This window comes from Zootermopsis nevadensis, unplaced genomic scaffold (assembly GCF_977971745.1).
Source record: "Zootermopsis nevadensis isolate Lab colony 2312 unplaced genomic scaffold, Znev_1.0 Znev_ptg000007l, whole genome shotgun sequence".
In the NCBI taxonomy this organism is placed as follows: domain Eukaryota; kingdom Metazoa; phylum Arthropoda; class Insecta; order Blattodea; family Termopsidae; genus Zootermopsis; species Zootermopsis nevadensis.
The window spans coordinates 2,560,326-3,524,300 of NW_028259139.1; the positions used below are offsets into that span (position 1 = coordinate 2,560,326).

Below are 963,975 nucleotides of genomic sequence, written 5' to 3' on the forward strand. Positions count from 1 at the left end.
AATCGTCCAAAAAGCGCACAAAACTAAGAATTTTTGAAAATTTTCAACTTTTAATTTTTTTCCGAATTTTCCGAAAATTTTTGGTTTTGTGCGCATTTCAGAAGGTTTGCAGCGTTTTTTCATTTTTCGAAAAATCTGAAATTTTTTTCTTCTACATTCGACCTGTATCGTCCCTATCAGGACTAGACTCCCAAGTCTTGAGAAGTGACTTGTCCCAAGTCTTGAGAAGTCCTTGTCCCAAGTCTTGAGAAGTTCTTGTCCCAAGTCTTGAGAAGTCACTTGTCCCAAGTCTTGAGAAGTCACTCGTCCCAAGTCTTGCGAAGTCACTCGTCCCAAGTCTTGAGAAGTTCTTGTCCCAAGTCTTGAGAAGTCACTTGTACCAAGACTTGAGAAGTCACTCGTCCCAAGTCTTGAGAAGTTCTTGTCCCAAGTCTTGAGAAGTCACTTGTCCCAAGTCTTGAGAAGTTCTTGTCCCAAGTCTTGAGAAGTCACTTGTCCCAAGTCTTGAGAAGTCACTCGTCCCAAGTCTTGAGAAGTTCTTGTCCCAATTCTTGAGAAGTCACTTGTCCCAAGTCTTCAGAAGTTCTTGTCCCAAGTCTTGAGAAGTCACTCGTCCCAAGTCTTGAGAAGTCGCTTGTCCCAAGTCTTGAGAAGTCACTCGTCCCAAGTCTTGAGAAGTCACTCGTCCCAAGTCTTGAGAAGTTCTTGTCCCAAGTCTTGAGAAGTCACTTGTCCCAAGTCTTGAGAAGTCCTTGACCCAAGTCTTGAGAAGTCACTCGTCGCAAGTCTTGAGAAGTCACTCGTCCCAAGTCTTGAGAAGTTCTTGTCCCAAGTCTTGAGAAGTCACTTGTCCCAAGTCTTGAGAAGTCCTTGTCCCAAGTCTTGAGAAGTCACTCGTCCCATGTCTTGAAAAGTCACTTGTCCCAAGTCTTGAGAAGTCACTCGTCCCAAGTCTTGAGAAGTCACTCGTCCCAAGTCTTGAGAAGTTCTTGTCCCAAGTCTTGAGAAGTCACTTGTCCCAAGTCTTGATAAGTTCTTGTCCCAAGTCTTGTTAAGTTCTTGTCCCAAGTTTTGAGAAGTCACTCGTCCCAGGTTTGAGAAGTCACTCGTCCCAAGTCTTGAGAAGTCACTTGTCCCAAGTCTTGAGAAGTTCTTGTCCCAAGTCTTGAGAAGTCACTCGTCCCAAGACTTGAGAAGTTCTTGTCCCAAGTCTTGAGAAGTCACTTGTCCCAAGTCTTGAAAAGTTCTTGTCCCAAGTCTTGAGAAGTCACTTGTCCCAAGTGACAAGAACTTCTCAAGACATGGGACGAATGACTTCTCAAGACTTGGGACGAGTGACTTCTCAAGACTTGGGACAAGAACTTCTCAAGACTTGGGACAAGTGACTTCTCAAGACTTGGGACAAGAACTTCTCAAGACTTGGGACGAGTGACTTCTCAAGACTTGGGACGAGTGACTTCCCAAGACTGGGGACGAGTGACTTCTCAAGACTTGGGACAAGAACTTCTCAAGACTTGGGACGAGTGACTTCTCAAGACTTGGGACAAGTGACTTCTCAAGACTTGGGACGAGAACTTCTCAAGACTTAGGACCAGGACTTCTCATGACTTGGGACGAGTGACTTCTCAAGACTTGGGACAAGTGACTTCTCAAGACTTGGGACAAGAACTTCTCAAAACTTGGGACAAGAACTTCTCAAGACTTGGGGCGAGTGACTTCTCAAGACTTGGGACAAGAACTTCTCAAGACTTGAGACAAGAACTTCTCAAGACTTGGGACAAGTGACTTCTCAAGACTTGGGAAAAGGACTTCTCAAGACTTGGGACAAGAACTTCTCAAGACTTGGGACGAGTGACTTCTCAAGACTTGGGACAAGAACTTCTCAAGACTTGGGACAAGAACTTCTCAAGACTTGGGACGAGTGACTTCTCAAGACTTGGGACAAGAACTTCTCAAGACTTGGGACGAGTGACTTCTCAAGACTTGGGACAAGAACTTCTCAAGACTTGGGACGAGTGACTTCTCAAGACTTGGGACAAGTCACTTCTCAGGAGTCTAGTCCTGATAGGGATGGGACAGGTCAAATTTAAAAGAAAAAAATTTCAATTTTTTCGAAAAATCATAAAACCCTGCAAACCTTCTGAAATGCGCACAAAACCAAAAATTTTCGGAAAATTCGGAAAAAAATTAAAAGTTGAAAATTTTCAAAAATTCTTAGTTTTGTGCTCTTTTTCGACGATTTGCCACGTTTTTCGATTTTTCGAAATTTTTCGAAAAAATTGAAATTTCTCAAAGGGGTACCCCTTTGAAAATTTTCAAAAATTGTCGAAATTTTAAAAAAATTAAAAACGGCTGCAAATGGCGTGAAACGCGAAGAAAACTAAGAATTTTCGAAATTTTCGAAAATAATTTGAATTCAGCAAAGACGGGTGAGGCACAGCCCTACACAAACGGAGAAGACTTGGGACAAGAACTTCTCAAGACTTGGGACAAGTGACTTCTCAAGACTTGGGACAAGAACTTCTCAAGACTTGGGACGAGTGACATCTCAAGACTTGGGACAAGTGACTTCTCAAGACTTGGGACGAGTGACTTCTCAAGACTTGGGACAAGTGACTTCTCAAGACTTGGGACAAGAACTTCTCAAGACTTGGGACAAGTGACTTCTCAAGACTTGGGACAAGAACTTCTCAAGACTTGGGACGAGTGACTTCTCAAGTCTTGGTACAAGTGACTTCTCAAGACTTGGGACAAGTACTTCTCAAGACTTGCGACGAGTGACTTCTCAAGACTTGGGACAAGAACTTCTCAAGACTTGGGACAAGGACTTCTCAAGACTTGGGACAAGTCACTTCTCAAGACTTGGGAGTCTAGTCCTGATAGGGATGGGACAGTTCGAATTTAGAAGAAAATTTTTTTAAATTTTTCGAAAAATCAAAAAACGCTGCAAACCTTCTGAAATGCGCACAAAACCAAAAATTTTCGGAAAATTCGGAAAAAAATTAAAAGTTGAAAATTTTCAAAGATTCTTAGTTTTGTGCGCTTTTTGGACGATTTGCCACGTTTTTCGGTTTTTCGAAATTTTTCGAAAAAATTGAAATTTCTCAAAATTGAAAATTTTCAAAAATTGTCGAAATTTTAAAAAAATTAAAAACGGCTGCAAATGGCGTGAAAAGCGAAGAAAACTAAGAATTTTCGAAATTTTCGAAAATAATTTGAATTCAGCAAAGACGGGTGAGGCACAGCCCTACACAAACGGAGAAGACTTGGGACAAGAACTTCTCAAGACTTGGGACAAGTGACTTCTCAAGACTTGGGACAAGAACTTCTCAAGACTTGGGACAAGTGACTTCTCAAGACTTGGGACAAGTGACGTCTCAAGACTTGGAACAAGAACTTCTCAAGACTTGGGACAAGAACTTCTCAAGACTTGGGAGAAGTGACTTCTCAAGACTTGGGGCAAGTGACTTCTCAAGAAATGGGACAAGAACTTCTCAAGACTTGGGACAAGAACTTCTCAAGACTTGGGACGAGTGACTTCTCAAGACTTGGGACAAGTGTCTTCTCAAGACTTGGGACAAGAACTTCTCAAGACTTGGGACAAGTGACTTCTCAAGACTTGGGACAAGAACTTCTCAAGACTTGGGACGAGTGACTTCTCAAGTCTTGGTACAAGTGACTTCTCAAGACTTGGGACAAGAACTTCTCAAGACTTGCGACGAGTGACTTCTCAAGACTTGGGACAAGAACTTCTCAAGACTTGGGACAAGGACTTCTCAAGACTTGGGACAAGTCACTTCTCAAGACTTGGGAGTCTAGTCCTGATAGGGATGGGACAGTTCGAATTTAGAAAAAAAAAATTTCAAATTTTTCGAAAAATCAAAAAACGCTGCAAACCTTCTGAAATGCGCACAAAACCAAAAATTTTCGGAAAATTCGGAAAAAAATTAAAAGTTGAAAATTTTCAAAAATTCTTAGTTTTGTGCGCTTTTTGGAGGATTTGCCACGTTTTTCGATTTTTCGAAATTTTTCGAAAAAATTGAAATTTCTCAAAGGGGTACCCCTTTGAAAATTTTCAAAAATTGTCGAAATTTTAAAAAAATTAAAAACGGCTGCAAATGGCGTGAAACGCGAAGAAAACTAAGAATTTTCGAAATTTTCGAAAATAATTTGAATTCAGCAAAGACGGGTGAGGCACAGCCCTACACAAACGGAGAAGACTTGGGACAAGAACTTCTCAAGACTTGGGACAAGTGACTTCTCAAGACTTGGGACAAGAACTTCTCAAGACTTGGGACGAGTGACATCTCAAGACTTGGGACAAGTGACTTCTCAAGACTTGGGACGAGTGACTTCTCAAGACTTGGGACAAGTGACTTCTCAAGACTTGGGACAAGAACTTCTCAAGACTTGGGACAAGTGACTTCTCAAGACTTGGGACAAGAACTTCTCAAGACTTGGGACGAGTGACTTCTCAAGTCTTGGTACAAATGACTTCTCAAGACTTGGGACAAGAACTTCTCAAGACTTGCGACGAGTGACTTCTCAAGACTTGGGACAAGAACTTCTCAAGACTTGGGACAAGGACTTCTCAAGACTTGGGACAAGTCACTTCTCAAGACTTGGGAGTCTAGTCCTGATAGGGATAGGACAGTTAGAATTTAGAAGAAAAAAATTTCAAATTTTTCGAAAAATCAAAAAACGCTGCAAACCTTCTGAAATGCGCACAAAACCAAAAATTTTCGGAAAATTCGGAAAAAAATTAAAAGTTGAAAATTTTCAAAAATTCTTAGTTTTGTGCGCTTTTTGGACGATTTGCCACGTTTTTCGATTTTTCGAAATTTTTCGAAAAAATTGAAATTTCTCAAAGGGGTACCCCTTTGAAAATTTTCAAAAATTGTCGAAATTTTAAAAAAATTAAAAACGGCTGCAAATGGCGTGAAACGCGAAGAAAACTAAGAATTTTCGAAATTTTCGAAAATAATTTGAATTCAGCAAAGACGGGTGAGGCACAGCCCTACACAAACGGAGAAGACTTGGGACAAGAACTTCTCAAGACTTGGGACAAGTGACTTCTCAAGACTTGGGACAAGAACTTCTCAAGACTTGGGACGAGTGACATCTCAAGACTTGGGACAAGTGACTTCTCAAGACTTGGGACGAGTGACTTCTCAAGACTTGGGACAAGTGACTGCTCAAGACTTGGGACAAGAACTTCTCAAGACTTGGGACAAGTGACTTCTCAAGACTTGGGACAAGAACTTCTCAAGACTTGGGACGAGTGACTTCTCAAGTCTTGGTACAAGTGACTTCTCAAGACTTGGGACAAGAACTTCTCAAGACTTGCGACGAGTGACTTCTCAAGACTTGGGACAAGAACTTCTCAAGACTTGGGACAAGGACTTCTCAAGACTTGGGACAAGTCACTTCTCAAGACTTGGGAGTCTAGTCCTGATAGGGATAGGACAGTTCGAATTTAGAAGAAAAAAATTTCAAATTTTTCGAAAAATCAAAAAACGCTGCAAACCTTCTGAAATGCGCACAAAACCAAAAATTTTCGGAAAATTCGGAAAAAAATTAAAAGTTGAAAATTTTCAAAAATTCTTAGTTTTGTGCGCTTTTTGGACGATTTGCCACGTTTTTCGATTTTTCGAAATTTTTCGAAAAAATTGAAATTTCTCAAAGGGGTACCCCTTTGAAAATTTTCAAAAATTGTCGAAATTTTAAAAAAATTAAAAACGGCTGCAAATGGCGTGAAACGCGAAGAAAACTAAGAATTTTCGAAATTTTCGAAAATAATTTGAATTCAGCAAAGACGGGTGAGGCACAGCCCTACACAAACGGAGAAGACTTGGGACAAGAACTTCTCAAGACTTGGGACAAGTGACTTCTCAAGACTTGGGACAAGAACTTCTCAACACTTGGGACAAGTGACTTCTCAAGACTTGGGACAAGTGACGTCTCAAGACTTGGAACAAGAACTTCTCAAGACTTGGGACAAGAACTTCTCAAGACTTGGGACAAGTGACTTCTCAAGACTTGGGGCAAGTGACTTCTCAAGAAATGGGACAAGAACTTCTCAAGACTTGGGACAAGAACTTCTCAAGACTTGGGACGAGTGACTTCTCAAGACTTGGGACAAGAACTTCTCAAGACTTGGGACAAGTGACTTCTCAAGACTTGGGAGAAGAACTTCTCAAGACTTGGGACGAGTGACTACTCAAGTCTTGGTACACGTGACTTCTCAAGACTTGGGACAAGAACTTCTCAAGACTTGCGACGAGTGACTTCTCAAGACTTGGGACAAGAAAAATCAAGACTTGGGACAAGGACTTCTCAAGACTTGGGACAAGTCACTTCTCAAGACTTCGGAGTCTAGTCCTGATAGGGATGGGACAGTTCGAATTTAGAAGAAAAAAATTTCAAATTTTTCGAAAAATCAAAAAACGCTGCAAACCTTCTGAAATGCGCACAAAACCAAAAATTTTCGGAAAATTCGGAAAAAAATTAAAAGTTGAAAATTTTCAAAAATTCTTAGTTTTGTGCGCTTTTTGGACGATTTGCCACGTTTTTCGATTTTTCGAAAAAATTGAAATTTCTCAAAGGGGTACCCCTTTCAAAATTTTCAAAAATTGTCGAAATTTTAAAAAAAATAAAAACGGCTGCAAATGGCGTAAAAAGCGAAGAAAACTAAGAATTTTCGAAATTTTCGAAAATAATTTGAATTCAGCAAAGACGGGTGAGGCACAGCCCTACACAAACGGAGAAGACTTGGGACAAGAACTTCTCAAGACTTGGGACAAGTGACTTCTCAAGACTTGGGACAAGAACTTCTCAACACTTGGGACAAGTGACTTCTCAAGACTTGGGACAAGTGACGTCTCAAGACTTGGAACAAGAACTTCTCAAGACTTGGGACAAGAACTTCTCAAGACTTGGGACAAGTGACTTCTCAAGACTTGGGGCAAGTGACTTCTCAAGAAATGGGACAAGAACTTCTCAAGACTTGGGACAAGAACTTCTCAAGACTTGGGACGAGTGACTTCTCAAGACTTGGGACAAGTGTCTTCTCAAGACTTGGGACAAGAACTTCTCAAGACTTGGGACAAGTGACTTCTCAAGACTTGGGACAAGAACTTCTCAAGACTTGGGACGAGTGGCTTCTCAAGTGTTGGTACAAGTGACTTCTCAAGACTTGGGACAAGAACTTCTCAAGACTTGCGACGAGTGACTTCTCAAGACTTGGGACAAGAACTACTCAAGACTTGGGACGAGTGACATCTCAAGACTTGGGACAAGTGACTTCTCAAGACTTGGGACGAGTGACTTCTCAAGACTTGGGACAAGTGACTTCTCAAGACTTGGGACAAGAACTTCTCAAGACTTGGGACAAGTGACTTCTCAAGACTTGGGACAAGAACTTCTCAAGACTTGGGACGAGTGACTTCTCAAGTCTTGGTACAAGTGACTTCTCAAGACTTGGGACAAGAACTTCTCAAGACTTGCGACGAGTGACTTCTCAAGACTTGGGAGAAGAACTTCTCAAGACTTGGGACAAGAACTTCTCAACACTTGGGACAAGTGACTTCTCAAGACTTGGGACAAGTGACGTCTCAAGACTTGGAACAAGAACTTCTCAAGACTTGGGACAAGAACTTCTCAAGACTTGGGAGAAGTGACTTCTCAAGACTTGGGGCAAGTGACTTCTCAAGAAATGGGACAAGAACTTCTCAAGACTTGGGACAAGAACTTCTCAAGACTTGGGACGAGTGACTTCTCAAGACTTGGGACAAGTGTCTTCTCAAGACTTGGGACAAGAACTTCTCAAGACTTGGGACAAGTGACTTCTCAAGACTTGGGACAAGAACTTCTCAAGACTTGGGACGAGTGACTTCTCAAGTCTTGGTACAAGTGACTTCTCAAGACTTGGGACAAGAACTTCTCAAGACTTGCGACGAGTGACTTCTCAAGACTTGGGACAAGAACTTCTCAAGACTTGGGACAAGGACTTCTCAAGACTTGGGACAAGTCACTTCTCAAGACTTGGGAGTCTAGTCCTGATAGGGATGGGACAGTTCGAATTTAGAAAAAAAAAAATTCAAATTTTTCGAAAAATCAAAAAACGCTGCAAACCTTCTGAAATGCGCACAAAACCAAAAATTTTCGGAAAATTCGGAAAAAAATTAAAAGTTGAAAATTTTCAAAAATTCTTAGTTTTGTGCGCTTTTTGGAGGATTTGCCACGTTTTTCGATTTTTCGAAATTTTTCGAAAAAATTGAAATTTCTCAAAGGGGTACCCCTTTGAAAATTTTCAAAAATTGTCGAAATTTTAAAAAAATTAAAAACGGCTGCAAATGGCGTGAAACGCGAAGAAAACTAAGAATTTTCGAAATTTTCGAAAATAATTTGAATTCAGCAAAGACGGGTGAGGCACAGCCCTACACAAACGGAGAAGACTTGGGACAAGAACTTCTGAAGACTTGGGACAAGTGACTTCTCAAGCCTTGGGACAAGAACTTCTCAACACTTGGGACAAGTGACTTCTCAAGACTTGGGACAAGTGACGTCTCAAGACTTGGAACAAGAACTTCTCAAGACTTGGGACAAGAACTTCTCAAGACTTGGGACAAGTGACTTCTCAAGACTTGGGGCAAGTGACTTCTCAAGAAATGGGACAAGAACTTCTCAAGACTTGGGACAAGAACTTCTCAAGAATTGGGACGAGTGACTTCTCAAGACTTGGGACAAGAACTTCTCAAGACTTGGGACAAGTGACTTCTCAAGACTTGGGAGAAGAACTTCTCAAGACTTGGGACGAGTGACTACTCAAGTCTTGGTACACGTGACTTCTCAAGACTTGGGACAAGAACTTCTCAAGACTTGCGACGAGTGACTTCTCAAGACTTGGGACAAGAAAAATCAAGACTTGGGACAAGGACTTCTCAAGACTTGGGACAAGTCACTTCTCAAGACTTCGGAGTCTAGTCCTGATAGGGATGGGACAGTTCGAATTTAGAAGAAAAAAATTTCAAATTTTTCGAAAAATCAAAAAACGCTGCAAACCTTCTGAAATGCGCACAAAACCAAAAATTTTCGGAAAATTCGGAAAAAAATTAAAAGTTGAAAATTTTCAAAAATTCTTAGTTTTGTGCGCTTTTTGGACGATTTGCCACGTTTTTCGATTTTTCGAAATTTTTCGAAAAAATTGAAATTTCTCAAAGGGGTACCCCTTTGAAAATTTTCAAAAATTGTCGAAATTTTAAAAAAATTAAAAACGGCTGCAAATGGCGTGAAACGCGAAGAAAACTAAGAATTTTCGAAATTTTCGAAAATAATTTGAATTCAGCAAAGACGGGTGAGGCACAGCCCTACACAAACGGAGAAGACTTGGGACAAGAACTTCTCAAGACTTGGGACAAGTGACTTCTCAAGACTTGGGACAAGAACTTCTCAAGACTTGGGACGAGTGACATCTCAAGACTTGGGACAAGTGACTTCTCAAGACTTGGGACGAGTGACTTCTCAAGACTTGGGACAAGTGACTTCTCAAGACTTGGGACAAGAACTTCTCACGACTTGGGACAAGTGACTTCTCAAGACTTGGGACAAGAACTTCTCAAGACTTGGGACGAGTGACTTCTCAAGTCTTGGTACAAGTGACTTCTCAAGACTTGGGACAAGAACTTCTCAAGACTTGCGACGAGTGACTTCTCAAGACTTGGGACAAGAACTTCTCAAGACTTGGGACAAGGACTTCTCAAGACTTGGGACAAGTCACTTCTCAAGACTTGGGAGTCTAGTCCTGATAGGGATAGGACAGTTCGAATTTAGAAGAAAAAAATTTCAAATTTTTCGAAAAATCAAAAAACGCTGCAAACCTTCTGAAATGCGCACAAAACCAAAAATTTTCGGAAAATTCGGAAAAAAATTAAAAGTTGAAAATTTTCAAAAATTCTTAGTTTTGTGCGCTTTTTGGACGATTTGCCACGTTTTTCGATTTTTCGAAAAAATTGAAATTTCTCAAAGGGGTACCCCTTTGAAAATTTTCAAAAATTGTCGAAATTTTAAAAAAAATAAAAACGGCTGCAAATGGCGTAAAAAGCGAAGAAAACTAAGAATTTTCGAAATTTTCGAAAATAATTTGAATTCAGCAAAGACGGGTGAGGCACAGCCCTACACAAACGGAGAAGACTTGGGACAAGAACTTCTCAAGACTTGGGACAAGTGACTTCTCAAGACTTGGGACAAGAACTTCTCAACACTTGGGACAAGTGACTTCTCAAGACTTGGGACAAGTGACGTCTCAAGACTTGGAACAAGAACTTCTCAAGACTTGGGACAAGAACTTCTCAAGACTTGGGACAAGTGACTTCTCAAGACTTGGGGCAAGTGACTTCTCAAGAAATGGGACAAGAACTTCTCAAGACTTGGGACAAGAACTTCTCAAGACTTGGGACGAGTGACTTCTCAAGACTTGGGACAAGTGTCTTCTCAAGACTTGGGACAAGAACTTCTCAAGACTTGGGACAAGTGACTTCTCAAGACTTGGGACAAGAACTTCTCAAGACTTGGGACGAGTGGCTTCTCAAGTGTTGGTACAAGTGACTTCTCAAGACTTGGGACAAGAACTTCTCAAGACTTGCGACGAGTGACTTCTCAAGACTTGGGACAAGAACTTCTCAAGACTTGGGACGAGTGACATCTCAAGACTTGGGACAAGTGACTTCTCAAGACTTGGGACGAGTGACTTCTCAAGACTTGGGACAAGTGACTTCTCAAGACTTGGGACAAGAACTTCTCAAGACTTGGGACAAGTGACTTCTCAAGACTTGGGACAAGAACTTCTCAAGACTTGGGACGAGTGACTTCTCAAGTCTTGGTACAAGTGACTTCTCAAGACTTGGGACAAGAACTTCTCAAGACTTGCGACGAGTGACTTCTCAAGACTTGGGAGAAGAACTTCTCAAGACTTGGGACAAGGACTTCTCAAGACTTGGGACAAGTCACTTCTCAAGACTTGGGAGTCTAGTCCTGATAGGGATGGGACAGTTCGAATTTAGAAGAAAAAAATTTCAAATTTTTCGAAAAATCAAAAAACGCTGCAAACCTTCTGAAATGCGCACAAAACCAAAAATTTTCGGAAAATTCGGAAAAAAATTAAAAGTTGAAAATTTTCAAAAATTCTTAGTTTTGTGCGCTTTTTGGACGATTTGCCACGTTTTTCGATTTTTCGAAATTTTTCGAAAAAATTGAAATTTCTCAAAGGGGTACCCCTTTGAAAATTTTCAAAAATTGTCGAAATTTTAAAAAAATTAAAAACGGCTGCAAATGGCGTGAAACGCGAAGAAAACTAAGAATTTTCGAAATTTTCTAAAATAATTTGAATTCAGCAAAGACGGGTGAGGCACAGCCCTACACAAACGGAGAAGACTTGGGACAAGAACTTCTCAAGACTTGGGACAAGTGACTTCTCAAGACTTGGGACAAGAACTTCTCAAGACTTGGGACAAGTGACGTCTCAAGACTTGGAACAAGAACTTCTCAAGACTTGGGACAAGAACTTCTCAAGACTTGGGACAAGTGACTTCTCAAGACTTGGGGCAAGTGACTTCTCAAGAAATGGGACAAGAACTTCTCAAGACTTGGGACAAGAACTTCTCAAGACTTGGGACGAGTGACTTCTCAAGACTTGGGACAAGTGTCTTCTCAAGACTTGGGACAAGAACTTCTCAAGACTTGGGACAAGTGACTTCTCAAGACTTGGGACAAGAACTTCTCAAGACTTGGGACGAGTGACTTCTCAAGTCTTGGTACAAGTGACTTCTCAAGACTTGGGACAAGAACTTCTCAAGACTTGCGACGAGTGACTTCTCAAGACTTGAGACAAGAACTTCTCAAGACTTGGGACAAGGACTTCTCAAGACTTGGGACAAGTCACTTCTCAAGACTTGGGAGTCTAGTCCTGATAGGGATGGGACAGTTCGAATTTAGAAGAAAAAAATTTCAAATTTTTCGAAAAATCAAAAAACGCTGCAAACCTTCTGAAATGCGCACAAAACCAAAAATTTTCGGAAAATTCGGAAAAAAATTAAAAGTTGAAAATTTTCAAAAATTCTTAGTTTTGTGCGCTTTTTGGACGATTTGCCACGTTTTTCGATTTTTCGAAATTTTTCGAAAAAATTGAAATTTCTCAAAGGGGTACCCCTTTGAAAATTTTCAAAAATTGTCGAAATTTTAAAAAAATTAAAAACGGCTGCAAATGGCGTGAAACGCGAAGAAAACTAAGAATTTTCGAAATTTTCGAAAATAATTTGAATTCAGCAAAGACGGGTGAGGCACAGCCCTACACAAACGGAGAAGACTTGGGACAAGAACTTCTCAAGACTTGGGACAAGTGACTTCTCAAGACTTGGGACAAGAACTTCTCAACACTTGGGACAAGTGACTTCTCAAGACTTGGGACAAGTGACGTCTCAAGACTTGGAACAAGAACTTCTCAAGACTTGGGACAAGAAGTTCCAAGACTTGGGACAAGTGACTTCTCAAGACTTGGGGCAAGTGACTTCTCAAGAAATGGGACAAGAACTTCTCAAGACTTGGGACAAGAACTTCTCAAGACTTGGGACGAGTGACTTCTCAAGACTTGGGACGAGTGACTTCTCAAGACTTGGGACAAGAACTTCTCAAGACTTGAGACAAGAACTTCTCAAGACTTGGGACAAGTGACTTCTCAAAACTTGGGACGAGTGACTTCTCAAGACTTGGGACGAGTGACTTCTCAAGACTTGGGACGAGTGACTTCTCAAGACTTGGGACAAGAACTTCTCAAGACTTGGGACAAGAACTTCACAACACTTGGGACAAGTGACTTCTCAAGACTTGGGACGAGTGACTTCTCAAGACTTGGGACGAGTGACTTCTCAAGACTTGGGACAAGGACTTCTCAAGACTTGGGACAAGTGACTTCTCAAGACTTGGGACGAGTGACTTCTCAAGACTTGGGACAAAGACTTCTCAAGACTTGGGACGAGTGACTTCTCAAGACTTGGGACAAGAACTTCTCAAGACTTGGGACGAGTGACTTCTCAAGAATTGGGACGAGTGACTTCTCAAGACTTGGGACAAGAACTTCTGAAGACATGGGAGTCTGGTCCTGATAGGGATGGGACAGGTCGAATTCAGAAGAAAAAATTTCAAATTTTTCGAAAAATCGAAAAACGCTGCAAACCTTCTGAAATGCGCACAAAACCAAAAATTTTCGGAAAATTCGGAAAAAAATTAAAAGTTGAAAATTTTCAAATATTTTTAGTTTTCTGCGCTTTTTGGACGATTTGCCACGTTTTTCGATTTTCGAAAAAATTGAAATTTCTCCAAGGGGTACACCTTTGAGAATTTACAAAATTTTTCGAAATTTTAAAAAAAATAAAAACGGCTGCAAATGGCGTGAAACGCGAAGAAAACTAAGAATTTTCGAAATTTTCGAAAAAAATTTGAATTCAGCAAAGACGGGTGAGGCACAGCCCTACACAAACGGAGAAGACTTGGGACAAGAACTTCTCAAGACTTGGGACGAATGACTTCTCAAGACTTGGGACGAGTGACTTCTCAAGACTTGGGACGAGTGACTTCTCAAGACTTGGGACAAGAACTTCTCAAGACTTTGGACAAGAACTTCTCAAGACTTGGGACAAGAACATCTCAAGACTTGGGACAAGTGACTTCTCCAGACTTGGGACAAGAACTTCTCAAGACTTGGGACAAGTGACTTCTCAATACTTGGGACAAGTGACTCAAGACTTGGGACAAGTGACTTCTCAAGACTTGGGACAAGTGACTTCTCAAGACTTGGGACAAGAACTTCTCAAGACTTGGGACAAGAACTTCTCAAGACTTGGGACAAGTGACTTCTCAAGACTTGGGACAAGTATCTTCTCAAGACATGGGACAAGTGACTTCTCAAGAAATGGGACAAGAACTTCTGAAGACTTGGGACAAGTGACTTCTGAAGACTTGGGACAAGTGACTTCTCAAGACTTAGGACAAGAACTTCTCAAGACTTGGGACAAGTGACTTCTCAAGTCTTAGGACAAGTGACTTGTCAAGACTTGGGACAAGTGACTTCTCAAGACCGGTGACAAGTGAGTTCTCAAGACTTGGGACAAGAACTTCTCAAGGCTTGGGACAAGTGACTTCTCAAGACCTGGGACAAGAACTTCTCAAGACTTGGGACAAGATCTTCTGAGTTGGGACAAGAACTTCTCCTTGGGACAAGTGACTTCTCAAGACTTGGGCAAGAACTTCTCAACACTTGGGACAAGTGACTTCTCAAGACTTGGGACAAGTGACGTCTCAAGACTTGGAACAAGAACTTCTCAAGACTTGGGACAAGAACTTCTCAAGACTTGGGACAAGTGACTTCTCAAGACTTGGGGCAAGTGACTTCTCAAGAAATGGGACAAGAACTTCTCAAGAGTTGGGACAAGTGACTTCTCAAGACTTGGGACAAGAACTTCTCAAGACTTGGGACAAGTGACTTCTCAAGACTTGGTACATGCGACTTCTCAAGGCTTGGGACATGTGACTTCTCACGACTTGTGACATGCGACTTCTCAAGGCTTGGGACATGCGACTTCTCAAGACTTGGGACAAGCGACTTTTGAAGACTTGGAACATGTGACTTCTCATTTGGGACATCTGTCTCTCGGACTGTTTCTGATGTACTGTCTCTCTGACGAATGCGGTCTGTGCCTGACTCGGTCTCTGCAAGGATGGGGCTGTGACATGACTCTGACGTGCCGCGTCTGAGAAACCCATGTGCGGCAGACACGGACCTGCAGAGGCCGGTTAGTGCAGACACCGAGGCAGGTAGCAACTCGGTGGGATAGAGGCCGAGTCCGCCACGGACAGGTTGAGACATTCACCGAGTTTGGCAGTCATCTCTTGTGGACAGTTCAGATAAAACATTTAAATTTTTCAAAATTTTCTAAAAATAAAGATATCCTGGAAATTGTCTGAAAAGCGCACAAAACCAAGTGTTTTTGAAAATTTTGAAAAAATTTGAAGGTGAAATTTTTCAAATTTTTTGGTTTTGTTCGCTTTTTGGACAATTTGCAGCATTTTTTGATTTTTTGAAAATTCCAAAATTCCACCACCTGATGCGTTGCTGAACTTGACTCTCTCGGACTCTTTCTGATGTACTGTCTCTCTGACGAATGCGGTCTGTGCCTGACTCGGGGTCTGCACGGACGGGTCTCTGTGTACCATGGCTCTGAAGTGCCGCCTCTGAGAAGGCCATGTGCGGCAGACAATAGGTGAGGCAGACACGGACCTGCAGAGACCGGGTGGTGCAGACACCGAGGCAGGCAGCAACCCGGTGGGACAGAGGCCGAGTCTGCCAGGGACAGGTTGAGGCATTTACCGAGTTTGGCAGACATCTCTTGGAGAGAGTTTATAAAAAATATTCAAAGTTTTTAAAATTTTCGAGAAATCAAAAATGCTGGAAATTGTCTGAAAAGCGCACAAAACCAATTTATTTTAAATTTTTGAAAAAATTCTGAAGGTGCGATTTTTTAAATTTTTTTGGTTTTATGCGCTTTTTGGATAATTTACAGCATTTTAGATTTTTTCATAATTCCACCATCTGATTCCTTGCGGAACTTTCAGCAGTTACTGTAATATCATGTAAATAAAGTGGTTTAACTGAAAACTTTTTGAATTGTGGATGGGACCTCCAGTCAGACTGTGCAATAGCATGTGCTCTTATCAGAGAGAAAATGAACACTGGACAATGACTCCCTCTACAGATAGTAACAGATGGCTGTCTGCTGGATTCTTGCACAACATAGTCTGGTAGAAGTTTACTGAATTTTCAGAGGTACATGCTGCCTCCATTATCGGGGCACTCATGCCATGATGATAAAGGCAGCAAATACCTCTGAAACATCAGTAAACTTCTACCAGACTACACGGCACTACAACCAGAACACAGTCTTCATATTTGCCACTGTAAGAACCTCATATCCTAACTATAAGATATTCATTGCACAAAGCACATTCAGTAAGTAACAGTAATTTATTCCATGGCTTTTTGAAAATGTTAGTGTCACTGAAGTTATGTTACTTGGCAGTAAGTCCACTTATTATTGAAAGCAATAAGAACTTAATCACTAACCATACTATTCTGATTAGTAACAGAACTAAGTCTTTACACTGGCCAGTGTTTTTACAAAATCCACAGTAAGAATTAATTAAAACAGCTAACAATGCAACTGGCTGTAACAACTAACATTCTTTGACAATTAAAGTACAGAGCATGTCAATTAAATATCACCTTTATGAAGTGCCAAGTATTTATTTTTAATTAACTTCAAATGATTAAAAACTGTCTAACCACAAAATGGTTTATGCAACATTCTTCTGGCACATACGGAAAGGAGTGTCACCCTGGGCAAGATACAGTCATCCACTCAACCTCAATTCAAAATCCTCTTGAAAATAAACATATCAGCTCCACTTCGTAACTACGAACCATTCACTAAAATTTAATCACTTGTAAATGAAGTCAAACAACCAAATTATGTTTTGTGAGTTTTCCAGTATACACAGACAGAAACACGTGTTTTAGAAAGTCAGGCTACAATAAAATATATTCCAGCTTAAAACAAAACTTCGTGTTTTGCAAAATAAAAAGATGTATTAATAACAAAGTTAAAAGCCACACTGGGGCGCTACTTTACATTAGCATGCACAATACAACATGAAGCAGTGGTGTTCTCTAAATGTAGCAATATGTATAATACTTTCGGTAGTAACATGTATGCATGCCACATCATATTAAGTCAATCTGTCACCAATATATCACAATTGCTATGCGTGCTGTGTGTGAATGGCCCACGAGCAAGACATTCACTGAGGTGCACTTTGCATTGTACAAGATGCTGTAGCAGTAGTCAGCACGTTGAGATGTGCTTAGTCAGGCCTGTAGATTGGAATCTTCGGAATGAACTCGATAAGGAGGACCTGGGAAATGCATAACAGTAACTTCGTAACAAATCAAATCTAGTTACTTCACGAACATAGCCACAGTTAAGAATGGCCACTGTATATAAAGGTACTTTAAGCAAAACTTGAACATACATATTCCATCATGGAGGAAGAGTCACACCGCTGCTTTGCAAGTCGCCAATGTAATCCCAGCGTGTGGTACAGATGACTGTTTTCCCACTCCAACAGCTTATCTATTGAGTGCTGCGTCTGTATAGCAACAATAGATATTATTAATTAAGATGGAGCCAAAACTGCATTAGACAAGACTGGTGTATCTGATTTAACAATAAACTACAGTGCATTCACTGAAAAACCAGAATGCAGTTCTGATACCCGGCAGAAATTGCATGATTTATCGCTAAGCACTAGCAGTAACCGCCAGTAAAATTATTCGCATAACGGTGCAGCTGTGTCTAACATTGTGTTATGTACTGGTTACTGTGTGTGGATGTGGTTCAATATACTGATGAACAGTGTTTTTTTCTGTATGAGTCATTATGTGAAATGTGGTTCTGCTAGAAGTGCTGGAAAAAAATTTCATTGTAAATTTCCTGCGTTCACAGATCACTAATAAAGACAGGTCAATTGGGTCACTTCTGGACAAGAAACCTGCTAAAAATGCAGTGTGCTTCCCAAAGAAAACAAGACAAAGTAGGATCTACGTTAGAACACATAAATCATAGAGATAACTAACTAACTAGATAGCTTACCTAACCCGAAGGTTCATCATCGAATTAATCAAAGCCCTGGGCCAACAAAATCCAGTCTCCTTCAACTCCTATCTCCCATAGATCACACCTGACATTATCCTCCCATCTATGTCTAGGTCTCCCCAGCGGTCTCTTCCCCTCAGGCTTCCCAACCAATACCCGGTGCACACCCCTTGTCCCATCCATGCACGCTACATGCCCCGCCCATCTCATTCTTCTCGATTGTAAAGATTTTTAAGCTCATCATTATGCAGTTTTCTCCATGCCCCATCGTCTTCTCTCTTAGGCCCAAATATCCTCCTCAACATCCTATCCTCAAACACCTGCAATCTGTGTTCCTCCCTCTGAGTGAGAGACCATGTTTCGCACCCATACAAAACAACAGGCAAAATTATTGTTTTGTATACTTTAATTTAACCAGACGGGAAGACAAAATATTTTGAACTGAGAAGTAGCAAGCATTTCCAGAATTTAGTCTCCTCCTAACTTCCTCATGAGTATCATTTTGATTTTTTATTGTTGTTACTAAATATTTTAACTTTGTAAAACTTTCAAAGGGTTTATTAGCCACCCTAAGAAATTTCTGCCTGCCTGTCTGCTGACGACGAGATACTACGACGTACTTAGTTTTTTCTGAATTTACTTCTAGCCCCACCTGTCTACTAGCCTCTAGCAAAACTTCTGCGTTCCTCTTTATTGTATTTATATCGTCCCCCAATAAATTAACATCATCAGCATATGCCAATATCTGATGTGTCCCATTCAATTACAACCCCTCCTGCCTATCTTGGACTTTCCTGGTAGCATATTCTAGCGCAAAGTTAAAGAGCAAAGGAGACAAAGCATCTCCTTGTAGATGCCTTGCACAAATGACCAGCATCACAAAAATCATCAGCAGCCAAAGCAACAAAGCTGTTTAAACTTAAGCCATAAAAGGCAACTGTAGTTCATGGTATGCAGCTATGTATTCCAGGTAGCAGGATTAATTTCTGCAACTGTTTATGTGCTCAGTTTATGACAGTAAAACTGCCCACATTTCACTTTCCTTTCTGATGAAATATGGTTCCATTTGCATGGATGTGTTTCCTCCCCAAATAATCAGTATTGCAGTTCTGTTAATCCATGTGTTCCTCTTCATGATGTAAAAGTTGGCATGTAGTGCACAATGAATGTGTGCTCGTACAGAGACATAAATTTCAGCAACTCTTATAATACGGGTAAGATAATTTCATCGGTTTTATGGAGCAATACTTTAATTGTATTGGGAAGATCTCGTAGCACTTGAAGGTGAGTCAAAAGAGTTCCTGCCGGGAACTGGAAACTGACAACTGCATCCTGATTTATCAGTGACTGCACTGTAAATAAAGTAATATAATTCATGCCACTGGTGAGCAGTGGTAGAAAGGAGTCTCTTACAGCAGGTTGTATGTGTCGTTAAATTGAAAGTACATCTAGTACTCTCCAAATGAATAATAGTTTTCGTTTCACCCAGGGTTGAACTGAGGCTTCCATGGTGGGAAACCTGCATCTTGCTTCCCAAACTATGGCATATTGATATTAAAACGGATCTCACAGAAACAGATTGCGAAGAAATGAAATGAACTGAAACAGCTGAGGATGAGGTCAGGTAACAGCCTCTGTGATTGCTGTGATGAACCGCTGGGTTGCACAGCAGCAGGGCACATCATGATCAAGACAGTAACCCTCAACTGCTCAAGGATGACCCTACAACATGAGGATGGTTAATTAATTTTCATTACAGTGTAGCCTTACCCTCTTGCTGAGACAGATGACAGGCCACAGGGAACAGCCAAGCGTGCAGCAGCAACAAACACAGCCACAGAAGAGCCACTTCACATTCACTGGTAGAGTTTTCTTAAGAACGCTGTTCACACGCATCACTGTTGCTTTGTACTCCTCGGGAGCAACACGAGAAACCAAATCATTTGGAAATTCAGCATCAAATCTATTACTAAGACCAAATCTGCCAAAAAAAAGAAAGCAATACTATGCAGTACACTAGTTCATAAAAAGCAGTAATTCCTCGTCAATGATAGGGATATTTTCCTGGTTAAACACACTGATAGTGGTTAGAGATTGCAAAGGTAGATTGTAAATAGGGGTTTAAAAAGGACAGTCCTTCAAATACATATCCAGTAAGTCAGATAATGCACACTTTTATTGCAGTGCAAACTGTCATTACTTCACTACAGTAAAAGATCTAAGTACAAATAAGGACCAAACTGCATTTCTTATCCAAAAGCCAGTAGCACTGGTGAGGTAGTGCATACTTCAGTAGATATCATTTTGATTGTTTCTTTTGTGATACGAGCAAGTGTCCTAATTTAACAATGGTGTGTTCCTTTGCATTAAAAAACACAGAATAAAACCCCTATTCCCTCTGTGTAAGTAAGCACCAAAGAATTATCCAGACCAGCTTAAAACAATGACTTTTGATTTCCCAGTACAGAACTGAAACTTCCTAATAAAAATAAAATAACAATATGGATTCTGAGATGTCATGAACTACTACTGCCTATATTAGAGCTTTAACCTTCATTACCCTTGAGGAATTCACACCTTACCTACTCTTTTTATTACTCCTATCACTAATAGCATCAATGATCGATATTTAATTAGCACTGAAACGCTTATCAGTTCTATTAATACTGCACATAAAAATCCCAGGAATAAACTCTGCCTACAAAAAACATACGTGACTACGAACACAACTCACCCTAACGTAACAAATAAGTAATAAAATAAAACATGCTAGTGGCAAACCTTGAAATACAACGAAATTTAAAAAAATTACTGACAGGTGAATACAAACAATGACGTAACTTTCAGTCACAAAGTCTACACGTTCCCTGGAACAAAGGGGACGAATTCCTCTCCACGACACACATTTATAAATCCACACATGCTCATCTACATGATAGTTGCTACAAATAACTGATACACTGCTCTCTGTTATTACCAGCCTTAGCCCCCAATTTAGTTTCAAAGTCTGCCTACACAATGTGCGAATTTCTAGATTGGTAAGCTAATTGGAATCAAAGAAATATCAAACGTTGCACTTACACAGTCATGTTGCCTGCGCCTCTAACAACAACGGGATCGGGAACCAATGTGACATATGTTTCTTCCAAAGTTCCTTCATGTTCCTCTTCTTCCTCGTAGATTGCGTCGAAATCAGCCATGATAGAACCCCTACTTTGCCTGGGAAACGCGATCAAAGAAGAAAACAAAACACAATCTGGAACGCCGTTGCCAACATCAACATAACATTCTACATCTGGAGTTCAAATGTTCGCTTCGCGTTGTTTAAATCTAAGAAGAAATTGAGTAACTTTACAAGTTCCTTTTTGAAAAATGCCTTCTAGTAATAGTCTGAAAATGCACTTTGTCCCTATCATTGATGACGTGTTATAAAATAACAGAAGTCTACATACTTTGCAAGAACTTGGTGCGGCATAGAATTGAATTAGTTTACATTCCATAGATCCTTCGTGGGCCTAAGCCAAGTATATAGAACATGACATAGCACAAATACGATACAAATTTCTGATATAAATTACATATTTATGACAGTAAGTTACAGCCACTACAGTACTACAGCAGAAATAATTACGAAGATGGCTATCTTCTGGGTTGTTGCGCCGTGTATGCTGGTAGATATTTACAGACGTTCCAGAGGTCCTTGCTGCCTCCAGTAAACTTTTACTAGAATACACGGCGCAACAATCCAGAAGACAAACATCTTCTGACTCACCGCCGTGAAAACCTCAAATCATACACAGAAATAATTACACAAAAATGCATCACCACTATTGCTTACATCTGTTTATAATAGCTTAGAATTGTTGAGGTAAATTCTTCTATGGAGTAGGAGTGTGATATGAGGTATTCTTTTAGTGCTGGCTGGAACTATATAGAGATTCAGGCTTTTTATAATGGGGGGAAAGTTTACCGAATAACATAATTCCAGTACAGAAAGCTCTTTTTATATTTATTGAGAATAGTATTTGGTTATATCTGTACCTTGTACTTATATTGTGGATATCTGAGTTTGTTTGAAATTTTTCTACATTGTCCACTACAAATGATGATAATGAGTAAGAATTCATTGGGTAGTGGAAGAATATTAAATCTCTTAAAATGTTCCATACATGAGACTGCTTTTAGTACCTCCCATTATTCTTAAGATTTTATTTTTAATGTAAAATGCTTTTTTTTTTGCTGTCTACAGAGTTTCACCAGAAAATAATTCCAAATGACTTGATCAAATGGAAACCAGCAAAATAGACTAATTTTAAACTTTCTATTTTTATGAGTAATGTGAATCCTCACAAAAAATGCTACACAACACTCAACATAATTTTGGAATAATGTATTGACTATGTGTTTTCCAATGTAAGTTACTGTCAATTTGTAGGCCAAGAAACTTAGTTCTTTCTACCTCTAATTGTTTTTGTATTTATTGTAATAAAATATTTCATTAAATGTTTTGTCAAAATTAAATGAGTTTATTGGCTTTAATTCATTTGTTCAAGCTAGCAAATATACCATTCATGCAAATTTTGGAAGTCAATTTCTGATAGACCTCTACCGGACTATACGACACTACAACCCAGAATAAACAGAACTTAAAACAGACTTCAAGCAAAAGATCACAGGAATATGTTTACATTTCTTCCAATACTACACTGAAACAATTAAATTTCCTTGGTTTTCTTTCTGGCACAAAAAGCAAAGGTAGAAGCTTACTCCTTTTACCACGAAATGAATGTACCAAATCAGATTTTGGAAACAATTTTACAAAAACAAACATACTGGAATAATGGATTCTGCACTTACCAAGAGAATAATACTCACTACCATTCTGTGAATTTTCTAAAACAAAACAGAAATATTCCTATAAAAATTCCAAACACTACAAAAAAAAAATGGCATGTCTTATATAATTTTTGTAACTTTGAGTTTTAATTTTGAATTAGGGTTCTGTGTGTTTATTCTCAGGCCCAAAGGATTCCTTCGATAAAAATGTTTTTGAAAACAGTGATCTAGGACATGAAGAGATCTGAAGAATAAAATTCCAAACTCAAAACTAAAACAAAGTAATCCAAAATTTTACATGCCTTTTCTCATGCAAAATATTATCCCAGGTTCTGGAAGACCCAAATACTTTACATAATCCCCAGCCTTGAGTCACTATAATAAACAGAATGAAGTTCATCACTGAGCTGAAATTACAAATAACACCTTCTGTCTTCATTAAGCTGTTAATAATTGCTCCTGTAGATTTTTGTAATTTATTGTAAATAAATCATATTAAAAACAATTCAGGAATAAGTTACATTTTAAAATCTATCATTTAGTGATGCTGTACAAAAAGGAAAACCATTAAATGAGACCAGAAATTATGTCCAATAGTTCTGGCATGGCATTCATATATTACTAGCATCCAAATCAATTGTTACAAATAGTACATGTACTTATATTCTATGTGGTTTCATGGTAACAGAACAATGACAGAAATATACTAACTAGAATCTCTATATGTAGTAACATTTCTCTCTCACACATACAATGTCCAAATATTTGGATATCCTGAATTATATTTTGTGGACACTGAACTGTGGATAAATGAATGCAGTAATACATAGCATAACAGAACATCAGCAGTTGGTATATGGTAGCTGAAAACATCACGTACACTGCAGTAGGTTTTGTGCATGCACAGCCTCAGTTCTCTTATTCTTTCATATTTTATGATACTTTAAAATGTTTTAATTAAAAGTAAAATGATCTCAGAAGATAAATGAATATACAACAAATAAATAAGAAAATGACACCTATCAGAGAAAGGGCTCACAGAAGCACAGAGGTGAAAGATGGACACCAAATCCCTTGTTCACATAGAAAACATCCTTGACTAGGAAGCAGCAAATCGAGTCCAGATGTCACATCTTCACTACAGAAGTGTACTGCATGTACAAAGTACTTGGTGTTCAAGTTCCATCTCTGTGGTTTTGCGGGCTCTTGCTCTGATAAGTGAGCTTTCCTTTCTCATCTGTTTTCCTGCGGTCTAAAGCACAGAGTTTCATTGTGACCAGCACAAATATTAGATAAGAATGTTGTAGTATTTATCTCACCAGGAGTTTTGACATCTCCTCTTGTCTTTGGGGTAATATTACCTGTACTTGTACTTGGGGTTTCAGAATCCACACCCTGCTTATTTACATTCTGGCGTAAATTTCTTTTAACATGCATATTCAGATTCTTCAAACCTTCCTGAAAAACCCCTCTCATCTCATCTTTCTTTCCCGTCTCTGTCATCTCATCATTCTCCACCTCCCTCATCTCATTATCCAAATCCAAAGATTCTACGATCTCATTTGTTTCTGCTAAAGTTTCCCCCATCTCATTTTCCACTTCTGAAGTTTCTCTCATACCAAATTCTCCTTCCATAGCCTCCTTGTTTTTAATTCCTCCTATAGACTCTCCAAGTTCAAATTCTTTCTCAATAGTCTCCCTCAATCTACATTCTGCAACTACAGCCTCCCTTTCTTCAACGGCTTCTCCTGCAATCTTTCTCGTCCCCAATTCTACATCTACATTCTCCCTACCTTCAATTCTTTCTTCCACAGTGTCCCTAGTCCCATAATCTTCTTCCATCAAAGTCTCATCCATACCAAACTCAAGTTCTGTGGCTTCATCATCAGTATCTTCACTTGTACCTTCTTGTTTTGGTTCTCGAATAAAATCCTCACTGTCTACACCTGACTGACTACTTTTTCTGTTATGACCACGCCTCTGCTGGGCCAGGTTCCTGATGTGCTGTAACTTGGCACGTGCATATTGCACAACTACCTTGTCTCCACCAGCTCTGTAACACCTGCTGATTTCAGGACCAAGACTCGCCCATACCCATGGAGAGAAGCTCTGAAGCAAAGCACTAGTTCTGGAAGGAATATGCTCCAAAATCATGGATGAAACATTTTCTTGCCTTCTTTGCATATTTTCACACTGCTTTTCTTTTTTTCCCAGTTCTCCAATGTCATGTAAGATTTCTATTGCCATCTGTCCATCTTCTGCAAAAATTTGTTTAACCTGAAGCAATACAAAGGCATAAATACTGACAAGAAATGAAAATAAATTTTCAAGAAAAAGTAAAATTATGAAATATCAGAGATAGGAAGTTACATAACGACAGAGGTTACATGTAATAGGATATATGTGTAATTATATATCACAGATGCTAGCCTCAGTAAGCCATACTGACTCTCTTGACCACCATATGCTGAAAATATTTAATAGTCATGAGTAAAGAAAAGTTTACCAGCTTCATAAACTTTTCTTGAAGGCAACCCATAATGTAATGAAAGCAAAGCACTTCTGCTTGATACATAAATGGAGGTCTGTGCTCAACTGTAAACCCAAATTATATGCTCCTAGAAGTACTTCATATCACCACAGCCTGTAAGTCTTTTCTGAGTCAGAGTGTTTTGTACTCCAACGTCAAGGCTTCCCACATCATTACAAGATATAAGATTCTTCTACCCTAAGAGCTATGCGGGAGTGTGAAATTTCAGAATTGTTTTATTTACCAACTATTTTATTAAAATAATGCATTTATGGAGTCTAAACACTTAAATGCCCTACCCTACCCTCATCTGCACAGCAAGGCTCTTTTAAAAGCACTAAACTGCAAAAGCAATACTAAGGCGACCTATACAAACTGAAAAGGAGAGAGGATAGAGCAGAATTACCAGCAGGTGGATATATTAAGTCAGTTTACTACAGACATACAATGTAATTAAGAAAGAATATCACATCAATAAATTCAGTCTTGTTTAATGTTTATTTCTTAAAACATGGGATGCACAACTTATTCGATGGTGCAAAACATTCAAGAAAATATAGTATATTATGATGCTACCAAGAAAAATATTATTCATGATATGATACAAAGAAACCTAAAATGCCTTCTCCACACTTACTTTTTTCAGAAACATGATCAGAATGTATTGAAATCACAAACATTAACTTCTACACTGCCTTTCCTAAGAAGTGTACAAATGTTAAAACAAATAAAAAAACACAAGAAACCAATGTTCATACCCAACAGATGCCTTCAAATCTTAACCCATCATTAATTTTATATTAAAGGAGAGCTTACCTCATTCTTGTACTCCTTCATCATGTCCCTCACATACAGCATGAGATGGGGCAAGAGACGTGAGTTCTTTTCCTGGAGAACTGCCTTGAGATGAATGATGACTGGTACAACATTCTCAATCATGTTGTTCTTCACACACTGTAGCACATGCAAGCAAAGTAGGAAATGTTAACTGCAAACTATAATAAATCTTAAATATTTTCAGAAAAAACATTATTTTGATAAGAAAACTACAACAAAGACAACCTCAAGATGGCTGTCTTCTGGGATGTTGCAGCGTACAGTCTGGTAGAAGTTTACTGACAATCACTTATCACCCTGATGATGGAGGCAGCAAGGCCCTCTGAAACGTTGGTAAACTTCTAGCAGACTACATGGCGTAACAACCCAGAAGACAGCCATCTTCAGACTCACCGCCATGTGAACCTCAAATCCTACAAAGACAGTCTCTATGAATAAACTGTCAGTAATGAATATATATACCCTTAACAGATTGATGGTAAGAACAGTGTGATGATTAGAATATTCAAGGTTTCAAATATAATTATATATTACAAGTTTTGTGACACTAAATCACATCCTAGCACAGTGTGTGTGCGCAACTCATACACAGGTAATCTACCCTAAGAGTGTGAGCTATAGGATGCTAATCTTACATCCTGAAAATATGCACAATCTAGTCAAAAGCAGAAACAAGGTTCATACCAACCTCTGCAATTGCTTTATTTCTAGCCTTCACCAAGATATTTGTTACTTTATCTATGTTGTCAGCTGCAGGGTCATCTTCACATTCCTGATAGACTGCACTCAGATGGATCTGCTTGCTATTTAGTATGTGTATAGCATCCAAGACCACATTCTCACCATCTTCATTCAGGCTTACCTGTCCCTCTGAAACAGCCTCTGCAGGTAAAACATTCTATGGCAATCAGCAAATTCTATAAGTCAGTTAAAGAAATTCTTAAAAAATAAGCTACGAAATTTGGGGACAACAATAACAAATTACATATACAAAGAAACTACAAATAAATTATATTTCGGGAATGCTTGTTACCATTCAGTTTGGAATTTTTTTTGTCTCCTACCTAAAAATGTAAAGGTAACATGCAAAACTATAAATTTAGCTGTCATTTTGTGAGAGCTGATATCTCTCCCAAACAGAAAACCATGTTGAGAGTGCATGACAACAAGGTGTTGAGGACAACACTTTAATTAAATTCTAAAGGGTTTTGATGACGGTAGTTTACACTTAAAATTATTCATTCAGGACTTTTTCCATCGTCTGTTCTTTAAAACCACAACGTTTCGGAGACAGAACCAGCCTCCGAAACATGGTGGTTTTAAAGAACAGGCGACGGAAAAAGTCCTGACAATGAATAATTTTAAGTACAATACTTTAACTTAACAGAGAGGCAGTAACAGATGGTTTGGGAAAATTCTGTAATGAGGAACTTCGTAATTTCTACTCTTGTCCAAACATTATTATGGTGATCAAATCAAGGAGGATAAGCTGTGTTGAGCATGAGGCATGCATGGGACAGATGAGAAAGCAAACAAAATTTTAGTCAGAAAATCAGAGAAGAAAATACCACTTGGGAGAACAAGGTGTAGGATGTATGGACAATACGACAACAAATATTAACAAAACAGGTGGAATTCTATATCCAGGAAGACCAGAGAAAATGTGTAAAAGCTTTCAACAAGTATAAAGCATGTCTACAGAAAAGCAGCAAATCCACATGGTAGCTGAACAGAACAAAGCAAATGAAAACTTTGAAGCAAGCCCTCAAAATATGTCTACAGATATTCCAGAGCACATTCTCCAAGAAACTCTTGGAAAGTCGCTACCATCAGGGTGGTCAACTGCTATAAATAATTAGGCATTGTGTTACAGACAAGTTGGAAAAGTTTTCACCAGGCATTTGAAACTGACAGTGTTGGCTGCAGAATGAGCTGTGAAGTCACAATATTTTAAATCAGGAACTGACATTGTACATCTCAAATGCCAGCACAGTGTTCACACTTACCAAGCACTTTCATCACAAGGTTGTTTCTAGTCAGCATACGATGTTCATCGTCCATGTTATCCAACATAAACCCATAAAGCAGCTTCCTGCTCTCCCTCAACTCGTCTCCTTTCATTAGAAAATTCATCTGTTCTTCTCTTGACAATGAACATTTGCCATACACTTCATGATCCTTGCAACAGTAAAAAATATTGACTTTTAACATATAGCACTTTTATATTATATATGTTCTAATAATAATCCGTGGCGTAACAGCCCTCTGAGAGCCAAAGCTGACTAGCTGGCTGTTGGCCTCACGTTCACATGCCTAAGCAGAGGTGAACGATCATCCAACCAGATATAGGGTAACGTGTGGTCAGCACGACGAACCCCCAGCCATTGCTAGTTTTCATGACCGGATTACGCTACCCATTCTAGCTCCAAAATTTCCTCATGATGCTGGGTTGGCACCGGTCCCATACACCGGTCGAAAATCTCATGAGAAAATATATGTTCTACGACTACTTAATATTTATTACCTGCCATGTATTGGTGGCAATTGAAAATAACTTTCATTCTGGAATTTAAGAAAAACATTCTAACATGAATAAACTTGCCATGATATTCAAGTCAATATTTATCTGGTGAATGAAACCAATTAATTCAATTCACATCAAAATACTCAATGCAACATTATATACTATCACAGTCAATACAGCAGCAGTATATTAAAATAATGTCCTACTCCTCTTGATGTGGCAATGAATTAATAAACCAAATGAACAGTCAATTAATAAATATGATGCATACACTTACTTGATAACCATTATAGTGAAACACAGCATCAATGAAGTGTTCATACATTATGTTCTCGTTTCTTGCCACAAGGCAGTCTCGCAGGAAATTGGTAGTAAATTCAACCACATTCTCATCAGTGTCACACAGCATGCTTAAGAGATGGAAAAACAGTGCACCACGAAACTTGATGTAGTTGCCCTGCAGGAGCTCCACAAGGCATCTCAATGCGGTAAATCGTACCTCTGCAGTCACATCCTTTAGATATAACCACAGGCTCGGCAGATAAGGTTCCATCATAGATCCATACCTGTCACATCACAAAACAAGAATTCAAGAAAGTTATATGTGACACAACTTTCCTTTAGAAAGTTTAACCTGTATAAAACGTTGAGCATGACCTATGGATTTCTTCAAACTGCTATGTGCTCAGGGATCAGTATAGCCAAAAGACCATAAATGGATATGAGAGAGGAAAAACTCAGGATGCAGACTCTAAAACATAATTACATATTTGGTACTATTTTATGGAAGTTCCTTCAATGTCTGTTTCATGTACTGTGACACCAGTTCAACATTCTTAGACTCACATGTCTTATGTTAACCCTTTCAGTATCAGTCTTCAAACATCCTATGTATTCTCTAACTGACATTGAATTTTTATCTTGATGGAAATTATGTGAGTTTGAATTATTCAAGAATAAATTATGAAGTGTTTCCCATCACAAATGGAAAAACATTGTAATCTCAATCTCCTAAGGGCAGTTGCATGTCGAAATACAAAATGGTGGATATCAAACACGGTAATTTGGTCTAATAAATACTGGAATTTTATACACAGTTTCTGTCACTGTGAATCTAATCAAATTTCTTTAAGATTAATTTCAATATTACCTTCACATATATGCTAGGATTTCTTAACATGTCTCTTCTCTACGGATATTCTGACCAAGTTCTTACTCCAACCACACATCACCCAACATCCTTCTTTGACAACCAAATTATATCTGATACAGAGTAAAATTTATGATGCTCTTCACTATGCAGTTTTATCCAGCATTCTCTCTCTTAGATTCAAATATTCTCCTCAATACCCTGTTCTCAAACATTTTTAGGATAAGAGACCACATTCATGCCCATACAAAGAAATATCTAAAATGATTTGTTTGTACATCTAAATCTTTACATTTATAGATACTAGTGAGGAAGGCAAAAGGTTCCGAACTAAATGGTAACACACACACACACTCCAAATTCAATTTGCTTTCAGTTCCTCTTCAAATGTAATTTTGATTTGTTATTGTCACTGCTCTGCTGTATTTTTAAGTACTTACTAGTTATCTTATTATATAATTCATGTCTGCTAACTGCGACTCACCGTACACACAGATCTCTAAGCACAAATATGATATTCATTATTGTGGACATATCTTGTGAGAATTTAAGCAGCTTCACAAGTGGTCTTGCTGCCTGCTTTGCCCACGTCTGGTTCAGCACACACAATTTTCCCACAGTGACAACTGCAAGAGCTTTGGCAACTGGATCTACAGTTATGTTCCTCAAACCTGTATAAATACATGATGTCCTGTAATTGCATGTTAAAAATATATAGCATTATTCTATGCCGAAAATAAACGCGTATGATGCCTAAGCGGCTTAGTTGTTAAGACAACTGGTCTCACCCCTATCAACATACTTGATGCTTCATCTTAAGTACCTAAATTAAGCATCAAACATAAGACTTCTTATTTGAACAAATTAGAAAGCAGGATCTGATGTCAAAAACCAGTCAGAGAATGTCTTACTGCAATCAATAACAGCAGGATTTGATGCCAGTTACTACATGTGACTACTTTTGTGCTCAGAACTAATACTGCCAAAACTACCAGAATAAAGATAAATTACAAACCATGTTGAGCAACACCTACACAGTAGCATGAGGAGTGTCAGTGTTTATAGAACCAATTACTTATCCATACCACATACAACAACATAGGCCTTGAGGTTCTCACAACAGTGAGTATGAAGGCAGGGTGATGACAGAGGCAGCAAGGATCTCTGAAATGTCGGTAAACTCGTACCAGACCACATGTGGCTACAACCCAGAAGACAGTCATTTTCACACGTAACAAGCGCAGGACTTGCGACCATTTGATCTACTGAAGCATCTAGCATTTACCCAGTGGCTTGTAACATGAAAAGAAGGTAATCCAAACTTAATTTCAAGGATTCTTTCCATGAATAAATCTTGTCTCACCAGGCATGGAATTGTGAATTGTCAGAATTGCCAGACAGTCAGAGGAAAACACTCATTCAATAAGACGTACATTTTCAGCATCAGTTTTCAACAAATGTCTGGTGTGGTACTGCAGATGAACTTTGGTCCACAGCTCTTACATACTACCACTGTATTTGATAACAAGCTCTACACACTATCTTGGAGAGTATACCACTTGCAACCAGAAGAGTATATCATTTTTGCATGATGGAGGTGCCTCCACAGTTTACTAATGCTACAGGAAATCCACATCTCAGAATCATTGGGGAGGATGTAATGATCCAGTACAGTGGCTACCTTGCTCACAGATCCTAATCCTTTGGATTTAGACCTATGGGGCACATTCAAAATTAAAGTTTATCACACAAAGGTGAACACATGGAAAGTGCCATGGGATCACGTATAGCATGACAAGGTACACTTTACAAGAAAACAACTACTTCAAAATTTTTCAGAACTATGTGGTTCACTATCTTTAATGTAATATTTATTTTCTTAGCAGGTAATAAGAATGTATAAAAATACATATTTCATAGGTCAAAGTGCAACCTGCAGCTCAAATTCTAACTTTTATGACAGACATTATACCAACTTACATATAAAATTTTACTAATGTCAGAATTTAAAAATTGAAACATATTTTCAAATAAAAAAATTATAAGATTGTACTCACACAATCGGCTATGAAACACATGGAAACACACGTTTAATCGTTAGAAGGTGACTTGCACTGCATCTAATTCCACCCCCCCTTTTTTGTGTAGCTTTAACTATGTAACTGGTAACTGCTAACCTTAAATATGAATCCAAGTGGTCATCTGTGGGGCAGGCATATTCACAGAGATAGAAATGCTAAGTAGTTGGCCACTAGAACTAGTATATAGCACAGCATTCTACATTATTAGCTTAAAAACATATTAGGTCCTCCTAGACTCCCATGTGTTGGTGGCCTAACCAAAGTCAGTTTGCATTCCACCAGAACATCTCAGCCCTCACGTATAGTATGCAGTATGAGAAACATGTCAGATATACTGAAGAGCTTATAACCTGAAATAGCTGCAGCATGATGAAGCTTGCAGTCAAACAGTTAATGTACTTGTGACTACTCTCCATTAAATAAAGTGTTTTTGTTACAATCATACTTGTTTCCTCTTTCTTTATGACAGACTGTATGAACTAAAACCATTTCATATCTCGATAACCAAGTCCTTTAGGACCCATATACATTATTGCTTTCTTGTTCAGTTCTGAGAACAGAACAGTGCTATATACTTTCTGACAATACATTTACTGGACATTCTATATATAATTATATCTGATACCCCATGCAGTTCTGATTTTTTGCTAAGAAAAAACACAGTTCGGTACCTATATGTCTGTGTGTCTGCAACATTTATATCTCTTTCTATGAAGAATTTATCTCGAACAGCTATATGAATTGAATTTAAAACTTGCCATCTTCTAGTTGAGACTCAGCTTTCCAATATCTGTGTCCACCTAGAGTCCCTATCAGAATTAAAACCATTTCAATTTCTCTAGTTGCATTATCTAAGATTATCTGTCAGAAAAATTTATAATTTTGCTAGTATTTCTTCTTTTCTTTTACGGTCAAATGGTTGTAGAAACATACACTCAAACATTATTCTCAACCTTCTTGTGGTATAAGATCATTCAACAGATGAGGTTTTGAAGACCAAGCCACAGGAAAAGACAATTACAACGTAACCTCAATAAAACAAGAGGGTTAATTTCCTTAAAGAGCACTGATAAACTGATCTTTGTAATGGTGAAGTGCAGTGTTTTCTTTGAAGCAAAGACTGGATTCTTAAATATTATACAAGCTTCAGCTTTGAAGAGTTAAGACACTGAACACACCATTATGTGGTTCATGACATGAATTTCTGATCACATTATTTTGTCCAGATGTTAAATCTTGCAAAGCAAGAAAATGCAAACCTGGAGATGAGTCACATTATTTTATGGTTGATTTCTGCCAGAACAATACACCACAAACTTGTGAAAATCAAAGGGAAAAAAATGTTAAAATGTTTGTGATATTTCCATATTTTTATGGTTTAAGAAAAAAATTACTCCTTTAAAGAAATGTTGTACATGAGCAGAAATTTGTTCTTACCATTTGCTTCTGATCTGCAAAGGAAGTGCTGAAGTAGCTGAAATGTTTTCTCACTGACTCGTCTTGGGTTATGCATTGCAGCTTCTCCTATAGTGTGCAGATGGCAAAGAAACTGATCTCTGTCACATTTCTTTGTGGAATCAGACTGAAATGTATCCTCTAGGTACATCTGAGACCTCTGAAAAATTAATATTTCTTGCTGGTGTGTATTTCGCCATTAAACTTCAATGCATAACAAGAGTGAGAAATGTACTTCAATTGTGTTACTTTTTCAATGTTTCATTACTGTTATGGAATTATTCAAATTTCAGTGAAAAATAGTAGTTAACAATTAAATTAAATACAGATGTTGCTTGAGGAAAGTCCATTTTTATTAACATTAAATTTAATCTAAGAATACAGTATATTCCGGTTAATTTGGCCTTTGATTAATCGGGGCAGCTGGAACAAATCTTAAAGAACAAACCTTTTTAACTCTTTATGTAGAACTTTGCATAATTGGGGCAGCTGCTGGGCCAAATTGTTCCAGTCCTGATGTGTCCCAATTAACCAGAATCCACTGTGTGTGTATCCCCCTACAAATCAACCTATTTTTCTCATTATCTGACCTAGTCTTATGTATATTTCATGCACCAACTTCTCATGAATAACTTTTGAGAAGTTACATAATTAAATTTACTCATAATGTAAAATAAAACCTAATGTACCAATACAGCCTCAAACTTAGATATTTTGAGCACAAATCTCTAAACTGAAATTTAGTTTATATATAACAGTTTTGGAATAAATAACAAGAGATGCATTCTCTTTTGAAAGGGACAATATACCGCATCTCACCTGCAAGAGCTCACCAGTCCATGACTTAACTTTCTTCTTTGCTTCTTTCTTTGACTCTGCCAAATAATGTGTAAGCGCAACAGAAATCTGCACATTCAGACGGATCAGTTCCCTCTGTACACTGAAGTTACACAGACTATTTATCAGCTCATTCAGCAAATCCCTCTGCACACGATGAGGAAGATAACCACAACAGGACAGCAACACTTCCAGGACTATTACCAGCAAGGACACTGATGCCTGGTATACAGAAGTCACTTTAAATTGTAAATATGATAATTTTTAAATTACACATAAAATCACAGACATTGGCATTCGTTATGGCTACAAGGACTTTATAGTGTCAAGGTCAATCACAGAGATGGTAAAAAAAATCAGATCAATCAGATTGATCTGTATCCAGCATGCACGCCACTTTGGATTTGGATTACTACTCACAACTACCACCTTCTTAATGACTAGGTCTAGACACTACTCTAGCAATGATATGATTTATAAAAATTTGATTCTGGATCTAAAATTCAAATAAAGGAAATACAGAAAAATATTTTTCCTTCCGAAGAGTTAGAGCCAGGATAGCTCAGTCAGTATAGTGACTGGCTATGGACTGGACGACCAGGGTTCGATCCCCTCTAGCCTCTGTGTCCAGACTGGCTCTGAGGCCCACCCAGCCTCCTATCCAATGGGTACCAGGATCCTTTCCCGGAAGGTAAAGTGTAGCCGAGACATGACACTGACCACTCAACCCCATCTAGTGCAGAGGATAAGAATGAGTAGGAGCTATACCTCCTCTCCCCCCAAGCGTATAGTGGGATAGCTTTATTTCTTACTTCCAAAGAGTTAAGTGATGCCTTAGTCACTATATTTAATTTAAAATATCAATTATACCAACACACAACACAGACTTTTGAGTGAGAATGATGTTTAATTTCTGCACAACTTTACCTGTTCACAGTACTCCTTGTAAGCCACACATCTTAATACTATTAAGTCCATGAAAAATCTTTACCACTCTTTCAGGACTCCTCTTATTTCTGATCATAAAATGTAGATTCACTGAAGATTTCTGTCTTCTGTGTTGTTGCGCTGTGTAGTCTGGTCGATGTTAACCAACGTTTCAGAGGTCATACTGCCTCCGTCATCAGGGCGATGAATATGCACCTATAAAATAGCCCCACACACCCTATTGGCATATTCATCGTCCTGACGATGGATGCAGTATGACCTCTGAAACGTTGGTTAACATCGACCAGACTACACGGCGCAACAACCCAGAAATCTTCATAGTCACCGCTGTGAAAACCTCAAATTTTATATACTGTATATTCACTGTTTCACAGATTAAAGACATCATTATTTAACCACCATAATTTCTATTGTTACACTTCCAATATATACATAAATTAAGAAATGAGACTAAACTGTTATATTTTCTGATCTCAGCCTCAAATTTTCTCAAGAGACGCACATAACCAATTTTTTGTCCGTACTTACCTCACTTGATACAACAGTTTGTCGATAATACTCTATAGCAAACATTGGATTCTTGAAATCCATTTGTGTAGACAAGCAGTAAAGAACAATCCATGCTGGAATGTTGTTTTCAGTACCCACATGAGTGCATAAATCTTTTACCAAACCATTTCTATAAAAATCACACACAAAAAAGAAGAAAGGTAATTTCAATAGGCAAGTATAACTGTGACTGACTTTAGTAACAGAATTATTCTTAGTGTTAAAACAATTATAACAATGAAGCTTTAAAAAGTTCTGGACAAAACTAGTGAGTTTAATTTCTTTCAATTCTTTCACCTGCATAGACAAGCTATAACAAATTTTAACTACACAACCTAGTTACCTACTATTGTCCATAATTCCTCCTCGTATAGATTTACATTACAAGCAATGTTCTGAACATATTCTTACATATGCATGTTGTGCAATAATTGTAATTTTCAGCACACAAAAATACTACACAATTTTTTTTTTGTAGGAATTTTTATGATCTTCAGACCAATTTTCACATGCCAATGTGCAACAGTTCCATTAGTATCACTAAAATAAAATGCTGTTATTTTCAATTCTACTTTAAAAAAAGGAATATTATAAAAGGCGCATTTGGAATACCAAGAGAGGGGAGGACAGGCCCTAGAGAAAGGGTTGTGAGAATAAGGAACGAGTGGTCAGACTCCGGACAGAGTTGCAAAGTGAGCTTTGGTCATAACACTGAATGTTTGGCTTCTACAAAGGAGCTGGTTATCACAACACAAAATTTCTGGGCTCTTCAATAAATGGCATTGCCATCAATCTCGATGTGGCAACCATGCTGGTACTGTCAATGGAAGGTGGAGTGTGTACCTACCTATACAAGCCTTAGTTCATATCCAAGTAATGTACTCTCATAAAAGACGAACTCAGAATTGTTGTATTACTGATTCATGTAATGCCCTTTCCTAAGTTTTCTTGTGCTAATACGTCTGACATGCTGCACCTGTACAGTAGTTTGATCTTATGTTGTGTTAATTTCCAATGCCAATTAAAGTAGACTGCTGTACTCTTTATCTTTGCTCCCATATAAACTTATTTTCTATTACAACACATACTTACCTAATTTCCTTTTGCTTCACCCACACCTCACAAGCCTTCATGAAGCAGAATTGAAGATCAAAGTGCACAATATTAGCCAGCAGCGTCCACGGTAAGACATACCATATGTCATCCTGCTGCTGGCTGTACTTTGTCAAGTTATCCACAATCAACAGCCTCATAACCTGGAAACATTGTTTCTACAGTATTATACTTTCACTATGATTATGATGGTGGATCACTCATTACCATGAAATTACACTTTCTCACGGTGCAGATGAAGGAAACACTCTCCAGATATGGAGGATACCCACAAATATATTAAATAAGCTGCTGAACACAGGTGATAAGGTGTGAACATCCAGCTTTGCATCAAATGTCACAGCCAAGTGGTTAGCACACCTGCTTCATAGTTGATACCTCAACCCAGAGATTCTTTGTCATTTCTCTTAAATCCACCAAGTAAACATCAGCATAGTACCTTAAATATGGCTGACTGCTTCCTTCCGTTATCTTTCAATCATTCATTCATTTATTCATAAATCATAGCATCATTTGACACTTTATAATCTGAGCTACCAAATGCACAATTCAAAAATTAATTAATTAATAAACTGATCACCATTTTGCACTATCCAGCATACAATAATGTTGCCCTCGGTGGACTAGTGGTTAGCGTGCTTGCCACTGGACCCCAGGGTTTGCAGGTTCAAACCCGGCCAAGGTCGATGGATTTTTAAAGGTGATAAAAATCCAAAGCACGACTTCATTCGGAGGGGAAGTAAAGCCAAAGGTCCCATGTCGTAGATTTATGGCATGTAAAAGAACCTTACGAGCATGATACAAGATATTTCGTCAGCAAAACTTCAGCAGCCATTTCTCACCCAAACCTCCTGATTCACTGCAAGATGGCAGCCGAATCAGGTTTGAGTATAAACTGTGTAGAGTTACTACACTCACTAACATCAGAATGTGCATTGGGCATTGCCAGACACGGAAATATAATACAGCATACAATAAGAGGAAATATGTTAGTAAAAGCAGTCACAAAAAAGCCAGACAAACATTTTCTATCCCGAAGTACGTACTTACCTTTAGGACACACTCCTGAATTTTGCCTTCTTGATCCAAGACAAGAGGTACAACACATTTTGCCCAAATTTTAGCAAGTTCTTTATCATCAGGATATTGCTGCAGCAAGTCAGAAAGGATATGGACCATCTCCTTGCGAACTGAAACTGCAGGATCTCGGCAACTAGTCCCCAACATCTATAATGAGTTAATTTATATTGACTGTCCCATTAATTCCTCCAAACAACTATAATACTGAGTTTCTTAAGGACTCACTTATTAGGACTAACAAATTAGTAGAAGAAACTCAACTCCCTTGGAAATATGAAAATATGGCACACCTAAAAAAAGATGGGTAACTTGTACAGTATAAGCAAAGACAGTAAGCAGGTTTGGGAAGACTGTAAATCTATAATTAAAGAAAATTAAGAAGTGAAATTATCCATAACAAACATGCCCAAACACCTCTGCATGCAGGAGCACGTGCGTGCACACACATGTACAAGCATATGAGCAAGTGTGCGCATACACACACACATATGCATGCATGTTTACACATACACTGGTCCAGCCACATGAGCTAATGGTAGGCAGGTATATTCAAAGAACCTTCAGAGTATCCAGCCACACCAGAATTCAGATGATGGAGTAAAAAGACTGTTCCTAAATCATTTTATTTTCACCAATTGATGTGGCTCATGGCCCAACATTTTAATTAGTTTTGATGCCATGAAACCTTCAAGTCATATAAACTGTTGACATAAAAGTTATGTAAAATATCCACTAACCTGTCCTTCCATAAGATCCTCAAAAGAGGTATGCACACTGATCAGAATACTGCAAAGACATACTTCAGCTGTCAAAGTCATTAAAATATCAATTATCTTAAATCTGTATACCATTATCCAGAAGAGGATTAACAAAAATCTTACAATTTATGAAGGTTTATGATACCTCTCAAATGAAACTGACCTTCAGAATGCTCACTGTTAGCCAGCTTCTCTTCAATTTCACGATGCCTTCCAAAACCTGCAACGCTGCCTTCCTCACATTAACTTTATGATCACATGCTAGGTTTTTAAATTCGTCAATTATCACTTTTGCATCTGGAAGTGGATTCATGTCACTTTTCCTTTTTAATGCTGCAATTATCTGTTTGTAATTCAGGAATCCTTTCTCATTTTCATTGTCTTGCTGATTCAGTACAAATATCTCATTCATTAAACTGCACACCGTCATGTTATCAGTTTTCATACACTGTACAAGAAGTGACAATGCTTTTGCCCTGACAATTCCCGATGAATCACGACATCGAGCAAATATCACGGCCAACATGAACCTATGTAAGGTATCACCAATCCTGGCACTAAATGCCAAACCTGGACTGTTGTCAGCACTGCTATTATCCTGTGAATCATAACCCAAAGCAATGCTGGCATAAGAAGGGATGTGTGGTTCTTCATATAAAAGCTGCGCAATCACTTCCACTGCAAGAAGTCTATATGATGCTTTATCACTATGAGCACAATCTAACAACCATCTCACAAGCTCTGTGTATTGTTTGTAGGATAAAATTTTCATTATGTCAACTATAGTTTCTTTTCCTTTTTGACGAATTTCTGCTTTTTCACCAATTCTTGTAAACACATGATGGATTAATATTGTTACACCTCTATGTGTTACCTCCTTCAAAGTAAAATGCAGGTACTTGATAAAATGCACAGCATGTTCTCTTAGTGTGCACTGTTCACGAAATGACAAATCATGATCAGCTAAAAGCACACTGGGGAGAAGGTATTTCATAACAATAATGACAATATCTTCTACATCGCCATGCTGCGAAGAACACAACAACTTCAGGCATTCATATGCACTGCATGAGAGAGTTGACAAACATACATCAACATCTGATCTGTTCACTACATTTGTCATTAAGTTGGATGAATTCACTTCCAATCTTGTTGTTTCAGCAAGTCTTTCAATGATGTCTTCCAGTAACTCTTGCTGTGTTTCCAAAGAGAACTTTGTTACAAATAACTGCAATGCCTGCATTACCACACTAAGTTCATTTGCTAGATTAGCTATTTCTTGTACACTCAACTGTATTTTACTCATGCCATTTGTAAACATTTCTTCTCTTGTTGTATCTACACCATGATTGATTGATGTTTTCTTTCGTTTGGAAGTAGCCAGAATTCCTAATTTTAAAACGTTTACTGATTTTAAGCACAAGCAAGGATGAAATGCATGGTAAACTCTGCTTCCAGAAACTGTCAGAAGTTTCAAATACAAGGTAGCTGCTTTCAGAGAAAGGATCCTTGAAACTTCATCACATTTGTTTCGCTCACCATCTCTAATGAAACTCCACAAAACAGACAACAGGGCCTTGCAAAGCAATTTCAAATCAGTAAGCTGCTTCCAACTTTTATCCTGGAATTCTTCAGTGTCCACGGTATCTGTATTCACCACAAGCTGATCGCTGGCTTGCCAGCTATCAACTGCTGCAATAATATCATTAATAACTTCTATGTAATCTCTGTTACAGTTCTTCTTATACACATCTGGCAATTTTGCATCACCCATAAACTCCTGGGTCCACACGGACTCTATGTAATCACAATCCAATGTGTCTAACTTCAGGTCCTTCACTGCTTCAATAACATCCATTTTTATAAAAGTAAATTGAAATTTCTAACGAACTCTTTTATGAAAGAGACATGCCCAAATGCACATACAGTTAAAAGGACCGACTGTCTTAGACCAAAACATGTAATCCTTGTTTTGCGTTTGCAATAATCACTTTATGAACTGCTTAACAGTGAATTCCACCACGAACCACATTTTCTTCCTATCTATAAAAAAATACGACAAATGGCTTTCCTAACCGTGGTATACTATATTTACAAAACAATATCAACCAATCACAGAAATTAATTCAAATTTAGCTACGTAGGTGCGAAGGCTGAAAATGTCCAAAAAGCAACATTCTTCGTAGCTCATAGTGACAGACGACAAATCTCAATGTGTTTTATGGGTTGTAATGCCGTGTTGTCATGCATATCGAAGCAATCCGCAGCAGACGATCCGTTGCCCGCCTGTACATTCACACCAAAGCAATCAAATTGCTAGGTTGTTCTAACGTATATAGATAACCTACATGTATCGCACTTCAAACTAAGCATTTCCAATGAAAGACACAACCTCGGATTCATATAACCAAAACAAGCGAGCACAGACTCACGATAAAATTGAACCGATGAATTCATAGTTTATCCAACCGAATCCTCCACAGAAGCTTACGGTGGAATTTCTTGTTTATACCACGCTTACGATCACAGATTATAGGCCATTGCATCTCGGAATGGGTATTGTAATAGGGATAAAATACGAAATGATTTCTGTTCAGCCAACGCAATGTGGGAAAGAGACAGTGAGACGTAAGAACTCGATCGAATTCTAGTCCAAGTAAGGATCGTCAGAGGCAAATCAATAAAAATTCCTCTTCTTCTTCAACGCACATTCAGCTCCTCGGACGATTGGAATGGAGCGCCCATGGAGGGAGATGAAAATTGTACAATTTTGGTTGGCAAGACTGAAGGAAAACGAACACTGGGAAGACCAGGACGTATGTGGGAGGTTAATATTAAAATAAATCTAAGAAAATCAATGTGGGTGTATATTGGATTCAAATGGCAGAGAATAGGGACTGGTGGCTGGTAAACTGTCGGCTTCTCAAAGACTATGCTATATTACTGTCAGTAAAGAGCGTTCCCTGCTAGAGAATGTCAGTTATTCAAACTGCTAGATGTTTGGCAGGACTCCTTTAAAGGAAGTTTAGTCTGTTGCAAGAACAAAATCAATAAAATAAAAACTAACAATTAGTACACATCACATTTGAATAATTAACTTTTGTGTTTACTTGTGATTTATTTAATTATGTCAGTAGCTCATCCTATGAAGCATCAAATAATAGGATGATCATTTTGAAAAGGAACTGGAAAGAATATGGAACAAAACAACTGGCATTTGTCTGAATGAACTGAGGGATATTGTGATATATGGGCCAAGATTTGAATGTAGGACCTCATGAATATGAAGCCATGGTTTTAACCATGTTGATTAACCAATAATACAGTATTGACAGTGACACAAGGAATATGGGTGCAATATAGTACTCCTTTGGCCAACACCTAAGACGAGCGGTATAAATACTCATGTTGGGAGTAATGTAAAGATCATTATTGGACAGGACATTCTTGTTAGTGCTGCAGAAGCCAAAGAAGCTTGCCAGTTGCCTAGGACGTGCAGAAACATAATTTGGTTTGTACACTTGCTGATGGTTAGCAAGTGTCCAGAGTCTTGTCATCATGCCCTGCTCCCTGAGCCAGACTTTTCTGAGTCTGGACAAAGTTCCATTAATGCACCTTCCACCAGCAAGCTTGTTTGGTGACTAACAGCTGCATAATGTAATTTACTATACTTTTATATTTAAGCTAGGAGCATTCAGAATGAAAATTTGCAAAGAACGCACGTGGAAATTGTGTATTCTGGTATGGATTGCATCTTTCTAATCTTGTTCCAAACAGAAAAAAAGTTTTATGTGCCTCTAAATGAGATGCTCTGCCTACTAGGAGATGAAAGGAACATTGGAAATGCATACAGATAAGTAAACTCAACTCCTCAGTTACTTATGTCTTTTCCAGACCTGTAACAGACTATCTGAATCTGCTTACAATGAAATATCTGTTGCCTGTGTGACAATTTATTATGCAATATTAATCTGGCTTGTAACTGGTATTAAATAAATTATTCTCCACCATAATATCATACTGAATTAACATTCTTTGGTGAGAAAAATAAAAGAAACATAAGAACTTATAATTATACATATATTCATAAACAGAAACAAAGACAATATACAAAATTATTACAGCACTGTTCAACTGGTTTACCATCCAAAAACCGTATGTGACTATGATCCAATAATATTGTAGATAAATATATTCCTTGTTTGATTAATTTATATTTCAAGACGCAGTACACAAATTGAGGTACCTCATCTAGGGTTACTTTACACAAGCTGGGTAACTTCACATACACTTTCCAGAAAAACACACAGAGTAACAACGCTAACTCCATGTGGGAGAGACATAATGAAAGAGAAGAAAATAATTTGTGTTATTGTATTAGCACATTTCCTTGGATGTTGTATCAAATTTCATGTATTTTCTGTTGTATTATGATGTATAAAAACTTCCAGCTGGATAAGACAGTTGACTTGTAACAACTCTGTTCATTTCATTATGTGTTTGTACATTGCTTTAAGAGACAAGAAATGGTAATAAATGTTTGCTGTGGGTCAGTTACATGCCTAGGATGGATTAAAATAATCAGAGATGCCAAACTTACTCTCGGAATGGTTACTTTTTATAAGACCAAGCAAGAGCACAAAATAAGAATGTATTGCATACAGAAAGCAAATTTGACTGATTTTTCATAATGTTGCAGAGTAAATATCTATGAAAACATAAACCACACCACATTCAGCAACCCAGAGCTTGAAAATATGGTGAATACACCAACAACGATGTTGACAGTGCAGTATAGGCTGTACGTAACGGAATGTTTCCAGTAGATAAATCAGACTTTGCACATAGTACAGAAAATTATGCTGAAGAAACAGAGGAAAAGCTCCCAGGTTTGAAAAATTGAAGGGCCCAAACGTTATGACAGGACTCTTCTCATTTCAATGTCAATGTCTGTTCACATCATATAATACTGTCTCAAAATCCAACTCACCTCATCCAGGCTTTAGACACTATCCTTCAGACCCCTGAAAAGAGCCTGGAGGCATACCCTGTCTGACTTCAAACTATGTCTTCAAAAGACTGACTCACTGTCAATTGATAAATTTCCCTCTAAGCTGACAGAACTTCTAAGAGCTATTTCTTTTTTTTAAAAAAATCTTGCAGCTGGTTTCAGAGTTAATGTCCTTTAAGCGGACAGCAAGCTCTGAAATGCCTTCCAGATTTCGTCTCTCCAGGACAGCAAAGATGTAGCTGAACAGGAAGTATTAGACCACCTTCGAGGATGTCACAGCCTTCTTAAAAATGTAGATACCAAAAGAAAAGACAGTTGCTGCTCAGCCCCATAAACCACTCACTGCACATTATACAGTGTGTTTGCTGGACCCTCAACCACATGAAACAGTGAAGCTAACACATAAGACTCCTACTGGTAGAGCCTCTACTACACATAATATTTGACATGCTAGTAACAATGAGGATCACAGTAATTTATGTGACAACCAACAGTCCAACTTCCATGGCTGCAAACTGAAAAAACATTTTACTACAGATCAATGGATTGTAGTGAAATTTTCTTCCAAGAATACTGTGATGCATTTTATTGGACAAATTACCAGAGTAGTATCTTGTAACAAGCGGGAAGTTAGATTTTTAAAAGTGACAGGTCATTCAACATACACATTCTCATGGCCTGCTACTGAACTTATCTCAGACGTCAAATGTATAACAATGTTAGAATTCATAACGGACCAAGAACATTGCGAAGAAGTTTTGTGAAATCTGCAGTCACTGATGTGAGGTATAATGCTGTAACAATATGTATGCTGCTTTTTTGGTTTTGTAAATTCAAGTGCCAATGATGACCTTAAGACGTGTGTAAAGCCCATGTAAAACACTATGGCTGTTCATATGGTAATGTGCATGTCTGTGTAATGTTGTCCCCAAGTGTGAGGTATTTTATACATGGTTCTTTTATAAAGAAAAGTGTTCTAATAGCACTACTATATCACTGTACTATATCTTCTCAAAGCTGCTAAAATGGTTCACATAAACCAGTTTCTGTCTGTAAATTTAAATGTATCTTAGAATAAATATAAAGGAAAAAATATAATAGTGAGTAAAATAACCCCAGTGGTGCTAAAGCAACCTGTATATATGAAGCTGATGGCTGGAATGAGCTATTTATTAAAAACAGAAGAAGTTATAACACTTAAAAAGTATATATTCTAATTAAAAAGGCACACCTAACATTCTTAACATTGTGGTACTAAAATTCAATGACTGCTTATAAATATTAACTACAAGTAACGTAAATAAAGCTCCTTATCACTGTATTTGCCATATGTTAGAAGTCAAATATGTAAAGAGGGAATTTTTGCAGTGAGAAATGCTGTCTCAGGCAGTGGCAAGAGAAGAGAATGCAAAAACTTCCTTATTAAATAACTTATATCACAGAGGCTACTGGAAATAAAAAATCAGAGAAAAGCATCATGATTCACCCACCAGTCCCCTTGTTTGCTCTGAATAAACTCTAGAGGGAAGGGGGTGCAACAACTGTAAAATATTTAGTTCACTTCTTCTTAGTCTTGGGTGAGGTAGACTGAAAGACACTGGAGGCTGACATCAGATTTTCAATGTACTGCCCCAAAACCTGGTTCTCTGAACGTAATTTCAAGTTTTCTTCCTTCACACTGTCAACTCGCTGTGACAAGTCTGCAACCATATATGAGAACATTACAACTGTGGCTGAGCTCTTGTTACACTTCTGTATGAACATCATAATAACTTACTAATTCTCTTAACTAACCTATAATTGAATAATGAAATGGAATGGCTGACTAATGCAATTGCAAAAGGTTTTCCTATTATTCAGCTGGTAAGTATATGCTCTGTTTTATGAAACTAAAAAGTTTATCTTTATAATTTTCACATATGATCACCTTTTTGTCTGTATCCTGAGCCAATTCAATCTTCAAAACCAAATTTAAAATTATCCTTTCACTTACACCCATGTTTTGTAAATGGTTGGTTTCTTTACTTGAGGTTTTCAGCTGAAGATTTACGTTCTTTTCTTGAATCTCCCCTCCATTCTACATGGTGTATGTTCTACCAATCCAGTCTTTTATGATACAGTAACTCTAGAACTCCGATTGTAGAAATGGCATTTTCTTATGCATGGGGTCACAAGTTTAAGGAATTGTAACTCATTATGGAAGTTTCTCCGTTCCCCCATTACTTCCTCTTTTTAGGTACAAATATTATTCTCAGCATTGTCAACCAATGTACACGACTCAGAGTGACAACTTTCACATCATATATACAAGTTCATCCCGCATTTATAAAGCAGTTCTCACAATTTACTACATATCAAAAGTGCATTAATAATGTCTAATCTCTGTGACAAAACTGTTTACAAAGAAGTTTAATAAAATGATCTCTTTATAATAACTACGCAGAAATTCATAATAGGATTTTTGCTCCATAAAACATTAGAAATCCATCAGATACCATGTCTCAGGATGTCACAAAATGAGTTACAAGTGACTGGGAACATCTGCAATTATTAATACCAGTCTTGGAACATACTCTAAACTAATCACGGTAGTATCGCCAAGCACCGAGGTTTTATTAGCCAATATGATCATTTTGTATAATATAGGTATGTATATAGTTCCTTAATACAATAAATCTCAGTCTGTAAGTAAGAATATTGTTGCAGATGTAGAGAGAATTTTAAATTGCCCTGTATTATCCTGACATTTCCTGGGGACTGAGGAAAACCATGGAAATTTGTTAGGACAGCTGATCTCCTGGGTGAGATTTCAACCACATACATCTTACACATGAGACAGTAATGCTAAGTAAAGTAAGTAAAGTAAAGTTTGTCCCACTATACGCCATGTAGGCGTTTGGGGGGAGAGGAGGTATAGCTCCTCTCTTCCTTGACCTCGGCACTAGATGGGGGTGAGTGGTCGGCATCACGCCCCGGCCGGCTTTACCCCCGGGAAAGGACCCCGGTACCCATTGTAGAGGAGGCTGGGTGGGCCTCCCAGAGGCTAGAGGAAAAATCCTCTGCCCCCCCCGTCGGGGATCGAACCCCGGTCGTCCAGCCCGTAGCTAGTCACTATACTGACTGAGCTATCCCGGCTCATGAGACAGTAATGCTAATGTACTAAACCAAAATACACATACCATCCAATGTGTTTTGCAGTTCCAGCACCTGAGAAATCAACCGAGCTTTCTCTTCCTGTTCATCAGGACTGATATCCGGATCTAAACCTGTAAAATGAATAAATACATATTTAAAATGGTATTTACAGCAGTATCAGGCATTCTAGTCAAGTACGGGGCAGACACACATTGTATACATTTCAGAACTGGGCACTGAGGAGAATAAGAGGGTTGAAGTAACAAGAGGCTGGAGAAAACTGCATAATGAGGATCTCCATAATTTGTACTTTTCACCAAAAATTATTCGGATGGTCAAATCAAGAAGGATCAGCTGGGCAGAACATACAGCATGAGTAAGTTGAATGGGAAATGACTAAACAGAATATAGGTTTACCCCTAATTTAGAACTGAAACTCTTGAATAAGAAGTGTGACCTATACACGCATTAATACAGTATGTCTTGTTCTATGCACACTACAGATTTTAGTAACCTTCACCAACATTAAAAATACATACTATTTGGTCCTGGACTGCTACTGCCATTTGTAAAGGTTGACGGGATAGAATCTAAGCTACGACCACGTATCATAGATTCTGATGTATGAGACATGTCTGTCACTTCAGTATCATCTTGAATGATAACTGAAAACAGAGAGAAATGTGCAGATTATTTATTTAAGATACCATTAACAGACAAAACTTGGATTAAAGGGCAGAAGATACAAATATAAAAAATAAATACGAGCAAAAAACATATTGTAAGATCACACGTCATAAATGAAATTCAGAAAAATAGCATAAACCACTTGTGTGTTTTTAAATTTGACATGTTCTTCATTCAATCAATACTATGAAATAAAAGTTATACTCTGAAAATGAGAGCAATAAAAATTGTTTTCTTACTTTACAATCATAATTGGAGACAGAATCAACTTTCAGATAAGTTTTAATGCATTTTTCATTTGCGTAGGGTAGCATTTATATTAAAATATGCCACTGAAGGAATACATCCTGGAACCTTCCAAACCAGTCCATTTGTGTGCAGCAATTTCTCTTTTGGTGATGAAGGATAAAAACATAGTTACAGGCTTCAAAAATAATACAATTCAATTCATCGGGGTCAGAGGACAGTCATGATGCAGTCATATATCTCTTCTCTCAAAAAGTGGGGTAACAAATAAAAGACTGACAAATTCTGTTCTACGAATTTACATAAGTAAAACAAGTTTCCCCCTTCATATAACAACTCTGTAATACCTGTCACAACTTTAAAAAATATATTTCTTTTTCAAATTTATGGCTGTGTTAATAGTAAATTACAATTTGTAACTGGGATATTGTTAGTAACTCACCTTGAGGGTCATCATCTGCCAGTGGAATATTGTTCATGTCTTCCTGAATCTTGGCTCCCGCCATCATTACAGCCATATTTGCTGGAAGGTGCAGGCTCAGCTTGAACAATAAATACAACATTGGAAAGCTGTCCTCTTTTGGAGTACACCCAAATTCCAAAGGTGTTGTGCTTTATGCCATATTCTATGCATACACTTTAACATTAACTAGATATCATCTCACCAAAGTGGTTAATATCGTCTTGGCCAATAACATAACCACTGTCCCATTTCACTAATTTGCACATATTATAAATTGCCAAATTAAAAAAAGGGCAGGTTTGGATCGCCCTCAAACGGCACAACATCCATTAGAACTTCATGAAAATCAAACCAAATATTATTGAGTTATTACATGTGAATATAAGGACATCATCAAAGATGACCTTCACTGAAGCTAATAACATCATGCATATGCAGAGGATAATGGAAAGAGACATCCTCACTCTTTCGCCTCGCGATTTACAGCATGTGATGCTGGCATTAACAATGTGAAGGGAGGGCATAAAGGGTGATGATGTCAATACAAGCAATGTCACCAGTGGTGTCAGCTGACTTACAGACAACTGCAGTCTGCAAAAAGGGACTGCACACTTTACACCTGTTCGTCTTTCTTCTGCATCTGTTGTTCCCAGAGACCTGATTCCCATAACCATGGAAACAACTTTCATCACCAATAAATATTTAATCTACAAACCTAAATATCTGAGAGGAAAATTATTTGTGATTATAACCAATGACTGGTGAGCATTTGCTTCTAAACTTTTAGTTAGACCTAATTTTACTTACACAGGCCACTTTAATATATATGAATTGTGGCATACTGCTGCAACTCTAACACTATAAACACCACTAAAAATTTGTCACATACAAATGTGACAACCGTAAATAACGTTTGGAATGCACAAAGATAGTTACATATAAGACAATAAATGTTATCTTAAAACTTACTTTCAAATTATGTTTAACGCACAGATCTTTTACTGCATACACAAATCACTGTACAATGAAATAGCTCCTTAAAATGTAATTTTAAATAACATATTAAATCCTTGTTTCCTATAATATGAGAATCGCACAAACATGCACTCTGTATTGATTAGTAGAATTCCTCACTTTTCCTGTTATACGATGAAACACTTATTTAATTTAATCTTATTCAGACAACACTTTTCATTCATAATCACCTTCCTACGATTAAAGTGACGCTATTTCCTACCTCTATGCGGTTTGGAAAATAAATAACGGATTCATCAGTGCACGTACTGAAAATACAAGCAGTACAGTTTCATTACATGGTACACAGTCTTCTAGATACGTAACTGCATTTTCATGTACATTTTTGTTCAAATGTTGCTCATAGTCACGGCCTCGGAGATAAACTAATGAATCAATCACTATAATGATATTGTGATAACAAAATTTATATCCACAATTTAGATGCATTCAGATAATAAATATTTTGGATTCCATTCTTTTGCTACAACCGTATCGGTTAGAGGTCATGAGAACAATGATGCAGCACTTGTTAATTATCTCACGTAAATACAACTGGAAGTAGTAGTCCAGTCGTTATTCCCCTTGCATCATGTTTGGAAGGTCCTGGATTGAAATCTAGGGTCCTTAGCTCTTCTGTCATTTTCCTCAATCCCTCTAACTAGGCCATAAGTGCTTACTTCGCAAGTCTTTATGCATCTTATCATTTGATACTATACAGTCTGAGCTACTGATAGCCATTACAAATAAACAGAATGAAGAATGTAGAAGTGTCAACTAATTTTAGAGAATCATGCACATCCCAGATCAAACAGTTCTGTTATAGATTTTCTCTCTTTACCATATAAAGTGGATGCTGTGGCTTCCAACCCCTACCTGTCTTTGCTCATGTTGACCCATTCTTGGTATATTTGCTACTGAAAGTTACAAAAAAATGTATTACTAACTCTGCCTTGTCTATATATCTATTAGAATTCACTAACAGCTGAACAATTTTAATAAAACTTGATACTGAGTAGTTTTACTAAAATTTGTCTATAAATTTTAACTTCGTTTAAAATCAAACATCAGACGCTTCACATAAATATCTGCATCCATTTTTGTACACACAAGGGACTGGGAGAATAATCCCCAAGTACCAACACAACCACTTGGAGGAGTCCCCTGCTATGATGACATGACCTATTACCCTGCAGGCACCACTCTACCCACTATAACACTGACCCCATGTAACTCTGGCACCACTTAAAAAATGAAAAATAAATTCTGATGAACATGGTTGAGTTATAGCACTATGAGTACATTCCTTGACATGTTCCTACCAGAATATAACATTAACAACTCAAGGCTTGTGGGAATGGAAGGCTTTTCAGTAGGAAAGTAGGCTTCATGCGTTCCACGTTATTTTCAATAAAGCATTCCTCCATTCAGAAACCAAATTTCACACCAATACAAACCAACATCTAAAATTGTTTGAATATGAAATGTTACCTTTGATCAGTAGTAGTTAATAAAAATAATATAAAGTACACTATTAGCTATTTAACTACTTATCATTCATGAAATCATGAAGTTCTTTTTGGTATATATAGAATTACACAGTAATATGAGTTATAAATGAAATATTGTACTTTATTTGTAGAGGAATGAGTACAAGAGAAATAAATGCTTACAACAGGTAATTATACCATTGTTATAATAGAATACTACATATTTAATACAATACTACACAGACATTTGTTTCAGGATGTGTGGTGGTTGTAATAAATCCACAATGTTTTCATAAGAATGGCTTACAAATTATTCAGAAACATTCCTGTATTGATACAGTCGAGTTCACTAATGTAATTTGGTGAATTCACTGGATTTGGTATAAGAATTATTGTTTAATAAACAATAGTTTATGCCATATTATTTAATCACGCACTTAGTTAACTGTCACAAAACTAATTTTCCTTGTAAATTCATTTTAGGAATGCTTCGATATTTCCTGTCTAATAACATCCTATCCACAAATACAATATAGGAATATACAGATAGCCCTCGATTTGCGCCGATTCAGAATAACGCCGATTTTGAAACCACCAAGTCAAAACGTGAAAAAATATGTTTTACTATTATTTATAAAGTTTTACAATGTATCTCGTACTGATTCTTATACTAAATCATAATTCTTACATCGGTGATTTTGAATAAAAATTATAAATACAGTCATCTCTGCAATTACGTATGTTTCGTTAACGCAAATTTACTCCAATGAGATCGATGAATCGGTAAAAGCTGTTTGTGAAATGCAAACTTTTCCATATGTGAGTTTGTTCTTATGCGCTTTAAACTTTCAAAGGACTAATTTAATCTCTGCGGAGGTACCGGGGTTATTTTTACTACGCGATTTTCTATAGGTCGGCGTCTTACAAGAATACAACTATCGCATAACAGCAGAGATGACTGTAAGCATAATCACATGAAAGAATCGCAGTCAATCACGGGGACCAACGAATTGCCGATTGTAAGTGCATAAAATATATTTTTTAAATTCCCTTTATTTTATTTACGTTATTTCAGAGCTTTAAACGTAATGCCATTATATTACTCGTCAATGTTTGGGTGCTGGGAACGCATTTCATTGACTTCCCACTGATTTATATTATAAAAGAGTTTCAATTTACGCCGGTTCGTCCAGGAACGCATCCCCGGCGTAAATCGAGGGCTACCTGTACACATATAAAAGTCTTACATTACACCAACCTTTATAGTTTCTAAAATATAATTAATTCTGCTAAATCTTAAAATATAAAAGTTATTATTATGGTTACTTTATTTATGTTACCTTGTTGAAAATATGACTAATTCCTATCTACAGATATAAATAGTTTTTAAATATTGATCCTGCCAATAAATACATAATTATACCTGCAATATGCTGGGAGTTCTGATAAATGCATTATGATTCACCTAGTTTACTTTCACACACATAATAAATCGTAATGTATTAAAACTATTACATTGGTCATGGATATCTTATTCCAAGCAGCTGCTACATTAAAAATTCTAGTGTTCCATTTTATAATTTGAATACTACCAAAATAAATATTACTTAAGAGAATAAAACTTTGACAGAAAGCAGTCATAAGTGTTCGGAAGTCACACAGTCAAAATCCATCCACATTCCTAGCCAGACACAAATTTTTGCCAAATATTTAATCTAGTCTTTCAAAATATATAGAGAAAGTTTCTGATTTCTTCAGAGAGCGATAGGGGACAAAACATAACTGAGAAACTTGCAGAGAATATCTGTATTGGGAATGCATAATAAATGAGTTACTGGTACATGGTGTAAGCCATATTAGGTGAAATATTCTTGTCGAGTGTTTCTTCAGGTGATGAAAGTCACTCAGCTGATCAATAAGTTCTATGCCTTTCAGACTCAAAACTGATATTCAAGAAAGGTAAACATTCTCCTCATTTCCAAGGGACATGTAAAAAAGACTGATAAAATGTACATTGGAAGATATTCTAAAATTTACAATCTCTGCAAAATCTTCTTACATATTCATTAAAGACAACGGGACATGTGAATCTAGGAATATGTTAACAGTATGTGTTTATAAATTCTCTTAACTGCACTATTGCACTTACAGATGGCCATATGACTCAGTTTGACATCCAGATGGCATTTCTTGTCATTCTGAATCAGACAGTGGATGCACAAATGGAATCAAAGTTCCAGCCGCCTGGGCAGGAATTGAATTGCTTTCTGACCCCACTTAGTTTTTGATCCACGTTTTGGTTTACCAGATTTCTTAATACCAACATACCAACCCAAATGTGCATATTTCCTAGACAAGTATGTGTTGTAATAGCCCAAAAGAGATGCAACAAAAATTGTACCTTCTTCATTTACATCTACCTGCAGGAAAAATGAAAAATATTAACATGAACAAAAATGTAATAAGTACAACACGACTGCATACAGTATGGCATAATAGTAAAATAATAGATAGCAAATTGCCTCTGATCCTAAGCATCGCACTAGAAATATATACAGGAGGCATGGAAGTAAACCTCCACACAGTCTAGACAATAAGACAATTATTTTAATCTCAAATTATCTGAATGTGATTATGAGATTGGTTTTTAACTAAAAGATTTTTCTCTTTCAATAAGAGACACACATATGTTTAGATGATAAGGTGGACATGGATGTTTCCTTCCTTATGTATATTCATTTTTAAACACTTTAAAAGATTTGAGGTTACCTCTCCATACAGGCGCCCATTTCTGTCCATGGCCAAATACAGTTTTGACTTAACTCCTTGAATTTTAACCTCATCTGGAGAAATGGTGCTGACCTCTAGAAGTGCTACAATTAAACAAATCACTTGTTACCTCTCAGAATCTCTATACGCAAAGTATATGAGTTATATTAAAATTGAAATATTTAAGAATGATAATGATGCTATAAAGGAAGTTCTTATTAATCACTTCAAACACTGAGATGACTTAGTGATCTTTCCCAACTGCATATATCACAGTCCTCCTTGAGAATCTAGTAATCACTCTGTTAAAAGACAAACTGATTATTTCATGATTAAGTATGTGTTTGTTATTTATTTTAGTTCAATTTTTTGGCCAGCCAGTAAAATTCCTCACCTTTCATGGAAACAGAAGGTTCAGTAATGCATCCAAAAGAGATCTTTGGCACGAAAATACACAAACTATTATTTTGTCCATTGATTTTTATGTTTCTATTATATGATTTGTAATTCTGCAAAAATAATACAAATTAAATTCACAGAACTTGAACTTGGAACAAAGAACTGGACAAAGGAACTGACTAGGAATTTCCACTGTCATCAACATTACAAGACAAATCAATTTACCAAAGTCATCCAAATCTCGGTCGATACCTCTGACTTTACCATCGGCAAAAATGCCAATGTGAAAGCCAGTACGACAGTGCAGCTGCATGCGTGGTCCATATACTGGATTGCCTGGCCTAGAAGGCAAATTCAGGCGTCCTGTTGATGAGCCAGGTGAGAGACATACACAGCTGAAAGTTACAAGACAAATGTGGCTTTTTCATTATATTAGAAGGGTAGGGAGCAGATTCCTGATAATTTCTCATATTGCAAATAAATTTGTGTAAGGTTAATAAATGAAAATGGATCAGACGTAATTATAGAACTGCCTGCTTTATTCCTTAGTTCTGCTGCATCTCGCTGTCTGTCTGACCAAACGTTTCATCACATAAAGAACTTAATGGATTTAGATTAAATGTGATTGTCAATTAAATTTCAATTTGGTTAAAAATTGGCCTACTACAACCATACTCAATGTAAAGTTCAAATAAAACTTAATAAAAGTGTTTCAGGTCTGATTTTTTTTTGTGGTGGGAAGGGAGAACAAGCACAACCATAGTTAATTCAGTCTGTACATAAATGGTTCTAAGTGGTATAAAAATCTAAATTTTGTTTCAATCTCAATATCTCAATTGTATCACTTCAGCTTTCAAAAATAAGTCGAGTAAAATGCTAAAGGTTTCCCAACATTACCACAACTACTGTGGTTGCCATCTTCAGGCTGAATAAAGACTGGCTTCATCTTTTTCCTCCAAACCTACTGCTCAACCTCTTTGATCAAGCAACTTCCTATCTTCATCCAAATAGATCAACACAGTAGACTGAACTCTCCTGCTAAGAAAAGATTCTGATGTTTTATAACATAATTGAGAACTACCAGAAGAATTCTGAGAATCATAAATTTTAAAGACTTTTTAAAAGATAAATTAGCTACCGAAATAAACCACTGAATCTTTACTAGAATCTACGAAATCTATGGGTTTAAGTCAAATACTGATAATTTTGAGGGAGGGGAGAATCCAGGCATCAGATTCATATAAAATATTCAGAAAGATTTAGCTTGTTTCATGGGGCGGAAAGGAACTCGATAAGATAATCTTCTTCTGGGCCCAGCAGTTGGCTATACCCTGGAGGCTAAGACTACTTTCTTCTGTTACTATCTGAAATTGGCAACCATGGAAATGTATCGCTTCAAACCACGATCAAGACCAAAATAAAAATACATTATGTAACGTCCAATATTCTTAAAATAGGAAAGCTCAAAGGCGTGGCTTACTAATGCAGACGCCCACAGATATAGATCGAAATTGTGTTTTGGCATTAACTCTAAGGATAAGTAAGCTACCAAATCCTCGGGCCTGGCGTCCTGAGCAATACTGCGCGCATTGCCAGTTTTACTCTGACACCAAAACGAAGCATTAGTATTACACATTTACAAATACAAGCTAAAAGGCTACATTTCTTCACAGTTAACACCATTGTACTGATTAATCGTGCTTTTTGCATTAAATCTGCTAAAAGACAGATATTAACTGTGAAAGAACATGGTACCTTCGTTTTCAATTGTAATCCAAGAACAATAAGACAATCTGCTTTATCATTCAACACATAAAAAGTAATTAAATCAACTGAAATCATTTACAGACTCATGTGCAGGTGTCACTGTTGTTCTAGGTTGTTACGTCATATGGACTTCAAGGTAGATATCAATGTTTCGAGAAAATAAATCTCCATACAGTCCACGACTGTGAATTGATATGAATCAAATTAAGTGTACACAGGGTTACAACCCAAAAGATCAACACCGACTCTTCGTCGTCCTTGAAATCTCAATCTCATATGACCACTGACATCTCTGCAGTGCCGAGGGTAATAATGCGTGGTACTTCATCACCAATCCACCACATGTCTGCATGGCACGGCGCTTAATTAAGCAGAAGAACAACCTCGCCTCTTGTTTTTACAGTAAGCTTTTATTGGTTTATGAACGCTCGATTTTAAGCTATTTAGCCTATGTTCTTATCCACGGAGCAAAAGTATAAGATGTCACACAAGAAGTGGTACAAAGGAAGTGGCAGCACCATGTCGGTCAGAACGCATCGAGACATGTTACATTCAATTGTTAATGGTGTGTACTATGTTTCAGGCAAATTTTGTGAGGTTAGGTGAGCCTACATAGGCGAATATATAATTAATGTAAGAAATAAACTGAAAGGGACTAGTGATGATACTGAATGGGAAGTTTTAACGCTAGACAACAAATGAATGGACAGTGTAAGAATTATTATGCACAGATTAACAATTCTGGCGCAATCGCTGTGTTATTTCTGTTACCGTTAATGCCAATGTCTGACGCGCACTTGTAAATAGCATATAACAGACGGGACGAATCAGAAAAGAACAAGAATATAAAATTTTTGTCAAAATCAGTATAATCGTTCTCGAAAGCAACACAAAATAAAAAAAATACACGTTATTTAACTTTCGCATAAATCTAGAAACAAAATGTGTTTTCATTTTTCTTCATAACTCTTGCTTCAAGGATATTTCTCTACGATAAATAGTCTTTTTGACGAGTTAGGTTCAAGATGCACGCAGAAAACGCATGTAAATAATCATATAAAGTGACTGTCACTGTCGTCCGGTTTAATATACATTAAAATGTGTCGATTTTTTTATATAAAATTTCCCCCTTCACGGAGTTCGTTAAAAATCCGTTGAGTGATGCAGACGGCTAGGCAAAGAACAGACAACGTTTTGACTGATACCACCCGTAATTTGCGGGTATGAATGAAACGCTGGAGATTTCGGAAGATGGACCGGGGAAATCCAGTCTTAGGATATGTTACAGCACGTGTTTGGAACAGTGAGTAAAATGCGGCCACCAGGTATTTTCGTAAAAAAAAAACAAAATGACACAATGTGTCCAGAGATTAATTTACGAAACTATCAAGTTTGATCCATTCGTTTTATACCATTTTGATTCTACCTGTCTTCGAAAAACGTAGGCCTCGTCAAAATGTTATATAAAACCAAATATAATCACTTACGAGCTGCCGACATGTCTCCGGAGCCTTGCCGTTGCCACGTCCAGCTCATCGTCGTCACTGGAACTGCTCCCATCAGTCATGTGCAAGGCCGCCATCTGCAAATTTAACACAGTTGTTTAATTTACCATCTGTTTGAAGCTTAAACGCAAGTTATTCAGCGTTCAGTTCCGCATTTAAAGTGAAAAGCTAATGTTACGATTCATACCACATTTCATAAATTCTGAAATTATGTACCAGACGGTCTCTGAAGATGACTGAGAAGTTCTGAAAATAATTTGTGGCACATACTATTTTTATATATTTATAGAGAGACTGTCACTGTTCCTGTAGCAGAGAACAAGATCCGAGCTCAGAAAGACATTTCACTTTCCATCACGATACGTTCAGCCGTGACAGGTGTTTCGTTATGATGGACGTCTTTCCGATTAAAAACAGAACTTGCTGTGGCCTCACACCCATCTTGCTCGCATGATTGGCCTCGTCGGGGTTCGGCTGTTACCAGAATGAAAGCTTCACTTCAACGAGAACAAAATACCGGTGCTGGGAAGATGGAGATTTAATACAACAGAAAATATATTACTAGATAAGGGTTCCTAAAATTCAGATGTTGGTCTTGTTATGACACTCATAATCTTGAAGTCAATTACCAACGTTTCGGGCAACATACTTCCTCCGTCTACCCAGAATACGAAATTAACATGCTCCTCAGAATGATAACACAGTATCACAGACCAGAATACCAAAATTTAAACTCTCACAGTCGTCAAAGCCTGAAATCTCCTTAGATGTTCATAAAGCTGGGTACAGAAGTAGGAAATATGAACAAATACTGGAAAGAAAAAAGATTTTTACTTGTGTATATTTCACAGTTGAACGGAACTTGATTTTGGAACACCTTCTCGAATAGTGCGTTAAACGCCCACCATCCTCCACGTGTAAGTGACTTCGTGAACTAACACTCACCTAGCTGTGGTGTGGTTTGCGTATATAGGCTAACTGCCGTTCATTATGCAGTCTCTCTCAGACGAAGACAGCAAAAGGGAATGGTGACGCATTTCCAGACCTGGTTGAAACTGGGCTTGGAGCCAACTAAAGCCTGCTTCCGACAGCCATCGCTAAAAGAATCTGACACCCATCATAAAGTGGCGCCAAGATCATAAAAACCACGGTATAAAAATAATTTTTGTTACTGTTCCTAAGAGCACGCCACCTTGTAGCTGCAGATGAAATTAATAAAGTTCAATTTCACAGGTACTTTCCAAAACTGTAAAGTTGTCTCTGTGCTTAATTATGCACCAAACTATAAAGGTGTACCAACTGCTGTATCCCTAGGAAAGAAGGCCCTGGAACCTGTTGGTTTGGAGGCTGGATTGGTCTCAGAGCCAATCCGGATTTAGTAGCACCCAGAAAAATCCTTGCCCCCAAAGGCAATTGAACCCTGATCATCCAACCCATAACCTAGTTACTAAACACTGACTGAGCTAACATTTATTTAACACCATGCTAAATGCATTAGATTTAACCATGGATAATATTTAACGTATGACGACCAAAATCAAAATGCTATTGTAGTATATCTGATGCTGCTAACGCACTTAAAAACAATGAAGAAAATAACGAAAACCATCAAGATATACAGTTTCATGGCCTAGATCTGACTCTTTTGAATACAAAGTACAGTGCTAATGCTGGTGGAACACATGAGGCTGATGGTTAACTCATATCAATTCCTCAAATCCAATTTTTAATGTCTTCTTTCCATCTATGACTAGGTCTTCAAAGTGGTCTATTTCCTTCTGGTTCATCTACAATACTATGAAATTTAATTAGGTGATGGACAGGACAGACATATGAAGCTTGCTAATAGGGTTGCAAAGAAGAAATCCTGCCTTAAAAATAAAAATTAATTACTGGACCTACTTACTCCCATTTATTTAGCATATGAAATACATTTCTACATATAAAGGTGCATATGTGTATATATCACACACAGCTTTACTTCTGTACAAACATGGAATGAATAAACACCATTACAACGGAATGTTACGCCACTACACTACTGACACATACCATGGACATTGCATGTCACATTAAAATTAGGGCATGAAAATTCCATGAACATACTGATTAAAAGGATGTAAGAACCAAGTCTGCATTAATATATTCTTATGCAAGACTATAAATACATACCACAAATGCTCTTTTCCCGAAAAACACCAGGCATAAATAATAACCTGAGCTTGAACTGTGGCTGGATTTTGGGAACAGAAACTGCAAACAAATATTATTTAGGATAATGGTGAGGTAAGAAACAAAAGAAAACAGGCAAAACAAATTCAAATTTTTGCTATTACAAATACCTGAGGACATTTCAATTACTGACCCAGTGCTCTGCAATAAAACTGCCTCATTTTCAAAAAAACTGTTTTCATTTGACTTAAAGAATACTTGTTACTGTTGTAGATTACTTGTCATTACAAGTATAATGTTAAAGGGTCAAAGCCTATTACATCCAAAATTAAACTTACGATTAAAACTGCAACACAAAATTTATCAGTATCTGAAATCAACAAAGGGGCATTAATGAATAATTTAAACTGTCAAGACACTATTCTGAGTCTGATATACAATGAGATGGGTTACAATGCTACCACACATTACGTCTTCACATTGCCAATTTCGAGTTAATGATTACACACTTCATTACTGGTTAGCTAATTGTGTTAATCCTTTTAAATACTGTAAATCACATATAAACCACCTAGATATAACTATATCATAGTGGTGTTCCATTAAAAAGTCAACATTGGACATGGATATTCATATCATAGTTTGTAGCAAATCTTCAGAACCATCTTATTAAGATGGAAATAATGAACTTTTAAATATTTTAATATATCTAATTACTCTAATGTAGTGCACAGTTACACATACTATCATTTTACATTTGTCTTATAACCTTAATAGTGAAGATATGTATTGTAGAAATGCAATATACTCATAGCCCTTGATGATGGCTCCTAAAGAACAAAAGAAGTCAGATTTTGAATAAAACATCACAAAGATATAGTTATATTTAGATGGTTTATATACTATTTACTGGATCAAACATAACAATATGGCTGTCAACTTGAAAGTTCTTCCTGTCAAAATCAATCTGATATGTGAAAAATCACCTTTAATAAAGGACAAAGCAGCTTGAAATTGGACTTGGAATATTCTTAAATAAACTGACACACTGAACTCAGTCTATTTTAAAACCCAAACAAAAGAAACTGAATCCAATTAGTTAAAGTAAATAAACCTATGGTATGTGATATATTATAAAGAAGTGAGCACAGCCCTAACTCTAGTATGGATTACTTGAGTACTTACAGTTTAAAAATCATTCAAAATTAATAGCAAAACTGTGTAAAACATATACCCACCTATCTGATATTACTTTCATTCTACTGTGAAACTTAGACAGGGCCATCACATGTGAGGTAGGTAAGATGCACTGTACATTATCATGATGTTAACATCATTCATAAAATCTGACAAATCAATTGCAGTGGGCTAAGGACAGGTGTTAAAGAACAAACTAACTAACTAACTAACTAACTAACTAGATGGCTTACTGCACCCGAAGGTTCATCACCGAATTAACCAAAGCCCTCCACCGGACCCTGTCCTGGGCCAACAAAATCCAGTCTCCTTCAACTCCTATCTCCCATAGATCCCGCTTGATATTATCCTCCCATCTACGTCTAGGTCTCCCCAGCGGTCTCTTCCCCTCAGGCTTCCCAATCAATACCCAGTGCACACCTCTTGTCCCATCCATGCATGCTACATGCCCCGCCCATCACATTCTTCTCAACTTAATCACCCTGACAATATTGGGGTAGTAGTACAGATTTTTAAGTTCATCATTATGCAGTTTTCTCCATGCCCCATCGTCTTATCTCCTGGGCCCAAATATCCTTCTGAACACCCTATCCTCAAACATCTGCAATCTGTGTTCCTCCCTCAGAGTGAGAGACCATGTTTCGCACCCATACAAAACAACAGGCAAGATTATTGTTTTGTATACTTTAGTATAAAAAATCAAGCAGTGATGTCACTAATACAAAAATCTACCAATCTTTAACTAATTGGGAGATAACAGAATGACAGATAGGGAAGGATGCTAACTAAAGCAGTCATGGCCAATTTTAACCTTTATCATATTACAATATGGGATTTTAAACTCCTACTCAGTGGGGCTGCCACCCAGATTTTAATTCCAGAATAAAGTGATGTAGTGTCATACTACTTCAATAATGGTCAGCTGTACTGCAATAAGCCATTATGCATGGCTGATAAAATTAATGTACTAGGCCAGCAGTAGCCACAACGGATAGCAGAAGACCGTGAAAATTCTCAGTAAGGATAGCCAGCCTCAGCCTAGAGCCTTGTGAATGTAAATCAGAAGTGCTGTCCAAAAAAAATTCAACACTCAATTTGAAGTGCAAATATTCAACTGTTTTTATAAACATAACATAACTGGTCATAAGAACATCCTCAGTCTTTGATTAACTTAGTGTATGTACAAAACATATAATTTTTCTATTCTAAAACATGAATATAAACTTTCATTACAATCTATCTCATAATGACCCACAAATAGTCAATAATACTGAGTAAGAGCACTGCATTTTAAATTAAATATGTATTTTGAGAAGTGACATGAAAAGAAAAATGGCAAAGAAGACTGTGAAAAATCATTACTGTGCCAAATTAACGTATTCACCGCTGACAATGGTAAATGCTCCTCAAGTGATCATGGTCTTTCACGGCCACTGACAGCTCACGTCATAATATTTGCAAGGAAATAGTTTGGCTCTACTAAGACATTATCCAAATAAGCAAAAGAACCTTCATACATAATAATACAAGCTTCAAAGAATAAAAATATGTATCCAAAATATATATACATATAACAGAAATATCTGCTAAGTCTTTTTAACCACGACCATTTCACCCAAAGTTTTAAGGTGGCACTTAAATGCCTGGCAATGAATGGTTTATCCTCTGAGTAGGCATATTGATATTTCAAAATGGTGTTCTTGGATATTGTGATGATGATAATAACATGTCTCCTATAGTAGTTTCTCAAGGTTGTGATGAATACATGACAAATAACATTCTTTAGTCCTATACTCATTACATGATCACCACAAAATACACAAACATAAATTGTTTCTTTCTAATATACCACTGTTTAACTTACCATATTTTCCAGAGTGTAAGAAACATGTCCTTTTATTAGAAAATGCTGCTTAAAACCTGTATGTGTTATAGAAGTCTAGAAGGTTTTCCTTAGAATTTTCATTCTATGGTCTGGATGCATCTTACAGTCCAGGAAATATCACATTTTCTGAATAACTCACATGCCATCAAAAATCCAAGCATTACCTAAAATTACTTTTCAATGAGGAATGGTTAACCGTACTCTCTCTCTCTCCCTCCAATGAAAAAAATTATCTGTGATAGTATGCGGTTTGTCTCATATAAACATCACATCAATCTTGTTCAAATACACATAAATTAAGTCTTACTCATATTATCACAATGCTTACAAATGCTAATTATTGTGTTTGGAATGTGGTAATAAATGACTAGTCTGGATAATAACTTTTGTGATCTTTGCATAAAATGCACAAAAGCACTTCATGATGAGGTGGTCATGCATGTTTGTCCCTGTGTTTAACCTCCAAAATTAAATGAAATTAAATTTGGTACTTAACATTGTTGTTTTGTTTGTTTGTCATCAGTCTTTCGACTGGTTTGATGTGGTCCTCCAATTTCGCCTATCTTGCGCCAATCTCTTCATTTCCACATATTTTTTGCAGCCCACATCCTCAAAAATCTGAGTCACATATTCCAATCTTTGTCTCCCCTACTATTCTTCCCTTCAATTGTTCCTTCCATTACCAAATTAACCAATCCTGGGTTCCTCAAAATGTGTCCCACCATCCTATCTCTTCTTCTCGTAAGATTTTTCCACAGACTTCTTCCTTCGCCTATCCTAAGACCAGCTCATTTCGCACTTTATCAGTCCACTTAATTTTCAACATCCTTCTATAGCACCACATTTCAAATGTTTTGGCTTTCCCACTGACCATGTTTTGCTTCCGTATAGCGCTGCGCTCCAAAGATATAACTTCAGAAAAATCTTTCTTAATTCCAGGTCAATGTTTGACACTTGTAGACTATGCACATTTAATTTTGGTTCACATCAGTCAAATATAAAACTTGGCATAAAGCTCAAATCAAACTTCAGTTATTTTCTCAGACATAGCTCATCTTACCAAAAATGTGCTCAAACCATAAAATGTACCTAATTATCACACAACTTCTCAAAAATACTTTGCAATATCATGCAAACAATTCTGACTCTAATTAGCGTGAATATCTTTGCAGTGTAATGGAACTTCTAGTATCCATTTGTTTTTTTCTTTCTGATGTTAAAAAGAATAAACAGCCATATATTTAACCCTTTCAGAAAAACTGGCTACAACTTTGTAAATTAACTTCTACTAATCCAAGCATGTGTTTTTACAGTTGTGGCTCATAGTACACATTTGCAACCAGTTACACAAAGTTCCTATAACAAGTGCTATGATAAAATAACACACGGATGTGATTGATAATTTTGGTAGTGTACGATTGGAAGTGGCTAAAGCCTATTTTCAGGTACTATCCTAGAACTCTACTGAAGAGACTGCGGAAATCACGATAATCCTTGTCTTGTACTATGGTTAACTGCACTATACTTGAGAGAACTGTCCAACCAGAGAAATTCCCTATCTGTATTCTTGGCATATTATAGGCCAATCAGCAGTGTAAAAATAAAATATGTAAGGATGACTGTGTTAGATAGAGGAGTTTGAACACTAGTACACTTCTCTATTCTTAAAGATAAACAAGTGTTCAAAATTAGCAGAAGAGAAAGCTGGAACTCAGCATTCACATTATAGCCCAGATACAAACACAATAAAATTATTAGCATTACTATCAGAAAGACTCTCACAACTTTCATAGTTTCCTAAGGCACTGCCAATCCAGCAGAAAACAAGTGTTTCTTATGAAATAAACTGGCTGCAAACCATACTCCAAATTCACATGGTGTTCAGAGTATGAGCACATGCTTGTTACAAACAGCTGTTTATCTTTAGCTGCATGTGAGTAAAATAAGAAAAATACCAAATCTGTAACATTGAAGTTACAAACTCAGTTATAACACCCAACTTTGAATCACGATACATTTTTCTAAATCCGGAATATATAAAATTCCAATACAAAAACAATTATATAAACAAAAACTGCTAAATGTGCATGTTTGTACATAATTCTTAATATTTTCATGTCCTGTATGGGAATCAAGCCTAACACTTTGAGAACAACATCAAGGCCCAAACATGAAGCTAAGAGTGGTAAATACATGGTTATAAAAATAAACTGCAACTGGTGCTGGTGATGTGTCAAATCTTCAGATATTTTAAATTGAACTGAAAATAACCTCTGTTAAATTCAGTTCAACATTTACAAGAACAGTTCCCAGTCCATCATCTACAACAATTTTGAAACTGAAACAAAGTAAACTGCCACGTTACATGGACCTCAAAAATGGAAACTGAATTAACTAACGTGGCAACTATAGGCAAAGGTAACACACATCAAGACAGCAAGTTATCAGAAATTACAATGCTCAACATGAACCTATCTTGTTTCTGGTGTACAAAATACTGAAACATAGAAAATATATTTAAGCAGTGAATTGAAAATAAATGTAAGTGGATAAAGATCAAAACAATAATTCTGAGACAAGAAAAAAGTTTCACATCACATCGCACACACACATACATTCTTTGAACCACAAATAGAAATATCTAATAGGTGGATTTATTTATTTCTGGCATTACTTCATGGAACATGTTTCAATGTTCTAATTCAGACAAAATCCAATGTCTTTATCAATTATAAATCCAGTGTTGTCAATTGTACCATGTGATGGAATTGGCCATTTCCTTGGTGAAAAAACATAGCAGATTAAAATCTTTAGATTGTCCCAAACATATCTCAGACTTCATAAATTTCATATGAAGTTGTACGTCCTGCACGTTACATGTTCAGTTCGATTCAAATGCTCTTGAGTTTATTATCCTGTTAATACTAGGTGAAGATTAAAAAGCATAACATCCACGCTATGTAATTTTCTCTCTCAAGAACCAATCAGAATACAATTCTATAAATTCATATGATTATTGATCCCTTATGCTGTTTTTTTTTATCCTGATAAACACTGGCCTGTAAATTTGTCTTTGTATCTACAAAGTAGAAGCCCAAAATTTAAAATTACACATTTCACTCTTTCTGCTATCATTACTTACTTTCTGCAGTAACACATAGGAAATAGGAGCATATTCACTTTCACATTTTCAAAATGAATTTCACTTCTGGATGATTATTTCTTGTTAAATGCTTTAGAAGAAAACAAGAATACAAACATATGATACCTTTCTTTCTCCACTTGTACACAACAGCAACATGGACAAAGAAAGGCATAAATAAATTCAGAATCATGGCTGATAAAATTAAATATATGAGAGTTTTTGTAAAATACGCATTCAAAAACTACAAAAGAAATTAAGATGTTCTGAACAAACTAAAGACTGAATTAGACTACAAAAACTATTATATTCATCGTGTTCATATAATGCAGAGAGAAATATATTAAAATTGATGACAAAGTACGGACATTCTGAAACAATGAAATTGAGACTACTTGACAACTGAGGCCACAATGGATCAACAAGTGGTCCAACTTTTCAATTGTCTGATAAGTTCACTTTAGGCCTTTTATATTTGTTAACTTTTCTTCTTCTCTTTTCATAGGATGTCTCCAGATTTGAAACACAAGTATACTTCAAGCAAGGCAATGACTGTTTTGGTGTTGTGTGGGTTCAGATACCACTACAGGCCCAATGTCATAATGTCATGTTACTGTACATTTTAGGAATCAAATTTGTGCAAAAATCCACCTTAACAAACAGCACATACCAACACATCTCTTAGAAACATTCACTATATAAAAAGGTAATATAGAAATTTATTTCTTTATGGCAAGTTTGCAACAGCATAAACAGCAAAGTTTATTTAGGCCACTGAGGAAAATTAAAAGAATGACTTCGTATCTATACTTTAAATCAGATTTCCCCAATATAAAAATTCATCAAAATCTGTTTACCAAGAGCACAAGTGATACAAGACCCAAGATAGACGTGACCTTTCACAACATGTATTTATGATATTTGCTTTCCTCTCTAGATGTCTGAAAATCTTAAGAATTGCTTTGAAGGTATGAAATCACCTACTTCTCTTAACTCATTCAAATTAACTGTAAAAGATTAAGAGTACTAACCAGCAAGCAAGACAGAAAAAGAATACTTTGGAGTTTGTCCCATTACAGTGTCATAAATTGTATGAATAAGAAATAAATAACAAATAAATAATAAACAGAAAAATAGACCAATAATTAAAAACATAAACACATAAAACATAATAAATAACAAGAAAATAATTAATAACTTTAACCCGTAATAAATGTATACACAATAAAGTATGTTCACTGATGATTTACCCATTTGATAGTTCTGATATTTCAATCCTTGTTCTGATATAAGGTGCACCAACTTTCCATTATGAAATTAATTTGTTATATTAACTGATAGAGAGAAAAAACCACAGAAGGAGTAAAGGGTCAATGTATACAGACATACAAATAAAGTTGCTTAAAATATAACACAATGAGCAAATAATACTTTCAGCCAATATTTAATAACACATTTGCATCTTAAAGACGGCTGTCTTCTGGGATACTGCTCCCTGCAGTCTGGTAGAAGTTTACCAACATTTCAGAAGTGCTTACTGCCTCCATCATCAGGGTAATTCTGTCTTCCTCTGTTTTTTATTCCCCCATAAGTAACTGTGGTGAATGTAATAACACTGAGAAGATTATTGCAGTATACATAAACTGGGTCTCGTGTTTCACATTTCAGCAACAACTCTGGTGAATACTTTGGTGGGTCAGAAGTGTATATGATGATAACGCATCAATATAAAATAATTTTATTTAAATAATATCAAAAAAATTAAATTTCTGACATAAAGCCTACTTTTTAAACACCTAGAAAGCTTAAGGAAATACGTACTGTGACTAGTATGTAACCAGCTATCTCTACACACAAACACAAAAAAAATTCTCACTGAAAAATATTTCCAGTTATTACTTAGTGTGCAATGTGCTGTTTGTTCATAGATGGTGGTGAGATAAAGTTTGAAAGATGACTAAAAATCAAACTATTTTTGGTTCCGAGACTATAAACCATCAGCCAGTAAATGAACACATGAATCAATGAAGCTAGTATAGGCATTTTCTGCCAAGCCTGCCACAGTGTAATCTGGACAATGCCTACAGGCTGGTTTTCTATTGCATGTAATTCACATATATACTGAGAGATGATGCAGCCATTGACTTTAAATACTTTCTGCTGCTTAACTAAAGCATAGAGGTCTCTTGTAATTATACAAACCAGACTGCAGCACTAGACCTGGCAATAAGAATGGTACAGGACTACATCTTAGCCCAGTGGTTCCAAATCTTTTCTGATTAAGATTGATAAAACAGCAGTGGATTTTCCAAGGACTAGTATTCAATGTCATACTTTAAAATACAAATAACAGCCTGCAAACACAAATTTTACAAACACATGTAAACAAATTTATTTATAATAGAGAAATTACTGCCTTCATGTGGTATTAAAACCAAAGACCTCATAATTAGTTCTAATTAAAAATTATGCATGATGACAAAATATTTAGTACCAAAAGGAAATAAAATCAACAGCTGTAAAGAAAAGTAATAACAATTGTATACACCAATAACAGTTCAGAGAAATGCACAGATTGAGCCAAAGATCACTGCCAGTCTGTGAACCATTGGCTGAGAAATACTACTATAGCCTATAAACCTACTACTCACAGTACCATTCCATAAGAATGAATGAAGGTTGTCAACACCTGTCCTTGTTCTTCTGCTGACAGATCACTGACTTGATTCCATTGACATATCATCTCCTGATCTTGAGTCAATTTCCTTCTGTAGAAAAACACAAATAATTTTATAAATATAGGAGGTATAGGATCTATCCTGGATGACTTCAAGTGAGAACTGTCATTCCACCACTGCTTCATACTCGTGTATCACTGCCCCATGGGGCATGCAACAGTCCTGCTCAAGCAACACATTATCATGCCCTCAATACTATGTTAGAGGCTTCATATATGGCCCATCAGTTGACTGGCCACAGAATGAACATCTTTAGTATAAAAACTATTAATTATGTACATGAAATTGGTCTCTCACTCTACGGTCAAGACTGGGTGAAGTTTGAGGTTTGAGGCTAGTGCAACCAGGGGGCCCAACAGATCACTTTTTTGTCTTCTTACCTATATTTACATGATGATGAAACCAGAATCCAGCTTTCAAAATGTTGTAATTTTTTAATTCTGTATTTATATGATGGACAAAGACCAAAGGAACAATTTTACACATAGTAACATTTTGATTTTACTGTTCAGCACAACATTTACCATAAGCAGTAGTACTGTTTTGCTTTCAACTCAGACATTACCTTTGACGCTTCCTCCTGATCCTGAGCGTGCTGCAAGCCTGCACAGAAGTGAAGCATGAGCACAGCCAAAGCCTGGACTTTCTCATCTGATTTGCCAATAAGAAATGCTATTCTTGTGTGCTCTGATGGGTCTTTGGTTTCCTGTTCCTTCTGGACCAGTTCCATACGCAGCTGTGTCTCTGTGTCTATAGACGCTTTCAACTTGCTGATCTGTGAAACACACGACACTTTGACAAGAAGAAGGCAATGCATGAAGCTGCAAGTATCTTAACATCTGTAATTGCTGACACATTTCAAGTGTGGTATCCTACTTTATGGGTGTCACTAGTGAAAGATTTATGATCACAGCAGTTCAATGTCAATTGCTGAATGTGGTGCTTACACCTTTCACCAGTTCAAATATATAATATAATTCAAGTCTATACACAAACTTTAAATTGTTGATGTTAAAATTTAAAATTAATATTGATATTTTGCGCTATTCATCGTTATTACGATGTTACAGTATTGCGCTTTATACTACTACATGTTTCAATGCATAGCATCATCTTCAGGGTTTTTTTATCTTTAAAACTACTCTATATTTTTAATGCAAGTTTTTCATTTATTATATTTGTTTTGTAGATTATTATAGTAGGTGTTCCATTGATCTTCTTATTATTTGCATCTTATGTTTTGTTTTTCATTATTCTGTGAAACAATTAATTAACATATGAGTTATTTATTTATATGTAAATGAGTTTGGATCAACTGCTCCACATGTTTAGTTACCAGAAGACTGCATAACATGTACCTGAATCTATGCACCTCAGTTCTATACAGAACATTTTAATGGCATTTCCTAGAAGACCAGACCCTGTGAATTTACAAAGTGTTCCTGACGAAAATCTGCCATCAAATCCCAGTGAAATACGTAGCAATAGTTTGTCAGGACAGTTTTCACAGCACACTGCTTACCATCTTGTTTATGCTGTCTTTGCGTTGTGGGGGTGACAGGTTAGAGTACAGTTCTTTACCAGTTGATTTAGCTATAGACATGAGGTCATCATCATTGGGATGTTGCAACAGATGGTCCAGTGCTGCTGAAACATCATCTCCAGCATCATTGTCTAGCAACAAGTGTGTGAATTGGAATGGGTTTCCAACAAGGGATGCCTGCAACAAACAATCAAACACTACACACTTAAAAACAAGCTCTGAAAAAGGATCTCAAAATGGTGTTAGACCATAAAAACACAAACCCCTTCATACAAGAATGAGCCATCTACATACCTAGCCTATTAAACAGATTATGCACGAATTGCCAGGTGTTTCATAAAATGTATTATAAAGAGGAAAAATGTAAGACTATAAAGAAAAGTGGTTAAAACAAGTACAGAGAACATAAGACTACAGAATTCATCTGATTTAACCAACAGAAGAAGTAGTGCAGTACGGTCAAAGAAGAACTGGGAAGCTAGAACAAGGCACAAACCTGTTCCAACAAAGAGAAGAAAATGAAAATGCTAGATGATTATGCCATTCTGTAAAGATATATACAAATTATATGCTCTAATCATCAGACAAATTGGATCACCGTAGGACTAGCAAGAACCTGCCTTACCACCTGAGGTTAATGGTGATATTTTCTTCAGTGTCTTCTGATCTGTCTACTATCTGTGCCCCTTACATGTATGTATCTGATAGGAGAACTTGAAGGTTTAACACTGCTGATACCAAAGACCACAATATAGAATAATTCTGCCATCCTCACAACCTACCTCCCTCATAATGTTACTCTCACATCAACCTCTCAAGTCTACCAAATGGCTGTTTTCCGATTTATCCACAAAAATTCTGTATGGATTTCTTATCTTTCTTATTCTACCTGCATGCCCAGTTTGCTGACTGTACGTGTTTCAAATTCTTACTTACAAGACTGTTAATTGTTTTGAAGCCCATTCATTTATTTTTTCTTGTGAAATCCTAAGAACTACACCACCTCCTAAGACCCTGGGAGGATGTAGTTATGTAGAGTTTGGGGCCCTCCTGTTTTTGTTTTCCTGGTGATGCAACATCTAAACCACAAGTTATAGGACACCACCATAACATCTCTCCATGACTATTTATTCAGTATATTTAAAATTACCCTCCAAATCCAGGGGATGTCTTCTCCATATCCAACCTACAGATAACCCATGCTACAGTCACGTTTACACAGAATATACTGGTACAGACAATTAGGAGCGCTGGACAAAATAATAATATTTGCACAGGTCTGGTGCTCTCTGATCAAGAGTGAAATGTGCCAGTCAGCCTTGTTCAGTACAGACATAAGAATAAAGTTACATGTTACTTAACAGACATACAGAGTAAAATTACACACTAGATAAATGACAATACAAACAGTAAAACTATGTTGCTTGACAGGTGATACAAGCATAAAAGTATGTGCTGCTTTATGGTTAATGCAAAAAAATAAATTATGAGATGAAGATATTTATTCTGATGTTCCTGTCACTTTATAAAACATTTCTCAAACTCAGATTATGGTGCTTCTGTTTGTGTTACATTTTGATTGAACACACCCATATTCTGAAATTTCCATTCTTTTGCAATCGTTTCAATTTCATAGCTAACCATGTCACAGAAACACAAATATGGAGAATTGTGATCATAAATTAAGAAGTTCCCTAACCTATCTGAGGGCATGAACACATATACAACTGGAAAAGTGTTTTAATTCAAGACTGACAAATTCTAAATTTCACCTATGACATAAGAGTCATATCATTAATTATATTAAACAGGTTACAAGTTTTATGTGGTTCAAAATATGTATTATGTTCCTCAAATGTTTGTAATATTTTCCAGATTAAGATGGTGCCAAACCTACTTTCTAGCAATCCTACTGTTTATGCTTATTACCATCACCATTGTCTGTAAATATATGCTACAACCTGGAAGGAATGGCTACGAACAGACCACTATGCAACACTGATTACTGAAAGACACAGATCAGGACATCACCACAGCCCAAAGTAAGAAGCAGTGAGTAAGCATGAAGATGTAGTGTGTTTGTAATGCTGCAAGGAGGTTCACACGTTCAATCTTTACCTTACGACTGCCTGATGGCGAATGCTGCGGGGAGGGAGGGAGGCTACGAGACAGGTGACTAGAGTTAGCCATGGTGGGTGGGGCCAGATTGTTTGCTGAACCAACCCGCTTCAGACTGCGAGCCTGAGCTGCACTTGCCACTGATGCCAGCAAACTACCGATCCCACGGAGTTGGCCCTGCCAACATGATGGTGCATGTTCCCTTCATTAAGTGACCAGGCAGTGGCTACTTGGGTGCCACAGCTGGAGTATTAATGTTATGATCCTTATCAGACAGCATTCATAAAGGCAAGTTACTGCATTACTGAACTCAGTGACATGCCACAGGCTTTCCTCAATACACAAACTGCTTATAAATATGAACATCAGTCCTAAACTAAATATAACACACACTACAATAAGTATATATTAGAACAGATAAATTCTGCCATGTACTCCTTCCCGTCTCTCTCTGAACATACAATGGCGAAACTGTTTGGTCTTGGGAGACATGCAACCAAAAGAGTGAAACCAAGTACTCCAATTTGGAGAATGCATATTTTTTTCAAATGCATTATTTATGGTGTTGCAGTCCACTGTTTGCATATGCCAATTTATTACCAAAAACCTTATCAATGGATTATACTTTACATTGAACAGGGATGTAAACTGTTGAATGTGGTCTTCTGGGTTGCCATGTCATGGAATCCTACAGATGGTAACCAACAATTCATATCAATACACTGCTACCATCATCCAAAGATGGAGGCAGGACATCATTCTCCAAAATATTACCACCTACAAGACAACACAGCATCACAACCTAAAAGACCACAACTGAGATTTACCTCTGTGAGAGAGGACCTCAAACTTCAAATAGGGATTTACAATGGGCCAAAATAAAATTCATGAAGTCTCAATTTCCCATAATAAACCTCTGTAAAAATTTGTTAAGTGGTTTTGGAAAATGAAACATGTGAATACAGAAAAATAAGACACACACACTCATTTTATGTACACATCTGATTATATGTTTGTGCACAGTCCATTGCAATTTGATGTTACCTGAATATCATGAAGTGACAGAAAATAAAGCCATTGAACCACAATCAAGACTAACATGGAGCCAAAAATATTAATTTTTGTATGAGAACATACGCATGGAAAACTGTATAGTCACGTATGAGAATTTTCCAGAGTGAATGAAATACTATATTTAGAGCACAGTATTTATAACAAAGGCTTATCTCAGATTTTCAAGCATTAGTCCATGCCAAACAACATAATACCATTCTTAGTACATGCAAAATAGAAAACAAAAATAAATTTTTCATCAAAAAAGTAAAAAATTAATATTTTATAAAACAAGGTAATATCACCAACATAATAAGAACAGCACAGGATTACAAGATTTTCTTTTACTAAAATGATCACAGAATGATATCTGTATGGAATTCCAGATCCAAATTCTTACAGCACCTTCCATTATCCATTCCCATTATAATTCAGATCTCTCCAGATTTATTTAACATCTTCCAATGTTTTATAGGCACAGAGTGATGGTCTGGAACAAAATCTACCTCCTACAATGCCAGTATTTTGCCAGACTTTCTCAGTCAATGAGAGTTTCCGTCTGCCCTATCCTTCTGATACAAGAGGGCTAAATTTCCCAAAATAAAAGGTTAGAGCTTGGATTACCTGGTATAATTAGCAAATGTTATGCTATGTAGCATTATTCTGGAGTTGTGATGCTTACATAAAACAAAAATCTGTACAATGCAATGTCCTGAACAACTAATTTACTACATACAAAGTGGAGGAAGTGGGATGGAGTGACAAAAAAAAGTGTCAGAAGTAAAAATGGAAGGCATTTGAAAGAAGACAACAAGAATGACAAACAGTTATGAAGCATAAGAATACAGCAAGTAAGACATTTTTAAAAATCCAAACAGTAAGAAATAAACAAACAGAGTGAACACAAATGATCTGAGTGGTTTCAGACACTTATTTAACAAAATCTAAATGGTATAATGAAATTAAACTTCCCAAAACCAAATTTCATAATCCCGTTGTTTTCCAGTTATTATGTGTGGACAGATGGATGTATGGGCAGACACATAAAAGCTAATAGGTATATTTTTTTTTGCAAATTTCTGTTGTAAATTTGCCTAAACATACCCAAAACTTTAATAGTAAATTACCAATGCAAAATATTTGTACTCTAGCCACAGAATACATTAACTGATACAATTCCATAGCAAAAATATTCATTCCCACATGACTTCAGGGTTTTGGTAATTCTAAATAGTAACAAAACTGCACCATTCTGTTTCTGTTTCTTAAATTACAACTAAATATTTGAGCAAGGGTTCTCAACCTGTAGCCCATGGGCTGCATATGGCCCCCATCAATGTGTTTTGAACAAGCTGCATACATTACTTGTAATATTGCATCATCTTGTATGACAAAATATTGTTCAATGATATCGGAAAAAAAATACGCTGACATCATCAGTATTTGGAAGTACATTTACTTTTAGGAAATGTTCAATTCAATGAAGGACATCAAGTCAGGAACTAATACACATCTTACTCATGAAGACTTCGAGGAATCCATGCAAATCACAACAGAATTAACCCTAACATTGAGAGATTACTTAAGTAAAATAGGTGTCAAATATCTCAATGATGATCCACCTTGAAGAAAAAAAATTATTGAGTAAAATATGAACTTATTTGGAAACATTGATAACCCCTGGTTTACATATGATTTTCTACTGCATATAATTTATATATATGCTAAGAGATGGCATAACCATACAGAACATTTATTTTTGGCTAAGAGGTCTCTCGTGTAATTATCGTTTAATTGGCTTGGGTGGGCTTTGGTTTCAGCAGGTTGAACTTTGGCTTCTACTACTAGGAAATTATAAAAATAGGCACTTTAATTTCTCTTGTAATAAAACATCATATTTTCTCCCTTTAGCTTCTACACATTAAATTGTCTGGCCTGTTCCTATTCAGAATTAATCCTTTAAAGCTCAGTAACTGCATTTTGTATTTATGCATTACATATGATTCTTAGTGTAAACAGGGATTATTTAATTAAACAGTCAATCTTTGTCATGGAGAAGTGTCGTGTTTTCCTTCAGGGATGGATTGAATTCTTAAATATTATTTAGACAAGCTTCAGCTTCAAACAACTGATCTAAAGCTATAAAATTCTGTCATTTTGGTAGGACTCCTTCACTGGAACAAGTCAGTTAATTATACATAAAGAATGTAAATAGATATAATACTATGTGTACAACTGTACAAAGCATAAATTCATGTGAAAATTGTACTTCGTTAATAAAAAAAACCTACACCTGAATATCAGCCTAATGATGGAGGCAGCAGGGACCTCTGAAATTTCGGTAAACATGCTTGAGTAATGCACACACCAACATGTGTTCTAGTGTTTTCTCTTAATCCCTTTGTTCCAGTCTTGCTTATGCTGCTAACATATTAAGTTCAGTGAATGAGGTTGTGTTTCATCCATTTTGCCGTCTTCTTGCTGTTTTCTTTCAATTATCCTTAGATACCAGTTATGGCAACAAAACATAAAAAATCTACAAGTGATACTGAAAAGAATAAAAGTCACCCAGTTATGACATCAGCCCCCCCCCCCACCAAAAAAAAAAGCAGCAGCGAGATAGAGAGAAGATTCTGGATAAGATGCATGATGGTGATATGTGTGAAAAAATCTAAATATCTAGGTATCAATGAGAGACATTATGCAGCTGCATTCACACATGCCAATTTAACCCATCAGGTTTTTCCAACGTGGAGTTACTTAAAGCACCATTCTTGAGGTGCATAACCCATTCTGGATGAGGATTTACTGTATCAGAAATTCTAAATTTGATGCCACAAATAGAGTCTGTGTCATATACCTTGGTGTTGGCACCCCTTACCATGATCAGACCGAGCGACAAACATATAACAACATAACTCCAGGGACTGACCTGAGGAGTGCGGTCTCCATCATCTGCTGCTGTTGTGATTATCTCTGGCTGAGCTGATGCACGTCTTGCCTGAGCGGGTGGTACTAACAGTTCCAGGCCTCGTGACTGACCCACATCCTCTGGCAGGGCTGAGGCCCGTCGTTGGCTTCCATGAGGAGTGCATGCTGTGCCCACTTGACACTTTGCTACACACTTCTTATGGCATGTCATGGCACAATCCCGACACTGCACAGCATCTTTCAACCAGATCTGTGTCAAACATGCAAATTACAGAACTAACTGTGAAATTTCAGAAAGATAAAGGCAGGTTATGTTATCTTATGCTATAACGGTTTATAGGATGCATTCAGTCGCACCTGTGTAGTCTTATCTTCAATACTATATAGCAGTGAAGCAACTTCATATTTCAGTTGCTATATTGGCCCAGACCAGTGTAGAAATCTTAAAAAAAAAATGAAGTTCTGAGAAGAACTTACAATGTCCACTTTCTTTTAATTGTATCCATTTACATAACGAAAGAAAGAAAGAACTATAAATCAATACAAATGAAAACATATTAGTGTTGATGTGAAAAGATGTTTCAGCAAAAAACACTATGACCTTGACTATTAACTCAACAGTAAGTCTCCTATTAAGAATCAGTTGATTGATTGCCATACACAATGTGATGATTCACACAACAATTTCCAAGCATTCACTGGAAAAATCTTAAATCTGTTCCTAACACAGTATCACTGGAGATAACAGAACAAATATGTTCACATTTCATGTGCCACCCCATGTCAACATACACAATTTTTTTAGAAACAAGTAACTGTTACCTTCTTGCCACAAAACTCGCATTGTGTTGTCCTGTGGAAATGTGTCCTTATGAAGTCGTGTTGCTTCTTGTCCATCTCCTGACTCTGTTCTGGTCTTGGAAGCAACAACTGGGGTGAGGAAGGTACAGGCTTAACTGGACTCATTGTTGGTCTGGATGGGGGCACAACAGTCTGGCCCGTATACAAAAATGATAGTAAAATGTCCCCATAGCACAGACAAGGTTCAAACCCTGAATGCCCTGATAGTTTGTGGTTATGGCTGAAAAGGAAAAGGAACTGTCAGATCTCCGCAGATGGAAAAAATCCAACAAGAAGATTCCTTAACAATACCCATGACTAGATCCTCAAACAGATGAATCCAGTCCACAACATTACACCATATTTTTTAGACACATATTTATACTATCCTCCCATCTAAGCCTGCGTCTTGCAAGTAACCTCTCCCTAGCTCAATTACTCTCCTCACTTACGAACACATTTATAGCATGTTCACAGACCTTCCTTGCTTCGGTTTATGTCATCAACCAGTTCAAACATATATTCATTCTACTTCTCAGTAAGGTACATTATTTTGCGACTTCTGGAACTTTATATCAGTTGGCCACACGCCAAGAAATATAACAGGTGCTCTTCATGTCAGTAGTGTCTGACTATGGAGTGGATGATCAGGCTTTAATACCTGGCCGGGGCAAAGAATTTCTCTTCTAGTCTGTTCCAGAACAGCTCTGAAGCCTACCCAGCCTCCTACCCCAGAGGTAAAGCACAGCCAGTTCATGACATCGATCACTTGCCCCCATCTAGCACCAAGACCAAGAACACATACTTCCTCTTCTCTCAAGTTCCTCCATCGTGTCTACCAAGGATAGCTTTAACTAACTATTACGCATTCTGTATTCCTCCACAACATTATGTACTTCATGGCAATGTTCTTTCCTGCTGTGAAAATGAATGTGAAAAGTTTAAATAAAAACTAAACATATATTTTATAATTTTTATGCATGACCAGAATACCATTAAGTCACACTACAAATTTACCTTATGGCCATGTGGGGCTCTGGAGGCAAAAGAAAGTAGCTTTTGATGTGGTGCCCAAGTTTTGTTGAACTGCATTCAGAAACAATGGATGATAAAGGTATGCTGATGTGACCAAGCAACACATCCCGATCCCCTCGACCCACAAGCTTGGTGCCATTTTCAGACTTACTCCACACACTCACGTTCAAGTATCGGTGGTTCTCATGGATTTGGAAATTCAGTGATTCATCAAACAACACTATCTGCACAAACACAATAATTACTTGTTTCTACATATCAAATATTCCAGTTACTATATATAACTCATATTGTTGTTTCTGTATATACCACTTTGTTCTCCTTTCAAATATCTATCAATCAATTAGTTCCTGTAACTCCTAAGTGGAGCATAGGGCCTCCTTTCAGAGGTTTCATAGTCTTTAAAACGTGCATTTAAGAGTAGTGAGTGATCAGCCCACTGACTCTGCACAATTTCTACTCACTCCTGAATTGACTGCCAGAGCCATCTAGCAGTGAAGCAGTCAATCAGGAAAACTTGGGTGAGAATTTGCTCACAAAACATCTCGTATCATGCTCGCAAGGTTCTTTTACATGCCGTAAATCTACGACATGGGACCGCCGGCTTTACTTCCCCTCCGAAGGAAGTTGTGCTACAGATTTTCATCAACCTTAAATAATCCATCGACCTCGGCCAGGATTGAACCCGCGAACCTTGGGTCCAGTGGCGAGCACGCTAACCACTAGCCCACCGAGGGCGACTTTCAAATATCTATACAGAGCATTAATCAAAAGAAGATAAACCTGGTAAAGTTACTTAACAGAAAAGCATTTACATATCAACAGGTTACATAAACCAAATTTTGGGCAGAAATAAAGATAAAATGAAACAGATATACAAAAAAAAAAAAAAAAACAGTTTACTGATAAGTGTGTAGTTTATTTAATCATGCTGTATGTACTGTACAGGTTCTTGAGATCTAAGCAAATGAAAGTATCATTAATTAAATGAATAAAAGTAAAGCTGTCCCACTATACACCATGTAGGCGCTTGTGGGGAGAGAAGATATAGGTCCTATTCATTCTTGACTTCAGCACTAGATGGGGGGGTGAGAGGTCAGCATCACATCCTGGTTGCACTTTACCCCAGGGAAAGAACCCCGATACCCATTTGATAGGAGGCTGGGTGGGCTCCAGAACCAGTCTGGATGCAGAGGCTAGAGGAAAAATCCTCTGCCCCGGTCAGGGACTGAACCCTGGTCGTCCAGTCCGTAGCCAGTCACTGTACTGACTGAGCTACACCGGCTCATTAAACACACATAAATCTCTAGTATACGTTCATGCCTCATCACAAAATTACAGAACAAAATCGTAATTTAAAGATCATTAATAAAACTTTTATAAATGTAGCAAACTTAAAGTACTTGGGTAAAGCAACACCAAACCAAGCCTGCATTCATAAAGAAATTAAGTTATTACATAAATCAGAAATTAACCTTAAAACACAGAACTGCTAACAACATATCTGCATAATAGATTATATGTAGTATAAAAACATAAAATGGTGGGACGTAAGTCACGCCATAAGGATTCAATGCTGATGCTCTACATAGAGATACAGATAGTTCATATGGGTGTATGAACACTAATAATGCACATTTGTCAAACCAAATAAGTGTAAAAATTCAGTCTCCTGTAAATCAGTCATTTTGGTGATACTCCCTTTTGGCAAGATGTTCTCAATAAACTGAGAAAGGCTACATTCTGCCACAGCAGCCCATCACTTCAGTCCCCATCTTTAACAGATATTGTAAGAATTAACATAATTTTTGATAATTCTTATAATTACCTGGTCGTGTGGCACCTCCTTGGTCTTGCTGATTTGCAAATAATCGTTGGAAGTTGCCACATCTCCATCATCTCTATCAATTGAAGATCTGGAATCCTTCATCTTATTACTGGATAGTGTAGGTGGCTTGTGTTCTGGACTAGATCGACAGAATAAACTAGGTCTTTTGGCTGGAGAACCTGTAACAAGGCCAATATAAAGAACCTGTACCAAGAGACATTTTTTTCAAGACACAAACAAGAAGTTGCAGTTCATTGGTTGTATTACAATGGCAAACAAATAAATGACTGAGGTTGGACAGTATCAGATCAGATATGGGAGAACAAGTATGAATGATAAATCACGAGGGATGTGCGAAAATGTAAAAACAACATTAAACTGGCTGAAAGTAGGGTCAATAGAGATTTCTGTGATAGACAACAAAACCTTTGGGTTCCATAATAAAAATAAATGTCTTTCACTTCACAAAACAGTACCTGGCATAGAAGCAGGACTTGAGCTGCTACTGTCACTCTCTGTTTTGTCTCCAGAGCCTCTACGATGACGAAGTCCAGAATGGCCAAGTACAGGAGAGCCAGGAAGGGACAACCGTCCATCTGTGTTTGAGATGTGACAAAGCTCTGCTTCATCTTGCTAGAAACAGAACAATTTTTTTTAATACAATACATCTCTTTTTTTAAAGAATTCAATCACTAAAATAGCTTAGTGTGGTCTTTCATAAATTTAGTATTGCAAAATTCTGATGATATGTAATAATATGGCCAATGATTTATGGGAAATTGAGAACCAAAATTATAAACTAAGAATCTGATAAGAAAGTAAACTTTACTACTTTATTAGTATATTACCAGTATTCCTGAACCTGATATCTCCATGTACCATCTTACATGTTTGTGCATATTACATTTGTATATTGTTATTAAAATGTGTGTATATTCCATTTGGCCAAATATCAAACACTCACACAAATTACAATAAAATTTCTTTGGTGTTTAGTAATAAGAGATTAATTAATTAATTAGTGTTCTGTCTGACGACAAGTCCATATGAACAGGATCCTTCCATCCTTTTCTCGGACTGGGACCTGTTCATATACGTTCTTGGCAGATGATCCAGAAGTGGTTTGCCATTGCCTTCTTGTGTGTGTGAATGGAGTAATTGTTGGGATGCCACGGAGAAACCGGGGAAACCCCCGGAGGAAAACTCCGTGTTGCCTAGACCACGGCCTTGCCCAACACACGTTATAAATTCGGGCACCGCCGGGAGTCAATATAAATTATGTTTGACTTCAGCCCCTCTTACCAAATACCAAACATTTATGCATATCAAACTCACGAAGGTTTACATGTTCCACTGGCAACACTACCAACCTTTTGACCTTCCTTATGTGTACTTTCAGGATGCTGAATTCTGAAGTTCAGCTGTCTTTCCACACGCATAGTGAACTTGTCCCCAGTCCCCTTAATGAAACGTGCAGCTTGTGCCATGGATGTAACACGCTTCCCATCCACAGCGACTACAATGTCACCTTGCCTCACATCTGCTGCACTGGCAGGAGACTGGGGCAGCACAGACTCCACCAAAACACATGCCTGATAACGTTCCACAATAAACTCCTGCTTAAAAACTATGCCGAGCTGCTGCAACGGGTTCTTAACGACTGTAAGGTCCAGGGTTATAAAGCTTGATGTTTCAGATTGAACCATCTCAACCCATGCAGTTGAATCTGGAATGTCCAAGAAACAAAACTGGAATGACATTCAAAACCAAGAAACTTTTAAACTTGAGCCAACACAAAGACAGTAAAATTCTAGATCCATCCAAGATTCATTCCTAATAAAAACAAATATAACATAACCTCCTCAAAAACCACATGTATATAAACGTTGTAAGGAGTACATAATCTTAAAGCAGTGGTTCTCAACCCATGGACCACCAATGCATTGTATACATTTCTGCAATCCTTGCCATCCTATATAAAGAAAAGTAGTGACCTGATATGAGAAAATACAATCTGATACCATCATTAGTCTCTGGCATAAAGTATGAATGTAAACAAATGTACAGCTTAATAAAAAACATAAAATAAAAACCAGGCAAAAGCAACATCAAATATTTAACTAATAACTGATTTTGTTAAAGGAAATTATTGAGTGATAAATGAAACTATTTGATATAGTAGGCCTAATTAAGTAGCATTTTTAATAAAATGTCATGATGTTTCAATAAATTTTCCTCATCTAACACTGAGGATTGTAGTTTGATAAGAAAAGATGACTGTAGCCTCTGACCTGACAAGGATTGATAACCTTTGCCTTAAAGCCTCTCCTATTTTACTTTAATGCAAAATTGTTCAGTCTGAACTGTGCCAACAAAATAAACAATCATTCATAACTGAATATGTGGCGTTCCTGTCAAAAAGGCAAAATGCTTTGTTTCTTTATTGTACTACTGCAACTTCTAACTGATGGCCTGTAATGTGCCTAAGCATCTCAAATAAATTGTATTAAACAGCTGGAACACAATGCAGTATGAAAATAAAACACCATATTAAATTGTAAGTGCCATAGTACTGGGGTCTACATAGTAGATTCCTAAGTGAATACTAGCACAGAAATTGTAAACAGCAACCCAGACTAATATTCAAAATTAAAAAATATTTTAATCATTAGGGCAAGTTCTAAATGTGTTACTGTATTTGCCAATGGACCTCACAGTGTGTAAGTGAATATTTAAACGCAAGCAACAAAACTCTCACCTGCTGCAAGTGAGCAATAGATGTCACCCACAACAAGATCTGCCATGAGCCTGGTGACCTCGATAACAGTCACTTGCAAGTTACCAGGAGGGCATGCAGTTGCTTCCTCCACCTCCTCTCCTGGCTCTGATTTTGGGAAAAATGGTTTGTAACGTAGTTTGTAGTTTGGGAGGGTATGCTTCTTCTTCAGTGACTTACGAATCTACAGCCAATCGAGTCAGTTGGAAAACAAGGAAACAACAAGTTAGGAAATGTACACATAGCACAAAAAATCTGGCACATTCGCCAGAATCTAAGGTTTTCACCTTTTTGGAAGCCACCAGTAACATCAGAGACTTCACTGTGAATGTGTTAAATTAGATAGGTATTACCTGACTGACTATAATAGATGTGATCTGTGAAAGTGGGCGACCTTGAAACTGAGACTCAACTTCTAGTTCTAAAACTGGATCACCAAAGAAACTAAAGGACCAATGGGTGTATGGATGTCGTGTAAACTGCAGCCTGGCTTGCCCCGACAAGTGATTCACTGCAAACAGAAACACAATTACTTATCTATTGCAATTCAGAATCTGCTATTTCCTTTCAAGAAGAAATCATATTAAATGTGAATTGCATCTGTAGTTTTATATGGCTGTAAAACTTGATCTCACACTGAAGAAATAACAGAGACTACATTAGAATAAAACTCTATGGAGAGAAACTGTATATAACAGATGAGCATTATAGAAAAATTACATGGACAGGAGCGTCAAAATTTTAATCTTCAACCAATATTTTAAGATGATTAAATAAGGAGGGCATGGTAGGCTGGAATTTTTAAATTCAGGGAGAAAATGTGCAATACGTAAATCATTTTTGTAGGAAAGCCTGGAGGAAACAAAAAATCAGGGAGAGATTGTGTAGAAGAGAGGATAATATTAAAACGGGTTATAGAGTTTGTGGAAATGTAAAATGAGCTGGCTTGACTCAAGGTAGGATTCAAATTTGATAATGCTTTAGGCTTTGTAAAAACAGATTTTCTTGGATCAGCTATAAACCTATCAAGTAGAGAAAGTAGCCATATAGAAAAAATGTACATTTCATCAACTTGCGTTCAAGATGTAGTACAACGAGAACAATTTTTAAAAAATTGTTCTATTTAATTGTAAACATGACAACCAATGCAACAAATGTACTGACATTTACAACTGAGTAGCACCTAAAAAGGGCCTCAAGTTTATATATCATTGTTTCCATTGTTTTACAATAAAACCAAATATATATCTAACTTAATTATAAATTAATGTGTTGTGTTTCTTATTTCAAAAAATTTGAGTAATTATTGCGGATTCAGTCGGTATAGTGACTGGCTATGGACTGGACGACTGGGGTTTGATCCCCGACTGGGGCAGAGGATTTTTCCTCTGCATCCAGACCAGTTCTGGGGCCCACCCATCCTCCTATCCACTGGGTACCAGGTACTTTCTCAGGGGTAAAGCACAGCCAGGGTGTGAAGCTAACCACTTACCCCCACCTAATGCCAAGGTTAAGAATGAAGGAATTCTGGGAGTTGAGATTTGGGTTGTAATGTCATTAAGGATATGAAATGAAACAGATCTCAATTCTGGGAAATAAAAAAAAAATCCAGAGTGAAATGTATGACACCCTGATCCATGATATGACACTGACTTAACAAATGAACATAGGTTCTTAAAATAATAATAACCACTGCTAGCCACTGCATATTTATAAATCACTGATCAGTGGATTCAACACTGTACCAACAACTTTTGTGATCAAGAAGATGGTGAGTACTGATGTGTATTCCCCAGTCAATTCACAAGTTAATTAATTAAATCACTTGTAGTTACTTCTTCATGTAATTCAAACACTTGCTTCAGTTAATTACCCATGAGATCTCAAAAGTTCTACTAACAACACAGCAAGCACATACAGATATTATCAAAGAATACAAATTTAGGTACAGTAATATAAACACTAGGACTACGGGTGCTGTAAGTTGCCTTTGGTGGACTAGTGGTTAGCGTGCTTGCCACTGGACCCAAGTTTCACTGGTTCAATCTTGGCCGAGGTCGATGGATTTTTAAGGGTAATAAAAATCCGTAGCACGACCTCCTTTGGAGGGGAAGTAAAGTCGGCAGTCCCATGTCGTACATTTACAGCATGTAAAAGAACCTTACGAGCATGAATGAGATATTTCGTAAGCAAAATTCAGCTGCCATTTTTCACCCAAGAGCAATTCACTACTAGATGGGTCTAGCAGACAAATCAAGATTGAGTAGAAACTGTGCAGTCAGTGGGTTTGTCACTCACTACTCATAAATGCACACTTCAAAGACAAAGAAACCTCCCACATGGGAGGAGGCCAAGGCTCGACTTCGGGCTGTTGCGCCATTGGAAGAAAAAGGGTGCTGTAACTTTTCCCTGATGATGGAGACTGCAATATCTTTGACACCAGCCCACTAAAACACAGTGTCATCACTACCAAAATCAAAAATGAAAGTTTCAACAACCACACAAAATTGTATTTTGATAAAGAATGGACAAACCTTTGACTGAAAGATATGCAGCCTTCCCCAACACCAAATTGGCATCAATTGACAGCTGAAATCCACCAGAGTACTCTAAATCTAAGCAGAGCTCCAATGTTTCAATATGCTGATACTGTGGATGAAGCACTGCATCTTTAATACTAACACTCTTAATAGTTGGAAACTGAGTGCCTAGACATAAATCTCGAATCTGCAACAAAACCAGGTACAGGGTAAATCTTTCACAAGATGTACAGAGTCAGAGTAATTATTTGTCTACATCAAGGTCATGAAGTGCTTGTTTCTTCCATATCTCATCTAATTTACTAGCACAAGTAGTTGGCAACAGTAATAAATAAAAGTTATGAAATAAACAACAGAATCAGCTATCATTTAGTTTGTTCCAAAGGATTTATCCACATTCAAGGCTTTGTATAACATTTCATAACAAGCTAGTTTTTTATGGTAACATGTTGCTAGCCTCGTGGCCCAAACACCAACCTGGATGGCCTCTATATGTATGCTGTCCATTACTTTTTACGCAACATGTTCACAACTACCTATATATGTGGAAGCCTTCTCTATCCTGAAGGCATGCAATGCCATAATGACAAAGGACTCACTGGACAATTTACATTAGAATCCCCTCATCTGGGCTACATTCAAAAAATTTTAAGATTAAAATACAAAGAACTATAACACAAAATTCCTTTATCTGTGTAAATCTTTATCCCTCACTCAGATACAAAAGCACAGACATATTTTTTTTGGGAACAAACCACTCAATATCTGAGATGAAACAATACAGAAATTGAGGCAATGACATAATCAGGAGCTTCATAATTTGTACTCTTCATTTAGTAGTCAGGATTATTGAATAAGAACAAATACAGTTAAAACATGAAGCACACAGAATTACCAGAAATTTATATGACCTGGTGTTGTTACCAAAATAAAAAATATATATATACTGGAACTTACAGATACGCTATCAAACAACTTTCCAGTAGTAGTTCTTGTAAGTAATTCTTCAAATTCTAGGCTCAACTTGTGCCTAAACCAGCGCCGGACCTTCTGAGCATTTCTAAGTTCTTTAAACAGAAACTGGAATAAAAGATTGAGGGCCAAGCAGCTCTCTCTTTTAGGAATGTCACTGCTTTGTAAAGTATCCACCAAACTCTGTAACAAACACCACTACTTTCACACCCCATTCAATCCTAGACTATGATGAGTATAAACAATAATGTGTCAAAGCAAATCATGCACGAGAAAGAAATCTTACTTCCTCTTAAAAAATTTTAATGAATAGGATACAACTGGAAAAGTATGAGTAGAGTATGCACTAACAGAGCACTTTACTGCAGACACTTCAGCCTTTTATTGGTGCTGTAGCACATGAAACACTTGCCACCACGCTGGCAATCAGCAGGAAATAAGTTTGTCACACATGGACCCACTTAATGTTACAGTTTTTGAAACACATAATCCTCATGTTTGTTAAGTGTGGATTTAATGATTTATCATAAAAGAACTGAAAAAATACATGTGTCACTTAAATGCCATAAATATGAAATCATGACTGAGCAGTGAAAGAGTATTCCATTCTGTATGTAATATGCGTGAGTTGAGTATTCTTTCATTAAAATTTGCAAGCATCAGGCAAGTATTACTTTTTCTTATATTTTCAAAAATCACAGCATTTGTTTAAGCTTCAAAATACTTCTCCCATTTTCATGTTACACAAACCTGAGGAAGACGAAAGTGTCCAGACATAGGTACTCTTGGGGGGCCAACATATGGCAGGCACTTGATGTAGCGGTTGAAGACATACCACTGCACTGCAAGAGTTGCCACAACACCAGTTCCTATGGACACCACTATCACAGAAAACAGTAGCAGTGGATCCATGGCATCAAGCTAGCTAGTGCAGCAGTACTGAAATCTGTAAGAAAAGAATAGGATGTCATTTTTAAGGACCAAGAGTTAACCCTCAAAAAAGTTGTCAGTGGAACCACGGTTCCGGGGAATTTGACGTAAATACGTCTACACGGAAAGGAAGTTTATATATTGGCTTTATTATAATTATTTACTTAATACATGCTTTACAATTGAGATAAGTTTGATTAAGACATTGCTTATTCAACTTGAATTAGTTACGCTTAAGATGGGTCTGTGATAGCTGATTGTAATGTAATGTAAGGTAAGGTAATGTAATAAAATGTAATGTAATAATTCATATATAAGATAAGTACTTGTGATATTCCAAAACATTTTTACCAGCACAAAATGATCTAGTCTACGAGGCACTTCTTCTACAAGCGATTCACAGCTCAGCTCTTTCCACAATAACGAAAGCGGATTGTTGACGGCAGTAATGAAATACAACAATGCCCAGTAAACAGATGATGTTTCTTAAGTAACAACATTGCACGCAAGCTGACTGCTGTTGGTCCATATTTACACATTGTTGATATGGATCTTACACGTCTTCGTTTCACGTTTTTGCTGAATGACCCTTCCGTATAGATGTATTTACATCAATAACAATAAGCATTTTTAATAGTAACAGTCACAACTGTGATTATGGAGCTTCAAAACTACACACAAATATGAAACATTTAACATAGCTTGGTACTTCTGAGCAGCTAAAGGAGACAAAATATATAATGCTATTACGTAAAACAAAGAAACTACAAGACTTGAAGAAACATAGACAATAAACTTTATTCTTCGATAAAGTTTTATAATTAACTACAAAGGCACATTAAACTGAAGTATAAATTTAAGCAGACTATAGAAATCCTATCATCCAACTAGCCTTCCTTAAGCAGTCAATAGTCATTCAATCAACTCCATGGAACAGTCCTTCTTGGGAACCTATAAGTATGTTGTGCTGGTCACGAAATCCTTACATTTTACAGAAACCAAATGTTCATTACCATGTTCACAAGAGCCTCTGAAGAGTTCCAGTTCAACTGTAGAGATAAGCCTTAAAACACATTGTTTTGCCATGGCTGTGATGACAGAATAGTGTAAAAGATGCAAATAATAGGAAAGATTCAATGTATGCAAGTATATTAGTTAATAATATAACTGACACTGATTCAAGAAATGTCATGTTAACAAGAACTGATGATAAAGCACTGTATCATCAACTCAAATAACAAAAGCCAGGAACATAAAATTCTGGTACAGTTAGAAAAGAATACAATTTACTTACAATCCATATTACTAACCAGAAAAATGAAAACTTCAAATACTTTCATGTTTTACTATAATGAACTTCCACTATGGATAATTAGGCAAGTATTACAACACTGAAATCAACTATAAAATCACTACGAATGCACTACAGTAATGTCATATTCCTTAAGATATAGGTCGGCGAGGGTTATGATTTTATTTATTTATTTACAAGTTCCAAGAATCCAATAGTGGATATAGAACACGTCACAAACTCAAGTATAAAAACATAAAATACATACATTAAAAAATTACATCTAGACAAGCAGCGTACTAAATTCAAGACAATATAATTAGTATTTTTATTACAATAGTTATCCAATTAAGTACTCATCCATAGTGTAAAACGAGTGAGTAATTAAGAAATGCCTTAATGCAACCTTAAAATTTTTAAAATTATTTGAGGTATTCTTAACCTCTGTGGGTAATTTATTAAATATCTTTATACCCGCATAGTGAACTCCTTTCTGATAAATAGTTAAATTGGCTTGGGGTAGATACAAATTTTGTCTCTGTCTAGTATCAATAGTATGAGAGTCAATGTTTGATGGAAAAAGAGTTTTGTTTTGTAATACAAACAATAATAAAGAAAATATATATTGTGATGCCAACGGTAAGATATCTAATTCTTTGAATATATTTCTACACGATACTTTATTGCTACATCCCATCATTGTTCTAATTGCCTTTTTCTGAAGGAGAAAAATAGTGTAACTACTAGATGAATTTCCCCAGAAAATGATGCCATAGCTCATTAAGGAATGAAAGAAAGCATAATAAATTGTCTTTAGTACTGAAATAGACATATATGGTTTCATATTTCTAATTACATAGCAAGCCTTGCTCAATTTTTTAATAAGTAGATCAATATGATTCTTCCAAGTTAATGCACCATCAATCATAATTCCCAAGAATTTAGTACAGAAGATATTATTAATGAATTTATTATTATAACTTATTGTGACAGTATCTGACATTTTTCTCCTAATTTTAAAATTAATATAATGTGTCTTATTAAAGTTTAGTGATAATCTGTTCATTCTAAACCATCTATTTATATTTTCAAATGTTGCATGAATGTGTTTATTAAAGTCGTTTGTATTAGAATGAGAAAATAGGATGCTAGTATCATCAGCAAAAATTATAGGTGTAGCAAATTTAGTTATTATACTGGGTAAATCATTTATGTATAAAAGAAACAACAAAGGTCCCAATATAGACCCTTGTGGAACTCCATATCTAACTTTAAGCCAATCCGAGGCTGTATTGTTACTGTCATTAGTATGTAATACTGTTCTAATGTATCTGTTATTTAAGTAAGATTCAAAGAGTGTGTGATCTTTCCCATTGATACCATAAAATTTAAGCTTAAATAACAAAATTTCATGATCAACACAATCAAAAGCTTTTTCCAAATCACAGAAGATGCCTCCCACTATTTGTTTGTTATTCATGGCATTTAAAATCTCTGTAGTCAATTTATAGATTGCATTATCTGTTTTTAATCCTTTCCTAAATCCATATTGTTCAGTACTTAAAATATTGTATTTATTGAGATGATCCAAAATTCTTGAGTACATTACAGTTTCAAATATTTTTGAAAAAGATGTTAAAAGTGATATAGGTCTATAATTAGACACATCATATATATCACCATTCTTATATAATGGTTTTATTAATGCATATTTTAATCTATCCGGAAATACTCCTCTCCTTAACATTTTATTGCATATATAATTTATAGGTGAACTTATAAATGACGAGCTTATTTTTAAAATCATAGGTGGTATCTCATCATATCCATGCAAATTTTTTAGTTTAAGGGATTTTTTTTTTTTATTTCTTTGTTCGTACAGCATTTGGAATTCATATTTGGGTATGGATTAGAAAAAGCTTGGTTCATGAAATGAATATAATTTTCATCATCATTAATATCATTTGCAATTACCGGATTATTAATATCTTGTAGTTTTATTTTCTCTGCAATGTTAACAAAATAATTATTAAATTTTTCAGCAATAGTTTGTTGGTTATTGAACTTCTTACCATCAATTTTTAGTGTTTTTATTTCAACTCTATTTGTATTTCTACCTGCTTCTTTATTTATAATACCCCAAGTAGTTTTAATTTTATTATATGATATTACTTTACATAGTAAAGCAAATTATGCTATTCAGTATATATGACATAAGCATAAACAATCATTCTGGAAACTTACCAAAAGCCACAAGGCTAATCCATTCTTCCTTCCATAAGCCTCCATAGATGTTTGTAAATATGAAAGGAGTTTCTGGCATATTCAAGATCATAATTTAAACATGGTTTCTACTCCATAGAAGAATTTATCACAACCAGAAATTCACTAATATTATAAATAAATGTAAGAAACTGTGGTGATGCTTTATTGTGTAACTATTTTTGTGGTAACACAGTAGTTAACTGTAAATCACTGCCATAGCTATGCAATTTATATTTGTATTAGAAACATGTGTTATACTTGAAATTTTCTGTATCCTTGGCTTAAGCCTATGAAGGATCTATGAAATACAAGTACATTCTGTTCTGTTATTGCCTAATCATTTTCAAGCTATATATCAGACTAAACATAACCTATAATTTAAATAATACAGTAACACAGAATGTCAAGGTCAAGTTGAAAGCATCCCAGTCTCATATTCAAGAAGTCCTTTACTGAAATCTCAGCCTGCAGACCAGCTATCCTGACTGAAGTAATTCTCAGTTTTCCTCAGGCCCTCCAGGCAAATGCTGAAATAACACATGAAATTTGGGTACTGCCTCTGTTCAATTCATTATATCAAACGAAGCTCAAATTTGGCAACTGAAATTGTCGTTAAATAAATAAAAAACATCATACAAATAGTAACCTAAGAAAAGGCGTACCCATTACCTATATTTAATAAAATGTACTTACATACTGAATAAGTTCATTACGATTACTGCAGCAAATACCATAATTCTGCTACACTCTGCACAATTTACTTTTCATTCTGATGAATTATCTCTTGTTCCCTTGATACTGTCTGCTGTCAACATCAACCTAACATTGTGTTCTTGTCACTTTGCAGGTACAGTATATTCCAATCCTTACACTGCACTCCCGATGCACGTAAGGAATTAAGGACGCAATTTGCAGGTATTTCAGTGTCTTGCAAATATAGTTCATAATTCAATATTTAACCAATACGGCTACGTAAACTCTTCTCAACCGCCATCTTCTGGCAATGCTAACTACTGGTGACATGAGCCAACGTTAAAAGACAATAGCCGGTTTCGAGTTATAGTGCCACCAAAACAGGAGAGAAAAGTGTTTTAAATCGAGCCATATTTACTAGATATTAACACAAATAGGACACATTTCCTCATTATCAATCGTGACTACTTGCAACAGATGCCCTGATACAGGATTTTCTACTTTTAAATGCAGTTTATATCGATATTATTTAAAAATGTATGTCTCTGGGTTCGTGAAGGTTGGTATGAAATTGTCATACAGTAACTGAAGACTAGGTAGGATGAAATACATATTAAACACAAACGGCTTTCCTCCGGAACGTTTGGTTACGTATAGTATGACGAATGTACCTTAGTTGAGCATACAGTGTAAGTGGGCTGTCGTACATGAACAAGTATTTATTATAGCCCATGGAACTATAAGGTAGTCGGGTAACAACAGGGCCCACTCCTCCTATCCATTGGGAGTCCTTCCCCGTGTGTAAAGCGCGGCCGGGGCGTGATGCTGACAACTCACCCCATCTAGTGCCGAGGTCAAGAATGAGTAGGAGCTATACCATCTCCCCTCAAGCACCTACATGGTGCATCATCATCGTCCGTCTGTCCGCAGACAGGTATCAGCAGAGCTGCGCCCTCCAAGCATTTCTATCCTGAGAATTTCCTTCATTCTAGCATATGTTCCTCCTCTCTTCAGATCAGTCAACATTCCAAATCTCCTTACTCTTCCTCTCTTCGCAACAATATTTTCCTCTATAATTGTTTTCTGTAGGCAGTTCCTTCAGAGGAAAGATAGCTGTTCTTATTGTCTTCAATATATTTCTTTCTTAAACCCTCCTCAGTATCTCTTTGTTCCTGATCTTATCTGTCCATTTGATCCTCTCCATTCTTCGCCACAGGCACATCTCGAAGCTGGTGCATAGTGGGACAACTTTACTTTACTTTTACATGGAACTATAAGGTAGTCAGGTGACAACAGGATGTGTAACATTTCTTGCTGTTATTGTGCACTGTTGCATGTAAAAAAGCACTGGTGAAATATATTCTGGGTTATCCACGCTAACAAATTGAGAAAAGCATAAACTGTGTTGCCAAACAGGATGTTACACAAATTGGTCATATTTTCATGTATCATACTGTAATTCAAATTATCCACTGTAGTTACAGGATTAAACATCTGTCTTTGTGTCTCCATTTGACTTGTCAAGTCACTGCATGGTTTTACAACCCAACAAATTCAACAAGCAGTGTAAATTACAAGATTAACACATGCACATTATCTACAAGCAAAATAATCTGCATTAATATAATGAAAAATACATAGTATACAGCAGTTAATCATCATGCATTACAACTAAATAAATAAAGGGTAAATAACCTTCCATTAAAAATAATGAAAACAATTTCAGAGAGAATATTGTTGCGCATCCTTTGTATAGTGCACGTGACGACCACATTGGGGGGAAGTCTGTGCATGTTCTACCTCCAAAAGCTAAGGTAATGTCACAATTTACAAATACTGGGTCCTGTCTGCATGTAGGTAGCAAGCCCCAGCTCAGGTAGAAGAACGTAGTACCACCAGATCTTCATTTGAATTTCAAATGTTGAAACAGGCAGTCTCAAGCTTGAAGTGGTTTTTGTGCACACCAGTATGTCAAGCAGAGGAAAGAATTACTAGGTGACCCAGTCACAAAGCAGAGCAACTGGCAATGCACCTGCCATATGTTAATTGGTCAATGGTGTTTTGAGGTGTAAGGTACTGAGCACTGATATTACAAAGTTGCAATAACTGTACCATGAATGAATATCACTGAAATGTTGGTATTAGGGGTCTATAATGGAATTTAAGTAAATTAAATTTTCACTAGCATTGGTAAAATATAACCACTACTTTACATAAAGATCAAACCAAACTTTCAATTTTCTCATATATAAGTATAGGTCCCTTTAATAAATGAAACTTTTAGTTGAAACATACAATATTGTGAATATTAAATGAAATATTGGTGGGTTTCTATAGTGTTTACCATAAGGTGCGTTATAACCTTTCCTGGCCTATGTTGACCTCAGGGAACTCTAGAATCCATTTCTAAGGTGGGACTACCCATAGGGCAGATTCTCTTACTCCTAATGGTAGGGTTATGACTGACCCAGAGCAGAACCAGTTTCACTTTCCAAAAGTTTTATCTCTGAAAGAGGTGAAGGATTCAGTCTGTGCACATAAAATACACAAACAGATCTAACCAAGGATCAAATCAATGACCCTCTGAATGACAGTCCTATGTCTTACCTCAAGACCACCTGGTCTCCTTAAATGGAACAAATAAAAAGTAAAGTTGGAAGATGGCTGTTTTATGGGTTGTTGCACCATGTAGTCTGGTAGAAGTTTACCGACGTTTCAGAGGTCCTTGCTGCCTCCATCATCATCACCCTGAAGGACCTCTGAAACGTCGGTAAACTTCTACCAGACTACAAGGCGCAACAACTTAGAAGACAGCCATCTTCAAACACCACTGTGAAAACCTCAAATCCTACAGAAGTAAAGCTGTCCCACTATGCACCATACTCCCCAGTGTGGGGGATATAGCTCCGACACATTCTTAACCTTAGCACTAGATAGGGGCGAGTGGTCAGTGTCACACCCTGGCCACACTTAATCCGTGGGAATGGATCCCAGTACCCACTGTATAGGAGGCTGGTAGGCACTGTCTGGATGCACAGCCTTAAAAAAAAATCCTGTGCCCATCGGGGATCAAATTCCCAGTTGCCTAGTCTGTAGTCAGTCACTATACTGAGTGAGCTACCCTGGCTCCCTAAATGGAATAAGAAGAAACAATTTTTTCATGGAAAGAAAAACTACTTCCAGTTCCACACAGCATGGAATCTGAAGCGTTATTAACTCTGCAACAATAATTTATATCTACAACAACTATCAAGGCCAATGACATTTACAGAATAATAGACAATGCATTTGAAAAGTATGTGTGCACCATTCGGAGTATCTTTCCAGGCACTTAATACCAATTAAAAAGATTTTGTGGACATAAAAAGGAGAAAAAATACAATACAAAACCCTTGCAAGGATATATTAAAAAGAAAAGTGGTTATGAGATATATAAAAGCCTCATATTGTCTACTTTCAAAACATCCAAGATATTTACTGTATACTTACATTTACAGTATAAGACCTGGTAGAATAGATGGTGTGTACTAAATTCAGCCAATGTGTTTACATTCACATACTAACACAGTCTGAAATTAAATCACTTGCTCTTGCAAATAACACACAGTTTAACTGTACTGCTGGTCTACTTGAAACTGTGTCAAATGTTATTCCATTATAGCACATACTGCTTGGATGTCCCATCCGTAGTTCACTCAATCACATTAAAATAACTTCATGGAAAATATTTTTTATTTGTTGCAGTTGGCAGGCTGTCCAAATATTTATGACCTACAGTTATTCTCTCCGTTTACGCTTATCACGTTCTTCGCCTCGTCGATCCCGATCATCCTTGGGACGCTTGCTCGCACGTTTAGCCTGTGTCAAGAACTGGTCCAAGCCAAATGGATCCTCCTCTTCCTTTTCAAACTGAACAGGTCCACTTCTTGTAGCAGTACGATCCGTGCCACTAAATTCTTTATCAGGCACAAACCTGCAAATAAAACCATTCCACAGATCCCTTACAATCAGTATAAAATCTTATAACAGTCTTTGAACTTAATTTTCATAGGACTGCTGGGAACATGCAGTTATTTATGTAATAACTAAAGTATTATTACCCAATCCAGCACATTCACATAAATGAACTAATATATTCAGTACATTATTGGTATTTCCTATAAAACAAGAAATGAATACAATTAAATTATGTGCTTAGCAATTTCCAAGTACCCATAGTAAAGCAACATGAAGAGTACCTATTGGTCTTAATCAACTTGTCAAGATCATCTCCATACACGTCCTTGTCCAAGTTCCGACTAGGGCGGTAGATATGTGCACCAAGACTGCCACCTTCACGCCATGGTTTATCATACACGTTATAAGACTCTTCATCCCCATAACCAGAATCCATGCCCTTTGTAGTGTTGAACAAACGCTGATCAAATTGAACCTCCCCACCAGATATGTTTTTGGCTGGCAAACCTAGTGCAATTTGTTCACTGATGTCTCGTTCTCGATCACGCTGCAGCTTTGACCTGCAATATCACAAGACAAAGCTAGAATAATGTACAGTAATAACATTACTAATAGCATGGTAACAATAGAGTTCTGTGTTTCTACAACATGGATAACTTTTATTATATTCACGTATTTGAATAAGACATAAACACCCCACTTCTGGGAATACAATTTACTAAAACATGTGTATATATGTAAATACTGATATTCCTCAGCACTGCTACAAGATGCTCAATTCATTGATACATAATATACCAGTGACAGTTTCCTTTGTTCACAAAAAGCCAAGATATGAGTTTCACACCCACATTACCAAAGCAAAGGTACCATTTTATTCAATATGTTATTTCAAAGAAGTTCCACATTCCATATATAATACTAAAGTAAGTAAAAATGAAAGACAATTTTATTACAAGACTTCACAAAATAATCACACAGCACTTAGACCTAACTGCCCTGCTTTTCAATGCAGTTGGTCTGACAGTTCACAACTTCCTGATTCCATCGGAACAAAATCTTTTTGATTAGGCCTTACACCATCCAAGCAGTGGTTTTTCCTTGATGCTAATTTGAAATTAAATTTCATGAATGCTAACATTTCAGTTGTCCAGGATAAACTATCCATCTGTTCCTGAACCTCAACAATTTTTTTCATTACTCTAATGAAATCTGTATGTTAAGAAGCAAACTGTACATATTTTGCCATCTTTTGATAAATATTTGGCAGGACTTGTACATTTCTTCCAGCATATAAGAATTTTGAGAGAGAGCAGTCAAAGAGTTAAATACTACTAAAATATTATAATCAGCTGAAACACTTCAAGATTCGCCAAATGACCTCAAGACCTACCTCTTATCGGGAGCAGCTCTAGCAATGTTGCGTTCACGCTGACGATCCTTGTGACGCTCATAACGCAACTGATCACGCTCCCTAATTTCGTCATCCTTATCTAGTACAAGACAAAAAGATTTACAATATTTTAATTATTAATGTGTCTTCTTCCCATCATTAGCCCAAATAATCAGGAGTTTACTGTATATACAATGCAATTTGTCATCCTTGACTTCAATGCAACAAACATATTTTGTGCTATAATTTACTCTATCAAAGTTTTTGCTTCTGGAACTTGTGAAAACAAGTGATGAATACTACAGGAATATTCCAAACACGACCTTCCTCTAATTACCAACATGATGCTTACCAGCAGCTGCCTGAGTTCTGATGCCTGCCCGTTCCTCACGGGCCTTTTGCGCAAGTTGTCGTAGATGTTCTTCCTTCTTCTCCTTCTCTTTCAGTGCCAGCTTTTTCTCCAGCTGAGCTCGCATCTCCACAGCTTCACGTGCCTGTAATACATTGTTTTATTTTTCTGCACTCCATACAGTTATTGAACAAGGAACCCATCAGAACTTCAGTTAGCGTGACACATGACAGAACACAGCATTGACACCAATGGTTGCCACAGAAATATAATCAATAAAGTAAAAGTCATACCTTTTAAAGTTAAAAAATAACATAAACTGGTAAAGTGAGCACTACTACTTCCAAACTCCCTGCATAATAAAAAGTTTGTAAAATAAATAAAACATAATTTGTCTCCCAAGCAGCAATACATGTCAGACACTGACTTTCCTAAAGTTCTAACAGTTGCTGTCTCACGCAGGTTCAGTTCTGTAGGTATCTGGCATATTATCATCACTTGCCTGCAGAGCTTATAGACTGAAGTGACAGCCATCCTTACCTTTCTGTCAGCAATATACAAGGCCTCTGCCAGTTTGGCAAAGTTCTCATTAACATGAACCTGTTGCAAGCCACGTCCATCTGCAGCAAGTCGTTTGTCCAATGGGATGGTGTATCCCTGAAAGTAGCAAACATTTCTATTTAATCTTATATACCTTGCTTTCAAGAAACTATCCAAAAGAACAAACATATCTGAAGTGACACTTTTGACCAAATCATCTGTAACATACTCACATAATTTTATTTCTTTGAAATTGTCTATACTGGTTTTCCCAAACTTTCTGGTCCCACAAAATCCCTTCTGCCTTCAAAAATACTGACAATTACAACCACCACAATAAAAACTCACATGAATGAAATGGACATGAACCAGAAGTGGGTGGTTTTATATAGAAAAGAACACTTAATAACGCTGAATTACGCACGCTATCTCCATTTGCATATTTATGGCAATATACTAAAACTGCTAGACAGACAGTATGCTCCAGGTTTCTCTACTTTGCACTGTATGAAACCAAAACTATTCTAAACTAAATAAATACATTATTTTATGAGGACAAAAGGCACTTTTACGAAATAACTCCATACCTATGGCACTTTAACAGATGATAAATGCAATGGGTAACGGTAATTACTAAAAATACTTTAAACAAACACAACTTTTCCAAAAGAAGAGAGTTTCATGCTGGTAATAAGATCCACACAAATTCCTACAGGGAACACCAGGGTTCCACAGAACACAATCAAGGAACCATTTGTCTATCTGAAGCTTTAAAATTTTCTTAGTGTGTTCAGAGGCTCAATACCATCTGAGACTATTTGTACCTATCTAAAGACATGGGTGGCATTCGTTAGTCAGTGAAGGTACGTGTCAGACCTCAGAAATAAAAGTATATTAGTCATAAAATAGAGTGAATGGGCTGTATAGAGCCGTCACTAAACCGAATGTATAAAATGTAATTGGCACAGTGATATAGATGGTCAAAACAGAGAGAGAAAAAAAAAGTATTGATAGTAAAAATGGAAAGGAAAGCTCAGCTATTGTTAAATATTCTACAGGGTCTGTGCATTGTTAATGGCAGAATGACATTCAGTGAATTCTAACCCAACAGCACATTGCTTTAAAGTGTCCAACATGAATGATAGCAGATGGATTTTGGATGCTTCTGTGCATCCGCTGTCACATGAGTCAATCAGCTTCAGATGGTTTGAGTATAAAGTATTCCGCTACACAAGTGTAATTTATACATCTCTCTAAACTTTAAAATGTATTTACAGTAACCTTTGAAACAAAAAACTCTCCTGTTTACATACCTTAGCGTTCTTCCAGTTGGAAATGCATGGTGGAATCTTCCATTCCTTCTGCTCCTTAACAGTTACCTGCAAACAGGAAAACACTATGTTGAGAACCAACATAAATAAAAGAGAAAATTTCAAAATTTTTCATATAAAAGAAATTCAACAAACCTTCCTCGTTGGAGAGTGCATTACTGGAGCAGGTGGTGAGGGAGGTCCACGAGGTATCTTCTTATTTATCCTGTAACACAACCAAATCTTCTTAGCATATTGTTTCAACCTCTGCTGCACCTCCATTAATAAAGTAATCAAAGAGGACTTGCAGTTTTTAAACATTTTCACACAATACATGTCATGCCTACTTCATTCCACTTTTCATTTCTGAAGCCACAAGACAGCCGAATGAAAACTGGTATATGGCGTACATAAAAAAATACCAAGTAAGGTGGGGGTCTACATTAGAACACGTTACATGAAGCAAACTTCATCAATTCTCAAAAATGCCTTAATGGACAAAAAACTGAATACATAACGAAGATTACCAATGAATACAATGTTAAAGATGCAATATATATATCATCCATCCATGAACAAATCTCAACTGTACGATATTAGAATTTTTTTAAATTGAATTTTATAGACAACAGAACAACCAAATCAAGAAGGAAGAGATTGGCAGACCATGTAACACACGGCGAGGATAAGAGGTTCATACACAATTTTGGTTGGAAAGCCTGAAGGAAAAATACCACAAAACAGGGACCGATAGCAGGCTCTTGTGAAGACGGTAATGAACCCTCAGGTTCCATAAAAGGTGCAAATAACTTGAACAACAGAGCAACTATCAGCTTCTCAATTATTCTGTCCATGAATTCTGTGAGCTAGTAACACAGTTATTATGTATGAAAATAAGACATACTTGAACTTTGGTGGTTCTATGGGATCCTTCTGAGCCTCCACCATTCGAATAACCCGTTGCTTGGCACCTGAATTGAAGGCAGCCCCCTGCTGAGACGGTGTGTAACGAATGTACTGTGCAGGACCCTGGTACAAAAAGCATTAGATTCATACAATGAGATTTCAAGTTCTCACAGCAGTGCTACACCTCCACTTTCCCTGTCTGCATAGCACAAAGGACAACTTTACCTTTAATTAGTGAGAAACTTATAACAAAAATGTATAAAATACAATAAATTTATCTGAAACTGCATGAAATATTTACAGAATATTCAGAACTGTAACACAGTAAGGTTAAAATACAGGTTAATACTCACTGCTCTTTCTGCACACCTAACTGGCATAGCGGCTGCTATCTTTGTATGTGTAAGACGTTCCAAGGCAAGACGAGTCTTCTCAGTAGTGTCTCGCACGTCATCTTCTGATGGTCTTTCCAGGCTTGGATCATCCTCGGCTACCACTTCAGCTGGAAGAAGGTCTGTAAGTTTTGAATAGATAACCTGAAATGCAAACACATATAATAATTTTAGCCAATAAAGAACCTGATTCATAATATTATTACCTAAAATATATTTTGAAGTGAATGAACAAAAATGAAAAATATACAAGGAAATGCGATAGACTGTAAGGTTACTTCATAACTTACATGCACAACCAGAGTCAATTTTAAGAACCCATAAATGATTGTATTAGCTTTGTACTCTCAGTGCATATAGTCATATTTGTTTTCCCAAATGAATTTCCATTTCCTCAACTTTACAACGTACTTTCCTTCATTTTACCCCCGATTTTAGTTATCTCTTGAAAACTGTAAAAGAGCAGTCTCACTAAATATGCGAATGACAATGGGAAACGTATGTATGGTTGAAGCATAAAAATATGTTTCCTTCAAATACAATGCTTGCCTGCTGTCTAGGTACAGAATTAAAACAATTTTATATTCTCTTTTAAAGCAATATGGCCATTGCAAATATAGCACGAAGACACACCCAAAATGTCTTTAAGCACAATAAGCCTTAATACGAACTAAAGTCAATACAACTTACACATTGTAATATTTAAAACTGAAGTACCAAATTTTATCAGTATTTGTTAAACTTGTGAAAGTCCACATAAGGTCCTTAAAATTATCCAAACTGAACTTAAAACATAAATGTATTACCTTGTCCTTAGAGTGTCCCTGGCGTGCCAGGATATCATACTTTATCTTCCCCTGTGCATCCAACTGAACTGCAAGGGCGTTCGATGTGCTTTCTTTTCCCTCTCGACCCATATTCAGCGGATATTGGGCCACAGGAATCTCTGGAAATGCTCCACCATCTCCAAAGTCCTGTATAAAAATGTAGTGTCAATGTCAGAGTAAACAATTACATCATTTACTGTTCCTGAGGATAAGAATTACTAATGCTAACCAAACATTTAAGGAATATAATATAAAGAACTTATTATTGCAATACCTCTCCAATACTCCACTATTATATTTTCTTCTGAATATTTTATTTATTTCTATACCTAGAAAATATTTTACCTGTTCCAAAATTAATTCATTCACAACAAATTCCCTCCCATTTCCATGATTTATTATTTACTTTCTGACAACTTCATGTTACATAATTCCAAAACTTTGTTCAAACTAAATGCCCTTTCTGTAAATGTTCTTCTCTCTCTGTATAACCTTCTATAACAATCATACCTCAAGTGACCGTGGGACCCAACCTCTTCTTTGACCATATGGAGGAGCTGTTGGGCTTGCAACAACCAGAGAAGATGATGGAACACGTACTTTTCCTCTCTCTTCGTCTCTATCCCAGACAGGTTGTGAGGGTGCAGGTAATAAACTGTTCAAGAACATTATAAAATAATTACTTTTCTTGAAAACTGTGATGAGATGCCAAATTTGTGCATTCAGACTTGAAATCAGCATAAAAGAATTTAAAAAGTTAGTTTTCTGTTATTTGGTAAAATTCCTCAATTTTAAAAGTTGACAGTGGAACCACGGTTCCGGAGAATCTGATGTAAATACGTCTCTGTAATGTAATATAATAAACGTTTTTACCAGCACAGAATTATCTAGTCTACGACACACTTCTTCTACAAGCGATTCACAGATCAGCTCTTTCCGCAATAACGAAAGCGGACTGTTGACGGCAGTAATGTAACACAACGATGCCGAGTAAACATGACATAACCATTGTTGTCAGTCCATATTTACACAATGTTGATATGGATCTTACACATCTTCGTTACACATCTTGGTTACGCTTTTTTGCCGAATGACCCTTCTGTATAGACGTATTTACATAAAAAAGTTGTAAGATTCTAAAATAATGTTTTGTAAATATAACATATTGATTGGTGTGTTGGTAGTGTTTGTGATTGTTACTCATCATATATGTACATCATAACCTGACCTTCATAATGAGTTCAGATTTTTGCATTAAAATTTCATATTTTAAAGGCAGTAAGAAAAATAAAGTGCAACATAAACATTAAAGACAATACCCAATCACGTAATATGTTGAAGACATGTAATTGCAATAATGAATCAGTACTTTGCACTTCACAACACGCATCTAGAAGTCAGCAACAGAAAGAATAACCGAGTCTTTAATAATGTAGGATTACTGAAGTATACATAATTTCAATATGAGCCGGCATAGCTCAGTCAGTATAGTGCCTGGCTATGGACTGAATGACCAGGGTTCAATCCCCGACAGAGGCAGAGGATTATTCCTCTAGCCTCTGGCTCTGAGTCCCACTCAGCCTCCTATCCAATGGGTACAGGAGTCTTTTCCTGGAGGTAAAGTGTGGCCAAGGCATGATGCTGACCACTCACCCCCATCTAGTGCTGAGGTCAAGAATGAGTAGGACCTATACCTCCTCTCCCTCCAAGCGCCTACATGGCGCATAGTGGGACAGCTTTACTTTACTTATACATAATTTCAATACACCTCTTTACATTAAAATAAGAAAACATTTTCCAACTTCAATACTTTTAGAAAGATTCCAAGAAATGATGCAAAATTACTTATATTTTTATTTACTTTCGTGTACCACCCATCATCATAATTTTTTTTATTTTTCATCCACATCTTCCAACACCTTGCAGATGTTCCTGAAATATGAGTTGGTGTTTCAATCCTTACCTGTTAGTATGTTCATTTTTTCTCAAGTATGCCTACTTGTCTACAGACCAGACCATACTCACGAGCCTACATGGAAGTTAATAAGTAATGCTTCAAGATTCTTTTGTTGTCAAAGCAAGTTAAAAAATGTAGCATACAGATACAGAGTTTTTGTCTGTTTTGTTACTAATCATACAGCACACTAAAAAATGTTTGAAATAGGTTTTTTCAATAGATCCTTTTTATTTCAGGGGCAATTTTTTTTACAATGGGCCAATTTGAGAAAATCGGTAAAGCATGTTTTGGTAGACTGATACTAGTCAAATGAAATCTGCCCAAATTTCAGTGACAGCATTCACATTATTCACTACATAATAATGGGTACTTTGTAAGACTTTCATCACAGAACTTTTTTCAACAAACAACATGAGTTATGTTGTTGTTATGGAAGGTATCAGAAAACTTTAAATATGAAGTTGCCATATTTTACAGTTGATACAAAAATGTTCTAAAATATGTAGCTTTGTAATATGTAAAGTGTCTAAAGTTGGATTAAAAACTGTGATCATGTTTTAGAAATGTACATCACAGAAAAGCTAACTGGTAATACTATTACTATCAAACTATAAAGTCCTTTAATTTCTTTATGGTAAAGAATCAAATAAGGAGCTGATTACTCATAACACATGATCATCACAACACTAAGCTCACATTAAAGGTAAACCTAACATGAACCACAAAACCTAATGTCTTATGTCAGCAAACTTGCGCACTATTTTCTACTTCATACACAAACATCAAATCAGTCATGAAACAACCAAAATCCATGCACACGTTTCGAAAACGTGAAGTGCATTCCAACAACTACCAAGCCAAAATTCTGTTTGTACCTCATGTGAAGACATGTGTATGAGGAATATACACTAGCGTCATTTCTAGACTTCCTTTGGGACTTTAGAGGAATGAACATGTACATTACTTAAAAAAATAATGGCTTGCAACGGTTACCCAATTACGCCCATCTATGTTTACATTTGCATACGAACCAAAGGTATTTCAGCTTCCAAATTAACAGACATTTAGCATTGGAAAATAATTGTTGGCATAAGCTTAAGCAATGAGATCACGATTAAAATTTATAATATTTAAGTAACATCCAAACATCAAAATTAATTATATAAAATCTATTTTAAATGTTGAAACTATAACCACTTCATTACCTTGTTAGCGACATACTTCTTACAACCATCAATGAACGGACATATTTACTATTTAAGCGACTTCAGATATCATAGTTATTGTATACGATCACAGATGAAAGATGCACCAGCAGCACAGAAAACTAATTTGTGAAATACGCAAAAGATGCATAGTCCAGTTCTTACTTAATTCGCTTAGAACACATAAACCCTAGACTTACAGATTGTTTCTCAACTTACAATTTACACTTACACGTAGTCTATGATATCGAACGTACGGAAAGTCACTGTCCGATATTGGAAGGATTTTCAGAATAGAGTCAGGTGGTGGGCTTTTGCGAGCACGGTGATTAACCTTCAGGTTACATAAAGAAAGTGGGCTATTCTTATGCGTATTTTATCTAAAAAAATGATTTCGTAAGACACATGTATTGAAACAACGTGAGTCATACGCTAATTTCTTCAGAGAAAGTATTTCTAAAGGTTATTTTATGATACTGCAGTAGCTGCACTGAAAACATATTTTTCGTCCCAATATTGTACTAAATTGGCGACAAAAGCTGTTGGCAACAGTGGACGTATGAAACAATCTTGTTTACAAACATTCCTGAGTCGACAATTGTAAATATGTGCATTGTGCATGGAATGAAAAAATGTTGCATTGGTATCCGAACAGTTAATATTACTGAGGAATAAACATGTCTGGAAGTAAAGACAGTGATAACGATGAATCACCACGCTCGAAGGTAATCGAGAATTACAGAATGTTGAAGTGAAAACATTAAAATGTTGTTAGGAATCTGAATGTGATGGTTTGGTGGTTAGAACTCTACCGTTGGACACTGGGATGTTCGTGAATCATAACATTCTCCACTTTCTTCCGAATTCGACATTCATAATACTGACAGTTTTTCGTTAGGCGCTGTAAATAACTTCCGTTGACATCGGCATTAAAATGGAAATTGTAATGTTATGTCCTAGACAATACTGGTTACTGTAGGCTTCCTTTATCCCTCTCTAACTTTCTGGATGTTGGTTATGTTAATTTAGGTCTGCATGGTGTCTGAAAAAGTATACTTAATGAAGTAATTTTCTAATTTGTGAAAAATTGTAACTTTATACATCCATTTTCATTATTGATATTTAAATAAGAGTACATCACTCATTTTTGAACATATTGATGCAGTTCTCATCTGCCATGCTGTATGACGAGAGCATTGATGTGGTGGGTGCAGAGGAAGTGGAGAGTCCAACATCCAGTAGTAACAAAGATAGAGATCTATACAATTTCCAGGATAAAAAGGCAGATTGTGACAATAAGGTATGCATGCTGGCATGGCGTGTTGCTGCATGCTTTAAATCTGCTGAAAATTAAGTCAGTTTTAGGAGTGTTATGCTGAGTATTTTGTTGTAAAATTTGAGGTTTTCACAGCGGTGAGTATGAAGATTGCTGTCTTCTGGGTTGTTGCACTGTGTAGTCTGGTCGATGTTAACCAACGTTTCAGAGGTCATACTGCCTCCGTCATCAGGGCGATGACCTCTGAAACGCTGGTTAACATCGACCAGACTACACAGCGCAACAACCCAGAAGACAGCAATCTTCAAGTATTTTGTTGTTTGTAGCACTGTAATTAGGTAGGTTGTGGGAGGTTTGAATGGTTGCCACTCTTGCTTTAAGCAGTACATTGTTATTTGGCTTGTAGGGCAGTGATATCAGAAAACCTTTATTTAACCTTCTTACTGGAACTAGATTAAAATACTGAAGTCAAGTGTGTGTTGGTGAATATTCAGTATTCAGCTGATTATGAGAATTTGTACATTATGCATTATTCCATCCAGGCTTCATACTTTGTTCCCTGTAGAATTTCTTGAAACAAAATATGGATGTTACATCATTGTGCTTTTAATCTGGCAGAATTGTATAATTCTTACATAGAAAGAATCAAGTTAAAAATGTGATTTTTCTGGTTAGCCCACAGTGCATTGCATTTCGAGCTGATGAATGTTTATCTTTTGAATTTTAGTCCCTTGCAGGTCCTTCCAATGATGTGGCAATACTGGGAATCCAACGCCCTGGTTCGTCACACATTTCAGCACACCATCGTATGACTCATCAAATCCCAGATCATTCAGATAACAGTGAGGATGATGATGATGATGACGACGATGATGTTGATGTACAAGCTGCAACATTAGAAGGGTTTGTTTCACAATCACCATCTGTTGACATTTTGCACCAAGGGTCTGCAGTGAGAACTCACTATTCATCTTTTAGTTTTTGTAAATAATCATCATCATCATTATTAACGCTAATGCTCTAGCTGTGGACCGTCTTCAGTCTTATACATTTCATTCCAGAAAGACTTAGATTTTAGGCTTTGCTTGACATTAGAGTAGATCTCCCTACATAATATCCAGACTGGCTCTGGGGCCCACCCAGCCTCCTCTCCACTGGGTACCAGGGTTTTCAATTTATCTTTCCAAATGTATTTCATATTTTATGTATTTTTCATGTAAGGTTGGCATTAATTGTGGGGATCACTTGATTCCAGTTATTGAATACTGAAAATGTTCCCACATCACAATTATGATCATTGTCTTCACATTACAGGACATATGATCCAAATGAATTCAACCACCTTCCAGTATCAGCAGAGGTGAAGGACTTATTCCAGAACATTACACGGTATGTAAACAAGTCATGTACAGTGCTATATTATTCAGCTAACCTTAGATGCTATAGTTTGTATTTTCTCCAGCTACACACCACAGAACATAGAATTGGATTACAAGCTACGGCCATTCATCCCCGATTTCATACCGGCTGTTGGAGATATTGACGCATTCCTCAAGATTTCTCGCCCAGATGGGAAAAGTGACAGTATTGGACTGACAGTACTGGATGAGCCATGTGCTAAGCAGAGCGAGCCGGCGGTGCTTCATCTTCAGTTGCGAGCTGTTGCTAAACAGAGTTCTGCAAAGGCTGTGGTAAGAACAGTAAATCTTATTGCCATACACTTTAGAAACCATTTGAATGGATTAGAATGTTTGGTTCTCAAATATAAGCCACAGAAGTGTTCAATTTTTGTATCTTGTCTTCAGTAAACATTCTGGCTTGATACTTCAGCCTAGAAAATGAAGGCAGTAGGTATCTTTAAAAGACACGATGTTTATCATACAATAAATCAGCATTTCTGCAAATAGTTGCACAATAAAACAACATTCTCAATAACAGGTGGATTTAATCTCTTGCTTGGAGTGAGACTTTGGTGTTATTGAATCTGCTTTATACTTAAACCATTAAGTAAGACTGTAGTTTTATTGAGTTTGAATTTGTTGTAAAGAAATATATATTGAACATTTAAACAGATTATAAGAGGAAAAGGATTTTGGTAGCTGAGTTAATACACATGAAATGACAGCAAGCTGAAGAAAGATCAGTTATGTATGTTTATGCTAGTATACATTATCATTATCTCAAAAAATTTAGTGTATTTTCATGTTATTTTTTTTTTATTTTAAACATCAAAAATTGTTTCATTCGAATTTAATAGATATGGTTAGGACTTATAATCACCATCAAACATAAGTACATATTCTCCGTGGTTACATATTGTTATTTTAAGTTATACAAAAAGTTAAAATATAAGTATTTTAAAAGCATATCCACCATACATCATTCCAGGATTCTACATTAAATGTTAGTGTTATCTTTCCACATGCATTAGTATTTTCCAGTCCATCAGTTCATGCAGTGACTTCTGTTTTATAAAGTATCTTCCTATAATTAATTTAGATCTGTCTAGAGTATGTCATTGATTGGTCAGTTACAAAATGTCATGAAGACTTATCAGAATAACATGACAACACAACATTTAATCATAGATGATGATTATGGGAATGTCGTGGCAGAAGACAGCATTTGTTACAAGGGTATAAAAGCCGCAGTAAATGCATTTTGTCTTGTGAAGACCAACTCGGTAGGACTGAAACTGTTTCCATGTCATAGGTTGTGAAGAAAGTGGAATGTGCAGAGAAGAATACAAAAGCTATTGACCGGTGGATCAAAGATATCAGTGACTTGCATCGCAGCAAACCCCCACCTACAGTCCACTACTCAAAGTATGTGTCCTCCTTTTTTCAAATTTTGAAAACATATTATGTGCGCTTTGCACGGTTCATAAAATAAACATATTAGGAGGTTATGTTTCTGTCTGTCAAAACAATTGCGCTGTCCATGTGCTTAAACTCTGTGTAGGAGATATGAAGCTCGTGAAAACCTCAGTGATATACGGACGTAAGTGACCAGCTTTATTCTTAGGTCAGTACACATTACTCTTTAGTGGAAAGATTGGTTGGGCCTCAAAAAAGTTCTGGATATGCTATTTATTTATTTGTTTGTAGTTTATTTTATGGAGCTATAAGTAGGTTTGACTGTGTAATGTAATATGATAGGCTGATTAATGATTTGAAAAAAATATGGAAAGAACCAGTCATGGCCCAATTACTTCCACGGCCATTCCAGTTCATTTACCTGTATGGACTGAGAAAAACCATGAAAAATCTCGGTAAGCATAACCGGTGTGTGGGCTGATATTTGAATTCAGGACACGAAGCACGAGTACTGACCACTCTGCCATGACATCAAGTTTCTGGACACAGCTGCAAAAAGAAAAATTCAAATATGCATACCAGGAATCAAACCATGGCCATGGCCTGACACTTTACTGACTGTCATGTAAGAAAAGAAAAGTTATTGTAGATACTGGGTTTAGTGCTTACTCACTTTCCCCACGGAGCAAAAATCCTTCCTGAGAAGCCGACAGTCGCTTAGCCACTAAAGAAATCCCAAAATACATTTACTAGATTTAGTATGGATAAAATAATGTTTTGTTGGATTTGTTCTCTGTTGTAGGCCTATAAACACTTTCCCATGTTTTAATGTTTGTCGAGGTAATGAGATTGAACCTAAATTCATGCTTACTTTCTGTAGACCAATGCCAGACATAGATTACTTGATGCAAGAGTGGCCTGCTGATGTAGAGCAACAGCTGGGAGAAAGTGGTTTGCCTATTGCTGACCTTGATTGTGATCTGCCCCGATATGTGGATATAGTGTGTAGTAAGTACATAATGAGTGGAAGCAGGCAGAAGCCGTTAAAATATAGTCATTGGAGGAAGAGAGACTTGTCTCTTTTGTTTACATATTGCAGTTTTCAGTCTCCTGGATTTGCAATAACATTAACAATATCCTGAATGTGCAGTTGGAATGGCTCATTGCATTACAGATGGCTGCGACATAAATTTAAGACCTGATTGGCACGTGTACTTCATTTGAATCTTTTTTATGATTCTTATACAACTAAAGAAAAATGAAAACTTTTATTGCATAAGTGTAGTGTAACATCTCTCTCAGTTATGGTCTTTGGTAGTGATGCCATTTTCCCTTGCGGGAGGTTACCAGAGCTTTGGAGGAACCTACTGATTCCATAATCTGAGTAGATGAAGATGGGGTTGATACAGAAAGACCACAGTTGATGTTTTCACCACAAAAATAACCTGTGGTGTTGATTAGCTTCACCAACAATAGATTTATATCTGCACTAAGTGGTCATGGGGTGTAGTGAAGGATGCAGAATCACAAAGAATGCATTTTGAAACTATAGATTGTTACTTATGTGGTTGTTATACAGGTCTGTTTGACATCCCAGTATATGAATCCAGGATTGAGTCCCTTCATGTACTTTTCACGCTCTACTCAGCTGTCAAGAGCACTCAGTACATCAATTCCAGCCAAGAGAGGAACATTGATACAGAAGAACAAGTTTCGCCCACAACATAAATTATGCACTTATAAATATAATGTTACATTGTCATGGTCACTGCTCACATCGCATATGTAAATATAGTTCTAATAAAGCTACTCAATACGTTTAACATGTTTAATGATGTTTTGGCTGAGGATGTAATTTTTATTTGTCATCGATCTCCTCTGCCCTCTTTGGTACAGTCTTGTTACTGAAGAAATGTCTCATTCCACTGCGATGATGCAAAACCCTTTCTAGTCATCGTCTCAGCAGGTCAACAAGTTGAAAGTATCTACCTCCTGCTTAAATTATAATTCAAGGTCAAATGAGACCATAACATTGGGATACTGGCAGTCCTCTGAAAGAAAAGAGAAGTGCCCCAAAAATATGAAAATGCACGCAGTTGAAACACAACCAGCAATCCAGTACACATTGAAAGTAACGTCCAAAGATTCCTGTTGATGTTAGTATCTACTTACAAGTCCACATAGCATCACAATCCACAGGACCAACACTGACATCTTCACCAGAGTGAGAATATCCTAGAAACCTTTCCAGACACTGAGCAGCAACCACTGTAACATGTCAAAGAAAGTCATGATTTGTTAGAATACATATTCTGTCAAATTCATACCATAGATACTTCAGTGGAAGTACCACTTTCCCAATATGCCGGCCGCAGTAGCCACACGGTCTGAGGCATGGTCCTTGTGTGCCTGGCTGCTACAACCATGGGTTTGGATCCCATTCAAGGCATGGATATTTGTAAAAAGGGGGGTGAAGTCAGTCACCTACTCGTGGTGCCCCCTGTTCGCTAAAAACGACTGACACTTGTCACCTTGTAAATAGACTAATGGCTGAGAGGCTTAAGTCTGGCATAGGGGAACAAAAAAACCTTCCTAATATAATTGGAATATGGTTTAGGAACAATGAAAACACATACTGTACTTCAGTATGCAGACAGTACAGCAACATAGCACTTTCATGACCTGAAAATTAAATTCAGATGGGTTCTGATGATATGTCTATTAAATGAGCAAACTGTAGATCCCTGCATATACATATTTTATACAAAAATAATATAACCCTTGCTAAAATGTGAGGTAGAAAGAAGAATAAAATATTCTTTAATAATATATAATTAAACAATGTGTATTGTTATGACAATCACTGCACTAGTAATTCCTTACATCATAATTATTACATATTGTTTACTGCAATACATTTAATGATATTCTTCTGAAACAAGTCTAGGAAGGGAGAATAAGTGTAATAGCGAACATTACGGTAAAAGTGCTGAACATTTAGAGATAACGAGTATATGTTGGTAATGCAATGTATGGTAGGGCATAGCTTTACAAAATTCAAATCAGTACTCTATGGAAAAATAAAAATACAGTTTGCAGTCTTATATGTGTTATGTCACTTCTGCAAATTAAGAACCATCAGAATTAATTTCTCCAGCTATACTGTTCTATTTATTGCATCAGCTAGAGCCAATCAACCAAGACAACAAAAGTTATGAGAGCATGTCATGTCTGCATATTTTCCTTTGGAAAGATGTTAGCAGAAAACCAAGCGGAATCCACTTGCCATAAAGGAAGAAGAGTTTGAATTATTACAATTTATAAACATTTCTTATGCTAAGAATTTACACACGAGATGATGGGAATTATAAATTACAATCATGTGACAAACAGGAGAGTACAGCAGCAAATCAGAGCCATGTTCAAGTTAGAAGACATCTAGCAATCTGGGCAAAGTGCAATCAAAACCATTATAAACAAACCAGAACATAAATATTCCTCACACTGCCAAAGGAAACTGCTCCATTATTCTATGACAGTAGACCACTGTTACAGACCTTCATAATGATATTATACACATGGGGTCAAAGTTAATATGAGCAGAATGGTCAAAACTTGATTCTATGCCTTGGCTCTCCTTGACTGGCAAACAACAAGGTACGTTACATGAAACATGTTTTAATGTTTTCTGGATGAAACACATTATTGTGATGACACTCCTTCATTACAATTAAACAGATACAACAGTTAACTCTACTTCATACATTAGTCTTTGTATTGGTCTATTTTACACAGATGTCAAGCAGGATATGTTGATATCTCTTGCACTTACAATAAATGAACAAACTCATTCCGCCCAATTTGTGAGCCATCATCATTAGAATATAATTTAGCGCCAATCTGATATCAGGCTACACTGTCCACAGCCAACATTATCTCCATTTTCTGCACCTATTTCGATCCTCTGAAGTGTAGGTATTTCAACATTCGGCGCTTTGCCTCATTCAACTTAGTATTTGTTCTTTATAATTTCTGAGCTCTAAACTGAACCCCTTTAGAGATCCATTTATTTAAACACATAATAAACACCATATAAAATTTTGATAAATTTTGTTTTGATTTTAAATTATCACTCCATGCAACACTAAATGAGAACATGACTTTTCAATTAATATCAAAATGACTACATTTGAAAGGCTAAAAGTATTGACAATGCTTTCCACTGTTATTAGCATATTTATCAACAAAAGGCATAGTACCATAATAAAGAAATAACTGTGAGACATTTTAAAAATTTCCAATAACCACAAGCCTACATATGCTATTTATACAGACACACACACACACATACATATCTTCATAGTTTTCAGAGACTTGTGAATAACATGCACCAGAAGACAGCAAACACAATATGAAATAACTACAATTTTATACTTTATTATGAGATGCATACATGATGCTCGAGTATAAATAATATTGTACATACAGTCAAGTAAACATCATTTCACCATCTGGTATTTTTATATATCAGACTTTACTCAAGAAAACTTCCTCTGCTGCTTCTCCCAGGTAAACTCCATGAGCGAATGGAGACAGACAGCCTCAACTGGCAATCTTTCATTAGTTTACCAACACCTGATATGAAGATGACTTGTCTTCTGTGATGTTGCACCTTATAGTGTGGTAGAAGTGCTTGCTGCCTCCATCACTGCCCTGATGATGAAGGCGGCAAGGACCTCTGAAATGACAATAAACGTCTACCAGACCACATGTTGCAACATTCCAGGAGACAGTCATCTTCTTACTTGCCACTATGAGAACCTAAGATCTCACCAATACCTGATATGACAGCAGCATTTAAAGAGTTCATGAAATCAAGGACAAATTAGCTGGACCAATGCTTAGGGCATTTCTTTAGTTGCAACTCAACCATCATGACTACATACTTTCTTTCATATTCTATTATTTAGTTTACTGATTATGGAAATCACCAGTATCAGTTGAATTAGTAATCTAATTTTAGCAAATGTTTAATTTTTTTCATACAATTTAAGGTAAAAAACCTTTGAAAGTTTTACTCTGGCAAAGTTTAAAAAATATATAATGGCTACCAACGTATGTCCCACAAATACAGGAAATTTATAATCAGTCTCTTATGGTAATTGATGATGTGTAAAAAAAACTAATTTGTTAGTATAGACTTCCTTCCGTGTTACATCACTATTAAATTAATTTGTTTTCTTATTAAAAATTGTTACACATTTTAGATATAGGTAAACCATAAAATACTTCAGAATGTACAGCCACAATATTTTTCTGAAATTCCTAAACCTGAACCTTTACATGCTGAGTGAACAGACAAAAACCAATTAGTTTGCACGAACATTTCTTAATAATACCGACAAACATTTTTTGTGTTGTATTACACAGAACAAAAATTAGCATGTCATTGAAGTTTCTAATTAAGTATACCTGTTGCAAATTATCTCTGCACTTTGACCATTAAAAATATGCATGTTGGTGGCCAGCCAGCTGAGGTATGGGGAGGGAGGGCAAGTAACAGCACACAAGTCATCTTTACGCCCACTTGCCCTTTGCATATTCCCTTCTCCTTTTACTGTGACACAGCTGAGACTCACATATTTTGTGTTCAGTATACAGTATTGTAAAAATAATTTACCTTACTTTTTTACTCTAATTTCTGAAAGTCTAAGCTGTTGTTTCTTCCTTATGTCATTTCCACACCCGTCGGTTAACTTCTTTTAGAAATCTGTAACTGACTGTATCTGCCCATTCTTGCATTTCATTTACCATTCTCCAGTCTCACTTTCTCCCCTCTACATCTCTCTTAATTTCATCTACCCATCACATGCATGGCCTTTGCCTGGGTATTCTTGTAATCATCCTCATATCCAATAATTGTTTCAGTATCTTACGCTCTTCCATTCTTTTAACATGTCCAAACCATCTCAATACACTTTCCTTGACTTGGTTCTGTATTTCCTCCATATTGCACTGTCTCATATTATATGTGTTTCTAATTCTATTACTCCTCATTATTCCCACTATTACTGAAACACCAACTCTGTTATTTGCAAATAATGAATTATTTATTATCAGTGATTGCAATTAAATGGGTTAAGGCGTTATGACACAATTCACAATAACTTATAACTATGATATGATGTTATACAAATATAATTACAGTAATTTTTCACTTGCTTATGCTTATGTTGCATACTAATCTAGTAACTCAGAAATGTTTCTTCACCTTCAAGCAAAGTATGAAGAATTATTAAGACAAAGTTTATTGACATCATGGTGACTGGTTTTTCAAATTCTACAATCCACTGATTCAGATGTAGAAACCAAGGATTGAGTTTAGATATTTAATGTAATGAGTTACCAGAAACCAAAGGTTCAATACTGCTAATACCAAAGCCCACCATGGACACAATCCTCAGAGATCCATCCATCTCTGATCCTCAAAACCCAATCTCCCTAACATCCATCCTAATGTTATCTTCCCTTCTCCCTCTGTCTTCCAAGATAGCATTCTCAGAGAGGTTTCTCCACCAAAATTTTGAATGTATCCCTTGTTTTTTCCACACTCAGCCCATCTCAGCCTCCTCGATTTCAGTAGGATGTATTCTCAGTTCAAAGATGGGGGGAGACTGCTTCTAGTGCAGAGAGTAGCTGGAATATATTGCATAAGTAGTCACAGACAGCTGACAAGGAGTGGTCCTGAAGCACGGATGTCACGTGCAATGTTAACATCCGTTCACAACAAAATGTTCAGTGTTACATAGATTTAATTAGCAAATAAAATTATTATCCCATTGGTATTTAATACTCACAACTCACAGGTTTTTATCTGCTGTGCACTGAAATTCCAGCTCTTGATTCAAGACCATTACTGGGCAGACCAATATAACTTGGCTTTCATTAGAGCTCCACCTTACTTCAGGTCAACATGTTAAGCAGCAGAATGCAATAGAAATATAAGAAGGATTTTAATGTGTGGAACAACACACAGATAAAGTGAAGAAGTAATCTAAAGCATTAGTGAAACACCAAAGTAAATATATGTGGAAGTAGCTTACAATCCCTGTACAGAGTTCGAGTTGAAAGATATATTACATCAGTTCTACAACATGAATAGAAACTATGAGAACCATACCAGCTCTATAAATAATATATCACATGGTTCTCAGCTGTCACCAAATCTTATATTATCTCCTTATAATTATTATCAATATAACTATCTATATGGCAAATATCTACTGTTAATCTCAACAATCACTCAGTAAACTCTTCAAGTCAACAAACAAATTTGCATCACAGGTACCAGATTCCTTTCACAGAAACAGTAATGAGAATAAGGGTATAGCAGAATCTGTACATTACTTCTTTGGACTGTTAAGCAGCCCATCCACGTACGAGTCTGGCTCGGCGAGCTTGACTCGTGAGCTGGGCTCGTATATATTTCACCACACATGCGTAGCACACTCGGCTCGTGTCACCCCACCCACAAATGAGTTGGGCTCAATGGAACCCGAGCTGAGCCGGACTCGCAAGCCAGACTCGTACGTGGATGGGCCGCTTTACATGCATGAGTGCATACAATTGAGAACATACAAACACACTGCAGGTGGAATAAAACCTGACCCAATGCTGCTGACACATTTACTCTATTGGAAGAAACATCTAGCATTCCAGTTGACATGTGCTGAATGGTAAGATGATTTTTGTCATCGAGTTGACTACTGGAATTAGGTATGTAACTCCATGGAGAAGAATCCTTCTTGAGACGTTAACAGCCTCTAAGCCAATTAAGATATTCCCCACCTTTACGGAATCCAAAACATGTGCTCACAATAACCTGCTATTGGAATCTATCCTGAGCCAGATGACTTCAGTTTATACCTTCATATCCTATCCATTTTAATATTATCCTCCTATCTACACGTAAGTCACCCATGTGGTTTATTCACTTTAGGATTTAAAAAAAAGTTTTGTATATATTTATTATCTCGCCCAAATATGCTACATATTCCACCCAATTCATCATCCTTGATTTTATTATCCTGTACAGATCTCAGCAGAATCAGTTCAGTGGCATCTTGTTTTGTATGGACTTTGGATTTGGCTTGTCTTCCTAAAGAAAGAACTCAAATTGAGGATGTTGGGATAACACATTCCTGGGAGAATATTTGAACCTAAGTGAGAGGACATAACTAGAAGCTGGAGAAACTGTATAAGAATTACGATTTAGTATAAGAATCAGTACGAGAAACATTGCAAAACGTTATAAATAATAATAAAACATATTTTTTCCACTTTTTGATTTGCTGGTTTCAAAATCGGCGTTATTCTGAATCGGCGCAAATTGAACTGGCACAAATCGAGGGTTACCTATATATCTACTACTCTCTTTCACAGGTAAACAAATGGATATTAGATTAGGGGAACAATATCAAATACCTAAAGATACAATTTAATCAAAGATTTATCATACAAGCTACATATTTCCTAAAGCTGCCAATCTTCATGTATCATATTTCTTTGCCTTGTTACCAAACACTTTCACGATGGCATCAGAACTCTGAACAGCCATGCTTAAAAAATTCTTTGCTTTAGTTAAAAACCTGTTGTGTCCTAATACATGGCTTGTGGGTACAATGAAAAGCCAAACAGCACTTCATAATGGTGAATTATTGGTCTTTTGTAGGTTATGTGTACCCTTTGGTTTACAGTATCTAACACAGCAGAACATGGTGAAATTAACTGTCCCCTGCAGCTCTCAACAAGGTAAAACATTGTGTAAGATGAATATTATAGTGTCAGGATATAATGTGGTAAAAGGTTAAACCAGAAATTAAAAATATTAAGTGTACTGATTTTCTGTCTACACAATAATTACTAACTTCACAGATTTAAAATTACTGTGTGAAAAGCTACATGTTGCTCTTTATCACATACAATACAGTATTTGTGTTGTGCATGGTAAATTTCCTGATGATGATGCAGTAATGCTGAGAGATGTCACTGTTCTGATAAATATTTTTAACAGCTATATAATCAGTAATTGTTGTGGAGAGAAAAAATATTGCAGACAAGCATCTTGCTGAATGTAACATTAGTACTCACATACCATGGTAACAAGCTGGTAGTATAAACAGCGAGGAACACCGTCAAGTTTCATGTCACCTGCATCTGTCATATGACCACACGGTACATCAAGACTACATAAAACATACAATAAGTGTAACTAATGACTAGGAAAACAAATTCCACCCAGAAAAAAATAAATCTGAAAAATCATACAATCAACATTTTACGTGTGCATGTTTCAAAATACATGCAGCAAACTCTGTCAATATCCTTCTCCATGGTTCATGAAAAAATTATGTTATAATTTAATGGTTAAAATATTTTTATAAAAGGATGGCAGTGTAAATAAATAAACTATTTAAAAAATAGAAAATGTAATGACAAAAAAAAAACTACTTATACACTTACCTTCATGTTATGCTTTGTACTTGTGACGATAATTATTGTAAATGATCATTTCCATATTTTGTGCAGAATTGAGCTCCATCACTTATTATTACATTAAACTGGTTAATGTGGCATATCAATACTCACTAGAAACCTAAGTTCAAACTATTACTACTGGCAGTTCCATCAGGGTGAGAAAACCCTAAGGCTTCTCAGTAAAGTGGCGAGAACACTAGCGAGGTCATCGGCTCTCTGCAGCAGCATGCCTTCCTGTCCATTTGAGTCCAAAGCAGGGGCAAGTGTCTCTCTAAACGCACAGGCAACATCCCGCACTTTGAGCACCAAGTTGCGGGTCTGAAGTGGCGCTGTTGTGTGAGCTGTCATGTCTGTAACAAGCTCTGTCAACCTGTGAAGGAGCTGGAGGCAACTGGCAAGGTTGCTAGGCAACTCCTGCCTTGAAGGTGCATCTGTTGCACCTTTCACAAACACCTTGGAAGCAGTGACCAGCTGCCGTGCTTCATTCGTCAAAGCTTCCTTTGCTGCTTGGAAACGAGTTTCATCCATTTGCGCACCTCCTCCAGCTGCCTGAGCTCTGGAGCACTGTGCCACAACCTGGTCAAGGCGCTCCAGAAGACCGACCATGGTCGCATCTGATTTGGAACACAGAACATCTCTGCCGTGCTTTGATGATGTTGAGCAGTCAGAGAATATGTGGCCATTTCTCAACAGTGTGGTACCAGATGCTGGTTTATTGTGACTGTTTCCATCTGACAGCCCTTTCAGGTTTGAACTGTGCTGAGCACTCCTCCTAAGAACATCCTGAAAAATTAGTGAATATAATACTAACAAATACTTTCAGTCAACACAGACAGTCATAGTCAAAACTTGGGTGATGATATTAGTTGTGTCCTTATTAAGGTAAATATTATTATTGTTACCTTAATAACCCTATCTAAAGATGCTTAACCCCACCCCCAACAACCACCTTTCACTTACCCTCCCTACCAACAACCACAATCAATAGCGAACTCAGTTCAGTTCAAATACGATAATACTTCCAGACACATCGGAACTCATCTACACCAATAATGGCACATTCTTTTAGATGGTGTCTAATGCATTCAAATAAATAAACTTCAAGAGGATGTCCTTATCAAATTAAGTCTAACAATTATAAATTTCATACAAAATAAAATGGACTTGGTGGAGCATTACACAAGACAAATAAATGAGCCTCAGGAATGTAATATATTAAAAATTAAATCTAATTAAGAATTACATTTGGAGCAAAACAAGACTAACTAGGCTAATTCAAGAAACGATATTGACAAAAGGTAGTGTAGTAAAATTCTGCAGCATGAGGTTTAAATAAACAGACAGCAATTATACTTCCTAAAAGCTTCACTTCATTTCAGACTCTCTTTTGTGCAATTTATTCCAGTTAAAATAAAAAATTGTTGTGTGTCCACAAATGGGATAAATGGGTCAGCAAGTACCCTAACACCTTGAACGGTACATAATGATGATGATGCTACAGATGAATCCTCTACTCAATTAAGCAAATTACAAACCACCTACCTGAGACGGTACAGGAGGTAGAGGTGGCTTCTTCTGTGGCACCCAAGAATGAGCGTGAATCGAGTCACTTCGTGGCGGCAATAATGGCGGCTGTGAATCCTGTTGAATTCCAGATAAGGAACTGCTCTGCTGATGCACAGATGCAGCCTGAAGATGTTCTGCAGACTTTGGTGGTCGTGCTGGTGGCTTTAAGCTCTCTGAACCACTTCTGGGTGGTGGCTGAATTTCCTCTGCTGTGATCTTCTCAGGACTATCCCGGTATTTTCCACAGCACGAAAAGGTTCCTCCTTTTCTATTTACAGTTGGATACTCAATCACTTTGGATGAGCTCTGTGTTGTACTATTCTTATTGTCATGATTCTCTACGATGTTCATGTGCGTACTGACGAGTTCACCCTAAAATAGGTAAGAAAAGTGTAAAAGAAAATGATTCTATTTACATAAAGTTTTGTCGTAAACCACCAGCTGGCTTGGTTGTTATACCACATAAAGACACTTCTCATCTCAGCCCAGAAGATGCCTATCCTAATTGAGGCGTTTCATGGTTTTCCTTAGTCTGGAAAGCCAATGTTGGGATAGTACCTTAAAGTAAGACATGACCACTTCCTTCCACAGTATTTCCAATTTATCACTCATAAATCATCCTACCACTGAATAAGCAATGTTAAATAGGATTAATATTATATTTTAGCATCCTGTTCAGATAATACATACAGCATGCTCAAGTATTAGTCCATCCTACAAAAGTAGCTTTACATACTTATCTACTAAGAATTTGACGCAGTTCAATAATAAGACTGATTACCAAATGAGGAACATGTTTTGGCTAAACAGCCATTAATAGGCACATTTACAACACATCAGTCAAAATTGGAAACTGTTTTTCCACATACAACTACTACAGCCAAAACCTTAAAAGGTGTTTTACTATGTTGGGTAATTAATATCAAGTTCTCAAGTGTTATATATCAAAATCTTTGAAAAAGTCAGTTTTTATAGGATTAGTAATCATGGAGAAAAATGCATAACATTTCTTGATAAAGAAACAAAGGATTAATAGTAATTTTCTCAATATTGTATTGTTTTTTCCACTTAAAAATCACATCATAAATAACGAAAATGACACAAGATACTTAACAGTCAAAGTTGTAAGCTTACGTTTAAGGCGTCGCTGCCACTAGTTGGTGGAGGTGGAATAATAAATGAAGAAATCTCCTCTGGTGTCAGTTCTACTGATGGTGGGGCTTGCTCAGTGGGTGGTGGAACAGTTACTGTTGCTAGGAATGCTTCAAAGTCTAGATTTAGATCTAAACCTGGTATTACTAATGAATGGGGTTCATCACTAGTTGGAGTCTTGTTTAGTTCCAACCCAAGAATATCATCTGAAATACGAAACACATCAGTACTAACAGATAATTAAGCTGATGAATCTATTATGCAAACATTTAATATCAGCTGCAGCACAACAGATTTTATCACGTTATCTACTTTCAAAAATTAAATTTCAAGTTTAAAACAAAGTGTAAAGGAAAATCTGGATCCACAATGTATAAAGTGTGACCAGAATTTTGCAAATTGCATATTAAAGAATTTTGTGATTCATACAAATCACCAAATATTGTTAAGGCAGTAAAGATTATACTGGACTGAAATGTAGTGTGGGTGCAGCAATAGAGATACACAAAATTTTGGCGTGGAAATCTCTCTGAAACCAGATGCTTGCAAGACCAAGACAGTGATGGCAGAATAATGTTAAAACAGATAGTATGAAACTGGTCGAAAATAATATATGAACATGTCTGAAGAGGTGTTCGAACATTGAGGGATAGTTAATTAATTATGAGACTTTATAAATATTACTTACCCAGCAATGAATCTTGTTCAAGGTCCAGTACACAACAGTTGCTGATGACATTTCTGTGATTGATTAACTGTTCCATTCTTGTCTGCTGAATCTCTATCTCCAAAGGGGAATGATCAGCAAAGGGAGTTGGAGGAAGACTCAGCTGGCAAGGCAAGGCATACAGTCCATCCTATGGTAACAGAACATAAAAATACAATTCTGAGGCATGCAAGTTCCAGTCACAAGATAAATCCACACAAAGAACCAGTTACCATTAATTTTTAATTACTTGCATAAATTTTAATATCACACCTTCCTTTCTGTCCTTCAATAACCTTTCTATTTATTTTTATCTCCCTCCCTTTTCTACCCTCCTCCTTTCAGTACTCCAGTTCCTCAAAACATAAATATAGTATTTATGCTCATGAAACAATAAGTCCATAACAGTGATAGGTTTGGCACTAAAGCACAAAATCCACTAGAAAAAAATAATGGCCTTAAATAATTTTCATAAAGATAAACTGTAAGACTCCTTCACCTACACCATTGTGGGGAATAAAAGGAAGACAAAAATATCCTTGGTACATACCTGGCTCCCCCACTTAATGGTACCTGCACCTTGTCGTGGTGGTGGGGCTTGAGTACCTCAGTGATCCCATGAGCTACTGGTAGGGCCTCCCTAGCCAGATTGGTCGAGGGGGAGAGGTCAGACTAAGACAGGTACCCTGGTCCTCCAGGTTGGGGGTTGGTCACAAGGCTAACAACCTTGCACCGTAAAAAGGAATATGTTTCGAAACCTCAACCTCGGACAGACGGACCTAACAGAAGGACTGAATGGAAGAGGAGAATTGAGGAGGCCATGGACCGAATACGGACCGGAGAGCCATACAAGAAGAAGAAGACATACCTGGCTCAGTGTATTAATAAAAACTCAAATCCATTTCTTGCACAAAAGTTCTCACCAGTTTTAATATATACTTACCTCATCTGGTGTGATGGGTGGAGGGATCATTGTAAGATCAATTATATCTGGATCCAAGTATAGAGTCCCTTCTGCAAAGTCACAGGGAAGTGAACTGTCCTCTTGCAGTTTCTTCAGCAAATCCTACAACATCAATGTGTTAAGGACTTTTGTTACAGGCTAATTCAACTGCACTGTATGTACTGGAGGAGTCATATTGTAACAAACAAGACAAGAGGATCATTAAGTGGACTTCGGAAGTCTATTTTAGAATCTGCCTGGCAAGAGAAAGGAAAATGAGAAAGCATCACTGAAGATAGCTCCCAAGTATGACTGAAGCCTGGTAACTCCTAAATGTATCATAAGCCTAACTGCTTGGCTAAACTTGGTAAGTGTTGAAATATAATTATACATAATTTAATAATGAAAACCTATCACAAATTGCCTGGAATTGATGCATGAAGTATAAAAAAGATGTTTAATCCTTTAAAAGGCAAAGATCATATAAATAATATTTAACAGTTTGCTTCATGCATCCAAGAAAAAACCACTGCATGACCATTATAAGTTTCAGTCTTTCTTAATGATGTTTAGATAATGTCCTGTTGTGTATTCTCAGAACCAAATGAAACCCCATCAGCAACATGCAGCCATTTTCATGTAATTACATATTTTCTTACAAATAATCAGTGATCGTATCCAGTCATATTGGCCTTAAACCCAAATTTCTCCATAACACATGTTCTAATTTAGTTGGTCACTAAAATCTACGCTGTTTGTACAATTTCATCTATACTGTGTCAGCAAAATTAAAGATCACGTCATCTATGATAGCTTCCTTTCCAAAATTAAACATACAGAATATCGAAAAAGATGTAAACACAGTGCTGACACATGTAATAGTTGTGTGTATACATCCTTTTGGGACACCTTTATCTACTATCAAGAAATTCCTACCTGTGTAAGATTTGAGGTTTTCACAGCAGTGAGTATGAAGATTGCTGTCTTCTGGGTTGTTGCGCCGTGTAGTCTGGTCGATGTTAACCAACGTTTCAGAGGTCATACTGCCTCCGTCATCAGAGTGATGAATATGTAGTATGACCTCTGAAACGTTGGTAAACATTGACCAGATTACACAGCACAACAACCCAGAAGACATAAATCTTCAAATTCCTACCTGTTTACGGAAACTAAAGATTTGTTACTGTGTTCAGAAAACCCCACCACAGGTCCCTATCCTGAGCTAACGGAACCCAGCCCACACCCTCTCAGCCACATATTCTTAAAATAGATTTAAATATAGTTTTTATTATGGGTTGCTACCAAAATCATTTTGACACTACAACAACTCATTCCTTCAAGATACTCATTCCAATTTAGTTTATAGTGGTGAATAAAATCTGATATCCTTTCATTATATATTCACTAATATGTGGCACCTTTATCTGATACATGTACATATTTTTTCATACATAAGAGTTAAAAGATTAAGACTTCCGGTCCATGAAATGTATTTCAGAATTGGTTCATCTCTTCTTCTGTCCTCCCTTATGGTCCGTGATTCACGAGACACATGTCACAATAAACCTGATTCCTTGGTAACAGAACTTGAAGGTTAAAAACCGCTAATATCAAAACCCACCACTGAGCATGATGCTGAGTGAGTTCAATCCAGATCACATCTTTACAATATGTATTCTAATATTATTTTCCCATTTATTTTTTTGGCTTCCATGTGGCTACTTTCCATGAGGTTTCCCTTTAAAATTCAAAATGTATTTCTACTCAAATATGTCCACCTTATCATAGTGTCTTTCATTTAATTACACTGACAATAAATAGAAGATGCAAAAAAGTCCTCTTGGATGACCAGTCACGTCAATTCAGAACAGAGGCCTAATGTTTCAGTTTCATTTTAAATTATAATCACCAGGGTGGTTTTCCTTCATCCCGTTCACTCAATGTGGAGTGTGTACCTGGATATTGCGGTCACTGGGGCAGAACCCAACTGGCAGCAGGCTGTCGGGACTGTGCAGTCCAAAGCTGGAACCACTGGGCTTTGCGACAGAGCTGCCATTGTATGACCCACTGTGCTCTCTCCCTATACAACATGGTTATATAAGATCCAGTTTAACTTAATGAACAGTGATTCTCAATTACAGCCACAAGCTCTCTTTGTGAACACAGAAATGTCAGCAGTAATCAGTTATTAAGTTTCATTCCAATCATGGGCTTTTTTCTGTGTATCCTGAATAGATGATCTAATAACTGAAGAAAATGAGTTTCTATTTAATAAACTTCTACATAATAAATCACACTAATCCTATTGTGTAATTCACAGAACACATTCTTGTACATTTTTGAAGACGCTTGAGAACCACTGTGCTTTAGAACACTACAAGTTGCATGCACATGGACAAAATAAACATTTCTTAGACATATTTAATTTAAAACTATAGAAAAGTAAAAACATTCAGTTTTAGGGGTTTCATACAAATAATAAAATTACTGTCAACACAACCTCATTTCATTACAATGTTAATCAGTGCATTATATATTTTGGTCTTATATGGCAACATTTGCTGATTCTTAACCTGGATCCAAGATGTTGACTTTCCTTCATAATATGTTTTGTAAATTCAAGTCTGTTGGGCCCCTTTGCCTTTATATATGGTTTTCCTGAACTATGGTTTAAATTAAGATATAAATATCACATTTTGCTTCCTATTAATAGAATTCAGTTCCACCCTCTAAAACTCCATTTCTCATGTTTGTCTTATAAGATTACTAAATGTGTAATGAAGTGTTGTTTTTTAAAAAAATTATAAAAGAGAAACAAGTGTGAAAATCCAGATATTACTATACACATTACTCATTTTGTTGAGTGCAAGGGGTAGAACACTGATGCATTTCTTGAGGTCCCTAAGTTCTTAATGCCAACTTTACCTTCACTTAACACACCAATTTCTTAAAGATTAAGTTGTGGAACATGAGTCACAAATGTAGCTAAACAAATTCCACTCACTACCTAATTCAAGATAACTGTGACATGATAAATAACAACTACATACGGATATGAGAAAATGTCATTAGCAAAATTAAATAGCCCAATTTTCGGTATAGTAACCATGAAATAGGTGACAACAGTTCCTCTCCTATATTTCTCATTTCACTTCTAATTCATCATTTGTGATCATTCTAATATTTATTCCAGTACTAAACAAACACATAAGTTGCTACAGGATTAATAGATAACTAAAGCATTCACGCAATAAACAGCATTCAAATGTTCAAAACTTTACTCCCCTCAAGTATAAAATAGTGAAAATAAAACTTAATTTCATACTTGTGATTGTAATAGGAACAAACTGGGAAATGGTTGTCTTCTCAGTTACTGTGCCATGTAGTCCGGTAGAAGTTTACCGACGTTTCAGAGGTCCTTGCTGCCTCCATCATTGGGGCAGGGATAACCCTGATGATGGAGGCAGCAAGCACTTAAAATGAGTCATGTTCTCTCCTTAAAATCATTTACTACACGTTACCTGGTCGGTGAGAAGGACTGTTTGTAGGAGTGCTCACTGAATCTGTGTCACTTTCAGATGGTTCATTATCTCCCAGATCTATGCCACGTACCGCGTCATTCACTGCTTCACTTATCAGCTTCTGCCCCTGCAAGCACAATTACCTATATGAGAAGTCAATGCAAAATTTTCTAGATCTTTGAGCAACATTGTAATTACCAAGTAAATTTTGTGATTACAAAATGATTAACGCAAAACCAGCCTTCACTGTCACTATACTTTATGTAGACATGGGATCATAAAGGAAAGATGGTAAGCGCTGTGTGATTTACCTGCGTGAGCAGTAGTAATGAGTCACTGTGCTTCAGCTGACCAGGTGCATCTGAATCTAGCGACGATATATGGGAGCCCTCAGAGTCACTTTCCTCCTTGCCAAGCTGCTGGTGATGTTGCAGACCTGGATGTTGATGTTGTTGTTGCTGGGTTAGATACTGTTCAGAATTTTGCACCAACTCCTGCATTTCTGCAACTCTCCGCAAGACCTGTAACAATTATAGAAGCGTATATGAAATTATCATATAATTTAATATCTGAAAGTATATTAGCTTATGGCAGAATTCTGATACTAAACTAGAGATGACAGCTCAACTGACATAACGAGAAATACATTTTTAGATGTGTATAAAATTGTAGGTAGAATTGGCTCAAAATGTAAGACAGACAACAGAAGTAAAAGAAGACACACTGCAGAGGATAAGAAACAAAAGGTAATGGTACAAGCATGCAGAAAGAGTTGGAACATACAGATTGCCAAAACAACTAATTCACTGGGGACTAAATGAAAAATGTCCGGGGGAAAAAATACAGTGGCTACAAAATAAATCTGTATTAACCTGAAGTAAGAGGACTGTCTATATACAAATGGCATCTGCTTCACACTTGAAGTAAATAAATACTTAATATACTAAATGTATGAGGCTGATTGGCTCATGAGGGCACGTGACAGTAGACAAGCAGAAGCATCCAAAACTAGCCACTATTTTTCATGTTGGTCACCTCAGAATAATTGGCATTATGGAATATGAAAACAGGAACCTATAAACTTGAGTTTGGAGGACATGAATAAGAATATGGAATATGATGGAGAAACAAAGAAAGAAGATACAGTAAAAGAAGAAAATTAATGATAATAAAGAAAATAAGAATAGAGGCTGAAGGTGAAGAAGATGAAGAGTGTTGAAGTGAAGTTAAAGGAAAGTGGAAAAGAAGCAAACAATGCAAATGTTTTCCAAATACTTTCATATGGAGTAATACAAATTATAAGGAAGGCAGGGTCCACCAAGGACTGTGGCACCAACTGAAGTAGTAGTGATACAAATTACAGGACACATTTTCCAGGCAGTAATTACATACAGTGCAACATGTGTGTTCTGTCAAAAGCATGATATCGCCACAGAACTTTGTTTAGTATTCAAGACATTAAGCACTATATGTCACTGCAAGGTGCTAACCTCTTCATTTCTGGCTTCAACATAAGCCAGATCACTTTCAAGAATCTCCATCGAGACAACACTCTGAAGATCAAAAGTTGCAGAGCTCAGATCGAGTAGTTTCTGGGCAACTGCTGCACGTCTGTTGTCATCCAGATAGCCATTGTAGTCCCTTGCTCTGGCACTCCCATTCAGCAGACCTGACCTGCAGTTAGAGCACACAACACAGCCATTAGTTGCTTGAAATCTCACTCTTTGGAGGTCTGGGAGGTGAAAGAGAGGGAAAGCCACCACCTTCACCACCAGCCTACAACAGGGATCAGATGTTGAATCAGCCATTTTTTCATCCGGCAGAAGTTCAAAAACCTGCACTCTTTTCTCCAGTCCTTTTAAAACAATTAAGTAAATCAGCTGTAGTGTATTCACTAGCGAACAGGTTAATAAACACCTGCCACAGTAACTTCTGCATTTATATTTTATATGTGGTATATTCACTTGTGGGCTCCCTAGGACATATGTATTTCTTTATTCCTGCCAGGCTGACAGAGGCAAGAATGGTGAGAGAACTGTAACTGACAACATACAAATTACTCAAGGAATTTGAAATTATGACTCATAACAGCTGCCAATTTTTAAATGTGCATTCTGTCATGAGCTAGAATTAACCTGGGAGAGCATCATAAAAATGTGGAACAAAGATGCGCCTTTAAACAGTTTCGTAGGGCCTAACACATTAACAATGTAACTTACATAGTGTTCATGTTGCTGTCCACTTCAAAAGTAGGTCTACTGTTGGCATCCAATGAGCCTGATTTTTTATGGGATGCAGTGAAATGACCATTTGTCTTTACCTGCTGAAATATGATTACAAAGATTTGTTACACATTAAAATTTACAACTACCATAACTAATTTTAGACAGACAGCAGTAAGTGCCAACTGTCCAGTCTTCAACCAATAAATATACCTTATTTATTCCATAACACTTAATTTTACTACAAAAGCAACATTGCTGTATACACATATCACACTGTTCCTCACTTTCTCAACAAAGGAAACATTTGTGATGTTATTCTGTATGTTAATGGACCTAGTAACATGCACTAATGTTGTTTAGTCAACCCAAGGGAATATTTCCTTTCCCTCCATATTTCTAATATGGAAATGGAAACAGCCATCCTCTGAAATAATGCAGACATAACCTCAACTACACAGAGTGAACAACATCTAGAGAATATTGTTAAATCAAATGAGATTTTTATGTTTTCACAGTGGTAAGTGTGAAGAACTGTCTTCTGGGTTGTAGCGCCACGTAGTCTGATGTTTCAGAGGTGCTTGCTGCCTCCATCATTAAAGTAATAATGATCACATATGCAGTCTATGCAGTAAATGAGTTAAATAGAAGTTAGCTCACAGACAGCCTTTGAAAACATATTCATGGCCTGGAAACTAATTTCACCTTTAACTGTGATAATGTTTAACCTCAAAAGTAACCGCATAGAAATCACAAAACTCACGTGTACTGGCTGATATGGCGGAGGCATCGAGAATGTAGCATGGTGCTTGCCAGTATCTCGGCCAGTGTAGCTCCATCTGGCAGGCAACACTTGATGCTGTGAGTGATATGGTGGCGCTGAAATACCACAATTATGTACTAATAAAGTGAATTATCAACTGTCATATCTTAACTATTATACTCAATTACTTTGTCCTCACGTGTCGCTGCTTTGGAAATCAGTAAAGTCTAATTTGCACTTCTTCATGTAAAGCAGAGGTTATACTTGACTCACACTACTTTGAGTAGCTTAGGAAATGAAATATATGGATGACAGACATATGACTTCAACATTGTGCTCAATTGAAGAATTTTGTAAATGAACACAGAATCGTGACAGCAAAGAAACAAAGCTATGAAAGAAGCTGAAGAGACCAGTGACTTACCTGCATCGTCAATCCAGGAGAGGTCACGGTCTTGCTCTACAGACAGAATCTTTCCAGTTAGAAGCCTGTAGTAGCCCTGCAGTAGCAACACAAGTTCTTCAGCATCTCGGTCCTCCATGCTAAGCACAATCTCCTGAACATCACAAGAGGGAAATGCCAACTTCAAGTAGCAAGATATATAACTCGGAGACAAATTTCTCATAGTACACATATTAAGAAATAAGAAACTACAGGTATTTCTGAGAACTGAATGTGAAATAAATAATGTAACATTTCAATTTATTTGTTTCAGCCAGTTCATAACTTTTAACTCTTGAAGAGAACTGGATTAATTAATTGATTAAAACAAAATATAAAAAGGATTGCCAAAAACATGATGCTGTTGTAAAGGACAAAATTTTAATATACCAAATAAAGATCTTCACATCCAGTTGCATAAAAGACAAAGGTTCAACATAAAGTCAATCTGTTAGAAAATATGGCTTCACCAATATTTTATTGCCATAATGAACATAACATGCTAGCAATATCATGAAAATATTTTACTTGAAATAAATAAAAATACGAGATCTCCGCATAACAAAGCCACAGGAAAATTTTGAAAGCACCGTACACTACCGTTTGGTTCAGTGCAGCCATGAAGATGGAGAAAGTATGTTTCTCTGAAATATTGGTATTTACCTACAAGTTCACACAGCATTACTACCAGAATACAAGCATCAACAAATAATTTCTTAATGAGCATGTAAAACTTTAATCAATGAGATGGTACTCTAAACGAGAAAAGAAAGAAAAAAACTGATTCAGTCATCATTATATAAATAGATGTAGAAAATCACCTCCAGTACCTTCTCATCTGAAGTTGGAAGGTGTATTCGGACAAAACGTGACAGTTCATCCTCACGTATTACTGTGACTAGACTCATCTGTTCTATATCTGCCAGTGGAACAGGCTGCAAGCACATATATACACATATAAGAACAGCTGTGCAGCATCTTCAGATCTTTCATTGCAACAGTTCAGCCTCTTGGTATATAAGCCTGCCACTAGACATCACCTCACCTCTACGTATTCTCTAATTCTGTCCCATCAACAATAACATGGTGATTATGCATACTTCTGAGGTAAATTCCATACCAGCAAAACATTAATATAGAGTCAAGAAATATTGTGTAGTAATAGATCTACAAAAATATTATTCTTCTGTTAAGGTTATTTTTGTCCACAAACAATGTAACAACTATGTTAAATCTAACATTAAACCTGACATGAATGAAACAATGGAACAAGGTAAATTAAATTTCATATGAAGTTGGTTATAAACAAGTGTACAAATATTATATGATATACAGTTTACACAACAATAATTACAAACATGGCAGTGGTACAAAAACTTCACATATTTTCTAAATTTAGCATTGCTGGAATCTGAGCCAGTGGAAATATGAACAGAAACTGATCACCAAACAGGAAATATTAATTTATATTTCTTTGTAGTTTCATCACAGCTAAAAGAAAGTACAAGTTCTTTCCAGAACTTAACGTTCAAATATAGACATAGAATTTTGTATCTTAATGGTAAAATGTAGCTGTTCTCAGTAAGGAAAATACTTATTCACAGTGTGTTTAGACTTACCACACTGTTGCGCAGCCCTGTAATCTGGCTGATACCAAACTTAGGACTCACTAAAATAACTCTCTCCATGTTGCTATCCTGTAAAAGATGCAAGAACCTTATGAGGTACATAATGTGTTTCATACATTTAAAATAAGATAATTTTGGATTACATGTGTTATTATTTGCATTTCTTCTTTCTTTAGCCCTAATAATCCATAGCAGGGGTCTAGAAATATCTTGCACCTATTAGCCACTTAAAAGAATCCATCTGCTCAAATTCTCATAGTATGCTTCATATAAATATTTCTATACTGTACCACTGACCTCCATCAACCTGCCCACTGTAATAAGTGAGTGTATTTCTGGATCCATGACCCATAGTTATTAGTGAAATCACATTTAATGATTCTCTGTGGTGCAATGAATTTGAAAACTAACATATGGACTCCATGTAGCAGGGTCCTTAAAGAAGCTGACAGTTGGTGAAGAAATTATCTGCCTTTTGTGGAACTGAAAGTTCGTTACTCTATTCACGAAAGGCCACCACTAGACCAAATCCTGAGCCAAATAATCTGTCATTCCCACCTATCATCAATATGGGCCTTAACACTAAACAGAGGAATACAGACAGAGGGAAAATTTTGATGCAGAGATAATGGGGCATAATTCAAAAATATTAAATAAGAATGTCTATTTCTAACACCTGAACACAACTTAAGTTAAATCGGGATACAAACCGTGATATTTGTGCTGAAGCATTTGGCGCCATAGCTCGGCAGTTCACTGATGATGTTCAGATAGTATAACTTGGCCTGCAGGCTTGTTAAACTCTTCTGCCCAGTGGGGGACAAATTATGGTTTAACTTCAGGAAGTGGCCAATCAGCTTCCGTAACTCTTTCCTCTTCATTGTGCTCATTAGTGACACTGGCACAAACCGCTCCAAGCCAAATTCTCGCCTATCAAACATCAATGTCTTGTTACAAACAAGAGCATTTTGAGCTCGCGTAAGCGAAATAATGATACAATTCTTAACTCTACTTACTCAATAGCTTTCACTGTCACTTTGCTTGTCATATTGTTAGATATGGCATGCTGGTGTATGTGAAGTGCCGCTAACCTCAGCGCAATGTCATACTTTAGTTCTGGAGCATAGCGTTCCTGCACCACATCATTGCAACACTGAAAATTACAAGACATATCATAACATTATTATTAGAATCTTCAGTATCTATCAGCTATTTTCATAATTCAATTCTGGTGAATAGCATTACTGTATCATATTATTGTTAACACTTGATATGAAAAACACCAACATTTTTCTTGTGTTTTCTCACCTGCATATAGAGGTACTCAAATGCTACCAAATCCCTTTGTGCTAGGTCACATGCATCTTTTGGAACAAATGCAACTCTGAAGAGACACCGCAAATTGTGTGAGCCAGGCCTTGCAGCTATCTGTAATTTAAAATTATAATATCATAAACTAAGATATTTCCCACTCTTTGTAGTATTTCTAACAGTATATAATATTAAATTATAACTTCTTGGGAATGTAATAGACATCTGAGGAAAGTTTTTTTGTTAGCACATACAAAATAGAATAAATCTTCATTAATTTTTATTAATACTGAGAATTTTAAGTTATTCTGAACCTACAGGTTTATATGGCATGCAGAGGTAAATCTCAATGCATTCTCAGTTTCAGAACTATATGAATATATGCTGTCACGAGATCACTGTCTTCTGAAATAATGTGCTATGGAAACTTCTACCAGACTATACAGCGCAACCTCCCAAAAGACAGTCACCTTCATACTCACTACCAAGAGAACCTCAAATCTCACATAAGCTGTCATCTTCACACATCTGTCTGAATAGGAGGTTGGATAAATTAAGTCTGGAACTATATTTGGAAAGAGCAAACAAATTTTTATTTCAGTTGACATTTCCATATCCCAACTTGACTTACCCTTGCAAGGGGCTCCTGAGGATCGAGAAGAGTGAGTTTGTTTCTTCTCAAACTCTTAACATGCTCCACGACCAGCGAGAAGTGTTCCGTTGCTTTTATGCAAAGTTTCTGTTGCAGGGACTCCATCACATCAAGGACTGTCGTGTTCGAGTCATACTTGAATGACTTGGTCTGTCCATTCTCAAGGAATACTTTCAGTACATTTGGCATAAATGGCACAGAAGAATCTCCCAGTGAGAATGTTGATGGCTGAAAGTATCAAACATGGTAAAAATTGAAGATTTCCGTCTTCTGGGTTGTTGCGCTGTGTAGTCTGGTCGATGTTAACCATCGCCCTGATGATGGAGGCAGTATGACCTCTGAAACGTTGGTTAACATCGACCAGACTACACAGCGCAACAACCCAGAAGACGGAAATCTTCATACTCACCGCTGTGAGAACCTCAAGTCTTACATGGTAAAAATTGATAACTAGTACTACTGAAGACAGCAACTTCCTTTACTTTCAGATGGGACATCTGTGAAACAATGTGCGAAGAACAAGCAAATTGGGAAAGGAACAAGGCAAGTATGCATGCAGACAACAGACAGAATCATAATGGAAAAATATGATTTTAGATGGAGGTTCTCACATTATCATTTCTTAAGAAAAGGCTTAATGAAAGATAAAATTTGGGAATCATTATCCGATCACAGGCTTATCATCAGCTGAGAATAAGACATTCCAGTATTTGGTGTAGCACAAGGAAACAAACTGTAGTCCCATGGACTGCATAATGATAATTTATTCTGTCCAGTCAGATAGAATGGAAGAACAAATACGTTTATATCTTCCCTTTACCTCAGAACAGCAGTAGCAAAGTGGTTTCCAAAGTTTCTCCCTTTACAAACAGATGAAGTCTGAAGGTCTGACAATGGTGAATTATAATCTGTAAATGTGGAATTTTGAACTTTTGTCCATTGTCTATATTTCGATAAAATTACGTTTTAGATGTTGGATCTTCTTGGCTTTAGATAAAAAGGGAAGGACAGAAATCCTAGCTGTTGGGCCCCCAGGTTTAGCTAGCCTCAGACCAGACTAAATGCCTACGTACAACCAGGTCTCATGAATGGTCTATTCCCTTGAGATTCTACCACAAAAATTATTTATGCATTTGTTGTTTTCCCACTAGAAATGCAGTAAAAATGATTGGAAAAGAAATTAAAAAGACAATTACAAGAGTCTCATGTGTGCTATGTCTTCCCACCCACTCACCTCCCATAATTCAATCATGCTAACAATAACAGATGACACAAATTGACACAATTCTGTTACTTACGGGAAAAAGTGGGGAGCCATTCACAACAACTCCTTCAGCAAATCGAACTCGAGATGGATTTGACTTGAGCTTGGCTTTCTTGGCTGCACTCAGCAGTGCTGACTTGCGGGCCGACTGCAACAAAATAACATAATTAATATCAAATATCGTCACTTACTTACATACAGAGCATTCAAAGACTGTCAAATTTCATCATCTTGTAACAGAAAATTCCCCTCATCTGATTTAGTTTTTTACTTTTGTAACAGAGAGAGAGACTAGTTACCTGTAGACAGTTCAGAAACAGAATGGACCAGGAACAGTTCAACAAGATGAGTATGACTCGTGTATCAACATCTATGCTCAATAATACAGAAAAATAACATTTATTATAAACAAAACCTACTTTCCCACATACCATTAGACTAATGAACTATGCTCCAATGGACATTTTCACTAATCATTTTAAGTATAAACATTCTTTCTTTATCTGCAAATGCATGAGCATACACACAACTGTGCATAAAAGGGAAGAGTTTCTTCTCTCAAAAATAAACCTAAATGACTTACATTGTCAAGAGGAGGCTGACAAACTGTGAGTCTCACAGTTTCCTTGCACGATCTCACTAGTTGAATCACATGATCACGAGGAGCCTTCTTCACGTCCTCTCCATTTATGACGAGGATCTGGTCTCCTGGCTGCAATTTGTCCACACTCGGTCCACCCTCAGTTACAAACCTGCGACAGTGCACAACTCAGTAACTATCATCTTGGTATATAATTATAAGTAGTATTATATTTAAAATTCTGTTCTAATTGTGGTTATTGACAAATGTGGCAATTAGATGACAAAATAAAGTGTGACTGCATAGCACAGGGTTATATTTCCTTGATCACTTTAGTTTTTGAACTGGTCATGATATTTCCTACTATTCTGGTGGGGGGGGGGACCTTCATAAACATAATCACAAAACTCAACTTCTAAACCTGTCATGAACCTAATCAATCAGTTCATATGTTCATAACACAACACTCTAAGATCCATTTTAACATTATTTTTCACTTATGGAAAGGTCTCACAAATGTAAAAGATCTTCTGGGATGCTGTGCCATGTAGTCAGGTAAAAATTTGCCAGTGTTTCAGAGGTACTTGCTGCCTCCATTATCAGGGTGATGAGTACTCGGCGCCCTGATGATGGAGGCAATAATTACCTCAAAACTGTTGGTAAACTTCTACCAGACTACATGATGCTACAACCCAGAAGCCATGTTTATAATTTACTGACTCCAAAAGTAATTTTTTTAAACATTAATTGAATACAAAACACATTACATAAAGTTAAAGAACTAAAGCTGTCCCACCATATGCCATGTAGGTGCTTGAGGGTGGGGGTGGGGGGGAATAGCCCCTACTCATTCTCAACCTTGGCACTAGATGAGGGTGAGTGGTCAGTCACGCTCTGGCCGCGCTTTACCCCCGGGAAAGGACTGTGGTACCCATTGGATAGGAGGCTGGGTGGGTCCCAGAGCCGGTGTGGCAGATGCCAGACGAAAAATCCTCTGCTCCCATCGGGGATCGAACCCCGGTCATCGTCCATAGCCAGTGACTATAATCACTGAGATATTATATAAATCTGTTAAATCACAATAGCTCTGAAACTTGCACACAGAGAGCAAGCCAGCCACATGGAGTGACAAATGTTAGTACGCAGTTACACACATATGTGAAACTCATTTATACAAAAACAACAGAGTATCAAAATACAGTATTGAACAGGGTTCATGTCTTGAAACAATGCACTATTCAAATTACACCTGTAATACCAGGAATCAACTGAAAACATAAAGATTCCTTTGAAATCATACCTCACAATGACAGGTTTCTCACTGCCTGCCACAAATCCAAAGCCCAATTCTGGGTGTCGTGTGAGTTCCACCTGTCTTGGCTGTGGCGGCTCTTCCGTCCAGTCCTTCCGAGGATCCTCATATGTGGTGGTCTTGTTGAGGTGACTATGACAGAGACATTCAGAATTATTCCTCTCACAATTAACAAGCTGTTATTATCTACAGAGTAACCATAAAACTTTTAATCAACTTTGCCTCTTACATGTAAACATAACTGAATACTGACTTTTTTTAAGTTCCTACTAAACCACATATCTTGTTTCATCTATATATGGTTTCTTAAGTCAGGTTATGCCCTTACTGGCAACAAAAATTCCATCAGTAATCAGGAGTAATACTTATTTCCAGACACGATCAAAATCTCATACACATGAATAGATGTCAGTATGACATTTAAATGAACCAAAAGTCTGTTAGTGAAAAATATGTATCTCACTAAACTATACCTTTCAATACTGAGTTTTATTTAGCAAGAACGCGTGGTTCTCTTTGTTGCCTTGTCCATCGTAACTTAGACATAACTTCCACTGAGAACACATCACAAGCAATTTGAATTTGCAAACAAGACTGAGAGAAGTATTTTCACACTGAGAAAACTCATTCATTGCATGCACAGAGTTAAGACAATATTTCTTTATGGATTGTACAAGTGGATTATACTGTACTGAAAAATTGAAAATACAGTCATTATATCTGTACATCCAATAATATACTTCTGTACAAAACAAACATATCTTGACAAAATATTTCAGTTCAAAGTATTTTCTGTGCATATTCTGTTTAAAGTTAGTACCGCAACTTTTAAATATTTACATGAAATCAATTTTCATTAACATCTAGGTGTCAGGCACTAATATTTCTAGTCAAGTTAAAGAAAAGAAATCCCTTTGTAAATGCCATTGTTACACGAAATTCAAAGAAAGAGATTCATTTCTACAATAAATGACACACCTCAATCCTTACATTTTATTTTTATATACAGGGTGATTCAAAAGGTTAGGGCCAAACTGAAGGAGCGTATAGAGGGACTCGGAGAGAACAACTTTCGAAAAGGAATCCATGTCCTCCGAAGTTATCCTGAGTCAGTCAAGGCCATTGAAGGTAGGGAAGTTTACTATTAATTATTACCATCATAATCAGCTGTTCTTAACCTGCTTGTACATAATAAATGTCATGCAAATAATTAAATTGATCAATCTCATTCCAACTAAATAAACAAAAAGAGTCAGAGTGAAAACAAAAATTCCCTTCAGACAAAAACTATTTTTTCCAGGTCAGATGAAACCAAACGCACGACTGAGGTTGAAAATCATAGCTAAACTTCAGGCTGAAAACTATTTGTTACTTAAAAGTTTGAATGTAGCATGACAATATTTTTATCTATAACATTAATTAATTTTGACAGTATGAATAATATTAATGATAATGTACTGAATCACATGGCATTCATCTTTAACAGCTAACCTGAGCTGAACAGCATTAAGATTCATACAAAACTATTAATTTTCTAAAATGTTTTTGTGTTTTTCAGTCCCTATTGACATATTACATTCATTTATTGCAGATACAGAGGTATTATTCATATAACAGTATAGAGATACTACATTGTGTAGAAACATATACTCCACTGATGACAAAGATAATTAATAGCACAGATATTAAAATGCATGGACAGACAAATTATTTTTCATTTAATTTCTTTATTAATATAAAATAGAAGTGTTTCAAATAAAAGTTATAGATCTTAATGGGTTACTTATTTTATTTCATAGGTCTATACAAATATTTTATATGTCAAGCTACTGATAAGAAATTTGCTATAGCTCAATTAATGCTTCATGTTAAATTGATGTTATACTGAAATGATATAAACTAAAATAAATGTTGGCAACATTTAGTGCAGACTCGCAATACAAAAGTTAATAAAAATCCTAGTTTTGGTGAAGGACTATACACATAGACAGAAAAATTATATGATCAAAGCATTAGGCTTTCATTTTATACACTTTATGCAAAGAACACATGATAAATTAATTCACACACTTCACATTCATGTGTCATTTAATCAGCAGTCATGTTCCAAATTAGCAAAATGTAATACAGATTATATTCACATAAATACAGTAATCTGTTCTCATCACACAGCATAATAAATATTCAACAGAATCAAAACTATACAGACAACAGAAAGATAAGAAGTAATATACAGACATATACCTCAAACGAAGGAAAACATGCAACATGCCAATACATCACATTCCTTTAGAAAGTAATTCAAACTCAGCTGAGCAAAAAAAAAAAAATACATACAAACCAGGATGTAATCTGAACCAACACAGACAATTAAGGACGCCATTACAATGCACTTAACTCTTCTGCACTAGCAGATATGAAGAAATGTCTCTCAAATTGGGAAATGAATATATAACCTCCTTTCAAGAACAGAGGTTCATGAGCAGTACACAAGATATGGAACATTACCTCAAAAGAAAGTTCTGACAAAAGTCTGTTACAAATGAACTAAAAATATGTGTACCTTAACTAAAAACAGACAATAATTATACAGAAGTACACATTATCAAATAAAAACTTCTTACTTAATAAGCCCCTGTGCCTAAGCACCATGCCATGGAGGCATAGTTTATTTTCTTTATTTGTAGTGTTCTGTCTGACGACAGGTCCATATGAACAGGATCCTTCCATCCTTTTCTCGGACTGGGACCTGTTCATATACGTTCATGGCAGATGATCCAGAAGTGGTTTGCCATTGCCTTCTTCAGTGTGTGAATGGGATGCCACGGAGAAATCGGGTAAGCCCCCGGAGGAAAACTCCGTGATGCCTAGACCACGGCCTTGCCCAACACAAGTTATAAATTTGAGCACCACCGGGAATTGAACCCGGGACCCCAGGCTTACAAGGCTAGTGTTCTGACCGCTAGACCACCGTGGCGGTGGAGGCATAGTAGGGGCACACAAGTAAAGCTCCATGTTTTCTAAACCTTGGAATTGAATTAAAGTAAGTGGGCAGCTTCATGCTTCATGGCCCTACACCAATTGGATAATAGAGTAGTTGGCCTCTAAAGCTATTATGGACACAGTATTGGAAACAAAAATCCAAATACCCATACTAGGATTCAAACACTGTCTTTTGCCAGTCATTTCTATGATGGAGTTCGTAACATATACTTGCATCATATTTATGAATATAAATTAAAATGCACTGATAAATAAAATACAAAGCTAGTAGATTAAGTTACATTCATATTTTGGCACTGCACCCTGCTTTATTTGTACAAAAACAAAGAAAACAATAACAAAACATAGCATCAGCATTAATATGTTAAATTTCTATGGTCCCTCTGTTTCCAGCATTTCACTACAAATGTAAGTCTCTGACATGACAGTTATACATAATGGTTTAAAGTTTAATTAAATGCAACTGAAAACTAGATCCATTTATTTTAAGAACATTCTGTCTTAAATTTTGTCCTTCTGTACCACCAATCTTTTACAATGGATATGAAGTGGTAAAACATCGTCAATGAATTAACCACTTACCACTAATCAATCAACTCTGGTTAACAGAAATACATTTTCACACTGAAATGCATACTGCTCTAATATACTTTAATTATATATGCAATAACTGTCCAATTACAACAATTATATATCATTATTATAGACCCAACATGTTTCAACCACACTGGATCATCCTCAGGGTCATCTCTTACTCACAACATGAAAAATAACTACACTGACAATATAAATGTAATTTTAAATCAAAAACTTAAAAAGGTTTGTCCAAGAAACATACCAGTTGGTCAAAAAAAATGCCAATGGATAAGATTACTGGTCCCATGACAAGTTTAGTGAACTGTAACAAACTGACAACAGAAAATGTGCATTTTGCATTCTTAAAAAATTTAGTTAATGTTTGAAGACAAAGTTTGCATTCTGCATTAAAATATTTAATGTCATTATGGATGTTGTCCTGATTATCATACTACAGAAAATTACTTGTGATTAAAGAATTGGTTAATTTATTTAAGATACTTTATCATGGAAAAATCAGACACAATTATTAGAGAGTAAATTATAAGCAGAGAATTTGAATTTTGAATCTGGATTCGGTTAATTCATTGTACTTTAGACCATTTTATGAAAACATGAAGAATGGACAAATAAAAACCAAGCAACAAATCCAAATGATTTTCATGATTATGTTTAACTTCATTATGAAAAACATGAAAAATTAACTAGTAATACATAACACACATGTTATATCAGTTATATAATTACTTGAAGTTAAAGTTAAGAGCCATAATAAATGATCGAAGAATGTGTACAAAGAACACTGAAAATTTTTAAAATATGAATGGCACAAGGTAACATTTCTGAACTGATTAAGTAACTAAAGAAAATAATTGATCATGAATGATGACAGCCCTATAATTCATCACTTTAGTTGGTCAGAGAACAACATAACTGTGAACACTACTAATTTCCTTTACATTAATACAACTGGAAACTGAGAGTCCATCCTGGTGACAAGTGTACTACCTTGGTTTGTGAAGAAAGAAGTGTCGAAAGGCATTCTGATTGGCGCAAGGCTGTCGCTTGACACCGTCTACTCTAGACATCACCATGTGCGTGCGCCCAATACCTACAGTGACACCAACACAATCACACCACACAGGTTTCCCTGCTATGGATTGGACTGGCTTCAAGCAAATTTCCTTAACTTTCAACATGGCACATTTCAAGTCAAAAAATTGTATATTAATTATTCCACTGTTAGAGAAGAAAAATATCACTTGACTGTGTGTTTGTTATTATTCAACCATCAATAAAACTATATATTTAATCTGTATATGAGCACACACAAACATGCACACAGTTTTACCTTCAAATATTCAAACTGTGTCTAAGAATCAATGTGTACTTTTATGCATTGTAGAACTGTTCTGTCCATAACAGTGAAATGAATAGTTATCTCAAGGAAATATGAATTAAAATATTATATAATCAAATATTTCCAGATATTCTTTATACAAAGAATTTACGAATTTGCAATTACTATTATAATACAATTATAATGAACTAAATGTACCATGCTTGCAGTCAAACTTAACCTCAAAATTCTATTACCAGATAACTCTTATTGGGTGGGTAGAATAAGTACACATGTACAATCACAATCCATAGTGAGAATGAAACCATGTGGCTGGAAAAAAGGACAAGCACTGTTAACCAAATACATTATGTACACCTTGTTCTAGTTTGGGGACAGCAACACACTATACTCTGTATCACATACACCAGGAGTCTGCATTTTCATGCATTATTCTTTTCTGTTAGGTTTATATGAGAGTGTTTTATACAAAGAAAATTGGAAGTAAAATGGTGTATAGAATCAATCTCTATCCAGAGTGAGTTTCCTTATACACCAGGGGGAATATATTTATACATAAAGTGGCTGAAATCTAAATATCAATTTAATTACAATCATTACATTTATGTAACAATTCTTTTTAAATTAAAAGCCCATATTTTTATTGACTGTCTTACATTTCATAAACCAGAAAAATACCGAGATTTGGTTATCACCTACAAGATTACACAGCTCCATACCCAGGAAACCAAATTTGTAACACTGTGAAAAGCTCAAATCTCATACAGATAGAAGTTTCAGACCACATGAAAGGAATGGAAGATACTGCTTAATAAGAAACTTTGTGATTCATACATCTCACACAACACTGTTAATGTAGTTACAGGGGTACGGACAAACAGCTTGAATGAAGAAAACAAGACATGTATACAAAAGTTTGACAGTGGGAGAAGAACCTCTTTGAAGGTGGCCACTTGCCTAAGACAAACAAGAGTATCAAAAAGTAATATTAAGATGGATCTTAAGGTGAACTGATTCAGCGGTGTCAAACAGTAGGGCAGTGTTGAACTTTCTGGTTCTATTAGCAGACTTAGTTCGTTAGATGCTGCTAAGCTTATGAATGTAACTGTACCGTTAAGTACGACCTTCGGAGGTAGCAGTTGTATTTAATTGTAAGGTACTACCTTAAACTAGATTTTAAAGCCCCTCCAACCAGTGATCAGTGCTGTCCACCTCAAAACAGCATTGGATAACAGTCGTGTGTTTGCCAAGCATGATGCCAATTGCACTGCTTTATCCAGTGAATAAACTGATGATTCTTTCTACCACTAGTCTACTGGATTGTATTGCAGAAAATAGAAGCTTGAAACTCCATTCTTCCACATTCTTCTTCTTCTTTCATGGATTAGGACACAGCCTGTTCCGGTCTCTCATTTTTCCTTCATCATTTCCTGGGGTGCCCTATAGATTGGTATCCCTTAGGTCGGTATTCCAGGGTGTTTTTGGTATTCTTTCCTCTAGCATTTGTTCTATGTGTGATTTCGATTTTTCTCTGTATTTTATCATTTTCTGTGTTACTGGCTCTATTTCCAATTTACTTCTAATGTCTTCATTTCTGAAATGTTCTTGTCTTGCACATCCTTTGACCAACTCAGAAAATGCATTTCTGCTACTTGTAATTTGCTTTCTGATTTATGTCTGGGTTCAACATTTACCTACAAAAATTCAGAGAATTTGCAACAAATGTTGTTAAGGATTATCTGCTTCAAGCACCAAACTACAAACTCCTAGGACTGAAAGAAGTAGCACAGTGTTAAGACTCTTCTCCCATTTTAGGAAACTCTTCTTCTCCTTCCTCGGTGCTACAGCCCGGGGCGGGCTTTGGCCTTCCTATTTTAGAAGACTACATCATTCAAATTCAATAATTTCACTTGGATTTTCTACATTTATATACAAAATGGAAATGTACATATACAAAAAATCTGTGCTGGGATTCTTGGCCCATCATGGCACATTACTACTGCTGATTATCCTTCGTATTCAGTAAAGATGGCCATCTCAGACTTTTCCTCTTTTCAAAAAATCCTCGTTAATCAAGTATTTGAGAAGTGCAATCATCTGATATGTGATGAAGGCTGAAGGGAATTTTGATATTTCAATACCAAAGGCACTTCCTACAGATACAGGACCAATTGAGCAATTGTACAGCTGAAGGACTGGGATTGAAAGCAGACAAATGTATTTTCTCTCATATCACTGTGGTTAACCATCACAAACAGCAGACAATATCAGATTTTTTTAAGACAGCTCTCAGATCCGAAATGCAAAAACAGTTGATGAACTCTTATATAATTTAGTCATAAATTGAATATTTCTTCCTCTTCACTCTGTTCCATATCCAAATAAATAGTCATAATCACGCATGAGCCCACCATCTAATAAAGATTCAAAGATGGAATTCCCAGCTAGAATTTTTCTGAAAATTTTAACCTAATCAAGCAGAAGGCAAGTAGAACTATACGTATGTACCGAAAATAAACTTTTCATTCCTTCCACATAATCTGCTGATATCTCCAATAACTTCTGAGTAACGGCATTACCATAATACATTTCATTACACATATAACAAACAGCATGACTTACTAACACACTCAAAACTTTATTTATACACACAGAACTTACGACATTTCGAAAACAATGAGAGAAATGCACCGTTCTTCAGTTTCGACACTCTACGCATTACAACACAGTGTGCATCTATCACGCTTACTGCACACAAAACAAACAATTCACCTCAGCATGCATCATTTAAACTTTCCTATCATTCCTTCACCACAATGAAGCAAATTTATATTTATATATAAAATATTTTCAGGTCTGGAAAATTCTCACATTTCAAACTGCCTGTAAAACACAATATTTAAAAACACAATAATAAAATTAAAATATTTTAGGTATAGTTTATGACATTAATCTGAGAAAATAATGCCTTTGTGCCCTGGTTTTGATTTCATCATTAATGGCAGACATCAAACAAAGTCCTGCAGCCCTACTATAAATTCCACAAACATAATGAGCAACAATATATTATCGTGAAGGTGTTTAAAGGTGCAAATGTGTATAAAAACAAAGTGGAAGATATAAGAGGCCACAGAGTCCTACATAATTACTACATAATTAGTATACATGCATCATAACCTAAGCCTATTTTGATCTTAGCACCAATAGACAGTGAATGTGAGATAAGAAACTGTGATGTCCAATGTACATTATCCTCGTAAATAGATGTTCATAAACTTACTTGATAAAATACGGTTTGCCATCGCTGTCTATTGCCTCTTCCCAGCCATAGGGAAAACCACCACTTGCATCGACCCAGGTCTCGACTGGTGGCAGCCAAGAAGATGTCTGGGTTAGATGACTGAAAGCAAAGTAATCTCGATTAAAGATATGAATCAAATGAAGACTCATTTCAATGTAATTTGTGAGTAATATGTTCTGAACATAACAGACGTGAAGTAATGTTTTCCGTAAAACATCACCCTACCAAAACAAATCGTTTTTACTGGGTATTTTGAAAGATGATTTTCATCAAACTGTCATTTTCACACGCTCTTTAAATAAATGATAAATTAATAATGGGAAGGCCATGTCTACCTGTCTCTCTGTCTGCAGATTTGATCAACAAAATTACCAAAAAAGAATTGAGCAGTCTACACCACGGATACCAAAGTCCTGGGCCACCCATGTGTTTTGTGCAGCCTGCATACATGTGTTATTTTGTGTGATGAAAACGTTATGTGATATCAGAACGTATGAATGTTTTGTTAATCCTGTCACTACTTTCCAGTACCTGTATCAGTGAGAAACTGTTCAGTTCACAAGATATGCCACTGGGCCCTATCCTGAGTCAGATGAATCCATTCCACACCCTCGAGCACTCCAACACTCTCCCCCCAACTGAGCCTACATCATCCAAGTGATCTCTTCACATCAAATTTGCTGATCAAAATTTTGTATGCATTCCTCAGCTCTCCCATCACCCAACTTCTTCTCCTTAATTATATCATCTTAATACTCGTATTATTTTGTGAATAAAAATTACAAAGATCTTCACAATGTAATTTTCTCCAGTCATTTGTTCATTCCAGTGTCCGTCCAAATATTCTTCAGCATCCTGTTCTCAAAAACCCTCATCTGTTTTCTTCCCTTTGGATTGAAAACCCATAAAAATAGGCAAAATTATAGTCGTGTATATTTTAATCTTTAAGACTTATTGAAAGAGCCAAGATAACAAATTCTGAACGATAGCAAAAACACATTCTTCTATATCGTGAAGTAAAAGTCCACTGTCAGCATTGTACTCTTACGCATCGTAGTGACTAGTTCGTTGATTATAATGCACTATCAAACAAAAATGACGAGTTTAAAACTGCAAAGAACGCCAGTTGAAGCTTTATACTCATGGGAGTACACATTTTCACGCTGTTCGCCTGGAATCAGCATCGCAATACGAGGACAAGTCCACTCTCTATCCACTGACATTTTTACAGAGCGTTTCTCTGCTCCTTCCCGCCAACTTAAAAAGTACACTTTGAGTTTACAATCTCTGCTTGCCCCATCACTCTGCTCGATATTGACTGCCATTTTGCAACTTCTTAGTGCGACAGCAAAGATGCTTGGTCAGCACAGACAAAACGGACTGTCGAAGCGACCAGATTTCAAGTACACAGAAATATATCCAGATAAAAACGTAAAACCTTTAAACATCTGGTTAATATTAACACGCATTTACGTGTACAAGAAAGTCGGCTGACAAATTTATCCATAAAAATACGCGTTCAAAAGCTTTTTCTTGTTCGGACGAGTAGTCGTTTGCCAACAGTGAAAGTAGCATGCATGGGGGGGGGGGGGGGGAGGGGAGGAGATACATACAAAATTTTAATCGGAAAACCAGAAGAGAGAAGATAATTTGGGAGATCTACGGGCTGATTGGAGAATAATATTAAAATGTTATCTTAGAAAATAGGTATGTTTATGTGGACTGGATTCATCCGAGCTGACTCAGGACAGGATCCGGTGACGGGCTGTTGTAAACATGGTAATAAACTTAAGTGTACCATAAAAGTATATTAATCTTTTTTACTAGACGGCATATTGTTAGCTTCTCAAGATGGACTACGCTCAATGGAATTGGTTTCGTTTTTTGCTATACACCATTATAATAAAACAAAAAATCGTAATTCTCATCGCAAAAAATTATAAATAAACAGATGTATTTTAGAAGACATTTGTCTAGATAAACCAAGACACATTTATTCGCGAAGTACACAACAGAATGCAAATATTTTAAATGTTTTTGTACTCTTTTGTAAAGTACCACAATGCGCCACAGAAAGAGAGAGACAGGCAGACAGATTTTTCTTCAGGGTTTTTCCCCGGATATCTCGAGCTCGCTAAATCCTGGGGATCACTTCGCAGTAGTCTCAGGCCCATGTACGTTCAGGCACGGCGGGCAGAGCTCATAAACTTGAGGTACAGTTCAGGGTAGGACACGTCTAAAACAGCAAATACGCGAATGATTAACCGCAAAAGCGAATGAAATTCTCCTATCTGCCATTCCTGAGATCGTTGCACGTCGGTCTAAGCAACGTGTTCTCCAATTAAGTTAATGTCGCTGTTATTCAGTGGCACCAAAAGTAGGGCATCTCTCTGTCTTGTAGCGAAGTTCGTTTAGCTACACGTGCGAAACAACCGCACAACCTGTCTACAAACACGGCGTAATATCCGGGCCACTGATTTCATTACCAATGATTCACACTGGCATGTGGGCCTATTATGACGAATATTCTCATACCTTCCGACTCGGTCACCGTAATACATTCATTCAACTCAGTTGTATAACATTATTTATTTATTTATTTAGTGTTCTGTCTGACGACAGGTCCATATGAACAGGATCCTTCCATCCGTTTCTCGGACTGGGACCTGTTCATATACGTTCTTGGCAGATGATCCAGAAGTGGTTTGCCATTGCCTTCTTCTGTGTGTGAATGGAGTAATTGAAACCGGGGAAGCCCCCGGAGGAAAACTCCGTGTTGCCTAGACCACGGCCTTGCCCAACACAAGTTATAAATTCGGGCACCGCCGGAAATCGAACCCGAGACCCCAGGATTACAAGGCCAGCGTTCTAACCGCTAGACCACCTCATCTTATTATTATTTAGTGTTCTGTCTGACGACAGGTCCATATGAACAGGATCCTTCCATCCTTTTCTCGGACTGGGACCTGTTCATATACGTTCTTGGCAGATGATCCAGAAGTGGTTTGCCATTGCCTTCTTCTGTGTGTGAATGGAGTAATTGTTGGGATGCCACGGAGGAAACCTCCGTGTTGCCTATACCACGGCCTTGCCCAACACAAGTTATAAATTCGGGCACCGCCGGGAATCGAACCCGAGACCCCCAGGATTACAAGGCCAGCGTTCTAACCGCTAGACCACCGTGGCTATTGTATAACATTACGTAACATTATTACTCAGAAAGACCAAGGGATAACGTTCATCTGCGTTAACATTCACTAACTCTGAATTTTGCCATAGAATGTTATTTCGATAACAGCGATTATTTACCTAAACAGCAATGACCATCGGCCATATTAAAATATGGAAAATACTTTTCGGAGATCTTCCTCAGGGAACCTCACTCGTCTGCGGGGGGAACTAACGACGTACAGTGGTTCGGGAATTTGCCGATGGCGTCTCCGAGCGCTGTCATCAACTACATAAACACTTCTCCTGAATCGCAATGAAAATAGCCAATAACCCACCAAACACAGTGATTTCAGTACAAGACAGAACTGTTTAACGATGCACAGGTATTCAATCGTGAAGTCCTGTGCCCAGCCATTCTTATTACATAATAAACCACGCGGATGATTAAGTCTGGAGATTACTTTCGGCGGCCAGCGTTTCTGTGAATGTTGTTGAACCTTCTGGTTCTAGTACCGGAAGTGGTAAGTTAATAACTCGTTTAACCACTTAATGACGCTGATGTCTATTCAACTGCCAACAAGTTGAAGAAATCTCGTTAAAACTTGAAAACTAATTTAAACTAGACCATAACTTACAATTTTGGGAGTGGTGTTTTTCCGCGCCAGAAGTAGAGCCCAATTTTAAAACAAGAAACATAGTAGAAAACTTTAAAACAGGCCACTCGTTTAGAGTGCGCAATGCACACTCTCTGAAACAACAGATCGCTGTAAGATTTGAGGTTTTCACAGCGGTGAGTACGAAGATTTCTGTCTTCTGGGTTGTTGCGCTGTGTAGTCTGGTCGATGTTTACCAACGTTTCAGAGGTCATACTGCCTCCATCATCAGGGCGATGAGTATGAAGATTTCTGTCTTCTGGGTTGTTGCGCTGTGTAGTCTGGTCGATGTTAACCAACGTTTCGGAGGTCATAGTGCCTCCATCATCAGGGCGATGAGTATGAAGATTTCTGTCTTCTGGGTTGTTGCGCTGTGTAGTCTGGTCGATGTTAACCAACGTTTCAGAGGTCATACTGCCTCCATCATCAGGGCGATGAGTATGAAGATTTCTGTCTTCTGGGTTGTTGCGCTGTGTAGTCTGGTCGATGTTAACCAACGTTTCAGAGGTCATACTGCCTCCATCATCAGGGCGATGATTATGAAGATTTCTGTCTTCTGGGTTGTTGCGCCGTGTAGTCTGGTCGATGTTAACCAACGTTTCAGAGGTCATACTGCCTCCATCATCAGGGCGATGAGTATGAAGATTTCTGTCTTCTGGGTTGTTGCGCTGTGTAGTCTGGTCGATGTTAACCAACGTTTCAGAGGTCATACTGCCTCCATCATCAGGGCGATGATTATGAAGATTTCTGTCTTCTGGGTTGTTGCGCCGTGTAGTCTGGTCGATGTTAACCAACGTTTCAGAGGTCATACTGCCTCCATCATCAGGGCGATGAGTATGAAGATTTCTGTCTTCTGGGTTGTTGCGCTGTGTAGTCTGGTCGATGTTAACCAACGTTTCGGAGGTCATAGTGCCTCCATCATCAGGGCGATGAGTATGAAGATTTCTGTCTTCTGGGTTGTTGCGCTGTGTAGTCTGGTCGATGTTAACCAACGTTTCAGAGGTCATACTGCCTCCATCATCAGGGCGATGAGTATGAAGATTTCTGTCTTCTGGGTTGTTGCGCTGTGTAGTCTGGTCGATGTTAACCAACGTTTCAGAGGTCATACTGCCTCCATCATCAGGGCGATGAGTATGAAGATTTCTGTCTTCTGGGTTGTTGCGCTGTGTAGTTTGGTCGATGTTAACCAACGTTTCAGAGGTCATACTGCCTCCATCATCAGGGCGATGAGTATGAAGATTTCTGTCTTCTGGGTTGTTGCGCTGTGTAGTCTGGTCGATGTTAACCAACGTTTCGGAGGTCATAGTGCCTCCATCATCAGGGCGATGAGTATGAAGATTTCTGTCTTCTGGGTTGTTGCGCTGTGTAGTCTGGTCGATGTTAACCAACGTTTCAGAGGTCATACTGCCTCCATCATCAGGGCGATGAGTATGAAGATTTCTGTCTTCTGGGTTGTTGCGCTGTGTAGTCTGGTCGATGTTAACCAACGTTTCGGAGGTCATAGTGCCTCCATCATCAGGGCGATGAGTATGAAGATTTCTGTCTTCTGGGTTGTTGCGCTGTGTAGTCTGGTCGATGTTAACCAACGTTTCAGAGGTCATACTGCCTCCATCATCAGGGCGATGAGTATGAAGATTTCTGTCTTCTGGGTTGTTGCGCTGTGTAGTCTGGTCGATGTTAACCAACGTTTCAGAGGTCATACTGCCTCCATCATCAGGGCGATGAGTATGAAGATTTCTGTCTTCTGGGTTGTTGCGCTGTGTAGTTTGGTCGATGTTAACCAACGTTTCAGAGGTCATACTGCCTCCATCATCAGGGCGATGAGTATGAAGATTTCTGTCTTCTGGGTTGTTGCGCTGAGTAGTCTGGTCGATGTTTACCAACGTTTCGGAGGTCATACTGCCTCCGTCATCAGGGCGATGATTATGAAGATTTCCGTCTTCTGGGTTGTTGCGCTGTGTAGTCTGGTCGATGTTAACCAACGTTTCAGAGGTCATACTGCCTCCATCATCAGGGCGATGAGTATGAAGATTTCTGTCTTCTGGGTTGTTGCGCTGAGTAGTCTGGTCGATGTTTACCAACGTTTCGGAGGTCATACTGCCTCCGTCATCAGGGCGATGATTATGAAGATTTCCGTCTTCTGGGTTGTTGCGCTGTGTAGTCTGGTCGATGTTAACCAACGTTTCAGAGGTCATACTGCCTCCATCATCAGGGCGATGAGTATGAAGATTTCTGTCTTCTGGGTTGTTGCGCTGAGTAGTCTGGTCGATGTTTACCAACGTTTCGGAGGTCATACTGCCTCCGTCATCAGGGCGATGATTATGAAGATTTCCGTCTTCTGGGTTGTTGCGCTGTGTAGTCTGGTCGATGTTAACCAACGTTTCAGAGGTCATACTGCCTCCATCATCAGGGCGATGAGTATGAAGATTTCTGTCTTCTGGGTTGTTGCGCCGTGTAGTCTGGTCGATGTTAACCAACGTTTCAGAGGTCATACTGCCTCCATCATCAGGGCGATGAGTATGAAGATTTCTGTCTTCTGGGTTGTTGCGCTGTGTAGTCTGGTCGATGTTAACCAACGTTTCGGAGGTCATAGTGCCTCCATCATCAGGGCGATGAGTATGAAGATTTCTGTCTTCTGGGTTGTTGCGCTGTGTAGTCTGGTCGATGTTAACCAACGTTTCAGAGGTCATACTGCCTCCATCATCAGGGCGATGAGTATGAAGATTTCTGTCTTCTGGGTTGTTGCGCTGTGTAGTCTGGTCGATGTTAACCAACGTTTCAGAGGTCATACTGCCTCCATCATCAGGGCGATGAGTATGAAGATTTCTGTCTTCTGGGTTGTTGCGCTGTGTAGTTTGGTCGATGTTAACCAACGTTTCAGAGGTCATACTGCCTCCGTCATCAGGGCGATGATTATGAAGATTTCCGTCTTCTGGGTTGTTGCGCTGTGTAGTCTGGTCGATGTTAACCAACGTTTCAGAGGTCATACTGCCTCCATCATCAGGGCGATGAGTATGAAGATTTCTGTCTTCTGGGTTGTTGCGCTGTGTAGTCTGGTCGATGTTAACCAACGTTTCAGAGGTCATACTGCCTCCATCATCAGGGCGATGAGTATGAAGATTTCTGTCTTCTGGGTTGTTGCGCTGTGTAGTTTGGTCGATGTTAACCAACGTTTCAGAGGTCATACTGCCTCCGTCATCAGGGCGATGATTATGAAGATTTCCGTCTTCTGGGTTGTTGCGCTGTGTAGTCTGGTCGATGTTAACCAACGTTTCAGAGGTCATACTGCCTCCATCATCAGGGCGATGAGTATGAAGATTTCTGTCTTCTGGGTTGTTGCGCTGTGTAGTTTGGTCGATGTTAACCAACGTTTCAGAGGTCATACTGCCTCCGTCATCAGGGCGATGATTATGAAGATTTCTGTCTTCTGGGTTGTTGCGCTGTGTAGTCTGGTCGATGTTAACCAACGTTTCAGAGGTCATACTGCCTCCATCATCAGGGCGATGAGTATGAAGATTTCTGTCTTCTGGGTTGTTGCGCTGTGTAGTTTGGTCGATGTTAACCAACGTTTCAGAGGTCATACTGCCTCCGTCATCAGGGCGATGATTATGAAGATTTCCGTCTTCTGGGTTGTTGCGCTGTGTAGTCTGGTCGATGTTAACCAACGTTTCAGAGGTCATACTGCCTCCATCATCAGGGCGATGAGTATGAAGATTTCTGTCTTCTGGGTTGTTGCGCTGAGTAGTCTGGTCGATGTTTACCAACGTTTCGGAGGTCATACTGCCTCCGTCATCAGGGCGATGATTATGAAGATTTCCGTCTTCTGGGTTGTTGCGCTGTGTAGTCTGGTCGATGTTAACCAACGTTTCAGAGGTCATACTGCCTCCATCATCAGGGCGATGAGTATGAAGATTTCTGTCTTCTGGGTTGTTGCGCTGAGTAGTCTGGTCGATGTTTACCAACGTTTCGGAGGTCATACTGCCTCCGTCATCAGGGCGATGATTATGAAGATTTCCGTCTTCTGGGTTGTTGCGCTGTGTAGTCTGGTCGATGTTAACCAACGTTTCAGAGGTCATACTGCCTCCATCATCAGGGCGATGAGTATGAAGATTTCTGTCTTCTGGGTTGTTGCGCTGAGTAGTCTGGTCGATGTTTACCAACGTTTCGGAGGTCATACTGCCTCCGTCATCAGGGCGATGATTATGAAGATTTCCGTCTTCTGGGTTGTTGCGCTGTGTAGTCTGGTCGATGTTAACCAACGTTTCAGAGGTCATACTGCCTCCATCATCAGGGCGATGAGTATGAAGATTTCTGTCTTCTGGGTTGTTGCGCTGTGTAGTCTGGTCGATGTTTACCAACGTTTCGGAGGTCATACTGCCGCCGTCATCAGGGCGATGATTATGAAGATTTCCGTCTTCTGGGTTGTTGCGCTGTGTAGTCTGGTCGATGTTTACCAACGTTTCAGAGGTCATACTGCCTCCATCATCAGGGCGATGAGTATGAAGATTTCTGTCTTCTGGGTTGTTGCGCTGAGTAGTCTGGTCGATGTTTACCAACGTTTCGGAGGTCATACTGCCGCCGTCATCAGGGCGATGATTATGAAGATTTCCGTCTTCTGGGTTGTTGCGCTGAGTAGTCTGGTCGATGTTTACCAACGTTTCAGAGGTCATACTGCCTCCATCATCAGGGCGATGAGTATGAAGATTTCTGTCTTCTGGGTTGTTGCGCTGAGTAGTCTGGTCGATGTTTACCAACGTTTCGGAGGTCATACTGCCGCCGTCATCAGGGCGATGATTATGAAGATTTCCGTCTTCTGGGTTGTTGCGCTGAGTAGTCTGGTCGATGTTTACCAACGTTTCAGAGGTCATACTGCCTCCATCATCAGGGCGATGAGTATGAAGATTTCTGTCTTCTGGGTTGTTGCGCTGTGTAGTCTGGTCGATGTCCACCAACGTTTCGGAGGTCATACTGCCGCCGTCATCAGGGCGATGATTATGAAGATTGCTGTCTTCTGGGTTGTTGCGCTGTGTAGTCTGGTCGATGTTTACCAACGTTTCAGAGGTCATACTGCCTCCGTCATCAGGGCGCAGCGCAACAACCCAGAAGACAGAAATCTTCATACTCACCGCTGGTTTGAAGCCCGCTTGGGGCATGACCGTTTCTCCACGTTTCCTTATCGACCTACATTGATTACCAGAGAGGCAAGTAGAAATACTAACAGAAAAACGGATAAAAACAAGAAAAAATACAAGAAACGTATCATAAAGAAACAAATGGCTACATTTTATTTACAACCGCACAGGCCTACAAGAGAGAGTAATGCAATTCAGTATAAACTACTGGTCCTTTCCTTTACAAAATTGGAAGCCTGTAGATGCGAGTCATTGCGTGGTTCTATCCTCCTCAGGACACATCTCGGAAGTTTCAAGTGGAGCTCATACACCATAAGCACGGGAGCTGTTACCAGAATCTCTCTCTTCGGGGCCATATCCTGATTGGTTTTCTTGAAATTACTTCGTTCACAGAATATTAAACTACAGTCATAGATGCCCAACAGGGCAAATGGAGTGCGTCTGTACGCGACTCCGTGCCGTCTTAGTTTTCAAGTCCGCTAACGCCATCTGTTTATGTCCGGGAACAACTACAAGTAAATCTGTACCCACACAAAGCACGGTGCAGAGCACACTATTGTTTAATAAAGTTAATTAACAAGTATGTTATTTAACGGAGACGTATTAACTAAACATATTACTGAGCGTTAAATAAAATGAGTGATAATATACAGCGAAATGTACAACACAGGAAAGCAAGCTGTCAAAATCTATTTTAAGACACTCTGGAATTTTCTTGAATCATTTAAAGAAAATCACTGCCCGTCTCTCCTTCCCTTAATACAATTCTTCCCAAACCTTTTCCTTCATTACCCAAAACCGCTTATCAGAAAGTCCTTTTTACCCGATTTAGGTAAAACACTGACTGCACAGAAAACATGACAAGTGAACACAGATCGGTTAAAAATATGTGTGATGAAAAAGTCTTTATTTTAAACATCTCTAAACATTTTAGCAGCCACAAAAATTTTGGTAATTATTCACCATGAATATTTCATCAGCTAATGAGTACAACGCCACTGCTCCATCTTATTTACCAGTTCCATAAAATTGGGAGCAATTGGAGACAGAGCAGACCTCAAATCGTATTCGGGGTTCAGAAAACAGTTTCGTTTCGAGCTCTTTATGAAGGCGAGAGTGGAAAATCCTACTTCACACATGCAATAAATGCATCACGGCCTCCCCACATACCACAAGAAATTCATCGTGAATTGTTAACCAGAAAGACTCCAAAAGGTTCTTTTTTACTACAAATAACATTTGCTCTGCAAAACTATTAACAATATCGGGGATTTCAGTCAAGACAAACATAAATGGGTGTGTCGTTACCCAAAGAAAAACAACTTTTACCCTTTTTTGGGGTACTTTACCCAGGTTTTGGGAAGCACTGCCTTAATATGATGACGGAGACAGATCCACTCTCATGAACGTCGTGGTCTTTAACAAATAACCAAAAACGATAGAAAATGTCCAAAGTAATAGTTGGGATGATCTGAAAATTCTGTTCTGTGCCCATATCTAAGCCTGGCGAGCAAAATTACGTTTAGATTCCGAAAATATACGCGTATACATGTTTGTGTAGCGCCCATATGCTCGATTACACACAGTCAGCCGCCAGCTACACGTATTAGCATCAATATTTCATTTCCAACTCGGATGTGAAGTTAGAATTATGACGTTTGCATAGATCAAGTGTCGCGTGCCGATTTTTCATTAAACAAACTCCCGCAAAGTAAATGTACCGATGAAACCTGCCTCATACGAGGTGCGATCGGAAAGTTTCAAGACTGTGTCAATAGCGGGCGAACCGGATGTAGTACGAGCTTCTGCCGCTAGGGGATGCGGCCTACATTCATAGTGAATCAGTGTGCCAGCCGGCATCATCGAATTAGCATTTGTTTCTTAGTTACGGGCGTTTTGGTAGTGCATTACACCGACCCTCCTGCGATTTCGGAATGGCGTGTGCATCAAATTTTGCCAAAGACTCGCCAAAACGGCTACGGAAACCTATGAAATGCTAAAGCAAGCATTTGGGGAGTCCGCAATGGGTCGTGCACAAACTTTTGTGTGGCATTCACGTTTTAAAAATGGCCGAACCTCTGTCGATGATGATGTGGTCTACCTTAAACAGCCGTGTAAACTGGAAATGAAACACAAAAAGGGTAACTTACGGAGAGGAATCTAATACGAAAAATATTTATTGGATATGCGAGACTTTTCTATTGTTTAGGCTGCAGTATATTAAGGATATGACAAAGAGACAACTTATAGATAAATTTATATACTATGTATAATATCATATCTGAAAGCCACATGAAAAAAAACATATGAATTCAGCAGTTACATTTGTGTTTTAGCAGTTGTGTGAAACTATAAAAACACATGTAATGTTCGAAAATGTGAAATAAAATATTACCAAAACTGTTACGAGTCGTAACCATCCTTTTATATGGATTCCAACGTCAGACTTTATGAACGAACAGACGAGAAGAATTGGAAACGGTAGAAATGAGATTCTGCTGAGCGGTGGCTCGATCAATACAACAATAAAACTCTATAAAAAGAAACGGCTGGAATATTTTGAAAGGAGCTTAAAAAACTGAACTCGAATCTGCAATGTCAACGTAAAACGAAGGGTGATGTGAAGCTTTCGTGGCGGCTTTCATTAATGAAGTCTTCTCGGGATATCAGCCGTGTTAGATGGTGATTAATAGCCGACGTTTCGAGGACCATCTCTGTCTTCGAAACGTCGGCAATTAATCACCATCTAACACGGGCTGATAACCCGAGAAGACTTTAGTAAAGATGATCGTTCGACAAAAGATGGAACAGTTATGATCCTTGTAACCGGAATATGGTTAAATTCTGGTGATGATTATTATGAACATACCATGAAAATGGATCCAGAATCCCATTACAATATCAGACTGGCATAAAGAAATTACAGAAAGACACAGATTGAGGAAGTTTGAGGAGAATATTTTTGGGCTAACAGGGTAATTGTTATCCTTTATTTATTTAGTGTTCTGTCTGACGACAGGTCCATATGAACAAGATCCTTCGATCCTTTTCTCGGACTGGGACCTGTTCATATACGTTCTTGGCAGATGATCCAGAAGTGGTTTGCCATTGCCTTCTCCTGTGTGTGAATGGAGTAATTGAAACCGGGGAAGCCCCCGGAGGAAACCTCCGTGTTGCCTAGACCACGGCCTTGCCCCACAAAAGTTATAAATTCGGGCACCACCGGGAATCGAACCCGAGACCCCAGGATTACAAGACCAGCGTTCTAAACGCTAGACCACCTCATCTTATTTTTATTTAGTGTTCTGTCTGACGACATGTCCATATGAACAGGATCCTTCCATCCTTTTCTCGGACTGGGACCTGTTCATATACGTTCTTGGCAGATGATCCAGAAGTGGTTTGCCATTGCCTTCTTCTGTGTGTGAATGGAGTAATTGAAACCGGGGAAGCCCCCGGAGGAAAACTCCGTGACGCCTAGACCACGGCCTTGCCCAACACAAGTTATAAATTCGGGCACCGCCGGGAATCGAACCCGAGACCCCAGGATTACAAGGCCAGCGTTCTAACCGCTAGACCACTTCATCTTATTATTATTTAGTGTTCTGTCTGACGACAGGTCCATATGAACAGGATCCTTCCATCCTTTTCTCGGACTGGGACCTGTTCATATACGTTCTTGGCAGATGATCCAGAAGTGGTTTGCCATTGCCTTCTTCTGTGTGTGAATAGAGTAATTGTTGGGATGCCACGGAGGAAAACTCCGTGTTGCCTAGACCACGGCCTTGCCCAACACAAGTTATAAATTCGGGCACCGCCGGGAATCGAACCCGAGACCCCAGGATTACAAGGCCAGCGTCCTTGTTATCCTTTATAAAATATTATTAGGACGATCAAATAAAGGAGAATTAAGTGGGGGAGGCATGTAGCAGAAGCGGTGGGGGGAGGGGATGACAAATGCGCACAGAAATAACTGACTCAAGAAATATTAAAAAATACCTCAGTAACAGAAAATCGGATGTAAACGGAAGAAACTAATAAGTAAGATTATTTATTATTTATTATTGACTGCAAATGGGTTTATACCCGGTGGCAGTGTCCTACAATAACATACAAAACAATGAGACAGAACAGAACAATGAGATACATCAACACAATGAGACAGAACAAAACAATAAACAAAAGGACACAACAAAAACAATAAGACACAATAAACAATGAGATACATCAACACAAAGACAGAACAAAACAATAAACAAAAGGACACAACAAAAACAATATGACACCCAAACAATGGGATACATCAACACAATGAGACTCAACAAAACAATAAACAAAGGACACAACAAAAACAATAAGACACAATAAACAATGAGATACATCAACACAGAGACAGAACAAAACAATAAACAAAAGGACACAACAAAAACAATATGACACACAAACAATGGGATACATCAACACAATGAGACACAACAAAACAATAAACAAAGGACACAACAAAAACCATAAGACACAACATACAATGAGATACATCAACACAGAGACAGAACAAAACAATAAAAAAGGACACAACAAAAACAACACATCCCACTCAAAATCAACCAACTCATAAATTACAAAACCATCCAACCTCAAGTACTTAACTTAAAAAAAAGAACTTAATACCACCTAGACATAAGACAATAACTGTAATGTATTACAAACGTCATGAACTGATGCACTCACACAACAATACAATGAGACACAACAATACAACATACCACACTCAAAATAAAACATCTGACACACAATAAAAAAACACACATCCACTAATTAATCACAATACTTAAGAGTGGAATATAAAGTCCGCTCTCAGTACATGAAAATTTTATCCCAAAGAACTACAGCCCTTCATCACTTGGAGACTAAGACACTTCACTTCACTTATCACCATTTATTCCCAACTTAATAACCCTTAGCTTGTAACTACTTTTCTGACCCTCTTTCTAAAGGTGCCTAATTTACAGGGGAAAGACTCTAGCACGCCTGGAGGTAATTGGTTCCAGCTTCTTATGGTCCTATTTACAAAGGAATATTTGCCTACATCCGTTCTTTGTTTCCTAGTCCTAATTTTCCGAGTATGATCGTCCCTGCCCAGGTAGCATGGCTTTAATAATCTATCCTCTATCATTTTCCAAGCCCGGCCCCCCGTGTATGCTTTGAAAAGGGCGCACATTCGGGCTATCAATCTACGCTGTGCCAATGTTTCCCAACCAGATTCGTTCGTGAAATTAGCAAATTTAGCCGCTCTCTTCTGCACCCGATTTAGTGCTCTTACCTGTCCTTCCCTGTAAGGGTCCCAACACACAGCTCCATATTCAAGTATCGGTCTCACTAGCGACGTATAAGCTAAACGTTTCGTATTGTTATTTCCCTTTTTTAGTATACGCATTACGAAATGGAGAGCCTTCCATGCTTTAATTAGTGTATAATTCACATGATCTGCCCAGCTCAGATCACTGCGAATAAGTATTCCTAAGTACTTAAAGCTATTTGCCTCTGGAATTAATTGATCCCCAAAAAAGTAACTCAGCTTATCCTTCACCCTAGCTCTATTGAAGCTGACTGCTTTACTTTTACCTGGATTTATCTTCATTTCATTTTCTACCGCCCATTCCCATAATCTATTCATATCTGTCTGTAACTTATCAATGTCACTACTATCCATTATTTTCCTGTATACTATACGATCGCAAGTCGAAGGTATGCGGGAACAGAATGAAGATCAATGGTTAGGTATCCGTATTTACTGTAGGAGAATATTGTAAAAGAGTAGCGCTTATGGATACAGACATAAAACAGCTGCAGCTCGCAAAAACGTTGTATTGTGTAAAAGAAGATTTTCGTATAAGAGAATACAACATTTATTATGATTATTATCCCATCTATTCACCATTTTAACAGGGTATTTATTTCTATGTACCCGAGACAGACCTTGTCCCTAAGGTACATAGTGCAGCAGCTATTTCCGAAATACATTTTGTTTTTAATACGTGCTACATGTATTATATAATTCTATTTTTAGAGATGACTACATATTTTACGACAGCGTCTTTAGAATGATGTACGAAGATCCTAAAATGGCAGTTTTCTGAAGTTCCCTGATGTCGTGTTCGCCCGGAATGTTGGCCAAATATTTTCTGAGTGACCTGGAGACAGTTCCACGTGCTCCTATAATTATTGGGATTACTTTTCCTTGCACGTTTCATATTTTCTGTATTTCTATGAGAAGATCCTTGTATTTCAAGATCTTCTCCGCTCCCTTCTTAATCACATTCCTGTCAGTCGGTATTGCTATGTCAGTTAAGAGGCAAGTTCCGTTTTTGTTTCTGATTATAATGTCTGGTTTATTATTTGGGATGGTTCTATCTGTTCTGACTTGTTGGTTCCACAAAATAGTTATTTGGCTATCTTCAATTGTCTCCACTGTCTTCGGGAAGTGTTCATACAAATTATTATTATTATTATTATTTCAGGTATTTAAAGGAGAAAAAATCAACGTCTCTTTCTTGGTCTACCAATTGAATTTCTTCTCTCCAAGACTGTATTCCCAGGACTATTCTGGTAAGTGGCATTGCTACACTCGTTCTGCACGTGAAAGTAATTGGATCTTATATCGTTGAATCTTGTCAATTAATTGATATATCTTCCGTTCTTCCCTTGCAACTTAATTTCTCTTTTCATCCATCAGAAATCAAAGAAACTTCGTTTAGAATGTCTGCGTATGGGGCCCCTCTGTATAGTTTCTTCGGACTATGAAGGGGTTGCCAACACATAGCAAAACCCCTAACATGGAGAGCCAAAAACTTCTGATTTTCGTCGCGTGTCACCCCTAAAGAAGCTGCTTCCTCTATGTTCCTTCTCTGCCCGGGTTATGGGTTATTCTCAACTTCCGGTGTCTCCTCTTGCCAGTAAGGAAGGGGGGAAAAGCCCCCCATCAAGATCGCTGAAGATATTGAGCCCTCCCACGGCGACAAGGTGGTAATCCTCGGAAAGGGCTCAGTGGTTTCGTGATCAATTTTTTCGACCAGTGGTGACCATTTTTATTTTTTTTATTATTATTTAGTGTTCTGTCTGACGACAGGTCCATATGAACAGGATCCTTCCATCCTTTTCTCGGACTGGGACCTGTTCATATACGTTCTTGGCAGATGATCCAGAAGTGGTTTGCCATTGCCTTCTTCTGTGTGTGAATGGAGTAATTGTTGGGATGCCACGGAGGAAAACTCCGTGTTGCCTAGACCACGGCCTTGCCCAACACAAGTTATAAATTCGGGCACCGCCGGGAATCGAACCCGAGACCCCAGGATTACAAGGCCAGCGTTCTAACCGCTCACGAAGTGTATTTATGGGCTTCGTATAATCCTCACCAGTAACGGGCGACCATTTCCTTAAACGGCATTAACCAACCGATCTCTGTAATGGTCAAGTTTTGTGTTTTCTTCGCGACAAAAACTAAATCTTCGTATGTCTTTCAGATGAGCTTCGACTTCAGAGGGTTAGATACGTAGAAACAAACAGACATTGTCTCCCCTCAGTCCGTTCATTTTATGAACTTTCATGCGACTATAAACTTAAAAAGGAATTTATTTCGAGACGATGTCCCAACTCAATGTACTGTACCGGTATCTAATCGGGCGGAGAGGATAACCACGAAAACCCTATTGAGGCTACCCGATCTCCGGGTCGAGATTCGAACCCCCCCCCCCCCCCCCCCCCCGAATAAGAAGCACGAATGACAACCACTCGGTCGCGATGTCCGAATCACATGAAGCGTAATAATCAATGCAATGTGACCCAGATCCACTGGCCTGAAAAGATGCAGTGAAAATCGGACAGTGCACTAGGTTATAGGCCTACCGCAAAGAATTTTTCAGCGACCAACTGAACAATGCTGGCCAGTCCCAGAAGACAACCAAGCACTCCAACCCGTCAATACGACATCAAATCGCGACATTTGTCTAGTATATTGAAAGAGACACTCGACAACGTATCGATAAATCGATATCCACATGTGCGTGATAAGCGACTCTCGATAGCGAGTTGACTCAGAAAGAATCAAGTCAGACTTTAACAGGAAATTTCCTGGCTCAAATCTACCATGTTCCATTACATATAATGACACTAGGAAGAACGAATAATTTATAAAGTACGAGGTGCGATCGGAAAGTTTCAAGACTGTGTCAATAGAGGGCGAACCGGATGTAGTACGAGCTTCTGACTTTAGGGGGTGCGGCCTACATTCATAGTGAATCAGTGTGCCAGCCGGCATCATCGAATTAGCATTTGTTTCTTAGTTACGGGCGTTTTGGTAGTGCATTACACCGACCGTCCTGCGATTTCGGAATGGCGTGTGCATCAAATTTTGCCAAAGACTCGCCAAAACGGCTACGGAAACCTATGAAATGCTAAAGCAAGCATTTGGGGAGTCCGCAATGGCTCGTGCACAAACTTTTGTGTGGCATTCACGTTTTAAAAATGGCCGAACCTCTGTCGATGATGACGAGCGTTCTGGACGACCATCTTCGAGCACAACGCCCGAAAATGTTACGAAGATTCGGCAGGCCATTCACGAAGATCGACGTCGTACCATCAACGACTTGTGCGACATTGTAGGGATAGGCTATGGGACCTGTCAGCTGATTCTAAAGGAAGAACTCCACATGCGACGCATCCTGTATGAGGACCAGAAGCAGAATCGACTTCTCGTTTGTCAGGAGCTCAAAGATCTTGCAAGAACCGACCCCAACTTCCTTTCTAAGCTCCGTGTGACTCCTTCCTCTTCCCAAAGATGAAAATTCAGCTAAAGGGAAGGAGATTTGAGACGATAGAAGAGATTCAGGCAGAATCGCAGATGGTGCTTGACAGGCTGACAAAGAAAGATTTCCAGGGATGCTTCCAGGCTTGGCAGCGGCGCTGGGATCGTTGTGTTCACTCCCAGGGGAACTACTTCGAGGGTGATGGATGAATTTAATACCTGAGATAAGTGTACGGGTTTTTATACGCGCAGTCTTGAAACTTTCCGATCGCACCTCGTACATGACCATCCCTACACGCGTTCATTTCACGTACATAGTTCAAAGAACGCGCTTACGTAGCGTGTTTAATTAGAAACATTATTTATGGAAAGATGGAAGAAAACAGAAGTTAAATTTAAGAAAGCGGACGTAAGCTTTTACCTAATTCACACAGTTGATGATGTAACACACTAGGTCTGTGGGAGTTTTCCTCGTTCTAAGACATCGCGTGAAATTACAGGCTCCACTGTGAGAAAACGTCTCATATCGCTGTTATGAAATTCGTGAAATCTGGATCACAGGGTCTGCCAAAAGAATTCGCACTTCTTAACTGTACTGGCGGCGATGGTAGTCCCCAGATGCATTATCAAAGTATCGATTTAGATTACCTCGATTTTAAAACGACGTCGATTGTAAGACGCAACCTTCATTTGGCAATAGCTTCTCAGGGAAAAACACATGTCGATTCTTAGACGTATCCCGATTTAAGAAAATTTAAAATGTGAAAAAAAATCGTCTTAAAATCGATGAAATATGGTATTAGTTAATTTAACGATAAGTAAAGCAAAGTTATTAAGAAGCAAACAGTCGCAAGTTCTTCTCACTTTCATTACCGTGTTCACAAAAAAAAAAAAACGGTCACCGTAACCAAATGAATCCATTTCCCTAAGCACCATCTTAGTATTATCCTCCCACTTACAACCTATGTGCTTCAAAATGCCTTTTCCTTTCCGAGCCTTCCAAAATTCTTTAAGCATTTCTAATCTTCCCATGCGCGATACATTCCCCGCCCACCTACAAAGGTCAACTCCTCCAACCGGACGAAGTCAGGCATTGCTTTTCATTTTGTGTGCAATTACAAAGAAACAGACGTTCAGTGAAATCCACGAAGTGTATACAAAAGCTTGGCTTCTCATTGTGTCACATGAAGCTGTACCAACGTCACATACACGCCAAGAGGGCTGACTGTGTTGACAACACGCAACTCCTGATATATGCAATGTTAGTTTTCTTTTAAACTGGGATCCTCAGCTCAGGAATTCACACACTTTCCCATTTGCTTTACGTATTTCCGAAACAAGCTTTCTTTCTCCTCGTAACAGCACATACAAAGCAATCAACTAAAGACTGCTTTCTTACGTTTAATATTCAGAAAGCAAACCATCAGAATCTCTCCGAGTAGCGACTCAATGATCATCGTCTTCTCTTAAAACTACAAAAACATTCTTATTTATGAAGATTTCTGTCTTATGGGTTGTAACGCCGTGTAGTCTGGTAGAAGTTTACCGACGTTTCAGAGGTCGCCCTGATAACGCATGCAGCAATTACCTCTGAAACGTCGGTAAACTTCTATCAGACTACACGGCGTTACAACCCAGAAGACAGAAATCTTCATCGCCCTGATGACGGGAGGCAGTATGACCTCTGAAACGTCGGTAAACTTCGACCAGACTACACGGCGTTACAATCCAGAAGACAGAAATCTTCATCGCCCTGATGACGGAGGCAGTATGACCTCTGAAACGTCGGTAAACTTATACCAGACTACACGGCGTTACAACCCAGAAGACAGAAATCTTCATCGCCCTGATGACGGAGGCAGTATGACCTCTGAAACGTCGGTAAACTTCTACCAGACTACACGGCGTTACAACCCAGAAGACAGAAATCTTCATACTCATCGCCCTGATGACGGAGGCAGTATGACCTCTGAAACGTCGGTAAACTTCTACCAGACTACACGGCGTTACAACCCAGAAGACAGAAATCTTCATACTCATCGCCCTGATGACGGAGGCAGTATGACCTCTGAAACGTCGGTAAACTTCTACCAGACTACATTGCGCAACAACCCAGAAGACAGAAATATTCATACTCATCGCCCTGATGACGGAGGCAGTATGACCTCTGAAACGTCGGTAAACTTCTACCAGGCTACACGGCGCATCAACCCAGAAGACACCGCGCGTGAGAACCTGAAGTTTCACGATTATGGACTGAATTACAGCAAGAATTTCTAAGTTTAATCTACCCTTCATTTCTTCGCTCTCACATTATATACCACGTAGCATTTTAATGGATCTCCGAGTGAATTCTTGCCAATTTATTTTGTTGGCCCTCATCCAATATCGACCGAACCAACCCCGAGGCCAAAAGCACTCTTCCTGCAGCCGAGATAATCAACTCAGTCACAAGGGTAAGTTCAAAGGCGTCTTCCTCCTATGGCAGAATATTAACAAGTATACAAGGAACTGCTCAAGTATCAAACAATGAAGAGTTACGAGACAATGTCAAGGTCCACGAATTCTTAATTTCATAGCTAAATGGAAAAAAAAAAAAAATCTAAAACCGCTGGGTATGACCAATGACAGTCATCTTTTGTCCCACCCCCTCCCCCAAAAGGGAAAATTATTGAAATTTCATGGCGGCGAGTAAGGAGATTTGCATCTTCTAAGGGCGGTATCACACTAGGATGCCAACGGGAGGCCATGGCGCAGCTGCCAGCATCTCGGCCAAACTTAATGCATTAATTTAGTAGTCATACCTGGCATCCGTCTGGCAGCGCTTCCAACTTGGCATCGCTGCCAACCAAGATGCCAAGTTCAAATGCTACTGGCATCGCTGCCAAGGCCAAATCAACATCACATGACAGTCTGGCCAGTCCATTGACGTCCGTGCGTGAATGTGCTTGTGAGTATTTCTGTTTCTTCCAAACGTGGATAATTTCGACACCGAAAGATTGATAATTGAAATTCAGTCCCGACCATCACTATGGGATTCATCTGCTATTGAATACGCAAACCGGGACTTGAAAAAAAGAAACTGGGCAGAACTTGTGGAAATATTTGGAGGAGATTTATTTACAGTAGAAAAGAAGGAATTAGCTAAGAAGTGTTTCTATGGCTTTATTTGTGGGGCCGCTTTCCGATATGGCAACTTAATTTTTAAGTTTTTTTGTTTAGCAATCTATATATCTATCTATATATCACAAATAACGTGAATTAAGAAGAAACCTGCTTTTATAATGTTTTATTAAATAAAGTTTGTTCATGTAATATTACATGTGATTTGCAAGAACTGAAACATTTCAAATTCAGTAATGGTATGGACGTGCAAAGTGTGTGTATAGAGAATTTTTCTTACTTATTTCTTTGTTACAGAATTGAAATTCACTCCAGGTATGTAGTTTTGGATAAAGGTAAATCTCATTTTCTCAAAAGTGATAAAAGTGAACATTTCTCCTTGCTAATAGCCCTTCATTTCGTGATCTCATAACGTTGATCCATCTGTTCGCTCGACTGGCGTCGAAAGCTGGCAGCTTGTCTGGCAGCTGGACGCCATGGCATCGCTGTTGGTGTCGCTGCCATGGCATCCTAGTGCGATACCGCCCTAAGATGTCTCCATCATCTGGGAGACATAAAAATGTAGAAAGTCATATAGGCCTATAGGCTATATTGACCTCACACACGCAAAGTTTTAGTCCGTAGTACAACACTTGCAACTGCGAATCTGTATAGAGCCTTTCTCAGAGAAAAAAAAATATAAAATGATTAGTTCCAGGAACAGAAGACAGACAGATGTGGAACAATTTCCTGACCTTCTCGTCCATCGAACCAGATATCAATGGAATTCTTTTTTATGCAGATGTCACAGAACTAGTTTCAACCAAGAAATGAGAACAACTTAACGAAGAAGATCACTGGAGCCATCACAGACGTCACGCCTCGATTTTCCATCGACGGCACTGCCATCTGCGAGCTCAGAGCTGACAGCCACATTACGGAAACTAGGCGTATTTATCGGTTTCGCCGTAACACGGGCCCACGATGACAGAAAGTGTTAAAACATTTCAAAAATATTTCTACTCTCTTTGGTTATCTTGTATTTCGGTGCCTCTAAAAAATATAAATAGAAACTAAGCAAAATTTTGTGGCCAAATCTAACAACACCTTTCAGTCACCGAAAATCTTCTTTTTTAATTCGATAATTTTACAATACTGTATCAACTGCTGTTTATGAAAACGTCGAATGTAATGTGGAAGTGGGGCTTAGAATCAGTAAGAATATGGGAGGAAACGATCGTGGCCTATTTAAAATAATTATTCCGATATTTTCCTGTTGGAATTCAATAAAACTACGAAACCTCTCAGAATAATCACCCCCCCCCGTTACCGCTGTGTTAACTAGCTCGTTACTGAACAGCGTTAAGCAAGTTCTCTTATGTGGTTCTTAGACGAGAGAACAAAACTGGACTGTAAGTAAACAGCTCAGGATATTTCTTCAGCATCTGACAGTTGCTAACCTGATCATAAAATTCCTTGTTATTATCGAAACAAAATGTTTATCATTGCACTAAAGAAACCTCGACCTTGGACCCTATTCTCAGTCACTTGCCTCTAAATACATCGAGAAGCTGTTCAACTACTGACTTAAAGCAGACTCTGTCAACCTTTCTGGTACCACGGGTCCTTCCACCAAAAATAAACAGAATAAATTAAATGTATGTATAAGGTTTGGACCGCCACGGTGGCCTAGCGGTTAGAATCCTGGGGTCTCGGTTCGATTCCCGGCGGTGCCCGAATTTATAACTTGTGTTGGGCAAGGTCGTGGTCTAGGCAACGCGGAGTTTTCTTCCGTGGCATCCCAACAATTACTCCATTCACACACAGAAGAAGGCAATGGCAAACCACTTCTGGATCATCTGCCAAGAACGTATATGAACAGGTCCCAGTCCGAGAAAAGGGTGGAAGGATCCCGTTCATATGGACCTGTCGTCAGACAGAACACTAAATAATAATAAGATGAGGTGGTCTAGCGGTTAGAACGCTGGCCTTGTAATCCTGGGGTCTCGGGTTCGATTCCCGGCGGTGCCCGAATTTATAACTTGTGTTGGGCAAGGCCGTGGTCTAGGCAACACGGAGTTTTCCTCCGTGGCATCCCAACAATTACTCCATTCACACACAGAAGAAGGCAATGGCAAACCACTTCTGGATCATCTGCCAAGAACGTATATGAACAGGTCCCAGTCCGAGAAAAGGATGGAAGGATCCTGTTCATATGGACCTGTCGTCAGACAGAACACTAAATAATAATAATAATAATAAGGTTTGGCTTTGTCGCCATGTTTTTTACTACAGAGTGTAAGTAAAAATATTATAAAGAAACCCAATTAAAATATAAAGAGTAGAATCTACTCAACTCGAGGTCCGGTTAAGGAACACTGGTCTCTTTGTACACACAAAATCGAAGTGTGTAAACTTCGGGGCGTTCTTCCCGAACTTGTTACATAACGGAGCGTCACGCGAACCAATAGGTGGAGGCCGCTCGATAAGGGGCAAGACTTCGCTCGCACCATCAGCGGTCAGGAAGACTCGCACTGGAATGTACCGCTACATTATCGCTGTGTTCAGGAATGCACTTCCGGACATCGCTGTCGGGTGTCGGGCACAAGCTGCGAAGACACAACCTTCCAGTAACCTCGTTTTCAACCAGACGTCGCAACTACACTGTTAAAAGAATAAAACTTGTTCGCTCTCCTACTACATTATTCACAGCACGAATCGAGTCTTTCCAAATCCCTAGCTTCAATTCTGAAAATCGCATCTCCATTTCCTAAGCCGAGTCCATGGCATTTCTTACAGTTTCGTAGGCAAGGAGCATTGATAAACATGCCGACGCGTTAATAAAGCACACACAAGAATCCATCGACACAAATTTGTTCCTTCTTCATACATTTTTTATTTCGGTCATAGGTGTAAAGGATTTTGTTATAGGATTTGAGACTTTCGCGGCGAGTACAATCAATAAAATCTTCTCGGGCAATCAGCCGCGTCAACTGATTACCGTAGTAAACCGACGTTTCGGGAACCAACTCTGTCCCCATCCTCAGGGTTCTTATGTGACTGGATACCTCGATACCATGGTTAACGTTTCCTGGAGTCTACTGGGTACAAGAACGTAGATTTTTGTCTGACAAAGAATACATTTTCCTTCTACCAAAGACTCTCAAAACAATTTCAACATGCGTTTTACATTCTACACAATTTAACACGAAGATTTCAACTACAAACTATCAAATCCAAGTATAACCACTTAAAATTTCAAGTCTTACGACTTCTAAAAAGTGTTGAACTACGTGCTGGAGGTCAGAAGTTCGACTCCTGTCAGGAACACAAGAATTTCTCTCTTTACCACCGTCTCCACAGCGGCTCTGGGGAGGCATTCATATCCAATGAGTACAGAGGCTGTTTCTCGGGCGGATAAAGACGGCTGAAGCATGATTATGATCACATAGATTTTAGTGTTGTAAATATGAATTCGTGACGTGTTGGAGCACTGGGGGTCTCGGAAAATGGGTAGTGTCTGATGCATTTACAAGACAAAAGCAACGAAACATGCGTACAGAATTTTGGTGGTGAAATCTGTCACTTTAAAGACCAACAATATGGGAGAATAATATTAAAACGGATCGCAGGAACTGGGATGTGAGGATATGAAGTGGACTAAACTTGCTAATTACCGTAGTCGATGGAAGTTTTTGGTGGTATCGGTGTGGTACGTTATGGCTCCCTTCTCTCTTACCAGTTAAACACGCAGACAGGTGAATAGACAAATATAGATACACATAGATAAATAGACAGATAGAGAAACGAACAGATAAATATATTCTATAGACACTGATACTCAAATAAATATGGATACAGGTTGAGACAGACGTAAAGCACAGTCAGAGAGGCAGATGGGTGTCGAAGATACGTAAAGTTGCAGGATGACAGATTACTGCAGACAGGCACGCAGATGTGAGGATCCAGGGAATACACACCACTGAAAGAACCACACGAAGACGAGGACAAGTACAGAAGTTCAGAAATGTAAACAAATATCACATCATACAGCACTGAAAAGACGACGTGACCGGGGACACATGACAAGGGATTTTTAAATGGATAAACAAGTTCATATTTGCTCTGAGCGGTATAAGCATTTCCTGGGTTGTTAATCGTCACTGAACTCTTATATCGACATCAAACATCGAATCGTTCCCCTAAATCCTCCCCGAAATTAACATAATTTTATGAAGATGAAAATGGTTTTAAAAACTGTTATCAGCCGCATTGTTAGGTTACACACACAGAAATTTGTGCAAAAAATTCTGTATTACAACTGGAAAGCCGAAGATTGCTGTCTTCTGGGTTGTTGCGCTGTGTAGTATGGTAGAATCGCCCTGATGACGGAGGCAGTATGACCTTTGAAACGCTGGTAAACATCGACCAGACTACACAGCGCAACAACCCAGGAGACATAAATATTCATACTCATCGCCCTGATGATGGAGGCAGTATGACCTCCGAAACGTTGGTTAACATCGACCAGACTACACGGCGCAATAACCCAGAAGACAGAAATCTTCATACTCATCGTCCTGATGACGGAGGCAGTATGACCTCTGAAACGTTGGTTAACATCGACCAGACTACACAGCGCAACAACCCAGGAGACATAAATATTCATACTCATCGCCCTGATGATGGAGGCAGTATGACCTCCGAAACGTTGGTTAACATCGACCAGACTACACAGCGCAATAACCCAGAAGACAGAAATCTTCATACTCATCGCCCTGATGATGGAGGCAGTATGACCTCTGAAACGTTGGTTAACATCGACCAGACTACACAGCGCAACAACCCAGGAGACATAAATATTCATACTCATCGCCCTGATGATGGAGGCAGTATGACCTCCGAAACGTTGGTTAACATCGACCATACTACACGGCGCAATAACCCAGAAGACAGAAATCTTCATACTCATCGTCCTGATGACGGAGGCAGTATGACCTCTGAAACGTTGGTTAACATCGACCAGACTACACAGCGCAACAACCCAGGAGACATAAATATTCATACTCATCGCCCTGATGATGGAGGCAGTATGACCTCCGAAACGTTGGTTAACATCGACCATACTACACGGCGCAATAACCCAGAAGACAGAAATCTTCATACTCATCGTCCTGATGACGGAGGCAGTATGACCTCCGAAACGTTGGTTAACATCGACCAGACTACACAGCGCAACAACTCAGAAGACAGAAATCTTCATACTCATCGTCCTGATGACGGAGGCAGTATGACCTCCGAAACGTTGGTTAACATCGACCAGACTACACAGCGCAACAACCCAGGAGACATAAATATTCATACTCATCGCCCTGATGATGGAGGCAGTATGACCTCCGAAACGTTGGTTAACATCGACCAGACTACACAGCGCAATAACCCAGAAGACAGAAATCTTCAGACTCACCGCTGTTAAAACCTCAAATCTTACAAACTGGAAAGCTTCTTCGATTAGGATTAACCCCTCCCCCCACCAACTTTATTAATACTAAAGTTACCGGTAACTGTCATATGAACGATGTTCTATGCTCCATGATCAACTTATAACGCTACTTAAAGCACTCATTCACTTGATTAACAAAGAAACTGCAGTCAACTGCGAAGACTTCGTGACTAAGCCAATCGCAGTCAATTGCGCACAAATCTTGAAATCGCCTCTCCAGAGCTCGGAGTTGCAGGAGTCGACACTCGCGACTCCAGACTTCAGTCGACGACGCTGATGGGAGCCAGGTTTTCCGTCATTATGTTTATGGTTGCCAATGCCATTCATGGTAAGTAACGTTTGCAGTTCATCCAGTGGCTTCAACACAACAGTCGATCAATCGTTAAATTATCGAGTCAGAGAGCAAACAGAACAGAGAAGACGAGAATAGGAAACCGACTCCATGGACTGACCAAAAAATCCTCCGCCTTGTATAAAATCCGAATGACTGTTGCTGTGTTCAGGAGAGAGAAAAAACTTCTTAAAACTCCTAACATAAAAGCTAAAGGCGAAACTTTATGATGCATATGCGAACAGATTGTGACTACTCAACTCCCAAGTGTCTAAGTCGAAATTCAATCCACACTTAATGTTAAAAGACTTCAACAATTTCACTTAGACAAGCAAGACGGATATTTCACTGAGTGACCTATTGGCCGACATTCAGCACCGCTGAACACAGCAGTGCGAGAGCCAGAAAGCGAACACACTTCCCCAATCCGCACCAGTTCATCGAAATCGAACCTCCTCACGCTGCAGGACTAAAAGGTGACGAAAATGTCATAGCATCTGCTGCTGAGATCCTAGCTAACAAGTTACGACAGTAACTATGCGAATCCTCAACATGACTGTCACCAATACGAAGTGTCTATAGTCATACTTGTATTTTACAAACGTTAACCATCATGTCTGAATACGATACAGAAAAACACATACTCAAAATGTAAAACAATGTAACAGATCTTAAGTTCTCATGGCGATAACGACGTGGAATGTGGCTGTCTTCTGGGTTGTAGCACCGTGTAGTATGGTAGAAGTTTACCGACGTTTCTGAGGTCATACTGCCTCCGTCATCAGGGCGAGGTCGATTTTCTCGGACGTGGCATCGTGTGGACTTGTAGGTTGGCTCGGACGTTTCGGAATAACATAGTGTCACCATCTTCTGAGCAGTTCGTTCTTCCGAAATGTCTGTACCCATCTATGAGTCCCCAAAGTGTAATAACCCAAAATAACATCAACATATAGTACAGTGCAAATATGCCACACAGTCGTTGAATATATGCATAAATAATTCACACTTACATGGACTATTATCAAGTATAAACCAGACCTAAAAATTATACAAATATTTATTAGATTTTAATATCTGCAAGACTCATTTTACGTAAAGTTCTATTTTTTTTGAGGGGTTGGCAAAACGAATCCTTTTATTGTATAACGCTGAAGTTTGATTTGTAGCTCGTGGGCCCTGCTACCCCGCAACAGGCAACGTCGTTCTTTACAATTCACAAATCAACACTGAAATGCTATTGAACCTATAAATTTAACCCTTTACAGCACAATAGTAACTAACCACATGGATCTCACCTGCTTTAACAATCAATAACTCTCCATTTTGCATTTATGGATTGCATATAATTCTCACCGCAAACCTCAATTATATTGTATGATTTCAGGTTTTCACAGCGGTGAGTATGAAGATTTCTCTCTTCTGGGTGAATCGCCCTGATGATGGAGGCAGTATGACCTCTGACACGTCGGTTAACATCGACCAGACTACACAGCGCAACAACCCAGAAGACAGAAATCTTCATACTCATCGCCCTGATGATGGAGGCAGTATGACCTCTGAAACGTTGGTAAACATCGACCAGACCACACAGCGCAACAACCCAGAAGACAGAAATCTTCATACTCATCGCCCTGATGATGGAGGCAGTATGACCTCTGAAACGTTGGTAAACATCGACCAGACCACACAGCGCAACAACCCAGAAGACAGAAATCTTCATACTCTTCGCCCTGATGATGGAGGCAGTATGACCTCTGAAACGTTGGTTAACATCGACCAGACTACGCAGCGCAACAACCCAGAAGACAGAAATCTTCATACTCATCGCCCTGATGATGGAGGCAGTATGACCTCTGAAACGTTGGTTAACATCGACCAGACTACACAGCGCAACAACCCAGAAGACAGAAATCTTCATACTCATCGCCCTGATGACGGAGGCAGTATTACCTCCGAAACGTTGGTAAACATCGACCAGACCACACAGCGCAACAACCCAGAAGACAGAAATCTTCATACTCTTCGCCCTGATGATGGAGGCAGTATGACCTCCGAAACGTTGGTTAACATCGACCAGACTACACAGCGCAACAACCCAGAAGACAGAAATCTTCATACTCATCGCCCTGATGATGGAGGCAGCATGACCTCTGAAACGTTGGTAAACATCGACCAGACCACACAGCGCAACAACCCAGAAGACAGAAATCTTCATACTCATCGCCCTGATGATGGAGGCAGTATGACCTCTGAAACGTTGGTAAACATCGACCAGACCACACAGCGCAACAACCCAGAAGACAGAAATCTTCATACTCTTCGCCCTGATGATGGAGGCAGTATGACCTCTGAAACGTTGGTTAACATCGACCAGACTACGCAGCGCAACAACCCAGAAGACAGAAATCTTCATACTCATCGCCCTGATGATGGAGGCAGTATGACCTCTGAAACGTTGGTTAACATCGACCAGACTACACAGCGCAACAACCCAGAAGACAGAAATCTTCATACTCATCGCCCTGATGACGGAGGCAGTATTACCTCCGAAACGTTGGTAAACATCGACCAGACCACACAGCGCAACAACCCAGAAGACAGAAATCTTCATACTCTTCGCCCTGATGATGGAGGCAGTATGACCTCCGAAACGTTGGTTAACATCGACCAGACTACACAGCGCAACAACCCAGAAGACAGAAATCTTCATACTCATCGCCCTGATGATGGAGGCAGTATGACCTCTGAAACGTTGGTTAACATCGACCAGACTACACAGCGCAACAACCCAGAAGACAGAAATCTTCATACTCATCGCCCTGATGATGGAGGCAGTATGACCTCTGAAACGTTGGTTAACATCGACCAGACTACACAGCGCAACAACCCAGGAGACAGAAATATTCATACTCATCGCCCTGATGATGGAGGCAGTATGACCTCTGAAACGTTGGTAAACATCGACCAGACCACACAGCGCAACAACCCAGAAGACAGAAATCTTCATACTCATCGCCCTGATGATGGAGGCAGTATGACCTCTGAAACGTTGGTTAACATCGACCAGACCACACAGCGCAACAACCCAGAAGACAGAAATCTTCATACTCATCGCCCTGATGATGGAGGCAGTATGACCTCTGAAACGTTGGTTAACATCGACCAGACTACACAGCGCAACAACCCAGAAGACAGAAATCTTCATACTCATCGCCCTGATGATGGAGGCAGTATGACCTCTGAAACGTTGGTTAACATCGACCAGACTACACAGCGCAACAACCCAGAAGACAGAAATCTTCATACTCATCGCCCTGATGATGGAGGCAGTATGACCTCTGAAACGTTGGTAAACATCGACCAGACCACACAGCGCAACAACCCAGAAGACAGAAATCTTCATACTCATCGCCCTGATGATGGAGGCAGTATGACCTCTGAAACGTTGGTTAACATCGACCAGACTACACAGCGCAACAACCCAGAAGACAGAAATCTTCATACTCATCGCCCTGATGATGGAGGCAGTATGACCTCTGAAACGTTGGTTAACATCGACCAGACTACACAGCGCAACAACCCAGAAGACAGAAATCTTCATACTCATCGCCCTGATGATGGAGGCAGTATGACCTCTGAAACGTTGGTTAACATCGACCAGACTACACGGCGCAACAACCCAGAAGACAGAAATCTTCATACTCATCGCCCTGATGATGGAGGCAGTATGACCTCTGAAACGTTGGTTAACATCGACCAGACTACACAGCGCAACAACCCAGGAGACAGAAATATTCATACTCATCGCCCTGATGATGGAGGCAGTATGACCTCTGAAACGTTGGTTAACATCGACCAGACTACACAGCGCAACAACCCAGGAGACAGAAATATTCATACTCATCGCCCTGATGATGGAGGCAGTATGACCTCTGAAACGTTGGTTAACATCGACCAGACTACACAGCGCAACAACCCAGGAGACAGAAATATTCATACTCATCGCCCTGATGATGGAGGCAGTATGACCTCTGAAACGTTGGTTAACATCGACCAGACTACACAGCGCAACAACCCAGGAGACAGAAATATTCATACTCATCGCCCTGATGATGGAGGCAGTATGACCTCTGAAACGTTGGTTAACATCGACCAGACTACACAGCGCAACAACCCAGGAGACAGAAATATTCATACTCATCGCCCTGATGATGGAGGCAGTATGACCTCTGAAACGTTGGTAAACATCGACCAGACCACACAGCGCAACAACCCAGAAGACAGAAATCTTCATACTCTTCGCCCTGATGATGGAGGCAGTATGACCTCCGAAACGTTGGTTAACATCGACCAGACTACACAGCGCAACAACCCAGAAGACAGAAATCTTCATCAATTATATTCTTAAACAGCGTTAACCAGTTTATCTCTTTAATGGTGAAGCGTTGTTTCCTTTGCGGTGCGGGCTAAATTATTAAATATTTAGATGAGTTTCAACATCGCAGGATCGTAAAAGAAATGTCGGTCAATAAACCAACTAAGTTTCAGGTAAAACAGGACTACAGAGACCAATGGGGACCGACATGAACTGTGTCCAACCTATTTTACTTACCAGCTGATACGAAATTCAATGAAAATCTGTTTTGAAAATGAAACATATGGACAGGTGAGACACAGCACGTATAAACATGAAACGTGCTTTTAAAGCCCATTAACAACTTTTTGCGACTGGAATATAGCGTGTGCAGAGATCACGGTTTGCCAGAGGCAAAATACATGTGGACTGAAGTCGACGAGAGGAACCAGTTTCATGCAGACTTTCACCTAGATTTCAAGTGATCCAGAACTTTCTTGCCGAGTAACGGAAGTATTCCCCCTGCTCCAATTAGCCAGCGGTTTCACTCTTCATGTATTCACACGCTACTTTCGATTTCAAAGCGTGGGAGGCGAAAATGTTTGTTTTCATCCGTTTCCGCGAGTCTGGCAACTTTTCATATTCATTCGTATGAACATTTCTTACCCGGAAGAGAGTGAATTCTACAGATACCGGACGCACGTACCTTGAAGACTGTCTTAAAACCTCCGACACAACTTAAGAATAATGCAAATCCGTAACTATACACATCTTTAAAATGAGAATGTTTACAATTTTGCATGCGCCACTCATTTTTATGTACATTTAATGAATGTATATCTAATCACACTTCGGACAATGAAATATACTACTCATTCTTTTATTTCGAAAAATACGCATCACATTGCTTCTTTTTTTAATCTAATGTGCCTATATGTAATGACGTGTAAGAAACATCTGGGTTCGACTCTTGTCTCAGGACTGTGTTAACCGTGTAGTCTGATAGACGTTTTTCGACGTTTCTGAGGTGCTTGTTCCCATCATCGTCGCCCTGACGATGATGGCATCAAGCACCTCAGTAGATAGCTATCTTCATACTCGAAGCCGTAAGAACCTGAAATCTCAACGAGTCTTCGGGTTACGTAAGCAGCGAATTTCTTACTACCTGAGCGATTAACAGAACAAGTGTTCCATGTTCCTCGTGAGAAAACGAAAAGCTTCAAATGAAGGAATTAACGTTCAATGGGCAATGAAGTCAACTTTTGAACGCATGAAATCAAACACAGGCGTTCTTAATTAATTTTAGGCTACATCCTCTGTAAGTCAAGAACCGGATAGTTCAGCCATTATAATGACGACCGGGGTTCGATCCCAGACAGGGACAAAGGATTTTTCCTCTAGCTTTTTTCGTCAAGGAAAAGGAGCATCCACACAGCATCAATTATCCTACAATGATTAAAATAACTGGCTTCTGGGTTGAGTCAGGAGACTTACTCATCAGAGCAATGCTTAAACTCATAGCCCTGATGATGGAGGCAGCAAGGACCTCTGAAACGTCTGTAAACTTCTACCACACTACACGGCGCTACCCCCTAGAACACAATCCACGTTCGTGCTCACCGTCGTGGAAACCTCAAATCCTTTCCTGCAAAGATATTTTTTCAGCAAAGGCGTACAGAATTCATCTACATTTCTGGCGTCGTACCAGCCCACTGCAATATACATTCAAAGTGCCAATTCAATCCCGCCGAAATTGTAAACAACAACTGGCGCGTACTCAGACATCAGAACTGTAGTTTCAGTATCAGAACCTCTTTATGCAAAAAGGGGCTCAGTTATTATTCTGACGAAAACTGTAATCCATTCTAAAACTCTATTTTAGGCCGAGAAATCATTTTATGATAAGAATACTTCAGTCAATATATTAGATCACGTCTTACTTCGGTGGGGTAGATTTTTTAATCAGAAAGGTCCTCAGACACTGGCAGACCTGTGAAGGATGCTGACATGTGTTCCTCATAGGTTAAAATCAAACATGAAATACCTTTCTTCTTATCAAACCCTAACTCTTCCTTCATTCTCTATTTCTTACCTTCAACAGCTCCAATTCTTTTTTCAGATATTGTGTTTTACGTGTTTAATATTGATGGGTGCAGATGAGCACTGCGCGTTTGTGTGTCGTGTCCTAAGTAGTCGAGGGCCTGCGACGGGCAAGGAGTCCCAATAAATGTCGTAAAAGGTTCGAACACCTAGCAGCAAAAATATGTAGAAAAGGTCAAGGCTTAGAGTGAGCCATAACGCCTAAACACACACACGTGCTATTGAGCGCAACGTGTTGGTTGATAAAAGTGTAACAATTTAACTTTTACTGCGATAACAGAAGACACTGCTGATGAAAACCGGAAGCTTCTCTTCTTATCAGAGGAACATAATTGAAAGTCTCATATTAGTGGTAATTCTCAATTCTCGTAACCATTTCTCAATGCCTACTTACTTCCCATATTAGCCACACAGCTTCCTTTTTAGACTGTAACCAGTTCATGTCTTCTCAAAGCAAATATCCTATGACTGAAGCCCTTTTCGCATGCAGCAATTCGACTCGTTATGAGAGCTCTTGTTTTGCAAGGGCCCAATTCATTGTGTAGAACAATACACGCATCAGGGCGCGTTCGTATGTAAACACATGCTGACTCACTTTAGCGTTAAAATTATGGAACAGTTTGCGATCGTGTAAGGACTGTACTTATTTACTGCTTACGTTTCATACGTCATTTAAAATTTTTAAGAAAGAGAGAAACTGAAAGTAAATCAGACCTTATTTATTTATTTAGTGTTCTGTCTGACGACAGGTCCATATGAACAGGATCCTTCCTTCCTTTTCTCGGACTGGGACCTGTTCATATACGTTCTTGGCAGATGATCCAGAAGTGGTTTGCCATTGCCTTCTTCTGTGTGTGAATGGGATGCCACGGAGAAACCGGGGAAGCCCCCGGAGGAAAACTCCGTGTTGCCTAGACCACGGCCTTGCCCAACACAAGTTATAAATTCGGGCACCGCCGGGAATCGAACCCGAGACCCCCAGGATTACAAGGCCAGCGTTCTAACCGCTAGACCACCTCATCTTATTATTATTTAGTGTTCTGTCTGACGACAGGTCCATAAGAACAGGATCCTTCCATCCTTTTCTCGGACTGGGACCTGTTCATATACGTTCTTGGCAGATGATCCAGAAGTGGTTTGCCATTGCCTTCTTGTGTGTGTGAATGGAGTAATTGTTGGGATGCCACGGAGGAAAACTCCGTGTTGCCTAGACCACGGCCTTGCCCAACACAAGTTATAAATTCGGGCACCGCCGGGAATCGAACCCGAGACCCCAGGATTACAAGGCCATCGTTCTAACCGCTAGACCACCGTGGCTCAGACCTTATTAGCTGATAAAAAAGTGTTTAACAAGAACACCTGAAATTAAGGTATTTAACGTCATTTAAGCAAAACACTTCCAAGGAAATCGGCACTGGCGAAGGCTACTCAACTTACAATGTTCTGCTTTTCTAAAATCTACTCATACAAAATGAGATTTGAGGCTTTCACGGGGGCGAGTCTGAAGATGTCTGACTTCTGGGTTGTTCCGCCGCTTAGTCTGCTAGAAGTTTACCGACGTTTCAGAGGTACTTGCTGTCCCTATCATCACGGCGATCTGATAATTCTACCAGGCTACGCGACGCAACAACCCAGAAGACAGTCACCCTCTGTTAGCACAAAGATTTGATCGGGAAACTTTGGGAAAAGAAATCACTTGGGAGACCTAAGTGTAGATGGAAAATAACAATTCGACGAACCTTGGACTGGATTCAACTGACTTAGAATACGACTCAATGCCGGCCTTTTTGTAACAGGGAAATAAATCTTCGGATTGTATAAAAGCAGAAAACATGGGCAGGCTAAGAATTTATAAACTTAATGGATAATCTGTGCCACAGAGTAATTCACACAGAAATTGTAACGTCTCAGATGACGTGCCAGTTCATTGCAAACTCTTTGTTTATACGAACATCAATACCCCAGTCAGGAATCGAAACCGCGAACCCTAGAGCCTAAGACCATGGACACTTTAAACTACACGGACAGAGAAGCCAGCCATAATTAAACTTAGTTTAACAAGACAGAACTGTACAAAGAAATTAACAAAGATTTAACGACCGATCATACAATATCCTCGTTTAAAACTAAACGTAAAATTTACATCAAAATCAATAAGAGTCTATCACACGAAAGGCGACGCGCGGAGTATCGCTGGTAATTTCAACATTTACCACCGACTGACTTGCGGTCTACAACCTGAGGCACTCGCATCCAAGTCATGTGCATCACACACAGTTGTTTTACAATAAAAAAGCACAACTGTGCTTGCATTATCGACCAGCAGACATCGAGCCGTCCCCGGGCTAGCAAGGCTCCGTCCGTCAGCCTGCACTAGACCACCATACAACACTTGAGCACTGTCAACACTTCGCGAGTCTCTACGTTCGTACGCAACGTACGGACACATTACGTGTGCGAACATGTGTCACTACACAAAACACTGCACAATTCTCGAGGTCCCGGGTTTGATTCTCGGCTTGAACGCCTACGACTCTGATTTCAGATTTTCGTTGTCTTATTCAGTCTCTCCAGGGAAATACTTCAATAATACCTAACAAAAACTGTTTGTTTGCACATTTTTTTATTATTAGTGTTCTGTCTGACGACAGGTCCATATGAACAGGATCCTTCCATCCTTTTCTCTTCTCGGACTGGGACCTATTCATATACGTTCTTGGCAGATGATCCAGAAGTGGTTTGCCATTGCCTTCTTCTGTGTGTGAATGGAGTAATTGTTGGGATGCCACGGAGGAAAACTCCGTGTTGCCTAGACCACGGCCTTGCCCAACACAAGTTATAAATTCGGGCACCGCCGGGAATCGAACCCGAGACCCCCAGGATTACAAGGCGGTTGTTTGCACATATTTACAATTAATTACTGTCGCCTCAACGAGTTCTATGTTTTTTTTTTCCTTTCCTAGAATAAATTAATAAAAAATTTGAAATACCGCGAATTCTCTAAATATCGCAAGAAACAAACCAACACAGAAAGTAAACTTTATATTCACTTTGGATGTAAACTTTATTTAGATGTTTAAGTAAACTTTATTTTTATTTTATTTTTTGATATTAAAAAACAAGATTAAATAATAAAAAAGGAGGAAAATACTTATGTTTTAATACAATCTAAGCTGCCTTTATATATAAATATATATCAACTCTTTACAAATAAAGTTTTATGACAATAATTTAGCAATAAACTTTTCCTGGCCAGTAAACGTTTTCATAAACAGGGATTCCTCCACGGGAAAAAGGTTGGGAAACACTGGTCTATAGCATGAACTGAGTATAATATAAGATATACAGTAGCTGGGATTACATCGGACCGATTCGAAACAGAATTAAATTTGCCCGCTCTCAACTTGGTTTAGAAGTCCCGTGCATACAGACAAACCACCACCACCACGGCCCCGGGATACTCCAACACAATAGATAAAACCACCATCATGAACGTAATCTCTCATTTGCATATAATACCAAGATGTAAAATGTATGGAGCTTCATTATTACGCCATGTATAGGCCTTACACAGGAAGAGCTGCTGTGATTTATCGAAAGTTTCTTAGCCGACAATTTGACAACGGGTATCTACGAAAAGAAGTACAGATGTGCGTACAGCCTACATCTGGATACTCTGCCCCGCGGACGTAACTTTTACCGGATTGCTCAAAAAGTGGGCCATTATCGTCTGTTGAAACCGAAATGCTGGTATGTGTAATCAGCTGACAGGTCCCATAGCCTATCCCAACAATGTCGCACAAGTCGTTGATGGTACGACGTCGATCTTCGTGAATGTCCTGCCGAATCTTCGTAACATTTTCGGGCGTTGTGCTCGAAGATGGTTGTCCAGAACGCTCGTCATCATCGACAGAGGTTCGGCCATTTTTAAAACGTGAATGCCACACAAAAGTTTGTGCACGACCCATTGCGGACTCCCCAAATGCTTGCTTTAGCATTTCATAGGTTTCCGTAGCCGTTTTGGCGAGTCTTTGGCAAAATTTGATGCACACGCCATTCCGAAATCGCAGGAGGGTCGGTGTAATGCACTACCAAAACGCCCGTAACTAAGAAATAAATGCTAATTCGATGATGCCGGCTGGCACACTGATTCACTATGAATGTAGGCCGCACCCCCTAAAGGCAGAAGCTCGTACTACATCCGGTTCGCCCTCTATTGACACAGTCTTGAAACTTTCTGATCGCACCTCGTATCTCAACCAAATGTAAAGTACCGAATCTACAAAAATTGAGTTTTGCATTAGAGGAAGAACACGTTTACCGCACAAATAAATTATTGTTATTCTATGGTAATTTCTGCCTGAACGGTGGAAAACTGTGGGTTTTACTTACTGCTGGTTAAGCAGAAATTACCATAGAATAACTGTTTCTATTTGCATCAGCTTGTTTTCTCGCCTAAAAAATAACTCCATTTTTTGCAGATTCGCAATTTTACCCGTGGATCCACGGTAGAACCAAAGATCAAAATCATTCATAAATGTTAAATACTACGTGATGAGATGTTTCTCAACTGGTGGTCCACGGACAGCTGCCAGGTCCTGGCTTGATGCCGGCCAGAGAAATCTAGACGTGGATGGGACAATAATATTACAAGATTGAAAAGGTGTACTCTGGAGTACAGTAACATTCAAAACGTCTTCTTCACGTCACATCACACAGGACAATGTTGCATTAATTTGGAACATTGGTCCGAGTGGCGAAGCCCTAGGAGGCAGTCCAGATACTTCAGAGGCGTGGATGGTTTAACAAAAGATGGTAGAGGTCCCTAGGGGTGCCAACCCGACAAAGAAAAGACCAAGGGAATAATTTTTAATTGTGAATGTTTACAGTCGATAAAACGCCACGGTGGTCTAGCGGTTAGAACGCTGGCCTTGTAATCCTGGGGTCTCGGGTTCGATTCCCGGCGGTGCCCGAATTTATAACTTGTGTTGGGCAAGGCCGTGGTCTAGGCAACACGGAGTTTTCCTCCGTGGCATCCCAACAATTACTCCATTCACACACAGAAGAAGGCAATGGCAAACCACTTCTGGATCATCTGCCAAGAACGTATATGAACAGGTCCCAGTCCGAGAAAAGGATGGAAGGATCCTGTTCATATGGACCTGTCGTCAGACAGAACACTAAATAAAATACAGTCGATAAGTACGTATGCCATTTCTTAAACACCTCACAAAGGCATTAATTTTACAACAAACTTTGTGAAAAAGGATCTTGCTTTAGAAGCTAATAGTCAAATTTCTCGACTTTTATTGAACCAGAATGTTCATCACCGTGTTCACAAGAGGCCTCAAATCTGAGGCCTGTTACCACATTTCCAGATTTCCAGACCTCGGCCCAATTCCCAAACTGTAGAATCACCCATTATCGGCTGTACACGACTGTTAATTCAAAGTTTCGTAGTTTACCTTCGACATTCTGATGTCACCTCCTGCAGCCACAGTCAGATGACCCCGGCGTGCTCTGTCCAGAAGAGACCCACTGAACTAATCGTTACGAAATTGCAAATAAACTTGTTTGGGCATGTTGGTAATTAGATCTGTCGACTATTATGAGTATTATAGGAAACCGGTCATTGGAAAACCCATTACTGTATCGTCAAATGAGAGACAGGAAAGGTTTAGAACCATTGAAGCAATGGTTCGGAAAAAGAACGAATCAAGCTCACGATGCCACTCGCGTAAGGGATTTTGTGGAACAGAGAATAAGTCACGACTTATAAAATGTGAAATATTTCAAAATACATGGCCTTCATTTCACGTAAGGAATGTCTACTTACAATAAACATCCTCTGTTATGTACTGTAAGAAACTATCTTCACAATTAATGCGATAAAAGTAAACTCCAAAAAATTAATTTTAAGCATGCACGCCGCCAGAATTGACCTCTTAAAATAAAAATACAATTAAAAATTACTTCGTGAACAGTCTCTGTGTTAAATTACGTGACAGAAGACCGGAATTAATATTTGCAGAAACTCTGCATACCCGGAATTAGGTGTGGAGAGAGACAGAAAAGTTTAACGTAAAAGAAAACATTACTAAGAGAACAAAAGTAAAGTTTTACACGGCACGAACACTGAATTGGTCTAAGAAACTGAAAGTAGAATAACAACTGTACATTGCAGAATGAAAAGTTTCATAATATGTACTTTTCACCACACACTATTAGGGTGATAAAATCTAGGACGAAATGGACGGAGCATGTAGAACGCATGGATAGTAAGAAATATATACAACAAGATAAGTTGGAAATCCAGAAGAGAGACGAGAGCTTTGGAGATGAAGGCGCTGTCTTCTGTGTTGTAGCTCCGCGTTGCCTGATGATGGAGGCAGCAAGGACCTCTGAAACGTTGGTAAACTTCTACTAGACGACACGGAAACTACAACCCAGAAGGCAGACATCTTTACATAAATGCCTGTTTCAAACCACAGAGGTAGAAATAACATTCCTCTTCAACCCTGATAATGGAGGCAGAGACAGTCTACAAAACGGGTATTAACTTAATTTTTTTTACTGGGGATTCTGAGAGAAGACTTTACTGTACACAAACGCAGAAACATCTTCGTATCTTACATAGAGAATTTCTTGATCAGGGAGATACTGCACAATGGAGTTAGTTAACAGAGACATTTATCTGGTAGAAGTCCCCAAAGTTTGGGTATTGCTGCTGTAAACAAGATACACTCAGCCATCATAAACAAAGAGGTCGCTACACTCAGCTAACAGTAACGTCTGTAGACAGAAATATCGACTTCAGACAACAGCACATAAGAATCAGAACGCCGATTTACAGTCAGTATATTTAAGAAAATAAACACGCGGAACCAAATGTGTTCATCTATTCACGTAAAAGTATAAAGTCAGTGGACCACGATTATTAAGCGGGTGCCACAGTTTCACAGATAAAATATGTAATCAGATGTATAAATGCAAAGTTAAGATGTTTTAAAATATAAATTATATCTCTTCATGGCATCCAAATGTTCGCAAAATCCCGAAATAGATGGCAGTATTTCAGAACGGTCTCCCAGACCCGACTTCAAAAATTACGTGATACTAATTTTATTCAGCAATCTTCCAATATTTCTTAAATCTCCAAAACATTAGTACAATTCAAAATCTAACAGCGATTCATTAGTAACATTTATCACCAAAATACTTCGAACGTTAGCCACTTTTTCGTTCCATTTTCCTAAAATAAACCTTTTTTTATATATAAATGTCGAAATCTATTATCGTGAAAATCCTAAGAACAGTATATTGTATAGTGCCAATTTTGCTCCAACCTAAAAAAAATTCGGGCATCGGAATGGTAGTATTTTGATGATAAAAGTTAAAAAAAAAGTTGTACCTCTACGCCACGAAGACGCATGGGGTGGAGATTAAGATCAACGTATTATTAACCCAGATATTAGGTGCAAATGTGTAGTCAGCTTCAGGCTCAGACTGCTTTACCTCGAAGAACGTGCCTCCGATACATTCAGGAGGATCGGAGTGTATCTTAAGGGAGACATTAGCAGTCTGTCTCTTGTGTTTGCATTGAAGATGAGAGTGTTTGCCTCCGAAACACAAAACACGTGTTAACGCACAAAAACGAGAACACAAGTAGCAGTGTTCGAGTAGGAAACAAGGCTTTCTTGGACAGATAGAGGCAAAAGTTTTCTAGGCACATGGCGAGACTCCATGACTTCATACGCGCAGTAACACCGCGAGGACATGTGCTTACAGCTCGGAACACGAATGTTTTGTAACGCTACGTCATTGCTCGGGAAAGAACACAAATTGAACTTTGTTCGCAGTGAGATGAACGCACAAAAACACTAATGCTCCGGCTTGCCTAATACATTTTTGTGTAGTGTACGAAGCCTCTACGTACTGGTTAATAACTGAGTGACCAAGATATTTGGACCTGAGATGGAACACTACATAACGAGGATCTGCGTGAATTGTACGGGTCACCTATCTCAGTGAGGATAGTGAAATCTAGGAGGGTACGATGGGCTGGACATGTAGCACGCATGGGAGAAGCCAAGGTGTGCATACAGAATTTTGGTGGGAAATCCTTCCACCGGGCAGATCAAGATGGAGATTGGAGAAAAATATCAAGATATATCTTAGGGAGGTTGGTTGTGAGGATAGCAAATGGATGGAGTTGGCTCAGGATCGTGGCCGGTGACAGGATTTGGTGTTGGACCTGCGGGCTCTGCTACCAGGGAGTTAGTTAGTCAGTGACCAACATCTCAGTAATGATCCTAGATGACTGAATATTCGATTTTGTAAGTGCTTGTACCATTAGGCAGCTTTTAGAAACACCTCTGTAGGAGACAGCATGAAAGGGATGGAGGAAGTATGGCGGTAAGGGATGAGAATCATTCCCAGTTGAATTTCAATGAGAATTTTCCGATAGTACGAGAAGGGTAGGAAAACGGGCGATTTTAACATTCGGTCTTCTGGATACCTCTTGTCTGCATCATGCCATTTAGTATGTACTTTAAGATGGCGTATTTGTAATTTAGCAAATACAAATTCTTTACTTAATTACAGAGTTTTTAAAATCGCCCGCTTCTCTGCCCCGCCCTGGATTAATAATGTATCGTTCTTTCTTAATCCAGCTCTAGTAAACGACGTAAAACTGGATCGAAAGCGTTTCTAAGTCAGTGGCCGGTAAAACATCAGTGACGTTTCAGACGACCAGAACTGTACGCGTCTCACATGGTTTACCACACATTACTTAACAGCCAACAAATATCATTATATCATTATTATTAGCACATCTACACATATTTGCTTATGGTACTATGTGGTAATAATCACCCACACAGTACTTTTAAAAATTGCAAGCGAGGACGATTTAAAATTTCTTGGATTTTCCATCGGGTGGTCTAGCGGTTAGAACGCTGGCCTTGTAATCCTGGGGTCTCGGGTTCGATTCTCGGCGGTGCCCGAATTTATAACTTGTGTTGGGCAAGGCCGTGGTCTAAGCAACACGGAGTTTTCCTCCGGGGGCTTCCCCGGTTTCTCCGTGGCATCCCATTCACACACAGAAGAAGGCAATGGCAAACCACTTCTGGATCATCTGCCAAGAACGTATATTAACAGGTCCCAGTCCGAGAAAAGGATGGAAGGATCCTGTTCATATGGACCTGTCGTCAGACAGAACACTAAATAAATAAAATAAAGGGTTATATAACTGATAACAAGTTAGAAAATGTATGCACAGTGTGAAAATTCTAGAACGTTCGCCAGGGTCAGACGGAATACTGGAAGAACACTCCGTAGGGATGACCACTCACAAAAAAAAAAACTAATTATAACTTAGCCACCAGACAAGACTATGCGAAAAAAGTAGTGTCCAAGATAAAGTATTATGAAAGGACCAAGGAAGATTCTAGTTAGTCGTAATACATGAACACTTCAGCTTACAAGAATTTGTGGACCGGCATGAATTACACTGCAGATCACCGGCTGAGAAGCATTGGTGCAGGAATTTCTATCGCATTAACTCTATTACGCATCATATAGAGCTCCTCTAACGAGAGGCTGGCATACTGCAAGATCGCTACTTATACAGAACAACGCAGAAAACATCAATACCTTGAGAGGAAACCCAACTCGTGAACAGTGTTTAAGCAATTCAAAACATGTCGTTAATCAGAATCGTACGCTGTAACTGTTGTCAGCTGTCATTTATTGTCCAAGATTAACATGTCTGCCTGGAAATGTCTTTCCGGCGACGAAACTGTTCAGGAGACAAACTCACACACACGCAGTGTGATGTGACGTGGGAACAGCCTTCGAGCAAAACCTTGAATTAATGAATTAATTAAATCCTTGATACCAACTAAGCACGCAGAGGAGGGCTTGAAACACCTGACACATTGCAGTCCTCAGTGGGTAGAACATCGAGCGCTCCAGAATCCAAATCCTATGAGAACCAACTACGTCTCCATACTAAATCCACTAATTCCACGGTCTACAACCATTCTTGAGAAACTGTAAGTCGCTCACCTGGTCCGAAATTTATCCGCTTTTTAAGCATCCAGAACGATCATTAACGATTTCAAAAGAACCCGCCACCATTCTGTGACAAATGAATTCAATTCGTATCTTCAAACTTTATTTGTATTAAATTAAAGTCATTTTCATGTCACGTTGATTGCTTAAAAGGGGCTCTGGAAAACACTGCTGGTATAAGAAAATCTCAGTAATGACACTGGACGATAAAACGTTCTATTTTACAATTGATCCTGTTACTCGAAAGCTTCTAGAAGCAAATGGGTTAGGAGAACGTAACACGGAAGGAGACAGAGGTTATTATTATTATTTAGTGTTCTGTCTGACGACAGGTCCATATGAACAGGATCCTTCCATCCTTTTCTCGGACTGGGACCTGTTCATATACGTTCTTGGCAGATGATCCAGAAGTGATTTGCCATTGCCTTCTTCTGTGTGTGAATGGAGTAATTGTTGGGATGCCACGGAGGAAAACTCCGTGTTGCCTAGACCACGGCCTTGCCCAACACAAGTTATAAATTCGGGCACCGCCGGGAATCGAACCCGAGACCCCAGGATTACAAGGCCAGCGTTCTAACCGCTAGACCACCGTGGCGGTGAGACAGGATAAATAAGACGGAGGATAAGAGATGGAATTCTTCATTCCCTGTTGAAATTTAACGGACCTACTGGCCTCCTTAATTATCTAAAATTTTAATTACATATCTTGATAATCAAAGCTATTAAAACTGTTTTTTTAAAATCTGTGACCTCGATTCAGTCGTCCATTCTCATTAAGAATCAATTTTATCAGGAAAAACGCGATACTAACACGTGGTGGAAGGTAGTCTATTATTAGTGCCGCCAATCATACCAAAAGCAGCGATACCACATCTAATGGACGAGAAGAGGAATATTCCATCCATGAAACACATGGAACTGTTGCTGGGGTGGTTTAAGTAAAACACGCATGCATAAATGATACAGACCTCGGTTTCATGTGCACGCAGACGGAAAGAGCGATCGCTGAAGGAACACGAAACTACGTATCCTGTCAATCAACTCACTTTCTTCTCATAAAAACACGCAAAGTTAACGGAAACCCCAAAGGAAGTGGAGGACATTCTGTTCGATTTAGATGCAGTATAAAATTACACTTGCTTCATAATTTTGTAGTATCTATAATTTCCAAATTCGTTAACATTTTCTGTCACTAATTGATATTTTAATTTACTGCAGATTAAAATTTACTGTCAATAACGCATATGTTACACGTAAATTCTACTGTCGACAAAGTTTGCTGTATTGGGAGACAACTTACATCCCGAATGCAAAATACATACAGGTTTAAACGTACGCTTTTTTTAAAAAAAGCAATGAGACGACCAATTTGCGTCCTCCTAAAATTCGGATAAGTCTGACAGCTAACACAATCCAAGTGGAAACGTAACAGGAGGAAAAAAAAGAAGATGACATGTACTTGTTCAATTTTATCAGTCTAATCACAATAAAATATTATTATTAAATATTAAAATATTATTACAATTAACATTTAAATATTTAAAATATATTAAAATGATGCTCACATTTTAATATATTTTAAATATTTAAATGTTAATTGTAATATTTTAATATTTAATAATAATATTTTATTGTGATTAGACTGATAAAATTGAACAAGTATATATTCAACACAATATGACGCAACATTATCATCTCAAGATGACATGTGTTACGCGGCACAGAACATAATAAACTATTTTATGTAAACAGTAAAATAGGTTTCTTAAATTTTCTCCATCGTTTACATTTTAATAAAATAATGTTTAATGTATAAATTGAAGCTTTCGCGGCGACTGAAGTTGATGGAAGATTCTATGGGTTACAAGTCGCGTTAGGTGGCTGAACGATGAATAAACCATATATCTTCTGCCAACGTTTCGAGAACAATCTCTGCTCTCATCATCAGGGCTGCTGGGTAATAAATCTGATTCTTTGCTGCGCGCTCGCTGATGGGTTGGCATAAGATATATCAACTTTCAGACTTCATCTATTTATATATATATATTTTGTTACTTACACACCACATCGAAAAATGTTTCAAACAATAATAAATATCCAAAAAAAAAAATTCATGTGGCATGCATTTTCTGGATGTTTTTCAGAAATTTGAATTTAAAACAAAGAATATACTGTACCAGTACGAATCAAAACTGAATTTACCTGCCAAATTTGAGTGCAGACACCAACACCTACCACAAAACTCCACATTAAGAGTTCACTTTACGTGCATCATTCTACATCAGTGATCCCAACGTCAACTACTATACGAGTCCAGTAAGTTAAACAGAACTGACATCAAAATACATTCAGCCGAATTCAAACGAAGTTCTGTGGCTTTAATTTAACCTCAAAACTACAAAACGTGATCAGTTACTCCAGACCATCTTTACCACGTTCCCTGAAGGCAAGCGTCAGAATCGATATACTGCACTACCTTAATATCGACTGTTACGACTCCCACGAGTAACCTAGAGTCGATAGCATGAAAAGTAAATAAACGCTAAACTTTCCTGATTTAAGTATGACAGGGCCCTTTTTAAGAGCTGTCTGCAAAAATGTGCGTGTTAGCTTCGCTATTTCTGTGTTATATGTATATAAACATAAAACAACTCGAGACCAGCTGGTCTGATTTTAATCAAATGATACTGGAAAATATTTCTGAAATGTTTCGATACATTCCAACTTCGATTAAAATCAGACAATAAGGTAAACTCTACACGAAGCCCTTGCGTTTATGTGCACATACCACGCGTACTCGCTAAATATTTATCGGAGCGAAGAAACTTGGAATTAAATACGAACCACATTTTTTTCGAAGTCTTGCTGTTTTCGTGATTTTATTTATTATTTAGTGTTCTGTCTGACGACAGGTCCATATGAACAGGATCCTTCCATCCTTTTCTCGGACTGGGACCTGTTCATATACGTTCTTGGCAGATGATCCAGAAGTGGTTTGCCATTGCCTTCTTCTGTGTGTGAATGGAGTAATTGTTGGGATGCCACGGAGGAAAACTCCGTGTTGCCTAGACCACGGCCTTGCCCAACACAAGTTATAAATTCGGGCACCGCCGGGAATCGAACCCGAGACCCCAGGATTACAAGGCCAGCGTTCTGACCGCTAGACCACCAACAACAAAAAGCAATATTTCTGCTGTCATCTTATAACTCAAGAACCGTACGACTACTTTTATCAAAAAAAAAAAAAAAAAAAAAAAAAACTGGAGACCCTTGTTCGTCTACGTAATATTATTCTATTTATAAGCAAGAATAAAAACTCTGCATTTATGAATTACAAATCTGTCGGCATTAACACAGCAACCACGTAAGAATCGTTAAGTTATTTGCATATTTCCTAACTGGTTCTGCATATCAATTATTGCGTTATTCTACAATTAAAAGCTAACATTAACGCTAATGTAAGCTGCCACGTACATTTCCTAACCTTTTCTGCATATCAAGGACTGTGTTATTCTTGAAGAGTTTCAGTGGACTGCATACATCAATGGGCACTTCCGACGAACTGAAGGGGCAGATTGCCCGTGTTTCGTCAGTCGCAGACAGGAAGTGAGGGGTGAACAGACTGTCACCAGGCGTCCACATAGGCATTTAGGACTGAATCCTGGCTTTGAGATCTCAGGTTCTCACAGCGGTGAGATGGGAGGATAATATTAAAACGGATATCAGGAAATTCGGTTTGGAGGTGGATTCGATTAATTTAGCTCAGGATAAGGCCCGATAACACATGGTTCCATAAAAGGCAGGGAATTTCTTGACTATATGAGCGTACTATTAGGTCAGCACCCTTATACTTGCGAGCTAGTAGCAACTAATAGAGACAGGAAGCAACTTATAATTCTACAGACAGCAGTAGCATGTCAAACTTGTATCTTATCTTCATCGATTGGACTATTTTAGGCTGTTCTGACGCCAAACGCATTCAATAAAACCGTAACTACAACAGCATTAAACTGGTTTAGCCTTCCCTTTGTTTGATAATCATCAAAGCATTCCTGAGACACAGGAATATTGCGTCTTATTTATAGTCGATTATCCTTGTCAATCACCCACTTTCAGGTCATTTCGCATACCTGCATAAAAAAACATCGTATTTCAAATGTGACTGCTCCTTTACAGCGATAGGTCGATCACCTTATATCGAGTTTCACAGATCGAAACTCAATGCACTTCGATCACATGTGTCTTCTGGCGTATTACAAAAACAACGTTACACTACAAGGGGGAGAAAATTACTTCTCCCTTTCCCATCCCCTATAAACCCTTACTCAACACCCAAACCATCGTTTATAAACTTCACAAGCTATCCCCTGTCTTCGACCCCATTTAACAGGGCATCTTCCCAACTTCCTAACCCGGCTGTCAGAGCCATGTGGCACCCTCAACGCGCAGACTCCCGAAACCAACCCTCGGATAATGTCAGGGCCCAACATCACTAGTATCAAGGCTCGCTCGCCAGTAGACAAGAACTCAAGCAAATTTCGATACAGTTCAATCACCATACCTTTCTCGGTCTTCCAAGTGACCGGTTTCCCCAGCACAATTTCACATGCATTTCTTATCTCATAAACAATCACGAACTTTCTTATTTTTAATATCATGTCCATTTCTCGCAATTAATCTCCGCTGTCACAAAAGCCTGATATGGAATCTATCAGTTCACGACTTCACAACCTATTTCAATAGTGCCCTATCCATCTATTCCCAGGTCTCCAAAAATTACCTGAACCCTTGAGGTTTTCATTCTTCCACGTATGCTACAGGTCCCACACATCTCATATTTATTTAATCTTTAATACATTTTAATACACATTAAATTAAAAGCGTCATACAATTAAATTTTTAACTTTATCGATCGTATGACACCTGATGATGGTCATATCTTACAGCGAAACACGTTGTGGTTAAAAACCATAATTAATATATTATAATTGTATAAACGAAAATAAAACATCTTATAAATGCACTCCACCCGGTCCAAACCAAACGGGGAAAGTGAGAATACACATTAACCAAGTCGAGAATCAAACTGTGGACCTCCTAAAAAGTCGAAAAGCTTTTGCGAAGAGAAGACGAGAAATTTCTTAACCAGCTCAGCGACTGTTAGCTCCTCCACGAAGTTACGACATTATATGCAGAGGTTTAAGTGGTTTCGTGAGTCGAAAAGAAGTGACATTGCCAATGAATACATTTTATTAACGTACAAAATGTATTTCGATGCAAACTTCACCATCAACAGGCTACATTCAGCCCATCCGTGCTAAAATAAATCTTGTTTTATTCATTTACAAACAGAGAACTATTTTAAATCAAATAAAACGGATCCACCGCCCAATTACATTTGCTCATATAAAAATAAATTAATCTTGGTTAACATAAAGTTTGGGAGTTGTCACTTATTTTATTATTTAGTGTTCTGTCTGACGACAGGTCCATATGAACAGGATCCTTCCATCCTTTTCTCGGACTGGGACCTGTTCATATACGTTCTTGGCAGATGATCCAGAAGTGGTTTGCCATTGCCTTCTTCTGTGTGTGAATGGAGTAATTGTTGGGATGCCACGGAGGAAAACTCCGTGTTGCCTAGACCACGGCCTTGCCCAACACAAGTTATAAATTCGGGCACCGCCGGGAATCGAATCCGAGACCCCAGGATTACAAGGCCAGCGTTCTAACCGCTAGACCACCTCATCTTATTATTTTTTAGTGTTCTGTCTGACGACAGGTCCATATGAACAGGATCCTTCCATCCTTTTCTCGGACTGGGACCTGTTCATATACGTTCTTGGCAAATGATCCAGAAGTGGTTTGCCATTGCCTTCTTCTGTGTGTGAATGGAGTAATTGTTGGGATGCCACGGAGGAAAACTCCGTGTTGCCTAGACCACGGCCTTGCCCAACACAAGTTATAAATTCGGGCACCGCCGGGAATCGAACCCGAGACCCCAGGATTACAAGGCCAGCGTTCTAACCGCTAGACCACCGTGTAAGGTATATTATTTCCATGGGATCGAATTCCTAGTTTTACTTTAATATTATAAATACTAGGCTTAATTCGTATAAACTGTAGGCCCACTTGAGTGATCTGAGAAGCAACAAGCATCATAGTTATCAAACTAGCGTCTTCACGGTCTGATTTAGTGGATGAAAAAGCAAGAAACCTACGACAGAACACTGATAAAAAAACTCGACCAGCTTCACTTCCAATTTCAGTGTAGGCTAACTCGTTCAATGGGAAGTCCCCCCACCCCGCCCCGCCCCAGCCGAAAAGGCGAGATCACTGCAGCAAAGTAGTTTGGGGGTCGACTGGGGTCACAAGGTCTCGTGGAGCATGCACTCTCAGGTCACGTAATCGAATTCCACTGGATATGTTTTATTTACTAATTCCTGGTTTATTTAAAGAAGTCTTCAATTTCTTAACGTAAACACGGTTGAATGATAGATTAAATAAAAATGAATTGGAAATGACGAGGTCGTGGCTTAATATTAACATTTTAAAATATACGTAATTATCTGTACCACCTCATATAATATTTACGCATTTTCTTTACAGAGTGTATTTGTGGCTTCGTACAGCGAATCTTTCATGTAGATCGACCGACCGTCTCTGCAACGAAGTGTTTTTCGATCCGGGCTTCAAACGGTGAACATACTAATTGTCCTGGTGGGACTGAGGAAACCCATGGAGACCGTCAGGCAGTACAGCCTTTGGTGGTGAAAATAAAGTATGGTCATTCACAACAGATGTGACGTACAGTGTGATGACTTTTCATCACCGTATAAGATCTGAGGTTCTCGAGGTCAAATTGATACTAACGCTTCGGAAGAGCATACCGGCTCCATCTTCAGGGCACTATGACTCAGAAGTTCTGGTCCTTGGACGGAACTGGACCGAGATTTACTGGCTGATCTATTCCGGATAATAATAATAATAATAATAATAATAATAAAGAGTACCAGCAACAAACAAGAGCCGGGATAGCTCAGTCAGTATAGTGACTAGTTACGGGCTGGACGACCGGGGTTCGATCCCCGATGGGGGGCAGGATTTTTCCTCTAGCCTCTGCGTCCAGACCGGCTCTGGGGCCCACCCAGCCTCCTCTACAATGGGTACCGGGGTCCTTTCCCGGGGGTAAAGCCGGCCGGGGCGTGATGCTGACCACTCACCCCCATCTAGTGCCGAGGTCAAGGAAGAGAGGAGCTATACCTCCACTCACCCCAAAACGCCTACATGGCGTATAGTGGGACAAACTTTACTTTACTTTACCAGCAACAAACATTGTGCTGGTAAAATCCACAGTTCTAAAACCGCCAAAACCAAGGCCCACCACCTGTGATTGGTTCACGCACCTTACATAGTCACGAGTCAGTTTCCTTAAACTTTCCCTCAGCTTTATTCTCACGTCTCCTCCTAATTCTTCCAAATTCCCATTTTCAACCGATTTCCCGTCCAAAATTCTGTGTAATAAAAAAAAAGTAAGGTTGTTCCTAGCTTATCAAATCTAAAACTTCTTGACGATGGTGAAGAGTCAATTGAATAAAAATTTACTTGGATATTATCCATCGTCTAGTAATAAAACGTAAAAACGACGTTTCGGAGATGAGGCTCTATCTCCGTCTTCAGGTTCCTACTCAGTTGGGCCCACTAGATAGAGCTAATCCCTATCTCCGGAGATAGAGCCTCATCTCCGAAACGTCGTTTTTACGTTTTATTACTAGACGATGGATAATATCCAAGTAAATTTTTATTCAATTGTTCCTAGCTAATTTCGCACCAAACTACGAAGCCGTGTGGGGAGTGGAGGTGGGCGTAACCCATTCTTCACCTTCGCTCTTTCTAGAGGCGAGTTCTAAGCTTCACCCCCGTATAAAGAGTCCCCGGCACCCATCCGATAGCAGACAAAGCCTAAATACATTGGCGAAGAAAAAAAATCTATCGTCCCTGCCGCGAAACAAACCCCGGTCGTCCAAAATTGGGTCAAACGGTTACTTCTCTGGAAGCTGTTCCTCTGGGCAACCCTGGGAGGAGCAGAGACAGACTGACAGACTATTTCTGGTCCAGGGGTCTGCTATTATGGTTGCCTCCACTCGACTCACACACATTTCAAAACCGGATCTATGCATAAGTACCACAAAAAACATTCAAAGGCATCTTGCCAGCTGCCGCCAACAGTGGTGGGTGGTCTTGTTTCCTCCTCGCAAACATTACCGTGTCCTTGATAATGAAAACGAAAGTGACCCCAATGTCGCGGTGACAAATTGAACAATTTCCCGAAATGAGTTCTCACTGCTCTCCACGTTCATCAACTGCAAACATTCCTGTATTCCCGACAAAACTAATCAACAGCTGACTATCACTGACTGAATGTCCAAGTTCCATTCTTTACCTGAGTTCGTTCGTTCGTAGATTCCTCAGTTCCTCTGTAAAAAAAAAACCCTGAATAGTTCCTCAAAATCATCCCCCAAAACTTCCTTCCCTTATTCCCTAGTTCGTCATTAATAACCATCCCCTTGTCAGACGATAACCACCACTGTAGCTGAGAAAGTGTCGTTAAATAAGCAAAGAAACTCAGAAACAATACAGAAATTATGCCAATATTGTTGATAACAAAAACAAACAGTACAGATACTACACTGCATAGATTAGCGGTTCTCAAAATCAAAACCCAAATAAAACGCGTTACATTTCACGCCATTTAGTCGCTTGGGGGGAGTGGAGCTACAGCTCCTACTCATTCTTAACCTCGGCACTAGATGGCGGTGAGTGGTCGGCATCACGCCCCGGGAAAAGGTCCCCGGTACCCACTGGACAGGAGGCTGGGTGGGCCCCAGAGGCTAGAGGAAAAATCCTCTGATCGAACCCATATTTGTAGCGTACAATTTTCTTGCATGATAAGCTATTTTTTTTAGATAATTAATTGAATTAAATTGTTCTTCACGTAAAATTAAGCGTAAAAGTTGACTGCTTCTTGCACAGTGGTGAGTTACTCATATGATCAACACATTCCTGCTTTCATGGAATCTGAAAGTCCATTCATTACTGTGTCTGGACACAATCTTGAACCAGATCACATTTTCACAATCACTCACCGGACACAAAGTAACTGGCAATTCGCCTTCACCTAGTACCCAGATTAAGAATGCATGGAATTTCCATCCACATATCCACGTGTTTTCATAGAGCGAATTTTGAACAACGGAATAACTTTTACCTTCCTACCTACACTCAAAATGAAGCAGGTGGTAATATTCTGCACTTCTCTGGGTATTTCTAAGCCTTTCTAAACTTTCTACCAGGTTGTCCTGATTTTCTTCAGTCTTCCAAGAAAAAACCCTAAAACAGCCCATAACTGCCTATTCCCAAATTCTTAATTATCATCGTTCATGATCATCTATCCATTTCATTCAATCTAAGCTTCGATACAACAGCAAACTGATAAAAATTATATGGATACTTATTCGAATTAATATCAAAGTATAATCAGAGTCTAAATTGTAAATTACTGGAAATCTTGTAGTGATTTCTTTTTTTTTTAAATTTAAATTGTACACTGCCTAAAATGAAAATATTGAAAGGCAGTCAGATTCAATAACAGCTAACAAAATGTCCTTTTAAAACAGGCAGAAAGTACGGTTTTTGACACGTGAAACATTCATTTTGAATTTGAATCAGAATGGTATATATTTTATGCAGTAGATTATATTAATATTATGATAAAATATTATAATTGCGTCATATTGTGAATCAAATATTAAATTAATTATTCGGTTTTGTCCGTCTAATCACAATTATATTTAAAATTTAAAATTTACAAATAAGATAATTAAATTATCATTTTATGTTCCACATCGAATAATCAACATGTAAAAATGTTCCAAATGTAAATCGATTATTCGATGTGGAACATAAAATGATAATTTAATTATCTTATTTGTAAATTTTAAATTTTAAATATAATTGTGATTAGACGGACAAAACAGAATAATTAATTTAATATTATGACTTCTCGTGGTATCATGCGTCAAATAGCACTGGAATTGCACAGAGAATAAAGAATGTTAAATAATGATACAGATCTTGTTTCTGGCAATTAAAGTCATGGAAATAATATAAGAAAATACAATGAAATGAACATATAATGTCCCTACATAACAGTATCACCAGTAAAAGAATGTGAAAAAATTACTAAATTATTATTTAAATCATTAAAAAATAAAAATATTAAAAAGTTAAATGGTTATGATTAAACTTAAATAATAAGATACTTCTACTTAGCACAGATGCTTCCATACTTGCTTTATTCCTTTGAAAATTATGTGTATTCCTTTAGCATCAGTCAATCAGTCTCTTAATTAACCGTAATTTAAACATCAACTCAATATTTCCTCTCAATAAAATTCAACTTTTGTCCCTGACATCAACTTCGTAATAACACCTTTCATTTGCGACTATAAAATTCCTCTAAACAGAGTCATATTTGACAGAATATTTTCATCCGAAATGCACCGAATGCATAACGTGCAGTGAAACTGTTCCATCCATAAGCGTGTAAAGCATAAATACTCCACAGCACCAAACCCAAACCGCTGTAAGATTCAAAACAACAAAAGTTGTAGCTCACTTGCAATAGTAGAGTCTCCCGTCCTGTGCGATATGAACAGTCCATCCAGATTTGAGATTTCGCTGGAGCTCCTCCAGTTTTGTTGGTGGTGGGTGCGAAACAGCCTGGTCCGCTGTAACTGCGGCAGGAACGACATCATGCCAGCTCGGCTGCAGCAACATGGGCACCCCAGTAACTCCTCATTCAGAGCCTAAACAAATGCACGTGTTTCTTATCAATTTATTAACACGCACACAAGTAAACACGCGTGGATCTCATACGCGCATTCGCTGTTCAGCTTTTCGCATATCCGCGCTTTATTTCAGCATTATTAGGAGTAAAATTATCCCTCAATTAACGAACGGTCTGGACGCAGAGACTAGAGGAAAAATCCTCTGCCCCCGTCGGGGACGAAATATCAACTGTAGGCAATTAAAAACCGACTTTGAATTTGCCTCAAATGGCACAAAGTCCATAACAAGTTTCATCAAAATCCATACAGCCATTCTTGAGTTATTACATGAGTATGGACGAAGTCATCCACCAACCAGACCGACGACGTCATCACGCATGCGCTGATAATTATGGGCAATGGCGTCGTCAACGTCGCACCTCACGACTTTGCGCATCTGTCACACTGGCATTACCAACTACAGACAATTAAAACGTGCGATTTTGGATTCGATTCAACTGGCATTACGTTTGTATCACATTTCATAGAACTCCGTTCTGCCATTCTCAAGTTATTATATGCGTACAGGCGCACAACACCGGAGAGGACCTTCAGCAAGGCAGATCATGACATCAAGGACGATGCCGTCATTACGCATCCGCAGAGGATAGTGCTTAATGCCGTCTTGATCGACCAACGTCACAAATTTAAGTATCTGATGTTGCAAAGTGCAGAAAATTGAAAAGCATGGCTGTGCACTGCACTCCATTATCTCTGTGCCAAATATAATAAAAATCCATTCAACCATTCTCAAGTATGAAGCTGTGATTTATAAGACCATTGATAGATGGTAGCAGGGACTCTTCGGCTTTAAAGACTTAATAGACAAGTGGATATCAACGGGCCCATAAGGTCATTTTTGCTTAAAACGAAGGGCAAAGAACACCTAAAACAATCTATCATCACAAAATTCTACAAGTGTAAAAACTGTTGTAGTAATTTGTACATATATCTTTTTCAGTCTTAAAAATCACTGTAATGTTTACTGATTTATATTTCATTAAAATATTATTGCCAACATACATTAACATGCCATCGGTATATACCTACAAGTCCATGTACAATTACCCGTATTAAAACCTCAACCATTTAAACAGACCTAAGTACAGATGGAAGGATAATAAATAAACTGATCTTACAGAAATTTCCAGTGTGTGCACTGAATTCATCTGGCCTGAATAGTGAGAAATTTCTGAATATAATTAACATTCTTGTTCTACAAATATAGGAAAGTAGTTGAGCAGCTGGGCAACTATAAACGTTGCTAAAGACATCCTGCACCATGGAGTTAGTTAATACATACTGTTTTTTGTGAGTATCCTTCAAATTAAATGACTAATTGGCTAAATAACAAGTTATGCAAGCTTTCATGCATCAGTGACAACTTTCATTGTCAAGAATGGTTGTGCTTGTCAGGGCTGGAAACCACTGCTGATTGGTTTATCCCTAAAAGGATAAACAAGTCTGGCCATTACACAAGTGGTGCCCCAACATAAGGCCAGCATATGAATATGATTTGGTACTATTTGCAGAACAAAACATTTGAAAACCAAGAGGGCATGAGAAATTCAGTACGTCAAAACTCAATTAACAGGCATACTCATATGGTAGTCCAAACTGGAAACTCCATCATCTGTGCTTTTGACAAACAAAATATGGAAAATATAGAATATAGTTAAATTTTTGCACACAAGGAAATACAATATTTTTGACAACAGTAATATGTCAACTGAAAGTGGGATGGACAGGAGACAGGGCCAACTAACAGTAACTGTAACATTTCAGCCCTGAAGATGTTTGTACCCACCTAAAAGTTTATACATTTTTACTGCCACAAAAACCTTAAATCTCAATAATAAACTAGGTTCAAGTAGCTTATAGTCACTCAGATAGTCAAGAAATTCTTTGCTATGGAGCCCGAAGGTTCATTACTGTATTCACAACCTGCCTTTGGTCTCTATCCTGAGCTCAATAAATCCTATCCACACTTGCACAATTTTCCTAAAACCATTTTAATATTATCCTATCTACTCCCAGGTTTTCTGAATAGTCTCATCTCTTTAGACTCTCCAACAAAAATGTTACATACATTTTTAATCTCCCCCACACATGCCATGCCACCATCCTAATAATATTTGGTAAAGAGGAGAAATTATGGAGCCCCTCATTATGCAATTTACTTCAGCCAACTGTTAATTTATCCCTCTTAGGTCCAAGTATTCTCCTCAGCACCCTGGGACATACCAAGCTGCACTCCAACACAACAGGTAAAATTATAGTTTTGCATACTTTAACATCTATGACACAGTCAAGAAGTACTTAAATTCCTGGAAATCTATAGATTATTCAGCAAGTCTGAAAACATACATGTTGGTGTCGTACTCACTACACAATTTACTGCTTTTGGCAAACCGGGAGCTTCATCAAGCTGTGTTCACAAGTGCATGTCAATGGACAATACCTAAATCTGTTCAATTTCATCCTCACACAGGGATGAAACTCTAGCAATCCACACCCACAATCCTAAGATATCTGTAATACAACCTAATAAAAGTGAATACCATGTGTACACAATTTGTTCATTATTCTATTACTTCAAATTATCAGAGAATATCCCATGTGTTAACTGAATGCCCAGCTTACTAATTTAGATTATCAATCCCCTAACCTTCCAATGGGTAGGTGTTTAAAATTACATTTTGTATCTTTATGCTCATACCTTCCCACTGAATGTTAAAAAATTTGGAATCTTCACACCTAACTCTTATATGTCCACCCTCACCAGCACACAAATTAATATCTTTAATTTCAAACAACTTTCATCACGGTTATCCACACAGCAAAGGGGTGGAGCGTTAAACTAGTATAGTGTGTATATCCACAGGTATCTCTACCCCTTTATATACCCTTAAGTAAAACATAAGCATAAACCATATGACTATCGCGCATCTTATAGAAGTGTTACATACAACACGATACAGAATTAAGGGTCAAATAATCTAAAAACATTCCTTACTTTTCATTTTACTCTGCAACAACTGGTAGTGATAGTAAACATGTTGTAACTTTCTCAAGTTAAATACTACGCATATAATCCGACTTCAGTACCACAAAATCACTGAATATTTCATTCTCGGCACACGTGATAACAAATTCATACACTGTAGATTATAAATGATAATACACAAAGTTAACATACAATAAGTAACACATTCAACTCGAAACCATCATCACACAACAGCTGTCATGACTGTCACTGACGGCAAAAATTATCCGTATCTTCTTTCCATTGATATCGCAGACACCGTATGAAACTTACAAACACAGACCACCTACTTGCAGGAGTGCTGCAGTGTAGCAAGATTAGGAACTACTACAGTCTCCACAGCCTGGATACGCACACACAATCATGTTGATGACAGATGTATTATAGAGCCATCTGCCGCCAATCTTTAGAAGGAAGAACAAGGAGAAAGAGACTCCAGAATTTGGATATTATGGCTAGGAGTGCAGATGGGGTGAAGGAGGCTCTCCTAAATTTTGCTTTGACAGAACTATCAAAATCGTCAACTAACCATGTCTATAATTTTATTAAATCTGAAATGGGATCATCTCGTCATCATATTTTAACCTCATTACTTGTAGCAAAGGACAGCGCAGAAAATAATCTGGAAGAGATTGCTCCGCGGTTGCACAAACCAGACCCAAATTACGAAACTCTTGTAAAATGCAGAGATGCTGACTTCAAGAAGTATTTCAGGATGAACAGAAGTACTATTCAAGTATGACAATCAATACTATTACTGGTTAATCGGTAGACATGTACCACCCACTATTTCTCGAACTGCTTTGCTACTCTTGTCTTTTACAATACTTTATATATGTGCTTTGTAGCCTATTCAAGGAGGATGCTGGCACCGGACCACCCGATATATTATATTTAATCGACCATTGATTCGGTTTTATTACTTTCCCGACCAATGTTGTATTAAGTGAGGTTAGGTTCGTGTAGTTTACCTTGGTTGTAATATTATTTTAGATCAGGTTACTGTAGTTTAGTTGAAGCAGGTTGAATGGATTGTTTATTTGTAGTTTATATTAGGACGGTTATTCAGTAGCTCAGATTATATAGCTTCGAATGAGAGGATGATGGTAAATAATGAAGTGGAAAGGATATGGAAGGAAGCGATTGTGGCCTAATTTCAGGTTCTATACCAGCATTTTCCCGGCGGTGCCCGAATTTATAACTTGTGTTGGGCAAGGCCGTGGTCTAGGCAACACGGAGTTTTCCTCCGGGGGCTTCCCCGGTTTCAATTACTCCATTCACACACAGAAGAAGGCAATGGCAAACCACTTCTGGATCATCTGCCAAGAACGTATATGAACAGGTCCCAGTCCGAGAAAAGGATGGAAGGATCCTGTTCATATGGACCTGTCGTCAGACAGAACACTAAATAAATAAAACCAGCATTTGTTGTTAGTGTAAATAATATGTACATCTACCATTGTTACTTCCATGTTCCATATTCATGTATCATAGCTCTTGAGGTGTCCATGTTTGTCTGACTAGCTAGCACATTATTACAGCCTTGGTACTCAAAGGAGCTTACTTTAGTCCCAGAACTTGGCTGGACTCAAGAGTTAGTTATCTTTCATCTGACGCAAATGTTGATGTTAGATATATTTTTGTAAAATAAAAGAAGAAATTGAATAATGCTGACAGTGAATTTGGTCAAGCGTGTTCAGAATTCAGAGGCTGGAGTGCATGGTAAGATTTTTAAAACAAAATTTGATTATATTATTCATTTTAATTTGATCGTTGTGTATGCCAAATTGAATTGTACAAACCTACTTTGGATGAGAGATCATCATCGTCCCCCATGTATAATGATGTACATAATCTGTTACTGGTGAAATTATTTAATTATGGCATTACTGACCTGATTATTTTATGGTTTGAAGATGTGCAACTACCTGCACATCTTATGAGACACATTTCAGGTGACAAGCAATTATAGTAGAGGTTCTCATGGCAATGAGTACAGAGATAGCTGCCTTCTGAGTTTTAGCACTGTGACGTCTGGTAGATGTTTACCAATGTTTCACTGCCTCCATCATCAGGGGAATGAACGCAGCCATCTAATTACCATATTGTAATTTATATCTTAATTGCGTCATGTTTGTGTTTTATTGATACAATATTTTTATTTTCCGTCTATACACAAACTTAAAATAATTTTAAACAACATTATTTTAAGTTTGTGTATAGACGGAAAATAAAAATATTGTACCATATTGTAATACATAACAGAAGGCCTTATAGTGATATAAGTTACTCATTTGTTTTTCTTTTCAGAGTTTAGTTTGTATTGTTGAGAAGAGATTAATAGTGTCTCCTGAAGCAGTCCACCCCTTAGTTCCTGTTGAAAAGAAAGTTCTTTTAACAGCTTGGCTCATGGGCAACAACCAGTCATACATGGCTGCAGCCAGATTATTTGAACTCAGCAAAGGGACGGTATACCGAATATTCCATCATATCTGTAGTGAACTGACCATCTTGGCTGGAAAGTATATCCAATGGCCAGACCCCGAGGAGTCTGATGAAATATCAGTCTCATTTGAAAATAAATATGGTTTCCCAGGTGTTATTGGTGTGATTGGTGCTTGCCATGTTGAGATTAGAGAGCCGGAGTCACAGGAAGAAGCTGCAAGATTTAAAAATGAACAAACGGGACAGTACACTGTCGTCTTGCAAGCAGTTTGTGATGACAAGCAGGCGTTCCGTGATGTGTGTGCAGGATTCCCTGGACAGACAAGCAAGTTGAGGGTCCTTGTTGGAAGTCCTCTGTATACTCGACTTTCAAGTCACACAGATCCTTTGATTGAGCCTCATAAACATATCCTTGGCAGCTCTGATTACCCACAGTTGTCAACACTACTAACTCCTTATAGCACGTGTGCTGCTGGACGCCCACTTACTAAGCAAGAACTGAGATTCAATAGCCTCCACCAGACTGCCAGATCTGTGGTAGATCAAGCTTTTGAAATGCTGAAAAGAAGGTTTCAGAGACTGAGGTTTATTGATGTATCTCGCACTGAGTTGGCAAGCAAAGTTGTTGTGGCAGCATGTGTGTTACATAATTTTGCTCTTATGCATGAAGATGAGTTCACAGAAGAGTGTTACAAGAATACAGACGTGAAAATCTGACTTAATATGTGCATATTTTAATTATACTCAGCCTGTGTTTTGAGAACAATGTTAGAACTTAATAGACTCTTAATCCTGTTGAGTTCTATTCACTGTAGCATGTCTGCCTTCCTTTTCTTCCACCCTCTTCACTTCGTGGTGCAGTATTTTGGCTCTTTCCAACTTCAAACATTCTTCTCCTTGGTTTCACCTTTCTCAAGGACGATATGTGTTCAGGGATCCTTGAGATATCATTCATCATAGATAAACAATCCTTTTCTCCACTTCCATTGCTACAAATACATCAGATTCTTCTTCATTTTTGTATTCTGTGTCCACAGATTGCAAATAGCTCAGTCTGCTGGATCCAATAGAACAGGTGTCTCCCTCGCATCCAGTAATTATCTTCACGTGTCTTAGGTTGAGAAATACAACAGTTTTCTAATGTCATAGGGAATGTGCACCCTAATCAGTATATTTATTTCTTTAAATAGAATATTTAATTTGTTCATTTATGTATATATTTCACAGATATGTTTACATATGTACAAAAATAGCTCATTTTATATAATTGTAAGTGTGATGTTGAATTAAAAACTTCTGATTTTGATAAGATTTCTGATGACAAATTGTGTCAGTTCATGCCTGAATTGCGAATGCTTCAAGATAATGATTTTAACAAAACAAGGCGGGTCTCTTGCAACACATTAAACATTGAATGCAAAAAGAAAAAACTGTCAATGTTTTGTTTCACCTGACAATAATAAACCTTTTGAACACAGAAAATACATTGCTCATGGTTTAATACTTTCATTTTTAAGGTTTCTTGCAGTCTGGTCTGCAAAGGTAGTCTTATTCACAACAGTCACTGTATTAATCACACAGTTTTAAATTAATAAGAATTTCACCAACTCTTCCACTCTTATTTTGCACCACTGTGACTACTTCAAGTTTTAATGACTGACTTTATGTTTCCTGATTGATAAATACATTATCAAATTAGTTGTTTGAAATAACCAAATGTGATGAATGAATGTAGTTAATGCATTATGGCTTACACAAGTTATAATTCATACAGATATTTTCATTAGTTTCACATGCTTTCACACAGCAGCTGATGCTACATTAAAGTACAAAGCTGTTTATATGTGCATGACATAAACTGGGTACTTTGATTAATGGGAAAACATTCAGCACTTTCATGTCTAGCGTATAGGGTGACATACATGCGTGTGCAGTACCATTTACAAAATACAAAGAGCTTTGTACATCACTTATCAAGTAAAGTATAAACTGATTGAATCCATATTTTGAAGGTTATTATGAAATTGGATATTTTTCTTCCTTTACTATGTACATACAAGAGCAGAATTTCAGTGTTTCATCAATAAAGAATATAAGTTTTGTTGCAGGATGGTAATTTTATTGTTGAACAGATTTATAGATCATCTTTGCCACCAATGTTTCTTTTATATGGAGATGATATGATTTTTCGTTTTACTTTTGAATATACAAAGCAGAAAGTAACATCAAACATAATATGACTTGCAAGATTAGAACATAACACTTTTCTTTTTAAGATTATGCAATATACTGAAATGAGTAAGGAATGGAAAGAATAATAATTCGATAAAAAGGGCAGTTCAATTTCTGATGTAACACAGTATAACAATATCCAGTCCAAAGAAACTTTCTTCCATGGACAGGCCTGTAAGCATAACTGCTCTGATTCCAAGGTCACCACTTGGAGGATTAGCCCAATGATTGGCACACACATCTCCAGTAGAAATGCAGGTAAATTAGTACATTCTGAGGAATGTACTTGAAATTTGTCATATAACAAAGAAGCAGCTACAGTTGTACACTATTGGCAGACATGATACTCTCGACTTTTGAATATCTTAACATGTTTCATTAATAACATTATATTAGGTAATTTACAATATGACAATGTAGTGATGATTCCAATATCGTATACTTTTACTTTGTATTAATTTTTACCCTTCTGAGCCAGTGCTCAAAGATACTTCCCCAGCTCTCAGCAAATATACCACTCCCAGGCCAGTGCATACTGACATCTGTTCCATGCACATACAGAATAGACTATAAGAGATGATAAAAAGATGCATATGTCATAATTAAAACTTATGTTTCCTGATATGAAAAGAACAGACTAGTCCTTTATAACTCACCATCATGTTCTCTGTAATGATGATTGGCCCTTGAGCACATAACCACATTCTTGTAGTTCTGCTTACCTGACTGGAGCCATGAGCCCCCCATACTTGTGAAATACCTCTTATTCTGTCTGCAGTTGTATTGTAATTAGAATAAAACTCACATAAAGATGAATGTAAGAAAATTACTCCCATGCTTAAACAACATGCAAGAAGGTGTACACCAAGAACCTAAAGCACCAACTTGGCACTACATGGAGGTCAGTGGTCACCTTCTCACTCTAGCTGCTTTACTGCAGAGGAAGTAAGAAACTCTAATACCCAATGCGGAGGTTGTCAGGTGAACCCCAGAGTTTGCTGGACATGACGGGGAAGAAAAATCCTTGCCTCTGCTGGGAATTGAACCCCAGCCACTATACACAATTGAGTGTAGTTTCAAAACTTGTTCAGTCAATTTAACAAAGTTGTGGGAAAATGCACTTCTTGAAGCAGAATTTAGTAAATTAACGTGAACTGCACTTGCATGGAAATTATGAAAATTACTATGCAAGCTTTCTTGCTAATTCTATATTTGCAGCTGTAACAACTATATCTTTTTAATATGTAGACCATCATTATAACAATGCCTATAAGAATATATTATTTACCTGTTATTCATTATGACAAACTTTGTCCAGAATATTAAAGAGAGGAAGATAAAAAGAAACGTTTTCAGAGGTGGCCCTCCTTTAGTAAAGTTTGGTGTTGGCTAACCTGGTCAGAGAATTGTTTGAGAAATATTATCGTGAATGTGCTGCCCTGAAAGTCCTTTTTAAACCTTGATGGAAAAGGGCAATCAAAGTAGTAATTGTTGGTATTCACACAATCACCAATACACTGTTCAAAGCAAAAAGGTGGAGCATGTGTATCCTATGCAACTTAAAAAACTAATATTATACATTTTATAATGATTCTTTCTGATTTGTATGTTCAAAAAATAAGTAATATGATTGTACAAAGTAAAAAATCTACATTTTCTATCAATAAATAACAAATACAAATTTTGAAAATAAATTATTGGATAGTAGTCATTACCCTGTATGTACAATGATCTTTCTCCAATAAAATAATTATAAACATGGAAATTAACTACTGCAGCATTATTTCTTAAAGTCTGAAATGTTAATATTCTGCTCTCACCTACACAGACTTAAAAAAAAAAATCACAATTACGTCGCAATAACCATCACAAATCGGGAGTTCGCGCATTTGATACATTGTACCTAATAAATGATAACACAGATGGCAATATCATCCCAAGTATGCATAAGCATAACAGAACTACCGAAACAGCCCTGTTAGCCAAGTTCGTTTATGCAACATCGTATAACAAGTACACGTGGAAGGCATCGACGGTATGGTAAAGAAGGAATTATGGTGTCACATTAGTCAAGCTGGGTGATACATTGTTTGCATAAACAACCTTCTACCAAAAATAGCATATGCTCCTGTGCAAAACACTTCTCCTCTGACACAGACAGCTCATCTACATATAGACCACAAACACTGCCTGTCCTTATGAGATTTCACATCGGGATTTATGGCTGAACCTATGTTACACTACTACCCATGTTAACTTTTTGATGGGAAGTGGACAGTAAAGAGGAGTTTCACTTTGCAGTCAGAAGTGAAGGTGATGAAGTTCCTATTTTGCTTTGGTTCAGAAACAACCGCCAAACATACTCACCACTCCTGTAAGAAAGTTTTCCTGATTTCACATCTGAAATGTGTCACTAGGCAAATCCCATCTAACATCTACGCTAACTAACTTCATTTTGTAACATCCTTTAGCACCTTTTACAGAACCCAAATGTTCACAGCTGTGTTTAAAGCCATCAGATCCTATCCTGAGCCAGATAAACAGCTAGTCAAACATTATCTTCTCTCTCTCTCTCTCTCTCTCTTATTTTTTTTTTATCAACAAGGTTCATTACTGTGTTACAAAAGTCAGTCCACTTCACATGCTCATTAACATTAGGTTTCTCAAGCTGTCTTTTCCAGTCCAAAAGACTTGTATTTTTAGAAGTAAGTGTGTACCTTGCTTCTGGTATATTGTCCATAATGACACTGTATTTAAAGGATTTAGCCTGAATACTGCAAGAAGTAAGATTTAGGGATTTTATAAGATGAAAGCTTAAATTTATGAAGTACGCTGACCTATAACGTGTTTATAAAAAGTCAATAGCTGCAAATCAACCTTGCTCCAACAATTTATATTAATTTAGAACTTTGTGGATATTATGAAGTTTTTCAGTGGATTTGGTGGGCTAAGGCCTTCATAAATCACATTTACTGTGGCTTGGAAGGAAGTAAGGGCAGGGGAGTGAAGCATGGAAACAAAGAACAATGATGTCAAACATAGCATTGTGGAAAGTTGGCTTCCAGTGAATGCCAATTGTTTTGTTAAATGTATTTTCATGCAAAAGTATCTGTGAACACTTTATATTAATTTGTGAGCTTTGCTATACAAATCCAAGCTTTCTTCTCCATTAGAAGGTTAAAATACTACGCAAGGTGCAAACTTTCAACAGTGCAGTTCAACTACAAATGTTTCTGTCATTCGTGTTCTGAACAGCCTGAGCTCCTGCTGTTTATTAGCAGACCACCTTTACACTTACTTTTCACTCACAAAGAGCAGAACTTGATTCATCTGCCATTTATACTGAAAAACACCAGAAGTTCCCAGTACACCAATCAAGACACAAACCTTGCGACACAAACTAGAGAAACAATCAATGGGCTTCCAAATACGAGGTTTAACATTTTTCACTGACTGTTCTAATCATTTACAATAACTTTCAAATGGTTAATACATAACGAGTTACAGTGTATATGTCTGTTGTTACAGAATTTTCTAACAAGTTATTAATTAGACATAAAACAGCAAGGAAACTGTAACAATACTTCACAAATTCAAATTAATTTTCTAATGTAAAAACCATGTGTTCTAACAGCAGGAATTAATGTTGTGTACATTCCTGCTCATGTTCCCACAATTCTTACAATATTTCCAACAATTAAATAAAACATGTCTAAAGCAGATTTTCATATAACATTTGGTGTTTTGTGTACAATTTATGATATACAATTAACATTTGTATTATTAAAAATAATTGCTTTCAGATTATATGCTGGGATTACATTTGTACAAACACTATAAATACTTCAACATGACAAATTATAATTACAAAGAGTTTACTAAAATTAAATATACTCCTTGTGGCCATGCTACAATATTGTCAAATATGATGAGCATGGAATGAAAGCAAATACAACTCTGGCCCACATATATGGAGCAAGTTCATATCTACCCACTCATCCCAACTGTGATACACACATCGTTATGACCAATTTGGACAAAAATCCAATATTGATTTAGTACTGACTTCATTACTTCAACACTAAGATACACTACATTGTATTCTTCGGTTAACACTCTGAAGAAACATATAATTAGACTTATACAGATTTCACCATTGAACATGATGATTAGCCCTTCAACTGTTCTGGACAGAGGAAAATCATGTTGCGCACTGTCAATGGAACCGTCCCATCAAATATACAGCAAATGACTTTCATACAGCACAGAACGCATTGAGAAGCTAGCAATCTGACCATAGCACGTAAAATTTTCTGATTTTTATCAAACTGAAGACATGTATGGAGTTAATTCAATCATACAACTGAATTTCATAAGGTGAAACATTAATTTTGTGAAACAGCATATCTTGTAAAAAGTTTTGAGACATTTTCCTTTATTGCATGGATATTGTCAAAATTACGTACGTTAAAAAATATATGTAAAGGTACTCTTCATTTGCAGTAACCCTACACATGATACTTTTTTTTAATGAAATACCAGACTAAGATAAACCATGTAAGAAATAAATGTACAGGCAATTGAATTTTAAAAATAATAATAAAAAATTTACATCTGCAAAGATGGAATATTTGTCTAAACACAGCTAACTTTTGTATGTTTCTTGGACAGTGGAAGGGATAAGAAACCTGCATTGACGTCATGACTTTGTGTGCACAAAAAGGACTAATTTAAATTTGCTCCAAAGATTATAGAATTCAAAAATCAGGCACCTTGTTAAGTTTATAAAATTATCCTGTTTTGATCTTGCTCTCATATCAGTATTCTAATATAAAATTTGTTTTGTTTAACAATATATATTCCTGTACATGTTAATTCATCCACCCTACTTCATTTACTACTTATATACCATTCCTGAGTTCATATTCTCTTTGTATACTCACCTCTTGCAATATTTTTGACTAGTCATACAATTATTTTACCAACAGACATCATTCACAATATGGAACCTTTCTGCTTTCTGCATTCTGTGCAGAAGTGGTTTACAGCCAGTCCATTATAATGGAATGATAAAAATATTCTGAGATGACTTTTATGTCAAATCACTAAAAATATCCCATACTTTAATAGGCATAACACTCAGACTTTGCTCTCTGGTCCCTCAGTGTTGTGTTTGAATGAGCCACGGATTCGAGTGAGGTACAATGCACAGAAGTGCCCATAACTCTTGTTATACCACTCTGGTGTTCGTCCCCTGCAACCAAATAATTTAATTTCAAACTCACTCTGACTGAAAGTCTCTTCTGATTATTTACAGATATTCAACATTTCACTGTCATGCAAGATAAACTTTTTCCCATAAATCAGATGTAACTGCAGTGTGTTAGAAGTTTATTCATAATCTCAGTTTACTTCATAAACTACAATTGGTACAACCATATTTAAACCACTCTTCTTGAATATACGATATGTTTACAGCGTATAATCAATAGATGTAAGAAGATATATAATTCTATATACCTTTCTTTAATTTTCTACATTTCTTTGGAATTTCTGTAACACTAATTTTTATTAAAGAAAAAGAATTCATTAGAACAACAGTTTCCATTCATTTCATGAATTGCCATAAGCCGCAGAACTGACATTCACAGATGACTCCCACCAGGTCCAATCTATTTTTGTTTTAATTTTAATCTTGCAAACTATGTCTGACTGAAACCTGTATGGCATGTATTAATATTATTCAAAGGCATTCTTAATGCCACATCATGTTTGTTATTACTGTAATGTTATCCAAAGTCACTTGCAAAACATTTTCCAGCAAAGATCTTGGGTCATTCTCACACTAATGTTGCCACCGAGGTGGTGGAAGCACAGGGGTGTCCAGGCCTGATGGCCTGTGAGGCAAAGTCCCTGAAGTACCAATCGCAGGCCCCAACAAAGCAAGCATCTGGGTAGGGGAGGGCAACTGGGTGGTAATGCCCCCCATAGGTTAAATCTTCCTGGTTTGGAGTATGTTACTTTCACATCAATTTATACAAACGTTCTCACATGGTTTGCTAAGTCAAATTAGTGACTATAATAATTTGGAGCCACATTCATAATATACTAAACATTTTCATTCATTTGCACCTACTGGATTTAATGGGATCAATATAAGGAATAAATATTATCAACCTAATTCATGCTCATGGTTTGTGCAGTTACGTTCATCATCAATCTAACGGGTCTTGGCACTATAACTCTTTTACTGTGCAGCCTGTTTCCAAGAAACTGATATTGTTAGTTCAAATCTTGTTGCATTTATGCAGCAACCTCTTCCCTAGAAGGGTATATGTAACCACTTCTTCAATATATTTTTCTCTGTAAGATGTCAAAAATATAACTTCCTTTTTAAAGTAATATCATAGTGCAGGTAACCATGGCTTAATCAAAACAGAAAAAAGATTGCAGATGACATTAGTAAACTTTTACTTACTGATTCTGAGTCTCATGGTAAATGCACGGATCGAAAGTTGCCTAAACAATAAAATTAAATTAAAAGGAATTTCTACCTACTTTGTGTCAACTCTGGATAGATGCATGATCCGTGATTTACCAGACCCACAGGGTTCAATGAGGTACCTAGAAGCAAGCACAATTCCTCTCACGCCACCGAGCATAACTGGTCCGTCTGGATGCTCCACTGATGTTTCCACTATGACGCATGCTCCTTTGGGGAGGTCAGTCCTCCAAGACCTAACATGAATTGAGAACTGTTACTATCTTCAATGTTAAGGGATTCATACAATGGCCTCTTTCATCACCAATAAAATGTTTGGTGAATCTATCTTTTATAGGTCTTATAACAGCCACTTTTCCTTATGGAAAAAATTCACAATTTGATTTACGATTTCATTTTTCATTCCTTCAGCACCCACTATTTATTCTTGTGATATTATTAATCTGTAATAATTTTTAAAATATCTTCAGTCCTTATTTGTTTAAAGTTACAAAAAAGTGTAATGTGTCACTGCTGAGCAGGAAACATGAAAAATCCAAACCACGGATCAGCAGATATTCACAAAGCCTACTTGTCAAAGTTACAAAAATCTACTTTGGATTCACAATGAAGAATCTGAACTACCGGTACATTTTAAATCTCAAACTGAGAATGAAAACATTATGCTGTGGTCAGAAAGTTCCGAGTAACATTGGAATCTTATTTGTGCCACTGGAAGTGGAAACTTCTAATGACGACTTTTTTTTAACCACTGTACGGAGCAAATATTATAGTGTGTTAAAGTATAACTGTACTGTCTGTGGATGGCACACAACCATAGAATGAATATTCAGATCAATGTTCAGTTCAGCTATATTTAAACAACGAAACTCTAAACAAAGAATTTATTAAATTTTGCTTGTAAACGCCATGCGTCCATGAGATGTAAAGTACAAATTGTGAAGTTCTTCATTATATAGCTGTCCCCATTCTCTTGTTACCTCACTTCTCTTATATCCAAATATCCTCCTCAGCATCTGTTCTTGAATTCCCTCAATCTGTGTTCTTCCCTCATAATGAGAGATCAAGTTTCTCACCCCAAAGGAAAATGCTTATTTACACAATTTTTAATAAGGATATGACAGCACAACGGAACTACTTCTCAATACATCATGACATGAGTAACCAACAAAATTAAGTATTTACACCATACAGCAGTTCGGTGAAGAACTGAATTCTTTACCTAAGAACACAGAAGTCTTTAGCAGGTAGAGGAGCCATGCTGGCAGAAACGTACTGGAACACTTCAACCTGAGGGTCGAGGCGTGCTACAATACGCCATTTTAGAAGTGAATAATCCCAAACATGACGTTCCCTCAGCACCCGCTGCAATAGCTCCTGGGGTGGTGCTTCTACTTCGGTGGATACGCGCCAGAGTCTCAGAGGGTGGCCGTCACCCACCTTTTTATATGCCATTTCCACCTGCTGATCGGTTGTGCAAGGCATGTTCACCCAACCACGGCTCCTGGAAGTATAATTTTGAATAATAAGTTCCAGCATGACTGATTTTAAGTTTTCATGGCAATTCATTACTAACAATGAACCTACTTTGGGTGCTCACACTATGTAGAAGTTGGCTTGTTGCCGAAGTTTCAGAGGATCATACGGCCTATATCATCATGGCTGAAGTGAGATCAGAAGTATCTGGTTCATTTTGGGATTGGTCATGTGAATTGGCCATAACAGCCAGCGGTTAGGAGGGAACAGATTAAACTATGTCTGGGTCAATAAGAGACCTTTCTGGGGCTGAAGGAATGCTGGGACAAGAGAAGAAAAACAAGAAATGTCAATACTCACACCCTATGAAATGATGTTCATACCGATTATCAAGACAATGTGTCAACAGGAAACACACATAGTCAGCATGACACCGTAAACTTTTGTTTCCTTATAAAGGAGGGAGGCTGAGAATGGTCTAGACCAGTGGTATTCAACCCTTTTTGTTCGCGTACCCCCAGATATAATTTCTCTTCAACTTTGTACCCCCAAAGTTGTTGGTGTATAATTCAAGTTATACGTAGTATATAATCTACATCTAAAATAAATTAAATAAATTACATTACTGATTATTCAGTGTTTATCATTAAATAATACATTTTTTTAAATTTCGCGTATACTTGGCGCAGTAGTTTTTGGCCGGTGGAATTTTCAAGGCGAATGCTAGGAGCGAGTCACTTGTGCGATAGTATAATGCTGACTGCACCGAGGAGCTTGTCCGACTGAACGCCCAAACAAAAGAAATACACTGACCTTGCCACCTCAGGTACACAGAGTAGGCCCGTCCGCCAGCTTCTCCAACGGCCAAAAACTACTGCACCGACTATACCCCGTAAGATCTCTTCGCGTACCCCCGATTGAATACCATTGGTCTAAACTAATTCATATTGAAACATATATATCACAAATAACTGTAATTTACTTTTATCTAGTGATATGGGTTTTAAACGCCTATACTACGGGGCTGTCAGCCAACACTAGTGTTAACTGTATGGTAGTATGTTAGTGCAATGTATAGCCAGGTGTATAAGCAGTGACACCCAGATGGTACGTGTTAAAACAGAACAGTAATCCCATGAAGAACGCCATCACAAGTTAAATGTTAATGTTGTGATCACTAATCCACACACAGCAATAAAACAAGGTCTGAACATCACTAACTTCTCTCGAGCCTCTTTGAGCAGTGCTGTGGTGCAGGTATAAAGGTAACCACGCCAGTCCTGCTGGAACTCGGCCCCCAGTTCCTCCAAAGCAACAGGGATGCTCTCCTCCATGAAGTTGAAATGGCACTGGGCCAATGTCTCCTCAGACACCTGTAGAACAAAACTTAATTTGATGCACCAAACAAGTGTCTCATCTCCACATAATCAATACCCTCTCTCCGAGTGTCTTACCTTTCAAATTACTCCAAATGCCTATTGTGGTTTAATACGTAAGTGATGTTCGGTACATACCTATTTGACCCAGTAACAGCGACCATAATATGGGTTCGATCCCCAACTGGGGCAGAGGATTTTTCCTCTGGCCTCTGCGTCCAGACCGGCTCTGGGGCCCACCCAGCCTCCTCTACAATGGGTATCGGGGTCCTTTCCCGGGGGTAAAGCCGGCCTGGGCGTGATGCTGACCATTCACTCCCATCTAGTGCCGAGGTCAAGGAAGAGAGGAGCTATACCTCCACTCACCCCAAGCGCCTTTATGGCACGTAGCGGGACAAACTTTACTTTACTTTACCTCAGACAATGGATGATGTCCAATATAACGTTCCTCAACAAAATCAAACATTGTCAAAGACCTTTGGAGAATCAGTATAGAACAGAATTATGTAGCGCTAGTAAAATCAACTGCTTCCGGTCAGTTACATTTCTGTATCAAACTGGAATAATTGTACCTTTAAGTGCCTTCTTCAGAGACCCAGAGAAAATAAATCACGGGAGAACAAATCCAAACTGTGTGTAAGATATTCCAGTACCTAAAACCTGTATAACCATTAATCGCCTCTGGTAGGTTTATACAACATGTAATCTCCATTACAGTTTGCGTCACCATGGCTCAGCAACGCTGCATTTTAAGTAACAAAGTTTCTTCATTCTGGTTTCTTCTCCTAGTTTACATCCTAAATAAATCACTCTACGTGTATGAAGTAAACTGTACAATGCAATAAAACCAAATAAACAAACCATAAATAGATCTTTATGCTCCTTGATGAGATAGAGAAGACAATCGTGTGCAGCGCGGTTCTCGCCAAGTTCTCGCTGGTCCGGAACACCGACGGTCTTCCGTCGCCGCGGTGAAGCAGAAGAGGAGCGACTTGAACTAGTAGAGGATGAAGCGTGATGCAAATGGAACACAGAAGGGGCCAGGCAGACAGCGAGATTGCTTGCCGTCATTTGGTTGCATGCAGACCGTGCCGACACCTGGGACAGGAACTCCAGAAGTGTCTGCAGTGCCTCACGATGCTCGTCAGGGAGAAGAAGCAACACGCACTGAACAGCTTCTGCTCGGAGATTGTTCGGAACATCTGAAACAAAACAGATGGATTCACACAATGCCAAGCTTTGACACAAAAAATGAACAACCCAAAAGCAGTTCTAAAAAAAGTTCTCAAATGGATTCTGAAAATGCAGATACACTTACAAAGCCAGAATTAAAAAAAAAATACAGAATGGTAATGAAATAAACGGCCAGCCAGTCAACTAGCCGACTATCCTCATGGTAGAGTATCTTCATCAAGAGTTTTAAGGGAATTCAACTGATCAAAGAGCTATACTTTCTCATAACATTAAAAGGGTCATCACACGATTACAAAAGTGCCTGCCATTTTTTCTTTATGGAACTGTTTTAATGGTCTTTATCCACGCTGAATTCTGAAGGTTTCTAACAATTGTGATTTACATAAGTAAAATTGTTCTTTTGGACTTTGTCCATCATCTTAAATTATAAAATAACAGAATGTTTTGGAAGCTGGATTCCACTTCTGTCTTCAGGTAAGAAGGGGGAAATAGGACAGAAAGCCCATCTGTTAGGCCGCCTGGTTGAGCTAGCCTCAGACCTGGACCTGCCTGAGACTAGTCCAAAAAGAATAATTTTACATTTCACCCATGCTATATATCTTTGTAGCACTTGTGCTTGTTTTTCTTACGTTGAAAAATTGCGATGAATGTTTCAGACAGTTTATTTGTAAGTAATGCCTCCGGCAACTCTCTGAAGTACTGCTTAACCATGTCGGCCACATCATATGCTTGCTGGCCTTCGAAACTGATAGTTTCTCCCTGCATCTCCGTCATCAGCTTCAGCTTCTGGATCCGTGATCGCACACCTGACTTGCGGAACAACCCGACCTGATCCAACGAGTTGACGCGCAACCAACGCAAGGCTCCCTGAATACACTTGGGTAAAGCTTGCCCATTTCTTTGCAATGACAGTAGTAATGGCACCCCAAATACAGTTTTGTCTGAAACACACAGTAATATATAATCTGAAGTTGAATATAATATAAGTCTAGATGTTTTAAAGGAGGAAAAACATGAGTAGGGAAAATAAAGCTGTAAAAACATTCGACTTAACAACGTACGTAAGTCCATCATCACAGTAAGAACAAAAAATATCTTGTCAGAAGGGTCTCATCAGAGTATATATTTTTATTTCCCACATTTCGACTCTACATCACATTCACGTGAAGCATTTATTGGTATCCACTAGAGATCTATTTGTCCATTACAGTTACAAAAACCTTTGGCAATTGTGACATATCAGCCCAACACAATCACAGTTGTAATTTCAGCTGATTCAGCATTCATAATGACATCAGTAAGACAACTGATCTTTTTTTCAGTAGCAAAAATATGCACGTAGTAAAAATAGTTAAAATAGTCGAGACCACTACCACAGTTAAAGGACACTAAAAATACGTAAAACACATATTTAAGTTATGCATACATCAGCAGCTCACCTTTGTAATCAGGAGTCTTGATCTTACGAATAAACTTTGGCAGCTCCCAGTTCCAGCCGGTGCGGTGTGTCGGACAGTACCGCTCCATGCAGGCCGTGAGTTTGAGAAGTGCCAACTTGCGCAGCACCAGCAGCTGGCCACACGACAGCGAAGCCATTGGCCGAGAACCTTGCACGGTGCCCCTGCCACTGTCGACTGAACGGAACAGATAAGAATCTGGCCGAGTTGATCCTCGCTGAAAGCTGTGCCACCTCACCACAACAGCTCTGCAACATCGTCGCACACAACTATATATTAATTTCTGAAAATGACCACTCAATAAATACAAATATCTAGTATGCATTTGAAACATAGTATCAAGGGTTGGTTCAACATTTCACATTCATGTTATTTATTGGTTTTGGTACATAAACATGGCCTCATAACGTGTCAAGTCATAACAACTCAACTAAATTTGACGTAACGTAAAATAACAGCTGCTTATTTTTCAAGCTTATGATCAAGGGTTTGTATTGCTGTGATATTTATACTGCTGGATAAAGATTCACACATAATTTGCACTTGAATGTACCTGCATTTTCAGAATGGATCAATTACAAAATTAGAAATTAAATGTGAATTGTATGTCCTGAACTGTATGAAATTTAACTTACTTGTAAATTTTGAGGTTTTCACGGCGGTGAGTATGAAGATTTCTGTCTTCTGGGTTGTTGCGCTGTGTAGTCTGGTCGATGTTTACCGACGTTTCTGAGGTCATACTGCCTCCATCATCAGGGCGACCAGACTACACAGCGCAACAACCCAGAAGACAGAAATCTTTTAACTTACTTGTGTCGTGGGGTAGATTCACCGTCATCATGGTCACTCTCAGGCTGCGATGCTAGCGTACTGCTGGAGTCCTGACTTCCTATTAACTCCGACGAGCCTGACTTGTCACAGTACACGGTCACATCTGTATCAAATAATGGCAAACACGTTACACCTCAAAGTTCTTGAACGCCAAACCCGTTTGTAATTGTTGACTTACATTTCATATATTAATTTACATGAGTATTTATAACCAAATTCATAAAAAAAATTAATATCCTTAGCTCTAACAGACCATTAGTTATCATTAATATACCAAAGGGTAAGTGAAAATTTCATACAACTACGACGATGACGATTTACATTATATAACACATACCAAATGTTGCATAATTATTATCATATTTTTAGGATCCTACATTACATGATCCTAGTGTCACTTCCAACTCACAAACTCATCCCTCCGTCATGTTGCTATACTGCTTGAGGGAAATTATAATACATTACGAAATACAAGGTAGGGATGAATTTCATTGGCATATACAGTTCGTGAAAGTTGGTAAAGGGTTATAAAACTAAAAGGGACACAGACAGAATGGTGACCTCATAATCCTACTTTTTTCCCCTTAAGGCTAAAAAAAATTACCTCTGCGCAGTTCACCCTGTAGCTTCTCTCTGTACCACTGACTTTCTTTGCCGAGATTCAGACTACCCGTCCTTGCCTGTGACTTGCAGGTGACCGACGCTCTTTGAACAGAATCTTGGTCATGGCCCCGACTATCTACGTAATCCAAAACCTGGTAAGAACAAGACAAGTATCAACACTTGCAACGTAATTTCCTGTCCGCAATCGTGTATTTAAATAAAACTGATATTCATTTAATTCCCATAATTTTGACATATAACCACGGTGGTCTAGCGGTTAGAACGCTGGCCTTGTAATCCTGGGGTCTCGGGTTCGATTCCCGGCGGTGCCCGAATTTATAACTTGTGTTGGGCAAGGCCGTGGTCTAGGCAACACGGAGTTTTCCTCCGTGGCATCCCAACAATTACTCCATTCACACACAGAAGAAGGCAATGGCAAACCACTTCTGGATCATCTGCCAATAACGTATATGAACAGGTCCCAGTCCGAGAAAAGGATGGAAGGATCCTGTTCATATGGACCTGTCGTCAGACAGAACACTAAATAAATAAAATAATAATTTTAACATAAGACACCACATCAGGTACAATTAAGTTGTCAGCCTGTTGTTTATGCGTCTGTGAAATGGTTTCTCACTCTTGAGAGAAAAATAAAAATCGAGGCAATTCAAAAATAAAATTTTGATGTTCAGTTCACTACTACGCTAAATTTTATACAAATGTCCCTGAAACTGATTCTGCAGAGTTCCTCAAACTCTTGCGAGGTATCAAAAATCTGTGCTGCTAATCCAGGCCCCGCACAGACTCTTGTGTTAAATAATCTCGTTTCTTTCGACCGGAAGAAAGGCGTACTGCATCAAAGTCTATGTAAAATTTCATTAATGAGATGTAATTATCAAGCCAGTAACAAAACACGTACGGCAATGATCAGAGAACGATATTTTTGACACCCTGCAAATTAAGCAGATCAACTGACGAGATCTGTAAGTGCAGTGCCGTCAAACATGAATATCGCATCGCGGCACACACCTTGGTGTGGTTACTGTTTGCATCCTTGAGGTACTGGTGTCTCCAACTGGTGGGTTGGCACTCAGAGTCTGACAAGGCACCATGGTCTTCAGCTTTGCTGTGACCGCGATGGAGTAGTTTTTTCGCCCGATTCAGTTTTGAGCGGCCACGATGATGAGGCGGTGCCGGTGAGTTTCTGCCACCTTGACTTCCATCTGAACAGTAACTAGAGCTGTCATCTCCAAACCCTGGACCCAGTGTTCCTGAGGCTGGGGATGGTGTTGGTGTAGGTGTGGGAGTGGAGGAGTGAAGACCGGACGACGGCGGGTGCTCCGGTGAGGACGCGCTAGTTCCGGTAGGGGAGACGTCGACGCAGTTCAGATCCTTCATGCGCTGCTGCATTGTTGTTACATCCAGCACCTGCGCAGTAAGACACGAAGTGAGGAAAAGTTCCACTGCGATGCTGAGTGAGAAAGAATGAATACTATAGGCATCAAATAATTTCAGCTGTCACCGAAAGGTCTGCAAGTAGAAGACCGGTGGCTGCCGTGACTACGCACTTGCCACAGTATTCACGTGGAGAGGAAGACAGTACATTAAAGACTCAGCCTCCTCCGTTCCCTTGTTAGCACTGTGCTACCACCAACTACCACAACTATCTATCGTGGATAATCAGTGTTTCAGAGTTTATCCGTGCTTCCTCTCTAAGCACAGATAACAAAGTATACCCTGCACCATTGTATGCATCTAACACAATTGTCAATTCCTTATAATGAATGGAATTCTATACCTGTGGCCCACTGATGACGACACCTTCCCGATTTTGCCGTCTCCTTCTACGAGATTTTAGGCTTTCCATTCGACGCAGCAAGGCTTTGGCACCGTCCCTAAGACGCTCGCTGCCAGTGCGCCTAAATCGCACGGCCAAAAGTTCTGGATCTCCTGCTGGGTGTCCAGGTGGTAAACTGCCATAGCGAAGACTAGATATAACTGGTATCTCATCAGGATCATAGTCCTCCTCCTCCTCCTCCTCCTCGCCCAACAGTCTGTCCCCTGGGAAACCACGGTTGTCCTCTTCGTCATCAGGAGCAGACTGCTCCCTCTCCTTACCACCGGCTGCTGTAACATGCGACTTCCTAAATCATAGGATTCGAGGTTTTCACGACGGTGAGTCTGAAGATGGCCGTCTTCTGGGTTGTTGCGCCGTGTAGTCTGGTAGAAGCTTACATTTCAGAGGTCATACTGCCTCCATCAACAGGGCGATGAGTATGAAGATTTCTGTCTTCTGGGTTGTTGCGCCGTGTAGTCTGGTAGAAGCTTACATTTCAGAGGTCATACTGCCTCCATCAACAGGACATGCGAAATGTCGGTAAACTCAACAACCCAGAAGACGGCCATCTTCAGACTCAAGACTGTGAAAACCTCAAATCCTACAAAATGTGTGTTTATTATTCTACTCCAATTACTGAAGTTATCAAAGAAGAACAATTCTCTGTTATCGGTATTTACGGTCAAAAATTTAGTGAAATTTACACGAGAATTAAAGTCAAATAACGTGACAAATATGTGAACCACAGGAAGTTCGTGGATGGGTTTAAAGATTTAGGGCAGGGCGGATGAGTCCTGATGCTGCGTATTCTGGGAGCCATAACAGTACTGTGCTGAGGTAAAGGACACTGATCAGCCTATCTAGGACAACATAAATATCGGCAATGACGAATGTGAATCTGAGCATCGGTGATGGAATGAAGTGGTACAAGAATGGCTTGAGACTCGACAAATAATGTTTTCTAATGGGACCAGACTGTACTCCTCCCCCAGAATTGTCAGGGTGATTAAGTCGAGAAGAATGAGATGGGCTGGGCATGTAGCGCGCATGGATGGGACAAGAGGTGTGCACCGGGTACTGGTCGGGAAGCCTGAAGGGAAGAGACCGCTGGGGAGACCTAGACGTAGATGGGAGGATAATCTCAGGCGGGATCTATGGGAGATAGGAGTTGAAGGAGACTGGATTTTGTTGGCCCAGGACAGGGTCCGGTGGAGGGCTTTGGTTAATTCGGTGATGAACCTTCGGGTTCGGTAAGCAATCTAGTTAGTTAGTTAATGGAACCAGGAAATGTATAAATTGCTGGACGAAATGTACTGAAAAGCAAGACGACCACATACAAAAGAACATATTTCCTAAATACTGTGCGGTTACTTTGTAGAAACTTATGTTACACTGCCATAGAAGTTATTAACTAAGACAAAGTCAAAATAACACAGACTTCGATACTAACCAGAGAATGCTTGAAGCCGTTCCACATGTTGAGCTGTCACCTCACACACTCGTGACCACCGCCTCGATTCCGGCTGAAACGTCCAGTTCTCGCTCAGGGCACAGGGATCATCATCATCAGAATCATCAACCTGCAACATGATTCCTCATCAAGTTTTACTCAAGAACCACAGGGAAAGTTCATTTGCCATAATAAAGCAGGCTGGAATCCATTTCTTTTGAAACTCCATCTCTTTCAAATGCGTCTACTGGGATGATACCAGCCCCATAGAATTTCTATGGATATGGTTTATTTCATGCCTTCTAAATAGTAAGTTAAAAAAAAATTGCAAAGGAAAAAAAAAAGATAAAATGTTCACTTTGCAATATCAGCCCAAAGGGTATATCAATACATTTTATCTTATAATGTTTCAAGTCAGAGAAAATAATGCAATGAGAAAAATATAAATTTGTATCCACCTGACATCTCAAAAATACATTCTGAACTGTAATGGAAAATAAGAAAATTAATCATGTTTAAGCCGCTGATTCATAACAGATCAAATTAAACTGTAATACTGTATAGCGATGAATTAAAATGAACGTTGATAATATTATCTCCAGTGACATTTATGTTCAAAACAAACTGATCTTCCGTAATAAAACTGCCTTCATCTTCATATGACATTTCATGAAAACAGGACATCTGGTTCAGAAGTAAACCTATCTTTCAAAATAAAATTAAAAAGTAGGCTATAAACAAGTTGCCTGCCATGATGTGATGCATACGGACAGAGACAATTTTACTTTACTCATTCAGACAAGCAATAGCAGGATTGAGAATCAAAACATCAAATAAGAGAGGGAACTTACATGAAGCAAGATTTGAGGTTCACACAGCGGTGAGTATGAAGACGGTTGTCTTCTGGTATGTAGCGAAATAGTTTACCGACATTTCAAAGGTAGTTGCTTCAAGTACCTTTGAGACATCGTTAAACGTCCACTGTTTGTAGCGCCGCGTAGTCACATGGCGTCACTACAACCCAGAAGACTGCTATCTTCAACTTACATAAACATGCAAAGTTTAATATCATTCAGAACGAAAATTAAACCTACCACAATGCTTAAGGGGTGTATTTACGTTCTTATGAAAAACAGCAACACAGAAGTTTGTAATCTACTGTGTTAAATGCTCATATATACGACATCTTGCACAGCAAAGTTCTCTCTGAAACCAAATTTAACGCTATAATACTATTATAACAACAGAGGCGCTGTAGTCTCGTGCGAGTGTTGCATTCGCAGGAAAAGATGCTACCAACTTTTCGAACCTTTTTTCAACATCTGGTAAAACTGGGGTTTCATCAGCCTACAGCACATTGCAGAAAAACGCGTACACTCATTCACGCCTCGAATGGAATTCAAACCCACGACCCACATCGTAGACCGCACGAACAAATCGTTCTCTTCTGATACATAAGCACCCACCCCCCCCGCTTAACTATACTCGACAAAAGCGAGAGGTTGTCTGGCCTGTGAGGGAGCTGAATCCTGTGTTTAGCGAACTGAGCGGTGAGCTCACAGCAACACGTTCTGTTGAATGAATAGTTCAGTTTCTCGCCACATAACCAATCGCCTTAGATGGAACACAATTGCGTGCGATTTCCTGACAAGTCCGTATTGTTATTAATACGGACTTGTCAGGAAATCGCACGCAATTGTGCACAATGTTAAGCTCCTCGTTATGCATATGTTTCTATTCTCGTGCTATTTCCTCCGCCCCTCCCTTCTGAATACATATACAAATAAATATAGATAATGAATAACTATATTATATCGCGGCAACCACTGAATATCATCCTGCAAGGCTGCTATGACCTCGGCAGGAAGTGGATACAGGAAATGCATTATTTTAGCTACAGCAATTTTATTTCCCATTATATCCCGAGTTCATTCACCATCCAACTTCTCACACAATGGCGTGTTCCAGTGTTGCAAACAGACCGTGTACAGCAGAATTTTATTTCCCTCTCTAAAAAATACGTGATCATTTCTCTTTGCTTTGCAAGAGTGAGCGCTATTCAATTTTCCTTTATTGATATTATCATCACCACCATAAATTCATGAAGTAAATATCGTCGTGCGAATGTTTAAGCTATCTGAATTTTCATACTTTATGTAGCTCAGTCAGTATAGTCACTGGATATGAACTGGACGACCAGGGTTCTATCCCCGACTGGGGTAGAGGATTTGTCCTCTAGCCTCCGCTTTGAGGTTTATCGTTTTAATGTGTACAATGAAAAACATTTTGAGCATCCATGCTTGAAACTTGATCTTCGTGTTACCACTAGTAATTCCCAGCGTACAAGCTTCTCACGCATAATATACCCTACTGTTATAGACGTATCAAATGGTAATAGCACCTTTTATGGAGATTCTGACATTCAGAAAATGAACACATTTCACTAAATTATATTTTAAAGTGGAATGGGCGTGGCGATCATCCCTGATGATGGATAAAGCAAATATCTCTGAAACAATTATAAACTTCTACCAGATCACAACGGGGCGACAACCCAGAACATAGCCATCTTCAAAATGAGACTCATCCAAATTTTAGTGTAGACCTCCATATCCACACTTTGGTTAACATAAATTCGTTCAATTTCACAGATGCGGCAAGCGAACAGAGACCTACAAATGACCACAACCTCCCTGTATGCGTTCACTTTGTGCAAAGATCGCATAAATTTAGCATCAGAAGTAGAGCCTACCAACAGATGGTAAATGTAAAGGAAATAACAATTTAAATCTGCCCAAAAAATCATCTGTGGTTTACCAAAGAACAGAATAAATGATTTGGGCAGCGATGTGAAGGAATTGATAACTTTTTCCAATTAGCTCCAAAACAATTCGCCTGTAAAATGTTTACGCCACGGACCCCCATTTCATTTGCTACGTGGAATAGCCGCATTTTCCACTGCAGAGTGAAATTTTCTATCATCTGGCCGATTTATTCACAGACTGTTGAATTCAAAGTTTCGTAATGAATTTAAGAATAAATTTGCATAATAACAGCTTACATCTTTTAAGCATTCGTTTTACTCACAAATCAACAAATGTTCATTAAGTCATTACGTTTTAAGATGACGTCTTCTGGAATACTACGTCGTGTATCGTTTCAGAGGAACGTGCTGCCTACATCATCAGATCTTAAACGTCGGTAAACTTCAACCAGACTATTAAAATATTCCAGAAGATCATTTTCATACTCGCCGCCGTGAGAATCTGAAATCTCACCTAGATTTATTTTAATTTAAACTTCAAAGGGTTATATAAGACAGAAATTAATAAACATTTAACTTGCCCTAATTTGATGAACTAGCCCGTTACCAAGTTTAATCAAAATCAATCGCGTAGTTTCGGAGATAAAATGTGTTCATTTCACGTAGACGCAAACTGATATTTCGAAATAAACATTGGACATTCGGTGAACTGAACGCAGTGTTCAGGTAACCACGTGACACAAGTCACGCAGAAATGGAGCTTAGTAGCAAAGCAATCCATCACGTTCATCAACGGTGAAACATGAACAATAGTGCCGACCCAAAACACGTGAAGGCATCCCCCAGTCTGATGAAATTCCTAGCGGGACACTTCACAACCTAGTGGTGAACGTTAAACATTGGAAACACTACATTTCGACACGTCGAGAAAGAAATATTTAGAGTCCTTGTAGAAATAATTTAATAGACACGTCTCATCCAACTACGAATACGACTAGTAAGTTACCCGTTAAAAATGATGATAAAATCTAAAAGATACATCCTTTAAATTGATCGAATTTTATCTTAGTTAAGAAGAGATAGGCAGTCATGTAGCACGCATGTAGGAGATATCGAATAAAATTTGAGTGTACATATGGCCGCGAACCCCGGGAAAGGACCAGGGAACCTACTGAACTGGAAGCTGGGAGGATAATATTAAAAGTGGTCTTAAATAAATAGGACGTGTGTGGGTACGGACAGGATTCAGATGATACACGATGAAGCCCAATGAGGGTTCTTGTGAATCTTGGGTGAATTTTTAGATCAGCTCAAGCGCGCGTTTGGACAAACTGAGGCGGCGGCGTAGGACAAAACAAACTACGGCACACTCACACTGTTCTTTGGCATATTGTCGACTTTCATTTTGGCGCATCTGTTGAGCGAGTGCAGTCGACGGAACAGCGACTGCACGGAGTCTGGCTCCAGGAACGGGTGATCCTTCTGAACTCCGCTCACGTCGATCGGGAACTGAAGATCTGCAACATGGACACCACAAACTATTACAGATCGACTATCGATTTCAACTGACTGTATGAAGATTTCTGTCTTCTGGGTTGTTGCGCCGTGTAGTATGGTAGATGTTCATCGCCCTGATGATGGAGGCAGTATGACCTCTGAAACGTTGGTTAACATCTACCAGACTACACAGTGCAACAACCCAGAAGACAGAAATCTTCATACTCATCGCCCTGATGATGGAGGCAGTATGACCTCTGAAACGTTGGTAAACATCGACCAGACTACACAGCGCAACAACCCAGAAGACAGAAATCTTCATACTCATCGCCCTGATGGCGGAGGCAGTGTGACCTCCGAAACGTTGGTAAACATCGACCAGACTACACAGCGCAACAACCCAGAAGACAGAAATCTTCATACTCATCGCCCTGATTATGGAGGCAGTATGACCTCTGAAACGTTGGTAAACATCGACCAGACTACACAGCGCAACAACCCAGAAGACAGAAATCTTCATACTCATCGCCCTGATTATGGAGGCAGTATGACCTCTGAAACGTTGGTAAACATCGACCAGACTACACAGCGCAACAACCCAGAAGACAGAAATCTTCATACTCATCGCCCTGATTATGGAGGCAGTATGACCTCTGAAACGTTGGTAAACATCGACCAGACTACACAGCGCAACAACCCAGAAGACAGAAATCTTCATACTCATCGCCCTGATTATGGAGGCAGTATGACCTCTGAAACGTCGGTAAACATCTACCAGACTACACAGCGCAACAACCCAGAAGACATAAATCTTCATACTCATCGCCCTGATTATGGAGGCAGTATGACCTCTGAAACGTCGGTAAACATCTACCAGACTACACAGCGCAACAACCCAGAAGACATAAATCTTCATACTCATCGCCCTGATTATGGAGGCAGTATGACCTCTGAAACGTTGGTAAACATCGACCAGACTACACAGCGCAACAACCCAGAAGACAGAAATCTTCATACTCATCGCCCTGATTATGGAGGCAGTATGACCTCTGAAACGTTGGTAAACATCGACCAGACTACACAGCGCAACAACCCAGAAGACAGAAATCTTCATACTCATCGCCCTGATTATGGAGGCAGTATGACCTCTGAAACGTCGGTAAACATCTACCAGACTACACAGCGCAACAACCCAGAAGACATAAATCTTCATACTCATCGCCCTGATTATGGAGGCAGTATGACCTCTGAAACGTCGGTAAACATCTACCAGACTACACAGCGCAACAACCCAGAAGACATAAATCTTCATACTCATCGCCCTGATTATGGAGGCAGTATGACCTCTGAAACGTCGGTAAACATCTACCAGACTACACAGCGCAACAACCCAGAAGACAGAAATCTTCATACTCATCGCCCTGATGATGGAGGCAGTATGACCTCTGAAACGTTGGTAAACATCGACCAGACTACATAGCGCAACAACCCAGAAGACAGAAATCTTCATACTCATCGCCCTGATGGCGGAGGCAGTGTGACCTCCGAAACGTTGGTAAACATCGACCAGACTACACAGCGCAACAACCCAGAAGACAGAAATCTTCATACTCATCGCCCTGATTATGGAGGCAGTATGACCTCTGAAACGTTGGTAAACATCGACCAGACTACACAGCGCAACAACCCAGAAGACAGAAATCTTCATACTCATCGCCCTGATTATGGAGGCAGTATGACCTCTGAAACGTTGGTAAACATCGACCAGACTACACAGCGCAACAACCCAGAAGACAGAAATCTTCATACTCATCGCCCTGATTATGGAGGCAGTATGACCTCTGAAACGTCGGTAAACATCTACCAGACTACACAGCGCAACAACCCAGAAGACATAAATCTTCATACTCATCGCCCTGATTATGGAGGCAGTATGACCTCTGAAACGTCGGTAAACATCTACCAGACTACACAGCGCAACAACCCAGAAGACATAAATCTTCATACTCATCGCCCTGATTATGGAGGCAGTATGACCTCTGAAACGTCGGTAAACATCTACCAGACTACACAGCGCAACAACCCAGAAGACATAAATCTTCATACTCATCGCCCTGATTATGGAGGCAGTATGACCTCTGAAACGTCGGTAAACATCTACCAGACTACACGACGCAACAATCCAAAAGACCGCCATCTTCAAACTCGTCGCCGTGAGAACCTGAAATCTCACGTCATTAGATGTTCTACTGTAGGCCTTAATCTCTGTCGCACACACTCTGTGAAGTAAAAAGTTAAGAAATGTATGCACAGCGTAATGATTCTGGGAGTTCGCCAGAATTTGACCTATGCGCGTTAAATCAGCGGCGGAATGTCTGATGGCAATGACCTTTCCGTGGGCGAGGCGTCTGGTGCTTGTCTTGGCTAATATCATAACGAAGGATTCACCATCGAGTTCGCTGCTGGCTGGGGAATCCCCAGGTATCGAAGGTCACTTGGAAATTCCACCACAGTCACTTCCACACGCAGAGATTGCTCGTTACTGCAGTCAAATTTTAACCCAAACTGGAACGTGTCTGATACCTCTACGTTTAAAGGTAAAGGTACGTGGGGACGTGAAAGCCAAATCTTAGGCTCGACGACACTCCTCTGTTAGGCGCTGGGTGGGCCCCAGCGCCGGACGAGACGTCGTACGATCGTTAATATCCCACGAATCAACCTTTAATCGGATTAGCAGGGGCAGGCTTCACTGGAAATTAACTTATCTGAATCAGTAAACCTCAAATACAAGCATTTATGCTGGCCAACGAGTGGCAATTGGTTCAACCGAACAAACACAGCACAGCTCATGAATGACTAAATTCAGGTAAATTGATAATGACAATTACATTGCCACTTTATATAACGCCGTAATTTATTTTGTAGTGAGTTTTCCTCCGGGGGCTTCCCCGGTTTCAATTACTCCATTCACACACAGAAGAAGGCAATGGCAAACCACTTCTGGATCATCTGCCAAGAACGTATATGAACAGGTCCCAGTCCGAGAAAAGGATGGAAGGATCCTGTTCATATGGACCTGTCGTCAGACACAACACTAAATAATAATAAGATGAGGTGGTCTAGCGGTTAGAACGCTGGCCTTGTAATCCTGGGGTCTCGGGTTCGATTCCCGGCGGTGCCCGAATTTATAACTTGTGTTGGGCAAGGCCGTGGTCTAGGCAACACGGAGTTTTCCTCCGTGGCATCCCAACAATTACTCCATTCACACACAGAAGAAGGCAATGGCAAACCACTTCTGGATCATCTGCCAAGAACGTATATGAACAGGTCCCAGTCCGAGAAAAGGATGGAAGGATCCTGTTCTTATGGACCTGTCGTCAGACAGAACACTAAATAAAAATAAATACCTTGAATCCCCGACCACGACTAAGAATGCCTGCACACAAAGTATTAGTACCATTAAGTTGTTACAGGAGACAGGAAATGATGCAAAAGCGTGTATAATCGAGGGCTTCATTCGTACTTTTCCCCAGATACAATAAGAATAATCAATTTAACAATAACAATACAGGTGAGGAATTTAACGTGTGTATGGGAGACAGAAGTACGCAATATTGTAGTCGGAAAACAAAGAGACCTAATAATAGATGGGATTATACTATTAAAACGGACTTTAATAGCAGCATGGTCCTCTGAAACATTGGTATCTACCTACAAGTCCATGGTATTACAGCTCAGAAAACAAAGATGGCTTAAGGGCGACACCCTGAGAACCTGAAATCTTACCTAATGAAACGCCCTTTCATCACCAAGGCCTTCGATTTTGACATCGTCATCCACTGTTCGTCTTGTCTCAAGAGTGTTACTGACAGTCCTGCAAGAACTTGACTGAATAGTACAAATATTTCACTGACAACTTGTGTGCTTCAGCAATGACGCGTCGAACATCTCGGGTATCATGAGAAAAGAGAGAGAGAGTGTGTCTTAAGACTGCAATCGGCAGACACAGACAGAACAGTAGACACACATGCACGAAGGCCTTGGGCACTAATCACGAATATATACGCAACTTCTCAAGTCATAACCCAAAATAACCGGTAGCAATGGTGCCCATCCTTACAGCATCTCCAGCAACACAGAAAGCAGGCGAGATCTCATCACGATTTTTTCTAGATTTTTAACGCTTTAAAGCACTTTGAGGACCAAAAGCATTGCCTCCTCCAACATTGTTATGTGTTTCGCATGGCTGTCGAAATTTTTCCTAACAAGTGTCGACCAATCGATTTTTGTAATCGAGACGCAACGTCAGTTGAAGTTGGCTGTCTTCTGGGTCGTAGTGTAGTATGCTAGAGCTTTACCACCGTTTCAGAGGTACTTGTTACCCCGATGATGCAGGCAGTAAGTAACTCTGAAACGTATACCAGAATAAATCAACGTTGGTGACTGAAGAATTGGTAAATTATGGACTTAAAAACTGTTCCTACATTCGTTCTCTATTTGTCCCAACAAAGTTTACACCCAGCCTCCTCTACAATGGGTACCGGGGTCCTTTCCCGGGGGTAAAGCCGGCCGGGGCATGATGATGACCACTCACCCCCATCTAGTGCCGAGGTCAAGGAAGAGAGGAGCTATACCTCCACTCCCCCCCAAGCGCCTACATGGCGTATAGTGGGACAAACTTTACTTTTACTTAAAATTCCGAGCTAATCTTCCTGTCATATTCTCTAAACAATTATAAATTTACATTTCATCTCATTTATAAAGGATTCAGAGCATCCAGTTTTACAGCAATGTATTAAAAATGTGCTTATAATAAACCATTTCAGGCAGCGAGTTTCTAAAATATCATCTACTTCTATGTCGGATCACTTTAAACAATCTTGGAGATCCACTACTTAGATCTGTGTTTGAGATACGCCTTATATTAATGGCGGACCTGTACTGCATAAATGCAAGAAGCCAACCGCCCCAGCTAGAAAACAATGGAAATATTCAGAGCCAACCAACAACCCGTCATAAGAAGGCAGACCAATCAGTCGCTCTTCATTTCTTTAAACCACAAATAACATTTTCGTTCGGAATACTGAATTTGACTCCCGTGCGAGCAGCTCTTTAGAGACAACACAAAACAATACAAGTAAAGGAAGTGACTTCAATGGAAACACGATTCACAGGCCGTCAAATTCACAAAAGTTTCTCAGGACTTTCCCTTCTCCAGTGCGCTGCTCCAGTGCCCACGAGTTTTTCACACTTTCAGTGTCATCGTCGTCGTCCTCTTCAGCAAAATCATTAATCCATAACCCAACAAAGAAATCAATTCTCGTCTTGTTGGAACCCAAAGGATCATTGCCGTGTTCCCGAGAGTCCGACGATGGACTTCACCGTTTCCTACGCCAACTTAATCCAATCCAAACCCCGATTTGTTAAACATCGGTCTTCATTCTATTGTCATACCATCAAACAGTCTCTTCAGATTTTAAAATTAAAACTTTCTATAGAAATGTCATCGATTTGACCATCCTAAAAATAATTAGTGAAAAGTACATTTTATAAAGCTCTAACACACAACTTTCATGGCCTTACTGTTCCTGACTCTTCCTAAGTGCAAATATTCCCTTCAATACTTTAATCAAACATCCAACGGCCAACACCTTGATGATGAAGACACCAAGTACGTCTGAAACGTCGGTAAACTTCTACCACATTAAACGTTGCGACATCCTATAAGACAATTGCTTGTTTGTGTATTTCGCGTTTTCTAACATTTGATGACATTAGGCGGCAAGGAAAAGATTCTGAACTGATTACAGCAAACATTCCCTTAATTGAACTGTAACTATATAATACTGATATGACAAGAATATTTATTCACCAAATGAGTGACCATTAGCTTCTCAATACGTATAATTCTCCAAAGAGGTAGTTAAAAGTGACACGTATTTCATTAATTTATTTTAAATTAATATTAAAAATATTTTTTTTGAAAAACTTAAGTTATTATTCCACACAATGTTCAGCGTCTTAGGACTTTTCAAAGACGACATTTTGGAAACAGTATCTGTCCCTAATCCGTCGGAATCCTTAGAACGAGATAATCTCTCTCTCTATCAATCCGTTTTATGTTTTATTCAATATGTTATGTCTCGTGTACATTTCGTATTATAGATTTATTCGTCTTGTATAATTCAACATTCGTGCTTTGAATACACGATATTCAGACTGCACGTATCACAACTTATGAACTGTTGAGAGCCTCCGAGATATTATTACTGTATCGAAACCAAATAGCCATGAAATAACCGCACAGTTACCACCAGCACACAAGCTATTCCGAACCTGTAACACGCAAACAAAATCTCTCGACTTCTCATTAAAACTGACATAGACGCGATCGTCCGGCTACTTCCAGGGCATTACTGTGTCATATCCCGTACAGCCGTCTCTCCGATAACGCAACATTTGTGTTCCTCTAAACCATTGGTATTCAACCTTTTTTGTTCGCGTACCCCCAGATATAATTTCTCTTCAACTTTGTACCCCCCAAAGTTGTTGGTGTATAATTCAAGTTATACATAGTATATAATCTACATCTAAAATAAATTAAATAAATTACATTACTGATTATTCAGTGTTTATCATAAAATAATATATATTTTTTTTAAATTTCTCGTAACCCCTAAGATATTTTCGCGTACCCCAGATATAATTTCTCTTCAACTTTGTACCCCCAAAGTCGTTGGTGTATAATTCAAGTTATACATCGTATATAATCTACATCTAAAATAAATTAAATAAATTACATTACTGATTATTCAGTGTTTATCATAAAATAATATATATTTTTTTAAATTTCACGTAACCCCTAAGATATCTTCGCGTACCCCAGGTTGAATACCACTGCTCTAAACAACGCGTTATAGAAACCGTTGGTTAAATTAAAATCATGGGGATACAGACAGAGATTTCAAATGTAATTTTTCTTTTGTTCTTATTCATATTATTAATTTTAATTAATAACTTTTTTTATAATAATTTTAAAAAGAAAACAATTAAAAACTAATAAAATATTGTACAATATGCATCATCAGTATTTACATCGCTAAAGTGATTAGAAAAATTCAGTGACGGGGGTGGGGGTGGGGGTGGGGGTGAGACCAGGTCATAGCAATTGGAGCCCTTTCCATACCTACTTTTGTGGTTTACGTCTCTGAATTTCTTTATTTCGAACGCGTTATATCCATCATGTGCCCTCGTTATGGAAACAGCTTTCTCTGACAAGTCAATTCGCTTCATGAAAACACGCCGTTATAGGAGAAATGACTACATATGCATGTGATTTATTTAACGTCAACGTAAATAAGGTTAAATGATATGATTAATGAACAATGAATTTGAGAGGATATGGAAGGAGGCGGTTGTGGTTTTAATGTACGTTAACGCCCTTTCAATTACCTGGAATAAATAAAGAAAACATAAAATCTTTAATCAGGACAGCCTGTCTCCGGACAAAGATTCAAACCCGGTACCTCCTGTAAAGGAGACAGACGTACTAACTTAACCGCTCGGCAATGGCGTTCAAAGTACGTCTATAATTGTCCACTTTATAACAGAACAAACAGTCGTAATTCATATTGTGCCAGGTAGGTATAGGTTGGTTTTGTACGCAAAAATTCATTCTACACAATGAATTCTTTTCAAATGACGATTACGTCAGCATTCTTCACATGGCGTTACAACATAAAACTGCTAAACACGCCAACTGCCTTAAACCGCCTCAGTAGCGTCACAGTGGCTCTCATTTGTTTGATATCCGGCTTTTTATAGCCACAAACACGTTCTCAGAGCTAATCAGCAGCACAGACTCTACACTGCATAGACAAGTTATATTATAGATCTAAGATGTTCACTGTTGATTGCACGTAGTAATTTTAGAACTAGAAGAGATTTAAGGCTTTGACCGGGATGTTCTTTTGTTAAATCTTATGTGGTACCGCCTGATTCGACTTCTAATGGTTAAGTGAAGTGTTTTCTTCGCGGTACGGTCTGAATTCGTAAATATTATGAAGACGAGCTTCGGCTTCAAAGGGTTAACCAGCTGATTTTCGTAATGGTGAGGTGTAGTGTTTTCTTCGCGGTACGGTCTGGATTCGTAAATAATATTCAGACGAGCTTCGGCTTCAAAGGGTTAACCAGCTGATTTTCGTAATGGTGAGGTGTAGTGTTTTCTTCGCGGTACGGTCTGGATTCGTAAATAATATTCAGACGAGCTTCGGCTTCAAAGGGTTAAGCTTATCACAGCGGTGAAGATGTCGATGCCCGTCTTGTGGGCTGTTACGCCGTGGGTATCACCCGTTTTCGAGAAACATACTGCCTCCATCTTCCCTACTGACCCACACAATCTTCTCATTCTTGTCTTTTTGACCGCAAATGAACTATCCACTATCAGCCACGTCGACAGTTCAAAATCATGGAGGCCTTCAGCCAAAATTATCTCTCTTCCCCCAAGTTGCAGAGGCTATTAGCTAAAGCGATCACATCCCATCTGGTTTCAACTCACAAACATCCAAGCAAACTAAAGTTATTTTCGTAAAGGACAAGTTGCCTGATGGGATAACCTCCCACCAGCAGCGACATGTCACGGTCTTCAGCCTAGACAACACTCTCGTTAGCGTAATCATATCCGAAGTTACGGTTTATAAGACGCCGTTAACCATTTCCAGTTACGTGTCTCGTGCACAGGAAATGGTTTACATAGCGCAAAATCCTAAAATACAGTCATCTTCATGAATTACACTGCTCATAAAGACTGCAACAAGACATAGCTAAGATCCACCTTACAGATATTCCTAGCCATAGATCCAAATCGTGCCTATATAATATTAATAAAGGAGACAGATGTTAACGAGACGTTCCTGTCTTGTGTCCTAAGCAATTTTTCAGGACTCTGATACAACGATCGAGTTATAATCGACAGGAACACCGAACGTGGAGGCCGAGTGGTTAGCACTCCTACTTCGTATATAAACCACAAACAATCGACCGGCAGAGACCACATCGAAAATCGCTGAACAATTTTTAAACCACGCCTCGTTCTACCCACACCAAGTGAATTTTCAATCCCTTCAGTGATTCGGAGATAAAACTTGTAGATTGGTGAATACGCATGCGCAAACTCCTCATTAGGAGACGCACGAAACACTCAGCATATCTTACTACTGTTATATTCTTAAGATGTGCTGCGATCAAGTCTCTGAGGAAATGGACCTCTAACGAGCCTTTGTCCGCCTCCACATTATATATGTTGGAATAACATTGACATGGGGAAACCGAATGACTGAGAAAAACCACTCGTAATGCTAGTTTTCCCGAAGCAAATCCAACAAAGACTGAACTGGACCAAACCCGGGTATCAGCGGAAAAAAAGAAACCGCTGACTAACCGAAACTCAACCAAAACGTTCTCCTTTTTTTACAGTTTGCCGGAAACTATCAACGAACTTTCACATCTGGCCGTCCGCGATTTACAACACATTGATAGAAAGTGGAATGCGATATAACACGAAGATAAAACGTACAGTTTCAAAATACAATAGTGCCAACATACAAAATAACAAAACGCATTGTTCTACAATCTGTATACAACAAATGAGAAAAATTAGAAGTAGGCCATGGAATTTCTTTTTAAAAACAAACGTTTCAATGCAACCTCCATTTTGTTTGCACGCCATGTGAAACAATGTGTGAACATTTCAAGCAAACAAGGCATCTCTCTCACGTTTGACGACGTCTGAGACCACTGTTTCTTTCTCTTTAAAATATGCCTGTAATTTATACAGCGAATTTCACTATCAGCGAAGGGTTTGCAACCAAAATGTTGTACCTGTCGCACGTGCCCATGCGTTGTTGCTTCCTGAAGTCTGGTACAAGTCTGTAGTTCAGCATCCTGGTGTGTTTGTTTAACTCTTGGTTTTTATGCCCGTCAACTCTTCACTGCTCTCCAATGTATAGATCATCCTGATGGCGATTGGTTCGAAACATGTTGTCCAAGTAAAAAGAACGAATGACGTGTGGGAACAAGTGACGGGCCGAAAACCCGAGAAATCTCGTAGAACTTGAGGTTTTCACAGCGACAATGAATGTGCCAAATTGGCACATTCATCGCCCTGATGACGGATGCAGTATGATCTCTGAAACGTTGGTTAACATCGACCAGACTACACAGCGCAACAACCCAGAAGACAGAAATCTTCATACTCATCGCCCTGATGACGGAGGCAGTATGACCTCTGAAACGTTGGTTAACATCGACCAGACTACACAGCGCAACAACCCGGAAGACAGAAATCTTCATACTCATCGCCCTGATGACGGAGGCAGTATGACCTCTGAAACGTTGGTTAACATCGACCAGACTAAACAGCGCAACAACCCAGAAGACAGAAATCTTCATACTCATCGCCCTGATGACGGAGGCAGTATGACCTCTGAAACGTTGGTTAACATCGACCAGACTAAACAGCGCAACAACCCAGAAGACAGAAATCTTCATACTCATCGCCCTGATGACGGAGGCAGTATGACCTCTGAAACGTTGGTTAACATCGACCAGACTACACAGCGCAACAACTCAGAAGACCGAAATCTTCATACTCATCGCCCTGATGACGGAGGCAGTATGACCTCTGAAACGTTGGTAAACATCGACCAGACTAAACAGCGCAACAACCCAGAAGACAGAAATCTTCATACTCATCGCCCTGATGACGGAGGCAGTATGACCTCTGAAACGTTGGTTAACATCGACCAGACTACACAGCGCAACAACCCAGAAGACAGAAATCTTCATACTCATCGCCCTGATGACGGAGGCAGTATGACCTCTGAAACGTTGGTTAACATCGACCAGACTACACAGCGCAACAACCCGGAAGACAGAAATCTTCATACTCATCGCCCTGATGATGGAGGCAGTATGACCTCTGAAACGTTGGTTAACATCGACCAGACTACACAGCGCAACAACCCGGAAGACAGAAATCTTCATACTCATCGTCCTGATGATGGAGGCAGTATGACCTCTGAAACGTTGGTAAACATCGACCAGACTACACAGCGCAACAACCCAGATGACATAAATCTTCATACTCATCGCCCTGATGATGGAGGCAGTATGACCTCTGAAACGTTGGTAAACATCGACCAGACTACACAGCGCAACAACCCAGAAGACATAAATCTTCATACTCATCGCCCTGATGATGGAGGCAGTATGACCTCTGAAACGTTGGTAAACATCGACCAGACTACACAGCGCAACAACCCAGAAGACAGAAATCTTCATACTCATCGCCCTGATGATGGAGGCAGTATGACCTCTGAAACGTTGGTTAACATCGACCAGACTACACAGCGCAACAACCCAGATGACAGAAATGTAGAATTCATTTTTATAAGTTAGGTAAGAACGAGATGTCAGCTTTCGACAACGAACACTCGTAGCTATTGTGAAAAAGACATCCTTGCACTTCGACGGTTGAGAGACAACTGACGGACTGGCCCGAGCAGGTAACATCACGTGACCTGCGCGGGCTCTTATTATGGTCGCAGCGATATCGTGTTTATTAATCCGATCGAATTGAATTGAATTTCAACCGACAAAACTGTTGCGTGACTTTTTGATCATTCTGTATCTGTGAACAGCATGTGAAATGACGTGGTCGGGCTTCAGGGAACAAAGACGCAGCTAACAATAAGCGACGCATCAATACGGAGCTCGTGCGTAACAAGAAACACTTGAGAACTTCGACCACAAAGACGATAAAGAGGTGAATTTAACTTTATTTACGAAACTCGCTACGCGTACTGATAAATTGAAGATAAATTTGCATGAGAAGGAGCTATTTAATATAGCATTAAAAAGATATTTAATTACACACTCCCTTTTACTCTGTCAATTAATTTATGTTGTTTACAAATAAATGATAAATTATCTTCTGTGTGTAATGGGTAGATCTATTTGTAGCTTATCATTTCTTTAGGTGAATACTTTGTTATGTATTATGTGAAATTTAAATAATAGTATGAATTGTACTCTTATAATATGTATTGTATTATTATTATTATAAATTTTTCCCACATCCTATTGTCATCTGACTATCTTATTGATCCATGGAATGTAATAAAATATGTATTTATGTAGTACAGAAAAAAGTATATACATTAGGGGGGGACACAATTGTATATTAATATTCAAATTCATTTAAATGACCCAGTATCGTTATGAGTGTATAACTTAGGTCATTTCTGAAATAAGTAACTGGTTACTGAGCGCATGAAACCTAATGCTTTAATAAGCGACAATTGTATTTTGTAAGAAACAAGTTTCGAAATGTTTGCACACCGTGAAATTTGTAAAGAGTTCAACAAGATCCTATTTTTTCAGATGAATTACTGCAAGAACACTGCTCAAGGCTTGGTAACCAAAGAAAAGAGTATCAGCCTTCTATTTCCTAATTGATGCTAGTGTTATGACGTCATCACGGGTGATTGTGGGTAATGACGTCACAGCTTAGCATCATCATCCTCCCACCTCGCAAATCTGAGCGTCAGTCACCTTGGTATCAATGATTGTTGGAAATTAAAATGAACTCCTTTGAAGATGTCTTTGATGATACGATGTTCATGCAGACCAACGGACAAAGTAAATCGAACAGCAGCTCCGGAGGGATGCTGCGAACACGCCTCGCAAAGTTCAGCGAAGAACATACATAGCCTATTCTCTCTCAAATGTACGATGAGGCTGGTGAAAATTATAAATTAACAATTGTACTGACTGATCCCGCATCTGTAAATTTCAACCAAGTACTAGTACTGACTGCCATTACTTTACATTTGCGCATCGTAGCCATATTCCGAATTATTTATTATTTAGTGTTCTGTCTGACGACAGGTCCATATGAACAGGACCTTCCATCCTTTTCTCGGACTGGGACCTGTTCATATACGTTCTTGGCAGATGATCCAGAAGTGGTTTGCCATTGCCTTCTTCTGTGTGTGAATAGAGAAACCGGGGAAGCCCTCGGAGGAAAACTCCGTGTTGCCTAGACCACGGCCTTGCCCAACACAAGTTATAAATTCGGGCACAGCCGGGAATCGAACCCGAGACCCCAGGATTACAAGGCCAGCGTTCTAACCGCTAGACCACCTCATCTTATTATTATTTAGTGTTCTGTCTGACGACAGGTCCATATGAACAGGATCCTTCCATCCTTTTCTCGGACTGGGACCTGTTCATATACGTTCTTGGCAGATGATCCAGAAGTGGTTTGCCATTGCCTTCTTCTGTGTGTGAATGGAGTAATTGTTGGGATGCCACGGAGGAAAACTCCGTGTTGCCTAGACCACGGCCTTGCCCAACACAAGTTATAAATTCGGGCACCGCCGGGAATCGAACCCGAGACCCCAGGATTATTACATGAAAATGTTACATATCTAAAATACGTTTAAGGTCAATATAAAATTAATTATAACATATAATGATATATGATATATATAATTATATATAAATATATATTAAATTATAATTATAAATATATTACATTTATATCAATATATAATTTCAAGATCCCAAACCATAATTTTTAGATTCCTGCCAATAAAACGAAAGATAAACACAGATTTCATGGTGTTTTAGACCTACATTTCACACCACAGAATACATAAAGAAATGTTGCAAGTTTTTGGGTGGTCTCTTGTTAACCGAACAAAAATTATAGACTCCAACTCTGCATGTGCGTTGCTTACACCTAAGAAGTTGACGCCACTAATTTCTTGGTATTAATATTCGTACGAGGTTTCATGCAAAATCACCGTTACTACAGCAAGACAGATATACATTAACACAAACACGAGAATAACAACACAGTACCATAACATTATCTTTCGTGAAATAAGGAAAGTTGACTGAAACCTTTAACCTTTTCATTCGTGTCCTAAGGCAAAGGATTTATGTTTCTGCTATCGTGAAGTAAGAAATAGCCTGGAACGGTGAAAACTGGACATTCTGAAGTTAAATGTGAGCTCTACCGTGTCGATACACGTCAGGTCTACAATAGTAAATAATGATTTCTCGCAAAATAAATAAGAAAAAGACTGACAGAGATGTTTCATGTACAGTTAAGCCAATAAGAGTAGATACGAGCTGAAAAGTAAGGAACAATATAAATAAGAAAAATAGACCACGCCTATTTCACGAGTCTTATGAAAAAGAAAGCGTATTACGGTACAACAAAAGTAGGATCAAATTGAGAATTTTGGAAAACACTTACGAACTATAATTAACTGCAGGACGACTATAACGTTATTCCTATCCACACGATAACTATGTTTGTGAACCAATAACTAATGCACAGAAATAACAAACTACTGCTTTATAGCATAGCTTAAATTACGTAACAAAAATAAGGTTAGCCTAATATTGTAAAAATGCGTTTTACAACTGATATCGTGTGGCAGATCTATAGTAAAAGTAGTCGATAGATTCAATTTTAGTCCGAGGCGGTGACAAGGAGGAAAGTCAAAAAGTGTCCGAAATGTAGTTATTTAAATTAACAAAACGTTACGACTCATAACCCAGATAATTACTGGCTTATCTCCGTAATATCAGCACAGGACATAACCAACCAGGAACTACAAACCAATTACTACAAATATTTTAAAATTCTCACGAGCATCTAAAAACCTATGTAAGATTTGAGATTATCACAGCGGTGAGTATGAAGATTTGTCTTCTGGGTTGTTGCGCTGTGTAGTGTGGTAGATGTTTACTAACTTTTCGGAGGTCATACTGCGATACATCGCCCTGATGACGGAGGCAGTATGACCTCTGAAAAGTTGGTAAACATCGACCAGACTACACAGCGCAACAACCCAGAAGACAGAAATCTTCATCGCCCTGATGACGGAGGCAGTATGACCTCTGAAACGTTGGTTAACATCGACCAGACTACACAGCGCAACAACCCAGAAGACAGAAATCTTCATACTCATCGCCCTGATGACGGAGGCAGTATGACCTCTGAAACGTTGGTTAACATCGACCAGACTACACAGCGCAACAACGCAGAAGACAGAAATCTTCATACTCATCGCAGTGATGATGGAGGCAGTATGACCTCTGAAACGTTGGTTAACATCGACCAGACTACACAGCGCAACAACGCAGAAGACAGAAATCTTCATACTCATCGCAGTGATGATGGAGGCAGTATGACCTCTGAAACGTTGGTAAACATCGACCAGACCACACAGCGCAACAACCCAGAAGACAGAAATCTTCATACTCATCGCCCTGATGACGGAGGCAGTATTACCTCCGAAACGTTGGTAAACATCGACCAGACTACACAGCGCAACAACCCAGAAGACAGAAATCTTCATACTCATCGCCCTGATGATGGAGGCAGTATGACCTCTGAAACGTTGGTAAACATCGACCAGACCACACAGCGCAACAACCCAGAAGACAGAAATCTTCATACTCATCGCCCTGATGATGGAGGCAGTATGACCTCTGAAACGTTGGTTAACATCTACCAGACTACACAGCGCAACAACCCAGAAGACAGAAATCTTCATACTCATCGCCCTGATGACGGAGGCAGTATGACCTCCGAAACGTTGGTTAACATCGACCAGACTACACAGCGCAACAACCCAGAAGACAGAAATCTTCATACTCATCGCCCTGATGATGGAGGCAGTATGACCTCTGAAACGTTGGTTAACATCGACCAGACTACACGGCGCAACAACCCAGAAGACAGAAATCTTCATACTCTGATGACGGAGGCAGTATGACCTCTGAAACGTTGGTAAACATCGACCAGACTACACATCGCAACAACCCAGAAGACAGAAATCTTCATCTAAAAACCTCTCGAAAGACACAAAGGTACTCGCGGCCACAGGTTTGACGATCCCTGGTCTAGAACGCTACGACTTCTGTTTTCTGATTGGTGTGAAGTACTTTACCAGATACAGAATTTCTGTCGCCTGAACTAGATTTATGGCTGTCTCCTTCATTATCTTTAACAACAAAACTTTCTGCAAAATGGTGGCGCCGAGCAACCATTTTGTGGTCCCCCTGAGATAGTATCAGCGGCGCCATGAAGGGACTACATAGGTCACTTCTCCCCCCACCCCCACTACTTGCGTGTTTCTACGAAAATGATATGGTCCCATTCGGTACGCAAATGGAAAGATTACTCTTATGACAGATTCTTCTCCTTAGCATTTTGTTTTGAGGGCCCTGATATGTTGTTCTGTTGGGGAGAACGACGAGGTCTTATACATACCTACTACAGTACATAGTAAAATCATAATTTTTATATTAACATTTTATGGGGTTCTGGACAGGAGACGCAAATATGAAATTGGTAAGGAAACATTCCTGGAGGTGAAATCTAACTACGTGAGAACAGTTTTGATCTGACCCCGTCGCTCCCATATATTTAAAATTCTCTCAACTATATCCTGGAGACGAGATACGAACTTTTTCATCAAGTCGAAAACCTGTATATTTCCATCTGCCACGTGTTTACGGCTACTTTGTATTTTCTTACATCTTTGGTATGTTTTATTTTTATTTTTTTATTTTATTGACACTTTCTAACTATAATTTATATATTTTGCATTTTATTCTCTAAATTATTTTATAAATTCTTTCAAATTCTTTAGTGTCTCTTTCAATCATTTACTTACAGGCCGATATGTACATCTAATAACATTTAAGAAAAACAACACCTTCGCCCAAAAATGGAAAAAACAAACGTAATGAAACATCACCAAAAAAACTACAGAAATCATAATTGAGTTTTAAGTTCTTAGATATATTTTACACCTGATGATGGTTTTATAAAAACCGAAACATGTTGTGTAAATGTTCCGAAATGTAAATCGATCAATCGATATGGAACATGAATGATATTTTATTATCTTATTTATAAGAAATTTTAAAATAAAAATTATATTGTGATCAGACGGATTAAAATAAATAATTGTTATAATATTCACAATATGACGCAATTACACTATCTTACATAAAATAAATATATCAATCACCTAAAAAAAAATTCCAATGCCCTAGACGTTCTCCAATCTCGGAGTACGCAATGCCGCCATGTTGACAAGCTACTGTTTGCTCAGTGTTCGTAGTTCCTCACTAGGTGTCTACAAGCGCGTCCTGAAGAAGGTACATTACTTGCATTTTACACACTCACCTTCGTACATCTGCGCATATTGGGGGAAGCCCGCGGCACGCAACCACTTGCAGGCCTCTGCAGCCTCGATTTCTGAAACAAAAAACAAATCAGTTACTAAGGTAATTTTTAGTGCTCATTTCCATCTATTTTGGCTTTAATGCTTTTCGTACGTACTGAAAATTTCATTAGAAAAAGTCTACTATTGGAAAGGAACTGCTGAAATTCAACACAGAATGGTTTCTATCGTAAATTCTCCCCCTTCGTACACCTCAATGTCTTTCTCTTTTTCATCCTGAATTCCACTCCTACAGATTGCCTCAAGCGTTCAGAAGGCACAGAGACACTTGACGGGCGAAGCTTCATCTTCATATTGCCACAATACTTGGCGTCAGAGTGCACAGACAGAAACCAAATTTCAGGAGTACGTGAATCACTTTAAGCCTGGGACAAAACAATGTGCAGATTTTTCATAGTTTTCTGGTCTTCATCACCCCTACGTACAATAAACAACCTTCTTCTTCTTCTTCTTCCTGTGGCTCTACAACCCAGTGTCGGTCTTCGCCGCTTCTTTTCAGAGATTTCTTGATCTGAAGATTTCTGTCTTCTGGGTTGTTGCGCCGTGTAGTCTGGTCGATGTTAACCAACGTTTCGGAGGTCATACTGCCTCCGTCATCAGAGTATGAAGATTTCTGTCTTCTGGGTTGTTGCATTGTGTAGTCTGGTCGATGTTAACCGACGTTTCAGAGGTCATACTGCCTCCATCATCAGGGCGATGAGTATGAAGATTTCTGTCCTCTGGGTTGTTTGCGATTCATCGCCCTGATGATGGAGGCAGTATGACCTCTGAAACGTCGGTTAACATCGACCAGACTACACAATGCAACAACCCAGAAGACAGGAATCTTCATATTTTAGTCGCCCTGATGACGGAGGCAGTTTGACCTCTGAAACGTTGGTTAACATCGACCAGACTACACAGCGCAACAACCCAGAAGACAGAAATCTTCATATTTTAGTCGCCCTGATGACGGAGGCAGTTTGACCTCTGAAACGTTGGTTAACATCGACCAGACTACACAGCGCAACAACCCAGAAGACAGAAATCTTCATATTTTAGTCGCCCTGATGACGGAGGCAGTCGGTAAACATCGACCAGACTACACAGCGCAACAACCCAGAAGACAGAAATCTTCATACTCATCGCCCTGATGACGGAGGCAGTATGACCTCCGAAACGTTGGTTAACATCGACCAGACTACACAGCGCAACAACCCAGAAGACAGAAATCTTCATACTCACCGCTGTGAAAACCTCAAATCATACATTTCTTGATCCATTTAGTTTTCAGACATTCTGTAGGGACCTCTTGGACGAGTGATCAGCCCATCGCAAGGCCACTACCAAAGACACGGTTGATAACTGCCCGCTCAATTTTTCTTACGAAACATCTCGTTCATGCCAGTAAGGTTCTTTTACATGCCGTAAATCTACGACATGGGACAGCCGGATAAGGATTTTTATCACCCTTAAAAAGCCATCGACCTCGGCCGGGTTCGAACCTGCAAACCCTGAGTCCAGTGTGTGTCCTGAAATACGTCCCCGCCGATTCCTTACACGTCATATTCAACCCCATTCATAACAGTCGTTTATCATTTTATCTCTCGCCGCTACACAAACAACGCGGTTGCAGTGGCGCGACACTAAGAAAGACGAGTTTTATCAGGTTCCACCAGAAACGCTGCTGTTTGGGTATTCATAAACTTTCCTATTCAGATTGTGGGTCGCTTCTGTGTTGGCAGAAAACAGAATATGGCACGTGTAACTCAGCCACTGAGGTAGTACAACATTTTCTTAATTTTTCTACCAGACATTAAAATTTGTATTTTAAGTGCGTCATGTTTGTGTTGAATCAAATAAATATATTTATTTTTCACAGTCTATACACAAACTTATTTAAAATAATATAATAATATAATAATAACAACTTGGTATGTTTTTCATTATATTTTATATTTACAATCATATTAATATTTATTTATTTCCTATGTCAATTCCATACCAAAATTTGCATAATAACACTTGGAAATCAATTCCACAGATAACGAACATCTAAATACAAACACCAGATCAACTATGAAGACAGAAAAGTCTACAAACATACTAAAAGATCATTAAATGCAATGCATCAAAATGTATAATAGTTTTTAAAATTATATAAATTGATAAACCTGAAGATGATGTCATAAAACATCGAAACATGTCGTTCAAAAATAATGTAATGTCGTACTACGATAAAGGAGCGCCATAAAATATAACATAGTGTACTTTATACTGTAAATGTTATAATATTTTAACAACATTATTTTAAATAAGTTTGTGTATAGACTGTGAAAAATAAATATATGCATTAGACATTAAAATCTTCTAACTCTACAGTCCAGCCTTTCTTAAAACATTTTATGTTATCTGCCTGTCCCAATGATCCAGAACTGGACTCCGCTGAACACGATGAATCCAAGTTGGATTTGAGGTTTTCGCCCTGATGATGGAAGCAGCAAGAACCTCTGAAACGTTCGTAAACTTCTACTAGTCAACACGGCGCTACAATCAGAAGACAGCCATGCATCTTAAGATGAATCCAGTCCTCTGCCTTACATAATATTTCTTCAAACGCAATTTTAATATTATCCTCTTCCCTCCAGCTTTTCAAACTAAAATGTTGGACGCATTTCCTGCTTTCCCCATGCGTGCTCCTTGTTTATGTAATAACGCTAATAATATTATGCAATTTCCTCAATCTTCCTTCGTCAAAGGTTCAAATATTCCCCTTGAACACTGTCGAAAAACATCCCTCGATGTTCTGTTCCCTTGGTGTGACAGATCACGTTTCTGGTCTTCATAAATCAACGGGTAAAACTGTATAATTTTCTAAAAGCTATTGAAGCCCTTGGAATGTTAGTGCAAAATGTAATATATTCGGTGTACGCGCAGTCGGCAAGTACGGGCTGGCGCCATGTTTATGACCGATCCACTCCAAACACTTACCACTCGTTTCCACCACCCAAAGACCTTGGCCATTACTGATAACATCAGTACAACTAAAACAAATCCGAGCTTTCACAAAACACAACGAATTGTCTTGGCTTGTTTGTACAAGACCCTGGTAAGGTCACAAAGGACGAGGGAGAACTATAAGTGGAATGCCATTTTGCCTGGATATGAGACCTCTCGAAGAATCTCTACACCCAAAGACTGCGTTCACTGGAAATTTCTGACAGAAATGACCAGCATGAGTTTAGGTTTATTTTGAGATAAGGGCTAGAAGTTTTGCCTAGGGATTGAGATGTATGTTTCCTCCAAGCATCTTTGGTTTCGATAGGACGCCCAGACATACCCGTCTTCAAAAACAAATATTCCTACAACACAAACAAGAGTCCTGTTAATTAATAACTGCGCCAAAAATCGACCATTAGACATTTTTACGTCTTCTAATATAGTAGTATACATATTTCTAGAACGACTTTGAAAGGAAAACCTCGCCCTACGCCACATACCAAATTTTACAACTTTTATGAAGACCACGTCCACCGGTGGATATTAGCGACTGTAACAACAGAGAAAATCCACAAGGCATGGTCCTTATAATGTTATTAATAACTAAAACTGTGAACAGTACATAAGATTTGGAATAAATATTAATGGTATAGATCGCCCTGAAGATGGAGGCAGCGAGAACCTCTAAAATGTCGATAAAACGTAAGCAGACTACACGGCGCAACAACCCAGAAGACAGCCATACCCTGACAAGACTTTAAGCTCACAAAATGTATTAATTTTAATCTCACGCCTTTACATATTTTCAGTGTCATCGCATCTGACAAATTTCCCAATAAGAAGTTTAGATAATAAAACGTATTTTTTGGTCGACTATTTATATATGTTTACCATAAAAGCCAGAAAGTTAGTGAAACCTACGATTTACCGGACAAACCTAGGTTTTACCAAACAATGTTGGTAAAGCCCCATTTTCGGGGTTTAAAAACATACATTCCTCAACAAAGTTATATTTTTAAAAAAATGTTTAGACGTCAAAATAATAGATTAAAAATTAGACATTTCAATCATCAAAGTACATTTTTTCCACTGTTGCTTCAAGACTTACTTGTTGCAACATAGTAAGAAAATCAAAATATAATAAAACCAAAAAAGTTTTCCCTGAACGCATTTGGTTAGTGGTAATGTGTTAAATTAGAATTAGTGGTACGCCAGCGAAAAAGGATGAGAACCCCTGCACCAGAGGATTTGCACAAGCAATTTTTTGCTAACCTAACCTAAACTAAACCTTTTACTACCTGCTTATGGTAAATCCTAACATTAACCAACACCCATAGGTAAGATCCCAAAATAAGACGCGAAAAGTTATTTTCTCGGATTTTTACCAACACCGTTTGGTAAAACCTAGATTTATCTGGTAAATCCTAGATTTATCTGGCGAATCCTAGATTTATCTGGCGAATCCTAGATATATCTGGCGAATCCTAGATATATCTGACGAATCCTAGATTTATCTGGTAAATCCTAGATTTATCTGGTAAATCCTAGATTTATCTGGTAAATCCTAGATTTATCTGGTAAATCCTAGATTTATCTGGTAAATCCTAGATTTATCTGGTAAATCCTATATTTATCTGGTAAATCCTATATTTATCTGGTAAATCCTAGATTTATCTGGTAAATCCTATATTTATCTGGTAAATCCTATATTTATCTGGTAAATCCTAGATTTCACCAACATTTACACAAAACAGCATCGCGATATGCTATGGCAGCATACGAAAAGCACCACTAGTGTTTAAAAACTAAATCATCCATTCACGATCGCATTGATCCCGAAACCCTAACACCTGCATCCGAAATGATGGTGTCTGATAAGCAACTGTACTAATGTTTCATTCTGATACCTAACATTTCGTTTATATTTTATTTCAAAATCTGAATATCCGCTGATATTTTACGTCAATGTTCAACTATTTAACACAGTTTCTTCACAAATAAATATCATTACAGTATATTTACGGTCGTATTGTTTGTTTATTTCGACTTTACACGACCATGTTTCCGTGCCCTCATTAATACCAAACAATATCAGGCTAAATTCGTCCACCGCGGATTCTCGGAACGCAGCGCTTTCCATGGACGCGTCCCCGGCGTCGGACGATGGTTTACTTTTAGTGCAATTGAGATGAAGGAAGGACACACGCATCTCGCCAATAAAACTGTAAAATCGTTCGCTGGAGACTTAACAACGCTTTTCAGGTTCTGAAATAGAATAGTGTTTATTACCTTTTTCTTTGTTCACAAACACGCATTTCTTCAGCGGTTTGTTTAGTCTCAACACGCATCACAGACGTTTATCTCGTAACCAAATAGCGTCAGATTTCTAACTAATTTTAGGGATACGAAAGCCAGTCTCAGACATTTTGGAGCCCTACGATAGATGCCATGGCATAACATTTTCGTGAATTTACAGATTCGTACTACGTTAACTGCAAGCCCAAAATAAATGATACTATAATGCTCCGATTTTGACTAAAAACCGGATAAAATTTCTTTGTATGATTTGAGGTTTTCACAGCGGTGAGTATGAAGATGAATCGCCCTGATGACGGAGGCAGTATGACCTCCGAAACGTTGGTAAACATCGACCAGACTACACGGCGCAACAACCCAGAAGACATAAATCTTCATACTCATCGCCCTGATGATGGAGGCAGTATGACCTCTGAAACGTTGGTAAACATCGACCAGACTACACAGCGCAACAACCCAGAAGACAGAAATCTTCATACTCATCGCCCTGATGATGGAGGCAGTATGACCTCTGAAACGTTGGTTAACATCGACCAGACTACACAGCGCAAGAACCCAGAAGACAGAAATTTTCATACTCTGATGACGGAGGCAGTATAACCTCTGAAACGTTGGTTAACATCGACCAGACTACACAGCGCAACAACCCAGAAGACATAAATCTTCATACTCATCGCCCTGATGATGGAGGCAGTATGACCTCTGAAACGTTGGTAAACATCGACCAGACTACACAGCGCAACAACCCAGAAGACATAAATCTTCATACTCATCGCCCTGATGATGGAGGCAGTATGACCTCTGAAACGTTGGTAAACATCTACCAGACTACACAGCGCAAAAACCCAGAAGACAGAAATCTTCATACTCATCGCCCTGATGATGGAGGCAGTATGACCTCTGAAACGTTGGTAAACATCGACCAGACTACACAGCGCAACAACCCAGAAGACAGAAATCTTCGTACTCATCGCCCTGATGATGGAGGCAGTATGACCTCCGAAACGTTGGTTAACATCTACCAGACTACACAGCGCAACAACCCAGAAGACAGAAATCTTCATAAAATTTCTTGTTTACGTCTACATTACGTAGGAATTAGACTTCCGAAAAAAAGTAAAACGTCAATACTGACTTGACATTTCAAATTGTTCTATTTTAAACCTACTGTCCGCTGCTAAACTTAGCCCAATAGTGACGTGACCTACTAATAAATTCTCGATCAGTACTCCACGTGGATCATGCCACCTGGTGGTCATGACGTCACAACGAACTTTGTTTTGATTGCTGTAAAAATAGAGCGTACTTTCTATTGCAGCTATTTATGCAACCAGAAGCGAATGTTGTGCAGGGGCTAACGACCTCACGACGATGCTCTGAATTATTGACTGATTGCCGGCAGAGCGAGTGCTGCCCCGCGGTTTCAACCAGCACCAAAATCAACGCGACGCAAGGAAGGAGAAGCCATACAAGACACCAGTTAATTCTTCTGCGTCTCAGTTCTAGTCACACAGTAATTTTATTAGCATCTGAATTTTCTTACGTTTTCCTTGTTCTTGGAGCTCGGTCTACAGCTCAAGGGTTACCTCTTATTAACAGCCCGATTCGAACTTTGACCTTCTCAAAACAAAGATTTCTAAAACATTCGGCCAAACATCGCGGACGAGTAACCAGCAGTCCTATTCCACATTCTGAGGTAACCTACCCTGAGATTTGTAACGATTTAGGAGTGGCGTGGGTTGTGAATAGTCCGGAGGTTAAATTAACAATCCTGTTTGGGCGTAGGCGTGGGGGCATTACATGGTGGTGTCCCCAGGGGTTGCAGTACCCGGAAGCTGCCCATTTCTGTATGTTGCGAAGCCCTTCGAGGACTTTCCTGGACCCCCTGGTGGAGGCCTCAGAAGAATATGACCTGAGATGGTAGAGGCCTTGGGGCGTCCAACCCGGCAAATGGAAAACAGTTGCGATTACAACAGCAATGTGAGTAAGAATAAGAATAATAATAATAGGCATAACGGTATTAACAAGAAAAACAGGATATAAATAGAAGAAATTAGAATAGGAATTTCAATAACAACGAAAAGAAATATTACTCCATGGTACTAAGGGGTGCCTACCTAGTAGGAAAATCGCTACAGAGGCATGTGACAGACAGACACACGCAAGCAAGCGCGAATTGGTCCATAAAGTGATCTTCGCTCAAGCTAGAATGTGAAAAAAACACAAGGTGGTCACATCACGGACAAAAAAAAATTTCATATGAGATAATTACGAAGTTCCGACGGAAATTTTTTTATATATAAGAACACAATTTCTGTACGAAAAATGGGACCATTTCTGAAACTGACAACAGGAGAGACATCACCGTCAGATAAGTATACGAAACAGTCGTCATAAAGTTACTGTTTATGTGAAATGTGAGCTGGGTGCCTTGCCAAGTCGTGTTTCTGACGGGGGAACATCACAAACGCAGAAATTAGCAAGAGATGCGAACTTCAGCGCGGCAGGCAAGAGTTTCAGTTTTCAGCACTGTTAACGATGTTCGTTTATTCCAGGCATAAATCTCTTTCTCTATTCTTCTTTGTAAACGCTAAAGATTTATGTTGGCAGTTTTTTTTAACGACGTTGTCAGTAATTTAGGTTATGGGCCAATAGTTTCGAATTATTAAGTTATTGGTGGATTATGAATCAAAAATAATTATGAAACTGATACTTTCTTATACGAAGTATTATAACTGAATTTCCCTGAAGGGGCCGATAACTACGAGAAACCTAACAATTATTTATTTTAATCCGTCTGATCACAATATTTAAAATTTCTTATAATTAAGATAATAAAATATCATTCATGTTCCAATATCGATTGATCGATTTACATTTCGGAACATTTACACAACATGTTTCGGTTTTTATAAAACCATCATCAGGTGTAAAATATATCTTAAGAACTTAAAACTCAATTATGATTTCTGTAGTTTTTTGGTGATGTTTCATTACGTTTGTTTTTTCCATATTTGGGCGAAGGTGTTGTTTTTCTTAAATGTTATTAGATGTACATATCGGCCAAAGATGTAGGAGTGAGTGTCCCGATATGTCCAGAAGCACTCTGAGTACTTCTGGACACCTTCGCCCAAAAATGGAAAAAACAAACGTAATGAAACATCACCAAAAAAAAACTACAGAAATCATAATTGAGTTTTAAAGTTCTTAGATATATTTTACACCTGATGATGGTTTTATAAAAACCGAAATATGTTGTGTAAATGTTCCGAAATGTAAATCGATCAATCGATATTGGAACATGAATGATATTTTATTATCTTAATTATAAGAAATTTTAAATAAAAAAAATTATATTGTGATCAGACGGATTAAAATAAATAATTGTTATAATATTCACAATATGACGCAATTACACTATCTTACGAGAAACCTGTGAAACTGGCCGGTACCAGAATCGAATTTTGAACCCAGGACCTCTCAAATATAAAGTAGAAGTTGTAATCACACTTCCGCGACGTTCCGTTTCATGATAAAGAAACCAATTAAGCCTATAGAAAATACACTCTACAACAGGAATTGTAGCTCTGAATAAGACGCGTGGTTTAGGAAAGTCACGCCCTGAAAGTTATAAATTAAAAGTCGTAAACAAACGTGCGTGAACACGAAAGCTATCAACTGTCAACAGAGAAACACCAAAACATCCGCATCGAGCAGTCCTGCCCAGGAAACTGACCTGCACGTCCCCAGCAAACTTTCATAAAGGTTCTTCACTCACATTTTTCGACAATTTATCGCAGAAATTTGGGATAGGGCTTTCGACTTCTTGTAGTGTTCAGCGGCGCGCCAAATTATATCCGATCGAACGTTTAAATAGAAGCTTTCCAGGGATTCTTCCAGGCTTGGCAGCGGCGCTGGGATCGTTGTGTTCACTCCCAGGGGAACTACTTCGAGGGTGATGGATGAATTTAATACCTGAGATAAGTGCACGGGTTTTTATACGCGCAGTCTTGAAACTTTCCGATCGCACCTCGTAAAGATCCTAAAATGGCAGTTTTCTGAAATTATTATTTCATAAAGAAAAGTATGTGTACAAACATGATTCAATATCAAATACGTGATCGAAAAGAGTAAGGATGTGACAGGTTGTGTTTCGAACAGCTGGATAACTTTTTTTAACACAGTTATAGATAAATTCAAAATAACGAGCATTTGATGTAAAATGAAAAGCAAACACTCTTTGTGAAATATTGCGTCAGTCGCTGTCAATCAACATCACATTAACGTGATTAAGACAATTACATGTTGTAGAACACGAAATGCTTTCCAGCAAAATTAATTCGATCACTGTACAGGCAAGTTATCTCGGAAGCCAAGACGGACGAGCACAGGGTTAAATAAACACCGATCCTTCAACCACTTTGCTCCTGCAGTGACACACATCACCATCACAAACAGGTGTAACAAAGTTAATTCCCAGTAAGTAAAGAGACGGAGACCATTAACAACAACATCAGACCAGCGATGTTTTCGTAACAGTTAGTACAGCTGATGGACACACCCAGTGGCCGTTAGGAAGGCAACTCTAACCTTAACTTGGTCGTATTTCTGGGGGGGTATCAGCTGTAATGAAAAATGGAGTTTCAGTATCTCCCACGATTTGGTTACTGATACGGAAGGCGTCCGAAACGTCGAATACTTATCCCATATCAACAAGCTTTACCATTGCATTCTTTTACACATTCCAAAACCTGTTTTAATCATTACATTTGAATTTCTATTCTACCAGGGCCGATTGAATAACATCCAGACTTCGTTTTGTTTTGCAGATTCCAGGTTCAAATCTCGATCCGGAGACCGGCTACCCTGACATTCTTGAGGTTTCACTCTGTCCCTTCCCTCGTTTAGTGCCTTACGTTAGTCTACGACTGCTTTTATTCATATTTTCAATTGCTGACAACATCGTTAGACAAACCACAAATATTGCGCCAGACAAAAGACCACCATTTCCAATTCTATGACTGAAAGCGTGAACTCCAATTCCAAATCTCGTGTATCACTGCGTTAGTGGCTTAATACACAGCCGCTGCATTGTTCTATTATTTAATTATTTAGTGTTCTGTCTGACGACAGGTCCATATGAACAGGATCCTTCCATCCTTTTCTCTTCTCGGACTGGGACCTGTTCATATACGTTCTTGACAGATGATCCAGAAGTGGTTTGCCATTGCCTTCTTCTGTGTGTGAATGGAGTAATTGTTGGGATGCCACGGAGGAAAACTCCGTGTTGCCTAGACCACGGCCTTGCCCAACACAAGTTATAAATTCGGGCACCGCCGGGAATCGAACCCGAGACCCCCAGGATTACAAGGCCAGCGTTCTAACCGCTAGACCACCGTGGCGGTTTTATTGTTCTATTTCTGGGTATAAAATGCATTTGCTTCATAACAAGTGTACTCCCATTCGTTCACACTCGTACAATATCGGTTGGGGATATTTTATGATTTAATTACGTGTGTGATACATATCAATTTTCAACAGTGTTCCCTATTACTAAGGGTGATAGATCGGAAGCCAACCAGCAGGGATTACTTTCATCCAATCATTAAACGAGGGGTCGGAAAAAGTTTGCCCTCAATCATGTGACGGGCTACGAACAATTTGTAAGGGCCACATGTGACCGGCGGGCAGCAGGTTGCCGACCCCTGAGTTAACCCACATGTTATATGTACCATCTTTAACATTCAACAACTCTGCGTTCTGCTCACGGTGTTTTTATGGGTCTCGTATATCAAAAACATTACCAGAATGTAGCAACGCGCGACCTCAGTTGGGTCAGATGGTCTCCGAGTTTACTTAAACCCGGGAGCTCCCAAATACGAAGCAGCGATACTAACCTCTCGAACATCTGCGTGTCACATCCACTGTTCTCTTCAAATGCACTTTCTGATAAAATCGCGTGTGTCCTATTTCTACGCCGCCACACTTCGCGGAACTTAATTCGAGCATTCATTATCCTTATAAGACTTCCTCCGAATATTCCGTTCATCAATGTTCACAGATTCTGTACAAACGACCTTGAGCACACAAAACGCTTTCTCGGGGTTGAGTCGCCATTTTACTGCCACGTCAACAGCTGCGCTCCTGGTGGACATCAATTGAAGTTACGTCAATTCTACATGCTGTGATAAAACTTTAAATTTCTCATTCCAATGGCGTAAGTGTAATTTGTACGCCGTTTAATGTCTCTTAAATAAATACAGATGTGTTCATATTATGTGTTAAAAACGACAAACAACATTTCAGGAGTCTTTAAGCCCTGACGAATACAGGAAACTGAAAAATAAACGTAACTAACTACATGGTGCAAAGTGATCTTTCAGAAGCTGGTTGTACGATGAGTTTGTGTGTTCAACGAGGACGCTCTAACTAAGCAGAACTGATTAAAACAGTTAATATCAGTTTAACCTACTTGTGAACATACCTGGATCCACACCAGACACCGTTTACAAACCATAAACTAACCTGACCAGTAATAATGAATACGCAGTCTAATGAATAATCTAACCAAACAATTTCGAGCAGGTGCCTTCAGTTTATTGCACAAAACACAAGGAGGTTTATTTCAGTAGCCCAGGCGTTAATGTATTGTTTGGTATACCGTTAAGAGAGCCGATGAAGAGTATATATATATATGACGCCTAGAACCTGAATTTATTACTTACAAAGATAAAATCTACTGAAATATTACTCTGTGCAGGCAAATAAATTGATCTCTTTTATTACGGGCGTTCGCAACGAAGTTGCAAAAATGCTCATATTAACTTCGCCTCGTCGATACGTCAGCTTGCAACGGCTCGAGAACCTCTAAATAGATGGATCTGCACAAAATTTAGATAACTTGTGTTGGGCAAGGCCGTGGTCTAGGCAACACGGAGTTTTTCTCCGGGGGCTTCCCCGGTTTCTCCGTGGCACTCCATTCACACACAGAAGAAGGCAATGGCAAACCACTTCTGGATCATCTGCCAAGAACGTATATGAACAGGTCCCAGTCCGAGAAAAGGATGGAAGGATCCTATTCATATGGACCTGTCGTCACACAGAACACTAAATAATAATAAGATGAGGTGGTCTAGCGGTTAGAACGCTGGCCTTGTAATCCTGGGGTCTCGGGTTCGATTCCCGGCGGTGCCCGAATTTATAACTTGTGTTGGGCAAGGCCGTGGTCTAGGCAACACGGAGTTTTCCTCCGTGGCATCCCAACAATTACTCCATTCACACACAGAAGAAGGCAATGGTAAACCACTTCTGGATCATCTGCCAAGAACGTATATGAACAGGTCCCAGTCCGAGAAAAGGATGGAAGGATCCTGTTCATATGGATCTGTCGTCAGACAGAACACTAAATAAAATAATAAATACTTTTAAGCTGCTCCATTTTTCGTAGGAAGCTCTTTAATTTACAGAGAAGTTTAACTGAAAATCAATCTGTATTTCCATCCACGTAAAGACTTCTCCGTCACGCACTCGAAAGACGCAGAAAACTCTTGGCGGTCACATGCTGAGAATTCTACTCTGCTGTTTTAGCATGAGAAGTAATATCCTTCCATCGCCAGTGTATGAACACAAGGTAAGTAGCAACACGAACTCGCCAAACAAGAGACAGGAGATGTCTTACGTCACGCGAAGCAAACCTGACATATGGCACGTGAACCAATCTGTAGCTGTACTTAAGAACAACTTCAACACATTCTAAGCACGTCGTCTCTTCTCCAAAATACAGAACAAAACCATCGAAAAAGGAGGCACTAGATGGGGGGAGTGGTCAGCATCACGTCCCGGCCGGCTTTACCCCCGAGAAAGGACCCTCGGTACCCATTGGACAGGAGACTGGGTGGGCCCCGGAGCCAGTCTGGACAAATCTGCCCCCGACGGGGATCGAACCTCTATTGTCCTGTCCGTAGCCGGTCACCATACTGACTGAGCTACACCGGTCCATTGGATAAAATCATCATAGCATTTATAAAGACGAAGAAATCAGCCAAGCCACAAGATTTCAGTTCCGCCGTAATTTTTTCATGCATATTCGCACGTTTCAGTTAGAAAAAGCAAATCTTTCGTGATTAGAATTCAACACACAAACAGGTTCATCACTGATAGTTTTATCTAATATGAGTTAGCGTTTGCTTTCATTAGCCTACATTTTTATCAGCCAAGAATTACAATTTATGTCCACGTAGTTTCGTAGTCTTTTCGTGAGGCGAAATTATGTGGTGTGCCGTCATGCAAAACCGAAATTCTCTCTCTCACACACACACAAAAGTTACCAGCACAACAAACTACTCAGTCAATATCACGTTTCTTCCTTGTGTTTACGTACTTAAGTACGAGGTGCGATCGGAAAGTTTCAAGACTGTGTCAATAGAGGCCGAACCGGATGTAGTACGAGCTTCTACCGCTAGGGGGTGCGGCCTACATTCATAGTGAATCAGTGTGCCAGCCGGCATCATCGAATTAGCATTTGTTTCTTAGTTACGGGCGTTTTGGTAGTGCATTACACCGACCCTCCTGCGATTTCGGAATGGCGTGTGCATCAAATTTTGCCAAAGACTCGCCAAAACGACTACGGAAACCTATGAAATGCTAAAGCAAGCATTTGGGGAGTCCGCAATGGGTCGTGCACAAACTTTTGTGTGGCATTCACGTTTTAAAAATGGCCGAACCTCTGTCGATGATGACGAGCGTTCTGGACGACCATCTTCGAGCACAACGCCCCAAAATGTTACGAAGATCGACGTCGTACCATCAACGACTTGTGCGACATTGTTGGGATAGGCTATGGGACCTGTCAGCTGATTCTAAAGGAAGAACTCCACATGCGACGCATCCTGTCTGAGGACCAGAAGCAGAATCGACTTCTCGTTTGTCAGGAGCTCAAAGATCTTGCAAGAACCGACCCCCCAACTTCCTTTCTAAGCTCCGTGTGACTTCTTCCTCTTCCCAAAGATGAAAATTCAGCTAAAGGGAAGGAGATTTGAGACGATAGAAGAGATTCAGGCAGAATCGCAGATGGTGCTTGACAGGCTGACAAAGAAAGATTTCTAGGCTTGGCAGCGGCGCTGGGATCGTTGTGTTCACTCCCAGGGGAACTACTTCGAGGGTGATGGATGAATTTAATACCTGAGATAAGTGTACGGGTTTTTATACGCGCAGTCTGGAAACTTTCCGATCGCACCTTGTATATTTCTGCGCTGAATACGTTGCTTGGTTTCAAATGGAGAAAGCATTCAGAGGGAAGTGGTCACGACCTATTTAAAGGCACGGGTACTAGCACATTCTATGAAAAGCAGGTCATCGAACCGAGAATCGAGCCTCGGACTCCCTCAAATATGAAGTAAAAGTGTTAACAGCTGAACTGCAGCTGACAACGGAAGTCTCTCATGCAAGCACGTGGGAGTGTGGCTGCTACGTAAACAGATGGTCACAGAATTGCAGAGTGCACATCAGCGACGCGGGATACTAATACGACAATCGGAAAAGTTGATTCTGATTCATGTAGACCTCCCGCAGAAACACGCGGCACCTGAAGACAAGTTAACTGCACAGGCAGACTTCCTGTCAGACGCAAGCAGATTTACTGTCCGCTCTACAGAGCAACCTTTTCCTTTGGTAGCGAAGAAATTTTCCCTTCATGTGCCGGAACACGCGATCACAAGCCCGGACCTACACTCGCCACATGCTTCAGAAAGATTAATCCAGTGCACGCCGCATTTCTCCAACACATATTTCAATATCATCGACTTTTTTATACACAGGTCTCCCAAGTTATCCCTAATTTCAAATTTTCCTACCACAATTTTGTATCGAATCTAATTTCTCCGATACCCTGCGTTACCCTTCTCCGTATTTCATCACTAAAAAGTAAAGTAAAGTTTGTCCCACTACACGCCATGTAGGCGTTTGGGGGGGAGTGGAGGTACAGCTCCTCTCTTCCTTGACCTCGGCACTAGATGGGGGGTGAGTGGTCAGCATCACGCCCCGGCCGGCTTTACCCCCGGGAAAGGACCCCGGTACCCATTGTAGAGGAGGCTGGGTGGGCCTCCCAGAGGCTAGAGGAAAAATCCTCTGCCCCCGTCGGGGATCGAACCCCGGTCGTCCAGCCCGTAGCTAGTCACTATACTGACTGAGCTATCCCGGCTCATGGACCACCCTGAGGTTTTTTATTTAGTGTTCTGTCTGACGACAGGTCCATATGAACAGGATCCTTCCATCCTTTTCTCGGACTGGGACCTGTTCATATACGTTCTTGGCAGATGATCCAGAAGTGGTTTGCCATTGCCTTCTTCTGTGTGTGAATGGAGTAATTGAAACCGGGGAAGCCCCCGGAGGAAAACTCCGTGTTGCCTAGACCACGGCCTTGTCCATCACAAGTTATAAATTCGGGCACCGCCGGGAATCGAACCCGAGACCCCAGGATTACAAGTTGAATTACGGTCTTATAATTAGCGCCAAAAAAAACACTTTCTCTGTTCGAAAAGGAATGAGAGGTTACGGAATCATGTCCGCGTTTCAACCACTGTTAGATTTTTACTAAACTTGCTACGTGCAGTATACCATGAAAGACCGCATCTTTCCACTGTTAAATCGCCTACTATAAGCCGATACTAACATGGCGACGGGCGTGATAACTTGTGGCAGTGCCAACAGAATGATTCCCGCCTCTTCCAAGCCAATATTTCACCAAACGCAAACACTCAATCCAGTAAAAAAAAAAACAATCGAGTTATCTACGTAAATTTTAATCCGAACGCAGATGTTTTCTAGTCATTTATATCTTTAAATGTACGTACGCGATATGAACATTCAATTTTAATAAGGCAGACTTTATAAGCAGAAGAAGTAATGAGGATAAGCTAGTTTAAAGGAATGTCGGATTTCTTAGTAGCGTTAACCTGAAATCGCTAGCGTCCGTTTCTCCTTTTCCGGGAATCGCTATTGCTTGGGGCTAGTTCAAGCTCAGACCGTATGGCGACACTGTGCCTCTCTCTCTCTCTCTATTAACCTGGGCTTGGTTCATTCCAAATGCTGATGAGCAGACCATCCATCACAGCCTGAACAAGAATGTAGCCTGTCTTAATACGCGCAGTTACAGCAACAGGACATTATCTTTCATCATTACGACAATCACTGACCCAAGGTCACTGACACTTCGACCGTATTTCTGTTCGAAAGTGTCTCAACTTCTCAGTTTATCCTTACATCGGTATTCAAAACCATGTTTCGTTAACAGACGAGAAAATTCAATGTCTTTTGTAGCCTTAGAAAGTATCAATAAATCAGAAAACAGTTTCTTTACTTCAATAAAACCTACACCATTTAAAATTTAAATTGGATCGGTTTTCCCGTTAACAAAATAAATTTCAAAAGCGAAGAAAGTTTTTATAATCAACCACGAAGAATCGCTCACACGGTAAAGCTGACAGTAGAGTTTAGTATTAAAACATTGTACAACGATTGCAAGATTAAAAAAAAAATTAATGAACTAAGCAACGAACTCAAGTGTGCAAAATCTGACATTCGCGAGACGATCAGTGACAAGGAACTTGTGAAAAGATTTTAATAAAACCATTTGGAAGACATCAACAGTTGTGAGATGTAAGATACCGGAAATGAATAGAAAAAGAAATTCAGGCAGTGGCTTTATTGACAGAAGACATGGCAAATTATCTGCAAACCTCAACATTTCCGCAGAGATTCTTGTCGGAATTAAGATAATTACCCCATAAGCACTTACTTAAACTGTACACTTCAGACGAAATATCATTATTACACAAGCCATTTAGTCTGCATTTGTTACATTTCCTTAATAACGTGTTAAAAATATCGAAAATTGTACGAATTGAGTTTGACAAAGTTTAAGAACTTACAGAGAATCATAAATGGTTTTCTCATTCTTTAAATTGAAATATAAATAAAAATGTTTCAATTTAAACATAAAGCCAGCGTGCAAATTTTCAGTATGGGTCTTCACGGCGTATTAAATTTAATATATCGGCGTATCTGTTATCAGGGCCATGAAATTACGTAATTGAACACACACAGAAACAAAGATTACAACCCCATTACGTGTTAACTTTATATATGTACTTCGCGCGAACATTCAAACAAAATTTATTTATACAGCCAGCCATTAATTAATAGAACTTCCTACAACACATTTCCATTACACGAAAATAAAAAACTAACATGGCAGCGCGCGGGTCACGTGATAACAAGCAAGGAACACGCAAAAATTATAGTCAAACCTTTGTTTACGTTCCGATATGGAGTTGGCACTGCATAGGACACGCTTAACAGGCTGTGATCGGCCACTGTACTATCAAATGGAAGAACGATGTCAATGATAAATTACGAACGACGAAAAAATACGGTCATGGCCTATTTAAGCTCTTACGACAGGATTTCCATTTACACTGACAAAGCTCACGACAGGAATTGCTAAAAAGACGAAGGTTAATTTCATTTTTGTTACAGAGCGACGCTCAACTCGTATCGGGAAAATCTCGTAGCTCTTGGCAGTTAGTCATGTAGTTCCGGCCGAGAGCCGGGACGTGACAGTTGCATTCAACTTTATCAGTGAACGCGCGGTGTGCGCGCGTATCGTTTATTTAGGGACGCTGTCGGTGGCTCGGATTCCAGTGTTGAAAAACCTCTTAACCGGTGGTCTAGCGGTTAGAACGTTGGTCTTGTAATCCTGGGGTCTCGGGTTCGATTCCCGGCGGTGCCCGAATTTATAACTTGTGTTGGGCAAGGCCGTGGTCTAGGCAACACGGAGTTTTCCTCCGTGGCATCCCAACAATTACTCCATTCACACACAGAAGAAGGCAATGGAAAACCACTTCTGGATCATCTGCCAAGAACGTATATGAACAGGTCCCAGTCCGAGAAAAGGATGGAAGGATCCTGTTCATATGGACCTGTCGTCAGACAGAACACTAAATAATAATAAGATGAGGTGGTCTAGCGGTTAGAACGCTGGCCTTGTAATCCTGGGATCTCGGGTTCGATTCCCGGCGGTGCCCGAATTTATAACTTGTGTTGGGCAAGGCCGTGGTCTAGGCAACACGGAGTTTTCCTCCGGGGGCTTCCCCGGTTTCTCCGTGGCATCACAACAATTACTCCATTCACACACAGAAGAAGGCAATGGCAAACCACTTCTGGATCATCTGCCAAGAACGTTTATGAACACTAGGCACTATGTCGGAATTCCCTTGGGAGGGACTGAGGAAAACAAAAGAACAGAAACTGTCTTTTTAGCTTGCTAGGATAAGCATGACAATTAATTAAACAAAATCAATCATTAGGATCAAAGCTGACGTCATGCGGAGATAAGTTCTATTTCTGACCTTCATTTGGCAACATCTTGCTTTTTTTCAAGATGGTTAGTGACCATCTCCATGCAGAAGAATGTGTAGAAACTGACGGTCGGTCAGCTGGTCGACAAAATTCCCTACTCCTTATTAAAACCGAAGTCAAAACGCTCGTCACTGGACTCATCACTGGACTCGAAGCTGCTTGCTTAATCACTTGTTAGTAACGCAGGGAGTTGGCCAATACGACACATTTCTTTTTCCAGGAACTAGACGGAAAACTTGGGCTGTCGGATAACATCGCTTTGAAATGTACATAGCAGGGACAATTCCTATTCCTTCCACTTCGACTGTACAGAAAACGTAGTTGTCTTGTGCGTCAGCAGTTGCTAACCCATGCGAAAATTATCTCTAGCCTTACTTTATTCCTGTCACAGACCTTTGGCGAACATTTTCTGTTTCGCGTAATCATTCGCTCAACTTGAAAGAGAGCCTACACGTATTCTGCCACAGCTCAAAGTTTTTTTTAAAGTGAGAACTTCGATATATTTGGTGTGGCACATTCAAAAAGGCACTTTGTGTTACGAGTTTCGTTTTGGTAAGGAATAGGTTATGCATTATTTACGGACCGAAGCATCGTACACGGAGGTGTTATCCGCTCTGCCTATATATGGATTTCTATAGACAGATTCTGATTAAACTGCATTTGAAAAAACAATCATTCGAGCAAAATAAATAAATAAAATCATAGGACGGATTCATTCAATTTTGTTTGTAAACTATCATTCAAGTATTTTTTTTTCGTGTTCTGTGAAATACGAATTTGTCTCCGATGGGAAACAATTCTTTATCAATTACAAATAAAATAATACATCGAAGTCTGAAACGTTTAAAACAACCTGAGAATGTTTGGTTATGTTAGGATGGATCTAAGGCGAGCAGGTTATGAAAGCAAGTCTTTCCCACGTTCCATTCTGTTATTTTCATATGACCCAAGGTCTCCAAAGTATATCTCTTCAGAGGTTTCCTATTTTGCAAGCATTTCTATCATTATTATTGACTCTCTGAAGGTTGACGAGAGTTTCTTAGTATAATTATCACCTTTTTATCATCATCACATATCCTTTGTTTACAAGCATGAGGATTCTGACAAACGTGTTTTAGGCGTAAAGCAATTCCTAATTTGAATCTGGTTAGTTCCATTAATCCAGCAAAGTCTTACTTATACGCGTTCTTCTGCAATTTGATTCTGCGTGCGTACGTTCCGAATCTAAACTTTCCATTTGACGGAACATTACTTTTTCAGTTGATAACACGGTGGTCTAGCGATCAGAACGCTGGCCTTGTAATCCTGGGGTCTCGGGTTCGATTCCCGGCGGTGCCCGAATTTATAACTTGTGTTGGGCAAGGCCGTGGTCTAGGCAACACGGAGGTTTCCTCCGGGGGCTTCCCCGGTTTCTCCATGGCATCCCATTTACACACAGAAGAAGGCAATGGCAAACCACTTCTGGATCATCTGCCAAGAACGTATATGAACAGGTCCCAGTCCGAGAAAAGGATGGAAGGATCCTGTTCATATGGACCTGTCGTCAGGCAGAACACTAAATAATAATAATAATAATAATAATAATAATAATAAAGAGTTAACAACCCACCTCCCCTCCTGAATGTACACTTCCCATTTGACGGTACAAAACGTCTGTAGTTGATTCAGCATTAAAAACCTACAATCCTGAATATCCACTTTCGAAATGACGCTACATAACCTCTGCAGTCGATTCAGCGTTAAGAATATCCTCTTCTAAATATTAATTTCCCATTTAACTGTACGTAACATCTACAGTTCCCGGTTTGATGTTACATAACTTTTTAAATTAATTCACGTCTAGAATCACGCGTTACTCTGTTCGATATGACGACCTCTCGCACTCAGTCTGGACACGTGTACGTAATGTCACGATAAAACGTGCTGTTTGCACGCATTTAATACATACCAAGCCACGTGACAGGAAGGAAGTTGTACGTCTGTCGATTTCTGGAGACGCTCCATGAAAACCACTACACAGACATTCACACACACCGAGAACAGACTGAAGACTGTTCATCTCTTCGGCTAGAAGCTAGGAACACCGCGGCGGCGAGCGGGAGGCAAGATGGAATGCGTGGCGGTGGGGGAAGGAAATGTCAACTCTTCACACAATTAATACCTTCTACCCCTAACTTCTCCTCCCCCCCCCCCTCACAAAGAGCAAACGTACAAACTCTCGGACGATTTCCTTTGCGCCTAAAAATGACAGCGTAATGCACCGACGGCCTTCACGTTGTACGTAGTTCGATTCCTCGCACAGGAATAACTTAAATGTTTCTTCGTGGTTTTTATAATTTACACAAGCGTATCACAAATAACACGTAAATTTCTTCAGATTAAGAGAACACAGTTCGAATCTCCGCTGAGTTAATCATCACAATGATAACAAGATACTAACAAATCTTTACACAAGACGTAACTTCGTCTGTGTCTCCAAAATACCTCTACTCATCACATGACAGGTCTCACGCACCGAATAATGACATTTACAACCAATCACTTTTCGCTCGATATGACGTTTACCTCGGGGAAAAAGATATTCCATATGCTCCCATTGGCTCGGGGCAGGCTACACCTTTCACTTCCGGGCCTATAAACCCAGCACCTCACACCCTATTGGCATATTCATCGCCCTGATGACGGAGGCAGTATGACCTCCGAAACGTTGGTTAACATCGACCAGACTACACAGCGCAACAACAAACACGACAGAATTCATTATTACGCCAAACACACGCGTCTGCGCACTACTTCAAACTTATTAATATTCAAGTGTAATAGTTGTATCTCCAACCGCCCATCCTCTAACCTATTTCTGTAAGATTCAACTGAATGTTATCATCCAAATTCCATATCTACCTTCCAAGAAAGTTTAGTTGTAGAGAACTTAGCTGTCGTCTACATGTTTAGATACCTGGTTAGAATCTAGGCCGTTGTCTATTCAGACTACCGGAAGGTCTAACAAAAGTTCACGGTACAGGGAAGGCTGACAATTAACCGCATTCTGTTAAGTGAAATTCTATTCCATCAATATCAACGCCAATGTAACCCTCCAGTTAACACCTTACGTCAACCAAGTGATCTCTTCTGCTCGTTGTGACGTCACGTAGACTGCTAGGTATAAACCGACATTTCGGAGGAAAATACTCTCTCCATCTTCAGTGTCGAAGAATCCAAAAACCAGAAAAGTACTCATTATCACGGCCATTAACACCTCAAATCTCACAAGTGATTTCATGTGACGATTATTCCCTAAGTTAATATTCCGCGTATTTCTTGTTTCTACCACGCATATCTTACTCTTTTAACTCTGATTAAAGACCAGTCATGGGCAAAATACTGCCGCTCCTTTGTTTATAAATCTGTATCTCTTTGGGATAAACTTCATTTCAATTGTCTGGATGAAACGTCTGTACTTCTCTGTTTTTACGACAACTGGTTAACTACAGTTAAGTCGGTTACGGAATATCGATCTTATTTTATATATCGATATAATCAATCAATCAATCTAAGCACTATAACGGTTAGTAAATCGGTCACTTGGAGTACAAATTATGAAGCTCCTTCTCATTCCCTTACAAAAAAATTCTGGTTGTACTTTGCCCTCATATATCGCGACATTTTAAGAAAATCGGGAAATTTTCAAACTTTTTTTCAAATTCACAGCCTCGTATCTTCTTGAGTTTTTGAGATACACACTTGGAGGCCAGGATGAGTTGTAACATATACACTCCTCTTCAAAACAACACTTGGTTCACTCGGATCGGATAATTAGTCTCTGAGATATGATCCCGTTTATGGACACGTGTCGAATCCGGAAAGTCGAAAATCGTGGGTTAACTTTGCGCGTGCGCAGTTCGCGACGTCCGGCCGCCACGAATGTCGGAGCGGTACTGGCACAAACGTTCGTCCTTCCTCTTTAAAACGAGACTAAGATGGCGGCGCTATGTCTATTTTTAGACGAGTTATTGAAGTTTTAAATTTCTTCGACAGAAACTGTCGATTTAAAAGACGTTTTCACGTCAAAAAAAATTCGTCCAAGGAGCTGTGTAACATTTCGTAATAAGCTCGTTCTCTGAGCTTAGGAGTTGTTGCCCGCACGCCCAAGATGTAGACCACCACCTGTGGGCTGTACGCTATTGTCCGCCCTCCAACCAAACAGGAAGGCGTTCACCACTCCGATGACGACCTGGTGACAAAGGGTGGCTTGCGTCGTGTGTACAACTTTCACTAATTATGGGAACGTATGTGGAGGAGCTGAGCTTCGAGACAGTTCTTGGAACTTTGTGGTAGCGACACACGTGGACGTGTTGTGGCATAAGTCAGCTTTGTTACCACGGAGGGCATGGGTTGCCATAACAACAATAAATACTGCGTTGAGAATAATATTAGCTTTGTTTCTGTTATAAAATCAAAAGCTAATTTGTTTCTTGTAAAGCCGCCAACGCCAGGCCACGCTCTGACAGCTTTTATGTCAAATTATATTACTCAATAATTCTGAACGCTTTCAGACTTGTTTCAAACGTCTTCTTTGTGTAGAGGATGACTGGGATTCTACGTGATTTACCTCAGGTCCCTAGCCAAATTCTTGGATTATTTATTTTATTTGTAGTGTTCTGTCTGACGACAGGTCCATATGAACAGGATCCTTCCCTCCTTTTCTCGGACTGGGACCTGTTCATATACGTTCTTGGCAGATGATCCAGAAGTGGTTTGCCATTGCCTTCTTCTGTGTGTGAATGGAGTAATTGTTGGGATGCCACGGAGAAACCGGGGAAGCCCCCGGAGGAAAACTCCGTGTTGCCTAGACCACGGCCTTGCCCAACACAAGTTATAAATTCGGGCACCGCCGGGAATCGAACCCGAGACCCCAGGATTACAAGGCCAGCGTTCTAACCGCTAGACCACCGTGGCGGTTCTTGGATTATACCTTACACAAATGTGGAAGCATAGGGTTGTTCTACTAGTATTATACCCCCTTGGACTGGATCTGATGTTCCTTCTGAGCTAATATACATATATCTACTTTACCAATTTCTTTCGTTATCTAAACACAGAAATTACGCAACATTCTACAAGGCACTGAAATTGTCCTATGGTCAAAGTACGAGCGCCGACTTCAATCCACTTGAAGAAACTATTGAGTTCTTTGCCAGATTATAGAATACATTATCCCAAAACACTTCGCGAGGATTATAAACATCGTAGGTGACGGTCAATCCATGTTGATTTGATGTGTCGAGAATGACAACTTTTAGGTCGCTGAGTTCCGAGATGTTTCTCGTGGCCTCGGTTTTTCCAATGTTTGAATACAGCAAACCGCCATAACCATCCAAACAGCTGAGATATTTTTGTCGTCACTAAATAATTACATTTACAGTTACATTTGCTTCGGAAAACCGCGCAAAGAAACATAATACGATAGACCGGCTGCTGATTGATTTCTCACCACGTGACTCTCCGTTGTAACGTGCATCAGACAGATGTTCGCCGTCCTCTTTCCTGGTAATGGAAATCTAAGAATCAAAACAAGCGATTCTAATCTACCAAGTTCCTTTAATTCAATTTAAAAAAATTGCCCCTAAGTAAATCCGTGAAGTCGATCAACAAATTCTCCGCGTTTTACAGTACGGAATGTTCCGTGTTCACAAAATCCCTCTCTCTCCATCGCCGTTAAAAATTAACGAAGTCGAAAATTAATAACATCTATATTTTATTTTATGAATACATGAGAAATTAGTATAGGCCTTTAGTTCCAACTGCGCTTAATAAAGATAAACGATAAAGAAAGGCAATTTGGACCGAAAATAAATTCCTATCTTTAATCACTCCCCCTTCAAAAAAAAGGCATTTGGAAATCTCATTCACTCCTCTTAAGCACGTCTATCAGCTAATTAGTCACCTGCGCCAACCGTGAACTATATGTGGTACTGTGCGTACATTTGCGCTTTTAAAAGAGCTCATTGTAACAGGAATTAACTGTCTGAGATCAGAGGGCTTTCGCTGTAAGGGATTAGACACGTGGGGATTTGGAGATAACCGAGCCATCCCCGCTCTCACCTACCACCAGCATCATCAATCATGGCGATGACGCCTAGTACGGTTGACAACCTGTATAACCAACTCGTTGAAATGTTACTTACAAAACCCACACTAGCTTTAAAGAGAGCGAAACGAGACAGATATGTGTACTAATCACCAAATACGACAACCAGGAAAATCGAATCGTAGAGTGTTAGATTGGCAGGGGATGTAGCACGTAAGCGTAAATTGAGAAATGCGTATATATTAAATTCTTGTCCGTCTAATCACAATAAATTCTTATTAAATATTAAAATATTACAATAATTAACATTTTAAAATATTTAAAATATTAAATGTTGTTCTTTATCGAAATATTCGATTTATATTAGACCATCATTTTTCATTTTTCAGTTCCTAAAAGAACCATCCTCAGGTGTATATAATTATATAAATAATTCAAATACGATTTTCATACATTATGCCAGCGTACATTTTTTATCAGATTTTTACCAGATATTAAACGATGTTCTTTTTCATCTTATGAGAAATACGTACAAAAACTACGTAGAAAAATCTAAAGGGAGGAGTCACTTGATAGATCTAGGCGTAGATGGGGGATATTATTAAAATTGATCGAATTGTGGTGAGGCTGTCGCCAGGGTTTGTGTCCGAAATAGAGTCCAATGGCTGAGCGAGCATCTCCGAAACGTCTATAATCATCTACCAGACCACAAGGTACAACACTGCAGAAGACAGGAATCTTCATACACGCCGTCGTGAGAACCCAAAGTCTTACAAACCGGGGACATGATTTCAAACCCCCCCCTCCCCCAAGTTCACATCAACTGTCTACAGACCATAACCTAACTTCTTTTACTAGCCAGTGGTTCAGATTCTTTACCTGTTGCGATGGAATGTGAGGTTAATTCCCACCCGCAGGTTGCGGCCTTCAGAAGGTCACGGACAGACGGCCTTCTCACCCCTCCTAGTGAAACCAGCGCCACAGGAAACCAACCGCTTCGTCCAAAAGGACCTCCTTCAGAAGCTGACAGCCGAGCTTTTTATGTAGCCCGAAGGCGTATTAAATTGTTCACAAGAGACCGCTAATGTACCCGGCCTCAATTACATCGAATAAGTCCACAATCCACGTATTTAAGATCAGTTTTAATATTATCATCCCATGTACAGTTACGTATCCAAAACGGTCTAATTACTTCAAGGTTTTTTTTAAAATAAAATTATATATGCATTTGTCAGTTCTCTCATCCGTGTTACAAAATGAAAAAAATACCAACTCCATCGTCAGTACCATATAAAGACACGAGGTACGGATGAAATAAGGTTTCTCCCTGAGAATAAACTGAAATTTTCGGAGGAAACAAGCAGAGATAAAATTGTAATACTGAAAACTGAAGATTGTATCAGCGTGTAGTCTGATAGAACCTGAAATCCTACTTCTTAAAATTTCATTTTCACATTATAAAGTTTGCGAGACTGTTTGTACATTACTCTGTCTACACCTAACTTCGCCACTCCAGCCAATCCAGTTCTTGGAAAGTGCCTATCTGAATTTCCTCCCCGACAACTGACCTTAAGATAATTTATTACTGTATAATTCTGAGACCACAATTAAAACAGTGCATACAATGAAAATTACTTTTATATACTATAATAAAAACTACTGTAAAATCGTTGCACATTAATACAACTTCATTACCATATAAAATTCCAGAACATTACGTGAACTAGTGGTAATGTAGCTTCCAATCTGGTATCACTGACTAAGAAATTGAAAATTATTCAGGATATACGGTATCTAGTGATACGGTGTTCAAACAGAACTTTAATAAATCCCTCAAATGGTTCTAACACCAGTTATCCGCGTGGGAAAATATCCTTTCAAGGCAAATTAATTCCTAGAATGAGATATTGGTAGGAATGAATCAGCCGTGGGAAGATTTCTCTTCAGAGAATATCTTGTGTCAGTTATATGTCATTCGCAAAGTACAGGGTGATTCAAAAAGGACTTTACAGCTTTGAAAGTGTATAGAAATTTATTCGTAAGGCTTACAGAATCGGTTGAGGTGTCATTTTGTAGCAAAACAAATCAAGTTTTACCTCAAATAGTCATTTTGTTTCGATGTGATTGCCATTGGTGATACCGCAGACATCCCACCTGAAATCAATTTCTTGCCAAACACGGTCCAGCATATCCGGTGTCACTTCTGCAACTGCGGCGGTGATTCGAGCTTTGAGCTCAGTGAGATTGGCAGGTAAGTGTGGAACATACACACGATCTTTAATGAAACCCCATAAGAAAAAATCGAGAGGTGTCAAATCTGGAGAACGAGGTGGCCATGCTATCGATCCTGTTCGACCAATCCACCGACCTGGGAAGCGGTTATTGAGGAAATCCCGGACTTCTGTGAGGTAGTGAGATGGTGCGCCGTCTTTCTGGAAGTGAATGCGTCCTTCTTGGTCATCTTCGTCTAACTGTGGTACGAGCCATTTTCAAATTCACTGCCGCTTGCGCTCGCGGTGACTGAATTCGGTACTACAGCACAACGTGAGTCAAACTTGATTTGTTTTGCTACAAAATGACACCTCAACCGATTCTGTAAGCCTTCTGATTAAATTTCTATACACTTTCAAAGTTGTAAAGTCCTTTCTGAATCACATGGTATATTTCGTTAGTTGATGTAATTTTCAACAACAGTACGAGTACATAAACTCGACACTTTGTAAGAAAATTTCAGTTGAAATAACGTAGTTCTTACAGGATCAACAAATCTTTACGGTCACTGTCTAGGATTTGAGGTTTTCACGGCGGTGAGGATGAAGATAACTCTTCTAGAATCCTGAGCTAGCATTTCAAAACCTTACGATTCTAAAGTATTTCAAGGTACTCCTAAACGAGTACATTCGCGTGATACAGGGGTTCTTAACCTGCGACCCACGCGTCGTATTCCGATTTATTTTGTGAGACCAGCGTATATTTTGAACAGTGTCAACCTACGAGATGAAATTTGTTACCTCGTGCCAGAAAACACGCTTTACTAAAGTCGTCAGTATTTAGAAATGTTTCAGTCTGTGAGCAGCTTAATTACAAATGTAAAATCACCATCCACGACCGGTGATACTGAAGAACACGTGGAAAGACTCGATGCTAATCCCAATAAGACAAATTAATCCTGTTAATGAGAGATTACTTTAATGTAAAGGTAAAAGTTTCCCATAAAATCAAGCACCAATTCAAGACGACGTATGTCGAAATGGAGGTAAAACTCTACGCATTCTTAATGTCACGATATATATGAGTGTTCAGCTTCACGCTCCGGCCTCTCTGGTACTTGTACCTGTTCACAGGAACTTCGGTGTGACCCAGAGCTGGTCTGGACATGACAAAATTATATAAAATAGCCACCAAATCCTTCTAATGGCGGTGTCGTGTTTTCTTTTCGGTACGTACTGAATTTAAGATGATATTTAGACGATCTTCTGCTTCTGAAGTTTAAATTAATAAAATCAAAACTATGAACTGAATGACGAGGCACGCAGCTAAAATGAGAGACGCTGGATGGATATATAATTATGGCAGGGACGCGTATTTGAAAGCGTCGTCGCGGAAGAGTGAGAGAATAACAATTCATATCCAGGTTCCCCAATTTCCGTGGAAAATTTTGCACATTTCTAAAACTCAGTTACGTACTTACAAATATCAAACATCAAACTGTCCAACAATACCTAAGAAACGACTAAAATTGTCTTCTAATGCGATATGTTTCAGATACGAAATTTTAGAATTTAAATTCTGGCAGTCCAACACCTCCGTTGATGCAACAACAAATCAACTGATTGCGTTTATCGATGTTAAAACGACGAAAGGCGAACTTCGTCGAATAGTAGGTCCAATATACGTATATCGGGTAGTTTTTATTTGTAGTGTTCTGTCTGATGACAGGTCCATATGAACAGGATCCTTCCATCCTTTTCTCGGACTGGGACCTGTTCATATACGTTCTTGGCAGATGATCCAGAAGTGGTTTGCCATTGCCTTCTTCTGTGTGTGAATGGAGTAATTGTTGGGATGCCACGGAGGAAAACTCCGTGTTGCCTAGACCACGGCCTTGCCCAACACAAGTTATAAATTCGGGCACCGCCGGGAATCGAACCCGAGACCCCCAGGATTACAAGGCCAGCGTTCTAACCGCTAGACCACCTCATCTTATTATTATTTAGTGTTCTGTCTGACGACAGGTCCATATGAACAGGATCCTTCCATCCTTTTCTCGGACTGGGACCTGTTCATATACGTTCTTGGCAGATGATCCAGAAGTGGTTTGCCATTGCCTTCTTCTGTGTGTGAATGGGATGCCACGGAGAAACCGGGGAAGCCCCCGGAGGAAAACTCCGTGTTGCCTAGACCACGGCCTTGCCCAACACAAGTTATAAATTCGGGCACCGCCGGGAATCGAACCCGAGACCCCAGGATTACAAGGCCAGCGTTCTAACCGCTAGACCACCGTGGCACTTTATCATGTAGTAAGACACGTCAACGTATGGGTACACCTATTTTGCAAAAAAACACGGTTCTCGGTTCAAACCTGTTAAAATACTTCTTAGTTAAATAGGTTGAGGGGATAAAACGTGAATAAACTGCCTCAGGTCCATGCCTAATTGCATGAATTATTGTTCTTAACTGCGCTGAACCGTCGGATTGTTCCTACACAGAGATGATTTTTATACGTGACGTGAACATCTCGATCATCGATGGTCATAAAACAACGAATAACGAGTCTGTAAAGCTGTTGGAAACAGGAGTGGAGTGTGGGCTCTGCTAGTCTGGCTGTACAGTTTTAAAATCTACTGGAGGTGGAGGACGGTCCATCTGGTCCATTCTTTCATCTCACACCTCGTTGCCATGACAACGGCACCGGTTCAGTAATCTGTAAACTGTAGCAATACAGGGGTGTGCAGAATGCAGGTCGCACAACTACAGGGGTCCCGATTATGTAACGTAGAAATCGAACTTCGGTCCTAGTGATGAAAGATTGATTCAGAAAGATAAAAACAGGTAATATCTTATGATGACAAATTCTGAAACTAACGCTCGTTTGTCTCTTGGTCATTTAATGCCGCTGTGTCGAAATATGACGAAGATAAAAGATAAGTTGTGACGACTATTAGAAGTAAAGTTCGTCGCCTATTTTAAAGATACTGTCTCAGATATACCTGGGTAAACTAAAGATTTTAACAACGCTATTTCAACTGTATAATGGCCACGGTGGTCTAGCGGTTAGAACGCTGGCCTTGTAATCCTGGGGTCTCGGGTTCGATTCCCGGCGGTGCCCGAATTTATAACTTGTGTTGGGCAAGGCCGTGGTATAGGCAACACGGAGTTTTCCCCCGGGGGCTTCCCCGGTTTCAATTACTCCATTCACACACAGAAGAAGGCAATGGCAAACCACTTCTGGATCATCTGCCAAGAACGTATATGTACAGGTCCCAGTCCGAGAAAAGGATGGAAGGATCCTGTTCATATGGACCTGTCGTCAGACAGAACACTAAATAATAATAACATGAGGTGGTCTAGCGGTTAGAACGCTGGCCTTGTAATCCTGGGGTCTCGGGTTCGATTCCCGGCGGTGCCCGAATTTATAACTTGTGTTGGGCAAGGCCGTGGTCTAGGCAACGCGGAGTTTTCCTCCGGGGGCTTCCCCGGTTTCAATTACTCCATTCACACACAGAAGAAGGCAATGGCAAACCACTTCTGGATCATCTGCCAAGAACGTATATGAACAGGTCCCAGTCCGAGAAAAGGATGGAAGGATCCTGTTCATATGGACCTGTCGTCAGACAGAACACTAAATAAATAAATAAATAACTTAAGATATGATCATGAATGAAAGGTAATGGTTTGTTAACATTACACTGTCGTTTTATCTGACCGTATTATTCGTTAATTTGTACGAGACACAGAAAAACGACTAAATAGCTATGTAAAGGCGGGTTTACATTACCAGAATATCGCGTTCGATTGACTGGAATTCGGGTTGCGTCCTGAGTACTTGGTAGCGGCTCGAATTCGATAAAGTTTTTATATTCCCTGGAAGTACATACGTAATCGAATTCGAATTACGATTTCAGTATCGATAACGTCAGCTCTATTGTAGCAGTCGTTGAAGTGTTCAGTGCAAAAAAAAAGTTGTTTTAGTCGTCGGTGAATTCTTATTGAAGCTGATGGAGAAGTAGCATGTCAGTGCGTGAATTGATAAGAAGACGTACTAATGTGGGTTGTCTTAAATGTTGTTAGCAATGCCAGGATAATTAAACTGATTTTACGTTGTCAATTTCAGAAACCTTGACATTTTATTGTCTCAGACAACGTTCAACATTATCTCATCCGACAGCCGTACGCGAGTATCTGACCTACACCCTGGTTGGTTAACAAAACTTATCAGATCATTAGCGATCTGAAATTACATCCCTCGAATTCGATTAATTTGTACTCAGGTTTTCGGAGATTCGGATATGAGATCGAATCATGCAAACCGAAATTGTGGATAGTCGATAACGGATATAAAATTAGAAATACAGAGTCCTAACAAACGAGGGTATGACTATCGAGATTAATGCGAGCCCCAGTGGAATGCAAACATGCAAAAAATGACCTGAATAAACGTAGCTCTTAATACAAAATCACATCTCTTCTTCAAATTTTCTTTTATGTTCCTCATTTATAACACTTTTACATCAAATATGCCTGCGTGCATATTTAGTCTCAGTAAAAATCATAACATTACTCTTGTATTCATAATTCACACAAGGCATTAATTAACAGTTATTAAAAACATGCGTCACTTTAGTGTAACTGAGAAATTTGGATACAAAAATCCATTTGAACGAAAGGAATATTCATGAAGTGCGTCTTGCTTTGGTTGCACATAAACTCAGACCTTAAGTCTTCATCTTAATTTGATTTGACAGCGAGACCATAGGCTACATGCGTAGTTTTTTATTTATAGTGTTCTGTCTGACGACAGGTCCATATGAACAGGATCCTCCCATCCTTTTCTCGGACTGGGACCTGTTCATATACGTTCTTGGCAGATGATCCAGAAGTGGTTTGCCATTGCCTTCTTCTGTGTGTGAATGGAGTAATTGAAACCGGGGAAGCCCCCGGAGGAAAACTCCGCGTTGCCTAGACCACGGCCTTGCCCAACACAAGTTATAAATTCGGGCACCGCCGGGAATCGAACCCGAGACCCCAGGATTACAAGGCCAGCGTTCTAACCTCTAGACCACCTCATCTTATTATTATTTAGTGTTCTGTCTGACGACAGGTCCATATGAACAGGATCCTTCCATCCTTTTCTCGGACTGGGACCTGTTCATATACGTTCTTGGCAGATGATCCAGAAGTGGTTTGTCATTACCTTCTTCTGTGTGTGAATGGAGTAATTGTTGGGATGCCACGGAGGAAAACTCCGTGTTGCCTAGACCACGGCCTTGCCCAACAAAAGTTATAAATTCGGGCACCGCCGGGAATCGAACCCGAGACCCCAGGATTACAAGGACAGCGTTCTAACCTCTAGACCACCTCATCTTATTATTATTTAGTGTTCTGTCTGACGACAGGTCCATATGAACAGGATCCTTCCATCCTTTTCTCGGACTGGGACCTGTTCATATACGTTCATGGCAGATGATCCAGAAGTGGTTTGCCATTGCCTTCTTCTGTGTGTGAATGGGATGCCACGGAGAAACCGGGGAAGCCCCCGGAGGAAAAGTCCGTGTTGCCTAGACCACGGCCTTGCCCAACACAAGTTATAAATTCGGGCACCGCCGGGAATCGAACCCGAGACCCCAGGATTACAAGGCCAGCGTTCTAACCTCTAGACCACCGTGGCTTCCTATGCGTAGTATAAGAACATTATAATGTAGGCTGTTCTTAGGCTTTTCGAAAATCCTATATCCATCTTCAAGGCGAAACATTATCAAATGACGGGCGAGAAGCTAAATTTGTGAGGACGGGAAAAGAGCATGTCACTGCCAAAAGGTTCCCAGGCTTCGCCCGCTTGTCCTGATAATGTAGTACGAATGTAAAGACTTCAATGCGCACTGATATTTTCTGATAGTTCACTTGAAAGATAAGTATTTTGATGGCTTCACTTTTAAATCGGTTTTGATGCATAAGAAGCATTGTGCAGCATCTCAGCTGACCTCGGTAGACACTTAGGCGATCATGTAAGTGGGAAAATCCCCGTTTTATTAACGGAGAGAGTCAGCGAAGAGAGAGAGAGATGAAATACAACTTTTAAGGGCCGATCTCTGTCTGCGGGTGGGTTAATGAGTACATTGACTGCGAGCGTGGGAAATGGAGTAGATAAAAGAGGAGAAGAGAAGATAAATGTGACCTCAGGGGAAAGTAGGTTGGCTGTTTCCTTCCTCTAACAGACCTAGAGGCAAATAAAATCTATAAAGACACATTTATCTCATTTCTGTACAATCCAAATTAAGGTAACAAAACAACAAAGCTGTTAAATAAATATAACTATCTTATGGGATATTGCGTCGTGGTCTAATAGAAGTTTACAGACGTTTCAGAGGTTCTTATTCTTATCCCGTAGGTAAAAAAAAAAACACTTCAGAAAAGTCGACAAACTACCATACTAAAAGACGCAAGAACCCAATATTCATACTCACAGGCGAAGACCTCAAATCTCCCTCAGTTAAAGAAGATTACTGACTATTATTGAACTAGTTTACCCCATCAATTTAGGTCCTACTCCAATTTTTCATCTGTGCAGAGGAATCAGTTAAGAACCAGCCTCTTTCACGGTACATGGTCCAGCTTGAAAGCTAATAATTCTTACGCAATATTTGCGGACAGACGGGTGGTCCAGTCCATCCGTCTGTCCGCAAATTTCCTCTTAAAACAGAACAGATTACACACGAACTGCAGGATCATATGTTGGGTGATGTGTTAGAAATCGGTCGTGGCCCATTTCAAAGCACTACACCGGCAATTTCCTAAAGAGACTAAAAGAATCACTTGGTGTACTAAAAGTTGTCAAAGAAATTTTTAATTTAATTGTGTAACGAATTGGGATGACATTTGTGGTTCTCACAGCGAAGATATGGATAGCTTTCGACGTTTCGGAGGAATATACTACATGTATCTTCAAGGTTCTTCAGGGCTAAAAGTGAAGGCAGTATGTCCTTACGAAACGTCGGTATATATCTACCTTCAAGTCCACATGCATTACAGGTGAGAAGACCAAATAGAAATTTCCATATATACATATATATATATATATATATATATATATATATATATATATATATAGCTCTAAATGGCTCACTGGAAACAGAACTGGCATTTGTTATAAAATATTACGTCATTTGGATCTGAAATTTTTATTCGTAGGTTCTATCCGTTTCTGAAAGGCGACCTGCATTCTTAGGAAGAATCATATATCCGGGAATTACTCGGTTCGAATCTCGACCGGCATACCAAATGTCGTTCTTCGATATAATAATCGTTATCTACAGAAGAATGCAGGGACCGCGTTCATACTCCCCCCTTCCCCCAAGCTTCAAATCATCCGCATGTACGAATAATTCCAGGACACGCAACTTCTGGAAATAGAACAAATCAAGTTATCCATAAATCCTGCCTATGTAATTTCAGTACGATACCTGCGTCATTCCTCTCAAAGCAACAATTGTGGCGTAAAGTTGAACAACTATTTCAACGCCAATGAAATTCACGGTTCAGCAGGAACGAAGACCTTTCGCATGTCTGTAGCTAAGGAATCTTCTTCCTACGGCTTCGGCGTTGAATTTCAATGTGTTTCCGATAGTCTCTCATTTAACCTCTACCAGCAATGAATGCTGAAACAACTGACGATCGATCACACGACAAACAAAAGACTGTCGGTGCCCGCTTCCCCGCTTTGCACACGATACGAGATCGCGTCGATCTACACACACACACACACAAATCACGTCAAGGCTGCGAGCGCCCTCTTCTGCACCTGTTAACAACATCCACGCATGCGCGCACGCACCCATCCACCCTGTGCGGCTGGAAAGGTACAGCTCCACGCATTCTTAACATCGGTTATTGATGGAGATGAGTGGTCAGCATCACGCCCCGGCCGGCTTTACCCCCGGGAAAGGACCCCGGTACCCATTTTAGAAAAGGCTGGGTGGGCCTCCCAGAGGCTAGAGGAAAAATCCTCTGCCCCCGTCGGGGATCGAACCCCGGTCGTCCATCCCGTAGCTAGTCACTATACTGACTGAGATATCCCGGCTCATAACACACATCAGTAAATCATTAAAATATTTCTGAGAATTACCAGTAAAAGAATTCATTGTTTTACTTGTATTTTGTTAAATAAGGTATACAGGACATTTAAAAAGGATTTACGTAAAAGTTACATAACTTAACGAGACCAGTCTTTCGCCAGGTTTCAAATTTTCAAAAACGAATTTGAAATGTGACAGGCTTCGATTTGAACTTCACGTAAAAAAATCTTTCAGAAAGACACGAACCAAAATTAGGACTAAATTCGCCAGATAAAGTTTAGCCCGCACTTTTCATACTAAATTTAATCGATGTCTGTTGACTGGGTATGGAGATGAAATTATTACATAATATTAAGTCGTAACTAATTGCTTTTCAATCTTGGGTGACGAACACCATATTGTGGTAGGCTATTTCCCTGACGTTTCGGCAAACCTGTCTTCATATTCAATGAGAAAATAACATTCATTGCCACAATAAACATGAAGATAGCAAACACAAGATATTTTTATAAAAGACCCCAATGGATTCATAACCTCATTATTATGACGTGCGCGTGTTACTGAAAGCAGTGAATTGTAAACGTTTATGTTAACTGAAAGTTCTCGCTGTGGACGAGAGTCGACTTTTCCTGCTTCGTAACAGCGTATTAACCACTGATTCCGGACAACACTTGTTAAGAAACGAAGCTCGTGGACAGCTCGAGTTCCCATGAGGGGGGCTAACATTAAACAAAACACGATCAGCTTCATGATCAAACATACACCCTGGGGCTTCACAACATTATATAACGCAGCGGGTAACAGAGCACAAAACGTACAAACAAAGTTCTTGCCGTAACAGACACAGCCACTAAACTACAACTGTCATCAATAAAATCTTCTCGGGCAATCAGCCGCGTTAACTGGTTACCGTAGTAAACCGACGTTTCGAAAAAAAACTCTGTCCCCATCTTCAGGGTTCTGATGTGACAACTGTCATCTTTAGTATTAAAACTGACGATTTTTGATTAGATATGCGGTCAGAACGCTGGCCTTGTAATCCTGGGGTCTCGGGTTCGATTCCCGGCGGTGCCCGAATTTATAACTTGTGTTGGGCAAGGCCGTGGTCTAGGCAACACGGACTTTTCCTCCGGGGGCTTCCCCGGTTTCTCCGTGGCATCCCATTCACACACAGAAGAAGGCAATGGCAAACCACTTCTGGATCATCTGCCAAGAACGTATATGAACAGGTCCCAGTCCGAGAAAAGGATGGAAGGATCCTGTTCAAATGGACCTGTCGTCAGACAGAACACTAAATAATAATAAGATGAGGTGGTCTAGCGGTTAGAACGCTGCCCTTGTAATCCTGGGGTCTCGGGTTCGATTCCCGGCGGTGCCCGAATTTATAACTTGTGTTGGGCAAGGCCGTGGTCTAGGCAACACGGAGTTTTCCTTCGTGGCATCCCAACAATTACTCCATTCACACACAGAAGAAGGCAATGGCAAACCACTTCTGGATCATCTGCCAAGAACGTATATGAACAGGTCCCAGTCCAAGAAAAGGATGGAAGGATCCTGTTCATATGGACCTGTGAGAAGATTTAACATGAACCTCTCACAGGAAGGCCAACGCACAATTCCGTGAAAGTCGATGAGTTTAACAAGGAACTGGAATTAGAAATTCACTTTAGAGCTTACAAACAATTAATTTTTATTGCAACCATAAATGGGAACGCAATAAAACAATGGCAATAGAAAGCCCCTGACATGAAAACAGGAACAATGCTGTTCCAGCAGAGGTACAAACCCAGGTCTTATTACAACCTGCGAGAAATCGAAAACAACTGAAGAGCGGAACGCGATTATAGAAACATTTCATTATTCTCTTTTCGTACACACGAGGTTTTTATTCGTAGGGAAATCTGTTTGCTCCCACAGTACACGCTGTTCGTCCCGTGCCTGCCTCACTCTGACCAATTCTGTCAGTTACTCAGAAGTGGCGCTTTCCACGAGTGCAACTCAGCATAAAACTGGATTTCGTGGAACACAGAATTTCCAATTGCGTCATCAGCGATTCTGTATCATCATTTATTGCAGATGTCGGCGAAATGCGCGCCTGTCATTGACAAAGGAGAGATTTTACCGAGTACCACATGTTCGGTCACCAAAACAGACCAAGGGCGGTGAGATTGGCTGGACATGTAGCACGCCTGCTGGCTATGAGATATGTGCTTCGAGAACCTGTGTGAGAGACCCCAACGTGGGAAGGAGGTGTCTTGTCCCTATTAGTGGGTAATTTAAAATGTCAGACTGTAATTACGCGATAATTAATGAACACTGAATTGGACTGAATCGACTGTACTGAACTGGACTATACTTGAGTGGAGTGGATGGTTAGGTTAGGTTAGGTTAGGTTAAGTTAGGTTAAGTCAGGTTAGGTCATGTTAGGTCAGGTTAGGTTAAGTCAGGTTAGGTTAAGTTAGGTTAGGTTAAGTTAGGTTGTCAGGTTAGGTTAGGTTAGGTTAGGTCAGGTTAAGTTAGGTTACGTTAGGTTAGGTTATGTTAGGTTAGGTTGGTTCCGGTCAGGTTAGGTTAGTTAGGTTTAGCTGAAACACGACGTAGTGTACGCCTGAGGGGAGGAGAGATTGGATAATCTTCCACACTACGATGTTAGCCAACCCTAGACCGCTAACACGCCACTTGCCTGAATGCTGGCTTTGGACATAGCGCGCTGAATCACAATTTCTGGCGATTTTAATTACATAACCTTTGTTGCAAGCGTGTGCCAAAATTTTCACCTCCAAACCCCACATCGGGATATGGCTAATACTTTTGAAGTAACTAAAGCTCTGCGACTGAAATCGTTGGTTACACATTTCATCTGTTGATCAGTTTGTAGCACGAAGATAAGGCTCTTTGAATCTTTGTTTTTTTTTTGTCAAAAATTATATCCCAGTAAACAGCCGAATGAGTAAAGAAACGAGACCGTTTTAAAGAATGTCCACACAAACTTTCATGAAAATTATGTTTTTACATTAGCCTGCAAGTTTCTCTTTTCATTTGGAAACAAAAACGTAAATAAATCTTATGCCGATACCCTTATGTGGATGACACTAATGGTAAGTGATACCTGCCCCGCGTATTAAACGGTATAACATAACACTACTCCATCAGTTGACGGAGCCAGTCTATAGAACATTGATACAAACATGGCGGCCGATCGAACTAACGAGGGGAAATCAAAAATTTATTAGTCATAAAATTCGATGTGGTAATTTTTTTTGTGGAAAGTAAATATAACAACAGATCTTTTTCTGGTTGATGCTGACAAATTAATTCATTCCTACAATTGGGGCCAGACATTTTGAATTCATCTACCATACTACACGACGCAACAACCCAGAAGACAGAAATCTTTCATACTCTGATGATGGAGGCAGTATGACCTCTGAAACGTTGGTTAACATCTACCAGACTACACGACGCAACAACCCAGAAGACAGAAATCTTCATACTCATCGCCCTGATGACGGAGGCAGTAGGACCTCTGAAACGTTGGTTAACATCGACCAGACTACACAGCGCAACAACCCAGAAGACAGAAATCTTCATACTCATCGCCCTGATGATGGAGGCAGTATGACCTCTGAAACGTTGGTTAACATCTACCAGACTACACAGCTCAACAAACCAGAAGACAGAAATCTTCATACTCATCGCCCTGATGATGGAGGCAGTATGACCTCTGAAACGTTGGTTAACATCGACCAGACTACACAGCGCAACAACCCAGGAGACAGAAATATTCATACTCATCGCCCTGATGATGGAGGCAGTATGACCTCTGAAACGTTGGTTAACATCGACCAGTCTACACAGCGCAACAAACCAGAAGACAGAAATCTTCATACTCATCGCCCTGATGATGGAGGCAGTATGACCTCTGAAACGTTGGTTAACATCTACCAGACTACACGACGCAACAAACCAGAAGACAGAAATCTTCATACTCATCGCCCTGATGATGGAGGCAGTATGACCTCTGAAACGTTGGTTAACATCTACCAGACTACACGACGCAACAACCCAGAAGACAGAAATCTTCATACTCTGATGATGGAGGCAGTATGACCTCTGAAACGTTGGTTAACATCGACCAGACTACACAGCGCAACAACCCAGAAGACAGAAATCTTCATACTCATCGCCCTGATGACATGAGTGTGGTGTTGAGGGGAAATCAGTTAATGCCGTTGCACGCTTGAGTAAAAATGAGTTTAATATTAAGGTAGCTATTATAATTTTAAACCCTCAGCTTGATATGAGATTCAAGAGACGCGTTTACAATTCAGCGAAAGTAAAATACACATTGCATTGAATTCCAGTAAAATATCCTCAGCGCTTGCATTGTTTGGTTTCAATCAGCGGTTGTTACTCAGCGGTTTATTGTATCCAGAAACTCACTTCAAGGAAATGGAGTCTTTACGTAGAAGCCTCGTTGCCAGGTAACGCAGACGCCCATTGCGAGGAATTTCGGCTACATAAAATCCATACAAATTAATGATGTACAAACGACAAAACCCTAAAGATCATCGTTAAACGAACGTTATATTTGGCACTGCCCATCTTCCGATGAAAATTTGTTACGACGTTTCGACAGTTTTGTTGTCATTTATATTAGTTTGGCGAGATTCCAGAGTCTCACTGCGGCGAATATACACAATCGTCAGGGATCTCATTGCCCTCAAAATGTACGCTGCAAGTTCCTCTGAAACGTCGGTAAACTTCAACCAGACAACACGAAACAACCCAGACGACAGCCATCTTTGAAATATGTCAGTAAACGATACGATATTTGACAGTAACGCTGCTTGGTAATTTTTCAATATTCGTTTTAAATTATGTTGCAACATACAGAGTGATACAGTATTACAAAAAAAAAAACGTACGCGGGCCACGTGCGACTGGCGGTCCGCGAGTAGAAAACCCCTGATGTAGCCTGTCTCTCATCGCCTTGCTTGCGTTCAATCTTCTCACAGGGTTATCCAAACAAACGGACCAAAATACTGAGACAAGGACACAGCGCGTTCCTTTGCGCTCCACGCTCCATAATGAACATGATTACACAAGCTTATGACGAACTGAGGCCCCTGGACATAATTCGCTCTGTTCGTTCTTGTACTGCAGTAGACCAATGCTGCCCAAACATTTTCCTTCATTACCCAAAACCGCTTATCAGAAAGTCCTTTTTACCCGATTTAGGTAAAACACTGACTGCACAGAAAACATGACAAGTGAACACAGATCGGTTAAAAATATGTGTGATGAAAAAGTCTTTATTTTAAACATCTCTAAACATTTCGGCAGCCACAAAAATTTTGGTAATTATTCACCATGAATATTTCATCAGCTAATGAGTACAACGCCACTGCTCCATCTTATTTACCAGTTCCATAAAATTGGGAGCAATTGGAGACAGAGCAGACCTCAAATCGTATTCGGGGTTCAGAAAACAATTTCGTTTCGAGCTCTTTATGAAGGCGAGAGTGGAAAATCCTACTTCACACATGCAATAAATGCATCACGGCCTCCTCACATACCACAGGACATTCATCGTGAATTGTTAACCAGAAAGACTCCAAAAGGTCCTTTTTTACTACAAATAACATTTGCTCTGGAAAACTATTAACAATATCGGGGATTTCAGTCAAGACAAACATAAATGGGTGTGTCGTTACCCAAAGAAAAACAACTTTTACCCTTTTTTGGGGTACTTTACCCAGGTTTTGGGAAGCACTGCAGTAGAAGAACGCGTATCAGTGCCTGGTATACTATGGGCATAACATACGAAAACAGTCACCAGAACGCGGTACAAATTCGCAATAAACGTATAAAGATAACTAATACAATAAAACATCTGTTTTCTGACTATTTTCGTAGTTTAAGTCTGGTACAAGTTTACTAAAGTTTCAATGGTTACTGCCCCTTCCCCAATCACTGATGGCGGAGACAGTAAGTACCTCTGAAACGTCGTCAAACTTCTACCAGGCTACAAGGCGCAACAACCCAGACGACAGCCATCTTAATTCTCGCCGCAGTGAGAACCTAAATTCTCACTTTACTAATAAATCCTTCGAAAATGTTAACCAATTCACATTTTTTATATATTACTGCAGATCTAGACGGCCTACGTAGATTTGTAAACATTTCTTTAGAGCCACTTAATACAAAGAACGTCTTTAAATCACATAAATTTCTAATATAATATAATACCGGTGGATGACAAATCCCGTGTCGTCTCTAAGGCCTGTCCCCCCCCCCCCCACACACACACACACCAAAGTCGATGTAACGTTAATCCGCCATGTTGGTATTACCAACTGTATAAAATTTAAAAATTCGAAATCAGAGTATACTCGAATATCATGATTATACCAAATTCCATCCAAATCCGTCCAGCTGTTCAGAACAATCACACGGACGGACGGACAGAGACACAGAGAGAGCCCATAAGACGTTCTTCGTTCACGCTAGAGCGTGAAGACTCTAAGAATTCAATGAATATACGAAGGGAAGACACGTAAGAATTTGAAGGCAGTGACTAGAATCAATTGAATAAAAATTTACTTGGATATTATCCATCGTCTAGTAATAAAACGTAAAAAACGTAAAACGACGTTTCGGAGATGGGGCTCTATCTCCGTCTTCAGGTTCCTACTGTTGGGATGGGGCCAGAGTATTATTAACTGAACCCAATACCATCTACAGAAAATACAAGGAGGCTGCACACATGGCACTACTCGCCAATCCTATCAGCCAGCCTAGTTTGGATTTATCTCCTATTTGGATACCTGTCATCTCTCAAGAAATCCAAGGTGGGCATCGAGTTTCAAGTTAATATTCATGTGTATTTATTCCCACCTTTTGTGAGTTTTTTTTTTTTGGGGGGGGGGCTTTAGCGTGTTTATGAATTTTGTTTTCTACATACTATTCTTTTAAGGTTTACATGCGTCATGTTTGTGTTTTTTGATTAAAATATATAATAAAATTCAGGTCAATACACAAAACTTTATTAGATGTTAAAATTTAAAATTTAAATGTTAAAATTTAAATTTGCGCCATTCATCACTATAAGGATGTTACATTAGAGCGCTTTCATTCACTTCACAACATGTTTCGATGTAATACATCATCTTCAGGTGTTGTCTTTTAAAACTATTTTATATTTTAATGCATGTCTTTCAATGAATATATTGAAAGACATGCATTAAAATATAAAATAGTTTTAAAAGACAACACCTGAAGATGATGTATTACATCGAAACATGTTGTGAAGTGAATGAAAGCGCTCTAATGTAACATCCTTATAGTGATGAATGGCGCAAATTTAAATTTTAACATTTAAATTTTAAATTTTAACATCTAATAAAGTTTTGTGTATTGACCTGAATTTTATTATATATTTTAACTATTCTTTTACGTCCCACGGATGGATGGTGTGGTTATGCCTTTTTATTCTGGGACTTTCACTTTTTACTTTGTCCGGAGATAGGGATTAGCTCTATCTAGTGGGCCCAACTGAGTAGGAACCTGAAGACGGAGATAGAGCCCCATCTCCGAAACGTCGTTTTACGTTTTTTACGTTTTATTACTAGACGATGGATAATATCCAAGTAAATTTTTATTCAATTGACTCTTCACCATCGTCAAGAAGTTTTAGATTTGAGTGACTAGAATGATGAAGACTTGTGGAATCTACAGAAATGATAATATTCCCCGGAGAAATGATAATATCATGTACAATAGCGTTAGAATGATACATCAGCAGTTTAGTTACTGCTTTGACAACACGCAGTGGGCTTATTCGTATAGGTTGTCCTGCGTTGTAAACAATACACCCATTGTGATGTGGTTAACATTGAAATGCACTCACGCGTACCGCCAAGAGGAGTCCGTACTGTTAATGAACAAAAGCTTCAGAATTTTATACGTCTCTTCCAGGGACCGCGAGCTTTGTGATAAGGTCCCTGAAGAATGAGTAGGAAGGGTATCTACTATTCTGCGGCAGGAATACGAAACAAAAATCCGTCTGTCACTGAGTTAATTTATTGTTCTCATTTTTAACGTGATATGGAATGACACTGCGCTCTGTAGAAAACTGATGTTACTAAGATGCATTTCAAGTTTAGAGCACTTCTTTATAATCGTAAGATTTGAGGTTTTCACAGAGGTAAGTATGAAGATTTCTGTCTTCTGGGTTGTTGCGCCGTGTAGTCTGGTCGATGTCCACCAACGTTTCAGAGGTCATACTGCCTCTGTCATCAGGGCGATTCATCATATTAATACATTAAATAATGTCATTGCTGTATTTGTTAGTTTTTTAAAAAACGTTCTGACTGTTAAAACATATTTTCTCAATTAATTTTTAATTTTAGTTTAAACCAGACAGACGTCACTTAATCCGCCACGGATAAATGAAAAGTCTACTATATTACGTTTTACGCTATAAAATTTCCCTCTCTATTTGATATTATACACACGTGGCATCAGTCTATTAATTAAAAAGACAGATAATTAAAAATCAATCTCTTGTATAACTGATATGTACTGAGCAGTTTTTAAATTTAATAAGATAGTGTAATTGCGTTATATTGTGAATATTATAACATTTATTTATTTTAATCCGTCTTATCACAATATAATTTTATTTAAAATTTCTTATAATTAAGATAATAAAATATCACACCTATTCGAAGACACTAGTACCTCTGGACATATCGGGACACTCACTCCTAAATCTTTGGCCGATATGTACATCTAATAACATTTAAGAAAAACAACACCTTCGCCCAAAAATGGAAAAAACAAACGTAATGAAACATCACCAAAAAACTACAGAAATCATAATTGAGTTTTAAGTTCTTAGATATATTTTACACCTGATGATGGTTTTATAAAAACCGAAACATGTTGTGTAAATGTTCCGAAATGTAAATCGATCAATCGATATGGAACATCAATGATATTTTATTATCTTAATTATAAGAAATTTTAAATATTGTGATCAGACGGATTAAAATAAATAATTGTTTAAATGTAATGTCTCTGGTTACTCAGCACGTCACATTTCTTTAAAGTTTTATTTTAATTTACTACAGTCAGCTATAGAAACGTTGTTTGTACGTCTACTTAAAGTTGGGTCATTAAATTTCTTCTTCAAATGACACGAGTTTGTCCCAAGTAGTACAATGCTCTGTTGTAATTTAACTTGAGAACTCAGGAGGAAAACATCCAAAGAAGTAATTACCATATGCATGAATACTGTGTCTAGAAGTTCATTCCAGTGCCATCTCTGCACCATAAAAAGAGATGTCACTTGCTGTATAATAAATAATTAAATCCGTTCCTAACTCAGTGCGTTCAACTTTATCAGTGAACGCACTGTACTATGAGCTGGAGTTGTCGCCATGTCAGTTACTTATCAGCATACAAAAGTTTCAAATGAGATTTGATCAAGAAAGACCGACAATATTAAGGAAAAGTGTACAAGAGTTTAGTTTAGATTCAGATGATTAAGGACACAAATCAACTTTCGGGTTTTCTGCAAGTTATCGGAATTTCTTTATCAGCAGAGCGACTTCGCTCTACAAGAACTCTGTTCCATGGAGTTGGTTGCTGATAATCTAAAGCGGAGTTATTATATTCCATCGTCTTTTGTGCAGGCGATAAAGTAGAAATGTAACGCGCTCTATTTTGAAACATCAACTTATCTGCCGGTGACAATGACGATGTAAAGGCTTTTGAACGATACCACATAACGGACTCAATCGCCATTTCCCAACTCACAAATACTGGCATACCTCGGAGATATTGCGGGTTCGGTTCCAGACCACCGCAATAAAGCGAGTCACACGAATGTTTTTGAATTTCCACTGCACATAAAAGTTATGTTTACACTATACTGTAGTCTATTAAGTGTGCAATAGCATTAGGTCTGAAAAAACAATACGAGAACATTGCGAGAATTACCAAAACGTGAAAAAAAGAGACACGAAGAGAGCACATGCTGTTGGAAAAATGGCGCTGATGGACTTGCTCGACGCAGGGTTGCCAACAAACCTTTAATTCGTAAAAAAAAAACGCAATATCTGGTCTGGCGGTTAGAACGCTGGCGTTGTAATCCTGGGGGTCTCGGGTTCGATTCCCGGCGGTGCCCGAATTTATAACTTGTGTTGGGCAAGGCCGTGGTCTAGGCAACACGGAGTTTTCCTCCGTGGCATCCCAACAATTACTCCATTCACACACACACAGAAGAAGGCAATGGCAAACCACTTCTGGATCATCTGCCAAGAACGTATATGAACAGGTCCCATTCCGAGAAAAGGATGGAAGGATCCTGTTCATATTGACCTGTCGTCAGACAGAACACTAAAGAATAATAAGATGAGGTGGTCTAGCAGTTAGAACGCTGGCCTTGTAATCCTGGGGTCTCGGGTTCGATTCCCGGTGGTGCTCAGATTTATAACTTGTGTTGGGCAAGGCCGTGGTCTAGGCAACACGAAGTTTTCCTCCGGGGGCTTCCCCGGTTTCTCCGTGGCATCCCATTCACACACGGAAGAAGGCAATGGCAAACCACTTCTGGATCATCTGCCAAGAACGTATATGAACAGGTCCCAGTCCGAGAAAAGGATGGAAGGATCCTGTTCATATGGACCTGTCGTCAGGCAGAACACTAAATAAATAAATGTCTGTAAGTAGTAGTAACGGAATTTAACACCTTGGGACAGGATACTTCTCGAGACGATGACAGTTGCTCAACTGTCAACAAACTCCTGCATTTTATGGAACCAGAAGTTTCACTGTCGTACTCACACGATTCGACACCGGGCCTTATCCTAAGCCAGCCGAGTCCAGTCCACACACACTACTTCCCTAAGATATGTTTTAAAACATCTGTTCAACCCACAGGACAACAGACAAGGATTTGTCGATGTATGAAATATGAAGGATGGAATTGTGTTACTGAAAATGAATAATGGATCGGTGATGCAACGATAAGACATCCAGAACGTACGACGTGTTTCATGACGCTGAATTACCTTAACCGGAAGCGACAGTCTGGAATACAAGCGCGGTTAGTTTCCGCAGGACGAACTGTTCCGTGTCTGGGAGCGGCTTACTCGCATACAGCGAGTCCCTCAGGACCGCCCGATCGTAATTTCCCGGCGGAACTCTCAGTCCCTGGGCAACTGTGTAACGAGCAGAGCTCAACATTCCGTCCCGTACGCGATGGGTGACCCAGCGTAAGATGGACAGGGCATTCAGCACAAACACAGAGAATATTTAGGTTGAGAAACCTCTTCGGAACACTTTACACTGGAGACCTACTGTAGGGACCAGATTACTTGCGAGTTTTTGGGGCGGGGCACTGCGCGCGCACCTCAACGCGTTTTATAACTGTTTCTATAGAATTTGGGAATTCGGCTAGAAAGTAATCTGGTCACTACGGTAGATGAGCGAATATTAACATTTACGGCAGAGACGTAATTCGTTCAATGAAGCTGTCTCAATAATATTTAAGAATTCACACACAAAACTCCACTATTACAAAGACGATGCTAATTAATGAAATAATCCCTCGTAAAAAGTGAGAATAATATAAATTCTATAAACACAAAACGCAGGATTATTGACTGTTAAGTCTTTAAAGTGTTAAAACGGACATTAAGCAGGGCGTGAGAATGTAATCTTTATTAATATATCTATAGGATTTTGTGTACACGGTTACGAACCTTGGAGTTTGTAGGTCATTTCTAACCACCCCTTTCTTCACATATCCAATTTCTGCCCTGTTCTCTCAGTTTTCAAACCCAGACTACTATAAGCATTTTCTGTTTCCTCAGGAGTGGAATGTATCCAGCATGTTTCAATATGTTTTAGTCACACCAGGGATAATAAAATTTAAAGTAGAAATCGTCGAACGCCTAGTTAAGATCTTTGTTCCAGTCTCCTGCATTTCAATTACACTGATATAATCTCAATGCTTGGCGTTTCAAATGTTTTAAATCTTTCGTTCATCTTGTAGAAGTCAGAAGATTACTGTAAAGGCCTATATCCGTTTTAATCTGTAATTGTTTGCTTTCTTTATTGTAAGATAAAACATAATATTGGTGTTTTGCTAATCTGTACGTAACCTCACATTTCATCTCCATAAATTCAACACATTTAGATTACATTTCCTGTAGTAAATTTGCAATAAAAGTTATCAATAATTCAAGGTTTCTTTACATCGACCCCTTATAAAACATACTTTACACAGATATTAACAAGCCATAAATTATACACCCAGAGTAATAAATTCGTGATTTATTACCAACATTTAGATACAGTATTTCAGTTCAAATGTTTCAATCTCTCCAGGATTAACATCTCATTAAATATATATTGTTTAAATCTTGTCCGTCTAATCACAATAAATTCTTATTAAATATTAAAATATTACAATAATTAACATTTAAAATATTTAAAATATTAAATGATGTTCTTTATCGAAATATTCGATTTACATTAGACCATCATCGAATATTTCGATAAAGAACATCATTTAATATTTTAAATGTTAATTATTGTAATATTTTAATATTTAATAAGAATTTATTGTGATTAGACGGACAAGATTTAAACAATATATATTTAATGAGATGTTAATCCTGGAGAGATTGAAACATTTAAATTGAAATACTGTATCTAAATGTTGGTAATAAATCACGAATTGGGTGTAAACTGTGTGTACTCAAAAGTTGAGTAAACCTTTCCAGGATTCGATTCTTAGCAAGAAGACCAACTATTCCAAGGGCATCCGTGGCTTCCTTACATCATCGACGTACAGACGGAGACCCCTTCAGGCATAAAATTATATTAAAGAATTACGGAAACCTTAAAGATGTTTAGGATAAACGTTCATAAAAACCTTTAGATTTTAAACAAATTCTAGATCAGAATTCATGGCTCTAAAAGTAGTTTCATACGCAAGCCAGCGTGATAGCGGGTTAAGAGACCGTAGTTCAACGGTGGTGTCGCTCATCCTTGTAAGGCAAAACTGTTTCAAGATCGCAAGTTTCAATGTCCTTTAACACGCATTATTCACAACCAGTTACTATTCGTCACTATGTAATCTACGCAGTTGACAGAGCGTCATTACATAAACAAAAAAAATCAAAACATCGTAAGTCTATAACGTGTACAGTTCAGGAAGGGTTGCTTAACCCTTTGAAGCCGAAGATCGTCTGAATATTATTTATGAATTCAGTCCGTACCGCGAAGAAAACACTACACCTCACCATTACGAAAATCAGCTGGTTAACCCTTTGAAGCCGAAGCTCGTCTGAATATTATTTACGAATCCAGAACGTACCGCGAAGAAAACACCTCACTTAACCATTAGAAGTCGAATCAGGCGGTACCACATAAGATTTAACAAAAGAACATCTCGGTCAAAGCCTTAATAAACCAGGACACACTTATAAAACTGAGAAAGTGTTGCTAAATCATAAAAACGATCGACATTATAAACCTACAAGGTCTAACCAACGCAGATGAACAAACGTCCTTAAATAAACCCAATCGACATCACAAACGTAAATTATACGGATGAGAAAGTTGTCAAACAAACAATCATTCCCACAATTCGATGTCGCAATAACCTATACAGTTGATAAAACGATACTACACAAGTCAAGAAACGGACACAGCCATCCACTCCTCTACGTAGTCAAAAGTTCTCAGGAGCCCGAGGGGCCTACCTGCTATCTTCCGTTCCCGCAATCGCCTCCAGAGTTCTTCTGCTTTCCTCAGCGGCCATCCCTCAACCTTGGCGCTAAAACTGCGGAAGAATTTGTAATCCTTAAAGTGAGACATATTCAGTGAGCCACATCGCGCACCGCACCTCGACGCTGCACATCTCCGACTGACGACGACGCTCCCCTGCGGACGGACGCCCGAGCCACGCCGACGCTACCGCCTGTTGCTTTGTTTGTGCGCCGGGAAAATGACAGTCGGGACTGACACGAGACCATGAGGACCAACTCCACTTTATCACACACCAAGAATATCACCGCCTCCTCGGATGCTGCGTCGCGCGTTACCGCAGAAACTGACAAGACTCTTTACAGACGCCATCTGCTACAAACATTCTGCGCGCGTCAACCTGATGATGGAAGCAGTAAGCGCCTGTGACGGATCAAACAATTTTGGGGAACAACATGACGTAATGTCCCAAAATACATCTTCGTATCAGCCTCTGTAATATCACATGGTGGACCAACATCAAAATCGACGTGTTCGCACATTGTTTTCCTCAGTACCTCCAGCCAAGTGCAAGGATATTATCTTAAAACAAGCCACGGTATTCATAGCCGTTACATGATCTATCTTTAAACGAAGCAAATGCTTGTTTGATAATTTGCTGTTAAGGAACTTTGGGCGGAATGGAATAATATTTATGACCATTAAAGTTTACTAATTTAGAAGATTTCTGTCTACGATCATGCACTCAGCTACATATTAGGGGTCACGTGAAATAGATTGAAAAATCACACGTAATACAGACAGATCAAATTTTTAATTTAGAAAGGTCGAAACTTTTAAATTGAAATAAATAAATACAACGATGACATTACTTAACGTATTAACACAAATCAATTGTTCCTAAAACCCGACATTACAACAGTTTTTTTTTGTAGTGTTCTGTCTGACGACAGGTCCATATGAACAGGATCCTTCCATCCTTCTCTCGGACTGGGACCTGTTCATATACGTTCTTGGCAGATGATCCAGAAGTGGTTTGCCATTGCCTTCTTCTGTGTGTGAATGGAGTAATTGTTGGGATGCCACGGAGAAACTGGGGAAGCCCCCGGAGGAAAACTCCGTGTTGCCTAGACCACAATCTTGCCCAACACAATTAAAAAAAATTGTATGTATTGCGTTAAATTTTACGTAAAATCATTTCTAAGTAGGATTTGAGGTTTTCACAGCGGTGAGTCCGAAGATGGCCGTCTTCTGGATTGTACCGCAGTGTAGTCTGGCAGGAGTTACCAACGTTCCAGAGGCAGCGAGGATATCTGAGACGTTGGTAAATTTGTACCAGACAACATTGAATTATAACCCAGAACACAAGTCACCTTCAAAATCCTTTCTGTTAATAGCAAATTATTAAAATTGTATGTAATATATGTCTGCAAATAAACTAACAAAATTTGTTACATTTTCTTGTTTTTTCTCAAATTTTTGCGGATTATCTGGTCATTCAATTATCGGAGAAAAATATTTTTCCTAACCAACCCGGATAATTGGAAGTTCATTATACCATGACATGTTACAACACGAATTCAGTTTCAGAAAAACACGTACAGAAACGAATGAACATAAAACTCATTTTAATCTACGTAGTCTATTAAACATCCACACGTTTTTCATCAATTCCACCAGCATCCTATGTATAAATAACCACTTAAACTAATGATATATTTAGAGTTGTAAGTGAGTTAAAGCTTGGTTGAATTCACTAGACAACCATATGAATATGTACGTATGCATTTTCAAACTCGATACATTATAACCTCACAATTCATATCGATTACTGTTAATTAATGGAAAGCTTTAACATTCAGTCACTCAAATGTTTCGGCAGTATTTCACATAAATCGTATATTTCATGATTTACGTGCTGTTCGAACGAGATCCTATTATTATTATTTTTGTTGTAAATTAAAATGGTAATTTATCAAAATGAAAATTCTTGGAACAGCTGAAGAACATATGCTTAAGAAGCCAGTTACTACCAAAGAATAAGAACTCTGTCCCCCATCTTCAGGGTTCTGATGTTACTGGAAAACTCGGAAGTCGCGACTTTCGAGTATCCATTCACAACAGAACCCTGAAGATGGGAAAATAGTTTGTTCTCGAAACGTCTGTTTACTACGGTAACCTGTTAACACGGCTGATTGCCCGAGAAGATTTTATTGATAATTAAGTTGTGTTTTACAATGTTGGAATTAACTCGTAATTAATGGATTAATACTGTTCTGTCCAAAATGAGTATCGTACAGGTTCCGAAACGTAGATACATCGCTGCTATTTCAATTAAATCCTCTGTTTATATGAACCTTCGTACTAATTAGAAGAGAGTGGAATTCATTTTCTCTTTTAACACTAGTATATTTAGAGCTGAATGAGTGGATTTCAACGAAATACTTCCACTTCTTATTAGAACTAAAATTATACATTTTAAGCATAAAATGCACCAGGAATCTGGGTTCATTCTACCATGAAGGGGTTCCCCCTCACATTTTACTTATTTCATTTTTTTTATTTAGTGTTCTGTCTGACGACAGGTCCATATGAACAGGATCCTTCCATCCTTTTCTCGGACTGGGACCTGTTCATATACGTTCTTGGCAGATGATTCAGAAGTGGTTTGCCATTGCCTTCTTCTGTGTGTGAATGGGATGCCACGGAGAAACCGGGGAAGCCCCCGGAGGAAAACTCCGTGTTGCCTAGACCACAATCTTGCCCAACACAAGTTATAAATTCGGGCACCGCCGGGAATCTAACCCGAGACCCCAGGATTACAAGGCCAGCGTTCTAACCGCTAGAACACCGTGGCGGTTACTTATTTCATAATACAATTTTAAAATTTTTGTAATTACAATCCAATTTGCGTAGATAATGCTGCAATAGACTGTATTATCGTCCAATATAAAATGTTTAAATCCGGTTACTACAATTAAAATAGTGAACTGTACACCGTACGACAGACAGGCCTGCAATCCTTAGAAATCCCGGTGCTATTTTACAGTTCTATGATCACAGAAAGATGAGACCCATTGATATAATAAAAAAAATGGTACGAATATCTTTGAACTAGTCTTCTACCAAACTGGAACGTGGGAGAAGTGTCTCTCAGTTGTCATGGCATCGGCTCGTTAAACGTAACACCGCTGTCGTAAATTGCAGCCCGAATTTCCTCCTGACCTTTCAAACATCCACCAGCGCTAATTGGATCGCAGTAACGCGGGGCTGTCAGAGTACAGATGGGCGTCCCCCCGTGCATAAAGCTCCTTACAAGGTCACCAGAGCAGGGACACCACACAAATTCTTACCAACTCACTACGAAACGTCGAGGCCGATTGATATCGATCATGCATCGTATTTGGGAGGTTTCACTTTCGAACCTCGACCCGGTTTACCTTGGCAGGTTGATAAAGAATGCGTACTTACTATTCAATATCGCCCACTCAACTCATCACCGCTGTATGACTACTAAATAAACCAATGAAAATCACAAACAGATCACATCAAACGGACCGCACGGTCTGACCACAATCTCGCCTGCCTTCCTCAGTCCTCCGTCTGCCTACGTATCATTTTAACATCAGTCAACGTTTCTCCACGCCCTGAGTTTTAAGACATTACGCTAAACAAACAATCTACGTCAATGTTGTTTTAATTGTAGCAATCAAAATCTTTAGAAGGAGCCCTCGTGGAAACTGTTTACACACCCGTTCCAGATCTGCGTCTTAAAACTCTTTATCAAAACTGACGGAGTGCTGAATGAAAGTACGTCGTCTCAGAACAAAATGACGAGGAAATAGATATATAGATCTATAGATCTAGGCCTTACTGCGAGAACGCATCGAGACGTCGGATAAAAATACACCAAGTTCTATTCACCAAACATAATATAAAATCAAAGATTACGAGAGTGGCGTGTTTTTGTAGCAATTCTCAAGGAGAACTCTGGAGTCCAGCTTCATGCTCCGGCCGTTTACATCCAGGTTAAAAATTCCCGGTTTCAATTAGTCAAGAGACCGCAAGGATTCCAGAAACTTCAGAAGCCCCTTACCAGGAACTGAAATCATTTTACAAACGAACCCCGGTATCTCTCGATTAAAACAACGGCTAAACGCCTCGAGCTAAGCCGCTACGTGGTTAAGAACCACACAACCGCAGATATTTGATTTCCAGAACCAATTCCCGATAACGGTCGGTAAACAAGTTCCAATCCCAGCACGAAACCACGAGGGGAAAGCCACCCCAAAGCCACCCCGTGCCACAAGACTTCCCCTGTAATTAGCAAGCCGTCACTGTGTTGACAGACAGGAAATAATCAAGGCTTCTAAGAAGGAAAGCAACACATCACACAGGACTCCAAATGCGAGTGAAAATCTACGATATAAATCGCACCAGCGATCGATACAGATTGCAGTTTCCTGCAACCCTAATACGCAAGCGTGTGCCGTAAGATACTGTTAGTCAACAGGTGGTCCACGGGCCACTGAATGACCGAAGTTTGTGCATCCCCGCAAATCCTGTGGGCGGGTAAGTTATCTAATGGAGATAGCGAACTATTTCTAGACATTCGTGGTAAATGGATGGAGAGAATGAAGCTGACCGCGTCATTCTAGAAACCACATGAGTCCACAAAACTCACTTTTGAGAAAAATATAAAAAAAAACTCGCTACCAAAAGTACAATTTATTTTATGCTCTATTTTTCTCAAGAATAATTAGCAAGTATCTAATTTCTTGATATAGTTCACAAAAGCCTACTGCATGCAGAATTATTAACTGAAGTTATTTTTGGACTCATGTGGTTTAGCCTTTTGTCACTGTTGGGGTGACCCATTTAAAAAGCTCTGAGTTTTATTTGTTTCTTTATGATCAAAACCTCAACCTCAACCTAGCAGCAAAATGAGTCCAGAACTCGTTACTTTTTTAAAACATCTACAAATCATGCTGCCAAAGTTTGTACTGATGTGATTCTAATGGGAATCGTTGCATATGCGCCTAATAATTGTCATGAAAGCAACAGCTCATTACCTCAAAAAGTGGACTCATGTAGTTTTGCAGAAGATCGATTCAAAATAGTTAGTGACTGGACCGAGATTCGAACTGGGCATACACAGGATAAAAATCTAAACCGTTAACACTACACCAACGTTCAAATTGATATTTCTGATGTACAGTATTCTGCAAAATTCATGGCGGATCATCCGTATGGACAAAGTGGATACACGCGACAACAAAAAATCCACCATCAAATATAAATGTAAATGTAAAATTAATATCGTTGTCTGTTCGGTAGCCGGTATGAGTATTTTTGTAATCAGTCTTTTATAACGAACATGCAGAGTCCAATAAAAGTGACACACATGAAATACAATCCATCAAAGGGAACATTTGACGTCAACGCACAAGTCACGTATACAAGCAAAATTTTTGTAACAATTATATTAATTTCGTTGTAGATAAAAAAAAATTTCACAAATTTTCAAAATTTTCTCTTTTCGGAAAAGTTACTAGACATTTCGGTGCTCGCGATACATTTTTCTTTCATCCTAGAGTTAGAAGATAATTAAAATTTACGATAAGAAAACACAACTTATGGAAAAACTGAGAGACATTAAATCCTTAGAATATACAAATGTAGATAATATTTACTGTTCTTGACAGGCTGTCAACACACGGAGACCGTAGGAATTAATGTAAGGCAAGGAGTGACGTAATGTACCTTCGCTGCCACTGCTGTAAGACCACCGGAAACACTAAATCCTGCTTCAGAGTTCCAAATATAAATTTATTTTTACGCTTTAAATAATCACTAAAATATACTCAATTAAAGATAATAATTGGGCACTCCGGTATAGAACAGCTGATCTTGACTTGAGTATTTGTTTTCGATTAATATTTTTATCGATTTATTCCTCTATAGTACATAAAGCTGTATATATTAAATCTTGTCCGTCTAATCACAATATATTCTTATTAAATATTAAAATATTACAATAATTAACATTTAAAATATTAAATGATGTTCTTTATCGAAATATTCGATTTACATTAGACCATCATTTTTCATGTTTCACGACATGTTTCAGTTCCTAATGTAATGGTCTAATGTAAATCGAATATTTCGATAAAGAACATGATTTAATATTTTAAATATTTTAAATGTTAATTATTGTAATATTTTAATATTTAATAAGAATTTATTGTGATTAGACGGACAAGATTTAATATATACTTATTATATCACAATATGACGCAACTTTACCATCTTACACATAAAGCTGTATCGATTTGACTCAACACGGAATACTTTACCTGAAGACGGAGACATTCCGTCTCCGAAACGTCGTGCTTTAATCAAACTAAGACGATGGATAATGTCTATTAAGTCTATTTGAACCCTTCGAAGTCGAACTTAGTCTAAATAACACTTAAAAAAATTCAGTCCGTACCGCAAAGGAAACACAACTCTTCTCCAATACAAATATCAACTAATTACCATTATTTAAGGATATAATCGTAAAAGTAATAATTATTCATTACCGAAGTAGTGAGACATTTTTTCACCTCGGTCAAAAATATATTCATACAACACAATATCTTATACTACGACGTGTCATCTTTTACAACCGACGACGTGCTTAAAACACTTGCCGAGAAGCGAGCACTAGATACAAATTGCGGAAGGCGCCATGTTCACTTACGTAAGGGGCGGTAAAACTTGCATCGCTGTGGTGTATCCTTGTAGTTCGGCACAAAGCAGACATACTGGTCTGTTTATAATGAAATTCTTGCCTGTTCTGCTAGGGGTCATTATGTTCATTGATTCATGTGCAGAGTACGAACACACAACGGAGAGCAAATGCCAGTGTGGACGTCCGAATTTATCTTCCAAACAAATTAAGGAGGCTTCTATCTTCCTCAATTGATCTCTTCCCTTGAGCTCAACTTAAATAAACCATCAACTTACTAACCATCCTCACTTCAAACCTGAAAATTACGACGGCACGTTCCTCCGAAACGGTGGTACACAACCCTGCAGACTACAGAGCGCAAAAACCCAGCGTCAACTTTAGACAAATTGGACAAACACCATTTTGGTCCTTAAACACACACAAGGCACGTTCAACTAAATTCTTGGAACGTAGTCCTTAAAACTGATGGTTGCTCAGCTGGTCGATACATTTCATAAATGGAATCCCCGAAGAGCACCCTTAAGCAGTTTTATCCCAGTCTACAACTTGACGTCCTATTTAAGATCTATTTTAATATTATCCTAACATTCCTGCTATCTTCCCTTCAAGTCTTCTGACTAAAATTTTGTATATATTTCTTCGCTCTCCCATGTCTGCTACATGTTCCCCACGTCTCAACCAACTTGATTCGATCGTCTTAAGAATAACCAACTACAAAGAGCATAAATCACAAATTCCTCATAAGGTAAAACGATCCAACCACGTGATATTACCTTTTGCTTAGACTCTACGCATCCGGAATGAGCATATGGATAAACATATAAATATAATTAAGACGCGTAACTTCTATATAAAGGACATTTCGACATAGTATGTGGCTAACGAAACAGAAACAAACGAACTCCATTGAGTAGCTCAAAAACTCAAAATTTCCATGTTAGAGTCGGTAAAGGCGTTTATGTAAACTGTACAGGATTATCTCGATACTCTGTTTCTTAAAAATGAACAAACTCTGCACCAAGACAGTCAGATAGGCACGAAATATGATAATCGTTATTCAAAAAGCACCCCAGAAACGTTTACACAGTCGGTGACAAACCCTTCATTATTATGTTTAAGTCATTCCAATCGCTACTGAAAAGACTGTCTCCAGCCCTGAAGATGGAGACAGCATGTATCTCCGAAACTCTTAAATCTACCCAGGAGTCTACACGACGCTAAAGCCCAGAACAACCCCCCCCCCCCCCCCCATTCTCGGTCAGTGTCGGAACGTCCAACGAAACGAAGTCCAAAGGACGCCCGGAATGTTATGTGACCTGCACAACTGCTGTCCCACTCGCGTCAGGAATCTCCGAGAGATGGAACTGCGTGTGAGACGTACGAGGTGCGATCGGAAGGTTTCCAGACTGCGCGTATAAAAACCCGTACACTTATCTCAGGTATTAAATTCATCCATCACCCTCGAAGTAGTTCCCCTGGGAGTGAACACAACGATCCCAGCGCCGCTGCCAAGCCTGGAAGCATCCCTGGAAATCTTTCTTTGTCAGCCTGTCAAGCACCATCTGCGATTCTGCCTGAATCTCTTGCCAAAGACTCGCCAAAACGGCTACGGAAACCAATGAAATGCTAAAGCAAGCATTTGGGGAGTCCGCAATGGGTCGTGCACAAACTTTTGTGTGGCATTCACGTTTTAAAAATGGCCGAACCTCTGTCGATGATGACGAGCGTTCTGGACGACCATCTTCGAGCACAACGCCCGAAAATGTTACGAAGATTCGGCAGGCCATTCACGAAGATCGACGTCGTACCATCAACGACTTGTGCGACATTGTTGGGATAGGCTATGGGACCTGTCAGCTGATTCTAAAGGCAGAACTCCACATGCGACGTATCCTGTCTGAGGACCAGAAGCAGAATCGACTTCTCGTTTGTCAGGAGCTCAAAGATCTTGCAAGAACCGACCCCAACTTCCTTTCTAAGCTCCGTGTGACTTCTTCCTCTTCCCAAAGATGAAAATTCAGCTAAAGGGAAGGAGATTTGAGACGATAGAAGAGATTCAGGCAGAATCGCAGATGGTGCTTGACAGGCTGACAAAGAAAGATTTCCAGGGATGCTTCCAGGCTTGGCAGCGGCGCTGGGATCGTTGCGTTCACTCCCAGGGGAACTACTTCGAGGGTGATGGATGAATGTAATACCTGAGATAAGTGTACGGGTTTTTATACGCGCAGTCTTGAAACTTTCCGATCGCACCTCGTAAACCATCACCCGCCTATATAATGCTCAGGAATCCATTCTATATCACCACCGTTCTGGAAAACTCTGATCAAATTCCGATAAAGGACCATCCTTAGCCTTTCTGGAGTTCTAAGACTCTGACCATAACTCACGTAAGCAACACCAAAGAAAATACGGGCAAGTCTCAAATTGTCACAAACTGATGCATTTCAATAATTACAATTTATATAAACACCATTTCCAGCGTCACAAAAGACTTAAACCATATGTACCAGTCTGTGATTGCTGCACGTTTCCGTTATACGCGGCGATTCTTAAGAACGCAACGCAACCCCCGTGTGTATAGTCCGCCTTTACATCTACGTACATACAAACACAGCAAAGAGCCACGATTAAAACATATAGACCGGTGGTAGGTTTATACCACAGCAATTTCGTTTACAGTCCATCAAAGCTTCTAGGCAGTTGAGGGCATTTGCGGTAAATGGATCACTGAAAAGGGTTCGAATTCATTCACGTACGGATCTACAGACTGCTAAATATTTTAGGGATTCAACGTATCATTCAACAGACTACGAACTATCCGAGCGAAGTTTAATCGGGATCTATCTGGTTCAAACGAAAAAATTAATTTAGAAAATCTGTTGTAAAATAAATAACTTTTAAAAATAAATAAATACAACAGTGCCATTATTTAACGTATTAATATAATTCAGCTGTTGCTAAAACCGTAAGTTTAGAACTACAGAACGTTATTAATAAGAGCCAAAAAATTTTTTTTTAAAATAGTTGGTATGTACTGTATTAAATTTTATATAAAAACCTTTATGTTATTAATAAATCTTAAAATAATATAGTGTATGTCTGTAAATAAATTTATGTATTTGTTACATTTTCTTGAGTGGATTGGGGTTTCGATTATTCAGGAAAATACATTTCCTAACCTAACCTAATCAGGAGTCCACTGCAGTTAATTCTAAATCGTCAAATCACGAGGGTTTAATCAACTAAAGATCACGAAACAGTGACAAAGATTCATCCGTACGGAAAAGAGAAGTGACGAATATTCTTGTCTACATTTCTTAACGCAAGTTTTGTTCAGATGTTACACAAATCAGACGCTGTAAATAAATTTATGTATTTGTTACATTTTCTTGAGTGAATTGGGGTTTCGATTATTCAGGAAAATACATTTCCTAACCTAACCTAATCAGGAGTCCACTGCAGTTAATTCTAAATCGTCAAATCACGAGGGTTTAATCAACTAAAGATGACGAAACAGTGACAAAGATTCATCCGTACGGAAGAGAGAAGTGACGAATATTCTTGTCTACATTTCTTAACGCAAGTTTTGTTCAGATGTTACACAAATCAGACGCTGTAAATAAATTTATGTATTTGTTACATTTTCTTGAGTGGATTGGGGTTTCGATTATTCAGGAAAATACATTTCCTAACCTAACCTAATCAGGAGTCCACTGCAGTTAATTCTAAATCGTCAAATCACGAGGGTTTAATCAACTAAAGATGACGAAACAGTGACAAAGATTCATCCGTACGGAAGAGAGAAGTGACGAATATTCTTGTCTACATTTCTTAAAGCAAGTTTTGTTCAGATGTTACACAAATCAGACGCTGACTAGAAGTAAAATCTTTCTTACCTGCTAGGTGTCTCTCCGACTGAGAACGCGGTTGAGTCAGGACCTGGAATTATAAAAACACGAGCGTCACAACGCGACAGAACACACGAATCCATCTATATGATAAGCAATGTGGTTCGTGGTTCGTGATCATTGCTATTGTTATGGGATTATGGACCTTATGCGATAATATTTATTATCGTTGCCATGGTACGATGCATGATTATCAGTTAGTGTTAAGAGATTTTGGGCATTGTGAGATTATATTATAAGGATTGCCATGACAATGATATTAAAGGAGACCTACTATGTACCCGTACTATTAACGTAGAACACTTATCATAACCTCGATATAAGATAATATTTGAACATTATAAACTTTAAGATAAAGATACACAATGACAAATTCTTTGTTTCACATCATTTGATTTTAATTTCGCAATACTACTTCGTAAAAAGAAATTATTCAAACAAAAGACTGTTCATCAAATCTAAAACTTCTTAACGATGGTGAACAGACTTTTGAATAAAAATTTTCTTGGATATTATCCATCGTCTAGTAAATATAAAACGTAAAAAACGACGTTTCGGAGATGGGGATTAGCTCTATCTAGTGGGCCCAACTGTGTAGGAACCTGAAGACGGAGATAGAGTCCCATCTCCGAAACGTCGGTTTTTACGTTTTATATTTACTAGACGATGGATAATATCCAAGAAAATTTTTATTCAAAAGTCTGTTCAATCATCCATGACCTACGTACATTCATTTCTATATAGCGAAGTAAAACAGATGTTTAGGTGTTACGCTTTGAAACTTTCGTAATTAAGCACATGTAAACAACGATTTTAAATTTTTAAGCTGATTTCTTACGTTTGTCAATAAAAACGTGTTTCAAGTAATAGTTTACATTTTTTCCTTATTACCGACGGACAATATCTGCTGGTTAAGATATTCCACACCTTTTATGGATCCAAGATGTACATTACCGTGTTCAAAACAGCCCGTCACATTTCCCTATCTTTAGCCACATTAATTCCATCCACGTCCTCCCACCCTATTATCTAGAATCCATTTTAATATTTCCTTCCCATGTAGGGAATCATGTCTTCTGAGCGAACTCTTCACCTCAGGCTTTCTAATCAAAATTTTGTACGCATTTTTATCTTCTAATGCCTTGTGTGCATACGAGGTGAGATCGGAAAGTTTCAAGACTGTGTCAATAGAGGGCGAACCGGATGTAGTACGAGCGTCTGCCGCTAGGGGGTGCGGCCTAGATTCATAGTGAATCAGTGTACCAGCCGGCATCATCGAATTAGCATTTGTTTCTTAGTTACGGGCGTTTTGGTAGTGCATTACACCGACCCTCCTGCGATTTCGGAATGGCGTGTGCATCAAATTTTGCCAAAGACTCGCCAAAACGGCTACGGAAACCTATGAAATGCTAAAGCAAGCATTTGGGGAGTCCGCAATGGGTCGTGCACAAACTTTTGTGTGGCATTCACGTTTTAAAAATGGCCGAACCTCTGTCGATGATGACGAGCGTTCTGGACGACCATCTTCGAGCACAACGCCCGAAAATGTTACGAAGATTCGGCAGGCCATTCACGAAGATCGACGTCGTACCATCAACGACTTGTGCGACATTGTTGGGATAGGCTATGGGACCTGTCAGCTGATTCTAAAGGAAGAACTCCACATGCGACGCATCCTGTCTGAGGACCAGAAGCAGAATCGACTTCTCGTTTGTCAGGAGCTCAAAGATCTTGCAAGAACCGACCCCAACTTCCTTTCTAAGCTCCGTGTGACTTCTTCCTCTTCCCAAAGATGAAAATTCAGCTAAAGGGAAGGAGATTTGAGACGATAGAAGAGATTCAGGCAGAATCGCAGATGGTGCTTGACAGGCTGACAAAGAAAGATTTCCAGGGATGCTTCCAGGCTTGGCAGCGGCGCTGGGATCGTTGTGTTCACTTCCAGGGGAACTACTTCGAGGGTGATGGATGAATTTAATACCTGAGATAAGTGTACGGGTTTTTATATGCGCAGTCTTGAAACCTTTCGATCGCAACTCGTACGCCATGTTTCTAAATGTGGTCTATATGGTCATTAATGATATTATTAAGGATTGGTGGTAAACCCCATCTCCTACACTGTAGAGACAGTGTTTATTTACCATCTCCCATTAAAAAAGGTTTTCTGGCAGGCCGTAACAACGTAACGAATATGTCTGTCGATTGTCAGTCGAGCAAATTACCTGGAGTGCGCAGATGTCCCGAGAACTCACCCACTGTGAGACTCCACGTCTAACGGATTTGGGTCAGTTTATTTGGGTCAGCTTATTAAAAAGTGTTGGCGTCTCACAATAAGCGTTCTAATTTTTTGTAACCCGTCACAAATCCGATTACGCCGCGCCGTATTCATGGATCAGCAATTTGCATCCACAGGAGATGCCGTAACGCTGATTATTCAACTTGTCTCTCGCCAAAGCACAACTGTTGTTTTGTAATGCAGACCTCGTCATTAGACTGACGCGAGCCATTTTATTAGCTTGTTTAACTACGCTTTTAAAAAATACGTTACACAATGTCTGACGCTTGAGTTATTAGCGATAAATTCTGAGCATTTGTTATGCTTACAGTTCAATGGCGCTGTCAGCAGCTCAGACTACACAGCGTCTATGCCAGGATGATCAGTGAGAAATGAATCGTACAGAACATATGTGGCGAAATTTAATATCATATCTTGGCACTTGTTTGGAGTAACTGAGGTAAACCACGAGACCTAAATCTGGGACTTTTTTTAGTGTTCTGTCTGACGACAGGTCCATATGAACAGGATCCTTCCATCCTTTTCTCGGACTGGGACCTGTTCATATACGTTCTTGGCAGATGATCCAGAAGTGGTTTGCCATTGCCTTCTTCTGTGTGTGAATGGAGTAATTGTTGGGATGCCACGGAGGAAAACTCCGTGTTGCCTAGACCACGGCCTTGCCCAACACAAGTTATAAATTCGGGCACCGCCGGGAATCGAACCCGAGACCCCAGGATTACAAGGCCAGCGTTCTAACCGCTAGACCACCTCATCTTATTATTATTTAGTGTTCTGTCTGACGACAGGTCCATATGAACAGGATCCTTCCATCCTTTTCTCGGACTGGGACCTGTTCATATACGTTCTTGGCAGATGATCCAGAAGTGGTTTGCCATTGCCTTCTTCTGTGTGTGAATGGGATGCCACGGAGAAACCGGGGAAGCCCCCGGGAGAAAAACTCCGTGTTGCCTAGACCACGGCCTTGCCCAACACAAGTTATAAATTGGAGTGATAAACCAGTGGCCTGCGACGTTTGGTAAATATTTAAAATACTAGATTTGAGACTTTCGCGGCGAGTACAATCAATAAAATCTTCTCGGGCGATCAGCCGCGTTAACTATTACCATAGTAAACCGACGTTTCGGGAACCAACTCTGTCCCCATCATCACGGTTCTGACGTGACAGGATATCTCGGAAGTCGCATCAGAACCCTGATGATGGGGACAGAGTTGGTTCCCGAAACGTCGGTTTACTACGGTAACCAGTTAACGCGGCAGATTGCCCTAGAAGATTTAATTGATTTAAAATACTGCCAATGCGGTAGTGGCCTATTTTAAGGCATTACTGCAGAACTTTTATGAGAACGGAACAAAGCATCAGTTAGGATAACTGACGACCATGGTCGACAATCGAAGCCGACGATCGATAGAATGTAGCGAAGAGAAGTTTGATTAACGTATCGACGCCGCCCAGCTAGTTAAGTGACTACAGAGGAATAGCACGCTAATGGAAGCCACTCTGCAGGGGCAGTTCCTAACTTCGTACTGTGAAGAATATCAGAAGATGGGCAAGCGGGAAGATAGTATTCGAAAAATTTTGAGTGCGACGTAAGAACTACGTTAGTTCCAGAAACTTGGTGTAGAGGCGGTGATCCAGACTTATACTCGTCAGGCACATGGATCGAGCTTTTGTCCAGATTTTGAGATTCACTGATCTTCTTTGTGGACTAACGCCTCAAACTTATGCTATCATTTTACAGGGGCGATTATTTTGAATTCGAAATAATCTGATGCTACTTGCATTCACTAAGTTAAGTTAACCTTAATTCCACTTGTCCATCCATCCATTCGGATTTTTCTTTAAAATATTCAATGATCCATTCATTTATTTTATCACACATTTAATTATTCATTCTGTAACCTTTTAAAGCCTAGTGGTAAATATATGTACCACCTACTTTAAAAATCACTGTCTTTACGACTTGTCCACGAAGAATTTGTTGCGACCATGCGATTGTCAGAGACAGCAGCGATCATTTCTTACAGAGTTACGGGTTGTGTTTTCTTTGAGGTACGGGCAGAATGTTAAAGTTTTTTTTCCCTCAGATAAACTTCTAATTAAAATAGTTAATTCAATTTAACAGTCATCCTGTATCATTCGTTACTATGACAACCAACAAATATATCATCAAACGAACCCCAAAAAATGAAAAACTGATTTGAGACAACAAAATGCAAGCTGGTCCCACAACGGGGCACTCACCCTCCTCTTGACGCTGTCCCCTGGCGTTCCACCACCACCAGAACCTGGAGAAATCGCCTTCTTGGCTAGCAGCGGTGCCGAAGAAGACTTGTTGCCGAGATCGGCCGACAGGGGCGAAGTTCTCAGCTCCAGTGAGGCGCTGGAAGGGGAGTCGCGGTCTTCACTCGGGCTTGGGCTGGACCTCAGGTGCTGTGGCTTGATTGGCAGGCAACGGGGCCTGACAGCACGGGGAAGCGAACTGCAGTCTTCTCGGGTCTGCGTCTCCACGTTCTCGCGGCGCACCCACACGTCCTCACACTTGCCGAACGACGTTCGACCCGCGGACCCTCGTCTACGAAGTCGCTCCCATGTCTCCTTGCGCCGAACTTTGTTGGAGACTCCACCAGGCGCTGTGGACACACATTTGGAAGCCAAAAACTTTAAAGAGGAAAGCCCTTTTCCAGAAGACTACAGAGAATCAGAACAAACCTAAAGGTTTCTATCCGAGAATGTCTGGTATCATTAAAAAGGATTGCGAGTTCTTCCGCGCATTGCTACGCGCATCCACATGCGCAGTTGGGTACAATTTATCGCGCCTACGCGCAGAACAAAGAATACTTGTAACTGGATATAAAACAATGGATTGGAAAAACATAAATAGGCAGAAATATAATTTTTATGTAACAAAAGAGCTGAAAAAATATCCATGAACCTAAACATTCTTTTAGACTGAAATACTTAATACCGTAACTGTGGTCTGTAAAACGGTAAACAACTGAAATAAAAAATGCGTGTGTGTTAGTCGAGGAACTCTATCAGCCTTTTCTACCTGTGCACTTGTTGGAACGCGGAGGGGAAGAAGTCCCTATCCCCGATTCTGGTTCGTCACGTTCCACAGAGCCCAAAGGGGAGTCAGAGAGCGAGTCGCGGGAGCTACTTTGCTGCGGGGAGCACGACGATGATGAGGAGCTTGTGGACCTGTTGTCATCATCCTCATCCGTGTGAAGCAGCAGAGAAGACGTCGAGACCCAGGTGAAACTGGAGCTGCGAGAGAGCGGTGGGGAGGTCTGCGTGCCAGTGTCCACAGCGGCGTCAGGCCTGATGGTCGAGAGCAGCGTCTGCTTCACAACACAATTCGGGGAGTCAGCATCCTTCGGAACCTTTTATCCACTTCAGAACCCATCCAGATATACCACATTTAAACCTTTAATGCACACTAGTGTGGAAATGAACAGTCTATCAGATTTCTGTAATGGGGAGGTGTGGTGTTTTCTTTGCTGTACGAACTAAACTTTTAAATAATATTTAGATGAGTTTCGGCTTCAAAGGTTTAAACCAACCATAAAGTACAAGTTAAGTAACAGAATTAAATTTTCTCCGTCTTCTTATCTCCTCCCTCTTAAGTCCAAATATTCTAGTGACCAATCTGATCGTCAATTTTTTTTATATAATTTAAGTAGATCGGGCTTCAGGGCCAAGAATATACTAAAAAAACACCGTAAATCGTAAACGATGTCTGTTCGAAATTAAATTCTGTCGGATTTGTGTTGTGACTACTCACCACTATCTCTTGCACAGGGGACGCCGAGGTCTCTGTAACGTTGTTGTTCTGTCGATTATGGTTTTCAAGCACCACCAAAGCACCAGTAGAGTCACAGCGCGAAAATCTTGTCGGCGTTTCGGTTTTCATCCTACGGGCCGCGAGATCGGTGTCTGACGCAGTCACATACATTACGTCTGAGTCCGGCAAGGAAGAAACCTTCACGAGTACAGCATCGCCTCGAGTTCGACCCGGAACTAGGGGTGGTCGCTGCCGACGGAGGACCCTGGCAAGCCCCAAGGCCCGGTGGTGGAGGCTAGGACTGCAGCTGGATGAAGAGTCAGACGCTGCTGGTGACGGAGGCGGCGTCCCTGAACCGTCCGTGTCACTGTTCTCCCAAGAGTGGGCCCTGGTGATCCGCAACCTCATGTTGTCATTAGTCACCGCATGATTCGCCTCTAACTGGCTCAGTTCTTGTGCGATGATACTGTTAAACTCGGCTAGAAGACCCTCGGACCAGTTCGTCAAGTCGTGATCTGTGGGGTGACGCGAGCGGGACAAAGCCGATATTTTCTTATTCGTAGGGATCGGAATGGAAGAGGACGGCTTCCTCGAGTTCTGCCACTGGTCGAACACTTCACCAATCTCCTCCTGTCAACAAATGCATTAACACATGTAAGATAAAGGCACAGTGGATCTGTAATTCAGGACTCTTTAAAACAACCCCAAGTCAATAAACATAACACCACGTATTCTGAATTAAACAATTATTATTAAAATCCATTGTCCCTAAACAAACACGAAAAAGGAATTTCACTAAAAATCAATTGAAGTTACTTGACTTACACTTCTGAGGGAAGAATTTGAACAGAAATTATTTAGTTTATAGTTTTGATGCGTCATGTTTGTGTTCAAAATTCACATATATATTTATTATTCAAGTCATATACACAAACTTTTAAATTATTGATGTTAAAATTTAAAATTTCACAGAACAATGAACAACTAACATAATATGCAAAATAATAAGAAGACCAAAGAAAACACCCACAATAGTAATCTACAATCTACAATCAACGAAAAGCTTGCATTAATAAATATAGAATAGTTTTAAATATAAAAACCTGAAGATGATGCTATGACATCGAAACATGTAGAAATATTAAAGCGCAACATTGTAACATCGAGAATGGCGCAGAATATCAATTTTAAATTTTAAATTTTAACATCAATAATTTAAAAGTTCGTGTATATGACTTGAATAATAAATATATATGTGAGCAATTATTTAAATAAATATTCCTCAGCAAACAGCTTAGAGCTATAACAGAATAAGTAAATCGAGAACAATAAATAAATAAATCAAACAAACGCGGAAGTTACACCTCTTCGGTAATCTTAAAGTAGTCTAATCAGGTACGTCTGGATGAGACGGGAACACATCCCAGCAAAGGTAAACAACACATTTACAATATGGATTATTTTTTGAAACTTAATTTCGGAAAAGTGTGTATAACTTTAGTCTGTTTCTCTGTGTACCTAAGGAGAATGGACGCAAAGTATTTCTTCAGAATCTAGCAGTCGCTAAGCAGATCAAGGTAGCCCTGCCTTTTACTGAAACACTGTCCATAACCGTGTTCACACCAGCCCGACACTAACATCTACGCCGATTCATAAAAAACCCAAGCCCTCATCATCATATCTTATTTCTCGCATTCATTTTAATATCATCCTCCATCTACGTCTAGGTCTCATAATTGGCATCTTTCCTTCAGGATACCCGACTCAAAATTTGTATGATTTCTCGTCCCTCTCGTGTACAACAATGCCTCTGGTTCACAAATTTTACTATCCTGACATGTGGAGATGATGACAAAATGATGATGATGATGATGATGATAATAATAATAATAACAATAGTATTGGTAGTAGTAAAATCTTATGGGACAGCGCTGAAATAATAGCACAATCTGTCGGTAAATTTTGGCTATTATGATGGTAAACTCCGAATAAAGGCTACAACGCCGTGCTATAGCGGCAACTTGTCCGACACGCTCGTATTGCGTATAGTCGAACAGCACCGCGTGATAGGTGATATTTCTCACACCTTTCAGAGTTCCTCAGATACTGGATCATAAAAACAAGGCGCAGAGACTAGGCTGTATAATTGCGTAATTTTATTGCTAATTTAAGTCAATGTCTATTTAAAAGACAAACCTAAGAAGGATTTGAGGTGCTCATGGCGGTTAGTCCGAAAATGGCTATGTTCTGGGTTGTAGCGTCGTGAAGTCTGGTAGAAATTTACCAACGATCACTCATCAAGGCCCTGATGATGGAGGCAGCAAGGACCTCTGAAACGTTGGTAAACATCGACCAGACTACACAGCGCAATAACCCAGAAGATAGAAATCTTCATACTCTGATGACGGAGGCAGTATGACCTCTGAGACGTCGGTAAACATCGACCAGACTACACAGCGCAACAACCCAGAAGACAGAAATCTTCATACTCATCGCCCTGATGACGGAGGCAGTATGACCTCTGAAACGTTGGTAAACATCGACCAGACTACACAGCGCAACAACCCAGAAGACAGAAATCTTCATACTCTGATGACGGAGGCAGTATGACCTCTGAAACGTTGGTAAACATCGACCAGACTACACAGCGCAACAACCCAGAAGACAGAAATCTTCATACTCGCCGCTGTGAAAACCTCAAATCTTACACAATTTCTATACCATTAAATATTTAAAAACAAAACAGCCTAAGCACTTCTGGGGCACCTTATATCAGGTCTTTGGGAAAGAATCTATATCGAGAGTTAATCACTTGCACCTTACGCCGCAACCTCCAAATGTTTTACTTCTTATTCGTGTTGAACATCGGAACGAGACGGTTGTTTATGGCGCTCGAGGTTCTTTGATGCCAAGCGAGGAGGAGGCTCAGCAAAACTGAACTTTAATTGAGCGGGCTGCATACTTCCTCGCCCGTCGGGCGTGACTCGCCTGGCAATGCGCTCTTATTTCGGGGCCATCGGCGACCAACAACATTAGGAAAGAACGCGGTTCTTATCTCGGCTGCAGAACAGTTATCTAGGCAGGAATTGAAGATTTTCTCAGAGTCTTAACCTCGAAGGTAGCTAAAACAAAGCAGATCCCATCACACTGATTGTCCACGATCAAGTTTCATTCCAACACTTACGAATACTGAATTAACTCCGTCTTGGTTGAGTTGGGTTAGGTTAAAGGGGGACCTGCGCAGAAGGTTGTGCGCCGTAATGTCATATACTCTGACCATGTGAGGGCACCTTGGGAACTTAACTATCGATTTCGGAAATTTAAAAAGTACATATTTTAATATTTCACAAAATAAGTATATCCTAATCCGATCGTCAATTGCATGTCAGGGATTATTAATTTCACACTTACTTCTAGAACACCTAAATGCACCCAAAATTTTTCATATACACACGGTGAAACATATTTTCTTAGTCGAATCCTATATCACGTCGTCACACACAAGTTTATAATAATACTCAACATGCTTTTATTATATACTTCATCATGATACATTCTGCAGTTTTCGTCTTCCTAAGATAAATATTTTACTCAATACTCCGCACGGATAAGTTTACTAAGAACCAATGTACGTTAATATATACTTAAATCTCCCAAGCGACATCTACCTCCGGGGTTTTCCAATCAAAATATTGAATTTTTAGTTTCCCCATATATTATAACAAGACCCGTCCATTACACGGGTTCCACATCAACACATCAGTGATTCCAAAAGTTTTAGACAAAAACTAGGTTATACAGCATGGGACCCTTTTCAATTGTCTGTTATTTCAACCTTCTTGAGTAACCTTCCTCGGCACGTCGTCTTCAAACGCTCTTCGTCGATCAAAATAGTAGTAACTGATTCTAGTAAACCATGCGGAGGATAGTACGATAACCATAGGTCGCTCAAAATCTGGTATCCTGGGTTTGAACTCCGCTTGGGGCAAAATTTTTGGTGGCGCTGTCAATAACTTCATCTTCCATCAAAGGTGCCCTCCATGTTTCCTTGGCAGGGATTTAAGAAATTTCTACAGTAAAGAAGGCCACCCATGCGTTGGTTACTGCTAGCAATGGGGTCAGACTATGTCCGCGGAACTGGGCCTCTAACTTGCCCTACGTACACCCCCACCCACAAAACTCTCAACCCATCTCCCGGACATCCATCGCTGTTCCCCCAATTCATCTACCTTCCAAGTGGTCGCCTTCAATCACATTCTTATTGTTTATAAGATTTTTAAATTACGCGGACGAACTGCAGTTTTAATTAAACCCCGTAAATAAGACGCTACATTTTAACGATTCCGTTAATTAGAAACCTAAATAAATCCAAACAAGTTAAGAAATGTAAGAAAATCTTAACAATTCTGATGTTTGTTCAACAGCTGCAACGATGCTTAGTGCCGGTATTGTCTTCCTGCACGATAACGCTAGGCCGCACACGGCTCGACGGACAGCAAGTCACCTGCAGGAGTTCAGCTGGGAGGTGTTTAATCATTCACCCTACAGCCCGGACCTCGCTCCCAGTGATTTCCATCTTTTCCTACACCTCAAGAAATTCCTGTCCGGTCAGCGTCAGCGTTTTGAGAATGACAGAGAGGCGGAGATGGTTGTCACACAGTGGTTCCAATCCCAGGCGGCAGACTTCTACGACACAGGTATTCAAAAGTTGGTACCACGGTATGACCAATGTCTCAATTCCGGTGGCGAATATGTTGAAAAATAGCTGGACACTTGCTGTATCTGTTGCAATAAATATTTCCATGAAATTGTGTTTTGTTTCTGTAAACGGCCCCAGGGAAACTTACTTTGTAGACCAGCCTCGTATTATACCCTCCGGATTTTCAACTCGTGACTGTTCTCTTGCAAACAGCAATGGACAAGTTGGAAAATGTATGCCCCGTAAAATGACGAAATTGTTTTAAGTTGGCGCTCACATCATCAGGTGTTTGAGGGCCAACGACCGCTGCGTGGGCGGGATGGCTAGCACCTGCACGCCTGCGTAATTACGTAATTACTGGTGGGCCCCAGAAACGCGTGTCTTCATGCCCAATAACGTTCGATTTTAATCGAAACTGGAATTTAAAAAAAAAAACCTGTTTGACGGTTCCCGAGTTGCAAAATGCGTCACAGACAGACTTGACGCATTTTAGCACATTTCAGTTGCGAACGCGCCTGAACTATTTCGAATAAAAACCACAGATCATAACCAGACATTTTACGAAGCGCAAACAACTTTCCAGTACATATTCCATTGAAATCCGCGAAGTTGTTTCGAAGCTTAAACAAGTGATTCCCATTACGTACAGGTTCAGAAACTTGGAGCTGTCTTCTGGGTTGTTGTGCCGTGCAGTCTGACAGAAGCTTGCCGTTTCAGAGGCACTTACTACCTACATCATCAGGGCGAAAAGTCATCGATAATGGAGTTGACGTGCCCCAGCAACCTACAAGTCAACCATCTTCGTGCTCACCACCGTGAGAACCTCAAATCCTACTATTCCACGATTAATTTCCCCACAGTTGCTAAAATAGCAGGCTGGAGTCTTAATAATCCAGGCATCCGGTAACACATCTCACTTCCATATGGTACAAGCAACTGAAAGTAGGACCAGTATTAACGATGACTCACCATGACAGCTTAAAATCTGTTAGTTGGTTACTTGTCTCTAACCTACAACAGGAAGTTAATCTAATTACTATAATTCAATTATTTCCATCTATAACATATAACACTAATGGATTTAAGCAAGTCTCAGAGGTTGCTAGGATACTTCGCCATTAACAACTACCAGTACAAGTTGGAAGCTGTCGCTTTTACACACTAGCATCTAAAGCAGAGTCCAGCTGCTGTTAGCAAGAACAACAACCAGGACTAACATGCCACAACGTTAATAGGTCAATTGAACATGCCTGCTCATAATTAAAACTAATCGTGAAGTCAGCCGGCATTTTATAGATTACATGTGGGCGACAGATGGATTTTCGACTCGCATTACTAACCAAAAATGTAACCAAGGAACGTGTGTTCGTATCTGTGTCATGGCCGATTTCACCTGTTGCAAGCTCCCATGTGAGGCTGCATACCTACCTACTTATAGGCACTCAGACGGCCGTATGTTTTATCGTAGTTTATTCAATGAGATTTCTCAACTCCATACGCTGTATCGGTGTTTGACTTTTTCCAGTGCGACAGACAACACGTTCAAATACATCGTCATTTGTGGGAATTACGTGCCCGAAAAAACATTCGGATATGCCGGTGTTAACACTCAAAAGGCACTTGTACTTAATATCTGTCAAAATCTAGGAGTAAAACCACGTAAATCACATGACTTTACAGAACTACAGTCATATTGACTTAAGATATAGATATATATTAAATCTTGTCCGTCTAATCACAATAAATTCTTATTAAATATTAAAATATTACAATAATTAACATTTAAAATATTTAAAATATCTAATGTAAATCGAATATTTCGATAAAGAACATCATTTGATATTTTAAATATTTTAAATGTTAATTATTGTAATATTTTAATATTAGATCTAATGTAAATCGAATATTTCGATAAAGAACATCATTTGATATTTTAAATATTTTAAATGTTAATTATTGTAATATTTTAATATTAGATCTAATGTAAATCGAATATTTCGATAAAGAACATCATTTGATATTTTAAACATTTTAAATGTTAATCATTGTAATATTTTAATATTAGATCTAATGTAAATCGAATATTTCGATAAAGAACATCATTTGATATTTTAAATATTTTAAATGTTAATTATTATAATATTTTAATATTAGATCTAATGTAAATCGAATATTTCGATAAAGAACATCATTTGATATTTTAAATATTTTAAATGTTAATTATTTTAATATTTAATAAGAATTTATTGTGATTAGACGGACAAGATTTAATATATATTTATTATATCACAATATGACGCAACTTTACCATCTTAATATATAGAGTTTCACAAAAACTCCTCACAACAAGCTCTTGCGAACACGTTAATAAACCTTAGAGTTCCATAAAAGGAATTTCCTAATTATTCAAGCGAATACAACCTGCCTAAGAATGGTATTAACTACTCCATTAGTTCAAAATACGCACCGCAATGGTGATCTGTAAGCTATAAAACTGGTTTCGGATGCTACCACAGTCATGACCTCAGCAAATATGGATCTCTTAGTGTTAAAAGACACATGTTTTCAGTGTGTACACAAATAAAATACTAAAGATACAAGAGAAAAAGTAACTTCAACGGTTGGCGGTTCTGGATACAAAATAAAGAACTGTGGATGTCAGAAATGTGAGGTTAGGTAAATCGCGATTGGCTAAGAATTGCTGAGTACTTGGCAAATACATGAATATAAAGGGGTCTCGGGTTCGATTCCCGGCGGTTCCCGAATTTATAACTTGTGTTGGGCAAGGCCGTGGTCTAGGCAACACGGAGTTTTCCTCCGTGGCATCCCAACAATTACTCCATTAACACACAGAAGAAGGCAATGGCAAACCACTTCTGGATCATCTGCCAAGAACGTATATGAACGGGTCCCAGTCCGAGAAAAGGATGGAAGGATCCTGTTCATATGGACCTGTCGTCAGACAGAACACTAAATAAATAATAATAATAAATATACAAATTAATTTAAATTCAAAATGTCGGAATACAGATTCAAATTACTACACACCGGTTACAAAAATTGTTACGGAGCGTCGATTGGATGATGGACAGAGAAGTGGCAAGGATGAGAGACAAAACTCTTAAGATATTCTCAGGTACTATCCCAGAGAAACAGAGGAAACACATGAAAAACTCAGCCAGGAACACCAACCCACGTGATGAGAAAAGATCGCGTGACCTCTGGAGTACGACGCAGAAGTGGTTTTCCGTCTAGACACACGTTGTTCAACCCTTTACAGCCCAATAGCACTTGCTCTAATACCGCAAGATTCTCATTGTAAACAGCCACTTCCTTAAAAAGTAGCAACAAGTTGATCTTCGGAACGGTCAAACGTTGTTTTCTTTGCGGTACGGAATGAGTTCTTAAGTAATATTTGGATGAACGGTTAAAACGCGCGTTTCTGTTCATTACGTTATTGAATGAATCGGTAAATTTCCACGAAATGAGATGGTAAATGTGTAAAAACGTCTGGCCCAGAACTCACATCCCCAGACACGACATCACTCTCGGCGGTACAACAAGGACTTTGGACCGGGTACCGTTAAGGTACAATTTGGCTGCACGCGACAGAGACAAGCGACCGAGGCAGGCGACAGAGTTACGAGACCGAGACTGGTCGCTTCCTGTCTGCTCTCTGTACAATCGTATGAAGTACAATTACGAGCGCGAGACAGAGACAAAGCACAGGAGACCGCTCTCGGACCAGTAGTGTCTCGCGACGGGCTCAGGCAGCACGTCAGTGCGTAACCAAACTGCTTATGATTCAATCTGAAATAACTCCTCAAATTATCTTCTTCTAATGATAAATGATTCTTTATATTAACAGACAGAAAGATCCTTCTTCACGTCTGGTTTTGAACATTGAACTCCTATGTTTTCTTTGTTTCATTCTCAACAAATCACACAGCAACACGTCATATTCTTCTTATTCTTCGAGTAACCTTTTTAGAAGCATTTTTGTACTCATTTTTCACAGAATATGTGCACGTATGTCTCAACAAAACAAAGAAAACAAACACTTCGCCGCATGTCTCGGTCGTCACCTCAAAAGTGTGTGGCGACAAGCTACGATGTGTCCGTCTCCCGTCACTGTCGCACTGCCTCGGTCGCTTGACTCTGTCGCGTGCAGCCAAAATTGTACCTTTACAGCTGTCAAATGAAACTTAACACGATGAAAAATGTTGTTACATATGAAAACGGAGTATAAATAATGTAGTTCATGGAAATAACGTCTGGCGTTGGCAGGTGAGCGAAACAAAACACGGTATGAAGAGGACTGCCGTGTGGGTTGCATCGACGTGTTTCCTAGACCACGGCCTTGCCCAACACAAGTTATAAAAATTCGGGCACCGCCGGGAATCGAACCCGAGACCCCAGGATTACAAGGCCAGCATTCTAACCGCTAGACCAGAGAAATAATTCAGCCTTTACATCTACTTTCCCGCATCATTTGTTAAAACAGCGTGTTAAATTAAGAACTGATCGATTTTAATCGACCTTAATTGAATTCCGATTCGAAATCTATTCGAATTCCTGATTATAAAACCGAACTGTAATGGAGGGTAAAATGCAACGTAACGTCCGACCGTCAGCTGATTGATACTTGCCAGTCACTGAAAGACACGTTAACATAAACCACTAGACCGCAGTTCACTCATACTGCCACGTACCGAAAAGAAACTAACTGGCATATTCAGCACCTTACATTTCAAGTTCCGCATACCAGACGAGAAGCACTTTGCGGGAGGGACACAACAAAATCTTCCAATTCGTTCCCTCAAACTTCATCTTTTTATAATCCATTTTTAATATAATCTTCGCATCACGCTTATGTCTCCCGAATGATATTTTACCTTCACGCTGTCCTACTAAAATTATGCGCCAACGATCTCCCGATACGTCCTCCATTTCCTGTGCATTCTTGCTCCTAAATCTCCCTACCGTAACAATGAAGACGATACTGGGTAATTAAATATAAACAACGGGACACTGCTACCTAGGGGGAGATCTCAAAAATAAGTACTCCCTCTGTAACCCGTTCAATCAACAATAATTAATCACAGCCCAAAATACAGCAGATTTTGCTTCGAAAAAAAATCACACTGCACTACGTTTTGATCCGAATTATATTATAAAATCTCAATAGGCTTATTCTTCTTTCAAGTAGATTCACTTAATGTCATGGCGTCTTTGAACCGTGTGGAGATTATTTGTATTTCAATGCAGTAAAGAAGTTCTTATAAATAGCAAGTAAGTAATAAAACCGATCCTAAATTTATCAGCATAAACGGATAAAAATCCACAAATAAAACTTATCCAAGGTAAACTATAAGAAGACAGAAATGGATGTCTTAATACCGAATAAAACCAAGTGCAATGAATTCTCTCTCTGTTGGTTCACACGCTCAGTTGCTCGCATGACTAAACCCTCACACCGCGTTCCAAAACTAACTTCCCCTGTGAAAGGTCTTTAGTCCATTAACATTACAATACGAGCCACCCAAATTAATTCACCAACACACATTTTTTCCCAGCGAAATAAAAGAATAATGAAACACCTAATTTAGAAACCGGGAAGTAACCCAACATCCGAATCTAGAATCTGCTAAATATGAAACAGAACAAAGACCCCTTGGAAGACATACTTAAAAGTTAGAGAAAGTTGGTATGAAGAAATTACCTTGGTTCAAGTGACCTGTAATGGCGATCCTTTCTGAGCACAGTAATAAACCATTACGCTATATAAATGTATGAAATTACCTGACCACCTGAATAACAAAAACTTTGAAGACCATACGCCACAGAGTTACCAAGTTTAATACTTTAAACCCGGCACACATTACCGGTACGTTCTCTTCAAAATATAATATGATACGTCGAAGTTCTGGACATAACCTCAAAGCAACGTTGCAGCCTTCTTCTTATAAAAAGGGCACTGCATTCAAAGTTTAATAAACTATTTTATCGATGTGAATAAAAAAAACATACCTTGCAAAATACAACCACAGTATTAGCGAAGAGATCGAATTCATCATCTGCAAAGTAGACCGAGCTGCTATGAACACGGAACGGAAGTTTAGAACTTATCAATCAAACTGTCGTAAGAACAGGTGGTGGATCCATCCCAGCAATATGGATGAGATCGCAAGTAATCCATTAACACCACAGAGAACACACACACACAGACACATGTAAAACGTCTGAACACTATTCGAAGACTTAGCAACAACTACACGGCAATCATCAGTCCCTCTGGCGAATAAAAGCTGTACAACACAGCCAAGTCACTCGCATTGCAACTGGAAGGTGAGTGGGGCTGTGGGTTGTGGGACCAGCAGCGAGGCTTGCTACACTAACATCGCCTACCTTAAAGGATAATTGAGTTCTATTCTCTGGAGGTCATTTTATCTATCAGAGCCAGCATCTACCTACAGTAAATGTTGCAGCACTGTGCTTGGAGACACTAAATAATGAACTGGGCTCAAATTGTACAGCGGAGAAAGTCACTGGTAGTATGAGCCTGGACTCAATCATGGATAGTTTCCTTGCAAACGCCATGTCCCCCCCCCACCCCCAATCTAGATCGAGTCTTTAATCCAACTTGAATTTTGTCCTCTACACAATGACAGGCGTTCTTTGCAAGAAGTGAAAACAATGCATTATGGGAACGTAGTGTATCTCTCTGCCTTTCGTCACGTTCCATTACTTAAAAACTACTCAACGAATGAAGAGGACACCTGAGAATTTGTATAATTTAAACACCAAATTTAATCGAAACCCAAAATTTAATTTCGGTATAATCGGTTCAGTATAAACTGTATATGAATCCAAATTCGAACCTTATCAACTGTTACTTTTTAAAAAAAAAAATAATAATCTGTACATACATTGAGAACATGTTGAAATCTGCAACTTCTGTTCAACATACTTTTTATCTGTATTTCTCGACATTTAAAAAAATGTCTCATTTCAGTGTCATGTACGTAGTTTATTGAGTGTGATCACATAAGACATTACAATTCTATTCAATAAGGTTTTCACACTTTAAACAACAGAAATATATCTGAAGTACGTCGTATAAGGCTCTAATGACATCTATATTTATTGTTTTATAAGGCCATATACGAGGTGCGATCGGAAAGTTTCAAGACTGCGCGTATAAAAACCCGTACACTTATCTCAGGTATTAAATTCATCCATCACCCTCGAAGTAGTTCCCCTGGGAGTGAACACAACGATCCCAGCTACGCTGCCAAGCCTGGAAGCATCCCTGGAAATCTTTCTTTGTCCCAGGGGAACTACTTCGAGGGCGATGGATGAATTTAATACCTGAGATAAGTGTACGGGTTTTTATACGCGCAGTCTGGAAACTTTCCGATCGCACCTCGTATAGTACATGCATATACATTTATAGGGATATTTAAGCACTGTTAATTAACTGCAAAATACTGGTCAGGAAACCTTATAAGTATGTACAAGGCAGAATCCACATTGTTTTAGCTTCAGAACCTAATCATTTGAAAGTCCGACAATGTTTAAAAGATTTATTTCAAAAATGTCCCTACTAAACACAGAACATTTTCCTTCCGCATTTTGTAGAGATCACTATTCGCATTTAGCATGTCAGTTGTTTGGAAAAGCAACCGCCATGGTGACAGGTGATTGGTCGGTGGTCGGTTGGCGGCTGCACACAAATCTGCACATGAAAGTGTGAACGAGCTGTTGATATACGCCCACAAGCGATAAACTCCTGTTCCATGGCGAAGTTCAAAATTTATACTGACACCTGACAAAGGTCGACTGACTGCCCCCGTTTTAAGACCAATTCAAGGGAGGACGATGTAGCTGGCCAAATAAAGAACAAGTCAGCATTCGAATTCTTCTATCTGATTAAAAAAGGATATATATCTATCCCACGGTGGTCTAGCGGTTAGAACGCTGGCCTTGTAATACTGGGCTCTCGGGTTCGATTCCCGGCGGTGCCCGAATTTATAACTTGTGTTGGGCAAGGCCGTGGTCTAGGTAACACGGAGTTTTCCTCCGTGGCATCCCAACAATTACTCCATTCACACACAGAAGAAGGCAATGGCAAACCACTTCTGGATCATCTGCCATGAACGTATATGAACAGGTCCCAGTCCGAGAAAAGGATGGAAGGATCCTGTTCATATGGACCTGTCGTCAGACAGAACACTAAATAAATAAAAATATATCTATCAACAATCACACTGTAATACACACTGACAGACTTCGCGTCCATGCATTGCTGTTGGAAAATTCCGTTGTTGGAATTCGGTACACCGACCGGCTATTGCGAGGTTTTAACGATTTTCCTCAGAAATTCTGGGTCTGAACACTGAAGCAGGTAAATGCCGTATCCTTCCATATCCTTCCCATTTCAGGAAAATAATTCTCGCCTAAATGAAAACCAACAGCTTGCACTAAAGTGGGCTGCTGGGTAGAGGGATGATTTTTTTTCTACGATTCTGGGGCCTACACAACCTCTTTTCAATGGCTACAGGCAGGGCTTAATATTTACCATACACCCCACCTAGTACTGAGATTAAAAAGGCGAAAAGCTTTGCCTTCACTTTCCTTATAAGCCTCCATTCTCTGATGCTCAGGCACAAGGACAACTCTTTCTTTAATCATCATCTCATTCACTAACAGACAATTTCAGCTACTAATTCAGTGCAGTTAAATCGCCTACAAACCAAAATATAACTTCTCTTTGATAGTAAAGCGTGTTACGCCCTTCGAACTGGTCACTGCAGACATTATCTGTGACAGAATCTCAACACTTGATACAACACCCTCAAATAACGTACAAATTAATTATATCATTTATTACGACAGAAGAAACTTTGTCCGCTCTTTCAAATTAGTCGGTTCTGAAGGCATTAGAACTTTACCTGTGGCCATCAGCCCAGTTGCGGTCAAGACCTTCCGTCACGTAGACATCGAGACAGTACGGAATTAGGGTCACGGCTCCATGGTAGGCAACTTTATCATATATTTACAGTGGTTCTGGTGTGCGAAATTACACAAGGCAATTTATAGTCGGTGTGGGAAATATGTGGCCATCTTGTCTGCCTACTTGTCAATGTCTGAAGTAGCCAGGGGCAAAGCTAATAAGATCGTGCCTTACGCCATACAAACAGCTTCAATCAGATACCGATGCAGACTATTAACCCTTTCCATACTGCCTGTGCACAAGATATCTCGTATAAAACACTAGTCATTCTGATCTAGATGTATTTGTAATTGGAGGTATCGGTAAAAGAGACATATCCTCTTAACAGTAGTTAAATATTTTTATTATTTTGTTCTGTATATTAAACAATAAGTCACCTCGTGTTAAGCGAACACAGCCAGAGTACAGAGAATTTAACTAAAACAAATAATACAGTAAGTCTACACAAATTAATATTACATATGTGAAAGGCGAAACGTGTTTTGGTAAACATTTTACTATTACATATACTTCCATTATTGTCACACATTAAAACAGTCAATTAAAGCATTGTTTGTAATTGTAATAGGCCCTCAATATGTATTTAACAAACGGGAAAACATACGATGTTCCATATTTGTACCATTCCTCTACATGTTTATGTTATCTCATCATACAACGTATTTCATGGTATACAAACAGTTTTGGGAACACAAATTCATGTGCACAAACACTCTTTTTAAGTGTCAAGTGTGACTGTGCGCACGGCATATAAAATCAATATTGTTACTTGAAAGACCGCTGTTATTCGGTGAGGCAGTTACCAGTCAGTCCATTGTAAATACCCTAAGGTATTGCTGTTATTCAGAGAGGTGTAGTTACTTAACCAATGTCGTAAGCCAAAATCAATAGTTACTTAAAAGACCGCTGTTATTCGGTGAGGCGTTTACCAGTCAGTCCAATGTAAATACCCTAAGGTATTGTTGTTATTCAGAGAGGTGTAGTTACTTAACCAATGTCGTAAGCCAAAATCAATAGTTACTTAAAAGACCGCTGTTATTCGGTGAGGCGTTTACCAGTCAGTCCAATGTAAATACCCTAAGGTATTGTTGTTATTCAGAGAGGTGTAGTTACTTAACCAATGTCGTAAGCCAAAATCAATAGTTACTTAAAAGACCGCTGTTATTCGGTGAGGCGTTTACCAGTCAGTCCAATGTAAATACCCTAAGGTATTGCTGTTATTCAGAGAGGTGCAGTTACTTAACCAATGTCGTAAGCCAAAATCAATAGTTACTTAAAAGACCGCTGTTATTCGGTGAGGCGTTTACCAGTCAGTCCAATGTAAATACCCTAAGGTATTGCTGTTATTCAGAGAGGTGCAGTTACTTAACCAATGTCGTAAGCCAAAATCAATAGTTACTTAAAAGACCGCTGTTATTCGGTGAGGCGTTTACCAGTCAGTCCAATGTAAATACCCTAAGGTATTGCTGTTATTCAGAGAGGTGCAGTTACTTAACCAATGTCGTAAGCCAAAATCAATAGTTACTTAAAAGACCGCTGTTATTCGGTGAGGCGTTTACCAGTCAGTCCAATGTAAATACCCTAAGGTATTGCTGTTATTCAGAGAGGTGTAGTTACTTAACCAATGTCGTAAGCCAAAATCAATAGTTACTTAAAAGACCGCTGTTATTCGGTGAGGCGTTTACCAGTCAGTCCAATGTAAATACCCTAAGGTATTGCTGTTATTCAGAGAGGTGCAGTTACTTAACGAATGTCGTAAGCCAAAATCAATAGTTACTTGAAAGACCGCTGTTATTCGGTGAGATACAGCTGACCGTCCAATGTCGTATAAAATTAATAATATTGCCGCATGATGGCCTCATCGTTAATCGATAAGTGGACAGAATATTGCAGCATATTTCGCTAAGCCCAGGATGTGAATTACCGACAATGCCCAAGGCGACAGATTCTGACCACATACTATGTCGAAACGTGTCGCTTCAAGACATATAGAGCCTATCATATGAATATGCATAAGCTGAGTTCAAAAACAAAATCATAAATCTGGGCTGACACACTAAAAAAGGCGTTACTCAATTCGGTTTCTCAGCGTGGCGAGAGCCCCGAGAAGGGTTAAGTCCTTCTGTGTAGCCTCCAAGGTTAATAATGGACGTGACATCATTGATGCTGTAAAGGATAAGCTGCATTCTTAACCTTTTACATGCCAAGTTTTATTCAGAAAAAAAAAACCCGTCTTCTTCTGTTTGTATCCCATGTTTAACGATGACATAGCTTCCACTTCAGAAACTGCAAACACAGTTTTAATTCACACACACACACACACACACACACAAAAAAAAAAAAAATTATTGACATTGTAAAATAACATTATTCAGTGCAAAAAAGGCTTCTGTTACTGATGAACAAATCTCGTTCGTAGGATGACGAGAATTGAAACCTCTGTCAGTTAAAAGTCAAACCTTGTCGTCACGCGGTGCTATCAGTTTTCAAGAAAGATTCTTTCTACTGCCGGATAAGAAATATTAATGACATTTAAACTAATTTAAATTTCATGTCCTTTTCGCGGCTGGAGTTCAGAGCACAATTTCCGCTCGGCGGGGATAACATCTATCCTGAATATCACAACGTCAATGTTTACCGAAATTTAGAATCATTTTCACCGCTCATCCCCGAAATCTAACGTACACATTTTAAATTTCTTCCTTATGTACGCCTGTAACACAGTAACTTTCTTTTATACTCCAGTAACGTCGCTTGTTCAACTGTACACGACGTTTCGGTACTCAAAGAACCAATATCTGATTGGCTAGAGTCGGACTCAGGACAGCGACCAATCGCAGTCCGTCCCAGACATCTATATACAGAGTGTCCGAAAATGATGTATACACAATACAATACAGAGAAAAATGTAAATCATTTTTGGGACACCGTACACCCGTATCTATAGGATAAATTTCGACGAAACTGCGGATACAATTAAAATAAAAAGTCGATCTCTATTAGGGCTACATTCAGTTAGTTATTTCGATTTTATTGCAACCCTGACTACAGATATTCTACGCAAGCAACTGCACATTCCATTGCTGGAAACGTTAATCAGTAAAGGAGAATTGCATTCTAAATAAATCAACAGTTCTCTGAGCAAACTTTCCTGAGAAATTCAGCTTTAGAGCCCATATATTCTGAGCTACCGATTTATTTTATTTAATGTTCTGTCTGACGACAGGTCCATATGAACAGGATCCTTTATCCTTTTCTCGGACTGGGACCTGTTCATATACGTTCTTGGCAGATGATCCAGAAGTGGTTTGCCATTGCCTTCTTCTGTGTGTGAATGGAGTAATTGTTGGGATGCCACGGAGGAAAACTCCGTGTTGCCTAGACCACGGCCTTCCCCAACACAAGTTATAAATTCGGGCACCGCCGGAAATCGAACCCGAGACCCCAGGATTACAAGGCCAGCGTTCTAATCGCTAGACCACCTCATCTTATTATTATTTAGTGTTCTGTCTGACGACAGGTCCGTATGAACAGGATCCTTCCATCCTTTTCTCGGACTGGGACCTGTTCATATACGTTCTTGGCAGATGATCCAGAAGTGGTTTGCCATTGCCTTCTTCTGTGTGTGAATGGGATGCCACGGAGAAACCGGGAAAGCCCCCGGAGGAAAACTCCGTGTAGCCTAGACTACGGCCTTGCCCAACACAAGTTATAAATTCGAGCACCGCCGGGAATCGAACCCGAGACCCCAGGATTACAAGGCCAGCGTTCTAACCGCTAGACCACCGTTAAATCAAGTACTAATAAGGAAATAGATAAATAAATAAATAAATAAACCACACACACACAAAGGACAGACCAGCCTTTCCGGGTTATGTTACAAGCATGGGAGGAAATTTTGGTCGGCATACTTCGGATAATTATGAGTAAATGAGAGGATAATATTAAAATCTTATTTCTCAAACACAGAGCTTCATATGAACTGGGTTCATCTAACATAATACACTCATCTGGTTGGTAGCTGAGAAATTATCGGCTTCTTACGAGCAGACTGCTCCATGTAATTAGGCAACACGCAACGGATGCTTTCGATCCTAATAATCTGTGTGACGGGAAGTCTAACACACCCTGCAGGTATAGGAAGTAGGCCGTTTACAACGAACAGACTACTTACTCAGGTCTAAACGACAGTCGAGATACGTAATATGTAAAACAAAAGTTCTTCAAACCAACAAGAGTTCCGTAAAATTCAAGAATACGCGTTTACGGAGAACCAACACTTCTAACTCTTACATACGGTAGCGAAACCTGAATAATAGAGAGTCAATGGTAAATATCGAACGACTTTCCGAAACAGTTTTCATACGATGAAGTTTAAGACACATTAGGAACGTAACATAACGTTTAACGGAACTACTGGACATAAGCATTCATAAGCCTGAAGATTTCTGCAAGAGGCCTAACGTTCAATTAACAAAAACTTCGATTATGTCCCTTTTTACATGGCTATTACATTTTTCGTTTCAGATAGGCTATTTAACGACTAGGAATCAGTTGATGACATCATGTCATGTTTATAGATAGATTTAGCGATAAACTTAAATCTATGTATGATTTCAGGTTTTCACAGCGGCGAGTGTGAAGATTTCTGTCTTCTGGGTTGTTGCGCTGTGTAGTCTGGTCGATGTTAACCAACGTTTCAGAGGTCATATTGCCTCCGTCATCAAGGCGATGAGTATGAAGATTTCTGTCTTCTGGGTTGTTGCGCCGTGTAGTCTGGTCGATGTTTACCAACGTTTCGGAGGTCATATTGCCTCCATCATCAGGGCGATGAGTATGAAGATTTCTGTCTTCTGGGTTGTTGCGCCGTGTAGTCTGGTCGATGTTTACCAACGTTTCAGAGGTCATACTGCCTCCATCATCAGGGCGATGAAGATTTCTGTCTTCTGGGTTGTTGCGCTGTGTAGTCTTATAGATGTTAACCAACGTTTCAGAGGTAATACTGCCTCCATCATCAGAGTATGAAGATTTCTGTCTTCTGGGTTGTTGCGCTGTGTAGTCTTATAGATGTTAACCAACGTTTCAGAGGTCATACTGCCTCCGTCATCAGAGTATGAAGATTTCTGTCTTCGGGGTTGTTGCGCTGTGTAGTCTGGTAGATGTTTACCAACGTTTCAGAGGACATACTGCCTCCGTCATCAGGGCGATGAATCGCAAACAACCCAGAAGACAGAAATCTTCAAACATAAAGCTGTAACTGGTTAATTAACGACTGAATCCTGCAACATATATTTGTATTCGAAGGACACGAAAGGATGTTTCTGTTTAGTGAACGGCGGAGGAATACTTCAAGATACGAATCCTGAACTTGCCTAGGAGGAAGTGTGTGCAGACCCTTAGCCCGTGTTGCAGAAACTCGGGGTGACAGTTACCTGTGTGTGTGTGTGTGTGTGTACAGACAGCTGTTCTACCGACACTGTGGCCAACCACTGGAGCTCTTGTGACTGAGGCTGAATGCGTCGCCTGGACACCGGATCAACATTCACAGAGGCACGTGAGTCGGACACGAGCACAAATACTGTAGAAGCATCTTAATAAAACCCACAAAGACCTCAAACAGAATAACTGTCGCCTCTGTGTAGATTAGAATCAGATATCGCCAGATGTCAGCCGTATCTGATAACCAGCTCGGTATAAGTTACGTAGGAGCATTCAATCCTTTGGAGCTAAAAGGACACATTAAGGCTTTGACCGGGATGTTCTTTTGTTAAATCTTATGTGGTACCGCCTGATTCGACTTCTAATGGTTAAGTGAAGTGTTTTCTTCGCGGTACGGTCTGGATTCGTAAATATTATGAAGACGAGCTTCGGCTTCAAAGGGTTAACCAGCTGATTTTCGTAATGGTGAGGTGTAGTGTTTTCTTCGCGGTACGGTCTGGATTCGTAAATATTATGAAGACGAGCTTCGGCTTCAAAGGGTTAACCAGCTGATTTTCGTAATGGTGAGGTGTAGTGTTTTCTTCGCGGTACGGTCTGGATTCGTAAATATTATGAAGACGAGCTTCGGCTTCAAAGGGTTAACCAGCTGATTTTCGTAATGGTGAGGTGTAGTGTTTTCTTCGCGGTACGGTCTGGATTCGTAAATATTATGAAGACGAGCTTCGGCTTCAAAGGGTTAACCAGCTGATTTTCGTAATGGTGAGGTGTAGTGTTTTCTTCGCGGTACGGACTGAATTCGTAAATAATATTCAGACGATCTTCGGCTTCAAAGGGTTAACAAACAAACTCATAAACTATACAAACCAGAAACATTTATGATACAGTTTACTGACGACATTTTTACTTAGTCCAAAAACTCGACCTTTTAACTTTATAAACTGCGCAGTTTTTTATATATTTTTTTACTAGTCACGACGTCACACAGTTAATCTGGGGATTTTAACTTATCGTTAATGGGGCTATTAACACCTTCAACGCTGATAACTTTATGCATGCGAAGAAAACCTAAGAATATCTTAAACTGGAATCAGTGTTTGATAAAACGTCTGAATAGCTTTTAGTTAGACCGTAAACAGACTCTGATAACAGCTTCAGTGGAATCGAGTCAACTATCGATGGAAGTGGTATCGATCTATTACGCACCTTTGTATGGTAGATGGTTTATCAAATGATGTTTTATATTATCCATGTTTTACAATTTAAACAAGACACAAATATATTCACAGGACTAGTATATTTATAATAGTTCGGGAATATAAAATCAAGAGAGTATCTAACCGCTGGAGAATCCAACTAACATACAAACACCTATTAAGGATTTATTTTATATAAAAAAACTTATTCAATTAAAACTAATGAAAAAATTCTTGTTTTAATCATAACATGGGTTGGACTCCGATGTTTTCTGAATTCGTAGTAGCAAATCTTTCCTCATGATCAACCTAATATCCAACAGTTTCTTGTGAAAATCTTCCCAGTCCCCACAGACAAATTAAGCGAAATATACGACAGGCCATGACAGATCAGTATTCCATTTGATTTCAAAATGCACTATATAATCTTCATCTACGTCATTCGATAATAAATAATTGCTACGATAGTCACAGAATCATAAAAATAACCATCAAAATATACATTTAACCATTTTAAGGCGAAGCACGTCTGAATTTTTTTTTAAAGAATTTAGTCGGTACCGCAAAGATCAACTGGTTGATGCTGCTTTAGAAAATATTTTCCGTTTATAAAGGCAATAAAAATAAAATACAGAGTTAGTGATTGTTAAATCAGGTGGTACATACTGTGACCACTGGGCTTTAATGAGGTAATTCCAGTCATCCTAGATTAGACGCTCTGTACAAATCATTGCGAAATAAATAAGCAACTAATCGACGTCATCTCTCATTTTCGGTCCATCCATCACTTACCCCCCCCTCCCCCCTCTCTACAGCAACACAGCCTCTGGCTGGTCGACCACCTACCCCTCCCTTAAGCCAGCGTATTTTAATCAGATAAAAGTCCCTCCCCCCCTTCCCCTCTCACTAAAAAATACAAACCTTGTAATAGTTTCAATTACAGTGGAATGTGACGTAATCGACATCTCCATTTCAGGCCATTTTATCTTCTCTCTTTGATAGATGTTCTGCATTTGACTTGCAAACGCGAAGTTTTTTGAAAACACTTGAATGTTTCAGAAAGGACAGTCATGTCAGATTCTAACACGAAACGAAGGCTGCTATCAGTAAATGCGTGTACAGAGTGTACCAAAAAAAGATGCATACACATTATAATAAGAAATATTAACCTGGTGTATACACCACATCTTTTGACCATCGAGTTGCATACAATGCAAGGATATGTTTTAACCAGCTGAGCGAGTATCAGCTTCTCTTCTTCATGTAGTTCGTAATTTAAATGCATTTTCGGCGCTACAACAGAGCACTTGATTTCTGTCTCCTCCCTAATAGGAGTTAAGGTACAATTTGGCTGCACGCGACAGAGACGGGAGACGGACACATCGCAGCTTGTCGCCACACACTTTTGAGGTGACGACCGAAACATGCGGCAAAGTGTTTGTTTTCTTTGTTTTGTTGAGACATACGTGCACATATTCTGTGAAAATTGAGTACAAAAATGCTTCTAAAAAGGTTACTCGAAGAATAAGAAGAAGATGATGTGTTGCTGTGTTATTTGTTGCGAAAGAAACAAAGAAAACCTATGAGTTCAATATTGAAAACCAGACGTGAAGAAGGATCTTTCTGTCTGTTAATATAAAGAATCATTTATCATTAGAAGAAGATAATTTGAGGAGTTATTTCAGATTGAATCATAAGCAGTTTGGTTACGCACTGACGTGCTGCCTGAGCCCGTCGCGAGACACTACTGGTCCGAGAGCGGTCTCCTGTGCTTTGTCTCTGTCTCGCGCTCGTAATTGTACTTAATACGATTGTACAGAGAGCAGACAGGAAGCGACCAGTCTCGGTCTCGTAACTCTGTCGCCTGCCTCGGTCGCTTGTCTCTGTCGCGTGCAGACAAATTGTACCTTTAGAGACCCTTTGCCGAATGCATTGTTCGCGTAGTCTTTGGCGACCCTTACACAATCTCCCATCAAACGCGGTTTCTGGTCTCAGGCCTCTGGATTCTGCTTATCATGAGCTTGACAGGTCTGTTTGTTGGTCAGGACCTAACCTCGTCGCTGGATGTGACAGAACAGACGCGACCCAATTCCTATTTTTAGGTCTTGTCACTTTGCTCCTCAATTACTTCCTGAAGATGAGCGTACACAAATAAACATACATACGCCACTATTGTGCTGGCCTACATAAAGACGAACTTCATCAACTCTTCAAGTCAAATCTGTGTTTTATATTTACTAGACGATGGATAATATCCAAGGAAATTTTTATTAAATGAGACCTGAGGTTCTCATAGCGGAGACGATTTCGATGTTAATTTCTTCGCCCTAAAGACGGAGGCAGTATGTTCCTCAGAAACGTTGATATTGTGCCAGTCCAGGTTCGTAGTTCGATTCCAGAACGGGATGAACCTTGAGATGAAAGTTAAATTAAGCTATGGTATATTAGTCTGGTCTATATAAACGAAGGCGTGATTAGATAATATCTGATACGTCTTACTGATTCTAAATTAAAATATATTAAAATTGTCCGTCAATCACAATAAAGTAATATAAGATAATTAAATGGTTAAAATATTATCCTTTGTTCCGTATCGAGTACTCGATTTACATATGGAACATTCTCGACATGTTTCGGCTTTCATAGAGCCGTCATCAGGTGTATGTTATAAACTCTTAATTCAATTACTAATTTTAATTTTTCTTATCATTTCTTCGTTTTTCACATTGTATCAACAAATGTTGAGTACTCGATACGGAACAAAGGATAATATTTTAACCATTTAATTATCTTATATTACTTTATTGTGATTGACGGACAATTTTAATATATTTTAATACTATTTTAAATAAAATCACAATATGACGCACCTACAATATCTGATTCTAAATTGATTTATTTTATTAATTTTGGCTTTGTTTAATGCATTAAATTGGAAGAGAGCGGCGATAATCAGTAGCTTGAACGTCTTTCTTCCAGAATTTCAGTCTGACATTCACAAAGGTTTCACACTCGTAAAAGATCTTTACGAGACTAAAACTTAATTAATACCAGACGTGAAATGACGGTTGCTATAGAACATTAGCGGTGGGGGGGACTTGAACCAATGACATTCGAATATGGCTTTTTGGAGCGTTTATGGGGACTTCTAGCCGCGCTTGTGATGCCGGTCTCTCAAATTTCGATCTTAGAATCAAAGCAGACGTGTTCTGCTTGTTCACTAATTTTCAGCGCAAAAATTCTTTGTTTGGTGTAAAATGAACTCTTATCGCGCCAGTGTAACTTAATAGCGGGATTCAAAGGTTTATTCAAGCTGTTTCAAACACAACTCATCAGTGACGTAAAAAATTAATTAATTTAATTAGTGTTAAACTCTAATTAAATTAAATTAAAATGACGCGCGAGTACATAAACAGCCGAATCATATCGCTGACCTAATATCAATGTGAAAGTTCCCGCATCTGTGAGTTAGAAAAAGTTAATAAAGTGAATTTATCCAAAATTAGCACCTGAGTTGTCTCTATTTGCATCGATTAAGAGATTTCGCTACCTTCAAGCAAGCTCAACTTCACCGACCGCCTTGAGTGTCGACAGAACCTTGCTTACCGACTAGCCACTATACCAAATTACTCTTGAGATACCATTATATTCCTCTCCATACGCCGAATCATACAAAGCTGTAACCACAAACGTCACGCACACCACTGGAGTCGATCCCGTGGCTACATCAAACGAATGACAGGTCGTGTGCGGATCGGCGGTTACAATATATACCTAACATCGGTGTCGAGTAAACGCCACTCATGTTTCGTATTTGGAGATATTCCAGGTTCAAATATCGGACCAGAGAACATGTAACCTCAAGTTTCTCGTAATATTCCTCCCAAGAAAATGTCAGAATGATATTTTAAATTAGGCCACGACCGCTTCCTTCAACATCCTTTCCAAGCCATTCAGTAATAATCCTACCACAGACAGCGGTGTCATAGCACATTCTAATCCCATCTCTTTCTCGGTCTTCCAAGTGGCATCTTCCAACAGATTTCCGTAAAGAAAACCTTGAATGTTACATTGCTAATAACCTCGGGCAAATTAACAGCTTTATCAGATAATTTATATACGATGTTCAGTTTTACCTTAACACGTGTGCGAAATGACATCAAAATGTTTAGAATTTACTTTTAAGACAGTTGTGGCTGTGTATTAATCTGCTAGACCGTGAAGCTTTAGAAGAGAACAGATTTATCTCTGTAAGAAAGATAAGCCTCTCTCAAAATGTGGAAGAGTTCGAGCATTTCATTATGACGGGAACAAATTAACACGAGGTCATCGTTTGTCTGATTCAGTTTATGGTTCACACAAAAACACTTCCTCTCCATCGAAGATCCCAGTCAGATAAATCCAGTCCACATCTTAGTCATGTAAACATCAATTGTAAAATATTCTCACATCTACGTCGAGGTCTTCAAAGTGATCTCTTTCCTTCGGGTGTTCCAACTAAACCAAAGGTGTTCGTGTTATCCTTAATTTCAAAGCGAGTTACATAAAACACGAAAAACAGTACTTTTAGGTGTAAACAATAAGACAACTCTACAAGTGCGTAATTATATTGTCAAATTGTTTTCAACATTTTATATTTAACTCTGCGTGTAGTAGATAACACAAAACCACTATTATCCGTTCAGTTACCATACCGCAGAGACCACAGAAACACCGAAATACAGTTCCTCTGACTGAAATCTACAGCTTGTCTGTACACAGCACGAGAGTGCAAGTGTTCGCAGTGAAGATTTCGTTTCGCCGTCAGATGTTCAGGTTTTACTTTCTCACAAAAAAAAAAAAAGGTGATGTTAGACACGAACGAAACGCTACAGATGTTCTGCGTTGAACAGTACACGATTTATAAGCCTATAGCATATCAAGGAGAAAATGGTGTCTTGTGGATCAGTCGCCTACAATAAACAGAATAAGAATGTGTGAAAATTCTCTCACAAGTGCAAGACGACGCCTTTTCGCACAGACTATTCGGTATCGAGAAGTTCACGTTTTATTCGGAATCGGAACAATGGAACGGAAACCAACAGAACGAGAAGGCTGTGGTCACACTGGAAATGGAAATGATGGGTTCCGACTTGACTGGAATCCCTCCGATTAGTCTGACGAAAATAACTCTTCTTATCTTGATGAGTGTGGTAACACTGCTGCCGTCTAGCTACCTACGAACCAATCCGTGAGAGAGAGAAACACAGGTGTTGGCAATGCCACGCGACTCAAAGCTGAATGATTAACTAGTACAAAAATGTTCTACTTGCTTAGTACAGCAGTACCAGAATAACGCACCTGATACGCGCGGTATATAAAACTACTTCATACGACTGCGTTCGAAAATAATTTTTGACAATAAATGCGGATCACTGTTGAAAAAAACAAACAAACGAGCATAGAACACAAAGAAACTGTCAAACCACCGACTCGTTGAGGTGACATATTCAGTGTTGCCACTGGGCACGAAGAACTGAAATATCCCTGTCACAGTAACAAAACAGGCTATTTACCTTTAAACTTCGGACTGCGGAACTTTTCGGACACTCTGTAGTTTGTGTGTTCATGGGCATGTAATACCAAGTCGCCTTGGGTGACAAACGCGTATCACAAGGCTAGTCCAAAGGTCACAGGTTTGATCCCAGCCGTTATCCTCTAATATGATAGAATCTTGCTATATTACAGTAACGTGTTACCTGCAGATGGGAATAGAAACAACTCCCGAAACGTCGTGTATGTCTTGGACAATGTACAGTAGTTTTCTTATGATGAATAAATCGTCACAAATCTTTAGAGAATCATAATTTGCGTCATGTTCTATTGGCTGTGGCTAATGGAATAAATTCAATCTGTTACGGCCCGTCGCAATGTGTCGCTTGAGGCAAGTTTCCGTCGTATCAGTTTCCAATGTGACCACAACATAAGCAGCGGCGCTTTAGAAATTTGTTCCGACGTAACTGGAATCCGCGCATGTGCAGAAGACACAGAAAATAAAATAAACAGGTTCTCTTTAAAGGCAAGGTATGGGGGGGAGGGTGAGACGATAAACATGTAGCACGCGTAAAGGAGAGGGGAAATCCAATCAATATTATGGTATCAAAAGCTGAAGAGAGAGACGACAACTTGTGATAATATCAAACTAATATGCACATGGAGATCGTTAAAATAACAAAATCTCCCTTTTCCGTAGCATGCTCTTAACAGAACAATTCAATTTCAATTCATGACGAGCGCAGCGCTGTTTCGCGATTCAATGACGACACCATCTACCGTACAAACTGTGAACCACATGATTCCAAAAGACACACGCCTCCTACAGGCCCACATGTTCCAGACTGAAGTTACACACAAAAGTTTCTTCAGGCTCAGAACCACCAGAATAATGTAACTGGTTGTAGCCTTGACGCCGTGTACTCTCGCACGTGGCTACCGACGTTTCGGTAAAATAAAACGTATCTAATATCAGTACTGTACGATTACCTCATTCCTTTGGGTCCATATATATACGACACGGCTCTACAACCCAGAAGACAGCCATGATCTCAATATTCACCACAGCCAGCCACTGGACCCTATCCTAAGCCAGCTACATCCAATGCATATCCTCTCTATTTAAAGATCCATTATAATATTGTGCTCCATCTATGAACACCGAGGGTACTTACTAACCTTAGCCGACCAGTCTCTCTGGCCTTCTTAGGTTCAATCAGTAGAATCCTATACCGTCAGACGGACGGGAGACCATAGATGAAACAGTTACGCTATATCTAGTTTCATAGCGAAGAAATGTGTGAATTAGATCGCTTTATGCATTGTTTCATACAAGATTATTACCATTAGTACCGACAACATATATTAGACGAGCCACGTTGGGACAAAAGTAGAAATGTGCGTTATGACAATTAATTAAAACGCCTTCACATGTTCATTAACTCTTTGAAGCCGAAGATCGTCTGAATATTATTTATGAATTCAGTCCGTACCGCGAAGAAAACACTACACCTCACCATTACGAAAATCAGCTGGTTAACCCTTTGAAGCCGAAGCTCGTCTTCATAATATTTACGAATCCAGACCGTACCGCGAAGAAAACACTTCACTTAACCATTAGAAGTCGAATCAGGCGGTACCACATAAGATTTAACAAAAGAACATCCCGGTCAAAGCCTTAATTCATCCATTCATTTATTTATTGAGTTCGGTTATCTACAAGACTGCTTCCATCTACCGGGTTTTTTGCGAACCACAGTCTAATATACGCCCAATGCATCCAATTGCTCTGCACAGTTACAGAAACGTTTTTCCCACAACTAGAAACCTCCTCTTTCCTCGCTCGTTTGTCTTGTTCTTTCATTTTACATTCAGCTTTACACAGGTATTCTTTTGACACTACGCACTTCGGTACTAGAGTCAACATCAGTCGGGCCTATTCGTACATAATCTTCATTTGCATAAAGGAAAAACCTGTTTTGCATCATTATAGAACTGTTTGTTTCGTGTTTGTATTATTATTCTCTTTCAAGACAAACAATAAAACAAAAAACAGTTCGGTAACAGTCCAAGGGCAGTCCAAGGAGTTTAGCTTTGGTGACGATTGTTAAGCTATACGACTTTCTGGTGTTAGAAATGTCGTAAACGTATCGATTGTTATGTTAATAAACGATTCGCGAGTCTTCGAATATCAGGTCTTTATAATTCATTCATTTATACCTAAGTAATGATGACTAAAGCTGCTTTAAAGATAATCTCGTACATCTCTGATACTTCTAATTAATTTTTGAGGTTACTTATGAATGTTGCTTTAAATACTGTACGCAAGAATCAAGAATGTACCAGTGACAAAGGAAACCAGGCAGGCAAAGTAATCTTGTGCGCATGCGTAAACCCTAGGCAGCATTCGTCACTGGGACTTACTTTACTCACGCGTAGTGTAGACGAGTTACATGACCTCGATTAAGAAAGGAAGATGATTCTGACATCAGTTTTAGCCAAGGACATAGAAGAAGGTTGTGATATATTTCTGGATACTATCTCGATATTGGCTTGAGTCAATATGGTTTAGCCGGTGTCCTGGACGAGAATCGAATCTAGTACTTCTGGAGCAGAGAATTTACAGCGAGACTAATCACCTCCGTGGAATAATCGTATGTTTCAGCATGGTTAATACCGAAAAGTGTAGTGTCCTTCGTGAAAGTCCTTCTTTCCGTTTAGGGCTTAGGCTATTGAAAGCAGACAAACACATGAGAACATCAGATCCTCCAAAAGTTATACAAATTTTGTACGATGAGACTTTGGACCTATTCTGACACGGGCTAAAAAAATATATATATTAACTAATTAACTCAATACTGCAAAATCTTTCTTCGCTAGCCAAGAAATTTCCCTCCTTGTATGCAACCGGAAGATTCATTGCAATGGGATTTAATGTTCATCACAGCGACATCTTCATTCATTATCGTTTTCGTAAGATTCTGACGCCGGACCCAAAATTGAGCCAGAATAATCCAGTTCAATTCCCTGACACCATTTTAATACTATCTTCCCATTCATTCTTAGGTCTCCAAAGTGATTTCTTCAGTTCAGGTTTCCCGACAAAAATTTTGTATGCATTTCCAAATTTCCCCTATATCATTTTGTTCAGCTCTCCCCTGGTGGGATATGGGAGGATACGATATAATGATGGAGTTCCCCCCCCCCCCCTTTAAATTTTACCGGAAAATGTCTGCCACTTGGTGCGAAGAACGAATGAAAATAAAATTCAGTGTTGTACGTCTCCCGCTACGTGTTTCAGCAAGACCTTTTTAGCGAATTGTACTGAAGCACTCTCTCATCACAATTATTCTGTTGCAGAGGAAGGAGGCCATTGGATTTAAAAGTGAACAACATGTTGTATAAAGCCAGATGACAAAAAAACAGCCATGTCTAAGATCTGATCTCCATAGCAAAGAAGCCGCCCACTGTGACGTAACTTTTGCCATCTGGTAGCATGTGTTTCCAAGAAACAGTGTTGTCAGATTGCACAGATACGTTACAAATCCTTAAAAAAAATCTACTAAAAATAAAACCGCGGATTAATTTTTGCAAAGGAAACTCTGGTTCCCTGAACTCCAGCGTCTGCGATGTGCTGACACCTAGCTCCAATTACCAGAACTAGACGAGTCCGTAAAAGTTTCTATTCACTCTTGGTAAAACGTCAGTCTCCAAAACACAACATCTCATGTTCATCCTCAACCTTTTTCCTTGTCATAATAATCTTCAGCTATATGTTTCATGTTTTTCCCTTACTCTCCTCAGATAAATACTGGAATAGTACTTTCACACACACACACGCCACGACCACGTGTTTCAAGATCCCACCACCACAGGCCTGCCAACCTAGTTTGATCATATTCTACGCAGATGAAACAGTGTGGTAAAATAACAGAGAATAAAGTCAGGGCGCATTTTCCAAGTGCCAACTTCAACCCCTATTTGATACACGAGAGGGAGAAATGAATGCAGGGATTTACTTCAAGTTCAGAAACTCTGTTAGTGAAATCTGTATTTTATTGAATTGTTTACCAATTACGAATTTGTGGCACAAAGTTCTGTGGTGTTACAGTAAAGAAACCACTACACATAATTTTTCAGTACGGAACGAAACACCTTTAACCTTTCAACGAGGGGAATTTCTGTATGAACGTATCTAATTTTTTAAACTTTTAACCATCTTTTCCGTAACACCACAAAATGAATCCTTTACATGACCTCAGAAGATAATACAAACGCGGACATATAATCCTGCCTTCAGCAGAATTCGAACCCAGACACCAGTTTTCGAGATATTCCAAAGATCGTACGCCCCTACACCACACGTCCTAAGCGATATTTGATTATCCTGATGAAAACAACGCATAATTATGACTGCAGACGCCAAAATGTGTTCTGAGAAAATACTGTTGGCGATTGTACTGATTGCATAAGGAAATATTAAAAGTTTTTTTAATCTACCACATTTAAACATTGGTTATAACTCACAACAGTCTCTCCTCTCCCCCCCCCCCCCCAACAAAAAAAAACATTCCTAGTTTCAATTTTTTCTCCCACTAGTTGCGCTGCTGTTCCCACGCATGCGAACTCGTATTACGACTCAGTCTCAGGCTGTCAGCCGTCTCGAGACCACGTGCAATTTGTGGAGCAGCGACAATTAGACAAACAGAAGCAGCTGTCACGAAACTTTATCACCCCATAAATTCAGCTTGGAACAAATCTTAAATTGTGTACTCCACTGGACCAAAACAACGGAGCTGTACCACTTGTCTTCTGCGAGTTGAAATTAATTAGCCCTTTGAAGCCGCGTGGTAACTATAATGTATCTCCCGCTTTAACAATCATCAAATCGACATTTTATATTTCTGATTTTTGTATCATTCTCACTGTTAACAGCAATTATACCATCAAACAGCATCAACCAGTTAAATCTTTGTAATAGTGACGAGTTTTCTTCGCGGTACGGACTGCAAATGCATTCGTAGAACTGATTTTAAGTCCAAACGGACTAATCCGGTGGTGGAAACGCTTTTTTATGCACACAAATGAACACGATGAAGAGACCTTCTTCTGGTCAGCGAAATCTATCCTGAAAACAGTCACACAAAATGTCTGCAAATGATAATCTACTTACATTGACTTTTTCGAGGTACAGCTCCAGTTCTCGATAAGGGTCGGACCCGGAAATGACGCCGGCCGCGCGCTCATCCGGACGCATCGAGTCCATTGCGACTCGTGACGTCATCGCATGATGGTTCTGTAACAGGAGGAAACCACACATCCTCATTAGTGGGCAGTGAGTGAGCGAGGGTACATGGACCGCGCAGCTGCGAACAATCTCACACTTTAATACGGAAAGTAAACGAATACAAACAACGCCCACGATGAAATGACAAATTAATTCCGTCCTGAAAACATTTTTTTTAAGATAGAATGATGACAATACTAATAATAACATAATTTTATGATAATTAAATGTTAATTTGTGTTCGAGGAATCTTGTAAAATATTAGTAGAGTGTCCTGTGGTTCAGACACGTCCGTTAACTGCACATCGCTTGACTTTGGGGGGTCTGTACAGACCGACGTTTCGTAACTTTACTTTGATGCCTCGCGCCTGCATGTTACAGAAATTTCTCCCCGTTCCGGCTTCCCTTAATCAGACATGAATTCTTTTGAAGACCGTGCATAATAGAGGTTCATGATCACATTTCATGTCCCAAACAAATTAATGAATTTCCGTGAAATTTCAGCGTAGTACAAGTTTGTCCCGCTACGTGCCGTACAGGCGCTTGGGGTGAGACGAGGTATAGCTCCTCTATTTCTTGACTTCGGCACTAGATGGGGGGTGAGTGGTCAGCATCACGCCCCGGCCGGCTTTACCTCCGGGAAAGGACCCCCGGTACCCATTGTAGAGGAGGTTGGGTGGGTCCCAGAGCCGGTCTGGACGCAGAGGCTAGAGGAAAAATCCTTGCCCGGAACAGAATCACGGAAGTCCAGCCCGTAACATCTGATAGTAGCACATCCCGGTACAATGCAGTAACAAAAACACAGCTGCACATTTGAATAATAGATTCCCTTCTTAATACCTTATCTGCAAGGAAGTTTCCTGCAGATACGTCTGAAAACCAGTGGCGGCTGAAAACATTCCAGCCTTCTACAGGGGCGTGAAGGAACAAAGACTATCAAAAGTATTACAGTATTCGTTCAACCGTATTCTGAATTTACCGCTCCATGGCTGTGTCGGCTTCCGACATCTATACGTCAATGCTTTAACTACTACATGCTCGGTCCCGGTAGCTCTACATACAGCTACCTGTTTCTATCAAGCAAAAGTAGCATATCATTCGTAACACAAGCTAGCCATACAACACACGTCTTCAGTCTGAGGAGATACTGAACACGACGAGCCACTGCCATTTTCCTGTTAAAATATCTGGAAACATTCAAAGAGAGAGGGTCTTTATTGTGAAGCTAAAAAATATGCTCAGCTTGTGGAAGATATTCAGTGCCTTTTATGCAATCCAAAGGCTCATTAACATGTTCCTATCCTGGGGCAGATAAATCCAATCCACATCCCCCAAATTCTGTTTCTCTAATATCCATTATTCTCACGTACACCTGGGTCTTCCGATGGCTTCTTACTTTCAGGTTTAGAAATCAAAATATTGTACGCATTTCCCCCCAACACCCTACATGCCCCGCCCATTTCAGCACACACAGTCCATCCAAATACGGGGACACGACCAAGGACGTTTACCGCCCTGCCTAACCAAATTCATCCCCTATTTCCACACGTTTTATATTTTCAATATAAAAATCATCCAATGACATTACCCGTATCCAACAGAACATCTTGAATACATGAAAAATTATATCCGATGATTACGTATCAAGAAACAGGGGAATATTATTATAAACACGCCACTATCCTAACCTCAAATGCAAGGCGTGTGACACTTACCAATAGCAATCCGTCTGACTTCAGCGCACGACAATACAGAGACTTGTATATCACTGGACTGTGATACAAACGCAACTGCGACCAGAACCAAACGGCTTCAGGACCACTAACCAGCGAATCCCCCCACCCCACCCCACCCCCGCTCTATCCAGCGAAACTATAGGAAAAAAGAACAAACAAATATATTTAGCAGTTCGTGTGACTACGTAGGCTAAGGGGCTGGAGAATCAAACGAACAGAGCGAGGTCTGATATACATTCCTTCGCTACGCTGTTAATATTTCCAGCAGGTGTCTTCTGAATTATGACGTCGTGTGGACTCCGGAAGGTTGATAGTAACCGGAGAACTTCAGCACCTATAAATATCAACGCGTTTTTATTGGATACATGACAATTATTTAGCTTATAAGTGAGCATTAGGTAATTGGCCAATTTATTATATGGAGCTGTATCTATTCTGAAAAGCTTGTAGTTTCTCATCTGTTGAAGAAATAAATTTTTGTTATGGGAGCTCGAGGGTTTGCTGTCGTGTTCATAACAGCCTGTCATTGGACGTGATTTCGTTGAAATCTATCAAGTGTCTTTGGGGGGGATGAAAACCCATGATATACCCACGAAATAAATTCATAAAATAATCAAATCTAGATTCAAAAACGAACCATCGACCTTACAACCACACTCTGAGTCGATAAACTTCCTAAACATGACAATTGTCGTAAGTTTTTGGAAAAGAACTACGTTTTTGGAATTTCGATTCCTGAATCCAAGGAAACGAGATTACTTTTCGGGGGCCAAATGAGTACAAAACTTTGTCCCACGCTAACTGATGCAGAAAACAATTATCATGTTTATAAAGAATTAAACCAGTCAACAACACTTAAACTTAGCATACATTTAACTCTTGTCAACTGGATAGCACTTCAAAGATGTGTGTGTTCACAGTACAGCTGTAAATTGTTGAGCCTAGGAGACAACTGATCTTCCAGACGAACATGTTTCATGATATGGCAAACACTTCCCAAATATGATGGTAATAAAAGCCGAGGGCTTGGTGTAGGAGATCATAACACGACACAAGCAAGAAGAACGCAATAAAACACTGTAGGGCCTATATTCTGGGTTATTTACGTTCAATAGCCACGGTGGTCTAGCGGTTGGAACGCTGGTCTTGTAATCCTGGGGGGTCTCGGGTTCGATTCCCGGCGGTGCCCGAATTTATAACTTGTGTTGGGCAAGGCCGTGGTCTAGGCAACACGGAGTTTCGCTCCGGGGGCTTCCCCGGTTTCTCCGTGGCATCCCATTCACACACAGAAGAAGGCAATGGCAAACCACTTCTGGATCATCTGCCAAGAACGTATATGAACAGGTCCCAGTCCGAGAAAAGGATGGAAGGATCCTGTTCATATGGACCTGTCGTAAGACAGAACGCTAAATAATAATAATACGATGAGGTGGTCTAGCGGTTAGAACGCTGGCCTTTTAATCCTGGGGTCTCGGGTTCGATTCCCGGCGGTGCCCGAATTTATAACCTGTGTTGGGCAAGGCCGTGGTCTAGGCAACACGGAGTTTTCCTCCGGGGGCTTCCCCGGTTTCAATTACTCCATTTACACACAGAAGAAGGCAATGGCAGAGCGATTGCAGGTACTCTGACAACGAGTTCGATGGCGCACATAAAGGGTATTGTCATTATGACAGTAATTTTATCGAAATCAGCGAGCTTTATACAAATATTGAAACAAATATTTCGTGTATTTGCAGTTAATAACAAGATAAAAAAAATAAAAATATTTTCGGATAAATAGACCTGCCCATTTAATCGAAGCAGTTTTATCTGAAGTCAACAGACAAGTTAGCTAGATGGGTCCAAAGTTTATTTGGGGCGTAATTGAAGTGAGGGGAATCTAAACATAGCAAAACTGCATTATAGAGCAACGCATAACAAATTTCAACAAAATCTGTCAGACTTCCCTTTAAAAACCAAAAAGTAAATTATTTTCATAAAATTCTGTGTAGGTCTACAAAACCGATTTTTATCAAACTCGATCCGCAGGTTGCTTCCGGATGGATATACAGAGTGCTGAATAGCTGTTTTTCGAATTCTTTTGTAAAGAAAATTAAAAGATGACAGCCTAAAGTTTGGAGGGAAACTTTCCATATTTCTGGATCACCGTGACCGCGACTCCGTTCTGTTCTATTATGAATAAGAAAATGTCTGTTGTTTCTACCATAAAATCCCACATACTGTTCTTGTCAAGTAAACGCGGTTCTTGAACTGCAGAGGCTTCCAGCTAGTCTCATCAGTTGATCCGGCCACCCACAACCACCTACACCTCAAAATTATACTTCTCATTCTCTCTGTAGGCAAATGAATCTCCCACCACGCAACTTCAATCCTACTGTGGCAATTCACCACAAACTGAACACTTCTGAACAGACTCTGGACTCGACGCTTCGCTCCTTGCTACTTCGCTGGTCGAGCTTCATTACAGTGTTAACACAAGTCTGCCCACTGGACACTAACCAGTTCCAGTACAGTCGAATTCACTTCATTACAACTTAGTTATCTAGGTCAGTGGTATTCAACCCTTTTTGTTCGCGTACCCCCAGATAAAATTTCTCTTCAACTTTGTACCCCCAAAAGTTGTTGGTGTATAATTCAAGTTATACATAGTATATAATCTACATCTAAAATAAATTAAATAAATTACATTACTGATTATTCAGTGTTTATCATAAAATAATATATATTTTCTTAAAATTTCACGTACCCCCTAAGATGTCTTCGCGTACCCCCAGATATAATTTATCTTCAACTTTGTACCCCCAAAGTCGTTGGTGTATAATTCAAGTTATACATAGTAAATAATCTACATCTAAAATAAATTAAATAAATTACATTCCTGATTATTCATTGTTGATCATAATTTTTTTTTTAAAATTCACGTACCCCCTAAGATGTCTTCGCGTACCCCCGGGGGTACTCATACCCCAGGTTGAATACCACTGCTCTAGACCATTTTAATAATATTATATTCCCATTTTAGTTTAGTTCTCCCAAATGGTTTTCATTTAGGTTTTCGTACCAACATTTATTTTTAATTTTCTCCATGCGTGCTTCATGTTCAGTCCATCGCATCCTCTATGACTTAATCACCATAAAAGCAATTACGGTTAGAAAATAAAATTATGAAGCTTTTCATGTTGTCTATATTATTTCTCAAATATTTTCAACTTATATTATTCTCTCAGGGTTACAGACCAAGTTTCATACCCATACGACAGGTAATATTGAAGTCAGGTCGTACGGAAATGCAATATTACATTATTACATTTATTAAATACCTCAAATAAAGACAGTTCGAAATACCACATTAATTGTTATATTTGTTTAAGAAAATTGGTAAGAAATATTTCAACGTGTTTCAGGTGAGGTTAATCTGACTCTGACGTAAATATCATACCATCCAGACGCATGGCGGGGTGGAGGTATAAATTCACGCATTCTCAACCACGGCATCAGCTTCATGCCACGGCCGCTTTGCACCAAGGCACACATAGAATGACAATATTAAAGTTGATCTTGGAAAAAAAAAAGTGTGATGATATGAACTGGGTTTTTTTTTCGAGCTCAGGAAGGAGACGAGTGGAAGGGTCTTGTGGCTTTTACAAAACCCAAAGTCACGAAATTTCTGGACCGGCTCAGCGACTATCGACGTCTCCGTGGAACTGGTTGTTCCAACAGACCAACAGCCACAAGCAATGACCGTCTGCGTGAGGCGTGAAATGTGACGCACATTCCTTAATTATCTTTACTGTTAATGATAAGCAAGCTATTAAGGCGGCTGTCATGGCGGGTGGGACACAGTTGAATAAGCCACTCAAATCTGGTTCCCTGGCAACTTGTCTTTTCTCTGCTTATAATTCGAAATCTGCCAACACTTCCACGTTCGGGCTTTGGATTACTGCCGAACTACATGGAACACCATCTTCCAAGTTGATCCTATTAAAAAAAATCTATATTCTGACAGCTATTAAATGCAACGAAGTCATTTAGGACGATTATCCGCTTTGAAGCCTAATAAGTATCTGACGTTTGAATAAAATTTTTCTTGGATATTATCCATCGTATAGTAAAATAAAATATAAAACGACGTTTCGGAGATGGGGCTCAGTCAGTATAGTGACTAGCTACGGGCTGGACGACCGGGGTTCGATCCCCGACGGGGGCAGAGGATTTTTCCTCTAGCCTCTGGGAGGCCCACCCAGCCTCCTATCCAATGGGTACCGGGGTCCTTTCCCGGGGGTAAAGCCGGCCGGGGCGTGATGCTGACCACTCACCCCCCATCTAGTGCCGAGGTCAAGGAAGAGAGGAGCTGTACCTCCTCTCACCCCAAGCGCCTACATGGCGTATAGTGGGACAAACTTTACTTTTACTAGACGATGGATAATATCCAAGAAAAATATTTATTCAAGTATCTGACGTTTCGGAGACAGTCTTTGCCTTAATCATCACAGCCTGATGAGAGTGGTAAAAAACTGATCTATGCTCTGTATTTGCTAACCAAAAGGAGCCTGATTTTGAACCTAGCCCATCATAAAACGATTTAATAGCATCGTATGATAATGTAGATTCCTTCCACAGTCAATTTAAGAAACATCCTTTTATGTCAACGACGATAATGCAGATCGCTGGACATCACTGCTACATCCAACTGTGTCAGTTCTGAGACAGATGACTGATTGACTGCTCTCCTCTCACTTGCTTGTTTGTTACTAAAGACTTCGTCAGTACCCAGATCAAGACTTTCAACGCTTTCATAAAAATCAGTTCACAGAACGTCGTAGAGCTATTTCGTATTCCGAAATCCGCATATAAATCAAACCCAAACACATTCTATTCTTAGATACTTCGTTAATAAATTATATTTTATGGAACCAGAATATCCATTAGCATGTTAACAAGAGCCCGGCAATCGACTCTAACATAATTAAAATGAGTCCGGTTCACATTCTTACAACCCATTTACAATACATTTTAATATTATCCTCTCATGTACGCGTTGGTTTCCAAAGTGGCACCTAACCTTCGGATATGTCGATAGAACTTAGTAGTCTCTTCATTAATCGTCTCCCGCGGGAATTCTGCATGTCCCGCCAATCTCATTCTCTGTTATTTGATCTCCTGAATATTTTGTGCGGAGTGCAGATTAATAAGCTCTTCATCATGCAATATTTTCCCCAAATTTATATTCCTTCATCCTCAAGGCTCGAATTCTCACCACTTAATCAAACTATGGGTTTATAGCTTTTCTATTTGATTGAAACTTATTTCTCTCTCAATTGAATGTATCAAAAACCTTCCAAACTGAATTTCCCATTCGTATTATTCGAGAATAAAACTACATCTCACGACAAGTTTTCAAAGCAGAGCAAATCGACTTAAAACACTTCTTACGCGTTTTTAATGAAATTCGTAACATTAAAAGACAACGAGATGATGATTTAATCCGTCTCTTAAATTTTTTATCTTCGAAATTATTGAATATATTTCGAATAAATTTCGTATTCAAGGGTCTAAATGTTGGACGATTTTAATTTTGATCCATAACAGACCAACATTGATGTTATTCTATGCGAAATACAAAACAGATTACATAAAATTCATAAAAATGGATTCTCCTACAAATCAGGTACTTAACAGACAGATGTATACCTAATGACCTAATCAATACATGCGACTTTTATCTAAAACACGTTTATAAACGCGGTGATATTTAGCAAAAAGACCACGAAAATTAACCTTGTCTTCGAGTGTGGCGGGCGTCTTTGTAGAGAGATTCACTTTACAACATTGTATTTAATTTATAATAAAAATATAATGACGTAAGCAAAATATTAAAAGCATTTATGAAACGTGTATTCTACTGAAGTACCATCATAAGAATTGTTTACAAATTACAACAGGAAGAGACGGCCATGTTTAACAGCGAACTCAATCCGTCACAAAATGTCAAAAGTTCTCCTTAAGTTGACACGAAAACACAGGTTAATTTCACGATAATTATGGTGCTTGACAGGCTGACAAAGAAAGATTTCCAGGGATGCTTCCAGGCTTGGCAGCGGCGCTGGGATCGTTGTGTTCACTCCCAGGGGAACTACTTCGAGGGTGATGGATGAATTTAATACCTGAGATAAGTGTACGGGTTTTTATACGCGCAGTCTTGAAACTTTCCGATCGCACCTCGTATGTCCTAGGCGTAATTCATATTCATTACCACACGAAAAGATGTTTTATATTTTTTTAATTATTTTCAACATCACTTCTTAGCGTCAGATTAACATGACTGCGAATATGGAAGGAAACGCTCATGTAATGTGAAAGATAACATCCTGGCATTTGCCTAAAGGGAATGAGGTAGATCCAAGAAAATCCTGTTAGATTTACATGATTCCGGGCCGAGGTTCAAACCCGGGACCTGTTGAATCCGAATCCGAAGCGCTAACCACTGTTTAGCATGTTTGGTAAACGAAGACATAACATGGTAAAAGCTGTAACTTAAGTGATACTCCGCGAGAAGACGACTTTACGTTACGTTATTGTAAGTGCAGTTGTGGACCGACCGCGCTCGGTCAGTTCGGCTCGTGGCTGCGCCGTCTCATTCATAAAACAAAACGCAAGCTGTCTCGCGTCCTACAACAGTTAAGTCACCAAACTGCGTGATTCAAGGTCACAGCAAAATCGTACGATGTCGAACACGAACAGCGGAGTTCAGGCGAGTAAAAACAGAACAGAACAGATCAGATCTCGCAGCATAGCAAAGTTAACAACGCTGTATAAACAAACAAACAAAAATTATTTGGCGTGTCATCTCGTAGAAGACTGTAATACTGATTTTAAACAAAATTTTTACTAGAGGTTTTTGTACATTATTGTTGCCCATACTACGCTATTTAGGAATATAAAAGGGCATAAGAAACATCTGAACATTTTAAATCTAGAGGCGATAACGTGGTATTTTCGTATTCTGCATATGTATTCATATTTATGTAGGATTTGCGGTGAGTATGAAGATTTCTGTCTTCTGGGTTGTTGCGCTGTGTAGTCTGGTCGATGTTAACCAACGTTTCGGAGGTCATACTGCCTCCGTCATCAGAGTATGAAGATTTCTGTCTTCTGGGTTGTTGCGCCGTGTAGTCTGGTCGATGTTAACCAACGTTTCAGAGGTCATACTGCCTCCATCATCAGGGTATGAAGATTTCTGTCTTCTGGGTTGTTGCGCTGTGTAGTCTGGTCGATGTTAACCAACGTTTCAGAGGTCATACTGCCTCCATCATCAGGGTATGAAGATTTCTGTCTTCTGGGTTGTTGCGCTGTGTAGTCTGGTCGATGTTAACCAACGTTTCAGAGGTCATACTGCCTCCATCATCAGGGTATGAAGATTTCTGTCTTCTGGGTTGTTGCGCTGTGTAGTCTGGTCGATGTTAACCAACGTTTCAGAGGTCATACTGCCTCCATCATCAGGGTATGAAGATTTCTGTCTTCTGGGTTGTTGCGCTGTGTAGTCTGGTAGATGTTTACTAACGTTTCACAGGTAATACTGCCTCCATCATCAGGGCGATGAGTATGAATTTTTCTGTCTTCTGGGCTGTTGCGCTGTGTAGTGTGGTCGATGTTAACCAACGTTTCAGAGGTCATACTGCCTCCATAATCAGGGCTCTACAACCCAGAAGACAGCCAACTCAGTTAAACGTTTACTTTATTCAGTTCAGTTTATTTCTGTCGGTACATAAAGTGATCCATGTTCAATTCGGACTGCTAGAGCCTCAGTGTCTGATGGCCTCCACTTCATATTTACGGCTAGTGAGAAGACAGTTGCTGCTTCCAACCGGATGTGGGGGGAGTACACAATTCTCCCCCACATAAGAGCCCACCCCGGAGATGGAACAGTAGTTCAGAACACAAGATATCGAAGTGATTCCTAAACTGTACTCCACAGAGCAACTTCCGTGAATTTTCAAGGAATCTGATCAGAAATTTTATGGAATTGAGAATTACATAATGAAAAGGAAATAAATTTCAGCAGAATTATTACGTAACTATCAATACACGTTTAATTCTCCAATTAATTAGTAAATAAACACAATCCACCCCAAATAATAATTAACATCCCTGCTTATTATTGCTGAAATTACATCAAACTCACTGACGTGTTTTATACTGAATTCTATTACGTTTCGGTTCACTAGGTACCTTCTTCAGGTGAAACGTTCTCAATATTATCAACTACACATGAGATTTTAGGTTCTCAAGGTCATACAGATGTCGACGTTAGTCTTTTCTGGAAGCAAACGCCATATTCAGCCATGAAGATGGCAGCACTATGTTACAACTTCACAACCCGTAAGATCAACACATACAATCTCGAACGTATCTCCTTATCTCCAGAGACTAGTCTACATCTCTAGCCTAACCTAAAGAAAATTCTCCTATAAATAAATGTGATTTTATTTTGAAAAAAGGATGCATTTTGATAAATTTGCTTTTATATTTTATAGCATTTAGGTTAAACAATCAATGCTTTTGGATAAAATTCATATTAATAACGACTTTTCTTAGCAGCGGAATCAATTTTAAACTCACTAAGAAAACAATTGGAAGCTAGATTAAAATGTTTTGCATAATGACGAGCTTAAAAATCTGTACTCCTCCCCTAATGTTGTCAGGGTGATTAAGTCGAGAAGAATGAGATGGGCGAGGCATGTAGAATGCATGGATGGGACAAGAGGTATGCACCGGGTACTGGTTGGGAAACCTGAAGGGAAGAGACTGCTGGGGAGACCTAGACGTAGATGGGAGGATAATCTCAGGCGGGATCTATGGGAGATAGGAGTTGAAGGAGACTGGATTTTGTTGGCCCTGGACAGGGTCCGGTGGAGGGCTTTGGTTAATTCGGTGATGAACCTTCGGGTTCGGTAAGCCATCTGGTTGGTTGGGTCCACTATTTGGGAAGCCTGAGGGGAAGAGACCGCTGGGGAGACCTAGACGTAGATGGGAGGATAATCTCAGGCGGGATCTGTGGGAGATAGGAGTTGAAGGAGACTGGATTTTGTTGGCCCTGGACAGGGTCCGGTGGAGGGCTTTGGTTAATTCGGTGATGAACCTTCGGGTTCGGTAAGCCATCTGGTTGGTTGGGTCCACTATTTGGGAAGCCTGAGGGGAAGAGACCGCTGGGGAGACCTAGACGTAGATGGGAGGATAATCTCAGGCGGGATCTGTGGGAGATAGGAGTTGAAGGAGACTGGATTTTGTTGGCCCAGGACAGGGTCCGGTGGAGGGCTTTGGTTAATTCGGTGATGAACCTTCGGGTTCGGTAAGCCATCTAGTTAGGTAGAGTAAAATGTTTAGATCGACTGCCAGGAACTCAACCCCAAAAACGAAGTCACAACTTTGTGATTCGAAATGTGCAATCCGCAGGTCTCAGTGAAACGGTTATCAACAACGTAAACAAAGACTTGATTTTCGACGCACACGCGAATGATATCATAAACAAACAAGGGCAGCGAAACCTAAAAAATTGCAGATTGCGCGAAACGACACCAGGCGATGATTCAAGAAAAATCAACTGTGGATTACCCGCAGTATCAAAACGAACGCTTTCCGATCAATGATGCTTATTGATTAAGACCGCTGTCTTCTGGGCTACAACAATCATCATGGCGATCGTCCTGTTGATGTATGCGGCAAGTACCTCTGAAACGTTGATAAACTTCTACCAGAATACACAGCGCTACAAGACAGCCATCTTCATATGTCGTTAAATATTTAAACTCTTAATCTGTCAAGTGACTGTAGATGAAAAATAAGGACGGACGCGTTCTTCAGAATGTTATGTACTGAATACAAAGCACTCGTAAGACAATGCAGACGCCGATACCCTGAAAGCAAATTGGCGAAGTTTCTACCCGTGAATGAAACCCCAAGTCCGCCAAGTTGAACCAGACCGACCGTTTGTATTCTGGGCACAGAATGAGTACATCCTGTCTCTACTTTTTATCTGAGAGACAGAATTTCACGTTTTTTTAGGATACATTCAGCAGAATTAATTAACGGCATATGAAGGGTATACAATGGAGCACCTATATTTCATGTAACTCGTTTCTTGAAAAACACTGGCCGGTTGGTATTCTGGCCAATTTAGCGACGACATTTCAACAGTAGACGAGAACTGAGTTAAACACGATAAATGGTAAGTTTTCAAGCATGCGGACGGTAGTCCAATGATTATATGAATCGGATGATAACTTTAAAATGGATCTTAACCCTTTGAAGCCGAAGATCGTCTGAATATTATTTATGAATTCAGTCCGTACCGCGAAGAAAACACTACACCTCACCATTACGAAAATCAGCTGGTTAACCCTTTGAAGCCGAAGCTCGTCTTCATAATATTTACAAATCCAGACCGTACCGCGAAGAAAACACTACACCTCACCATTACGAAAATCAGCTGGTTAACCCTTTGAAGCCGAAGCTCGTCTGAATATTATTTACGAATCCAGACCGTACCGCGAAGAAAACACTTCACTTAACCATTAGAAGTCGAATCAGGCGGTACCACATAAGATTTAACAAAAGAACATCCCGGTCAAAGCCTTAGAGAAATGGGGCGTGTAGGTGTGGAATTGATTCATCCGGCGAAAGATAGAGACCACTGAGAGTTCTCGTCAACACGGTTTCAATAAAAGACGGGAAACTTCTTGAAAAGTTGATTGACCGTCGACTTCTCAAGACGGGCTCTGCTACATGGAGTTGGTCCACACATTATAGAATCACTACTAAATTACCGTCAAGAATGACGGGAAAATCTAAAGTTGTAAACACACACAGTCATAAATATTATCCCATAAGGCTCAATGTCCCTTTACAACAGGGGTGGCCAACCCAAATGATCTTTCGGGCCACTTTGGAAATGCATCATAACTCCGCGGGCCACATATAAAATTATATATCCCCATATTAGATTTAGATACACTATAGACATTTTTTTGGAGTGAAAAATTGAAACATAATGAGTTATTATTATTGTGTTTACTATTATTCTTACATTTAAACATAGATAATATAATAATAATGAATAAAACAGGCAATATCTGTCATATATTCGCAAGAATATTATTTTAAAATCAAAGTTAATTTTTTCTCATAATTTCGACAGATAATTTTTGAATATATGGATGCACAAATAATGTATTTTTTTAATACATTGGTTTTCACTACTTTGGCCATTATAAAATAAATATATTTTGTAAAAGTTTGATGAATCTCGCGGGCCGGAAAAATGTTCAAGGCGGGCCACATGCGGCCCGCAGGCCGCGGGTTGGCCACCCCTGCTTTACAGCAATCAGCAACCTATATATATATATATATATAAACAGAAGACATGGCCAAATGTCCATCAACAGCGTTGCCATAACAACACATTTATAAATATTCCTATAATTTTACAAATATATTTTCTACGACAATCCCCAAACTCATTTTCATACAATTAATAATTCGAATGTTAATTAATTGTTTCACAGAATAATGAACAACTGACCAAAAATATGCAAAACACTACGAATATCAAAAAGAAATCTACAAAACAAATAAAACAATAAAAGCTTGCATTAATAAATATATATTAGTTTTAAAGATAAAAATAACAATAAAAACCTGAGGATGATGCAATAGCATCGAAACATGCCGTAAAATAATAAGCGCTGAAATGTAACATCGTAATAACGATGAAAAGCGCTAAATTTTAATTTTAAATTTAACAACAACATTTTAAAAACTAAGTTTGTGTATAGACTGAAATAATAAATAAATATATACTAAATTTGAACACAAACATGACGCATCTAAACTACACATTTATAAATATTATCTCATAAGAGCCAAACACCTTTATTATTTTCAAACTAGAATGATTTCTTTCGTAATTCCTAAACCTCTTAACATAACACAACATACGAGAGTAATTACGTAATCACCTGTCAACGACGTATGTGACGACCGATGAAAAGTCCTGTGTACTCCGAAATGACGAACAGACTTCCAGCGTTGTTCGTCTTATCCACAAGAACGCAATAAACCAAAGCTCCCGAAGATGTAGGTTATATCTAACCCAGAGTTAGATATGCCAAAAAAAAAAATGTCAATGCTTTTCCTCAACTTTTCTACTGATTCTGGAGCTATCTGTTTCCTGTTATCGACAGGATGCTGATATATGGATTACAAGTCACGACTTGACATCACACCACACTGAACTCTTCACAAGAAAATAGGAGACACTAAGTTACGCAGAAGTTTTGGCAAATTAATTTGACACTGTGAGTTAGAGAATTAATTTATGAATAAGAACTGTGGCTAATTAGATACATTCACACATGATTAATCCCCACAATTCTCAAAAGAATTTCCGATTTTTGGTTAGGTTTGCGAGAAAATATGAGAACATATAAATAATTCCATAGCTGATATTTATATTTATTTTAATTTATTTAGTGTTCTGTCTGACGACAGGTCCATATGAACAGGACCTTCCATCCTTTTCTCGGACTGGGACCTGTTCATATACGTTCTTGGCAGATGATCCAGAAGTGGTTTGCCATTGCCTTCTTCTGTGTGTGAATGGGATGCCACGGAGAAACCGGGGAAGCCCCCGGAGGAAAACTCCGTGTTGCCTAGACCACGGCCTTGCCCAACACAAGTTATAAATTCGGGCACCGCCGGGAATCGAACCCGAGACGCCAGGATTACAAGGCCAGCGTTCTAACCGCTAGACCATCGTGGCATGTCCACAGCTGACAGAACACCAAAAAAGTATCAGAATAAATAATCCCCTCAACTAATACAAGGCCTTAAAATAGAAAATTAAGCCCGAAATCTCTACAACTGAAACAGAATTTAAATGAATAAATTACCTACACATTCATAAAGCATCACAAACACAAATTTTACGGGGAATACGGAGGGGTCGACGTCACTTGGGGGAAGGGCCGATGGCACGGAAGTGATATGTTAAGTGATAAGAAGGTCGACCTTGTGACTTATCAGCCTTGCCAGGCAACCAGCGCTGAGTGGAAACAAACCTCAGAACCTTCGTCTTGCTATATAAGGAAGAGGAATCAGCAACTACCAAGTACCACGTTGACTCACCAACTAGAGTGTTCCTAGAAATCATTTTAACCAGTACGATATATCGACATTACACATCTATATCGATATTCTCAAGCTGAATTAATACTCCCTGTAGCCAGTATTTACATTTATAACACATTATTTAAAGTCCTTTTTTGTGAAAAATGAAAAACAGTAAACCTACTTATAAATCAGACTTAACAAAGGTAAAGTTGAACCTTAGGGCTTAATTAAACACGACGACATACAGACGTATGGAGGGGTACTGGAGGTATACCACCGCTAATTCTGAGCCATGGCTTCAGGAGGAGACCTTCACGCCCCAATGTCCACCGAATGGGATGCTGCGCGGACCCCAGGGCGAAGAGAAAAATCCCGCCATCCTAGAAATCGAAGCCCGGTCGTCCAGCCCACATCCCATATTAAGGCTCCTTTCAGACTTACTGAACTGTTCCATTTTTATACGTCTTTTGTAAAACTTGAGGTTCTCACGGCGGTGAGTACTAAGATGTCTGTCTTCTGCGTCGTGTAGTTTTGGTGGACGTTTACCGACGTTTCAGAGGTCCTTATTTACTCAATCATCAAGGTAAATGAGTGGCTCATCGCCCTCACCAGGCCACACGGCGCTACAACCCAGAAGACAGCCATTTTCATTTGCATCTTTCGTCTCATTACTACGAGCCGGGTAGCTCAGTCAAAACTGGACAATCGGGGTTCGATCCCTGAATCTGAAAAAGGAAGAGGTTCCCTGCCCAATTGGTCCTTTCCCGGGGGTGAAGCGGGGCCGGGTTGTGACGTTGACCACTCGCCCCCATCTGTTGCCGAGGTCAAGAATGGGTAGGAGTTTTACCCCCTCCCCCTGCGCGCCTACATGTAACAGGATGGCGTCTCCTTCTTTACCTCTAATTATTTCCATTTCATATCTAAATTAATACCAATATTTTATAAACGATATTTCGGAAGACATTTAATGTACGAGATGCCGAATTTCACCACCGACCATTCAGAAACTCAATCCTTCGCTATCTTGGTTTAGAAGCCGGCGATGACATGAGATCTTCGAGGTAATCGTCAGTTCTCTACAAATACCGATGCAGCATCTTAAAACAGCCTTCAAGGGGGATAGTAGTGTTGGAAACTCTTAGTTAGAACCTATGCACATTGCCCACCGTTCTTCCTTCACAAAAACCATCAACGTGCAACGCCAAAATACGTAACTACATAACAACGTAATCATTTAAAAGAGAAAATATGTGGACATAGGAGAATTGATTTTGAACGCACCTGTGTACGGACGGTTGCATGGATCTGACAATCTCTCCTCCTGTAAAGACAAGCATCATACTATAATCATATATTTTTAACAAATACATTCTCCGCATTTATAAATTAGCAATGTGACTTTAAATTGATAACATAACACAATTAAGATTAAAGCATGCATACATTAGTCCTCTTAAACATTCACGTATAATTACCTCTACATAAAACAAGTTTAAATCAAGAACAAACAACAATATGTCAGACGTACATAAAATTTGTACTACCATCTTCTGTAGAAGAAATAACATTATATGACAAGTGACCCTAATAATAAAAATGAACTATTTCCTGTTTTACTCCGAGATCAGCCAAAGCACCGAGTCAGAGATGAATCATTTTATGACGTAGGTTATGATGGTCTGGGCTGTCGCACAACTGATGGGGCGGTCATAGATTGGTATGGAAGAATATCATAAATATGATTAACAGGAGATGACAACAGATCACTGAGAACAATCTCCTACTGTACCACTTCGTTCATCAAACTTTATGCATTCAGTCACAAGACAGAAACTTCTCAATTTGTTTAGCAATAAAATTAAGTGCTAATGCATGCCACGGTGGTCTAGCGGTTAGAACGCTGGCCTTGTAATCCTGGGGTCTCGGATTCGATTCACGGCGGTGCCCGAATTTATAACTTGTGTTGGGCAAGGCCGTGGTCTAGGCAACACGGAGTTTTCCTCCGGGGGCTTCCCCGGTTTCTCCGTGGCATCCCATTCACACACAGAAGAAGGCAATGGCAAACCACTTCTGGATCATCTGCCAAGAACGTATATGAACAGGTCCCAGTCCGAGAAAAGGATGGAAGGATCCTGTTCATATGGACCTGTCGTCAGACAGAACACTAAATAATAATAAGATGAGGTGGTCTAGCGGTTAGAACGCTGGCCTTGTAATCCTGGGGTCTCGGGTTCGATTCCCGGCGGTGCCCGAATTTATAACTTGTGTTGGACAAGGCCGTGGTCTAGGCAACACGGAGTTTTCCTCAGTGGCATCCCAACAATTACTCCATTCACACACAGAAGAAGGCAATGGCAAACCACTTCTGGATCATCTGCCAAGAACGTATATGAACAGGTCCCAGTCCGAGAAAAGGATGGAAGGATCCTGTTCATATGGACCTGTCGTCAGACAGAACACTAAATAATAATAAGATGAGGTGGTCTAGCGGTTAGAACGCTGGCCTTGTAATCCTGGGGGTCTCGGGTTCGATTCCCGGCGGTGCTCGAATTTATAACTTGTGTTGGGCAAGGCCGTGGTCTAGGCAACGCGGAGTTTTCCTCCGGGGCTTCCCAACAATTACTCCATTCACACACAGAAGAAGGCAATGGCAAACCACTTCTGGATCATCTGCCAAGAACGTATATGAACAGGTCCCAGTCCGAGAAAAGGATGGAAGGATCCTGTTCATATGGACCTGTCGTCAGACAGAACACTAAATAATAATAAGATGAGGTGGTCTAGCGGTTAGAACGCTGGCCTTGTAATCCTGGGGGTCTCGGGTTCGATTCCCGGCGGTGCTCGAATTTATAACTTGTGTTGGGCAAGGCCGTGGTCTAGGCAACGCGGAGTTTTCCTCCGGGGCTTCCCAACAATTACTCCATTCACACACAGAAGAAGGCAATGGCAAACCACTTCTGGATCATCTGCCAAGAACGTATATGAACAGGTCCCAGTCCGAGAAAAGGATGGAAGGATCCTGTTCATATGGACCTGTCGTCTGACAGAACACTAAATAAAAATAAATAAAAATAATGCATGCAAAGAAGCAAGAGTACTTATACTGACACAAATTTCATGCAATAAATATATCGTGTGGTTAAATGCACAGTGACTTTTTGAACGCCCTATACAACATTACCCAATCTTCTGTTACTTCCTATATCAGGCCCAGATAGTCCTCAGCACCGTTAAAAAAAAGCGTTAATCTGTCTTCCGTTGGGGCGACATTTGAGCGCGTAACCGCTGAATTAAACACATGATTGCGTCACGAGGGGAATCAATGATATAATTGAAAGGTGGATGTCGGTGTCCACCCACTTCCTGGTCACGGCTGCCACATCTGATGACCATTCAAGGGTCAGCCGCGGTGGAATTCTGTTTCACGGTCCAGAAGACAAGAGTGGCGCCAACACGATTAACTGCGATCGTGAGAAATCTTACACGATGGCCAATATTGCCAAAACCACGTAAATTAGATCACGTTTCTGTTTTATTATGAGCAAAAAAGTGATTTGCATTGGAAGAAAGCGAACAGGAAAACTAAATTAATTATTCGGTTTTGGTCCGTCTAATCACAATTCAAATTTAAAATTTACAAATTTAGATAATTAAAATATCATTTGATGTTCCTCATCGAACGATCGATTTACATTTGGAACATCTTTTTACAACATGTTTCGGTTTCATATATAAACCATCTTCAGGTGTAAAAGTTAAAATTATAAACTTAAAACCTAATTACAATTTCTGATATGCAACTTTTTGGTGATGTTCACTTCCAGATTCATTTTTACATATTGGAGTGAATGTTTTTGATGTTCTACATCGGTCAAAGATGAGAGTGTAGATACATCTTGATGTGTCTGGAATCAAATGATATTTTAATTATCTTAATTGTAAATTTTAAATTTTAAATTGTGATTAGACGGACCAAAACCGAATAATTAATTAATATATGGTTTCACAATATGACGCAACTATATCATCTTAGGAAAACTAAAGACGTATTCAAATCAGCAAAACTATTAACAATAAATTGATATTAACACCAACGAGATGCCCATGGAAAATAAAATCTCTAAGAACGTATACGGAAAATATTAGGTACAAACACATCTTTTAAATTCTGTCAAGTTTCATGTTCAGCAAAGTCGAGTCGATGTAGCTGGTCGACTTCTAATTCTAGAGTACAGTATTAACATAAGGGCCAAGTTTGTTCCAAATTCATAGCCATCTTCTGGGTGCTTTCACGCCTCTAGAAAACTTGCAAACAGGGAGAATGTAGATGTGACCAATGTGTCGGAGGAACATACTGCCTCCATCTTCAGGGATTCATACAGCGTTACAGCTCAGAAGACTTGTCGACATTGGTAGCGGAATCTACATTAGTGAAAACTGTGCACATAAATGGGCCATGAATTAGTATAATTATCAATTTACAGTCCTTGCAACATCATCAAATAAATTTAAACAATTAAAAAGGAACGCGTCTTAAGTTCGTCCCAGAACTACAGTTTTAAAGAAAAGTAAAAAGTCATAAATTGTTCCTCGAACTTCTACTTTAGTTAGTGGTTCGTATTCTATCATGACTGGATGCCACAGACTCCCACATGTTAGTGACACTCTTTACTGAATCATGAGCCGTTCTTCCGGAAACTGACTAATATTGGACGTTCCGCTAGCATCATGAGCTGTATTTCGCAATTCGGACAAATTTCACGTTTAGACCCAAAGATCACAAATTTTGACACAAAACACCGACTGACAGCAACGCAAAACACTTTTCAAAAGCGCTATTTGCTATTCTGCATGCATCTTCGCCTTTGAAAATGGCTGTCTTCTGGGTTGTTGCGCTGTGTAGTCTGGTCGATGTTAACCAACGTTTCAGAGGTCATACTGCCTCCATCATCAGGGCGATGAGTATGAAGATTTCTGTCTTCTGGGTTGTTGCGCTGTGTAGTCTGGTCGATGTTAACCAACGTTTCAGAGGTCATACTGCCTCCATCATCAGGGCGATGAGTATGAAGATTTCTCTCTTCTGGGTTGTTGCGCTGTGTAGTCTGGGCGATGTTTACCAACGTTTCAGAGGTCATACTGCCTCCATCATCAGGGCGATGAGTATGAAGATTTCGGTCTTCTGGGTTGTTGCGCTGTGTAGTCTGGTCGATGTTAACCAACGTTTCAGAGGTCATACTGCCTCCATCATCAGAGTATGAAGTTTTCTCTCTTCTGGGTTGTTGCGCTGTGTAGTCTGGTCGATGTTAACCAACGTTTCAGAGGTTATACTGCCTCCGTCATGAGGGCGATGAGTATGAAGATTTCTGTCTTCTGGGTTGTTGCGCTGTGTAGTCTGGTCGATGTTTACCAACGTTTCAGAGGTCATACTGCCTCCGTCATCAGGGCGATGAAGATTTCTGTCTTCTGGGTTCTTGCGCTGTGGAGTCTGGTCGATGTTTACCAACGTTTCGGAGGTCATACTGCCTCCGTCATCAGGGCGATGAAGATTTCTGTATTCTGGGTTCTTGCGCCGTGTAGTCTGGTCGATGTTTACCAACGTTTCGGAGGTCATGCTGCCTCCGTCATCAGGGCGATTCACCGCAACAACCCAGAAGACAGAAATCTTCATACTCACCGCTGTGAAAACCTCAAATCATACAACACATAAAAATGTTTGTGGCACACTCGCTAAAAGGTGCCCATAAGCATGCATAATTTTCAAATACGTACATATCACTGCATTGTTACATCGTCCATGCTAAGTGCGATGCTTCGTCACCACACCAAGGCAATGTCCTGCCATTGCCCACCGTCGGACCTTATGTAACGTGATAACTACAGGCATTACGTAACACCCGACTATGGGCGGTAGTGAACTCTGGCGGGCGAACTCAAAGTAACCGCCGCCCTTTCTCGTTTTATGTCATTGTTTGTTGTTGCGAGAAAATCCAGTCACTCAGAGCGAAGGTGTTTAGTATATGGGTCGACGATTCACAATAGTCAGTAAAATTAAACGAACACAAACATAAAAATAAACATGGTTTCGTACACTACTTTCTTAAACATACTATACCTGCACATGAATGAAAGTTATACGTTAGCATTCGGACCCCATCCGGTCTGGCCTGAGTTCCTTACCTTGTATGGCGGTTAACGACAACTTGCTGCCAACCTATGCAACGTGAAAATTTTCGATTTCGTTGTGTGGGACAAACCGCTGAGATAACCAAGACGCAGACGGACGAATAATATCAAAATCGATGTTGGGAAAACTGGGCTGATTGGATTCATCTGACGGTAATAAACCTTCTGCTCCATCTAGTTAGTTAGGTTAAAGGACATACCACTGTGACGGGGGGCAAAAACCATCCCTCTGGTACCAACCCGCAAATTCTTACGATAACTTAAGATTCAGTACAATAATATCCTTCCATATCGGGTCTTCCAAACAGCTGCTTTGCAAAGTTTTGAACGTACTACTTTGAAATTAATTATTTGGTTTTTCCGTCAAATCACAATGTATTTAAAATAAGATAATTAAAATAATTAAAATATCATTCTGTGTTCCATATCGAATAATCGATTTACAATTGGAACTGTTACAACATGTTTCGGTTTTATTAAACCATCATCAGGTGTAAAATTATATTAAATTTAAAACTCAATTACAATTTTTTACAATTTTTTCGTAGTGTAGTTTTTTTGGAGGTCGTGTCCAGATATTTTCATATAATTATCTTATTTTAAATACATTGTGATTTGACGGAAAAACACCAAATAATTAATTTTAATTAATAAGTCACAATATGACGCAACTACACTATCTTATGAAGTACTACTTTGTTCAACCCATTTGGGCTATATTCCCATCCCATCCCTCCTCGCCGTACAATCAGTGTTTTAATGGTTACCAAATTGTATCACTGTTCCCACTATGAAAATCAGAAATAGTAACTTCAACAGCTCATAAAGGCTTTCTGAATGTCCTTCCTACGCAGATTTGACGCTGTTTTAACTAATAGAAGATCTGTCGGTGACTGCCTTAACAATAACAGGTATCTGCAGGCCAAAGCCTTGTCTGCATGAGATACTAGGCCTTATTAGAGCGATGGAACCAAGAAAGGTGAGACTTGTGGCACGCATTGGGGGGTGGAAAATGGAAAAAACAAAATTTTAGCTGCAAAAACCTCAAGAGAAAAAAAATAAATACCAATATAATCGTCAGCAGCGCTGAAGAGTTCCAAAACTCGCTCAGTACAAATTTTAAGGAAAAAATGGTCTTTATTTTTAGTAGAGTTTACAACAACAAAGACAGGAACTGCACTTCAATGGAAAACATTAAAATGGAGTTGGCTACTTTTGAAACTATGTACGAGTGTACAGTTATTATGCACTGGATCCCATTTCACAACCGATTAACACTCCGGTCGTTATGAAGAGTTCCTAGACGCTTCTATAGTTGTTTTGTTATTTGAATCTCTTTCAAGTTAATATACTAGGTCTACCGTTCAACTCCTTAAGCCACGGTGATAACTGTATATCCCACCAGCTTCAATATCAGTAGCTAACTTTTCTTTTGTGTCATGGGTTTCGAATTATTCTTACTGCAAACAAGATTGATTTTCTTAAACGGCGTTAACCAGTTGATATTTGTAATCGTAAAGTGTTGTGTTTTCTTTGCCGTACGGACCGAATTCTTAAGTATTATTTTGGACGAGCTTCGATTTCAAAGGGTTAATGAGATTTCATAAAGGCTGTTTTATCGGTTATAACAATTACGTAAGTCAAATGAACAGACGATAAACAGTTTGTGGATAGGGAAAGGAAGCCGTTTTGTCCATCGGTGCTTCTATCTAGATCGCAGAGCTAACCTCAGGATTGGCGAGATTATACAACTCTAAAATTCGGTCTAAAACCCGTAACTTCATGGACAAAAATACAATGGACAGGACTTCAATGTCTAAATCAGCGGTTTCAGTGTCTCTTTAAGCAAATTCAATATTAGGTTCAGTGACTTAGTGTTTTAAGCGTCCTTCAGTGACCCCTAGTGTCAACTTACTAAATAGAAATAAACAACAAAACGCTTAGACTCATTCATCTGTTTATACATGAGGTATAAAAAGGTCGATCGATCGAACACGTTTCTCGTGCTCTGAACGCTTACAGTGTGCGTAGCCAATTCTGGAATCGCCGTATCGATGAACACCTCAAAATGTCTCGGTAAGTGTGCCACGCCGAGAAAGATAATGTTCAGCCAATTAAACGAACGATCTGCGCAGGTAAACTGCACTCTGCAGGGCGTACCCGGCACTACAGGCGCGGCTACATATCACGCATATTTCAAATGATCTAGTTACAGAGTTGAAGAATTATAAACCTACATTTCAAGACTACAGTTTATCGTACGTTCATTACATTATGTGTATAAACAGAACACAAGGGGATGGGGAGGGGTCCCATCAGTCTCTTCTTATATAAACTCCTTAAAACAATTAAGGAGTCACGTTTTCAAATGGTTGTAAAGTTTCTTGGAATAAGCGCACTCTGCAGGGTTGTAAACAATGCTGATACGAGAAACAGGAATGAATGAGAGTAGTTCTTGTGTTTGTTACTGACGATACAGGAATACAGTTGTTATTCAGCGCAATGTGCAAGTTCGGGCAAGGTGTAAGGAGGCTATTGACAGCAACACAGGCCGAACACAACGGTATGTTGGCGGACAGCTCGGTGTGGTTCAATCCGTGTTACGGCGACTAAGCCGCCGATAGAAGACACTGGAAGGGTCATTCGACGTCGAAGACAGGGTCGTTACAGGGCAACAACTGCTAGGGATCATCGTTTTCTGCGTCTACAAGCCTTGAGGCACCGCAGAGATACTGCACGGGCCTTGCAAAATGACCTTTCCTGAGCTACAGGTCGAGAAGTGTCTGACCAAACAGTGAGAAACCGTCTTCGAGAGGTGGATCTGAGGTCCAGGCGTCCCGCTAAGGTGACCCGACTGACGAGGGAGCATAAACGAGTTCGCTCAAGAACATCAACATTGGCAAATGTGTCATTGGCGCAATTTCCTGTTCACCGACGAGTCTAGATTTATGCTGCAGGGCAACGATGGACGCGTCCGAGTTTGGCGACGGCCAGGAGAGCGTTTTATACCAGTCACGGTCCAGGAAAATGTCAGTTTTGGTGGTGGCTCCATAATGGTGTGGGCCGGTATTTTGACTGACGACAAAACCAACCTCGTCGTCGGCGTTACATTTACGAGGTGCTGGAACCTCATGTGCATTCTCATGCATTGGAATTTGGAGAACAGTTTCTCCTAATGCATGACAATGCCCGCTCTCACGTTGCAGAAATCGTCAGGGAGTACCTCCAGGAGCACAACGTCGCCATTTTACCACGGCCAACTCGCAGCCCAGACATGAACGCTATTGCGCATGTGTGGGACGTACTGAGAAGACGCATCAGAGACCGTCAGAACGCACCTACCACACAGCGGGACCTAGAAGATGGCGCAAATTCCCCAAGTCGACATCCGGAGGATGCCTCAACGCTGTACAACTGTCCTTCGAGTCCTTGAAGGGGGTCCAACCGCCTACTAAGCTCAAAAAATCTTGAAATTATGTCACAAAAACTTGATGCAAATAAAACTTCCATTATTTTTTTGTGATTAGTTCAAAACTGTTCAGTGTAACAATATTTCAGTTGTGTCTGCTGTTACAAAGAGTACTGTTTTCTTTTTGTTTAAATAAAGGTCTATTCTCTAAACTACCCACATTTTAATAAATTTGACAAAACCCAAGAAAATTCACGACCATTTGAAATCCTGACCCCTTAATTGTTTTGAGGAGTTTATAAACCTAACGATAATGGAATCAGCAAACACCCTTGAAACGTCGGTAAACGTCTACAGACTACGTGGTTCAATATCCCAGAAGACAGTCATCTTCACGTTCGTCGCCGTGAGAACCTCGAATCTCAATTAACTGATTCTGTTGTTTTAAGGATTCTGGTATTTACAGACAGGGTTTGGCTACACTGGATAAAAGTAAAGTTTGTCCCACTATACGCCATGTAGGCGTTTGGGGTGAGAGGAGGTATAGCTCCTCTCTTCCTTGACCTCGGCACTAGATGGGGGTGAGTGGTCAGCATCACGCCCCGGCCGGCTTTACCCCCGGGAAAGGACCCCCCGTACCCATTGTAGAAGAGGCTGGGTGGGCCCCAGAGCCGGTCTGGACGCAGAGGCTAGAGTGGCTACACTGGATAAATCTAAGTTAAAAAAGAGATTCCAATCATCCCCTCTCTATGTCTGCCTGTCTCATTCTACCACACGTACATTATATCTTACTTAGCAGTACATCGCCCGGTCATCAGAGCAAGATAGTTTAAATTAATTAGACGCCTGAAAAGTGCGTACGAGGCAGGGTTGCCAACGCAGAGCGCGTCTTGTGAAAATACAGTCACCACGTGTTACAGTCTATACCGTGGACAGTTCTCGAGACAGAAGAGAGGAGAGAATTAACATCTATAAGATCCCTTCGGAACCGTATGACGCATCATGTCAACGTGTATAGCCTGCCTATGTCAAGCGACTGCTGCTTTCAAATTGGCGAACAGTTCATTGACCGTCGAGGCGGCTTCTTTACTGACATTCCATCCATTTTACAACGACAAGAAAATACAAGACGCGCGAGTCTTCTTTACACAGAAATGTGGAAACAAATGTACAGGCCGGAGACTTCAACAGCACGAAATGATTGTTGGTTCAAATTGCTTATGTCTCTGATTTCTTCTCCACTCTTAACTTACAATAAATTAAACAGCGATGTTTAAATAAAAACGGATGAGAGTTGAGGTTGTACGAGGTGCGATCGGAAAGTTTCAAGACTGTGTCAATAGAGGGCGAACCGGATGTAGTACGAGCTTCTGCCGCTAGGGGGTGCGGCCTACATACATAGTTAATCGGTGTGCCAGCCGGCATCATCGAATTAGCATTTGTTTCTTAGTTACGGGCGTTTTGGTAGTGCATTACACCGACCCTCCTGCGATTTCGGAATGGCGTGTGCATCAAATTTTGCCAAAGACTCGCCAAAACGGCTACGGAAACCAATGAAATGCTAAAGCAAGCATTTGGGGAGTCCGCAATGGGTCGTGCACAAACTTTTGTGTGGCATTCACGTTTTAAAAATGGCCGAACCTCTGTCGATGATGACGAGCGTTCTGGACGACCATCTTCGAGCACAACGCCCGAAAATGTTACGAAGATCGACGTCGTACCATCAACGACTTCTGCGACATTGTTGGGATAGGCTATGGGACCTGTCAGCTGATTCTAAAGGAAGAACTCCACATGCGACGCATCCTGTCTGAGGACCACAAGCAGAATCGACTTCTCGTTTGTCAGGAGCTCAAAGATCTTGCAAGAACCGACCCCAACTTCCTTTCTAAGCTCCGTGTGACTTCTTCCTCTTCCCAAAGATGAAAATTCAGCTAAAGGGAAGGAGATTTGAGACGATAGAAGAGATTCAGGCAGAATCGCAGATGGTGCTTGACAGGCTGACAAAGAAAGATTTCCAGGGATGCTTCCAGGCTTGGCAGCGGCGCTGGGATCGTTGTGTTCACTCCCAGGGGGAACTACTTCGAGGGTGATGGATGAATTTAATACCTGAGATAAGTGTACGGGTTTTTTTATAGGCGCAGTCTTGAAACTTTCCGATCGCACCTCGTAGGCTCGCAGCCGAGGTTAAGTACCAACGTTACAAAGGAACGCAATGCCCCCAGCGGGATATATCACGCATTGGAGGGAAATGAAAATGCATGTAATAATTTGGTCGGGTAACCTGTTGAGAAGAGACAACGTTGAAGACCTAGAAAGAGATCGGAGGTTAATACAATACAAAGATCTTAAAGAAATGAGGTTAGGGTCTACTTACAGAAACAACGCGGAGTGGATATCAGAACAGTTCCAATAAAACTACAGTTTTCCACCGGTAACTACATCTACAAAGTCCACTCTACTTAAACAGATAATCTGCTTAAGACAGTCCATCACGCGGTGAAGTTCGCAATTGAAAATATGCATACAATTAAAATAGCGAGAACGCATTGTGGTCTGATCATGTCTGTCTGTCCGTCCACCCGATTCAACTCGATAACCACTGTACGGATTTGGATGAAATTTTATATGTAGGTTGTGCCATTCTGCACGAACTCAAAAAAGTATTTTGAATGTCCTACGAGCGGTGATAAGAACATTACGGACGAGAAAAGTCGTGATATAGACGCTGAAGTGCTGCGATCTGGCGGTCCAAGTGAGAACTATCGAACAAGGCGGAAATGCACGATGCAAAGAACACACGAAGATGATAAGTGTTTTCCGGGAAGGAATACACTTTCCGAGCTTGTCGAAAGAAAGTGAAGTGAATACCAACTATTCGAACTCACTTTCTGGGAAAGCGTGGGTGGGGGGGTGGGGGGGGGGGCGAACACGGATTACAAGACTTCACTTATTGAGAGAAGGTGAGGTTCTTCCTAAAATGGTGATAGAGGCAGTACCTGCCAGCAACCTGTCACACGGCCAAGACACATGGCTCACAAACCACAAGTTTTCATTTCCGACATTGAACACTGACTGTCTCTATTGGAATGGTCGCATTCCGGGCTATGCTGACAGATGGCGGTCGATATTACACATCGAGTCTGGTACACCACATTGCAAGCAATACCCTCTTACGTTCCTGGACAGAGAGTTCGTAAAGCGAATCGCTGGTTCCCATGAACACAATGATATAATTGGTGGGAGGGGGATTATTACTTTTCTGAACGACCGGAAAATTATAAAAATCATAAACTAACTAACTAGATGGCTTACCGAACCCGAAGGTTCATCACCGAATTAACCAAAGCCCTCCACCGGACCCTGTCCTGGGCCAACAAAATCCAGTTTCCTTCAACTCCTATCTCCCATAGATCCCGCCTGAGATTATCCTCCCATCTACGTCTAGGTCTCCCCAGCGGTCTCTTCCCTTCAGGTTTCCCAACCAGTACCCGGTGCACACCTCTTGTCCCATCCATGCGCGCTACATGTCCCGCCCATCTCACTCTTCTCGACTTAATCACCCTCACAATACTGGGGGAGCAGTACAGATTTTTAAGCTCGTCATTGTGCAGTTTTCTCCACGCCCCATCGTCTTCCCTCTTAGGCCCAAATATCCTCCTCAACACCCGATTCTCAAACACCTGCAATCTGTGTTCCTCCCTCTGAGTGAGAGACCATGTTTCGCACCCATACAAAACAACAGGCAAGATTATTGTTTTGTATACTTTAATTTTCAGGTTCTTAGAAATCAGACGGGAAGACAAAATATTTTGGACTGAGAAGTAGCAAGCATTTCCGGAATTTAGTCTCCTCCTAACTTCCTCACAAGTATCATTTTGATTTGTTATTGTTGTTCCCAAATATTTGAACTTTGTAACCCTTTCAAAGGATTTATTAGCTACCCTAAGATAATTTTGCCCGCCTGTCTTCTGATGACGAGATACTAACATGTACTTAGTTTTTTCTGAATTTACTTCCAGCCCCACTTGTCTACCAGCCTCTAGTAAAACTTCTGCGTTCCTCTTTATTGTATTTATATCGTCCCCCAATAAATTAACATCATCAGCATATGCCAATAGCTGATGTGTCCCGTTCAATTGCAAACCCTCCTGCCTACCTTGGACCTTCCTGATGGCGTATTCTAGCGCAAAGTTAAAGAGCAAGGGAGACAAAGCATCTCCTTGTTTTAGACCGTTCTTGATGAGGAATGTCTCAGATACATATTTACCTACTCGAATTTTGCTGCAGGTTTCATTTAAGCACATTTTTATTAGACCCACTAGCTTCTTTGGTATACCAAATTCAATAAGAATATTATATAGCACTTCTCTCTTCACAGAGTCATAGGCTTTTTTGAAATCTATAAATAACTGATGTACAGTCCCACCGAACTCCCATTTTTTCTCTAGTATCTGACGAATGCAAAAGATCTGATCAATCGTTGATCTGTTTCGTCTGAACCCACACTGATGATCCCCAATAGTTTCATTCGCATATGGGGTTAATCTTGCCAAAAGAATGTTGGATAGAATTTTGTATGAGGTTGATAGCAGCGATATTCCTCGGTAATTACCACACTCAGTCTTGTCCCCCTTCTTATAAATAGGAATAATTATGGATTCCTTCCATTGATGTGGCATCTCTTCCTTATCCCAAATTAACTGAATAAGCTTATGGATCCTCATATGCAACCCTTTGCCACCTGCTTTAATTAATTCGGCCGGAATCTGATCAATTCCTGGAGATTTATAACTTTTCAACTTCCCAATGGCTAGTTCCACTTCATCTAAGCTAGGTTCTGGCACCAACAGTTCAGCTGTATGCATTTTAATCTGTCTAATATCACCAGTATTATGAACATTTAAGAGCTCGCTAAAGAAATTTTTCCACCTATTCACAATTTTTATTGGATCTGCAAGCAAATTGCCACTATCATCCTTTACCAAATTAGTCTGGGGTTGATATCCTTTCTTAAAGTTATTAATGCCTCTGTACAGGTCTCTGATGTTTTTTTCCTTATTATTTGTCTCAAGTTCAGCAATTTTGCCCTTCAGGTATTCCCTTTTCTTAGTCCTAAAGGTTCTACTAGCCTCACGTCTCACGTTACATAGATTATCCGCATTTGTTTTGTTTGGGTTCTGCAACCATTGAAATTTTGTTTGCTTCCTTCGATCTATTAATTTTGAACATTCTTCATCAAACCACGGTTTATTTTGCTTTCTCCTGTAGTATCCTAGTTTCTCTTTTGCTGAAATTTTGATGCAGTTTCTGACATTTTCCCACTCCCTGTTGATGTCCACACTTTCATTATCCTCATTTGTCTCTAAAATTTGAAACCTATTCGAAATTTCAACTTGATATTGTTCCTTTGCCTCTCCCTCACTTAATTTTTTCAAATCAAATCTTTCTGTGTCAAAATTTTGTTTAGTTCGTCTACTTACTGAAAGCCGCTCCCTCACTTTTGCTACCACCAGATAATGATCAGTGTCGCAATCTGCTCCTCTGAATGATCTCACATCAATTACATTTGTCTGCCTTCTCTTATCTACTAAAACATGATCTATTTGATTGTGTGTTCTGCCATCTGGGGAAGTCCAAGTGTATTTATGAACATCACGGTGTGGAAATTTTGTACTTTTTACAATTAAATCTTTTGACGTAGCGAAGGTCACTGCTCTGACGCCATTATCATTACTAAGTGCATGGAGACTCTCGCTGCCTATTGTGGGTTTGAAGACATCCTCCCTCCCAATTTTTGCATTGAAATCTCCTAGCAGAATTTTCATGTGATACTTGCCAAATGTATCAAATACTGATTCCAATTCTTCATAAAAGCTATCCTTGATATCATCGCTTTTGTCTTCAGTTGGGGCATGAACATTAAGGACAATGATGTCGCACCAACGTCCTTCCAAAATTACGTAAGACAACCTGTCACTAACAAATTCTACTCTCTTAACTGCTGCCCTAATTCTGCTATGAACAAAAAAACCCGTCCCTAGCTGATGATTGTCATTCCCCTTTCCATAGAAAAATGTAAAATTGTCCACTGGGATCGTGCCCTCCCCCTCCCATCGCACTTCCTGCACTGCCACTAAGTCTAACTTATAATTCCCTAATTCCCTACACACTGATTTCAGTGCCCCAGCCCTATAGAGGCTCCTAATGTTCCAGGTACCAAATCTCATGTCCTTTTTCAATTGCCGTGGTCGTGCCAAAGAGTCCGTCCTGATCCGAGGCTTGGTTGATTTTTTCGTAACACATATTTTTTTTAAAGGTGAAAGGTTGTTAGCCCTACACCCAACCCCCAACCTGGAGGACCAGGGTATCACTCTTAGTCTAGCGCATCTCCTTAGACCTGTCCGGCTTGGGTGACCCTACCATGAGCCGAAGCTCAGGCCGGCATAGCCCTAAGGGTCATTTGAGCACGCAAGCCTCCTCACCCGGCAGATTGCCTTCGACAAGGTGGTGATACCTTCGAGAAGGATCATAACTAAAAAATTTATTCCTTGAACTGTAAGTAACAAAGGTAGAAACATTACTGTTTGTGAACATTTTCCTCTTATCAGTTACAAATCATTGGATATAAGTCACAAAATCGAAGAAACACGACATTTGTAGTCAGTTCCTCACACAAATCAGTGACTTGAAGTAGGCCACTACAAATCTGTCAAATATCGTGTAGTCCAGCAGAAAGTGACAGACGTTTCAGAAGCGCTTACTGTCTCCATCATCTACCAGACTACACGGCCATGAAAAGCAGATTACAAACTTTATACAAGAATCAGGTATAGACGTAAGCAGAATTGCCAGGTGAGAGCAGAGCCAACGTGCGAGACTTTGCCAGGACGAGACATGACGCAAGGAGCCCACTATCAGCTTGTAGGAGGGAGGTATTATTTCTGTTAAACGAGACTCCACAAATAGCACTTCAGTTTCGACTTCTCGATGAAATGTAAATCCAGCCGAAAATATAATAACGTACACAAACATTTAGTAACGTTCAATTTACGTCTGAAAAAAAAAACACTATCACAAAACTGTAAGGGAAAATTTGATAAGCGTAAAACAGATTACAGAGAAACGGGTTATGAACTGATTTAACTGGCGAAATATGTGCAACGTTTCAGAGGTCATACTGCCTCCGTCATCAGAGTATGAAGATTTCTGTCTTCTGGGTTGTTGCGCTGTGTAGTCTGGTCGATGTTAACCAACGTTTCAGAGGTCATACTGCCTCCGTAATCAGAGTATGAAGATTTCTGTCTTCTGGGTTGTTGCGCTGTGTAGACTGGTCGATGTTAACCAACGTTTCAGAGGTCATACTGCCTCCGTCATCAGGGCGATGAGTATGAAGATTTCTGTCTTCTGGGTTGTTGCGCTGTGTAGTCTGGTCGATGTTAACCAACGTTTCAGAGGTCATACTGCCTCCGTAATCAGAGTATGAAGATTTCTGTCTTCTGGGTTGTTGCGCTGTGTAGACTGGTCGATGTTAACCAAAGTTTCAGAGGTCATACTGCCTCCGTCATCAGAGTATGAAGATTTCTGTCTTCTGGGTTGTTGCGCTGTGTAGACTGGTCGATGTTAACCAACGTTTCAGAGGTCATACTGCCTCCGTCATCAGGGCGATGAGTATGAAGATTTCTGTCTTCTGGGTTGTTGCGCTGTGTAGTCTGGTCGATGTTAACCAACGTTTCAGAGGTCATACTGCCTCCGTAATCAGAGTATGAAGATTTCTGTCTTCTGGGTTGTTGCGCTGTGTAGACTGGTCGATGTTAACCAAAGTTTCAGAGGTCATACTGCCTCCGTCATCAGAGTATGAAGATTTCTGTCTTCTGGGTTGTTGCGCTGTGTAGTCTGGTCGATGTTAACCAACGTTTCAGAGGTCATACTGCCTCCGTAATCAGAGTATGAAGATTTCTGTCTTCTGGGTTGTTGCGCTGTGTAGACTGGTCGATGTTAACCAACGTTTCAGAGGTCATACTGCCTCCGTCATCAGGGCGATGAGTATGAAGATTTCTGTCTTCTGGGTTGTTGCGCTGTGTAGTCTGGTCGATGTTAACCAACGTTTCAGAGGTCATACTGCCTCCGTAATCAGAGTATGAAGATTTCTGTCTTCTGGGTTGTTGCGCTGTGTAGACTGGTCGATGTTAACCAAAGTTTCAGAGGTCATACTGCCTCCGTCATCAGAGTATGAAGATTTCTGTCTTCTGGGTTGTTGCGCTGTGTAGTCTGGTCGATGTTAACCAACGTTTCTGAGGTCATACTGCCTCCGTCATCAGAGTATGAAGATTTCTGTCTTCTGGGTTGTTGCGCTGTGTAGTCTGGTCGATGTTAACCAACGTTTCAGAGGTCATACTGCCTCCGTAATCAGAGTATGAAGATTTCTGTCTTCTGGGTTGTTGCGCTGTGTAGACTGGTCGATGTTAACCAAAGTTTCAGAGGTCATACTGCCTCCGTCATCAGAGTATGAAGATTTCTGTCTTCTGGGTTGTTGCGCTGTGTAGTCTGGTCGATGTTAACCAACGTTTCTGAGGTCATACTGCCTCCGTCATCAGAGTATGAAGATTTCTGTCTTCTGGGTTGTTGCGCTGTGTAGTCTGGTCGATGTTAACCAACGTTTCTGAGGTCATACTGCCTCCGTCATCAGAGTATGAAGATTTCTGTCTTCTGGGTTGTTGCGCTGTGTAGTCTGGTCGATGTTAACCAACGTTTCTGAGGTCATACTGCCTCCGTCATCAGAGTATGAAGATTTCTGTCTTCTGGGTTGTTGCGCTGTGTAGTCTGGTCGATGTTAACCAACGTTTCAGAGGTCATACTGCCTCCGTAATCAGAGTATGAAGATTTCTGTCTTCTGGGTTGTTGCGCTGTGTAGACTGGTCGATGTTAACCAAAGTTTCAGAGGTCATACTGCCTCCGTCATCAGAGTATCAAGATTTCTGTCTTCTGGGTTGTTGCGCTGTGTAGTCTGGTCGATGTTAACCAACGTTTCTGAGGTCATACTGCCTCCGTCATCAGAGTATGAAGATTTCTGTCTTCTGGGTTGTTGCGCTGTGTAGTCTGGTCGATGTTAACCAACGTTTCAGAGGTCATACTGCCTCCGTAATCAGAGTATGAAGATTTCTGTCTTCTGGGTTGTTGCGCTGTGTAGTCTGGTCGATGTTAACCAACGTTTCTGAGGTCATACTGCCTCCGTCATCAGAGTATGAAGATTTCTGTCTTCTGGGTTGTTGCGCTGTGTAGACTGGTCGATGTTTACCAACGTTTCAGAGGTCATACTGCCTCCGTCATCAGAGTATGAAGATTTCTGTCTTCTGGGTTGTTGCGCTGTGTAGTCTGGTCGATGTTAACCAACGTTTCAGAGGTCATACTGCCTCCGTCATCAGAGTATGAAGATTTCTGTCTTCTGGGTTGTTGCGCTGTGTAGTCTGGTCGATGTTAACCAACGTTTCAGAGGTCATACTGCCTCCGTAATCAGAGTATGAAGATTTCTGTCTTCTGGGTTGTTGCGCTGTGTAGTCTGGTCGATGTTAACCAACGTTTCAGAGGTCATACTGCCTCCGTAATCAGAGTATGAAGATTTCTGTCTTCTGGGTTGTTGCATTGTGTAGTCTGGTAGATGTTTACCAACGTTTCAGAGGTCATACTGCCTCCTTCATCAGGGCGATAAATTCATCTACCATACTACACGACGCAACAACCCAGAAGACAGAAATCTTCAATCTATGGATCTTCTGGGTTGAGACGCCATGTTCGCTCCCTCCAACATCGATTTGGTGCAAATGAAATCGTTCTTACAGACACCGACTAACAATTATCTCTTCTATACACAGTGTTAAAAACTTGGCACGAATGTACACATATTTGCACGTACGTGCAAATAAAACAGTGCTGCCAACACAGCCAACTCTATGGTAGGCGTCACAACGACATTTGTGGGCTACCATAACCAAACACGGGTTACATAAAAGGAAGTTGTAATAAGAATGTGACATTTGTTCACGTTTCTGTGGCAACCATATACGCGATTGGTCAATCAATTGTTCCAAACGCTGTGCAGGCCTGCCATCATTATTGTATCTTAGAACAAGTGGGAAGTGTAATGTGAGAAATTACTCTCCTACTGAGTCCAATCCGAAACAGCCTCTGCCCCTAAACGCTGACAAATTGGTACCCTTCCAACAAGCAGAAGGGGATCAAAGTTCTCGACCTTATATGTATATCAGATAATTCTTGTGCCTATGATCCTACACAAACAACAGATAACGAATGGAATTGTATAACATTTTCAGACGTTTAATTCCTTTATTTACAAGTGCCACCATATTTTCGACGTCTCACAAACTAGATTTAACTGTGGTTTACTAAATTAAAATTAAATTATTTGGTTATTCCGTCAAATCACAATGTATTTAAAATAAGATAATTAAAATAATTAAAATATCATTCTGTGTTCCATATCGAATAATCGATTTACAATTGTAAATGTAACTGTTCCAATTGTAAATCGATTATTCGATATGGAACACATAATGATATTTTAATTATTTTAATTATCTTATTTTAAATACATTGTTATTTGACGGAATAACCAAATCATTTAATTTTAATTTAATAAATCACAATATGACGCAACTACACTATCTTGTGGTTTACTAAACGACGCCGTCAGTATTCTACACCATTGAGCGTCGAACGAGAAAGTTACTGAAGAAAACATCATGAAAGACTGTTGAAGGAAGTGGTGGTTACCCAATCTTAAGATATTATTTCTGAATTTACCTTAAAGGACTCAGGAAATCAACAAAATTTGTCAGTAAGGATAACCGGTCTCCGGGCCGAGATCTGAACTCGGGACCTCCCGAATACGAAGCAAGGATGATAACCACTCCGTGCTACATTCTAGAGAAAAGTTCTTCATACTGTCACAAAATATGACGACAAATAACCTCTGTAATGTGTATACAGTGTCGTTAAATAACTTAAAAATCATATAAATCAGTTACCAACCCGTGGTCCGCCGGTTTGTGTGGACCACGGACATTCGTCGTTAACACTGTCATTCTGCATGATAAAAGCAGTTACCCACTGCCTAAGAACTGTCTCATTAACGTCAGTATTTGGAGGTGCCTATCGCTGCAAGCAACTGGTCAGCTTAAAACGAAGACTTACGATGCGTCATACTGATGAACATTTGAAAGTATCCATGAGAGCATCAAAAGAAATAAAACCTGGCACTGAAAAGAAAATGAATCAGACGCCTCAAAAACTTCACCGGTGACTGATTCTGCCAAAGAAAATTGCAAAGTAATATGTCAATGTTTGCAATAGTAGACTTAATTTAAGATTTTTTAAATTAAAAATTTCTAACAATTTTGGCCTAGGACAGAATATGATGGGGTCTGGAGTAAATTACATAACGACGAACTTAAAAATTTCTACTCCTCTTCCAGTATTGTCAGAGAGATCGCTGGGGAGACCTAGACGTAGATGGGAGGATAATCTCAGGCGGGATCTATGGGAGATAGGAGTTGAAGGAGACTGGATTTTGTTGGCCCAGGACAGGGTCCGGTGGAGGGCTTTGGTTAATTCGGTGATGAACCTTCGGGTTCCGTAAGCCATCTGGTTGGTTGGGTCCACTATTTGGGAAGCCTGAGGGGAAGAGACCTCTGGGGAGACCTAGACGTAGATGGGAGGATAATCTCAGGCGGGATCTATGGGAGATAGGAGTTGAATTAGACTGGATTTTGTTGGCCCAGGACAGGGACCGGTGGAGGGCTTTGGTTAATTCGGTGATGAACCTTCGGGTTCGGTAAGCCATCTAGTTAGTTAGTTATACGTTTCTAAGAAGTTTCAACAAACTGGCTACATTTATATACAGGATGATTCAAAAGGTTAGGGCCAAACTGAAGGAGCGTATAGAGGGACAACTTTCGAATAGGAATCCATGTCCTCTGAAGTTATCCTGAGTGAGTCGAGGACATCGAAGGTAGGGAAGTCTGATAACATACCGCTGTAAAAATTTGTTTTTTAAGATTCCTAATGTAATCCTTGTACATTAATTAAAAAAAATTAAGCTAGTAGGAGAATAGCAAAGTACGATTATTTCAGAGGCATGTTATCAGACTTCCCTACCTTCAATGGCCTCGACTGACTCAGGACAACGTCGGAGGTCATGGATTCCTATTCGAAAGTTGTGTCTCTATACGCTCCTTCAGGTTGGCCCTCACCTTTTGAATCACTCTGTATATTCCGGCATCCCGAGAGTCGATAAGAAGCACTTTATGTGACCCTAGATATGGCGAGGGTTGAGAATCCCTGTCATAAACCACAATTACCATCAACCTTTCTAATAATTAACCACGTCTCTACTACTTTTCTGTTTAAGAACTGACGCACTCCATCTCGGAGGTCACGCACTTTATCTCCGTCCTAACGCTCATAAATAACCCCAAATCGGGCATCCATGTTACATGGTCTCTCTATTCATTTCTAAGTTCCTCTAAACGTGTATTAATCTCATATATTTGCAATTCTTTTCTTTATGTTTCATTCTACAAGTGAAAACTTCCTGTCAGAACTTCCTTCACAGTCCGCTTGCATTGCAATTTGAACAGCATTTATCTTCTGTTCACATTCGTCTGACATGCAAATTGAGTATACAGACGTAGTTTTACTATTCTTCGAGTTGGAGTGTTAATAGAGAGTCAAAATACCTACCAATAGACAGGCAGCAAGGAGAGTAGCACCGAAACTCCTACGTACAATCGGGCAGTAATGTACTGTTAACAACACTGCGCAAGGATGTGGATTTATCAGCATAATCAGGCTAGCAATTCTGCGTATCAGTGGAATTGTCATGTGACTAACATCGATTCATGGAATATAATAGATGGATGTGTGTATGTAATGTACAAGATATATTTTTTTTGAACGTCTCGCTAATCGCAGAATCTCTCATGTCACACGGACAAACTGTTTTAATGATTATTTTATTTGTAGTGTTCTGTCTGACGACAGGTCCATATGAACAGGATCCTTCCATCCTTTTCTCGGACTGGGACCTGTTCATATACGTTCTTGGCAGATGATCCAGAAGTGGTTTGCCATTGCCTTCTTCTGTGTGTGAATGGGATGCCACGGAGAAACCGGGGAAGCCCCCGGAGGAAAACTCCGTGTTGCCTAGACCACGGCCTTGCCCAACACAAGTTATAAATTCGGGCACCGCCGGGAATCGAACCCGAGACCCCAGTATTACAAGGCCAGCGTTCTAATCGCTAGACCACCTCATCTTATTATTATTTAGTGTTCTGTCTGACGACAGGTCCATATGAACAGGATCCTTCCATCCTTTTCTCGGACTGGGACCTGTTCATATACGTTCTTGGCAGATGATCCAGAAGTGGTTTGCCATTGCCTTCTTCTGTGTGTGAATGGAGTAATTGTTGGGATGCCACGGAGGAAAACTCCGTGTTGCCTAGACCACGGCCTTGCCCAACACAAGTTATAAATTCGGGCACCGCAGGGAATCGAACCCGAGACCCCAGGATTACAAGGCCAGCGTTCTAACCGCTAGACCACCGTGGCGGTCATGTGGATTACCCGTAATTTTTGTCCCATTTTAAACAAAATCGAAATATGTCGACAAATCCTAGTAATACTCCACAATATCAAATTTCATGAAATTCCGTTCAGCGGATCTCCATTTGTTGCATACGGACATACAGACAGATATGTCGGAGCTAAAACAAGGCGCATTTTTTAATTCTACGTTTCAATGGCGCCTCTAAACAAAACCTCTCACCTAGAACCCAAGTATATAGACTGAGAGGGAAATGATGAGGTCAAGATGGCCACCCTGCGTGCCACGATACAAACAATATCTCCCGAATCCGAAGACGGAGTGATAATCATTTCACAACCATCCATGTAAATTGGTGGTTCACGTTATACAAATATTCAACGCGGTAATTCTAAAACTGTTCTGTGCTGAATCCATAAGATCCACAGGAGTTTCACACGCGTCCCGGTTTATCTGTTTGTGGATTTCATTATCAACATCGGCCTAAGAGCACTTTTGTATTGAAATTTTAAAGCCGAAACCTGATCTGTCCTCATACTGAAATTCAGATCTAAGAGTGTAACAAAAATAATAATTCAGAATACTTTTTCAATTTTGATTTCTTTATTACAGGTAGTCCCCGCGCTTACGAATAGTTTCGTTCCTGGAAACAAAAGCTAGTCGCTATTTCCCATTAGCGCAATGCTATATTTGGGCGGTTAGATTCAGGAACGACAGAAATATGTCCAAAAAGTTTGATTTTTTTTTTCCTGAAACGAAAAATTCAAACAACGGACATATATCAGATAATTACATAAGCAAAAAAGTATAAATAAAATATTAACAGGAATACGTCCTGTAAACAAGAAACATTTAACTTGCCTTCATCTTGAGATGATAAAGTTGCGTCATATTGTGATAAATATATATTTGTTTAAATCTTGTCAGTCTAATCACAATAAAATTCCTATCAAATATTAAAATATTACCATAATTAACATTTAAATATTTAAAATATATTAAATGATGTTCTCTATCGAAATGTTCGATTTACATTAGATCATCACTTTTTTACACTTACCATAATTAACATTTAAATATTTAAAATATATTAATCTTGTTTTGGGTCGAGCTATTCCAGAACCGAGCGGAGTACACACTTCATACTAAAAGTTCCCATGAGCGAACCTACGTAACGCGAATCATAAAGCTAGGCTTGACTGTCTTGATGATTAAAGTTAACACTTATCTTAGACCAAACAAACGTAAAAGAACAGACTTCATGTGCGTGAGGTTATTTACCTTAACTAAACATGCCGTGTGTGAGAAATTCTCACACACATGCGTAACACATAACAGAATAATCGGTAGTCAGCTGGAGATTCGAACCGGGAACTAACTGAAATCTGTAGCATTATAGCTTAATCACATCACCATACACGGCAGTTGCTTGGAGTAATTAAGGTGAAACATGAAAATTAATAAATCTATCTCCCGATCGACATTCAAATCGAAACCCCCGCGCAGTAAGCAAGACTGTAAACCTCTTTTCCATGCGTATTTCAAGCCCTTCAGTGACTCAGCTGCAGAAAGATTTGCAAGCCAGACTACTCAGGTTGACGTAAACAACGGATATCGGCAGGTCCGCCCATGCAAACCCCCCCCCCCCCCTCCCAACTAAAGTCAGGAGTCAAACTCCCTTTGGTTCAGGAATGATGAGTGGGAACGATAATCCAAGTCTTGTCACCTTGAGACCGGTGTTTGCACGAGCAACAAGGCAGTTGACAAATTTAGTTCAGTCTTTCCTAGTCTTAGCCGCGTTGTTACGTTAGGATCCGGCGGCATTGCATTTCGTACAGTTTTTGCGCAAACGACCAGGTTGTTCCACGGAATTTTGTACCCACAAGATTGTAAATAATTCTGGGTTCATGCATTGTCCGTGGACAGAACAGAAACAAAGACTGAATACAGGAACGTTTCCCTGGATCTCTTGAAGCAACCCCAATTTTTTTTTCCGAATATTCCAAAATGAACTGCGGGACGTAAGTTATATATTTTTTTTTTTTTGGGGGGGGGGGGGGAATCTGCATTTACAAAAAAAAATTTATAAGGTAGTATATTTGCGTCATATTGTGAATTAGGTTAATATTTTCCGTCAAATCACAATTTTAATAAGATAATAAAATATAAAATATTTAAAATATCATTTCACGTTCCGCATCGAATGATCGATTTACAAATTGGAACGTCTCTTACGACATGTTTCGGTTATATTATATAACCACGTTCCAATTTGTAAATCGATCATTCGATGCGGAACGTGAAATTATATTTTAAATATTTTATATTTTATTATCTTATTAAAATTGTGATTTGACGGAAAATATTGAAATATTAAAAAAAAAACAATTTATTTTTAACAGCAAATTTTAATAACGTCCTGTTTCACATCACGGTTATGATATGGTTTGTCACACATTGAATTAAACAAACGTAATCCACAGTTCATAGAGACGGTCGCAGCCACACAGAACTCTGACCATTCTCATCGAGGTTCACACATGTCTTATTCGCTACTGGTCTTACGAATTCGTAGTCGATTTAACACGCATCCAACGTGACCACAACCTCAGCTGGCCGGTAGCAAAATGGGCTGGTGGTCCGTATTCGCCAGAAGAATCCTGGTGGGTGGGCCAGTGGCCTGCTGTGTTTTCTAACGTCAGTGGATTCGGTCACCGGCCTGAGCAGATGATTTAAACATGTGCACTCTGCATTGTCCTCCGCAGATGTCTTGCAACGTTTCTATCACGTGTCAAAGCCGCTTTGCTCAAAAATTAAATATAACAGGATGTTGTCGTGTAGCACCAGGATGAACAAGTGTTGTTTAATTACATACGAGGCGCTGATGACAGATGTCATTCCATTTCAGTCAGCATGCAGACAAACAGATTATTTCCCACGGGTCTAGCCTCGACAGGCAATAACAGCTGTGGACAAAAAGTTCACTTGAAGCCAGCTCCAGCAAGTGACTCTAAAACCACGTGGGATCATTCTACGAACTTCGTCATACTGGCTTTTGAAATTAATTTTCCTTTTCTCATTTGTCCCACCCACCGCCTACCCTAAAGTTATTCCCATATTATCCGTTTTAATTACATCCTCTCATCGACGCCTTTTCTCGCAAGTGGCCTCTTGTATTCAGGTTTCCCGGGTGTTTTATTTATGCTTATTTAAGGCTTTGACCGGGATGTTCTTTTGTTAAATCTTATGTGGTACCGCCTGAATCGACTTCTAATGGTTAAGTGAAGTGTTTTCTTCGCGGTACGGTCTGGATTCGTAAATATTATGAAGACGAGCTTCGGCTTCAAAGGGTTAACCAGCTGATTTTCGTAATGGTGAGGTGTAGTGTTTTCTTCGCGGTACGGACTGAATTCATAAATAATATTCAGACGATATTCGGCTTCAAAGGGTTAACCAGCTGATTTTCGTAATGGTGAGGTGTAGTGTTTTCTTCGCGGTACGGACTGAATTCATAAATAATATTCAGACGATCTTCGGCTTCAAAGGGTTAACGACGATGTACGTACAGTCCACATACCAGGAGAAAATCCCTGCTAGGAATTCGATATACGCGCATGCGCAAGATTTCGCGGTGAGTGACGACCCATCCTAAAAGCATTCGTTCCACAACCACTTAACGAACAACAGATAACAATCTTTCATGTGTTTTAATGCGTACAGCTTTAAGATTACCTCACAGAGGCACAGCGATTTAATCTAGAATATTATCGCAACACCCGCAGAACACATTAGAGGTGCGCTCACTACACGCTACTCTTAACTGCTTGATGTTTTCAGTCTGTGTAGTAGCGTAAAACTCTGACGTATCACACTTCCCACCAATAGCAGCCCTCTAGTCCCCCCCGCACCGCACCAGAAACGACTTCCCCTTGCAGGGATTTTCTCGTGATCTGTGGACAGTAGCTTGGACCGCTCGGCGTCGTATTACAGATTGATGAATGACTTGAATTGATACAGAAGGAAGCTTATTGGCCTAATTCAAGGCATTTATCCCAGAATTTGCCTGGAGGGACTGAGGAAAATCTCAGGCAGCATAGCCTGTATCCGGGCCGATATTTAAAACCTGGTCCTCAGGAATGCAAAGTAGGAGTACGTATAAACTCCGACGCGACGTTATGAAATTTCAATGCATTTTGATATCTCTCATGCGTACTGTAAAGAAGGAAATGTTTCCTTATTATGAAGATCACTTTTGATTCTCCGATGACATGATGATGGATAATGTCGAGAAGTCTGTTTTGACTATTTCAGGCATCAGAACGTGTTACTGATATTTTCATGTTCTGAGACAAAAAATACCGGAACGGAACAATTGGGAATTAAAATATATAATAAAATACAGGTCAATACACAAAACTATATTTGGGTGTTAAAATTTAAAATTTAAATATTAAAATTTTAAATTTTAAATTTTAAATTAGCGCTATTCATCACTATAAGGATGTTACATTTGAGCGCTTTCATTCGTTTCACAACATGTTTCGATGTAATACATCATCTTCAGGGAAGTAACCAGTTCGATACTCAAATAAGATATCACCTATCCTGATTAAAATTTTCGTTCCCATTTGTCTTTCAAGCCGAATGCCTGTATGATAGCTTCAGCTTGGCCTCGAAAACCGTACAAATCCAAGATCATTTACAAAAAGCAACATGTAGGCATAAGCCTTTATAGTTGTAGATCACTTTGCTTGTGTGTTAAACTGAAAACTAACCCTTTGAATCCGAAGTTCGTCCAAATAATATTTAAGAATTCAGTCCGTACCGCAAAGAAAACAAAACTCTTAACCATTACAAAGGTCGACTGGATAATGTTGTTTAAGGACATAAACCCTGTTTATAGTGGGAACCATACGAAACACATTCAAAACGCGGTTTCTAATTGTAAAAGCACGTGGGACTGGGCTTAAAAGTGTTTGGTAAACGAGTTTTCTGGGGGAAAAAAAGACGTATCTCCTGCCCGTGGCTGTAACTTCACTATACTTCGCCAGCAGCCTCCAGACTCCTTTCCGTGCTCTGGGCGGTCTTGACATGTTCGTATTTCATAAAGATTCTTCTTGTAAACAGAGTGGCGGGACTGTAACACACAATCGATCACTCGCTATGGACTTTAAAACATCAGCGATGAAGTTTTCTGCGATAACAAGAATCCCACTATTATGCGTTCTTTTCAAAACGTGCACCCATGGCTTACCATGTTCGTCCGTGTGTCCGCTTTATTCAACTCGAAAACCGCTGGACGGATTTGGATGAAATTTTGTATAAACGTTACGCCATGAAGTGGACCCCAAACACGCACATTTTAAACTCCTACAATTGATAATATCAACATGGTGGACGAACGAACTTCTGAGGTGAGATCTACAACAGCGTTACTTACTACAAAGTTTTCAAATTATATAAATACAGAATTTAATGTATTAACAAGTGGTTTATGCGAAACAAAATGGCGACTGCAAGAACGACAAAGAAAGTGTCTCGACCTTACGACCCCCTCCCCATGAGTCCACACGCAATCACAGAGCTAACTAGCATCTGTGACAAGATTCTAGTAATCATTACTTAAAATAAGACATTAAGAACACATGATTTATATATTATAGTTATAAAGTGAAGTTGTCTACGTCAGATAACTGACGTTATCTTTTATTATGTAATATTTTTTTCTTTAAAAATAACAGATTAAGACATTCAACATATATCATAGGCTATACATTGCATTTATTGATCGATTTGTAACACAAAGTCAATGTACTTTTGAGTCTATGCTGTTCTCTGAACAATCAGTGTCCGACAAAAACTGTATCAGTAGCGAACAACGTTTAAAATTGTTTCAATGTATTTTAGTAATAACAGAAGATCTTATGTACATGAAATTTCTATTCGATAATTTCCCTTGTGAATAAGTAGTAAGTAAGAGGCATTCAGAATTCAAAATTTGCAAAGAACGCAATTGTAAACTATGTACATTGATAAAGTTGAACGTAACTTCACTTCCCAGTTCCCGGCACTGTACGCTCTGGACAATGAAGTACGGATTGCACATTTCCAGTCTTCTATGATATAGTCTACGTTGAAAAATCTAAGAATAATATGCAATTCATATTTCCTCTGTTTATATAACTCGCTTAGGTTATTTATTTATTTATTTATTATTGTTTAAATCTTGTCCGTCTAATCAAAATAAATTCTTATTAAATATTAAAATATTACAATAATTAACATTTAAAATATTTAATATTTTAAATATTACAATAATTAACATTTAAAATATTTAATATTTTAAATATTTAAAATATTAAATATTACAATAATTAACATTTAAAATATTTTAAATATTTAAAATATTTAATATTTTAAATGTTAATTATTGTGATATTTTAATATTTAATAAGAATTTAATGTGATATTTAAAATATTAAATATTTTAAATGTTAATTATTGTAATATTTTAATATTTAATAAGAATTTAATGTGATTAGACGGACAAGATTTAAACAATATATATTATATCACAATATGACGCAACTTTACCATCTTATTTATTATTCTTTTACCTACGTTTCCTTCTTTTATTCTCTCCAAACAAAAGTAACTCTACGTAAGCAAATGTAAAAAAGGCAAAGTTTCCCCTGCACGCAATGAAGACGAAAAGGCGTATGGAAATATAGCTCCACGTTTTATTGCCCTCTAAACCACGTGGAGGTATCCCGGCTGATTTACCCCCTGGAGAGAGTTCAAGGTACCAAACTGGAGGCCCCCAGAGTGGGCTTAGGAGACCACCAGTCTGTAGACTAGTCTACACTAACAGAGCTACTCGGCCACTCCTCCAAATGGAGTACAGTAAACAAGTTTTGTTCGAATCATGAAGTGGCCGAACTGACGAGACTGGACGACTTATATTTAAAAATAGGTTCCAATTTATTCTCCGCAAGTTTGTTAGCTTTGACTGCTACTGAATCATGTACGCCGTTGCACACGACAAGCCAGGAGGAACTGAAGATCTGCAATTCTAAACACATTGTTCTGCGACTTTCCGACCGGTCAGTCTGTCTGTCGTCCTAATATTTATCCTAGTTCGAAGAACTAGTCGTTGCGACATAGGTCTATTATGAGTCACAAAAACAGGGACAGACTGATAAACTCGTAAGCATTTACATAAAGACACGCTTATCTATAATTAAACTTGTTTCCAGTCACATTAAACACAACCTGTTATGAACCCTAGCGATAATACGAGGCTGGTCTACAAAGTAAGTTTCCCTGGGGCCGTTTACAGAAACAAAACACAATTTCATGGAAATATTTATTGCAACAGATACAGCAAGTGTCCAGCTATTTTTCAACATATTCGCCACCGGAATTGAGACATTTGTCATACCGTGGGACCAACTTTTGAATACCTGTGTCGTAGAAGTCTGCCGCCTGGGATTGGAACCACTGTGTGACAACCATCTCCGCCTCTCTGTCATTCTCAAAACGCTGACGCTGACCGGACAGGAATTTCTTGAGGTGTAGGAAAAGATGGAAATCACTGGGAGCGAGGTCTGGGCTTTAGGGTGGATGATTAAACACCTCCCAGCTGAACTCCTGCAGGAGACTTGCTGTCCGTCGAGCCGTGTGCGGCCTAGCGTTATCACTGACCGCACTTCACAGTCGGCGGGAGCTCTAATAAGAACCTCCATGTTCAACAGCTGCAACGATGCTACTGTGAGAACGCGGGAAGTACCGTTAGTGCATGCGCCATGCTACGTCATTGCTCTATCACGTACGCACAGTCGCTTCGCGCAATATAAGGTTTGCTAGCTGTGGGACGAGTGGGAAACTTACTTTTGGGACGCGCCTCGTACATCACACACGTGACTCTATTTCAAATTGGTCAAGTATATGAGACGTAATGTTAAGTGAAAATCAGATCATAAACATTACGGTTTCAGTAACTGAGAGGAACCGCGAAAAATGTTACGTAAAAATAGTAGATACTTGTGTCATTTATTAGGCATATAAAATAAGGCGCATCCCTGAAATCTGCGTAGGACACGAGGCGTCAGATTTAGCACGAATCTGCTTCAGAAATTTATCTCTTACTTGTTTACATCAAAGTGTACATAGCTTTTTTTTTATTAAAGCATAACAACAGTGATATTTTAATATTTTCCGTCAAATCACAATTTTAATAAGATAATAAAATATAAAATATTTAAAATATCATTTCACGTTCCGCATCGAATGATCGATTTACAAATTGGAACGTCTCTTACGACATGTTTCGGTTATATTTAACCGTCCTCAGGTATAAATTACATTGGTAAAATTTAAAACTCGAATTACAATCATTTACAATGTTATGCAGTTTATTGAAATGTTCTTATCAGATTACTCTTATATATTAGAAACGAAGGTATTGTTTTTTAAATGGCGTGGTTCATCTGATGTTCAATATTAGTCGGTGGTGAGTTGATAGAGACATGACGTGTCTAGCGGAAGACATCTAGATACATTTCAATAAACTGCATAACATTGTAAATGATTGTAATTCGAGTTTTAAATTTACCAATCTAATTTATACCTGAGGACGGTTAAATATAACCGAAACATGTCGTAAGAGACGTTCCAATTTGTAAATCGATCATTCGATGCGGAACGTGAAATGATATTTTAAATATTTTATATTTTATTATCTTATTAAAATTGTGATTTGACGGAAAATATTAACCTAATTCACAATATGACGCAAACATACTACCTTATAACAACAGTGATATTCCCTACAAATGCAGTAAAGTCTCTGCCTGTATTTGACAAATCTCTACGTAACGCACAGTAGCCGGAACCAACCTGTGCGCTTTGTATACGTCACTAGCTTGATGGTAGAATCAAAACATACGTGTACTACGTGAACCAAAGACACTACAGACACTGCGAGCTTCAAATTTCTGCCGCCGCGAAATAATTTTTATAGTATGGACAGCAAATCGTTCAGTCCACCCATGAAATAAACACACGAAAAAGTAAATAAACAACAAAACAATTCAACAGAAATCAAATAATTTTAACTAAATACATTAAAGTAACTGTATTACTTCAAGCAGGAACAAATACAGTGGCTGTCCACGGACAAAAATGCAGACTGCTTCACACTGGGGCCTTCTGGAATGTTGCACCGTTCAAGATTCTCGTCCTTCCAACGTTAGGGAGAAATTTAGTGCTTCCATCTGGAGGATCAACACTTCAGTAAGCTCCTAGGATAAGAAAATTGCACGACGCAATAACCCAGTAGATCTCTACTGCAACTAATTGAGGAGCTGACCGCTGTCCTTCACCAGCAGAGACGTGGGCGAGAAGAGAAACAGATAACGCAACAGGAAGCTCGGACAGTCCCATTTATTCAAGCTCAAAATATGATGTACAGTGATGTGTCTGTAGTATGTAAGATTTGAGGTTTTCACAGCGGTGAGTATGAAGATTTCTGTCTTCTGGGTTGTTGTGCTGTGTAGTCTGGTCGATGTTAACCAACGTTTACACAGCGCAACAACCCAGAAGACAGAAATCTTCATCGCCCTGATGACGGAGGCAGTATGACCTCTGAAACGTCGGTAAACATCTACCAGACTACACGGCCCAACAACCCAGAAGACAGAAATCTTCATACTCTGATGATGGAGGCAGTATGACCTCTGAAACGTTGGTAAACATCGACCAGATTACACGGCGCAACAACCCAGAAGACAGAAATCTTCATATCAAATATAAAACTTCTTGACGATGGTGAAGAGTCAATTGAATAAAAAAAAATTACTTGGAAATTAGCTCTATCTAGTGGGCCCAACTGAGTAGGAACCTGAAGACGGAGATAGAGCCTCATCTCCGAAACGTCGTTTTACGTTTTATTACTAGACGATGGATAATTTCCAAGTAAATTTTTATTCAATAGAACTCTTCATACTCATCGCCCTGATGATGGAGGCAGTATGACCTCTGAAACGTTGGTAAACATCGACCAGATTACACGGCGCAACAACCCAGAAGACAGAAATCTTCATACTCATCGCCCTGATGATGGAGGCAGTATGACCTCTGAAACGTTGGTAAACATCTACCATACTACACGGCGCAACAACCCAGAAGACAGAAATCTTCGTGTCTGTAGTACTTTACAATTTTTACTCTGCAGCCAAAGTTTCGTGTTTTTGACTAGGCCTTCACAAACCCCCCTCCTTCTGCTTCCTCCAACATGAGTCGCATCCCACTAGCAAGGCAGAGCCAACTCATTAGTAAGCATCAATAAATAAACACAGTCCTGAACACCTCAAATCCTGATAAGGGACAGACACGAACCAAAATTAAAGTTGTAGGCAACTTAATACGAGATTCAACCCTAAACCAATTATGTCTTGAATGAAATATGAGGACAGACGGGCAGGTTTGCGCCCGTTTTATGCAACTAATAGTTCAAATATTTCATATGTCAAGGGTGGTGTGTGAATGTTGTCCCTGACCTCTCTAAATGTTTCCACGCAAAGCATCCTGTGTTGTGAACTAACATAGATAAGCCCAATGTCAAAGTTCGTGGTGATATCTAGTTCCATTCAGAAATGGAGGAATGTTGGTTCAAGACGTGTAGACATCCAAACACGTCGATAAGCCAGGCAGCGTCTTGTCGCCTGATATCGACATTCGTCCTATGTCTCTTGGTGACGGTCTCCGGGACCATTTCCCGCATTTCAGTCATTTTAAACATACCATGTTTTATGAGGCTTACTGAAATGAAACATGTTCGAGAAATCGCAGGAGACATTAAGAATATTCCCAACGCACCAATCGTGGTCGACTTCTGGTGTGGCATGTACAAAGCCACGTCGAACGGGTTTCGAACAGCCCTCATAGGCAGGACACGGGAAGATTCTGAACGGTAGTATCTCCCTAATTGAATTTTAATACCGTGAACGCAATCTTCAAGAAAACAGCCAATTACCAATACTAACTAGCTGGACGTTCTTAAGTATTTGATAGCTTTCAGCTCATCTAAAAAATTTTGCTACCGGGATATTATCGACTATTGATCATTTAATCATCAAATCCTACCATTAAACCTCATCTCAAGCAGTTCACCCCCCCCCCAAAAAAAACCCTACTGTTTCACAATTCTTCGTTTCCCGTATGCTTCTGGGAATGTATTGTACTATAATAACTATTCAGGTATGAGTATAATTCTTTATGTTGTATAAAAATATATTTCTCGTTAATACTAAATAAAAATATTTCGTAAATCGGTGTGCTTCCTGAGAAATTTTATTAGCTCGATAAAAAATGTACTTTAAATTATTATTATTTATTATTTAGTGTTCTGTCTGAGGACAGGTCCATATGAACAGGATCCTTCCATCCTTTTCTCGGACTGGGACCTGTTCATATACGTTCTTGGCAGATGATCCAGAAGTGGTTTGCCATTGCCTTCTTCTGTGTGTGAATGGGATGCCACGGAGAAACCGGAGAAGCCCCCGGAGGAAAACTCCGTGTTGCCTAGACCACGGCCTTGCCCAACATAAGTTATAAATTTGAGCACCACCGGGAATTGAACCCGAGACCCCAGGATTAACTAAAAAACTTGCGCCTCAAAACTCTTCCGGAAAGTTTACTGACTTATGCCAATTCAGCATTGAACAACGTTCACTCCAGCTTTGCCTTTGGGTGACGTCACAGGTGACAGGACAATTTCCGTGCTGTTCGTACCGTATCCAAAAAAACTACCGTGTACTACACATGACCGAACGACACGTTTTGGTACGTATTGTAAAGAAATAGAACTCTGTGATTTCTAATGCAACTATGACTGTACGTCTTCACCAACATTATCGGCTACAAGCAGAAGTACGTATAGCGAAAACATTGAATTACCCACCGCAGGCATCTTCTGCCAATCGCAGTTAAACATTTGATGAGAAGTCTCATCGCCATTTCATCTCGCTCTCATACTCTGTACGTCACACCCTTTAGCCTCACATAAACTAATTTCTGTCCTGTTCCAGAAACCCGATGGCTTCGACCTCGCTGGTGCACTGCAACATACAAACAAAACCTGTCGAAAGGCGGGTTACCCTAACTGCAAACGACGACCGGGTAGACATGTTGCACAGCGGGAGGGTTTGAGTCGTGTCAGGAAAAAGAAATCAGCAAGGGGCGGCTCACATGCGAGACAGCTGTTGACGGGGGCGAGCCCCCCTGAAACAAGATACAGCGGCAGCCTGCAGAGGCCTTGCTCCAGTACTGTTATGCAATCACAAAGTATCTGGATTACGCCTACACAATGAATAAAAATACATTCTTAGATATCTCTGTGGAAAATAGCTCCTGGTAAGGTAATACTCGTTCAGCTTGTACACAAATTCCTCGCAATTTATGGAAGCCGAATGAACATTACCGTGTTTACAAGAGACCACCATGAACCCCTGTCTTCAGCCAGGTCGCCTTGATGATGGAGGCAGTATGACCTCTGAAACGTTGGTAAACATCGACCAGACTACAGAGCGCAACAACCCAGAAGACAGAAATCTTCATACTCTGATGACGGAGGCAGTATGACCTCAGAAACGTTGGTTAACATATACCAGACTACACAGCGCAACAACCCAGAAGACAGAAATCTTCATACTCATCGCCCTGATGATGGAGGCAGTATGACCTCTGAAACATTGCTAAACAACGACCAGTCTACACAGCGCAACAACCCAGAAGACAGAAATCTTCATACTCATCGCCCTGATGACGGAGGCAGTATGACCTCTGAAACGTTGGTTAACATCGACCAGACTACACAGCGCAACAACCCAGAAGACAGAAATCTTCATAATCATCGCCCTGATGATGGAGGCAGTATGACCTCTGAAACGTTGCTAAACATCGACCAGTCTACACAGCGCAACAACCCAGAAGACAGAAATCTTCATGCTCATCGCCCTGATGATGGAGGCAGTATGACCTCTGAAACGTCGGTAAACATCGACCAGACTACACAGCGCAACAACCCAGAAGACAGAAATCTTCATACTCATCGCCCTGATAAAGGAGGCAGCAAGGACCTCTGAAACGTCGGTAAACATCGACCAGACTACACAGCGCAACAACCCACAAGACAGAAATCTTCAGATGAATCCAGTCCACACACTCATCTGCTATTTCTTAAAGACATACTTTACATCCTTCGATTAAAATTAACATTCTTCACAAATGTTTAATTAAAACATCTGCAGCATAGACGAGTGTAACATCTGGAAAAATGCAACAGAATTCTCTGTCACCAGGCTTCACAAATGGAACAAAACAACTTGCAAGCAACGACTACGCAACCAAACAGATAAAGTCTATTCAGGATGTGTATGGAGCAGACACGAAAAACGCTGGCCACGTACTGGCGTCTAATGGACGACAATCAGGGATGCGACAGGAGGCTGGAGAAATCTGCGTAATGAGAAGCTCCATGATCTGTATTCTTCGCTAGATATTATTACGATGTTCAAATCAAAGGAGATGAGATGATCGGGGCATGTAGAGCGCACGGATGAGATAAATGAGCACATTTTACTTGCTAAGCCTGAAGGGAAAATATTAACTGGAAGACCTGAGCGTAGACGGTAGGATACTCCTAGAATGAATTTAGGAAACAAGGATCTGAGATGAAGATTGGATTCTTCTGGCTCTGGACAGAGACCGGTGGCGAACTCCAGTTACCAAGATTATGAAATTATCGAATTCAACGGGCGGGAAACCATAATAATCTCTACAACCAAAATCCAGAAAATTTCAAACAATTAAACTGAACGTCATGGCTCGATTCTCGGACCCGACACAGGCTGTGATATCCTGATTGGAAGTATTTCGTGGTTATATTCAGTTTCTCCAGAAAACCGCTTGCACAGTACCTTTATAACAGGCAAAGATAACTTCCTACCACATTATTTACAATTCACCATTAACGAATCCTAATATTCGACGCTGAATATTCTAAAAAGAATTGGTAATTAACCCAAGAATCCAACATTTAGAATTGTAAACCAAAATTTAATGGGCTAATTACGCAAAAAAGGTACGGCGGCTCTGGGTTATAATTTGATTCGATCCTGGTTGGCTTTATTTGTTAAAAGTTATCATTGGCAATTATAAATAAGTTGAACGTTCCTTTGCTCGAAATAAATATTATGAAATTTTCGGCACGAACGAGAAACATTGTACAGATTTGTGTCAGCTAAGATTTTGGAATGAGTGAGGCAGAACGTTACTGCCGGTCACTTCCTGCAAACATACCGCAGGATACGAACGTCACATGTGCCCTTGCGAAGTCGTCACCACCACAGAGCGAACTGTCGGCACATCGGAGTGGGTGGTCGCCGAATCTGCATCATGTGACAAATGTCAGGATAAGCTACAAGCAGAATTCCTGTAATGTTTCTCAAATTTCATTCTTCCCGAAAATGTTCCATAGTAAAATACGAGGTTTTCATACCGAGGTACCCACATGGTGATCTTACGGACTGGTGGGCCATAAAACATTTTGGTTCTACGCCAACGTTTCGAAGGAATGTAGTACCTCCATCTTCAATGACGTTCCATCTGCTAAATTGTTGCCATGTAACGCAGAGACAATGGCAAACTACATGCTAAGTGGGTAGCGGATAACAAATGACCTTCTGACCTTTGCGAAGCCTGGGGCAAACGGTGTAGTTAAGGTGTCTTGTGTTCCAGCTGACTCCAAAGCAAGAATTTGCATCATTTTCGAATGAGAGAATTTTAAGTCAAGCATATTTGTAAACAAATTTCACTGGACAAAAGTGTTGGTCGAAGTTTGGAGGTTTTAATAATACATCACGCTGTGTTCAACTTAACAGTTGTTTTTAATCCATAATTTAAATGTTATAAAACTACGTTTTCGGAGGCTAACTACTTCCGTCATCAGGTATAAATCGGAGGACACAAACGCCTATACCTTGGGCCACGTGGTTGAGCTAGTCTCAAACATCAAACCTAAGAATGGAAACTTTCTGGGCATTATGTAAGATTTTTCCAGCTTGATTCGCCTTGAAACACAGGGAAACAAAGGAAAACGAAAGCCCTCATATGTGGCACCATAATTTGTGGCGAAGTGATATATTAATTAACGAGTTTCGTTTGAAGAGCGCGCAAGAAGGAATGCACGTTCCCACGTCATGTATGTTTCACGTCCTGTTATAAAGAAATTATAATGTGTCGAAATTTAATAAAACTTCCCAATATAAAATTTGATTTAACTATGTTCAGCTGTTCTTGATTTGTTATATTCGCACGACGTAAGAAGCTTAATATGCCAAATTTTTCTATTTAATTAATTAATCTTGTCCGTCCAATCACAATTTAAAATTTAAAATTAAGATAATTAAAATACCATGTGATGCTCCTTATCGAAACATTCGATTTACATTTGGAACATCACTTTCTCACTACATGTTTCGGTTCTTAGATGAACCATCTTCAGGTGTGTAAAAATTACAGTTATATAAACTTAAAACTTAATCATAATTTCTTACATGCAACTTTTTTGTAGTTTTTTTTTGTGGTTGTTTATCAGTTATTGCATATAAGAAATTATGATTAAGTTTTAAGTTTATATAATTGTAATTTTTACACACCTGAAGATGGTTCATCTAAGAACCGAAACATGTAGTGAGAAAGTGATGTTCCAAATGTAAATCGAATGTTTCGATAAGGAGCATCACATGGTATTTTAATTATCTTAATTTTAAATTTTAAATTGTGATTGGACGGACAAGATTAATTAATTAAATATATATTTTCACAATATGACGCAACTCTATCATCTTACAAATTTCTCTACTATGTTTCGAGCACACCTAAAAACGAAAAGATCACTGGTATAAATGAACAGTTCCCCATTACAGTTTGGACACACTGGGAGAGGTTTAGACAGATTTTGACAAGATTTTAACAGGTTACGACAAGTCTCTACATATCTAACGCAGTACCAGCAAGCGCCTCTGAAACGTCGGTAAACTTCTACCAGACTACACGGCGCAACAACCCAGAAGACACCCAACTAAACCCTCGCCGCCCTGAGAACCTAAAATCTCACTGCAGTTATCTCTAGGAATTAGATAAATGCACGCCCAAACAAACGCCACTCTTATTACGTGTGGAGAGACTGAATATCGATGGGACATTTGCGATATTACAGTTGGTAGCACAGCGAAATACTGTAGCCATTAAAACTAGTTGCGTCTGTGCATATTACATAAGAATAAAAAAAATATGACTTGTATATAAGAATGAGTTACACGCCATAAAACGTATAATGCTCACTCAGTAGAGTAGTTAATAATTCCATTCATATCTCCAAGAAAACACACCGTATCTCCCGTACAAATTATCTGTTGGTCGATGACATTTAGAGGGATTCTCCTTAGTTTATTCTGACATACATCACTGGCGGCCAAATGCCGAGTTTCTACCGTCAAATCAGGTGGTAAAAATGGTTACTCTGCGCTATAAAAAGCCAAGCCAGTTAAGTTAAACATTTACAGCGGTTTTGATTATGGATCTTCTCGACGGAACAGACATTTATGTTCTGTCTGTTCGTCACACGTCACCGACTTCATTCCACTCGTACCAACACGTCTGGCCGCCAGATGGCCCAGTGAAAGCTTGTAAAAACAAAAGAATTATTTTGCTGGTATATCTCATATGAAATTCTACCAGTGCCCGGATCGACGGATGACCTCCACATCATGCGTTACTTTCACACGATTTCATAAAATGGTCCATGAAACGCTAGTAACCAACTTAACACTTTAAAGCCAAAACTGTTTCAAAATTCAGTCTGTACCTCAAGAAAATACGTCTGTATTATAAAAATCAATTGGTTATCGCTGTTTAAGGAAACAGCTGTTTATTGTGTAATATGAAACCTATAAATATACTGTGCGAAAAATCTGCGTTACTGATTACTGTATTAAAATAGGCGGTACATATAATTATCACTGGTATTTAAAGGGTTAACATGGCATTGTACCTTCTCTGTATCATTGGCCACAGTATTTCTTTTAATCATTTTGGAGTTTGCCTTTAAAATTTACTAACTACTGACTCATTCCAAAGGCCCTTCCTTCGAGTAGTACATAATCATTCAAATGAGCTATAAATTCCTGACTAAAGAACTCGAAGATTCATCATTTTATTTATAAAATCCTGACATTGAAGTTTATCCATAATCAAATTAAGTTCACATGTCCAATACGAGGTGCGATCGGAAAGTTTCAAGACTGTGTCAATAGAGGGCGAACCGGATGTAGTACGAGCTTCTGCCGCTAAGGGGTGCGGCCTACATTCATAGTGAATCAGTGTGCCAGCCGGCATCATCGAATTAGCATTTGTTTCTTAGTTACGGGCGTTTTGGTAGTGCATTACACCGACCCTCCTGCGATTTCGGAATGGCGTGTGCATCAAATTTTGCCAAAGACTCGCCAAAACGGATACGGAAACCTATGAAATGCTAAAGCAAGCATTTGGGGAGTCCGCAATGGGTCGTGCACAAACTTTTGTGTGGCATTCACGTTTTAAAATGGCCGAACCTCTGTCGATGATGACGAGCGTTCTGGACGACCATCTTCGAGCACAACGCCCGAAAATGTTACGAAGATTCGGCAGGCCATTCACGAAGATCGACGTCGTACCATCAACGACTTGTGCGACATTGTTGGGATAGGCTATGGGACCTGTCAGCTGATTCTAAAGGAAGGACTCCACATGCGACGCATCCTATCTGAGGACCAGAAGCAGAATCGACTTCTCGTTTGTCAGGAGCTCAAAGATCTTGCAAGAACCGACCCCAACTTCCTTTCTAAGCTCCGTGTGACTTCTTCCTCTTCCCAAAGATGAAAATTCAGCTAAAGGGAAGGAGATTTGAGACGATAGAAGAGATTCAGGCAGAATCGCAGATGGTGCTTGACAGGCTGACAAAGAAAGATTTCCAGGGATGCTTCCAGGCTTGGCAGCGGCGCTGGGATCGTTGTGTTCACTCCCAGGGGAACTACTTCGAGGGTGATGGATGAATTTAATACCTGAGATAAGTGTACGGGTTTTTATAGGCGCAGTCTAGAAACTTTCCGATCGCACCTCGTATATGCACAGGCCATGGTAGCGATATCTTCTCTCGAGTTTTTCCGGCAAAAATTCTGTTCTTATTTCTTGTCTCAGTCCCCCCCCCCCACCAGTCGCATGTCTCTCGATCAAATCGCAGTATTACAAACGAACAATACGTCTGATAAGAACTGATACAAGACAAATATTTCACATGTACAGATGTGAGATGACAAGACGATGGACCAAGCTGAAATGGTTGTCTGTTTACACATGCAGGAATTTCAACCCCGAAACAATGAAGGAAGGGTGTCTTGTCTCCCCTTCCCTTGTGCATCCGCATTCCGAGAGGCTGATGAGACACGCCAACAGTACCTTAGGGTGTTAGTGCATCTAGAATATTCAAATGATAAAGTCTTCGACTCACAACAGTGACGAGATATCGATGTGACGAGTCCAGACAGCCTCAGAGGGCAGATGGATATCTGAAGATGCTTCTTATAGCCTGTTCAGTTCCAAAACTGTAACATCATCCCATCAACTTTCTAAAATGCCGATCAGGATATACAAAGCCATTTTACCTCTTGTTTTGTGACGGTAAAGTTGTCTCTAAGACTCAATTAAGCACCACACCACAATACTTCCCCATTACAAACATCAACTGGTTAATGCTGATATATGAAATATCCCTGAAGATGGCTGCCTTCAGGGTTGTTGCGCCGTGTAGTGTGGAAAAAGTTTATCGACGTTTCAGAGGTACTTGCCTCCATAATCAGATCGATCGCCCTGAAACATCGACAAACTTCTATCACACTACAAGTTTGTCGATGATCGATCTGATTATGGAGGCAAGTACCTCTGAAACGTCGACAAACTTCTACCAGACTACACAGCGCAACAACCCAGAAGACAGAAATCTTCATACTCATCGCCCCGATGACGGAGGCAGTATGACCTCTGAAACGTTGGTAAACATCGACCAGACTACACAGCGCAACAACCCAGAAGACAGAAATCTTCATACTCATCGCCCTGATGACGGAGGCAGTATGACCTCTGAAACGTTGGTAAACATCGACCAGACTACACAGCGCAACAACCCAGAAGACAGAAATCTTCATACTCATCGCCCTGATGATGGAGGCAGTATGACCTCTGAAACGTTGGTTAACATCGACCAGACTACACAGGGCAACAACCCAGAAGACAGAAATCTTCATACTCTGATGACGGAGGCAGTATGACCTCAGAAACGTTGGTTAACATCGACCAGACTGCACAGCGCAACAACCCAGAAGTCAGAAATCTTCATACTCATCGCCCCGATGACGGAGGCAGTATGACCTCTGAAACGTTGGTAAACATCGACCAGACTACACAGCGCAACAACCCAGAAGACAGAAATCTTCATACTCATCGCCCTGATGATGGAGGCAGTATGACCTCTGAAACGTTGGTAAACATCGACCAGACTACACAGCGCAACAACCCAGAAGACAGAAATCTTCATACTCATCGCCCTGATGATGGAGGCAGTATGACCTCTGAAACGTTGGTAAACATCGACCAGACTACACAGCGCAACAACCCAGAAGACAGAAATCTTCATACTCATCGCCCTGATGATGGAGGCAGTATGACCTCTGAAACGTTGGTAAACATCGACCAGACTACACAGCGCAACAACCCAGAAGACAGAAATCTTCATACTCATCGCCCCGATGACGGAGGCAGTATGACCTCTGAAACGTTGGTAAACATCGACCAGACTACACAGCGCAACAACCCAGAAGACAGAAATCTTCATACTCATCGCCCTGATGACGGAGGCAGTATGACCTCTGAAACGTTGGTAAACATCGACCAGACTACACAGCGCAACAACCCAGAAGACAGAAATCTTCATACTCATCGCCCTGATGATGGAGGCAGTATGACCTCTGAAACGTTGGTAAACATCGACCAGACTACACAGCGCAACAACCCAGAAGACAGAAATCTTCATACTCATCGCCCTGATGATGGAGGCAGTATGACCTCTGAAACGTTGGTTAACATCGACCAGACTACACAGCGCAACAACCCAGAAGACGGAAATCTTCATACTCATCGCCCTGATGATGGAGGCAGTATGACCTCTGAAACGTTGGTTAACATCGACCAGACTACACAGCGCAACAACCCAGAAGACATAAATCTTCATACTCATCGCTCTGATGATGGAGGCAGTATGACCTCTGAAACGTTGGTAAACATCGACCAGACTACACAGCGCAACAACCCAGAAGACAGAAATCTTCATACTCATCGCCCTGATGACGGAGGCAGTATGACCTCTGAAACGTTGGTAAACATCGACCAGACTACACAGCGCAACAACCCAGAAGACGGAAATCTTCATACTCATCGCCCTGATGATGGAGGCAGTATGACCTCTGAAACGTTGGTTAACATCGACCAGACTACACAGCGCAACAACCCAGAAGACAGTCATCTTCCTTCTTACCGTCTTACGAACTTCAAAATATCATGAAATAATCTCCATTTACACTGAGAATCATACAAAAATGAGAGTTCGTTGATGATTGTTCAAGCAGGTGAGACATATAATTTCCATTTGTTACGTTCATGTCATAAGTGAATTACGTATCTCGACGTTATGTAACCGGCACGTACTTTGAGATGATTTGGAGTCACATAATAAGCCTACAAAGTCTAAAATTGCAGGATAATTTGAAGGGCTTGCATTACAAGTCAGTCTGTCCACCTGAATTATTGATAGTTGCTCATTATTTATGATATTGGTTCCCTGTAGGCGCGACGTACTGCCCGCCCGCCACGCAACTCACAGGTTCAAGGTCACGTGACGCATGAACACTTCTTACTCTGTTTATAATAATGCGTCATCCAGTTCAGGACTAAATGCATCGGTGACGGTTTTCTTCATTCTTTTCATATTTAACAAAACTCGAACAAATACCAGGTTACGCAATGTCGTACTACTCGATTTTTTTTAAACGTGTGCTGAAATGGGGAGGAGGGGAATAGTTTAAACGTATTATCCATGCATTAAATTGGAGAGACGAGTAAAATAATGAAGCCTCCGTGCCGAGCTTAGAACCCAGGAACACCAGGATACGAAGGCGAGCCAACCACGACCATGGCATTCGACCTGTGAGGTTATCAGGAACAGAGGATGGATATTCAACTTCCTTTTAAGAAACACGGAGTTTACCGAAGTCTACCGCCAAGAATCTTCCCAATAAAAGCCCTAGTTACCTTTTGGGCACTACAAAACTGAATCTGTCCACAAAATATGTTCCAGACGATGGTAACAAAAAATCTTCAAAACGTCAGAGTTTTATTCCGATCTGTAGCATCTGATAAACCTTGAAAATCTCAATGAATTTCGTTGGTATATTATCTGTAATTTTGTGGGTGTGTTACTTACGATTTAAGATCTCTGAAAGTACTCCTACGCGGAATGTGGGGGGAGGGGGTAAGTACGTCTTACTTGGAAACCAGATGGTGATCTTCCTTAGTAATAAAGCATATATACATAGTTTGCGTACATATACGCAACACATAATGTTATTAGGGCGTTCAAATCACGAGTAGGACAAATGAGAAATTACATTTTATTAATAACCCAAAGAAAAGAGAGAACTTGTTAAGAATAAAGGTATTTTTTTTAAATATGACATCAAAATTAATCTAACTAAAACAAGGTGTGAGTCACAATTTGGTGACAGACTCTTGTGGACACGATAATGAACCTTCGCGTTCCTAAAACATGCGTGGAATTTCTTGAACAAATCAGCAGAAGCACACCCATGTTGAATATATGAACACGTTTTCATGACAAGACTGCATACACTTAAATTCTACCTGGTCCCCACACATTTAGACATGTACAATTTAGGCGTATCGCACGACCCGTCATCAGGTTGTCGACGGGGCAGTCGCGGACAGCCGATAAGGAGTGCTCCTCAGGATAAGAACTCCTGTATAAAACAAGTGTGTTACGAAGTGGTACACAAGGCCTCGGACATCGAAGGTCCTTCGGAATGACCTAAGAAACTAAAAATAACTCTTGAGGTAAGGTTCATCAGAGGCCCGAAATGGAAGACACCAGGCGGAAGACCTACGAGGTGCGATCGGAAAGTTACAAGACTGTGTCAATAGAGGGCGAACCGGATGTAGTACGAGCTTCTGCCTTTAGGGGGTGCGGCCTACATTCATAGTGAATCAGTGTGCCAGCCGGCATCATCGAATTAGCATTTGTTTCTTAGTTACGGGCGTTTTGGTAGTGCATTACACCGACCCTCCTGCGATTTCGGAATGGCGTGTGCATCAAATTTTGCCAAAGACTCGCCAAAACGGCTACGGAAACCTATGAAATGCTAAAGCAAGCATTTGGGGAGTCCGCAATGGGTCGTGCACAAACTTTTGTGTGGCATTCACGTTTTAAAAATGGCCGAACCTCTGTCGATGATGACGAGCGTTCTGGACGACCATCTTCGAGCACAACGCCCGAAAATGTCACGAAGATCGACGTCGTACCATCAACGACTTGTGCGACATTGTTGGGATAGGCTATGGGACCTGTCAGCTGATTCTAAAGGAAGAACTCCACATGCGACGCATCCTGTCTGAGGACCAGAAGCAGAATCGACTTCTCGTTTGTCAGGAGCTCAAAGATCTTGCAAGAACCGACCCCAACTTCCTTTCTAAGCTCCGTGTGACTTCTTCCTCTTCCCAAAGATGAAAATTCAGCTAAAGGGAAGGAGATTTGAGACGATAGAAGAGATTCAGGCAGAATCGCAGATGGTGCTTGACAGGCTGACAAAGAAAGATTTCCAGGGATGCTTCCAGGCTTGGCAGCGGCGCTGGGATCGTTGTGTTCACTCCCAGGGGAACTACTTCGAGGGTGATGGATGAATTTAATACCTGAGATAAGTGTACGGGTTTTTTTTTTTATACGCGCAGTCTGAAACTTTCCGATCGCACCTCGTAATACTAGGGTCCGTGCTGAGGATAGGGACCAGAGGTGAGTACCCGCGAACAAGCTATTGAACATTACGGTACCATTAACGACCCGTAGATATGTCATGGATTCTTACAGCGTTTATTATAATATTTTACCGTATATTTTGTTTATAATTCTCTTCCTAGATGTAAAAGTAATTTGGAATAGGAGAAAAGTGGCTCCAGAAAACAAATACGAGATACCGTTACCTGTTTCGTATTTGGAACTGCCTACTTAGCTGCTAAACATGGAAATTTCCGTCTCTCATTGCTTCAAAGGAAGATAAGAATGATGCAGGTCCTACGTTTAAATAGTCTCTGCTGTCTTGCGCATATGCTGATGTCATCCGATGCCATCATTTACACTTTCCGACACAATTCCCACACACACACACACAAATGACGTCATAGTCAGTGCCCGGGTGTGGTGAACCTCCCCCCCCCCCCCCGAGCAAACGACTTCCCGCTAGCAGAAGAGAGACCCAGAGTAAATCAAATATTTAGATTACATCTCTGAACTCCTTCCTATTTGGTCGGGGCGTGCTAGAGAGATCGGGGTGCCAATGATGCGGGAACCATGAGTCATCGTCAGGAAACTGACGAATGTTGCCATACCCCGACCGGCGTATTCTTGTTCATTTGCAGTACGTTAGAAAGACTAACTTCGCGCTTTAAAACATCATTCAATATTAACGTTTTTTCGAGTTAACACTATACAAAGGCAAAAAAAACACTCCATTATTTCCCAAATATTGTAAGATTAAAGTTGTTCATACAGACCACATTACCTTGTAATTCTATTACTGATTCTTTCCACTGTCCCAGAGGTAAATTCATTACAGACACTACTGAACCAGTTAGAAAAAAAAATGTATCCTATACTTCGTTAAATGTTATAAATATCGATAAGTGTCACATACAAGCGTTGAACATATTTAATTATGAGTGTATTTTATATTCTGCGTCAATTTCTGTATGATGAATTGTTCTTGAGAAAATTTATAATTTAGATTCTGGCCTTCATTTAAATAAAGGCTTGTATGAACAAATAATCAAACGAACCAAACCAACTCTTAGTGTAGATCCTAATAATATTAATCCGTGGCGTAACAGCCCTCTGAGAGCCAAAGCCGACTAGTTTGACTGCTGGCCTCACGTTCACATGCCTAAGCATAGGTGGACGATCATCCAACCAGATATAGGGTGACGTGTGGTCATCACGACCAACCCCCAGCCATTGCTAGCTTTCATGACCGGATTACGCTACTAATCGTAGCTCCCTAATTTCCTCACGATGCTGGGTTGGCACCGGTCGATAATACATCTTAATATCAAGCTAAATTTACATCAATTCACTAGTTTCGAAGACGAAATGTGATGATTGACAGAACGACTTCCCATCATGCGTTCACTTCATTCAAAATTGTGCAATAAGACATACGAGGCTCGTCCACAAAGTAAGTTTCCCTGGGGTCGTTTACAGAAACAAAACACAATTTCATGGAAATATTTATTGCAACAGATACAGCAAGTGTCCAGCTATTTTTCAACATATTCGCCACCGGAATTGAGACATTTGTCATACCGTGGGACCAACTTTTGAATACCTGTGTCGTAGAAGTCTGCCGCCTGGGATTGGAACCACTGTGTGACAACCATCTCCGCCTCTCTGTCATTCTCAAAACGCTGACGCTGACCGGACAGGAATTTCTTGAGGTGTAGGAAAAGATGGAAATCACTGGGAGCGAGGTCCGGGCTGTAGGGTGAATGATTAAACACCTCCCAGCTGAACTCCTGCAGGAGACTTGCTGTCCGTCGAGCCGTGTGCGGCCTAGCGTTATCACTGACCGCACTTCACAGTCGGCGGGAGCTGGAATAAGAACCTCCATCTTCAACAGCTGCAACGATGCTACTGTGAGAACGCGGGAAGTGCCGTTAGTGCATGCGCCATGCTACGTCATTACTCTATCACGTACGCACAGTCGCTTCGCGCAATATAAGGTTTGCTAGCTGTGGGACGAGTGGGAAACTTACTTTGTGGACGCGCCTCGTAAATATCAATATTCCGTTTTCGTTAAACTGAAGTATCTCCTTGGAACAGAGTCCTTCTTCAAAAAATCCAAATAATATGTTAAGCTACTCATGAAATACAGTACATTTTATATAACCAGAAATTTAATTACCGTGTTCACAAAAGCCCGCCACCGGTCCCCTTCCTGAGCCAGATTATTCCAATCAACACCCTCCAACATAATTTCAGTAAGAACCGCTTTAATATTTCATGTAACAAAATATAAAGAAAAACATATGCTTTTATTGTGTAATGTGTTTATTCAGTTGTGTAAACAGAAACATTTATGATTCTCTGTAGACTTTGTGCTGTTAATTAGCTGTTTCTACAGTGCATGTTCCAAAATAAACTAGCATCAACACAGCTGGTTGGAAGGGGGGGGGGGTCTATCCTGAAAATGAAGGCGATACGTTCCTCCTAAGCTGAGGACACTGTCCATTACAATCATTGCGTGTCCGCGAATCCACCACTGTAATAAACTGCGACTCTCAAAGCACAGTACAGGCTCATTCATTGCTGAAGGTATGAATATTAACGTCACACGCGAGCTGAGTGCTGACAATAGAAAGATGGTGTGTTCCTTTCTATAGTTGAAGGTCGTATGAGATCATCATTGCTGCATCCGTCACTATGGCAACGTGTTATACATGCGAAGTGAGACTTATTCTCAGGATGTTGGTTGTTGCGGTGAGAGAAGGTATATGTCTGCATTTGACAGGGGGCCCACGATTTTCAAACACGCTCTTTGCAATATTGCATTGATTATTATTATTATTATTATTATTTAGTGTTCTGTCTGACGACAGGTCCATATGAACAGGATCCTTCCATCCTTTTCTCGGACTGGGACCTGTTCATATACGTTCTTGGCAGATGATCCAGAAGTGGTTTGCCATTGCCTTCTTCTGTGTGTGAATGGAGTAATTGAAACCGGGGAAGCCCTCGGAGGAAAACTCCGTGTTGCCTAGACCACGGCCTTGCCCAACACAAATTATAAATTCGGGCACCGCCGGGAATCGAACCCGAGACCCCAGGATTACAAGGCCAGCGTTCTAACCGCTAGACCACGTGGCTACATTGCATTGATATTCATTATGCATTACTTTCGTTGACTGAACGCTAGAAGATGGCTGTCGTCTGATTTGGTTCGCCGTGTATCCTGGTAAATATTTACAGACTTTTCACAGATGCTCAATGCATCTTCGTATTCGCAGACGTGAGAATCTTAAATCTTACTACTGAATCGGTGAGTTATGCATAACTCATAAATCACAAATCCCACAAGGTCCTGATGATACCTACACGTTTTGCCACACCTGAACTACCGTGTTACAGTCACGCCCCGGCACTGACCGCAGGCAATGCTTGTGTTCGCCCTGTTGTCTGAACCCTGCAACATGTTCGACATGTCAATGTTTAAAAAAGAAACACGAACATGTAAATATTTTACTCAGAAGCGTATTTACACTTTTTTTCCTACGCTGTTAACTGGATGTGTTAACCACCGCCCAAACAACGTAAGTTAATATTGCTTCACAGACGGAAGAGCGATGCAACCATCCACACACACCCGCATCCAGGAAAGAACGGACCTCGCAACAGCTGCTACTGTAAGAACAAGATCCCAAGGGAGATCACGACTAAAGGTCGAAACATATATCAGAGCGATAAGGATGCTACGAGTGTCAATGAACCTTTCACGGAATATACGAGGTGCGATCGGAAAGTTTCAAGACTGCGCGTATAAAAACCCGTACACTTATCTCAGGTATTAAATTCATCCATCACCCTCGATGTAGTTCCCCTGGGAGTGAACACAACGATCCCAGCGCCGCTGCCAAGCCTGGAAGCATCCCTGGAAATCTTTCTTTGTCAGCCTGTCAAGCACCATCTGCGATTCTGCCTGAATCTCTTCTATCGTCTCAAATCTCCTTCCCTTTAGCTGAATTTTCATCTTTGGGAAGAGGAAGAAGTCACACGGAGCTTAGAAAGGAAGTTGGGGTCGGTTCTTGCAAGATCTTTGAGCTCCTGACAAACGAGAAGTCGATTCTGCTTCTGGTCCTCAGACAGGATACGTCGCATGTGGAGTTCTGCCTTTAGAATCAGCTGACAGGTCCCATAGCCTATCCCAACAATGTCGCACAAGTCGTTGATGGTACGACGTCGATCTTCGTAACATTTTCGGGCGTTGTGCTCGAAGATGGTCGTCCAGAACGCTCGTCATCATCGACAGAGGTTCGGCCATTTTTAAAACGTGAATGCCACACAAAAGTTTGTGCACGACCCATTGCGGACTCCCCAAATGCTTGCTTTAGCATTTCATAGGTTTCCGTAGCCGTTTTGGCGAGTCTTTGGCAAAATTTGATGCACACGCCATCCCGAAATCGCAGGAGGGTCGGTGTAATGCACTACCAAAACGCCCGTAACTAAGAAACAAATGCTAATTCGATGATGCCGGCTGGCACACTGATTCACTATGAATGTAGGCCGCACCCCCTAGCGGCAGAAGCTCGTACTACATCCGGTTCGCCCTCTATTGACACAGTCTTGAAACTTTCCGATCGCACCTCGTATATGGAATCGGACAAGCCGTCTACGTGGTTCAGTTGCAGGAACTGTCGAAAAATTAAAATGTCCAACCGTTCACTTTCTGCGGGAAAAAGCGTGGGATATACCCAAGGCAATCTTCCGGCTTAAAACGTTATCCACGACACCTTCCATAATCTACCATCACGCACGTTAATGTTCCTTCTGTCTTCTTCGAGTGTTAGAATCGAGATATTTCTTTAGTTGATTAACATAAATGTTACAGTACTTGTTGGATCTAAACTACTCTTGTGTACGAGCACACAAATTATAAATTGTGTCCGGGTTTCAAATACCAGCCGTGCAATGGCAAAGACATTTTAAAGTGACCGGACACAGACGTAAATGGTGAAAACTGACTACACATCTGTTCGAATTATGAGACAATAAAAGATGATTTCTGAATGACGAATGATGAAAGGTGTAAGAATAATCTGTCGTGGCTCATTTTAATTCGCTGAGCAGGCAATTGCCTGGAGGAACCTAGAAAACCCACGATACCACATGCTTTACCAACACCGACAGACCTCCTTCGATTCGCTGAATAAACAGATGTCTTCAGATTCATCAATATTATTAAGAGATATGGAGTGTGTTTAGTTGAGTTGCAAACCGAACGTTTCTTCAACAGGAATCGTAAAACATCTTCAGTTCCTCTCAATTACTACGTTTTACAAAGAAAGTTCAGGAAGGCTTACATTTTGCATAACAACACGAGTTTGCTTCTATCCAAAAATCTTTGCATTTGTTAAAAACACTTCAAATTTCACTACGTATCTTAATTTATGATGATGTAGCAGGTTTCTGTCTTAACAGTGCTTACAAATACCATATGCGCTGTTTTAATGTTAAAAGTGCTCTTTATAATTGTCGCTTTGACTGTGTGGCATTGAATGGCAGAATATTGAAGGATGAGATCGTGGTATAATTGAAGGCACTATCCTGGCATGTAGGAACTTAGGAAGAACACAGGGTAACCGATCTCCGGGCCTACAACTGAGTTCCGGATCTCCTCAATAAAAAGCAGGAGTGATAACCACGACGTAATTCATGCTTCAGTTCCACGTAGAAGGGCGAAAAAGCTATTAGTTTTCAATACCTTACAGCCACGGTGGTATAGCGGTTAGAACGCTGGCCTTGTAATCATGGGGGGTCTCGGGTTCGATTCCCGGCGGTGGCCGAATTTATAACTTGTGTTGGGCAAGGCCGTGGTCTAGGCAACACGGAGTTTTCCTCCGGGGGCTTCCCCGGTTTCTCCGTGGCATCCCATTCACACACAGAAGAAGGCAATGGCAAACCACTTCTGGATCATCTGCCAAGAACGTATATGAACAGGTCCCAGTCCGAGAAGAGAAAAGGATGGAAGGATCCTGTTCATATGGACCTGTCGTCAGACAGAACACTAAATAAAAATAATAAATACTTCAATATAATTTCATTAAATAACGCTGAAATCAGTGAAGGAGTCTGTATGACGCTAATACACAGCGCATGGAGAGGAAAAATACATAATAACTTTAGAATTCGTTTGCTAGAGGGTAAAATGGTTTATCGCACATTCGTGTCTTTGTGTGCCTACCATTATTTCAGTATGCAGCAAAATTTCATGAACTATGACAGCGAAAATTAACAAAGCGAACGAATACGATAAATTCAACACAACACAATTTTCAGACAAACGTGGAAAGATAAACAGAAAGTCTCCAAATGTAAAATTCTGTATCCTCCATTGGCCTTGGTCTTCATTTATTGTATAGATTACAACTACTCAATAACATTAGACAGCAGTGGAAATATCTCATTTTCCTTATACTTCGCTCAATACACAAATACACTACACACGAACGATTTACGTAAACGAATATCAAATAATAATACCACGAGAAGACAAACACTGGGAAGGAATTTCTGAGAAATATGGCGTAGAAAAAGTAGAATTGACCGTGAAATAATACGATGTACCAGGCATCAATGCGGATTCCTAGAAACAGCATAAGTGGTGAACATGTTTCAGTAAGAAATTCCCTTAAAGGGAGAAGAAAACCTGTAAGACCACATAAAAGATGGCAAGATTCACAAACTGGAGAATAGAGACTAATGGCTTGAAGATGGGAAGATATTACAGTACAGTAAAACGATGTTGAACTTAAGTTTTAACGAAATGATAATGTTGCGTCATATTGTGATGATTATAATTGTTTAATTTTAACCGTCTAATCACAATAAAATATTTTATTAATTATTAAAATATTATTACTACAATTAACATTTAATATTTAAAATATATTAAAATTATGCTCTTTCTATCGAAATGTTCGATTTACAATTAAAGCATCATCTTTTTCACGAGATGTTTCATTGAAAACCGAAACATGTCGTGAAAAAGATGATGCTTTAATTGTAAATCGAACATTTCGATAGAAAGAGCATCATTTTAATATATTTTAAATATTTTAAATATTGAATGTTAATTATAGTAATAATATTTTAATATTTTAATATTTAATAAAATATTTTATTGTGATTAGACGGTTAAAATTAAACAATTAAGTTTTAACGCTGAACACTGACGGTGCGCGTAAGTCCATATTACATTCGTTTAAAACTAACAGCGCCTTATTTCTGAGCGTGTTGGTAGTCCGATGACGTAGCATGTTGGGGGAGAAACTTCGTTTATCAGAAACACATGTTGTGGAATGCCGAAGGGATAATTCCTCGTCCTACTTTATATGTTTAACACTGTGAAAAATGTTTCACAGTTTAATGACATCTACATATTTTTCCCCTGAACTGTATTTTGTGTACTAAGACACTTAAAAAAATTGACAATTACATTTGGACTTCGTTACAATTCTCTGGAACTCGGGATGAAGTGTTTTAGTCAAAAGCAATTTTACAGAATAAAAAAACTAGAAGTCGTAAGTTTTAATGAACACACTCTCAACACCAAATTTCACCAAAAATATCTAAACAGTTTCAGATATGAAAAACATCAGGGCAGACAAACACAAATTCATTTTATGAGCTTTTGTGACTCATAAAAATCGCTCTCTGCGTTATGAAAATTAGATTTTACGACCGACATAAGTTTGAGCTGCGGTCCCAAACACGGTAAAACCGGCTACAAAGTAACATCGCCAAGTTCAGACTGCATCCAGTCCGAATGAACACGGTTACGACTTAGCGCGAACTGAGTGATGAAAAACTTGACTTGATATAAGGAGAATGTTCCCCTGGTATGTAATCAGTCTTCAAACGATACAATTCATTAATGGCTTCGTCAGATACGTCCTCCAAATCAGATGTTCATACGAAAGTTGAACAATGGACTGGTAGCTTTTAGAAGGAAAGAACGAGTTGGGTAAATACGTGCCGACCTTCAGAAATCAGCTTTCCGCTGTCCAATGTACATAAACACAGCACAGAAAAGTAATTCCTAAACTTCAGGTACCAAATGTCTTGGACACGTGAAATATTTCACGGCGTTCCAAGCGAAATGTGTAGTAATGAAGAGTTTTGCTTGGTTCCAGCTGCGTGTCTTTACTAAGAACAAGACGTTTGTCACATCTCTCCCTGGACCATTTCGAGACACCACACCCACTAACCGACTCCTCCACGATTCCAGACTAACCTTGAAGAATCCCACATGAAGTTGTTTCGAAGTCTGTCCAACTGCACGAATCGGCTGTTTCTTACTCGCACGGAAGATAGAGAGAGAGAGTGGGACCTACAAACATTACTCCAGCAAGCGGGATTCGAATCACGTGGACACAGGGCAGCTGCCGAATCTCTTTCAAATATATCCCTTTCCTCCAACTCACAAACAAAATATCTTCATACTTGTTCAATTTTTATCAGTCTAATCACAATAAAATATTATTATTAAATATTAAAATATTAATATGCTCTCTATCGAAATGATAGAGAGCATCATTTTAATATATTTTAAATATTTAAATGTTAATTGTAATAATATTTTAATATTTAATAATAATATTTTATTGTGATTAGACTGATAAAAATTGAACAAGTATATATTCAACACAATATGACGCAACATTATCATCTCAAAAATATATTCATTTAACCAACGACCACAACACCTAGAGCCTGTCCCAACCTTGCTACATTCCCAGTCCATCGCAGTCTCTTAGAATTCACTATCCAACAATTTTGGGTTATTTATACAAACTTCGAAGTTCCTTCTTATGCCATCTTCTAAACTGGTCACCAATTACATTGCTTCCTGGAACCTGAAAGTTCATCATAATACTTCAACACTGCGTCCTAACTTAAACCAGAAGAATTTTTTCCAAGTCCTCACATCCTTTTACAATAAGTTTCATTTTAATAGTATCCTCCCATCTATTTCTACATCTAAAAATCAAATAATCACACTATCATCTTTTTTGTGGACTTCTCTTAAACTAAAAAATCAATATTTGTTTAAATCTTGTCAGTCTAATCACAATAAAATTCCTATTAAATATTAAAATATTACCATAATTAACATTTAAATATTTAAAATATATTAAACATGTCGTGTGAAAAGTGATGTTCTAATGTAAATCGAACATTTCGATAGAGAACATCATTTTAATATATTTTAAATATTTAAATGTTAATTATAGTAATATTTTAATATTTAATAGGAATTTTATTGTGATTAGACTGACAAGATTTAAACAAATATATATTTATCACAATATAACGCAACTTTATCATCTCATGAATAGTGTCTCAATTTTGTTTACGAGAAGTTTTGCTGTTTACGCTGAGAAACAAATTGAATCGATATCTCGAGTCAGTGTACACACGTCCAACGACGTCACGAACCGCAGTTTGGAAACCACCGCTTCCCAAAGCGCTGCACCAGGAGACACGTAGTCTGGGCGACAGACACCTGAGAGTGAAAGCACTGACCGACTACGACGACCTGGAGACGTGACTGCATGACGTAACACCGTCCGCCCCTGAAGATCTCTCCAGAGATCGTAAAGGATGAAAGGAATTTTTTCTCCACAATGGACGATTACGACAGCCCGTACTCCTCGTTAAACTCTTTCGTGTCCTGAATGCACAACTGCGCTGTCAGCAGAAACGAGTAGAAACGTTCTTAAAGACATCGCTCCACATGACGCCGAGAGTCTGAAAGGAGGAATCTCTATCGAATACAGTCTACTGCAAAATTTGGACGAGAAAAAAGAATATTAACAAGGTACATGAGGCATTAACCCTCTGAAGCCGAAGATCGTCTGAATATTATTTATGAATTCAGTCCGTACCGCGAAGAAAACACTACACCTCACCATTACGAAAATCAGCTGGTTAACCCTTTGAAGCCGAAGCTCGTCTTCATAATATTTACGAATCCAGACCGTACCGCGAAGAAAACATTACACCTCACCATTACGAAAATCAGCTGGTTAACCCTTTGAAGCCGAAGCTCGTCTTCATAATATTTACGAATCCAGACCGTACCACGTAGAAAACACTACACCTCACCATTACGAAAATCAGCTGGTTAATCACGCATAGGAAAAATATTTAGGCCTACATGTTTCTTCTATTCTGAGGTTTTAGACCACTCAGATACTGGGGATTACTGGTTTGAATCCCGCTCTGGGCACGCGTTTATATTGTGCTGATCCGTGTGGGTAATTACCATATGACGGGCCATTTCCCATATCAAATGCCTAGTGAGGATGTAATTTGAAATAAAACGGGGCAGAGGTCCTCATCAGTAAAACGCTTACGATATTCCTATGTATTATTACAAAAAAAATATTCAAGCTGTTAACATAATCAACAAGGAAAGCGATTATTCCCTTTAGTTCCAACGTAATTCTTTCAAAGACCACTTCTCCCAAGCCCATTTTCCACAGATCGTAGCCCCTGCGTAAACCACATTTCCCTTTCGACATCAGGTTTTTGAAACTAATCTGATATGTCGACGTCTAACAAGGCATTAGCACAATTCAGCTCTAATCTTCTGATATCGTTACGTAACTACAAGGCTAGTGGCGCCAGATTTCCCGCCTACTACATAATTACAAGGAAAACTGCAATCTCACAAGATACAGTCGGCCATTCGTTCTCATGATAAAATCTTTCTCGACATAAAGCAGATGGATTTACTTTACTAATCCTTAAAATACGGGTACATGGGATCCTTGTAAACTGTTTCTTGTCGAATCTTTGCACGTTTGTGACACCAAAAACTACTGGTAGCACGAATCGTAGTTTTTGCTCGTAACACCTGGGCGTTCACACTGAATACGTCTGCGTGCTACTGGTTTTATGCGAACGGGAAAGTGTAACGAACAGCCACGGATGAGTGGGATTTCTACCTTCTTGCTTTCCCAAGATGGTAAAGGAGTCTGGGTTCATGAATTGTTCATGGACAGAGAAACAAAGACTGAATACAGGAAACATTCCCTGGATCTCTTGAAACAACCCCAATTTTTTTCCCCCCGAAAATTCAAAAATAAACTGTGGGTCGTAAGTTTTTTGTTTTTGTTTTTTTAGGGGGGGGGGAGGGGTGAAATTTGCGTGCACGAAACACCACAATTTATTTTTGAACAACAAATTTTAATAACGTCCTGTTTGACATCGAATTAAATACTCGTAATACTTAGTTCATAGAGACGGTCGCAACAAATCTGATGAGAAACCACAAACTGTCTTGAAAGACATACTTAGGCGTGCGGATTCGTGTGAATTCGTGCGACCAGTAGTGGGTTGAATGCGCATCCTATCCATCAAGTTTCTCATACAGCATCTTGTCAACGGAGGGAGGTTATGTTTCTAAAAAAAAAAACGTCCCAGTTGGCAGGCCTTGTGGGAATTTCGAAGTTCAGGGGAACACCGTCGCTATTTAACACTCACCAGGCGCTAGTTCCCAGGACACGTCAAAAACAAAGATCTAAAAACCCCAGTAAAGCACATGTCAGTATGAAATTACAGTCACATAACTGCCATATGTAGGCATTTCGGTTTGTGTAACAGCTGGAAAAAGTTGCTTAATTCCGAACTAACAAAAAGGTCTACATTTGCTGGGAACAGTATTTTATGACAACCGAAACCAGTGTTTTCTTTTAGCTTTTGAACTATTATTTCAGTGCTTTTTCGTTTATTACTTATTCATTTTATTTATTTAGTGTTCTGTCTGACGACAGGTCCATATGAACAGGATCCTTCCATCCTTTTCTCGGACTGGGACCTGTTCATATACGTTCTTGGCAGATGATCCAGAAGTGGTTTGCCATTGCCTTCTTCTGTGTGTGAATGGGATGCCACGGAGAAACCGGGGAAGCCCCTGGAGGAAAACTCCGTGTTGCCTAGACCACGGCCTTGCCCAACACAAGTTATAAATTCGGGCACCGCCGGGAATCGAACCCGAGACCCCAGGATTACAAGGCCAGCGTTCTAACCGCTAGACCACCTCATCTTATTATTATTTAGTGTTCTGTCTGACGACAGGTCCATATGAACAGGATCCTTCCATCCTTTTCTCGGACTGGGACCTGTTCATATACGTTCTTGGCAGATGATCCAGAAGTGGTTTGCCATTGCCTTCTTCTGTGTGTGAATGGAGTAATTGTTGGAAAGCCCCGGAGGAAAACTCCGTGTTGCCTAGACCACGGCCTTGCCCAACACAAGTTATAAATTCGGGCACCGCCGGGAATCGAACCCGATACCCCCAGGATTACAAAGCCAGCGTTCTAACCGCTAGACCACCGTTTCTATTTTAATTAATATTTTATCATACATTTTGGTGAGTACACATAAGAAAACAAATTCTTTTTCTGTGTTCATTTGCACAAACGCAAAACTGCAATTTGTAAAAAAATAATAAACAGACGATCACAGATCCGTCATAATACTGTCCGGTTGATGACACTTCAGTGCTGAAGATGGAAACAATATGTTTCTCCGAAACGCTGGTATCTACCTACGAGTCTTATGGACATAAAATTCCGTTAAGCGTTATGAGAGCTTAAATACGCACACAGCGACGTAAGGACACGACGTCATCATTAAAAGATCACTTTAAGCACTTAACTTTAATAATCAGTGCTAACAACGACTAAAAAGATAAGTAGACGAAACAACAGAGGAATGTGGAATAATTAACAGTATTTCGTACAAAGAACAGACTTATTAAAACGAACAATAAACTGTTTAATTCAAGAACAGAATGACTAAGGTAAGGTCGCTGCAAACAGATACCACGTCATGCCTTCAGGTGAGGTGTGACTCGCTTGTGCAATACGCCTAATTAAACGCGCCCAGAAATAGAACTGACGGCGTACAAGATCTCTCAGATGCAACGCTACTTCTGTCAATCGGTCCAGACAAATATGAACCAAAGTGGGGCAACATTACTTGAGACCTAGGCACGAGCAGTGGTGAAACTCCTTTGGTGTAACATCTGTCGGGGTCCGCAGTGGTCGCGCGGTCTGAGGCGTGGGCCTTGTGCCGCCTGGTTACTGGGACCGTGGGTTCGAATCCCACTCAAGCCATGGATGTCTATCCGCGTTCTTCTGTGTTGTGCTGTCCTGTGTACAGGTAGAGGCCTCGTCCAAGGAGTCCTACCAAATGTCTATAGATTGGGACCCCTGCACTTGAAGTATCAAGTAAGTATGTTCCGTCTCAAAATTAATTCTGATACAGCGAATTTGTCAGACATCAAACTGAACTTCTTGACAGCAAGATGTGCCTCGAATGCGTTTACTTTCACCAGATATTTGTGTGTGTTCATTATATGATGGCAACATTTGATACAGCAAACTAAAATAAAAAGTTGTCAGTGGAACCACGGTTCCGGAGAATTTGACGTAAATACGTCTATACCGCCACGGTGGTCTAGCGGTTAGAACGCTGGCCTTGTAATCCTGGGGTCTCGGGTTCGATTCCTGGCGGTGCCCGAATTTATAACTTGTGTTGGGCAAGGCCGTGGTCTAGGCAACACGGAGTTTTCCTCCGGGGGCTTCCCCGGTTTCTCCGTGGCATCCCAACGATTACTCCATTCAAACACAGAAGAAGGCAATGGCAAACCACTTCTGGATCATCTGCCAAGAACGTATATGAACAGGTCCCAGTCCGAGAAAAGGATGGAAGTATCTTGTTCATATGGACCTGTCGTCAGACAGAGCACTAAATAATAATAATAATAACGTCTATACGGAAAGGAAGTTTATATATTGGCTTTATTCTAAATATTTCCTTTATACATCCTTTACAATTGAGATAATTTTGATTAAGACTTTGCTTATTTAACTTGAATTAGTTACGCTTAAGATGGGTCTGTGGTAGATGAATGTAATGTAAGGTAACGTTTCCTAGGTAACAACAATTCCGAGTAAACACGACGTTCCCTAGGTACACTTGTTACACTTTTTCGTTACACCTTTTTGCCGAATGACCCTTCCTTATAGACGTATTTACGTCAAAAAAGCTAAAATTTTAAGTGTTATTGCATATGCATGCTAATATGATCTCTGTCTTAGGAAATACGTGGATTGAGGGTGTTCGACAACAAGGGGCTGAGCAGAAAATCCGGATATAAAATAATAAAGAAAATGCACGATGAAGAACTTCATAAAGAGCCACTCGTAATGAAGGCGCAGAGAATCTTGCCCATTAATTAAACGAGCGTTCGTTGAACACGAAACATCTTGTTATCCCAATAAGGCCATGTCCTTGCGGAATAAGTGTGCAGTTTTTGTGACCGCGAGACATCCTGGTCAGGGGTGTCCAACATAAATACTCTCACTTGTGGTGTAACTCCCCTGAAATCGAAATGAAACATCCTTATATGTGCAGCGGATTGGAAAAACGTAAGAACTCCACTTGAATGTCACAGAGTTTCCAAACGTGTTCTGAATGACTGTAATTCCTCAGTGGCTTTGATAATATTTTACCGGTCACAGAAACGAATCTATTGTTCACAGAAGTAATCCACAGAAGAGCGTTTTCACTCGAAAGAGGCACAGATTGATTTCTGTATTTTTATTCCGATAATTTATTCTAATAAATTTTTAAAATAAGAGTCTTCAAATCACCATTGAACGAAGATGTATGGCGGAGTGGAGGAAAATCTCCACATATTAATCGCGGAGGTAATTTGACAGTTTCATGATACAGCCTCTGTGCTTCCGAACAAAATCCCCAGGGGGGCTGTGCCGACCCCAGAGTCGTCCTGGAAGCGGTGGGGAGTCCCTGCCCTTGCCAAAAATCGAACTACAGACGTCCAGGCAAAAATAAATAATATGATTCATACTTTATGTAATAAACTCACTTTTATATGGTGATTCTACTAGTTACATTAAGTTCAGTTTAAACTTAACTTAAAGTTGTAGTTAAGTAACTCTATGAGGCAGAACCCATTTTGATAATCAAACAGCACATTAAGTAATTAAGAAATTCCCCGACTTTCATGGAACGAGAACGTGTTCAGAACTGCTCGCGATTGGACTATATGCCAAACCAGACAAATCCAGACTACATCCTAATAAATTATTCACAATCCATTTTAATATTATCCTCCCAAATAATTATGCACACCCGATAGGTTTTATTCCTTAAAGATTTCCGACTAAAATTCTACATAAATATCTCGTCAGTGCGTGCTACATGCCCAGCCAACGCCATACAGTAGAAGTTACAAGCACCAGAGTTGCATTTAAACCTACAATTTCCAGTGTGGACATTATTATTTTATTTTTTTTATTTTAGTGTTCTGTCTGACGACAGGTCCATATGAACAGGATCCTTCCATCCTTTTCTCGGACTGGGACCTGTTCATATACGTTCATGGCAGATGATCCAGAAGTGGTTTGCCATTGCCTTCTTCTGTGTGTGAATGGAGTAATTGTTGGGATGCCACGGAGGAAAACTCCGTGTTGCCTAGACCACGGCCTTGCCCAACAACACAAGTTATAAATTCGGGCACCGCCGGGAATCGAACCCGAGACCCCAGGATTACAAGGCCAGCGTTCTAACCGCTAGACCACCGACTAGAGATTTAAAAATGAATGAACAATTTTGAGCTTCTACTCAGTGTAACATCTCTACAGTTTATTACGCGTGATGTATCTGCAATTCACATATACCAAAACAAATGATGGCTGCAAAACTGTAAAAACGCATTTAAAACCCTGTGTACGCCACATGGAGTGCACAGCGTTGTTCTTGTGCCCCATTCCATAGCGGACGTCATTGACAGTGGATAGAAACAGACGTAGGAAAGTCAATGAACTCCTATATTGCTTATTATTCCGATCCGGGATGCTATATGAGCTGATAATGTATGCAGCATCGACTGATGTGAATGACGAATTGTAAAAGACGCTGCTATATTTTGAAGTAAAACCACTGAAATGTCAGTCAATGGAAATCTCTTTCGGACCGAGATGCGATTGGTACCTTCCAAATGTTGATAACACGTGTTTCCGCTCCGCTAACCGACTCTTATTTTAAATGACTACCAATTAAAGAAATCATTGGCGTGGAACGCGTTGAGAAACATTTCTTCTACCCAGCGTTTTGAGACAGTATCAGGGTTACAAAAAAAAAGGTCACACCCACCATTAAACTGACGTTTTACGAGCCACGAACAGACAACAGAAATTGTCTTAAGTGTCACTAATTACGACACTAATGGATATGGACTTACAACATAATTAGAGTTTTCCGACGTGCATTGTAAACAATAGCGCTTACAGCTGTTCTTGGTGAAACAAGACACATTTGTAGACTCTCGTTTGTCCCTACCATAATGGTAAAAACAAAATGCCGCCATGACTGAATACAATCTCTTTCTCTAAGAAAATAAACTGGCAATATTTTAGAGGGAAAGATACAAGGATCATAATGTTTCTATAAATTATTCAACAACATACAATGCGTTTCAAATTTATACGCCTTTTTTAGTTGAACAGAACAGGTCCTGTGTCCTCCACTGTCATGTCGGCTTCTAACGGAAGTAATTCGAAGTGATGTTTCAGAAGTGTTTTATGCCTTGCCCTTAGGGAAGGGATAAACTGCAGGTGGCTGAACACAGAATCCTGATGAAAATGTGGAACATAAGAAGAAAGAAAAATAAATGTCAAAGATAGCAACTTCTTTATTTTATGTACGTCTTCTGTTCTGGGCTAGTCACATCACATCATGCAGTCACAACAACAGAAGCAGAACAGAGTTTTGATGGGCGAACGTCTTCAAAACCGGCCACAAAGAACTCCAAGAATGAAGATTTCCGTCGACGGAGGCAGTATGACCTCTGAAACGTTGGTAAACATCGACCAGTCTACACAGCGCAACAACCCAGAAGACAGAAATCTTCATACTCTGATGATGGAGGCAGTATGACCTCTGAAACGTTGGTTAACATCGACCAGACTACACAGCGCAACAACCCAGAAGACAGAAATCTTCATACTCATCGCCCTGATGATGGAGGCAGTATGACCTCTGAAACGTTGGTTAACATCGACCAGACTACACAGCACAACAACCCAGAAGACAGAAATCTTCATACTCTGATGATGGAGGCAGTATGACCTCTGAAACGTTGGTTAACATCGACCAGACTACACAGCGCAACAACCCAGAAGACAGAAATCTTCATACTCATCGCCCTGATGACGGAGGCAGTATGACCTCTGAAACGTTGGTTAACATCGACCAGACTACACAGCGCAACAACCCAGAAGACAGAAATCTTCATACTCATCGCCCTGATGACGGAGGCAGTATGACCTCTGAAACGTTGGTTAACATCGACCAGACTACACAGCGCAACAACCCAGAAGACAGAAATCTTCATACTCATCGCCCTGATGATGGAGGCAGTATGACCTCTGAAACGTTGGTAAACATCGACCAGTCTACACAGCGCAACAACCCAGAAGACAGAAATCTTCATACTCATCGCCCTGATGACGGAGGCAGTATGACCTCTGAAACGTTGGTTAACATCGACCAGACTACACAGCGCAACAACCCAGAAGACAGAAATCTTCATACTCATCGCCCTGATGACGGAGGCAGTATGACCTCTGAAACGTTGGTTAACATCGACCAGACTACACAGCGCAACAACCCAGAAGACGGAAATCTTCATACTCATCGCCCTGATGACGGAGGCAGTATGACCTCTGAAACGTTGGTAAACATCCACCAGACTACACAGCGCAACAACCCAGAAGGCAGAAATCTTCATACTCATCGCCCTGATGACGGAGGCAGTATGACCTCTGAAACGTTGGTTAACATCGACCAGACTACACAGCGCAACAACCCAGAAGGCAGAAATCTTCATACTCATCGCCCTGATGATGGAGGCAGTATGACCTCCGAAACGTTGGTAAACATCTACCAGACTACACAGCACAACAACCCAGAAGACAGAAATCTTCATACTCTGATGATGGAGGCAGTATGACCTCTGAAACGTTGGTAAACATCGACCAGACTACACAGCGCAACAACCCAGAAGGCAGAAATCTTCATACTCATCGCCCTGATGATGGAGGCAGTATGACCTCCGAAACGTTGGTAAACATCTACCAGACTACACAGCACAACAACCCAGAAGACAGAAATCTTCATACTCTGATGATGGAGGCAGTATGACCTCTGAAACGTTGGGAAACATCGACCAGACTACACAGCGCAACAACCCAGAAGACAGAAATATTCATACTCATCGCCCTGATGACGGAGGCAGTATGACCTCTGAAACGTTGGTAAACATCCACCAGACTACACAGCGCAACAACCCAGAAGGCAGAAATCTTCATACTCATCGCCCTGATGACGGAGGCAGTATGACCTCCGAAACGTTGGTAAACATCGACCAGACTACACAGCGCAACAACCCAGAAGACAGAAATCTTCATACTCATCGCCCTGATGACGGAGGCAGTATGACCTCCGAAACGTTGGTAAACATCGACCAGACTACACAGCGCAACAACCCAGAAGACGGAAATCTTCATACTCACCGCTGTGAGAACCTCAAGTCTTACAACTCCAAGAATGATATAGATCGTATTAAAATGGTCTCAGGGAAATAACCTATGGAATGGACACAAATTTGCTTCGGTATTAGCAATGTTAAACCTTCGGCTTCTATTATCATAAACGTACTTGGTAGTCAAATTAATTAGTATGTTAGTGTTGTATGTATCAAGGTAAATACACTGAATTTGGATGTGTGAATACGAAACTGAAGACAACTGTTTCAAAGTTTGCACGCCGTGAAACCTCAACGTACTCTAGTCGCAGATGGCGGTGGGTTGTTCAGCTAAACGCAGGCGACAGAACTTGCCAGGCTTTGAAGAGAGAAATTCTTGTCTCTGCCTAGAAGCAGTCACTTATTAACAGACGTATAACTAATATCGCGTTTGGTGACAGTTCAAATGGACCATACGAATCGGATGTTAACAGCGGCTACACTGGACCACATTGTCTGTAACTGAAGACGAAATAATTTAGCAGAAGGCTTCTAACCCAAAACAAAGAGAGGATTTGTACAAAAAGAAGTCAGCCACCAATTAGTTTGTCTCTTTACAGTTAGTTTCGTGGAATCAGCCAAGGTCATACACAATCAGATGAATACAACTGGCGAACTAGCCCAGTTTACAACCTCATTGTCCACGGAACCCGCATTGGACCGTGACGGATGTTATCCGTAAAAGACGTTAAAGCTAAGGTCTCCATTCTCTTTCGGTGACGGGTAACTTGGCGAAGCTTAACATCTGTAGCAAGCGCGGTGATAATCTACCAAAAAATGCGAATAAAATTAATTCTATTACACACAGATTCGAACCGTGTGCTCTCACATCAAGGAATTTTCCTAAAAAGACAACGTTACAAGATAATTAAAATACCATGTGATGCTCCTTATCGAAACATTCGATTTACATTTAGAACATCTCTTTCTCACTACATGTTTCGGTTCTTAGATGAACCATCTTCAGGTGTGTAAGAATTACAATTATATAAACTTAAAACTTAATCATAATTTCTTATATGCAACTTTTTTGTTTGAAATTATGATTAAGTTTATATAATTGCAATTTTTACACACCTGAAGATGGTTCATCTAAGAACCGAAACATGTAGTGAGAAAGAGATGTTCTAAATGTAAATCGAATGTTTCGATAAGGAGCATCACATGGTATTTTAATTATCTTAATTTTAAATTTTAAATTGTGATTAGACGGACAAGATTAATTAATTAAATATATATTTTCACAATATGACGCAACTCTATCATCTTAACACAGGATGTTTCTATTTGCATGCACTTAAATTCAATGCCCAGTTGAATATAATATACCAGAGATGCAAAATACAAAAAAACAAATGAAATCTCTGCTGCTTTTTGCTATCAGCAGGTCAAATATCGGTTTCGTAAAAGATTAACTAACTAGATTGCTTACCGAACCCGAAGGTTCATCACCGAATTAACCAAAGCCCTCCACCGGACCCTGTCCTGGGCCAACAAAATCCAGTCTCCTTCAACTCCTATCTCCCATAGATCCCGCCTGAGATTATCCTCCCATCTACGTATAGGTCTCCCAAGCGGTCTCTTCCCCTCAGGCTTCCCAAATAGTGGACCCAACCAACCAGATGGCTTACGGAACCCGAAGGTTCATCACCGAATTAACCAAAGCCCTCCACCGGACCCTGTCCTGGGCCAACAAAATCCAGTCTCCTTCAACTCCTATCTCCCATAGATCCCGCCTGACATTATCCTCCCATCTACGTCTAGGTCTCCCCAGCGGTCTCTTCCCCTCAGGCTTCCCAAATAGTGGACCCAACCAACCAGATGGCTTACGGAACCCGAAGGTTCATCACCGAATTAACCAAAGCCCTCCACCGGACCCTGTCCTGGGCCAACAAAATCCAGTCTCCTTCAACTCCTACCTCCCATAGATCCCGCCTGAGATTATCCTCCCATCTACGTCTAGGTCTCCCCAGCGGTCTCTTCCCCTCAGGCTTCCCAAATAGTGGACCCAACCAACCAGATGGCTTACCGAACCCGAAGGTTCATCACCGAATTAACCAAAGCCCTCCACCGGACCCTGTCCTGGGCCAACAAAATCCAGTCTCCTTCAACTCCTATCTCCCATAGATCCCACCTGAGATTATCCTCCCATCTACGTCTAGGTCTCCCCAGCAGTCTCTTCCCAACCAATAGATTATGAACAGTAAAAACCAGTTTTTTACCAGGAAAATTTGATTCCGAACCATAAATACTGAAAAACCTCACGAACGCCCCCAACAGAGGCAGTTCTGAAACACAACAGTCAGAATAACAAAAGGGTTTTATTTCCATGACAACGAAAGAATAAAAAGATCAACACGGAGAATAAAATAAAGCTGGAGGATGAGTAGTTCAGAAAGCGTCTTCAAATGAACCACCGAACCAAGCGAACGTTGAGATAATTTAAGACAGACAACCTTGTCATCTCCCGCGTTTACCCCAAGTCACCATTCATAATCACAAAGGAACTATGTGTTTCTGCCTTCAAGCCGCCAATTTAGTGGTATGTCTCTTCGTGCAAATACGCAAAACACGTTTGAGCTAGACTAACATTAGCGATGCGCACAGCTGCCTTAGGCAAGGTCGTATTAAAGGTACGGAGAGGTAACAATCTTTATTACTGGAAGCAAGGGGGGTAATGTCGCACAGAAAATCAAAACTTTCCTCAGTGTGTGACGAACCCAAATTCTGAATTGGTGCTTCACAAAACACGATTCTCATTTTCCATCAGGATCAGTTTTAGACGGACCTTGAAGACTATGGGGTTCAACTTCTGTCCGCGACCCCCTATTCACAATATTCGAAGTTACCCCCCAAACACCACAGCAGTGTCTAAGGGGGCGGAGTGACGAAAATATAAAGTTCATCCTTATAAAATAACTATGACTGACCAAAACCTGTAAAAAAAAAACTTTAAAAAAAATTCACTAATTCTGTAATTCCTAAAAATTATCTGCCTACATGTTCAGCGTGTCAACAATTCTCTATTATAAATTACTAACGTAACTTATTATTCTTGTTCTTGTGTTCACGAATATTCCTTGCCATTACACGAATTCCATGACAACTTTCAATTTTATATCTATATGTAACAGTTAGATACCACGGTGATCTAGCGGTTAGAACGCTGGCCTTGTAATCCTGGGGTCTCGGGTTCGATTCCCGGTGGTGCTCAGATTTATAACTTGTGTTGAGCAAGGCCGTGGTCTAGGCAACACGGAGTTTTCCTCCGTGGCATCCCAACAATTACTCCATTCACACACAGAAGAAGGCAATGGCAAACCACTTCTGGATCATCTGCCAAGAACGTATATGAACAGGTCCCAGTCCGAGAAAAGGATGGAAGGATCCTGTTCATATGGACCTGTCCTCAGACACAACACTAAATAAAATAATGTAACAGTTGTAAAGTCTTACCTCGCAACGTTTTCGGAAGTCCTTACTCGGTAACCTACTAAAATGCAGGACAACCGAATGTCTATAACATTCCGATCTCTAATCGCATTCTTTCTTTCAGAACTGATACCTACGCCCCACCAAATGTCAATAACACGACACTGGTATTTCTCAAATAAATGCAAGAAAGTTTATTAGGTTCTCTAAACACCTTGAAAGGCTGTAGGCGTCAGAACAGAGGCTCTGAAGACTGTGTGAAGTTAATGCCATGAGAAATATTAAAATTAATGTATTTTGTAACTGATTTGTTCAGTGTGTTGGCAATTGTAAATAACTTGCGCAGTTTAATCGACTTTAAAAGACACTAACCAATCAATCAGCGTCAAAGTTTATGCTTCCATTACCAAGCATTATGATGTCTTCAAACACACAAATCTGGGATTTTAAGCTCGTGGACCGTCGATGTGTTTTATAACGCTCGTCTATATTTTTGTAATAGTCTTATGTACCCCTCTTTTTTCCCAAAAAACATAAAATCCCACCTACATTAAACGCTTAATCTAAAGTGACAAAGCTTAATTAATAAAACAGAAAATTAACCAATTTATTAAAGAACATTACGTAACACGCTAAACCTGTTTGCCAGGAATTTTAATAAATTGTTCTCATAACTCTGCAGCCAGTGAGTCGATAAAAAAAATCGTAATTGTGGCCAAAGGTCTTAAAAGGTTGAAAACCCCTGATCTAAATGAATGCGAAAGCGATGAACCTTCAAGGCTGACAGAAACTGGCTTCCAGTCTGAAATATCTGACGCTCGCCGAGAATTTCAGGAGCGCCGGTATTTGTTGTGGAGGTACGACACCAGTGAGAAATATACGCTGACCGTAAATGGAAATGTCTTGTTACGCGTCGATTTCAGTCATTTACGCTGTATCACGGTACAAAAAAAAAATTTAATTTCCAAGTTGTCTTTTAATCTAAGAACAAATAGCTATTATATTCAACTCCTTATCTACGCAGTGGTAAACCGTATGCATCACCCATTTTTATTCAATTCTAAAGTGTTTTAACGACGGTAGTTTACACTTAAAATTATTCATCGTCACGACTTTTTCCATCGTCTGTTCTTTAAAACCACGACGTTTCGGAGGCTGATTCGGTCTCCGTCTTCAGGTGAGAGGTACCTATTCTGTTGGGTCCCTTAGACAGAAACTAGCTCTATCTAAGGGACCCAACAGAGTAGGTACCTCTCACCTGAAGACGGAGACAGAACCAGCCTCCGAAACGTCGTGGTTTTAAAGAACAGACGATGGAAAAAGTCCTGATAATGAATAACCCATTTTGATGTTAAGCAATTGAGTATTTTGCCCCTAAGGCATATTTATATGTGAATTTGTTTAATTCTCTTAAACATTCACTGACGGAATGATATTTCTTGGACGTAACTCGAAGGTTCGATAACAAACCCCGTTAACAAGGCATCCTGATCCAATTCAATCCACTTCATATCCTCTCAAACTATTTCCTCTTTACGTATATTAACGTTATCCTTCCATTTCCTTCTAGGTCTTCAATGTGGTCGTTTTCTAGACTTCTGTGCCTATTCCCACCTACATTCCCATCCTAACAAAGGGTTCCAAAGGATCATACTAGGTGACATCACGGATAAATCACGGAGTTCCTTACAGGTTAATTCCTGGTGAAAACCATACGAAATGTCTAAATAATTGGTCAGTAACTCACTTTTGAGCGTGGAAAATAAGTGACTAACATGTTCTTTAATTATCTTGTATGAAAGGTTGCAGTCCAACAGGCGCTGGGTCACGGGTAAGCAGGTTAGAACAGCGATAGTTCATCTGAACTGGCATTCAGAAGATATCTGGATCGAATCTTGTCGGAGGAGAGGTTAGCTGGGGCTGTTTTCATAGATTTCTTGAGAATAATGCAAACAAAGTGCTTTGAAATAGGCAACAGAATCTTTCAGTCACATCCATACCGATCTAAAATCATTTATCACATCTCGCGCCACGTCACAGTTTCTGAGTCAAATTTTGTTAAGAAGCGTTCATGGTCTGTTTATGAATAATGACAATTGTGTGATCTTCTGAGTTGTGACGTCGTGTAGTCTTGTAGGTAGCTACCATATTTTCGGGAGAACGTATCATCTCCATCTTCAGGATTAACCTCGTTCCACACCTTCGACGCCGTGAGAACCTCAGACATTTATACGTTATGTTTAAATACCTGCCTGGATGGACGGGGGAAATCTGACTTCCTCTGGTTATTTGACGACGATTAATGAATTACATCTGTTAATGCCTACAGCTTCGAGTGAGAGGCTGATTTGATAAACACAGTGTTCTAGGAGTTGACTGTTTTCCGTAGTCAGATGACCGAGTGTTATAACATTTGTATTCTATTTTATTTAATATTAGTGGTGACGTTTGGGGTCAAACATGGGACCTCTTGACAAGTAAGCTAGTAACCACGTATAATGCAAATTAAAAATATAATAAAATCTTTCAATATGATAATAATAATCTCCAGACGGCAGTACTGCTAACTTCCGAAACGTCGCGGAAGTCTGAGATGTGGGTATCTCAGATATACAGCAATGTGCAGCGTAACGTTGACACAGTGTCGCAGACAATGTTAACACACTTGATTAAGTTCACAGAATTAGCAGAGCCGAACGAGATAAGAGATCTGTAGTCAAATCCTGTCTTGCTACAGTGTCTGCCGTTCTCGAGTAGAAACAGTCACCGGAAGTGACTCAAACCCCGTAACTTTCAATTCACAAAATGTGTTTGTCACGAATAGGCAGCCGGTTGTGGCCCAACAGCTGATTGCGGTGAAACGTGAAGGTCGCTGTATGTCATTTGGACCACTCCCGGAGAGAAAGGTCTCTTACTGGGTTCTGTGATTATTCTGATATCACTACATTCCACAGGGAACGGAACGGGCCAAAATTCTGGTTCTGCTCCTACCTAAAGTTGGTAAACGTCTCCACGTCAGAGATCCTACCTTACCTAAAGTTGGTAAACGTCTCCACGTCAGAGATCCTACCTTACCTAAAGTTGGTAAACGTCTCCACGTCAGAGATCCTACCTTACCTAAAGTTGGTAAACGTCTCCACGTCAGAGATCCTACCTTACCTAAAGTTGGTAAACGTCTCCACGTCAGAGATCCTACCTTACCTAAAGTTGGTAAACGTCTCCACGTCAGAGATCCTACCTTACCTAAAGTTGGTAAACGTCTCCACGTCAGAGATCCTACCTTACCTAAAGTTGGTAAACGTCTCCACGTCAGAGATCCTACCTTACCTAAAGTTGGTAAACGTCTCCACGTCAGAGATCCTACCTTACCTAAAGTTGGTAAACGTCTCCACGTCAGAGATCCTACCCTACCTAAAGTTGGTAAACGTCTCCGCGTCAGAGATCCTACCTTACCTAAAGTTGGTAAACGTCTCCACGTCAGAGATCCTACCTTACCTAAAGTTGGTAAACGTCTCCGCGTCAGAGACCCTACCTTACCTAAAGTTGGTAAACGTCTCCACGTCAGAGACCCTTCCTGACGTGGCAGATAAGACTGCACTGAAAACTCAAGGACCACGATAAGAAGAACATGTGGAGCAGGGTACTTCTTGAAAAACCTAATAGTCGCTCAGATACTCAAGAAACTCCCTGTATCCCACTTTCGCTGTCTTGTCAACGCGGTAACATCGACACACATTCATTGTTGAAAATACAAAGAGTCTAGCGCCATAACGGCTTGCGTAGATAAAAGTTCTAACACTTGAGACTACAAACAATCATTTGCAGTAAGTTTTCTCTCTTTACATTCTTCCGTATTCTGTCAAATAACAGAGTTCCCCTACGACCGTAGACTTGTGAAACACCCTGTATAGCCAAAGTTCAAACCGGGCACCGCCTGAATGCAAGCTAGTTAATTACACTGTATATATAACAGACGTGTTTCTACAGCCAATACAAATACGGCCCTACATACGTGATGTTTATTCACTTGTCAGCTTAAGGACCGTATTACTTTTTACTATTATCTTACAATTAAAATGCTGTTAAATTTCATCATAACATTCCGGAGTTTTACAAACCAACTTGAATGTAGAACGCACGTAAAGATAAAGAATAACACATGAAACAGACAGATAAATGAACAGATAGAAACATGAAACAATAATAATTTTTAGTGTTAAAAATAATCACAAACAAAAGTATATGTAATAGCAAACACTGTGATACAACAAGAGAATAAGCCGACGAATACAAGAATACTAAAATAACAAGAGAAATTCAACCTGTGAAATAACTACTGGGAGTAATATTCAAAACATTTAAATATTAATAAAGGTTTCAGCACGTAAGATACGAAGAGCCTCTGAAGATATATTCACACGAGATGTTTCAATAAGACACTAAAATTGGAAAACGTTATTGTATGAACACCTGAAGAAAACCTTAAACCGACGAAGGAAACCATGAAGACCAAAGTTAAAAACTAAAATTCACAACTAATTAGTTCCGTCAGTAAATATCGGCAGAAGAGTCCAAAGTTCAGATTCTGTACATTTCTGCCCAACCTGCGGTGTCATGAGGAAGTCTGGTATAATTTGTGGTCTCATTTGTCCCTGTAGAAGGATTGTTTTAACAACGGGCAGTTACTTTCAAAACTTCGAATTAAAAATTTATGTTCGAAGTGAATGTTTTATAAAATTATGACGCCATATCTTATAATACCGACTCAGAATTCATAACCATTCCCGTGTGACTGTTTAAAAGTCTTAAAAGTTCAAGGGCGGGATACAAATTCTAATTTGGAAGCCACGAATCCCTAAGTCCTCGAGTCTGCCAATGTCAACTTCTCAGAAAACAATTCTTAGCGCGTAAACAACGCCAGCATTAGGCGAAAATCTGTACTAAGTATACGCAGGCCTGTTAACATGCAGACTTTCAACATTCATACGAATTTTCAAGCAAAACAAATAATCGTATTACACTAAACGTTCCAACTACAGATCGTAAAACAGGGGTTAATTTAAACCTGATATTAAAATTCAGTGTAAAATATATCACCGACTGTCTGGTTTTGACGTAGTAAGCCTAATACCTGAACCTATTTGCAGGACGTAGCATTTTAATTCACTGTCATAAGCTTTTAAAAAAAAACTCTGCTCGTTTATAACAAATCGATAATAAAGACTAAATGTGGCCTCAGGAGCGTTGTCGTGGCTAGAAGTAAACGCAGTTATTCGTAATATCTTGTCTGGAAAATTTAGTGAAAAAATTCCTCAATACTATGAACGCCTATCGCCATGTTGGTGACGTCACAATTCTACGAAATTGATTCAAAACGAATTTTAAATCGAGAAATGAATCGCTTGAATAAGAATAAAATACAATTTGTCAATAAAACGAAATTACACAGGCAGAACGTTCGAGTAACGGCTGCAAAACTTGAACTGCTAACCGGAACGAAATGTTTCCTGCTCGTAACTGTCCATCACGCCAAGTAGTTTTTCCCAAACAGAACACAAATCTAGCTCGTCACTGTGACAAGCTGATCGTAGCATGTTGGTTACTGTGGTTTTCCTCTGTCACAAGGGGAATTTTAGCGTCGTTAAATGACGCTAAATAACATTTATATGACAACTATTTCCGTGGTGCAACTTCGTTCTTGACAAACTTACAGTTGCTCAGCTAGTCATGCAATTCCAAGTCTTTTGTTGGTCCTGACCCTACGAATTCAGCCTACAACCGATTTTTTAAAAGTCCATTTTAATATTATCCTCCTTATCTGATGTACAGGTGACTCTCCTAATGTTTCTTCGTGATTTTACTTGGTCTCTTGCCAACATTTAAACAGTCCACAACTTCTCCAAAAAAAAAAAATTCTACTCACCATACCCGATCGTCTGCCCACCCTTTACAATCTTTGCAGCTAAAACACACGCAACTTATTTAAGTTTTTACCTAAGGTCAAATTAATACGCCATTAGAAATGTCGGGGCCTGAAACTAAAGTGAAAAAAAATCAACTCCGAAGAGTTAAGAGATCGATCAGAATTATTACAATGCATTTGGGTGGGAGGATGTAGATTGGGTTCATTTTAACTCAATATAGGGAAAGATGGCGGGTTTCTTAAAAGACAGGAAATACAGACGAGCTCATTGACTGTTTGTGTTTCAAGAAAGATTCTACTCCACGAGTTCGTTATGGGTACGTTGTCTGATTGTCCAAACAGATCATTCCAGGATACGAGGCCACTAAACCTATATTCACTGTGCTCCTTGGGCACCCTATAGTGTCGCACGTTTATCTGTGTATTTCTATTGACTTAGTGATAATTGCTGAAATAAAGCAAACCCGGATGAAGTTGTTCAGAAAGCAATACGATGTGGCATGCGAATACTACTTTCTGTACCCCAAACGATAGATGGTTGAAACAAACGCAATTCTCTTCTATTTATCATACACAAAATACTCAATGATGTAAGATTCGGGCCGAGTATTTCACCCACAAACTCATGCACACTGTGACTACATCTGTGTTGCCGCCTCGCACACTTTCCTATCGCTTTCCAGTAACCTTGGCCGGTCAGGCCAACGAAAAATAAATAACAAAAGTGAATGGTACTCACCGAAGGCACTGTATTGTTGCAAAATTCCCGTGTCAATTGCTTGTTTAACGCATCACTTAACTGTCAAATGTCATTCACTATCAAAAAGGTTATATTGCATTGTTGTTCTAGTTTTCAATACATGCATGAACTTTAGTCCTTGGGACAGTAACAAACGTAATAATAGAACATATGAACCTTTGTCCTTGGTACACAAAAATTACAATGTAAACAGTCATAAACTATTATCCCCGACAAATTCTGTTCTGCAATTAATCATAAGCATATCCATGGCGATCTGTCAAATGTTGAATTACACAAATCGCATGGCAGCTGAATTTGAGCAATGAAACATAAACACACAGTGGATACATGAAACTGAACACATGATGTAGCTTTGCTTTGATAGTCGCACAATGCACTCATACATTTTTCAGCTGAAATACCACATCAACCTTTCACACAGCAGCCGCGGAACAAACTAACAACACCAACGTTTCTTCCCGCCACCGCCCACAGACATGTCGTCGTCTGCTGAGCAGCACTACCGACATCTCTAATTTACATTGCTAACTACAAAGCGCTCTTCTGACATCTGTGATGTAAATTATCAACTACAATCTGACTGTCTTCCAGTAATGGTGAATAATCGGTCACATGTCAAAAAATCCAATTATATAAATGTATGTGCATTCAATGCTAAAATTGTTTAGGAAACTTCTGCTTGAAAGTGAGAAAGTAGAGACGTAAGTCTCAACAGACAAAACACTGAAGAAGTTCTTTAATAACTAATATTAACGGCCCTGCAAATGACGCATTTAGAAAACATCGAAACTGGAACCAACACGTTTTTTTATTTCAGTCACTGTGGACATTGTGTATAGTATCAGACCGGCTTTCTGGCTTGAGTCGAGTCTTTGGAACCTTTCGGTATCTTCAGTGTGTAGTGTTTTAGTGGAAGGGTTTCCAACAATCGACTCGAATGATACACTGAAATATACGTGTTTCTATTATTTTTTTCTGATGTACGAAACCAACATATCACTTAATTTGCAAGTCATTGGTTGGCGTACAAATTTAATTTGAATCGTACAGAACAGGAATTACTTTCTACAAGTCGTCACACAGGTGAGCCTACACAACGCGTCCTAGTTTCCGCAAATGGTCACAGATACATGAACAAATAGCATATCTTGTGAGTCATTCAAAGACGATGCATATAAATATTAAACTGGTCAACACATGATATTGCATTGCTAACTAAATGCTCTGATCGGACCTGAATATCCTCTGGTAAAAAGATAAATTAACTGTTTGTATGGATTTTAATGTAGACTCGGGTTATGTTAAATCTAAAGTTTTTGAAGACAAAGGAAGGTGGTATAATTTCTGTGAACTAAATGAAGTCAATCAGCTACAGATTAACCTTAGCACACAATGAATAAAAGACGTCAAAAGAAATTAAAGATCACCGCTTACCTTACTTTTACGCTGATGGTGGCATAACTCGACAGAAGTGAACAAAGAAATCTGGAAGTGGCGCGAAGGAATGTTGCCCATCCCGTGTTACATTATACATTTTCCTGATGGACCAGGTGGCATCTAATCTCAAGGGCGGGACGTGAGGAGATTTGAGAAACATTATAGCGCTTACATATTATGATTGGCTTCTAGATTCATTTAACCCCCATGGAGGATTTACCCTTTTGAGTAGAGCAATGAAATAACATTCCCATCTCTTTCATAGCCTGACACGAATAGAAAACGACCGAAGACATCACAGTCACTGCACACTAAATTCTTCTGTTTTTTTATTTCGAGAAAGAACGCCGCCAAGCGTAGAATTGGAGAAATTGTATAGAAATGTCAGAGCGGAGCAATCCATCTTCTAAATTCTGCTTTTGTCCTCGATGCCTTGTCATGGAATAAGTGCTACTTCCAGAAAGGTTTCTGTGATATTCATACTTCATGTCAGAGTCATTATTCGGTTTGTTCTCAGAGAAGCAGAGTATTTACGAGTGTAAAGAAGTTTACTACAAACTGGAGTACACTTCTTTCGGACCTTACTTTTTTTACCTCCGAAATCCACTGCCACTTAGAAAGGGGACAAGTCATATGCTGCAATGTAAAAGTTTACCCAGTAGGATTTGAGATTCTCACAGCGGTGAGTACGAAGATGGCTGTCTTCTGGATTGTAGCGCCGTGTAGTCTGGTAGAAGCTTACCGACGTTTCAGAGGTCTGAACCGTCGGTAAACTACCAGACTACACGGCGCTATGTATTTAAATGATCCAATTTCAGAACATTACTAGAATAATAAACCATAACATTTCTACAATTTCATCAATATCAAATAATTGTTAATGGGAACAACAGATCAAGATTATTCGATAATAAATTATCAATTAAATTTGAAAAATATTTGTTACAACTCAGTTCAGAATCTTTTGTCTTCCAAAGCTCCTATCTAGAAATTAGAAACGTAAAGATTAAAAACAAGAGACTGACTGCTTACAAGACCTAATAGTTGATAGGACGATAATATTAAAAAATGAGAATGCGTCATTAACTTGACTTATCAGCAGGCTGAAGGATGATTAGCTTCTCAAGGATTCAGTTAAAATCTTTTACAGCTGAGATAACATGAAATGACTCCATGTGCGTTCACTGCAGATAAAAGCCTGTTATTAACGGGGACACTCTTCATTAAATACACTAAGTAACTCCATGAAGCAGAATTATTCATAAGGAACTAACCTTCTCTTGGAACCTGAAGGTTAAGAACCATGTTCACAAGACTTCGCCACAGGTACCTACCCCAAGCCAGAATAATCCAATCCACTTCAGTATTATCCTTAATTTGATCACCCCAATAATATCTGGTGGAGTACAAACTATGGAGTTCCTCATTCTACAGTTTTCTCCAGCCTCCTGTCACTTCAGCTCTCCTATGTCCAAATATTCTCCAAAACATCAAGCTCTCAAATATCCTTAATACGTGTTCTTCCCTCGATGTCCTCTGCTTCATCTAACCATCTTCATGACGTATTCTAAAAGCACAGTTAATAAAAGAATCACTTTCTTTCAGACTATTCTAAAAATTCCCCACTTAATGGTACCTGCAACTTGTCGTGGTGGTGGGGCTCGAGTACCTCAGTGACCCCAAGAGCTACTGGTAGGGCCTCCATAGCCAGATTGGTCGAGGGCGAGAGGTCAGACTAAGACAGGTACCCTGGTCCTCCAGGTTGGGGGTTGGTCGCAAGGCTAACAACCTTGCACCGTGAAAAGGAAGATGTTTCGAAACCTCGATCAACGCCTCGGACAGACGGACCTAACAGAGGACCGAATGGAAGAGGAGAATTGAGGAGGCCGTGGACCGAATACGGACCGGAGAGCCGTAGAAGAATAATTATACAAATTTGCATGGTCTCTGCTGTAGGTCTCAGTCAAATATATTTCAGTTAGCCAGTTTCATTGGTATACTAAATTCAATTATGATTTTGCACAATACTTCCTTGACTAAAACTTTCTTCAAGCCTATAAACAACTGATGTACTCTCATTTTACCTTTAGCACAATACGTGATCTTCTTCCTTAGTACTCTTCCAATAAACGATGGCACAAATGTTCACTTGTGCTCGTTGTAATGGGCAGAAATGAATTTTCAGATATCTATATACAATTTCCAAGCAATTTCTGCTGGGAGTTGCTGCTCGCTAAATTCACACAAGTTGCGCAATACAAATTGCAATTACGTGCTTATACACTTGTACAAAACAAACCCTGCATTACCGCCCTTGTTCTAACAAAGCCGCTGCTAATGTTGGCCTGTAGCATTTGTTAAGGGCTCAAATAGTATAAAGTCACGTCTAATTTTAAATCCATAAACACGCCAAAAAAACCAACACTTACCGTGCCACTAAATACTAGTATTCATTATATCATCAGCTGAGAAAGTCAGCAAAATACACGACAAGTCCCAAGTTTCTTTAAAAGTAGAGTTACAGGTCGCTATACGTTCCTTTTGAAATTCCGGTGACAAATATGGGGAACTTGCGAGTCCACCTGCGAGTGGCTCATCAAAACCTCCGAGTTAATGTAGTAAAGGATGAAAATTACCACCATTTTGAAGTTCCTTCCAAACATTTTAACCTTCACTATTTCTGTGTCACATTATATATATATATACACACAGGTGCGCGCGCGCGCACATAAAATTGTTATGGCTCAAACAGAATCATTACATTGTCCACAAAACGAACCAATCTGCAATATACACAGTCTCATTGAATTACTGAACATGGTTAATTCACATATTTAAAAAGATTTTATTTTAAAAATAACATTTCTCATAGTTCCAAATATACATGTAACAACTGTACCAAATACTTACAAATGCTAAGAAAAAAAAAAATTAAGAACAATCTTAACATAAATGTACTTTTAAACACAGATTGCATTTGGCATGATTCCACGTTTCATCCCAGGACGGATTATTTGCTCCACGAGCACTAGAGATTGCATTATATTAGATCTACGCAGTGAGCTGCTGTACCCTGAGTGAGGCAACTTCCAGATAGATAAACAGATCTGCTTAGCACAGTGGTCCCCAAACCCACGGCGGGTACGTGAATGCTTTAGGGGCCTGTCACTTTGCTGCCATTACGTCCGACGCTGTCTGAAGCATATTTAGTTCGCGGCTGGCTTTACTCCTGTGATTAGTCTTCATTACGCTGATTTACTTTTTTATGATACAAATAGCAACCACATATAATTCTTTGGTTTATATACAGCATCGGTATTACGAAGCTTAGGAGTTCCGATTACCACAAATTAAAAATTCATTTGCGATATACCTCGCTCAGCGCATAACCACCAAAACTGTGGCGTAATAAATCACTCAAATACAAGATTTGACGTGACATTACATAAAAGAAAATTTCCAAAAATCAAATGCATGGGGTCTAATTATGTAGACACGATTAGTAGTTTCATTTCAGATAGGAAAAGATTTGTGAAACTATGTAAAGCCTTAACTACGTGCTGATGGGGCAGGTGCACTAGTGATGAGGCCAACAATACAGAAATTCATCGTAAAAGTATAACTTCAGACAACATTTTCTCATATTCTGATTCTTCAAATACGTGGTTGCACGGTGATAAGTTTGGGAATCACTGCTGGAACATTAGACGATGATTAAATTATTAAAAAAAGAATACTGTTGTTTCACTTTAAATCTGTAAAAAATCTGATTCTTTTACCTGTTACATTTATTTTAGGGCAACATCTAAATCAAATTCAAGCACTTCGCATCAAAAGAAACGGGTCTATACCACAATGTGACGAACATAATATTAAATTAAATTAAACTATATTAGAAATTACATTATTAGGAAGATGGCCGTCTTCTGGGTTGTAGCGCAGTGTAATCTGGTAGAAGTTTACCCATGTTTCAGACGACAGCAAGAACCTCTGAAATGTTGGTAAACATCTACCAGACTACACGGCGCTACAACCCAGAAGACGGCCATCTTTGTACTCACTGATGTGAGAACCTCAAATTCTACTTAGAAATTACATTATTGTTTAACGTAAAAATAAATGATCTTATAATATCAGCTACTGAGATTGCCAGTCATTAATTCGATAAGTGAACGTGAGACAGAATGAGTACAAAAACAAATGGGAAACATCACACAACAATATTTTTGACACCATGGGACAGGGTCTTCCTTGAGAGTTGATTTTGCACCTACCGACATCATATTATGGAATGTAAAAAGTCACCACTATCATCGAAATCCATCGCTGGTCGACATATTCAACCATTTCAATTGTTTTACCAGCCTTTAGACACTACAACAGGAAAAAAAATATATATAAATTTAGATTTTCTGCACAAATAAACTTATTGTACAAATTTTCCTAACATCAACATTTGACATAAAGAACGACGCAGCGTATTAATGTGAGAGATCGAGTCAATCGGTAATATGGTAAAATTTCTGCCTTCCCATTAATGATTATTGGTTATCACTATCAAAATACTTTGCATAATATAACTTTTTTCCACAGAAAATCTAGATAACTTTCAAAGATCTATCTAGATTTAGTCAATACACAACTGTCATACAGTTTAACAAACGTGTACAACCAAAATGCTAGTACAACTGTTGAAATGTAAGTTCTCCAACAATTTGGTGCTCATGAAACGTTTTACAAGAATACGTCTGTCAGTAAGTACAAGATTAACAGCTTAATTGATACCAAGTGGACGGATGGATGACAGAAACACAGTTCATTAACAAATAACCTCAGGTAAAACGCAGCAAATGCCTAACTTTAGCATTAGTACGTCTAACAATTCAAAGGTTATGACTGGCGACCTTTTCCGCCAACAGCCTCAGACATGTATCGGATAGGGGGCCGGGTGGGTCCCAGATCCAGACTGGATGCGGAGAAGAGTCCTATTTCTTCTGGGAACAAAACTTCAATTCTTTAGCTCAAACCCAATCAGTTTACTGACTGAGCTAACTTGGCTCATTGCTTTCTGCTGAGGTCATTAAAAAATGACTGTAAAACACAAACATACATTCATGAAGCCTTCAAGTATTGCCATATTTCCCTTTTGGAAACTAGTCTAGAAAAGGATGTACAAATGAACAGGACATATAATTATTCTCGTATATGATGAGCCTATGAGAGCGAACTGCTTTCAAGACCACGTGATGCAGTATTCTGGAATTGTCCAGATAGACAAATTCATGCTTAAATCAAGGCACTAAATACAGTAACTAATATTTGAAGTGAGAGAAAAAAATTATTATTTAACATTGTTTACTCTCACACTTCAAATCATTACCTTGAGTAGATTTAATTAACATACTCACTGCCAGCTGTCAAAATATTTTCCTTTCCATGTAGCAAATTTCATTCACTCGGCATAGTAGAAGCTTCGTGGAATGCAAACTATGTATGAATTTACAACATGTGGTCTAGATCAGTGGTATTCAAGCTGGAGTACGCGTACCCCCGGTGGTAAGCGAAGACATCTTAGGGAGTATGCGGAATTTAAAAAAAATATATAAATTATTTTATGATAAACACTAAATAATCAGTAATGTAATTTATTTAATTTATTTTAGATGTAGATTATATACTATGTATAACTTGAATTATACACCAACAAATTTTGGGGTAAAAAGTTGAAGAGAAATTATATCTGGGGGTACGCGAAGACATCTTAGGGGGTACGTGAAATTTTTAAAAAATATATTATTTTATGATAAACACTGAATAATCAGTAATGTAATTTATTTAATTTATTTTAGATGTAGATTATATACTATGTATAACTTGAATTATACACCAACAACTTTGGGGGTACAAAGTTAAAAAGAAATTATATCTGGGGGTACGCGAACAAAAAAGGTTGAATACCACTGGTCTAAATCAATTGCACATATTTGCCTTTACCTAGACACAGCTGCACCGCCCACAGTTTGTCACACAGAGTCAACATTCCACAACTTCTTACGTAACTTTTCCTGTTTTAAACGCTCACACCAAAACATTTTCTATGCAAAATGAAGGTAAAATTGTCTGCGTGCTTACTTAAGCATCATGTCATGATGACATGAGACTGAAGAGGTCTTGCTCCACATATTCTTAACTCCAGCACTAGATGGATGTGAATAGTCTGTCAGCTTCATGTGCCAGGGTAAGAACCCCCAACAGAGTAATGTAAAACTGTCCTACCACATGCCATGGAGGTGTTTGGAGAAAGACGAGCACTAGATGGGCACGAGTGACGACACCCCCATCGCACTTCATCGCCGGAGAATGGACCCCCTTATCCATTGGATATAGGAGGTTGGGTGGCCGCTAAAGGCAGCATGGATGTGAGGCCAGAATAAAAATCCTATGCCCCTGCCAGGGATCAAAGCCTCTCGTCCTAACCAGAGTCAGACATTATACTGATTGAGCTACCCTGGGCCATAAAGCCGCTAGAACCCAGCGGATTGGAGGAGGCTGGGTGGGTCCTACGGTTGGTCTCGACATTGTGATGAAAGATAAAATGTCTGTTATGAATCAAATACCAGTTGTCCAGCCCAAAGCCTGGTCATTATACTGACCGAACTACCGAGGCTCCCCCCACGTGACATTGGGTTCCAAATTTGTTCTTATAGTTTGTCATAGAAAATGGGTTTTAAAACATTTCCGAGAACATGAAAAATAAACAAATCTCAACGTGCTAAAGTGGCATTTTAAAGGGTGGCAGTGAAAATGTTAAAAGTAACGTTATATTATTAGAATCTTTAACCAAAAGCACTATAATAAAGTGCAGTTTGATTTGGTGCAGATGGATGAAATGGAGAAACAGAGATTCACCGCTTCAACATACTGATGCTGCATCACAATTACTACATTCAAGAATGGATATTTTCGATTTGTTCGGTCACGAGTCATCACACACGGCAGCTATCTGTAGCCTGGAGCACCGGTGCCTGGACATCTGTGATGATTAGATCCACTGAATCCATCTTATGGGTACAAAAGTTCAATATTTGGATACTGCATTTCTTCAAGTAACTGATACTGGGAGTACACACACAACCAGCAATAGATCTGTGGGGGCAAAAAGTATAAAATGTACAAATTGGTCCACATTGAATGCTGCAAAGCAGACATCACAAGTTCTTGCTTGCATTGAAAATACAGGATACAGCAGATAAACCAACATTTTTTAGTTTAGTAGTACAAAACATATGAGGAGTGGAGAGGTTTTGAAGGCTATATTTTTAAACCTTGCTTTGCTTTAACAACTAAATTTCACTTGAACGTTGCCTTCAGTATTTCATATTTATGAAAACTTTCATACTAGTACAGTTTATGTAATTTGTAACTCTCCATCTCCCCTGAGAAAATTTTTGATTTACTAGAGACAGGACTGAATATATATTTTTTAAACTTTACACAAACATATGCAAAAATATATCCTACTTCAGAAATGCATTTAAAGAACTAACAACCTTTATTCAATGATGTACTGTTCAAGCCCCAGCTCAAAAATCCCAGAAGGAATGTGGAAATTGTGACATGAGTAGCGGAAAAGAGAAACCTTCCCTTTTACATACAATTATAAGCAATACACAGACAACCACAAAGTTGAAGATTTCCGTCTTCTGGATTGTTGCGCTGTGTAGTCTGGTCGATATTAACCAACGTTTCAGAGGTCATACTGACTTCGTCATCAGGGCGATGATGACGGAGGTAGTATGACCTCCGAAACGTTGGTAAACATCGACCAGACTACACAGCGCAACAACCCAGAAGACGGAAATCTTCATACTCATCGCCCTGATGATGGAGGCAGTATGACCTCTGAAACGTTGGTTAACATCGACCAGACTACACAGCGCAACAACCCAGAAGACAGAAATCTTCATACTCATCGCCCTGATGACGGAGGCAGTATGACCTCTGAAACGTTGGTTAACATCGACCAGACTACACAGCGCAACAACCCAGAAGACGGAAATCTTCATACTCATCGCCCTGATGACGGAGGCAGTATGACCTCTGAAACGTTGGTTAGCATCGACCAGACTACACAGCGCAACAACCCAGAAGACAGAAATCTTCATCGCCCTGATGATGGAGGCAGTATGACCTCTCAAACGTTGGTTAACATCGACCAGACTACACAGCGCAACAACCCAGAAGACTGAAATCTTCATACTCACCGCTGTGAGAACCTCAAGTCTTACAACCACAAAGTTATTCGAATAAGTTTATATAAGAAATCTGAAGTTTCATCCTGAAGGAGGTGGTAATACACTCCTCCGCCACCTACTCTATCGCACAGTGTCACAACCCAGAAGTCCACGAACTAGATATTACTTATTTATATAATTAAATTATAATCACAGAATACAGTGAGATTCCACAAAACCATATAAATTGGAAATGATAGAAATCCATTATTACTTTTGAGCATCCACGCTAATTGCTAAACCTCTCCGATGAAAGTTCATCAACAAACTTCCTGTCACGTAAGTCCAAGAAGATTCAGACTGCTAGCAGAACTGACAAACCTACAACCTAAATACATAAAAAATAAAACTTACCTCATTACAGCACATGCAGAAAATGACCTTCATTGTTCTGTACGTATTCCCGACAATTCCGTAAAATGTTTACATTTGTATGTTTAAGTTCTTCTCGGGTGTCAACACGTGTATAATGCAGGAAACGGAAAATACTACTTTTACTCCGTTAGCTTCTAAGCCAACGGTTAATGAGTTTGCAGGCCAAAATATATGCACTTTCTGCAAACCCTGCATTGTAATAATTCCCTTCACAACGTGGTTATCAGTTCCCAGGCATTAAACTGATGCTTCAGTATCGACCTAGTTCTGAAAATCCATAAGCACGGGCACTTACAATTGTCTCGAAACATTTTCTCGATCCATCGACGTTCTTGCTACTGGAAGAAATTTTCTTCATCTGTTGGCCATTTGGAAAATGGACAAGTATCTGTACCACATACCTTTCAGAATTCAATGTACCCCTGAAGAAAACTTCTAATTACTCAATAAGCATACATACACCGCACTTCTGAAGGTATAATAATGCGTTACTTACATTGTACGCCATCCATATCCAGTCTACCAACGCAGCTAGCACTGACTGAAGCTGAAACAAAAGAAAACAATTTTTTTCAATCTGCAATAATGCATGAGAACATATTTTTACAGACAGTGCAAAAAACATTCATAACTCATGCATGTGTTTCAGTTAACGCTAATAAGTTAAAGATACTCCACAAAAATCTCATTACGAAAAAGGCCATGGGTCAATAAATGTGAATAGCTTCATGAATGCCGCCCTCGGTGGACTAGTGGTTAGCGTGCTCGCCACTGGACCCAAGGTTCGCGGGTTCAAACCAGGCCGAGGTCAATGGATTTTTAAGGGTGATAAAAATCCATGGCACAACTTCCTTCGGAGTGGAAGTAAAGCCGGCGGTCCCATGTCGTAGATTTACGGCACGTAAAAGAACCTTACGAGCATGAGCAAGATTCAGCGGCCATTTCTCACCCACCTCCTGCCTGATTCTCTACTACATGGCTCTAGCAGACAAAATAAGAATTGAGTAGAAATTGTGCAGAGTCAATGCGCTGTTAACTCACTACCCACAAACGCACACATCAAAGACTAGAAAACCTCTGACAGGAGGCAGCCAAGACCCACACCGGGTTGTATAGCCAGAGGAAGAAGTTTCACAAACATTTAGAATACACAAAGCTGGTAGAACCGGTACAAATACAAAAACTTACATATATATAGTATCCGCCAAGCAGCCACAGTCCAAATATAAGCTGGAACAAGATGCATATGCCCATACACACGAGCCATGGAATCATCATACCTCGATTACCTTTTGATATGCCAGACACCAAAAGTATTGAAAGTGCAATGAACAAAAGGAGGTAGAAGATGAATATGCCACCCCAGGTCTGCATCGCTGCAATTACATTTATGTCACAATTAGTAAACAAACAGCATTACAAGAATTAATCTGAATATAGGAATGTAGTTTCTATTGTGGCATAAAAAGTGGAAATGCAGCACATATCTGAGACGACTGAGAGATGTTTAAAAAATTCAATGAATATCAGGCATAACGCTATACTGGTACACTCTAACGGCAGACTAATTTTGATATTGTTTTGTGACAATACATTGCAAAATTCGAATTTCATATGGGTACAATGTCCAAAGAGAATGAACACGTGCAATGAGCGTTTTTATCCCGACCATTCTTGCACGAGTTTCTTAGAAATTAATCTGGATCAGTTTCACTGAATTATTTATTCAATAAATAAATTCATAAAAGTGCCGCATTGGAAATTTTACACTGTAAACGAGTCTCTAAATAATGACACAACGATACCAAGATGCAAACTGTTACGGGCCACAGATACAGCAAAGGCTTTCACATACATTAATCATTGTCTTCGTAAGTAGCAACATCACTCACTTGGAACAAAATATTTTCTCCTCAAAGGCACGCTTTTGCTTTTCGCTACAAGACAATCTACAACTGGTAATGCAATCAAAATACTTACTTCGAATACTTCGAAGCCTAAACCCAGCTTATGGTTACTTGGGAATACAATCACCACATCAATTTGTGCAAATTTACTTTTCTGATTGGTGCATGTAAACCAGATGATTTTGTGGAATGGAGTTTGCGAATTGGTAGACCAATATACCACAATACCTGAGGAAAATTGTTTTCTGGAAATTATCCATCACCCAAGATTAAATAAAATCAATAAAACCCGTGACGTTTCGGAGACGGGATTCTATCTCCGTCTTCAGGGAAAACCTACTCTGTTGGGGCCAATTGATAGAGCTAATCCCTAACTCCGGACCGGACCCAACAGAGTACCATTTACGTGAAGACGGAGATAGATTTCCATCTCTGACATCACGGGTTTTATAAATTTTATTTAATCTTCGACGATGAATAATGCCCAGAAAACAATTTGCTTCAAGAACGCACCATCGTCACAAACTTTCAGACTTGAGCCACCACAATACTCGTCACTGTACTTACATCCACGGACATCCGTCTCAAACAGTGGACTGTACAACTGAGTGGATTCACCTCCTGCCATCATGTACGAAATGAACGTAATCAGGACTATGCTGAATGACTGTAGACACAAACATAATTGATAGTCACAGTTCAAACAGTTGAACACCATACAGATAAAACAGCAGTAATTCCTCTGATTTTCATTTGGGAGGTACACGGTTCACATACTGGCAAGGAAATTATATATCTCGCAGAGGATTTGTAGGTTCCCTCAGTCATTATAGTGGACACAAAATAACTCTGAGCTTCGGCCACGTCCCAGTAAGGGAGAAAGGGCGTGGGGGAGCAAGATGGTAGAGTCTGAACATGTATGCAAAAACTACAATTTTTTTCCCCCTTTTAATTTCAACACAGTTGGTGGCATTTCAATAAACTGACTTTTACATTACACTGTATTTTGTAAACTAAAGAAATTATAAAACAGTAACAATGCAGGCACATGTACTACTTATAAAAATAATTAAAGCCGATTTTACAATATCATTCTAGCAGTCACCTAATTGATCATGGAACTGTTAGGATTAAAAACAATGTATAAAATGCAGTCCATGACACATGAGGTGATAAACTGGAATGAAGTTCATGAGGAACTGCATAAAACACTTGAAATTGCTCCTTCTACTGTAAACTGCTGATAACTGTCTTTGCAATAATTAAAATTTTTCTGAAGGGTGCTGAATCTGGTAAATAACAGAAAGAAGTGCCAATTTTCTAAGTGATAATTAACCTAAATGTTCAATTTCCAGCCAGGAATTTCTTCACGAGCTTTACAGAAAGGACTTTGGACTAAACTTCAGGAGTTAAATAATTACTTAACACACTTTGCATTGCAGTGGAGAACCAACTCTCTCTCTCTCTTAGATTAATTATCATTTCTTAAACTAGTAACACATATACAAACCGCAGTGTAAAATGCAACTGCTCTGCTACCAGTTTTTACATTACTGTTCCAAATACATGGAGACCAGCAAGTCTTCATCACCGCCATCTTGTCGTCAACTGGCAAACAGAAAATTAAAAGATGTTATGTACTCAATACCATGACATTCCAAAGAACATTTATAATTCACACCTCCTAAGGTAGAACTATAAAGAATTGTTATTCCTTGCTCATGACACCTCACTACAAGTGCGATGATGAGCCCACCACACTCAAAAGCCTAGAAGTCCAAAAACAAAGAAGGAAACAATCAATATTCTGATCCAATAATACAATTTACAAGTTGATTCATGCTGGAACCGATTTTAAAATATCTGTCCACAAATACAACAAACCACAAAGAACAAGTTCATAGCACACATACTTCACACAGATCTGATGGAATACACCACTGTTAAGAACATTATAGAACATTTGGCATCATGATTACTCAACTGTGTATTAAAAAATAAGTTATAAGTTTCTCACAATGCAGTTCCTTTTATCCTACAACGTTTGATTATTATGATTCAGGAAACCATCACCTGATGAACATCTATGCCACTTGCACAAAACTCAGTGTTTTTAAAACCTACCATACCCTACTGCAACATAACCAAAAAAGACAAACTAATTCTAGTTTACGGTTCCTTCAAACACAATTCAAGCCCTCCACTTAATCCAAACCACAATCACGCTGACAAAAGTAAATGGTACTATAGAACCAAATAAATTTGGAAATTACTACACGTAACCCTGATAAGTTGGTAGTATTAATAACGAATACATATGCATCACAGGTTGACACCATATAATAACACACGTCAACTCCAGAGAAAAACAAACAAAATTGTTGACGTGAACAACCATTATGCTACGATCTACAGTAGTATACCTTCCACAAACAATAAAATAGTTACATATTATATTCCTTATCCAATCTTATAAAATATTTCTTCACACCTCACCCTGTTAGAAACGAAGCACTGAGTCAACGCCCTCCTCAACAGCAAATTGCCAACAAACAATTTTATAAGTTTCACACACCGCACCCAAACTCTACAGGATTGCCAATATTATTACCTTAAACACACATTCCATTGTAAATAAAATAGATGTGTACTGCAAAGGAAAAATACTTCAATGTGATGAAACATATTTTCATGCAACATACCTTGCCTCGTTTTGAATTATGCCAAATAAATCGTATTTACACATTTTCTTGATTTTAGCAAATACAGAAACTTACCTGAGGGAGCATGCAAATATTGGCTAACTTCTCCAAGATTGATTACGGGGAGGAAACCACGTTTAAATTTGATATTCCCTGTACCTCAGCTCCATGCAGACCCGAAATTGATACGGGGCGTGGTGGAGAAAAGAAAAATCTCTGCTTTTTTCCACAAATCGAATCCCGGTCGTCTACCCATAACTGTTTGTCATTTGCTGACTGAACTTCTTGACTCATCTTATGGGTTTTTATGGAAATGAAACAAGGTTCTTGTTTTTTAAAAAATATTTCCCACAAAAAATCAAAATTATAGGAGAACCTAGAAAAATAAATAACTTTTTTCGGCCGCAGTAGATAAACAAATAATTACCTACAAAACAAATAACATAATGCTAAACTCGTGAAAGCATTATTACAAATGAAAATGTTGTACTAATATATTTTTAAATACATCCGCCAGAACAAATGAATATGGCAGCATAATTGTTTAATAACATTAGTTTATGTTTTCACTGATGAATTAATTCATCAGTTCAATCACACTTTTTATCACCCAGTTAACTCAGTGGATTTCAAAGGAATCAGGTGCCACAAAATGTTTTCATTTCAGTTTAATTCTGGTCAACATCGGTGCATTATAACCCCTGCCTTACACATTAATAGACTTAATTATATCTGTTGCACGTTTATGTCATTAATTAAACACAAGCTAGGTTTTCTCTGGCAAAATGTCAAATTCTCATGGCAAATATGAAAATGATTTCTAGGTTGCAAAACAGTGTAGTCTGGTAAAAGTTTACCGACGTTTCAGAGGTACTTGTACTAAAAAATTGGTTAACTTCTACCAGACTGACTACACGGCGCGACATCCGAGTAGACAAGTCATCTTTCCGAGATTGTTTTATGAAAAATTTGGCTCATGACTGAAAGAAGTTATTTTACAATTCTGTTAATTTTCGCTAGTTGTCTGTTGCTTTCTAATAAAACTGCCAAAAGACAAAGACGCGACAGCAGGAAAGTATGTCCTGCCAATAAATTGGTTTTAAGTATGTTCTGCATGTGAGGAACGACTAAACGTTGATCTACACGTCAACTGATGGCTCCGGCCGGGGTACCATGTCTGCATAAACATCAATTTCAGATCCCATCCTGGGGACTTCCTCCGTAAACAGCAGATGTGATAACTCCTTCGCCATGCGAACTGTGATAAGCTCGGTTGACATAGTCGCTGATTCTGTGCCATAAAATTTCGTTTCTTTATTCCACAAATCTTGATAACTGTTAACTCATTTATCACCATCAAATACTGACCTTATCTCGACATGTCCTGCTTTCACACTATATTTGGTCAGAGTAGACTGTCCGTATTTCGTCTTTCCACAGTTTGTAATCAGAAGGAAGTTTTGAAATTCCATCATCCTCTCCATATTTTCTTTCCACTGTCTTCTAAAGGAAATTATATTGTTTAACTGTTAATTCCTGTCAAATGTCTTTAACTACTCTTCATACTGACCTCAGGAATTTCAAGTCTAAACTTTTAAATAATTTTCAGTGAGTTGAATTTAAAGTCAATATTTTTACATACATAAAGACACGAAACTGCCATCACATAGTGAAGTTTTAACAGACCCTTAACACTATAAGTCTGAGATATTGAAAGCATTGTCAAATAAATCATAAATATATAAAACAGACCACACTTAAAGATTTCCTTTTCATATTCTCATCACCCTAATGATGTAGGCACAACTGCCTCTGAAATGTGTGTGCTTTTTTATGTAACTCCAGAACCTCTGAATGGAAGATCATGAAAGTTGACAATGGAAGTTATACAAAAATCTGTCAACACATCCTGACCACCTTTCTGGATTAAAAAAGCACCTACAAATACTGACATTTTACCAACACATCACACTTGACTGTTTGCGAGGAACACAAATTAACATGCAGGAAGACACAAAACTGTGATAACAAGCACAGTTTATGCATGGATGAAAAAGTCACTCAATGTCATATCAGCTTATGGGGGAGAGTGGACATGCACGAATACATCTTGATTTTCCCATAATAATTTCAACTAGAAGTTGAATAGCAGCAAACAAGGTGGGTAAATTAAATGCACATATACAAAGGATCTGGAAATATGTGATAATGGCCGTTTCAAAGCTCTATTATCAAATCAAAGCACACAGTACCTGTCAGAACAGTCTGTAACTGGCTAGTATTGAAGGAGAGTATTTCCTAAATACAAGTCTACAGCTACTGCTAAAACTTCCTTTGATTCTCTAGGTCAGCAATGTAAAGTGGCAATGTTTGGCTCAAATGTGTACCACACCTCAAATGGGTGACAAAATTGCTATTGTCTGTTCTGGTCTACCATACCACTGATTCCACAGCATTTTTGTACCAGAATTGTAATTTATTATTCTGAAGAGCCAATTTATTTAATTAACATTGATTACCCATTTGCCATTATTTATAATGTCAATGTTACTTTTATCTTCCAGGTCTCATCACCGTAATATTATAATTAAATATAACATCATTAATTAATAGCTATATCGATAAAGAACACAAATATCAACCATCCACTTTTTGAACAGAAAGCACATTTCATTTCCAAAACTAATGGTCACATTTTAATTAAATTTTGTATTGGAGGTAGACAATAGACATTTTAATGTGAATTTAATTTTGGTGCGAACCAGTCAATTCTTCTTCTTGTATGGCTCTCCGGTCCGTATTTGGTCCATGGTCTCCTCAATTCTCCTCTTCCATTCAGTCCTTCTGTTAGGTCCGTCTGTCCGAGGTTGAGGTTTCGAAACATATTCCTTTTTACGGTGCAAGGTTGTTAGCCTTGCGACCAACCCCCAACCTGAAGGACCAGGGTACCTGTCTTAGTCTGACCTCTCCCCCTCGACCAATCTGGCTAGGGAGGCCCTACCAGTAGCTATGCTACCACCAGCATATACCAGTCAATTACAACCACCTACTTTACATCTTGAACCAAAAGAGATGACATTTATGAAATTCACGCATTACTGTCTCATATACATGGAACAAATACAATACACCATATTAAACAATCAATGGCCCAAATATCATACAATTTTTCTTCAAAATAATGCAACCTTTTAATGGTTTCTGTATGTTGCTTAATACAATGTTATTAAAGATTTGTGGATAATTAATCAAGCACCAAATAAAATATACCTTACACTTTATGTTATGTTAATTTATTTTCATTTTCATCCCACAGGATGCATTACAGTATCAACATAATCAATTAAATAAAACATAACATTTGGAAAAGATACTTTTACATCACAATTCTTCTGTATATACAAGTTATCTCCAAACTACCTAAAATAAGACACACATTTCCTGTCCCTGTAAAACAATCATTAATGGAATGTACAAACATAAAACTACAGCACCTGTACAGCTCTCATGCCAACTGAAAGATGTCTCTAAAGTCAAACACATTCAAAATACAGCACTCTCAATATACAGAACCTCAAATTCACATCTATATTCATATTTACAATTTACAGCCACAAGTTTATTAAATTTATTCTGTGCCATGTATCTTCACATATCTGATTCACACCCAGAATACAAAACTCTGTGTATCGTTATTTTACATCATTATATATTATGATGTTCTCAACCTGACTAAATACAATGCCATATTCAGACAATCATCTACATCAGTATCACAAATTTTATTCTGTACCGACAAAACTTTATTCGTTGCAACTTTACTTCACATAATATCACAAAACTCAGGCTGCATTAATTTGCAGACATCTGTCTACATTAGTAACTATTTAACTTTTGCAGAAGAATATATGATGAGGAAAAGACGAACTGTATTCAAAATATTTTCGTATCATCTGCATATATTTACTGTTCAGGACACCATCACTTCCTAAAAATGTACCTATTCCTGATTACTTGGATCAGAAGAGGATATAACAAAATGTGATGTTATTCAATATTAAATCTTCTTTAACATTTACTAAACATAAAAATGGTTCTAAAAATAGATGCACCAATTACCTGCACAAAATAGTTAAACAGTTTACAATTTTTATTTGTATGAATTTACATAATCTGTTCAGTGTTATAACATCAATTTAGAAAGAGGTACAATTCTCAAATTCTTGTTAGTGATATATATATGAGATCTATGCTAGAAAAGTTACTATTTTATAACTAACATATCTTTCTTTAATTTTCTGTTTCTTTTCAGTTACTAAATAATTTGTGCTGAACTTTATTCATCTTCTTCTTCTTTAACCCTTTGACAAGTGATATTTAAATGGCCTAAAACACTGCCAGAGTACTGGATTTTTCTTCATATAATACTCCTGATTGATTAAAAGATTGTAAGAAACACCATTCTGCTTTATATTTCACATAAATATATTTAATTGTATAATACGTTTGCATCTTGCACTGCATACTCAGTTAATGTAAAAATAATAATAATACAAGAAATTCAAGTTGCCTAGAAACACTAATTAATTTTAAAACTCAACAAAATGTACTCAAATATTAATTTTAGAGTCTCTTACAGACATATATGCAAACAGGCCATGTTTCTAATATTGGGTCAAGAGTTTATCATGAGTCCATGTCCTGTGCAGTGTTATGACAAGCTCTCCATATAACGAGACACAAAAAGTGGAGAACATCTGTGAATGTTCACATTCCACGCAGTATAATTGACACAGAGCACACTGGTACATTTGCGGACATCAAAGAATTAATTGCAAGTGTTCAATGTAAGTGATACTGTTTGTTTGACAACCACATAAACATAATTACATTTGTTCAAGTTTAATATTTTTGGGTTATAAGTTTTATATTAGTTGTTGAAAGAAAGTTAACTTTTATGTTGTAAAAGGCATGGTTGTGTGGGCTAGTAATCATTAGATCTGCAGACTATTACGTGCCATGGAAAGAATATAGCAATCCTCAAAGGAACGCTCTGCGATTTTATCAGTCTGTGAATCAGAATTGGCTGAAAACCACAGAATATCAACTGTCCCTAGAACAGGTGCCGAAGTCAATACTACATCACACCTGAGAACATATATGGACTGATATGGAGCAGACAGTACATGTTCACAGGATGAAGTTGAAAGAATTAAGAGAATTACTGAGCAATAGTGAAGTCAAGTTATTTTCTATGACATGTTCAATATGTTCTTGTAAAAGAGTAAATCCACAATAAAATATATGTGTATATAATTTATTGTCTATTACTTTCCTTGTAAAACAATATAATTATTTTGTATATATAGTTAATTACATGTAAAATGTCATGGCTGGAATGCTGATTTGCTAGGACATGGTTTCAAATACAAAATTACATATCAGCAATTCAAAGGTCAGGATTATTTATGCTTTAAATTGTACTTTAAAGTAAATACTATAATGTTAAAGAATGACAAGTAAGTATATGCTTCTATTCGTGTAGAACAATTACAGGAAAATGGATGGAATGGTAACAATCTTCAGAACTTTGAAATTCAGTTTCTAATATCATAAATCTCTTTCTCTAAAAATATTAGACTAAGGCACCACTGGACAGATTAATTACATGACTTTTGTTACTTCCCATATCCTATATTAGGCAGGAAAATCAAAGCTATGCAGCACCTGAGTATACATTCATGTACATGACCTTGAGAATAGCCTTTAACAGCTGTTTCCTTGCACTGGGTTAACACTTGTTTATCACCTGCAGTCTTCAACTTCAGGTCTGCTCTTGGAGCCACTCAGCATTCCAACCAATATTACATTAAGCATTCAACATAGTCACTGCATACTATGCTACATATTTGGTGATTTACCATTAGTACAAACTTCCTCAAGTTCAAACCAAATATGTCACAATATAAAAGAATGTTTCAAACACTAACAAAATCATACACCAGAAATAAAAATTAAAGAAATGATACACACGGACACTTAACAGTTTACTCCTCTGAATATAGTAGAACATAAACAGTAAAGGGTACTGCCACTTACAATGTAGAAATATTTCATTTTTTTTTAAATACCAGAGAAAAATTTGGCCAACAGCACAACACACTGGTGTTTTAAATGGAACAAAGTATTAATAAAGGGATAAATATAATTTCGTGAAAGTCAGATTAGAATCTATTATCCCTAAACATGAAGATTAAAAGATATAGAACCACAGTTTTACCAGTTGTTTTATACGGGAGTGAAGCTTGGCATCACATTATAAAAGAACACAGCCTAAGGATGTATGAAAATAACGTGTTGAGGAGAATATTTTGAAGAGGAAATAAAAGGAGGTTGAAGAGCTCCATAATTTGAATTCTTCGCCCAGTAATATTGGAGTAATTACATAGAACAAGATGGACAAGGCATGTAGCATGCATAGGGAAGGCAAAATACCAAATGTTTTAATCAGAAAACATCAATGTTTGAAAAATGTGGGTGCAGGATGATAATATTAAAATAAATCTTGAAGAAACAAGGATAAAGGGCACAGATTGGATTCAACTGGCTCAGGATAAGATCCAATGACAGGCTTTTTAGAACAGGGTGATGAACCTTGAATGAGGCTGGGTAGTTCAGTCAGTATAGTGTCTGGGGTTGTTCAATCCACAGCGAGGGCAAAGGATTTCTTTTCTAGCATCTGCATCCAGACTGGCTCCGAGGCCCACCCAGCCCTCTATCCGATGGGTACCGGGGGTCCTTTCACTGGGCATAAAGTATGGCCAGGGAATGATACTAACCCTTCTCTAGTGCCAAGTTCAAGCATTAACAGGAACTATATCTCATCTCCCCTCAAGCAACTCAATGGTATGTAGAGGGACAACTTTACTTTCCTTTAATAAACCTTCAAGTTTCATAAAAAGTTAAGCATTTAATTTAAATGGCAGAGCAAAGTGTCAAGATTACTTCCTTTTAGAAGAGCTCCCTGAATGACTGCAGAAAACAAAAAAGTAGTTTTGTAGTCATATATACGACAAAACATGCTGCGGCAAACAATTCAAACAGCCACAGTAAAACACCGGACTGTGTACGTACAATGTTCAGAAATCACCGTATCACACTTATACGTATGTGACTTGCACAGTGGTATTTCTTTCAAGATAATGTTTCACGTACTATTTCAATACTAGAAGTGAAATGCGTAATAACTACAATGATTATGCAAGACTGCACTTCGGTGACAGTCATAGTGCGGACTGCTATTATCCATTTGATTTTTCTTTTCATCAGAGAGTTGAAGAAAAATAAGACAATGAACAATAAGTACAGTAAAGTAAGAGAACAATAACTATACTAACTTTTAAAGCTATCCGTTCTATTATGTGAAATATATAAAACACTCCAATGTAAATGGCAAACAACTAACATTTATGAGAATACACCAGACATAATTTTATACTCCATAGACATACCAAAGCAAAACATTCTAGAATCAAAAGCTACTTTCTTATTCTGCTACGGATATTACTATAAACAGCAATAAACAAACAACAGGTCAAAAAACATAAGAAATTGCAATAATAGTTGATATATGAAAAATCCAGGATATCAGAACATTGATAAAGTAAACGTTCTTCATTTAGCGTCAATGTCTTCATGAATGACATCAACATTTTCTATGTGAGGAAGTTAAATTGCATACAAACAGCCAGAATATCACAATATGTAGCTTAGTATACAGAACTATTGTAACTAATAAAATAACTGAATTTATATTCACATAATACTATACAACTATACCTGCACCACTGTTCTAGCTGTCTTCATTTCACAAATCATTTTCTCCTAATCAGTTGGTACGTAGAGGCAAATTTGCTGGAATGTGACTTGCAAATGAGGCCGGGAACTGGCCGTACTTCCCACCACTCTCCCCATATAACCAATCATTATTTATTCTGCTTATGACATATACAGATGATCCTTCCTGTGAAAGTGAACAATACAGATTATAGTATCTACCTATTAAAGTACGCGCCAAAGTCAATAAATTACCACTTATATAAAATATATTGCTTAATACTGAGCAGAAAGTGGCTATAAAGGACTGATGGAACTTTTATGGCAGGGAGGGCAAACTGAGCGCATTTTTCCTTACTCCCTTATCAGGCTGAAAGCAAAAGACTCACTGTGAAGAGTGGCCAATGCTCACGTGACTGTTGGCAGATTTTTAGGAGATTATCCCGCAACTACTTAGCAATGAGTGCAGAGGTGACTGTATTTATAATTTTTATTCAAAATCAGCGATGTAAGAATTACGATTTGGTATCAAAATCAGCACGCGAAACATTGACTTGCTGGTTTCAAAAGCGGAATTATTCTGAATCAGCGAAAATTGAAGCGGAGCAAATCGAGGGTTACCTGTACTGTAAAATGCAGATTTCACCAAGATTTACAACTTTGATTTGGAATATATTTCGACAGCAAATGTTTGATAAAATACAAAAGGAAAACTAACTGCAAACTCTATTCAATGATTCCTGCAGAGTGATTAGCTTTGCAATAACATATTTGTATTTGAAATACATGAACATAAATGGTTAATAGGTTATACAAAACACCAAACACATTTGGAGAATACATTTATCCCACTGTAACAAATATCTTCTCTCTTGTTAATTTAAAAACAATGCTGTTTTAATGTTATACAAACAGTAATAAGATGACGTCACAATGACACAGACTATACTGTTCCAGTAAAATGTCACACTCACCCGCAATTCTAGGTCATCCCAAGTTTCAGCAGCAAATGGGTACAAAGCTGTTACAATTTGTGCTGCAGGTCGTTGACTTCGTTGAGTGGTGCTGCCTTTGGTGTCATGTAAAGGAACTATTACTTTAATAAAGGTAGCAGGAAACATTCCCTGGTTTAGACCAACTTGACCATATAACCATTCAGTATTTACTTGACGCAGAAGGAAGATGGTGTCATTGGCCTGAAATGAGACATGTTTATAAATAAAATGTTCTGTATGGAGTCAAAGCAGCCTCAAGTAGAGAAATGTTATTGAATTTCAGCAATTACACAAGGAAAAGACTATTTTATTTAACCCTTGACTATAAATCATTTTCAGCATATAATTTTATTTGATTTAAAGGAGATCAATTTAACAAACATGGAATTTATCAATTCACATGTACCTGAAAAGCGAGATCATCAGGATGAGTGGCAGGATAATCGTACAAGGCAATTCCATAAGGATTCTGAACATCTTCCACCTGTAAAACCAAATGGAAGAATAAGTTTTTGCCATTCACAGTGACAGCAGTCCTGTTCATATTACACAACTCACATCACCTGCAAGTGGACTGGTCGTGGAGGAAGTTGTGGTGATGGACCATCAGACTCCAACTCCTGCAGTGCCTCTGGAGGTGGTGGTGGAGGTGGAATGGAGGGCATCGGCGGTGACCAGTTACCCACGTCATCAAAATCTCTGATAGGCACCAAATGAGGAAAGGCTTGACTTTTGGTCTCCAATGGAAACCATGAGATGTCTGAAGTCTGGTCACTGGAGGCCTTATTCAACTTCGGTAATGCGGGTGGTCGCCCGGGTTTTGCTCGAATTATTGTCGGCATCGAACTAATACAGGAGTGTCGAACCGCACTTGAGGAGCTATCACTGCTTTGTTTATAAAATGTAGAGTTGCCAGCAACTTTCTGAACTGATGCACTATTCACAGAAAAGTTCTGCTGCTTTGAAGGCAAAAACAGTTCTTCTGATTTGGAAACACTCCATGGATCTTTTTGTTTGTCTAAAGGAGTACCAAAGCTAGATGATCTGGTTAGACCTCCAAAAAAATCAAAATCATCCTCAAATCCACTTTCAAACAGAGAGGAGCTTCCTCCAAATGGAGTGTGTCCATTGTTTGATACAGAGCCATCACTTCCAAAGCTGTTCACGCTGAGTCCATCACTGCTAGAATGAGTAGTTGGAGTTGGGGAGCATGAGGGAGAGCGAAAATCAATCAGTGGTGTCGCCCCTACAGTTGTTTGACTTTCTTTCTTCATATTTTTCTGCTGTGCTGAAATGCTATGCTGGGAATGAGTACTATGTGATGATGCATTCCGCGTAAACAGTCCTGACAGAAGGCGGGGTCGAGTAGGCACCTACAAACATTGATATCAAGCCAGTTCACATTTTATGCATGTCTACCTATTACGTCATTTAAATACAAGAAACTGAATGTAAAAAAATGTAATTTATATAGAAAAGGTCAGAAAGTTATCACCTTGTATTTTTAAGACAGTGTGATTTACTCTTAGAAAGATGATGGTACTTTTGAAACAAAGTTCTGACATCCATAAGAACTATACCAACTATCCAGTAACACCACAAATGATTATATTTAAATCGATACCTATACAAGCTGATACATTTGGTAAAATGCTAACTCAATATCCAACCTGTTTTTGCTGGTACTTTTGAGGAAATTTGGGTGGTGGTGGACGCGGAGGTGGTTTCTTCTTTTCTCCAGGTGGTCGACCCACATGTACAGACAAAGGCCCATTTGAGAAGATGTGCTTACATAATGGATCATTGCTGTGGGATAGATAAGATATTTGAAGAATAAAGAATAACAAGCAGCAGACCGTTTATCTCGCCTCTTGCTCAACTAAAGTTAACGTAATCAGTGACATATTAATAAAGTCTTCTCGGGCTATCAGCCGTGTTACGCTACAAGCCACACAGTCAACAGCCTTGAAAATGAGGACAGAGATGGTCCTCGAAATGTCAGCGATTAATCACCAACTAACACGGCTGATAGCCCGAGAAGACTTTATTAATGAAAGCCACCATGAAAGCTTCACATCATTTAACAGTGACATATTGTTTCCATCATACAACATCCAAATGCCAGATCCTTGACAGATCAAAAGGTATTCTTCACCAATGTCGAAGTATGAAGAATGCATAAAAATTATATCACAGTCTTTAATGTGATCCAACTGCTCCTAAAGACCGCATATCATCCACATTGCTTTGTGCATTCAAAAGCCACATTACACTAACAAGCAGAGTGCAATGTCCTTGTACACCTACTGTTACTATCAAAAGTAAGCTTCACACGCTACACATCTTATATTAACAATGTTGTTCTTCTGGGATGTGATGCCATGGGGACTGCAGGTAGATACCAACATTTTAGAGGAATATACCTTCTTAATCTTTAGGGCTGAAGAAGGAGGAAGAATGTTTCTCAAGAATACTACTTATGATTAAACATGCTATCACAAACCAGAACAACAATGCTGTCATCATAACTGATATGAGAATCTCAAATATCACATCTCATTTTGTTTGCAAAAACCCATTCCAAATCAAACCAATGAATGGACCATGTCAATGTATTTAGGAAGACAATGATTTGGTTTTGTAAATTGTACTTCACTGCTTGCTAACAAAAAGATCAGGCAGAGTCTGGTCACATAACCTATGTAGTTAAACACATTTAGAAAAAATTCTCTTACTGAAAATATCATGCAATAGTGCCAGGCAGGCACAAACAGTAGCACTATCTTGTTTTAAACAGCCATGAATTATCAGCATTTTCATTTATCTGTGAGCTGAAATATCATTTCACAACAGCATTTGTGTGTTCATGGTCTCATAAAAAAATATAGAACTGATTGCTTTGGGATATGCAGACTAAATTATCCTACATTTTCTCCTCTGTCAGCACTGTTCACCTGCCTAATCTCATGACATCCATTACAAAACTCTTTTCACAAGATTTCTTAACTCTACACTGTATTACAATATAGTGCCTAAAAACGTGAAGATGGAAACAGTAGGGTTCTCTGAAACATTGCTAATCATCTATAAGATTATACCACATGACAACACAAATAACCACAACTGACATCTTCGCTTCTGTGAGAACCTCAAACACAAACAATAAAACAAAAATCTGATACACACCAGTCACACCAATCATCAAAGGCACAAGTGTTATGATGCAGGCTCATATTTTGATTGCTGCTGGGTGGGAGTGGTGCAGATCGAACAGGTATTTTCATATCTGTGAAAAGGACAGCACTTTGTTGTGATTTTTCTCAAACATGTTGAAATAAATAAGGAAAAGCCACACAGTATGGGGATACTGATGTATGTGCAAACTTTCTGATTTTAAACACATCTAGACTGCTGAAGGATACATATTAAGAGCAGTAATTACTCCCCAGGCAAGCTTCAGTTACTGGGCAGGCGGAACACAATAAAATCCCCAGATATGTGGGGAAGATGTCAATGAGGAGTAACCCAAATAAGAAGTCCTCGACTGAGGAGACAGTGCTATCAGGGTGCGCAAGTATAACTAACCATTGGCATGGTTACACTATAAAATACTACAAAACCCAAAGATTACAATGTAACATGATGAGTAAGCAGTTGTTTTATGACTATTCCCAAAGGTCAAGAAATAAATACTGAACAGATTTTTTAAAGAGGTAAATTTACAAAGTTCCAAACACTTTATGGCATCTCCAGGTAATATTAATTATACACAGAACACACCCTTGACAATCAAAATTCATTTAAATACACAAAGTCACTTCAGTGCTTGCTCCTGACTTTTAAGGTACCTGTACATGGTTTGTATCTTAGCTATGGCACTAACTATCCTGAAACTGTTCATGATTTTCCTCAGTCCTTCAGTTCAGTGCTGGGATAGTAGACTGAAATAGGGAATGACCACTATGTACACTCATTTCAGATCATAATTTACATTAATCTTCTTACATCATTTGACACTATATAACCTCTGACATTGATATGGCATACTTACATAGCCTATGAATCAAATAACATGACTCACTGTAACACAGAAGCTGACATACCCAAAATATAGGCTACTTCTTATTCCACTAATAAAATTAAATTTAAGTGTTCTAAATTAAAATGAAATCAATGCTGGCGACTCAGAACGTAAATACACAAACTGGTTATTCAAGTAATATAGCAACAGGAAGCTAACGGTTGAAACATAAAATGGAGAAGACAATTTTTCTTATTTTAAAAGTACCGAAAGTTCTTTGTTGATAACTGTATCTCTTCCACAGGTGTTTCCGTGTGAGATTAAAAAAAAAAGAAATCGACCTCCAACGAACTTCTTACGTAATTATAATAGAAGAAATTACTGTACCTGAGGCCTGTAGAACGCAATAAGCCACGAAGATATGTAAACAATTAAAACCATAAAGTAAAAACACATAACTGTCTTCGCTTATCGACGACAATTAAACGTCACTTACCTGCACGAGAGTACGAAACCATCTTGCATTTTTTCACGCCCCAACTAAACCCTGAGCACAGATTACCAACGCAATGACTACCACAGAATATTATACCTCTGAAGCTAACAACTGCGACAAATTTCAACTAACTTGTAAATGAAAAAGGCCTCAAAAATCGCCACTTATTTTGACACCGCTGATGCTTTAGGGCAATTGAAATAATTACTTATTTCCAAATCGGTGATGTACTGTTGCATATAAATTCCGTTTGTCTTGATATATTAGGCAACAGAGCTCAGATTATGTGGCATAGAATATTATGGTTGGACGAAAGGCACGGAAAGGAAAGTGGCCATAACCTAATTCAAGCACTATGGTGACGTTTCTTTGAATGGACAAAGCCACGAAAACCTCAGGATCGAGATTTGAACCTCATAAATATGAATCAGAAGTACTAACCATTCAATCGGGAATTATTCTTTAAAGAAAAAATTGACAGTGGAACCACGGTTCCGGAGAATCTGACGTAAATACGTCTTTGTATTTAGGCACTAAATACAATGAAAGGAAGTTTATATATTAGCTTTATTCTAAATATTCCCTTTATACATTCTTTACAATTGAGTAAATAGTTTGATTAAGATATTGCTTGTACTTGCTAATGATGTGGAAGCATTAACTTGCTTCTTGCGATTTCTATATTCCCTCACACGTTCAGCATTAGTTTTTGGTATTTTTGGGGGAACTTCTATTTTTTACGTTTTCTGTCCTGTCATATATTCTGCATTACGGACTCTTTTAGCTTCAATGTCGTCATCTTGTTGTCTCTACATAGTATGACGCAACACAAACGGAGCAGTAGCGTAAAGTGCGATACGCCTTTATCCCTTACCTGAAACTTTGTTCAGTTGCAAGAGACCACGATGTCCACCGGCAATGATCAATCTAATCAAAACTAAGAGAGTGGAGGGCAGTATCACAGATTTCTTAATAATTCTTATATAAGATTAAGTACTTGTGATATTCTAAAACGGCAGTAATGAAACACAACAATGCCGAATAAACAGATGACGTAACAATTAGTTTCTTAGGTAAAGGAGGGGATTGCAATACGGTTTATTCAGGCAATTATACAGTATGCATAATAAATGGGAAAAGAGTCTTACGGCGTGCTCAGCCAATATTAATGCAGGCGTGTGTTAGAAATTCGAATACTTTTTCTTGCATTGTTATACACGCAGGAGTTCATATAAAAGCTGACCATTGTCGGTCCATATTTACACATCGTTAGCATGGATCTTACACATCTTCGTAACGCTGTTTTTGCCGAATGACCCTTCCGTATAAACGTATTTACGTCAATAAAAATGGTGTTACGGAAACAAAAATTCATATCAAATTATTCATAAAAGTAAATCTTCACAAGGCTGTGCTTCTCAGTATTCGTTACGTGTCTTTGGCCGAAATTGTCTTAATATTTATGAGACGACAACTCCTCGGCTTAGTGCTCCATTTTTTAAAAACATTGCACTTTTAATGTCATCACCATAGCCTTCTTCTTCTATGGCTCTCCGGTCGGTATTCGGTCCTTTGGTTGGTTACTTACTTAGACCCATTCTGCCAGCCATGATATAATTCGAACTTTGAAAGACCGCCCCTTAGAATATCACTGATGTAAAAAAAATTATCTTAAACAAGAAAACCCCTGACGGAAAGAAAAATATCTTCTGAAAAAAATTTCAAGGCCCATACTTGAAATATCGATAAGGTAGGAAACCTATGAAGTAGTTCATAGCCCATCAGTCTTATGATACTTCTTTCTTTCCTCTTGCTACACAAAAGGTTACCACTATTTAAAATAACGCTCCAAAATCCGGGAAATCTCTTGGTACAATTCAGAATATATTTGTACAGTTGGTAAACGGGAACGAATAATGTTGTACAAAAGGCTGTGGAATTTTAGTATTTTGGTGTCTGTATACCGTCGTTATGTCAACACTGCAGAAGACTATTCTAAAAGCAAAATTGCCACCTATTGTGCCGGTTGGTTCATTGGGGTCAAGGTGTGTAGATACTAATTTCAGCAATCCTAAATTGTGACTGATATGTTGATATTAAACCAGGATACGTAATATTGGTAAAAAAAAGTAATATGTCAAATGTAGCAAAGAGGCCTGATTAGTATAAGTTCAGCACTTGCAGTGTAGGCAGAACATGTTTATACACACGTAAACAAGAAAATATGCCAACTAGTAGTGAATACAAAAAGAATGGTTTACATTTTATTTTGAGTTAAAGGTTTGTTACTTATAGGGGGAACCGGCGTGGTGGCATTGGCAGAAAGAGAGATTACACACCAGTTAAATGGAGTCGTTATTTTAGCCAGTGTCGTGATGTTGCTGTAAATGGAAATCAGTTCAGAGTGTATTGCTTGGGCGATAGTGGCCCACTGCTGGTACTGCTTCATGGAGGTGGCTTTTCTGCTCTAACCTGGGCCCTATTTTCTGTAAGTTATTAGTATGATGGAAATGTAAGTATGGAATTTGCTACTTCCATTTGGATGTCCTGCATTGGCTGTTTATGTCATCCTTCTCAGATCTACATAATTTTGTGAACACCCCTTGTAATATATGGTCTTTCCTCAGTGTAATAGAATGTTTCATGGCATATAAAACAAGTTGCAAAGGTATGTATTAAGGGATCACAACTATTAAAAAACACCACTTATATACACCCATAGCACAGTGGTTTATTCCTAAGTGATGAGCTTACATCTCTTCCTGGTCTCTTATGGCTTTGAAAACATTTGATAAACCCTGTTATGACATCTTTATTTCAGTCCTCAGTGACAAGTATGGTAGGCTGTCAGGTATTGGCCATTGACTTAAGAGGTCATGGAGACACTGTAACCACAAATGAAGAGGATTTGTCTGCAGAGACCATGGCAAGGTATCTAGTTGTGCAAACATCACACCTTTCTGTAAAACTGAGAATTATTTTACTACTGTAACGCAGTCTGCACACACAGTAGTGCTTGTCCGTACGTGGTGTTATACTAAGTGTAGCAGCATCTATTCCAAGTTCTCCTGTCCTACAAGTACCACAGGTAACGTGATAGTTGAAACTGACCACTTACTTTCACAACCTCTTTATGCCTTTATGGTAAGGTATTTAACCACAGATGCAACATTTATCTTCACTTGTTCTTTCAGTATGCATGTAGAATTTCCTTATTTTATAAGAACAAATCATTACAGTTCAAGTACATTCTGAATCATACTTATACATTTTGAACCAGTGTGTGAGTTTTATCATACTTAGTATGAATATAATGTCATTGGAAGTCTTGAAATTTGTTATATTCTATCTTGATGCATTCTTTGAATATTTAAATCTGAAATGCATTCACAGTAAGTGAATAAATGGCTTATCCAAAGTGAGCAGATTTTAAAGATGACCACTCCCATACAGTGCTGATGTTAATATGTGAACTTACTGCCACAACAATTAAAATGTTAAGAATTTTGTCTAGATTGTGCAAATTGCATATCATGCACCTTAAGCTTAGAAGGCTCTTGTTAAGTGTTATTCAGTCTTCAGTAAACATCATGACAATTCTATGCAGAGCCAGAAGCACTAGAGTCAATACTGAATTTGAGATTGATTCAGGAACACATTTCTTCTTGTGTAGGGACGTTGGAGATGTTATGACAACCCTCTACGAGACAGACCCACCTCCTGTAATACTGATTGGGCATAGCATGGGTGGAGCAATTGCTGTGCATGCTGCAAGTGCTAACTACATCCCTTCGCTGATTGGTCTCGCAGTAATTGATGTAGTGGAGGGAACAGCTCTAGATGCGTTGGCAAGCATGCAGAGTTTCCTTCGTGGCCGACCAACAAATTTCAAGTCCTTGGAGCATGCTATTGAGTGGTGGTAAGGATTTCATGTTATTTATTAAAACTATAAAATTTGTTCCATCAATAATAAATCATATGTGATTAAGTAGGTTTGAAGTTCTCACGGTGGTGAGCACAAAGGTGGCTGTTTTCTGGGTTGTAGCGCCATGTAGTTTGGTAGAAGTGTGCCATTGTTTCAGAGGTTGTTGTTGCCTTCATCACCCTACATGGTGCTACAACCCAGAAGACAGCCATCTTCAAATTATATGTGGTAGCCTAAAAAGTTCTGACAGCACTAAAAAGGAACAGAACAGAAGGCTCTAGAGAGGAGCAGAGAAAGCAAGGGAGGAGCTGCGTAGTTTATGTCTCCAGTCAATAAGGCAAAGTTTCCAAAGTTCATTAGGAATCCTTAGTCAGATGATATACCATTTCACTGTTGTATTATAATTATGTATTTTGTTGAACAGCCCCGTTGATAAATTTGTGATGTCGCCGTTATGGTTATGTCATAAATGGGTACCTGTTCTTACTAGTGGCAGTGTAAAGTACTGTTTAATACTTTAATTGCATTCATTTTATAGTATACGAAGTGGACAAGTCAGAAATATCGAGTCTGCAAAAGTTTCCATGCCTGGACAGATTAAAAAGTAAGTGTTAAATTTTGATATACTGGCCTCCTTAACACTTTCACTGTTATGAATGGAATTCTTTTACTACTACAGGTAAAATTATACTGTGAATTATACAGGAAACATGTTCACAAACTGTACAGAATTTTTTAACATTATTTACTTTGAGAAATTTGACAAGAGGAAAAAAGTATGAAATTAGTTAACTAATTCCTCATTTTACAGACATTTAGTTGATGAATTTTAGCATTGACACATTTTAAAATTTCACGTCCCTTTTCTAGTCACCATAACCATTATCAGCCAATCTGAAAATATATTAAGAAAGTTATCATCACATGTCAGTTTCAATAACGTTGCTTCATTTTTTTTAATTTCCTGTTTATTTTCCCTGTATAGCTGGTTTGATTAACTATTACTATATTTTATATACAGATTATCCTAAAGCAAGAGATTTCTTCGGTCTCCTACACTTCAATTTCAAATTAATGATTGTCAGGTTTGCAATGTTCATCATTAACAGTGAAAGGGTTAATCTGAATATAAATCCACAGTATCTTTTAACACAAAGACTATTTTAATGTAGTAGACGTGTGTCTAGAGAACAGTTATACATCTTTTGTATGAGACCTACGTTGCACACGACTTGCTATTAATACAAGAAATTATAGCAGTAGCGAAGCCAATCTGTTTTGATATTTTGAAAAATCATAAATAAATATTCTAACACTTTGAAATTTTGGTGAAGTATAATCACAGTTTGTCTCTGAAAATTTAGCATTAAAATTCTTATTTTTCTATTTTATAATTAATTACTACTTTAGTAGCTTAGGACTTGTAACCGTCTGCTGTATATGTGACAAAGAAATGGACTATCATAGCCTCCGATGACAAACTACTCTGAAAAATATGAGTTCTTTTTTCATGTTGATTGCTATAATTATATTATGTGATATATTTCAGTAGTAAGTCTGGTAAGCTTGCAACAAATGACATAGATACATACGTACCCGTGGACCAAGTGGGTGAACGGCACAGTTCATTATCCGGTGACGCCATTGAAGAAGAAGAAACTGAAGCATCAAACAGTGAGGGTCAAACAGGAGTTACAGACGTCTTCAAACATCCATCTGCTTTGGTACGAAAATGTAATAAACAGGAATTGTATTAAAATCATGTGATAAATACATGTACTGACACTTTTCCCTCGTTTATCAGTTTGTCTAGTATAATACATACTTGGAAACCGTGCTTAAATTTTAGTAGAAATTATGTTTTGCTATTTCTTTGGATTTATGTTTCACTTTTCAGAGAGGCTAAAGATTATGTTGAACTGAAGATGACATGCTGGTGAGGACCAAATATCACAGTATAATGGTTAACATTCCTGTCTGATGTTTTTTCACAATTTTCCTCTTAGGGTATCTTTAACTTTTCATCCTTTAGACATGTCACAACCATCTGAGTACTTATTTTATTTTCAGGCCAACAACAACAGTGAGTCGTCGGAGTACGTGTGGCGAATAGATCTGGGTCAAACAGAGAAATACTGGTCTGGTTGGTTTAAAGGCTTATCCAATACATTCCTTAATTGTCCAGTGCCCAAAATGCTGCTTTTGGCTGGAATTGATAGACTTGATAAGGATCTTACAGTTGGTCAGATGCAAGGTGAGCTTTGAACCACGATAAATAAGATGCGAATTGTATGTATAGAATGAGAAAGTTTTCAAGGAAACTTAAATTAGTTAACAAATAAAAATGGACCTTTTTGTGCCAATTCATACATCCATTTTTTAAGATTATTTTATTACAGTTCTCCCATCTCTGCTTGAGTCACCCATAAGGGTTACCCGAAAAGTTTTTTGTGCGTTACTTTCCTCCTTCACATACCAATTCTTCATGATTTAATCACTAATACTACCAGGTGAAAACTTCACATGAAATTCCTTGCTGTGTAATCGCCTCCATTCCTCTTTTCGTCATCACTGTTAGAACGAAATATTTTCTTCCCTCAGATTGAGATATTGCGCTTAACAAATCATACAAAGAAATGGGTTAAGTAAAAGAGATGAGACAATAGCAGTTTATGATTAGATTAGTAATAAGTGTTAACAAAATGTTATATTGTCGTTGCTAGATTATGAATATCTACACATTTGTATTTCATATGCAGGCAAGTTTCAGATGCAAGTGTTGCCACAATGTGGACATGCTGTGCATGAAGATGTACCTGATAAGGTTGCAGAAGTCCTGGCCACTTTCATGGTCAGACACAAGTTTGCAGAGCCAGAATCCAGTTTTGAAAGGTTAGTTCTATATATCACATACGATTCACTCTGAATCTTCTGGTACAGTTTGTGTGAAAATGAATTTAGAACAAACATTTGTCAGGGCATTGTGAGGCCTGATATTGCGACCTTAAAAATGTCGACACTGCAATTTACTCGTCACATTTTTTTATTTTGAAGCTTTCTTTTTCCTCCGACAAACCATTAAATGAGATAGAACAGAGTTACAGCATGTCCAAACGTCAATATGTGCCAATATTTCAGGATGTTATAATTTTACACTCTCCACAGCAAAATTCTCAACACAAAATTTATAAATGTGTTCAGATGAGATGTACCGATAGTGTTAGGGTCACGTACCTACAGAGATCATTGTACCAGGTTTCTGCCTCTGAGCTAAGTTTTGAAGTTAGAAAGATTAAAAGCAGTGGACACAAACATATGTACTTGTAATATCTGAAGTTGAATTTTGTATTCAGAATATAAAATTTAAGTAACTGAAGAATCAGTGAATGGAAATGATAGGACAGTCAGATAATTACTGACTGTGGCAGTATTGATTTAAATTTATGAAAAAAATGTTGTTTGCAGGACCTTCCCAGCTTGTTGAGGAGCTCACGGAAGGAAGCCTGCGATGTCATGTCCTCCAGTTAACCCACTTTGGGTTCCGTTGTCCAAACTGTGTACTCTATTACAGTAAACCTGTGCTAGTAAAACAGGTTTGAAAGTGTTAATTTATTTTCCCCATGTGGTACATGAGTCCAGAGAGTACAGAGTAACATGTCAAGGAGGACAATATCAAAACAGACAAATGAAACAAGGGAAGGTGATGGATATTAAAACCGAGCCATAATAAAATCATGCACGATAGCAGTTCCGCTGCTGACGTGATATAAAAGGAGTAACTAAATTTTGTTTGTGAAGACATGTAATAATAAATGCTGCTAAATTTTCTGCTTATGTTTTTCCTTCCTACATTCTTTTTCACTTAATTTATTTATCTCAAAACTTTGAATCCCAGTAATTTATATTGAAGGTTATTTATATTTGATTAAAATTAACACCCATCAATGAATTAAGCTTTAGAATTATGAATTAAGAATTATGCTTTATAAGTATTCTGTATTTTGAGTAATGGCCAGAGTACTATTCATTTTACTTAGGTTTTAGTGGCTTGCCTTTATCATTTCAACTAAATTCCTGAACTGTTACCGTAAATACAGTAACCCATGATCGATTCATTACCTGGGCCAACATCTAATGTGAATACACTGTCCCTGTATCCACTATAAAAAACTTAATCAAAATAATGCTTTTTTGTTTACGTAGATTTCAAAATAAAAAAATGTAATTCCTCAGCACCAGAGAATGTAAATCAATGTAAATAACTTGAGAATAAAGGAATAGGAGATTTAAAGTCATGATGCATGATTGGATCGAAAGTACTGTCCCTTAAAAATTTGTATTAAAATTTTATAGACAAGTCCTATAATACACACACAATATGGGAATATGATTTACATTATTTTAACAATTCAACTTACTGTGTTGGTCCTCAAGGCAGTAAAACCAGGAGACAATATCACATTAGTGTAATACCCCAAGCAAAGCATAAATTTCACCCAGCATCATTCCTTTCTAAACCTGCAAAGATAACTTAATTTCATCACAATACCCTTGGTTTTATCCCCACACTTCTTCCATGATTTTATTCATTGGTCTGCAAAATGGCTGATCTCAGATACTCTTTCACAAATTCTTTAGTGAAAATTAGCAAGATGTAATTTTTATCTTTTGCTGCACTCTGCAGCCCAATTCTGCAAGTGAAAAGTTCACATACAATCTGAGATTTCTTCTCATTCAGAATCTCTTGTCAATTACACCACTTTCACCCATTCATTACCATCATCGTTCACTAAATGTCAATCAGTACAAAATAATTCACAGTTATTGAATCAAATTTTCTTTTGAAGTTACATCTGAACTTTCCAATAGTTGCATATCTGATAGCTCATCTCTTTCTGCTAATAATGGGAGTTATGGTACCAAGGCAGGAAGTAATTGCATAGCTTATTAGAATCTTGTGACAGTCTTACATTCAGTATTATATATATATATATATGAAAGCAAGCCTCTGTAACTAAATGTTATTCTTTCTTGGAATGAATGAACAATTACAGGCCAGAATTGTGATGGCAATGCTATCATTGTCAAGCACTTATATATAAATAAATATATAAAATGTACTAATTCACCCCCACCCACTCAACAGTATGGATCGCAATTCTGACATACAATACCATGATTCTATTCAGCTGAAAAATGTCTCTGCACAACAGAAGTAGACTACATGACGCTGCAATCAATAAGGCAGCCATCTTGATACTCACTACTGTCACAACTTCAAATCCTACTTTTTTTTAAATTTAAGTTTACTGTTTGTGCTCTGTGAGCATAGGATACCATGTACGGCTTTGTTCACGTTGTATGTTCAGTTATGAATCACTTGCACCACATTTAAATGCATCGTATCTATTAGAGACATAATTTATAAAATACTTACAAAATTATACATAAATATACACAGGTATTTAAGTTTTATTAATAAACAATACTTCAAGAGCGTCCTTCCGCAATGCAAGGGATAACTGGAAACAAAGGGCACAGGCCTTCCCATAATTTCATATATCTACGAGGGTAAGTGAGAAAGTTTCCACAATGGCTTATTTTACAGTTTGTCATGTTGGCTGCGCTGCTTATTTTGCGCGCGTGTAGAAGCACGTTATTGAGAAATATGTTTGACCTTGAGGAGTCTGTGCCATGGTTCTGCTTATGAAATCATCTAAGGCTGACGTGGATTTCATAAAGTTTGTGCAAAATGGGTTCCAAAGCAACTCGCAGAAGAGCACGACCATTGGACATTTTACCAAGTCCTATTGAACAGCTATTGTAACGCTGGCGCATTGTCACTGGGGTCGAGACATGGATCCACTATTATGTCCCTATTTGGTCCACTAAATGATGCTTTGAGAAGATGCCATTTCACCAGGGACCAAGAACTGAAAAAGGCAGAGCACGTGTGGCTTGTCACTCGACCAAAAACATTTTTTTCTGAGGGAATACACAAGCTTGTGGACTGCTGGACCAAGTGTGTTGAAAAGGACGGACCATATTGAAAAATGATGCTATTGTACGTACTCACAGCAACTGTATTATTTAACAAAAAATTAATTGCAGAAACCTTCTGACTCACCCTCATATTTTATTTTAGAAACAGCAGTGAGAAATTTGTGCAGGAGGCTGTAATATGCGTACTACACTCTAGGCCTCAAGTTGTATTTGTTGAGTGGTTGGCTCTCATGACTGCATATGAATTCAAAACTCTTCTGGACACAATTGCTGTGCTAAAACCCAGATATTGCTTTTATTTTTTTGCTACACTCCTCAATTGTTTATGTTTCCAAGTTGTTTATAGAATAAGAGAAAACTGTAACTTACATAACTGAACAAGTATATTAGGAATAAAATTAACTGAAAAGGAACAAAGACATAACATTCTAAGCTTAATTTGAATTTAAAACTCAAAAGCCATGAAGAAGAAGAGAAGCCAATATAATTACAGAAAATTAATAGGATACACACTGTTTTTTGTTACACTGGTGTCTTCATTTCTTGTTTCACACATGATTTGAAAGCATCCCAGCCTTCATTCTTGGCATATGACTAAAAAATACAAACATACACCAGAGCTTCAATATAAATCAGTCAGGAGGCCTGAAGACAATTATTTTATGACATATAAATTGACGTCTCATTCTCTATTTTTCACTGACAACATAAAATTACGAAATAAATGTATAAATTTTGGCACTGGATGGAGGTGGGTGGTCAGCTTATTACTCTGGCCACTTACCGCCAGTCCATGTTACTCACTAGACTTGTACTAGAGTCAGTCTAATAGCAGCAAAGAGGAGATCCATGTCCTGCTGGTAATTAAACCTAAATTGTCCTGCAGTGCATCAGACAAAAAATGTCCAGCTAGTCATCTCATCTTATTGGCTAAGCTACCCACAGCTCATCGTATGATTGGAGGGTGACGTATGTCTGCGAAAAGACGAGACCTTATTTTGACAATGAATGTAAATAATTCATACCTTGAAGCCCCTGTGTATTCTGTCTTTCATAATTGCAATGAACTCTCTGTAGCTCAGCTGTCCATCTCCATCTTCATCAAAGATCTGGAACACAGTACGCACCAGGTGGTGGCTCAAGTTGGTTCCAGTGCAAATCTTCACTGCACGAATGAATTCGTCTGGAAACATTTAGATTGAAGCTGCATATATTAACCCAAAACAACAGAAAAGATTGGGAAGTTGTACTCTGGAGTACAGTGACATTCCAAAGGTGTTTTTTATGCCATACTACAAAGATAATTGTTGCAGTCCAAGGTCAATGTTATGCAACGTGTGCAAACAACCTGTCTTCCCACTGTTGCACATGTTTCAACAACAATAATCAAGGGTTTCAATTATTGCACAAAAATGACCCCCCAGTCATGCAGGTTGCCTTCCCCTGTAGGAAAAATGCAACAGATAGATATGGACAGAACCATTAGGTGTTCTTCAGACATGCTACAGTGTGAAGAACACCTAAAAATATGCAAATTTAAATATTTTAGAAAAATAAGGCTGGACAACCGGGGTTTGATTCCTAGCAGAGGTGAGGGATTTTTCTCTTAGCTATCATGTCCAAATTGGCGCACCCAGCCCTGTATCCAGTGGGTACCCTGAGCTCCTCCAGGTGGTAAAGCACCTACACCTCCACACCCCCATATATATTCACGGTGTGATGTTTACTAACTGGCAACTTTACCTTTTACTTTTCTTTCATAAGTGTTTTTTTCATAACATAAATGGTAAAGGAATGGGCAAATGCACACTTGGAGGTCCCATCAAAAAAGTAACTTTCACTAATGCATGATGCCTGACTACTCTCCAGAAGTATCCAAGAATAAGAAGTTCCTGGACAATCACGTAAGTTTGAGCAACACTTTTAATGACTCATCTACCTTTGGAGATAGGATGATCTGCAAGTGTGTACATTCTCATAGCAATAGCAAAGTCCTCCAGGTTATTAAGAAATTGACAAAATACTCTGAACTCTTCAAATGTAATTCCTTTCTCCTCCTTGATTCTGTCTAGCAGGCGATCCAGGTACATGTCATATCTGAAACATGACAGACATTTTAGTTACAATGGACGGCAGCAAGTTGATGTCACTGCTACAACATTCATATGTGCCAACACATAAAGTATGCAGAGACTAAATTTGTAGTTCTGTATATAAAATTGAGGTTAGAAAGTTTCTCAGCACACATAGAGAGCACTGAATTTCATTCCTTTTAATTCTGGTATCCTACTGTAACATGGTACACAAATGTAAGGTTATGTAACAGTGAATAAGATATGAACAGGATTAAGCACAGCAAATTAAAGTATATCCTAGATTCCAATTAACTGATTCTTTTTCTTGCTTATGTTATCTGTAGATCTAACAACCTGTCTGTAGCTATGAAGTATCAATTCTCCACTTTTTATGATTGTTAAATTTTATATTTTCCATGTCCCGTTTTCATAACTACACATTTATCGAAACTCACATTTAATCCGAAATCTTTACACACTCTAACAAAAGTCTGAAATTTATTCTCTGAGATGCTTTAACTTAATTCCCATGTAATTATGCTGTCTGCTTGTATTATAATTTTTGTTAATACATGCTACTCTTGTTATACATGCTTTTGATATGTGCATGATTTTATTTAAGTATCATAAAAAGGCTTTATATCCAATCTGTGGCCATGGTAGAAGCTTGGTTAGATGCATGCACAGTTTCACTGACACATTCTGACTCCAGGGACTATAAATTAAGGCCTTTCATGGTACATCACTTAGAAAATCCACAGACATTTATACATTTCCTGTTTTACATGATAATTTGCAGGAACGTAACCTCCACATATATCAGAACGGTGTTTCCAAATTTATCATAAATGTTCTTTATTCTCTACATCAGACTTGTGAAAACATTTGCTCTGTGTAACACTTTCTAATTTCCTGTCTGATTTGACTGTCATGATTGATTATAATTGTATAAAGTGATTCAGAACACATGCAGCTCTGTAATGTGTTTAGTGTCCTAGATGATGATCGTTATTTACACGATGACATCAGACCTAACAACTACGAAAAGCAGGCAATGTTAATTTAACAAGTTTGCAACTGTCAAAAAAGAAATATTACCAATGGCTGTGTAAACAACAACTCTGGATAATTGGACAGACAGAGTGACACCTCATTAGTACCAATTAAACTTAACATTTTATATAAGACAAAGCAAATGAAAGAAGCTTTCTGCAGGGTGCAAAGATAATAAAAGTCAATACATCTGTTCATTTGTTTTCTTGATAATGAGCGACCTGCAGCAGACTGGCACCATGTCACCAGTATAATGAGAATGTCAGTTATTTGTGATTAACCCTAAATTAATTTCAACATTTAACAATAACTTTAAGAACAGGGTTTATGCCACTGGGTAAGATAATTGTTTGACCTGCATGCAGGAGGTACTCATTTTCTACCTAGCCCAGGCAAGTTTGAACTTATTTATTTACAGTTTATTTAACGATGCTTTTTAGTATCTGAGACTACATAGCATCAAATGAGAGCTTGACAGTGAGGGAATAAGGAAAACCATGAAAAGTCCCAGTCAGGATAGCCGGTCTGTGGGCCAAGATTTGAATCTGGGATCTCCACAATACAAAGCACAAGTACTAGCCACTCGACCATGAGGCACAGTCGCAAGTTTCAAGATAAGGTGAAGTTACCCTGATCCTTTAGCATCAGAACGTGAAGGATTACAGAGGAAGAAGAAAAATCATCACAGATCCTAGACTGGGAACTAGATGGCGATAATTGGTTAACTTCACTCTTGACACGACATGAAATAACAAACTGAAAATGTTTATGAATGTACAGATTACTTGATAATATTGTGAAAAAAATATCAAAAACAAGTGGATGAATTGTGAATTTTCAGAAATGGGAGAGGAAATGGTTTGGTATTGTCCATGTACTTGCCTAAAGGAATATCATAAGACAATCACACATGGGGCATTTTCATTCTAGTTTTAAAATCTTCCATAATGCAAGTTGTTTTGAATGGTTTCAAAAAAGAGACACCTTAATGAAATAGTGCCAGATCACATCCAAAACTTAAAACAATTACAAAACAATTAAGATATTAAACAGTATTTATTGTAACGTGCATACTCATTTGTGTTGAGATAAGTGTAGCGTAGTAGTATCTTGGCAAAGTCAACTTCAGTAATGGTGTCATGCCCTTTAGAAAACTCATGAAATTCTAATTCCAATACTTCTGTTTGAAGATTCTCCATAAACCTGGAACATTAAAAAGCATAAGTTTCCATTACAGGTATTTCTTTATTTACAATGTTCTCAGCATTTATTTTATAATTTTCAATGAGTATGATATATATATACGAGACATATAGAGTACAAAGTTGTGGTTAAGGAGAATCAAGAAAAAAGATGTGGGTGGAAGTAAAATATTGAATAATTTGTTGAATTAATTGAACTGGTTAATGACATCACATGGTGGTCTGTGATTACAGAGATGAACTTCCAGGGTCTCAAAACACATTTCTTGATCATAGGAGTAACTGCCAACTTCTCAAGAAGGTCCCCGTATAATGTTACATGGAACGACTGAATTGAACAGTAACAAAACCACCATTAATTTCTTTTATTAAATCTAAATCCAGATATCACACTTAAGTTCAAGGCATGGAGACAATATACAATAAATGTCAGGTTTTTATAAACTGCAGCTCATTTAGAAATACTAAAAACCTAAAAGAAAACTGGGTTAATTAAACATCTGATTCGCTTGACATGTTTATTCTCTGCAATGAAATGAGCCTCAGAAAATTTAATAACTGGTCTATTTAAGCAAATATTAAATTAAATTGTGAATTAAGCCTATATAAACCACCTTGCATATTCTATGTACATAAACAGGATCATGACCACTCAACATGTCAATTATGATAAATGTTTGATGATTATTATATGTATCTAATGCCTCCATATTCTGTCTTGTCATAACCTTTCTGGCCTATACCAATACAGGCAAGGGTATAAAATTAACTTTCAAGTGGGAGTTATCACAGAGGGGACCTACTCTTTAATGTGGATTCTGAACCATGGTGGAGATATGCGATTGTTTATTTTTAATCACATGAATTGTGTATATACATACCTGTTCTCAATATGTATTGGTGTAACAAAAGTGTCGGGTAGGGTGAAAATGTAAGGGTAACATTGGACTGTCTACAGATTGCCTGAAAATGTTCTGCCTCTTCACTTTAAAATTAACAAGATTTGATGTATATAATCAGGATTATAACTATTTTAAATTTTAAGAAAATAAAATTCAAACTGTCACTTAATACATTATTAAAGGTATCAAAGTACTACGCTCAAAGACCTTATCCTGACCTTCTGAACCCCTCAAAGCGAAGTTCAGCTTTCCCCTTCTTTCCAAAGAAGTGAACAATGAGTGTGGTGTCCACCATGTGCTTTCTCTGCAGTCCCTGTTCATCGTCCACATAGTCATCCACAACGGGCTGTTTCTTCTTGTCCTCTTCTCTAGACACAACCTCTGGTACCCCATGCTTACCCTTCCAAGCATGACTAAATATCTTCTCCATCTGCAGCAGATTCATATGTTCAGTTAACAATACAACATGGCTTCAAAGCTTCAAAGCAGGTTGCGAGCAAGCAGAGTGTGTATAAAAGCAGCAGTCACCAGATGCCCCCAAGGAACTAACAGAGACCTGTTATAAGCAGAATACAGTTAACTGCAAGGAAACACAACCAAAGTATTCAACACCATATACACGATGGAGCTATACTACATTTAATGAAAAGCCACTTCACATAGTCACACCAGGTTTGATTAAATAGTCAGACACCCTGGTATAAATTTGAAGCAATTCCTCTTGCCAGTTACATCATGCATAGCCTAATAGGAGCAGTGGCATATGCATATGTACAGCACTAACAGCACACAGGTGACATGATATTAGGATTTATAAAAAATAGTCTTGTCTAGTACAGTGGTATTCAACCTGGGGTACGCGAAGACATCTTAGGGGGGTACGTGAAATTTTAAAAATAAATATATTATTTTATGATAAACACTGAATAATCAGTAATGTAATTTATTTAATTTATTTTAGATGTAGATTATATACTATGTATAACTTGAATTATACACCAACAACTTTGGGGGTACAAAGTTGAAGAAAAATTTTATCTGGGGGGTAGGCGAACAAAAAAGTTTGAATACCACTGGTCTAGTAAGCACTGCAATAATCTGATAACATACTCTTGACACTGCCAAGTGATTCTGTGGAGATGTATCAACAGCAGACATGATCTTCCTAATATGCATTAATTCCACGCATGTGCAGAGAAGTATAACAAACACACAGGTTATGAAAACAGATCACACTAGATGTAACATCACGAAAGCCATGATATTTGTCAGCGTATCTCTGGGTAACAAAACCAAGCTAGGATTGAAACCACCAATTCAATCAGTTTAACAGGGATCACAAAGTACTCTCACTCAAATACAATGACACGGGTCAGACGTCAAGCAGAATAACTGAAAACCTCTGGAGTTTCAAGAAAGGATCATATAATTTTTTTCACTGAAATGTATAGACACACAGCATTGCATCTAATGAATCAACATTAAGGAACCATTCTACAGTAAATATGGTACAAAGTGACCATCAATGATGCAGAATTTTGGTACAAGACACAAACACTACCACTGAATGTTACTCACTACTGAACACTATTCTGAGCTACGTAAACACAGTCCAGATACTCACATCACAATTATTTAAGATTTATTTTAATATTATCATCCCACCTACTTCTACATCTTCCATGTTGTCTTTTCCCTTCAGGTTTTCCAACTAAAATTTAGTAAGCATTTATGATCCAAATCATGCTACATGTCATAACTTAATCCTTATTGTTGATTTAATCACCTTAATAATATTTGGTGAATAATAAAAATAATGAAACTCATTATGTAATTTTCTCTGTCTCGTGTTACTTTCTTTTTCTCAAGACTTTAGTATCTTTACCTAGCCAAACATTAACCTCACATATTCACATTCAAATATTATTATTCACAGAGTTGAAACAATGCACTGAAATAGAAGACTGTTTGCTTATCCATGGCCTACTACGTATGTGTACTTCTACACAACTCAGAAAACAATTTCATGTGATAATGTTTCAAAAATGGCTTAATTCTGCACCATCTTTAATTCTGATTGCCAAACATTAATTCTTCAGGACATCAGGGCAATGTCAGCTTTTGAATGAGTGGTTATACACCCAACATGCACTTCCACTTACCCAAAATTGTTATTACCGTAAAGAATTGTATATTTTGACAATTCAATTCAATTCTATTCAATTCAGTCATAATAATGGAATAGTTTCATTATTTCAGTATAATCTATTTTAAGAACAACTTGGGAAAATAACAGGTACTTTAGTTAGATATTCATATAAAAACATGTCCAATGTGACAAATAAATTAAAACATGCTACAGGACTTTGTCTGTATTCGACTATACCATACATTTTTGAGTTTTTATTAAATATGTTTAATATTCATAGACATTATCATGGATAATCCTGAATCACTCATTGCCCTGATGATGGAAGCAGTGAGGACCTGTGATACGTTGGTAAACTTCTACCAGCTTATACAGCACTACGACCCAGAAGACAGCCATCTTTGGACTCACAGTCGTGAAAGCCTCAAATCCTACTGAAAGTTGTTAATAGTAGTACTTTTGCTACCTCCAGATGTTTTCATGCTACCTGCTTGTAAGGCACAAACCATTATCCAGCAGAACTTCACACATGTGACGGGATGACAAGCAGCAACAACAGCAAACCCAAACAATTGACTTACAAATGTGGGCGATGATTTTTTCTTGGCTTCTAATTCTTGCTGCTTTTGTTTCTTGTCAGGATAAATCACTAGGACTGAGCGGGCCACCAGCTTCATCAACTAAAGTAACACCAAAAGTAATATAGTAACCTAATTAAGTAGCTCGGTGTTAATGTATGAAAAAATTATTGTCTGGTCTTGCAGAGAAATAAAGAATAAGTGGGTAATAATAAACATTAAAAACAAACTGTATTTCAGAAATAGCTGCTGCACTAATGTATCTCAGGGGCAAGGTTTGTCTCAGGTACATAGAAGTAAATACCCTATAAAATGGTGAATAGATGGAATAATACTAATAATAATAATAAAATAAAATAAAAGAGCTACAGCCAACAAATGCAGATTATGTCAGCAATCTGAGGAAACGACAGATCACATTGTGTCTGGATGACCAGTGCTGGCAAATGAGCAATATATACAATGACATGATCGTGTCTGTGCTCAGTTACATTTTAACATTGTAGGAAAGTAGGGATAAAGTTAGTATTGGTATGTAATTAAGAAGGGAGCGGAGAAGATCTTGAAATACAACAAATGTGGAACGTTCAAGCAAAAGTAATCCCAGTAATTAAAGGAGCACCTGGAAATGTCTCCAGGTCACTCAAAAAATATTTGGCCAACATCCTGGGCGAACACGACATTAGGCAACTTCAGAAAACTGCCATTCTAGGAACATCATACATCATTCGAAAGACGCTCATGTAAAATGCATAATACTGCCTCAGGCGAAATCTGCCTAATGCATGTAACACGTATTAAAAAACAAAATGTATTTCAGAAATAGCTGCTGCACTATCTACCTCAGGGTCAAGGTTTGTCTCAGGTACATAAAAGTAAATACCCTGTAAAATGGTGAATAAATGGAATAATAATAATACCAGCAAAAATAATAATTATAATACAATATACTAATTAGTATTACTAGAATAATAAACATCATAATGTTTACTACAATATTGGGCAAAATAAAATATATAAGCAAAAACTGGACAAGACATCCTACAAACATATTAATGGTGGCTACAATAGGTCATACAAAGAGCATATAAGTTATTGGCCAACTACATAAGACCAACACAACTGTGTAAACCAGTACTAATGGGAGTTTGACTCAAGAGATACAAATGTATTAACCAATTCGATTGACTTGAGAGATACAACAGTGTAAACCACTATCTATTGTGCATTTTGTTCAAAAGAAACAACGATGTAAACCAGTCCTGGTGGGAGTTTGACTCAACAGGGAAAATAAGTACAGCAGACACTTTGTAGCAAGAAGCTGACTGTCTTCTGGCCTCTTGTGCCACAAGTTTACTGATATTTCAGAGATGCTTGCTGCCCCAATGACAGAGGCAGCAAACGTTCATAAACTTCTACCAAACTTTACGGCTTAACAACCCAGAAGACAACCAGATTCATATTTACTACCATGAGAACCTGAAATATCTTGACTTTGTAACTGTTTTGAAGCTAGCAAACGTATGATAAGAAACCAGACTCTTGCTCTGAGGGTTCCAAGTTTGATCCCTGACCAGATCGAATCATAAACTCTTCCAAAGCTTAGGCTTTGCCAATGTGGAAGAACAAGGCTTTCACCACGAACAAGAACTCACCTTAAAACCCTAACTCCTCTACTTCATGAGATAGGCAAAAAACAGGAACTCTTAAGAATGTAGATATTAGTCACAGACAGTTGTCAACTTTTCATTCTTGTCTTCAAAATAAAGAGAGGAATGCAATGCTGCTAAAAATGGAAACATTAAAGATATTACTCATATACAAAAATATGCTAAGAGAAGGAAGATTCAGAACCAGATACCACAAGACAGCAACTGGATGGCTAAACTGTAGACAATGCCTAACCTTAATTTGCCTTTGCAGAGGTTTACTTGTAATTTTAATAGATATAACTGACCTCTCTATACCCTTGCTAGCAATTACAGAGGCATATTTCTGTATAGGGGTAGGTTACTTAAGAGCCAACTGAGAGTTACACACTTTAAAGTACTGTACAATCACATACACACTCACATACAGAGTTAAGGTTCTATAACAACAATGTCACATAATGTAGTGTCTATCAACCAGACATAACAGTCATTCAAAGCAATAACATACTCGAACATGGAGGCTAGGAGTTTATAAGGCATCTATGTTAGTTGGCAACACTGCTGCAAACAGAAACTTATGTTAAAATCAAGGAAAGAAAATGAATGAACCTCCTTGAAAAAAAAAGGGGCCTGTCCTACCCTCTAACTTTTGCTACAAAATAATGAGAATGTCAGAAATATGTTTCTCAAAGTAAAGTTATTCTTTATGAGATCTGACATATTCACAGTGATAACACTGTAGTCTGTGTAACCATGTTTTGGAGGAACAAATGCATAATGTTACCACTGTGTCTAAACACAACATCATATGAGCATATGGCAGATATGAAGGTAACGATCCTCCAATTCTAGACCTCGGTACTAGATGGAAGTGAATCAGTGCTCTAGTCTGGCTAAGAAGCACTTCAATGTATAGGAGACTCCTGAGTTGAAAATAATTGCCTCAACTGTAGTTCATATTATCATCTTGGATTATCATAATCATCATCATCATTAGTATTATTGTTGTTGTTATATAATAAACAACCCGCCTGAGATAAAAAAACTCAGGAAAAAGAAGTTTATTGATTCTCCAATAGGAACCAGTCTGATGGTTGGATACAGGACATAATTAGTGATTTATGATAAATATTTACAAATTTACATATGTACAATTGCATGGAACATGTTGGATTGGTTCTATGTAGAATACAAGCATCTTCATTACATTTGGGTAATGTCATTTAGTATTTGGTGTGTAACCAACCAATTAATTATTACCCAGAGGCGGTGTATTCATGTTAGCAATATTAGCCTGGCTAACACTTTTAAAAATGACAAATAAAAAGCCTTAATTTTGTGATTTAATTGCATTCCATACAATGTTCAACAGCAGAACCAATCAGAAAAAATGAATCATTAGCATAATATTTCTTGTGATTTTAATTATGTAACCTTTGTTGTACGAGTGTACAATGTAACATATGCAAATGGCAAAATTTAACATTCTCCCCCCTCAGGATTTGGCCAATACTTGTGAATAGCCCACGACTGCTATTATCAATGATTTTCAAAGTTTATCACAGAATTCCTTTAGGATGAGTATACTGGAAGACAGAAGCACTTGAAACATATCACATATACTTAAGTTCAGTGCTTAAATTGCTTTATTTCTTCTATTAGGAGTACATATCTTACGACTGATTTTTGGCAATTTTTAAAGGTTGTTATTTGGTATAGAATACTCGGGTCAGATAGGCATTAGTGTTATGTCTGACTTAGTATTTTCTTATCAGTTATTATAATTGTTGTTAAAGAATTATCATCACCAAAGAATTTGTGACACACTTTGTAGCAGTGACTTTGTCCCAAATTTGGTTTTAACTACCAAGGAAGTTGATAATGTTTACACAAGAACTTGAAAAGCAGAGGTTCATTCACCCAGAAATCTACTAGCCAGGTCAAAAACATTTCCTTTTGAATTCTATCACAGAAGAGCATGGATAATTATAAATAAAACAGACACACACAGTTATTTTGCATTAGTATAGACAGAGACGAATTCTGAAACAATAAACACTGATTAGCACACGCAAGCAAGTACCATACATCTGGCTGCAAAAAGAGGCAATTTATGGCTTATCATACCACTCAGGACGAAATCACACGTTTGTGAAAAATAGTGTTATATTATGGGCAAGAAACACAGAAAACAGTCACTGCTAGCACTACGGCAAAAGTTTCAGTTATTCTCCCTAGCAAAAAAATTATTTATGCATGTGATGTAACATACAAGTCCACTACAGAAATTGCTCACTTTTAATTTTGAATTACAATTTTAACCAACAGGAATGAATAATTCTACTACAATTAAAAAAAATTGTAGTATCTGGAGATACACATTACTTTCATTTATATCTTTGAAATTATGCTAAAATGTCAGTATTTTTCATCAGATTCATATCTAAACATTCCAATATCACTAAATTAAATGTTGTTTAAATTCTAAAAATTAATACTTCTAACTGTAATCTGATTTCGGTAAACGTGTATTTACGTGTCATTTCAAGTGGACTAAAGTTCTTCAAGTAACACTAATTATGCTTATTTATAATGAATATTAACAAAACACTATCCTGTTAAAATAAAAACCCTGAGAGTGATCGTACTTCTGAGAGGCTTTCGTATCTTGAAGTATGCAGTGATGTATATTTTTTCCAAAAACTTTGTGAGTTTTAAACCTTTCATTATGAGAATTTTACACAATATCATTGCAAGTAACTTGAGACCTGAGTGGTGTGATATTCACATTTCAAGGATACAGGGATGTTAGATTTGTAGAAAAGTGAGGTTATGACAATACATAGTCCCTGTACCCTTGGTGTGTAGGTTACAGATGCAAGCTGGCGAAGACCTGAAATCTGACCACCACCACCAGACACACCTGCGTCATCAACTTGTAAAGACAATTTCATTAAATTATGGAATATTTCTTTGGAAAATTTTAAATTACAAAATAATAGTCTGTTTTACTGTTCTCATTATTCAAACTAGAACGGTGTTAAGAAATCACACTTTATAGCGCAATGCCGAGATAAAACACAAGCAAGCCCATCTGTTATCATTCATTTTAAAATAATTACAACATTCAGGTATATAACCACTCAATATTTGGTAGGACTTAATTTGTGGGGAGAATGTTTTTTAAAAAAAAAACAAATGACCCCCTTCCATACTGAATTATTAAAGATATAACTAAATTATTTATTTTGTTTTAATATTTCCATGACATTTTGTAACTAACAATGTTAAACGGTTGCGAAATATTCAGTATGAAATTCTGAATAATGACAAGAAAGATTTTGTTTCAAAAACATACAGCTGAAGAGACTTTCTTGTTCATAGCATGTCAAGGAAATAAGAAAAGTTATATGAAGTTTATATAAAAATGTTGATCTTTTATCACCAGATTTTTTTTTCACTAAAATTTGCAGGAAAATTGTTTTCTCATACAACCTTGATCAGGTCTCATGGACAACTGGTTAGTTTGCTGCCTTGTATTCAGGACATCATGGGTTCAAGTCCTGGCCCAGAGATCATCTGTACTGATAGAGATTTTGTATGGTTTTCACCCCAATTTAATAAAATCCAAAAAACTACCACTGATTGAATTTTATTATGTAAAATTTTAGGTTTTCACAGCTGTGAGTATGAAGATTTCTGTCTTCTGGGTTGTTGCATTGCGCTGTGTAGTATGGAAGATGTTTATCAACGTTTTTGGAGGTCTTACTGCCTCCGTCATCAGGGCGATTAATCGTGCAACAACCCAGAAGACAGAAATGTTGAATTTTATTAATTTCAATTTGAATTCTATAGGAATTAAACATATTTTCTACCACCAATGGCCGCTCTAAGGAAAGATAGTAGAATGAACAGGTTTTGAACCTAAAAGAAAGAAAGAAGAATTAGAAGGGTGTTCCTGCGGCAGTACAATATATCAGACATATTTTCTACATAAGATTGACGTGACTGATGTTGGCACCTTACACATATTTTTTATAACTAATCAAATCAGTCATAGCATTATAAGGGTTAAGTTCCGGACATATTACGATGCTGAGACGCAAGATGTGTGCTGGTCATAGCGTGGGTTAGAACATGCATTCACACGATAACTCACAACTTGGCGGGTTGCCTCATCAGTCTCTCGGTCGTACATCAGCTTTCCTCCCATCAAGCGACGGATCTGCAGTCAACAGTACAACAAGACACTTTTTTATCTCATTTTTCTGCTGTTTGATGGAGTGGAAGATTTCATAAGTAAAAAGTTTAATAATTACTCAAAAGTACTGTTACTTAGTGATTACTGGATTTGAAGTCAACCCAACTGCACTGATTATTTGTGACTGAAATTTCTATTTATTTAACGATGATGTCAGGAGAACCAAATTATAGGATTAATAACTAATGAACTGGAAAGGATATGGCAGAAAGCCAGTCATGGTATAATTTCAGGTACTAAATTTGCCTGAAGAGGCTAAGGAAAACCACGAAGAATTTTAAGATGCCTGGTTTCCGGGCTGAGATTTGAACTCGAAACCTTCAGCATACGTAGAAAGGGTTGATAACCACTTGTCCACAACGTTCGTTGTTAGCTTGTCAAAAACACTTCTCCATGGAATTGATTATTACACAAAAATCAAATTTAAGAAACCGTCTCACAAAGAAAATGAGTGGTTGGACGAACTTCCTATTGGGAAATAAAATCTGATGTAAATTTGTCACCAGTCAGTGAAAAGGTTTGGCATTCTTGGTACAGTAGATTTATTATTATATTATTTAGTGTTCTGTCCGACGACAGGTCCATATGAACAGGATCCTTCCATCCTTTTCTCGGACTGGGACCTGTTCATATACGTTCTTGGCAGATGATCCAGAAGTGGTTTGCCATTGCCTTCTTCTGTGTGTGAATGGAGTAATTGTTGGGATGCCACGGAGGAAAACTCCGTGTTGCCTAGACCACGGCCTTGCCCAACACAAGTTATAAATTCGGGCACCGCCGGGAATCGAACCCGAGACCCCAGGATTATAAGGCCAGCGTTCTAACCGCTAGACCACCGTGGCCATGAGTACAGTAGATGCAGTGAAACAAATCCGTCATAAAACCTAAGACTGGAGTCACCAGCAGGAACCGCATCTCTGCAAACCATCTGACTGAAGTGCTAGTTGGGTTGCAGCATTCCAGGGTTCATACTCACCACCAGGAACTCGTTCTTGTCAACACGTTGGTTACCATCCGTATCAAACATATTGAAGGCAATACGGAATCCAGTTTGTGGCTCTGAAACGTCAACGGAATGTACTATGTATCTTCAATTATACTTTTGAAGTAAAAAATTATAGGACGATTAACAAAAAAGAATTGTAAAGGTAATAAAGCTTCTGTGGGCTATCTAAGGTAAAATCTAAGCATTTGCTTGAACGAAATGTGGAAAATTACTAAAATCTCGGTCAGGATATTCCGTTTTCGAGCCGAATATAAACCCGTAATCTCAATTTACCGAATGACATGATTCTTACTATATTTATTTATAGTTTAGATATGATTCTTATTATGAGATTAGGTTAACACGTTCTTTGAAATGAGTACTTACTCGTCAGGATTGAGAGCAGAAACAGGTACTCTGTGTAGGATACGATGCCTGGAAGAGAAAACACCACTCAGTTACCAAATATAACCTAGCTAGTTCACAAATGTTACGTCTTTGTGGCACTGAAGTTATACAGAATACCTCCAAAAAGACGTACACAATGTTCAAGTGCAAAAACCATACGGAATTTTATAAAATATGGCTTCATATCTTATAAAATTAGCAGCGACCTGAAATCATATATCTGAAGGCTAATAGCTTTTAAAATACACCTTTTCGTGTGTTTTTAGTTTATTGTTGCAACATTAGTTTCTCAGGTTTTATAAATTTATTTTCTACTTTTTCATTTTCAGTCATTGTTAAACACACTCCGATTATAATCAATACCGCTGAGTTTATCAACCGCGAATCTTACCAAATGTTGAAAAAAATCTGTCCTGAGAAGACATTACTTTTTCAGCGGGTACGGTGACGAGATGAATAGAATACTTAGGGACCAGTCTCCAGGAACACTTGAAACACAAAACGCAAAGTAAATTCCTTACCACTGACTAACTAACTAGATGGCTTACGGAACCCGAAGGTTCATCACCGAATTAACCAAAGCCCTCCACCGGACCCTGTCCTCGGCCAACAAAATCCAGTCTCCTTCAACTCCTATCTCCCATAGATCCCGCCTGAGATTATCCTCCCATCTACATCTAGGTCTCCCCAGGGGTCTCTTCCCCTCAGGCTTCCCAAATAGTGGACCCAACCAACTAGATGGCTTACCGAACCCGAAGGTTCATCACCGAATTAACCAAAGCCCTCCACCGGACCCTGTCCTGGGCCAACAAAATCCAGTCTCCTTCAACTCCTATCTCCCATAGATCCCGCCTGAGATTATCCTCCCATCTACGTCTAGGTCTCCCCAGCGGTCTCTTCCCCTCAGGCTTCCCGATAAACACCCGGTGCACACCTCTTGCCCTATCCGTGCGCGCTACATGCCCCGCCCATACCACTGACTAGCATTTGATTAAAATATTTATGTACCAGATCGTGCCCACTTCTTTTCATATTCATCTGTTTCACAGACGATTTTTCTCATTATGAAGAATTCACATCCGTTTGACGTATGCCCGATACTACATCTGAAGACTATTTGCTCATGAAGGTTAAACAAACGCTGAATTCATTAGGAATACGTAAAACGGGCAACGTTACAACGGGTAGCATAGGGCGTGAGACGTCGTAAAACTAACGCTCTTGGTGACATTTTCAGTGAACTTATGCAGTAAAATTCTGAGGTGCAATTCCGTCATGGAGGTCCCAATTTCTGCGGCAAACTTCATAACAGAGAATGACTTAAATCATCGTAAGTTCAAACACTTTTTGGAGGAATTCGGTAACGTACTTTATCGCACTGAAGTAAGGTTCCTTGGAAGGGCAAATATGCTAAGACACCTTTTTAATAAGAGCAGAAACTGAGATGTTCAACACCAAAAAGGAAAACCATGCACTCGAATTATCAGATGCAGAATGATGTATTCTTGAACTGGTTCTTGGTGGATAAAATATCTCTACTGAACGAGCGTAAAACGAAACTTCAGAGAGAGAAAAACAACTTCTCCCTGATATATTTCATGATACCAAAGCTTTTGAAATAAAATTAGAATCTATTTAATAATCACGTTGAAGAGCGAAACGAGGACCATTTCCCTTCACGTAAAAGCGTTTTAAAAACATCTGGAGAGAGAGAGAGAGAGAGAGAGAGAGAGAGAGAGAGAGAGAGAGAGAGAAAAGTTGCCTAGTCAAAGGAAAACTTTTCAGAAACTATCCAACTGATTCAAAACAAATTATCATCGAGATTTGATTATTTTAAGATTCTTCTTCTCAGAACACTTCCACAGTAAATACCAGTTACATCAATAAAATCAAGATGGAAACAAATGGACCTGGCTAACGATTCGATTAAAAATGCCTTCAGACGATCAGACCTAAAGACATTTTATTCTTGACTCCACCCCCACCCCCCCCCCACCCCCAAAAAAAAGGAAATTCGCAGCAGGTATAACGCCAGTGTTTGCAAGCAATTATTATTATTTTATTATTTAGTGTTCTGTCTGACGACAGGTCCATATATCATGAACAGGATCCTTCCATCCTTTTCTCGGACTGGGACCTGTTCATATACGTTCTTGGCAAATGATCCAGAAGTGGTTTGCCATTGCCTTCTTCTGTGTGTGAATGGAGTAATTGAAACCGGGGAAGCCCCCGGAGGAAAACTCCGTGTTGCCTAGACCACGGCCTTGCCCAACACAAGTTTTAAATTCGGGCACCGCCGGGAATCGAACCCGAGACCCCCAGGATTACAAGGCCAGCGTTCTAACCGCTAGACCACCGTGGCTCAACCTAAGTTACAGAAATACAATTTCGCTTCCTATCTATTAAATTATTAATTTTTTCCTGTGGTCCGCGGTAATGAAAAGGTTTCATTGAAGTATAAATATTCAACCCATGAATGAGTTATTCACAGATTAAATTACTTTCATGACTCAGTAATTATCTGCAACAATCATTTCAGCCTACATCAGATGCAGTCCTCGAAGTTCTGAAATCGAGATATCGAATCTCTCGTCGACCATAATGTTAATAAAATAAAAGTCAGAGATAACCTAACCTATTTAAATTCTCATGTGTTCTATGGAGAATATACACTTCATTCATTTGTCCTTGGTCTAATGAGCGAAGTTTTCAGCGCGCTGCACATAAACAACATGAGAAAGAATATTTATGCACGATTCTATATTCTCTCAATTTCAGATTACACCTTCCCAGAAGCCAGCTGATTTATGTCAGCCATTATTACTCCAGTCGATATGCAGCGGGAAATGAAAGTCTCACTGAAATGTGGCGCAACCCCAGCGGCGTCTCTCTCAACTGATATTTGTGGACATCAGAGCACCTACAGGCCACCTCAGGAAATGTCAGACTCTCGTCCTAATGCAATTCTAGTGCAAACTTCATTTTGCACATGCAAAATTGTCTGCCAGAAGAACGAGGAAAACGCAAACCAAACTCTACGACAAACTGGAACTTAAAAACCATAAATTAACATAAACACTTCGAGTCTAGGAAGTTAACAAGGCACTTTTCTGTGTTTTATATGTGTATATTGGAACGAATTTTATTTAAACTTGCGGGGACGGAATTAGTCTCGTAACTCTTACATTTTACAGCGCCCTTACAATTGAATAGTGTTTATCCTGCTTTTATTTTCGTGATTTTAGAATTTCTAGTTGTCTTAAAATCTCAGATTGTAACCAATGTTGAATCTTCTGATGACGCCATAACAAGGCATGTCGAAATACATAAAAACAATTCAAAATTTCTCAATCTGTCACCGTGTTATTTCATATTTTCATGCAAAAATCAATTTCATAAAACCAAATATTTTTAAATATCAGCCTCTATACTGAACAGAACTTTGCGGTTCCTACCTTGTTATTTCGCACATTCGCCATGTTGGAAATTTTGATGACTGTTAGTATTAAGATTGAATGAACATCAATGAACGAATTTCTATCAATTAGGATGTCCATAATTTAATCTAGGGCGAATAGCCGAGCAGAAAACTAATAAGCTATCCCTAAATTACCGTTGCTCAGTTAATTAAGACACATCTTATTAAATTATTTAAAATATTTAAAATAACCGTCAATCACAATAAAATTAAAAGATTAAAAGATTAAAATATCATATTATGTTCCCTATCGAGTACTCGATTTACATATTTTAATCTTTTAATTTTATTGTGATTGACGGTTATTTTAAATATTTTAAATAATTTAATACTATTAATTCACAATATGACGCATCTACAATACCTTATAAAAGACACATCTTGTTTTTATATAACCCGGAGATTAATCAAGTATTTACAAAAGTTCATTATCTACAAACCAACATAAAAGACCAAAATTTCACAACATTTTTTCCCCTTTTTGTATCACACAAGCCAAGTCATCACCGTAACAATTTTACGTAACTGTATCCATTTCTCCTTTAATCCCTTCCTGTTAACTCCAGACAGAGACTGGGATTAGCCCTTCTACACGAAACCACTGTGAAGGTTTGTTTTATGACCTGAAGCCAGCCCTTGAAACGCCGTGGCTTTATTTCAATATACAGGGTGAGTCAAAAATATGTTTACAAACTTCGTGTGCGTGTTCCAGGATCAAAAATAAGAAAAAAATGTTCCTATGAACATGGAGTCACGAATGTTTCATTTTCGAAATAATAGACCAAAAAAAAGTTTCAAAGTGAATCCAGCTTCCAGCAAAGATTTTCAATTGACATTTGGGCAGGAATTGTTGGCGACATGCTTATTGGTCCACACATGCTTCCATCGCGTCTAAGAGGGCCTTCTTAAGAAGACACTTCACGTCTCCTTGAAGATGTACCACTGAATACAAAAGACAAATGTGGTTTATGCACGACAGAGCCCCAAAACACTTCTCCCATCGCATCAGATATCATCTCAATGAACAGTACCCTCAGTGATGGATTGGGCGTGGTGGCCCCAGTAGCCTGGCCACCGAGGTCACCGGACCTGATACCATTGGACTTTTATCTGTGGGGTCACTTGAAGTCCGTCGTTTATGCAACACATAAACAATGATGACGATCTATGAGAACGTTTGCAGAATGCATGCCAGATGGTTCGAGGAAACCCTGGAGTGTACGAACGAATTCGTCAGTCGTGTGTACGTCGTGCTCGTACATGTGTGGAGAATGGAGGAGCAATCTTTGAGCATCTGTTATAAAGAAACATCCCTGCTCTTATACGTGGAAATAAAGGCATACATTGAAAATTATTTTTTGGCTATTATTTCGAAAATGAAACATTTGCGACCCCGTGTTCATAAGAACATTTTTTCTTACTTTTGATCCAGAAACACGCACACAAAGTTTGTAAACATACTTCTGACTCACCCTGTATAGACCGATGGAGATTATCCAGAAGAAAAAAAACATCGAACCCACATATTCTGCCTACAAGAAGCTCGTTTTAACTGAGATGGTCCTGAGAATACAAAGACGAATGCGCCGAAGTCCTGCCTGTTGGCGCGTACCACTTTTACGTCACATCACGTGAGGGTCTGTCATGCACCTCGTGAAGTCCAGTCGGTCTGCCCCTCGTGAGTTCTAAAACTGAACTTTCGTGTCAGCCCCGTTCCGGTTTTACGTGAAAGGCGATGGATATATTACATTTCGCTGATCTTTACGAGCAACGCTAACCTTTCAAACGTATTTCTTTTAAAAATAATAAGTCTCACAAACAAAGTATTTGGAGTAGATTCAAACAGCTGCATCTGTTTCGCGGAATTAGGATTTGAATAGTTCATATAAACTAAAATTAACTTTTAAATTTAGATTATGTGCAAGTTAAATTAGACTTTACAAACGCAGTCTTTGTTATTCTTACCACTGACACCGATATTTATTGACAACAGATGCATATTCATCTAGGAAAAATTTATCAACAGTACAGAATCTTCACTAAATTAAAATGACGTCAAAGCTCTAAAGATTACACACCCATAAAGCATTATTATACAATCCTTATATTTTGTGTTCTTCATAAAACAGTATTGAAGTAACCAAATCAAGGAGGATTGGATGAACGGGGCAAGTAGAACACATTGGGAAATGAGAATTGCTTACAAAATTTCAACAAAAAAGTCTAAAAGTCAGAGACGACTGTCTTCTGGGTTGATGAATCGCCCTGATGACGGAGGCAGTATGACCTCCGAAACGTTGGTAAACATCTACCAGACTACAGGGCGCAACAACCCAGAAGACAGAAATCTTCACACTCTGATGACGGAGGCAGTATGACCTCTGAAACGTTGGTTAACATCGACCAGACTACACGGCGCAACAACCCAGAAGACGGAAATCTTCATACTCTGATGACGGAGGCAGTATGACCTCTGAAACGTTGGTAAACATCTACCAGACTACACGGCGCAACAACCCAGAAGACAGAAATCTTCATACCCTGATGATGGAGGCAGTATGACCTCTGAAACGTTGGTAAACATCTACCAGACTAGACAGCGCAACAACCCAGAAGACAGAAATCTTCATACCCTGATGACGGAGGCAGTATGACCTCTGAAACGTTGGTAAACATCGACCAGACTACACAGCGCAACAACCCAGAAGACAGAAATATTCTTCTACAGACATATTTGACCTTAGTTGTGCCAAGATGAGACCCCCATTCCGTACCTTTGTCTCGGAGATTACGAAACATCTGAGTGGAACCCTGGCTGAGAGCAGGGGTAGAGTCACGGATCATATCCAAATCTTTGTTAGAAAGCTGACGGCGTTTAAGACGAGCTGAAAACAAACACAAGAGATATTTTAATACTGTACTACACTATCACTTCGACTAACACTACATTTTACATTCAATCCATGCGATGTCGTGTTTAGTTCACATCTTAGAAGAAAATACAAATAAATATATATAATGAAGGATAACAGAAGAATATTATTTTGTAAAAGAAAAAATTGTGGTAACGTTAGTAAAACGCGTATAGCCTACAGCAAATAAAACTCTAAGGAAAGATAAGATTTCTGTAAAATATATATCTATTTATAAATAACTTATAAAGGATTTTAATTCGAAAACAAATTCAATGCAACTTATTGTTGTTCATCCGCTTCTAATGTACATGTTTTATAAATTATAATCATACAAGTGATATGACTTCATGCGGATAAAAGCGGACAGACACCCCCAAGGCCTGGTCAGACGCAGAATTTGACAAAATGATTCAGGGTACTCGAAGTAGATTGTCTCAAATTAAAACAAATTAAATTAAATTACAAGATTAAGAACATAAGTGAGCTTCATTGTAAGTTAAATGTTTCTTCCGTATGAGACTAAAGAGTGTTGTAAATCAGGCTTCATCGGTTCGGAAAAAGAAAACATGGTGAGTACGTCGTTGAACAAACAGGAAACATCTACAACTCAGACATCTGGACCAGCATCCACATCACAGAACTGGAGAAAGCTGTGGGGAAGTGCTCAGAAAGTCAAATTATAATTCACAATGAAAAAATAAAATCGATTTTAAGCGTAAGACGTAACGAAACAACTGGAAATTTCTCAAAAATTGGCTGGGCTGTGTAAATGAACACGACTATTTTATCGATGGTTATAATGAGACGGAAATCTTCTATAGCTAAACACCTAAGGTTCCTCATATATATATTTATTTTATTTCTGAAAAAAGACAATATTCATCACGAAAATAATGTCAATAACGTAGGCAATCAAATCTGAATTTCAAACGAAACAAACTTCTACAAGATCGCCCCGATGACGGAGGCAGTATGACCTCCGAAATGTTGGTTAACATCGACCAGACTACACGGCGCAACAACCCAGAAGACAGAAATCGTCATACTCACGGCTGTTAAAACCTCAGATCTTACAAACGTCTACAAAATTCAGCCTGTCAGATCGAATTAGATCATTTCTAGTGTTGCCATCAATATTAATACTAACAATTTAGATAGATAGTTCCTGTAACTCCTAAGTGGAGCATAGGGTCTCCTTTCGGAGGTTTCATAGTCTTTAAAGCGTGCAATGAAGAGTAGTGAGTGACCAGCCCACTGACTTTGCACAAATTCTACTCACTCCTGACTGCCAGAGCCATCTAGCAGTGAAGCAGTGAATCAGGAGAGACTTGGGTGAGAAATGGCCGCTGAATTTTGCTTATGAAACATCTCGTATCATGCTATCAAGGTTCTTTTACATGCCGTAAATCTACGAAATGGTCCCTCCAGCTTTACTTCCCCTCCGGGGATCACCCTTAAAAATCCATCGACCTCGGCCGGGATTGAACCCGCGAACCTTGGGTCCAGTGGCGAGCACGCTAACCACTAGTCCACCGAGGGCAACAATACTAACAATTTGCGCACGTGATATTCCACCAGCCCCATTTCGACCAATTCATGATCGATACAGAATTTTTGAAAATAATCCAGGTAAATGCAGACACAAGACTGTTGAAGGGCTACCAAATAATCTGTGAGAAATCTACCAACAAGGATAGAGCGAGCATTACCGCTGACTTTTATCTCCTGGAACCAGTCCCAATGCGAACATATTAACCGCTTATCTTCATCTATGTGAAGTTACCAGAAAAATTATCGAACTGTCACACTGACTCGATTTACATAAGTCGTAACTACGTAACCACGGTTACGCCTATGAGAAAACATGGCGCAACATCCGAAAGACAATCAATCACCTTCATACGAGGTGCGATCGGAAAGTTTCAAGACTGGGCCTATAAAAACCCGAACACTTATCTCAGGTATTAAATTCATCCATCACCCTCGAAGTAGTTCCCCTGGGAGTGAACACAACGATCCCAGCGCAGCTGCCAAGCCTGGAAGCATCCCTGGAAATCTTTCTTTGTCAGCCTGTCAAGCACCATCTGCGATTCTGCCTGAATCTCTTCTATCGTCTCAAATCTCCTTCCCTTTAGCTGAATTTTCATCTTTGGGAAGAGGAAGAAGTCACACGGAGCTTAGAAAGGAAGTTGGGGTCAGTTCTTGCAAGATCTTTGAGCTCCTGACAAACGAGAAGTCGATTCTGCTTCTGGTCCTCAGACAGGATGCGTCGCATGTGGAGTTCTTCCTTTAGAATCAGCTGACAGGTCCCATAGCCTATCCCAACAATGTCGCACAAGTCGTTGATGGTACGACGTCGATCTTCGTGAATGGCCTGCCGAATCTTCGTAACATTTTCGGGCGTTGTGCTCGAAGATGGTCGTCCAGAACGCTCGTCATCATCGACAGAGGTTCGGCCATTTTTAAAACGTGAATGCCACACAAAAGTTTGTGCACGACCCATTGCGGACTCCCCAAATGCTTGCTTTAGCATTTCATAGGTTTCCGTAGCCGTTTTGGCGAGTCTTTGGCAAAATTTGATGCACACGCCATTCCGAAATCGCAGGAGGGTCGGTGTAATGCACTACCAAAACGCCCGTAACTAAGAAACAAATGCTAATTCGATGATGCCGGCTGGCACACTGATTCACTATGAATGTAGGCCGCACCCCCTAGCGGCAGAAGCTCGTACTACATCCGGTTCGCCCTCTATTGACACAGTCTTTAAACTTTCCGATCGCACCTCGTATTGGACGAAGTGAGAACCTGAAATCTCAAGAACGAATCCTGTTGTACGAACATTGATTTGTCTTTTTCAAATTACGTTTTGATGTTCCACAGTCGGCAAGTAATGGTCGCATCATTCCTTCGTAGCTGAAAGAGACTTATACGTAGTCAGAGCATCATAAGGTTACGAGTTCAAACACCGCTCATGCTATGTGAGTGCCAGACTTATCCTTTTATGCATGAATATCAAAAGCACATTGTGGGCCAGTGTAAGGGGCTCGTACACAGAATGCGAAATGCGCAATGCAGTAAAGTTATATGGTAGTCTGTAGGACGCGAAACAGACAGACCTACAAACGAGTCAGGGAACAAAAACATGAATATCACAGGAAATATTGACTGAAGCAGCTGATACACTGACGCATGCAACTACTTAATTTAGGAATCCTGTAATATCTGAGGACGAGTACGAGTTGTAAATGCCCTCATTATGCACTTTTCTCCACTCTGATATTATCTCATCTATCGCAGGTCCAAAATTCGTCTCAGCGCCATAATCTCAAAGACGTGCGTGATATTTTAGGTTCTCAAGGCGGTGAGGATTATATTATTTCGGATTTTGCCGCTTTGTAGACACGTGGGTAGATGCCAACGTTTAAGAATTTTTCCCCCCCTCCATTTAAGGACTGAAGTTTACCTACAACATTTTTGTATCTTAATTCTACACTTAATGTGACAAAGTTTCGAACCCACACAAAACAACAAAGAAAAAATATTTCTGTATATTTTAATATTATCTTTTTAATACGTGACAAAGGTAAAAAGACTCTAAACCGAACAATCCTGGGGTCTCGGGTTCGATTCCCGGCGGTGCCCGAATTTATAACTTGTGTTGGGCAAGGCCGTGGTCTAGGCAACACGGAGTTTTCCTCCGGGGGCTTCCCCGGTTTCTCCGTGGCATCCCAACAGTTACTCCATTCACACACAGAAGAAGGCAATGGCAAACCACTTCTGGATCATCTGCCAAGAACGTATATGAACAGGTCCCAGTCCGAGAAAAGGATGGAAGGATCCTGTTCATATGGACCTGTCGTCAGACAGAACACTAAATAATATAATAATAACTGTAATTCGCAAATATTTTAAACTTGCCATGTTTCAACCCATCCCACATATACGGAAAAAATTTATGAGAAAAGATTGAAAAGATGTGACATTTGAGGTTGTCAAGATGAAGTTGTCCATGTACTTCTTGATAGTAACGTTACGTGGACTTATAGCTAGATACCAATGTTTCGGAGAAACATACATTAGCCCTGAAGATGGAAGCAGTTTGTTCCTCCGAAACGTTAGTATCATCATACAAATTCGCACGGCGTTATTTCCCAACAAGATCAACACCGACAACGGCAAGACATATTCTGCCTTCGAGGACACAAACTTAAGATGTGTACTTTTGTATCCCTCACCGGTCTTATCCATGAACTCCAATGATGACAAAGGTAATTATCAGTATAAGCCCTACACTGCACAACGACATCGATGTATTTATTTAGTGTTCTGTCTGACGACGGGTCCATATGAACAGGATCCTTCCATCCTTTTCTCGGACTGGGACCTGTTCATATACGTTCTTGGCAGATGATCCAGAAGTGGTTTGCCATTGCCTTCTTCTGTGTGTGAATGGGATGCCACGGAGAAACCGGGGAAGCCTCCGGAGGAAAACTCCGTGTTGCCTAGACCACGGCCTTGCCCAACACAAGTTATAAATTCGGGCACCGCCGGGAATCGAACCCGAGACCCCAGGATTACAAAGCCAGCGTTCTAACCGCTAGACCACCGTGGCGGACATCGACGTAGCTAATATTATCTTTGTATGTCTCTGATTTAAACTAAGAATATGGTAGCAAAATCCAAAAGTTCAACACAGCTAATGCCCATAAATAATAAACATACAGCAAGTGTTCTTACGAACACACCGCGGAAAAAGTAAAGTTACCATTGGTTAAGGTAAGTATTAAAGTAAACTACGAAAGGAATGTTACGCCAACTACAGCTGCATTTTAATTTTTTTTCTTCATAGAATCTAGTGACATAACCTCACAATTTTTTTCTTTTCTGTAATGCCAACTCAACATTTACAATTCCACTCTGTCCAGGGTCAATATCATAAACAGAAAAACACGGTAACAGCGTAAGCGAGATTAAGTTTGCTTACACGTACTTTGGTGAGGGGGGGGGGGTTAGAGACGCGGGAGGTCAGACTAACATATACTGAGCACGCAAAAGCAAAACCATCTTTCGAATTTTAAATTACAGTAGTACTTCGCGTGTTATGAGCCGGGATAGCTCAGTCAGTATAGTGACTAACTACGGGCTGGACGACCGGGGTTCGATCCCCGACGGGGGCAAGGATTTTTCTTCTAGCCTCTGGGAGGCCCACCCAGCCTCCTCTACAATGGGTACCGGGGTCCTTTCCCGGGGGTAAAGCCGGCCGGGGCGTGATGCTGACCACTCACCCCCATCTAGTGCCGAGGTCAAGGAAGAGAGGAGCTATACCTCCACTCCCTCCAAGCGCCTACATGGCGTATAGTGGGACAAACTTTACTTTACTTTTTTATTTTGCGTGTATAATAAAATTTTTCAACATTTGTTTTCACGCGTATAAACGAATCCGCGTTGGAAAAGGAGTAAATGCATGGTTGTAACTATATATATATATATATATATATATATATATATATATATATGGGCCTTCACGCCGAATTCAATTACAATTGGCACTTCGCATTCTGTGAGTCGCACGAGAAGCCGGGACTGTGCAGTTTGAAAGCGACGTTTTTATTCCAAATTGTCGAAAAAACGGTCATCCACGGTGCTTAATTTCGAAAGTAACTTTCGACGTCACATGGGCCAAACACCGACTAAAAAGCCTTCCTCACGTTAAATTATCTTGTACTGTTTAGCTGCATCTCGATAATATGTTTTAATTCATCACAGCGATTCTATCGGACGAAGAAATCTTTACTGCACCAAAAGTTATTAAAACTACAATTAAGACTTATACGAGGTGCGATCGGAAAGTTTGAGGACTGCGCCTATAAAAACCCGTACACTTATCTCAGGTATTAAATTCATCCATCACCCTCGAAGTAGTTCCCCTGGGAGTGAACACAACGATCCCAGCGCCGCTGCCAAGCCTGGAAGCATCCCTGGAAATCTTTCTTTGTCAGCCTGTCAAGCACCATCTGCGATTCTGCCTGAATCTCTTCTATCGTCTCAAATCTCCTTCCCTTTAGCTGAATTTTCATCTTTGGGAAGAGGAAGAAGTCACACGGAGCTTAGAAAAGAAGTTGGGGTCGGTTCTTGCAAGATCTTTGAGCTCCTGACAAACGAGAAGTCGATTCTGCTTCTGGTCCTCAGACAGGATGCGTCGCATGTGGAGTTCTTCCTTTAGAATCAGCTGACAGGTCCCATAGCCTATCCCAACAATGTCACACAAGTCGTTGATGGTACGACGTCGATCTTCGTGAATGGCCTGCCGAATCTTCGTAACATTTTCGGGCGTTGTGCTCGAAGATGGTCGTCCAGAACGCTCGTCATCATCGACAGAGTTTCGGCCATTTTTAAAACGTGAATGCCACACAAAAGTTTGTGCACGACCCATTGCGGACTCCCCAAATGCTTGCTTTAGCATTTCATAGGTTTCCGTAGCCGTTTTGGCGAGTCTTTGGCAAAATTTGATGCACACGCCATTCCGAAATCGCAGGAGGGTCGGTGTAATGCACTACCAAAACGCCCGTAACTAAGAAACAAATGCTAATTCGATGATGCCGGCTGGCACACTGATTCACTATGAATGTAGACCGCACCACGTAAAGTCAGAAGCTCGTACTACATCCGTTTCGCCCGATATTGACACAGTCTTGAAACTTTCCGATCGCACCTCGTATATCAGTAAGAATAACAGAATTAGGAACTGTTCTGGCCGATATTAAACACTCCTCCGATTAAATACATCAATTACTTTACAGGAAGACATAATTTTAACCGAATATTCTTATACATCCATATTATGCGTTCACTTAACTGCGTTAAGCGATACTGTGTATTTTACAGGAGATTCGTGTAGCGTGGCCTCCATCAAATGTAATTCGACCAATAAATTTGTTAATTTAATACGAATGGATACCGTTTTCTCGATAAGCCTTCGTCATGCATAGATATATTTGCAACAGAGTGATACATACTACTAATACTACCGATTCGGGGTCTCCACACGGCAGCTCCTGAAATGAAGCGTGCGTACGTATAAACACAGTTTCAAATTGTAGCTGCTGAGCGACTCGGCTACATTCTCGCACAAGTAGACTCTCGTTGATGCTTTAGCTAGGAATGTGATTTGCAGCGCATTGGTCGCGACTGGAGAAAACCTCTTAAGGTACAATTTGGCTGCACGCGACAGAGACAAGCGACCGAGGCAGGCGACAGAGTTACGAGACCGAGACTGGTCGCTTCCTGTCTGCTCTCTGTACAATCGTATGAAGTACAATTACGAGCGCGAGACAGAGACAAAGCACAGGAGACCGCTCTCGGACCAGTAGTGTCTCGCGACGGGCTCAGGCAGCACGTCAGTGCGTAACCAAACTGCTTATGATTCAATCTGAAATAACTCCTCAAATTATCTTCTTCTAATGATAAATGATTCTTTATATTAACAGACAGAAAGATCCTTCTTCACGTCTGGTTTTGAACATTGAACTCATAGGTTTTCTTTGTTTCATTCTCAACAAATCACACAGCAACACGTCATATTCTTCTTATTCTTCGAGTAACCTTTTTAGAAGCATTTTTGTACTCATTTTTAACAGAATATGTGCACGTATGTCTCAACAAAACAAAGAAAACAAACACTTTGCCGCATGTCTCGGTCGTCACCTCAAAAGTGTGTGGCGACAAGCTGCGATGTGTCCGTCTCCCGTCTCTGTCGCCTGTCTCGGTCGCTTGTCTCTGTCGCGTGCAGCCAAAATTGTACCTTTACTGCTAAGATGGGGGTGACAATTTTCGTGAGTGTGGAGTTTCTATTAAATCTTAAAAATAACTTTGGCCTTTGAGCTATTCGTCTATCGCTCATGTATTTTATATATAAGATTTTAATAAATCTGGTCGGGAAATCTGTAAGGAACAAATCATTTGGAAGCAATATTAAAATATGTCGGATATTGATTCATCTGGCGCAGAACACAGATCAGTGGCTGACTCTTGTGAATACGTTAATGAAACTTTGGGTTCCGTAAAAGCCGACTAATTTCTGACAAGTTGAGTTACTATTTAAGGAAATAACAGCTGTTTAATCTGACAATCATACGAGAACTTATAAATGTCCTCCGTGAGAAAAAACATAGTTACTTAATGTTAAAGCAGGTGGTACATATAATTACCAATTGACTTTAAAGGGTTAATGTTAACGTGATAGGCCTAAGAAGATATGAGATTATAACAAAGAATTTTTTCAGTAATGTAATCAGAATTATGAGATTTAATCCAATGACACAAGGAACAAATACATTTTATCGCAATTATAACTGCATTCAACCACAAATTCTACAGAGACCGAATCCCCTGCGTTATGAATGCAGCCGAGTTCCTCTGTGATTTCATGTATGATAAGCGATACTGGTGATCAACACTTGATGCACACGAATTCAAGTCAACTGTTTAATGTACCAACATTCTGCTCATCAAAATCAACTTACGTCGAGGTTCTTGTTCCACGACGGACTCCAGGAAGTCTTGGGGCGTCATGTAGAGCTGGCCGTCATACTCGACAGACGCAAACTTGATGAAGCGTCTCTCCCTGGACGTCAGCTTCACAGCGCGCACGAGTTCATCATCCATCTGAAGCAAAGGATTACAGAACACATCACAAATACAGGTGGAGTACACATAACTCCAAAACGCGATCCTCGCTGGACCTTATCATGTCTTAAGGCACACAGCTTCCTTCATCTCCACCTGATTAATCACCTTTATAACTTAATACGGACTTAATTACTTAAAGGAATTTAACACCATGATTGATTCATTTTAGTAACATGAAAATAGCAGTCAACATATTGCATGCTTCAAGGTCACAACAAAATCGAACAACGTTACAAATATCTACCAGACTATACGGCGTAATATTCCACAAGACCATCATCTTTATATTTGCCACCGTGAGAACCTGAAATCTCACCAGGCTATTATGTTTGATACTGAAGATTTCTGTCTTCTGGGTTGTTGCATTGTGTAGTCTGGTCGATGTTAACCAACGTTTCAGAGGTCATACTGCCTCCATCATCAGGGCGATGAGTATGAAGATTTCTGTCTTCTGGGTTGTTGCGCTGTGTAGTCTGGTAGAAGTTTACCAACGTTTCAGAGGTCATACTGCCTCCATCATCAGGGCGATGAGTATGAAGATTTCTGTCTTCTGGGTTGTTGCGCTGTGTAGTCTGGTCGATGTTTACCAACGTTTCGGAGGTCATACTGCGTCCGTCATCAGGGCAGTATGACCTCTGAAACGTTGGTGGACATCGACCAGACTACACATTGCAACAACCCAGAAGACAGAAATCTTCATACTCACCGCTGTGAAAACCTCAAATCATACATGTCTGATACTGTCCACTGTCTCGGCGTATATATGATATTCATGACGTTTCGGGAGTTCGCCTACCCCTGTATTAAGGAGATTGGTAGTCGTTACACTGACAACATAAAGTACTAGCTTGATATTCAAAGGTCCCAAACGTCGTCACTAATATTCAAATAAAAAGTAATAAAAAAATATCAATAATGTACTCGGACAGAAAGTATGAAGAAGACAAGGCAGGCATTTCCTTCAGTAACTGTATCTGCTGTAAAGGATCTACGAACAGACTCCACGAAACTGTGACGCAGGATTTGAAGAAAGACAAAATATATGGAAAGCAATTTTTTTAAGAACTGCAATAATTTTCTTCAGAAACAGCTACTTGGACACAGAAATACAATGGACGATGTTCTGGTGAGCGTGAATACATTACTTTCATATATCATCTCGTCGTAAGGAAACGGGTTCGAGATGGCATGGGCTATAAAACATTTTATAATTATAAATATGCGAGTCTAATGTTATTTAGGGGCGGGAGAGAAATTTTTATAGTACGAGCAAGCCAACAGGTGTCGTTTCATATCGTTTTAATGCTGTCTCCATGGTCGTAAAACTTTCCAAAGTCTGAAGAATAACGGTCACTTGGCGACTGACGCTCAAGGCGGGGGGGGAGAATGCATTAGAGCAGAGATACGCCGAGTCGAGAAAGACTGGTCCTTCACGCAACGATTTCCAAACACAAGTTTCCTTCCACACAGATGGCGCGCTGCTTACCAGCTTCACAATAGCAAATAAGAGCACATACGAGGTGCGATCGGAAAGTTTCTAGACTGCGCCTATAAAAACCCGTACACTTATCTCAGGTATTAAATTCATCCATCACCCTCGAAGTAGTTCCCCTGGGAGTGAACACAACGATCCCAGCGCCGCTGCCAAGCCTGGAAGCATCCCTGGAAATCTTTCTTTGTCAGCCTGTCAAGCACCATCTGCGATTCTGCCTGAATCTCTTCTATCGTCTCAAATCTCCTTCCCTTTAGCTGAATTTTCATCTTTGGGAAGAGGAAGAAGTCACACGGAGCTTAGAAAGGAAGTTGGGGTCGGTTCTTGCAAGATCTTTGAGCTCGTGACAAACGAGAAGTCGATTCTGCTTCTGGTCCTCGTCGCATGTGGAGTTCTTCCTTTAGAATCAGCTGACAGGTCCCATAGCCTATCCCAACAATGTCGCACAAGTCGTTGATGGTACGACGTCGATCTTCGTGAATGGCCTGCCGAATCTTCGTAACATTTTCGGGCGTTGTGCTCGAAGATGGTCGTCCAGAACGCTCGTCATCATCGACAGAGGTTCGGCCATTTTTAAAACGTGAATGCCACACAAAAGTTTGTGCACGACCCATTGCGGACTCCCCAAATGCTTGCTTTAGCATTTCATAGGTTTCCGTAGCCGTTTTGGCGAGTCTTTGGCAAAATTTGATGCACACGCCATTCCGAAATCGCAGGAGGGCGGAGTAATGCACTACCGAAACGCCCGTAACTAAGAAACAAATGCTAATTCGATGATGCCGGCTGGCACACTTATTCACTATGAATGTAGGCCGCACCCCCTAAAGGTAGAAGCTCGTACTACATCCGGTTCGCCCTCTATTGACACAGTCTTGAAACTTTCCGATCGCACCTCGTGATTATGATGAATGCAACTGTATTATTATCTCTGCTCTCGAGAAACTGTGTGACTTTATAAAGTTGAATCATCTCTCCGTCTACAACACACGAAGTAAATTAAAATCAAATGCAGTTACCTGCCGACTCTTAGATTACATAACCACGTCGTATTGGTGACAGAGGTTGTATTGTCTGCAATGAAGGAAAGATTATAATGAATGGTAAATAGTTAAGAATATGAAAGTAGGGGGTCGTGATATATTTATGAGTACCATTCCGGAATTCGCCTAGACAGACTGAGGTAAACCACAAAGTATACGTCAAGAAAGCCAGTAACATGGCCGAGATTCGAACTTTATACCTTCAAAATACCGCTATACTAACCTGTTCGGGGCAAATGAAGTCTGCAATTTCGCATTTGAAAACTCGATATTGCAGAGCACGAAGCCGTTTGTTGTATTGTAACATCTCAGAGAGATAATAAGCCCCCAGACCCAGGGGGGGAAGGTCGAACTTGCGTCCTCCGGGAAGCAGTACAGTTTTATCCAATTTAGACGCGCGTGGGCTCGATCTCGTGACGCGCCTCTGGAGCGAGGCCAGGTGATGCAGTCACGTCCGCATCAGGTGACCCTCCTGCATTTCTTTTGGGTTTCCAAGTTCGAAATTCCTCCTCTCTGAGTCTTTATATCCCAGCAACGAGCAGTCGGGACCAACAGTGCAATTTCCGGGGGATTATTCTTTCGTGGTATTTCGAACCTTCATTCAGAAGTGTAGTCGGAAAACCTCAAGGGAGATGACCACTTGAGACAAAAAGAATATCATGAGGTGATATTGTTGCGTCATATTGTGATGATTATAATTGCTTATTTTAACCGTCTAATCACAATAAAATATTTTATTAAATATTAAAATATTATTACTATAATTAACATTTAATATGTAAAATATATTAAAATATATATTAAAATGATGCTCTTTCTATCGAAATGTTCGATCTACAATTAGAGCATCATTAATATATTTTAAATATTAAATGTTAATTATAGTAATAATATTTTAATATTTAATAAAATATTTTATTGTGATTAGACGGTTAAAATAAAACAAAAAGAATATCATCAAAATGAATTTTTAAAGACATCAGACACTGTCTATTGTCTGAGAGAGGCCTTATATTTCATACACTCGACGTTTCGGGAGTTAGCTGTACTCCTGTCCCATAAATCTGACGGATCGTTTAATGTCTTTGGTGGGAGGGGCAGTTGGTATCAAACTTGGTACATTTTTAATACTAAACTACGCTAGTATTCTAATCACTTTACAACCAGGACACGAGTTGAACCAACTCTCTAAACGTCGTATAGGTTAATATCAACTCAGACGATGAACAAATCCAACATATCAGAACGATGATTCAGCAACTGTCGCAAATCTTACAGAACAACTGAAATTTGTCTGTAAGAACCAGGTTTTGTGAGTGTAGACAGAAGTCATCTGCCTCAGGACATGGTCCACTGGAGGACTCTTGTCAACACGGTAAAAAGACCCTCGGGTTTATGGCAACAGAATTCCACTGCCGCGTTAACAACAGTACGCAATTTATCCCTTCATAGCCTTCAACAGCATTTTAATATTATCCTCCACATACGCCTAGGACTCCACGGTGGTCTAGCGGTTAGAACGCTGGCCTTGTAATCCTGGGGTCTCGGGTTCGATTCCCGGCGGTGCCCGAATTTATAACTTGTGTTGGGCAAGGCCGTGGTCTAGGCAACACGGAGTTTTCCTCCGTGGCATCCCAACAATTACTCCATTCACACACAGAAGAAGGCAATGGCAAACCAGTTCTGGATCATCTGCCAAGAACGTATATGAACATGTCCCAGTCCGAGAAAAGGATGGAAGGATCCTGTTCATATGGACCTGTCCTCAGACAGAACACTAAATAAAATAAAAATAATAATAATACGCCTAGGTCGTCAGAGTACTATCATTCACACTACATGAACCGTCCTAACATTCTATTCAGCACCCTGTCTCAACACACTCAACATATGTTCTCTCAAGTTTAGTGTGCTATTATATCTCGCTCTACTTTTGTTATGGTTTATCACCTTCTGCGTTCATGCACCGTAGAACAGCCTCAAGACTACGAATGAAGAATCGAGAAGGGATGAAGTGGTCATGACTTAATTTAACTATCCCAGTCTTAGTCGGGAGAGACAACGATAAACCAGAATAAAATTTTCATAAAAATACAGCAAACCCTCGACCTCGGGTAATACATTCTTCGAAATAAGCGTTATCCGTGAATTCGAGTCGGAAAAACTTGATGTATGGGATTAATTGGGACTGGGATTCGAACCGAGTGTCTTTGTATGCTCTATGTCTCCAAATGCTTCGTTATGTGGATGAGTTGATGGTCGATTCTGACACGTCACACTCATTCTAATTATAAAGGTGTCGCTTGGCCCCTGGTTCTGGCAGGCCCAAATCATATGACAGACAGACAAACAGACAGACGTGTTGACAAAGAATCTGTAAGCGACGCAGATTCCGAACTGCATATAAGTTCCGGCATCGCCAGACAAGAAGAACGATGCATTAACACGTTTACCGGGTTAATTTGATTCATCCTATTATAACGCTTTGCCAGAGATACGATGAGGACGTGAAAACTCTTAAATTAAGAACGCGGAAAGATGATTTCCCGTTCTTCCCACGTTGTTGTTCATCTCTACGCTTCGCGGCAGCACTATCGCACACAACTTCTGTATGCACTCACTGTTCTAGGATACGATCTCATTCAGAGATAAAAATACACAACAAATACATTACGGGCGGTGTTGGTATTTGAATCTTTATCCTTTGATCTATTTCAGATCTTATTAATGACGTTTGTCTGATTCGAATGACGACTCGTTCCGAATTGGATATATTTTTTTTTTGTATCTTTTAATATTGCTTTCGTTTGCTCTAGAATATTTTGTAACTCAAGTTGAGGGGAATACGGGAAGGGCTGAAGTCGGATGTAAAATCTACATCTCTGTTACTTAAACAGCATTCATTTCTCCTGTGTTAAAACGTAGAGTTATACAGAGGGTGGCTTTCATCTGGGTTGTTGCGCCGTGTAGTCTGGTAGAAGTTTACCGACGTTTCAGAGGTACTTGCTCTGAAACGTCGGTAAACTTCTACCAGACTACACGGCGCAACAACCCAGAAGACATCCATCTTCAGACTCATCGCCGTGAAAATCTCAAATCCTACAGGGTTAAACATGATTTTTATGTTAAAACCTTGCATATTGTATTGGAATATAAAATATGCATACAAACAAAATTGTTTACACTATGAAGGACACTATGTCAAAACGCGTTTCGACCTCAAGAGGTCATCGTCAATGGTAAAAAGACAAATTAATTCATATAATATAAATCAGAAGATTGTGGTTTTTTATTATATGAATTAACTTGTCTTTTTACCATTGATGATGACCTCTTGAGGTCGAAACGCGTTTGGCATTAGTGTCCATAGTGTAAACAGTTTTGTTTGTATGCCTTACAAATCCTTGCCCATATCCACGTCAGTAAATGCCATTAGGTGAGGAGTATTTTGATTTATTTCGCTGTTCCTACGAAACATCGACGTCATCAAAAATCAATTGGATCCTATCCTGATCAATTTAAACTAATTTAAGATCTTCACAAACTATTTATTTATAACCCATTTTAATATTATCTTCCCATTACGCATAAGTCTACAAAAGTCAACCCTTCAAATGATGGATTCCTTCGTATTGATTCGCATGCACAAATTATGAATTTCCATGTCACGTAATTTTCTCCATTCCTGTTTCTCTCTCTGCATTCTAAATGTTCTTGAAATTTACACGGCAAGTAGACCCTCATTTTAAATAATACACCAGTTTTCTTCCCGAGGGACTGCGAGATGACACGATAAACCCCAAACAAAAAGTCGGAAAAAGCAATGGAAATCCGGGCGGTATCGAGTATCGATCAGAGAAATAATTTTTGGAGCGATTTTAGCAGAGTTCTCGGTTACTAAACGTAAAAGCCTGAATATCACTTTTAAATAGACCACGACTATTTCTTCCCAGCTAATTCCCCACTTCACCTCACATAATAATCTCACTGACATTAAATAAGCTTATACAAGTACATTACGTAACATTCGATAAACGCTATATAGTCTGAACTACTAAAAATCATTGTTAAATAAACAATAAATTTATAAATAGCATTAGAAGTACTATATTGAAAGGCTAAGTAATGACAACCAGCCCATAGTCTAAAGCGTTAACTTGCGAGGTGATGAAATGTATGTCTGTAGAAGATAGTTCGCCCAACGCACGGAACATCGGTTTATGAAATTATCCAATGTATCAGATACGTTACGGAAAAAAAAAGAAGAAGAAGAAGAAGAAGACATTTTGCTGACACAGATAAGGCTGTAGCAGGCACAGAATGGCGCCACCACACATGTCGATTAAATCGAAAAGGGGAGATGGAGGTTGTCACCCTCACTGGACCACCTAACTGCTGATTGGAAACTTGTGATAAGGGTAGGAAGCTAATTGAAGAAACTTGACAAAACTAGCTTTGGGTTAAGTTACTTTATTTGTTGTGCAAACCTTGGCAAAAATCGATCCGACACAACTCATCAGAATACATTTTTTGAGATCGAATAAAACTGTTCAGAAATACGTGCGTGTATCTAAGTTAAAACAGTTGAAATCAGACAAAGCGAATTACACACAAAGCAAACAGTCGCATATGAAATTCCTACATTAAATAAATATAATTTAGCATTTGGCACTCATATTAAAAAAAAATACAAACTTCCGTCAGAGTGACTGACACTCCTGCTTCGTGTTCGACAGGTCCACGATTCGAATCTCGGCACGGAGCTGGTTATCCTGACTGAGCGGTTATTATTATTATTATTATTATTATTATTATTATTTAGTGTTCTGTCTGACGACAGGTCCATATGAACAGGATCCTTCCATCCTTTTCTCGGACTGGGACCTGTTCATATACGTTCTTGGCAGATGATCCAGAAGTGGTTTGCCATTGCCTTCTTCTGTGTGTGAATGGAGTAATTGTTGGGATGCCACGGAGGAAAACTCCGTGTTGCCTAGACCACGGCCTTGCCCAACACAAGTTATAAATTCGGGCACTGCCGGGAATCGAACCCGAGACCCCAGGATTACAAGGCCAGCGTTCTAACCGGGCAAATAGTAGGGCATTATCTTAAAGTAGAATGTGGGGTTTTGATGTCAATGTGTTGTTGTAGAGTACAGTTTTCTGGTAGTTTATGCCAACAGGACCACACGGCGCAAAACCTTGAATACCAACATCTAAATAGTTTAAAGCATGGCTTCCGGACACATTCTACCCTGTTCATGATTCAAAATAACTCTGAGACGCATATGCACCTAAGAAACCGCAACGAAACATAAATAATGATAATGAATAGAATTTCACGTTTACTTTACTGAGCTCAGACTACTTGGCTCGAGGAACGAGACAAATTTAAACACAAAACCAAAACATTTTTTTAAAAAAAACGTATTTTATTTCATATGCTCATTTACAGAACATCACGATCGAGTGGTTAGCACTCCTACATTATCTTCAGGAGGTCAAAGGTTTAAATCTCTGTCCGAAAATCTGTTAACCTGATTCGTCTTTCGTGGTTGTCCTAAATATCTCCAGGTAAATGTTAGGATAGTAGGCATTACATTAGGCCACAACTTTCTTCCATATCCTTTAAAATTTATTATTAATTAATCATCCCATTATTTAAAGTTATACCGTCTGAACTGCTCACAATATCGATAAATAAATCATAACACGGCAATACTTCCGGACGGACGTAACTCCTCCACAACTTCATTTCTGGATGACACAAAAACAACAACAAAACGTTCACCCACACAAAATCATGTTAAGCACGACGTACATATACAGAACAACTTCGAATACGATATTAAAAAAATACAATAAAATCTGGAATAAAACATCATTTGAAATCCGATAAACATCTGACTAAAAAGTTGCATTTAAGAAATTATATTTAAGTTTATATAATTTTATACACCTGAAGATGGTTCTTTTAGAACTGAAACATGTCGTGTAAAAAAGTGATGACCTAATGTAAATCGAACATTTCGATAGAGAACATCATTTAATATATTTAAAATATTTAAATGTTAATTATAGTAATATTTTAATATTTAATAGGAATTTTATTGTGATTAGACTGACAAGATTTAAACAAATATATATTTATCACAATATGACGCAACTTTATCATCTTACTGTCATTAAATCTCCTTTACAGAATTCCATTGTCTCCACGCTGTACGAGAGTCATCTGTTTCGGTGACAGTAATTTCAATTCGAAAGATAAAAGGGAAAATGTTGATTCCGCCCAGTTTTACGCAGTCTGCATAAAAGTTACTTTGATGCTTTCTGCTTACTTGCTCTGTTATTTGCTTGTGGCCAGAGACGAGACCAAAATATTTAAAGGGGAGTAGACCTCATGAAAGACGTTGAAATTACGCAATAAGCAGCCAGGCTGGCACTTTTATTGTTATTACCCTGTAAAGACATGCAGTGAGGAACATCTGTTACCACAACCTGCTTTAAATGCATTACAGCATTACGTTTAATTATGTGGGTCTGTCAAACCTTCATAAATACCGGCTATTAGCCTCCATTTATAATTTAAAGAGTTGAACCTTTTTAACCAACAAAGATTTTTTTAATGTCGTCATCATAACTAGCTAAATATTTATTTAAATTATTTTAATAAAACGTTAACACTATTTTTCGGCAAAAACTGCCATCATCAGGTGTGTAGTAACGATGAATGTTAAAAAACGCGTAATAAAATGCTTAATTTACGTGGTCGGTTATATCATAACTCATCAGAAGCCTTATCGTTATACTCAGATAAGAACAATCCAGATTAATATTAGCCACATCTGAAATTCTAATTGTAGAACTTCAAGGGAAATCTGGGCGTAGATGGGAAGACAATATAAAAATTAAGCAATAAACTTTATTTAAAAAAATATATAAAATGCAAAAAAACCATAAAACTGGAACGAATCCAATTATTCATATGGCCAGCTGCTATTACAGTTCCACTAATCCTGTTATCATTACCAGTTATAGCTGGACCTACCACAATATTATTAATTGATCGATACTTAAATACATCATTTGCTGACCTCGTCAGGATAAGGTTAAGACTAAAGTCCAAATGTCTGGCTTCTAGGATAGCTATAATAAATCAACGTTTTCTATAAAACGAATTTTTTTCTGACGAGCTGAATAATTATGAATAACTCAAGAAAGAACCTGTAAAATGGAATGTTTCACGTTTGGCTATAAAACTTAAATCTCATTTAAAAATTATTTCTACATTCGGTTAAAAACATTGTGAAAGACATTCAACACGACAGGAAATCCTAATTTATCGTTTCTAGTTTATTTAGAGACGCCTTCTCAGATACACATGATACTGGATAAATATAAATAGGTAGGTACTCCCTATTTTAATATTCATCCCCAATACAAACAACTCAGTGAAGAGAGATGAAATTTGAGGTTCACACGGCGACGAGTAAAAATATGGCAGTCCTCAGGGATGTAATCTGGTAGATATTGGCCGACGTTTCAGAGGAACTTAATGCCTCAATCATGGGGTACTAAATACTTTGTTGATAAAGACAGTAAGCTTCCCTAAAACGTTGGCCAATATCTATCATACTACACCGTGAAACGTCCCAGATGACAGCCATCTTTAGAACGGACAATCGGTGTCCCGGCCGAGACTCGAACCCTCAACCTCAGAATGCAAATTAGAATAGTTATATCTTGAGCCAACGTATTCAGTTAAAATGCGCACTTAGTAATAAGTAATGGTTCGACTATTTGAAGAAAAATAAAAAAATTCAAGGTAACAAGTTGGCTTTCGAATAATATTCTGTTACGGTAAGTACAAACGATGTATTTGCTTTAAATGTCCCTCATACCTGTGACTCAGAAAACGTTTGTACTAAATATATATTTAAGAAAACTGTTCTCTTTGGAGACCAGAAGGTCTCAAAATGCAATCTTTGCGAAATAGCTTCAGTTACTGGTTCCATTGTCAATATATTGCACATACAAACACACTGTGGCAACACACATCCTCTGCTGCATATATGCAACTTAAACTGTTGATAAGTTAATCAACAGCACGGATTCAACACTGTTAAAAGCATCAATAATAAAAACTTCGGTTTTATGATAAGAGCCGCTTCGAATATTTGGTGTTAACCAACGTTTCGGTATACAATTCAGTTGCACATTTTCAAGGTGGGTATGAGGTGGGGCCAATTTTCTTTAATGTTACACATTGAACTCCATCAGCGAAACCATATGGACAAGAATTAATTATAAAAATGCTGTCAGGGCGATTACTAATTACCCTGAAGATGGAGGCAGCAAAGACCTAAGAAACTTTGGTAAACTTCTACCAGAATACACGGTGCAACATTCCAGAATGCAATCGTCTTAATAATAGTCGCCGTGGGAATCTGAAATCTCGACAAATTTTTATATTTTTTAAGCATGCACAACGCGAAACAAATGTCTCATAATAAAAGTTACAATTTTAAGGTTAGGGTTTTTTGTTTTTCGTTCATGTCAAAAACAAATTCTGGAATGGGTAAAAAAGATTTTGATTAAATTTGATACTGGAGAATTTTACATCAATGTCTGTTTAGAACAGAAAACTTTAACAACCACTTTACATAAGAACATAAATCATTTTTTTCATTAATGTTATCAACTAAATGAGCCTAAGTGTACCGTGCACTCAGCTTATGCTTAATGTTGGACAAAACTCCTCGGTCAAATGTCCACGTCTAAATATACAGGGTTATTCATAATTCCCTCAGACATTACAAAAAATCGATAGTCTTCAATGGTGCAATGGATGGTAATATCGTACATGCTGATAGAAAGAGAAACTCTCCAAGTTTATTTTACATACCTCATAAATGCTCAATAACCACGCACTGCTCCGTTGGCCACCCCGATCACCTGACCTGACGCCACGCGATTTCTTCTTATGGTGGTACGTTAAGGACCAGGTCTTTGTACCGCCTCTGCCACGGGATCTGCCTGAACTACGAAGACGAATCATCGCCGCCATCTCACAAATCGATCGTGACATGCTGCAGCGGGTGTGGGCGGAAATGGATTATCGGCTTGACGTCTGCCGTGTCACAATGGGCGGAGACAGAGCATTTATGAGGTATGTAAAATAAACTTGGAGAGTTTCTCTTTCTATCGGCATGTCATATGTTACGATCCATTGCATCATTCAGGTCTAGTAATTTTTTGTAATGTATCAGGGAATTATGAATAACCCTGTATTTAAATTTGTTTTAATATTTTCACATCTCTACTCCCCTTTAAATTATAATTTAAATCATAGATTCTCCCATCTACGTCTAGGTCTCCCCAGCGGTCTCTTCATCTTTGTTACCTTCTAATTTATAATTTATTCATCACACTTAATCACTAACCTTTTGCATTTCTCTTTATACAACCCATCTCATTGCAATTTGTCATAATCTTTATTTGTTGCTATCCTTCTAATGTCTATTTCGGGCTCAAAACATGCCTGCCAGCGTCTTTATACAATTTATGGTTTCCTCACAGCTAAGTACGTGGTCCCAGCACACATCCCCTGTAGAGTAAGGACACGAACGCAATCACCGCATTTTGGTTTCACTTTACACATACTTCATAAACCAATTTTTCCTTAATACTCGTAAATTATTTATAAACGCGACGCACTTAATTAGGCAATTTAAACACAAGAGCCAGGCTCCAGATTTCTCTGTCATCTGTCGCGCCATAGCCCCGTCGCAGACGCCGATATGAGACGACAGACCGCGCTTGTAATCCGCCTGCGATGTGTCGAGATGCTTGACCGCGTAGCAGCAGTGCCAGAGAAATTGCCGATCTATCGCGGCGAACGTGAAACTTTTTAATTAACAACAAAATCAGATAGACGAACGCTAACGAAGTCAGTACGGAGGTGTAGAAATCTTAACTCAGTTTTCGTGTAAATTTCTGAAAAATTAATTTGTTATAGGAGAAATTGGATGATATTTTAAATGTGAGACCTAATTGATAAATAAAATTAGTGGTTCTCACGGTGGTGAGTACAAAGATGGCAGTCTTCTGGGTTGTAGCGCCGTTCAGCCTGGTAGAAGTTCACCGACGTTTCAGAGCCACTTGCTGCATCAGGCATCAAGGCGATGATGATGGAGGCAGTAAGGACCTCTAAAATGTTGATAAAATTTCTACCAGGCTGCACGACGCTGCAACCCAGAAGACAGCAATCTTAGATCTGATGAGGTATAATCCTGTGTTCACAATTTAAAACATCAACTTGTATTTGTAGCATGACAGTTTCCTGTCAGTGTAAAGAAATCACCGTGGACGTTTATTTCAATATTTATTTTGACAGATAAGATGCATTTTTCTCGAGAGGAAAGAACATTTATTGTAAGGTATGAAAACAAACTGTTCTGAAAAAAAAAATTGGAAACAAGAAATAATAAATATATACGGAACTGAGGACATAACTTAATGAGAAATGTCGCAGTTTAAGCAGCTGGCCTTGTACCTTTAATGCAGCGTAATCGAGAGTATAAAGGACTGAAGGAAAATGCATTAAACATTTTAGCGAAATAACCTCTCGTAAATGTGTCCCACCGCCACGGTGGTCTAGCGGTCAGAACACTAGCCTTGTAAGCCTGGGGTCCCGGGTTCAATTCCCGGTGGTGCTCAAATTTATAACTTGTGTTGGGCAAGGCCGTGGTCTAGGCATCACGAAGTTTTCCTCCGGGGGCTTCCCCGGTTTCTCCGTGGCATCCCAACAATTACTCCACTCACACACAGAAGAAGGCAATGGCAAACCACTTCTGGATCATCTGCCAAGAACGTATATGAACAGATCCCAGTCCGAGAAAAGGATGGAAGGATCCTGTTCATATGGACCTGTCGTCAGACAGAACACTACAAATAAATAATAAAATGTGTCCCGGGTGAGACGTTAAACTGAGTCCACAAACAGAGTGACCACCGGTATAAGTGGTCTCCCTCCACCAAGTGCCAACAACCTCTTCGGAGAGTGGAGGTTTGTATTCTCGTCCATCGCCTGATGGAGTAGGGATACCATCTTGTCCCGGGGGGCGAGAAATCACCTCCAAAGGCGGATGAACCAGACATGGCCAACGGTATAGAAAGTGAAAAGGCAATGGGGAAACCACCACATTAACGATCCTTGTGATATCCCTAGTTCTACAGAACTGACGCCCAAAAGGACGCAGTTCCACTGATACTGCAAACAGATACACGATGATGATGAAATATAAAATGCGTACAGAATTTCAGTAAGAAAGCAGGAACTTGAAATAAATTAAAATGGGAGGATAATATTAAAGTACTCGCGGATAATAAGGTCCACCCATGGTAAAATGTGCACACACATAATTAAAGTAATATACTTAGAAAAATGTTTTAGGTCTAATGAATAATACAAATGCATGTGTTATTTTCAGTAATTACCTCAAACATAAAAATACAATCGAACATTATCGATTTCCCATCTACAAAATTAAGACATGCAATTGGAGCTTAATGAGTATTACGACATGATAAAGCCAACAAGGAAGGAGATCAGTCTAAATCTCAATAACATTGACCATTTAAGAATAATATTAGTTTACATTGTAATCGGTATTTTCACAGTACATAAAAAAAAATACTTATATTAGACAAAATTTTATAAACGCAGAATAAAAAAATGAAACAAACCACATCTTGGGTTCTTCAACTAAATACTTGTCCGAGAACACAGTTCTTGCAACCATCGCTAGAAAGAGACTGCAAGAGGGGACAGTTGGTGCAATACAATATTAAAATGGGCTTAATATCCTTCCGGGCCTTATTACCCACAGTTACCTTAACGATGGGACTTCGATACATGTCTAGCTCACAAGAGACCTCTGCTTTCTTTACTTCTAAAGTTGCATTTTCTAATAACTAGACCGGATTCCAGGTGGGGGCAACTGCGCCCGCCCCCCACCCTCGTCGTACCCCCGATCGACTCTGGGTGTATTCGAATGTTTATTGTGATCTTATACTGCCCCCCTTTGAACCTTTCTCTGACATCCGAAAGAACTCTACCCTAAGTTTGGTAACCATTATTCTTCTAACAGGGGTGTGTAAACCAAATCTAAAAGTTCGTGACGATGGTAAGTTATTTGAATAAAAATATCCAAGGAAATTTTTATTCAAAAAACAACAGAGTAGGTACCTGAATACGGAGATAGAGCCCCATCTCCGAAACGTCGTTTTCGATTTTATTATTTTACTAGACGATAAAACATATCCAAGGAAATTTTTATTCAAAAAACAACAGAGTAGGTACCTGAAGACGGAGATAGAGCCCCATCTCCGAAACGTCGTTTTCGATTTTATTATTTTACTAGACGATGGAACATATCCAAGGAAATTTTTATTCAAAAAACAACAGAGTAGGTACCTGAAGACGGAGATAGAGCCCCCATCTCCGAAACGTCGTTTTCGATTTTATTATTTCACTAGACGATGGAACATATCCAAGGAAATTTTTATTCAAAAAACAACAGAGTAGGTACCTGAATACGGAGATAGAGCCCCCATCTCCGAAACGTCGTTTTCGATTTTATTATTTTACTAGACGATGGAACATATCCAAGGAAATTTTTATTCAGGGGTATGTAAAATTTTCAACGTGTACAATGAAAGAAATGAGCATATGCAAATAAAGACGAAAGTACACGGCACTTATAGGTTAGGTTTTATCGTTTCTTCGGTTACATTTAGAACATTTTGAATAACGAAGGGGATGAACAGTTTCCATACCCCTGCAGAAGAATATGCAGACTTCCTGTAAGATCGACTTGTCACCCCGATTAACAGTCAGTCAGTCTTTGTCACCGCGAAGTGATACAGCTGTCACCCCCCTCCCCCACCCTTTGCACTGTAGGGGTAAACTCCATCTCTCAAATTTACTGTTAACCACTTCCAAGAAGAGGCATACATCTGTTGAAACAGCACTAACTCCATGAAGATGAGTTCTCTTGAGCTAGTCATTAAATTGTCAGCATTTTACGGAACCCAATAGTTCAGTACCGTGTTCACAAAAAACTCTCCACTGGTGCCAATCTTCAAATTTCTTAAAAATTTTCTTCAATCCATTTTAATATTATATTCCCATCTACGCCTAGGTCTTCCCAACCAAAATTTTGTGCACATTTGTGTACGTCATACATGCTACATGCCCCGTCCCTCTTGTCCTCGTTGATTTAATCATCCTAATATTTAGTAACAAGTACAGATTATAAATCTCTCATTATGAAATTTTCTCCAGCCTCCTGTAGCTTCTTCCCTCTTTGGTACAAACTTTATCTTCAGCACCCCATTCTCGAAACATCCTCAACGTAAGAAACCAAATTTCACTCCCATACAAAACTACAGGTAAAATTATACTTTTGAATATTTTAATCTTTGTAGACAGCAGAAGGGAAGATAAAAGATTTCGTACTTAATCTTAACAAGCATTCTCTTAATTTAGTATTCTTAATTTCTTCGTGAATGCAATTTCGTTCTAAAGCATGTCAACTCTGATATATTATCTTACATTATTTTAAACTCGAATTTAATAAAAGACAAGACTGACTCATAACCCGCCGCCAGACGCTGCCGTGACAAGGGAGACGCTAGTGGACCAATGAAGTCCAAATTTTCCAAAAGAGTTCTTCGCGATTTTGCGTACGTCACTGGCCCTGAAGTTTGTGCACTGCGGTTTCAAATCTACCATCACAAACGAAATCACATCACAGATACCACACTGCATATTCAAAAATCGAATCATTTCGACAATTTTTAGCGTAAACATCCAATATCACGTTACTCTACACAACATCTCTTGGTATGTTCCACGTTTACTATTTTTAATATATATTTATACGATTATTTATTTATTTATTTCATATGTCAATTCATACTCATTCCAAGAAAATAATTAAACATTAATTCCACAGATAAATAAAACGTCTGACTACAATAAGCAACTTACCATTAAAATGGAAAGCTACAAACAGAACTACGGATCATTATAATATATTGCATCAAACATCTAATAGTTTTTTTAAAATATTTTAAATTGATAAAAACCTGAAGACGACGGTATTACCCGTCGAAACATGTCGTTTTAATAAAAGCTCTAAAAAATATAATGTAAAATCATATTTACGATTAAGAGCGCTAATATAATATTTTACACAATAAAATGTTTTAATATTATATAATTTTTACAACATCAATAAACTTCAAACGTTTGTGTATAGACTGTACAAAATAAATATATCCAATATCAATTTAACCAAAATCTAACAGGTTCCAGAAACTGAAACATTAACACAAAAGTCACGAATTTCTGATTACATGTTAGTTTTTACGCATTTCGTGAAAAATAACACATAAAGAGATACGCTCTATAGTGAGAGGAAATTGTATGTTTTGTGTTTTACGTGTTTAAACCAAAGACGGAAATAATGACATGCAATTCCACACAATACCATATTGTGTTTTTACCGCGTTAATGTTGACCCATCGCCCTGACACATCTCAAGGCTACGTAATGTAACAATGACAGCTAAAAATACGATTCCAGAAATTAACAAACACCCGACGTAGTTACACTACGACGTTCGAATAATAAGATCTATAGAAGTTGTATGATAAATGTTTCCACGTGTTTACATAATCAGAAAACTTATTTTACCTGCTTAAGTAATCTCAGTACGTGATATAAGTCTAATATCACGTGCTGTTAAACTTTTGCTCTCGAACATATAATCTAACGTGAAATTAATTTACTAAACAATTAGCGTACAATTATATCAGTTGATGTCATATGTAATAAAATAAAATTATTATAAAACTCTCAATGCAGACCAATTTCTTGATTTTAAAATTTTTTAAATCCCAAAATTCATTAAGCTGATTTCATTTCAATCTCCTTATAGTTTCTCAGTCACGTTAGATATTAGATATTTCAGGTCTAACGGCGGTGAATATGAAGAAGACTTGTCTTAATGGTTGTTGCGCCATGTAGTCTGATATAAATTTACAGACGTTTCATAGGCACCACATGCTCCGGTCCTGCGCCTTCCAAGATTTTATTTATTATTATTTAGTGTTCTGTCTGACGACAGGTCCATATGAACAGGATCCTTCCATCCTTTTCTCTTCTCGGACTGGGACCTGTTCATATACGTTCTTGGCAGATGATCCAGAAGTGGTTTGCCATTGCCTTCTTCTGTGTGTGAATGGGATGCCACGGAGAAACCGGGGAAGCCCCCGGAGGAAAACTCCGTGTTGCCTAGACCACGGCCTTGCCAAACACAAGTTATAAATTCGGGCACCGCCGGGAATCGAACCCGAGACCCCAGGATTACAAGGCCAGCGTTCTAACCGCTAGACCACCGTGGCCACTCCTAGATTTTATCACCTAAAATATCGAATAAAGGGCATAAATATATAAGAATTAGAATCGGTAAGAAAATACTTTAGCCAGTTACATTAATTACACCTAATGACCAAACGACATATTTCGGTTCGGAACACAACAAACGTTCTTGAACTCATCATTATTATTACCTGTGCCTTTCCAAATTTCTTATCGGTAAGGACGTAAACAATCGATGGGGGCGGCATTTCACATTTAAATCCTATACAAGACAACCTTTGTTCCTAATGAACTAACCCCCGGTGTTGCCCTCCCACGAAGCTGGCCGACATCCCCCTCGTGCGCAATATCTTTATTAAAGCCGCCCTGATTTACTGTCGGTATCCCTACATAATGGACCACAAGCCGCGGTTAACATCGGGTTGTTGTTGGTGCGATAATGTTCAAATGATTATCCGGTTGCTATGAAAACCTTATCGCTTTTTGAGTTTAATCCGTCAACACATATATTGTAGTCTTAATGACGGTGACAGGGATGTCCAAACGCCTGTACATCTTACCCCAGAACTGTTTTATGCGAAATCAGACCATCATATCGCCTCTACCTTCATGCATCAATGAACAAAACTGACAAGCGCGGGTTTCGAAAACGTAACCCCAGTTTCCGAGAACTCGGTTGAGATTGATTAGCGATTGGCGTTTGTTTTGAAGGATTTGAGGTTCTCACGGCGATGAGCATGAAGATGGATGTCTTCTGGGTTGTAGCGCCGTATAGTCTGGTAGAAGTTCACCGACGTTTCAGAGGTCCTTGCACGGCGCTGTAACCCAGAAGACAGCAATTTGCTTCTTGTTTTGTTTAACTACGCTTTTCCAACTGCCCAAGTTACGTAACGTCGAAGGTAAGATTATTTTTAAATGACAAACTGGAAAGGAAGTGACAAGAAGGGATTATATTTTCATAAAAAATTATTATGATCTTTTTGTCATCACTGTATTTATATTTTAATTTTATAAGGCTATCATCTGCCAAGAATAAATAAGATATAAATTATTTTAAAATTTTATAGCTTATTGACCAAAATTGAAACCCTTGAAGATGGTAAGCAGAAATTTACGAAATATGTAGAGTGATGAAATTTTTAATTAAATTTAATTTCATGAATGCTGTATCAGATGGTTTCGGCCAGTGATTCCCAACAGGGGTGCCAGGGTGTGGTAAAAATGTGAATGTCATATTTCTTCCACTGTTATCGCTACAAAATGTGTTTTAATATATGTAATCGGCTACCTTCATATTACTCATCTTACTTTTATGATGTATCTAAATCATTTCAGGGCTGTCAAATATTTTCTTGATAAAATTTCAATCATAGGAAATTGATCGGAGTGCCACAGAACATGAAATGTTTCAGGATACCATAAGTAAAAAAACGTTGAAAACCAGTGATTTAGACTACATTTACTGGAGATTTCATGGTGTAACTATCTTATAGATCATAGTGAATTAATTAATATCCTGAATTTCAATCAGATGTCTGTCATTGGACAGTACTGTTAAGTCGTCATAAGTTTCAAACAGTGTCATATGGACTTAGCTCCTTCTTACTTTTACAATCTAAATAAAGTACGGTTAATTAATGAACAGGTGAAGCAATGACAGATCGGGAGATCGCGAAGCGTGATGTAATTGTTCATCACATTTCAAAGACAATGGATGGAAATACCTGGGAGATGGAACTGAATGCCAATAAGACAGCTGCAACGTCGTGACTGGTTTGTAAGTGTGTGGCACATGATAGACGAATATACTGAGGACATTTCACAACAAAATTCCCCTAGGAGAAACAGTGGGCCTCGGAAAAATTAAGTAACAGAAAACTGTAGGATACAAGATTGCTGTCATCTGGGTTATTGCGCCGTGTAGTCTGGTAGATATCCACCAACGTTTCAGAGGCCATGCTGCCTCCGACATCAGGGCGATGACGGAGGCAGCATGACCTCTGAAACGTTGGTGGACATCTTCCATACTACACGGCACAACAACCCAGAAGACAGAAATCTTCATCGCCCTGATGATGGAGGCAGTATGACCTCTGAAACGTTGGTGGACATCGACCAGACTACACAGCGCAACAACCCAGAAGACAGAAATCTTCATACTCTGATGACGGAGGCAGTATGACCTCTGAAACGTTGGTAATCATCTACCATACTGCACAGCGCAACAACCCAGAAGACAGAAATCTTCATACTCTTCGCCCTGATGACGGAGGCAGTATGACCTCTGAAACGTTGGTTAACATCGACCAGACTACACAGCGCAACAACCCAGAAGACAGAAATCTTCATATTTTAGTCGCCCTGATGACGGAGGCAGTATGACCTCTGAAACGTTGGTTAACATCGACCAGACTACACAGCGCAACAACCCAGAAGACAGAAATCTTCATACTCACTGTTGTGAAAACCTCAAATCATACAACCGAGGGATACGCTTACTCCAACCAGTAATGTCGAGGCGATCAAATCAATGGCGATAAAAATATCTCGCTTATCTGTAAAGAGCAGAAAAGCAGCTGAGAACAGCTGAGGTCCACACGGCGGTGATCTCCTGGTTGTTATTTATCCACATGACGTCACAACCGAGACGACAAACATGGACAATAGGCCAATATAAGTTAATCACTGTGTTCACATAGTTTTTTTTAAAGGACTTCGATCCGCGCTAATTCAGTACACAAACCGATCGAAAGAGACACGCAACCCATTCTTGACACATGCTCTACGTGAGGAAACATCAAAAGACAATGTTATATTACTTGCTGGAAATGTCCACTCTCTTCCTCAAGTCTGATGCAACCAGGTGAAGAATTTTTGCAGTGAAGGAAAAGGTTCACAGATCCAGATATTGTCGATTTGTTTGTCACAGAAGATTCAGGAAAAGTATCCCTAAACGGATTATGGAAATGCTTGACGTGAAGATTTCACGGCGGACGTCCTTAATAAAATCTTCTCGGGCCATCATCCGGGTCACTCGGTTAGATTCTGCCGACGTTTCGAGGGCCATCTCTGTCCTCATTTTCAAGGCGTCATGATGGCTCTCGAAACGTCGGCAGAATCTAACCGAGTGACGCGAATGATGGTCCGAAAAGATTTTATTTAAGAATTCTGGCAAGTTAAGTAAGAGACAGATGCCAGGTAGTTTTCGACAACGAACACTCGTTGCATTTGTAATTCGACAGTTGAAAGACAACTAACGGAGCAAGTTTACAACATGACGTGACCTGCGTGGGATTTTGTGAAGTCACAGCGATATTGCGTGTTTATTAATTCGATCGATTTGTAATTAATTTCAACGATCAACACAAATTTTAATATGGGTTCCGCGACTTTTTGAACATCCTATACCTCACACAACAGTCTATTTTAAAACAGACCACACTTTAACTTGGCGACATTTCAGATTCTTACAGTGACGAGTATGAACATGGCTTGTCTTCTGGGATGTTAGTCTAGTAGAAACAGAAGTACTTACTGCCTCCATCATCAGGCCCCTGTGTCTAGCCAAATTAATCCTCTCCACACCATAACCTATTTATTTGAGATCCATCTGAGACATTTTCCATCGAATATGTTGCATGCATTTTTTGTTTATCCGTTGCGAGAAGATCAGAATGCGAAGATGAAGTTCTTTTACATTCAATAATTCTCCATTCATTTATGCTCGCCAGATGTCTGTTCATATATCGTGTCCTTTCTCTACTTATGAATCAGTGTTCTCTCTTTAAAAACAATCTAATGTTTTTTTAGTAATAATGACAAAGCAGCTGTTGTATAATGACAATAGACAATCTGGGATGATTTCATCTCTGAGTCATCAGACCTGGACAATACATCACAAAGCAAAGGTCAATCACATTTTAAAACTTCTAAAAAAATACTGCCAAATGTATACAAAGAACGGAAACAGCCAAAAATCAACTTATAACTCAGATTTGCATATTGAATGCACAGAGAACTATTTATATATTTAGAGCTCTTTCTGCCTGGCAAAAATCACGTTAGCAACCTGAGAGTGGGACGCACAATGCCAAGAACAAACTCAGGTTTTCTCTTTCGTCTTGTTTCCAAGAAGAAATATTATTGTGCATACGTAAAACCACAATTTTTATAACAGTTCTTTTCAGAAGACAAGTCATCTTCAGACTCACAGCTGTGAAAACCTCAAATCCTACTGTTTGAGGGATTCCTTCCAATTTCTAATGCGCCTGAACGCCATGATGAAGGGTTACCACCATAATAGTTACAACTCACGAAGGTAAGTAAAATCTGAGAGGTACTTCATTTTTGATGTAATTCCATTAATGCCGACTTTTAGATTGTTCGAGATAAGCTGATCGATCTGATACATGACCTCAAACATAACAAAGCACCTCTCATCCGCCCTATTTTGAATCTTATAGAATTTCAACTCAAAAATTTTCCTCTGGCTACACTTGTCACGATAGTAAACTGTCATCGTTCTACCATAAATTTCGCTAATGCTCACAACTCTGACCACAAAACTGAATCATAGATTAACACTTTTTGGAATACTAGTAAATTAGCCCTCAAGAGCGACGGCGAAATCTGAAATAGTAAACAAAGACACCATAAATATTATCCCATAAAGTCCACCATTCCTTAACAGCATTACCAAGGCAACGGTTATAATGCCGTGGTCTAGGCAACACGGAGTTTTCCTCCGGGGGGCTTCCCCGGTTTCTCCGTGGCATCCCATTCACACACAGAAGAAGGCAATGGCAAACCACTTCTGGATCATCTGCCAAGAACGTATATGAACAGGTCCCAGTCCGAGAAAAGGATGGAAGGATCCTGTTCATATGGATCTGTCGTAAGACAGAACACTAAATAAATAATAAGATGAGGTGGTCTAGCGGTTAGAACGCTGGCCTTGTAATCCTGGGGGTCTCGGGTTCGATTCCCGGCGGTGCCCGAATTTATAACTTGTGTTGGGCAAGGCCGTGGTCTAGGCAACACGGAGTTTTCCTCCGTGGCATCCCAACAATTACTCCATTCACACACAGAAGAAGGCAATGGCAAACCACTTCTGGATCATCTGCCAAGAACGTATATGAACAGGTCCCAGTCCGAAAAAAGGATGGAAGGATCCTGTTCATATGGACCTGTCGTCAGACAGAACACTAAATAATAATAAAAATAATAAAAATATCCCATAAGGCCTCAAATCCCTCAACATCAAATAACCAAAAACCAACATTTGCTTTTTCTACAGATATCAATGAAACAGCCATGTCAATAATTTTCAGTACTACCAACACAACTTTCGAGGCCAACTAATTTACCTTCCTTTTTAGCATAAGCAGATCAGGCCAATACTCAAAACTTGTATTAAATCAGCTTGAGATGAGACAAATGTTAGTGACTGCTACACGATGTATTTTTATGTGATAATGTCTCGTTCACTGACCCTTGCCATGACCTTCCTAAGAAGTTAACTGAGCGGAACAAGTATGACTGCAAACCAAATCGAGCCATCAATCACAACACATTACCAGTAGCAGTGCCACCCACGGAGATGATCAATAACTGGCCTGCTGTGCATTCAGGGATGATTAGCATGTTTGTACAGATAACTTTTCTGTGCTTGTGAACTATTCTTTAGACATAAAAATTAATTTTATGCAGATAGAAATCCATAACAGTTACTTTCAAAGATTCTAGGCGCAGTTTGCATTTGCATCATGCCAATATTTACGTGAGAAACATAATTTGGACTAATTACTCTGTGGAAGATTGTAGAGTACTCTGTAGACTTAAAAATATTTGATGGTTAAATTCCATTCTAAAAATGATGTGCCAATGACATACTGACATTATTATGATATTTCGTGTAGATATTATGTATCGCCTGGTTTTTTAAATATTTATATATTACGACAACATATATATTAAATAACAGACAATGGATTATACCCAAACAAAATATAATTGTTATATTACTTACAACATCGATATTTAAATGTTACAAGATTATTATCCTATAATTTGATATAATATAACTATCAAAGTTGACGAAATTAACTTATCTTGTGTTGAACAATAATACAATTTATTGCAGCAATAACTTTTAAAATGGCATTGAAAGTACAAGATTTATAAAATTTATTTACAAAGCAAATTCCATATAAAAACATACTTAACAAGATTTCTAAATATTAATATATTGGTAATTGGTACAAACCAGCTTCTAGACGACTACACGGTGTTCTATTAAAATAAGTTTCAAAGATTATAATGTAACTAATGATATATATATATATATACACATTAACGCCCCATGAAACGAGTACGAGATTCCTGAACAGATATTTATTTTAGCAGATTCGCTTGACAAACTGACTTTTCAAGTGGAGGTTCTGCTCACTGTTCTAAGAATCTGTCTTTTCTCAGTTACCAGTGAATGGTTCATGTCAACGTTGGATCATTTTATTCATAAAGGCAGCGATGTACTTCGTTTAACATCTTGGATACCGAAGACACAGCAGCTGAACCAGATAGTCTGTCACAAGTAAACTTATCTAAGTCATAACTGCCATAATCATGTATATTTAAAACAAGAATTTAAAGGAGAAAGAACGGAGAAGAATGGAAGATAGAAGGTGGAATACACTGGAGGATCACGAATGGGGGAGATGAAAAAGATGAACATTTTACCAAAGAAAGAGACAACTTGAGAAATATAAGAACAGATGGAAGTGTATTATAACTCAGATTTAAGAAATATTGTGAGTGTATCGGCCGGTTTCAACCTCTGAAACGTTGGTAAACATCGACCAGACTACACAGCGCAACAACCCAGAAGACAGAAATCTTCATACTCATCGCCCTGATGACGGAGGCAGTATGACCTCCGAAACGTTGGTAAACAGCGACCAGACTACACAGCGCAACAACCCAGAAGACAGAAATCTTCATACTCATCGCCCTGATGACGGAGGCAGTATGACCTCCGAAACGTTGGTAAACATCGACCAGACTACACAGCGCAACAACCCAGAAGACAGAAATCTTCATACTCATCGCCCTGATGACGGAGGCAGTATGACCTCCGAAACGTTGGTAAACATCGACCAGACTACACAGCGCAACAACCCAGAAGACAGAAATCTTCATACTCATCGCCCTGATGACGGAGGCAGTATGACCTCCGAAACGTTGGTAAACATCGACCAGACTACACAGCGCAACAACCCAGAAGACAGAAATCTTCATACTCATCGCCCTGATGACGGAGGCAGTATGACCTCCGAAACGTTGGTTAACATCGACCAGACTACACAGCGCAACAACCCAGAAGACAGAAATCTTCATACTCATCGCCCTGATGACGGAGGCAGTATGACCTCCGAAACGTTGGTAAACATCGACCAGACTACACAGCGCAACAACCCAGAAGACAGAAATCTTCATACTCATCGCCCTGATGACGGAGGCAGTATGACCTCTGAAACGTTGGTAAACATCGACCAGACTACACAGCGCAACAACCCAGAAGACAGAAATCTTCATACTCATCGCCCTGATGACGGAGGCAGTATGACCTCTGAAACGTTGGTTAACATCGACCAGACTGCACAGCGCAACAACCCAGAAGACATAAATCTTCATACTCATCGCCCTGATGATGGAGGCAGTATGACCTCTGAAACGTTGGTTAACATCGACCAGACTACACAGCGCAACAACCCAGAAGACAGAAATCTTCATACTCATCGCCCTGATGACGGAGGCAGTATGACCTCTGAAACGTTGGTTAACATCGACCAGACTGCACAGCGCAACAACCCAGAAGACAGAAATCTTCATACTCATCGCCCTGATGACGGAGGCAGTATGACCTCTGAAACGTTGGTTAACATCGACCAGACTGCACAGCGCAACAACCCAGAAGACAGAAATCTTCATACTCGCCGCTGTGAAAACCTCAAATCTTAGATACATCGAGAATCTAACGCGGCACTAATACGAAATCCCTCCCTAACATCTAAATACCTTTTCCATGTTGCGAAGCGGGGAATGATTATGTAAAACACCCCGGAGAATTCGGGCAAAGGATCGAGGTGTCGGCGCTCGCTTTTATGTATGGACAGTCGCTCAGGGCAGCGTCTCGTGGTACATAAAGTGTTACTAAAACTGGCTCCACAAGAACATACTAGCAAGACATCTTCTAAGCGCTAAATTGTCCCAGTTCGCAAAAGATGATACAGGTAAGCTAATGTTTACAAATTGTAACTGGTGTGGAAACAGACAGACATACGCATACAGGGTTCCGAATACGGAATTATGAAAATACTCTGTCCGAGCTTCCAACTGTGGACACAAAGGTCACGCTCACTTTCCAACAGGAAGCAAATTGGGAAAGTTGGTGGAAATGAGGTCCAGAAATTTAATTGGCCAATTATAATAATACCACATAATTTCTACTTTTTTTTATTTTCGTTAGTCCATTAACAGGCAATGAATTCATGACACGAGAACTATAACTGTACAATGTTAGCTGGTTGGTTATTGTTAATTTACGTCTCTTTATCAACTGCTGAGGTCACCTAGCACGATCAAGACATATGAATACACCTGTATTTAGGAATTCTCCTCAAATACGCATTTAATGATTTGATAAAACCGCGAGCTATCTCATGAAACCCAGATCCCCAGGACGTATTCGAACCAGGTACCTTCAGACAGCACAATTATGTTATCCCACATAGTAAGCGTGACATTTTTGGATTGTGGTTCTCCGGTTTCTTTCCAAACTACATGCCAATACCACGGTGAAATATTTAAATTTCATACCTTAGACATCCTCTCAAAATAAGTAATAACTCCATAAAGTAACTCGAGAGAAATTTGAGATAATTATCCGTCACTTTAAAGCAACTGCATAGCAAAATGATCCTAAAAGCGAGAACATAACATCGCCTTCATAGCTCAGTTTTGGTTAGTCGATTAATTTCACCCCGGCAAAGGCCAACGTTTTAAACCGAAGTCATATCAACATTATACTAACATGACAGATCGCTACCCAAGAATTTCTAACATTTATCTCTTATCAATTAGGTAAGTGTTAAGACAAATTGTACAGGAAGAACAAAATTTTGTTTAATAGTTAATGTACGAGGTGCGATCGGAAAGTTTACAGACTGCGCGTATAAATACCCGTACACTTATCTCAGGTATTAAATTCATCCATCACCCTCGAAGTAGTTCCCCTGGGAGTGAACACAACGATCCCAGCGCCGCTGCCAAGCCTGGAAGCATCCCTGGAAATCTTTCTTTGTCAGCCTGTCAAGCACCATCTGCGATTCTGCCTGAATCTCTTCTATCGTCTCAAATCTCCTTCCCTTTAGCTGAATTTTCATCTTTGGGAAGAGGAAGAAGTCACACGGAGCTTAGAAAGGAAGTTGGGGTCGGTTCTTGCAAGATCTTTGAGCTCCTGACAAACGAGAAGTCAGTCGATTCTGCTTCTGGAACTCAGACAGGATGCGTCGCATGTGGAGTTCTTCCTTTAGAATCAGCTGACAGGTCCCATAGCCTATCCCAACAATGTCGCACAAGTCGTTGATGGTACGACGTCGATCTTCGTGAATGGCCTGCCGAATCTTCGTAACATTTTCGGGCGCTGTGCTCGAAGATGGTCGTCCAGAACGCTCGTCATCATCGACAGAGTTTCGGCCATTTTTAAAACGTGAATGCCACACAAAAGTTTGTGCACGACCCATTGCGGACTCCCCAAATGCTTGCTTTAGCATTTCATAGGTTTCAGTAGCCGTTTTGGCGAGTCTTTGGCAAGAGATTCAGGCAGAATCGCAGATGGTGCTTGACAGGCTGACAAAGAAAGATTTCCAGGGATGCTTCCAGGCTTGGCAGAGGCGCTGGGATCGTTGTGTTCACTCCCAGGGGAACTACTTCGAGGGTGATGGATGAATTTAATACCTGAGATAAGTGTACGGGTTTTTATACGCGCAGTCTTGAAACTTTCCGATCGCACTTCGTATGGGTGTGAATACCTGAACACAGGTACAATTTATCAGTTACTTACATTATATTTTATGTTATTTGCATTCTTAATTCATATTGTTTTTACCGAGAAATTGACTCCGAGTCGATGTTTCAGTTAACACGACTGTACTCTCAATGAAGATATTATACGTTCGTATTTAAAATGGATCATCACTGTCTCGGTTCATTTTCTTATTTGGTCCATCATTACTGAGCAACATGCTCTAATCGCCAGTGGCATTTTAGGCAAGAAAACATAATACACATATTTCCAGTGAAACTTTAGAATGTAAGTGAACCAAAATGAAGCTAGCGACAGATCTTAACTCCACTCTGAGTATTTACTCGTTTAACGACGCTGTATTTGAACTGTAGGTTATAAAGCGCAGAATGTTGATGACCGCTAATTATAGGCCTAAATTTGGTAAATAATATGGAATTATTCTAGAAGTTTATGAGGTACTGAGGAAGGCCATGAAGGAACTGACAACAGAAATATGCAGAAACGTTCTTGATTCACTGGTAACATGGAATCGAGTAAAGTAAAGTTTGTCCCACTGTACGCCATGTAGGCGCTTGGGGGGAGAGGATATATAGCTCCTCTCTTCCTTGCCCTCGGCACTAGATGGGGGTGAGTGGTCAGCATCACGCCCCGGCCGGCTTTACCCCCGGGAAAGGACCCCGGTACCCATTGTAGAGGAGGCTGGGTGGGCCTCCCAGAGGCTAGAGGAAAAATCCTCTGCCCCCGTCGGGGATCGAACCCCGGTCGTCCAGCCCGTAGCTAGTGGCAGATATAATTATCACTGGGGTTTAAATTTCTAACTTATGCTGGTACCACACTAGATGGGGGTGAGTGGTCAGCATCACGCCCCGGCCGGCTTTACCCCCGGGAAAGGACCCCGGTACCCATTGTAGAGGAGGCTGGGTGGACCCCAGAGCCGGTCTGGACGCAGAGGCTAGAAGAAAAATCCTTGCCCCCCCGTCGGGGATCGAACCCCGGTCGAACATGGAATCCAGTATGTGACTTATTTTAGTAATAGTGGAGTAGTAATGTTAATATTTTTAATACAAATGTTCATACATTAATAATATCTTGATAGTTTGTGTTCTCTACCTAACCACCAGCGAAATCAAATTCATAAGGACGAGATGGCAGGAGACCCTCAGGGGCAGAGATATCCTGAGGGACTTAGTCACAGAGAGAGACGGATAATATTAAGATGAATATTAAGGACACAGGGTATGATCATGTAGATTGGATATATCTGAGTCAGTACAGGGTCTAAGGGTTTAATGAACACAAAAACAAAATTTTTTAGAGTAAGCAGGACATCTGTTGGCAGTTACATGACTTACGTCCTCAAGAAGGCTGTCTTCATTGGAATTGGAATTAGTTGAGAAAAATATTAAAATTTAGGCTTACATTGTTTTGAACTGAGATAAGGATGTAAAACTGTATATTAAATATTATATTATATTATATTATTAAACTTAAATATATGTAATTCTGAATGAAAAATATGCTTTAAAGTGTGGTGGGATAGTAAATAAATAGTTTAAGTAATTAATCACAATAAAGTCACAATGGATGGTTTGAGGAACATGATGTGAAGTCGGACCCTTCAGAACACGAGGCCAAAGAATCAATCAATTCACAGCAACTTCTATTTAAATACTGAAACTATAACGATGCAGACTCATTTATTACAGTCTACGGCATATTATCTTACATCAAATCCCTGATTTTATGACGTAATTATGATTTGTAAAATGCCTTTTTCATATAATTTTTAAGTTGATATAATTGCGTCATATTGTGAATTAAAATTATATTATTCGTGTTTTTTTCCGTCTAATCACAATTGTATATAAATAAAATTATATATAATATATTAAAATATCATTTACATATTTGGTACAACTTATGTATAATTTTATTTATATACAATTGTGATTAGACGGAAAAAAACACGAATAATATAATTTTTATGTTTATGATTTATCTCAATTTCAGATTTCAGATACAAAGATTATTCAGTTATAGTTATCAAATGGGAAATAAATACAAATTTCAAGTGATCATATCGTCATTTTAATTTCTAAAAATTTCCTCAATTCAAGCCGCATATTTATGAAGGATGGGACACACAAAAGTTCATTGCACTAAACAAAATGGTGCTACAAACACTGCCACTCAGAAATGAATGAGCCCGTCCTGCTGGTATTACAGATGAAAGGAAATTAGTAGTTATAAAAGTGAAATGGCCTGAGATATAATGTCGTTCATTCCAAGTTTAATTAAAATTCATAATCTAGTTCGTAAGTCACAGAGACATAAAAGCATGATGATACAGAAAGAGCATTTTTTCTTCATTAAATAAATAAATAAAGTAGTTTACAGATGGAATAATAATAAAACGTGTTTACACTAACATTCTTAACCCCTTTATGGGAAACTTTAAAGATCATGACTATGAATGCGGCGCTTTCAAATTAAGCAAACATAGGTTATCCATATTTCACGCTTTAGTACATCAATCACCGGAATTTCTATAAATAAAATGCGAGGTATCTTGGCAAAATAAACCTGAAATGATTTTTCTTTACACTAACATAAACATATGCACTTTGAGGGTCTCCAGTGACTTCATACAAATTTGTAAGATTTGAGGTTTTCACAGCGATGAGTATGAAGATTTCTGTCTTCTGGGTTGTTGCATTGTGTAGTCTGGTCGATGTTAACCAACGTTTCAGAGGTCATACTGCCTCCGTCATCAGAGTATGAAGATTTCTGTCTTCTGGGTTGTTGCGCTGTGTAGTCTGGTCTATGTTAACCAACGTTTCGGAGGTCATACTGCCTCCGTCATCAGGGCGATGAGTATGAAGATTTCTGTCTTCTGGGTTGTTGCGCTGTGTAGTCTGGTCGATGTTTACCAACGTTTCAGAGGTCATACTGCCTCCGTCATCAGAGTATGAAGATTTCTGTCTTCTGGGTTGTTGCGCTGTGTAGTCTGGTCGATGTTTACCAACGTTTCAGAGGTCATACTGCCTCCGTCATCAGAGTATGAAGATTTCTGTCTTCTGGGTTGTTGCGCTGTGTAGTCTGGTCGATGTTTACCAACGTTTCAGAGGTCATACTGCCTCCATCATCAGGGCGATAAATTGTATATACACTTAAATTCTTCGTGAATCTAAAATTAATTGTGATTTGTTGCTGCCGTTTCAAAATATTTGCATCTCTCATAAATATGCGGAAAATTAAATTTGAATATCTGATAATGCGAGAGCCTTTTCCCCCGCGCGGCGCCACAATGCTTGTGGTGCAGAAACATTTTATAGGCACACTACTCATAGAAATGGATGGCGTCCCAGCAAAATGGTCTTTCTTTTTTTATTCACTAAAGGGCGAAACAAAAAATACGCCATAACATGGACCATATATCTGATGCTGACAGAGCATTTCCTCCCCATGATACTAGACACGTGCTGAGGGAATTATATGAACAAAATTCATCTCACGTGTTCTCTCCCAGGTATGCTGACTACATAAACATATTCAGCGGTCCATTTATCTGATGACCATGTTTATAATCGCAATAGGAATATAACATGTCTGCGAAATGTTTAGACACAACAACAGTAAACACATCACAGCTTATTGCAGAAACAAAACTCATTTTATGAGCAATGAGCAATCTTAATGTGTCCTCTCTACTTCTATGGCTCTATAGTTAAATTCGAGCCGAGATAAATTTAATTTTTATGCGTTAGGAGTATAAAATGAACACACAGTGAGGCCGCCATGCTTCTTTGCATATCACAATGTTTTAACTACAACCACTTGAGCTGATCTGGATAAAAGTTGTATAAGAGAAATAGATTAAAATTTAAAATTATACCATATATAATCTGAGGTTTTAAAGGCGGTAATGATAACAAATTTGATCCGAGCTGCAAGGGTAGAGTTCGATTCCCAGCAAAGCAAGACATGACGTCACAAACCATTAAGACCATGTTCGATATCTTGACTCTCATAAGAACATAAAATCTCAGGCATTTTTACAATTATAGTGAATCACTTGGATGAGTGAATTGTTTGCAGCTCTTAACATGACGAACAACTGGATAATAACAAGTGAGTCTATAATTGTTAGCAGCTCAAAAATGTCCTGCGATCTATTACAAACGTACATCACAGTCATCACAAAAGCTCGTAATGTAATTCTATTGTGAACCCGTTAAATCTAATCTGATTGTTCCCTGTCAAAATAAAATTAACCCCAAGATTTTAAAGTAAATACGAATATTTTCAGTATCACCACACAGAATAAAGGATTTGAAGCGAAGTTGAATTACATGGCCGCGTCTGTCCACTATACAACGTGAACAGAGCAACAAAGTCAATAAGCAGTTATCAAATTCGAATGCCAGAATCCTATATCGTATTGCTTGACTCGGCTCAAATATTCGAGCACAAGCGAATAAAAAGAACAATATCATCAGGATCACATCTACTGTAACCGTTCAAAGTAATTTGGACAGACAGACTAATCCACAAACACGAGTCTTCCATTAGCTTTTTAAACGACATTAGCTAAAAAAAAAAATAGTTGCATCTACAAGCCACGTGTTACAAACCTGCAACATGGACAAACGAAATGTGCAAGGTTGGAATCATCAATAATTAATCAATTCCTCCCCCCCCCAACCCACAAAGGCTCCGTAATTAAATCTACCACGGCCAGTTCAGTCCGGATTTCAAATCTCGCCTAAGATCCTCGGACGCCTAAATCTACCCTTGGACTACAAAGTATTGTCTACCGACGAGATTTCAAGTCTACATCAGAAATTTTATATCTCTTATTGCCTTCCCAAGTCTGTCTATCTCGTCCTCTGTTTTAAGGTACAATTTTGGCTGCACGCGACAGAGACGGGAGACGGACACATCGCAGCTTGTCGCCACACACTTTTGAGGCGACGACCGAGACATGCGGCGAAGTGTTTGTTTTATTTGTTTTGTTGAGACATACGTGCACATATTCTGTGAAAAATGAGTACAAAAATGCTTCTAAAAAGGTTACTCGAAGAATAAGAAGAAGATGATGTGTTGCTGTGTGATTTGTTGAGAATGAAACAAAGAAAACCTATGAGTTCAATATTGAAAACCAGACGTGAAGAAGGATCTTTCTGTCTGTTAATATAAAGAATCATTTATCATTAGAAGAAGATAATTTGAGGAGTTATTTCAGATTGAATCATAAGCAGTTTGGTTACGCACTGACGTGCTGCCTGAGCCCGTCGCGAGACACTACTGGTCCGAGAGCGTTCTCCTGTGCTTTGTCTCTGTCTCGCGCTCTTAATTGTACTTCATACGATTGTACAGAGAGCAGACAGGAAGCGACCAGTCTCGGTCTCGTAACTCTGTCGCCTGCCTCGGTCGCTTGTCTCTGTCGCGTGCAGCCAAATTGTACCTTTATTCACCCTGATAAAAGGTTACCCCGACAATTCAAATTTTGAAGATGACTGTCTTCTGGAATGTTGCGCCGTTCCTACTGCTTCGCATTTGGACAATGCGATACTGAGCTTAAATATCGGTTCAGGGTTCGGTTGACATGCCTTGTCCGTAATGGCAAATGCAGTCTCAGCTACTGAGAGCGTCCTTAACAAATAAATAAATAAGACCCCTAAATTATTTTGTTGTGGGACTATTTTAATCAGAAAACAAAAGACACTTTAATTCTAAATTAATTTAAAATACAAAATATTACTTAATCGTCAGAGGAAAACGGCAAATCATGACCACATCTACTGTAAACATTTGAACAAAAAATTTCTTGGATATTATCCATCGTCTAGTAAAACAAAATAATAAACGACGTTTCGGAGATGGGGCTCTATCTCCGTCTTCAGGTACCTACCCAATTGGGCCCACTAGATAAAGCTAATCCCTATCTCCGTCAGGGCCCAACTGAGTAGGAACCTGAAGACGGAGATAGAGCCCCATCTCCGAAACGTCGTTTTTACGTTTTATATTTTATTTACTAGACGATGGATAATATCCAAGAAAATTTTTATTCAAATGACTCATCACCATCGTCAAGAACTTTTAGATTTGATCTACTGTAGACGTTTTCGAAATTCAAGCTCAGTTTCAAAATATAAACCATAAACGAACGATACGATTCCTGAGACATGTAAGTTTTACTGAACAGAAATTATGATACTGAAGAAAACCTAGAGACTTTTAATCACGAAGATAAAACGCCTGACTAAAGCAGAATGGGCTGAACATGTATAAGGGATGGCACGATAGAATTCCTTAATTTTCCTGTAATTACAGACCACAAATACGAAAGTCCTTTGCTAGATCTGTGGAAATTAATTTCGCAGAAATTGGCTGAGTTACTGTCGATTCCGTGAACGGAGAATATGAGGAAGACGTACTCTTGAAAAACCTGAGGATGTTTCATGAAGACATACACGGAACTGTTTCATTGCGAAAAGTATAAAAATAAACACGTGCAGTTTCTGGTTTTCCAAACATCCTTGAAATAAGTATCACCAGTGTTACAATGTCACCCGGTGACTGGTTTCTCGGACCCCCCCCCCCCCCCCCCACCATCACCGATTCCCGATTACGAAATCTGAACTAACCGACCAATTTTTATAAACTTGCATTTGGTGATAATGCAATTAATTCTCTACCACCAATAACACCATTATGACGGTCACGAACTTCTGAGGTGGGGGCGAAACTAGCGTCATTTACTATAGTAACCTGAAATGTATTAATAAATATTAGAAAAAACGTATCGCGTAGTCAATTATGTTAAGGGCATTTTTGTCTAGAATTTAAATGAAAGGCATGTTTAGAGTGCAAAATACTTATTCAACGTTCTTTAGGACGACAGTAACGCAATGATAAACCACTATAATAAAATATGTGAAAGTTGGTTTGAAAATGAGTCATAAAAGCACCTACAAATTTTATGTGGATCGTTTGGTTTTTCTGTAATGAATAAACGCTTTACAGACAGTTACGTCTCTCTCTCTCTCTCTCTCTCTCTCTCTCTCTCGTTTTCTCTGTTACGATTTTCTCATACTCCTTCCAACAAACACTGGCCCTTTAAAACCTAGTGGTAACTTCACGTCCGACCTGCTTTAACAGCCAATAAATAATTTTTTATGTTTCGTATGATTCTCACTTTAAACACGGATTATTTTCTTAAAAGAGCGTTAAAAATCTGATGTTTGTAGCTCAAGACAGATTGGCCTTCTGTTCTCTTCCGACCTCATTTCTACTTAAAAATGGAAGCAGAATCCAGCTTCCGAAACGCTGTACTTGTAAAATTTTATAATTTCAACACCGAACATAAAAACTACGTATTATACAAGGAGCGATCGGAAAGTTTCAAGACTGCGAGTATAAAAACCCGTACACTTATCTCAGGTATTAAATCCATTCATCACCCTCGAAGTAGTTCCCCTGGGAGTGAACACAACGATCCCAGCGCCAATGCCAAGCCTGGAAGCATACCTGGAAATCTTTCTTTGTCAGCCTGTCAAGCACCATCTGCGATTCTGCCTGAATCTCTTGCCAAAGACTCGCCAAAACGGCTACGGAAACCTATGAAATGCTAAAGCAAGCATTTGGGGAGTCCGCAATGGGTCGTGCACAAACTTTTGTGTGGCATTCACGTTTTAAAAATGGCCGAACCTCTGTCGATGATGACGAGCGTTCTGGACGACCATCTTCGAGCACAACGCCCGAAAATGTTACGAAGATTCGGCAGGCCATTCACGAAGATCGACGTCGTACCATCAACGACTTGTGCGACATTGTTGGGATAGGCTATGGGACCTGTCAGCTGATTTATTCTAAAGGAAGAACTCCACATGCGACGCATCCTGTCTGAGGACCAGAAGCAGAATCGACTTGACTTCTCGTTTGTCAGGAGCTCAAAGATCTTGCAAGAACCGACCCCAACTTCCTTTCTAAGCTCCGTGTGACTTCTTCCTCTTCCCAAAGATGAAAATTCAGCTAAAGGGAAGGAGATTTGAGACGATAGAAGAGATTCAGGCAGAATCGCAGATGGTGCTTGACAGGCTGACAAAGAAAGATTTCCAGGGATGCTTCCAGGCTTGGCAGCGGCGCTGGGATAGTTGTGTTCACTCCCAGGGGAACTACTTCGAGGGTGATGGATGAATTTAATACCTGAGATAAGTGTACGGGTTTTTATACGCGCAGTCTTGAAACTTTCCGATCGCACCTCGTAAAGCACCATCTTTAGAAAACTTTACATTTCGACTAGTTCTGGTTAGATTACGTATTTTAGTTTTCTTCATAATTGTCTGGATCTCATGAATACGGCCGTGGTAAAACTTCTGCTACAGAATCGTTGCTATAAGCGATCATCTTATGTTTACAAAGATTACGTGCAGTATTTCCATTTGTGAAACTGAGCGGGAAACCCATTTCTCGTTAGCATGTTGTGGGTTACTCAGAACACATAAAAACTGACGCAGACGAACAAATGATCTCACATCACTTTGATTGCTTCCAATTTGTTGACGCTACCTAATAGCGAACAGCCTGAGAACTCAATACACTACAGCTGTTTAGTAAACTCGGCAATTTGTATAGCAGAGCTTACTGCTACTGCGGTGCTCCGGCAAGAAGTGTTTTTCGCTCACAGAACTGAAACGTCAGGACAACCTTCGATTCTTCACTACTCTTCCCAGGGGAAGCCCCTTCTTTTAAATCTATTTTCATAGTTTCATGTACATATGTCTGTTCCCTGTTTGAAATTACTTTCTTAGCCCAACCTCTTCCATTAAATTATAGAATCGAGTAAATTAACATGGAGGCAAGCCTCTAGACTTTTATCGAAGTTCGACCCTGCTATCGAATATCCTAACTGATGCTTCCCACAATTCCCTAGTCTTATCGGGAAAATTCCAGAGCAGTACCCTGGAATAGACCACGTCTGACTCCTTCCAGACCCATCACGTTCGACACTATACAACCACTTTCGCTGAGACAGCGTCGTTAAATAAGTTAAGATAAATCGGTGACTCATCGCCCTGATGACGGAGGCAGTATGACCTCTGAAACGTTGGTAAACATCGACCAGACTACACAGCGCAACAACCCAGAAGACAGAAATCTTCATCGCCCTGATGACGGAGGCAGTATGACCTCTGAAACGTTGGTTAACATCGACCAGACTACACAGAGCAACAACCCAGAAGACAGAAATCTTCATACTCATCGCCCTGATGACGGAGGCAGTATGACCTCTGAAACGTTGGTTAACATCGACCAGACTAAACAGCGCAACAACCCAGAAGACAGAAATCTTCATACTCATCGCCCTGATGATGGAGGCAGTATGACCTCTGAAACGTTGGTTAACATCGACCAGACTACACGGCGCAACAACCCAGAAGACGGAAATCTTCATACTCATCGCCCTGATGATGGAGGCAGTATGACCTCTGAAACGTTGGTTAACATCGACCAGACTACACAGCACAAGAACCCAGAAGACAGAAATCTTCATACTCATCGCCCTGATGACGGAGGCAGTATGACCTCTGAAACGTTGGTTAACATCGACCAGACTACACGGCGCAACAACCCAGAAGACGGAAATCTTCATACTCATCGCCCTGATGATGGAGGCAGTATGACCTCTGAAACGTTGGTTAACATCGACCAGACTACACAGCACAAGAACCCAGAAGACAGAAATCTTCATACTCATCGCCCTGATGACGGAGGCAGTATGACCTCTGAAACGTTGGTTAACATCGACCAGACTACACGGCGCAACAACCCAGAAGACGGAAATCTTCATACTCATCGCCCTGATGACGGAGGCAGTATGACCTCTGAAACGTTGGTTAACATCGACCAGACTACACGGCGCAACAACCCAGAAGACAGAAATCTTCATACTCACCGCCACGAAAACCTACAAACCTAAACAGCTGAAACAGCGTCTTTAAATACTGTAATAATCATTGTAATCGTAACGTAACTTACGACACTAAATACTTCATATAGCTGAAACAGCGCAGTTAAACAATCAACATATACATTACTACATTGCAGGCTTATTATACATAACCTAAAAAAATACCACAGAGAACAACCAAGAATCCAGCATTCTTTGCAAAATGAGACAGAAGTCGAGGTCTGCGTTGGTTTTAGAAAGTTTTCTCTGCGAATTTGCCGGCGTCCATGTTTGCGTAAGAACTCATATTAAAAGGGTCATTTCGTTGGAACTTAACATTCGAATGCTGACCTATCGCAACGTCTGACTAAGTAATGAAGCCACATTGTTCCCACACAGTTCTGCGGCTTGACCTCATCTTCTCACTACCATCACCATGAAATATTATCACCAGATGTCACTCACGCTGTCTCGACCCCACGGCTCACATCAAGTATATTAATTATTGTAAAATACAAAACTGAAGGCTACGCTACGAGGCAACGTTAACTTCCCAGGACACTACTTACAATTTCTGTGCTTATGACCGACTACTGTCCCACAAGGTAGTCCAACTTCCTTCTTCCCTTGGCCCCAAACCCCCCCCCCCTTCCGGTTGGAATTATTTTTTAAAAAACAGACAATTTTTGTTGTCTTACACAGGCCCAAACGTTGCTGAAATGTGTACACGTTTCTAAAGAGTTGCGTATTATTTTTTAAAAAAAATTCTGCAACAGCTTGCATCTGACAATTTCCACCTGAAAAATTTAAATTTGGGTTTTTACGTAAAGCCGCACACGACATATTGAATCTTATTTCAAATCCTTCTCAGTAAAGGAAATAAATTAACTTAAAATAAGTAGTAGATAATTTCGCGGGCCTGGTCGAAGAGTTATCAAGAATTTGCACCATCATAAAACATCTCAGTAATTTAAATAAACCTCGACACCTACGGGTAAAAGAAGAATAAGAATTATTCAATTGAATACGTACGGTAGCAAATGTTTCTTTGTAAATAAGACAGACGTTCGATTCTACAAAAAAAAAAAAAAAAAAAAATATTCCTCACAAAAAGTCATTTTATTTTCGGTCAATGACGAAGCTCAAAGGCTTAATTCCAAGCTCTAGTCTACTTCACATAAAGTATGAAGTATATTTGAAAGCTGTCTGGCAGCCAATAAGCAGATAACACTATCCCAGGCGTTAACGACCTCTTGCAGGTACTGGGACACACACACAGCACGTTCAAAAAGTCCCTCAACCCAGTGACAACTTCGTTTTCCCTACTTAGAATTACTCTGGTCCTAACCCTGGTTTCCAGCCGCGTGAGATACAAATTACATTTCACGGATACAAATATTATAGAAAAAGTTCGCACGGTTACACGCATTCAAATCGTGTGAAACGTTGCACAGTGCAGTCTCGTAGAAGTTTACAGACGTTTCAGAGGTCCTTGCTGCTACTATCATCAGGGCGATTGTCCCTGCAACGGCAGTTAGTACTTATGAAACGTTGGTCAACTTCTACCAGACTACGCGGCGCGCGCACCATCTCAGAAGACAGCCATCTTCAGATTCATCGCCGTAAGAACTTGAAACCTAACAAATTTAAAGATAAAGGAACCCCCACAAATTTTATTATAATTCAGTGGTTAAAAAAAAAACTGAAGGTTCAACACCGCTAATATTACAACTGTCAACTGTATATACAAACTGTCTCTGATCTTCACAACTTATCTCTCTAAGACCCATCTTAATGTTTCCTTCGAATCTCCATCCTCGTCTTTCAAGTTGACTGTAAAACATTCTCAACCTTTAATCATTTCGGTTTTGGGTCATGTCAATCTCTACTTACAGACTAACTTATTTCACTAAACACATAACTATATTTTTATTTAATTATAGTTTATTTAACTACGGGGTTAGCAGCTTAGAATACGCAGCGTCGGATGATTAATAAATAATAAATAGCAAATACCTCGGAAGGAAACTCTCATGATAATTTTAATTCCTATCACGAAATTTGCGTGGAGGGACTGACAAAAACCATGAAAATCTAGTCAGGATAGCAGGTCTCCTGGCTGAAATTGAAATCAGAGACCTCTCGAATACGAAACAGCAGATAAACCCCTCGACCCCAATACGTCGTCATCAAAATTCATTAAAACCGAACCCCACGTGTTTCAAAAACCAAGGATTCACTCAAAAATGTGCGTAAAGGATAAACGAAATGCAGTGGCTCACTTCGAAATGTAATAGTGGGGATGGGGGTGAAAATCTGGCGCCAAAGATGTGAACTGATGCCACTTTGTTCTGAGGGCCTCCCCCCCCTTCTACTGTTATTACTATCATAAAGCTCTACAGTAGGTAGTCTGAAGCAGACAGGGCGGATTAGATGGTACGCCACAAACACGTGTTGTGAGGGTCGGGGTCGATGTTTTGACCTCAGGCAGAATAACACGTTTCATATCCCAAATCACTTAATCGATATGGATTAAATTTGGTATAAGGAGTCCGCGTAAAAACTTATAGAGCGAGTTTAATTCTGGTCTTTATCGATACATCATAACCGCCAATTTACATAAGTTAAAATCGCATCATCACCCGATCACGAAGTTACGGCCTCAACATTGTCGTCCAGTCGTCTTTAAAGTGGGCGTCCAAGTCATCGTCTTTTTGTCAGATACTATTTTAAGATTTGTTTTTGGGGCCTGTGCTCTTCAGTTCGGTAGACGTGTTTAAGTTAATTATGTATTTAAAAGTTTCCTCCAGTAATCCATTCTGAATTCTTCTAACGTCCCTTAATTCCCTTTGCCCTCGAGAAGAGTGTATTCTCTGAAACGTCGATCAATTTCTACCATACTACAAGGCGTAACATCTCAGAAGACTGTAATTTTCATACCCCGCACAACAAGAACCAGAAATCTCAGCTAGAACATCCCGTCCTTTGTAAACATCTCATCTCTGAAGATCGTAGTCTATTATTTGAAAGACTGATGTCTTCATTTAACAGCGAAAACTAAAGTTGTCCTGGACTACGTAACAAAAAAATTCGAAGGCTTTAAACATTTACCCTGGAGCTGAAGCAAAATGACAGCCCCGAATTGAACTACTGGATAACATGTACGAGGTGCGATCAGAAAGTTTCAAGACTGCGCGTATAAAAACCCGTACACTTATCTCAGGTATTACATTCATCCATCACCCTCGAAGTAGTTCCCCTGGGAGTGAACACAACGATCCCAGCGCAGCTGCCAAGCCTGGAAGCATCCCTGGAAATCTTTCTTTGTCAGCCTGTCAAGCACCATCTGCGATTCTGCCTGAATCTCTTCTATCGTCTCAAATCTCCTTCCCTTTAGCTGAATTTTCATCTTTGGGAAGAGGAAGAAGTCACACGGAGCTTAGAAAGGAAGTTGGGGTCGGTTCTTGCAAGATCTTTGAGCTCCTGACAAACGAGAAGTCAAGTCGATTCTGCTTCTGGTCCTCAGACAGGATGCGTCGCATGTGGAGTTCTTCCTTTAGAATAAATCAGCTGACAGGTCCCATAGCCTATCCCAACAATGTCGCACAAGTCGTTGATGGTACGACGTCGATCTTCGTGAATGGCCTGCCGAATCTTCGTAACATTTTCGGGCGTTGTGCTCGAAGATGGTCGTCCAGAACGCTCGTCATCATCGACAGAGGTTCGGCCATTTTTAAAACGTGAATGCCACACTAAAGTTTGTGCACGACCCATTGCGGACTCCCCAAATGCTTGCTTTAGCATTTCATTGGTTTCCGTAGCCGTTTTGGCGAGTCTTTGGCAAAATTTGATGCACACGCCATTCCGAAATCGCAGGAGGGTCGGTGTAATGCACTACCAAAACGCCCGTAACTAAGAAACAAATGCTAATTCGATGATGCCGGCTGGCACACTGATTCACTATGAATGTAGGCCGCACCACCTAGCGGCAGAAGCTCGTACTACATCCGGTTCGCCCTCTATTGACACAGTCTTGAAACTTTCCGATCGCACCTCGTATGTGATAGCACCAAGTGGTCTTTTGTGCAGACTGAAGCAAATGGTTAACAGTGTTCATTAGATCCTGCACTTGTTAGCATAGAAGAGGGAAATACAGTGGAGTCCAGCATCCGTTTCTACACGTGCCAAAACCAACACACGGACTCTGTCTGCAGTCCTTGAGACAAACTCATTAACACGGGCGCCTATGACCACCTCCATTATAATTATTCAAATGTCTCTTCTGTATCTGCCAAAAAAAAAAAGGTCTGTTCTATATTTGACAAAGTTTATTTTACCTTAATCTTTACGTCTTCCTTACTACACTCATTTTCCTGTTTAATTTCGTGTACGATTTCCCCTAGTGACACGGATAAACTTAGACCCGTAATGCAGGCACCCTAATAAGCCACAACATCTTCATAAGATAGTATAATTGCGTCATATTGTGAATCAAATATTAAATTAATTATTCGGTTTTGTCCGTCTAATCACAATTATATTTAAAATTTACAAATAAGATAATTAAAATATCATTTTATATTCCACATCGAATAATCGATAATGCATTTTATTTATTAGTGTTCTGTCTGACGACAGGTCCATATGAACAGGATCCTTCCATCCTTTTCTCGGACTGGGACCTGTTCATATACGTTCTTGGCAGATGATCCAGAAGTGGTTTGCCATTGCCTTCTTCTGTGTGTGAATGGAGTAATTGTTGGGATGCCACGGAGAAAAACTCCGTGTTGCCTAGACCACGGCCTTGCCCAACACAAGTTATAAATTCGGGCACCGCCGGGAATCGAACCCGAGACCCCAGGATTACAAGGCCAGCGTTGTAACCGCTAGACCACCTCATATTATTATTATTTAGTGTTCTGTCTAACGACAGGTCCATATGAACAGGATTTTTCCATCCTTTTCTCGGACTGGGACCTGTTCATATACGTTCTTGGCAGATGATTCAGAAGTGGTTTGCCATTGCCTTCTTCTGTGTGTGAATGGGATGCCACGGAGAAACCGGGGAAGCCCCCGGAGGAAAACTCCGTGTTGCCTAGACCACGGCCTTGCCCAACACAAGTTATAAATCTGAGCACCACCGGGAATCGAACCCGAGACCCCAGGATTACAAGGCCAGCGTTCTAACCGCTAGACCACCGTGGCTATTAAACACTGCATAAGACGATACAATGCCTGGTGTTTTATCCTGAAGACTCTACTTACACTTTAATATATATAAAATATTAAAAATACACCTAGGCATTAAAAATTCTATATACCGCCAGCTTCGCTTTAACGCCAATATTGTCCGTAAACCAAGAGTGGCAATCTAACAGATTTAAAATATAAATCTGTCTACAACTTATAATATACGTGGATGCGAAACGGTAGACTGGCATTTGAAGGGTAGTTCTGTACACCGTCACCAGACCCTCTGACACGAAACTGGTTCACTTAACTTCGTCTATAAGAGGATCTCTTTACTTATCCTTCTGGGGCACGAACCAACGAGGGGAAACCCCGTCAGAGCAATGTGGCACGCCTTTTAGGCACGTAGTTGCAGATTCAAACCATCACGTCATTTCTCGGTAGCTCAAACGCGGACGCACGTATTTTAGCAAACACCCCCCCCCCCCTCCTCCCCGATGAACAACGCATGTGACGATATGAATTAGAAGCAGCACTAATGTATGTTGTATAAACACGTGGGACCCAATGCAAATCAAGTAGATTACGCAAACAGGAGTAGCCAAATGAACTTCCTTACAAAGAAATACCATGACCTAAACCTGTCCGCTTTCGTAACCTAAGAGGAAAAAACTCTAAAATTTGCAACTGTGGTTTACGGACACCATGCAGGTGATATATCTCTTCAAGATCCGTTTCAACATTATTCCTTCTTCTCGTAGACGTAGGTGGGAGGAAAATATTAAAATGGATCTTAGATACATAAGACGTTGTAATATGGACTGGATTCATCTGGCTCAGGGACCAGTGGCGGGCTCTTTTGAACACAGAAATAAACCTTCGGTCCCATAAAATATTTTGAATTTCTTAAGTGGTTGAGCGACTGTTAGCTTCTGAGAAAGGAAGGACTCGGTTCCATGAAGTACATCAACGGGCGATATTTATGGTGTTTCCCCGAGGTGTATTATTTTACGGGGAGGACGTCCGTTCGAATCCCGCTCAACCCTTGAACCCGGAGTACAAATCCTTATCAAATGTCTGTGACTGCTTATTCAACGTATCTGCAGATACCCTCCGTATCTCGAGGTCGGATTTTATATCTGCGACTTGGTGGACGCACCATGTCAAGGAACCGACTTCACATGGCGTCATGATATAAAAAAATTGATTGCAGACAATTTAATTGGCTTTTGAATACATTTCAGATATTACGTAAAGTCTCAGTCAGACTATAATTCCCCCATTATAAAATATCCATATGTCAGGAAACAACGTAGACATCATAATTTCATGTCTGAACGTCGTCTTTGTGTCCTGAAAATATATTGACTCTCGGCAGTTCAGCGTCTGGAGATGTTTAATCACATTTGACCTTTCGGATGACGAACTGTGCCGATCTTATCGTACTAAAACGAAATAATCTGGAAAAAAAAGGCATGCATTTCGTTTCTGGCGGGCCCTTGTAAAAACAGCAATAAACGTTAAGGTTGCATGAAAGATGGTGAATTTCTTGACCAGCTGATCGACCATCAGCTTCCTAATAGGGTTGTGTACCATGAAATTATATTAAACGTAGCCTATAACGTATCCACAAACCGAGGAGTATTTCTTTTACAGAAGACTCAAGATTATCCAGATTAGTTGGTAAATATATTTCCCTTGGATAATCGAAACCACGGATAATCAGCAAAAATAGAATAAAACACGTAAACTACATAATTTTTTTAAAGATCTCCTAATTTCAAAAATGATTTTATGTAAAATTTAATACAGTACATACAAATTATTTAAAAAAAAATTATATTGTATTGCCGTATAAGCTTAATGTTTTAGCAAACAATTAATTTACATACTTTAAATAATATCATCGTTGTATTTATTCGTTTGGTTTTAAACGTTCTTTCACATCAGATTTCCTATATTAAATTTTAATTTTCGTTTAAAAAAGACATACCACGGTTAATCTGCCCCCCTCCCACCCGGGGGGATAACCGTCCTTTCTGCGTAAGTTCCCCACCAATTCTACGACGCACAGGTTTGTTTCCATGCCTTCTATTACGCATCCGGAAAACCCATAACTCGGTTCTCACAACCACGTTTTCAATTCAGTCACTAGTGACATGACGCTCCGTATCAGATTATGGAAAGAAGTGATTTTGCGAAAATGATTCTACGTCACATTACGTCGACGGCAAAACCCGATCATCTAAATGAATACTGAAGAGGAAAAATGACTCAATCACTTCACTAACACGTATTCTTTTAAGAAGAACGAAATGGACTACAAATGTAGCTCGCACAGGGAACCAAAAGACTTTTACGAAAATTTGTTTGAAAAACGCAAGAGAGGAAATCACTTTTGAAATATAAGTTTTGACAAGAGGATAATATTAAAACATGGTAAGAAAAACATTGTGGTCTTCAGTAAGAACTTACATAAATCATCGATTTCTACGCCTATAGAAAATATATTTACCACGCGGGTAATTATAAACTATTAAAGAAATTCTCTGCATCGTAGAACTGGATGCTTAAAAATTCATTTAAGGTACGACCAGTTCAAAATTTGTTAGTCACCAGTTGTAGTGTCTCAATACTTTTTAATTACCCTGTATCACCTCTACGTCGCATTCGGGATGAGTTCCGTAATTTTCATTCTTCGACTTATATATTCTTAATCAAATCAAATCGATTCTAAACGATGGCGGATTACACTTAATATTATTAATTGTATGGACTTTTTCATTGTCCTTGTTTAAAAAAAACGACGTTTCGGAAACTGGCTCTGTTCAGACGAGGTACCTACTCAGTTGGGTCCATCAGATAGAGCTAGTCTCCATCACTGGTTTCTTCTTTTAAACACAGACAGTGGAAAAAGTCCAGACAATTAATAATTTTAAGAAAATCAAATCGGTTAAGTTGAACATGTAACATATGGCGGCGGGATATGAGAAATGAGTACACAATTCTTGGCAAAAAAATATCATAGTAAGAAAACACCTAACAAGTCTAAATAGGAAGGTAATATAAAAATTGAGTCTATGGTCCGTAAGGTTAAATTAAATTTGAGTGGTTTAAGACAAGGCTAACTGACATACTTTTTTTTACGCATTTCATGTTTCTAAAACAGCAGGGAATTTCTCAAAAACCAGAACATGTACAGAGACAATTTTTGAAAGGAGACCAGTCCAACTCGTAAGTGGTGTTAACTGTATACTTGAGATATAATCGCAAAAAAAGATTATACGAACGGGTATCGAAGTCCAGAATCGTGACGAGCTATTCATCACTGTGAAGGATGGTTTATACTTCCTGTGCGTTACTTCTGAAAGTGACACTCTACCCAGGGTGGTCCTGCGTCCCACAACCTGTCTCACTCACCCGAAGCAGAAGCTCGTCATACCAAAACAGACTAAAGACAAACTCTGTCAGAGTCAACTGCATCTGGAAGGAAGTCATCACGCTCATTACTAGGGTTCGGATGTTCATGACATGTCATATTTTTATTGGGGTTTATATTTTCATTCTAAACTGAAATTAAACACTAATTGAGTTGTCCTAATCACAATTATTCTTTTTTTATTTTGCATATACGAGGTGCGATCGGAAAGTTTAAAGACTGCGCGTATAAAAACCCGTACACTTATCTCAGGTATTAAATTCATCCATCACCCTCGAAGTAGTTCCCCTGGGAGTAAACACAACGATCCCAGCGCCGCTGCCAAGCCTGGAAGCATCCCTGGAAATCTTTCTTTGTCAGCCTGTCAAGCACCAAATAACTTGACTGAAATACAAAATGCTTGTTTTAAATTTTAGCGAATATTTTTTCATAAAAAATTAGGTCATATTTTGCCTCTTTTGGGGGCACATTTCTCGGTGTTTTACGTCATGAACATCCGAACACTAATCATTACCTACATGATATGCAAATAACAGACAAGGATTATAACTAACTAACTAACTAACTAGATGGCTTACCGAACCCGAAGGTTCATCACCGAATTAACCAAAGCCCTCCACCGGACCCTGTCCTGGGCCAACAAAATCCAGTCTCCTTCAACTCCTATCTCCCATAGATCCCGCCTGAGATTATCCTCCCACCTACGTCTAGGTCTCCCCAGCGGTCTCTTCCCCTCAGGTTTCCCAACCAGTAACCGGTGCACACCTCTTGTCCCATCCATGCGCGCTACATGTCCCGCCCATCTCACTCTTCTCAAGGATTATAAGAGAGCCGAAATACTTTTCTGAAGGAATCTGATATCTTAGTCTATTCAACGACATAGTGCCAACTGCATAGGCTACTTAGCACAATACGAGAATTTACACTAATTTTTAATTATGTCCGTGTATTGTGAAAAACTTGCTACGTTCATGTAAGTTAATCTCAACATTAGTCTATACAAAGATAAACCATAAAAATTATTCAGGATTATCCTCTCTTAGCCAAGATATAATTCAAGGTCTTCCTAAATATACATCAAAATGCCTTAAAACCTTGCACACCGCGTAGTGTATTGGAATATAAAATATGCATACACACAAAACTGTTTACACTAAAAAAACAAGTTAAATCATATAATATAAATTAAAAGATTATGGTTTTTTTAACAGAGCATAAAGATAAATTCTTTACAAAACCATATTTAGTAACACTTCACTGAAGATGACCTCTTGAGGTCGAAACGCGTTTGTGCATTAGTGTCCTTCATAGTGTAAAGAGTTTTGTTTGTATGCATATTTTATATCAAAAGGCTTTATTTATTGTATTATTTCACAAGTTGCATGCATCGGAGAAATAAGAAATGCATACAATATTTTTGTTTGAAAACCTGAACAGAAATGACCACTTCGTAAACGTAGCCGTAGACGTGGAATAATATTAAAATAAATATTAGTGTGTTAAGGTGTGGACTTGATTCATCTGGATATAAATAGGGACCAGTGGTGGGCTATTGTGAATAGAGTAATGAACCTTTGGGTCCTATACAGGCGGGGATTTCTTAACTAGCTGCAATACAGGGGCTATATATTTGTTGTAGTAGAAGTTTTTAAGACTTTTACAACGTTAGATTTAAACTCGTGTAATGTAGAGTTTGGAGTGGACCAAAAAGGCAAAGTATCTCTGTGATTTATTAAGCGCCACACCGTGAAAACACATGGGAGAGTGGAGGTACGGCTCCACGTATTCTTAACTCCGGGATCAGACTAAGATGCGTGGTAGTTTCACGCTCCGGCAGTGTCTAAGGCAAAGAGCTCCTACCCAATGCACACGAGGTCAGTCGTGACCCAGATCTCGTTTCTCCGTGGCGACAAATGGAACAAACAAGTCACGTAATGTAAGGATGATGTAATTCTGTCGTGAAACGAATGCAAGAACCCGTTATTGTAATAAAAAAATATGTTTAACAATTTTAGTAATCTCTATTCAATACCAAATTTCGTAAAAAGTACGTTCAGCTTTTATTCTATTTTTCACGCCATATTATTGAATACTTGTCCAAGAGCCAGGGTCAAATCTTTTCCTTGGGGCTCATTATAGTACTTTCAGAAAAAATAATTTTAAATTAATAAAGTTCTATGTTAAATCTTCCTCCTGTTCCCAGAATGGCCGTCTTTTGCAGATCCACACGAGTGTTTAACTAACTAACCAACTAACTAACTAACTAACTAGATGGCTTACCGAACCCGAAGGTTCATCACCGAATTAATCAAAACCCTCCACCGGACCCTGTCCTGGGCCAACAAAATCCAGTCTCCTTCGACTCCTATCTCCCATAGATCCCGCCTGACATTATCCTTCCATCTACGTCTAGGTCTCCCCAGCAGTCTCTTCCCCTCAGGCTTCCCAAATAGTGGACCCAACCAACCAGATGGCTTACCGAACCCGAAGGTTCATCACCGAATTAACCAAAGCCATCCACCGGGTCCTGCCCCGGACCAACAAAATCCAGTCTCCTTCAACTCCTATCTCCCATAGATCCCGCCTGACATTATCCTCCCATCTACGTCTAGGTCTCCCCAGAGGTCTCTTCCCCTCAGGCTTCCCAACCATTACCCGGTGCACACCTCTAGCCCCATCCATGCGCGCTACATGTCCCGCCCATCTCATTCTTCTCGACTTAATCACCCTGACAATATTGGGGGAGCAGTACAGATTTTTAAGCTCATCATTATGCAGTTTTCTCCATGCCCCATCTACACGAGTGTTTACAGGCATCATCATTATTATTATGATTATTATCCCATCTACTCACCATTTTAACAGGGTATTTATTTCCATGTACCCGAGACAGACCTTGTCACCAAGGTACACAGTGCAGCAGCTATTTCCGAAATACATTTTGTTTTTAATACGTGCTACATGTATTATATAATTTTATTGTTAGAGATGACTACAAATTTTACGACAGCGTCTTTCGAATGATGTATAAAGATCCTAAAATGGCAGTTTTCTGAAGTTCCCTGATGTCGTGTTCGCCCGGAATGTTGGCCAAATATTTTCTGAGTGACCTGGAGACAGTTCCAGGTGCTCCTACAATTATTGGGATTACTTTTCCTTGCACGTTTCATATTTTCTGTTAATGCAGCATTTTAATAAAAATAATTTAATTGAATTGAATTATTCAGAGTTTGGTGACGAAACTGATGTCACTATCACCCAGTTTCTAAATGGAGGAATGTAAAAAATACCAACACATTTCAGGACCCGACTTCGATTTCTGACTTCAGTCGTGCCCAATTCAAACCACAGAAAGAACTAAGGCACCGACACAAAGATTTTATCTCCACGTTCACTCACCTCAGGCAGTGAGGAGAAAAAACCCAACTAAAAACGTCTGTATTGGACCGTGTTCGGTCTGTTTCAAGAACGACCCTAGTTGCGGAAACGACCACCGCAACACCCTCAGCAGCACCGTAGCGTCTGCAATGTCCTTTATAGCGTCCTGCCGAAGGAAACACGGAGACACAATCCATTCTACGACATGCTCCATACATCACCTGTGTTAGGGTTGGTGTCAGCTTCTCTGTCTAGTCCCTTCTTATCTTATCTACAACCCTATACGTTCATACGTCACAAAGATTCAACTCACCCCCTTCTGAGCTCCTCAGTTGGCTACAAGTCGCAAACTTCGGTTATGAGAACACGACGAAGATCAACGTTGATCTTCCAGAAGCTATCTGATGTAAATATTTCTACCCTGAGGCATCACACAGCAGTAACGTGTTAGGGTTTTATTCTCGAGGTCGAATCCCGGGCAATAGATGATAAATATTGTGTTCTATATTAGATGGAAGTGGTCACGGTGGTCTAGCGGTTAGAACGCTGGCCTTGTAATCCTGGGATCTCGGGTTCGATTCCCGGCGGTGCCCGAATTTATAACTTGTGTTGGGCAAGGCCGTGGTCTAGGCAACACGGAGTTTTCCTCCGTGGCATCCCAACAATTACTCCATTCACACACAGAAGAAGGCAATGGCAAACCACTTCTGGATCATCTGCCAAGAACGTATATGAACAGGTCCCAGTCCGAGAAAAGGATAGAAGGATCCTGTTCATATGGACCTGTCGTCAGACAGAACACTAAATAATAATAAAAAAATAATAATATTAGATGGAAAACCTGAATCTAAAAGCACTTCGGAGACCATCGAGTACATGCTAGGATAATATTAAAATGGATCTTGAAGAAACAGGATTGCTGTGTGCTGTGAATTCATCTGATTCAGGAGAGGGTCTTGAGCTCAAGGCAATAAACCTTCGAGTTTCGAACAAGAAGGGGGGGATTCTTGAGTGTCTACTACCCAGTAAAGAAGGACTCTTCCATGAGAGAATTTAGGCAATATTATTATTTCGAATCAAGTAGTACTTGAATTAGTTTTTTCCGTCAGCATCATTCAACAGCTGATCAATATTCGTTCACGTATCATCTGGGGGATGGACACTGGCCCTCAATGACACACAGACATAGTCTCACCCCACAGTAACAATTAAAATTACCGAACAAGCTGGGCACGTGATACTGTGTTCTGAATTCAATAGTTCGGAGTTCTAATCCCGGCATCGGAATGCTATCCAAACTAAAGTATGGCATTGTTCTAAAAAGTTAATACTTGAATTCTTTTTGAACAGTCTACAAGTTTCATCTCTTCAGAACGTAATGAAACCGGCTACTTTTATTCATTAAGAGGAAAACAGAGAATGCCATTCATCAAGGTCTTTCACACCTACACAATATTTATGAACTCTGGAAAATAGGACAAAAGACAGCGTGCGGATGATAAGGAAAGTTGGATACAAATAAATCTTAACCCATACTCCAGACAAATATGTCCTTTCCAGGGTCTAGGTAGGAACTTCTCTTACGTAACCTAACAGAATATAAAATTGAGGTGGCATGCATTTACCCTGCCGTCACTTTGTAAAGTCGCGTAGTTGTGATAGGTTACAGTCTTGTTTCAACACAATCCTTATCTCAAGGCGTGTTCATAATATATTAGACATTAGGCGCGTAACTTATAAATTAGAAACCCAAACAAAAGGAGTACAACATTCACAAAGGATTTAGAATAAACGCACGCCTCTTCAGGTATCGCTGAGCCTAACAGGAATAATCTGTTCATGTGTATAAAGACCACGCAACGAAAGCGTAGAGAGGGCGTGTAGGTATCTCTCCAAAAGGTGTTTTTAACATTTTAAGATCTGAGGCAAACATTTACCTTTGTAAGATTTGAGGTTTTCACGGCGGTCAGTTGGCTGTCTTCCGGGTTGTTTCGCCGTGTAGTCTTGTAGAAGTTTACAGACGTTTCAGAGGTCCTTACTGCCTCCTACCAGACTACAAGGCGCCACAACCCACAAGACAGCCATCTTCAAACTGACCTTTTTTCATTGACTCGAGGGCAGGCGGATTATAAATTAAATAAATTTATTGAAATTCCACTATAATTATTAAAAATTATACTACGAGTAACTATTGTAAACAGGTTCATACAATGACACAAGTTGTCACGGTGGTAAGGATGATGCCGGTTCGAATCTCATCCGGGACGCTTCGTAGTTATCCCCAGTCTCTCCAGGAGAATTTCTTGAAATAGGTCATGATTGTTTTGTCCCCAATCCTTTCAAGTTAAACAGACGCGATTTCAATACGACGAATCACAGAGAAAACTAAGCAAAATCTTCTATGTAAATTCTGTAGGCTTGACTCGTGATTAAAAAATTGTACTATTTACTACAGCGTAACAAACTGTATCAGAAATATTATCAAATGTACGCCTCCACACAAATATATACATATTTGTACTGTAAATACATTTAATCATTTTATATCACGTATTTTAGCGCTGGGCGACATGTTTCGGTTTCACTGGACACTCTTCAAGCACCCAAAATTCCAGCACAAATCAGACCACAATGTTGAAGAATATGACATCCAAATGTGGTGCTTCATAATCTGTTATTTTTTATTTAGTGTTCTGTCTGACGACAGGTCCATATGAACAGGATCCTTCCATCCTTTTCTCGGACTGGGACCTGTTCATATACGTTCTTGGCAGATGATCCAGAAGTGGTTTGCCATTGCCTTCTTCTGTGTGTGAATGGAGTAATTGTCTAGGCAACACGGAGTTTTCCTCCGGGGGCTTCCCCGGTTTCAATTACTCCATTCACACACAGAAGAAGGCAATGGCAAACCACTTCTGGATCATCTGCCAAGAACGTATATGAACAGGTCTCAGTCCGAGAAAAGGATGGAAGGATCCTGTTCATATGGACCTGTCGTCAGACAGAACACTAAATAATAATAAGATGAGGTGGTCTAGCGGTTAGAACGCTGGCCTTGTAATCCTGGGGGTCTCGGGTTCGATTCCCGGCGGTGCCCGAATTTATAACTTGTGTTGGGCAAGGCCGTGGTCTAGGCAACACGGAGTTTTCCTCCGGGGGCTTCCCCGGTTTCTCCGTGGCATCCCATTCACACACAGAAGAAGGCAATGGCAAACCACTTCTGGATCATCTGCCAAGAACGTATATGAACAGGTCCCAGTCCGAGAAAAGGATGGAAGGATCCTGTTCATATGGACCTGTCGTCAGACAGAACACTAAATAATAATAAGATGAGGTGGTCTAGCGGTCAGAACGCTGGCCTTGTAATCCTGGGGTCTCGGGTTCGATTCCCGGCGGTGCCCGAATTTATAACTTGTGTTGGGCAAGGCCGTGGTCTAGGCAACACGGAGTTTTCCTCCGGGGGCTTCCCCGGTTTCTCCGTGGCATCCCAACAATTACTCCACTTTCATCATCATCTCGCAAAAAAATAGGGGTCACAGCAGGAGCTTTAAATGTCGAGGTCCCCATCGAACCCATGTACTGAAGGGTAGTGAATCCTGCTAACCACCAATGCACACCATGCTGAATGGTGTGTACTGGACACAAAAGAAACCAATCACCTCCATCTTGAGCCAAAGTTAAATACATTCAGATCTTTTACCTACATTTCCCCACTAGCAAGCAATGGAATCGCGCTTAAAGACGAGACCAGCTTTTAACTTTGTTACAAGGTTAATACACAACACTAATTTGAAACTTCAAGACTGCCGTCAACATGTTCCAGTGGTGCAATGCCCTCTATTTTAATAACATGGCAAGACTTCCTTACACATCTGCATAAAAAGTAATTGGACATGATTAAGCAGTGCTCAAGAGTTTACACTCTCATTCCGCAAACATCTCACACTGACAAGGCATAATTACGTTAGAATGACTATGAATTTCGATGACAACTGTTATTAGCAGTGCATAACATCAACAGTTGATAAAACGTCAAAAAACAGTAAGATAAACACATCTAAAGCAGAGTTAAATGGAGTCCAATCTTGTGGTAACAGGACTGATTCTTGCAAAGACTCAGAATAAGAAAATTATTTGTGTGGGCAACGTTGTGGACTAGGATTTGGGAAACTTTTGCTGCATTGTGGGAAAAGTTTCGATATACAAAGCGATTTTCACCTTCAGTTTGAGGTCGACAATTTGTCAATCTAATTAACGTATTGTAACGAGAATGGCGAACACCTGTAAAAGATGTAATTAGAACATTTTGAAAAAGTGGGTTAATTTAATAAATTCTGATTCACAGAATTTACTCTAAATAAATATATATATATATATATATATATATATATATATATATATATATATATATAGTCAAATATAAAAGTTTTACACTAAATTTTAATATAAAATGAATTTTTATTTGAATTCAGACTGTATACGATAGTTACGCTAAACAGATCATGAGTTACACTTTGGTAAGAAAGTGTTGAACAGACCTTTAAAATATCAATGATTCTGATATAAGAATATGCTAGAAATCCTTAGGAATTAAATAGTTTGCATTTATAAAGATTCTTGTTAATAAATATTTTGTTTACAAACAATATGACGTGAGGTACTGAGAGTAGCATTAAGTAAAAAAAATAATTCAATTAATTTATTTATTACTTCTGTGCTACATCATCAGCCAGATAGCCAATTACATATGTGGCACAGGAACAAAATAATAAATACATCTAAATAACAATAATTATATTATCAAATTATCTAGAAATTATACAGCTGTAGCAATGGTTAACACACAAAGGTAACTAGAGAGCAGGAAGGAAAAAATTATTTCCAAAACATACCAAAATGAAAGCAAAAGCTTTTTTAAAAATATATCAATATATTTGGAATAGTTCAATTAAATTCAATTCAGATAAGTTAAAAAAATAAGACATGCAAAACGAATACAAATGAACAATATATATGGGAGATGTTCTGTAAGCAAAATTAAGCGGCCATTTCTCACCCAAGTCTCTCCTGATTCACTACTAGATGGCTCTAGCAGTCAAATCAGGATTGAGTAGAAATTGTGCAGAGTCAGTGGACTGGTCACTCACTACTCACAAATGCATACTTCAAGGACAAAGAAACCTCCAAAGAGGAGGTTGTGAAGACCCACAACTGGGTTGTAGAGCCAAGGAACAACAACAACAACAACAACAACAACAACTACAAATATATATATATACTGATTTATGAAAGTGAAAGAAACAGAAAAATGTACATAAAATTAAAATACTTTTAAATATTAATTTATGATAACAGAGAATTGACATTCTGAACAAGACTTTGGCTGACAAGCAAGATTGCAAGCATAACAGACTGCAATATTCTAAGCTTGCTAAGCATCCTCCATTATAAACAACAAAAATCACCTTCTGAAATAACTTTCAGAACTGAGAACGCCTGTACAGTTTATTGTAAATTTAAAAGACAGTGAAAATGTAAACTAAGAAATAATATGCAAGATAAGAGATCCACAGACAGAGCTGCTTGCTGGTTAAATAAAAAAAAAACTCTGCCTAGTATCAGTACTAAATAAAATAAAATAATTGGTAATTAAACAATGACTGTTCAGTCATGATACCCTTAAATATTATGCAAATTTAAAACTGGATTTCAGATAGATCTGAGAAGCAGTAACTCTTGCAAAATAAACAAAATGTTGCTGCCTTCGAAAGTTACAATTCTCAAATGTTTTATGGATTATATCGTTTCAACTAGCAAAATACAAAGCAATGGGTTAAATGTATAAATGTCTCTGACTATGCCACATGGATGAGTTCAGAAATAAACCCATTCAATAGTGTATGTGGTAACACTTACAAAATTAAAATCTGCAAGGTAGATACCAATTATGCATTATATACCTAATAATCACGAAATATTTAACTAATTATATCTAGATATGTAAGCCTGGTTATGCTTTTTCACACCATAATTCACACTTGTCAGACAACAAACATGTCATTTACCTTGTGCATACAGCAATAACAATTAAGAAAAGCTCATACCTAACAAACAAAACGTATTCGGTTCAATTAGCCAGTAAAGTATTAACAAATAAGTTTTGTGGTTTTACCTGTTTCGGTTTGAAGGCGTGCACAGTACTATGTTTACCAAGAATATGCGTAACGTAAAGTAGTAATCCTCCTCCTGCCGCACACATACATGTCGCAGATATCACTCCCACACTTTTCTTATCTCTAAATGTTACAAAGCATTGTTTAGCACTACGCGATCTTACTATAAACTGCAAAATTCTAGTAGAAAACTTCCACAACGTAGCCATATTCAACCATCTACGAACAGCTGTTTCGAAATCTACTATACACTATTGCCAATACAACAAACTTCACACTTAAATACGTATTTCATACATTTACTTATATCTAATAAAGCATATCAATATTCTATAATATTACATAAAAATTCACTTCTAAATGGAACTTTCATTGAATACACCGCAAAAGTTTGAGATTTTTCTAGAAAGTATTCTCCAATGTTGGGGATATTTAGTTAAACACGTTTTCTGCTACGATGTATGAGAAACTACGTTGTCGCGATTGTTTATGAGAATAGTCACGAGAAGAAAATCAAACCAATTACAATTCAACTGCAGACAAGGTTTCATCGTCCGTTGTTTATGTAATAACTCTGTATCAACTACAGAGATAACATAGCGTGCAATGACATGTCTATATGTGGGAATTACGAATAGGAAAAATGAGAGAATCAAGTTTCAAACCGGTTAATCCCGCCAGCCCAAAAAGAAGAATTAGACGTTCTGTATTTCGTTACGACTTTCATGAATGAAGACACATTGCATTTTTATGGTGTGAACAGAGCTTAAATATACCGTTTGTTACCAATAAAAACCAAAGCTCTGTGCTCGCAACGTTTTGTGTACATCGATTATGACAAAGATAATCTTAAACAGTAAATAATTCTGAAACAGAAAATATCAGCGGTAGTTCTTCGTTTAAAATAACGTGAAAAATTTTGTACTGCGTGAGATTTCAGATTCTCACGGCATTGAGTATGAAGATTGCTGTCTTCTAGGTGGTTTCACCGTGCAGACGTTTACCGACGAGACAGAGGTCATCTTAAGGTATGTACTGATTGCGAAGGTCTGGCCTCCACTCGTCACAAAAGCAAACTAGACAGTACAGCAGTACTTTCCTACATAAAATGGTATGCAGATCCTCCTGGCGAAAAATTTTGTAATATTTTATTTTATCAAAATTGTCTACGAAAAAGAATAAAATATTATTAACTTCGTAACTGCTTACACATAAGATATCTTAAAGAGAAAAGCTGTAAGAATGAAAAATATATTTTAAACAAGCATTTTACAGTAGTCTATTTATTTATTTATTTTATTTAGTGTTCTGTCTGACGACAGGTCCATATGAATAGGATCCTTCCATCCTTTTCTCGGACTGGGACCTGTTCATATACGTTCTTGGCAGATGATCCAGAAGTGGTTTGCCATTGCCTTCTTCTGTGTGTGAATGGGATGCCACGGAGAAACCTGGGAAGCCCCCGGAGGAAAACTCCGTGTTGCCTAGACCACGGCCTTGCCCAACACAAGTTATAAATTCGGGCACCGCCGGGAATCGAACCCGAGACCCCAGGATTACAAGGCCAGCGTTCTAACCGCTAGACCACCTCATATTATTATTATTTAGTGTTCTGTCTGACGACAGGTCCATATGAACAGGATCCTTCCATCCTTTTCTCTTCTCGGACTGGGACCTGTTCATATACGTTCTTGGCAGATGATCCAGAAGTGGTTTGCCATTGCCTTCTTCTGTGTGTGAATGGGATGCCACGGAGAAACCTGGGAAGCCCCCGGAGGAAAACTCCGTGTTGCCTAGACCACGGCCTTGCCCAACACAAGTTATAAATTCGGGCACCGCCGGGAATCGAACCCGAGACCCCAGGATTACAAGGCCAGCGTTCTAACCGCTAGACCACCTCATATTATTATTATTTAGTGTTCTGTCTGACGACAGGTCCATATGAACAGGATCCTTCCATCCTTTTCTCTTCTCGGACTGGGACCTGTTCATATACGTTCTTGGCAGATGATCCAGAAGTGGTTTGCCATTGCCTTCTTCTGTGTGTGAATGGGATGCCACGGAGAAACCTGGGAAGCCCCCGGAGGAAAACTCCGTGTTGCCTAGACCACGGCCTTGCCCAACACAAGTCATAATTTCGGGCACCGCCGGGAATCGAACCCGAGACCCCAGGATTACAAGGCCAGCGTTCTAACCGCTAGACCACCGTGTAGTCTATACAAAATAAAAATATGCATGCCTTGGAACATTTAACATTCAGGTATTTTACAAAGCGTAATTAATATATAATAACTAACGTTGATCTTTGAAAATGTGTTTATTTACTATAGTCTACAAAGTTCCTACGAAAGCATATGCATCACATTCATATAACCCTGAAAATGAAGGCGATACGTTATTCCGAAATACTTGTAACCACATATAAGAATACATGACGTCACAACCCAGAAGCCAAGGATCGACATCTTATTAAATGACACATAAGACAATGTTTGATGTGTGATGAACATGTAGCGGTAAATTTACTTCGGTTTTACGATGTCATTATTCTATCGATGAGACACACTGAACATATTCTTCTGGGACTGACTTAATATGCTCTTATAAAGTCATTTGAATAAAAATTTCCTTGGATATTATCCATCGTCTAGTAAAATATAAAATAAAATAATAATAATAATATAATTGTAAATCGAACATTTCGATAGAAAGAGCATCATTTTAATATATTTTAAATATTTTAAATATTAAATGTTAATTGTAGTAATAATATTTTAATATTTAATAAAATATTTTATTGTGATTAGATTAGATTAGATGCTCTAATTGTAAATCGAACATTTCGATAGAAAGAGCATCAATTTAATATATTTTAAATATTTTAAATATTAAATGTTAATTGTAGTAATAATATTTTAATATTTAATAAAATATTTTATTGTGATTAGATTAGATTAGATGCTCTAATTGTAAATCGAACATTTCGATAGAAAGAGCATCATTTTAATATATTTTAAATATTAAATGTTAATTATAGTAATAATATTTTAATATTTAATAAAATATTTTATTGTGATTAGATTAGATTAGATGCTCTAATTGTAAATCGAACATTTCGATAGAAAGAGCATCATTTTAATATATTTTAAATATTAAATGTTAATTGTAGTAATAATATTTTAATATTTAATAAAATATTTTATTGTGATTAGACGGTTAAAATTAAACAATTATAATCATCACAATATGACGCAACATTATCATCTCGAAAATATAAAATATAAAACGTAAAACGACGATGGATAATATCCAACGAAATTTTTATTCAAATGAATCTTCACTATCGTCAAGGAGTTTTAGATTTGATATGCTCTTATAAAGCCTAATATCAAATGTGAATCTTTTTCCACCCACAAAAGAAGTTAAAAATAAACATCTGCCGAAATGAGCATGTAACTAACTCACTTCAGCTTAAACTCTTACTGACCAGAACCTATACCAACTGATAAGAAAACCACTATTCAGCCATAACATGATTCTGGTGTCAGGAAAACGCAAGGCACATCGTGTTGATGCACACATTTGATAATTCTTTATTCCCCATTAGCTGCACCATTGTTTCTCTAACCGCACCCCTTCAAGCACCCTCTTCCGCCCACCAGAAATTGATGAACCCCATCACTTTTTGTGCTTGTGGGTCTCTCTTGATCGATTTACATACAATGCACAGTGCAGCTTCCTTTGTCGACCCGAATACCTAGAGGGGATTCTCCTGTTACTGCGATGTAAGTTTAATTCTTTTTTTTATGAAATCTTTCCTTGGGGACACTTCGCTGTCGACATGATTGGAACGCGACGTATCAGGGCGTTGGTTTATCGCACGAGTCCCGGGCTCTAACCTAAGCAAGATTTTAGGTTCTCACGGCGGTTAGACCGAAGATTTCTGTCTTCTGGGTTGTTGCGCTGTGTAGTCTCGTAGATGTTTACCGACGTTTCGGAGGTCATACTGCCTCCTTCATCAGGGCGATGAGTATGAATATTTCTGTCTTCTGGGTTGTTGCATTGTGTAGTCTGGTGGATGTTTACCAACGTAAAAGAGGTCATACTGCCTCCTTCATCAGGGCGATGAGTATGAAGATTTCTGTCTTCTGGGTTGTTGCGCTGTGTAGTCTGGTCGATGTTTACCAACGTTTCAGAGGTCATACTGCCTCCGTCATCAGGGCGGTGAGTATGAAGATTTCTGTCTTCTGTGTTGTTGCGCTGTGTAGTCTGGTCGATGTTTACCAACGTTTCAGAGGTCATGCTGCCTCCATCATCAGGGCGATGATTATGAAGATTTCTGTCTTCTGTGTTGTTGCGCTGTGTAGTCTGGTCGATGTTTACCAACGTTTCAGAGGTCATGCTGCCTCCATCATCAGGGCGATGAGTATGAAGATTTCTGTCTTCTGGATTGTTGCGCCGTGTAGTCAGGTAGATGTTAACCAACATTTCATAGGTCATACTGCCTCCATCATCAGGGCGATGAAGATTTCTGTCTTCTGGGTTGTTGCGCTGTGTAGTCTGGTCGATGTTAACCAACGTTTCGGAGGTCATACTGCCTCCGTCATCAGGGCGATGAATATGAAGATTTCTGTCTTCTGGGTTGTTGCGCTGTGTAGTTTGGTAGAAGTTTACCGACGTTTCAGAGGTCATACTGCCTCCGTCATCAGGGTGATTATCGCCCTGATGATGGTTGGTAACTTCTACCACGGAGCTACAACCCAAGACAGTTATCTTAAGGTGACTGACATTGCAGAGGAACCTGATGACTTCGTTATCATAGCGATGATGTCTAGAAATGGCAGTAACTTAAATATTGGTATTGGCGCATTTTTGTATTAGATCTAATGATATAATGTCATGACTCGGTCTCTGCAGCCTTGTTTGTGAGGGAATATCACAAATATGGAATGCAGAAAGTTTCCAAGTTACTTTGCCTTGATGTTGATTTACCGAACGTAAGTTATTCTGGAAGTGTTAACCTACAGCGCTACGCAGAGGCATAATTACATTATAGTGAATGTTAATCAGTTTACGGTATAAAGCAGGGGAATAAACTTAAAATAAACCAAGGTCGCGTCCTTTAAAATAATTTTGAATTCATAATTTACATTTAAAATGTAGTTGAAGAAGCGTTGTTAATTAAACTAATAAACAAAAAAAATGTTTAATAAAGATATTTTACCTCAGTTTCCTTGATTTTAGTTATAAACGAACCATTCCGGAAAATATTACTATTAACTAAAGTTTCCATATTTTAACTGAATTTGTTGCCTTATTTTATTCCACAAAGACCCCATTAGATTTATTTGAATAAAAATTTCCTTGGATATTATCCATCGTCTAGTAAAATATAAAATATAAAACGTAAAACGACGTTTCGGAGATGGGACTCTATCCGTCTTTTACTTTTTATATTTTTATATTTTACTAGACGATGGATAATATCTAAGGAAATTTTTATTCAAATGACTCTTCACCATCGTCAAGAAATTTTAGATTTGATACCCATTAGATTTGTTCTCAAATTAAACAGTTAGGCTCCTGTTAAGTACGTCAGAGCGGGCCGAGATTAAATTCAATTGACTTACTTTAGTTAAAATCCAATGCCACATTTAAATCAACTAAGTAGCTTTGAAAAAGAAATACATGAGTAATGCGCAGCTTTGGAGGTGAAAATGTGATATGGATTGTCTGGCCGTGTAGTCTTGTAAATGGTATCCAACTTACCACTTCTCCCTCTCAGCGCCTACATAGCAGGAGGATATCTTTACTTTTGTATTACAGGACATAAATGTATCTGAAATAAGTCGTAATTCAGATCTTTACAAGAAAATAGTTAATCGCTTGTCTAAATATCGCATTTCTTTTATGTAGAAGACAGTATCTGTTCTCACATCCCACACCACAAATGCGTAAGACGAAATCGAGGTAAATCTCCACGCATTCTTATTCTGTACGCCCAATGGGGATGAGTAGTAATCGGTTGCTCTACTTCAAGGGGAATTATCCTCGGTAACCAATGGATGAGACGCTGGGAGGTCCAGATCAAAAATCAAGAGTCTGTGGAGTAGAAAAATCAAGTTTCCGAGAGTCGAATCCGGGTCTTCTAACTCGTAACCAGTCACTTACTTTAATTGGTTATTCAGATGTTACCTGAGCCTTCGGGTGTCTCTTCCTGAATGAATCAAGAAGAATTTTCAAGGATGTGTTCCGTGTTCACGTCACATTGGGGAAGGGGGTCCCCCCAGAAAATGATTGATTGGCGTTTGGGTTTGATAATTAGGATGTTACCGAAGAGACAAGCAGAACGCCACTCCCGTGTTCATATCTGGATCTGATATAAACAAGTTACGTCACAAATATTTGTCAAAAAGTTTATAAAGTTTATTTCTAAACATATATCTCAAGACATTTCATTTTTGTCTACATTTAAAAAAGCCTACTACGCTAGGCAGCATTTTCTTTACTTTATATTTCGTAAAATAGTGTAGTTGCGTCATATTGTGATTTATTAAATTAAAATTAAATTATTTGGTTATTCCGTCAAATCACAATGTATTTAAAATAAGATAATTAAAATAATTAAAATATCATTCTGTGTTCCATATCGAATAATCGATTTACAATTGGAACAGTTACTAGTACAGTAATGATATTTTAATTATTTTAATTATCTTATTTTAAATACATTGTGATTTGACGGAATAACCAAATAATTTAATTTTATATTTCGTGGAAAAGACCTTATATCGCATGAAATTATACTGGATGCAAAATATATGCGAGTATTCTTTACGCTTTGCTAGAGGAAAGCAAGACGATTCATACGCTATCCCTTCTACCTCGTACCTAAGCTATCTGGACACCAACCCGTGTATATAACGGTCAGCTTTTCTCGGAGATATCTTGCGACAAGAATATGTCGTCTGTATGTTTGCGGGAGCTTGTGAACACGGCAATGAACTATCGAGGGTCATAAAAGGCAAGGAATGTGAGCGACCACCATCTTTTTCATGGAAGACTCTGTTCCATAGGACAGTTTTAGTTTTTTTTTTACGTTAAGCCAGTTTGATAAAATTATTTAAATTCGTTCTGAGCTGCAAGCAAATTAGAAGCCATGAGAACCAACAGAGGCTAATGTGAAATTCATCAATGACTTTTAATGAGTACTTACAAGTACACGGTGTCAGAAAATTACGAAGTCACAATCGTATTTTCGCCGCTGTGAGGACATCAAGTCCAAACTTTCAGAGGAATCTCTCACATTCGAAACCAATACTTGGTGTGAGCTAAACTTGTGGACGGAGAGAGGGAGGGAGAGAGAGAGAGAGAGAAGGGGAGTGTGTGTGAGAGATGATCTACATAAAATGTTTCCGTTGTTACACCAAGAGCAGATGACCAGGTCAGTACATGAGACCAGAAATATATTTATGGACAGACGGACACATGAACAAATGACAGCGTTATGTACCATTTTCAAGTTCACGGACAGTAGGTTAAAGTCCTCATTTCTTTGATATATATATATATGTCCTACGCGACATACGAAGAAATGTCAAACGAATGTGCCCTCGCCACATTGTAAAGATTTTAAATTGCAATTGAAAACTCCATGGACTCCCTTAGATTTTTAGCAGCAGGGAGTTGCTAGCTGATCTTTGAGCAACATTTTCAGCTTTTATGGAACCATAAGATGAATTACCGTGTCCACTGGTCACTGCCGTGAGATGAATCCAGTATACATCCTAAACCCCTATTCCCTTAACGTTCCGTCTACATCTTGTTTTACCAAGATGTCTATCTCCGTCAGGTTTCCCCCATGGATGCCAAACACTAATTATGATTGTCAGTGTCTCTTGGCTGCATTACTTACTCTTATTATAGACACTTCTTGGTCCATATTGATGATATTAGGCAAGAATATGTCATTAACTTTAACAGCATAGCGTAAGTGTAAATTATATTATATGTAAAGAATATTAGAAGAATCTATTACAGGCAGGGACTTGAAGGTCTGTGTGGAGATAGGCGTTTCAGAAACAGGAAACTTTATTTTTTAAATGAAAACTAGAAACATGGGAGTCTATTTTTTTTCGATAGCGGATAAATCATTGCAACCCGACACGTGAAATTATACATTTTGACATCTGCTGGAAGTTTAAGGTACCTCTTCAACACGTCTAGTTCTCTACCACTGAGGAAAAACTCGTTTCTGTAATAAAACTGTCCTAATATAATGAACTACTGTAGTTCAGTTGGAGTCAATTGCGCCCGGTGATTGTCATTTTATTACTCGATTGTTTTTATCGATCGTAGCTTGTTTTTGTTTTTTTTTAGTTTTTTTATGTAATGGCGTCTTGTGAAGAATTACTACTTTATTTCTTGTTATACTGAAGATAAATACAGATACAGTGATATGACAAGGTACGTAAAGAACTATATTTATCGGAATTTGAATTATTTTCGTAAATACAAGTGTTTATCTACTTGCTGTTTTCAAATTCAAGATTTTCAACGTCAAAATTTCCAACATGCCCTTGTGTTTTTTCATCGACTAAGCTAAGAGGTAAGGCAAAGCCCACAGATTAAATAACTATCATAGTACAAATTCTGCGATCCGAGGATAAATTTGGGGTAAATTTGAATAAATATTCGCGGTATTACGACTAAGGTATAATTATAGGTTAGTTTGGTTAAGTTGGTTTGGTTTACTTTTGTGTTGTTTTAATCAGTCTTCAGAACAATGGATTGATCGGTTTTGTTAGATAACAGGTTATATACCCTGTAATATACAATTTAGTTTCACGGCTCTTACTCAATTGCACAACAACAATGGCGTAGTGAGTCGTGTGTAAGTGTACATGGCAATTCTGAAACGTTACTTAAACTTGTCTACAAATGTGTTCCATCATGGATGCCAATCTTCCAGAACTGAATGCTTATTTTGAACGAAAGAAGTTAAGCAGCTGCTTTCCACTGCATGATGTTTAACGATGTTATTACCCCATAACAATGGCCAAAAAAATTATCAAGTGCTCGAAGAACTTTGCCACAGGAAACTATCTACTGTGCACAGTACAAATATCGAGTTGTAAGACCACGAATACTGAATTGAACCCTGGGTCTAACTAAATACTGAGTAACAATGTACTTAGAACGTGTGACTGGCTAGTGATTATTCATTTAGATAATTTTTATGATCCTAGATTAATTTGTTAATATAAAAGTGTGTAAAATGAAGATTTGATGGCAGTGTTTGGCATTTGTGAACACGTCAACGGACTTAACGTTCCGTGAAAAGCGTTTATATCCTTTGTGTGACGTTCGTCATTCATTCTAGGACGATACCTTAAAATGGCCGCGATCTAATCATCACCTTTATCATTTTACGAGACGTTAGGACGACCTCATTGGTCGCTTAGTATCACTGATTAACCAGGGTCATTCATTCAAATATGGCAACAATGTGAAACAAGTCACTGACCCAGTGGTGCCAACGATTCGTTGTAGTCTAAAGATATGATTGAGTAGGTTACTTGTGAATCCGCAGCGAGCCGCCACTAAAGTTGGTTATTGCACTTGTGTGAGTAATAATAGTCAGCTCACTCGCCTGTGGTTCGTGTCCGGAAGTAAGAAAATGAAAGCATTCAGAACCATAATCAAAAGCGGACTAATAATGCTGAGTAGCTGGCAGGTGACGTAGCAATAACATTCTATTTCACCAACCGACGCGCGGCGTGACGTCACATACACAGTGCTACGTGATCTCTGTCATGTTTGCCATTCAATTCGCAAATTACCCCACCCAACCCCTCCCTCCACCGGCACATGAGTGTTGTGGCCTTGATACACTTTGTTGCTGTGCGTGTCTTATGTGTTATATCAGATCTCTGGGTGAATTATTGCGACAAAGCCTGTTACTATAACCTCAAATGTATCGCGGGGCCAGTTCCGAGTCTTATTACCACGGACCTAGAGAGCGGCGCCCACAAGATATTCGTGTTTGTATGTTCGTGGTTCTTTTTAATAGGTGTCGCCATGTTATTGCATTTATTAACTATAAGATTACTTATTTACACGATGATATGCGTTTTTTTTTCACAACGTTTATAAAATGGCGGATACATGTGTTCATTTGTTTTACAGAAGAAACTGCTCATCTGTTCTAGATTCATTTTGGTGTCGATAATAAACATTTTAAATTATCTGACTGATCTTATTTTGGGCCTGTGTTGGTACAACGACAATACTTTCATGAAAATAGAATTACAAAATCGGTTTAACGCGAATTGGAATGTGATATAAAATACAGATCCCACAAATATCTACAACTTTTATGTAAATTATTCTTCGACAAATATGGCAAAATATTATTTGTTTTAACAGTGTTATCTAGAATCCTTTGAGGATCGCATATAGAAACCAAAGATGTGACTTTATTAAAATAGAATGAAGACGCTGTTAATATCACAACCCACCAAGTTCGAAGTTTCTCCCAAACTATTCACGTACTTAACTCTTTTTTGGTTCGAATAATTTACTTTGCATTCTGAAACGCGAAGTAATAGAAGGGTTATTCAACCTTTCTAAAACGAGAGATATTTTCGCTTTGTATATCATAGTTTTAAGAGTCTGGTAGTTAAGATAATTTAATAATTTTGGAACTGAGGGAAAACTACTGATTAAAAATTTAATTCTCTTGATTTAATTTTAACCCTAATTTGTATTTGTTAGGCTAAATTAAATGTTGATATAATATTACTAAATTACGTTATATATATTTAATCTATGTTATAACTCTTTTATTTTGGTTTGAAATGGTTAACGTATTGAGTTTTCTGTACATTCATTTTCAGATCAATTTATCTGTTGATCTGTTGGAAAATTTCACCATTTTGTTACCCCCCCCCCCAAAAAAAAAATTAACATCAATGATATAAACAACCCGGAAGACCATACATTGAACTCTCACTGCCGGGAAAATATTAAATCTCGAATTTTTTTTGGGGTATTCTGAATCCAATTATACTATCTGAATCACAGGCAATCTACAAAGAACAGACGTACTGATTCGTATTTACATTTTCTCTAATATCTAATGTCGAATGCTAAGCGAAACCATCAACAGGTTAATTAACATTTCTTGTCAGTATCAGCAGTAATGATCATCAATGATTTCATCGCGAATAACGTGTTTTATCAAGTTACCCAATTACAAAGTCAAAATGCCTGTGATAATGACCTAGTAAGCCTTATGAGAAAATTTTCTTTCGACGTTTCAGTAACATATCATAAAAGGGACATTTTTATTTTACCTTAAAACGGAGACAAAGCCTTAGAAACGTATGACGTATTTCTGTGTGAAGACAATTGACGACATCCGAGGACAATCTCTTCGGTTACGCAACTGTTCAATTTGTCTTACCTTTGTAACACTCGTCGTCTTGAAGTGACGTCGCTGATATCATGTAGAGCTTATTCAAAATAATTAACGTCTGTTACATAAACACGACATTTTATTACTGCAGACATCGAAACGTCAAAGAATATAAAATATGACTCAAATCACGAACTGCCTACACTGAAATGAATCCAATACGAAATATTCCACAATACCGGTACCTAGAAGTTGAGGGGGGGAGGTAGGGGGTAGCTAATTGTGGGTGTGTTCTGTTTCCAACCACAAACATAACCTAGCTCATCCCCTGATTAACACTGTGTTTCATAAATAGCTTCATCTCTGAAATATAATTTGTTGTTCCCATCTCAAAACAGGGCTTAATTTTATCGATACTAAGAATTGTATAAACAAATTTCTAGTTAATTCTATAAAATTTCTGTCTGCATCATCTGCTTTAACATTCAATAAATCTGCATTTACGTTTTTCATATGACTCTCAGAATAAATTTTTATCTAATCAGAGTTAAGCAACTGACCTTTAAAATGGAGACGGATTTTTTTTTAACTGAGTTTGTTCATTCAGAGGGTTAAAATGAAATCCCCCGGACACGTCGCGAGAGTGTTTGCAGGAGATTTGGATATTAAAGTAATCGAACGAAGGAGATTACATGTAGCATGCATAGGAGAGATGAGCTTCATAGAGAAAGTTGGTCGGATAATTTCAAAGACTTTGACATGGAAGGATAATATCAAATGGATATTAAACAAAAATGGCGTGGAGTGGATTCACCAGGTTCACGATTAACAAATCTGTGTGACTACTTTGCGCCTTGAGTAAAATTATTCCGTGGATTCTAATAATTTTAGCTAAAGTTACAATAAAAAAGAAATCTAACTAGAAAGTAGATGAAATTTCAGGTTTTCACGGCGATGTATATGAAGATGTCTTCTGGTGTGTTGCACCATGTTGTCTGAAAGAAACTAACAGGCGTTTCGGAGGTCCTTGGTGCTTCCATCATCATGGATAGAAAACACCTTAAAATACGAAAATGTTTCGTAAACCCCTCCATTTTCGTGGTTGTTAACCTCGTGTTCTGTAGCCTTATGAGTCGGAACTCAAAGGCTCGATCGACCTGTCTGGCAGAGTTCCCCGCCAAGAACGCACTTGGAGCTCAACTGCCAGAAGATATTTGAAGTGCAAGTCTTATTAATGACGCAAACAGGTACAGATATAATAAAGCCACTGAATTGAACGGCACCTGTTCCAAGCCATGGACGAATTCCTTTGCATCCAACTCAATGTTTTGGTTTAATTAAGAAACAACCTCCGTGTAGTAGCCTTCCTTGACATCTGGTTAAAAATCCCCTGCCTTATATGGAATCCCAAGGTTCAATGCCGTGTTAACAGAAGACTCTTAGCGAATCACATTCTAGGCCAGTCTAATCCGCCCAAGCCTCCCACGTGGTCTATTTTCCTGAAGTTGTCCGATTAAACTTTCGTATTTTAAAATTATCCTCCCATATAACGTCTATGTACAGCCACGGTGGTCTATAACGCTGGCCTTGTAATCCTGGGGTCTCGGGTTCGATTCCCGACGGTGCCCGAATTTATAACTTGTGTTGGGCAAGGCCGTGGTCTAGGCAACACGGAGTTTTCCTCCGGGGGCTTCCACGGTTTCAATTACTCCATTCACACACAGAAGAAGGCAATGGCAAACCACTTCTGGATCATCTGCCAAGAACGTATATGAACAGGTCCCAGTCCGAGAAAAGGATGGAAGGATCCTGTTCATATGGACCTGTCGCCAGACAGAACACTAAATAATAATAAGATGAGGTGGTCTAGCGGTTAGAACGCTGGCCTTGTAATCCTGGGGTCTCGGGTTCGATTCCCGGCGGTGCCCGAATTTATAACTTTTGTTGGGCAAGGCCGTAGTCTAGGCAACACGGAGTTTTCCTCCGGGGGCTTCCCCGGTTTCTCCGTGGCATACCAACAATTACTCCATTCACACACAGAAGAAGGCAATGGCAAACCACTTCTGGATCATCTGCCATGAACGTATATGAACAGGTCCCAGTCCGAGAAAAGGATGGAAGGATCATGTTCATATGGACCTGTCGTCAGGGGAGAAAAGAATCGTCTATGTATTAGAAGTATTTTCTCTTCTGCGGTTCTGAAGTACCCTGATGTTTTGTAGACGAATTTAACCTTCTGCAGTTTTGGAATATCTGCTTGAATGTTCTGTACGTGATTCTCGTCTTCTACAGAAACTGGTTTCGGGGGTTCCACATCCTTATTAATAAACCCATCCTTATTGTAAGGATGTTATAAGACTGCGACTCTGTTGAGTTGGGACACTGACGGGTTCATTTTCGATATTCCAAGCCCATTTCATATAAATTAAATATTTATTTAAAATGGTACGAGGAAGTTAGATGAGGTCATTCGTTAAAGACGTGAAAAAGAAGTCACTCGAATTGGAGTCACACCGAAATTGACGGTGTCATTGGAATTACTGAAATGAAATTTGAAATTAACAATTCCAAGTCAGGTGACTGTTTTTCCACAGATCATTTATATCATACAGATGGGATGTAGTCGTTTAATAACACGCTTTCTGTTATTGTTCTTTACTACGTGAGTCATTTTATTACTTCCTATAATTAATTATTTGGAAAAAAAAAATAACCTACTTTAATCTAAATGCAACAATAATTTCACGTTCTTTTCACTACATCTAATAGGTTTCGCGACATTTAATCTGACACATTCCCGAGCGCTTCTCCCACTACGTGGCGTTACGTGTGACACTGTGATACGTGGCAGATAGACCACAGCTTTGTCCTTTCAATTTCTGCCACGTCTTAAGAATCGGATTACAACAACACGAATGTCTATATTTGGTCGATCGCGAAACGATTCATGAGTAATCGATACTGTCTGGCAGCGTTGTCTATGGTCTATCTGCCTGTCTACGTGACAGCTATACGGCCGAAATATTTAAACCACTGACTAAGTCTCATATAACAGCCATATCAGTCTTCAGATTGCTTACAGTCTAAAATTGTTCTGATTTTCCATTTGTTATGGAAAGTGTGTCTAGATGGTGAAACTATTGACATTTCTTCAGAGTCTGGGTGAATTATACAGACTGTGAGAAAGTCAAGGTAACTTTGTGTTCAAATACTGTTATAACCGTGAGAAAAAGCAGTTCGGCTCGTTCTTCAGGCAGGCAGCACATCACAATACTAATAATGTTGCCACAACTCTTATGGCAGTGTCAAAGAGAGACGATTTTGATTCCATGAACGAACAATAAATAAGTTTCAATAAATAGTTGTGATGTCTCGCTAGCCAAACACTGTCCCTTATGTACACTATGTACAAACAAAAATTAAGTAAGTGCGACTTCGCAAAATATATAAAAAAAAAAATAACGTCCCTTCCACGTCATAAATAGTGACTTAAGTATGAAGTTTGGGCGAGGAACAGTCATTTTCCTGTGTCTGATGTCGTCGAAGTGCTTGAGGAAGACAGGTGAACGCTGTCCTCTGTTGTAAGCGACGATAACCGAGCAGCGGCGACTGCTGAAGCCGACGACGACGACGACGACGAAGACAGTGCCACCGATGAAGCTGCCAACGCAGTCGAGGACAAGGGCGTCGAATATGGCGATGTGGTCGACGCGGTAGAGTTCATCGTCTTTGTCGCTGCAGGCGATTCGGACTGCGTTGTCATGGTATACTCGCCCACCCCATCAGTTCGTGTTCTATCACTGCTAAAGTCTTTTGCTACTTCACCGTCACTAACGAATTTATTTTTATTCCTTCCGTCTTTCTGTATTTTCTTATTTTTCTTATTATCGTCTCTGAGCTTTTTATCGCCGTTTCTAGACTTCCGCCTCCTCTTCGCAGCTTCTAACCTCTTTTGGCACTCCTCCTCTCCCTCGCCCTGCTGGCACTTATTCTTCTTCTTCTTCTTCTTCCTCTTTTTTCGTCTCCTGCATCGTAACTTGTCTCTGCCCGCGTCGTCAGTACCGTCTTCCTGCTCGTTGTTCATCTGCAGACTGCTGGCTTGCACCTGAGGACAAAGGTGGTGGTAGCCGTGGTGCCTCAGCGGATGCTGTGCCATCGAGAGGTCTCCCCTGAGCGACCTGGAGCCGCTCTGTAGCGACTCCCGCACGCGGAGGATCCTCTCCGCGAGATTCTTCACGCGGTCATCTTCCACGTGTTTAATCACGACCATCGCGTAGCTGAAGAGCTTTCCCAGAGGAGCCTTCTTCGGCACCTGTACCTTCCGGGACTGACCTCGCTTACTCAGGGCGATGTACAGAGTCCGCCTGTCGTTGGAATACTTGCTGGACGAGTATGTGATATACGAATGCACGAATGTCTCGTTGAAGACGCAGTCCCCGGTGGAGTTCCTCTGAAACAAATAAAAAAATACCTATGTACCGAAGATGTTCAAAGTTTTCACTACAACAACAATTTCTTAAATTACAAGAAGCTAACCGCGAACATTCTTATCATAAAAGGGGCGTTACATTTAAATTAAAAGAGACATCGCGGGTGTGTACAAAGACTTTACTGAGACAAGAGGGGTAACGTAAGAGTAGCACCAACCCCTTCTTAATTTTCATGATAAAATGTAAAGTTTAAGTGAAAATTTACTGAAAACTTGCCATTAAAAGTGTTTCAATCTGAAGTGATGGAAAGCGAAAACTTTTTGCTGAAACTGTGACCAATTCGTAGGTGAAGTAATTGGCCAATCCTTTTCTATCTCAAGCTGTATGTTATTAACATAACAATTACGACTACAATGAGAGACAAACACTTCACTTCTGAACACGAGGACCTCCGATCTCATCCAGCAGTTTGGGTATCTTATTTTCGGAGCGGGGAAAAGATATTGTAATATCAAAAATGACCTGCAATATGAACTGCAGGCGGCCAGTAGCAATAGTTCCTCACTGACGTCAGGAACAGAGGTCATATCGTTGGCACGCTGTAACAACTTTTGTTATTTTCCAATAAGACAGCCAGCCGCCCTTCAAACTACAGCTGATTACGAACGTGGAGGCCACGATATGCGAATATCAATGACAGTGTTTCACAAACAAGTTCATTAAGGCTTTGGCCGGGATGTTCTTTTGTTAAATCTTATGTGGTACCGCCTGATTCGACTTCTAATGGTTAAGTGAAGTGTTTTCTTCGCGGTACGGTCTGGATTCGTAAATATTATGAAGACGAGCTTCGGCTTCAAAGGGTTAACCAGCTGATTTTCGTAATGGTGAGGTGTAGTGTTTTCTACGCGGTACGGTCTGGATTCGTAAATATTATGAAGACGAGCTTCGGCTTCAAAGGGTTAACCAGCTGATTTTCGTAATGGTGAGGTGTAGTGTTTTCTTCGCGGTACGGACTGAATTCATAAATGATATTCAGACGATCTTCGGCTTCAAAGGGTTAATGACGTAATAGAACTACAAAATATTCTTATCAGACAACAAATTTTAATATAAATCGATGAAAAAGATTTTCACGAAATGCTTCAGACAAAAACCTAAATCCATTTACCACTTAAATCTGGATAAAAATAACTTATTTCTAGGTAAGAGGTCATACTTCATTTATAACCCTACAGTGGTAAATAAATGAAACTTCTTGGTTAACATTTAATAATACCGCGTTTTGTCGACAGTGTTTTATTGGTTTCGTTTGATTCTCGGAATAAACAGATTATTTTCCTTAAACAGCATTCTACGAGTAATTTACCTTTGTAATGGGCGAGTGTTGTGTTTTCTGTGAGGTAAGAACTGATTCGGCTTCAAAGAATTAATCGAATCAAGAAACTGCATATTTTTGTGGAGCTCCCAAGTTCATGATCGTACCCACAAAAGCCTGAACTCTGTCCTGAGACTATTCAACACAGTTCACATGTTAATTGCTTTAAGATCCATTTTAATAATTTTTGTGTCTCAAAAACAGAATCTTCCCACGACGTTTTCTAACCAAAATTATTCGTTCCACATACATAATCCGTATCATGACATTTGATTACAAAAAGAGTGTTAATTGTTAAACTTGGACAATTTTCTTTTCAATTATAAATACTCTACCAGTTTTATAATCTCAAACACCCGGAATAAAATCCAAAGTTCTTCCCTCACAGTAAAACCGCGATTCTTACCAAAAACTATTAACGTTTACTCCAACATTCTCATACGAAGCTCAATTGAAATGGGTTAGTATGAAAACATTCCCGTTCGTAGTCATCGGCGGTAGGGACTGGGAGTTTGATAATCAGCACGAGAGTAAACATTCCTTCTAATCCCATGGGGCAGAGTCCTTCCCGAGAAGCTAAGGCAAACTAGGTAATAATTTGTTTACTTTACAAAACGAAATGTTCATTACCGTTAATTTCCGCTGTTTATTCATGCAAGAATTACGCAATTTCATGCACACGTAACAATTCATAACTGTTTAGAACCGCATTCAAAAATGCCAACTCAGTTCAAAGCCCTGAGTATGATTTTGCTGTGAGAAACTTCGTCTCGCGCAAAACGAACCTGTTCGTAACTTTATTCACATGATCCAGTGGTAATATTTCTAATTTTACACAACATGACGCCACAATTCAAAATATTGCGCTTCGTAATTTAACCAGAAGGACGCAGACACAGCCTTTTGAGAGCCCTAGTATGTCTCCTTCCAGGGGCATTCTAAACACAACGAGAAGAATGAAAACTGATATTAATCTACACTATTACAAAGTACAAATTTGTAGAGTTCTGTGCGAAGAATATTGCGCCTGTTTGAATAGCCTCAATGAGTGTGTAACAATAAAAGATGGCAGCTTCAGTGTGTTCGAAGAAAACACAGTGGAGAGCTTCTTTTGTAGTTCTGACGGTAAAGGATACAAGAAGAAGGAGAAGGAGGAGAAGAAGAAGGACGAGGAGGAGACGAAGAAGAAGGAGGAGGAAGAGACGAATGAGAAGGAGGAGAAGAAGAAGGAGGAGAAGAAGAAGAATAAAAAGGAGGAACAGAAAAAGGAGGAGAAGAATGAGAAGAAGGGGAGAAGAATGATGAGAAGAAGGAGGAGGAGGACATGAATGAGAAGAAGGGGAGAGGAATGATGAGAAGAAGGAGGAGGAGGAGACGAATGAGAAGAATGATGAGAAGGAGAATAAAAAAGGAGGAGAATAAGAAGAAAAAGAAGGAAACGAAGAATGAGAAGAAGGGGAGAAGAATGATGAGAAGAAGGAGGAGGAGGAGACGAGTGAGAAGAAGGAGAGAAGAATGATGAGAAGAAGGAGACTAAAAAGGAGGAGAAAAAGAAGAAAAAGAAGGAGGAGACGAATGAGAAGAAGGGGAGAAGAATGACAAGAAGGAGGAGGAGAAGAAGAAAAAGAAGGAGGAGAAGAAGGAGGAGAAGAATGAGAATAAGGGGAGAAGAATGATGAGAAGAAGGAGGAGGAGACGAATGAGAAGAAGGGGAGAAGAAGGAGAATAAAAAAGGAGGAGAAGAAGAAGAATAAAAAAGGAGGAGACGAATGAGAAGAAGGGGAGAAGAATGACAAGAAGGAGGAGGAGAAGAAGAAAAAGAAGGAGGAGAAGAAGGAGGAGAAGAATGAGAATAAGGGGAGAAGAATGATGAGAAGAAGGAGGAGGAGACGAATGAGAAGAAGGGGAGAAGAAGGAGAATAAAAAAGGAGGAGAAGAAGAAGAATAAAAAAGGAGGAGAAGAAGAAGAAACCTGACCGTGAAAGTATGACAAACATGGCTGTTGGTGCTGAGAAACTAAAAATAAAATAAAATGGTAGGATTAAATGCCGATGTCGATACGAGCCACCGACTTCTGGACAGAGGCATTTAGTTTGCGTTCTGTGGATGTCCGAAAATTTTTTAGACAAAGGATTTCTGATCGCATCATGTCGTCTCTGACGTCACTATTTTTATAGCAGATTTATTGAATTTATATTTTTTGTCTGGATAATGTTGAGGACGAGGCGTGAGGAGAATACTTTGATCCGAAAGTAAAGAAATCTGAAAATGAGGAACTTCATAATTTATACTCGTCACCACACAATACTAGAGTTATCAAAATAAGGCAGATAAAGGATGGGGCATGTAGAACGCGTGGAAGCTTTAAAAGTACATGCATGATTTTAGCCGAAAAACTGGAGGGAGGAGACCGATTGAGAAACATAAGCGTGAGGGAATAATACTAAAATGGATCTTAATTAATTAAGATGTGCACTGGATTGAACTGGCTCAAGTAGGGTCTCGCTATAGGCTTTTGTTAGCGGAGTAATGAACATTCGGGTTCCATAAAGGCGGATAATTTACTAATTAATCAAGAACTCTTGTTTTTTACTGAGCTATAATATATGTGCCTGTGTCTTTGCCGTAATGGGGAGGATGTGTCTGTCTGTCCGTACGTGTGTTTTATGTTATATTTAGCGCGCCCCTAAGCGAAATGTGTATGGGTGAGTATTTTTTTTTTGACAAGTCTCTGGGCCCACGTGTGTGTGAGGGGGGGGTGGTGATCGGCTCTGGTGCTTTAGTCGCCAATAGTCACAACAGTTATCCTTAAATGAATCGAAGATTCCGACGAAAATTATTCTAGTGTCGACCAAGCGACGTTTCATCGTGGCTCGTGGCTGTAATAATTCGTCTGTGTGTGTTTATTTGTTTTTAGTCAATACCAATAAAAAATTCGATCGCTTTTGAATGCGGTATCGGTTGTTATAAAAAGAGATTCAAAGCAGGAAAGCAATTTTTGAAGTAGCGGTGAGGGACGACAAGGAATTTTGAAGTTCCTGAATAATCCGTGTCTAGAATTCCTAAGAGCCGAGACACGGAGTACTTACATGATGCTGCAAAAGTTTTGGTTTTTGCTGGACCACAGAACTTGTGCGGCAGATTTCAACACAGAGGAATGAAGATCTGACGTGTAGACCACAAAACATGCAAGGAATCTCAATTACTTTTCAACGACCCGATCATATGGGCAGATGTTCAGATTCTGCGTGTGGCCAATCTGTGAAAATACTGTGTACCTGCCCCTTACATTTACGGTAAAGAGTGTATTAAGCCCCAAAATCGGCCACACCCTTCTTCCATATCAGAAATGTCAACATACTGCAGCTCAGAATATATCTCCAGATGTTGAGAGATATAAACGTTCATTTTAAAGGTAGTATATTTGCGTCATATTGTGAATTAGGTTAATATTTTAATATTTTCCGTCAAATCACAATTTTGTAATAAGATAATAAAATATAAAATATTTAAAATATCATTCAATAAACTGCATAATATTGTAAAGGATTGTAATTCGAGTTTTAAATTTACCAATCTAATTTTATACCTGAGGACGGTTAAATATAACCGAAACATCGATCATTCGATGCGGAACGTGAAATGATATTTTAAATATTTTATATTTTATTATCTTATTAAAAATTGTGATTTGACGGAAAATATTAAAATATACGTTCACTTTAAAGTTCAAATATGCCTACTCCAGTCGAGATACAGACACTTTCAAAAGGCGTTCTTAGGGAATTTGTATTTCTCCACGATATTCATACATGGATCTTGGCTACACGCGATGACACATTCATTTGTTAAAAGACGTGTTCGCAATATACAGGGCTGCTTGGATATGTAGTAAAATACCTGAAGAAACTGAATGTTGTTAAATTTGTTTCTTTAGTTCTATTATGGAGTTTGTCTCGTTAATTGCTAAGCTGACAAGGTCTAAAAAAACATAATGAATTAGTGTGAGGATTGAAATACTACAAATTTGTGAGGAAGGATTTATAGCTGCTGGGTGCTCACTGAACAGATATTTAAATGGGCCAGTCTTCACTACGATCGGAGATTCTATGTAACTCTTTCATCATCGCCCTGATGATGACGGCAACAAGCATATCTGGAACGTCATTAAACGTCTACCAGACTACAAGGCGCAACATCCCAGAAGAAAATCATCTTCTCAAATTATTGATTTAAATACCAAGCCTGCATGACAGTCAAGTCCAGAGGCGCACGTGGAGGCAATTGGACATTGCGTACAAAGTCAAACCAAGGGATGAGGACTTACGCCTTCAATTACGACAATTGAAGTTTGCTTCGCAAATACGTACCACGTGGACGACCGAGACAAGGGTTTGAATGCATAATGAAAACAGGAGAGAATAAACTTGTTTACTGTCTATAACCTAAGTAAACGAGATGTTAATTGTAAGATCTGAGGTTTTCACAGCGGTGAGTATGAAGATTTTTGTCTTCTGGGTTGTTGCGCCGTGTAGTCTGGACGATGTTAACCAACGTTTCAGGGGTCATACTGCCTCCATCATCAGACTATGAAGATTTCTGTCTTCTGGGTTGTTGCGCTGTGTAGTCTGATCGATGTTAACCAACGTTTCAGGGGTCATACTGCCTCCATCATCAGACTATAAACATTTCTGTCTTCTGGGTTGTTGCGCTGTGTAGTCTGATCGATGTTAACCAACGTTTCAGGGGTCATACTGCCTCCATCATCAGACTATGAACATTTCTGTCTTCTGGGTTGTTGCGCTGTGTAGTCTGGTCGATGTTAACCAACGTTTCAGGGGTCATACTGCCTCCATCATCAGACTATGAACATTTCTGTCTTCTGGGTTGTTGCGCTGTGTAGTCTGGTCGATGTTAACCAATGTTTCAGAGGTCATACTGCCTCCGTCATCAGGGCGATGAGTATGAAGATTTCTGTCTTCTGGGTTGTTGCGCTGTGTAGTCTGGTCGATGTTAACCAATGTTTCTGAGGTCATACTGCCTCCATCATCAGGGCGATGAAGATTTCTGTCTTCTGGGTTGTTGCGCTGTGTAGTCTGGTAGATGTTAACCAACGTTTCAGAGGTCATACTGCCTCCGTCATCAGGGCGATGAGTATGAAGATTTCTGTCTTCTGGGTTGTTGCGCTGTGTAGTCTGGTCGATGTTAACCAACGTTTCAGAGGTCATACTGCCTCCGTCATCAGGGCGATGAGTATGAAGATTTCTGTCTTCTGGATTGTTGCGCTGTGTAGTCTGGTGGATGTTAACCAATGTTTCGGAAGTCATACTGCCTCCATCATCAGGGCGATGAGTATGAAGATTTCTGTCTTCTGGGTTGTTGCGCTGTGTAGTCTGGTGGATGTTAACCAACGTTTCAGAGGTCATACTGCCTCCATCATCATTAAATGATACCGACAGAACCTCGGTACTACCAAATGGACAATCTGATCAGACGGTACAAGTATTACGGCGGTAACAAAGACATTTAAAGGTCTTCTTCGTGTATGTTTATGCTGTTGCACGTTAGAGTTGGACGGTTATGCATGTGTGAGGTAAAGTTTCGCCTTTGTTTAATTAATAGTCACATCCTTTAGATATAGGTCTATGGGGGTCATTCTTAAACCTCGGCAGTAACTGGACAGTTCTATGCCTCGCACGATTATCCTCGGGGAAAGATAGCCCAGTGGGTAGAAGACTGGACAGGACCCACAGTCGGTTTGAACGTGGTATAGAAGAAAATCATTTTCCCCCTGAAGGAAATCTAAGCTCTGTCTATCGGCTCTTAACCAGTCAATTACAGGGGCGATTAGGCTCATATAATATCGTTTCTGTTCAGTTCAATGCCGTTAACTGTCATCAAATTGCATGTTTCAAGGTCACAGCTAATAACGTTGCAACCAGGCGATTGAAGACAGCTCAGAACTCGCACCGTAGTAAAGCTAGCAACGCTCTGCTGTTGATTTAGAACCGAGCGATAAGGGGGGGTGGAGTTCTTCCGTGGCCTTGAAGCGGGCAATTTGGTGACGGCTACCTACAGGTGTGTGATTCCAATGACATTGGTGCAGTGCGAGTGGAGAGGGAAAATGCTGTGGCCTGTTACAAGGTGTTGCGTTAGCACAGAGGGCAAACAGAACATAATGGATGGCCTTGGGTGGGACTTGGCTTGCTGGAAGAATCTCCAGGGCCCTCAGCTTCTATTCACGGTGTCATCTCATAAAGAATTCATGTGACATTGTTTCCCCAACCAACATATGAAATCCTGTTGTTAACAGTGAATAAGAATTAACATGGGTTTTACGTAAATACTGCTGAAGGTTAGTTGAGAATACTGTGTAGAGGATAGAAAGTAACTTCGCTGCTATGAACATATGTGAGAGGAGAAAATATGATGACGAAAACAATTCACTGGAAAAATGGAATCGAGAGATAAGAAGACGTTAGTTATAGGGTGTTCACAAAGTAAAAGAGGGAAGGAATTAGAAAGGTTGGGGAACGGTAACGTCTCAAATATTTTGGAACAGTTATTTTAGTGTTCTGTCTGACGACAGGTCCATATGAACAGGATCCTTCCATCCTTTTCTCGGACTGGGACCTGTTCATATACGTTCTTGGCAGATGATCCAGAAGTGGTTTGCCATTGCCTTCTTCTGTGCGTGAATGGGATGCCACGGAGAAACCGGGGAAGCCCCCGGAGGAAAACTCCGTGTTGCCTAGACCACGGCCTTGCCCAACACAAGTTATAAATTCGGGCACCGCCGGGAATCGAACCCGAGACCCCAGGATTACAAGGCCAGCGTTCTAACCGCTAGACCACCTCATCTTATTATTATTTAGTGTTCTGTCTGACGACAGGTCCACATGAACAAGATCCTTCCATCCTTTTCTCGGACTGGGACCTGTTCATAAACGTTCTTGGCAGATGATCCAGAAGTGGTTTGCCATTGCCTTCTTCTGTGTGTGAATGGGATGCCACGGAGAAACCGGGGAAGCCCCCGGAGGAAATCTTCGTGTTGCCTAGACCACGGCCTTGCCCAACACAAGTTATAAATTCGGGCACCGCCGGGAATCGAACCCGAGACCCCAGGATTACAAGGCCAGCGTTCTAACCGCTAGAAATTAAAAGCTGATTTATTTCAAGGAGTGCAGAAAGATAGCTTACAAATTTACCATCTTACAGTGTGGAATAATTTTTCTTTCCGTCTCAGAATTAGAAACCTAGAACTACAATTTTGTGTCTTGTTATACATGGGCGTGAAAAGTTGCCTCTTACTAGAGGGGGGGGGGGGGGCGCCTTCGAATGAAGGTGAGCTTTCATGTTCTTACGGCGGTGAATAAGAATATAACTCCTCTGGGATGTTGCGCCGTGTAATCAGGTAGACGTTTCGGAACATCTACCTGCCACCATCATCGGGACAATTATCCTGTAAACCAAATAATTTTCCGGAAGTGTTATGGTCATCAAATAAAGGGGGGGCGATACGGTTGGGTCAAGAAGACACAACTTAAGGGACCGAAGCTTAAATTGGAGGATAATATTAAAACGGTTTTCAATTTCTTGATCATCTGAGCATCTTTCGTACAGACTGAGGGGACTAAAATGGCTGTAGAATTATAAAGTAAGGGAAAAATGTTTAATTTCTCACTTGATTATTACCCAGCATTCCGTATGATTATATTTTCGTGTTATAATTAAATTTATTGGACAATGCTTGTCATTTGCTCAACAACAGACCAGATAGTTAGCCATTAACTTTTACAGATGAGACGGTATCATATAGACATAAGCACGAAGCAATGTTTCGTAATTTCTCGTAGGACGACCGTGAACTACGATAGCCCAGCGGGTTATAACTTTACCTCGCACCTTCAAACAAAATTAACATAAACTAGAATCCCTCATAAAGCTACGGCTAAGGCTAACAAGACAGTGTTTAGTGTTCAGAGTAGAAGCAGCGAGCTTAGGTATTTTGCTCTAAGCGTGTTGTGCAGACCACATCTATCACCATGCCATGAAAACTGCCTTCTTCAGGAAGAAATACAACGCGACACCCAGCGTTCTGTAAAACGCCATGATTTATGAAAATTAAATAGGGCGGAAGGCAAGTGGTTCTAAATGGAATTTAGTCAACGAAGATAACTTATTTCTCGATACCTCAGTCACTGGAAGGTGTCCAACATAATATTGATATAATGGATCTACTATTGTTAGTAACCAGACCTTTAGAGAATCAGTCACATAAAAATGGGAGTTGGCTAAAGATAAATCATCTGAAGACAGGAGCAGGGCCAACACCCAAATATCACATCTCAGTCAACGGACGATGTCAGACGTAATATTAGTACAATGAATGAACAAGTGTCAAGCATGTGGTCGCTTGCACGTGGTTCCAGGTTGAAAGAAGCGAAACATGGATCTTGACACGAGGTCGCTCTGGTTGTCATTTGATGATAGTTTTATGTCTTTATACTGTTATAATACGCTTAGAAATATGTAGCTACTGTACACTCGAAGAAATATGTTTTAAAAGTGACGTGAAATTTAGATTTTTTTTAAATAAAATATTTACTAGATGTACAGAAATTTTGTCAACACAAAAATGTAGTGCAATCCATGGAAACCATTATCACTTTAAAGCGAGTAATTCAATTCTAAAGGGTTTTTACGACGGTAGTTTAAACTTAAAATTGTCCGTTATCAGGACTTCTTCCATCGTCTGTTCTTTTAAAATCACGACGTTTCGGAAGCTGGTTCTGTCTCCGTCTTATAATTTTTATTTTATCATTTAAGTATTATAACCTACTGACAGAACCCGTACTTGGGTGGATAAGTTGAAATAATTGCACGATTTACATTGTCCAATGACAGAGACTAGCTCTGTTTAAGGTACCCAACAGAGTAGGTACCTCTCACCTGAAGACGGAGACAGAACCAGCCTCCGAAACGTCGTGATTTTAAAAGAACAGACGAAGGAAAAAAGTTCTGATAACGAACAATTTTAAGATCATATACAGTTTTTGGCGTGTGAATTTTGTAAATAAGTGATTAGAAAGATTTTTAGTTCGGATCTTTTACGGAACCAATACAATTTTCAAAGACTTAACAAACGCGTATCTTTCGAAATTTTTGAACGGATTTAGATTAAAATTTTTCGGAAATTCTAGTCCTCGTTCAGGCCTGATACCATGTGTATAGTAAGTCGTACTTACACGTGGGCATTATTCTATCCACGCCGCAAGCGGGATTCGGACCCATGATCTCAGTGTTCAAGAGGTCCAAGACCTTCCCCGTCCTTTAGCACGGCACATAAGATTTGTTTCTTCAAATATATAACAACTAAAATCACATAACCTTAAGTAAATGAGTTACGTAAGTCTAATTGTATGATACTGCCCCATTTATTACATTCGGAAAAGCATTAATGTCATTTAAGGCAATACGTCTGATGATGGAGGCAGCAAGCACCTCTGAAACGTCGGTAAACGTCTGCCATACTACACGGCGCAACATCCCGGAAGACAGTCATCGTTACAGTTATTGAAATCTCACAGGAAAGACAAGGAAATGAAAGTGGTTAAATACATGAGGATTGTGTGGTCATGTAGAACGCACGGATGCTCTACGGGTAGAATATTTCACTAAGAAAAATCCTGAAGGGATGAGACCAATTAGAAGACCGATGTATTGGAGGAGGGATTAGGTTGAAGTGACTCATGACAGAGCTCAGTAGCAGGCTGTTGTAATCACGATAATTAACACGAAATCGAGGCATTTTACGAGGTGCGATCGGAAAGTTTCAAGACTGTGTCAATAGAGGGCGAACCGGATGTAGTACGAGCTTCTGCCGCTAGGGGGTGCGGCCTACATTCATAGTGAATCAGTGTGCCAGCCGGCATCATCGAATTAGCATTTGTTTCTTAGTTACGGGCGTTTTGGTAGTGCATTACACCGACCCTCCTGCGATTTCGGAATGGCGTGTGCATCAAATTTTGCCAAAGACTCGCCAAAACGGCTACGGAAACCTATGAAATGCTAAAGCAAGCATTTGGGGAGTCCGCAATGGGTCGTGCACAAACTTTTGTGTGGCATTCACGTTTTAAAAATGGCCGAACCTCTGTCGATGATGACGAGAGTTCTGGACGACCATCTTCGAGCACAACGCCCGAAAATGTTACGAAGATTCGGCAGGCCATTCACAAAGATCGACGTCGTACCATCAACGACTTGTGCGACATTGTTGGGATAGGCTATGGGACCTGTCAGCTGATTCTAAAGGAAGAACTCCACATGCGACGCATCCTGTCTGAGGACCAGAAGCAGAATCGACTGGACTTCTCGTTTGTCAGGAGCTCAAAGATCTTGCAAGAACCGACCCCAACTTCCTTTCTAAGCTCCGTGTGACTTCTTCCTCTTCCCAAAGATGAAAATTCAGCTAAAGGGAAGGAGATTTGAGACGATAGAAGAGATTCAGGCAGAATCGCAGATGGTGCTTGACAGGCTGACAAAGAAAGATTTCCAGGGATGCTTCCAGGCTTGGCAGCGGCGCTGGGATCGTTGTGTTCACTCCCAGGGGAACTACTTCGAGGGTGATGGATGAATTTAATACCTGAGATAAGTGTACGGGTTTTTATAGGCGCAGTCTAGAAACTTTCCGATCGCACCTCGTAGTTCCGACAGACGACCAGTTACAAAAGTTGCAAAGAAAACGAAACAGTCATTGGCCTGATACTTTCCGCGTCTCGCGGTATCGAAGACAAACAATAGATTTCTGTGCTGTGTTACCTCGTCGGACTAATTTTGACAAAATTTCGTTTACGAAATCCTTGCTCCTCAACACTCAGAGAACATGGGAAGTTATAAAATAAAGCGATTGGGCCACAATTTTATGGCCATGCATACACCTCCTAACTAGTTCCGCTTATCCGGCAGAAATACACATGATGACTTGAGTTTAGTTTGCCACGTGTTTCATCCCGACAGAGGTGTGGCAGAGGACGTCCTAAGTACAAAACAATTTGATGAGTTGTGATGGCCAGGATATTTTTGCGACTCGACAGGGTTGAAGATCTTCAGCTCGTCTGGCAGTTCTGCACTTAGCTTCACTCTTCTGTACTTAAAGGAAGATTACGTATAGGAAGAGAGAGAGAGAGAGAGATCTACTATTAAAAGGATCGGAATCGAGGAAGTACAGGGAACAATTTCTGAGTACAAGCTTGAATTTTTCTGATGACACTGCGTTAAAATACGTAAAATTGTTTTTCTTGACTTTATCCGTCGCGTAAGTTATAAAATTATAACGTTTCGTAAGCTGGATTCTGCTGTTGGTACCCTTGTCTCAACCTGATTCAGACCCAGGCCTAAGGCACTCATCGCCCTGATGATGGAAGCACAAATGCCACTTAAAACGTCTACCAGACTACACGAAGCAACAACCCAGAAGACGACCATATTCATATCAGAACCGCGAAACCCTGAAATGTCACAAAATTGTAGAAATCCATAAAATTCACGTTACAGCTCATGCAATATTTGCATAAAATCTCTTGTATCGATCGATATTATAGAAAATTAACAGCCCAGAATACATTAAGTGACTTCATACCCTCTAAAAAAATGCAAGCCGCCACTGACTAGGGTCTGTCTACATCGATCTAATATCTATACACGAAATACGAATAATACGAGCGCCTTCATCCCACGACATCGCTCAAAATTAAGTGGAACTATTTTCCAGCGCTGCGTTTACATTTTCAGTTATCCCTTTGCTAAAATTCGTAAACTGACATCACTTGCCGCTGTTACGAACTCCTCTACTCGTTTTTACGTCGCGTGGCTACGCTTTTAAATGTCTTCCCCCCTTTTTCCGCCGTTGTATTCTGTCTTTTATGTCTACCTAAATTGTTTAACTTAATCTTCCTGCATTCTCTGTATTCTTGTGTCTTTCCACCGGAGTATCGTAACTCCTTCACCCAGTGTTTACCCCCGACACAATTCAGGAGCCAGTTGAGAGTCTACTGATCGTTTTAGCAACACACAATAGCTGCGATTGTCTGAACGAATCACCACAGGTGTACAAGGGGCCGCCGACCTTCGGAAGTGTGCACAGAGCTTTATTTCTGTCTCAGCTGTGATGTCTTCCTTTTACTTGGATGTGTATCTCGAGTAGACTGACTAATCCCGTCTGAATTACAAGCATTTTTGAACAAGGAAATTACTGTTCTATGCTGTGATGTGGATTTAGAAGCGTTACATAACCACACTTTTTTTTAACATTATTTAAAAATATCGTACAGGTACAAAGCGGTGCTGAGGCGCATGGCAGATTATGAAGGAGCTTCAATTGCATTTACAGTGACTGGTTGAATAGGAAAACCTGTACGATCTAACAGGCTGTAAATATAAGTATCCGTATCTCTGCTGTTGACTACGTGCGAGCGTAAGAACTTAATATCAACACCTGGGAAAAATGCAAAACAGAAATAAAATATTCTAAAGTCTCCATTACAATTCTGTAGTAGTAATAACGATGCAAAATATAACTATGTAAGATTTGAGGTTTTCACAGCGGCGAGTGAGAAGATTTCCGTCTTCTGGGTTGTTGCGCCGTGTAGTCTGGTCGATGTTTACCAACGTTTCAGAGGTCATACTGCCTCCGTCATCAGAGTATGAAGATTTCTGTCTTCTGGGTTGTTGCGCCGTGTAGTCTGGTCGATGTTTACCAACGTTTCAGAGGTCATACTGCCTCCGTCATCAGAGTATGAAGATTTCTGTCTTCTGGGTTGTTGCGCCGTGTAGTCTGGTCGATGTTTACCAACGTTTCAGAGGTCATACTGCCTCCGTCATCAGAGTATGAAGATTTCTGTCTTCTGGGTTGTTGTGCCGTGTAGTCTGGTCGATGTTTACCAACGTTTCAGAGGTCATACTGCCTCCATCATCAGGGCGATGAGTATGAAGATTTCTGTCTTCTGGGTTGTTGCGCCGTGTAGTCTGGTCGATGTTTACCAACGTTACAGAGGTCATACTGCCTCCGTCATCAGAGTATGAAGATTTCTGTCTTCTGGGTTGTTGCGCCGTGTAGTCTGGTCGATGTTTACCAACGTTTCAGAGGTCATACTGCCTCCGTCATCAGAGTATGAAGATTTCTGTCTTCTGGGTTGTTGCGCTGTGTAGTCTGGTCGATGTTTACCAACGTTTCAGAGGTCATACTGCCTCCGTCATCAGAGTATGAAGATTTCTGTCTTCTGGGTTGTTGCGCCGTGTAGTCTGGTCGATGTTTACCAACGTTTCAGAGGTCATACTGCCTCCGTCATCAGAGTATGAAGATTTCTGTCTTCTGGGTTGTTGCGCTGTGTAGTCTGGTCGATGTTTACCAACGTTTCAGAGGTCATACTGCCTCCGTCATCAGAGTATGAAGATTTCTGTCTTCTGGGTTGTTGCGCCGTGTAGTCTTGTCGATGTTTACCAACGTTTCAGAGGTCATACTGCCTACTACACAGCGCAACAACCCAGAAGACAGAAATTTTCAGAAAATAATTAACTTTGAAAGTCAGTGTAGTTCTCGCAAATGTACGCTTTTTAATCTTAGTTTTATCTGATGAAGCAAGACGACGAATGCCATTTAAATGGAGGATCTGATTTCAATGTTAATAAAATATGTGACTGACTGAACAATGACAGATAAACGGCACATGACTCGTGTTCGAGGCCCACATACAATTCACTTCTCCTGAAGCAGTCAGTAAATCATCAGCAACCCGATAGCGCGATCACACCCACATTTAGGGCCCTTACGAATTTTCTCGAACAGAACGCTCGGGTTTCAACAGACGAAACTGATTAATGTTTTTTAAGGAGCACAAGTCATTAAAACAAAAAGTTTACGGAAGAATCATCAGATAATATAAAGGGTTTAAAGGTGTGTGTTTTAGTTAGCTGAAATATCCCTGAGACCAACACGTGTCATCTCATGTGCGCGTGGTAATCAAACTTGCTGATTAATCCACTGATTTATTCAATAACTGACCAAATCTCTGACTGACAAAATAAATGACCCAGTAACTAATACTTTAATCGGCAAACGAAGTAAACGATCAGGTGGCAAATTATTCGAAGCGACGAAAACGTCTGTGAGATTTTAGGTTCTCACGGGCGGTGAGTCCGAAGATGGCTGTCTTCTGGGTTGTTACGCCGTGTGGTCTGGTAGGTAGACACCGACGTTTCGGAGCAACATTCTGCAATTTCATGGCGGTATGTTTCTCAGAAACACTAGTACCTGGCTTTACATCTCAAGATGGCCAATGTCAACACAGGGATTACGAGTTCAAGGACAAATGACTGAACCTTCCAAGTCGTCCTACGCTTTCCGTCATCTCTCAGCCCAAGAGGCGTGTGTTCTGTCCTACGCGTTCTTTCTATTTTTGGCGGTAATTCATGAACTCCATTAACCCTATTTGCCAAGAACGCTGGCCTTGTAATCCTGGGTTCCGGGTTCGATTCCCGGCGGTGCCCGAGTTTATAACTTGTGTTGGGCAAGGCCGTGGTCTAGGCAACACGGAGTTTTCCTCCGTGGCATCCCAACAATTACTCCATTCACACACAGAAGAAGGCAATGGAAAACCACTTCTGGATCATCTGCCAAGAACGTATATGAACAGGTCCCAGACCGAGAAAAGGATGGAAGGATCCTGTTCATATGGACCTGTCGTCAGACAGAACACTAAATAATAAAATAATAATAACGCTTATTAATAATCTCGTCATAAAGGGATCTTAAAGCCTTATCGAATAGGAATTTAGTAAATATTTTTAACAGAGGAGGCCAAGTTATGAAGTTATGAGAAAGAATAAATATTTAATATTATATATCTGTAAACCGTACAGGACCAAAAGTGATAATTCTACAGACAAGGCTAAGATAAAGATGTCAAAAAATAAATAACATTAAACATGTAAGTAGGTTTATTAACAACGACTTGGCTAACAGTAGAGTTGAGTGCTGTAATATACGGACATAATCGAATACGTCATATGTAATTAATATTAGCTGGAACAAGATGGCCAGTCAATTAGTCTCGTAACTTAATCCACTCAAGACTATCTGTAGGAGGCTGCTTAAAAAAAAGACATGCTACAGGACGGGTTCTCTCCAAACAGCACATAACAAGTCGACACAATTTCATAAGAAATTTGAGAGAGGTTGAACTTCTGTGAACTTCATGAGTATTCATCATCAAACATGACAGTAAACAGTTTATATTTTGGGTGAAACGTAGTCTTGGTCTTTTGGGTAAATAATTGGGAACCAAAAAAACACAGAACTGTCTCCTGTAATTATCATCCGATCAAAGTGTCGGTGAATGGTATAAGGCAATTAGACAACACGAAATTTTGTATCGAAAATTCCAAATCCACTCGGGACATGAAAACAGTCCGGTATTTTTTCTATCCTGTGAAGGGAGAAATTTCCCACAATCGCCTGAATTTCCTTACAGGCCAAATAAGTCCTATTTCCTGTCTAAATATGATTTAGGAAACTAATTCAGAGCGTTGCCACATACAGCCAAGGAAATGAAGAGGGAGATTCTATCTACCATTCCGTTTATAAAACAAAGTTTATGTCATTTAATTTTAAACTAGGCAGAGCCATACGATTTCCCTCTATTTACACAGTAAAATAATGTGAAAAATTAACTAATCACGTAGTTTTAATACTTTCCAACATAAATAATTGTAAGATGGTAAAGCAATCCACAACGAACACAGTTCAGTCAAAACACGGCAATACTTCCAGACAGATGTAACTCCTCTACAACATTTCTGACTGATACAAAACACAAAACGTTCACCCACACTAAAGTCACATTGGGCATGATGTATATATACAGAACAACATCGAGTATGTTATAAAAATGGAATAAAAATCTGAAAAAAAACATCGTTTGATATCTGGTAAAAATCTGATAAAAAAATGTACGCTAGCATAATGTATGAAAATTGTATTTGAATTATTTATCGTTTTGAAGCTTTATATAATTATATACACCTGAGGATGGTTCTTTTAGGAACTGAAACATGTCGTGAAACATGAAAAATGATGGTCTAATGTAAATCGAATATTTCGATAAAGAACATCATTTAATATTTTAAATGTTAATTATTGTAATATTTTAATATTTAATAAGAATTTATTGTGATTAGACGGACAAGATTTAATATATAAATAATTGTTTCGCAGAAACCAATACTGTTCAGAAGTTCGTAAATCTATCACTGAAATAATTTATTTCATTCTACAATCCAGTTCAAGTATTGTTTTAGACTTTCTCTATAGCAAAGAATTTCTAAATTAAATAATAAAAGATTCAATGCTCATCGGATGGGGATCAGACATTCTCTAGCAACATAAAAATCTGGACAAACAAGTTATCCATGCCATAAGGGCGATTCGAGACAGTGATATCACCTCATGGAGGCGTTTGAGGGGATCAAACCCCAGTCCGTAGTCAGACACGACTCTTAACTGAGTTACCCTTGTTCCCTAGTCTGTACAGCCGTATAGTCATCAGGAGCAGACTCTGCTGGTAATTCTCATTGCGTCGTGCCTGGCATTCGGTGTCGTTTTGAATGAAATCGTAACGCTCACACTGAAGACTGAACACCGCGCATGCTCGGTGAAGAGCGCAGAAGGAAGGAGCGATAATCTTTGCTGTGGGATTCGTGGTACCTAACACCTCAAATAAAACCACACTACAGACTCATTTCGTGTTAACTACCACTCCGAACCATTATGTTAAACATTGGAACAATATTAAAAGCAGGGGTGTACAGTTGTAGCTCATAATATTGGCCAGCGGAAGGAATGTTGGCTGCCTGCTATGTTCCTCTGACACAAACGTATCACTGGACCGCACAATGGAGAGTCAAGAAAAACAAAAACAAATAAAGAATGATGGTCCGCACGACTCAGAAAAATGTACGCCATGTTTATTTATCATAATCAAAAACAATGGCTGCCTGTGAGATTGCATATTATAATTCTGGCGAATATGAGAATCTGCGATGTTGCTCCGTGCAGTCTTGTAGACATTTACCGACGTTTCAGACTTACTGTCCACTCCATGACAGCCCTGATAATGGTGCAACAATTCAGAAGACAGCCATATTCAATGTCTAAAATACTGAAAATTTCTCAAGGAATTTCAATGTCGGGCCACGCTGTTCAACTATAACGCATCATTTCCATTAAAAACCTGCTTAAATTCCTTAAGAAAACGGATCATAGTAAAAAAGTTGATAGCGGAACCACGGTTCCGGAGAATTTTACGTAAATACGTCTATACGGAAAGGAAGTTTATATATTGGCTTTATTCTAAATATTTCCTTTATACATCCTTTACAATTGAGATAATTTTGATTAAGACTTTGCTTATTTAACTTGAATTAGTTACGCTTAAGATGGGTCTGTGGTAGATGAATGTAATGTAAAGAAATGTTTTATAGGTAACAACAATTCCGAGTAATGTAATGTATTGTAATGAAACATTCGTTGGTATAGAACATATTTTTTTTATTTGTAGTGTTCTGTCTGACGACAGGTCCATATGAACAGGATCCTTCCATCCTTTTCTCGGACTGGGACCTGTTCATATACGTTCTTGGCAGATGATCCAGAAGTGGTTTGCCATTGCCTTCTTCTGTGTGTGAATGGAGTAATTGTTGGGATGCCACGGAGGAAAACTCCGTGTTGCCTAGACCACGGCCTTGCCCAACACAAGTTATAAATTTGAGCACCACCGGGAATTGAACCCGAGACCCCAAAACAGAATGAAACTAATTTTTTATGCGAGTTTGCTGTGTAAGAATTCTAGCAATGACGGAATTATGGCTCAGCCCAGTGTAATACTGGTTAACATTATAAGTACTGGTATTACTCGGGCGACCAAACAGAGGAGGATCGGATGGGCAGGGCACAAACCCGTACAAGGACACGCCCTGCGCCGTAATGCCAACTTCCTTTTGCACAGACTTAAAGAAGTGTTAAGCACTGGGCCTTCTGCATGGTGTGTACGATATATCACTTTATACTTCCTAATTTTGGATCAAACTTATGTGACGAATTTACACTTACGAATGACCAATACACACGAACGAGTTTAAATTCACAAATCGTTTAATTAGTCAGTCTATTGTCTTAAAAATCATATAACTTAGCATTAAACTTCTTTTTTTGGGTAAATAATAACAAAAATTTTGACTATTTCAAATAATAATCCATCAAAGAGATACATTTTTATGAAGATATGTACAAAATTATATTTAAAAAAATATTTAATATTTTAATAATTTATTGAAGAAAGTTAAGGTGTGGAAGTTGAAGGCTTTGAATCAACCGTCGTCTATAAAAAGAAAATATCTAGAATTTATTGGAAAGCCCTGGGTACGAACTTCGGCGCCCGCGCACGAAGATCGGATATGATGGACAAGTCACGGTCGCACGACCTGTGATGGGAAATGTAATCGTCTGTGCTTATCTCTCTCTCTCTCTGTTTCCGTTGAGTACGCGCGGCCCCCATCAAGAAGATTACCCAACTGTTTGGTAGCATCGCGCGTTCTCTAGCGTAGACTGTAATATTTATTTTATGTAACAAGGAATTATGTGATCTGAAAACGTGCTCATTAATTTGGCATCGTCATCAAACTGTCTTTTTCAAGTAAACTTTCCTTTCTGTTGTTCCATTATAATTGTGTTCGGATTTCTCACAGGTATAAGCCGTTTTAAATTGTCTTCTGGGTTGTCCCTCCGTGTAGCCTGGTAGAAGTTTACCGACGTTTCAGAGGTCATACTGCCTCCATCATCAGGACGATGAGTATGAAGATTTCTGTCTTCTGGGTTGTTGCGCTATGTAGTCTGGTCGATGTTAACCAAAGTTTCAGAGGTCATACTGCCTCCGTCATCAGGGCGATGAGTATGAAGATTTCTGTCTTCTGGGTTGTTGCGCTGTGTAGTCTGGTCGATGTTTACCAACGTTTCAGAGGTCATACTGCCTCCATCATCAGGGCGATGAGTATGAAGATTTCTGTCTTCTGGGTTGTTGCGCTGTGTAGTCTGGTCGATGTTTACCAACGTTTCAGAGGTCATACTGCCTCCATCATCAGGGCGATGAGTATGAAGATTTCTGTCTTCTGGGTTGTTGCGCTGTGTAGTCCGGTCGATGTTTACCAACGTTTCAGAGGTCATACTGCCTCCATCATCAGGGCGATGAGTATGAAGATTTCTGTCTTCTGGGTTGTTGCGCCGTGTAGTCTGGTCGATGTTTACAAACGTTTCAGAGGTCATACTGCCTCCGTCATCAGGGCGATGAGTATGAAGATTTCTGTCTTCTGGGTTGTTGCGCCGTGTAGTCTGGTCGATGTTTACCGACGTTTCAGAGGTCATACTGCCTCCGTCATCAGGGCGATGAGTATGAAGATTTCTGTCTTCTGGGTTGTTGCGCCGTGTAGTCTGGTCGATGTTTACCGACGTTTCAGAGGTCATACTGCCTCCGTCATCAGGGCGATGAGTATGAAGATTTCTGTCTTCTGGGTTGTTGCGCCGTGCAGTCTGGTAGAAGTTTTACAAACGTTTCAGGGGTCGCAACAAGGACCTCTGAAGCGTCGATAAGTCTTTGCTAGAATACAGAGCGCTAATCTTTGTCTCCAAGATACATTCAAACAATTGAATTATTAAATTAAGACAAGTCATACTCCTTACGTCAAAAAGAAAGTTCAGAACATTTTAAGCCTGAAGATCATCTGAATAAAATTTTAACAAAAAATGCATCTCTTTTACAAATACCAAAGGGTTAATGCTGTTCAGGGAAATGATGACTGTTTAATACGAGAATCAAATGAAATCCATAAATGTACTCAATGGACGAAATGCAGTGTTAGTGAATGTTAAACACTCACACACACGTGTACAATGCTTTAAACGACTCGGCCTGAGGATAGTTCTCAGTTAAACAGATTATGGATGGTACATTCCTTGCAATATTTATCGGAATATTTCCCTTAACAAATGCCCACTTCGAACTCTTTAATCTATGTCACAGACAGACGCGTGTCGAAAAACGAGGACTGATTTACGATCAAACATTGCTATTCTGAGCACAACTCCTCGCGACCTGGTTTATTATCCACCGTGTTTTCTCGTATATCGACATTACTAAAAAGGAAAACGGAGTGCTCATGTTCTATTCTTATCCTCTAGACCCTGACTTTTAAAATATTTGATTTGATTTATATTATTACCATAATAAACTAAAGCTATGCGTTTTCTTCATGACAACTACGGTGTTCCACGAATATTTTAATAGAAATGCTGTGCGCCTTTAGGCATGGAGGGCTCCAATGTGTGGGTGACGTCGAGTACAGTCTGTGCATTCATCAGATAAAAGCGACAAACCGTTTAAAATCTCACGATGTTTAAGCTTTCAAGTTCGTTTGCCGAGATCTACGAACTAACTCGGATGATGACAAAGTCTTATTGCACGTTGTTTATCGGCGTTTCGGAGACACGGCAGTCTCTATCTGTGCTAATGTAAAAACGAGAATGAAGTCTGCTGTCGGTCGCTGTGTTCAGAAAATGGAAACTGCTAAAACAGCTTAAATATCAGAAAAACAGATCACTTTAATAAGGTGCAATTTCAAGTAAAATGCATAAATATAAAGGAAAGTTTATTAGTAATCGCGGAGAAATTCTTTCATGTGTAAGATTTGAGGTTTTCAGAGCGGTGAGGATGAAGATTTCTGTCTTCTGGGTTGATGAATCGCCCTAATGACGGAGGCAGTATGACCTCTGAAACGTTGGTTAACATCGACCATACTACACAGCGCAACAACCCAGAAGACAGAAATCTTCATACTCATCGACCTGATGATGGAGGCAGTATGACCTCTGAAACGTTGGTTAACATCGACCAGACTACACAGCGCAACAACCCAGAAGACAGAAATCTTCATACTCTGATGACGGAGGCAGTATGACCTCTGAAACGTTGGTAAACATCGACCAGACTACACAGCGCAACAACCCAGAAGACAGAAATCTTCATACTCATCGCCCTGATGATGGAGGCAGTATGACCTCTGAAACGTTGGTTAACATCGACCAGACTACACAGCGCAACAACCCAGAAGACAGAAATCTTCATACTCTGATGACGGAGGCAGTATGACCTCTGAAACGTTGGTAAACATCGACCAGACTACACAGCGCAACAACCCAGAAGACAGAAATCTTCATACTCATCGCCCTGATGATGGAGGCAGTATGACCTCCGAAACGTTGGTAAACATCGACCAGACTACACAGCGCAACAACCCAGAAGACAGAAATCTTCATCGCCCTGATGACGGAGGCAGTATGACCTCTGAAACGTTGGTAAACATCGACCAGACTACACAGCGCAACAACCCAGAAGACAGAAATCTTCATACTCTGATGACGGAGGCAGTATGACCTCTGAAACGTTGGTAAACATCGACCAGACTACACAGCGCAACAACCCAGAAGACAGAAATCTTCATACTCATCGCCCTGATGACGGAGGCAGTATGACCTCCGAAACGTTGGTTAACATCGACCAGACTACACAGCGCAACAACCCAGAAGACAGACATCTTCAATGTAGGCTAAACTTGTTTCATTGGAAACGAAGATTTATAAATGACTACACTAGAAATAAACAGCATCCTTTACGAGGCAATCCTTCCAGAATGTTGTACAAACAAAGGATGTTAGCGAAAATATTTGAATTCCACAATCCGTATGGAGTTTTAACTTTTAAAAATGGCGCAAAGCCAATTCTTGGAATTTCTTATGTGATTTATCAGCGGGAGCTCACCATTTGGCGTTTGTCATTTGGCGAATGTCAAACACCGCACAGTATAAATTCTCGCAAACTACTGTGTTGACACGCAGAACACACGTTTTCGAAACATTCTCTTCGTAGATATAAACCCCTCATTAGTCTTTACGTTCATCTATTGATGACAAAAACCTGATGTTGACAGAGCCAACCGACATCTCAGTCACAGCGGAACTACTGTAAGTCTCAATAAAATCTTCTCGGGCACTCAGCCGCGTCAATTGGTTACCGTAGTAAACCGACGTTTCGGGAACCAACTCTGTCCCCATAATCAGGGTTCTGATAAAATCTTCTCCGGCATTCAGCCGCGTCAACTGGTTCCCGAAACGTCGGTTTACTACGGTAATCTGTAGCGAAATGTTACGTTGGAGAGATAATTTAACGTGCAATAGACTGTTGAAATGTCCCTCTGAATAACGTTAGTACATCGTCACAGAACTTCCCACTTCACATATATATAAAGTAACACTGAGAGGCAGACGTAAGTAATTTCAATACGAAACACTAATTATGATAATAGAAATGAGTACGAAGGTAGCTGTGTCATGTGTGAGTTGCTCAACCGCGCTTCGTTTGTTACCGACAATCTCCAGCGAGACCACCAGAGGCCATTCGTACAAAACGCTGATTCAATGAATACCTTCATAACAGCTCAGCTGGAAGCCACTTTCCTTCTGTAAGACGGTCAAAATTAATAATGCAGCGTAAACTCAGATAATACATGCAACTTTCTAAAACGATTCTGCCTCTTATTACTAACAAAATTTCAAAGTCGTACGCTGATCGTTAGGCAAACACGCACACAGAGTTAATGTCTCAATTATACACTGTGTTTAGGAAAAACTATCTCCTTTTTTCACGGAGTGGCCCGGATGTGTCAGAACTGAGCACAGAATTTGTAATTGACTTTACCTGGGATGTACATAAGTCATTCTTCGTTCACTGAACAACATTAAAGTATGAGATGATAATGTTGCGTCATTATTCTGTTGAATATATACTTGCTCAATTTTATCAGTCAAATCACAATAAAATATTAATATTAAATGTTAAAATATTAAAATATTATTACAATTAACATTTAAATATTTAAAATATATTAATCAATAGAGAGCATCATTTTAATATATTTTATTGTGATTTGACTGATAAAATTGAGAAAGTGAACATTAAAGTAACAAAACGCGTTATATCTTAATAATACAGAAAGTTTGAGGCACGTAATTTCTCCCAAGGAGTGGGCTAAGAATGTCAGATTGGGCTGAACATTCTATCATCTGAACTATGACGTATTTATTCCTGAAATGGACCAAGCTCGTTCATTGATGTAACATCCATTTCGTATCCAGTTGTACGTATTTATCATATGTAGACCTGGTAATACTGTGATGATACCACTCTAAATTCTCTGTTTAAGCGATACATCGTCGTAAAATTACTTACTAACTAACGTTTACGTTTTACTAATTCATCAAGGCGATGGCTCATCGCCTTGATGACGGAGGACACAAACACCTCTGAAACGTCGACAAAATTCTACCAGGCCACACCACAATGAACCAGAAGACAGAAATCTTTGGAAAACATTCTCATTAAATTTCAACACCATTCAAACTACTACCACCTAACATCAACCTGGACAATCTCACTGATTTCGAACCCAGGACAGCACAGAACAAAAATCACAAAAAAACAATCATGTGGCTATTCAAAGCGTAAAACGATGTTTAAATGCATTACATGAAACAGACGTAAAACACACATGCAAATGGTAACATTTGGCTTTCAGCCCGAAACTGTGAGCTGTTGTGTGACTTAATATTTCACGCAGATGTATCCACACCATTTTACGTAAAATAAAAGTACCTGCCACTTTATGGATATTTTCATATTCATGATTTTAAATAAGACATTTCTTGCTGCGTCATATAAGACCCCCATGCCTTCATAATGCTAAGTTGGGATAGCGGCTCGTTTCTTTCATCTTAATAAAAACTGAAATTTATGTATCACGACAACATTATACATTGCATTTATATGTTGCGATTATCATTCGTTAAGTTTACGTATCAGTTGTGTATTCTGTAGTGTAATAACTAACGTATAAAAATGTTTCTCCATTTAAATACAAGAAACTATCGCCAAAACAATGTCCAGGGTAAAATTAAGAGATGAATGTGATTACGGATTGCTTGTTATCACACACCAAACGCTCCTATAAGTCTCGTCTTATCCCAAATATAGAACATCTGACACGCACGCACGTGTATATGTTTGTATAACGCTGAAGTTGTGTATAATCGCTTACAACTCGAGAATGGATAAACCGATTTTCACCAAACTTGGAATGTTTATACTTTGAGACCAGGGAAGGAATTCATCTAGGGTCAAAACACCGATAAATTGTCCTGAGTTCGATTCCAGGTGAAGATAGTTGTAGCTCGGAATTCACAGCTTAATATTTTTAAATAACAGCTATATTGAATAAAAATTTTCTTGGATATTATCCATCGTCTAGTAAATATAAAACGTAAAACGAACAGCTATATAATTTAGCGAAATAAATATGTCAAATAACAATTATATTGAAGATTATATTTTATGTAATGCACCTAATGTTTACGAATTTTACCGACGTTTCAGAGGTCATTACTGCCTCCATCATTAGGGAGATGGATAGGCATCTCGGATTTGTTGTTGTAAGTCGTAGCACCCACGCACAAATAATGAAAAATATCCCAAATACGAGTTGTCAGCCAAGAGTGGCGCCCTCTGCCACACGCCACAGCTCACAATATGGTAATGCGGGAGCCACCCTGGGGATTAAAATATGCTCCTTAAAATTTTTTCACGTTTTATTGCTTAAACAATGGGCACTATATTTATTAGAGGCGGACTCATATGGTGCAGGAATTACTGGACGCATTGCAATCACACAAGGTCGGAATAAACATTAGTCTTTGATTTATGTTCAATGGCGCTGTCTCTGCTGGATGATTAGGAAGTGGAAACACTCTAGCGAATATAATCAGCCAGTGCAACATATTTTTATAATATTTCATGGCGAATGAATGCTATAAAATCTTCTCAGACCATCAGAAACAATGCTGAGTTAAAAATTAACATTTCGGAGACCCGCGCTGTCTCCATCATCAGGGTAAATATAAGGAGTGACCACAAGTCGCTGATGTTTTACCAGTCGTACAAACAGAATGGGGAAAGACATCAAAGACACGCATGAATTTGTAGATTAAAGAAGATTAGAACAGTTATTTATTTATTTGAGTGTTCTGTCTGACGACAGGTCCATATGAACAGGATCCTTCCATCCTTTTCTCTTCTCGGACTGGGACCTGTTCATATACGTTCTTGGCAGATGATCCAGAAGTGGTTTGCCATTGCCTTCTTCTGTGTGTGAATGGAGTAATTGTTGGGATGCCACGGAGGAAAACTCCGTGTTGCCTAGACCACGGCCTTGCCCAACACAAGTTATAAATTCGGGCACCGCCGGGAATCGAACCCGAGACCCCCAGGATTACAAGGCCAGCGTTCTAACCGCTAGACCACCGTGGAGGTTATTAGAACAGTACTGAGGCTTAAATTTCAAATTTAAATAAGAGGAAAAGATAGCTGAAATACTTGGTACAGAAATGTCAATTGTGTGTCGTGAGAGAATTTGAAGAAAATCACGATAAAGTGTAAAAAACGCAGCTAAATACCTTTTAAGTCGAGTAATTCAATTTCTTAAGTAAGTTCTAATTAGCGGTTTTGTTAAGCACGTGTGATTCTCAGTTATCAACAGAATAGTTACGAATTTCGTTATAATACAATTCCAAATTCAAATTAAACTAATGTCTGGAAAGTAAAAGTAGCTTCATTGTTGTCTTATCAGTTGAGTGATGAATAGTTTCACGCTACCTGTTCGATGTGTCCCTTTTCTGGCCGCCCTATACCACACCCATGCTTCAGAAGTAATCTGTATTCTTACTCCTCTCACGTACAGTCATCCACAATGAAAATGACGCGCGTCTCAGGCCAAGGGGCACAACCCAAAATGGACCAACAAGAGTGTTACCACACGCAACACGCAACGAATGCATCAAGAGGATCGCGGATCACATCCTGGAGTGGTTACATGTGAGGAAATGATCGAATTAAGTTAAACGTAACGGAAAGTTACCCCTATGCTGAAACACCGCATCATGAAAGGGTCAGGACTCATAGTCCTCATGATGGAGGCAGTATGACCTCTGAAACGTTGGTAAACATCGACCAGACTACAAGGCGCAACAACCCAGAAGACAGAAATCTTCATACTCATCGCCCTGATGATGGAGGCAGTATGACCTCCGAAACGTCGGTAAACATCTACCAGACTACAAGGCACAACAACCCAGAAGACAGAAATCTTCATACTCATCGCCCTGATGACGGAGGCAGTATGACCTCTGAAACGTCGGTAAACATCGACCAGACTCCACAACGCAACAACCCAGAAGACAGAAATCTTCATCGCCCTGATGACGGAGGCAGTATGACCTCTGAAACGTTGGTTAACATCGACCAGACTACACAGCGCAACAACCCAGAAGACAGAAATCTTCATACTCATCGCCCTGATGACGGAGGCAGTATGACCTCTGAAACGTTGGTTAACATCGACCAGACTACACAGCGCAACAACCCAGAAGACAGAAATCTTCATACTCATTGCCCTGATGATGGAGGCAGCATGACCTCTGAAACGTTGGTTAACATCGACCAGACTACACAGCGCAACAACCCAGAAGACAGAAATCTTCATACCGCTGTGAAAACCTTAAATCTTGCATAGTAAGAGTTTGTTTGCAGTGTAAGCCACTTATGAGGCTTCTGAGTGATCGTCATAAATCCACTACTCGGCCGTGCCAACATTCTGCTGCTGTTGTGGGCCCCATCAACCGCTACAGCCGGGCAGGAAGACAGGCAGACGAAAATGACGCATTCCGACGCAGGGGTTACTTCATGAAATAGCTCTCAGTTCTCGAGACGCCAAGTGCGTCTACAGAACCACTAATCGACCCAAACAGATCGATAAATAGATCGATTTTCGCACATTCTGCAATATACCAAGAGCAGATACTTATAAGAAATGATCAACAGAACAGGCCGACTGGGAATTACTAATACCATGATATGTTTCTTAGTTAATTAAGCGACTATTTATCAACTGAATATGTTAACAGCGTCACTGTGAGTGATGAATTTAGATGGAATTCAGATTTAGTCGTGATCGGTTTTATGGACGAACTGAGAAAAATCTTGACATGCCTTAGGACAGTCGGTCTCTGAGACGAGAACCGAACTCAAAACTTTCCGAATACGAAGCAAAATTGATAACAATTAGACCAAGTTCAGTAGTTGCGGGTAATTCTTTGTCAGGTGAGCAACCACTAGGTTTTCATGGACTCTACTCAATACAGTTGTTATAAATGTCTGTCCGTATTTAACTGGAGAGACTGAGGAAGTCTACGAAAGTATGTCAGGACTGGCCGTTCTACAAGTACTTGCTTATTTAACGACGGTCTGTCAAGTACATGTGTCAAATTACAGAATATTTATTAATGAAGAGCTGTGGAATGTGGCGTGACGAAATCGTGGCCTACTTTACAGTACTCCCTACAAACTGACTGATAGAACTAAGCGAGACCATGGATAGTCTCATACAGAATAGCGAGTATCTATTAAACAGGCCGAGGTTCGAACTCGTGACCTCTCGATTTCGAACCACGAGAACAGTCCATTTCTGAAAAAAAGTCTTAAAGAGGGGTGCGGTATGTTCTGGGACACGAAGTGGACTGACCTGCCCTCGGGGTCATGCTGAGGGATGGAACCTACTAATCAGGATACACTTCCAATTAGATCATTTAAAAACCCTTTTGAAGTGCCATTCAACTCGGACACGACCAGTGAACGCGGGACTCGGCTATAAACTGCGTTAAATATAACTCAAGCTTCCCGACATTTCGCAACGTTAAAAATAGGCCTACGTGTAACAATGCAGGAGTCGCTCGAACTCCACGGCTTTAGTCCTTCATTCGATTCTTTTATGTCTCCTTATCGATTCTCCTTTATCTTTGTTTTAGTATTTTCCTCGTTAATTCCATTCCTTCCTTTATTTCGATTTGTGTTTCCATCTTATTTCAAATTTATTTTATTTATTTATTAATTTATTTGTTATTTATATTCATCTGCATTACCTTGAAACACCCGTCTGTCCTACAATTATAGAATCAGCTGATTAAACTTGTTAAGAATTACCATCATATAGAAAATCTTACTTCTCCCGACGAATTCTAACTTCGAAATTTTACGAAGTGGTAGAACTACCAGCTTGAAATGAAGACGGCTAGAAAGATGTACTAGACCAGAGCATATTAAGAATGCAGATATAAGGAAAGAAATTAATATTCAAGCAGAACAGAATAAAAGAGATGGACACAAACAAAGTTCGATAAGGCATTTGGACAGATGGTAAATAAAAAGATGTGGAAACAGAATTTAGAATATCGACCAGAAGGACGTTGAGGCCGAGGCAAGGCGTCGAAAAGACAGGAGGAGGATTTGAAGTGGAAAAAGGAGTAAGTGAAGAAGAAGATTGGAGAATGAATTGTTACCACGACGAAATAAAAAATATTTTTAGGAAGACTTTGCAAAAGAGACCGAAACATTTCGACTGTTACAATATTTTATTTTCCGTCTATACACAAACTTAAAATAATGTTGTTTAAAATTACTTAAAATTATAACATTCTCAGTAGATACTGTATCTTGTTACATTCAGGATAGACCTGATGATGATGTAATACACATCGAAACATGTCGTCAATACAAAAAATGTAACAAGATACAGTATCTACTGAGAATGTTATAATTTTAAGTAATTTTAAACAACATTATTTTAAGTTTGTGTATAGACGGAAAATAAAATATTGTATCAATAAAACACAAACATGACGCAATTAAGATATAAATTTCGACTGTTTTAGAGGAAATTCTACAGAACACGAAACGCGGAATCACCAACAGAACTTTCAATGAAAGGAGATAAAAGAATAGAAACGGCTACGGCCTATTTTACCGAAGCTGTAGACAGGGCAGAACGGAAATACTTCACCCAGGAACAAATAAATGTAAAAGGAAATCAGTTATCAGAAAAAGCGTCACTGACTTGGCAGATGACGTAGGATGAATGATTAACGAACTAACAAACTGAACAGAACTTATTAAAAAGCTATTCTTCGCCTCTTACAGAAGCCGGAAGTTCTTTACTGCATTTACGAAAGCCCGCAACCAGCCCTGTCCTGAGCCAGATAAATCAAATCCACACGCCCAAACCCCATTTCCCCTAAGATCCACTTTAACATTATCCTCACAGGTCTCTGAAGTGGTCTTTTCTTTCAGGCTTTCGAATAAAAACTTTATACGTTAATTCTCATATCCGCCATGCGTACTACATGACCAGCCCATCTCACCCTATTTAATTTGATCCTGGTTAAGAACTGCCTGCAATGTACAAAGATCCTCAAAAAACGTAAATTTTCCCCAGATTCTTATCAATTCATTCCGTTTATCCCATGTTTTCTACTAAGGACCGTCTTTTCTAAGACTTTACGCCAATGCTCCTACCACAGAATATGTCTCATACACACATTTGTTTAAATCTTGTCAGTCAAATCACAATAAAATTCCTATTAAATATTAAAATATTACTATAATTAACATTTAAATATTTAAAATGATGTTCTCTATCGAAATGTTCGATTTACATTAGAACATCACTTTTCACACGACATGTTTCAGTTCTAAAAGAACCATCTTCAGGTGTATAAAATTATATAAACTTAAATATAATTTCTTAAATGCAACTTTTTAGTCAGATGTTTATCAGATATAAAAATGATGTTTTCTTCCAGATTTTATACACATATAAAACGGCAAGAAGGATTTTATAAAATGCAATGTTCTATTCAATTGAAGTGCCATCTGCTTATGTAAAGACGTGCCTTACTTTATTCAAAAAAAGAATCCACGTGTTTGAATAGTATCTTCATAAATTATTCCTGTTTTATTTGAAACGTTTTAAAGGGAGTGTTTGGATTCGTCACATCTTGTAGTTTTTACATTTTAAGAGAGACTGGCTGTGGCTCGAGAGTAATTAGGTGCTTCGAAAATTCATTTGTTTCGCTACGTCCTTTTAATGAGACCATGTTTTTACGAAATCGATTTGTGTGCCATGTTCTTGTGGGCAGGGAGGAGAGTGTGCTGTCGATTTGTGAAGTCAAGTGATTGACTACAGAGCCGAATGATGTCAAACCACATCTTGAATTTCCAAGAGACTCGAAAAAGAATTTTTCACATTCTTTGGTGGTTGTTATTCTGCCTGCGATTTTTCAGTTCCTTTGAGTTTCTCCGCGCACGTGGGCACGAACAATAATGATGCAACTCTGACAAGGGCTACTCAATTATACAGAATATCGATCGATTTGGGCTGGGAGTAAATATTGAGCAAGATATTCAGTTTTACTTTTGTAAAGTAACGGTAGTGTTTGCAGTATTTTATGGCTGGCTGACTGACTAATAGTTGACTCTACAAAGCTCCTCAACTTGCAATATCTCAGGTCCACAAAATTCTCCTCAGCGTCCTCGCCTCGAAAACGGTCTATTCCCTCTTCTTCCATACGGACTAGAGACCTTGTTTACACAGACATATAAAACAAGGGGTAAAATAATACTATTGCACATTTTAATCTCAAAAATTTTAAACATGAAATCGGAAGACAAAAGACTGGAACAAAGGTGGCACACCGAATACGAACTTCAGAGTTAATTCTCTTTACATCTGTTTGGCAGTCACTGCAGTTATAGCAATAAAGTACAAATAATCCCCACGAAATATTTAATATAATTTCTATGTCAGTCGCTAAGAACTGAGTTTTATTAAACAAACTCCTTGCTTGCTAATTTGTTTACGAAGCTTAATTACTTTAAGTGTATGCAATATAATTAGGACGATCTCTTGAGGTAAACAGCAAAAACACAGAATTCATCGGTTAACCATTAACCATTAACTGAGCAATACGTCATTTGATTAAAAAACATTGGTCAGAAAAATTTGTACGTTTATAGCCTATTGTAATTGGGACTTGCAAACAGCGTCATTAAATAACGTTATAATAAATCAAAATGCCACGTTCCTTGATACATCGCAGTTCTTTGATTACACCAATTCAATCCAAAAAATATATAGGCTATGTAAAGGTTTACTATTAATATCTTTGTCATACACAAGCGACTAGCTCAATTTACGACCAATGAAATCAGCCGTTGAGTAGCCTGACCGGGTCGCAGATGAATTTATTACCATCATCTGAAGGGACACAAAGCATGAAGTCACATTTCCATGTTTGCGAGACGTCCAGGGGCACAATCTTCATCCTGTGATGTACAAGAAGACATTTGTTTCCAACAATCCTAAACGTCCAGGTCCAAGTTCACGGCATCTTAAATGCGAATAGCAAAAAGCTGAAATCGGTTCATAGCAGCCTTTTCAACATGTTTCCCACAGTCTGCCTAAAAATTCGGGACTTCACTGCTGATAGCTGATATTAAAAATTAAGATTCCGACAACCGGAAGTATCAATTCACACGCGTTCCGAAATACTTGGACGTAGGGAACATGGATTGAAATCCAGATCGAGGAATAATTATCTCACAGAGTTTAAGATTTTGTAATTATCCCAGTCTCTAACCGCGGAGTTCTAACCATTGATTGAAAAAAAAACCTACTTAGAAATGATGCTACGGAGAAGACAAAGTTTCTAACAGGTCTTCAGCGTTAAAGAAGAAGAATATAAAACTTGGAACAGACTACCAACAGAACCAGACTGGAAACTTTTAATTACAAATTTACCTATCATCAGCATCTTTGGTTAAGTACCTGGGCCGTCCCGGTTACAAGGTCTGAAACTGTTAAATTCATCTTTTTATCCGACGCTCGTAATGTTTTCTGCACATCGATTTATATCGATAGAGCAACTTCGTGGCACAGTTACCGGACACACTTTTCTTTTGCCATCTTCATATAACCCATATACCGAAGACCTAGGAAAATAACGAAATACTAAGACCCGGACAACCTATTTCCAGGCCGAGATATGAACCTGAGATTTTCGAAATACTAAGCAGAATTGCTAGGATTCCGGGCATGCTCTTAAGCAATCCATTTGGTTACACAGAACACATACGACGGTACGCCAGACGCTGGATCCACAGGAAGGGCAGCTGTTATAGGATTCAGAACATTCCGCCAGACTGCTCAGTAAATGTTCCTTAATAGCTGCCTGTTGAGTTGTTTTAACAGCCATGGGTTCATCACTCTGGTGCTGCAAAGCAATTACAGCCACCCCACCCCCTTGCGTCTGCACTCATACGCATGAGCGTTTCTTTACAGATAAATTATCACGCTCAGACTTGGTTTCGAGTTTACAGCTCAATGATTTACATGCCAAAATAAAGAAGAATGTGATAAAATTGGATTATTCACATTGAATAGGGACAGAATAACACAGCAGGAATAAAAATACACCGTCAACTTTCCGTTGGTATAGAAGGAAAGGCTATAATGCACTGTAAAATAAAGAATAAACACCGATTCCTTTTTCTGTACAACGTTTGTTAATGCAGGCCTATATTTAAGCTTGTCAAAATTAAACAAAGCACGAAAAATGCTACGTCGTTACCAAGGTAAAAAGTTGGGATGACGAAAGATAATTTTATAAAATATTATAAAGCAAATAACTAGCAACTTTAATGAGTTGTCATGTCCGTTTGATTTTAGATATATGCATACCATATTTATCATTTCACGGGCTATATTACACAAAAAAATCCAACGAAATTGCACGCCTGATAAAGCAAGGAACAGAGGCCATGAAATATACGGGCTATCACTACCACCTATGAACTTTAGTGTTACTTATTGCTAGGAACTGAAACGCACGAAACTGATGAGAAAGCCTCCAGCGGCACGACGTTGTGTAAACAGAGTTTAGTTTTAGTCTGATTCCCCATCAGGACAAACGTATTCTTAACAATGAAAAGCTGTGCAAACGTTAGTTTAGACAATATGGTGAGGAGTTACTGTAAAGCAACGCACCGATCCGTTAGACAATATGGTGAGGAGTTATTGTAAAGCAACGCACCGATCCGTTAGACAATATGGTGAGGAGTTATTGTAAAGCAACGCACCGATCCGTTAGACAATATGGTGAGGAGTTATTGTAAAGCAACGCACCGATCCGTTAGACAATATGGTGAGGAGTTATTGTAAAGCAACGCACCGATCCGTTAGACAATATGGTGAGGAGTTATTGTAAAGCAACGCACCGATCCGTTAGACAATATGGCGAGGGGTTATTGTAAAGCAACGCACCGATCCGTTAGACAATATGGTGAGGAGTTATTGTAAAGCAACGCACCGATCCGTTAGACAATATGGTGAGGAGTTATTGTAAAGCAACGCACCGATCCGTTAGACAATATGGTGAGGAGTTATTGTAAAGCAACGCACCGATCCGTTAGACAATATGGTGAGGAGTTACTGTAAAGCAACGCACCGATCCGTTAGACAATATGGTGAGGAGTTATTGTAAAGCGACGCACCGATCCGTTAGACAATATGGTGAGGAGTTATTGTAAAACAACGCACCGATCCGTTAGACAATATGGTGAGGAGTTACTGTAAAGCGACGCACCGATCCGTTAGACAATATGGTGAGGAGTTATTGTAAAGCGACGCACCGATCCGTTAGACAATATGGTGAGGAGTTATTGTAAAGCAACGCACCGATCCGTTAGACAATATGGTGAGGAGTTACTGTAAAGCAACGCACCGATCCGTTAGACAATATGGTGAGGAGTTATTGTAAAGCAACGCACCGATCCGTTAGACAATATGGTGAGGAGTTATTGTAAAGCAACGCACCGATCCGTTAGACAATATGGTGAGGAGTTACTGTAAAGCAACGCACCGATCCGTTAGACAATATGGCGAGGAGTTATTGTAAAGCAACGCACCGATCCGTTAGACAATATGGTGAGGAGTTACTACAAAGCAACGCACCGATCCGTTAGACAATATGGTGAGGAGTTATTGTAAAGCAACGCACCGATCCGTTAGACAATATGGTGAGGAGTTATTGTAAAGCAACGCACCGATCCGTTAGACAATATGGTGAGGAGTTACTACAAAGCAACGCACCGATCCGTTAGACAATATGGTGAGGAGTTACTGTAAAACAACGCACCGATCCGTTAGACAATATGGTGAGGAGTTACTGTAAAGCGACGCACCGATCCGTTAGACAATATGGTGAGGAGTTATTGTAAAGCAACGCACCGATCCGTTAGACAATATGGTGAGGAGTTACTGTAAAGCAACGCACCGATCCGTACAGCAGCCCGCAGCTGTCCATGCAGAGGAACAGGCACGTCGCGACGCTCTGTACCAGGAGCTGTCCCGTCTTCACCGAGTGCCGTTGGAGGATAGCTGCAACAAACAGAACATCAATTGAGAGCAATAATACCATTGATTCCACCAGTTTCAGGTTCTTTAGCGATACTCTTTCAAATGTGTAGGTTATATCTGAATAGGTAAGAAGATGGGAGGGGAATATTAAGATTTTACTGATATCATTATCATATCAGCATATTTCACTCGTTAGTCGAATTTCTTTCTGGAAGAGTCGTCTACAAATGCTAAAGATTTAGCAAGAAATCTATTAATGATACAAAAATTGAATTTCGAACAACGAATGACAACATTCATACCACAAAAAATGGACGCCATGTTGGTGTTTCTGATATGTATTTACCAAGTAGGCCTTTTTTAAAAGTGGTCTTAAATAGTATGACGGCTGTGTCTTTTATCTGCAATGTTAATGTTTGTACCTAAGGCAATAACAGACTAGAGGAAATAACTAGATAAGATTTCTACGGATTTCATAACAGCAGGGAAACCATGTACCACTTACGAAATTACTAACGCTTCAAAAAATACTATGCACCACATTTATCAAATTGGCACGTTCTTGGACACTTTCTTCGGCCTGTTGGTGAAAACAATTATGTATCGAGAGCTAGCTGTACTTTCTACATCAGGAATAAGTACAAAACCTAAACTATTCAATTCATTAGACACAGCTAATCTTCATTTCAAACTTTAGACGATCCACAGCGTTGGTTAATTAACCCTAATTAATCCTAAACAGGGACCCGCGTGTAGATCTGCCTCGCACGACGTGTAATTGATTAAAGCGAAAAGTGACGAGTCTCATGGTGCCGGCCTCACATTTGCGGAGCGCGTGTGACTTAATCCGGCCGAGGCATACAAGAAATGAGGACCTCAGTGGTCCGGTCCTGCACCCCTGTCCATACAAATCTCAGATGCAGAGTGTTTAAAATTCTTGCTTCAGCCGTCTGGGATGTTGCGCCTTGCATTCTGGTACAAACTGACTTTTCAGAAATGCTTACTACCTCCAACATAAGGGCACGACATCCCAGAAGACAGTCAACTCCCTAAATTATCATTCAGACAAGAAATACGATCCTTTATGTGAGAAATAAGGCCATCACAAAGCCTCTATTTGCACAAGGTCGGTGGACTAGTGGTTAGCGTGCTCGCCACTGGACCCAAGGCTCGCGGGTTCAATCCCGGCCGAGGTCAATGGAGTTTTTAAGGGTGATAAAATTCCGTAACACAACTTCCTTCGGAGGGGAAGTAAAGCCGGCGGTCCCATTTCGTAGATTTATGGCATGTAAAAGAACCTTGAGAGCATGATACGAGATGTTTCATAAGCAAAATTCAGCGGACATTTCTCACCCAAGTCTCTCCTGGTTCACTACTAGATGGCTCTAGCAGTCAGGAGTGAGTAGAATTTGTGCAAAGTCAGTGGGCTGGTCACTCACTACTCTTCAATGCACGCTTTAAAGACTATAAAACCTCCGAATGGAGGCGGCGATGACCCGCTACTGGGTTAAGCTATAAATAGATAGATAGGATAGAAAAGAACAATAAAAATTTAGTAAGGTTCAAAAAGTGCACTCATTATGAAATATATAATTTAATTTTATTCCTTATAGCAGATTTTGATTAAATCTCGACTTTCAGTCCCATACCTTCCATGTACCACCATCTACATTATAAAGATCTTGCCAGAGGACATATTTTTCAAAGCCAAACCGTGTTTTCGATTCATAGTGTTGTCCTTAATTACAAATTCAACTTCTGGTAAAAACACAAAAATAATCAGGATTAGGAGAGCGTGTTTTATGCTTCAAGTTTGCATTTGAAATGGCTTTAGCCCCACAACTACGCCAGTCGCGTCAACTCGTTATCGTCTCTCCCAGTGTCCACACGACGAGGCTTGAACAACCGAAACGCTGCTGTGTCCCTTACTTTATACATCGCTTTCGTCCATAAATCAAGCGATCGATGGGTCCGCCCGGAGGACCCACGTAGCATACATAGAGGTCCACAGAACTAAAACCACTTCAAGATGAATATTAAAGACTTCAAACGAATTGGACAACACATTTCTTGCTACGTTAAACAGCAGTACTAAGAATTGGAACGGGTGTACAGCATTATGGCTGAGGATTATTCCATAAAGCTTTCATGTACCAGCTATAAAAGGTGAAAGCAGACACAACAGAAATGTTGGTTATCATTTTAATTCAACGACGCGTTCACAGACTTTTTAATAGCAATAGTACACCGCCTATTACGACCAGCTGAACCCTGGGGAAGGCGATCCATTGGCACCAAACTCTATCTGGAATTGAACATTACTAGCTTTTTCCATATTAACGTCTAGAAACACGTGATAATTCAACGGTCTAATTCACCAAGATGTTTTATTCTACGAGGTGTGATCGGAAAGTTTCAAGACTGCGCCTATAAAAACCCGTACACTTATCTCAGGTATTAAATTCATCCATCACCTTCGAAGTACTTCCCCTGGGAGTGAACACAACGATCCCAGGCTGACAAAGAAAGATTTCCAGGGATGCTTCCAGGCTTGGCAGCGGCGCTGGGATCGTTGTGTTCACTCCCAGGGGAACTACTTCGAGGGTGATGGATGAATTTAATACCTGAGATAAGTGTACGGGTTTTTATATGCGCAGTCTGGAAACCTTCCGATCGCACCTCGTAGCTGTTACATTAAGTTTCATTCCGAAAAAAAAATGAGGTTACTCAAAGATGGCTAGAGGAGAACAAAGTTGTATTTTATCTTCTGTACAGTTTATCACAAGTTACGTTTAGCCGAGAAATACGTACACGTAAAGATTTGAAGAGAAGTGTAAACACGTGCAGTACATCCAGCGGAGTGCGAACTAGGACAAACTGTTGAAATTATCGTATTTCTTGCCGAAACGTAATTGTTGGCGTAAATTTGTCATCGACGAAGACATAAGAGGTTTGAAGGCTTCTGGAAATGTTGCGTTAAACATTGTCATATTTCTTGTTTTGGACTTTGTACATCGTCCAAATTACAAGCAGAGATACAAATAAAATTTCATCTTCATAATCACATTTCCTCTAGGATCAACGTAACTTATCCGCTTGATAAAACGTCGTTGAATAAACCATAAATAAGACTAACATTGAACACGTGTGTCATACGTTTGTTAAAAATACAATTCTTTAATAAGCTGTAACATAATTCGTAATGAAAAGTCAACTGAAGTATACAGGCTCCAATTATACAATTCGCGAACACAATCTGTCTGTCTGTCACATGGTGTTTTATGACTGTGACATTCCACTCGGCTTACGCAGCTAAGAGATGATATAAACTCATTCAATATGACTGGATGTTTCATGTTGTACAGATAAATACAATAAAAAACTCGTTTAACACTTAACTTTTGCCACAGAAGCGGCGATGGTTTCAGCCCCGCCCATCACAACAGCCGATTCGCGAACTGCACATTCGATACAAGGGTAATATCGCCAAAGAACATTCATCACGTGTTCAAGTACGCCATATTAATAAACATCTGGAAATAAAAGCTTGTAATATTTACTAGGAGAGATATGCAGATACATTCTCATGCTCAAAATGAAAGCATAAGAGGAAGGCAATGTCGCCTGTCTGTTTACAACAGGGGTTATCTAACTTCTTGGAAAACCTAAGCATAGACGGGCACGAATATTAAGATAGATTTTAGACAATTAAGATTTATGAGGCGATGGACACTGTAAGAACCTTCCACTTTCATTAACGAGGCAAACTTCTTGATTAGATGTGCGACTATCAACTTTTAAATAATTACCCTAGATAACGATGCTAGTTAATATTAATATCTGTAAGACAGAAAACGTGAGTTTAAAATACATTATTCCGTTATATTATCATGACAGCGCGATTCTTACGGCTGACAAGCCATCTTAATACATTACCTTTAACCTTTGAGATATGGGAGATACTGAGAAACACCAAATACGTCCCACCTGAAAGACTAGTGCATCACAAGGAACTTTGTAACAAACCACGTTTTATTTGTAGCGACTCCATGAACTAGTGTTACAAGGCTTCACATCAAGTTCAATACTCCCCGCGTTACATCACAGGCGGCTGGAGAGAGGTTGCAAAAGAAGGCGTAACCTTGAGTAGCAGTTAGATGTTACATGTCAGGTATCACCAGTAGCCAGCCGCGTTTAATGTATCACTAGGATTCATTAATTATTTAGTGTTCTGTCTGACGACAGGTCCATATGAACAGGATCCTTCCATCCTTTTCTCGGACTGGGACCTGTTCATATACGTTCTTGGCAGATGATCCAGAAGTGGTTTGCCATTGCCTTCTTCTGTGTGTGAATGGGATGCCACGGAGAAACCGGGGAAGCCCCCGGAGGAAAACTCCGTGTTGCCTAGACCACGGCCTTGCCCAACACAAGTTATAAATTCGGGCACCGCCGGGAATCGAACCCGAGACCCCAGGATTACAAAGCCAGCGTTCTAACCGCTAGACCACCGTGACATCACTAGGATACGCCATAATTTTTCAATGGAAAATTCTCATCATTTTTGTTTATTACCTTGTTTTACACTGTGGCATTCAAACAAAATGGCCCCTTGTTTGAATTGTGACGACAGAAAATTTACAATGGTATGATTCTCCAGAAAGAATTAAATTCTCCATTTTATGTGTTGTTTGATTTAATATTTAGAACATCCCTACATTACAGGAGTGTCCGGGCAAAATCCATCGACACGTAGCAAATTGTCGGAACGACTGGACGTCATTTAATTAAGAATTCCGTCTTTTTGCCCTTGGAAATGCTAATTTTTCATAAAATTCCCCGAATAAATTCTTTACGCATAAAGACAGGCCTATAAACTTTTGAATTCCGGATAAGGCGTAGATATTAGAAAAGTTTCTATTACTTTCTTATTATGCAGACGCCTTCGATGGTCTGATTTCCTTCATTACAATACAAGGCCAGAATCTTTTGTTTAAAGTTTATTAGCCCCTAATTGAATAAATTAACACGAATTGACACGAGATTTAACGTTTCTACGACTTAAAGTTTGGATTGCGGCCTTCTTGAAGGTATAATACAGCCTACATAATTGAATAACCAGTGTTTGCCAGTGTTATATGTATCCAGTATCAACGTTCTTTTGCTACGTCAACAATTTCCTACGTGATCTCGTTCACGCAATGCTGTGCTGGATAAAATGGCAAAGCAAAGTGCCAGGGTTTAATTTCGCTTCTATTAATTACAATGAGCTTGAACAGATCGCATTCCAGTAGGTGATAAATAATTATTGCCCTCGGCTTATTATATTGCAAGAGAGAACCTGACATACAGGTTGTCCTCAAACACATGCGCGAGTACGTTCTTATCACGGCTTTAAGCCCAAAACACTTCCCAGAACTACGAAAAACCTAGGAGGATATTTGATTCTTCAGCTAAGATTCATAAGCGTACCTCCGGAACACAAGCCAAGACGCGCTGTTTCTGTGATAATCTGCCTTTTAAGTGCAGTAGTAACTGGAGAGACAGTTTAAACAATTATTTCAGAAGGCATTATAAATGCCGTTTTGGGGCGTGTGTGTTGATCAGTCGGTTGGTAAGTTTCCAACACGTGCAGGTGGACGGTGTGACCAGATTTTGTAACATCACAACATATCCATCCTACATAATCTGTAAATTCATCCTATAAGCCGGAACTGACGTCTAAAAACTTTTTTTTCGTAAGAAGTATGCAAGAGTTATATCAGCTCGCGACAGGAACCCCTGTGGTACGTTCACTGAAATCCTATTAACAACCTTCCAGAAATCTCTTCGTTCAAATACGAAACTACAACAAAAGCTCAAAATTGATTGTACTAACGTCGAGATTTTTTAAACCTTGGCTCCACCTTCCTGTGATGTAAGATGCCCCACTACGTTTAAATATCATACCATTTCATACCTATTATTATTTAGTGTTCTGTCTGACGACAGGTCCATATGAACAGGATCCTTCCATCCTTTTCTCGGACTGGGACCTGTTCATATACGTTCTTGGCAGATGATCCAGAAGTGGTTTGCCATTGCCTTCTTCTGTGTGTGAATGGGATGCCACGGAGAAACCGGGGAAGCCCCCGGAGGAAAACTCCGTGTTGCCTAGACCACGGCCTTGCCCAACACAAATTATAAATTCGGGCACCGCCGGGAATCGAACCCGATACCCCCAGGATTACAAGGCCAGCGTTCTAACCGCTAGACCACCGTACCACTAGACCTTTGATATATCCCAGAACCACTTTAACTGGTGGTGAAGTTGGTATGGTTCCGTTACATAACAGTGCAAATTATAAACCAGAGTCTGAATATATAAGCTTCGAGGTCCTCACGGCGGTAAATATGTCTCTGTTGGTCTTCAGGTAGTCAAAGTCATGTTAACTCGAAGGCGTAACACCCCAGAAAATCAACATCTACACTTAACTTATACTGGTGGATGTCTTTGTGACAAAAACACTATACAGATGCTGGAGGTAACGTTACAATATTCACAGCATTGGACCAATATGTTCGGCACGTTTGTCAAAAGAAGTAGCCGTACGGTCCAGTGCGCCTTGTTCTTCGATCTACTTGTAAATGGCGGTTACACATTCTAAGAACCCTAATGCAAGATGATGTGTGCGGCGGACACGCCCCTTGCTAGGCGCCACGCTTCACGTCTGAGCAGGAGACCAGCAATTTTCAGCGCCGATACTGATCAAGGTTCCAAGAAAACCGCAATGAAATATTCATGAACCAAAAATATTTCCGAACAGCACATGGCAATTGACCTGTTGAAAACTAAACCGTTTAGGGATGACGGGTTCAATGGTGAAATTTTCTTGTTAATTTTCATGGCATAAACATGACAAATGGCGCGTGGAAAAAGGCAGACGATATATAGATTCTATTTAATAAAAGCGTGAGCCACTTGTGGTTTGCGGGCCTACAGATGGCCTCAGCGGATTCTGAAGAGGCAAGCGCGGACCAGAACTGGAAATAACACTGAAGACTTTAATGGCGAACATTGCCTTTACAGGAAATCAAGAGGGTAAATTATGAGGCTATATTAAAAATACGGACAAAAAGTTGGTTAGCAAAATTAGTGAAAAAACACCATTTCAGAGAAGTTGGCACAAATGTTATAGAAGAATATTGTGAACATGTACAACGGTGAGACTGTGTAATGATGTTTATAGGCCGTTGGAATCGTTACAGCATAAAATGTAATGATGGCAAACTCCACGGAATTAAGTCGCCGGAACTGTCATAAAATGTTCCAGCCTTCAATGGAACAAAAGATTTCAACCACTCCACACATCATAAATACTTACCATTTCTTGAAAATTAATTCTAATGACTCGTCTTCCTGATAATGGGACCAACAAGAAGCTCTGAAACGTCGTTAAACTACCAGACTACACGATGCAATAACCCAGAGGATTGGCCCCCCTCAAAATTCGATGTTGCTGAGATGAATCTCACTGACATCTACCAGTTCCCAAATCTACTCAAAAACAATCTTATATTGAAGCAAAATTATTTACATATCACTGTTTTCTACCATTTATTTATACCAAATACACAAAAATGTGTTTTCATTTACTAATTATTTCGTGGCCGATAGCCTTGACCATGGGTTCGAATCCCACTCGAGGCATGGATGTTTGCCCGCGTCTTTTTGTGTTGTGCCCTCCTGTGTACAGGTAGAGGCTTTGCGAAGGGCTTATCACTCATCCAAGGAGCCCTACCAAATGTCTAAATAGCTTAAGAAACCTAACATACGTAAGGTTGTATAATGTAAGACTTAAGGTTCTCACAACGGTGAGTATGAATATTTCCGTCTTCTGGGTTCTTGCGCTGTGTAGTATGGTCGATGTTAACCAACGTTTCAGAGGTCATACTGATGACGGAGGCAGTATGACCTCTGAAACGTTGGTTAACATCGACCATACTACACAGCGCAAGAACCCAGAAGACAGAAATCTTCATACTCATCGCCCTGATGACGGAGGCAGTATGACCTCTGAAACGTTGGTTAACATCGACCATACTACACAGCGCAAGAACCCAGAAGACAGAAATCTTCATACTCATCGCCCTGATGATGGAGGCAGTATGACCTCTGAAACGTTGGTTAACATCGACCAAACTACACAGCGCAACAACCCAGAAGACAGAAATCTTCATACTCATCGCCCTGATGATGGAGGCAGTATGACCTCTGAAACGTTGGTTAACATCGACCAGACTACACGGCGCAACAACCCAGAAGACAGAAATCTTCATCGCCCTGATGATGGAGGCAGTATGACCTCTGAAACGTTGGTGGACATCGACCAGACTACACAGCGCAACAACCCAGAAGACAGAAATCTTCATACTCATCGCCCTGATGATGGAGGCAGTACGACCTCTGAAACGTTGGTTAACATCGACCAGACTACACAGCGCAACAACCCAGAAGACAGAAATCTTTATACTCATCGCCCTGATGACTGAGGCAGTATGACCTCTGAAACGTTGGTAAACATCGACCAGACTACACAGCGCAACAACCCAGAAGACAGAAATCTTCATACTCATCGCCCTGATGATGGAGGCAGTATGACCTCTGAAACGTTGGTAAACATCGACCAGACTACACAGCGCAACGACCCAGAAGACAGAAATATTCATACTCATCGCCCTGATGACGGAGGCAGTATGACCTCTGAAACGTTGGTAAACATCGACCAGACTACACAGCGCAACAACCCAGAAGACAGAAATCTTCATACTCTGATGACGGAGGCAGTATGACCTCCGAAACGTTGGTTAACATCGACCAGACTACACAGCGCAACAACCCAGAAGACAGAAATCTTCATACTCATCGCCCTGATGATGGAGGCAGTACGACCTCTGAAACGTTGGTTAACATCGACCAGACTACACAGCGCAACAACCCAGAAGACAGAAATCTTCATACTCATCGCCCTGTTGATGGAGGCAGTATGACCTCTGAAACGTTGGTAAACATCGACCAGACTACACAGCGCAACGACCCAGAAGACAGAAATATTCATACTCATCGCCCTGATGACGGAGGCAGTATGACCTCTGAAACGTTGGTAAACATCGACCAGACTACACAGCGCAACAACCCAGAAGACAGAAATCTTCATACTCTGATGACGGAGGCAGTATGACCTCCGAAACGTTGGTTAACATCGACTAGACTACACAGCGCAACAACCCAGAAGACGGAAATCTTCATACTCTGACGACGGAGGCAGTATGACCTCTGAAACGTTGGTTAACATCGACCAGACTACACAGCGCAACAACCCAGAAGACAGAAATCTTCATACTCATCGCCCTGTTGATGGAGGCAGTACGACCTCTGAAACGTTGGTTAACATCGACCAGACTACACAGCGCAACAACCCAGAAGACAGAAATCTTCATACTCATCGCCCTGATGATGGAGGCAGTACGACCTCTGAAACGTTGGTTAACATCGACCAGACTACACAGCGCAACAACCCAGAAGACAGAAATCTTCATACTCATCGCCCTGTTGATGGAGGCAGTATGACCTCTGAAACGTTGGTAAACATCGACCAGACTACACAGCGCAACGACCCAGAAGACAGAAATATTCATACTCATCGCCCTGATGACGGAGGCAGTATGACCTCTGAAACGTTGGTAAACATCGACCAGACTACACAGCGCAACAACCCAGAAGACAGAAATCTTCATACTCTGATGACGGAGGCAGTATGACCTCCGAAACGTTGGTTAACATCGACTAGACTACACAGCGCAACAACCCAGAAGACGGAAATCTTCATACTCTGACGACGGAGGCAGTATGACCTCTGAAACGTTGGTTAACATCGACCAGACTACACAGCGCAACAACCCAGAAGACGGAAATCTTCAGACTCTGATGACGGAGGCAGTATGACCTCCGAAACGTTGGTTAACATCGACCAGACTACACAGCGCAACAACCCAGAAGACAGAAATCTTCAGACTCTGATGACGGAGGCAGTATGACCTCCGAAACGTTGGTTAACATCGACCAGACTACACAGCGCAACAACCCAGAAGACAGAAATCTTCAGACTCTGATGACGGAGGCAGTATGACCTCCGAAACGTTGGTTAACATCGACTAGACTACACAGCGCAACAACCCAGAAGACGGAAATCTTCATACTCTGACGACGGAGGCAGTATGACCTCTGAAACGTTGGTTAACATCGACCAGACTACACAGCGCAACAACCCAGAAGACAGAAATCTTCAGACTCTGATGACGGAGGCAGTATGACCTCCGAAACGTTGGTTAACATCGACTAGACTACACAGCGCAACAACCCAGAAGACGGAAATCTTCATACTCTGACGACGGAGGCAGTATGACCTCTGAAACGTTGGTTAACATCGACCAGACTACACAGCGCAACAACCCAGAAGACAGAAATCTTCAGACTCTGATGACGGAGGCAGTATGACCTCCGAAACGTTGGTTAACATCGACTAGACTACACAGCGCAACAACCCAGAAGACGGAAATCTTCATACTCTGACGACGGAGGCAGTATGACCTCTGAAACGTTGGTTAACATCGACCAGACTACACAGCGCAACAACCCAGAAGACAGAAATCTTCATACTCATCGCCCTGATGATGGAGGCAGTACGACCTCTGAAACGTTGGTTAACATCGACCAGACTACACAGCGCAACAACCCAGAAGACAGAAATCTTCATACTCATCGCCCTGTTGATGGAGGCAGTATGACCTCTGAAACGTTGGTAAACATCGACCAGACTACACAGCGCAACGACCCAGAAGACAGAAATATTCATACTCATCGCCCTGATGACGGAGGCAGTATGACCTCTGAAACGTTGGTAAACATCGACCAGACTACACAGCGCAACAACCCAGAAGACAGAAATCTTCATACTCTGATGACGGAGGCAGTATGACCTCCGAAACGTTGGTTAACATCGACTAGACTACACAGCGCAACAACCCAGAAGACGGAAATCTTCATACTCTGACGACGGAGGCAGTATGACCTCTGAAACGTTGGTTAACATCGACCAGACTACACAGCGCAACAACCCAGAAGACAGAAATCTTCATACTCATCGCCCTGTTGATGGAGGCAGTACGACCTCTGAAACGTTGGTTAACATCGACCAGACTACACAGCGCAACAACCCAGAAGACAGAAATCTTCATACTCATCGCCCTGATGATGGAGGCAGTACGACCTCTGAAACGTTGGTTAACATCGACCAGACTACACAGCGCAACAACCCAGAAGACAGAAATCTTCATACTCATCGCCCTGTTGATGGAGGCAGTATGACCTCTGAAACGTTGGTAAACATCGACCAGACTACACAGCGCAACGACCCAGAAGACAGAAATATTAATACTCATCGCCCTGATGACGGAGGCAGTATGACCTCTGAAATGTTGGTAAACATCGACCAGACTACACAGCGCAACAACCCAGAAGACAGAAATCTTCATACTCTGATGACGGAGGCAGTATGACCTCCGAAACGTTGGTTAACATCGACTAGACTACACAGCGCAACAACCCAGAAGACGGAAATCTTCATACTCTGACGACGGAGGCAGTATGACCTCTGAAACGTTGGTTAACATCGACCAGACTACACAGCGCAACAACCCAGAAGACGGAAATCTTCAGACTCTGATGACGGAGGCAGTATGACCTCCGAAACGTTGGTTAACATCGACCAGACTACACAGCGCAACAACCCAGAAGACAGAAATCTTCAGACTCTGATGACGGAGGCAGTATGACCTCCGAAACGTTGGTTAACATCGACCAGACTACACAGCGCAACAACCCAGAAGACAGAAATCTTCAGACTCTGATGACGGAGGCAGTATGACCTCCGAAACGTTGGTTAACATCGACTAGACTACACAGCGCAACAACCCAGAAGACGGAAATCTTCATACTCTGACGACGGAGGCAGTATGACCTCTGAAACGTTGGTTAACATCGACCAGACTACACAGCGCAACAACCCAGAAGACAGAAATCTTCAGACTCTGATGACGGAGGCAGTATGACCTCCGAAACGTTGGTTAACATCGACTAGACTACACAGCGCAACAACCCAGAAGACGGAAATCTTCATACTCTGACGACGGAGGCAGTATGACCTCTGAAACGTTGGTTAACATCGACCAGACTACACAGCGCAACAACCCAGAAGACAGAAATCTTCAGACTCTGATGACGGAGGCAGTATGACCTCCGAAACGTTGGTTAACATCGACTAGACTACACAGCGCAACAACCCAGAAGACGGAAATCTTCATACTCTGACGACGGAGGCAGTATGACCTCTGAAACGTTGGTTAACATCGACCAGACTACACAGCGCAACAACCCAGAAGACGGAAATCTTCAGACTCTGATGACGGAGGCAGTATGACCTCCGAAACGTTGGTTAACATCGACCAGACTACACAGCGCAACAACCCAGAAGACAGAAATCTTCAGACTCTGATGACGGAGGCAGTATGACCTCCGAAACGTTGGTTAACATCGACCAGACTACACAGCGCAACAACCCAGAAGACAGAAATCTTCAGACTCTGATGACGGAGGCAGTATGACCTCCGAAACGTTGGTTAACATCGACCAGACTACACAGCGCAACAACCCAGAAGACGGAAATCTTCAGACTCTGATGACGGAGGCAGTATGACCTCCGAAACGTTGGTTAACATCGACCAGACTACACAGCGCAACAACCCAGAAGACAGAAATCTTCAGACTCTGATGACGGAGGCAGTATGACCTCCGAAACGTTGGTTAACATCGACCAGACTACACAGCGCAACAACCCAGAAGACAGAAATCTTCAGACTCTGATGACGGAGGCAGTATGACCTCCGAAACGTTGGTTAACATCGACCAGACTACACAGCGCAACAACCCAGAAGACGGAAATCTTCAGACTCTGATGACGGAGGCAGTATGACCTCCGAAACGTTGGTTAACATCGACCAGACTACACAGCGCAACAACCCAGAAGACAGAAATCTTCAGACTCTGATGACGGAGGCAGTATGACCTCCGAAACGTTGGTTAACATCGACCAGACTACACAGCGCAACAACCCAGAAGACAGAAATCTTCAGACTCTGATGACGGAGGCAGTATGACCTCCGAAACGTTGGTTAACATCGACCAGACTACACAGCGCAACAACCCAGAAGACGGAAATCTTCAGACTCTGATGACGGAGGCAGTATGACCTCCGAAACGTTGGTTAACATCGACCAGACTACACAGCGCAACAACCCAGAAGACGGAAATCTTCAGACTCTGATGACGGAGGCAGTATGACCTCCGAAACGTTGGTTAACATCGACCAGACTACACAGCGCAACAACCCAGAAGACGGAAATCTTCAGACTCTGATGACGGAGGCAGTATGACCTCCGAAACGTTGGTTAACATCGACCAGACTACACAGCGCAACAACCCAGAAGACAGAAATCTTCAGACTCTGATGACGGAGGCAGTATGACCTCCGAAACGTTGGTTAACATCGACCAGACTACACAGCGCAACAACCCAGAAGACAGAAATCTTCAGACTCTGATGACGGAGGCAGTATGACCTCCGAAACGTTGGTTAACATCGACCAGACTACACAGCGCAACAACCCAGAAGACAGAAATCTTCAGACTCTGATGACGGAGGCAGTATGACCTCCGAAACGTTGGTTAACATCGACCAGACTACACAGCGCAACAACCCAGAAGACGGAAATCTTCAGACTCTGATGACGGAGGCAGTATGACCTCCGAAACGTTGGTTAACATCGACCAGACTACACAGCGCAACAACCCAGAAGACAGAAATCTTCAGACTCTGATGACGGAGGCAGTATGACCTCCGAAACGTTGGTTAACATCGACCAGACTACACAGCGCAACAACCCAGAAGACAGAAATCTTCAGACTCTGATGACGGAGGCAGTATGACCTCCGAAACGTTGGTTAACATCGACCAGACTACACAGCGCAACAACCCAGAAGACGGAAATCTTCAGACTCTGATGACGGAGGCAGTATGACCTCCGAAACGTTGGTTAACATCGACCAGACTACACAGCGCAACAACCCAGAAGACAGAAATCTTCAGACTCTGATGACGGAGGCAGTATGACCTCCGAAACGTTGGTTAACATCGACCAGACTACACAGCGCAACAACCCAGAAGACAGAAATCTTCAGACTCTGATGACGGAGGCAGTATGACCTCCGAAACGTTGGTTAACATCGACTAGACTACACAGCGCAACAACCCAGAAGACGGAAATCTTCATACTCTGACGACGGAGGCAGTATGACCTCTGAAACGTTGGTTAACATCGACCAGACTACACAGCGCAACAACCCAGAAGACAGAAATCTTCAGACTCTGATGACGGAGGCAGTATGACCTCCGAAACGTTGGTTAACATCGACTAGACTACACAGCGCAACAACCCAGAAGACGGAAATCTTCATACTCTGACGACGGAGGCAGTATGACCTCTGAAACGTTGGTTAACATCGACCAGACTACACAGCGCAACAACCCAGAAGACAGAAATCTTCAGACTCTGATGACGGAGGCAGTATGACCTCCGAAACGTTGGTTAACATCGACTAGACTACACAGCGCAACAACCCAGAAGACGGAAATCTTCATACTCTGACGACGGAGGCAGTATGACCTCTGAAACGTTGGTTAACATCGACCAGACTACACAGCGCAACAACCCAGAAGACAGAAATCTTCAGACTCTGATGACGGAGGCAGTATGACCTCCGAAACGTTGGTTAACATCGACTAGACTACACAGCGCAACAACCCAGAAGACGGAAATCTTCATACTCTGACGACGGAGGCAGTATGACCTCTGAAACGTTGGTTAACATCGACCAGACTACACAGCGCAACAACCCAGAAGACAGAAATCTTCAGACTCTGATGACGGAGGCAGTATGACCTCCGAAACGTTGGTTAACATCGACCAGACTACACAGCGCAACAACCCAGAAGACAGAAATCTTCAGACTCTGATGACGGAGGCAGTATGACCTCCGAAACGTTGGTTAACATCGACCAGACTACACAGCGCAACAACCCAGAAGACGGAAATCTTCAGACTCTGATGACGGAGGCAGTATGACCTCCGAAACGTTGGTTAACATCGACCAGACTACACAGCGCAACAACCCAGAAGACAGAAATCTTCAGACTCTGATGACGGAGGCAGTATGACCTCCGAAACGTTGGTTAACATCGACCAGACTACACAGCGCAACAACCCAGAAGACAGAAATCTTCAGACTCTGATGACGGAGGCAGTATGACCTCCGAAACGTTGGTTAACATCGACTAGACTACACAGCGCAACAACCCAGAAGACGGAAATCTTCATACTCTGACGACGGAGGCAGTATGACCTCTGAAACGTTGGTTAACATCGACCAGACTACTCAGCGCAACAACCCAGAAGACAGAAATCTTCAGACTCTGATGACGGAGGCAGTATGACCTCCGAAACGTTGGTTAACATCGACTAGACTACACAGCGCAACAACCCAGAAGACGGAAATCTTCATACTCTGACGACGGAGGCAGTATGACCTCTGAAACGTTGGTTAACATCGACCAGACTACACAGCGCAACAACCCAGAAGACAGAAATCTTCAGACTCTGATGACGGAGGCAGTATGACCTCCGAAACGTTGGTTAACATCGACTAGACTACACAGCGCAACAACCCAGAAGACGGAAATCTTCATACTCTGACGACGGAGGCAGTATGACCTCTGAAACGTTGGTTAACATCGACCAGACTACACAGCGCAACAACCCAGAAGACAGAAATCTTCAGACTCTGATGACGGAGGCAGTATGACCTCCGAAACGTTGGTTAACATCGACTAGACTACACAGCGCAACAACCCAGAAGACGGAAATCTTCATACTCTGACGACGGAGGCAGTATGACCTCTGAAACGTTGGTTAACATCGACCAGACTACACAGCGCAACAACCCAGAAGACAGAAATCTTCAGACTCTGATGACGGAGGCAGTATGACCTCCGAAACGTTGGTTAACATCGACTAGACTACACAGCGCAACAACCCAGAAGACGGAAATCTTCATACTCTGACGACGGAGGCAGTATGACCTCTGAAACGTTGGTTAACATCGACCAGACTACACAGCGCAACAACCCAGAAGACAGAAATCTTCAGACTCTGATGACGGAGGCAGTATGACCTCCGAAACGTTGGTTAACATCGACCAGACTACACAGCGCAACAACCCAGAAGACAGAAATCTTCAGACTCTGATGACGGAGGCAGTATGACCTCCGAAACGTTGGTTAACATCGACCAGACTACACAGCGCAACAACCCAGAAGACGGAAATCTTCAGACTCTGATGACGGAGGCAGTATGACCTCCGAAACGTTGGTTAACATCGACCAGACTACACAGCGCAACAACCCAGAAGACAGAAATCTTCAGACTCTGATGACGGAGGCAGTATGACCTCCGAAACGTTGGTTAACATCGACCAGACTACACAGCGCAACAACCCAGAAGACAGAAATCTTCAGACTCTGATGACGGAGGCAGTATGACCTCCGAAACGTTGGTTAACATCGACTAGACTACACAGCGCAACAACCCAGAAGACGGAAATCTTCATACTCTGACGACGGAGGCAGTATGACCTCTGAAACGTTGGTTAACATCGACCAGACTACACAGCGCAACAACCCAGAAGACAGAAATCTTCAGACTCTGATGACGGAGGCAGTATGACCTCCGAAACGTTGGTTAACATCGACTAGACTACACAGCGCAACAACCCAGAAGACGGAAATCTTCATACTCTGACGACGGAGGCAGTATGACCTCTGAAACGTTGGTTAACATCGACCAGACTACACAGCGCAACAACCCAGAAGACAGAAATCTTCAGACTCTGATGACGGAGGCAGTATGACCTCCGAAACGTTGGTTAACATCGACTAGACTACACAGCGCAACAACCCAGAAGACGGAAATCTTCATACTCTGACGACGGAGGCAGTATGACCTCTGAAACGTTGGTTAACATCGACCAGACTACACAGCGCAACAACCCAGAAGACAGAAATCTTCAGACTCTGATGACGGAGGCAGTATGACCTCCGAAACGTTGGTTAACATCGACTAGACTACACAGCGCAACAACCCAGAAGACGGAAATCTTCATACTCTGACGACGGAGGCAGTATGACCTCTGAAACGTTGGTTAACATCGACCAGACTACACAGCGCAACAACCCAGAAGACAGAAATCTTCAGACTCTGATGACGGAGGCAGTATGACCTCCGAAACGTTGGTTAACATCGACTAGACTACACAGCGCAACAACCCAGAAGACGGAAATCTTCATACTCTGACGACGGAGGCAGTATGACCTCTGAAACGTTGGTTAACATCGACCAGACTACACAGCGCAACAACCCAGAAGACAGAAATCTTCAGACTCTGATGACGGAGGCAGTATGACCTCCGAAACGTTGGTTAACATCGACCAGACTACACAGCGCAACAACCCAGAAGACAGAAATCTTCAGACTCTGATGACGGAGGCAGTATGACCTCCGAAACGTTGGTTAACATCGACCAGACTACACAGCGCAACAACCCAGAAGACGGAAATCTTCAGACTCTGATGACGGAGGCAGTATGACCTCCGAAACGTTGGTTAACATCGACCAGACTACACAGCGCAACAACCCAGAAGACAGAAATCTTCAGACTCTGATGACGGAGGCAGTATGACCTCCGAAACGTTGGTTAACATCGACCAGACTACACAGCGCAACAACCCAGAAGACAGAAATCTTCAGACTCTGATGACGGAGGCAGTATGACCTCCGAAACGTTGGTTAACATCGACTAGACTACACAGCGCAACAACCCAGAAGACGGAAATCTTCATACTCTGACGACGGAGGCAGTATGACCTCTGAAACGTTGGTTAACATCGACCAGACTACACAGCGCAACAACCCAGAAGACAGAAATCTTCAGACTCTGATGACGGAGGCAGTATGACCTCCGAAACGTTGGTTAACATCGACTAGACTACACAGCGCAACAACCCAGAAGACGGAAATCTTCATACTCTGACGACGGAGGCAGTATGACCTCTGAAACGTTGGTTAACATCGACCAGACTACACAGCGCAACAACCCAGAAGACAGAAATCTTCAGACTCTGATGACGGAGGCAGTATGACCTCCGAAACGTTGGTTAACATCGACTAGACTACACAGCGCAACAACCCAGAAGACGGAAATCTTCATACTCTGACGACGGAGGCAGTATGACCTCTGAAACGTTGGTTAACATCGACCAGACTACACAGCGCAACAATCCAGAAGACAGAAATCTTCAGACTCTGATGACGGAGGCAGTATGACCTCCGAAACGTTGGTTAACATCGACTAGACTACACAGCGCAACAACCCAGAAGACGGAAATCTTCATACTCTGACGACGGAGGCAGTATGACCTCTGAAACGTTGGTTAACATCGACCAGACTACACAGCGCAACAACCCAGAAGACAGAAATCTTCAGACTCTGATGACGGAGGCAGTATGACCTCTGAAACGTTGGTTAACATCGACCAGACTACACAGCGCAACAACCCAGAAGACAGAAATCTTCATACTCTGACGACGGAGGCAGTATGACCTCTGAAACGTTGGTTAACATCGACCAGACTACACAGCGCAACAATCCAGAAGACAGAAATCTTCAGACTCTGATGACGGAGGCAGTATGACCTCCGAAACGTTGGTTAACATCGACTAGACTACACAGCGCAACAACCCAGAAGACGGAAATCTTCATACTCTGACGACGGAGGCAGTATGACCTCTGAAACGTTGGTTAACATCGACCAGACTACACAGCGCAACAACCCAGAAGACAGAAATCTTCAGACTCTGATGACGGAGGCAGTATGACCTCCGAAACGTTGGTTAACATCGACCAGACTACACAGCGCAACAACCCAGAAGACAGAAATCTTCAGACTCTGATGATGGAGGCAGTATGACCTCTGAAACGTTGGTTAACATCTACCAGACTACACAGCGCAACAACCCAGAAGACGGAAATCTTCATACTCTGATGACGGAGGCAGTATGACCTCTGAAACGTTGGTTAACATCGACCAGACTACACAGCGCAACAACCCAGAAGACAGAAATCTCCATACGTAAGGCTGCCCAAGGAACTTCAAGGATTGTACGGTGAGTAATTAATTACTTCATGGCATTTCTGGCAACATGTTTTGACATTAAATTTCGTCTTCGAGCCATGCTTACATCGCAAATTAATATAGTGCGCCAACTTTTACTACATATAGCATGCGTAAAATAGACCTACTTGTGTTTCGCTCCATTCAGAAGGAGAATGTCGGTGTTGGTGTCCAATCGAATAGTGAGGAAAGATATTAAATGGTTATGCTTCACTGAGGATGACGACGTCGTGTACTGCAACGACTCCACGGTTGAAAAAGTGTTCAGGGCAGCGTGCTGGAGACGCAGAGGACGAGGTCACGTCCTGTCTACGCCTATTCTGTCTTACACAGGACCTTCAGCAATTATCAAGGACTATAAAGAGATCATTTTACGTTTTTAAACTTGGCAGGATTTAAAGTTCTCAACAGCATTTTTTATTTCCTGAAAACTTGTATTTACTTCAGCACGGAAGCTAATTAAATTATTAAAATCAAGAATCACATGATACAGGTGGTAATATATTCGAAAATAAAATAATTTGTATTTTAAATGTAAAATATACCTGAATTTTCTTATTTTAATTGTAAATAAGATAAAACGAATTCACTGGCAATCGATCAAAGGCACATTTATATTGAAATTACTTTCTTTCCCTGAGCAGATCCCCAACTTTATAACTTTAAAATATTCGGTTACAGTACCAATTCGATTATTTTGTTGGCAACAATGTTATGCCTTCTTATTACGGTGCCAAGTAGAGAACATAGCCCTTCAAAGTTTAAGACAATTAAGGAATAATAGTAATAATAATAATATCCCGGACGAGCCCCCATCCGGTATGGTCTAGTGGCAAGGATACCTGGCTTTCACCCAGGAGGCTCTGGTTCGATTCCCGGTACCGGAACCAGATCCCGGGTTCACATCCCGGAGGAGCCCCCAGGCTCGTTCGTCTAGGGGTATGATTCTCGCTTGGGCTGCGAGAGGTCCCGGGTTCATATCCCGGACGAGCCCCCATAACAATAATAACAGAAAAAGGAGGGAATTGGCTCCAGTTTTACACAAATTACTTAAGGAATAATTTCTGTGCCCTTCAGGAAATTCGTGAACCGATATTTACAAGAGGATGGTCCAATTTATTTATTCTTTCGGGCAAAGAATTGTTTTCCAGTTGGACCCAAGGGTCACGAAATCCCCCCCCCCCCGATAGTTTCTGAAAAATTTTGCCAAATTTTATTACTCTGAACAATACTTATTCAGATATCACACATTATGACAGGACCGTAAGAGCTCAAAATATAAATTTTATTAACATTTTCACAAATTACTGTAGAGTTACTTACTACTACTACTTACTACTTACTACTTACTACCGTCTCTTAATATCGGACACACAACACATCACTTACAACCCGATATAAAACATCCAAGCACAACCTCCAAATTTAAAGGAAGAGACAAAAACTTAAAATCAAACAAATCAATATACGCAACGCAAGATGTACAACAGTTTTTAAAATTGATAGACCTGATGATGATGTAATACACATCGAAACATGTCGTCAATACAAAAAAATGTAACAAGATGCAGTATCTACTGAGAATGTTATAATTTTAAGTAATTTTAAACAACATTATTTTAATGTAAGACTTGAGGTTCTCACAGCGGTGAATATGAAGATTTCTGTCTTCTGGGTTATTGCGCTGTGTAGTCTGGTCGATGTTAACCAACGTTTCAGAGGTCATACTGCCTCCGTCATCAGGGCGATGAATTCATCGCCCTGATGACGGAGGCAGTATGACCTCTGAAACGTTGGTTAACATCGACCAGACTACACAGCGCAACAACCCAGAAGACAGAAATCTTCATACTCATCGCCCTGATGACGGAGGCAGTATGACCTCTGAAACGTTGGTTAACATCGACCAGACTACACAGCGCAATAACCCAGAAGACAGAAATCTTAACATTATTTTAAGTTTGTGTATAGACGGAAAATAAAATATTGTATCAATAAAACACAAACATGACGCAATTAAGATATAAATAAGATATAAAATATTTCAAATCTGTTCCTTCCACGGATTGTATCTGATAATTCTTTTTTTTTTTTTTTTAAATATTCCTTTTTGCGGCGGGATGAATACAATATAGCAGACGAGACAAGAGTCACGATTTGTTCACGTATTTAAAAACAGAGAAAATAAATGATTCTGTAGTAACAAATTAACAAACAATTTCTCGAGCCGGATAAGAGCCGCGGGCCGCCGGAGCATTAACCACGCTACGCGAAAGGATACGTGTCCTCGTAAATGTCACAGCTGTTTATCAGAGAAGGTTGCATGCACACCACTGACTTTATTCACTGGCATATCAGGGCTCACCATTGTCATTCTACGCACGCGCAGTACTGGTATCATATTTTCGTCATTACGACACTTAAACCGCTATTTAAATTGAAGAGAAGAATTGACGTTTTTCAAATAATGACGCGGTTTGGGGTGTCTCGTTCTTGAGGAGGAGTTAACACATTAATGGCTATTTTTAAATCCTCTAGACTACTCGTGGCCTGGGTCTACAAAGAATTTCCATTTATCCCGGAAACTCAACGACCACTGTGAAGACGTAACGATGTTTACACAAAATTAACTTGCTGGTAGACACAAGTTTTCTGTGTTCGACAATTCCCACCCACAGTGTCGCGGCGCGCTGTTGCAAAACAGAAGAATATCTTAATCTTTTTCTTCAACGTAATATGGAAACCCTCAGATATGAGGTTAATATATCGATCTTTGTCTTCCGGTTTGCCACGCAGTGTGGTAAACGACGTTTAGAAGGAATTCACCGCCTCCATCTTCACCCCGAGCCAGCTGAGAGACAACAAGGCGTTCACAGTCAAAAAGACTACAGTTGATATATTTAATGATGCTCTATCAAGACAGGCCTTTGGTGTGGCAGCTGTAGAAACACGAATGAACGGGCGAATGATTTACGGTGTAGAGGTTTTCGCGGCGGAATGAGTTCAGACCCTGGAATTCTCAGTTCTTGCGACAGAACTTAAAACAATTAACAAAATAACAATTACTACACTTTCATTAATAACTCTTAGCCTCTCGGTCCAACGGGAAACTATTCTTGGCTTCAAGGAACATAGAGTTGGACCACCCTGAGGTAAAAAGTAAAGTAAAGTTTGTCTCACTATACGCCATGTAGGCGCTTGGGGGGAGTGGAGGTATAGCTCCTACTCATTCTTGACCCCGGCACTAGATGGGGGTGAGTGGTCAGCATCACGCCCCGGCCGGCTTTACCCCCGAGAAAGGACCCCGGTACCCATTGTAGAGGAGGCTGGGTGGGCCTCCCAGAGGCTAGAGGAAAAATCCTCTGCCCCCGTCGGGGATCGAACCCCGGTCGTCCAGCCCGTAGCTAGTCACTATACTGACTGAGCTATCCCGGCTCATGAACCACCCTGGTATTTTATTTATTTAGTGTTCTGTCTGACGACAGGTCCATATGAACAGGATCCTTCCATCCTTTTCTCGGACTGGGACCTGTTCATATACGTTCTTGGCAGATGATCCAGAAGTCGTTTGCCATTGCCTTCTTCTGTGTGTGAATGGGATGCCACGGAGAAACCGGGGAAGAAGCCCCCGGAGGAAAACTCCGTGTTGCCTAGACCACGGCCTTGCCCAACACAAGTTATAAATTCGGGTACCGCCAGGAATCGAACACGAGACCCCAGTATTACAAGGCCAGCGTTCTAACCGCTAGACCGTTCCTCGTTATCACCACCCATAAGGCCAGAATCGACACGTGTGGTCTTATCGTTTATATGGTTATTATACGTCGATGTATCTACTTCTGAGGTTACATGGGGTCGAATGATGAATCAGAGTGGATACAGTAGGAAGTAACCGATTTAAGAGGTACTCATTAGTCATTTACCGAGAGTCTGTGGAAAATTCACAAACAACTTCAGTTTCAATTAAGTCTCTTGAGAGTAGATTCGAACAACCACTAAATTCCACATGTGGGTTTGCCCTCTATCAGCACCGCAGTAACGCATTGGGTGTTAAACCGCAGGAACAGGTAAGATCTGGTGACACTCGACGCTAGTGGAGTGGATACGTAGACACCTGGCAGCCCGAATGATGGCTGCTTACCAAAGCAAACAGAACTACAATGTTTCTGAAAGGACAAGAATTAAAATTAGACTGATTACCTCTCCGTAGCACGTCATGGGTCGACAACCTTCCCTACCACGTGGCCAACTGTTAACTGCCCTGTCCAGGGGTCGATCTCAACAACCTGAGTGAAAGCGTGGATTTATATAGATTTGTGCACTGACACAGCGCTGTTAGTTTGCATTCTACAAAAGTTGCATATTTCTCATTGACATATCGAAACGCAAATTTATAAAATCCTGAGCTAGTGAGCTAGTTAAGATGCTTGTGACCTCGGACCTGACGAATTCCCAGGGCCCGCCATGTTCGTATTACCTTACGACATTAAAAAAGTATAAATGGGGTGTTATCACGTGCCATGTACATACTAAATTTCATGAAAATCCATCCATTGTTCAAAAATATTTTGTGGGCATATGTGGGATAGCTCAGTCAGTATAGTGACTAGCTACGGGCTGGACGACCGGGGTTCGATCCCCGACGGGGGCAGAGGATTTTTCCTCTAGCCTCTGCGTCCAGACCGGCTCTGGGGCCCACCCAGCCTCCTCTACAATGGGTACCGGGGTCCTTTCCCGGGGGTAAAGCCGGCCGGGGCGTGATGCTGACCACTCACCCCCATCTAGTGCCGAGGTCAAGGAAGAGAGGAGCTATACCTCCACTCCCCCCAAGCGCCTACATGGCGTAAAGCGGGACAAACTTTACTTTATGTTCCTACACATGAAGATATTACTAAATGTCTTTATAAAACATGGAAAGCAAGCTATAAGTTCCAGTGGCGGACTCTGGTGACCACAGTAATAAACTTTCGGGCGGAGAATTTTAACCAATTGAGAAATTAATTACAATTTTTAACAGGGGCTCTGCACCGTGAAGTTACTTCGTTAGGCTAAGAAATCCATTAAACAGAACGAAGTGTCCGAATGACGTTTTGAAACAAAACAGAATCACATCGATGTTATAATAAATGGTGTTTAATTAAGGGATTTAGTAGACAGGCATTAACAAGCCATTAGATGAAACAACCGATGTGACACTCGACTCGCGATGTTGACTTTGATTCCAATGACCAAGATTTATCACTTCACCGTCGACCGTTCCTGGAGAATTGAAAAGCTTCCAACTACTTTCATTTCTGGAGGTCGGGCATACAAGCCGGCAGACCCTCCCACGTGAGTTTTATGACAGATAACGAACAAGATGAACAGATTACAATGGTACAATTCAAGAATTAATTAATTTGAAATACAAGAAAACAATTAACATTATCGCCACAAGCTGTATGTTACTGGTGTGTTACTCTTTAGGTAACTGAGATTTGTTTTAAATGTCATATACACACGCACGCACGCACATAATACATTGTCTACCACTGAAAGGAAATAAAAATAGTTTTATGAACGTTTTTAAACACTTCGGAAGTTAAACTGGTTTAAATTTATTATTATAAAATGAATTTATTTTATAAAACATCTATATCTGTATAATTTCTGACAAAATCAATTACGAAAGTAAAACTTCGTTTTTAATACGAGTGTAATAACCACGTAGACACACCAAATCTGAAGATGAATGACGTAGTTCGAGGAAAACTTAGTGGTAAACAGCGCATGCGTGAAAGCGACAGTTAAAACAAATATCAAGTTTGTGATGGTAAGCTAATTCTTGCTTCATATCAAAGGAAGTAATTTCATTGGTTAATCAACTAACTAAAACATCATATATTCCTTTCGTGCGAACGTTGAATTAAGACCTACACTGGGGCTATATTTTTTACTGTTCTAACGAAAAGTATAAAATATTTAAATGTTCCGGTAACGATAAGTTATGAATCACTGCAATGTAATATGTGACATTTTTAAAATATGTTATATAGACAGATCTAATGGTAGAATTTAAGAGATGATAATGTTGCGTTATGTTGTGATGATTATAATTGTTTAATTTTAACCGTCTAATCACAATAAAATATTTTATTAAATATTAAAATATTATTACTACAATTAACATTGGCTTCTTGCTGTTGGCAAACACGTAAATAAATTAAATAAATAAATAAATTAATTAATTAAATTAATTGAATTAATTGAATTAATTGAACATGCAATATTTAAAATATTTAAAATATATTAAAATTATGCTCCTTCTATCGAAATATTCGATTTACAATTAGAGCTCTAATTGTATTGTAGTAATAATATTTTAATATTATAATATTTAATAAAATATTTTATTGTGATTAGACGGTTAAAATTAAACAATTAAACAATTAAACAAACAGGTAGAATTTAAACCTAAATGCAACACGTTGATACTAAGTGATTTCAATGCCTGTTCTTAATATGACGTCTATAATTAAAATGATAAACAAACGTAACTTTTCACTGAATAATTACGACTATCGTTAACGTTAATAGAAGACAAGTAAACACGTACCTACATCTTTATATAACAGTTGGCAGGCTCTCCACAGCAGCCGACGCTTGAATTTATGGATATTTAAGAGAAATACCGAGTCTTTTCGACTGTCTTAATTATGGTCGAGTTAGTGTCTATCTGGCTTCTGTCCGCACCTATCACCTTTAAAACCATCTATAATATAAGCCTACAGTTTAAAGCAACATAAAGGAAAACGTAAGTTCTTTCGGCATTTTGTATTTATTATGGAGTCCAAACTTCCTGTCACAGTTTATTACAGTCTGTTATAAACCCTGGGGCACTACTTTTTGGTTACTTCGCCCCAGAGCGAGGCAGAAAGACGTTAATTGGTAATTTTTATCGCTACGACATAATGAAATACTGACGATAAGAACACTAAAGACAGCTTCTTTACACATACAAAATGCTGTGACATCAACCAAGAGGCTAATTACAGAATCTGCACGAATTTAATAACATATATTATTTATTTTATTTATTTAGTGTTCTGTCTGACGACAGGTCCATATGAACAGGATCCTTCCATCCTTTTCTCGGACTGGGACCTGTTCATATACGTTCTTGGCAGATGATCCAGAAGTGGTTTGCCATTGCCTTCTTCTGTGTGTGAATGGGATGCCACGGAGAAACCGGGGAAGCCCCCGGAGGAAAACTCCGTGTTGCCTAGACCACGGCCTTGCCCAACACAAGTTATAAATTCGGGCACCGCCGGGAATCGAACCCGAGACCCCAGGATTACAAGGCCAGCGTTCTATCCGCTAGACCACCTAATCTTATTATTATTTAGTGTTCTGTCTGACGACAGGTCCATATGAACAGGATCCTTCCATCCTTTTCTCGGACTGGGACCTGTTCATATACGTTCTTGGCAGATGATCCAGAAGTGGTTTGCCATTGCCTTCTTCTGTGTGTGAATGGGATGCCACGGAGAAACCGGGGAAGCCCCCGGAGGAAAACTCCGTGATACCTTGACCACGGCCTTGCCCAACACAAGTTATATATTCGGGCACCGCCGGGAATCGAACCCGAGACCCCCCAGGCTTACAAGGCCAGCGTTCTAACCGCTAGATCACCTCATCTTATTAACATACATTAGAGAAGAACAACAAATAAAGAAATAAAACACAAAAAAACAATGTAATTTGACGTAATTTAAATTAAAAGATTTTTACATATTTACAATGGCTGCCACACATCAAGCTGAAGAATGGCGAATTACACAAGAAGTTAACACGGAGAAGTCAGATATTCCATGCGGAGACACGAATGCCGACAGACGAACTCTGGCCGAAAACAACGTTTAATGGCGTTATAATGCACTCTAATGACAACCATGCTGAATACACAATAAAATATGTATTACAGGAAATAATTACAAACTTTCTCTGAATTTCAGTTCCAGAGCTACACCTAACGGAAGCTTATTCAATCTCGCGTGCAATTAGAGCGAGCACAGAACAAACAGACTTTCACACTGGATTTCATCTATTGTCTATTTAACGACGCTTTTCCAACAGCTCAGACTCTAAAGCGTCTAATGACAGGATGATGGTGAATAATGAATTGGAACGGGTGTGAAAGGAAGCGGTCGTGGCCTAGTTTAAGTACTTTCCCGGCATTTACCTGGAGGGACTGAGGAATACCATAAAAATCCCCAGCCACAATAGGCATTGGTTTGAACCCGGGACCTCCCGAACAAGATATTCGGTAACATCAGTTGAGAATGAAAGAAACGAGCAAACATAACTGATGTAACTGTCTCCAAAACCGAAAGTAATGAAATGTTATACAACATCAACTTCCAGAAGTAACTGAGTTAACATGTGAGCGAGATACAGCAATAATATATATATATTGGTAACATCTGTTTCCGCGGAGGAGATTCTGAGGATTGCTGTCCTCTGGGTTGTTGCGCCGTGTAATCTGGTAGAAGTTTACCGACGTTTCAGAGGTCACACTGCCTCCGTCATCAGGGCGATGAGTATGAAGATTTCTGTCTTCTGGGTTGTTTCGCCGTGTAGTCTGGTAGAAGTTTACCGACGTTTCAGAGGTCATACTGCCTCCGTCATCAGAGTATGAAGATATATGTCTTCTGGGTTGTTGCGCTGTGTAGTCTGGTCGATGTTAACCAACGTTTCGGAGGTCATACTGCCTCCATCATCAGGGCGATGAGTATGAAGATTTCTGTCTTCTGGGTTGTTGCGCTGTGTAGTCTGGTCGATGTTAACCAACGTTTCGGAGGTCATACTGCCTCCGTCATCAGGGCGATGAGTATGAAGATTTCTGTCCTCTGGGTTGTTGCGCCGTGTAATCTGGTAGAAGCTTACCGACGTTTCAGAGGTCATACTGCCTCCGTCATCAGGGCGATGAGTATGAAGATTTCTGTCTTCTGGGTTGTTTCGCCGTGTAGTCTGGTAGAAGTTTACCGACGTTTCAGAGGTCATACTGCCTCCGTCATCAGGTCGATTCTTAGTATGAAGATTACTGTCTTCTGGGTTGTTGCGCTGTGTAGTCTGGTCGATGTTAACCAACGTTTCGGAGGTCATACTGCCTCCATCATCAGGGCGATGAGTATGAAGATTTCTGTCTTCTGGGTTGTTGCGCTGTGGAGTCTGGTCGATGTTTACCAACGTTTCAGAGGTCATACTGCCTCCATCATCAGGGCGATGAGTATGAAGATTTCTGTCTTCTGGGTTGTTGCGCTGTGGAGTCTGGTCGATGTTTACCAACGTTTCAGAGGTCATACTGCCTCCGTCATCAGGGCGATAAGTATGAAGATTTCTGTCTTCTGGGTTGTTGCGCTGTGTAGTCTGGTCGATGTTTACCAACGTTTCAGAGGTCATACTGCCTCCATCATCAGGGCGATAAGTATGAAGATTTCTGTCTTCTGGGTTGTTTCGCCGTGTAGTCTGGTAGAAGTTTACCGACGTTTCAGAGGTGCTTGCCCTGACCGACTCTGGGATTCACCCTGCTTACTGTCAAACTGGCACTATGGCCTGGTTAGCATATTGTAAAAATAATTTGTTTTCACATGTTACATTTAAAGATATGAATACAAAATGTAACCTAAATCGTTAATGTCTTAGAGCCTTGTAAGAAATAAAATAGGCCTATTTGTTAGACGGGTAGATGCGTATATACTCAGCACATGGCAGGCGTCCAGGTTTTCTTTTAATCATCTGAAGTTTATATAAACTCCACGGTAAATTTAACAGTTGCTAATCCGTTCTCCCGTGCGTCTGTATCGGCGGAAAATTTACTTTTACCTTTTAATTAAACAAACCTCTGAGGTCTGTCAGCAAAGTCCCTTTCACCCCGTATCATCCAAAGAATGAACAAGTACCTCAAACGCGATAATGTCTACCTAATGGAAGAGACGGTGAGACTGTTAAGCACACGAACGACCTGTAATTTCTGTCCCTCTCAGTATGTAAATTGTGTACAATCTCCGTTTAAGGAGGGTTAAAATGGGAGGTCGAGACTGTTCAAAGTGGCCATCAGGTACAATATGATGCGCACAATTTATGTCGTCATTTTATATGTGAGAAGTGAGCCCAAGGCAACACGGAAATTACAAAATAAATCTAGTAAACTCTCCTTGTTAGGAGATAAACGCATAATATTTAATGAGGACATCATTTCAGTGCGCTCTCTTCATATGAAGACAGGCTTCCAAAACACTGCCCCATGTTACTTCATCATCCTTGTAAGTGTTACGACTAGTTAGTTGGATTCTAACAGAATATTTCCACTTTTACACGGTCTTTAAAACCAACTGAACGCTGGAAGAAATTTTATGATGTGGAGATTCATATTTCTATAAAAGTCGTAGTTTGGACTACGTCAACTTTTACAGATTATAACACGTCATCTTCAGATACGTTCAGACTTATAATCTGAAGCTTTCACGGCGACTAAGTATAATGAATTCTTCTCGGGCTAACAGCCGTGTAAGGTGGTTATATGGAGAAAACACCAAGGTTTCGAGAACCATCTTCTTCCTCGTCCTCAGGGTACCCTGAAGACCCTTCTGTAGTACGAGCTACAGGGCTATGAAGGACTGAGATATTAAAACAGGCTAACGACTGCCGATAACGAAACTTGATCTCTCTTCATATTATTTTACGTGAAACTCTCATAGAATTTTATTAAGTTTTTCATTAGACATTATGACCCACAGTTTTCATCTGAAAATTGTTTGCGATAAGGTGAATATTTACGAAAGAAACAATGAAAACAAATATGGAAATGTGTGCAGTGAGCTGTCATTGGTATGACCTGATTCGAGTTCAGTCACTCTCCAAGTTTTAAATTATGTAATTTGTTCGCTCGATAACGCTACTGAATTCGAGTGAACATCGGCGGGAGTATACTTACAGTCTGGGTGGACAGAATAATATAGAGAATATAATATCTGAAGTAACAGATATTCATAATTTTGCAGTTCGGAGTAAGCCTACTCATTCTTATTCTTGATGCTTTCAGCTGCTTAGTAAATGCGAATTTGCATAAATGACAATACAGAGCGACGTGATACAAACTGATTACTCAGAAGAGCTAATTGAATATATACAGGCTTACCACCACGCTCGCTAACACTACACTAAGCGTTTGTGACATTTGTCTCGCAAAGCCACACACACACCAAGGTCCACAAAAACGTGTCTTGTGGTCTGTTAAGTAGTCTCTAAGTGGCGTCTAAGTTACGAGCGCTAGTACTGACGAGTGTCTTCAGTGACCTCTGACGGAGGTATGTGACAGCTATGTGGAACATCTACTCGACTCCCAGCAAGGGAAGGCTCATTTGAACACTTTTGTCATCACAACCTGACTGCAAACTGTCAGACGACACGTATAAAAGCGGATGCTTCTTACTGTTAGGTTTACAAGTTTTGTCTTCCGATCCGCCATCTTACGTAACGAGATTACACCGAGATTTTCATCCCAAATCACGGGGCACAGTTGTCAGCTTGGCCACCAATGGAATGAGAAATGAAAGAAATGGTATCACAGGGTGTTCTTGCAATAATTCCCTCTGAGGTCAGTCGCAAAATTGATCCAAAAATTACCTCGGTTACCAATTACACTGCTGAAACAGTGCAATCCAACGATGACTTTGGGTCAGACAGACAGACAGGCTTGGAAGTCACCATACTGTGTTCGTCTTTCAAGTGGGAGCGTGATGTATAATATTATGTGTTGTTTTATATGGGTGGGAAATCCTGTCTCTTACACTGACGGAATTAAGCGAGGTAAGGGCGCTTGAGGGCAGAGCTCTGAGGAGGAAATTATAACCTCAGATGTGGCAGACGACCTCTACAATTTGTAATCTCAACAGACATCATTATTACGAGCAAATCAACCCCTATGATATAGGTTAGAAATTCTGAAGGAAAGAAAAAAATTGAAAGACCTAGGATTAGATGGTAGATTAAGGCTTTGACCGGGATGTTCTTTGTTAAATCTTATGTGGTACCGCCTGATTCGACTTCTAATGGTTAAGTGAAGTGTTTTCTTCGCGGTACGGTCTGGATTCGTAAATATTATGAAGACGAGCTTCGGCTTCAAAGGGTTAACCAGCTGATTTTCGTAATGGTGAGGTGTAGTGTTTTCTTCGCGGTACGGACTGAATTCATAAATAATATTCAGACGATCTTCGGCTTCAAAGGGTTAATATTCAATACATTTCCAAGAAACAGGGCAGAGGGTGTATACAGGATTAATCTGGCTCAAACTATGGACCAATGACGGTCTCTTGTCATCGAATTCCATAAATGGGGGGGGGGGGTCGTGACTAGGAGGAAGGACTTCGCCCCATTAAATTAATATTAGCTGGAGCCTTAAAGCTATCAATCCTTCGTGACTAAGCCAATGGCATGAGCTTTTAATGTTCATAGTTTTTTAATGTGGTCGTTCAATGAACGCCTGTATAATTATGTTTGCGACTGTCAGGGGTAACGAACTTGAACTCCCCTGTGGGAACTCCATTCGGAGACAAGACTCAACTTACACACGGCGTATAATAAAAGGCACTGGTCATTCATGTCAGGGCCGTCAAAACTCTCTCATTATGTGCTGGGCGACTGTCTTTATTTAAATATCCCAAATTGTCTGTTGTCAGAGAGTGATGAAATTAAGATGGAAAATTATTTTATAAAAGAGAAAGCAGGTAATATCTAAAATGTTACGACAGTTTTTCACCTTACAAGTAAATATTTTTTTTTTGCGGGTTATAGTTCGAGGCAGGATTGAATAATTTTAAGCTCACCTGGAGATGTAACACATAAAGAAGAGATGGTCTCTTGAAGTCGAAATTAAATCTGTCAGTTATTCTCATCGGCCATTTGTTTTATTTAAAAAAAAAGACAAGCTGGAAGATTAATTTGAATGTTTACATCCATTAATTTTCTTTAAATTACGACTGGAACCATGGCCACAACTATATTACGATTATGAGAAAAAAAGGTCATTATTTTATTTTAGACTTTCGCGGCGAGTTCAATCAATAAAATCTTCTCGTAAAATCAGCCGCGTCAACTGGTTACCGTAGTAAACCGACGTTTCGGGGACCAACTCTGTCCCCATCATCAGATTTCTGATGTGACTCGATACCTCGGAAGTCGCCTGTGTACCTGCCCGGGACCAGCGATATTCGAGGTACCCAGTCACATCAGAACACTGATGATAGGGACAGAGTTGGTTCCCGAAACGTCGGTTTACTACTGTAACCAGTTGACGCGGCTGATTGTACGAGAAGATTTTATTGACATATTATTATTGTTATTAAGGTAGTAACAATTCCAATCACAGTGACCTCTTATTCTTGTAAGGCTTAAACACTAGGATTGTCGATTTAAATTCCACTCGAGGCACAGACATTTTCTCTGTTATGCCGTTCTTTGTAGACCTTGCGATGGAGCATAATTATGGCCCACATTCTGCCTCTCCGCTCCCAGTTTTCCTTGACGCTCCTAACATATTTCCCCGGTTTATGCCTGTTTTAATTATTAATACCTCGCACTAACCTCTGAATGGCCTATATGCTACTATTTTCCTCATTCCTACATACCGGATATTTTTATTCCACAAATCTTCTAAGCCACTTCAACGTCCACACCCCCGTCTCTCACCAATGATTCCCTTTCTCCCTGTTACATACTTCCATGTAGTCTGCCTTCTCTCGGTTAATTTTCACTGAATGATTCATAAATCTTCTATCCGTAATGTCTATTTTTATATTATGCCTGTCCACATATTTTCTACTGTTACCGGGGCGATTACGTGCGTCTAAGATCCGTCAGAAGGCTGTGAGGGATAATATATAAAGACGCATTTTCTGTTCGCGCTATAAACATTATTTCCCAGAGATATTCCCTTGGGTATATGAGTTTATTTTCCTTTTATCCAAAGCTAATGACGTAGGCAAAGCGCAAATTATGTTCATTTCCCTAACCCTTGTATCAAACAGAAAACTCCAGTGGTAACCTACGGGCCCATAAGACAGAAGACGTTCAGACCGAATCAACAGTCTAGACCATAACTAAGAAAATAGTTAATTCACTGCAACCGATTCTGTCGTAAACGAAATCTGTTTCTGTGTAAGATTTGAGGTCTTCACAGCGGTGAGTATGAAGATTTCTGTCTCTGTTCGTGATGGTCAGAATTACTTTCCATGGTTTCCAACTTTACTGAAGCTGGTCGCCTCTAGAAATAGACCCTGATGACTTCCTCTTCAATCGTTCATGATGTTAATTTATTTTAATAAAATTTCTCCACAGGACTTTCTAAAATTACCATACGACCTGGTTATATCCGTATAAGCGAGTCGTCGCGATATGTTGTTGACGGAAGTACCACGCAAAACTGGGCATCACAGAATCTGCAATTAACCGCCAACAGATTTAGAAGGGCCCATGCTCCTGGGAGAGTCCTTTTGAAAGTCGACGCATAACACTTTAAAACACATATGGCGTCAACAAACTGACGAATTCTGCAAACATATCCGGCTGTTCCATTTCTAGAACTGACCTTATCCACATCTATAAAATTGTTTGTGTCTCATGAGATATTTCTAAAACTATTTTGGTTAGTAACTCGGTTATTTCTTCAGCTAATTATCATTTCATGACTGTTCTCGTATATTCATCAACTACGAATAAGATTTGGGAGTGGGGAAAAGAATGGTTTTTTCAGTCTGATGTCTAAAAATCCCGGTGTTAGACGGAAACAGTCTTCAGTACAGAGAAGCGAACTCGATAAAATGAAATTAAAATTAATATTCATCTACAACTGACTCATGATGCATCCTACGACATCCCGGGGGTTTTATTATGACTGTTCTGTGGAGACATTGGTGTGACCCACATTAGAGATGAAATTATAAATGTGGTGTTGGAGAAGAATAGAGAAGATCAGGTGGACGGATCGAGTGACCAACGAAGAAGTATTGAGGAGAGTCAACGAGCAAAGAAACATTCTGCAGGCGATTACACGAAGGAAAGCTAACTGGCTGGGACATATTATGAGAAGGAATGGATTAATGAGTGACATCATCGAAGGCCAGGTTGAAGGAAAGAGAGGACTAGGAAGAAGATTGATACAGCTAACCGACGACCTTAAACAAGGAAAGAAGATGACGTTCCAGGAATTAAAGCGAGAAGCCGAGAATAGGGACAACTGGAGAGCTCTTTTTGGGCAGAGCAATGGACCTGTCGTAAGACAGAAGACTGAATAATAATAAAATATTAAAAATGGTTGTGCTTGGTATTGCTGGAACTTGTTAGATTCAAAACGCGGTCATACCAAGCATGGAGTTTCTTTTATTAAACTTGGAGAAGTAATATGCTTTTGGAGCACACAGATCAGTGTCCAAGTTACTGTAAAGTTTATGTTTTTTTTTTTATACAGCAATGACATCAAACTTTAAAGCTTTGTGACAAAGTTCACTCGTAGCTGAAATTACATCACAATTCATACTAAATTCTGACCGGATGCATGCTTTATGCAAGGTTAATAACCTGAATAGCAAAACAGTCTTCATTATAATGCGTGTTTACAATATCTACGTCACTTGTCGGTATGCGGATGCTTTCAATGTGAATATTTTTTATAAGAAATCGATCGCTATGTGGTATAGCGATCGTGATCTGTCTGATCTAGGGCTTCCGGTGTCGATACATTTATTATATAATTACTTATTCGGGTTAAGAAAATTATACTGTGCTACTAATACACTTTCTTTGCAAAGATACTGACCTGAAGGACGTTGTTTGTTTGCTTTTGCGTCAATGCAACTATAAATTAACCCATCAGAGATATTTATACTGCAATGATCAAGGGAGTCTTTGAGATCTGAGGTTCTCACGGCGAGTAAAAAGATGGCTGTCATCTGAGTTTTCGCGCCATGTAATCTGGTAGGAGTTTACCGACGTTTCAGATGTGTTTGCTGATCGCCCTGATGATGGAGACAGCAAGCATCTCTAAAACGTCGTTAAACTCCTATCACACTCCACGGCGCTACAACCCAGAAGACAGACATCAACGCCAACTAGCGGTTAGAACGCTGGCCTTGTAATCCTGGGGTCTCGGGTTCGATTCCCGGCGGTGCCCGAATTTATAACTTGTGTTGGGTAAGGCCGTGGTCTAGGCAACACGGAGTTTTCCTCCGTGGCATCCCAACAATTACTCCATTCACACACAGAAGAAGGCAATGGCAAACCACTTCTGGATCATCTGCCAAGAACGTATATGAACAGGTCCCAGTCCGAGAAAAGGATGGAAGGATCCTGTTCATATGGACCTGTCGTCAGACAGAACACTAAATAATAATAATAATAATAATTCAATGATTAAGTTAAATTTATGCAATATAGAATAATATGAGGTAACGTGATGGGAAATAAAAACAGAGTGGAAGTGCGGCCTGGGAAGAACACAGGAAAATTACCCTGGATGCGAACCGGATATCCCGACGCTGTACACTTCAGTCAATGAAAGCAAATATGCCAGGTAACACCGTACATCCGTCTCCTTGCGTAAAACGCCACCAAACATTCAGCAGCGAAAGAATCTCACTACTCAGACACACTCCTGAGTGGAATTTATATCTGTCTGTCACTACTGTCGGTCGGCCCATTTGACATGTGGCAAAGTGGCGACTGACGTGTGCGTCTTCTCAGGACACAAAACCGAAATGTCAATCGTACACAAGAACGTAAATGCAGAATTAAATATATTTACAAATTAACAGAATAATCACACTGTAATTTGGCATTTGTACTTCTTTTCAATGCAGCTGTCAAACGGTCAACAAGTTTCCTGATTCCTCCAGAATGAACGTCTTCGGCTGAGTCTAACGCCAATTTTTTCGTGATCGATTCTCATTTAAAATAAAATTCATCAATGTCGATTCTTGAGTTATTCCAGATTGATGGTCGTCCATAAGTCATACCGACTTCCGCTCGCCAACGTCTAAGTATTTCCAACATCTGAATTCTTCCGTCTAGCTCACACAGCTAGAATACTTAACTGCCATTATACGTACATCGAACGTTACTAATTTGCACAGACTATTGACTACAAGACAAACAATCGCACATCGTTATTCTCTGGTGCAAACGTGTCACTGAATTATGCACAATACGTTCTTATGCAGAGGAAATATTACTTTTCGTCAGTGTTTTTACTTGATATTAAATGAATATTTCCCACTTTCAAAGGCCTATAAGATTTTCAATTGCCTAACCATCTTTGGCTCTAAATAGCTTAAGATGGAGATGGTAACTCACAGCCGTGACACCATCAAATCTCACATTAAACGACGCATAATTAACAGTTTGCTTGACTCGGTATAATACAGCAACTCATTTCAAATCCTTACCTAGTTAAACTCATAACCATCGAGACATTTAACCTGATAACACACCAACTAATTGCTTCCATGGAGTAAAGTACTTCTTGAGAAGCCGATAGCTGCTCATTGCCGCGATCACAAAACCCGTTTAATTTTATACGCACTTTTCATTTAACCAATTTTATTCTACATGTCTTGTCCATCTCATCGTTTTCAATTTAATCATCCTTATGGATTCCGGTGAAGAGTACAATTAAGAAGATCCACAGTTCTCTCCACACTGTCGTGAGACGTTTGCACAAATTCAACCAACGCCTACGGACTATGTACTCCCCATTTCTGGCAAGTAGGAAAAGTTGCCTACCGCAGAGCGGGACCAAAAACAAGACGACGGTCCAAAGCTGACACTTCAGGTAATATGTTCTGTACGCAACTTCAAACAGGCGACTATGAGTGATATAAATACTGCGAGTACATTGCATCACTTTCAAGTTCTCAAAACTGTTTGCTCTGAGTAATAATGATTATCTTTCCTCCACTCGAAACACTTTTCTTGGTACTGTAACCGACTCGGGTCTTCGAAACCTTGTAGTAATGGTTTGTTTGTTTTATAAAGAAAAGTTACCTTGAGCCGTGTCGTTTTCCTGTAACACTCCACTAATTACCAAATCTTCTTGAGAAGCTAAGAGTCACACAGGCAAAGAATTCCCCGGTCTTTTCACAACTCAAAGTACACAAGTGTGTTTCGAAATTCTCGCCCCCTGGACACAATCCGGAACCAAATTAATTTAGCCTACACACCCGATTACTTTAAGGTGCGTTTTAATATTATCCTTCCATGTACGCCTAGGCCTGAGCAGTCGTCATTACCCTTCATGTTTACAGTGTGAAATTAGAGATATTTTAACTCTCACGTGCGTAATATATATCACTTCCGTATCATCTTACAGGATTTTTTTTTAGCTCTAATAGAATTAGCTTAAACGTACGAATTATTAAGTTCCTCATCATTTAGTATTCTCAAGTTTCCTGTTTCCCCTGTCTTCAGTGCACACTCTTGTATTTTATTCTCTGCTGTGCTCTGGAATTTTAATATTAACCTGTTTAATATCTTAAATGCTTGCGAAACCTCCAAAATTTTCGAAAACTTAGTTTATATTAGGGCATTTATAATACGCAATACTTCACCGATACATTATTTATTTTAAACGAAATTAGATAACCAAAATAGTACACAAAAATGTTGGCAACTTTGTAGTAACTTCATAACTAGGGCCGGGTATGAAGATAAGAAAAGAAAACAATGGATAAAGTCTCAATTAAAAACAAATTTTAAGTCACTCGTAAAACACATTTGCGAAAAAAATCCTTCTAACCAAAACATACTCATGTTCGAGAGGTTCTGGTTTAGAACCCCGGAGCTGCCTGTCTGTACCGAGGCTACTTTTCGATTCCATAGTTCTTATAATAGAATAATCCACAATTCTATGGAGTAAGATCCAATACAGTTTTCCCTATTCTCTATAAATAACTCTACCATTACACTACTGTATTATTTTAACGAACACAACAGAAAAGATTTAAGTCCAAACCGACAAACAAAATGACAATTTTTAAGGTATCAGGTTCTCGAGGTGATGAAACTGTCCATGGTGATCTGGGTTGTGATGCCGGAGAAACTGTATGTGAGTACCAACGTTTCGAAGGCACATACTGCATCCATCTTCACGACTAAAAAACATCACTATTGTGAATGACGTTTAAAGGCATGCGACAGCTGTGGATTGCTTACATCAGCACTACAGTTGCACCAGCTAGACAGACGTGTTCCTTTCATCATCGATACAAGAACGGACGTGGACTTTAGTCTGGCATTTACCTCGGAATGTGAATGTCATTCATCATACGAAGACATATAAACAAATATTACGTACATAAATAGAAATATACAGGATATGAACATATACAAAGGAAGTTACTGCGTTGTCAGAGGTCCGTGACCTACCCTGAAATTCAGATGTTGAAAAGTTTTAGACCTCGGTGTGTTGATGAGAAATCACATAAAAAGCGATAAATTAATTTAATACGATAATCGTGAAAGGAGAAACTCGTTACCATCGATTCCATGTAACAGAGTCATTTCCTAGGAAGACGCTTTAAAAAACCACGAAGTTATGTTACCGTGTTCAAAACAGCTCGCCAATGGATTCTGAGCCACATCTTCACATCATAATGCTTTAAGATCTATTTTATATTATCCTATAACTTTACGCCACAGTCTACTAAGCGGTCTCTTCCTTCAGGGTTTCCAGTAACTATTAAGTAATGTTATGATTGTTTTTTCAACAAGTATTTCGCGTAATTATCACCAATGTCCAATTCAACAACGTCTGATATTAGCAGATTCACTCGTAACAAAATTACATAAAAATCACAGTACTTTTGTCAGTCATCGAAACAAAATATCAAGCGTGGTCGCCTGTTGTTACCTGCCATTTTCATAAAAAATCTTCTTATAATAAAACCCGCACATATTTCCAAGTCCCTACACTGAATGCTTCTAAAAATTCTTCCCATCTCACAAAATTATACAGATGCCCTTTGAAGACAGTGAGTTTAAAAGTACGTATTTAAATATCTCTAAAGGTTTTTAACAAAGGTTGTTTCTAAGATGGTAAAGTTGCGTCATATTGTGATATAATAAGTATATATTAAATCTTGTCCGTCTAATCACAATAATTCTTATTAAATATTAAAATATTACAATAATTAACATTTAAAATATTTAAAATATTAAATGATGTTCTCTATCGAAATATTCGATTTTACATTAGACCATCAGGTTGATTCATCATACTGACAGCCAATCATCTGAAGACTCGCGCAGACGAAATTCCCCAAATGTCGCGTATATCAAATTAGATACAGCTTATCTCAGAAAAATCTCAGTGTCCAAAAAACATAATGTCCGCTGTTGGTTAACGCTGATACCGTTTATTTATTTAGTGTTCTGTCTGACGACAGGTCCATATGAACAGGATCCTTCCATCCTTTTCTCGGACTGGGACCTGTTCATATACGTTCTTGGCAGATGATCCAGAAGTGGTTTGCCATTGCCTTCTTCTGTGTGTGAATGGTATGCCACGGAGAAACCGGGGAAGCCCCCGGAGGAAAACTCCGTGACGCCTAGACCACGGCCTTGCCCAACACAAGTTATAAATTCGGGCACCGTCGGAAATCGAACCCGGGACCCCAGGATTACAAGGCCAGCGTTCTAACCGCTAGACCACCTCATCTTATTATTATCTAGTGTTCTGTCTGACGACAGGTCCATATGAACAGGATCCTTCCATCCTTTTCTCGGACTGGGACCTGTTCATATACGTTCTTGGCAGATGATCCAGAAGTGGTTTGCCATTGCCTTCTTCTGTGTGTGAATGGAGTAATTGTTGGGATGCCACGGAGGAAAACTCCGTGTTGCCTAGACCACGGCCTTGCCCAACACAAGTTATAAATTCGGGCACCGCCGGGAGTCGAACCCGAGACCCCAGGATTACAAGGCCAGCGTTCTAACCGTGGCAGTGCTGATACCGTTAAAGTTAATAATTGAATTTGCGAAGAGAAATCTCCATTATTTCGGAACCATAATAGCGACGGGTCTTTGCGCAATGGAAATATACAAGAAACAAGATTCGGAACAAGTTGGGTGTTGGCTAATTATACGTTGTCAGGTGTATCGAGGCGTTACGCGGTTCTGAGTTTGACGTCAGGAAGCGAGGATGCCACAGTCCGCACGTAGCTCGCCTCGCGACCTTGCACTCACTCACAACCTTGTGATGCCTGTCAGCCAAGCCGCCACCTTCGCTCTAGGACGGAAGCTACGAAACCTAACCTATAAATAGCTCCTTTTATAGAACAACAGGAAGAATTTGTACCACGTGATTTGAAGTTCATTAACTCGGAATATATTTATGGGCTTCACAAAGCAATTGTTTACAAACGGATTATTAGTAGACACATTTGCCACGGATTAGCGGTAATAAACTTTAACGCTCTTAGGCTGAAGGTCACGTAAATACTATTAAAAAGTTAAGTTCTAACCTGTTAATTCTGTTCAGGAAATAATCAGTTTATTATTAGAGATTATAAATTTTCTCTGTGGGGAAGATTAAAAAATCCTAAAGCAGGTGCTACTACTGATTTTTAATGGGTTAAACCTGCCATAAGAATTTCGTCATATATTATGTTGAAATAGACGTAGCAGTATCAGCATTCGGATCAATATACAGAGTGATTCAAAAAGGACTTTACAGCTTTGAAAGTGTATAGAAATTTATTCAGAAGGCTTACAGAATCGGTTGAGGTGTCATTTTGTGGCAAAACAAATCAAGTTTTCCCTCAAACAGTCATTTTGTTTCGATGTGATTGCCATTGGTGATACTGCAGACATCCCACCTGAAATCAATTTCTTGCCAAACACGATCCAGCATATCCGGTGTCACTTCTGGAACTGCGGCGGTGATTCGAGCTTTGAGCTCAGTTGAGATTGGCAGGTAAGGGTGGAACATACACACGATCTTTAATGAAACCCCATAAGAAAAAATCGAGAGGTGTCAAATCTGGAGAACGAGGTGGCCATGCTATCGATCCTGTTCGACCAATCCACCGACCTGGGAAACGATTATTGAGGAAATCCCGGACTTCTGTGAGGTAGTGAGGTGGTGCGCCGTCTTTCTGGAAGTGAATGCGTCCTTCTTGGTCATCTTCGTCTAACTGTGGTATGAGAAAATTTTACGAGCCATTTTCAAATACACTGCCGCTTGCGCTCACGGTGACGGAATTCGGTACTACAGCACAACGTGAGTCAAACTTTATTTGTGTTGCTACAAAATGACACCTCAACCGATTCTGTAAGCCTTCTAAATAAATTTCTATACACTTTTAAAGTTGTAAAGTCCTTTTTGAATCACCTGGTATATCGAGTTTGTACGCCAAGTGTCAGATTTTCCATATCTCGATAAGAAGTCACACCACTGAAGACTACTTCGAAGAAACATGGCTATTTAGAAGCCCTTATCTTCCGAACTTTTGGCAATATAATCAGTAACGTAAATGATTTAAAATCCTTACAAAACATATATCCGAAAGTATTGTACTATACAATCTTACGTAATTTTGCCTAAAATTAACCGCAACAAGATGTTGACACCTCAAAATACTGGCTTCTTTTACTGATCCAAATATGACTAACATTTTTTTACAAATTCTGTATCGGCCATCTGCAAATGAGCGTTAAAATAAAGATTATTTCTGATAAGATCATTAACATGTAAAAGTACACGTGACTCTCGTTACACGCGGGGGTTGCGTTCCTGCGAATATCCGCGTGTATCGAAAACGCGTAAAACGGGAAACGTAAATGCCTATGTATTTTACCAACGGTGCACCATGATAAGGCCTTTAGTCAAAATGGTTGAGAGACTCAGTCAAACTGTGAGACGCAAAATTCCTTATTCGGCCATATTATAATTACTTCTAAAAGTTTTAGATAAAGAATTTTTTTGGGAGTAAACTGAAACCATCCAGGTCTCGCCGGATCTACGATTATTTTAACGTGACGAAAACTGTTGAAGTTCCGTTTCTCTCTATATGTCGGATCAGCATACTAAACCTCCGTCCGTGACGTAATCATTCTTAACATTGCAATTTTCGTTACAAGTATGACGCCTTCTAATTGTACAACAGCTGTCGCCACCCTTCGCCATAAAGCTAATGCGAAAGTGACTGACAAGTGGGAATGTCAGGTCACAGGCTGTTTCTCAAACTGCTTGCCGATTTTTTTTAAAGAAAAACACACACTGTTCCTTTATCCAAATTTCTGATTTCGCCATGTTCATTGGGAAAACAGAGCATAACCAAATTTCGTTTTATACGTCAACTGTTATATAATCTCAGCAGTTAAATGAGTGTTGTTAAATAACAAGAATCAGTCATCCCTTCATAGTTATATATACTCTATGATTCATCACCGTTTAAACGAAAACTCAATCTGAGCCACTCTATTCCATTCACACTTCACAAATATCTCTCTGCGATTTTCATATTACCCTCTCTTCATGCCAAGGTGTTCAAGTAATCTCCCTTAGAACTGGTCGTGGCCTATGTATAAGAATGCCCCATACATGTGTCTCGGACGCTGGGGCAACACCATAGAAGTCTCCAGTCATCTACCGATTACAAGGAGGGAATTTGTGAAGACTGACGTGATATTTTTTAAGGTACTATCACATTCTTCCTCAATCATAACTGGTTTAAAATAACTTGTACATTTGATAAAACGAAGTTAAACAAACCAAAAATCAAACACATTTTATCTGGTGCTATAAAAACCTATTCAGTTGTGACAGCGATGCAAAATCAACTAAGAAACAAACATAATCAACGCGTTCTACGCTATAATAACCTATTCAGTTGATAAAGCAACGTTAAACAGATAAACAAAAACAATAGCCCCTTTATTTGATGTTACGTCACATAAGCAGCTGACAAAGCGTCGTTAAATAAACCAAGGAACACATAATACTGAATGGTTATAATAATTATGAATGGATATAACTCCTAGAAATGGCTATTCACGATATTACAAGGACGAGCTGTTCAGCTGCGCTGAGCGCACCTTCTGCGGTATCCGACAGCCGAGAGACCGTTCCTTTCCAAAAGCAATTTCACAATCACCCTTTCACACAATCTGACACAACATAACCTATGTAGTTAATACAGCAACGTTAAAGAATCAACAGATTCTTCGTTTCTTCAAGCCTGTGGGCGCAGTTTTGAGCAAAACATCTTCAGGATAGGGGCTTTGTCTCCTGGTAGGCAATATTAATTATGCATTCAGTTCGTACCGCAAAGAAAACAATACTCCATTACTAAGATCAACCAGTTAATGGTGTTCAAGGAAATAATCTCTGCTTGCAACGAGAATCATACGAAGTGCGTAAACATAGAATGCAGCATTGCTGATTGATAAAGCATCAGGTTTCAAAGGCTGAACGACTCAGTATCGCCTGAAATCGTAAGACAAAGTTGAGTAGCAGTACACGTCTGAGGGATGATTTGGACACCACAGATTTTCAGTTGCTTTTCCAGAAAACGCCTCGAAGTCAAGATTTAGGATTTCAGTTTCTCATGGCGTCGAGTATTAACCTTTCTTCTGGGATATTTCAAAACGTAATTTAGCATAAATTCACTGATGAGGTGCCTAGGGCCATTATCAGGACGGTGATCATCTATATGAAGCAAAATATCCCACAAGACAGCCATCTCTAAGTTACAATGACTGGTGTCACAGCCAGGAATCGACCTTGGGTCCTCCAAAACGGAAACAGGAACCACAAATTACACCGCACCTCAACGCCCAGCACCGTAAAATGGATCGTTCGGGACTCAGTTTACGTCGGTCCACGCTTGGATTTTTGCGAATTCACGCCGTGTGCCTGATGCAAGTTACGTGTAAGCATTGCAACACTCTGGGACGTGACGTTGGAATATGATCCGACAGAATTAACGAGTTGAATTCGCGACATTGCTCACGTAGGCTGGCGGCACCGACACACATTACGTTCGCACAAAACTCCGCGAAATGCGAGTCACTTTCTATTCAAACCAGAGGCCATTTTCTCTCACAATCCCTGGTCCTCGTCACAGTTGGCCAGGCCTCTCACAGCAAATCCAATACACCGATATGTTATTCTACTAATTAACTTTTACATGTTAGTTCAACACTGACAACACCAAACATGGCCATTAAACACGATCCTTAATTAATTAACTAGAACAGGATACATCTCTGGATTTTAATCTCTGGGTGGCGATCGAAAATTGGGTAACCACGCCAATTAGAGTGGGTGTCTGTAAAATCTGAACAGTACAGCTGACAAATACCAGACAGTTTTACGGGCATCTAAGTAGCCTTACTCAAAATTAACTCGCGTTACTTTCAGGACGTAAATTCACACACAAAGGATAATAATAACGTAAGGACCACAATTAGAAATACATCGCATACCTGGCAATATAAAGCCACCTTCCAAACAATCAAAATATGGACAAAAGTCCACAAAGGACACACCCAACAGCCACAACACAGCCTTCACATCATTGGTACTGAAAGTGCCCCCCCCCCGCCCCCGAAGCCTGACAGAAATTTTATCAAAAAAAAGATTTATACCAAAACACAGATTTATCATAAGATATTTTAAAATATCGTAAAATGTATTCCAATACTGTATAATGATATGTAACGAACATACATTTTTAAATCACAAAATTCCTTGAAATTACTAAATTTGAGATTATATCTGCCAAAAAAAAAACAGATCCATTCGACGAAAATCACATTTCAGGACCTCAACGGCTGCGAGTCTGGTTTGTTGCGATTTTTTAGCTGCCTTGATGATGAAGGCAGTAGGTAACCCTGAAGCGTCAGTAAATTTCTACCAGACTACATGGCCCAGCCATCTTCATTCGACCCAAGTTTTAAGATGAAAATATTGACTCTTTACAGCAGTTAAATCTGGCCTGATAATTACAATCTGTGTCGAAACTTGTTGATAATGGACTAGATATTTTATGGCTTTGGTTATCTGAGAGACAATTCCCTTGCGAAACTCCTCAGACAGAGAATCAGCGGATGAACTTTCATCTTCGGAACGGGATTTATTAAGCCTAGTTTGAGCCTTTAAAGATATTCTCCGCTTGAAGTATTTGTTTCTTGTGTAACGCACACATACAAGGCAGATTTTCTTTGATGCTCAGAGATGCGGAGATGGTGGTATTCAACCTTTTATATTCTCGTACCCCCAGATATAATTTCTCTTCAACTTTGTACCCCCAAAGCTGTTGGTGTATAATTCAAGTTATAAATAATAAATAATCTACATCTAAAATAAATTAAATAAATTACATTACTGATTATTCAGTGTTTATCATAAAATAATATATATATTTTTTTTAAATTTCACGTACCCCCTAAGATGTCTTCGCGTACCCCCGGGGGTACGCGTACCCCATGTTGAATACCACTGGTGTAGACCCTACGTAATTAACGCAGATCCACGTTAATGTTATGTCTTATATTCTCTCGTACTCTATTTCCATAAATCTGAGGTTCTGACGGCCATCTCAGTTCTAATGGCGTGCTGACTGAAGATGGAGGCAGTATGCCCTCCGAAACTTTGGTATATAGTACCTGCAAGTCCACACAAGCATCAACTGATATTTGTCAAGTTGAAATATCTCGGTGCAAATAAACCAGGACTGTTTTCACAAAACTTATCATGACACGCAGCCAAGCTCAATATTTGAACAGGAAACCTCCCCCACCCCCCCACCCCAAAAAGTCTAGTTTCCGCTGTGCTAACCTGCTCAATGATGAGACCAAAAACAAGGGACGAATCGATCAAGAAGTACTCATCCTGGATTAGCACAGTTTTTATCTAAAGTGATGGTATCTAGCTATCTGTTTGTTATCAGATTCATGCACTGTTTATTACTGGTTAACTATAATGGATCGTCCATCAAGCGCCCTAGAACCAAGTCATGAAACGGCTGACGCACTGTGACTCCTGCGTGTCTGTGCGTCACGTCAGAGTCCGTGCGACTGCAGGCATAAGTGTAATTACTCTAACACTGCAATCACTTCCATCATCTACACACAATCTGGTGTTGAACGTAAACATTAAACACGGTAAATTTCAGGTATGAGCAGTTATGACGTTTCACGCGCACCAAAATCTTCTTTTACGAGAGCAACCAACGAATTTTCGTGGCAACCCCGTTCTCTGTTTAGTTACGAACAATATTACTGACAGATGATGGCTTTTTCGTCAATTACGTTTTAACAATCAATTGCGAAGATTCTGTAGCATTTACTGGAAGTACGAGGTGCGATCTGAAAGTTTCCAGACTGCGCGTATAAAAACCCGTACACTTATCTCAGGTATTAAATTCGTCCATCACCCTCGAAGTAGTTCCCCTGGGAGTGAACACAACGATCCCAGCGCCGCTGCCAAGCCTGGAAGCATCCCTGGAAATCTTTCTTTGTCAGCCTGGGATCGCTGTGTTCACTCCCAGGGGAACTACTTCGAGGGTGATGGATGAATTTAATACCTGAGATAAGTGTACGGGTTTTTATACGCGCAGTCTGGAAACTTTCCGATCGCACCTCGTATATCTTGGAAACTACCTTAAATGAGACCACGACCATTTATTTCCAATTCGCCATTAATTAATCATCCTATCATTCGACGCAATACAGTCCACATTACTGACAGCGTCATTAAATGACATAAAATAAACAAAATTAAATATATATCAATAATCAATGGTTAATTTGTTGGATATCTAAGATTTTAAGTTCTCAAGGTGACGAGAATTAAAAACCTGTGAAAGTGTTACCGCGCCAAATTCTTTGGCCTCGAATGACAAAAACGGGTACACAAGACCCTGGTTCGATGTTCGATTACCGACAGATCAGTTTGTTTAGTGCAGATGGAGAATTTTTCTCCCCAAGCAAAATTTCCCTTTTGTGTCCCAAATTATATAAACGGTAACAGCTGCCTCTTTGTGTAGCAAAATGTGGGGCGAACCGCCTACCTTTATGTGGGTGACCACAATTGAACGGAGTCACAGCGGGAGGGGACCTTGGGGGCCTGACCAATACAACGCCGTGCGAAACTGGGCAAATTATAAATCAGCCTTTCCTACAGAAAACAAGGGTTTCGTGGTTTTTGAGCTTCATCCCCATACATCAATTCTATTAACGACATACTACATTTTCAACTGGAATTTGCACAGATTAGTACTGTCCACCGACCAGGAGAAAAACCCTGCGGGGGGGGGGGGAAGTCGTTTCTGGGGCTGTGCAGGGGGAATGTTTACTATCAAGTGGACTAGGGGGGATGCTATTGGTGGGAAGTGTGATACGTCAGAGTTTGTAGTAACTAGTAACAGATTACCAAAATTTTTGTGGGCCTCGTTGTGGCCTCCTGGCGGCCAGTTAGACCACGCTGACCTAGACAGTCGGCAGTGTCAAAATAACACATGTAACTGTACAAAACCATTGTCAAAGCCGTAAGTGGAGCCATGAATTGTATAAAACAAACTTTAGAATGTGTAGTAAAATCTCGAACAAAGAGCACAGAGGGCCTGCAGTTTACATTTCATCCTGGCAGATGTGTATGTCAACTTACTCTTTCCCAAAAACTGGGAAAATCTCGGATGCTGTGTCACCAGCGGAAAGCGACCAAACAAACGAAAAGCTAACGGCTGAGTCCTGCGCAAGCGCGGGACGCAGTCCCATGCTAGGTTAAGCCATTCCTGCATACGAAACGCTTAGCTGGAAATGGTAAACGAAGACAGGAGTTTTCCTTCTCTAACGGGACTGTTGTCTTGGCTAATAGCGTTGACATCCACTGCCTAAACATTTAACACGTCACTACCACATAGCAGTGATTCAAATACCACTTTGGAATGCGAAATAATATAAGACAAAACAGACGGCAGTTACTTAAACTGTGTGTCTTATTTTAACAAAACTACCTGAGACATAACCTTATGCAGCCTTGTTTTTACTGGCCGGAGTATTATTTGTGAACAGCAATTACGCCTGCTAGTACTGCTATTCATGTCGTCTTCATGATGGAAATTCAGGTTTTGAGTTTGGATTGTCACAAATCGAAAGCGAGGCAACGTGTTTGTGGACTAAACATTTTGTCGAATTTTTTGGAATTTGTCCATCGTCTACATACGAGGTGCGATCGAAAGGTTTCCAGACTGCGCGTATAAAAACCCGTACACTTATCTCAGGTATTAAATTCATCCATCATCCTCGAAGTAGTTCCCCTGGGAGTGAACACAACGATCCCAGCGCCGCTGCCAAGCCTGGAAGCATCCCTGGAAATCTTCCTTTGTCAGCCTGTCAAGCACCATCTGCGATTCTGCCTGAATCTCTTCTATCGTCTCAAATCTCCTTTCCTTTAGCTGAATTTTCATCTTTGGGAAGAGGAAGAAGACACACGGAGCTTAGAAAGGAAGTTGGGGTCGGTTCTTGCAAGATCTTTGAGCTCCTGACAAACGAGAAGTCGATTCTGCTTCTGGTCCTCAGACAGGATGCGTCGCATGTGGAGTTCTTCCTTTAGAATCAGCTCACAGGTCCCATAGCCTATCCCAACAATGTCGCACAAGTCGTTGATGGTACGACGTCGATCTTTGTGAATGGCCTGCCGAATCTTCGTAACATTTTCGGGCGTTGTGCTCGAAGATGGTCGTCCAGAACGCTCGTCATCATCATCGACAGAGGTTCGGCCATTTTTAAAACGTGAATGCCACACAAAAGTTTGTGCACGACCCATTGCGGACTCCCCAAATGCTTGCTTTAGCATTTCATAGGTTTCCGTAGCCGTTTTGGCGAGTCTTTGGCAAAATTTTATGCACACGCCATTCCGAAATCGCAGGAGGGTCGGTGTAATGCACTACCAAAACGCCCGTAACTAAGAAACAAATTCTAATTCAATGATGCCGGCTGGCACACTGATTCACTATGAATGTAGGCCGCACCCCTTAGCGGCAGAAGCTCGTACTACATCCGGTTCGATCTCTATTGATACAGTCTTGAAACTTTCCGATCGCACCTCGTATATGTCTATGTGCGTCTAACATAAGAATAAACATGCTAACTTACAAGTCTGACACCGTCAGCGTGTAGAAAATAAGAGGCACCTATGCCATCAGAATAACAATTGCAAGTATTGTTAGACAAGATAATTTGCTATTAATTTTAATAGCTGTTTCACCTTTCACGTTATTGCCTGTATTATTTTAGGAGTGTAAAATGTTTGAGTTTAATCAAGTGGATCTACTTCATTATTGATCTGGTATGTGGGAAGTTCGATTAACGCACGACGTGTTATATTACGTAAACAATTTTGGAGGAGGCTAACCAGCAACCGTCTCGATCTTTACAGATTAACATCACGATAAATCTTCAAACAACGTCTGTTCAAAACTAGTTTCAGTGTTGTCACCTCACCGGACAGCCATAGACATAGGCGCGCCTCTCAGATCTTGGCCACGCATTTTTGCCCTTAATATGCATTTATGTTACACCGAAGAGAAAATTAATGTCTTTGAACAAGACTTCATAACGAAGAGGTTCACAATTCGTGCTACTTATTTGATATTTGGTGATGTCTTCTGTGCTGTAACGTCGTGTGGACTTGTATGCAGATATCACTGTTTCGGAGGAACATACTATCTCCATCTACATGAACAAAGACGGAGACCTCATAATGTTGGTACCTATCCGTGAGTCCACACAACTCAAAAATACCAACAACGACATCTTCACCGCCTTGAGAGAACTAAATTTCGTACTTAAATAATAATGTCGTCATGTCTAGTCCCAAGTGGGTTTTCATTTGTAACTATAGTGTACCTAACTGTGTGGACCCGTTCAGGCTACCTAATAGCACCCTTACTCCAAGGTACAGAACCCTTGAAACGCTGATTGTCGCTCAAGGTTTCAAGAAAGGTTCATTACCGTGTATACGTAAGCCTGCTCTCTGTCCTGATCCAGTTGATTCACTCTCTAACCTTATATCCTATTCCTACAACACACGTCATAACATTGTCTTCTCACGAACGACTAGGTCTTCCAAGTGGTCTCTTTCACTAAAGTTTTCCGACTACACTTTTATATACATTCATTATGTTCTTTTGCGATAGGTCGCTCGTATTATTTTAACCAGACAATGAACATATCCCAAGAAAATACTTAGAATCAACAAGTTCCTCATATATGAGTAACAGTGATTTACGAATTTGTGGGGGTTGTAAAGTTACAATGCCTGTAGCGCTTTGGAAACCAACGACAGAAATTTCCTCGAAAAAATGGCAAAAAGTGTGAAAAACTTCAATTCAGAACATCGGCCCTTCGGAACGAAATGTTTCCGTCGGAGGAAGAAAGAATAATTTACTGTGTTGTAACAGGAGCTATTGGGCCTGAATTCACCACCTAACATATAAGCAAGACGTTGAAATCAAGTAAGATTTGAGGTTTTCACAGCTGTGAGTATGAAGATTTCTGTCTTCTGGGATGTTGCGCCTATTGACACATTCATCGCCCTGACGACGGAGGCAGTATGACCTCCGAAACGTTGGTAAACATCTACCAGACTACACGGCGCAACAACCCAGAAGACAGAAATCTTCATACTCATCGCCCTGATGATGGAGGCAGTATGACCTCTGAAACGTTGGTAAACATCGACCAGACTACACGGCGCAACAACCCAGAAGACAGAAATCTTCATACTCATCGCCCTGATGATGGAGGCAGTATGACCTCTGAAACGTTGGTAAACATCGACCAGACTACACGGCGCAACAACCCAGAAGACAGAAATCTTCATACTCATCGCCCTGATGATGGAGGCAGTATGACCTCTGAAACGTTGGTTAACATCGACCAGACTACACAGCGCAACAACCCAGAAGACAGAAATCTTCAGACTCATCGCCCTGATGATGGAGGCAGTATGACCTCTGAAACGTTGGTTAACATCGACCAGACTACACGGCGCAACAACCCAGAAGACAGAAATCTTCATACTCATCGCCCTGATGATGGAGGCAGTATGACCTCTGAAACGTTGGTTAACATCGACCAGACTACACAGCGCAACAACCCAGAAGACAGAAATCTTCATCGCCCCGATGATGGAGGCAGTATGACCTCTATAACGTTGGTTAACATCGACCAGACTACACAGCGCAACAACCCAGAAGACAGAAATCTTCATACTCATCGCCCTGATGACGGAGGCAGTATGACCTCTGAAACGTTGGTAAACATCGACCAGACTACACGGCGCAACAACCCAGAAGACAGAAATCTTCATCGCCCCGATGATGGAGGCAGTATGACCTCTATAACGTTGGTTAACATCGACCAGACTACACAGCGCAACAACCCAGAAGACAGAAATCTTCATACTCATCGCCCTGATGACGGAGGCAGTATGACCTCTGAAACGTTGGTAAACATCGACCAGACTACACGGCGCAACAACCCAGAAGACAGAAATCTTCATCGCCCCGATGATGGAGGCAGTATGACCTCTATAACGTTGGTTAACATCGACCAGACTACACAGCGCAACAACCCAGAAGACAGAAATCTTCATACTCATCGCCCTGATGATGGAGGCAGTATGACCTCTGAAACGTTGGTAAACATCGACCAGACTACACGGCGCAACAACCCAGAAGACAGAAATCTTCATCGCCCTGGTGACGGAGGCAGTATGACCTCTGAAACGTTGGTAAACATCGACCAGACTACACGGCGCAACAACCCAGAAGACAGAAATCTTCATCGCCCTGATGATGGAGGCAGTATGACCACTGAAACGTTGGTTAACATCGACCAGACTACACAGCGCAACAACCCAGAAGACAGAAATCTTCATACTCATCGCCCTGATGATGGAGGCAGTATGACCTCTGAAACGTTGGTAAACATCGACCAGACTACACGGCGCAACAACCCAGAAGACAGAAATCTTCATACTCATCGCCCTGATGATGGAGGCAGTATGACCTCTGAAACGTTGGTAAACATCGACCAGACTACACGGCGCAATAACCCAGAAGACAGAAATCTTCACGTTGAAATCAGATTCCCATTTGATTTCCAATCATGACACCGATAAATTACATCCATGAATGCCTTTTTCAGTTCAAACAATGAGGCCAGGGGATACAACGTTCGCTTCAATAGATCAAAGGAGTGAATAGCAAGTCATATATATACAATTCCTGTTCTCGCGTCTTGATTGGCTACATTGTGTAGCGAGGATTAACTGGACAGGCCTTCTGTACACAAAGAAACACGCACTTGAGATTAGTAGCTTGGCATTAATAAAACTGCTAATTGCGGGCTGATTAAAATTTATTTTGAGGGCGACATTATTGTGGGGTGTGCTCCCACGACCGCGTAAACCACCCCCTCGTCTCTCCCGCCGAGTCCAGTAACTGTCAACACACATACAATGTCTTTATTCACAGAGTAACAATAGTCAAGTTCAGATTTGAATGGGACAAGGTCTGTAACTTAATCCCTGTTTCTGCAAACTGCACAGATGTTCTGAGGCCCGGTGACAAACTGTTGCTTGCGGCCTCAGGAGCCGGCTGGCTCACTAACTTACAGAGACATCTATCAAGCGACCTAGTACTATGAAACTCGGCTTGATATCACTCCACAGTTACATCGGACATTACTCACTGTCTTATGTGGTCCCAGCTGTACGTTTCGGGAACAAATTAGTATATTGACCATTATACAAATTTAATATTCAAAATATTGCGGGTTCAATTCCGACCACTGCCACTCACCTAGAAAATAAAAGAGATGGAACGTATTTTTCAGTGGCTGTACACTCTCACAAGTGATCAGTCATCTCTGGGTTGTTGGGCCGTGTATCAGACGTTTCAGAGGTGTTAGCTGCCACAAATTTACACGAAACCCAAATAGATATGTGATTTGTATTATTCAACAACGATAGCATATAAAGGAGACTGGAGACAGTGACAAGTTAACAAAACGTATCTACAGCGGCAAATGACAGAATTTGAATGAAGACATCTTCTGCAGGCCAGGCCACAGTGAATGTTTAATAAAGCAATGTCAACATGTCAAGCAGGGAGACGGGGACAGTGCATCAGCCAATCAATTATATGCAGTCAGTAAGCTGTTCCATGTCTGTTGATCAATCATTAAATTAGACAAAATACCTTCATTTAGTTAACAAATCAATCAGTTTAGATGAATTTCATTAAATCACCAAGCAGATTAAACTATGCAGCAGTGCGTCTCATTTTTTATCGGAAGGTAGTCAGTCTATTTGGATTATCGACCACATCAGGATCAGCTGAAGTGATTGAGGTTTTCCTCAGTTATATTCGAATGCGGTAACAGGGTCTTGGAATGGTCCATGATCGTATATACGAGGCAACTGGAGAGATTTGACGTTCTCACTGTGGCGAGTATGAAGATGGCTGTCTTCTGGATTGTTGCGCCTATTGGCACATTCATCGCCCTGACGACGGAGGCAGTATGACCTCCGAAACGTCGGTAAACATCTACCAGACTACACAGCGCAACAACCCAGAAGACAGAAATCTTCATCGCCCTGATGATGGAGGCAGTATGACCTCTGAAACGTTGGTGGACATCGACCAGACTACACAGAGCAACAACCCAGAAGACAGAAATCTTCATCGCCCTGACGACGGAGGCAGTATGACCTCCGAAATGTTGGTAAACATCTACCAGACTACACAGCGCAACAACCCAGGAGACAGAAATCTTCAGGGTGCATATTAGCCTAATACAAGTTGGCATTACTGCTGCGAGGGTCCTGCATGGATTTCGAACTGGTATGATGATACAAACCGTGGGCTACTTCATCCTTGGATGCCTGCAATCTGTGCCCTCAGCTGTCAGATGACTGAATGTCGTAAACAGAGATTTTTAAGCTGGCGAATCCATAAATACGGACAATTCAGATCCAAGAAAAATAACGAAAGTGAGAACATTAAACAGCGAGTTAGGGAATAACGTAGCACATTCTTACAGAGTTTGTGTCTCTTCTCACGTCCACAGAGATCAAAGGACAGAACGAAAAAAAAAAAAGGGTTTTGAAAACTGAATCGACATCTTACAGCGGCCCTGCAGTTTTCATATGTCAACGAACTGCCGTTATCTACAAAATTAGCTGCCAGATGTCGATCGGTTTAATATTCATTGTTCACAATCTCTTTGTGACCAGAGGTTGGCGTTCTTACACCGTCGCTTATTCGCCCGATATTGTCTGTGCCGTGCAGAACCTCAGTTAAGACTGTAGAAGCCCCTGGGATGGGGTTCTCGCTTGTTCTTCAAGATTCACGGTTTTAATAAGACTCGTATAACAGTAGACATTACGAGTCCATCATTTTCAAATGCCTTCTTTATGATTTTGCATCCTTCATCGGTACTGGCATAACTGCTGACGGAGCTAATCAACACTGCAGATACACACAGCGTTAAGTTCTATTGTTAGACAAGGTAATGGAAATTATTAGGATTACAAAGCACAGCGCTGTATATTTCTTTTATTCCTATCATGGAAACATCAAAGGTCATTAAACTTTCTCTGAAAATGAACCCCGCTGAAGTTCTAAGTGCCTTCACACAATGCCTTTTTAAGAAATATTTAACTGGCTCTTAGTTTACAAAATATAATTGCAAAAAGTTATAAAAATATCACAAATCAAGCATTTTTTTTAGATATATTTCCCGATAATAAATAATTCCATACAAAATGTCACCAAAAATCAAGACACCCGTCACATACTTCATTTGTGGTGTATAAAGTTTCCTTATACCTGATTTATTGAGGGGAAAATTTCCATACACACACACAAATATATATAAATGTATGCATTAAAATGGGAACTGCCATTTCATAATTTTAACTCATTCTCTCTTGTAAGATTTGAGGTTTTCACAGCGGTGAATATGAAGATTTCCGTTTTCTGGGTTGTTGCCCTGATGACGGAGGCAGTATGACCTCTGAAACGTCGGTAAACATCGACCAGACTACACAGAGCAACAACCCAGAAGACAGAAATCTTCATCGCCCTGAAGACGGAGGCAGTATGACCTCTGAAACGTTGGTTAACATCGACCAGACTACACAGCGCAACAACCCAGAAGACAGAAATCTTCATACTCTGATGATGGAGGCAGTATGACCTCTGAAACGTTGGTTAACATCTACCAGACTACACAGCGCAACAACCCAGAAGACAGAAATCTTCATACTCATCGCCCTGATGACGGAGGCAGTATGACCTCTGAAACGTTGTTAAACATCGACCAGACTACACGGCGCAACAACCCAGAAGACAGAAATCTTCATCGCCCTGATGATGGAGGCAGTATGACCTCTGAAACGTTGTTAAACATCGACCAGACTACACAGCGCAACAACCCAGAAGACGTAAATCTTCATTGTCTCTTGGTTTTCTTACGAATAAGTTAAAGGATTAACTAAAATAAATTAATTACATAAATAAATATATCTCATACTTCAAGAAGGTGGTATCTTCTCCTAATTACTGTCTATTATTTGATTTGGCATCATATCTTCGCTTTGGTGCAGATATGTTAATTTATAATGTGGAAAATGCAAGCGAAATCTCAATGTCCCCGTCTGTGGTTCAAGCTACGCCCTCCACTCGGCTCTCAGTTGTCAGGTGCTGTTTCTGGAAAGGATGTGGTTATTTACCACACGCACGTGGCTTCTAAGAAAACGGCAAGAGAAGTAACACGGTCGATGTAGATTTCCCTATCAAATATCGATATCTCGAAAGTCCATATTGAAATACATTATTTTAAGCTTGGATTTGCGAATGTTTCGTCAGGAAATATGCGAAAAAAACTCATTTTTGAACCCGAATCACTATAAAATGGTGAAGCTCTGAAAATAAACACCTACAGATCGCTAAAATGTCCAAGGACTTCTCTAATTTACGGGTGAAATTCGGTAATCTCGATGGCTGGTTGTGTCAAATCATTACTGTCGATCGATTATAGCGGATGTACAAAAGACAGAACTGTTAACATCGACCCTCGTGATCTCAGGAACTAGTTCACTTAGATTTTATACACGCAACTGCCCTCAAGTGGTGCAGGTGGAAAGCAGGCCATTAGTTGTGATGACTGAAGTACGCACCTACATCGTTTCTTTTTTGAACAATTAAAATTGAAATTGAAATTGAATTTCAAGAAGTGAAATTGTTCTTGGCGCTGATATTACTTGTTCGCTTTTGTTTTTGGAGATTTGAAACTTCATATTCTACAACTGTTTAACAACCATACTTACTTCTATAATCAGCGGAGTTTACTCTAACAGTAAATTATGATTTAGTATTGACAGTATTCCGGACTTCATCCATCGTCACGACGTTTCGGTAGTTGTATCTGCTCCAGCCTTGAGGAGAATGACACCTACTCAGCTGGGTCCGTCACAGAGATCTAGTCCCCATCAATGGGGATAATTATGATTTTGTATTGACAGTATTCCGGACTTCATCCATCGTCACGACGTTTCGGTAGTTGTATCTGCTCCGGCCTTGAGGAGAATGACACCTACTCAGCTGGGTCCGTCACAGAGATCTAGTCCCCATCAATGGGGATAATTATGATTTTGTATTGACAGTATTCCGGACTTCATCCATCGTCACGACGTTTCGGTAGTTGTATCTGCTCCAGCCTTGAGGACAATGACACCTACTCAGCTGGGTCCGTCACAGAGATCTAGTCCCCATCAATGGGGATAATTATGATTTTGTATTGACAGTATTCCGGACTTCATCCATCGTCACGACGTTTCGGTAGTTGTATCTGCTCCAGCCTTGAGGACAATGACACCTACTCAGCTGGGTCCGTCACAGAGATCTAGTCCCCATCAATGGGGATCAGCTCAGAAAACTATCTATCCTCAGTCCTCTTTAGGATTAAGTTACTCTATTTTGTGGTGTAAAATGCTCTCGGCATTACGGAAAATATAAAATGTTGTATGGTGCATCTGCATGAATAACTGTGCCTACCAAAACGTACGGAATGGATTGACGTCTTATGGGATTGAACCAGGGCCTCTTGAAAGTGAGTAGGGTGCTGTGTGAGGAGATGGGGACTACGAGTATTCCTGACACAGTCCAATTGTGTTGCAGGCAGGTGAGGTCGGTGTGTGCGACCGTTCGTTAAAATCGGTAATTCGCGTCCACAACAGAACGTCACATCCGATCACATCAACCGGATAAAACGAGATCAGGGTCGGGCAAAGTCGGAACTCAACCGGTTCGACGTCAATTTTCGGTTTAACAGAAATGCCCCATTGCTGTGACCATAACTTCTTCTTTGTATCTGGAAGTCGCCCGCTTCGAATCCCGGGGAGCACGACCTGGTTTCTCGATGTCACGTCAACGTGGCAACATCGCCGTGATTGATGACAATGTACAGAGTGTAGTGTCCTATAAAACAATTCCAACATGCGGGATTGGAAAAAACACGATTTGCGACAACCTTCCCCTCTTTCTGTTACTTCTAAGAACTTATTGGACACCCGGTATGCTACATGGCCTGACCATTTGATGTAATCACAACACCAATATTAAGCGACGAATACAAATTATGATTCGCCTCATTTCGTACGTCCCACGCGTTTCTGTTGTTCGCAACATGACTCGCCAGTAAGAATGCAATTATAAGAACAATGCCGGCTCTAAGACATCTTCTGTTCTGTTTTGCTCACGTGCGTCGAGGCGCCAACCTTGGCCTTTTCTGGATAACTTTTGTGCTACATTTTCAAACCCACTTTTGTCCATGCCAGGTGCTATTTAAAAAAAGCCTAACATCGCACATAAAAAAGAAAGAGTTGTCCTATCAAAACATAAAACATATTTGCAAATACTTAATAATTAAATGCCGCCACGGTGGTCTAGCGATCAGAACGCTGGGATTGTAATCCTGGGGTCTGGGGTTCGATTCCCGGCGGTGCCCGGATTTATAACTTGTGTTGGGCAAGGCCGTGGTCTAGGCAACACGGAGTTTTCCTCCGGGGGCTTCCCCGGTTTCTCCGTGGCATCCCATTCACACACAGAAGAAGGCAATGGCAAACCACTTCTGGATCATCTGCCAAGAACGTATATGAACAGGTCCCAGTCCGAGAAAAGGATGGAAGGATCCTGTCCATATGGACCTGTCCTCAGACAGAACACTAAATAAAAATAAGATGAGGTGGTCTAGCGGTTAGAACGCTGACCTTGTAATCCTGGGGTCTCGGGTTCGATTCCCGGCGGTGCCCGAATTTATAACTTCTGTTGGGCAAGGCCGTGGTCTAGGCAACACGGAGTTTTCCTCCGGGGGTTTCCCCGGTTTCTCCGTGGCATCCCATTCACACACAGAAGAAGGCAATGGCAAACCACTTCTGGATAATCTGCCAAGAACGTATATGAACAGGTCCCAGTCCGAGAAAAGGAGGGAAGGATCCTGTTCATATGGACCTGTCGTCAGACTGAACACTAAATAATAATAAGATGAGGTGGTCTAGCGGTTAGAACGCTGGCCTTGTAATCCTGGGGTCTCGGATTCGATTCCCGGCGGTGCCCGAATTTATAACTTGTGTTGGGCATGGCCGTGGTCTAGGCAACACGGAGTTTGCCTCCGGGGGCTTCCCCGGTTTCTCCGTGGCATCCCAACAATTACTCCATTCACACACAGAAGAAGGCAATGGCAAACCACTTCTGGATCACCAGGGGTTAAATATTCAATCCGTACCTCAAAGGAAACACAACCCATGACGATTGCAAGGAATAAATTGGTAAATAGGCCTACACCTTGTCTGAAAAACGCAGAAAAATCGACCGGAACAGCAGCTGACATATTAGTTCCTACAAGGTTTTAAAGGGGTACATCATTGTAACAGCCTCAAACCCTTTGCTGGACTGAGGTGAAAGAATGATTAAGTAGTCAGCTGGAAGATTCTAATGCTTATTTCAAGCATTCAGGACTTAAGAAAAGACGTCTGTGAGGTGACACAATGCTCCGACTGAAATTCGTGAAGTTTCCTTCACAATACAAATTCGATGCATTGCCATTTCGCTAACCTGTCCCGTCAGACAGACGTTTTGAGCCCTTGGACAGCATTCAACTTTTCCTATCGACTAGCGGACAACAACACTACACACGAAGGAAATTTGTTGAGACGCCATGTTGCAAACAGGTCTAAATATTACTCAATATCTTTCTTTAAGAAAATCAGTCATTAGTGATGTCTGACGATGCATTCATTCCTCCAAGTTTTCATCAGTAATACGCATTCCTAACACCCTTGAAATTTCTTATACAGTTGAACTTTTGTTTCCAGCGATGCCAAATACTGACGAAATTAGCAGAATATGTTTTCTTATATCAGGTTACTATTTTGGACCACACAGAGTGACACAATTTTACAAAAAATTACTCTGGTCGTAACAGAGTACATCAGAGAGCTGGAGGAAACCCTGGTTTCGATCTGCAGACACATGGATGGCTGCCTTCTGGGTTGTAACGCCGTGTATCCTGGCAGACGTTTACAAGAATACACGACGCTACAACCCAGAAGACAGCCATCTTCGTACTCATCGCCGCGAGAACCTCAAATCCTGTAAGACTTCAGGTTCTCACAGCGATGAGTATGAAGATTTCTGTCTTCTGGGTTGTTGAGCTGTGTAGTCTGGTCGATGTTAACCAACGTTTCAGAGGTCATACTGCCTCCATCATCAGAGTATGAAGATTTCTGTCTTCTGGGTTGTTGCGCTGTGTAGTCTGGTCGATGTTAACCAACGTTTCAGAGGTCATACTGCCTCCATCATCAGGGCGATGAGTATGAAGATTTCTGTCTTCTGGGTTGTTGCGCTGTGTAGTCTGGTCGATGTTTACCAACGTTTCAGAGGTCATACTGCCTCCATCATCAGAGCGATGAGTATGAAGATTTCTGTCTTCTGGGTTGTTGCGCCGTGTAGTCTGGTCGATGTTAACCAACGTTTCAGAGGTCATACTGCCTCCGTCATCAGGGCGAAATCTTCAACCTCAAATCCTACTTACAAAGACAGTCTAGCAGGAGTCGGGGCACGTCACAGCAGGTTGTAAATGTACAAGGCGTAGGGATACAATCAGACATTCGATTGGTTTACGTGGGATTGGTGCTCTGGCAAATTTCACCTGTCACTTCCCCCCCCCCCCCCCCCCACTTGCTATCTCCAGTCCAACGGGCGCCAAATGATTTGACAGTTTGATTCGACGTGTTTATTTAACAATTTGTTGCTGAACTGCGATGCAATGCCGGGGTTATTATCCGCTTAATAACGGAGCATATGGTGTATCAAGGCCCTGCCCTTTGTTGATAAGAGCGAAGCTGTGATAAGTGTGACCCATTTTATATCCGTCGGTCCAAAGAGACGACAACTGCCAACCTGTCCCTCCGCCTCGACTGGTGACAGGAGAGAGAACTTCACTTATTCACGGCACAACGACAAAATATTTTTGTTTATATTTCATTAAATACCCACCACGTCGAAAAACGCTTCATATAAAAGCCGTAGACACTGAAATTTACGAATTGTGCTACTGGCATGTAACACAGTTTTGATAAAACATGTGAGTGCCATTGGAGCGCACGACTGTTGGAAAATGCCTCTTAGATATCGATGGAAGGATAAATTACATGGATGTTAAAACAAATCGTGTGGAAATCTGTGGACTGGATTTACCCAGCTCAGAATAGGGACCAACGGCTGGCTTTTGTGGAAACGATAACAAATCTCCGGGTCCCATAAGAGGTGAAGAATTTGTTAATTATTGCATTCTCAAGAAGGAATTTGTTCTGTTGCGTTTAGAATGAAATTTACACCTTTTAATAAAAGGAATTTAAGAAATTTGTTGTAGGGAGTTTCGATTAAAATTAAGATTTATATCATACGTATTTACAGTTTCGAGTCCAAACTCCAAATCGGGGATCTGGTACCAAGGAAATTAAAGCCTTTAAAAGCCTATACAAACGGATGAGGCAGACTTGAATTGAGAAATAAAATTATGTTTAAAAATATGAGAGTTTACTGTCTCGTCAGCTACAAGCCATAAATATGTAAGCTATTCATCTTGTTTGCAGCGAAAGGTGTTCGTCCTGTGATCTACATCCCATAGAACTATGTCACTTCTGACCGATATATTATTCTTTCAGACTATTTAAGTCCAGTAAAGCAATGTTTAAAGAAATATTCTCTCGCGTTAAGGCACTGTATTATCCTACGTCTGTAAAACACGTGAAACGCTGAGTTTGACAGACCAGTTCAATTTACTCTTTAATCACACACTGGCGTCTTCCGATTTACAAATACAGAGCGCAACTGAGGATCCATTGGCGGGCTTTTGTGAAGACGATGATGATGACGAGGTTGAGAATTTCTTCAGTATCCGAGCGACTATCAGCTTCTGAGAAGAGAATCTTCTCCACGGAGTTATGTTACTTAAGGGATGTGTATAAATCCGGGACAGCTCAGCCAAAATAATGACAGGCTACGGGGTTTGATTTCCGACTGCGGTAGTATTCTTATTGTCGTCGCCACGTGCAGACCAGTTCTTGGGTGCATCCAGATTCCTATGCAACGGATACCGATGGTTCCTTACCCTATGAGTACACAGCGATCGGAGCCTGAATATCACTACTAACCTCCATTTAATTTCAAGGTTAAAGTGCGTGGAACTTGTCTTAAATTTCCAGTACATCTCTTCATGGTGCGAAGACATTGCAGTAAAGTGGCATTGATAAACATATTTATTTAATATTTATTTAGTGTTCTGTCTGACGACAGGTCCATATGAACAGGATCCTTCCATCCTTTTCTCGGACTGGGACCTGTTCATATACGTTCTTGGCAGATGATCCAGAAGTGGTTTGCCATTGCCTTCTTCTGTGTGTGAATGGAGTAATTAAAACCGGGGAAGCCCCCGGAGGAAAACTCCGTGTTGCCTAGACCACGGACTTGCCCAACACAAGTTATAAATTCGGGCACCGCCGGGAATCGAACCCGAGACCCCAGGATTACAAGGCCAGCGTTCTAACCGCTAGACCACCTCATCTTATTATTATTTAGTGTTCTGTCTGACGACAGGTCCATATGAACAGGATCCTTCCATCCTTTTCTCGGACTGGGACCTGTTCATATACGTTCTTGGCAGATTATCCAGAAGTGGTTTGCCATTGCCTTCTTCTGTGTGTGAATGGAGTAATTGAAACCGGGGAAGCCCCCGGAGGAAAACTCCGTGTTGCCTAGACCACGGACTTGCCCAACACAAGTTATAAATTCGGGCACCGCCGGGAATCGAACCCGAGACCCCAGGATTACAAGGCCAGCGTTCTAACCGCTAGACCACCTCATCTTATTATTATTTAGAGTTCTGTCAGACGACAGGTCCATATGAACAGGATCCTTCCATCCTTTTCTCGGACTGGGACCTGTTCATATACGTTCTTGGCAGATGATCCAGAAGTGGTTTGCCATTGCCTTCTTCTGTGTGTGAATGGAGTAATTAAAACCGGGGAAGCCCCCGGAGGAAAACTCCGTGTTGCCTAGACCACGGACTTGCCCAACACAAGTTATAAATTCGGGCACCGCCGGGAATCGAACCCGAGACCCCAGGATTACAAGGCCAGCGTTCTAACCGCTAGACCACCTCATCTTATTATTATTTAGTGTTCTGTCTGACGACAGGTCCATATGAACAGGATCCTTCCATCCTTTTCTCGGACTGGGACCTGTTCATATACGTTCTTGGCAGATTATCCAGAAGTGGTTTGCCATTGCCTTCTTCTGTGTGTGAATGGAGTAATTGAAACCGGGGAAGCCCCCGGAGGAAAACTCCGTGTTGCCTAGACCACGGACTTGCCCAACACAAGTTATAAATTCGGGCACCGCCGGGAATCGAACCCGAGACCCCAGGATTACAAGGCCAGCGTTCTAACCGCTAGACCACCTCATCTTATTATTATTTAGAGTTCTGTCAGACGACAGGTCCATATGAACAGGATCCTTCCATCCTTTTCTCGGACTGGGACCTGTTCATATACGTTCTTGGCAGATGATCCAGAAGTGGTTTGCCATTGCCTTCTTCTGTGTGTGAATGGAGTAATTAAAACCGGGGAAGCCCCCGGAGGAAAACTCCGTGTTGCCTAGACCACGGACTTGCCCAACACAAGTTATAAATTCGGGCACCGCCGGGAATCGAACCCGAGACCCCAGGATTACAAGGCCAGCGTTCTAACCGCTAGACCACCTCATCTTATTATTATTTAGTGTTCTGTCTGACGACAGGTCCATATGAACAGGATCCTTCCATCCTTTTCTCGGACTGGGACCTGTTCATATACGTTCTTGGCAGATTATCCAGAAGTGGTTTGCCATTGCCTTCTTCTGTGTGTGAATGGAGTAATTGAAACCGGGGAAGCCCCCGGAGGAAAACTCCGTGTTGCCTAGACCACGGACTTGCCCAACACAAGTTATAAATTCGGGCACCGCCGGGAATCGAACCCGAGACCCCAGGATTACAAGGCCAGCGTTCTAACCGCTAGACCACCTCATCTTATTATTATTTAGAGTTCTGTCAGACGACAGGTCCATATGAACAGGATCCTTCCATCCTTTTCTCGGACTGGGACCTGTTCATATACGTTCTTGGCAGATGATCCAGAAGTGGTTTGCCATTGCCTTCTTCTGTGTGTGAATGGGATGCCACGGAGAAACCGGGGAAGCCCCCGGAGGAAAACTCCGTGTTGCCTAGACCACGGCCTTGCCCAACACAAGTTATAAATTCGGGCACCGCCGGGAATCGAACCCGAGACCCCCAGGATTACAAGGCCAGCGTTCTAACCGCTAGACCACCGCGGCCTATATCTTTCCTCATCACTCGAGCCTTGCCCTTGAAATCCCGTATTGATGTTAACAGCGGAATGAGAATACACGTTGCATTCAATGGCCTGGTACATCAGCGCATTGCCGACTAATTTCTCTTGGTCCAATTGACACTGTAGTGCTGAAACGTGCTGTGGACAGTTTGACGAGCGAGTTAATTCGTTAACAGTACTTAATAATCACACGAAGAACTTTCAGGATGGCGATTACAATGGAACCCGTGAAAGACATTGCAAACTCTTGACAGAATTACTTGAATCGGCGGAAGGACTGAGAATCTCTTACATTTCTTCGACAGAAACTACTTTACTATATTTGGTGGACCTTGGTTTGTGACGTACGATAACAACGGATCAAGGTCTATATGAGGCAACTTATGAAACCTAAACGCCTTTTCGCGTGTGCATTTAGATTTATTGTCTACACGTCCTCCCCTCAACACTTCAGAAGCTGTCAGCCTCCACCCTCGTCTCTGCGTGCAGACATTGTTTTTCTCCCCTTACAACCACTAGTGATCTGCCGATTTATTTTAATACACATTCCTTCTTGTTCAATAAAACTTCTTCCTCTTAAATCTTCCTCCAAGAGCAATAAACTGCAGAGGTTTCAAAATCCTGTCCAGAGAGACAATAGTCCTCTGAGGTCTCTACCATAGCACGGCCAACCAGTAAAACATTGACATACAACCATGCACCAATGACGATTCGAACCCAGTATCCTAAGACGGACTAAGATCGCGCATCTGTGAGTGCACAGCCACCGAAATTTTTAAAGAAATACCAATCATTAATTTTTTAAAAAAAAACCCTCCAGGAGCACAGTTATTTGACAAGATGATAGACGCTCAGACAAGCAATTCCGCCCCTTATCGAATCTTAAGCCTCAACAACATCTTCACAAGGCGCCTGTCCACAGCCATAAAAATTATAGAAATCAGAAACTGCGATCTTCCAGGTTATGATACATCAAACTTATCGCCTCCATCTTTTATTCTGCAGACACAGGCGACACGTTCCTCCGAAACGTCGGTAACCACGTACAAGACTACACGGCGTCACAACCCAGAAGACACACAATCCACCGTAGGTACTCAAATCCAAATTAGTTCCTTTCGAACACTAATACTGGTCCACGCTGAAGGCAGTACAGTCAATTACTTCGTAATTACTGTTCTATGTAATTGTTAAAACACAAGGTTCCAGTTTTGGCAGGTGCGAAACCACAAATCGAGGCAGGTTAACGGCTCATTGTCTGTCTGGGAGCAACTGAGCAGAACGCTCTAACCTCACTTCCGACATTCCGATGCGCTGTGGCCAGACGAGACTCGACGCATGCGCAAGGAGCCTCGACGGGCTGGCTTGTGACTGTATTGCCAAATGACCGAGCAACCAGATTCTTACCAACAAATTATATACTCGACGTCTACACGAACAGAACTTGCCTGCCTTTTGCATTCCCCTGCTTGTTCAAGACATTTTGTTTAACATCGGAACAATTTTTCTTGTCTAGAGCCCATCGTAACTATGGTAAGAATTACAAAGCTTGGCAATGAAGTGTTCATTTCGTCTGTACGTCGACGTGCTTCTGTGGCGGAACAGGAAACCTGCGAGCAGCCTCGAAGTTCCCACATCCAATAAGCGTTCTTCTCAACCCACTTGAACACAATTGTAGTATTTCTGTTCTGGAATACACCTGTTTATTTCAGTTTTCTCCTAAAGAAATAAAATACTTGAGCATTTCTAAACCTTTGGAAGTACAAAAACAGCCTTTAGGGAATCGCGAAAATAACAGGCACGGCGAGGAATGTGAGGGGAGCCACTTAAGAACATGCAGGGTTGTCCAAAACACGGACCTTTCTGTACGTGATACCCAACAGGTCATACGGGATCTGTGTGCGTTTCAATCAAGGTGTCCCTTCCCTTAATCAAAGAAGTGACGAACGAACCAACCAACAGACCAGCATATAACCAGCTAAACAGGTGGCCGGCCAAGTGACTCACGAGTATGTAACACAAGGACAGAGCGTGTGTGGTACCGGAACCCAAATCATCTTCATCATTTCAAACACGCCCCTACGTATACGTACTAAATTTTTCTATTTTTAGATTACCAAGTTAAATTATGGATGGATTTAGGATTTGAGACTTTCGCGGCGAGTACAATCAATAAAATCTTCTCGGGCAATCAGCTGCGTTAACTGGTTACCGTAGTAAACCAACGTTTCGGGAACCAACTCTGTCCCCATCATCAGGGTTCTGATACGACTGGATACCTCGGAATCGCCCTGATCACAGAGGCAGTATGACCTCCGAAACGTTGGTAAACATCGACCAGACTACACGGCGCAACAACCCAGAAGACAGAAATCTTCATACTCACCGATAATAAAACCTCAAATCTTACATTTTATTTCTAGTGTTCTGTCTGACGACAGGTCCATATGAACAGGATCCTTGCATCCTTTTCTCGGACTGGGACCTGTTCATATACGTTCTTGGCAGATGATCCAGAAGTGGTTTGCCATTGCCTTCTTCTGTGTGTGAATGGAGTAATTGTTGGGATGCCACGGAGAAAAACTCCGTGTTGCCTAGACCTCGGCCTTGCCCAACACAAGTTATAAATTCGGGTACCGCCGGGAATCGAACCCGAGACCCCAGGATTACAAGGCCAGCGTTAATTTACGCGTTCGGTTATTCAACATCTAACTCATCCACAAGCAAAGCAGCAGTCTATCTAATTTCCATCCACCAACCAATTCACATTCTACTTCACCTCTCATTCGTTACGAACTTAAAACAGACTGAAGCTGCTCTCAGACAGAGCGTCGTTTAAGAGAATTTGTCGGTCAGTGTTCTGTATTTTGTAACAGAGCTCAACTCAGCAGGCTACATTATAGGCTTGCAGACACTTGAGTGTGTTTCGAAACTGTTACAAAGCTGCCCGAAACGAGAAGTTAAATAAACTCTTGACTTCTGCTGCCAAAAGTTCATGCCACGCTGTTTATTAAACTCTTCTCTTCTAGTGACATCACAAACGACGGGGCGGACCCAACATCGGCTCGCGACCTCTATTAGGCACAATTTTTTTCCTTTATTCCCGAGTAAAGTAACTCGAATTTAAATTATCTTAATTATAAGATTATTCATTGTACTTTTCTGTCGTCTGTATGATACGCGTTTAAACCGCTTCTTAAATCAGATATACAAGTTCAAAATTAAAATTTATCAAGCGAATTACATTTGCGTTCCCATCTGTCCACTGAAGAGGGTCTAATAGTTTAAATATAGCGGAAATATTTTTTTTCCTTCAAATTTATAAAAATAGTTCGTCATACAAGTGACGAACTATTTTTATAAATTTGAAGAAAAAAAAATATTTCCGCTATATTTAAACTATTAGACCCTCTTCAGTGGACAGATGGGAACGCAAATGTAATTCGCTTGATAAATTTTAATTTAATTTTAACTGGCTGTAAATGGCACGACGATTATACTTTATTAAATTACATAAACATGCTTATCAGATTTTTTGCGTTTAAAGGGAAAGGAGGAGAAGTAATGTAATTTCCATGCCATTTTATTATGTACATTACTGTACAACTTTGACTACAACAGATTTACACGTGAAACAAATGAACACGATATTTGTATACAAAACTGACTAAATGCAGGCCTATAGCAGCTACTTCCTGGCAAAGATTCAAATCCTCTATCTCCCATATACGACATTAGTGACGAATCAGTAAACTTTTGGCGGTTTTCCACAATTCTTTAAAATTCTCTAACATATCGTCTTACTTCCAGATCAAGATGCTAACCTGATTCAATCTAATAAATGGTTATCAACTCACGACTCCTTCATTACAAGGCAACAAAAATTCGAGTCAATTATTTATTTTAATCCGTCTGATCACAATATTTAAAATTTCTTATAATTAAGATAATAAAATATCATTCATGTTCCAATATCGAATGATCGATTTACATTTCGGAACATTTACACAACATGTTTCGGTTTTTATAAAACCATCATCAGGTGTAAAATATATCTTTAGAACTTAAAACTCAATTATGATTTCTGTAGTTTTTTTGGTGATGTTTCATTACGTTTGTTTTTTCCATTTTTGGGCGAAGGTGTTGTTTTTCTTAAATGTTATTAGATGTACATATCGGCCAAAGATGTAGGAGTGAGTGTCCCGATATGTCCAGACGTACTAGTGTCTTCGAATTATAAGAAATTTTAAATAAAATTATATTGTGATCAGACGGATTAAAATAAATAATTGATATAATATTCACAATATGACGCAATTACACTATCTTAAAAATTCGAGGCTAAACGCGTAAGTACCAACCGGAAGTCAAACTCGCGACCCCAGCGTGCGTGCAGCATATGACTGTACACACTTTTAATGCGAAGCCATGCATCGTTCAGAAACATTTACCAACTCTGAATGTGCTTGCTATTTAATAGTTTATTGTCAATAAAACAGAACGCTCTCTTACCATCAAAAAACATACGACACCAAGTGTTTTGTGGGTAAAAGTTTAAATCCCGATTTACCACAGAAACAGAGACCACAAGGAAAAAAGTTTAGTTGTACATTTAAAATCCTCGACGTGGAAATTGTTCGAACAGTATGCTCATCAGAAATTTCGAAAGGCGTTTCGTGAAACAGTCTCAAGAAACGGGATTATATGATAATGGACCTCGATGAAATACGAGACAGTCATTAAACCATGTCCATAGGAATTAAGCTGAATTACACAAAGCAGAAGAAATAATTGCGTGCCTGCTAATTGATTTAGAGCGGCATTAAAATTCGATGCTGCGACTCCAATATTCAGGCCTATAAACAACTCTGAAGAATCAGTTTGTAAATGAGATCACGCCCAGATATAAAGGGAACTCCTACTGTTAACTTACACAGCCTTTGACACGAAACGATATGTATCGACGAATCGAAAGCAAAGCTTTAAACAACCACATATTAATATCAAAATTCCTTTATCATAGCATTTGTCATACACCTCAGATGAGAACATAAATAAAAATTAAATTTAATCAAAAGCAAATGTAAACCAACTTCACCGCTCGTTCGAAGATTCTACTTGATTTATAAGAAACAAAGCAAGTGATCATTTGAGAGACATAATTATTACTCACCTATCCACCTAACTAACCAACTAAAGAAGTAACGTCATGGAGCAGAGTTCTATTTACGAAGATAATTAGTCATTCAGCGTTTTATAAAAACCTAAAGTTCGTTCCCGCATTCACAAAACACACAAATCCAGTCAAAATATCACACCTAGTTTCTCTAACATAAAATTTAATATTAACACCTTTCTCAAGTGATCTCTTACCATCCGCTTTTCTGACTAAAATTTTGTACGCATTTCTCATCTCGACCTACCAATCACATCCTCCTTGATTTTATAATCCTCATAATATCTCTGAATTTCCTCAGTACGTATTTTACATTCTCCTGTCTATTCTTCCTTCTCAGGTTCAAATACAGGCATCACAAAAATGTATACACGCAACCTTAATATATGTGAGAGTTGTGTATACATTTTTTTGAAACACCGATTTTCTCTTCAGCAACCTGCTCTCAACTTCCGTGAATTTTATTCCTTCAGAGCGAAAGAACACGTTTACATGTTTACAAAATGCTGCAAATCGCCTTTCTTATACGTACAAGTTAATTATGACAAATATGTTAATCGATTTACTTATCATTCCACGTGGCATCCACACGCCAGACTGATCCATGAACAACGTTGGCCGTCTCAGGGACGGCGGTACTCTCCTCGACACACGAGAAGACAATAGACCTAATGGTACTAGTATAATGTCTGCCCTGCATCAGTCAACACTTACCTGAAACAAAACAAAAACCAGTTTCAGAACCTTCCAATCGTGACAGTAATTGCGAATTAAATCCTACCAGCGGAAGGATACAGTATTTGTGTTTCTAAACACGTCATCGACCTGTAGGTGACGGGGTGTTTGTATTATCATGACTTCGGAAATGTATTCACAGGCTAAAAGTCACAAATTTGGGCAATCTCCAGGTCCAACTTATCCAAATACTTCTCAATTTATGTAAGTGTCTTGTTTCAACTACAGGAAACTGTTTAATTCTTAAGAGCAGTTTCTGTCCTCTCCAAATTATTTAATGTACATATTCTATGAACTTTATCTATCTTAAAGGCTCGACAAAGTTGTATAAACGCACGGAAAGTATCCTGCTGTTATCCGTTTTTTTTTCTTCACAAACGAGGGAACGTGTACAATCAAAAGGTCTCAGACTCATACCTTGAAACCAAAACCACAGGCTAAATATATATATCCCCATAAAATTATACTTATTATTATTTATTATTTAGTGTTCTGTCTGACGACAGGTCCATATGAACAGGATCCTTCCATCCTTTTCTCGGACTGGGACCTGTTCATATACGTTCTTGGCAGATGATCCAGAAGTGGTTTGCCATTGCCTTCTTCTGTGTGTGAATGGAGTAATTGTTGGGATGCCACGGAGGAAAACTCCGTGTTGCCTAGACCACGGCCTTGCCCAACACAAGTTATAAATTCGGGCACCGCCGGGAATCGAACCCGAGACCCCCAGGATTACAAGGCCAGCGTTCTAACCGCTAGACCACCTCATCTTATTATTATTTAGTGTTCTGTCTGACGACAGGTCCATATGAACAGGATCCTTCCATCCTTTTCTCGGACTGGGACCTGTTCATATACGTTCTTGGCAGATGATCCAGAAGTGGTTTGCCATTGCCTTCTTCTGTGTGTGAATGGGATGCCACGGAGAAACCGGGGAAGCCCCCGGAGGAAAACTCCGTGATGCCTAGACCACGGCCTTGCCCAACACAAGTTATAAATTTGAGCACCACCGGGAATTGAACCCGGGACCCCAGGCTTACAAGGCTAGTGTTCTGACCGCTAGACCACCGTGGCGGTTATACTTATTAACCAAATCTAATATAACTTACGATTTGTCTACATTCGCAGTTTGGTATTTTCATGTTTGCTGAACAAACACTCTCATGTTTGTTGAATAGGTGTGCTTATCCGATTTTCACGGTAAATCTGACACGCGAAGACAGAATAGTATAGAAAGGTGAACGAACCGAAAGACTGATTAGATTCGATTTAGTTTATTATCTTTTAAATGGAAGCGGTTTTAGAGATTAAAAACTGAAATTGGCAAAAACGAAATGATTTATCAACAAACATTAAAGGGACTGCGGTGAGATCAGCTCCTCAGAGGAATAATAAATGATGAGAGATAACAAATTAGAACCTCTACTTTAATGTTAAAGTTAACTACCATGAATCTGCAGCAACCGTATGTCAAAAACTGTCGATAATCTTCTTCTGGGCTCGAAAATACAAATTAACGGCAATTATAATTAACTTAAAAAGTAATCTAAACAGTGACTAGCTACGGGCTGGACGACCGGGGTTCGATCCCCGACGTGGGGCAAGGATTTTTCCTCTAGCCTCTGCGTCCAGACCGGCTCTGGGGCCCACCCAGCCTCCTCTACAATGGGTACCGGGGTCCTTTCCCGGGGGTAAAGCCTGCCGGGGCGTGATGCTGACCACTCACCCCCCATCTAGTGCCGAGGTCAAGGAAGGGAGGAGCTATTCCTCCTCTCACCCCAAGCGCCTACATGGCGTATAGTGGGACAAACTTTAAACCAAATACAAAGAATATGAACCTTTAAGATGGATGTCTTCTGCGCTGTTGCGCCGTGTAGTATGATAAACATTTAGCGACATTTCAGAAGTGATCGCCCTGACGATGAAGGCAGCAAGCATCCCTGAAACGTCGGCAAACGTCTACCAAACTACACGACGGAACAACCCAGAAGACAGCCATTTTCGGACTCAACCTCTGTGAAAACCTCATGTCGCAATTAATACGAACCTTTTCTCATTTGTGCCAGTTAAATGTTCACTGTCCTTTGAATAGTGACAAAATTTCGACATTTTATCGTGCCTGAACGCACATGAGAACAAGAATCTTTGAACCGATTATTCTGACCAAATGGTTTACACAAAAGCTGGAGAAATTGACCACCTGACATTGTCTCTGCTCCTTAAAGAGGAATCCGTGTTCTTAACCCAGTTAAAAGTTAAGTAGGAAATGGGAGTGGTTTGGTATACTACATATAAACAGCACATAATTGAATGAAAATTATTCAATTAATATATAAATCGATGCCTGTGGCTGAATGAAAGGCAAAACCGGTAGACAAAATCCGCTTCTTTGTATCGCGTAAAAGTGATTGCAGTTCACAAGCCAAAAATAAATCAGACTCCGAACAACAACCAAAGTGTCTTTTGGCTAAGCATCTAAATGTTAATATTAACTGTGGTATGTAACTTTCTAACTAACGAGACTTGTTAACACTTGTAAAAGCCTGAAGCGGCTGTCACCTGTTATTTATAGGATTTCATCTGCTAATGAAAATGCCCAACATAGTCATCAATGCACATTACAGTTCAATGCATGTTGTGTACAGATAGAACACGAGCTGAATGGGACAGCCTACTCAGACCCCGAAAACGTCGGTTTCTAAATTCCTTCGTTGTGAACGTGGAATCAGACTCAACAGACACAATTATCATGAATTATATTGATGACAAAGCAATTCAATAACACACGTTACGCTGTAAAGAGAGATTATTTGTATTTGGTTAAACGCACATTATATCATATCTCAAAAGTTACAGATCACAGTAAGAAATACAATTGACGTAATATACTCATTTCTTGTTTGAACCAAACGTTTCTTACGAGGTGCGATCGGAAAGTTTACAGACTGTATCAATAGAGGGCGAACCGGATGTAGTACGGGCTTCTGCCGCTAGGGGGTGCGGCCTACATTCATAGTGAATCAGTGTGCCAGCCGGCATCATCGAATTAGCATTTGTTTCTTAGTTACGGGCGTTTTGGTAGTGCATTACACCGACCCTCCTGCGATTTTGGAATGGCGTGTGCATAAAATTTTGCCAAAGACTCGCCAAAACGGCTACGGAAACCTATGAAATGCTAAAGCAAGCATTTGGGGAGTCCGCAATGGGTCGTGCACAAACTTTTGTGTGGCATTCACGTTTTAAAAATGGCCGAACCTCTGTCGATGATGACGAGCGTTCTGGACGACCATCTTCGAGCACAACGCCCGAAAATGTTACGAAGATTCGGCAGGCCATTCACGAAGATCGACGTCGTACCATCAACGACTTGTGTGACATTGTTGGGATAGGCTATGGGACCTGTCAGCTGATTCTAAAGGAAGAACTCCACATGCGACGCATCCTGTCTGAGGACCAGAAGCAGAATCGACTTCTCGTTTGTCAGGAGCTCAAAGATCTTGCAAGAACCGACCCCCCAACTTCCTTTCTAAGCTCCGTGTGACTTCTTCCTCTTCCCAAAGATAAAAATTCAGCTAAAGGGAAGGAGATTTGAGACGATAGAAGAGATTCAGGCAGAATCGCAGATGGTGCTTGACAGGCTGACAAAGAAAGATTTCCAGGGATGCTTCCAGGCTTGGCAGCGGCGCTGGGATCGTTGTGTTCACTCCCAGGGGAACTACTTCGAGGGTGATGGATGAATTTAATACCTGAGATAAGTGTACGGGTTTTTATACGCGCAGTCTTGAAACTTTCCAATCGCACCTCGTACAACCGCAACTGCACCGTGGTTTTCGAAAGCAATACGTATCAGTTGTATTTGATGTACTTCCGCCGTACAATTTAGACACAATAATAAATGCCTCTATCGAACTCGAATATTCATAACCGTAATCACAAAATAATTTTCGGGCCCTACACTGACCAAATTCGATCCAGATCATAACTCCCAAAATTAAATTTTCTAAGACATATATCCATTTTAAAATCATCCTCCCGTCTAGAACCAGGCCTACGCTTGGTAACTGGTCTCTTTGCGAAGATTTGCATTCAAATTCCATTCTCGTGTCATGAGCGCTGATTGAACAAACACTGAGTCTATCACTCTAACAGTACAAGAGAGTAGACGTCTGCCTACAAACTGCAAAGTTCCTCTTGTATCCCTGTTACTCGGCAAACAGTAATTCAATGACGGATTCCATGAATATCAAAATCCTTTCGTAACAGAAAATTAGGGAAATTCTATACAACCGCTGATGAATACCAACCATCCGAAGAGACAACAGCCCGAGGCTACCGTTCATAATAACAGATACACTCCCTGACACAAGTCACTAACTAGTTAGTGTGGGCATCTACGTTGCCTTCAGACAGCGTCCCCACTGATCGAGCTATCCAAGGTAGACTAGCTACAGTGTGATACAGTGGGTAGACCCCGGACCCCGGAGCCCGGACCCCGGGAGTTTTTATCGAGGGATCTCGTTTTGGGCTTGATACTTACGTGCGATATCTGCGAAGACAGACGCTTAAGTAGACATAAATCCTCTAGTGCTTAACTAAGTTCGGTAATACGTATATAATTACGTTAACAGATAATTTAAAAAAATATTCCGAAAATAAATATCTCATACGCTGTTCAGTGCAATGAACCCAGTTAATCCTTTAAAAGCCTAAACTCAAAAAACCAGTTCAAGCACTCGTAAGGTTGTTTAGGGAGATAACTTCTGTTTATTCTGAGAATCATATGGATAGTTACTAGGTGTTAAATGAGGTGCTACATACAGTTATTACTGGACGTTAAAGATTCCAATATACGTATTTTAATTTTGTATAAAGTGAAACTTTCGCGGCGACTGAAGTCGATGAAAGACTCTCTGGTCCTCTGTAGCGCGATACAGAGGACCAGATTTGTTACTCAGCAGCCCTGAGGATGACAGCAGAGATTGCTCTCGAAACAATGGCGGTAGATATGGTTTATTCACCATTGAATCACATGTCGCGACTTGTGATCCGAGAATCTTCCGTCATATTTTAATGTTGTTGTAGGTCGACTCCGAAGGGCCGGTTGCCTTTCTTAGCTCGAACCATGGTACTACAGATTACAACTTCGTTTGAAGCTTGGATCTGTTTTAAAACTGTAAAGGTGGATCATCGAGATCCACAGCGAAGACGAAGGGGTCCTCACTCTCAGAAGTCGTCGTCTTAAAAGATTTGGTGTCGATTGTACATTCTTACGGTACTATCGATAACATCATCCTTTACCCCGAAAACACTACAACTATTATCGACTTCAGCATCGACGAAACGACGTCAATAGTCCCGATTAACGCCGTTTAAACAAAACTTACGGCTATAAGCAAATGGACTATCAGAATTCCGGCTTCACTTTCACATTTTATCGGCAGACTCATCGCATTCGCTATCCCGTTACTGAACTAATTGTAGGTTCCTGATCTCATAACAATAACTCACCGGTCATGTTCGGCACTGATCCACGTAGTACTCTAGGTTTTCGGAGACGCCCTCCTCGAAATAATATTTTATATGTAACTCCATGAAGAAGGACCCTTCTTGAGTAGCTCAGACAGTCAAGAAATTCTTCGCCTTTTATGTACCTGAAGGCTCTTTACCGTTAAATTCAATTTACACCTTCCATTCATATTTCTCTGAGATTCATTTTAATATTATCCCCTCATTTGCGCCTAGGTTCCCGAGGGGTCTCTTTCCTCCAGGATTTCGAAAACAAAACACTTTTCTCATGTTCCACATGCGAGCTGCCATGTCCCACATAATAAAAACGTCGCAAAGTGATTGCCCAAAGGCAGAGTTAATTTAAACGTACAAATTATTTTCATCACGTAATTCCACAATTTCGCTTGATTAATCATGACGAGTCCTTCCGGTATTCACATAGGCCTAAGGCTTCAGAAGTGATACCCGGAATGTAAAACATAACAGCGAAAACTTGCTGCAGAAACTGTCATTGTAGCCTCTCGAACAATGATCGCTGTCCTCACCTCTGTATGATGTAGCAAGCTCCAGACCGGGCGAAATATCAACTCTTTATTTTATCTCCAGACATAAGAGCGTGGAGTCAAACTTGTCAGAATAATATCGGAATCAAAATTAGCCAATGCTGTTTCGAGGCTGCCAGCGATTTCATACAGTAAACGACCAGACAATGAGACAGGACCGAGTCGTCCGACAGCCAGCCGTGCTCGTCTTGTTAGCTGGGCGTGAAATGCCCCCAGCACCTCTACTACCTGCACGACGGTGATTTAGCACAGCCACTATTCTAAAACCAAGGTTGGCCAAGCTGATTTCTGTGTCACCTCTAAACTATGCGACAGCTATTTGGCTGTAGAGAGAAGGAATCATCCTTTTTGACTCAAAATTGAAATAAGCAGCTGGGCAGTGAGACAATTGGGAATCCATAACAATTTATTTATTTATTTTTCACAGATGTATATATACACACATTCATTCACGAAGGTAATTCATCCTACATAGGGAATTATTCAATCTGAGGGAAATGACAGCTAGCTAAGCGGTCATAACGTTATCTTTTCGCTCTGACTACCTCTCTATTCAATGAACCAGTCTTCATATTGTAGTTATAACACTTACAAGGTCTTCGAATATGCATTTGACGACAGACGGGAATTTTCCTATTTGCATTACGCAAATCTACGGTCCACCCCAAACGAAGTTTAAGTGGTAATGAGTTTCGCAGCTTATATTATCGCGAAGTAATTAAATTTTTGATAATGAAATTTATAGGTGTAATGAACTGCTACAGTGGTATTCGTAACTACAGCTCCTTTACTGAAAGATCTTACAAAATACCTCAGTTAAGCCACTGTTACAGAATTACGCATTATACCGATGCTACATAACTGAGGAATACAGGACAATATTTGTATAACGTGAGATGTGAATGAGAATATAAAATAATTACGATACACGAGGGTCTAAGGAGGAGGGAGGTTTCTAGATATAAGAATAAAGTCAGTTTATGAAAAAATTTCGCAGTTATATATAAGTGTGTGTGTGTGAAGCATTTTACCCAACGGAAAGCAAAGATGTACATCAATTTCAATAACGTAAAAGTTACAAAAATAAGATGGCCGCGGTGGTCTAGCGGTTAGACCGCTGGCCTTGTGATCCTGGGGTCTCGGGTTCGATTCCTGGCGGTGCCCGAATTTATAACTTGTGTTGGGCAAGGCCGTGGTCTAGGCAACACGGAGTTTTCCTCCGGGGGCTTCCCCGGTTTCTCCGTGGCATCCCATTCACACACAGAAGAAGGCAATGGCAAACCACTTCTGGATCATCTGCCAAGAACGTATATGAACAGGTCCCAGTCCGAGAAAAGGATGGAAGGATCTTGTTCATATGGACCTGTCGTCAGACAGAACACTAAAAAAATAAAAATCCTCGCTGGCTTTTACTTTCATTACACTGCAAAGTGACACGACTTCACTTTAAACAAGGAATCTCTTGGAAAACAGCCATTTGGAAGACAACAAAGATTATGTAAGAATAGCATTAAGATGGATCTTATGGAAATAGCTTTCGAGGATGGGATGAAAGTGTAACTGATTCAGGGATCGTGTCCAACACCGGGCTTTTCTATTAGCGGTGTTTAAATTTCGCGTTCTGTTATAAGTGTAAGTTAACAGAAAACATGGAAAAATGTTATAAAATAAAATATGTCGGCCTGGGCCTTAATATATATACGACGAAACAAGACATAATTACTGATTAATGGTCCATTGTGTGCGTTAGGCCAATAGTTTTAAAGACAATTTAATTTCATTTACAGTGATGTTCAACGACGTACTTAGCCTATTGTCCGAGAAGTCTGAACGAAAATCTCATTCCAGATGCACACTATAATTATCTGAGAGATTAGTGGTTAATTATAGAAAGACGCACGCCACGTTACTTTGAAAATGCGACGGGCCGTCCTAACGAAAACTTTCGAAAAGTGGAACACGAGTCGCAGAGAAGACAGAACCACACAGAATTTATTTTAAAAAAAAAATGTTTATATTCAAGTGCTGTCAGTTGCCTTACTGCGGGGTTGATAAGTAGCTTGACCTCACGTCAAGTCCAAGCGAAACGAGTCACATAATTAAAATTCTTCCCGTTACAAGTCGTGACTCAGACAGTTTACTCTAATTTCTGGTAAGAATGAAAAATTTCGAAGATACGAGGCGCGTCCCAAAAGTAAGTTTCCCACTCGTCCCACAGCTAGCAAACCTTATATTGCGCGAAGCGACTGTGCGTACGTGATAGAGCAATGACGTAACATGGCGCATGCACTAACGGTACTTCCCGCGTTCTCACAGTAGCATCGTTGCAGCTGTTGAAGATGGAGGTTCTTATTCCAGCTCCCGCCGACTGTGAAGTGCGGTCAGTGATAACGCTAGGCCGCACACGGCTCGACGGTACAGCGAGTCTCCTGCAGGAGTTCAGCTGGGAGGTGTTTAATCATTCACCCTACAGCCCGGACCTCGCTCCCAGTGATTTCCATCTTTTCCTACACCTCAAGAAATTCCTGTCCGGTCAGCGTCAGCGTTTTGAGAATGACAGAGAGGCGGAGATGGTTGTCACACAGTGGTTCCAATCCCAGGCGGCAGACTTCTACGACACAGGTATTCAAAAGTTGGTCCCACGGTATGACAAATGTCTCAATTCCGGTGGCGAATATGTTGAAAAATAGCTGGACACTTGCTGTATCTGTTGCAATAAATATTTCCATGAAATTGTGTTTTGTTTCTGTAAACGGCCCCAGGGAAACTTACTTTGTGGACGCGCCTCGTATATTCAAAAGACTACACGTTAGTTAAATTACAACGTAATATATCTCCTTTGTTCCTTTATCTTTATTTATTTATAGTTTATTTATCGACGTCTTTTCAGTAGCTCAGATTATCTACCGTCGAATGAGAGATGACAGTAAATATTTAACTGAAAACGACGCTTTTCGTTCTTTCCTTCATTTACCAGGAGGAACAAAGAAAAACGAATGAAAAACTCAGGTATAATAGCCGGTCCTCGGATCGAGATTTGAAACCAGGACTTCCCGAACACGAAACAAGAGTGCTAACCACTCGACAGCGACGTTCAGTTGTTCCTTCATGGCGTGAGTGATTAGGCACGCAAATGATCATACCTGACAATGTAATGCAGTTCTAGAACACCGTGAATCCCACTTAACGCTGGTATCCAGTGTCCTTGTGATTGGTTCATCAATAAAACATGAGCCAGGTTTCGCTCTAGGGAAATCTAAGTCGGTGTCCTTAATAAGTTAACAACACATCACAGAGGTACGTATCTCTTCCCTCCGATGGCTATAAATTAAATACGAGACCGCTCCGTGACCTTGTGGGATAAACATCCGATAGTTACAGAAATTGTGAATGCAATTGTTAAACAAACTGACGTATAAAATAATGATTACCTAATTATACACAGCTCAGAGTGAAACGGGCTGTAACAAAATGTAGCAGAACACGTAAAGAAGCTGGAAACAAAAGAGAATGACGGATAAAGAAAGTAAAGATAACTTCGGAGAACAAGAAGAAGAAGAAGAACAAATGCAACGATAAAACATTAGCCTACGAAAATAATTAGATATAAAATGTAAAAATATTACATCAAAACCCAAGTTGATATAATTGCGTCATATTGTGAATTAAAATTTAATTATTCGTGGTTTTTTTCCGTCTAATCACAATTGTATATAAATAAAATTATACATAAGATATTAAAATATCATTTACATATTTGGTACCAAATATCTTATGTATAATTTTATTTATATACAATTGTGATTAGACGGGAAAAAAACACGAATAATTAAATCAAACCCCAATCTGGAATCCGATTTATCAGTAGAAACTTAAGGGAAATTAAAGTTAGTTTAGGATAGTTGAGGTTAGGTTGGGTTTGTTTAGGTCATGTTAGGTTAGGTTAGCTTATATCAGTGTGGGTTGTGATTGGTTAGGTTTTTGGTGTTTTAGCTTTCGTTATAATGGTACAGGTTTCTTAAAGTCACGTATCTGTCAATGTCATGTCAACTTCACGACAATATCAACCATAGGCTTTGATGAATGAATATATTTAAAAATTTCAATGTCATTTTAAGACATATTCTCACTCTGATTTCGATGATTTATAAAAGCTTCATCGAAAATATTACAGGAGTCAATGTCGGTGTTACACAGCAGAAGACAAATCAAGATGGCCATGTTTAATCCTATTTTAAAAGATATACATTGTAATATAATATATTATGATATTACACATTTAATATAGTCTCGCTACAATATGTGCATCAGTGCAAACAAAAAACAAGGTCAATGAAGCAAGTAATATCGCAAAGATTGTGTTTGGAGAACTTGTTTGGGCTACATAGGACCTTCTTCATATCAAAATGCACCCTTGACTCTTGTTCAATTTGTTTCTAGCTACAACACGACTTCAAGTGACCTGGGGTTGCGATTAAGACGTCAACAGTGTGAAAGGCTCAGATACCGGACTGTGTGCTTTCTCGTTAGGACCTCCAACTGCGTCATTTATACAAAGCAACAAACGTGTTATGTGGCCTTTGCACAAATGAACACACAACGAAGGTTCGCCCCTAATCACTGCGTGTTTAACCCAAAACTACTGATGGGATTTGGATTCAGTTGGGTACTTAGCCCTTTAAAGTCCACATGTACCACCTGCTTAACAATAAGCAATTCTTCGAAGATTTCTGTCTTCTGGGTTGTAGCGCCGTGTAGTCTGGTCCTTGTTAACCAACGTTTCAGAGGTCATACTGCCTCCATCATCAGGGCGATGAGTATGAAGATTTCTGTCTTCTGGGTTGTTGCGCTGTGTAGTCTGGTAGATGTTAACCAACGTTTCAGAGGTCATACTGCCTCCATCATCAGGGCGATGAGTATGAAGATTTCTGTCGTCTGGGTTCTTGCGCTGTGAAGTCTGGTCGATGTTAACCAACGTTTCAGAGGTCATACTGCCTCCGTCATCAGGGCGATGAGTATGAAGATTTCTGTCTTCTGGGTTGTTGCGCTGTGTAGTCTGGTCGATGTTTACCAACGTTTCAGAGGTCATACTGCCTCCATCATCAGGGCGATGAGTATGAAGATTTCTGTCTTCTGGGTTGTTGCGCTGTGTAGTCTGGTCCTTGTTAACCAACGTTTCAGAGGTCATACTGCCTCCGTCATCAGGGCGATGAGTATGAAGATTTCTATCTTCTGGGTTGTTGCGCCGTGTAGTCTGGTAGATGTTTACCAACGTTTCAGAGGTCATACTGCCTCCGTCATCAGAGTGTGAAGATTTCTGTCTTCTGGGTTGTTGCGCCGTGTAGTCTGGTGGAATATTATCGACGTTTTAATGGCATCTGCTGCCACAATCTTCACGGAAAACTTCTAACAGACAATACGGCGCAACAACCCAGAAGACATCCTTCTTAATATAAAGTATAATCGAAATTCTCTACGTATATGAAACATAAATCAGGAGGACATGGGTGTGACATTATCATACTTTTATTCATTTGAAAGTAACAGACAGAAACTGAAGTCTGGAACACACTGTGTTGTTTCTTTGTATTTGGTGATGCGAGTCAGAAAACAACAGATAGTTATCAATAACTGGCCAATTAGCTCTCGTCTCGGTTGGCCCTGTGACTCCTCCCTTTGCGACACATAAGCCTGACGTCGCCGTAGGAAAAGAGTCCGACATATTGAATTTTTATAGCATAAAATACGAAAGCTGCGTGGAATTAAAAGTGGTGTCAGCAGAGCCTATTTAGCATAGTGGTTCTTAGTCTTTAAAAGGGGCTGTAATTCAAAGCTGGTTGTGTAATGGCCATTAAGGACAGCGAAACGTCAGTTGCTAATAAACAACCACATTCTTGGATAAGTGATACATCTTCGTAATTTGGTACTCAACTATTATAAGACAAAATGCATAATGATGAGGTCGAACGAGATCGGAAGTTGAATTTTCTCAGGCAATTTTCCAGGAATGTAGCACGACAATTGTGTGATCAATAAATCGATTTCTTTCTCTGTATTTTAAAGTTGGCTACAAGCGTCAGGCATGTCCCGATTTGGAAAAGAGGTGAACAGAGTCCCATTAAAGAGAGACAATCAGCCAACAAAAACTTCTCCGCCTTCTATGAAAACCAGAGAATCGATCTTATTTTTCACAATTTCCCGCCAACGATCGAGATCCTGAATCAGATCAGCCCATTCTACAGCCACTCACTCCACTCCATTCAGATTAGTTTTAATATTATCTAACCATATAAAACTATATCTCCTAAGTGGCCTGTCTTCATCAGCTTTTTGGGTTAAGATTTTAAACATATTTTCATATTTGTCGTGCATCCTACATGTACCACAATCTCATCTACATTTATTTTATCACCCTAATAATATTTGCAGAAGAATACAAAAACAAAGCTTCTAATTATGCAGTTTTTAAAATAAGTTCTTAGAAATCTGCGTAAATTACGATCAGTGATAGAATACCTCATTATGTATTTAATAATTAATAGCTACCGGCCTTACTATAGAGAAGCAGGCATCTTAGAGCAAGTGTGTGGTATAAACTGACATATTCATAGCAGGATTTTCGTTTTCACGGCGGTGCGTCCTAAGATGGCTGTCTTATGGGTTGTAGCGCCGTGTAGCCTGATGATAGAGGCAGCAAGGACCTCTGAAACGTTGGTAATCTTCTGCAAGACTACACAGAAGACATCCGTCTTTTGACAAATTCCTACTTGAAATAATTTATTTCAGGTGTTGGATTTGAGGATTTGACGGCATTGCGTGCTTAGATTATTGCAACATGTTAACTTGAGGTTGTACGTTTCGGAGGAATGCGCTACTTCCATCTTCAGAGTTTAAGTCAACTCGCAGTCAGCCTTAAACATGGACACAGCATCCAGAAGACGTCACGGACCAGCAAACCAGATAAATGCGATCTTAACGTAGCTTCGTACTGGACTTTAGGGACGAGTTGTGATGTAACTACGTCCATTGGCGTTAGTAACCTGGGGTACGCACGTGACCGAACTACAAAAGAACCTCAACATAGATAAAAGCAGCCTTGGGCCGACATTTCACATCCATTGACTTGTAGTGTCTGGAGTCTGGTGTCCAACACGCGCTAATCTGTCCGATTAACAAGGTGGTAGAGGGGCGTGGTTACTAGGCAGGGGTCCTCAACAGGTTGTACAAGAGCGCACTGATGTCAAGGTCGTATTCCACTTAACTACTTCGACGCTGCATTCTTATTTCATGAACACGTTTCGTGTTACTAGGCGGTACTTACTTGGTAATGTATAATCCACAAAAGGTTCATTTTAAGTGTTCAGAGACGGGGCGGGGCGGGGGGGGGGGAGATATAGTCATAGAATCCTCATAAACATTACAAAAGGGTCAACTATTTTAAGCGAAATATCTCAAGCACAGCATGGGAAGAATTAACGATGCCTTACCAAATAACTCGACGCGCTCATAAATCGTAAATTAGAAAGAATAATATCAAAAGAAAGCATTCGGTGTTTCGGGCTTAAGACAGAAGAAGCAAATGACGATTTTTTTCATTCCCGGATTGTTTAACTACGGATTCTGAACTCAACGGAGACAACATGATCCTCCTAAATGTTTCTGTACCACAAGACTACACCGCGTAGCGATATAAAATACGAGAATTGAAGTTGTAGGATGACCGTCTGAATAATTTGGAAGGAAAGGATGTGGTAGTAGCCTATTTTAATACAATATCCAAGAATTTGCTTGGAGGAGCTGAGAAAAACCAAACAAGAACTGAGCTACAGTAACAAGTCTGTGAGCCGAGATTCTAACCCCGAATCTCCTGGATAATAAAAGAGCGAAGTTACATACGGGATCAACCTAGTATTCACATGCAAAGTCTAACGAATCTATCAGGACAGCCAGTGACCCCGTCGAGTGTCGAACTTGTCACGCGAGCCTTCTCTACGAGGACAGTGCTATTAGCTGCTGCGTCCATCCTCCAGGTTCTATTACCAGTGAGTTAGTGAATTAGTTACCGGCTGCCCTCAGGACTACATGATGGTCGAGCAGGGCGGAGTTCACTTCTAAAATTTCATCTGTGACAGCTCTCTACGAACCGGGCCCACGCTTTGAAATCCAGTGATGTAGAAACTGTGAAGCTCCCGACAAGTACTCGGCTGTGGAAACATTCAGTGCGTCTGTCAACTTTGTTTCAAAAGCGTAATAAACCGAATTGTTCTAAGTACTCAGACGATATAAATAATCATATAAGAGTAAAGCTGTCGCTCTGTCGAACAGACACGCCACTTTGGCGAAAACAAAAGGAGAGAAAGGTAAAAAAGATCTGCCGATTCTAAATCACCGCACAAGACGGGAGAGGAAAGTACCATTCTCGCAACAAAAGATTCCCCAGTACAAATGTATGGTAGGTTGTAGTCTAATGCTGAACTAAATGTTATGAAATACGCAACTCTTACGGAAAATCATTGCTAATAAAACACAATATTAACCCTTTCGATATCAGTGGTAATCATACGTACCTCCTGCTTTAACAAACAATAACCTGCATATTGACCACAGAGCGTGTTTATGGCGGTTACCGGTGTAAGCCCCCTGACTGCTGTTTCGCGTTATCTTTAGCCAGCCGTTCATCGAAGGACGCTCCAGCGGAACTCCTGCCATGGACCAGACCACGAAACCAACAGCTGAAGAAGACCATGGAAACACGGATGACCTGCATTCATCATATTATGTTGTATTATTGCACCAGATATACCTGACTTTATCGATAAAGCCCATGGCACAAGTTAGGGACACCCAGGGGTCGTACAAATTCCTCTTTTGTCTGCCGGACCGCTGGCTAGTAGTCAGTGCGCACCCGGAAGGTCCTGCGACCGGCCATCTCGACACAGGTTTTCCTTGGTTTTCCTCTGTCTTCAAGCAAATGCTGAGATGGTTCCCAAGTTCCAAGTTGCCACTGCAAGCTTCTCATGCAGCCCCCCCGATTTAAATTAATCAAAATTTTCCACCCCCTCCCCTCAGTAGGAACTTCTAAATTATGTATTAAACTTCCAAATTAATAGTCTCAGCTTCCTCTAATACAAAATTTCAAAATTCCGTCTTTTATGCCAATCATCACACTAACGCCTTCACTCTTACTTTATCCTTAACAGAAGGACGAGCGGGCATTGCCTGGGGACCTTCTAGCTATAAGATGCTCTTTCTCCCCCCCAGATATCGAAGTGTCTCTCACTTCTCCCCCACCAATTTCAGCGTGTTTTCCAAAAACGTTCTTTCTTCAGATGGCTGTCTTCTGGGTTGTACCAATCGCCCTGATTATGGAGGCAGCAAGAACCTCTGAAACGTCGTTAAACTTCTACCAGACTACAACTGGGTAAGAACCCAGACGACAACCATCTTCGGACTCATCTCCGTGAAAACCTCAAATCCTACCGCATTCTTTCTTGTTTTTCAGTATTTACTGACCTTGAAGTTCATACACTGCAGATGCAAATCTACTGTTGCACAACTTATCTGTCATATATTGCAGACAGCAAGAAATCAAGTTCTCAACATTCACAATATCAAAATGTGATTCATAAAGAAGTTATAAGACTTGAGGTTCTCACAGCGGTGAGTATGAAGATTTCTGTCTTCTGGGTTATTGCGCTGTGTAGTCTGGTCGATGTTAACCAACGTTTCAGAGGTCATACTGCCTCCGTCATCAGGGCGATGAATATGCCAATAGGGTGTGAGGAGTTGGATTTATAGGCAGGGAAGTGACCTCTGAAACGTTGGTTAACATCGACCAGACTACACAGCGCAATAACCCAGAAGACAGAAATCTTCATAAAGAAGTTGACATGTTATGTTCGTTTCATTTGTATCTTTTAAGAAATTCGATAAAGTTCGTTACAAACCTCGTACAAAGCAGGGATTCGCCAATATCGGATGGATCTGAACCAATCAGAACGCGTAAGATTTGAGGTTCAAACCTGCAAGTCCACACGTCACCACAACTCAGAACATTTTATCAACAAATAAAATGTGCCAAAAAAAAAAGCTATCTCCTTGACGATGGAGGCAGCAGGCACCTTTTGAAACATCAGTAAATTTCTACCAAATTACACTGCACAACATTTGGAATACAATCTTCATTTGGCGAGGTTGAAACCTAAAACCCTGGCTTGCCAAACAAAATTTACCGTAGAATCTCAACCCACTCGGTTCAACTCTTCGGAGAGAGAAAAGTGCGAACGGTCTCTTAACGACCCGTATCACTTCGTGCATACCGCACGTACTGGATGGACATTAGCACGTCCACACTGAACCGAACTCGTTTGCCTCTCGAACCTGGGGCGTTAAACATCAAAACAATAGAAACAAAGCAACAACAACTACATATGGATGTTTCGTGCCTACGAGCAGGTGTTTACCGTCGCGTGGACTATTTACAAAGCGACACAGCGGCCAGTCTAGCTCTAGAATGGGCAGCAGGCACCTTGTTACCTAACAGTGCGCCGGTAAACATGTTTGCTTGCGAAACTTTCAGGATAGTCGGAGCCGACGCATCGAACGAGCTACAATGAAGTGCTTTGGGGAGATCACGACGAGTTTCTAGAGCACGCGATGGTGTACACAGCAGTAACGCATTCTTTTCGGGAGGTTTTCGGGGCCAGAGATCCATGCAGGAGAGTCAAAAGCGTTTTCCGACGTCCCGGCAAATACTGCAGCTGTCATCTTTAGGGTGAATGTGCATTGGAGAGTGCTCCCTAAAACCTCCGACACACAGTGACCCTGAAGACAATTTAAATTATGTTGTTCTGAGTTTTCGAGTCGTGTAGACGAAACACCATCAGCCCTGAGGATGCAGACAGTATGTTTCTTCGAAAAGTTGGCGTCTACACGGCGCCATAACACGTAAGATCATTATCATCCTCACAGCCTCAAACCTCACATAGAACTGCGATGTTTGCCGATGCGTCAGAACAGTACTAGTACAGTTAGTTTGGGAAACTGCATATAGGCCTCAGACGTGGTTCTCAAACTCACAGGACCCATTATCTGCACTTGTTATTAGTTATTATGGCCTATCATTCCAATTATTATATTATTCAAGAGCTTCTTGACTACTTATTCTATAACAGTTTGATATTAATGCGAGAATTTAATACATTTTGTGTTCAGTACACATTTTACTCCCTTCCCTGCATTCTGAAGTAGAATACAATTTGAAGATTTCCGTCTTCTGGGTTGTTGCGTCGTGTAGTATGGTAGATGAATTCATCGCCCTGACGATGGAGGCAGTATGACCTCCGAAACATTGGTAAACATCGACCAGACTACACAGCGCAACAACCCAGAAGACAGAAATCTTCATACTCATCGCCCTGATGATGGAGGCAGTATGACCTCTGAAACGTTGGTTAACATCGACCAGACTACACAGCGCAACAACCCAGAAGACAGAAATCTTCATATTCATCGCCCTGATGATGGAGGCAGTACGACCTCTGAAACGTTGGTTAACATCTACCAGACTACACAGCGCAACAACCCAGAAGACAGAAATCTTCATACTCTGATGACGGAGGCAGTATGACCTCTGAAACGTTGTTAAACATCGACCAGACTACACGGCGCAACAACCCAGAAGACAGAAATCTTCATCGCCCTGATGATGGAGGCAGTATGACCTCTGAAACGTTGGTTAACATCGACCAGACTACACAGCGCAACAACCCAGAAGACAGAAATCTTCATACTCACCGCTTTGAAAACTCAAATCATACAGAATACAATTTACTGAATTCAAAATTTCAAAAAGATTTAATTCAAATGAATAAATAAAAAACAAGCAACAAATATTTTAAATTACCTAAGAATATGTAAACTAGATTCAACTGGCCTAGTTACGTACGAAAAAGTGTAATAGAGTCTGGCAGATTCACAAATCAAAAATAAAACAATTCAACCCCACACGTATTCGGTGACTCAACACAATTTGATTTATCCCCAACTTCAAAACGGTGTAACCAACACTCATCGAAAAGGCGATGGCTACGCGTCTGGTAATTCAGCAAACACTGAGAGTGCTAATGCATTTCTCCTGTCTCATAAACGCCATCGTACTACAAAGAACGCTGAAGTTTATTGCAGAAGTCTTTATTTATAATCCCATAATGATTTATGACGCGGCAAGCGAGCACGTTTGATATACTGTATCTCTGTTAGTATAACAGCCATATCAAGTCTGTCATCTTGTCCGTCATGCACTGACAAGTCGTTGTAAGAGTGGCACATATCGATACTTCTCGCTTAAATAAGCTGATGCATTTCTTGAGTTATTTATTTGTAGTGTTCTGTCTGACGACAGGTCCATATGAACAGGATCCTTCCATCCTTTTCTCGGACTGGGACCTGTTCATATACGTTCAGTGTGTGAATGGGATGCCACGGAGAAACCGGGGAAGGCCCCGGAGGACAACTCCGTGTTGCCTAGACCACGGCCTTGCCCAACACGAGTTATAAATTCGGGCACCGCCGGGAATCGAACCCGAGACCCCAGGATTACAAGGCTAGCGGTCTGACCGCTAGACCACCGTGGCAAATATTTCTTGAGTACAGAACTGAAAATAAGCACGGACATTTTTAATGGGTTTACTGTACAAACTGACTTTTTGGTATATTACATGATATAAACACCGCATTAAAATCCTTCATTTAATTAAAAAAAAATTAATCCTGCGTCTGTAACTAACGAGATAATATGAAAATAACTATGACGAACAGTATAATAATAATACTGTTATGTAAATATAAAGGCTCGACATGTTCCTAACCTTGACACTTGGCCGTGCCATATCTCAGGCGGTTTGACGCCGTTATTACCACGGAGGCTGGTCAGTCCAAGAGGATTTGTGTTGTACGAAATGGCACTGGGGAAGGTTTCTCTCCGAACCATTTGGTTCTCCCTTGTCATTATAATTTGAACGTTGCTCCATATGCACTCATCTAGATGGCCATCGGATCCGCTAGCTGCCGCAGATCCACACAGATGTTCCCACCCCATCGGGCAAGGCCGTGGTCTAGGCAACACGGAGTTTTCCTCCGGGGGCTTCCCCGGTTTCTCCGTGGCATCCCAACAATTACTCCATTCACACACAGAAGAAGGCAATGGCAAACCACTTCTGGATCATCTGCCAAGAACGTATATGAACAGGTCCAAGTCCGAGAAAAGGATGGAAGGATCCTGTTCATATGGACCTGTCCTCAGACAGAACACTAAATAAAAATAAGATGAGGTGGTCTAGCGGTTAGAACGCTGACCTTGTAATCCTGGGGTCTCGGGTTCGATTCCCGGCGGTGCCCGAATTTATAACTTCTGTTGGGCAAGGCCGTGGTCTAGGCAACACGGAGTTTTCCTCCGTGGCATCCCAACAATTACTCCATTCACACACAGAAGAAGGCAATGGCAAACCACTTCTGGATCATCTGCCAAGAACGTATATGAACAGGTCCCAGTCCGAGAAAAGGATGGAAGGATCCTGTTCATATGGACCTGTCGTCAGACAGAACACTAAATAATATAATAAAATACTCCATGTAGGCGCTTGGGGGAGATGCGGTATAGCTCCTACTCATTCTAAACCTCGGTACTAGATGGGACTAGTGGTCAGCTTTACCCCCGGGAAAGGACCCCGGTACTCATCGGATAGGAGGCTGGGTGGGCCCCAGAGTCGGTCTGGACGCAGAGACTAGAGGAAATATCCTCTGCCCCTGACGGTATCGAACCCCTGTCGTCCGTAGCCAGTCACTATTCTGACTACCAGAAGCCTCAAGGCAGTGTTCAGTGACACAATCCTGTGAACGCCGTAATAAATCTTCAGGTTGAAGAAAAGAAGGGAATGTGGAATTATTGATAAAATCAGCGACTCACCATTTAGGGGATTGCACCTCGATTTCTGTTCACTTAAAATTACTCGCGCATGAATCACTTTCCCGCTCTATGTGTCTACCTGTGCGACTGTCTATTATTAAGTAGCGAAACGTGGGCTTCAAGTGCATGAGGTCGGCGTACTGCAGTCTATTTGAAGATCCCGCACGGAGACATCTTTAAATGCGTCTGCAGTTCATTCTTCATCTTGATTAGCCCACAAGACGAACCACTTCACAAGAAGAGTCCCCTGTCATTACCTCTACAAGCATACATACTGGGACAGTTGCCATGATTCGTGTACCTAACGAATTGACTGATTCTCGTGGAATCTGGTGCTAATTATCTACACTCAGATTTGTGCCCAAATTTTGTTCATACTGGTCCATTTCCCTACTTGACGTGAAACTAATCACATTATTTTCAAAATTACTCAACCACAACACATCGCACAAGAAATGTATATAGGCCCATAACACATTATCATATAGGCTTATTAGACTTATTAATAAAACGTGCTTCTCTGTATAGTGTAGCATCTCTACTGTTGATTATATCTGTAAAGAACGTGTCTTGTTATTAACGTTATTGATGCATTAGGAACGTGACTAACGCATATAAAATTCTGGTCGGAAAACGTAGAGGAGAGACCACTTGGAAAATCTAGCGCAGATTGAAGAAAAATGTTACCGTCGATTTGAAATAAATATCTGGATTCGTCTGGCTCGATATATAACCTGCGGTGTTCATAAAAGCGGGTGAATATCTTGAATAGGTGAACGACCATTAGCTTCTGCAAGACTACGGTCTCTAGAGTCTGGTCAATAATAGAATTCATAACATTGTTGTCTCTACACAGAGTATTAACCTAGCTTTGTGTAGTGTACAATCTGCACTGCTAATTAGTTCTGCCAACATTAAAACGTTTGCCTCTCTGTGTGACAAATTCTTCGGCCAGTTCACGACGCTCTTTATACCGCGTAGGTTATGTAACGTCAAAAGGTAAGCAGTGAGCGATAAACTGAGTATTGGCAGAAAATATCGTGGCCTATTTTAAAATGCAGCTGGAAAGAAACGTGACAGATTCAGTATAGCCAGTCTACGGACTGAAGTGTGAACTCAAAACGTGCGGAATACAATGCAGAAATGCCAACCACACAACAAGAAAGTTTGTGAAGATTTCTGTCTTCTGGGTTGTTGCGCTCCATCATCAGGGCGACTCACGCCCTGATGATGGAGGCAGTATGACCTCTGAAACGTTGGTAAACATCGACCAGACTACACGGCGCAACAACCCAGAAGACAGAAATCTTCATACTCATCGCCCTGATGATGGAGGCAGTATGACCTCTGAAACGTTGGTTAACATCGACCAGACTACACAGCGCAACAACCCAGAAGACAGAAATCTTCAGACTCATCGCCCTGATGATGGAGGCAGTATGACCTCTGAAACGTTGGTTAACATCGACCAGACTACACGGCGCAACAACCCAGAAGACAGAAATCTTCATACTCATCGCCCTGATGATGGAGGCAGTATGACCTCTGAAACGTTGGTTAACATCGACCAGACTACACAGCGCAACAACCCAGAAGACAGAAATCTTCATACTCATCGCCCTGATGATGGAGGCAGTATGACCTTTGAAACGTTGGTTAACATCGACCAGACTACACAGCGCAACAACCCAGAAGACAGAAATCTTCATACTCATCGCCCTGATGATGGAGGCAGTATGACCTTTGAAACGTTGGTTAACATCGACCAGACTACACAGCGCAACAACCCAGAAGACAGAAATCTTCATACTCATCGCCCTGATGATGGAGGCAGTATGACCTCTGAAACGTTGGTTAACATCGACCAGACTACACGGCGCAACAACCCAGAAGACAGAAATCTTCATACTCATCGCCCTGATGACGGAGGCAGTATGACCTCTGAAACGTTGGTTAACATCGACCAGACTACACGGCGCAACAACCCAGAAGACAGAAATCTTCATACTCATCGCCCTGATGATGGAGGCAGTATGACCTCTGAAACGTTGGTTAACATCGACCAGACTACACGGCGCAACAACCCAGAAGACAGAAATCTTCATACTCATCGCCCTGATGATGGAGGCAGTATGACCTCTGAAACGTTGGTTAACATCGACCAGACTACACGGCGCAACAACCCAGAAGACAGAAATCTTCATACTCATCGCCCTGATGATGGAGGCAGTATGACCTCTGAAACGTTGGTTAACATCGACCAGACTACACAGCGCAACAACCCAGAAGACAGAAATCTTCATACTCATCGCCCTGATGACGGAGGCAGTATGACCTCTGAAACGTTGGTTAACATCGACCAGACTACACGGCGCAACAACCCAGAAGACAGAAATCTTCATACTCATCGCCCTGATGATGGAGGCAGTATGACCTCTGAAACGTTGGTTAACATCGACCAGACTACACGGCGCAACAACCCAGAAGACAGAAATCTTCATACTCATCGCCCTGATGATGGAGGCAGTATGACCTCTGAAACGTTGGTTAACATCGACGAGACTACACAGCGCAACAACCCAGAAGACAGAAATCTTCATACTCATCGCCCTGATGACGGAGGCAGTATGACCTCTGAAACGTTGGTTAACATCGACCAGACTACACGGCGCAACAACCCAGAAGACAGAAATCTTCATACTCATCGCCCTGATGATGGAGGCAGTATGACCTCTGAAACGTTGGTTAACATCGACCAGACTACACAGCGCAACAACCCAGAAGACAGAAATCTTCAGACTCATCGCCCTGATGATGGAGGCAGTATGACCTCTGAAACGTTGGTTAACATCGACCAGACTACACGGCTCAACAACCCAGAAGACAGAAATCTTCATACTCATCGCCCTGATGATGGAGGCAGTATGACCTCTGAAACGTTGGTTAACATCGACCAGACTACACAGCGCAACAACCCAGAAGACAGAAATCTTCATACTCATCGCCCTGATGATGGAGGCAGTATGACCTTTGAAACGTTGGTTAACATCGACCAGACTACACAGCGCAACAACCCAGAAGACAGAAATCTTCATACTCATCGCCCTGATGATGGAGGCAGTATGACCTTTGAAACGTTGGTTAACATCGACCAGACTACACAGCGCAACAACCCAGAAGACAGAAATATTCATACTCATCGCCCTGATGATGGAGGCAGTATGACCTCTGAAACGTTGGTTAACATCGACCAGACTACACAGCGCAACAACCCAGAAGACAGAAATCTTCATACTCATCGCCCTGATGACGGAGGCAGTATGACCTCTGAAACGTTGGTTAACATCGACCAGACTACACGGCGCAACAACCCAGAAGACAGAAATCTTCATACTCATCGCCCTGATGATGGAGGCAGTATGACCTCTGAAACGTTGGTTAACATCGACCAGACTACACGGCGCAACAACCCAGAAGACAGAAATCTTAATACTCATCGCCCTGATGATGGAGGCAGTATGACCTCTGAAACGTTGGTTAACATCGACCAGACTACACGGCGCAACAACCCAGAAGACAGAAATCTTCATACTCATCGCCCTGATGATGGAGGCAGTATGACCTCTGAAACGTTGGTTAACATCGACCAGACTACACAGCGCAACAACCCAGAAGACAGAAATCTTCATACTCATCGCCCTGATGACGGAGGCAGTATGACCTCTGAAACGTTGGTTAACATCGACCAGACTACACGGCGCAACAACCCAGAAGACAGAAATCTTCATACTCATCGCCCTGATGATGGAGGCAGTATGACCTCTGAAACGTTGGTTAACATCGACCAGACTACACGGCGCAACAACCCAGAAGACAGAAATCTTCATACTCATCGCCCTGATGATGGAGGCAGTATGACCTCTGAAACGTTGGTTAACATCGACCAGACTACACAGCGCAACAACCCAGAAGACAGAAATCTTCATACTCATCGCCCTGATGACGGAGGCAGTATGACCTCTGAAACGTTGGTTAACATCGACCAGACTACACGGCGCAACAACCCAGAAGACAGAAATCTTCATACTCATCGCCCTGATGATGGAGGCAGTATGACCTCTGAAACGTTGGTTAACATCGACCAGACTACACAGCGCAACAACCCAGAAGACAGAAATCTTCAGACTCATCGCCCTGATGATGGAGGCAGTATGACCTCTGAAACGTTGGTTAACATCGACCAGACTACACGGCGCAACAACCCAGAAGACAGAAATCTTCATACTCATCGCCCTGATGATGGAGGCAGTATGACCTCTGAAACGTTGGTTAACATCGACCAGACTACACAGCGCAACAACCCAGAAGACAGAAATCTTCATACTCATCGCCCTGATGATGGAGGCAGTATGACCTTTGAAACGTTGGTTAACATCGACCAGACTACACAGCGCAACAACCCAGAAGACAGAAATCTTCATACTCATCGCCCTGATGATGGAGGCAGTATGACCTTTGAAACGTTGGTTAACATCGACCAGACTACACAGCGCAACAACCCAGAAGACAGAAATATTCATACTCATCGCCCTGATGATGGAGGCAGTATGACCTCTGAAACGTTGGTTAACATCGACCAGACTACACAGCGCAACAACCCAGAAGACAGAAATCTTCATACTCATCGCCCTGATGACGGAGGCAGTATGACCTCTGAAACGTTGGTTAACATCGACCAGACTACAGGGCGCAACAACCCAGAAGACAGAAATTTTCATACTCATCGCCCTGATGATGGAGGCAGTATGACCTCTGAAACGTTGGTTAACATCGACTAGACTACACAGCGCAACAACCCAGAAGACAGAAATCTTCAGACTCATCGCCCTGATGATGGAGGCAGTATGACCTCTGAAACGTTGGTTAACATCGACCAGACTACACGGCGCAACAACCCAGAAGACAGAAATCTTCATACTCATCGCCCTGATGATGGAGGCAGTATGACCTCTGAAACGTTGGTTAACATCGACCAGACTACACAGCGCAACAACCCAGAAGACAGAAATCTTCATACTCATCGCCCTGATGATGGAGGCAGTATGACCTCTGAAACGTTGGTTAACATCGACCAGACTACACGGCGCAACAACCCAGAAGACAGAAATCTTCAGACTCATCGCCCTGATGATGGAGGCAGTATGACCTCTGAAACGTTGGTTAACATCGACCAGACTACACAGCGCAACAACCCAGAAGACAGAAATCTTCATACTCATCGCCCTGATGACGGAGGCATTATGACCTCTGAAACGTTGGTTAACATCGACCAGACTACACGGCGCAACAACCCAGAAGACAGAAATCTTCATACTCATCGCCCTGATGATGGAGGCAGTATGACCTCTGAAACGTTGGTTAACATCGACCAGACTACACGGCGCAACAACCCAGAAGACAGAAATCTTCATACTCATCGCCCTGATGACGGAGGCAGTATGACCTCTGAAACGTTGGTTAACATCGACCAGACTACACGGCGCAACAACCCAGAAGACAGAAATCTTCATACTCATCGCCCTGATGATGGAGGCAGTATGACCTCTGAAACGTTGGTTAACATCGACCAGACTACACGGCGCAACAACCCAGAAGACAGAAATCTTCATACTCATCGCCCTGATGATGGAGGCAGTATGACCTCTGAAACGTTGGTTAACATCGACCAGACTACACAGCGCAACAACCCAGAAGACAGAAATCTTCATACTCATCGCCCTGATGACGGAGGCAGTATGACCTCTGAAACGTTGGTTAACATCGACCAGACTACACGGCGCAACAACCCAGAAGACAGAAATCTTCATACTCATCGCCCTGATGATGGAGGCAGTATGACCTCTGAAACGTTGGTTAACATCGACCAGACTACACAGCGCAACAACCCAGAAGACAGAAATCTTCAGACTCATCGCCCTGATGATGGAGGCAGTATGACCTCTGAAACGTTGGTTAACATCGACCAGACTACACGGCGCAACAACCCAGAAGACAGAAATCTTCATACTCATCGCCCTGATGATGGAGGCAGTATGACCTCTGAAACGTTGGTTAACATCGACCAGACTACACAGCGCAACAACCCAGAAGACAGAAATCTTCATACTCATCGCCCTGATGATGGAGGCAGTATGACCTTTGAAACGTTGGTTAACATCGACCAGACTACACAGCGCAACAACCCAGAAGACAGAAATATTCATACTCATCGCCCTGATGATGGAGGCAGTATGACCTCTGAAACGTTGGTTAACATCGACCAGACTACACAGCGCAACAACCCAGAAGACAGAAATCTTCATACTCATCGCCCTGATGACGGAGGCAGTATGACCTCTGAAACGTTGGTTAACATCGACCAGACTACACGGCGCAACAACCCAGAAGACAGAAATTTTCATACTCATCGCCCTGATGATGGAGGCAGTATGACCTCTGAAACGTTGGTTAACATCGACTAGACTACACAGCGCAACAACCCAGAAGACAGAAATCTTCAGACTCATCGCCCTGATGATGGAGGCAGTATGACCTCTGAAACGTTGGTTAACATCGACCAGACTACACGGCGCAACAACCCAGAAGACAGAAATCTTCATACTCATCGCCCTGATGATGGAGGCAGTATGACCTCTGAAACGTTGGTTAACATCGACCAGACTACACAGCGCAACAACCCAGAAGACAGAAATCTTCATACTCATCGCCCTGATGATGGAGGCAGTATGACCTCTGAAACGTTGGTTAACATCGACCAGACTACACGGCGCAACAACCCAGAAGACAGAAATCTTCAGACTCATCGCCCTGATGATGGAGGCAGTATGACCTCTGAAACGTTGGTTAACATCGACCAGACTACACAGCGCAACAACCCAGAAGACAGAAATCTTCATACTCATCGCCCTGATGATGGAGGCAGTATGACCTCTGAAACGTTGGTTAACATCGACCAGACTACACGGCGCAACAACTCAGAAGACAGAAATCTTCATACTCATCGCCCTGATGACGGAGGCAGTATGACCTCTGAAACGTTGGTTAACATCGACCAGACTACACAGCGCAACAACCCAGAAGACAGAAATCTTCATACTCATCGCCCTGATGATGGAGGCAGTATGACCTCTGAAACGTTGGTTAACATCGACCAGACTACACGGCGCAACAACCCAGAAGACAGAAATCTTCAGACTCATCGCCCTGATGATGGAGGCAGTATGACCTCTGAAACGTTGGTTAACATCGACCAGACTACACAGCGCAACAACCCAGAAGACAGAAATCTTCATACTCATCGCCCTGATGATGGAGGCAGTATGACCTCTGAAACGTTGGTTAACATCGACCAGACTACACAGCGCAACAACCCAGAAGACAGAAATCTTCATACTCATCGCCCTGATGATGGAGGCAGTATGACCTCTGAAACGTTGGTTAACATCGACCAGACTACACGGCGCAACAACCCAGAAGACAGAAATCTTCAGACTCATCGCCCTGATGATGGAGGCAGTATGACCTCTGAAACGTTGGTTAACATCGACCAGACTACACAGCGCAACAACCCAGAAGACAGAAATCTTCATACTCATCGCCCTGATGATGGAGGCAGTATGACCTCTGAAACGTTGGTTAACATCGACCAGACTACACGGCGCAACAACCCAGAAGACAGAAATCTTCAGACTCACCGCTGTGAAAACCTCAAATCTTAAAAGAAAGTTTGTCTTTTAGAATATTCCTTAACTCACGAATGAAACTAGGAATATCCGATGTAGTATGTCTCTTGCCAGATAATCGTCAGAAACTGTGGGGTCACAGAGCATGCCTGCCAATAGCTTCAGATGCTTTATGATCCTAGTGCAAAGATGGCCCAGTGCCCAGAATGAGGTCGAACTGTCCATGTGACCATTAAAACAGTTGCGCGTGCTTCCGCGTTCAGGTGCAAGACCAAGGAATTTCAGACTGTCAGTCACGCATTGCATTTAATAAGTGCACTCTTCGGTCTTTCTCAGGAACCTTAATTTTATTCACGTGCTGGGAACAGGACCAGAAGATGGATGCATCCAACTGCTGGCCTCAGCAACTGCACGAAAATATTTGCAAACGAAATTACAACCAGGGAACACAAAACCCTCTCAACAAGTGTATTTTGGTCCTTGGAAGTGAAGCCTAATTTATATAGCTCCCCCTGTAACGAGAAAAGTGAAGCCTGCCAGAACGATGAACACGTCTGTCACTTTGCGATTGTTCTTAAACAGCTGCTATTATTATTGTTAATATTATTATTATTATTATCCCATATATTCACCACTTTATAGGGCATTTACTTCTACGTACCCGAAACAAATCTTTGCCCCTGAGGTATATATAGTGCAGCAGCTATTTCCGAAATAAATTTTATTTTTCATATGTGTTACATAAATTATATGGTTTTATTGTTGTTATTATTATTTCTAAGTATCTTTATTTTGTTGAATACTTGAAAAAATATATATTACTGATGGCTGTAAACTTACGCAGCCTGACATTTTATTCTGTGCAAAATTGGGGTTTCGAAAATTTGATTAAATGATTCTTAGCGTTGGTGAAACTACAATGCTAATTTGTTATGTACCACATCGTCTGTATATCTGGGCTGAAACAGAACTGGACCACGATGCAATGTAATGGCGACTTCTTTTTATCAAGGAGAAAGACAGTTAAACGATCAATCGATCAAGGAACAATTTGTACCATACCCTTGACCGGTTTGGTAAATCTCTTAGACCATCGTTTCTCAACCCATGGTACGCGTACCACTGGTGGTACGCGAACTAAGCAAGAAGATCAAATGTTATTATTAACATGTAGAGGCCTCGCGACGGGCCGATCCCTCGTCCAATGAGTCTATAGACCAAAGCCAACGAAAAGTTGGAACCCGCAGTGCTCAGGCGTCAAAGTAAGTAATTAATTAAGTAAGTAAGTAAGTAAGTAAGTAAGTAATTAAGTAAGTAAGTAATTAAGTAAGTAATTAAGTAAGTAAGTAATTAAGTAAGTAAGTAATTAAGTAAGTAATTAAGTAAGTAAGTAAGTAAGTAAGTAATTAAGTAATTAATTAAGTAAGTAAGTAATTAAGTAAGTAATTAAGTAAGTAAGTAAGTAATTAAGTAAGTAAGTAATTAAGTAAGTAAGTAAGTAAGTAAGTAATTAAGTAAGTAAGTAAGTAAAATTTTTAGACACTCCTTACCACCCCCAACGTCTTCACACTCATTCTACCCTTATTACAGGGCAAGCGGGCAAAGCCTGGGAAACTTTCTCTCTCCAGAACTAAAGCGTGTCCGTCACTTCTCTCCCATAATTTTCTCTTTGCTACACTTCTGATATCTCCTCTTCCTGGTTTAGAGAGCAAAACAAACGGCTGGAAAGATTATAAACCCGTATGACGTCAGAAAACACCGACGGACGGTTGGAACCTGAGGAAAACACCGATCAATGCATGCACAGTGAACGCTCGCAGGTCGCTGGCAGAACACTAATAGCACGAAGCCGCCTCGTATAGGTCAAGCTTATTTTAGCACCTGGTGCGGGAGCCGGATACTTTTAGTTGTCTCAAAAGAATTGTCGTGGATCGTTCCAATAATTCTAGCGTCCTTGGAATACAAAGATGCCCAGTTAACCCCGGAATCCACCTGATCGCAGGGGAAAAAAAATTCAATTATATGACACATCTTTCGAGAAATAAATAAGAAATATTATAATTTGATGCCCAGGTTCGTATATAATTATTTGAATTCACAACGAGACATTCACTGGGGATTTGCATAAATTTCATATTAATGTTCATGCTTAATTCCTCGTGTATCTCAGTACCTACGTTCGTTCATCCCGATGTCTAACTCAAGAATCAAATGCCAGTGATTCACATCCTCTTGAAACATCGCGTTTCTATTACAAAGATCAACCGTTCGATGTTGTTTACGGAAATAATCGTTGTTGGTTCTTAGAATCACAGAAATCCTATAAATACATTCTGCTGGCAAAAATTCAAGATTGATTATTATTAAAGCAGGTGGAACAAAGAGTTTTCACCGATCTTTAGAATTGATGCGAATTAACTCTTTATTTCAGAGCGGTAACTATAATATATTTATTCTTAAACTTCGTGTTTCAAAACGTTGATACGTAACTGTGAGAAGTTCAGAACAGTTAAGACTTCTTTTAAGTCGTCATGACTAGTCTACAAATGAGTCCAAAGGTTTGGTGTCACCGCGAAATACCGACAATAACAAGACGTCTTTTCTGATATCAAATAACTAAGAATTTTTAACCATACAGATTAACAAAACACAAAAAAAAAAATATATTCACGCCTCACGAAATATATCGGCGGACCGTGTGTTGAGATCCACTGTTATAAGAACCAGTTACTGCCAAATACTGACGTCACTAACAAATGGCGGCGATGTGTTTGTAACAGGGAACAATTTGCAGTCATATGACGTGAGAAAATATTACAAAAATTTACGTGGGGTCGGATCCACAAATACAAATTAAGGAGGCACACGGTCCAGAGGTTGACAACCCTAGCTCTACATCGAATACGGACTGTCGTTTAAACATGCAAATGTCGTTAAATTACTTAAAAATATAGGACACAGTACGTTAGGCAACAATATTAGGCTAACGATGATGAAAACGCACAAATATAAGCCATAAGGTTCAGCCAATTTTAGATCCTGAATCAACTGCTTCGGATATGATATTGTAGACGATTACAAACCGTGAATGGGGAAGAATTTGGCCAATATTAAAATGAAATGTCGACATTCTCCTGAAGAAACTGACATAAATAAAGGAATCCCCGTAGGATAAAAGTCAAGTGACTGAAATCGAATAGGTTATTACCCGAGTTGAAGCCAGACGGGTGTCAATCCGCTCAGCTGAACACGACAATGTCTGTCGAAATATGAATCAGCTGCAACGTATGTTGATTGTATGTTGGCAGCACTGGTCGAGGGCATTGACTCTGCAGGTGTACTAATTCCGCATTGAACTCCAAATAAATTACTCAAAATTAATTACGTAAAAACAAAAAAATGGTCTGGCACAAACAACATCTAAATTTGAAACAATTCTCCACCAGACGCGGCCTTTACGTGGCGACGAATATGATCAAGACTTCGTACTCAGAATGAACTAAGAACTGAGGATGGTGCTAAGATTTCGGAAGTCTGTCCTCCGTTCCTACAAGGCTGTACAGAGGCGTCATGTTTATTTAACGACGCTTTCAGTACATAGCGTCTGGAGCGTCATGTTGTGGAACAGACTAACTAACTAACTAACTAGATGGCTTACCGAACCCGAAGGTTCATCACCGAATTAACCAAAGCCCTCCACCGGACCCTGTCCTGGGCCAACAAAATCCAGTCTCCTTCAACTCCTATCTCCCATAGATCCCACCTGAGATTATCCTCCCATCTACGTCTAGGTCTCCCCAGCGGTCTCTTCCCTTCAGGCTTCCAAAATAGTGGACCCAACCAACCAGATGGCTTACCGAACCCGAAGGTTCATCACCGAATCAACCAAAGCCCTCCACCGGACCCTGTCCTGGGCCAACAAAATCCAGTCTAATTCAACTCCTATCTCCCATAGATCCCACCTGAGATTATCCTCCCATCTACGTCTAGGTCTCCCCAGCGGTCTCTTCCCCTCAGGCTTCCAAAATAGTGGACCCAACCAACTAGATGGCTTACCGAACCCGAAGGTTCATCACCGAATTAACCAAAGCCCTCCACCGGACCGTGTCCTGGGCCAACAAAATCCAGTCTCCTTCGACTCCTATCTCCCATAGATCCCACCTGAGATTATCCTCCCATCTACGTCTAGGTCTCCCCGCGGTCTCTTCCCTTCAGGTTTCCCAACCAGTACCCGGTGCACAACTCTTGTCCCATCCATGCGCGCTACATGTCCTGCCCATCTCATTCTTCTCGACTTAATCACGTACATGTTATTTATTAGCCGTCTTTACACGGTTAAGAATACCATAAATATCTCTCCTTTGTAATTCAATTTAAGAATATATGTGTATAAAATAAAGCGCTTGCCTTTTGAATACTTAGGAAGGTTGTAAAATTATTTACGTGTGCTGATTTCTAATTATCCCAGCAAAGATAACGACAAAATCATAATATCAAGAGTCATAATCCTTAGAAAATACCAAATTGTAATAATACGAAAGGAATCATCATTAATTTATATAAATAAACAGGTTGAGAGAATTATTATTACGATGTTCTGGGTTTTGGCGCCGTGTAAACTCGCAGGTGGACACCACTGTCTCGGGAAAAAAAATGTACTATCAGCGCTTATCAACAATAAAGGTATTAAGTTTCACAGTTAAAAGCTTTGTTGTTGACATAATATTTTAACAACGGAGACTTTCCAGTTTTCTTTAGATGATGAAACCTTTTGGGATGAGATGAGTAAGTCAGCCAGTAGAAACGCCATGGTACTTGAGAAACTGACAGTTGCTCAGAAATTCCCTGTACCTTAAGGTTCATTACCAAGTTCACAAAAACCCGCCACAAGACCTTAACCTGAGCCAGACGAATCCAGTCCACACCCTCCCACATAATTTCCTTCCATTTTAATATCATCCTCCAGTCTACCCACACGTCTTCCAAGCCGTATTTTCCCTACTGGTACGGAAAACGTGACTTTAAACTGAGGCTGGCTCAGATACGTTTCAATAGCGGGCAGTTTTAAACACTGTAGCAGACCTCGGAGCATACGAGGTGCGATCGGAAAGTTTCAAGACTGCGCGTATAAAAACCCGTACACTTATCTCAGGTATTAAATTCATCCATCACCCTCGAAGTAGTTCCCCTGGGAGTGAACACAACGATCCCAGCGCCGCTGCCAAGCCTGGAAGCATCCCTGGAAATCTTTCTTTGTCAGCCTGTCAAGCACCATCTGCAATTCTGCCTGAATATTGGCAGTTGGGTATCACCTGTGGAGTGGAACTAATGAAGCCATCACAGACCAAACCTGCTACATTCCGGGGGGGGGGGGGGGGGGGGTTGTCGGCTCCTCATGTTACTGGAGGATACAGACCATACGGAACATCTGAAAGACTAGTAGTTACGCAAGTCAGAACCTGTTCGATTAACACTTTGAGTTATGACAGGAAGATGCGATTATTATGCTTCAGACTCCAAACACTTGTATCTTCTCGGGAGCGTGAACTAGTGGTGAGGTAAGTGGCTTTATCTCATCTCATTCACGACTAAATTTGGTGCGACCAGTGGAATGTTGATTCTTTGGGTATTCAGATGACGTAATGAGGACATCGGAAATGTTGAAACAGAGACGGGAGCGTGGGCCTACTGTGTGTGGTTTAAAACAGAATTTCCAGTGCGAAAGTTCTTCCTTTTATGTTCACTTAAATCCTGCAAACACGAATCTGAGGGGTTTGAGGTTTCCGCGGTGGCGAGTCCGAAGTTGGCTGTCTTCTGGGTTGTTGCGTCGTATAATCTAGTAGAAGTTTACTACAGTTTCAGAGGTCCTTGCTGCCTCCATCATCAGGGATCATCAGGCCAAGCCCTGATGATGGAGGCAGTATGACCTCTGAAACGTTGGTAAACATCTACCAGACTACACAGCGCAACAACCCAGAAGACAGAAATCTTCATACACATCGCCCTGATGATGGAGGCAGTATGACCTCTGAAACGTTGGTTAACATCTACCAGACTATACGACGCAACAACCCAGAAGACAGAAATCTTCATACTCATCGCCCTGATGATGGAGGCAGTATGACCTCTGAAACGTTGGTAAACATCTACCAGACTACACAGCGCAACAACCCAGAAGACAGAAATCTTCATACTCATCGCCCTGATGATGGAGGCAGTATGACCTCTGAAACGTTGGTTAACATCTACCAGACTATACGAAGCAACAACCCAGAAGACAGTCATCGTACATGTATCTTTTTGTTATGTAGTTTTTTAATTTCCCCGACACTTCGTATCGTAAGTCAAAATTCTCCTTCACAAATGTCTAAAATTCAACAATTCTCATTCTACAGTGACAAGTTGAGTTCCGCAGGAACACAAACCTGTAAACACCACAACGCCTTTCACGTGGTTAGATACTCCAACCTGACCTAAAGAAAAACCAGTAGCATTCTAATAGTAACAAACTGATAATTGTCCTTTTAACGGTACCATGCGAATGCTCCCATGTCACGGAAGACGAGGGTAACACATGTGTCGAAGGTAAAGCGCTCATATTCCCATGCGGAAATACACAACGAAACACCACGACCACCTCGCAGAAAACGTTTGCTGTAAACACCCAACGTCCTATCTACCTGTACCGCGGGATCTAATCCCAAAAGAATATTGGCGTAGATCTTGAAGTAAACTTGCTTCACACAAGTTCACGAGAAGTAATAAATACGAGGTGCGATCGGAAAGTTTCAAGACTGTGTCAATAGAGGGCGAACCGGATGTAGTACGAGCTTCTGCCGCTAGGGGGTGCGGCCTACATTCATAGTGAATCAGTGTGCCAGCCGGCATCATCGAATTAGCATTTTTTTCTTAGTTACGGGCGTTTTGGTAGTGCATTACACCGACCCTCCTGCGATTTCGGAATGGCGTGTGCATCAAATTTTGCCAAAGACTCGCCAAAACGGCTACGGAAACCTATGAAATGCTAAAGCAAGCATTTGGGGAGTCCGCAATGGGTCGTGCACAAACTTTTGTGTGGCATTCACGTTTTAAAAATGGCCGAACCTCTGTCGATGATGACGAGCGTTCTGGACGACCATCTTCGAGCACAACGCCCGAAAATGTTACGAAGATTCGGCAGGCCATTCACGAAGATCGACGTCGTACCATCAACGACTTGTGCGACATTGTTGGGATAGGCTATGGGACCTGTCAGCTGATTCTAAAGGAAGAACTCCACATGCGACGCATCCTGTCTGAGGACCAGAAGCAGAATCGACTTCTCGTTTGTCAGGAGCTCAAAAGATCTTGCAAGAACCGACCCCAACTTCCTTTCTAAGCTCCGTGTGACTTCTTCCTCTTCCCAAAGACGAAAATTCAGCTAAAGGGAAGGAGATTTGAGACGATAGAAGAGATTCAGGCAGAATCGCAGATGGTGCTTGACAGGCTGACAAAGAAAGATTTCCAGGGATGCTTCCAGGCTTGGCAGCGGCGCTGGGATCGTTGTGTTCACTCCCAGGGGAACTACTTCGAGGGTGATGGATGAATTTAATACCTGAGATAAGTGTACGGGTTTTTATACGCGCAGTCTGGAAACCTTTCGATCGCACCTCGTAATTACACAAGTTCTCCTGAAGGAAACGTACATCACGCAATATCTCGAGAACAAAGTTTGAATCACCCAAGTTCTTTATATTCTATTCCTTCTTTCATTTTATGTCCAATTATCGACGGCATTATACCAGAAGAGCGTATCAACATATTTACATAATGATATATATATTTGCTTAACATCATAAATTAGTAAGAAACACGTAATTCTAATGTTGCTCTACAAAGACATACAAACAGTCTTAACACTAACATTTCACACCTTGCAGATCAAACAAGCGTAAGCATATTTTTTATGGTGACGACGTAATTCCCTCGCCAAAATCCGAAGAAAAATAAATATCCATTATCAAATTTCCGCAAATCCTTATTCGAGATATGTATTCCCAGCAAACATCCACATCCATACGACGCCTTCTCCACTGCAAATCTCATGATACACCGAAACTTACCTCACATGAAGATATGAAATTAAGAATCATAAAACGCCCTAGCGGCGTTCAGTTCGCCAAAAAACAAGCCAAATGTAAATGACTCCCTGGTGCAGGCCAAACGTCTACCAGTCAGTCATCCCGCATGAACACAATGCCTCATTAGCTCGATCTTGAGTGACAGAACTGAAAAGATCAAAAATCTTTTTACACGGCGTCAATGTCAGAAGCCATTGTACCATCCAAATGCAGTCACTCAAGTATGTCTGAAGCAGAATATGTGACGGTACTCAGAAACTCTTGTTACCAACGGCAGAATCTCCGCACCACCGCGTGTACATCGCAGAAACGCCTCTTAACGGTGGTCCTGACGTTCACAGATTTCCACTGACACACAGTACGACGCCAGTTTGAATGTTTACAGCATTAACATTTATCAATCCATGAATTTACCTGTGAAGTTTTAATATAACATGCAAAACTTGGCCTCTTTGAATTAGTATTTTGGGGGAGAGGATATAAATAACAAGGAAATAAAGAAAAATACAGAGTGAGGAACTTCACAACTTGTATCCATAATCAGAAACCACTAGGATGATAATATGAGAAATATAAACTACATAAAAATGTTAGTAGGACGATTTACCGCTACGGTGGTCTAGCGGTTAGAACGCTGGCCTTGTAATCCTGGGGTCTCGGGTTCGATTCCCGGCGGTGCCCGAATTTATAACTTGTGTTGGGCAAGGCCGTGGTCTAGGCAACACGGACTTTTCCTCCGTGGCATCCCAACAATTACTCCATTCACACACAGAAGAAGGCAATGGCAAACCACTTCTGGATCATCTGCCAAGAACGTATATAAACAGGTCCCAGTCCGAGAAAAGGATGGAAGGATCCTGTTCATATGGACCTGTCGTCAGACAGAATACTAAATAAATAAATAATAAAAAATAGGACGATTTAAGGGAGACGAGCATTTGTTGACACGACCGAAGTTGAAAAATCAAAAAAATCCACAGAATGAAGATTTAGACAGAATCCACGCAGGTCAGAACAAGGTCCACGAATGGGATTTTGTGAACACGCTACTGAACTACCGGGCCAACAAAAGACGGAAATCTCTTAATCAACTGCGCGACTATCAGCTTCGCAAGCTGTACCATGTTCAGTAGAATTAGTTCGAAATCTAATAAACCCGAATGGCGAGAGGTGAGATAAAACTGTCCCCTGCTTTCCACCCTACATAGACGTATGGGGGGGAGTGGAGGTGCAGCTCCGCTCATTGTCAGCACGCGCTAGATGATGAGTTCGCCTACCTTACCTCCAAGCCCCCATCAGGTAGACGGTTGGCGTTTGCCTCAGAGTTGGTCAGTTGACGGTGTCCCCCGGCCGTAACCAGCCACTTTACCGCGGATAATTAAAGCGCGTGTAACCAGAGACACCTATACTGTACATTGGCAATGAATGCGAGTAGCACGAATGTTACTGTGGTCACATATGAGAATCACTGGACAGCCCTCCTTTAGCTGACGCAAATAATACGTCGGCAGGTACAACAAGCGTCTTTATCTGAACAAACAAGCAAATCTGAAATAACAGAGGAATCTGAGGTGAAATCAATGCGCCAATCCATCATCCAGACGTTACCCATTATCCGGCAGAGATAAGATTATTTCAATAGAATGAAGTGTACAAGTCTTCCCCACCTGAATTTTTGTTTGAATTTCGAAAACTGTCGATCGAAACTATTTCGAAATCAATTTAAACTGCCCGCTGTTCCATTCATGGCGACTGAGTAACGCCATTAAAATGTATTGATAATTTACGCAACACAATTTTTCAAAAATAAAAAAAAAATCTACCAAAAAAACTGCACAACAACTTATTTCGAAAATGAGCTCTTGCCAATTATTACGGGCTCATCTTACAAGTCTTTATAATAATCTGTGCAGATAAAAACTACTTTTGACAGATCTGATCAACGGGAGGTAAGATTCAGGTCATCGAATAAAGTTTTCAATACTTATTTATGTTTCTTAAATACACGACGTTTCGGAAATATTCAAAATAAAAGTTATGTATTTTTATTATTCTTTATGTCCTTCTGATTAGAATATTTAAGCCTTCCATTTTACAAACGTTAAAAGGGAAACAAAATGACCCAACCACGATCTTTGGTACCAGAAAAATAAAATACAACGGAACCTCGATATAACGCGGGTTTCGGTGAACAGCCTCCGTACCCGCGTTATATGTAATCGTACTAAGGAACATGATCAGAGCCTCATATATCCGAGTCAGCGGTATATCGAGGTTCCACTGAAAGAAGTTGTCAATTCTTCTAATGTGTGGCTTTTGAGAGCTGACCATTCGCAACTCCATATTAAACCTTTCTCAGATACACGTCACTTGCCTTAGCATATATAAACCAGCTACTACTTTTACAAAGAATCAACAACAAATTCCCGCTTAACATATCTGTAAAATTAACATTCCTTTCTAGACACGAGAAATGGATTTTTGACTTTAAAAATAACTCCGGTGGGACTCCAACGTCACAAGACTTCGAACTTCTGCCACTGAGTAACGTCGGACAGCGTTCCTTTGTTTTTGCTTCTTGTATTAATTGCTACTGTCCGTTTCAAATTAACGGACTCCACGAAGCAGATTTCTTCAGAAGAAGTCGACACTCGCGCAAAACTAACATCTCGGCCCGAATGGTTAGCAATTCTGCTTCGTATTATGAAATTCCTCATTTCGAATATCGGTCAACTGATCCGCTATCCCGAGACGGTATTCATGGATTTACTTCGTAACGTAATTTACAAAAATAATGCTGCAATTAATTGTATTATTAAAAAGGGCTCATTCCCGTCAACTCTGACGGGTCACACTGTGCTATATTGTATTCTCCCACGTGAATCCATTTCCCTTCCCGATCTGTGACTAAAATCTACGTGTAGTCGATTTCATCTGCCCTATAAACGCTACATATCTCATCTGATCCAAAATGATGATTACAATAATTTTCATGTCTATAATTCGGCAGAAATTTGTTTTTGAAAGGCACCCATCTAGACAATTTTCTTCTATCGTTTTAGTTAACGGTGTAAATATTTATATATTTCATTTAATCTGTTACGACACTTTGCATATTGGAAGGATCGTCAGTCCATCGCAGTAATGATTATGATTTTAGAAGTTAACAGACAGAAGCACTAATTCCGCTGTTCACAGCGCGGTTCACTCTGACATGCGGAACACGTCGTCCACAGTATGGTCTGGCAACTCAGCTTGCCCTACGATGGCACTTCCTTACGAGACCCAGTGTGGAGGAGTGGAGGGGAATTCGTCATACAGCGAAAACGAACTCCCTAGAGCAGGTTTTGTGTCGATTCGTTCGTTGGTCCTGTAGAAGACATCTTCGGGTCATCGCGTGACCGTTCTATGGTCCATTCACTGGAACATACCTACTGAAGCGTAATATTTTCATTATTCAGTTTTGTAGTACAGCTGGAGTATTTAGTTGCGACAAACTGACCGGAACGAATCCCCCACCCGACAAGCCTTGAACAGTGAAGCGACGAATTTAAGCAAATCATCGCGAACTTAGAGGTCACACGCCTGTCCTTTGGTCCTCGAGTCCGCCGCTGTTGGTCTGTCAAAGTGGTACTATGTTGTTTTTTCGCCCTTGTTTCTCTAGTATCCGTTTGCCTCGTCAACTTAAAAGAGTTTATATACGCCTACGGTCAAGTGACTTTGGAAAACAGAATTACTGTGAGGACAGCCTGAATCCGCGTCAAAATCTGGAACAGGGACCTTCCAATTACAAAGATGTTCGATTTCGTTTCGTTTATATGAGAATGTAAAGACGGAATATTTGACGTATGTGGCCCTCATTCCGTCATTTGGAAATCCCTGTCGTCAGTCGTAGGTAACATAACCAATACAAGATTAATTAAATATATATCCAAATTAAAAATAACCTCTCATTCATGCAGATTTCAATGTAACTACGTCTCATTTTCTATGTTAAAATTATATTAAAATTGCATAAACTTACATACTTAGTTCGGCAAAACATCCAGATTCTGATCGCAGATTAACATCACTGTACGATCTTCGAACATTTCCGCTGTTGTACACTTACATAATTACCATAACACACGTTCAGAAACACACAGGAACACAAGCATTACTTCACTTTCAACGTTTCCTATTCCGGTGGTGCAGAACAATTTTGATTACAATTCAGATGGATAGAAGAATGGACGCACTGGACATGCCACGTAAGGCGATATTCACATCGAAACTCCTCTCTAGCAAGGAATGATGGGTAATTTGGAGAGGGGAGTGTGGAGAGAGTGAAGGAGGGAGAGAGGCGGGTTGGTTACTACCCCTCTCCGGGGGAAGGGAGTAAAATGAAGAAGACACATATTCGTCTCTGAAACGAGAAAATTACCTTCTAAAGCAAAAGTTACTGAAGTTGTGGCGATGTTCTGTGAAGACACAGGAAAATAAGAAATTTGCTGTTTTATTAGCAGTTTATTTTGGCGTTAACAACTTGCGATATAGTTTTTTCAAAACAAACACGCGATCGGGAGGTCGTCCGTCGATTCTCATGGTTTCAGCAGGGAACAAAGTTCTTGAAAAGCTGAAGATCCCTAGTTTATACAAGACATTACCGCCTTTTATGCAATGAGAATCCTTATTACCATGTTCACGAAAAGTACACCAAAATGTAATTCCTTATTCTGAGCCGAATCACCAGTCTACATCCACCCACATACTCCGTTTCGATCCATTTTAATATTATCTCCCCTACTGTCCCTTGCGGAAACGATAATGAAGTTTTGTATTTTTTTTTTTTTGAAAGGAGGCGAGTTGCGTAACTCAAAGACTCCTCGATGCCAGGGTTTTGGGGGACTCGTCTCAGTAGACACAAAAGCCGGGCCCACGCCCACACATTCTGCCGAAACTCCACCAGAGCAGGTGTGGACATGTAGAAGCAGTTGGCCCGAAATGCACGCGCTCTCGTCCACACCGGAACCTCGCTGTCGCGTTGCGCTGTTACGTCATCGCAAAACGTGTAGGTGTGAACCAAGCTTATTCAGCGCACACCGCTCCAAATAGTTGATAAAATATTTCCGCAAACATTCCGCGCGCCACGCGTAGCTGAGTCTAGCTTAGAATGAACGTCTCTGGCTGTTATTTTATTTTCTGAACATTTTTACTCGGACAGATGCGATGTAACTGACATCTCCCAACACTGTGAAGGCATCTAATAGGTATTTAAGGCTTTGACCGGGATGTTAAATCTTATGTGGTACCGCCTGATTCGACTTCTAATGGTTAAGTGAAGTGTTTTCTTCGCGGTACGGTCTGGATTCGTAAATATTATGAAGACGAGCTTCGACTTCAAAGGGTTAACCAGCTGATTTTCGTAATGGTGAGGTGTAGTGTTTTCTTCGCGGTACGGACTGAATTCATAAATAATATTCAGACGATCTTCGGCTTCAAAGGGTTAACTGGCTATAAGGGACAAAGCCTACGACTGTGTCCACCATGCAAAACCGTGTTATGACGAGGTGAACACGGCTGTCTTCTGGGTTGTTTTGTCGTGAAGTGTGGTCTACGTTTACAGACGTTTTAGACGTGCTTGTTGCCTACTTTATCAGAGCAGCGACAGCTCTGATGGAGGCAGCAAACACTTATGAAACTTCGCTGAACGTCTACCACACTACACGACAAAACAGCCCAGAAGACAGCCATGTTGATACTCGCCACCGTGAGATCCTAACGTGTCACGTGTTGCAAAAGACGCGCCCCATAGTGAGCATATGAGAGACGAAGGGCGTAACTTCAACAAAGGAGCTACACAAGTAGTGGATTGTGTTATTTTATGTCATGTTTAAACTATCAGTCACATGAACACACTATGAGACTACACACATATTCCTATTCCACGTAATTATAAATACAAAGTTCATGCACATTTACAGTAGATTAAATGTATCACTGTGAAAATTAACAAGCTGTTGAAAAATCGTCGTTAAATAAACTGCAAATGAGAAGATATATTGTATATCAATTGAATAAAAATTTTCTTGGATATTATCCATCGTCTAGTAAATATAAAACGTAAAAACGACGTTTCGGAGATGGGACTCTTATCTCCGTCTTCAGGTTCCTACACAGTTGGGCCCACTAGATAGAGCTAATCCATATCTCCGGACCTCTAGCTCTATCTAGTGGGCCCAACTGTGTAGGAACCTGAAGACGGAGATAGAGTCCCATCTCCGAAATGTCGTTTTTTACGTTTTATATTTACTATACGATGGATAATATCCAAGAAAATTTTTATTCAATTGACTCTTCACAATCGTCAAGAAGTTTTAGATTTGATATTGTATATCAAGTTCACATTTATTCCACAGTCACCCGTTTTTGTAGAATTTAAATAGTCTGACTTAAGCTTCATGTATAAAGCTGAAATGATTCGAACTGAACTTGGTTCATTTTCCAACTGCTACATGCTACATACCTTCACATCACACTTGATCGGCATCTGTTAGATTCAGAAAATACCACACAGGAACATAAATCTTCTTACTATAACTTACGTACGATTAGTTTGTAAACAAAGGAACATACAACAAAATAGTTCAAAAGCTTGTATCTACAAATACGTATCTGAAATTATAAGTCAGTACGTGAATAAACAGATCCCGGTCTGTGTGTGTGTGGACCAAAGCGGCTACATTCCACTGCCCCCCTTTAATTTCCATACAATCTGGCCATAGCTCAATGGCCAGTCCAGCTGTGCGGGCCACATAAATCACGTATCCTGCCGAATTTTACGTCACACTATCGTAAACAAATCGCGGGAGTAACTCAAAATAGCATAGAAATATTTCAGCTATTTTATACCACACGCTAACACAGCGGTCCAAAATAGTCTAGTTCAGAATGACAATGCCTCTCCTGTGTTAATGCCAAAATATCTTCACGTGTATCGCAGTCTTCAACAGGCTCTAATTTAAAATCTAACAGTCGCTTAGCTGGTCTACAGAACTTGAAGCTTCATTATCGTGTCCAAAGAGACTTCAGTCTAGACCTTAACATATTCACACCTACTTTTCTTAAGACTCTAGAGAAACATATGTATTAATATCAATGTTTTCCTCAGTAGCAAAAATGTGTGTCCTCGCATTGGATAATTCCCAAATTACGCATAACAAGATTACGAGAGCGACAGGTTTTCCGAGCCCCCTAGTTTAGAAACTTTCTCCGACCACCTAAAACTTTCTCTGTGTAGGTAAAGTCCAAAATATTCTCCTCTTTACCCTTTCTGTTATCAGACGCCTTCCATCTATATATATTCTTCTCTTGGAATGTGAGGTTATGTTTCACATTCATAAGAAACAACACGTACAGTTTCCTTCCTACAGCCCTGTCCTTATCATTACGTTTTTGGACACGAGACGGGATGATAAATATTCAGAACTTAAAGGCAGCAGCGAGATTTCCCTAAATTTAAACACACAACAAGGAAAAAAAAGCTAATTCAATCGCTGTGGTAGACCAACGAGGTAAATCACAAAATACATTTAATGAAGACGGGAATGATAATCGTCTAGCGTTTCGAATCCCAGCACTAATTATCGGAGTACAATGACCTTTATTCAAACAAAACCATAGCACGAGGTATGTTTGAACAAAACACTGAAGAGGAGTGTAATCAGCAAAGAAGTGTCAACATGGCGGGAGTTCTCGCTGCGTTGCAGACACTTAATTAAACAGGGCACATGTCATTTGTGAGAAATTAATTCAGAACAAGTTCCATAAACGCGCCAACCATAAGAGTTCTAAAAAAACAAGATTAGAAGGGCAACACGCAATATCCGGGCCAACGTTTGAAACGAATTATTTGCATCGTTATTTAAACGTTCGTAAAATTCAGTCTCAAACAGCGACCCTTTCGCAGACAAGTGAATCTTAAATATATACAATTCTACGCAAATAACTGTCTGCATTTTTTATTCTGACAAAGATAATCAATAGTACAGATACTACAACGTACCTATGCATGAATTATTAGGCGTTCTTTACGCTCTGGCGTGAGCGATGAACATGTTACGGGCCACGTCTGATTCTATGTCGCGTTCTCTGCAAAAAATGTAGTTTCCTTCCACACCTCCAGGCAAATACCGGGATACTACATTAAATTCGGCCACGATAACTTCCTTCCACGTTTATTTCAATGTAATATTCATTAACAATTCCATAATTTCACGCTATATAGTCCGAGAAACGTTATACAAACCACACAAATCAAAAAATTGTTTGTCTGTAAAATTAGAATGCGCGAACCACTCGAGACAGCTCCCATGCATGCTGCAAGCTTTTCCTTCCGTGAAGACCAACGTACTTCCCTCGCTGATTCTGACACAGCTTAATCTTACACGGCATTTCAGATGTTCCTTGCGAATACAAAGAATAGGCCAACTATAACTGCGATTACACTCCTCAAATATGCAACTGGAAAATAATTTTAGAACAATAGTTTTCTAAAGAGAAACAAACAACACTTCATTAAATATATTTCATTTTTGTCGTCTTAGACGGTTCTTTTCTCGGTTTAAGATAGTGTAAAAGCGCTTCAGAGGTCCTTGCTGCCTCCATCACCAGGTGGATCCGGTGATGGAGGCAGCAAAGACATCTGAAACGTCGATAACTTCTATTAGACTACACGGTACTACAACCCAGAAGACCCACCGCCATGTAAACCCCAGATCATACATTTCTTGACGTTTCTCAAGCTGATGGACTAACGCAGATTGAGAGTTCAGTAATATATGAAAATCAAATCTGAAGAGAATGTTTGAAGCTACGAGAGAGGAAATCACAGAATACTGAAAGAACAGAGAACTTATATTTCTACTCGTTACACAATGTTCTTAATTAACACGGGGGAAAGACTTCGTCTTGAGAATTTAATAGTCTCTGAACTACTCGAGAAACACCTGACCTTGAAATCATAGCTTCAATACTGTCGTAATATTTTCAGTAGCATTAAGCTCAGGAGACTGAGATTGGCGAAAAATATGGCAAATTAATTTAATTTTTAAATGAATTTACGGACGCAGGATCGTGGCAATGCATACAGTGAAGAAATGCTCAACCCTGTTTCGTGATCAGCCTATTTGACATCAGCAGGTGGATGACCTCCCACCGAGCATCGGTTTCGCCTTGACTTCAATTGATACTCCGTCGACGCAAATGGAACCAATTCACTCCGCGTACTTGGTTATTCGGACACTTCACGAAGCTGTATCATCTGCTGTGATTATGGAGGTCCGAATCGGACAAGACACAATAATTAGGCCGTAAGTCCACGGTGCAGGGTCGTCTTTGAAAACTTTATAGTCATTCAATTCAACACTGAAAATGGAGGTAGTATTTTTCTCCAAAATGATCGTACACATATGCAAATCTACATGGCGACACAACTCAGAAGACAACCATCGACACTACCATCTTTTTCTTAATCTTCCGAGAGGCCGCGTCTTCAAATTTTACAATAACCTTCTTAAAAATAAATATTTTCGTCAGAACTTTCTTTCTGAACATTTTATTTTACGTAATCCCTTTAAATATCGGATCTCCACAGCAGACACACCAGAACGATAAAAAAACCAACTGGTAAAATAATCATTTTGACTTCAGTGCTTTTAAAAATTAATCGGTAATAATTTTGGAACCGTACAATAATAAGCATTTCCAGATCTTAGGGTCAGACCATCGTAAATCCCACTCCTCCATGTGTGTTCGAACGCAAATCGAAACCCAAGGTCCTAGTCGTGAAGAGGTCAAAAACCAAACGTGTTTTAAACTGCAGCTGTAATGTAGTTTTAAAAGAACTGATCGCGGATCTAGGGCGGCACAACTGCCGAGGGCGCAGATCACAAATGGAGGGGACATCGAGTACAACCAGGAAGTGTCCTTAAAATTATCACTTTTTTTCGGCGTGGAACGAGATACGATCTGCGAATGGATCAAGGAGCTAAGCTTGCATTGATTGTTAATGGGGCAGAAAGTCGATGTAATTCTTTGCGAGAACGGTCAATTTCGCCTGTTCACTAATCGGCTACGGGATACTCAACTGAGTCACATATCTCAATACAAGATACCGAACGCTCCAGATACTGTATAATCTCAAGCTTTCACGGCGAGTAAGTATAATAAATTCTTCTCGGGATGCCAGCCGTGTAAGGTGGTTAAATGATGAAAACACCAACGTTTCGAGAGCTATCTTCGTCCTCTATCGAAACTTTGGCGTTTCCTTCATTAAGCCACCTTACACGGCTGGTAGCCCGAGAAGAATTTATTATACTCCAGATATTACGACGCATCGCAGCCAAGTTTGTGCCAAGGCTCCTGTCTGAGGACCAGAAGCAGAATCGACTTCTCGTTTGTCAGGAGCTCAAAAGATCTTGCAAGAACCGACCCCAACTTCCTTTCTAAGCTCCGTGTGACTTCTTCCTCTTCCCAAAGATGAAAATTCAGCTAAAGGGAAGGAGATTTGAGACGATAGAAGAGATTCAGGCAGAATCGCAGATGGTGCTTGACAGGCTGACAAAGAAAGATTTCCAGGGATGCTTCCAGGCTTGGCAGCGGCGCTGGGATCGTTGTGTTCACTCCCAGGGGAACTACTTCGAGGGTGATGGATGAATTTAATACCTGAGATAAGTGTACGGGTTTTTATAGGCGCAGTCTGGAAACTTTCCGATCGCACCTCGTACAGTCTTCCTTGTGACAACTGGCTGTGCAGGTTGCGTCGTTAAATCCGAGTACGCCTAAGATTATACATTTCACAAATAGGCATCTATCTGCATACAGAATAAAACTCCTTGGCCACCCCTGATTCTCCGCTACACATCTTTTGAAAGGATCTTCTTGGAAACTCGGCTGTCCAGTTTTACGGTACTGGACCGCGGTAAGAATCGATGTCTTAGTGTGAGAGACCATAAAGGGATTTAAATGCAGAGACGGGCGCAGTTAACGTGCAATTGGTCAGTGAGATCACGTAAGGACCGGTTCAAAGCATGCATTCAACAGAGAGCGACTCGCAAACAATGGTAAGCGAAATTGCCCACCTGATCACTAGTAAACCCAATGCTCTAAGAACAAATCTGTTCATTTACTATGTGTCTACAGAACTACCAATCATTGTAATATTTTATATGCTACGAGAATGATGACTGTCTTATAGGATTATGTGACGCGTAGTCTCGTCAAATTTCGTCAAATTTCAGAGATGCTTACTGGAACCATGTTATCGTCCTATAATTGCGGTAGTAAGCACGTCTGAAACGTCGGTAAATTTGTAGGAGACTACACGGCGTAACATCCCAGAAGACAGCCATCTTCATCGTTAAATAACCTAAATATCTAAGAGTAATCGATTTTTATAGAGAAAGGTCGAAGGGCATTTAACACCCGAACATTGCCCTGAAAATGTTAAAGAAAGATTTTAATTCCTATCCATTATACATAAAAATTATCGTATCTCATTTGACACTACGCGACGGCTGTAACTGAAACGGTGTTATTAAATAACATATGGACCAATCAATATCTTGTCGTGGGCTTTCAAGACGTCGTTTATAAGAACGTCTTTTCGGGACAAATTCGGCATGTCTCGTGTTTCTGAAAAACGGTGCTACATGCTTAACCTAGTGTAAAGTGCGAAAATATATTTAAAAAACCTAGAAAGTAACGCAGTAGAAAATTTATCTAAAAAGAAAAGAAATGGAGATCTTCGTCTGTTCATTTCTTATAAATAGGACACAGACTTGCAGTAGACGTTTAAGAGGTCGATAAAGCGATGTCTTGTAAATATTTTCACCAACAGCATAAATATTACGAATTAATTAGCATATTTTAAACACTGTTATGAAATCAGTACCTTGTTCTCAACGAGAAAATTACTGGGTAATTTGGCAGTTCAAGTCATAACAGGCCGAGATAAGTGATTCCTCGTCACCTCGACACGGCCTCGGGATGTGTAATTAAGTGTAAGATGGCCTTCAGATGGTGAGCGTAGCTGCGAATATATCGTATAATAATATGGCTGTCTTACGGGATGTTTCGCCGCGTAGTCTGGTAGAAGTTTACCGACGTTTCTACCAGACTACACGACAAAATATCCTACAACACAGCCAATTTATACTCCCCACCGCGAGAACCTGAAATCTCACATAAACGCTCCGAGATTACGTCCAAAGCGGATATTATCAGGTTGTGACGTCATGTGGATTTATAACTTGGTACCAAAATTTTGGGAAGAATACACTGCTTCCATCTTCAGGGCTGAAGACATAAAAAAATAAATATTTAGATCCACCACGGGACAGTTTATCTTCAGCGTACCGCAGTTGGTTAGTTAAATATCCCGCCTTTATGAACTCGAAGGCTAATTATCAGGTTCCAAAGAGCGTCGCTGTCTTGACCCAAATGAATCCAACATACTGAGGCATATGCTATCAAAAATTATTCATAACTTTGTTGACTTCACTATTACTTAGCAATAAACAACAGATTATTGTCTGCACTGAAGAAACATACGTACTAGGATAGCTTAATATCGGAAGTAATTTGCCTGTAAACATCTCACACATATTGATAACATAATAATAAATAAAAAAATTATAAGAATATCAGACAATCTTAAAAATCTTACTTGTTTTCTTCAGACTCTTACTACTAATAAAATTATTTGTTTCATTGTCCTATAATTACACTATAAAAATTTGTTAATATTCCATTCAATGACAAATAAAATTTAATTACTAATAAAAAAACAGTAGTTCTAAGAAACATATTAATTTTTTTAAAATTCCATCATCTTAAATTATACCCTTGCATAAGAACACACTATTTATGAATAATTTCAAAGAGAATTCACCCTAAGGATAAAAACAAACGTAAATTATTCTTTTCCGACATCAACTGTTGGTGGAATGTTTCCTTGTATAATCTCATATACCGCCAAACAAAATTACATCTATACAAACTCAGAAGGACACACGTGTTTGACGTAAAATACTAAATGGGCCTAATTATCCTGCATTACTATGCTACGTGGTTAGTATATATTCATGTATATACACAATTCAGCACCATAAAAGTGTAATTAAGGAGAAGAAACAAGGACCAGATATTTTGCAGAACAATTAAACATAAGATATTGTAGGTGCGTCATATTGTGATTTATTTAAATAGTATTAAAAATATATTAAAATTGGCCGTCAATCACAATATAAGATAATTAAAAGATTAAAATATCATTTTTCGTTCCGAAAAATGATATTTTAATCTTTTAATTGTCTTATATTGTGATTGACGGCCAATTTTAATATATTTTTAATACTATTTAAATAATTAAACAGTCAAGGAAGAGGTAAGTCGAAACATGAGACAGGCGAATACAACAAGAAACAACGTGACATAGAAGAATGAGAGAGAACGAATGGAGAAATCACAATAATCTTACGTTACAAGACCGGATTATCAGAAGAGAAAGGAGACGAGGGAGACACCACAGAAACGTGATGAGTGATTCGTACGACGAGCAGAGATCTGGGAAACACTCCGAGAAAAACTGGCACAGTCTCCTTTCGGAGTAAACTGAGTAAAACATTCTTCCTCTTGTGGAAGAACGCTAGGCCATGAATGGTTTGTAAGGACAGTAACCTCGGCTCTGAATGGAAATGAGCAGTCGGTGTCACGCTTCGACTGTTTTATCCACGGAGAAAAAACTTTATATCGACATCGATCGTAGCGCGTTTGAGGCTGTTCGAAGTCTGGAGTCAGTCTGAACGTAACAACGAAGAGAAAAATTCTGCTCGGGTTCGATTCCCGGCGGTGCCCGAATTTATAACTTGTGTTGGGCAAGGCCGTGGTCTAGGCAACACGGAGTTTTCCTCCGGGGGGCTTCCCCGGTTTCTCCGTGGCATCCCATTCACACACAGAAGAAGGCAATGGCAAACCACTTCTGGATCATCTGCCAAGAACGTATATGAACAGGTCCCAGTCCGAGAAAAGGATGGAAGGATCCTGTTCATATAAACCTGTCGTCAGACAGAACACTAAATAATAATAAGATGAGGTGGTCTAGCGGTTAGAACGCTGGCCTTGTAATCCTGGGGGTCTCGGGTTCGATTCCCGGCGGTGCCCGAATATATAACTTGTGTTGGGCAAGGCCGTGGTCTAGGCAACACGGAGTTTTCCTCCGTGGCATCCCAACAATTACTCCATTCACACACAGAAGAAGGCAATGGCAAACCACTTCTGGATCATCTGCCAAGAACGTATATGAACAGGTCCCAGTCCGAGAAAAGGATGGAAGGATCCTGTTCTTATGGACCTGTCGTCAGACAGAACACTAAATAAATAACAAATACTATAGAGAATCAAAACCCGCTCTCCAAGTTCACAGTCAGATTCTACCGACTGAGCTGTCCCGGCTAGCAGTTGAATTATTCATACAACATTAACTGGGATTAAACCATCTCTCCCTATGATAATGACTGTCTTCGGGGATGTTGTGTCTAGAAGAAAGCGATCGCTCTGATAATGGAGACAGAAATCACCTCCGAAACGTCGGTAAACGTCTACCAGACTTCACAGCGTAATATCATAGAAGACAGCTGTCATACTTATCACCGTGAGAACCTGAAATATCACCATTTCTCCTGACTTCCAGACATGCCTAGCATTCAGATGTGTTGGCAATTGAAATGCACTTACCATCAAGTGATGAAGTCCCATCACCTGCCGGTAACAGACTCAGTTTCCTACGTACGTCAGAGCCTGGAATAGAACTAGAATTATCCCAGAATAATGGTCCTGTCTGCCTGTACACTGCCCGCGACGTGTCTGTTATGCGATAAGCCTCGGGTTATGGTGGGGGGGGGGGGGGGGGCGAGGGGGAGTGGCTAGGTAAACGACCTCTAAGGCCCGGGTTCGAGCTTTGAACGCATATAACGTTTAAAAATTGAACTGGATTTCTCTCAACGCATTATACAACTTCAGTTCGTCAAAAATTAACCACAGAGTTCCACCATAACAAAACATAAACTCTCTGACTATTCCAAATACGAATTTTATTCAATGAAAACAGTGCACAGTACTTTGCTATTATTAACCGTAATGAACGCCTCATCCAAGCCAAATAACACTATACGTTGTTTCATAACACGTCATTGCAGACGTAAAACTTCCTTGTTTGTTTGTAACATATTTTAAATTCGCTTTGTGGATCTGGTACTATGTTACTGCAAGCAAATTTCAGACGTATATTTGCACTTAAACTCACTACAGGGGATTTACAGCAAACACAAATTGTCTCCATACATAATTACCATTAAAATGGAAAGTATCAAATATTTAAACATATTAGCTCGTGACATATACTCTATAGACCACTTAGTATTATTACCTTAGGTTAAATGATCAACACAAGGCGATATTTGTGAAGGTGTAGGGACCCAATCGTGACCCAGCTTCTTTCTTAGGGTTCAGTGGGCCCATATTAAGGGACAGCCAATTAGCTGCCCCGTATTTAATAAATGTAAATACGAACCGATCGATTCTGGCGAAATATTAATGAACACAATTCCATTTAAAATGTTATCTTCTCCATAAAAGGCCTACGAAAAAGGCTATAACATTAGCATAATTCAACCTTTGCAACTCAAACTAGGGAAATATCGAGGCGAGTACACAATTTCCAACAGGAATTCTTACAGAATATTAATGGTAAGACGCTATGTCACGGTGTTGGTCAGACAGAGGTTTATAAGATAAAATTTGTATGACTTTATGATTTCCTCTTGCCTTGGCCTCCACTGTTGTAAATATGTTCTAAATCCTATTCACACAAGTGACAGGACTCAGACGTGAGCAGTTATTTAATGTGTAATAAAAGTAGTGACTACCAAGACAGAAGGCTACACATTTTTTAAAAGTTTAACGCTGGGCGATGCTAACCACTTTGATGATTCTCAGTTTGCATTTACTCCAAAGACAAATTGTTTTGCTGAAATGCAGCTGAAGATGATAATACATTACAGAGAAAATGTATCCCAAGGCAGGGTAATTAAAAGGACAACATGTAAATAATATAAGAAATACGTCTAAAGTTTTGGCTGAGAATCTAAAATGAAGAAACCGTATGGGGGACCTAGGCTTAGAGGGGAAGATAACCTGATATTAAAACATACCTTAAAATTTGGACCCAAAAAGGTTGGAAAATCCTTACCGAGCTGAGCGACCATTAGCTTCTAAAAATGCCTATAATAAATGTAATTACATAAAAAAATTTCGTATTAAACTGAATCAGTGGCGGAATAACATGGCAATGAATACTTGGGTTATATAAAATCAGAGAATTTGTTGACAAGGTAAGCTACTATGACCTGCTCAGGTATGACCCTGCCACGAGCCTCTTAATTCCAATCCTTTGGTAATAACAAACAAAATGAAAATCAACGATCAACGACGATGTCGTTCTTCAGGGTCATGACGTGTAAACTCGTAGGCAGTTTCAAATAATCTTGAATGTCAAATGTACTTTTAACCGTTGAAAATCTGACCTATTCCATATGACATTTTTGACTGGGAGTGACCTCACGAATAAGATCCTGAAGGAAAGGGCATTGTGTATACAAAAATTTGCAATCAAATATCCAACTAAACATATCTGACACTTTCGGCGGGATTCGATACAGAATATCAAGACGCGATGGTCTGAAATTATTATCTTTTCAGCTGTAACTACAACGACGACAATTCCGAACCAAAATAACAGCTGACAAAGTATTTACGGCTATGGAATAAAGCACACCGATGCCTGGGTACAATCTTTGCACCAAAAGAACTGTTAACAGAAGCCGTACACCTGCTCGTAATTTATTTGGAATGACTGGAAGATTATAACTCGAATTTTCATGACTTTTACGTGAGCTGATATTGGGGTTAATACACTTAGGCAGTAGGAGAAAAAGACTCAACTTAGTCTGTCAATTATGTACCTCCAGTTCCTTGGCAGTTTATTTAAATTTTTAACCAGCAACCAATTCTCGTTACCTGCAGAGAAATAACAACATTCAAAACTACGAACCGTTCCGCTGAAAGTTCTTTGTACCCTGTGGTTTAAATCAGTGGTATTCAACCTGGGGTACGCGAAGACATCTTAGGGGTTACGTGAAATTTAAAAAATAAATATATTATTTTATGATAAACACTGAATAATCAGTAATGTAACTTATATAATTTATTTTAGATGTAGATTATTTACTATGTATAACTTGAATTATAGACCAACAACGTTGGGGGTACAAAGTTCAAGAGAAATTATATCTAGGGGTACGAGATGACATCTTAGGGGGTACGTGAAATTTAAAAAAAAATATTGTTTAATGATAAACACTGAATAATCAGTAATGTAATTTATTTAATTTATTTTAGATGTAGATTATATACTATGTATAACTTGAATTATACACCAACAACTTTGGGGGTACAAAGTTGAAGAGAAATCATATCTGGGGGGTACGAGAACAAAAAAAGGTTGAATACCACTGGTTTAGAGGAACACAAATGTCGATATTGTATTTCTTGGTCGAGACGCCACGTGGACTCGTGGGTACATACCAACGTTTCGGAGAAACATATTCATACTCATTCCATCTTCAGAGTCGAAGATGCGCTGTTACAATTCGGTCATTCAGTAACTTACTAACCAAATTACTAGTAAACAAACTGCATTGCTGTCTGGTAATGAATCACCACTAACAAATTTATCGTTAACATCGATAAGTCATGTCCATCTAAACGAACTGTGAGGACAGCCGAGTTCAATGTGCCTGTGCGAAGTTTCGAATTCCTGACTTCCTGTCACTGTCAAAAGAAATTTCCCCGCTTGCAACCATTATCCACTTGGTTCCGTTGGTACTGGCTTCGCTATTCTTCTCAACTGACAGTTTCCTGCTGGTAACGACACGCGAAAAAAGCATCTACTGCAACTGTGTATGTAATTTGTATTCATAATGTCATGTGCATTCATGAACATAGAACTGCATACAGCCACGTAGAAACGGAGACCCCACCCTCGAGCGACATTTAATGTCTAGAAGCAAACATTTATGTTGAATTTATTAATAGGTAAAAGTTAAATTACCCGAGCTTAATTAAGGACCATGCCATGAATGCGTATGAGGATTGGAGGCATTAACCTCGAAAATAGATAACGGTGAACGCTAAGTTTCACGCTCCGGCCGTTTTACCTCCGGAGGAAGAGATCCAGGCACCCATTTGACATGAGACTGACGAAAAATATTCCTAACATTGGCAGCAGACTGGTATTATATTTAAATTCCAGCTTATTATTTTATTATTTATTCAATTATTTATTTTAATCCGTCTGATCACAATATAATTTTTTATTTAAAATTTCTTATAATTAAGATAATAAAATATCATTCATGTTCCTTATCGATTGATCGATTTACATTTCGGAACATTTACAGTGTAAATATTATATTGTGATCAGACGGATTAAAATAAATAATTGATATAATATTCACAATATGACGCAATTACACTATCTTATTATTTATTATCAACTTGAGTATTTATATATAAATTTATTATTTATGCGACATTAAATCAGTTTACGAGGTACTTTATGGTCAAATAAGGTGAGAATATTATCACGTATGTTGAATTGAAAATAACTCTGACAGAAGTCCATTTCAAAATATCACCTCTGCCTTCTGCAGGGGCTAATGATACAAAGTTACTGAGGACAGTAAATCCTAGCCTCGGATCGGGGCCATCCGAATGCAAACTAAACGTAATATTTCGTGATATACCTTGTTCCGTAGACAATGATTTGTCTATGTTACATCTGCTGTAGTCTAGAATGATTATGAATGATGATTTGGATGGAGAAACGGTCGTGGCATATTTTACGTAACCATCTCAGCATTCGTCTTGAAGAACTGAAGAAAACCACATAAATCACCAAACTGAATAGTCGGTTGCCTGTCAAGAGACTCGAGCCGTGGGTTTCTTGATATGAAACACAAAAATGTTGTTTCACTGTTAAATATTTCTTAGGTGAGGTTTGTGTAGCAGTTCGAAAAATGTAATAACAGAAATACACACAAACAAGACGTTATAATTATAAGGAACAGCCAAGAAAAACTTGGTTTGGCATGATTTAATACAGCTTGGTGAAACAGACCATTAAAACTTAAACCAGGAACTCTTCGTTTACAGTTTAAAAGTTTGCTTACTGGCGGGAGTGGCCCGCGGCGGAAATGACAGCTGAGAGGAACACTGTTAGAAGACTAAAGCTTCTAGCCAGGCACTCCACACGAACCACAGCCTCCTACCAACTTTCCGAGACAAAACAAACCAAAATGAAATTTACAGAGGAATGGCCTCTACAGGCATACGAGGTGCGATCGGAAAGTTTCAAGACTGCGCCTATAAAAACCCGTACACTTATCTCAGGTATTAAATTCATCCATCACCCTCGAAGTAGTTCCCCTGGGAGTGAACACAACGATCCCAGCGCCGCTGTCAAGCCTGGAAGCATCCCTGGAAATCTTTCTTTGTCAGCCTGTCAAGCACCATCTGCGATTATGCCTGAATCTCTTCTATCGTCTCAAATCTCCTTCCCTTTAGCTGAATTTTCATCTTTGGGAAGAGGAAGAAGTCACACGGAGCTTAGAAAGGAAGTTGGGGGGTCGGTTCTTGCAAGATCTTTGAGCTCCTGACAAACGAGAAGTTGATTCTGCTTCTGGTCCTCAGACAGGATGCGTCGCATGTGGAGTTCTGCCTTTAGAATCAGCTGACAGGTCCCATAGCCTATCCCAACAATGTCGCACAAGTCGTTGATGGTACGACGTCGATCTTCGTGAATGGCCTGCCGAATCTTCGTAACATTTTCGGGCGTTGTGCTCGAAGATGGTCGTCCAGAACGCTCGTCATCATCGACAGAGGTTCGGCCATTTTTAAAACGTGAATGCCACACAAAAGTTTGTGCACGACCCATTGCGGACTCCCCAAATCCTTGCTTTAGCATTTCATAGGTTTCCGTAGCCGTTTTGGCGAGTCTTTGGCAAAATTTGATTTGTTCATGAAAATCCGCCATTCCGAAATCGCAGGAGGGTCGGTGTAATGCACTACCAAAACGCCCGTAACTAAGAAACAAATGCTAATTCGATGATGCCGGCTGGCACACTGATTCATTATGAATGTAGGCCGCACCCCCTAGCGGCAGAAGCTCGTACTACATCCGGTTCGCCCTCTATTGACACAGTCTTGAAACTTTCCGATCGCACCTCGTAAGATTTGAGGTTTTCACAGAGATGAATATGAAGATTGCCGTCTTCTGAGTTGTTGCGCCGTGTAGTCTAGTAGATGTTTACCGACGTTTCAGATGAACCAATCCTGTTAGTATCTTCCTGACCTATTTCTAAGATCCGTTTTATCATACTTTCATTTACGTCTTGGTTTCAGAAGTTGTCTCTTCTCTTGAGATTTCGTACCAAATTTTATATGGATTGCATTTATTACTTATGTGACTCACGCATTTAATCTAACTCGACTAAATACCATTTACGATAATAAGCTATTATTTTGTGAATGAAAAAAATATTTCCATTGATTCTTAATACAAGGTGAGAGTTTGTAATTGTAAACGATTATTACAGATAGGCCTAAGTGCTCGTATCTTAAAAGTGTATCCCTCTGAAGACAAAGAGTTTGTTTCATTTCCTCGTGCGAGAGAGCCTAATAGGTGCAGTCTAAAATCGATGTGTGATTATTTCATGTTTTTATGAAGGTCTTACGACTTTGATCAATGTCTGAATGTCTCTTATCAGCACGACTGTATCTTATCGTGTATAATTTTTGTAAAACATCGATTTTAAATTTAATAAGTGCCAATCCTTGTAACTCCTTCGCGTTGTGCGTAAGTCAGTCAAATGACGTCAAAGATGAAATTGCTCATCACTACTGCATTATTTACATACTTCAGAATCATTTAAGGGGATCGGTAAGAGAATAACAAAACAACTGAAAGAGTATTAGTAGAAATATCGGTGGAACTGATAAGACATTCACTGTTTCGATGTAAACCGAAGGTTCGTCATACTGTTCAAGGGATCCGGTCATTGAAAACTATCCTTAACAAGTTGAAACAACTTCATCCAGTCCCCATACCTCTCTGGTTCACTTCTCGGAGACGTAGTTCTTATGCAGTCGGTAGTCGAACAGCTGATCAAAAAACTCCCCCGGCTATGAATATGCAAGAAGTTTCAATGTCGCGTTAACAAGAATTTGCCATTGGTTCCTATTCTTCAGGACTGAAGACGGAAGCAGTATGTTCCTCCGAAACATTGGGGCCTACAAGCTCCAACGGTGTTACAACCCATAAGATCGACACCGACACCTTCATCGCCATCAGATAACTTGAAGACAAGTGACTGTCATTAAACTGCAGTAGGACAGAAGCAAGTGTGAGTGAGTAGCTGGAAAGTAGGAGCAAGATATCAACGTAAAGACCTACGTGACACATAGCACGGCTTGTATCTTAATCTCTTTGCTTGTTCTGCAGATTTTCTTTCGGTGTGTACATGAAATTCCATGTATTCATATCCTGTAAGGTTTGAGGTTTTCACAGCGGCGAGTATGAAGATTTCTGTCTTCTGGGTTGTTGCGCTGTGTAGTCTGGTAGATGTTTACCAACGTTTCGGAGGTCATACTGCCTCCGTCATCAGGGCGATGAGTATGAAGATTTCTGTCTTCTGGGTTGTTGCGCTGTGTAGTCTGGTCGATGTTAACCAACGTTTCAGAGGTCATACTGCCTCCATCATCAGGGCGATGAGTATGAAGATTTCTGTTTTCTGGGTTGTTGCGCTGTGTAGTCTGGTCGATGTTTACCAACGTTTCAGAGGTCATACTGCCTCCGTCATCAGGGCGATGAGTATGAAGATTTCTGTTTTCTGGGTTGTTGCGCCGTGTAGTCTGGTCGATGTTAACCAACGTTTCAGAGGTCATACTGCCTCCGTCATCAGGACGATGAGTATGAAGATTTCTGTCCTCTGGGTTGTTGCGCCGTGTAGTCTGGTCGATGTTTACCAATGTTTCAGAGGTCATACTGCCTCCATCATCAGGGCGATGAGTATGAAGATTTCTGTCTTCTGGGTTGTTGCGCTGTGTAGTCTGGTAGATGTTTACCAACGTTTCGGAGGTCATACTGCCTCCGTCATCAGGGCGATGAGTATGAAGATTTCTGTTTTCTGGGTTGTTGCGCTGTGTAGTCTGGTAGATGTTTACCAACGTTTCGGAGGTCATACTGCCTCCATCATCAGGGCGATGAGTATGAAGATTTCTGTCTTCTGGGTTGTTGCGCTGTGTAGTCTGGTAGATGTTTACCAACGTTTCGGAGGTCATACTGCCTCCATCATCAGGGCGATGAGTATGAAGATTTCTGTCTTCTGGGTTGTTGCGCTGTGTAGTCTGGTCGATGTTTACCAACGTTTCGGAGGTCATATTGCCTCCGTCATCAGGGCGATGAGTATGAAGATTTCTGTCTTCTGGGTTGTTGCGCCGTGTAGTCTGGTAGATGTTTACCAATGTTTCAGAGGTCATACTGCCTCCGTCATCAGGGCGACAACGCGTTCACAAAAGTACTCCTAAGACCCGATACCTAAACCGTAATAACAATAATGGCGCATTTCAATAAAACTCCCTATCCTCACCATGACACCATGAGAAGCTATACCACCGTCAGAACAGTGAATTTATATGAGTTGGACGACCGGGCACGATTCCATCACAAGTACGAATTTGTATCTTTTCCACCAAGATCATACCAGCTGTGGCCCACCAACTTTGTAAACGAAACGATACCAGGACCAAAGCAGCCGAACCTCAATATGGCGCCGAGGTTAAGAATTCGTGAAGCCTTACCGTCACGTCCTTCAAGCACCAACCGTCAAGACTTCAAACCATATTTTCCCATGTTTATATTATTGCACCCATCTATTACTAAATGACTCGCCAATATCATATTCCATCATTTATCACGCCAACAGTTATATTTGAATATCTAGATAGCTCGACGTCGTAAGACTTCAACCACGAGTAACTGTCTTCAGAATTAATACTTAATCGGAGCCCGCCAGTGAGCATAAACTGATGAAACTGCCAAAAGAGAGGAAGAAGCGACCAGATCACAAACACCGCCTTTAAAATCTTCGTAATTATCTGCATTCACATTCCGTCTTAAACCGGTAGGGACTTCGCTCACATACCACAATTCCTGTTCTTCCTTTAACACATAAGAGACCAAGAAATATAAACGCAATGCCAAATATGTATTATTCCACCTGTCATCTGGTTTTTACATTACGCTTAAGAAGGGAGTGGCTGTGACAGTGTTTAATATCAGGGCAGGGGATAGTATGGAAACCACCTTAGACGCCTACGTCCACGGCATTCCGGTGGGCAGACCCCGTCCTTGTAGCGCAACTGCGAGAACGAGGTGCGGATCTGCAGGTGGCCAACCGGTGCGTAAACTGAAGACAATATTTATGTTCTAATACATGTTAATTGACCGCGTGTCAAACATGGATAAGTGCCAATTGCCGCTACAACCACACCGTGTTCAGAAAGTACGTACACGACCGAGGAATAGAGCTGTATCTCTGACGAAAATGTAATTTCTTTACTTAAATTAATTCACTGCCCGGTTAAATAACTGACATACACACTAACTGATTAACGGTGAAACAAAGCGATATAATGAACAAATAACCTATAACAAACTAACCCTAAGGTACATATTTCGTAAGTAGTACGTAATTATTCATTACTTACAAGATAGCTGTCTTCTGGGTTGTTGTGCCTTGTAGTCTGGTAGAAGTTTACCGACGTTTCAGAGGTCACTGCTTCTCCATCACATAGCCCTGATGATGGAGGCAGTATGACCTCCGAAACGTCTGTAAACTTCTACCAGACTACACGGCGCTACAACCCAGAAGACAGAAATATTCATACTCACCGCTGTCAGAATCCTAAATCCTACTAAGAAATTACTTGATTTCTGACACCAGAAAGTTCTTTACTGTGTCGACCCCACCCGACCTATTTCTCTATTTCATTATCAACCCAACTATAGTTAAAAAATGCATACATTTCTAATTTTTCTCACGCGTATTATTCTAAATCGCTGTCACACATTCCTCGTGATTTCATAACTCCCATAACACGCGAAAAATAGAAGAGGTTAATATGGCACACAGAACTTTCCAAAATATTCTCATGTTTAGTACGATCCAGATACTTAACTTCGTCCCAAATTCAAAATCAGACCAATAATTTCGGTTAAACGCACATCATTAAAGTAACTGGCTACAGGATTGATTACCAAGGTTTCATTCAAAGTACGGTAATATATATTTTCGGTACCACCATTTTCAGACTTGTTCTTGGTCTCATCTAAGGTCTTATCCAATGAAACCAGGCCGGGGACCATTTCCGAGGAGTAAGACGGCCGAAACACGAAGCTAACTACTCACCTTCATTTATTGATTGTACTCGCCGCGAAAGTCTCAAATCCTATGATGTATTAGTCTTTATTTATTTATTTATTTAGTGTTCTGTCTGACGACAGGTCCATATGAACAGGATCCTTCCATCCTTTTCTCGGACTGGGACCTGTTCATATACGTTCTTGGCAGATGATCCAGAAGTGGTTTGCCATTGCCTTCTTCTGTGTGTGAATGGAGTAATTGTTGGGATGCCACGGAGGAAAACTCCGTGTTGCCTAGACCACGGCCTTGCCCAACACAAGTTAAAGTTACAGAGCGTTCGCGTACAGTTTGGAACATGAACACTAAATTTTTATGTAGTTCGAAGACGTGGAATAATGAGACCAAATACAAAATGACTTACTTATTTATAAAGCGACGGGAAGAAGGAATTTGAAGGAATCGGACTTGGATGTTAAGACAGTTATTAAATATGAGTAGAATAGTTGTAATGCGTGATTTAGGGAGACGTCTGATAATATTAATATTAATGTAAACGGTAGTTTTGTATAACAAATAAAAAACATAGAATATGCCTATGTTTGACCCAAAACAAGCTGTCCATTGGACCCCAAGTAAAAAATATGTACGAGGTCGATAAAAACCACAGCGCTCTATTATAAAATATTTAGCAAATAATTTGGTGGGGCGAAACCTCAGTGTTCAACAATTATGAAGGACGAGAGCGAACATGGTAAGAAGAATAAGAAGAATTAATAATACTCAAGGCTGCGAGGTACTAGAGTCTAGTCGGATGCTATTGAATATCGCCCTTCCTGCGAGCCAACTGTAAATAAATTCGTGTTTTCTAACCATGTAAAGTGCCCGCCACAATTTAACAACTCAGATGGTTGTTAAACAGTTCATTGTGTAACCCCCCCCCCCCCCCCCCACACTCTCGTTCTAGAGCAGCACGAATTACTATGCTAAAAGAAACCAAGAGGAAGGAAGGAGCAAAACAAACTATGTCAGGCTCCAATCGGTTAACACGTGGCTGGAATACAGACTAGAACACGCCTTATCTGTGCCTTGAGTCACTGTTACACTCACTACTAGTAGAAGACTTTTTTTTAGACATCGTATTAAACAGTGACTCCATAAACCGCGTTCTTACAGATAAAAAAATGCGAACAATCTAAACTGAATGTATTTTCCGAAGTCCTCTTGAAAGAAAACACACCATTGAATCAGCTACTCACCTGGAATAGTGTATATATATTATTTTTTTTATTATTAGTCTTCTGTCTGACGACAGGTCCATATGAACAGGATCCTTCCATCCTTTTCTCGGACTGGGACCTGTTCATATACGTTCTTGGCAGATGATCCAGAAGTGGTTTGCCATTGCCTTCTTCTGTGTGTGAATGGAGTAATTGTTGGGAAGCCACGGAGGAAAACTCCGTGTTGCCTAGACCACGGCCTTGCCCAACACAAGTTATAAATTCGGGCACCGCCGGGAATCGAACCCGAGACCCCAGGATTACAAGGCCAGCGTTCTAACCGCTAGACCACCGTGGCAGTCATATACGAGGGTCGCTCATTAAGTAATGCCCCACATTTTTTTCCTCAGAACATATTTATTCAAGATGGCTCAAATTTAGTGACAATATAAATCAATGTTTCCTTTACACATACTATTTTTCCACATAGTCCCCATCAACTTGTACGGTTTTACGCCAGCGTGGAACAAGTGCATGCATGCCTTGCCGGTACCAGCTCTTGTCCTGTGCACGTAGCCATGTCCTCACTGCTTGAATCACGCTCTCGTCATCTTCAAATCTTGTTCCGCGGATAGCATCTTTAAGTGGCCCAAAGAGATGGAAGTCGGAGGGTGCCAGATCTGGACTGTAGGGTGGATGGGGTAGCACCGTCCAACCCAATTTGGTGATTTCTTCCCGGGTTCTCAGACTTGTGTGAGGGCGTGCATTGTCGTGCAGGAGCAAAATTTCTGCTGGATGCTTGTGAGGCCGAACTCGTCGAAAACGCTTTTTGAGGGTTTTCAGGGTCCTGATGTACGCGTCTGAATTGATGGTCGCACCTCTTGGCATCACATCCACAAGAATGACCCCATCACTGTCCCAAAAGACAGTCATCATGACTTTTCCGGCGGAGGGAGTTGTCTTGAATTTCTTCTTTCTCGGTGATTGAGGATGATGCCACTCCATTGACTGCCGTTTTGTCTCTGGCTCAAAGTGGTGTATCCAGGTTTCGTCACCTGTAATGATCCGGGACAGAAAGACCTCTCCCTCAGCATCAAAACGCTCCAACAATTCAGAAGAAATCGTTTTCCTTTGAATCCTGTGGTCTGCTGTGAGACTTCGTGGAACCCATCTTGCGCACACCTTCGAATATGCGAGAGCCTGGATAATTGCAATCACACTTCCATTGCTGACTGAAAGCTGTTGGGCCAATTGTCGAGTTGTGATGCGCCGATCCTCACGAATAATGGCATCCGCGCGGTTCAACATGTCTGGAGTGGTGGCTGTGGCAGGACGCCCAGAGCGCGGCAGATCACGGAGCTCGGTTTCTTCACTTCCTGAAGCTTTAACTCTCTTAGCCCAGCGACCAACGGTGCTCCTATCGACTGCACAGCTTCCATACACAGCACACAAACGTTTATGAATGTTCACCACCGTTTCTTTTTCAGCAACAAGGAATTCAATTACAGCTCGTTGCTTGTAACGAGAGTCGTTCACAGACGCCATTTTAACAGTTCACTACAGCTCCGCTATCGGTTGGAATCATTTGAAACTCCGTACACGAACGCGGGAAACATCAAATCTCAAGCATGTAAAAGTACACTTTTCTATCTTCATTATTGGCTGAGAAAAAAAATGTGGGGCATTACTTAATGAGCGACCCTCGTATATATAAACCTTTACGAAACACACGGAGGGCAGCATAATGACTGGCTTCGGGTTGAACAGCTAGGGTTCGATTTCCGACAAGGATAATGATTCTTCCCTTCGACGTCGTGTGCAGACCGGCTGTGGGGCCCACCCAGACCGGGAGCTGACCTCCACCTAATACCAAGAGTAAGAATGCGTGTAGCAATACCTCCAATCCCCTATACGTATTGTTAACGCTGTTATTAATGAAACGTAGGTACGACTTTACTCCATTTGATTTTAAATAATAAGGTACTAACACATACAATTCATTAAGATATTTTTTTTCTCTAGAAATCCGTGAAACATTGTATAGTATTTTCAAAGGGGTTGCAAACCACAATGTGGGAATTTACCAATTTAAGATAAATGTAAACGTAACCCTATACTTAAACACTGCGATGTAGAAGGAAACGTTTCTTGTATATTAAACCTCGGACAGACAGAAATGAGTGATCGCTTTTCGTCTTTTCCCATCAGCTTCCTCCCTCGGGATAGCTGTCAGATCAAAGGTAAGGTTCAGCCCAGATTATTACGTGCGCAGAGAAAGGTTCTAGTAACACACATCGAATCAAACTTTGTGGGGCCCGAAGCAGCGATCTCAAAGGTCTGGCGATCAATTTTTATTTTCTGGAATCGAATTTTGTCTCTGACATTCAACGAAACAAATTAAAAAAAATATCATCGTCTGTGAAAGCGTCTATACAGAAGTCCTAGTATTCATAATCACCCTCCAACCTCATTAAACTATGACATGGTAAAGTTGCGTCATATTGTGATATAATAAATATATATTAAATCTTGTCTGTCTAATCACAATAAATTCTTATTAAATATTAAAATATTACAATAATTAACATTTAAAATATTTAAAATATACAAATGATGTTCTTTATCGAAATATTCGATGGTCTAATGTAAATCGAATATTTCGATAAAGAACATCATTTGATATTTTAAATATTTTAAATGTTAATTATTGTAATATTTTAATATTTAATAAGAATTTATTGTGATTAGACGGACAAGATTTAATATAATATATACTCATTAAACTAGTACAAGTTTACAAAGTCTACGGTTAAAATATACTAATTACGTAACCTAAGACTCAATCAAGAACAGCATAAATTCTATAATCTTATCTGAATATATACATGTAGCTATTAATATTACTATCCAAGATAAAGCAGCTTCTTAAGGTAAGCTATCCAGTTCAGATCTCATATGGAACACTGGAATTCCGTATTAAGCGGTCTTTTGTCCCTGCAGGCAAACACCTAATCAGGCCAAGGCATCTTAGGCCGCGCGTACAATTGAACTTCGATTTCACGTCCGCTCCACCGCAACAGAACAAAACACGTGTAGTCATTGGGCGCAGAGTGCACCTGCCAATATCACAGCAATTGCAAAGAAAATAAACGGAATTTTGACAGTCAACTCAAGCGAGAAGCAACTCGGCACGGACATAAATGGGAACAAATTTCTTTTATGTCGTTCAGACATCGATGTATCAGCAACAGTTAATACAGCGTCAAAATAACAAGTATTTTATATATGATTTGAGGTTTTCACAGCGGTGAGTACGAAGATTTCTGTCTTCTGGGTTGAAGCGCTGCGTAGTCTGGTAGATGTTTACCAACGTTTCAGAGGTCATACTGCCTCCGTTATCAGGACGATGAGTACGAAGATTTCTGTCTTCTGGGTTGTTGCGCTGTGTAGTCTGGTCGATGTTTACGAACGTTTCAGAGGTCATACTGCCTCCGTCATCAGGGCGATGAGTACGAAGATTTCTGTCTTCTGGGTTGTTGCGCTCTGCAGTCTGGTAGATGTTTACCAACGTTTCAGAGGTCATACTGCCTCCGTCATCAGGACGATGAGTATGAAGATTTCTGTCTTCTGGGTTGTTGCGCTGTGTAGTCTGGTCGATGTTTACCAACGTTTCAGAGGTCATACTGCCTCCGTCATCAGGGCGATGAGTACGAAGATTTCTGTCTTCTGGGTTGTTGCATTGTGTAGTCTGGTCGATGTTTACCAACGTTTCAGAGGTCATACTGCCACCGTCATCAGGGCGATGAGTATTAAGATTTCTGTCTTCTGGGTTGTTGCGCTGTGTAGTCTGGTCGATGTTTACCAACGTTTCAGAGGTCATACTGCCTCCGTCATCAGGGCGATGAGTATGAAGATTTCCGTCTTCTGGGTTGTTGCGCTGTGTAGTCTGGTAGATGTTAACCAACGTTTCAGAGGTCATACTGCCTCCATCATCAGGGCGATGAGTATTAAGATTTCTGTCTTCTGGGTTGTTGCGCTGTGTAGTCTGGTCGATGTTTACCAACGTTTCAGAGGTCATTCTGCCTCCGTCATCAGAGTATGAAGATTTCTGTCTTCTGGGTTGTTGCGCTGTGTAGTCTGGTAGATGTTAACCAACGTTTCAGAGGTCATACTGCCTCCGTCATCAGGGTGATGAGTATGAAGATTTCCGTCTTCTGGGTTGTTGCGCTGTGTAGTCTGGTAGATGTTTACCAACGTTTCAGAGGTCATACTGCCTCCATCATCAGGGCGATGAATCGCAAACAACCCAGAAGACAGAAATCCTCAATTATTTTATACCCCCAATTTTTAAACGAGTATAAAAGGTGAAATCCGTTCATTTATTTTGGTGTAGTATGTGTTTAAGCACTTTATTCCCTATTTCAAGACAGAGTGCCTCAAGCAAATGAATGAAGTCCCGAAATTAATGCTGGTGGTCAAACTGTCCCACGTCGCATTACGACACGACCCACTAATCAATAGAAATCGATACCTAGAGCCTCTGTAGCAAGGAGGATAGTTATTTATCAAAACCAGATTCTTACGTACCCAATAAGCCAGATGGAATGTTCTTCCATTTTTATTACCAAATATTGTTTATATAATATAAGCTAGAACGAAGTAGCAACATGAAACGGATTTATGACTGAATCTCCTTTGTAAATCACTTTTCATAAGACAGCGGAGTTCCACAACTACGGCACGCAGGCCGAAGGTAGACTTCGAGAATGTTACTTTTCATAGTTCAATGTTTTCTAGATTTTGCCAGCCTTAAAAAGTGGATACAGTAACACCCTAAAAATTCCTGTCTTCTGGGTTGTTGCGTCTTGTAGTCTGGTAAACGTTTACCGACGTTTCGCTCTGATAATGGAGACAGCAACGACCTCTGAAACGTCAGTAAACTTCTACCAGACTACAAGACGCAACAACCCATAAGACAGCCATCTTCATACTCTCCACTATAAGAACCTCAAATCTCGTAAGATAATTTAAATGAATATTTATTTCTCAACTTTATTTGATTACCTCAATAATATAAGATTTGAGACTTTCCGGCGAGTACAATCGAAAAATCTTCTCGGGCAATCAGCCGCGTCAACTGGTTACCGTAGTAAACCGACGTTTCGGGAACCAACCCTGTCCCCATCATCAGGGTTCTGATGTGACTGGATACCTCGAAAGTCGCCTGTGTATATACGAAGTGCGATCGGAAAGTTTCAAGACTGCGCGTATAAAAACCCGTACACTTATCTCAGGTATTAAATTCATCCATCACCCTCGAAGTAGTTCCCCTGGGAGTGAACACAACGATCCCAGCGCCGCTGCCAAGCCTGGAAGCATCCCTGGAAATCTTTCTTTGTCAGCCTGTCAAGCACCATCTGCGATTCTGCCTGAATCTCTTCTATCGTCTCAAATCTCCTTCCCTTTAGCTGAATATTCATCTTTGGGAAGAGGAAGATGTCACACGGCGAATAAGGAGGGTGCGGGATGACGGCCATGGTGTTTGAGGCCAAAACCTGCCGAACTTTGAGGGCGGTGTACCTGCCCGGGACCAGCGACGTTCGAGGTATCCAGTCACATCAGAACCCTGATGATGGGGACAGAGTTGGTTCCCGAAACGTCGGTTTAGCGTCGAATATGCAGGAAGACCGGCTACAGCAAAGAACACAACAGTAAACGGACGCAGAAGATACCGGAGGAGAGGGGCGGATGAGACTGAAGTCACAAACGGCTTAGTCACACTTCTTGAAGAAGATTTAGTCCGTCATTCAGTTACTTAGCCTGAAATGATGCCAAGGTTGTTCGTCCGTCAGCAGCCGTTCTTTGGGTTTAACTACGGACCACAGCGTCTCCTCGAGTACGAGACAGACAAGCCTGACAACTTGATCGCGTCTGTCATCTTGGAAGCAACTATTATTACTACACAGCGACGTATCAGGACACCCCGTGGAGTGGCTATTAAGACGAAAGCCGCCAATATTTGGTTACTCAGTAATTAATTACAGGCTTAGAAACGGGGTCCAAAGCCGCTGTCGCAACGGCTATTAATAAGCGTCTACAATTACAATACATTTACGAATTGCTGTAATACGTCACGACTTTTCATTGGGCTTAGATAACGTAAGACTTAAACTTGGTGTAAAATTGGCACTTTACAATAGACCGGCGAGCAGGGTTCTCTTTACGAACCGGTTCAGTGCACCGTAAAAACGCAAGACTGGCCTATATCACAGTTGCGTATTTTACTTATTTATAATTTATATAATGACGCATTTTCAGTAGCTCAGACTAAATACTGTCGAATGAAAGTATTATATTAAAAAAAATAATTGGAAAGGACATGGAAGGAAACGGTCGTAGCCTAATTTAATGTACTATACAGGTATCTTTCTGGGAGGACTGAGGAATACCACGAAAAACCCCAATCTGTATAACCTATCTCCGGATTAAAATTTTAAAATTGGACGACAAGAATACAAATCAGGAATGCTAACCACTCAACCACGACGTCCGGTCCTGATTGTGTAAAATATATGCATTTTTTTTATATTACTGTTCATAAATAATAAATAATTGAATTGAATAAGATATGTGAGGAACAAGACAAAATGCTGTTAATATATCGCTCTGATGATGGAGGCAGCAAGGACCTCTGAAACGTCGGTAAACTATTACCAGTCTACACTGCGCAACAGCCCAGAAGACAGCCATCTTCGTACTCACCGCCATGAAAACCTCAATTCCTACGACGTTACCACGCTTTCTACTCCTCAGTGGTTAAAGGATGAATTCCGCCCCTACGGGGAATCGATTAACGTCAAGCTCGTAGCTAATCGCTTTCCTCTCACGAAGTTCTTAAGTGCTGATTGACAGATTTAAGGACGAGCAAAGGAATTGATAAATGAATCCTCTAGAAGCGCACCTCAAGACGCTGAAGACTCAATCAGCGCAACCCGTCCACCCATAAAGTCGATCAAGGACCAATCGAACGTCACTGTTAACAGGTCACATCGAAATTAGATTCCATAAACATGGTTTTCTTCTGGGTTGTTGCACGGACAATTCTGGAAGACGTTTACTGGGTTTCAGAGGCGTTTGCTGCCTCCATCATCAGGGCGATCGCCCATCACATATAACTCACCCCTCATTGATTTGATCATCTCACCATCCGGTCCCCTGCGATGGTCGTGAAGCAGATTCAAGTCTGACAGTTTTGACCAAAGATAGTAATTGTTGCGACACGCCGTTAGACATAACACAATATAACCCTCTCTCCCACAACACTGCGCAAACACGGACAGATGAACCCACATTTCTTTCATTTAGCCTCGAAAATATTAACATATCCAATTTTCGGTGCACGATTTCGGTAGCTATGAGGGTGTAGAGTAAAGCAAACAGTTGTATTTTTTGAACAAATTTACATTTCCTCGTCGTGTTGGTAGAATGCATTATGACACTGTACCTAGAAACCATCCACCTTTCACTCGAATTTCTTACTTTCTGTATTTCACACACCACGATTCTGACGGAATCGACCAAGAACCTCAATCGATATCTTATTCAACTGTCAGTTTAAATTGTAAAAGTCCCAAAGACTACATGACTCGTGTGTTCTTTTTTGTTTAATTCCTACCAAAATTAGCTATTGACGTAGAAAATTAATTTAAAAGCGTCACTGAAAATAAAGATTACAATTCTCAAGTGCTTGAAACAAGAAAGCATATAAATTTCCCATTTCTTTCATTCCATCAGTCGTCATTTTATCTTAATGCTTTCTCCTTATCTCGCCCTCCCCTCCTCAGCAACAGCCACTCCTTCCTTCATTCTCTCCTTATTCCTTTCCTCTCGTTTCATCTTTATTTCTTAATTTTTCCTGTCCTCCTTTGGTTTGCTTTCCTTCCTTCCCATATTTTATCTATAATTCTTTCTTTCCTTCTTTCTTTCTCTTCAAATGAATAACTGCCCTCCCCTGATAGAACAACTCGCGAAAAGTACAAAAATATGTATCGATCACTGTTAAAATTAAATTATTTGGCTATTCCGTCAAATCACAATGTATTTAAAATAAGATAATTAAAATAATTAAAATATCATTCTTTGTTCCATATCGAATAATCGATTTACAATTAGAACAGTTATAACATGTTTCGGTTTTATTAAACCATCATCAGGTGTAAAATTATATTAAATTTAAAACTCAATTACAATTTTTTACAATTGTAAAAAATTATATTAAATTATTTATTTATTTAATTACAATTGTAAAAAATTGTAATTGAGTTTTAAATTTAATATAATTTTACACCTGATGATGGTTTAATAAAACCGAAACATGTTGTAACTGTTCCAATTGTAAATCGATTATTCGATATGGAACACGAAATGATATTTTAATTATTTTAATTATCTTATTTTAAATACATTGTGATTTGACGGAATAGCCAAATAATTTAATTTTAATTTAATAAATCACAATATGACGCAACTACACTATTTTATCGATCACTGTAAAAATTAGCATATGTTTACCTGTGCCAACGTTACAGACGCAAAAACAAAACACCATCTTCATAATTACACCGCGCTCCACTCTAAGTTTCAATACAAGACATACAAGTAAGCCTGATTTTCCCTTCTCAGTAAAGCTATAACAACCCCAAAGTCACTCTCAGCCCTAGTGAATGCTCGTATAGCAGGCTTATATTTACTTCAGGGTGGTATCACCACTGACCGTTAAAGAACATCAAACTTTGAGCGGTTTTGATATACGTACGTCAATGTTTAAGACCACGGGGAAGGGGTTTAAAAGTAGCGCCACATCTGAAAATCCTTGGAAAAAGAGAATACAGATTGTAAATAAGCCGAAGACATTCCCATGTATTAACACCCCCGCAGTGACGTCTTAAGTCGAGGTAAACAGACCACCCGTATGAGTGGGCGAGGGTGGACAAACATTTTTTCCTTCGGGACAAGAATAGTTTTGCTGTTAGACTCAAGGACCAAGAACCCCGCAAATGCTAATAGTCAGTCTTTGCTATATTTAAACATTACTAATTCAGAAATGACAAATTACCATAGTAGGCTACATCTCAAATACGAAGTTTACTAAAAAGCAGGATTTATAACTTGTGTTGGGCAAGGCCGTGGTCTAGGCAACACGGAGTTTTCCTCCGTGGCATCCCAACAATTACTCCACTCACACACAGAAGAAGGCAATGGCAAACCACTTCTGGATCATCTGCCAAGAACGTATATGAACAGGTCCCAGTCCGAGAAAAGGATGGAAGGATCCTGTTCATATGGACCTGTCGTCAGACAGAACACTAAATAATAATAATAATAAATATCACTTTACATCTGGCACAATTTTTACTTGCAAAACTTATATTCTGTTGTAGTATTTTGAACTCAATAGCATGTGTGGCACTTATACGTAAAGCAGGAGACGAAATAAGATTCACTACTTTCCTTTCAAATGCTTTGGAACAAAAAAAAAACAAAAGACTTCGCAGTACTTTTTTAAGTTATCAATCCTAGGATTGTTCGCCATCCCCATTACGGGGTTTTTCTTGCGAAGTTACCACGGTGGTTTCGCCTTGCCTTCCTTGGGCAGTCTTTATCCATCAGACTAGAAGAGAAAGGACGCGGACAAACATGCATGCCTTGAGTGGGACTCGAACCCACGGTCCCAGCGGCCAGACGCACGAGGCCCATGCCTCAGACCGCATGACCACTGCGGCCCTTTCAATACTAGGAACAAATTAACAAATAATATCACAGGCCTGGTTACAAGGTGTCTGGGGCCGAAATTTGTTCCACGCTGGCATAGTCAGTCTATTGTAAGACTCGTGAACGCGTAGCCGCGACAAGCTAAAAGCCTATTGATATAAATTCCCATGGCAAAGATAACCAAACAGATAAATATCACGACAGAAAATTGTGTATCCCGCGAAGAACCGATCTCATCTTCAAAGGCGGGAACAGACTTACGTAGCTGCTGGAATGCAAAAAGTAGACGATGAGAGGTGTCTCGGGAAACAGGTGGCAGGAGGTCGGTCACGCACGAGTAATTCAATACGTGGTTCAAAAGCGTTAACAATTTACAGAAGGCCACACTTGCAAATATTGAAACACCTTTGAACCAAAGCAAATTTACTCTGGTCAGTTTTAACTAAACGACTATTCAGAATTACTATCCGTTTCAGGAATACTTGACGCTCGCAGAGGTGACATAATCAACAAAACGCAAAGATAAAACTAAGTTTAGCGTGCAACGTAATCCTGGATTCTCGCATTTTAAATACTGATGGTGAGTGATCAGCTAACTTCAGGTTCCAGACGTCTTTGCTGTCTGGGAAGAAGTTGCTGGTGCCAACAACAACAAATAAGACAACAATAAGAAGACGACTGGAGATTTCTGTCTTCTGGGTTGTTGCGCTGTGTAGTCTGGTCGATGTTTACCAATGTTTCAGAGGTCATACTGCCTCCGTCATCAGGGCGATGAGTATGAAGATTTCTGTCTTCTGGGTTGTTGCGCTGTGTAGTCTGGTCGATGTTTACCAATGTTTCAGAGGTCATACTGCCTCCGTCATCAGGGCGATGAGTATGAAGATTTCTGTCTTCTGGGTTGTTGCGCCGTGTAGTCTGGTCGATGTTAACCAACGTTTCAGAGGTCATACTGCCTCCGTCATCAGGGCGATGAGTATGAAGATTTCTGTCTTCTGGGTTGTTGCGCTGTGTAGTCTGGTCGATGTTAACCAACGTTTCAGAGGTCATACTGCCTCCGTCATCAGGGCGATGAGTATGAAGATTTCTGTCTTCTGGGTTGTTGCGCTGTGTAGTCTGGTAGAAGTTTACCAACGTTTCGGAGGTCATACTGCCTCCGTCATCAGGGCGATGAGTATGAAGATTTCTGTCTTCTGGGTTGTTGCGCTGTGTAGTCTGGTCGATGTTAACCACCGTTTCAGAGGTCATACTGCCTCCGTCATCAGGGCGATGAGTATGAAGATTTCTGTCTTCTGGGTTGTTGCGCTGTGTAGTCTGGTCGATGTTTACCGACGTTTCAGAGGTCATACTGCCTCCGTCATCAGAGTATGAAGATTTCTGTCTTCTGGGTTGTTGCGCTCTGTAGTCTGGTAGATGTTTACCAACGTTTCAGAGGTCATACTGTCTCCGTCATCAGAGTATGAAGATTTCTGTCTTCTGGGTTGTTGCGCTCTGTAGTCTGGTAGATGTTTACCAACGTTTCAGAGGTCATACTGTCTCCGTCATCAGAGTATGAAGATTTCTGTCTTCTGGGTTGTTGCGCTGTGTAGTCTGGTCGTTGTTTACCAACGTTTCAGAGGTCATACTGCCTCCGTCATCAGGGCGATGACTATGAAGATTTCTGTCTTCTGGGTTGTTGCGCTGTGTAGTCTGGTCGATGTTTACCGACGTTTCAGAGGTCATACTGCCTCCGTCATCAGAGTATGAAGATTTCTGTCTTCTGGGTTGTTGCGCTCTGTAGTCTGGTAGATGTTTACCAACGTTTCAGAGGTCATACTGTCTCCGTCATCAGAGTATGAAGATTTCTGTCTTCTGGGTTGTTGCGCTCTGTAGTCTGGTAGATGTTTACCGACGTTTCAGAGGTCATACTGCCTCCGTCATCAGAGTATGAAGATTTCTGTCTTCTGGGTTGTTGCGCTCTGTAGTCTGGTAGATGTTTACCGACGTTTCAGAGGTCATACTGCCTCCGTCATCAGAGTATGAAGATTTCTGTCTTCTGGGTTGTTGCGCTGTGTAGTCTGGTCGATGTTAACCAACGTTTCGGAGGTCATACTGCCTCCGTCATCAGGGCGATGAGTATGAAGATTTCTGTCTTCTGGGTTGTTGCGCTGTGTAGTCTGGTCGTTGTTTACCAACGTTTCAGAGGTCATACTGCCTCCGTCATCAGGGCGATGAGTATGAAGATTTCTGTCTTCTGGGTTGTTGCGCTGTGTAGTCTGGTCGTTGTTTACCAACGTTTCAGAGGTCATACTGCCTCCGTCATCAGGGCGATGACTATGAAGATTTCTGTCTTCTGGGTTGTTGCGCTGTGTAGTCTGGTCGATGTTTACCGACGTTTCAGAGGTCATACTGCCTCCGTCATCAGAGTATGAAGATTTCTGTCTTCTGGGTTGTTGCGCTCTGTAGTCTGGTAGATGTTTACCAACGTTTCAGAGGTCATACTGTCTCCGTCATCATCTCAAATCATACAAAGAAGACGACTGTCTTCTGAGATATTGCATCGTGTAGTCTGGTAGAAGTTTACCGACGTTTTAGAGGTGCTTGTACGTGACTACACGAAGCAATATCCCAGAAGACATCTTCATATTCGCCGCCGTGAGAACCTGGAATCTCACCACCACTACCACCGACAACAACAACAACAACAACCTTGTCATATCACCGCAGTGAGACAGTTTTACAAGAATGCTCTTCAAAATCACGCCACAACCAAGCACCATCATCATAAGAGTGTTTTAAACATGTTACATTTTTTACTAATGATGTATTTAATATTTTGTAAAACCAAATTGTTCTTAAATGTGTAAATAACGTTTAATCTTATTTTGAACACGCAAAACTCCAACCTAATATTACGTAAATGGTAATGATGATAACAGTTTACAGGAAAATGCGAAATAAGGAATAGGCTAACTTCGACACTGGTATTAATATAAAGCAACATCGAACAAAAAACATGAAAACCAGAATAAAAAAATAAAATTTAAAAAAGGACAACAAAATTTACAAACAACAGCATGTTAGTGGGCGAAATGCATACCGAATACTTTATTCGCAAAACACAATGAAACGTCAAGTTTTACTTTTTAAATAAAATCGCGTAAAATATGCATGAAGTGCTCATAGTTCTTTACAACTCTCCAGTAGACATTTTAACGGACTCCTGTGTTTACTGCCAAATATAACTCACAGTCTTACCACTGCAGGACGACGTCTATACATGCTGAGAGGGCCCAGGCCCACGTCTACGTTTTGTCTGCCTTCTACACCATACTTTGATGTTCTAACACCTAATGTAATTCATTTCGCCCTACAAGTTTCGCCTGTCCATCATTTATCTTCAGGGGGCCATGGCACATATTCTATGACTATTAAATAACCTTCCACCAGCTACAGAAAAATGTAGGCCTATTTTTAGAAACATGTCATATTATTATAAAGGTTATACATAATTCTAACCCATCTGCTCTTTAAAGTACCGTGATTATTGAGACAGTAAGCACCAATGGAACGCCGGTCAATATCTGACAGACTACACGGTGAAACATCCAAGAAGACAGCCATCTTCTACATCTTCCCTTGTTCACATCTTACAAGTTTTCTTCTCCCCAAACGTCGGTAAAACGTCTACCAGACTACACGACGCTAAAACCCGGAAAACAGCCATCTTCCTACGCCCCGCAGTGAGAAACTCAAATCTCTCAGACCTAGTAAGTTCTACAAGGTAAGAGCCAAACCGTACGTCTTGGCTACTTTATACGAAACCGAAGTTTGATAATAAGAAAAGAAGACTTTAAAAGTGGACGGAGCAGAAACGTATCACCTCAGGACAATATCGAATTACGAAACGACGGCTCACGGACGTAACGAATACTTTACAAAATAATTACAAACAAGCGATACGAAAATAATGATAATCGATTAAAATATATGATGAAAATATTTGGTAAAGATTCCTGAAAACTAATCAGGTAACTTCTTCATCATAACAATACAAACAGAAAGGTAAAGATTCCTATCGCCACTGTGGCCTAGCGGTCAGAACACTAGCCTTGTAAGCCTGGGGTCCCGGGTTCAATTCCCGGCGGTGCCCGAATTTATAACTTGTGTTGGGCAAGGCCGTGGTCTAGGAAGCACGGAGTTTTCCTCCGGGGGCTTCCCCGGTTTCTCCGTGGCATCCCATTCACACACAGAAGAAGGCAATGGCAAACCACTTCTGATCATCTGCTAAGAACGTATATGAACAGGTCCCAGTCCGAGAAAAGGATGGAAGGATCCTGTTCATGATATATGGACCTGTCGTCAGACAGAACACTAAATAATAATAAGATGAGGTGGTCTAGCGGTTAGAACGCTGGCCTTGTAATCCTGGGGTCTCGGGTTCGATTCCCGGCGGTGCCCGAATTTATAACTTGTGTTGGGCAAGGCCGTGGTCTAGGCAACACGGAGTTTTCCTCCGTGGCATCCCAACAATTACTCCATTCACACACAGAAGAAGGCAATGGCAAACCACTTCTGGATCATCTGCCAAGAACGTATATGAACAGGTCCCAGTCCGAGAAAAGGATGGAAGGATCCTGTTCATGATATATGGACCTGTCGTCAGACAGAACACTAAATAATAATAAGATGAGGTGGTCTAGCGGTTAGAACGCTGGCCTTGTAATCCTGGGGTCTCGGGTTCGATTCCCGGCGGTGCCCGAATTTATAACTTGTGTTGGGCAAGGCCGTGGTCTAGGCAACACGGAGTTTTCCTCCGTGGCATCCCAACAATTACTCCATTCACACACAGAAGAAGGCAATGGCAAACCACTTCTGGATCATCTGCCAAGAACGTATATGAACAGGTCCCAGTCCGAGAAAAGGATGGAAGGATCCTGTTCATGATATATGGACCTGTCGTCAGACAGAACACTACAAATAAAAAAAATAAAAGATTCCTGGGACATGCGACTAAAATATGTGAAAATTCAAATGATATTAATTATAATAAAAAATAATAATTATACTATTATTATTGTTAATACTCCGCGGCGGCTGTTGTGTGCATATATTTACAATGAGCACAGATTTGGAACCTCGCCGCACGCTACATCAAAACAAAGCTGATACATCGCTTCGTTCGGATTATCTGTTATCCAGTTGGCAGATGTCATCGTGCTGAGATTCATGAATAATAAGCGAATAGGTGCAGCCCGACAGGGTGGCCAACTTTCATCGCAAAAAGGGGGAAAGAGGCGAATGGGTGAAGGATTCTTCTGACAATATTTTATAGTTTACAGGGAACAGCCATTGTTCTATTTGCCTTTCTAAGGAAGCCGACGTTTAAAGGAGGATAATTTATTATATATTTCTTATAAATATATTTCAAACATTAAATATGTCGAGCAGGCGAGAGGAGTATTATAATATATTTAAAAACAAAATACCAACCGGGAAAAATGTTCCACAGATGGGACAGACGATGATGGCTTATAGTTTTGTGGAAGCTTGCAGACAGGCCCTGCTACATCGCGTATGTTTCGTTGTCATCCGTCATGATCAGGGCCTACAGCTAACAGCGTACGTGGCCACGGTTTGATTACTAAGCAGTGGCCAAGAAAATCAATGGCACTTAATGAAATCCTAATGACACCCCCACCCCACCACTGGAACTTTTCATGAACCTATTCAATAAACTCAACACCATAATTCCCTGTTAATTTAAAATAAATTTTAATAACGTTGTCTCAATGTGATCCAAGATCATAAGATACGTAAATGTGAAAAACAACGAATAGTCGAAAGACAACTCCACTTGTTAATAGGACTAAACATATTTTCCAAAAAAATTCTTTCAAAGATTTGATGTAAATTTATTGTACACGTAAATCCTATTAATACATTAACCATATTGGACAAGAATGAAAAAAAATATTTCTTTTATTATATTGTTATACATTTAAAACACGGAAAATTTCAACACAAGTTTTTGGATCATGGCATCTGAATTTAATCCCACATAAAAATTCCCTCTAATAAAATCAGGTTTTGCTTAAATGTGTTACCAATATATACCAAAAAAATTAAATTATCGAGATTGCTTTCAGTGTGAACATTACTCCCGACATAAATTATCGACGTCCGCGTAGCAATTTCGTAGATGAAACGTGCTGGCCGATTGACAAACTCCCCAACATGTCTTACATCAAGAAGTTTGTGCGTGTAATACGTATGTTAATAATTTTCAGTAGTTACATGACGTTACATGGACTACCTTTAATTAACGGAATACGACACAGGCCCTGACAGACTCGTGTTAAAATTCCGCAACATCAGATCGTCAGGGTTTTGTATTACGACAGATGACACGGCTTCAACTCCTCGCCCAACCTGTCTGTCCGGGTGTCAGCCGCTAATGGATAATCAACACCAAATGATCGCCAAATGACTACAGACGTGGGATGACTCCCAACAACGCTGCTGTACAGACTTCTTTTGGTCAAAGCGATGTTTCAACATTTAATTTGCATTACGTGCTCAGTCGTAAGTAATTCAACGGGCATTTTTTTTGTTATTTAACGACAATTCTTCAACTTCGTATGTTAGATATCACAATTCTTACAATAAACAGTGATTATTTCGACAGACGACATTAACTAACAGATTTGTAATGAAGACTGTTGTGTTTTCTTAGGTAAAAACTAAATTTTTAAATATTATTTAAACTATCTTCGTGTTTTAAAGTCTTACTATGGTAACAGCTGAGGCTTTTTTTTTTAGATTGAGGGATGTAACTCAGTACTGTTTTAACTTCTAAGTTTAAGTTTTAAATTGGTGATGATGTAGAAGGCGGTGGTGGCCTATTTAAAGCTCTAGTCTAAAACAGTCCAACGGGGACTGAGAATAATAGGAAATTCCTATCCGGACACCCGGTCTCAGGGCACGATTTCGAACCCAGGATTAGGAAAAAAGACAGATTTTCAGACAGCTTGGTACAATTTCTGGTTCCGAATAAATTAGACGTTAGGTCTATTAAGTCTAATACCACTAAAATGTTAGACGATGCCTTAATATTAAATCACTGATGTTCGATAGACAATGCTCGATACGTGTGTCATAATTACAGCAAAATTAGTCTTAAGCCGAAAAGAACAATTAATTAAATAAACAAAACATGGTTTAACAAGACTGGAAAGGCGTACTCTTTGCAGTACAGTCACAGTAGAGTTTTATTCACACGACAAAGGTCACAATTGCATAAATGTGATCCGAGGGCACTTTTCGCCTTAGGTCATTCTTACACGAATGTTATATTACAGTTGCTGAATAATGTGTCATGAAAATGGGTCATCCGTTCTCATTCTAGATATCATGCAGGTTGCCTAACCTTGTAGGATAAACGCCAGAGAGACAGACGTGGACTGGTCCATGAGGTGTTCTTCACTCAAGCGCGGAGAAACAAAGAAATAAAGAACTCCATAAAGAAGGTTCCTTGCTGAAATCTTACAATCGCTCAGTTGGTTACAAAATTCCCAGTCTTTTATGGACCCTGAAGGTCCATCACCCTGTTCACAAAAGCCCGCCAGCGATATATAAATCTAATTCATATCCTCCTGATCGATATTAATATTATCCTTCCACCTTCTCATTGCTTATTCCAAGTGGTGTTTTCCCTTCACGTTCTCCGGTCTAAATCCCGTGCGTGACCGCGTGCCCTGCTCATCTCTGGTTTGTCCAAGATTAAAGATTACCCATCTTCAATCGCTTCTTCTCGCCCGGGTTCAAGTATTCTCCTCAACACCCTCGACTCGCGTTTTTCCCTTCACGTAAAAGATAAATCTTCCAGCAATTCCCGTTTTACCACTAAAATCAGAGGCCTTACAAGAACTGATCCTCCGTTTACGTAATCCTACAGCTAATCTGAATTAAGATTCATAAACTCCGAGCCTCAAATCGTGTTCTAGCGCCAAGTATCATGCAAAAGAGGACAGGCAGATAAAGACGATGTTCTGTCTCATCATGCTATTCGATTACCGTGACGTAAACTTCAACATATCGCGACTATGTTTTGTCATTTTCTTTCATTCGTTGTAAATATACCGTTAAGCGAGACGCCCTGAGGCAAGAAGCCGGAACGTTCTTAAGGCCTGCGGAGGCTGGTTGGCTGTCCTAAGGCCGTCTGCACTCTTTGCGCTCAACTGAGCCATCCTGAGCGTTCGAACACCGCCGTTCAGACTTGATTTTCCGAAGTTACGAGACGCTGAGGACACCTTCGACAGATTTGGAAGGTAAAAGGTTCAAATTCCGTTCTGCGTTGTTTCCTTATTATCTCCAGTCCTTAAAAACAAATGTTTCGATAGTATCATACCTTCATCAGGTCACAACCTAATCCTCTACCCTTCTCAGTCCGTCACTGCTATCCTGATGTGCGGAACCTTATAGACCAGTCTAATGTAATTTGAACTGACTTAAGCCCTTATTAGCAAACACTAAAAATATAACTCATAAATTTGATAAGGCGTCGTTAAAATATCAGGGAGCTAATCTGGTTTTCAAGACACCAAAAGAAAGTAAAATTGTGTTATTTGTGATAATTTATTTATAAAACAAATTTACTCCCCGGCTATTAAATTACGGATACGCGTTTATTAATGCTCAAAGATGAGCCATTCTAACCCCCATCATTATCATCATCATTTCATTTCAATCTCACGCAACTGATGGTTCTATTTCCGCTTAAGAAAAAAAAAATGTTCAAAACTGCACTCCTAGCTTTTACACGACGATTTTCTGACTAAAATCCAACATCCATTTCTCAGGTTACCAGTGCCTGCTACACGCAATGCCCATCTCACCCTCATGTATTTAATCACCCTAATAATGTCTGGTGAAGCCTCGCGTTACCTTTTCTCTCTTAAATAAAAATATTCCCAAAAGAATCAGTTCTCAAACATTTTATGGAAGTTTCATACCCAGACTTATTTTATATAAAAAATACGAAACACACACGTTCTGTACTGCAACCACGATAAACGCACCCAGTCACACGCAGAACCCCTTCACACCTGGCAACCCTCGTGACGTGCAAGTTGAGTTGGCTCAGAATCGTAACATTTGAGAAAAACTACACGTCGTGGCCCTCACATGTACACTTCGTTCACACAGCTGCAATTTCATACGTATGATGTCACCGAAGAACGGGGGGGGGGGGGGGGGGGGTTAGCTTGTAGCGAGGGACAGTGAACTCGAAGCAACAGATTTTTACGAAACATTCACACAGCTGACGGTAGGAACTAACACCACAACGCAAAACTTTCAGGCGTTCTGAGAATAAGTGTTGAAAAACAAAATATAACCCTAATATTGAGCTTTTCACATAAGTTCTGTGAAAAAACGGGGTCTTTAGAACTATTTTAAAGAACAGCACTTTCCCTCACAAAACAAGAATTCCTTTCACTTATATTTCAGAATCGTTAGTACACGTTTATGGGACGGGAAGTTTTACGAAGTTTTATATCGATTCTGGAAACGGCTTCTTTCCTCCTGATTTTGTTACAAAATATTTTAATTTACGCTAACTGTAAAAAAAAAAAAACACTTTCACGAAAAGTTCCAATATGACTTACATAAATAAAACAAACCCTACAACGTATTTTAGAGTACGTATATTTGTAAAAAAATAATAATAATAACGTTTCAGGCTTTAAATGGACTTCGGAAACAAACCATTTCCTTGATCTGACGTTTACAAAACTATTTTCGAGCATATCTGTCGTAGAAGCAACACTTTCACACGGATTCTCAGAACTCTAAATTATTTTGACACCGGTTGTACTCACTGTAATCGCTGCCATCGTCAGTGGTACCGTTGACCGTTCCGTCTGGGAGAATCTGCAGGTACCTGTGCTTGATATGCATCTGGATCTTGCGTGCGGTACCAGTGATGTGGGAAAGATTGGTGCTTCTCTCGCTGCGAACCGCCCCGTCGTCGGCGAGGGCTTGTTCCGCCGGAGGGGCAGCGGTCCCGCCGTGCAAATACCGGTCACCGGCCGGCGAGATGATCTCGTACTGTTGGGGTGGGTACGCCCGCGGCGGAAACACGGGTTTGGCAATCGACACTGCCACTAGAAACGCTACCAGCCAGCCCAGGTGAAGAAACACCTTAACCATGACTGGGTGTCATCGCACGCTGCACGCACTATCATACCGCGGCGGACATGATGAGGCGCTCCAACGCGTGTTGTCAGTCCGCTTGCCACACACAGAATGGCTGGCACGAATCACTGGGAACTCCGGGACCCTACTCGCCTCTCCCCACCACCGCGGGTCCGGCTGACGCTGAAACACACGACGCACTCCGTCATCGGCGAACTGTATGTGCTTGCATCAACTGCACAGGTTCATTGAGAAGACACAATGACAGATCGGTCCTTAAGATGATTACATTTTCGCAAGGCTGGCTGTTTATTTGGTAACGGATTGATGGTTTTTCAACTGATTACGTTATGTAGAGTCGGGTATTTACGTGGACCAAATGTAAAAAAGAAGTGATTGTGGTACATTTTCGGAACAAACCCTCGCTCCATCATTTACATACAGGGATTTAGAGGAAAACCTCCGTCAGAACAGTCTTCGAACTAGGTACCTGCCTCATGTTAAGGAAGATCTTTTAAATATTAAATGGTTCTGCTCCGCTCATAAATAAAAAATTATATTATATTTAAATAATTACGGCCCGGCGCCAATGTTTCCATTCAGATCTTCCGATATTCTCAGACGTGAATATTTTGCAGGATTGGCCTGAAGGTGGGACGGGATGAAAAAGTTGAGTCTCCCCCGACGTTCTCTGTGATTACATCAGATCCAATGCAAGTTTTTATTCAGCTACTGGAGATTTATAGTTTACGTAGTACTATGAATGGGAAATTACGATTTGATGTTTTTCACGGCGGTGAGTCCGAAGATGGCCGTCTTCTGGGTTGTAGCGCCGTGTAGTCTGGTAGAAGTTTACCAACGCTTCGGAGGTCCTTGCTGCCTCTATCATCAGGGCGATGAGTAAACATAGTCTATAAGTCTACACGGCGCTACAACCCAGAAGACAACAATCTCCAAGTGGGAAACCGCCGACAGGTAATGATCATCATTATAATCAAAGTAGCATATTCTAAGAAACCAACAGAAAAGGTAAGACGTACGAGATGAAATATCGAACATCTGAATTTCCCTTTTAAAAATCATCCTCCTTCTACACTCCAGTAATAAATTAACGATGTACATGTACAGAGATTAATTTTTACACCAATTGTAACAGATTTAAATAATACTTATAGATATTATAATAAAATATTATCATATAGTAACTACATGTATCTGATATTTTTAACCCTACAGTAGACCATAAAGACATAATTAAAGCAAATAAACTTAAATAAAAATTAGTAAGCCCATTATCAATAAATTATTATGTTACATAAATCTGGCAAACATTTTATAAATTAAAATGCACAACTTTGTTTAGCGACTCAAATGCGCCAACATTGCCAATGCAAAGATCCCTTAAGGGAAACAAAAAATATTTAAACAAATCTTATCACGAATGCCTGAGTTTCGACGTGTCATAAGTTTGTAAAAAAAAAAATTATGAAAACATGTCTCCGCCAAAATAATTATGTCCAAGCGTTAACGAAGTTAAGAAACACGCGGAATTTTATACGAAGATTCCGAATGCATTATCACTGTGCCACGTTACAATTTCAAACATAAAATTAAGATCGAAGGAGGTCAGACCTGCTCCAGAGTCACCGCTAACCGCTTTGCGTCTCTGCAGACGAGGAAATGTATCCGAAAGTTTAAAGAACATGCAGAAGTATTTTTTCTCCTCAACATGTAATTAAGACGGTAGAATTCTCCATATTCGTTGTTTGGCGCAGATTTCTCGCACACGAAACTGGCGTACGAGGTTGGTTCTGCCGTGCAGAGCACACAACAGCCTCGTATTTGTCCGCAGTGTCTGGGCACGGTTGGCGCTGCGAGCAGGTCTGTCTCCCTGAGCCGAGTCCAGCGGAAAACCTCGCTACTTGATGACTGTGAACCAACACGTCATTCACAAACATATGCCATGACAAATGACTAACTAACTAGATGGCTTACCGAACCCGAAGGTTCATCACCGAATTAACCAAAGCCCTCCACCGGACCTTGTCCTGGGCCAACAAAATCCAGTCTCCTTCAACTCCTCTCGCCCATAGATCCCGCCTGAGATTATCCTCCCATCTACGTCTAGGTCTCCCCAGAGGTCTCTTCCCCTCAGGCTTCTCAAATAGTGGACCCAACCAACCAGATGGCTTACGGAACCCGAAGGTTCATCACCGAATTAACCAAAGCCCTCCACCGGACCTTGTCCTGGGCCAACAAAATCCAGTCTCCTTCAACTCCTATCTCCCATAGATCCCGCCTGAGATTATCCTCCCACATGACAGATGACTGCATTTGCAAAGCTATCTCTTAAATAGGTTGATTTAACCACGTTGTTCCAACTGCAGAGGCTATTTAACAACGTTTTACGAACAACAGGAGTCGAAAATAATTAAACGAGGGGTCATTGTGTATTTATTACGTTATCTTCTAAGTATTTAAATTATGCTATTTCAAGTATAGAGAACACTTAACGTCAAATTAGAAGTTTTTTGTAATATCGGCTATTAAATTACTAATTCTTGATAGAACGGTCAAGTCTTTTCAACATTAGCACTTGGTATGAAGGTGAGCAACATGAGAGTAAAATTTGAAATTTAAATTGTATTACTACGCCGTATATAGATGATCGTGGAGACAAATTTAAGTGTTTTTTGTTCAATGAAATAAGTATATAAGCTGTCTAAATTAAAAAATCACTCATTTGTTTGCGTAGTTTGTAATATATATATATATATCTACATATTATTTATTTACTATTTGATGGAATTTAGAACTATTTTTCGTCTTTATTTATCTTTCAATTGATTTTTGTTTCGAAATTTATTTCACTAACCAAATAAATAAATATGTCTACTTCTTCAAACAATGCGTCACACTTTACACTACCTCTTGTAAATATAAAAAAAATATATTTTATATATCGCATTTTGTATTAAATAAAGGAATGTAAATTCGTGAAATTTGTGCAGAAATCCAAACGTATACTGTTATATGAATGAGACACTGGTGTGTTTCATCGGTTAGTAATTTTAAAACAAAACCAGTGTTTACGGTAGAAATCTAATAAGACAGCGTGCATAATTAACGATTTCCAAAACTGAAGACAATTTCCGGTGGCAAGTTTGCACAATATGGCGTAAGTTAATTTGCATCAAAATTCGTATTTTTTCCGCGTAAATAGCTTCAGCCTCATTCAGCTAACACTGTTTCATAAATCCACTGCCCGAAACCATTTCATCTTTCTTTGCAACGTTGCACGCCACTAAAAAACTTGCTCCAGTCGCCACCGACTACGTACGTTGTTCTGCGAAGTAAATACGACTTGTTTTTATTTTATTCTTAGCTTTCCTTGCTTTGAATGCGGACACAAAACTTATACAACATTCTCCACCTCCTGAATTAAAGTGAATTTTCAGTTTGAAAGCCCACGCGTACAAAAACCACTGCTATTTTCACACTTTGTTAAAATTATTCACGTAAGACGAGTATAAATTTTCACTTCTTTCTCACATATATTTTGCAAAGTTAACTACTAGCATTATTAGTAACATTAAAATACATCTGCATCTTATTCAATAGTTACTAACTTCCATAGAATATTCTAGTCCAGATTGCGAACAATTATCTCCACCAGCCACAACGATAGCCTTCGAGTATGAGTCCTCTAAGCCACGGCCTAGCTGGTTCGTTTTCCTGGTCAAAGGTCATTCTAGAAAACGGAGTTAGGTTAGGTTAGGTTAGGTCAGGTTAGGTTAGGTCAGGTTAGTTTAGGTTAGGTTAGGTTAGGTTAAGTTAGGTTAGGTTAGGTTAGGTTAGGTTAAGTTAGGTCAGGTCAGGTCAGGTTAGGTTAGGTTAGATTAGGTTAGGTTAGGTTAAGTTAGGTTAGGTTAAGTTAGGTCAGGTTAGGTTAAGTCAGGTTAGGTTAAGTTAGGTTAGGTTAGGTTAAGTTAGGTTAGGTTATGTTAGGTTAGGTTGGTTCCGGTCAGGTTAGGTTAGTTAGGTTAGGTCAGGTCAGGTTAGGTTAAGTTAGGTTAGGTTAGGTTAAGTTAGGTTAGGTTAGGTTATGTCAGGTTTAACCTAATTAATTCAAAACACTCATATTCACCTATACAACACGGAGACATAACCCAGCAGCCTTCGAAATATAATTTTCAACCAGTACAAACCACACGAAATTTCTCACGTCTTTATGTTTCGCAGAACATGAAAAACATAAACGATTAAGGCGGACGTAATGGTAATGATTCCCATAAACCACACACATATAATTTCAGGGCGCATAGGAAAAATAAGTTTATTTACTCTAAAGAGAAGAAATTGGGAGCTTAATACAAAGGAGATTCTTGCAGAAGAAGGCAGTGAGAACCCAAACTACAATTTTGTAACTCAGAATCGTGTATAATGTTGGAAATTGGTAACAACTGCATTGAAGATTTAAATAATTTTACCGGAGAGATAATTAATTAGCGAGAAAATCGGTCAGTGAGAGAATTAGTAAGTCTGTTTGCTACTTAATGTCAGAGCAATGTCAAGTCAGACAGTCCTCTGTCTCCCTAGTTTATAGATTCCATTGCTTGAGTTTCAAAACTTGCCGTGCTGCCTCGTGCCATTGTGGTTTTTCTGGAGCTATTTTGACTTACCATACGAGGATGGTCAGGTTTTGATGTGCGGTAGAGAACAAAGAAAGTGGGTGGGCGAAGTAAAGTTATGGCTCCATAAAAATAGGCCTACTCCTTCATTGACTTCTTTTACATCAAATTGATCTATTACGTTTTTAAATCGTTTTACTATTTTATTTGCAATGCTAGAAATCGTTTCTGGGAAATGGTCCATACATCTCTAAGACGTACAAAAAAAATTTTTCAGATGTCCGAAGTAGGAGATAGTTGTAAGAAGTGGTTTGGACAGAAATGGAATGCGTTGTTTGTCTTGAAGCAACCGTGCTGTCGCGTTCAATTTTCTTGTTGTGAATGAACAAGATGGTTTTGTCATGGAACCAGTCAGAGCTCCGTATCACAGAATACAGAAATTTTGTGGTAACATTCTGAGGTTCGTAGGATTTTAGGTTTTGACGGCAACAACCCAGAAGACAAGCCATTTTAATTCTGATGTTCTCTTCTGAGTCACAATTTAACCATTAGGCACCGAGATCCAAACTACGGAAATGCGAGTTCTAATCTTCCGGAATACCGCGTAAAATTAAACTCTCAAAATCAAGTTACGAAAACAAATCCAAAATAACTCCTAAAGGAGTCACTCGGTATAAAATGAGAGGAAGAATTTTTGGGAATAATAAGATCAACTGGTAAGTCGGAAGAGGTTGTGACCGAACGCCACAATTGCATGGTTATCACTAATGCTCCGTATTCGGGAAGTCCCGGGTTCAAGCGTCGGTCCGGAGACGTTCTTCTGAATCCCTCCAGGCTAACGCCGTGACTGTACTTAAATTAAGCCACGACCGCTTCCTTCCACATCCTTTCCAATTCATTATTCACTATCATCCCCTCATTCGATCCTCTATTATCTGAGTTACTCGAAGGGCTGTTAAATACAATATATGCCTAAATAAATAAATAAATAAATAAATAAAATAACACTGTGTACCTACACCATAAAATACGAGTAGTACCGTCTTTTATTTACTAATTATTTTTACGTGACGCTTTCTAATTTACACAGGTATTGTGAGGATTCATGGGTTTATCCCTATAAATGATAAATTTGGAAAGATTTGGAAGTAAGCTTTGGCGTAACTGAAGACAGAGCGACGCACACGTAAGAGCTCAAGAAATCTTTCAAAACTTCTATTAGTATCACGATTACAACACTTATTGTTACAGTAGGCTTATATGCTGAAAAGATTTTCTTTATCGTTGATAGATCCGAGATACACAATTTTACGATTGTGGATTTGGTTTAACTTTTATCGTTCGACAAAACGAGATCCACAAAATAGGAAAGAATGCATTAGGAATTACCACACCTTTCTGGAGTTATCACTAATATCAGAAGTAAACATATTAAATATATCTGTAAGACTTGAGGTTCTCACAGCGGCGAGTGAGAAGATTCCTGTCTTCTGGGTTGTTGCGCTGTGTAGTCTGGTCGATGTTTACCAACGTTTCACAGGTCATACTGCCTCCATCATCAGGGCGATGAGTATGAAGATTTCTGTCTTCTGGGTTGTTGCGCTGTGTAGTCTGGTCGATGTTTACCAACGTTTCACAGGTCATACTGCCTCCATCATCAGGGCGATGAGTATGAAGATTTCTGTCTTCTGGGTTGTTGCGCTGTGTAGTCTGGTCGATGTTTACCAACGTTTCACAGGTCATACTGCCACCATCATCAGGGCGATGAGTATGAAGATTTCTGTCTTCTGGGTTATTGCGCTGTGTAGTCTGGTCGATGTTTACCAACGTTTCACAGGTCATACTGCCACCATCATCAGGGCGATGAGTCTGCAGATTTCTGTCTTCTGGGTTATTGCGCTGTGTAGTCTGGTCGATGTTAACCAACGTTTCAGAGGTCATACTGCCTCCGTCATCAGAGTATGAAGATTTCTGTCTTCTGGGTTGTTGCGCTGTGTAGTCTGGTCGATGTTTACCAACGTGAGGTCATACTGCCTCCATCATCAGAGTATGAAGATTTCTGTCTTCTGGGTTGTTGCGCTGTGTAGTCTGGTCGATGTTTACCAACGTTTCGGAGGTCATACTGCCTCCGTCATCAGGGCGCCCTGATGACGGAGGCAGTATGACCTCTGAAACGTTGGTTAACATCGACCAGACTACACAGCGCAATAACCCAGAAGACGGACATCTTAAATATATCTGTCAGTGAAATTACAATCGATCACCTGAAGGCGGGAGTAGAGATAACAGCCGAAACGTCGCGTATATTAACATATTAAATTTCGCATATTTACATTATTTTAAGTTACGCATATCGTGAGAGTGGATGATGGAAATATACGGTTATATAAAAATATGTCTTTAGTATAATTTCTGTTCTGAATCCGCAATTTAATCAGAGACTTAATTCTAAATTGTGTACTTTTGTTTCTTAAGCAACCGTTCTGACTTACTCATTGAGTTCGGTGTACCACAGACACCGACAATGAACGACTCTGGTCAGTAATGAATAGCACAGCACCGAGACGAGATATTTTTGTGTAGAGGAGTTTGTGCCAACGGGCAGCTAGCTACGGGGTTGGCATTTCATTTGTCTGAACTAACCTGGTGCTTAATTCTTCGTTGAATGTAAGTTACTATGAACCGATCATCCTAAAATATATGCAAACCCCATGTTGAGAAGCTTATAGTCGTTCAGCTAGCCTAGAAATTCTCAGTCTTCAATGAAACCCAGATATTTGTTACCATGTTTGTAAGAGCTCGCCACTGGTCCGTACTCTAAAATAAATCCAGTCCACATGTCCCCGCCCTATTTATGATCCATACTAATATTATCCTCCCACCATCTATGTCCTGTAAGCAGCATCCTCTCTTTAAATGGTTTAACCACAATTTTGTACGCATTTCTCATATTTTCAATGCGTGCTACATACCTACAAATCTTATCCTTCTTGATTTAATCACTTTAATAATATTAGGTTAAGATTACATATTATGAAACTCGTGCATTTGATAAAGCGATGTTAAACCAAGTAGGACCTGAAGATGGTCGTCTTTTCGGTTCTTGCTACGTGTATTATGATAGAACTTTACCGACGTTTCAGAGGCAGCAAGACAGTTATATTCATACTTGCCGCAGTGAAAACGTGATATCTCACAAAGCAGCAGCTAATTGCTTGAAGATGTCCCACTTAAGTTTGCTCCGGGGGTTAGTGAGTAATGTGGCCAGGTGCGGGCCCTTGTTTGTGGCGAAGTTCACAGCCGCATTATGTTCACTGACGCTAACATCATTTCGGAGTTTGTTTGGAGTAACGAGCTAAAACGTAGACGCCTTTCAGAAAAACACGTTCCTTCCCAATTCTATTTTTAATTTATTCAATTCTTAGTGTTAGTATTACATAAATGTCTTCAGTACGTCTCATAAGCTTCAAAAAAAAATTTAAACTCTTGGAATTAGACGGAAGTTAGCAGTATATCTAAGTAATATAAGAAGTTCCCTCAACAACAACAACCATGTTTAAATTACCTTCAAATTCCTACAGATGTCTCCATAAAGATTGCAACTCTTTGATTCTAAATAAATTATAACTCCAAGTTAAAGTTTTCAGATAAACCTCAGAGGGTTCGCAGAATTTCAGTGATTACGCCGATAAATCTTTAAACGGCGACCACACATTTAAAATCTAACGGTCACCGCTGATGTCCGATTAAATATTTGCGACCTTCCTTACCAAATCTAATAAATTACAATATTTCAGGTTACAAAAGAAATATGAAAGTTCAGCTTTAACTTGTACTAAACATTTTTGCCGCAAAAGACCCTGATAAAATTACATCGGCTTAGTACGGAGAACATTTATAAACGTTAATATGATGAAAACTGTCCACTCCCTGTCTAAGGCAAAGTGGGAGTTGGCTCTACTACCGTCTTCAGATAATTTGTTGTCATTACACTGACAGATAAATTATAACTTTCTCTTTGTTATTAATGAAAATGGTTGAGATGGAACCTGGGACCTTCTGAATACTAGGTTAGTGTGCTAACCAGTAGATCACCGGGATAACCCTGATTGATTGTCATTATAAACACATTGACAGAGTTTTGTCACTTTAATTTCATTTTGATGTTTGTGGTAATGTTTGGGATGTAACTCGAAACCTTCTGAATACGAACCCAATATTCTAACCACTCCTTCACTGATATGGTCTTCATAATCGTGTTTTTACTGATGCAACGTAAATTATCAGTTACAGACAGACTCTCAGCAAATGTTTCCTCAATTGATATCAACCAGAAACTGTGCTTTTGTGTAAATGTGCACTAGTTAAATCCCTGTTTATATTAACAAACTTACACCTTGTGCTGTTTCGTCTAAATATTTTCATCATGATTCCCTAAAATTACTTGTCAATTTATATAAGTATCAAAACATTTAAATTCCTGTTGATTTCTACCTCAGAGAAAACACACCAAACACCGAGAACAAAAAGTGAAACTCATAAAGACTATGCGGTTTAACTGATTATTATTATTATTATTTAGTGTTGTGTCTGACGACAGGTCCATATGAACAGGATCCTTCCATCCTTTTCTCGGACTGGGACCTGTTCATATACGTTCTTGGCAGATGATCCAGAAGTGGTTTGCCATTGCCTTCTTCTGTGTGTGAATGGAGTAATTGTTGGGATGCCACGGAGGAAAACTCCGTGTTGCCTAGACCACGGCCTTGCCCAACACAAGTTATAAATTCGGGCACCGACGGGAATCGAACCCGAGACCCCAGGATTACAAGGCCAGCGTTCTAACCGCTAGACCACCGTGGCTTTGTTTAACTGATAAGTTAATGAATTTAAAAACAAGCGGTTTCCATAGTTACTATTTCCTGGGGGATACTGGGAACGGCCCGTTCTTCAAGTGCCTGAGCACTGCGGGTCCTAACTTTTCGTTGGCTTTGATCTATATACATTCGGTAGGACTCCTTGGATGAGGGATCGGCCCGTCGCAAGGCCTCTACCTGTACACAGGACAGCACAATACAGAAAAACATCCATGGCTTGAGTGGGATTCGAACCCACGGTCCCAGCGACCGCGCGGCCACTGTGTACCCCCACTATTTCCTACAAAGGATTAATAATTACCTCACTCATTACAAAGTTAAAAAGATGCTATGTGACATCAGTCCTTCGCCTGGCCTCTGATTCACGAACCCGTAAACATTAAGTAAATTTCAGGTTTTCCACAGATGTAAAACTTTGAATTGTGGGCTTCTCGGCTGTGACGCTGTGTAATGTGATAGGTGGTTGCCAGGGTTTTAGAAGAACTTATCGCCTACATCTTGAGGAGGTATCGTCTGGGCCACGTCTCGACTTCCTACAGAAGCGGGGGGGTGGGGGGGGGGTATAACACGCTGTGCGCATGCTCTGCTCAGAACATTTCTCTGTCTAGTGCACAGCAGAAGCAGTTTGCAGCGCCAAATGTTATTTGATCTGTGACTACGTACTTTCACCTCAGAGTCCATAAACCAAGCAGCAAAGAACAGTGCCAAAAACGACTGTTGTGGAGTGTGCAGACACCGAGTAGACTGACAAAGGACAACACACTCCTCCGTCTGACGCCTGAGCGAGCGTTATACGAGCGGCTCGCGGCCAAGCCTTGCTGAAAAGCATTTTACCTCAGGCTTCAGTTCTGGATGACAGTTCCAGTAGTACAGTCGGGTCCGCGGTCTAAATGCGTTATGAACCACTAGTACGACGGCTGTAAGTTTTCTTGAATTGTGTCGTCACCACACGCCAAATTGATCGACCACTGCGTCACGACCCAATACAGCATCAGCCGAGGACCGGTAATCCACAACACAAATCAAAATCTACTCATCTGATGATTATTTGGCCTGATACTACGTCTGAACACATTGAAGCTTACGTGTCATCGAATTTATTTTATTTCTTAAGTAGGGCCCCAGGCCCCCTCCCCCCCCCCTTAGAGACGTCTCTGATTGGGCCCTTCAGTAAAGTAGTTGACGAATTAAAGTGAATCAAATCACACATTTATTCGTAAGCTGTAACGAGTATAAAATTAGGAAACCCTGTCTGAAGTGGCGTGGGTTCGAATTTCCTAAAGAATCACAACAGAAACAAATCTGTAAAGATATTTCAATTTAGGGAATACATCGATAAACTATATTATTTATTCTTACGCTATTTATCATCGTTGTTTAAAATTTATATATAAGGTCCTACATGGCTTTAAGTGAGATGGGAAGATGACTATGGATGGTGAGTATCTACAGATCTGGAAGGTAGCGGAAGTGATCTATTTTGGAATTACAGTCCTGGAATTCGTTTGAAAAGACTAAACGAAACTAACTATACACCTCAGTCAGAATATTTTAGGAAAACTAAGAATATTCGATTCGAGTAACCACCAATTTAAAGGCTACTGTATTTCCGTTACACAAATTCGCTCGGTGAGAGAAATAATTGTAACTTTATTTTTAAATCTGAAATGTTTTATCTGTCCCAACAATAAAAGAAGAGTTTTATGCTTGTAATACCAGAGCACGGTGGTCTAGCCTTGTAATCCTGGGGTCTCGGGTTCGATTCCCGGCGGTGCCCGAATTTATAACTTGTGTTGGGCAACACGGAGTTTTCCTCCGGGGGCTTCCCCGGTTTCAATTACTCCATTCACACACAGAAGAAGGCAATGGCAAACCACTTCTGGATCATTTGCCAAGAACGTATATGAACAGGTCCCAGTCCGAGAAAAGGATGGAAGGATCCTGTTCATATGGACCTGTCGTCAGACAGAACACTAAATAATAAAAAGATGAGGTCGTCTAGCGGTTAGAACGCTGGCCTTGTAATCCTGGGGTCTCGGGTTCGATTCCCGGCGGTGCCCGAATTTATAACTTGTGTTGGGCAAGGCCGTGGTCTAGGCAACACGTAGTTTTCCTCCGTGGCATCCCAACAATTACTCCATTCACACACAGAAGAAGGCAATGGCAAACCACTTCTGGATCATCTGCCAAGAACGTATATGAACAGGTCCCAGTCCGAGAAAAGGATGGAAGGATCCTGTTCATATGGACCTGTCGTCAGACAGAACACTAAATAAAAAATAATACCAGAGGCCTAATGAACAGCTACTTTGAATCACACCAACGTTTCGCGGATCCAGCACGCGTTTTGTCAAAATAGACCACTCCAATATTCAGCGAATGGCTCCAAATCTGATGTCGGCATAAAATAATAAATTATTAGGGTCATTAACCATCAGTCTTTGCTGTTCAGTGTAACTGGCAGCGAAAATTAGAAAGACACGAAAGAAATTAAACGAACAGGAGCTGAAGCCAGCGACACAAAACATAATAGCCACAGCAGATTTATTTTCCCCCACAGAAAGTAATCTAAACGCACAAACTGATTTTGGCAGCATTTCTTATTACGAGTGTCTGAAAACTGTTAGAGCATACGCAACCAATTTGTTTTCTTCAAAAATTCCCCTTTTAGGTTCGCCATGTTTGACAGACCGTGTCTTCCGCATACAAGTATTAATTTCGGAACAATTTAATGGATTTTACTTAAATTTAATACTACAGAGACTGGCCGTCTTCTAGGTTGCAGATCATGAGTACTCATCGCCCTGATGATTGAGGCAGCATAGACCTCTGAAACGTTGGTAAATTTCTACTTTACGGCGCTACAACCTAGAATCACCGCCGTGAAAAACTCAAATCCTACTTAATATTAAGGAGCTTTAGTCTATAAAAAGTGTCAATACATCGGAATTTCTATTCAAAACTTTATTATAAAGTTGATGTGATGACGAAATCAAAGATAATATTTACTTTGCACAACGGACGCATTATGAGACGAACGCCGAGCTCTGGTATGCGTAGCAAAGAGAAAAATTCGCCAAAGGGCACTGACACTCCTTTCAAGTTTAGAAACAATTATGGACTTCCTGAGTACACGCGATAGCCGAGTTTTACAGACAGAAAAATCATCGGCTTGTCCTAATTTTCGAGTAACAAAAAACAATCACAGAGCCTGCAAGCTGTATTTAGGAAATTAAATTAAATTACACGCTACCAAAACAACTATTTAATAAAATGTATCTGTTCTTCTTTGTATCGATTCACTGAGCTCGAAGGAATATTGCGTTTGAGTTTGGGTTTAAGCCAGTGACTGAAACCAAGACGTGAACTGAAGGCGAAGTATATTTTCAATATAGATAATTATTCGGAAGAAAATTACAATCGATACAGTATTTTAGAGCCACGGTGGTCTAGCGGTTAGGACGCTGGCCTTGTAATCCTGGGGTCTCGGGTTCGATTCCCGGCGGTGCCCGAATTTATAACTTGTGTTGGGCAAGGCCGTGGTCTAGGCAACACGGAGTTTTCCTCCGTGGCATCCCAACAATTACTCCATTCACACACAGAAGAAGGCAATGGCAAACCACTTCTGGATCATCTGCCAAGAACGTATATGAACAGGTCCCAGTCCGAGAAAAGGATGGAAGGATCCTGTTCATATGGACCTGTCGGCAGACAGAACACTAAATAATAATAACAGTATTTTATGGCCAGTACCAACGAACTAAGAGTCAAGAAATTTAATCAAAAATAAAATAAATATCATTATAAAAATAAAATAAGTAATTCCTTTGGTCCTTGTTTTCTGATGTCAACTGAACATAAGCGTTTTGACTTTTTAAAAATAGGCCTACCGGATTCTAAAAAAAAATAAGTTCGAAAATATTGGCATAGGTTTAAAAATTTTGCGCGCTTGCCAGAATGTTCTTTTATTTTATTTTCCTTTAACCATAGTTGTAAACGCTTGGCCGGGCGCGGACCGTCTGTTGCCTGTCTGGCTACATAATGATGCCATAACGGGATTCCCCCCAAAGTAGTGCGGTTGATGGCGGATATCCCACGCGGGATCCCATTCCCAGTCACTTTCGAGCGTAAAACAAAACGTAGAACCACATGAAAACTTTCAATTTAGTTTGATTTTAACCAAAATAAGACATTTGTCGACATATTTTAGTAATAATCCACAATCATAATAATTCTTTCGACGTTTCTGAAACAGATGCATGCAGAGAGAAAGTCAAACGTGGAAAATCTGCAGTTTCTAGCAGTCAGTAGCTGTTACAACCGCTTGTGTATTTTGGCTCTGGAATTAATTTAGAATCTAAGTTGGAAGGTGTTGAAATCCTGATATATACTGACTGCAGGCCGAAACACATTCAAGGCGTGAAAATCTCTGTCCGATAGAAATAACATACCTTCACCTCGAAAACGGAAATATAAATACACCTTCTTATATATTTTAGCTCAGATCGGTGGATCTCGATGTCAGGGAACCATACAACTCTCGAAATAAGATTGCTAGTGGTTATAAGTTAGAACCGTACTAAAGAATGCGGGTTTAGGGACGCTGAAATATACACTAAACGCTCTCTTTAACATCCCTTGAAGTTACTCTAATTCAAAATCATTTTCAAATATGGCGATCAAATAATACTGGACGAAGTCTCGAGTCAATTGAGCTCAGACGACCAGCGTTTTAGACCGGTCATCTTGTAATAATCCAACTTAACGCAGTTGATCGCCCGAGGGGATTTTATCACCTTAAGTCGCCGTGAAAGCGATTCCTAACGTCTGAAGTAGACTTCATTTTTATAAAAATGACGTGTAAGCAAGAATTTACTACAGAAGTTGTAAAGAAACGAGTATTAATTGATTCACACGACTGACGTTCTGTTATTTTTAAAATACCGGGGTCCAAAACCCTTTGTCACTCGCCGTAGCCGCGCGGTCTGAGGCTTCATGCTTCGGACCGGTGATACGAAATGCGCGCTGGTTCGAGTCTCGGGGAAGAAGAAATTTTCTCATGAGCTTTCAACCAGTGTATGGGACCGGTGCCAACCCAGCATCGTGAGGAAATTGGGGAGCTACAATGAGTAGCGTAATCAGGTCATGAAAACTAGCAATGGCTGGGGGTTGGTCGTGATGACCACACGTCACCCTATATCTGGTTGGATGATCGTTCACCTCTGCTTAGGCATGTGAACGTGAGGCCAGAGCTTTGGCTCTCAGAGGGCTGTTACGCCACAGATTAGAAAACTATCTTTACTTTGTGATTTGTCCTGTATTCATATGAGTATTAATAAATGACAAAAAAATTGTATCAGAAGAAGATTAAAGCTAGGGAACTGTGACCTCCTACAATGTAGCCCACTCTGCCAGTCATCTCGTTTAAAAAAAAAATATATGACGAACGTTTAAAGACATCAACAACTTATACAGAGAAATACGATATTTAGCTTTCGTGTTTCATTTGTATTCTAGAACCGTGAAAAATAAACCAACAGTTCCAATTTAGGTTTTGGTGATAATCTTTCATATTATTAAGCCTAGACTCTACAAAACATTGTATATGATGAAGCGTCATTAAACATTTTACTCTTTAGTACAGTACCTGCATATAGCACTACTATCTAACTACATGGAGCAAGGTCCTACTTGAGATACTAATAGTTTTTCATCTAGCCAAATTTTCTATCCGAAAGATTATTATCATGCTCAGAAGACAAAACAAATCCAGTCCACTCCCATACCCCGTACCTTATATTCCTAAAATCCATTTTAGTATTATCCTCCCATCTACGCCTAGGTCTTTTAAATGACCTCTTCTCTTCCGGGTTCAGAGCCAAAACTGCGTAAGCAAATCTCATCTCTTATGGGTGCTATGTGCCACGCCCATCTCAACTTCCTTGATTTTATCATTATAACAAATCTGTTAAGAGAACAAATTTTACGTTGCTCAATGTGCAGTTTCCTCCCGTATCCTGGCACAACGTCCTTATATGATCCAAATATTATCCTCAGTGCCCTGTCCTCAAACACCCTCGACGTATTCTTCACTTAAAGTGAGGGATTAAATTTCACATACGTACAAAACAGCGGACAAAGTTACAGATACGCTAGTAACTCGATTCACACACAAATTACTGTTATATGCGTGAATGTACTTGGTAAAACTATTAACAGTTAATTGAATAAAAAATTTCTTGGATATTATCCATCGTCTAGTAAATATAAAACGTAAAAAACGACGTTTCGGAGATGGGACTCTATCTCCGTCTTCAGGTTCCTGAAGACGGAGATAGAGTCCCATCTCCGAAACGTCGTTTTACGTTTTATATTTTACTAGACGATGGATAATATCCAAGAAAATTTTTATTCAATTGACTCTTCACCATAGTCAAGAAATTTTAGATTTGATATATTAACAGTTAATTCCGCATCATTGAAATACAAAGTACAGATTGTCTCATCTAACGTGAAACCCTACACGACAGCTTGCCTCAGAGGTAGCAATCTAACTACCAGGAAGTGAACTAGTCACAAGGCGGAATACAGCGTTCACATGCCCGTGAGTGGGTTCCGAGTTACGTGGGACGCTGTATATTTGCGTAAAGACGTGAGGAATTGAGTTCGTCAAAAGAATCGGATAAACCAAGATCTTTCCCCCCCACATATTTCGAGGAACTGATTGCACCGAGTCTTGAGATAATTCAACTACTCCGCCATAAATACCTTTAACCTGGAACTGCGATATACAATTAATAAAAAAAATATATAGGAATTATTGATTTACAATACATTTTTTTTTTCCAAATGCAATGACACGGAGATCATCGTTACTCACAGTCAATCCTGAAATGCGTTCTCTAATAAACGTGTTAAAGGAAACAGGAGAGGAGAAAGGCAGTCAGCTTTAACGCCACCTGATCTGCAGGCAACCCTCAGCACGTCATAATCTTGAGTGTAAAGAATCACAGATTTACATAATCTTCACAGAATGTTCACGAGCAGGAATAATGATCTCTTGATATAATATCGTTTGGAAAAAGGCTGTCATGCCAGATATCTTTGTAATTTCTTCCTTGATTCCATGCAGATGTTAGAATAGTAATTTAAAATATCTCATGATATAAAATCAAATTCGTTCCAGTGACAACGATGATCTGTTACTTTGAGGCAAGAATATAAATTACGAGTTTCTGAAAACAAATTTCTGGACCTAAGAAGGCTGGAATTAGAAATTTATGCAATTATACATTTTGAAAAGCATCACGTTACAGCTCACATCAAAGGTACGACGAAGTATCCCATCAGCTGCGTACTGCAGCCAGCAGTTTTGGCAAAGATCTCGAACGATCCCATAAAGCGACTTGGCTGTTCATACCTGTGTGTACGAGGCTAACAATAGTACGCCCGTCAGTTCGTTCAACCCAGCGCATCTTGTCAAAATGTCGTTTACTGGCCACAAGAACACAATCCACTCAGTTTAACGAGCATCCTTACATCCTTCTGCCACCACGTCATTATCTACGCTTGTACGCGAGAAGTATTTCGATCGAATCCCTGAATTTTCTCGTGTTTAAATTGCCTATTCTCTTAAATGTCCTTACGTACCATCGGTTTTCAAGTGTCCATCACTGAAATAGCTTGGTTACAATTCTCTTAGGGGCATACACAAATAAGAAAAATTTCAATTCCATTATAATCCTCGTGACAATCAGATATTTACACCGAGAATCAGTTTTCTGTGGTTATACTCAGTCACTACAGGCAAATTTCGTTTAAATGCCTCAAACAAGATCACGACCGCTTCCTTTCATACAATTTCTAGTACAATATTCAGCGGTAAACTAGCTAATCTACTGAGAGCGTCGTTAAATGAAATGCAAAGAACAGCGAACAGCGAATACAACGGCGTATATTACAAGAGTTTACTGGGAGAACTATACTCCAGTCTGCAAAAGGCCTACATATATTTTCCAAACACACTCTTTGCAATTATATGTTTAATTCTTCAGTGCGTAGATAAATTATGGATGATAAACATCGAGATCTAAGACTGAATTAATATATGTGTGTGTGTGTCTTCTAGGATTTTAATTTCAGGTTCAAATAACATACGAGAAAACCAACATTTTTCAACATAACAGGTGATTAAAAAACATTAATAATATAAAATAAACATGACTAGAGGAGAAAAACATTTGTAAAATATGCCATTTTTGTAAAATTTTGGGCTACGCATTACGTTGTAAAAAACATGATAATTATTTTTATTTGTCCAATTAAATTGCACGTAATGCCACCTTAAATAGTAAAACTATAGATCAATGCATGCCAGAATGTAGATTCAAACCGCTGCCCGAATATTTAACTTCTCTGAATAACATTTCCTGAAACTTGTATCTACTGAGTTATGGCTGGGATTATTGGTAAGAGTCTGGCTAAACTAATGGCTCGATGGTTCGATTTAAATCGAGTTTATTTCTGGGCGATTAAACGGGAGCATGAATAATGGGGGATAAATGGGCGGGTAGTTTGGTAAGTGTGTTGATTGCTGGACACCCGGGCGGTTTGTAGTATATGGATCGGTGGGCGGAAGAATGAATAATTGGGTGAATGGATTCTTGGATAGATGAATGACTACATGGGCGGATATGGTGTATTTGGGTGGGTGGATAGGTGGAAAGATGGACAGGATGGAAGCCTGGGTGAAAGGCAGAGCGGCTAAGCAGACTAAAGAATGTATGACAGGACTTTGGACGGACGGACGATCCAACACGCCCCGCCTAATGAACTCCACGCGACAATGTGACACGCCCCAGATATTTGTCTCTGACTTTATTAATGGAAGAGATGACACCGTGTGGCTCTGGACCCTTGTCTATAATGGATCTCACACTGCGGGCAGACGTATCCGTAATTATCTTCCAAATTTAACAGACAATAGACTGTCTCACCCTCAATGCACGTCGGAACCTTCGGTTAGTTCTTAATAAAGTACTTTTATAGCCACTTGTCTTGACTTCTTTGCCATCAAAATAACGAACAACAAGGAAAAATAAACTCCAGTCTGAAGTGCACAGAATTTTTAATACGTACTTTGACATGGTCAGTTTTTTTTAAATTATTTCAAATACACACCCTGTTATTAACTACCTATGAGTGTGTTTATAGCCCGAAATTCTCTCAAAATAAACCACGTTCAAATAATAAAATTCCTTATATCTTTGTCACACAGATTCAATAAACTTAATGCCCGTAAGTGTACATTAGATTAATCTTATGAAATATTTTTTTTTATAAAACTTCAAAATTAGAGCATAAATCAGTGCATTTCTTGAAAACTTTAAATTATTTTAACTTCAATTCAATATGGATTCTACAAACGAAACGTTCAGACACCACAATTATAAGGAGCCCATTACTGAGTTTTGCCCTAAACCAGGAGTACCAAACCCACGCCTGTAAATTATAGTTCCTTGAGATCTATTTTAATATTAACTTTCCATATATGTTAAAAACTTTTGACAAAACATTCCTTTCGATACAAACATTACGCTAATGGTTTAACATAATCCTCAAATCATGCGTAGCAACTGGATACTGTACAGAAGTCTAGTATAAACATAAACGTTGTTTACTGAATTGTGAAACGTACTGTAGCGGATGATTGAAGTTATCAGCAGTCCGGACTACAATCGGCATACCACCCCTTACATTTTTTGTTGATACTCCTTTGTTGTCGTAGTTTTTTTTGTTTTACTGGCGGGGGTCCCACCTCGTGATTACATCTTTCTTCTCATACCAGGAGACGTTATTGGTCCAGACGTGGCAGTTTTACTACCAAACGAAGACGCCGCATCTGCTGCAAAAGTGCATACGGCTACCGACGCTGTGGCTAGAATACCAAAGCAGCTATCACAGCGGTTAGCATTTCCCTTCGATAGTTCGGCCAAATTCGTTCTGTCTCTCAGTAGCTTTCGTTCACAAACACGAACTAAGTTCAGTAAGCGACGTTTCAGGTGTGATTACTATCACTCATCGACCTCTTAATGGAGGAATCAATTCTGATAGGTCGATAAATTTCTTCGACACTCGACGGCGTAACATCCCATAAGACAGTCTATAATGAGATGATAATGTTGCGTCATATTGTGTTCAATATATATTTGTTCAATTTTTATCAGTCTAATCACAATAAATAAAATATTATTAAATATTAAAATATTAAAATATTGTTACAATTAACATTTAAATATTTAAAATATATTAAAATGATGCTCTCTATCGAAATGTTCGAACATTTGAATATTAAAATATTATTATTTTAACATTTAATAATATTTTATTTATTGTGATTAGACTGATAAAAATTGGACAAATACAGTCTATAATGTTTTCGAAATAGAAGTAAATAAGCTGAAGCTGTCCATAAAGCAGTGTATGGCTTCTTAGCTGTGACGTTCGTGGGATGGACAACGAATGTCTGTCCGTATATCTGACAGCGAACGTCATAGTGCAATTACAGATTAGAGGTCGCCTGATAAAGAGTGTTGCGTCTCTATCGTAGCAGTGTTATGTCGCAATAAAGGAGCTTCTAACAAGATTATGAATGAACTGTTACTAGTTCAACGACCCACTGTGAATGAGGTTACAAAGTTCCTGAAAAATTGTTAATAATAATGATAGCAATTCTTGGGAAAGTACGATAAAATCTACTTCGAAAAAAGTCCTAAAATATGGCTGTATTCTGGGTTGTAGCGCCGTTAAGTCTGGTAGAAGTTTCAGAGATGCTTGCTGCATCCTTTATCAGGACAATCATCGTCCTGATGAAGGCAGCAAGTAATGTGTTTATACAGGAGATGGCAGTTGACAAATTCATTATTCCTGGACGAGATAAAAAGTCTAACCACTTGATTGTTGGCGTCCGGTTTTAAAAATTACCGCGCCCTCTGATTTGCCTACATCTTCATACTATCCTCAACTAGTAATTAATACATTAGTTTTACACTTTGAATTTAAGGCTCTCAGAACTGAGGTTTGTCCCATGTCAACAACACACTCTTGCGACCGTTTCAGCATTTCACTGTTTTCTAACAACCATCACGAACGAGGGCAGCCGAGTTTTGGAAGCTTAAGATAGTCAGTGTATGAAGTAACAAGTTACTTCAAAAGTGAAGCAGACTTCCTTTCGTTCCTGGGGTTCCTGGATGGGGGATCAGGCCATCGAAAGTCTTCTGTCTCCATAGCACACCAGGGGACGACTCGAGAAAGATCACCCCCCCCCCACCCCCAGACGGTTATAAAACCAAGGACTAAGGCAATGTCCTACGTAAGCGATAACAAGCGAGCTATGCGAGCTTCATAAGCAACATGGGGTGTCATATGACATAAGGGAATCGCTTGTTGTGTCCTACGTGAGAGAAACACACGGCCTTCCTGCGCATGCCCCTTCCATGTACTGCACAGTCAGAGCTTATCTGCGCATGCGCCTTACTGGCCAGCGCAGCGGCCTGCGCGAAAATATCAAAATATTTCATCTCGGACTTTGGCCGCTGACCGCTTCGCTGTAACCTAGGACAGCGACACACAAACAGCCAGTTTGATATTTCCACTTCACCCACGCAACTCGCACCGCTCGCATTTAATCGCTCACGTAGGACACCGGGTAAGTGGCACTAGAGTTGCTCGGCGGCTACACGATTGTCTTGTTTAATATAAAGATCAGGTATCAGTGAACTTTAAACAGTTTGAATAACATTGGGCGCGACTTTAATAAATCGACGCTCGGCGTCGCGACGCCAACCATCGCGAATGCTTCAAAAGACGCTAAATTTACATCTGAGAAGTCTCTAGATTAAAGTGATATTGAACTAGAACACCGACGCCGAGCGTCGCGATGCTGCTATCCGCGACGCCATCATTATATCACACGTGTGCGTCTCAAACAGTTGGGATAACATTTAGAACGAATTTGTGGAAACGACGCCCGGCGTCGCGACGCCAACAATCGCGAATGCTTCAAAAGACGCTAAATTTACATCTGAGAAGTCTCTAGATTAAAGTGATATTGAACTAGAACACCGACGCTGAGCGTCGCGACGCTGCTATCCGCGACGCCATCATTTTATCACACGTGTGCGTCTCAAACAGTTGGGATAACATTTAGAGCGAATTTGTGGAAACGACGCCCGGCGTCGCGACGCCAACCATCGCGACGCCTTCAAATAACGCCAAATTTTCATCAGATGTGTCCAGATGACAGCGAGCACTCAATTAGAAAACCGACGCCGAGCGTCGTGACGCCATCACATGACGCCAAAATGGCGTCGAACCCATTATATTACGGTGCGCACGATACAAGATAGTCGGCGCCGATCAGAGGGACTAAACACGTAGTGGCTCCGTGGGCGGAAAGTGGACACCGTTCAATGTACACGGTCTAACCTAACCTAACCTAACCTAACCTAACTCAACCTAACCTAACCTAACCCAACCTAACCTAACCTAACTCAACCTAACCTAACCTAACCGAACCTAACTTAACGTTGCGACGCTGATCATGGCGTTGCCCTCGAAATACGATAAACTTACCGCAGATAAGTCCACAGAAGACAACTTACGAAAGTGAAAAACCGACGCCGAGCGTCGTGACACCATTCTCCACTACGCCATCACAGAACCGCAGGAGAGTGACAAACAGTTTGGATACCATTGAGAGCGACTGTAAGAAATCGACGCTCGGCGTCGCGACGCCATCCATCGCGACGGCTTCAAAAGACGCCAAATTTACATCTGAGATGTCTCTAGATTAAAGTGATATTTAACTAGAAAACCGACGCCGAGCGTCGCGACGCCATCATTGTATCACACGTGTGCGTCTCAAACAGTTGGGACAACATTCAGAGCGAATTTGGGAAATCGACGCCCGACGTCGCGACGCCAACCATCGCGACGCCTTCAAATAACGCCAATTTTTCATCAGATGTGTCCAGACGATAGCGAGCACTCAATTAGAAAACCGACGCCGAGCGTCGTGACGCCATCACATGACGCCAAAAATGACGTCAATCCCGTTGTATTACGGTGGGCACGATACTAGATAGTCGGCGCCGATCAGAGGGACTAAACACGTCGTGGCGCCTTGGGCGGAAAGTGGACACCGTTCAATGTACACGGTCTAACCTAACCTAACCTAACTGAACCTAACCTAACCTAACCTAACCTAACTGAACCTAACCTAACCTAACCTAACTCAACCTAACCTAACCTAACCTAACCCAACCTAACCGAACCTAACTTAACGTTGCGACGCTGATCATGGCGTTGCCTTCGAAATACGCCAAACTTACCGCAGATAAGTCCACAGAAGACACCTTACGAAAGTGAAAAACCGACGCCGAGCGTCGCGACACTATTCTCCGCTACGCCATCACAGAACCTCAGGAGAGCGACTTAACCTCGCTGAGATAGCATTACAACTTTGTAGCAATATTCAGGAAATGTAAACAGCAAATTATCTCGTGTTAATGGCGCGTATCATGGCTGTTATCAAAGTTCACGCCACACAGACAAGGTTCTTCTGTAGCCATGTGCTAGATAACACAGGCATTACATTTGTGTGCTGCATTCCACTACACGCAGCCAATCCGCACGCTGCCCTATGAACCGATGCGATCGACGGAAAAGCCAACAGTTGTGTGTCGTGTATTACAAAGGCCTGCGTAGCCAGGAGTAACTGAAGACAGAAACCGTCAAACACGGAAGCCCCCACGAACAAATCAGACGTATTACCGAAGCCATAACACTACCAGTGCCAAATCTGCATGACCCTGACTTCGGGCACACTGATTCAGATTCTCAACCTGTTGATGGAGGCAGTAAGCGCCTCTGAAACGTCGATCAACTTCTACTAGATTACATGACGCCATAACTCAAAAGACAATAATCTTCAAAAGCAAGAATGTTATCATTTTTACACATTTGTATCCGAGAAGTAGCAGTTCTGTCTAATTTAACTGCCATCCAGATAAAACCTCCTTGCAGATTCTTGTATACTTATTCATGTCCGTACTTGGGGGGTCTCTTGGACGTTACGTGACATCAGTACTTGAAACAGCATCGTTAAGTAAGCTAGAAAAAATAAATAAATAAACCCTTGTTTCAGAGTCCTTATTTAGAAGTGAGAATTCAAGATGACCCACAGATTCATTACTGAGCTCGCAAGAATCAGTTACTAAAACTTAATCCTTGGCCAGTTAAATCCAGTCCACATCATCACATCTCTCATCTCTTTCTGCGTGCATGCAACACGGTACATCCACCTCGTACTCCTTAATTTGATCTTCCGTATGTCGCGGAACAAACAAGCGACCATCAGCATTTATCAGTTTTGTCGGCTTCGGATTCCATAGCCCTCGGTCGCGTGTTGTCGGCCGGCCGGCCGGAAACCTGACCTTCCTCAACTCGAAGCAGATTGCGTCCCGACCCCGACTTAAGAAGGAACTGCTCTCATGTCCGTCAAATATAAACATTGATGTCATGAAAGAGAAACTGCCATCCCCATTGATGAAGGCTGTGTGCGCATTAAGTCAGCTGTTCCATCTCACGAGCGACTTTTAAAACTTTTCAGACAAGTGTAAGGAACAACGCAGCTATTTTTATATATATTTTTGCATTAACAACAAAGTACGAAGACAATACAATTCTGTTTCCTTACTTTCTTCCTTCCTCTTACTCCTTCATCATCTTCTCTACCTACGTGTCCGAGTGATCTCTCTCCTTCAAACTTACTAACCAATACGAAATATACGTCGGACAATGACCAATGCCCAACATAAAATTCGTATAAAGTTTCGGTTTTCTCGGTAAACACACTTTCTTTCTTTAGAAAGACGAAGATGAGCTTAAGAATTTTACTGTTCGTCTAAAATCAGCAGATAAATTAAATAACTGAGAACGTAATATTTAACACGCATGGGTAAAAATTTAATCAGGAATCCACACACAAAAAAGAGGTTGCACTTAGTAGACCTCGACGTCGATCGAAGGCTAATATTAAAATATGTGTTAGACGCTTGAGGCATGGGTGTTTGAAATTCATTCTACTTAACCAAGGAATAATTCAGTGGTGTTGTTACGTGGACACAATAACATTTTATTTATTTAGTGTTCTGTCTGACGATAGGTCCATATGAACAGGATCCTTCCATCCTTTTCTCGGACTGGGACATGTTCATATACGTTGTTGGCAGATGATCCAGAAGTGGTTTGCCATCGCCTTCTTCTGTGTGTGAATGGGATGCCACGGAGAAACCGGGGAAGCCCCCGGAGGAAAACTCCGTGTTGCCCAACACAAGTTACAAATTCGGGACCCGCCGGGAATCGAACCCGAGACCCCAGGATTACAAGGCCAGCATTCAAACCGCTAGACCACCTCATCTTATTATTATTTAGTGTTCTGTCTGACGACAGGTCCATATGAACAGGATCCTTCCATCCTTTTCTCGGACTGGGACATGTTCATATACGTTGTTGGCAGATGATCCAGAAGTGGTTTGCCATCGCCTTCTTCTGTGTGTGAATGGGATGCCACGGAGAAACCGGGGAAGCCCCCGGAGGAAAACTCCGTGTTGCCCAACACAACTTACAAATTCGGGACCCGCCGGGAATCGAACCCGAGACCCCAGGATTACAAGGCCAGCATTCTAACCGCTAGACCACCTCATCTTATTATTATTTAGTGTTCTGTCTGACGACAGGTCCATATGAACAGGATCCTTCCATCCTTTTCTCGGACTGGGACATGTTCATATACGTTGTTGGCAGATGATCCAGAAGTGGTTTGCCATCGCCTTCTTCTGTGTGTGAATGGGATGCCACGGAGAAACCGGGGAAGCCCCCGGAGGAAAAATCCGTGTTGCCCAACACAAGTTATAAATTCGGGCACCGCCGGGAATCGAACCCGAGACCCCCAGGATTACAAGGCCAGCGTTCTAACCGCTAGACCACCTCATCTTATTATTATTTAGTGTTCTGTCTGACGACAGGTCCATATGAACAGGATCCTTCCATCCTTTTCTCGGACTGGGACCTGTTCATATACGTTCTTGGCAGATGATCCAGAAGTGGTTTGCCATTGCCTTCTTCTGTGTGTGAATGCCACGGAGAAAAGCGGGGAAGCCCCCGGAGGAAAACTCCGTGTTGCCCAACACAAGTTACAAATTCGGGACCCGCCGGGAATCGAACCCGAGACCCCAGGATTACAAGGCCAGCGTTCTAACCGCTAGACCACCGTGGCTTATACAATAACATACCTTCAAATTATGTAAAACACTTGGAAATTATTCATCAGCTGGGCAACAGGGAACTCTCTGACAATTTTTTTAAATGGGTGTAGACAGCTGGCATCGAATCAGATACCACCCATAGACAAATCTATAATTCCTAATCTAACCTTCTGTTCAATGTTCTCTTCATATTTATCGTATTACCACATTTCTACCTTTAAAGTATCGATGTCTTCACACTGTCTCTTAAACCAGTACGTGGCAACTGTACTTAAGCCACTCTTTCTCCACGCATCATCAATTCATTCATTCATTAAACTCAGGTTACAGTTCTAACCACGATACAGGCTTCCGTGAAGCTCTTCGTTGGAATTCCTGCAACTCCCGTGAAATGTCTTCTGTTTTATTCAGCTTTTTGTCTGTCATTCAGTGGGGTGAAAAAGCAGGGCGTTGCAGTGGTCAATTTGTTATTCGTCTTGACAATTATTTCTTGTCCAGAAAAAGACGAACAGTCTCCTTAAAGGCATTTTCCTGTTCTGCATCATACGGAGACACCCTTGGGACACACACGAGATGGAATCTGTAGTGGCAACACAATTGAGCCCGTACCAACATGACAAACTCGACACGAACTCATTTTGTTTTCAGAAGAGTAGGACACTCTTTAAAAAAAAATTGAATAAAATGTATACACGGGCATTTGACATAACTATAGCTGCGTTCAAACATGAGGGTGGGAGTGTGCCGGTGTATTGCGTAGACAGAAGAGATACGATGTTGCGATGTTTCAATCTTTCTGAGTTTGCAGTCATGAGCTGCAATGATAAAAATTCAGCAACGCGTTGCGTTCTTGTGACTTGACAACTCCGCAAATAGGCCTCGCTCTTTAGAATCTGACTGTCGCTCATCTAGTAAAGAAATTTACCACATTTTATGAAACCCAAAGGTTCAAAAGTGAGCTCATAACAGCCTGTCACTGGACTCTGTCACGCTCTCCTACTCCATTTTCCTAAGATACATTTTAATATTATCCTCCCATCTACGTCCAGATGTTTCAAATGGTCTCTTACCTTCAGGCTCTATAACCAAAGCGTTTCTGGGAGTAAAATCAATCTCCAAAACGTCGTCTACATAAAATATACATCAGACAATAAACAACGTTCAACATAACATTCGTTGTAAATTTTAAATATGAAGGATCTCTACTAAGAAGATTACAGTTGCTCAACTGGTCAAGATTTGTCCGGCGTTTATAGAATTCGAATATATATTCCCTCACTGATTTCATTGATCTATCAATATCAGACGAAGAATTAGAATTCTGTAGCTCCAAACACCTGTTACTTCCTTCTTCTTACGAGATACAGCGTTTATTGATAAAGTTCAACGCAGATGTTACTTCCCGGCTCCCGGCTAGAACTGTATGTCTCGCCGCAAGGCGTTACGTGGTTTTCCCGATACGTATCAACTATCGCTCCATAATAAAATAAAACCAACTCGCCTATATTACAGCGGTTTTTGCTTGGAGTCGGGAAGTGACAGTTGAGTTCAACTTTATCGATGAACACACTGTATTATTATGTATTTATTTATATATTTATTTAGTGTTCTGTCTGACGACAGGTCCATATGAACAGGATCCTTCCATCTTTTTCTCGGACTGGGACCTGTTCATATACGTTCTTGGCAGATGATCCAGAAGTGGTTTGCCATTGCCTTCTTCTGTGTGTGAATGGGATGCCACGGAGAAACCGGGGAAGCCCCCGGAGGAAAACTCCGTGATGCCTAGACCACGGTCTTGCCCAACACAAGTTATAAATTTGAGCACCACCGGGAATCGAACCCGAGACCCCAGGATTACAAGGCCAGCGTTCTAACCGCTAGACCACCTCATCTTATTATTTATTTAGTGTTCTGTCTGACGACAGGTCCATATGAACAGGATCCTTCCATCCTTTTCTCGGACTGGGACCTGTTCATATACGTTCTTGGCAGATGATCCAAAAGTGGTTTGCCATTGCCTTCTTCTGTGTGTGAATGGGATGCCACGGAGAAATCGGGGAAGCCCCCGGAGGAAAACTCCGTGTTGCCTAGAACACGGCCTTGCCCAACACAAGTTATAAATTCGGGCACCGCCGGGAATCGAACCCGGGACCCCAGGATTACAAGGCCAGCGTTCTAACCGCTAGACCACCATGTAAAGTAACGTAAAGTTTGTCCCACTATACGCCATGTAGGCGCTTGGGGGGGGAGTGGAGGTATAGCTCCTCTCTTCCTTGCCCTCGGCACTAGATGGGGGTGAGTGGTCAGCATCACGCCCCGGCCGGCTTTACCCCCGGGAAAGGACCCCGGTACCCATTGTAGAGGAGGCTAGGTGGGCCTCCCAGAGGCTAGAGGAAAAAAATCCTCTGCCCCCGTCGGGGATCGAACCCCGGTCGTCCATCCCGTAGCTAGTCACTATACTAACTGAGATATCCCGGCTCATACTGTATTATTATAGACATGGCAAAATTATCATACATACTGAGACCCGTAACTTCCATTTCACGCTTTTTAAATGGCGTACACTTGACTAAGGGTAAAAACGTTTCGCCTGTAAGCGATGCCGTATATCTGCTGTTGATTACGTAGCTTCTTGGCCATTCGGTATAGCAACGCAGGCTGAAGGTACGACCCCACTGTTTCTGTCTTGTGCCACAAGATGACCGCAATCAGACACGTTCCTTCCACCGGTAGAATACAAACAGCGTATAATTTCTGTGGGTGGGAACGTAACCGGAAAATATTTTCGAACGACTTTCATTATTTAAATAAGAACATTCCACAAAGTGTTTTATTTCGCCCGAGTTCTGCACTCTACTTGGTAATGTCGGCAGGAGGTCCTGGAAACAGAGTTATGGGGCTGTCAAAATTATGCCCTTGTCAAAATGTTTATGAATCTACTACAGGGTGGGAAAACAGGACATGTAAAACCAAGTAATTCGCAGCGGGGTTTGTGTCAATGAATATGGCGTCAGGTGGAACGCGGGTTGCACCCTTCATAAGCCGCTGACACAATAAAGACATCTGTTAGCGAGTTCTACACACTCTTTTCGGAATACGGCGCCATATTGACTTCAAAGATTCACACAGCCCTTAAAAGCTATCAATCGCTGATGTCATTGACAGATTAATCGTCTTTTATGGAACCCGAAAAAGTCATTAACATGTTCATAAGTGCCCTTCCCTGTTCCCTATAATCCACTTGAATCCAATTCACATCATCGTAAACTATTTTCTGACAATAAATTTTAATATAATCCTCTCGTCTACGCGTGTGTTTTTCAAGTGACCGCGTTTTCGAAATAAAATTTTAATCACACCTCGCACGTCTTGTATGTTTCCACCTCGTAAAAGCCTAAATGTTAGTACATTGAAGACAAATATTGTGTATCAAAATGAGGTTGTCATCAAAGGAACGCTCTCTATACAAAATTTATAACAAAAATCGGTTAATAAATTTGTGTAATATTCATATTTGGGTAAATTTAAGCGCCATCCATAGAGTAACACAACTATGACAATACGAGCAAACATAAATCTTCAAGACAGGGCATAACTCATTATTTTTATTTATTTATTCAGTGTTCTGTCTGACGACAGGTCCATATGAACAGGATCCTTCCATCCTTTTCTCGGACTGGGACCTGTTCATATACGTTCTTGGCAGATGATCCAGAAGTGGTTTGCCATTGCCTTCTTCTGTGTGTGAATGGAGTAATTGAAACCGGGGAAGCCCCCGGAGGAAAACTCCGTGTTGCCTAGACCACGGCCTTGCCCAACACAAGTTATAAATTCGGGCACCGCCGGGAATCGAACCCGAGACCCCAGGATTACAAGGCCAGCGTTCTAACCGCTAGACCACTCATTACAGAACAATTAATCTCCTTCCACGACTAACTCAATGTATAACCGAACAGATGAACTGGCTGAAGATCTCTTTAAATATGGCTCTGAAGACTGTACCAAATATTTGTAAGAGAAATTATTCCTCTCACTGAGATGATTCAAGGGGATTCAGCTTCATTACTGAGCCTGACATCACGTTTCTAATAAGCTGAGCTCCAGCGTGAGGTATTTCTAACAGTTGCATCTTCATCTGTGCGTTCTAGTCACGTACTGATAGTAAATTTGTCAACTGCAACCAGATTTTTAAAAAAATTCAAATAATTCAACACTGGTTTGACGTCCCCCGGCTTAGTTCCTCCACTCAGGAGTGCATGTGTACTGGTGATATTGTTTATGACTGTGTATCGTTACGCCCAACTTTACAGGGAGAATTCAACATAAACCCCATAATGAACAGATCCTGCAGGCAACGTCATAACTTACAATGGTCATCACTCTCACTGCTGCCAACTGCAAACATTAAACAAACGGTAACATCTCCTTCCTACATGCGTAACCGACTTCAAAAGCATTGCTTCAGAAGTGATAGTTACCCAACCGGCTAAGAAATTCCTAGCGTTTTATGTAACCCGAATATTCGGATACTGTGTTTAAAAAAGTCGGCCATCGTCCTCTGCCTGAGTCAGCTTAATCCAGTCCTCACCGTCACACACACTAATTTTAGACCAATTTTAATATTATATTCTTCAATCTTGCATGTCTTCAGACTAAAATTTTGTATGAATTTCTCATCTCTCGAGAATGGCAGAGCAGAAAATATGAGAGACGTCCAACAAAAAGGATAATCTTGAACCTTGTAATCAGAACAGACCATGAGGCGCAACTTGAATGCATTTTCCATGTTCTTTTGTAATCCGTACATTTCCTTCTTTTAAACCTCAAGATGACTCTTAATCACATTTGTCTTCTGGGTTGTTGAGCCCTGGAGTCGTAGAATTTTATCGACGCTTCAGAGATCTACCATCCTCCATTATCAGGACAATGGGCAACATCCCAGAAAACAATCACCAGTTCAACAATAATTGTCTTCCTGATGAAGGTTCGATGTTCTGATAGACGCTTAGAAAGATATTGTGTAGAATTGAGGTATTCACGGCGGTGAGTCTGAAGATTGCTGTCTTCTGGGTTGTTGCGCTGTGTAGTCTGGTAGATGTTTACCGACGTTTCAGAGATCATACTGCCTCCATCATCAGGGCGATGAGTATGAAGATTTCTGTCTTCTGGGTTGTTGCGTCGTGTAGTCTGGTAGATGTTTACCGACGTTTCAGAGATCATACTGCCTCCATCATCAGGGCGATGAGTATGAAGATTTCTGTCTTCTGGGTTGTTGCGCTGTGTAGTCTGGTAGATGTTTACCGACGTTTCAGAGATCATACTGCCTCCATCATCAGGGCGATGAGTATGAAGATTTCTGTCTTCTGGGTTGTTGCGTCGTGTAGTCTGGTCGATGTTAACCAACGTTTCGGAGGTCATACTGCCTCCATCATCAGGGCGATGAGTATGAAGATTTCTGTCTTCTGGGTTGTTGCGCTGTGTAGTCTGGTCGATGTTTACCGACGTTTCAGAGATCATACTGCCTCCATCATCAGGGCGATGAGTATGAAGATTTCTGTCTTCTGGGTTGTTGCGCTGTGTAGTCTGGTCGATGTTAACCAACGTTTCAGAGATCATACTGCCTCCATCATCAGGGCGATGAGTATGAAGATTTCTGTCTTCTGGGTTGTTGCGCTGTGTAGTCTGGTCGATGTTAACCAACGTTTCGGAGGTCATACTGCCTCCATCATCAGGGCGATGAGTATGAAGATTTCTGTCTTCTGGGTTGTTGCGCTGTGTAGTCTGGTCGATGTTAACCAACGTTTCGGAGGTCATACTGCCTCCGTCATCAGGGTGATGAGTATGAAGATTTCTGTCTTCTGGGTTGTTGCGCTGTGTAGTCTGGTCGATGTTTACCGACGTTTCAGAGGTCATACTGCCTCCGTCATCAGGGCGATGAGTATGAAGATTTCTGTCTTCTGGGTTGTTGCGTCGTGTAGTCTGGTAGAAGTTTACAGACTTTTCAGAGGTCCTTGCTGCCTCCATCATCAGGGCAGATGCACTGGGTCTCGTCCTACTGTTTCACCGTTTTGCACAACGCTGGAGGAACTTGGGTACAGCAGCTCCTCTCCTGACCCAATTACGGTTTCCTATCCGCCGCACCCAGAGCAGAGACGGTATGGGGTCGACGCCCCACAAACTGTTGCAGATTGGAATATGGCGGTCATATAAACTGTACTTAGTTGCGACCTCACACATAGTTCATTTACAGGATGTTCATGCAGGGAGCAGTGGATGGAGATTAAACATCCATTCCATAGCGATGCAAAGATATCAGAATTGTAGAAAGTTACCGGTACGACCAATTTGTCTGTCCCATGTTCAGAGAGAAAATTTACTAGAGCTCACATTAAAATACGGTTAGTAAATTACATGGCAAGTAGAACAGTTGTCGGTCGGCAAAGCCATCCGGGGGACAATGACAAATTATGCCCGCTAATACGAATTTTGATGAGGTTAACAACCAATGTTACCAAGCTAACCAAAAATATCCTCACAGCCTTGAACTGCAGCAAAACGAGAGTAATTAAACAGTTCAAGTTTATGAGAATTAACAAGTCCGGGGTTCAACCCTGCACAGTCTATAGCAAAAGTTCATAGCCATTGTAATCTATTCTATCAAAAGACACAACCATGTCGGAACTTAGCAGGCAGAGTCTCTGTTTCGTATTCGCAAGATACCAGGTTCGAATCTCGTCCCATAGACAGGGAGGTTGTGATTTTTTTCAGTCTCTCTAGAAATAAATTATCGGGCAAATGCACTTGAATACGCGAGTATCGCTTACAAATCAAAACAAATACTATATTTGACGCTACAAGACCTGATAATCTAAGTACTAAGCAAAATTATACACAAGATGTGTTCGCTGCTTTGTAAAAATATTATGATATATTTATTTATTCAGTGTTCTATCTTACGACAGGTCCATATGAACAGGATCCTTCCATCCTTTTCTCGGACTGGGACCTGTTCATATACGTTCTTGGCAGATGATCCAGAAGTGGTTTGCCATTGCCTTCTTCTGTGTGTGAATGGAGTGATTGTTGGGATGCCACGGAGGAAAACTCCGTGTTGCCTAGACCACGGCCTTGCCCAACACAAGTTATAAATTCGGGCACCGCCGGGAATCGAACCCGAGACCCCCAGGATTACAAGGCCAGCGTTCTAACCGCTAGACCACCGTGGCTATATATAAAGTAACATAATTATCTCTATGAAAAATAAATATTAATCTACCGCAGAAAAATATTAAGACCAGTGAAGGATACCACACTGGAAGAACATACGCAGACAACTGTCCTTTATCAAAAGCCGTGTAAGGACATCCAGAATGCTTATGAGACCTGTCTGTTTACTGTCAGTATCACATGGTAAAAAGCAAAATAAACCTCGCTACTCTGTCGCCAAACGACAATGACAAACTGCGATGGGTTGCAAGTCTCAAAAAGTAAGGTCCATGTTCAACGCATGCTGTCAACAATTGTTAATTAACGCTGAGCTTTGTGTACGTCAGTCTAGATATTAATTTAAGACCAATGCAGCTGCTGTATTGCAGTTTGCAACTTTACCACATTTCCACACACTCCCTTCTTATTTCAATGCTCTATCTGTTATATAACAATTACATAAAAACCCGTCTCTGATATTTACTTCACTTAAGTGAAAGGAGCGAAGTCATTACTGCGTTTAAGCTACACCTCTCTTTCCGACCAGCCGTCTCAGACACACGCAATATGGAACACGCGTATTTTTAAAGGAGTAACTGTTTTCTTGAACGACATAAAATATACTTTCTGCCTCCCGTCTTCCAGCATTTATGTGGTAATAATTTGCAGTATTCGTCTTGTTACGTTGTGCATCTTACTCGTAAATTATTAGTATAGAACACAACGTTATGTTTGTGTCATAAATCAAAGACGCCCTCTTCAGTGCGTGTTAATAGCAGGAGGAACCAAGGAGGCGTTGAACGAAGCGGTTATCACCTGCCCTGATGACTGTAGCAGCGAGGTCCTCTGAAACTCCGGTAAACTTCTACCAGACTATAAGGCGCAACAACCCAGAAGACAGAAATCTTCAGATTCATCGACCTGATGACGGAGGCAGTATGACCTCTGAAACGTTGGTAAACATCGACCAGACTACACAGCGCAACAACCCAGAAGACAGAAATCTTCATACTCTGATGACGGAGGCAGTATGACCTCTGAAACGTTTGTAAACATCGACCAGACTACACAGAGCAACAACCCAGAAGACAGAAATCTTCATACTCTGATGACGGAGGCAGTATGACCTCTGAAACGTTTGTAAACATCGACCAGACTACACAGCGCAATAACCCAGAAGACAGAAATCTTCATACTCATCGCCCTGATGACGGAGGCAGTATGACCTCTGAAACATTGGTTAACATCGATCGGACTACACAGCGCAACAACCCAGAAGACAGAAATCTTCATACTCTGATGACGGAGGCAGTATGACCTCTGAAACGTCGGTTAACATCGACCAGACTACAAGGCGCAAGAACCCAGAAGACAGAAATCTTCATACTCTGATGACGGAGGCAGTATGACCTCTGAAACGTCGGTTAACATCGACCAGACTACACAGCGCAACAACCCAGAAGACAGAAATCTTCATACTCTGATGACGGAGGCAGTATGACCTCTGAAACGTCGGTAAACATCGACCAGACTACACAGCGCAACAACCCAGAAGACAGAAATCTTCATACTCTGATGACGGAGGCAGTATGACCTCTGAAACGTCGGTTAACATCGACCAGACTACAAGGCGCAAGAACCCAGAAGACAGAAATCTTCATACTCTGATGACGGAGGCAGTATGACCTCTGAAACGTCGGTTAACATCGACCAGACTACACAGCGCAACAACCCAGAAGACAGAAATCTTCATACTCTGATGACGGAGGCAGTATGACCTCTGAAACGTCGGTAAACATCGACCAGACTACACAGCGCAACAACCCAGAAGACAGAAATCTTCATACTCTGATGACGGAGGCAGTATGCCCTCTCAAACGTTGGCAAACATCGACCAGATTACACAGCGCAACAACCCAGAAGACAGAAATCTTCATACTCTGATGACGGAGGCAGTATGACCTCTGAAACGTCGGTAAACATCGACCAGACTACACAGCGCAACAACCCAGAAGACAGAAATCTTCATACTCTGATGACGGAGGCAGTATGCCCTCTCAAACGTTGGCAAACATCGACCAGATTACACAGCGCAACAACCCAGAAGACAGAAATCTTCATACTCTGATGACGGAGGCAGTATGACCTCTGAAACGTCGGTAAACATCGACCAGACTACACAGCGCAACAACCCAGAAGACAGAAATCTTCATACTCTGATGACGGAGGCAGTATGACCTCTGAAACGTCGGTTAACATCGACCAGACTACAAGGCGCAAGAACCCAGAAGACAGAAATCTTCATACTCTGATGACGGAGGCAGTATGACCTCTGAAACGTCGGTTAACATCGACCAGACTACACAGCGCAACAACCCAGAAGACAGAAATCTTCATACTCTGATGACGGAGGCAGTATGACCTCTGAAACGTCGGTAAACATCGACCAGACTACACAGCGCAACAACCCAGAAGACAGAAATCTTCATACTCTGATGACGGAGGCAGTATGCCCTCTCAAACGTCGGTAAACATCGACCAGATTACACAGCGCAACAACCCAGAAGACAGAAATCTTCATACTCTGATGACGGAGGCAGTATGACCTCTGAAACGTCGGTTAACATCGACCAGACTACAAGGCGCAAGAACCCAGAAGACAGAAATCTTCATACTCTGATGACGGAGGCAGTATGACCTCTGAAACGTCGGTAAACATCGACCAGACTACACAGCGCAACAACCCAGAAGACAGAAATCTTCATACTCTGATGACGGAGGCAGTATGACCTCTGAAACGTCGGTAAACATCGACCAGACTACACGGCGCAACAACCCAGAAGACAGAAATCTTCATACTCATCGCCCTCATGACGGAGGCAGTATGACCTCTGAAACGTTGGTAAACAACGACCAGACTACACAGCGCAACAACCCAGAAGACAGAAATCTTCATACTCATCGCCCTCATGACGGAGGCAGTATGACCTCTGAAACGTTGGTAAACAACGACCAGACTACACAGCGCAACAACCCAGAAGACAGAAATCTTCATACTCATCGCCCTGATGACGGAGGCAGTATGACCTCTGAAACGTCGGTAAACATCGACCAGACTACACGGCGCAACAACCCAGAAGACAGAAATCTTCTTGAAACTGGAAATGTTAACCACTAAGCCGCGAACGTACATTTATAAAACCTGATAAAAAAATGTAAAACATTACTTTTGTCTTTTGGCCACATGTCAATATATCTTTCTAAGAAGCTGTCCGGTGTGAAGACTTGAAAGTCAGCCTTCTCCAAATCCTATTCAGACAACCCGATGGACTCCCAAAGGCGAGTGTTCAGTCCATCGTAATTCTTCTAACATCACAGAAGAAAACACAACACATAAAAAACCACCAGAACAGGGAAGAAATTGTCCCGTGAGGAACTATCACCCACAAAGATACTAAAAACGATCAGAGAGGAATGAGGTATAAAGCTATACGAAAATTAAAGCATAGAAACCATATCATGTGGTCGAATATATCAATACTCAATTATGAAACCAAATATCCAAATACACTTTCTAAGAACCGGAGTACAAAATGAAGATGAATGTCTTTCGGGTAGGCTGGTAGAAGTTTGCCGACGTTTCAGAGGTCATACTGCATCCGTCATCAGGGCGATGAGTATGAAGATTTCTGTCTTCTGGGTTGTTGCGCTGTGTAGTCTGGTCGAAGTTTACCGACGTTTCAGAGGTCATACTGCCTCCGTCATCAGGGCGATGAGTATGAAGATTTCTGTCTTCTGGGTTGTTGCGCTGTGTAGTCTGGTCGAAGTTTACCGACGTTTCAGAGGTCATACTGCCTCCGTCATCAGGGCGATGAGTATGAAGATTTCTGTCTTCTGGGTTGTTGCGCTGTGTACTCTGGTCGATGTTAACCAACGTTTCGGAGGTCATACTGCCTCCGTCATCAGAGTATGAAGATTTCTGTCTTCTGGGTTGTTGCGCTGTGTAGTCTGGTCGAAGTTTACCGACGTTTCAGAGGTCATACTGCCTCCGTCATCAGGGCGATGAGTATGAAGATTTCTGTCTTCTGGGTTGTTGCGCTGTGTAGTCTGGTCGAAGTTTACCGACGTTTCAGAGGTCATACTGCCTCCGTCATCAGGGCGATGAGTATGAAGATTTCTGTCTTCTGGGTTGTTGCGCTGTGTACTCTGGTCGATGTTAACCAACGTTTCGGAGGTCATACTGCCTCCGTCATCAGAGTATGAAGATTTCTGTCTTCTGGGTTGTTGCGCTGTGTAGTCTGGTCGAAGTTTACCGACGTTTCAGAGGTCATACTGCCTCCGTCATCAGGGCGATGAGTATGAAGATTTCTGTCTTCTGGGTTGTTGCGCTGTGTAGTCTGGTCGAAGTTTACCGACGTTTCAGAGGTCATACTGCCTCCATCATCAGGGCGATGAGTATGAAGATTTCTGTCTTCTGGGTTGTTGCGCTGTGTAGTCTGGTCGAAGTTTACCGACGTTTCAGAGGTCATACTGCCTCCGTCATCAGGGCGATGAGTATGAAGATTTCTGTCTTCTGGGTTGTTGCGCTGTGTACTCTGGTCGATGTTAACCAACGTTTCGGAGGTCATACTGCCTCCGTCATCAGAGTATGAAGATTTCTGTCTTCTGGGTTGTTGCGCTGTGTAGTCTGGTCGAAGTTTACCGACGTTTCAGAGGTCATACTGCCTCCGTCATCAGGGCGATGAGTATGAAGATTTCTGTCTTCTGGGTTGTTGCGCTGTGTAGTCTGGTCGAAGTTTACCGACGTTTCAGAGGTCATACTGCCTCCATCATCAGGGCGATGAGTATGAAGATTTCTGTCTTCTGGGTTGTTGCGCTGTGTAGTCTGGTCGAAGTTTACCGACGTTTCAGAGGTCATACTGCCTCCGTCATCAGGGCGATGAGTATGAAGATTTCTATCTTCTGGGTTGTTGCGCTGTGTACTCTGGTCGATGTTAACCAACGTTTCGGAGGTCATACTGCCTCCGTCATCAGAGTATGAAGATTTCTGTCTTCTGGGTTGTTGCGCTGTGTAGTCTGGTCGAAGTTTACCGACGTTTCAGAGGTCATACTGCCTCCGTCATCAGGGCGATGAGTATGAAGATTTCTGTCTTCTGAGTTGTTGCGCTGTGTAGTCTGGTCGATGTTAACCAACGTTTCAGAGGTCATACTGCCTCCGTCATCAGGGCGATGAGTATAAAGATTTCTGTCTTCTGAGTTGTTGCGCTGTGTAGTCTGGTCGATGTTTACCAACGTTTCAGAGGTCATACTGCCTCCGTCATCAGGGCGATGAGTATGAAGATTTCTGTCTTCTGGGTTGTTGCGCTGTGTAGTCTGGTCGATGTTTACCAACGTTTCAGAGGTCATACTGCCTCCGTCATCAGGGCGATGAGTATAAAGATTTCTGTCTTCTGAGTTGTTGCGCTGTGTAGTCTGGTCGATGTCCACCAACGTTTCAGAGGTCATACTGCCTCCGTCATCAGGGCGATGAGTATGAAGATTTCTGTCTTCTGGGTTGTTGCGCTGTGTAGTCTGGTCGATGTTTACCAACGTTTCAGAGGTCATACTGCCTCCGTCATCAGGGCGATGAGTATGAAGATTTCTATCTTCTGGGTTGTTGCGCTGTGTACTCTGGTCGATGTTAACCAACGTTTCGGAGGTCATACTGCCTCCGTCATCAGAGTATGAAGATTTCTGTCTTCTGGGTTGTTGCGCTGTGTAGTCTGGTCGAAGTTTACCGACGTTTCAGAGGTCATACTGCCTCCGTCATCAGGGCGATGAGTATGAAGATTTCTGTCTTCTGGGTAGTTGCGCTGTGTAGTCTGGTAGAAGTTTGCCGACGTTTTAGAGGTACTTGTTCCCTCCATGAAATATTCTACTAGTGAAACTAAAGGCAATCCTTCACAGCAATCTAACACTCTGCGACCTGTCAACGGGAATGTGTGTTTGTAGCTCGAGGGAAAATACAATGTTCCAAGTTTTTTGTTGCCTGCTCCCAATAGGAGACGAGGTTACTGCAGGTTGGCAGAAACGAGTTAGGATCCACTGTACCTTCATTACCGACCAGACTTTCATATATAAAAATTTTGTCTGATATACGAGTTGGTATATTTTAGAGACATAACATATCGAGTTACACAAATTCTACGCAGTTTTTTTTTCAATTATCTACTTGAGAATTCAGGTTCTGACAGCGACGAGTACGAAGATCATAGTCTAATGGGATATCGCACCTCCATCACAATAATGATGGAGACAATAAGATCTTCCGAAATGATGGTTGCATACAATTAAGCATATAAAAATAAACGAATAACGCGATGATAATAACTGCCTTTTCGTCCTCCCTCGTCTCTCCAAATACTAACATATTTCGAGGAAATTAAGTATTAGGAAATGCCTAGACTAGAAACAGTAGGTAACAATAAATTCTACTTTGCAAGGCGGGCAAATGAGACTTTGTAACACTTCTAAGCAAACCTCATAGTACGAGGCGCGTCCTCAAAGTAAGTTTCCCACTCGTCCCACAGCTAGCAAACCTTATATTTCGCGAAGCGACTGTGCGTACGTGATAGAGCAATGACGTAGCATGGCGCATGCACTAACGGCACCTCCCGCGTTCTCACAGTAGCATCGTTGCAGCTGTTGAAGATGGAGGTTCTTATTCCAGCTCCCGCCGACTGTGAAGTGCGGTCAGTGATAACGCTAGGCCGCACACGGCTCGACGGACAGCGAGTCTCCTGCAGGAGTTCAGCTGGGAGGTGTTTAATCATTCACCCTACAGCCCGGACCTCGCTCCCAGTGATTTCCATCTTTTCCTACACCTCAAGAAATTCCTGTCCGGTCAGCGTCAGCGTTTTGAGAATGACAGAGAGGCGGAGATGGTTGTCACACAGTGGTTCCAATCCCAGGCGGCAGACTTCTACGACACAGGTATTCAAAAGTTGGTCCCACGGTATGACAAATGTCTCAATTCCGGTGGCGAATATGTTGAAAAATAGCTGGACACTTGCTGTATCTGTTGCAATAAATATTTCCATGAAATTGTGTTTTGTTTCTGTAAACGGCCCCAGGGAAACTTACTTTGAGGACGCGCCTCGTACATAAAATATATCCAGGAAAATCAATAATTTACAATTTTCACTTTACGCAATTTTTCAATGTTAAAATCCTGCGTACGATTTACAGGGGAATTACAACTTTTAATCCTTGTTTCTCTCACGGATTTTTCCAAACTGACTTGCATTTTCTTGGAACTTGCAGAGGTGTATTACGCCGCTGGGGCACAGAACCTGTTTGCACACCATGCAGATTCTCTGATCAGGGCAATACAGACTTCACGATGGTTAGAATTGATTATTTTTGCCTCAGAATAAAAAAGGACAATCACGCACACATTTAGGGCTGTAAATTTCTCGTACAAGAACAGGACTAGGAAAGTGTAAAAAGTGACGATCTAATGTAAATCGAACATTTCGATAGAGAACATCATTTAATATATTTTAAATATTTAAATGTTAATTATGGTAATATTTTAATATTTAATAGAAATTCTATTGTGATTAGACTGACAAGATTTAAACAAATAAACAAATTAAACAAAGACTAGGAAAACATGTTCTACTCCGAAAGTTACATGCACTGCAGATATAAAACACTCTGGTTACATCCGAATATGTCAGACCACAACCAAAATAATAAACAGTCAACAGCATGTAATGCGGGAGCAGAACTTTCAAGTTCTTGTTACCCTACAGTCAGTTGTCGATTCTGGTGGCCACGAGATCGAACACCTCTCCTCCAAATGATGCCCCTGACATGTAGAGTCTCTCTTTCTGAAATTCCACGTGCGTATAAAATCTGTTAATTTAAGAGTTACCGTCACTCAAAATATGTCGCTGCAGTCTCTGACAGAATGGGTCAGGGACTGATTCGGTTTTGTGTTAGATGCGGACAAGGATGAGGTTTTCGAGTTTCGATAATTAAAATTAGATTATGTAAGGGTTTGGGAAGCCTATTATTTTTCCTGAGAAATACCTAAGTTCACGTCTCTTTTCAGCATTGTTTTTATTACAGGAAAACCTCCGTGCTTGCGAGGTCGGAGTAAATTCATGAGATAACAGCGAAGAGCCTATGAAACTTTTCTCTCTGCGGCTTATACACTTCCTTTTACATTCCTCTTGTCACTTAAGCCTACTTTGTGGGGGGGGGGGGGGGTAAGTACACGGAAAACAAACAGAACGTACTACACCTCATAAACATGCTTCTGGTACAACAGCGAGTCGCAGACCGAGGCAAAGCGCGCATGTTACATGCTTAAAAATGGTGCGGAGTTCGCAAAGATACGCCATTAGAAAGTTTTCAAAGGAAATTTCTGAAAAAAGCATTGATGACCATTGACCTCCTGATTTATGCAATTTTCCCACAAGTATCAGCAAGTGGCTGGTCGCACCCTACCCCAGATGTCCTGAGACTTTGACTACGTGACGGGACCCGTCGTGCCTATGGAGAATTCTGACGTCACAGTCTAGCAAACCTGATCTGCCGAGTTGTTTCTTCGTGGTTCTTTGCTCAGTCTCTCTCTTTGTTACATCTCGGCAATGACCGAATGAATACGCTTCAATAAGTAAAGCCACCAACGTTCTTGGGATTGCCGAAGCATGGCGTCTTCGCAATTTGATCAGGAAGTAGATTTCAGGTCCAGTTGTGTGCTACATAATTTTCGCTGAATTTTATTTACAAAAATTCAGAAAAATAAAATAATTAAACTATAGATCTTGGTCTGGAGAAAATATAAAATATTAACCTTTTGAGGACCGAAGCTCGTCTAAATATTATTAAAAACAAATCATCCCGTACCTCGAATAAAACGCAAATCTTTACCACACAGTTGCCATTGGACTTTTAAAGAATCGATTATAATTATTAACAATAATCAAAATAAACTAAACATGTTCTACTGCAATTATAAATACTATATAATATCTTATGCTTCCATGACCACTGAATGCAATGAAGTCTTCTCGTACCATAGCGTTGTCAACATTGAATGAATTTCCGACTTTCCAGAGACTATCTCCATGATAAGGGACTTATCACGAAGACTTCATTGAATTTAACTGTTATTCTTCAGCTCTCTTACGGATTAAGCCCTGTGGCTTGCTCCGATTAATAATTATATCGTGAAGAGTGAAATCCTTACGACATCTGATATGAAAATCGGTATAAAGTGAAATGCAACATAGTTTAGGTTAGCAACCACGTAGCTAATTACTGACAGACTAACTGATCAACGAACCACAAAGTAATGATCAACAAACTGACTATTTTACCTACGTAACTGGTTAAATAATTACCAAGTGATGGACACACTAATTCAGTAACCGATTAGGAGAGTACCTCAGATTTCGGAACCTTACAGCGACGAAGACCATGATTAACAATTAAGAATCTAGCTCTCGGGTACAAAGATCCGACTATTCAACATCATCTCAAACGACCACCTCTGCAATCTCTCCTCAAAAAATTCAACTCACTGAATTTTATGATACGTGACAAATATGTTCCAGAAAGTAAAATCAGATGAACAGACAAACTTTAATAGCTAAGACACAAGAATTCTGAACGAAAAGTGGTGTCACATCTGACGACACTGCCCCAGTATTCGCCTGAATAGAATGAGAAGAATCAATTGTGCGTATTCTACAACAACAGAATTTATAAAATTGCAATTCAAACTGAAAAGTACAAATAATCAACGAAACTTCTCTCACAGCTTTTAGGTGTATATGAGGGGGGTGTAGGCTTTAAAACAACTGAATATCAATACATAGCCCTTTCCCTACCACTTTGGCTACAAATCTCTAGTTTCAATAACCCACCTCATTCGACAGTGGGTCTATGTAACAGCGTCGTTGAATAAATACAACAACAAACATTGCAGGGAACAAGTTCGACTTCCAGAGACAGAACAGCTCCAGCCAGGCAGGACCTACACCTGCTGAGGACCATGAAAGCAACCTTGGTGAGTCGCCCACTTGCCTGAGGCTATTCGGTCACTCGTAGCTGTCAGTAATGAAATGACGACCTGCCACATACGAAGACAGCTACAACCCTAAAGGTACAATTTGGCTGCACGCGACAGAGACAAGCGACCGAGGCAGGCGACAGAGTTACGAGACCAAGACTGGTCGCTTCCTGTCTGCTCTCTGTACAATCGTATGAAGTACAATTAAGAGCGCGAGACAGAGACAAAGCACAGGAGAACGCTCTCGGACCAGTAGTGTCTCGCGACGGGCTCAGGCAGCACGTCAGTGCGTAACCAAACTGCTTATGATTCAATCTGAAATAACTCCTCAAATTATCTTCTTCTAATGATAAATGATTCTTTATTAACAGACAGAAAGATCCTTCTTCACGTCTGGTTTTCAATATTGAACTCCTATGTTTTCTTTGTTTCATTCTCAACAAATCACACAGCAACACGTCATCTTCTTCTTATTCTTCGAGTAACCTTTTTAGAAGCATTTTTGTACTCATTTTTCACAGAATATGTGCACGTATGTCTCAACAAAACAAAGAAAACAAACACTTTGCCGCATGTCTCGGTCGTCGCCTCAAAAGTGTGTGGCGACAAGCTGCGATGTGTCCGTCTCCCGTCTCTGTCGCGTGCAGCCAAATTGTACCTTAATACTGCTTTCATTATAACTGAATCCTTCGATCTAAGAGCACTGTTCTGATTACGCATCTCACATCACTAATTCATTCAACGTTATCCGGCAATGACAGTATTAGTTATACAAAGACTTTAAAACACGAGCTATGATTTTGTTTTTGCAACTGTATTTCTTTACCAATTGAATAAAAATTTTTCTTGGATATTATCCATCGTCTAGTAAATATGAAACGTAAAAAACGACGTTTCGGAGATGGGACTCTATATCCGTCTTCAGGTTCCTACTCAGTTGGGCCCACTAGATAGAGCTAATCCCTATCTCCGGAGATAGGGATTAGAGTCCCATCTCCGAAACGTCGTTTTACGTTTTATATTTACTAGACGATGGATAATATCCAAGAAAAGTTTTATTCAATTGACTCTTCACCATCGTCAAGAAGTTTTAGATCTGTATTTCTTTACCGTTAAAGATGCTTATTCTCCCCATATCGGAGGTTGAAGGATTATGTATTGTGTAGGGATTTATGGGTGGAGAGTAAAACAAGTTAGTATCCGTACGCACAGTGTACCAATTCTGACGCGTTCCCTCTTCAACTTCAAATTGTAAGTTGCCAGGAGCTGCTTGCCCATCGATGCACGGCCTCTGAGTTTTGCCAACAGCGACACTGACGTCTGAGATGTCCAAGGCAATGCAATTGTGTGGGCGGGGGTCTTTGGAGTCTATCTGGATGAATGGTAACGTAATCCCCACGTGGTTGCGTGAGAATCTATCCGGCTGGGAACTCCAACAACCCAATCACTTCCACGCGCGGAGAACCACGAAGTTCCTCGTGTGACGTGTTCCTTACTTTTGTTTACTTTTAACAAATAAAATGTTTCGAAATATTTCATAGGACTGTCCACTACAAGATTTCATGAAAATCCGCCTTATAACTTCGTCCTGTCTGTCTGTCCATCTGTCCGGGTGCACAAATCCAAAACGCCAGAATCGATTTTACATTTTTATGGGGGAGTTTTAAAAAAAAATCTGCTGATAAATTCCGATTTTGGTTACAATTAGACAATTGGTGTTATTACCGTTGTTATAACGGGAACTTTGCATTAAAATATACAAGCGTTTCTGGGCGCAGAAGTGACAATATGGGAATCCGCGGGCTGCCTTGGTTACTACGGTTTCGTTGCAAGATGTATAAAGAAAAATAATATTCCTTGGAGCAGGAAATACCAACACCAACAATAACATCGACAATACAAAATATCAAAATAAACCCTTCGAATATTTTCAGAGCCTGAAACTGGTTTCCCGAAGCTGTTCAATCCACAGGCCTACAAACCGAAGGGCTAAAAATTCCCCAGAAACGTCACACAAACATGGAAGAAACATATTTAATCCTTAAAATAATTATTATATTTGTTTACCGTCAAATCACAATAAAATAGTAAGATAAGATAATTAAAATATCATCTTATGTTCCATATCGAGCATTCGATTTACATCGGAACATTCACAATATGTTTCGGTTTATAAAACCGTCATCAGGTATAAATTATAAACTTTTAAACTCAAATTACAATTATTTATAGTTTTTTACAATTTTATAATTTTATCATCTTTCTCAGTATATTTTATGGAAGTTGTGTCTAGATATTATTAACATAACATTATTGTTGAGGTCGTGTTATTGATGTTTATACCAGTCTGCGAAGTAAAAGATTCGAAAACATTAATAAAATATGATTGAATATAGAAAACAAAATGAATGCTCGATATGAAACATAAGATGATATTTTAATCATTTTAATTATCTTATCTTACTATTTTATTGTGATTTGACTGTAAACAAATATAATAATTATTTTAATTAATATCACGATATGACTCAGCTATACTATCTCATATTTAATCCTTGTAACCGGAAAAGGTTGAACGCTTACAACGTTATAACTATTCAAATATTATTTTGTCCTATACGAACGCCACACAACACGTTAATCGTTGTTAAACAAAGTACAATTGTACGTTCTCTGCACTGACCTTCTCCATGGATGCCCTGAGTGCTTCAATCGCCTGGTGCCTGCATGTCCAGATGACAACAAATCAGCTACCCCGTTTCTGTGAAGACAAAAGAGTTCCAATTACACTGCACTGCACACGGGGAAAGCCGCTATATATATATAAAAGGTCGATAGTTACCATACCTCTGACCACCAAAGAACACAAACAAACCATTCATAAACTATCTTCCTGGAGCAGAGTCAAGATATCCCCCACTCCCCGCCTAACAGAACTCCAAGGTTCATTACCGTTCAAGATCAAGATCAAAGATGTTAAATGAAATTTTATGTTCTCACGGCGGCGAGCATGTCTTCTGGCCGTATATATATGTATATATCAACGTTTATGATAAACATACTGCCTCTATCTTCAGGGCAGCCAATATAAATAAAAGGTTACCGTGAAATCAGGTCATAAAAGCGCGTTTTTCGCTTTGAAACAAAAAATTTAAATCTAAATATCGTTTAAACATTCCGTTTCTACCTTAAAACAGAACTCGTCTTCATTACAGAGATCAAATATTTAATGCAGTTTACCGAAACAATCACTGTTTATTCTCAAATTTGTACGAAACTGAAATACATTCTGTGGCAAAAATTCGGAGTTTCAGACTTCATTTAGGAAAACATGTGTTTGTTTGTGTTTCAAAGGAAACAGAATGCAAGCAAGAAAGGCTTTTAATTGGCGTAATGGACTAAAAACTATTGCCTCGGACTTGGAATTCGTTGGCAGGACCCAAACAACGGAAATATGACACGAGGATATGAACTTGGCACCTTCAGCTTTCATAAAAGACAGCCAACCAGCTAAGTAACTACCAGCTTCTCAGTAATGACTCAGCTCCATGCGGTCAGCCTGCATACTAATGACCTTTCGACTGTGAGCTTTGTTTCAGGTCTTAATTTCATCTGCATGTTCCTTGAAACATGAATACGGATGGACAGACACTTCACTTTGATTTTAATATTTACAAGAACTTTTTTTTTTTTTTTTTTTTGCGAAATGCGACACTCGCTGTCTGCCAGCAGTGGCGACACTGCCAAACTATCACGCTGTCTGACACAAACTCACAAAGTAACTTGTTCTGTTTCGACATGGGGGTGAGAGCCGAACAATCACGTCTGTGTGCCCTATGTTATGGCTAGACAGCTTCAGAAGGGTTGAATTTCAATTAGTGTGAGGGAAAACAGTTCATTGGACACGACAAGCGTCTGCTTTATACCACGCACTGACCGACTGTGCCGTACCAATAATCCACAGTTGAACACTGCCTAGTGACTTAATTCCAAAACCGCCCCACACATAATCTATATAGAGCGTACCATTTAAAACGCAACCCAGTAACAATCACATGCTAAGATATGGAAATAAAATCATGGGTAGGTCCACACCCTTGTAACAGACTCCCCAAACTGCCCCCGTGACACCCGAATCAATGTCACCCTCGTTGCTAGGCCTGTGCTCAGACCAGTGGCTCAAGAGCTGCGCAGATGCGAGTAGAAATGTGTCTAACTGCGCATCCTGACAAGGAAATGACGAATAAGACGACAACACACCAACTGGTATCATAATTTAAATTGATGCTTGTCTTCGAGAAGGCTGTGGACAATTTCAAATAATCATATCAGAATTCTGTAATAATTCAGTGACAATTACTTCATGTATTATATTTTAGGAGACTGATATTTAAAGGATTAAAATTTGCAGCCTCTATTAGAGTCAGTTTTTAAAAGCGAAAAACACCCTGAAAAAGTATAAGATATTTTAAACTACTTATAACCCAGAGGACATCACTAAATGGTAAATTTACGTGGTTACTGTTTTATAAGTACGAAAGACACTGGTACTTGTAAGGCAACGTAAAATGCAACACGCTAAGTTATTTAAAGATTGCTGTCTTCTGGGTTGTTCCATCTACCAGACTACACGGCGCAACAACCCAGAGGACATCAATCTTCAGACTCACCGCCGTAAAAACCTCAAATCCTTCTAAGTTATTTAGTTACTTGTTTATATAAGATGATGCAGAAATTACCTAGAAACATGTTCGCGCAGAATAAGAATTCTACAATCGTATCGTATGTTATCAGTTAGCTATCAGGTGTTTACCATGAAACCAATTCTTTTGCATTTCAACATAGCAACGTCCATGTGGCGGTTCTATGTCTGAGTGGTCGTTGATATTCAAGGGGCATATTTCTGTGTCTTCCTTGAGCCAGGTGAATGAAATTCACGCAAAATGGGAGGCTATACAGTCTATCTACGACCTTATATTTCATGTCCGAAACTGCTGAGCAGCTTTAGATAAAATTTGGTATTCAAAGTCTACACTAAAATATATTTAATTAACGTAATTTCGGTTCCTACTTTACGTGAATAAGAAATCTAACTTTATCGATGCTGTCTAAAACGGATTTTTGTACAAATAATTAGTACATTACACAAAATAACGCGATAAAACAGAGTTTTTGCCGAAAAGCTGACAGCTGACATTTCCTATGATGTGTGAAACCGACTTTCATTACGGCGTTGAACAAGCCTCAAACAAAGGACCCTATTCGGGAAATGTAAAGTAACGGAACCGATTATAGTAGTATAAAGTTACTTACATAATACTGTCAACATCTGATTCATCGTTCAAATGTTACTTTATTCAGCAATGTTGTTTTGTCTGCAAAAGTTACGTGACGATTATGAATGGTGAATAGGTAAAGATTTGAATGGAAATCATAGGATTCGCTTGGAAAGACGGACAACAAAAAAACATCAGCCTAGATAGTCGAATATTGTTCGAGATTCGAACCGAGTAACTTTCCAATAAAAATCATATGCGTTACCACTACAAGAATTTACTCGACATCAAACGTTAGCAACTACAGAAACATCACGAAGATGAATTTACAGTAACAAAGGCAGTCGAAACAATGAAACAAAAATAATAAATAATAATTATAAAATTATCGATGAATTCAATTTGTTGTTAGGAAGTATCACTTATAATCGCATAAAGTAAGGTAATTACTTAGTAATACGCGACAAACTTAAATAAGAATCGTGATTAGTACAAATAAGAGCAAATGATCTTCAGCTACCAACATAACTTATCATATAATCAGAGAGCTACAAATTAGAGACGCGAGGAAAACGTATTTATGGTTTTATGGCGATAAACTATTTTTTTAAGTATATCAAATCTAAAACTTCTTGACAATGGTGAAGAGTCAATTGAATAAAAATTTTCTTGGATATTATCCATCGTCTAGTAAATATAAAACGTAAAAAACGACGTTTCGGAGATGGGACTCTATCTCCGTCTTCAGGTTCCTACACAGTTGGGCCCACTAGATAGAGCTAATCCCCATCTCCGAAACGTCGTTTTACGTTTTATATTTAATAGACGATGGATAATATCCAAGAAAATTTTTATTCAATTTTTTTTTAAGTGGTGGACAAGCATTGGTACGAAAAACGAGGTCATCAGTTATTTTCAGAACCTGTTTTTCGATCCTATCTCAGCTCATGATTTCAATATATCCTTTCAAATTTTTTGTTGTTATGTAAAATGGTCATGGAATTTGTAATTTTTCCATTAATTAATTAAAACCTGACATATTCTCTTTCTTTCTTTCTCTCGCCCTCTTTTACCCGTATGTGTCGAGGCCCTGACATATTTTGTGGCAAAAATAAACCTTTACATAAGCGAAAAACAAATACTCTTAAAATAGTTCCTGTGACATTTGGTTAAGGGAATTATATATTAATTGGAACATCCTCATTATACTCACAGTAATAAAAAGCTTAAGCCTTCACTGTCTCTTTCTATCCTCAAAAAAAAGCTAATGCTCTTGTTTCGTGTTCTAATATTACATTCATGGAGCCTTTAATGAGTTGTTGCGCCTGACAGCCACATTGCAGCGTTAGTGTACAGAGTGTCGTACGCAAGTTCACTGCCTCCATGTGCTAAAAATACCAAAAGGAAAAAGGTTTCCGACGTGTTCTTTGCAATTTTGCGTAACTCGGTCTCCTGATGTTTATTTATTGCACAAACAAATCTACTGTTGACACAGCTCATCAACGGTAAAGTTACTTAAACCGCAAAGAGTCATAAACTGTAGTATTAAAGATAATGAAAAATACATACAAGCGTATTAGACTGCAAGGAAGTGTAACTCGTGTTTCTGTCAAAACTATCCTAGTCGTACAGAGAAGAGAAGCCTTAGACAGGGGAGATTGGCCTAAAATGTTATGAACATAAATCGGTTTAATAAACTAGCTCCGACCTCCGCATTTAAGACCGCATACTTTCTGTCTCGGGTTCAAATTTCACTTGAGAGATAATTTGATCCACTTAGAATGTTATGACGCGAATAGGTAGAGGTTTCCCGATGGCCTATTAAACTTTCCAAGTATTTCTATTGCGTGTTTAAAATATTATTAATCTAAACAATTATTATGTGTCGGAATAGACCAAAGGGCATAATCAATGTAAGTAAAATATGATAATATTAATGATAAAATGAAGTTCTTTGCAATGAATGAGGGATAAGGCAGTCTGCTGAATTCCATCAAAACCGGTTTGGCCGTGAAAGGGACGTTTGGCATAGTAATCATGTTGACACTGTGAGTAGCTCAGACTATACACACCGTCGAATACGCAATAATATAGGATATAAAAGGAAGTGGTCGTGGCTTAATTTAATAGACTACCTCGGCATTCGCCTTGAGAGACTGACAAATGTTACAGGAAAACCTCAGTCAGGATAGTCCATCTCCGGGACGAGATTCGAACGCGGGACCTCCCGAATACAAAGGAGGAATGCGATGTCTAATTGTTTTGATGAACTATAAGTGAACATGAAGATTAGGTTTCAGCTTACTGTGGAGTTCATTCAAATGAAGAAACGCTTTTGGGACCCCAACAAAGTAATTTCATAGTAACAGAACTGTTTTGTATGTTACATGGGTATGGCTAGTGAGAACCGGCCGTTCATATCAACAGCATTAAGAGCTATTGAGTGAACGTCACAACACGCCCAAGGGAGGGACACTTGAGTGTGGTCACCAGAAGAACTGCTTCTTACCACATCAACAAATATATCGTAGTCAAACCCAGCGACGGTCTAAGAATTATAACATCCAAGCCAGCGATTCCAAAATTGTGTTCCGGAACTACGTTGATAGATCTACAGGCTTATTATCTATAAAGTTGGACCCTTACAGGTTGTAGAAACCAATTCTAAAGGGTTTTAACGATGGCGTTCTGTTCGGAATACGAAATGAACCTGATGATGGCCACATTGGACCGAAACATGTTGTTCCAGTGAATGCACAGTGGCGAACAGGAAGAAACAACCAAGATCCAGGGTGAAGTTGGAAAGTGCAATGTTTGCCGAAACACTGGAGAATCGTCAACATTCGACGAAGTTACACATTCCGACGTGCAATTAGACTTGAATACCCAAAAAAATATATAAATAAATTATCACTCATCGGCGACGGTACAGCATCTCATCATTCTGCAAATCCTGTTCGATAAAAACGTTCTTTCGGAAGTTCCTTGTTTGACATAGGAATTTACAACGTCTTATCAGTTAACGTTCGAGTAAAACAATTCTGAACTAACTCCCTGGTAGCAGAGCCCGCAGGTCCAACACCAAATCCCGCCACGGGACACGATTCTGAGCCAACTCCAACCATTTGCCATCCTCACAACCAACCACCCTAAGATCCATCTTAATTCTATCCTCCTATCTCCTTCTTGGTCTGCTCAGTGGTCATTTTCCAGAAGGATTCTTAACCAAAATTCTGTATCCACCCCTTGACTCCCCATTCGTGCTATATGTCCAGCCCACCGATGCCTCCTAGATTTCACTATCCTCACTATTATTATTTATTTAGTGTTCTGTCTGAGGACAGGTCCATATGAACAGGATCCTTCCATCCTTTTTCTCGGAATGGGACCTGTTCATATACGTTCTTGGCAGATGATCCAGAAGTGGTTTGCCATTGCCTTCTTCAGTGTGTGAATGGAGTAATTGTTGGGATGCCACGGAGGAAAACTCCGTGTTGCCTAGACCACGGCCTTGCCCAACACAAGTTATAAATTCGGCCACCGCCGGGAATCGAACCCGAGACCCCAGGATTACAAGGCCAGCGTTCTGATCGCTAGACCACCTCATCTTATTATTATTTAGTGTTCTGTCTGACGACAGGTCCATATGAACAGGATCCTTCCATCCTTTTCTCGGACTGGGACCTGTTCATATACGTTCTTGGCAGATGATCCAGAAGTGGTTTGCCATTGCCTTCTTCTGTGTGTGAATGGAGTAATTGTTGGGATGCCACGGAGGAAAACTCCGTGTTGCCTAGACCACGGCCTTGCCCAACACAAGTTATAAATTCTGGCACCGCCGGGAATCGAACCCGAGACCCCAGGATTACAAGGCCAGCGTTCTAACCGCTAGGTAAAAAACAAAGCCGCCTAATTACGGAGAAACCACACAAATGGAAGATATGACTCCGTGTGACAATGCACTAAAGAAAAACTTGTAGGTAAGTTTGGTGATTTAATTATCCTGGACCAATTACAGAGATTATTTGGCGTGGAATGATAATAGGTATTTATTCAGTACGGTGCATCGGAAATGACGCGGCAAAGCCATCTATGGTTTTTCTACAAAACTGATCCAAAATTCGTATAAAAACACTCGAGAGAGTCACGATAGAACATCAAGGGTATATCCAGTACACCGTTAAAATACGAACGACGGGTTATTGCGTATGTAATACATTCTTTGGAGCTTGTATGATTACAATGAGGAATAAATCCAGATTACAGACTGGTAATATGGTAGAAATACGACATGACAGGCATGAGTGATGATATTATAAACTACGGATATATGTGGCTGAATGCAGGTTCAGTGAAAGCGTTTTGGTACATCTGAATGATCAGTCCCTTGGAATTAGAAGTGTAGGACAGCCTAGAACAGGTGGACAGATCACCTATTAGAAGCTTAAACAAGTCGTAGATGTAAGTAAAACAGAAAGAATGATCTTTTAACTCCGCGAAAACACAGCGTTTAATCTACTAAATTTAACTACACACTCTAACATCAAATAACTCTGCATTTTACTCACAGAGGGGTATTTGCGTTTCTCAGAATAAAAACAATTATCTCCCTAAACAATATTAACCAACTCTTATCTTTGTAAATGTAGACGCGTTGTGTTTTCTGTGAGCCAGGGACAGAATGTTTAAATATTATTTATACGAGCTTGGTATTTCAAAAGGATTAACATATGTATTTCCTCCTGTAAACCTCCTGCTGTCTCGTGACATGTTCTTAAGCTGAAATGAATATATCCCTGAACAAATGCCTGTTGTTCTGTTCAGGGGATTCATAAAAACACGATACCGAAAACCTTTTTAGATGCATACCATGAGCTACGCCCATTGTTTTCATTAAACAGTGAACTTATAGCAGTTATACCTTAAGTGCGCTCCTCAAATGTCTCTGATAACTTATTTAATTATAATCGACAGCCTAAAATATGTTTGTAGTAAAATTAATGTTATTATTATTATTATTATTTAGTGTTCTGTCTGACGACAGGTCCATATGAACAGGATCCTTCCATCCTTTTCTCGGACTGAGACCTGTTCATATACGTTCTTGGCAGATGATCCAGAAGTGGTTTGCCATTGCCTTCTTCTGTGTGTGAATGGGATGCCACGGAGAAACCGGGAAAGCCCCCGGAGGAAAACTCCGTGTTGCCTAGACCACGGCCTTGCCCAACACAAGTTATAAATTCGGGCACCGCCGGGAATCGAACCCGAGACCCCAGGATTACAAGGCCAGCGTTCTAACCGCTAGACCACCTCATCTTATTATTTATTTAGTGTTCTGTCTGACGACAGGTCCATATCAACAGGATCCTTCCATCCTTTTCTCGGACTGGGACCTGTTCATATACGTTCTTGGCAGATGATCCAGAAGTGGTTTGCCATTGCCTTCTTCTGTGTGTGAATGGAGTAACTGAAACCGGGGAAGCCCCCGGAGGAAAACTCCGTGTTGCCTAGACCACGGCCTTGCCCAACATGTTATCTATCTTCTCCTAATGTAGTAGCCATTGTCCGTCACGCTTTACTGTAAGTGTACGTCGTACGCAATGCAAAAAACGTTCTGACGGTAGCAACTCTGGTAGCAACAAATGCAAAAGGGGCCTCGGTGGAGCCTATAGTGGTGTCTGGCGGTGTCTGAATTTGGCTGGAGTCCGGAATCAGGAGGTCGGTTTTGTGTAGGTCAGTTATGGTGACGATAAATAGATCCCACAATCTCCCTTCATCCTACAGATCCTCTACCAAACCACCTTAAACGTTCCTTCTGCATAACGTCTTCTTTCACAACTATTCTTCCTCCAATTCACGTAGCACCTGTTTGCACCTAGCCACTTCCAAAAATCCATTTCAAATTTATTTTATTCGTTTAGAATTACGAATGACATTTTTATTTGTCGGTATTCTTCAGTTTTCTTTTCATGCCTGAATCGAAAGACAAGTCTTAACAAAGGAAACATCTTCACCGTCTGACCCTGTTACCGAAGTTACCAATGAACATAATTCTATTCACAAAATTAACGCATTTCTTCAGTGGACTGAACACACTCACTACAAACTACAATTACTAGCCAGAAGAATTCCTTTCCTCTTGCCTACATAAAACTGTGGGACCGATGGGGGCTGTTTGACACCATACAGGGGTCAGGATGGTCAGCCCAGACAAAGACGAGGAAACACGTTTATATGTAAATGTAATGGAACTTTGGATAATTATGTTGACACCACACGAGAGCCAGGAGTTTAACTTGAATGCCATAACATGCAGCAGGCTAACTGTCATCGCCTTTCACAAGTCGTCACTGTATCCACGTGGATTGTACTGCCATCCTGAAAACATCGACATCTCCAAGGGATATTACAGAGCAGGAAATGGTTTAGATTTTTTTCTAGACGTTCCGGGTTCGACTCTTCGGTATTTTACCGGCTATCTCGACTTAGACTTCGCGTTTCCCTCTAATTCGTTAGGCTAATACAAGAATGTTACCTACAACAGACTACTGTCTCATCCTTCCTCATCCTCACCCAAACTCATTTCCACTCTTTATATTTCGGGTGGTTCCGGGTTTTAATCTCGGCACGGAGACCGCCTGTCCTATCCTGACTGAAGATTTTAGCTTTCCCCAGACTCTAAAAGAAAATACCAGCTGGAACAGTACCTACATTCGACTCGATCGCTTTCATCACATACAATTTTCCATTAATCAATCATTTTTATCTTAATACTATAAAACCAGATATACTAAACGCATCGTTAAATAAGAAGACAACTAACTGTTCTCTAAGATTCTGCGACGTGATGTCTCGTAGAAAGTTACCGACGTTTCAGAAGTGCTGACCGCCTCCATCATCACAGTTTCCTATCGCTCTGATGATGGAGGCAGTAAGCACTTCTGAAACGTCGGCATATTTCTACGAGACAATACGGCGCAACATCCCAAAAGACATTTTCATACGTCGTTAAACAAACAAAGAACACATACATAGAAATGAAAAGCTGTTAAGGTATCTCAATGCTAGTTCAAAGCTCATTCATAGTCACAAATTCTATTGTGAAATGAACTGATAAAACAGCTGATAAGCGTATTAAGCCGGACAAAGCAAATATACGTGTCCTTGTATTTCGTTAAAAAACATTACAAAAATGTTCCAAACAACAATTGTAGACTCGAGAGAGAGATAAGAGATTATACGTCGTGATCGTAGACGTTAAGGATTAAACTGAAGGCCTGTGTCTGCTAAAGGCTTAAAAATAGTCGCCTTCATCATTTTTTGGTCGGAGTTCCAAAACATCTCGTGCCATTCGATTTAACGTAACAGCAGCCCCGTTATTTCCGTATTGCAAAATATATTTTAAAAATCAAATAACAGAATCAAATTTTCTATGAAATTTAAAATTAGGATCAACATTTTCTACAATACAGCGTACTAATGTCGCCAGTTCGTCCATTTTTTCAGACTCTATTCAACCCGGAGGATTTCGGGCGGGTCGGAGGCGGATGATTTATTGGTGTAATCCAGCGTCCAGTTCAAACAACGCAACATTCCTTCTTAAAGCTTTGTCCCACATACAGCTTCGTCGTAAATTCTAAATAGTACAAAGCGCATCTATGAAGTTATAACTGTCCCTGCATCAAGAAAGAAGCGTCTGCCTCGGAAACAATTTCACAAAATTCAACACGCAACTTTTCCATTTCCGGAAGCCTTCAACGAATTTCAATTAAATTTAGTATACAAGTTCCATACTAAAATTTGTCGAGTAAATTTAATTTTGGTTCGTATAGCGTCCAACTATAACCACTACGTTATACGGAGCTCAGTACGAATTTCATAAAATTTATTTGAAATGTTCATGAACAAACAAACAAAAAGAATGACATTAAATGATGATTATTAAATTCTACCTGTAACTACTTTGTTGAACATAACTCCATGAAGCACGATCTTCCGTGAAAAATTAACGGTCGCCCGGTTAGCCAGATATTTATATTTATTTATTTATTTAGTGTTCTGTCTGACGACAGGTCCATATGAACAGGACCTTCCATCCTTTTCTCGGACTGGGACCTGTTCATATACGTTCTTGGCAGATGATCCAGAAGTGGGTTGCCATTGCCTTCTTCTGTGTGTGAATGGGATGCCACGGAGAAACCGGGGAAGCCCCCCGGAGGAAAACTCCGTGTTGCCTAGACCACGGTCTTGCCCAACACAAGTTATAAATTCGGGCACCGCCGGGAATCGAACCAGAGACCCCAGAATTACAAGGCCAGCGTTCTAACCGCTAGACCACCTCATCTTATTATTATTTATTGTTCTGTCTGACGACAGGTCCATATGAACAGGATCCTTCCATCCTTTTCTCGGACTGGGACCTGTTCATATACGTTCTTGGCAGATGATCCAGAAGTGGTTTGCCATTGCCTTCTTCTGTGTGTGAATGGGATGCCACGGAGAAACCGGGGAAGCCCCCGGAGGAAAACTCCGTAATTAAAAATACTTATCTGGTGCAGTCAGTATACGATGTTTAATAACTACATACACTTATAGTTGATTATGCCACAGAATAAAATAACAGGTCTGTTATCACATATAATTCCAGGCCCCCACATTACGTGGCGTTAGTGGTACTCCCACGTCACGAATTCGTGCGCCCGCCATGTTCTTATTACCGATTGTAGGAAATTAAAAAGTATGTGGTTCCGGTGGTTACTAAAGGCGTGATGTTCATATACATTTTCTTGAAAATTGGTCAATTGTCCAACCAGAAAGGAGGAGATATACAAAAACATGTGATCTCTCGTCATACAGGAATGAAAGTAGGGGGAAGTGACTGAGGCCACTAAAAATGTCGGGGGAAGATTGTGAATCTGAGAACAGTTCTCGAGGAAGCCGGTGCCACGTACAAATCACAATATTAAATCATCTGTGGCGCCAGCTTGTACTGCAGTTACATGGAAAACCAAAGGGTGTTACTCAATTACAGTGATTGTTCCTGTTTTGTTACAGTTAAACCGTTTTACCACGAAGAATCTCGCTGAAAACCAAATGCTTGAAAAAAAAAAATTCTAAATTCTAAACTTGTTTCCACTGATACGCGACTCTGTTACGATAAATGATTTTTTTTTTACAAGGTCGAAGCTACCTTTAATCTTCAAGGCTGTTACGTCGATAAGATATGGTTCCTTAACTAAAGTTAGCTTCCGTTTATCATTTCTTGGGGGGAAAAAATAAGTAAGGGCCCTGTTTTTCAGGTTCTCTCACTGACACTCCCCGGCCAGAGAAGGTTTCAGATTCAACATTTCAATGGAAAAAAAAAAGTTTTACTAGTGATGCTAATGAAATACGCGGAATACATAATTACACGTCAGGAAAACCGTGGGTTCAGCTGATGGACTGAAATTAATTGTCCTATTTTGTTGAGAATTTCAACCTCCTCCCAAAGCATTTCCCTGATATTCAAAGTCACCCCCCCCCTAACCATAAAATAAAATTGTAAATGTCAAGATAATGAAATCAAGTCTTTGTGCTAAATCATCATGAAATGAAGACGTATGGGATTGTGTGGGGAAAACCTCGAGGCATTTTCAACCTCAGCACTAGATGTAGATGAGTGATTAGGTTCACGCTAATTATACTTCGTATTTCCCTGTTCGTCCACCAGATGACACACGCGAGAATATGGAGCAGCGGTGGAATGACACTAACATTGGTAAACCCTAGGACTCTGAGAGAAAACCTAACCCAATGTACATAACACATCCCACATGAACTACCCTGGGAGCGAACCCAAGTCTGCACAGAGAGAAACCGGCGACTAACCTCTTGTGCTATGGCCTGGCCCTCAAATGAAGGTTTACCAAGTAAATTAACCGACCAACCGCTCACCCTGGTAACGTAAATCAGTGCAAGTCAGTTAAGCTTCTCCGAAACACGAGTTCCTTCAAGGTCGGTGCGTGTTAGAGCCGACTGGTGCACTCTTTGGTAGCCACTAGGCCAACTCATGGACCGAGTCAAGGACGTGTTGCCATGTTATGTCATTTCGCTAAAGATGCAACCACAAAACTCGTCTTTAAAACATACATTTTCTTGAGATGATAAAGTTGCGTCATATTGTGATAAATATATATTTGTTTAAATCTTGTCAGTCAGATCACAATAAAATTCCCATTAAATATTAAAATATTACTAAAATTAAAATTTAAATATTTAAAATATATTAAATGATATTCTCTATCGAAATGTTCGATTTACATTAGATCATCACTTTTTTACACGACATGTTTCAGTTCTAAAAGAACCATCATTTCTGGTATGTTTCAAAATTAAATTTATCAAATATATTATTTTATTTTCTATTTCTAATTTATTAATATTCATTTAGTCTTTATATTATTTACTTTACAGGATGACACAAAAAACAACAACAAAACGTTCACCCACACAAAATCATGTTAAGCACGACGTACATATACAGAACAACTTCGAATACAATATTAAAAAAATACAATAAAATCTGGAAGAAAACATCATTTGAAATTTGAAATCCGATAAACATCTGACTAAAAGTTGCATTTAAGAAATTATATTTAAGTTTATATAATTTTATACACCTAAAAATGGTTCTTTTAGAACTGAAACATGTCGTGTAAAAAAGTGATGATCTAACGTAAATCGAACATTTCGATAGAGAACATCATTTTAAATATTTAAATGTTAATTTTGGTAATATTTTAATATTTAATAGGAATTTTATTGTGATTCGACTGACAGGATTTAAACAAATATATAGATTTTCTTCTTGGTGCCTTAGTTCGATACTAGCTTTGGAATTATCGATTGCGTATATTAATTTTGTAGATACAAATGACCACTGCGCGGTCATAAAGCCTGGTATTGGAAAACCTGAACACGAGTAGTTATTCCAGCTTCTTACCGACTATCATTGCTACAAAACACGCCCTAATTCTGATTCTAAAAGGGACGCCGACTTATTTCTCAAAACGTCTGCTTACTCGTAAGTTAAAATACAACAGGGGAGGCTAATTTATATGTAAATTTCAGTGCCGATGTTAAACACTTGTAGATTTATTTATTTAACGCCGCTGTCTCTAACTCACACTACATTGTGCCAAATAAGATGATGATTAATGAAAACTGAATTGGAATGAATGTGGTATGAAGTGTTCGTTATCTAATTTTAAGTATTCATCCAGCGTCTGCCTGCAAAAAGACACGAAAACCACAAAAACCTTAATCAGGATAGCAGATCTCCCTCCCCAGATATGAACCACAGACCTCTAGGAATGTCAACCAATCGACCGCGACGTTCAGTAACAACCTACAAAGATTCGTCCTACCCCTCCCATACATTTTCTGGAGCAAATATACTTTGAGCTTGCCATCATTATAATGATATTTGAAATACTTAATTTGGGCCCCGGGGGGGAGGGGGGTCGTGGAAGAAATATTGAGCTTGAGAGGGTATATTGGGGTAAAAAAAAAAAAGAATAAGGTCCTGTTACTTATAAAGTGATCTGTAAATGACAAACTAATGGCTGGACAGCACGGGTTCTGTTCCCGAAAGAGGAAATGTTCTGATTTTCTTGTCCGTTACGACTTCCAAACCAGTGGCCTCCCTGTCTTGTCTAATGGGACCAGGTATCTGACCCAACAGCTGAGGGCGGGTGGAGTGTGAAGTTGGCCTTCGAGATTGCCTTCAGTAGCACAGTAATCAAGCACACGAGTACCTGCCATTTATCTAATTTATGGTCAACGAGTTTACGTAAGTAGGACTTCGTACAGTTAAGCTTCTTTTTGCATTCTATTGTCTGCTTTCAAGAATTGGGCAAATCTGCCTGCACCGAAACAGAACAGAGACGACAACAAAGTCTTTAGGACACGGCGTAGGATTCTATGACTAAGACAGAGGCAATCACAAAGTCTCCTGCCAATGACACACAGAATGAAACAAGAAAATTCAAACATCCACGTTCTCGGACGCCATTAGAACAGTATTTTTACACGAAGAAATAAATATAAAAAGAAACTATTCCATTTCCAATGTTTGCATTAAGGCTAGTCCGTTACTTAAAACATCTCTATATTTATCTAACAAATTTAAAGTATTTTTTTTAAAAAAAAATCATTTTGTGGCAGAGGTTTGCAGAGCAGTCACGGGCAGAAAGGAATCTTTTCAACCTTAAAGTTTAGCGCAACATTAACAGCTCTTTGATAATTATTTTATTAGAAGCAAGGAACAAAGCAATGTCTGTGCTTGACAAGATGTCTGCATGTTAATTCTAACGGTAAAAGTATCCAAAATCTCATGCCCAGAATGTAACATGCTGTTTTACGACACGTTAATATAAACCCACGGTATTCGAATTCTCGCATCTAACTACCCTCGACGAAGGAAAGGATAGTAAGTTAGTTGCGAAACCTTCAGACAGGGTGACCCCCACAACCACTAAAAATGTCTTGTTATGTCTTCTACGTATCTTTTGTTCTCTGGGCACAGCTGTTAGGCAAAAGACAGAGGACTGCTTTCTCGAAATATATCAACAAAATATAACTTTCCATAACAACATAACATCCAGGTTCAATATTACCCTGCAAATATCTGATTCTCGGCCATCCTGATACATCAGTGGTTTCCCTCAGTTTCCCAAGCCAAATAATGTTAACAACTTTTACCTTCTACGTATTTCCCAATTTATAATTCACAATCAGATGGAAAAAAAACAACGGTAAATAAAGTCACAAGACGTATAAATTGTAAGATAAATCCACAATACGAAGTTCTCACCTGATCATGAATTTCTCTGCCTTTAGGTTCATCATCGTGATCACAATAATCCGCCACTGAACCCTATTCTAAATCAGCCGATACCAGTTCACATTCTCACAACATTTTCTTCCCATCTTAAAACACGATAAAGTTTATAAATGAGATGAAGTTAACGCAAAACAAAGCACATCAGTAAACGAAGCGAACTTTAGAATCCTCTCGTTCCACACGACAGCGTCACCTGATGAAATGTCCAACTTGAGTGTGGGAAAAAATTCGATGTTTGGCGAGAGGAGCTCACCTGCTTCTACACACCTACCCGTGTGCTGTCTCAACAGTCACTGACACTACTGGCCGCTACAAGTTGCATATCTGCCGTATCTCAGCCACTGCAAAACAATAATCGAGGTTTATCAGCCGCGGTCGTCCGTCTACGACCAGACGGCGCGAAACTCGGTCTGCCCACGTTCGTCAGACAAAGGGAATGGAAACCACCCTCCGCACACAGTACATACAACTGTCAAATACTCCCCGTTCACTCTTTACTACAGCAGCAAATACGCTGCTGAAAGGTTTAATCAACATTACAGATTCTAACAAAACTAACCTACAATAAAAATTTAACATTTCTTAATATCAAGAATACCGCCACGGTAGTCTAGAGGTCAGAACACTAGCCTTGTAAGCCTGGGGTCTCGGGTTCGATTCCCGGCGGTGCCCGAATTTATAACTTGTGTTGGGCAAGGCCGTGGTCTAGGCAACACGGAGTTTTCCTCCGGGGGCTTCCCCGGTTTCTCCGTGGCATCCCATTCACACACAGAAGAAGGCAATGGCAAACCACTTCTGGATCATCTGCCAAGAACGTATATGAACAGGTCCCAGTCCGAGAAAAGGATGGAAGGATCCTGTTCATATGGATCTGTCGTCAGACAGAACACTAAATAATAATAAGATGAGGTGGTCTAGCGGTTAGAACGCTGGCCTTGTAATCCTGGGGTCTCGGGTTCGATTCCCGGCGGTGCCCGAATTTATAACTTTGTTGGGCAAGGCCGTGGTCTAGGCAACACGGAGTTTTCCTCCGGGGGCTTCCCCGGTTTCTCCGTGGCATCCCATTCACACACAGAAGAAGGCAATGGCAAACCACTTCTGGATCATCTGCCAAGAACGTATATGAACAGGTCCCAGTCCGAGAACAACAACAGCTATTCTAATGGTGAAAAAGTTAATCATAAAATTCCTTTGCACAAAATAAACTTCTCCCGTTTAAAAATATTATACAACATTGAAACAAAAATATGTTCAGATAAGTGTGTAACGTAGGCCTATCTTAAAAACAGATCTTCATTTCACAAGAATCGCGCACATTCCAGAAATGATAATGCCATGTTTGTCGATGTTGGTTCATTAAGCGAATTCACCAGAAGACGTGAGAACTTCATATCTCATGCACGATCTCACGGAAGTCAATTTAAATCAGTTCGATCTGTTTTCCTAGGGGTGGTCTAATCAGAATGAACTTTACACAAACCAAATTCCAAACATGTCTATGTTATGTATGATTTGAGGTTTTCACAGCGGTGATTATGAAGATTTCTATCTATGTTAGACTTCGTAACGTCTCTTGGACTTGTACGTAGATACCAACGTTTCGGAGGGGGTATTCTTCCTCTAGCTTCAGGAACATAATAGTTTCAGTCATTATAACAAGTTCAGAACTACATGTCAACATTTTGTCATGCTCTGTTTCAGTAAAAAGAGTCTGTTCATATTCATCTTTCCAAATAATTACCCCTTCCCTATCACGGTGTTATATATTGTAACATTCCCAATTTGTTTTTTATCCGAGGATCAGTTCTGGTCACGAAAAGTAGACCCCAAACCAAATCTACAAGTGAATATTTCTATTTCTGAGTGGTACTTTAATTTAACGGCACGAAAATTGGTAATTGTGAAGGATTTTCTGGCCAAGATTCAAACCCGGAACCCCTGAAATATAAATTAGGAAAACATGCCAATGTAATGCGGTTTTCGTAGCACACATAAAAAAACAGATATATTTTTCTATTCATCCAGTTTATGGTCAGAAATTCTCGTTTTTAGGATAGAGGCGTAAGTATTTTTTGAAGGAGAGGGGGGGAAACTATGCCCATCGGATCTCCAGCTTTAGGGCTCCCATTCTTTCAATATTTAATTAGAAATATTAATCACTTCGAAGTTTGTATATATTTCCATTTCATTCCTACAGATATTTTAATGCAAATGTCCATTCGCCTACGTCTTATTCTTCTCTGTTACAGACCTAATTCCACCATGTCCGTCTTCCTGCGTAAAAACAGAAACGTCGATACGACAACGTACAGAGATGAAAAATAAATTCTGTTACAGTAAACCAAGATTTACAAGGTTTGTTGAGAAATGGACCAAAATGTTTTGAGTGTTACGACGTGACCGGAAGAGTTAATAACACCTTGTAGAACTTCCTCAGGATTACAAATTATTCTTTTCGAACAGAAAAATCTTTAGGTTTAAAACTTTACGTTAGTGATCATATAATTAACCTGCAGAATTCCTATGAGTCACGGATTTTCAGGGCGGCGTGGAACAGGGTTCGAAGATCGCTTACGTATCTCACGTCAGTGAAACTGTCCACAGTGGCTTCAAAAATGTTGTGACACAGCGAACAAATTTGACACTTCATCTCAAGGTGGAGCGCCATCTCATCAAGATCTTGCAGCAGCAGCCGAACACAACCAAAGATTTATTTCAAAGAAGCAGTTCACACAGTTCATAAGCGTAAAGTAGTGTAAAATTCCTTTAGTCGACCACGTGCTTAGAATACTGACCGTTAGATGGTGAGTCCTAAGGTTAAAAAGTTATTCAGAATTTCAGGTTATGATGCTACATGCTTAACCAGCAGACGAGTAAAATTGGAGTTTTATCTGTCAAATTCATCGTCCCTAAATGAAAAATAATTCGCTCGCACGCCATATTATTATTTTATATTTTTCTAAATATAACAATATACATGGGAGAAAAATATAAAACACAGTCAGATAACCTGAAGGGACGAGACCACTTCGGGAACCTAAAAACAGAAGATGATAATATTAAAATGGATCTTAAAATACGATATGACGGACCGGAATCATCTAGCTAAGAGTTTAGCCACGCGTTCTTGTAAACACGGTAACGAATCTTAATTTCTGTAGAAAAATAATAATGTATTGACCAGCTGAGCAACTGCAATCTTCTCACTGACTCTGCTCTCCGGAGTCAGTCACAAAATTTAGCAAATAAGTTAAATTTTTTGAGATAAAATTTTTGCTTACTACAAAGACAGAACACGAAGGATTAAAGCTGATATGATTTCACAGTCTGAAACATTTTTAAGCAAAAATTAAATAAAACGAACAAAATTTGTCATGCCACGTTACGTGGGTCGCTTAAAACTAAGGCAAAGCGCGGTAGAGTCGTATGACTGGATTTCCGGTCTTTATACGGATGATGTATCAACTGCAGCGGTTATTATAGTTTTGAATGATGGGAGAAGATGGTCATGCTCGGTGAATTTGAAACGATCTGCAGGGTAGAACTGTCCAAAAATTAGTCTGAAGTTACTGAGGAAGACTTCAGCCAGGATTAATTGCACTTCTCGTCGTAAAACTAGCAAATTCTGCCACAATGCCTAGCAAGAATGTAAATTGTATTCTGACTGGAAAAACTGCTACAAAATATTACACTTTTAATACGTGAAAACAGAATAAATAAGTAAAGAATTAATACACAAACAACAGAAACAAATCAAATTTTACTGTCTTCAAAGCAATTAGAGACAGAATCGAACACGGCTTTCTAACACCACACGTAAACACTCTACTAACTGAGTTTCCGTAGCCAACTTCATCATGGTGGCTACTGAAATAACATTAATGAACGTGAAAAACAAAACAGTGATTTACAAACAAACACCGGAGTGTCGACACATAATATTTTATCCAGGAAGTCACAGGAGAGCCACTATTACAGAGTTAATAAATTACCTAGACATTCAACCAGTTATTCACTCATTCAAACAGTGTTTTATGTACCAAGAATTTTTTCACTCCGGGCAGGTTCTTATGGTAACATTATCAATACACTACACTGAGTGTGATGTGAGCTGACTGGTCATACATGAGTACTGCACGGTCACCGTGGCTAATAAGTAGTGCACGGTTAATAAATTGTCCATTTTGGTGACCGGGAGAAAGCTGACGTCTCATTAAACGTATTTAAGTGACAGTCTAATGCATCGTCTGGACTGAGATATAACGGTAATAAAAATTGTTGATGTCAACTACATCAAACCGGTACGTACCACCATCTTTGGTAGCTGGTTTACTCCCCGCGCTACACAGTGTCCCAAATAGTAAATCGTTTGGAGGGGGTCAGTGGCAATAATACTGCAGAGAAATATGTGAACACGAGACTAAGTTTCAGGTTATGGAACGATGCTGGGTAAACCGCACAGATTATTAGGCGTCACATTAAATCGAAAGATTTGGGAAGAGGTATTCGTGGATTTCTCAAGATATTATTCTTAAATTCACCTAACGTTACGGAGGAAACAAACTAAAACCTCTGACAGGATAGGATGATGGTAGTTCAAACTCGATACCTCAAAGTACAATTCGATAGAGTTACCGCTGCACGTATTTGCTCGATGAACAATGAAACGTAATTAACACAAGGTACGATACCACTTAATAGACTTAACTACAGAACTATAAATAAACAAAAATTTATAAAAAAAATAAAAGGGGGCAAATTTACCGCCACGATAATCTCAAATAAAATATGATCAAATTAACATATGCAAATATTTATTTTGCGATCTCTGTTAGGTAGCACGTATTGGAAATTTCAGTCTAGCATGTCACTGCCTCTGGGCAAAGCCTCTTAGTCGAAGAGTTGTAGTAAAAAGTAAAATGCGACCATATACTTTACAATTCGACTCATCACAAGACGCCAAAGGTAGCAACGCTTCCGGAGGACAATATTTTACCAAAGAAGCCGCACCAATTTAACCTAACCTAACCTAACCCAACCTACCCTAACCTAACCCAACCTAACCTAACCTAACCTAACCAACTACACCAAAATCCCTCTTTCACTTTCTTCTCTCTTCTCCGCTGTCTTTCCTAGGCAAATTGTCACGACGCCGAACATTATGATGACATCAAGAGACGCCAAATTTACTGCGGAAAAGTCTCCTGATTGAACTGGAGTCATACCAGAATACCGACGCCGAGCGTCGCGACGCCTACCATTTCGACCCCACCTCAAGAACGCAGGAACGATTCTAAGACTATTAAAATAAAATGTAGAGCGTTTTTCAAAAATCGACGCCCGGCGTCGCGACGCTTATACTCACGACGCCTGAAAATAACTTAAAATTGACAGCATAAAGGTCCAAGATGATATTGAATCCTCGAGTACAAAACCGACGCCGAGCGTCGCGACGCCCATTGACGCCATCAAAAAATGCCGAATGTGGCATATAACTATAATATGACATTCGAAATAATACTAGAGAAACGACGCCAAAGCTAGCAACGCTTCCGGAGGACAATATTTTACCAAAGAAAGTGCACCCACCTAACCTAACCTAACCTAACCTAACCCAACCTAACCTAACCTAACCTAATCCAACCTAACCCAACCTAACCTAACCAACTACACCAAAATAAATCTTTTACTTTCTTGTAAGACTTGAGGTTCTCACAGTTGTGAATATGAAGATTTCTGTCTTCTGGGTTATTGCGCTGTGTAGTCTGGTCGATGTTAACCAACGTTTCAGAGGTCATACTGCCTCCGTCATCAGGGCGATGAATACTTTCTTCTCTCTTCTCTGCTGTAATTCCTTAGGTAAATTGTCGCGACGCCGAACATTATGATGACCTCAAGAGACGCCAAATTTACTGCGGAAAAGTCTCCTGATTGAACTGGAGTCATACCAGAATACCGACGCCAAGCGTCGCGACGCCTATCATTTCGATCCCACCTCAAGAAGGCAGGAACGATTCTAAGACTATTAAAATACAAACTAGAGCGATTTTAGAAAATCGACGCCCGGCGTCGCGACGCTTATACTCACGACGCCTGAAAATAACTTAAAGTAGACAGCATAAAGGTCCAAGATGATATTGATCCTCGAGTACAAAACCGACGCCGAGCGTCGCGACGTCTATTGACGCCATCAAAAGACGCCGAATGTGGCATATAACTATAATATGACATTCGAAATAATACTAGAGAAACGACGCCAAAGCTAGCAACGCTTCCGGAGGACAATATTTTACCAAAGAAAGTGCACCAACCTAACCTAACCTAACCTAACCTAACCCAACCTAACCTAACCTAACCTAACCTAACACAACCTAACCTAACCTAACCTAACCTAACCCAACCTAACCTAACCTAACCTAACCTACATCACCAAAATCCCTCTTTCACTTTCTTCTCTCTTCTCCGCTGTCTTTCCTAGGCAAATTGTCACGACGCCGAACATTATGATGACCTCAAAAGACGCCAAATTTACTGCGGAAAAGTCTCCTGATTGAACTGGAGTCATACCAGAATACCGACGCCGAGCGTCGCGACGCCTACCATTTCGACCCCACCTCAAGAACGCAGGAACGATTCTAAGACTATTAAAATACAATCTAGAGCGATTTTCGAAAATCGACGCCCGGCGTCGCGACGCTTATACTCACGACGCCTGAGAATAACTTAAAATTGACAGCATAAAGGTCCAAGATGATATTGAATCCTCGAGTACAAAACCGACGCCGAGCGTCGCGACGCCTATTGACGCCATCAAAAGACGCCGAATGTGGCATATAACTATAATATGACATTCGAAATAATACTAGAGAAACGACGCCAAAGCTAGCAACGCTTCCGGAGGACAATATTTTACCAAAGAAAGTGCACCAACCTAACCTAACCTAACCTAACCCAACCTAACCTAACCTAACCCAACCTAACCTAACCTAACACAACCTAACCTAACCTAACCTAACCTAACCCAACCTAACCTAACCTAACCTAACCTACATAACCAAAATCCCTCTTTCACTTTCTTCTCTCTTCTCCGCTGTCTTTCCTAGGAAAATTGTCACGACGCCGAACATTATGATGACCTCAAGAGACGCCAAATTTATTGCGAAAAAGTCTCCTGATTGAACTGGAGTCATATCAGAATACCGACGCCGAGCGTCGCGACGCCTACCATTTCGACCCCATCTCAAGAACGCAGGAACGATTCTAAGACTATTAAAATACTATCTAGAGCGATTTTAGAAAATCGACGCCCGGCGTCGCGACGCTTATACTCACGACGCCTGAAAATAACTTAAAATTGACAGCATAAAGGTCCCAGATGATTTTGAATCCTCGAGTACAAAATCGACGCCGAGCGTCGCGACGCCTATTGACGCCACCAAAAGACGCCGAATGTGGCATATAACTATAATATGACATTCGAAATAATACTAGAGAAACGACGCCAAAGGTAGCAACGCTTCCGGAGGACAATATTTTACCAAAGAAAGTGCACCAACCTAACCTAACCTAACCTAACCCAAACTAACCTAACCTAACCTAACCCAAAATAACCTAACCTAACCTAACCTAAACTAACACAACCTAACCTAACCTAACCTAACCCAACCTAACCTAACCTAACCTACATCACCAAAATCCCTCTTTCACTTTCTTCTCTCTTCTCCGCTGTCTTTCCTAGGCAAATTTTCACGACGCCGAATATTATGATGACATCAAGAGACGCCACATTTACTGCGGAAAAGTCTCCTGATTGAACTGGAGTCATACCAGAACACCGACGCCGAACGTCGCGACGCCTACCATTTCGACCCCACCTTAAGAACGCAGGAACGATTCTAAGACTATTAAAATACTATCTAGAGCGATTTTAGAAAATCGACGCCCGGCGTCGCGACGCTTATACTCACGACGCCTGAAAATAAGTTAAAATTGACAGCATAAAGGTCCCAGATGATTTTGAATCCTCGAGTACAAAATCAACGAAGAGCGTCGCGACGAGTATTGACGCCATCAAAAGACGCCGAATGTGGCATATAACTATAATATGACATTCGAAATAATACTTGAGAAACGACGCCAAAGATAGCAACGCTTCCGGAGGACAATATTTTACCAAAGAAAGTGCACCAACCTAACCTAACCTAACCCAACCTAACCAAACCTAACCTAACCCAACCTAACCTAACCTAAAATAACCTAACCTAACACAACCTAACCTAACCTAACCTAACCTAACCCAACCTAACCTAACCTAACCTAACCTAACCTACATCACCAAAATCCCTCTTTCACTTTCTTCTCTCTTCTCCGCTGTCTTTCCTAGGCAAATTGTCACGACGCCGAACATTATGATGACCTCACGAGACGCCAAATTTACTGCGGAAAAGTCTCCTGATTGAACTGGAGTCATACCAGAATACCGACGCCGAGCGTCGCGACGCCTATTGACGCCATCAAAAGACGCCGAATGTGGCATTTAACTATAATATGACATTCGAAATAATACTAGAGAAACGACGCCAAAGGTAACAACGCTTCCGGAGGACAATATTTTACCAAAGAAAGTGCACCAACCTAACCTAACCTAACCTAACCTAACCCAACCTAACCTAACCTAACCTAACCCAACCTAACCTAACCTAACCTAACCTAAGCTAACCTAACCTAACCTACATCACCAAAATCCCTCTTTCACTTTCTTCTCTCTTCTCCGCTGTCTTTCCTAGGCAAATTGTCACGACGCCGAACATTATGATGACCTCAAGAGACGCCAAATTTACTGCGAAAAAGTCTCCTGATTGAACTGGAGTCATACCAGAATACCGACGCCGAGCGTCGCGACGCCTACCATTTCGACCCCATCTCAAGAACGCAGGAACGGTTCTAAGACTATTAAAATACTATCTAGAGCGATTTTAGAAAATCGACGCCCGGCGTCGCGACGCTTATACTCACGACGCCTGAAAATAAGTTGCAATTGACAGCATAAAGGTCCCAGATGATTTTGAATCCTCGAGTACAAAATCGACGCCGAGCGTCGCGACGCCTATTGACGCCATCAAAAGACGCCGAATGTGGCATATAACTATAATACGACATTCGAAATAATACTAGAGAAACGACGCCAAAGCTAGCAACGCTTCCGGAGGACAATATTATACCAAAGAAAGTGCACCAACCTAACCTAACCTAACCTAACCTAACCCAACCTTACCTAACCTAACCTAACCTAACACAACCTAACCTAACCTAACCTAACCTAACCCAACCTAACCTAACCTAACCTACATCACCAAAATCCCTCTTTCACTTTCTTCTCTCTTCTCCGCTGTCTTTCCTAGGCAAATTGTCACGACGCCGAACATTATGACCTCAAGAGACGAAAAATTTACTGCGGAAAAGTCTCCTGATTGAACTGGAGTCATACCAGAATACCGACGCCGAGCGTCGCGACGCCTACCATTTCGACCCCACCTCAAGAACGCAGGAACGATTCTAAGACTATTAAAATACAATTTAGAGCGATTTTCGAAAATCGACGCCCGGCGTCGCGACGCTTATACTCACGACGCCTGAAAATAACTTAAAATTGACAGCATAAAGGTCCAAGATGATATTGAATCCTCGAGTACAAAACCGACGCCGAGCGTCGCGACGCCTAATGACGCCATCAAAAGATGCCGAATGTGGCATATAACTATAATATGACATTCGAAATAATACTAGAGAAACGACGCCAAAGCTAGCAACGCTTCCGGAGGACAATATTTTACCAAAGAAAGTGCACCAACCTAATCTAACCTAACCTAACCCAACCTAACCTAACCTAACCTTACCCAACCTAACCTAACCTAACCTAACACAACCTAACCTAACCTAACCTAACCCAACCTAACCTAACCTAACCTAACCTACATCACCAAAATCCCTCTTTCACTTTCTTCTCTCTTCTCCGCTGTCTTTCCTAGGCAAATTGTCACGACGCCGAACATTATGATGACCTCAAGAGACGCCAAATTTACTGCGAAAAAGTCTCCTGATTGAACTGGAGTCATACCAGAATACCGACGCCGAGCGTCGCGACGCCTACCATTTCGACCCCACCTCAAGAACGCAGGAACGATTCTAAGACTATTAAAATACAATCTAGAGCGATTTTCGAAAATCTACGCCCGGCGTCGCGACGCTTATGCTCACGACGCCTGAAAATAACTTAAAATTGACAGCATAAAGTTCCAAGATGATATTGAATCCTCGAGTACAAAACCGACGCCGAGCGTCGCGACGCCTATTGACGCCATCAAAAGACGCCGAATGTGGCATATAACTATAATATGACATTCGAAATAATACTAGAGAAAAGACGCCAAAGCTAGCAACGCTTCCGGAGGACAATATTTTACCAAAGAAAGTGCACCAACCTAACCTAACCTAACCTAACCTAACCTAACCTAACCCAACCTAACCTAACCTAACCTAACACAACCTAACCTAACCTAACCTACATCACCAAAATCCCTCTTTCACTTTCTTCTCTCTTCTCCGCTGTCTTTCCTAGGCAAATTGTCACGACGCCGAACATTATGATGACCTCAAGAGACGCCAAATTTACTGCGAAAAAGTCTCCTGATTGAACTGGAGTCATACCAGAATACCGACGCCGAGCGTCGCGACGCCTACCATTTCGACCCCATCTCAAGAACGCAGGAACGATTCTAAGACTATTAAAATAATATCTAGAGCGATTTTAGAAAATCGACGCCCGGCGTCGCGACGCTTATACTCACGACGCCTGAAAATAACTTAAAATTGACAGCATAAAGGTCCCAGATGATTTTGAATCCTCGAGTACAAAATAGACGCCGAGCGTCGCGACGCCTATTGACGCCATCAAAAGACGCCGAATGTGGCATATAACTATAATACGACATTCGAAATAATACTAGAGAAACGACGCCAAAGCTAGCAACGCTTCCGGAGGACAATATTTTACCAAAGAAAGTGCACCAACCTAACCTAACCTAACCTAACCTAACCTAACACAACCTAACCTAACCTAACCTAACCTACATCACCAAAATCCCTCTTTCACTTTCTTCTCTCTTCTCCGCTGTCTTTCCTAGGCAAATTGTCACGACGCCGAACATTATGATGACCTCAAGAGACGCCAAATTTACTGCGAAAAAGTCTCCTGATTGAACTGGAGTCACACCAAAATACCGACGCCGAGCGTCGCGACGCCTACCATTTCGACCCCATCTCAAGAACGCAGGAACGATTCTAAGACTATTAAAATACTATCTAGAGCGATTTTCGAAAATCAACGCCCGGCGTCGCGACGCTTATACTCACGACGCCTGAAAATAAGTTAAAATTGACAGCATAAAGGTCCCAGAAGATTTTGAATCCTCGAGTACAAAATCGACGCCGAGCGTCGCGACGCCTATTGACGCCATCAAAAGACGCCGAATGTGGCATATAACTATAATATGACATTCGAAATAATACTAGAGAAACGACGCCAAAGCTAGCAACGCTTCCGGAGGACAATATTTTACCAAAGAAAGTGCACCAGCCTAACCTAACCTAACCCAACCTAACCTAACCTAACCTAACCTAACCTAACCTAACACAACCTAACCTAACCTAACCTAACCTAACCTAACCTACATCACCAAAATCCCTCTTTCACTTTCTTCTCTCTTCTCCGCTGTCTTTCCTAGGCAAATTGTCACGACGCCGAACATTATGATGACCGCACGAGACGCCAAATTTACTGCGGAAAAGTCTCCTGATTGAACTGGAGTCATACCAGAATACCGACGCCGAGCGTCGCGACGCCTACCATTTCGACCCCACCTCAAGAACGCAGGAACGATTCTAAGACTATTAAAATACAATCTAGAGCGATTTTCGAAAATCGACGCCCGGCGTCGCGACGCTTATACTCACGACGCCTGAAAATAACTTAAAATTGACAGCATAAAGGTCCCAGATGATATTGAATCATCGAGTACAAAATCGACGCCGAGCGTCGCGACGCCTATTGACGAAATCGAAAGACGCCGAATGTGGCATATAACTATAATATGACATTCGAAATAATACTAGAGAAACGACGCCAAAGCTAGCATCGCTTCCGGAGGACAATATTTTACCAAAGAAAGTGCACCAACCTAACCTAACCTAACCTAACCCAACCTAACCTAACCTAACCCAACCTAACCTAACCTAACCTAACGTAACACAACCTAACCTAACCTAACCTAACCCAACCTAACCTAACCTAACCTAACCTACATCACCAAAATCCCTCTTTCACTTTCTTCTCTCTTCTCCGCTGTCTTTCCTAGGCAAATTGTCACGACGCCGAACATTATGATGACCTCACGAGACGCCAAATTTACTGCGGAAAAGTCTCCTGATTGAACTGGAGTCATACCAGAATACCGACGCCGAGCGTCGCAACGCCTACCATTTCGACCCCACCTCAAGAACGCAGGAACGATTCTAAAACTATTAAAATACAATCTAGAGCGATTTTCGAAAATCGACGCCCGGCGTCGCGACGCTTATACTCACGACGCCTGAAAATAACTTAAAATTGACAGCATAAAGGTCCCAGATGATATTGAATCATCGAGTACAAAATCGACGCCGAGGGTCCCGACGCCTATTGACGCAATCAAAAGACGCCGAATGTGGCATTTAACTATAATATGACATTCGAAATAATACTAGAGAAACGACGCCAAAGGTAACAACGCTTCCGGAGGACAATATTTTACCAAAGAAAGTGCACCAACCTAACCTAACCTAACCTAACCTAACCCAACCTAACCTAACCTAACCTAACACAACCTAACCTAACCTAACCTAACCCAACCTAACCTAACCTAACCTAACCTAACCTACATCACCAAAATCCCTCTTTCACTTTCTTCTCTCTTCTCCGCTGTCTTTCCTAGGCAAATTGTCACGACGCCGAACATTATGATGACCTCAAGAGACGCCAAATTTACTGCGGAAAAGTCTCCTGATTGAACTGGACTCATACCAGAAAACCGACGCCGAGCGTCGCGACGCCTACCATTTCGACCCCACCTCAAGAACGCAGGAACGATTCTAAGACTATTAAAATACAATTTAGAGCGATTTTCGAAAATCGACGCCCGGCGTCGTGACGCTTATACTCACGACGCCTGAAAATAACTTAAAATTAACAGCATAAAGGTCCAAGATGATATTGAATCCTCGAGTACAAAACCGACGCCGAGCGTCGCGACGTCTATTGACGCCATCAAAAGACGCCGAATGTGGCATATAACTATAATATGACATTCGAAATAATACTAGAGAAACGACGCCAAAGCTAGCAACGCTTCCGGAGGACAATATTTTACCAAAGAAAGTGCACCAACCTAATCTAACCTAACCTAACCTAACCCAACCTAACCTAACCTAACCCAACCTAACCTAACCTAACACAACCTAACCTAAACCTAACCTAACCCAACCTAACCTAACCTAACCTAACCTAACCTACATCACCAAAATCCCTCTTTCACTTTCTTCTCTCTTCTCCGCTGTCTTTCCTAGGCAAATTGTCACGACGCCGAACATTATGATGACCTCACGAGACGCCAAATTTACTGCGAAAAAGTCTCCTGATTGAACTGGAGTCATACCAGAATACCGACGCCGAGCGTCGCGACGCCTACCATTTCGACCCCATCTCAAGAACGCAGGAACGATTCTAAGACTATTAAAATACTATCTAGAGCGATTTTAGAAAATCGACGCCCGGCGTCGCGACGCTTATACTCACGACGCCTGAAAATAAGTTAAAATTGACAGCATAAAGGTCCCAGAAAATTTTGAATCCTCGAGTACAAAATCGACGCCGAGCGTCGCGACCACTATTGACGCCATCAAAAGACGCCGAATGTGGCATATAACTATAATATGACATTCGAAATAATACTAGAGAAACGACGCCAAAGCTAGCAACGCTTCCGGAGGACAATATTTTACCAAAGAAAGTGCACCAACCTAACCTAACCTAACCTAACCCAACCTAACCTAACCTAACCTAACCTAACCTAACACAACCTAACCTAACCTAACCTAACCCAACCTAACCTAACCTAACCTAACCTACATCACCAAAATCCCTCTTTCACTTTCTTCTCTCTTCTCCGCTGTCTTTCCTAGGCAAATTGTCACGACGCCGAACATTATGATGACCTCACGAGACGCCAAATTTACTGCGGAAAAGTCTCCTGATTGAACTGGAGTCATACCAGAATACCGACGCCGAGCGTCGCGGCGCCTACCATTTCGACCCCACCTCAAGAACGCAGGAACGATTCTAAGACTATTAAAATACAATCTAGAGCGATTTTCGAAAATCGACGCCCGGCGTCGCGACGCTTATGCTCACGACGCCTGAAAATAACTTAAAATTGACAGCATAAACTTCCAAGATGATATTGAATCCTCGAGTACAAAACCGACGCCGAGCGTCGCGACGCCTATTGACACCATCAAAAGACGCCGAATGTGGCATATAACTATAATATGACATTCGAAATAAAACTAGAGAAACGACGCCAAAGCTAGCAACGCTTCCGGAGGACAATATCTTACCAAAGAAAGTGGACCAAAATAACCTAACCTAACCTAACCTAACCCAACCTAACCTAACCTAACCTAACCCAACCTAACCTAACACAACCTAACCTAACCTAACCTAACCTAACCTAACCTAACACAACCTAACCTAACCCAACCTAACCTAACCTAACCTAACCTACATCACCAAAATCCCTCTTTCACTTTCTTCTCTCTTCTCCGCTGTCTTTCCTAGGCAAATTGTCACGACGCCGAACATTATGATGACCTCAAGAGACGCCAAATTTACTGCGAAAAAGTCTCCTGATTGAACTGGAGTCATACCAGAATACCGACGCCGAGCGTCGCGACGCCTACCATTTCGACCCCATCTCAAGAACGCAGGAACGATTCTAAGACTATTAAAATACTATCTAGAGCGATTTTAGAAAATCGACGCCCGGCGTCGCGACGCTTATACTCACGACGCCTGAAAATAAGTTAAAATTGACAGCATAAAGGTCCCAGATGATTTTGAATCCTCGAGTACAAAATCGACGCCGAGCGTCGCGACGCCTATTGACGCCATCAAAAGACGCCGAATGTGGCATATAACTATAATGACATTCGAAATAATACTAGAGAAACGACGCCAAAGCTAGCAACGCTTCCGGAGGACAATATTTTACCAAAGAAAGTGCACCAACCTAACCTAACCTAACCTAACCTAACCTAACCCAACCTAACCTAACCTAACCTAACCTAACACAACCTAACCTAACCTAACCTAACCTACATCACCAAAATCCCTCTTTCACTTTCTTCTCTCTTCTCCGCTGTCTTTCCAAGGCAAATTGTCACGACGCCGAACATTATGATGACCTCAAGAGACGCCAAATTTACTGCGAAAAAGTCTCCTGATTGAACTGGAGTCATACCAGAATACCGACGCCGAGCGTCGCGACGCCTACCATTTCGACCCCATCTCAAGAACGCAGGAACGATTCTAAGACTATTAAAATACTATCTAGAGCGATTTTAGAAAATCGACGCCCGGCGTCGCGACGCTTATACTCACGACGCCTGAAAATAAGTTAAAATTGACAGCATAAAGGTCCCAGATGATTTTGAATCCTCGAGTACAAAATCGACGCCGAGCGTCGCGACGCCTATTGACGCCATCAAAAGACGCCGAATGTGGCATATAACTATAATATGACATTCGAAATAATACTAGAGAAACGACGCCAAAGCTAGCAACGCTTCCGGAGGACAATATTTTACCAAAGAAAGTGCACCAACCTAACCTAACCTAACCTAACCCAACCTAACCTAACCTAACCTAACCTAACCTAACCTAACACAACCTAACCTAACCTAACCTAACCTAACCTAACCTACATCACCAAAATCCCTCTTTCACTTTCTTCTCTCTTCTCCGCTGTCTTTCCTAGGCAAATTGTCACGACGCCGAACATTATGATGACCGCACGAGACGCCAAATTTACTGCGGAAAAGTCTCCTGATTGAACTGGAGTCATACCAGAATACCGACGCCGAGCGTCGCGACGCCTACCATTTCGACCCCACCTCAAGAACGCAGGAACGATTCTAAGACTATTAAAATACAATCTAGAGCGATTTTCGAAAATCGACGCCCGGCGTCGCGACGCTTATACTCACGACGCCTGAAAATAACTTAAAATTGACAGCATAAAGGTCCCAGATGATATTGAATCATCGAGTACAAAATCGACGCCGAGCGTCGCGACGCCTATTGACGAAATCGAAAGACGCCGAATGTGGCATATAACTATAATATGACATTCGAAATAATACTAGAGAAACGACGCCAAAGCTAGCAACGCTTCCGGAGGACAATATTTTACCAAAGAAAGTGCACCAACCTAACCTAACCTAACCTAACCTAACCTAACCCAACCTAACCTAACCTAACCTAACACAACCTAACCTAACCTAACCTAACCTAACCTAACCCAACCTAACCTAACCTAACGTAACACAACCTAACCTAACCTAACCCAACCTAACCTAACCTAACCTAACCTACATCACCAAAATCCCTCTTTCACTTTCTTCTCTCTTCTCCGCTGTCTTTCCTAGGCAAATTGTCACGACGCCGAACATTATGATGACCGCACGAGACGCCAAATTTACTGCGGAAAAGTCTCCTGATTGAACTGGAGTCATACCAGAATACCGACGCCGAGTGTCGCGACGCCTACCATTTCGACCCCACCTCAAGAACGCAGGAACGATTCTAAGACTATTAAAATACAATCTAGAGCGATTTTCGAAAATCGACGCCCGGCGTCGCGACGCTTATACTCACGACGCCTGAAAATAACTTAAAATTGACAGCATAAAGGTCCCAGATGATATTGAATCATCGAGTACAAAGTCGACGCCGAGCGTCGCGACGCCTATTGACGAAATCGAAAAACGCCGAATGTGGCATATAACTATAATATGACATTCGAAATAATACTAGAGAAACGACGCCAAAGCTAGCAACGCTTCCGGAGGACAATATTTTACCAAAGAAAGTGCACCAACCTAACCTAACCTAACCTAACCAAACCTAACCTAACCTAACCTAACCCAACCTAACCTAACCTAACCTAACACAACCTAACCTAACCTAACCTAACCCAACCTAACCTAACCTAACCTAACACAACCTAACCTAACCTAACCTAACCCAACCTAACCTAACCTACATCACCAAAATCCCTCTTTCACTTTCTTCTCTCTTCTCCGCTGTCTTTCCTAGGCAAATTGTCACGACGCCGAACATTATGATGACCTCAAGAGACGCCAAATTTACTGCGAAAATGTCTCCTGATTGAACTGGAGTCATACCAGAATACCGACGCCGAGCGTCGCGACGCCTACCATTCCGACCCTATCTCAAGAACGCAGGAACGATTCTAAGACTATTAAAATACTATCTAGAGCGATTTTAGAAAATCGACGCCCGGCGTCGCGACGCTTATACTCACGACGCCTGAAAATAAGTTAAAATTGACAGCATAAAGGTCCCAGATGATTTTGAATCCTCGAGTACAAAATCGACGCCGAGCGTCGCGACGCCTATTGACGCCATCAAAAGACGCCGAATGTGGCATCTAACTATAATACGACATTCGAAATAATACTAGAGAAATGACGCCAAAGCTAGCAACGCTTCCGGAGGACAATATTTTACCAAAGAAAGTGCACCAACCTAACCTAACCTAACCTAACCTAACCTAACCCAACCTAACCTAACCTAACACAACCTAACCTAACCTAACCTACATCACCAAAATCCCTCTTTCACTTTCTTCTCTCTTCTCCGCTGTCTTTCCTAGGCAAATTGTCACGACGCCGAACATTATGATGACCTCAAGAGACGCCAAATTTACTGCGAAAAAGTCTCCTGATTGAACTGGAGTCATACCAGAATACCGACGCCGAGCGTCGCGACGCCTACCATTTCGACCCCATCTCAAGAACGCAGGAACGATTCTAAGACTATTAAAATACTACCTAGAGCGATTTTCGAAAATCGACGCCCGGCGTCGCGACGCTTATACTCACGACGCCTTAAAATAAGTTAAAATTGACAGCATAAAGGTCCCAGATGATATTGAATCCTCGAGTACAAAATCGACGCCGAGCGTCGCGACGCCTATTGACGCCATCAAAAGACGCCGAATGTGGCATATAACTATAATATGACATTCGAAATAATACTAGAGAAACGACGCCAAAGCTAGCAACGCTTCCGGAGGACAATATTTTACCAAAGAAAGTGCACCAACATAACCTAACCTAACCTAACCCAACCTAACCTAACCTAACCTAACCTAACCTAACCTAACACAACCTAACCTAACCTAACCTAACCTAACCTAACCTACATCACCAAAATCCCTCTTTCACTTTCTTCTCTCTTCTCCGCTGTCTTTCCTAGGCAAATTGTCACGACGCCGAACATTATGATGACCGCACGAGACGCCAAATTTACTGCGGAAAAGTCTCCTGATTGAACTGGAGTCATACCAGAATACCGACGCCGAGCGTCGCGACGCCTACCATTTCGACCCCACCTCAAGAACGCAGGAACGATTCTAAGACTATTAAAATACAATCTAGAGCGATTTTCAAAAATCGACGCCCGGCGTCGCGACGCTTATACTCACGACGCCTGAAAATAACTTAAAATTGACAGCATAAAGGTCCCAGATGATATTGAATCATCGAGTACAAAATCGACGCCGAGGGTCCCGACGCCTATTGACGCCATCAAAAGACGCCGAATGTGGCATTTAACTATAATATGACATTCGAAATAATACTAGAGAAACGACGCCAAAGGTAACAACGCTTCCGGAGGACAATATTTTACCAAAGAAAGTGCACCAACCTAACCTAACCTAACCTAACCTAACCCAACCTAACCTAACCTAACCCAACCCAACCTAACCTAACCTAAGCTAACCTAACCTAACCTACATCACCAAAATCCCTCTTTCACTTTCTTCTCTCTTCTCCGCTGTCTTTCCTAGGCAAATTGTCACGACGCCGAACATTATGATGACCTCAAGAGACGCCAAATTTACTGCGAAAAAGTCTCCTGATTGAACTGGAGTCATACCAGAATACCGACGCCGAGCGTCGCGACGCCTACCATTTCGACCCCATCTCAAGAACGCAGGAACGATTCTAAGACTATTAAAATACTATCTAGAGCGATTTTCGAAAATCGACGCTCGGCGTCGCGACGCTTATACTCACGACGCCTGAAAATAAGTTAAAATTGACAGCATAAAGGTCCCAGATGATTTTGAATCCTCGAGTACAAAATCGACGCCGAGCGTCGCGACGCCTATTGACGCCATCAAAAGACGCCGAATGTGGCATATAACTATAATATGACATTCGAAATACTACTAGAGAAACGACGCCAAATGTAGCAACGCTTCCGGAGGACAATATTTTACCAAAGAAAGTGCACCAACCTAACCTAACCTAACCTAACCTAACCCAACCTAACCTAACCTAACCCAACCCAACCCAACCTAACCTAACCTAACCTAACACAACCTAACCTAACCTAACCTAACCCAACCTAACCTAACCTAACCTAACCTAACCTACATCACCAAAATCCCTCTTTCACTTTCTTCTCTCTTCTCCGCTGTCTTTCCTAGGCAAATTGTCACGACGCCGAACATTATGATGACCTCACGAGACGCCAAATTTACTGCGGAAAAGTCTCCTGATTGAACTGGAGTCATACCAGAATACCGACGCCGAGCGTCGCGACGCCTACCATTTCGACCCCACCTCAAGAACGCAGGAACGATTCTAAAACTATTAAAATACAATCTAGAGCGATTTTCGAAAATCGACGCCTGGCGTCGCGACGCTTATACTCACGACGCCTGAAAATAACTTAAAATTGACAGCATAAAGGTCCCAGATGATATTGAATCATCGAGTACAAAATCGACGCCGAGCGTCGCGACGCCTATTGACGCCATCAAAAGACGCCGAATGTTGCATGTAACTATCATATGACACTTGAAATAATACTAGAGAAACGACGCCAAAGGTAACACCGCTTCCGGAGGACAATATTTTACCAAAGAAAGTGCACCAACCTAACCTAACCTAACCCAACCTAACCTAACCTAACCTAACCCAACCTAACCTAACCTAACACAACCTAACCTAACCTAACCTAACCCAACCTAACCTAACCTAACCTAACCTACATCACCAAAATCCCTCTTTCACTTTCTTCTCTCTTCTCCGCTGTCTTTCCTAGGCAAATTGTCACGACGCCGAACATTATGATGACCTCAAGAGACGCCAAATTTACTGCGGAAAAGACTCCTGATTGAACTGGAGTCATACCAGAATACCGACGCCGAGCGTCGCGACGCCTACCATTTCGACCCCACCTCAAGAACGCAGGAACGATTCTAAGACTATTAAAATACAATCCAGAGCGATTTTCGAAAATCGACGCCCGGCGTCGCGACGCTTATACTCACGACGCCTGAAAATAACTTAAAATTGACAGCATAAAGGTCCAAGATGATATTGAATCCTCGAGTACAAAACCGACGCCGAGCGTCGCGACGCCTATTGACGCCATCAAAAGACGCCGAATGTGGCATATAACTATAATATGACATTCGAAATAATACTACAGAAACGACGCCAAAGCTAGCAACGCTTCCGGAGGACAATATTTTACCAAAGAAAGTGCACCAACCTAACTTAACCTAACCTAACCTAACCTAACCCAACCTAACCTAACCTAACCTAACACAACCTAACCTAACCTAACCTAACCCAACCTAACCTAACCTAACCTAACCTAACCTACATCAGCAAAATCCCTCTTTCACTTTCTTCTCTCTTCTCCGCTGTCTTTCCTAGGCAAATTGTCACGACGCCGAACATTATGATGACCTCAAGAGACGCCAAATTTACTGCAGAAAAGTCTCCTGATTGAACTGGAGTCATACCAGAACACCGACGCCGAGCGTCGCGACGCCTACCATTTCGACCCCACCTCAAGAACGCAGGAACGATTCTAAGACTATTAAAATACAATCTAGAGCGATTTTCGAAAATCAACGCCCGGCGTCGCGACGCTTATACTCACGACGCCTGAAAATAACTTAAAATTGACAGCATAAAGGTCCCAGATGATAATGAATCATCGAGTACAAAATAGACGCCGAGCGTCGCGACGCCTATTGACGCCATCAAAAGACGCCGAATGTGGCATATAACTATAATATGACATTCGAAATAATACTAGAGAAACGACGCCAAAGCTAGCAACGCTTCCGGAGGACAATATTTTACCAAAGAAAGTGCACCAACCTAACCTAACCTAACCTAACCCAACCTAACCTAACCTAACCTAACCTAACCCAACCTAACCTAACCTAACCTAACCTAACACAACCTAACCTAACCTAACCTAACCTAACCCAACCTAACCTAACCTAACCTAACCTACATCACCAAAATCCCTCTTTCACTTTCTTCTCTCTTCTCCGCTGTCTTTCCTAGGCAAATTGTCACGACGCCGAACATTATGATGACCTCAAGAGACGCCAAATTTATTGCGAAAAAGTCTCCTGATTGAACTGGAGTCATATCAGAATACCGACGCCGAGCGTCGCGACGCCTACCATTTCGACCCCATCTCAAGAACGCAGGAACGATTCTAAGACTATTAAAATACTATCTAAAGCGATTTTAGAAAATCGACGCCCGGCGTCGCGACGCTTATACTCACGACGCCTGAAAATAAGTTAAAATTGACAGCATAAAGGTCCCAGATGATTTTGAATCCTCGAGTACAAAATCGACGCCGAGCGTCGCGACGCCTATTGACGCCATCAAAAGACGCCGAATGTGGCATATAACTATAATATGACATTCGAAATAATACTAGAGAAACGACGCCAAAGCTAGCAACGCTTCCGGAGGACAATATTTTACCAAAGAAAGTGCACCAACCTAACCTAACCTAACCTAACCTAACCCAACCTAACCTAACCTAACCTAACCTAACCCAACCTAACCTAACCTAACCTAACCTAACACAACCTAACCTAACCTAACCTAACCCAACCTAACCTAACCTAACCTACATCACCAAAATCCCTCTTTCACTTTCTTCTCTCTTCTCCGCTGTCTTTCCTAGGCAAATTGTCACGACGCCGAACATTATGATGACCTCAAGAGACGCCAAATTTACTGCGGAAAAGTCTCCTGATTGAACTGGAGTCATACCAGAATACCGACGCCGAGCGTCGCGACGCCTACAATTTCGACCACACCTCAAGAACGAAGGAACGATTCTAAGACTATTAAAATACAATTTAGAGCGATTTTCGAAAATCGACGCCCGGCGTCGCGACGTTTATACTCACGACGCCTGAAAATAACTTAAAATTGACAGCATAAAGGTCCAAGATGATATTGAATCCTCGAGTACAAAACCGACGCCGAGCGTCGCGACGCCTATTGACGCCATCAAAAGACGCCGAATGTGGCATATAACTATAATATGACATTCGAAATAATACTAGAGAAACGACGCCAAAGCTAGCAACGCTTCCGGAGGACAATATTTTACCAAAGAAAGTGCACCAACCTAACCTAACCTAACCTAACCTAACCTAACCTAACCCAACCTAACCTAACCTAACCTAACCCAACCTAACCTAACCTAACCTAACACAACCTAACCTAACCTAACCTAACCCAACCTAACCTAACCTAACCTAACCTAACCTAACCTAACCTAACCCAACCTAACCTAACCTAACCTACATCACCAAAATCCCTCTTTCACTTTCTTCTCTCTTCTCCGCTGTCTTTCCTAGGCAAATTGTCACGACGCCGAACATTATGATGACCTCAAGAGACGCCAAATTTACTGCGAAAAAGTCTCCTGATTGAACTGGAGTCATACCAGAATACCGACGCCGAGCGTCGCGACGCCTACCATTTCGACCCCATCTCAAGAACGCAGGAACGATTCTAAGACTATTAAAATACTTTCTAGAGCGATTTTAGAAAATCGACGCCCGGCGTCGCGACGCTTATACTCACGACGCCTGAAAATAAGTTAAAATTGACAGCATAAAGGTCCCAGATGATTTTGAATCCTCTAGTACAAAATCGACGCCGAGCGTCGCGACGCCTATTGACGCTATCAAAAGACGCCGAATGTGGCATATAACTATAATACGACATTCGAAATAATACTAGAGAAACGACGCCAAAGCTAGCAACGCTTCCGGAGGACAATATTTTACCAAAGAAAGTGCACCAACCTAACCTAACCTAACCTAACCCAACCTAACCTAACCTAACCTAACACAACCTAACCTAACCTAACCTAACCTAATCCAACCTAACCTAACCTAACCTAACCTACATCACCAAAATCCCTCTTTCACTTTCTTCTCTCTTCTCCGCTGTCTTTCCTAGGCAAATTGTCACGACGCCGAACATTATGATGACCTCAAGAGACGCCAAATTTACTGCGGAAAAGTCTCCTGATTGAACTGGAGTCATACCAGAATACCGACGCCGAGCGTCGCGACGCCTACCATTTCGACCCCACCTCAAGAACGAAGGAACGATTCTAAGACTATTAAAATACAATTTAGAGCGATTTTCGAAAATCGACGCCCGGCGTCGCGACGTTTATACTCACGACGCCTGAAAATAACTTAAAATTGACAGCATAAAGGTCCAAGATGATATTGAATCCTCGAGTACAAAACCGACGCCGAGCGTCGCGACGCCTATTGACGCCATCAAAAGACGCCGAATGTGGCATATAACTATAATATGACACTCGAAATAATACTAGAGAAACGACGCCAAAGCTAGCAACGCTTCCGGAGGACAATATTTTACCAAAGAAAGTGCACCAACCTAACCTAACCTAACCTAACCCAACCTAACCTAACCTAACCTAACCCAACCTAACCTAACCTAACCTAACCTAACACAACCTAACCTAACCTAACCTAACCCAACCTAACCTAACCTAACCTAACCTAACACAACCTAACCTAACCTAACCTAACCCAACCTAACCTAACCTAACCTAACACAACCTAACCTAACCTAACCTAACCCAACCTAACCTAACCTAACCTAACCTACATCACCAAAATCCCTCTTTCACTTTCTTCTCTCTTCTCCGCTGTCTTTCCTAGGCAAATTGTCACGACGCCGAACATTATGATGACCTCAAGAGACGCCAAATTTACTGCGGAAAAGACTCCTGATTGAACTGGTGTCATACCAGAATACCGACGCCGAGCGTCGCGACGCCTACCATTTCGACCCCACCTCAAGAACGCAGGAACGATTCTAAGACTATTAAAATACAATCTAGAGCGATTTTCGAAAATCGACGCCCGGCGTCGCGACGCTTATACTCACGACGCCTGAAAATAACTTAAAATTGACAGCATAAAGGTCCAAGATGATATTGAATCCTCGAGTACAAAACCGACGCCGAGCGTCGCGACGCCTATTGACGCCATCAAAAGACGCCGAATGTGGCATATAACTATAATATGACATTCGAAATAATACTACAGAAACGACGCCAAAGCTAGCAACGCTTCCGGAGGACAATATTTTACCAAAGAAAGTGCACCAAACTAACCTAACCTAACCTAACCTAACCTAACCCAACCTAACCTAACCTAACCCAACCTAACCTAACCTAACCTAACACAACCTAACCTAACCTAACCTAACCCAACCTAACCTAACCTAACCTAACCTAACCTACATCAGCAAAATCCCTCTTTCACTTTCTTCTCTCTTCTCCGCTCTTTCCTAGGCAAATTGTCACGACGCCGAACATTATGATGACCTCAAGAGACGCCAAATTTACTGCAGAAAAGTCTCCTGATTGAACTGGAGTCATATCAGAATACCGACGCCGAGCGTCGCGACGCCTACCATTTCGACCCCACCTCAAGAACGCAGGAACGATTCTAAGACTATTAAAATACAATCTAGAGCGATTTTCGAAAATCAACGCCCGGCGTCGCGACGCTTATACTCACGACGCCTGAAAATAACTTAAAATTGACAGCATAAAGGTCCCAGATGATAATGAATCATCGAGTACAAAATAGACGCCGAGCGTCGCGACGCCTATTGACGCCATCAAAAGACGCCGAATGTGGCATATAACTATAATATGACATTCGAAATAATACTAGAGAAACGACGCCAAAGCTAGCAACGCTTCCGGAGGACAATATTTTACCAAAGAAAGTGCACCAACCTAACCTAACCTAACCTAACCTAACCCAACCTAACCTAACCTAACCTAACCTAACCTAACCCAACCTAACCTAACCTAACCTAACCTAACACAACCTAACCTAACCTAACCTAACCTAACCCAACCTAACCTAACCTAACCTAACCTACATCACCAAAATCCCTCTTTCACTTTCTTCTCTCTTCTCCGCTGTCTTTCCTAGGCAAATTGTCACGACGCCGAACATTATGATGACCTCAAGAGACGCCAAATTTATTGCGAAAAAGTCTCCTGATTGAACTGGAGTCATATCAGAATACCGACGCCGAGCGTCGCGACGACTACCATTTCGACCCCATCTCAAGAACGCAGGAAATATTCTAAGACTATTAAAATACTATCTAAAGCGATTTTAGAAAATCGACGCCCGGCGTCGCGACGCTTATACTCACGACGCCTGAAAATAAGTTAAAATTGACAGCATAAAGGTCCCAGATGATTTTGAATCCTCGAGTACAAAATCGACGCCGAGCGTCGCGACGCCTATTGACGCCATCAAAAGACGCCGAATGTGGCATATAACTATAATACGACATTCGAAATAATACTAGAGAAACGACGCCAAAGCTAGCAACGCTTCCGGAGGACAATATTTTACCAAAGAAAGTGCACCAACCTAACCTAACCTAACCTAACCTAACCCAACCTAACCTAACCTAACCTAACACAACCTAACCTAACCTAACCTAACCTAACCCAACCTAACCTAACCTAACCTAACCTACATCACCAAAATCCCTCTTTCACTTTCTTCTCTCTTCTCCGCTGTCTTTCCTAGGCAAATTGTCACGACGCCGAACATTATGATGACCTCAAGAGACGCCAAATTTACTGCGGAAAAGTCTCCTGATTGAACTGGAGTCATACCAGAATACCGACGCCGAGCGTCGCGACGCCGAGCGTCGCGACGCCTACCATTTCGACCCCACCTCAAGAACGAAGGTACGATTCTAATACTATTAAAATACAATTTAGAGCGATTTTCGAAAATCGACGCCCGGCGTCGCGACGTTTATACTCACGACGCCTGAAAATAACTTAAAATTGACAGCATAAAGGTCCAAGATGATATTGAATCCTCGAGTACAAAACCGACGCCGAGCGTCGCGACGCCTATTGACGCCATCAAAAGACGCCGAATGTGGCATATAACTATAATATGACATTCGAAATAATACTAGAGAAACGACGCCAAAGCTAGCAACGCTTCCGGAGGACAATATTTTACCAAAGAAAGTGCACCAACCTAACCTAACCTAACCTAACCCAACCTAACCTAACCTAACCTAACCCAACCTAACCTAACCTAACCTAACCTAACACAACCTAACCTAACCTAACTTAACCCAACCTAACCTAACCTAACCTAACCTAACCTAACCTAACACAACCTAACCTAACCTAACCTAACCCAACCTAACCTAACCTAACCCAACCTAACCTAACCTAACCTAACACAACCTAACCTAACCTAACCTAACCCAACCTAACCTAACCTAACCTAACCTACATCACCAAAATCCATCTTTCACTTTCTTCTCTCTTCTCCGCTGTCTTTCCTAGGCAAATTGTCACGACGCCGAACATTATGATGACCTCAAGAGACGCCAAATTTACTGCGGAAAAGACTCCTGATTGAACTGGAGTCATACCAGAATACCGACGCCGAGCGTCGCGACGCCTACCATTTCGACCCCACCTCAAGAACGCAGGAACGATTCTAAGACTATTAAAATACAATCTAGAGCGATTTTCGAAAATCGACGCCCGGCGTCGCGACGCTTATACTCACGACGCCTGAAAATAACTTAAAATTGACAGCATAAAGGTCCAAGATGATATTGAATCCTCGAGTATAAAACCGACGCCGAGCGTCGCGACGCCTATTGACGCCATCAAAAGACGCCGAATGTGGCATATAACTATAATAAGACATTCGAAATAATACTACAGAAACGACGCCAAAGCTAGCAACGCTTCCGGAGGACAATATTTTACCAAAGAAAGTGCACCAGCCTAACCTAACCTAACCTAACCTAACCCAACCTAACCTAACCTAACCCAACCTAACCTAACCTAACCTAACACAACCTAACCTAACCTAACCTAACCCAACCTAACCTAACCTAACCTAACCTAACCTACATCAGCAAAATCCCTCTTTCACTTTCTTCTCTCTTCTCCGCTGTCTTTCCTAGAAAATTGTCACGACGCCGAACATTATGATGACCTCAAGAGACGCCAAATTTACTGCAGAAAAGTCTCCTGATTGAACTGGAGTCATACCAGAACACCGACGCCGAGCGTCGCGACGCCTACCATTTCGACCCCACCTCAAGAACGCAGGAACGATTCTAAGACTATTAAAATACAATCTAGAGCGATTTTCGAAAATCAACGCCCGGCGTCGCGACGCTTATACTCACGACGCCTGAAAATAACTTAAAATTGACAGCATAAAGGTCCCAGATGATAATGAATCATCGAGTACAAAAATAGACGCCGAGCGTCGCGACGCCTATTGACGCCATCAAAAGACGCCGAATGTGGCATATAACTATAATATGACATTCGAAATAATACTAGAGAAACGACGCCAAAGCTAGCAACGCTTCCGGAGGACAATATTTTACCAAAGAAAGTGCACCAACCTAACCTAACCTAACCTAACCTAACCCAACCTAACCTAACCTAACCTAACCTAACCTAACCCAACCTAACCTAACCTAACCTAACACAACCTAACCTAACCTAACCAAACCCAACCTAACCTAACCTAACCTAACCTACATCACCAAAATCCCTCTTTCACTTTCTTCTCTCTTCTCCGCTGTCTTTCCTGGGCAAATTGTCACGACGCCGAACATTATGATGACCTCAAGAGACGCCAAATTTACTGCGGAAAAGTCTCCTGATTGAACTGGAGTCATACCAGAATACCGACGCCGAGCGTCGCGACGCCTACCATTTCGACCCCACCTCAAGAACGAAGGAACGATTCTAAGACTATTAAAATACAATTTAGAGCGATTTTCGAAAATCGACGCCCGGCGTCGCGACGTTTATACTCACGACGCCTGAAAATAACTTAAAATTGACAGCATAAAGATCCAAGATGATATTGAATCCTCGAGTACAAAACCGACGCCGAGCGTCGCGACGCCTATTGACGCCATCAAAAGACGCCGAATGTGGCATATAACTATAATATGACATTCGAAATAATACTAGAGAAACGACGCCAAAGCTAGCAACGCTTCCGGAGGACAATATTTTACCAAAGAAAGTGCACCAACCTAACCTAACCTAACCTAACCCAACCTAACCTAACCTAACCTAACCCAACCTAACCTAACCTAACCTAACACAACCTAACCTAACCTAACCTAACCCAACCTAACCTAACCTAACCTAACCTAACCTAACACAACCTAACCTAACCTAACCTAACCCAACCTAACCTAACCTAACCTAACCTACATCACCAAAATCCCTCTTTCACTTTCTTCTCTCTTCTCCGCTGTCTTTCCTAGGCAAATTGTCACGACGCCGAACATTATGATGACCTCAAGAGACGCCAAATTTACTGCGAAAAAGTCTCCTGATTGAACTGGAGTCATACCAGAATACCGACGCCGAGCGTCGCGACGCCTACCATTTCGACCCCATCTCAAGAACGCAGGAACGATTCAAAGACTATTAAAATACTATCTAGAGCGATTTTAGAAAATCGACGCCCGGCGTCGCGACGCTTATACTCACGACGCTTGAAAATAACTTAAAATTGACAGCATAAAGGTCCAAGATGATATTGAATCCTCGAGTACAAAACCGACGCCGAGCGTCGCGACGCCTATTGACGCCATCAAAAGACGACGGATGTGGCATATAACTATAATATGACATTCGAAATAATACTACAGAAACGACGCCAAAGCTAGCAACGCTTCCGGAGGACAATATTTTACCAAAGAAAGTGCACCATCCTAACCTAACCTAACCTAACCTAACCTAACCCAACCTAACCTAACCTAACCCAACCTAACCTAACCTAACCTAACACAACCTAACCTAACCTAACCTAACCCAACCTAACCTAACCTAACCTAACCTAACCTACATCAGCAAAATCCCTCTTTAACTTTCTTCTCTCTTCTCCGCTGTCTTTCCTAGGCAAATTGTCACGACGCCGAACATTATGATGACCTCAAGAGACGCCAAATTTACTGCAGAAAAGTCTCCTGATTGAACTGGTGTCATACCAGAATACCGACGCCGAGCGTCGCGACGCCTACCATTTCGACCCCACCTCAAGAACGCAGGAACGATTCTAAGACTATTAAAATACAATCTAGAGCGATTTTCAAAATCAACGCCCGGCGTCGCGACGCTTATACTCACGACGCCTGAAAATAACTTAAAATTGACAGCATAAAGGTCCCAGATGATAATGAATCATCGAGTACAAAATAGACGCCGAGCGTCGCGACGCCTATTGACGCCATCAAAAGACGCCGAATGTGGCATATAACTATAATATGACATTCGAAATAATACTAGAGAAACGACGCCAAAGCTAGCAACGCTTCCGGAGGACAATATTTTACCAAAGAAAGTGCACCAACCTAACCTAACCTAACCTAACCTAACCCAACCTAACCTAACCTAATCTAACCTAACCTAACCCAACCTAACCTAACCTAACCTAACCTAACACAACCTAACCTAACCTAACCTAACCTAACCCAACCTAACCTAACCTAACCTAACCTACATCACCAAAATCCCTCTTTCACTTTCTTCTCTCTTCTCCGCTGTCTTTCCTAGGCAAATTGTCACGACGCCGAACATTATGATGACCTCAAGAGACGCCAAATTTATTGCGAAAAAGTCTCCTGATTGAACTGGAGTCATATCAGAATACCGACGCCGAGCGTCGCGACGCCTACCATTTCGACCCCATCTCAAGAACGCAGGAACGATTCTAAGACTATTAAAATACTATCTAAAGCGATTTTAGAAAATCGACGCCCGGCGTCGCGACGCTTATACTCACGACGCCTGAATATAAGTTAAAATTGACAGCATAAAGGTCCCAGATGATTTTGAATCCTCGAGTACAAAATCGACGCCGAGCGTCGCGACGCCTATTGAAGCTATCAAAAGACGCCGAATGTGGCATATAACTATAATACGACATTCGAAATAATACTAGAGAAACGACGCCAAAGCTAGCAACGCTTCCGGAGGACAATATTTTACCAAAGAAAGTGCACCAACCTAACCTAACATAACCCAACCTAACCTAACCTAACCTAACCCAACCTAACCTAACCTAACCTAACACAACCTAACCTAACCTAACCTAACCCAACCTAACCTAACCTAACCTAACCTACATCACCAAAATCCCTCTTTCACTTTCTTCTCTCTTCTCCGCTGTCTTTCCTAGGCAAATTGTCACGACGCCGAACATTATGATGACCTCAAGAGACGCCAAATTTACTGCGGAAAAGACTCCTGATTGAACTGGAGTCATACCAGAATACCGACGCCGAGCGTCGCGACGCCTACCATTTCGACCCCACCTCAAGAACGCAGGAACGATTCTAAGACTATTAAAATACAATCTAGAGCGATTTTCGAAAATCGACGCCCGGCGTCGCGACGCTTATACTCACGACGCCTGAAAATAACTTAAAATTGACAGCATAAAGGTCCAAGATGATATTGAATCCTCGAGTACAAAACCGACGCCGAGCGTCGCGACGCCTATTGACGCCATCAAAAGACGCCGAATGTGGCATATAACTATAATATGACATTCGAAATAATACTACAGAAACGACGCCAAAGCTAGCAACGCTTCCGGAGGACAATATTTTACCAAAGAAAGTGCACCAACCTAACCTAACCTAACCTAACCTAACCCAACCTAACCTAACCTAACCCAACCTAACCTAACCTAACCTAACCTAACACAACCTAACCTAACCTAACCTAACCTAACCCAACCTAACCTAACCTAACCTAACCTACATCACCAAAATCCCTCTTTCACTTTCTTCTCTCTTCTCCGCTGTCTTTCCTAGGCAAATTGTCACGACGCCGAACATTATGATGACCTCAAGAGACGCCAAATTTACTGCGGAAAAGTCTCCTGATTGAACTGGAGTCATACCAGAATACCGACGCCGAGCGTCGCGACGCCTACCATTTCGACCCCACCTCAAGAACGAAGGAACGATTCTAATACTATTAAAATACAATTTAGAGCGATTTTCGAAAATCGACGCCCGGCGTCGCGACGTTTATACTCACGACGCCTGAAAATAACTTAAAATTGACAGCATAAAGGTCCAAGATGATATTGAATCCTCGAGTACAAAACCGACGCCGAGCGTCGCGACGCCTATTGACGCCATCAAAAGACGCCGAATGTGGCATATAACTATAATATGACATTCGAAATAATACTAGAGAAACGACGCCAAAGCTAGCAACGCTTCCGGAGGACAATATTTTACCAAAGAAAGTGCACCAACCTAACCTAACCTAACCTAACCTAACCCAACCTAACCTAACCTAACCCAACCTAACCTAACCTAACCTAACACAACCTAACCTAACCTAACCTAACCCAACCTAACCTAACCTAACCTAACCTAACACAACCTAACCTAACCTAACCTAACCCAACCTAACCTAACCTAACCTAACCTACATCACCAAAATCCCTCTTTCACTTTCTTCTCTCTTCTCCGCTGTCTTTCCTAGGCAAATTGTCACGACGCCGAACATTATGATGACCTCAAGAGACGCCAAATTTACTGCGAAAAAGTCTCCTGATTGAACTGGAGTCATACCAGAATACCGACGCCGAGCGTCGCGACGCCTACCATTTCGACCCCATCTCAAGAACGCAGGAACGATTCTAAGACTATTAAAATACTATCTAGAGCGATTTTAGAAAATCGACGCCCGGCGTCGCGACGCTTATGCTCACGACGCCTGAAAATAACTTAAAATTGACAGCATAAAGGTCCAAGATGATATTGAATCCTCGAGTACAAAACCGACGCCGAGCGTCGCGACGCCTATTGACGCCATCAAAAGACGCCGAATGTGGCATATAACTATAATATGACATTCGAAATAATACTAGAGAAACGACGCCAAAGCTAGCAACGCTTCCGGAGGACAATATTTTACCAAAGAAAGTGCACCAACCTAACCTAACCTAACCTAACCTAAACCAACCTAACCTAACCTAACCTAACCTAACCTAACCCAACCTAACCTAACCTAACCTAACACAACCTAACCTAACCTAACCAAACCCAACCTAACCTAACCTAACCTAACCTACATCACCAAAATCCCTCTTTCACTTTCTTCTCTCTTCTCCGCTGTCTTTCCTGGGCAAATTGTCACGACGCCGAACATTATGATGACCTCAAGAGACGCCAAATTTACTGCGGAAAAGTCTCCTGATTGAACTGGAGTCATACCAGAATACCGACGCCGAGCGTCGCGACGCCTACCATTTCGACCCCACCTCAAGAACGAAGGAACGATTCTAAGACTATTAAAATACAATTTAGAGCGATTTTCGAAAATCGACGCCCGGCGTCGCGACGTTTATACTCACGACGCCTGAAAATAACTTAAAATTGACAGCATAAAGATCCAAGATGATATTGAATCCTCGAGTACAAAACCGACGCCGAGCGTCGCGACGCCTATTGACGCCATCAAAAGACGCCGAATGTGGCATATAACTATAATATGACATTCGAAATAATACTAGAGAAACGACGCCAAAGCTAGCAACGCTTCCGGAGGACAATATTTTACCAAAGAAAGTGCACCAACCTAACCTAACCTAACCTAACCCAACCTAACCTAACCTAACCTAACCCAACCTAACCTAACCTAACCTAACACAACCTAACCTAACCTAACCTAACCCAACCTAACCTAACCTAACCTAACCTAACCTAACACAACCTAACCTAACCTAACCTAACCCAACCTAACCTAACCTAACCTAACCTACATCACCAAAATCCCTCTTTCACTTTCTTCTCTCTTCTCCGCTGTCTTTCCTAGGCAAATTGTCACGACGCCGAACATTATGATGACCTCAAGAGACGCCAAATTTACTGCGAAAAAGTCTCCTGATTGAACTGGAGTCATACCAGAATACCGACGCCGAGCGTCGCGACGCCTACCATTTCGACCCCATCTCAAGAACGCAGGAACGATTCAAAGACTATTAAAATACTATCTAGAGCGATTTTAGAAAATCGACGCCCGGCGTCGCGACGCTTATACTCACGACGCTTGAAAATAACTTAAAATTGACAGCATAAAGGTCCAAGATGATATTGAATCCTCGAGTACAAAACCGACGCCGAGCGTCGCGACGCCTATTGACGCCATCAAAAGACGACGGATGTGGCATATAACTATAATATGACATTCGAAATAATACTACAGAAACGACGCCAAAGCTAGCAACGCTTCCGGAGGACAATATTTTACCAAAGAAAGTGCACCATCCTAACCTAACCTAACCTAACCTAACCTAACCCAACCTAACCTAACCTAACCCAACCTAACCTAACCTAACCTAACACAACCTAACCTAACCTAACCTAACCCAACCTAACCTAACCTAACCTAACCTAACCTACATCAGCAAAATCCCTCTTTAACTTTCTTCTCTCTTCTCCGCTGTCTTTCCTAGGCAAATTGTCACGACGCCGAACATTATGATGACCTCAAGAGACGCCAAATTTACTGCAGAAAAGTCTCCTGATTGAACTGGTGTCATACCAGAATACCGACGCCGAGCGTCGCGACGCCTACCATTTCGACCCCACCTCAAGAACGCAGGAACGATTCTAAGACTATTAAAATACAATCTAGAGCGATTTTCAAAATCAACGCCCGGCGTCGCGACGCTTATACTCACGACGCCTGAAAATAACTTAAAATTGACAGCATAAAGGTCCCAGATGATAATGAATCATCGAGTACAAAATAGACGCCGAGCGTCGCGACGCCTATTGACGCCATCAAAAGACGCCGAATGTGGCATATAACTATAATATGACATTCGAAATAATACTAGAGAAACGACGCCAAAGCTAGCAACGCTTCCGGAGGACAATATTTTACCAAAGAAAGTGCACCAACCTAACCTAACCTAACCTAACCTAACCCAACCTAACCTAACCTAATCTAACCTAACCTAACCCAACCTAACCTAACCTAACCTAACCTAACACAACCTAACCTAACCTAACCTAACCTAACCCAACCTAACCTAACCTAACCTAACCTACATCACCAAAATCCCTCTTTCACTTTCTTCTCTCTTCTCCGCTGTCTTTCCTAGGCAAATTGTCACGACGCCGAACATTATGATGACCTCAAGAGACGCCAAATTTATTGCGAAAAAGTCTCCTGATTGAACTGGAGTCATATCAGAATACCGACGCCGAGCGTCGCGACGCCTACCATTTCGACCCCATCTCAAGAACGCAGGAACGATTCTAAGACTATTAAAATACTATCTAAAGCGATTTTAGAAAATCGACGCCCGGCGTCGCGACGCTTATACTCACGACGCCTGAATATAAGTTAAAATTGACAGCATAAAGGTCCCAGATGATTTTGAATCCTCGAGTACAAAATCGACGCCGAGCGTCGCGACGCCTATTGAAGCTATCAAAAGACGCCGAATGTGGCATATAACTATAATACGACATTCGAAATAATACTAGAGAAACGACGCCAAAGCTAGCAACGCTTCCGGAGGACAATATTTTACCAAAGAAAGTGCACCAACCTAACCTAACCTAACCCAACCTAACCTAACCTAACCTAACCCAACCTAACCTAACCTAACCTAACACAACCTAACCTAACCTAACCTAACCCAACCTAACCTAACCTAACCTAACCTACATCACCAAAATCCCTCTTTCACTTTCTTCTCTCTTCTCCGCTGTCTTTCCTAGGCAAATTGTCACGACGCCGAACATTATGATGACCTCAAGAGACGCCAAATTTACTGCGGAAAAGACTCCTGATTGAACTGGAGTCATACCAGAATACCGACGCCGAGCGTCGCGACGCCTACCATTTCGACCCCACCTCAAGAACGCAGGAACGATTCTAAGACTATTAAAATACAATCTAGAGCGATTTTCGAAAATCGACGCCCGGCGTCGCGACGCTTATACTCACGACGCCTGAAAATAACTTAAAATTGACAGCATAAAGGTCCAAGATGATATTGAATCCTCGAGTACAAAACCGACGCCGAGCGTCGCGACGCCTATTGACGCCATCAAAAGACGCCGAATGTGGCATATAACTATAATATGACATTCGAAATAATACTACAGAAACGACGCCAAAGCTAGCAACGCTTCCGGAGGACAATATTTTACCAAAGAAAGTGCACCAACCTAACCTAACCTAACCTAACCTAACCCAACCTAACCTAACCTAACCTAACCCAACCTAACCTAACCTAACCTAACCTAACACAACCTAACCTAACCTAACCTAACCTAACCCAACCTAACCTAACCTAACCTAACCTACATCACCAAAATCCCTCTTTCACTTTCTTCTCTCTTCTCCGCTGTCTTTCCTAGGCAAATTGTCACGACGCCGAACATTATGATGACCTCAAGAGACGCCAAATTTACTGCGGAAAAGTCTCCTGATTGAACTGGAGTCATACCAGAATACCGACGCCGAGCGTCGCGACGCCTACCATTTCGACCCCACCTCAAGAACGAAGGAACGATTCTAAGACTATTAAAATACAATTTAGAGCGATTTTCGAAAATCGACGCCCGGCGTCGCGACGTTTATACTCACGACGCCTGAAAATAACTTAAAATTGACAGCATAAAGGTCCAAGATGATATTGAATCCTCGAGTACAAAACCGACGCCGAGCGTCGCGACGCCTATTGACGCCATCAAAAGACGCCGAATGTGGCATATAACTATAATATGACATTCGAAATAATACTAGAGAAACGACGCCAAAGCTAGCAACGCTTCCGGAGGACAATATTTTACCAAAGAAAGTGCACCAACCTAACCTAACCTAACCTAACCTAACCCAACCTAACCTAACCTAACCCAACCTAACCTAACCTAACCTAACACAACCTAACCTAACCTAACCTAACCCAACCTAACCTAACCTAACCTAACCTAACACAACCTAACCTAACCTAACCTAACCCAACCTAACCTAACCTAACCTAACCTACATCACCAAAATCCCTCTTTCACTTTCTTCTCTCTTCTCCGCTGTCTTTCCTAGGCAAATTGTCACGACGCCGAACATTATGATGACCTCAAGAGACGCCAAATTTACTGCGAAAAAGTCTCCTGATTGAACTGGAGTCATACCAGAATACCGACGCCGAGCGTCGCGACGCCTACCATTTCGACCCCATCTCAAGAACGCAGGAACGATTCTAAGACTATTAAAATACTATCTAGAGCGATTTTAGAAAATCGACGCCCGGCGTCGCGACGCTTATGCTCACGACGCCTGAAAATAACTTAAAATTGACAGCATAAAGGTCCAAGATGATATTGAATCCTCGAGTACAAAACCGACGCCGAGCGTCGCGACGCCTATTGACGCCATCAAAAGACGCCGAATGTGGCATATAACTATAATATGACATTCGAAATAATACTAGAGAAACGACGCCAAAGCTAGCAACGCTTCCGGAGGACAATATTTTACCAAAGAAAGTGCACCAACCTAACCTAACCTAACCCAACCTAACCTAACCTAACCCAACCTAACCTAACCTAACACAACCTAACCTAACCTAACCTAACCCAACCTAACCTAACCTAACCTAACCTAACCTACATCAGCAAAATCCCTCTTTCACTTTCTTCTCTCTACTCCGCTGTCTTTCCTAGGCAAATTGTCACGACGCCGAACATTATGATGACCTCAAGAGACGCCAAATTTACTGCAGAAAAGTCTCCTGATTGAACTGGTGTCATACCAGAATACCGACGCCGAGCGTCACGACGCCTACCATTTCGACCCCACCTCAAGAACTCAGGAACGATTCTAAGACTATTAAAATACAATCTAGAGCGATTTTCGAAAATCAACGAACGGCGTCGCGACGTTTATACTCACGACGCCTGAAGATAACTTAAAATTGACAGCATAAAGGTCCAAGATGATATTGAATCCTCGAGTACAAAATAGACGCCGAGCGTCGCGACGCCTATTGACGCCATCAAAAGACGCCGAATGTGGCATATAACTATAATATGACATTCGAAATAATACTAGAGAAACGACGCCAAAGCTAGCAACGCTTCCGGAGGACAATATTTTACCAAAGAAAGTGCACCAACCTAACCTAACCTAACCTAACCCAACCTAACCTAACCTAACCTAACCTAACCCAACCTAACCTAACCTAACCTAACCTAACACAACCTAACCTAACCTAACCTAACCTAACCTAACCTAACCTACATCACCAAAATCCCTCTTTCACTTTCTTCTCTCTTCTCCGCTGTCTTTCCTAGGCAAATTGTCACGACGCCGAACATTATGATGACCTCAAGAGACGCCAAATTTATTGCGAAAAAGTCTCCTGATTGAACTGGAGTCATATCAGAATACCGACGCCGAGCGTCGCGACGCCTACCATTTCGACCCCATCTCAAGAACGCAGGAACGATTCTAAGACTATTAAAATACTATCTAAAGCGATTTTAGAAAATCGACGCCCGGCGTCGCGACGCTTATACTCACGACGCCTGAAAATAAGTTAAAATTGACAGCATAAAGGTCCCAGATGATTTTGAATCCTCGAGTACAAAATCGACGCCGAGCGTCGCGACGCCTATTGAAGCTATCAAAAGACGCCGAATGTGGCATATAACTATAATACGACATTCGAAATAATACTAGAGAAACGACGCCAAAGCTAGCAACGCTTCCGGAGGACAATATTTTACCAAAGAAAGTGCACCAACCTAACCTAACCTAACCTAACCTAACCTAACCTAACCCAACCTAACCTAACCTAACCTAACCTAACACAACCTAACCTAACCTAACCTAACCTAACCCAACCTAACCTAACCTAACCTAACCTACATCACCAAAATCCCTCTTTCACTTTCTTCTCTCTTCTCCGCTGTCTTTCCTAGGCAAATTGTCACGACGCCGAACATTATGATGACCTCAAGAGACGCCAAATTTACTGCGGAAAAGTCTCCTGATTGAACTGGAGTCATACCAGAATACCGACGCCGAGCGTCGCGACGCCTACCATTTCGACCCCACCTCAAGAACGAAGGAACGATTCTAAGACTATTAAAATACAATTTAGAGCGATTTTCGAAAATCGACGCCCGGCGTCGCGACGTTTATACTCACGACGCCTGAAAATAACTTAAAATTGACAGCATAAAGGTCCAAGATGATATTGAATCCTCGAGTACAAAACCGACGCCGAGCGTCGCGACGCCTATTGACGCCATCAAAAGACGCCGAATGTGGCATATAACTATAATATGACATTCGAAATAATACTAGGGAAACGACGCCAAAGCTAGCAACGCTTCCGGAGGACAATATTTTACCAAAGAAAGTGCACCAACCTAACCTAACCTAACCCAACCTAACCTAACCTAACCCAACCTAACCTAACCTAACCTAACCTAACACAACCTAACCTAACCTAACCTAACCCAACCTAACCTAACCTAACCTAACCTAACCTAACACAACCTAACCTAACCTAACCTAACCCAACCTAACCTAACCTAACCTACATCACCAAAATCCCTCTTTCACTTTCTTCTCTCTTCTCCGCTGTCTTTCCTAGGCAAATTGTCACGACGCCGAACATTATGATGACCTCAAGAGACGCCAAATTTACTGCGAAAAAGTCTCCTGATTGAACTGGAGTCATACCAGAATACCGACGCCGAGCGTCGCGACGCCTACCATTTCGACCCCATCTCAAGAACGCAGGAACGATTCTAAGACTATTAAAATACTATCTAGAGCGATTTTAGAAAATCGACGCCCGGCGTCGCGACGCTTATACTCACGACGCCTGAAAATAAGTTAAAATTGACAGCATAAAGGTCCCAGATGATTTTGAATCCTCGAGTACAAAATCGACGCCGAGCGTCGCGACGCCTATTGACGCTATCAAAAGACGCCGAATGTGGCATATAACTATAATACGACATTCGAAATAATACTAGAGAAACGACGCCAAAGCTAGCAACGCTTCCGGAGGACAATATTTTACCAAAGAAAGTGCACCAACCTAACCTAACCTAACCTAACCTAACCTAACCCAACCTAACCTAACCTAACCTAACACAACCTAACCTAACCTAACCTAACCTAACCTAACCTAACCTAACCTAACCTTCATCACCAAAATCCCTCTTTCACTTTCTTCTCTCTTCTCCGCTGTCTTTCCTAGGCAAATTGTCACGACGCCGAACATTATGATGACCTCAAGAGACGCCAAATTTACTGCGGAAAAGTCTCCTGATTGAACTGGAGTCATACCAGAATACCGACGCCGAGCGTCGCGACGCCTACCATTTCGACCCCACCTCAAGAACGAAGGAACGATTCTAAGACTATTAAAATACAATTTAGAGCGATTTTCGAAAATCGACGCCCGGCGTCGCGACGTTTATACTCACGACGCCTGAAAATAACTTAAAATTGACAGCATAAAGGTCCAAGATGATATTGAATCCTCGAGTACAAAACCGACGCCGAGCGTCGCGACGCCTATTGACGCCATCAAAAGACGCCGAATGTGGCATATAACTATAATATGACATTCGAAATAATACTAGAGAAACGACGCCAAAGCTAGCAACGCTTCCGGAGGACAATATTTTACCAAAGAAAGTGCACCAACCTAACCTAACCTAACCCAACCTAACCTAACCTAACCTAACCCAACCTAACCTAACCTAACCTAACCTAACACAACCTAACCTAACCTAACCTAACCCAACCTAACCTAACCTAACCTAACCTAACCTAACACAACCTAACCTAACCTAACCTAACCCAACCTAACCTAACCTAACCTAACCTACATCACCAAAATCCCTCTTTCACTTTCTTCTCTCTTCTCCGCTGTCTTTCCTAGGCAAATTGTCACGACGCCGAACATTATGATGACCTCAAGAGACGCCAAATTTACTGCGAAAAAGTCTCCTGATTGAACTGGAGTCATACCAGAATACCGACGCCGAGCGTCGCGACGCCTACCATTTCGACCCCACCTCAAGAACGCAGGAACGATTCTAAAACTATTAAAATACAATCTAGAGCGATTTTCGAAAATCGACGCCTGGCGTCGCGATGCTTATACTCACGACGCCTGAAAATAACTTAAAATTGGCAGCATAAAGGTCCCAGATGATATTGAATCATCGAGTACAAAATCGACGCCGAGCGTCGCGACGCCTATTGACGCCATCAAAAGACGCCGAATGTGGCATATAACTATCATATGACACTTGAAATAATACTAGAGAAACGACGCCAAAGGTAACACCGCTTCCGGAGGACAATATTTTACCAAAGAAAGTGCACCAACCTAACCTAACCTAACCCAACCTAACCTAACCTAACCTAACCCAACCTAACCTAACCTAACCTAACACAACCTAACCTAACCTAACCTAACCCAACCTAACCTAACCTAACCTAACCTACATCACCAAAATCCCTCTTTCACTTTCTTCTCTCTTCTCCGCTGTCTTTCCTAGGCAAATTGTCACGACGCCGAACATTATGATGACCTCAAGAGACGCCAAATTTACTGCGGAAAAGACTCCTGATTGAACTGGAGTCATACCAGAATACCGACGCCTGGCGTCGCGATGCTTATACTCACGACGCCTGAAAATAACTTAAAATTGACAACATAAAGGTCCAAGATGATATTGAATCCTCGAGTACAAAACCGACGCCGAGCGTCGCGACGCCTATTGACGCCATCAAAAGACGCCGAATGTGGCATATAACTATAATATGACATTCGAAATAATACTACAGAAACGACGCCAAAGCTAGCAACGCTTCCGGAGGACAATATTTTACCAAAGAAAGTGCACCAACCTAACCTAACCTAACCTAACCTAACCTAACCTAACCCAACCTAACCTAACCTAACCCAACCTAACCTAACCTAACCTAACCTAACCTAACACAACCTAACCTAACCTAACCTAACCCAACCTAACCTAACCTAACCTACATCAGCAAAATCCCTCTTTCACTTTCTTCTCTCTTCTCCGCTGTCTTTCCTAGGCAAATTGTCACGACGCCGAACATTATGATGACCTCAAGAGACGCCAAATTTACCGCAGAAAAGTCTCCTGATTGAACTGGAGTCATACCAGAATACCGACGCCGAGCGTCGCGACGCCTACCATTTCGACCCCACCTCAAGAACGAAGGAACGATTCTAAGACTATTAAAATACAATCCAGAGCGATTTTCGAAAATCAACGCCCGGCGTCGCGACGCTTATACTCACGACGACTGAAAATAACTTAAAATTGACAGCATAAAGGTCCCAGATGATAATGAATCATCGAGTACAAAATAGACGCCGAGCGTCGCGACGCCTATTGACGCCATCAAAAGACGCCGAATGTGGCATATAACTATAATATGACATTCGAAATAATACTAGAGAAACGACGCCAAAGCTAGCAACGCTTCCGGAGGACAATATTTTACCAAAGAAAGTGCACCAACCTAACCTAACCTAACCTAACCTAACCCAACCTAACCTAACCTAACCTAACCTAACCTAACCCAACCTAACCTAACCTAACCTAACACAACCTAACCTAACCTAACCTAACCTAACCCAACCTAACCTAACCTAACCTAACCTACATCACCAAAATCCCTCTTTCACTTTCTTCTCTCTTCTCCGCTGTCTTTCCTAGGCAAATTGTCACGACGCCGAACATTATGATGACCTCAAGAGACGCCAAATTTATTGCGAAAAAGTCTCCTGATTGAACTGGAGTCATATCAGAATACCGACGCCGAGCGTCGCGACGCCTACCATTTCGACCCCATCTCAAAAACGCAGGAAAGATTCTAAGACTATTAAAATACTATCTAAAGCGATTTTAGAAAATCGACGCCCGGCGTCGCGACGCTTATACTCACGACGCCTGAAAATAAGTTAAAATTGACAGCATAAAGGTCCCAGATGATTTTGAATCCTCGAGTACAAAATCGACGCCGAGCGTCGCGACGCCTATTGACGCTATCAAAAGACGCCGAATGTGGCATATAACTATAATATGAAATTCGAAATAATACTAGAGAAACGACGCCAAAGCTAGCAACGCTTCCGGAGGACAATATTTTACCAAAGAAAGTGCACCAACCTAACCTAACCTAACCTAACCTAACCTAACCCAACCTAACCTAACCTAACCTAACCTAACACAACCTAACCTAACCTAACCTAACCTAACCCAACCTAACCTAACCTAACCTAACCTACATCACCAAAATCCCTCTTTCACTTTCTTCTCTCTTCTCCGCTGTCTTTCCTAGGCAAATTGTCACGACGCCGAACATTATGATGACCTCAAGAGACGCCAAATTTACTGCGGAAAAGTCTCCTGATTGAACTGGAGTCATACCAGAATACCGACGCCGGGCGTCGCGACGCCTACCATTTCGACCCCACCTCAAGATCGAAGGAACGATTCTAATACTATTAAAATACAATTTAGAGCGATTTTCGAAAATCGACGCCCGTCGTCGCGACGTTTATACTCACGACGCCTGAAGATAACTTAAAATTGACAGCATAAAGGTCCAAGATGATATTGAATCCTCGAGTACAAAACCGACGCCGAGCGTCGCGACGCCTATTGACGCCATCAAAAGACGCCGAATGTGGCATATAACTATAATATGACATTCGAAATAATACTAGAGAAACGACGCCAAAGCTAGCAACGCTTCCGGAGGACAATATTTTACCAAAGAAAGTGCACCAACCTAACCTAACCTAACCTAACCCAACCTAACCTAACCTAACCCAACCTAACCTAACCTAACCTAACCTAACACCACCTAACCTAACCTAACCTAACCCAACCTAACCTAACCTAACCTAACCTAACCTAACACAACCTAACCTAACCTAACCTAACCCAACCTAACCTAACCTAACCTAACCTAACCTAACACAACCTAACCTAACCTAACCTAACCCAACCTAACCTAACCTACATCACCAAAATCCCTCTTTCACTTTCTTCTCTCTTCTCCGCTGTCTTTCCTAGGCAAATTGTCACGACGCCGAACATTATGATGACCTCAAGAGACGCCAAATTTACTTCGAAAAAGTCTCCTGATTGAACTGGAGTCATACCAGAATACCGACGCCGAGCGTCGCGACGCCTACCATTTCGACCCCATCTCAAGAACGCAGGAACGATTCTAAGACTACTAAAATACTATCTAGAGCGATTTTAGAAAATCGACGCCCGGCGTCGCGACGCTTATACTCACGACGCCTGAAAATAAGTTAAAATTGACAGCATATAGGTCCCAGATGATTTTGAATCCTCGAGTACAAAATCGACGCCGAGCGTCGCGACGCCTATTGACGCCATCGAAAGACGCCGAATGTGGCATATAACTATAATATGACATTCGAAATAATACTAGAGAAACGACGCCAAAGCTAGCAACGCTTCCGGAGGACAATATTTTACCAAAGAAAGTGCACCAACCTAACCTAACCTAACCCAACCTAACCTAACCTAACCTAACCTAACCTAACCTAACCTAACACAACCTAACCTAACCTAACCTAACCCAACCTAACCTAACCTAACCTAACCTAACCTAACACAACCTAACCTAACCTAACCTAACCCAACCTAACCTAACCTAACCTAACCTAACCTAACACAACCTAACCTAACCTAACCTAACCCAACCTAACCTAACCTACATCACCAAAATCCCTCTTTCACTTTCTTCTCTCTTCTCCGCTGTCTTTCCTAGGCAAATTGTCACGACGCCGAACATTATGATGACCTCAAGAGACGCCAAATTTACTGCGAAAAAGTCTCCTGATTGAACTGGAGTCATACCAGAATACCGACGCCGAGCGTCGCGACGCCTACCATTTCGACCCCATCTCAAGAACGCAGGAACGATTCTAAGACTATTAAAATACTATCTAGAGCGATTTTAGAAAATCGACGCCCGGCGTCGCGACGCTTATACTCACGACGCCTGAAAATAAGTTAAAATTGACAGCATAAAGGTCCCAGATGATTTTGAATCCTCGAGTACAAAATCGACGCCGAGCGTCGCGACGCCTATTGACGCCATCAAAAGACGCCGAATGTGGCATATAACTATAATATGACATTCGAAATAATACTAGAGAAACGACGCCAAAGCTAGCAACGCTTCCGGATGACAATATTTTACCAAAGAAAGTGCACCAACCTAACCTAACCTAACCCAACCTAACCTAACCTAACCTAACCTAACCTAACCTAACACAACCTAACCTAACCTAACCTAACCTAACCTAACCCAAATTAACCTAACCTAACCTACGTCACCAAAATCCCTCTTTCACTTTCTTCTCTCTTCTCCGCTGTCTTTCCTAGGCAAATTGTCACGACGCCGGACAATATGATGACCTCAAGAGACGCAAAATTTACTGCGGAAAAGTCTCCTGATTGAACTGGAGTCATACCAGAATACCGACGCCGAGCGTCGCGACGCCTACCATTTCGACCCCACCTCAAGAACGCAGGAACGATTCTTAATTATATATAATTTAATAATTTTCGATTTGCAGTATATTAACAGATTCATCTGCAGATCAAATGGAAGTTGCGTTATTTAAAGACGTGGTCACATATGCAGGGGTCATATTATTTTCAAAGAGAAAACAGATTGACCACTAACGATTAAAGATAAATATAAAACCTATGCATCAAACTATTCGGAATGAATTTCACTTTACTGCTGTAAAGCTGAAAACTAAAATGTATAATTCATCGCCCTGATGACGGAGGCACTATGACCTCCGAAACATTGGTTAACATCGACCAGACTACACAGCGCAATAACCCAGAAGACAGAAATCTTCATACTCTGATGATGGAGGCAGTATGACCTCTGAAACTTTGGTTAACATCTACAAGACTACACAGCGCAACAACCCAGAAAACAGAAATCTTTATACTCATCGCCCTGATGACGGAGGCAGTATGACCTCCGAAACATTGGTTAACATCGATCAGACTACACAGCGCAACAACCCAGAAGACAGAAATCTTCAGTATCAAACATAACTCTTACTGTAAACAACACAAATATTACAGCTTTTGCATAAAGAATACGTAAATAAAATAATGTAATAATACAGTTAAAACTAATTATCCATGCAAATACTTTAACAGTTCCTTTGCTTTGTTTCAAATTCACCTTTTCGTGACAATTCCTTTCACAATAAAGAAAATATAAAATGGAATCAAGCGCTCATTGGCTTCAACTGCTACGCGCGGCAACCGAACGACAAACCGAAGAGTGCCTGAGGAATTGACAGCAGCGAGACAGGATTTGGAAGCTTAGCGCTTGACAAATTACCCAACTGTGCTTATAATGACCCCTGACCTTGGCCATCAGTCACTGTTTGTTTAGTTCTCCTCCATTAGATATTATCTACCCAAGTGTCATTATTTTAATAAGATTATATATGAAAAGTCTAGGGAGTTTCGTTGTAGACTATTTGAGTGGCATTCCAGTGCATGCGGGTACAGTCAGGTCCGTGCTACTACTTGCAGGCCACACTCGATTCCCAGAATCGATTTATATACTGTCTAAACACACTTCTGACTAATAATGTCTTCATTGTACAGAATCTTTCTACAAGACGCTTCAGTCTTCACTGCATATAATTTATTAGACTACACACGAGGGTTACTTCAAAAGTCATGGCAACTAATTTTTGGGGGGACAAACACGTTATATTGAAGAAAGTTCAAAATATAATATGAAAGGTCAGGATATACTCCTCCGATTGGCGTAATTATAGTAGGCCAGAAATAAGGCACAACATTTTAATTGTGATTTAAAAAAATTCAAAAGTTCAACGTGAATTAAATCAGAATTCTTACATTAAGACTAGCAACTTTCAAAGTAGTCTCCGAGTGTATCAAGTACTCGCTTTCGTACACGAGAGGACATTTCCAAAGCAGTTCGGCGAGAGATGGCAAAATTTGGAGATGGTGAAGTTGATGGTATTTGTCATCTCTGACTTCAGTAGTCCCAGGTGAATATTCTGCAGTTTAAAAAAATAATCCTAACGCAATTTAAGAATTGCAAGAAGACATTTTGGCAGTAGTGATTAGCTTCAATGACTAAACGCAGTGCTAAATTTCCTGTGTCGGCTGCAGATGGCCACGGAATCCGATGTTTACGTTTTGCAAATAATTTTACGTGTCAGTCTCCCATGAATGCTCAACACAGAGACTCCAAATACAGTAATATTTGCTGCAATTAAAATTAAGTCGTCTTTTTAAAAGACCTGTAATCCAATAGAAAACGAACCTAATATTGTAAATATAAACCCACTATTATGAATTTTTTTCCCATTACAATAGGATTAAGATACCACGGTGGTCTAGCGGTTAGAACGCTGGCCATGTAATCCTGGGCTCTCGGGTTCGATTCCTGGCGGTGCCCGAATTTATAACTTGTGTTGGGCAAGGCCGTGGTCTAGGCAACACGGAGTTTTCCTCCGTGGCATCCCAACAATTACTCCATTCACACACAGAAGAAGGCAATGGCAAACCACTTCTGGATCATCTGCCAAGAACGTATATGAGCAGGTCCCAGTCCGAGAAAAGGATGGAAGGATCCTGTTCATATGGACCTGTCGTCAGACAGAACACTAAATAATAATAAGATGAGGTGGTCTAGCGGTTAGAACGCTGGCCTTGTAATCCTGGGGTCTCGGGTTCGATTCCCGGCGGTGCCCGAATTTATAACTTGTGTTGGGCAAGGCCGTGGTCTAGGCAACACGGAGTTTTCCTCCGGGGGCTTCCCCGGTTTCTCCGTGGCATCCATTCACACACAGAAGAAGGCAATGGCAAACCACTTCTGGATCATCTGCCAAGTACGTATATGAACAGGTCCCAGTCGGAGAAAAGGATGGAAGGTTCCTGTTCATATGGACCTGTCGTCAGACAGAACACTAAATAAATAAATAAATAATAAATACAGTAGGATTCCTCCATCTTTCCCAATTATGCTGAATTCCCTGTCTATCTCATCCTCCCATTCATACTGTTTATTATGAACATAATTTATTAAGTTTCTAGAGGGCTTATCCCGTGTGTAATAATTTAAGGGGGCTTGCCCATTCAAACAGAAATTAAACTCGCCTGAGAAGCTATCGCAACGCTCACAAAATATTACCAAAATAAGTTCTGTAGTTTCAGAAGCACACAAACGGATGGATACAATTATAAACGTGACCTCCCTATTAAGCTTTCAGTCCATGTACTTCAACAGATGAAACTGTAAAATAGCACCTAAACGACAAGCACACCGTGTTCATACTTTGGGCCTTGTGCCATGATTATCATCTTGAGAGTGTCACACAATCCCTTTTTTTTTTTTGGGAAAGGTAACAAATTCCTGGAAATATAAATTTTACTCCAAAATAATATGGATCTTTCGCCTGTAACAGATCAGTGACGAGTAACATTCGGTCGGCACTTCGCAAACGAGCAAACGAAAAATAAAATCCACTGAGGAGTGCAGAAAAGAGTGACCTACCAGAACCGATAAAACGAGAACGCGGCAATGTTACCTTCAGTACGGAAGCCCGAAACCAACCCCCCACCCCCCAACCCCACTCACCTTCCCCGTGACCAGAAGCTCATTTTGGCGGAAATTTCAAATATCCGGGAGCTTATGACACAAATTCCGGTATTCTGCACCCACCGCCAATAACGGAAGCAGCGTCTAGAAAACCGCCTTGTGTTTATGCCGAGCGTCTATTTATACCTCCAGAAAAGTGTTTGTTGTTCTTAGGGACTTTGAAGTTGTCTGTAGCACCATTACTATTTCCCAAAGACTCTGCAATCGACACAAAGCGAACGCAGTTGTTCCAGCGCGTCAGTGCACCAACAGCTTGACTAAGAAATTACTTGTATAACTTACAGCAATGGTTCCCAAACTAGGTTGCACGCACTGAGGTGGTACGCATACAAATTATGGGAATGCTCCAAAACTGAAATACCTACTGATAAAATTGTCTCTTCTACCTTAAAAAAATCCATAAAATATATTTAAATTAGAAGCAATTGTGCAGTTCAGGTGTCTTAAGATTAGGCAGGGTTAGAATTTAATTATTTGCAAAATTATTTTCAATAAAGTTGCGTGATAATTGGTTCGTAGCGTACAACAAACTCCTTAGTAACCTACAACCGGCCACGATCCTCAACCAACTCCATATTTTTGTCAACCTCACACCTCACCACCCTAAGATCCATCTTAATATTATCCTCCAATCTCCTTCTTTGTTTTTCCAGAAGGATTCTTAACCAAAATTCTGTGTGCACCCCTTGAAACCCCCATTCGTGCTACATATCCAGCCCATCGAAGCCTCCTATATATCACTATGCTAGGTGACCCGTACAATTCATGAAGCCCCTCGTTATACAATATTCTAAATTCCCCCACTTATTTTATCCCTCCTTGGTCGAAATATCCTTCTCAGCAGCCTGAGATAAGAGACCATGTTTCACAACCATACAAGACAACAGGAAAAATCATTGTTTTATAAATCATGTTCTCCTGTGTTTGGGTCAGGATACGTAAAGCAACAATTTTGCAGCTTATAAAGCAATCTATAAGTGTTGAAAGAGATTCCGATACAGGAAAAGGTTTTTCTGGGGGGGGGGGGGGGGGGGGCGAGAAAATATCAAACGAACTTCGTGATATTCGGTTCTATTCAGTCAAGTCGTAAATGGGGAAAAGCGTTTTCAATTGTGTTGTGAGAGGTTAAATACTCGTGAACAACAACAAATTTGCGTGTGCTCTTAACAACACAACATTACGATTTTTTTGAAAGAAATTTATATAAATATGTAAACAGCCGAACGTAATGAGAACTGCATTCAACCACTTCCACGACAGTGCTTCGAGTAGTTATCGAGGTCTCGTACTTAACAGCGAAAAATAAGAGAGAAGGACCGGATGTGTACCATAACACGAGAAAGTTTGATCCATTTCTACACATTCACAACCCGTTTCTGTACGGATTTAAGTTAATAGGTCTCCCAGACGGTCTGCTATATTAACGTCTTAAAATCTGACAGACTAAACGTTTCACGATCGTTTACTTTTATCGACATTCGCTGCTGGAATTCTCTAAGATACAGCGTGTCCGTTCTGTTTTAGGTTGAATTCTTTAGCATAAAGCCTGGATTCTTAGCTCAAGACCGATTCAATCATCTTGTAAACACACACAGACTAAATGACTATTAAAATTACAAAATACTAAACTGCAGATTGAACATAGAACGATTTGAGAAGACAGCTGTTTCTAGTGAGCGGAAAAAGTTGGTTGGAAGAAGGAGTCGATGTCTATGTCAAGGTGAAATCCCGTGAATTTATAATCAATTAAACTATAACTGAGAGCCATGATATCCATGATTCTGGAACTGACAATTTCCCTAATGAATATCTGGCGTGATACCATAAAATATCCTTTATATTTTCAGACGTTCAATCTCCATTAATACTAAACTGGTCTCCTTGTTGTCAGGGATCAGAAAATCTCGTTACGTAGTTTACGTCACTAGACTACGATTACTTGAAGGGTATTAAAAATTAATTACATTGTAAGCTTAACTGTAATTAACATCATTAGGTAGGCTGGCCTTGTAATCCTGGGGTCTCGGGTTCGATTCCCGGCGGTGCCCGAATTTATAACTTGTGTTGGGCAAGGCCGTGGTCTAGGCAACACGGAGTTTTCCTCCGGGGCTTCCCCGGTTTCAATTACTCCATTCACACACAGAAGAAGGCAATGGCAAACCACTTCTGGATCATCTGCCAAGAACGTATATGAACAGGTCCCAGTCCGAGAAAAGGATGGAAGGATCCTGTTCATATGGACCTGTAGTCAGACAAAACACTAAATAATAATAAAAAAAATAGTTCTACCACCTAATCCCCAGTTCAAATCATAAATTTATGCTTTTATTCTCCTATTTAAACCTAGTTTTATGCATACAATTTCACGAAACGACGTAAAAACGAACCATTAGCTAAGTTCAATAGACATTATTTCCTACTTAAGGATAGGAGGAGTAAACTTTGGATACTGGGCACCACGAAATGTTTGGCAACGTCTTCCTTCCACTGAAGCTGAAAGTTTGGTTGAAACTAATAGCGGAGTTTATTACGAAACACATAAAGTAGCGAATTCTTGTGTAACGGATGGAGAGTCTGTAAGGTATTCTGGTCGTCTTTGTGTCTCTGTGGCATAACCCGATGATTCAACCACATTACAGAAATTAGATTGTGTTCTTCACCGCGGTCAGTGGCAGCTTGGGGGTACAAATAGCCTCTGGTCTATCCAGTCAGCTCCAAGGACGAGAGTGGAAATGGAGCGGGCGGACTTCTGAAGGGTCCCGGTTGATTAATTCTTGGTTTATGATTTGAAGCTTTCAAGGCGACTGAACTCACATCAGCAGCCTCAAGTAATAAATAGAAGCGAACGTTTCGGAAACGATTTCTATCCCCAGTCTCAGGAATAAAAATGGACTGATGACCCGAGAAAATTTTAGTGTATTCTTGGTTTATTTGACAAAGCATTCTAGTGAGCGTAGTTTACGTGCAGACTAAGGTAGGACGATCTGTAAAAGATTAACTAGAAACTGTGTTGAAAAAAGCTGCAGAGGCCTGTTTTAAGCTATAATCCGAGCATATCTGAAGGGACTAAGGCATGCAGGGCTAATAATACGCTATTCTAATTCATATTGTAATTATTATGGAGGTGTCCACTCTTTTCAGAGCGGATTCGCGCTCAAAATTGCGAATATAATTGTGGATCAGTTTGAAGTTATGGTTATTTTTTATATTTAGTGTTCCTTCCATCCTTTTCATGGACTGGGACCTGTTCATATACGTTCTTGGCAGATGATCCAGAAGTGGTTTGCCATTGCCTTCTTCTGTGTGTGAATGGAGTAATTGTTGGGATGCCACGGAAACTTCCGGAGGAAAACTCCGTGTTGAATAGACCACGGCCTTGCCCAACACAAGTTATAAATCCGGGCACCACCGGGAATCGAACCCGAGACCTCCCAGGATTACAAGGCCAGCGTTCTAACCGCTAGACCACCGTGGCGGATGTTAGAACTATACTGATAATAATTAATACGTGTAGTGCCCGGTGTTAGGCGAACTCATCTTCATGTATGGATAACTAAATTCAACCAATGATTGTCGTTTCAAATGACATTTGCTTTATGCAGTGTCATTTTAAAAATTCTGAGTCGGGATAATCGATACACCGCCAGGATTCGAACCTGGCACGTCCCGAAGCAGAGTCAGAGGCATTACCGTTCTGCCAATCCGGGGGGGGGGGGAATTATTAATGGAACTTTCTTTATTTTCGGTTTCTATAAAACACACAAAGTGCATAATTTACAAGTCAGTGGAATCCATCTCTTCTGGCCAAAATTACCGTCTACAACCGTGGAGGTCACGTCCTCGAACTGCGCCCCCATCTGTTTCCCACGGACAAGCATTCCGACGGAAGGCGTCCCATAAATATAACGGTGACGCGCTGCTTTTGTTAAAGTGGTATCAGAACATGGCTAACATAACTTAGGACCATTTAAAAGTCACCAAACTCAGTGCATAATCATTCATTCGAAGAAAGTCAATGACTGCTGTTAGAACGAGTTACAGCTTTCGAAATGAAGCACCTGGTTCCACGGTGACCGGAGCTTCTCCGTTTTCTCCCGTCAAGCACCGCGGCTGTATGTGCTTTCTATCCCGTCTTCAGAGCGACTCTGCGACCTTGGGTCTAGACCAGGGGTGGCCAACCCAAATGATCTTTCGGGCCACTTTGGAAATGCATCATAACTCCGCGGGCCACATAAAAAATGATATGGATGCACAAATAATGTATTTTTTTAATACATTGGTTTTCACTACTTTGGCCATTATAAAATAAATATATTTTGTAAAAGTGTGATGAATCTCGCGGGCCGGAAAAATGTTCAAGGCGGGCCACATGCGGCCCGCGGGTTGGCCACCCCTGGTCTAGACACAAACTGCTTTCGAGAAACCTCTAACAGCGGAGAGATGGGATATATAACGCGCAAGGGTACGATGAAAAATCTACGCAAAATTTTAGTCGAATCATCCGAAAGGAAGAGAACACTTAAAGACTTTGATGTGCTGTGCCCGGGACCAAATTGTGCGCTTTGCCTACGCCACTAGAAGAAAGCAGGAACCAGAGACATTACTGATGCTGGAACTGAAACAGCTAGCTAAAGGGTGTAGCTGCTGTGGGGAAATTATTTTTATAATATGGACAGTATTTGCTTCGTTATCTGCTTTCTGTACTATTCTTACAACCCCCTTACCTTTTACTTTTAATGGTCCTTAGAAGTACAAATTCGAACCGAGTACAGTAGAGAAAAATGCATTTTAAATATGATGCAATAGGCATAGCCAATACTTAAATTTCATTTTCGAACCCGGTTCTCTGATCCTATCCTCAGGCTAAAGTGGAAATGTTGGAAATGAAGAAACCATAAATCGACAATACATATACTTATTTATATCTTCTCCTAAAACACGAATTTCTTGACACTTTAGGTTACATGTTTTAGGTCTCAGTAACGATCCAGTTGGTTCAGAATAACTGAATTTATTACACACAAAATTACGTGTAAAAAAAGGTTTACTGTCTTACGTTTCATTACAGAATTCGCGTTCTCATGAATTTGTTTATTATTTAATGTAACAGACGCAATATGGGAGTTAAACTTCTCTTGGGGAATAGTAATCCAAGTCTTGTAGATTTCCCGCCTCTAAGTTACAGCTACAGAATGTCCGTTGCCTTGCTTTAGTGATCGTCTTACCTTATCCGTTAATAAGCTCGTACTTTCCTTGATCCTTGATAGTGCAGAAGAAGTTTGTCCAGGCACACAGAATGGACACTCGCTCTGTCCTTTTCGTACTGCACTTTTTCCGCATAACACATTTGAAAAGGTGAAGTTCTGTGGGAAGAATTCCGTTTGGGTCGTAACACTCACACACAGTTTACGTCATATCCTCGGTACACTACTCAAGTCAACCACATTCATTACTTATTACTTACTAGCTCTTGTAACTGTGCCCCCATATTCTTTCTACCCCCATTTTATAAAACGCACAGTTTTTAATATCTTTCGTGAATTAGCATCGCACCATTTTCAGTTTTCTTTGTCGTAATGTTCACTTATAATCGTGTGTTACTTACTACTGAAAAATTAGAGATAAAAATTGTGAACGAACAAAAATTAGCTACAAGTATATATCCTCCAGCAATGTCACTTACTGTCAAAAAATGTTACAGCTCTAATAAGCAAAATGAACTGTTAATCATACTCCTCAAACAAGAAAATCTACACTTTTTAATAGTCAGCTAGTTTTTAACAATTAACACAGTTCTCCTCATGAAGATTTCGCCCAGGTGAACCTGCACTTCACAAAGCTTCGCGAGATGACGCAGGATTCCAGCACGAAAAGCTAACCTTCAGTTCCCATGCCTGACCCGAGTTAGCATTGCCCTGCTGACGGAGACAATAAGCACCTCTGAAACGTCGGTCAATTTTTACGAGACTATATGGCGCGATATTCCGAGAAGACAGTAATCTTCAGCGCCATCTTTTATTTACTCAAGAGCTCGCCCGAGCGACGAGACTCACGAACGAAGTAACTCCTTCGAACGGAGGAAACCGAACACTTGCTCACCTGGGCAAGGAATTAGCGAACTTAATGACACCTTTGAACAACTTTTTAAGCGAGCTAGCTTCCGACAATGGACTGGCCGGTCTCGTCACCACGCACACCACATTATACTCACAACCACGGCTAACCAATTACTAATTGTACTTTGGGGTCACTGCCGGTTACTGTTTTCATTCTTAGATTTTAATTTGACTAGATCAGTTAATTGCTGTTTGGCTACGTCATTGAATGCGAATTACGTGTTTCCAGAATCTAAACTAAAATATTTCGGCTCAGTATAAAGGTAAGAAAGAATTATAATGGAAATTACAGAAAAAAAGAGTTATAGGTGGTGAATATTTTAAGAGAAACATGATCCGAGTTTAGCAACAAGTTGTGTAAAATATCATTTTTCCAGTTTCCGGTAGATGACGTCATACTGTGGTCTGCGATCGTGATATGCATGTGTTTCATGGCAACATGAGAGGTTATGTTCCAATTCCCTGCAAGGTATGACACAGCCAAAATTTTCAAAAGAACACTTAATTAAAAGTATGTTTTGTAATAAAAGGGTTAACATAGGCTTCAACTAATGAATATCATTGTCAAATGATAAACTCTCTTGCTTCACATTTGCCAGTTCCTATGTTCAAATCTAAGTCCAGAGACCAGTTTCCTCAGGGTTTTCATGTTTTTCCAATCTCCCTGCTTTCTTCCACAACCTAATTAATTATTTATTTTTCACCCTACCACTTCACACCAGACAAACATAACCTGAGCTGACAGTATTGTTAAACCACAAATGCATACAAAAAGAAATATTAATTATTGCCCAGATGTAAATATTAGGTGCTAATGGACCTGTATAAAAAACTACAATGTTGTATTAACATTAAACCTACATCTTACAAATTAAGGGGAGGAAATACTACTACTCTTGTACCCATTACAGTGAAGGTATACAGACATATGGCTTTGCGTAATCTTCATATATAACCAATGCCCTAATGAAAATTATGAATATTTAATTTTATGTTTGAGTCACTTTCAATCAGTAAATAAAGTAATATCCTGAGGATTTTATTAATTCAATTTGCTGCTAAAGTTTTAAATCATTCACTTTTAATCCTTAGCAAATTTTCAGCAATAGAGCTACTACCTTTCAAGCAGATAAATTCCTTGAAATTTTAATATTAGCCACACAAAATTAAAGATAAAATTGCAAATAACTGGTCTTATAAAGAGTGTGACAGGAATAAAAACGTTTATGTTCATACTTTTAAACTGAGAAATGAATCATACATACAGTAATTAAAATCACCGTCACTGTGACACAAACACAGATTTTAAACACAATTTCTGAAAAAATAAATTACACAAGGAAAATAAATAAATAAATACATAAATTAATATATTGTCACCATCAACAGCATGGACAATGCTTTATTTGTCTGTTAAAACATTAACACAGTCTTTATGTACACACGACACAAATATTTTATTGGTACCAACATAAAATGATCAATAAATAATTTCAATATTACATTAATTATATTATTAATCACAAGGTTCAGCAATAGACTTATGAAAATATAAAACTTTTTATATGTACCATAGTTACACTTTCATTTTCCAGCACTCAACCCTGAAACTACCATCGGAACTCTTCATGGTACTCAAGTTAACGAAAGGTAGTTGGTGTTGTAAATTACTCTCAGATGACGGCCACTTATGAGAATGTTTTATTAATGTGTGCTGATATCCAACTACGAGCACAAACAACGTGGAATAATTTTCAAGTGCGAATGGTGTCGGTCACAAGGCCCCAAATTCCTTAGTTACAAACGACGTGGTGTTCCTCTAGCAGCAAAGTTTGGTTAATTATTAATTTTTACAAGAATAAAAACAGTTATATCCTGAAGCATCATGTAATACAATATAATATCAGATAATGGGCAATATCCAACAAACTGCGTCAGCATGAACCGACATGTCTTTGGCACTTTTTTAATTACGTCTCAAAATCTATTTATGATTCATTATTGTACGCAGCCTCAGTTTAAATTATAACATACATTTTGATAAATTTACTTAATTTAAATTAATACACTGTGCTGTTATTATGTTTTGTTTGAAAACTCAGGGAAGGGGCAAAAATTTTAAAAAAAGAGATATTATTATCACAAATCATAACAATTTATCGTCTTTGTATATTTCAAGATTTTTTTTTTTCAAAAATTAATCAAAACTGACTTGAGAAACATAAATTCTTTCCTCCTTTTGCTCTTTTCTCATCGTTGTTTGGTGTATGTGTGAAAACTGATCACTCACAGATAAACACAAATTAAAGGCGTTTCAAAATAAAATGCTGAGGCGAATATAAAGACGTACGAGCGGCTTCGTAATTTGTATGATACACCAAATGTATCAATCTTCAAATCAGCCATTTACCAGATCAGAAGGAATTCTAACATGCATGCTGGAGATGAGAAATTGTGGTTCGAACCTGTAGGGAATAAACAGACTATTCAGAAGACCTAGGCATAGATGACTATATTAAAATGGACCTTAAGAGGCTGTGGATTGGACTGATATGGCACCAAACAAGATCCAGTGGCAGGCTCTTGAAACCGTAATAATGAACCTTCAGATTTTATACTTCAATTTCTTGACTAGCTGTCAAACTATCACTTTTTTTAAGGTCTGTACTCCACAATGTCAGTTAATTAGTTAATTGGTTAGTAAGTTATTGTCTTCTATCATTTCGGGGGAATGGTGCTGGTTATAACGACAGAGTTGTGTGGGTCAGACTAAGACAGGTACCCTGGTCCTCCAGGTTGGGGGTTGGTCGCAAGGCTAACAACCTCGCACCGTAAAAAGGAAGATGTTTCGAAACCTCAACCAAAGCCTCGGACAGACGGACCTAACAGAGGACCGAATGGAAGAGGAGAATTGAGGAGGCATGGACCGAATACGAACCGGAGAGCCATAGAAAAAGAAGAAGAAGCTGTGTGGGTTATTTAATCATAAAATTATAGAAAAGCATGACCATCCACCATCATTTATCAGAGCTGAGGATGGAAAATGTACACAAACAAGTCTGCAATGGAGTCAAGTCTTAAACCTTTGATACAAATCGTCAGTGCTGTTCTACTTCACACCGCCTGCTAAAATAAAAGCGCTTCTTTGTATGGAAACATGAATGATCACTTCACTCTCAAATGAGGAAATTTAGCAAGAGAATTTGAATATTTTGCCTTTTTAAGTCTCTGATCCTTCCAACTTGACTACATTCAAGAAACATAGGCATCTTAACAACTGTGTAATCACCTGAAGCACATCGTTGAACCTCAGTAGGTTCCAAATAAAACAGGTGACAGGACCACTAACGGGACACCGTCACTTAAAGGGACAACTCTTTAAATTGATGAAGGTAAAAAAGTAAAGCTGGCCCACTATACGCCATGTAGGCGCTTGGGGGGAGTGGAGGTATAGCTCCTACTCATTCTTAACCTTGGCACTAGATGGGGGTGAGTGGTCAACATTACGCACTGGCCATGCTTTACCCTCGGGAAATGACCTCAGTACCCATTCGATAGGAGGCTGGGTGGGCCCCAGAGCTGGTCTGGACGCAGAGGCCAGAGGAAAAATCCTCTGTCCCCTTCGGGGATCGAACCCCGGTCGTCCAGTCCATAGCCAGTCACTATACTGACTGAGCTACGCAGGCTCACAAATTGATGAAGGTAAGTAGCCACAATTGTAGTAGGTATTACGACGAAATAGAAGCAGCCTGACATGTTCTTTGTGACTGTGAGGTATTGTCCAATCTTCAATATTGCTTATAAAATCAGCAAACAAACACTATGAAAGACACTTGAGGTTGAAATGCGTTTGGCGCTAGTGTCTCTCATAGTGTTTGTTTGCTTATTTTATATTCTAATACACTACACGGTATTCAAAGTTTTAAGATTCAGTTTTGCCGCTTCGGCAGTGTGCTTCGTTGCTAGCATGGAACTACTAGTGGATTAGAAGTACAGGGATGTACAAAAGATCTGTTAATGATTGCAGTGCAAGGGTCAACGTGGCACCCATCCAATTACTTACGTAAGTGTACATTTCAGCACTCTTATTTATTTCCTTGAACAATATATTTCCCGGTAAAATGACCCTGACAAAACAGAAAGTCATCATGTTCTGAAATTCTTAATGGATTCTAAAGTTGAATTTTTAAAAAATTTATGCTCTAGGCTTGAACATTATATTTTATAGAGTTAAATGAACCAAAATAAAATCTGCCTGGCAGTATTAACTGGAATTTGGTCATTTGGAAGTAGAGCCATGTGAATGGCAGATGGACTTCTGCATTTTATAAACTTTGTGTGAGGAATGCATAATATGAAACTCACTTTTCTCTAAATGTGACAGCTCCCATCTCTGTAGGACTTTAGAATCCCATCACAGCTCTAAAATATCACGAGTGTGCACGAGTTCCAACGTAATTACAGAGGTAAACCTGAAGTATTCATTTGGTCCTCCATTGCACAGACTGACACACATGCCCAACAAAAAGTTTACGTGTGGAATTTAACTTTCAACTTCACCTTCACATTAAATGAAACACTCTCATAAATACGCCATTTCTAATCAAGAGTAAATGCATCTTAATCTGTTTCGTAAGAAATGACATCAGCTTCATGATTTACTACAATCAAAATGATCAACAGCTGTTATATGGAATTTGCAACAATACACAGAGATGTTATTCCATTATAAAATGCACGTTTATCGCAAAGCACGTGGCTGCTTACATTCAGAAATGAATTATTCACGTGTAACAAATACGTTACATCATAGTCTGTATCGGTACAAAGCCATACATGTGGCTGTCTTAAGATCGAAAATGTATACCGACGTGGTTATCCTCATGTGACGTCCATCATCCTCAAAGAACGTGTACAGTTCATTATCCATCCGAACGGAACATCTAAGTCAGGAATACAGGTGAGTCCAAGTTATCAGCGCTGAGCAGTTAAATTAAAAATAAGTTACACAACCACAAGACTTACAGCACTTCACACATGCCACAGCAGGAGGTGATTGGTCGAGTCCTCTCTACCCGCAACCTCAGACACGCTCGAGGTGCGGAAGTCTTCGTAACCGTCGCCACCCGAGATGACCAGCAGTTTAACGCTGGTATTACTTGAGCTCTGCAGTTCAGGCTTGCTCTTCATAGAGTGTCGATGGTGAGCACTTGACCGTACCATCAAACTGTCGCCACTCTGCGCAGGAACTGTCTCCACAAATGTTAGGAATCGAACATGACCCGTGTGTCCATGAGGAACCCCTAGAACACAAATTATTACACCGGTGAATCAGTGAATATCTATCACTAGTGAGTAAAAATATGCCGGCAGAAATCATAAATCAATGTGATTATGCAATTTTGTGCGTACATTTGTTACTATTAATTCCCACTAACCTGAACACCGTCGCATTAGAAACAAATATTCACAGTGTTTCCACTAAATTGCACCAGTACTGTCCTCCCTAAAAAGTTAAAGTGCTATCATGTTAGAAATAAACATTTGCAACTGACGCACCCCCTACCGCCAACAGCAAAATACCGATACATTTCATGAGAATCCAGAGATTAGTTCAGACGTTATTATGAGTGACGGACAACCACAAACAGGGACAAGACACTAACCTCTATTTTTTTTTAATAAATACAGGAAGCCATGAAATAAGATACCTAAACCTAAAGCAAAGAAACATGGTCCAGAGTTCTACTGATATACGTCACACGAAGGACATGGGATAGAATTTTGAGATTACATATTTTAAATTATTAACTGGCTCCTTTACGGGCCAACCATAAAGTGGAATAGAAGTACACGGCCAAGCCAGAGTAAGATAATCAGGAAAACAAAAGAGAGTTGACAGACAGCAAATTGGTCAATCATAAATATAAAAGGGAGGGCGGACCAGGTGATAAAAGGGAAGATGAAGAGTAGAGTGGCCATAGTAAGAATAAAGAACAACAGTGGACAGAGGACGGATTTAGGAAAGTGTGCATCATGTCTTTGGCAAGATCTTCCATGAATTACTCCAGGGAGAAGCCGTCTTCCAAGTTCATGTTACTGCGATGGAGCTCGATCCCTATCACTTTCCTGATGATCCAGTCTGTGCATCTGGATTTTTTGGTCACAATAATGGTGTTCTACAGCTGGTCAATTCCCCATTAGCCTGTCAGTCTTGACTCCATATAAATTACCACTTCCCAGCAATGCCACTTCGGTCCCAAAGATGATGACGGTATGTTTCTCTACCACCGTTCCCTGCTTAATTAGAAATATGTACATTACCTGTGGCATTGGGTACATTGGCCAGCTTTGTTGTGGCAGGAGTAATGTGTGGCAGTGGCATAGTCAGGATAACACCTGCACTCGTGCCAATCCACAGCAGATCCTTGCAGGCAAGGAGTGACGTCACACGAAGACACGCTGCCTTGTGCTGCCGGATTATGTCATCACAACCTGAACATGTAAAGAAAATTAGATTATCTCTTTATGGGGCTCTGGCAACAACGGATAGTAGGAACATCCAAAGTGCGTTAGACCAACAAAAATAAATAAAATTAGGTATGGAGGTTGAAACAGTTAATCCTGTGCTCACAGGATACAGTTTCTAATAATACGTATATTTAATGAAAATCGGAAATTCTCATATGTGAGGAGTAATTTCTGAGGTAATTTGAGTTTCACAGTTATAGTGGACCAAAATGCAGTATTATGTAACTTCCAGAGCAGAGCAATCATATCAAATTTCATGAGAAGTTATTAAGTTCTGTTCGCGATTGTAATCTTGAGACTTGCAAGGAATGCAGGAAGTCCAAAGCGTTAAAGGCTGACGCTATCTTTCCTCCTTCACCCCACTTCCTCACCCCGAAAGTCTCAAGATTACAGTTACGAACTATACTTCGTAGGTGAAACTCAGAGAGATAAACAGATATATTGCTGCCATTCTTTCACTTTACGTACTTTTTATGAATAATGTGAAATTATTGCCAGATTTTAGTTGTGTTACGGTATCAAAGATTTAAAGCTGATATTTTAACAACTGGGGACATCACGATTGCTCCAACATATGGCTCTGTACGCCAAGGGCAAATATATCAACAGGATTCTACGCAAGGAGTAGACAGGGCTTAGTGAAACCACCTCTATACAAATCAGAAAAGTGTGTTGCCAAACAAAATGCTTTTATCATCCTAAAGGGCATTAGAAACTCACCTTTGTAGGAAAATCTCGTGTACTTACTGGCTAACATTTTCGTAACTGCGGGTGCTACATTCACATCACACAACGGCTCATATGACATCGCATGGAACAGCCTGACAACTGCAGAGTTCTGCAGGGAGATCCACACACCCAGACCCGACAGCGCGATGCACGTCACGGCTCGACTGCTGTCCGAGTTCACTTGGAATGAATGCTGCAAAATCACATCAGTTTAACAGTCTTAACTTTTACCAATAAAACTAAATTAAACCTACCTCCGTGCATTCTCCAAAAATGTGAATAACCACCTTTTTAAACTGAGAAATAATGTTCTTCAAATGTTCCACTTAAGACTCCAATTTAAAATTTTCTGTTACCAACCAAATGGATTAAGGTTTTTGGGGAGACCATACAAATGCTGGCATGAGACCTTAGCAGGCCAACAAACTTTAAAGTGAAAAGGCTGAAAATTGCCACTTTCCTTTACAGTCAAAATGATCATGAAAAAGTATTTTCATCACCATACCATACATAAATCTTTATTATATTCAATGGGTCCTTAAAATAATACATCACGAGGTGAAAGGCAACTCTTTAATATTGAAGAAAATTTCAAATGTCACATCTGCAATGACTACATTTCGACAAGCGTTAAGGAACACTGCAAATAGAAGGTAACATTTTCCACCCAAATAAACATACAAGTTAATTTCAGTACAGTTTATTTTCAGACATTCTTAGTTTTTAGAATTATAGGTTTTCATATCATATTGCTACTTTTGTTCTTCGCTCAGGTTTTTCTATGGAACAATTTTTCTGACATTATATTCATAATAATATATAATTCAGAATAACAATTACCTATAATAACTATACTTTCAAAATTTAAATGTTAATTGGAAAATATATAATGAAATGAGATAAGAATAACAATCCATTACAACGTTATAATTTAAATTAGTCTGGTGTTTCACATAGGTGTATCAAGTATAGAAGGTGCTTGATTTTTTTTATGAATCCTTCAAAGTGTAATCAGTCTTACCTCCACCTCCAGTGAAGCGGTGTTGAGTATCTTTATAGCATTATGGCAGCCGCACCACAGTTTGCCTGCTATGGGTAGCATTCGCGTGACTGGAGTCGCTGCAGTTCCCACAGACACTGTAAAGGGGTCTGTTGTATTCCAGCCACCATCTGCAATAAGGGCATTCATGTAATCAATTTGTACTCACCTAAGAATCTTGGTCACCTCACAGAATAAAGAACTGAGGATAGAGATAAATTTAAGGATCTCTAAAAAATTATATAAAGAAGAGTTCAAACATATTCATGATATGGGAAATTAAATGGGAGCCAATTTTTATTTAGAAAATTTCCTCTCAATTAGATGACTTTACTACTTAACACCTAATGTTTTCCTTTTAGTTTAATATCAAAAATTCGCTAAATCGTTGATCTTAATGCTCATTACCAATGAAGACTCTAGTGACTTACGGCATTTCTCATACAATACAAACGCATGCGGTGCGATACTTTTTAGTATTACTTACTGTGGTCCCGCACATACACAGTGATGTCACCATTTGCTAAGGAGACAAACACCCTGTTGTCCAGATAACTGAAATTGGCAAAAACAGCCTGAATTATAATTATATCATAAAAAAAAATCACATCAAATGTAACATGAATTCAAATGTATTTGCTGGCCGTCTGTGAACTGAATGAACTTACATGATACTGTGAACAGATGACCCATGCTGTATCTTGACTTTGTTCTTTTTTATGCGAATATTGTCACTGCAATTATATACATGAATACAACCATCCTCCGTTCCAAGCCACATTGTAGGCTGCAAACTGTCCGTGTCTTCAGTCACAATGGATGTCTCGCAAACCAGCGAGTCTGATGCGCTTCGTATCCGCTTTGGGTCCTCTTCAACACTGATGCTAATTCCAGGTCCAGGCATCCCTTCTTCACCTTCATCCTCATCTTCACTGGAGGAACTACTGGAAATGCAATGCAAAATCAACAGTACATATTTTTATAATTTTAATATTGGTATTTTGCACAGTAGATGACAACGCAGAATCTACGGGGTTTTGAAGACCATCTGTGGTAATCAACACGAGTAACGTTTGGACCCTTTCAACTGTCTAGCATTTTGGGATAAGATTCTTATCTCCCCATCTATCCACCTGAAGATGGAAACACATCTAGATTCTGATATGTTTTGTTTGAAAGAACAGTGTCCTAAACATCATTTACATTCATTAGATGACAACAGCTTTTTAAATAGATACATTTAGCTTTCACCCACAAGTAAAACTTAAAAATTAACATGGATTAATATTGGATATCATATTACCATCATAAATCCGTGTAAAATAGAAATATGTGTACAATATTTAACTGAGTGATACGCTGTTGGTTAAAATTAAGTCACGATGTAATTATTATGTACCTGTCAAGCTGAACTGTATTTCCACCACTCTCATCTGTGTCTTCTACAGAAATACTGATTCCAGCCTTACTGTTGGTGAATGGCTGTCCTATGCTGCAGCTCGAACTTAGTCTGCAAGCAAGTTCATGCTTTTAATAACATAGTTAAACCTCATTAATATCAACTTAAAAAAGCCTGTATTTTCAGACTTCACATCAATGGCAGCAGCAACAACAAATATAACAGCAATAATAGTAATACTATTAACAAACACCATCATCATTGTAAGATTTAAGGTTTTCACAGCGGTGAGTATGAAGATTCCTGTCTTCTGGGTCGTTGCGCTGTGTAGTCTGGTAGATGTTTACCGTTTCATTGCGACATCGCCCTGATGACGGAGGCAGTATGACCTCTGAAACGTTGGTTAACATCGACCAGACTACACAGCGCAACGACCCAGAAGACAGAAATCTTCACCATCATCATTCTTCCCAGTTGGGACTGTTTCAGGTATTACAAACCTCTGAGATATTGAATGCAAAACTGCACTTTCATCTTGCCAAACCTTAATGCCCATGAATTTGAAATCCATACCACAAAAATGTGCAGGTATCAAAAGGAGATCAAATAGAAGATAAAATGAACACTTTAATGCTTTTTACTGTACAAGAAACCATTATATCCTACTTGGGATTGAAAGTGGTAAGCTGCTTCTTGGTCAATGTTTTATATTTACTTCTGGGATCTCATGAAGATTTAGTCTTCCTATGTATCTTTTTAGTTTCATCTACTTAAATGTATGAAAACTGTTATTTGTGAAATTTACAGCTGGATCATTGTTTTTTTATTATTATTATTATTATTTATTTCATAGTCAGAAAGAGTGTAATCTACTACCTCTACAATGATATACATTTAAACTTACATGTAACCTTTTTTAATCAGTATAATGGTAATAAAATGTCTTCAGTAGCATCCTAACCTCAAATACCACCCTCATCTTACTGTGACCTACTCTTTTAAATACGATGATGAAATGATAACAGAGTCACAGCAGAACAGCTGTTATAAAATTGGAGGAAATGCTGGCACACAAACAACTACAATTAATTTCAATCTTCACTGCCACCTGAATTAATTTTGTTATTATCAGTATCACAAAACACAGTATCAGTACTTCTGAAAAACACTAAGTGTTTCTTTATACACATTAGGTCTCTGCAAAATACCTGTGTGCCATCTAATCATTTATCCCCACGAGTGTCTCCGTGGTGTTTAGAAGGACATCTTTACGTTACCTCTGCAACTAACTTTGGCATTTCTGTGGAGTGATAAATAATGCAAGCCACTGATCCATTACAACTATTATTCTGATAATCTTACCCCATTATTCCTGTAGGAATGGATGCTATGCACAGAATACGGGCATTGCACACCCCATTGCAGGAGATGACCGTTGGTTCGGGCTGCAAGCTCAACACGCACACCTGACCTACGTAACCATCACTGTTGCACACCCACACATCACGCATATTGTAGGCATTGAGACCAAGAGTTGGCGCTGCGCAGGTAAACTGCAAGCCGGCCCTCGTCTTTCGGATGGGCAGCGGAGACAGGAACTCTGGAGATGGACGCCTGTCTGCCGAGAGCGCTGCAACCAGTATCACATATACCATTAGGTAAAATAATATCCAGAAAAAATGTCAAAACCAAAAAATCTCATCAGCAGAAAAGTTATTCTCGTGTTTCGCTAACATTATGCGCAGTCAACAGTACCTAACTGGCAATAGCCACAAGTTTCATAATAATGGGAAAGCATACACAAGATCTACAAGTAATTAATTTGTTTTACTCGTGAATCTTTTGTCAGTCTTCATGAACATTTCTTCTTCTTCTTTTTCCACTTTAACAATTTTTGTACATTTTCCGGTACCTTTTACGGGTCCCCAACTTTTCAGTTGCCATTTATTCGGTAGGACTCCTTGGACGAGGGATCGGCCCGTCGCAAGGCCTCTACCTGTGCACAGGACAACACAACACAGAAAAACATCCATGGCTTGAGTGAGATTCGAACCCACGGTCCCTGCGACCAAGCGGCACAAGACCCACACCTCACACCGCGTGGCCACTGCGGACTCCATGAACATTTCTTGTACAGACAAATCACTGTCAACAGAGATAATCAGCAATGGAAATACTATACTATGGAGTAATAAACATTTGACATATATTTCTTTTGTACGATGAAGTTATTTTGGGAAATTTTACATCCCATTTTAATATCAGTTTCATATAAGGTTGTGTATTCATTTCATGGATAGAATACAAACAAATCAGAAAATAAAAACTGCAGTGTTCTTTAAAACTATACAGACTTTTCGACTGAAAAGTAAGTTTCCTTTCCAGAGAACAGAGCCCCATACCATACTCACCCAGCTTCTGTTTAGCTTCGTTGAATGACTCCTCCCAACTTGTCCTTTTATCTGGTTTTGTGAAAACCACTGATAAATTCTCAATTCCATTTCTAGAAAAGTGAGAAAACAATGTAAATTGTGAAGTTATCCTTGTTATTACCAGTGCCTTGTATTTTCCCTCATTCTCCCTCTCATCTTACATTTGTTACGCATGTCTGTACAGTCCTAACACTTCTGTTTAGTTTGTGTGATAACGTGGCAGCCCACATCTGAGATACGGAAACTGTGCGATGCCTCTGTATGAATTCACTTCCCCTTTGGTAGATCCCATTGCCTTTCTGTGGGTGTTACACAACTTTCATTACAAAAATAGTCACAGAAAAGGGGGAGGAGAATAAAATAACTAAAAAAAAAAATAATTAAAAAGCAAAATTCAGAAATCATGGATTATTGTGTATGGCAACCTTGGCAATAACACACTCCCAAAGCCTACAAAAATATTGTAACTTTTCACATTTCCTGCTGAAATTTTGAAAATGACTTCCTTCTATTTCAGCACTTAAAGTGAGGATTTAAATGCATAGTAGTGAGCGAAGAATCAGCACCACACACCATTAACCTACATCAAAATGACTGACCACCCACTGGACAGGAGGCTGAGTATGCCCCGCAGCAAATCTGAATATGAATATTTCCGTCTTCTGGGTTGTTGCGCTGTGTAGTCTGGTCGACAACAACCCAGAAGACGGAAATATTCATACTCACCGCTGTGAGAACCTCAAGTCTTACAAATCTGAATATGTTGGCAAAGACTAAATTCCCACCCATCAGATTCAAAACCTGGCTAACCTGCCCATATACTGATTGAGGTATCCCTGCTCACCGAGAAAATAACGTATCAGTTATTACAGAGTATCCACTGAAATGTCTTAACAATGAATTTAAGAAGATCTTAAAACAAAATAACTCATTATAAATTAAAACATGATAATATGTGAAAAAAAATCTCAGAAAATATAATACATAATATACAAGGCCATAAAAATCAGTCTTCTTGTAGGACAAACATAACCTGAAATTTCAGGTCCAATAATAATTCAGTACCTGGTTTTATGAAACAGTTTTACTTTTTTTTAGTGAATCTCATAATAATTAATTAATCATGTTCCACAACAGATTTATAACTAAGCTGTCACTACATCTTCTGATACTCGGCTTATGGTCCTGCTTTCCCCCACTACTCTAATCTTCCACCACTCTCATGCAGGCAAGAGATCACCATAAACAGGACTACACCATGAAAATACAGAACAAAAAATGGCTTAGCATAGAAAGGGTTAATATTTGGCTTTACTGTTTCAGTCTCTTACCCGGTGTCCTACGTGAGCGATTAAATGCAAGTTGCGTGGGTGAAGCGGAAATATCAAACTGGCTGTTTGTGTGGAGCTGTCCTAGGTGCCAGCGAAGCGGTCAGGAGAGGGAAGCGGCCAAAGTCCGAGATCAAATATTTTGATATTTTTGCGCGAGTCGCTACTCCGGCCAGTAAGGCGCATGTTCAAGAAAGCTCTGACCGTGCAGTACACGGAAGGTGCATGCGCAGGAAGGCCGTGTGCTTCTATTGCGGTCTCTCACGTAGGACACAACAAGCGATTCCCCGCTTCATATGACACCCCATGCTGCTAATGCAGCGCGCATAGCTCGCTTGTTATCGCTTACGTAGGACATTGCCTTAGAGCAGTAGGAGCAGCCTTTGTTTTGACTCACTGTGTGCTGAGTGTCAGCTCAAGGTATGAGAGCTGCGAGTCACTGGTCTGGCGCTCAATCAGCTGTTTATTGACAGATGAAAGCATTTCTCGGATAACTTCCTCCAGCTGACCATGCGGACAATGAAGGGACATGATGAGATCATTGATCTGATTCAGTATCGTCACATCCTCAGCAAGGTTTTCCATCTCATTCAGCATCCGACGCAAGTTCTCATCTTTAGCTGAAAGAACATCAACCAATGAAAATGATACTATGAATCTTTGTAAAGTAAGTCTGTACATTTCAAGGTAATTATAAGTAATTGTTAACACACAATAATTAACTGTCAAAAAATACATAATTACAATTTTTAAACAAATTTTTCATGTCATTATCACAAATTAACGTGAACGATAATACTTCCACATATTTTGGAATTAATGTTCTTAATGTGCATAAAATAATCTAAAATTTTGTCATAAAGAAAATAAATATTATTTTTTTAATATTCTTGAGATAAGTCAAGGATACAGTGGAAGATGCGATTATCAAGAAAACTCAAACATATACAAAGAATGCGAAGAAACAGATTACCAATGTTTGCACTGTACTACACACACACATATCCAAACAGAAATGATTCCAGAAAAAGGCAAAAAGCAGTTTTTGGATAAGAGTTGATGGAACACACTCTACAAGCCTAAAATCCAAAACTAACTACGGCATTAATATTACAGCTACACTAGATGGCAGTGCACATGAAAGTCATGATGGAAGCAACTTCATTTTGGTAGTTTTTTAAACTTCCTCCACCATCAATACTGAGCACAATTATAAAATAAGATAACCCGATTTCTGACCAGTATAGGGACTTGAAATTCAAAATTTGGTAAGATGACAGGGCTCTTAAAAGTAAATAACCTTTATTATGGTTATTTTTAGGAAGATGAAAAATAAAATAGTAACCACATAAAACGTTTTAGTTTCTTAATTAAAACTGAATAATCACTGCTACTTGACATGTCAGATTCATGATATGGCATGCTGCAAACACAGCTAATACTCTTTACGCTAACGATAACACCTACAAGGTACAGTCTTTCAGAATCCTAGTATCCATCATGCCAACAGAATATTTTTTAACACTTGTAAGATCAAGATAAAATATTCAAGACTTTGGATCTGAAGTAACATTATCACACATGTGAAACACTGTCTCAGCATATAACAAAATCAGACATCGCCCTGATGTCGGAGACAGCGTGGACCTCTGAAACGTCGGTAAATTTCTACAGGACTACCTGGCGCAACAACCCAGAAGACAGCCAATTTCAGATTCACTGCAGTGAAAACCTCAAATCCTACAAAATCAGACACACCTTTCACTATTTCCAAATCATCCAGAGGAATCCGCATGAGCAACTTGTATTTGTTTGCCTCCAACGTACTAGCAACACTACCAGGACAACTCCTGGAAGAAAAGTTTTCAAATCAGTGTCAATACTACATTATACAGAGAAAATGTGTAATGAAGTGAAACAGAAAAGTATATACACCGTGTTTCAAAAGTAGCTTTACAACTTCGCAGGAGAATATAAATTTATTTAAAGGATGTGCGCAATATTTTTAAATGCAGAAATTTAGCCAAACACATCAAAATCCATGTGCCTTCCTGGAACATGTTCGTGACAGTCCAAAACTTAATGTGTTTTGCGGCCTCAGCAAAGATAAAGTGTACGGCCCCTTCTTTTCCATGGAGAAGACCATTACCGGCATTGTGTATCTGGACATGCTCCAACAGTCCCTCATTCCTCAACTTGACGAAGATGACCAGGAAGAACGACGCATTCACTTCCACCCCCTCATTACCTCGGAGAAGTGCGCGAGTACCTCAACAACCGTTTCCCAGGTCGGTGGATTGGTCGGGCCGTACCAATAGCATGGCCACCTCGTTCCCCGGATCTAACACCTTTAAATTTTTTCTTGTGGGGATTTGTTAAAGATCGAGTGTACGTGCCACCCTTACCTGCAAACGTGGCCGAACTCCGAACTCGAATTACCGCCGCAGTTGCTGAAGTGACACCAGAGATGCTACAACGCGTGTGGCAAGATATTGACTACAGATGGGACGTCTGCCGCAAAACAAATAGAAGTCACATCGAACCATAAAAATCCGATGGACATAAAACTTGAAGTGTTTGACTACATTTCTATGTTCTGAAATTATATGTTTCTCCTATCAGTTCACCAATATCTCGCCCTCGAGTTGTAAAGCTACTTTTGAAACACGCTGCATCGTAGTGTAGCATTCATCTGGTTTAACAGAGAAAAAACACAAAACTTATAACCAGTGAACCATTGACAGTGTATGTCGGACATATAAAATATAAAGTAAAAATAGAATGAAGATTTCCGACTTCTGGGTCGTTGCGCTGTGTAGTCTGGTCGATGTTAACCAACGTTTCAGAGGTCATACAGCCCCCGTCATCAGGGCGATGAATTCATCTACCATACTACACGACGCGACAACCCAGAAGACGGAAATCTTCATACTCACCGCTGTGAAAACCTCAGATCTTACATAAAAATAGAATGTGCAAAGATATGAAGAAAAACAACACTCATAAACTATTTAAAAAGGTATGTTATTAATAAATTGAGTTGTCTGCAACATACTGCTACGATATCATATTTCTTGTGGGCTACATACATACGTGGAAGGTTTCCGAATAGTCCCACTCCTACGCTTTATGCTTGTGATGACAAGTAAGTCAGAGAACAAGAAAAGTGCCCGCTCCTTGCGTGTGCCCTGACCAGACACCATGGTAACAAGGTCATGCCTGATAAAGGTACGATCAGCTGCCACCAGATTGATTAATCCTTCAATTAACGCCTCCAGCTCCTTCAGAGTTTCCCGCTCAGTACAGTTGATCTTCATTGCAAGATCATGTACTTCTCGCTGCGCTTCGTACAGCAGCTGGTGATCGGGATGTGAAGGATCCGTGTGTTTCAGCAGCGTCTGCAACAGCAAATGTAAATCTCAACTGCGATTCAGTTCCAGACCAACGCCCAAGTGATTTTTATACGTGTTCCTTAATATGTATTTCCTTGACAGTCATCAATTAGCATCAATTCAGCAGATAATTCAAACCTGAATAAGGAGCTCATAACGTGGTATCCTCTGGACTGGCATGATGAGTAGACAGTCTAGCGCAAGCTTTCCTTTGTGTTCCCTTGCCATTGCCTGGAATATACAATGAATTAAACACATCTGTAACGTATCTTACGGTCCCGCACGCAGCCGTCTCTTTGCTTCCAGATCTAAGCAAGAACGAGCCAATGATATCAGCGTATCTGCGTACAGATCATATGAAAACAAATACAGATACATACTAAATACTCTCTGCATGAAGGCCAAGGAGGGTTTGAAAGTAATTCTATTAATTTATAGGTCAGCATCTATTAAGCTGAAACAACTGACGTGAACAATATTTGTGCATGTCCCATTATCTCATTCTCCTTGAACTGACCACCCCGACAATTTAACATAGAGATTATAAATTTAAAAGTGTCTCATTACACATCCCTTTACCTCTGTCAGCATCCTGGTGTGATACCACGCCATTCTATCTTCTTTTGATAAGAGGCCAATATTTTATTTCCATATAAAACATAATAAAGGTAGCCCTCGATTTGCGCCGGTTCAATTTGCGCCGATTTTGAAACCACCAAGTCAAAACGTGAAAAAATATATTTTACTATTATTTATAACGTTTTACAATGTATCTCGTACTGATTCTTATACTAAATCGTAATTCTTACATCGCTGGTTTTGAATAAGAATTATAAATACAGTCATCTCTGCAATTACGTATGTTTCGATAACGCGAATTTGCTCCAATGAGATCGATGAATCGATAAAAGCTGTTTGTGAAATGCAAACTTTTGCATATGCGAGTTTGTTCTTATGCGCTTTAAACTTTCAAAGGACTAATTTAATCTCTGCGGAGGTACCGGGGTTATTTATACTACGCGATTTTCTATAGGTCGGCGTCTTACAAGAATACAACTATCGCATAACAGCAGAGATGACCGTACACATCAATCACATGAAAGAATCACAATCAATAGGAGGGACCAACGAATTGTTGATTGTAAGTGTACAAAATATATTTTTTAAATTCCATTTATTTTATTTACGTTATTTCAGAGCTTTAAATGTAATGCCATTATATTACTCGTCAATGTTTGGGTGCTGGGAACGCATGTCATTGACTTCCCACTGATTTACATTATAAAAGAGTTTCAATTTACGCCGATTCCGTTTACGCCGGTTCCGTTTACGCCGGTTCGTCCAGGAACGCGTCCCCGGCGTAAATCGAAGGTTATGTGTTCTTCTGTTTTCAGTCTTCGTGTGGTACTTAAGGAAATGATCAAATAAAATGTACAAAAAAATGCATAAGGCTCATATAAATCAAAACTTGTATTTTTAATTTACTTTAAATACGGCTTTATTATAAATTCTGTTTTGTTGTTTACCTCCAGAAATCTGGCAAATGCAGGCTTTGCCTGGCACGTGGCCTTGATCGCTTCTTTTGCCGTCTTAAAGTTGTTGAGGAATAACGTGTAAGTTTCTATTACAGCCTTTTTTGTGAACTATAAAACACAAAACAAAACACCAATCAGTTACAATGTCTTGAAAATAATTCAAGACATTACGTGAATGTGATGTTCAATGTCGAAGTAGGACCTTGCTTCAATAACCACAAATGAATTTTTAAAAAAAAAACTTTCGTTCCTTACACCAACCACAACTTCACTCATATCAGACGCCTTGTGAACATTAAAACTTTAGCGCCAGACGCAAATAACAAAAGATAAGATGAAGTTCCTTCCTTGTAATAAAATCAACAGAAAACTACCAGTACAGAAGTAAAATCTTAAATATTCATAGGCTTTAAAAACATGGCAACGAAAGGATTAATCATCACGTAAACTCGTAATTTGTCACAACTCTCTCACCTGAAAGTAATAAAAATTAAATACGAATTTAGGCACGCATATTTAATTTACATTAAAATTAAATTATTTGGTTATTCCGTCAAATCACAATGTATTTAAAATAAGATAATTAAAATAATTAAAATATCATTCTGTGTTCCATATCGAATAATCGATTTACAATTGGAACAGTTACAACATGTTTCGGTTTTATTAAACCATCATCAGGTGTAAAATTATATTAAATTTAAAACTCAATTACAATTTTTTACAATTTTTCGTGGTGTAGTTTTTTGGAGGTCGTGTCCAGATATTTTCATATAATGGATCAACTTTATTGTTTGAAGTGATGCTTTTGATGTTTACATCGGTCAGAGATGAAATAGTAAACATCAAAAGCATCACTTCAAACAATAAAGTTGATCCATTATATGAAAATATCTGGACACGACCTCCAAAAAACTACACCACGAAAAATTGTAAAAAATTGTAATTGAGTTTTAAATTTAATATAATTTTACACCTGATGATGGTTTAATAAAACCGAAACATGTTGTAACTGTTCCAATTGTAAATCGATTATTCGATATGGAACACAGAATGATATTTTAATTATTTTAATTATCTTATTTTAAATACATTGTGATTTGACGGAATAACCAAATAATTTAATTTTAATTTAATAAATCACAATATGACGCAACTACACTATTTAATTTACATTCTTAAAAATTCAGTTTCAGACTCCAGTTAAATGTTAAACTTTATAAAATATTATTTTCAAGTGTAAATGTACACGATTTATAACACTTAATTTTGCATAAGTTGTCTATCCTGTTAGTCCGTTTGTCACGCGAACAAAAATATCTACTGCAACCCTAAGTACACATGTTTATGAGACGCGTCGCTTGTGGTGAATGACGAGCGAATTAAAAACAAACAATTCACTTACCACGTCCAGGAAAACATCTCCAACCTTCTGTTTGATGTCCCAGTGCTGCAATCTCTTCCTCAGTTCCTCAAGGAAAACCTCGTGATGTGCAAGAATTGCGGGTATCTACAGAAAAGAATTTACGAAAAATACAAAACGAACTTTAAAAGATTCTAACATTTCATATTTTAAAGTATCTGATATGGGCCTTGTGTCGCTTGGTCGCTGAGACCGTGGGTTCGAATCCCACTCAAGCCACGGATGTTTATCCGCGTTGTGCTGTCCTGTGTACAGGTAGAGGCCTTGCGACGGGCCGATCCCTCATCCAAGGAGTCCTACCAAAATGTCTTATAGATCGAGTCAACGAAAAGTTAGGACCCGCAGTGCTCAGGAACTTGAAGAACGGGTCGTTCCCAGTATCCGGTATCAGATACAGCAACCGTGAAGAAAATTATATAAATCGGTGACTGATAATTCATAATTTTCATCCAGTATTGTTAAGGCGATGGCCACGGTGGTCTAGCGGTTAGAACGCTGGCCTTGTAATCCTGGGGTCTCGGGTTCGATTCCCGGCGGTGCCCGAATTTATAACTTGTGTTGGGCAAGGCCGTGGTCTAGGCAACACGGAGTTTTCCTCCGGGGGCTTCCCCGGTTTCTCCGTGGCATCCCATTCACACACAGAAGAAGGCAATGGCAAACCACTTCTGGATCATCTGCCAAGAACGTATATGAACAGGTCCCAGTCCGAGAAAAGGATGGAAGGATCCTGTTCATATGGACCTGTCGTCAGACAGAACACTAAATAATAAATAAATAAATTGTTAAGGCGATAATTCTGAACTACAAAATTGGAAAGATACGTAACTTATATGAGGAATAAATACGTCTGTTGTAGGAACCAAACGAGTTTTAGATTGGAAGACATTATAATAAATAATAATTATATTACATCTGTTTGTAACATAGGCAACAATATTAAAAATGTATACGTAATGACATCATCAGTTCTTGCCTTAACGACACCACTCGCCGGTAAAAAAAATGTCAAATTTTAGACCTTATTACGTGTTACCCAAATGACCCCCAGTGCAGTACTGAAGATAACAGACATTCCTCCAGATTATTTCATCACCATAGCTCAGAGACAATGGAACGTGATCAAAGTCCATAATGCACATAATTTACATTGTATAATGAGTCTTATTGATAGCCTTGAATCTGTTCAGAAATACAAAGCGTGTGTGACCCAATTACCTGATAAAACATTGCATCAACTACTGCTGAATCCACCAGGCCGGCGTTTTCGGGGCTCTTTAGGGGCTGTAAATATTTCTGCAACAGACACACACACACCCATAAGCAAACATTTAACTGAATAATACGAGGCTGCACTATAATTTCCAATATGAAAAAAGGTTTGGTTTGAATTTTATTCCTTCTATTCGCAAGCTTGTGACGTAGAAATGTATAATTTGATCCAGGATACTGTACAAAGTCTCGTTATACCCCAATCGATTCTTTGTACCTGACTTCTCGTTTATTTTATATTTGTTTAGAAGTATGAGAATTATTTTATTTGATAAGAAAATGGCATACCAGACACAATACATAATGTGGGCTAACGGAAAACCATACACAAAGAAAGCTGTGATTTAAAACCGTAACAAAATATACGCCACAAATTAAAATGATCGACTTCGTACATATCGATCTAACACATTCCCGTGATGCTTTATACAGCAGGCTGCGCGAACTTGTGAGGTGGAAGGAACACTAGCGACACTTAACACAGAGTCCTGCAATGATGCGTAATTACTGAGCTTCGAAAAATACGAAACTTTGGTGACAGTACATTTGTACTGTAGAATGTAAAAGAAATTGCGCCAAATTTTTAATTTAGATTTTTCATTTTGACACTGATAACTAATGTGCTATTGTACATATAAAAACCATAATTCATATGTAGACAGTTCATAAATACACCCCCAAATTATGTATAAATTACTGTTTATAACTTAATAATTACAAACGGCAACAGTGCGAATCTAAGAGGTTATAACCGACGTTTAACGTACAGAGAATCTTTATTGAAGAGATATGTAGTTCCCGGAAAAATAATACGTAATATATTTACAACTTCAAACTATAAAAGAGATGTGATCAAAGTAGGATTGGATCCTGTGACGATATACGCAAGAGCTCAGCACGCAAACCCATTAGCAAAATTGCATTTATTTATGAACTTACGTCACCTAAATATCACATTTACGACAAAAGATTTGTGGGATTGGAAGTCTGTGCAACTAGGAAATAGACTTCACGAGTTTTACCCTAAATTAGCTGTCTAATAAAATAACGAATTTGTTCCTATAATGAAAGTTTGCCAAGTTCCTGACAGGATTAAGAAACACGAACAATAACTCAACACGACCATACTCAAACTTGATTAATTTACCATTTTTATACGACGTGCTACACAAACATTACCATGTGTTGACGAGTGGCTTTCAGAGGAACGTATTTATTGACGTCGACTGACGTCAATGCCAGCACTCTAAAGGAATTGGAATATTCCAGAACCTCTGTTTGAGATGACGTATTATATTACGACCAGCGGGGCTTATACATTCACGATACCTTGGATATTACAACAGTAATTTTTATCATCACTTCCTTTATGAGTGCCAAAATTTTCGTTCCTTTCAAAACAAAATCCAACAACAAACATGTTACTAGGTTCACACCGTTGAACAAATTCTGCGCAGGTGCGAATATGGCTGAGAAAACGAGCAGAAAGTTTGTTCATTCTCGAACATCGAAATCGTTTATTAGTAATGGCTGTGCTGACAATGAACTGCCGAATAAGACAAAACACTAACTGGGAACGCAATTACTGGGATACGGAAAGCGTTTGTCTGTGACACGTGCCCAATGGGAGATAAAACAGCTGAAATTACGGCCGTACCGATTTCACGCAATGCATCTCCGACAACATAACCTATTTGTTTTAAAACACTTGTCATGCATATTCTTCCCTCAACAAGTTACAAGTCCACACAGAAAAACTACCAAAATTATAAATGTATATATACCTTTAACTTCAGTGCTTTAAGATTATTTTTTCCGTTCTTATTATAATAAGTACATGTCACCGTATGGTTTTTTTTTTTTCTATATACATACAGTAGCCGAACGTGAGTTTTGGACACTCCTACTGTGTTGTCGAGACGCAACTTATTTTGAGTTCATGGCACTGATCTGACACCCCACCTTACCACACAACTAACACCTGCCAGCCGGTGGCTTTGCTCAGTCGCCAATTCCGCTGTTACGAAGAGACTGTTGTTACGTCTCTGTCTTTGCTACAGGATTGAACACACGGACTGACAAGAAGGCATCACAGTCACAAAATTAACACCGTCCCTCCTTCATTACTCGCCGTATATTTAATATGAACAGTGTCGACTCTATTCCTTCTGCCTTCAAAATACTTTGACAAATAAACATATGTATTTCTGAAACCAAACGTCACGATCTGGTGGTTAGCACTCCAATATCCCTTTCTCTAACACACCACATTGTGAACTTATAGTGGGGACGTTGGGGAGGAGGAGATCGACATATTAAATTGGGCCTGAGTGAGTCAACTTCATGTTCTGGTCGCTTCATACCCGCTAAAATATTACATGGTACCCTTTCAGAGAAGGCTGTAAGGGTTCTCAGGGCCGGTTCTGACGGAATGAACATGAGAAAAATCGGTAGCTGAATCAGGAAACACGTGGTGCACTCTAACGCCAATGCGACAAAGCTTCGATGCGCTTCACACAATCGTGTGGGGCACTCACCATGACTAGAATCTGGAGCGACTCGACGTAAGAGCGTTCCGTGTCATATATTTCCACGACGACATGAGTCCGTGTGTCCTGAAACAGAAACACAGGTTTAACATCGAAAGATCAATTCCACGCTGCATGCACCCAACATGAAGTTTAACGTTCCTGCTTCATTCCCGTCGTCACTGAAACATAATTGAAACAATTACGGATGTAACATGTCGATACACAAACGAACATAAATCTATTATCAAATGCCAAAAAAAAAAAAAATACGAGGGAGTGGTTAGGCACGTATTATTCCGGACGCTGGATCGGTCGTGATCCGGAGACTCCTACGCCGTGGCCACCACGGTCATCGGACCGCAACTGTCACCTCCCAGCTCCAAGGAGGATCTGCATGACTCACCGCCAAGCTACACTCACCTTCCTTACGGTCCAGAATTGTCCCCGCGTGGTTTCCGTCTGTATGCACCATGTCTGGAGCACACGGGAAGCCAGAGGTTCAACACCAACGAAAGCGTCATGGAAAAGATGTTACCTTGGTAACGCAGTCAGTGAAATGTTCTTCGCTGTTGGAGATCACAAGTTACACGAACGATAATATACTTCAGCAGTCCACATTCATTTCGCATTCATGTCACTGCTGCGAAAGAATGAGACTGTTTATGGAACTGCCCCCGCTAAGGGGCCCATGATTGGATAACGAACAGCGGTGGAATTATACTGACAGCGGAAAACTCATAAGCTCAGGAAAAATCCTGTCCCGATATCACTTTGTCAACCACAAACGACTGCTCTGGGCTGGAACCCGGGCCTCTACTGTGAGAGGCCGTTCCCTTAAGCAACATCCAGCGTGGTCCAATGCACAATGGATGACCACTTATCGTCGTCCACAGCCTTTCTAGGTTAAGCGTGGTTTATTTTGGGATATTCGACCGCCTGATTTCGCCCGCTACTCTCCTACTGGCCAATCCCTGATGATGGAGGCAGATGCAATCTGCGAAAAGTCGGGTTCTTTCCTCAGTATCGATGGCCCGGATAGACATCTTTGAAAATTCGTTGCCAAGCCTTTCTATACATCGGAAGCCACACATTTTACAGTACATGGCTATTTTTATACGATTACTGTCTTGAGAAAATTCATGTTCTATTTGAGCTTCATGTAATATAGGTTATGTATGACAGAAATCTGTCCAAAATCAAAACACCTCGACGACAACTTTTAATGCAAATTCTTCAGGTTAAATTTAATCGAAATCGCGAAGCTGTTGTGGCGATGACACATTTGGACAGACGGACATGACCTCTCCTCTGTGATCGAGGAGTGCTCTCGCTCGGGGCTTTGCCAAGTGTCTCGAGCCGGAGCGAGTCTTGTCGCAGCCACGTGTCGCAATTTTAATAGAGCGTAGCAACAAGTGGCAGGTGCGTCATCATCACCATGGAGACCGGCTCTGTTTACTTTCTCACACTCGAAAACAAGAAATGACGACGTAACGCCGCTCCGAGCGGTGGCCATGTTGATTGTCGCGGAGAGAAATGACGCGATCGAGAAAAGTTAGAAAGAAAGTAGACAAGATAGAGAGAAATGGTGGAAGGAGGAGAGAACGGAATATGAAGGAAAACAGAACGTAATGAAGGGGGGGAAATATAAAACTAAATAATTCATTTTCAGAAACACATTAAGAAAAACTTTCTTGTGTTCGTCTGTCCATCGATTAGACTTAAACGTTGAAATTACAGACTAACACATTTTCGTCATATAGGCTACTATCTTCGCAGTAATGTTTCTGTAACATTATACGCCAACATTGGTATTTCTATGCCGTTTTCAATGCACTTCGTACTAAATGTGTAGAATGACTAATACAATTAACTATACAGCAGAATTAACCCGGGTCAGCTCAGTAAAGACGCTGACTGTGAACTGGTGACCGGCGTTCGGCTTTCGACAGGGGTAGATACGTTCAAAAACATACAGATCACCAATCGACATTAGTTTATAATAATATTCCGTCACTCTTTATGATAAAAAAACAGTTACCTGATAACAGAAAACAATCTTTTGTTAATGTAGTCATAATTATTAGCAGTATTAGGCATATCTATCGCTGTGAGCAATTGTTTAGCTTGGTGATGAACGTACTTCACATCAAGACGACGTCTTACTGATGAAAACCTGGAGGGATGCAATGGAATCGTAATTTTACGTTAAACCTGATTGTTTAATTTTAACCGTCTAATCACAATAAAATATTTTATTAAATATTAAAATATTATTACTGCAATTAATATTCAATATTTAAAATATATTAAAATGATGCTCTTTCTATCGAAATGTTCGATTTACAATTAGAGCATCATCTGTTAAACCTGATATTAAAGGATTGTTTAAGCATAAGCAGTGTTAATATGTCACTAAATTACTTTGTTAAAAAATATTATTGAGTAATATGTGAACCTGTTTGCAATGGTGGGTCTAATTTAGTAGCATTTTTAATAATCTACAATGGCGTTTAATAAGTTGTCCTCACTTACATAACATTGAGAGCCGCGAATCGATAAGGTTGTGTTGATAGAGATCTCGAAAATGGGTGAGAATCGATGACACAGGGGAACTACAAGTCGTTCATATCATCGATTTTATTTTTTTTATATTTAGTGTTCTGTCTGACGACAGGTCCATATGAACAGGATCCTTCCATCCTTTTCTCGGACTGGGACCTGTTCATATACGTTCTTGGCAGATGATCCAGAAGTGGTTTGCCATTGCCTTCTTCTGTGTGTGAATGGAGTAATTGAAACCGGGGAAGCCCCCGGAGGAAAACTCCGTGTTGCCTAGACCACGGCCTTGCCCAACACAAGTTATAAATTCGGGCACCGCCGGGAATCGAACCCGAGACCCCAGGATTACAAGACCAGCGTTCTAACCGCTAGACCACCGTAAGTAAAGTAAGTAAGACAGAGCTGTTTTCGAACTGCTGGTAGGTTGGACAATGAGTTCTTCTTTCTGTAACGTCAACTCTATTAAGTGATACGACGCACCGCTGAGCTCGACCTCCCACATTTGAGTAGCAACATTGTTCTTTTAAATATAAGGCAAGGACTGAACTCTACAGGAACAAGGAAACAGTCCGATATTCCCACGTCTTTCACTCGATTATACCATGGTATCGATCCCAGCTGTGATGCCTTCCACCCGCTTGGCTTCAGATACGAAGCTTAATCACACAGAGTGCGCAGTCAGACATTACACATGTAACGGTTTCAGATTATACAGCGAAACCTTTCAAATCCTCTTCCAAACGTTCCTGTGAGTGAATGACAGCTCTATAATTCCACACTCTGGTCGGATATTATTAGGTTGACCTAATCTGGGCGTATGAGACGGGAGTTGACATGTAGCACGCAAGAGATAAATTAGAAATGCATAAACCACTTTTGTTGAAAAATATGAAAGGAAAATGGCGGGCCTACGCGAGAGAGTAACATCAGACTGGGTCTTTAAAACTGTAAACGAGGGTTCGAACTGGATTCATCTGACTTATGATAGAAATCAGAGGCAGGATGTGTGATGGACCTTTGAGCTGGGGAATTTCTTGACGAGATCAACGACACTTAGCTTATCTACAAGGACTATGCTACAACATGAAGTTATAATGCAGTTTTTTTGCACACATACGGCCAACCATGTATGTCCGTCCGCATAATTCAACTAGAGAACCGCCTTACGGATATCGATTAAATTTGGTATGGCAATGTTTTTAGTTTACTCATAGCAGATGCCCGAATTTATAACTTGTGTTGGGCAAGGCCGTGGTCTAGGCAACACGGAGTTTTCCTCCGGGGGCTTCCCCGGTTTCAATTACTCCATTCACACACAGAAGAAGGCAATGGCAAACCACTTCTGGATCATCTGCCAAGAACGTATATAAACAGGTCCCAGTCCGAGAAAAGGATGGAAGGATCCTGTTCATATGGACCTGTCGTCAGACAGAACACTAAATAATAATAAGATGAGGTGGTCTAGCGGTTAGAACGCTGGCCTTGTAATCCTGGGGGTCTCGGGTTCGATTCCCGGCGGTGCCCGAATTTATAACTTGTGTTGGGCAAGGCCGTGGTCTAGGCAACACGGAGTTTTCCTCCGGGGGCTTCCCCGGTTTCAATTACTCCATTCACACACAGAAGAAGGCAATGGCAAACCACTTCTGGATCATCTGCCAAGAACGTATATGAACAGGTCCCAGTCCGAGAAAAGGATGGAAGGATCCTGTTCATATGGACCTGTCGTCGGACAGAACACTAAATAATATAAAAAAATAGCAGATGACGCACCGATCTACTGTTTGCCACTGTAATCTTGATACTTACGAGATGAGGAAGTGGGGTGAATGAGGAAAGATTGCGTCTGCCTTTAACGCTTCGGACTTCCTGCATTCCTTGCAAGTCTCAAGATTACAGTCGCGAACAGTAAACACAGCTAGAGCTACAAACCAACTGAAGCTGACACCCCTCTAGCGCGTGATTCGGACTGGTCCATCAGTCCTTTGCGGAAGTGTCAGCACTTCTCGCGCGACCTCTACGGAAGTTATGCCACTGACGTCCACCCAAAATTCGTATTTTTTCATTTCTTACAATCGATAATACTATTAAGGGAAACAAACGAATTTGGGGCGTGGTATCGACACTAACGTCACTTACAACAGAACCATACAATGATGCAGGGTAACAGATTTTAAAAATATACAGAACTGTGGCATAGTAAGTCTTTGTTTTATGTAAATGCTGCATGAAACACACAACGAATTAATTATTGAGGATTCAACCCCATAACCACATACGTACACAACCACAGGAATAACAAAAACTGTGTTACTGATTTGGGGTCCGCAGTGACCGCGCGGTCTGAGGCGTGGGCCTTGTGCCGCTTGGTCGCTGGGACCGTGGGTTCGAATCCCACTCAAGCCATGGATGTTTGTCCGCGTCTGATCCGAAGTGCTGAGACACATGAAGAACGGGTCTTTCCAGTATCCTAGTGTTACTGATTTACGTCAACAAAAGACAGAACAACATGGGATGTAAATTTTCGAAGTTAAATGACGTAATTTTCATTCAATGATAACTGCTCTTTTTAAATTAACAGGTCAGGAGACACTTCAACACCGAATTTATTACTGACCACTGTAATACACAGGGAAGGCCCTCTGAATCTATATTTCAGATTAACAACTGAATCGGTATATAAGAAATAAAATAACGTTTAAAACGGATTTTCATGTATTCCGGTGGAAATTGTGAAAGTAGACTGAAATTCGCTAGTTTATTTTGTGAATTTGGATGTGCCACTGTACGCGTTCTTTTTTTTTTTGCGATGAAACGTCTCCATAGCAGATGTGAAAGGACACAACAGCTTGCAGAACGCTTACAATGAACTTGACTGAAATAATCAGAAACATTACGGCAGAGTGGATCCTCGATTTGTAGGCGTTCCTTAATCCGTGTTCCACAGCCTCGTTCGAAAAGCGTGGAGGCATTTTGCAATCTAACGCAGTTCTCAACATTTAACAAAGTTGACGAGGTATATTAGTTAATATCAGCGAGACCTTATTCAGACTTACGTAATCTGATTTTTATCTGCTACTGTTTCAATGTGTATCACATTTATTACCTTAAAAAAAATTAAACACGATTTTTAATTTCCATATTAATATTATTTTATAAAATATTTCTAATGTGCAGATTTTTTTCCCGTGAAATATACTACATACCGAAACGGAAGGAAATCATAACGAAGTGCGAAGAATAATCCGATCACTTCTGGCGGTCTTCTGGGTTGTAACGCCGTGTGTAGTCTGGTAGAAGTTTACCGACGTTTCAGAGGTCATACTGCCTCCGTCATCAGGGCGATGAGTATGAAGATTTCTGTCTTCTGGGTTGTTGCGCCTTGTAGTCTGGTAGAAGTTTACCGACGTTTCAGAGGTCATACTGCCTCCGTCATCAGGGCGATGAGTATGAAGATTTCTGTCTTCTGGGTTGTTGCGCCTTCTAGTCTGGTAGAAGTTTACCGACGTTTCAGAGGTCCCTGCTGCCGTTATGGGATTATGTTTATGTTATGTATAAATTATTATAACCGTTGCCATGATGGCGCTGGTAAGGGATTATCGCCCTTAACTGACCATAAAACAACTGTCTCCTGCGTCTGGCTAAACAAATGTCATGGCCAACGGTTTTGTTGGTAGTGTGCGCAGTTCTTGACATTTATTACTGCCACACGTAGAAGTTTATTAGTTTATTTAGAGAGGTAAAAACGAAAACTTAGACATCAGACCGGTTTTCAGTTTAATGATATATTTAAATAAAAGGGCAGCTGCCCGCAGGTCTCACTAGTATCTGTGCACAGGAGCCTAAAATACGAGGCGCGTCCACAAAGTAAGTTTCCCACTCGTCCCACAGCTAGCAAACCTTATATTGCGCGAAGCGACTGTGCGTACGTGATAGAGCAATGACGTAGCATGGCGCATGCACTAACGGTACTTCCCGCGTTCTCACAGTAGCATCGTTGCAGCTGTTGAAGATGGAGGTTCTTATTCCAGTTCCCGCCGACTGTGAAGTGCGGTCAGTGATAACGCTAGGCCGCACACGGCTCGACGGACAGCAAGTCTCCTGCAGGAGTTCAGCTGGGAGGTGTTTAATCATTCACCCTACAGCCCGGACCTCGCTCCCAGTGATTTCCATCTTTTCCTACACCTCAAGAAATTCCTGTCCGGTCAGCGTCAGCGTTTTGAGAATGACAGAGAGGCGGAGATGGTTGTCACACAGTGGTTCCAATCCCAGGCGGCAGACTTCTACGACACAGGTATTCAAAAGTTGGTCCCACGGTATGACAAATATCTCAATTCCGGTGGCGAATATGTTGAAAAATAGCTGGACACTTGCTGTATCTGTTGCAATAAATATTTCCATGAAATTGTGTTTTGTTTCTGTAAACGGCCCCAGGGAAACTTACTTTGAGGACGAGCCTCGTACTTAGGTATCACTCAGCAGTTCGATGCAGTGCAAAAATCAACTTATTCTCACCGCTGTTCTGTTCTGACAACCTTTCAATCCACGAAGAGACCGCTACACAGCGTCTCGAAGGTAACAAACAGGAAATTGGCTCAAGGGAATATGTCGTATGTGGTCTTCTGGGTTGCGAAGTCATGTAGCCTTGGAGGCTGTTGCCAACGCATCGCCTTCATCTTAACTGAAGCCTGCCCAGAAAATTACAACCGACATCTTAAGTGCAGTGAGAACCTCGAGTCTCCTACGGTAATTCAAGACTGTCATAATAGACGATAATTCGAAAAAAAAAATAGAACGCCTATTTGTCGTTTCCTTCATGTAAATTCTGGGGCAATAATTTAAAATACACCACTATCGCCCCCACCCACAACACTGCCAACTAATTTCTCATTCCGGATTGATGTAAAATGGTTAGGATCTCTGTCCTGCCCCAACGTAAACCCCACCTTCACACACACATTGAGAATGCAGGAGCTGAAAACCACTTTACATTGTAATCAATACAATAGCACTACCTAATTTTAAAATGTCATAGTCACGGCGAAAAAGCACTTCACGCTAAGTTATGTTCGTTTCTAAGTTTTAATTTTACTTACAATGTGTTACTTTAAGCAGTTAACTAATGCCACAATGTTTACCTTAAATCATCATACATGAACCAACTGCATAGTGTAATTGTTAAATACATAAATAATTCGAAGCTGTTTTAAACAGCAATAGTAGACTGGTATCACGATTAAAATGTAAATTGAAAATAATTCGGAAGAAAACAGTCATGGCCATTTTCAGTATTTTCTTGAAGGGACAGAGTAAATCCATGAGAAATCTCAGGGCAGACAACCTCGGTGAACCGAAACATCGAACTCGGGACGTCCCGAATACGAAGAATTATTCATTGTCAGGACTTTTTCCATCGTTAATAAAACCAAGATTCAGCAATTAGAAACGTGAAATTCTGTGAAACTCTTTGGACCAGAGGCAGCAGCCTCCATGTTCAGCCCACAAGGAGGCAAAGTCCGAAAATCCCTCTGATGCAAATACGAATTGCCACAAATAGGGCACAGAACAGGGAGGCAGATGAAAGGAGTAGCGACTTGGGCGAAGAGGTCAAAGGCTTCACAGAGTATCGACATATGGTGAGGTCACGACGGGTCATGACCCGAGCATCTCGAGGTGAGAAGTGACAACTCGCTTTCACGTCACTCTGAGGTTACAAACTCTGAACCTCTGTGAGCCGACGAGTTTAAGTGGCGATGTTTCACGATACATGATCAGGCAGTGCACTTTTCTGTTGTTGTATCCATAAATTAACGCCATGGAACACAGTCCGTCTTGAAAAGCTAATAGTAGCCCAGCCAGCCAAGGAATTCCCCACTTTGTATGGAACCCGAATGTTCATTACCCTGTTAACAAGAGCGCGCCAACGAGTCAGATGAATGTAGTCCACGCGTATTTCTTTAAGATCCAATTTAATATGTTCCCATCTATGTCTAGGTCTTCCAAGCGCTCTCTCTCCAACTAAAATAATCTCTGCATTCTAATCTCTCCAATGCACGATACATGTCCCGTCCATCTCAACTACTTGGCCTTAACAACCTTAATAATACTTAGTAAAGAGTAAGAATCCTCATGACGTAATTCAGTCTCCTGTTTCCCCCAATTTATGTTCGTCTCTTGTGGTAAAAGACCGAGGTTCACGCCCATACAAAACAATAGGCATAATTGTAGTTTTGTAAATTCTTAAGCAGACCGGAAACTGGGGGATAAGAGATTCTTAAGTCAATGGTAGAATTTAATCCGCTTCAGTATACTTGAACTCCGCCCTACTTTGGAATGATTTATTAAGCACCTTCATGTCATGATTTCGTCTCGCTTTCAGATGGCAGGATGTTAAAATACACACGTACACACGTTTCCAAATTTTCACCCGAATACTTTATTTTAAAATATACGAAATACAAACACCGGAATAAACTTTCTGAAAAAAAATAAACTATAATTTACGCCATCACTAACATCCAGAAAATATGTGTGTGTGTGGTGGGGGGGGGGGGGTAGTTCTCCCCATTGCTACCTGCAGTACGATGAACTCTGAGAAACTTCACAAAAACACAAAGTGAAAACTCTCTGAACATTTACAGCGTTTGCTGCCGGCTGATACATCCCAGTTATTAAAAATTTGATCCCATTAGCTGGAAGTTTGCCGTTTGTGGAGTTAAAAGTAATTCGTGAAAGAAGCAGTCTACTTGTTTCACAAAAAGGTCTCTCATACCTGTTACTTCATTACAATGTACATCACTCAAGAAAATTTCTAAGTATCTCAGACGATGTTACTAGAAATACATCGGATAAATGATAATAACATACACCAACTCCATAAAACACCATTGCGTTATAATTACTAACTCTAATTTAACAGCTCGTGGTATTTTTAAACATTTAATAGCTTATCCGCCACGGTGGTCTAGCGGTTAGAACGCTGGCCTTGTAATCCTGGGGTCTCGGGTTCGATTCCCGGCGGTGCCCGAATTTATAACTTGTGTTGGGCAAGGCCGTGGTCTAGGCAACACGGAGTTTTCCTCCGTGGCATCCCAACAATTACTCCATTCACACACAGAAGAAGGCAATGACAAACCACTTCTGGATCATCTGCCAAGAACGTATATGAACAGGTCCCAGTCCGAGAAAAGGATGGAAGGATCCTGTTCATATGGACCTGTCGTCAGACAGAACACTAAATAATAATAAGATGAGGTGGTCTAGCGGTTAGAACGCTGGCCTTGTAATACTGGGGTCTCGGGTTCGATTCCCGGCGGTGCCCGAATTTATAACTTGTGTTGGGCAAGGCCGTGGTCTAGGCAACACGGAGTTTTCCTCCGTGGCATCCCAACAATTACTCCATTCACACACAGAAGAAGGCAATGGCAAACCACTTCTGGATCATCTGCCAAGAACGTATATGAACAGGTCCCAGTCCGAGAAAAGGATGGAAGGATCCTGTTCATATGGACCTGTCGTCAGACAGAACACTAAATAATAATAAGATGAGGTGGTCTAGCGGTTAGAACGCTGGCCTTGTAATACTGGGGTCTCGGGTTCGATTCCCGGCGGTGCCCGAATTTATAACTTGTGTTGGGCAAGGCCGTGGTCTAGGCAACACGGAGTTTTCCTCCGTGGCATCCCAACAATTACTCCATTCACACACAGAAGAAGGCAATGGCAAACCACTTCTGGATCATCTGCCAAGAACGTATATGAACAGGTCCCAGTCCGAGAAGAGAAAAGGATGGAAGGATCCTGTTCATATGGACCTGTCGTCAGACAGAACACTAAATAATAATAATAAATAGCTTATCAACTGACTAATACTTTCCTCGCCGTTATGGAGCTCAGAGGACCATTGCCGTGTTAACATAAGCCCACAAAAGTGACCCCTTTCTGAGGAAGGTGAATCTACATTACATACAGCCAATTCATCTAAGATCATTTCAATATTATCCTCCTATTTATTAGTAGGTTTAAAGTAATTCATATGGTAACAAAATTACAACCCGAACCCAAAGGTTCGTCGTGTTTACAAAAGCCTATCCAGAACCAATTCAATTCACAGCTTCAGAACCAACAACCAAATGAACATCGAGGCTGACAGGCATACGCCCAGTAAGTTCGTTCGTTAATCACGTGTACATTACTCAGGATGCAAATAGGAGTTGAGTGGTCAGCGTCACGCCCCGGCCGCTCTTTACCCCCCCCCCCCCCCCCGGGATTAGGCGTAACTGTTGGACACTCTCTGACTGGGCTATCCCAGGTCTTGCAGACAGAATTAAGAAGGATCCAAAAATTATAAACTTAAATGCTCACAAAAAATGTGTATATATATATATATATATATATATATATATATAAAGATACCTATGAACAGAAGGAAACGGGGAGTAACTGGAGACAATAATTAGACATTTACAAAATATATGACCCACAAAACTGCATACATACTATTAAACTCCAGAAATATATGCAAAATTACCTACGAGTAGGAAACATAAATTCACTGTACACAGACTGCAACAAATTAGGCCCATAAAATTATACTTATACACAGCCCCTTACATATTCCTAGAAGAAAGAGAAACACAGGAAGAGTTAGAAGTTGAAGGAGACAACAAGTAGACAGATTGCAAAAATCACAGCATCACTAAAATTACAACAGCCTACAGACTGCATATGCTCCAGGAGAAACACGAAATATAAGACAACCTTGGGGTAGGCAATTCACTGGAGAAGTGAATAGCAAATAAAAAAAGGGCATTGATGGTGCATAAACATGTGCTCCCAGACACAAAAGGGACACAGGAATGTCAAGATTCTAAAATAAATGTCATTTCAACTTTTGACTGGGATCTGGCTCCAAGATGTCTGAACCAACTCAGGGTACTCCGTATATATCGGCAGCTTCTCCGACAAAGATGTGTGACGGGCAGCTTAAGCGTGACACTGCAGGCGCGTGCTAGCGGACGAGAGGAACTGAAGGTGTACAGACAGGCTACGTATGAAAACACGAGGCTGAAATATAAATCTTCACTGCTGTTAGCAATGATTCCTTCGCACAGAAGCCTATTACGGGGCAGTGGAATCGAACCCATAAAGTGGAAAGAGATAACATGTACCTAGTGGCCCGCAACATATCTGCGAGCTTCAGCTACGTCAATTATTTACGCCAAATGTCTAGTTATTTCTTTGTTATTTCTACTGCTATTCTTATTCATATTGTTAGCCTTATAGTTACGAGAACAATAGGATTTACAGTAAGAATAACAATGACAATGACAATAGAATAGGAATAAGAGTTATTTATTTATTTAGTGTTCTGTCTGACGACAGGTCCATATGAACAGGATCCTTCCATCCTTTTCTCGGACTGGGACCTGTTCATATACGTTCTTGGCAGATGATCCAGAAGTGGTTTGCCATTGCCTTCTTCTGTATGTGAATGGAGTAATTGTTGGGATGACACGGAGAAACCGGGGAAGCCCCCGGAGGAAAACTCCGTGTTGCCTAGACCACGGCCTTGCCCAACACAAGTTATAAATTCGGGCACCGCCGGGAATCGAACCCGAGACCCCAGGATTACAAGGCCAGCGTTCTGACCGCTAGACCACCTCATCTTATTATTATTTAGTGTTCTGTCTTACGACAGGTCCATATGAACAGGATCCTTCCATCCTTTTCTCGGACTGGGACCTGTTCATATACGTTCTTGGCAGATGATCCAGAAGTGGTTTGCCATTGCCTTCTTCTGTGTGTGAATGGAGTAATTGAAACCGGGGAAGCCCCCGGAGGAAAACTCCGTGCTTCCTAGACCACGGCCTTGCCCAACACAAGTTATAAATTCGGGCACCGCCGGGAATCGAACCCGAGAGCCCAGGATTACAAGGCCAGCGTTCTGACCGCTAGACCACCGTGGCTTAGGAATAAGAATAAAGGAATGAAAGCATGCTCTGCACCGGTAGACACAGAATTTATTTATGCGTTCTTTGCATTGCCGAAAACGATCTAAATAATTATAAAGATCCAGATCGTACCGAAAAGAAAACACAACGCATCTCAGTTACAAATATTAATTTATTAACGCTGTTTATTCTGAGATTCATACGAAACCCATAGACACACTGTGGAGAAAATGTAGAGTTACGTGATGGTAATGCAGGTGGTACATATAGTTACCACTAGGCTTCAAAATATTAACTGCAGGAGAAAAAAAGGAGCTTACTGCAGTAAGACGAGTGACTGGTTCAGACACAACCGGTATCTGCCAGTAGTGACAGCGCCATTACGGCAACTGACTGCACAGTCGGTATTTTTAGCCTGCAGACAGCGACGAGTCCAGAATTTGTCCTGTCCACAACAGACGGCGCTGAAGGAAACGTATTGAAGGCACTCGATGCTAACGTGGCTCATAAAAGCGATCCGAAGGATAAACACGTGAGCTGTCAGTCGCTAAAAGAACCAGATACATCCATGGTACCATTGTATACCCATTCAAAAATTATAGTAATCAAAATAAAGTATTTTGTGAAATAACCATGTTATTCTCAAATTTCTTTAAAAATGTAAGACTTGAGGTTCTCACAGCGGTGAATATGAAGATTTCTGTCTTCTGGGTTATTGCGCTGTGTAGTCTGGTCGATGTTAACCAACGTTTCAGAGGTCATACTGCCTCCGTCATCAGGGCGATGAATATGCCAATAGGGTGTGAGGAGTTGGATTTTATAGGCAGGGACGTGAAAGGTGTAGCCTGCCCCGAGCCAATGGGAGCAGGTATGGGAGTGGACCAATGGTAGCACGTGGGCGAGGGTGGGAGAGGGAGAGAAAGTAGAGAGAGAAAGGTGAGTGTAGTTGTATGGATAAAGGCCCTGAAAGGGGCCGAGTTACTGGTCTGGTTGGTTCTGGCGGCGCACTCTTGCTCGTTCTCGGAGTCCTCGGAGTGTGTGGATCAGAGGCTTCCAGGACCGGCTCAGGTGAAGTCCATCTTCCTTGTTAAAGTTATCAGGATGAAGTTCGATCTCGATGGCTTCCCTGATTAACCGGTCCATGTAGCCGGTTTTTGAGGAGAGGATAGAAGTGTCCTCTAGCTGTATCTTGTGCTCCAAGTTGAAGCGGTGTTCAGCAACCGCAGATTTCTCGGGCTGCCCGAGCCGGATGTGGCGTTCGTGCTCCTTGATCCTGGCCTCAACGGAACGGCCTGTCTGGCCGATGTAGACTTTTCCGCACTCGCAGGGAACTCTGTATACGCCAGGCGTCTTCAGTCCTAGGTCGTCCTTTACCGGCCGGAGAAAACTGGGAATTTTCTTTGGCGGAAGACCAACAGACTTGATGTCGTGCCTGGCCAGCAACCTGCTTATGCGGTTGAAGGTCGTCCCGACGTAGGGCAGGAAGGCAACCGAGGCTGGTTTTTCAGTAGGCGGTGGCAGCCTCGCAGGCGGATTGAGAGCTTTCTGAATCTGACGGTTGCTGTACCCGTTTTTCCTGAAGGTGGTGGTGAGTGCCTCCAGTTCACTCTGTAGGCTGTCGTGGTCGCAAAGGGCTTTAGCCCTGTGTACCAGGGTCGAGAGCACGGCCTGTTTGTTGGACGGGTGGTGATGGGAATTGGAGTTGAGGTAAAGGTCGGTATGGGTTGGTTTCCGGTACACCTTGTGGCCTAATGAGCCGTCAGGTTTCCGGTGAATGTCTATGTCGAGGAATGGGAGATGGCCGTCCTTTTCAGTCTCCATGGTGAACTGGATGCTCTCGTGAATGCTGTTGAGGTGGCTGAGGAACTCCGCGAGCTTGTCAGGGCCGTGGGGCCAGATGACAAACGTGTCGTCTACGTAACGGAACCAGCAGAGGGGCTTGAAGGTCGCCCCGTCCACCGCCATTTCTTCAAAGTTCTCCATGTAGAAATTGGCGATGACAGGTGATAGTGGGGAACCCATAGCCACCCCGTCGGTCTGTTCGTAGAACCGGCCGCCGAACTTGAAATATGAAGAGGTGAGTACCAGGTGGAACAGCCTCAAGACGTCGCCATCGAAGTGCCGTTCCAGGAGACGTAGGGCATCACCAACGGGTACCATGGTGAAGAGGGACACGACATCGAAACTAACCATGATGTCCCCAGGACCCACGCGGAGCGACTTGATAGTATTGATGAATTCGGTGGAGTTCTTCACGTGACGTGGAGAGTGCCCCACCAATCCACCGAGTAGTCCCGCGAGATATTGGGCGAGCCGGTAGGTTGGAGCGCCGATGGTGCTTACGATGGGCCTGAGGGGAGCTCCTTCCTTATGGATCTTGGGTAGCCCATACAGTCTAGGGGGCCTCGAACCCTGGGGCCGTAGCTTTTGGATGACCTCCTCTGGAAATGAACACTTCTTGAGAAGGAGGTTGGTCTTCCTTTCAACGGCTTCCGTAGGGTCCTTAGACAGTAGCCTGTACGTAGGGGCTTCCAGAAGGGCTCGGATCTTCCCGTTGTAGTCGTCAGTGCTGAGGACAACCGTCGCGCTACCCTTGTCTGCCGGGAGGACCGTGAGGTCCGCGTTATTCCGCAGTGCTCGGAGAGCTCTCCTTTCAGCTCCGGACAGATTGTCTTTCGGCTTCTTGGAGGCTCTCAGGAAGCAGCCGAGGAGGTCCGGCAAGAAACCGTGCGGATCCTGAGAGCCTCCAAGAAGCCGAAAGACAATCTGTCCGGAGCTGAAAGGAGAGCTCTCCGAGCACTGCGGAATAACGCGGACCTCACGGTCCTCCCGGCAGACAAGGGTAGCGCGACGGTTGTCCTCAGCACTGACGACTACAACGGGAAGATCCGAGCCCTTCTGGAAGCCCCTACGTACAGGCTACTGTCTAAGGACCCTACGGAAGCCGTTGAAAGGAAGACCAACCTCCTTCTCAAGAAGTGTTCATTTCCAGAGGAGGTCATCCAAAAGCTACGGCCCCAGGGTTCGAGGCCCCCTAGACTGTATGGGCTACCCAAGATCCATAAGGAAGGAGCTCCCCTCAGGCCCATCGTAAGCACCATCGGCGCTCCAACCTACCGGCTCGCCCAATATCTCGCGGGACTACTCGGTGGATTGGTGGGGCACTCTCCACGTCACGTGAAGAACTCCACCGAATTCATCAATACTATCAAGTCGCTCCGCGTGGGTCCTGGGGACATCATGGTTAGTTTCGATGTCGTGTCCCTCTTCACCATGGTACCCGTTGGTGATGCCCTACGTCTCCTGGAACGGCACTTCGATGGCGACGTCTTGAGGCTGTTCCACCTGGTACTCACCTCTTCATATTTCAAGTTCGGCGGCCGGTTCTACGAACAGACCGACGGGGTGGCTATGGGTTCCCCACTATCACCTGTCATCGCCAATTTCTACATGGAGAACTTTGAAGAAATGGCGGTGGACGGGGCGACCTTCAAGCCCCTCTGCTGGTTCCGTTACGTAGACGACACGTTTGTCATCTGGCCCCACGGCCCTGACAAGCTCGCGGAGTTCCTCAGCCACCTCAACAGCATTCACGAGAGCATCCAGTTCACCATGGAGACTGAAAAGGACGGCCATCTCCCATTCCTCGACATAGACATTCACCGGAAACCTGACGGCTCATTAGGCCACAAGGTGTACCGGAAACCAACCCATACCGACCTTTACCTCAACTCCAATTCCCATCACCACCCGTCCAACAAACAGGCCGTGCTCTCGACCCTGGTACACAGGGCTAAAGCCCTTTGCGACCACGACAGCCTACAGAGTGAACTGGAGGCACTCACCACCACCTTCAGGAAAAACGGGTACAGCAACCGTCAGATTCAGAAAGCTCTCAATCCGCCTGCGAGGCTGCCACCGCCTACTGAAAAACCAGCCTCGGTTGCCTTCCTGCCCTACGTCGGGACGACCTTCAACCGCATAAGCAGGTTGCTGGCCAGGCACGACATCAAGTCTGTTGGTCTTCCGCCAAAGAAAATTCCCAGTTTTCTCCGGCCGGTAAAGGACGACCTAGGACTGAAGACGCCTGGCGTATACAGAGTTCCCTGCGAGTGCGGAAAAGTCTACATCGGCCAGACAGGCCGTTCCGTTGAGGCCAGGATCAAGGAGCACGAACGCCACATCCGGCTCGGGCAGCCCGAGAAATCTGCGGTTGCTGAACACCGCTTCAACTTGGAGCACAAGATACAGCTAGAGGACACTTCTATCCTCTCCTCAAAAACCGGCTACATGGACCGGTTAATCAGGGAAGCCATCGAGATCGAACTTCATCCTGATAACTTTAACAAGGAAGATGGACTTCACCTGAGCCGGTCCTGGAAGCCTCTGATCCACACACTCCGAGGACTCCGAGAACGAGCAAGAGTGCGCCGCCAGAACCAACCAGACCAGTAACTCGGCCCCTTTCAGGGCCTTTATCCATACAACTACACTCACCTTTCTCTCTCTACTTTCTCTCCCTCTCCCACCCTCGCCCACGTGCTACCATTGGTCCACTCCCATACCTGCTCCCATTGGCTCGGGGCAGGCTACACCTTTCACGTCCCTGCCTATAAAATCCAACTCCTCACACCCTATTGGCATATTCATCGCCCTGATGACGGAGGCAGTATGACCTCTGAAACGTTGGTTAACATCGACCAGACTACACAGCGCAATAACCCAGAAGACAGAAATCTTCTTTAAAAATGTAAAATGATATTAAAATTCTTCCGTGTTTCCCATTTTTTTTTCCGGCGTCCCGAGTTTACAAGTACGCCCACCATGTTTGGTTTAAAATGTGCAAAATGTAAAGAAGGTTTATGGAAGATTCGATTTATAGGTAATGAGAATGCATACCTATAAAAAAAACTGTTATTATAAATATGACAATTCCATTATTTTAGAACAGTTTATATTATCTTAAGAGAATTCCATGAGAAGTTTTTTTGGCTAACAGGTATAAACTGTATACTTAAAATGCTGTCATAACAAGCAAGACATTTTATATTTAAGTAAAGTTTATTTTAACAAAAGACCGCGAGCTTTCGTTAGTTGTCCTACAGAAGTTGCACATTTATAAGAAAAATTCGGCGTCTTTCAAAGACTCCTACAGCCGAACGGCGTTAGTGTTGTTCTTTTCAGACGTTTTCGAAAGATGACCAACCTCATCTGTACAGTCAAAGTTCCAGTGGTAAGTACATGTACCACCCACCTACTTTAAAATTCAGTAACACTGCATTTTCCGTAAGTGTATTTGTGATTATTTCCCTGATCAACATTAACAAATTGATCTTCGTAATTCAGAAGTGGTTTTATTTGATATAATAATTAAATTTGTAAATATTATTTAGAACAAATTCAGCTTCAAAGGGCTAATAAAATGCCTGGCACGTTTTCACAAACGAGTCTGTAGGACAGTCACGGCAACATGACCATTACACCATGTGTGAGGGTACAACAATTTGTAATTAAGTTAAATCGCCTTTTTCGGCTGTTTTTTTAGGATTCGACGTGGGTGCCTTAAGGGCAAGTCCTATCCGTTCGTGTGTCAGCCGAAGAAATTGTGCCGCCATCCCTTAGTGACCTCTAGAACAACATATCATCGGATGTGACTTACATAAATCCTCTGTAATAAGATTTGAGGTTCTCACGGCGGTGAGTATGAAGATTGCATGATGATGAAGACAGCAAGGACCTCTAAAAAAGTTAGTAAATTTTTACCAGACTACACAACGCTGCAAACCAGAAGATAACAATCTTAAAATCCTATGTAAATTTAGTGTACTCTGCAGAGTACACCTTTCTTCTTTAAAATCAAGTATGAATTGTTTACTGCGGTCATGGTCCCCCTATAACCCCTCCAGCAGAGGTGACTTTAAACAAATCAATATATCGTGAAGGGCACGGGGTAAGTGGCCATACAGCGGCTTATGTCCATACTAAGATTCAATAAAATCGGTTTCTTAAGATAAATAGTCACATCGGCAAAAAGCAATATATGTTGTAAGATTCGAGGTTTTCACAGCGGTGAGTATGAAGATTTCTGTCTTCTGGGTGAATCGCCCTGATGAAGGAGGCAGTATGACCTCTTTTACGTTGGTAAACATCCACCAGACTACACAGCGCAACAACCCAGAAGACAGAAATCTTCATACTCATCGCCCTGATGATGGAGGCAGTATGACCTCTGAAACGTTGGTAAACATCCACCAGACTACACAGCGCAACAACCCAGAAGACAGAAATCTTCATACTCTGATGACGGAGGCAGTATGACCTCTTTTACGTTGGTAAACATCCATCAGACTACACGGCGCAACAACCCAGAAGACAGAAATCTTCATACTCTGATGACGGAGGCAGTATGACCTCTGAAACGTCGGTAAACATCCACCAGAATACACGGCGCTACAACCCAGAAGACAGAAATCTTCATACTCATCGCCCTGATGATGGAGGCAGTATGACCTCTGAAACGTCGGTAAACATCCACCAGACTACACGGCACAACAACCCAGAAGACAGAAATCTTCATACTCATCGCCCTGATGATGGAGGCAGTATGACCTCTGAAACGTTGGTAAACATCTACCAGACTACACGGCACAACAACCCAGAAGACAGAAATCTTCATACTCATCGCCCTGATGACGGAGGCAGTATGACCTCTGAAACGTCGGTAAACATCCACCAGACTACACGGCGCAACAACCCAGAAGACAGAAATCTTCATACTCTGATGACGGAGGCAGTATGACCTCTGAAACGTCGGTAAACATCCACCAGACTACACGGCGCTACAACCCAGAAGACAGAAATCTTCATACTCATCGCCCTGATGATGGAGGCAGTATGACCTCTGAAACGTCGGTAAACATCCACCAGACTACACGGCACAACAACCCAGAAGACAGAAATCTTAATATAATGTTGATCTGTGTCCCTAGTCTCAAGTCTCCGAAGTACTGCTTAGCATTCTATCCCAAAGTTTCAGCATTCACGTCGTTAAATACGTCAGTTTCATGCACAGTTTTATCGGGTAATTTGCTTATTAAGGCATGTAATAACATGGCAGTTATAATTATGTGGCCAAGAAATCAGTGGGCGTCACGTGTTTTTGACACTTCCGACAGCAGAATCAAAGCACACACTTTAAAGCATATTAATCGCTGTTCTGCGCAGTACGTATTGACATGTCAACGATTCGTGGGCTTTTAATTGTTTATTTATATAGCATCGAAATATAGGATGAATCGTGAATAAAGACTTGTAAGGGATACGAAAGGAAGCGCTCGTCGCCTAATTGAAGGTATAACTTGGAATTTGCCTTGTGGAAAGCTGGGGTCCTAACCGCTTAACTCCGATGCTTGGTTGCACCAGGGAGTAATGGAGTTTATAAGTAAGTTTGTTAGTTAAGTATGGTTTCAACTTAATATAAACAATACGTACTTTGCAGTGGAAATCTTGCGGGAATTTAGAATGGTGGGGGGGGGGGGTAATAATTTCCATTTACTATAACAGGAGGGGAAAAAGTCTTGAACACACGGTTAAATCTATATTGGTGTAAAATTTACAGGTATTAAGACGGAAAATGAATGGCCCCCACATCTACAAACGTTTTAATTGAAATAGCAATCGCAAATGCGGTAAGAGTGACTTAACAGCTTAAAATTCGTAAAAAAAATACATTATTTTCATTTCGTAATTACAATGTAAATACACAAACTAAATCTTCCATGTCAACTAAGACATTGGAAACAAATTAACATTCTACAAATACCAAGCATGTCAAATGGGACACGCCCAAACACAGCAAAAGCAAATCTAAGTCTAAAATTTATGAATAGGTAATTAGCCTAATCGTACATAGTTAATAAAGATTAAGGTCAGTCTATATTACATAATTTTTATATTTGCTGATTTTATATTATTTTATGACCTCTTCTCGTCCACAAATATTATATAACGCAGAATGAGGCATGACAGACTGATAATGATCACAGCTTTAAAAATATAGTCGCCCATTCGCGTATAACAAGTTGATTTTTGCGAGCTTGCAGAATAATTCGTAACGATCGCCTTGTAACAATACAGAGTTCCTAAAATTACAATTTGGATATATTCAATGCTAGATAAACAAAGCGTCGTTTAATAAAGATCACAGTTTCTGGTCACTAGTGTTCAATACGCCTGAACCGTAACGATCACAAATGTGCAACAACATGGCAGACATAGGAAGGAGTCTTAAAACTGGTCATGACACTGTAGATTCCCAGTGAATCAAGCTGTCTGAAGCCTCCACCCCGTCTATTCAGATCTGTCCGCTAGGTGCAGCACAGGAGAAATTGCGCATATACGTATACAGAACTGTGGCAGAACGTTCGTACAAAGTTTCGTGAAAAACAGTTAATTTATTCAATTATTATAATGGCACAAAGATTATTAGGTATCCTTACATGACATCATCACAGATTCGTCTTGTATTAAACAAGGAAACAAGGACAAAATGGACGAATCTCTGCGTAAGATCAACAACGAAGAATACATTTACTACTGACGTTAGCATTATGCATTCCATGTAGAGGCCAATGGGCCATTAGAAGAAACTAATGCAAGCCCAATATTTAAAATGCCATTCACTGCATCCAAGAAAACATACAGCTTCATTTTTTTAAAAAAAAAATATTCCGGATGATAATATTTACTTTGCACTCTAAAATAATTTACTGTGCCAAGTCATCAAATGTTAAAGCAGATGGCGATATGGTAGTATATATATAGTCACTTCACAGAGAATTTAAAAGAAACTGCGACTCAACGCGCAACACGCTTTAAAAATCCACCATACCCAAAATACGCAAAATCGTGAAGCGTTCCACATTTTTACCGCCACGGTGGTCTAGCGGTTAGAACGCTGGCCTTGTAATCCTGGGGTCTCGGGTTCGATTCCCGGCGGTGCCCGAATTTATAACTTGTGTTGGGCAAGGCCGTGGTCTAGGCAACACGGAGTTTTCCTCCGTGGCATCCCAACAATTACTCCATTCACACACAGAAGAAGGCAATGGCAAACCACTTCTGGATCATCTGCCAAGAACGTATATGAACAGGTCCCAGTCCGAGAAAAGGATGGAAGGATCCTGTTCATATGGACCTGTCGTCAGACAGAACACTAAATAAATAAAACCCAATTTGACGGCGGGTAAGCTCAGCAGTGAAGTACTCACTGGGACGGATCTGTTCCAGCTCCAGTTGTTCAGATCCTCCGGGCCTTCCTCCTCGCTGTCTTCTGACCCCAGGGACGTAGAAGGGACGTGCTGGGGACCAGACCCGGGAGTGGGGTCGCTGAGACGAAGGCGAAGACCGTCCCTGTACCCACTCATGCCAACATGGTGCAGGTCAGCACCAATCGCTTGTGACCTGCACGGCTACATGTCGAGTCGCACTGTGCACTGCCACACCTTGAATTCCTTCCGTCACCACACGACGCCAGACGCCAGCTCACTGCTGCTGCATCCGGCGGATCGGTCTCCCAGCGCCGTCGCGACGGTTGCTAGGAGACGGCCATATTGTGTTCATGCGCACACAAACCAGAGCGGACGGTCGCAGCTCATAAAGATTGAAATCTGACCGGAGACGACGACATTTCTAATGTGAACAAAGGGCGTACTGTTTTACATTATGCTGACAACGACCAACTATCGAATTAACTATCGACATATAAATCAGACCATATTAAAAAGCTGATGGTCACTCGGCTTATCAGGAAATGTAACGTGATCTCAAGACTCCGCCACCGACCCCAAACCTTGAGCGAAATGGATACAGTCACTTTCACACCTCATTTAAAATCCATTTTAATATTATATTCCTATATAAAAAATGGTCTCCAATCTCCTTAGGATTTTCTACCCAAAATATTCATCTATTATTTTTCCATACGTGTCCACCCGTCTCGTCTTCAATGATTTTATCGCCCTAAGAATAAGTCAAAAGAACATATTATAAAGATCGAAACTGAGTAATTTTCTCCATTCCTTTAGTCGCACTTTCGCAGTTTCAAATATTTTCCGTTTGTTTAAATCTTGTCAGTCAAATCACAATAAAATTCCTATTAAATATTAAAATATTACCAAAATTAACATTTAAATATTTAAAATGATGTTCTCTATCGATAGAGAACATCATTTTAAATATTTAAATGTTAATTATGGTAATATTTTAATATTTAATAGGAATTTTATTGTGATTTGACTGACAAGATTTAAACAAATATATATTTATCACAATATGACGCAACTTTATCATCTCAATATTTTCCGTGTAAGAGGGGAATCCCATAACTGAAGTTGACATCTAGTGCTGGAGTGTTGGCTCTATCGGACATCAGAGTCTGAAATGCTGACTGCCCTCACGTTACAGTGACAGATCAGAACCAGCACTGTTTTTTATCATTCAAAAAATAAAATATTTTTGTATAAATTCAACTGAATTGAATACCTTTTCTGTACACATACTTAGATACGTCCTGAAACTTAGGGAGTTTCATTCAAATTCCAAGTGCCGTTCACGTTTGTCATTTAATTAAATAAAACGTCATTCTTGTGCAACCCGACAAAGAATATATAAAGTATTGGAGGACCAACACGTAACTACGATATTTTACTTGGACAGTCCGCTGCGTTGTTTCAAAATTTACAGATTATTGTACACACTAGTATAAAATGTAAAATTCCTTTATTTTACACTGATGTACTTCTAAATGTTTAAAAAATATAATATGTATAACGTCCGAGGAAATCTACGCCTGATTCAGTCTGTCCCATTAAGATGCATACACATTATAATACGGAATCGATTTCCGTGTGTTGTTTACGGAAGACATGGACGATGGACATTTAGAACTCCTACACTAAATTAGCTATGAGCCGGGATATCTCAGTCAGTATAGTGACTATCTATGGGCTGGACGACCGGGGTTCGATCCCCGACGGGGGCAGAGGATTTTTCCTCTAGCCTCTGGGAGGCCCACCCAGCCTCCTCTACAATGGGTACCGGGGTCCTTTCCCGGGGGTAAAGCAGGCCGGGGCGTGATGCTGACCACTCACCCCCCATCTAGTGCCGAGGTCAAGGAAGAGAGGAGCTATACCTCCACTCACCCCAAGCGCCTACATGGCGTATAGTGGGACAAACTTTACGTTACTTTTACACTAGATTCGCTAATTCAATGCTGACGTATGTAATGGTTTAGTTGATTTCATAAATAAATTCTGACGGTGGCGACTCTGAAAACAATGAATTCAAACAAGGCTATTCTGGGGTCTAGTGGATTCTTCCTTTGGTAAGAATCTGGAATTGGGCGGTCGGTTTTATGTGAGTGATTTTCCACAGATCTAACTTCAGCCACCGCGGTCGTTCTTGTATCAAAGCAAAAACTTTCAATACAATTTGCAACGACAACGCTGGAATAAACTGCATTTCTGTTCAACACAAGAAAGTTTCATTCTCGCCGACTCTGACGAGCCAAAAAAACCACTGGCCTTGTCACAAACTTTAGAATGACATTGTACTGCTAATTAGCTTTCCGTGCGTCCATCAGTACAGTATCTGGCTATGTGACAGGCGCCAAGGGTCAGATTCCCGACGGGGGCAGAGGATTTTTCCTCTAGCCTCTGCGTCCAGACCGGATCTGGGGCCCACCTAGCCTTCTATTCAACGGGTGATTTCCTCGGGAGTAAAGTGGCCGGGTACTGAAGCTGATCCCTCACTTTCATGCAGTGACGAGGTTAATAGGTGGAGCTATGCCTCCACTACCTAATATGTCTTCATGGCGTGGTCCTTAATTAAGCGCCTTAAGAATGACTGACAACTTTGCCTTGTAGCTTTCCGTACGTGAAACCCTACCACACTGAATATTCATGCCGGGAGGCGCCGAGTCGGGAATTCTGTCGCACGTTACACTTTAAAGCAGTACAGTGCCTTTAATCCCGTCTGACGCTCATGCAAATTTCACAAGGAACTCTCCGCCATTAGACCACGATAAAACGAAAAACTAAACAGTGCCTTCACAGGGATCGAGAGGATATTCCAACTTCATGATTCTTATGCGGTTACAAACAACGGTTCATTCACCACAGGTCTGCCAATATTGCGTCAGGAATTGTTAAATGTCTTGAGATAAAGAATAAAAACACGACGTTTCGGGAGACAGCTCTACTCCCGCCTGCCTAATGGTATTTATGAAATATATCAAACCACATACAATGCCCAACACACCTGACATTTGTATAGATTACGAGGTGCGGTCGGAAAGTTTCAAGACTGCGCCTATAAAAACCCGTACACTTATCTCAGGTATTAAATTCATCCATCACCCTCGAAGTAGTTCCCCTGGGAGTGAACACAACGATCCCAGCGCCGCTGCCAAGCCTGGAAGCATCCCTGGAAATCTTTCTTTGTCAGCCTGTCAAGCACCATCTGCGATTCTGCCTGAATCTCTACTATCGTCTCAAATCTCCTTCCCTTTAGCTGAATTTTCATCTTTGGGAAGAGGAAGAAGTCACACGGAGCTAAGGAGGGTGCGGGATGACGGCCATGGTGTTTGAGGCCAAAAACTGCTACCTTCTCAGCTGGTCAAAAGTTGTCTCGCCATTCATGGAACCCGAAAGATCGAAAATGTCTGCCATTGGACTCCATCCTGGGTCGGATGCATCCAGACCACACCCACCCACTCCTGTTCTAAAACATCCATTTTAATATCAAACTTCGTATCTGGGCAAAAGTCTGAATTTTTGTATCTAAAGCTTGGAGTTGTAATTCTCATCTACTGCGAGGCGTAATGGCCGAAAACTACGAACCAGTGTGATGACGGATTCGAATTTCGCACTATTCCGTGAAAAAAAAAACCCAGAGGCAATCTTTCTCGCAAAGTTGAGAAGAATTTTAAACACATGTAATAAAGTGTGTGAGACAATAACATCGAGATACATATCAGAAATATGGGCAAAGAAACGATGAGAAATGGGGAAATGCGGAAATAGAAACCCCTCCGAAATGCGACCGGATACACAGAATCAGATTAAAAATACAATAACTAAAAACGAATTAAACAAAGAAAATATTGAACAGTAAAATTAGGAACTATACAACTCACTAGATACACCATATTGAAAGAACAGAACTTCACGGAATACCTAGACATTTTATGACGGAAGTACCAAGAAAGGAAGATGGTTATTTGTACACCCAAGGATCAGATCACTAAGTAGGACTGAACACATCCATGATGATAATCGTCGTTTCCGAATCCAAACTAAACGAGGATATGCGGTCGTGGAAAATGTCAAGAACGCCATTTTGTTACCATTTACCTTCAAAAGGTTTCATTAACGTTCGTGTTATGTCCTTTATTTTCATCTCTTTCCAGCACAAGAAATTGGCGTGTCTATCTCCCAGTCCGAATGTTTAATGTCATCAACTATCCGACTGATTCGTATTAAATTTGGTACTGGCGTCCACAAATAAAGTTGTCGGGCGAATTATGTCGACAGAACTTTTTACGGGATAAATCAATCAAATATTCCATCGTTATGGATTTGAGGCTTTCACTGTGGTGAGTCCGAAGATGGTTGTCTTCTGGGTTGTAGCGCCGTGTAGTCTGGTAGAAGCTTACCGACGTTTCAGAGGCCCTTGTTGCCTCCAACCACAACCATCTTCTACCAGACTACACGGCGCTACAACCCAGAAGACAACCATCTTCGGACTCACCACAGTGAAAGCCTCAAATTCTACTTATAACGATGTAAAATCTGCTGGATCTGCTCATTTCACAGCTGAGATTGGAACAAGAAATATAATACATATGTTTCAAAATTAAATTATCAAATATATTATTTTATTTTCTATTTCTAATTTATTAATATTCATTTAGTCTTTATATTATTTACTTTACAGGATGATACAAATACAACAAAACGTTCACCCACACAAAATCATGTTAAGCACGACGTATATACAGAACAACTTCAAATACGATATTAAAAAAATACAATAAAATCTGGAATAAAACATCATTTGAAATCCGATAAACATCTGACTAAAAGTTGCATTTAAGAAATTATATTTAAGTTTATATAATTTTATACACCTGAAGATGGTTCTTTTAGAACTGAAACATGTCGTGTAAAAAAAGTGATGATCTAATGTAAATCGAACATTTCGATAGAGAACATCATTTTAAATATTTTAAATGTTAATTATAGTAACATTTTAATATTTAATAGTAATTTTATTGTGATTAGACTGACAGGACTTAAACAAATATATATTTATCACAATATGACGCAACTTTATCGTCTCAAGAAATATAATAGTTGATCCGTTTTACAAAACCTTGTTTGGGCTGGCTGTAGCTTTTGAAATTTGCAACGTCCATGCAGTTCAGTCACTGTTCGGGGGCGCATGCACCATATACCTTGAGCCGTGTGGTTGGTTGGTTGCTTACTGGGAATGTTAACGTAGGCGGAGGAGACATTTTCTTGATAAACTGCAGACGTTTAGCGTCATGACTCACGTATTCCGGAAAGTTAAGGAATGAAACCGTAAAGATACTGTGTAAACAGGGAAATAACTTCGTATACCAGCCGAGTGCATATTGCGAGGGCGTGATATGGATGTAACGCCCTGAAGTTCACAAATACTAATTTCCTCATCCATGTAACAGATTCTGCTGTGAAATACTGTTATTCTAGAACAAATATTCTTAAGATGGTAAAGTTGCGTCATATTGTGATATAATAAGTATATATTAAATCTTGTCCTGTCTAATCACAATAAATTCTTATTAAATATTAAAATATTACAATAATTAACATTTTAAAATATTTAAAATATCAAATGATGTTCTTTATCGAAATATTCGATTTACGTTAGACCATCATTTTTCATGTTTCACGACATGTTTCAGTTCCTGAAAGAACCATCCTCAGGTGTATATAATTATATAAAGCTGAGCATGATGTATATATACAGATCAACATCGAGTGTGTTATTAAAAATGGAATAAAAATCTGAAAAAGAACATCGTTTGATATCTGGTAAAAATCTGATAAAAATGTACGCTAGCATAATGTATGAAAATTGTATTTGAATTATTTATCGTTTTGAAGCTTTAAATAACCTGAGGATGGTTCTTTTAGGAACTGAAACATGTCGTGAAACATGAAAAATTATGGTCTAATATAAATCGAATATTTCGATAAAGAACATCATTTGATATTTTAAATATTTTAAATGTTAATTATTGTAATACTTTAATATTTAATAAGAATTTATTGTGATTAGACGGACAAGATTTAATATAATATAAACAAATATTCTGCTATTTTATTGGTCCATGTTGACAACGAAAGCCAAGTCGCTGTGGGATTGGTTCCCCAAGACAGTACAACTATGTTTAGATGACAAAAGAGGTGTCTAATTAAAATCTGTGAAGTATATTTAGCCAAAATTAATATAATATCCTGTTATATGATTTGAAGCTTTCGTGGCGACGTAACTCAACAAATTTTTCTCGGGGTCAGATGGTTAAACGATAAAACCGACGTTTCAGTAACCACCCTTAAGATTAAATTCCTCCCCACCCGATCAGAGGTTGAACTGCAGGGACTTAGAACTATTACGGTGGTGAGTCCGAAGATGGTTGTCTTCTGGGTTGTAACGCCGTGTGGTCTCGTAGAAGATGGTTGTGGTTGGAGGTAGAAAGGACCTCTGAAACATTGGTTAGGTTCTACCAGACTACACGGAGTAACATTCCAGGAAACTGTCAATCATCTCCGTACTCCTAAAATCTCACAGAGATTATACATATGCTGTTTTAATACCAGCACGCGTATAACCGATAGGGAGTAGGTTGTTACAGCTAGAAGGATTGCACGGTGGAAATTCCTTATAGGGCCGGAACGTTGAGTCCCCAAGAGCTCCATTTACTATCGGGAAATTCAGACTTTAAAGCAAACGAGGTCTGCGTGAACTCTTACAGCTTCTCGTCTTAGTTATTGATGACAGAGTGAAATGACGGAAATTATTGGCAAAACACGACCGTACAAGAGACGGCCGGGAGTAAACGTGAAATAGAAGAGTCCACGGAGCTTAGACTGTTTGTACAAAGATTCTGCGAGTTCGAACCCCGCTCGAGAACAGATGTTTGTCCACGTTCGTGTGAGATCTCTGCACGAAATGGATCAAATTTCAATGCCACGTGTCCGTCGGATCAATTCCGATAATTCACTTGTTACAGATGTTCTAAACTAAACGTTGTTGGGCGATTCTAATTTTGGTGCACTCGATTCTATTATGACTCCTACTTCACATGGATCTCAAACTGAAGCATATTAAATCAGTCACAAAGCATTAACATACAACCTTAACATAAAATATTAAGTAAGACTTGAGGTTTTCACAGCGGTGAGTATGAAGATTTCTGTCTTCTGGGTTGTTGCGCTGTGTAGTCTGGTCGATGTTAACCAACGTTTCAGAGGTCATACTGCCTCCGTCATCAGGGCGATGAGTATGAAGTTTTCTGTCTTCTGGGTTGTTGCGCTGTGTAGTCCGGTCGATGTTAACCAACGTTTCAGAGGTCATACTGCCTCCATCATCAGGGCGATGAATTCATGACCTCTGAAACGTTGGTTAACATCGACCAGACTACACAGCGCAATAACCCAGAAGACGGATATCTTCATAAAATATTAATATTATGAAAAATATCGTAGTTTTACCTTATATATATATTTTTTGAGATGAATAATCAGTAAGTATAAAAATATTTTGTGACTTTATGGTAAACTTACCAACATTAGATTTGAATCTGCAATAAAATGTCTTAAAATCCAATTTAAGTATGCAAATTTACAAGGCACGAATTTGCAAAAACATATGTTACCGAAATTGAAGTAGCCTACATTTCTTTTATGTTGAAACAATGCAATATTCTGATACATTGTGTAGCGAACTTTGCCGTCACCCGATGTAGAGAATCTCGAATGGGGCTGTGAGGCTGAGACGAAGGCCCCGTCAATGCAGTGTAATGATTTAGGTTTCAAGACTCCGAGGGCCGGGCACAGACCATCAATGTAAGACCCGGACATGTTACAATATATTACGGATCTGTTAATTTACGGGAGGCTCTAGGTTTCGGCTGATCTGTAAACTTGGTCGAATCCACCAACAAAAATTAACCTTTTAGAGGTCATATGGGTCAGTGCGCTAATATCTGCAGCAAAGGAGGTCGAGTTTAAAAGTTACGGCGAGGTAATACAATAACGAACACGTCATTAATTCTTAACAAACAACGTTTATAAATTATCTTTATAATGAATAAATCTTAAACAGAAATAACTTATATATTAAATCTTGTCCGTCTAATCACAATAAATTCTTATTAAATATTAAAATATTACAATAATTAACATTTTAAAATATTAAATGATGTTCTCTATCGAAATATTCGATTTACATTAGACCATCATTTTTCATGTTTCACGACATGTTTCAGTTCCTAAAAGAACCATCCTCGGGTGTATATAATTATATAAAGCTTCAAAACGATAAATAATTCAAATATAATTTTCATACATTATGCCAGCGTACATTTTTTTATCAGATTTTTACTAGATGTCAAATGATGTTCTTTTTCAGATTTCTATTCCATTTTTAATAACATAAATGTTAATTATTGTAATATTTTAATAAGAATTATTGTGATTAGACGGACAAGATTTATTATATATACTTATTATATCACAATATGACGCAACTTTACCATCTTAGAAATAACTTAGTTGCATTCAAAATACTAATGAAACAGCAGGTACATATTGTTCGTAACAATAGTGTGTTTTGTTAACGAAATGTTATTAGTCAGCTTCTTCGCCACTACATCTCCTCTTGCTACAGAACTAAGGGCCCTTTGTACTTTTCCGTGTCCTATGCAGTTAAGAAAACGTCTTCCAACGCATTAACATGGTTGGTCTTCCACTCTCGGCTCCAGCGACTTCGTACGTGCCATGCCAGCGCCTGAAGGGTACCCCGGACAATTTTCATGCATCTGGTTGGTACGAGAATTTGGAATGGGATTCACGAGCGAGGCAGCCGGAAAATATGGTTTTACCAGATGCTATAATTGTTGTATGAACTCAATTACATGGCGAGTATTTAACTGTTTTAATTACATATCAAGAACATAAATGATTATGTCTGCAAAGCATATGCTTCACATGACATTTTTAATTAAAACGCACCAATCCAATATTGTAGACCTGGAAATGAGCGGTTCATGTACTGCGCCTGCGCATCGCTCCGAAACACGGCTTTCAAGCAGGTATCTGCATTACCGACGGTGTATTCTGCATAGTTAGCGTTTGTCTATTATTAACTGGCGGTGACGTTTTCGCTTTTGAGGTGGGCGTGCCACATTCTCGGCAGGAAGTTTACGTTCCAAGTGTCCATTGTTTAACGGCGCGTCAGGGAAAGCCATAATAATGAATGGCGGAAGTGGCAGTGACCTATTTTAAACCACATAAAAGCACAGGCGGGAGTCGAAGCGATGACCACGTTCCGCGCCGCTGCCATTCATACGATTTAACAACTTGGAGCAACTTTCTGCCTCAACGTCCTCTGTATGTAAGGCATTGTTGACTTCATTCTGGTTATGTAACATTTGAGGTTTTCACAGCGGTGAGTATGAAGATTTCTGTCTTCTGGGTTGTTGCGCTGTGTAGTCTGGTAGATACCCTGATGACGGAGGCAGTATGACCTCTGAAACGTTGGTAAACTTCTACCATACTACACGGCGCAACAACCCAGAAGACAGAAATCTTCATCGCCCTGATGACGGAGGCAGTATGACCTCCGAAACGTTGGTAAACATCGACCAGACTACACGGCGCAACAACCCAGAAGGCAGAAATCTTCATACTCATCGCCCTGATGATGGAGGCACTATGACCTCCGAAACGTTGGTAAACATCGACCAGACCACACAGCGCAACAACCCACAAGACAGAAATCTTCATACTCATCGCCCTGATGATGGAGGCAGTATGACCTCTGAAACGTTGGTTAACATCGACCAGACTACACAGCGCAACAACCCAGAAGACAGAAATCTTCATACTCATCGCCCTGATGACGGAGGCAGTATGACCTCTGAAACGTTGGTTAACATCGACCAGACTACACGGCGCAACAACCCAGAAGACAGAAATCTTCATACTCTGATGATGGAGGCAGTACGACCTCTGAAACGTTGGTTAACATCGACCAGACTACACGGCGCAACAACCCAGAAGACAGAAATGTTCATACTCTGATGATGGAGGCAGTACGACCTCTGAAACGTTGGTTAACATCGACCAGACTACACGGCGCAACAACCCAGAAGACAGAAATCTTCATCGCCCTGATGACGGAGGCAGTATGACCTCTGAAACGTTGGTAAACATCTACCAGACTACACAGCGCAACAACCCAGAAGACAGAAATCTTCATACTCATCGCCCTGATGATGGAGGCAGTATTACCTCCGAAACGTTGGTAAATATCGACCAGACTACACAGCGCAACAACCCAGAAGACAGAAATCTTCATACTCTGATGATGGAGGCAGTACGACCTCTGAAACGTTGGTTAACATCGACCAGACTACACGGCGGAACAACCCAGAAGACAAAAATCTTCATACTCATCGCCCTGATGATGGAGGCAGTATGACCTCTGAAACGTTGGTACACATCGACCAGACTACACAGCGCAACAACCCAGAAGACAGAAATCTTCATACTCATCGCCCTGATGATGGAGGCAGTATGACCTCCGAAACGTCGGTAAACATCTACCAGACTACACAGCGCAACAACCCAGAAGACAGAAATCTTCATACTCATCGCCCTGATGATGGAGGCAGTATGACCTCCGAAACGTCGGTAAACATCTACCAGACTACACAGCGCAACAACCCAGAAGACAGAAATCTTCATACTCATCGCCCTGATGATGGAGGCAGTATGACCTCCGAAACGTCGGTAAACATCTACCAGACTACACAGCGCAACAACCCAGAAGACAGAAATCTTCATACTCATCGCCCTGATGATGGAGGCAGTATGACCTCCGAAACGTCGGTAAACATCTACCAGACTACACAGCGCAACAACCCAGAAGACAGAAATCTTCATACTCATCGCCCTGATGATGGAGGCAGTATGACCTCCGAAACGTCGGTAAACATCTACCAGACTACACAGCGCAACAACCCAGAAGACAGAAATCTTCATACTCATCGCCCTGATGATGGAGGCAGTATGACCTCTGAAACGTCGGTAAACATCTACCAGACTACACAGCGCAACAACCCAGAAGACAGAAATCTTCATACTCATCGCCCTGATGATGGAGGCAGTATGACCTCTGAAACGTCGGTAAACATCTACCAGACTACACAGCGCAACAACCCAGAAGACAGAAATCTTCATACTCATCGCCCTGATGATGGAGGCAGTATGACCTCCGAAACGTCGGTAAACATCTACCAGACTACACAGCGCAACAACCCAGAAGACAGAAATCTTCATACTCATCGCCCTGATGATGGAGGCAGTATGACCTCCGAAACGTCGGTAAACATCTACCAGACTACACAGCGCAACAACCCAGAAGACAGAAATCTTCATACTCATCGCCCTGATGATGGAGGCAGTATGACCTCCGAAACGTCGGTAAACATCTACCAGACTACACAGCGCAACAACCCAGAAGACAGAAATCTTCATACTCATCGCCCTGATGATGGAGGCAGTATGACCTCCGAAACGTCGGTAAACATCTACCAGACTACACAGCGCAACAACCCAGAAGACAGAAATCTTCATACTCATCGCCCTGATGATGGAGGCAGTATGACCTCCGAAACGTCGGTAAACATCTACCAGACTACACAGCGCAACAACCCAGAAGACAGAAATCTTCATACTCATCGCCCTGATGATGGAGGCAGTATGACCTCTGAAACGTCGGTAAACATCTACCAGACTACACAGCGCAACAACCCAGAAGACAGAAATCTTCATACTCATCGCCCTGATGATGGAGGCAGTATGACCTCTGAAACGTCGGTAAACATCTACCAGACTACACAGCGCAACAACCCAGAAGACAGAAATCTTCATACTCATCGCCCTGATGATGGAGGCAGTATGACCTCTGAAACGTCGGTAAACATCTACCAGACTACACAGCGCAACAACCCAGAAGACAGAAATCTTCATACTCATCGCCCTGATGATGGAGGCAGTATGACCTCCGAAACGTCGGTAAACATCTACCAGACTACACAGCGCAACAACCCAGAAGACAGAAATCTTCATACTCATCGCCCTGATGATGGAGGCAGTATGACCTCCGAAACGTCGGTAAACATCTACCAGACTACACAGCGCAACAACCCAGAAGACAGAAATCTTCATACTCATCGCCCTGATGATGGAGGCAGTATGACCTCCGAAACGTCGGTAAACATCTACCAGACTACACAGCGCAACAACCCAGAAGACAGAAATCTTCATACTCATCGCCCTGATGATGGAGGCAGTATGACCTCCGAAACGTCGGTAAACATCTACCAGACTACACAGCGCAACAACCCAGAAGACAGAAATCTTCATACTCATCGCCCTGATGATGGAGGCAGTATGACCTCCGAAACGTCGGTAAACATCTACCAGACTACACAGCGCAACAACCCAGAAGACAGAAATCTTCATACTCATCGCCGTGATGATGGAGGCAGTATGACCTCTGAAACGTCGGTAAACATCGACCAGACTACACAGCGCAACAACCCAGAAGACAGAAATCTTCATACTCATCGCCGTGATGATGGAGGCAGTATGACCTCCGAAACGTCGGTTAACATCGACCAGACTACACAGCGCAACAACCCAGAAGACAGAAATCTTCATTCTGGTTGTATTCTGGAGCTGCAATTGGCATGTTTTATGATACTAGTTCGATCGATTCTTAGAATATTGTAACAATGTTCTTTCAACTGCAGTGGCTGTCCGGCATCGGTCAACACTGACAGGTGCATGTATCTTGTCTGTGAGGGCTTTTTTTGTGTATTTTAATGTCCGTGTGTGCGTGTCCCTCTAATAATTCTTCACCGAGTAAACAATTCTTGTGAAAATTGGAACTGTATGACGTAGGATATAAACAGAAACGACACCGAAGTCTATAAAACATGCGTACCTTTTACAGAAATTGTTAAACGAAAATAAATCAATATTAAGAGAAAGATTTATATAAAAGACACGTAATTAATACCAAAATCTAATCGGTTGAGAGACAGCAGAAAAACTACTTTAAAATCACGCATATCATTAAAACTATGATCAACTTCAGCTATAACTTCATATTAATAATTCATTTAGAAAGGCGCCGTGGTACACCTGCGACTGAAATATTTCCATTCGGAATTTTATTATGGATTTCATTTCAGAGTTCTTCAAAATACGTGGTCATCACAGAGATTTCTGCCCAATTATTAGAAACTTTTCCAGAGTTCTACGTATGTATTGTCAGATGAATTCTAATTTTAATAAAATTGAACAAATTCGCTAACAAAAGTAAATCTCGTGTCTGTACATTTTTACCTTACCACATAATCCCTTTTTGGGAAGGGGGGGGGGGGGGGGGTTGTACCTAAAGCTTATCATAATGTAATTCTATCGCTTGCAAGTGAGATGATTTGGGAGAGAGGGTACGATGATAACGTAGAGATCCAGAAAGGGGGTTACTGGCACGAATTTTCTTTTAAAATTTGGGAAACACTGATTTAGGTAACATTTCGCCAAACATGCAAATGAATTTGAGGCCTGTGGATTTCTGACGTCACAGAAATAATATCACTATTTAATGCAAGATACTACGAAGACAGCGAGACATCCAACTACCCAATACACACACACACACATACAATTCACTTCATGCATCAGTCTTTAAAGAAGCTGCTGGTTGCTCATCTTGCCTAGAAACTCATTTCCTTTTATGAAAACGTAATGCTCATGTTCAAAACAGACAACCGCTGGACTCCTCAATCCAGTCTACAGTTATTTCTTTAAGATACATTTTAATATTATCCTCCCATCTAAGATTTGGTCTACCAAGTGGTTTCTTCCCTTCAGGTTTTTTTCTCTTCCTCTCATCTTAATTCATCAACTCACTAATTCCACGGAATGTGCCGGGATAGCTCAGTCAGTATAGTGACTAGCTACGGGCTGGACGACCGGGGTTCGATCCCCGACGTGGGGCAAGGATTTTTCTTCTAGCCTCTGCGTCAAGATTGGTTCTGGGGCCCACCCAGCCTCCTCTACAATGGGTACCGGGGTCCTTTCCCGGGGGTAAAGCCGGCCGGAGCGTGATGCTGACCACTCACCCTCCATCTAGTGCCGAGGTCAAGGAAGAGAGGAGCTATACCTTCACTCCCCCCCCAAGCGCCTACATGGCGTACAGTGGGACAAACTTTACTTTACTTTTACTAATTCCACGGAGCAGAGTTCTTCAGAAGCCAATATGCGTTCAGTTACGTAACAAATTCCTCTTTCTGTGAAGAATGTAGATAAATGTAGGACCGGGTAATATCTAGTGCAATACGGCTTAATACCGACAACTAACATTTGACAAGATTCTTTCGTATATTAATAAAAATTACAAACACCGCGATATCAAAGTCCTTCCTCCTGGGCAAACAACTCCATTAGTTCGGACACCAACTTTCATGAGTTAAAAGAAGAAGGAATTTTCAACATTTCTTTCGGCCAAACTTTGCAGAACTCGGCATTAACGCTCGTGTATTTCACAACGACGCCAGCTGAAGAATGGCGCGCCAATGGTGCAGCATAATGGCGGCAGTAGAACTATTAATAATTATTGACTATTAATAATCCTGTCCGAAGGTCAGACGGACGGGGTCTTCTTGGCAAGCGGCGATACCACTGCCCGTTCGCAAACTACGGTCCTCATGTCTCGAAGGGTAAAAATCTCTGTGAAAATGAAGATGGATCCCGGTACTGAGGGGACCGGTCAGCCTGCGTGCCTAGTTCAAATCTTAATAACTAAGTGATCTACAACCGAGAACTTAGAACAACTTCCTACCAAACTAAAAATTCATTCGACACCCCAAGCCTTAAAAAAGGAAACAAATACTATCAGAAGTGGTCGTGGTATATTACAGAATTATCGAAAAGCAAGGCAACCCATATTAAAATATTTATTGATGGTAGCAATTCAATGCAGTTCGACTGGATTAACACACGTATCGCTGCGAGCATAATAAGAGCCCGCGCAGGTCACGTGATGTTACCTGCTCGGGCCAGTCCGTCAGTTGTCTCTCAACCGTCGAAGTGCAAGGATGTCTTTTTCACAATAGCTACGAGTGTTCGTTGTCGAACACTACCTGGTATCTTGTTCTTACGTAACTTGCCAGAATGAGTTTAGGGATACGTTTCGTGACTGTCCTGTGCTAAACAAATCGCCAATATCTCGTCCGGTGAACCGTTTCCTTGACACAGGAAGCGAGAAGAAAAGTATCCGTTCCGGTCGACCTTCCGTGTTAATACGTTCATCGCTGAAAGGCGTGGACATTTTTAACACGAAATTTTACAGATTTTTGTTTTCGGATTTCAGAGTAATTTATTCCTTGTCAAAACACGACATGTGTCAGGAATGGATTGTGTGACTTTATAGATCACCCTGTAATACTTGGTCTCTGATTCCAATAACAAAACACACGATATCGAGGCTGCTGTTCGATCTCCACATTCATCCCTCAAGATGACTAAAGTATGCTCCTCCGAAACTCTGGTAAGTCCATACGGCGTCACAACCCGCAAGACCAACATCGGCATCGTCACAAACGGAGTGTGTTTGATAACAGGACACTGGGAATAATATAAGGATTTTTGATACAAAATGTAACGGAATGACTGAAAAAATTAAATAATGTGGAGCTCAAAAATTTTATTATCCATCAAACAGCATTGTAATTATATAATCAACTGAGAAGGGCGGAACATGCAGAACGCATAGGGGGTGTCAAAAAGTTAATTACATCTAAAGAAATTTGGTACGGGGCACAAACACTAGCTGTCCCGCTATACGCCCATACAGGCGCTTGGGGGGAGAGGAGGTATAGCTCCTACTTAATAATATTAAAACGGATCTTAAGGAAAGAGAATGTACAACAGATTCAAGTTTTTCAGGATAAGTTCCAATGACGGCGTCCTCTAAACACGATAATGAGATTATGTGTTATATAAGATGGGGGGGGGGGGGGGGGGGGGGGTTAGTGCTCAGCTGCGCGATTACGACATCAAGAACTCTGCTTCAAGGAATTTCTTCTTCGCATTATTATCACAACAGTGACCTCTCAACAACAAAGACATTTCACACAATGTGTTTCGGACACCTATGAAGTTAGTTCTACATAATAACAATACAATCTCAAAACTTACATTGCATTTATTTTTGTACTATATTCCCATCGTATTTAATTAATGTAACGAAAAACGATGAAAGAATTTTCGTTACAACGAACGACTCATCTGACTTCCAGTTCGCCAAATCGCGACAGTGACCTTCATCTACAATTCCGGGAGATTTAGCTAGCAGGAGATTTGACCTGCGTAGGCGACAAAGAAACGGAGCTGGAATTCGAAAAATCTCCACAAGAACAATGACCATCACTGGCTGGCGAAATCAGATGACGAACAGCGGACACTAACCCTTGGAGTAGGTTGTCTTGACAAGCAAAGTAACTCAGCTGATCGATAAATTATCAGTTTCCGGTGACTCCAATGGCTGTTAAACGAAAAATATACAATCACGGTACTGGACCCTACATAACAAACTCCATGGTGCAAGGTTTTCCTTAAAACGTCATCAACACATTCCCTGCATTTATAGAACCCGGAGATCAATCATCGTGCTCCTGAAAGTGCATCTGTGTCCTTTGCCACTCTTGGAACCCATTTCTCTGAGCCCCGCCTCAATGTGACTCTCCACCTACATCTAGGTCTAACAAGTGTTTTCCCTTCAAGTTTCTCAGATGTGTCTACGCGTTTCTAAGTGCCCCGCCCATCTCATACTCCTCAACCGAATCGCTTTAACAATATTAAGTGAAGAAAAGACATTTTTGTCCTCTACAGCTTACGATTTTCTCTTAGTCTAAGACAGATTCACGTCCATACAAAACAAGAGGCAAAAGTTTTGTACGCGCGTATTTTAATCTAACATTAAAACACCCAACACCTGTGAAACTCAGTTCACGGTTCAGGAAAATGTGATTGTACTCGCTTGTATTAACAGCGCGTGCGGTTACAGAACGTACCAATTTCACCAAAAAAGTTAGAATCAGTTACAGTCACACCAACATGTTTAGCGCTATCGACAAGATATTTCCCTAATTAAACACAAATTTCCCTTCCTTATTGTCTATCAGATTATACGGCGCAACAACCCAAAAGACAGCCATCAATATATATGTAATTAATATCTGTAATGTTTGTACCACGGTGGTCTAGCGGTTAGAACGCTGGCCTTGTAATCCTGGGGTCTCGGGTTCGATTCCCGGCGGTGCCCGAATTTATAACTTGTGTTGGGCAAGGCCGTGGTCTAGGCAACACGGAGTTTTACTCCGTGGCATCCCAACAATTACTCCATTCACACACAGAAGAAGGCAATGGCAAACCACTTCTGGATCATCTGCCAAGAACGTATATGAACAGGTCCCAGTCCGAGAAAAGGATGGAAGGATCCTGTTCATATGGACCTGTCGTCAGACAGAACACTAAATAAATAAATAAAATTGTCTGAGACATATCGTTGTGTGTTAACTCCAAAAGACCTAGCTCGTTCATCCCATTGCACAAATTCATACTGGTATTATTCAGTGCGCGTTAATTGAAACATCAAACCGGGTTGCCTCCAAAGCCATGTTGTTCGTACAGTTGAGTCCCCGCTATTACGAATATTTAACGTTGCTATCAGCAAACGGACCCACGCGCGTCCTGAACGTTACGTCTGTGGGAGTCGACTCTGCCTGTTTTACAGCGGAACTAAAACTTTGAGACTCTAAACGACTTAATACTTTACACATGTCGTCTTCTTGCTTACTGCCTACGAGTATTATTCCAATCTCTTCCGGCTATGTTTACATCTTCATCGGTCTCTGGAAGACTTCTGGGAAATCTAGTGGTAAGGAGGTAAGAAGATGGTTTTCTGTGAATCCCTCACGTATCTGGCGGAAATCCTACACGGGATAGACCCACAGGCCTCTGCCTACAAGGGACGACACAACATAAGAACTGCCTACACCGGAATTCGATCCAGTAAACCTTAATTCGACTTAATAACACAACTTTATTTCTCACTGATCCATTCTACTGTCTGGGTCTCTTAAGCTATGCAATTTTACACGAAGGTCTAAATACACTTCATTATCAATAAACACTGTAAAAATATTTCTGGCAAAAAGAATGTAGCCTTCAGATGCTGAATAGATTACCTCATACCAGAGCTGTTTACCAGATAATGACCGCCAAACAGCAAAGTAAACTTTATATTAAATTTAAACACAAACTCGCCTGGATGTGGGGCGCTGCTGTAACATCCAGCGGTTATCAAGACGGTCTCGCAGTTCTGTTTATGTCTCACAAGCAGGATCAAAGCAACAAAAACAAAAAATTGTTGTCTTTCATAATTTTGTTACGTGAAACTAAGGTCCAGCATGTCTGTCGTCGCAGTAGGCGAGGGAACAAATTGAGATCTTCCGCAATTCAAGAAGTAGGATGAAATGATGCAACTTAATTATCGGGTCATAAACTGAATGAGTCGTAGGCCAGTGCAGGGGCAAGACATGACCTAAGGGCGGTATCGCACTAGGATGCCATGGCGTCCAGCTGCCAGACATGCTGCCAGCTTTCGACGCCAGTCGAGCGAACAGATGGATCAACATTATGAGATCACGAAATGAAGGGCTATTAGCAAGGAGAAATGTCCACTTTTATCACTTTTGAGAAAATGAGACTTACCTTTATCAAAACTACATACCTGGAGTGAATTTCAATTCTGTAATAAAGAAATAAGTAAGAAAAATTCTCCATACACACACTTTGCACGTCCATACCATTATTGAATTTGAAATATTTAAGTTCTTGCAGATCACATGTAATATTACATGAACAAACTTTGTTTAATAAAACATTATAAAAGCAGGTTTCTTCTTAATTCACATTATTTGTGATATGTAGATAGATATATAGATTGCTAAACAAAAAAACTTAAAAATTAAGTTGCCATATTGGAAAGCGGCCCCACAAATAAAGCCAAAGAAACACTTCTCAGCTAATTCCTTCTTTTCTACTGTAAATAAATCTCCTCCAAATATTTCCACAAGTTCTACCCAGTTTCTTTTTTCAAGTCCCGGTTTGCGTATTCAATAGCAGATGAATCCCATAGTGATGGTCGGGACTGAATTTCAATTATCAATCTTTCGGTGTCGAAATTATCCACGTTTGGAAGAAACAGAAATACACACAAGCACATTCACGCACGGTCGTCAGTGGACTGGCCAGACTGTCATGTGATGTTGATTTGGCCTTGGCAGCGATGCCAGTAGCATTTGAACTTGGCAACTCGGTTGGCAGCGATGCCAAGTTGGAAGCGCTGCCAGACGGATGCTAGGTGCGATATATGACTACTAAATTAATGCATTGAGTTTGGCCGAGATGCTGGCAGCTGCGCCATGGCCTCCCGTTGGCATCCTAGTGCGATACCGCCCTAAAGGTACATCCGCGCTCGGATACACGATTTAAAAACGGGTCCCTTGTATTTGCATTATTTATCGATTTTTTATATCAACACATTACAAGACACAGTCCATAATTAACACCACGGGGTAGAATCCTTCTTTAGATGACGACAGTCGCCAAGCTGTCCAAGAACTTTCCAACTTATGGAACTCAAAGATTCATGACCAAGTTCACAAAGGGCAGTCACTGGACCATTATTCAGGAAGACGAGCCCACTTAACGTCCACATATACTATTTAAGATCAATTTTAATATTATCCTACATAGTTTAAAAGGTATTCCTTTCGGATTTATAACTTATCAACTGCGTGCTCCATGCACCACTCATTTTATTCTCCTAGCTTTAATCGCCCTAATAACAATTACAGAATAATGCAAATTATGAAGATTTTCATGAAGCAGATTTCTCCAGTCTCTCGTTACTTCCTCCCTCTCTGAGCCAAATAACCTCTTTAGTACCCTGTCCATATTAAATGCCCCTCAATCTATGTCAGTCCCTAAATGTGAGAGAAATTTCACCCCCTGCGAAACAAAATACAATTATGGTACATTCTATTTTTATATCTTCAGATAGGAGACGGGGGAGACCGATGATTTTGATCACAATGACAGAAAACATTCCCCGAATTTCGGTCTACTGTCGACAGAACTGACAGAACGGAGAAAATAGCTTTAAAAGAGTCTAGGGGAATGTAGATGGGGTTGGACTGACTGGAACACACCACCTACTGATCTGTGCTAATGGCGCTAATTTACTTAGTGAAAACACAAAGTAAAAATACAAATCTTTTTTAAAAGTACAGAAATAAACGCCTAAGAAAGTACATAACATTATAACATAAAGGTAACTTAAGAATATTCTGAAAATATATGAAAGATCAATCATTTTTTGGACTACAATACACATCGAAATTATGTTAGCATTGAAATAAACAGTAAATTGTGTTCCGCAAATACTAAAATGAACTTTAAATTATACTTTTAAAATATTAGCACGGTAATAAAATAAACATGAACGTCTAAAAGCTGAACTTTCTCTCAAGAGAATAATCACATCAAGTGCGTACGAACTTTACACAGCTAATTACATTAATTAAATACTTTCTCATAAGTCCACGAGTTCTAATCCATGAAAAAACTTTGGGCTGAATTAAGCATGAAATTACTCGGTTATGTCACCACCGAGACACGGATTAAAATTTTGTACAGTACACGGTCAGATGAGCACACATAATTTTAATAAATTCTCAAAACGGTGATAAAAATTTTAAATTTACTATTTTGTCCAGTCAGAAAAGTGGTTCTCAATACGCGGTCCGCCAGTGTGTTTTGTCTTGCGAATTACGTATACATTCTGGAAGAATGTCTGAAATCTGTAATTAGAGACAACTTTCGACAAACACGAAATGCGTTCCAGTTTCAATTTTGTAATATTGTATCACCCTGTATAATAAAAATAGTTATCGTTTGAACTGTATGTTTAATTCTTATTCGAATATTAAATAAAACACTAAATCAACAAACTGCTTACAGTAAATTACGAAGAAATATATAAAACTGCTTGCAATAATAAATTACTAGAATTTTATTAAACTGTTATGGCGTTTCAATAAACTATCGAGATTTAATTCTACGGCCCGAGAATCGATAACAGAGGTGAATGCGACCCTAGGTCTCGAAGAGGTTAAGAGCATAATTTAAAAAAAAAATTAACTTTCGTTAACTGAGACCCCTTATAATTAGACCTTCATCTGTTGGCCTATTTATCTCACACCTAATGAGGAAATGTAAGTATATTCCAGCTGTTAAAACACAAAAATATAGCGGCAAGGAACATAAATTTGGAACGATAATCACAAGTGACGATAACACGTCACAATTCATTGAAACTGGAAGCCACGTGCACAGCAAACAGCAATGAACACCTCATATGTCCACACGTAAACACTGACGTCAGATAAGATAACATTCGTTGCAGATGGAGTACCTGAATTGAGACACGGAAAGCTGCGACCAGTAGATTTTTCCGGTACTATTGAGATTATAAATGTGAAACCCCAACAGATGTTCCACAAATGCCCGTTTAAAAAGCTTGCTGTTCAGATTTTATAGTTAAAGAAGCAGGAGTTTTTTTTTAAAAATTTAAATTATTACGAAGTCTCAAATACTGGCCTTTTAATACAATCCTGCCATCTCCAACGCTTCTCGGATAGACCGGCCGCTTTTACGCTGTAGCTTAATTTACCTTATTTTATAAAAGAGTCTCGAAGTGACGACCCTCTGTTTCTAAATATGCCTCACATCGTGAGAGTATGTTCTTAGACACACGTCAGAGTTTCTGTAAGGGAATAGAGGAAATTTTATGTCTAATACTTTCTTTGGGTTCATCCAAAGAGTGCGGATTGTTTATTTCAGCGTGTCCCACAAATAAAACTCACAGAAGGATTTAAATCTGGTGATCGCGAAGGCCACAGTCCTCGACTTATAACTCGTTCGCCGAAGACTTCACGTAGTGCAACCAGAGAATTGCATTATCTTGCATAAAATGCCCTCGTGATTTTTCTTCAGAAGTCAATTAATCGAAGAAGGGTGAGAGAACAAATGTCACATAACTTTCGGAATTAATTATTTCGTAAAAAAGGGGGGGGGGCCCGCGCACTAACTGCACACAAAATCCCAATTTTTAAATCATGCAATGGCACCTCATGGACGACATGAGGATTTTCTGTGCTCGAATACCAGTTATTTTCTCTGTTTACGTATAACCACTTAAAGTGAACCACGCTTCGCCATCTGGAGGCACTGGACTGTCGTCTTGCTAGGCCGTAACTTTTAACAACTTTGTGCCAGTGTGAGCTGTACTTTTTCCAGTCCACGCCGAAGGTCCAAAAGACGTAATCTAATCGATCCCCGATGTCATCAAACTTTTATTCAGTCCCTCAACGAAGAACGCTGTACAAATGTATATAGTACATGAATAGTTTCTGTTCAACTCTGTATTTCACAACGCTGAGAATTGCACTTCTACGTATCTCAAGGATGCTAAACACGCAGCTCTATCGAGATATGCCAGTAAGCATCGAGTGACAACAGACGGTTCGGTGGCCAGCAACGGGCATGAGTGGGCGAAAGATTTTCTAGCCGGCCGGTCCACGGACAAATGGGATTCCTGTAGTTAAACATATGAGACATCGTTTCGGAAGTCGGCTTTTCGCTCGACTTCGACTGACTGGCTGCCATTACAATGTCAGACTAATCGAAGTTATTTTTAATTTTAAGATCATTAGCCAAACCCGAAACCTTCTGAACTACAGTAAAAAACACTACCAACAGATTAGACTATAATTCAAAAGGCCCATGTCATCGTAAAGACAACCAGTAACCTGAAGACACGACTACCGAAAAGTCCTATTTAACATACCTCAGACAATGGACAATGTCCAGCATAATATTCATATCCTGAATCAGCCACTCACACAAACCCTTACAGAATCAGAATTACCATCAAGAATTCCCTCGTCACTTGCATGTTGATTGTCTTTAATTGTCTGTAATATTAAATGGTCTAGCGGTCAGAACGCTGGCCTTGTAATCCGGGGGTCTCGGGTTCGATTCCCGGCGGTGCCCGAATTTATAACTTGTGTTGGGCAAGGCCGTGGTCTAGGAAACACGGAGTTTTCCTCCGTGGCATCCCAACAATTACTCCATTCACACACACACAGAAGAAGGCAATGGCAAACCACTTCTGGATCATCTGCCAAGAACGTATATGAACAGGTCCCAGTCCGAGAAAAGGATGGAAGGATCCTGTTCATATGGACCTGTCGTCACACAGAACACTAAATAATAATAAAAATATTAAATATTTTGATTTCTATTCATTTCATATTCCTGTGTTATAAAACATACGCTCGGCTGTCGCCTCGCCTCCGAAAAACCTTTTACTCTCTTCCCTGGAATTTTAATCGATCTTCATTTATTCGTGAATGCAGTTTTTGTTCTCGTAATTTCCAAATGTTTGACCTCTACTTTCGAAGGATGTTTTAGCTATACATGTATGAGTAGCACAAGAGTATTTGTAGCCCTGGGCACACAATTAACATCTGAAAATAAATAACGAAAGATTCTTTACCATCCTACGTGACCGCGTAGTCTGTCTCGTGGTAAAACAGGCAGTTGTTGTATGAGATTGGCGTTCTCACTGCTGTGAAGATGGCAGTTTTCTGAGTTATGCTCCTGTGTGCACTTGCAGATGGAGGCAGTACGTTCCTCCGCAACATTATTACCCAGCTACAAGTCCACTGGACTCACAATCCAGAATAACCATCATGGATACGGATACATTACCAACCTTACTATTTTGTAATCTGGTAACTTTTTTATTAGCATCTAATGGGGCTTCTGTGTGGTTTTACGACGAATTTCCCGCAGAATATCCCCAGGCCTCTCCTTGATGAAGAAAAATATGCCTTAAATCGGTACTCTGGGCCAAATAATCTCAGAGTCGTTTTTTTATTTTCTGTGGAAGTAACGTCATCTGATTTTTGTTTCCAAAAGCCCTACAAACGCCCCCCCCCCCCCACGATCGCGAATCAGGCATTCCCTAAGTTTCAAAATGTTCCTGTAAGAGTCCGTCATGTTATTCCAGTGGAGGCTTCAGCCAACTTCCGAAGACACGATACAATGACATTGAATAAAATAAACACTGCAAATGTAAAATTAAACACAAACTCTCACAGGACATTATAAACTCTAGAAAAGTTTAAAAAAAAAAATTTAACAACCTGATTTATTCATTAATCCAGATATTTTTCTACGCTAGTTGTCTCTCACTTGTGAATTAACATTTTTAAATCTCATCTAAACGGAAGTTTTAATTATTATTGTTTAACATGTATACAATAACACATTCCTCATTCTCAAATAAATAATCCAAGACGAAAGGATGTTAACAAATGAAATGGACAAGGCGGATTCTTAACGAAATACTTCGACAACTTTGTCATCCGACTCAGAAAGCCTCGCCTCGCCACGAACCATCCTCCTAGAAAAATACTGTCCTCCGTGGCTGTGGCGAAATCTGCTTCAAATGCATCCGGGATCTATTAACCACACATTGCGGAAGCTCGTCTCAATAACATCTGAACATTCAGTCCGCCCTTCAAACAAAACGCAAAACTTCACCATTACGAAGATCGATCAGTTTAAGGCTTTGACCGGGATGTTAAATCTTATTCGACTTCTAATGGTTAAGTGAAGTGTTTTCTTCGCGGTACGGTCTGGATTCGTAAATATTATGAAGACGAGCTTCGGCTTCAAAGGGTTAACCAGCTGATTTTCGTAATGGTGAGGTGTAGTGTTTTCTTCGCGGTACGGACTGAATTCATAAATAATATTCAGACGATCTTCGGCTTCAAAGGGTTAAGCGAAATTAATAATTGTTAAAGGGGGCGTTACATGAAACTGATACGAGACAACGTGAATAGAAATGCGCTGAGGAGAGCCACAAACAGCATGCAGACAAAAAGAACTGGTCTTCTTACCTGTCCGTGCTGCACGGAACTGCCGTTGTACATGCGCTCCGAACTGCCCCGGAGTAGCTCCGCCAGTAACTCCGGGCGGGGGCTGGTACCGGAATACCCTTCCAGCTGTGACGGGCTGGAGGTTGTCCGCTGATGACACACAAACTGCTGCTGCGGCTGCTGTGGTTGCTGCTGGAGGCTTTGCGTCTCGCCGTGTGGGGCCGAGTATGGGATATTGGCGCTCACTTTGCGTTTCGGGGAGGGGCGTGATGGGGTTGAAGCGGGGGACGAGCGCCCATATCCGCCCTTCAGCTGCGAATCATCGAGGGACTGTGTGGTAAGGGCTCTGGGGCGAGAGTTATTGGAGTTGGCCGACTCAGGGGCAGCTGGCGAGGACCGGCTGGAGTCAGGTGGCGAAGACACGTACTTCTCCAAAAACTCCAATTGTAGTTTAGACATGCGATTCGTCTCTGCTTTGCTCATCTCAGCTTCCAACATCTGACCGTACGGACCTCTCAGAGGACGCTTGGAGTAGCGTCGCGGGGTATGGGGGCTTCTCGATTCGCTCCCGGCACTTCCCCCTGTACGTCCTTCGGAATCGGACAAATCCGAGGGAGCGAAAGGAGATGGCGAGGCGGTGCAGTCTCGGGTGACTGGGCAGCGATCGCCCTGATCACTCTCCCCTTCTGACAGCGAGTCCGCGCGCACTGGTGTCCGAAAACGTCTTGGCACGGCCGTGCTGTCTTCTTCCCTCTCCTCGGAACTCTGGTATACCAACTTGGGCTTCTCCAACCAGCGTTCTGATCTCGGCCACTGCACCTTAGAAGAAATTCCCTCGTCAGGGCTCAGTGATTCCTCTTGAGCACTATCCCATTCTTCAGAACGCTGCCACTGAGGGGACACGATGCTTACCGTATGTGTCGGCGGATTGTCCTCCACATCAGTGCACGATTCTTCAACCTGAGAACTGTCGGAGTACCTGGTCTTTTCTGGTTCCTCAGCTTTATTTCCAGTAACGTCAGTGGACGGCTTGGCGTTACAGTTCTCGATCTGCACGTCCGACCAGTCGCCACTCATACAATGAAAGTCTTCTTGAGACAATGGCTTTACAACTTCTAAAACCTCTTTAGTGTCACTCGCGTCTTGGACTTCATTATTAGGCCACTGCGTTATATAAACTTCCCGGCCATTTTCCTCCAACACTCTTGGTTGTCCCGTGTCCTCACTTGCTAATGTCTTGCCATAACCGACACTAAGACACTCCTGCAATACATCAGCGTTTTCTTGGCAACCATTCAGTGATTCCTCCTCCAACGCAGGGTAATTTTCCACTTTAACGACGTCTGACGAATTAGCATCACTCACTAAATATATAATCTTGTCTTCTTCACTAGTTTGGACACAGAACTGTTCCTCGGTTTGACTAGTATTTCGTGTGTCCTCACTTTCTGGTGCACAGTGTTCATAGGAATGCTCTGCAGACAATTCCGCCGCTGCTGTCTGCGCGCACTTGTCTGAAGAAGAAACTACCAACTCCCCCAGGCACACAGGCGGCTCGCAGGTCAGGTGACATTCTTCTGATTTTCTCCAGTCGTGAGCAATTTCACCTTCTGGTGAATGCTGTGTGCCTCCTACTACATCCTGACTGCACGACGACTGCTGACTATCCGCCAAGGATGTTTCGCTCTCTTCCTGTACTTCGTGCAGTTCCCTGCCAGCAGTTACATACTGCAAGCTCTTCAGTCCGTTTCCGTCAATTGAACTAAACGGGATGACGTCATCTGGTCGGGTTCCTCGTCTCGGTAGAGGATAGGTTAGCGATCTTGAACCAGGAACTTTGTGTGTCGCATCCGACGAGTCAGTACTCTTGCTAATAATGGGGATTTTCGACGTGGCTGTTGTCACAGAACCCTCGTCTGATCCCACGGCAGAATCGACGGACGGCGTGGATCCTCCGGGTTCCTCAGCGCAAACTGCCGGAACATCGGGTAACTTCTTGCGCGGCAAGGTGAGCGATCCCCCAGCGATCACAGACGTTGCGGACAATGGAAGCGGCGTTCCGCCTGCAGAAGAGCTCGGAAAACACGAAAATGGGCTACTTTTTATGTTACTGCGAATGTACTTGCCGTCAGCTGACGAAAAATCCACTTGAGAAAACGAGGCGCTGCGGAAAGGAATAGTGCGTTGTGCGTAAGACCCGACAATAGGCCGCGACTCCGGTTTGGTCAGTCTTATGGTAACACAATCGAAAATGTCATCATCGTCCTTCATAACGGCACTGCACTCGCCTCCAGCTGTTGGAATTTCCTTGATAACGACGCCAGACTCGCCGAAAGGAACACTTCCATCAGCTGGGGCACTACTCTGCTGCTCTCTGGCGGCAGGCGCAGCTTGATGCCTAGACGAGGAACCGCCGCTCTTGAGTCGCTCAGTGAGTTCGCGCAAGCGCTCTGCCTTGTCGCTGCTCCGCGAGGTCGCCTTCTTCTTTCCTTTGCTTTCGACACCATGTTCCCCACCGCCCCCACCGAGGCGGAATCTGTGCAGACGGTCCAGGGTGTTCCTGCTGTTTCCTTCGTCAGCCAGGTTGTCTCTGGAGCAGGTAGGGGTGATGAGGTGACAGGCCTCGCTGTCTGGGGAGGGCGAGCTGCACAACTTGAGGTACGCAGGTATGTCAGGTTTGGGGCGAACCAGGATCCGGCGGCGAGGCTGCATCCTCCTCACTCCTCCATCCTCGTGCTGCAAAGTGCTCCCACTGGCAGGCCCGCGGGCCAGCTCGCCACTATTTATGCGGCTAAAGATACCGACGCGTCTATTCATAGCCTCGGAGGGAAGTGGGATCCGGGAGGAAGAGATGGAACGCCACGGAAACTGGACGACGCCACAGCAGCACTCTCCATCGTTGCGGTTCTGGTGCTGACGGCTGTTGTTCGCGGCGTCCCCACGAGGTGGCACCTCTTCCCGCTCACTTGGCGCTGGTGTGTTGGTTGTTGTTGTTGTTGTTGTTGGAGCGAAGCGTACTCCATATCGCACGGAGCCGATGGTGACGTAGCCAGCGGGGGAGGAGGCTCTGTAGCAACAAGGGTGCCCATTGTAAAGAAGCACTTCGAACCTCGAACCTCTGAGATCTTTTATAGGACCTGAGTTAACGCGCACCACAACTCTGAAGCATGAACTCGAATGTTTTGATTTTTTTTTTTTTTTGGGGGGGGGGGGTTCACGGAGGTATTAGCAAATTGATACATCACTGTTCAGAAATCTTACGGAAAGAGACCACAACGTACAGAGATTATAAAGTTTATAGTTTATTGAGATTATAAAATAACATTTTAAGCAACCCAAAGGTTCCAATTGTATTAACCGGTCTTAAATGACACCAGTTAGACCTATCAGGGATGTTGACAGTTCACGTTTAATAAAATTATTAGGGCATTTCTTGAACATCTAATAACATTATACAAAGGAAGTCCGTAGATCAATCATTTGCATACTACCTAAGTTAGTAAGCTAGTTAGATAGTTCTCAATGCCATAATAAACTGTCTTAAGTTAGTTTCAGATAAGTAAAGTCTACATATGCAAATAGGCACTCTCGCATTCTTGCGAAGACAAATGGGGGGGGGGGACAGAATTTGTGTGTGTGTTATAACTGTATAACGACGCTAACCCTTGTCAACCCTGCCCCCCAAAGAATCATTTCACTCAACACACAGACATTAAGATATCTGACCTTCTATTCACTTTGTCACGTGGGGGATAAATGTAAAAAATAAATAAAAAAAATCCCGGTCTCAGCGTGGGGCAATGGCTGGTTTTGTGCCGAAGGTCTGCAACGCGTGTCTCCAGGCTCCAGACTTCAGATAAACCACAATGTAATTACGGATTTTTTTGGAAGCAAGGTATGGACTCGTTATGTTACGATTTATAATAATATACAAACAAGTTTCGTTTTGTTATGTTAAAAAAAAATTTGATTTTTGTTACCGTTGTGCAGAAATGTTCTGACATCCCCACAGAAACCACAGAGAGAAAGATGGGATTAAATTAAGGTAATAAACAAAAAAATTAGTATATCAAATCTAAAACTTCTTGACGATGGTGAAGAGTCAAATGAATAAAAATTTTCTTGGATATTATCCATCGTCTAGTAAATATAAAACGTAAAAAACGACGTTTCGGAGATGGGACTCTATCTCCGTCTTCAGGTTCCTACACAGTTGGGCCCACTAGATAGAGCTAATCCCTATCTCCAGACAAAGTACTTTTTCCCATCTCCGAAACGTCGTTTTACGTTTTATATTTACTAGACGATGGATAATATCCAAGAAAATTTTTATTCAAAAAAATTAGTTCTTAAATAAACGGGACTTAGGATGTGGACCGTATTCATCTAGCCCAGAATGAAGTCCAACTACTGGCTTTTGTGAGAACTTTGATGTTGCATAAAAGGTGAGAATTTCTCGATGACTAACCACGTAGATCATCAGCTCCTCAATGACTTGTTCTATGGTCTTAGTAAATTATGTTCTTTACACCATGTACATAATGTTGTCTTCAACTTAGCAGCTATTTCTACTATCGACAATACATTTGCAAAGTCTGGTTATAAAGAATTCATACAGGATCAGAAGGAAAGAATTTGTTAAGGAAGAAGGCTCAAATGGGTGGTTGGAAGATCCAAGCAGCTTACGTTCATTGAATATGACGAGGGAAAATTAACACTGCCGTAGGCAGAATAACATGAACGATAATCATCATACTAATGTCGATGAAAAGCACAAATTGTGAAGGTCAGCTTTATGTAATTGTCTCCATTCCACTGTTACTTCATCAAAGTGGTGCTGAGAGTGGAAGAACGACAGTGTTTCACAGAAGGGATGGCTTCTTATCAGCGCACCTTACAGAAACTGTTTTAAATTTTGGGGTCTGATTACCTTAAGTTCCTTGTTTTCCACCCCTCACTCCATCCACTGCCTCCTAAAATGCTGTATCCTGCATTTTGAAACTAAATATCTGACAACTTACTAATTACGGTGGAATCTTCTATTCTCTCACTTTGGGGAGAATGTTCAGACGAGGGTGGAGAAAAGTGAGAGAAACTTACAGGAAGAATCATATAGAATATTTGGGATTAGACGGCAGGATAATATTACAGTGTGAGGGTATTGACTGGATTCATTTGATTTCATAGGGTCGATAGCGTGCTGCTATGAATATGGTAATGAAGCTTAGCATTCCACAAAAGGGAAGAAATTTCTTGGCGAGCTTAGTGACCATTACCTTCTAAAGAACCATCCTCCTTGGAAGATTCCTCACCAGCATCACAAGCACAGATACAGATGTATCAGAGATGCAACCACTGTCAGTTGATTAGTGTTCTGTCACATTACAAAGTCCCTCATCATGTAACACCACCCTCAAATTATGCACACATAAATAATTATCAACTCAGATGATCACTGTCCTCTGGTCCTCTGGGTCGTAGTGCTGTGTAGTCTGGTAGAAATTTAACAACATTTTTGAGGTCATTGCTACCTCCACCATCAGGGCAACTGCCCTTAAACGTTGGTTAACATCTACCAGACTACACAGCGCAACAACCCAGAAGACAGAAATCTTCATACTAAGAATCGCCCTGATGACGGAGGCAGTATGACCTCTGAAACGTTGGTTAACATCGACCAGACTTCACAGCGCAAGAACCCAGAAGACAGAAATCTTCATACTCATCGCCCTGATGATGGAGGCAGTATGACCTCCGAAGCGTTGGTAAACATCGACCAGACTACACGACGCAACAACCCAGAAGACAGAAATCTTCATACTCATCGCCCTGATGACGGAGGCAGTATGACCTCTGAAACGTCGGTAAACATCGACCAGACTACACAGCGCAACAACCCAGAAGACAGAAATCTTCATACTCATCGCCCTGATGATGGAAGCAGTATGACCTCCGAAGCGTTGGTAAACATCGACCAGACTACACGACGCAACAACCCAGAAGACAGAAATCTTCATACTCATCGCCCTGATGATGGAGGCAGTATGACCTCTGAAACGTTGGTAAACATCGACCAGACTACACGACGCAACAACCCAGAAGACAGAAATCTTCATACTCATCGCCCTGATGATGGAGGCAGTATGACCTCTGAAACGTTGGTAAACATCGACCAGACTACACGACGCAACAACCCAGAAGACAGAAATCTTCATACTCATCGCCCTGATGATGGAGGCAGTATGACCTCTGAAACGTTGGTTAACATCGACCAGACTACACGACGCAACAACCCAGAAGACAGAAATCTTCATACTCATCGCCGTGATGATGGAGGCAGTATGACCTCTGAAACGTTGGTTAACATCTACCAGACTACACAGCGCTACAACCCAGAAGACAGCCATCTTCATACTCATTGCTGTGAAAGCCTCAAATCCTAATTATTAAATTCCATTTGTAGAATTTAAGATTTATAGTTTTATATATGGTAACTTTTAGTCCCTCCAGGCAAAATCGGGGTAATGTCTTAAAATAGGCCACAACTGCTCCCTTCCGCATTCTTACCAATCATTATGTATTAATCATCCTATCAGGACATGTGACTGAGTTACTAAACCACGAGCAAATAAACATCAACTCGTGTTTGTGGGGTTAATAACGTTTTGTTGTTTTCCAGTTTTTTACTCAGTTCCCCCCACGTAAAGGCGGCGGATATAACTAAACTATAAAATAGTGGACACTTCCTTCCACGCCCTTCCAATTCAAGATGCCTCGTAGATCTACTACATAGACGGCGAAGTAAAAAGAATGTTGACATATAACGCAAAAATCAATCACTCAAGTAAACATATCTGGACCACAACATGAGACAGGCCTGGGAATAACTAACGGGATGATGCACTACGTATGAAACGCCTGGCAACCCTGTTTGAATGGATTTCGAACGATTCCTTTACCATCCTACCCAGTTAACGATGAATTGCTAATCCTATGTAGTTAACAGGGCACCGTGAAGTAAAATTCATTATGAAAAGAAAAATCAAACTATTTACGTTATATATACCTTCATAACACAAGCCAAGGATCAGAGCACGTCATGTGAATACAACACAAATACCAATACAATATAACTGCAAAGTACTTTAAACTATTTACATAAATATTTGCAACGTTAAATGTAATTGATTCTACAGACTAGCCCTGAGACGTAAGGTATTTCAATGCCGGCCTAAATACCTGATTTATGATTTAAACGTAAAACACTAGATGGAAGAGTATTGAATAACGTGTTCACCGTATAGTAAGCACCTTTCTCATTACTATTGAGGCTAGCATTCGGTATACGGAGGTCATAATTATGCCTTGTGTTTAATATGTATGTCAAAATTTGTTTGAAACGACAGAGATTGAGAATTCATTACGTGCAAAAACATTTCCTACAGTTCTCTACAAGAGACAGTTTTTTTGTAAACTTCTTAATGGTTTTTTATTCAACATGTGAACTCCTGCTGATATTTCCGACACAACGGGACAAGATACAGACGTGACAATTTCATATTTATAGAAAGCCTGGCGCATCTCTGCAAGAACCTTTTACCTTGCCAATCCTCCGTGTAGCCGACATCCAGCATTCCCTGTCGTGCCATCTTTCGGTGCAGGAAATGTACTAGTACGAGGCGAAGTCGATGCAGGTCGTGGAAGGCAATAGCGTGGATTGAAATTCGCATTGCCGCTGCTGTTGTCCGAAGACATTTCTGTCAGCTATGAAGACATTCCAATGAATCAGGTCACAGCACCGCGAGACACGACAGCCATCATCATCAATCTAAAAGCACTACACACGTTCGAACCAAACCTGTCAATCTGTCTCACTGAAACAGGTTCCCGTATTTGGAACTCGTTATAGAGTCGAATGAAAACAAAGTGGAATTGCTACGGCGAATCACCTTCATTTGTTTAACCACTTGAAAACTACGTGACTACACTGTGCATCCACTAAATTCTTTGCAGGTCACACTGCTTCAACCAGACAACATATTCTTCTTGCCAACGAGACACAATATACGAGAGTTTCACGACCAAACCAACCGTCTGCCTACCTACAAGCATCTACTTTTACAGCGGCTTGGCCGTGTACTGCATGGCAGCACTGATGTAGGTCCCCCCTCCCCCTTGACAACTGCCTCATTACTTGGCACTGACTCACACATAGACGATCCGTCCTGTCTGAAGATACTTTGTTCATTTCACATATGTAATCACACGCGTTTCATTCCTTAATAAAAGCATCGATGGAAAATGTTCATATCAAACTGAACAAGTGATTAAAGTTCCATTGTCTACTTCGGCAGGTGGTTGTAACTTGTCAAGAACAATTCAAGTAGGTAGGTTAAAATTGTTATAGACTATATGCGGAGTCGTTGGCACTTGTATGACACATGCATTCCATCCGTGGAAGCAGCAGAGTTATTTAGCTTAACATAGAGCGTGTGTGTGTCGGTGTCCATTCGAACTGTTCAGAAGCTGCTACGCGCTTGAATAGAAAGTCCCCTCGTTTTATGACATCAAACCCTGTTGCCATGTTTTCTTTGCGTCTTACACGAGCATTTATTACGTCCCTTAATTCGATCTTATTGCCTTCATTGTGTGAAAGTGACCAAGTCAAAATGATTACAATTTAAAACTTGTTGCAACAACGCTGTATGTTCTCCTGCTTTGGATTCTCTATGTACTAGCAGCGGAAAAAAAAGACATGCATTCGATACTTGAAAGGTCTTCAATATAGTCTGTATTGATGTTAAATTTACATACGTTTAGGAGGAAATTGCCCCTTTGTGGCAAAAATTACTTGCGTTTCCGAGAAATGTTCAGTCTCGTTCCAGCAAAACGACTCGGATGAACTTGTCACTCGTGAAAATTATGGGCTTCTCGAAGGAAAATGCTGCCTCCATATGAAGGATATGGGTGCATAGTTGGTAATTGTGCTTCCCTGATAATGTCACATTAGACAATAGAATAAATGTTAAGTACTTAATATAGTTATACAAAAAGGAGTAAGAGAAGAATGGGGAAGAAACTCGTTCGGTAATTTCACTGTGTGTGATAGAAGTAAAGGAGGTTGAGCTCCCAAAACACCTCTGAAGGGGTAAATGCAGAATTCGATGGGTAATCGTGCAAAACCGTCACATATGCAAGTGAGATGGCAGAGTAATACGAAAGATCGGTCAGTACAGTGACCGGCTACGGAGTTTGATTTCCGGCACAGAGCGGGTATGGCGGTCGGAGGGTGAAACTAAACACTTATATTATGGTGCAGAAAAAGCTCTCTTGCCGTCTGACGAACCTCCCCAGAAGAAAATGCCATATGACATTATGGAATGGAAATAAGCAAAGTAAAGTAGTTTTAAAGTATCCATTTTCAACATTACTGTGTCCTCATGACAAATCATGCTGAACAAAGTTTGGGGATAATATATTCAATGTTTTTTTTCCCAATGTAAGTTATTAAAAGCCAATAAATTTAATTAATGCTTCTGCAGTTGTTTTATTATCATAACCTATATTTAAATTGATTATTTCCTTAGTACAAAATGTAATGAAGTTTGTCTTGTCAAAATTGAATGTGAGTTTACTAGCTTTAAGCCATTTTTTTCAGGTCAGCAGAGAATTCTGAAAGCAGTCGCTATCAGGATGATACTAATATCACCAGCAAAAGTATTAGCTTAGATGAAGAATTTGTGGTTGGAGGAATATAATTGATATTTACTATTCTGTTTGAGAACAATGACATCGGAAAGTAGGCATGTGAAAATGTGTATTTGTTGCAGTTGAAAACCTAACCTATAAATATTACACGCCATATTTTTGTGCATGTCAAAAGGTGCGAAGATGAAAATGAAGCATAACTCAAACTCCAGTGTAAGACTAATCTTGAGACTTGCAGAGTGAGGAAGTGAGGTGAAGGAGAAAAGATAACTTCTGCCTTTAACGCTAAGGACTTACTGCATTCCTTGCAAGTCTCAAGATTACAGTCGCGCACTATAGTTCTGTCAACCTTCAGGTAGTGAAAATAAAAACTGTAAAAAGTCACATGCAAAACCAGATCACTGAGCTGTACGATTATTTATTTTTAATATCACCTGCCATCTCCACAGAAATTAATGCATTAAACAAGTCATGAGTTCTTTCTAGAATTTATATGTGCTCTGATAGTCAGAATAATAATTTTTAGTTTGGGTTTGAAACTTTCATGAATGTTATGTAAAATACTAGGCCATATAGTAAATTGTACATATACTCACAGTCTCAAAAGAATCTTTGGTACTTGTGGGTTATCGGGACACATCGCTTTAAAAATAGGTTAGGTTAGGTTAATGTGTGTGTGGATAAATGACATATACTTGAAAGTTATTATATTTTATTTCACCTAACCTATTTTCAAAGCGATGTGTCCCAATAACCCGAAAGTACCGAATCTTTAAACTGAAAGTGAGCAAGACAGCATTTTAGATAAGTCAGTTTCATGCAATACAATATCAAGTTATGATTTTCAGAGACTTTGAAGTGATTTAAAATTTAATGTTGCTCAAATACTTGGTGAACAAGCCAACTGCCGAACAATTCAAATGTGGTATGTAATTGTTATCCTTGCTTCGGGTGTTATTACAATCGCATCCTGCGCGAGATATTTTGTAATTTCCTGACCAATGTCTTAAACGTAACTCCACAGACTCTCACCACATGTAATCATCAGGCGGAAATCATGTCTTCCTGAAACCCAGCACAAATGAAATACACTTGAACTGTCATGTAGAAGTGTCAAATTTGACTTCTGTAAATGCTGCACCATGACCAAACTTTAAAATATGGTTATATGAAATATTACTCTGATGCTTGTACCCAATTATAAGGATCGATCAAAACTCTTCTGTAACAATTTTAGCAACTTGATGTCAAAACTGTAATTACTCAAGCTGCCAACTGCAAAACTTTCTTAAATAAAACGTAAAAGGAAAAGTTCACATCTGAAGATTTCTGTCTTCTGGGTTGTTGCGCTGTGTAGTCTGGTCGATGTTTACCAATGTTTAAGAGGTCATACTGCCTCCGTCATCAGGGCGATTCACCCAGAAGACAGAAATCTTCATACTCACCGCTATGAAAACCTCAAATTTTACATTCACATCTGAAGTTTACTGCAATACAAAGAATGTACAACTTGGAACCTAGGTTTTCAAATGCAACTGGTATACATCAAAAAACACAAAATAAACACAACCTGTATTGTCACAATATATCTTTGCTACATTCTTAAGTTATACAAAATAAGCACTGACACATAAGTTAGGCCGGGACAAGTCCCGGAAACTGCATTATCTCACTTACACACATTCTTATGATTCAGAATATGAAAGTAGAAATGAACACTTCAACTATCTTCTGCAACTTCAATTTATCGCTCATTTTATTTTTCACCATAATCAAGTCAATACAATAATATTTCATTTTGGCAAAAAAAAAAAAAAAAATCTCCGGAGTTTCAACTTTCAGAGAGGTCATAGTTAAGTCCTGATAAGCAAATTTAATTTAATGGAATAATAAAATTGTGTGGGTAAAATATGAGTTTCATAATGAGAATAAAAACAACTGGACCTATGACGGCCTAAATTCTGTGTCATCATCCTTAACTTAACAATTAAAAATATTGGTACATCTTAATGTACTGTGTTCGAGCTGAATGCAAAAAAAAAATCCCCTACTACTTCTATTACTACAGACGTCACTGCCACAGTAACTACATCGCATCTTTTCCAGCACGGATAAATTAAACACACACACTTTCTCTCTGTCAACACATCACACACAACTACAGCCACTCACAATTCCATCATAGAGTCTTCTGAAGCAGTGAACCTGTAGAAGAAACAAAAGATGGTATTATTGCATGGTGGGGACTGCAAGAAAGTGTTCCTCTTTTTTTACAGACTACCCAAAAAGGTCTAATCATAGGTCTAGTCCAGCGTTTGGAAATTTTATCCCTCTGGAATTCAAAAGATTCTTACTCCCTAAATGACCCCTTCCTTGCAGATGACCTCGCCAATCCCAATGCAGTTACACAAACAATCTTTACTAACATAAACAACTGGACCACAACCATATTAATTATGGTTGTATGTGAGAATTTGCTTTAAAATAATGTTAGTATACAAAATGTGTATGTGTTACTTCATAACCAATGGTTTGTGAACCAGTGAAGATAAACAATTTAAGTGGTTCTGATTAGATGTCTCATTATCACAGGATGCATATAAAAATCTATGTAGACATATTCCTTCTTTGTTTTGCATTGATTTTGTAACACTAACAAAATAATATGTGAAATATTGTCGTGGTTGTGGGGCTTCAGTACCTCAGTGACCCCTAGAGCTACTGGTAGGGCCTCCCAAGCCAGATTGGTCGAGGGGGAGAGGTCAGACTAAGACAGGTCCTCCAGGTTGGGGGTTGGTCGCAAGGCTAACAACCTTGCACCGTAAAAAGGAAGATGTTTCGAAACCTCGATCAAAGCCTCGGACAGACGGACCTAACAGAGGACCGAATGGAAGAGGAGAATTGAGGAGGTCATGGACCGAATACGGACCGGAGAACCATAGAAGAAGAAGAATCACAGTCAGACACATAAAAGGCATAATTATAATCTGATTAGACACAAAAATGATAACCTATGACTTGTATCTTCCCCGTGTGGCAGTACATACTGTCGTACACATAAAACCTAACTGCATCATAGCATCTTCTGCTTGGTAAGTAGAGCTTATGTCAATACAAAATATATTTGAAGCCCTTCATACTTACCACCAAAGATATATGACAAAGTAGTTAATTGACGGCAATGTATCAGCGAAAGAAATATTTCACACATTAATCTGCTCTGTGTTCAGAAGCTTATTCCTTAAATGACAGCATTGTTAAATAAACCACACAATAATACAACATTATAAAATTATGGGATTTTCAGTTTCACAGCTGTGAGGGTTCAACAGTGCAGTCAGAGGAACTTCTCGCTGTTTTTCAAGAGCTCATTATTACTGAACTAAATGTTTCAATCGAAAATCATCATTGTCAGGTTATAAAATTGAATGGAACTACTGCACATCTATGTAAATAAAAGTTATGTGCATCAGATGCAATAGCTTCCATACAATTTAAAAACCTGATGATGACAGTTTTCAGTCAAAACATGTAGTTCAGTGATAACAAATGCCTCAAAAACAGTGAAAAGTGTGTAAGAGTATGAAAAAGTGACAATGACAATGATATTAAAGTAAGGAATACATAACTGACAAACCAGGATGCTATACTACTGAAATTTCAGTAAAACCTGCTATCTACAATGAGTAGCGTAATCCGGTCATGAAATTTGGGAGCTACAATGGGTAGTGTAATCCGGTCATGAAATTGGGGAGCTACAATGGGTAGTGTAATCCGGTCATGAAATTGGGGAGCTACAATGGGTAGCGTAATCCAGTCATGAAAACAAGCAATGGCTGGGGGTTCGTCGTGCTGACCACACGTCACCCTATATCTGGTTGGATGATCGTTCACCTCTGCTTAGGCATGTGAACGTGAGGCCAGCAGTCAAGCTAGTCGGCTTTGGCTCTCAGATTATTATTATTATTATTTACCTACATCTAACCTGAACATGAAGGCAACAGGATATTCTGTAATGTTGATAACCATCCACAAGATCATATGGTGTAACAACCCACAATACAACAACCTGAATTTTAAATTATTTCACCGTATATCTTCTTCCTAAGATGTTTTCAGTTCATGTGGGTCATCTGTCACTGTTAAAGTGTATCTTAAGGTTAGTAATCTTGAAACTATAAAGAAAAGCATACCCCGATGTAGAAATGGAGTTGAGGTCCACTGCACTTGTGTTATTGTTGTCTTCCTCGGACTGAATTCTTCCTCTACTAAGTGCTGGGTTGCTACTCCTAGCAGGAGGCTGCCACAGCACCAGAGCCATGCTTCGTTTCTCCCTGAGCATGGAACAAGAGTAATGAGGAAATGTTCAATTATTTTAATTATTTTGATTTCTTTATTTAATGACTCTATGTTAAACATAAGAGTAAGTGTGAAATAGGAGGATGATTACAAACGATGAGGTACGACAAATTTTAAAGTACTAATTCTCATACAAGACTATGTTGAGGAAAACCACAAAATATTTTAGAGAAGCCAGTAAATATTTACACAAGGAAAACATCCTGAACAAGAAACAGGAGTGCTAACAACGACAACAAGACATTTAGTGTGATTATCAGTACTTTTCTTATGAAGTACGTCATATGACAGCCACAAGATATAAATAAATTCTCTTTAAATATTAACATCAAAATGCAAATTTACATACAAAAATGTGTACATTAACAGCAGAAATCAGGGAATAGAGGACACTTGTGGATATTGGCAGCAGAGGTTAACTTACAGTCTGGAAAGCAAAGCTGGAGGGAGTATAGGTTCCTGCTTCAACTTTCTGAGCTCATCACATAGTACAAGGCGTTTCATGTGCTGCTGCTCATCCTCTCTTGGTTCAGGCTGGTGCGCTGTATAATCTGAGCTGATGTGTAGCTGACTCAAATGTGCTGCCATCTTTTCTTCTGTGATATGCTGCTTCACTGGCAACCTGCATAACAGTACAGCCTTACAGAACCAACTTTCTCTGAAGCAGATGTTCCCAGTCTGTGGTTTGCAATTCCTTGATGAGTATGCAAAATGTTTCAGGAAGTTTGCCAGAAAAATTGCATGGTTATGATATTTTGTGCGCCGCCAACAACAACAATACTAATAAAAGGAAAATTTACAAGAACTAATGTTATAGATGCATCTACTCTGATTTCTGTAGTTTATAAAATAAAGATATTATTTCTATAATGTTTTCAGTTGCAAAGTTCAGATGTACACAGCCCATTAAATAACTGTACTGATTACTGTCACCAACTTTTAATGAGCGTCCACCTGTAAAGTACGTACTTGTCTTCCGACTTCATAAACGCTTCCCAAAAGTTAATTCTGTACTGTCAATACTTTCATCACTCCTGCCCAATCTAATGGGGACAAGAAAGGTACAAATAGTTGTAGGCATGATGGTAGCAGTGCAGGACGAATTCCAATTACTTCTTACATTTCCAAATTTGAAGCACACTCTCTTATCCTACTTTACCATTATTGGTTTTCAGAATAAAAAAATCTTGACACACTTAACATATTTGGCATGCTTACATCTTACATCATAACCAGCCTTCTAATATGAAGGACATTTGATATATTCTGGATATTGTTAACAAAAATAGCAATACATACGGTATATCCTCTGAGTCAAACTTCCTCTTAGCTTGGGAGAAACCATAAATACATGGCTCTGATGACTTCATACTGGGGGAAGATTCAGCTGTAAATCTAAACAGTTAAAACAAGAATAAATATGCTAAACCTCATAACACAGGTATATGCCTCTGTTCAATGACATCTTAAATTAAAAAAATGGCTGTTATGAAGTGCAGTTCTGCTATGCCACATTAAAAAATACATTTTGGTAACTATGGTCATTTGAACTTTTTATATATTCTTTCGCATGTTAGTAAATAAATGTTTTGAACTAGTGAAGTTACGTTTCAGAGCAAATGGGTTCAAATTAACAAATCAGTTACGTAAGAGACTGGATTGAGTCTCAGTTTCAGAGATCCAACATTTACTTTGATCAGTTCACTAACTGGTCTCATTCATCAGTCAGTCAACAGGTTTCTTATCAGTCTTCATTCCTGGATCTGTCTGGTTTAACAGTCAGTCTTTGGGGATCTACCACTCTTTGTTCATAGGCTGGTCCAAGGTAATCCATGCCCAAACCTGTCCTGCCTTGGGTTATAGCAGTGATTCATGGAGACCTCAGCAGTTCACTGGAAGTGGTGACTGTAGTCTAGACTTGAAAGAGGTTTGTTAAATATAAACATATTAACTGTTAGAAAACAATTAAGATATTTACTAGGAAACTTTATTATTAAAATAATATTGTTAATTTGTAGAATTTCATTGTATGCAAATTTTGAATTTAAAACTTAGATATCCTTTATTTCAGTTATTATTTTTGCAGATTCATTCACCGCATTGAGAGAAAAATAATGTGGTCCCAAAATAATAATACTGGATGTCAAATTACATAAGGTGTGATTACATAAAAACCCAGGTCCAACATAACACATCCACTGATATGATTAGGTAAACAAAGTGAACAGGTTAAACAATAAGGTTTGCTAAGATTACCTGTAGTGAATAAATTAATCTCGGTAGAGACCCATTGTGCCAGTCTCTACTTTCATCAGTTTCAGTCACAGGCAGTTTAAAACCCAGCCTAACCTCAATCTGTTTAACTATGTAGGTTAGGTTAACTTTCTTTTTCTTGACCCATAAAAGTCTTGTGCCATATTTTCAAATTACCAACATATACATTATATGTTCTTTTTTTCTCTCTATTTTTACCTCACAATGGTGGGTTGATCAGCCATAGGAATTCCCCAAGGCATTTGTGATGGTGGAACTTGAAGCCAGCCTGCAGAACCATCATTACCAATAAGTCCAGGCACAAAGTGATCTAACACCGACGGACGTGGCTTCTCAACGTCTGAATAGTTCTGGGCGAATTGCATGACTACAGATTTTCGTGCACTACACCTAAGAACAACAAAATTTATTTATATTCATTGTTTACATCAATGCCATAACCTATCGTTGTACAACAAACTATCTTCAACTTCACAATTTACAATGCTGTCCGAACAACTGCCTTCTAAGCTTAAATTAAACTCAAACATCGTACCAGTTACCGTTAATTATGATTCCTGTATTCCACGACGTATAGTTTAAAGCCACAGATCGTGAACTATAAAAACCCTTCTCCGCCTCACTTTGACATGCAAAACAAGAGAACATTTAATAACGCAGGATAGCCAATATTGGTATTATCTGTGTAATAAACTGTTAAGCACATTAGAAAATTTTGGGTTTGTGTGTTATTTTGTGTTGGGCGTCATTTCGTAGTGTCCGTAATTGGTTACCTACATCGCAATAGTTTGCGTACAACATCCGGGTCATAAATAAATTATGTGCATCCACAGTAATTTTGTTTGTAAGCATTATCCGTAGTATGGATTCCATACAGTTTAGCGACTGCTGATAGACTGTATACAAACAATCTGCAGTTGGTAAACAATGTTGCATGTTTTCACTAATCAGCTGTTGTCTTACAATTCCAAGCTTAGAATAGAATTTATTTTACATTCCATAGATCCTTCATAGGCCCATGCCAAGGATGTATAACATGTCATTGCACAAATACAACAATTGTTTCCAATACAAATATCAATTGCATACTTATGACCGTAATTTAGTCAACTACAGTATTACTGCAAAAAAGCATTACCACTGTTGCATACATGTATTTATAATAAATGAGAATTTTAGTGTGAGATAAATTCTTCTATGGAGTATGAGTTAGGAGATACTCTTTCAGTGCTGGGTTAAACGTGAAAATGGCTGTCTTCTGGGTTGCTGCACCGGGTAGTGTTGGTAGAAGTTTGCCGACGTTGCAGAGGTCCTTGCTGTCATCATCTTACCCGACTACACGGCGCAGCCACCCAGAAGCCATCTATCTTCAGACTCCGCCTTGAAAACTTTAAGTCCTACTGCTTAAACGCCTTTATATCGTGATTCAGACTTTTATATTGGGGGGGGGGGGGGAGAGAGATTATTGAATAGCTTAATTCCAGTACAGTAAACTCCTTTTTTATATTTACAGAGTTTAGTGTGTGGCATAAGTTTATGTTTGTATTGTGGATTTCTGAGTTTGAAATTTTTCAATGTTCGCTACAAAAAATAATGAGAGAAAGAATTCACTGGATACTGGAAGAATATTACATTCTTTAACAATTCTCTCTCTGAGGTCCTCCTTTTAGTCCTTGCCATTATTCTAATGATTTTCTTTTGAATGTAAAATACTTTTTTCCTGTCTGTCGAGTGTTTAAAGTTTAGGCATGTCTTCTAACAAGTACATTACAGAAATATTAATTATTTGCCAGTGCCTTGTTGTATGTAATGTAATATGTTAAAATTGTTTTGCTATGCTGAAATAAAATATGGAGTAAGATATAAGATATATTATGTTGGCATTATACCTGTTTGGAATCAGCCCTTGTTTAATTTAGTTCTTCTGTTATGAGTTGATCTTATGCACAGATAATACCATCCTGTGTGTGATGTTCAAGATGTTG

At 40.1% G+C, this 963,975-nt stretch overlaps 17 protein-coding genes, 4 long non-coding RNA genes and 1 other non-coding gene across 65 annotated transcripts; 8 read left to right on the forward strand and 14 right to left on the reverse strand.

Moving 5' to 3' along the window:
* Nucleotides 1–16,053: 16,053 nt before the first annotated feature.
* On the reverse strand, nt 16,054–21,124 carry LOC110832540 (cysteine-rich hydrophobic domain-containing protein 2). The gene is made up of 4 exons (XM_022069631.2): nt 20,841–21,124; nt 19,530–19,740; nt 17,137–17,253; nt 16,054–17,019 (listed from the first exon to the last, which is right to left on the reverse strand). The coding sequence occupies exons 1-4, from the start codon at nt 20,957–20,959 to the stop codon at nt 16,969–16,971; spliced, it is 498 nt and encodes a 165-aa protein (XP_021925323.2). The 5' UTR covers nt 20,960–21,124; the 3' UTR covers nt 16,054–16,968.
* Nucleotides 21,125–23,057: 1,933 nt separating this feature from the next.
* Nucleotides 23,058–41,174, reverse strand: Cap-D3 (Chromosome associated protein D3). The gene is made up of 12 exons (XM_022069630.2): nt 38,621–41,174; nt 37,670–37,846; nt 36,599–36,762; nt 35,486–35,636; nt 33,992–34,231; nt 33,155–33,332; nt 30,121–30,307; nt 28,764–29,052; nt 27,969–28,140; nt 26,651–26,844; nt 25,942–26,079; nt 23,058–24,872 (listed from the first exon to the last, which is right to left on the reverse strand). The coding sequence occupies exons 1-12, from the start codon at nt 40,313–40,315 to the stop codon at nt 23,829–23,831; spliced, it is 4,629 nt and encodes a 1,542-aa protein (XP_021925322.2). The 5' UTR covers nt 40,316–41,174; the 3' UTR covers nt 23,058–23,828.
* A 1,346-nt stretch (nt 41,175–42,520) lies between these two features.
* On the reverse strand, nt 42,521–49,365 carry LOC110832541 (short coiled-coil protein homolog). Of its 4 annotated transcripts, none has more exons than XM_022069634.2 (5): nt 49,237–49,365; nt 47,979–48,078; nt 47,143–47,268; nt 46,648–46,734; nt 42,521–45,168 (listed from the first exon to the last, which is right to left on the reverse strand). In XM_022069634.2, exons 2-5 carry the CDS (start codon nt 48,052–48,054, stop codon nt 45,026–45,028), a joined length of 432 nt encoding a protein of 143 aa, XP_021925326.1. In that variant the 5' UTR covers nt 48,055–48,078; nt 49,237–49,365; the 3' UTR covers nt 42,521–45,025. The 4 variants fall into 4 exon arrangements, with proteins under 4 accessions (XP_021925326.1, XP_021925327.1, XP_021925328.1 ...); XM_022069635.2 differs by having other exon boundaries at nt 49,205–49,341; XM_022069636.2 differs by lacking the exon at nt 49,237–49,365 and adding an exon at nt 48,969–49,198.
* A 1,253-nt stretch (nt 49,366–50,618) lies between these two features.
* On the reverse strand, nt 50,619–58,003 carry LOC110832544 (putative fibroblast growth factor 1). 6 transcript variants are annotated; one of them, XM_022069643.2, is made up of 5 exons: nt 57,889–58,003; nt 56,926–57,020; nt 53,897–54,066; nt 53,273–53,376; nt 50,619–52,923 (listed from the first exon to the last, which is right to left on the reverse strand). In XM_022069643.2, exons 2-5 carry the CDS (start codon nt 57,018–57,020, stop codon nt 52,732–52,734), a joined length of 561 nt encoding a protein of 186 aa, XP_021925335.2. In that variant the 5' UTR covers nt 57,889–58,003; the 3' UTR covers nt 50,619–52,731. The 6 variants fall into 6 exon arrangements, with proteins under 6 accessions (XP_021925335.2, XP_021925332.2, XP_021925336.2 ...); XM_022069640.2 differs by having other exon boundaries at nt 57,778–57,915; XM_022069644.2 differs by lacking the exon at nt 57,889–58,003 and adding an exon at nt 57,160–57,270.
* On the forward strand, nt 51,398–54,390 carry LOC147874575 (uncharacterized). The gene is made up of 2 exons (XR_015533891.1): nt 51,398–51,522; nt 53,812–54,390. It is a non-coding gene; the product is annotated as an uncharacterized LOC147874575 (long non-coding RNA).
* On the forward strand, nt 55,722–72,826 carry LOC110832545 (uncharacterized). Its single transcript, XR_002543952.2, has 4 exons — nt 55,722–55,840; nt 57,233–58,176; nt 71,496–71,662; nt 72,378–72,826. It is a non-coding gene; the product is annotated as an uncharacterized LOC110832545 (long non-coding RNA).
* Pdzd8 (PDZ domain containing 8) lies at nt 58,833–91,224 on the reverse strand. Of its 4 annotated transcripts, none has more exons than XM_022069638.2 (17): nt 90,893–91,224; nt 90,179–90,726; nt 86,464–86,659; nt 85,699–85,896; nt 84,736–84,928; nt 82,555–82,712; nt 82,184–82,385; nt 80,796–81,151; nt 79,902–80,058; nt 79,426–79,604; nt 77,580–77,821; nt 76,545–76,803; nt 75,724–75,972; nt 71,739–71,915; nt 69,600–69,797; nt 68,643–68,852; nt 58,833–68,107 (listed from the first exon to the last, which is right to left on the reverse strand). In XM_022069638.2, exons 3-17 carry the CDS (start codon nt 86,623–86,625, stop codon nt 68,054–68,056), a joined length of 2,994 nt encoding a protein of 997 aa, XP_021925330.1. In that variant the 5' UTR covers nt 86,626–86,659; nt 90,179–90,726; nt 90,893–91,224; the 3' UTR covers nt 58,833–68,053. The 4 variants fall into 4 exon arrangements, with proteins under 4 accessions (XP_021925330.1, XP_087200078.1, XP_021925329.1 ...); XM_087343952.1 differs by having other exon boundaries at nt 86,995–90,726; XM_022069637.2 differs by lacking the exon at nt 90,179–90,726.
* A 3,056-nt stretch (nt 91,225–94,280) lies between these two features.
* Nucleotides 94,281–103,934, reverse strand: LOC110832552 (puff-specific protein Bx42). Of its 2 annotated transcripts, XM_022069658.2 has the most exons (12): nt 103,729–103,934; nt 101,077–101,221; nt 100,546–100,713; nt 99,701–99,883; nt 99,346–99,470; nt 98,598–98,667; nt 98,445–98,510; nt 97,132–97,248; nt 96,595–96,736; nt 96,243–96,342; nt 95,131–95,409; nt 94,281–94,865 (listed from the first exon to the last, which is right to left on the reverse strand). In XM_022069658.2, the coding sequence occupies exons 1-12, from the start codon at nt 103,755–103,757 to the stop codon at nt 94,670–94,672; spliced, it is 1,620 nt and encodes a 539-aa protein (XP_021925350.2). In that variant the 5' UTR covers nt 103,758–103,934; the 3' UTR covers nt 94,281–94,669. The 2 variants fall into 2 exon arrangements, with proteins under 2 accessions (XP_021925350.2, XP_087200080.1); XM_087343954.1 differs by lacking the exon at nt 103,729–103,934 and having other exon boundaries at nt 101,077–101,250.
* A 321-nt stretch (nt 103,935–104,255) lies between these two features.
* Nucleotides 104,256–109,643, forward strand: IFT46 (intraflagellar transport 46). 2 transcript variants are annotated; one of them, XM_022069660.2, is made up of 8 exons: nt 104,256–104,453; nt 104,894–105,028; nt 105,732–105,907; nt 106,319–106,393; nt 106,467–106,695; nt 107,717–107,829; nt 108,701–108,828; nt 109,400–109,643. In XM_022069660.2, exons 1-8 carry the CDS (start codon nt 104,406–104,408, stop codon nt 109,546–109,548), a joined length of 1,053 nt encoding a protein of 350 aa, XP_021925352.2. In that variant the 5' UTR covers nt 104,256–104,405; the 3' UTR covers nt 109,549–109,643. The 2 variants fall into 2 exon arrangements, with proteins under 2 accessions (XP_021925352.2, XP_021925353.2); XM_022069661.2 differs by lacking the exon at nt 104,894–105,028.
* A 991-nt stretch (nt 109,644–110,634) lies between these two features.
* LOC110832537 (uncharacterized) lies at nt 110,635–201,131 on the reverse strand. Of its 6 annotated transcripts, none has more exons than XM_087343962.1 (24): nt 200,785–201,131; nt 197,558–197,747; nt 143,639–143,758; nt 135,408–135,551; nt 134,111–134,279; nt 133,562–133,675; nt 132,243–132,491; nt 131,609–131,728; nt 131,317–131,453; nt 131,011–131,230; nt 130,292–130,369; nt 129,503–129,607; nt 128,655–128,787; nt 128,231–128,346; nt 127,465–127,565; nt 126,736–126,919; nt 125,557–125,766; nt 125,246–125,372; nt 123,680–123,804; nt 121,725–121,847; nt 120,764–120,932; nt 120,058–120,281; nt 118,900–119,295; nt 110,635–118,140 (listed from the first exon to the last, which is right to left on the reverse strand). In XM_087343962.1, exons 2-24 carry the CDS (start codon nt 197,716–197,718, stop codon nt 117,508–117,510), a joined length of 4,158 nt encoding a protein of 1,385 aa, XP_087200088.1. In that variant the 5' UTR covers nt 197,719–197,747; nt 200,785–201,131; the 3' UTR covers nt 110,635–117,507. The 6 variants fall into 6 exon arrangements, with proteins under 6 accessions (XP_087200088.1, XP_021925317.1, XP_021925316.1 ...); XM_022069625.2 differs by having other exon boundaries at nt 129,494–129,607; XM_022069624.2 differs by having other exon boundaries at nt 127,465–127,568; nt 129,494–129,607.
* Nucleotides 201,132–201,201: 70 nt separating this feature from the next.
* LOC110832538 (uncharacterized) lies at nt 201,202–206,727 on the forward strand. Its single transcript, XM_022069629.2, has 2 exons — nt 201,202–201,550; nt 203,125–206,727. Exons 1-2 carry the CDS (start codon nt 201,266–201,268, stop codon nt 203,974–203,976), a joined length of 1,137 nt encoding a protein of 378 aa, XP_021925321.1. The 5' UTR covers nt 201,202–201,265; the 3' UTR covers nt 203,977–206,727.
* Nucleotides 206,728–208,523: 1,796 nt separating this feature from the next.
* cv-c (RhoGTPase activating protein) lies at nt 208,524–431,148 on the reverse strand. 7 transcript variants are annotated; one of them, XM_087343957.1, is made up of 21 exons: nt 430,680–431,148; nt 356,763–356,802; nt 340,465–340,587; nt 309,413–310,042; nt 308,681–308,969; nt 307,873–308,261; nt 303,323–303,365; nt 243,757–243,828; nt 226,356–226,498; nt 222,218–222,347; nt 220,729–221,057; nt 219,960–220,358; nt 218,932–219,082; nt 218,307–218,430; nt 217,479–217,744; nt 216,669–216,980; nt 215,707–216,047; nt 214,691–214,842; nt 213,216–213,497; nt 212,050–212,229; nt 208,524–210,745 (listed from the first exon to the last, which is right to left on the reverse strand). In XM_087343957.1, exons 3-21 carry the CDS (start codon nt 340,573–340,575, stop codon nt 210,631–210,633), a joined length of 4,458 nt encoding a protein of 1,485 aa, XP_087200083.1. In that variant the 5' UTR covers nt 340,576–340,587; nt 356,763–356,802; nt 430,680–431,148; the 3' UTR covers nt 208,524–210,630. The 7 variants fall into 7 exon arrangements, with proteins under 7 accessions (XP_087200083.1, XP_087200084.1, XP_021925345.2 ...); XM_087343958.1 differs by having other exon boundaries at nt 220,729–221,054; nt 308,681–308,972; XM_022069653.2 differs by having other exon boundaries at nt 308,681–308,972.
* Nucleotides 431,149–431,305: 157 nt separating this feature from the next.
* LOC147874576 (uncharacterized) lies at nt 431,306–434,843 on the forward strand. Its single transcript, XR_015533892.1, has 3 exons — nt 431,306–431,786; nt 432,658–432,822; nt 433,746–434,843. It is a non-coding gene; the product is annotated as an uncharacterized LOC147874576 (long non-coding RNA).
* Nucleotides 434,844–434,965: 122 nt separating this feature from the next.
* Nucleotides 434,966–445,669, reverse strand: pasi1 (septate junction component pasiflora 1). Of its 3 annotated transcripts, none has more exons than XM_022069665.2 (6): nt 445,494–445,669; nt 444,227–444,324; nt 443,284–443,383; nt 441,998–442,185; nt 441,306–441,356; nt 434,966–439,286 (listed from the first exon to the last, which is right to left on the reverse strand). In XM_022069665.2, the coding sequence occupies exons 2-6, from the start codon at nt 444,311–444,313 to the stop codon at nt 439,203–439,205; spliced, it is 510 nt and encodes a 169-aa protein (XP_021925357.1). In that variant the 5' UTR covers nt 444,314–444,324; nt 445,494–445,669; the 3' UTR covers nt 434,966–439,202. The 3 variants fall into 3 exon arrangements, with proteins under 3 accessions (XP_021925357.1, XP_021925355.1, XP_021925356.1); XM_022069663.2 differs by lacking the exon at nt 445,494–445,669 and adding an exon at nt 445,213–445,324; XM_022069664.2 differs by lacking the exon at nt 445,494–445,669 and adding an exon at nt 445,208–445,301.
* Nucleotides 445,670–448,689: 3,020 nt separating this feature from the next.
* On the reverse strand, nt 448,690–458,894 carry l(3)05822 (SH3 domain-containing lethal (3) 05822). 5 transcript variants are annotated; one of them, XM_022069654.2, is made up of 7 exons: nt 458,767–458,894; nt 457,436–457,535; nt 455,920–456,055; nt 454,813–455,622; nt 454,656–454,733; nt 454,229–454,450; nt 448,690–453,441 (listed from the first exon to the last, which is right to left on the reverse strand). In XM_022069654.2, exons 1-7 carry the CDS (start codon nt 458,786–458,788, stop codon nt 453,307–453,309), a joined length of 1,503 nt encoding a protein of 500 aa, XP_021925346.1. In that variant the 5' UTR covers nt 458,789–458,894; the 3' UTR covers nt 448,690–453,306. The 5 variants fall into 5 exon arrangements, with proteins under 5 accessions (XP_021925346.1, XP_021925347.1, XP_087200089.1 ...); XM_022069655.2 differs by lacking the exon at nt 458,767–458,894 and adding an exon at nt 458,658–458,765; XM_087343963.1 differs by lacking the exon at nt 458,767–458,894 and adding an exon at nt 458,538–458,606.
* Nucleotides 458,895–460,653: 1,759 nt separating this feature from the next.
* Nucleotides 460,654–466,519, forward strand: LOC110832548 (protein phosphatase methylesterase 1). Its single transcript, XM_022069652.2, has 9 exons — nt 460,654–460,811; nt 461,062–461,254; nt 461,588–461,697; nt 462,440–462,685; nt 463,230–463,295; nt 464,241–464,415; nt 464,762–464,945; nt 465,451–465,583; nt 466,157–466,519. Exons 1-9 carry the CDS (start codon nt 460,738–460,740, stop codon nt 466,173–466,175), a joined length of 1,200 nt encoding a protein of 399 aa, XP_021925344.2. The 5' UTR covers nt 460,654–460,737; the 3' UTR covers nt 466,176–466,519.
* On the reverse strand, nt 461,588–566,876 carry MICU3 (Mitochondrial calcium uptake 3). 11 transcript variants are annotated; one of them, XR_015533895.1, is made up of 15 exons: nt 555,248–555,497; nt 498,875–499,016; nt 497,369–497,407; nt 490,212–490,322; nt 483,939–483,986; nt 483,543–483,625; nt 482,465–482,530; nt 476,657–476,755; nt 474,145–474,356; nt 472,897–473,025; nt 470,634–470,791; nt 469,720–469,877; nt 469,208–469,288; nt 467,110–467,209; nt 461,588–464,410 (listed from the first exon to the last, which is right to left on the reverse strand). XR_015533895.1 is itself a non-coding variant. In XM_087343966.1 (14 exons), the coding sequence occupies exons 1-13, from the start codon at nt 555,455–555,457 to the stop codon at nt 469,217–469,219; spliced, it is 1,527 nt and encodes a 508-aa protein (XP_087200092.1). In that variant the 5' UTR covers nt 555,458–555,497; the 3' UTR covers nt 461,588–464,410; nt 469,208–469,216. The 11 variants fall into 11 exon arrangements, 7 of the variants coding, with proteins under 7 accessions (XP_087200092.1, XP_087200091.1, XP_087200096.1 ...); XR_015533896.1 differs by having other exon boundaries at nt 461,588–465,306; XR_015533894.1 differs by having other exon boundaries at nt 467,110–469,288; nt 555,248–555,496.
* A 2,205-nt stretch (nt 566,877–569,081) lies between these two features.
* bnl (fibroblast growth factor branchless) lies at nt 569,082–875,084 on the reverse strand. The gene is made up of 5 exons (XM_087343974.1): nt 874,162–875,084; nt 804,830–804,907; nt 758,720–759,218; nt 606,905–607,008; nt 569,082–571,117 (listed from the first exon to the last, which is right to left on the reverse strand). Exons 3-5 carry the CDS (start codon nt 759,048–759,050, stop codon nt 570,185–570,187), a joined length of 1,368 nt encoding a protein of 455 aa, XP_087200100.1. The 5' UTR covers nt 759,051–759,218; nt 804,830–804,907; nt 874,162–875,084; the 3' UTR covers nt 569,082–570,184.
* TRNAE-UUC (transfer RNA glutamic acid (anticodon UUC)) lies at nt 627,241–627,312 on the forward strand. Its single transcript has one exon. It is a non-coding gene; the product is annotated as a tRNA-Glu (tRNA).
* Nucleotides 875,085–876,413: 1,329 nt separating the features above from the next.
* LOC110830656 (uncharacterized) lies at nt 876,414–953,722 on the reverse strand. 2 transcript variants are annotated; one of them, XM_087343972.1, is made up of 19 exons: nt 953,250–953,722; nt 945,671–948,716; nt 898,667–898,744; nt 896,076–896,153; nt 894,843–894,947; nt 893,429–893,545; nt 892,041–892,133; nt 891,604–891,908; nt 890,269–890,360; nt 888,908–889,130; nt 887,162–887,253; nt 886,113–886,380; nt 884,751–884,861; nt 884,020–884,292; nt 883,839–883,906; nt 883,334–883,482; nt 882,331–882,505; nt 881,377–881,547; nt 876,414–880,355 (listed from the first exon to the last, which is right to left on the reverse strand). In XM_087343972.1, the coding sequence occupies exons 1-19, from the start codon at nt 953,402–953,404 to the stop codon at nt 880,084–880,086; spliced, it is 5,871 nt and encodes a 1,956-aa protein (XP_087200098.1). In that variant the 5' UTR covers nt 953,405–953,722; the 3' UTR covers nt 876,414–880,083. The 2 variants fall into 2 exon arrangements, with proteins under 2 accessions (XP_087200098.1, XP_087200097.1); XM_087343971.1 differs by having other exon boundaries at nt 884,020–884,295; nt 953,250–953,719.
* Nucleotides 953,723–954,356: 634 nt separating this feature from the next.
* LOC110830697 (uncharacterized) lies at nt 954,357–955,755 on the forward strand. Its single transcript, XR_002543343.2, has 2 exons — nt 954,357–955,148; nt 955,308–955,755. It is a non-coding gene; the product is annotated as an uncharacterized LOC110830697 (long non-coding RNA).
* A 1,162-nt stretch (nt 955,756–956,917) lies between these two features.
* On the reverse strand, nt 956,918–963,377 carry LOC110830696 (uncharacterized). Of its 3 annotated transcripts, none has more exons than XM_087343977.1 (6): nt 963,142–963,377; nt 962,189–962,380; nt 961,016–961,111; nt 960,141–960,338; nt 959,551–959,691; nt 956,918–957,562 (listed from the first exon to the last, which is right to left on the reverse strand). In XM_087343977.1, coding segments are annotated over exons 1-6 (666 nt in total). In that variant the 5' UTR covers nt 963,144–963,377; the 3' UTR covers nt 956,918–957,525. The 3 variants fall into 3 exon arrangements, with proteins under 3 accessions (XP_087200103.1, XP_021921601.1, XP_021921602.1); XM_022065909.2 differs by lacking the exon at nt 963,142–963,377 and adding an exon at nt 962,526–962,700; XM_022065910.2 differs by lacking the exon at nt 963,142–963,377 and adding an exon at nt 962,533–962,683.
* Nucleotides 963,378–963,975: the final 598 nt, after the last annotated feature.

Bases quoted from the DNA above. Each gene is read 5' to 3' on its own strand.
- LOC110832540 (XM_022069631.2), bottom strand. From the start codon at position 20,959: ATGGCTGATTTCGACGCAATCTACGAGGAAGAAGAGGAACATGAAGGA. The intron at 19,741-20,840 runs GTAAGTGCAACG...TTTTTTTGGCAG, and splicing joins GGCGCAGGCAACATGACTGT to ATTTGGTCTTAGTAATAGAT. The intron at 17,020-17,136 runs GTATGTTCAAGT...TGCATTTCCCAG, and splicing joins CTTCCTCCATGATGGAATAT to GTCCTCCTTATCGAGTTCAT.
- Cap-D3 (XM_022069630.2), bottom strand. From the start codon at position 40,315: ATGGATGTTATTGAAGCAGTGAAGGACCTGAAGTTAGACACATTGGAT. The intron at 37,847-38,620 runs GTCAGTTTCATT...AACTCATTATAG, and splicing joins TAACAGTGAGCATTCTGAAG to ATGTTGGGGACTAGTTGCCG. The intron at 34,232-35,485 runs GTAAGTACGGAC...TCTGTATACCAG, and splicing joins AAACTGTTGTATCAAGTGAG to GCATCAGTGTCCTTGCTGGT.
- LOC110832541 (XM_022069634.2), bottom strand. From the start codon at position 48,054: ATGGCTGTAATGATGGCGGGAGCCAAGATTCAGGAAGACATGAACAAT. The intron at 47,269-47,978 runs GTGAGTTACTAA...CTCTGTTTTCAG, and splicing joins GGCAGATGATGACCCTCAAG to TTATCATTCAAGATGATACT. The intron at 45,169-46,647 runs GTATGTGTATTT...ATATGGTTGCAG, and splicing joins ACTGCAAAACACATTGGATG to ACTTGTCACAGCGAGTTGAC.
- LOC110832544 (XM_022069643.2), bottom strand. From the start codon at position 57,020: ATGGCGGCCTTGCACATGACTGATGGGAGCAGTTCCAGTGACGACGAT. The intron at 54,067-56,925 runs GTAAGTGATTAT...TGTAACTTTCAG, and splicing joins CGGAGACATGTCGGCAGCTC to CTGTGTATGTCTCTCACCTG. The intron at 52,924-53,272 runs GTAACCTCAAAT...TTTTTCCTGCAG, and splicing joins ATGGGCGCCTGTATGGAGAG to GTAGATGTAAATGAAGAAGG.
- Pdzd8 (XM_022069637.2), bottom strand. From the start codon at position 86,625: ATGGATCCACTGCTACTGTTTTCTGTGATAGTGGTGTCCATAGGAACT. The intron at 84,929-85,698 runs GTAAGTTCCAGT...GTTTTGTTGCAG, and splicing joins AGTTGTTTGATAGCGTATCT to ATTCGAGATTTATGTCTAGG. The intron at 69,798-71,738 runs GTAAAGATTGAA...TGTTTGTTGCAG, and splicing joins CGCCATCAGGCAGTCGTAAG to GCATCCCTTGTTGGAAACCC.
- LOC110832552 (XM_022069658.2), bottom strand. From the start codon at position 103,757: ATGGTTGTAAGAAGTATGTCGCTAACAAG. The intron at 98,511-98,597 runs GTTTGTTGAATT...TCCTGTTTGCAG, and splicing joins TGCACTCTCCAACGAGGAAG to GTAACTGTTAAGGAGCAGAA. The intron at 96,343-96,594 runs GTAAGCATCATG...GTCTTGTACTAG, and splicing joins CAGAACTCAGGCAGCTGCTG to ATAAGGATGACGAAATTAGG.
- IFT46 (XM_022069660.2), top strand. From the start codon at position 104,406: ATGTCTGGAAGTAAAGACAGTGATAACGATGAATCACCACGCTCGAAG. The intron at 105,908-106,318 runs GTTTGTTTCACA...TTCACATTACAG, and splicing joins CAAGCTGCAACATTAGAAGG to GACATATGATCCAAATGAAT. The intron at 108,829-109,399 runs GTAAGTACATAA...GTTGTTATACAG, and splicing joins ATATGTGGATATAGTGTGTA to GTCTGTTTGACATCCCAGTA.
- LOC110832537 (XM_022069624.2), bottom strand. From the start codon at position 197,718: ATGTTGCTGCAGCCGAGCTGGCATGATGTCGTTCCTGCCGCAGTTACA. The intron at 134,280-135,407 runs GTATGATTTCAA...GCACTGTCGCAG, and splicing joins GAGAAACCTGTCATTGTGAG to GTTTGTAACTGAGGGTGGAC. The intron at 125,767-126,735 runs GTTAGCACCTTG...TAATTGTTACAG, and splicing joins TTGAAGCCAGAAATGAAGAG to GTCTTGCGGAGAGTTGCAGA.
- LOC110832538 (XM_022069629.2), top strand. From the start codon at position 201,266: ATGGCTAGGAGTGCAGATGGGGTGAAGGAGGCTCTCCTAAATTTTGCT. The intron at 201,551-203,124 runs GTATGACAATCA...TTTTCTTTTCAG, and splicing joins TGAACAGAAGTACTATTCAA to AGTTTAGTTTGTATTGTTGA.
- cv-c (XM_022069653.2), bottom strand. From the start codon at position 340,575: ATGACGTCACGAGTCGCAATGGACTCGATGCGTCCGGATGAGCGCGCG. The intron at 308,973-309,412 runs GTGAGTAGTCAC...TGTGTTGTGAAG, and splicing joins CCCCTGTGCAAGAGATAGTG to CAGACGCTGCTCTCGACCAT. The intron at 217,745-218,306 runs GTAAGTTAAAAG...ACGATGTTGCAG, and splicing joins GAATCTACCCCACGACACAA to AGCTGTTGTGGTGAGGTGGC.
- pasi1 (XM_022069665.2), bottom strand. From the start codon at position 444,313: ATGGCGGTGATGAAGACTTGCTGGTCTCCATGTATTTGGAACAGTAAT. The intron at 443,384-444,226 runs GTTTGTATATGT...TTGTGTCTACAG, and splicing joins CAGTTGCATTTTACACTGCG to TCATTCAGCATAGTCCTGAT. The intron at 442,186-443,283 runs GTAAGTACAGTG...ATGTAATTGCAG, and splicing joins TGAGACGGATGTCCGTGGAT to CGATGCAGACCTGGGGTGGC.
- LOC110832548 (XM_022069652.2), top strand. From the start codon at position 460,738: ATGTCAACACTGCAGAAGACTATTCTAAAAGCAAAATTGCCACCTATT. The intron at 462,686-463,229 runs GTAAGGATTTCA...TTCATTTTATAG, and splicing joins GAGCATGCTATTGAGTGGTG to TATACGAAGTGGACAAGTCA. The intron at 464,946-465,450 runs GTGAGCTTTGAA...TTTCATATGCAG, and splicing joins TACAGTTGGTCAGATGCAAG to GCAAGTTTCAGATGCAAGTG.
- MICU3 (XM_087343966.1), bottom strand. From the start codon at position 555,457: ATGGCTACGTTGTGGAAGTTTTCTACTAGAATTTTGCAGTTTATAGTA. The intron at 483,626-483,938 runs GTAAGTACTCAT...TTGACGTTTCAG, and splicing joins TCTGCTCTCAATCCTGACGA to AGCCACAAACTGGATTCCGT. The intron at 473,026-474,144 runs GTCAGGATAAGG...TTAATGTTCCAG, and splicing joins CGCTTTGAGGGGTTCAGAAG to GTTTATGGAGAATCTTCAAA.
- bnl (XM_087343974.1), bottom strand. From the start codon at position 759,050: ATGGTTAAGGTGTTTCTTCACCTGGGCTGGCTGGTAGCGTTTCTAGTG. The intron at 607,009-758,719 runs GTGAGTACAACC...TGTTTGTTGCAG, and splicing joins TGACGATGGCAGCGATTACA to CTATCCTCCAACGGCACTCG. The intron at 571,118-606,904 runs GTGCGTTGCTTT...TATTTGTTTCAG, and splicing joins GCGGGCTGCTGTACGGATCG to AGGAACTCCACCGGGGACTG.
- LOC110830656 (XM_087343971.1), bottom strand. From the start codon at position 953,404: ATGTCTTCGGACAACAGCAGCGGCAATGCGAATTTCAATCCACGCTAT. The intron at 884,862-886,112 runs GTAAGATTATCA...ACTTGCTTGCAG, and splicing joins ATTCCTACAGGAATAATGGG to ACTAAGTTCGAGCTGCAGCA. The intron at 884,296-884,750 runs GTACATAATAAT...TTGCATTTCCAG, and splicing joins AATACAGTTCAGCTTGACAG to TAGTTCCTCCAGTGAAGATG.
- LOC110830696 (XM_022065909.2), bottom strand. From the start codon at position 962,638: ATGTTCTCTTGTTTTGCATGTCAAAGTGAGGCGGAGAAGGGTTTTTAT. The intron at 962,381-962,525 runs GTACGATGTTTG...TGTTGTTCTTAG, and splicing joins ATCATAATTAACGGTAACTG to GTGTAGTGCACGAAAATCTG. The intron at 957,563-959,550 runs GTATGCTTTTCT...TTTCTTCTACAG, and splicing joins AACTCCATTTCTACATCGGG to GTTCACTGCTTCAGAAGACT.